The 1,153,433-nt window shown below is 44.8% G+C and overlaps 1 protein-coding gene across 12 annotated transcripts; it reads right to left on the reverse strand.

The window, feature by feature from the left end:
- Positions 1 to 158,810: 158,810 nt before the first annotated feature.
- Positions 158,811 to 660,939, reverse strand: ST3GAL6 (ST3 beta-galactoside alpha-2,3-sialyltransferase 6). Of its 12 annotated transcripts, XM_069204899.1 has the most exons (16): positions 660,464 to 660,939; positions 550,980 to 551,063; positions 529,944 to 530,116; positions 513,931 to 514,063; positions 510,778 to 510,835; positions 477,242 to 477,337; positions 458,016 to 458,116; positions 446,978 to 447,100; positions 404,281 to 404,355; positions 341,954 to 342,054; positions 285,098 to 285,158; positions 234,948 to 235,043; positions 222,061 to 222,247; positions 213,529 to 213,666; positions 193,799 to 193,951; positions 158,811 to 160,290 (listed from the first exon to the last, which is right to left on the reverse strand). In XM_069204899.1, exons 7-16 carry the CDS (start codon positions 458,102 to 458,104, stop codon positions 160,204 to 160,206), a joined length of 1,110 nt encoding a protein of 369 aa, XP_069061000.1. In that variant the 5' UTR covers positions 458,105 to 458,116; positions 477,242 to 477,337; positions 510,778 to 510,835; positions 513,931 to 514,063; positions 529,944 to 530,116; positions 550,980 to 551,063; positions 660,464 to 660,939; the 3' UTR covers positions 158,811 to 160,203. The 12 variants fall into 12 exon arrangements, with proteins under 12 accessions (XP_069061000.1, XP_069060997.1, XP_069060999.1 ...); XM_069204896.1 differs by lacking the exon at positions 513,931 to 514,063; XM_069204898.1 differs by lacking the exon at positions 477,242 to 477,337.
- Between the last annotated feature and the right edge of the window lie 492,494 nt (positions 660,940 to 1,153,433).

Raw genomic sequence — 1,153,433 nt, forward strand, 5'->3', positions numbered from 1 at the left:
GCTTTGGTCTCTTCCGTGTTGATGTGAGTCCAGGCGTTGAGGGTGATGGCTGGGGTTGTAGGTTCTGTGGTGGTTGGCTGGGTCTGGTGTCCGAAGCTGTCGTGTAGGTCGGTGATCTTACGATGGAAGAAGGTGGCGAGGGAGTTGCAGAGGTCTTGTGAGGGCGTGATGGCGTTGGCGTTGGCGTTAGGGATGGAGAGCTCTTTGACAATGTTGAAGAGTTCTTTGCTGTTGTGAGTGTTCTTGTCCAGTCTGTCTGTGAAGGAGTTTCTTTTGGTGGCGTGGATCAGTTGGTGGTGTTCGCGGGTGGAGTTCTTGAGGGCAGACATGTTATCTGCGGTGTGGTCCTTGCGCCAGGCTTTCTCGAGGGTGCGGCAGTTTTTTTTAGATTCCTTGAGGGTGTCTGTGAACCAGAGAGGTTTCTTGGTGTTGGTCTGTCTTGGGAGGCGTCTGAGGGGAGCGAGGTTGTCTGCGCAGTTGGTGATCCAGTGCGTGAGGCTGAGGGCTGCGTCGTTGAGGTCGGTGGAGAAGGTAGGTTGGTTGTCGCTGAGAGTGGACAGAAGCTGTTCCGCTGGGATTTTGTTCCAATGTCGGCGTGGGATGGATTGTGTGCGGAGGTGGCTCGTCGCGTGTCGGAAGGTGAAGTGGACACATCTGTGGTCAGTCCAGTGTATAACGGAGGAGTGGCTGAAGGATACGTGGTTGCTGGCGGAGAAGATGGGGTCGAGCGTGTGTCCGGCGATGTGGGTGGGGGTGTTCACCAGTTGCTTGAGACCGAGGTTGGCGAGGTTGGCGAGCAGGGCGGTGGTGTTGGGGTCGTTGTTTCTGTTCCAGGTGGAAGTTGAGGTCACTGAGGAGGATGTAGTCCGGCGAGGCAAGGGCGTGCGGGGAGATGAAGTCAGTGATAGAGTCGCTGAAGAGGGCGCGAGGACCAGGGGGTCTGTAGATGAGAGTTCCTCTGAGGGTGGTCCTGGGGTCTGTGTGGATCTGGAAGTGTAGGTGTTCGGCGGCGAGAGGGGTGTCTTCGGTGGAGGTGGTGACGTTGATGGAGTCCTTGAAGACGATGGCGATTCCTCCACCGACTTGGCTGGTGCGGTCTCTCCTGGAGATCTTGTAGCCGTCAGGGATGGCTATGGCGATGTCGGGGGCCGAAGAGGCGTTGATCCAGGTCTCAGTGATGAAGGCGACGTCCGGTGCGGTGGAGTCCAGGAGGTCCCATAGTTCAATGGCGTGCTTGTGGACGGAGCGTGCGTTGATCAGGATGCATTTGAGGTGGTTGTTGTCGCGTGGGCTAGAGGCCCGGGTGGTTTCGCGGTGGAAGGTGAGTTTGCAGGTGTGGCATGCGAAGGGTCCGTGGGTACGTTTCGGGTTGGCTAGGAAGCACGTGCTGGAGTGCCCCGGGTTGAGGGCGTGGAGGGTGTTGGGGTCGTAGCGGTGCTGCGGGGTTTGGGAGTGCTGGGGGTCAGGGGTCTTGGTGCTGGGTGCGGTCCAGGCGCGGACGGGCACAGAGGGGCTTGCCTTCGGCACGCCAGCGGCCGCCATAAGAGGGAGGAGGGGGGAGGAGGGGTCAGCTGGGGGCGGGGGCAGGAGGGGGGCGACGAATGGGAGCGGGGGGCGGGGCCGAGCAGGAGGTGGTGGAGGGTGGGGGGTCAGGTAGAGGGGAGGGGAGAAAAGATAGGGGAGGGGGGTTACAGAGGTGGAGGGGAGTAAGGAAGAACAGAGGTGGAGAGGAGTATGGAAGAACAGAAGAGGAGAGGAGAGACGAGTGAAGAACAGAAGAGAGAAGAGTGAAGAACAGAAGAGAGAAGAGTCAAGAAGAAGGGTAAAGAAGAAGAGGAGAGAAGAGTCAAGGGAGAAGGGAGAGGAGTCAAGAAGAGGAGGAGAAGAGTTCGGAGAGACTCGGGGTGCAGAGGAGAAAAAAGAAACACAGATGAAGAACACAGATGAAGAACACAGAAGAGGGACACAGAAGAAGAGAGAACACGCAGGACGGGGTGCAGAGATGAAAGAAGAACACAGATGAAGAACACAAATGAAGAACACAGAAGAAGGACACAGAAGAAGAGAGAACACGCAGGACGGGTGCAGAGATGAAAGAAGAACACAGATGAAGAACACAGAAGAAGGACACAGAAGAAGGACACAGGGGAAGAGAGAACACGCAGGACGGGGTGCAGAGATGAAAAAAGAACACAGATGAAGAACACAGATGAAGAACACAGAAGAAGAGAGAACACGCAGGTCGGGGTGCAGAGGAGAAAGAAGAAACACAGATGAAGAACACAGATGAAGAGCACAGATGAAGACCAAGGATGAAGAAAGAAGCAGGAAGAGAACGCGGTGAGGAAGAGGAGCGGGGCCGAGGAAGAGCAGAACATGCAGCAAGAGGGCTGCAGAAGAGGAGCAGAGAGTGAAGGGAAGAAGGACAGCAGAGGTGCAGAGAGAGGTTGGAGGAGGGAGCGGAAGGCAGAAGACAGAGGTACAGGAGAAGAGAGGTGAATAGCGCCGGGCTGGACGGGGGGAGTACTTACTGTTTTTAGCAGTTCTTGCTGGGAGGTGTCAGGAGCCTGGACTGGTGGAGCGGCAGGGGGAGCAACCTACCCTTGGGTCAAGGGTCGCTAACTCTGCCGGGCAGCGGGCGCTATAAGAGGGAGAAGGTGGGAGGAGGGGTCAGCTGGGGGCAGGGGGCGGGAGGGGGGCGACGAATGGGAGCGGGGGGCGGGGATGAGCAGGAGGTGGCAGGGGAAAGTGGAGGGTGGGGGGGTCAGGTAGAGGGGAGGGGAGAAAAGATAGGGGAGGGGGGCTTACAGAGGTGGAGGGGAGTAAGGAAGAACAGAGGTGGAGGGGAGTATGGAAGAGCAGAAGAGGAGGGGAGTAAGGAAGAACAGAAGAGGAGAGTAGAGACGAGTGAAGAACAGAAGAGGAGAGGAGAGACGAGTGAAAAACAGAAGAGAGAAGAGTGAAGAACAGAAGAGAGAAGAGTGAAGAACAGAAGAGAGATGAGTCAAGAAGAAGGGTAAAGAAGAAGAGGAGAGAAGAGTCAAGAGAGAAGGGAGAGGAGTCAAGAAGAGGAGGAGAAGAGTCCGGAGAGACTCGGGGTGCAGAGGAGAAAGAAGAAACACAGATGAAGAACACAGATGAAGAACACAGATGAAGAACACAGAAGAGGGACACAGATGAAGAGAGAACATGCAGGACGGGGTGCAGAGATGAAAGAAGAACACAGATGAAGAACACAGATGAAGAACACAGAAGAAGGACACAGAAGAAGAGAGAACACGCAGGACGGGGTGCAGAGATGAAAGAAGAACACAGATGAAGAACACAGAAGAAGGACACAGAGGAAGAGAGAACACGCAGGACGGGGTGCAGAGATGAAAGAACAACACAGATTAAGAACACAGATGAAGAACACAGAAAAAGAGCACAGAAGAAGAGAGAACACACAGGTTGGGGTGCAGAGGAGCAAGAAGAAACACAGATGAAGAACACAGATGAAGAGCACAGATGAAGACCAAGGATGAAGAAAGAAGCAGGAAGAGAACGCGGTGAGGAAGAGGAGCGGGGCCGAGGAAGAGCAGAACACGCAGCAAGAGGGCTGCAGAAGAGGAGCAGAGAGCGAAGGGAAGAAGGACAGCAGAGGTGCGGAGAGAGGTTGGAGGAGGGAGCGGAAGGCAGAAGACAGAGGTACAGGAGAAGAGAGGTGAGTAGCGCGGGGCTGGGCGAGGGGCTGGGCGGGGGGGAGTACTTACTGTTTTTAGCAGGTCTTGCTGGGAGGTGTCAGGAGCCTGGGCTGGTGGAGCTGCAGCGGCAGGGGGAGCGACCTACCCTTGGGTCAAGGGTCGCTAACTCTGCCGCGCAGCGGCCGCCATGAGAGGGAGGAGGGGGGAAGAGGGGTCAGCTGGGGGCGGGGGGTGGGAGGGACGGGGCCGAGCAGGAGGTGGCGGCGGGAAAGCAGAGGGTGGGGGGGTCAGGTAGAGGGGAGGGGAGAAAAGATAGGGGAGGGGGGGTTACAGAGGTGGAGGGGAGTAAGGAAGAACAGAGGTGGAGGGGAGTATGGAAGAGCAGAAGAGGAGGGGAGTAAGGAAGAACAGAAGAGGAGAGGAGAGACGAGTGAAGAAGAGAGACGAGTGAAGAACAGAAGAGAGAAGAGTGAAGAACAGAAGAGAGAAGAGTGAAGAACAGAAGAGAGAAGAGTCATGAAGACGGGTAAAGAAAAAGAGGAGAGAAGAGTCAAGAGAGAAGGGAGAGGAGTCAAGAAGAGGAGGAGAAGATTCCGGAGAGACTCAGGGTGCAGAGGAGAAAGAAGAAACACAGATGAAGAACACAGATGAAGAACACAGAAGAGGGACACAGAAGAAGAGAGAACACGCAGGACGGGGTGCAGAGATGAAAGAAGAACACAGATGAAGAACACAGATGAAGAACACAGAAGAAGGACACAGAAGAAGAGAGAACGCGCAGGACGGGGTGCAGAGATGAAAGAAGAACACAGATGAAGAACACAGAAGAAGGACACAGAGGAAGAGAGAACATGCAGGACGGGGTGCAGAGATGAAAGAAGAACACAGATGAAGGACACAGATGAAGAATACAGAAGAAGGACACAGAAGAAGAGAGAACACGCAGGTCTGGGTGGAGAGGAGAAAGAAGAAACACAGATGAAGAACACAGATGAAGAGCACAGATGAAGACCAAGGATGAAGAAAGAAGCAGGAAGAGAACGCGGTGAGGAAGAGGAGCGGGGCCGAGGAAGAGCAGAACACGCAGCAAGAGGGCTGCAGAAGAGGAGCAGAGAGCGAAGGGAAGAAGGACAGCAGAGGTGCGGAGAGAGGTTGGAGGAGGGAGCGGAAGGCAGAAGACAGAGGTATTTAAGATAGGAATCGGATACTGGTCACTTTAAACATTATTACCATTTCAAACATAAGCTATATTATGGGGAAGCGCAAGGCAAAAAGGAGTCCTGCAGTGGGTGCAGCTTTATCCAAAATCCACAAAATTCCTCAAAATCTCTCTAATTGTGTAACAAATGAAATTGACTCATTAGTTGAAGAAGTAGAGTCCGTATTGAATGGGAAAGACAAGCAAACCTCTAGGGGGTTGAAAAGTGGTTTGCTGTCGCCCTTTTTTAAACCTAGGTTGTGAAATAAGGAAGTTATTGCCTGCAAGAAAGATGCCCGGACAGGTTTGCTGTTAAGAGGGGAATCTGGTGAACTTAACATAGAGGTTAGTAAAAATAATCCCCTACGTACTAATGTTGAGGACATCTCAACATGTAGTGCAATTGTCCACAAAATTCCTTGTACAAATCGTTTTCTGCCACTGGAGGCTCTTCACCAATCAACAGAATCCAGCAAATTTGACTCAAATGTGGAAAAATCCAGCCACCAGCTAAATAGAGTGTTCTCCCAGGAGGAAGTGGTTAATGTTATTAATGGTTTAAAAAAAGAGGTAACAGAGCTTAAACAAATGACGATGGAGGTACTCGATCTCCTTCGACCCATTGCAATGAAAAGGGATACTGAAAGTACTCAAAGAGAAGGCCCATCTCTACATTACATAGTAGAGTAGGGGAACACGACGAGCGAGGGCTCTTCTAGGTCAATTGCTAGGACAAGAGTACCCTCAGCAAGTTCCAAAAACCATCATAAGGCAACTGGTCAAAATAGCCCTTTGACATCAACTTGTACTCATGTCCCCATGGCATGTTATTCGAGCACTGTGCAGCCCTCTGTTAAAAACCATAGCAGAGCTTAACCGATTTATATGTGTGGAGTGGCCCCCTTCCCTCCTAATGTACGGGAAGACAGCTTGTTGCTAAAGAATAAAGTTACACATTGGGTAAGACATGTTAGGCAATGGGTTTTTGTATATTCAGATATATTTTCTGACAATTTAGTCTCCACTCATCACTTAGCCACCATATCTAGTACATACACACCGGATCAGATTATGGTCACTCATGCAGAACTCTTTTCTTCCTTGAAAGAACTATTTTTTAGAGTCAACAAAGGACATAAACAGACGAAAATAGGCAAATGCAATAGATGGTTTGATAAGGTATGTAAAAAGGCCAAGTGCAGACTCTTGGAGGCAATTAAACAAAAAGACAGATCAATGATTATTTTGGCGAGGCGAGAGTATGCCACTGCAATAAGGACTAGTAAGACTAAATGGGAGGATGCATCTTGACAGGAATTGCTATTAGCACCTAAGGAAAGTAACCCTAAGCAATGCTGGTCGTAGGTAGCCCAAAGGGGCGAAAAGAGAATCCCAGACCAGAATGTCATATACCACCTGATGATTGGATGTGTTATTTTACTGAACTCTATAGGCAGGAGTCTGTGCCTTTAACCGGCACAGGGAGAGTAAGGGTGATTGATAACACTTGTGCAGGTGGGCTCATACCGTTTACTTTAAGAGAAACCGAGATAGCCATTAAGGCCCAAAAAATGGGAAAGGTGCCTGGCTCAGATGGAATTCCATCTGATTTGTTTAAATCCGTTCTTAAATTTAATATAAATAGTGCGTCAAATGCTGTCTTGGCAGGTAGTAACACCCCCCACTCCTGGAAGGGTGCAATAATTGCCCCAATTTACAAAAAAAGGGATAGGCCAGTTCCAGGCAATTATAGACCAATAAGTCTGCTTGACAATTTGCAAAAAATATTTTCTTACCAGGTGTTGAGTAGGATTGGGGATTGGATAGAGGAAAATGACGTCTTAAGGCACTTACAGGCACGCTTCAGGCAGATAACAAGTACAGTAGACCAGCTCTTCCGCTTTATCACAATGAAATGGAAGACAGTGGACCTGGATGCTGGGAGACTTTTTGTTGCCTTTGTAGACCTTATGTCGGCCTTTGACCTGGTTCCCTGACAGAAATTATGAGAGATTTTGGGTAGGGCTGGTGTCCCGGGTCCTTTGCTAAAACTGCTCCAGGAATTATATTCTGAGAGTTATGCTAGAGTAAGGTGGGGACCAAATGGGGAGCTTACGGGAGAGTTCCCACTACAGAAAGATGTGAGACAGGGGTGTGTGTTGGATCCCACACTCTTTCTACTTTTTATAAATACTTGTAAACCCTATTTATATGATTGTGATAATGATGCCCCAAAGCTGGGTGGGGTAAAAACCCTGTACCTATTGTTTGCGGACAACACTCTATTGCTATCACAAACTGCCTCTGGACTAGAAAGGCTCCTTGAGAAGTTTTCAGACTTCTATAGGGAGTACGGCCTACAAATAAATGCCACATAGACCAAATATATGGTTTGTAGTGATATAAAATATAGAGTGAAGAAAATGATATCCCTAGATGGTAAAATCCTAGAAAGAGTCTCCAATTTCGATTATTTGTGAGTTAGGATGGAGGATTCTCATAAATGGTCAGCCAAACAGTTAAAGTGTTCCATGTCCCTTAAGCAAAAGGCAGGGGGTATTTTAAAATTCGCGGGTAGATCTCCCAGTTTTTCTATTACACCAGATATGGAAATAGATAAAAGTAAAGCCAGAGGGGGAGCCCTGTATGGTGCAGAGTTATGGGGTCATGGAGGCTGCAGAATCTAGAGAGAGCGGAAAATGTTTTCCTAAAGAACATGCTAAAGATACCGTTGAGTTCTCCAACATTGTCTATTAGAATGGATCAGAATTTATATTCCATTGGAGATATAGCTGCTATGAGGCCATTACAGTATTGGATTAGATTATGGTCCATAGAAACTCTAGATCTGTATAGAGCATGGCTCAGGGAGATGTTAGCTGCCCCACAAATTTAAAACATTCCATGGTGTAGATGCATGAAAAAATACTTTTTTCAAACTTGGGCGGGGTTTGTACTGGTCAGACCCTCTTCACCTCCCAAAGAATGCTTTACAGACTTTGAAGGATGTTTATTGGACCAGTCTGCAAGTAGCAGAGCTAGCATTGGTTTTGTCTGCCAGTACAACAGATACTTTTTTATGAGCTAAGTCCCATTATGAACTTGAGCACTATTTGGATATGATTACATCACCTTTAGCACAAGCACTTTGTATTAGATTTAAAATTGGATCTTTACTGTTACGCGCTCTTACTTCTAGATGGAAGCATACTGAAAGTCAACTAGATTCTTGCACAATGGGTTGTCAGACCAAAGAGAAAATTGACCATATTCTATTTTGCTGTCCAGAATATAAAGATCAGAGGGCACGTTGGATAAGACCACTGTGCAAAATCCTGTGTATTAGGGATAGAAATTCGGCCCTTAGAATCTGCAGGTCGAGTCCGCATGGGACTGTGGCCTGTGCGCTGGCAAAGGTTTTAGACGCAATCCGGCACATTAGAAACAAATCTTTGAGTATTAATGTATAACTTCTTACAAGCTTATAACTGTGCTTTGATCATCAGCTTTTTATGTATGTCCAAAAATCGAATTTTTGTGTTTTATACTTATTATAATTTTTACTATTCTTATATTTTAGATTTTGTGCATGTTGTACAATATTATTGCAGATGAGTTTCATTTAACTATTACTGAGGATCTATTATTGTGTATGATGTGATTCATGATGTTTTTAACTTCCATGGTTTTAACAATTTTAAATTGAACGTAGTATATGATGATGATTTAGTTTTGGTTTGAATTTAATGGCTCTTTTAACTATTTCTGATGATATATTAATGTGTATGCTATGCTTTTATGGTATTTTGCCAAAATAAAGTTTGAAAATGAAAAATGAATAAAAACGTGCATTTTAACTTAGCTATAAATACAATTATTGAATATCTACCACCAGAATGAAAGGGTGCCCTTAAAAACTATAATCTCCTAGATGAAGAGTGTTCTTCCCATGAACCATTGTTCATCATACCTCGATACAAGGAGTCAAGCTGGAGTCTATAAAATGTGAAAAGGATAGTAAAAAACCTGAAAGTGATGGTGAGTACCTATTGAGCCTCCCAAAAGTATGGCGAGAAATCTTTAAATAAGCCAAAGAACATGGGTGGTTCATTTCAGTAAAGGACAATTGCACTAGTGAATCCTTGCATGGGCCACTTGATGCAAAACCATCAGCAGCATTCACACATGCAATTTGAACACAACTGCTCCCTGTGATTGGGACTGTAATCCTACAAACAATACATAATCATGTCCCTAAATTCTCAAGGCAGAAAAATAATAGAATGTTCTATTCTGAGGGTCAAAAGCTTTGGGTCTTAACAAGGGGATTCTGAACTAAAAAAAAAGGCTGTACAGTCAGTGGGAATAAAGCTGTTTTAGCAATAATCCTTAGCTTTTGTGCCAAATTAAAGTAAAAGGAGTGTTATGTCCCTATGATAGACAATTAAATAACAATAGATTCATCAACTCTGGGAGCAAAACCGTACCCCACAATTTAGACACTGCAAAAATGTAACACCCTGAAATTGTATCTCCTACAGTTCTCCCACAGATTGAATTTGGCATCACAGCACACTCCAAACATCAATTACTAGATGAAAGCAGTTCATTAAATGATAGAGTCTATTCAATAACTGAATTCTAGACCAATAAAAGTTAAAGAGTTGAGGTACAAAATTCAAAAATAAGCGATACAGAGTTAATGCCATGAAGGCTCTCCAATGCAAAATTATACGGAGTATGTAAAAATTAAAAAAAATTACAAGTCTCAATGGGCAGCAAAATGATAATAAAATTGGGCAGCATCCCTAGCAGCATAGGAAAGACTTCTCAAAATGTGTCTCACCCATAAAAAACAAGGGACTCGCATACCCAATTCTTGCATAGCAAATCATAGAAACTGCAGTATCATTGTGGTGTGAGCAAAGATAATTTCATTTAACACGCATTATGCTAATGTCATCTAGCGATGCTCTACCAAATATGAAACATTTATACAATAGGACTTTCTCCTAGTGAATAGACTAGTGGTCACAGCAGAAGGCAGCACAAGAGATCTTGACAAACATTACAAGTCAGAGAACTGGGAATGTTCATGGAAAGCAATGTAGTCATAAGAGTGGAAATAAACTCCTATACATCAACGTGACTTTGCTGTGCAGAGCCTGTGGGAAGAAGATGTATGCATGGGTGGAAACAGGAGTTGGTCACAGAGATGGCATCCATCTAGTCTAAAACAGCATTTTGTATGGAAATATGGCATTACTAAAACGCATTAATAGACATGTTTCTAGGCATCATATGAAATGTATTTCAATTGCAATTTTGTCATTTCATATATATATTTAAATGCAAATATGTTAATCATCATTATTAGTGCACTAATTTGAAACTCTGAAAAACAATCTAACAGTATGTCCCTGTGAAAGTTTATAGTCAATTATATATTGATACCATAATAAACTTTGGGTTTCAAGCTGTGCTAATATGTGAGGTCCATTTTCATGAGCTAAATGTACCAAAAAAGACTCTCATCAAGTTCAGGCCATGAACTGCATTATCAGAAACTTTGATGACAAACTAATTGAGGTTGTGGGTACATCAGCTCTGGAACTTAACATTGGCTAGTCAAACCCTAAGTTATCCTGTTAGTATTCGGGGTGATTGTATTCAAAAGTTGCACCCTTTGGTTGACTATGTAACTAATACTCTGTGGACTCAGGCTCGTCTGAATATTCAACTGTAATTGTAATTTTCTTTATATAGCACTTACTACCTCTAACTAGGCTTTGAAGTGCTTTACATGCAAGTACAATGCTACGCTGGAACACAAAGATAGAGGTTAATCTAGAGGTTATTGTGGTTAGTCATGTGCTTACAAGAAAAAAATTGCATGTATTTACTGCAGTTACTTTGTGATATATTATTACCAGGTAGGTGTGATCATTAGTGAGAAATATGTGGTATCAGGTGATTTGTAGGTGAGATAGGTTGGCTGACGGGGATTAGGCAAGATAGGGCTAGAGTTTTAAAGAGGAGAGGTTACGATCTAAGAGGTATCAGCCAATTGCAGAATTACAATAAGAGAGATTGTGGCAGGCAGCATTGAGTCTGAGAAGAAAGTATACTCAGATTTAGGAACCATGCAAAAGATGACGTGTAAGAAGAGGGTCACTCTTACAAAAGAAATACATCAAGGTCACTTTTTCATTGCATGGTGTAGGAGTATAGCTGGGGCAGATAGCTTAAACATATGATTCTGAGTGTATACATCATTTAAACATTAAGACCCTAGGATGCTGTGTGCCAAGAACTGCACTTTTAAACATAGCCTTGAATAATCCCAGCCTTGGTACAGCGTCTGTACAATGCACAAGGGAGTTTACAGAGAAAAAAATAAACTGTCTCATTTAAAGATCTTCCCCCATCATTTTATAAATTAAAGGCTTTTTCACTCCCTCACTAAAACTGAGTTATTTGACACCGGCTGAGAATGTCTTGCTAATACGCAGTCAATATATATTGTTTTGTTATCTAATCGCATCCAAGTGTATGTTGTGTGTACTTGTATATGTGGCTATTGAAGTACAAGCATTCTGTGTATAAGCGAAGCACAACAATGAAGGCCGATGGATTCCATTTTGAGTGTCCCAGGCCTTTTGCCATGGACAAGTTGGGGTAATGTTGTTTGCCCAGACAGTGGAAGTGTGTCACAATGCAGGAAGGAGGAGACCTAAACAGTGGAGTGAGGGCAAAGGAGGCAAGGCTCCTTTAGGAAATTTGATCAGGTCTTTCCTGTGGCACTGCCACTTGGTAGGTGGTGGGGACTAAGGAGGGATGCAGTCTGTTGCTCAGAGTGAGAAGGGTCTTCTAGGTAAAACCACTGTGTTGTCTCTTTCCTGATCACTGTCTTTGTGGCTGTTCATAATAATTGGATATTACACATTACATTTTGGCAGAAGTGGATGGCTGAGTGACCACATTTTAGGCAGTATTATTTTGCCTTTCTGATCAGCCAATCAATTCTCAGTTTTTCCCAGTTTGATGAATGACAACACTCTCTCTTAGTTTTCACACTGAAACAAATTTCTTCAAACCACTAATAATGATATGGAACTTTACAAAATGTCTCTTGGTCCAAGGCACAGGATGCCTATGAAATCTAACTGTCTTGTAAAAAAAGAATCCAATTGTCACTTTAGGTACTGTGAGGTGAGGTAACTAATTATGGCAGCACATTCAATGTATAAGGGCTCTGATTATGTTAGGTTCATAATATATGAGGGTTTAGGTTCTAGCACAGCTCTGATTTTGCTACATTTTCACTAATCTTTGTCAATGGGCTGGAAGTAGGCCGGAAGTAGGAGTTCTAGAGTTGGAATGTCCTGTAAATCTCTGTATGCCCACAAACTTACATGTTTAAGGGTATAAGCCAGCTCCTATCCAATTCTTCCCATACTGGAAGAGGTTGGAAATTTACTTCTGAAAATGGCAGAAATTAAAAATTTTCTGGGGTGAAGAAAAAAGTGCGCAAGACAGCATCATCCTTTGCTTGATTCAAGTTCACATAAATTGCAGACATTCTGGTTCAGTCTGAGGGAGGATCCAAGTTTAAGGATCCTGTTAATCAATGATCCTTTAAGGTGCAGCCAAGAGTTGTCACCAATGCTTTGTTGGCTAAGAAGTGTTCATAATTGCTCCCCACATATGTAAATATCATAGGTGTGAGAAATGGATGTCTCGGGAGCGCTGAATTTCACAATGGTAAAATTCTATGCCACTCAGCATGAAATACATGAATAATCATATGCTTTTAAGGAAAAACTTAAATATCTGGTTGTTTCAAATGAAGCTCTAAGCTCCCCTCACATTTGTCTGATTCTGTGAATTTAAAATAATTAAGTACATTTAAACTGAGGTTAATTTAAAACCCTGCATTCACCATTAGCAAAAGACCAGTGACATGCTTTGCCCTTTGCATTTCAACAGAAACTTTAAGCTGGCAGTTTCATACTAAAGTACACGTCTTACCTTTGGCAAGTCGAGAGCTATGTGAGAAGAAGCATTTCACAGCACATCGACAATGGCTCCCTTCAGGGACATCATGACAAAAGAACAAGGCATAATGTGACTCACGGTGACTGCAAGCAACAAGGGGCAAGACTGGTCAGTTGAAATCACAACTCCCAAGGGACTGCAACCATTTTATTTCAAAGTCTATAAAAAGTGCCAACCTTGCCATCTAAAAACCTTTCAAAACAACTGTTTCACAATGTTAATGTTTCTTGTGCTTGAGTTATTTGTAGATAGCTTTAGCATTTTCTAAAAGAAAGCAAAATGTCACGAGCAAAGCGACACATCTTACACAAATGCTCTGCCAGTGGAACGTGGTTAATGTAATCAACAGGGAAAATTCTGACTTTTCCAATAAAAAAAAAAAGAAATACAGAGTGCTAGTTTAAAAAAGTAATACATCCGTGATCTTCATGCCTTTAGAGCAATGAAGTCATTTTCCAGCATAAGAATAATAGGAGCCACCCTTAACCAGATCCTCAGGGTCTGATTTAGATTTTGGTGCCAATCCGCCACCGCAGACCCAAATACATTGTCAAACCAACGGTGTTCTGCACACCGTATTTAGATGTATTGTGGTTGAGCCACCGACCACTACAATGGAGTGCTCTTCCTAGCCGCCAGGCAGGTGGATTCCTGCTGACCATATTTAGATGTTACAGTCCTGCAGGCACTGTGCTGCTGGCAGATTGCTTACAGAGGGAAGTCAACGATGGACCAAAGGGACATGGGACAATGGAAGTGGCTATGGAATACGGATAAGTCACACACACACTCGTACCCATTGCCATTCCACCACAACACATACATGCAAAACACGCATTGACGTACATCCATGACACAACATACACACATTATTAATACTGCACCCACAAATGAAACAACAACTAACACAACTACACACTCATCTACACAAACATGGACATACAAGAATAACTACACACATCACGACAATGACCACCACACAGCAACACTCACCTGAATGTTGAACGTAGCAAGACAACACACAACACAACATAAACATCAAAGCCAAACAAGTGGCACACATACTGACACAACTACATCACCCACTCCAGCTCTCTCCAACTCAACCATCCAATCTCACACATACATAAACATATTGCCTCACATACACAACTGGAAGCACAACAGGTCCACTTGCAGTGTGCACACATGGACACCGTTGACAAGTGTGATTGTACCATCATCGTGGTGACAGATTCATTTGAAATGAATACTGACACCAAAATGACAGTTGTGTATGTGTACAATGTGTGTGATGAATCAGTATGTCCCCATGAATGTGTGAACAATTGTGTCCCCAACATATGCATGTCACAGTAATTTTAAAAACTACTGTGACATGAATATGACTACAGTTGTCCCGAGTGCATATGCGCTGTGCACACAACATACAAAGGCAATGCAGGTTCCCTACCTTGTAATCAGGTGAAGGGGGGGGTCGTGTTTACTGCGTGGTCAAGTGGCAGCAGCAACAGAAGGTGTCGTCCAGTCGTGCCCAGTTGAAAAAGGAAAAGTGGAATTGGGGAAAAAGGTACGCTTTCACCCCATTTTCCCCAAACTCTGCAAACTAAGATGTGGAGGTTAGACTACCACAGTTTGCTTGGCAGTAAGGCACATTCAAATCTGCATGGTAAAGATGACTGGAGTCCAGCCATCAGTCACTATTTCCTATCGTGCCGTCAATGCGGATGGGATTCCTTGGTGGAGTCGGTGGGACTCAGGCGGGCTATTGGCTTTGGGACTGCCAACATCAAAATCCAGCCCTCAGTCTTCTAAAAAGTCGACATGCTCACACTTTGTAGGTCCCTCATCAGCCACTAACAAATAGTATTAATCGTCTGGCACTTCTTGGCAAGCGGTCTCTTCTACTGTAGGTCAACTCACACAGCTGCTCCTGAGGGCTGAGAGCCCATGGAAACCGAGGGGATTCTGGGTACTTCGCATTCTAGAAAGTTCAGACTAGTTCACTCTGCTGCATGGCTCCCAAATGAATTTCATTGGCCATATGCCAAAGTGACTTCTGAGGATTTGGTTTGCTGGCTTTTTATTTACAAATTTAGAAAACACGTTTTTCATTTTTAAAATATACAAAAAGAAAAACACTAGTGGACAGTGGTACAGGAGAGACTACTACGTACTTCATTAAATTATGGCAGTAGTTTCCAGCTTTGGTTGACATGAATGAAAGGAAAGAAAGGCTGTTTCCTACATTTATCTGGGCAATGTGCCTGCTTACAGGCCATGCAGGCTGCACACTGAAGACTGGGCCATGGTGACCACCTGTCTGTAATTTTTACAGACTGCCAGTAATTTAGCCCTACCGTCCTTTGTCCGCGATAACTGGATTAGTGGACAGCATTTGTCCGTAATTTTAGCCTTTTAACTAAAGGACAAATGTAATTAAGACAATTCAGTTTCCTCCGCTGGATTAAAAAGCAGGGTGTCTCCTGTGCTCTAGTCACGAGGGTGGGGCAAACAGATAAGAAACCGGCCTTTACACATTGAGTGCAGTGGCATAGAATTCAGAGGTGTACAATGCATTGTTGTAGAATGCAGAGGCATAGATTAGAGTGGTGCATAGTAGAGTGCATTGGTGCAGAGTGGACTGGTGCAGAGTAGAGTCACCTAGAGTGCAGTGGCATAGAGTAGAACTGCATACAATAGAGTGGCAGAGGATGCAGTAGTGTAGAATGGTGTATAGTGGAGTGGCATGGAGTGCAGAGTAGGATCAAATGTCATAGAGTGTATTAGCATAGAGTGGTGCAGAGTAGATTAGCATAGAGTGGTGCAGTGCAGAGTATAGTGCTGTAGAGTGCAGTGATGAAGAGTGGAGTGATGCAGGGTAGATTGGCATAGAGTGCAGTGGCGTATAGTGTTGTGTTGCAGAGTGGCATAGAGTGGAGTTGTGCAGAGTGGATTAGTGTGACCTAGACTGCAGTAGCTTGTAGAGGCACAGAGCATGGTGGTGTAGAGTGGTGAAGAGTGCACTGGCATAGAGTAGAGTGGTACAGAGTAGAGTAGAGAGGCATAGCATGAAATGGCATAGAGTGCAGTGGCATAGAGTGAACTGGTTCAGAGTGGAGTAAAGTGCAGTGTCCCAGAGTGCAGAAACATTGAGTGGTGTAAAGTGGAGTGGTGCAGAGTAGGGTGCAGTAGCGTGGAGTGGTGCAGAGTAGAGTGGAGAGTGCATGGTGTGGTAGCACACTACCATTACAGACATGTTTTTGATTGAAATGACCATTACATTGGTACAGACATACAGTTTTACTAATAAAACTATACAGTGCACAGATGATGATGTGTATAAATATTATCATCTAGTCTAATGATTTGTTTTAATCATATTAAGGTATTTGTTTCCAGCAAAATTCAGATTTAACAAAAATGTGCTTCATTAGTTTTCCTACTTCTGATGTATTCTGAAATTCTTGCACAGTTCATTTAAATGTTGGCATGTGATAGAAAAAAAACTTTTTCCTACCCCCAGTATCCAGCACGATTGTCACATAAATCCTCTCACTTTGAAGTCAGAGAAAGAAAAGTAAACACCAATCTCCCACCAAAGACAGAGCCTGACATTTGCCCTTGTCTTTGAATGCACAGCAAATCTGACGAGATAACAACAAGATTTACATGCCTGTTTACAGAAAGGGAGCACTCAGAATAATAAATAAGGTTTGGGCAAAGGAAGGGGCGAACTCAAGCTGGACAGCCTAATACAAATAAAACCAGCAAATTGAAAGCAATGAAATGTAAGTTACAAAGCCACTGGCAAATAACAGGCGGAATGCATTCCCAGAGATGCTGTCTGAATGCACTTAAAGTGGCAGCTGTGGGATACTTTGTGGGGACAGTCCAGTATTTTAGCCCAAATTGTATCTTGCAGCAGTTTGGCCACATCAGTCTTCCAGGTAGTATGGCAAGAAGCCCTGGGGTGTTCTCCATGTTGCAGGAAAGGTATGTGCACCCATCTTATCAGTTTGCCGTCACTCCCTATGGTTTAGAGCTTGTGGCACACCTCGTGGTGTTAATGCTAGGTAAAGGATGTAATGATTGTTAAAATATTAGAAAAAATGACAGCGGGTTCAGGAAAAGAAAATATGCACCTATCCCTATCGATTATGTATAAGATCCTTGTAGGTAAACACGAACACAATAAGAAAAATATATCTAATAGGGCAACATTTTTGTATCTCCTTAGAGTTAGTACCTTGGAGGCATGTACTGTGATCTGTGCACACATTGAATTATAAAAATGTTTTTGTGTTTGTAGTATTGGCTCCGCATGATGGATCCAATAGTGGCTTTACAAGCCAAGATAGTCTGAAGGCCAGATTTCAAAAACTCGAACGGCTTAAGAAACAGGAGTTGGATAGATGGTGGGATAGCATCACATTGCAAAAATACTTGGAAAATTAGTAAATCCCACGAGGTTTAAGAATTCTCATTTTTCCAACCTTTGAAGATTTGGATGAGGAATCATTGAAGGAATGGGAGAAAAACTTACAGAGTGCCTCCTTTACGATGATGCGTATACTCATTAAATATTCTGAGAAAAGGACCACTAAATTGCAGGCCGAGGTTGATAAAATTGAGAAAGACATTGAATTATTGAATCTCAAGGATGTCACCAAAAAGAACTATGAGATCATGGATAAAATATTAGAAGATTACCAACTATATTTGCGTGATAAGAAACTACGTAAAATCAAACGGGATGGTATAGACTATAAAGAAGGAAGAATCTATACTTTTGCAAGGAAATATGATACTTTGAGATCATCATCGACTAACAAAAGAATATGTTCTGAAATGATGGAGACTGATTCAGCAAGTTCTAGTTCTATGTGCTCTCTTGATAGTTCAAGAGCCAATGAAGTTTTGACACCAGCAATCCCATCCCGGAATCAATCACCTTTTTTAGTGTAAATGGAAAAGCTCAGACTGGGCAAAAAATTGGTACAAAAAGAAAGATCAGAAGGGGTGGTAAAAAATGGAGGCAAAAACACAAGTTTAGATTATCAGGGGGTACAACCACGCTCCAAGAGAAACTAACCACATATGATCTGTTGAGAGTTTCTACCTCTACACCCTCATTAGTTATTGACCCTACAAATCAGCAAGACAAGCTATTGATTATTTATTTGTCTAATCGTGTTTTTAATAAAGACGAATGCGAAATCCTTGGCAAGGGTTTAGGATTCTGTCCCACACAAATGAATGATCCTAGTGACGTCTTTGTTGATTTGTTCAAATTTGTACGTTTGTTAAAACTGAAGGATTACTTTAGTACGTCTCACACACCAGCTACCTCATCAGTTGGGGCTGTTTCCATATTATCCCACTCTGTTTCCGATCTCTATGACTTACAACTTGTTATGTCACTTATGGATAATGATCATATTGAGATTGATACTTTAAGGAAGGAGTTGGGTATTCAGGAAAATACATGTATCAAGAGTGGTCTTAGACTTGGTTCTAAATTTGTCCCTCAAGGAACACATCATAATATTGACCTTTTCCGTATGCGAGTTTCCAATGATTTTTATAAACTTATGGAGAAGCTCAATATTTCCAAATTTAGAAATGACAATCTCTCTAAATCAGAGAGAAATGCATTACTGGCTTTAAAACTTGATACCTTGATAGTGATCAGGGAGGCTGAGAAGGGTGGAAATGTTGTGGTTATGAATAAATCAGATTACATCCAGGAAATCAGCAGGCAACTGTCTGACATTGCCTGTTATAAACCCCCTAGTGAGAATCCAATGCAATCTGTCAGTGAGTTTATCAATATGCGATTAAATGAATGGCGCGAGACTGGCCTTATTTCTGATGGGGAAGGGAATACAAATATTTGAGTGTACATGACCAACATTTTCCATGTATTTATGTACTGCCTGAAATACACAAAGGATGCAAATTTCCTATCATTTCCGCCAATTCATCTCCTACTGAGAGATTGTCGGAGTATGTTGACATGTTTCTACAACCCTTTGTACATAACCTACCGTCTTATATACAGGACAGTAAGGATATTCTCAATAAGTTTGATGACTTTGAATGGTCAGGTGAGCTCTTGTTTGTGACTATGGATGTGACTAGTCTTTATACCTGCATACACAAACTATTTGGGATTAGAGCTGTTGAATCTTTTCTTTGCACAAGAACTGCTGATCATTGGCAGCATAATTACATTCTTATGGAGATGATCGATATTATTCTTTCCCAAAACATTTTTCTACATGATGGACAGTGGTTTCAGGAGACACAAGGGACTGCGATGGGTTCCAGGTTTGCTCCCTCGTATTCCTGCCTTTTTATGGGCTGGTATGAGAGAGAGCATGCCTGGGGCAGACATGCCACACAATGGACAGACTTATTGTTTTTTTGGGGCAGATACATTGATGATATCATTCTCCTGTGGAAAGGATCTGTGGAACAATTATTGGCATATCATCTGTTCCTCAATGATAATCCACATAATGTTAAACTGAGTGTTTAGTACAGTAAAGAACAGATAGATTTCCTCGGCATAAGATTCTTTGTTGAAAACAATAAAATGCAAAGTACTCTTTTAAGGAAGCCTACTTTGTGTAATAGTGTTCTTCATGCCAGCAGCGCTCACCCCAAATCAGTTATTAACAATATCCCGTTCAGTGAAATGATTTGTACAAGGCGTAACTGCAGTACCAACAATACTTTCAATGTTCATATTGAGGAAGCTAAACAGAGATTAAAAAATTGAGGATTTAGCGTAGATGTTCTTACGAAAGCACAGAAACGCATTTGTACAGTAAAGAGGCATACAACACTCACAATGGACCATAACAAAAAAAGAAAAGAGAGATCTAGATGTTTGACATTTATCACTCAATTTTCCACATTGAGTAATGATATAAATAAGACTCTGCGTAGGCATTGGCACTTACTATTAGAAGTACCTGGTCTCAGGAGTTCTATTGCTAGGAAGCCACAGGTGACCTATCGTAGGGGTCGCACATTGCGGAATTATCTCTGTCCCAGCTACGTTACTACCAATAAGGTACACATGTGGGTTTACACAGGCCCTAAGGGTTTCTTCACTTGCCATGAATGTAATATGTGCAATTTCGGCGTAAATAAGATCAAGAGTTTCAGTTACAATACTGTCAAACGGTATGAAATTAGACATTTCATCAATTGTAAAACAAAATATGGTGTATATATTTTGGGGTGTGCCTGTGGTAAAATCTATGTGGGCAGTACGATCAGACCCCTCAAACTACGCATACAGGAACATGTTAGGGCAATCAAAAATAAAGATATGAAACATCCTTTGGTGCTCCATATGATGAAATAACATACTAATGACAGTGAAATCTGGTTCCATGGGGTCGACCATATATTACCCAATTGCAGAGGAGGTGATAGGGAATTGACCCTACGACGTAAGGAGGCAGCATGGATATGCCGTCTACGTGCTGTTGATATGGGCCATAATTCTGATGATTAATTTTACTACTTCCTCTAGATATTATATATAGTTATCCTTTTTAGGTGTGACTATGTTGAAATTGTTTAGGTTCTAATTGGTATATTATTTGTTATATGTCCTACAATATTTTCGTTGTTATTACCGTCTTCTCTCTTCTTTTTCTTTCTTTCTTCCTATTTCTATTTCTATTTTTCTTTTTTCCTTTGTCTCCTTGTGTGACATTTATCTCTTCCATTTAATTTTATATTTTCATATTTGCATCATGCACCTCTATTTTATTTGTTTAGTTATTTATCTTGTTTTCTTTATCCTTTTCGCCTCTTTTTTGGCGATAATTGTTTGATTTATTCTTTACTTTGTTTTATATTTAGCCATTACAAGATGGCCACTCTTATTTTTGACTGGTTCTTGTTTATCTTAAGATGGCCGCCCCCGTTTCTCTCCCTGTGATTACCATCGGCATTGCTTTGGCGTTTGTGTTACCATAGCAATGCTTGTTTTACATTCGTGTCGCTAATTGGAGCTGCCGGGTAACTACAAATACAAGCAACGTCAATATTCTCGCTTTTTGCATCTTTGACACGGTAAGCTTTCGGATGCACATTTTGGATTTTCTTCGCATAGATACAAGCAGTGTTTAGTGTGGGGCACTACAGAGATGTTGTATATAACATTCTTCTTTGAAGTAAGAGCGCTTCTTTTTTGCAGTAAGGGCGGCTATTACAATTTTTTGAAATACTTTAACTGTTATAATGATGTTTTCAAGGTTTGTTTTCAAGGTTTTTTGGGCATTTATATTGTATGCTCTTATTGTTCTATATACCCCTTGGTATGTCTATCCTTTAGTTGGTATAGGTTTCATTCTCTTTGGTATTATTTCCAAAAAGCATTTGAATAGATTGGTATAAGAATGAGGTCATTATGTCACTCTTTTAGAGTGATTATACCCTTCATTAAGCGTTAGAAGGTGTGTCTATTTACTTTTTAGTATTCTTTGTTTTGTGCTTCATTTTTTGTTTAGCTTTACTCTTGAGTGTATTTTTTTTTTACCCTTTTTCCTTGTTTGCCTCCTTTTTGTACATAGTTTACTATTTTGGCATCAGTTTTTGTTGACATCCATGACTTAAAAACTATCAACATGAGAGGAGATATTAAGTATTATTTATTCACAAGGTATGATTTTCTTGAATTATACTAATTCTGCACAATTAAGATATAGTAATTTTTGACTGTATAAAATTATTTATATATTTTTTGCTTGTTAATATTGTGATTGCATATATTGTTATCAATCTTTTCCCTTCTTTGTTTGTGATATTATTTCGGACCAATAATATGGGTTTAACTAATTAACTGCCGGTTTTGCCTTATTAGATATATTTTTCTTATTTTCTCTTCCCCCTATTTTTCTTTTCCCTTTTTTCTTTCTCCTTTTCTATCTTGCTTCTTCTTGTATTTCTTCAATATGTATGTTTTGAATATAGATAAGAGATTTATTAGATTTTGTCACATTTGCCTCACACTTTCTGGTAGCCACGGTGCTGTAGGCAATGGAGACGCCAAGAACAGACCGTGCCCTTCAGAAAATAGCGCCAGAGGGAAAAAACCCCTTTAAAAAAGGGGAAAAAACCTCCAAACAGAATGATTCCTGAAAACAAGAACAAAAGAACAGGAATCAAAAAGAACAAAATTCAGGTAACACAGAATTGACGAAATCCAGAACCGAAAGGCAAGGAAATCAGGAGCGAAGACACTATCCGAACAGAAAGTGTTGCAGTGCAAAGAAAAAAAGAAAACACATCCCTTAAATACCAAAAAACAGGAAGTGACCCACAGGAAGTAAAAGGACACCATGGGGGTGATTCCGACCCTGGCGGTAAAAACCGCTAGGGCCGGGGTCCGCGGGAGCACCGCCAACAGGCTGGCGGTGCTCCTTTGGGCATTCTGACCGCGGCGGTACAGCCGCGGCCAGAAACAGAAAGTCGGCGGTGTACCGCTGACTTTCCGCTACCCAGGGGAATCCTCCATGGCGGCGCAGCTTGCTGCGCCGCCATGGGGATTCCGACCCCCATACCGCCATCCTGTTCCTGGCGGTTTCGGCCGCCAGGAACAGGATGGCGGTATGGGGTGTCGTGGGGCCCCTGGGGGCCCCACTTTGAATTTCAGTGTCTGCCTAGCAGACACTGAAATTCGCGACGGGTGCTACTGCACCCGACGCACCCCTTCCACTCCGCCGGCTCCATTCGGAGCCGGCTTCCTCGTGGAAGGGTGTTTCTCACTGGGCTGGCGGGCGGCCTTTTGGCGGTCGCCCGCCAGCCCAGTGGGAAACCCAGAATGACCGCCGCGGTCTTTTGACCGCGGTACAGTCTTCTGGCGGTGCTGGGGTCCGCGGGAGCACCGCCAACAGGCTGTCGGTGCTCCTTTGGGCATTCTGACCGCGGCGGTACAGCGGCGGCCAGAAACGGAAAGTCGGCGGTGTACCGCCGACTTTCCGCTGCCCAGGGGAATCCTCCATGGCGGCGCAGCAAGCTGCGCCGCCATGGGGATTCCGACCGCCATCCTGTTCCTGGCGGTTTCGGCCGCCAGGAACAGGATGGCGGTATGGGGTGTCGTAGGGCCCCTGAGGGCCCCTGCAGTGCCCATGCCAATGGCATGGGCACTGCAGGGGCACCCGTAAGAGGGCCCCACTTTGAATTTCAGTGTCTGCTTAGCAGACACTGAAATTCGCGACGGGTGCTACTGCACCAGTCGCACCCCTTCCACTCCGCCGGCTCCATTCGGAGCCGGCTTCTTCGTGGAAGGGAGTTTCCCACTGGGCTGGCGTGCGGCCTTTTGGCGGTCGCCCGCCAGACCAGTGGGAAACCCAGAATGACCGCTGCGGTCTTTTGACCGCGGTACGGTCTTCTGGCGGTTCCCGCTTGGCGGGCGGCTCCCGCCGCCCGCCAAGCTTAGAATCAGGGCCCATATTAGATAGGGAACAGTACATAGAACAGAATAGAGTAGGAACCATAGAGAATAGGGAACAAGGAATGCTGGGAAGAAAAAGGTAACCTGGGAAGGGGGAAAAGACATAAAGGAAGGTATAACAAAAAGACCCAAGAAAAGAAAAAGAAGGAGCAAGAACAGGTAAGAGGGGTCCCCAAAAATACGGTGAGAAAAAGCAGAGCGAGGCCCCATGCCAATTCTGGGGCCTCGTAATGTGCAGGAAAGGCTAGGGGCGCGCCGCGTTTTGAAAATGCGATGCGCGGCCCGAGCCGAACACTCGGCTCGCGCCGCACCACGCGGCGCGACAGTAGGTCATCCTCCCGAAGGCCCAGGTTTGAGAGGAAATAAACGGTGAAAGCGCTGAATCAGAAGAGGTGCGTGAACAGAAGATGCATCTTCCCAAGAGCATTCACTGAGAGGATAACCCTTCCAATGAATCAGATACTGAAGACGTTTGTGAAAAAGACGAGAGTCACAAATTTCCTGTACCTCATATTCAGGAACATCATCCACTAATACAGGAGGAGGACAAGGAAACTGACGAGAGTAAGTGTCAGGTACATAAGGTTTGAGCTGGGAAACATGAAAGACTGGATGAATCTTCCATGTATGAGGCAAGTGAAGACGGACAGTGACAGGATTAATCAATTGAAGAATACGGAAAGGCCCGTAGTAGCGAGGTGTGAACTTGTTCTGAGAAAGACGAGAGGGTAAGAATTTGGATGAAAGCCAGACTTTATCTTGCAGGTGATAGTCTGGAGTGGTCCTACGTTTCTTGTCTGCTGCTTTCTTCATATATCTCTTGGTGTGTAACAAATTGGATCGAATTAGTCTATGGATTTGTAGAAGTCGTTTTGAGAGATAAGTAATAGCGGGCAGAGGAGAGGTAGACCGAGGAGAAGTAGGAAAAGAGGTAGGATGAAAGCCATAAGAACAGAAAAAAGGAGTGACCTTGGAGGAACTATGGACAGTATTATTGTAGGAAAATTCAGCAATAGGGAGATAAGTGTTCCAGTTGCTTTGGGTAGAGTTGCAAAAACAGCGAAGGTATTGCTCTAATCCTTGGTTCAGACGCTCGGTCTGTCCATTGGTCTGAGGATGGAACCCCGATGACAGGGCTCTATTGATATTAAGTGTTTTACAAAAATATCTCCAAAGCCGGGAAATGTACTGAGGTCCTCTATAAGATACAATGGTATGTGGAAGTCCATGGAGACGGAAGATATGATCAATAAATATCTGGCTTAGTTCTTGGGATGTAGGTAGCTTTTTCAGGGCAGTGAAGTGAGCCATCTTAGTAAAGGAATCCACAGTGACCATGATAACCCGGTTTCCTGCTGATGGTGGGAGCGAACACATGAAATCAGTAGAGATGGTGTGCCATGGAGCTGGCGGAACAGGCAAAGGCTGTAGCAATCCTGCAGGTCTGGTACTGGGAATCTCGACTTGAGCACATATGGGACAAGCCTGAACGTATCTTTCAACATCCAGCTTCCAGGTAGGCCACCAGAAAAATTGCGAAAGAAGTTCTTGTGTGGCCTTGATGCCTCTATGACCAGCAACCGGTGAATCATGGCACATTTGTAATGATTTTTCTTTAACTCTGTTAGTAGGGAGGAATAACAGGTTCTGATAATAATAATATTCTTGTCTCTTACTTAATAAAGGTCTTAGTTTCTCTACTTCGTGGTCAGATAGGCTGGAGTATTCCAGTTGTACCTCCTCCAGAAAAGACTGAGCCACTCCAATGATCTTACTAGGTTCCAGTAGATACTGAGATGGGGAAGGAGTACAATCTGGATAACGGCGAGACAGAGCATCAGCCAGAATGTTTTGGGATCCAGGAATATAAGTGATGTAAAAATCATACTGACTGAAGAAAAAGGCCCAACGAGCCTGGCGACTATTCTGGCATACAAAATTTCGTAAACATTGTAGATTACGGTGGTCTGTTCTCACCTCAAAAGGCTCCTTGGAACCCATCAAAAACTGTCTCCATTCTAGGCAGGCTGTTTTCAGAGCCAATAATTTCCTTTCAAGTACTGAGTAATGTTGTTCTGCTGTAGAGAGTATATGAGACAAATAGAAAACAGGATGTTCAAGACCATCATCCTCTTGTTGTTGGAGTAAGACAGCTCCGATGGCTCTTTCGGAAGCATCGGTAACAACAATAAATTGTTTGTTGGTATCTGGATGTCTTAAGATGGGAGCTTGAGTGAAAGCCCTCTTTAAATCTTGAAAGGCTGTTTCAGCTGCCTTAGTCCAGACAAACCCTTTCGTTAAATTTTCCTTCTTTAAAGTGTGTGTTATGTGGCTAGTCTGTTTTGCAAAGTCTAAGATGAATTGCCGATAAAAGTTTGCTAATCCTAGAAAACATTGTGTTTCTTTAATAGAAGAATGAGAAGGCCAATCTAGAATAGCTTGTACTTTTTCTTGATCCATAGCTATGCCGGTGGGACTTAATGATAACCCAGATATTTGACTTCCGTTTTGTCGAACTCACACTTTTCTGGTTTGCAAAATAGTTGATGTGCCCGGAGTCTTTGAAGGACTTGTTTCACATGGGAAGAATGGAGTTCGGGATTTCTAGAATAAATTAGAATATCATCTAAGTAAATTACAACTGTCTGGTTCAGAAGGTCAGAAAACACTGAGTCCATAAATCTCTGGAAGATTGCGGGGGCATTAGTGAGACCAAAAGGCATAACCTTGTATTCAAAGTGACCAAATGGGGTCCTGAAAGCTGTTTTCCACTCGTCTCCTTCTTTAATGTGTAAAAGGTGGTAGGCTCCTCGTAGATCTAGTTTGGTAAAACGTTGAGCCCCTCTGACTGCTTCTAGAATATCCCTGATGAGAGGCAAAGGATAACGATCTTTAATAGTTATCTTATTCAGGCCTCGAAAATCCAGGCAAGGATGAAGATCCTTTGTCTTCTTGGGTACAAAAAAGAGAGGAGCCCCGGCCGGAGAAGACGATGGAACAATAAGACCACTCTGTACATTTTCTTCCAGATACTCTTTTAGAACTTCTTTTTCGGGTTCCGTGAGGGAATACATCCTCCCAAAAGGAACGATTGTGCCGGGTTCCAAGGGAATAGCACAATCGTAGTCTCGATGTGGAGGTAACACAGGTCTGGATGGTTTTTGGAACACATCTTGAAACTCCAAATAGTGTTCAGGGACTCCTTGGACAGTATTAACGGAATAACCGGTAGTACCTTCAGTAAATTTGGATCTTTTCTGTGACCAATACTTGTCGGAAGCGAAACAGTTCTCATGACAAAACTGCTAAGACAAGGAAACAGTCCGGGTTACCCAATTCACATATGGATTATGTCTGATGAACCACGGAATTCCAAGAATGATGGTATGGTTGGGGGATATTATGAGATCAAAGGAGATGTGTTCTTGATGGTTCCCGATCTGTAAACTTAACATCAGGGTTGTAGTATCAACTGGACCAGAGGATATCAAGGATCCATCCACTGTGTGCACTTGTTCGGGAATTTCTTTGGGTTGTGTAGGAACCTGTTGAGTAGTGGCCCACGTCTTATCCATGTAAATACCACTAGCACCACAATCTAGTAATGCCATAGTCTTTTCTTGACGGCCGTCAGGAAGTTGTAACATGACAGGTAATATGAACAAGGATGTCGTATTGTCATTAAAGGAGCTGATGGAAGGTATAGCCGATGATCCCGTCCCCTCCCTTCTTACAGAGGACGGGAAGTGGCGTTTCCCGATGGCCTTGGCGGACGTACAGGACAGGTACGAAGCATGTGACCAGCAGAACCACAGTACAGGAATAACCCTTTCTTACGTCTGTCTTCTCGCTCGCTAGCGGAGAGCCGGCCTCGAGTAGTATCCACCTGCATGGGTTCCCCTTCGATGTCTCTAGCAGGAGGGGGAGGTTCCTCAGAATGATGCAGATAAGCTCGTGGAGTGCTTGGCTGGGAAGACCCTATACTCCTTCTCTTCTCCGATCTCCGTTCCTGAAGACGGTACTCGATGGAAAGTGCTTGATCCATCAGGCCACGAAGATCTTCCACTCTGGTGGAATGTACTAATTCATCTTTTATTTCTTCTTTGAGTCCTCTACGAAACAAAGTCACCAGAGTACGTTCCACCCAGGTGGTCTCTGCCGCTAGCTGACGAAAACGTGTTATATATTGAAGGACATCTTGTGAGCCTTGTTGGATGTCGCATAAGGCTTCTTCCTCAGAGGCCTCCAATCCTGGACGACTAAACATTTGTTTGAAGCGATTCACGAAGGTGGAATAGTCCGACAATACCGGGTCGTTGGATGATACCATGGTTGCCCAGGCCAAGGCAGGACCGGATAAAGCACTGATAAGATAACCCACCTTTGTCCTGTCATGGGAGAATTGGGTAGGTCGGAAGGCGAAGTACACCGTTAATGCATCAAGGAACTCACGTAGTTTGGTTGGTTCACCGGAGAAACGAGGGGTAGAAGCGGAGATAGTCGGAACATCACTACTGCGGAAAGCCAAAGCCTGTCGTAATGCAGCATTCTCATTGCGTAGTTGTTGCAATTCCTGAGCTTGTTGCTGAATCGTTGTCAGAAGAGATTGATCAGGATCTGCAGCAGCCGCCACTGTGTCATCCATGGTGTTTGAGGACGTCGGAATGGTTTGGCGCTGCAATCTGTCACGACTCACGTGCTGCTTGCGCCTGGAATTTGCAGATCTAGTGGCGTGGGTCTTCAGTGTTCGGCTTTGGCCCAGAAAGGGGCGACTCTTTCTGGTAGCCACGGTGCTGTAGGCAATGGAGACGCAAAGAACAGACCGTGCCCTTCAGAAAATAGCACCAGAGGGAAAAAAAACCTTTAAAAAAGGGGAAAAAACCTCCAAACAGAATGATTCCTGAAAACAAGAACAAAAGAACAGGAATCAAAAAGAACAAAATTCAGGTAACACAGAATTGACGAAATCCAGAACCGAAAGGCAAGGAAATCAGGAGCGAAGACACTATCCGAACAGAAAGTGTTGCAGCGCAAAGAAAAGAAGAAAACACATCCCTTAAATACCAAAAAACAGGAAGTGACCCACAGGAAGTAAAAGGACACCATATTAGATAGGGAACAGTACATAGAACAGAATAGAGTAGGAACCATAGAGAATAGGGAACAAGGAATGCTGGGAAGAAAAAGGTAACCTGGGAAGGGGGAAAAGACATAAAGGAAGGTACAACAAAAAGACCCAAGAAAGAAGAAAAGAAAAAGAAGGAGCAAGAACAGGTAAGAGGGGTCAGGAGTCCCCAAAAATGCGGTGAGAAAAAGCAGAGCGAGGCCCCATGCCAATTCTGGGGCCTCGTAATGTGCAGGAAAGGCTAGGGGCGCGCCGTGTTTTGAAAACGCGCTGCGCGGCCCGAGCCGAACGCCCGGCTTGCGCCGAACACTCGGCTCGCGCCGCACCACGCGGCGCGACACCTAATGTCAGGGCATTGCATTGTAGTGAAAGAGGGACTTTTTTTGTCTGTTACTCTCTTCCACACAGTAGCCAACTTAGATTAGTTTTTCATAAACAAAAATCCATTCCAATATTTCTGCCATATGTGCTCATGCCATTCAGACATCTGCGGAAAAAATTGTCAAAATCCATAGATTTACACACAATATTTACTGGTTTTGCCAGTGCCTGTTAATGACAAGTTAATGAAAATACTATTCTTTCACTTGGTTGGACATTGACTTTAATGTGTTACTGTAAAGATGTGGTGGATTAAATACATGGAGGGGATCAGAAGATGGAAAACTGCACTGTGCCACAGTGGCAGATAGGAATGGCAGGTAAATAGATTCCTCAGTGCATTCAAATGATGCACAAACCAATGCAGAGTACAAAGGGTAGAGTTCAGCACATGTTTACTAATGAACACTCCATGACATGATAACATCATCAGCCATTTAAGCCCATATTTATACTTTTTTAGTGTCGCATTTGCGCCGCTTTTTGACGCAAAAGTGGCCCAAATTTACAAAGTAAAATTGTGGCCCATATTTATACTTTTTTTAGCTCCACATTTGTGTAATTTTTTTACGCAAATGCGAGGCAAATTTACAAAATACAATTGCATTTTGTAAGTTTGCACTGCTTCTGCATCAAGAAATTACGCAAATGAGGTGCAAAAAAAGTATAAATATGTGCCTTAATGTGTTATGAGGTCTGTGCATTTATACCCACTATCACCTTCTGGCATAAGGTTTGAATTCAATGTTTTGCTACACCAGTTGAGATCCTGAAGAGAGTAACTTGGTTTTCAGACTGGAGTGCACTGGTGGATCGAAACACCTGTGGTAAACCATTGGACCTGAAAAGTTACAGATCAATAACCACTGGACCCCCATAAAAAGTCTCACATTGCCACCTTGCACTAAGGGGGCTGAAACAAAGTAATGTTTCCACCTTTAGCTACCAGCCATTGTTGGAAGAGCTGTTTTGTGCCCCCCAGGAACTATCCAGAAAAAGATGAGCCCGCAATGGAAAATATTTGCACTTAGTTTTGAGCTCAGCGCCTCAGAATCAATGGAAATTTCAGAGTAACTTGGATGTCTTAGGAATCGTTGCACTAATACCAGAGGCTAAGTAGCAATTCATTGATGAAGGGTACGAGTATTTGGATATTTTGAGCTTCTTGGATAACGTTCGCATTCCAACAAGACTAAATATTCTTGTATATTACACAGCATCCACAAGTTGTCTACTTCACCTCTGAACAGTGAATTGAGAAATTCACAGGATATTAAGTACATGCTTTAAAGGTTGTGCTATTTGTAGGAGGAGCTGAACTCATGTTGCTAGATCAGTACTTCAAAGAACAAGCTTGTTATTTCTTGCCAAAATGATCAACTAATCATTTGAAAGTATGTACTTATTGTCCAGGACCCTAGTCATGATAGACTCAGAATATATCTCCTTCCAAACATGGTCATTTTCAAACACAGGGATATGCAGAAGGATGCCCGTTGTAGTGGTTTTAAAAGCCACTACACGATGTCTCTTATCAAGCAGAGATTAAGTGACTGTTGACTGACATATTACCTCTGATCTTTGATAAATGTAAAGTATATCCCCGGAATGGTTAGTTCGTCTGTTTACAGTTTGGTATGTTGATTCTGTGCTACTTGACAGACAAAGTACTTTGGAGCTTGCTGAACTGTGTGCTTCATCCGGACAGTTCTCTGGAATGGAAGGCTTTATAGACTCCAGATCAAGCAGGCTTTTCAGTTTGGAGAAGCAATGATTGCTCATTAAGCCTTTGAAAAACCCTCACCGGCACGCAGTTCCACATTATAGAAGCTCCACAACAAATCTGCATAATAGCCAAAGAAACCAGACTTTGCACTATTTTAGAAGGGACTCACTGCTGCATATGTATTAAATGCAGGTGAGAAATTACTACTGCACTGTACAATAAAATGTTAGGTAGAGCACTGGACGATTTATTGGCGGTCGCAAGAAATCTTTTGGGATTGGCCATCTCAGGTTTATATGCCGCTCTGTACTGGAGAGAAGCATTGCTGGAGAATGCTTCACTTTCTCAGCATATTTCAGGGGCAGACTCAAGTAACTAGAAGAAGACATGAATATCTCATGTGGCCCATGTAACCACGATCACATGCTCAACCATTGTGATACAGTTCCCACTAAAAAGGTAGGACTGCGTATTAGAATGACAGAACTTCAGGATGTAGGGACTGAGTCTGTCTACACCATCAGAAAATGTTGTCCCACTTTGTACCTAGCTCACATTTCCTCACCTGATTCCCTAACCTTCCCGGTGTAACAGCTGATTTAGGCAAAGTAGAACACGACCACTCCGACTCCCAAGGAAGTTGTGGAAACAGATCTTACCCTTTATTTGTTTACTCATGCATGCGCAGGATAAACGCAAAAAATATACAAATAAAGGTTTTCAAACATTTATTGAAACAATCGCATCTTTGCATAAGGAGAATGAGATGTAATTATTAGGCATATGAAACAAAGCATTGCAACCAGCATTGCTAACATGGTGAGCAGAATAAATAATCCAACTATGGCAATATTATATCTATATTTTCCTACCTATACTCTCAGAACACAGCATGTGTACCCTCTGCAGATCTCAGTGGATAGCCTGACACCCCTCCCCCATACCTCGATAGTTGGGTCAGGGAGTTGGTCTAGGGTGAAGTTGCCAATTCTTCTCTGCAAGGTGAAGAGTCAGCATCAGCATAACTGCATATCGAACACAGGATCCATTCCAGGACAATCACAGCTGGAGTGCGCCTCTGATCCCTGTAAGGCAGTGCACCATTTATCTAATCAAAACCACACTGTTTTCAAGGTGCAGCTCTGATGCAACGATATGTGTAGATTCAGGGAGCTGTGTCCAAACACTCAACGCAAGCACTATGATATCTTATTCTATGTTCCTAGCACTGAACAGAGTGTACAGACTTAATGGTGAGAAAAGCTTACTGCAAAACAAGCAACATGTACAGTATATTCTCAGAATAATATAGTGCCAGCACAAGCATGCTAAAAACAATGTCAACCTAAAAAACGTGCAAAATGTAAAACAAAAATAGAGAAACAAAGTGGGCCCAAGAAGGTCTCACAACACCCTCCCCTTAACAGTGGGAGGCAAAGCTTCATGATAAACTAAGCTAAAAGTGGCAAACCCTTTAATAAAATGTCTGCCGTAACAACCAAATCAAATAAAAGCCATCTATAAATACACCAAATGAAATGTATTGTTAAAAGAGTATAATGAATTACAACAATTTAATAAAATAACAAATCCAAATTAAAAATAAAAGGAGGCTTTCAAGATGTTTTCCATGTTCTTATCATGGGATCCAGAAGGCAACCCCCATCCACAAATGACATAATCCCTTTTACCTCGGTAATCAGGTTGCAGAAAGTGTCATGGTCAATACCCTCACCCAAAGCTGAAGGTGTGACATCCTGTATTGTCCTCGCATTAGAACAGCCAGTACTTAAGGATCCTGAAGCCTTAGCATCCATTTCCAATGAGGAGAGTGGCTCATAGAAAGCACTCTGTAGCAATGGCAGTGTCATGGGACAATACCGGAAATGAGCCCTCAAAGGCCACATCTGCAGAGCCGTGTCCATAGATTGTACTAATTGCATTGCAAGACAAATGCTGAGTGCACATTTGAAAGGGCACCATAGACAGTGGAACACAGACTGCACACAGAAGAAACATACTGGTCGAAAAGACAAGTTTTCATTCAGTTCCTCTAGCAAAGACACTCCAAAGTATTATATTATGCATTCACGACACAGCTCAACATGCCATATTTCCATCACCATTTGGCCTTGAGGTGGGACATCCATTGCAGAGGAGCAAAAGCAGGATCAAACTACCACTAATTAGGATTAACACAAGTGTTATGCCTCCAAATACACCCAAGAACAAAGAGTGTATAAAAGACGTTATCACTCCGAAAACAGACTGGAATGTACTGAAAAAGCGAGACCCAATAATTTTTAAAAAGTGTGCCACGTCTGCAATGTCAGAAGCATTAAATATGCGATGGGTAGGTCCACCAAAATGTTGGGGAAAGTTTGTGGTTAACAGCAATTTTATTTCAGAGGACGACCTTGCAACTTGAAGTTCAAATGTTTCACAGGCAAATGTCAGTGCCAAGTTTTTCTAAAACAATAGGGCCCTTAGTCTGCTCAGGTTGTTAAAATTAACATTAAGTGTCAGAATGAAAGAGCACAATCTGACTACTTTAATCTCATGCATGGGAGGAGAGAGTGTGTTATTACAGCAGGTCACTATTTGAGAGACAGAAACCACATACAAGACAACTGCTCTCATCCCACAAAAGCCTTCATCGTTTAACATCAAAAAACTTCCATTGGAGACTAATTGAAACACTGGGCGAACTAAAGAAACTGGTACTCTCTTCAAGCAACACACCAGGTTGGCCATAGAGGCATTACACCCCCATGCAATGTCACCTGTTTACAAGTCATTGAGTGGGAGAGTGTGGCTGGAATATGTTTCCGCTAAGGAATAGTACTTTTTCCCCACTCTCACATTTGTAATTGAATGGTTAATTCCACACCTTGCATATGAAACTCTCCCCCAAAGTTTCATAACTACAAACTAGAAAATGTTTTAAACATGATGGGAATTGAAACATTGAACTAGGCAATGATATCACCCCATAAATCAACCACACTGCTGATGGTGGCTCAGCTACAGTAAAAGGCAATTTTTCAATGTTTAACATTGTATAAGTGGCATCTTTCTTTGCCATTAATTGTTGCCTGCATGTTAAATTAAAAGGCAAAAACAATTAAGTTGCATTCAAGTGCTTCCAAGGCACTTTTTCTTTCATTTTAAAACCTGTAGCATCCAACTTAACTGCATAATCAATGTAGGCTGACTGCCTTTGGTGTAAAAAAAGACAGCATTTTGTATAATATCAATTGTAGATGATACAATGTTGTTAAAAGTGTAAATACAAGTTGACAATGTATTCATTCCATTATCGACAACAGCCATTTCTTTTTGCAAATTAGCCTGATAAATTTGCCTTAAATGAGCTCCTTCTATCTGGGAATGCTTCCAGATTTCATTATAAATAGTATAAAGAAATCTTTTAGAACGTGGTGACCTACAACCTAACAAGGCATCTTGCAAATCTATGCCATCAGAGAGGAGAGAAAGACGTTCGTTTACTGCAATGTGGAATATTGTAACCATTGCTGGCTTTAGTTTCCTATATTATAGGTAGCAACAACCCCTGAGCGTTGTAACTGGATGTAACAAGGGTCTGGTCAGTTTGCTTTAAAACCCTGTGAGGAGTTTAAAATACATTCCTTACAACCATTTGTTTCCATTGTCCACAATAACCACCAGTCTAGACCTGAAAGCGTAGAGTTGTATGTACCATTTAGTGCAATGCCATTGAGCTGCTCTTCTGTGTAATTTAAAATGTGTTGCCAATTATCAAAATGTGCAATAGAGGGGATTTTGGGCACATTTATTTCTTTAATTTTTGCCAGACCGAGGAAAGTCATTTGCTGAACTGTTTTGCTCAAAAAAATCATCTGTATTGGAATCACACATGCTCTAAAATAAGGCATCTGTGCCCTGCATTTGCCAGTGTTTTGTTTCCCAAACTGATTTTAAATCAATAGCGTCTTTTTAATATCCATAGCCTTTTATTGTTGGTTGTAAAATAAATGAAATTGAATAAATCAATTTCGTTTGGGTAAACATTTTTGTTGTTGCTTTTGTAGGGGTATGTTCATAATAATTAGACACTGGGTCTAAAGTATTATGTCCAGAAAAATATGCAAACTTGCCCAAATAGGTCTTTGATCTACCCCTGGTGGAATCGGGCAATGTTCCCATTGTGTGTAATTGAAAAATGTTTGTGGAACACAGGCTCCATGTAAATAGTGATGATAATAAAACATTTCACCATAATTAGCAGAGTTCATATACACATTCTCACTTTCAAATACTGTATAATATTGTAGCTCAGAGAGCATAGGTATTATTGTTTTGACAGCCCAATCATCAGAACTAGAACCTGAGGTTATCACGTCATCTATGGCAACCTTAAATACATAAGAAATCTGCAGAGATTCTGCAGGACCAAAAATATGATATGGGAACTTGCCCCAAAAAATTCCATCAGGTACTGGAAAAGCAGAAATGTTCACAAGGGACAGGTTTCTCTGTACGTTATGTGAATATGAATGAGATTTCAATACCTCAGCTACCAGTTCTGCAATAGAGAATACTGGGAGACAATGTCCATTTATGAGCAAAAAGGAAACTGTCACAAATCTAATCCAAAGAACTGGAAAAAAAAACAATTATAGTGGCAATCCACACATAAGATCATGGATGGATCAGATAGTGTGTTTAAACCTGCAAAAAAGTCACATACACCATGCAGTGAAATATGTGAAGAATCAGCAGAAATGTTGTCAGGATCAATAAAATAGCCAGAAGCAGTCTGTGTGAAAATAGGGGCCTGAATTGGTGAGAGATAACTGGTAGACACCGCCAAAGGTGGTTCATTATAAACAACTCTGTTGTTCGCAGTATCAGTAGAAATTCATAGAGTTATATCTGTTGTATGCCTCGTATTTGCAGTGGTAACATGAGTCAATAAAAGTTAATTCTCTGCCCTCCCCAACTAAAGGGAAATAATATAGGTATTATTCAATACTTGTAGGGGTATTTCCTGTAGGGTAATGAGAGATGTTGGGGAACTACCCAGGAGTCTTTATGGCCACTGTGTAGGATGGGCCACATAATGCAATTTTACTTATTTTACCTGATCAACTGAGATAAATAGCTTGTCCTTCCAACCAGCAAGAAGAGTTAAAATCATGGTTCTGGTATCTTGAATGCCAAGGACTGGCACCAGTGCACGGTATAATGTGTCAAATTCCTTCATTATTGCAATTTTCTCTCAAACTAGATCCCCAACCTTTGGAATCTAGATGCAAGATGCTAGTTGCTCTTTCACTCCTTCAGTGGCAGAACGTTTAAAATGTTCCTTTGAGCACTCATCTCAGAAGTATTGTAGTTCCTGTAAGACAGTGAAACACTTATTTATGTCAAAAGGCTTGTCTGCCGCCACTGCGCCAGGATTGTCGAGATCTGGAATGTACAGTTGGATGCCAAGGAGTACCTTGCAGGGGGTCCGGACATTCAAAGATCATCTTGGCAGATTATTTAATGCTCTCTGGACTCTATTCAAGTGATGAATCCAGCTACGATCTGAACCTAATACTGTAGCTGCTAAGGATTGCTTTAAGTCACAGTCCTTCCTCAACATAGTCAAATTCCCCTCAGTATGATATGGAGAAGAATAATGAACATCCACAACTAGGGTTCCCATAGTATCCCGGTAAGCCTTAGGAGGTAAAGCAGGACCCTGGCCCGAGTGGAATGCAGCTACTGCATACATCTCCACAAAGACTTGCCATCTTTAATAACAGTTCAAGCGTCAGACGATCGCTGTGGTCACACCCATAGGAATCTAAAAAAAGAATCTACAGCAAGTAAAACAAATAAATGCACCATATGAATTTAGAGGTCTGCAATGATCTAGATACACACATTGAAGTGATTTATTTTATACTAAAAGGGGTGTCTGCTAGGCAAGCACTGGTGGAGCCTTCGATTTGCTGACAAATGTCACAGCTAAGGACATATTGTTTTGTCTGTTTGACCCAACCACTAGTAGCGCTTCTGTAGTACAGAAACAGTGGCTGCCACACCTGCATGGGCAGATACTACACCCTGAGGAGCAGATATTACAAGCTCTAGTCTGCGGTCCTGGTTAGGTATCACACAATCACTCACCCCAGGGTTGCTAGCAAAAGGAAAGTTTTGGGCACTCAAGTGATAGGAATATTTTTCTGGATATTTTTCAGGTAAGGGGTGCTGTTGCACGAAGCATTGCTGACAGCTATAATATCTTCATGCACCCTTGTATTTGAATGAGTAATCGCAGCTATAATTGCAATCTTAACTGTGGATATGGCTGCTTCATCAGCCAATGTATTCCAACATGCTGGTGACTCACAGGTATAAAATGAGCCTATGGCAAACTGTCCTTACGTTGTGCCACCTTTTCCCAAAGCAACTTATGTTTTATAGTATTCACTTTTGAGTCTTTATATCCACTCAGGCATCAATTATGTATTTTTTGGTAAAAGGACTGGACACAATAATCCTAACCACACATTATGAGTGTGGGGAATTCTGGATCAGTATTTTCTAGTGCCAATATTAAAGCTTTCAATTCAGCCAGTTGTGCAGTACAATACCTTAAGGATTATGCAAATCGTTTTTTTTCTGATGGAATTGTCTATCCCTCATGACACCATTTACTGTTCATATTGGAGAAAATATAGATGTGATTTATATGCAATAGGCACTGTCTCACCATCATTTAATGTGATATATATGATACCAATGTCAGCAGCAATTATATGAATTATCAAGTTTGTTTTATTGGCATATATGTGTGTCTAGATGCAAGCATGTCAGTTTGTAGTGACCTAAGAATTTGTGTAATTTTGATGTCCAATGTGTACTGCAAAATCGTGAATTAAATCGTACAAAGGTTTTACGTGTTGTCCATAGTTTGGTATGTATGTTCTATCAAAGTTAAGGAAACCTAACAGTGACTGTAATATTTGAATTGTGTTTGGAGGTTGTAAAAGAGTACATTTCTATAAGAAATGTGGTGCCATGCTCTTACCTTCATTTAGACATAGGGCACTAAGGCATTTTGTTTTTTATTTTAACATCCATGAGATACATGTCAACAACATAGGACAATGCTTCTAAGTCAATATCATGTAGAATTAATGTTACTCGGGCAGCAAACAGTCCAGGACTACTGTTATACCCCTGAGGAAGTCCACAAAATCAATATTCGGAGCCTAGCGCCAAGAACACAGTTGAATCTCTGCTTTCAGGCATTATATTTTGCCAGAAAAAAAAACACAATGGAAATATCCAAGCTTTTATTTTATTTTATAAGGACATTATTGTTCATTAAAGCCATACTGTGTGATTTTTTTTAATTGTAAATGTTCGTGTATGACTATTTAAATATCTGTAATCTAAGACTGGGCGGTAGGAAGGATCTGGTTTAACTTTGAGGAGTAAAGGGTTATTCATAGAAGACACATAGAGTTCAATCACTCCCTGGTACATTAGTTGGGAGAGAATTTCCCTCACAGGAGCTTTCGCTCCATCTTTTATTGGGTATTGTGGTAGCATTTGTGGGCTGCACCTTATGGGTATAATGGGATAAGATGAATCCTTATCCCAGCGAACATGGTTCTGGTACAATGATGGGTCTTGTGCAAGAGCTCATTCTGCAGCATACGCTTGTTTAATCTCTTCAGGGACAACAACGGAAAAAGACGGTAGTATTACATCTTCTCCCTGTTCTAACAAACTCGGGTGGCCATTCAACCTCAGCCAAGGGAATGTCGTAGCTAAGTGTTACATTTTCGCAGAATATTACTTTAATGGTACAAGGTATGTCGCCCACAATTTGCATATTTACTTTGTAAAGTCTGTCCGGAGGGCTGACACGTTGATCTAGGGTCTACCGCAATTAAGTAATTAGTTGCTTTTGTATCCAGAAACTCTTGAAGATTCTGGCAAACTATTGTGACCTCTGCTTTGCTGTGTAGCAGTGTCACTTCCCATGTCTTGTTCTGAAGAAGTGTTCTCAATATGTGTGGCATATTCAACAGAAATACCCGCAGCCTTCTTTTTGAATTGGGGCTTTTGTTGTGGAAATTTATTTTTCATTTTTATGATGATGTCAGACGAGTTTTGTGAGTCCCTTTTCAGTTTCACATACTCTTCTTGTCTGCGCTCAGAACGCACCCTCTGTCTGATCATTTATCAATGAGTCCTGAAAGAAGCAAGAAAGACGTGTATCAGTGTACTGATAACAATCAGGCTCTTTAATTGTATCACAGTTTGGTAGGTCATAGGTTTAGCAGAGGACACTGGTGGCAGAGATCCACCCCGTAAGTTAGCTTTTTCTTCTTTTCTCTGTTTGTCCCAATAACAATAGCATGGGACCAAGACACCAGGCACTCACCGTAAGCATTTTTTGCTAGGTGTTTAATCCTAAATGTGTTGTGTTCATCAACTGTCATTGTTCTCTCATCTATGTAGATGGCACAATCAGATGTCTTAGAGATATGATTTAGTGACACTTTTGTTCTATTCGCAATAGGAATGACAAGTAGCCTCTGTCTATACAGCATAATTCAGCACATGCCAAATGTTTTAGAAAACTCAGGTGCTTGTTTGATATTGACACTTTCAGAACTACCTTTAAGCTGTGGATTATTTGGTCTAGCTGCCAAATTGTCTCGACCTATAGGGTCAGCAATAAAGTTTGGCAGTTTGCACTCCTGGTCTGCAACCGTGACCTGCGCGAGGAGCTGGCGTATTGCCAGCACCGTTGCTTCCCCTTTAACATTACTAAGACTGAAGAGATGGTAGCAAAATTGCCAATTAATTTAATCCCCAAATCTAGGGCAAGGGCTGCCCCATACTCATTTTGAATCTGCTTTAGCGCTTCAGGCAAAACAGCAAATGATGGTGTACCATGTGTTATATTGCAGCAAAGAATGTGCCCAAAGTGGCACAGTCATCAATAGGGGACACCATTCCAAGTGGTGGGCACATGGTGAGAGTTCTTTGTTTATCTTGGCGTCCCATATGGGGAAACATTCAAACTGGTTTGTTTTTTGTGCAATCCAAAACAGAATATTCTACCGTCTGGTGGGAATATTGCCCATTATAGCATTGATATTTACAGGACTAATCGCAGGCACAGCTACTGTGGCTGGGCAGCTTGAACAGTCCTCGCTGGGGCAGTTGTTATTGTGCATATAACAAAGTCTGTTAAACGTCTATATATATATATAAGTTTGGATATGGTGTGTAGCCGGCTAAGTCTGGCCATGTAGCCCCATCATTGCAGAGGGTACCCAGTCTAAAGTTTTGTAATAACTGTTGTAGGGTACCTTGGAACCCCTTTTGATGTTCCTGATATGTTAATGCTATTTCTAATTTATTATAAGTTCTATATTGGCCTGGTATAGCAGCTTCAGAGTATGTGTGAAATGTCTGTGTGTTAACATTGACTGCAGAAAAAGTGCCCAATGAGTAAAATACTTCAGTTGTATAGGCTTTGCGAGCCTTAACCACGAAGTTAACATCTCCACCCCAATAAGGATCCCATTTATTGTTAAATGTGCTGTAGTGGCATTGCTGCAATAAGCAGGAACATTAATAACATTTGCCATTTTGATGAATGGAATTCAGGGAGGAAAATACTATAGTGGGGTATCCTTTCAAATATCTAAGCCTGAACAACCTACCGAAACAAATAGGTACTTCCTATAATGCTGAGGAGGATTAGGTCTCTGTTTTAAAGGTAAATAGAGGACCTTGGGCACACACAATAACTACTCAGCAGACCCACTGAATAAGTATCTGACCTATAAACATTAGTGGTGCATGTTATACGGTTCCCACTAAAAAGGTAGGACTGCCTATTAGGATGACAGAACTTCAGGACTTGGGGACTGAGTGTCTACACCATCAGAAAATGTTGGTCCACTTCCTAGCTAGATCACAGTACCTTACTTGAACCCCCAACCTTCCCAGGGTAACAGATGATTTTGTCAGTCTCAAACATGACCACTCTGACTCCCAAGGATTTGTGGAAACAGATCTTACCCTTTCGTTGTTCATGCATGCATGCCCAGGGAAAATGCAAGAAAGATACAAATAAAGGTTTTCAAACATTTATTGAAACAACTGCATTCTTGCATAAAGAGAATGAGCTGTGATTATTAGGCAGATTAAACAAAGCATTGTAACCAGCATTACTAATGTGGTGAACAGAACAAATAATCCAACCATGGCAATATATCTATATCTCCCTTTCTATTATTACCTACACTCTGAGAGCATGGCAGATGTACCCTCTGCCAGATCTTGATGGATAGTCTGAAGCCCCCATATCTGGATAGTTGAGCTAGGGAGTCGGTCTAGGATGAAGTTGGCAATCCCACTCTGCACGGTGAAGAGTCAGTGTCAGCAGAGCTGCATATCAAACACGGTATCAATTCCAGGACAATCACAGCCAGGGTGCTCCTCTGATCCCTTTAGGGCAGTGCACTGTTTATATAATCAAAAACACACTGTGCTAGAGACGCAGCTCTGATGCAATTGTGTGTGTCCAAATGGTCAACGCAAGCAGTAGGATGGCTTGTTCTATGTTCCTAGCCTTGAAAAGAGTGTACAGACCTCATGGTGAGAAAAGCTTACTGAAAATGAGCAACATGTACAGCATATTCTCAGAATAATATTGTGCAAGCATAAACATGTAAAATAACTTTTCTAAAAACTATGTCAAACTAAAAACGAGTAAAATGTAAAACTAAAATGGAGAACCATTGTGGGCCCAAAAAAGGCCTCACAACACTATGCTACTGTGATATTGGAATGGAGAGGGACTTTTCAATGTTTGGGATGCGAGAACATTTTTAAAAAGCATGACTGACAAAGACTGGGGGACACAATAGTACAGTAACACATTTTTTTAATAGGGAACATGTGTGATACTATTAGTCAAGAACTTAAATGCTGACCATCAGGGGCGTGGCCAAGATGGCGACCAGAGAGGACACCTAATGATGAGCTCAGCTTTGGGCCCGACAATACTCCTGCTAAATGATCCCATCCAGTCCCCCAAACAGTACCTGTGCCTGCTGGTGTGCGCCCTGCAGGGTGCTACCACCTGACAGCACTCCTGTTCTTTATGTGGGGGCAAGGAGCGGTGCCCGGCTGCACCTCAGCGTGGCCTGCTGACGCACCCGTACTGCCTGTTGGGGAGTCTCCCCAAGCAACATCTGCTGCCGTCACGTCACTCAACGTGCATGGAGCTACCAGGGTAAATTGGCCACAGTCGGGGTACAGCAGCCTAATCTCTGGTCTGCTCCACTGCCTCCAGAGCATGATGCGCTTGTCTTCGGAGCATGGGTGAGCTGAGATGTGCTGCTGAGGCCTGGGAGGGTAAGCCCCACTTGGCACCGTCAGACAGCACCTGACAGCCCATCAGCAACTGGATGCCACTCTCCATATGCACTCCATCCAATTTGAAAGGGTCCTCAAAACTTCCCTAGAAGAAAAAACTGATGCAGTGTCACAAGGTGTAAATCTCCAATGACAGGATGGGGAAACTGAATCATCCCTTGTCGCCTTGCATTCCACTGTCCAGGCACAGGGAGGGGTAGTCAAGGTGCAACAATGTCCATTTCGTGGGCTTTCCCTAAAGAGTAGAGGACCCAAGTGCGGAACTTGTTCTTGAAAAATGGTTGATGGACAATGTGCTTGGTGACAGAATACCAACATTTTTCTTGATTGAACAGGCACACAGGATTCCAGGCAGGCCCCCACCTCCTTGCACCCCCTCCAAGACTGCTTATTGCCCACTTCCTCAATTATCAAGACCTTGACTTGATACTCCAGTGCTTTCGAATCAAGGGGCCTTGGCAATTTGAAGATGCCTCCATCACAGTTTATCACAACTTTATAGCAGAGATACAAAAGATGCAGAACTCTTACACCATGGTGCTCCAAGAGGAATGCATATCAGAATTTGGCTCCGATGTGGGGAGCTCTTTTGAATCCTCTGTTGACTCCACTAGGGACCGGTGGTCACCCAATGTGCAGCTGACAATCTCTGAGAAATGCATCATTGCCTGCCCTCACCTCAGCGTTTGCCATAGAAGGCTTAAACAGCACCTGGAGCCATATGATCCACTGATCACTGATCGAAGCACAGCAGTCATTTACCACACTCCAGGTTCATTGAGGCGTTGATGACCTGTGGTGTGATGGGCCTGATACTTGCACATCTCGGCAGGTTGCCAGAGTTCTTGGGATTGTGTCTGAGTACTCCTGTTCTATCAGATCCAGAAAGTATGCTGCCAATGGGCAGTATCTATTATTCACAAGGGGACTGGATACAGTAGTACATCAAATCCTATGGGCCGAAGCCACGAGTTAAGGCACTTCCAAAGAATCCACACCCTACCGAGAGACTTCCAATGGACAATTTTAACCTCATACATTGTTTTTGGTACACAGATTGTTACTTTGAGGTGTTTGGCAGTAGGCCTGTTTGCCAACTGCCTGGGGGGATATTTACCAGAACTGTTTTGTGTAATGATGTATGTTTATTTCTGCATATCCGGAAGGAATTGATGAAGGGTGGGGGGAGAGGCTCAGAGTGGGATTGACTTCATGATTGCATGTCAGGGTTACACTTTGGTTCTGTCACCATCTGTTCAACTACTGTATTTCCATAATACACCATGAGAACACAGGCTGACAAGATTGCACTGCATTATAATGCGCTGACATGGAACATGTGCGGTATGGCGACATATATCAAACAATATCGGATTCATGCTTATCTTAAGCGCTGCCACGCGCACATAGCCATATTGCAAGAAACCCATCTCACGGACACAGAACTCCAGAAGCTCAGAGCTAAACAGAGAGAACAGGTATATGGCACAGCCACATCAGCGTTCACTCAAGGAGTGCTGATTTGGGTAGCCTCAGGAGCCCCATATGTTATGGAACAATCCATTGTGGACAAAGAGGGTAGATATGTGGTTCTGGAGGGACACCTAGATGGGTCCCCATTAACACTAGCAGGGATATATGCATCTAATTTGGGCCATGGAGAATTCCTTGCTACATTTACACCTGCTCTCTTGCTTGGCCCAGCAGCTACTTGCCTCTGAGGATGTGACTAACTACGAACCAGATATAGACCTGGATAGGTCCCACCTACCACTACCCGGGACGCCAAGCAGGAGAGTAGCCATTGTTGGGCTCCTGGATGACAGAAAGAGGGCTCCATGATCTATGGTGCCTTGGACACCCCATGGAGCGCAAATACTACTTTTACTTTCCAGTTCACAAGCTACACACTAAGATGGACCTAATTCTTGGATCAGCGCACCTAGTCCACATGGTTGCAAGGGTGGAATATTTAGCCCACACCCTGTTGGATCATTGCCCACTACAGGTGGAGCTACAATGGGCCAGAGCATGTATGCATATTCCCAGGTGGCAGCAAACAAACCAAAGCACTCTCTGATCCTCAGTTTCAGGAGAAGCTATCACTGTGTATTGCCCAGTACTTTGAGCACAATACAGATACCACCCTCCTCCCTGCCACAGAATGGGATGACCACAAAGTTGTAGTGAGGGGGCACTGCCTCTTGGTATCCTTAGGAATCGGCATGTACTACACCGTGAATTGATGTAATTCGAGTCTGACCTGCACACACTAGAGAAAGAGGTTGCGGCGCAGACGACCTGCCCTGACGACTTCCAGAAAACATACAGAGACACAGCCACATGCCTCAGCAAACTTGGCTATAAACATTACGTGGCCAAGCAGCATGCCCAAGGTGACCGCTAGAATGCTGGCATGGTTTGTTTGAGATGAATACCAACACACCCCTTTTGGGGCCATTAGACTAGACACTGGTTGTCTGGCAACTACACAAATGACCAATAATTACACTTTTCGTGATTACTATCACATCTGCCCGCTCCTGGGCAACTGGTGGCCTTTCTGGATGATCTCCCCATGGGTTGAGTCACTCAACTGCATAAAGTTGAGCTTGATGAGCCAATTCACCTCGAGGAAATTAGGGTTGCATTTAGACAGATCGCCCGGAACAAAACACCAGGCGCAGATGGCATGCCGGCTGAATATTATTCCACCCACTCTGCACTTCTTGCCCAACCACTGCTGGTGGTATTTAATGAGGCAAGAGCTCATGGCCAACTCCCAGTGCGAAGAGCTCATAGTAGTCGTACTCAACCATGGAAAGACAGGCCACCGTCTTTGCTTGATTTGGACTACAACGTTTGGGTAACGTACTTTCGTCCCCTGATAAGACATCTGATTCATGAGAATCAATCAGGCATAATTTCAGGTCGAAGTACATTTGTAAACATTAGATGCTTCTTAAGAACTCCACAGGATGACTATAATAGGGTGGCAGTCTCCTTGGATATTGAGAATGCCCTTCAACACCCTCAGTTGGGAGTTTCTGTTGAAGACCCTGCAACACATGGGCTTTGGTCTGGGGTTCTTGAAATGGGTTGGAACTCTGTACTTTAACATTCTAGCCAGAGTGAAAATAGGACAATTATTTTCCAACAGCTTTTCTATACACAGAGGTACCAGGCAGGGGTGCCCGCTCTCACGGTTTCATTTGCGATCGCAATGAAACCGCTAGCTTGATGGCTTCACGCACAACACTGGGGGATCCCTGACCTAGATATGCACCACTTCGTGTCACTCACTGCCGATGATGCGCTGATATATCTAGGAAAGGGAGTTTGGCCTCTCTACCAGATGTAATGGCATTATTAGACACCTTTGGTGACATATCTGGAATTAAGGTAAACTGGATGAATTCTTGTCTATTCTCTCTTGCTCAGATTCTGGCACCTTTAAGATCCGCCCTCCCAACTCATCGCTTACAATGATGCCACGTTTCCTTTAAATACCTAGTGATACAAATATATCACATTAACAATGGTCTCAAGGAGGGTAACCTAGGTCACGCTACTCACTCTATTCGTGGCACCCTCCCCTTTTGGTGCTCGTTACCGCTTCCTCTTTTGGGACGCATGACTATAGTTAGGATGCTCATACTTCCTAGGCTGCTGTATTTCTTTCCCGCATTACCGGTGGTGCTCCCCAGATCCTTCTTTCGTGCACTACATGACTTAATTTAGGGGAGGACTGACGCCATGTGGCTTTGACTATAGTACAAAACCTGCTGGAACAGGGAGGTTTAGGCATGCCTAACTTTGAGTTCTACTACGCTGCCTCTCAATTACAATGGCCCCTAAGTTGGCTAAGCGACTCCCCCAGTGTGGAAAGAGCATCTATACGAGCGAGATTAGGCCAGATTAGTACATACACCTAGTTATCAGACTGTGTGTGCCCCTCTTCGAAGGGGACCAACCCGATGTCTACAGCCCAGGCACATTGGTGCAGATTTGTGCAGGGCAAATCCCCATGCTTACCTTACTCTCCGCTAATCCCTGTGGCTCACATACCTGGTGCCCACGCTCTAATTATGTGTCATGATATGGCCCCATAGACAGCAACAAACTTAGTGACGACTGGGGACTTCTTCAAAGATTGTTCCTTTCTGTCCAATGAAGACATTATGGAGACTTACACCATAGCCCCAGGGCAATTCTTAACATACTGTGCCATTCACCAAATGATACATAATACCTGGAAAGAGGTTAAGTAGGGCTACCACTGTCAACCGTACTTAATGTGCTATTAATGGGACAGGTGACAAAAGCACTATTTCCCTGTTAAAAGAAACCTTAGCCACAAGCACCTACACATATATAGAAGGAGCACTAACTTATTAGAACACAGTCTTCCCTAGACCCTTACCCTAAAAGTCATTTTTGAGAGCTATCCAACATTTAAAGGAGGTCTCACATAACCCTAGATTCTGGTTCACCCAATTTAATTATCATCACCAAGCATATCTATCCCCTCCAACACATTAAGCCCATGTTCCCATTGACAACTTCAGAATGCCTGTGTTGTGAGTTGCAAGATACAGGGTTCAACCACATTGTGTGGATTGTCCTCCCCTGAAACCCACCTGGCAAGAGATAACTGCAACAACAACAGACAGAGGGCCATATCTTAACTCGCACCCCCAAATCCTGCCTCCTCAGATTTCGTCCTAAAGCCAAGAAGGACAAACAATTCCATAGGTTTATTAATTTGGCATTTGTGTTGTGGAAACAACTCAGAACAATGCAATGAAGGCACACACCATACAGGACACCAATAAATGGCTCCAAACTCTGCTACAATGGGCCCGAGCAGAAGCGAGTATGCTGCTCACCCTGAGGGACAGAGGCTTGGCTTGTAGGGGCTGTGAGTTATGGGATGTATCTGATAGAGACTTCTAGTTGCAGATTCCTTACCTTAGAATTTCCCCCAGGCGTCAGACTGGATCCGGAGATTTTTCTTCGAGCAATACCCTTGCGCGTCGGTAGGTGGCATCGGTCGACTCCGCAGGCGCCGTAGGCGTCGTGGTCGCTGTGATGACATCAGGAGTAGTACATAGACGCCAAGTGACGCCTTGCGCAGTGACGTCAGTTCTTTTCTTTCCGCACCACGCGCTGATCCGGAGAGAGCCGCCCTCAGCTATTTTTTGGCAGAATTCAACAGTTTTGTCAAACTTTTTTGGTGTGACACTTGGTGCATCGAGGATGTCCCCGAAGACCAGGTTCAAACCGTGCAAGGACTGTCATTGGATGATGTTGGTGACGGATCCTAATTGTATTTGCCTGTGGTGCCTTGAGTGCAACCACGACCCGAAGTCGTGCTCCGAGTGTCGGGCAATGCATCGGAAGGCTTTGAGGGAGCGGTCCCTAAAGCTGATGGCGGCCCGGCACTCGACTCCACGTAGGTCCCGGTCTCGCTCGAGAGGAAGGTCTTGAGATCGGTCATGGAGCCATCACCACTCGTCTTCTTCGAAGTCCTCGGGTCAAGGTAAGAAGAAGAAGAAGTCTAAGAAGTCCCATCGCTCTCCGACTTCACCTCGTCGATCGTCCGATGCGACACGGGACGAGCGTCCACACACTAGGCCTCCAGCCTACATCTGGGTCGACTCCGTGCTTCCCCGAGTTTCCCGGAGCCGGAGTGACCCCCGCCCAACTTTAAGAGTTTTATAAGGCCATGCGCCTCATCTTTGGGTGTGCCGACCCAGATACGGCGCCTTCGGGCCTAAGGGGCTTGGCTGAGGGGACTTCGGGTTCCACACCGGCAGCTTTGGCCCCGGCCCCCAAGGTTGCCTCCGGATCAGTGCGCGGATCGGCACCGACGCCGGTCGCACAATCGAGACCTTCCCCGGCGCTGGGTCGATTACCGACGCTCCCGATGTCGGTAGTGGCCACTATCGATGTCGACCCAATTCTCATACCCGACGGCTCAGAGTCGGAGCGGCGTTGGCCGACGACGCCATCAGCTTCGGTGGGCCCTATTCGCCCGAGGTCAGACTCTGACCCATTTTCCTATGGGTACGAATACGAGGAGGAATTGGAGGGGTCCCTGGACCCTTATGAATACCAGGAAGACCCTACTATGGACTGGGCACAGGACTTGGGCGAAGCCAGTGGTCTGGATACTTCTCCGGATGCTGGCATGCTGTCTCCTCCTACTGTGGCTACGGCGGAGGGAGCTCCCTATAGTATGGTGGTTAGTAGGGCGGCTGAGGTCCTTGGCCTTGAGCTACCTACTGTTGAAGTCAGATCTAATCTCCTGACGGAGGTGCTTCAGCCTGTGGCTTCTACGTTAGAACCCCTTCTTCCATTTAATGAGGCCCTCACTGATGTCCTTTTGGGTACATGGTCCAAACCCAACACAGGGGCTCCTGTGAACAGGACTATCGCTCGCCGCCATCAGCCTGCGTCGAACGACCCAAAGTTCCTGTCCCAACATCCTACGCCTGAGAGTCTTGTAATCCAGGCGTCGTCTTCTTCACCTCCGGATGGGGAATCCAAAAGGCTGGAACAATTTGGTAAGAAGTTGTTTTCTTCCTCCAGCCTCGCACTGCAGTCCGTGACCACCACGTCTTTTGGGCCGTTATTCCCACTCACTGTGGGATACGGTTGCGCAAGTGCTGCCGCAGATACCGGAGTAAGCCCGTGATATCGTCTCCCAAGCAGTGAAAGATGGGAGAGACGCAGCGAAGTTCACGATCCATTGTGGGCTGGATACGACCGACTCTCTGGGCAGATCAGTTGCGATGACAGTGGCCTTACGGCGCCATGCCTGGTTACGTACTTCTGGCTTTTCGAGGGATGTCCAACAGTCACTCATGGATATGCCTTTTGATGGCACCCGTCTCTTCAGAGACAAAGCGGACTCGGCCTTGGAGAGGTTCAAGGATTCCTGGGCTACGGCTCGGTCCCTTGCCCTTTCCTCTGCCACACGCCCCCCCACAGTCTTCTTTTCGTCCCTTTCGTGGCCACGGAAGGGGCGCCCTGTCAAGTCTTTAACCCAGCCAAAGGGCCATGCACGCTGGACAGCCTAAGCGTGGCCGTGGTCTGTCCAGTCCACCTCTGCCCCCGCTGCAGCCTCCAAATCTTCCTAGTCCGTCCCCTCACTCCCGCCCAGTTGGTGGCAGAATCCGCCATCACCTGCCCCACTGGGAACATATCACCAAGGACGGGTGGGTTTTGGAAATCATTCGGAAGGGCTACTCCCTCCCTTTCGAATCCACACCACCACACATGCCAACAACCTTCTATCAACCTCCGGAGGATCATTTGGTGCTTCTCCACCAGGAAGTCACGGCTCTCTTTGCCAAGGGTACTATAGAAAAGGTCCCTGTGCCAGAAGTAGGTTGTGGTTGTTATTCCCGCTACTTTCTGATACGAAAGAAGGACAAAGGTTTGCGTCCCATCCTAGATCTTTGGGACCTGAACTGCCTTCCTCAAGAAGGAGAAATTCAAAATGCTCACCCTGGCTCAGGTTCTGTCTGCCTTGGACCCAGGAGACTGGATGGTAGCGTTGGACTTGCAGGACGCTTATTTCCATATCCCCATCCTGCCAGTCCACAGACGTTACCTACGATTCATGGTAGGTCACAAGCACTTTTCAGTTTCCCGTGCTCCCTTTTGGCCTTACCAGTGCCCCTCGGGTGTTCACAAAAGTGATGGCGGTGGTTGCAGCTCATCTGCGCAGGTTAGGGGTCTCAGTCTTCCCCTATCTAGACGACTGGCTGTTGAAGGTGCCTTCTCCCCTGACAGTGGTCTCCCACCTTCAGACTACGGCGAACCTCCTGCACCAGCTGGGGTTCACTATCAACGTGCCGAAGTCACACCTGACTCTCTCTTAGACGCTCCCTTTCATCGGAGCTGTTGTGGACACAGTGCAGTTTCAGGCTTATCCTCCAGAAAAGCAAGTCCAAGACATTCCAGCTATGATTCCGATCTTTCAGCCTTGGTCTTTGGTTTCGGTGAGACAGACTCTGAGGATGCTGGGCCTCTTGGCCTCCTGCATCCTGTTAGTGACACATGCCAGGTGGCATATGTGGGCTCTGCAGAGGGACTTGAAGTTCCAGTGGGCGCCGCATCAGGGGAATCTCTCTGACATGGTCCAGATCTCGGAGGGCACTGCGAAAGACCTACAGTGGTGGCTGTCGAATCCCGATTGGGTCAATGGCAGATCCCTCTCCCTTCCCCATCCAGATGTCTCTATAGTGACAGATGCGTCACTTCTGGGTTGGGGCGGCCACATGGGAGAGGCGGAGATCAGAGGCCTCTGGTCTCCAGTGGAGTCGGGACTCAACATAAATATTCTGGAGCTCCGAGCGATCAAACTAGCGTTGGAAGCATTCCTTCCCTCTCGCAAAGGGAAAGGGGTGCAGGTGTTCACGGACAACACTACCGCCATGTGGTACTCCAACAAACAAGGCGCGGTAGGGTCCAGGACCTTTTGTCAGGAGGCACTACGCCTCTGGATATGGCTGGAACATCAGGGCACTACCCTGATGGTTCAACATCTGGTGGGCTCTCTCAACGCCAGAGCAGATGAACTCAGCCGCCGACGCACTGTCGATCACAAATGGCGTCTCCATCCGGAGGTGGCGCAAGGTCTCTTTCTCAAGTGGGGAGAGCCTTGTTAGATCTGTTCGCCTCCGCAGAGAATGCGCAATGTCAGATATTTTGCGTGTTGGAGTTTCCAAGGCGGCACTCGCTCAGAGACGCTTTTCGTCTCGAGTGGAACTCCGGCCTCCTTTACGCATTCCCACCTATCCCTCTTCTGCCCAGAGTTCTGAAGAAAATCAAGTACGACCGGGCCCAAGTTATCTTGGTGGCTGTGGACTGGGCTCGAAGAGTGTGGTATCCAGAGCTATTGAGCATGTCCATCGATCCTCCACTCAGACTGCCTCTTTAGGCGGATCTTCTGTCGCAGCAGCAGGGGACGGTCCTCCACCCGAACCTGTCCAACCTCTGCCTTCATGCATGGAGATTGAGCGGCAACAGTTGACGGCATTTGCCCTTCCACCCGAAGTCTGCAATGTTATCTTGGCAGCCAGGCGTCCATCAAACTAAAACTGTATACGGCCGTCTTTGGAATAAATTTGTGGCATGGTGCAACAGTAAATCTCTTGACCCCCTTTCTGCCCCTCTTTCAGAGGTTCTTCTGTTTATTCTTTCTTTAGCCCAGCAGGGCTCTGCACTGGGCACCCTTAAATGGAATCTGTCTGCCATTTCCGCCTTTCTTAGGCTTCCTGATCAGCCCTCACTCTTTAAATCTCCTCTTGTGAGTAGGTTTTTGAAGGGGCTCACCCACTTATTTCCTCCCACTCCCTTCATCATGCCTCAGTGGGATCTTAATCTTGTACTTTCTTACTTGATGTGTACCCCCTTTGAGCCATTGCATAATTGTCCCTTGCAGCTCCTCACATTGAAAACTGTCTCTCTCATCGCTATCACCTATGCTCACAGGGTGAGTGAGCTTCAGGCCCTTTCTTCAAAGCCTCCATACTTGTCTGTGCACCCTGACAAAGTGGTGTTACGCACTAGAGCTTCCTTCCATCCTAAGGTGGTTACACCATTTCATGTAGGCCAGTCCATCACTTGCCTACCTTCTACGCACCCCCACATCCTTCCACATCCTTCCCATGAGGAGGGAGACTCCACCGTCAGGACCCAAAAAGAGCATTGGCGTTCTATCTCAATCATACTAAAGACTTCCAGGTGGACGATCAACTCTTCGTTGGCTATGTGGGTGCAAAGAAAGAGAAGGCGGTGCAAAAGCGTACCATCTCTCGATGGGTGCTTCTTTGCATCAAACTGTGCTAAAAGCAACCTCCTGATGGCTTGCGGGCTCATTCTACCAGAGCCACTGCTGCATCCACTGCGTTAGCACACAGAGTTCCTGTCCTGGATATCTGTCAGGCAGCTACTTGGGCATCCCTGCACACGTTTGCTAAGCATTACTGCCTGGATAGTCAGGTCTGTCATGACGGCTACTTTGGTCGTTCGGTCCTGCAGGACTTTCTAGTATGATCTTAGTTTGCAGCCCACCACCGAAGATGGCATTGCTTGGGTATCTATTATATGGTAAGGAATCTGCAACTAGAAGTCTCTATCAGATGTACAAGTTACTTACCTTTGGTAACAAAATATCTGGTAGAGACATATTCTAGTTGCAGATTCCTTACCGCGCACCCATCCTCCCCACTTGAGAACTGATTTTTAGGGACAGGGATTCCACCCTTTCAGGTCCTTAGCTCTGGCGCAGCAATCTCAGTGTTCTTAGCGCCTCTGAGCTGTGGCGTGGAAAGTCGTTAAAAGAAACTGGCGTCACTGCGCGAGGGCGGCGTCTATGTACTACTCCCGACGTCATCACAGTGACCACGACACCTACGGAGTTTACCGATGCCACCTACCGACGCGCAAGGGTATTGCTCGATTAAAAATCTCCGGATCCAGTCTGATGCCTGGGGGAAATTCTAAGGTAAGGAATATGCAACTAGAATATGTCTCTTCCAGATATTTTGTTACGAAGGTAAGTAACTTTTACATTTGTGATAAATATGGAGGCCAAGAATGATACCTGCCCCCTAGAGAAGGTGGTTCCTCACCATTGTACTTGAACCACACGTATGGCATAAGTCAGTAGCGGGCTTTACGTTGGATAATACACACTACATTTGCATGTATATGAAATGACACCCCCACAGATATTTTGCTTAACACATTGCTTTAAGCCACCAATGCCCACAGGGCTACTGCCCCTACCACGCCATGTGCTACACAATGGATTAACTCTTTTTTCTCCCTTTGTGTGCCTGCTACCTTATCCTTCCCTATCCCCGGTGTGTGTGATTCTGCGTACAACACACGTGCATTAAACCGTGTTAATAATGTTTGATTAATGTACAATATGCATGTGATCCTCAATGCAATGTAGATGTTACTTATTGCCTCCTGCAAATTCTGTGATCTTCTTTGTTTCCGCCCTCATCTCTGTCTCTCCCCACAACTCTGCATCAATTGTTGTTGATGTTTTGTAAAACAATAAAAAAAAGATTTAAAAAAAAATGCTAACCACTAAAGAGGCTGGAAGAACGGGTACTGGCGTGCTGCAGCACCTGCAAAAACCCATGCCACAGTTCAGAAGGTGAACGAACAATAAATATGCTTTTACGTTTTGGTTTTATCTGGTAACATTTACTGTGCTTCAAAAACAGAGGTCAAATGCCAGGCAATATGTTCGGGCATAAGGCTGTTGGAGATAGGTGTTTTCTTTTTCTGATTGCAAAGTGAGACGAGGTTGTGAAGTGAATTATGTGGCAATCTTGCAAGGGTACAGGCAGTGTGAAAGAAAAGCTGTAAGGTGTCACTTTTTTCTAACACACACTAAACTTTAAATACCCATAATTAAGCTGCACAAATGTTTCAGACTATATCAGCAGTTTAGAAAGCATACATGATGCACATTTTTTGCTGTAATTCCAAAGCGTAAAAGGAACAAAGAGTATAATAGCATCAAAACAAATCAAGACACCTACTTCCTGAAACTTGATTTCCACGCATTATAGCGTGTGCACTTTTTACTGCCAAATGTAATGGTCATTTCAATGGAAAATGTGTTGTCGGTATGATAGTGCACTAGCAAATAATGCTTTAATAATATATTTGCAACAATGTTCCCTAAAAGGCACCACCAGCTTCATACTACACCCTTGCTACTCGCCAACGGAATACATGGCAGCACCCCACTCTGAACATTGCTCCAGCGTCCCTGTTAAACACTGCCAACATAGCAAAACATTTGACCACTTCCTGAAAACCCTGATCCAATTTGTTTTGTAGTGGGATCCACAGCTATCAGTTTTCAAATAGGTCAGATACACAAGTATAATAAGTAACTATCTACCTACACAATAGTGGTAGACCTAAATAAAACAGTGGTATAGCTTGGGGGGGGGGATGTATGGTATGAAACACTTCCCAAATAATTACCTAGTATGGTCTTGGTCTCACAATAACAGTCGGATAAGCCAAGAAAACAGTTGCCAAGTAAATCCTGCAACAAACAGCATGCAAAAAAGTTGCTTCAAATTTTAAAAGTGTGTTTCTTAACATGCAGTAGTGTTTCACCTTGATAGTACAGATTATATCGCTGCATTGAGAGTCATTTCTTAAAGTGATAGTTTTAAAACGTACGTTTAAAATGGAGAAAAGTATATGTTTGAATCAAACATAAATTTTTTTTTGTTTTTTTTGTTCGGCACACTTCCTGAGCTCACACGTTTGAAAGTGCTGTCTTATGCGTTTATGAAGAAAAAGGAGGCTTGGTGAAATAAAATATTTTGCAAGAATCACCCACTTTGTTCAAAGAGGGAAGCCGGAGTTGATCCTAGTAACCTAAGAAGATGTTTATGTTGAGCCATTCCGGCCTAGGGCATGGAACAGATTTGGCCCCTACTCGCCACTCACTCCACATTGGTCTGGCAATGGCAGGTCTTTAAATGGGTCACTTTCTGCCAGGACCCACATGCAGCAGTAATTCAAAGCAATCTTTGAAATTGGTCCCTTTTGAGGCCTACATTCATGTGCTTTACAGCTTTACAGGCAAACCGTAACAATGATGCATTCACTGATTTCATTTCATTTTAACCTCTAATTGTAGTCCCTGAAAGTATTTGTCTTTTCCACAAGTAGTGTTTCTGTATTTTTTCTATTTAACATACATCCCATTTACATTAACAGTCACCTCTAAACACCCGAGTGCATTCGGGTTGTGGGCAAAGTTTATAATGAAGCAACAGTGAGAACTGGAGTGAGCAAGAATCTATAGGTGGTGTGAATTTCTAACAGTGCCTGTAAGTAAGTCATAAAGGCATTCAGCCTTCATGCACAGGCAACCCCCTTGGCCTCGCCCCATAGAGCACAGAATACTTATCTCATACGTGCCACTTGTAATTGTGATGTTAAGTTAAAATGTGAGAAGGCGGCGCACAACTCAAAATATTGACTGGCAAAAGAAAATAGAGTGTTTAGATCGGAGTTGATGGGTTGTCTGTGGGTAGCACGTGGTCAAATTAGGCGATGGCGAAGTATGTGTAGAAGGCAAAATGTGACAAAACAGTGTTATGAGGAAAATAATGATGAGTGAAATATGCAGATGACTTCAGAAAGATGTGGGACGCAATAGGGAGTAAGTGTGCTAGACTAGGAGAAGGCAAAAGGAAGTGATCTTAGCAATATTTAATTTATTCTCAAATTTTCCAAAAGTGAAACATTTTCAATTCTTATTATTTACAATAAAATCTACTCGTTTATTTGATCCTTCTAAAAAGCATTAGCAAAGCCAATAGGTCTGGCTTGAGTTTTGGCCTACGTCTACTGCTGTGTTATATGTTTGGATGCATAAAATACATCTCAGAGAGAGGCACCCAAACATTGGCTAGTTGGCATTCTTTGTAAAGTATAGGATTTTAGTTTTCCACACAGTTATATAGGCCGTGTGTTTTGGAAAGGATTCCTAGTTATACTTCTTTCCCACTGTCCCTTTTAAAGACTCCCCACTTTTTTCATCCCAGTTAAAGCAGTGGACACCTATGGTCGATGACCACACTGGTCTGATCAACACAGTTTGTTTTGTAGCTTTATGGCCCTCCCACGCCTTATGTGTATGCTTGGACACAGTGCTTCAGCAAATGAAATTGGCTGTTAAATTATGTTTTCCCCACCGCAGCATTGGTTCTCCTCTATCTGAATTTGTGGGTGTACATACGAAGCATCAGACTTCTGATCTGTAATCCAGTGAATTGATCCGGTGCTGTAAGGTCCTGACAAAACCCAGCTCTGTTCATTTTCATCCAGAGTCAAGTGGGATCTTCAAAGCCACTGGCATATCAAAATCTACTTCTCTTAGCACCTTAGCGAGTCATCCATCTGGTTCTGCAGTGTGGCAGTGGGTCACTGCACCAGTGTTTGTAGGGGTTCCAGACCCACTCAGAGAACAGCAGAGCGAGCAGTTTAACTTTACTGACAGCATCCCAAAGATTCGTTTTTTTTAGCGCTTCACGTTGTCACGCTGAAGAGCTGTAAATAGTGTGTTCTTCTAAATCGGGGAACATTGTAAACACAATTTCTGAATTCACAGTTACATCTGTAACCTTAAAACTGAAATTCACGTCACCAATATGTTGTGCATCATTCTGAGATGTCTCACTGTTATTCTTTCTGTCCTAGGCTTGTCTTGCAGCCAGCAGTAGCCAAGTTATAGTATCATATCAAAGACATCATGTTTGTCATTGTAGTATCTTAATTTATTGGGGTATGGCTTCTGCGTGTGTTAGAAATGGGGTTTTTGGTTGGCAGTTAGGTTGCCCTCTGTCCAAGCAAGAACCCTCACTCTAGTCAGGGTAAGTCACACACAATCCAAAATCAGCCTGTGCTCACCCTCCGGTAGCTTGGCACGAGCAGTCAGGCTTAACTTAGAAGGCAATGTGTAAAGCATTTGTGCAATAAATCATACAACACCATAGTATAACACCACAAAAATACACCACACAGTGTTTAGAAAAATATAGAATATTTATCTGGATAATTGTAGGTCAAAACGATCAAAGTTGCAATACGAATTTGTAAAGATATCACTGAAAAGTGATATTAAGAGTCTTTAAGTCTTTAAAAAGCAATAAAGTGTCTTTCAAGCACAGAGTACCTGGTTTCTGGTGGGAAATCTCCTCAGAGGGCCACAGGAGAAGAGATGCGTGGAAAAAGGGGTGTGTGCGTCGATTTCTTCTCAGCACACACAGACTTGCGTCGTTCTTTTCCACGCGGGGAAGTCGGGCGTCGTTTTCCGGCGCGCAGACAGTCTCTTTTTGTGGATCGCGGGGATTACCAGATGTCCCGGGTCTGTGCGTGGATTCTCCTGCTTATTTTCCGGCTGCGCGTCGTTCTGCGGGGCTGCGCGTCGAAGTTTCGATCTCACGGTAGGCGTCGCGTCGATTTCTCCTTGGAAGTCGGACGGCGTTGACCTTGCGGGGCCGTGCGTCAAAATTTTGGTCTCACGGCAGGTGTCGCGTCGATTTCTCCTTGGAAGTCGGGCGGCGGTGTCCTTGCGAGGCCGTGCGTCAAAGTTTCGCACTCACGGTAGGCGTCGCGTCGATTTCTCCTTGGAAGTCGGGCGGCTTTGTCCTTGCGAGGTTGTGCGTCGAATTCTCGATCGTCCCGAGGGCGTAGCGTTGATCAGCTTCGGTGTGCGGCGTTTTTCTCGCCGCGAAACAAGCTGTGCGTCGAAATTTTCGGCGCACGGAGCGTCCACGTGAAAGGAAGAAGTCTTTTTGGTCCTGAGACTTCAAGGAACAGGAGGCAAGCTCTATCCAAGCCCTTGGAGAGCACTTTCACAGCCAGACAAGAGTTCAGCAAGGCAGCAGGGCAACAGCAAGACAGCAGTCCTTTGGAGAAAGCAGACAGGTGAGTCCTTTGAGCAGCCAGGCAGTTCTTCTTGGCAGGATGTAGTTTCTGGTTCAGGTTTCTTCTCCAGCAAGTGTCTGATGAGGTAGGGCAGAGGCCCTGTTTTATACTAAGTTGTGCCTTTGAAGTGGGGGTGATTTCAAAGAGTCTCTAAGAAATGCAACAAGTTCCCTTTCAGCTCAATCCTGTCTGCCAGAGTCCCAGTAGGGGGTGTGGCAGTCCTTGGTGTGAGGGCAGGCCCTCCACCCTCCCAGCCCAGGAAGACCCATTCAAAATGCAGATGTATGCAAGTGAGGCTGAGTACCCTGTGTTTGGGGTGTGTCTGAGTGAATGCACAAGGAGCTGTCAACTAAAGCTAGCCAGACGTGGATTGAAGGGCACAACAAGTTTTTAGTGCAAAGAAATGCTCACTTTCTAAAAGTGGCATTTCTAGAATAGTAATATTAAATCCGACTTCACCAGTCAGCAGGATCTTATATTACCATTCTGGCCATACTAAATATGACCTTCCTGCTCCTTTCAGATCAGTAGCTGCCACTTCAACAGTGTATGAGGGCAGCCCCAATGTTAGCCTATGAAGGGAGCAGGCCTCACAGTAGTGTAAAAACGAATTTAGGAGTTTTACACTACTAGGACATATAACTACACAGGTACATGTCCTGCCTTTTACCTACACAGCACCCTGCTCTAGGGGTTACCTAGGGCACACATTAGGGATGACTTATATGTAGAAAAAGGGGAGTTCTAGGCTTGGCAAGTACTTTTAAATGCCAAGTCGAAGTGGCAGTGAAACTGCACACACAGGCCTTGCAATGGCAGGCCTGAGACAAGGTTAAGGGGCTACTGAGGTGGGTGGCACAACCAGTGCTGCAGGCCCACTAGTAGCATTTAATCTACATGCCCTAGGCACATGTAGTGCACTCTACTAGGGACTTACAGGTAAATTAAATAGTCAATCATGGATAAACCAATCAATAGTACAATTTACACAGAGAGCATATGCACTTTAGCACTGGTTAGCAGTGGTAAAGTGCTCAGAGGTCAAAAGCCAACAACAACAGGTCAGAAAAAATAGGAGGAAGGAGGCAAAAAGTTTGGGGATGTCCCTGTCAAAAAGCCAGGTCCAACATGACCCCCCACCAGCCTAAAGCCAGGGGAGAACAATCACTATCCTGATGTACTTCCCTGTTTGAGGCGACAGAACAAGGACCCAGGCCCACAACAGCAGGGGCATGCTCCAGTTCTTCGCCTTCCTGTCTCGAATTGGATCCCTCTGTCCATACTCTCAGGGCCCACTAAGCCCATCCATGGGGAACCTTTCTCCTTTCCTGCGGATCCCATCTGTGCAGCACCTAACCTTACTTTGCTCACAGATGTATCCCAGGAGCAGGATAGTACCCCCATGACCAACATAGTGGTGTTGCCCACTCTACCCCTGGGGTGTGACACTTGTCCCCTCCCCAGGGATAACTCTGTCCACCCGGACAGCAAGCCACAGTGATTACTGACAGCTGCCAGGGATGAGAGCCAGGCCCCAGGCCTCTCAAAGCTCTCCAACCACTGTGGCTGTGGAGAGTGGGGGGCGGTAGCCCCAGGTGCTGGGCACCCTTTAACCACTCTCCCTTCCACCAGGTCAGGGATGACAGCCTGAACCTGGTCCTCCCCTCTGGGGCTTTGTACCCTCCTTCCTGGAGCGGTACCCCCAGAGTCCAACATTGCCAGGGGGCTTACAGAAGTCGCCCTGTACCATTCCTCCACCAGTGCAGGGCTGTTAACCTGCCACTGGCCCTCCAACCTGGGGTCTGTACCTACAGGTTGGACTAGGGCCCGGGGTGAGGCTTCCCTCCCCCTGCCCTCCCTTCTGGGGTCCAGCACCCTCCAACTAGGAGTGGCCTCCTCAGAAGACAACATGGTAGGGGCACTGTTATCAGTAGCCCCTCCCTCCAGGTCCGGGGGGACACCCTGAACCTGGTCTTCCAGCCCAGGGTCTGTACCCTCAGACTGGATCACCGCCTGGCAAACCAGGACTTCCTGGGAGGCACACCTACCCCCCACCAGGTCAGAGTTTAACCTCTGCACCTGCCCATTCAACTCAGAGTCACCACCCTGAAGTTGAACAATTGCCTGGCACGCCAGGACTTCCTGGAGGGCACACTGACCCTCCACCAGGTCAGAGTTTAACCTCTGCACCTGACCATTCAACTCAGAGTCACCACCCTGAAGTTGAACAATTGCCTGGCACACCAGGACTTCCTGGAGGGCACACTGACCCTCCACCAGGTCAGAGTTTAACCTCTGCACCTGACCATTCAACTCAGAGTCACCACCCTGAAGTTGAACAGTTGCCTGGCGCACCAGGACTTTCTGGGAGGCACACCTACCTCCCACCAGGTCAGAGTTTAACCTCTGAGCCTGGTTCCCCAACCCAGGGTCACCACCCTGAGGTTGGGCAATTGCCTGGCACGCCAGGACTTTCTGGGGGGCACACCTACCCCCCACCAGGTCAGAGTTTAACCTTTGAACCTGGTCATCCAACCCAGAGTCAACACCCTGAGGTTGGACAATTGCCTGGCACAGCAGGGCTTCTTGGGAGGCACACCTACCTCCCACCAGGTCAGAGTTTAACCTCTGAACCTGGGTATCCAACCCAGAGTCAGCACTCTGAGGTTGAACAATTGCCTGGCACGCCAGGACTTTCTGGAGGGCACACTGACCCTCCACCAGGTCAGAGTTTAACCTCTGAACTGGGCCATTCAACTCAGAGTTACCACCCTGAAGTAGAACAATCGCCTGGCACGCCAGGACTTCCTGGAGGGCACACTGACCCTCCACCAGGTCAGAGTTTAACCTCTGAACCTGGTTCTCCAACCTAGGGTCACCATCCTGAGGTTGGACAACTGCCTGGTACACCAGGGCTTTCTGGGGGGCACACCTACCCCCCACCAGGTCAGAGGTTAACCTCTGAACCTGGATATCCAACCCAGAGTCACCACCCTGAGGTTGAACCATTGCCTGGCAGGCCAGGACTTTCAGGGAGGCACACCTACCTCCCACCAGGTCAGAGTTCAACCTCTGAGCCTGGTTCTCCAACCCAGGGTCACCACCCTGAGGTTGAACCATTGCCTGGTATACCAGGACTTTCTGGGGGGCACATCTACCCCCCACCAGGTCAGAGTTTGACCTCTGAACCGGGTTAGCCAACCCAGAGTCACCACCCTGAGGTTGGGCAATTGCCTGGCACCCCAGGACTTTCTGGGAGGCACACCTACCTCCCACCAGGTCAGAGTTTAACCTCTGAACCTGGCCATCCAACCCAGAGTCGACACCCTGAGGTTGGACAACTGCCTGGCACGCCAGGACTTTCTGGAGGGCACACTGACCCTCCACCAGGTCAGAGTTTAACCTCTGCACCTGACCATTCAACTCAGAGTCACCCCCCTGAAGTTGAACAATTGCCTGGCGCACCAGGACTTTCTGGGAGGCACACCTACCTCCCACCAGGTCAGAGTTTAACCTCTGAGCCTGGTTCTCCAACCCAGGGTCACCACCCTGAGGTTGAACCATTGCCTGGTATCCCAGGACTTTCTGGGAGGCACACCTACCTCCCACCAGGTCAGAGTTTAATCTCTGAACCTGGCCATCCAACCCAGAGTCGACACCCTGAGGTTGGACAACTGCCTGGCACGCCAGGACTTTCTGGGGGGCACACCTACCCCCCACCAGGTCAGAGTTTGACCTCTTCACCTGGTAAGCCAACCTAGAGTCACCACCCTGAGGCTGAGCCATTGCCTGGCATTCCAGGACTTTCTGGGGGGCACATCTACCCCCCACCAGGTCAAAGTTTAACCTCTGAACCCGGTTATCCAACCCAGAGTCACCACCCTGAGGTTGAATCTTTGCCTGGCATGCCAGGACTTCCTGGGGGGCACTCTCACCCCCCACAAGGGACACGCCGTCCCCAAGGGCCACACAAGAGTCTAGTTGGCGCAGGTCTCCCGACCTCTGCCCATCCGGCAGAGTCTGGGTTTCCCCCAAACCAGAAACGGTCTCACCTGGGTCATTCCTGGGGGGCTCTGCTCTCAGAGCTGACCCCTGACTTTCAAGATCCTCCACTGGGGTCTGCCACCCCCTCTCAACCCTATGTCTGGACTTCTGCACCCCCTCACTAGGAGTGGTACTGCCAGACACCAGAACTGTTGGGATGCTGTCTACAGTCATCCCCCCAAGTTCTTCTGACACTGCGGGGCTTCCCTCAAAAGGTGGCCCTACGGTACAGGTTAGGCTCTGAGACCTACCTGGGACACTACAATCCTCTCCCACCTCACTTGGTCGGGAACCACCTAGACCACTCCCTTCAGGAGCACCCCCAAATGCCTCTTCAGACTCTCTGGTACTCACCCAAAAGTCTGCCTCCACTGTAAGTTCCCTGGGGTCAGAGAACTCACACTCCACCTGGTGTTGGCGTAGCTCTGGAAAATAAGGACCAGACATATGCTCTCCAGCAATTATATCACTCTGCCCTTCACATGTATTAACCACAGTACCCTTCACCCAACCACCTAGTAACTCAGCCTTGGAAAAGCACTCTACATCACCCTCTTGAGACTGGTGAGACAGTTTCTGTCTGTCCCTGACACTCAACCCAAACTCTTCTGGGATGTCTCTACACTCTATATCCAGGACGTCCACCAGGGGGGAACCCTTTTCTCTGACACTCTCTGCTAGAGTCAGTAAAGTGTCCCTCCCCCCAGTAGGAATATGACTCCCTGTGCCAGTTCCCCAATCCTTCTCAGGGACCCTGTGCATAACGGGAACTACCTCATACCCTTGAACCGCCTGGGGTGTGTCAACTCTCTTCTTCAAGTTGGGTACCACATCTCTGGGCTTGTGCCCTTCTTCAGCAGTACTAGATGCAAGATTTTTGCTGCCACCATCTGAACTGGACTCAGCCCTTCCGGCCTCCAGTTTCAGCTCTTTACAGCTCAGCTCTTGAGCTGCAATCTTTTCTTCTTCCAGGGCTAAAAGTCTTTTTGCCTCAACCTCTGCAAGATACTCCTCTAATTGTTGCTCCTGTCGCCTTTGACTTCGGAGCCATTCATCTATTTCTGGGTCACTGTCCAACTCTGAGTAGCCTTCCTCCTCATCTGAGTAGTCTTCCTCCTCATCTGAGGGGTACTTAGTCATTTGGTTTCTTGCTGCCTCTCTCTCTGCCCATCTTTCCTCCCCCCAGACTATGTAGTGATGGAGCATCTCCGCTTTAGTAGATCTCCTTGCTACAGGAAGGCCCCATTGTCTGCAAAGCTTCCTTAGGTCAGCCTTAGTGAGGTGGTCAGTACGAACAAAGAATGAGTAGGTAAGCAATCCCATTTTGATAAGATCTTATCAGCAAAAACCAAAATCCAAAGTCCAAAATATCAATAGTATATCCAGGAGGACATCAGAGAACCAAGAGCCAAAAAAAAAGATGAAAAATCAAGTTGACCTTCCACTGTGGGTAGGTAGTGAAATACTTAGCTACTGTATGTCACTGCACAAACACAAGTCCTATCCTCACCGCTGATCACCAATGTTAGAAATGGGGTTTTTGGTTGGCAGTTAGGTTGCCCTCTGTCCAAGCAAGAACCCTCACTCTAGTCAGGGTAAGTCACACACAATCCAAAATCAGCCTGTGCTCACCCTCCGGTAGCTTGGCACGAGCAGTCAGGCTTAACTTAGAAGGCAATGTGTAAAGCATTTGTGCAATAAATCATACAACACCATAGTATAACACCACAAAAATACACCACACAGTGTTTAGAAAAATATAGAATATTTATCTGGATAATTGTAGGTCAAAACGATCAAAGTTGCAATACGAATTTGTAAAGATATCACTGAAAAGTGATATTAAGAGTCTTTAAGTCTTTAAAAAGCAATAAAGTGTCTTTCAAGCACAGAGTACCTGGTTTCTGGTGGGAAATCTCCTCAGAGGGCCACAGGAGAAGAGATGCGTGGAAAAAGGGGTGTGTGCGTCGATTTCTTCTCAGCACACACAGACTTGCGTCGTTCTTTTCCACGCGGGGAAGTCGGGCGTCGTTTTCCGGCGCGCAGACAGTCTCTTTTTGTGGATCGCGGGGATTACCAGATGTCCCGGGTCTGTGCGTGGATTCTCCTGCTTATTTTCCGGCTGCGCGTCGTTCTGCGGGGCTGCGCGTCGAAGTTTCGATCTCACGGTAGGCGTCGCGTCGATTTCTCCTTGGAAGTCGGGCGGCGTTGACCTTGCGGGGCCGTGCGTCGAAATTTTGGTCTCACGGCAGGTGTCGCGTCGATTTCTCCTTGGAAGTCGGGCGGCGGTGTCCTTGCGAGGCCGTGCGTCAAAGTTTCGCACTCACGGTAGGCGTCGCGTCGATTTCTCCTTGGAAGTCGGGCGGCTTTGTCCTTGCGAGGTTGTGCGTCGAATTCTCGATCGTCCCGAGGGCGTAGCGTTGATCAGCTTCGGTGTGCGGCGTTTTTCTCGCCGCGAAACAAGCTGTGCGTCGAAATTTTCGGCGCACGGAGCGTCCACGTGAAAGGAAGAAGTCTTTTTGGTCCTGAGACTTCAAGGAACAGGAGGCAAGCTCTATCCAAGCCCTTGGAGAGCACTTTCACAGCCAGACAAGAGTTCAGCAAGGCAGCAGGGCAACAGCAAGACAGCAGTCCTTTGGAGAAAGCAGACAGGTGAGTCCTTTGAGCAGCCAGGCAGTTCTTCTTGGCAGGATGTAGTTTCTGGTTCAGGTTTCTTCTCCAGCAAGTGTCTGATGAGGTAGGGCAGAGGCCCTGTTTTATACTAAGTTGTGCCTTTGAAGTGGGGGTGATTTCAAAGAGTCTCTAAGAAATGCAACAAGTTCCCTTTCAGCTCAATCCTGTCTGCCAGAGTCCCAGTAGGGGGTGTGGCAGTCCTTGGTGTGAGGGCAGGCCCTCCACCCTCCCAGCCCAGGAAGACCCATTCAAAATGCAGATGTATGCAAGTGAGGCTGAGTACCCTGTGTTTGGGGTGTGTCTGAGTGAATGCACAAGGAGCTGTCAACTAAAGCTAGCCAGACGTGGATTGAAGGGCACAACAAGTTTTTAGTGCAAAGAAATGCTCACTTTCTAAAAGTGGCATTTCTAGAATAGTAATATTAAATCCGACTTCACCAGTCAGCAGGATCTTATATTACCATTCTGGCCATACTAAATATGACCTTCCTGCTCCTTTCAGATCAGTAGCTGCCACTTCAACAGTGTATGAGGGCAGCCCCAATGTTAGCCTATGAAGGGAGCAGGCCTCACAGTAGTGTAAAAACGAATTTAGGAGTTTTACACTACTAGGACATATAACTACACAGGTACATGTCCTGCCTTTTACCTACACAGCACCCTGCTCTAGGGGTTACCTAGGGCACACATTAGGGATGACTTATATGTAGAAAAAGGGGAGTTCTAGGCTTGGCAAGTACTTTTAAATGCCAAGTCGAAGTGGCAGTGAAACTGCACACACAGGCCTTGCAATGGCAGGCCTGAGACAAGGTTAAGGGGCTACTGAGGTGGGTGGCACAACCAGTGCTGCAGGCCCACTAGTAGCATTTAATCTACATGCCCTAGGCACATGTAGTGCACTCTACTAGGGACTTACAGGTAAATTAAATAGTCAATCATGGATAAACCAATCAATAGTACAATTTACACAGAGAGCATATGCACTTTAGCACTGGTTAGCAGTGGTAAAGTGCTCAGAGGTCAAAAGCCAACAACAACAGGTCAGAAAAAATAGGAGGAAGGAGGCAAAAAGTTTGGGGATGTCCCTGTCAAAAAGCCAGGTCCAACAGCGTGCATATAAGACAACTCCCAGTAACTGTGCAGTGTGAGGATTCTTGATGGGATTTGGTCACAGAGTTTCTCTATCACATAGATATCTTGTGCTGGGTTGCCCAGCAGACTGATTTCCCTAGCCCATTTTTACAGCTCATCATATGCACGACGAACCAGCTCGAAATGCAGACGCATCAAGTTCAGTTACAAACATCCTCAAGTCAGAATGTTATCTATGCAAACACTCTTTGGCCACTGAAGCTACAGCCTACTCAAGTTCAATTTATTTAAAAGAGTCTCTCTTCTATAAATATCATCAAACTGCAGAACTATATAGACCCCGCTGTGATTTACTTTAGAGATGTCAAGAGAGGTTCCGAGCCTAGCCCTCCTTGAAGGCAGTGCAGAGTAGAATCCGACAACGCAAAGGAAACAATCTTTCCATGAAACAAATGATTTTAACATAATCGTAAACAGCAAAATCAATGAAACAGAGATGTGTATGGTGCCAGGGACTTCTGTTTCTAAAGCTATTAATCAGATATGCAATCCTATCGCCCAACTGGAGGAGAAGCGAAAACTAAGAACGAGGAAAAGCTAAAGACAGGAGCATAAATTGGTTAAATACACTTCTATGAAAAGCAGTAACAATATTGTAAGCATGTACTTTCATGATTGCTACAAAACCAAATAGAGGGAAAAAAGAAAAAATAATTCCTGCTGCCTAAACGTGGAAGTCGTATTCTTACAATAAAAATGTCAAATAAAAAAAGAAAATTCACCATTGCATTTAATTTTAAGAGAACTTGGTGGATGCATCCTACCAGTACGGTCTACGTTAAACGTGTGTACAAGCTCCTTTTAAATGTAATGCACATCACAGGAAAATAGGATTCTAATTTGGGCACAGAAAATGTACTATTGGTTTTGAATTATTGTAACCCTAAAGACAAACACACAAGGAGGGCTAAAACACAGAGACACAACGAAACAGTAGAATGGAAAGTAAAGCTGAGGAACAGTACGAAGTGGTGAAAAGAAGAGCAAAGCTGGGACACCGCCATCTTCCCTGCTTCATGTTGGTTGTAGGACGCTGGCCTGGTTTGTAGTGGGTACCAAAGGTACTTACACCTTCTACCAGGTCCAGGAATCCCTTATTAGTGAAATGTAGTCAGTGTCTAGAAGCCAGGATGTCTAGAGGTAGCTGTAGGCAGAGCAACCAAGGCTGAACTAGGAGACACGCAAAGCTCTTGCAGTATAACTGTAGTGACACAGTACTCACACACATGAAAGACAATTCTCAGTGTTACCGAAAATAAAGATACTTTATTTTAGTGACAAAAGACCAAAAATACTTTGGAGGCTATACTCCCTTAGGAGGTAAGTGATTACACTATATATACACTAGTAACCAAAAACAGGTAAGTAAACAGTCAGAAAATAGTGCAAATAGTGAAAATCACAATAGGTTTCAATTAGCCTAGGGGGGACACAAACCATATACTAAAATAATGGAATGCGAAAGTCAGTTTCCCACCTAGGCAAGTGTAGTGTGTAGAGGGGTGCTGGGAGAGTAAGAAAACACCAAAGGTAAGTAAAATACCCCACCCCAGAGCCCACGAAAGCAGGAGTAAAACACAGCAAGTTTCCTAAAACACACTAGAAGTCATGACAGAAGAAAGTGCAAGAACCAGAAGAGACTGGAAGACACCAACAATGGATTCCTGGACTTGGGGAACTGTGAAAGAAGGGGACCAAGTCCAAGAAGCACTAAGGAGTCTGGGGAGAACAGGAGCCCCTACTAACCCGGATGAAGGCGCAAAAGAAGAACAACTGGTAAGAAGACAGAGAAGACAAAGTCAGTGTTGCACCAAAGAAGACAGGTGGGGGTTCCTGGTTGGTGGAGAGGATGTCCCACGCCGGATGGATGAATGAAGTCCGGTTTGCATCGCTGGATTCTGCCAACAAGCCTTGGTAAACATAAGGCTCGCGGTTAACAGAAAAGGTCGCTGCCCGGGTCCAGGGAGGACCAGGTCGACTCTACCCAGCAGGGAGAGAAAGAGGGGGCTCTTAGCAACTCAGAGAGCCCTCAGAAGACCAGGCAGCATGCACAGGAGTCCCACAGCATGGGGACAAAGAAAGTGCAAATGGAGGCCTACGCGGCACAACACAAAGGATTCCCACGCCACCGGAGAACCACTCAGGAAGCTGTGCGTCACAGGATGGAGTGCTGGGGGCCTAAGTTGTGCTGTGCATGAAGAACTTCTTGGAAGGTTGCACACAAGCCTTGACGACTGCAAGTCACGCAGTGCACTGGGGTACTGTATTGCGTGGGGAGGCAAGCTCTAACCTCTACCAAATTTGGACAGATGGACATTGGGACTGTCGGAGTCACTTTAGTCCACCACCTGTGTCCATGAATCCATGTCTGTCATCTGGAGAGGGGACCCAAGCCACCGGGCACCGCTGCAGAGAGGTGCCTCCTGAAGCAGGGAAGTGACTCCATCAGTCCACAGGAGATTCTTTGGTTCTTTTGGTGCAGGCTGAAGACAGGCAGTCCTTGGAGCGTGCATGACCTGGAAACTGTTGCAGCTGCTGGCAGGAGCTGAAGTTACAAGGTTGCATGAGTCATCGTTGCTTCTTTGTTGCAGTTTTGTAGAGTTCCTAGAGCAGTCAGTGGTTGATCCGTCGGTAGAAGATGAAGGAAAGGATGCAGAGGATTCCTGCTGGATCCTTGCAATCTGAATTGGAAGAAACACCCAGAGGAGAGACCCTAAATAGCCCTAAGAGGGGGATTGGTCACCTAACCAGGTAAGCACCTATCAGGAGGGCTCTCTGACGTCACCTGTTGGTACTGGCCACTCAGATGCTCCCTGAGTTCCCTGACCATCCTGAAAACAAGATGGCAGAACCCAGGGAAACTCTGGAGGAGCTCTGGGCACCACCCCTGGGGTGGTGATGGACAGGGGAGTGGTCACTCCCCCTTCCATTATTCAGTTTCGTGCCAGAGCAGGGACTGGGGGGTTCCCTGAACCAGTGTAGACTGGAGTATGCATCTGTGCCCTTTAAAGCATTTCCAGGGGCTCTGGGAGGGTACCCTTCCAATGCCTGTAACACCTATTTCCAAAGGGAGAGGGTGTAACACCCCTTTCCTAAAGGAAATGCATTGTTCTGCCTTCCTGGGATTGAGCTGCTCAAGCCCGAGGAGGGCAGAAGCCTGTCTGTGGGGTGGCAGCAGCTAGGGCTCCAGTGAAAACTTCAGAAGGCTGGTATGGCAGTACGGTGGTCCATAGTGGAGCGCCCAGGGTGCATGGAATTGTAAAGCCAATACTGCAATCAGTATTGGGGTACAATTCCCAGTTGTTAGACACCTTACATGGCCATATTCGGAGTTACCATTGTGAAGCTGTACATAGGTATTGACCTATGTGCAGTGTACACTTAAAATGGTGTCCCGCACTCTTAAAGTCCTGGGGAAAATGAGACTGGATGACGTGGAGGCACCTCTACTAGTGCAGGGGTGCCCTCACACACAGGTACTTTGCACCCAGCCTTCAGGGTCTGAAGGCCTGACATACAGGTGGCTCGTAAGTGGCCTAGTGCAGTGAAAATGGTTGTGAAATAGTGCATCCACTATTTCACATATACTGCAATGGCAGTCCTGTAGAAGCATTTGCATGGGCTCCTTATGGGTGGCAAAAGAAAGGCTGCAGCCCTTAAGGATCCCCTGGAACCCCAATGCCCTGGGTACCTATGTACCATATACTAGGAGGGACTTATAAGGGGGGTCCAGTATGCCAATTTGGAGTGAAATACTGGGTTACCAGTATGTAAAGACAAATTTGGAACCAGTCCTCGTTAGCATGATTCCAATGAAACAGTAAAGCATACTGACAAAAACAGTGAAACATACTGACAAGTAGGCCACAACCCATAATCACTGGGGTCCTGACTAGCAGGATCCCAGTGACACAGTCAAAACACACTGACAAACAGGCCAAAAATGGGGGTAACCATGCTAGAAAGAGGGTGCTTTCTCACATTGGTCACTACAACTCATAAGAAAACTGAAGCCCACTTGCAAATTCAGTAATCTGTCTCAGTCAAGGCCACTGCACAATGCCTTTTCTGGTTAAACTTCGCACAAGAGATCGTGAACAGTCATTGTGGAGGAAAGCAAAGAAGGAGTCAGGGAGAAAGAGGTAGGACACACAGTTATAAATTTGGAATGACAAAGCTACCTAACTCCATTACTTCCACTTCATACGTACTCTTATGTTATAAACTTTTTAGTACGGAACGCTTAGGTTGGGGCTGGCTTTCCTAACGCAGCTTAATTTCTAACCTCCAGACAATGACTATGTCCTCGGCACCATGACACCCATCCATTTGCTATGCAAGTGTTACAAATACAAATGACATCGCAGACTTGTGTGGATCTAAGAGAAAATATCTAGTCAGTGTGGAGAAGCTGAGGTCTTCCAAAGTATCTTTACCTATTGAACACAAGCATCTGCATTATTTCGTTTTTATAAATTATGTTTTCAATAAACAGACGTCCTTAGATCTCATGAGGTAAATATAAAATAGTCCACAACCTGGGCTCCCGAGAGTTTTGCATGATGTAGGCATTTATTTAAAAAGTCATTCAAATCAAAAGGTTTATTTTATTGCAAAGTATGAGCAGAATAAACATTTTCCAGGAGACGGTGAGCAACTGGATACATGAAAATGAAAATATATCCTACATAGCAGTGAGACAACATCATACAAATCAAATACTGATGTGTATGTAGTCATGATCTTTCATTAGAGAGATGTAGAACATTCTGACATGTCTACATGCCCAGATATCAATGTTTGCCATTCTGGGAGTGGTGTTAGTGCAAACATTTCGTAACTATGAATATTGCAAAATTAGATAATCAAAAACAAAATAATTAGACACTGCGATGCTCAGAAATATCTATTAAAAAAAGCTAATTACTGGCGAAGGTGAAAGGGAAAAGAGAGAAAGTCTCGCAGATGACACACAAAGAAAAACTCAACATTATTGAAGGAGGGATTGAAGGAGGGTTTAAAAGAGGTGGAGATTAATGATATTATCTTGGGGTTAATATACATTCTTAAAAAGTTTCGGCACCTAATATGTGTGCTGCACACATTTCGAAGCTAAGCCATATTTTATGCATGTACAATAGATTTTAAGGGGAAGTTCACCATGTGTAAAGTGTTAAAAAAACAAAAACGGTGGTAAACTACATAAGCAATGGAACAGATAGAGGGTGGGGAAAACTCTTGGACACTAGCATAATTGCATGCTAGATCTAAACATGGACTGAAGACAAAAGCAGCAGAACTCCCTGTGAAGGACTGGCATTTCTGTCGGAAGGCTGTGTTAGCGCATCTGACCTTAATAAGTAAACTGACAAGAGAACGCGAATAGGTCGATTAATCTTTTGACTCGCAATAAAGATGATCCCACCATAATTCCAGTATATGCAGATCAATAATCAATACACAATTTCAATAATCAATAACATTAATGACCATTAAAGACAGTAATTGTCACTCACCATGACCTTTCAGCCATGAATAACCACATCTTTTAGTAAAATAATATTTATTTCCCTATATTAACACCACTAGAGTCATGTAAATTAACCCCTTCACTGCCAGACCTTTTCCCTTCCTGTGCTGAGCCTTTTTTGGCTTTTTAGGGCAGTTCGCGCTTTTTGTCCACATAAGCTACCCACAGCAAACGTGCGTAATTTTTTCCAACATCCGAGGGATTCTAGAGGTACCCAGAGTTTGTGGGTTCCCCTGAAGAAGACCATGAAAATTAGCGAAATACAGCAAAATTTTCATTTTCTTTTTAAAAAAAGGGCTGCAGAAAAAGGCTTGTGGTTTTTTCCCTGAAAATGGCATCAACAAAGGGTTTGCGGTGCTAAAATCACCATCTTCCCTTTCAGGAACAGGCAGACCAAATGTTTCAACACAATTTTGGCATTTTACTGGGACATACCTAATTTTTACAATTTTTTGTGCTTTTAGCCTCCTTCCAGTTAGTGATAGAAACGGGTGTGAAACCAATACTGGATCCCGGAAAGCTAAACATTTCTGAAAAGTAGACAACATTCTGATTTTACCAAGGGGTCGTTTGTATAGATCATACAAGGCTTTCCTACAGAAAATACCAGCTGAAATAAAATAATATTTAGATTTAGGTGAAAAAAAGATACATTTTTCTCCACGTTTTACTCTGTAATTTTTTCCTGTGATGTCAGATTTTTGAAAGCAATATACTGTTACGTGTGCTGGACTCTTCTGGCTGCGGGGATATATAGGGCTTGTAGGTTTATCAAGAACCCTAGGTACCTAGAGCCAGTAAACGAGCTGCACTTTGCAATAGGTTTTTATTGTTTACCAGGTATAAAACAATTCACTTGGTGAAATATAAGGACTGAAAAATAGTTATTAAGGAAACCTTTGTATTTCCACAATAGGCACAAGATAATGTATTGAGAAGCAGTGGTTATTTGCACATCTCAGAATTCAGGGGTCCCCATATTAGTTTGTGAATTACAGGGCATTTCTCAAATAGACATCTTTTTTACACACTGTCTTACATTTGGAAGAAAACAATGCAGAGAAAGACAAGAGGCAATAACACTTGTTCTGCTATTCTGTGTTCCCCCAAGTCTCCCAATAACAATGGTACCTCACTTGCGTGTGTAGGCCTAATGCCTACGACAGGAAATGCAACATGGACCCATCACATTTTTACACTGAAAAATGACATGTTTTTTGGAATGTGCCTAATTGTGGATTTTGATCTCTAGCTCAGCCAGCACCTAGGAAAACATACCAAACCTGTGCCTTTTTTAAAACTAGACACCTAGGGGAATCCATGATGTGGGGGACTTGTGGGACTCTCACCAGGTTCTGTCAAGTTCTGGAATCTGAGATGAGCCACAAATTTCCTTCTACGCAGTGTTCCCCTAAGATTCCCAATAAAAATGGTACCACACTTGTGTGGGTAGGCCTAGTGCCTGTGGCAGGAAATGCCCCAAAACACAACGTGGACACATCGCATTTTCCCAAAGAAAACAGAGCTGTTTTTTGCAAAGTGCCAAGCTGTAGATTTCGGCCTCTAGCTCAGCCGGCACCTACGGAAACCTACCAAACCTGTGCATTTTTTAAAACTAGACACCTAGGGGAATCTAAGAAGGGGGTTTGTGGGGCTCTCACTAGGTTCTGTTATCCAGAATCCTAAGTAAACCTCAAAATGTGGCTAAAAAACACTTTTTCCTCCAATTTCGGTGACAGAAAGTTCTGGAATTTGAGAGGCACCACAAATTTCCTTCCACCCAGCTTTACCCCAAGTCCCCCAATAAAAATGGTACCTCACTTGTGTGGGAAGGCCTAGTACCCGCAACAGGAAATACCCCAAAACACAACGTGGATACATCACATTTTCCCAAAGAAAACAGAGCTGTTTTTTGCAAAGTGCCAAGCTGTGGATTTTGGCCTCTAGCTCAGCCGGCACCTAGGGAAACCTACAAAACCTGTGCATTTGTAGTGCTCTCACCAGGTTCTGTTGCCCATAATCCTTTGCAAACCCCAAAATCTGGTAAAAAAACACTTTTCCTCACATTTCAGGAACAGAAAGTTCTGGAATCTGAGAGGAGCCACAAATTTCCTTCCACCCAACCCTTGCCCAAGCAGCAGCCCCCCAAACACAAAAAATAAAACAATAAAACTAAAGCAATTTCTGGTGTCTTTGTGGCTTCTGCTCCCCCAGATCAGCCTAAAAATAATAGGCCGATCTGCCCCCAAAGGGGGCGGAAATGGCCATAAATAATAACCCCCCCCCAAGGGGAGTGACCCTTGCCCAAGGGGGTGCCCCCAAACATAAAACACACACACACTATCTCTAGTGCCTAAGTGGCTACTGCCCCCCTTGGGGGTAGATGGGCCTAAAACAAAAATAGGCAGGTCTGCCCTCAAGGGAGGCAGAAATGGCCAACAGTTCTATGCCCCTCTTGGGGGGTGACCCTTGCCCAAAGGGGCCACCCAACACAAAAAACAAAACAAAGAAAAAACAAATCCCTCGTGTTACAGTGGTTTCTAAGGGGAGTGACCCTTGCCCAAGGGGCCATCACCTCCAAACAAAAAACACAGCACACACACTATCCCTGGTGTCTAAGTTGCCTCTGCCCCTTTGGGGACAGATGGGCCTAAAGAATATAGGCCAATCTGCCCCCAAGGGGTCAGAAATAGCCAACAGTTGTATGCCCCCCTTGGGGGGGGCGACCCTTGCCCAAGGGGCTGCCCACCCCCACAGAAAAACACAAAGAAAAAAAAACCCCTGGCGTTCCAGTGACTTCTGCCCCCCTTGGGGGCAGATCAGCCTAAAAATAATAGGCTGATCTGCCCCCAAGGGGGCAGAAATGGCCATAGATAATATGCCCCCCCAGGGGAGCGACCCTTGCCTAAGGGGCAGCTTCCCGGTAAACAAATACACAAAAAAAAGACAATCCCTGGTGTCTAATGGGCAATCTTGCTGCCGATCACGAGCAGGAATGCTAAAATAGACATCGAGGGAAAGGAAAACCCTTTCCTTTCCCCCGATGCCTCTTTGTTAGGAATCCCCCCGACCAGTGGAGAAACTCACCTGTTTCTCCTAACGCGTACTGGAAGCAAATTACTTCCAGCGCAACCGGCACCCTCTAATGATGTCAGCGCGCAATTGCTTGCTGACGTCATTAGATTGGGGAGAGGGGTCGGGGTGGAAGGGGAAGCGATTTCTCTTCCATTCCTGCCCCAGGGTGTGGGGGGAAGGCACATGGGGAGCGCTGTGCCGCAGGACGTAACCGTTACGTCTGCGGCCCAGAATGGGTTAATCTCAAAATCAAATGATACACATACAAAAACAACACTGGCTGTCCAAAGTGACGGAAAAACATAATCTAATCAAAGCTTGAACTATTACACATTCTAAGGTTACAGTGCAAATTGATAACAAGAACAATTTCACACAAGATCACATGCAAGTAGATTCAGCAAAGAAATTTATCAAGCATCATTCATTCCTTATTAGCAGATTTTCATTAGTGAGGATCTTTAACACCAGATTAGCATCAGCATATTCGGTTTCATGCAAAACAATTTAGTAACACAAATTTGGAAAAACATCTAACTATGGCTCTTCGCAATACAGTGCGGTTGGTACCTAGAAAGAAAGGCAAATATGCATGGCAGACACATGGGTATAAACAATATCTCTCCTTAATTGGATCGTCAAGACAAGATAGTGTTCATCATAAGGACATCAGTCGCTCAGCAAGGCGTCAGGATTCAGCATCAAAGTTCAGAAAACGCAAAGTCTGTAAGCAATAAAGTTAAGCACGTCTCGTCAGGACGGAAAATGGGCTATGGGCTAGTGACAAATGCAAATGCAAATGCTAAATGTTGGTTTCTTCTCAGAGCAGTACCCGTTAAGTTAAATTCACTAAAACTATTTCCCAAATCCCTATTGGTCAAGGGATTGCATGTTAACACTTTGTCCAATAAAACTAAAACTCCAAATCTATGAATTCTACCATTACTCCGTTCACGTCGCTGATTGTTTTTTCCTGCAATGTTCTCATCATCCGGCTCGTAACAATATTGTTGCAGCTTCTACTCCAGTCAGTTTATCCGTTGTTCTCCTCCTGAGAAAGTCAGTCTTACACACATTATGTTATATTTAGCAAGAACAGCATCTTCTAGCAGTCGGTTCTTATGAGAAAAGATTCTCAGCTGTGAGCACATTTACACAATACAATGGAAAATCACAGTTTTACTCTCTAGGACAGCCATTTCTTAAACGTTAATAAATACAGCTTGACTTGAGGCCTGGCAAGTAGGCCAAGACCTTCGCTAAGCTAAGGCCTACAATTAATAAAGCTAATACATAATGAATAACTCATAATATGACATATTACTATATTAGTCAAACATATGCTCAAAATTTCATAGTACTAGAATATTAATAAGTACACTTTGTGAAAATTGGCAGCCACTCATCGTAATCACATTTTTAAATGGGTGCTTTATTTTCTACGTTATTATATTTTCTACACAAATCCATTACGCAGAATAAATGAACACTCATTAGTAAGTTTTATTAAAACACCTGCGCTAGAAATCCCTCCTCTGATGACTAAAGGTGTCATCACAGTAACTACCACCCACAAAGTTTTTGCATCAGCTAAAATTCTGTCAATTCAGCCCCTTTATACCTTTGTTCCCTTTTTGAATTTTCCCTGTACAATTTTTCCTTTTTCTTTTCTTCCCTCCTCTGTCCTCTGTTTATTCTTCAACGTTTTCAATGTAACTCTTTTTCATAATTTACACAATCCCCATATTCCAATTAGGCAATATCCCCTGCAAGATTTTCAATAGAATCCCATTTGAAATGTTGCTGAGACAATTTCCCACTGAAGCAAAACCTTTGCCAATCTTTTCCCAAACACCTGGTTCCTTCACGTCTTTTACATCAGCACTTTCATTAGTCAGATTAGTAATTAAGTCTCTAATTTATTTACTAGTATTAGGAATATACGAGCAACAATGCCTAGAATTAATCATTCTACAAACTCCGCCATCCTTCGCTAAAAGAATGTCAAAAGTAAGACGATTCTGAAGAGTCATAGCTCTTTCATTAGCTAATTCAGTATCTATCAAGAGTATGGCTCCTGAAAAAATTGTCAGAATGTTATCGACAATACTAGACAACTTTCAAATATTTATCAAATTCAGAACGACACCCACTGAAGGAATCACTGCTCCAAAGATATCTCCCACTATACCAGTAGGAGACCCCCCTCTGTCTCATATGATGTAATTGAGTCACTTTTGGAAACTTCTTCAAATCATTCATCATAAATCTTTGGGAAAACTATCCTCAAGTAACATGTCCTATACCATCCTCTCAGAAGATGGTAATAAGCATTAAGACCACAGATGTAATAAATCCCAGGAATAGCTGGGTCCTGTCCGTTCAGTATAAACGTCCATCTACTCTGAAACAAAAACACACGTCTACATCATTCTCTCCCACAAATAAAGTGTCAGCGAGTGATTTAGGCCTATATATACAAAGTTTCCCTATGTGTTGAGCATGTAAAGCTAATTTCCCTTGCGTTTTAATTGCACCATAAGCATAATCATTCCTGTAAGTCCTCTTCTCTAAGCCTTTTTCTAACTTGTCCTTCAATGCCTTTCTCCTATCATCTGTATGAACTAAGAAGCTTTTCTCTAAAGGTGTAAGCAAGCATGTCAGATTATTCCTGTGAGCATAAGCTGTGCCAAACGTCAATGTAGGTTCAAAGAAACCTCTAGTACTATGTCATTATCCTTAGCTAATCTACTCAAATACCTAATTATATGGACAAACGAAAACACAACATCATAATTTAAGTGAAAGTACTGGATGTACTCCTGGTTATAAAATCTTGTTAGTAGCAGACTACAGCTTACTCCATATGTTAAAGGCAGACTATGGTACGTAACTCCTTCGTCAACTGATAAAGGAATTTGTGTCCACAACAATTCCTCGCATCCATCGCCTCAACATACTCATTGAGCAAGCGATAGAAGACATTAGAAGAAAATTCTCCTTGCGCATTAGTATCCTCATGCAAATATTTCTCATCTAACCTAAACGTCTCTATTGCCGTTAGTGCAGTAGTTGTCTCAAAAGCAAAAGTATGGTTGGCTTCACCCTTACCAACAACAGACATACCCACACTCAATTCTCCACACATAATCACCAAACCAATACTCATATATTTACAGCATCTAGTATTCCTATGCTGCTGGCTAATGTTACTCATGATCTGTAAAGAATCAGAAAGCAGAAGAAAAATTTAGAAAAACTGCAGCAAAAATCAAAAACAAACAACTCTTCTTTCAGCAGTTATTTACAGCTTTCAGTCTCATTTGCAGGATCCCCTGTTAAAATCAGTAAGCTGCTTGTCAAAATCAGGTTTCAAAAGTCTAATAAGGTTGTCAATGTCTCTTCTGGTAACTTTCAACAGTTTCTTTCTCAAAAATGTTCTTTAAGATTGTTTCAACAGGTCAGTTCATCAGCTTCCTTAAAGTGCCAAAATACTGACATGTATTCATGCTGCCAGTCACTTGTAGTTGCATATGCCCATTCAGGACCTGCGTATCTCTGACTTGTTATTCTCTTTCGCTTCAACTTTTGATCGCCATTCGATTCTCCTTCATTTAGATCTCCTCTTCCTGTTGTATTCACTTCTTCCTCGATTGTTGTCTCAACAACCACTTCCTTTCCTTTTCCTTGCGACTCCGGCCACTTATCTCCTTTCAGTGGACCTTTTGTCAGTGTTCTCTTCAGAGTTGAACTTGAAACTTCCCTCCCCTTATTCTGTGGTATTTTCTCTTGACAGACTTGCAACAGGTTCAGGAAGAGTCAGATCACAGTGACTTTGATCCACCTCAACTCCTTTCCCCTCTGGGTCTGGCAATTCCTCTGTTTGTTTCTCAAGATCATCTGCTTCTAGGAAAGTCCTCCTCTGACTAGGCTCTCCTGCTGCCTCAAATGAGATAGGCTCTCCATCACCCTCCTTGAGGTCTTCTCCTTCGGCTCTCACAGGAGTGACTGAACCATCCTCAACGAGCTCAGATCCGGTCTCAGTTCCTCGTTGTTTTCTTTCCGGCCCTGAGACTTGTTTCGCTGTTGTTGGTAGTCTCAACAACTCTTCTTCCTCATGATGCAGTGGACATGCCACTTTCTTCTTGTGACTGGCATGGATTCAATTAAACATTCCAGCGCACTTAACAGCTGTAGTAGTTGTCAGAACTATCTGGAACCGTCCTTTCCAAGGAGGCTCCAAACACGTTATCCTCACATGTTTCCGGACCACAACCCAGTCTCCAGCTCTCCTGTTGTGGCCTGGGTTATGGATCGGTGGTAGTGTGGTGGCTTCCACCGGCTGAGAGAAAGAGCGAACCACATCAGCCAGACCTTTGCAGTAGTCCAACACCATATCATCTGTAATGTTGACAAGTGCATTCGCAGGCACCGCTGGCAACCTCATGGCTCAGCCCAGAAGGACCTCATGCGGTGATAATCCTGTCCTCCTGCTGGGTGTGTTCCTCATTGACATCAAAACTAAAGGCAATGCATCAGGCCATTTCAAATTCGTGGACGCACACATCTTTGCAACTCTTGACTTCAAGGTACCATTCATCTGTTCCACTAGTCCTGATGCTTCAGGGTGATAACTACAATGCAACTTCTGCTCAATGTTCAATGCTGTAATGCAGTAATTTAATTGCTTCATTGTTGATGTGACTTTCCCTATCTGATTCTGAAGAGATTGGAAACCCGAAACGTGGTATCAGTTCCCTAAACAGTAGTTTCGCTACTGTGAGACTATCATTTCTTCATGTAGGATAAGCTTCAATCCAGTGACTAAAAATGCAAACAATCACCAACACATATCTCAAACCACCACACACAGGCATCTCAATAAAATCATTTTGCATTCTGCTGAATCGACCTCCTGCTCTTCCAATATGGCTCAAATTAACCACTGTCCCTTTCCCCACATTCAATTGTTGGCAAATAACACAACAATGGTAAAGTGCTTCAGCAACCTGTCTAAACCTTGGGTTGAACCAATCCTGCTTGAACAACCGAATCATGGCATCCCTCCCAACATGTGCTTGACCATGATAATACCTAGCCATTTGAGACAACAGACTATTTGGCAAAACAAATTGAGCCTCTTCTGAAACCCACAATTCATATCGTCTTTGCACACATTTCATTTTGCTCCATGAACGTTTTTCCTCCCTGTCAGCATTATTCTGCAACATTTTCATTTCCTCCATGGTGTCAATTACTTTGAATGCAAAACTTAGACATGTTTTGTCTTCTTCAGGTAACAGTTCCTGTTAGGAAATGCCTCCTTGGCATGGTTACCCCCTGACTTTTTGCCTTTGCTGATGCCAAGTTATGATTTGAAAGTGTGCTGAGGCCTGCTAACCATGCCCCAGCACCAGTGTTCTGTCCCTAACCTGTACTTTGGTTTCCACAATTGCCACACCCTGGCATCCATGTAAGTCCCTTGTAACTGGTATCCCTGGTACCAAGGGCCCTGATTCCAGGGAAGGTCTTTAAGGGCTGCAGCATGTCTTATGCCACCCTGGGGACCCCTCACTCAGCACAGACACACTGCTTGCCATCTTGTGTGTGCTAGTGGGGATAAAACGACTAAGTCGACATGGCACTCCCCTCAGGGTGCCATGCCAACCTCACACTGCCTATAGGTATAGATAAGTCACCCTTCTAGCATGCCTTACAGCCCTAAGGCAGGGTGCACTATACCATATGTGAGAGCATAAGTGCATGAGCACTATGCCCCTACAGTGTCTAAGCAAAACCTTAGACATTGTAAGTGCAGGGTAGCCATAAGAGTATATGGCCTGGGAGTCTGTCATGCACAAACTCCACAGCACCATAATGGCTACACTGAAAACTGTGAAGTTTGGTATCAAACTTCTCAGCACAATAAATGCACACTGATGTCAGTGTACATTTTATTGTAACATACACCCCAGAGGGCACCTTAGAGGTGCCCCCTGAAACCTTAACCAACTACCAGTGTGGGCTGACTAGTTTTAGCAGCCTGTCACACACCAGACATGTTGCTGGCCACATGGGGAGAGTGCCTTTGTCACTCTGTGGCTAGTAACAAAGCCTCTACTGGGAGGAGGTGCTTCTCACCTCCCCCTGCAGGAACTGTAACACCTGGTGGTGAGCCTCAAAGGCTCACCCCCTTTGTTACAGCACCCCAGGGTACTCTGGCTAGTGGAGTTGCCCGCCCCCTCCGGCCACGGCCCCACTTTTGGCAGCAAGGCCAGAGGAGATAATGAGAAAAACAAGGAGGAGTCACTGGCCAGTCAGGACAGCCCCTAAGGTGTCCTGAGCTGAGGTGACTCTGACTTTTAGAAATCCTCCATCTTGCAGATGGAGGATTCCCCCAATAGGGATAGGGATGTGCCCCCCTCCCCTCAGGGAGGAGGCACAAAGAGGGTGTAGCCACCCTCAGGGCTAGTAGCCATTGGCTACTAACCCCCCAGACCTAAACACACCCCTAAATCTAGTATTTAGGGGCTCCCCAGAACCTAAGAAACTAGATTCCTGCAACCTAAGAAGAAGAAGGACTGCTGAGCTGAAAACCTGCAGAGAAGACGGAGACACCAATTGCTTTGGCCCCAGCTCAACCGGCCTGTCTCCCCACTTTTAAAGACACTGCTACAGCGACGCGTTCCACAGGGTCCAGCGACCTCTGAAGCCTCAGAGGACTACCCTGCATCTAGAAGGACCAAGAACTCCCGAGGACAGTGGCTCTGCTCCACAAAGACTGCAACTTTGCAACAAAGAAGCAACTTTGAAAGAACACACGTTTTCCGCCGGAAGCGTGAGACTTTGCACTCTGCACCCGACGCCCCCGGCTCGACTTGTGGAGAACAAACACTACAGGGAGGACTCCCCGGCGACTGCGAGACCGTGAGTAGCCAGAGTTGACCCCCCCTGAGCCCCCACAGCGACGCCTGCAGAGAGAATCCCGAGGCTCCCCCTGACCGCGACTGCCTGCTTCAAAGACCCGACGCCTGGTAAAGACACTGCACCGCAGCCCCCAGGACCTGAAGGATCCAACGTCCAGTGCAGGAGCAACCCCCAGGTGGCCCTCTCCCCTTCCCAGGTGGTGGCTACCCTGAGGAGCCCCCCCCCCTTGCCTGCCTGCATCGCTGAAGAGACCCCTTGGTCTCCCATTGAAACCTATTGCGAACCCGACGCCTGTTTGCACACTGCACCCGGCCGCCCCGTGCCGCTGAGGGTGTACTTTTTGTGCTGACTTGTGTGTCCCCCGGTGCCCTACAAAGCCCCCCTGGTCTGCCCTCCGAAGACACGGGTACTTACCTGCTGGCAGACTGGAACCGGGGCACCCCCTTCTCCATTGAAGCCTATGCGTTTTGGGCACCACTTTGACCTCTGCACCCGACCGGCCCTGAGCTGCTGGTTTGGTAACATTGGGGTTGCTCTGAACCCCCAACAGTGGGCTACCTTGGACCCAACTTTGAACCCCATAGGTGGTTTACTTACCTGCAAATCTAACAAACACTTACCTCCCCCAGGAACTGTTGAAAATTGCACTGTGTCTAGTTTTAAAATAGCTTTATGCCATTTGTGTGAAAACTGTATATGCTATTTTGTAATTCAAAGTTCCTAAGTGAAATACCTTTCATTTAAAGAATTGTTTGTAAATCCTGAACCTGTGGTTCTTCAAAATAAACTAAGAAAATATATTTTTATATATAAAAACCTATTGGCCTGGTATTGTCTCTGAGTGTGTGTTCCTCATTTATTGCCTGTGTGTGTACAACAAATGCTTAACACTACCCTCTGATAAGCCTACTGCACGACCACACTACCACAAAATAGAGCATTAGAATTATCTCTTTTTGCCACTATCTTACCTCTAAGGGGAACTCTTGGAATCTGTGCATGCTATGTCTTACTTTGAAATAGTACATACAGAACCAACTTCCTACAGTTCCCACCTATCTTTGAACGATATACAGTTCAATGCGCAAAACCTTGCGACTTGATCCGCATATCCAGTAACCAATGATACAAAGTTCTGAGACTTCAGATGCACACTGCATTTCACCATGGAAATCTTTTCAGGCATTTGAATAGCATGTAACAGTTTTTTAATCCTTTCACCATTTTTTACTGGTGAACCAGAAGAGATCATGAAACCTCTCTGTGACCACAACTGGTCAAAATCATGCACTATTCCACATCCATACTGGCTATCCATAAAGATTGTAACTATCAGCTGAGCAGAAACATGTCACACTCTAGTAAGGGCTACCAGTTCCGCTACTTTGCCAGAATATACTCCTCGAAGCCAGGAAGCTTCCAAAATACCAGTAATTGTGCACACAGCATATCCTGCTCTCAGTGACCCTACATTGTCTCTCAGACAGGAACCATCAACAAAGATAATTTGGTCATTCTCTTCCAATCGGGTATCTCTAATGTCAGGTCTTAGTTTTGTGCACAAGTCAGTTACTTCAAGACAATCATGCTCAACATCTTCCAATTTCTCAATTTCAACATTTTAATTCGGAAGCAAGGTTGTCGGGTTCAGCACCGTACATCTTTTCAATGGCAAATTTGGTGACCCTAGAATACTTGTTTCATATCTGATCAACCTTGTACCAGTCAAATATTGGGTTTTCTTCCTTGTAAGTAGAATCTCAATAGAGTGATTGACCATTATAGTCAGGGGATGTCCCATCACAATGCCTTCACACTGTGTAAGGCTAAGGCTTTTACCGCCCGCTGCAACTGCACGCAAACAACCTGGTAAGGCTGCTGCAACTGGGTCCAAAGTAGCTGACTATATGCTAATGGGCGGTTTACACCTCTATGGACCTGTGTCAAGACACAGAACATGCATCACGCTCATGATAAAACAATGTGAAAGGTTTTGTGTAGCCAGGCATACCCAAAGCTTAAGCCTTGCACAGACTCTCTCTCAATTCAGTGAACGCTTTCATTCAAGACTGGTCTAACACTATAGGATCAGTGACTTCCTTATGCAGCTTCTGCAATGGTCTAGAAATGACTGAAAAATTTGGAATCCATTGGCGACAGTAGCCTACCATCCCTAAAAACATCCTGACATCTCTATGTGTGGTCGGGGATTTATCTGCTATATGGCTGTAATCCTTTCTCTGGATGTCTTTCTTGATCCTTTCTCAATCTGGTGACCCAAGTATTTCACTACTTTTTGACAGTATTGCAATTTAAGCAGAGACACTTTGTGACCATTCTTTCCCAAATGGTTCAACAGGGCTATTGTATCATACTTGCACTCAACTTTTTGTTTTAGACGGATTCAGCAAATCATCAATGTACTGCACCAAGGTCGATTGGAAAGGCAATTCTAACGACTCCAAATTATTTTTCAAGATCTGAATGAATATGGAAGGTGACTCTGAAAACCCTTGAGGAATTCTGCACCAACAATAAACTTGATACAGAAATTTGAAACAAAAGAGAAATTGGCTGTCCTCATGAAGAGGCACAGAAAAAAAGGCTTGTGACAAATCAATGACAGTGAACCATTCAGCATCACATGGAATCTGAAACATTATCACAGCTGGATTTGGCACCACAGGGCAACAATCTCATTAATTTTTCTCAAGTCCTGGACAATTCAAACTTTTCCACATGGCTTTTACAAACCCATTATCAGTGAAGTACATGGGCTGCTCAATACTTCATTCAAAACCCCTTGCTTTACAAAGTCTGCAATTATCTGGGCGACCTTCATAAGGACATCTTGCGGCATGTGGTACTGCGGAAGTTAAGGAAAATCTGTATTCAGCTTTACAGTAACTTTGCTGGCTCAACTCCCTTTATCAGATCTACTTCTTTTCTTGTCAGATCCCTCACTTTTTCCATAACCGTTCCCTGCAAATTAGGATGAAGCTCATTTACTTAGAACATCTGGAAAAATTCACTCAGAGGGTACTCCTCATTTGTAGTTTCACCTTCTATCTGTAGGGCTTGGTCATCTTCCTCATCACTATTCGTCTGAATCTCAATCCCATCATTTGAACAAGTAATGGAACATTTCGTTTTACACAGCAAGTCTCTTCCCATTAGGGATACCGGACTTGAATCGCAGACTACAAATTTGTGCAATCCCTGAAAGTTGCCAATATTAACCTGACCAGTTCTGTAATCGGGTTGGTCAAATACTGATTAGTTACTCCTACAATCTGAATTGTTCTGCCTGAAAGGGGCACGTTTGGAACTTCTGCACTTCTCACTGTAGAGCGTGTAGCTCCCGTGTCAACCAAGAATGAAACTCTGTGAGCCATAATATTTCCCTTCACATAGGGACCTCTCTGATCTACTTCTAAGGATGTTGCAGGCACACATGGCTCCTCATTTGAACTGTCGCTCATCCAATCATTATTTATTCCATTCTCACTGTGTAACCAGAATTGGTGCAGTGTGTTATTACTTTGGTTAAGCCTCTGACCTGTGACCTGTTGAAAAAGCATTATCTGTTGCTGTTCCATTGGGGCTCAAGGTATTTGAATTTGCTGTCTAGGTACCATGGGAACCTGCAGTTGCATTGGCTGCAACTGTGTCATTTGTACACGTGGAATTTGCACCTGCTGCATGGGTTGAAAATTCTGCCCTTGATTCACATTATTTTGAACATTTGGATTAGGGCCTCTCACTCTCGGCCCTCTCATGTTCTGGAACAAATTGATGTCATTACTTTGCTGAGTAACTCCTTCCTGCACCATCATCGGACACTCCCGTTTCCAATGTCCAACAGCTCCGCAAACATGACATGGCAATAATTTCTTCATTCCCTGCACATCATTCTGGTTCCCTACAGTACCCAGTCTGGACCACAATTCACATTATCTCTGTGAACTCTACCTCTCATCTGGGGCTGAAAAATTATGTTTTCCGTCTGTGGTAACTGTTGTGGAAAATTCCCTTGCAGTGGCGTTTGAGCAGATTTAATCTGCATCACCATCGCCTTCTCTTTCAGCTTTCTCTGCTTCAACTCAATCTCATCACTGCAGTACTTTGCATACTGCAACACCTCATCAATCGGCTTTACTTGCCAGCAAATCAAAGGACTCTTAATCATCTGGCTAATTTCAGGTCTCAACTCTTCCACAAATCTGAACTCAAAATGAATCATGTCTTTTGCCTCAATTGTCTCTGTACCACTGTAATACTTGAACGCCTGCAACACTCTCTCATAATAGGCATGTATCAACTTCTTTGCTTCCTGAGCTGTCCTGTCAATCCTCTGCCAATCAATATTCTTGGGCAAAATTCTCGTTTTCAAATATTCAGTTACTTATAGTAATATTTCATTACCTCAGGAGATGGTGCACCTGTATTCTTGTCTCTCTCTGGTTTGCTTCTTGGCCAATCTACACTCCTCTTACACTCTATCCACAGATCAGCTGGAACCACTATCTCTAGTAAAGCGTTCAGGTTCTCATACAGGCACTTTGTACGTTTCACAAACCTGTCTGTCTGATGATACCACTCTACTGGCTTATCTCTTGATTTTGAATAATCATTTGTAAAGGATAAAATGTCACTTCTGCTCCAAGGGACATAAATAAAATTCCCCTCTTGCATCTCTCCCATTGGTAAAATTTTGACTGGATCTTGGCCTTGTGGCACATTTGCAGTCAGCTCCACAGAATCCCTTTTTCTCTTGTCTCTTTTATTTACCCATCAGCCTTCCCATTTGTCTAATGCTTCCAAGGTCTGGGCACTTTGAAGCAATTCCTCAAGGTGTGCCTTCATTCCAGCAGATCCCATGTGTTCAAAATCTTAAGCCTCAAAATCTAATCAGTAACTCCTTTTCAAATGCTTTGTTTTCTCTATTTCTACGCTGTACTTCTATGCCAGGTCTGCTTATTTCTGATGCACATTGCTCACTTCCTGCGTAATCTTCGGGCACAAATATCTCAACTCTGCCTCTGTGTAGGATTCTAACCTGTCCACAACCATAGTTCTCTCAATCAGTTCACCCGCTTCCATGCATAGCCTAGCATAATTCAAACACACCTCTCCTTTAGGAGCACTCTACAGGGTATTCAGCTTGTCTAACCATTCATTCAACTGCTGAGCTGTCAAACCCTGTAACAAAATGTTACAGGCTTGGACTGGTGGCACCTGCTGTGCAACGGCATTTGGGGTCTGCTGTGTCAACAATGTAAAACTCTGGCTAATGATTGACCCTACCATAGTATCTGGAAGTGCTACAAATGGACTGAGGTCTAACAATGATCTTGATCCGTCAAAAGTCTGTCCCACAGGAGAGACTACCCGAGCATTTTCATTATGACCTCACCTCATTATATTCTGGGACATTGGAACCCTGTTCACCTACAGTAGGTTTCTTCTGTGAAAATAGGGGTACAGCTGGACAAATAGGTAGCGATATAGCATCTGGGGTTGTTTTGGTTCTTAAGCTCTGTGGGAGAGTAACTCCCATGTTCTGATTCATCATTGAAGACATATCTGACTGTGTCCCTGTTACTGGAGTGAATCTTGGCATCACCTGTGGCTGCACTTGTCGCAATAAAAGTGGAGCTGGTTCAGTCTGAACCAACATTTGTCTCAGGAAAACCTGTTGCATAGGCACCATTAAATCAAAGTTGTTTTCATAATGGACATATCAGGGGAAATTCTCTGAACCTGTGGCAGTTGCACCTGTCTTTGTACTACAGCAGTAGTAGGCACATTAAGACCACTCTTCATCACACTCTGTGTCAGGCTAGCATTAACCTGCATCAGACTCAGTGTCCCATTAACCTGTGTCGGAGCTGTGGGATCAGCAATGGTACTCGGACCACTCTCATGTTCTATACATGGTGGTGGGCGATTTCTCAGTAACTGTAAAATAAACTCATCATTATCCAATTCTTCCTCCACTGCTGAAGGCTTTCTGGCCTCCTTACTTTCGGATGGGCTTCTGTCTTTCTAGTAGCTTTCCTTCCTTCCTTCTCATTGTCCTGCATAATTGCCAGAAACAACTTAATTCTGTGCAAAGCCTCCATCCTCAAAACTCTCTGTCCCACCTAGCCTTTCTTAAAGTATTTTCTTCCTCCTCTGGAATTTCTGTTGCTGTCTGGCTACTAGCTCCCAAATCGCTAATGCCTCAAATTGTGCTGGTCTCGGAAGGGGCTTCGAATCCTATAGCACCATTTTTAAATGCTCTAGAACCTTCAAATTGAACGTCCCATTTGTAGGAAATACTAAGTTCCCATCCTTCTCTGTCACTGTGCACCATTGCTTTAGCCAGAGACATGACGCAACACCCTTCTTTCCATTACAATGTAAGCTGGTGTACCTTCTGGCGGTGTAGCCTTGCCTACACTCGTAATGTACGTATCTTCCCTTAAAGCACTCTTCAAAGCTGTAAATAATGTCATCTTTTCGACCTTTTTATTATTCAAATCAAATAAGGAAGTGACTATTAATCCCAGAATTTCCTTCACCTACTTTCTCAACCAATTGCCTCTCACAGACAGCTGTCAATCCATGCACGACCCTTCTCCCTAACCAACCTATCTCAGTACGGCTCCAATGATGTCACACTTACATGTACTGCGACTGACAAAGTCTTGTCCTCCCAAACTTCGATTCACACAAAACAAATGCAAATATTGTGAGCACTAATAAAAAATAAAAAAAACAAATCTGCTGGTTTACTACAGGAAAGGTAACACAATCGCTTTGGAAACTTTACGGATTTTTCACTGACGGCTCTCCCCACACTCACAGCTACTCCTTCTTTAATAGTCTCCCAGATTTGCAAGCAAAACTCGACCTGCAAATTCTACTCTCAACTGATCAGTGGGTCGGACCTGGTGCACATAGGGCTCACCAGATCTGTCGAAATTTGATTTCACTCACTTTGACTCACACTCAGACTTGTCGACCATGCCCGATCGACCTACTAAACCAGACAGATTACAACATAAAACCAAGTGTCTCATACACTTTTCAATATACTCCAGAGTCTTACACCACGCAAATCCATACATCAACAACCACATGGACAGCAGTTTTTTTTTGTTTTGTTTTATAGCACAAAGCACCACACAAATGTTAAGTTCGACGACTTCCCTACTTTCACACTGCGGAGTACGCAAACTCCCTAAACCCTCACAAACATCACAATTCACCTGCGATTTGCATAAGCTGTGCAAGCGCAACCTACTTTATTCACACTGTCATTAAAATGTCGAGAACACCCTCAAACAAAAATCAACAAGATCTGAGATTCTGGGAAAGTCATTTCTGGCCGTAGGGAAACATTTTCTCTCCAATTAGTATCATTGAAAAATAAAATCCAAATCTCAGTAATAATGAACTCTCAAAGGACCAAATCATCAGGCTATCACCATCTCTGGATACACCTACAACAAGCTCTTAGGGACATGAACCATCAGTCTCTGCTATCTTCTCTGTACCGGACGTCTATGGTGAGCTCTTTAGGAGACAAACCTTTACCTCTGTTACTAACGCTGGACGTCTATGATGAGCTCTTAAGGAGACTAACCATCACCTCTGCTACCATCACTGTTAGCTCATCTGACCTTACTAAGTAAACTTACAAGGGTACGCAAATAGGTTGATGAACCTTTTTCGCAATTAAGATGATCCCACCATAATTCCAGTACATGCAGATCAATAATCAATAACCAATACACAATATCAATAATCAACAATAATCAATAACATTAATGATCAATAACCTGGGGCCTTCTTAACATTTAATGCCATTAACAAACTTTTACAAAACTTTTGGGGGTGCAACCCAAATGAGCCTGATGAATCCCCCCTACTCACCTCATTACTCACTATAGGAAACATTAAGGGCAGCATTACTAAATTATATAAAATACTCCTAACAGACACCTGCACTGCTTTGACCCAAGTTAAGAGCCGCTGGGATGAGGTCCTCTCCACACCAGTCGATCAGAAATCCTGGAAAGCTGCCCTCACCACGATTAAATCTGTATCCCGTAATGTTAGACTAAGATACACTCAATTCAATTATATTCATCAAGCATATCTATCTCCGTCCTGCATCAACAAAATATACCCAAACTCTAAGCCAGAATGCCCTAGATGCGCTACCCCTGCTGCTAATTTCTTCCATATGGTTTGGGAATGCCACACAATATATACTGGCTGGTGTCGCATCACTGAGACGGTTGCAGACATAATAGAAAACACGCTTACTCCCACACCAGAATCCTGCTTGCTGGGCATATGTCGCCGGGACAAGAATGAAAAACACACTCACAAGTTTATAGATCTTGCGTTTGTAATATACAAGCGTTTGATCGCTACACACTGGAAGGCCCCTAATGCCCCCTCCTACCGCGCTTGGCTCTCAGCCTTACACAGCTCCACACTAGCGGAGGCATACACTCTAAGACAGCTGCAACTCAGAGGCCAGATACAAGAGGGTGCCACACAATGGGACCACTTTGTAGTACAAATAGAGGCTAGAGATGATGATTACCCCCCTTGAAATACGCGACACGAACAAAACGACCTGCGAGTAAATACTTAGCAACCACGTCGAGAAACAAATCACACCCGTTGTAGCACCCCAGCTAGCCGCACCATATCAGCCCGGAAACATACAGCTGGATAACGAGCGCAACTTCATCCAGACATGAATATACAATTTGACAGAAGATGCCGCTGCTCTGTTACCCCTCCCCCCGCCCCATTACAAACTATATAACACGCAAACAAGCACTAACATTTCTCATGACTACATAGCTGAATGTTATCCTAATCACTTAGAATACCATTAAATATACATAAGTAAAACCATAGATATGCCCACTGTTATTGTTTTAAAATGTATCAAGTTAAGTTGTATGCCAGTACATTAAAAGTGTAACTGTACTGTATGGGAATTACAGGTACGTACAGAGATACATGAAAAGGGAAAAATGTTTATTCTCTTACTAACTCAAGTGACATGTACTGCTGTTCGTGTGTTGTGTTTAATAAACAGATTTAAAAAAAAAAATTAAAAAAAACATTAATGATCAATAGTCAGTAATTGTCACGCACCATGACCTTTCAGCCATGAATAACCACAGCTTTTAGTAAACGTTAGAATATTTATTTCTCTATATTAACACTAAACTCATGTAAATTAATCTCAAAATCAAATGATACACATACTAAAACAACACTGGCTGTCCAAAGCGACGGAAAAACTTAATCTAATCAAAGCTTGAACTATTACACCTTCTAAGGTTACAGTGCAAATTGATAACATGAACAATTTCACATGAGATCACATAGAAATATATTCAGCAAAGAAATTTATCGAGCATCATTTCTTATTAGCAGATTTTCATTAGTGAGGATCCTTAAGTAACATCAAATTAGCATCAGCATGTTGGGTTTCATGCAAAACAATTTAGTAACACGAATTTGGAAAAACATCTAACTATGTCTCGTCGCAAAACAGTGCAGTTGGTACCTGGAAAGAAAAGCAAATATGCATGACAGACACATAGGTACAAACAATAACTCTCCTCAATTGGATCAGCAAGACAAGACAGTCTTCGTCATAAGGACATCAGTTGATCAGCAAGTCATCAGGATTCAGCATCAAAGTTCAGAAAACGCAAAGTCTTTAAGCAATAAAGTTAAACATGTCACTTGTCAAGACGGAAAATGGGAAATAGGCTAATGATAAATGCAAATGCTAAGTGCTGGTTTCCTCTCAGTGCAGTCCTGCTAAGTTGAATTCACTAAAACTACTTCCCAAATCCCTATTGGTCAAAGGATTGCATGTTCACACTTTGTCCAATAAAACTAAAACTCCAAATCTATGAATTCTACCATTACTCCATGCACATGTTGCTGATTGGTTTTTCCTGCAATGTTAACATCCGGCTCGTCAGGTAACAATATTGTTGCAACTTCTACTCCAGTTAGTGTATCCATTGTTCTCCTCCTGAGAAAGTCAGTCTTACACACATTTTGTTACATTTAGCAAGAACAGCATCGTCTAGCTTTCGATTCTCATGAGAAAAGATTCTCAGCTGTGAGTACATTTACACAATACAATGGAAAATCACAGTTTAACTCTCTAGGACAGCCATTTATTAAATGTTAAGACATACAGCTTGACATGAGGCCTGGCAAGTAGGCCAAGACCTTCACTAAGGTAAGGTATACAACTAGTAAAGCTAATGCATAACTTGTAATATGACCTATTACTACATTAGTCAAACATATGCTCAACATTTCATAGTATTAGACTATCAACAAGTACCCTTTGTGAAAATTGGCAACGCCACTCATCGTAATCACATTTTCAAATGCGTGCATTATTTTCTACGTTATATTTTCTACACATATCCATTACTCAGAATACATAAACAATCATTAATAATTTTTATTAAAACACCTGCCCAAACAGCTACTGATTTAAAATTGCAATTTGACAACCACCTGAGTGTGACAAACTCTCAGCTGCACTTTTGTGCCATTAAAAGTCCCACTTTCAACATTCATTTTCTTAACCTTCTGCTACGTTCAATGGAGAAACCACTTTGGAGACCAACAACCACTGCATTGGAGAATGGTATACCCTGGGACTGGTTTATCACAGAGTAAGCAGACTGAAATTCGTTGTGGTCGTTTTAGGTGTGCCCAGAGAAAGACCGTGGCATTCATTCCAAGAGAGGCAATGTTTCACAGTTATATGGGGGAGGTGAGCAGGCCTGACAGCTTTAATTAATAAAATTCTCCATGCATACTCTCATAAATAGTTTGTACTTTATTTCTCACAGCTAAATGAGATTACAGATTGCTCAATTTAATTTGTTGCACAGAACGTTTACACATCAGTGGAAGTCGTTTAGGAAGCTTAAATTCAATATTTGATCCTTATGTTGCAGCGGTCGTGGCTCACTGGTGTTGAAGGGGGCAGCGCGGGTGAGAGGTATAGTAATAAAAAAAATGTAAAATAAAAATAAATAAACTTACCTTGGCTCCTGCGCAGCACGCCGCTCCTCTGCTGGCTGGAGGCAGGCACAGGCTCCCAGCCTGCCCTCCTGACAATCCTGACGCTGCTCAAAGCAGCGTCAGGATTGGCTGGGAACACCCAGCCAGGGTACTCCCAGGCAGACTGGGAGCCTGTGCAGGCTTTCTCCAGCCCAGCAACAGTGTTGCTGGGCTGGAGAGAGCCCTGTGAGCATTTGTGTTTGGCCGACCCGAGACGGCCAGCCAAACACACATGCGCTGTGATGGGGAGCGCTGGGGAAGTGCTGAGCACTCCCCCAGCACTCCCCCTCAGAGCATGTCACGCCCCTGGCCCCACCCCTTTACAAGGAAACGATAACAAACACTGTGTGTTATTGTTTCCTTGTAAAGGTTTTGCAGCTGTCGCTGCAGGCAGGGAGCGCTGCTCCTCTGCCCTCATGGAGGAGTACCCCTGTATTGCATCCACCATTCGTTTTAATTTATCCTGTCAGTTCATCTAAAATTAATATACAGCAAATCCATCTAAATGCTCCCAAAAGCAAGCCTTGTTTTTTGTACATTTAACATATTTCACTTTAATGTTGTAAAATAATTGATTTGATTTTGTTTTCAGTCAAAACATAGCAAAGCCTTTGTGTAATTTATATGATCTATACTGTGTCAGATTGTGGCATTCAGAATATCCTTCTGGTTGTACATTTTATAGGTAATGCTATGTATGATTTGCCAAGCACAATCTAAAACGTGGATCTGAAACTGTGCCTAAGTATGTTAATTATATTCCCCAAATTAAATATGTGACTTCCACTATTGTTCACTTTCCACAGTCCAATAAATGGAATTATAAGTTATTGTAACTATGCTTTAAAGTTAGGACTTACCAGAGCATACATTTAAGTTTCATTTTTGCTTGAGTTAATCAGGTGTTAATGCTAGCACATATTTAATTGAAACACCATAGCCATACACAGGATAGTTTGAGATAATTTTTGACCATTGCTCAAACTCTTTCGCTTTGTAACAAATTGAAATAAGTTACTTTTTGGTTATGTTGGCTGTGGTGATTTCTGAAGCCTGATATAATTGTCACTCAGGTTAAGTGGAAGATCAAGCCAGAGCGACCTCCATTTATAATTACACTTTTTATATGCAAGCCTGGGTACGAGTAATTATGCTGGCAGTTGATGAAACACAATTAACTTAAAATTCTAAAAAAACAATTGATAGAAAGGACGCATTTAAAACAACAGACCCTTTTTATACATTACAAGTATTAGGGTTGGCCAGTGTTTTAGACCTTATCAGCCACTCTGCAAACAGAAATATTTAAACAGCAAACACTATGTATATTCTTAAGTCAGTTTTACATATCCTTAATGCACTTATCCAGTCCAATATGCCCATAGTCCCACAAAATAGAATGACCGATTTAGTGCTTGATCTAGAGTAGGCGGTACAAAGAAGCAGAAAACCTTCTTTATATTCCTGTGCAATACATCATAGGGGGCATAGTTTGGACTTAGTGGTAGATGATGACCAAGCGAATGTAAATTTAGCTAATGGTAAATCATCACATCTAAACTTTAAATACAAAGATATTAAAAGGGGTGGATTCATATTGTTAGAATTCCTCACACTTGAATGCAGTTGTATGGTGCAAAAGCACTTGTGATATGGGCCCTCATTATGACATAGGCGGGCGGTGGGGGGTGCCTACCAATGCCACCTCTGCAACCTGAACCCCTCTGGCTCATCGGGAAACAGGCCCTAAGCATTGCAGACGGCTCCTAATGGAGCCGGCTGCAATGTGGCAGTGCAGCGGGTGCAGCAGCACCCATCGCACATTCCACTGTCCGTAATTCGGGCAGTGAAATGCACGATGTGGCTGTGCATGTGGGCCTCTGCACTGCCCCTGCCAATTGCATGGGTAGTGCCGGGACCCTCCCGAGTCCCCCATTCTGCCAACCTTTCCATGGCGGTGTTTACCACAATGGATAGGCTGGCAGATGGGGAATCCTGGTGGATTACAACCGCCGGGACCACCAGGCTGCAGGCTGGCGGTGTTGACGGTTGGACCATGGTCATAATGTGGTGGTCGGACCGCCACGACTGAGGCGGTCATACCGCCACAGTGACTCTGTTGGTCTAGTGACCCCCAGGGTCACACTGACCCCCATGGTGCCTAGGACTATAGTGGATTTCCTCTTCTCCAAGAATTATTCCACATACCTTGCCTTTACTCCGGCGACTACAGTTGGCCTACACAGGATGGATTGTACCAGCTGCCTCTCTAGCCAAGTTCTTATAGTCACATCTTAATATAGCGCAGCCATAGGATCTCAAAGGCTCATGGTTCGGCAATAATATCATGAAGCACCTGCCGAAATGGTCTTAACTCAACAACACACAAAATACGAGGCTAATACAGTCAATGCCCCAATTTGGTGAGCTCTTTAACAGACTTCAGTGAAATATCTAACCTTAAGGGTAATAGAGGAGTATTCTGGCTGAGATTCATTAAGGACTTTTTCAATTCCTAGGATTGGGACATCAAAGTATCCACCATAAACAGCAGGATTAATTTCTTAGGTTTTAGAGACTTCAATTACAGGAGATAGTGGGTGCAAAGAAGTGTGCTTAGCAAACCTAAGAACAGCTGAGGCCCTGTGCTTAATGAATAGGGAGATTTTTGTGATTTGTCACACACATGAACTGGAGTCAGTTAACCTGATTCCTAAATAACCCAATTCATTGACTCTCTCAAGTCGATACTCACCCAACTCTTTTTCCTCCTTAAAATGTTTTCATCTGAAACACATACATTTGGTCTTCTGGGCATTGACTTCCAACATGTGAGGGTCATAAAAAGTAGAAAACCAAGGAAACAGGGTTTGTAATTCTTTAGGAGATTTATAAATAAGCAGGGTGTCATCAGCAAAAGTACCACTCCCAGACTAGAGTAGCTGCATCATTTCCACAGTTGGTCATCAAGCTAATACAGCCACTAATAGAGAGAACGTATAGGGTAGGGGCTGTACGGGCTATTTCATAATTATAACGTCCCTGTAAACGTTGTTTTTTAGTATATTTCAGTTTTTTTTTTAACAAATGTATCCCATTTCACCTATGGGTTCAATTTAGTAATATACATTCTTACACGTTTATAAATACATTTTATTCATACATTTATTCTTATGATAAATTTTAAAAGTAACAATTAACAAATCAAGGTATGTTATGTAGTATTTCTATAAATGCAATAGACCAAGTTCTCTTTTTTAATTCTTTATGGATCCGCAGATCCGCTGCGGATTCAAGAAGGGAGCCCATAAAAGTGCTCTGTGGTTACTAGTTCCTGTGACAAAATCGCAGTGGATCTGAAGATTCAAAAAGCATTAAACAAATATAAATGTCATATGCAGGTCACACAATTTTTAATATTTACATCAGGGAAACCATATCCAGAATCTTTATTCAGCAAATCTCCCCATCAAAAATCATGAAAAACAGAGAAATGCATGCATAAATAAATTTAAAAAATCAAGACGAGAGGAGAAAAATCCATGACTTATTAAATATGATTAAATACATTAAAACATGCACAAAGCTAAAACAGCACTTTTATGTGCAATAGACTTAAAACCAAATATTAACAGTTGAGTTACTGCATATAAAATGTGTTATAGTATTTCTTTTAAAGTGCTCTTTGCCTAATCGTGTGCATCTCCATCAGAAATCTTGACACCGTGAAGACAACATATTGCCTAGTGTCAGATTCCCTTTCCCCTAAAACTACGACACAATGGAGCCAGCCATTTCGTCCTATGTTATGATAGATGGGGCAAAAGACTAAAACTTGTACAATGGTTTCTTGCTATGAGTTGCAACATAAACAATGACCATTTGGTTGATTAACGTGATGACCCTACCTGGCTATGTCAATGCAAGGGGGAGGGTCTCATATCTGAACTGGAGATAAAGCCTTTTTGCGTTGCTGGTCTCTATCATCCATAAACTGCTCTAGTGCAAAATCAAATTTCGGCATAAGAAAAACCTGCGTCATTGAGCCCAAATTGGGCCGACTGTGCAGTAAGCCCATTTGGTGTGACCAGTATTCCCTCTTGACTTACTCTTTAGAGATCGTGCATGCCTCTTCTGGAGTGGTCCATAAATGCTCAAGACCAATGGTCATTAGAGTAGACCTCACATACTTAACCCGCAGGATGTTGCCAGCCCCTGGCATGCACAACACTTCTGACAAACCCTGTTGATAAGAGCTCAGCTCCGGTGATTACCAAATCCTCTTCCAAAGCAGAAATGGCCATAATCTTGCTATGTCAGAGATACTTTCAAGCCCCAAATCCATCCACAGGGCAAGCAGGTGTGTACTTATTGTGAGGCAGAGTTGTTGCATGAAGTGGTTCTCCTTAGCAATCAAGGTGGGTACCTCCCTATGCCCCCAGTGGTCAACTCCATACAGAGCAGATCCCAGCACCTGATGATTATAAACCTGTAGGGCCAGTGAAACAGGATGATATGGGGAAGCCCTGAGCATCTTGAACAGCCCCCCAGACTTTGATCTAGTTTTTGTCCACAACATGTGATGTGAGGCTGCTATCTGAGATACTCAGGATTACACCCAAACATTCAAAGTTGTGGGCTCACTCCAGAGGGTCCCCCCTCAGTGTTGGACTTGGACTGGTGGTATGCTAAGTATTGAAAACCATATACTTTGTTTTGCAAGATTGATGTCTAAACCTTTCACTCTGCAGAAGTTATCAAATCTACTGAGAATTTATTGCAGGCCCATAGGAGATTTGGACAGAAGTAAGGTATTGTCTCCAAACATCAGGGTGGGAACCCTGATGTGTGTTGGCCAGGTAGGGTGTGTCTGACTCACTGTGATCCACAAACCTTACTAAATCATTTAGGAACAAGGAAAAAACATGGGTGCTAGGGTCCACCCCTGCCCCTATTGAATGAAAAGTTACTAGTCAGTTCCCCCATCTGCCCTTATCTTACTTGGGAAAGTTGTTGTCATGGAACGTTATGATTATATTCAAAAGATAGAGCGGGACCGCCATGTCTGCCAGAGATTGTAACAATTTCAAATGGGGAACAAGAACAAATGCATATCCTAAGGTCAACAAGTACCACATATAGTGAGCCAATCCCCTAACTGTACAATTTTCCAGAATAATAGATAAAGACAGAATACCTGATAGTCTAGGCTAGTACGCTCTCTGGAGCATGCTTGTAGTGGGGTCAATACATCTGAGGTGGTCATCATATCTTAGAGTTTGCTCAGGATGTCCCTAGAGAAGACTTTCTGAGCGCTGTCAATTAGGCTTATCAGCCTACAATAAGAAGGGAGATGTCTGCCCCCCTTCTTACATATAGGAATAAACCCAGCTCTAGCCCAAGTTGATAGAATGGGGGGTTTCCCTTACTCCTTTTACTAGCCTTGTTAGTTTTGTTCCATAGGGGAAAAAGCCCCAAAATACAACTTTTATTCAGTGAATCTAGCCCAAAAACTGTTTTTAGAACCACTTCATCCGGCCAAAGAAAGAGCTAACTACATGTTTTATGTTTTTGTACAATTGTGTGCGTACATGTGTGTGAGTTTTTCTGTGTACGCATGCATCATACCTGCATAAGGGAAATTAAAGTAGCACATCAGACTACTTTAATATTAACCAAGGGGAATAAGCTTCTAAAGTATTAAAGAAGACACTAGCCAATGTTTTGCAATGTCAACTAGAATAATAAAATGGAAGTGGATATGTGTCTGTATGGATATGGATGTGTGAGTGGCTGCATGGCTGTATCAGTGTTTGTGTGAGTGGTTCTCTGGGTGCGTGAGTAGCTATGTGGATCTATGAGTGGGTGTGTAAGTGTGTGTGTGGGTGTGTGAATGAGTGTCAGTATGGGTGTATAAGTCTATGCGAGTAGATGTGTGCATGTGTAAATAGGCTTGCAAGTGACCGTATGATAGTGTGAGTGGGTGTGAGAAGGAGAATTTATTTCATGCCATTAGTTAGATAAAACCAAACATGTATTACAACAATTATAAAAACAATAAACACAATGAATTAAAATTACTTTAAAGTGCATCCAACAAAATGAATCTTAGTAGCGAATGTGCACAACTGGACTGGGCATATAGTCTTGTCAAAATAAAGTGTGCAGAATGTCTCTGAGCAGACTGATATTAAGTAGCATCCTTGTAGGGCCTGCCCCTCGGCACGGGCAAACCTAAGGGACAATCAGTATTTCCCTGAGAGGGTGTGTGAGTGGCTGTGTGAGTGTGGCAGTTGCTGTGAGAGTAATTGGGTATGTTAGTGGGAATGTAAATGTCTGTGTATAAGTGTGTGTGTGAATAGCTGTGTGGGTTTTTGAGTGCTTGTGGGAGTGGCTCTATGGGTGTGTCTGAATGGGTGTGCAACTAGGTCTCTGAATGACTGTGCATATGTGCGAAGTGTCTGTATAGGTGTATGAGTGGTTATATGAGACTGTAAGTGGGAGTCTGACTGTGTAAGTGGGTGTATGTTTTTTTTATTTGTAGTCCAGAATACCTTCATGATGGAATCTAATGAAACAACACTGTAAGAACTAATTTCTAAACCACAATAATCCAACATTCAGCTGTATAAAAAAAAAGAAAAAAACAAATATGAATTACTATTACAATTTATAAAGTTATAAATTTTACTTAGAAATGTTGGCAATGCATAATTGTATAATAAAACACTCCAATTCTATTTGAATAGTTGACATGTATGAGCAATGTCACATTCTTGGTGCCAGAAGTAAATAAATACAAATAACTTATTAACAGGTATTTCCTCTTCTTCTAAAACAGTGAACACCACCATTAAAAACTCCTGTGCATCCTTGAGTATTTTGAGCAAACTCTACAGATCCACTGCATATATCTACAGTGTTGTGAATTAGTGATGCAGAATATATTTTAGTTTTCTCACTAAGCAGAAGGTACAACAAAACACAGTGCTGAACAAAATACCATCTGTTGTTTCTCTTAAACTGCATCTACAACTGAAGGTAATTCAAATACATTTACCGTATAGCATAGCAGTTTACACTAGAGGGGTTTGACAACTGGTAACCAACAATATCCCCCTCATTTCAATTTTTTTTGTTTCTTAACAACCTCCTTCTTCTTGTTTATTCTTTTCCTTGCAACAGTATCAGTACACTGTTTTGAAAGTGTCTACTTTAGACGGATGTAAAGTTTCTCAAAGTGGCTACTGTCATATCTAAACTTAAACCCTGTGATTTATGAATAGTAACAGCATATGTTAGATAAATTGGATAGTAGATCTGTTGAAAATATTCATTTTTCACACACAGAAAATGCACAGTACATTGTCCAATTTGCTTTGTGTGGTCAATCTAATCACATTTAACCACAAGGTATTCCACCTCATTCACTTTAGGAGAATTAATAAAATCAACAACTTTACCCATAGCACCATTAATCAAACCTACTTCAACATTTAAATCCAACTTTTACATTTCGGCGCAAAACTGACCCTACACTTAAACGTTTTTCCAATCTTGCAGTTCATTAAACAGATTTTTTCTAATGAATCCAGTTTTGCTTATAACTTTTCATTTAGGAATACAATGACACCCTGGTGTTCCATTTTATCTGTTGTCTTCAGTTGCAAAAATTCTTCTTTCTTCAATTCCAGCTATTCATTTTTGAAACATGGACAGTCCTGCAAAATGGGCATTAGGCACACAATATGTTTACCATCTTGTAAAATACTGAACATTAGTTCTGCTGCTGTTGTTAAGAAGACGACTGTGTAGAACACACCTTTCCTCTTTTGAAAGAATACCTGCCTTAATATCTCTCCTAAATATTACCATATTCTATATTGGATGCTTGTCGCGTATTCCAGACTGATTCTTTGTATACAAAGTTAAACCAAATATTCATATTTCCAATTATTCCCAGATAATTCATAGTTTCCTTATGCAGCAGTGTTTCAAACACATGTGGATCCTACAAAGGAGTAAGTTGTAGTAGATCTCCAAAACAATCAAATGTTTTCCTCCAAATAGGACATCATAATCTGTTCTCAGAACCTCTTGCATTCCTAAATGCACAAAGAAAAGCATTATGCTGGAGACCATGCTCACCTCATCAATGATTAAAAGTTTAAACTTTTGTAACTCTTGACACATCATGACAAGCTTCACAAGATAATGTTTGGTATTTAGGTTTGTTGTCATGTTCCACAGGCAACATCAAAAGTCAATGCAAAGGAATACCATTGATACTGTGTGCAGCTAATCCAGTAGGTGCTATAGCCACACACGATCAATTCCACTCTGTGGTCTTTTGTAGATATATAAAAGTATAGGTTTAAAGGTTGAGTATGCATATCCTTTCTTATTATGAAGCAATCCATGATCAACTGTAGCTATCACCTCAATATATATATTTGTATTTGCTCATCATTTAGCAGAATTGTTTCCTGTCTGGCTTGGTCCACTGCAGCCTCCACCTCATTCATTACAATAGCAGCCCTATTTCCAATTATTGGCTGTCCAAGTGGGTCCTGACTCTGAGGAGCTGAACGTTGGCTACTTTGCGAACTCTCCCTAGCTACCTCAGCAGCAATAGTATCTTCCTGTTGAATTTCATCATTCAACATTTTCAAGTAGTTTGTAAATATTGAGCACTCAATGCCATCCATTGAAGCATTAGGACTCCTCAGAGCAGTCAATTCTCCTAGTAATTCTGTTTCACAATGCCAAGGTTTAAACAGCTGCACAAGTGGCAATTAGAAATATTCTCTTTTTTTTTCAGCAGTCTGGCAGCACAGTTTTCTGTGGGTAATTAGGCTGCCTTTGCTATGTCACACCAAATATCCATTGCAACCAACTACTGCGAATTTACCTTCACCTACATTTTCTGTCACATTGTTTCTATATGTGTTGTACTGGAGCACTTCGTTGAGACAAATATTTTCCACATATACACTTCTTTTGGGGCATGAATTGTCCAACATGTTTGTTTTTACAATGTCTGTTCTATCTTGCTTAAATTTAGCAAGATACTGAAGTTCTGGAAAATATTTCAATACTTTTGAGGTAATGCTTGGCCTAGACTCACCTAAATAATTCCTTTCAACTTAGAATATAAATTAGCAGAACTCAAACAATCGCAACATTCATAGGATCCAATTTACCTGTGTGAAAACATCTTTAAATGGGAGCTATACAATTTTTTTGTTAGAGATGTTTCAGCAGAGATCACTTCCCACACATCTTTCATCTCTGTTTTCTCAGATTTTGTTATGTATGACATAACATAACGAGCAACAGCTATAGAGTTGTCTGACACAAATTACATTTCCATATTGGCATTGGCATTCCACATCTTCAGAATGACAGGATTGTAGTCATTAATATATTTTGAAACCTCTGTTCTCCTGAGATTGTATTTGTTTTTTGGTGATTTACTAGCAAGTGTATGTCTAACAGCAGACATAAAACTGTTCATTCTTCATGCAGTACTTGTTGTTTTAGGCTTTTTTCCTCATTGTCTTTTGGAATACTAAATGTAATGCACTGTTCTATGAAAGACGTACAGACTCATCTGTGTCTGTTCCAAATTTAGGTGCATCTTTTACCCACAACAGTATATAAACTTGAGGAGCACCTCTTGCTTGGCACACTATTTGGATTTTTTGTTGCAGATGAAGGACAACATAGCTTTACATCAATGGCTAAAAGTACCTGGAAAAATTTGCAGGATCCAAAGAGCAAAGTTCGCCTGGTTTTTTACCATTAACGTTAAAGTTTGCTTCTCTCAAAAACTCATGGAAATCATCCCATTCAACATATACTTGAGCTCACCATGACGACAATCGAATTTATCAAATTGTAGTTGAGCTTCTCATCGTTTCCATTACTTTTTAACAGTCTTTTGCAGTCATAACCATCACCAGTCTTAAGAATATGGTTAACAGCATATGACAGTCCAGACAAATCACTTTGAAATAAGAGATGGAACACATATGAATACTTTGTTGAAATCTAGGGTCCTCTGAATATTATCTTGTTGATCTATGCTCAGCTGCAGGTATCTGCGCAGGGTGGTCATCATACCGTCTGCCTACTCCAGTTGGAAATAGTTGAGGAAAACATTGAGCCTCTAAACCTTTTCCCAATACGTGAATTGGAGTTCTTTAAGCTTGTTTCATCTGATACAGTTCAGTAGCATCCCCAATAACCTCTTTTGAATGTAATGGGTGGATACTGTATTGCTCATATATTTCTTTAGATCCAGTTCTATGCACTTTTTCAAACTGTCCACATGAAGTCAACATTTTTTTCTCCATGCAGCATCCATGTTCAACAACACGTACATCTTTATAATGCATATTATTCTCTTTATGATACAACATAGCTTTCTTTTCCTTATTTACATCCACTACTTTGATGCCAGATTTCTTTGTTTTTTGCCGGCGCACCATTCACTAGAATAAAAAGCGGTTCTTCCAAGTCTCTCTCTACATCCACAGTAGTAATATTGCATTTAAAATCTAGAGGTAGATATACAACTCTACCCTAAAGCCCTTTCTGAATCTCAGTGGGTGGTAGTTTCTCAGTCTTTGGATCCATAAAAATTATTGCTTGAAAAGAATGTAAAGATTGTATGACTATTCCTTCCTAAACATTCAGATGTTGAAGTTGAATTTCAACCACCACTAACTTATTTCGTATTGCTCTGGGAGGCATCTTGTTGTCCCCTAATTTGTAATAGCAATAGTTCCACATGATCCGACATGTAGACAAATAAAGATGTTCCTCCACAAATAAATACACTGCAAATTCTAGCCACTTTCCTCTGTTTTCCTGTTTTCGAGCACACATCAGCATTTCGAATGTGACCTTTTTAGTGGGTGCACCAACAACAAATACAAACATAGTTTTGTTCTTCTGTAGAAAGTGCATTGCACTTTGATACTTCTTGGATAAAGTTATCAATACTAATATCAGTGTTTTGCCCTATACACCTGAACATACCAACTCATCACCTTGCCGAGACTGCACTTCAGGATCAAAGAAATGTAAATGATTAACTTCACAAACATTTTCAACCTCTGATACTTACCATACAGAAGTGTTTTGCTCATTTTTCCTAAACACAATGCAGGGCTTTTTGCATAATAAACTCTTCTTACTAAATTTTGCATATTTGAATGATGAACAGCCAACATTTGAAAATGATGAAAAGTGCTTCTCCAAGCTTTCTTGGATAGACACGTAGGTGAATGCCCTTGTATATTGGAATATTTCCTGACTGTGCATGGCTATGCTTGCAACACTGCAATTTTCAGCTTCACGCTTCTATCTGGAGATAGACGTAGAAAAAGTCATAATATATCAATTGATTCCTGCTGAATACTACAAATGCTACTGTTGTTCAGTTTATACAAATGAGCATGTCTATGCCTTCCTTGTACCTCTTCACCTATCTCTTGCTCTACATTTATAGCAATCATCTCCTCTTTTGCAATGGGAGTGTCCTCTTTTAGTATTGGGCAGTTGTTTCAACTGCATGCACTAATGCATTCTGTTGTAAGTAGCTTTCTTCATTAAAGAAAGCCTCAGCACTAGATATGTGCTTCCATTCTCCTGGGAAAATATTTATAAAAATCACTTTTATTAGTAAGCCTTTTTTGTCTTCTTTTCTTCATAGACAACACTGTTTTATCCAGTGCTCTCATTTTTGTGGTATAGAAATAAATAATTTGTGCTTCATGACAAATGCTTCATCAAACACACTCTTGACATATTGTTCTGTTTCAGTGCTGCCCTTCTCCTCATACTGCTTCATGTTTTGGACCAAATTCTGAATTACCCTGCTACTAAACATTCACAAACATAATGCTTTAAATTCTTGCTGCCCCCATAAAAATTAAATGTTTTTTACAACATTCACTTTCAACCTGAGTTACTTTGTGAGTTGACTGTAAACCTCAATTTTTATTTAAAACTTTTTCCACAGTTTGCTCTAAACTATTTTAACAAATTTCTCGGTTCACTTTCCAGCAGCAATTGTTTCCCCAGCACGTTCTCCCCATCATGTCCTTTTTTTACTCTCACTTTAAGCAGATAGGCATTCTTTCTTCTGTTTTTATTCTTTCTTCTGTTTTTTTTCCTTTGTTCCTTTCTAGGCATGGTAAATTCTCCTCTTTAAATACAAGTAGTCATCTCTAATGCAAATAAAGAATACATTTAACTTTATATTACATACTATTAGATTATATACTATAAGCAAGTGACTACCTACATAAGTGGTTATGTCAATGTGTAAGAGGCTCTGTAAGTGTCTAAGTATGGGTGAATAAATAGGTATGAGTGGCTGTACAGGTGGGTGACTGGATGTGTGATTGGTTGAGTGGATATGTGAATATCAGTGCCTATGGGAGCGTGTCACTGGATGTGTAAGTAATTGTGTGAGTGTGTGACTGGGCATGTTAGTGAGTGTATGGGTGTCTAAATAGGTAAGTGGCTGTATGGATTGGAAACTGGCTGTGTTAGTGGGTGTTCAGGTGTGTAACTGTGTGCAAGCGGCCCTCTTAAGGTGGATACATAAGTGCTGTGTGGGTGTGTGAGTGGATGTGTAAGAGCCTCTGACACTGTCTGGATGTGTGGGTGGCTGTGGTTTTGTAAATAGGTATGTGAGTGGCTGTATGGGTGAGTGACTGTGTATAACTGGGTGTATGGGTGTGTAACTAACAGTGTTGGGTACATGAATGGCTGTGTAGGTGTGTGAGTGGATGTGACAGAGCTTGTAAGTGTGTCTGAATGCCTATGTAAGTGGATGTGTATAGGTGAGTAAATGGATGTGTGAATGCGATTATGGGTGCATCACTGTGTGTGTGAGTCACTGCCTGGCTATCTGAGTGGTAGGTACATAAGTGCTTTTGTGGGAGTGTAACTGGGTGTGTACATGCCTGCCTGTGTTAGCAGGTACAAATTAAATACCATTAAATTACATACTATTAGCAAGCACCCTCATCTAATTTCAGACATATTCACTTATACTAGCTCAACAAAATAACTATTTTCAGAATAGCAACTCTTCTTTCTTTCCTGCTCACTATATTTTAATGTTCTCATCTAACCCTCCTTCTAGTTTGCCTTTTACTGTAGTGTCTAGTAGCTACACATTATCTTTCAGCTTATATACACTTTTTTAAATATACTTTTTTATAGTACAACTTAATTAACACACCTGTAAAATTTCTAAGCTGTTGTCCAACTTTTATTTTAATATCAGTTTTCCACTGCAAATCTCAAGTTAGGAATATGACAATCCTTACCCAGTCTCAGAACAAAAATACCAATAATGGCTACCCTTCCCACTGTGTTTTCAGTCATACTTATGTACTTAGCAAATCACAGACTTTCTTTCATTTTTTTTTTTATTATACCACTTCTAAATGATCACTGTAGTTAACCCTTTCCATTTTTCCTGTAAAGAAGCAGCCCAAATTGGTAGGTTTTTTTTTGGCAGATCTGTGGATCCACAGCCAGGTCAGCACAAAACCCCTTGTGGTCCGCAGTGGATCCATGGATCCACACCTAGGCCCTTAAAAGCATTGAACAATCTACTCTCAGTGTTTTTCATTTATGTTTTATTAACAATATATATAATATTGTCAATTACAAGACATATACTCTCCTACTGAACAATTTCTGTACACCAGTCTGCTTTTCAGTTTCACACTGCAGTCTCGTTAGTTCCCAACCTAACTTTAGTTCCTCGCACATCTCCACCATCCAATCAAATATGTTCTTTTATACTTTACTTGCTGTCCTCCATTGTAACTGCCTTTTATCTTATAAAATGCCTCATTTTGCTGCAGTCTTTTCCTGTGTGTTACTCCTACTTGCGTCCAAAATGGTCAGAGTCTGGATTCTGGGCCTTAGGTTTGTGTTTTGGGCCAAACAGAGTACTAGAAAGAGTAGCATCAATAGGGACCTAGGTTTATAGACATTACTTGAGCTGACCAGAAAGGGTTAAAGTGGCATCAAGTGGTGCCTTTGGTTGACAGCACTGTGGAGTGCCAACATCCACACCTCATGATTGTGAACTGTGGTGGCAATAACCTAGGCACAATTACTGGGTAGGACTGGAAATCCTAATGAAGGATACATTTGCTAAATTAATTTCACTTTCCCATATACTGCCTTGGTGTTCTCTAACATTTGCAAAGACCAAAGTGGAGGTTGCCAACCCAATTTTGTCCACAAATAGTGAAAACCAGGAAACATTCAATAAAGCTGTTTCTGAATTTTTCTAAGATCACAACATGGCCTCTTTAGATCATAACAACTTATGCTTTGACATGGATTGAATACATCAAAAAGATGTGTCATTTTACGGATGGAGGCAACAGGGAGTTTCTCAACAATTTAAAAGACTGCATCCTGTTCTATGTGTAATTATCATCTACACACCATAAACACAAATGCTTGTTTCAGAGCCAACCTTTTTCCCAAACTGTGGTTCTTTTTGTATTCAACTCCTTTTTTTTTTTTTTTTTTTAACTTTCTTACTTGGATCCACGGATCTGCCACAGATCCCCAGCCAAATAAATGGTCTTCCTGCTAACTTGCAGGTGGATCCACAAGGGATCTATTCCCAACCAAAAGCACATATTCAGTACAAAACAACAACACATTTAATACAAACATCCTATTGCAATTTATATAACTGTTTCACTGCTTGTGTGTGGGTGTGTTAGTAGCCGTCTAGTGCTTGTATGGGTATACAAGTGGCTTTCTGGGTCTATGAGGGTGTGTGGGTAAATGGCTGCATAGGTGTGTGAGTTGTTTTGCGATTGTGCAAGTGGTTGTGTGAGTCTGAGTGAGTGTGTCACTGGCTATGTGCATCTATAAATGGGTGTGTTAGTGGCTGTATAGATGTGTGAGTGGGTGTGTAACTGGGTGTGTGAGTGGTTGTATGGGCGTGTGATTGGGTGTGTGAGTATATCGTTAGTGTGCGAGTAGGTGTATTAGTGTGGGTCTGTTACAAAGAAAGGGAGCACACTGCCTACACTCCAGCAACAAAGTCCAACCCCAATGCATCATGGTAAATGCAGTCGAATTCGTAGTCCATTCCGAAAGTAATAAAGTCTTTCACCTCTGTAGGCGCAGCAAGTGCTGTTTATCCCTGTACACGTGTTTCTGGGTTTAGCCCATCATCAGCAGGGAGCAGCATGGTATAGGGGCTTGCTTGAAATGCCGCCAAATGTTTTCTCAGGTTTATGTACCTCTCATGGCGCACAGGTGCCTCCCAAGGCTCGTCAGCCGTGGCTCAAGGGAGCCGTCCAAAGACAAAATTACAAAGAAAGGGAGCACACTGCCTACACTCCAGCAACAAAGTCCAACCCCAATGCATCATGGTAAATGCAGTCGAATTCGTAGTCCATTCCGAAAGTAATAAAGTCTTTCACCTCTGTAGGCGCAGCAAGTGCTGTTTATCCCTGTACACGTGTTTCTGGGTTTAGCCCATCATCAGCAGGGAGCAGCATGGTATAGGGGCTTGCTTGAAATGCCGCCAAATGTTTTCTCAGGTTTATGTACCTCTCATGGCGCACAGGTGCCTCCCAAGGCTCGTCAGCCGTGGCTCAAGGGAGCCGTCCAAAGACAAAATTACAAAGAAAGGGAGCACACTGCCTACACTCCAGCAACAAAGTCCAACCCCAATGCATCATGGTAAATGCAGTCGAATTCGTAGTCCATTCCGAAAGTAATAAAGTCTTTCACCTCTGTAGGCGCAGCAAGTGCTGTTTATCCCTGTACACGTGTTTCTGGGTTTAGCCCATCATCAGCAGGGAGCAGCATGGTATAGGGGCTTGCTTGAAATGCCGCCAAATGTTTTCTCAGGTTTATGTACCTCTCATGGCGCACAGGTGCCTCCCAAGGCTCGTCAGCCGTGGCTCAAGGGAGCCGTCCAAAGACAAAATTACAAAGAAAGGGAGCACACTGCCTACACTCCAGCAACAAAGTCCAACCCCAATGCATCATGGTAAATGCAGTCGAATTCGTAGTCCATTCCGAAAGTAATAAAGTCTTTCACCTCTGTAGGCGCAGCAAGTGCTGTTTATCCCTGTACACGTGTTTCTGGGTTTAGCCCATCATCAGCAGGGAGCAGCATGGTATAGGGGCTTGCTTGAAATGCCGCCAAATGTTTTCTCAGGTTTATGTACCTCTCATGGCGCACAGGTGCCTCCCAAGGCTCGTCAGCCGTGGCTCAAGGGAGCCGTCCAAAGACAAAATTACAAAGAAAGGGAGCACACTGCCTACACTCCAGCAACAAAGTCCAACCCCAATGCATCATGGTAAATGCAGTCGAATTCGTAGTCCATTCCGAAAGTAATAAAGTCTTTCACCTCTGTAGGCGCAGCAAGTGCTGTTTATCCCTGTACACGTGTTTCTGGGTTTAGCCCATCATCAGCAGGGAGCAGCATGGTATAGGGGCTTGCTTGAAATGCCGCCAAATGTTTTCTCAGGTTTATGTACCTCTCATGGCGCACAGGTGCCTCCCAAGGCTCGTCAGCCGTGGCTCAAGGGAGCCGTCCAAAGACAAAATTACAAAGAAAGGGAGCACACTGCCTACACTCCAGCAACAAAGTCCAACCCCAATGCATCATGGTAAATGCAGTCGAATTCGTAGTCCATTCCGAAAGTAATAAAGTCTTTCACCTCTGTAGGCGCAGCAAGTGCTGTTTATCCCTGTACACGTGTTTCTGGGTTTAGCCCATCATCAGCAGGGAGCAGCATGGTATAGGGGCTTGCTTGAAATGCCGCCAAATGTTTTCTCAGGTTTATGTACCTCTCATGGCGCACAGGTGCCTCCCAAGGCTCGTCAGCCGTGGCTCAAGGGAGCCGTCCAAAGACAAAATTACAAAGAAAGGGAGCACACTGCCTACACTCCAGCAACAAAGTCCAACCCCAATGCATCATGGTAAATGCAGTCGAATTCGTAGTCCATTCCGAAAGTAATAAAGTCTTTCACCTCTGTAGGCGCAGCAAGTGCTGTTTATCCCTGTACACGTGTTTCTGGGTTTAGCCCATCATCAGCAGGGAGCAGCATGGTATAGGGGCTTGCTTGAAATGCCGCCAAATGTTTTCTCAGGTTTATGTACCTCTCATGGCGCACAGGTGCCTCCCAAGGCTCGTCAGCCGTGGCTCAAGGGAGCCGTCCAAAGACAAAATTACAAAGAAAGGGAGCACACTGCCTACACTCCAGCAACAAAGTCCAACCCCAATGCATCATGGTAAATGCAGTCGAATTCGTAGTCCATTCCGAAAGTAATAAAGTCTTTCACCTCTGTAGGCGCAGCAAGTGCTGTTTATCCCTGTACACGTGTTTCTGGGTTTAGCCCATCATCAGCAGGGAGCAGCATGGTATAGGGGCTTGCTTGAAATGCCGCCAAATGTTTTCTCAGGTTTATGTACCTCTCATGGCGCACAGGTGCCTCCCAAGGCTCGTCAGCCGTGGCTCAAGGGAGCCGTCCAAAGACAAAATTACAAAGAAAGGGAGCACACTGCCTACACTCCAGCAACAAAGTCCAACCCCAATGCATCATGGTAAATGCAGTCGAATTCGTAGTCCATTCCGAAAGTAATAAAGTCTTTCACCTCTGTAGGCGCAGCAAGTGCTGTTTATCCCTGTACACGTGTTTCTGGGTTTAGCCCATCATCAGCAGGGAGCAGCATGGTATAGGGGCTTGCTTGAAATGCCGCCAAATGTTTTCTCAGGTTTATGTACCTCTCATGGCGCACAGGTGCCTCCCAAGGCTCGTCAGCCGTGGCTCAAGGGAGCCGTCCAAAGACAAAATTACAAAGAAAGGGAGCACACTGCCTACACTCCAGCAACAAAGTCCAACCCCAATGCATCATGGTAAATGCAGTCGAATTCGTAGTCCATTCCGAAAGTAATAAAGTCTTTCACCTCTGTAGGCGCAGCAAGTGCTGTTTATCCCTGTACACGTGTTTCTGGGTTTAGCCCATCATCAGCAGGGAGCAGCATGGTATAGGGGCTTGCTTGAAATGCCGCCAAATGTTTTCTCAGGTTTATGTACCTCTCATGGCGCACAGGTGCCTCCCAAGGCTCGTCAGCCGTGGCTCAAGGGAGCCGTCCAAAGACAAAATTACAAAGAAAGGGAGCACACTGCCTACACTCCAGCAACAAAGTCCAACCCCAATGCATCATGGTAAATGCAGTCGAATTCGTAGTCCATTCCGAAAGTAATAAAGTCTTTCACCTCTGTAGGCGCAGCAAGTGCTGTTTATCCCTGTACACGTGTTTCTGGGTTTAGCCCATCATCAGCAGGGAGCAGCATGGTATAGGGGCTTGCTTGAAATGCCGCCAAATGTTTTCTCAGGTTTATGTACCTCTCATGGCGCACAGGTGCCTCCCAAGGCTCGTCAGCCGTGGCTCAAGGGAGCCGTCCAAAGACAAAATTACAAAGAAAGGGAGCACACTGCCTACACTCCAGCAACAAAGTCCAACCCCAATGCATCATGGTAAATGCAGTCGAATTCGTAGTCCATTCCGAAAGTAATAAAGTCTTTCACCTCTGTAGGCGCAGCAAGTGCTGTTTATCCCTGTACACGTGTTTCTGGGTTTAGCCCATCATCAGCAGGGAGCAGCATGGTATAGGGGCTTGCTTGAAATGCCGCCAAATGTTTTCTCAGGTTTATGTACCTCTCATGGCGCACAGGTGCCTCCCAAGGCTCGTCAGCCGTGGCTCAAGGGAGCCGTCCAAAGACAAAATTACAAAGAAAGGGAGCACACTGCCTACACTCCAGCAACAAAGTCCAACCCCAATGCATCATGGTAAATGCAGTCGAATTCGTAGTCCATTCCGAAAGTAATAAAGTCTTTCACCTCTGTAGGCGCAGCAAGTGCTGTTTATCCCTGTACACGTGTTTCTGGGTTTAGCCCATCATCAGCAGGGAGCAGCATGGTATAGGGGCTGTGAATGGGTGTGTGTTGTTCTCTGGGTCTGTAAGTGGGAGTGGGAGTCGCTTTAAAGGTGTGTGAACTGGGTGTTCTAGTAGTTTTATTGGTATCTGAATGGATGTGTGATTGATTGTATGGTTGTGTGACTGAGTGGTTGTGTGAGTAGGTGTGTGAGTGTCTCTGTGGGTCTGTGATTGGATGTGTGAGGGATTCTCTGGGTAAGTGGGTGTGTGAATAGCTGTATGAGTGTGTAAATGAGTGTGTGAGTAGTTATCTATGTCTCTCACTGGGTGTGTGGATGGCTGCATGGTGTCTGAGTGGGTGTTTAAGTGTTTATCTGGGTCTCTGAGTGGGTGTGTGAGTGGCTGTGTGGATGTGTGAGTGGCTGGCTATATGGGTGTGTAAGTAGAATGAATACTCTATTTGATCATATAAGTATAGATCATAAAATACAATACAATATTTAAAACAGATCATGTATACAGATAAAAACCTTCCATAAAAAACCTACATCAAATCCCACTAAAACCAAAACATCATCTTATTATCAAAAAGCTAAAACAGAACGTCTTACACCAAGCCACAGCACCTTTTAAGTAATAACCAACAGAGCTACATACATCATGATCATTCATCTGTTGAAGGAAGAGCAAAGTTGATCTGCAGTTAGTAAAATTATTTTGCCGTAGCAGTGGTAGCAGATACAGTTTCTTAAAAGGTCAAAGAAATTACAAAAAAACACAAATTGCAACAGTGTTTGTGGGGTTTGTTCATCACAGTGGCAAATAAAGATATCACCAGAGGAAAACTGCCCTTGGGGAAAGGACAGCATCCAGCGAAGAGACCCCAACCTAAACCGGGTCAGTAACATTTGCTCATACACATTATGAACATACAACAGGTAAGGTGCCGGTCCAGGTGACATTTGGAAAGCAATCTCGACCCCATGCTTTATCCTTTTTAGATATTAAAGGTGGATTCTCAAACAAATGTGGGCAGCCCAGAGCAGTTATAGAGTCTTTAATATATCTCAGCCACGGGACTGAACAGGCAAGATCGCTAGCAAGGCAGTCCTTAATAATCAACTTATTGAGGACAGACTCCTTGTTTGCCCAGATAGTGCACCAAAGCTCCAACAGAGAAATGCTAATTCTATCCTGTAGATATTCTATGCCCAGCTCCTGATGGCTTGAAAAGTGCATTGTGGATGGCAGAACACTCAACAGCCAGCAGCAGAATCATTTTTTTTTCTGCCTGAAGGCTCCCAACCTCTTTATAGCCCCACAACTCCATACCATAAGTCACAGCAGGTAGACACTTCCTCTTATAGACTTCCAATAAGGGGGCAATCGGCTTTCTCCCTATATTAGCAGCTAGGGAATAAGTAATTCCCACTGTATGCATAAAGCATAAGAACCTACTTTTCAAGGAGGGAAGCCAACTATAGGCCTCATCAAATTCTATTCCCAAATATTGTAAAGATCTTACTTTTGCTAGAGCACACCCCCCCTTATATCCACTGGACGCGTCTTAGTATTCTTAGGGCCACAGACCATTACAAAAGTTTTCGTACAATTAGTTTTGAGGTCCAAACTTTTCATGAACTCTACAAAGCCAACAGGACTGCGTCGTCTGCATAAAATAAAGCTGGAATGGCATTATTGCAAATGCGCAGGACATCTGCTCCTATAGAGCCCAAAGTTTTCGCTAGGTCGTTAATATATAAAATAACAGCAACAGCCATCACTATATCACTGAAAAAGGGAGAAAGAATAAAGAGAAGACTTTTTTACAATCTCACTTAAAAGGATTGGACTTTTTAAAACAAAAATGTTTCTTTGAAGGGTGGTGCACTACCATTATTCTTTATGACTTGTTTTTTTCCCCCTTTTTTTTCCAAAAGAGGTTTTACACCATAGCAGCAGGTGTTTAAGTGCATACAAAAATTATTGATAAAATTTGCTCAAGACGCCTTTGTTGATATATTGGGGTCGGTGAGGGATTTATGAGCTTGCTGCTGTCTAGTTTCTAGGAGACTAATATAAAAGAAATAGGATGGTGGGGTGGGGGACACACCCTTGGCAAACATCACGACTAACTCTACAAGTTGAGGTTGTCTCACTATTTGGCCCATACCTAACGTTTATTCTCTGCTCCTGATATAAGAGTTTCAGGAGGTTTACCAACCCACCATCAAGACCCTTGGTCAAAAAATTCCCTACGACTTCTGCTTGTTGGCACAGTTTCATGCGCTCAGAATGTCTATGAAAAATAAACGGATGGAAGCACCCTTCATGTATTGGTACTGTGCCCAAGCCTTTCCTAAAGCCATATTGGGGCTGAGAGAGAATTTTGTTCTCTTGCACCCAAGAAATTAGGCATCCCAACACAACCCGCCCTATTAATTTTGAAGAGGAGTAACAGCGAAATTGGTCATTAACACCTGGGTTCCAAGATGTCACCCTATAAAAAATTTGTACGACTACAGATGTTTGCCAAGACGTTGGAGGCCCTACTCTACACACCATGTTAAAATTATTAGTTAAAAGGGGGGACCAAAACTCTGGATATTTTAAAAATAGATCCACGGAATCCCATCTTGTCCAGTGGCCTTACAGGGAGGGCTATCACGAATGGCCTTTGATACCTCCATCACCAAAAAGGAGGGACTACAATTCAAAGGTAAATTCACCTGATCAATATCTGCCCCTGCCTCATCTGATCCATAGATGCTGGAAAAATCATAAACCCAGACTTCAGGGGTAACTTGTGATGTAAAGAATTACCATTAGGAAGACCTGCCCAAACCACTCGCCAAAAGACCTGGGTATTCTTTTTTTGGCAGGCAACCACTATAGTTTCTCAATGCTCTTCCTTGACTTCGGCCCTCTGCTTCTTCAAATCCTGGGCATATGCCTTTCTGTAGGCAGACACAGCAACCTGATCTCTATGAGTTTGCCTGAGAGCCTGACGGAAAGAGGCATTTGCTACCCTGCATGCTTTGTCAAACCATGAGGAACCAGCTAAGGGACCTTTCTTTTTAGGTCTACTCATCAAATCGCTAATACGAGACAAAAGCGCAGCAAAGCCTGATAGAGTTAGCAGCGTCACCGCTATCAGCTTAACACCGTGTTATCAAATTGGGACAGTCATTTTGCACCTGATCCAAGATAAGCGCTAAATTGGCAGAACACCAGATCACCCTCCTGCCATTATCCTTAGTCCCTAGTGTTTGATTGGAACCAACCACCCTCATTCCAGCCTGCAAAGGAGCTTATCCAAATATGGACGGGGGTTATGGTCACTATAAACAGATGGTATCACTTCAGTACCATGAATCAAAGCTAGGAGGTTCCGAGAAACAAACACAGTCAATGGTTGAGCTACACCCCCACCCACTAAAGTTTTGAGCCACCATACCGCCTGAGCTAATAAAAGGACTGGCCAAATCATGTAGCAGGAGAAAGGCATATAAATGCACCCCCTTCAGGTTCAAACCAACCTGGTCCAATTCACAACTGAAAGGGTCAAAGGGGGAGTCCACTTGTAGGGATAGATACATCCCAACTTAGCAATGAAATCCCCTGCCAGTAGTAAATTAAATAACCCATCTTTAGCCTGGGCTCTATCAGCCAGAGAGATAATGACTATAGAGAGGTCTTGAAAAGTAGAATTATTATTATTAGATGCAAACTTGTTATTATAATAATTTACCATATAAATTCTTAGTTTACCACCCCAGCTAACCTCAAACACCTGAACCCCCCTCCACCCCAATTTCTGTTGCTACTGAGAGAAGTTTACACCCAATATTGACCTTGAACCAAGCCACCAAACCCCTTTTAGCAAGACCTGAGGGTGAGGGAGTGGCAAAATTGCTGAAGCTAGTGTACCCATCTAGAACGAATTCGGATAGAGCCCAAGTTTCTTGCATAAAAACAATATCAAAATTTGATTTGAACGATCACCATCCCTCAACCTCTAGTTTTTAGGCCAAACCAGCTACATTCCAGCTAAGAACTTTCAACAACAGTATCTTGCTAGCAAGAGGTTGCAATCCAATTAGCAAAATTGTCACCTCTCCAGGTGAATTTGCAGAGGAACTAGTCTCAGGCTCAGTCGGCATGACAGTGATGCTCCCCGCAACGCCTGCACAACCCCACAAGCAACTCCACTAGGTGCATTGATAGGAGCTGTAAATGGTTGACAATCAACATCTTTCAGCTCATTCAAAGCTGATTATCTAATACTAAGTGGAAAAGGAGTTGGGGAACACGGTTCCTTATACCTGATGCAGAAGCATGTTGAGGAATTTGGTTTACAGCAATTTTGGCAGTACCAGCGGGGGCTAGGTGTTTGTAAAAAAAAAAAGCCCAACTGTAATATTTTGATCTGCTTAAATCTCACCATGCCAGCTCTAGCTAGGGCAAGCACTTCCTAAGCAACACCAGGATCACGAAAATTGACAATCACATGAGCGCCAAAGGTTTGCCTCCTTACAGGACCAATACCTCCCACTCGTCGTACAAACAAAATCTCTCTAAAAAATATCCTACTTACAGCACACATTTGTCTTAACCAAAAAATAACTTTTGTTTTTTAAGAACTGAAGTAGCTTCAATGATATTCCCTTGAAGTCTAGGCATGTTATCTAAGATAACCACAAAAGGTCATTAAGCTGGGGGCAAATCGATGACCGTGAGCTGAGACTGAGGGTGCTCTACCAATTGTTGCCTACATTGGCTAGCAAGATGTAACATTAGAAATTTAAGGGGTTGGATCCTGTGGGTGGGAGTTAACCGAAATTGTGGCTAACTGATTAACTAGGCCATCATCACTATCGCTATTCGGTAAACTGGAAGAGAGGTCCTCAGCACCTACATCGGATGAATGACTAAGACCAGGAGCCACTAAGGGGACCAATCAGAGACCATTGACTGAGTTGCTACTGACTGTAATTGAACGGGTCCCTTCCCTACACCAGGCATTAAATTGCCCAAGGTAGATTCTAACAAGGTTAATTGGCTATGTACTTGTGCCAACTTGGAGTCCAACAAGTAATTAAACCAAGTCTTTGTCAAAGCCCATGAGTCAACATTTGGTGGAGCCACTTAAGACATAAGAACAGTCAACTGTATTCAGGCTTCTTCTACTACTGGATCATCCGAAAAAACATCACATGACTCCAAGCGGTGGATTTGAATAAAGGGGACCGTTGGGGAGTTATTTTGTGGTTCGCTTCCAGCAGAACCAAAGTCCCATATAATAACGGGACTGAATGGCTTAGTAAGGCGCATGGATTCTATGTCCTCTGCCACCAAGGAAAGATGATGCTCCACCAGCTTAATTTCTTTTGATACCAAATCCACAGCCCGTACTAAAAAAATTATCAATGAAGGAATGAGGATGAGTTTGAAGAGTTGAAGTGGAGCCAGTAATAACTTTCCTTTTTCTGATACTGGCCAAGCTTTTCAAGGAGGGGGAGGGGGGGGCAGAGAATACCCACAAGAGTAGCCAAAAGCTTAACAGGTGAAAAAAAACACAAAAAAAAACAACAAAACTTTAAAAGAACATAGGCCCAGCTTGGCCTGTCTTATGGTCTCTGACAGGCTAGGATGGGCCCGTCTTGGCCTGGACACACAGTGGGAAGTGTTGCTGCCTAAAATACACCTAGAGTCAGCAGAGTGGTGTCCTGCGTATGGATCAGGCAGTGGGCATCCCCCGGGGCAAACAAAGGAGCGCCCCACGCAGTAGGAAGTGTTGCCGCCTAAAATGCACCTCCGGGTGCAAGAGTCAGCGGGGCGGCGTCTGGATCAGGTAGTATGTGTCCCCCACCCCACCCCACTTGGTGCAAACAAAGGAGCGTGTGTGAGTGGTTGTGTAGGTGTATAAGTGGGCATGTGAGTGGCTCTCTGAGTGGATGTATGAGTGAGTGTATGGGTGTGTGAGTGGCTGTATGGATGCATGACTGGGTGTATGACTATGAGTGAGTGGATGTGTGACTTTTCTGGATCTCTGGTTGTGAGTGGCTGTCTGGGTAAGTGGAAGTATGAGTGTGGTGGGTGTATAAGTGGGTGTGTAAGTGGCTGTGTGGGTCTGTGAGAGGGTGTATAAGTGGCTGTTTGATTATGTACATGGATATTTCAGTGTTTGTGTTGGTGTGTGTGTGAGTGCCTGTGTGGGGGTGTGAGTGGTACTCTGAGTAAATTTATCATGGACTGTACAGGTGTGTGAATGGCTGTATGGATGTGTGACTGGGTGTGCCAGTGCTTTTTGGGTGGTTGTGTGGGTGTGTGTGTAAGTAGCTGTTTGGGTCTCTGAGTGGTCTGTGAGTGGGTGTGTGAGTGGGTGTGTCAGTGGTTTTGCTGTATGGGCATGTAAGTGGCTGCATGGGTGTGTAGATGGCTGCATGAGTGGGTGTGTGTGTGTCTGTGTGGGTGTGTGAGTAGTTCTTTGAGTGGATGTATCATTGGCTGTATGGGTGTGTGAGTGGAAGTGAAGTTGTCTGGGTGTATGTTTTTTAAATTGTGGTCCGGATCTGCGGTTCCGCTGTGAATTCACACGGGGGCCAGGCTGAACACCACAGTGTAGCCACAGATCCTCACGCATCCCCAAAAATTTTTTGGGCAATTTCTGGCCCATGAGAGGTCCCTCACAGACCCCTTCATCAGTCCCATGGAGTCAGGATACCTCTATCCTGAACCCTTATATCGTGTTTAATGTTTATTCTGCGTCCTGATTCACAAAATGGTGGCTGCAACTTTTATTAGGTTGTGGCCAGCTCAGCACTGCGTTGCTGTTGGTGCAGTGATCCACATTGCTAGATATAAATAAATCTTTTTCGTTTAATAATTCCAAAACTGCTGAACAGATTTACACCACATTACAATAAAGCACCTTTTCTGGACCAATAACTAGCTTTCTGCCAAATTTGGTGTCATTCCGTCCAGCGGTTCAGACTGTAGATGTGTCTAAAATCCCTTTGGGACATTGCATGGGGAAAAACTGTTTCAGGAACCACTTTTTCTTGGCCCTGCTTGATGGATCACCCTGAAACTTACTATGTACAAACTAGTAAAAAAGTCACCCTTTTTTTAAAAGTGTCATGGAGATTCATCCTACTGAGCCTGTTATTAGCAACACAATGAATGCATTGACTATGGAAACACAATCCTAACTATAAGCACACAGTGGCAACAGCTACTTGGTAATATATGATGTTATTTAAGAGGGGACAGACAGTCCCCACCCCAGACTGATTTTGGCCACAGGGACCCTATTACCCACTGCCTGCTGTTTCTTTCAGTGGGAGGTGGTACAGGGCCCTCCTCTCTGAGCCATTTTCAGCCCTGGTGAACCCATCCCCTAGGACCTGATGCTTTTGAGGGGAGGGAGGCACGCAGCCCCCTCCCCGGGCTGCTTGCTGCCATGGGATCCCCATCCCCCAGGGCCTGGCATGTTTTTGAGGGAGAGGGCTACAGTCAGCCCCTTGTGGGCTACTTTCTACCCCAGGCACTCCATCCCCCAGCTTATTTTTTAAGGGATGGGTGCCACCGGCCCTTCCTCCCTGAGCCTCTAACACAGTATCAGAGCCTTCCCCTTGGTGAAACATGTTTGTTCCTGCTTGGTGGGAGCATTTTCAAAACTCCCACCATGCGGGAGCAAACACAAAGTCTGCTATAAGTGGGCAGGAGCTTTGAAAATGCTCCTGCTGGCTGGCAGCAGACTTTTGATCCGTTTCCCTTCCCACAGTAATGCAGGCCAGGACACAGATCAAAATATTGCTCCTAGTGGGGCTTTCTTCATGGCCCTCAGTGAGTAAATGGTGGGTGCCCTGGGTGCTTATGCAGTGTGGGCAAAGACAATCACAATTTGCATATCATTACGAATAATGACCTGGCTGACAAAACAAGTTTAAAAAACAAGAATACTGCTAATACCATTACCTGAGTGTTGAATAAGTGGAAGATTACAATCTCAGCACCTGGCAGGGAGAGCCAAGAAGAAGCACTGTGCTGTCCAATACCTGAAGCGACACACCACCAAAGCTGCGGAGTGGCAGCTCAGAAAAACTCCAGAGGTCTCCATGAGTGACGGGGCTCAGATGGAGACCAAGAAGAAGATCAAAACTCCAAGGGATGTCCTGGATGACTCAGAGGCTGAAACATCATTGGACCTCAGAGATGATGCAGATTTCCAGGGACAGTCTACAGCATTTGACAGAGCTCCACCCTCAGCGTCAGCCGGTCCCAGGAACAGTTAGTTACCCTGCTGCCTTCTTCCTAAAACCACCACTAACACCACCATTTGATACCATCAAAAACGCAACCCATTGGTGATAGACAGACTGTCTGGATAGAAACGTTTGAAGATTTCATAGATGCACTTGCAAGGACTGATAGCACAAATATTTTCAAACATGTAATCTATTATGCTGGTGATGGTGTGAAAGAAGGCAAAGAAAATGCAGAGAACGGACCAAGTTGTCAAATACCATTGGATAAAGAAAGCGCAGAGTCTCAAGTTTAGTCCAGTACCAAACGTCGATTGAAAACTATATGTTTTCAGTTAAGAATCTCAAAGAGTTGGCAAAACAATCGATCAATGAATTTGTAGAAAGACTCAAACACTGTAAGCTTAATGAATTTAATAATTTAATGAGGGAAAAGCCATTAGGCTTAGAGTGATTGGTGGATGCTTGTCTGATTTATTCAGACAACGAATGTTCAGAGAAACTTTTAGTCTGGAGTGAGTGTTGATGGCTACCAGAGATGAGGAACACGCTGAAAGACAAGCTGCTGACATGGAAGCCGGAGGTGCCCAGAGCGAGTCAGTCATGAGTTTGAAAAGTAATTTGAAACAAAAAACTGAAGGGCACAAAGTGATGTCTACACGCAAAAAAATGTTGTGTTTCAGGTGTGGATTTGAGTTTCCATGTGAAGGAAAGTGCCCTGCCATTGGTCAGATATGCAAAAGCTGATGTAAAGAGAACCATTTTGTGGCGATGTGTAGAGTGAATAAAAAAGTAAGTGCGTCACGGCGCAAAGACAAAATGGCTGCCAGAACGTTCCAGAAGCAACGCTTGACGTGCGTCCACAAGGCCAAGGAGCAGCATCAATTGAGGCAAATAGATACTAAATGAAGGCGATCGTCATCTAATTCATCATCAAACAGTTATTTTGCCTCAGTAATAAGAGATTGTGAAGAAATGGATTATGCTATGTCAATGCTCAACAAAACATGCTCTTATCAGACTGATTGCTTGTGAGGAGAAAAGTCAGTCAGAGAAGAGTAGACATGTCAAAGTTACTAAATCATGCAAACCCTGTACAAAGATTAGATTGAAAATAAATAGATGTACAATACCTTTCACAATTGATAGCGGTGCTTCGATAAATATAATGCCTGAAGAAAAGTAGCATGAAGTGTCTTCATTACTGTGGCTTCTGCCAAGAAAGACCAGAGGGTACACTTGGGCTGCATCAACATCCATGAAGAGTAAAGGTTAATTTGTAGCATCAGTGAAAAATAAGAAAATGAAAGTTCAAGCACCTATCCATGTACTTCAAGGTACAGCAGCAAGTGCCTGTTTGCTTTGTTTCAACATGGTTGCTGACATGGGACTGATTTCAGTGAATTACAACATGAATGCTCAACACAAAATAGTAAGTCAGTTCCCTTCATTGTTTTATGGTTTAGGAAAGTTAAAGACTATGGAAGTAAAACTGCATATTAATGAGGGTGTCCATCCAGTTGCTCAGAGATAGACAAGTTGCTTTTCATTTACAAGAAGCTATTGAAAAAGAACTTGAATCATTACCCAAGCATGACATTATTGAACGTTCCACTGGTCTGAGATGGGTTTCGCCCAGAGTAATAGTGTCTAGAAAGTACTGGGAAAAGAGTTGTGCACATATGTGTAGACATGCTCCAAGCGAACTGAGAGTAACATCCAGGGCCTCACATTGCTGACATGATCATGCAATTCAATTGTGCCAAAATCTTCTCTCAACTTCATTTGAATAAAGGTTATCTTCAGTTGAAACTAGACGGAAACTGCAGGTATATTACAACCTTTGCTACACATGTGGATTTGTTTAGAAGCAAGAAACTTAGTTTTGGTGAGTCACTGGCTGCATAACTTTTCCAAGATGTCATACGATGCATCATACAGCCTGTTGTGAATGCATTTAACTATATCAATGAAACACTGTTTTTTGGACCTACACAGCACGATAAAGCCCTCACACAAGCGTGTCATTTACTCAATGATGCATGTTTGACTTTAAACGTGGACAAGTATGAGCTCAGTAGGACAAAAGGCCATATCTATTCTCAAAGAAGCATGAGACCTGATTCTGCAAAAGTACAACCTTTGACAAATGCTGAACAACCACAAGATGTTTCAATGCTACGTTCTTTTTTGGGGAATGGCCAGCTACTGTTCATGACACATAAAGGACTTTACCACCGTTTGTGCCCCATTACGAGATAACCAAGCAAAATGATTCTTTTAAATGGTCACGAAAATGTGAAAATTGTTTCAAGAGAATCGAACATGTCATAGAAAATGCTACAGAAATGTACTTCAATCCAAAGTTCCATACCAAGATTCTAGTGGACACTAGCCCCCTTGGGTGAGGAGGTATACTTGCACAGCATAGTGGACGCCCAAATGCAAGACATATTGTGGTCTATGCTAGTAGTTTATCTCAATCAAAATGTGATCACTCAGCCTGAAAAGGAAAGTTTGGCTGTAGAACAGTCTTGTGTTCCTGTATGGAAAGCCTTTTATGGTAGTGACTGATCATCAAACCTTGCTGACCATCTTTGACAATCGAAAGCCAGACCAGAAAAGGATCAAAATCCTGCTGGCTACTTTTTGAGAGTGCTTTTCAAGTTCATGGTACTCCATCCAAAATGGTTGAGGCCTACATCAATCTCATTGTCAAGTACACTGGCTGCTGTATCATTAGCCCAGATTGTCACTACTGTGAGTCATGATAGTGACCTCTCAAGTTAAGGGACATAATTACACATCAGTCTTGTAACAAACATGGGCAAACTCTCAACAATGATGGTGAATATCAAAAGTACAAGAATGTCAAAGACGAATTATCCACAGCTCAGCAAGGAGTTATTCTGTGAGTATCCTGATTCTGGAGAGTCTACGACAAAAGGTGATAGAAGTAGCTCTTGAAGGACATGGTGTTATTGTTGCTACAAAAAGAGTTCTCAGAGATAGAGTTTGGTTTCCTTAACTAGATGAAAGAGTTAAAAAGAAACTGAAGGACTGTCACATATGCCAGTGCCTGTCAACAAAGTTATTCAGCATATTTTGAACATGTCAGAACTCCCTAAGCATGCCTGGGAGAGAACAGCAATTGATTTCTTTAGTCCACTTCAATTCCACTTAGCTTTATTTCAGCAAAAATGCCCTAAAAGCATATAAGACACACATTTATCAATATAAAAACAGTTAAAAAGAAGCCATAACAATCTCAAGAGTCTCAAAAGATAATTAAAAAGCACCCATCAAAAAACATGTAAAAAAACAGTTTGCAAATTATCAGAGGTATACATAATAAATAAAAAAATATAATATGTACACATCACCATAAAGCGGTATTGAAACATAACTGCAAATGCAGTTCTTCATGCAGAGAGCAGTAAGAACCTTGTCATTCACACAATATATATAAAACATAATATTTTCCCCACACAGTAATAGAATAAAATTCCTAAGCTATTATCTTTCTATTAATCACAGGGGAATTTACACTAATGTATAATTTCTAACAAGTATATTCTCATGTTTGATAAACCTATGTATGTGGAAAATAAAAACTATAATTCAAGGTGCGATTATAAACTACTTTTGGAGGTTTATGCTTTAATACTTAGAAATTTGCCTCTAATATGCCAAATTGCCTCTAAGAACCTTGCCAACGTGCACACAACACTCCCACACGGACTTGTTTTGCAAATCCTAAGGGCCAAGTGGTGATTCCTAATGCCCAGGGATTCGCATAATGGTCTAATCCAACGAGCCCTGATTCTTATACGCCGGACAGTGGAATAAAATGTGTGCAATGCTCTCTTGGGTCATGCATCCAATCAGACAGATATCTATTGGGCTTTCTGTTTGCTTCCATCTAGAAGTAAGGGCCCGCAATGGCAAGGATCCAATTCTGAATCTAATATAAGGTGCACGTGCTGAAGGCGTTGTGATCATGTCTAAATAATGCTCAAATTAATAATGGCACTTAGTTAATAAAAAAATATCAGTTAGACTAAAGGACGGAACAAATGCTAGCTCAAGTACCTGCCAATTCGCCCAGTATGCATCCTTCAAGATCTGAATAGCATTCTTTTGAAGATGCAAAGGACCTAACCAATAATGACCTAGGCCAAGTTCGAAAAAAATATTTTTCACATATTTACACCATGGAATCTTCTCTATTTCTGGAGCTGCTAACACAGCTCTTAACCATGTTCTATATGGGTCTAAAGTATCTCTATACCATAGTCTGATCCAGTTTTGCAATGGCCACAAGGCTGCTATCTTCACAATGGAATATAGATTCAGATCCGTTCGATTAGGCAATGTAGGAGAGCTCAAGGGAATTTTTAGCAATACTTTTAAGTATAAGTTCTCCGCTCTCTGGGACTTGTAGATTTCTATGTCCCCATAGGTCAGCACCATATAGAACTCCTCCTCGAACTTCACTTTTATACATTTTCATCACTGGCATAATGGGGAAGCTAGGAGATCTGACAGCAAATCTCAAAATGGCTCCTGCCTTTTGTTTCAGTGACATAGTAAAATTTAGCAGTTGGGCTGGCCATCTCTGCGAGTCCTCCATCCTTACTACCAAGTAATCAAAATCCAAGACTCCTTCTAAGGTTTTTCCATTAACCATTTTTGTTTTTCTGAATCTGATTTGTGTCCCCGAACACCATAAATTTGGTCTTGGTGACATTAATTTGCAGTCTTTACTCCCTGCAAACCCCCAGAATTTCTCAAAAAGCCTGACTAGTCCTGAGGAAGTTTGCAAAAGCAATGAAGTATCGTCCGCAAACAATAAACATGGCGCCTTTATCCCACTCAATTTCGGGGCATCATTTTCACATTCATATAAATTGGGGATGCAAGCATTTATAAAGAGTAGAACGAGTGTGGGGGCCAAAACACAACCCTGTCGCACCACCTTATGCAGTAGAAATTTCCTCATAAGTTCACTCTTTGTGCCCCACCTTATTCTAGCATAGCTCTCAGAGCAGAGCTCTCGAATCAATGATAACAAAAGGCCCTGGGACTCCAGCCCTACCCATGATTTCCCATAGTTTATCTTGGAGGATCAGGTCAAAGGCGGACTTAAGGTCCATAAAGGCAACAAAAAGTTTCCCTGCTTCCAAGTCAACAGTTTTCCATCTGATTGAAAGGAAGCGAAAAACCTGGTCTACTGTACTCGTTTCCTCCTTAAATCCTGCCTGCAAATGGCTTACGGCATCATTATCTTCTATCCAATCCTTAAGCTTACATAGGAACTGGTAGGAGAATATCTTCTGTAGATTGTCTAGGAGACTTATTGGTCTATAATTGCCTAGGATTGACCTATCCTCTTTCTTGTGGATTGGGACAATTATTGCGCCTCTCCAAGAGCGGGGAAAACTACACCCCACCAAAACTGCATTGGACACTCTATTAATAAAAGGTATCCAGAACTTAAGATCAGATTTAAACAGATCAGAAGGGATTCCATTTAGGTCAGGCACCTTTCCCGATTTTTGGGCTTTGATGGCGATCTCAGTTTCCCTTAAAGTAAATGGTATAAGCACACCTGTGCCAGGAGTGTCTGTCGCTTTTATGGTCTCGGTGCCTATGGGAGTCGCAATGTCCTGTTTATAAAGCTCTTTAAAATATTGCATCCAGTTATCAGCGGATATGTGGCAATCAGGTCTAGGGTTTTCATTTCGCCCTCTTTTGGCGATCAGAGACCAAAACCATTTGGAATTACTTTCTTTAGCTGCTAGTAACAGTTCATGCCAGGTCATCTCCTCCCATCTGATCTCACAAGTCTTCATTATGAGGGCATACTCGTGTCTTGCCGTGATCGTCTTTCCTCTGTGTTTTGACCTTACTGCTTCCAAGAGTCTACTCTTGGCCTGTCTACATTCTTTATTAAACTATCTACAATTACTTCCTCTACATTTATTTCCCTTAGAGACTCTGAGAAATAGATCTTTCATAGAGGAAAAAAATGCTGCGTGAGTAGCCATGGTCTGAGTAGGTGAACATGTGGAACGTGCAGCTGCTGTTAGATAATTATAAACTATGTCATAAATTTTGGTCATTAACTCATTGGAATTGGCGAAGTTCTCCCATTTTATGGCACATTTGTTGTTTGCCACTGTTATGGGGAGCGTGCCCTCACATTCTCGCTGGATGTTAACTTTAGTGGAAAACCACCTATCACATTCTACTAGAATGGGTGAATTATCACTATTACATTGTTCTCCCACCCTAAGATCTTTGAATTCATGCCAGATCCTTACGTCAATAAGCACGAAGTCAATTGAGCTGCTGTAGGTCCCGCCAAAAAATGCTGGATTGGCTGGACAATCAGAGGGAAAACACCCGTTCCCAGGGTGGAGACCATGCGTTATCATAAAGTCAATAACCTGTAAGGTCCTGGTGCTAAGTGTAGGCTGGTTTCTTGTTGCTGAAAAATGTGGAATTCCCCATAAGGAGTCCTCTACCTGTGTTAACTCAGAGAAGAGGGGGTTGGGTTCTAAAGAGACATTCAAATCTCCTGCTACAAACACAAAATATATGGGAAGGAATTCAGAGACCAGTGCACTCAACAGACTAATGGTAGTAGTAGTTTGGCTCAAAGAGCCAGGTCTGTTATATATGTTAACGCATAAGAACATAGGACCTTAAATTAGCTTGATTGAAACAGCCAATATATCACGTGAGTCAACATATATTTCTTTCGTTTTGCCCACCTGAGAGATTTTTATCAAAGTGACAAGACCCCAACCAGCTTGCCCAGCGGCAGACGGCCTGGCCTTCTTACAGCACGAAATTAATACCTGTCTGTGAATATTTGAGGTAGCCCAAGTTTCCTGGCATAAGCAGATGTTGAAACTATCAATGAACTAGCCCCACTCAGCATTGATGATCTTGTTGCGAATGGCTGCTACATTCCATGAAATTAATACGGGGTTAGGAGGACCAAGTCCCACATGATCACTCCTTGGAGGCTCGTAAGTGGGGATTGTATTTAGCTGATTGTTAATATCTGCCATGTTAGCGTTCTCTGCTTGGACAGTACTCCTAGATGTTATCGACTTCGGGTGTAGTTGTGATTCTGTCTCAGACTGTCCCTTGTCGAGGAATGGGTTGGTGGAGAGGGGGGCAGGTAGCAAGCACAGTCAATCAATATCAGAGAGATAGTCGGGTTGCAATGGACTCTGAGGGCTCAGAAGCCCGGACAGGTTTACACTCTCAGATCCACACATCACAGAGTGCACCTTCGAATGTGGAAATGGGGACGAGAGTCCCATGTTAACAAGCCCCTTCCTCACAATAGAAAATACCCCCTTGCAGTTCTCTCTGCGAGCTCGGTATTCTAGACAAATTAGCACACTTACTACGGGTCATGGGTTTCTCTTTTGCAAATGCTGCAGGAATCATAGGACCCATATGATCCAGTACTTTTTTCATGGTGGTAAATTCCCCGTGTCACCTATACATCGCTCCGGGCGGGAGGATTTAAGCACAATATTCAAGCCATTTCTAAGAGGATTATGCATCTCCAGAAATAACAACCCTTTCATCAATTTAGGGCAAGCAAGTCTTATCTCTATAGTGTCCCAACACCCTGGCCTCTCTATATGGTACTTGACAGAAATAATATCGGAGTATACAATAGATCCACATTGCCTAACATGGCTTATCCAATGGATGACTTTGTTCTTTAGTGACAAGCTGTTTTCTTGTGCAGTAGAAGGTACTAGAAGTGCTTTGCACATGTAATTTGGGTAGCCATCATCATAGTTTTTGGCAGGTGGTGAAGCAGGAGGCAGATTCCATGACCTACTCAATTGAGGGGAAAACATTTGCGTAAGACTCTTCTGACTATTGGCTCCATGATTTGATCGGGTAGCCAAGAATGCTCTCATCCCAGCAACCATCCTAGGAGAGCCCTCACTCGCCATGGACCTCTGTTTATCACTAATGGGTAACGCAGAATCCATACCTTCTCTTTGATTACCTGTGTTAACCCTATTCCTATCAGGCTGTTGTGGGAGATTAAGGACCTCCCTTCATCATTTCTTTAAGCGCATTGACCTCTTCTTTTAAGGAAAAAATGGCATTAGCCACTTCCTCCTGAGAAGACACTCCAACAAGCTGGTGGCTAGATATTTCCATGCCTAAATCAGGTTTGCCAGGGTCCAGTAATTGTTCAGTAACCCCCCCAATGGTAGAAAACGATTTGAACAAGGAATATCATGGACAGTTGTACTGCAAGATAATACACCCTTGGAATTTCTATGCCCAAAGTTCTTCTCCCTAGTCTCTGTGTTGAGGTCTTCAAGTTCACGTGTTTGCCTGGAGCCAACATCTCCCTTACTGAATGATTTAGGTTTTTAAAAAAAGGAGATAGTGAGCTACTTTTCTGCCCCTTGGGTATTCATTTGTCTTTCCCCTTCAACATAGATTCAACTTCTTCGATCAATGAATCAAACTCATTGGTGACACAATTTGAGAGATTACAAGAAGTTGTATGGAGTTAAGGAATTTTAGATGAGGCAGCGCTCGTTGTAGGACTCCCCTTGCCCTTGCGTTTGCCAATACCCTGGCTTGTTTAAAAGTAAAAAATGTTTACTTGTGCTGAAACGGTCGGGAAGGAACTAATATCCAGTTCTTATCTTGAGGCCAGGAGGAGCGGCCCAGCCTGGCCTCCTTCGGTCTCCGATGGGCACGGATTGTCAGCGCGTTCTAGCACGGTCCGATGACTTCTCCCCCAAAGTGGCTACGCCTCCTGGCGCAATGTGTAGCGGGACCGAGAGTCCCTTTCCGCAGCAAGTGTCTTGGCGCCACATGCAGCGGGAGAACTGTCAGGGCTTTCTAGTGTGGTCTGATGACTCCTCTCCCAAAGTGGCTACGTCTCCTGGTGCGATGTGTAGTGGGACCGAGAGTCTCCTTTCTGGCAGCAAGTGCCTTGGGATCCTCACTTGAAAATGGACATCATTTAATGTTGATAAGATGTATATTCACTTTTTCATTTGGTTTAACAGCTCTCATCCACGGCACATGAGAAAGTAATCAACAAAACTTGATGGCATATTTGCAATATGGGGTTAGCCAGCCATTGTGATGTCTGACATGGTCCACCCACCAACAGTGAAGAATTTAAAGAATTTCTAGAGCATCTGAACATAAAGCATCAAAAGATCACACCCTTGCGGCCACAGGCCAATGGACTTGTTGAGCATTTTACGAGTATGCTAAAGAAATCAGTGCTGCGTGCAACGTTTGAGAAGCTCAGTCTCAAAACAGTGCTGCACTCTACTTCATGAGCTTATCGTTCAATAACCCACTTGACCACAGATGAAAGTCCTAAGACTGATGTTTGGGTTAGCAATGGCAACCAAGATACCCCAATGGACCACAGAAAGAGATAGTAATGCAAACCTGTACCAGGGACTGGGTTGAAAAACAGTAAATGGAGGTGTATGCAGACAAGAGGCAACGTACAAAAGACCTCTCATTCAGAAAAGGAAATTTGGTGATCGCTCAACAACTACAAAAAAGAAAATCTGATGCTCCTTACAATGCTGAACCTTTTCACGAAATGTCTACCAAGGGACACACTGACTTCCCAACGACCTGGGAAGTTTCTTACCAGAGACTTTCCTCCTTTTAGGCCTGTGTTTGATCAGTCTTCAACTTGAGTTAGTGAAAGAAAGACTGATTGTGACAACTCAATGACTTTACTGATTTCTTACCATCATTGGCAATTTCCAACACTGAAGACGACTGTTTACAGCTTCCAGTAACCAGATCGGGCTGACAGATTAAAGCGTTGTTTCTTGCATGATTTAGAACAGAACCTTTCTAGCTACTCAAGGATTCCGTATCAGTGTGTAACTTAATCGCTAGAATAAAATGTATGAAGCGTGCTTTAGAATGTTACAGTTCACAGGTACATGAGGAGGAATAAAGATGTGGGACTTACAGCTCCATGTGTGGACTAGTCATTCAGTGGGTACCAGGCTGGGAAAGAGGCTACATGCTTGTCACAACTCAGAGAAAATGTCTGTAGGCTCCATTAGAAGACTTGAGGACTCACCCATGTCCTAGAAGTATTAAAATAAATGGTACATGGGCAGGATGGGGACACCTTTACCTATTGCCACTCCAGGGTGGGGGGGGGGGTGTGAGGGGAGTCCAAAGGGATTCCCCATCCCAAACGAGACAAAACGTTAAAAAAATATTTTTTCCATGCCACAAGTACCATGGACCCAACATTGCTCTCGCTTGAAGTAGTGTGGTATTGGACCCTAAGCTTCATCTCCATGGCACTATAGGACCTGTGGATGGTTTGCATGGTCCTGTGGGAGTGAAACTTCAACACTGGAGGCCGTGTGCAGCTGGGGAGTTGGCTGAATGGGATCAAAATGTGTAACGTGAAATTATAAGCAAAGCATGGCGGTGGTGCAGGTTATAGGTCGCTGAGTGATTTAGGACTAGTGAATTTCAATTTGTTTTGTTTAAACGTGTTTATCTCACCTCAACACCTAACTAAAGTTTCACTTTAAACCATGGTTTTGTTTGGTTAATTTCATTTTTTCTTAATGTAAAGGAAGATCTTATTACCATACCCAACTACAGCGTCATCCTTAACCTTTGATTTTTTTTCAGTGAAAAAAACAGAGGGCTTGGCAAAAGAAGCAATAATGGATGAAAAAAAGACATACTTTTGGCAATTATACTTCCTCTGCGAACACTCTGAAACTGGGACTCAACTTTTAGGTTTGGGATTGTCAGTTTGCCCTGATGAAATTTAATAAGACAAGAATTGACTTGTTCAAATTTATATGCAAATTGAAATGATAAAAAAAATCACGATGCTTGAAAACAAATCTGAGACTCTGATGTTACCACCTGTTTAAAAATCAAATCTTTTACTTGCAGGTATTGAAACACTAGATATGTTTTATAATTTAAGTCATGAGAATGAGACCAAAAGTAACAGATCCCTGTGATCCTTTTGATTAGATTCTTAAGACTATAGTAACTGAATATGGTATCATAAATGATTTGATGGCATAGGTGAATTTGCACCCTAAATCTAGATTTCTACCACAAAGATCAAGGGACAATATTCACGTATTTAGTTATATAGTCATCAACGATCTTACATATCTATGCAGCAAGGCACCCAAAACTAATCACAAACTTATCCCCCATCCAACAAAAAGCACAAAATGAAGAAAGGTTAGTTGATAAAACCATCTGATAAAGGGGCCAACATTGCGTTCCTGTCCAGGGAGAAATATTTTGGGAAGACATTCAAAGAACTAGATAAGCAATTTTATAAAGATTTTCAAAACAAATATTAAGGAGGGGTGTGGGCGCCAAACAGCCGACAACGAAGATGGCCTCATCGATTGTGAGCTCTGGCGGCCTCAAGACAATAGTAGCATCTGCGCCAGTCCCAAAGCAGATGAGACACCATTAAGAGTGCTGAAAACTGAAAGAGCCTAGAATTGACTTGCTACAGGACCCTGGGTTTGTGCGGGTGCCGGAGTGGTTGTGTCGTGTGGGAAAGAGAGTGATGTGCAGCCTGCTCTGATGGCCTGATGATCTGCCACAGTGCGGCAATCCCATGTATGGGCCTCGCCTGATTAATTCCCTCCCTTCCACTTGAGATTGATGCAGCTGATCCCTGGGCTAGAGTCTTGCACTGAATTGCTCCCATCCGTGAGTCCTGCAATGGCTTGCATTCCTGCTGATATACTGGGATGCATTGCCTACCGGGGTCCTTGGCGGCTGTGAATGCTGGAGGTTGCGTGGTACTGGTAGTGGGAGCCTGGGTGAAAAGCCTCCTGGATTCTTTGTTATGATGCACTAAGTTTTCAACTGTCTTTGTTGTTGAGAGGGCACACTGTGCTCTGGTACCAAAACCTATACAGGGTCAGTACCCGCAGTGGGCAATTGAACGGCTGCTTAACTAAGAGACCAGGACATCACACAGAGACTTTATAGAGAAACCCTAGATTTATAGTTTGAAGAGCCAAAATCTCCATTAACCTGGACTTTAGCTGTGCGGTGTAGGATGCTCGACGGTCCTTCAGGAAGGTGAAAAAGATCTTCAGATGCAGAGAGGCAAAATACTCTATGCTGTTCCCAGCAAAACATGGCAATGAACACAAGAGTAAACACATTTTTCCTTTCAGCAATTTATTAAACAAAATATCTGACAATCCCCCCCCCCACCCCCGAAACACTCACCCCTCCGTAGCACATGCGCTTTAGGCTCTAAAAGCCATGTTTCACACGAGAAGGATATTCCACTTCAGCGCTCATGCACATAATGTAACTTGAGAGAAGCATGGACAGAACTCCACTCCTCAATAGCCGAATACTTTCTACTCCTTGGTGCGCAACATGTCCTATTGTCTTGATATGTGGCTGGATTGGGGCACACTTATACAAAAGGTGCAAATAGTGGAATATATTCCCCCAAACACTATCCGACCATTCACTTATGACACTACATGAGCCCACCCACCACCATTTTGTAGCTGGTGGTTGCAAGGCACTGAACTACATGATGATGTGTTCAAGGGTGAGGTTAGGGAGGCCATACTGGACTATTACTGCATGAATTAAGATATTGTAGACAACGTCTCAACACTCTGGGATGCCTTCAAGGTGTAAATTTGGGGCATCTATTTCTCTAAGAGTTTTATGGTGCGTCAATCAAGCCGCAATCGTCTTTTTCACTAGGAAAGGGAGCTCTGACAACACTGCCAATAAAAATGTGTCAATCCTGTCCCAGCTCCAAGAGACATTGCTTAACCACATGGAAGAAGCAGATTGTGGGAACGGGGGTAGAAAGTCTGGGGAGTGAGACAGATGTGAAAACTCTTGCCTGGATCACCAGCAGCGTGAGCATGTTTAGCCAGATCACCCATCTTAAATGTGGTGGAGTGGGTGTCACATCTGACCTGGTCTCTATATAAGATGAATTCAAAAAATATTATAAGTACTTATATAGCCCTAAGATCCACAGAACTGGAACCAAGCTATTGGAATATCTGGATTGAGTGACCTCAACTTGGCTGGATGGTTAGGCACACGAATTGTTCAATTCCCCTATAACAATGAAGGACATCAAACAAGTAATTATAAGCCTTCCTAGTGACAAGGCTCCGGAAGTGATGGATTGCCAGCCGAATTTTATAGAACAAATATAGATATTCTCGCCCTAAGACTCCTGGATATGTATAGTGAGGCAACGGCTCCCACCCATTTTGTCTCTACCAGATATATTGTTACCAAAGGTAAGTCACTTGTACATCTGATAGAGACTTCTAGTTGCAGATTCCTTCAATTAGAATAGATACCCGAGCCATACCATCCCCAGTGGTGGACTGCCAACTAAGATCACACCAAAAAGTCCTGCAGGACCAAATGGCCGAAGTACCCGTCTCTGTGGACCTGAATGTCCAGGCAGTAATGCTTGGTGAACGTATGTAAAGATGCCCATGGTGCTGCCTGACAGATATCCAGGACTGGAATTCTGCGTGCTAATGCTGTGGTAGCAGCAGTTGCTCTGGTAAAACAAGAGTGCAAACCCTCAGGGGATTGCTTTTTCGCCAAAGCATAGCACATTTTGGTACAGAGGACTACCCATTGAGAGATGGTCCTCTTCTACACCGCTCCTCCTTTCTTAGCACCCACATAACCCACAAAGAGTTGATTGTCCACCTGTAAATTGTTTGTACCATTTATAGAGAACGCAACACTCTTTTTGGATCCAGGCGGTGGGGCCTCTACTCCTCATGAGAGGGATGTGGGGGTGCGTAAAACGTAGGCAAAGTAATTGATTGGCCCACATGAAAAGGTGTCACCACTTTGGAAAGGAAGGAAGCTCTGGTACGAAGAACCAACTTGTCAGGATGTACTGCTAGGAATGGTGGCTTCGAATAGAGAGCCTGGAGCTCACTCACTCTGCGAGCAGAGGTGATGGCATTCAAGAAGGTAGTTTTAAGGGTCAAGAGCTGTAGAGGACAGTTGTGGAGCAGCTCGAAAGGAGCACAGATGAACTATGTGAGGACCAAGTTCAAATCCCACTGGGCCATTATGAACGGGATAGGAGGAAACATATGTGTGAGTCCCTTGAGAAACCTGGTTGCCTTAAAAAGCAGAGATAGAAGACAAATAGCCCTTGAGGGTGCCTAGAGCACTACCCGACTTTGCAAACGAGAGAATAAAAAGAGGTGCAGAGAGGGGATCAACAGACTTGCTGACACACCATGCCACAAATTTCTTCCAACGACAGGCATATACCGTTTTAGTGGAGGGACACCTGGCCGGCAAGATAATATCACAGACTTCGGGCGGAAGGTCGAAAGCCGTTAACTGCCGCTGCTCAATACCCACACGCAAGGAGGCGGAGACTGGACAGGTTCGGGTTCGGGTGAATAACTGCCCCTTCTGCTGTAACAGAAGATCCTCCGGAAAGGGCAGTCTGATCGGAGGATTGATGGTCATGACCAATAGTTCGGGATACCATACTCTTCGTGCCCAGTCCCGAGCCAGCTGGATTACCTCGGCCCAGTTGTGCCTGATCTTCTTCAGAACTCTTGCCAGAAGTGGTGGCGGGAAGGCGTACAGAAGGCCTAAGCTCCACTCATGACAAAAAGCATCACTGAGCGAGTGCAGCCTTTGAAACTCCAACGAGCAAAACAGCTGATATTGCGTATTCTCAGCGGAGGCAAACAGATCTAACCAAGGCCAGCCCCACTGCTGAAAGAGACCTTGCGCCACACCTCTGGATGGAGACCCATTCATGATCGACTTTGCATCAACTGCTGACTTTGTCTGCTCTGACGTTCAGAGATCCCGCCAGATGTTGAAACACCAGTGAAATGCCCTAGTGTTCCAGCCATATCCAGAAGCGAATAGCCTCTTGACAAAGTGTCCACGACTCCACTCTGCCCTGCTTGTTGCAGTACCACATGGCAGTGGTGTTGTCGGTGAACACCTGCACCACTTTCCTTTTGAGAGAGGGAAGGAATGCTTTCAATGCCAGTCGGATCGCCCGGAGCTCGAAAAGGTTGATGTGGAGCTCCAAAAGGTTGATGTGGAGACCAGATGTGCAGAGGCCTCTGATCTCTGCCTCTCCCATGTGGCTGCCTCATCCCAGGAGGCATCTGTCACAATTGTGAGCTCTGGTTGGGAAGGGAGCGGGATCTGCTGTTGAACCAATCTTGATTCAACAACCACCACTGAAGGTCTTTGGCAGTTCCCTCCGAGATCTGGACCATGTCGGAGAGATTCCCCTGATGCTGCGCCACTGGAACTTCAGGTCCCACAGCAGAGCCCGCATATGCCATCTGGCATGTTGGACCAGCAGGATGCAAGGGGCCATGAGGCCCAGCAGCCTCAGTCATTCTCACCAAAATCCAGGATAGAGGCTGAAACATCAGGATCATAGCCCAAATATCCTGGACTCGATTTTTGAGAGGATAAGCCCGAAACTGCACTGTGTCCAGAACAGCTCTTGTGAAAGGGAACATCTGAGAGGGAGTCAGGTGCGACTTCAGCACATTTATAGTGAACCCCAACGAATGCAGGATGTTTGCCATAATCTGGAGGTGGAAGACAACTTTCTGGGGGGTGTCCGCCTTCAACAGCCAGTCATCAAGGTAGGGGAAGACTGAAATCCCTAACCTGCGCAGATGAGCCGCAACTACTACCATCACTTTCGTGGCCAAAGGGGAGCACAGTGAACTGAAAGCGCTCATGACTTACTACAAATCGCAAGTAATGTCTGTGGGCCGGCAGGATGGGAATGTGAAAATAGGCGTCCTGCAAGTCCAACTCTAACATCCATTCTCCAGGGTCTAAGGCAGAAAGGACCTGAGCTAGGGTTCGCATTTTTAACTTCTTCTTGAAGAAGAGATTGAGAGTCCGGAGATCTAGGACAGGGCGAAGGTCCTTGTCCTTTTTGGGCACCAGAAAGTAGCAAGAATAACAACCACGACCTACTTCTGAAGCACGTACCCTCTCTCTATGGCTCCCCTGGCCAAGAGAGCTATGACCTCCTTGCGGAGAAGTGCCAAATGATCCTGAGGTAGATGATCGTATGATTGTGGCATGGCTGGAGAAGTTTAGAAGGGGAGGGAGTAGTCCCTTAGGACAATTTGTAACACCCACCTGTCCGTGGTAATGAATTCCCAGTGGGGCAGGTGATGGCGGATCCTGCTGCTAACAGGTCGCGGATGTTCTGATGGACTAGAAAGTCTTGGAGGAAGAGGAGGGGGAGGGGGAGGGGGTGGAGGTGAACTAGGTGGCGAGCTTGTGGGATCCCGCGTCGCGCAGAGACTGTACAGCATGCGCGGGTCAGTGGCAGGGTGGAAAGGAACATGGTCGGGTGGTCATATCCAATCCACAACGAACTATGAACTTGGCTGCATTTCTCCTGGTTGGGACAGAACGGTCTGTGTCTCCTCCGGGACTAGAGGCAGCACTTTTGCAACCGTATCACAGAGAGTATGGGAGTATGGGCCCAAAAGGCATGCGTACCGCAGCGCTAGACTGGCAGAAGAAAACATTTTCTTCTCCAAGTTATCCAGTCTTTTTGATTCCATGTCAGTGAGAGAGGTAGAGGATGATGAAGCCTGGATGACAAGGCTCTCAGGCGTAGGGTCAGGAATTTTGGGTCAGTAGCACAGGCTGATGGCAGCGGGCAACCGTCCTATCCAAAGGAGCCCCTGTGCTGGGTTTGGAGCAGGTACCCAGAAGGACATCTGTAAGGGCTTCACTGAAGGGAAGGAGGGGTTCCGAATTGGAAGCCCCAGGTTGAAGCACCTCGGTCAGGTTAGTTCTGACCTCCACAGAAGGAAGCTCTAGGTCCAAAACCTCAGCAGCCCTTCTCACCACCATAGACTATGACGCACCCTCCTCCATAGCCACGGTAGGGAGAGAAAGCATGCCAGCATCAGGGAAGGTGTCTAACCTGCTGGCGTTGCCCAAATCCTGAACCCAGTCCATTTCAGGGTCAAGCTGGTATTCTAAAGGGTCCAGCGTGCCTTCTACACCATCCCAATAGGGGTCAGGAAATGCCCTGGGCCCAGGACAGCCAATGGAAAACTGAATTGGTGTTAAGCGACACTGTTCAGGCTCTGGGTTCACAAGGACCAGTATAGGATTGACGTTGATTGTGGGCCCAACTGACATCAGGAGTGTCGACGTCTGTCCCAATGCCGAGGAAGGTCGTGTTGGCACGACCGGCGCCGGGACAGATCCGGAGGTGCCCTCTGGAGTCAGGTCGAAGCCGGCAACTTGGAAACTGAGGAGGCCCTCACCAACTCCTCTGGGCACAAAGGCACCAGGGGTTGGTCAGTCTGCCCAAAGCTAAGGCACATGGCCTCATAAAATTCTTTGTATTGGGCAGGAGTGGCACTCTCTTCCAGAAAGTTGGAGAGGCACATAGCTGACCCAGATGGAGTCCCTGATGACATAGGCCTAGAATGTCGAACCTCTTCCTGTGTCGCCTGAGCGAAGGTGAAGAATGTTTGGCCTTCTTCATCGTCTTCTTCTTGTGATCACTGTCCAGATGACTTGGACGAGGAGGAGTGGTGATGACTCCATGACCGGTCTCCTGAACCTCCTCTCACGAGACCGGGAGTGACACGGAGTAGAGTGTTGGGCCGCAATGAGCTTCAGGGACCTCGCCCTCAAAGCTTTCGGGTTCATGGTCAGACACTCTGAGCACAACTTCGGGTTGTGTTTGCACTCCAGACACCAGTGGCAGACGAGGTGCGGATCTGTCACGGACATCATTCGGTGACTGGAGACGCAGGGCTTGAATCCAGTCTTTCGGGACATCCCTCGACGCATCCAAATTATCAAAAAGAATCAATAAAAGTGTTGTACTTAGTAAAAAAAAAAAAAAAAAAGAAAAAAAAGAAAAATGACTGGGGTACCTCTTCTCCAGAGCAGCGCATAGGCTCGCGCGGCAAGAGAAAAAAAAACTGATGTCAGCACGCCAGGGTGGCACCTGTATACGACTGTGACATCATCGCGGCGACCACAACACCAATGACACCCGTGGAGTTGACCAACGACACCTAATGGCAGACCGGGGTACTGCTCAAAGAAAAATCTCCAGATCCAGTCTGGCGCCTGGGGGAAATTCTAAGGTAAGGAATCTGCAACTAGAAGACTATCAGATGTGGTAGTTTGTTGGTTGATTTTCAATATGTGGTTTGGGCATGCCTCGCACTTACATCACACTGACAAGATGTTTTTCAATGTGTGACAGACATACTGGACCCTCCCCTCAATTTCTCTCCCTAAGTTGCACTATTGGGAGACATCTCAGGTATACCCTCAGCCTTTTGATGGCTTGCTATCATCCTATTTGTTTTGGCTAAGAGTCACGTTGCCATGTTCTGAATGCAAAAGACAGGTGTAGCTGACAAAACAATGGCTCCATGATGCAGCATACTGCCAAGACATTACTTCACAATATGCTTAGACTATACATCCTACAGCCCGTTCCACAGACAATTGGTTTCCATTTTGAGCTTATCTATGCAAAACTGAAATGCTCTCCTCCACCCCCACACAACCTCAGAATTCTCCATCATTGCTTACATAATTGGTATTCTATATGCAGAACTTTAACTGAATGCTTGCTGGTATGGTGATCTGATAATATACCCATCATTGTACCCCTATCAGACTATGTTGCATGACACTCCTATGATGAGGCTGATGAGGTCATACTGTGCAAATTTCAATAAAATAATAAAACTTATTGAGAAATTATCACTGAATGGTACAATCTAACAATAATTGAATGGGATGAATTTCGGTTTTTGAAAAATGAGTACGACACACTCGATATTCGTCTCCAAAAATTCATAAGGATAGCCTTAATCTACCAGGGCAAATGGTTGTCTCATTCAATAACAGTCTCTTAGAGAATACATCAATAAATGATGACCATTTTTTGTTTTCCTTTCGTCCAGAATCTGGCTTATGTTAGAGAGACATTGGATTTATGAGTAAAATACTAAATAAAAATTCAAAATATAAAATAATTTCACAGAGTGAGTCTTGATGTCAATGCATTATTTACCAGTATTAGATTTGATATGACAGCGTCAGTGCTTGCAAATTTTGAGGGCTCAAGGGATAACTTTTTTGCAGCACACACATATGCTGATAGAAATAAAAATTTCCCTCAATAGGAACATCTTCCTCTTTGAGATTCAATATTTCAAGAAGATACAAGGGACAACTATGGCCACCTACTTTGCCACACCTGTCCAAATTTAGGCATCAGCTGATGGAAAGAGCAGGTACTTTGGTTGAATTAAATTGAGCACCGCACTGATTCATCAATGATGTGTTCTAAATTCGCAAAGGAAAGGAAAACAGTCTAAGACTGCTTCACTATGCTCTGTATCAATCAACTAAAATTCATCATGAATTACAGTAAGGAGTGTATAGGTTTTCTAGATCTAAAATTGACAGTAACAAACTCTGCTCTGGAGACCAAGCACTTCAGAAAAAGCACTGCTGGCAATTCACATAAAGCATACATCACGGAATGAAACAACATGATACAGAGGTTCAAACAAAGGGAATACCCTAACAAAATGCTTAGACAAGCATCAGATAAGATTGATAACGTGAGCAGAGAATCAGTCCTGTGTAGATCCAACCAAGCAAAGGCCAACAGAACTAGGGAAACAAAGGGACCTATTTGTTGTATTTCAATTTTTACCAAGCAGGCTCGAAAGTCAAAGGAAACTCTACATAAACATTGGAACAACCTCTTACAAGAGGAAACACTGAAGGGACTGATTGATTCCAACCCATGTATTACATTCAGGAGAAGCACATCACTCACTAAATGACAGATTGGTTCACAGCCATCTTAACCCTGCCTCCACCTCTTGGTTACACAAACACTAGGGTTTTAAAGATGCAGTCATGGCAAGGCCTGTAAAATTACTTCTAATGTCAAAGAATTTGTTTTATAACTGATTAAACAAAAGTATAAGAACAACAAATACGTTACAGACGGATCATGTTGTTTATGGTATCACGTGTCCATGTGCAAAATCGTATGTGGAAAGCACCACACTCAAATGGATCCCTAAGCACATAATGGCTGAAAACAATCACAATGTGAGCTATAACAATGCATTTCACTGTCATGATAAAAACTAGATGTTAAAGTTCTTGGGAATTGACTGCATTCTTAAGAGTCTGGAGGGGGGCAAAGGACATTAGCCCTGTGGAGTACAAACATATTTTGGAAACAGGATGTCTGGCCCCAAGGCAGTGTGCGCCACGCCAAGGAACATTATCTGCATTTATGAACACTATGGGATAACATAAGGCTAATTTCTGAGACGATCATAACTAAACAATGTGCTTATAGACTATTTTAAATATATGTACCAGTTTTTTTTAAACTGAGCACTATCAACGGAGGGTACGTCACTGATTACAACTGTGTAATTATATTGAGGAAAACATTGATTGGAGTTGCACCATGAAGAAATTAAGGAAAGGAAAGTTCTAGGCAACCCCTATTACTGAATGAAGACAGTGTTTAGGAAGCCAGGGCTCTCTAGAGGTAGTTGTGTATGAGCACCTAAGACTTATCTAGGAGACATGCAAAGCTTATGCAATACCACAATAGTCACACAGTAACTTATCACACATAAAAGGAACCATACAGTGTTATAGAAATAAAGGTACTTCATTACAGTAACACTACACTAGATCACTTATAGGCAGTCCCCCCAACCAGAGGTAGGTATACACTATAACTATACACAATAGCAACCAGAAATTAGCATAGAAACAAACAGCATTGGCAAGAATTGTGGAAAATAGCTAGGGCCCTAGGGGAGGGCCACACAATATACTAAACTAGTAGAACGTGAAGCGAAATCCTCCACCCAAAGATATGGAGTAGTTAGAGGGGATCTGGGAGAACACTGGACCCCAAGAGGTGCGTACCTTAGTGACCCTCAACGACCAGGAGAGCAGAGGTAAATACCTGGTTTTCCCCAATGACTAACAAGAGGGCTTAGAAAATGGATTGTGCAAGAACAGGACCAGAAGAAACAAAAGGTGTAGTCTGGAAGAAGAGGACCTGTAAAAGAAGGAGACAGAGTCCAGTCCATGATGGAATGTCCATTTGGGCAGGAGCCAATACCCACCCCTTCTGTGGATGAAGATCAGGGTCGACAGGGGAAGAAGACGACTAGCTGTGGGGCACAGGAGCTGCAGAGGAGTCCTTGGAGCGGTGCATATAGTGTACATCGGTCGCCAGGTCGCAGATGGTCAGTGGTTAGGAGAACCACCAAAAAGCCTCGGCAAATGCAATAGGAGGCAAAAGAAGAGTTGCAAGGCTGAAGGGGACCAGCAAGGTCCAGGGGACTCAACCCTTAGAGGGGAGCCCGGGCTGACCCTGAGCAGTCGGGATAGCCAGCAGAAGCAGTTGTAGCCCCCACAGGCACCCCACTGGCAGCAGGCACAGTAAGTTGCAGTGAGGCCCAATTAGCACACCTGGAGAGGAGTCCCACATCGCTGGAGCAACAGCGGAGAGACTTTCCTTGCAAAGATGAAGTGCTGGGGGCTGGGACTACTCAGAGCCTGAAGATTCCTTGGAGCAGAAGACAAGCCTTAGTTGCTGCAGGAGTCGCAGTGCACAGGGGTACTGTCCTGCAAAATGCACAGCCGTGGAAATGTTGCAGTTGCTGGAAGGAGCCGGGAAAACAATGCTGCAAGGCGAAGTCGTCTCGGAAGTTGCAGTCTTTTCTGTTCTTGAAGTGACCAGGAGCAGAAGTGAACAATGCAGAGGAGTCCTGGTGGAGTCTGGCACATCGAATCTGGGGACCCACCCAGTCCCTAAATAACGGGGGGTTTGGTAACCTTGCACCCTAACCACCTATCTGGAGGGGTCTCAGACTTCACCTGCCTGACCACCCCACTCAGATGCTCCTAGGGGCCTATGCCCATCTTGGTTTCAAGTTTTCAGAATCAAGTAGCCACCTGGAGGACCTCTGGGCATGACCCCTGGGGTGGTGATGGACAGGAGAGTGGTCACTCCCCTTTCCTTTGCCCAGTTTTGCACCAGAGCAGGGACTGGGGTCCCTGAGCTGGTGCAAACCGGTTTATGCAAGGAGGGCAACAAATGTGGCCTTCAAAGCAAACTTGTGGCTTGGGGAGGCTACCTCTCCCAAGCCTTTTAACATTTATTTCCAAGGGAGAGCGTGATGCCTCCACTCTCTTACAGAAATCATTTGTTCTTCCTTCCCCTGCCTGATCTGGTGAAGAAGCAGGAGGGCAGAAACCTGTCTGAAGGGCTGCAACAGTGCGGGCTGCCTGGAAAAACCTGGAAAACTGGTAAGAGCAATACCGGGGGTCCTCTAAGAAACCCCTAGAGTGCAGGGAATCATACAACCAATACTGGCATTAGTATTGGGGTAAGATTCCAACATGTTTGATTCCATAAATGTACAGGTTCCGAATTACCATTATGTCGCTGCGCACAAGTGTCCAGTACACGGGTAACATGGCTTCACCACACACACACAGTCCAGTGCAATGGAACTGGAGTTTGTAGGGGCACCTCTGCTCATGCAGAAGCTGCACCCTGCCCTCTGGGCTGGAAGGGCCTACCATAGGGGTGACTTAGTGACCTGGTATAGTGACCTGTTGTGAAAGGGTGTATGCACCTTTTCAAGCAGGCTGCAATGGCAGCCCTGCAGACACATTTTGCATATGCTCCCATGGGTGGCATAATACATGCTACAGCCCATGGGGGACCCATGGTGTCCCAATGCCCTGGGTACCCAAGTACCATATAATAGAGACTTATAAGGGGACACCAGTATGCCAACTGTGGAGTGCACAAAGGTCCAGGGTAACCAAATCTGGGGAGGGAGAGAGCACAAACACTGGGGTCCAGGTTAGCAGGATCCCAGTGAAAACTGTCTAAGCACACTGATAGCAGGCACAAAGTTGAGGTAACCATGCCAAAAAAGGGTACTTTCCTACCAACTATAACAAACTATTCAAGTATGTGTAGAATCACGTGGGAATATTACATACAAAATAAGCTACTACAGCCAAGATGACAAGTTTATTAATGTCAACAGCCATCTACTGAATACACAGTCATTCTGTTTATTTAATTCTTTTTTTACTGAAATGTTATATGGGAGTTTAGTTTTGGGAGGTTACAATGACCATTATTAATTTAATTACCAATAATGATTGTATGACATCTCAGGAAGGGTGATACAATTTATACCAGTTAAGAGAAATGATGGTGAAAATCTATGTTCAAATACAGAAGTATTTTTCTAGTTTTATGATTTAAGGACTGATTTCTCTTCCTGCTTCGAAATCAACCGTATTTCATTTAAAATTATCTAGAAACACTAACCATGTTCAATCAACTGATTTAATTTTTAAATTTGCAATAATAACTGTGAATTGTGATGTAATCAACTTGGTTATGCACAAAGCGAATGTCCGTCTATTGTTTTCTACACATGATTTAAAATGCACTTGTGTTTGGTGGAGATGTATTTATGTCGAAACAACGACTTCAATGTGAATTTCAGAAAGCCACGGCATGTCAAAGAGGGAAGTTTTTGGTATGCAAGTTTAATCCTTTTACAAGGGAGAACATATCAATACATTTCAGTGTTTTACACAACTTTGTCAACACAGATAGTTTATCACATGGTGCATTATATACAAAAAAAAGTGCTGAGAATATAAGAAACAAAGAAAAAGGACAAAACTAGTGCTGGCATCTTCAGAGCCATCTCTAAGAGGATTACTATGCATTGATTTTATGCTGACCATTCAACAGCTTAATGCAATACAATACACCATCACACAATTCAGCAAATTATAATGCATTTGAAGCCCCCAAAATACAATCTGGCATTTGAAATTTTAAACGTCAGTGATTGTTTTTTCAATATAATCACCATCTTATAACGGGAGTATAATGCTAAATCTGTAAATACATAGTGACCTTTCTGGAATACCACACCCCCGTGGTCGATTTGGATTTTTTTAAAGAAATCAAATATCAACACTGATTATTACACATGCCTTGTGAAATGTACGCAGTATGCCCCAGTGGGAAATTACCATCAACAAAATTGCACATTATTAATTGTACTACAAACAAAATAAAATAAAAAAAAGTATCACCATAGTGAGAAAACGTTTTTGCAGAAGAGCAAACATAATGTATACTGTGTCTTAATGTGAGGAATACAAGGCAGTTGTATCACTGTATCAAGAATTCAAATTAAAGTCAACAAAAATGTTCTTCAATATAGGACGCATTAACGTTCCCATTAGTTTATCATTAAAAGTAAGGAGAATTCTTGACTAGTGTTCCAAATAAGAACCGAACCCGCCAAACCTAAATTACAACTCAATACCTAATCGTGTAGACAGATGCACTGGCCCCAGATAGGGCATACAGTACTTGTAGATAATGGTGAATTTTCGTAAGGGATGGCATTATACTGTATCATCATTTGTAGTGCCTTCTGGCTTTCCCTCTATTAAAAAAAAAATCATATAAAGAAAAATATAAAAAAGGATAAACCAATCACGATCTAAAAATTCAGCTTATGCAATAAGGGGAGTCAGAGATCGACGTACAGCTCTTTGTCCATTTTCAAGGCAAACGGTTCTTTGCTATCCATCTCCATGATATGGCTGGATTCAAACCTTCTAAGCTCCTTCTCCCTATCCCCTCCTCTCAATTTCTTGGGTGCACATTCAATGGCACTATACACAAGCAGTTTATGGTCCCTTTTATGTACTTGCTGAAAATGGGGAGCAACCGGATAATTAATATCCATGTTTCTAATTGCCTGCAGGTGTTGAAGTATCAGTTTAGGTACCAGCAGTATGGTACTCCTAATATAAAACTTAGGACAAGACAGGGCAGAAACAGCAAACTCAGTTTTGCAGTTAAGTGTCTTTTTATTTTGATGATCTTGTGAAAGGGTGTATGCAGTTAACTGAAATTCTTGCCATTAGCGCTTGCCTTCCATTTTTGGCATTATTTTAATTCTGTGCTCGGTTTAAGTAATTGTTTTTTGATAGCCATTACCTTGCTCTTGACTAAAAAATCGCTCATAGAACGGTCCTTTCAGAAGGTAATGTGTGGTCTGGAAGATATGCTGGCCCCTATCACCGCTTAGTTCGTTTTAAGATGCCAGTGTTTAGGTAGTGCCTCTCGCATATTGAAATGCTTAATATGGTTTGTAGTAATGAAACTAGTAATGTATTCTGTGTCAGTATTAGCCTTTTTCCTTACTCACCCCAAGGAGGGCTTCTTCCCTCTTGTACTTGGCTTCTTTGTGCTTGGCTATGTTAAGAGTAGTGTCTGTGTAACCTTGTGCCTCTAGCCTACACATCATATCTTGTTGGGTAACCTCAAACTGGATCTTGGTGCTACATATGTGCCTTGCCCTCATCAATTTCCTAAATGGGACACTGTTTTCTAAAGTACAGGATGGAAACTACAAGTGTGTAGCATATGGTTTCCAGCAATAGGTTTTCAATACACTGGTTGTGAGTCTTGAATTTTGCACTACAATTCTGACATTTAAAAAGTCCAATTGGGCGCGGCTATTCGGACATGTAAAATATATATTCACAATATTAGCATGGATGACAATAACAAATTGATAAGCTGACAATTCGTCCCCCCTTCCACAGCACAAACTAGTCCCCGACCCATAATACAAGTTTTATCTGTCCATTCACTCATCCTCAAGTCCATTCAGTACCTGTTCCTCCCACCAGCCCATATGTAAATAAGCATAGCTAGGGGCAAAGTAGGTCTCCTTCTGCTGCTGGAATAATTCACTGTTAAACAAAGAATAATTCTAATCAGGCGCCATTCAATCATTTGCAAAAGCATTGTGTGTGTGTAAAACATGAGTGGTCGAGCTCTCAGAAAATGCTGTACTGTGCTCTCTCTGTGTATATATATATATTTGTGTATAGGGAACTTCCCAGAATTCTCCTTTCTTTTTTGCATTATTTATGCGTCACTCTAACCCTGAAAGGGCTTTGTTTTGACTTATACTGGGTGCTCCCTTGTGTCTGGACAAAGCTAAACCCCTCTGAAGAGCTCTAATGAGAGCGAAACACGTGTCAGGGGTTGCTTTACTCATTCCAGTTTGGCTTGGATGGTATTTGACCATTCCAAAGCTGTAATACTGTGCCTGGAGTGGTAAATGGCTTTTGTCAGTTTACAGCTCCACGAGGATGACACTGTGTCAATCCTATGCTTAAAGATTTTGCTGTACAAATGGTAAAAGACTTTGTCCTTATCTAGCTCGGCGTGGATAGCACTGTGCTGATCCTATGCTTAAAAACTTTGCTAGATAAGCAGACATTTGAGGTGAGTAAATCTAGTGTCGCTGGTGTTGCAGAGTGCTCCTTACTAGAGCTGCTCTCCACCTAAATTTGGGAACTTCCCAGAGTAGAGTTCTCCTTTGTTTTGTGTGTGTGTGTGTATATATATATATATATATATATATATATATATATATATATATATATTATGTGGAAAATATCACTTACCCAGTGTACATCTGTTCGTGGCATGTTCCGCTGCAGATTCACATGCTATGCATAGTCTGCCATCTAGTGTTGGGCTTAGAGTGTTACAAGTTGTTTTTGTTCGAAGAAGTGTTTTCGAGTCACAGGATCGAGTGACTTCTCTTTGGCTCCACTGCGCATGGGCATCGACTCCATGTTAGATTGTTTTCCTGCAGAGGGTAAGGTAGGAGTGATAGAGTATAAAGAAGAGAGATGTCCATGCAAATGGAATAATGTCACTTATCCAGTGTACATCTGTTCATTGCATGTTCCACTGCAGATTCACATGCTGTGCACTGTTCCTGCCATCTAGTGTTGGGCTCGGAGTGTTACAAGTTGTTTTTCTTCAAAGAAGTCTTTGAGTCACGGGACCGAGTGACTCCTCCCTTTTGGCTCCATTGCGCATGGGCATCGACTCCATGTTAGATTGTTTTCCCGCAGAGGGTAGGGTAGGAGTGATAGAGTGACAATAGTAAAGACGTCCATGCAATGGAATAGAGATATATGTACAAAGTTGAGGTAAAGGAATGTTTATTTACATATGTACAATTTCTAATTGCAACTTAAACGGCTACAGGCTCCCAGGGAGGTGGAAGGGCGCATGCGAACAGCAGAGGAACATGCCACGAACAGATGTACACTGAGTAAGTGACATTTTCCGTTTGGTGGCATGTGTAGCTGCAGATACACATGCTGTGCATAGACTACAAAGCAGTAATCCTCCCCAAAGCGGTGGTCAGCCTGTAGGAGTTGAAGTTGTTTGAAATAATGTTCTTAGTACAGTCTGTCCTACTGTGGTTTGCTGTGTTGCTAACACATCTACACAGTAGTGTTTGGTAAAAGTATGAGGTGTGGACCAAGTGGCTGCCTTACAAATCTCTGTCATTGGTATGTTACCTAGAAAGGCCATTGTTGCTCCTTTCTTTCTAGTGGAGCGTGCCTTTAGTGTAATGAGTAGTTCTCTTTTAGCTTTTAGGCAACAAGTGTGTATACATTTCACTATCCATCTGGCTATGCCCTGTTTGGATATAGGGTTACCAGTATGGGGTCTCTTGAATGTGACGAACAACTGTTTAGTTTTACGAAATGGTTTTGTCCTGTCTATATAGTACATTAGAGCTCTTTTTATATCTAATGTATGCAGGGCTCTCTCTGCCACTGAGTCTGGCTGTGGGAAGAAGGCTGGGAGTTCCACTCTTTGGTTTAAATAAAACAGTGAAATGACTTTTGGTAGAATTTTTGGATTTGTGCGGAGAACACATTTATGTTTGTGTACTTGTATAAAGGGTTCCTCAATAGTGAAAGCCTGTATTTCCCTAACTCTTCGTAATGAAGCGATTGCTACTAGAAATGCCACTTTCCAAGTTAAGAATTGGATCTGACAACAATGCATGGGTTCAAAAGGTGGACCCATTAGTGGTATAAGTACAATATTAAGATTCCACAAGGGTACTGGTGGAGTTCTTGGAGGTATGATCCGTTTTAGTCCTTCCATGAAGGCTTTATTTTGGGTGTTTAATTTGCAAATAAGCCGAAATTGCAGTGAGGTGTATTTTGATGGATGAAAAGGCTAGATTTGCTTTTTGTAGGTGTAGTAAATAACCTACGATGTCTTGTATGGACGCATCCAACGGTGTGATGTGCTTTGCTTGGCAATAGAAGACAAATCTTTTCCATTTGTTAGCCTAACAATGTCTGGTGGTAGGTTTTCTTGCCTGTTTAATGACTTCCATGCACTCGTTTGGAAGATTTAGATAGCCAAACTCTAAGACTTCAGGAGCCAGATTGCTAGATTGAGCATTGCTGGATTGGGGTGTCTGATCTGCTGTTTGTGTTGTGTTAACAGATCTGGTTTGTTTGGAAGCTTGACGTGAGGTACTACTAAGAGGTCCAACTGTGTGGTGTACCACGGTTGGCGTGCCCACGTTGGTGTTATAAGTATTAGTTTGAGTTTGTTTTGACGCAGTTTGTTGACTAGAAAAGGAATGAGTGGGAGAGGGGGAAAAGCGTAGGAAAATATCCCTGACCAATTGATCCATAGAGCATTGCCCTTGGACTGAGGGTGTGGGTACCTGGAAGCGAAGTTTTGGCATTTTGGTTTGTGGCGAACAGATCTACGCCTGGTGTCCCCCACTGGCGAAAGTGTTCTTGTGGTACCTGGGGATGTATTTCCCACTCGTGAGTTTGCTGGTGATCCTGACTGAGATTGTCCACTAATTGACTGTGAATCCCTGGGATGTATTGAGCTATAAGGCGAATATTGTTGTGTATTGCCCAATGCCAAATTTTTTGTGCTAGGAGGCAAAGTTGTGATGAGTGTGTTCCCCCTGTTTAAGTAGTACATTGTTGTCATATTGTCTGTTTTGACAAGAACGTATTTGTGAGCCAGAAGAGGTTGAAAAGCTTTTAGTGCTAGAAAGACTGCTAGCAGCTCTAAGTGATTTATGTGTAGTTGTTTTTGCTTGTTGTCCTACTGTCCTTGTATACTGTGATTGTTGAGGTGTGCTCCCCACCCAATCATTGATGCATCTGTTGTGAGAATGGCATGAGGCACAGGGTCTTGAAAAGGCCGCCCTCTGTTTAAATTTATGGGGTCCCACCACTGAAGCGAATAATGTGTTTGGCGGTCTATCAACACTAGATCTTGGAGATGACCCTGTGCCTGCGACCATTGTTTTGCAAGGCACTGCTGTAAGGGCCACATGTGTAACCGTGCGTTTGGGACAATTGCGATGCATGATGCCATCATGCCTAGGAATTTCATAACAAATCTGTGTAATGCTGATTTGGTTGTATTTTTGGTACCATGGTGTGGAATGATTGTACCCCTTGTGGGCTTGGATTTGAAATCACTTTTTGAGTGTCGAGTGTAGCTCCCAAGTATTGCTGAATTTGGGATGGTTGCAAGTGTGATTTTTGGTAATTTATTGAAAACCCTAGTGTGTGTAGGGTATCTATTACGTAACATGTGTGATCTTGACACTGCTCCTGAGTGTTGGCCTTTATTAGCCAATCGCTGAGATATGGGAATTCATGCATGTGTTGTCTCCTTATGTATGCTGCTACTATGGCAAGGCATTTTGTAAAAACTCTGGGGGCTGTTGTTATCCCGAAGGGTAACACCTTGAATTGGTAATGTTTTCCTTGTATAACAAACCTGAGGTATTTTCTGTGAGATGGATGGATGGGTATGTGAAAATATGTATCTTTTAAATCCAGCGTTGACATGTATTCCCCATGTTTTAGGAATGGGACTACATCTTGTAGTGTCACCATATGAAAGTGTTCTGCTTTGAGGTATAGGTTAAGAGTCCTGAGATCTAATATTGGCCTTAGTGTTTTGTCCTTTTTGGGAATAAGGAAGTACAGGGAATAAACCCCTGTTGCTTTTTGTTGATGAGGTAACAGTTCTATGGCTTGTTTTGTTAATAGCGCCTGCACCACTGTTGTTAACATTGTTAGATGTTGCAACAATATTTTGTGCGCTTTTGGGGGAATATTTGGAGGAAAATGTGTGAATTCTATGCAATAACCATGTTGGATAATTGATAGTACCCATGAGTCTTATGTTTGACCATTGATTGTGGAACATTTCCAGTCTTCCTCCCACAGGAGATGTGTGTTGTGGGAAGGTGATGGCGAAGTCACTGTTTATTGCTAGTGGCTTGTTTTGTAGCTTGGAATTTTCCCCTGGACTTGGGAAATTGCCCTCTGAAGGACCCTTGAAACTCCCCTCTTTGATACTGGGATTGGTATGAGGGCTTTGTCTGTGAGGTAGATGGTTTTGATGGCTGTGGCCTGAAACCTCCCCTATACTGCGGCTTCCTAAATGTCCCACTGTACTGGGATGAGTAAAGCACTCCAATTGCTTTGGCTGTATCCGTATCTTTTTTCATTTTCTCTATGGCTGTGTCCACTTGTGTACCAAATAGCTGTTGCTGGTTGAATGGCATGTTGAGGACCGCCTGTTGAATCTCAGGTTTAAAACCTGATGATCTAAGCCATGCATGGCGTCTAATTGTCACTGCTGTGTTTATTGTTCTTGCGGCAGTATCAGCTGAATCTAACCGTATTTGGTTATTTGTTATTGATTGACCCTCCTCTACCACTTGCTGAGCTCTTTTTTGGTAATCTTTGGGGAGATGATGAATGATGTCGCTCATCTCATCCCAATGAGCTCGGTCATATCTTGCGAGGAGGGCCTGTGAGTTCGCTATGCGCCACTGGTTGGCTGCTTGTAACGCTACCCTCTTTCCTGCCGCATCAAACTTTTTACTCTCCTTATATGGAGGGGGGGCATCTCCAGATGACTGCCAGTTGGCCCTCTTCCTCGCTGCACTGACCACTACCGAGTCTAGGGGCAGCTGTTGGGTGATAAATATTGGGTCTGATGGTGGTGGTTTATATCTCTTCTCCACCCTTGGTGTTATGGGCCTTCCCTTAACCAGCTCCTGAAAAATCTGTTGGGCATGTTTAAGCATGCCTGGGAGCATGGGTAGACTTTGGTAAGATGTAGGTGTTGAGGACAAGGTAATAAAAAGAAAGTCGTCCTCTAGTGGTTCGGTGTGCATGCTCACAAAGTGGAAAGCAGCAGCCCTAGCCAAAACCTGTGTGTAGGAGGAGCTATCTTCAGGTGGAGAGGGTTTAGATAGATAGCACTCCGGGCTATTGTCTGACACAGGGTCATCATAAAGGTCCCACAGGTCTGTATCTTGATGTGACTGCACAGTGTGTGTGGGTGACTGTGCAGTGTGTGTAGCAAGAGGAGAAACAGTTCTGTGAGGAGAATGCGGAGGAGAATGTGCTGGGGAAAACTGGTGTGGCGGAGATTGCTCTCTTGGCACTTTAGCCTTTGGCTTCTCAGTGTCCGAACGTCCTTGGAAAGCCAGTTCCCTTTTAATTGTGAGAGGAGGTACTGTAAGGATTTTTCCAGTATCCTTGTGGATCTGTATCCTTGCTTGTCTCTCATCAAATTCTTCAATTTGGTGAAGTTCTTCCTCGAATCTGTGGCTTTCTTTCAACTGTTTAGAAAGTCCATGCTCCTCAGTATATGAGCCTTTTTTCGTCTCCAAAGCTGGTTTTTTCGGCACCGAAATGCCCATGGTGACAGTAGGCATCGGTTCCCAAAGACTCTTTCGGGGTTTCGATTCAATGAGTCGATGTCAAACTTTTTCAGAGACTGTGTCTCGACTCGAGTCCGAAGACTTCGAGGCGGATGTGGCCTTTTTCGGAGCCGAGTGTGTTGCTTGGTCACCGCTTGATCTCTTGCGGGTAGAGCCATGGCCTTCCGGCAGTGGCGTCCCGAGGCCTTTTGTTTGGTCTTGGACTGGCTCTGGGTTTGGGTCGGGGCAGGCGTACTCACGTGTTGACCTGCTGGAGGTGGTCGGTCCGCGTCTGAATCAGATCCTTGAATGGAGATGGTCATCTCCTCTTCTTCGACGTCGAGGTGCTCGGTACTCTTCGACGCCATTTGTAGTTGTCTCACTCTTCAATCCCTCAAGGTTTTCTGGAACAGAAGGACCTGCAGGCCTCACAAGTATCTTCTCGGTGGTCTGGTGACAAACACAGATTACAGACCCGATGTTGATACTTTGTGTGGCACTGAGGGCAGAATCGGAATGGGGTCCGGTCCATGAGGCTTCGACGCTTCCTGCGGTCGGGCCGACCAGGCCCAGGATGGGCGCGGGTGCCCTGAAGGGGTGTTTCACCGGTGCCGAGGTGTCGATGCAAGATGGTTCGCGATCGAAAACAATACAGACGATTTTCGGTGATTTCTGAATTTTTCCGAATCGAATAACCGGAGCGAAGAGGAACACGTCCGAACCCAATGGCAGAAAGAAAACAATCTAACATGGAGTCGATGCCCATGCGCAATGGAGCCGAAAGGGAGGAGTTACTCGGTCCCGTGACTCGAAAAGACTTCTTTGAAGAAAAACAACTTGTAACACCCTGAACACTAGATGGCAGGAACAGCGCACAGCATGTGTATCTGCAGCTACACATGCCACCGAACACACATATATATACACACACACACACATATACACAAGTGAATGTTGAACTTAAATGGCTACAGGCTCCCGGGGAGGTGGGAGGGTGCATGTGAATCTGCAGCGGAACATGCCATGAACAGATGTACACTGGGTAAGTGACAATTTCCGTTCGATGGCATGTGTAGCTGCAGACACACATGCTATGCATACACTACAAAGCAGTTTTACCTCCCATAAAAGCGGTGGTTAGCCTGTAGGAGTTGAGGTTGTTTGAAATAGTGTTCTCAGTACAGCTTGTCCTACTGTGGCTTGCTGTGTTGCTAACACATCTACACAGTAATGCTTGGTAAATGTATGTAGTGTTGACCAAGTGGCTGCTTTACAAATTTCGGCCATTGGTATGTTTCCTAAGAAAGCCATGGTAGCCCCTTTTTTCCATGTGGAATGTGCCTTAGGTGTAACTAAGAGCTGCCTTTTAGCTTTAAGGTAACATGTTTGGATGCATTTTACTATCCATCTTGCTAACCCTTGTTTTGAAATAGGGTTACCAGTATGTGGTTTTTGGAACGCCACAAATAACTGCTTGGTTTTCCTAAATGATTTTGTCCTATCTATGTAATACATTAAATCTCTTTTACTATCTAATGTATGCAGGGCTCTTTCTGCTACAGAGTCTGGCTGTGGGAAGAAGACTGGTAGTTCCACTGTTTGATTGATATGAAACGGTGATATAACTTTGGAGAGAAATTTTGGGTTTGTTCAAAGTACAACTTTATGTTTGTGTACTTGTAAGAACGGTTCTTGAATTGTGAACGCTTGGATTTCACTAACTCTTATTAATGAAGTAATTGCGACTAGGAAGGCAACTTTCCATGTTAAGTATTGAACCTGGCATGAGTGCATAGGTTCAAATGGTGGACCCCTAAGTTGCGTGAGCACTAGGTTTGGATTCCACGAAGTTACTGGAGGTGTTCTAGGTGGAACGAAGCGTTTTAATGCTTCCATGAAGGCTTTGATAACAGGAACTCTAAATAAAGAGCTGTGTTGTATATTTTGCAAGAATGCAGAGATTGCAGTGAAATGTATTTTTATGGATGAAAAAGCTAAGTTTGCTTTTTGCAAATGAAGCAAATAACATACAATGTCTTGTATTGATGCTGAAAGAGGGGTAATTTGTTTAAATTGACAGTAATACACAAATATTTTCCATTTGTCTGCATAGCAGTGCCTGGTTAGTAGGTTTTCTTGCTTCTTTAATTACTTCCATACATTCCGTTGGTAGTTGTAGATACCCAAACTCTAAGACTTCAGGAGCCAAATCGCGAGATTGAGTATGTTGAGATTTGGATGCCTAATCAGTTGTTTGTTTCTTGTTAACAGATCTGGTCTGTTTGGGAGTTTGATATGTGGTACTAGTGACAGGTCTAATTGCGTTGTGTACCAGGGTTGACGTGCTCACGTTGACGCTGAGTATGAGTTTGAGTTTGTTTTGATGTAGTTTGTTGACTAGAAATGGAATGAGCGGGAGAGGGGGAAAAGGGTAAGCAAATATCCCTGACCAATTCATCCATAGAGCACTGCCCTTGGATAGGAGATGTGGGTACCTGGATGCAAAGTTTTGGCATTTTGCGTTTTCGCTGGTGTCTAATAGATCTATGTCTGGTGTTCCCCAGTGGTGAAAGTATAGCTGAAGAACTTGGAAATGGAAATCAATGTGTTTGTTGATGATTTCGGCTGAGAACATATGCCAATTGGTTGTGTATCCCTGGAATGTACTGTGCTTCCAGGTGAATGTTGTTGTGGTTTGCCCATTGCCAAATCTTTTGAGCTAGGAGGGAGAGTTGGGATGAATGGGTTCCTCCTTGTTTGTTTAGGTAATACATTGTTGTCTGTTTTGAGAAGGATGTTCTTGTGAGTGAGAAGAGGCTGAAAAGCTTTGAGTGCTAGGAATACAGCTAGCAATTCTAGGTGATTTATGTGTAACTGTTTGTGTTCGGCGTCCAACTGTCCTTGAATGTTGTGATTGTTGAGGTGCGCCCCCCAGCCAATCATTGATGCATCTGTTGTAAGTATGGTCTGAGGCACAGGGTCTTGAAAAGGCCAACCTTTGTTTAGGTTTGTGGAATTCCACCACTGATGTAATATGCATGTTTGGCAGTCTATCAACACTAGATCGTGAAGTTGACCCTGTGCCTGTGACCATTGCTGCGCAAGGCACTGTTGTAAACGCCACATGTTTAGTCTTGAATGTGGGACAATGGCGATGTAGGATGCCATCATGCCCAACAGTTTAATGACGAATTTGACAGTGTGCTTTTGGGCTGGCTGTATCTGTGTCAATATATTGCAAAATGCTTGTATTCTTTGTGGACTTGGGCTTGCAAGAGCTGTTTGTTTATTTAGTGTGGCCCCTATATACTGTTGAATTTGCGCAGTTTGTAGGTGCGATTTTTGGTAGTTTATGGAGAACCCTAGGGTGAGTAGGTTTTGTATTACATAATGCGTATGTTTTTGACACTGCATATGACTGCTGGATTTTATTAGCCAATCTTCGAGATATGGGAAGACATGAATGTGTTGCCTTCTTAGGTAGTCTGCCACTACCGCCAGGCATTTTGTGAATACTCTGGGAGCTGCTGTTATTACGAAGGGTAACACTTTGAACTGATAATGTTTTCCCTGAATTCAAAACCTGAGATATTTTCTGTGCGCTGGAAGGATGGGTATGTGAAAATACGCATCCTTGAGGTCTAATGTTGCCATGAAATAGTGCTGCTGAAGCAGTGGGACCACATCGTGTAGTGTTACCATGTGAAAGTGTTCTGACAGGATGTAAAGATTGAGGGTTCTGAGATCTAATATTGGCCTTAAGGTTCCGTCCTTTTTGGGGATGAGGAAATACAGTGAGTAAACTCCTGTTCCTATTTGATCATGTGGCACTATGTCTATTGCTTGTTTAAGTAATAGAGATTTTACTTCCTCTTGCAACATGGTGATATGTTGAGTGGAGAGGTTGTGTGGGTTCGGTGGAATATTTGGGGGAATTTGTGCCAATTCTATGCAATAGCCATTGCGGATAATAGATAATACCCAGTTGTGTTGTTGTAATGGGTAGCCAATAGGTGTGGAACCTTTGCAGTCTTCCCCCCACAGGTGAGGTGTGAGTTGGGAAGGGATGGATTAAGTCACTGCTTTGGCTGTTGTGAGGCTTGTTTGGTTGATTGATATTTTCCCCTGCCTCTGGGGTACTGGCCTCTGTAAGTGCTTTTGAACCCACCTCTTTGATATTGAGGTTGGTAGGCCAACTTTGTGAGGTGGATGCCTCAGGTGTTTGGGTTCTAAATCCACCTCTGTATTGGAGCTTACGAACGGATCCCCTTTATTGCGTTGTATACAAAGCAAATGGCTTTAGCGGTGTCCGAATCTTTTTCATTTTCTCAATAGCCGTGTCTACCTCGGGCCAAAAAGTTTTTTTTGGTTAAACGCATATTAAGGACCCCCTGTTGAATTTCAGGCTTAAATCCTGAACACCTAAGCCATGCATGTCTCGTATGGTGACAGCAGTGTTGATTGTTCTAGCTGCTGTGTCTGCAGAGTCTAGGGCTAAACTGATTTGGTTGTTTGTAATAGCCTGCCCTTCCTCAACTATGTGTTGCACTCTTTTCTGTTGATCTTTGGGGAGATGTTGTATTATATCCTTCATCTCATCCCAGTGGGCCCTATCGTATCTAGCCAACAATGCTTGTGTGTTGGCTATCCTCCACTGGTTGGCTGCCTGCGATGCCACCCATTTGTCCGAGCATCAAACTTTCTGCTTTCCTTGTCTGGTGGGGGTACATCCGCTGATGATTACGAGTTTGCTCTTTTCCTGGCTGCGCTTACGACTACAGAGTTGTGAGGCAATTGTTGTGTAATAAAGGCAGGATCAGAGGGAGGTGACTTATACTTTTTCTCCACTCTAGGAGTAATTATCCTAGCCTTCTTGGAATATTTGGTTTGCATGCTTTAACATGGGAAGCGACTGATAGGTGGTATTTGTAGAGGAGAGTGTGTTAAAAAGGAAGTCATCCTCTAACGGCTCAGTATGCATGGTGACATTGTGATAGGATGCCACCTTAGCTATGACCTGAGAATAGCCTGTACTATCCTCTGGTGGTGATGGCTTAGAGGGATAGCAGTCTGGGTTGTTGTCTGGAATGGGATCTGGATCATAAGGTCCCATGGATCCACATTGTCTTTCTGTTAATCAAATGAATGTACAGGAGATTGCACAGGTGTGGGAGTAGTAGGAGGAGAGATAAGCAAGTGAGGTGGAGACTGAGGAGGAGAAAATTGAGGAGGTGGAGATTTCTCTTTAAATTTTGGCACTTTAGCCGGTGGCTGAGCAGTGTCCTTGAAAGGCTAATTTCTTCTTAGGCTTTAGAGGAGGTGCTGTTATAATTTTACCAGTGTCCTTGTGGATGTGAATCCTGGCTTGCCTTTCATCTATAGCTTCCATTTGTGAATGTTCCTCAGTGATTCTATGGCTTTCTTTGAGTGCTTGCGAAAGTCCATGTTCCTCTGTATAAATTGGCCTTCTCGGCTCCGAAGAAGGTTTTTTCGGTATCGAAAGCCTGGGAGTGGACGATGGCTTCGGCTCCAAAAGCGATTTTTGAGGTTTCGACTCGAAGGATCGATGCTTAATAGTCTCGGAGACAAAGCTTCGTCTCGAGTTCGAAGGCTTAGGTGGCGTGGCCTTTTTCAGTGCCGAAGTTGTTAGTTGGTCACCGAAGGTCTTTTTACGGGTCGAGCCATGGCCTTCCAGCAGTGGCGTTCCCAAGGCCTTGTGTTTGGGCTTGGCCGGGGCAGGCGCACTCAAGTGCTGTCCTGCCGTGACCGGTCTATCCTCTTCAGTCACCTGCTCGGAGTCAGATCCTCGAACGGAGACAGCCGTCTGTATGATTTCCTCCTCCTCGACGTCGAGACGTTCAGTGCTCTTGGATGCCATCTCGAGTCTCCGTGCTCTTCTGTCTCGGAGCATTTTCTTCAAACGGAAGGATCTGCAGGCCTCGCAATTTTCTTCCCGATGGTCTGGGAAAAGACCGAGATTACAGACAAGATGTTGGTCTGTGTAGGGTAATTTTGCGTGGCACCGAGGACAAAGGCGGAATGGGGTCCGGTCCATGAGGCTTCCACGCAGATGGGCACCGGTGCCCCGAAGGGCGAGTAAAGATGTTTGACCCGACGGTACCGAAATGTCGATGGAAGATGGTACGCGATCAAAACAATATTGATGAGAATTAGAGAGTTTTAGAACTTTTCCGACTCGAACTACTGGAGTGAAAAGAAACCCGTCCGAACCCGATGGCGGAAAGAAAACAATCTAACATGGAGTCGATGCCCATGCGCAATGAAGCCGAAGAGGAGGAGTCACTCAATCCTGTGACTCGAAACCACTTCTTCAAAGAAAAACAACTTGTAACACTCTGAGACCAACACTAGATGGCAGACTATGCATAGCATGTGTATCTGCAGCTACACATGCCATCAAACATATATATATATTTATTTATATATATATGTATATATATATACACACACACACACACTATATATATATAGATCATATACACTTTTCTCCCCTCAAATTAAAGCACAACTGCATTTTAATACATGTATTTTACTTGCACCAGGGTCAGACAATTCAAACTGGGTGGATTGCAAGGGCTCTTTTGGAAACTGGCATGCAATTCAGTGAAGAGGCAGGAAGCTGTCAGATTAAACAAGAGAAACTTCATTCAGCTCACAAACTTTCTGAATTACTGAACCTGTAAGAGTACCTAACAAGATATCTGTGGGCTCTCTTTCAACTGTGTTCTGCCCTGATTAACACTGGGTCTTGCCAGCCCATACTAGATATGGAGAAGAACCTTTTTCTTTGTGTTCTAAAATATGATAACTGCCTTTTTGCTGTTATATTTGACTCAATTAAAGGGATTTCCTGCTTTCCAAGTTCAAATCTACATTTAACAAGTGACTGAAGTGGCGGTCATTTCCACCAGACTGGTTTCTATATAAATCCTTACCACAGTCTCCATTTTTGTCATTGTTTTTCCAGTCCATCCTAGGCAGGTAATGCAGCATGAAGCATGGCTCCACACACGTCATCAGAAGATCTCTATAACTGCCCAGGAGGAAAGGGGCCTTCCTATACGCTTTGCTTGGGATAATACTTAAAGTGGAAGGTGAGGACAGCCGCCTATGCTTATTTAGAAGAGAGAGAGTGCACTCAGCCACTGCAAACCAAGTAGCGCCCCCTAGACTACATAGTGGTGGGTAGACAAAACTGGAACGCAGATATAGGCATTCGGTTCCTTCTAAGTTAAGATAACCTCCTGGATCCTACAGGATATTCTCATGTTGAATAATAAAGTGGGTTATAAAACTGTAATTGAACAATATTACTTGGCATTTTTTTTTATTTACCCTACAGGTCAACACATTGAAAAATAAGCGAACAGTATGCAACCATGGCCAGCACGTTATGTTTATTTAACTAGCAAAATACACTGTAAATAACCCTTAGCAAACTAGGTATCTCTCACTGAAAGTTCTTCTCTTTATGCTCAAATTCATGTTTTACCTCACAAAAACACAGCCTAGTAACTGGACACGGAAGAAGGTAACTGCATAATGGAAGAACAATTACACAACGATGCAAGAAACAACTGTAAAAATATTTGTTTGGGTCACATGTTGAAAAAGATCAGGCTTTATTGTGCGATACAGCCGATATTACATTATGAAATTCAGCCTCGGAAATCAATTGCATGCAGTCAATATGCTGAAGTAGCCGTAGGTTGTCAATTGCAGTGACAGGAATTAGAATGAATAGAATTTATCTACTAGTGTTGTTTCTCCATTCAAACATCAGATTAAGTTTGCACAGGTACCTCGAGAGGTAAAAATACAAAATGGAAGGCACATGACATCTCTCGAGTTCCTGTGCAGCATCTATAAAATATGTGTTGCTTTAACACACATGGCTTAACATAATAAATAAATACCGATTGTACGGTGTCATCCATTTCTCAGTTAAGTGCCCTCCCTCATTTGTGACACAATTTAATACTGTTTCTTTATTTAAGTTTGATTCTTACGCAATAATAGAATATCCGCTTGCAAAATGGACTATGGACACATCAAGGTGGGAGTTTCGTTCTCTTTTGTGCAAAACATAATTCATATTTGCTTTCTTGTGCTTCAAGCTGTTTATGGCAACTGCTTCATAGCCATTTATGCTCTGGCGGAGTCATAACGCCCTCATTGTGTATATCCTCTGACCAACACTCTTCTTAACACAAAATACAAGTACTGAAAGGTGAAAAGAAAGGAAATCAAGTAATAGCAGGGTAATAAAACACTGTTCCTCTCTGCTTCAGAGACATTAGTGGTGGGGATCCGTTATCTCAAAATCTTCAAGACCTCAAAAGTCTAACAACGATGGCATTTCCAAAAAGTACTGGCAAAGATGTACAGGATTTAATAAATGGCACTGTGAAAACTGAAGTTTATAATATTTTAGAACATCAATAAACAAAGTTCGGCATTTGAAAGTTTTTTTTGTTCATTTACAGGATTAAGAACAACAATAAAAACATAAAAGTATCACGCCTTCCTGACATGGCGTTTTGATCACTTTTGATGCAACTGGAAGAATCAAGTGGTGTGAACAACACGATGCGCATAGGACCTGTGCCGGGTATAACATTGTGGTGCAGAATATTTTTTGAAAACCTTTGACACATTCAAGGTGTCCTTCAATTCATTCTTTCCTTTTTCAGTTTCTCTTAGGTTTCGCCTGGGCAACACCAATCGTTCAACATTGCTGAACTAGAACTAGCAGAGTTCCCAAATGTTTTTTCGCTGTGTTTTCCTGTCTCTGCACACGCCTCAATTTGCACATCCGTTATTTCCACAGTAGAGGACACGAGATTGGCGGCAATCTATCACACACCTTCATAGATGTTTTTTTTCTTTTCTTTAGCCTGTGGTTTTGATAACCGCGTATTGCACTTAAAAATGGATGTATAAAAATACAACTCTTCAATATGTTTTTAATAATATCTCATTATCATAAATTTGCAGGTCAGTCTGGTGTCAAATTGATAACAGTCTTTTTTTCCACAAAGTCCTTCAGAAGCATCTGTTCTGCAGTGACGTTATGATATTCAGTCTAGTGGGAGAAAGGAGAAGTATTTTATGACAAGCAATAAACATACAACATTGCTGGCACTCCACTAACATTGTAAAATTTTTCATAGTTTTCTAGAGAACTGCTGGCTAGCACCCAAACTGACTGCATAGCCAGTGGATGCACTGTCTAGAGCAGTGGTTCCCAACCTGTGGTCCGGGGACCCCTCGGGGTCCACGAAGCCTTCTCAGGGGAGTCCACAACACCTTAGAAAATTAAACAATATTAACAGATTACATCCCTAGCTTTCAGTAATGACTCACTGGGGGCTCCCTGGATTCCAATAATGAGTCAGAGGAGGGTCCGCGGGTTGTAGTAATGATAAAGTGGGGGTCCACAGAAGTCAAAATGTTGGGAACCACTGGTCTAGAGAAGCCATATAGCCAGTTAAATTGTTCACAATAATAATTATTCTTGTGTACAATTAAAATAATTTCTATTTTGAGCTACATTGGTAATTTTGAAATAAAAAGGATTACTTAACTCGTAACTACTGCTAATTCTACTAAGAATAACAGAACAGGACATAAGAAAATAAACACCTTGGAAGAATTCAGAACTGAAAAAGATAAAACAACAAACTGAAAAGCTGCATCACACCTGGCTCAAAACAAATGACAATCAAGATGAGAGAGCGTAGCTATATAATCAATATTAACATGAAATGTTTATGAACTAATGTATAATAATGCCGCATAGAAAATGTATTAATGTATTTGGCTAAAACGCATGCTTGAAATGTGCCCATGGGGAGTGGCCGCCATTATATACGGGGTCTAAAGAAAATTACTAATAATGATAAAATGTTATGCTAAAATATAGTTTTGCACTAATTATTAAAGGTTATATGCTAAAGTTCTGATAATAAATCATTAGGCCTTAGTTAGCATGAGTCGAGGCCTAGCTGCCTGGCTCTCATATTAAATGTGTCTTTCTAACATGCAGTGTGCTGACTTGCTGAAGGACATGAACTCTTGTTTTTCCAAAGCTAGAAGATGAATGTAACTGTAGTAGATCCTTTCTCATGAAATTCGGCTTGCTTGAAGAAACGCTGTAGCTGAGTGAAACAGTGTAGACTAATACCAGGTACAAGGTCGCCTGAACCGGTACAGACAATGGAACCACTGACTGAAGATGTGCAAAGGACCACGAGAGAATGAAATCATACCGGACATTCTACCAGCTGAAGATGTCAATCATAAGGACCAATAAACCACGTGAGAACTGTTATGGGGTGACCAATTTGATGAGCTAATTGAAACTCTATTGGAGGGAGATAGTGGGGTACCGACCCCAACCAATTACATTTTAGGGGACTGTACAACGAAAAAGGGCTAAAAACCTATGACACAAGGAAGTAGTTTAGACAGGGGAACGAGGAGACTAGGAGAGGGGAGATGCTGATGTGATTTGCTATGACCCTGACACTTTATCACTCTGCATAGAGACTTTGCTGTTTGGTTCTTAAAACCAACCTTGCCCTTATATTGCCCGATTATACTTTACCTCCTTATGAGGGAAGTACCTTTTTTACCTTCCTGCCCGAGCTCAGATGAATTCCTGACTGATGGCGAAACAACTAATGTCCTGAAGACGAAGACCGAACCCATATGCTGACCCAATACGGAGGGTAACTATAGGACAATGAAATTGTGATTGTCTTTTTGCTTTTCCTTTCTAGGTACCAACTGCTTCTTTTGACAGAGACCATAGTTAGAGGTTTTCCAAATTGATGTTGCTAAATTGTTTTGCATGAAGCCCAACATGCCAATGCTAATTCGAGGTTAGATGAGGGGTTCATTGATCAGACGCAAATAGACAAATGACAATCTATACTTTGTTGAACAATGCACTAACGTTACTCTGCTGAGATGATCTATGTTGACGTCGTGCTATTTTCTAATATTCGTGACTCTTGCTTTGATGAAGTCTTATCAGAGTTACCATATTGTGACTATGCTAATGTGCTTCTTGGTTTTGAGATTAATAAACTTGCTAGTAGAATTATAATCAATAGGGAATAAATATCAGAAAATCGTACTAAACTGGTGTGGTTATTCATGACTGAAAGGTCATGGTGGTGTCCTGAGTCTTATTAAATGTCTTTGACTAAAGTGAATTGCCTTGTTATGATAAATATTGATGAAGTTATTGACATGTTGAACGACATGTTGATTAGCTATCTCGTCCTAAGGTGTCTTCAATCAGGGTCGAAAGATTCATTGGCCTAAAACGAGTCCCAGAGTGTATAAATTAGACATACAGGGAAGCCTTAACAGTTCTGGTAGCAGAGCGACGGTTTGGCCCTTTGGGGGCCCTAGGACAGAGGACCATTGTTTAAAATTGTTTTTCGTGATAATGCAAATTGGAGGTATGATGTGTTTCTAAATTTCCCATGACTTTCCCGGAATCTCAGAGCCTGCCTAAGAGAGTTGGGTATGTTCTTGGAGTTTAGCATGTGTGGTGAAGAATTTGCGCTTGCTCAGCTTATGCATATTGCAGGTGATTTGCAGAAGTTTGTGTGTTTAGGTCAGGTAATGTTGTTTTAGTAGGAGTGGGGGTGCTCCGCAGTATGAGAGTAGGGAAGTCGGCGAACTTCATATGAGTGTGGCACTTTGTGCTAAAAAATTATCCACGTGGTTGTTGGTGATGTACGGACCCGTCGTGGTCTAAGACTCCAGAGTATATTGACAAGTGTAGGAGACACTTGGGTTAATGTTGTCATTTATGCAGTTTAAATAGGTCAATTGGGCGTGGTTGACAAGTCGAGTTTGAGTCAAAGTGTGTGAGTGAAACCTTCGATGGAGATTTGGCAAGTTCTAAAGTGCACTGGAACGAACCATTGACAAGTCGAGAGTAGGATTTGCGGGTCAAATTCTGCTTGCGAGTGCGGGAGCTGAGAAGGAGAGAGTAGCGGCCGAGGCTTCAAGTGAAATCTCTGTAAAGTTCTGAAGCGATTGTGTTACCCTTCCTGTAGTAAAACGGCAAATTTGGGTTTTTGTTGTTTAAGGTGCTCGCAATATATTGCATTAGTTTCTGTGTGAGGACAAGCTGCAAGATTTTGTCAGCTGCAGTGTGTGTAAGTGTGACGTCAGTTGAGCCGCGCTGGGATAGGTCAGTTGCCGAGAGGGGTCGCGCACGGATACGCCGCCGTCCGTGAGAGGCAAGTGGTTGAGAAAAGTGGGTGAATAGTGTTCTGGGAATTAAAGTCAATTCCTGATTAGATTCTAAACAAAATAAAAGATGCAAAGATTAAGTTTTTCAAGGCTTTAAAGTGTGCCTTGAGGGAAGACACATTTATTACAGCAAGTGTGGGAGAGCCTACACGCCAGAGGGTACCCCAGCTTATATCGTAATGGAGGAAAAGGGAGTCGCGCCATGTCTTTGGTTAAAACAGTGGTGCAAATTGACAGAGAAGGAGTGATGTTTGGCGTTTCCGGAGCACGGAACGTTTAATACGAGAATTTTGGAGAATTTGCGGTGGATGTTAAGACTGCAAAAACCGCTTCCGAGACCAGCTCAGTATGAGGCATTAGCAATCTGGGATTTAATGGCCATTCGACAGACAGCAGATATTTGAGAAAAGAATAAAAAGAGCGGAAAAGACCTTAGCTGAGGCTAGATGCGATAATGAGACCAGGATGTGGAGAAGGGGAGTAGTTGACGGACTTAAAATGTTTCTGGCAATAACTCAAGAAGATGAGACACAGGGAAAGAAAGCCACTTGTAAGACAGGCAAGGGCTCTAGTAAAACAAACGAGACACAGAGGTCCTGGGTAGATGAAGATGACTTAGACGATGAAGAGTTTTTTTTAATCAGTTGTTACATGATCGTCCGCCACCATATGCCATAAATGACAATACACAAAGCACTAGTATGGGTCCTGAAGGTCCGTCACAGAATAAGGGAATTACAAATACAGTGCAGATAAATGATACAGTTTTGATACAAAATGGTGTCAGTGTACCCACTGCGCCAGACACGCAGATACAGTTACAACCTCCGCCGATTCAGAGGCTCTATCCAGATGTCCTAGTACTAGAGACATCTACGAGTCTGATGGTGTCGTCTGATCCAGTATACACAAGATCAAAGTTAGTGCAGATTGACCCAACTCCACAATTGCTGCCCCAGCCGCAGCATTAGGTGGTTCCGAATTTCACTTCTGTTGTAGGACCACAGTCAGTAGCTACAGCATCTATGATAAATCAATCTATGGGAGTTAATGCTGCACAGGGTTTGGGACTTAGACAGTCACCAGCTGCTATATCACTGCCTATTACTGTTGGTCCACCAGTACCGCTGTATGTGCAAGGTAAGCCTGGCGTATGTGATCAGGGAGTAATGACCCAAGAGGCAATAAGAGGAGGGTCTATAGGAAACCTGCAGGGTATAATGGAGGGAGGTCAGTCAGCCGAGAGGGCGAGATCATTGTTAGACTTTAGTCTGATTGGGGTTCCTTTGGAGACAATGAGGCAAGCAGGGTTAGCTATGCTAACCCCACAGGTAATGAGTACAAATACGACACAGACACCAATGGTGCAGTCTGGAAATGTCTTGTTGCAAAGCTTGACAGCGCAACAATTGAATGAGTGGTTAGACAAGCTCAACACTTCACAAACTACTACAGTAGCCACAGAAAAGTCAGAAATAGATGAATAGCTGAATTTTGTGAGACTGGGTGTAGAAGCCACTGAACTAGTAGAAGGGACAATGGGAGTCAACAGATTAGAGTCATACACAGAGGCAGAATTGAGATACCTATGCCCCAAGATAACAAGAGAAGTGAGCAAGGTGCATCAGAGGTTGGCGAACCTGGCAGATAAATATGGCATAGACACAGAAAATACTAAACATTTGAAGAGGAGCTACAGGTTGGACTTTGAACCTAAAGACTTCGAAAGCATGAGACCTACCGGGATGAAAGCACATCTCAAAGAGATACTGCAGAGTGCTCAGATTTGGGGAGCACTAGAAAAATGGGAAGGCAGATAGGCAAAGAAAAGAGATAAAGAGAAAGGTGATGGTCCGTAACCAAAGCAGGCTAAAACCGCACCAGACACGGGGACAATAAAAATGTTACCAATGAGAGAAAAAGCTGGAGGAGTTTTAGTCCATGTACTGTGGTCTAGAGGTGGCATCCTATCATTCACAAATGATTATCCCAGGTTGAGGGAAAAGGCGATAGAGTGGTATCAGCAGACAGATAGGTTTGTGAAGCTTGCGAATGTCTCTGGGAAGACTTGAATACCCTGTTTGAGATTATAGTTCCACCTGACATATGGCTTGAGTGCAAGAGAGGTGTGGACTGGCCATCAGAGTAGCCGGCAAGGGATAAGGTGACTGGAGCACCGTCTGCAGAGGTGATGAGGTATTATTATAAAGTGATTGAGTTCTTGAAGAAGAAAGTGTCGCCGAAAGTAACTGATTGGCAGAAAATCGATCGAATCTCACAGGAGGCCAAAGAGTCGATACATGCTTACTATCAGCGGTTGTTGAAGGCATTCAAACACAATAGTGGCACTGAGGTCATAGAACCGAAAGACATGAATCACCTTGTGTTCAGATTTGTTGAAGGGCTAAGACCAGAGATTAGCCAGATGATTAAGAATCATCTGATCTGTTGGCAAGCGAAGCCGATTGATGAGGTGTTGCAGTATGCGAAATACTGTAGTGACAAGATTGAGCTGAAACAAAGAAAGTTGAAGGAGAAAGTGATGGTGATGCAGATTAAGAAAGAGCAGGCAGGGATGCAGGGAAATGGAATCCAACAGATGGTACAGCAGCAACCGCAGGGAAATTGAGTGTTTCAAGTACAGCCAGGAGGACGAGGTCATGGAGGTTTTGGGAACAGGGGTCCGGATATTAATACTGTTGTGGTTCAAAATGATGTGCAGGGGATGAAAAAGGTGTCGCCATGTCACGCGTACGGGGGCGTGGGGCACTGGAAGCGAGAATGCCCAATGGTGGTGCAGGATGGTGTTGTTCAACAAAGCAATGATGTCAGTACATTTCAGAATGTGAGGGGTCCAAAAGTGAGAGGACAAAAATCAGAATTTCCAGAATAACATGGTTCAGATGCAGGGGTTACAGCCTATGCAACAGATACAAATGCCGCGTGTTCAACCAGCACAGGTGCAACAAGTACAGCAGCAGATTCCCATGGTACCTAGACAGCAAATGCAGATACCATTAGCGCCAATGGGACAGCAACAGGTGATGCTTCCTCAACAGGTCACAAAAAGAGTCAAAATAACACAGTACAACAGTTCCCATTGCGTGGTGAGGCTGGAATAAACAATGAATGGTCGGATGATTGTTCAGACAGTGAGGAGTGCAGGCTTGCTAGAGGTAGATCAGAGGGGTCCCTATGTAGAGGGAAAGGTGATGGGACATAAGGTTTCATTCTTGGTTGACACAGGGGCTACACGCCCTACAGTCAGAAGTGTAGAGGTTCCGAAGTTGCCAATTTCGGGGCATACTATAAGGGTGGTAGGAGTAGCAAATCAATTCCTGACAAATCCAATTACAGATCCGGTCCAAGTTGAGATTGGTAATTTCCAGGGATTACATAAATTTGTAGTCTGTGACTCGAGTCCAGTATCCCTACTGGGAAGAGACTTACTGTGTAAGACGAGGTGTTCAATTACCTGCTCCAATGAAGGGACTGAGGTGCAGACAAACAGAGATGATGAAGGGTATGATGTTCAGATTTCTGAGCTAGAGACGGAGATGACAAATGAGGAATACCCTTTGATAACCTTATTCCCAATGCTCACAGTAAATAACTTACCAGCTGACTTGCAGGGAACAGTGACAGAGAAGGTGTGGGATCCGACAGGAAAAGGAGTGGGACTAATAAAAGGAGTAGAACCAATTAAAGTAGAGGTAAAGCCAAATGCAGTGTTTCCCCAGGTACCACATGGCACAAGATGTCCTTATATAAGTGACGCAGATAATTGTGGACTTTGTGAAGCAAGGGGTTCTGAAAGAAGTGCTGAGTAGCCTGTGTAATTCACCAATAATGGGTTTGAAAAAGCCTTGTGGGAAAGTTCGAATTGTTCAAGACCTGAGAAAAATAAATGAGATTGTGGTAAGATGTTGCCCCATAGTGCCAAATCCAGCAGTGATTATGTTTCAGGTTCCATGTGATGCAGAGTGGTTCACAGTTGTGGATCTGTCACAAGCATTCTTTTCGGTGCCTCTTCATGAGGACAGACAATTTATATTCAGTTTCAAATTCCTGGATAAGGTCTACAGTTGGTGCAGAATTCCTCAAGGGTTTTCGGAGTCACCTTCCATCTCAATCAGATATTGAAGAAGGACTTGGAGTCATTAGAATTGCCTTTTAGTTCAACTCTTGTGCAGTACATTGATGATTTGTTAATTGCGTCCAGAACAAAAGATGATTGCAGGTACGACACAATTGCATTGTTAAATCATTTGGGAAATAATGGACATAGAGTGTCCCCAAATAAGCTGCAATACTGTCAGAAAGAAGTAAAGTATTTGGGTCACCTGATTGAAAAATGGTCTAGGAGAATATCCAAAGAGAGAGTGACAGCCATACTGCAGATTAATCCCCCAACAAAGAGAGATGTCAGGATGTTCCTGGCAATGGTGGGCTACTGTCGCCAGTGGATTCCCAACCTTTCGATTATCTCTAAACCTTTAGTGAGGTTGACAGTTAAAGAGATTCAGGAGGCCCGGGTGCTATAACCATGTCCGAGAAAGAGATGAAGGCATTCATGGAACTGAGGGAAAGCATGTGCAGGTCACCAGCTTTAGGTATGTCTGATTACACAAAGCCATTTGTACTGTTTTGTCATGAACGTGATGCTTGTTCTTTGTCTATCATGACACAGGTCCATGGAGGTGCAAACCACCCAGTAGCATATTTTTCAGCTACTTTGGACCCAGTCACAGCAGCCTTACCAGGTTGTTTGAGCGCAGTTGCAGCAGTTGGTCAAAGCCTCACTCAGTGTGAAGGTATAGTGATGGGACATCCCTTAACAGTAATGGTCCCTCACTCGGTTGAAATCCTGTTGACCCTAACCAAGAAGCAGCATATGACAAATGCGAGGTTGACAAAATATGAAACAATTATACTGGGGTCACCTAATGTTTCCCTTAAAAGATGTTCGGTATTGAACCCGGCAACTTTACTTCCTATTGAAAATGCAGACATTGATGATGTTGAGGAAGTAGAACATGATTGTCTTGAGGTAACAGATCTGTGCACCAAACCAAGGCCTGACATTAAACATACTCAATTAGAGAAAAATGATTACATTATGTTTGTTGATGGTTCATGTCTGAGAGACGCAGTAGGAGTACTGAGGGCTGGATATGCCGTGTGTACAATCACTGGTATCTTTGAAGCTTCATGGCTCGAAAGAGTATACTCCGCACAAGTGGCTGAATTAATTGCTCTTACTAGGGCATGCCACGCAGCTGAAAACCTGAAAGTCACTATCTATACTGACAGCAGATATGGATTTGGCCAACTGTGGTCACAGAGGGGTTTCATGACCTCTTCTGGTTCACCAGTGAAAAATGGCGAGAAAATTAAGGATTTGTTGCACGCGATTCAGTTACCTCTTGAAATTGCCATGGTGAAATGCAATGCCCATGTTAAGTCACAAGATGTTATGGTTATGCATCGCAAGGTTTTGTGCATTGAACTGTATATCGTTTCGAGATCAGTGGGAATTGTTACCTGAAACTGAGAATGAAATTTGCACAGGGCATGCATTAAGGGTGGTTGACACATTAGATGAGTTAAAATCCTTGCAGGGACGTGCCAGTAAAGAGGAGAAACGTTCCTGGCAGAGAATGCAATGCATACAGAGGTCTGATGACTTGTGGGTCTCAGAGGAGGGGAAAATGGTTTTGCCAAACAGTCTTTTGTCACAGTTTGCGAGGTTTTACTATGGTCAAGCACATGTTGGGAAAGACGCAATGATCAGGTTGTTCAAAATTGATTGGTTCAATCTGAAATTCAGACAAGCTGCAGAGGTTATCTGTCACAGGTGCATCATCTGTCAGCAGATGAATGCAGGGAAAGGGACTGTGGTGAATTTGAGCCACATTGGGAGAGCTGGAGGTCCGTTTAGCAGAACGCAGATGGATTTTATTGAGATGCCTGTGTGTGGAGGCTTGAGATATGTGTTGGTGATTGTGTGTGTTTTCACTCACTGGATTGAAGCTTACCCTACACGTAGGAATGATAGTCTCACAGTAGCAAAGCTGCTGCATAGGGAACTAATACCACATTTTGAGTTTCCGATCTCTTTAGAATCAGATAGGGGCAGACACTGACAATGAGGGGATTGAGCTCTTATGTGCTGCATTGAACATTGAACAGAAATTGCACTGTAGCTATCGCCCTGAAGCATCAGGATTAGTGGAACAGATGAATGATACCTTGAAGTCGAGAATGTCAAAGATGTGTGCAGCTACCAATTTGAAATGGCCAGATGCATTGCCTTTAGTGCTGATGTCAATAAGAAACACACCTGACAAGAAGACAGGACTATGTCCTCACAAAATTCTTATGGGTCGAGCTATGAGATTGCCCGCAGTGCCTGCGGATGCTCTTGTGAATATCACGGATGATATGGTTTTGGATTACTGCAAGGGTCTGGCTGACGTAGTCGGCTCTTTCTCTCACCAGGTGGAAGCAACCACATTGCCACCGATCCAGCTCACACCCTGAAAGCCGGTGACTGGGTTGTTGTCAAGAAACACGTGAGGAAGTCGTGTTTGGAGCCACGTTGGAAAGGGCCATATATAAGTAATACTGACAACGACTACAGCTGTGAAATGTGCAGGTCTTCCGAATTGGATACATGCCAGTCACATAAAGAAGGGGACGTGTCCGGCTGATGAGGAACCTGAATTGTCCAAAACAACAGCTGCAGAGAAGGAAGTCTCAGGGCCGGAGAGTATTCAAAGGAGAACAGACTGAAGGGGAGCCTGCTGAGGACGGCTTAGTCACTCAAACAGTAAACGAGTTCCAGAGACGTGACAGTGAGCCTATCTCAGCTGAGGCAATAGGGGAACTGAGACAAAGAGAGGTTCTTCCAGAAGCAGACAGGTACAGGTTTGAAGTTGAGCCCATAACAGACCCTGAGGGCGAAGGAAGTAAGGCAGAGGGAGGTCAAGGTGTTCTGACTCCTCCTGAGCCGCTTGCAGGTCCATCACAAGAAAACACCATAGCACAAGAGGAGGGCGCTGTTCAACGTCCTGAAAGACCAAGGAGAAAGAAAACACTTAAAGGAGATAACTGGCCGGAGTCACAAGCTGCAGTGGAGAAAGTGATCCCAAATAACACAATAGAGGAAGAAGTTGATAAAACCAGGAAGGAAGATCTCAGTGAAGGAGAGTTGCAGGGTGATCGCAAACTGAAAAGAAAAAGAGTTGCAAACCGAAGATACGCAGGTTCTGAAAGGGCATATGCAACATCAGCTGAATGGCAACAAGAATTCTTAGCGTTCTGTTCTGATCGAGAAATTCCAGGTCAATACTACAGCACCTGAATTCAACCTTAGAAAGAGACTGTGTTAAAATCGAAATTGAAATTGAGAGCTGAAAGCTGAGAAAAGAGACTGATTAATTACCGGATGTGAACCTGAATTGACTCTGAAAAACCGATTATGACAAGCTGCTAAATCTGATTTGACAAAAGGGTCCTGGAGTGAGTGAATCGCTGTAAATACTTGCTGAGAAAGAGAGACTTTGCATTGAAAGAAAGAAAAAAAAAGTTTATATCGTCCTCAAGTTGATTGTTTGCTTTGTATTAATCTGCCTTCTGATTCTATACAGATCATGAGTTACTCTAGGGATAATAGTAGTAAGGGTAGGACTCGTGCATGTTTAGCTGTTGGTGTGGGAATTATGTGTGCAGTAATAATTATAAGTGTGATTGTGGGAATGCCATTGGTGGATAAGAAAGTGACTAACAATGCTTCAACTCTTGAAACCGCTACACTAACACTGTGGGAAAAGTTTGAGCAGGATACTAAGTACTTGCATGAGGGAACTAATTCAAAGGGGGGCCTATCTACTAATGTCTTCTATCGCCTGCTGAATGAGTATGTTGACACAATGGATGCGAAAAATTGCTGTGTGCACAAAGATTCCTTCGTCAGTACAAGAAGGGGTTACTTATCACAGTTTGCCACTAACCTACGGAATAAGCTGTAGTTTGCTATTAACGAGATTCTATAATCAAGAACATGTGCAATACTTCTACTCTAATTTAGACTGAGTTTCTAAACAAATTAGCTAAAGAACACAGCATAAAATTAGTTAGGGGTTTCTTTGAGCTGACACTGACATCTGGGACAGATTATGCGCACCGCAATAATCTAACCTGCTTACTAACACCTGTAGAGAAAAGCTTCTTAGATCACACTGATGATAGACGCAAAGCATTAAAAGAAAGGCTAGAAAAAGGGTTAGAAAAACGCACATTTGCAAATGATTATGCTTACACCGCAGTAAAGACACAGGTTAAACTAGCTATAGACGCACTGCATGTAGGTAGGCTTTGTATATATAGGCCGAAATCTGAGCTTGACACTTTGTTTGTGGGAACGAGTGAATGAAGGCATGTGTTTTTGTTTCAGAGTAAGTGGACGTTCATGTTAAATGGACAGGATCTAGTGATCCCTGGGATCTATTATATGTGGACTTAATGCTTATTACCGTCTTCCTAAAGGATGGTATGGGACATGTTATTTGGGAATAGTTTTCCCAAAGATCTACCAGATTGATGACTTAAAGCAAATTTCTAAAATGGCTGAATTACATCATGTTAGACAAAAGAGAGACAGCGGTTGCTGTCATAGGTGACATATATGGAGCCATAATTCCTTCAGTAGGGGTTATCTTAAACTCCATAAAGATTCGAATGTTGTCTACTATTGTGGATAACATGCTGACAAACTTTACAGGGGCTATACTCCTGATGGATACTGAACTTGCTGCGGAGAGGGCTATGACTATTTAAAACTGGCTTGCTTTAGACATTCTTTTATTGAAAAGTGGCAGAGTTTGTAAAATGCTTAATGAGCGCCATTGTTGTATGTTTATTCCAGACAATAGTAATAAAATTAGAGGTATGCTTACTAACCTAACAAGAGACAGTGCAGATTTGAAAGAGCTGAAAGAACCTGGCGTGTGGGAAAAGGTTGGGAAAGGAATTACCAAAGTAGGGAACTGGTTTAGTAGTACTTGGAATGGGGTACTTGCAAAAATAATAGGGGGTATACTGATCATTCTGATTTGTCTATTGGGACTATGGTTATCATGCAAAATTAATAAAAAGAATCAAAAGAAATTTGGTAAAACGCAATAAAAGAAAAGAAGAAAAATAAAAAGAGAAAATGTTCGAAGAAATTTGGGAAAAATCACATAGGGAGGAAGAAATTGAAATGCGTACTTTGAAGAAAATGAAAGGTTGTGAGGGGAAGGGTTTTGTGTGATGACAAGTGTCATCAGAGGAGGGACTGAGAGAGCGTAGCCTATATAATCAATATTAACATTAAATGTTTATGAACTAGTGTATAATAATGCTGCATAGAAAATGTATTAATGTATTTGGCTAAAACGCGTGCTTGCAATGTGCCCACGGGGAGTGGCCGTCATTATATACGGGGACTAATGAAAATGACTAATAATGATAAAATGTTATGCTAAAATATAGTTTTGCACTAATTATTAAAGGGTATATGCCAAAGTGCTGCTAATAAATCATTAGGCCTTAGTTAGCATGAGTCGAGGCCTAGCTGCCTGGCTCTCATATTAAATGTGTTTTTCTAACGTGCAGTGTGCTGACTTGCTGAAGGACATGAACTCTTGTTTTTCCAAAGCTAGAAGATGAATGTTACTGTAGTAGATCCGTTCTCATGAAATTCGGCTTGCTTGAAGAAACATTTTAGCTGAGTGCAACAGTGTAGACTAATACCAGGTACAAGGTCGCCTGAACCAGTACAGACAATGGAACCACTGACTGAAGATGTGCAAAGGACCACGAGAGAATGAAATCTTACCGGACATTCTACCCGCTGAAGACGTCAATCATAAGGACCAATAAACTACGTGAGAACTGTTGTGGGGTGACAAATTTGATGAGCTAATTGAAACTCTATTGGAGGGAGATAAAATTAAATTTTAGGGGACTGTACAACGAAAAAGGGATAAAAACCTATGACACACGGAAGTAGTTTAGACAGGAGAACGAGGAGACTAGGAGTGGGGAGATGCTGATGCGATTTGCTATGACCCAGACACTTTGTCACTCTGCATAGAGACTTTGCTGTTTGGTTCTTAAAACCAACCTTGCCCTTATATTGCCCGATTATACTTTACCTCCTTATGAGGGAAGTACCTTTTTTACCTTCCTGTCTGAGCTCAGATGAGTTACTGACTGATGGCGAAACAACTGATGTCCTGAAGACGAAGACTGAACCTATATGCTGACCCAATACGGAGGGTAACTATATGACAATGAAATTGTGATTGTCTGTTTGCTTTTCCTTTCTAGGTACCAACTGCTTCTTTTGACAGAGACCATAGTTAGAGGTTTTCCAAATTGATATTGCTAAATTGTTTTGCATGAAGCCCAACATGCCAATACTAATTCGAGGTTAGATGAGGGGTTCATTGATCAGATGCAAATAGACAAATGTCTGAATCTATACTTTGTTGAACAATGCGCTAATGTTACTTTGCTGAGATTGATCTATGTTGATGTCGTGTTATGTTCTAATATTTGTGATTCTTGCTTTGATGAAATCTTATCAGAGTTACCATATTGTGACTATGCTAACGTGCTTCTTGGTTTTGAGATTAATAAACTTGCTAGTAGAATTGTAATCAATAGGGAATAAATATCACAAAATCGTACTAAACTGGTGTGGTTATTCATGACTGAAAGGTCATGGTGGTGTCCTGAGTCTTATTAAATGTCTTTGACTAAAGTGAATTGCCTTGTTATGATAAATATTGATGACGTTACTGACATATTGACTGACATGTTGATTAGCTATCTCGTCCTAAGGTGTCTTCAATCAGGGTCGAAAGATTCATTGGCCTAAAACGAGTCCCAGAGTGTATAAATTAGACATACAGGGACGCGTTAACAAAGGCAAACAATCTATACAAACTAAATAGAACATACAAGTCATCAAAAAAGCTAATGAAATTCCTGTTCAGACAGAAATCAAAATGCTATGTGTACAAATAAAGGATTTTATAAAATTCTCACAGAATTTCGTAAAACTAAATGCACAGAAGGAAATTATACCATTAGTTCAGAATTTACTGACAAACTAGCAAATCATTATTCATCCAAAACAGACAGGTTGGACCCCTACTTGAAACAAGGAAAACCTCCAGCACTAACCCATTTCATATAAGCCCCTACAAAGGGTAGGCTAATTCAGCCTCTGCATTCTTTCAAACTATCACAAAGTGAATTTATGGATGCTGTCAAAGGAAGCAGGCCAGCCTATTGTCCTTCTGACCCTTGTCCACAACAAATCTTTAAGAACATTCTTGTAACTACCCCTGCTGCCACACCAGTAAGAACAATCATCAATAATTCCTTAACTACAGGAATGTTTCCAAAAGGCATAAAAAAGGCATACATACAGCTATTATTAAAGAAAAAAAACCTGGATCCACGTGACTCAAACTACAGACCGATTACAAATAGAGCTTTCCTGGGCAAACGTATAGAACTAGCAGCATTTGCTCAGATGTCACAATGTATTGAAGATAATGCCATACTTTCTGGCCTCCAAACAGGATTCTGCCCAGGAAGAGTCACAGAATCTGCCCTCATCGCCATCTAGGATGAACTTAAAAACACATCAGACCAGAAATGGGTCGAGGGACTACTACTCTTGGACCTCTATCTTCCACACATTTGACCATAACACACTAATCCAGTGGTTCCCAACCTGCGGTCTGGGGACCCCTGGGGGCCTGCGAAGCCTTCTCAAGGGGTCCGCGAGAGCCTAGAAAATTAAAAGATATTAACAAATAATGACAAATTTGGTCCCCAGTTTCCAGTAATGACTCAGGTGGGGGTCCCCGGATTCTAATGATGATTCAGTGGGGGTCCCTGGGTTCCATTAATGTTAAAGTGGGGGTCCACAGAAATCAAAAGGTTGGGAACCACTGCTCTAATCCAAATACAATACAAAGCTGGCATAGAGGGTACTGCTCAACTGGATCACATCCTACCTTCTTAAAAGGACAAATATCATCCACAATCCTTCCCCCTTTCTCATCCAAACCATACTTCACAAAAGCAAGAGTACCTCAGGGCTCTATCACCACACCCATGCTTTTCAACCTCTACATTTTCAACATCTCCATTACCGGCAATGATCCAAGAACTGCATCTCACATGCTATAACTATGCAGATGCCACACAAATATGTCAAACTGGAAAGCTCCAAAGACACTGGACACCCCAAAATCTACTGTTGCCTCAGAGCAATTGATCAGTCGATGATGTTGAGCAATCTGAAATTGAAGGCTTCCGAAACTAAAATACTCACATGTGATGATTGGAAAAATGATGACCCACTATGCTTCTGGCTTGATGGTCTGGGACCATCTCCAAAAATATCTAAGGAAGTAAGAAACCTTGAAATGATCATGGATCACAAGTTCTCGATGAATGTCCATGTAGACAAATTAGCAAGATCAAGCTTCTTTACTATGACAAAACTTTGCCACATCTTCCCCCACCTAAGATTTTCACTTAAGGTCCAGGCTACTATCTCTCTTGTAGCTACCACAGATAATCTTTATCAACTATGAAAAGACAACAACGAACTTGGAACTCTGCTGCCAGGCTACTCATTCAAGTAAACCCACAAGCCATTTTTTCCCCTGCCTTGAGGGCATACATTGGTTACCAGAAGATCCACATTCAAGCTGCTGTGTAGCACTTACAAAGCAATACATGGGACAGGACCACTTTTTATCAGGAATAGAAATCACCAAATACATACAACAAAGGAACTCTGCTCCAGATTGGCACCTCGCCTCAAAACCCAAGCTTACAATGAAAAAATCATGGGTGGTGCATCTTTCTCTGTTCAAGTAGCTAAACTATGGAATTCATTACCCCCAAACATAAGATCTATGAATAACTGTCTTATCTTCAGAAGACTACTCAAGAGTTGGCTTTTTCCTACATAACCACCATACTCAAAACGTACAGCATGTGCCTGTGTAGGTAAACATTTAAAATTCGATATGTATGTATATAGATGTGCACATTTCTTTTTACAGTTATATACACTACCTAAGGTTGAAAATATATAGCTGTTCTTTAGGTCTGCTCAATAAATGTATATATTACTTATGGTTAAACTATATGTATATGATTTTATGCTTAACATGTATATACATAGGTCACCACAAAGTTTTCATATACGTTATTTGATTAGATGCTTATGGGTCTCTTTAATTTAACCACAATATGTAAATATGTTCATCATTAAATCTTTAAGTGCTTCTCTATTGACATTTTGAGGAAAATATAAAAAACTTAAATAAACACAAAACAATACAAAAATTCACAAATAAATTAGTTTCACGTACATCAACACGTGAAAATGAGTTTCTAACTACCTATCCACTCATTTGCACATGGGCCTTTATGCAATATAACTATCTTGATATATTATTTTCCTTGTACATGTATACCATTTCTATGTAGTTATGTATCTATACATTTATTACTTTACTTCTACTGTAGAAAAGAAAAGAAAAAAAATCTACTCGACCCAATGCCCCACTCTGTCTCAGCCAAAACCTCTCTCACTATATTGTCTACCTCCACTAGGACTCATCCAAAACCTCATTCTACTACAATGATCTCCCACATAACTTTTTCTCTACTTTTTCCTCCTCTATCCCTCTTTGGCTCGCCCAAGCTGCATTTTACTGCTATGATCTCCCAATTAACATTTAAATAAACTCTTACCTCATGTATCCCTCCTTTGACTCATCCCAAACCTTATTTTACTACTATGATGTCCCTAATACCCTTCTAGAATCTTCCCTGCGCTACCCCTCCCTTGACTCAAGCAAAATCTAATTTTAATACTACGATCTTCCAAATGACACTTTCTAGACTCTTCCCTCCATTATCCTTTTCAATCAAACTAACAGACTCATGTCCACTGCTCAAATTAACAACTTATGTTTCCCTATACTAATCCATCACTATTCCTTTTTGGGTTCCGAAATAGCATGCTATTTGCTGAAAACTGGTTCAACGCCTCATCAGGAGTATTTTGTGCACTTTGAGGCCCAGAAAATGCTAGCAACGGCTCTGGTGCTCTCAAAAACTGGATTATTGTAATGGCATCTATCGTGGTATGGTACAGCGGCATTTAAATAAACTTCAAATGCTCCAAAATGCTGCTGCTCGGCTCCTGTTAGGAATCCCCAAATTTAAATCCACTTCTCCAGCAATCCAGGCAGTGCATTGGCTTCCCATTACGGAAATTTCAGTTTAAGGCAATGTATACAGCCTTTAAAGCTTTGCATCATACTGGCCCAGAATATCTCAGGCATAAATTCAAATGATATCAACCAAGCCGGAGCCTATGCTCCTTGGGATCCAAAGCATTGGTTATTTCCAAAATGTAAAAAGGCCAAGTGGGGAGGTAGAGCTTTGTTTTCAATACACCAAAAAGCTTGAACCTCCTCCCCCACTATATCAGATGCATGCCCAATCCTCTTGTCTTTCCAGAAAGAAGTAAAAACCTGGCTTTTCCGTAATCTCTTGGGCGGCACTCCTATAGTAGACTTAGTGCCAGGACACCTCCGGGTAACCACACACTTTATAAAACACTTAACATTAACATAAATACAATTATTTCTTTTAGTTTGTATGTTCATTCACAGGACTGTACCAAACACTAGTAACAGAGAAGCTGGCATAAATCCTGGAAAATGTCTGTTCAGATTTAATGTTGTCACTAGAGGCCTACATATGACTAGCTGTGTACTCTGTATGTTACCACGCTTCTGGTTCTATTTAATTTTTGGGTTTTAGTTCTGCATGGATGACACTGTTGGCACTGAGAGAAGGCAAGGAAAGATGAGAAGTAGAGACATTGACCTTTACTCTCTCCTATTACCAGCTCTTCAGACAACTCTTACTACTGTGCACAATTGAAACATTATGGATGTAGTTTGGAGGTAGCAACATGATTGCTTGATGCAAGGTTTCAAGGGAGCAGGTTTTAAACAATGAGCTTTCACATATGGGCCATCTGCTTGCATTTAAAAAAATAATGAGAAGACCATTCAGTTGCACATCAAATCCTCTTATAAGGGCAACATTTTACAAAGTCACAGCATTTGCAGTGTTAGTTCTCGAGGACAACCTCCGATTCAAGTTTGAATGGGAGACTTTGATGTCACAGGAGTGAGGGAGTCAAGCATGTTAATGAACTACGACAACCTCTGCTTGTTTAGGACAGCATCAACTAAAAAGCCTAGAATTTGCTACGTGCTCTTGTGCAGTTCATGTTAAAAGTTCAAAGCTTTAGTCAGTATGCAAAACGTACTCACAATAGGTCCAGATTGTGAAATTGAAGAGAATAACCATCTACAGGGCGAATCTGCACTTACCTTTCAGCCACATAGTATATGACTACTGTTAAACTGCTAAACATTGATTCTTAAGATTGAAGCAGCACAGCTAAAAGATGAGACCTACCATGCACACAGGTTTATGAAGACAGCTATTTAAACTAAAACATTCCTCAAAGAAAGGTTTACTAAGCATCACAAGGAAAACATTACTTACGTGTAATACTCTTTTGAAGTTTGCAGTGTTGCAGCTAACATGCTGTACACTCTCCTAGAATCTAGTGTTGACTTTGGAGTATTACAAGTTTTATTTGTTGGTTTCTTTTTATTTTAGCACTTATGGTTTTGGTTTCAAGTGTATGGCTAACGACTTGTTATCATATTGGCGAAACTCATAATACAACAGAACACGGACTAACTTGGATTGTTAAATTTCTCCCCATCGATAATACAATCTATTAGCAAGTGCCTAACAGAACAATATGGCCAAAGCAAAACAAAAAAAGGAATCCAGTAACTCTGAGTACTTCTCAGCTTTCGGATAAGTAACGTTTTATATTTGCAACAGTGTTGTTGTAGATTACATGCACTGGTCAGTGGGAAGTGGAAGTGGTTTAAAGTGTAAAGTATTTCTTATGGACTGCTTGAGCTTCTTTGTTTGCTCGGATGTCGACATAATAATGTTTAGGCAAACTAAGAACTGAAAACTACTCTGTAAAGGGCACCCAGTGGGTTTTTACTCAAGAATTCCATTGTAGTTTCCTTCTTCATAGTGGAGTGTGTCCTGGTAGTGATAACAAGTGTAAATTTTGCCAAGGCAGAACAAATCTAAATACAACGTACAATCCCACCTTTGGAAGTGGTTTCCCCTGTGAAGCTATCAGAGAGCGATGAAAGTAGAAAAGTTACGTTAAAGAATTGTGTACACTACACATAATGAGACTTCTCCTTACATCTATTGAAGGCAGAGGCATCTAAGCTAATGTTGTGAATGGGACTGGATGTACCCGACAGTAAGTTTTCTCACCTAATTATGCAAGCAGTTGACCAATTCTTTTGAGGGTAATAACTGCAAGCAAGAAAACTAGAGTTATTGACAAGGACTGCAGAAAGATTGAATGCATGGATTCAAAATGTAACCCCATAAACCGTATTAGAACTACATTTAAATCTCCAAACTGGAGCAGGGACTACTCTAGAAAGGATTATGTGTTTTAGATCTTGCAAAAGGCTTTCATTGCAGCAATTTAAAAAATAGACTGGATAGTCTATTTTGCAAGTAAGCTACTTCAGCTGCTAGAGAGAAGTCCACCTTTTGCAAGTTTTAGAAGATATTGGATACTAGGTTTACAATAAAGCCAGGGAAGGATTAGACCACAACGATTTTAGTAATCTACAAAATTATTTGATTTGGTTTAGTAATGGGCAGTTGAAGCGTGCCACGTTTCCTTACGAATTTCCATTCATTCATCTTGATACTGTATATATATTCATACTCTAAGGCTTCAGGAGACAGAATGCTAGTCTGATGGACCTGGGAGTAAAACTAGCCACCGTCTTTAGGATAAGAAATGGGATATCATAACTATCTTACGAATATGGGCACAGTGAGCATCATTGTTCTGAATACTTGTCTCATTATGTGTGTGACATATAGGATCTCAATAGGCGAGGGGGGATATGCAAAGATATCTAGACAGTTTATATACAGCACTTTCCTGAGGGACTGGTGTTGTTGAAAACTTGAGATGCTATTTTAGCATGGTCTGTCTTGTTGGCAAACAGATCCTCCTGTGGAGTCCCCAACCTACCTTCGTGTACAGTCCTCAACCTCTACAAAGATTTGTGAGGAATCCTGGTGCTGAATTCTCATTTGTGGACATCCTGATTGTTTCTGCTGAGGTCTACACTACCGTTAGGTACTCTTGGCAAATGTTCTGTTAGTCACTGAAGTGACTGCTGGCCTCTGTTATAATGCTTTGTTCCATGAGTCAGAAATAGGTAGGATGCCCCCATGCGTCTGTATGTATACATGGCAGACATACTGTCCGTGCGGATTAGGGCAATCTTGCTGTATAATGTCTGTTGGAATGCTTACACTTTGCGCTCCAATCAACCCTCATGTCTTGTGGGCTCCCTATGTGTCATTTCTGAGGTGTGCACTTAATATCGGAGAGAGGCATTTTTATTGATTGTCACTTCAAACTGGACAGTAAGAGTGATCTACCCTACATAAAGTTTGCTGGTTTGCCCAATTATAATATGTGCTGAACCTTGCTCCCTACCAACACTAGATCTTCCCATACATGGTTGCTTGTGACCAATGTTGCGCTAAACACTCCTAAAATGGGTGCATTTGCTACCTTGCCTTTGGATCAAAGGCAGTGCAAGAAGACATCAATCCCAACAATTTCAGCATCATCCACCACAGTCAAGAACTACAACTTCTGGTCAGGGAAAGCGACTCCTGAACCTGGGACACACACTCTTGAGTTGAATGGGCTCTGTCTACAAAAAGATTGAGTTCCTCCAAGACATGCTTGAATTTGTGTGGGCTGTGGTGTCAATTCTTCACACTGATGGCAAAACCTAATTTGTGGAGCAGATGATGCGTACTGCTGTAATACAAATGTTGAGTGTTTCCCTTTATCAACTAGTTGTCTAGCTATGGATACACATTTATGATTTGACAATGTAGCTGTGCCGCCACCACTGACAAACATTTGCTGAGTGCTTGTGGTGCTTACTTCACTTATAATGCTGAAGACAGTCTATACTTTCAGTGAGCTGTATGCTTTTGGGCATAATAGTTTGCACCCTTAAGGTCCAGTGCGCACATGAAATCCTGTAGCAGTACCACAACTTTCTACAAAGTGATCATCTTATACTAAACTGATTTGAGTAATGGTTTAATGGCCTCAAGTCCAGTACGTGAAGACTATTTCATACCTTTTGGGGAATAGTAAGTACAGTGAGTACAGTTCTTATCCTACCTCTTGAATCCCCTTTTGGCCCATTTTATAGGAGGGCTACAGTTTCTCCAGACGAAATGGCAGGTGGTTTAGATTTATCATATACATTCTTGCTGGATGGGTTTTGGCACTGTGTGAAATTTTATGTAGTAGGCAAACATAATGTATTGTGGACAATACCGATCTGAGGTTATAAGTTCCCGCTCATGTGGAAAGAGCCACAGACTTCCTCAGTCAGGTGTAGTGGGATCAGGAGAAGGAGTCTGGAGTCATTGTTTTCCTATACAGAACTAGACACATCTTTAGAAAGATCAACTGGCGCTTCGACCTGCTATTATTAGTTTTGTTGCACCACTAGCACAGGGTTTCAGTTCCCCATGTTCTGCACAAAGAATATATATCAGTAGCCAAATCAATGCAGTCCACTTTAAATGCTAAGCAATTTCTCCAAACTTTGGATTTCAGACTTGCAGCTTAAGCTCACTGTTTCTTGCACCCATTATGGGAACTCCACACTGAGCATGTGCCGAAAACAAATCTAGGGCTCCAAACAGGTTTTTCCCTTTGCAAACAGCTGGTACAAAAGATTGCTACCATGTTACTTCAGTCCTCAGAGAGATGCACTGGCTCCCTTTGAAAGCCAGTATCAGGTTTAAAATCAAGTGCATTACCTTCTTAGTACTTGGTGAAAAACACAACTGAAGTCCACATCTCGCTAAAGATCATCTGCAGTCTGAAAGACCTGGGGGGGAGGGGGCAAAGATACTTTAAAGCTAGAATAAAAAAGAAAACTCACACCACTGATCTGCTAGCCAATTTTTCTCTGGTGTTGCCCAAACCTTTAAAATGTGCTGCCATAAGACATACAATGTACCATGGACTTCCTTATATTGCAGGAAAACTCAAGACACATCTTCCCCAACTATGTGAATGCTTGCTATGCTTTACTAGATTATACCCATTCATACCCACCCTAATACTCATTGGTCTTACTCATTTTCCCCCACATGTTCCACTCCAATCTATCTGCTTTATGATTCTACAGTCACTTCTCCTCACTTTACTTCTCTCCTGTACCCTCTAACAGTTCCTTACCCTTTTTGGCTCCATTTAGATTCTCTACTACCCTCCAGACTCCTACCATTTTTCTCTCCTCCAATGCTTCATACATGACCATCAGAATTCCTCCCACTTATCAATACAGGTTTATGATTCTCAAAGCCCTTAATACACTGCTAGGTGACAGATAGGAACCATTAAAAGAAAGTCATCTTTATCAACTGCATTTAAGTGCTTAAGGAGGTTTCCTGTACAACCATCATTCATCATCTTACTTAGTTCTCCTACTCCCATCTGTGTGCTTTATGAATTGCAAGTCATCTTTACTTTACTTCTATTCTACCCCTTAAATGCCTCGCGTCTTTCTAAGGTCTAACTAATCTTATCCTACTCAAACATCTTAACTTCACCTTTTTCCTGTAGACTGACCCATGCTCCCACTCCTGTCCTGCTATCTAAGATCATATGATTTAAGCTCCCCCCCCATTTCTCTAACTAAATGATATGATTTTCAGACTAAGCTGGTTAACTGTTCTTAATGTTTACTGTAAGACTACACTCTCTCTACTTGTTAATGCAGTAAAATAAATCAATAGTTTTGCTGCAGAGGCATCTTTAACTTGAGACCCTCTGTCTCCACATTAGGTATTCCCAGAAAAACTGCCCTGTGTAAACCTCTGGTGCTTGGTGTGCTGCTGTTACTTAAATATTGCATGTTTCAGAGGGTTGCCTTGGGGTTGATGGCAACCTTTATGTGTTGCACCTGCTAATGAAGAATGGGGGTACAAGTAGGAGATCACCCACATACTTCAATACTCACGCCTTCAATATCTTTCTTGATAACAAATATATTTTAGACATGAAAATGCAGGAACAGCACAATCAGCTGAACCAACAGACAGAACCATGAAAATCATAGCCATGAATGTCTTAATGAATACTAAAGTTGGCTTGTCTAGCAGCTGTATCACAAGCACATCTAATGTTATGTTACGTTACTGGGTTTTATAAAGCGTCCGATCACCGAGTAGGTTTCTTGGCACTGGGCAACAGAGACAGTACACTGCTTGTAAAGCTTAGTCATAGGCTACCTGAAGAGCCAGGTCTTCAGACGTTTAGCGGTAGATCTCAGCTGTGGGGGAAGGGGGTTTCAGGTGTGGGGGGAGAGAATGGAGAATCTGCCACCCCCCCCCCCCCAATCTCTGATTAGTCTGGCTGCCTGAATTTGAGCCACCTGAAGTTTTGGAAGAAGGCCTTTTTAGGGAGGCCAAGATAGAGAAAGCTGGCATTGTCTAGCCTGGAGACAGTTAAGTCAACAATAATATGAATCAAGGCTTCAAATATGAGGAATTTGCCAATCTTCTTAATTTTATGCAGCTGTAAAAAAAAAAAAAACAGGAGCACGTAACCGCTCCAAATTGGGGTTTCATGGACAAGTTCTTGACGATGAGGCCCCCGAGACTCTTTTTAGAATTCTTGAGCTGTAGGGGTGTACTTATTGTAGGGGACCAGAAGGAGGAATTCCAACTTATTATGAGTGATGACAATCCCTGTCTTATCAGACTTGAGTTTTAATTGGTTGCTATTCATCCAATCTTGGATGAACAACAGTGCTGTGAAAGATTTCCGTGGATTCTAGGGTGATATTGATGGTGAATAACAGCTACATATCATCCCCATAGCTATAGGTTCTAACTTGTGTTTGCTTTAAGGAATGCACTAGTGGACAAATGTGCAGATTAAGAAGAATGGGGGACAAAGAACATCCATGAAGTACTCCAAAGGTTAACCAGACCCAAGGGGAATGAAAGGGAGATAACCGGACTGATTTCGAGCAGTCCTTTAAAAAGAATATGACCCAGTCCAGGTCTGAGACCTGGAGGCCTGCGGCCCCAACACCGCCGATCAGAAGCTCATAGTTGACTGTGTCGAAGGCTGCAGACAGGTCAAGAAGGACCAACGCCTGGGTGATGCCTGCCTCATCATCTTCCTGCATATCGTCTATGACTCAAAGGATGACTGTTCCAGTTGAATGGGCAGACCAGAATCCTGTCTTATGGGGATCAGGAAAATTAGATTCTTTTAATAAAGAGCAGAGGAGACAGACAATATGTGCCTCTAGCTAGGAAAGGTAGCAAAGAAATTGCCTAGTAGTTTTTCAAAGAACAGGACCACTGTAGTCTCTTTGAACGTGTTGGGAACCATAGCCTTGGCTAAGGGACTGGTTGAGGAGTGAAATGGCTGTGCCAGGGAAGTGTGAGAAGATTCTGGGAAAGCAAGTATTGTTGAGGGAGCCCGACGACTTTAGATAAGTTCAAGAGGTCGTTCTTGCTCATAGCAGGAAATTCTGATTATTTGATTGGGTTACTAACTTCAGTGGGTGTCAGATTGGAAGGGGGACTAGCAGGGATGCTATCCTTTCTTGTCTTAATCTTCTCAGTGAAGAACTAATTAAGGGGATTGGCACAGGATCTGTGTCGGTTGGATAGGCATGGCCACCCTGTCAAGATGGGACAGTTCGGAGACTTCTTTGGACTTATTCATGGAGGCTAAAATATTGCTGGAGAAGAAGGCAGTCTTGGCTTGCCTTTTTAATTTTTTTTATATTCTTTGAGGTGTGAAGTTTAAACTTCCTTTTCCCCTATCGAATAAACGATCCACCATTTTTTGTTCTGCGTGGTGTAGTGTAGTTTTGGATGTTTTTTTAAACTTTTGAGAACCATTTAGATGCATCATGGCACCTAGTTTGTTTGAATTTTCGAAGGGGCACGTTTATGTTAGTGGCTGCTGTTAGTAAGTTGGACATATCTTCCACATGATGAGCTATACTGTCATATGGGAAAGGTGGGGAGGTCGTTAGTGATTAAAAAAAAGGAGTCAAAATGTACGTAGGACCAATTTCTAAAAAAGAAGCACCAGAAAAGGGGAAGGTTTTGGAGGGGTCAGACCAAGTACTGGATATTTATTTAAGTTGTCATCTGACCATGCACACGGGGAGACTGATATCGGCCACCAACAGGTTAATGCACCATACCAGATCTAATTTGTGGCCTTTGACATGTGTGGATAAGAACATATGCTGTACTATATCTAAGTTGTTTAGCAGGTCAATGAGTTCTGCTAATGTGCCCTTGTTCCTCATTTGCCCTGTAGTTTAGGTCGCCTATTAACAGGATTTTGACATGGTCGATGACTAACTGGGGCATGGATTCTGAAAGGAATTGTGGGAAGTATTGCTTATGGCCCAGGGGTCTATACACAACCAAGCAAATGAGGAGAGAGAGTCCAGCTTAATCAAGAGACAGTCGACCATAGGAATAAAAAATGGTACAAGGCTTGAAAACCTAGAATGTTTCTTAATTACGTCAGCTACTCCTCGTCCTATTTTGCCTGTGGGCCAGTTCGTTTGGATAAGGTAGTAACCTACTGGAAGACCCGCTGGGATGTCAAAGTTGTATTCTCCATGACCTTACACCAAGAGAATCATTTTAATTTGACCTAACTGAACCATCAGCAAAGTCATCTGTTGACCTGGAAAGATCTTCAGCATCTTGAACACTTCCCTGGTTGTCCAATTTCTCCTTTCTCTTGTGTCGCAATATTCACTATATTGTAGAGTTGATGCTGCATATAAATATACTTCAAAATCCAATGGTGTAAAAATAAAATCTAAGGTGGAGCTTGTGTTCTGGTGCAAAGTGGGTTAGTGGGCCATACACAACAATAAAGTGATATCAATGCAGTGCAAAAACCACATGTATTTTTATAAACACAACTCTAGATGGTGAAAAGTGCACAAGTGAGCTACAACAACAAGCTGCAAACGTAAAAACACAAAGCAATCAGAGAATGAAGCTCTGTAAAAGGAGAAAGAAACCGATCCCAGGAAGCCTGGTGCTCCGGATATTTAATGGTTTACTATGTCCAATAATTTTTCAGAGTGAGTTAGAGGGTTAACCACTGCACAACTCTAGCCTTATCCTAGAGATACAGCTACAAGCTCAGCAGTCTTCAGTGTCTGGCAGATATCAGGTACACATTCTGTAAGAGGCGTTTCATCTGAGTGCCCTTCAGTCCACACCTTGCATCACCACACCCAAACTTGTATTGGCTGCCTGATGACCAGCAGAAGCAGTAGAATACCCTGGTCCTTTCATGCCATTGATCAGAGAAAGCAGAATAGGTAAGGGAGGCTTAGCGGATCCTTAAGTGTGGGAGTTGAGGAAATGGAAGGAGAGGAGCATGATTGCTCCCTCACTTAATGAAATATGAAGCACATGCATAGGGAACCTTCAAACACCCCAGAGTAGCTCCCACCTCAGGACATATCCAGTCTCTGAGAATATGGGGCAGTAGCACAGGTAATAAGGTAGAGGTCAGATGTTTTTGGCAGGATTCACACAGACATAAGTAATACACCTGTGCTAGGCAACCTCCTTATTCCCCCCCTCCAATGTCATGGCTTGGAAAATTAAGAAGAACCTTTCTGTAACTGTCCTGGCACGGCAGACAACAGCTAAGCACAATGTAGTCCCACCAATGAGAAAAAATAGATCTTCAGAAGTAAGCAACCTCTCCCATGGCTAAATCTGAAGAACTCTATACATGGGAGAAACTTATGGCCCAATGACCAGCACTCCAGAACAGCAACTTAAAGTCTACCCACCCAAAATGGCATATGGAGAAGCAGTCTGCCACTGGACATTTTGCATAGCACAATATGCTGGCACATGACAACATTCAAGGCATAATCAGCTACATGGAGCAGTTCCACATCTCTATCACAACACAATTAGCAATGCTCTGTAACTGGGCATCACCAATTAGCATGAAAAGAGATTGCTGTCTGAGAACTATATATCTGTGGCCCAACAAGAAACATTAGCATACTGGTCATTCCCACAGCATAAAACCTGCTCTCTCACTAGTCAGCAACCTTGTAGGACACCAACCATCATCCTGCATTGTGGACCTGTCAAAAGTGCAACATACAGTATTGATGTTTAAAGAAGCACCAGGCAAGCCATATGAAACTGTACACTTTCACTGGGCTGCACCCATATATTTATGTTTGAATGCATGTGTGTGTGTATTTCTGTATCGTGAAAGGCAGTGAAGCACTGTACAGGGGTAAAGATAAGTATTTAGACAAGTGATAGAAGAGGTGGCTTGTTTACAAACTGTTAATGCATTGTGAGGTATTTTTCTTTAAAGAGGTGCGTCTTCAACTCTTTCCTAAATTGGAGCAATGTTGGGGAGGTCCTGATGGATACAAGGATGTTCCAGATCCTGGGTGCACAAATGGCAAAGGCCCACATGCTTGTTTTTTCATTTCAACACTCTGCAGTCTGATGGTGTTCTGGCTGCAGGTATGTTGAAAACCTCCAGAAATGGCGAGCTTATCTACAAGATGAGAAGGGTGGTGGTTGTGATGGCTTTGTAAATGATGCAGCTGATCTTTAAGACAGTATGTCCTGCAAATGGAACCAATGATGTTCCATTAGGATGGGAATGATGTGATCATTTTTCTCATGAGCTGAACAGGAGATGTTTCAGTGTGTAGGATGCCCTTACGGGGGCCAGTGTGAAGTCTGGTGGGCCCTGGAGCAGAGTTATCACCATCCAAATGCAAGAGTACAAGTGCTTGAACAGCAGACTGAACCGGCTTTCTAGAAGATACAGTTTCACTTTTTTCAGAAGTAAGAGCTTGCACCAGGCTGCCTTAATTTTTGGCAATATGTTTTTGAGGGTGATGTTTGTGTTCAAGTGAATCAAAGTGACTAGGCATTTAGTGAAACTTGGGGATTGAAGTTGTAAAAGTTCTTGTCACTGAGCCAGGTTTGCACTGATTTTTGCTTGTTGTGCCTAGCAATTAACTGTAATCCTGTATTGGTTGAATTGAGCTTTAGTTAGGCATTAGATATCCGGGTCAGGAAAGTGTGCAGGCAGTGTGCGAGGCATTGGATGCCTGTTGTAAAACAAGAGAATACTTTGAAGTAGAATGGTATATCATCTGCATATTGGTGAAGCTGGATGCTGTTAACCGAGAGGAGCACCAGGTGGCTCCATACTGTTATTGGTTTGAAAGGTAGAAGAACAACAGAAAAATACTACCGGTGAATCTTATTTGCGATCCATGGTGCCTACAAGGATGAGTCGGTCGTCTGTGTCAGTCAGTTGAGAGGTACAAGCTACAGCACGAGGCCAGAGTCGTCTTCATCTGTGACCAGGAGGGCATCATCTACAATGTGTAAGGTAGCAGCTTCAATAATGCACGTGCTCTGAGCCAGACTGATAGCTGTGTAGGAGACGGTTTGTACAAATGGGATTTCAGTGTTGAATATAGGCTGCTTGTTCAATGATCTTGCTGATGAATAGTAGGTGAGTGATAGGTCAAGAGGTGGCAAGGTCATCATGGTCTAGTTTATGTTTCTTTGGGAGCGGAAAGATCAGATCTGCCCCTGGCGAGTGTCTGGGAAGACACTTTCAGTGTGTGAGGAATTGACAATGGTGAGTAGGGATGAGAGCATTAAAGATCAAGTGTTCCAGAGAGAGCGTTGATAAAGGACAAGGGTAAGTCATAGCAAACATGACTAACAGTCTGGATTGGACTGGCCCTTGTATGGCAGAGTGCTCAGCAGTCTTACACTAAGAAGTCCAGCTTCCTGCCATTGCATAGTGGGCAGCACTCCAATATTGAGCAGTATGGCACAATAAACAAAACTCTGGTAGTGGGCAACAAATCACACACACTGTACTAAAAGTGAAAATCATACGGTTCAAGAGGCTGCAGAGGTCTTTCCACCACTTCACCATGTGTTGTAACAGGGGCAGAAACCACACTATTTCTTCCCAATTGCCTGTTACCTGCAACCACTGCTTTGCAAAATAATCTGAATCACATGCTTCTCATCTTCCCATCTAGTACTAATAGGATGCGTGGTGACAATAGCCCCAGAGGTCTCTACAATTCTCTTACCTAGTAACTGTAGTGCAGAACTGCCTGACATCCTTAAGAACATGGTGACTGTTTGGTAATGGCTTCATAGTCTATGTATAGTATAAAGATCAATGTCAAGGAATGATAGGTGCTTCAAAGATGAATTGATTGAAGTGGAAATATTTGGTGACAGTCACATCTCCAATAAGACCTTGAGGCTTGCTTGCATACTTTGCCACACATGCTGGACTGATAACCCCCGGAGGACCCAATCATTTAAATAGGTGTACACACAATTCCTTCTCTTCCCAGTTGGGATATGACTGCAGTCAAAGAATCACAAACATTGTATCAGCCTGAGCTAAAACTAAAGTAACTTGAAGTCGTTTCCAACCTTGAAGAGTAATTGTTTATTAACTGATTGATAAAATCAAGCCCATGGCCATGCGATTTTAGTTTTTTGTATACCTGGACTGCGGCATGTGCTTTGCTGAGTTTTAGAAACGTGTTTGATCTGTTTATAATAATTTTTGTTATGATTTTCGTTAACTAATGCAATAAACTTGAACTTAAAACAGTGGTCAGCTGCTCTTAACTGGCTTCCCTAAATTATTTGATAAATATGTGCCTCTATGTTTAAACCTGACAAATCATGCTTCACGACGACGACTGTCCACCTAATCAGTAACAGCATGTGTTCCACTACTCACTGACAGATTCCATAGAGTGTTCAAAATCAAAGCATATTGAGTTTTCAGGATTTCTTGACAGCTTTTAGTTGCTTACAAAAATCAAAATGTTAGTGGGTTGGCATGATTACAAGCAGATGAGAAACAAAAGCACCTTGCACATTTATACTGGCCCACATGGTGCACTATCACAGCCTGTAAATTATGAACCCAACAGCCACTGGATAACCTTGTGTGGACATCAGGACAGTGGGTGCTCTACGGGTGACGTAAATGCAAAAACCCAGTCCTTATGCAAAGGTATATTTCATGCATTATGCTTCTATGCAGTATGTTAACCTCTTGCATTGCAGAGCTTTTACCTTGAAAAGTCATTAATGCTGTTTGTAATTCATTGTTCATTTGCAAGGCTTGTTTGCAGGACTACAGGGTGTGGTCCTTTATTCTAATACTTTCTAGAAGCCTTTCTTGCAGCGTGGTTGGGTGTGGCTTGGCTCTATATAAGGGAGCCAGCCCAGCTCCACGTGCTCACTATTCAGGAGGTCCCGGTGCAGAGCAGCAGCATTTTCCAGAGCTCCTGTCCCGGAGGCCTATCCAGTCATTTCCAGGCCTGCACTCGTTTATTTGGTGATCTTCAAGCAGGGCGGTAAGGCGGAGGCCGGGTTAGGCCCCCGACTCTGTTTTCCAGTGACACTCTAGTTTTGGGCCTAAACTTGAAATCACGTGCGCGATCATTTCATGGCATTTGTATTGTGAACTCCGAATCGGCAACAGTGTGCACGATTCATTCCAGGCATTTAGTTCTTGGCATTCAGATCGGCAGTGTGCGCGATCACTTCATGGCATTTGTATTGTGAACTCCGAATCGGCAATAGTGTGTGCGATTCATTCCAGGCATTTACTTCTTGGCATTCAGATAGGCAGTGTGCGCGATCATTTCATGGCATTTGAATCATGAATTCCGAATCGGAAAAAGTGTGCGCAATTCTTTCCCGGCATTTAACTCTTGAATCATAGATCGGCAGTGTGCGCGATCGTTTCATTGCATATGTATCTAGATGTTCGAATCGGCAACAGAGTGCGCGATTCTTTCCTGGTGTTTAACTTTTGAAATACAGATCGGCGGAGTGCGCGATCATTTCTAGACATTGAAACCTAGATGTGCAGTTTTGATTACAGTGCATAATATTCCCTGAACACTTTGAGTCTTGAAACTCTTAATCAGAGAGTGACGTAGCAGTGTTATTCATGGTACTTGTACAGTTCATCCATGCAGAGAAAAAAACATGTACTCTTTGATTCTTGCTACAATGCAGGGATTATTCTAAGAAGTATTTTGGAGAGAGTTTATTGTTCAAAATATAATATGTTAATTCTGGAATGTTCATGAAAAAACCTTGCATAACCTTTCTTGATTTCCAAGTACCTAGATTCTTGAGGCCTAGTTATTGTGAAGCCTTAGGCCATTCATGTTTTCAGCATAAGTGTTTATTTGAAACAAAACTTATTGAAAGTCATTGTGATTAATCTTGCAATTGTGTTGTTTAACTCTTGCTTCCACAGGTCTCCTTCCCCGCTGTTCCCAACCCAAAACCCATTCCCCCACTTGGCCATTCTTTAACTCTGTGTTATATAACTAGTGGAGTTTGGAGTTGCCAAGAGGTGGACATGTTAGGAACACGCGCAAGCCCCGAAGATCTGGTCTCCTTGAAACCTTGCCACCAATTCTAAATGTAGAGCAAAGTGATGTGAATAGTGCAGGGGAGAGTGATCAGACAGGGAGACTAGAATTGCATTGCAAGTTTTGGAGATAGATGTGGGTCAGAGAGAAAGAAAATTAACAGAATAAGCGTTTAGTTCTAATTTAATGTTTTAAAGGGTGACACGAAAAAGGGTATATATTTATCACGTATCATAGTATGTATATATAAATAAAACTATTCTTAATTCAGAAAAATTTGTCAATATTTTGAAAATGGTTATTTTATGTACAATATTGGTATTTTGTCTTATTTGCACATCTGCCACTAAATTACAAGAGACCTAAACAGTTATTGGCATCACTACCTTATGAAGGAACCAATATAAAGAATATTAACAGAGTGCAGCAATAAGTCATCAACGTTTGATGACTTATTACCAACTATATTTTTAAGCCTTTACGGTCTGAATCATTCTGGCTAATCTAGATGTTTATAGTGTGAAGTGCTTTAATGCAGCACAGGGAATTTGACTGGTTGCACAGTGCACCTGTGTCACAACTAAATACAGTTTGTGTTTATGTGCACTTTCAAAGTTTTTTAAAAACAAGTCTGACATTCGAGATGGAAAGACATAACCAGTTAAGTGGTCGCTTTATGTTGAATGTTTGTAGTTGTGGTATACCGAGTTCAATTAACCCCTTTTCATAATTTCATTTATAAAATTGGAGTACACAACAAAAATAATAAAACCACGATCCTAGGACAACACAGGCAATGCCAATAAAACCCACCCTTGTCCCACCACCACAATATTCATCCAGTGAGCATGAAGCTGAAGCTCTAACTAGCGCAGAAGCCAGGATATTTACCACTGCATTTCGATTATCTCTTGGACCTCTTGATGTTATCATTCTCAAAGTAGCAGATAAGCCTAATTTTGATGTGCTTTTGTACAGTGGCGCATTAACCACTGACTTTCTTGCTACTCCAAACTAATGTAAAATTGATTACCAAACTTGCGATAAATTATAATTGTTTAGTTACTATCAAGTTAGGGATGTGTAATATTTACATTTTGCTCATGAAACTTTACGCAAGTGACAAATGTCACACTACAGAAAGTCTTCAATGTCCAACAACTTTGAAAAAAACTCACATTCAGGCATACAATTGCACAGAAACAATATTTGTGTTTTCTTCAGCAATGTTTTCCCCACAAAACCGACTTTGTTTACTTCTAACTTTCATGAATCTTGTGAATTTGTTTAAAAAAAATAAACGTCAAAACGTTTATCTAAATCTTCTTAACGTGACACACCTTTTCTTAACCATGGTTCAAGATTAGTGGTGAGGTATTTGCAATATTTGGCCCGACACTATAAAACACAGCTTAAAAAACAGACACCTGAAAAACGTAAAACCTTGCTCAATGAAAACAAGAAAAAAATAATAGTGGCAAATATTAATTTGTTTGATATTCATAGTACCTTTGTCATGAAAGTCATGGTGTCGTTCCCATAATAGTGTAAGGAACTATTTTGAGACGTCAGGTTGTACTTGAACCCTGCTATGTGGACTTCGTTGCAAATATGAAATGCAAATGTGATGCCGATCAAGCCAGTTGTTGGATGCTTGGGTTTCTAGAACACAAGAGAGCCCATATAAAGATGTATAATGTATAACAGACACAGACATCACATACATAATTTTTATTGGTGGAACCAAGATTAAGGCAGGGACATTTTGTGAATTCTCTGAATGTAGACTGCAACAGACAGTGCTCAGATTACTTACTGGTAATCTTCATTACGTCAGTTCTAATTTCCCCTTCTCAGTACACAAGAATATTACTTCCTTAGATACTCCTTTCCCTCCCTCATGGAGGTACGTCTGTCTCCATCCAAGGCTGCTGTGGTTATTTGCTCATGAAAGCTGGAGGACGGAACAGTAGCTAGTGTAAAGACCAATTCCATGGGAGAGTTGCCTTTCTTTTTAAAAAGTTTGTCATGTAATGAGTAGTGGACAAACTTAAAAAAATACTGGGAGATTTAGATTAATATATATATATATATATATATGGAAAATGTCACTTACCCAGTGTACAACTGTTCGTGGCATGATACGCTGCAGATTCACATGCTGTGCACATCCCGCCATCTAGTGTTGGGCTCGGAGTGTTACAAGTTGTTTTTCTTCGAAGAAGTCTTTTCGAGTCACAAGATCGAGGGACTCCTCCCATTTCGGCTGCATTGAGCATGGGCGTCGACTCCATCTTAGATTGTTTTACCCACAGAGGGTGAGGTAGGAGTTATGTATATAGTAATACTGCCCATGCAATGGAGTAAGTATGTATGTACATAATGTGTTTAAAAGTAATATATTTACAAATGTACAAGTTTAATTTTTGTCAACTTAAAACGGCTACAGGCTCCCGGGGAGGTGGGAGGGCGCATGTGAATCTGCAGCGTCTCATGCCACGAACAGATGTACACTGGGTAAGTGACATTTTCCGTTCGATGGCATGTGTAGCTGCAGATACACATACTATGCATAGACTACAAAGCAGTAATCTCCCCAAAAGCGGTGGTTAGCCTGTAGGAATTGAAGTTGTCTGAAATAATGTTCTTAGTACAGCCTGTCCTACTGTGGCTTGTGTTGCTAACACATCTACACAGTAATGCTTAGTAAATGTCTGGGGCGTAGACCAGGTGGCTGCATTACAAATCTCGGTCATTGGTATATTATGAAGAAAAGCCATTGTGGCGCCTTTCTTTCTAGTGGAGTGTGCCCTTGGAGTAATCTGTAATTCTCTTTTAGCTTTAAGGTAACAGGTCTGAATGCATTTGACTATCCATCTGGCAATGCCCTGTTTGGATATAGGGTTACCTGCATGCGGTTTTTAGAAAGCTACGAACAATTGTTTTGTTTTATGAAATTGCTTTGTTCTGTCAATGTAATACATTAGCGCTCTTTTTATGTCTAACGTATGCAATGCCCTTTCTGCTACTGAGTCTGGCTGTGGAAAGAAGACTGGGAGTTCCACAGTTTGGTTTAGATGAAAAGGTGATATGACTTTTGGTAAGAATTGTGGATTTGTACGGAGAACCACCTTATGTTTATGTATTTGTATAAAGGGTTCTTGAATAGAAAACGGCTGTAGTTCGCTAACTCTACGAAGTGAAGTGATGGCTACTAGAAAGGCTACTTTCCAAGTCAAAAATTGGATTTGACAAGAATGCATGGGTTCAAATGGTGGGCCCATGAGTCGTGTTAATACAATATTAAGATTCCACGAAGGGACCGGTGGTGTCCTTGGGGGTATGATTCTTTTTAGTCCTTCCATAAAGGCTTTAATAACTGGGATTCTAAAAAGCAATTTTGTATGTTTAATCTGTAGATAAGCAGATATTGCAGTGAGATGGATTTTAATGGAAGAGAAGGCTAGACTGGACTTTTTTAAGTGTAGTAAATAACTTACAATGTTTTGTGTGTAGGCGTCTAATAGCATAATTTGATTAGCCTGGCAGTAGCAAACAAATCTTTTCCATTTGTTAGCGTAACAATGTCTTGTTGTGGGTTTTCTTGCTTGTTTAATGACCCCCATACACTCTTTGGAAAGGTTTAGATATCCAAATTCTAAAACTTCAGGAGCCCGATTGCTAGGTTGAGCGATGTTGGATTTGGGTGTCTGATCTGTTGTTTGTGTTGTGTTAACAGATCTGGTCTGTTTGGTAGTTTGATGTGGGGTACTACAGATAGGTCCAACAGTGTGGTGTACCACGGTTGACGAGCCCACGGTGGTGCTACAAGTATTAGTTTGAGTTTGTTTTGACTCAGTTTGTTGACCAGACAAGGAATGAGCGGGAGAGGGGGAAATGCGTAAGCAAATATCCCTGGCCAGTTCATCCATAGTGCATTGCCCTTGGACTGAGGGTGTGGATATCTGGACGCAAAGTTTTGGCATTTTGCGTTTTCTTTTGTTGCAAACAGATCTATGTTTGGTGTCCCCCAGCAGTGGAAGTGATCTTGTAGAATCTGGGGATGTATTTCCCACTCGTGAGTTTGCTGGTGAACTCGACTGAGATTGTCGGCTAACTGATTGTGAATGCCTGATATATATTGTGCTATGAGGCGAATGTTGTTGTGAATTGCCCAATGCCATTTTTTTTGTGCTAAGACACACAGCTGTGACGAGTGTGTGTCCCCTGTTTGTTTAGATAATACATTGTTGTCATATTGTCTGTTTTGACATGTCACTAGATCTTGGAGTTGACCCTGTGCCTGCGTCCATTGTTTTGCTAGGCACAGTTGTAAGGGCTGCATGTGTAGCCTTGCGTTTGGGACAATAGCTATGCATGAGGACATCATGCCTAGTAGTTTCATCACAAACCTCACCGTGTAGTGTTGGTTTGGTTGCATGCTTGATCTTATATTTTGGAACGACTGAACTCTTTGTGACTTGGAGTGGCAGTTGCTCTTTGTGTGTTGAGTGTTGCTCCCAAGTATTGTTGTATTTCGGATGGCTGTAAATGTGATTTTTGGTAATTTATAGAAAACCCTAGTTTGTGTAGAGTATCTATTACGTATCGCGTGTGAACGTTACATTGTCGTTGAGTGTTGGCTTTTATTAGTCAATCGTCCAGACATGGGAATACGTGCATGTGATGACTCCTTATATGAGCTGCTACTACAGCTAGGCATTTGGTAAATACCCCGTGGGCTGTTGTTATTCCGGACGGCAACACCTTGAATTGGTAATGTTTGCTTTGTATTACAAATCTGAGGTATTTCTTGTGAGATGGATGGATAGGTATGTGAAAATACGCATCCTTGAGATCTAGCATTGCCATGTATTCTCCTTGTTTTAGTAAGGGAACTACGTCCTGAAGTGTTATCATGTGGAAATGATCTGATTTGATGAAGAGATTCAGTGTTCTGAGATCTAAGATAGGCCTTAACGTTTTGTCTTTTTTTGGGATAAGGAAATAGAGGGAGTAAACGCCTGTTCCTTTCTGGTGATAGGGTACTAGCTCTATGGCTTCTTTTGCTATCAGTGCTTGGACCTCTATTTATAATAGGTCTAAGTGTTATAGAGACATTTTGTGCGTTCTTGGGGGAACATTTGGAGGGAATCTTGTGAACTCTATGCAGTAACCATGTTGGAAAATTGATAGGACCCACGTGTCTGTGGTAATGTGTGTCCAATTGTGGTAGTATTTGGTTAATCTCCCCCCCACCGGTGAAATGTGTTGGGGAAATGTGACATTGAAGTCACTGCTTTCTAGGGGTTGGCTTGGCAGGCTGGAATTTCCCGCTTCCTCTTGGGAACTGTCCTCTGTAGGAACCACAAAACCCCCCTCTCTGGTACTGAGACTGGTAGGTGGGTTTTGTTTGGGAGGTGGTTGGTTCTGATGGTTGCGGTCTAAACCCTCCCCTAAACTGTGGTTTCCTAAATGTTCCTATGTATTGGGAGGAGTAGAGCGCGCCCCTGACTTTGGCCGTGTCCGTGTCCTTTTTCATTTTTTCTATTGCGGTATCCACTTCTGGTCCAAATAGCTGATGTTGATTAAACAGCATATTTAATACCGCCTGTTGTATTTCTGGTTTAAAACCAGAACTTTGCAGCCATGCATGCCTTCTAATTGTTACTGCTGTATTGACAGTCCATGCAGCTGTATCAGCAGAGTCTAGGGCAGACCTGATCTGGTTGTTTGATATGGCCTGTCCTTCTTCAACCACTTGTTGGGCACGTTTTTGGTGTTCTTTGGGCAAGTGCTGGATGATGTCTTGCATCTCGTCCCAATGCGCCTTGTCGTGGCAGGCAAGTAGGGCTTGTGAGTTGGCAATTTGCCACTGGTTGGCTGCTTGCGAGGCCACTCTTTTCCCTGCTGTGGCGAATTTAAGGACTTTCCTTATCATGGGGTGGCGCATCCCCTGATGACTGAATTTTCCCTTTTCCTTGCAGCCCCCACAACCACTGAGTCCGGAGGGAGCTGTTGAGTAATAAATACTGGGTCTGACGGGGCGATTTATATTTCTTTTCGACCCTTGGCGTGATGGCTCTCCCTTTTACGGGTTCTTGGAAGACCTGTTGTGCGTGTTTAAGCATGCCCGGTAACATTGGTAAACTTTAGTACAATGCATGCGTGGATGCCAGAGTGTTAAACAGGAAGTCATCCTCCACCGGTTCAGAGTGCATTGTTACGTTGTGGAATGTTGCTGCTCTGGCCAATACCTGCGTGCAGGACGTACTGTCCTCTGGCGGTGAAGGTTTTGTTGGATAACATTCTAGGGTGTTGTCCGATATAGGTGGGTCGTATAAATCCAAGGGGTCCACATCGTCTTGAGCCATCCCAGTATGGGTGGGTGACTGTGCTATTGGTGTACCCACTGATGACAACTGTGGTGATGGGAGTGGTGATGTTTGTGGTGAGAAATGTGGGGTTGGTGACCTTTCTCTAACCACTTTGGCTTTCGGTTGCATCTCAGTCTCATGAAAAGGCAGTTTTCTTTTTGACTTGAGCAGAGGGATGGTTTGTATCTTCCTGTGTCTTTCTGGATTTCCAACCTTTGCTGAGTTTAGTCATGCTCTTCTAAATCCAGTTCCTGCTCAAATCTGTGCCTTTCTTTGAGCCGTAGAGAGAGCCCTTGCTCTTCAGTGTAGGAAGACCGTTTTGGCTCCGAAGCCGTTTTTTTTCGGTACCGAAATTCCCATCAAAATTTTCTTTTTCGTGTTTGGATAAGCTCTCTCGAGGCTTGCTCGACTCAATGCTGAAATTTTTCGGTGCCGGTTTCTCGACCGGAGTTGGAAGTCTTCGGCAAAGTTTTGGCCTTTTTCGGGGCCGATGTTACTTGGTCACCTTCTTTTCTGTAGGTGGAGCCATGGCCTTCCGGCAGTGGTGTCCCCGTGGCCTTTAGTTTTTTGGTCTGACCTTGGGTGTGGGACGGGGCAGGTGTACTCACTTTTGGCGCTGTCGAAGGTCGATCACCGTCGGATTCATCCGAGTCCGATTCTTGACTGGATATCCGCATCTCTTTTTCTTCAACGTCGAGATGCTGTTTCGGCTTCGACGCCATCTGTAGTCGTCTTGCGCGTCGATCCCTTAAGGTCTTCTTGGATCGAAACGCTCGGCAGGCCTCACAAGTATCCTCTCTGTGTTGGGGCGATAAACACAGGTTACAGACCCGATGCTGGTCTGTATAAGGATACTTGTCGTGACACTTGGGACAGAAACGGAAGGGGGTCCGGTCCATTAGTCTTCGACGACAGGTGTGGTCAGGCCGACTAGGCCTTGGTGAAGTGCGGAAGCCCCGAAGGGCCGCTGAAGCGGTCTTGTTTTCGGTGCCGATGTGATGAAAGTAAACCGGTCCCGAACGTAAACCATACCGACGAATTTCGATGATTTTCTAAGTTTCCCGATTCGAATTACGAAGCGAAGAGGAATACGTCCGAACCCGATGGCGGAAAGAAAACAATCTAAGATGGAGCCGATGCCCATGCGCAATGGAGCCGAAAAGGAGGAGTCACTCGGTCCCGTGACTCGAAAAGACTTCTTTGAAAAAAACAACTTGTAAAAATCCGAGCCCAACACTAGATGGCAGGAACAGTGCACAGCTGTGTATCTGCAGCTACACATGCCATCAAACACATATATATATATATATATATATATATATATATATATATAAAATTCAGATATGTACAAATGTACAGAAAACGCCGCACACTGTTGACTGATGAATCTCATACGGCAACAAAGTACAAAATTTGAGGAAGGACCATTCTAATGTCTAAGAACGAGATACAGCAGACATACCACGTCATGAAACATAGCACACATGTAGGAAATAGCAATGGGAGGCCAGGCTAATGATAATGCGCTGGATTCCACAAATCCAACAACTGAAGTGGAGAACAGTAGGCGGAATATATTGGTCTGTTCTGGACATTATGACTCAATCCGATTCTTGGTGCTCATGCTGCAACAAATAGTCTCTGAGTGCTTGCCAGGTGTCCTTGGGTAAGGCTGTGGGAGGTAGTAATGCAGCATAAATCTCAATGCTGGTGTCGCAAAAAATGAAACTTTTAAGCCAATAAGGGACAGTTGGGCTCCATCGTCTAACCCTATGCATAAAAATTCATTCAAGTCTATGTCAGGTGTGTCAAATCTATCCTCTTTATGGAACATTTAGGGCAGTTCGAGGATCTGGTGGGATCAAGTTTTACCAGGGTGCTAGGTGTAGTATGGTGTGTCTTAAAATGTATGAGCATGTGTCTGTGGAAATGAGCTTAGTTTGTTGGCAACAGTAATACCAGATTTTACCTGGGAGGGGATGCTGCAAGTCGTGTTCCCATGTCTCCCTAAGCTTCCTGTTGCGGACTGGGGACCTGGGCCCATAGCACGCTGTGGACACAGGGCATGAGGAACTGGTCCATAGGGGTTGCATCATCGTAGGCCTGCGAGATGACGTGCCTGTTCAGAAAATTGTCCCCATACATGTATATTGCATGACAGGATAAAGTGCGCATAACTAGCATTTCCTGCACAGGAGGGAACCATTGGTTATCTATGAGGGGCAAGGAAGGAGAGCAAAGTAAAATGCCACCAAGCAACTTGAGGAGTTTGCGCCTTGACCAGCTGGTGGTGGAAAGTGTCTGAATGTCTGTGGGGTTAAGCAGGATTCCCCAAGATAGAATGGCATGTAGCAAAACCTCACCCGTTTGATAACACTTATGTTTGTTGTATGGGAGATGTGCGTCCCTGTCGTACCAGTGGTAAGCACACTGGCATTGCGCCACCAGGTAATAAAGGTGAAAATGTGGTACCCCCAACCACCCCTTTAGTCTCCCTCACCCTGCTCGTAGGAGAGTATCAAAGTGTCCTAGCCCACCAAAGGTTTGTGGCCTGCCCACATAATTCGCAAAAGGATAGTCTTCAGGGTGGTGAAAAAAGCATTGGTGAGGGGTAAAGGAATATTTTACAAAATATATAAGAAACGGGGGAGAACAACCGGTCTAATGATGGCGATTCGGCCAGCCAAGAAGAGCGGCAGCCCAATCCTCTTTTCAATTTGGGTCGTCAATTTGTTTATGGCAGGGCCGTAGTTCAAAATAATGACATGTTCCTTTTCTCAGTGGACATAGATCCACAAGTATTTGATGGAGTCTGTGCACCACTTTAGGGGGGAATCACAAACCTACGATGAGGTAGTGTTCGTCAGTTTTGTCCCAGTTTATGTTTAGGCCCAAAAAACAACTAAAGTGTATGATCTCTTGGACAATTAGGTTGGCCATGGGGTAACTGGGGTAACTAACAAATAGCAGGATATCATCCACAAATAGAGGACAAAGGCAGAGGACCAGGTTTTGAGTGAAAACCTCAGTGGAGGCGCTATTTCTGGATGTGCCGGATGAGGGGGTCCGTGGCCATGATGAAACGGAGGAGGGACAGAGGGCAACCTTGCTGTTTCCCCCTAGTGATATCAAATGGTGCAGTAAGGGAACCATCTGCTTGTATATGGGCCACTGGTCTAGAATATAGGAGCATAATAAGGGAGATGGGCCCTCACAGTAGCCCTAATTTCTGGAGCGCGGCATGTAAGAAAGGCCACTCCAAAAAATCAAAGGCCTTTTCTGCATCAAGCAGGGCCACTGTTGCATGAACGTCTGGTGAGATTCTATTAAGCACTGAGAAGATCAGGTCCCAATTAAATGTGGTGGAATGTCTCATAACAAAACCTGACTGCAAGGGCAAAATGACTGTATCCAAGAGAAGCATGAGCCGTTTGGCAAGGATTTTTGCCAATATTTTATTATCGAAATTGAGTAGTAATAGCGGTCGATAGGATGTACATCACAATGGGTCCTTGCCGGCTTAACCAACAGTGTAACTACTGCTCCGCATAGGGTAGGACAGAGACCTGCAACAACTAGAGCTTCAGCATACATTGCCAGCAAGTGTGGCCCAGCAGATGTTTCTTAGTCTTATTGAAAGCACCCATGAGACCAACCAGTGCAGGGGCCTTAGTCCTATCCAGGGAGTCAATCACTTGGACCACCTCCTCGTTTGAGGTCGGCTGGTTGAGGAATTGCCTCTGGGCATCTGTGAGCCAGACCATGGCCATCTCCGATAGGTAGTCCACCATTTCCTCCCCAGCATCACTGAAGCGGGAGGTATATACATGCCTGTAATACCCATGTAGCTCCACCAGGATGGAGGTGTTATTAGTCGTGTGCGATCCACTGTCGTGGAGCAATTCAGGAATGTATCCAGTACCCCTGGGTGGGTGAAGTAGGTGCGCCAACGTTCACCCTCACCATAGCGCCTGGCATGTTTTTTTCCAAATATGCCACCTCTTGCTCGGACAGCTTGCGATATTCGTTGAGTAAGGCTACATGGCGCAGTAGCGGAGGTCGGCAGAGCTGCTGTGTCTGCACCGTCTATGTCGCGCAGTCCGGGTTCGACCTTCAAAAGCACATTACAAAGAAGCTGTAGCACCCCTGTGTTCTTTGTGATGCATATAACACAAATGAAGGCTTTGAAGGCTTCCAACAGGGTAGACTGGGTGGAGACCGATCCAGTATTGGTTCGTAGTAGTCCACAATGGACGTGCGGAGCTCCTCGCGAAATACCTCGTCAAGCAAGGCAATGCTTTGGAATCATCAGCAGCGCTTTGCGCTCCCCCAAAAGGCACAGTTAATACTATCTTAATCTGGGAATGGTTGTACAGTGTGCCCGGAAAGGGGGACATCATCCAGCCAGGGGACAGCAGCTGTGGAAAGTAACCGATAGTCTACAAGGGTCTTTGTGTTATATGATGCTGAATAAAATGTGTAGCCGGGGGTGGAGGCACAAAGGGCCAGGTGTGTCTAAGAGAGTGGGTGTTGACGAGATCGCGAAGAACTTGCAGGGAGCGCAATTTGCCACTGGGGGCTGAGGCAATGGCGTCCAGCCGGGGGTCAAGGAACATATTTAAGTTGCCACCCATGATGACATAGTCTGCGCCCACTCATCCCAGTAGGCATAGTACATCCTGAAAGAATTCCAGGGAGTCAGTAATTGGGACATAAACATTAAGGAGCACATTATGGCCTGCTAAGACTCCCATGACTGTGACAGACCTACCCCCTTCATGAGTTAAGCTAGCCTTGGGGGTAAAGGGAATTGATCTGTGTATTAGTATGCACACCCCTCTGGAGTAAGCAATATAGCTGGAGAAGTATCTGTGCGGGTCCCATGAGGATGCGTAGGCATGAGAGCTCCCAGAGGGAATGACCATCTCTGGCAAAAATGCTTTTTTCCTGCCATGGCATGCTAGGTTTTGAAGTACCTGCTTGGCTTTCCGGGGATTATTAATTCCCCTGATGATCCAGAAGGTAAAGAATAGTTGGATTCCTGCACCCCCACTGTTACGAGGCACTGTAAAGCGTAGCAAAAAATCAATGTGTGTGCCATTCTGCCAGTGGATTGGCTCGTTTCTGCAAACAAACCCTGGTATATATATATTTTATTTTTTAAAGTACTCCCCCCCCACCAGCACTAGGACCTCAAATTCCCTATGAATCCCAGTAAATGGAATCATCAACTAAACAACAAACACTGAAGTAATAAGTAAAGTGGTGTATACCTTAGGGGGGCAGCAACGTCACAGTGACTGCTCCCCGGATGCTATTTGGAATGCAGAAGTGATAACAAGATTAGGGCATCAGCTATTAGGAGATTAATCATCCATCGTGAGACATAGCGGTCTAGAGTGCTGCAATGGGAAATTTGGTGCTCTGCCATGTATTGCTTACAATAGGCCAGTGCATCCGCCAGTGCTTCAAGGAAACCCGCCTTGTAGTTGATGTCAACCCGTTAGTGCGCCAGTTAAACCATGCTGATTATCAGCCCCCGTTTTCTCAAAATGTCTTTGGCCTCAGTAAGCTTGTGGCGCGCATCCTGTACTACCAAAGTGAAGTCTGGGAAGGAGAGCCTAACGCCCTAGTACTGCACCGGCCCAATTTTACTCCGGAGGTAAAAAGTGTTGTGATCCCTGAAATTCAGAAGATGGGCAGTGAAGGGGCGCAGGGAAGCTTCAGGGGGCGGCTGTGGGAGTGGTAGCCTCTCTCTACCACGAAGGCAGGCATAAAGTGCTGTCTGCCGAAGAGCTCTGTCAGTCGGCATGTTACCTGTATCTGTGGATTCTGCAACGCCTTCAATATGCAAGTTGTTAAGGTGGGACCTGGCCTCCAGATCTTCGTTCTTGGTGGCTACTGTTTTACGGAATCGCCCTAGCTACTCCAGCTGCTTCGCTGCTGCGACAGTCTCCAGAGCCGAAACACGCCCCTCGTCACAGTCAGGTGAGCATGTTGGTGGTCCAGGCACTCCCCGATCCCATCCAATTTACTAGTGAGGGTGTTGAACAGCACATCTATGGCGCAGAAACCTGCCCAGATTTCACCATGATGGCATTTGTGCCAGTCAATTGCTCATAGCCAGAGGGTCCAGCCATCATACCCTCCATGTCAGCAGGGGCCTCTGATTTATCCATCTCCTCTGTGCGGTCGAACTGTAGCTTCAAGTGGAGGTCACAGCAGGCCAGCCCTCCCCAACAAGGCCAGGATTGGAGCACTTTGCGGGTTGCAGCAACATTAACTGATTACTCCCAGCAGGAGTACAATGGCACAGGCTGGTGGTATGGAAAGGGTCCAACATGAGGCTCAGCTGAGCAGGACATTCACCCCAGATCCGCCAACATTCCCTATCAATGCGTTCAACATCATGGCTCAACAGAATCCAAGGTGGTGTGGGAACAGGTCCTATCCACACCTGCTGCAAGCAGCCACTACCCACAGGGCCTGCAGGGACATAGCGTGCAGTCCGGTCCTCCACCCGGTCACAGCAGTTGGTGGGGGGGCATGCCCTATGGCAGAATCGCCGCACCACAGAAGAGGACCAGCGGGAGAGAGAGGTGCGGCTCAATTTGGCTGGTGATATTACGACATAACCCCGGTGCCACAGCAGGCAATAGGCCTGGGCAGGCTTATGTGCTTTGTCCAGCGCAGGGTGGAGTGGCATCCGACGTGCGTGGGGAACCGGCAGGACAGGATGCAAGTCAGAAGGCCTGGTTGGGCTTGGTAGCCCTATGGCTCAGGCTCACCTGCATTCCCTGTCCCGTGGGGCCTCCGAGGCTCAGGCCAGGCCACTGAACGCATGCTCCATCCTCTCACTCCAATCATGGCTCTGATCGTAGAATTCAGCCTGTACCCCTCCCTGCCCCCGGTCTGGATAACATGAATCAAGTGGCCTTAATAGTGGATCATAGGCCAAAATACACTTATTTGGAGAGATCGCCCACTGGAGTGTCACAGCCGAGTAGGCATCTTGGAACTCTGAGTGGCCAAGTCACTCCTAGAGATTTAGACTAATAAAGATTACAGGTACATAATCTGAGCATTATTACAGTAGTAGAAGACACACCATCAAGGCAGCGGAAAATAAGTAACAATTCAGACGAGGTTATATATGGATGCTCCCATTGAAAACAAATAGCCGCTGAATTCCATTGGCGCAAGAGCCACTTGATTCAACTTTGGCGAAACAGAAGAGTTGTCATGCAGCTTAAAACTCTAGCACATATAGGAATGGAGTAACAGTTTAAGTAAAATTCACTGTTACATGTTAGGACACTATGCATATCTGGCTGACATTTGCAATTCTTAAATTCTTCATAGCATCACAAACGAAATCTAGCATTATACTTTCAAAGCGTATCTGCAAGACCAAATGATGCTTCTAGTGAATGATCTTAGTATGCAGGATTTGAGGAAAGCTGGGTTTCGGTTTAACAATTTAGGTCACTATATTTACTTTTGATGGCAAAAAACCTTTTGAGAACACATGTTCTTTTCAAATCCGTGTTCCTCTTTTGCTAGTACAGTGTATGCTTATTAGGCGAAAAAAAAAAAAAAATAGCTGTTTTCAAAATGGCAATGTGGCATGCGCTGCACAGGATAGATATGTACATGTTTTTTCTCTAATCATGCAATCCAGTATGCACAGTTCATCCTTAATAGTACCATCATAATCGTAGCTGCAAGATTAAAAAAAAGAGAAACATATGTATGCGCTTCATGACCTCTAAAGAGTAAACTGGAAGAAATCTAGGAATACAACACAGACATTTGTAATTATTAGGCAGAAACATGTTTTCACCACATCTTCACCTGAGTGAGTGGCACTGTCTTTCTAGATATATTCGAACACTTTGCACAATGCCTGCTGGTATCTTCTTTAGGACATGAGCCAGTTCCTTTTGCTACTTCTTTGTGGATTGTCTACAAAGAAGATCTATTTTTTTATTTGGTTAATTCATTTTCATCCATTGGCTAGTGCTTATTTTGGGGCACGCAGTACAAATGTTTAGCAATTCAATGTATTACAAAATGATTAAAGTCACACTTACAGGCCACCACTACAGCTTGGGGTGACATGCAAAGTCAAAATCCTACACTTGTTTAAGTGTGAGGGCTTGCGGATGATGCTGGCACTGCCCCTCAGCAGCACTGGCAGACGGTGGAGCCAGCTACAGTGGAATATCTTCAGCCCTGGGGCACGTGCGCACACACACACACACACACACACACACACTTACCAAATAAAGCACTACAATTAGCCCATTAAAAGCATACGATCTGAAAAACTGTCAGTCTTGCTTCCTTTCTTCACAAGTATATGTATGCCTGTGTAACACTACTAAATAAGCCTCAAAGATCAGCTATAAAAATGGAATAATAATGCAGACACTGCATATGCTTGTAGAATACCAAACGACATTTTCTGCAAAGGAGCCTTACAGATGGACTTTGCCTTATTCTTTCCTACTCGAGCAGGAACGATGAAATTTAGACAAGCGTGAAGCTCTTTGAGCCCAACGCCTGGCTGTCTATGAAGCCAAATACAGCTGATAACTGATGTGAACTATAAGCCCCTAGACCTGTCGTCTCCAACCTTATTCTAAGACATCCCCTACACCAAGTAGGACACACACTTTGATTCTTTCTGGAAGGGACACTACAAAATGCATGACCAAGCACCTATATTGATTTGGAAAACTTCTGTAAAGGGCTAGTGGCTATAGGCTCACGTATTTTGGAGGGATAGAGCAGTTACAGCTCTAACGTTAATTACTAGTGTTTGTTTTAGGCGTAACCCTTTCAGTCGTGGCCTAACTTATCCTCTCCAATTGTAGTAAAATTCGTATTTCACTATTCCTATTTGTTGCGGACCACAGAGATCAGTATCTCCTGATAACCACAGATAGGAGAATATATACTTAGTTTTTATATTTCCCGGAAGGGTTACGGCCCACTGGGAGCCTAAGCATTTGATTTTAGTCAATACATCTGATGATAATCCATCCCAACCATTTTGCCCTTTAAATGATGTACCGGAGAAGTACTGGCACTCGTCTATAAACATGTAGTAGTAAGTGTTGCGCAGAGCTTGAAGTAGTTCATCATCCACTTTGACTCACTTTTGTTTTCATAGACCTTTGCCGTGTCAAGGCGTAAATTAAGTCGAGTGAGCGTTTCCCCTTTTTCAGCACTGCCCTGGTATAACACTGCTGTGTTTAACCCCTGAAGTCGCTTAAACATTTTAAAATCTTTCTGGTGTTAATATTTAACACTTCCCCAGCAGGATCTCTGTATGCACTGTTACTTAATGGTATTTGGAAGGATCAGTTTCTGAATAGCAAGACCGCCAGACAATATATTTAAAACAATTGACAGAGTCGAAAATATATTTTCAGAATTCATAATGGTTTCTGTACTGTGACTCAATTCATGTGTCTGGAAAATGCACTGTCCTACAATTATCGATAAACTTCACAGGAGAGCTATACGATCCGACATTAAGTTCAGAGTGGCATCTGGTCTGGTATCATTTGGGGCCGTCCTGGAAATGCTTTTTGCAGAGGGGGTTGCATATACCACGGCAACGCCTGCATACCACTGAACGTAACAACCATGTAGTGTAGAAATCAACTGCATGGCAAATTAATAAGGTGGTGACTTTTCCATCAGGCAGCCATGAACCATAAATATACAAATATCCTATGGGGAGCACAAAACTTTCCATCTGGTATACAAAGAAAATTCAAGCACATCTCAGCTCTAAACACAAATTTAATGGACCTCACAGCAAAGGTTCCAGGAAGGAAGAAAATAAATATTCAGAACAAACATAAGTAATGCTAACATACAGTGATTATTTTGTTAAAAATAAGTAAAGAGACCCAACCTTTTCCTAGGAGTCTGTGGCTATGCTGCTTAACATTAAGGTTGCAGAATACCAAGAACGCCCGATCTTTATTCAATGTAATGCCTCTTTCTGCCATCAGTCTACAGTTCATGTTTCTTTCTTTAGTTAACAGGTTCTTTTAGACCCTCTTTCCTCCCTTTTTCACTCTTTTTCTATCTTTCCCTCGCTCATACGTTCTCCCTTTTCTGCCATTCTATCTCTGTCAAAGACTGATGATGAAAAAATAGAGATCCCAATTGCTTTGCTTAAAAAAAACCAAAAATCAACGAAACCCTAAAACTACAATGGCCAGCCTCTTCTTCCACAAGGAGTACTCTGGTTGCCCCTAAATCGCTCCCCTTTAGAGACGGGGAGACTCCTTTCTGTGAAGGGCAAAAGTAGTTCTCTCTCATGTTAGGGTTGGAGCCAAAGGGTTTAGAAAGGTTCTGAGAATGAAGAGGAGCAGACCCTATCAGTCCTCTTAGTATCTGCAAATCAAAAGACGTAGTCGTAAGGCTGTCTATGTTCTGCAAGATGCCCTGTCCCTCCCAGATAGCTAATCACTCTCAAGCGGCTAGTTGTTGCCAACACTCCCTGCGTTCCTGGGTCCAGATCCCAGGCTTCTGTCCTAGTAGTTTTGCAGCTGGAAGAATTTTCTGGATTCACATGCTGTGCACTAATCTGCCATTCAAATGGTTGAGTCCTTTTCTTTTATCTTTGTCTGTTGTTGGGTGTCGATGGATCCATCATTTGGAGCCTTATTCAGCTTCCTGTGACGTCATACGCCCTCTACCGAAGCTCGGTTTGTGGTTGCCATCTTCAGATTCTTTTTTTTTTTTTTGTGCCCTCCTTCTAGAGGAGGTGGGTGGGCTGCTTGTGAATCCAGAAAATTCTTCAAGCTGCAAGGAAACTATTATTACAGGTAAGAAACCATTTTGTTATGCTGCAGGAGTCTTTTATGGATTCACATGCTGTGCATTGAATTTGTACCCTTTTTTTTTTTTTTTAAACCCTCGCGGTAACTGGGATGAAGATGGGTTTAAGTTAGTAAATGCATGTTTAAGTACTTTCTGTCCCACCTTGTTCATCTGAATATCCATAGAATAATGTTTTGTGAAAGTATGAACGGATGACCAATTAGCTGCCATGCAAATGTCCTGTAAGGGAATATTTGCTAAGAAAGTGCTAGTTGTCCCTCTTTAGGGTCGAGCCTGCGTAGCATGCGCTTGCGTATCGCTTGCGAGACGCTGTAGTAGTTACAAAAGGGCTCGGAGCCCCGCCCATGTCACGTCAGTATCTTTTATTGGTTCGTGGGCTTGCCTTTTAAAATCTGCTTGGTTTCATTAGTGGAAGGCAAGCATACGTCATGCCTTTTCCAGTGGTTAGTCCTTCTCGAGCGCAGCGACCAAGTACTGAAAACATATGAGCCACGCTGTTTTCCGTCCGGTTTGTGGACTTCTTTTTCTCTTTTTTTCACATCGAGATCTCACTTGTTGAGCAGCGCGATCGCGCTTGTTTTTTCCATTTAATGAGGCAAGAAAAGTCCGGTTGGGAGTTTACAACTGCTAATAGCTCTAACTCGGAGAAACGCGAGACCCGTTGCATTGCAAATGCTTGTTTCCTTGATGAATGTGCTTTTGGCGTGTTGCATAGTTGTATACTTGCGTGACAAATCTGAATGGTTTGTGAAATCCATTTGGGAATAATCCTTTTAGTCACTGGTTTGCCCAGATTGTTGCTTGCAAAGAAAACAAATAGGTGTTTTGTTTGCCTGTCTTTGTTCTTTCTATAGTGTACAATTGCTCTTCTTGCATCAAATGTGAGCAGTGCTCTTTTCTCTTCATTCTTAGGTTCCTTGAAAAAACTTGGAATTTGAATAGTTAGATTAATATGAAATTGTGAAATGACCTTCGGCAGGAAATGAGGATCCACCCTTATGTCAACTCTATCCTTCTGTATTTGCAGGTATGGCTCTTGTATTGTAAGAGCCTGTAGCTCAGTTACTCTGCAGAGTGATGTCATTGTCACTAGAGGGGCATTTTTAAAGTAAGCTTCTTTAATGAAGCTTTGTACAGAGGTTCAAAAGGCTTTGTCATGAGTTGTGTTAGAACCAGATTAAGGTGCCACGTGGGTGCTGGCACCTGTCCAGATCGTGCTATTCTCTTTGCTCCTTCAAGGAGTTTTGTGACTGGTGATTTAATGAAGCTTCTTCCTATATAACCCCTTGTGCATGTCATAATTGCTGCCAGATGAACTTTTAATGATGTATAAGTGAGACTGCAGTCTAGGAAATGTTAAGGTATTTGAAAACTGCCACATCTGTAGTATTTTGGTGTAATAATCATATTCTTTGGCACCAACTTGAGTATCCTCCCCATTTCACGATGTAACATCTTCTGGTTTATTGGCTTTCTTGCTTCTCTCAGCACTGCCATTGTCTTTTCTGCTAAGTCAAGACGACCAAACACTATGGGGGTCATTCTGACCCTGGCGGTAGACAACCGCCAGGGCCAACGACCGCGGGAGCACCGCCAACAGGCTGGCGGTGCTCCCATGGGCACGCCGCGGTCAGATACGGGAAACCGGCGGTGTACCGCCGGTTTCCCGCTGCCCTGGGGAATCCTCCATGCCATTGGGATTCCGACCTCCTTACCGCCATCCTGTTCCTGGCGGTTTTGGCCGCCAGGAACAGGATGGCGGTAAGGGGTGTCGTGGGGCCCCTGTAACAGGGCCCCACCAAGATTTTCAGTGTCTGCCATGCAGACACTGAAAATCGCGACGGGTGCAACTGCACCCGTCGCACCCTTTCCACTCCACCGGCTCCATTCGGAGCCGGCATCCTCGTGGAAGGGGGTTTCCCGCTGGGCGGGCGGGCGGGAAACTCAGAATAACCGCGGCGGTCTTCTGACCGCGCAGCGGTATTCTGGCGGCTCCCGCCGGCCCTGCGGTTACCTCGGCCGGCGGGAGTCAGAATGACCCCCTATGTCTTCAGGAGCCATTCTGCCAGCTTTAGCGACTCTGGTTCAAGATGGAGTACTCTGCCCCCTTGCATTGACACAGCAGGTCTTGTCTGTTTGGCAAGTTCTTAATTTTGCCCTGGGCCATTTGTATTAGTTTTGAGTACCATGTTTGCCTTGCCCACTGTGGAGCAATAAGTACAAACTTCATCTTGTTGTGCTTGCATTTGTTGATTACCCTGTTTGACCAGTTTATCAACAGGGCTTTCCCTAGAGACTGGTGGCCTGGGTGCCTGGATGCAAAGTATTGTCATTTTGCATTTGACTGTGTTGCAAATAGGTATACTTTTGATGTTACCCACTGTCGGAAGCTCTGTTTGAGTACTGCTCGCCTTAGTTCCCACTCTTGAGAGAATGAAGCTTGGCTGCTTAATTTGTCTTCTCCTAGGAGGTGAATCACTGTTACGTGCATTTTCAAACGCTGTGCCCATTTCCAGATTTCCTGTGCGTGTTTTGAAAGAACAAACGATTGTGTTCCTCCCTGTTTGTTGATATAATACATTGTTGTGGTATTGTCTGTTTCGATCAGAACTGGTCTTCCCCCACAACTGCGCCTGAAAGGCTTTTAAGGCTAGGAACACTGTTTTTAGTTCTAGAATGTCAATATGTTGTACTGATTCTTGTTCCTTCCAAAAATCTCTAACCCAGAGAGTGCCAATATGTGCACCCCAACCCATTTGTGAGGCATCTGTAGTGATGGTCACTGTTGGAGTGGGTTCTGTAATGTCTTCCTGCAGGTAAATATGTTCTGTTCCATCACACAACAATGGATGCAGTGCTAAAACCTTTCAAACCCTCAACCCCCCCCATCTGGATTAAATCCACTGTTCTTTTGCTCACCATGCCACCTCCGTTTGGACCCAGCCATATCCCTGGACTAGAAACATGCATCATGTGACCGGTTTCAAGGTTATCACCCCTCTTCAGCCAGGCTTGCTTGAATCCAGTGGCATAGTGAACAAGGGTCCCAGGTCTGGGCATACCCTGGCCACTAAGGGCAAACATAGCAACACACAAAGAGATGATGGATGGAGTGCAGAAAACTTTCCAACACCCCACCCCCCCCACATCACAGATCTGGGTTAAATCAATTGTTCATTTGCTCACCATGCCACCGCAGTTTGGACCCAGCCATATGCAAATCAGTCTCGACCTTGCTCCCCCGGGGAACAGTCCAGTTTGAACGATCTTGCAGAAAAGGCAAATTGTTTACAGTAGGTTATCCTGGTTAAGCATGAGGATTGACAGTCACCCTCAAGCTTGATATCGGAAGTACCTGTTATATTTCCCATTAAACTGATTATGACGCCTCTAGGGCAGTGAAGGAACAACATTACACAAAACACAGATAAATAGATTAAATATCCCTGTTGCGATTCTAAATAAGGTTTTAGAAATGTAGATCTATTTTCTACTAGGCTGAAATACTTGGTTGAAGCCAATTGGCAAAGCCCAAAAGTGACAAAGGAAAATGCTTCAATCTACCTAACAACTAGGTATTTACTATGGGCACATTTCTTTCCATCGTGTTTGTCTTTGTCATTAGCCATTATAAACTAAAGTTAAATATCCATTATGTGAGTGACACATCTTTATTAAGGTTTGCTCTTGACACAGATAAAGAATTATATACATCCATGTGGAGGTAAAGTTTCCAGGAATGTTACATAGTGCTATCTCAAAACTGACCCATCATCTGAAGTTGCCTCTATTACGATTTTCAGGTGATGCCTCCTATGGTCCTAACTGCAGGGACAGAGAACAAGTGCAATGGCACTGGTCTTATTCCACATAGGTGGATGGTAGTGCGGGCAAATCTTTGATGGTTGTTTTAGCAATAAAATGACAGGTCTTAAAAACAGAGATAGACGACATTATTTGTTGGCAATGTAAAAAATTAATAAAGAAACTTACTTCGTTTTTAGGAAATAATTTGGGAAAGTTCAGAAATCCATGGGCTACTTCTCTAAATATAACTGGATTAAGTATCCTGATTTGTTGAGATTCGTACATCATCTTCAAGGGGGGTTTTCGCCAAAAACCAAAGGTGCTCTGGAACAAATACAGAAATGTATAATAAAAGCTTTGAATTTTTCTTTACATACAAACGGGAGGGGGATAAGGAAGTGAACCTTTAATGAAACTTGGATACCTTTATTTCTAAAACACCTTTTTAGAAACATGTTCTTAGGAGCCCACACAGTAGCTGTAATGAGCACTAATACAACCACATGACCTAAATAGAAGCTAAATACAAAATGTTGGGGGAATGTTGCAATGTGCTGGGGATTTCAGTGAATTCATGATGTTAGTAAGTACCAATTAATGAACTTCACATGGACCCCAAAAGTTGCAAACAGAGGCATTGGTTCTTACAGTTGGTCATAATGTTCAAAAGATGTTGAAATGAAATACTTTGGTGACACAGGTTTGTAAAAATAATAGGGGTACTTAACTTTGTAATAACGTTTTAAATTTAACGCATGGTATTACTCAAAATAAAACATTAAGGCACAGCAAGACATAGTGCTCTGTACCACAATTCAGGGCTCTCCCAATTATAGTGAGGCTATTAAGCGATGTTCATCTGTGGTGCCTACCCAGTAAGCATCTGTTTGTGGCATGTAGTATTGTAGATTCACATTCTTTGCATAATCCTGCCATCTAGTGTTGGGCTTGGAGGTGTGCAACTTTTTCTTCGAAGAATGTCTTTCGAGTCAAGATGTAGTGTAATTCCTCCCCTGGCTGGTAATGCCCATGGTCATCAACTCCATTGTAAGATTGTTTTCCTCTATAGTGGGTGAGGATGAAACGTGAAGCAAAGTGTGGTATAAAGAGGTGTCCATGCAAAAAGAGTTAGCAAGAAATAGTGAAAGCAACTGTAAAAAGCACAGGTGTCCAAAGAGGCAGGTGAACGCAAGTGAATCTACAGCACTACATGCACAAATACATGCTTACTGAGTAAGTAACATTTTCCCTTAGACTTGTGTGGCTGTAGATACATGTGTTTCCTGACCTTGGCAGGCTGTTCTATTTACACGCGCTCTTGGTTAGCACGTTTTATTTACAAGCTGGTCTCCGGGAATTAATGATGCCGGTTTGCCGCCTTCTATGAGTGCTCGAGTTTTAAGTTGTTCTCCACCGAGCATTTAGTTGATGCATAATTGCCTCTTCTGCCGTAAGGCACCTTTTCCATTGTCCTGAAGAGGCCGGATGTTATAAGGCTGAAACGCGTCGACTGTTTTCTCAAAGGAGTGACCAACGGAATTTTTGAATTATTGGACTTATAACTTGAGGACTGTATCAGACTTTGTTCCAGTGATGGGTTTCCCTCACTGAGGCCAGATACTCCCCTTGGACTATGGTCACTATCTGTTTCTGTTACTGCTTGCCACTGGATGGTCTAAGCAGCCTTTTGCTTTATATTACGGTGCTTTATGTATTAGCTTTGTATATATTTAGATTTTATCTGGTGGGTTAGTTCGTTTAGGTAGTTCTTTTAGTTGCACTGGTAATTCGTTGACACTATGATTTAATTAGTTTAATTACATTAAAAGAAATTAAGTTCCAGTGAGAAATTGTGGTTTTCGCTTGGTTAGTTGTGTTGTTTATGTATTTGTTCCTTCTGGATTCTTTGTTGTATTAGCACAGACTGTAAAGCATTCTGCTTCCATAAGTGGTGGCTAGCCTGTGGGAGTTACAGTTGTTTTAAGTAGTGTCTGTAGAACTCCTTGGCCCACAATGGCTTGGTGACGGGTCACTACATCTACATAGTAATGTTTTGTAAATGTATGCGGTGTAGACAATGTAGCTGCTTTACATCTGTCATCTAAAGGTATGTTTCCTAGGAAGGCCTTTAAAGCTCCTTTTTAGGTTTCACCTGTGTATGTGCACTTGTGAAATCTTTTGTGGATAAAAAAAAAATCCTAAAAGGGGTCTGGAACCTGCCCCTTACCTGAATTTACCATTGACTTAGTCCAAAGTCGCTTTTATTTACATGCTTCTGATTGGCCTGCACATCGTCTACTTCATCTACTTTCACTTCCTGCTCTCTCCTTTGCCATGAGTGCTGTTGGACCAAGTACTCTTTCCAGTCACTGATTACTGGCTTTTGCCCAGTGTCCTTCTACTGACCACAGTGGATGAATATAAACTCATGAAATTCATTTTCCAAACATGTTTTCACGATTCCGGGTCATGCTGCATTTTTTTTTTTTGTTTCAAAGATTATCCTACTTGTCTCTCTGTCGTTGGGTGTAACACTTTACCAAAATCAGCTAGATAAACCAGAAATTCCTACTCAACCTTGCATCCCTTATTGTCCCTTTTAGTTGGCTCCTATTCCTTATTCCACGTGTTGGTCTCAAAGAGTGGCCTAATGCCCAGAGTTGCTGACTTTGGACACTGGAGAAGCATGTTTAATTTCCTGCATCTGCTCAACATGAATGGCAGACTCAGGCTTCAAGGTATGCCATCTCCTTCTCTTGGCTCAACCTATATCTTGAGCAGTTATCCGTAATGGGCTTATAAGTATGGGAAAGTATACCATGCCTTCTTCACTGACATTATAATGGTCCTAAGTATGTCCCTTTACTTTTGCTATTTGGAATAAGGCTCATATGGTAGCATTAGGGACTTTCATTTATGCTTCAGGAATTGCAATAGGGAGCACCAATAATAATAATCTGGGAGAGAGGTATGTTCATCTTAATTGAACACATAACTTAAGGAGTGAGAAGTCAAAAAAGGGGGACCCTCAGCTTCCCAGTATCTGAAACACTAACTACAATAAGGGAGGGTCAGCCAAAAAAAACAATGATAATTTTACTTGAGGAAGTGTGCCCTTCCAAAGACATCACCAGTGGTTGTAGGATGCAGCCGGGTAAATTGGTGCTCACTTCACATCCAGTGGGATGCTCTTGGATATATTTGTGGGGTCCTCAACCACAGGTATCACCCGTGGCCTGCTTCAGCATTGGACCCCCACTCAGACCACCTAATGTGACCAAAGTGGGCTCTACCTATTGTATGTGGAGCACGTCTGGACTATAAACTCAAAGGGCTTTGTGGTTAAAGTGGGTTAAAAATGCCTCATAGAACCTATAGAATACCCTTACTAAACTAGGTCTTGGGCAAGATTAAAAACAATAAGATATCATGAGGAAAGCAATGAGCCTCAACATCCATAAGGTCGATGTGTTTCAGACATTTCAAAGCCCAAAATGGTCAATGGGCTTTCTTCAGGACCAAAATAACTCCCTGCATTGTATAGGTAGAAAATTCAAACCACTGCAATACTATCGCAACAAACAAATATGAAGCATGCGCGCAATACCATACTGTCAGAAGATTCACCTCAATATGGAAGTAGCTGAAAGAAGGAAGACTTAGTCAGCAGACATAGTAAACTGACACAGTAACAGGGAATACCACAACTTTGAGTGTTTACCCTCCAGGGCCCACTGTCCCCAGAAAATAGGTAAATTGTAAACTTGCAGTCACTCGTGAGCTACCCCTATCAATGACTATAAGTGTACAAATTAAGACATAGATATACAATTGGGACACAAGACACCAACTCAAATTAATAAGATGTAAATCAAACATGCACAAACATGGTGTGTCTAAAAGCGTGTGTCAAAAAAGAATTGAGCTAAATACATGGTCTATACCCTATACAGGCCTCATAGGGAATTGCAGGGGAACTGTCCCTGTAGTCACACACTCACAAGAATACAAAGGGAAAAAGTCACACAAGAAATGTACAAAAGCCCCATTAAAGCCAGCGCTGGGAAAAGGGACTTACATCGTCAAGGGTTTGAGTCCTCCATAACACCTATAGCGTTCCCTGAAAGTCTGCATTTCAGTAAAAACCCACGTATCTCAGAGTCTATAAATGCTCCAGAGAGTCATGTGTTCATAGAGCATATGACTCTGGTTGTGCACAAGATCGTGTCACAAAGAAAATAAATTGATTACGGCCTTCCAAAGAGGGTGCCCAATATTATACTGATGCGGGAAGGAGATCTAAATTAATTAGATGAGATGGCATCAATACCAGTGCTAAAATTCCTTTAGCAATATCAAATTGAAGGGTTAGATGCAGAAGAATAAAACAATCCTAAAACTGATTTTGATACCAACATTTAACTTAGTTATAAAATGCAAAATGTTGATGTAGAGACTCAGGAAACAAGATGACACAGAAAATAATTAGGCTAAAACTTTGCAACAAGCACTTTCAGAGAAATGTCAGTAAAGTTGACCACCCTAATGCCTATAATCAAATCTTGCCCTCTGAAAATATATTGCAATTTATCACATTCTAAGACTCTGGACTTTCCAAAATTGTTTAAGAAAAATATTCTCTCTAATGTCAGGCAGGTAGAACTGCACAATAAATGCACTAAGGTTTCAATAGTTTGCAAACACAATTGTCACCTCAATGTAAGTGAAGAACATGCAGTCCAGCTAACTCTCAGCTCTCAAACAGGGAACATTAAACGTTTTAACAGATGAAACTGTGTCTTATACATCTGCTGTAAGAGTTGAACAAATAAAAGATCATCAGGAAAGTGACATGGTTCTCTCCCAAATATATAGTGACCGTCTCGATGTGAAACAATTACAAATCATGGGAGCTAGATACATTTTTCAGCACTGATTTTGCTGTGTTTTTAAAGGTCTGGACTAACCAAGATGTTTCTCACAGATCTGCAAGTCATGTGTTAAGAACAATCTTAATATAACACAACAGAGAGAAAGTTGACTTATTTGAGTGTATGGGCTCCTATAAAATTGCTTTCAATATATTGCCAGAAGCATGAGGAAATATATGAGAAATATGCTTAAAAGACAGTATACCTTCATAAACGTTGTACAGGGGTGATCTTCAATCCGGGAAACACCATTGACCAGGAAGCAAACTTCATTATACATGTGTAATGAAAGCCCTATATGAATGGGATGGTTAGGACAAGTCTCAAATTTACAAGGGTCGGAATATCTATCATAATCTCAGATCTCCTACAATTTGTAACTTTTGGTCCTCCCTTTTAAAAGGTTTATGATCTTCAAAAAAGACAGTAATTGGTTACGCTATAAGGAAATGAATGAAGGAAATCACTTGGTTTCCAGCTATTTTATGTAATCATAATAACAGGTCAAAAGTCTAACAAGGTCTTAAATCTAACTATTTAAATAGATTTGGCTAAGCAAAATCTAATGCTTTGCATCTAAGAAAGTGCACATCTAACAACTGTTTACAGAAGGGATTAAAGGAACCTTAGCTCATGCAGTGGATCAGTTAGACTTCTTAGCTTCCTAAGCATTTCTGCCCAGTAATAAAACGATCATCTTTCATCTTGCGAATAGGGCTTATGCCAGAATATCCTACGAGATGAAACCGAACCACAGCTAGGGGATGGAGGTATCAAAAAAGTGTTAATTTACGAATGGTCTTCGCACTGCATAAAAACTATGCATGACATTTGATAGGTGGCTAGCAAGTTAGGCACAGTGCAAACATGTTAAGTTTCAACAATATTTTATTTACTGCTGATTTGTAAAGTTAAGACCAGAACAGGGTTCCGAAAGGTTTCCTGCTGATCTGACTAAGTACACGGCGCTCAAGTTAAAAAAAAAAAAAAAAAAAAAAAACTTTTGACTGGAAATACGTTTGGTGCCCCTCACCAAACATGCAACATTCCAAATAAACTGTTACATGTCTAATTTACGGTTGGAACATTTTATGCAGATCCGCTTTTCAAAAAAACGAACAAAATAACCCAAAAGGCGGTTTGGAAGGGAAGACTAGTACTGAGTTCAAGAAAGAAGGGTCAAATAGAAAATAATGCTTGATTTACATGTGTGGTAGTTAGTATAACCAGGCTCTAGTGGACATAAGTAGACTGAAGTAATCCGGTACTAACATTTGTTTTACAGTGACAGAAATAAATGTGTGTTTTAAAATGAAATGAAAGAGCTTTCTACCACAAATTTCTCTCTGTATCTTTCCATATCAGAAAATAACTGATACAGAATTCATTTCATGGTACTGGCTGTTTGTCGGGCTGAAATGTATTAATTCTGATTCCCTGAGAAGGAAGCCATGTGCAGATTATTCCTATATTTTCAAGAATTCAAGGCTCTTTACTCGAGTCTGCTCTATACAGCTGTCTACTGTTTTACTTTGTTGTACTATTATTATGTCCTTCATTTTCTATGTATGCCTTATGCATGAAAGTAGATGTCCTAAATGTGTCTTTTTTGATGCATCATATTTGCATAAAGAACTATCAGTATAGCTCATGATGTCAGATCTCACCATGTCGAGAATATAGTATTTACTGTCTGGAACCTATAAAATGCCCCCTTTTTGGGAGATTTGACAAATCTATTTTATCTTTCAAACTGAGCAGTCTGTATGTCATTATGCTTGTTGATTGATACTTCGATTTTTGTTTTTTTTACTTCCTTGAAGGTAGACTCCACATCAGTCTGTTTTTACTTCGACATTTCTTGCTTTCCGAATTGTGCTGATTACGCGAGTCTGTCTATTGATTTGGTACATAAACTATCTGAGCAGATTTCAAGTAGGTCTTCTTGCACAATTATATTTAGTTCTCTGACTAGTTACTTGCTTTGGAAGTTGACCTTATGTTGATTCCTGCTGCATGTTCAATATCTGAAGCATTACTGATGTGAATTTGACTAACTTAGTTTTGCCTTCTGTAATGATTCTTAAGTTCTGAATAAGCCTTTATGGCTTTGACTTTGAAACTCACATTGCCCCGATCCTCTGTCTCAACCCTTTTTATTATTCATTAAAAACACTGACAACATTTTGGAGAAGTAATGCAGGGAGTGCTCAATTTGTGCTCGTTTCCGGTGCGGAGCACCAGCACTTATTTCTGAGGGCCGGCACTTATTTTTATGCCTCAAGCATTTACTGTGAGCAAAAGACACATATGGGAATGACGGAGGAGGAGAAAAACAAAAAGCATCACAGAAGGAGAAAGCTGTAAGAGTGAGCTGAAGGGACACGGGAGTGGCTTTAAATAGATTGAAGAGGCCCGAGATGGCTTCACGATTACGTTGCCTCAGTATTTCGTGTACGCACATTTAATTGCAGCAGCCGCGTGTTTAAGGGGACGGCTTTGGGCACTGGCACGTTTTTATTTACAAATTAAGCACTGAAAGCAGGCAATGTTTTATCAAACTGCATAAGCATAATTCTTTTACTTTCATAGTTATCTTACAACATTGGTGAAAATTTCTGTCCCAAAAATTGTCAGAGGGTTGAGAATCCTGGAATCGTTCGGATTAATTCTGGTGTACCTGGCGGTATTGTAAGGAGTTAAATTTCGCAAGCATTAACAGGGCCTTGAGTAAAGAGTTGCCTTACTCGGAGTGTGTTGTCTTGTGACGTACAATTTGGAGTAAAATCATTTGTTATGCATGTGTGCTACACAGCATGTATTGTTTTGTGCATTAATCGAAAACTGCATTACAATGTGCTGCTGAAATTGCTAAAGCTATTTAAATAGTACTTTTGCCAAATACATTGTGTTTTTTGTGACCTATGTATAAGGGTTTTTAGATGTATGTATAAGGGTTACAGATTTATGGAAATCTAAGATTTCAAGATAAAATTATATGGCTGTATGATGAATAAGTCAAAGGATAAAGTTTTATGAAATGCTTAGTGGACTAGCCGTGTATGAGAATTATTCCTGCATACTAGTGTTCATGCGGTAAAAGAGTATAGACTTCAGTCAGTTGTCTGAAGCTGTCTCTACGAGCAGGTGCACAAATGCAACAAACAGCAAACTTGCCTTGTGCTATGGAAGAGAAGCGTCCAAAGAGAAAAATTTGGTTTTGCCTGGATATTTGAAAATCCTTCCCATGGTGCTGACTCAACTTATTACAAACCTTCATATGCTTGAAAAACCAACTGAGGGAGCCTGTTTGTAACAAAGTCTTGTACATATATTCCCCATAAACTTGCTTTTTGTGAGATGTCAAAAAGAAAAATGTTAACTTTTGGAAAATTTCCACAAATCATTAGGAAAGGAAATTTTTCCACCAGTGATTTCCACCTAAAAGCGCAATAGGAATGTGAATAAATGTCAGGGCCCTCTTTCAACACAAATGTTCTCTAGCATGCATGTGGAAGGCACAATTTGTATGAAATAACATTAAACAAGAGCCACCAAGATCTATAGTCAGCCAATCATGAGCAGGAGGATTTGACACCAGCCGTCATATTCCTCGCAAAGCATTTACCTTATTTGTTCTACAAGGATTTTTGTTTCTTTCAAATGGAAAATTTCTAAAATATATAGCTTCAGTATGTTGGAGTACAACACAGATGATAAATCACATTTCACAGATAAAACTCATTAAAAGGTCTACATGTGAACTGGGTTATTTGGATGCACTTACCGCTCTTTTATTCAACAACAAATCAGACAGCCACTTTACGTCATGTGGCTTGAAAGCAAGTAGTACAATGGTTGACTTTGGATCATAGTGAAGAGGGTCTGACATTATGGACTCTGGATAACAAAACCGGAAAGTGGTTTTACTCCCAACATCCGCTTCATACCCTACAACTGGGGCATCATTCATTCTGTGGATTAAAATGATAATTGAAAGAGGGTGTCTTAGCAAATTATGAGAACACAGCAAAGATGACAGTTCAATTTACAACTCATTCTTATGTAAATTCATGAAAAGGTGTAAGAAAAAGGATGGGGAAGAATAAACAGCAACTGCATTCCATCCATGTACTGTGGAATAATGACCATACTACTGAAGCCATAACACTAAATGGAAATTCATTAAAAAGCAAAACTTTACAATATGCTATTGTAATAAGATGGCATTCATTTTCATCAGAATAAGAACCAGCCTCGTAATATTGGCTATAGCTTACTGGACTGGTGAAACATTGATACATGCATATAACTGACTGTAGTAAGATTTATTTATGTAGTTATTTAAAATAATAGCAATTAAAAACAGGTGCTTGTTGCTACAGGTTTAATACACTTTAAAACATTATACCTTATTCAACAAAAAAAAAAAAGTGTTCATATCAACAAAACACATATTAGCAGCTGACTAAAGTTATTATAAGTATGGCCCACAAACTTACTTTTAAAGTGCTTGGGCTGGCAACAAAAACTAACTGATTCATATGCCAATGAAAGAATGCATGGCACTGTGTGTGAGAGAAACCCTTGTGCGTGAGAGAAACCTTTGCACTATTCGTGGCAGTAAACGCACCCTAACTCTTTAGTGCAATAGTGTGCTTTTGTGCAAGGAGGACATGTTTGGGCTGTTAACTAAAACTAGAGAATGAAAAAGAAAATGCAAAACACATCAGGATAAATTATCTATGGATTCTACCTGAAACAAAAAAAGCCTGTGTGTGCTCCACCCATTCCATTGTGTCAACAGTCTGGTATGGGGCTCTTTACAAACTTGAGAACATATTAAAGCAAGAATTACAAGAAATATACCCTGAAGAACAACACTAGTACCAATGAAAATGAGATTGTTAAAGGAGTGAGAAGTCTCATGAAAACACACATATGCCATTACATAAAAGCCCTCAGTGGAAGCTTTCAGAATTGGAGCACTAGCACACAGCAGTGCTGAAAGGAGGCAATAAGATGTTTTAATAAAGGAGCTGGTGTTACTTTCATATCAGAATTGACCCTAAGGCTCTTTGATCGCAGATGTGTCCACAAGCATATTCCAGATATTACTTGTCCTTCCGAGCAAGGACTCCTTTAAAAGAAAACAAGCAAGGCAGAAGTCAAACACAAAAGTAACAAGGTAAACAACAATAAGAAAATAATATACAAAACAAAACCATTCAGATCCAACAGAACAGTGACAACACCAATCTGCTATATCTCGTATCCCATCCCTTCTCGTGGAATCCCTCAATGGCCAGCCTTCAAAGACCTATTTCTCTCAGATCTCACCAACATACTCAACTCCCTCAAATCCACTTCTTTTGAGGATAATACCTTAACCGGGTCCTTCAACAAAGCTCTCACCAGGGACGCTCTATAACCTCTACTCGTCATTGTCAATGCATTACTCACTCAAGGCATCTTCTCTGGAGGTCTCAAGACAGGCTAATTCCTTTTATGCCCAAAGAAACCTACACTAGGTCCTGATTCCCTCTTCAATGCTCGGCCCATCACTTCCCTACCATTCATCAGCAAGATCAATGAAAAAGCAGTCTTTTCAACTCCAAGATCACATCAATGATAAACATGCCCCATACGACTACCATTCTGGCTTCAGATCTGGGTGCAACACGACGATTGTTATCTTACACATCATAAACAACCTCCCCCTTGCCACAGATATTACTGAACCACTCAGTCACCTTCAACACAGTCTAATATCCCTCTTCATGTGTACTCTGAATCCTCAACTCGCATTCACAGGCAATGTCCTTCAATGGTTCTCCTCATACCTTTCCAAGCAACACAATTTTATTCACATGGGGACCTCTAGGTCCCAAAAGATCCCCATCAACTGTGGTACACCCAGGGTTTTATTCGGTCTCCTGTCATCTTCAACCTCTACAGGGAGCTGCCTGGTGCTCTACTCAATGATAACAGCATCAAGATTCACCATTATCCAGATGATGCACAGCTCTTTTGGAGAGTCTCTTTGTTTCAGATATTAAACACTTCAAACACGTCCTGCACATGACTCAGTCATCGATGTCCAGCAACTACTTGAAGCCCAATCCAACAAAGACAGAATTCTTTTTATTTGCCAACAACAACAAACGAGAAACAGGACCAACCTGGCTCAATTACATGAACCTTGACAGCTTCAAACTCATACTTTCACCAAATGCTAAGTCACCTGAATTCACCCTACTTACCAAACTTACCCTCAATGAGCACACAGCCAAAAACAAAGAGGGCCTTGTGCCAGCACTCTATATTCTAAGGAGAGTGAAACTGTTTCTTTGAGAAAGGAACTTCAGAACTACCATTAAAGCACTGGTGCTCTTGCATCCATATGGTGGTTAATGCCCTGCTCCATAGACTCCCGGACTCCATAGTGGTACCTCTTAAAGCCATCCTATGAGCTGCAGCAACTTTCATACAGGGCCTGAAGAAATATGCTCACATCACCTACACTTGATGAGACGCCACTGGCACCCCTTGCCAGGCCGCATCATCTTCAAATCCAGCTGCATCATTTACAAAGTCATTGCGACCAGCACCCACACTTACCATGCAGAAAAGCTTTTATCTCTGATGGTTCCCAGCACACATTAGGCTCGAACACCCTCACACTGCAGACTAAGAAGTGTAAGGGAAAAAACAAGGCAGCAGGCCTTTACCATCGATGCACTGATGATCTGGAACAACATCACTGTATCCATCAATGCTCCAATTTAGGAAAGAGTTAGAGACTGAACCCTTTAAAGAACACCAAATCCTAATACATTAACTGTCCACAACCCAGCTACCTCTTTTAACCCTTGTTGACTTTATGTCTGTCTTTGACCTTGTACAGTGCTCCCTTGCCTATGGCAAGGTTCCCACTAAAGAAATACTATTTACATACATGCATACATACCATTCCATCCTGTTACTGAAAGCAACAGGTCGCAAGTTGAACAAAGGAATTCTGGCAGCATTTATTTTCCTCAATTTGGAGGAAGCCCGTGGAGTGCCTGTGCTCTCCATATTGTTTTCTTCTTATTGCAAATGAGCTGTAGGAGTTAACTGACCTCCTGGAGTACTCTGTGGCCACTCTCTAATCATATTTCCCATAACTGAAGACATGAATATGAGGTAATCACTACATCCATACAAACTGTTTCCTTGCTTGATTAAATCTGGATGCTGCTAAGCTCACTGAAGCAAATTCACATTCTCAGCAAAGCATGGAAGGTTTCTTGGAGAAACGCCACTTTAAAGGGGAAATCTAAAATAAGCAGTCAAATTTCTCCCTTTTCAAGGCAGCAGTCGGGATTTATTTTTTTAAACTATTAAACTTTTTCCATGATGGAAGATGAAGGTGAATATTTACTTTTAGTGCAGTCTTCTCATTTAGGAGGAGGGACTCTAGGGTAAAGTGCAGGAGGCCAGTGCAGAACAGCACTCAGTCAAAGGCCCACTCATGTGGGACATTCTATGCAGCACTCAGTCATCTTTGACTTAAAATTCCAATTCAGCACAGGGAAAAGCAATGTTAAGAGGGCGTGTCTGTTACTGGTAAGAGATGGTAATCAATGTGCTCAAAAATAGCTTTTTATTTGGTGTTCTAAAGCTGCATGCCAGCCCTGCTTCACATATTACCCTGATAAGGAACAAGTGGAGGGGAAGTCAGACTGGGTGCCTAGGTGACTGCAGCTTAGCTCTAATATGCTTAACGCATACAAGATTTTTGTATTGCTGACGGGCTAGGTGGAGTCTGGGTTGGTTTCAATCTCTGTGTGTTTGGTATCCTGCCTTCAATTGCTCTCTGCACCTCAAAGTTATCAACCTTCTGGGGTTGGTCACTGAATATTACTGAATTGGGCAATAAAACCGAATAAATTCCAAAGGCAACCCAGTTTACAGTAAGAAATCTGTTTAATGGCCAACTCAACTAAATATGCACGTCACTCAGTGGAGATTCTAGCATCACTATTCCAGACAGTTAAATTAAAAGAACAAGTTACTTACCTTTGATAACGTCTTATCTGGTAGAGACCATATCTAGTTGCAGAAACCTTACCTCAGAATTTCCCCAGGCTTCAGGATGGATCCGGAGATATTTCACGAGCAGTACCCCTGCACGCTGTTAGGTGGTGTTACGTTGTGGGTGCTATATTGGCACCGCCCCAACACGCTGACCTCAGTTTAATTTAACTTATTTCCATGCCAGAAGTGCAGAGTCACGAAGAACACAGACTACTGGTGCGTCAAAACTAGGGCCCGAAAGGGGAATCCCTATCCCTACACATCAGTTCACAGTACGGGGAGAATGGGAGTAACGAATCTGTAACTAGATATAGTCTCTACCAGATAAGGCCTTACCAAAGGTAAGTAACTTGTCCATCTGATAGAGACATCTAGTTGCAGATTCCTTACCTTAGAATAGATACCCAAGCAATACCATCCCTGGAGGTGGGTCTGCAAACTATGATCACACCAGAAAGTCCTGCAGGGTGGAAGAGGCTAAGTGACCGCCCCTACGTACCCGACTGTTTAGGCAGTACTGTATGGTAAACGTGTGCAGAGATGCCCATGATGCTGTTTAACAGATATACAGGACTGGAACTCTCCGTGCTAAGACAGAGGTTTTAGCTTTACCTCTGGTAGAATGAGCATGCAAACCCTCAGGGGGTTGCATCTTAGCCAGTTCGTAGCACATATTAATGCAGAGTACGACCCATTTGAAGATAGTTCTCTTCTACACTGTCTGACCTTTTTTCACACCCACACAAGAGTTGATAAGAGTTGATCATCCACCCGGAACTCATAGGTACGATCAAGGTAGAAGGCCAATGCTCTGTTTTGGTCCAGGCAATGGAGTCTCTTCTCTTCCTTGGAAGGATGCAGGGGTGTGTAAAAAGTAGGTAAGGTGATGGATTAGCCTGCATGGAAAGGTGCAACCCCTTTTGACAAAAAGAAGGCCCTATTGCGAAGCACCACTTTGTCAGGATAGATGGAAAGGAAGGGCGGCTTAGATGACAATGCCTGCAGCTCACTCACCCTCCACCTCTCCCAGGTGCCCGCCTCATCCTAGGAATGATGCATCTGTCACTGCTGCCAGATATGGTTGGGGATGGGAGAGGGCTTTCCCTTTGACCCAATCACGGTTCATTGGCCACCACTACAGTTCTTGCGCAGTTCCCTCTGAGATTTGGACCATGAAGGAGAGATTCCCCTGATGCTACAACCACTGGAACTTCAGGTTCCACTGCAGAGCCTGCATATGACATCTGGCATGGGTCACCAGCGGGAGGCCATGAGGCCCAGCAGTCTTAGTCATGCTCACCAAAATCCAGGATAGAGGCTGAAACATCGGTATCATAGCCTGAATATCCTAGGCGTACAGCTCAGGAGGATCAGCCCGAAACAGCACTGTGTCCAGAACAGCTCAGATGAAAGGGAGTGTATGAGAGGGAGTCAGGTGTGACTTCAGCATGTTTATAGTGAACCCTAGCGAATGCAGGAGGTCCACCGCAGTCTGGAGGTGGGAGAAGACAGTCTGGGGTGAGCCCCCCTTCAACAGTCAGTCATCAAGATAGGGGAAGACTACAACCCCTAATTTGTAGAGATAAACTGTGACCTCCGCCAACACAAAAAAGCACTGAACTGAAAGTGCTTGTGGCCTTTCGTGAGCTGCAAGTAACTTCTGTGGACAGGCAGAACGGGTGTTAGACCCGACAGCCTTAGGGTGGTGATCCCCCAACTTTTTGCCTGCCTCCCACCATTTCTCTGACCTTGTTTTTGCTGGTTTTAAGAGACTGTACATTTTAACACTGCTGACCATGCTTAAGTGTATGTCTCTCTCCCCTAAACATGGTAACACTGGTTACTATCCAACTGGCATATTTCAGTCCCTAGTAAAGTGCACTAGAAGTGCCCAGGGCCTGTAAATTCAATGCTACTAACGGGCCTGCAGGACTGATTGTGCCACCCACCTAAAATAGCCCATTAGCCATGTCTCTGTGTGTGTAGTTTCACTGCCACGTCGACTTGTCATTTTAAAAACTGCTTGCCAAGCCTTAAACTCCACTTTTTCTACATGTAAGTCACCCCTAAGGTAGGCGCTAGGTAACCCACAGGGCACGGTGCTACGTAAGTAAAAGGCAGGACATGTTCTTATGTGTTTTACATGACCAGGTAGTGAAAAAGTCACAGCTGTGAGGCCTGCTCCTCTCATAGGCCAGCATTAGAAGTGCCCTTATATACTTTTAAGGGGTAGACTCTGATCTAAAAAGAGTAGCCCTGTCATAGCTAGTATAGCCAGAGTGGTAATAGAAAATCCTGCTTACTGTTGAAGTTCGAGTTAATATTTCCATTTTGGAAATGCCACATGAAAGTGGGTATTTCTCTGCACTTACTATCATCTGTGCCTTACTGCATGTCTCCAATCCACGTCTGTTCTGTGCAGGTTGACAGCTTCCCTTGTGCATTCTACCCAGTAGCCATAAACACAGGACACTCAGTGTCATCAGCATTCATCTGCATCCTGAATTAGTCTCACTGGGCAGGAAGGGTGGAGGGGCTCTCTCTTTCACTCCAAAGGCCAGTGGCCTGCCCTCACACAAAGGACTGATAACTCGTCACAGAGATCCTGCAGACAGGGGTGGGTTGAAAGGGGAGCTTGTGTACTTCAAAATTACTCTTTCAATTTTCCCCCACTTCAAAGGCATTTTTAGAAATATATACATGGTCTGTGACCCTCGAAAATTAGACACTTCTGGATCTACAACTGGACTCTGAAAGAGGGACCGCCCGGCTGCACAAAGGACTCCTATGGACAGCTTTGCTGGAAGGACTGCCGCCCTTGGCTGTTTCCCTGCTGCCACTTGACTCTGTTGCAAAGGCTCTGCCTTCCCCACAAGTGCTCTCCAAGGGCTTGGATTGATCTTGCCTCCTGTTCTTAAGTCTCAGGGCCAGAAAGGAGAAAATCCCACTGCGACAGAAAATTGACAACGCCTGCAAAAATCAATGCATCGCCTGCCTCGCGGCTGAAAAATCCCCGCATTGCCTACCAGATTGATACAGTGCCTGCTCCTTCTCACCAGTGCGTCAAGGATTTTCAACACATCTTCCCAGGATGGCAAAATATCTCTGCATCGCAGTGATGAACCAATGCTGCACTCCTGGAAATCTACATATCATCTTTCAGCGTGAAAGAAAAAAACGCAGACGGAGCACCTTATTTTTCAACACATCTCCTCGGAGCCAAGACTGAGCTCCTGTAAATCGACACATCACCTTGCAGCGTGGAAAGAAATGACATCTCGTCTGTTCTGTGCTAGAAAATTCGATGCAGTGCCTAATTTTTTGAAGCATCTCTCCCTCTGCAACCTCATGCGACTACATTTTTGATGCATATCAGGTACTGTGTGTTGGAAGGATACAACCACTGATTCTCAAGGGTTGAGACTCATTTAAACCTTCAAAAAGTGATGCCTTTTCTTGTGCACAGTGTATTTTTGTCATTTTGATCTTATTTTATTCAGAAAAATATTATCTATTTTCCTAAACTGGTGTGGAGTACTTTTTGTTGTGTTTTCACTGTATCACGGTATGAGTTATTGCACAAATATTTTACACATTGCCTTTTAAGTTAAGCCTTTCTGCTCTGTGTCAAGCTACCAGAGGGTAAGCGCAGGATAATTTGCATAGTGTTGTGACTTACCCTAACTAGGACTGTGATACCTGCTTGGACAAGGGTGTATACCTCTGCCAACCAGAGACCCAATTTCTAACAAAAGGGATATGAAAATACGCTTTCTGCAAGTCCAGAGCTACCATCCAGTCTCACAGGTCCAGGGCAGATAGAACATGAGGCAGAGTGAGCATTTTGAACTTTTCCTTCTTGAGAAAGAGACTGAGGGACCGAAGATCTAGGAGAGGGTGAAGGCCATACCATTTTTTGGCACCAGATAATAGCATGAACAACAACCACAACCTCCTTCTGGCACAGGGAACCTATCTATGGCTCTCTTGGCTCGGGGAATTGCCAAGTGATCCTCCGTCATTCGATCATAGGATGGTGGCCTGGACTGAGGAGTAGTCTTGAAGGGGAGGGAGAAGCCACTTCAGACTATCTACAAAAGTCACCTGTCTGACATGACAGACTGCCAGCGGAGCAGGTGATGTCAGACCCTGCCTCCAACTGGTCCCTGGTGGGAAATCGTCAGCCTAGGATGGCTTGGATGCTGTTAAAAGGGGACGGGGTAGCAGACTGGCCACATTACTGGCTTCCTGATCCACGAGGATGGTGCATCCCACGTACCTGGCCAGGCAGAGCCTAGGCAGTATGCATGGCACAGTGGCTGGAGGGGAATGGACATGGATGGGCACCCATTCTGTAGCCACAAAAGGGGCAAAAAGCAGACTGAGGGAGACAAGAGGACATTGTGAGGCCCAAGGACCTGCCCATAGTACGAGAATCCTTGTAGTGCTCGAGCGCCGAGTCTGCTTTCTCTCAGAAGAGACTGGTGCCATCAAAGGGCATGTCCATAAGATAGGCCTGGACATCCCCCGAAAAGCCAGGTGTCCTCAACCAGGTTTAGCGCCGAAGGGCCACTGCTGATGCAACCCCTGTGCCTACTGAGTTGGATGTGTCCAGTCCACATCGGATCGTAAACTGTGCTGCATCTGTCCCATCAGCAACTGCTTGGTAAAATACAGACCTGGCCTCCTCCAGGACCCATGGCAGCACTTGCGCAACTGTATCCCAAAGTATGTGGGAATAACGGCCCTGAAGGTATGCGGTGCTCACGGACCGTAATGGCAGCAGGTGAAAGTAATAATTTTTTCCTGAAGTGTATTCCAGCCTCTTGGATTCCCTATCCAGGGGTAAGGAAGGGAACGTGCCCTGGGAGGTGGAGGCTTGGATAACCAAGCTCTCAGTGGTGGGGTGTTGCATCAGGAAAGCTGAGTCACCTGGTACTGGGCGATGGTACCAAGCAATTGTCCTGCTCACAGGTGCCCTTGTACTAGGTCTGAACTAGGTACCCAGTAAAACATCTGGGTTTCATTAAAGGGAAGCAGGGGTTCAGAGGATGAAGCCCCAGGCTGAAGCACCTCTTCAGGAGGCTAGTCCTGACTGCCACCGAAAGCATCTCAAGGTCCAGGACCTCAGCTGCTCTCTGCACCACCATAGAATATGAAGCTCCCGCCCCCGTAGCAACGGTAGGGGGAATAGAGCATGCCAGCATCTGGTGACATATCCAGACCCCTGGCTTCATCCATATCCGTACGCCAGTCCATGGGGTCTTGGAGCTGGTATTCTAAAGAGTCCAGCAACCCCTCCCCTTCCTCACCGTAACCCAGCCCATAGTAATAAGGTTCAGGATACAACATACAGGGCAAGGCCTCTGACGGCACTGGATTCGACGTCGCCCATCCATATTTGTGTCAGAGTCGGCATTGAAGATGGGGGTGACGCTGCCTTGTGCACTGGCAGTGCCAGAAGAATCTACATTCGTGCCGGGGAAGGTTGAGGTTGTACACCTGAAATCAGTCCAGATCCAGTAAAAGAGCCTCGGCTGCCCCACGGAGCTGAGGTCAAAACCTCCAGCGTGGAACCCGAAGGGACTCCTTCCGACTCCACAGGGCCTGTAAGCTCACTAGGAGAGTTGGACTGCCCGAAAATGAGGCTCATTGCCTCATAATATTCCTGAGTTGGGCAGGGGTTGCTTCACCTGCCGGAAACTTGGAGAGGCCCTGAGTCGGCCCAAGTACAGGCTCTGCAGAGGGAGGCCTAGATCAACGACGCTCCTCTGTCTTGTCAGCCAACGGACGAGGTGAAGTCGAAGGATGCTTTTCTTTCTTTGACTTATGTCTCAACTTACCTGATCATCCAGAAGACTTAAGTGGAACGACAAAGGGGAGGGCTCCGCTCTCAACCGAGATTGGGATATACGCAGAGCCGAGCACCAGGCCGCCATGAGCTTTAGGGACCACTACCTCAAAGCTTTTGAATTTATGGCCCAGCATAAGCCTGCTCGCATACCTCTTTGTTAAGACGCTTGGCAATGTCTAGATTCCTTACCAGTGATCCCATTACTCTGCTTTTTCCCAGGCCTCAAATGTGAGGAGGCCCCTTGTGCTGCACAGTCAAATCTGTAGCACAGTTTGAAACAGGCATCCTTCCAGTAGGCCCTGAACCGGGGAACAGTAGCCAAAATATCACTTGGGTATTTCTACCTTAGCCCACAGCCAAAGCTGCAGACAGTATTAAATGTCAAGGAAAAGCAAAGAACAGTATGGTTCAAGGCATTACTGGTAAATAATCTAGGAATTACCTCATCATCACCCTTCCTTGTACCCAGTGTTTAATTTTTTTTTTTTTTTTTAAAAGAGCTCTGCTTGAAAGCCCACATTTAGAGCTATTAAATGCCGGTGCACTGAATACCAACACTGTGTATACTTGATTCCACCGCATGCCTCTTTAATCCACAACCAAACACTCCCTGCTCATTTATCTCACTCATTCAGATTACTGTGTTCTCCTTTCCCAACTTTCTGATCCTACCCCCTCATGGGTGTTTTTAAGTCCTTCCCTCAGGCAATGTCTGAAGAGCAAAAAATAAGTGATAACTATCACACACTGATGATGAGCAGACAGAACACCCTCTCCAATGAGATAACCAGCCAATGCCCCCATAGCCAATCTATCTGCAGTGTGAGTGAAAAGCCCATAGTGGAAATGCCTTCAGCGTCCAGTCCTGATATGGCAAACTTAGTATAGGTCAGGCAAACAGAATACATCAACCTAAAACACAGAAGAGGATCGTTGGCACAGTCAAGTTGCACAAATAAAGCAAAACGGATTAACATCCCTTGTGTGAACCACATCCAGGGAATTTAAAGACGGCTAATCAAGAGAGACCAGATCAGGCTAAAATAGAGAGCATGGAAACTGGATGAAAAGCAAATTAGAACTGCCCCTGAAACACAGGGAGTTTTCTTGCCTGAACTTCAGGGCTATTTACTTTTTTTGCCTGGATCCATGATGCCTCAAATTGTTTTGAGCTGAAAAAAATTCTGCCACCCCACTGATTCCACAGCCATGTGGCGAGGAGTCCACTTGTTCAAGGATTTCCACTAATGCAGGCTCCAACAGAGGAAACCCATTGATTCCCTCTCTCTAAATAGGGCAGGGGAACCTTGGATATGTCAGAGTAGAAATTCTCCCAATTTAAACTGCACCTTGTGCTCTGCCAGGTACTGCATCAAATTCTTTATTCCGATTAAAATCTCTGCTCCCTGTAACAAATTCAGCTAGTACTGTTAGTTTCATTAGGGCCAGTCTTCTAGACGTCAACTGAAGGCAGAAAAATACCAAGACAATATTCACTGGCACAAATAGCATTCGGAACAAACATGCTAGGGAGGTTGGAAATTATATTATTTATATATATATATATATATATATATATATATATATATACACACACACACACACACACACACACACACACACACACACATATATATACACACACACACACTCAACCAAGAGAATGAAAATGGCATATGAGTCACTCAATAGGGGTCCTTGGGCCGTATTATGTACCTGGCGCAGAGTTCATGTTGTGCTTGGCACAGCTTTAAACAGGGGTATAGGGTGCCAATGTGAACATTGTACCTGATCACTGCCCTCCGGGCAGGCAGAAACTCAGGGCTGCCCTGAGGGCAACACATTCAGTGTTGCTCTGTGTTTCACTGTGCAGGTGGCACGTCCCTGTGCTTTTGAGATGGGTCAGAAATCCCCTTCAAGGCGGGTGTAGTGATTGACTGCACCTAACTTTGGGGGGGGGGGGGATGGGTTGGGGGGGTTGGATGGGGGATGTCTAGGGGATCTCTGAGACCTTGTTTCTTCCCTCCAGAGGGTTGTCTTTAGGGGCACGCTCAGTACGCCTCTTAAAGGCCTGTTTGTGTTCCTATTTATTATACAGCATGGGTGCAGAGGCAAAGAGATTCTCTCATTTGCATGGGGCCAAGTCCCCATTCAAATGCTGGAACAAGCTGTCAGGAGAGCGCTGGTGCTAAATGTGCACCAGTGTTATCAGTATTACAGAAGATACCACACAAGCATCTATGGCCCCTTCTGTAATGACACTGTACCATGGGAGCGCACAAAGCAGGCACACATGCCAGGTGCCTCTCTGGTACACAATGTAAAATAGGACCCCTGGAGTCCATTGTTAAATAAAACCCCAAGATATATGCTCCATTAACTCTGCCCTGCATCAATAAGAGGTTCTGATTCAGATTACAGTCAATTCACCTAGTTCATTTTCCCTCTCTGGGAAACATTTTGAAAACAAAATATTGTGAAAAGATGAAACACTAACTGTGAATATAAGAGGTTTCTCTGTCCAAAAACAGGCAAAACCGTACAAAATGGGATGAATCTTCATGCAATGTACAGTTGCCAATTTGTAATTTATCAAAAAAAGAAAAGTTCAGGCACAGAAAAAAACCCACTGATGAGTGTATCTTGGAAATTCAATAATATACTAGTGACAGTAAAAATCAGGCAGTTGCTTATGGACACAAACATTAGTACTGCTTAGGTTTAAAGTAAAAACTTACCGTATTACTATATCATAGGAGTCAATTTTGCTCCCAAGTGTTTTGTTTTTAAGTACTCCACCACTTCCAACAACAATACACTTTCTACATGAATTGCTAGCAAAAAAGAAAGACAAAACCAAAGTTAGCCTGAAACAATAGAAAGATCAACTTTTACATTTTTGTCCATCACCTCATTCCAAAATAACTTAAATAAATACTTTTTATGACAAGTTGAAAACAACAACTGAAAGCAATAGAAAATGTAGTAGTTGCACAGTTCTTCTGTAGGAAACTCCAAAATTCATGAAAAACGATTGCAGTCTATTAGTGGCACTACAAGTATATAGATTTATTTACCTTAAGGTTTGATACGTATGCATACAATTCAGGTGGAACATAAATATCAATATTTTTGCAAGTATCTACAAAGTTGTTTCTATATCAGTCCCAGACCTCTTGCTTTTTTCACCCTTAGTTGTCAATGATGACCACTTGCTCCTCTTTTTGCTGGCATGCCGCCGACTCCCATCTTCCCTTTTTACTACCCTCCATTATTTATTCCCTCAATATTGGATGTACCTAAATTCTTTCAGTCCGTATCCCTTTAATGGTCTTTGTGGTTGAGGAGACAAATATATTGGAAACAAATAATTCAAATAAATGAAATTCTGAATTTTAAGGGAAAGCAAAACAGCGTGACTAAGTACTATAATTTAAAAAGTATCAGAGAAAAGTGTTTTGGGCCTTGCCACATGTTCTGGGCGCTGTACAAATTCGACTGTTCTTCAGGCTTCTAACCAACCTATTTTCCGAAGGTGTGGTAATGCTTCACTCTTGAAGCCTACACAGAAGTAGCAGCAGACTTAACAATACTCCACTCAAGGCGACACGTTTGCTCCCTTCTAGCTGTTGCTCACCTGTGCATTTTTTAGAGGCCAGCCTTGCCATGTTCCTAAGAAGTTGCAGTCTCTATGAAGGTATGCCAATAGTGAAAACTTAAGAATGGTGGAAAGGGTGGGAAAGAGGGATATTTGGCAGCTGCCTGATTCTGGAAAAACTGCTACCACAGAGGTTTCCTGTATAGGCTACATCTGATATCTACAGAAGCCCTGTATATTTTGTCTGTAGTGCCATTTTCATGTCAGTAAGAAATGTGACTCTATGAATTCTGTCAGAATCATATACACCTTGTGTAAATGACAATTGCAGATAGACTGTACAGCTCTATTTTAGACATGCCAATGGTATAAAAGCACAGATCCTGTGGAGCACAGTATGATCAAATGGTTTTCATACAAAATACAGGGTCCCTGTGAAGTTTTTCATCAATACATTTAATCGACTTATACTGCTGCTGTTTTTCTAAAATGTCACCAATGCTCACCTTTGTACATTGCTATGGGGGCAAATGGGAGACCTGTCTTTCCTAATGAGACATTCAAAGCTAGACTGTCATGGTTGGTTGGTACAGATGGGACTGTTGGGAGGAGGGTGTTCTGACTCTAAGTTCATTGTCATAGGTGTGACGTCATAGCAAGCTTCTGGCAAGGAGAACCTCGGTACAGCTTTATTCCAAAAACGTTTTCCAAGTCATGTTTTCCAACCATACAGAGGGTCCTGTGAAATCAATGGTAAGATGGGTGATCCTTAAGAGAACTGTCTCACAAGAACGTTAATTCACTTACCTATATACCCTAATGACTGGCTGTATTATAAGCAAATGCAAATTCTAATATGTGTTGTGGTTTTAATAGTGACCATTTTGGAAATTATACCCATTTTGTTCATACGGTCTATGGTGAGGCTTTGAATGAGGTACTCCTAAAATATAAACTGGTCTTTGCAGGGGAAGTCTGTGGGGAGCATCGGCCAGGTGTCCCAACTTTTACAGGAGGTCGTGCAGGGAGCACTGTGATCATATACTCCTATCCCTAGAATTATCCCAGCCACCTAAAAAGACTTTGCGGTTCTTAGTAGTTGCCTTGATGACCACAACCCACTTGTGATGACTCTGGAGTACCTTATTAGTCTTTCCCAAGGAGGAAAACTTGACAATCTGAGAAAAAAAAAAAAAAAAAAGAAGAGTGAAAAAAGAGTGCAACATAAGTGGAATAAAGTTTATCCAGTGGTCTTTGAACGAGTTGTAGTGAAGAACAGCAGGGCTTCGATTTCGATTATGGTGTGTTTGTCAGTTGACTCTAGTGTAGAAGACATAATTGGAATTTGTTGAAGTCTGTCGATCTATTGCAAAGGTTCTTGCTGCTTTTGTACCCCTCGAGTGAGTGAGGCACCATGTCAGTGGTTCGACTAGTCCTGTTCTCCTGCACATAAGAAACTGACGGGAGGCCTGAAAGGAATCCCAGGGTTGGGTGTGACGTTAAGAATGCTATAAGGGAATACAAGCAAATTCTGGAAGTAAGAAAAGCTGAAATTACCACAACGGCTCAGACAGAGTCCCTGCGGACCTATACAAATCTAATATACACTTTGGACCCTGTGAGGGAGGCGTCAGAAAATGGAGAGACCTGAACGTATTTTCAAAAGAGTTTTACTGTTTGAATATATGTCAATGGTAGGTTGTTGAGAAGAAAAAAAACATCTTTGATAGTCTTTTTCTTCCTTCTCTCTGTGTTTTCAAGCTTGTGCTCTTGTCTTTCTTTCATTTCCCAGGGTCCACTCAGGAGGAGTATGTAAAGGAAAGAACAACACAGGTTGTGGGTAAGTAGGTTCTTCCTTACTTTTTCCTTTTCAGCCTTCCCCTTTTCCCCCACTTCTTCTCCTTCTTTCTGTCGTTTGTCAGAATAGGCTCTTACGTTGTCCTTATGCCTTTCTTTCTCTTCTCTTCTCTTTCCTGTTGCTAGTATCTCCTTATTGCTTTTATTCTTAATGACCCTCTGCCCTTCCTTTATTTCTTCTTATCTTCTTTTCTCTTCTTTTTTCTATTTTTTTCCCCTCTCTCTTCTATCTCTCAGTCTGCTTGAAGGGATTTTTCTTCTTTATCTGGGTAATCTACCAGAATCTTTTGTTTGTTGTATCTAGTGTATCTTCAGGCTTTCAGATCAAAATAAAGGCGTTCTATAATACTACTTGATAATCTCAGTCATCACACCAATTGAATTGTGTACACAACAATAAACATTAATGTAACAGGCTTTCTGCTGAGCCAGTCGAGTTCAGGGTATTTAAGAGAAAAACAAATTTGTCAACACTAAGCAACAGTATCAATGCACATTTCCTAATTTACCCAAGTATAAATGCTGTTAGGTAGTGCTCATACACGAATGCACATTGTTGCCCTGATGTGCTTTCCATTTTTTCAAAGAAAAGACCGTAACAATAGAACCAAACAAAATGTACTAGCGGAGCACAACAATTTTTTTCCTTCCTTTCTTTTTTCTATTTTTTTTCTAAAGTATTGATAATCAAAAAGTCAAAAAGTCAAATATGGCTATATAATTAGTAAATTGTGATAGACTGTCCACAATCCATATTGAAAATGTCACTTACCCAGTGTACATCTGTTCGTGGCATCAGTCGCTGTAGATTCGCATGTTTTGCATAGCTCGCCATCTGGTGTTGGGCCGGAGTGTTACAAGTTGTTTTTCTTCGAAGAAGTCTTTCGAGTCACGGGACCGAGTGACTCCTCCTTTTGTCTCCATTGCGCATGGGCGTCGACTCCATCTTCGATTGTTTTTCCCCCGCAGAGAGTGAGGTAGGAGTTGAATTGTAGTAATAGTGCCCATGCAATGGAGTGACTAAGTATGTACTTATTTAAGGTTGAAATGATATATATACAAATAGTTGAAGGTAACTTCCGAACTGCTACAGGCTCCCGGGGAGGCGGGTGGGCACATGCGAATCTACAGCGACTGATGCCACGAACAGATGTACACTGGGTAAGTGACATTTTCAGTTCGATGGCATCTGTCGCTGTAGATACGCATGTTTTGCATAGACTAGTAAGCAGTTATCTCCCCAAAAGCGGTGGCTCAGCCTGTAGGAGTGGAAGTAGTCTGAAACAATGTTCTTAATACGGCTTGACCTACTGTGGCTTGTTGTGCGGATAACACGTCTACACAGTAGTGCTTGGTGAATGTGTGAGGCGTAGACCATGTGGCTGCCTTACATATTTCTTGCATTGGGATGTTTCCTAGAAAGGCCATGGTAGCACCTTTCTTTCTGGTTGAGTGTGCCCTTGGTGTAATGGGCAGCCGTCGTTTAGCTTTAAGGTAGCAGATTTGGATGCATTTAACTATCCATCTGGCTATACCTTGTTTTGATATTGGGTTTCCTGCATGAGGTTTTTGAAATGCAATAAATAGTTGTTTAGTCTTTCTGATGTTCTTTGTTCTGTCAATGTAATACATTAATGCTCTTTTGACATCTAATGTATGTAGTGCCCTCTCAGCTACGGTATCTGGCTGTGGAAAGAACACTGGAAGTTCCACTGTTTGATTTAGATGGAACGGTGAAATAACCTTTGGTAAAAATTTAGGATTAGTCCTTAGGACGACCTTATTCTTGTGTAGTTGTATAAAAGGTTCTTGTATTGTAAACGCCTGAATCTCGCTTACTCTTCTTAGGGAAGTAATGGCGATGAGAAATGCAACCTTCCAGGTTAGGAACTGTATTTCGCAGGAGTGCATGGGTTCAAAAGGTGGACCCATAAGTCTAGTTAGGACAACATTTAGGTTCCATGAAGGAACAGGTGGTGTTCTTGGTGGTATAATTCTCTTAAGGCCCTCCATGAATGCTTTAATGACTGGTATCTTATATAGGGAAGTTGAATAGGTAGTCTGCAGGTATGCAGATATTGCTGCAAGGTGTATTTTAATGGAAGAGAAAGCCAGGTTAGATTTTTGTAAGTGAAGCAAGTAACCCACTACATGTTTTGGAGTCGTGTGTAATGGTTGGATTTGATTAATATGGCAGTAGCAAACAAACCTCTTCCATTTACTTGCATAGCAGTGCCTGGTGGATGGCCTTCTGGCTTGCTTTATGACTTCCATACATTCTTGGGTAAGTTGTAAGTGCCCGAATTCTAGGATTTCAGGAGCCAAATTGCTAGATTCAGCGATGCTGGATCTGGGTGTCTGATCTTTTGGTTGTGTTGTGTCAATAGATCTGGCCTGTTGGGCAATTTGATGTGGGGTACTACTGATAGGTCTAGCAGCGTTGTGTACCAGGGTTGCCTTGCCCAAGTTGGTGCTATTAATATGAGTTTGAGTTTGTTTTGACTGAGTTTGTTTACCAGATAAGGAAGGAGAGGAGGAAAAGCGTAAGCAAATATCCCTGACCAGTTCATCCATAGGGCATTGCCTTGGGACTGCTTGTGTGGGTATCTGGATGCGAAGTTTTGGCATTTTGCATTCTCCTTCGTCGCAAACAAGTCTATTTGAGGTGTTCCCCAGAGTTTGAAATAGGTGTTCAGAATTTGGGGGTGAATTTCCCATTCGTGGACCTGTTGGTGATCTCGAGAGAGGTTGTCTGCGAGTTGATTCTGAATCCCTGGTATAAATTGTGCTATTAGGCGAATTTGGTTGTGAATTGCCCAACGCCAAATTTTTTGTGCTAGCAGGCTTAACTGCGTGGAGTGTGTCCCCCCTTGTTTGTTTAGATAATACATTGTTGTCATGTTGTCTGTTTTGACGAGAATGTATTTGTGAACTATTATTGGTTGGAAAGCTTTTAGTGCTTGAAAAACTGCTAGCAGTTCTAGGTGATTTATATGCAGTTTTGTTTGATGTACGTTCCATTGTCCTTGTATGCTGTGTTGATCGAGGTGTGCTCCCCACCCTGTCATGGAAGCATCTGTTGTTATTACGTATTGTGGCACTGGGTCTTGGAAAGGCCGCCCTTTGTTTAAATTTATGTTGTTCCACCATAGAAGCGAGAGGTAAGTTTGGCGGTCTATTAACACCAGATCTAGAAGATGACCCTGTGCTTGTGACCACTGTGATGCTAGGCACTGTTGTAAGGGCCTCATGTGCAGTCTTGCGTTTGGGACAATGGCTATGCATGAAGACATCATGCCTAGGAGTTGTAATATCATCTTTGCTTGTATCTTTTGTGTTGGATACATGCGTTGTATGATGTTGTTGAAATTTTGAATTCTTTGGGGACTTGGAGTGGCTACTCCTTTTGTTGAGTCTATTATGGCTCCTATGTATTGTTGTACCTTGCACGGCAGAATGTTGGATTTCGTGAAGTTGACGGTGAACCCTAGTTTGAAGAGGGTTTGTATGATCTGATGTGTGTGGTTTGAGCACTCTATTAACGAATGGGCCTTGATTAGCCAGTCGTCTAGATATGGGAACACATGTATTTGCTGCCTTCTGATGTGTGCAGCGACTACTGCTAGACATTTGGTAAAGACTCTTGGTGCGGTTGTTAATCCGAAAGGCAATACCTTGAATTGGTAATGTATTCCTTTGAATACAAACCTTAGGTATTTCCTGTGCGATGGGTGTATTGGTATATGGAAATACGCGTCTTTGAGGTCTAAAGTTGTCATGTAGTCGTGTAGTTTTAGCAATGGTAACACTTCTTGTAGTGTGACCATGTGAAAGTGGTCTGATTTGATGAATGTGTTTACTATTCTGAGGTCTAGGATTGGTCTCAGCGTTTTGTCCTTCTTTGGTATCAGAAAGTACAGTGAGTAAACTCCTGTGTTTATTTGTGTGTTTGGTACTAATTCGATTGCATTCTTCTGCAATAGTGCCTGCACTTCTATCTCCAGGAGATTGGAATGATGTTTTGTCAAATGTTGTGCTTTTGGTGGTATGTTTGGAGGGAATTGTAGAAATTCTATGCAATAACCATGTTGGATAATTGCTTGAACCCAAGTGTCTGTAGTGATTTCCTCCCATGCTTTGTAATAATGACCTATTCTTCCCCCCACTGGTGTTGTGTGGAGGGGGTGAGTGACATGTGAGTCACTGCTTAGTAGTAGGGGTTTTGGGGCTTTGAAATTTTCCCCTATTCCTAGGGAATTGCCCTCCTCTATATTGTCCCCGAAAACCTCCTCTGTACTGTCCCTGGTAACTGGACGGTGTTGCCTATGAGGTGCTGGCTTGTGTGCCCTGACCCCGAAACCCCCCTCTAAAGGGTGTTTTACGGAATGTGCTGTAATTCCCTCTGCTCTGCGGGGAGTAGAGTGCGCCCATGGCTTTAGCAGTGTCCGTGTCCTTTTTGAGTTTCTCAATCGCTGTGTCCACTTCTGGACCGAACAGTTCTTTTACGTTAAAAGGCATATTGAGAACTGCTTGCTGAATCTCTGGTTTAAATCCAGACGTTCGTAGCCATGCATGCCTTCTGATAGTTACAGATGTATTAATTGTCCGTGCAGCTGTATCTGCAGCGTCCATGGAGGAGCGTATTTGGTTGTTTGAAATGTTCTGTCCCTCCTCAACCACTTGTTTTGCCCTCTTTTGTAGGTCCTTGGGCAGATGTTCAAAGAGATGTTGCATCTCATCCCAACGGGCTCTGTCATAGCGCGCAAGTAGTGCCTGAGAGTTAGCGATGCGCCACTGGTTTGCAGCTTGTGCTGCGACTCTCTTACCAGCTGCATCGAACTTGCGGCTTTCTTTATCTGGGGGTGGTGCATCTCCAGATGTGTGGGAGTTGGCCCTTTTCCTAGCTGCTCCTACAACGACAGAGTCTGGTGGCAGCTGTGTAGTGATGAAAACCGGGTCTGTAGGAGGCGCCTTATACTTTTTTTCCACTCTTGGTGTGATTGCCCTACTTTTGACCGGCTCCTTAAAGATTTCTTTTGCGTGCCGGAGCATACCAGGGAGCATAGGCAGGCTTTGGTAGGAGCTGTGGGTGGAGGAGAGGGTGTTGAATAAAAAGTCATCCTCGACCTGTTCTGAGTGGAGGCTTACATTGTGAAATTGTGCTGCTCTAGCCACCACTTGAGAATACACAGTGCTGTCCTCTGGTGGAGATGGCTTCGTAGGGTATGCCTCCGGGCTGTTATCTGACACTGGGGCGTCGTATAAGTCCCATGCGTCCTGATCTTGGTCACCCTGGCTCATGGTGGTGTGAGCTGGGGAATGTGATAGAGTTTGTGCTGGTGAGACGTTAATTACAGGTGGAGGAGAGGGTGGTGGAGTAACCTTTTTCACCACCTTTGTTTGTGGTGTTTGTTCAGTTTGGAACTCCAATCTTCTCTTTCTTCTAATAGGGGGAAGGGTGCTTATTTTTCCTGTCCCCTCCTGTATGAAAATACGCTTTTGCGTATGGTCTACATCAGTTGATTGTAGCTCTTCCTCAAACCTATGCTTTCGCATTTGGGAGGTTAGCGATTGCTCTTCTGTATAAGAGCCTGAAACTGGGTCGGTTGCAGTTTGTTTTGGCACCGAAACCCTGTCTGCATCTTTTTTCGGCTCCGAGGTGACTTTTTTCTTTTTCGGGGCCGAAACCTCTCGGTGTCGATCTTCGTCGGTGCTCCTGTCTCGGCGTCGAGCCGTGTCTACACCGGTATCTCGGTGTCAATGCTTGTCTCCAGCACTTTCTCGGTCCCGAGAAGGCTGCGTGCCGGTGTCTACACCGGAGTCGGACGATCTCGGCACTGTTTGGGCCTTTTTCGGTGCCGACGGTCGGTCACCGAATTTATGGGTCGAGCCATGGCCTGGTGGCAGTGGCGTCCCCTGGGCCTTGTAAATCTTCTTCTGAGTGTTTTTCGACGTCTTACTCACGGTTTGTGTATCGTCGAATCCTTCGGAGTCCGATTCGTGGATCGAAAAGGTTCCTTCCTCTTCTTGTTCCTCGAACTCTCGGTGGGCTGTCGGCGCGGACGCCATCTGAAGTCTTCTGGCTCGACGGTCTCGGAGTGTTTTTCGGGACCGGAACGCACGACAGGCCTCGCAGGTGTCTTCACTGTGCTCAGGTGACAGGCACAGGTTACAGACCAAGTGTTGGTCTGTATAGGGGTATTTATTGTGGCATTTGGGACAGAAGCGGAACGGGGTCCGTTCGATCGGCGTTCTTCTGCACGCGGTTGGGCCGACCAGGCCCCGACGGGGGATCGAAAAACTACCCCGAAGGGCACCGGAGCTCTTCGATCTTTCGACGCAGTGTTGAATCTAACTACGCCGATCCCGAACGCAACAATACCGACGAAAATCTTCCGAAATTAGCTATCTTTCCGTTCCGAAACTCGGAGCGACAGGAACACGTCCGAACCCGATGGCGGAAAAAAAAACAATCGAAGATGGAGTCGACGCCCATGCGCAATGGAGACAAAAGGAGGAGTCACTCGGTCCCGTGACTTGAAAGACTTCTTCGAAGAAAAAGAACTTGTAACACTCCGGCCCAACACCAGATGGCGAGCTATGCAAAACATGCGTATCTACAGCGACAGATGCCATCGAACACATTATTATCCTCAAATAATGTAGGTTCTCATAATTTTATATAATGAAAATATTTATTTCAAAAATTGGTGACAATAATAAATAACATACAACACTAAACCCCTACAGTAGAAAACCAACCAACATAAAAGACATAATGTAAATAGATGCAATAAAAATCCATAATCTAACACAGAAATGAACTATGAGTCAAAGGACCGGATGGTATTTTGTCGAATCCACATGTAACATCAGCCGACACGTGTTTCGTCCACACATTGGACTTCTTCAAGGCTTAATCTCTCCATTTACCACTTGTATCTCCAAATAATATTCAAATCTCTTGGTATTGTCCGCACAAAGCTTGTTCATTGTACAAAAAAACTGCAACTGATTTTCATTTTTTTGATAATATAATTTTAGTTCATCAGCTCCTGTGTCCTCGTAACGTCCGCATAATAGCAATCCGCGTCCCGTGTTGCTTCGTTGCAATAGCAATGAAGGTGTGTGGAAAGAAATGGCTCCCTGTTGCAGTTACCCCCCACTTTTTGCCTGATACTGATGCTGACTTGACTGAGAAGTGTGCTGGGACCCTGCTAACCAGGCCCCAGCACCAGTGTTCTTTCACCTAAAATGTACTATTGTTTCCACAACTGGCACAACCCTGGCACCTAGGTAAGTCCCATGTAACTGGTACCCCTGGTACCAAGGGCCCTGATGCCAGGGAAGGTCTCTAAGAGCTGCAGCATGTCTTATGCCACCCTAGGGACCCCTCACTCAGCACAGACACACTGCTTGCCAGCTTGTGTGTGCTGGTGGGGAGAAAATGACTAAGTCGACATGGCACTCTCCTCAGGGTGCCATGCCAACCTCACACTGCCTGCGACATAGGTAAGTCACCCCTCTAGCAGGCCTTACAGCCCTAAGGCAGGGTGCACTGTACCACAGGTGAGGGCATATGTGCATGAGCACTATGCCCCTACAGTGTCTAAGCAAAACCTTAGACATTGTAAGTACAGGGTAGCCATAAGAATATATGGTCTGGGAGTCTGTCAAAAACGAACTCCACAGCTCCATAATGGCTACACTGAATACTGGGAAGTTTAGTATCAAACTTCTCAGAATAATAAACCCACACTGATGCCAGTGTTGGATTTATTAAAAAATGCACACAGAGTGCATCTTAGAGATGACCCCTGTATTTTACCCGATTGTTCAGTGCAGGACTGACTGGTCTCTGCCAGCCTGCTGCTAAGAGACAAGTTTCTGACCCCATGCGGTGAGAGCCTTTGTGCTCTCCGAGGACAGAAACAAAGCCTGCTCTGGGTGGAGGTGCTTCACACCTCCCCGCTGCAGGAACTGTAACACCTAGCAGTGAGCTTCAAAGGCTCAAGCTTCGTGTTACAATGCCCCAGGGCACTCCAGCTAGTGGAGATGCCCGCCCCCTGGACACAGCCCCCACTTTTGGCGGCAAGCACAGGAGAGATAATGAGAAAAACAAGGAGGAGTCACTGGCTAGTCAGGACAGCCCCTAAGGTGTCCTGAGCTGAGGTGTCTCTGACTTTTAGAAATCCTCCATCTTGCAGATGGAGGATTCCCCCAATAGGAATAGGGATGTGCCCCCCTCCCCTCAGGGAGGAGGCACAAAGAGGGTGTAGCCACCCTAAGGGACAGTAGCCATTGGCTACTGCCCTCCCAGACCTAAACACACCCCTAAATTCAGTATTTAGGGGCTCCCCAGAACCTAGGAACTCAGATTCCTGCAACTACAAGAAGAAGAGGACTGCTGAGCTGAAAGACCCCTGCAGAAGAAGAAAAGAAGACACCAACTGCTTTGGCCCCAGTCCTACCGGCCTGTCTCCTGCCTTCTAAAGAAACCTGCTCCAGCGACGCTTTCCCCAGGACCAGCGACCTCTGAATCCTCAGAGGACTGCCCTGCTTCAAGAGGAACAAGAAACTCCGGAGGACAGCGGCCCTGTTCCAAAAAGACTGCAACTTTGTTACAGAGGAGCAGATTTAAAGACCCCTGCAAATCCCCGCAAGAAGCATGAGACTTGCAACACTGCACCCGGCGACCCCGACTCGACTGGTGGAGAAACAACGCTACAGGGAGGACCCTCCGGCGACTCCAAGACTGTGAGTAACCAAAGTTGTCCCCCCTGAGACCCCACAGCGACGCCTGCAGAGGGAATCCCTAGGCTCCCCCTGACCGCGACTGCCAGACTCTAAAATCCCGACGGCTGGAAAAGACCCTGCACCCGCAGCCCCCAGCACCTGAAGGATCGGAACTCCAGTGCAGGAGTGACCCCCAGGAGGCCCTCTCCCTTGCCCAGGTGGTGGCTACCCCGAGGAGCCCCCCCCTTGCCTGCCTGCACCGCTGAAGAGACCCTTTGGTCTCCCATTGACTCCCATTGGAAACCCGACGCTAGTTTGCACACTGCACCCGGCCGCCCCCGCGCTGCTGAGGGTGTACTTTCTGTGTGGACTTGTGTCCCCCCCCCCGGTGCCCTACAAAACCCCCCTGGTCTGCCCTCCGAAGACGCGGGTACTTACCTGCTGGCAGACTGGAACCGGGGCACCCCCTTCTCTCCATTGAAGCCAATGTGTTTTGGGCACCACTTTGAACTCTGCACCTGACCGGCCTTGAGCTGCTGGTGTGGTGACTTTGGGGTTGCTCTGAACCCCCAACGGTGGGCTACCTTGGACCCCAATCTTAACCCTGTAGGTGGTGTACTTACCTGCAAAACCTAACAAAACTTTACCTCCCCCAGGAACTGTGAAAATTGCACTGTGTCCACTTTTAAAACAGCTATTTGTGTTTTATGTGAAAAGTATATATGCTACTGTAATTATTCAAAGTTCCTAAAGTACTTACCTGCAATACCTTTCAAATGAGATATTACATGTAGAATTTGAACCTGTGGTTCTTAAAATAAACTAAGAAAAGATATTTTTCTCTACAAAAGCCTATTGGCTGGAATTGTCTCCGAGTGTGTGTTCCTCATTTATTGCCTGTGTGTATGTACAACAAATGCTTAACACTACTCCTTTGATAAGCCTACTGCTCGACCATACTACCACAAAATAGAGCATTAGTATTATCTCTTTTTGCCACTATCTTACCTCTAAGGGGAACCCTTGGACTCTGTGCATACTATTCCTTACTTTGAAATAGTGCATACAGAGCCAACTTCCTACATTGGTGGATCAGGGGTGGGGTACAAGACTTTGCATTTGCTGGACTACTCAGCCAATACCTGATCACACGAGAAATTCCAAAAATTGTCATTAGAAATTGATTTTTGCAATTTTAACTATTTTTCTAAATTCTTAAAAGTCCTGCTAGGGCCTTGTGTTAATCCCTGTTAGCATTTCTTTTAGTGTTTAAAAGTTTGTGAAAGTTTGAATTAGAACCTAGAACTAGTTTTAGATTTTTAAAAATATTCCAACTTTTAGAAGCATAATGTCTTTTACAGATATGAATGTGGTGGAACTCGACACCACCCCTTACCTCCATCTTAAGATGAGGGAGCTAAGGTCACTCTGTAATTTAAAGAAAATAACAATGGGCCCCAGACCTTCCAAACTACAGCTCCAGGAGCTTTTGGCAGAGTTTGAAAGAGCCAACCCCTCTGAGGATGGCAACACAGAGGATGAAGATAGTGACTTGGAGGAAAATTTCCACCTACCAGTCCTATTTAGGGAGAACAGGGCCTCTCAAGCCCTGTCTCCAAACATAATAGTCAGAGATGCTGTTCCCCTCACAGGAGGGACCAACCTCTCTGAAATCACTGAGGATAATCCCAGTGAATAGGACATCCAGTTAGCCAGGATGGCCAAAAGATTGGCTTTGGAAAAGCAGATCCTAGCCATAGAAAGGGAAAGACAAGAGATGGGCCTAGGACCCATCAATGGTGGCAGCAACATAACTAGGGTCAGAGATTCTCCTGACATGTTAAAAATCCCTAAAGGGATTGTGACTAAATATGAAGATGGTGATGACATCACCAAATGGTTCACAGCTTTTGAGAGGACTTGTGTAACCAGAAAAGTGAACAAATCTCACTGGGGTGCTCTCCTTTGGGAAATGTTCACTGGAAAGTGTAGGGATAGACTCCTCACACTCTCTGGAAAAGATGCATAATCTTATGACCTCATGAAGGGAACCCTGATTGAGGGCTTTGGATTCTCCACTGAGGAGTATAGAATTAGATTCAGGGGGGCTCAAAAATCCTCGAGCCAGACCTGGGTTGATTATGTAAACTACTCAGTGAAAACACTGGATGGTTGGGTAACTGGAAAAAAAGTGCATGACTATGTTGGGCTTTATAATTTGTTTATGAAAGAACACATTTTAAGTAACTACTTCAATGAAAAGTTGCATCAGTATCTGGTAGACCTAGGTCCAATTTCTCCCCAAGAATTGGGAAAGAAGGCAGACCACTGGGTCAAGACTAGGGTAACCAAAACTTCCACTGGGGGTGACCAAAAGAAAGGGGTTACAAAGCCTCCCGAGGAGAAAGTGGGTGACACTAGAAACAAAGAAAAAGAGTCCTCTGTAGGCCCCCCAAAAATAGACCAGGTGGGTGGGCCCCGAGACACAACCCAAAACAAAGGTGGGTACCAGGGTAAGAACTGGGATGCCACTAATGCATGGTGCCACAACTGTAGACAGACAGGGCACCACACCAAGGACACTTCTTGTCCCAAAAACAAACCCCCTAGCAAAATCCCAGGGGTGACCAGTGTAGCCATTGGGGATGACTCCTCAGATGAGGAGGTCTTCATAGCCTTCAACTGGAAAAAGGGCCCAACAGGTGAATTGGAGATTCCAGAGGGAAGTAGACACTTCCACCACCTACTGGTGAATGGAATCCCAGCCACTGCCCTGAGAGACACTTGTGCCAGTCACACTATTGTGCATGACAGGCTGGTGTTCTCAAACCAGTACATCCCAGGTGAGATGGCCAGAGTAAGAGTAAGCCCAGACAGGGTCACTGATAGGCCTGTGGCTTTTTTGCCCATAGAAGTGGGTGGGACTTTTAGCTGGAGAAGGGTGGTAGTCAGTACAGACCTCCCCCTTGATTGTCTCCTTGGAAGTGACTACCCAGAGGATAGTCAGAGCCCAAGAGAGGGACTGGTCCAGTGCCAGTCCTCTCCCAAGGATTCTGGAGGTGCTGCCTCTGCAGTAACTGCAAGCAGGCCCCAGAAGAGAAAGAAAAGAAAACAGTGTAGGAAGGGTGGACAACCTTTAGCCAAGGTTCCAGCAAGCCAAGGAGATTCTGCTCCAGTAGGGGAGAACTCCAAAAGTGGCACTGGTAAAGTCCAACCTGACCCACAAGAAGTCCTGGCTAGTCAGGCAACTGTTAAGCCTGAGTGGGTGGCTCCTCAGCTAACAGAAGAAAGAGTGGAAGAAGGGTGTTTACTACAAGATGTGGTAACCCCCCACTCTAATACAGCAGACAGGCACCCTGAACCCAAAGAAACCTGTAACTTAGCCCCTTCCCTTGTAGGTGAAGAGCTAAAGGTGTGGTTCTGGGCACTGACAGCTGTCAATGGCCTCTGCTGGGTGTTAGCCTTTATGGCTGCACTATCCTTGGCATGGTGGTCAGACCCCATTTCAAATAGCAAGTTAGGCCCCCTGACCCTGTTGGTCATGGTGGGGTTACTCCAGCTCTGGGTAACCTCTTTGGGTAAGCTAGGGGTGACCCTGGCTAAAATAAGATTAGAAGAGGTGGATACCTCTAACCCCAAAATAGAGAGAATGGGTGGAGACATTAAAGACACAGACAAGAGGCAATTCAGACTAGGTCCTATCACTGTGGAAGTGGGTCAGTTCCCCAGAGGGAATGACCGGAACAGGAGGATGTAAGGCAGAGTAGGCCCTGCAACAAACGAGCCTATTTCCTCTACTCTTCCTCGCCTGACAGACTAGGAAGACTCTCCCAGCTTTGGCTGAGTCTCCTGGCCTGTGGGCTGGGGGGGGGGCTTGTGTAAAGAAATGGCTCCCTGTTGCAGTTACCCTCCACTTTTTGCCTGATACTGATGCTGACTTGACTGAGATGTGGGCTGGGACCCTGCTAACCAGGCCCCAGCAACAGTGTTCTTTCACCTAAAATGTACCATTGTTTCCACAATTGGCCCAACCCTGGCACCTAGGTAAGTCCCTTGTAACTGGTAACCCTGGTACCAAGGGCCCTGATGCCAGGGAAGGTCTCTAAGGGCTGCAGCATGTCTTATGCCACCCTAGGGACCCCTCACTCAGCACAGACACACACTGCTTGCCAGCTTGTGTGTGCTGGTGGGGAGAAAATGACTAAGTCGACATGGCACTCCCCTCAGGGTGCCATGCCAACCTCACACTGCTGTGGCATAGGTAAGTCACCCGTCTAGCAGGCCTTACAGCCCTAAGGCAGGGTGCACTATACCACAGGTGAGGGCATATGTGCATGAGCACTATGCCCCTAGTGTCTAAGCAAAACCTTAGACATTGTAAGTACAGGGTAGCCATAAGAATATATGGTCTGGGAGTCTGTCAAAAACGCACTCCACAGCTCCATAATGGCTACACTAAATACTGGGAAGTTTAGTATCAAACTTCTCAGAATAATAAACCCACACTGATGCCAGTGTTGGATTTATTAAAAAATGCACACAGAGTGCATCTTAGAGATGCCCCCTGTATTTTACCCAATTGTTCAGTGCAGGACTGACTGGTCTCTGCCAGCCTGCTGCTGAGAGACGAGTTTCTGACCCCATGCAGTGAGAGCCTTTGTGCTCTCTGAGGACAGAAACAAAGCCTGCTCTGGGTGGAGGTGCTTCACACCTCCCCCCTGCAGGAACTGTAACACCTAGCAGTGAGCTTCAAAGGCTCAAGCTTCGTGTTACAATGCCCCAGGGCACTCCAGCTAGTGGAGATGCTCGCCCCCTGGACACAGCCCCCACTTTTGGCGGCAAGTCCAGGAGAGATAATGAGAAAAACAAGGAGGAGTCACTGGCCAGTCAGGACAGCCCCTAAGGTGTCCTGAGTTGAGGTGACTGACTTTTAGAAATCCTCCATCTTGCAGATGGAGGATTCCCCCAATAGGAATAGGGATGTGCCCCCCTCCCCTCAGGGAGGAGGCACAAAGAGGGTGTAGCCACCCTAAGGGACAGTAGCCATTGGCTACTGCCCTCCCAGACCTAAACACACCCCTAAATTCAGTATTTAGGGGCTCCCCAGAACCTAGGAACTCAGATTCCTGCAACTACAAGAAGAAGAGGACTGCTGAGCTGAAAGACCCCTGCAGAAGAAGAAAAGAAGACACCAACTGCTTTGGCCCCAGTCCTACCGGCCTGTCTCCTGCCTTCTAAAGAAAACTGCTCCAGTGACGCTTTCCCCAGGACCAGCGACCTCTGAATCCTCAGAGGACTGCCCTGCTTCAAGAGGAACAAGAAACTCCCGAGGACAGCGGCCCTGTTCCAAAAAGACTGCAACTTTGTTACAGAGGAGCAGATTTAAAGACCCCTGCAAATCCCCGCAAGAAATGTGAGACTTGCAACACTGCACCCGGCGACCCCGACTCGACTGGTGGAGAAACAACGCTACAGGGAGGACCCTCCGGCAACTCCAAGACTGTGAGTAACCAAAGTTGTCCCCCCTGAGACCCCACAGCGACGCCTGCAGAGGGAATCCCGAGGCTCCCCCTGACCGCGACTGCCTGACTCTAAAATCCCGACGGCTGGAAAAGACCCTGCACCCGCAGCCCCCAGCACCTGAAGGATCGGAACTCCAGTGCAGGAGTGACCCCCAGGAGGCCCTCTCCCTTGCCCAGGTAGTGGCTACCCCGAGGAGCCCCCCCCCTTGCCTGCCTGCACCGCTGAAGAGACCCCTTGGTCTCCCATTGACTCCCATTGGAAACCCGACGCTAGTTTGCACACTGCACCCGGCCGCCCCCGCGCTGCTGAGGGTGTACTTTCTGTGTGGACTTGTGTCCCCCCCGGTGCCCTACAAAACCCCCCTGGTCTGCCCTCCGAAGACGGGGGTACTTACCTGCTGGCAGACTGGAACCGGGGCACCCCCTTCTCTCCATTGAAGCCTATGTGTTTTGGGCACCACTTTGAACTCTGCACCTGACCGGCCCTGAGCTGCTGGTGTGGTGACTTTGGGGTTGCTCTGAACCCCCAACGGTGGGCTACCTTGGACCCCAATCTTAACCCTGTAGGTGGTGTACTTACCTGCAAAACCTAACAAAACGTTACCTCCCCCAGGAACTGTGAAAATTGCAGTGTCCACTTTTAAAACAGCTATTTGTGTTTTATGTGAAAAGTATATATGCTACTGTAATTATTCAAAGTTCCTAAAGTACTTACATGCAATACCTTTCAAATGAGATATTACATGTAGAATTTGAACCTGTGGTTCTTAAAATAAACTAAGAAAATATATTTTTCTATACAAAAACATATTGGCTGGAATTGTCTCGGAGTGTGTGTTCCTCATTTATTGCCTGTGTGTATGTACAACAAATGCTTAACACTACTCCTTTGATAAGCCTACTGCTCGACCACACTACCACAAAATAGAGCATTAGTATTATCTCTTTTTGCCACTATCTTACCTCTAAGGGGAATCCTTGGACTCTGTGCATACTATTCCTTACTTTGAAATAGTGCATACAGAGCCAACTTCCTACAGTGTGTGTCACCTTCATTGCAACAAAGCATCTTTTTTTACTTTACATAAATGGGATAAATACATTTTTTTTTTAAAATGGCAAGGATGTGCCACGTATGAGGAGTAAGCCTATTCCCATTTTATTGTATGCAGATGATGCTGTGATTATTGCCCACACTGCTAATGGTTTCCAGACTATGTTGGATCTGTTTTTAGTGTTTATGGATAATTTAGAACTTAAAATAAACTATGCTAAATCTTACATTTTGACTTGCGGTCGCCCTAGCACAAAATCTAAGCACTTCAATATGGGCGAAAGTAACTTAGAAAAGATAAAGATTTTGATTTATTTGGGGATCCTTTTTACTCCAACCCCCAAACTGGACTCAGCTATTATTAACATCTAAAGCCCAGTCTTTGATTAGCAATATTAAGGCAAATGTAGATTTGCCACCAAATTAAAAGGACGCCAACTGCTGCAATAATGACCCTGTACAGGAGTAACTGTTTAGAAGTGGGCACTTACAGTGCGCGGGCCTGTGGGGTTACAGCAATATGAATATCCTTCAAAGGGTTAAAAATCGATTTACCCATAGATTGTTATCAGTACCCAGAGGTATTGCTAATTTTATATTTCATGAAAAGCTAGGGCTACAACTTTTGGAAGACCTGGTTGGTATGGCCCACTGCTGTTATGGATCAAAGTATGGTACACACCTGAAGCTGGTTTAACTAGAAAGTGCATCACAGATCGCTTGACCCCACATGGAATTGACTCCATACTGTGGCTCTCATATTTGAAAGCCTCTTTTTGAAGCTGGGATTAAGTAACTTATTTGATAACTTTGTAGCATTGAGCACAACCATAACCTATGTGTCTAAGAGCGTCATCTAGCATATTGTAGGGACACCCATATTGAAGTAGCTTTGTAGATGCCCTCAGTCACCAAATATATAGTGTTATCTACAACTCAATCTTTGGCACCATATTAAAGCAGATTTTCGAATCCATTTTATTGCCACTGGCAAACTCTTCTAAGACTGGGGTTTTTGCACTGTAAGTTTGTTTTAGCTTTGACAGTCACAGTATACAGCCCTGCCACCCTGTCTGTGTGATTATTTCTCAATGCAATGCATTGGACACTTTATGCAGTTTTGTCCCTTGTATTCTGTTCCTGGACTTACCTGTCTTCCATAAAAAGGGCTTAAGGGGTCATGTCCAGGACCTTTAAATAGTTGTCATGCTATTTTTGATTATTTTAGATCAGCCTCCCACGTACGGAAAAAGTATGCATCTTAGCTGTTTTTTCATGTGCAGCCTGATTGTATGTGGACATTTGCGATGCATTTTTTATTGGTATAATAATTTAAATTATTTTTATTGACAGTTGTTTTATTCTTTCTTATTGTATTACATTGTACAGTGTTGGGTCCAGCTTTTACGGCTTTTGCTGAATAAAGTTTTGTTTGACTGACGAATATGCGTCTTAACATGTGCTGATATATTTGAATAATCAATTGCAACTCTGTGCGTACCCGCTTGAGGTTCACTAAAACCTCAGCATTAACTTCATATTTACATAGATTTGAAAGGATTTTCAGGTTAATTATCCCGTGTTATACACAGCACAACTTAGCTAAACCGTTCTAATGAGTGTAGCTTCATTCTGAAATTGGCACACCAAAGCCAGGATTTCAGAAGGTAGCAGTGTCAGCTCTTGCTGTTTATACATGCATCTCCATTCCCAAGACCTTTTTACATTCTTCGTACAAAAGTGCCTATTTGCTGATTTCTGTTTTATAGCATGGTCCTACGTCAATCACTTGAATTGAGAAATGGATTTTATAATTACGTGCTTCAAAAGATTGAAGGCAAATCTCCAGTCTGTTGATTGGACAACAACTTTTTAAAAAAAAAGAAATTACTCTTGTTGGGAATTTTTGCATTAAACATGTTGATCGTTTTACATTATCTGGAGTATCTCTTTTCTCTTACACTTATCTTCATCAAGAAAGTTGGAGGTAGTTTATTTCAGAGATCTTGGTTGGTTACTCCAGGTCTTAAAACTCCAAACTTAAAGTTTAGAGTTCTCCTTTTATGGTGCAAACCTGTGGGCACCTTCATGTAATTCTGACTGGGGTACACACATTTCTAAAGTGCTTTCTGCATACAAAGAACCACTGATGCACTGAAGACTGCTTTCCCAAAATGGCTGCCAATACTATAGCTGATTGAATACGTAGTGTGGTATTTAACCACAATGCTAGTCATACAAACAAAATGATAGAAGGCAGCCATGTGACTAGACGTCATGAGAATGTGTGCTTGGTAGCAGAAATACTGCAGCCTCTCTGCAGGATGAGAAGTCGGGAGAAAACTAACTTAAACGAGAGGTTTGAGAGAAAAAGAGTCAAATGAATTACTACAGTCCATCCTCTGGTCTCTCTCTGAGACAACTTGAGCCAAGGCAACTAGGGACTGTCTCTCACATCCAGAACAAAGTGCAAATTGGCCACAAATGGAACAAGTACTATGCGATGCTTGTTCACTACACAGTACAGAAATCAGAGATGGCCAAGAAAAACAGAACTATGAATGAGAAATCGATCAATTTTGTTAACCACACTGAACCATTGTTCAGTAAGGATAGAGAATGCACTGACAATTTTAGTGTTAAAGGGGGAGTAAGGCAACTGCCCCTGAAATGATTGGCAAACCTGGCTTATTTACTACTCCAGAGTCTTTCCACTTCCTTAAAAAAGGCATCTAAAAGCAACTATTCTATGATAAGAACTTGCTGACGAGAGACTCTTTTGATAACCCTAAATCAACAGTGTGCTCTTACAACCCTGTGCACATCCATGAATGCCTACAACAGTATCTTTCTTTTATCCTCAATAGACAGCTGCGATTTGTCCTCACCAGGTTCTGTTTTAATCTTTTACCTCTCTTGATGGGGTTTCCTGCTAATAGTTGCACCTTGTCTGATTTGAGCCAAATACCAAGAAGAAGGTTGTTACTACCAATTTGTAAAGATTTAAAATGTTGTCAAAGTAGACCTGCTTTGTTATTTCAACAACAATTACACAGCCCCCGGATATGTTGCTTTGCTGCCTCTTTTATATGGCAGGTATTAAAACTAGGGAAATGTGCAATACTGCATACGTTTTATAAATTATGTATAGTTTTATCACTGTATTTTGATGGATTTTATTTATTCAGTATGTTTGTACCAAGTTATATGCGACATAAATGTGGCAAATAAAGTTATATTTGATTGATTGATTGATTTATTGGTTCAGCAATTTTGTTAAGATATACCCCATAGTTGTGCTGCTCAACATCTCGCTAAACACAAACAAATGAACCAAAAAAGAGTGACTGCCTGACCAGTCCAAGGAACTGAAAACCGAAATTGGCCTGTGGCAGTACCAGTACAAGGTGATGAAACACAAATCTGTAAGCATCTTGCTTCAAATAGAGAGAAGTAAATCTGCAAGTGAATGAGTGGGGAGAATCTACAACTCTGACAAACATTCAATCACAGATCCACTAAAAAGTCCTATAGAGACACTTAAAGAGTCTTATGACAAATCATTAACATCCAGGAAATATAATTTATTCCTAGAAAGCCCAAGAATGCAGCACAGGAACAACTAGAAATAGTGGCACTTTGGAACTGAAGCACTGCTTTGTGAACTTACTGTGTGGCAAGATAAAGCTGCTGTGATCTCATACCCACGCTTTGGATGGACAGATCAAGCAGGCCAGGCTGACCAATAACACCTACAATATTTAATGAGTTCAGTTTGAATTGATAAGAAAACAGATGGAAGGAAACAAGCATATTGCTAAACTAATAAGATTTTGAGCCACATTACGGTAAAGATTGATCAAATTTGTTTTTCTGACAGCAAGTTGGTGGTTCATATGTTTCAAGTCTTGGGTTGAAGGGGTGGAGGGTGATTGTTTCATAACTTAGGAACCAGATAAAAAACTATCTATGCCATATTCTAGACCCCTTGAATTTTGTGGTTATGACTTTATTAAAAAGGGTACCTAGATAGTTTGCTGCAAAGCATGACACATGCAGCCTTAACAGCTATTCTTTTACATACTGGAAGTCAATTAGAGACATCCAGATCATGAGAAAAATACACGCTGGTTGGTAGCCGTAAAAGCAGGTGCACTGCCTTATTTGGAACAAAGACACACATGGCATACCAGTTATTTAGGGAGGCCAGGTAAAAGAGGGAACATTGTCCTATGTCTCAGGAGAACAGCACTGCTGGTCCTGACTGTCATTATTAATTATGGGTCCAGTGTGAGATTAAAGCCAACTTTTAAGTCACATTTATTGAGCCAACCGCATTATCTTCCCAAAAGTGGCTTGGTACAGCTTATATTTCCTTTACAAAAAACCCACGTTTCAACATCATGTAGAGTCTCATAGACTTCATGTCTTTCTACACCACAAAGCAGAGTGACAACAATAAGACACATAGTACATGTCACTTTATCAGGAAGCCCTCAACCTGCTTGCCAAGTACCTGTGGGTTCATCAGGTACGCTTAACAGCAACTGCAGGTGGGTCATGTATCAAGAGCCTCCAGTATTTAACCACCTTCCCAATATGCTCTCCTGCTCTTAAGGAAGTCCAACGAACAACTTGTTTTTGTGAGTACATGAGCCTTGCTTTTACATGCGGCTCCAATATGAGCTGAGTAGGGTATGGAAGCCTCACAGTTCAAGGCTAACAACTCAATCTCTTGTCTTCCATCTTACCTAGGTTAGGAATTGTGACGCCGTGCTCACCCCAGTCGACCCGCCGCTCCGAGTATCGGAGCGCCGGCATTGCTGCGGCCCGCGTTTCTGCCTGTCTTTTGTGCACGGCACGGCCGGGTATACACATTTCATGCTCCAGGTCACGCCGCTCTTCCAGCCTGCCTACCTGATGCACTTTCCCTTCCTTACCTGGTGGGAACCCTATTCTTTCTTTCTTTTTTCTTCTTCTTTTTTTCCACCTTTACTTTTTTTGTTCTGGTGTCCATGTTGTCTTCTACTTGGTGTTCCTTTTTCCCAGCATGCCTTCTTTCTTTTTCCTTTTATACTGCTACTTTTTACCTATTCTTTCCTAAGTGTCTTTCCCAATTCAATATGGTGTGGCTCTTTCTTCCTGTTTTTCACTTCCTGTCTCCTGGTATAAAAGCCCTTCAGTTCTGATCTTCTTTGCGTTGCAAACACTTCCTCTCTGTTGTGATCCTCGCTCCTGTTCGTCGTATTTTCTCCAGTTCCTGTTGAGATTTTTTCCAATTTTTTCACTTTTATTTTTTCCTCTTTTTTAGGAGTTCCTGTGTTGAGGTTTGTCCCACATTTTGGGGCTGTTTTCCTCTGGGACTCCTTCTGGAGGGTACGGTCTGCATAGACGTTTCATGTCAAGTAGCTCTGTGGCAACTAGAAAGGGCGCCCTTCTTATTGTCAGTCCAGAACCAGCAGAAGACCGGGTGCTCTTTCAAATTCTTCAACCAAAGGTGAGAAGCATCGTGCAGATCGTGACAGGAATGATCAACATTTTACTATCTCAAAATTGCACTACTTTTTAGATGCAAAACTTCTGGTCCTCTTTCTGGGCAGTACTGCCCAGTTTCATCAACAAAGTTCCAGCCTCACATGTTCATACCACTGGACATCATGTTATAAGTCTTAGGATGTTAGGTTATCAAAGGTCTCTGAGGACAGTCTCCATAAAACTTGTTTAGCAAACTGGAGCATCAGCGCTTTTACGTCCTGCTATTTGGCGAGGTAGCATAGGAGTCCCTTTTCCCTCAACCAACTGCTGCCACTGGAATACCACCAACCCCGCTGCATAGACAGCTACAAATCTTTGATGAGGTAAGCAGACACTGTATTCTCTAACGTTCTGCTTATTCACAGGGTGGGCAGGACCTGGAAATTGCTGCCTTTATGGTGAGGAAATTTCGGACTTCGTTCCATGTTTTGTGCATATTGTATGACTTGCTCCCGGGCAACGGTAAACACGGATGTAATGTAAATATAAGGATATAAGGTTATCGCATACCAGATTGTGTACATTGTTGCACAATATTAAGGCACTGCGCAGTTGGTAGAGGGTTTATCCCAATATTAAGATTGGAACTGATCAATGTGTGTGATTCCAAGTTGGGTTTCCGATATTTTAACAGAAGGATGGCGGAAAGGTCCATGTCATTAAACTTTACCTCCAAATACAATCTAAACACTCAAATTACCGTCCTGGACCTAATGTCCAGAAGTCATTCCATGGTCTATGAGATGCATGGTTTGAGGGTTATCCTCTCTGATGCTCAGAGGGAAGTGGCCAGTTGCTGACAACAGTATTTACTGTTTAGAGTTGAAACAATTGTGATTAACATTTAGAAGTAGTTGAAATGTTCATATTTTTAAAATGTTGATGAGTGCGTGCGTAGGCATGTAAATAGAAATATGGCCACAGAGTGATGCTGTTGGATAACATTGCATTGTGTTACGATGAATAATGTTTAGCATAACTTAAAAGACAAATTTGTAAGAACTAGTGCAAAAATGTAAAAGGAGAAATATTGAGTAGACAGATAAAGATTAAATAGTAAAAATTGTTAGAAATACAGGTGGTGGGAGTTATGGAGACTCCCTTAGAGCACATGCAAAAGACATTTCCAGGTTATCAGAAAGAAATTACAGCAGAATTGTGTTGATACCCCTAGTACCCCATCCGCTCCCCCACCTCAATGAGTACTTACTCCAAAGTACCTGGTATTTATCCACTGACAGCTACCAGAATCCGTAGTGGGATTTCAGAATCCTGAAGTAGAGACCCCTTCACTATCTCCAAAGGGATCCCCTACTGTAGTAGTAGTATAAGAACATTTTATTGTATAATTCATTCTAATCTTTACAAACTGTTGCCTTTTTGCGTCTTAAAAGTATGACAGCGAAAATACATGCATTTAAGCATAAAACAGTGCAGCAGAATCTTACTCATATTAAAAATCACAAACATTATAAATAAGAAGAAAGAAAAGCAATGACCCTGACACGCAAAACAGAAGTAATAAAAGGCCTCTGGATGATTATAATACTGATCAGCAACACACTACCAGGGACCAACCGGTGACACCATCCTCTTACAGAATAGAGTTTGAGGAGGGCGCGCGCCAAGCAATACTCAATATAAATGACCAGTATTCTAATTAGTGATCTGGCCCACAGTTTAGTTTACCAGAGTGGTTAGTCTTTCCAGTCATGGTGTATTCTTTCAAAAGTTGTTGTAATTGATAAATATATTTTCTAAATTTGTCCAGATCAGATGGCTCCTTTAAAGTAAAAACTAAGATCCTTGCCTCATTACAAGTTCTTATTCCATGAGTTAGAAAGAGAGGTTTTAACAAAATGCGTCATTATTGTGAACTGGGAATGCCATTTTGGATTCATGTCCTTAGTCTGGAGGGACAGCAGCCCCAATGCCATGATTTGTGTCCGACAAGTTGTCACAATTATGCACACTAGGTATGGTTGTGGCAACAGAGGCTGTGGATTTATGTCGTAGGATAGTGCCACTGCTTCTGTCACTGGTGCGCTGTCCAATTTCACCAGATCACTTGTCATGGAGAGTTTTTATATGCTTTTTCAATGTGGTCTTGTGCACAGCATGGGAGAGCACCAGCTTACAGAGTTTCTTTTGTTCTATCTGAAGGGTTCCAAATGCTTTGGCTAAGTAGTGCGACCATGGGTTTGTCTTGGGAGTCAAATATTGGATGCAGAGCTGCCATCAATGTATTGGCCGGGGGCATAATGATTTTGTAGTAGTACTTTAAGGAGGCACCCATATAGGCTAACTTCTGTTGCTACATGCCAAGTTCCAACCTGATCAAGCAACCTCTTACATATTGGGGTAGCTTAAACACTCTTTCACAGGCTTTAACTTGCAGTTTTTTCACTAGTGTAGTAAACTGCCCATGGAAAGCTTAATGACCGTAGATTAACGCCAGTAGGAGGGAGGTCCTGAGAACTTATCGTACTGGAACTGATGAGGGGCTTTCCAGTAGAGTATTAAGCTGGTATGTTTTTGTGATCATCAGTGCAGCCTTAGATTTGAGGTGAGACAAGTGAGTTTTAGATTTGCCATTCGTAGACAGCCACACTCCTACGTAATTGTATGATTTTGCCACACTGTTTTTTAGGGGTCCATTTTCCAGTGGTAATGTCTCTTTTTTGGGCAGCCCCCCCAAAGGTTATTACTTTAGTCTTTGCTGCATTTACCTTCATTTTGTTTATCTCATTGTATTCATTAAGGGCAGTTAATTCTTTTTGGAGCCCAATTCTGAATGATCTAGCAGGACAATATCTATATATTGCATCAGCGTGACTTTAAGGTCTCCACGTTTTGGTGAAATTAAGTTTAAAGCCAGCGACATGTGAGCTGTGTACAAGTTAAATAACAGTGGTGCCGGAACGCTACCTTGCTTTAGGCAGCTATTTGTGTGAATTTTCTTGGTTGTGGTGGTCTGTGTCAGCTTTACCCCCACCCAGGTCAATGTATAGAGTGAGACTATTGCCCACAGCAGGTTATTCGGGATGCCCCAACCTTGTAGCTTTCTCCATAGATGGTTTCTATCCACCAAATCAAATGCAGATGAGTAGTAGACAAAGCAGGCACAAAGGTGTGGTGACTTCTTACTCGTACTAAATAGGAGAGATCCACTAAGATGTCCGTTGTCGAGGAGTTTGCCCTGAAGCCTGTTTGGCACAGCTAGACTATCTGCAACATCCCACTTATTACAGAAGAGGGATGTAACAGGAAGTGTAGGGAATGGATGCTCCACCACAAAGCTATGCAGATGATGCTAGATGGAATGACTATGCAGACATGCAGACAGGGCTGTTAGTATGGCGTGATGGCCAGTATCCCAAGAAAGAGTTGAGGATTTTAGAAGCACTGAAGATAATTTAGTACCTTTGCAGAAGGAAACAGGGAATGTAGTATTTTCCCCAGAAAGCGTTCAGAAATGGTTATCACAAAGTGAGGACTGAAGAGATGCAAGAGAAACAAGGAGAGGAGGATATTATGATAATCTTTCAAGTCACATTCAGGGAAGTTTTAGGAGGATGGCAAATAAAGTAGAGTCAATACATAACAGTGTTAATAACATGGGTGAAATACTTCGATCTCCAGAGGCTAGGCACTCCACGTATGGTATTAGTACTTAAGAAAGGCCCCTTACTGATCTTGACCATACAAAGAGAGCAATTGGATTGAATAATAGGACCAACACTAGAGAAAGAGAGCAACACATGCTCTCTAAAGCTAGGAAACTCAGAGCCACTGATCTTGAGTGGTTGGGGTTTCAGGAAACACATGGCCAACCATACCCCAGGATGGGATCTTGTGAAGCTATGGGAGGGTAGACACTACATGATAAACCAATAAGTAGATGAGTGTTCAATCAGTTTTGCGCAGCACTGATCTCACACCTTGTGAGATAGTGGCTGAAGGAGAAAATAGTTGGCACAGCGTTGTACCTTATGTGGATAATTGAGAAGGATGGACTGAAGATTTAGCCCCACAGTCCAGGGCCACAAGAAGGGTCCTTTGATCCACATGACATGGCAAATGCACAGGATTGTATTCTTTATGGTAAGGGAGATACAGGCTGGGATTATCCCTAATGCGCAAATATTTGCGCGTGGCAAAAATATACCGGACAGCACAACCCCCAATATTCTGTTACTCCCATATATCAGATGCCCCTGATAAAGGACCTGGGGAACCTCATTATGTTCCATGGCCACAAATGGAAAAGGAGAATCTTAAAAAGTTGTTACCACCACTTACAGAGGGAGCAGGGAAATGGATGAGTTCCTGTGAAAAACAAACTACAGGTATCACCCTGGCAGTAGGTGACAAAGAGTTTACTAAGCTCTCTTATAGGAGATCAGACAGATACTGTTTTTCAGAAAGCTGGCGTGAGAAATGTTACCCTCGATGAGTCTAGGTATTATGGATCCCAATTCAATTCAGTTCGGACAGTAGATGCGATCGGTTGAGGAAAATGTATCCTGACAGGCCAGACACTGGGTCCCTTATGGCTCTATTGCAGCCAAATGAGGATCCAACTCCGTTTCTCTGCAGTATAAAAGAAAGTAGACTCAAGAAGTAGCAGGGTGAAATGCTGTGTTGTTTTACAATGTAATGAAGAAGGGGTTACCCTCTGATGTACAAGACAACCTTGATTATATAGTTGCATAGGAAGCCAAGCCACTGGACAGAGATACAGGCACATACAATCAATTTTTGCATAAAGTAGGAGAAAGAGAGAACCAAGCGGCGGTGCGGGTGACAGAAGAAGCAGCAGTCAAGTTAGTGCAGTAAAAGTTGGCAAAGAAAGGGGCAGTGGAAGGAGCTGTAGTAGCAGCCACCACTCAGATGACTATAATGCTTGTGGGTTCAGTCCCAGGGACCACCCCACAACAGTACCCATAACAGCAGCATAATCTAAGTGCACAAGGAAGTAGCAAAGGAGCACGAGGAGGAATAAGATGGTTCAAACATGTCATTACTGCCACAGATATGGACATTTCATTAGAGATCAGCAAGGAAAAACAGTAGTGAAAGCAACAGTCAAACCCACAAATAATATATGTATCTCAGACGCCACCACAAAATGTGCAGCAGCAGCACTGCCTCAGGTACAACAAATGCCACCATGGCAAAGTTACCAAGCACCTCCAATTGCAACTCCACCTCAAAGCAGAAAGGGGGGTGTTATTGTGATCAGGAAATGTTTTCCAGACAAATTATGTGAGAGGATACACACAATAAAGGTGCCCACAGAGTAGTCCCATGTGTCCAGTACTGTCAATACTGGCCAGGCGAGGAACTCACTGTGACGGTAGCTATCAATGACAAGAGATATGGATTCTTCATAAAAACGCGAGCAACTCTGTCTTGTATCAGAGAGGGAGACATTCCAATTTCTAATGGATCAATGGACACACAAGGATTCTCTGGGGAGGTAATGAGGGTTCCATTTACTAAACCAGTGGCAATGGAAACAGGAGAGAGGTACATTGGTGGCTGTTTACTGTTCTCTTCAGCTGTCCCAGCTAATATATTGGGGAGAGATCTTACAGCCAAATTAAATATGACTATTCATTTTGAGCCTGATGGAACTATGATTTGTTCCATCCCTAGAGTTCCACCCTCCAGGATCATGGCTGTAACAGTAGATTCTTTTACTGGAGATCAAATCAGAGCTCGACCCACTAATATAGAAGCATTGAATACAGCAGTGTATACAACTATAGAGGAAACAACAGAGTTACTGGGAAGAGAGGTCCAGTTACCTAACGAGTTTCTTTCCCAGCATCAAGGGTAAGATTCTTGGATACCGGACAATGAGTTGAGATTACAAATAGAGGTCCTAGAGATAACACCAACGTAAGGTGCTCTGATAGCCAGTGATCATAACCACGTATTGTGGGCATGTGTAATATTCACTAAGGCAGGTAAAAAGGTTATGGAAATATGGATGATCAACTGTTTGATGATGATTCTAAGAAAACAGGTGTAGTCTTTCACGATGACATACCATTGAGAACGGAACTAGAAGCAGGGACGCCCACACCAGGAAGAGCTTTTGATTCTGTCAGGGATGCAGACCTTTCCCAAGTACCAGACACCTTGTGGACTAAGCGTCCCCATTATGTAGTGTCTATTCATACTGCTACTCTATTTAGCATTACACTGAAGGAAGGTGCTATTCGTTTCTCTTTCTGAAGAAGCAGCTGAGGGCATCGCCTTTTTCTATACAGGTGTTGTTAGAGCAGGGAGTAACTTACCCTTGAGTGTCTCCTTGTAATAATCCTATTTATCTGGTTAAGCAATCTAAGGGTAATACTTGGTGCATGGGTCAAGATCTGGACCCCTTGAATAATGTAGAAGTACCAGAATTATCAACTGTTCCAGACCCTTTTATTATTTTGACGAATATTCCTCAGCATGCTAAATATTTCTGTTACAGATCTCAAGAATGCTTTTTAAGGTCGAGCCTGCGTCGCATGCGCCTGCGCATGAGTTTCTCTAGCGAGACACTTTAGGAATTAAAGAGCTCGGAGCCCCGTCTACGTCACGTCAGTGTCTTTCGTTCGTGGACTTGCCTGTTAGAATCTGCTTGATTTAATTAGTGGAAGGCACGCATACGTCATGCCTTTTCTGGTGGTTAGCCCTCCTCGAGCGCATCGACCAGGTACAGAAAACATACGAGGCTCGCTGTTTTCCGTCCGGTTCGTAGACTACTTTTTCTCTGTTTTCGCAGTGCGATCTCGCTTGGCAGAAGTCGAGCGCTTTGCATAATATCGACCCTGTTACAGTTAATTGCACTTTTTCCGGTTACGTACATGGTTTATGTGGCAAGAAAAGTCCGGTTAGGAGTTTACAACACTATTATCTCTAACACGAGCAAACGCAAGACCAGTTACATTGCAAATGCTTGGGTTATATTGCAGTCTCCAAAGCGGACTCTCTCTGACCCACCTCCTTGCTCTCTTCTCTCTTCCTCCGTCTGATCACCAGTCAGCTGTCACTTCCATCTACGTATTCGACTAAATCTTAATTCATGCTAGCCCCCTCTTCAACCACGCTGCCCTCCCTTTGTGCACGCTGAACCCACTTTTGCACACTCCCCACACTTTTCATGGTCAAACCCCCCTCACGCCATTCAGCCCCCTTCTCCCATGCATTCCCCCATTTGTGTTCCTTCCATGGGAGAACACGTGCAGTCTTTTTTGATACTGTCAAACCAACGCCTGTGACTGGAATCATAGATGAAGCCTGACACTGGAACAATTAGTTAATTGCCTTTATCACCATTTGCGTCAGGAACGAAATGTGCTTTTATACACTGCATGTTCCCTCAGTTGCTTCTGTTTCATAGTGCTTTAAACGGCAGCTGTAAGTATTACCTGATTTACCTGTCCTCAGGGTAACAGCCCGAGAGGAAGAAAGGCTCTCTTGGTACTTCTGGATGTCAAAGGTGTTTTAGAGAGGTCACAGCAGATATCAGGAGAGACCACTTAACCCACTTCTTCACCATGTGCATGATTTTTTAAATCCCGCTACCCTTCTTTTTACAAGCGATGTTGCGGAAATCAGCATGTATTTAACCTTTCCACCACACTTATGTTGACTCTTTATGCCCGCTGCCTCTAGTCCTCTCTAATGCCTTCGAATTAGGGTGTTCGACGAAAGCTAACGGATGGCACATTCATTAATAGGGTGTAAATCACCTCCATTTCTTTCAGTGCCACTTGAACTACTTTTTAACAGCAATTTAAGCTTCCACTTCTTTGTTAGTTTGAGATTTGCAGAAAAACGGAAACGTTCTCAAATTAAAGGGAAAACGGTGGTTTCTTGTCTGTTTTCTTCACGAACACCTTTTTGTGAGAATAACATTGTGTAGTCGAATTGTAATTAATATCCTAACATTTTCGTGGCATACAGTTTTATCAACATAAACATTAAAGATGAATGTTTAATTACTTAGCGTACACATTTTTTGCAACAATTAAAAAATGTTTGAACTGGAACAAAGTTGTTGTGCAATGTGAAGTGAAAATCCTTGAGGGATTCATATTAAGCAAATACTGTTTTCAGGCTTGTTTATAAAACAACCTTCCTTCCTTTTGTACAGTGGGAGGAAATTAGTCAGGAAGACGAGGAACACAGTGAGCAGTGTTTTTAAAACAGCTTTTCAAAAGTATGTGCCAAAAAGACTTTGGTAAACAGAACCGTTCAACCGGCCATCCCTCAGCTAGGTGCAGGCTCGTTGTGCTTAGCTTGTGATAAGTTGTCACACCTATAGAAACCGTTTGTACACAGGGCATATATTTTAGAGTAGCCAGAGAGAGATCTGTTTGAAACCGCTCAGTTAGCGGTCTAGTTGACGCGGGTCTTCAGCGTCATAAAATGACAGCAGCTGATCGGCCGCACCAAAGGCGCGCCAAAGACAAGCCCGTATGCGCCCGAACGGGCCCAGGGGCCAGAGATTCTGCCCTTCTTTTTTCTTTTTTTTCTTTTTTTTTTAACAATGGTGCTCCTTCCCAGGTGTCCTTTTGCAAGGCGATTGCTAAACCTTGCAATCTTAAGGTGCCAGCCGATAGTAAGTCTGTTTGGAACTGTAAGGCATGTAATTGGGAAGTACAAGCTCCCTTAACCCTGAAGGAGGTTAGAGCTCAGCACAGAAGGACCTTGAAGTTGGGAAATATAGCTCATGGGAACAAGGCAGCCTATGGTCAGCCGCTTTGTTATGCTCTGATAAATGTTCGCTCACTCCCTAAGCATCCCCAGGACCTATTATAGATTAGATAGACCCCTGAGTCGGGGAGGAGGCCTGGCAATCATTTGCAGGGCCGTTTTCACATGCACTTGGACTGGTATCCCCTCAAACATGTGAAATGATGGCCTTTAAGTTTTCTCAGAATAATCATACTTTTTTTGGAGGGCTTACTGATTTATCGACCGCCTGGACCTCTTGCAAATTTTTTTCAAACCTGGAAGAATTTGCTGGAACCTATGGTCATGTCCTCTAAGGCAATCATATTAGGAGATTTTAATATCCACTTTGATGAGACCTGCAATCCAGTGGTTATGGAATTTTTAGATCTCATGGTAGCCCTGGATTGGACCTCAGAGTTTCTGCAGCTACCCATATAGCGGGTCACATATGAGATGGGGTTTTTGCTCGTACTGAGGTACAGTTGGTACTAACTAATACCCAGCTCAGCTGGGCTGATCATCATCTCTTGAGTTTTAAAATTGTTACTACTCATCCCCTCCCTCTGTATAAAACTAAAAGCAAAGTAATTAGACCATGGAAACAGATTAAATTGGAAGAACTGGCACCTGCCTTAGAAGAGGGATGGGATAGGGCTAATAAACTGTCTCTGCCAAACAGCTTTTATCAAGGTGTTGAAACTGCAATGATTCAACTGGCTCCCCCTAAGACTCTCGGGCCCTGTAGCCAGAAGAAGCCTAGTCAACCTTGGTTCACTAGTGAACTTAAATTTCTCCAGAGAAACTATCGGAAACAGGAGCGACGGTGGAAATTGAATCCCGTCCCAGAGGAAAGGGACCTATTGAAGTCTACTCTTAAAATCTATAAAGCGGCGCGTTTTAAGGCTAAATCTAACTTTTACACTGCTAAAGTTAAGGAGGCATTGAATGCCCCTAGAGAACTTTTTAAAGTGATCAAGGCAATATCTACTCCCTCTAGGCCATCCGAATTGGAAAACTCCCAGGAGTTTTGTGATAAGGTAGCCAGGCACTTCGAGAACAAAATCCTTCAAATTCATTTCAATTTTATTCCTCATGAGGCTCCTAGGGAACAATCTTTCACGGTGTTCCCAGATCCTAAAGCTAGCTGTAAAGTTCTATCTGATTTCCAAATCCCGACTCAGGATAGCATCAGAAAATTGATTCTCGATATTAAGTCAGCTTCCTCTCTGGACCCTTGCCCCTCTTCCATCTTTCAATTGGCCCAAGACCTTATGGCTCGGGCATAAGTTCAGATTTTTCAGGAGGTCCTCAATTCCGGGATTTATCCCGCTTTATGGAAGGAGACTATAGTTAGCCCCCTGAAAAAGAAGCCAGATGGGGATAGCCAGGACCTAGACAATCTACGGCCAATCGCTCTTCTTCCTTTTTTGGCAAAGATTTTGGAGAAAGTCATGAATAAGGAGCTAGTAGAATATCTAGCAGAAGTTGGAGGCCTAGATTCCTCTCAACATGGTTTTAGAAAGGTGCATAGTACGGAGACCACTCATTTCATCCTCTGACTCCATTCGGAGATTAGCAGATGAAGGGCAAGGGGTCTTTTTAGTTTTATTGGATTTATCGGCGGCGTTGATACCCTCTCTCCACAAGTAGGAATTAGAGAGCGAGCTCTTAAACTTTTGGAATCTTTTTTGACTAACAGATGGACCTCTGTTAGTGTGGTGAATTTAGATCTACACCTTATTTATTACCCTGCGAGACTCCGCAGGGATCTTCACTGAGTCCTACCCTGTTTAATGTGTATGTTGCCCCGTTGGCAAATTTGATTAGATCCTTTGGATTTATCCCCACCTCCTATGGGGATGATACACAGTTAATCATCCCAGTTAATAAGAACTGGGAGGAGGTGGCGGATCGTTTCAATAACTGCATGAATGTTGCCAAAACTGAAATTCTTTGTTTCGGGTCAGGAAACAAGCAATGGGATCCACGCTGGTGGCCGACAGATTGTGGTACCCTTCCAATCCCTACTACTGTTAGCAAGAATTTGGGAATCATTTTTGATGATCATTTATCTTTTAAAAGTCAGGTGAATCACACTGTAAAGACATGCCTATGGCTCATTAAAATGCTAAGGTAAGTTTTTCCTTATCTTCAATATGAATGGAGAGTCTCTGCTACCTTAGCTCTGGTTATGTCCAAAATAGTCTATTGCAATGCCCTTTTTCTTAACCTGGACAAAGCCTCGATGAATAAGTTACAATTGGTCCAGAACTCGGCTGCTAGAGCTGTCCTTAATCTTTCTCGCTGGGTTTCAGTTAGTGGGAGCCTTAGACAACTACATTGGCTCCCGGTGGCTCAGCATATTATTTTTAAATCGCTCTGCCTGACTTACAAAGCAGCTCACGGTATTGGTCCTCAATATCTTACCACCAGGCTTTGTTGGTATGTACCCAAGAGATATCTTAGACCATCTAAGGCCTATAAAATTCAGGTTCCTCGTACCAACAAAGCCAAATGGGATGATAAAGCTTTTACCGTGGCTGCAGCAAAATGTTGGAACTCGCTTCCTCTGAATATCAGGAAAGAACCCAGTTACCTAAGTTTTAGGAAACTGATCAAAACATGGCTCTTTCCTCGTTAGCCTCCGTTTTGGGCATCTCCCTTGTTTTCTTTTCTCTTCTCATCTGTTTCTTTTGATGGTTTTTCGGCGTTTCCTCACCTTCTATGTTTAGCGCTATGATGCTCTTCTTGAGCCGGAATGCGCTTTATAAATCTAACATACATACATGAAATTATGTCCACCATAGACGTTTATCTGCAAGTTGCCAACTTCTGCCAAGGACTGCTTTTTTAAGGTTAAGCGCACAAGCACTCCGTCCCTGTTGTAATCTCTCTTTTGGCTTTTAACCTCGCCCATGATACGCCTGTCACTTTCATAGGTTTTTGGGCTTGACTTTTAAAATCCGCTTGATTTCATTAGTGGAAGGCATGCATACATCATGCATTTTCCGGTGTTCAGCCCTCCTGGAGTGCACCCGACAACTACTTAAAACACTGCTTTATCTTTTCATTTTCCATGCAGCGCGATCGCGCTGGGTTTTACACAGGGCGATCGTGCTTTTTTTTTCTTTTTTCTTTATGTGGCAAGAAAAGTCAGTTGAGGAGTTTACAACTCTAATAGCTCTAACACGAGCAAATGCAAGACCCGTTGCATTGCAAAAGCTTTTTTTTTTTTTTTAGCATCCCTCTTTATTTAGACAGACATTATTTGGCAGCGAGACTCAGTATTTGTATTCTCGTTCACCTCAAGGGTGCTGTGAGTACCCTAGCATTTTCAAAAGAGTGGTGAAAAATAATCTGTCAAACTTCCAGTGTGACAGTACTTTGTTGGAGTATGTCAACACCATATTAGTTTGCAGTCCTACGGAACAACTGGAGGAGGTCCATTATTTACGACAACTGCAGTCAGCCTCAGGTCGACGAGTAGCTCCTGAAAAGAGCGGCATCTATACATTAAATGACTGAGCCAGAAACTGTTAAGGGAATGGAGAGGTTTCTTGGCCTCTGTAACAATGTGAATTTGATTACAGCACTTTCATATCACCTTTACTGGCTTCTATTAAACAGGCAGAAACTAGAAGATAATGTGGACACCAGAAATGAGGGAGACTTTCCAGAAATGGAAGGCTGAGATAACAAATGTCCCAGTTTTTGGGACTACCGACTATACCAAGGAGTTTCATCTTATTTGTCATTACAATGGTCATGTGATGACAACTATCTTTATGCCGAAATCTCTCTACAAACCCATTGCATATTTTAGTGGACAGTTGGATTCATTGACAAGGACAATATTCTTGCGAGCAAGCTCTCACTAATGCAGCCTTTACAGTACAGAAGAGCACCTCCACTGTTATGGGGGCACCTTCGACGCTCTAAGCAGAACATGTAGTCTTCGCTATAATTCAGAAGGCTAAGACTACTTTAACTACACAGTGTCGGAATATGAGGACCACAAATGTTTGAAGATTGCTGACCGCTTCACTACAGCTGCTTATGCAGACTCAAGGCCTTTGCTTAGGTATGGGGGATGATGTCTTCCCAGGGGAAACTGAGGGGCAGAATTAGAACTTAACGTGCTGTGCTCCAATATAGCCTAGGTAGGATTAGTCAATTGACTCCAGTGACAATATGGTAGCGTCATTTCTATGCTTCACTCTCCTTGTCACAATTCTAATTAATTCTAATTCTGTCATGCTGTGTCATTCTGGTTATTGCAGTACATGCTTTGCTATCTAAGATGCAGTCGATTCTTTAAAACCTTATTGAAACATATACTGCCTCTGTTTGTCATTGTGTATGTGAGACTACTGTAACTGAGAGAAACGGATGAGACCTGAGTAACCATGATTTCCCTGAGGAATCAATTATTTCATGCGCTCAGCTGCCCAATCATCCCTGCTCTTGGGTAGAGATGAGACACTGCTAGCTAGCCGGAGAAAACCCCAGATTGGGGCAACAGGTGTCACTTGAAGTGGGTTAAGACTCAGTCTCCCACACCGCATGCGATTCTGCCACTCAACTCCAGTAGTCTCATTAGAATAATGAGAACCTACATGACAAAGCAAGGAGCAGGAAAAGTCATCACAATATATTCAGATTAGAATTATGAAACTACCACTGTATATTCAAGTATTATGAGATGGAGCAGGAGAGGTTTCCTCATGTCAGACAAAATTCCTGCTAAGCATAGGAACCTTTTAGAGTCTTTAATTGAGGCACTTGCGTTACCACTGACAGTGGAGGTTGTGAAGTGTGCAGAACATACAAATAGACAGGCTTTTGTGTCACGAGGAAATGAACTAGCAGATTGGGCAGCTAAAGATGCAGCTAGGCACACACCTCTCCTGACCCATCAGGTTCGCAACATGTCCCTGTTTTAGTGGCCCAGACTGCCTCGCCATCTGAGTCTGAATCTGACACTACCACTGATAACGTCACGCCTCATTATGCTGAAACAGGGTGTTTAAAACTTCAATAGTTGGAGGAAGTGTGCTCCACCACATGAGAAACAGTTATGGGAGACTGGAGGATGCTCCCAGTCAGGGGATGACTTACTTTGTAGGCAAATATCTCCAGATAAACCAGCGATGCCTCAGGCTTTACTTATGATAGCTCTTGATCAATTGCATTTACCGCGCCACAGGCTACCCACACTGCCCTAAAGGTAGCTGGCAAGAAGCCTTGTATTCATTTATCGGACATTCGCTTGAACCCTGCAGCAAACCAAAAACCCCCAGTGATATAAATGGAACAAGAGGTGGGAAGAAGATTGTGACCGTAAAAATACCCCCTTCATCTCTGCCTTTGGACAATTTTCTACTTTTGAACAATTTTGTGAACCAGCAAAACAAATGTTATGCATTTTTGTTTTTTTTTTCCTTTTTTGTCTCTTATTACAATCACTTCTACTATTGATTTTTTTTTTTTATAGGAATGTATATTCGGTTACATCATACACCTGCAAAGAGAACTCTACTCATGCTATTGTCTTCATTAGTATTAATACCAGATTATTAGATAACGTGGTATCAGCACATGACAGATATAGGTTCAGAAAATGCTAATGAATCATTTTTCGTTAGCGCTTTAATTCCTAAAGTAACCAGATAAGGTAGGTTGAATTCAACTAAGAAAATACCCCCAGGCACAGCTTTATCTCTTTTAAATCTCTACTCTAGGTTTAAGACCTGAATGCAGCCAACACTTTAGAGTACTGCAGTTTCTAGTTAATGCCACAAAACAGGACGCTTCAGCAGAAGTTTTAAAAATCCTTACAAACAGACAGGACATTAAGGATGAAATAGCAAGAATGAAGAAAATAGGTCGTAATAACACTACAGAATGTTTACAACTGGTTTTAGATTTAGAGTTTTTAGGAGTAACATGCCAGCCCACTGAGTGCAGTAGTTATTTAGTGAATCCTTTAACCCGAGATTGTGTTTGTAGGCCAGGATTTAAAGTCACTAGATCAGTTTATGCCCATTATCAATAGCACCCTGATATTACATTTTCTCCTGTATAGTCATGTCTTCAAGGAATGAAACTGATATTAGTCCGGATGCAGTCATAACGTATTTGGGGTGACAATGTTGCGTGTTACAGTTTGATAGATAGCACAGTAAGTTCTTTGACAGTCATGAGATTAGCGTCTCTTTATGTTTCAGAGGAAACTGCGCCATCAATGTAGGCAGGAATATCAACTGCAGTGCCACAGAAGATAACACCGACATGCAGAGGGGCACCTCCAGCCCCATGGACTATTACTGAAAGTGTGGAGAACTACTGTACACTCCGCTACCACCAAACTGGAACGGTCTATGTACCATGGACACCTTGCACACTCTGTTTTGGTCATTCCTGGAGTCAATTTATCAGCGCTTCATGAAAAAAACATGAGCTGTCCAACGACTGTTAAAAGGAGACGAAATGCAGAGCATTATGGCACTACCACTTGGAATGATGTTTCCCAAGAGTACCGGTTGGTTAATGATGCACAATTGTTCTTTGTAAGTATTCTGCCATTTGTTCAGGCAAAGAAAACTGCTTGATGGTTACAGATACCTCAATGGGAACTTATGAATTCTATAAATACTACAAAAGAAGGATTTAATGCCACAAAAGACGAGCTGTGTGCTATGAGAATGATGAAAATGCAGCATTGTTATGTACTTTTTGACGACCATTTAAGGAGGGGTATGTGCGAAGATTCGGGCTACTTGTTGTACTAATGTCATAGCAAATGATGCAGACAATAAAACTGTCAGAGGCTTTATAAACTTTGCATAATCTACAGAATTAAATGGTAGATGAAGAAGGTGCCCCAAATAGTTGGCTTAGTGGGTTGTTTAGGTTTTCTTTACTACCTGTTGAAAGTGGATTATTGGTAAGGGCAGTTAAGTACCTACATGTAGCAATAGGCTACTAACCCTCACTAGGTCCAGTTAGATCTCCATAAATTAACCCGTGCTCACCCCTTAGTAGCTTGGCAAAGAGCAACAAGGCTTAACTTAGGAGACAAAGTGTGTAAAGCATTCAAATATCCCAAAACAAAATAAATAAATAAAAGGGCGAAAATAGTTTAGAAATCCAAAACAATTTATAACAATAGGAAATATATTTATCTTTAATTTGATACCAACACAAATAAAATCAGATAAGGGGAACATAAGATATGAGTTTCAAAGAATAATCGATTTTTAGCATTTATAAACTGAATGCGCCACTCGATTATCTGGTCGCACCTCCACCGGGGCAAAGTCAAAATTTGAGGCCGACCATGATGGAACCCTGCTCAGCTACAGTAAGAGGGAGATCGTGGTCAAAAGTTTACCTTCGGACTTAGTCTTTTTCTTGAAGATTTTTCAGGACGGAAATCTACGTCCGGGCCGAAGCTAAAATTGGATCAAACGTCCCTGGAGCCCTCCTCGGATATGCCGCGCGGGAAGTCCTGTTAAATTTTTACGTTCAGACTTGCTTTTTCTATGCGATGACCCTCCACAGCAAGCCGATTTCAAGTCAAAGTCATCGGACTGCCTTTCCAGGAGCCCCCGGTGTAATCCTGGAAGTTTCAGGCACCCGACATTTTCAATGGGACAAACCTGCAAGTCAGGACGGGCCGCGGTCAATGTAAGCTTGCTTGACCCACAAAGTAAGATCAGTTCCTTTATTGAGCGTTTTTCCAGAAGTTCTCCAATCTTCTCAAATTCTGGATCTTTTTCCAGAAGGTCTTTAGGAGCCCACATCTCACCCTGAGGTTCCAGAAGCTCTGAGTTGCTCCTTGAGGGTTAGGACTTTAACTCCCAGAATGCACTCGGCTCGAATCCAAAAATGACCACTGGACAGTGGTCAGTGTCTTCAGGTTTTGATGCAGGGGACTCTGGTTAGCTATTTTTTACCTGCAGCAAACAGAGAGCCCCTTCTTGAACTAACTGAAGCCAGGCAAAGTCCTTCGTGTGGTGAAGCCCAAGTATGCAGCTGGTGCAGTCCTTCAGAGTGCAGTGTCCACATGCAGGTCATGGGTCCAGCAGGGCAGTCCTTCTTCTTGTCTTTGTTCCTGGTAGGGATATGAGGTGTGGGTGCAGCTTTGTCATATTTATCCTTCCTCCTAGGGAGGAAAGCAGGGGGGTCCTCGACCAATCATCTGAGGCCACCACCCTCTTTGATGACCACTTCCTGGGAAGTGTGGTAAAAATCAATCCGAGGGAGCAACACTCCTCAACAATCCATCATGGCAGAAATTCAATCTTAGAGGTTAGGTCTGGCTGAGCCCACCCATTGCTATGGCTAAGTTCCCTTAACACACCCTCTCCTCTCTAGTCAGGGGGGCACCTGGCTGTCTGGGTTTGCCAGAAATTGGGGAGGTCCAGAGCTGCCGCAAATGTCCTTCCTTCTTTTGAAGTCCAGTTTTGTTGCTTCCTCCTATCCTGTTTTACCACCTGCCTTTGTATTCAGCACAGGCCACTACACATCTCATCAAGGCAGCCTGCCAAGGCTGCCAGAGGCTGGCCAATCAGAGAAGAGCATTGAGCTGAAACTGGTAACATTTAGGAAGAGTTCCAAAACTCTTTCTAGGTGCAAGTTATATTACATTCAACAATGGCAAGTGCTTGGATTTATTATAACATTAAGTTGATACCAAAATTGAAATATATAGCTCATTTTGAGACTTCATTAATTAGAAATACAGTCTCCAAATGTTAGCCTATAAAGTCCATTCACTACAATGGGGTAAAACTATTTTAGCTATTTTTTCTACATAAGGGCTTATAAAACATATTTTATACAGTCCCTGCTTAAAGTTGCACTGCACCCAACCCTGGGGCATCTAAGGTGCACCTTAGGGGTGACATATGTAAAAAATAAGCTAGTTTAAGACTCTAGAAGTAGTTTCATTTCTAAAGTTGAATTTGAAAATCACTTTAATTTAAAAGCAGCCAGCAAGGCAGGCCTGCCTTTAAAATGACACTGGGCACCTCAGCAGTACAGGGCACCATCAGAGTCAGGAAACCACCAGCCTAAGTGAAAAATTGGACAAAAGTTCAGGTGGCTTCTGTAATCAGCCCAGTTTTTGCACACAGTCCCCTCCCCCTCCCCCAGCCTACATGCCCAGGAGACTCAGCCCAACCCTGGGAGGGTCTTCCAAGCTTGTCAGGCGAGGAAGACAGTGAGAAAAACTGGCTGTCCTTTTGCAGGTGAAAAACTTCCACAGAAAAAAAGTTTTTTTTTGTTAGAAAAACCCTCATCCACCAGGGTTACCCCTTGGTGGCATGCTTCAACATTGGGTTTCTTAACGTTCTGCTGCAGAACTAGGCGTGCTGCGACAGATGGAATACGTGGGAGCACTATTGGTATCAGCGATGCAGATGCTAGAAAAGGATAGGAGTGCTGGGGTCTTGGTAAATTAAAATCCCCCCCCCCTCTGGATGATATTACTAATTTAATATGTCTCACAGGGGTGGTGTGATTAAAAAGGGGTGTCAGGAGGGTGGGTATATTATGTACCTGTCCTCAGTGGTCTACATGTTTCGGAGTTTACACCTAAACTCTTCAGGACCAAAGTGATCTCCCTAGTATCACTCTTTGTGCACTTTACACTAGTAGAAGTATTTTTACTATTTACTGTGGTAAGGTAATATATACCAATTAAATAACATTAAATAAATACTACCCATCAGTGTCAATGCTCTGCTGGGCAAATCTGTGGAAGAAAAGAGAAAATAGTAGACGTAAATGCATCTCTCAGGGGTGTGGTGGAGTTGTCACCATCACCCAGACAAATGGCTTCAGTACTTCATACATAAAAACGAATACAAGACGTACTACATATAGGAAACACTACAAAACACTTAAAACATGTGAGGCACCTCTAGGAAAACTCATGTGGTGCATGCGTGACCTACTTTTAGTGTTTATGCTAATTGCATCACAGGTCCTCCGGAAAGGGGGGTGTGCTTATAGTCACATGCTGTAAAATATACACAAATGAAAATGCAGTGAAGGTCAAGCTCAACAAGCGCGTTCTAATCACTGCTGGTGGTCTAGGGCATACCGAGTACTTACTTCCTCAAAGCGACACTCCCGCCTTAAAACCTAATCCTCACCTTGCTGTGGCCCGAAATAAGACCGCATTTTCTGTAGGGATCCAGTTTAAGAAATGGAGAAGTGCTCACATGACCTGCCCCCCCTCCCTCCCCCACTGGGACATTGGGCTTTAGCTCACTGGACCTCTCTTTAAGAGTGGCCTACCCCTCCTTTTCTTTTTCCCTCCTTTTACTGGGGACCCCTGTCTCCTAACTGTAGAAACTGGTCCCCAGGACGTTGGGGTAGGGGGCTGCCCTGGGCGACCACCCCCACTGGGATCAGACTCAACTCTCGGAGGCCATTGCCCAGGATACTATCTAGGGGGAGATCAGCACTGACCACCACCCTATACCAGTCAAGGATACCCTCTCTAGGTGCACTATGCCATACAGGTTTGGTGGTGACCTCATCTGGGGCTACCCTGACTCTCCTTGTCTCCCCTGGGACATACATATCTGGGGACACCAACCAGTCACTCACTATAGTGTGACTGACACATGCGTTTCAGGCCAGTGGTAGGGATCCCATTCACCTGAATGAGGTGAGAGTGCCCACTCCCATCCTCAGGGATCACCAGCTTACCATCTGGTCCTGTCGCCCAGCCCAATGCTATGAGGACCTCACCATCCGAGGAGTCCTCCTCTATGGCTACACTGGACAGCCCAGTATTAACCACCTTCTGGGAACAGGCTGCATCTCCTCTGAAGTGACCTGTTTGCTGGCAGTCAAAGCAGGCCTTGTTGTCCAAGAGCTTCTTTAACACTGGGCCTCCCTGCCTCTTCTTGTCAGAGTGGGAGCTACCTTCTCCCTTCTTAGGGGTCTGGGATATGGAGGAAGTCTCTGTGGTGGGTTTACCACCGCCCTCTCTAGGTTTTGGGGAACCTGATCCCGCCTTCTTGGAGTCTCTCCCCTGGGATTTGACAACCACTCTGGTTCTCAACCACTCATCAGGTGCCTCCCCCAGCTCTGTGGGGTCGGACAGCTTAGAGTCCACTAGTTGCTGGCGTAACCTCTCTGAGATACAGTTGATCAGGATATTCTCCCTCATGATCAAACTGTACAGCCCCTCATAAGTATGTATGTACTTTGCTACCCTGTATCTTGCTCTCTAGTGCCTTAGCTGAGGTCTCTACAAAGTCAATCCAAGATTGGGTATTGCCCTTCTGGGTGTTTCTTAACGTCATCCTATACTGCTCTGGGATGAGACCAAACTTCACTATGAGGCACTTTTTCATATTGGGATAGGACTCTGTCCCATCCTTCCTTAGGGTCAGGAGCCTATCCCTCCCAGATACTAGAATCAACTCCCAAAGAAGTGAGCCCTATTACTGAGGCTTAACTCTCCTCATCCTGGGAGCCCTCTCAAAGGCTGTGAGCCACATGTCTAGGTCATCCTCCTCTTGATAAGCAGGAACCACCACCTTGGGTAATCTGGGGCAAAACACGCCACCCATGAACATCTCAACTTCTCTGTCGCTACTACCATCTTTTTGTCCACTCCTTGCCCACTTCTTATCTAGGGCCAACGTCTCTGCCTCCCACGCTATGAGGGCTACCTGGGCCTCAAGGTCCCTCTTTCTGAGATCCAGTTCTGCTTCTTCTTGGGCTGATTCCATAGACCCTGCCCTCCCACTAGCTCTGGATGGGGCCCTAGCTGCTGAAATCACAGTTAGGCGATCATCCTCCTGGAGGTTGTAGAGGACATCTTCCCCTTCCCTTTCTACAGCTGAATCTTTCTCCACCTCTATCTGACCTATCAGGCTTCAAGGGACTTTATCATCACAGTCTTCCGAAGGTTGTTAGCAGCAGGCAATCCCCTATTTCTGGACAACACCCTAAGTTCAGCTGCAGTGAGTGTGGGTAGGCTTGGTAGATCAAGCTCCATGGTCTCCTTTAAGTTTTGTGTCACTTAAACAAAACAAACTTTGGCACCAATCGATCAGAACAATTTAGAAAAATCAAAAAAGTAATTAAAAAATAAGTCAAAGTTTGAAAAAACAAAAATACTTTTACTCTGTCAATTTAGTGGGTTTTTAACTTATTTAACTTAAAACTATAGTGTGATATTAAACACTAGTACTGGATCCCACCACTGCCCACCAAAAATGTTATAAAGTAGATTATTGGTAAGGGCAGGTAAGTACTTCCACTTAGCAATAGGCCACTAACCCTCACTAGGTTCAGTTAGGTCTCAATAACTTAACCCCAAGCTCAACCCTTGGTAGCTTGGCAACGAGCACCAAGGCTTAACTTAGGAGACAGTGTAAAGCATTCAAATATCACAAAACAGCAAAACAGTAAATAAATGAAACACCGGAAACAGTTTAAAAATCTAAAACCAATTTATAAAAATAGGAATTCAATTGGATACTTGGAACCGGAAATATGAATTTTTAAAGAATAAGGGCCACATGTAGGAAACTCCGAGATTGCGACTCGGAAATTGCGAGTCTGTCTGACTCGCAATTTCAGAGTCGCAATCCCGGATGCAGAACGGTGTCTCAGACACCGTCTGCGACTCGCTATGGGGTCGCAAAGACCCACCTCATCAATATTCATGAGGTGGGTCGCATTTTGTGCACCCATAGCGAGTCCCTGCACTCATAGGGATGGTGGCCTGCTGAAGTCAGCAGACTTCCAGGTCTGTGACGGCTTTTTAAATAAAGCAGTTTTTTTTTTCATTTTGCAGCCCATTTTCCTTAAAGGAAAACGAGTTGCAAAATGAAAAAAATACCGAAACCATTTGGTTTCAGTTTTTCAGAGTAGGCAGTGGTCCATAGGACCACTGCCTGCTCTGAAAAAATATTTTTGTCGACATTCACAAAGGGGAAGGGGTCCCATGGGGACACCTTCCCTTTTGCCAATGAGTTACCACCAGTGTGACACTGGTGGTAACTGTGAGTTGCTTTGCGATCGCAGTCACAAAGCAATTCTGAATTGCGATGCGAGTCGCAAATAGGAATGGAACACCCCTTCCTATTTGCGAGTCGCATTCCCAAAGTGCGAGTTGGTACCGACTCGGAATTTGGGAATGAGCATCGCGTTAGGCTGTTTGCATGGCGCAAACTGCGATTTTCGCAGTTTGTACAATGCAAACGGCTACCTACATCTGGCCCTAAATACTTTAGCGCTTAGAAACTGAATGCACCAGTTTGGTATTTGGTCACACCTTGACCAGGGAAAAGCCAAACTTTGAGGCCAACCGTGTTGGAGCCCTGCTCTGCTACAGCAAGCGGGAGGCCTTGGTCAAAGATTTACCTTCAGACTTAGTCTTTTTTTTTTTTTTTTAAGCATTTACATCAGTCAGGAAAACATCAGCATTAGTGAAAAATGGGGGCAAAAAGTCAGACGGCTCCAATCAGACCAGTTTTCCTACACTACCCATCTTGGATGTCAGGATTGTTGGGAGCCTTGTTTGCAGCTCTTGGGGCCCTGCTGTTGATATGTTTTGGTATTCAATTCATTTTAGCATGTTGCAGGAAGATCAGTACAAAGGTGGAGATGCTCAGGGCAATATATATCACCTGGTGCCAAGTGCAGACCAAGGTTTAGACCAAGCAGTTGAAATATAAACTAGAAGGGGGGGGGGGGGGGGGGGGGGGTTAGAGAGGAAATTAAATGTGAAGAAATTATGCTGCAGCTGACACCAGTATAAAACAATATTAAATATGTGGCGAAAGAGCAGTGTTGGCCTAAAATCTGTCCTGATGCCAGAGAGATGAAGAGTTTACCTGAAAATAGAATGCATGACCAGCAAGGTGTTAGTTAAAGGAAAACCAGTGTTTGTAAGCTTGAAGGAATTTATGGTCTTAGCACACAGGCACTTATTGTGTTGTCCCAGTAATTTAAAAACATGATTGATGAATAGAAGCAGGAGACTGAATTAGCCAATGGTACACAGAATCTGATAAGGGAACAGAACGATAAAACGTGCATGCAGATACATACACATTCAAGATCAGTGAATAGTTAGTTTGTTAAGCACTGATAGAACTGCAATAAAGAAAGTGTAAAAAAATAGGTTAAAGGTTCAAGGACACTGGTTATGTGACGTTTTGCAACAAACATGTAATGCATAAGCAACTTATATGAACTCTTGTAAAAAAAACAATACTCATGTTGCTAAATAAGTGGCTGCCTGTCAAGCAACAAATTGAGACCAGCTGTTTACCTGTCTGGAGATAGCTACTCTCCTTGACACAACAGTAAAAGCAGTGTTTGTCTTGCCGAGAGGAGTCTTGTCTTTTTCTTTATCTTAAGTTTTCCTGCAACAGATCTTATTGCTCTGCGCTGCCTGATCAGGTGGTAACAAGACCAGAAGTTTAGGCATTCAAATGGACAACAAGCTTACTTTCGGGGGACAAGTAAATGCAGTTACTTCAGCTATCTTTGGTGCCTTGATAATCATTAAAAAAATCTCAAATAAATCATCTCGAACTTGCAAAAAACAGTAGTCACCTCTATAGCGCTTTCCAAAACGGACTACTGCAACAATATGCAGCAACAACATCTGAATAAATTACCAACATTACAAAATGCTGTGGCAAGACAATTAACCGGGATCTCAAAGTTTAACTCCACAACCATGACAATAAGGAAGCTAAACTGGTTATCTGTCAGACTGCGTATCAAGTTCAAAGCACTTTGTACTGCTTATAAAGCTTTACATGATCAAGGCCCCCTTTAATGCAAAATGTTAACTGTTACAAGCCCAAAAGAAATCTCCAGTCTGCAGGCACCAAGACTTTGGCGGTATCCAGATTCAACAAAGTTCACTCGGTCAGAAGAAGCGAAAATTTTCAATCAATTACCTTTCCATATTAGATCTGCCTCCAGTCTGTCATCTTTCAGGAAAGAGCTTAAGACATGGCTTTTCAGGAATTAGATGTCACCTTTCTCGGTTTACTTAGAGCTAGTGCTAGGACGCCTTTGGGTAACTTGGGTAACTGAGCGCTCTATAAATATGTATAACATAACATTATTGGTTTCTTCTCACTAGATTTCAGTTTAATAAATTTAATTTGCTGCTGGACATCCAAATTCTAGTATATGGCACACACAGATGAGGCCCTGCTCGTGTGATAACTTTTCTGATATTGACCTTGTGCACTTCGTTTTTTCTTGTGGTCTCTAAGAGGTTCCCCGAAATACTATTTTAGTACCTTTGTTGAAATCTTTGAACTTTGTGCAGGTCATGCCTGCTATTATGCATTTCCAGTTACTCCCAGATACTCACAAACTGGCCTCTTTGATGAGACTGCGGAAGACGCTTATTTTGGGTCTCAGCCAGCCTGAATTGTCATTCTGCCTGCACTTTATAACCGCCATGAGTTTTCTTAGGATTATTTTGTAAAACGCTGGATTAGTTAGATTTAACTGTAATTCACTTTTTAGGGTAGGGTTTTTATGCATGTCTGTTTAGCTTGGGGAAAACGCTCGCCATTGGTCGGCCTGTTTGGTTTTATATTATGCACTTTATCAATGTTACGCGATTATTTATGACTGGTCTGTGTCATGTTGGGACAGTTGGAACCGTATGTAATGGATATTATCTTGTCCTATTGTTTTTATGACTGAGTTTTTAGTGGTGCTAATTATTATCAATTTTTTAAAGCACTGTCAAATTATTCTTATCAATTGTTGAAAGTTATGTGGAGTTATCTATGTTTGTGGTCTATTTTAGACCCAATAATGTTATTCTGACCAACAATTAACAATGCACTGTATGTAAATGACATTGTGTTATCAAACCATGCTTTAGTACAGTGTTGTCAAAAAAAGCACCACAAGTAACATACCACTGCTTTACCACTCACCTGCTGAACTGTTTTGGCTCATTTGCTACACTTGCTCTTTGTATTACTCTTGGATTTTTAACAATCCCTATACTTCAATAATGTAACACTTATGGCAGCATCCCCACTCTGAAAGCTGCTCCAGCACCACTGGTGGTAATACAAATGAAGACCATGAACCACAGCTGGGGAAGCATACAGAAATTTGCCCACCACAGAAAGATGTGTATGTCTATTGGTGCTGCCCTACATGCCAGTCAGCATAACTATCAGTAGAGAAGTAAGAAAGGTCTGTAGGTTCAATAAAAGCCATCTGTCGTGGGTAGTCATATCAACCATCTGATCAGGTAAGGTCAGGCATACAACTTTCAAGTATAGATGCACTCCTTCCAATGACTCTCTAAAAACCTCTTGGCTTCACCGAGGGCCAAAACTAACAGTTACTTTTAACTAGTAGCATTGCTGCATCCCTGATGCTTCAAACTTGTGAAATTAACGTTGGCCATCACAAATGGAGTCGGAAAAGAGGCATCATGCCCATCTTCTTACAACATTTATTCACCTTGTTCAGAGGTCAGCAGTTAAGCATAGGCCATTATTTTGAACATGTACAATATAAAAATGGTTTTCCTACAAAGAATTACAAAGGATGAGCTATATGTATATGATCTTTATTCGGAAGCTTTAATTGCCTGGCTGGAGAATTTCACCCCAAGTTCCCTCAGAGATAGTCTCAAAACAAATATTGTATCAATTTATGAGCTGTCTGATAGAGATGTACAACATCCTTTTGATTTAAAGGGATGTGAAATCATATCTGTGCAATAACATGAAAGATCAATGTTATGCAAACCAGCCCTTGGAATATAAATGTGTTAACAAAAAAGTTACTTACCTTCAGTAACAATTTATTTATATTCATCGATATTTATCGATATTCTAGTTGCAGATTCTTTACCTCAGAATTTCCCCCAGGCGTCAGACTGGATCCGGAGATTTTTCTTCAAGGAGTACCCTAGTGCGTTGTCAGCTGGCGTCAGTAGGTCTGGACATCCTACCATGCACTGCGGAGGTTCTTGCATATCTACTTTACTGAGTTTACCTAATGAAGTCTTCTGGACATCCTTTTCTGGCCAGTAATGTGTGATCACCTACTGCCTGGGGAAAAACTAGTTCTAAGAAATCTACTTGGTGATAAAGCACTACCTGTGGACACACCATACCAAATCAACTGGAGGCAACCCCTGATCAAAACACTGTTCTAAACAGCAACATAAGAGTAGTAGATGTAACTGCAGTTTATTGCTTTAGGAGTTTTACGAGACAGTAGCATCCTAGCTATGTAGAGGAGTTTAATTCATAAATAAAGGAAGGAGGAAATATATTTCACGGTTCCCACATTCAGGTAAACTGATCAACAGGCATACTGAGACACTGTGAGGGTTCAAGATAATGTTTATGTGATGTATATCTGAACAAACCTATAAGACTTGGCTTTGTAAATATGGATCTAAAGACGTAGTTTAGTCTCCGCGCATGCAGGGATAATTTCAGTGTTTTGTTATTGTATCGAGTTTTATAAAGTGCCAATGATCTGGCACTAAGAGCTGTCCAAGTCACTCAACTGCACTAAGGAGAAACTGTATGAGACTCAACTGGACTAGTCATTAAGCAAAAGAGCAATCACAAAACCGATATGTCAGGAAAAAGTTCAAGCATACTGAGAGACTCAGCAGCAGATGTGTTCAGGATGTCACCATGGAAGACAGTTTCAATCATGAAATGAATTCATTATTTTAACGACGTACGACTTCAGAAAAAAATAAAAACATTTCTAAACGCTTACATGGTCTTTCAAGACATGTAAGATGTTGCCATTACACAAAAATGAGAATAAAACACTTACCTAATGTTAGAGGGGAGTCCACAGTTTTTCAGTTTTGAGAATACCATTCTAAGGTACCTTTCTATAAATCAAAATCAAAATAAATCCTATTACAATAAATTACTATTCGGTAACACACAAACATAAAAGCATTTTTCATTCAGTCACATTTATAACAAGCATTGGCAAAGCCTTTATACCTTTAGGCTTTGCCAGTGCTTTTTGCCAATGCTATTCAGCACTGGCAAAAAGAGAAAAAAAATGTGTTTATAGCCGCTGGTGTGAGGCAAAAACAAATCTGAAGCGTACAGCGGCACAGCATACGTCACTACACGTGCATGCATGTCAAAAGACAAGACTGTCATTTTGTGTTGTTTTTTTTTAACTTACTGAAGGGCGACTGCTAATGTTGGTGCGGTAAATACAAAAAAATACTTTAAATGTACAAGAAACTGCATTCTGAATAATGATCAGCCCGAAAAACACTGCAGTTTTAAGGCCCACCATAATTTTTTTTTTAAACAATTTTTTTTATTTTTTAGAAAACAACAATGGTGACAGGATAGGGAGTGGGGCAACTGACGAGTGGGGAAGTCAACAAGGGAGGGAAGCAACGAAGGAGCCTGAGGTGAAGAGGGATTGATACAATTTGCAGAAACAGTGGACCAGACTTATGAACTTTACTGAAGGTGATACACAGGGCTTTGAACAGGACTGTGGACTATGGTCCCAAAGGGAATGACAACAGTATGCAGCAGCAGCAGATTTAATGAGAAACAAAGGGTTTATTCTTCCTAAGAGACCTCATCCATCCAGCTGCCTCCCTCCATTTCAGCCTTTTCCCCAACTGTCATCTGGTCGCTACTCCAGCACTATGATCTAAACACATTCAAAAGCATGACCTTAACTCATTCCACAGTCATCTAGGCGGAGATAGTTCCACTCTGCCTACATAGCTACAGTGTTCTACATTACCACACACCCTCCTCTTTTGAATAGAATACAATATTACACAATATAATAAAGTCTCACTAATGTCGACTTCACATACTAAATTTTACAAATGTACAACCAAAATTAAAAGAATGTTAAGGAACCTAAACTAGAAGATTTATGCACTTCATCTTGCTCTCAACACAAACTCTTTCAAATATGTTGGAGTTCTGATCATTCTTTGCGATTTCCTCTTTAAACCTTCTTGAGCAACTTTGTTATTCCTGAGATTTCTTTCTTCCTCGTTTTGAGGTTCATGAATCACGGATCCTTCAGTTTTCCCACTTTAAACTAATGTTTAAATTGCATATACGTCAATCCTCTTTTTTCACTGCGTTGGTAAATATTTTTAATATTTTCATGGGTTTTGAAAGTTTCACACACTTTGTTTTGACACAAAATCTCTTTATCATCACCCATTCACCAAATACATTTTTTATTGTTCTGACTGACTTCCTCTTGTCAAAATTCTCTTTGAGTAGTTCAATTTTCTTTTCTTCTCTCAGTTTCCAATCATAATTTGTTACAAATTAATTTGACTCTTCAATCAAATTGTTGACCTACCCTGGGACTACACGAGTATTTGATCTCCTATTACGGAACAATTCAAACAGAGTTCATCCTGTGGTAGAGTGTGGTGCAAATCTATACAGTTCTACTTTCTTTTCTAGTTCTTCTTCCCAATTTAAACCATTTGATTTAGCCATATGTATAGCCTCCTTTAATACTCTATTACAATGTTCTACCATTCAATTTGTCTCAGGATGAAACAATGCACATTTTTTATGGAGTATATCACAATGTCATATAAATTTCTCCATTTCACGTGATACCAGTTGTACTCCATTATCAGTTAAGATTGTCTGTGGTAAACCCTCCCTCGCAAACAACCCTCTTAGAAACTGAATTACATGTTTGGTCTCTAATCCTTTCGTAATATATGTTTCAGGCCATCTAGAATAAATGTCAATTAGCTCAATAACGCACTGTTCGTGATCTTCCCCATATATTGGCCCTAATATATCTAAGGCTATTTCTTGCCATGGAGACGTAGGACGTTCTCTAATGACCATTAGTTGTGTCCTGGGTTTGATTGGTTTTTCACTAAGAGAACATTGAATATAATCTCTTACAATTCTTTCAATCTGAATGCCCGTTCCAGGCCACCAGTATGCCATTCTGAGGCTTCCCTTAGTTTTCGATATACCCTTATGTCCTTCATGAGCTAAGTTTATCAGTTTGTGAGTTAAAGACCAAGGAGGTATTAGTCTGGTTCCTCTTTACAATAGCCCTTCATTATCAGACAGTTCATCTCTAGCATCCCAGAAATTCTTCATCGCTTCAGTTTTTTATGTCTCATAGACCACCCTGCCTTTATTACTGATTCAACTTTTTGGCGTAATGTATTTGCTTTTAATCTAGCCAACCACTCTTTTCTCGAAACTACTGAAATATCCATTCCACAAAAAATCTCCTTTTCAAAGTCATTTTTTTCATCAACTTCTTCCTGTTCATTACGTATTGGCACTAGCCTAGACAAAGAATCTGCAATGGTGTTTTCAACCACAGGAATAGATTTATTCGTAAGGTCAAATTCTTGGAGTAACCCAACCCATTTGGCAATTCTAATAGAGACTTCATCTGTTCCCTTTTTCTTGAAAATTTCACAAAACGGTTTATGGTCTGTTCTGACTTCAAACCTATTTCCCCATAGAATTTTTTTTAGTCTTCTTGTGGCCCAACAAACAGCAAGTGCCTCTATTTCAATTACTGATTAGCTGGTTTATGTTTCTTTCATGCTTCTTGACAAAAACAAAATTGTTCTTTGAGAACGCCCTTCCCCTTGATGTAGCACTGCACCCAAACCCTTTAAACTGGCATCAGTGGTAAGAATAGATTTCTCCCTTGGATTAAAACTTTTTAAACTGGGGGCAAGACTCAATTTTTCTTTTAATTCTTGAAACTCTGTTCACAGTCTGTGTCCCAGGAAAATTCAACTTGTTTGATAAATTTGTTACAATATCCAAAAACACCAAGGAACTTCATTAGTTCCTCTTTACTGCCTGGTGAGTTCATTCTCTGTATTGCCCTAACTAGGTCCTCTTCGGGAAAAACATATTTTCCTGTAATAGTATGTACCAGATAATCAATTGCATTGTTACTGAATTTATCTTTTTCCATTTTAATAGTTAAATTGTGCTTGTTCAGCCTTCCCAGCATTTGTCTTACTCTCAAGTTGTGTTCTTCCTTGTTTTTCCCAAAGACTAAAATGTCATCTTGGTAGATATTTACTCCATCCAGCACCTTTAAAACCCTTTCTAAGGCTCTCTGGAAAACAGAAGCCGCAGACACTAATATAAATAGCAATCGAATTAATCTAAAGGTACCAAACGGAGTAATAAACACTGTAAGATCTCGTGACTCTTCATATAACTCAATTTGATGATATGCCGAGGTTAAGTCAATACTTGAAAAAACCTTGGCACCTTCAAGTAATAGCAACATGTCTGTGATATTAGGAGGCGGATACTTGTCAATTACTACATTATTATGCAACTCTTAAATCGATGCACAAACGGGTGCTCCCATTGGTTTTCTTTGCTACCACTATTGGTGCCAACCACTCTGTACCTTCTACCTCTTCAATAATTCCTTCAGACATAAGTCTTTCAAACTCCTGTTTAACTTCTTCTCTGATGGAAACTGGAATACTGAGAAGTTTACCTACTACAGGTTTTGCTTCTGGTATTAAACAGATATTGTGTGAATAACCTGTTAAGCATCCTAACTTGTTTTTCTAAACACATTGTGAAACTTTTGTTGTAAGTCATGCAGGAATTCATCATGATCAGGGTTCTTCCTTCTGAACCACAGGAAAATCTTTCAACGCAATGGGAGGTACCCTTTTGTGATCTAATATAACACCCAAATCACGTTGGTGGAACCAGCTTAATACACTGTCTCCTCACTTGGACACGTATATATTTACATCTATATGCCTTAGAGCATATTCGACCTTCCTTTCAAAGTACCCAAGTGAATCAATAGGTTTTCCTTCGTGACCATGCAGCCTCATATCAGGACTATGAATTTTCATTAGTGTCTTTAATTTATCTTCATAGAAATTCCTTGAGATTATTGTGATTTTCGCTCTAGAATCAAACAACACTCTAGAACCTTCTCCATTCACTCTTATTACATCATCAAGCATGTTCTTCGTCACTTCCCCTATTTGAAGAACAATTTGTCCACATTAATAATCATTAAGAATCATTCTCGTCTGCTTCATATTCATTGTCAATTTCTAATATCTTCTTATCTGGCTTGTTTCTCTTATTGCAAACTATGGCAAAATTAACCCTCTTCTTGCATAAATGCTTTTATTTGTACTTTCTTTTTTCTGAATTGTATTCACTATTTTAACCATTTTCCAATTCTTTTTCCCCTTACTTATAATCTCAGCACATTCCAGGGAGTGTTCTATGGTCTTTGCTACTACTAAAACCTTATCAAAAGTCGGTTCATCCTTTTTTCTGTAATTCTTCTTTTATACTTTCTTTGTTACATACTAACATGAACTGGTGCCTTATTCTCTCTTCTATTAATCCTGAACATTTGCATGAAGAGGCTAACGTAAGTCAGTAACATAATCCTCAACTGATTCTCCTTCTTTCTGGCACCACTTCCCAAAATGGTATCGTTCTAATATGGTGCTAACTTAAGGAAGACAATGTTTATCCAGTTTCATAATGCATAATTCATACTCATTAAGATCTTCTGCTTCTATACCTGTAATTTCTGGTAGGTGGCCAAAGACCTCTTGTCCTTCTGGCCCCTAACAATGTAATAAATGTTGTCTTTCTTTCTGCACTGAAATTCACACCACACACTTTAGAGTATCTTTCAAAAATGATCTTCCATTTATGCCATCTTACAGGTGGCCCACCTGGGTTATTCAGAAAGGAGGTGCTGTAACATTTGGCATGACTGAACAGTTAGCAATTGACAGAGAAAAAAAAATTAACATTACTGACAAATTACCATTATGTGCATGAGAGAAAGTATCCTGAAAAGACATTGATGTTAATTTAACATGAAAGTATATAACTTTAAATATATATATAAAATAATATACTACTCAAAGCTATGAAGATGCTATATTCAATTAAACTTCACCAATGAAAACAAAATAATTTGTTCTGAGCTTCAAAATTATTTCTAAACTGAAAATGTAGTTATTGTTCTTCTTCTTTTGTTTTTAAAGTTTAATATTTGAGTTTCTAAAAGACCTATGTACTTGTAAGCCAAGATGCGTCCCAGTAATCTCAGCTGTTACCTCAATCGAGAAACAATAACGAGAAAGGATGACTGTTGCTAAGGACTTTTCGTTGACCATGTCTCCATGACTGAGCTGCAGCGCGTGTGTTCCTGGATACAGATAGTTGTTAGGCAGCTTTCGTCTATTAGGGCTTATGTTGAAGAGCGTGGGAGCATGCCCTTCAGGACACTGACTTTCTTGAATTGAAGTGAGCAGGAAGAGGCGCGAGTCTTAGTTATCACAATCATGTGATGGCAAAAGGCATTCTCGTGGTGAGAAGCGCACGTGTCTGGTAGGTAATTATTCCAGTACGCTCAACTATGAAAAGGAAACATGGTGTAGCTGGGCAACTTGTACTTGGGTATGAATTTGAACCACGCTCGGATTGCTTGAATTGGAGCACCCCAGTAGCGACCAACATTAATTATGAGGGAAAAAAAAAGTCCGGCTTTAATACACTCCAGATATGTACCATGTCAAACGCTTGGGCCCGGGACACACTCCTCAATACTTCTCAAATGCAAACACGGAAACAAGCACTTTACAGACGAGAAGCGCTGGCTTACCTCCCAAAAAAATGGCAGCGCTGTACAAATGCCTCTAGAAATGTTGTCAAACAACATCTTTTGAAACTGAGAGAGACAGAGAGACTGTAGATATGCGCTCCTGCAGTTGTTGAGGTCTCTGAAGTTGCCAGTCCATAGTATCCTACGCTCCTCGCCAATGTGGCACCTGATCCCAAAGGAAATGACAAGAGTAGGCAGCAGCAGACTTAAGTAGAAAGAAGGGTATTCTTCCTAAGAGACATCATCCATCCAGCCATCTCTCTCTATTTCAGCCTTTCCCATCTGGTCGCTACTCCAGCACTATGATCTAAAGACATTCAAAGCATGACCTCAACACATTCCACAGCCAAGTAGGCAGAGACAGCTCCACTCTGCCTATATCTCTCTCTATTTCAGCCTTTCCCATCTGGTCGCTACTCCAGCACTATGATCTAAAGACATTCCAAAGCATGACCTCAACACATTCGACAGCCAAGTAGGCAGAGATAACTCCACTCTGCCTATATAGCTACAGCGTTATACATTACCACAATGACTCTTTCTGAAACAAAAAGGCAGTATACAGCATGAGAATCAGAGTAAAATCTGGAGTGGGGTAAGGCTAACTTAGCCGCAGCCTCCTGAATACCCGCTAGCATTTCATAAGGTCGGCTAAGCCCCCGAGGAACAATGCATTACAGGAATCTAGACAGCTCATTATAGCACTAAGAAACACTAACGGCCGCGTTTCCACTGAAAAACAAAACAAACTTTCCGAAGCAATCTTATTAGGCCAAACCAGGTAGAAGAAAGCTTATTCACATGTGCTGAGAGAGGACGATCAAAATCAACTTGAACTCCCAGATTAAACACAGATGCTGCATGTTCAGGCCTCACTGTCTGCTAGCGGCTAGAAACTTAAAAGTAATAGCGGAGCTGGTCTACCACCGAGAAACATACACATTTTAAAAATGTTTGACAGAAAATTATCCCAAAAGAAGTGAAATGAAGAACAAGATAGATGCGAGTGGACATCAGTAATAGGGTGGAAAATAAATATAACAGATACAAGGGAAAAAAAATTGTTTTGCTTTGAATCATGTCATTGCTTGTGAGAAAGTTGTAGCTCTTTGTGTATAAATAATATATATAACATCCATAATAACAGTTATAATATTATTAAATATAGTTGTTATACAATACATTTTTATATAAATGGATCCTTCTGAGGTGCTTGGCCACTTTCTAAAATATATTTTGCTTTTTCGCAAAACCCATGGTCCGGATTGAAGAAAAATATGTACGTTTACACAACAATCACTCTGAGTTTATAATTAAATGCGCATGTAATTTTGATGTGCTGCGAGGCGCCCTCTTTCTGAAATAATAACTGAAACTTAAGCCTACTGTGTCCGTTCAAAAAGGGAGGAAGTGGCTTCACTGTTTGCATTTACATAAATAGCAGCAGACGTCCATTGAATGGCCTTGATTATTAAATCACTCACAGCACAACGGAAGTAATCACATGTCTGAACATTCCGTGGGTGCAACGTTTGATAAAGACACAAATACATCGTCTTCTGTCATAAGTGAAATACTGTTTCCCTTGGGGACTGATTCAAAGGTGTTAAACACCACATATATTAACAAAGTGAGAAGTCAAAAATATGCAGCGTATTATATCGATTAAACAGCTAAAAATATTGTATAATGACAAATTGCACATGGCACTTGTACACAATGCACTTATTAGGAATTTGATAAACCGGTTCTCCAAACTGAAACGTGAAAGCGGACCAACAAGTGTGATAACGCACGTGAATGGAAGTGTAAGGACAGCATAACAAGTAAATATACATAAGCATGGCTGCAACTGTATATTCACTCACAAAGTAATGATGCTATGCTATTTCATCTGTTTATTATGAAGCATTTTAGAGGATAGTTTTGTTATATTTCTTTTCGCCGCTGTTGTTCTATTGTGTTTATGTTTCACTTTGCACCACTGTTTATATCCCAAGTGCTATGTGTTCACCTTGTATTCTCAGCAAGCATTTTGTATATTGATGCTGTACTATATTTATTTATAAATTTATATTGAATCAATACTGTGTGACTGCTGTACTGTGTAGTTAGATTGACTTTTCTTTGTAATTCTTTAATTGTGTATTGCTTGTGGCTCCCCTTCCGTCTTTTAGTAAAACCCTTTGGGACACTGTTAATAGGAGTAACCCATACACCCCAAAGGGTGTATGGGTTACTCCTATTACTCTTGTTATACAGCATTTTAGATATGCATAATATTTTTGGCTGAAAGTGAGGCTATGGTTAATTTATGTTCTAGTGAACTAAATTCTGGTAAATCCTCTAAAGTGGCTAAGAATGGTGATGTAGTGTGTTCGGGTTGCAGGCAGCAAAATAATTGGATTTTGAGCAGCTCAAAGTCCTCCAGCAATACACAGAATATCTTGAGCACCAAGTAGTGCAATGCACCTTGTGTTTCAGTCAGTGAAGCCTTTCAATGAAATTGTCTGTGGTAAAAGTGTCCCAGATCACAATGGAGTTTGAGTAGTTAATCTCCTGCTCCACCCCATAGCATGAAGAGCTTTGTTCCACACTACCACTGTTTTAGCTGCCAGAGTCCACTCGTGGCAGCCGCCCCCACAAAAGTAATGCGGTTTATTCCCTGCTGAACGTTCACTGTTGCAGACTGGGCCTGACTTGCTCTCGAAAAGTCAGTGGTTTATTAACAATAAATGCGGGATGAAGTTGGAGATCAGTCAGCCACCCCATGACCCTCATCATATAGCGATTTACAACACTTAGCCAAACTAACAGCAGGGGTCCTATTATTCCAAAAGGTTTATTATTTGGTTATCAATGTTTTTAAAAACTGCAGTGCACCTTATGCGGAATGTTCTAGAGCAGGGTTCTGCAAAGTCGGTCCTGGAGAGCCGGGTCCATGCCAGATTTTTGGTATATCCACATTTGCAAAAATGTACATTTCTGAAACATCTTTTTTCTAAATGTGGCTATGCTAAAAACCTGGCATGGACCCGGCTCTCCAGGACCGACTTTGCAGAACCCTGTTCTACAGTATGTACAATAGCTGAGTGAGGCCGACCATTTAAAAGAGGGTGACTTCTAAACAGTGATATCTAGAGCTTTGCTCAATGTGCAAGTTGTTTCCCAATACTCACCTGTAGGAAGCTGGGTTCTGGTTGCAGTACCTCCCCCTACACTTTTTGCCAGGTCCCCAATAACAGTCTTTCTTCCCTAAAACATGACATCTGGTCACTTGATCCCTAAGTGGCCAGGGCCCTTAGCACATCTGTAAGTCCCTAGCAAATGGTACCCCTGGTACCTAAAGCATGGGTACTGAAGAGGGGCCCTAAAAGCTGCAGCACAACTTGTGCCACTATAAGGGACCCAGCACCAACCTCATGCAGACTGCCATTGCAGGCTACGTGACAAGGTAATCCCTAAAAGTGAAAACACAACATAGCACACAACCCATGTGCCATGTCCCTTAAACACTGCATGTACTATGTGTTAGACACCCCTACAGCAGGCCTTACAGTCGTAAGGAAGGGTGCATTATATTACATGTGTGGGCATATCTGCAAGAGCAGATATGCCCTGCTGTCTTTGTTGATTCTTAGACACAGTAAGTGTACAGTGAAGCCATTTTAAATACATGTGCTGGACAAAGGTCCATACACGTTCCCCGGATACATGGCTTCACTGAAACTAGGGATGTCTGGTATCAAAATTTCATATTAATAAACCCTCACTGATGCTAGTAATGGATTTATTAATACATGCACCCTTAGAGCACCTTAGAGGTGCCCCCTGAAAACCTACCAACTGCTGGTGGGCTCACTGACTAGTTCTAACCAGTGTGCCACCAGCAGACGAGAATCTGACTCCCAAGGATGACAGCCTTTGTACTCTGACAGGGGTCTTAACACACCCCTCCCAACGGAGGACCTGCAAATCTGTATTCCAAGACAGGAAGCTTCAAAGAAGCCCACCGCCTTTCGTGTGCAGAACTAGCTCTCCTCAGAGGAGGATGCCGCCCCCCCTGCCCCAGGGCCCATCTGGCACCCGGATAGGTGGGAAAATTAGCCTTGCAGGAGGCATGTTGCATTTTCAGGCTGGACACACCCCTGGGATGGCCACCCTGAATTGAATACAGCCTGGGAAATTCCACCGTCTTGTGTGTGGTGGAATTTAAGAACTCTGGACAAGGTGATGTCACTCCCCACAGGAAGTGGTCATCTAAGAGGTGTAGGGACCACAAGTGTAGGTAGCCCATTGGCTACTACTCTTCTCTTCCCTTAACGCTCCTTATACTGAGTATTTAGGGGAACCCCTGATCACAGGACTTCAGATCTTCGCTTGCCACAAAAGAAGGAGTGGACAAGAATACTGCTGAACCAGAGAACTGAGGAGCACGACTGACTTGGAGCCAACCAGGAGAAGCTGACTTGTCCTGCCGCTGCAGCCTCCAAAAAACAGAGAGAGCTGCCAGTGCTTTGCCAATCACCAAGAAGAACTCCCTTGGAGCAGGAAAGCTGCTTTTCTGCATCTGTAGGTAACCCAAGAAAGAACTGTGAGGACCAGACCCACCAAAACCCAATTACAGATATCACCACTACACCTGAGTCCAACACCGTTAACATGGTCCCCAGGCCCCCAAGTGACAAAGCCCATCTTGAGTTTGCCCACTCTGGACTTCACAACGGGGTCTGCAGCCTGTTTCTGTAGACCCCCTGCAACTGTCAGTGACCAGGAGACAGAAACCAGACACCTCAGGACACTGCTGCACCCATCCGCCCCAGGATGTGGAGAAGAGGACCAAGGGTGTCCTCCCCACATCTTCCCACCTCGTGAGACCTGAGCCCACTTGTTGGCTTGGTTGGACTGCACTCCAAGTCCACAACTGCAGACTGCTTCTGCGGGCCCTCCTGTAACCATGAGCAACTCCAGCACTGGACCCGATGCCAGAAGATGCCACTACATCTGAGCCCCACAGCCTAAAGAGAAGTGGACCACACGAGTCACCAAGTGCCCGAGAACCTCAGGGGAAGAGCCCCCTTGTGGGTTTCCCCGAACTGACCTTCCAGTCCCAGCTTGCAGCATCTTCCCGAGAGCACCGTTTCCCATTGAAGTGAATGTCACACCACTGCAACCAGACACCCCGCAGCCTCCCAAGGCGACTTGTTGGTGTGTGTTTGGACCCTGCCCCATAATCACCTTAGGTCCTGGACAACAGTTTTGTAAGTTGCTGTGAAGTGTCTGAATGCAGTACATGTTTTCCCCTATATGATAACATTACAGCACCCAAACATTGCACTGTCAACTTTAAAAACTGTAACAATTTCTATCTCGAAAAGTGTTAACTCGATTCTGGTGATCTTGTTATCTAAGTTTAAATAGAAGTACACATGATTTTTATAAATGAGTGTCAGGTTTCTTCATTGCCCATGTCTCTCACTGTATGAGCGTGTGCCTTGCATGCTTAGCACTACTCTCTGATATGCCTAACTGCTCGACCACACTACCCTAAGAGAGAGCATCTGGGATGTTATTTGTGCATCTGGGATACCTCTAGGATTTGCCTTGACTCTTTACACAGTGTACCACATTTTGGTTCACTATATAAACAACCAGCTGCCAACATCCCCATCAATGAATGCATATTGCCTTCCCACATCTGTGTAAGGTATTCTGATATAAATTTACCTAGGTACTTATTAGCAATAGTCACTACGGGTATTGAAGCATGGGAAGTCCAGACCCCAACTCCCCCCAACCCATAACATGCAGCGTACACTACTAAATATATGCAATACTTGGCTCAGTTTACTCATAGGTTACGGTACTCTCCAAATTTATTTAGTATTTCTAGTGCCCTAGGAGCAAATGAGTTAGGTTGGCCCAAGTATATAAGCAGATCGTCCGCACAAAACAAAACTATCTTCTATCAATGTGGTCCAACTGAATCCCAGTCACCTGTGGGCGTAATCTCAGCAATGAGGCCAGCGGCTCTAAGAAAAGTGCAAAAAGGAGAGGTGATAGAGGGCAATCCTGCCTGGTACCAACTGAGAGGAGAAGGGTCCCATACAAAGTTATTAACCCATACTCAGGTGATAGGGGTAGTGTAGAACAGTTTAGTGTAGAGTATAAACATTGGGCGAGAATGCAGCTTTTCTATTAGATCAAACGAATATCCAATATAGCTTCTCAAAGGCCTTTTCAAAGTCAATTTACAATACCGCTACAAAAAGTTTGAAGTATTTGGTGAGCAAAAAGGCATTGTGAAATAACTGTACGTTATTGCTTGATGCACGCCATAGCTCAGTGCTACTTTGCTCTTTGTGTATTAAGCCATAAATTACATAGAGAAAGGTTGCATGGATCTTTAAAAAAAACTTTATGTCAATATTAAGCAGCGATATCAGTCTATGACATGCAACAGTGGTGACAGAGCATAAACTTTAGCTCTGTCCCATGTGTCACTAAAGTCATTAGAATGTGACAAGTTTAAGTTTACGAACGTAAATGAGAGAAAAACTAATACAGAAAGCTGCACTGACATGCATTTTAAATGTGCAAATTTACCTGGATTTCAAAGTTCGACATAGGTACCTTTTTTACCTAAATCACAGGTTAGTAAGTTAAAGCTGATGTTAAAATGTAATTTAGACTCTAAGCTACTAGCCCATGTAGAAACAAATTTAGATTTCTTTTGTTAAATGAAAGATTAATGACTTACTTATATTTATGATATATCATTAATGACGAAGTTATGTTTGCATATTATGTGTTTTATTAGAAATGTAATAATCAAATGCATATTATATTTTCCGTGTGTTAGCACAACTGTGGCCTGCAGTGCTTGCATTTTGCAGTCAAGTAAAAGTAATGAATCATTTACTTCATAACGCAAAGTCTACTTTTAGATTTCGTTCCCATGAGAAGCAAAGTTCCATTTGTAAAAAGTCTATTGTTTAACTGTAGAAGAACTGTACCCATTTGTCCTTGAGAATGTTAAAATACAAGAACATGGACTGAGCCTGTATATAAATGTTTCAGCCTGTTTGGAGACACATGTAAAGGAGATGTTCCCATGACAGACTTGGGAAATTGCTGAACTTTTGCAACCTGGAGTCTGGTGATCAATTTTAATTGGATGATGACCTTTTAATGTAATAGGAACTAACACCTTTGACAAATTGTAACGGTTTAAGTGAATTAATATTGCAGTGGATATTCAAACACTGCTCAGAAGCAGTCCCAGTCCTGTCAGAAAGACACTTTCCTGATGCTTGCAGATGACTTGCTGACCAGGTGCTTTGCTAATCAACATTCCCTGAATGCTGTATCCCTTGGAGAGGTATCTTCGTCTCTGCCATTTGTCATTGCCCTCCGACATGCCTTTTTAGATTAGAAACGAAATCATGTTGATGCTTATTGTCTTTTATTTTCAGCTAGTGCTCTGTAGCCCAAGTTAAATCTTTTTACAAATTATTTTTGCCCTTTTTGTGTTTTGGATGCATGTGTTCCTCCCCACACATGTATTATCCAAATTTGGTTAGCTGTAGGGTTGACCTGTGTCCAGCCAAAGATTACTGACTCTGCTAAATTTAAATCAGCTAATGATTGTGCAATCTGAGCACCATGTGATTCCTGTGTCACAGATATTTCTAGTGACTTTGTTTCATTCTTCTTGAACGTCTAGTTTTACTGATGTTAGTATGCCTGTATTTATTTATTCATCTTGAGCAACCCTTGGTGATTATGTATCTCTATAACTTGGTTTTGCTTACTGACTACATGTTTGTAATAAGTCTTTAATTTTCATTCCTGATTTGAGTCTTTCTTCCGTGGCTACACTGGTCATGGTGTCTAAATTGTTGGGGTGGTGAAGTAATGTTGATAGTTCACCAAACATCTTTCTGGTTCCAAATGTCCACTGACCTCCTTGCGCATTTGATTCCTGCAAAGGATGAAAAATGCGCCTGCAACTCGTTTTGATATAATTACTTTCATCGCTTCTTTGATAGCCCTCAGAAAGAATTTAACAATATTTGACTGTTTCTCCAAGCTATTTACTTAATTTTTGCAGAATGTGTTTCATATGTGATATTAGATACCGCTGAGAACATGATTAATTCCTGTTACTCTGGTATATAAACTGTCCGTAAGGCAACCACTGTTTTACTTATAATATACTGTCCTGGTGCCTAGCATTATTGGGCAAGCCCCTTACTTTAGCACATTGTTTTCCCACCAGCAGAGGGGAGTCAAACAGAGCCTGAAAACAGCGGTTCAAAATAAGTATATATTACCATACATGTTAACAATATTGTGCTATAAGTTCATATCTTGAGTGGACACGTTACAGGACTTAGAAAACAAAACACTGAGAAGAACTCTGTGGGGCTCGATCCGATGATCATCATGTTGCACACAGATTCCTGCAGCACACACATTAACCTCCTGGTTTCGGCATGGGGGTGTATGACCTTACAGAATTGCAGGCAGATACAGGGGAGTGGTGGTGAGAACAACACTTACTATGGCCTTTCCCAAAATTAACCTAATAACATTCCTAGCAATTGTTAAGAAATCTTAAGTACAAAGAGCCTACTTTGACTTAAAATAAAAAATGCTAGTCCCACACAGAAAGGAGTAAGCATTAAAGTGACTTGTACCATTTAATGTGACATTTATATTTCTTCATTATACCAGTGATAGGCACGATATTTGAGCATTCTGCCTGTCTGCCAGTAAAAGGCTCGCTGTTCCACAGCATTTCATCATACAACAATTTAATTTCCTTTGAAAAAATCCAAAGCACCAACATTTCCCGCACCATTCATAGCAGAAGCTGGTATCCGAATATACAAGTGGATATAATAGTTTAAAATGTTGACATCTACTTAATTGCCATTGATGGTGATAAATGTAATCCTTGGAGGAAGCTAGCTTTTACTCTACAACTGTTTGGGTGCAGATGGTCAACGTATATTTGACCATTTCCCCACGGTCATTCAATCTCTCACTAGAGAATGGGATGCTTATAAGGGAGTTATTAATAGACTAAAAACACTTCAAAGATAATACAAGTATAATTGTAGAAATACATTATTTACCAGGACACAATCGCAACTGGAATCCATAGATGCTTTTTTTGCCTGAATTAAGAATATTGGCCTCAATGTGCAAGTCTGATGGTAACCTACATAACTATTTTAGGAATCAAATTGTAGTCAACTGCTATTATAAACGTAAGACAAGCTTTTGTGCTTTCACAGCCCCAATCTCCATGAGACCGTAGAAATAGTTAGAGGCATCACAAGGTCCATACAAGCTTCTAAGGAGTTGAATAGAAGCAGTTGTATACTGAAAAAGTGAATGTGATCACAACCAACTCTAAATCTCATAATTCGATAAATAAAGGTTCTAGGAGGAGTGGTAAATCTTTTGGTACTTCAAGCACATTTAGATGTGGTTCCATCAACCATTTTGCTAACACCAAGAATTGTCCTGTTAGTAAAAATTGTTTGAAGTGTAAAAAAGTGGATCACTTTGCAATTGTTTGCAAGAATGTTCTAAAGATGGGGCCTGCTAAAGAAGAAGAATATACTGGAAGCCTTGCTTTAGGTTAAGAATTGGATGATGAAGTAGTGATATCCATCAATATGGTGGGTGCAAATCAGAAAGAGTCCAAACGAAGGGACCCTATTTGTGATGTGCATATTGGTTACACCAAATAAAAGTCACAGAGGATTCCGGGGCACCTAGCACCATTATTACTGATAAGTTGTATTGGTAGAATAGGTTTCATTTTGTCGCCTCCAGACATACGCATCCTTGCTTTTGGTGGACATAGCATTGATCTAATGGGTTATTCTCTAGAAAGCTTGACATTCTAGAGTATAACCATCACTACAAACATGTACATGGCAAAAAAGGGTACAATATATTGGGGTGGAAAGATCAAGGTGCATTTGGCATGGTGTTAACACTAGGCACCAACTGCCCCATGTCCTTAGTAGAACCTATCATGCAGGTACAAACGGTAACGAAGTTGCTAGAGGACCACAAATCTTTTTGAAGAAAGATTGGGCTTAGTGAAGGGACTTAAGCATGAAATAGTATTAAAGAATCACTCTGTACCTGTAGTACACAAGGTCAGCAATGTTCCGTTCAGCGTGAGGAGTCAGTTAAAGGAATATATGGACTAGCTCTGTTCTGAAAAGTTTATCAAGCCTGTTGATTCGTCTGAATGGATTTCCCCTATTGTTGTCGCCAAAAAGAAGAACGGAGAAATTAGGCTTTGTGTAGACCTCACGTCCCTCAACAAAAACATATTAGTGGACTGTTTCACCCTTCACAAAATTTAGGAGATGTAGACACAACTGGATTATTTTCCACAACAGACCGAAAGGCAGCGTACCACCAAAAATAATTAATTACTAAGTCCAGATCATTAACTGCTTTTAACACCCCTTGTGGGGTATACAGGTTTTTACTCTTACCTTTCGGCCTAGAATCAGCTGCATCTGTTTTTCAGAAATTAATGTTCAAATTTTTGGTTGACACCAAACAGGTCTTGGCTTATCAGGATGACATCTTGGTATTTACAAGTAACGAAGAAGAACATTTGAAGGTTTTAGATGAGGTTTGAGCATGTTACAAAAACAGGGTATCGCAGTAATGAAAGAAAAATGTTGTTTCATGGTACTAGAAGTTAATTACCTTGGTCATGTATTGTCTAAATCTAGCATGAAACCAAAATCGGCTTTAGTAGAAGCGATCAAGCAAAGTCCTGAACCTCCAGATAAGGATCCACTGAGGTCCTTCTTGGGCCTATGAGATAATTATGCTAGGTTCACAGAAAACTTCACTTTCCAAACTGAACCTCTCAGGAAACTCTTGCGTAAAGGAGTGACATACTTTGATGTTAAACATTTCAGTAATCAAAAATGTGAGGAAAGACTTCCTTTCCTGTTCCAATCAAGAGTAGTTATGAGGAGACAACAATTGATGAGGTAGAATGTGAAGCCGGAAAGGTGGATGGAATTGTAGCAACCTGAAAAACCATCAACTATCATGAATGGAAAGAATGTTCTGTGGGAGGCAGCTGTGTAACTAGTTTAAGAAGATTTGCGGTTGAGAGATGGCCACAAAAAAGATTTTTAAGCGAGGAGATCAGATCCTTTTCAAGGGATAAAGATGAATTGTCCGTTGAGAGTGATTTGGTGATGCGAGAAAACATGCGGATTCCTCCAAGGATTCTGAGAATTCGATTGGTGGATTTAGCACACCAGGGTCTTGTGGGCGAACTGGCATAAAAAAAGGATACATCATTTCTACTGGTGGCCGGGGATGGATAATGAAATTGATATGTGGGTAGGCAAGTGCAGTTGTTGTAACCTATTCAATAAATATCTGTGTGCTTACAATACTCCTTTATGTCCAGTTGAGTTTCCCAACAGCCCATGGGAGAAATTAGGCATAGACTTTTTGGTGCCTATGTTTGATTTGCCAGTTAATAGAAGATATGCTTTAATAGTAGTGGATTACTATTCAAAGTGGATGGAGTGTAAATGCTTAAAAGAACCCAACATGGAGGTTGTTATAGAATTCCTATCCCTTATTTAGAATAGGTTTCCCTCAGGTACTGGTCTCGGACAATGGAGTGCAATTTAAGTTAAACGATATGCAGGAGTTTGTTAGTGACCATGGGATCAAACATCTGTTGGTTGCCATTTGCAACCCACAAGGCAACGGAATGGTGCAAAGAGTTAACAGAATGTTTAAAGTATTCAAGCGGCTTTAGCCTCTGGGGTGGATATCTTAAAGTTTGTACAGGACAGGATGTGGAGCTACAGGAACACCCCACATTCCTCCATCGGGGTCACGACATTTGTATTGTTGAGAGGTAGGCACTCTTCTTGTGATTTGTCACCAACATGGGTTTTGGAGAGAACACAGGCCAGCAAGATGATTCCTAGCAGTGAGGAAGTGCGGAGCAAGGAGACTGAACGACAAGGCAAAAACAATGAAACATACAATACCCTGCACAAAATGAGTGTTGTTCCGTTTTAAGTGGATGATTTGGCCTCATGGACAAAGAGTAATGGTTCAAAGTACTTCCCAGCTACCCATGTGGTGAAAGTTTCCAATCGTACCATGCTAGTTGAAAATGGGAAGTGATGGAACAAAAGAAATGTGGCTTTGATCAAGAAGGCACACAATAAGAATGGTAAAGAGATCTCCAATGTGTGCCAGGGCATCGAATGCATTGTGACGGGGAGTGAGTTGGAGCAAACTAATGGGGTGGAAATGTCGGAAAGTAATTTGGAGGCGAGCAATGGTTGTGAAGATGCTAATATGAGTCATGTGGAAGGGTTATTTTCAAGCTCATGAGCTGGTACAGCAGGAGAATCCACTAACATTTCTCAAGAAGGGGTTTCGGATACCATTTCTTTCTCAACTTTCTGCAGGAGAGAGAGCAGCAAAAGGAAGATCAACCCTAAGAGACATTTGCAAGATTCTATTTTGAATTGATGTATTGGTTGAGCTTCTAGTTAGGCTATATTTTCAATGCTATTTTTAATCTCAGTTTTCTTTACCTTAATGTCACCAGTCATATGTTATACAAGATTTTATCTTGTAATTCATCTAGTGATGCTTGATTTTACCAATGTTTTGTGGTGCAACAGACTTTGATGCTAAAATATTACATCCTGACTTCTGTTTTCCATGTTGCTGGGGTGGGGGGTTAGGGGGAGACGGTGTTAGGGGGAGATGGTGTTATGGTCTGTTGTGCTTCAGAAACTTTGGTGGTATAACTTATGTGCTGCTGTTCTTATAGCATGTTCTGGTTATGCAAGTTACACCTTAGCTGAACATGCTGTCGGAGTGGTCTTGTGCGGTTCGTATAAATAAAGGCTGAATTTCTATCTTCCAAAAGACTCCAATTTTGTGTCGACAGCACAACAGAAAGTTACAGAAACTGTGGCAACTGACAAAAGACCAACTACCCAGTGTTTCTACAGTACCTCACTTGTGTTGATAGGGCTATCACAAGTGACATGAAAAGTCCATAATACAATATGAAAACCGCAAGACTTACTTTTCTTGTGAATTTCACTTATTCCTGGATATTGGTAGCTCTGTTTTTTGGGCTCATACCTGGCTGACACTCTAGGAACCTACCAATCCCAGATGTTTCTGTAAACGAGACACAGGGGAGTCAAAGGTGGAGTTGCTTGCACGGATCCCACTACCTTTTCTTACCTAGAATGTCCTGCGAAAATCCATCTTTGGCTAAAACCACGTAATAAAGTTCCAAGGTCTTCTTGGACCAACAAAAGTCCCACCACCCCAATACTTTGCCTGATAAAAAAAACTATACTAGATAACAGGGGGTGCCCAGAGTACTCCGGCTTCAGTGAATCACACTAATTTTTTATAACTGTACCTAAGATTACGCAAACTCTTCTCACTGTCCATTAGGAATGGCTGCAGTATTTGGGCCCAGCGTTGGCTGGTATCCATGAGAACCTATCACCACTAGTTTTTTTTTGTTTTTTTAATATATATATATATATATATATAGATATATGGATATATGGAAAATGTCACTTACCCAGTGTACATCTGTTCGTGGCATTAGTCGCTGCAGATTCACATGCTGTGCACAGTCCGCCATCTGGTGTTGGGCTCGGAGTGTTACAAGTTGTTTTTCTTCGAAGAAGTCTTTTCGAGTCACGAGACCGAGGGACTCCACCCTTTTCGATTCCATTGCGCATGGGCGTCGACTCCATCTTAGATTGTTTTCCCCGCAGAGGGTGAGGTAGGAGTTGTGTATGTTAGTAATAGTGCCCATGCAATGGAATGAATACGTATGTACATAATAAAGGTTAAAGTAATATATTTACAAATGTACAAATGTTCAAGATCTACTTCTAAACAGCTACAGGCTCCCGGGGAGGCGGGTGGGCGCATGTGAATCTGCAGCGACTAATGCCACGAACAGATGTACACTGGGTAAGTGACATTTTCCGTTCAATGGCATGTGTAGCTGCAGATACACATGCTGTGCATAGTCTAGTAAGCAGTTATCTCCCCAAAAGCGGTGGTTCAGCCTGTAGGAGTTGAAGTAGTTTGAAATAATGTTCTTAGTACAGCCTGACCTACTGTGGCTTGTTGTGTAGTTAACACATCTACACAGTAGTGCTTGGTAAATGTATGAGGCGTAGACCATGTTGCTGCCTTACATATTTTGTTCATTGGAATATTTCCTAGAAAGGCCATGGTAGCACCTTTCTTTCTGGTTGAGTGTGCCTTTGGTGTAATAGGCAGCTCTATCTTTGCTTTAAGATAGCAGGTTTGAATACACTTAACTATCCACCTAGCAAGGCCTTGTTTTGAAATTGGATTTCCTGTATGAGGTTTTTGAAAGGCAATAAATAGTTGTTTTGTTTTTCTAATTAGTTTTGTCCTGTCAATGTAGTACATTAGTGCTCTTTTGATGTCTAATGTATGTAGTGCTCTTTCAGCTACAGAATCTGGCTGTGGGAAGAACACTGGTAATTCTACTGCTTGATTTAAGTGGAACGGTGAGATAACCTTAGGTAAAAAAATTGGATTTGTCCTTAGAACTACTTTATTTTTATGTATTTGAATAAATGGTTCTTGTATGGTAAATGCTTGAATCTCACTCACTCTTCTTAGAGATGTGATGGCAATCAAAAATGCAACTTTCCACGTTAGGTATTGCATTTCACAAGAATGCATGGGCTCGAAAGGTGGACCCAGGAGTCTTGTTAAGAAAATGTTGAGGTTCCATGAAGGAACAGGTGGTGGTCTTGGTGGTATGATTCTCTTTAGGCCTTCCATAAACGCTTTAATGACTGGTATTCTAAATAGTGAAGTTGAATGAGTAATTTGCAGGTAAGCTGATATTGCGGTGAGATGTATCTTTATGGAAGAGAAAGCTAGATTTGATTGTTGCAAATGTAGTAAATATCCTACTATATCTTTTGGAGATGCGTGTAATGGCTGAATTTGATTATTTTGGCAGTAATACACAAATCTTTTCCACTTATTTGCATAGCAGTGTCTAGTGGTAGGTTTCCTAGCTTGTCTTACGACCTCCATACATTCTTGTGTGAGGTCTAAGTGTCCGAATTCCAGGATTTCAGGAGCCAAATTGCTAGATTCAAAGATGCTGGATTTGGATGTCTGATCTGTTGTTTGTGTTGTGTTAACAGATCTGGTCTGTTGGGTAGTTTGACATGAGGTACTACTGAAAGGTCTAGTAGTGTTGTGTACCAAGGTTGCCTTGCCCATGTTGGTGCTATTAGTATGAGTTTGAGTTTGTTTTGACTCAACCTGTTTACTAGATATGGAAGGAGAGGGAGAGGGGGAAAAGCGTACGCAAATATCCCTGACCAGTTCATCCACAGAGCATTGCCTTGGGATTGATCTTGTGGGTACCTGGATGCGAAGTTTTGGCATTTTGAGTTTTCCTTTGTTGCAAATAGATCTATTTGAGGTGTCCCCCAAATTTGAAAGTAATTGTTTAGTATTTGGGGGTGAATTTCCCATTCGTGGGTTTGTTGGTGATCTGCCAACTGGTTCTGAATCCCTGGACTAAATTGTGCTATTAGGCGAATGTGGTTGTGAATCGCCCAATGCCATATTTTTTGTGTTAGGAGGCACAACTGTGTCGAGTGTGTCCCTCCTGGTTTGTTTAGATAATATATTGTTGTCATGTTGTCTGCTTTGACAAGAATGTATTTTTGGGCTATTATGGGTTGAAATGCTTTCAGCGCCAGAAATACTGCTAACAGTTCTAAGTGATTTATGTGAAACTGCCTTTGATGTATGTCCCATTGTCCTTGGATGCTGTGTTGATTGAGGTGTGCTCCCCACCCTGTCACGGAAGCATCTGTCGTTATGACGTATTGTGGCACTGGGTCTTGGAAAGGCCGCCCTCGGTTTAAATTTGTACTGTTCCACCATAGAAGCGAGATGAATGTTTGGCGGTCTATCAACACCAGATCTAGAAGTTGACCCTGTGCTTGTGACCATTGTGATGCTAGGCACTGTTGTAAGGGCCGCATGTGCAATCTTGCGTTTGGGACAATGGCTATGCATGAAGACATCATGTCTAGGAGTTTCATTATCATTCTGACTTGTATCTTTTGTGTTGGATACATGGCCTGTATTACCTTGTGAAATGTTTGAACCCTTTGTGGACTTGGAGTGGCAATCCCTTTTGCTGTGTTGATTGTCGCTCCTAAGTATTGCTGTGTTTGACACGGCAAAAGGTGTGACTTCACGTAGTTGATGGAGAAACCTAGCTTGTGAAGGGTCTGTATGACATATTTTGTGTGCTGTGAACACTGTCTTAGCGTGTTGGTTCTGATTAACCAGTCGTCTAAGTACGGGAACACATGTATTTGCTGCCTTCTGATATGTGCAGCTACTACTGCCAGGCATTTTGTAAAAACTCTTGGCGCAGTTGTTATTCCGAATGGCAACACTTTGAATTGGTAATGTATTCCTTGGAATACGAACCTTAGGTATTTCCTGTGTGTAGGATGTATTGGTATATGGAAATACGCATCTTTTAGATCTAATGTTGTCATGTAGTCTTGCTGTTTGAGCAGTGGGATTACGTCTTGTAACGTGACCATGTGAAAGTGGTCTGATTTGATGTAGGTATTTAGTGTTCTGAGATCTAGTATTGGTCTCAGAGTTTTGTCCTTTTTGGGTATTAGAAAGTACAGTGAGTAAACTCCTGTGTTTTTTTGTAGGTTTGGTACTAATTCTATTGCGTCCTTTTGTAGCAATGCTTGAACTTCTAGTCCTAGAAGATCTATATGTTGTTTTGACATATTGTGTGTTTTCGGTGGGACGTTTGGAGGGAATTGGAGAAATTCTATGCAATAACCATGCTGGATAATTGCTAAGACCCAAGTGTCTGTTATTTCCTCCCAAAGTTTGTAAAATTGGCTTAGTCTTCCCCCCACAGGTGTTATGTGATGGGGTTGTGTGACTTGTGAGTCACTGTTTATTTTGAGGAGTTTTGGGGCCTTGGAATTTTCCTCGATTTCTTGGGAATTGGCCCCCTCTATATTGCCCCTGAAAAACTCCCCTCTGATATTGACCCTGGTAAGTAGGTCTTGTTTGTGAGGTTGTGGTTTCTGTGGATTGACCTCGAAACCCTCCCCGAAAAGGTGTTTTTCTAAATTTGCCTCTGCTCTGCGGGGAGTAGAGTGCGCCCATGGCTTTGGCTGTATCGGTGTCTTTTTTGAGTTTCTCGATGGCAGGGTCTACCTCTGGCCCAAACAATTGCTGTTCATTAAATGGCATATTGAGCACAGCTTGTTGGATTTCCGGCTTGAACCCTGAAGTGCGCAGCCATGCGTGCCTTCGTATTGTGATTGCAGTGTTTATTGTCCTTGCAGCTGTATCTGCTGCATCCATGGAAGACCGTATCTGATTATTTGAGATACTTTGTCCCTCTTCCACCACCTGTTGGGCTCTTTTTTGGAACTCCTTGGGTAAGTGTTCGATGAAATGTTGCATTTCATCCCAATGAGCTCTGTCATATCTTGCCAAAAGTGCTTGTGAATTGGCAATACGCCATTGATTTGCTGCTTGTGCTGCAACCCTTTTCCCCGCAGCATCAAATTTGCGGCTCTCCTTGTCTAGAGGTGGTGCGTCTCCTGAGGTATGAGAGTTGGCTCTCTTACGAGCTGCCCCGACAACTACTGAGTCTGGTGTTAGTTGTGTTGTAATATAGATTGGATCTGTTGGCGGTGGTTTGTACTTTTTCTCCACCCTTGGAGTTATGGCTCTGCCTTTAACTGGATCCTGAAATATTTGTTTTGAATGTCTTAGCATTCCTGGGAGCATGGGAAGGCTTTGGTACTGGCTATGGGTGGAGGATAGGGTGTTAAAGAGAAAGTCATCCTCAATTGGTTCAGAATGTAAGGTGACATTGTGAAATTCGGCTGCCCTTGCGACCACCTGTGTGTAGGATGTACTGTCCTCAGGTGGTGACGGTTTTGTAGGATAGGAGTCTGGGCTGTTGTCAGACACTGGAGCATCGTAAAAGTCCCATGCATCGGGATCATCCTGACTCATTGTGGTATGAGCTGGTGAGTGCATCAGTGGTGGAGTTGTTGCTGGTGATGCATGTGTTGATGGTGGTGGAGAAGGTGGTGGGGTTGTTTTTCTTGCCACCTTTGCCTGTGGTGGCTTGTCCCCTTGTTGAAAGGCAAGTTTCCTTTTCATCTTGATTGGGGGAAGAGTGGTTATCTTCCCTGTGTCCTCATGAATATGAAGCCTTCTTTGCGTGTAGTCAGGCTCTACAGCTTGAAGCTCCTCTCCAAATCTATGTAATTGGAAGGTTAATCCTTGTTCCTCTGTATAGGAACTAGTTTTCGGCTCCGAGGCTGGATGTTTCGGAACCGAAACCTTTTCGGAAGTCTTTTTAGGCTCAGAAGAAACTTTCTTTGTTTTTGGCGTGGTGTCTCGGTGCCGAAACTCTTCGGTGCCGCTGTCTCTGTGCCGAAGTTTCTCGGAGCCGCTGTCTCCGCTCCGAGGTTGCTGTGTGGCGGTATCTCGACCGGAGTCGGATGACTTCGACACCAGCATGCCCTTTTTTGGTGCCTTGGATCGGTCACCTAGTTTTCGGGTTAAGCCATGGCCTGTTGGCGGTGGCGTCCCCTGGGCTTTTGTGGACTTCTCGTGAGTCTTGATTTTCGACGTCTTACTCACGGTTTTGGTTGTTTCTTCGGCGTCAAGTTCTTCAGAATCCGACTCGTGGATGGAGAAAGCTTCTTCTTCCTCCTCGAAACGTTGTTGACCTGTCGGCGTGGACGCCATTTGTAGTCTCCTGGCTCTTCGGTCTCTCAGCGTCTTCCTCGACCGAAACGCTCGACAGGCTTCACAAGTATCCTCCTTGTGCTCGGGGGACAAGCACAAGTTACAGACCAGATGCTGATCCGTATACGGATACTTGTTATGGCATTTTGGGCAGAAGCGGAATGGGGTCCGTTCCATCAGCCTTGAAGTCGCACGTGGCCGGGCCGACCAGGCCCCGACGGGGGATCGAAAAAACCCCAAAGGGCCACCGGAGCTCTTCAAAATTCGGTGTCGATTTGTTCTAACTAACCCGATACCGAACGCAAACAATACAGATGTTTTTTTCCGAGATTCTAACTAACTTTCCGACCCGAAACACGGAGCGAAAAGGAACACGTCCGAACCCGATGGCGGAAAAAAAACAATCTAAGATGGAGTCGACGCCCATGCGCAATGAAATCGAAATGGGAGGAGTCCCTCGGTCTCGTGACTCGAAAAGACTTCTTCGAAGAAAAACAACTTGTAACACTCCGAGCCCAACACCAGATGGCGGACTGTGCACAGCATGTGTATCTGCAGCTACACATGCCATCGAACATATAAATATAAATATACACACACACATATATATATATATATATATATATATATATATATATATATATTATTTTTTAACTTGAAACCCAGGGGACTAAACTATGGTGTGGCTTGCATGTATCCCAGCAGGTTTTCTTAGCTAGGGTGTCCTGCAAAAACCTATGCCTAAAAGAATCCAAAGTCTCACACCTTCCCTGGGGAATGGCTTCGGTATTCAGCCAGTCGTAGGGTGGGCAACTTCACCAACCTTAGTTATTTCTGAAAACTATACATCCGAAAGTTCAGTTTGGTGTGGCGTTTCTTATGAAGAATGCTCACTAAATGCCACAATTTCAGTGAAAAACTCACCAGCTTCATATTCAGGAACCTGCAGTCAACAGCAAACAACAGCAAAACCTCTATTTTCCTGCATTCCCAGAATTCTCCGGTATTCAAAAACTGCAGGTCGACTTAAAATACTGGACAGGAACAATTCCATATTTGGACAGTGTGAAGTCAATGTAGCTTCCATGTGATCTTTGAATAGTTACAGTTTTGTTCCCATTTCTATTACTCATGTTAGGCCCAACCACAAATGTGGGCTTACCAACTTTCTCATGTCATCTGGGAATGCAGAAGGAAAGGCCTTTGCCATTGGCTGGAAGTGCCCAAGATTTCTGATGCACAAATATGGGGAAAACTGCATTTCTTGCAAAATGCTTTGGTATCTGCTTGGTATGTTGGGTAAGAAAATGTGCTTTGATCAATGCACCCTACATTCGATTCCTTGAACCTCTAAGTTTCAGACTGGTCAGGAATGGTAGGGTTCCTTGGGTGCCACTGACTCCTGGCACAATTGCTCAAGTCGTTCCCATTAGAAGAAATTACCTTTGCGTTTCTATGCACAATTTTGACATTTGCATAGCTTTCTGGACAAGACGTGTTGGGAGCCACACAAGTCACACGACCCTAAATTCTCCCCAGTCTCTAGTTTTCAGAAATACCCAATGTTCCAGGTCCTGAGAGACTTTGTGCACCCATCAGAAAGTCTGCAGAAGTACTACTATTGCTGCACAAAACGTAACGGTCTTACTATGCGTTTTATTTTCCATTTTTAATACTGCACTGAACATAAACAAAAGTGTTACTACAGTTTTGTTATCCTTCATCTCCTGTAGTATTACTGTTACTGCAATTATCAGAAGTGGCAACAGATGGGGAAGTACCAGCGTTCTTGTTGTTAATATTACTCCTGCCGTTATGACTGCACCTACTTCTGCCAGAAGGTCGCCTGGAATGCCCCTGCCTTCTGTGATGTCCAGGCTGCAATGACACCTTCTATTGCATCTGTTATTTCTCCGGTGAAGTTCAGTTTGGCTCGGGAAGGTATATGGCCAAAAATGGCTTTGTATGTAATGTTGCATTTTTCAATGCATGACAGATTGAACTTCCTTACCAGGATTCATAGCATTTTCATGTAAAGTGTAACCGATCATCTGCATATCGGCGAAAGAGGGAGGAGGAGTTGGAAGGTAAAATTTTCAGCAGCTGCAATTTTCCTAAGAAGGCGGTGACCTATTTGGTTACTTTCCCTGCCCCAGCTATTGGTGCTTAGTATGGAGAGAGGAGTCTCCTGATCAACCTTAACAGAGCCTGCAAGTGCCATGAATGCTAATAAAAACGTGTTGCCTTTTTCAAGAATTCAAAGAGCATCAACCAACACCTCGGAGATTGTGATCTCAGTGCTAAAGAGGTAAGGGCAATAGGTCTAGCTGTATAATTGAAAATGCAGGCCAAACCTATTGACTTTGCCAATTCGTGTTTATATTTCACTTCACACTGCACTTCCACAATTTGTAAATAAGTGATCTCAAAAGGATGGGGTGAAGAGCTGGTGTCAGAGGGACAGATAGCTCACTGAACCTTCTTGCTAACGTTTATGGTTTCGAGCAGAACATCTATGGCAGAGGAAAGGCCTGTAGTATGTGAGCTATTTTAAGGGGAGTGTGTACAGTTTTTATGTATGAATAAAAGAGGATTATCATTTTAACATAGGATATTGTTAAGGTGCATAATTTAGAGATAACCACATGACTTCAATTTATGGGCCTGCTTTTATACACAATTATCTATGAAGATAGTGGAAGAGGCGCGCTTATCAGAAGGGGCAGCTTGCTTCCTAGCTCTGGGTCTAGGTAGGAAACAGCAGAACTTTACGCCTACTAACTTGGGAAGGCCAGGCAGGCTGTAGAGACATGCGCAATCTGTTAGTACCTCACCAGCAGAGGCCATTTTGGGAAGGGCTAGCCTGTTCTTGGGATGGGAAACACAGCACCCAGCCAAGATTGGGCAGGCTTACCTCACCAAGTCTGCTGCAGTCTCAGTGATAAGTTGAGCATGGAGTAGGCCTCATGTGGAGAAGTTGTGTAACAAGGTTCTGTCAGAGGCACAGAAAAAGTACAGATACCAGCCTCCCAGTGTTTCCCAGAGTCTGGTGATGTACGAGATAACATTGTGAGGGGGGAAGGCCTGTTCAACAGGACCACAACATACCGCTATTGGCGATTTCTTTAACATCAGGAATTAGCTGAACAGACCTTTCAGACAAAGCGCTGGGTTCTTCTGGAGAATTTTGGTGAGAAAAGCACCAGCTTTCAAACTGTTGTTGCTCAGTGTCAAGATCTGCTCAGTATGCTACCAGTGTGCTAAAGGAGGCAAAATGAATGGTTTATTCACAGCCTGCAGGTGGACGCTTGCTTCTCCTCTCCAGCTAGAAGGGACCCACACCCTGCTGCCTTTCCAAAAAGGCCAGCATCTTCAGTGCCTGCGGAAGCTGGCCTCCATCCATCCCTGATCATTTGATCCTATAGAGACGTGAGGCGTGAGGAACAAATACTTTCATAATTTGGGTACCATGCAATAAGTCACCACAGTCTAAAGGGGGGAAAAAAACAGATAGAGGAGAATACAATTCTAAAATAGAGTGAAGAGACTGTGATGAGTTATGACAACTCACCATAACAAGGATCGAACAATGTTGATCTTGAATCTTCTTTGGACACATGGTTTAAACGGACATAGAGCGCCAGTTCATAAATGTCAGCGTCCAGGCACGTGAATTAAAGCTCAGGCAGGCGCAGTGCAAAAAGTGGCAAAAATCCAAAACTAAACTAATTTAGAGGTGTACCCAGTATGAACCCTCAATTATGTTAACAAAAACTACAATTTCAAGAGTTTATGAAAACAGAAGAAATGCTAGGGCTTGAAGAAAGAAAAATTCAGGGTCACCAACTGTATTCATTTAACAGCTCAAAGCTAACAATGGTACTCTTGGCTCACTTAAAAAGGAAAAATTCAACAACAGTATTGCCAACTAGACATTTCTGTTAACACTGGCAGTTTAATAGATCAATTTGGGTTAAATCAAAGACATGTAAACCACATAAAATCAAAACAATTCAGGAAAAGAAGTAGACCATGCTTCATCATTTCCTTGGGGAAAAACATGAAAAAAAAAAAACCTACTCGACCATCCCATTGACAATGTTACCAAGTGATATTAACAGACACTAGTAACTTCTACAATTTTCAAGGGTGACTCATGTCCCAGGACTAATCTAAAAGTGAAACATGCCTATTTGCTTTGTTAGTGGCTAGGGGGGGGGGGGGGGGGGGAATTGATATTTTCTGTGAAAAATATTGTTGCCAGCTCAGTTAACATGCAGTCCCAAAAGTTATTAGAGCTTGGTGAAGGAAAGCTTATGTGCTCCAGCAGACAATTTCTTGTCATTTATTTTTGCAATTAAAGAGAACATGGCATGGGATTTGCAAGCTAGGCAAGAAGGCAGCAACCCTGTGAGCGCCAATGCCCCTCAAAGCTTCTTTTCAGAGGAAAAGCTGTTCCTTCTTCATTTAACCCCTCGTCATACCAACTGGTGCTGAAATGATACTAACCTTGGACATGCTGTTGGGGTTAGACAGGCGTCAACTACATTGCCCAGGCTGTCCTGCTACTGTAGCCTTCCTGCTGATTGGCCCTGTGGAGGACAAGGGGCCACTGATCATGCTTATAGCGTGCCTACATTTCCCACAGTACAGGACATGCTACTGGGCGAAGACCAGGCCAAGAACAGGACTGTCTGCGGCCGAACAAAGCTGGGCTATATCTCATCGCCCCTCATCTGCAAAAGCTTACATTGCTCCGAAGAATACCATCTGAAGTTTTAGCTGTGCCAGTTAAAGAACGTTTAACATCTGCCTTAATAACTAGTTTCTTGTCTACAGCCATGGGTACAATTAATTCTAAAATTAAATGTGTGGAGAAAAGACTGGGAGCTACAAAGACGGCCCCATCTATGGCTCTGGCAAGTGACCTGATCAGGGAATCCTTGTTAGTTTGTATAGATGTAGTGCACTCACATGGGAGGCAGGGGCACGCTTCCAACAATCCTTGTGTCTCCTCCGGGGATCTAGAAATTATGCTTGATAATATATCATATATAGGCAAGGACTATGCAGGATCCCTGATGACTAAAAAGAAAGGCAACGTGTGCCAGACAGACCCCGGAACCAGGAAATAATCTTTTGTTACCAAGTTGCCAAATAAATCAGCAAATAATATGCTGATTGATAGAAGCCATCTAATCACTGGATTATTCACGCAACAAGTCCCAAACCCAGATGCTAGCTGGATTAAGATGATCATGGACCATCATATTGTTTGTTTACAGGAGATATGTTCCTGCAGTAACCTGCATATTAACAGGTTCTACTCTGTTATGACACTGGACACTGTCAACATCAGGACATCATAGTGGCGGTCTGTTAACCCTAGTTCTTTTTGCTCTTGCAGGCAAGATAATCAAAACCTTTTTAAATTCTCCTTATTTCCAGATCATTTGTTTTTTTCCCTTCTTCCATCCCCGCCTAAAGTATTGATTAATTTTTAAGTTAATTTTAACTGTAGAAATACTTCAACAGTTGACTCACTTGATTCAGGTCTCAGCATGGTGCTTGATAGACTAAAGGGGGAATATGTCCCAATATGGGAGAGGATTTTAATTGTCTATTGTGTACCATTTCTAATTGTGCATTTCCCAATTTATGGGGGAGTGATGCTACGGATTATGCTTATTTCAAGCATAACTCATGTGGTGTTTTGAAAAGAGTTGTGTTTAGACAGCATTAAGTTCTTACCCTGGATTTATCCCAGGCTGTGGTTACTAATTAAATGAATTTCACGGGCAAGGGTACCAGAAGCATGATTGATTTTACTGCTATTTACCATTGCCCAGAGCTGCCTGAGCGATCACAACCCCTTAGTCTTGACTTTATTCTTAGATTTTCCTCAACCTCCAACAAAATGATTTTGTTCTCCCAACTGAGCATACTAAGAACTGTAAATTGTCAAACATTGATTCTGGGGATCTGAAGAGATCCCTGGTTGATAAAGGTAAGGAACAGCTTACAATCTGTTTTGGGTATGAAGTCAATTCATTAGCCATACTGAAAGCCTATAATGAAATCTGCAAATGTGTAGCAAACATTTTAATGCCATCACAATCTCGTGGGGAGCCAAGGCAAAATAAATGGTTTGATAGGTCCTATTCACAAGTTCATGGCTGTCTGATTAGGGCTGTAAAAAGGTCATCTATGGACAGTGAAGAAGTGAGGCTTTGCAGATAGTGTTACAAGGATATGATCAAGGAAAGAAACTATAAGCCTGGAGAGTTGAGAGCAGTTACGGAAGGCTAGTGACATCAACAAGGTTTTCCTATTTGGGACTATTGTAAATTCTTATTTTTTGAGAATGGCCAGAACACCAGTATTGATGTTACCATACCACCACATCTATGGGCGACATATTTCACTAAGGTTTATTATTCCAACTTATTGGTAGATATGACTAGTAATATAGTGACAAGTACTCCTGGTCCCTGGGGAAGGAGGCTATCCACCAATTACACTAAAAGAGGTTATCTTGACAGTGGAATGGAGCCCGAGCACTAAAGCACCTGGCCCAGATAGAGCCCTATTGATCTTTTTAAAAGAAACCTCAATCTTTGGGCTGCACTCTTAGCAAATGTGCTGCATAGTGCAATTCTCTCTGGTACACTTAAGTCGTGGTCGAATCCAATCACTGTCCCTATCTTCAAGAAAGGGGACTGAGGCGACCCATTCGGCTCCCATCCCAAATCTCTTATGGACTCAAAGGCAAAAGTGATGGGCAGAATCTTGTTAGATCGGTTTGAGACCTGGGGTGATGAGAAGGGTAGCTTAATGGCACCACAGTGCGGGTTTAGGTAGGGCCCTGGAACTACAGATCAGTGCCTGAACTTTCATCGCGTGATCAGAAAATACATAAATGTAAAGGAAGGGTGTCTACATCTTGCCTTCATTGACTTCAGTTCTGCATTCGATAACGCGGTCAGAGGGAAGCTATGGAGGATGATGTTGGCAATGGAAGTGGGCCACAAAATTGTGTACTTACTAAACACCAAGAGGATGTAGAGGGATGCTTTAAATACGGACCAAATGGAGAATGCACTCCCTCTATCACAATCAGGTAGGGCGCCAGACAAGGATGCGTCTTGGCCACCTTCTCATTTAGTGTCTACATTTATGATCTTGAGACATCCTTATTGGGAATAGAGGCAAATCCACCAAGGGTCGGATCCAGGCGCCTGCCAGTACTTTTGTACGCTGACTGCATTCTATTATTTAGAACAAGGGTAGGCATGCAAAAGTTATTGGACAGATTTGTAGTGTTCATCGACTTATTGAGGTTGTCCACGAATAAACATAAATCTTTCACTATGGTCTGTGGCTGCGCGCTATGGTCTGGGGACCTTGCGAGATTGCACAGCTGCAGATCAGTGAAAATAATGATCTGCGCAGATTCCTATGATTTCCCAGGAATGTACCCGCCTCTGTATGTCATGAAGAATTGGGTTTACAACACATCGGGTTACTCAAAGATTACACCAACCTTGTTGTGGCTGTCGATTTGGTCTAGACATGAAACGTAACTTAACCAAGTGGTGATTTCTGACCGTATGAATATAGAAAAATCCTGTAACATTCAATGGCTGTCCTCAGTGAAGGTTTAATTGAACATGATAGGACACCCAGAATTTTGATAATCCCCAGAATATTACCCACCTAGCTAGAGCATCCACCAAAATTGGTCAAACGTCTCTTCTGGCATGGAAAAGAGCATCATCTGAGTGTGGCAAGAGGATAGTGGTGGGCTTTACGCCATTAATTACCACTTTCTGCATGGAGCCATACCTATATTTCGTTTCAAGTAACCAAAGGTACTATATGGTAAGATAACACCTTAATATTGTTCACATATTGCAGCACTTATTTTTTCCTGTGATCTATACAGGGCATCAAAGAAACCTATTTTAATCCCTCTACTCAGACCCCTTAATATCAGAAGATGCAGACCAGCCTTATTTTATCTACAACTGTTACAATCTGATGTGGTGTGTCTTATGGTATATAGATTTATTGCGGCCCCTGTAAGGCTGCGTAATTTGGTGCACAAGTAATTTAGTCTGTCACAATCTGTTCTCAAGTTCCAAAAACAGTATAATCTGGTTGGAAGAAAATAATGTTTCACATGTCTAAATAGATGCATGGTTTTTCTGTTCTGTGTATGGGTTAGAATGATGCATATGATTCTTTTGCATGGCCACTCACATTTCCACTATTTGTAATTTTATGTCAATATTAGCTGATTTTTGGGATGGTTTTTATGTATGCGCGGAGAAATTTTAGACGGTGACATGATCAGGGTGATTACATTGATTGTGAAGTCACTTTATGAATCAATAGCACGACTGTATGATGTTGCCAGTGGTTGCTACTCTGTATTTTGCACATGGACTATCAGCTGAATGTTTTAATATGTGACACTGCGGTTTATGTTTTTTTATTGTACTGAGATTTTTTCTATATCATATCGTAGAATTGTTTTACAATGAATTTTGCTGCTTTCTTTTATGGTTTTTAACGGAATAAAGATAACTCTGACTGAGGTATACAACACCTTGTGGTGTGGTTTTTGCCTCACAAACAGAGCAGTTTTCTCATTTGACAGCCTTTCTTTATTCCAGTATGAGCAGCAGCCATTTTGAATGGCGTACTCATTTCTCTTAAGGAACTTCTCCTGAGGAACTATGCTGCTCGTTTACCTAATGCTTCACCTTTCTGGATAATGCTCATGCTGTTTTTCTTTTGGGGACAATGTACTTCTTTTTCACTGTGTGGTCTTTCTGACACGATGCTTTGCATCACAGAGGTTTCTACCTTAAAACTGAACTTTAATCTGGTCATTCAAACGTATCTTCTTGCTATCCTGATTTTTCCTGTATGACAGTTTGCCTTGCTGTTTTTTCTGCACCTCATGGGAAGAACTAAGGGCCTGATTTAGATCTTGGTGGACGGGTTAGTCCTTCACAACGGCCACGGATATCCCATTGACAGAAATCTAAAACCCAAATTTTGGCAGACGGGATATCCGTCATTATTGTGACGAAGTTACCCATCTGCCAATATCTAAATTAGACCCTAAGTATCTGCAGCATCTGCCTCATAGTAAGAACATTCATACTGCTAAGGCTACCGACCCAATTGTTGAGGTTAAGGCTACCTCTTCCGGAGCTAAATCTAAGGGGCCAAGAAGGATTCCCCATCACCTATTGTTTCATCCAGTAAACTGATTTTGTATACTATTTTGGATGAGATGAGGGCTCTCCAGCCTTTTATGAGTGCTACTAACGTGAAGTTGCAAAAGACTGAAGCTATATGGATCCTTATGGAATGCAAAATGATTGAAAGGGAACAACATGTTCGTTCTCTTCAGGATATGTCCACAAAAATTCTACTACTTGAACAAGAGATCTTGAAATGCAAACTTCAAATGTAGGATTTGGAAAACAGGAATCTCACAATAATCTCTATATGTATTGTAGGAGGCTGGCTCAGTTTATGGTGTACACATATGGTGGGGCACCCTATACTGAGTCCAGGAAACCCTTAGAGATAGTGTTCAGGTGTCCAGATAGCAAAAGCTCTCTAGGGTAGCTGTGGTGAGCAGCTAAAGCTTGTCTAGGTGGAGTGTAAAGCACTTGCAATACCGCAATAGTCAATCACTAACTGCAATACCAGAATCGTCAAGACCCACACCAGGTGTTGCAAAAATAAAGTATTCTTTAATAAAACACTAAGACTATACTAACATTGATATACCTCCATTTGGAGATATCTACACACAAAATATACAATTAGCAATAAGGAGGAAAAGCACAGAAATGGAGGGGCCAAACCATATACTAAGAAAGTGGTATAAGAATGGAGGTGCCCAACCCAGGTAAGTGTGTTAGATTCTCAGGCGCTGGAGAAGTAGGAAATTACCAGAGATAAGTACTACAAATCCCACAGGCGCCGGGTGCAGGGTTGTTATCGAGCTGGGTGTCCCATAGGCTAACACAGGACAATCACGGATGGATCATTATGGATTCAGGACCCCTTTGAGTGGACCACAAGGAAATCAGTTGGCACAAAGAAGGTTGGAGAGTGCCCCACCAATGGATAGCCAGAAAACTGGAGCACGGGTGCATAGAGGTGAAGTGCTGTCAGAAACTCTTGTTGGAGTAAATGGAAGATTTGATTGTCCAGGCCGGTGGAACCTAAGGGTGGATTCCAGATGTGAAGCACCTGAAAAAGAAGAGGACAGTGTCCAGACCACTCGCAGATGTCCAGGCAGAGCAGATAGGCAGTGCCCACCCTCTTGGAAGTGAAGTCCCTGCAGGACGCTGAAGGAAGATGTCCAGCTGCAGAGTCCAGGGGGACACAGGAGATCCTTGGAGTCGCCCACAGGCTGTCCCACATTGGTCGCAAGATTGCAGGAATGTCAGTGGCCAGCAGGACCAACAAGCCTTGGTAAATGCAAATAGCTGATGCAAGGATGATTGCAGGATTTTGAGGACCAGCAAGGCTATAGTTATTCGACCCTTAGAAGGGAGTCAGGGCAGGCCTTCAACAGGAGGGAAAGCCAGCCAGAGCTAGAGGAGCCCTCACGAGTGACCCACTGCCAGCAGGCACACGGAGACACAGAAAGGCCTCAACAGCACAACAAAACAGGAGTCCCACGTCGCAGGAGCTGCACAGTGGAAGCTGATCTTTGAGTTGCGGAGTGCAGGAGGCTGTGACTTCTTGGAACTCGAAGATCTCTTGGATGAAGAGCCAACAAGCCTTGGCAAGAGCAACAATCACGCTGCACAGGGGTTCAGTTCTAGTGGCTACAGCAATGGTCCACTTTCTCCAAGCTGGTCAGAAGACAAGTTGATCCCGGAGAGGTCCAAAGAACCACCACCTGTGAGCAGAGCAGCGCCTGCAGATGCAGGGGAGTGACTCCCTCACTCTAAGGGAGATTTCTTCTTGCATGCAGGCAGAGTCCTTGTGCCCCTGAAGGATGCACAGCCAATGATGTTGCAGAAATCTTGCAGGATCTGGAGAAACAATGTTACAGTGGAAGCCCTCCCAACTGGATACAGTCTTGTTTCAGTTCCAAATGCAGACCATCACAGTTCCGAAGGTCAGGAGCAGAAGATGTCTTGCAGAGAGATCCTTGAAGAGTCTTGCTCGACGAATCTGAGGACCCAACCTTGGGGGAGCCCTTAAGTAACCCTTAAAGGGGGTTGGTCACTCTCTGTAGTGACCCACCTGTCAGAGGGGGTCAGTGAAGTCATCCACTCATCTAACGAGTCTGAATCAACCCAGCCCAGAAACACCTATTTCTAAAGAAGAGGTGGTCACACCTCTTTTACAGGAAATCCTTTTTTCTTCCTTCCCCGGCCCGAGTTAAGCTCAGCAGCAGGAGGGCGGAACAGTGTCTGGGGTCTGCAGCAGCACAGGCTGGCATGCAGACCCTGCAAGGCTGTATAAGCAGACTTTGGGGGAATCCCCTATGGAAGCCCCAGAGTACATGAGGTCATGCAACTAACACTGGAACTGGTGTACTTGCACGATTCCATCATGTTTGATACCAAAATGCCTAGGTTCAGCGAAGCCATTATGTAGTTGGACCACTCGTATTGACCAGTGTCCACTACGTACTTTAAGATAGATTCTCTGCACTTACAAAGCCCAGAGTACAGAGTCTGGGGTTTGTAGGGGTACCCTGCTCATGCAGGAGTACCCTCACATTTGGGGATATGCACCCTGACCTTGAGCTGAAGGGCCTACCAGAGGGGTGATTTACAGTGTCCAACTGCAGCGACCGCGATATAAGGCAAGCCTGCAGAAACAGTTTGCATGGGCTCCCATGGGTGCCATAATACATGCTGCAGCCCATAGGAGACCCCCGATGTACCAATGCCCTGGGTACCTGAGTACCATATACTAGGGACTTACATGGATGCATCAGTATGCCAATTGTGGGTGTAAACGTTTGGCCGCAACCAAATTTAGAGGAGAGAGGACAGACACTGGGGCCATGATTAGCAGGATCTCAGTGTACTACAGTCTTAATACACTGGCACCAGGCAAACGTGGGGGTAACTATGTCAGAAAGATGCTACTTTCCTACATGTATGGTCTACCGGAGACTCTTCAGGGCCCTAATCTTCATGAATTCTTAAAGAAATTCCCCTCTGACCGGTCCTATTGGGCTTCCTACTACTCGTCCCCTTAACTTACAACAGGCTCAAAGTTTAGGTTGACTTCATCCTCATTCTTCCAAACCTAGCAGCATAATTAGGCTTTTTCTAGAATTTACAGACCTTCTTCGTGTTTCAAGGCAGCTAAAGACAAGAAGGTGCGTTGGAGGGTCTGGTCACAATATATTCATTAGGAAAGCAAAACAAATTATATAGAGCTACTATTGAATTACACTCAAAGGATGTATATAAAAAAACGCAAAGATATAGGCATCGTCAATATATATTTAAAACGAATGTCAGACACTCATTATCTCACAAGTCTCAACTTAGGATGTGCACAATGGCACTATATTTCTATCAGTTCAATTTATATTGCATCAATATGTTTATTATATATTATCACAAGTGACATGGATAAATCAAACACAATACTATACAAAGAATCGCTAAAGACAATACAAAAGAATATGAATCAATATAGCACCCCACATGAGATTATAAGCAGCCATAACACTTATACCTCATTCATACTCAGTTAAACCAGACGCAACCCTACAATCCTAAAAGCCTATACATGATATAAATTCTAATATGAAATGTATCCTTGAATCAAATGCATATATACACATAAAAAATATATTACAACAGATTCACTGATCGTATATAGTAGAGAACACACAATACGATAGAACAGTGTTGATAAAATCAAAACAGCAGGTTGTCGGAACCCATAGCCTAGGCGCGTTTCGGTATTCCTCTCATTAGGAGGCAACCGTCATCAGGGCCGTTCCAATCCAAAAATTCATATAGGGAGAAAAACACCACCGAAGGGACAAGCGTACTGAGCAACACACCCATTCTTTTAGGTACAACCACATCTGTAGAAGATATCTGATCGACACAAAAAACACAAGAAACTTCCTTAAAACAAGAGAGACCACACATCCTGGAATCCTAAGTATATCTCAATATAACACCAAAGCGTGTTAAATATACAAATAAAGATGATTGAAGGTGAAAACCAGAAATAAAGAATAAAACGTGACAAAATAATAAAAAAGTAACAAAGAACAAAAAAAGAATTATAGATTCTAAAGTGAAAAATAAAAATTGTGACCACATGTGATTCTAGTAGACATGTGCCTAAAACATGCAACACCCAGATAAATTCGACCATATCTTCCCATGTGGGGTGTGAACTATTAAGCCCATTCACCCACATATCCTATTTTTTCATCATTACAGTAGAATGCCTTTACCTTTCAAATGAATATTAACAAAGCTCTCGGAGGGAGACAATTCTCAATAAGGGTATATCCAAGTCCAAACCCTCGCTTAGGAGTACCAAAGGCTGCAATGCCCGATTATCTATAAAACAACAATGCAAGATAACTACATAGCGAGAAGCTACTCTCGATTAATCTGGTTTCCCATCCCATATGCATTTAAAACTACCTCTGAATGTAACAGCTGTTCTAGAAGTTTGGCTTCTTCAGATATATAGGTCCTTTACTTTATCATTCACGGCCATCAAAATGATAGACATGTCCACTGCAGCGGAAACGTGAGACAACAGACAGTAACTGTCTACGAGGTGCAATAGAGTTACAAACACATCTATATACAAGTTGCGGCATCTGTTGACCCAAGAAACTCACCGAGTAACTGCATTAGCTAAACATTATATCTCGCTAGCTAAACGCTGCCCCTTGTGAGGAGGTCCCTCCTTATTCCACTTACCTGATATGCGGCTCAAAGGTTTGCGTATCCCTGTCGCGTTCCCCGTTCGAGATTGACCTGTTTTAAAATTCAGGTCACATGGTATGTGGTTGTCTTCGGACTACATATTGCGTGCATCAGGAATGGATGCACCGTGACGACGAGCTCATAATGGTTGCCATCTTAGAAGATGATAGCGGAACCTACATTCTAGTGAATTAAAATATATTTTTGGGATGCGAAACAAAGAATCTCTCATAAAAAGAGAATAAGGAAACAAAAGATCAAAAATAAAAAAAAGTAAGTGCCACTGTCCTACTCAAAGAAAAGATGTCACAGTAAGATTAATTATAATCCTAGGCAAAAAAATAAGCATACTGCGGTCGCCATTCTAAGGGGAGCGATGTACCCTATTCTCGGCCATTTAATTGATATAACACGAGGACCGAATCAGCTCCAAAAGGGAAAAAGCAAAAGAACAATACCCGGACAGGAAATTATATAAGAGAAACCTCCTAGGTCCCAGATCAAAAGCTCAGAAAGTATATATATTTAAAGAGAAGTTAACACAAGGAATCATTTTCATATAGCACATGCACATGTGATAAACATCACGTCTCTGCTCTACAAGTATAGCTAAAATACAGGGTTGACCGACAGTGAGAGTATATCATTTCAAAGAGATACATCATTGCCAAATATCATTTCTCGTATATGGAATCCATTTCTACTGTCATTTGATACTAAACCATTGGGGGATAGGGAGACATATCTGAAACGATACAGGGTATCATGAGTAATAGACTCCCATCTTTCCAGCTGTTTCTCATTTATCTACAGATGGATGGGCCTCAACCATTTAGGTCACTCCTAGTTATTTTAATTCAGGCAATTGCATTTTCCCATGGGATGTATTCATTCAAACCACTTTTATATGTATCCAAAGTAAAAATCCAGTACACCTCTCGTTTTGTGCTGATTTTATTATCTTCAATTACCCGAGTGTTCCTAATTTTTTCCAAAATTGTCCAGGTGAGATCCTCTAGTCTATGTCCCATCGTTTCCCAGTGTTGGACCAAGGGAGCTCCCTCCCTTTTATTTTGAATATTGGACGGATCTCAAGGTATCTCCAGTGCAACGTATACCAGAAATAAAAATTCTTGATTATACAAATAACTTATGAAGGCACTACTAAATATTTTGATGACCCCTCTAAACTAAAAGTTTTCCTGCAGAGCATAACATCACACAATATAGATACTGTTGCTCAAAAGTCTTAACATGTTTTTGTGACCTTATGGCTTTTTCCTTTATTTTCCCTATTTTATTTTTTTGTTTTCTGTGCTCTGCTGTTGGTCTTGTCATGGTGCTCACACGTCTCATGTCACTTTCCAGTAGTTATTTATTCAGATCTGGATGTTTATCCTTGATTGGCTCTTCCTTCTGCTTTTTTACGCATTTCCTTTCTATATTCCCTTCTCTTATCCTCTGGATTCTGGGAGCACTAGTACAATTTTTTGGAATTCTCTTTGTTTCTTTATTTCGATCCCATGTCTTGTATATTAATTGTTGTAATGTTGTTGTCTCCTCTTATCTTTATGCAGATTGTCATCCATGTTCCTGTACTCCTCTCCTCATGTACCACTATGTTAAATGCTTTCTCATGGAATGTTTATGGACTTCGTCATCCGGTAAAAGGACAAAAGGTACTTTCTCACTTATATAAACATGACTCTCAAATTGGCTTTTTGCAAGAAATACAAGGGAAAGTTTCTAAATCTGTTAAATTGAAGCGACAATGGGATCGTCAGGTTATTTTCTCCCCTGCAATTAATCATAAAGGTGGTGTTGCTATTCATTGTCATAATGCTTTAAGATACAAATTGTTTCCACTGAATGTGATAGTGATGGACGATTACTGATGGCCAATGCCATTATCCACAACAAACATATTACTTTGTGATATGTTTATGAACCTGTTAAATTTGACCCTGAATTTTGGCAATATATTAAAGTAAAACCTGTTGATATTTCTAACTCAATTATTATTATTATTGTGGGTGACTTTAACCAATGTTAGACCCTTTTATGGTTAGAAAATATAAATATACATTTAAACCGGATAAGTCACATAAAGCATCCAATCAACTATTACTTCTAAGCCACTATTTGATGTCTGGAGAACGTGCAATCCTGATACATTAGAAGTTTCTTTTTTTTCCCCCCAGAAGTCCACAATACGCTGTCCAGACTTGATTATATTTTGGACACCAAGCTGTTGCTCCTGACTCTACAGTCTTCTGAAATTGGCTCTGTCTTTACATCTGACTATGCCCCAATATTGCCTCATTAGATATTTCCACAATTGATTCAAAATCTGGTAGATGGAGATTTAATAATGTTTTGCTACCTGATACCCAATTTACTAATTAAGCGACTGTCTTTAAACAAGATATTTTAATCATTGTAGTGATAATTCTATTACCAACAATTGGATGCTTTCAGAGCTTCACTTCAAGCTTTCATCATTGTTTATTCTGCCAGAAAAAAAAGAGCATGAATGCGCAATACAATTTCCTATTAAAACAAAGCAAGGCATTTGAACTTTATTTCTAAATCCTCGTACATGCTGCATAAATTGATTACAGCTAAATCAGAGCTTAACAAACTTGCTATTGTTGTTACCGGTAATATTCTGTTTAAAGTCAAATTTAAATTTCATGGTGGTTAGTAAAAAGCAAGAAACATGCTTGTTAACGAATTAATAAAAAAAGAGCATAAAGCTACTGGATCTACTATTAGCAAATTTGATAATGCTCATCTATCTCTAGTACTTTATCTAATTCATTTGAATTCCTTTATAAAATAGTATATACTGGAAATACTATTCTGTCTGCACCTAATATTTAAAAAAAATCTTTGACAGTCTCCCTCAACCACCTTCAGTCACAGATACATTTGCTGACTTAGAGGCCGATATTAAAATTCAGGAGGTTTTCGATGCAAAGACACCGGGCCCTAACAGGAATTCTATTGAACTTCTTTAGATCTTGTCTTCATTCTTTTCTCCCAAATGATTAGAACATTTTAATTCATTTATTTTTTACACCTAAGCGAGTGGAATCTTTTTGGAAGCCTTGATAGTCATAAACCCCAAGCCAGATACAGATACACAGTTTGTAAAAATTTTAGACCCATTTCCCTTATTATGATTGTAAGATCTTCACAAAGATTCTAGCTTCCCACTTAGATTCTGTTGTTCCTCTTCTTTTTAAACTGCAACAATCTGGTTTTACAAAGGGAAGGCGTGCTGCTGATAATACTAGAATGTTCTGCAATGTTATCAGCCTATCTGAGAAATATAAATCCCCCTTGCAGCCCTTTTATTGGGTGCTGAAAAGTCTTTTGACCAAATCAATTGGCAGTTTATGTTTACTACCTTTTATTGATTTGCTTTTACTTTACTTTACCCCAGGGCTAGGGTTTCTCTCCATACTCTGCTACATACAGGTACTGGAGAAGGTTGCCCCTTCGCCCCTTTGTTATCTGTCTTATGCATGAAACCGTTCTTAGGGACAAATTTGTTGTAATACGCTTATATCTGGCTTCCAGAATGCTTCTCTAGAAGATAAATTAGCTTCATATGCGGATGATTTCATAATCTACATGTCCAAACTTCTAACCTCTCTGGATCTATTTAAAAAAAAAGTAGTTTCCTTATATGCCAGTATCTCAGACGATACACTGAATTTTAATAAAACCGAGATTATGCCCTTAATGCTAACTTCATATGGTGCCCCTCAAAGATTAAATGTATATGTATTTGGGTTTCTTCCACGTTATGAGGAATGCTCTTCCTTAACTTTGGTATGTTGAAATCCAGAATACAAACATTGTTCTGACTTGGTCTGTGTTATATTTGGTCTGTGTTATATTTATCATGGTGGGGAAGACTAGACACTATTAAAATGATGGTTATACACCACATTTTTTATACTGTTTCCATGTTGTCTTTAACATCCCAGTTACTTTTAACAACTTTGTTTCATTTGTATGACTTTTTATGGATTAATACAAATCCACATATTTCTCTATCTGAGCTCAAATGCTCAAAGGAGGTGAATTTAAGTTATATCATTCTTTTTTTATTAGACATGATATATGATTTTCAAGATCAACCTGTACCAATGTGGAGTAATTCCTAACAATCTTTACTGAATTATTTTTTGTTTAAAGTTCTCATTCACATGTCAAATTGTACTTTTATTTCCAATATTTCCAGTTTCAGACACTCATGCTATTTATTACATAGACTATTTTTGGTAAATTCAATTTCCAGCAGTGTTTCCTGTATCGCTCCATTTGGTATAATACATTTCTTAGGTGATTTATTGGATCTTTCCATTTTAAGCTTTGGAAAGAAAAAGATAATACTTATATACACCAATTCACGAAAGATAATTCTATTGCACCCTTTGAATATTTGCAAACACTGCCTCTTTGGAGGAATATAACTTAATTCCACTTTTCAATGTTTTTTCCAAGTACACTATGAATCCCGATTAATTCTTACCAGTGCATGCTATATCTCGCTGTAATGTTTTGCATGGCAATATTCCCAAAACCGCCTTCATTTATGAGACCTTATTGTCTCTTGATTTCACCGGAGCTAAATATTCTTTGGAATTGTTATGAGAAGATAAATTGTCCACATGAGTTTTTTCTGTAACAAGTGGCCAAACTTTTAGGCGTTTGTTAATTTGGAAACTTTTACATAGGTAATATATAACAGCTGTAGCTGAAATGCTCAATGCACCAAGGTAATAATGTTAGTAATAACCCTCCCGAACACCAAATGAATTATCGCTCAGCTTTAAAAGCATTTTAGAAATTCAACCATTTTTCTCCAAACATCATTATGCGTTCTGAAAAAAAACACATTTTCATCTCGTATAAACACTTTTCAGATTTGGTATAAGTATATGAATTCAGCCAAGCAAAATTAATGCACGGGGACCCGGAGGGCATGGGACGAGGTCACAGGAGTCACTGCAGAAATCACCAGACAGACATTGGTGATTTCACCCGAGACGTGTCTTCTGGGAATCCGACCCAAAGCTGAGGGAGGCAAATACTGCACAGGTTTATCTGTATCAGCACCATATCAGTTCTGCAAAGAGTCCACGTAGTTCCCGAAAAAAGCTCCAAGGTAAGGAGATCAGTAATGCAGTAAAAAAAAATATGGGAGACAGGGTAGTATAGGCATCTTGGCAATCGCTCCCTCCCCAATGGAGATAGTGACAGGGACCCCCATGAAAGAAGAGCTTTCCAAAGCAAACCCAATACTTTGAGTCTATTGCTCTCTTTGAGGTTAGCGTCAGTATGGTAGACCTGGATGACCAAGTACTTAAATGAGTCACTGCACCATTTGAGACCTGGTCTGGGTTTGAAGTAAGGGGGAATTAAACATGATGTGGCAAAATTTACCCTGAGATCCGACAGTGCACTGAATTCCTCCATTAGCTCCATCAGGACAAGGAGGGAAGTGGTAACATCCCTCAAGAAAAAGAGGGCATCATCTGCATGTAACACACCATGCGCCAGGATACCCCATTGATGTGCCTGCAGATGGCAGGCTACAGGCTAGTGGCTTCATGGCCAAGACGAAAATGAGAGGCGATAAGGTGCATCCCTGTCATGCCTCGCTGGATAGCAAAGCTCTTGTAGATCAGTTGGCCTATCTGAATACAGGGCATCGGATTTTTCTAGAGTGAACCAGTGTATCCAAGATACCCTGGTCTCATGCCCCTTTTTTCCACTGAACTCATCAGGCATTCCCAGCCAAGGTATTGAATGTTTTTTTTGTTTTTTTTTATATCTAAATGACACAGCTACTGGGGTCAAAGCTGGTGTGGGGGTAGTCTCTATGAGACTAAAGAGCCACAAGATAGTTAAGAAGGTAGTCCATCTTGGTATAAACACTGACTGATCATTGTAAACAAAGATGCCAATCACAGGGAGAAGTCTGTTGGCTAGTACCTTTCCCAGGATCTTATAATCTAGATTAAGTAGCAACAGTTGGTGGTATGACCAGACATCCTGTGGGTTGCAGCCCGGTTTAGGGAGGACCACAATCAGCTGCTCACAGAGCTAGTCTAGGAGTTGGCCCAGCGTTTGTGCCTCATTACACATGTTCAGGAAATGTTAGAGTGTTGGGCACAGGTGGCATAGTTCTCATTTGGTGGGCCATCAGTGCCCAGTGTTTTGTTCCGTGCAACCTGAGCAATGGCCGCTAGCAGTTCCTCAAAATGGAGGGGCTCCTCCAGGTCAGTTTGTTGTAGACGGTCTAAACTGGGCAATGGGAGGTTCTGAAAGAATCCTTCCACACAGATGGTAAAAGGTGTTTCACCTGCCGCTTACAAAGGTTGGTAATATTCTCTGAATGCGTTGTTTACGTCCTTTTAGGGGGTTAGCCATCGTACTATTTTTCAGCTCGATGGCACCTATCGGGGTCAGTTGTTAGCCTGCCCTTACCAGCCAGGCCAGCAATTTGCCAAACTGGTCTTCTTCCAAATAGAGGAGCGTTGTTTGTAGTTTTTAATTGTGTTTCCCCAATTGTGTCTCAGTCTTATTACGTTTGGATCTTAGCCACCGACATCATTCAACATCGGTGGTCTGTCGGGCCACCTCTGTCTTAAGGTGATGCAGCTCCCGCTCTGCGTTCAGTAATTTGTCAATCAGGACCCGGCGAACCCGTCTGGTAGTGGCAACGCATTGCCCTCGTACAACCACTTTGTGGGTGTTAGAAATGGGGTCTCTGGTTGGCAGTCAGTTTAAACTCTGTCCAAGCAGGGACCTTCACTCTAGTCAGGGCAATGGAGATACACACTTAGATTACCTCTGCTCACCCGCTTGGTAGCTTGGCGCAAGCAGTCAGACTTACCTCAAAGGCAATGCGCAAAGTATTTGTACAAACACAGTGAAAACACTATAAAATTGGCACTACACCAGTTTAGAAAAATAGGCAATATTTATCTAACTCAAACAAGACAAAAACGACAAAAAAACAACATATAAAAGTCTAGATATGAGTTTTCAACATAATAGAATTTTACTTCATAAAAAACAATGGAAACATTGTTGTTAAGCAAAGTACCTGGTTTGCGACAAAAATAAAGCTGCCCGGACGAGTGTGCATTGAAAAAGTCAGAGATGCGTCACTTTCACACTCGCAAGTGAGGCCGTATGTCATTTTCCGGACGGGGCACCTTGGATCTGCGCCGGTTTATGTTAATTTTTTGACGCCCAACGAAGGTGCCTGAGACATATGGCTGCACGGTGATGGAAAACTGAGCTGTGTGGGGTTTGTGTTGTTTTTAGGAGCTGCAAGCGGATGTAGCGTAATTTCTCCAGCCGTGATGCAAGTGATGCGTCGATTCCCCATCGCGATACAGGTGGTGCATCAATTTCAGCCGCGAGGCGCGTGGTGCGTAGTTTTTACAGCTGCGTTGCAGGTGGTGTGTCAAACATTTCTCTGCACTGCTTCCTGTGCGTAGACATCAGTCCTTGCTCTCAGTTTCACCTTTCAAGGGCCCAGGGACTGGATAGGGCACCACTTGCCAGGGCAGGAGTCTCAGCAGAGTGTGTCCAGGTGCTGGCAGAGGAAGTCTTTGATGGCCCTGAGACTTCAAAATAGGAGGCAAGCTAGGTCCAAACCCTCAGAGATTCTTCACAAGCAGGAATATACCACAAAGTCTAGTATTTTGCCTCATTCAGGCAAAAGCAGAAACTGCAGTCCAACTCAGCAAAGAACAGTAACAAGCAAAAGGGCAGTACTCCACCTCCAGCTCTTCTCCTTGCCAGAGGTTCCTCTTGGTTCCAGAAGCAATCTAAAAATCTGGGGTTGTGTGACCACTACGTATAACCCTTTCTGCCTTTGAAGTACGCAAACATCAAAGGAAAGTTTCTGTTCACAAGATCCTGCACTGCCCGGGCCTGGCCACTGACACACACCAGGGGGTTCGAGACTGCATTGCGTGAGGGCAGGGATAGCCCATTCAGGTATAAGTGACCACTCCCCCCACTCTAGCCCTAATGGCCCATCAGGATATGAAGGCTACACCACAGCTCCCTTTGTGTCACTGTCTAGTGGAGATTCACAAACAGCCCAACTGTCAGTATGACCCAGAAAGGCAATACACAAGCAGACACAGAATGGTTTAAGCAAGAAAATGCCCAGTTTCTAAAAGTGGCACTTTCAAACTGACAATTTAAAAAAAAAAACTTTACCAAGAGATGTATTTTAAATTGTGAGTTCAGAGACCCCAAACTCCAAATCTCTATCTGCTCCCAAAGGAAACTGCACTTAAGTTATTTAAAGGCATCCCCATGTTAACCTATGAGAGAGAGAGGCCTTGCACTAGTAAAAAACGAATTTGGCAGTATTTCACTGTTAGGGCATGTAAAGCACATCAGTACACGTCCCACCTTTAACATACACCACACCCTGCCCATGGGGTTTCCTAGGGCCTACCTTAGAGGTGTTGGGCCTGGCAAGTAGGTACCCTTGCCAGGTCGAATTGGCAGTTTTAAAGCTGCACACAAGACACTGCAGTGGCAGATCTGAGACATATTACAAGGCTACTCCTATGGGTGGCACAATCAGTGCTGAAGGCCCACTAGTAGTATTTGAATTACAGGCCATGGGCACCTCTAGTGCACTTTACTAGGGACTTACCAATAAACCGAAAATGCCAATCAGGGATAAACCAATAACCAATACAATTTACATAGCTAGCGCATGCACTTTAGCACTGGTTAGCAGTGGTAAAGTGCCCAGAGTCCTAAAGCCAACAGAAACTGGTCAGAAAAAATAGGAGGAAGAAGGCACAAAGTCTGCAAAAAGGACCAGGTCCAACAGTGGACATCCCACTTTAGGGACCAGTGGAAATAGTATCTTTGTTAATCTAGAACTACTGAGTAATGGATGTCACTATGGTTTCCCAGTACGGGTTTGGGGGAAGGTGGGGTGGAGGGGGCGGTGGGGTTCCAAAAGCTTCCACCTGGAGCCTCCAAGTTGGTATTGCACATTTAAAATTGCCAGCTCCGATACCTGGGGTATTAGGATGGCTGGAAAGTGCTAGTGTAAGTGTTTTTTATCAAAGGCTGTTTTATTAGAGATAGCTATTTAAATGCCCAACAGTGGCAATGGTGTCCCAACTAAGTGGCCCTTAACAATAATGTATCAACTTCCCTCATTGACCTGATGTGTATTCTAACCCCTTGGGCAATCCAAAGGAGCACTCCTCATGGGTAGGCAGACACGGTAGTGCCATAAACATGACCTCTCCATTTTGTCTGTAGCTTGAAAAGTTCCACGTGTGTCAAATACATTTCTTGTAAGACGGTGCTTGAGATAGGCCTGCACCCAGTATTGATTCATGGGGGGTAGCTATGCCACGCACATTCCTTGTAAGCAGGTTATAACTAGAGGTATACTTGTGTGCTTATGACGGAAGGTGTTATTTGACTGCTGAGTGTATCTCAGTGCATTCTTCCCAGCCCATCACTGTGCACCTTCGATCCTAGATGTTTCCAGGCGTTTGCTGGTGGTAGAAAGTGTATTTGACTCCATAACTTGACTAAAAACACAAGTGATCATATCCTCCCCACCCCAACCAAGGTTCAGAGGACTAAATGCTTCAGGCAAAAACTACTCATCCAACAATAACAAATACAAATGTAAGCCATACCCTAAATCATGTCCTGTTCGGAGTCCCCGTCGGGCAATGTACTCCTGTTAATAGCAGGCCTCGTAAATTTTTTAAAATGTTACGAGACCTGCAGGTCTAGTGATTTCAATAGCGTCGTGACCACCGGATAAGACATCACAGGTCATTTATAGGCATCACCCTGGCATGCTGACGTCAGTTTCTTTTCGTGACTTTCCACGCCAGAAGCTCAGAGCCATGAAGCACACTGACATGGTGTGCCTGAACTAGGGCCCTGGAAGGGAAAACCCTGTCCCTAGAAATCACTCCATGTGCTAACGCAGTGGTTGCAGCTGTGTGCCCTGGCAGAGTGGGCACACAAACTATCAGGAGGTTGATTCTTAGCCAAAGCGTAGCACATTTTAATGCAGAGAACAACCCATCTTGAGATGGTTCTTTTCTGCACTGCCCGACCTTTCTTTGTGCCCACATAGCCCACAATAGTTAATCATCCACACAGTACTCTTGAATACGATTGAGGTAGAATGCCTATGCTCTTTTTGGGTCCATACCTAATAGGGATGTGTGGGCGCATAAAAAGTAGGCAAAGTGATGGATTGGTCTACATGAAAGGGCGTAACTACTTTAGGGAGAAAAGAAGCCCTAGTACGAAGCACCAGCTTGTCAGGGTGGATGGAGAGGAAAGGTGTCTTAGAAAAAAGACCCTGCAACTCACTCACTCTGCAGGCAGAGGCGATATCCACAAGGAATACAAGTTTTAGAGTGAGAAGGTGAAGCAAACAATTGTGAAACCACTCAAAGGGAGCACACATCAGATAAATAAGAACCAAGTTCAAATCCCACTAGGGCATTATGAAAAGGGAAGGAGTAAAGAGATGGGCAAGACCCTTAGGAAATGGGAGATTTAAACAAGGAGGGTTAGTCAGGCAATCTGAGATAAGCAGAGATGGCAGACAATAACCCTCGAGGGTGCCCAGAGCAGAGCCCTTCTGGGCCAAAGAAAGAACAAACAGAAGAAACTCAGAAAGAGGGACAGAGAGGGGGGGGCGACAGACTTGTTCGTACACCATGCCACAAATGTATTCCAACGAAAGGTGTATACCGTTTTGGTGGAGGGACGCCTGGCTGCCAAGATAAAATCACAGACTTTGGGCGGAAGGTCAAAAGCTGTCAACTGCCATCGCTCAACCTCCACGCAAGAAGGCGAAGACTGGACAGGTTCCGATGGAGAACCGTACCCTGCTGCTGCAACACAAGATCCACCTGAAGGGGCAGTCTGACAGAAGGATCGATGGCCATGCTTAAGAGCTCGGGATACCAGACTCTTCTAGCCCAGTCCTGGACCACAATAATGACTTGGGTCCAGTTGTTCTTGATCTTTTTGAGAACTCTGGGTGGAAGTGGTTTTGGTGGAAAGGCGCAAAGAGGCCTGAGTTCCACTCGAGATGAAAAGCGTTGCCGAGTGAGAGACGCCTTAGGAATTCCAACACGCAGAACAGCTGACATTGCATGTTCTCTGCGGAGACAAACAAATATGATCATGGCTCTCACCATTGCTGAGACCTTGTGCCACCTCTGGATGGAGATGCCATTCGTGATTGTCCAGGCAGCAACAGCTGAGTTTGTCCGCTCTGGCATTCAGAGACCGTGCCAGATGTTGAACCACCAGGAATATGCCCTGCTGTTTCAGCCATGTCCAAAGGCGAATAGCCTGCTGACAAAGGGTCCACGACTCCACTCTACCCTGCTTGTTGCAGTACCACATGGCAGGAGTGTGGTCCATCAATACCTGCACCACTTTCCCTTTGAGAGAGGGAAGAAATACTTTCAATGCCAATCGGATCGCCCTGAGTTCCAGAAGGTTGATATTTAACTGACTCTGCCAGAGACCAGACTCCTCTGATCTCCGCCTCTCCCACGTGGCAGCCCCAGCCAAGGAGTGACGCATTTGTCACTAAGGTGAGATCTGGTTAGGCAAGTGAGAGGGATCCGCCCTTGACCCAAATCGAAGTTCAGAAGTCACCACTGCAGATCTCACACATTCTCCTCCGAGATCTGGCGCATGTTGGAGAGATTTACCCGATGCTGCGCCCACAGAAACTTCAGGTTCCACTGCAGAGCCCACATATGCCATCTGGCATGAGTTACTAGAACGATGAAGGAGGCCATGAGGACCAGCAGCCTCAGAGTCTCTCACCGAAATCCAAGATATAGGCAGAAACATTGGTATCATAGCCTGAATATCTTGGACTAGCCGCTCTGGAGAGTAGGCCTGAAACTGCATTAAATCCAGAACAGCTCCGATGAAAGGGAGCATCTCAGAGGAAGTCATGTGTGAACATTTATAGTGAACCAAAGCCAATGGAGGAGGTTCGCCGTAGTCTGGAAGTGGGAGATGACAGCCTGGGGTGAACTCGCCTTCAATAGCCAGTCATAGAGGAAGAGGAAGAGTGAAACCCCTAAAGTGCGCAGAGGAGCTGCGACCACCACCATCACTTTGAGGAACACTCGAGGGGCGCTAGTAAGGTCAAAGGGGAGCACAGTGAATTGAAAAAGCTTATGACCTACACGAACCGCAAGTAACATCTGTGGGAAGGCAGGACGGGAATATGGAAATAAGTGTCTTGTAAGTCCAACGCTACCGTCCAATCTCCAGGGTCCAGGACAGAGAGAACCTGAGCTAGAGTGAGCATTTTGAACTTCTCCTTCCTGAGGAAGAGATTGAGAGCCCCCGAGGTCGAGGATGGGGGTGAGGCCCTTGTCCTTTTGGACAACCATGACCTACTTCTGGCACAGGGACCCTCTCTGTGGCTCCCTTCACCAAGACAGCCGTAACCTCCTCGTGGAGAAGTGCCAGGTGATCCTTCATTGTGTGCCATCAAAGGGCATGTCCATCAGAGCGGACTGGACATCCCCTGAAAAGCCAGATGTAGGTAACCAGGCGAGGCATCTCAACACCACCGTTGACGCAACCGATCTGCCAAGAGAGTAGGTCATATGCAGCCAGCATCTGATGGTGAACTTTGCCACGTCTCTCACATCAGCAACAGCTTGGGAGAGAATGAACTGGGACTCCTCTGGGACCTGTGGCAGTACCTGTGCGACAGTTTCCCATAAAGTAAGGGTGTAATGGCCCAAAAAGCAAGCGGTGTTCACCAACCCCAATGCTATGCCGGAGGAAGAGAACAACTTCTTCCCAAGATGAGCCAGCCTCTGATTCCCTATTCGGGGGAAGCAGAAGGGAACAGGCCATGGAAGGTTGAGGCTTAGATGACCAAGCACTCTGGGGTAGGGTGTTGAGTAACAAAAGCCGGGTTGTGAGGCGCAGGCCTATGGCGGCGAGCATTTGTTGTATTAACAGGGCCCCCGTTCTTGGCCTGGACCATGGGTCCAGCAGAATATCAGTGAGGGCTTCATTAAAGGGCAAAAGAGGATCTAATGTGGAAGCTCCAGGTTGAAGCACCTCTGTCAGGAGGTTAGTCCAGAAAGCCACCAAAGGCAGCTCAAGGTACTAGACGTCGGCTGCTCTTCTCACCACCATGGAGTAAAAGCTCCCTCCTCCTTAGCAATGGTGGGGGGGGGAGGGGGAAGCTTATTGGCATCAATTGTGGTATACAACACACTTGCTTCACCCAGTGCCTGAGCCTAGTTCATAGGATCTTCCAACTGGTATTCTAAAGGGTCCAGCGACCCCTCCATACCCTCGCTGAATTCAGATCCATAAGAATAAGGGTTGAAATCCAAATTAGGGACCAAATGCCCTGCCGTAGATTGAATTAGTTGGCAAGGAGTATAGGGTTGATGCCGCCCAATGTCGGGGAAGGTCAAGGTACAACAGACGCCGGTTTGGATCCAGACGTAGATCCCTGTATGCCCCTCGGAACAGTGGCCGAAGCTGCTGGTGCTCAACCCAAAGTGGCCATTGCCAACCTGTGGAGCCCGAGGGCTCTCCAACGGGCTGGCCTGCCCAAAAATAAGGCGGATTACCTCGTAAAACTCTGAGTTGGGCAGGGGTGGCTCCGGTTTACGGAAAGTCAGGGGGGTGTGGAGCCATCCCAGTTGTAAGCTCCAAGAACAGAGGCCTAGAGCGAAGACGCTCCTTGTCCCACGTCACCCTACTGATGGACTGAAGTAGGAGAGTGCTCATACTTCTTCGACTTATTACCCGAGTGTCCCAAAGACTTAGAATGGGATGAAGAGGAGTGGAGGTGGTGACTCCGCAAGTGGTCTCGGGACCTTCCTCTCGACTGAGAGCACGGCGGAGTCGGATGACGGGCTGGGAGCAGCTTCAGGGATCGCTCCCTTGAAGCCTTCAGGTTCATGACCCAGCAGTCGGAGCACGATTTTGGGTCGCGGTCACGCTCCAACCATTACAAACAGACCAGGTGCAGATCCATCACAGACATCATGCAGTGGCAGGAGTCACATGGCTTGAAGCCGGTCTTCCTGAACATCATCGACGCTACAGAAAAGTCCAAAAACTTTGACAAAAAGTTGAAAATCCAGTCAAAAAGCGACTGTCAGTAGCTCTTCTCCAGATTTGTGCATAAGCTGGTGCCGAAAGAAAAGAACTGACATCAGAGCGCCAGGTTGGTGCCTATATATACATCCCATGACATCATATCCAGCAACCACAGAGCAGACGGCCGAGTCAATTAACGCCACCAAACGGCACGCAGGGGTATTGCTCGAAAAAAAATCTCCGGATCCAGACTGACGCTTGGGAAAATTCTAAGGTAGGGAATCTGCGACTAGAAGTCTCTATCAGATGATTAACATTTAAATTAATCCTCAGGTTGTTCTGCCATCTAAAGTAAGCTTCCTGTACCGCACCAAAAAAAAAAAAAAAACATCATCTGTGTATCACTTCTACATATTTATCTACAATGCTTAGAGATATCTTTCAGAGGACAGACAGTCTTGTTCAAAATGGTCAACAAATAATGTTTCCCACTTTACCAGCAATTTCAGCCTGCAGATATTTCTGTTAACAGCAAGGTTTAGAGCCATCAATTCTGAAGCTGGTGGGCACATGGCAAGGTGTAGTTTGCAAGTATAGGATATTTCCAATGATAAGGAGGACATGAGGCTAAGAAGTGTTGAAATAGAGAGGCTCTATATCCTGTATGGCCAGAATTTCCGATTTTGGTGAGATTTTCTATGAAGTCCATGCTATCGAATAATAAAAGAGCTGGTGTTTTCCACAAAGAGTATCCGGAAGAAGGCAACAGGGCTCCAACACAGACCCACATGCTGCCACAAGAGGGTGGCAAGTTATAGTTTGTTTTTGTACATTTGAGTTAGCATGTACATACATGGGGTGTGTGTATGTTGTTTGAGGAACCCATGCTCTTTCTGACTCAGCCAACCATCATTTAAAGCACCACGTGTATGGTTAATGATAGACTGTAGTAGATTATTGGATTAAAGCCTTCTTGTAGCGCTCCACGCTGGACAAATATTGATTTGTTTCTCCTTCATAATCAGAAGTGTCTGGTATTACAACTGCCTTAACCTTGCTAATGACCTTGATCAACATTTCATGATTATTTTGTAAAGCCATCAGTGCATCTTTTCCCACCAGCTATAGTGTGGTGATGTAAAGTGAGCCCTGTTTCATTTCATGTATTACTGGTTACTTATTGCACCTCACAGATACACTCCGTTTCATGGAACCGGCCTCAATTGCACACTGATGCTGTAATCATATACTTGCTAAAGACAGGCTGTTTCTTTAATTAACTTGTTTATATATTTGTAATTTGAATCCTGCAGTAAACCTGTGTACACCATGCTTGTTCTGAGGAACACTCCATATGATTAATGATCTGGGGGTTGAAACTTCAACACATTTTATACCTTAAGATAGTTTAAAGTGAATATCTTATTCATAAATTTATATAGCAACTCCCAACCACCAGTTTGTTTTTTATTATTTTTCTCCTCTCACTTATTTCAAGACCAACTTTGACTGGCATTTATTTTAATTTGCAACCAGGCTGCTATAACATAACAATGTAATTCCTATTCAAAGGTCAATTAAACATTATATTAATTATTCTTTCTTTCAGAACAGGTTTCTGGTCCTTATTTGTTGAAACTAATGGCACTTCTAGTAATTCACACAAAGTAGATAATAAATATTGCAATAAATATTGAAAATCAGTCACAATTGCTTCCATACACAAAGCTTTTCAGTATTGTAGTGTTTTGAAAACCATAATAAAAAACATAAGTGTAAAAAAAAAAATCTCATATATCCTTTAATCAAGTTTGCTCTCAGCGCTACTTCTGCTCTTGTAACAATCTCCTAAAACTGAGAGACCTGCATCATTTCTCTCTTAGTCCATGATAGCTAGGAATTCTTAAGGGTTCCTTCTAGCCAGTCTTTATATGCTTCACATACCATATACATTGGAACTGATGTTATGTTTCAGCTAAAGAACTCACCTGTTTCCCCTCTTGCCTCCATTCATAATCTCTGACTGGAGGAATATTCTCCTATTAACTGTTTCCCTTATGATCTGGTTGCAACCTTCGGCTTGATCTTTTAAAGAAAGGCAGCATGATCAGATAAATGTATAGATAGATTTTCTAACCCCAGAACTTTATCACTGTCTTTACCATCAATAAAAATGTAGTCCAAGCTTGAATAGTGGCAGTTTTTCCGACTATGGAAGGTATAATCCCCAAGGTTCCACTTTACCCTACGCCACACATCGCAGGTATTAAAATTCTGTACAACGGGGTAAGAGTTTCTTGTGCAGGGCACTCTGTCCAGAAACTAAACACCTGTCTGTCCTCATCCTACAGTCATAACACCTTGCCTGGTTTGTTATGCCATTCGCAGTCTAAATGGTCTACCTTAATCTGGCAGAAAGTACTTTAAAGTAGTTCATTCAGTAGAAGTGTGCAACGCAAAGATCTGTGAACACTTATCTTTTTCTCTTTGGAATTGCTGGTGAACACCTAGTGCTTACAGCAGTTATATACCCAAAAAATACTACAGTATTAATTGTCTACTCCTATTTTTTCCAAGGGATGGCCTGCTGAAGCGCCATTTAGCCGGCAGGGTAGAGGTTATTCAGTTTATTGGTGGTAGTTTATTTTGAGGCTCCTTAACTGCTTTGGCCATGAGAAAATAATACTTGGACATAAAATGATGTTACTTTTCTTCAAAATACGTTACAACCCATTTACTTTTGAGAAAGCTTACTGGGAGAGTCATCAAAGGGGAAGACAGTTAAGTTGGACAGTAGTGCAAACTGGGGACAATCCAAGGCAATATAAGTAACATAGGAGGGGTAATGAAGCAGAAAAGGGCCATTAGGCAACACTATTTCCCGAACTAGCCGTTCAATCAAAAAGTTTTCTAAAGGCAAGCTCTGTAATGGAGGAATGAAAATATTGTTGAAGCTGCAAGCCAATGTTTTTTTGCTCTGGATCGGTGCAAAAGATGGAAACGGTTAACGTTTTGACATCAGGTGTGCTGCCCAGCATTATTGTTTCAACAACCATGTAGGATTATAGCTTTTTTTAAATGTATACAATGGAAGTGATCAGCTGCTTAGCAGGAAATGTTCTTTTAACACTCCTATTGTATTAACCTAGCCTACCTCCTTTTCTGAGTCCTTGACTTTACTCACAAGAAAACGTCACTTAAAGCATCACATGTTTGCATTTACACTGTCATACATAGGCCATGTGAAAACTTGGCAGCAATGATGGTGCACCAAATCAAAATTATTTTGCGACCCGCAGGTAGGCTTGATTAGAAAGCTTTCGAATGTCATATTTTGCAGAGCCGTGACAACGTATTTAGTTCTATTTAGGATTAAATACAGATTTTAGCTTGCTTATCTTTTGTGATCAATTACACCATCTAGTGCTTAATTTGTTAGAAAAAGTTCATGGGGCCAAAGACTATAATAGAAGCCCACCATCAGGGTACCAAAGGCTGCGAAGTTGTAATTCCATCTCATTCCTCTTTCTTTCACCAGTTAACATTTCCTTTCTCAATTTCATTCTTGCAGGTGATATTTTTCCATATTTTTTACCTTCCTTCTACTTTATCAATTGGTTTCCTCCATCTTGCTCAAAGCCAAATCCTGATGATGTAATGAGTTCCTGGTGCACAAAAATGAGTTCTGATGCCTACCACCATCTGCAACCACGTGCAGAAATTAAGCAATGTCTGCACATTCTCAACACATTAATTTCGAGATTTCTGAACAGTGTAGTATGCTGATCACTCCTGCATCTCAACTATTAGCCCCTTAAAAGGAACCTTGTTTAATTATTTTAACTAATTAGAAGAGTGGTATAAATAATATACACCTCTGGAAATGAGTCTTAAGTGAAAAATAATTCTATGTCAACCTTTACTGAAAAAGTGCAGACAGGAATATACTAACCTCCATTACGAATTCCATATGGTAAATCCATCTTTCTACTATTTTCTTCAGTAGTCTGTTTCAAATACCCAGGGCAGAGGAATGGGTTAATCACAGGCATCCTGAAAGAAATAGACAGCAAGACAATTCTGGTGAAAAATACTACAGTGATACTTTAAAATATCAAGGCTGCAGGCTTACCTGTGGCTATAAGCAAGAGTTTGGGGAAAAAAACTTTTACTAAGATCTTGTAACCACCAAAGATGAATCTTGTGAAAATTGAGCTACCTAAAATGTAGGATTAACTCACAAGACTGCTCCATCCGTCTGCTCTTAACACCCTATTTAGTCAAAAGAATGCCTCCTCCGCCCCTACTTAAAGTGAATCAAAAAGGCTCTATATGCAGATATTTTTCATTGGAATGACTATATTAGCATAACAAGCTACAACTTTCCAGACTGCGTAACTTGACCAGACAGTTCTCTTTTCTTTTTAAAAGCACTGCTGTCACAAAATCATCCTCAAAGTATTGAAAAACAAGTTACTTACCTTTGGTAATGCCTATCTGGTAGAGACCCTATCTAACCACAAATTACTTACTTTAGAATTACCTCTAGGTAGCAGACTGGATCCAGAAATTTTTGAACAGTACCCCTGTGCGCAGGAAGGAGACGCTGTTGGACTCTGCATCGGCGCCAGAAGTGACATGCACAGTTCCTATATAAGTACAGTACCAGCGGGCTGACATCAGTTTCTTTTTGGAACCTTTCCATGTCAGATGCGCAAAACCACAAAAAATGCTGATGCACTAGTGTGGGCGGACAGGAGGGTCAGTAAGGAGTCTGTGGCAGGAATGAGTCTCTAAGAGAAGGCGTTACCAAAGGTAAGTAACTGTTTATTTGATGGAGACTTCTAGCCACAGATTACTTACATTAGAACAGATACCCAAGCAATACCTCCCCAGAGGTGGACATATCAATAGTTTAGACCAGAAAGTCCTTCGGGACTGAACAGGCAAAGTGCCTGTCACAACGGACTTGTATGTCCGGGCAGTAGTGCTTGGTGAACATGTGTAAAGACACCCACATTGTTGTCTGACAAATGCCCAAAACAGGGACTCTGCGAGCTGAGGCAGTGTTTGCAGCCTTGGTTCTGGTGGAATGAGCGTGCAAGGACTCAGAGGGTTGCTTCTTGGCCAATGAGTATCAGGCTTCTGTGCAAAGTACAATCCATAATGAAATGGTCCATTTCTCCACAGTCTTGCCTTTCTTTGCCCCGGCATACCCAAGAAAGAGTTGATCCACAACCGGCAACGTAGAAAGACAATGCTCTTTTTCGGTCCAGACGAGGGAGTCTCTCCTCTTCCTTAGAAGGGTGAGGCACCGAAAACAAAGCAGGCAAGGTTATATTTAGGCCAACATGGAAGGGTCTCAACACCTTCAGGAAGGAGGAGGCCTGGGTTCTCAAACACTTTGTCTGGGTAGAAGGTCATGCAGGGAGGGTTCACAGAGATTGCCTGCAGTTTGCTGACCCTCCTGGCTGATGTTATAGCCAACAGAAAAGCTGTTTTGATGGGTAATAGTAGAAGTGGGCAAATGTGCAGCGGCCCTAAGGGTGCGCACATGAGGAAAGTCAAGGCTAGATTAAGGCTCCCATAGGAGCATAATGAATGGTCATGGGGAAAACAGATTATGGAGTCCCTCAAGAAATCGAGTCACATTAAGTGACTTGAACAAAGATTTAGTCTAGCAACCTCAAGAAAGCTGATAAGAAACATTTAACAGAGCCAGAGAAGAGCCCTACTGGGCTAGAGAAAGGACAAACAGTAAAACCTGGGATAATTGTCAAGAAAGAAGATCAATGTTCTCAGATGCATACTGTGTTACAAACCTGTCCCAACGGCAGCCGTATACTGTCTTGGTGGAGGGTTGCCTGGCTGCCAGAATAACATCACTGACTTGAGGAGGAAGGTCAAAGGCAGTGAACTGCCATCTCTCAATCTCAACGCATGAAGGCGAAGGGTGCACAGGTTCAGGAGCAAGATTCTGCCCTACTGCTGCAATAGAAGATCCTCCTGAAGGGGCAGTCGGACCAGAGGACTGATACTCATGCTCAGGAGTTCAAAATGCCACACTGTATTTACAATTCAAAGCCACATGAATGACTTGGGCCCAGTCATTCCAATCTTCTCAAGAGCTCTGGTCAGGAGTACCATTGGTGGAAAAACATCCAGGAGGCCAGAGCACCACTCAAGACGAAAAGTATCTCAGAGAGAGTGTGTCCTTGGGAACTCTAGTGTACAAAACTGCGGATAATTGCCTATACTAGGCAGTGGCATTTAGAGCTAAACAAGGTTGTCCTCAGTCTCGGAAGATACCTTGTTCCACCTCTGGGAGGAGACGTCATTTGTAATCTGCTAGGCATTTAAAGCTGAGTTTGTGCACTCTGCAATTCAGAGATCTCACAAGGCATTGAACCATCAGAAAAATGCCCTGGTTTGCCAGCCATGCTCAGAGATTCAGGGCCTTTTGACAGAGGGTCCACAAACCCACCCACTCCTGTTTGTAGCAGTACCTCATGGCAGTGGTGCACACCTGATCTAGTATTCCCTTGACCAAAGGGAGAAAGGCTTTTAATGCCAGTGCCATTCTCTGCAGCTCCAGATGGTTGATATGGAGCTGGGACTCCGCCTGAGACCAGAGTCCTCTGATCTCCACCTCTCCCAGATAGTTGCTTCAACTCATGAGTGACACCTCTGTCACTAAAGTCAACTCTGGGTGGGGAAGATAGAGGGGTCTGCTGCTGACCAAATTTCATGTCTTTAACCACCACACCAGATCTTTTTCAGTTTCTTCCAAGATCTGGACCATGTCGAAGACCTTTCCCTGAGGCTGTGCCCACTCGCACTTTCGGTCCTACTGCAGAGCCCACATATGCATACAGGCATGTGTTGCCAGCAAGATGCAGGAGGCCATGAGGTTCAACAGCCTCAAAGTCAGTTTCACCGAAATCCAGGGTAGAGGCTGAAACATTGGAATCATGGTCTCATTATCCTGGACTCATGGTTTGGGAGGACAGGCCCAAAACTGCAGTGTCCAAAAAAGCTCAAATGAAAGGGAGTGTCTGAGAAACAGTCAGGTGTTGCTTTGGCACGTTTATAGTGAATCCCAGTGAGTGCAGTAGATCCGCCATAGTCCAGTAGTGGGGATATGACCGCTGAGGCAATACTGTCTTCGTCGAGGTAGGGGATGACGAAAACCCCACATCTCCGCAGACATGATGCAATCCCTGCCATCACCTTGGTGAGCACCTGAGGAACCATTTTGAAGATCAAATGGAAGCATAGCAAACTGAGAATGCTCGTGGGCCACTGTGAACCGCAGGTAATGCCTGTGGACAGACAGGGCAGGGATATAAAAATAGGAGTCACACAAGTACAGGGCTGCTGTCCATTCTCCCAGATCAAGGGCAGACAGGACCAGAGTTAACGTGACCATCCTGAACTATTTTTTCAGGAAGAGGTTGAGAAGGCTCAGGTAAACAATAGGACGGAGACCCATAACTTTTTTTGGACACCAGAATGGAGTGAGGAAAGCACCCAATACTTACTTCTGGTCCCAGCACCCTCAAAATGGCCCTGTTGGCCGAAAGAGGCAGTACGTCCTGATGGGGCAAGTCTGGATGATTCTCTGTCAGCTGATCATGATATGATGGCAAGGGTGGGTTGAGGGTTCCAGAAAGGGGATGGAGTAGCTCCTCTTTAGAACCCACTTGTCCAGTGTTATGGAAAGCCAGTGGTACAGGTGACATCCTCCCTCCCCCACCCGGATGCCCATGCTGGTTAACTAAAGGGGCTTACTAAAGGGATGGCAGCTGCCGGGGAGGAGATAGACTGGGTCGACCTCTGGCTGGTGGCCCCATGTTGCCTGTGGGAACCAGGTTTGTGGCCACAAAAATGTTGGTAAGTCTGTTGGCTGTGATGGCTAGGTGGGAAAGGGCACAGTTGGTAGTCCCTAGCGTAGCCAGGGAAGGGGTGGAATAGAGAATGGGGTTGGTGGGGAGCTGTGGATAGGCCCAAAGATCTGGCTACAGCCCTGCTTTTGTTAAAGCACTCCAGCACCAAGTCTGTCTTTTCACCACAAAGGTGATAGCCATCAAAGGGCATGTGCATGAGGGAAGCATGGAAATTCCCTGAAAAGCCAGTGGCTCTCAACCAGGAGTCGTGTCGGAGTGTGACCAGCGGCGCTACTGTACTGCCCAGTACGTCAGTTGTATCTAGCCCACAGTAAACTGTGCTGCATCTCGCCCATCGGCAATTGCTTGTGAGAGTGTGGCTCGTGCCTCCTCTAGGACGATCAGCAATACCTGCACAACCAAATCCCATACATTGTAGGTGTGTTTGACCAAAAGGCACGCGATGTTCATTGATCCCTATGCTTGGCTGGTGAAAGGGAACATCCTCTGGCCAAATGTGCCCAGCCTTGTGGATTCCTTAGCCGGTGTAGTGGTAGGGAACATGCCAGGGTTGACTTGGGAGGTGGGAGGCTGGACCACCAAGCTCTCCGGGGTGGGGTGCTTGGTGAAGAAACTAGGATCCTCCGAGCAGGGGAATGGTGACGGGCAATTGTCCTCTGCAGTGGAGCCCCAGGCAGGGTTTCGACCAGGCCCTAAGTAGGGCATGTGTAAGGGCTTCATTGAAAGGGAGTAAAGGTTTTGGAGTGGGAAACTCTCACCTGAAGTACTTATGTCAAGACCTTTGCCTTGACTGCCACTGACAGCAACTGAAGGTCCAGGACCTCAGCAGCCCTCACCACCACAACTGTTACGGTGGACCAAGCCAGTATACAGTGTGGTGTCTAACCCACTGCATCTGCCAGTTCCTCATAATACAACTTTTTCTCTGGATCATCTAGGGGGTGATGGAGCCCCTCACAATCTTCTCCCTCTACAGGCACATCAAAGGAAAAAGGCACTGGCTCTGACTTGGAGGGCATGGTACCGGCCGGCCCTGGAGTCAATGGCATTCTGGCTCAATATCGGAGTCAGGAATGATGAAGGAGTCGCCCCGCAACAGTACTGGGAACGATGGTACTGAAGGTTTTTTTGGGAAGTCTCGATCAGAATCACTCTGGATCCAACACTGGATCCACAAGGCCCAACTAGTGCCAACAGCAGACTTGCTGGCTGGAATCCAGTAGGGGCTTCTCCCAATCCGAAGTGGCCTGAAGGAGCTCCAGAGGTGTCGGGCCACCCAAATATGAGGTTCATGGCCTGATAGAACTCCTCAAGTTGTGCGGGGGTCACTGCGTGTTGGGAAAATCTGGGGAGGCTTTGGGAAACTGAGAAGTGTGGAGCTGACCCAGACACAGGCTCCATGGAGAAGCAAGACCCGAGTGCTACTGATGTTCCTGTGCCTCTACCAAGGACTTGGTCCTGTGCGGAGAAGTTAAAGTATGCTTCGACTTTGTGTTTGTGAGACTTACTTGACTATTTGGATTAGGGCGGCGAGCATCTGAGTGGCTCATAGAATTGTCCCAGGGCCTTCCACATGACTGTGATCTAGGGCGTTGTGCAGTCATCCGACATCAGGCGGCGAGACTTTTCAGGTAACGTTGCCTCAGCTGCCTTAGGTTTATGCTGTGGCAGTCCTCGCAGGCCTTGGAGACCTGGTCCAGCTCTAAGCACCACAAAGAAACTAAATGTGGGTCTGTCGCAGACACCTGCATGTGACAGGCATCACAGGTTTTAAACTCTGTTAGTTTCTTGGGTGACATCCCTCGCACACCAAAAGAAAGGACTCCTAAAAAAAATCTTCAACAAAGGGTTGAAAAAAGTCAGTCAAAATGTGACTGGAGATAGCTCTCCAAATCTGTGTTGATAGCTCTCCAAATCTGTGTTGACTGGCGCAGAAAGAAGAAGGATGTCAGTGCACTGCAGTGGTGGCTATATAGGTACCGCACATGGTACTCTTGGCGTGAATGATGCTCATGTGGAGCTGAACATCGCCATCTACTGATGTGCACAGGTACAGCTTGAAAATCTCAAGATTCAGTAAGGAATACGCAGCTTGAAGTCTGTAAGATTTTTTTTTTGTATGAAATACAGTACAGGGCTAAAAAATAAACTCTATCACTCACATTGGCTAGTCTTATTTGACAAGGTCGAGCTATATTTTTAATACTTACTTGTCCCTTCTGGCAAGTTTACACTGAACAGGTGTTCTGTTCAGTTGAAAAGTGGACGGGCAATAAAAGATGCCTTTGAATCTTGTTCCAATGTCACATTTGCTCTGTTCACAGACAGAGGTCAAAAGTCAGTTTTTCTTACAATTAATTTTACTTCTGACTGCAGAGTTCCAGGTCTTTGTAGGTGAACTGTGTAACTTGCTGCTTAGAAGGTAAAATAAAATGATGTAGGGTGGCAGGTTTTTCCTAACACACAACATTTAAATGACTAAGTAAATTGTGCAAACATTTCAAAATGTATTTCAGTAGTTGTGAAAGCCCTTTATTATATTTCTGTGTGATGAAAAAATATTTTAATAGGATGAAAGCAAATCAGAATACTGTACGTGTTGATGTGCAAAGGATATGTTTTCTGAAAAACAATTTTCACACACTGTTAATACACTATATAGTTTTATCAGTAAAGCTGCAAGTTAGTGGAGAGGTTTTTGGACATTTCTTGAAAAGTTACTGTGTGTAGATGACAATATGCTACCACATCATTTTATTAAAATTGAGTGTTTAAACAAACTGAGAAACACCCCTGCCCTGATGGCAATGTTGTTAGTAACTTAAAAGAAGTCCTAGGTTATGTGGGCTAGACCTCATAGGTATGTGGGCTAGATTCTTGTGATGCATGCAGCAAACTTTAGTTTACTTAATCAAACAAGAGTTTTTTTATACTGCAGAAATGCTGAGCTCACATATTTGAAGGTGCAATCATATGTGAGAATTAAGAAAAAGGCGACCCTGTAAACTATTTGGCTATGATCACACATTTGAGACCCGTTTGTGGGTCAAGTACATTACAGTCAGGTGGAGTAGATTTAAGTTACTCGATCTGCAGGTCTAGTAACATTTTTATGATTTTTCGAGCCCTGCAGTGTAGTCTTATAGGCCACCATTGTGGGCTATACTAGTTGTTAAAGGCCCTGAGCCCGAGATATAGGTCTGAGCTGCAGGTGAGGGTCTATAACGAGTGTGTGGGCCTTTAACAACAGGTATAGCCCAATGCAGAAATGGTGTAAGGCTATTAAAATATTTCACCCACTGAGAGTCAAATGTTCTAAATTAAACAGGGACACAAATGGACAAATGTTGCAATGTTGGAGCTGCAGGCCTACACCAGTCATCATTAGCCCTGAGCCACGCCACTGTCTTCAACTGAGCTCTCAATGTTCTCATGTGATATATGACAGCTTATGATGTGAAGGAGATAGGCCCAATTCTAACCATGTATAAACGGAGAGAATCATTAACAGAAGTGTGCACTGTAACTGATGCAGGACCGTCTTCATTGAAAGGTCACATTGATACAGTGCTTAATTTGTACATAAAAAGGTGCCAGTGCCCAAAGCCTTACTCTTAAAAATTAAAAACGCGGGGATGGAATTAAATGTGCGAGCACGGAATACTGAGGCAGCGTAATCCTGAAGCCATCTCGGACCTCTTCAATCCATATAAAGCCACTTCCTGCCCATTCAGCTCACTCTAGCAGCTTTCTACTTTCGTGACAGTTTTTCGTTTTTCCCTTCGTCCGTCTTTTCCATATTTGTCTTTTGCTCGCAGCTAATACATGAGGCGGAAGAATAAGCCCCGGGCCGCAAAAATAAGTGCCGGTGCTCAGCACCGGAATCAAAAAGTACAAATTAAGCACTGCATTGATAGCAAGACTTGCAGATACCCAAAATAACTCATTAATCAAATATTAAACATAAGTAAGGGTTCGAAGAACTAATTCTACATATTTTTTAACATTTTATGTCAACAGAGGTCCAGTGGTAGATGCCCTTGTGCACATTCTGAGACCCCCATTTGTTCCTTCGGGTAGTCTCATACAGCTATGCCTATCTAAAGTGGCCACTCCATAATGTCTTATAGTCCATTCATTAAATATGTAGTAATAGATCATTTTAAATTAAATGATTCTTATACATGTATTGACAGTACGACCTAAATGGTGGCTCCTGTGCGCTGTTTTGGCACATTTTATGTGAATTGGCATTAGAGAGGCATCTACAGTTTAAGTCTGCATTTGAAGAAATAAGGTTCTGTTCCTCACTGGCATTTGTGCTGGGTATGGTGGCTATTTGTTGGCAATTACTGATAACCATCAGTATAAGCGTTATTTATTCTATTGCTGCAGAGTACTCATCATAATTTAAAAATGTTCAAGATATTTTTAGCAGAGGGTCACTGCATATATTACAGCTCACAAAGAAGAAATCCCAGCCTACAACGCTAGAGTAAGTAGGAGAATGCAAAATTGTGCAATTTATCACAAACAAATTCTAATTGGGCTTTTTGCTTTGCGATTGGTACGCAATAGCACAATACACTTGTTCTGCATCACTTTTATTGTACAATGTTCATGGTAAATTTGCAGCATGCATTCACGCAATTTGTATCTGTGTCCCAGATGCACAAATGCAGCTTTCTCAATTAAAGACAGTGTGCAAAATGATTGTGTACAACACTACTGTGACCTGGAACACAGCAGTAACTGATTTCAATATGGGAGAGTGACTTGCATGACAATGTTGCCACTTCTGACAATCTACATCCAAGTGGCCTGGTGAGTGCACAACCCTTCAAAAATCCAAACCACGTTATTCCTACCTTATTGGTGGGGAGGGGGTCGTCTAACCTCAGGGGTGGCAGGAGAGAGCAAAACACACACATGTGCTCCTTTGGACCGCCAATCGAAAATGCAAAAGGTAGTTCCCTGAATGTAAGCAGTGGAAGGATACAATTCATCCAATCAAAAATATGGTAAAGTAACTGTGCTCCATGCGGTGGCGACAAACAAAAGAAGAAGAATGAAAGCCATGGAACAAGAACTAGGATAACGAATTGACAAGAAAACCAGTCGATGGTAAGAAATGGGCTGACCCAAAGCCTCAATTTCGGGTCTGTCCACAAAAACATTTTCAACAACAGTCTCCTAGATGCTATCCATTGGTAGTGTCTAAAATAGAAGAGATTTTTGAAGATAATACAAGTTTGGATTTAACATTAAAAGTTAGCCTGCTCCCAACTGCCTTTAATAACAAATCCCATGGTGCTTGCCCGCCAATCATTCTGAATAGTGCTAACTCATCTAGAGTTCACCAAAAGCTGTTGGATTTAATTTAAACTTATAGCTGTGTGCGCATAACAGAATGTTGTCAGATTCTCCAGCAAACGCTACATACTGCAGGGAACTGCTAAGCACAAGAATCAAGTGACCAGAATCCTTGCATCCTCTTGCTAAAAAGAAAAAACTAAATCACAGTCTAACCTTTCATAAAGGGATCATCAGAAAAAGTATGACGGACAGGCGCTCTTGGCCAAATACGATGGTTAAAATCCAAAGAGTGGATACACTGATTCTCAGAATATATATACACACAGATTGATTATCAAGACATGTTCCCCTCTTGGAGAAACTGGTCTGATACCTTGGGTTTTGCACGAATGCGTTGCATTGTTTGTTTTTTTTAAGGGTTGCTATAAAGCAGACTTCCTAGAAATCGGAGGTACAAACTGAATCAAACTAAACTGTCCTTTGTCTACTACATGTTTACAGATTTACAAACAGCTGATAAGCGTGACAAACAAACCACCACCACCAATTAAAAACACTGAATTCTTTCTGGATTCCTTGGTAATGATGTAGGAAAAAAATCCAAGAGACTGATATTACATTAAATTTTATTTTCCACATATAAATGCTTTCACTCATACAAAAACACACACTATAGCGATCGGTGTGTTTTGTTAGCTTTTTAGTTGGCTGCTGCTTTGCTTTTTTTTAAAAAAAAATTAACGAAAAATTACAACTATGGTTACTGCTTTAATTAAAACCTTGACACTGTTAAGTGGTATACATAGTTTGGTATAAGCATGTGTAAAATTGTTCACCATTACGCAACAGATACATTGCAGAGTCTGGCCATTCACAGAACAAAAGCTCCCAAGATTAATCTCTTAAGAAACAATTTTGATAGGTCAGTGGCGGAATTGATGCCAGATGCATTTTCACCAGCTATCCTTGCCAGGCAAGCAAACATCTCTAAGGCAAAGGGACATTCACGAGGACACTGAGTCAAGTGCCTCCTCTGACCTGGTGGGCTATTTCAAAGGCCTAAATGAAGGCTAGATTTTGTTTTGATCCTTATTACACCACGTTTTTGGCACAAAGAAAAATGAGGGAAACAGATTGTGTAAGAAGATGGAGCAGACATACTGCTTTAATTCCATTTTTAACGAGTCTTAGAGACACTTTTTAAATCATGAAACAGAAGTCCGTAAAAGACCATTTTTTATTCTTTAGATTTTGTACTACTGTGATGTATGTAATAATTTAATACATGAATTATGTGTTACATAATAGATTGTTAACGTTAAGAAATGACCAAACAAATTATTACTTCTACTTCATATCTTGCAGAGAGGAAAAAAAATTATGAGAAAGTTTGTGCAATGATCGCCCGGGTCACGCACAGCAAAAATGCCCCTGGATTTTCTTTTGGAGCTGGAGCAACAGTTCTCTAATAGAGTCCCAAATAGCGACTTAATATTCATATTTTGCCATACTTTGATCTATAGGTCTTCCACTCACTAAGGTTCACCTGAGGTTTCCAAAACTCTGACATTAATGTGTATTTTGGACTCTATTAGTATTTTAACTATTGTAGAGAAAGTACGTTGAGACCTCTGATATTCAATAAAGAACAATCACATTACACAATCACTTTGATAAGCTTATCAAGATCGGGTACTATATTCTGGTGTGTACTCACTACTCAGTTCTGTGTACAAACAGGTGGAGTTAAAGGTGCAGTTACTCTTACAAAAAGATGGTGCACACATTTCTCATGTGGCTGATTGTTAATTTTAATGCAGACTCCAAGCACGGCTAGTTAATGAACACGGTTTGCCAGCTCTGAAAAGAAAGGCAGCTGAACGTACAAATCTGTAACTTCTGAGTGCCAAACTGCTGACATAAGAAATGGTGGTTTGTGTTGCCTCAAGAGCTTCCCATCTTCTACCTGTTTTGGCACTCAAAAAAAAAACCAATTTACTTATCTTCTGTAATGCTCTTTTTGGCTGCCATTCTATTTAGCTGCAGATTCCTCACATTTAGAATATCCTCAGGCGCCGGACTGGATCTGGAAATGTCCTCAGCAGTACTCACATGTAGACACTAGGTGGCACCAGTAGGCTCCACATTGGCTTTTTTGTTTCACCAAGGAAGTGCTAGGGCAAGGCTGCATATAAGCAGCATCCTTGCATTTGGATGTCAGCTTCTTGCTTGACACTTTCCTTGCCCTTGGAAAAGAAGCACAAAACAATTGTAAGTACCAGTATGCAGATCTTATTTGGGACCTTTATAGTTGGTTAAAAAAAAAAAAAAAAGAGAGACCACACCATAAAACAGGGAAGATGAAGGGCAGTAAGCAATCTGTGGTTGGATAGAGTATATAGCAGAAAGAACATTACAAATGGTAAGCAACTTGTTCTACTGATGGAAATGTCTAACTGCAGATTTCTTAACTCAGAATAGATATAAAGCAGCATTTTCCAGAGATGGTCTGTTTAGTGTGCTCAGACCAAGAGGTCTTGCAGGACTGAATGAACAGGGAATATGTTACTAACCCTGAAAACATCTGTTTGTTGCGTGTAGTATTGTAGATCCACATGCTCTGCATACACCAGCAATCTAGTGTTGGGCTCTGAGGTTTGCAAGATGGTTTTCGTCAAAGGCAGATTATGAGTCACAAGATATGACGCAACTCCTCCTGCAATCGCTAATGCACACTGACACTATTTTTAGATTGTTTTGTCTTCCAGCAGGTGAGAGAGAGTATGTAATGATACAGATATTGTAGTGATCGTGTTTACAGTGTGGAAAAAGGAGCAAAGACCTCTTTAGCAACCACTGACTATCAGGGAGATGGTTGGGCGATTGTGAATCTACAGCACTACACTCTGAAGAGTTGCTTACTGAGTAAGCAATATATTCAGTTTGTAGCATTTGTGGCTTTAGATACACATACACTACATCCCTAATAGGTGGATAGTTAGTGGATGATGCAGATGTTTGAAACAAGGTCTAAAAGACTGTTTGCCCAACTCTAGCTTGCAGGTGGGCTAAGATATCCACACAATAGTGCTTGGTAAGGGTATGTGGATTTGACCATGCAGCTGCTTTGTAAATTCCACTTATGGGACGTTTTCCCAAAAAGGCCACTGTGGCCCCAAATTTACAGGTAACATTGGGAATGGGCAGAGCATTCAGGGTTCTCATTGTTTAGGGTAGCATGTCTGAATGCACATAATCCAGCAGCGTTGGATATGAGGTTACGTTTTTGAGGTTGTGCAAAAGTGACTAATAATTGCTGCGAAAAGACTTCGTTATATCCATGTAGTACATGATGGCTCACTTTATACCTAGTGTGTGACGAGCCCTTTCTGTTACCAAGTCTGACTGAGGAAAGAAACACTGAGGGCTGTATAGTTTGGCTAAGAAGAAAAGGGGACAAAACTCTGGGGAAGAACTTGGCCCCCAGTTCTGTATGATCATCAATAGTTCCTTCGAGACCGCCACCTTCCTGGAGAGCTGGAAGCACGCCGAAGTCAACGCCCTGCTAAAGAAACTCAAAGCGGACCCTGGAGACCTAAAAAATTACCAGCCCATCTCTCTCCTTCCCTTCCCGGCGAAGGTCATTGAGAAGATCGTCAACGGGCAACTGACCCGCTTCCTGGAGAACACCACCACGCTGGACATCTCCCAATCGGCACGAGACCGCCCTCATTGCTGCAACCAATGACAACATTACCATGCTCGACAATGGCGAAACCGCGGCCCTCACCTTCCTGGACCTCTCGGCTGACTTTGACATCCTCTGTCACCACACCCTCTGCACTCGCCTCTACGACGCCGGGATCCGCCACAAGACCCTGGACTGGATCACATCTTATCTCTGGCAGAACTCAGAGAGTCCCCCTCCCTCCCTTTCTGTCAGAAGCCACCAAGACCACCTGCGGCGTCCCCAAGGATCTTCTCTCAGCCAACCCTTTTTTAACATCTACATAGCACTGCTCGCCCACATCGTCCGATCCCACAACCTCAACATCGTCTCCTTCGCCGACGACACCCAGCTGATCCCCTCACTCACCAAGGACCCCGCCACCACCAAAACCAACCTCCACAACAGACTGCATGCCATTGCCAACTGGATGGAGAAAAGCCACCTCAAACTTAACTCAGACAAGACAGAGATCCTCATCCTTGGCTCCAACAGCTCCGCATGGGACGACTCCTGGTGGCCAGCCACTCTAGGAACCGGAGCAACACCCACCACCCACGCGCGCAATCTAGGTTTCATCCTAGACTCATCGCGCACCATGATCCAGCAAGTCAACGGCGTCTCATCTTCTTCCTTCAACACCCTCCGCATGCTTCACAAGATCTTCAGATGGATCCCCACTGAAACCAGAAGGACGGTCACCCATGCCCTCGTCGGCAGAAGACTTGACTACAGCAGCGCGCTCTAGTTTCCAGTGCGGACCAGAGTCCTCTGATTTCCACCTCCCCAGATGACCTCATCAACCCAGCAGTGACACATCTGTCACCACCATCAGCTCTGGGTGTGGCAGGAAGAGGGGTCTGCTGCTGGTCGAATTGTGGATGAGAATCCATCACTACAGATCTCTTGCAGTCTTCTCCGAAACCTAAATGGAATCCGACACGTTTCCTTGGTGCTGGGTACACTGATACTTCAGATTCCAATGCAGAGTTTGCATTTGCCACATGTCATAGTCGACATGCAGGAGCTAAAAGGCCAAGAAGCCTCAGACACAAAGCTGAAACTTCAGAATCATAACCCAATGTTTTGGACTGGTTGTGATGGAAGGAATGTCCTGTATCCAAGACAGCTCCTATGGAAGGAAGCCTCCGCAAAGGAGTCCAGTGTGACTTTGGCATGTTGATAGTGAATTCAATGATGCCAGAATCTTTGCCATCATCTGAAGGCTGTCCCTGACTGCCTGTGGTGAGCCTCCCTGCAACAGGAAGTCATTAAGGCAGGGGTAAACTGGTACCTCCAACCTCCGAAGATGGGCAGCAACCACCGCCATCACTTTTGTGAACACCAGAGGGACACTGGTGAGGATGAAGTGGAGCACAGCAAACTGAGAATGTGCCTGGCCTACAATGAACTGCAGGTAACATCTGTGAGACTGCAGGACAGGTATATGAAAACAAGCATCCTGCAGGTCCACAGATACTATCCAGTCGCACAGACCCATAGGAAATAGTACCTGAGCCACCAGGAGCATTTTGAATCTGTTCTACTGCAGGAAGGCATTCCAGAGGTTGAAAATACAAATAGGACAGAGGCCTCCATCCTTCTTCAGCATGAGAAAATAGGGAAATTAAGAACTCGACCTTCTCTTGGCATGTGGCCACCTGCCTGTTCACCGGAGGGAATAAGTAAGATTTAGACCAGGTGGCCATCAATTAGGGATTCGTTGAATAGAAGTAAGAGCTCAGAGGAAGCAGGTCACCCCTGCAGGACGTCTGTGAAACCATTTGTTTTAACCTCAACAGGAGGCAGTTGTAGATCCAGGATCTCAGCAGCACCTGCAATGGGTGATAATAACCCTGTAGCATGGGAAGTATGAAGTTCCCGTGTAGGTCCATATATAAATTGCCATCTTCTTAACATGGGGGGTAAATCATCCACAACAGCACCACTGTCGTCTCGGAGAGCTAAACACTGATCTGAATAGAAACAAAAAAGGTAATGGAGCTTTTCTGGATGTCTTAGTGGTAGTGGCTGTATGTTTTCACAATCAGGATATAAAGGAACTGGGTTCACTGGAGTGGATTCGGACACTAACCTCAGTCGCAATGTATTAGGTTTGGGGGTAGGACATTGAAGTTGCCAATGGGTCCCTCTCTGGAAAGACTTTGGTATCAAAGTCAATGGAAGAGGTACCAGCGTGTGTCTCAGAGTTGGAGTAGAAGTTAGCACTGGTGTTGATGAGGAACACAAGACAAATCTGAAGAGCTCAGATGGTGCCAAGGACAGATGTGCTGGCTGTAACCTGCCTGGAAGCCCCTGTGGATTCCAGGGGGAGCTGAAAAGTACCAATATTTTGCAGCAGGCCCTCCTTAAAAGCATCGACTTGCGGTCTAGCCAATGGCCCAGGGAACTGGTGGGGGTGGTGGGAGGGGTGCGTCGGGATCAATTGAGTATTTGACTCCTCCAGTGGGGGTTGGCAGCTGCACAGTGACACTCTGGAATCTGTCCCTTTGATTGAAAGTAGCACGATGAGTGCTGCTTCACCTTCTTGTGTTTCCTCTTTGACTTCTTACCTAATGATTTCAACCACAAAGATCAGTCTCATGGCCAGTCTTGACAGCAGAGTGGATCTTTACCTTTGACTTCAAGCTTGACTTACTAGGTCAGTGTAGTTTTCGGTGGGGCATTGTCTCCTTGCACATTAGTTTCACATTTGTAAAATCTGTAGAAATCTGACAAGGAGGGAGCTCTGGATCTGCTTTTAAAGGCCCAGAAAGAAAGGAAATGATGTCAGTGCAGAGGGGAGGCACTTTTATGCAGCTATGTTCTGCCATTTGTGGGTGGAATAAAAAAGCACAGCACCACTAAGAGGTGCGCTGGAGCACTGCGGAGATAATTTCCAGAACCAGTCTAGCGGCTGGGGATATTCTAAAGGCAGTAATCTGCAGTAAAATGTATCCATCAGAAATTAAGATGTATCTTTAGTAAACAAAACACAAGTAAATTTGAATACTTGTCTATGAACGCATTGTCACAGACATTTGTTTTACCTCGATATACATGGCTGGACTCTCTCTAATGTGTTTATGTCTAGGAACCTATAAGTGTTTATAGCCAGGTTCCAAAAGTTACATGAAAAGATTGGAGTCTTATTGGTTATCTTAATTTCTTTCAAATACACAATTCCCAGTTACTATACTTATTAGAATGGTTTTTTTTTCCCAGAAGATAAAATTGATTGTAATCGGTCTGAATCTGATACCTTTCTCTAGTTAATGTGCATTTAAAATCAGTGTAGTTGATTGCATTTAGAGGGATATATTTATGCAAGGTTGGCTTTTTACTGGTGCAGGCAAACACAATAACTACATTAGCTCCACTATCTGAAAAGTCTATTGTCTGGTATTCTGATACTGCACCTCTAAGCATGCTTCTTGAAATCTTCTGTAATTTGGATCTGCCTTGGGTCATGAGGCGTAAATGACTGCATTTCAACTTCATAGTTTGTTTCTGGGAGGCCACACTGCAGCTTTCCATGCAGAAACTGTACTACGTCATCTGGGATAAATTATTCCCTCAGATCCATTTTTGGGCTTCCAATGTCCAATTGAGTTGCCATCATAGTAGATTAATCCACTCACACTTTGCTTGGTAGCCCAGCATGTGGTGGAAGAATCTTTTGTAGGGTATTCTTTATTTAGGGGTATTCTTAGATCTTTGGAATCTGGGACTGTACTAAGGAAAGGCCATATTTCTTCTCGTCATTTAAGAGTTTAAAGCTTCTTTGCCCTGAGCCACGTTTTTCTCTGTAGTCTCTCCCAATGTCTTGCAATGCCCCGAATCTCTTCATATATCCTATCAATCGTTTTACCAGAAGTGAGATTTCACTTTTTTAGGACTTTGGGAGTCCTATTCTGAGTTTCCTCTAACAGTCTAGTGCATTTTTTGACTATTATTCCCCCACGAGTCTGGGTACTATTACTATAACATAAGGCAAGTCACCTGTATTTAGTACCGGAGGAGCTACAGAGAGAATAACACAGCCTGGGCAATGGCTTTAACTTTGACAGTATGCATTTTGTTGATTATAGTTAATCATGGAGGGGCATTCCCTCGGGAGCATGATAAAAGTGAGCATTATTATGTAAAGAGGGAGAATGGTATTATCAAGTATTGACTCAGGGTTAATATGTTTAAGTCAGATATTTCTGTTTGATGTATAGATAAATGTGATTAGCACTACATTGTGATGTTCTTACCGATAACATGAAACAAACTTACATTTGAATGTTTGAATTAAGTGCTGCCACTGGGAGTAAAAGTAATTTGGAATGCACAATTAATATATATTTCTGACAGACGTATTAGGTCAAGCCTATCAGATAGCACAAACTGGAGCCCAACCCACTGCTTACCATTGGTTGGCTTTACTGTCAGTCATTTATGTCCTTCGACTGCTCCCTTTTAAGCTCTCTACAAGAGTGAATGTGTTCTTTAGCTGTCTCCCTAGTGTGCCTCTCTTCCATCATCCATGCTCCTTGTTGCTGTCAGTCGTCTGACTGCTTCTCTCACAACCTCCTCCTTGATGTGCTCACAATTGTGTGCTTCTTCCCTCAAACTCCACAATGCTCCCTCTCAGGTTTGCTTTACTCTCCCACTCCCCACATTGCTTTCTCTCTCCCATTTCCTTTTTTCCACCACTACCCTCACCCTATGTGTTAATTCCCCCAAACACACACTGTGTTCCACCCTACCCATGCTTCTGCCCCCTCCCCAACAGTGCTTCTGGCTCCCCCATGTTGCTTCCTCCAACCTGCTTTCGGAAAAAAGGAAATCCTTTCATACTTACTTTTACATACTGATCCAACTCAGGTTGGCAATTAAGAAAAAAAGCAACTGCGTCAATTTGGGAGCGCTGACACCCATGGTGCATGTGCCTACAAAACGACATGGGTGACCGTATTATAGGCTCTTTAGGTCTAACCTGCAGGCAGCGCGCATGCACTGTTGCTTGGTGATGATCTATTGCTTCTTTAAAACAAAAAAATCTAAAAGGGACCTTTAGCCCACCCACTACTCACCATTGGTTGACTTCGTCACTCATTTCCTTGCTACTCATTCATAAGCGCCTGGCATGTTAATTTCCTGTTCACTTCCTCTTCGTATGTTGCTTTCTTAGATGGAGCATAGACCAAGTACTGGTTCATTAATTTATTGGTGTCCTTCGGATGTTGACTCTGGCATTGAGGTACTTCTTTTCTTTCCCCATTGTTGTAGCCTGTCCTGTTTTTCTTTGTTGTAACTTGCCTCCTCCTACGTCCAATCATTGTTGCAGCTTGCTCCATTTCTCATTCTTGTGACTTGCACCATCCGGTGTCCATTGATGTTGCAGACTACCCCACTGTCGTTGTCGTAGCTTGCTCTCCTCCCCCATCCTGCATCTATTGGTGTAGCTTGCTCGATTTTCATACTTATGCATTATATCTAGCTACATCATTTGTATCTGGTAGCCTTCCACCCAAAAATAGTTTTTACTCTTACACATGGATACTCGTTTATTAACTTTGGAGGCATAAAAGACGGGGGATTGCCTTTCATAAATCGCTATGACACATAGATTTTGCACAGGTCTCAGCAGTGGGCACATTAACTATTGAGATTCACATATAATGTCATATTGTTCCTCTTAACACACTCAAGACCTCACATCACTTCAGCTGAGATCAGTATAATCGCTCATTGCTCTGCCCACACAGTGAACCAAGGCAACATTTTTTTTTATTTTTAGTGACATTACTCAGCATCAACTGAATGGAAAGGCTCATGTCTCCTTAGGATGAAAAGCAGAACCAGTCCACCAACACTTGAGCACGCAATCCCAGGGTTGCACACACATTTTAGCCACTCATTAAGACATTCACCTAATTATCTAGCCCAACACATGCAATGAATCAATATGCAATAGAGGGGTGAGGACGTGATGGATCCTAAAAAAAAGGGATGGAGAGACGTGCACTTTCACATCTTCACATGTAGGTGGGTTGTGCAAAATTAAGGTGGAGGCTTCAGTAGAAGTCACTATTTGAACAAAAGACAGGTTTGTTTTGGATGAAAGGAAGAGTTATTCTCAATATACCGGTGTATATCCATTTAATAAAGTACTAGCCTAAATTACTACGCTATAGTCTATAAAGCTAAGTAAATTCTGTGTGTAACGCGGGGTGCTCATACAATGTGAAAGGGGGTTGAGGGGTACTTGCATATCCGAGGCAGGGGAGTTGTCCAGCACCCAGGCAATACCCCCAAAAAAAAAAAAAATCCAAAAACAAATAAAAGTTATTTAACTTGTCTCTTATGGAACTCTTGTTAGCTTTGAAGTCTCAGTATTGTCTTCCAGAAACGTTGAAAAAGTTTGGAAACATTCGCCAGCAGAAATAGCCATGCAACTAGGGTGACCACCAGTCCTGAATTTTCATGGACTGTCCGTGATTTAGCTCTGCCGTCCGTTGTCCGTAATGGATGGCTTAACGCACAGCATTTGTCTGTAATTTTAGCCTTTCAACAACTGACAAAAGTTAATTATCAAATTAGTTTCCCCAGCTGGAGTTTAAGGGAAGGAGTCTCTTGTGCTCTGATCCCAGAGAAAGGGCAGACTGATAAGAAACAGGCCTTCTTGCCAGGGTACCTGCTTCTCAAAAGACATGCAAATGTGCACAACTGGTACATCTGCAAATGTAAAGGCTGCTTGGTAGCAGATCTAGGCGTTAATGAGTGCTGTCACTTCAAGCTTCCTGATGGCAAAGATATTTTCTTTTAGAGCGGTATTGCAAGGGTGTTCCAAGCTGAGCTGTTGAGTGTGCCTGCTTTTAATGGATATTTATAAAACATGTATGCACTAACTAAAATCTGCTTATTATTAAAATCTATATCTTGGAAGCACTTTTTATCTTTGACCTAAATTTATGTATGAATTTTAAGGCAGCCTATATTATACTGTGTGTAGTTCGCGTTTAAAAAAATGATCAGGGACAATGGAATTATGTGGCAGAACAAGGCCAAATTAAGTGGCAGGGTTGATGAATATATACAACAAGAAAAGGCACATTTTGCAGTGTAATGCAGCACATTTTCTGATAGTATTACTTCATTATTTTGTCATTTTTACACTTGTTAACACTGTCTGAGCATAGGTTTCACCTCAGCTTAACACCCAAACATAGCAACAGAAAGGTGAGAAGTCAAACTTTGCAAAGGACTTTTGACAGCTTTGCAACACTTGTTGTGATTTTAATAACTTATGAACAGTTTGAGCTAGAAACAATCAATCAATCATGTCTAAAGCACGGCTAATCACCCGTAGGCTCTCAAGGTGCTGTACAAACAAACATTTTTTTGCATGTCAAAATCTGAAGATTATGCAACAGAATAAAGACGCCACAGCTGTGCAATCGCATAATTCAAGTAGCCCTGATAATGAGTTAAGTATTCAAAGTGCTTTTGGGGACCATGTAGCAATTAAAAATACACGAGTCACTTTGCCTGCTGCACCAAACAGGATTCAATTCTATGGGGCTCGGATTGCACACATGGACCTCTGTAATGACTGCATTAACCAATAGAAGTTTTATAACATAAAATAGTGCATTTTTCATTGATTAGTTTAACTTCCATTTATTGTTCATTTAAGGTGTGCGTTATTTTTCACGTAATTTCTTGATGGCAAAAGATCAACAAAATGGTTACTGAATATTGCATTATTTTTAGTATTGCCTTTTATTCCATCCCTGCACTCACTGGCCCTGTCCCACAACACTATCCATACATCTTTTAACCCCTTCGCTGCCAGGCCTGTTCCCCCTCCTGTGCCAGGCCTTTTATTGGCTATTTGGGGCAGTTCGCGCTGAGGCCCTCATAACTTTTTGTCCACATAAGCTAGCCAAGCCAAATTGGCGTCCTTTTTTTCCCAACATCCTGGGGATTCTAGAGGTACCCAGACTTTGTGGGTTCCCCTGCAGGAGGCCAAGAAATTAGCCAAAATACAATGAAAATTTCGTTTTTTTCAAAAAAATGGGAAAAAGTGGCTGCAGTAGAAGGCTTGTGGTTTTTCCCCTGAAAATGGCATCAACAAAGGCTTTGCAGTGCTAAAATCACCAGCTTCCCAGCTTTCAGGAACAGGCAGACTTGAATCAGAAAACCCAATTTTTCAACACAAATTTCGCATTTTACTGGGACATACCCCATTTTTACAATTTGGTGTGCTTTCACCCTCCTTCCAGTCAGTGACAGAAATGGGCGTGAAACCAATGCTGGATCCCAGAAACCTAAACATTTCTGAAAGGTAGACAAAATTCTGAATTCAGCAAGGGGTCATATTTATGTAGATCCTACAAGGGTTTCCTACAGAAAATAACAACTGAAAAAGAAAAATATTGAAATTATTTGAAAAAAAAACAGCAATTTTTCTCTACGTTTTACTCTGTACTTTTTCCTGCAATGTCAGATTTTCGAAAGCAATATACCGTTACGTCTGCTGGACTCCTCTGGTTGCGGGGATATACAGGGCTTGTAGGTTCATCAAGAACCCTAGGTACCCAGAGCCAATAAATGAGCTGCACCCTGCAGTGCGTTTTCATTCTGTACCGGGTATACAGCAATTCATTTGCTGAAATATAAAGAGTGAAAAATAGCTATCAAGAAAACCTTTGTATTTCCAAAATGGGCACAAGATAAGGTGTTGAGGATCAGTGGTTATTTGCACATCTCTGAATTCCGGGGTGACCATACTAGCATGTGAATTACAGGGCATTTCTCAAATAGATGTCTTTTTTACACACACTCTTATATTTGGAAGGAAAAAATGTAGAGAAAGACGAGGGGCAATAACACTTGTTTTGCTAATCTATGTTCCCCCAAGTCTCCCGATAAAAATGATACCTCACTAGTGTGGGTAGGCCTAGCGCCCGCTACAGGAAATGCCCCAAAACGCATTGTGGACACCTCAATTTTTTTTAAAGAAAACAGAGGTGTTTTTTGCAAAGTGCCTACCTGTAGATTTTGGCCTCTAGCTCAGCCGGCACCTAGGGAAACCTAACAAACCAGCGCATTTTTGAAAACTAGAAACCCAGGGGAATCCAAGATGGGGTGACTTGTGGGGCTCTGACCTGGTTCTGTTACCCAGAATCCTTTGCAAACTTCAAAATTTGGCCAAAAAAACACATTTTCCTCACATTTCGGTGACAGAAAGTTCTGGAATCTGAGAGGAGCCACAAATTTCCTTCCACCCAGCGTTCCCCCAAGTCTCCCGATAAAAATGGTACCTCACTTGTGAGGGTAGGCCTAGCGCCCACGAAAGGAAATGGCCCAAAACACAACGTGGACACATCACATTTTTTCACAGAAAACAGAGGTGTTTTTTGCAAAGTGCCTACCTGTGGATTTTGGCCTCTAGCTCAGCCGGCCCCGGGAGGGGGGGAGTTGGGGGCAGAAATGGCCTAAAATAAATTTGTCCCCCAAAATCCCCCCCCCGGAGCTACCCTTGCCTAGTGGTTTCTAACAAGGGGGGCAGAAATGGTCTAAATACAATTTGCCCGCTCCCCACACCTAAAACAAAAAAGTAAACAAAAAAAAAATGATCCCTGGTGCCTAGAGGTTTCTGCCCCTCCTGGGGGGCAGAAAAGGCCTTCCAAAAAAATGCCCCCCCCCCCCGGGAGCGACCCTTGCCCAAGGGGTCGCTCCCTTATGCCAGTTTCAACCAAAAAAAAAAAAAAAATCCCTGGTGTCTAGTGGGCGTTTCAAAAGGCGGATTGCAAGCAATCCGGCTTTTGAAACGCTTGGAGAGACTTCAAAGGGAAGGAAATACATTTCCTTCCCTTTGAAGCCTCTCGGGGCCTCCCCCACGTGATCGAAAGAGAGATGCAAAGCATTTCTCTTTCGATCGCGCTGGGGGGAGGCTCTGTGATTGTCAGCGCGCGCTGATGTCACTGGGGGGGTCAGAGTGGGAGGGGTGGGGGGGGCGGGGGTGAAGGGCTTCCACTTCCATCCCTGACTTGGGGAGGTGGGGGGGGAACCCCACAGAGGGAGCGCTAACGCTCCCTCTGGGATGTGTGCCTAGGACGTAATGGTTACGTCCTGGGCACAGCAGCACTGTGCCTCAGGATGTAACTATTACGTCCTGGGCACAGAACCGGTTAATGGACTTTGACCACTGCATTGAATAGCTATGTAATATGTGAAAAAGCCAGTGATATTAGCATATGGTGTCCTGCCTTCCCTTATCTTCAGTATTTTCATTTTTTTTATTTTTTTTTTATGTGTCGGATTCACCTGCAATTTGAATTTCTATAACACAGTGTACCATTCATTCTACAGAATTGTACAAAAACACTGTCTTCTAGTTTTAAAGGGGATTGAGAAAAATAAATAAACCTAGCTAGTAGCTTAAGTGCACTATCTGTGATCAGAAAGCATGGGTTCAAATCCCCGATTTTTCGCATGACAAACTGTGTGATTCAAGTCAAATCAATTTACTTCATTTGTCTAGTGTGTACTTGAAAGTGACATTTTAGAGCACTTTCAAGTAATTCAGTTTAAGAAGGACTGTGTACAAAAAACTCATGTTTTATAAGCATGTAATGATCCACTATCCTTAACACTAATATTGGCCACAATGTAATGGACACCAGATAATTGGGTCATTTTGTTCACACCTGGTGTTCCCAGAGAGGGTTAATGAATGTATTACTACTTCAGGTTTAGAAACTTTCACTTCATATAAATGCCTATGCAACATTGTGATCCAATGTGCTACATCGAAACACTACCATATGTTTTTTAAAGAGGTTATTGTTGTATGCCAAAAGAGGTTGCATAGCAGGATAGTAGCCAGTTATGTAGGAACAGATGCATTTGTACATTTACAGAAGAACAGTGCTGGGCTACATACATTTATGAAGAGTTTTTCTGTGTAATAAACTGATCCATAATAAGCTGTCCCTCTGACCCTCCCCTGCCCAGTTGCTGCTGCCTTACCTATAAGGATAGGGAAGCAGAGCAATGAACCCTGTGGTGCTTAGAAGAAAGTGTTCTAGGGGAGAAATCATGAATGTGTGTCAGACAGGCACCCTTAGACCACTGCCTTGAATAGTTGCCTAGATATGGCAAGAACAACTAGTACACAGAAATTGAGTGTATGTGTAGGGGTGGTTTAAAGCGGGGAGGGTTATCATCCTTGGTGCAGTCTTCGAAGGCTGCCACCAAATTAACCCACGGCTGAGCAATAACATTTTCTCAGACCTGCTTCATTCCTTTCTGAGTAACTGGGTGTGCTCAGACCGAAACCAAGAGAGTGAGACCTTGGTATAACTTACAGTAGTTGGAGAAAGTGAATCCTTCCACTCCAGTTCAGTGTGTTTGGGGTTTTGCTAGAAGAGACAGCTTGAGGAACTTTGAGGAGGGTTTCTCAAACTTGGGGAAGGGGCATAAGCCCAAACAGGACCAATTCCAGGGAACTTATTAGTACATGGCCCATCGTGGATGACAGCACCTCAAGGACTCTCTGCAAGTATGAAAGGAGAATGGGGCAAGACCAAAGCTTACGAAGCAAATCAGCAGTTTTTTGCATACAGCAGGACATGCAGCTACGGCTCTCATGTATAATTTGTTAATTCGAGCAGGTGTAAGGTAGGCTTGGATCAGAATATTAAATTGGATATACTTAGAATGGCAGTGGCGGGATACTTTGTGGGGATAGTCCAATTTTCTTTAGCCCAGTCCACATTGCGCAGAGGTCTGGCCATGTGAGTCTCCCCAAGTAGTAGAGAGAGAGAAGCTCTGGAGCGATCTCCATATTGCAGGAAAGCTCTGTACACCCATCTTATCAGTGTCCCGCCAGTCCTTATGATACAGAGTGTTTGGGACACCATGTTTGGTTGGTGCTAGGTGGCAAACATGAAATAGGGCATTTAATTATTGTTTAAGGTGTTCATAAGTAAGGAGAAGATCCGGGTGAAGATTGTAGTCTGTCATAAGGGTTTGGAAATCTAGTAGCTCGCCATAAAAAAACAAATCCTCCAATGCCACTGACAGAGTTGTCCCGAGTGTAGTCGTCCTGTGAGTGTGAAGGCCTATCTAAAGTAGTACAAGAGCGTAGGATTTGTTCATGTTAGTGAGGTTAGAGGCCTAGAAAGGCAAGGGAAAGCTGTGTGGAATAACCCTTCTAGCATTCTGTAGAATGGTTAGTAGGACAGAATGAATAGTGAAGTAAGCCTCCTAAAAGTCTTCACGGTAAGCCCCATCTCATGCAGGGGATGGGTCAGACTGCCAGCGAGTCACCAAGATTGCCCAGATTTCCTTTTTTTTTTTCTTTAATGAGTGGGGTAGTGTAGATATTAATCTCTAGATGTTGAAAGTGAACTGATTCCTAGTTCAATCTGAGGTCTAATTATATACACAGTGGAAAACACTACCATGTAGTAAATAAACCACTTCTGACATTGTACAATCTTTATCATTTTCTAATATTTTGTTTGTGTAATTTATATCCCAAATAATTGGAAGGTTCTATGTGTACTTTGGAACTTAGGGATCGGCCAGATCACTGTTTGGCCTTGGCTTGACTGCAAAGCCATTTTAAGACAGGGACAGAGTGGGCAAATGCTCAGCACAACCTTCCAAAGGGTCTGGCCCCTACATACCCTTCACAAGCATGACACAGGGACCATTGCACCAGAAGAGTTTTCCTGCTGCTTGTTCAACAACTTGATCATGCCTCTTCTGTTTCTCTCCTCTCTGCTGAGACAACTCCCCGGGTACGCAATATTTTCTGATACTCATGGTGGACTCATCCGGTCTAGTTTTAGGAACTGTCCCTCCTTGTTCTTCCTAATTTATCAGATCTTAGCAACAACCATTTGATTTAGTGAATGTGGACCTTACAATATGATCTTGATTTTATCCTCCTCTTTAATTATCTTTGAATGGTAGTCCAGGCTCCCAGTTCTGAGATAAATGTAGAGTCCCGGACACACACTCAAGTGCTTTCTACAGACAAGTTGTGGGTACCTCACACCCTGACATTAGGTGTGAGACTTTCGCCCACACCATCTGCCATGCCTCATTAATTTGTGCTAGGTTTAAAGTTCACTGGAGGTTGAGATTAGCCAGATGTTTGTTTCCTTCCATTAATTCAAACAAGTTGAACAATCAGAATTTTGCTATTGCATTCTCTCCAAGAAATAGTGGGTAAATTTGGGGAGGGGTGAATGTCTTGACACCAGGCTCAAGGGCATTAATTTACTTGTGAATAAGGATGTGATTTGCCACCTTAATGTAGCATACCTAGATTTAATCACAAAAGACCATAGTGAATCAATAGTGGTATGTAGAAAATAGTAAATAAATGGACTGATAAATTAGTGGAGTTTGGCCTCTTCTTGGATGTGTCCTTAAAACTGATCTTTTGTCCTGGCTTTTTGCCCTGAATTTTGACCCTTTGTCCTGAATTGTTTTTTGTTTTTTTTTACAGTCAGGTCCAGAATTTGCCTCCAGGCCAGGTGACCACCCTACATGCAATGGAGGCCAAACTGTGCTCTGCGCAGTCAGCCATCTCAGAGAATGCTCCCTTACACACCGATGTACTGTTGTGCTGAGAGTGCCTGTCACAGTCTGGAGCTCATATTCTGCCGCTTCTCCCTGACTCACTTAATGTTGTGCTTACTGTGTCTGACACAGTCAGAGGTAAAGGAATGGCCGTGGCTTCATTAGCGTAACCTTTTCTGTGAATTCCTTTGTGAGCCGCTGACGGTTCTTTTAATTAGAAGAGAGAGAGGGCCGCATGGTGCAAGGGAGGGGGGTTGGGGGGGGGGGGGGTAGGAGATGATTTTCTTAAAGCTGCAGAACTGCAAAAGTCCAACTTTTCAAACAAATCTCAATTTTGACCTGCAAGTTGCTTTAATCCCTAGATTTGCATTGAGTTGCCGCCATAGACGTCTGCAAAATCCCACCGTTTGTCGCACCCCAAAACAACCTGTCCATTTTTCTCATAAAAGTTACTTGACAGAACTTTATACAGTAAGTTTGACAACCCATCTTTAAAAAAAAAAAAAAACTCAAACTAAGAGAAGCTCCATATGCGTTCAGAAAGCTAAGCTTGGAATGCTAAAATAAAAGATGTCAATCACCTTAAATACTGTAGACCAACATAGGCCTGGCTGTTTCTATCTACTTAATTTCAAGATGCTGACTAGTATAACAAGCACTGGCAAAGCCAATAAGTCTGACGTTGCCTGCCAACCTTATATTTTGTTAAATGCCTGCCTTGTTTTTTCATTTTTTTCCAAACCTTTATTGTTGGAGAAGCTTTCAGGGCATTATCAATCTAAACAAACTAACAAAAAAAAAACATTTGCTAAAAGCAACTTTCTTTCTAGGCTCAAAAAGAACACTTTGCCATAGTAGGCACTTGAGGAAATTATCTTGTGAGTGGGTGTACTTCTTGTGAAAGGGCAGAATTTAGGCAATGGCTGAAGCAGTGTCCTATTTAACTGTGCTGTATGCTGCAATGGGCAGAATTAAAATGTGAATGACACAATCAGGGACATCTTATGGATTTTGTCTGTCCCTGGGCAAACGGATTTTGTACGCTTCTGTGCTGAACAGATTTGAGTTTGTGATCTAATTTCAGTCAGGTCTTTCATGCCCCCTTCGGCCCAGTCACCGACAGTGCACAGACACACTGGTCCAAATTCTAAATGTGCTTACATCTAATATAGTCAGGGATAGGGACCTGTGTTTTCAATACTGTAACACAGAAGCAGCTCAAAAATATTATTGCAAATAAACTCTGTGGACAGCCCCCCCCCTCCATTTCTCATATGTGAGGTCCTGGTTTGATTGAAAATATTTTTTATGGATGCTGCATGAAACTTGTATCCATTTCTCTGCAGAATGTCTGTAATAGACTCCCACACATTAAATATAAATTAAAGGAAAACGATATACAAAACAATAGCGAATCATTCAAGGTCATCAGGGCAAGACTCTGCAGAACAGAGCTGGCTCTATCAGGGGGGCCTCTGAAAGGCTGTGCTCTGGGCCAACGCCCATTTTGCTCATGGCTGAAGACATCTCTGTAAACAAAAACAGACCAGTGGCTGAAGTAGACTGACTAAAAGCCCTTATAAGTAATTAGTTTATACATATAATATTAGTCCAATCAAAAGGTCCTGATTAACACCGTACCTAATAATTTTAGTAAAATCAAAAGGTCAGACCTAAAACGAACATAGAACGTGGTCAATGCTGGCTGTGTCATAGCGTATTGTTTCTTTTCTTTTTTTTTTCTTTTATAACTGCGAATCATGCTGCACGGCAGCCACACTGATGGCAACATAGCAAAAAAAAATGACAAAGCCAAATAAGTCTAATACTTGGCCTTAACAATATTTTCTAGACTATGTAGTACAGCAGCATGAAAAGAAAAAAAAATATATATATATCCTTTTTAGGCGGGTGTTGACTTGACAGCATCACAGCTTAAAAAAAAAACACTTTCAGCTGTGCTGCATAGCATGCATGTAGCTGTGCAACATGTCTAAAAAAAACAATAATAAAGCCAACAGATCTCGTATAGGTAAGACCTACTGGCGTTGAGAATGCTTTAAATTCTTTTAAGGGTTGCTATAAAGCAGACTTCCTAGAAATCGGAGGTACAAACTGAATCAAACTAAACTGTCCTTTGTCTACTACATGTTTACAGATTTACAAACAGCTGATAAGCGTGACAAACAAACCACCACCACCAATTAAAAACACTGAATTCTTTCTGGATTCCTTGGTAATGATGTAGGAAAAAAATCCAAGAGACTGATATTACATTAAATTTTATTTTCATACATATAAATGCTTTCACTCATACAAAAACACACACTATAGCGATTGGTGTGTTTTGTTAGCTTTTTAGTTGGCTGCTGCTTTGCTTTTTTTTTTATTTATTTTTTACGAAAAATTACAACTATGGTTACTGCTTTAATTAAAACCTTGACACTGTTAAGTAGTATACATAGTTTGGTATAAGCATGTGTAAAATTGTTCACCATTACGCAACAGATACATTGCAGAGTCTGGCCATTCACAGAACAAAAGCTCCCAAGATTAATCTCTTAAGAAACAATTTTGATAGGTCAGTGGCGGAATTGATGCCAGATGCATTTTCACCAGATATCCTTGCCAGGCAAGCAAACATCTCTAAGGCAAAGGGACATTCACGAGGACACTGAGTCAAGTGCCTCCTCTGACCTGGTGGGCTATTTCAAAGGCCTAAATGAAGGCTAGATTTTGTTTTGATCCTTATTACACCACGTTTTTGGCACAAAGAAAAATGAGGGAAACAGATTGTGTAAGAAGATGGAGCAGACATACTGCTTTAATTCCATTTTTAACGAGTCTTAGAGACACTTTTTAAATCATGAAACAGAAGTCCGTAAAAGACCATTTTTTATTCTTTAGATTTTGTACTACTGTGATGTATGTAATAATTTAATACATGAATTATGTGTTACATAATAGATTGTTAACGTTAAGAAATGACCAAACAAATTATTACTTCTACTTCATATCTTGCAGAGAGGAAAAAAAATTGTGAGAAAGTTTGTGCAATGATCGCCCGGGTCACGCACAGCAAAAATGCCCCTGGATTTTCTTTTGGAGCTGGAGCAACAGTTCTCTAATAGAGTCCCAGATAGCGACTTAATATTCATATTTTGCCATACTTTGATCTATAGGTCTTCCACTCACTAAGGTTCACCTGAGGTTTCCAAAACTCTGACATTAATGTGTATTTTGGACTCTATTAGTATTTTAACTATTGTAGAGAAAGTACGTTGACACCTCTGATATTCAATAAAGAACAATCACATTACACAATCACTTTGATAAGCTTATCAAGATCGGGTACTATATTCTGGTGTGTACTCACTACTCAGTTCTGTGTACAAACAGGTGGAGTTAAAGGTGCAGTTACTCTTACAAAAAGATGGTGCACACATTTCTCATGTGGCTGATTGTTAATTTTAATGCAGACTCCAAGCACGGCTAGTTAATGAACACGGTTTGCCAGCTCTGAAAAGAAAGGCAGCTGAACTTACAAATCTGTAACTTCTGAGTGCCAAACTGCTGACATAAGAAATGGTGGTTTGTGTTGCCTCAAGAGCTTCCCATCTACCTGTTTTGGCACTCAAAAAAAAAACCAATTTACTTATCTTCTGTAATGCTCTTTTTGGCTGCCATTCTATTTAACTGCAGATTCCTCACATTTAGAATATCCTCAGGCGCCGGACTGGATATGGAAATGTCCTCAGCAGTACTCACATGTAGACACTAGGTGGCACCAGTAGGCTCCACATTGGCTTTTTTGTTTCACCAAGGAAGTGCTAGGGCAAGGCTGCATATAAGCAGCATCCTTGCATTTGGATGTCAGCTTCTTGCTTGACACTTTCCTTGCCCTTGGAAAAGAAGCACAAAACAATTGTAAGTACCAGTATGCAGATCTTATTTGGGACCTTTATAGTTGGTTAAAAAAAAAAAAAAGAGAGACCACACCATAAAACAGGGAAGATGAAGGGCAGTAAGCAATCTGTGGTTGGATAGAGTATATAGCAGAAAGAACATTACAAATGGTAAGCAACTTGTTCTACTGATGGAAATGTCTAACTGCAGATTTCTTAACTCAGAATAGATATAAAGCAGCATCTTCCAGAGATGGTCTGTTTAGTGTGCTCAGACCAAGAGGTCTACGCAGGACTGAATGAACAGGGAATATGTTACTAACCCTGAAAACATCTGTTTGTTGCGTGTAGTATTGTAGATCCACATGCTCTGCATACACCAGCAATCTAGTGTTGGGCTCTGAGGTTTGCAAGATGGTTTTCGTCAAAGGCAGATTATGAGTCACAAGATATGACGCAACTCCTCCTGCAATCGCTAATGCACACTGACACTATTTTTAGATTGTTTTGTCTTCCAGCAGGTGAGAGAGAGTATGTAATGATACAGATATTGTAGTGATCGTGTTTACAGTGTGGAAAAAGGAGCAAAGACCTCTTTAGCAACCACTGACTATCAGGGAGATGGTTGGGCGATTGTGAATCTACAGCACTACACTCTGAAGAGTTGCTTACTGAGTAAGCAATATATTCAGTTTGTAGCATTTGTGGCTTTAGATACACATACACTACATCCCTAATAGGTGGATAGTTAGTGGATGATGCAGATGTTTGAAACAAGGTCTAAAAGACTGTTTGCCCAACTCTAGCTTGCAGGTGGGCTAAGATATCCACACAATAGTGCTTGGTAAGGGTATGTGGATTTGACCATGCAGCTGCTTTGTAAATTCCAGTTATGGGACGTTTTCCCAAAAAGGCCACTGTGGCCCCAAATTTACAGGTAACATGGGGAATGGGCAGAGCATTCAGGGTTCTCATTGTTTAGGGTAGCATGTCTGAATGCACATAATCCAGCAGCGTTGGATATGAGGTTACGTTTTTGAGGTTGTGCAAAAGTGACTAATAATTGCTGCGAAAAGACTTCGTTATATCCATGTAGTACATGATGGCTCACTTTATACCTAGTGTGTGACGAGCCCTTTCTGTTACCAAGTCTGACTGAGGAAAGAAACACTGAGGGCTGTATAGTTTGGCTAAGAAGAAAAGGGGACAAAACTCTGGGGAAGAACTTGGCCCCCAGTTCTGTATGATCATCAATAGTTCCTTCGAGACCGCCACCTTCCTGGAGAGCTGGAAGCACGCCGAAGTCAACGCCCTGCTAAAGAAACTCAAAGCAGACCCTGGAGACCTAAAAAATTACCAGCCCATCTCTCTCCTTCCCTTCCCGGCGAAGGTCATTGAGAAGATCGTCAACGGGCAACTGACCCGCTTCCTGGAGGACACCACCACGCTGGACATCTCCCAATCGGGACTCCGTAGGAACCACGGCACCGAGACCGCCCTCATTGCTGCAACCAATGACAACATTACAATGCTCGACAATGGCGAAACCGCGGCCCTCATCCTCCTGGACCTCTCGGCTGACTTTGACATCCTCTGTCACCACACCCTCTGCACTCGCCTCTACGACGCCGGGATCCGCCACAAGACCCTGGACTGGATCACATCTTATCTCCGGCAGAACTCAGAGAGTCCGCCTCCCTCCCTTTCTGTCAGAAGCCACCAAGACCACCTGCGGCGTCCCCAAGGATCTTCTCTCAGCCAACTCTTTTTTAACATCTACATAGCACTGCTCGCCCACATCGTCCGATCCCACAACCTCAACATCGTCTCCTTCGCCAACGACACCCAGCTGATCCCCTCACTCACCAAGGACCCCGCCACCACCAAAACCAACCTCCACAACAGACTGCATGCCATTGCCAACTGGATGGAGAAAAGCCACCTCAAACTTAACTCAGACAAGACAGAGATCCTCATCCTTGGCTCCAACAGCTCCGCATGGGACGACTCCTGGTGGCCAGCCACTCTAGGAACCGGAGCAACACCCACCATCCACGCGCGCAATCTAGGTTTCATCCTAGACTCATCGCGCACCATGATCCAGCAAGTCAACGGCGTCTCATCTTCTTCCTTCAACACCCTCCGCATGCTTCACAAGATCTTCAGATGGATCCCCACTGAAACCAGAAGGACGGTCACCCATGCCCTCGTCGGCAGAAGACTGGACTACAGCAGCGCGCTCTAGTTTCCAGTGCGGACCAGAGTCCTCTGATTTCCACCTCCCCAGATGACCTCATCAACCCAGCAGTGACACATCTGTCACCACCATCAGCTCTGGGTGTGGCAGGAAGAGGGGTCTGCTGCTGGTCGAATTGTGGATGAGAATCCATCACTACAGATCTCTTGCAGTCTTCTCCGAAACCTAAATGGAATCCGACACGTTTCCTTGGTGCTGGGTACACTGATACTTCAGATTCCAATGCAGAGTTTGCATTTGCCACATGTCATAGTCGACATGCAGGAGCTAAAAGGCCAAGAAGCCTCAGACACAAAGCTGAAACTTCAGAATCATAACCCAATGTTTTGGACTGGTTGTGATGGAAGGAATGTCCTGTATCCAAGACAGCTCCTATGGAAGGAAGCCTCCGCAAAGGAGTCCAGTGTGACTTTGGCATGTTGATAGTGAATTCAATGATGCCAGAATCTTTGCCATCATCTGAAGGCTGTCCCTGACTGCCTGTGGTGAGCCTCCCTGCAACAGGAAGTCATTAAGGCAGGGGTAAACTGGTACCTCCAACCTCCGAAGATGGGCAGCAACCACCGCCATCACTTTTGTGAACACCAGAGGGACACTGGTGAGGATGAAGTGGAGCACAGCAAACTGAGAATGTGCCTGGCCTACAATGAACTGCAGGTAACATCTGTGAGACTGCAGGACAGGTATATGAAAACAAGCATCCTGCAGGTCCACAGATACTATCCAGTCGCACAGACCCATAGGAAATAGTACCTGAGCCACCAGGAGCATTTTGAATCTGTTCTACTGCAGGAAGGCATTCCAGAGGTTGAAAATACAAATAGGACAGAGGCCTCCATCCTTCTTCAGCATGAGAAAATAGGGAAATTAAGAACTCGACCTTCTCTTGGCATGTGGCCACCTGCCTGTTCACCGGAGGGAATAAGTAAGATTTAGACCAGGTGGCCATCAATTAGGGATTCGTTGAATAGAAGTAAGAGCTCAGAGGAAGCAGGTCACCCCTGCAGGACGTCTGTGAAACCATTTGTTTTAACCTCAACAGGAGGCAGTTGTAGATCCAGGATCTCAGCAGCACCTGCAATGGGTGATAATAACCCTGTAGCATGGGAAGTATGAAGTTCCCGTGTAGGTCCATATATAAATTGCCATCTTCTTAACATGGGGGGTAAATCATCCACAACAGCACCACTGTCGTCTCGGAGAGCTAAACACTGATCTGAATAGAAACAAAAAAGGTAATGGAGCTTTTCTGGATGTCTTAGTGGTAGTGGCTGTATGTTTTCACAATCAGGATATAAAGGAACTGGGTTCACTGGAGTGGATTCGGACACTAACCTCAGTCGCAATGTATTAGGTTTGGGGGTAGGACATTGAAGTTGCCAATGGGTCCCTCTCTGGAAAGACTTTGGTATCAAAGTCAATGGAAGAGGTACCAGCGTGTGTCTCAGAGTTGGAGTAGAAGTTAGCACTGGTGTTGATGAGGAACACAAGACAAATCTGAAGAGCTCAGATGGTGCCAAGGACAGATGTGCTGGCTGTAACCTGCCTGGAAGCCCCTGTGGATTCCAGGGGGAGCTGAAAAGTACCAATATTTTGCAGCAGGCCCTCCTTAAAAGCATCGACTTGCGGTCTAGCCAATGGCCCAGGGAACTGGTGGGGGTGGTGGGAGGGGTGCGTCGGGATCAATTATTTGACTCCTCCAGTGGGGGTTGGCAGCTGCACAGTGACACTCTGGAATCGGTCCCTTTGATTGAAAGTAGCACGATGAGTGCTGCTTCACCTTCTTGTGTTTCCTCTTTGACTTCTTACCTAATGATTTCAACCACAAAGATCAGTCTCATGGCCAGTCTTGACAGCAGAGTGGATCTTTACCTTTGACTTCAAGCTTGACTTACTAGGTCAGTGTAGTTTTCGGTGGGACATTGTCTCCTTGCACATTAGTTTCACATTTGTAAAATCTGTAGAAATCTGACCAGGAGGGAGATCTGGATCTGCTTTTAAAGGCCCAGAAAGAAAGGAAATGATGTCAGTGCAGAGGGGAGGCACTTTTATGCAGCTATGTTCTGCCATTTGTGGGTGGAATAAAAAAGCACAGCACCACTAAGAGGTGCGCTGGAGCACTGCAGAGATAATTTCCAGAACCAGTCTAGCGGCTGGGGATATTCTAAAGGCAGTAATCTGCAGTAAAATGTATCCATCAGAAATTAAGATGTATCTTTAGTAAACAAAACACAAGTAAATTTGAATACTTGTCTATGAACGCATTGTCACAGACATTTGTTTTACCTCGATATACATGGCTGGACTCTCTCTAATGTGTTTATGTCTAGGAACCTATAAGTGTTTATAGCCAGGTTCCAAAAGTTACATGAAAAGATTGGAGTCTTATTGGTTATCTTAATTTCTTTCAAATACACAATTCCCAGTTACTATACTTATTAGAATGTTTTTTTTTTCCCAGAAGATAAAATTGATTGTAATCGGTCTGAATCTGATACCTTTCTCTAGTTAATGTGCATTTAAAATCAGTGTAGTTGATTGCATTTAGAGGGATATATTTATGCAAGGTTGGCTTTTTACTGGTGCAGGCAAACACAATAACTACATTAGCTCCACTATCTGAAAAGTCTATTGTCTGGTATTCTGATACTGCACCTCTAAGCATGCTTCTTGAAATCTTCTGTAATTTGGATCTGCCTTGGGTCATGAGGCGTAAATGACTGCATTTCAACTTCATAGTTTGTTTCTGGGAGGCCACACTGCAGCTTTCCATGCAGAAACTGTACTACGTCATCTGGGATAAATTATTCCCTCAGATCCATTTTTGGGCTTCCAATGTCCAATTGAGTTGCCATCATAGTAGATTAATCCACTCACACTTTGCTTGGTAGCCCAGCATGTGGTGGAAGAATCTTTTGTAGGGTATTCTTTATTTAGGGGTATTCTTAGATCTTTGGAATCTGGGACTGTACTAAGGAAAGGCCATATTTCTTCTCGTCATTTAAGAGTTTAAAGCTTCTTTGCCCTGAGCCACGTTTTTCTCTGTAGTCTCTCCCAATGTCTTGCAATGCCCCGAATCTCTTCATATATCCTATCAATCGTTTTACCAGAAGTGAGATTTCACTTTTTTAGGACTTTGGGAGTCCTATTCTGAGTTTCCTCTAACAGTCTAGTGCATTTTTTGACTATTATTCCCCCACGAGTCTGGGTACTATTACTATAACATAAGGCAAGTCACCTGTATTTAGTACCGGAGGAGCTACAGAGAGAATAACACAGCCTGGGCAATGGCTTTAACTTTGACAGTATGCATTTTGTTGATTATAGTTAATCATGGAGGGGCATTCCCTCGGGAGCATGATAAAAGTGAGCATTATTATGTAAAGAGGGAGAATGGTATTATCAAGTATTGACTCAGGGTTAATATGTTTAAGTCAGATATTTCTGTTTGATATATAGATAAATGTGATTAGCACTACATTGTGATGTTCTTACTGATAACATGAAACAAACTTACATTTGAATGTTTGAATTAAGTGCTGCCACTGGGAGTAAAAGTAATTTGGAATGCACAATTAATATATATTTCTGACAGACGTATTAGGTCAAGCCTATCAGATAGCACAAACTGGAGCCCAACCCACTGCTTACCATTGGTTGGCTTTACTGTCAGTCATTTATGTCCTTCGACTGCTCCCTTTTAAGCTCTCTACAAGAGTGAATGTGTTCTTTAGCTGTCTCCCTAGTGTGCCTCTCTTCCATCATCCATGCTCCTTGTTGCTGTCAGTCGTCTGACTGCTTCTCTCACAACCTCCTCCTTGATGTGCTCACAATTGTGTGCTTCTTCCCTCAAACTCCACAATGCTCCCTCTCAGGTTTGCTTTACTCTCCCACTCCCCACATTGCTTTCTCTCTCCCATTTCCTTTTTTCCACCACTACCCTCACCCTATGTGTTAATTCCCCCAAACACACACACTGTGTTCCACCCTACCCATGCTTCTGCCCCCTCCCCAACAGTGCTTCTGGCTCCCCCATGTTGCTTCCTCCAACCTGCTTTCGGAAAAAAGGAAATCCTTTCATACTTACTTTTACATACTGATCCAACTCAGGTTGGCAATTAAGAAAAAAAGCAACTGCGTCAATTTGGGAGCGCTGACACCCATGGTGCATGTGCCTACAAAACGACATGGGTGACCGTATTATAGGCTCTTTAGGTCTAACCTGCAGGCAGTGCGCATGCACTGTTGCTTGGTGATGATCTATTGCTTCTTTAAAACAAAAAAATCTAAAAGGGACCTTTAGCCCACCCACTACTCACCATTGGTTGACTTCGTCACTCATTTCCTTGCTACTCATTCATAAGCGCCTGGCATGTTAATTTCCTGTTCACTTCCTCTTCGTATGTTGCTTTCCTAGATGGAGCATAGACCAAGTACTGGTTCATTAATTTATTGGTGTCCTTCGGATGTTGACTCTGGCATTGAGGTACTTCTTTTCTTTCCCCATTGTTGTAGCCTGTCCTGTTTTTCTTTGTTGTAACTTGCCTCCTCCTACGTCCAATCATTGTTGCAGCTTGCTCCATTTCTCATTCTTGTGACTTGCACCATCCGGTGTCCATTGATGTTGCAGACTACCCCACTGTCGTCGTCGTAGCTTGCTCTCCTCCCCCATCCTGCATCTATTGGTGTAGCTTGCTCGATTTTCATACTTATGCATTATATCTAGCTACATCATTTGTATCTGGTAGCCTTCCACCCAAAAATAGTTTTTACTCTTACACATGGATACTCGTTTATTAACTTTGGAGGCATAAAAGACGGGGATTGCCTTTCTTAAATCGCTATGACACATAGATTTTGCACAGGTCTCAGCAGTGGGCACATTAACTATTGAGATTCACATATAATGTCATATTGTTCCTCTTAACACACTCAAGACCTCACATCACTTCAGCTGAGATCAGTATAATCGCTCATTGCTCTGCCCACACAGTGAACCAAGGCAACATTTTTTTTTATTTTTAGTGACATTATTCAGCATCAACTGAATGGAAAGGCTCATGTCTCCTTAGGATGAAAAGCAGAACCAGTCCACCAACACTTGAGCACGCAATCCCAGGGTTGCACACACATTTTAGCCACTCATTAAGACATTCACCTAATTATCTAGCCCAACACATGCAATGAATCAATATGCAATAGAGGGGTGAGGACGTGATGGATCCTAAAAAAAGGGATGGAGAGACGTGCACTTTCACATCTTCACATGTAGGTGGGTTGTGCAAAATTAAGGTGGAGGCTTCAGTAGAAGTCACTATTTGAACAAAAGACAGGTTTGTTTTGGATGAAAGGAAGAGTTATTCTCAATATACCGGTGTATATCCATTTAATAAAGTACTAGCCTAAATTACTACGCTATAGTCTATAAAGCTAAGTAAATTCTGTGTGTAACGCGGGGTGCTCATACAATGTGAAAGGGGGTTGAGGGGTACTTGCATATCCGAGGCAGGGGAGTTGTCCAGCACCCAGGCAATACCCAAAAAAAAAAAGAAAATCCCAAAACAAATAAAAGTTATTTAACTTGTCTCTTATGGAACTCTTGTTAGCTTTGAAGTCTCAGTATTGTCTTCCAGAAACATTGAAAAAGTTTGGAAACATTCGCCAGCAGAAATAGCCATGCAACTAGGGTGACCACCAGTCCTGAATTTTCATGGACTGTCCGTGATTTAGCTCTGCCGTCCGTTGTCCGTAATGGATGGCTTAACGCACAGCATTTGTCTGTAATTTTTGCCTTTCAACAACTGACAAAAGTTAATTATCAAATTAGTTTCCCCAGCTGGAGTTTAAGGGAAGGAGTCTCTTGTTCTCTGATCCCAGAGAAAGGGCAGACTGATAAGAAACAGGCCTTCTTGCCAGGGTACCTGCTTCTCAAAAGACATGCAAATGTGCACAACTGGTACATCTGCAAATGTAAAGGCTGCTTGGTAGCAGATCTAGGCGTTAATGAGTGCTGTCACTTCAAGCTTCCTGATGGCAAAGATATTTTCTTTTAGAGCGGTATTGCAAGGGTGTTCCAAGCTGAGCTGTTGAGTGTGCCTGCTTTTAATGGATATTTATAAAACATGTATGCACTAACTAAAATCTGCTTATTATTAAAATCTATATCTTGGAAGCACTTTTTATCTTTGACCTAAATTTATGTATGCATTTTAAGGCAGCCTATATTATACTGTGTGTAGTTCGCGTTTAAAAAAATGATCAGGGACAATGGAATTATGTGGCAGAACAAGGCCAAATTAAGTGGCAGGGTTGATGAAGATATACAACAAGAAAAGGCACATTTTGCAGTGTAATGCAGCACATTTTCTGATAGTTTTATTTCATTATTTTGTCATTTTTACACTTGCTAACACTGTCTGAGCATAGGTTTCACCTCAGCTTAACACCCAAACATAGCAACAGAAAGGTGAGAAGTCAAACTTTGCAAAGGACTTTTGACAGCTTTGCAACACTTGTTGTGATTTTAATAACTTATGAACAGTTTGAGCTAGAAACAATCAATCAATCATGTCTAAAGCACGGCTAATCACCCGTAGGCTCTCAAGGTGCTGTACAAACAAACATTTTTTTGCATGTCAAAATCTGAAGATTATGCAACAGAATAAAGACGCCACAGCTGTGCAATCGCATAATTCAAGTAGCCCTGATAATGAGTTAAGTATTCAAAGTGCTTTTGGGGACCATGTAGCAATTAAAAATACACGAGTCACTTTGCCTGCTGCACCAAACAGGATTCAATTCTATGGGGCTCTGATTGCACACATGGACCTCTGTAATGACTGCATTAACCAATAGAAGTTTTATAACATAAAATAGTGCATTTTTCATTGATTAGTTTAACTTCCATTTATTGTTCATTTAAGGTGTGCGTTATTTTTCACGTAATTTCTTGATGGCAAAAGATCAACAAAATGGTTACTGAATATTGCATTATTTTTAGTATTGCCTTTTATTCCATCCCTGCACTCACTGGCCCTGTCCCACAACACTATCCATACATCTTTTAACCCCTTCGCTGCCAGGCCTGTTCCCCCTCCTGTGCCAGGCCTTTTATTGGCTATTTGGGGCAGTTCGCGCTTAGGCCCTCATAACTTTTTGTCCACATAAGCTAGCCAAGCCAAATTGGCGTCCTTTTTTTTCCAACATCCTAGGGATTCTAGAGGTACCCAGACTTTGTGGGTTCCCCTGCAGGAGGCCAAGAAATTAGCCAAAATACAATGAAAAATTCGTTTTTTTCAAAAAAATGGGAAAAAGTGGCTGCAGTAGAAGGCTTGTGGTTTTTCCCCTGAAAATGGCATCAACAAAGGGTTTGCAGTGCTAAAATCACCAGCTTCCCAGCTTTCAGGAACAGGCAGACTTGAATCAGAAAACCCAATTTTTCAACACAAATTTCGCATTTTACTGGGACATACCCCATTTTTACAATTTGGTGTGCTTTCACCCTCCTTCCAGTCAGTGACAGAAATGGGCGTGAAACCAATGCTGGATCCCAGAAACCTAAACATTTCTGAAAGGTAGACAAAATTCTGAATTCAGCAAGGGGTCATATTTATGTAGATCCTACAAGGGTTTCCTACAGAAAATAACAACTGAAAAAGAAAAATATTGAAATTATTTGAAAAAAAAACAGCAATTTTTCTCTACGTTTTACTCTGTACTTTTTCCTGCAATGTCAGATTTTCGAAAGCAATATACCGTTACGTCTGCTGGACTCCTCTGGTTGCGGGGATATACAGGGCTTGTAGGTTCATCAAGAACCCTAGGTACCCAGAGCCAATAAATGAGCTGCACCCTGCAGTGCGTTTTCATTCTGTACCGGGTATACAGCAATTCATTTGCTGAAATATAAAGAGTGAAAAATAGCTATCAAGAAAACCTTTGTATTTCCAAAATGGGCACAAGATAAGGTGTTGAGGATCAGTGGTTATTTGCACATCTCTGAATTCCGGGGTGACCATACTAGCATGTGAATTACAGGGCATTTCTCAAATAGATGTCTTTTTTACACACACTCTTATATTTGGAAGGAAAAAATGTAGAGAAAGACGAGGGGCAATAACACTTGTTTTGCTAATTTATGTTCCCCCAAGTCTCCCGATAAAAATGATACCTCACTTGTGTGGGTAGGCCTAGCGCCCGCTACAGGAAATGCCCCAAAACGCATCGTGGACACATCACATTTTTTTAAAGAAAACAGGGGTGTTTTTTGCAAAGTGCCTACCTGTAGATTTTGGCCTCTAGCTCAGCCGGCACCTAGGGAAACCTACCAAACCAGCGCATTTTGGAAAACTAGAAACCCAGGGGAATCCAAGATGGGGTGACTTGTGGGGCTCTGACCTGGTTCTGTTACCCAGAATCCTTTGCAAACATCAAAATTTGGCCAAAAAAACAGAAATGGCCTAAAATAAATTTGTCTCCCAAAATCCCCACCCCCCCCACCCCCGGAGCGACCCTTGCCTATGGGGTCGCTCCCCCGCGTAACATTTGCGCCCCAAAAAAAAAAATCCCTGGTGCTTAGTGGTTTCTGCCAAGGGGGGCAGAAATGGTCTAAATACAATTTGCCCTCTAGGGGAGCGACCCTTGCCTAAGGGGTCGCTCCCCACACCTAAAACAAAAAAGTAAAAAAAAAAAAAAAAAAAAAAAAAATGATCCCTGGTGCCTAGAGGTTTCTGCCCCTCCTGGGGGGCAGAAAAGGCCTTCCAAAAAAATGCCCCCCCCCCCCCTGGGAGCGACCCTTGCCCAAGGGGTCGCTCCCTTATGCCAGTTTCAACCAAAAAGAAAAAAAAAATCCCTGGTGTCTAGTGGGCGTTTCAAAAGGCGGATTGCAAGCAATCCGGCTTTTGAAACGCTTGGAGAGACTTCAAAGGGAAGGAAATACATTTCCTTCCCTTTGAAGCCTCTCGGGGCCTCCCCCACGTGATCGAAAGAGAGATGCAAAGATCGCGCTGGGGGGAGGCTCTGTGATTGTCAGCGCGCGCTGATGTCACTGGGGGGGGTCAGAGTGGGAGGGGTGGGGGGGTGGGGGTGAAGGGCTTCCACTTCCATCCCTGACTTGGGGAGGTGGGGGGGGAACCCCACAGAGGGAGCGCTAACGCTCCCTCTGGGATGTGTGCCTAGGACGTAATGGTTACGTCCTGGGCACAGCAGCACTGTGCCTCAGGATGTAACTATTACGTCCTGGGCACAGAACCGGTTAATGGACTTTGACCACTGCATTGAATAGCTATGTAATATGTGAAAAAGCCAGTGATATTAGCATATGGTGTCCTGCCTTCCCTTATCTTCAGTATTTTCATTTTTTTTATTTTTTTTTTATGTGTCGGATTCACCTGCAATTTGAATTTCTATAACACAGTGTACCATTCATTCTACAGAATTGTACAAAAACACTGTCTTCTAGTTTTAAAGGGGATTGAGAAAAATAAATAAACCTAGCTAGTAGCTTAAGTGCACTATCTGTGATCAGAAAGCATGGGTTCAAATCCCCGATTTTTCGCATGACAAACTGTGTGATTCAAGTCAAATCAATTTACTTCATTTGTCTAGTGTGTACTTGAAAGTGACATTTTAGAGCACTTTCAAGTAATTCAGTTTAAGAAGGACTGTGTACAAAAAACTCATATGTTTTATAAGCATGTAATGATCCACTATCCTTAACACTAATATTGGCCACAATGTAATGGACACCAGATAATTGGGTCATTTTGTTCACACCTGGTGTTCCCAGAGAGGGTTAATGAATGTATTACTACTTCAGGTTTAGAAACTTTCACTTCATATAAATGCCTATGCAACATTGTGATCCAATGTGCTACATCGAAACACTACCATATGTTTTTTAAAGAGGTTATTGTTGTATGCCAAAGGAGGTTGCATAGCAGGATAGTAGCCAGTTATGTAGGAACAGATGCATTTGTACATTTACAGAAGAACAGTGCTGGGCTACATACATTTATGAAGAGTTTTTCTGTGTAATAAACTGATCCATAATAAGATGTCCCTCTGACCCTCCCCTGCCCAGTTGCTGCTGCCTTACCTATAAGGATAGGAAAGCAGAGCAATGAACCCTGTGGTGCTTAGAAGAAAGTGTTCTAGGGGAGAAATCATGAATGTGTGTCAGACAGGCACCCTTAGACCACTGCCTTGAATAGTTGCCTAGATATGGCAAGAACAACTAGTACACAGAAATTGAGTGTATGTGTAGGGGTGGTTTAAAGGGGGGAGGGTTATCATCCTTGGTGCAGTCTTCGAAGGCTGCCACCAAATTAACCCACGGCTGAGCAATAACATTTTCTCAGACCTGCTTCATTCCTTTCTGAGTAACTGGGTGTGCTCAGACCGAAACCAAGAGAGTGAGACCTTGGTATAACTTACAGTAGTTGGAGAAAGTGAATCCTTCCACTCCAGTTCAGTGTGTTTGGGGTTTTGCTAGAAGAGACAGCTTGAGGAACTTGGTGGAGGGTTTCTCAAACTTGGGGAAGGGGCATAAGCCCAAACAGGACCAATTCCAGGGAACTTATTAGTACATGGCCCATCGTGGATGACAGCACCTCAAGGACTCTCTGCAAGTATGAAAGGAGAATGGGGCAAGACCAAAGCTTACGAAGCAAATCAGCAGTTTTTTGCATACAGCAGGACATGCAGCTACGGCTCTCATGTATAATTTGTTAATTCGAGCAGGTGTAAGGTAGGCTTGGATCAGAATATTAAATTGGATATACTTAGAATGGCAGTGGCGGGATACTTTGTGGGTATAGTCCAATTTTCTTTAGCCCAGTCCACATTGCGCAGAGGTCTGGCCATGTGAGTCTCCCCAAGTAGTAGAGAGAGAGAAGCTCTGGAGCGATCTCCATCTTGCAGGAAAGCTCTGTACACCCATCTTATCAGTGTCCCGCCAGTCCTTATGATACAGAGTGTTTGGGACACCATGTTTGGTTGGTGCTAGGTGGCAAACATGAAATAGGGCATTTAATTATTGTTTAAGGTGTTCATAAGTAAGGAGAAGATCCGGGTGAAGATTGTAGTCTGTCATAAGGGTTTGGAAATCTAGTAGCTCGCCATAAAAAAACAAATCCTCCAATGCCACTGACAGAGTTGTCCCGAGTGTAGTCGTCCTGTGAGTGTGAAGGCCTATCTAAAGTAGTACAAGAGCGTAGGATTTGTTCATGTTAGTGAGGTTAGAGGCCTAGAAAGGCAAGGGAAAGCTGTGTGGAATAACCCTTCTAGCATTCTGTAGAATGGTTAGTAGGACAAAATGAATAGTGAAGTAAGCCTCCTAAAAGTCTTCACGGTAAGCCCCATCTCATGCAGGGGATGGGTCAGACTGCCAGCGAGTCACCAAGATTGCCCAGATTTCCTTTTTTTTTTTCTTTAATGAGTGGGGTAGTGTAGATATTAATCTCTAGATGTTGAAAGTGAACTGATTCCTAGTTCAATCTGAGGTCTAATTATATACACAGTGGAAAACACTACCATGTAGTAAAGAAACCACTTCTGACATTGTACAATCTTTATCATTTTCTAATATTTTGTTTGTGTAATTTATATCCCAAATAATTGGAAGGTTCTATGTGTACTTTGGAACTTAGGGATCGGCCAGATCACTGTTTGGCCTTGGCTTGACTGCAAAGCCATTTTAAGACAGGGACAGAGTGGGCAAATGCTCAGCACAACCTTCCAAAGGGTCTGGCCCCTACATACCCTTCACAAGCATGACACAGGGACCATTGCACCAGAAGAGTTTTCCTGCTGCTTGTTCAACAACTTGATCATGCCTCTTCTGTTTCTCTCCTCTCTGCTGAGACAACTCCCCGGGTACGCAATATTTTCTGATACTCATGGTGGACTCATCCGGTCTAGTTTTAGGAACTGTCCCTCCTTGTTCTTCCTAATTTATCAGATCTTAGCAACAACCATTTGATTTAGTGAATGTGGACCTTACAATATGATCTTGATTTTATCCTCCTCTTTAATTATCTTTGAATGGTAGTCCAGGCTCCCAGTTCTGAGATAAATGTAGAGTCCCGGACACACACTCTAGTGCTTTCTACAGACAAGTTGTGGGTACCTCACACCCTGACATTAGGTGTGAGACTTTCGCCCACACCATCTGCCATGCCTCATTAATTTGTGCTAGGTTTAAAGTTCACTGGAGGTTGAGATTAGCCAGATGTTTGTTTCCTTCCATTAGTTCAAACAAGTTGAACAATCAGAATTTTGCTATTGCATTCTCTCCAAGAAATAGTGGGTAAATTTGGGGAGGGGTGAATGTCTTGACACCAGGCTCAAGGGCATTAATTTACTTGTGAATAAGGATGTGATTTGCCACCTTAATGTAGCATACCTAGATTCAATCACAAAAGACCATAGTGAATCAATAGTGGTATGTAGAAAATAGTAAATAAATGAACTGATAAATTAGTGGAGTTTGGCCTCTTCTTGGATGTGTCCTTAAAACTGATCTTTTGTCCTGGCTTTTTGCCCTGAATTTTGACCCTTTGTCCTGAATTGTTTTTTGTTTTTTTTTACAGTCAGGTCCAGAATTTGCCTCCAGGCCAGGTGACCACCCTACATGCAATGGAGGCCAAACTGTGCTCTGCGCAGTCAGCCATCTCAGAGAATGCTCCCTTACACACCGATGTACTGTTGTGCTGAGAGTGCCTGTCACAGTCTGGAGCTCATATTCTGCCGCTTCTCCCTGACTCACTTAATGTTGTGCTTACTGAGTCTGACACAGTCAGAGGTAAAGGAATGGCCGTGGCTTCATTAGCGTAACCTTTTCTGTGAATTCCTTTGTGGGCCGCTGACGGTTCATTTAATTAGAAGAGAGAGAGGGCCGCATGGTGCAAGGGAGGGGGGTTGGGGGGGGGGGGGGGTAGGAGATGATTTTCTTAAAGCTGCAGAACTGCAAAAGTCCAACTTTTCAAACAAATCTCAATTTTGACCTGCAAGTTGCTTTAATCCCTAGATTTGCATTGAGTTGCCGCCATAGACGTCTGCAAAATCCCACCGTTTGTCGCACCCCAAAACAACCTGTCCATTTTTCTCATAAAAGTTACTTGACAGAACTTTATACAGTAAGTTTGACAACCCATCTTTAAAAAAAAAAAAAACTCAAACTAAGAGAAGCTCCATATGCGTTCAGAAAGCTAAGCTTGGAATGCTAAAATAAAAGATGTCAATCACCTTAAATACTGTAGACCAACATAGGCCTGGCTGTTTCTATCTACTTAATTTCAAGATGCTGACTAGTATAACAAGCACTGGCAAAGCCAATAAGTCTGACGTTGCCTGCCAACCTTATATTTTGTTAAATGCCTGCCTTGTTTTTTCATTTTTTTCCAAACCTTTATTGTTGGAGAAGCTTTCAGGGCATTATCAATCTAAACAAACTAACAAAAAAAAAAACATTTGCTAAAAGCAACTTTCTTTCTAGGCTCAAAAAGAACACTTTGCCATAGTAGGCACTTGAGGACATTATCTTGTGAGTGGGTGTACTTCTTGTGAAAGGGCAGAATTTAGGCAATGGCTGAAGCAGTGTCCTATTTAACTGTGCTGTATGCTGCAATGGGCAGAATTAAAATGTGAAAGACACAATCAGGGACATCTTATGGATTTTGTCTGTCCCTGGGCAAACGGATTTTGTACGCTTCTGTGCTGAACAGATTTGAGTTTGTGATCTAATTTCAGTCAGGTCTTTCATGCCCCCTTCGGCCCAGTCACCGACAGTGCACAGACACACTGGTCCAAATTCTAAATGTGCTTACATCTAATATAGTCAGGGATAGGGACCTGTGTTTTCAATACTGTAACACAGAAGCAGCTCAAAAATATTATTGCTAATAAACTCTGTGGACAGCCCCCCCCTCCATTTCTCATATGTGAGGTCCTGGTTTGATTGAAAATATTTTTTATGGATGCTGCATGAAACTTGTATCCATTTCTCTGCAGAATGTCTGTAATAGACTCCCACACATTAAATATAAATTAAAGGAAAACGATATACAAAACAATAGCGAATCATTCAAGGTCATCAGGGCAAGACTCTGCAGAACAGAGCTGGCTCTATCAGGGGGGCCTCTGAAAGGCTGTGCTCTGGGCCAACGCCCATTTTGCTCATGGCTGAAGACATCTCTGTAAACAAAAACAGACCAGTGGCTGAAGAAGACTGACTAAAAGCCCTTATAAGTAATTAGTTTATACATATAATATTAGTCCAATCAAAAGGTCCTGATTAACACCGTACCTAATAATTTTAGTAAAATCAAAAGGTCTTGACTAAGGTCAGACCTAAAACGAACATAGAACGTGGTCAATGCTGGCTGTGTCATAGCGTATTGTTTCTTTTCTTTTTTTTTTCTTTTATAACTGCGAATCATGCTGCACGGCAGCCACACTGATGGCAACATAGCAAAAAAAAATGACCAAGCCAAATAAGTCTAATACTTGGCCTTAACAATATTTTCTAGACTATGTAGTACAGCAGCATGAAAAGAAAAAAAAAAATATATATATCCTTTTTAGGCGGGTGTTGACTTGACAGCATCACAGCATTAAAAAAAAATACTTTCAGCTGTGCTACATGTCTAAAAAAAACAATAATAAAGCCAACAGATCTCGTATAGGTAAGACCTACTGGTGTTGAGAATGCTTTAAATTCTTCTTTAGACATGGTGTACAGCATTAGGATGCTGTACGGCATCACAAAACAAGCATTTGCAATCCAATGGGTCCTGCATTTGCTTGAGTTATAGCTATTTACGCTGTGAATTCCTAACTGGACTTTTGCCACATGAATTGAAAATTAAAAGTAAAACAGTTGACAAAAGCGAGCTGATTCAAAGCGCCATGGCCGCCATGAGTGTGAAGGAGACACACAAAAGGAAGAAGAAGTTTGCTTGTAATCAAACATATTGGCAAATATGCAATGATCCATGTAACAGAGTCGATGGCCAAGGTGGAAACAAAACTGCCCCAAGGAGGGACAAACGTAAAGCATTTACCATTAAAAACAAAGGGTTTTTGAAAGGCAAGACCGTGAACGAGTGATAGTGAAGGGCGTCCAGTGGGCGTGGATAAAAGCGTGTAAAGTTTATAGTTGGGTTGTGTAATAATGTAAAATTGTTAGTTAAGTATTGTAGAGATGTATAATTAATTACTGATTGACAATGGAAGATTGGCCTTTGGCATAATGTTCTTACAATATGTTGTGTTTACATGTTTTCTATAGCACCAGTGACTACATCAGTAGGATACTATTCTGTCAGGAAGATTGACCCATGTATTTTGGTGACCTAGGCCAAAAGGTGAATAAGATATTTAATGTTTGTAGGCACTGAGAAAAATATTGGGAAAGCTCTGTTGCTTCAAATATTAAGAATGCAGGGTTGAGTAGCAGGTATTGCTTCTACTAAAAGTTTTGTCTATGGATTTCAGGAAATACAACTCAACCGGAGTGTTGCTAGCCTGATTCCCCAATGTCAAGGTTTAACAATCCATATTGCTTCCATTTCTATGTAATAACGTTTAATATTAAGATTGTTTTCACCATGCTAAGCATTTCAAAACTGGCTAAAGTAATTGGTATATTTGAATAGGAAAGTATTTTGGCTATACAGAATTTTTGATGGAAGGGATGCTAAAAGAAAGAACCATCATTGGCAAACTCAATAGGTCTTGCCTATGCAAGAAGTATTGGCTTTCAAGTGTGTTTTAGCTATGCTGTGCACCAGTGTGGCTGCTGTTCGGTGTGGCTAAATGTTAGTGGGAAAGAGGAGAAACATGTGTAATGGAGTGGAGGGTCTATGAAGTGTCCTAGAGTGGTGAGTGGCAGAGCAGAGTGATGTGTGGCAGAGTGTCGCAGAACAGAGTTGTGTGTTTAGAGTGGAGTGGAATGGTGATAGAGTGGGGTAGTGTGTCGAAGAGTGGCATGGAGTGCAGTGAAGTGTCATGGTGAGTGTTGTGGAGGGATGTAGAGTGTCACAGAACATTGTGAAATGGTTTAATATGTTGTGCAGTAGTGTAGGGTGAATTAGAACAGAGTGACGTATCTGAGTGGATTGGCGTGGCAGTTTGTCATGGAGTGCTGAAGATGCCGTAGAGTGGCATAGAGTGGAGTGTTGCGTCACGAGTGTTGTGTCGCAGAATGGAGTACTGTGTTGTTGTAGTGTGAAGTATCGTAGAGTGGCATGTCATAGTTAGGAGTGGCGTGTCATAGTTAAAAGCATGTGTCAGAGTGGCGTGTCGTAGAGTGTAGAATAGTGTATTAAAGTGTTGTAGGGTGGCGTAGAATGGAGGGCCGTAGAGTGTCATGGAGTGGTGTGTCAGTAGAGTAGCCTGGAGTAGAGTAGCGTAGAGTGAAGGGGTGCAGAGTGGCATAGTGTGGAGTATGCGTGGTATGGGGAACCTCAATGCCATTATAGATCAAATTTTCAATTGAAACTGAAGCAATCATTGCCTTTGCACAGATAGTTTTAATGATAAAACTATAGAGCACACAAATGATAATGTTTGGAAATGGCACACCTAGTGTAATGATTTGTTTTTTATTGTATTCGAATATTTGTGGCCAGCATACTTCAGAATGACAACAAATGTGCTTAATTTGTGCTTTCCTAATTCTGATATTTTGAAATATCTGCACAGGTCATTTACAGACAATGTTGTTGGGTGATAGGAAAAAAACCTTCACTTTCACAACCCTGGTAGCTAGCAAGATTTCACATAAATACTCTCACTTTTAAGTCAGAGAAGGAATAGTAAATACCCCCCACCACCACCAGAAGACAGAGCCTGACATTTGATGACATTTGACCTCCATCTTTAAATGCACATTAAAAGTGAGAACATAATTTAAAGGTCTGTTTCTGGATAGTGTGCACTCGTGGAAGAATACAAGGAGCAGTGGGTGAACAGGCTATGTTTCACAGGAGGGACTAATTCAAGCTGGACAGCCTAAAACAAATAAAGCCAGCAAATAGGAAAAAAAGCAACTATGAGTTAAAATGAACAAAGTGAATGATAGGCGATGTGCAGAATGAATTCCCAGGAAAGCTTTCAAAATGTCTCTAGGAAGCATTGAATTAAAAATGGTGATAAGCAATGTTAATTTATCTGGGGGCACTTGCCCCCATCCTTAACAGAAATGGCCAATACTTAACTGTTCCTCAAGTGACAGTCCCTGACTTCCTCCTGATGCCTAAGTAAAACTGCTGTATACCTGGATTCTGTAGCTGCTGAGCTCAGCATACTGCTAGCTGTCTGGTCCCCTTCAACACTACAGGTAGACCCTTTTAGCTACCTGGGCCCTTCCTAATGTAAGTCTGGGAATTAGGTCAGGATTTGACCCCACAAATCACATACACAAATGCTTATAGGGTTGTGGATCAGTTAACTGAAGCCAATTATAAAATCAGAGGTGGCTGTATCTCTGGTTATACTTTTAAAAATATATATTTTTATTGAATAGTACGGCCCATACAACAAGGAGTGCAAGTACATCAGATACAAGCACAGGAGGCACCACAAATGACAGTCAATGAAACAAACGTTAACATTAGCATGTCTCCCAAACTGTAAAGGAAAGGGGAGGGGAAAGAGGTCCACTCAGGAAGGGCTAGTCAAGTGGGTCGGAAGGGTGCCTTCCTCTCTTGCGCTAGGGCACATGGCACAAGAGATTAAATGACAAGTTGCATTAAGCCACAAGGGAACTCGCGCTGGGGGTGGGTATGGGGGAGGCGGGAAAGGTCATATAGTGTTTGCCCGGCTTGGAGCTACTTTGGTTTCCTCTGCGTTCTCCTGTGCGTGCAGGTAGCTCAATAGCGGGAACAAAATATCCTGGGGATAGGACTCTATCGACATCAGCTCCCAATAAGCTATCAGCTGATCCTGGCAGCAAGTCGTGTTGCGAAGCCCCTCAATCTTGTGTGGCATCTTATGCCTACCACAGTGCATTGCTACCTGACTCTTTGCTAGCACTAGCAGCATGGGTGTCAGTTTGTGTGCAGCTGAAGGGACATCTTTCACATATCCTAGTAGTGCAACTCTCACCGAGTGCTCTATACAGTATCATTCATATTATCGCATCAAACATCTCCTGCCAGAAGCGTTAGATCCCTGGGCAGTCCCACACCAGGTGAAGGAACTTGCGCTGGGTTATTCACACAGTATGCATCCTCAACTAGCCCCATTTGAAGCAGCTGGTCCGAAATGTGACACAATCTATACAAGAACTTTAAATGCACTAGATGCAATCGGTAGTAAGGAGACAGTGCTCAGATCTGTGTTCAGTACTACTTCCACTGAGATTCTGTGAGAGGAGCACCTACATCCACTTCCCACTCATGCTGTGTGCTAGGGACCTGCACTGAGGTAGATCCCTGCATTCCTGTGTACAATTTAGTTATCAGCCTGTGTGGTGAAGGCGATGTGATGAACTCTTCAAGTATCTGAAACAAATGAGGGACTGCGTGGAAGGAGACCTGGTTCGCATGGATGGCTGCACACAGCCGATAGTATGTGAATGTATCTAGTAGTGTCACTTCAGGCTCTGCAGGGGTTGCTGTGCTATAATGAAGGTGTTGTCTGGGTAGATTGCACCCTTGGATGTTAGCTCAAAGGTTCGCAGACTGATTTAGTTTCGAACATCAAGTGTTATCGGGAGTGTGGGGTGCTCTATGATTGGCACTGAAGGAGCAAACAAAGAATCTAACTTCGTGCGTGGTCTGAGCACACTCCAGGCACAGGCGACAGTGTCCACCTGTGCTCTTGGGCCTCTGGGAGTCGGATATAACGGCATCAGCAGGGGGCATAGCGATGTGCAATCATGTTCTGGAGCAGTGTGCACCAGGAACTGTGTGACAACGAGCTAGTCATGTACAAACTGTGCCTGCGCGTTAAGATAATATAAGTCCATATCTGGGGCTCCTAATCCCCCTTGCTTGAATTAAGTCTTAAGATCTCCCACTTTATATGGAGCTGATGTCCTGCCAATGCGACTGACACCAATTGCGAAACGGAAGTGCAATGGCAGTGGGAGGGGCAGACTAAGAAACAAGTCTAGACATTTGGAGAGGACTATCATTTTAGCAATTGCAATTCTCCTAGTCCCCCCAGTTGCTTTCATGTTCCTCTAGCTAAGTCATAAGGCACCCGTAATTGTCCCTCCACAGGTCTTCGAGACTGCAGCTGTGCCAAACTCCATAGTGCTAATAGATGTGGAAGAAGAAAATCTGCGTATTAATTGTAAAAAAGAGAGTGTAAGGCTGTCCAATCCTGGGGCTTTATCTCCTGTCAGGGAATCAATGACCTGGCTTGATCTCCTCCACTGTGAATGGCTCATCCAAGAACTGATGATGGCCCTCGACAAGCCACAGTAGTTGTAGCGAGCTGAAGTAGGGATTGAGGTCCAGTGGCAGCTCAGTCTGCGCCGCTGTGTAAAGCTTTGTGAAAAAGGCCGTCATTTCTTTTTGGACTGCTACAGTCTCCACATGTTCACCTTGCTAGTCCTCCTCTAACTAAACAATGTACTTGCTCGCCCAAGGCCTGCGCAGCATAGCAGCCAGGATCCTACCAACATCGTCCCCCTCCCCAAAGCGCCTCACCGGGGCGGATCTCACTTTCAAGACCTGCCAACTCACCACGTAGCACACCCACCTGCATAAAAATCCCCATACCACTACCTGAAAGGCCTCCCAGTGTGTGGTGCACAATGTCACTGAATTTTCATTGTGATGAAAATATTTGCCTATTGCTGTTCTGGCTTCTCCCCTAAAAGCCTGTACTTGTAACGCACCCGCCAGAAGGCACCAGGTAAAGGCAAGTAAAACGCCATCTGGGTCTGCAGTTTCAACAGTATGGGGCATGATCAGAAAGTGTTGACGGCAGGTGTTTAACCGTCGAGGGCCATGCATCTATATCACGCAAGAAGCCAATAGTCAATTTGTGACCATCAGGCCTTATGATGGTCATTTAGACCAGGTATATTCCAGGTCCAGCATTTAATGTGCTGCATTTGCGAACAAAAAGATATAAAAGCATGCTCACAGTGCGAGGAGAATAGTACCTGAAAGGGGCACCTACTTCGTAATGCAGAGTGGATATGGAAGGGAAGTGAGGGAAGACACTGACCAAACCAAAATAACTCAACCCATTGCAGCAACCTAAAAACACAACCACTTTAGCCTCCTAAACAGGCCAAAAGTTATCAACCCACCCAGAAAACAAACTACTTGTGTACAAAAATAAATAAAGAGTTCAACAGTCAGGGAATCATCCCATGGTTCGAACAAGAGGTCCAGCTCACTCCAAACCAAGGAACAGCTGGGTGGCCAGAGGGGTGGGTCAGCTGGGTAAGCAGGGCCTGCAAAGGGTGGCAATAGTCCACTCATCCAGATGTTCAGCACCATTTAAGCTTCAGTACGGTTACTGGATTCCCATTAGCAGTCCCTTAAAATCGCACAGGGGGGCCACATGGTTTGTCCATGATGAGCACGCCCAGATACCGGGCTCGAATATCGGTTTTCCTCAATCATAAGTCACTGAGAGGACTAGTTCCTGAGTTCTGGGATGCTTCAGGAGACTGTGCTCTCGCCCTAGGCAGAGTTTCCACAAACTTTGACGTGGCCTTCGGATCTGTAAAGAAATGTATATTTCCCTGGTGGTGGACTCACAGCTAGATGAGAGATTGTTTGGCATTTGTCTTCTGTAGGGAGCATTTAATGGGTAAAAAGTCTCTCCTGGCAGCCTGCACTGCATTGATAAAGCCCACGAAAATGGAGATTGCATCTTTTCTATGTAGTCCTCCATACATCCCTTCTCCATTGATTCTGAAGCTTCAAGGATGTGGAGGTTATTTACCCTCAAGTGTGCCTCCAGGTCTTCATTTTTGTTACAGATGATCTCCAGGACTCTCTCCATTTGGAGGGGCTTTTAGCTTCCTCCTGATATCAGTCTTCAACCTCCGAGGTGTCTTTCATTGTGCTTATCAATTGTGTTTGTTGGTCAAATCTGTCAGTCAGCAAATCTATTTTGTTTAAGGTCCATAAACATAGTGCCGATATCTGTTTCTGGAAGAGGGTCCTGGCTGTCCCCCCGACATCCGTGGCAAGGCCTCTGGAAGCATGTTTGCCATTTGTGTGTGTTTATGCTGCTTGAAGGAGAGTTTAGCCTACTTGGTGTTGTGTTTCCTCATAATATCTCCTGGTGCGTCTACGGTACAGCAAGGTGCTGCAAGGGGATTCATGTTAGGGCAGTCCAAATTTGTCGCACAGCTCGCACCGGGCCCTGCCTCACCCCCGAGGAAGCTGAGCACAGGGGCACATGCAGACCATGATCGCAAAGTCACAGGACTAGGACAGTGTGTCACTCAGTGTGGCTGAGGCAGCTGCCAGCCAGCTGATCAATGGAGAGCAGTAGCGCCCAATGACATTCAGGTCGGCCCAAGAACACCAGAGCCGTGCACAGCCTCTTCCCTGCGACTCCTCCACAAGGTCAGCCTCCTGGACTCAAGCACTCACCAGGCATCCAGGAGTGGGCCCAGGGGAGCAGTAACAGATGCACAGGAGGAGCAGGGGCCAGTCAGCGTGTCTCTGGGCAGTTCAATTCACGCAAATTGCTGTCCTTCTGGATGAAAAGCTTCCCAAGGCCCCTGGAAATCATAGCAGGTCAGCGCTCAGCAGGAGCAAGACAAAAGCAGCATTACTGTCCCCAGAAGCTTGTCTAGGCAATATTTTTTGCGTCAGAGCCCCCGTACACATTTCACCTCCAGACCAGTATTCGCAAGACTAATCACACCAGCAACTCTTTGCCCAATTCCGGCATTGGTGAGTGTGCACGGCGGGAGTCGGAGACGCTGAGGACGCAGAGCAGCCTACAGAGTGCGTCGCTGCTTAACAACTCAACAGAGGGTCTGCGAGCCGACAAGAGTGGGAGGCCAGGGGGCCAGGTAGAAGCTGCGCCGTGCCGCGCTGCATCCTACGGATCTGAGCTGCACCCATGAAGCCGCAGTAGGATTTAAAAAACATCTTTTGAGCTGCTGGCCTGTCGACATTAAAGTAAAGCCAGAGCTAAAAAGTTAAAATAGTGGCGTTTATGGTCTGAGCGTGGCTTGGCTATTGGGGTCTACTGGAAGCCCCGCAGGGCCCCATGGTGTGGAGTTGAGTTGGTGCCCTCTGCTTCTGCCTCTGAGTAAGGCCTTTCTGTGCTCCTCTGCCCCCCCTCCCCAGTTTCATCGTATCACCAAGCAGCAAGGAGCAGCAAGTTGCTGAAGGTGCTGAAAAAAGGCGCAGGAAATAAAAAAATAAAAATAAAAACTTTTTTTTTTTTTTTTTTTTAATCAAACTAACATTTTTACATTACTAAACTATTAAATTACTAAACCACAAAACCCACCATCATTGGAGGAGTCGGTATTCTCCCACAAGGACCTGTTCTGGAAAAATACGGAGGAGAAAATATTCTAACCTGGCAAAATACGTTTTTGTTTGTCTGTCTTGTGGGTCCCTGTGGAGCTCAGGTTATATTAAGTTCTGTAATACCTACAGCTTGAGCGGAGGGAGGTCCCGGTACAGAGCTTGTTGGAGGCAGCTAGTGCTGCAGCTCCCCCAGTGGTGGAGTGGAGGCAGCTGGTATTAGGCCAGTGCGGCTTTCCTGTGCGCTCCGTGTGTTCATCACATGTTGTCTAAGAACCTAAGTATCTAAGAATTCAAGAAAGAAGACCTTGGCAAATTTCCTCCAGAAGAAGAAGACCTACAATTACATCTCAGCAATAACTCCTGAATGTTCAACTAAGCGCCAAACAGATTGGCAAGTTTAAGCCTAGGGTGTAGTCTGTCCCTGTGCCTTTTTGAGTTCTTGTGTGGGGAGTATCGCCCTAACGAGCGATATATACTACTTGATACCACCTGATGCACATATATATATATATTGTTTATAGTACAGTATCTATAGGACACAGTATGCCGGCGAGTAAGGCGAGATCACGTGGTGGTGGAAAAAAGGGATTAAAATCACACCCCAAGGCAAAGGAGCTCATGGAGAAATACCTGCCTCTAGGGTCATCGCCGTTTGAAAATCAAGAAGGAGGCAGGGAGCAAGTACTTCAGTCACCTGGACAGGAGGAAACTTCGAGAGTTAATAGAGCAGATAGAGTTGTTAGGGCTAACCATGAAAGATCCTCAGGAACCCCTCTCGGAGCATCAATTAGAGATTTGTGGGGCGACACTTTAAAAAAAAAAAAAAAAAAAAAACACCACACGTCACAGTTACAGTTATCAAAGGGAAGTAATATATTCAATGCCAATCAGAGTGAAAGCGAACAATTTGAGAGGAACGAGTTCCCAATTTCAGACTCATTGCGAACATAGGACTTGTTATTGGAGAGGAGGTCAGAGGAGGGTGGTGGGTGTGAGGGTTTGCTGGAGCCTAGGCAATCGTCATCCCCCTGCATCTCATCCTAAGTAAGGTATAGCATAAACTTTGAGAAGATGATACCGCTGGCTTTGGAAAGGGGGGAGATTTTTTTTTGGGGGGGGGGAGAAGAGGGGTTGCTGCAGAAGGTAGTGAAATGTTAGATATATTGTCGTCACCTATTTTGGGTACACAATCTGCATGTGTTTTGATACTACCGCTGTACCAGCTGAATCACTATTAGAGGTAATGTTCCTAATGCAGAAGATTTTGCAGGCAGGATTGGAATTACTGACTTCAAACAATAGTCTGAAGAAAGTACATAAAATTCAATTACAAGAGATAACAGCGGAGTTCAAATGTATTAATAGCACTATGCCAACGCTTGTACGTCCTGTGCTAGAAAAAAAGAGACCAACAGACAGATACCCATGATACCCGGGAATTCAGTAATGAAGGAGGGGAAATAGATAAAATACAGACATTAGATCAACTGTCAATATATATGTCTCTAAACAAACAATGCTGGCGATAAAGAGGAATCGTAGGAGGGGAAGAAAGGGTTATGGGTTCAATAGTTGTTACTATAAACTCCAATGTAGGAAGCAAAGTAAACAAAGAAATGTTAGGAGGAAAACTTCTGTAGGGAGTGAGGGAAAGATAGCCCAGGCCAATACCCCAAGGATAGACGAGGACAAGGGTGGGAAGTAGCAGCCCTGGAGCAAGGGGCCACGTTACGAAAAGTACCTTTTGTACCAAACAGAGAAGTTAGCCAGCAAGGAAAAAGAAAGGAAGTTACTCATAGAACGGCTGTGGAGATGGAAGTAATAGAACCTAAAGGTCCAGAGGCAAAGAGGGAGTGGGAGAGCCCTAGCAGAAGTAAATGTAGGTGGATCTATCTAGCACCATGGGGAAGAGAGATTGGGAGGAAAAGGCGTAGAAAGTTAAAACCTCTGAATCGTACCCTGACTTCTAGAAGTTATGGACCGGTGTCCAAGTCGATGTGAAATTGAGTCAGAAGATATAAAGCAATTTGTACTCATATTAAGCGCGGAGGGGGACAGGGGGACGAAAGCACTCTTCTACTCTGAATGCATTAGATGTCTGGTACTGCAAGCAGAGGCGGAGTTAGGGAAGGAGGGTATAAGACTATTACAACTAAGAGTTAGGTTGCAAGACTCAAGATGGGAGGGTCCTTATGTGTCATGCAGGTCTGTTCCCTAACTAAGTGCAGTGTAATTTGTTATGCAATAACAATCGAAGAAGGTGTGTGGATGGAAATAATGGTAGTTTAAGTGTAACTGTCGTTACTGAAAATAATGACCCACAGTGGAGGAATTGCCGGGAGCCCCTTGTAAACCCCTGTGATAATTACAGGAGGGGCAAACTGAGTGTCGTGGACTAGGAGTTAAGCCCGTCGCACAGCCATTTGATTTTCTCCTGGAATATGGGAGGTTATAAAAAGCATTTAAAACAAGACCTATTTAAAGGAGAGTTTGGAAAGTATGATATAATGTGTTTCCAGGAAACTTGGTTGTGCGACGAACCTGATCCAGTAGATGGTTTCAGGAGACTCTTCAGTGGAGCAACACGGCAAGGGTTAGGTCACCCATCAGGGGGCCTAATAACCTTAGCCTCAACAAGAATAGCGCAAATAAGTTTATAGAGATAAAAACTAAATGTTGTTGGCTATTGGCAGGCCAGGTGGATCTCTATAATACAATTGTAGGAGCTGTACAGTTAATAATAATTAATGTATATATACAACTAGGGAATATGTAGGATTATGACCTTCAGCGGGGTCTGTTTGAGAAAGATCTGAAATTATTAAGTACTGGTAAACCAGGATACTTGACCCTAATGTTGGGAGATTTTAATCACAAACTTAATCCCAATAGTATTGATAAACTGTATAAGGAACTACTGGTTGTTGCACAAATTCAAAATAGCATGTTCGCAAAAGTAGAATGTTCTACACGTGATTTATCCTTCGTAAGAACCCTAGGATCCCAAGGTGTGTTCTGTCTAAATGGTCGTATGAAGAAGGATCGCCCGGCAAAACAGACGTTTCGAATAGGCAACCAGATTTGCCCCATTGATTATGCTTTTGTAAATGCTGTGTCCTTTGGAGTTGCGCACATAGAGGGCAGTGATCACTGGCCCCTTCGATTAACAATACGATCAACTGATCAAAATCAAAGAGAAAAGGCATTGATAGCACTAGTTGAGTACCCTCGTAGAATAACGACCCGTCTGACAGAAAGTAGTCTAGAGGCACTTAATTGATAGTCAATTATCCAAACCTTACATTGGAGGAAGATCCAAGAGATGTGTTTAAAGGTTATAATAGGGGTATTGCGTTAATGGTGGACTGCCTAAAAAAAAATTAAAAATAAAACAGCAAGTGGGAAAAATGAAGGGAGAACCATATAAGATTAATAATAGTAAAGTATGGTTTAATTGGGAATGTAGTTGTAAAAAGCAAAAGATTCGAAGATTAAAAAGGGAATTTAGGAAATGACCCACCATCGACACAGAAGTACAGCTCTGTCAGGCAAAAAAGAGTTATAAAACACTCATAAAACAGAATAAACTGGAATATATTGACAAAATTTGGGACACAATGATCGAAGTGATAAGAACAAAGAATATTAGGTGCTTCTGGCAGTTGGTAAGGGAGGGAAAAGTATTAGAAACTGTGCGGTGTTTGGTTGGAGAAAAGGATTGGTATAAATATCTGTCTACCGTATATGATGTTATTGATACTGAGGAAGGATATGGTGTCATCAGGAAGATGGGTGAGAATATGAGATTAGCTTTTGCCCCACAAAAAATGAAAGAAACTATTGTAGCACTTAAATTAACTAAAGCAGCCGGCCCGGACAATCTCCCAGCTATAATAATTAAAAAAAAAAAACATTGATTGGTGGACTACATTTTTTAATGATACATTTCGTAAAATTCTTGATTTCGGCCGTTTTCCATAGAATTGGAAGGGAGCCATGATAAGACCTATCCATAAAAAGGAACACACAATACAACCAAAAAATGATTGGCTGATAAGTTTATTCCATGTAGGTGAAAAGGTATTCACAAAGATATTGCTGGGGTTAATTAAAGAATGGGCAAGGGAAAACGATTTGATACCTGTAGAACAAGGTGGATTTAAGGAAGGGCACTCGACAATTGACCACTGTTTCAGTTTGTGGTCTTTAGCAAAAAAAATCTATGGAAATGCGAGGAAGCCTGTTCTGCGGATTTTCGCGACGCATTTGATTTGGTAGATCGGAATTTGCTATGGAATATGCTAGGACAGTTAGGGATTGATTTGGATTTATTATATCTCCATCAGGGTCTGACTTCACAAAATTGGGCCCAAGTAATTTTAGACACGAGTGGCTCATTGTCAAAAAAGATCCCTATAAACAACGGTTTGCACCAAGGTTGTGTTGGCACCAATAGTATTTACATTATTTTTTCCAGATTTGCCCGGGTTGCCGCAGGAGGTAAAAGGCCTAAGCCCAAAAATGGATGGTGTACATGTTTCCTGCTTACTATATGCCAATGATTTAGTGATAATGGATATGACAGAGTTAGGTCTACAAAGCAAATTAGAGGTGTTCCACTCTTATTGCCAAAAGAAAAAAATGGTCGTAAATTTAGAAAAAACAAAGATTATGTCTATAGGGAAAGTAAAGAGTGATTTTGCTTACCTGTTAGGAGGTCAAAAACTAGAGAAGGAAAAAATATATAAATATTTAGGTATGTGGTTTGACTCAGACTTGAAATGGAAAGATCATATTGAAGCCCTAAAAAATAAAGCTTTATCATCGGTCTGGGGATTGAAACAATTTAGTCAGTCAGTTATTTCTGCTTTTAACGCCATGGTACGTCCCCAGTTTCAATACGGGGTGGAAGTCCTAACACTCTCAGGGAAACTAAACTGGGAGACAGAAGAAAGCTTTTGTGTAAAGCGTTTGCTATCATTACCTCCGTCAAGTATGTTTAAAGCTATAAGAGCAGAATGCCAAATGACAGAATGGACTTACCACGCACTACAAGCAATGCTGAAGTTTTGGTTAAGCGTAAGAGACGAGGGGATTTGTAAGAACGTGAGATTGTGTAAAAAGAAATAACAAGAGAATTATATTGGGCACTACAAGTGAGAGGACGGTTAGAAAAGATCGGTGTTCTCTTAGGCTTACCCGGTAATCAGTGGCGCGGTGCACAAATCCAGAAACAAAATTTACGAACAATAATGAAGGAAAGGGCAAGAAAAATAGACCTGAAGTATTTAGAGTGTAAAATATCAACTCAGGCTATGGGAGGGGGATGGAGGAACCCAGAAACCTTTCCCTATATAGAGGCGCTACCTAACCAAAGATTAAGGGACGCAGTGCTAAAATTCCAAATAGAGCTGAATCCAGGCTATATGGACCCTGAAGCAAAATCATTTCTTAAGGATGCTCAGGGTGTATGCACATGTGGCTTACAACAGAAATTCAGCATGCAACACCTACTTTTGGATTGCTATTGGTTTTTAGAGGTGCGTAAGAAGTTTTTTAAACTAGTTTTTAAGGAATATAATATTATGAACTGGCATCAAGCGCTTAGACTATTAATAGACATGAGATTTTTGAATGTAACTTGTGCACTAGGCCAATTTCTAATAGGATTAAGAGGGGTCTTACTGAAATTACAGTGCCGGGTATACCATAGGGAGGAAAGACGAACTAAGAATTTGAAATGGCACAAATAGATGGTTTTTTAATTGGTTGATGGAAATATGGAAATTTTGCTCCGTTATAAAGCAGCCAGATTTAAAATGTAGAGCACTTTAAATTGGAAATTACACTCTATGTCATTATAAGGATTTGAGTCCCGGTAGAATTGTATGTAGGATGATTTGTTTAGCATGCAGTATTTTTAAAGAACTACTAGGAAATGAAATTAGTCGAAGGTTAAAATAACTTAATAAATTATGTATGTGGAGTTTAACAAGACTTAGAATTATGAATTATGTATGAGAATGTACTATGCAATAGGGAATCCTTTTTTTAACGAATTTAGTATAATTATCTGTTTATGTATCAGTTTTTATATTGAACCTTGTATATTTTATTAATTTTATACTTTTAAGGTTTAAGCCAAATTAAAGAATTCATGACATGACTTGACTTGACCTCCAGACCAAAGCATAAAGGGCCATATCACAGAGCTGCAGAGGAAGGCGGAAGGGGCCAGCAACCATGCAGTCTGCCATGTGTCCAGGTGGGATGACACAGAAGCGCTGATTCCCTCGAAGTGCAAGTAATATTAAGCAGAGGCTTGCGGCCTTAGTATTCCCCATGGTCCACTTGCTAACCTCACCAAACTCAGCAGCTGGGCCTACGGGCAATGTTCTAGCAGTGGTTGGCTCCTCCAGATCATCATTCCTCAGCTAAGATGTCAGGTAACAAGGCATTGAGCTGCATGCTACAAATATTCTGGTCGCAGGAGCTGTGGCAGCTCACTACTCCTCCAGGGCGTCCCAATCCCCTGGCGAGGCTCAGCATGAACCCGCTCGCCAGCCCAGCCCGTGGTTGCCAGAGGGGGAGGCAGTCAGCCAGCCACCAACACTCTGGAGCCCGTGCTCTCAGCAAGTGCCTCCAGGAGCACAGAGCCGCAAGCGTGGTGAGTACCCTTCTCTCTTTGCCCCGGGGGTCAGATGATCCACTGGTGCCCTCAACCGCACAGGAAGGACGTCAGCACCTGAGGCCCACAGCCAGAACTCGTGCCGCCAATAGGCCCCAGCAAAGTCGCAAAACAAGTCTGCCCACAAACGGGCTCAGGGCCGCCTCATGGGGGAAATTTCAGCCAATCTTAATGGCAAGGCAGCCAGGCAAGGTCTGCGTCCATCGGAGGGTCGATCCCCAGGCAATGCTCATATTTTGTTCAGATAAAAGCTCCAGCCGATAGGGCTTCATACGAAGGAGGTCTTTGCAGCCAGTCTCTCTGGTGCCCCCATCTCTGGTTATACCTAAACCCAGCTAGGTTCTATAGGTTAAACAAAAATAAAATAAAAATAAAAAGTTGTTCCCATGTAATATTAGTCATGTGACTTACTGCAGAAGAGACATATAATTTGGATTGAAGCAAGATTCAGTTATGTGGTCTTCTTTTTTATCTCCAACAGGAACCCTGTGTAAGGCAAACACAAAAAATATACGTTTAATGCATGAAAAACATAAGTATTAAAGGTGTAAAGTGACATTTACCCAAACACTGATGGAAATCTATACAATCTAAACAGGAATAGGAAAATAGGAAGTTGAATTATAACTCCAGAAATAAATATCCTGTATGTTTACCTGTTTCCACATTACACGATCAGTATTCATTGTCATACTGGTTAGGTTACATTTTGTACGAAAAGTAACAAATCTTAAACGTATTCCTATTTTATTGATAATTTAAGCATTACAGGTAGTTTCATCATGAAAAGAAACTCATTGTGATACAATATAATATGCATAGATTTATCTCACTGGCTATTACACATACAGCATCAGCTTTTACTAGAACAATGTTTCATACTGAATTACACAACAATTAGCAGCCTTAGCAGATATTTAATTTGTATTCATTCATGTACTATTTTCTAGTGTGCTTTAACTATGTATATGGCTATCATGTTAGAGTATTACAGAATATTTAGAAAGTTTGTACAACCAAAAATTACAAAAGGGGACTTGCATAAAGCTCCAGCATGAAAACTTATTGAGCCTGAGGCAACCTTACATTTTGCCACTGGGGCGCTCCTTTTCTCTTTGCATGAAATCTATTTTGTAAGCAGTTTGTTGGCTTTTGGTAGCTTCTTACAGCTATCTATACTGGTCCTGTAAGACAGCTGCCAACAGTGGTAGAACTGACCCTACTTATAGAAAGAAAATGTAGCTTAAGAATAGTACACAATGTTCTATTGCTAAGGAGTAAATTAAACTCCAGCTTATTGTATACGGGAGCGTATTCATTAATCTCCTTAGAAGTAATTGAAATTATAGTAAAGTATATTTTTAAAAACGTGGGGTTCATTAATTACAATTTAGTGTCTGTACGTTAGGATAGCCCTCGGTTTTTATTGAATTTGTGAAAGGTGGGTTTTTTCTTTTAAAAAATGTTCCAGTTAAAATGGTAAGTCTGTAATGTTTCCTATAATAGTTATATTTTTAATTCTGCTAGACCATATTGTTTAGCAAAGAGCTACATGCTACAAAATGCCGCATTTGGATTGGCTCCGCGTTGGTCGATATCTACCCAGGAGATTTGTAGCCAGTAACAGAGATAAATCTCATGACAGCACCCACCAACACATCACTATGCCTTCTTCACATAAGTGCTGCCTGTCAACAAGAACTAGAGTGTTTACCTAGCTTGTACAATGTGCCTCCAATGGGAGACATGCTGCTAGTGGAAACAGCTCTTGAATCAATCATATTCATGAGCAGAAGGGCTCAATTTGCAAATAAAAATTATTCTTATCTCTGCTGTTACAAGATCCTGAAATAAATGAGCCCTCAAAAATGTGTTTGATTGTGTGTGCGTGTTATATCTTACCCAGTGGGAGTCACCACTGGGTAGTTATAGTAAGGACTATGTTTCTATAGAAAAAGCAGTTTGACAAATCTTCATGAAATTTTCCCCCAAAACAATTCTTCCACCTCAGCTCCATCCTGGAACGTTTCATAGGGATGCATCAAGCAGGGGGCAGAGAAAAAGGGTATGCTCCAAAATGCATTTCCCCCATTCACTTGTTCGGAGTACCTTTAGACAACTACAGCCCAAACTGTTGAACGGATTACACCAAATTTGGCCGAAAGCTAGATCATGTCCAAAAAGGGTGCTTCATGTGATGTGGTGTAAATATTTTCAGTAGTTCTTGAGCAATAAATACTTGAAAATTATGCACATACTCCAATGCACAGGATCCATCGGGCCAGTAGATCTCATGGTGAGGCTGCCATCACATCAACAAGGATGTGGAATCTGAACTCGGTTGAGAGTCCGAGAAAAAAAAAAAGTAAAACAAACACAAGAGGGCAGGGAAGGGATACCCTGAACCCCCTCAGGTTTGGTAGAGGGGACCACACCGAGAGCCAATAATGTTGGTTTTAAAATGTCAAACATTCACAGAGAAACCGCCCCCGGGATGGGCCAGAGCCTGAGGCATTGTAAAATCAAGTTTTTTGCGCAGGGCCGTGTGGCCTCCATCGCTGAGATTTCATAGGCCCCAAGAACCCCATCCTCTGGAGCTGGGTCACACAGTGTCCTGGGGAGCCCACCCCCAGGACATTGTGGTTTTCCTTCCATGTAGAGCGCAAGCAGGGAAACAGATGTTTGCTCCCTCCTGGCAGGAGCTTTGAAAATTCTCCCACCAAATGGGAGCAGACTTCTGTTCACCACCTGCGCTCTTGCAGGCAGGGAAACTCTGATTGCTTCAGTCCGGAGGGGGCAAGTAAAAATAGCATAATCGGCTCCTGATACACCTTGGATGTGTGCATGTGGGGAGCTGGCTTGGGCCACAGGGGTCCCCAACTCTTGTTACATGGGTGACCCAGGTGGGCACCAGAACAACTAATCCCCTGGTGATGGGGTCCCCCGGGCTTCAAAGGCTTGGGGAATACATATGTATATTTCAGCAATGCAGTCAAGTAATGGTGTGCTCTCAGCTGGTGCCACTACAGGGAGGCAAACCGCTCTCCTCAATTAAAGTCTTGAGCCAAATGTAGAAAGTACTGCACTCTGTGAACTCCTTAATAATGATTCGTGGCTGCAGTCGCATGTTCTGGCTACAATAAAGAATCATTGTTATTGAGTTCACAGAGTGTGGTACTTCCTACATTTGTCTAAAGATGTCGGTGTATATATACACACACACACACACACACACAAAACCTACTGGCCATCACCAGTAAGTAGTTATAGTTAGGACCATGCTTCCACAGAAAAGGCATTTTTTGCCTTGCCTATATCTTTGGCACAGTTTGACAAACTGGCACTAAATTTTCCCCAAAAAAGTGCTTCCGAGTACCTTGTTGTACATGGGAAGTTTCAAGGCGATCTGTCAAGCAAGGGCCAAGAAAAAGAGAGTAAAAAAAAGTGTGTTTCTTATTATAATCCCCACAGGGATTTTGAACAGGAGTACAGCCCGAACTGCTGGATGGAATTACATCACATTTGGCTGAAATGTAGCTTTTGGTCCAGAAAGAAGCCTTTTTGTTATTTGGTGTAAATACGTTCAGTAGTTTTTGAGATAATAGGAAAAAAGAAATATAATTATCTAGAGGTGCAAAGGCTTTGCGAATACCCCAGAAATCCTGCTGAGGTTTGATTGGCTGGCAACATTTCAACAAGGAAGTGTTGCCAGCCATCTTGAAACTCTGCTTCTGCCAGGTCCCAGAAAAAAACGTAAAATAAAAAAAAAAAGGAAAAGGGGGCAGGATAGGGACTCTCTGACCCCTTGGCTCTGGTTCCCCCAACAGGGAAAAAAAGCATTATTTTTTGGGGAATTTTCACCAAAAATCGTGGTGGAGCCGCAATCCTGGCAACAATTAAATAAAAAAATAAAAAAATTGTTTTGGAAAAAGCCCCAGGATGGGCCAGGTCCTGGTGGAATTATTTAACAAAAGGAAGGGATGCCCGTGGCCCCCCTCCTGGGGCTCTTGGAGCCCTGGGGACGACCACCTCCCTAGAGCAAAACAGTTATTTTCAAGAGGAAGACCTGTAAGGCCTTCCTTGCAGGCCCTGGGACCGCCATCCCCCAGGGCTGAATATGCAATTTATGCAGGGGTCTGCGTGGCCAACACTGCAGCCCCTGGGACAGCCACCCCTAAGGTGCTGAAATATGACAAATGGAGTCCATTGCGAACTCCGGCCCCCGGGACAACCACCTTCCTGGGGCAATTGATTGCAAAAAGGATATAGGGTCTGAATGCACATGCGCCCTCACCATGCACTGCTAATTATCCCAGATATTACAGCACTCATGACAACTTTAATAACATATAAATTAAGCATTAGCAGTCAAATTAATGAAGAAAGAACTGCATGGCGCAGAAACAAGTTATAGTTACCTTAGGGAGCCAGTTATAGTTACTTGAAATAACTAACTATAACTGCTTAATTTCTATGGTTTAGTACAACTGAATTCAGAACCTAACTCTGATGTACCTTTAACCTTTGTTCTTTTCAATTAAAAACAGACATATATAACATCCTAGTGATAGCTAGTAGGTAGGTATAGATAGGACCCAGTTTCCATACGAAAAGCATTTTTTATTATGTCTAACTTTTGCATCCCTAAACACATTTTACACATACAATTATCCATAGGCATTTTAGACAGAACTACAGCCCAAAGTGCTGGACAGAAATACACCAAATTTGGCAGAACGCTAGATCCTAGTCCATAAAGAATACTTTTGGTAATTTGGGGCCAATTTGCAGATCCACTGTAGAGCTCAGTGCAAGATGCCTGAGTAAATCCGCGAGGATTTCCACAGATCCAAAATCCAATGTCATCTTCCATGACATCATTGATAATATCACTGCAACATTTCAAATAAAATTATTGATGATTACATAGTTTGAGGTTTCTATAAACTATAGTTGCTAAACTTCTATGGTTTTGTGTGTGTAAAATCTAAACCTCTAGCCATTGGCAAAAAGAAAAAAATAGTTATTGCTGATGCTCCAATGTATACAAGTGCATGCGTGATTATACATGCTCTGCCATTTTGGTTCTATTTTAATTCACCATTCCTAAATGGTGAACGCTCATCTTAGGATGGTAAAGGGAAAAATACATTAAAAAAACATGCCCACACACGTTTTTAAATATATTCACATCTCACGCTTGAGTTATTTTTCTGTGTAATTATATCATTCTAATCCCAAATAATACCCAAATTTAAATTAGTGTGCAATCCCAATTGGTTGCTGTCATTTGTAGTTGGTGGACTGGACACTATCTACTGACCTACCCAATTTAGCAAGTGGCCCAAAGAGTCTATAAAAAAAACAAACAAAAAACGGTGCCTTATTGAGAGTTTGGCGGTCTTGTGAGCGCCAAACTCACAGTGGTAGGCGGACTGCTGCAGTCTTGGTGGTCCAACCGCCAGATTACAACCCTGGCACTCGGACCGCCAGGAGACAGTGGCTACTGCCAGGATCACAGATCCGGACTGTCAGAGTCGTGGTCAGCCACGGTGGCACTGAGTTCAGCACTGACGTGATGATCACAAGTTCACTTTCTGCCAGAAAAGTTTCAGGTTCCACCATGAAAAGGCTGGCGGAAAGGCAGTGTTGTGGGCCACAGGAGGGCCCCTGCACTGCCACGACCATATCCTGGGCAATGCAGGGGTCCCCCTGCCCAACACCCTCGGAATGAGCTTAGTCTGCTACAGAAGACAGTGTGCATTTTGAGGGTTCTCTGGGCACCCTTTGTGCAACAGCACTGGCCTCTGCTACGGCCAATGCTGCTGCACTGTACCTAATACAGAGGTTTCCAGCAGTCACACTGGTGGAAACATTGTTATTGGGCTTTGGGGTGGGGGGGATGGGGCGAGAGCTCTCCAGCACCATGACAGTCTCCTCCCCCAACAGGTCTGGTGGGCCGGTGGTCGGCCCGCCAAACTTGTAATGAGGCCTTTAGTTTTAAATTATGTGACAACTCCAGACAGATGACTCTAAGAAGGTTAGGAAATTAAATCACAACTGAGGATCGCATTATCAGTACCCCTGGCCTTGCAGCAAGTACATGCGAATCACACGTAATCCATAGATTTAATGCTTAGCCGGAGGATCCTTTCTATGGATGTTGCATAATGTTTATGTCTCCTTTTAAAAAAAATAAAAAATAGAACATTTTATTATGCAGCTCTAAAATTCACTGATAAACGTACATTATTGGAGGTGATTATTAATATATATTTGAAGAAAAACCCTGAATTTGGGACATGTAGGAACCAAGAAACCACAATGTGCTAACATTTGCTTTTGAATGGAAAGAACCTCGCATTCTGGTGGTATCAGGGCAGAAGTGTTACAAAGAACAATGGCTGGCCAATTTCATTGTTTTCATAGAGCTAAGATAGATCACAACCATAATATCCCGTAATGTAAGTGTTTTTTTTTTGGTTAGATGGTTTTTGTCAGAGCCCATCAAGGAAGCTGTAGAGAGCCCCATCATTTTTCAGGGTCAGAAGAGAAAATCTAAGCAAAGTTATTCTGCTATTACTTAAAATGGACAGCACCTAACATCACAGTTAGACATTTGGCTGCAGGTTGAGAAGTTGGTGGCTAGAGCAGAAAACCTACCTGTCCGAAGCAAGACATTTCTCCAATGCTTCAAGTGTGTCTACTCAACTTAAATTTAAGAACCCCCTGACTTATGCAATAAGCCTTATTTTAAAGGTCCCCATGCTACTTAAAATAACGCTTGATTCCATACAACCTGGTGAAAAAAATAAGGCCTGCTGATTTTTTTGTTTTTACTTCGAGCAAAAACGGTGACTGACAACAAAATTCCTAAGATCGCCACAACACTCTGGAATCCTTTCCTTGATTAGCTAAGACCTAGAATCAACCTGTGCTATTTCCTCAAGGGTCTACAGACCATCCCGTTTGAGCAACTCACAGCAGGTCCGTTGCTTACATGCCTTGTGGGTCTACATAGTTATAAAATCCTTCGACTTTGGAAATATGACTTATTTGCAGAAAACATGAGAGGGTTTTATCTATATTCTACTTTGAATGTTTACCGCTGCACACATGTTGTGAATGAAAGTAATGTTCACTTGCACCATGACACACAACCACTTCAGGCACACATGAACTTTAATTCATATTCACTCATAACTTTCCGCTATTTATGCATTGCATTACATTTTAGGCAAGGAGTATGAAATATATCCAATATACCTAAACTAAATCAACATTTTATTTGTGGTAGACATACCGATGAATGATGTATCCACACTGATTTTACCATGACACCTACCCTCCCCAATAGTTGCTGAGTGCAAGAGGATAATTCTATGCTTTCACCCTGTTTTAGTGAAGGATTGATTTTAAGGTAATCAATATTTCAACATCTAAGGTATTTGTGGCAACTTGGCGCAGAGAATGGTGCAAGTCAAAAGAATATATATCAAGGCATTATTAAACTTGGCAAAATGTATGGTGTTTTGCAGGGGTGTAGTGTTATTGTGGGTTTGGCTCAAAAATTCTAGAGAGAAACATGGGCTCTGTTTCAATGTGGAGATAGGGTGCGAGTAAAAGGGGGAGGACTGAATGTATATGTATGTAGGTAGGACAGCAAGATCAGATGGGGACAGGACAATAATAATAGATAGTGAGACAATGTGTTGGATATCAATGAAAAGTTCAGGGTTTCCTATATGTATGCATTGCTGTTGAGTGTGTAAAGTTGAGAATGATCTAAGAGGAGCTGTGAGCAGGGTAGTGTGTTGTGGGTGACTGCTGAGGTTCAAACTGAAAAATTAGTATAGTAGTGAATGTAAAGTATTGAAGGACCATTTTAAAAGAGAAGAGATTCTGACTGGAAGGCAATCAATACTTATCATGTTTGCTTTGAAGAGGGCGATGAATGAGTTTAAGCAACGTTCTAAAGAGGATGGGATGCTATTGAAGAATGTATGGTAGAAAGTGACTGGTTGAAGAGAACGCCTACCCTTCCATCTTTGCAGTTACTGTAAGATGATGGAAAGAAATGCTAAGACTGGTAAGAGTCTTTAGGATCTATACAGGGCTCTGAAACTAAGTGATCAGTGATGCAGGCATCTTATTACAGAGAAATTGTCTTTCCAATGACAAAGTGAGGCAGTTAAGTTCACACATGAGAGTTTAGGTTTGTTTAGCAGTTAAGTTTGGGCAAGGTGATTTGAATTAGGTTTGAAAGGGTGTTGAAGTAGTGAGAAACATGGTGAATTAGGGTATATTTGAGGTATTGTGGCAATACATACGGAAGGGTTTCAGAATGTATTAAAAGAATATTGATTTTCTAGCGATTAACTAAAATGTGTGCAAAAGTGAAAGTAATGTACTTCTGCATTGTAATTGATGGGATGCATTGACAAAGTTTTCCCATTTAAAATTAAATGTATTACATATATTAACGAAGTATTAATAATATTGAATTAATTCGCTTGCATATTAAATGTGTTTGTTAAAACGTACTAATTGAATGTACTGCTGTAATTCTTTTGCGTTAGCCTAGGTGAGGCCTGTTAGATTTGTATTTCATGACTGTGCAGGAGATGCTGATTCATTCCCTAATGCAAGTTTTCTTTCAAACTATGTTCCCAGGAGAAGATTAGGTTTGGTAACCATGAGAAGATTAGATTTTGCTAGCTATTGTTTAGGCACAGAGAGAATGTATCATATTGTCCTTGAGAACACAACATTGTGAAACGTACTGCCACCATATACAACTGTTTCAAAGTTATATGAAGTCACATAGATGGAAGATGTTCCCATGGCAGACTTGGGATAATATGGGTGCTGCAGATTGGAGTCGTGTGATCAACTTATATTGGGTGATGCCCCTTGTAAGGAAATGCCTCCTTGGCATGGTTGCCCCCTGACTTTTTGCCTTTGCTGATGCTATGTTTACAATTGAAAGTGTGCTGAGGCCTGCTAACCAGGCCCCAGCACCAGTGTTCTTTCCCTAACCTGTACTTTTGTATCCACAATTGGCAGACCCTGGCATCCAGATAAGTCCCTTGTAACTGGTACTTCTAGTACCAAGGGCCCTGATGCCAAGGAAGGTCTCTAAGGGCTGCAGCATGTCTTATGCCACCCTGGAGACCTCTCACTCAGCACAGACACACTGCTTGCCAGCTTGTGTGTGCTAGTGAGGACAAAACGAGTAAGTCGACATGGCACTCCCCTCAGGGTGCCATGCCAGCCTCTCACTGCCTATGCAGTATAGGTAAGACACCCCTCTAGCAGGCCTTACAGCCCTAAGGCAGGGTGCACTATACCATAGGTGAGGGTACCAGTGCATGAGCATGGTACCCCTACAGTGTCTAAACAAAATCTTAGACATTGTAAGTGCAGGGTAGCCATAAGAGTATATGGTCTGGGAGTTTGTCAAACACGAACTCCACAGCCCCATAATGGCTACACTGAAAACTGGGAAGTTTGGTATCAAACTTCTCAGCACAATAAATGCACACTGATGCCAGTGTACATTTTATTGTAAAATACACCACAGAGGGCACCTTAGAGGTGCCCCCTGAAACTTAACCGACTATCTGTGTAGGCTGACTAGTTTTAGCAGCCTGCCACAAACCGAGACATGTTGCTGGCCCCATGGGGAGAGTGCCTTTGTCACTCTGAGGCCAGTAACAAAGCCTGCACTGGGTGGAGATGCTAACACCTCTCCCAGGCAGGAATTGTCACACCTGGCGGTGAGCCTCAAAGGCTCACCTCCTTTGTGCCAACCCAGCAGGACACTCCAGCTAGTGGAGTTGCCCGCCCCCTCCGGCCAGGCCCCACTTTTGGCGGCAAGGCCGGAGAAAATAATGAGAATAACAAGGAGGAGTCACTGGCCAGTCAGGACAGCCCCTAAGGTGTCCTGAGCTGAGGTGACTCTAACTTTTAGAAATCCTCCATCTTGCAGATGGAGGATTCCCCCAATAGGGTTAGGATTGTGACCCCCTCCCCTTGGGAGGAGGCACAAAGAGGGTGTACCCACCCTCAGGGCTAGTAGCCATTGGCTACTAACCCCCCAGACCTAAACACGCCCTTAAATTTAGTATTTAAGGGCTGCCCTGAACCCTAGAAAATTAGATTCCTGCAACTACAAGAAGAAGGACTGCCTAGCTGAAAACCCCTGCAGCGGAAGACCAGAAGACGACAACTGCCTTGGCTCCAGAAACTCACCGGCCTGTCTCCTGCCTTCCAAAGATCCTGCTCCAGCGACGCCTTCCAAAGGGACCAGCGACCTCGACATCCTCTGAGGACTGCCCCTGCTTCGAAAAGACAAGAAACTCCCGAGGACAGCGGACCTGCTCCAAGAAAAGCTGCAACTTTGTTTCCAGCAGCTTTAAAGAACCCTGCAAGCTCCCCGCAAGAAGCGTGAGACTTGCAACACTGCACCCGGCGACCCCGACTCGGCTGGTGGAGAAACGACACCTCAGGAGGGACCCCAGGACTACTCTGATACTGTGAGTACCAAAACCTGTCCCCCCTGAGCCCCCACAGCGCCGCCTGCAGAGGGAATCCCGAGGCTTCCCCTGACCGCGACTCTTTGAACCTAAAGTCCCGACGCCTGGGAGAGACCCTGCACCCGCAGCCCCCAGGACCTGAAGGACCGGACTTTCACTGGAGAAGTGACCCCCAGGAGTCCCTCTCCCTTGCCCAAGTGGAGGTTTCCCCGAGGAATCCCCCCCTTGCCTGCCTGCAGCGCTGAAGAGATCCCGAGATCTCTCATAGACTAAACATTGCGAACCCGACGCCTGTTCCTACACTGCACCCGGCCGCCCCCGCGCTGCTGAGGGTGAAATTTCTGTGTGGACTTGTGTCCCCCCCGGTGCCCTACAAAACCCCCCTGGTCTGCCCTCCGAAAACGCGGGTACTTACCTGCAAGCAGACCGGAACCGGGGCACCCCCTTCTCTCCATTCTAGCCTATGTGTTTTGGGCACCACTTTGAACTCTGCACCTGACCGGCCCTGAGCTGCTGGTGTGGTGACTTTGGGGTTGCTCTGAACCCCCAACGGTGGGCTACCTTGGACCAAGAACTAAGCCCTGTAAGTGTCTTACTTACCTGGTTAACCTAACAAATACTTACCTCCCCTAGGAACTGTGAAAATTGCACTAAGTGTCCACTTTTAAAACAGCTATTTGCGAATAACTTGAAAAGTATACATGCAATTTTGATGATTTGAAGTTCCTAAAGTACTTACCTGCAATACCTTTCGAATGAGATATTACATGTAGAATTTGAACCTGTGGTTCCTAAAATAAACTAAGAAAAGATATTTTTCTATATAAAAACCTATTGGCTGGATTTGTCTCTGAGTGTGTGTACCTCATTTATTGTCTATGTGTATGTACAACAAATGCTTAACACTACTCCTTGGATAAGCCTACTGCTCGACCACACTACCACAAAATAGAGCATTAGTATTATCTATTTTTACCACTATTTTACCTCTAAGGGGAACCCTTGGACTCTGTGCATGCTATTCCTTACTTTGAAATAGCACATACAGAGCCAACTTCCTACATTGGTGGATCAGCGGTGGGGTACAAGACTTTGCATTTGCTGGACTACTCAGCCAATACCTGATCACACGACAAATTCCAAAATTGTCATTAGAAATTGATTTTTGCAATTTGAAAAGTTTTTCTAAATTCTTAAAAGACCTGCTAGGGCCTTGTGTTAGATCCTGTTTAGCATTTCTTTTAGAGTTTAAAAGTTTGTAAAAGTTTGAATTAGATTCTAGAACCAGTTGTAGATTCTTAAAAAGTATTCCAACTTTTAGAAGCAAAATGTCTAGCACAGATGTGACTGTGGTGGAACTCGACACCACACCTTACCTCCATCTTAAGATGAGGGAGCTAAGGTCACTCTGTAAAATAAAGAAAATAACAATGGGCCCCAAACCTACCAAAATACAGCTCCAGGAGCTTTTGGCAGAGTTTGAAAAGGCCAACCCCTCTGAGGGTGGCAACTCAGAGGAAGAGGATAGTGACTTGGAGGACAATTCCCCCCTACCAGTCCTATCTAGGGAGAACAGGGTCCCTCAAACCCTGACTCCAAAAATAATAGTCAGAGATGCTGGTTCCCTCACAGGAGAGACCAACACCTCTGAAATCACTGAGGATAGCCCCAGTGAAGAGGACATCCAGTTAGCCAGGATGGCCAAAAGATTGGCTTTGGAAAGACAGATCCTAGCCATAGAGAGGGAAAGACAAGAGATGGGCCTAGGACCCATCAATGGTGGCAGCAACATAAATAGGGTCAGAGATTCTCCTGACATGTTGAAAATCCCTAAAGGGATTGTAACTAAATATGAAGATGGTGATGACATCACCAAATGGTTCACAGCTTTTGAGAGGGCTTGTGTAACCAGAAAAGTGAACAGATCTCACTGGGGTGCTCTCCTTTGGGAAATGTTCACAGGAAAGTGTAGGGATAGACTCCTCACACTCTCTGGACAAGATGCAGAATCTTATGACCTCATGAAGGGTACCCTGATTGAGGGCTTTGGATTCTCCACTGAGGAGTATAGGATTAGATTCAGGGGGGCTCAAAAATCCTCGAGCCAGACCTGGGTTGACTTTGTAGACTACTCAGTGAAAACACTAGATGGTTGGATTCAAGGCAGTGGTGTAAATAATTATGATGGGCTGTACAATTTATTTGTGAAAGAACACCTGTTAAGTAATTGTTTCAATGATAAACTGCATCAGCATCTGGTAGACCTAGGACCAATTTCTCCCCAAGAATTGGGAAAGAAGGCGGACCATTGGGTCAAGACAAGGGTGTCCAAGACTTCAACAGGGGGTGACCAAAAGAAAGGGGTCACAAAGACTCCCCAGGGGAAGGGTGATGAGACAACCAAAACTAAAAATAGTAAAGAGTCTTCTACAGGCCCCCAAAAACCTGCACAGGAGGGTGGGCCCAGAGCCTCTTCACAAAACAATGGGTACAAGGGTAAAAACTTTGATCCCAAAAAGGCCTGGTGTCATAGCTGTAAACAGCATGGACACCAAACTGGAGACAAGGCCTGTCCCAAGAAAGGTTCCACTCCAAACTCCCATCCAGGTAACACTGGTATGGCTAGTCTCCAAGTGGGATCAACAGTGTGCCCAGAGCAAATCAGGGTCCACACTGAAGCTACTCTAGTTTCTGAGGGTGGGGTGGATTTAGCCACACTAGCTGTCTGGCCGCCTAACATGCAAAAATACAGACAGCAACTCTTAATTAATGGGACTAGAATAGAGGGCCTGAGGGATACAGGTGCCAGTGTCACCATGGTGACAGAGAAACTGGTTTCCCCTGGCCAATACCTGACTGGAAAAACTTACACAGTCACCAACGCTGACAATCAGAGAAAAGTACATCCCATGGCAATGGTTACTTTAGAATGGGGAGGGGTCAATGGCCTGAAACAGGTGGTGGTCTCCTCAAATATCCCAGTGGACTGTCTGCTTGGAAATGACCTGGAGTCCTCAGCATGGGCTGAGGTAGAACTAAAAACCCATGCAGCAATGCTGGGTATCCCTGAACTGGTGTGTGTGAAAACAAGAGCACAGTGCAAGGCACAGGGTGAAAAAGTAGAGCTGGAGTCTGGAAAAATGGCCCAGCCTACCAAGAGAACAGGAAAGTCAGTTGGGAAACCAACTGCAACACAGCAAAAGAAAGGGAACCTCTCTTCTCAGGAAGAAGTTCTGCCCTCTGAGGGAACTGAGCCTTTGGAGCTTGAACCTTATCAGGTTGAGCTCTTGGGCCCAGGGGGACCCTCAAGGGAGGAGCTGTGTAAGGGACAAGAAACCTGTCCCTCTCTTGAAGGCCTTAGGCAGCAAGCTGCTGAAGAGTCCAAGGGCAAGAAAACTGGAACCCATAGGGTCTATTGGGAAGATGGACTCCTGTACACTGAGGCCAGAGACCCCAAACCTGGTGCCACTAGGAGAGTGGTAGTGCCTCAGCTGTTCAGAGAGTTCATCCTAACATTGGCCCATGACATTCCCCTTGCTGGACATTTGGGACAAACCAAGACGTGGGAGAGGTTAGTCAACCACTTCTACTGGCCCAATATGTCCAACATGGTTAAGGAGTTTTGCCTCTCCTGCCCCACCTGTCAAGCCAGTGGTAAGACAGGTGGACATCCAAAGGCCCCCCTCATTCCACTTCCAGTGGTGGGGGTTCCCTTTGAAAGAGTGGGTGTGGACATAGTTGGTCCACTAGAACCTCCCACAGCCTCAGGAAATATGTATATCCTGGTAGTAGTGGATCATGCTACCAGGTATCCTGAAGCTATTCCCCTTAGGTCGACTACTGCCCCTGCAGTAGCCAAGGCCCTCATTGGTATCTTTACCAGAGTGGGTTTCCCTAAGGAGGTGGTGTCTGACAGAGGTACCAACTTCATGTCAGCATACCTAAAGCACATGTGGAATGAGTGTGGAGTGACTTATAAATTCACTACCCCATACCATCCACAAACTAATGGCTTGGTTGAGAGATTCAACAAGACATTAAAAGGCATGATCATGGGGCTCCCAGAAAAACTCAAAAGGAGATGGGATGTCCTCTTGCCATGTCTGCTTTTCGCTTACAGAGAGGTGCCACAGAAGGGAGTAGGATTCTCACCCTTTGAACTTCTGTTTGGTCATCCTGTAAGGGGACCACTTGCCCTTGTTAAAGAAGGCTGGGAGAGACCTCTCCATGAGCCTAAACAGGACATAGTGGACTATGTACTTGGCCTTCGCTCTAGAATGGCAGAGTACATGGAAAAGGCAACCAAAAACCTTGAGGCCAGCCAACAGCTCCAGAAGTTTTGGTATGACCAAAAGGCTGCACTGGTTGAGTTCCAACCAGGGCAGAAAGTCTGGGTTCTGGAGCCTGTGGCTCCCAGGGCACTCCAGGACAAATGGAGTGGCCCTTACCCAGTACTAGAAAGGAAGAGTCAGGTCACCTACCTGGTGGACCTGGGCACAAGCAGGAGCCCCAAGAGGGTGATCCATGTGAACCGCCTTAAGCTCTTCCATGACAGGGCTGATGTGAATCTGTTGATGGTAACAGATGAGGATCAGGAGGCAGAGAGTGAACCTCTCCCTGATCTTCTGTCATCAGACCCAAAAGATGGCACAGTAGATGGAGTGATCTACTCAGACACCCTCTCTGGCCAACAGCAAGCTGATTGTAGGAGAGTCCTACAACAGTTTCCTGAACTCTTCTCCTTAACCCCTGGTCAGACACACCTGTGTACCCATGATGTGGACACAGGAGACAGCATGCCTGTCAAGAACAAAATCTTTAGACAGTCTGACCATGTTAAGGAAAGCATCAAGGTGGAAGTCCACAAGATGCTGGAATTGGGAGTGATTGAGCGCTCTGACAGCCCCTGGGCTAGCCCAGTGGTCTTGGTCCCCAAACCTCACACCAAAGATGGAAAGAAAGAGATGAGGTTTTGTGTGGACTACAGAGGGCTCAATTCTGTCACCAAGACAGATGCTCATCCAATTCCAAGAGCTGATGAGCTCATAGACAAATTAGGTGCTGCCAAATTCCTAAGTACCTTTGACTTGACAGCAGGGTACTGGCAAATAAAAATGGCACCTGGAGCAAAAGAGAAAACAGCATTCTCCACACCTGATGGGCATTATCAGTTTACTGTTATGCCCTTTGGTTTAAAGAATGCCCCTGCCACCTTCCAAAGGTTGGTGAATCAAGTCCTTGCTGGCTTGGAGTCCTTTAGCACAGCTTATCTTGATGATATTGCTGTCTTTAGCTCCACCTGGCAGGATCACCTGGTCCACCTGAGGAAGGTTTTGAAGGCTCTGCAATCTGCAGGCCTCTCTATCAAGGCATCCAAATGCCAGATAGGGCAGGGAACTGTGGTTTACTTGGGCCACCTTGTAGGTGGAGGCCAAGTTCAGCCACTCCAACCCAAGATCCAGACTATTCTGGACTGGGTAGCTCCAGAAACCCAGACTCAAGTCAGGGCATTCCTTGGCTTGACTGGGTATTACAGGAGGTTTGTGAAGGGATATGGATCCATTGTGACAGCCCTCACTGAACTCACCTCCAAGAAAATGCCCAAGAAAGTAAACTGGACTGTGGAATGCCAACAGGCCTTTGACACCCTGAAACAGGCAATGTGCTCAGCACCAGTTCTCAAAGCTCCAGATTATTCTAGGCAGTTCATTGTGCAGACTGATGCCTCTGAACATGGGATAGGGGCAGTTTTGTCCCAAACAAATGATGATGGCCTTGACCAGCCTGTTGCTTTCATTAGCAGGAGGTTACTCCCCAGGGAGCAGCGTTGGAGTGCCATTGAGAGGGAGGCCTTTGCTGTGGTTTGGTCCCTGAAGAAGCTGAGAACATACCTCTTTGGGACTCACTTCCTAGTTCAAACTGACCACAGACCTCTCAAATGGCTGATGCAAATGAAAGGTGAAAATCCTAAACTGTTGAGGTGGTCCATCTACCTACAGGGAATGGACTTTATAGTGGAACACAGACCTGGGACTGCCCATGCCAATGCAGATGGCCTTTCCAGGTTCTTCCACTTAGAAAATGAAGACTCTCTTGGGAAAGGTTAGTCTCATCCTCTTTCGTTTGGGGGGGGGGGTTGTGTAAGGAAATGCCTCCTTGGCATGGTTGCCCCCTGACTTTTTGCCTTTGCTGATGCTATGTTTACAATTGAAAGTGTGCTGAGGCCTGCTAACCAGGCCCCAGCACCAGTGTTCTTTCCCTAACCTGTACTTTTGTATCCACAATTGGCAGACCCTGGCATCCAGATAAGTCCCTTGTAACTGGTACTTCTAGTACCAAGGGCCCTGATGCCAAGGAAGGTCTCTAAGGGCTGCAGCATGTCTTATGCCACCCTGGAGACCTCTCACTCAGCACAGACACACTGCTTGCCAGCTTGTGTGTGCTAGTGAGGACAAAACGAGTAAGTCGACATGGCACTCCCCTCAGGGTGCCATGCCAGCCTCTCACTGCCTATGCAGTATAGGTAAGACACCCCTCTAGCAGGCCTTACAGCCCTAAGGCAGGGTGCACTATACCATAGGTGAGGGTACCAGTGCATGAGCATGGTACCCCTACAGTGTCTAAACAAAATCTTAGACATTGTAAGTGCAGGGTAGCCATAAGAGTATATGGTCTGGGAGTTTGTCAAACACGAACTCCACAGCCCCATAATGGCTACACTGAAAACTGGGAAGTTTGGTATCAAACTTCTCAGCACAATAAATGCACACTGATGCCAGTGTACATTTTATTGTAAAATACACCACAGAGGGCACCTTAGAGGTGCCCCCTGAAACTTAACCGACTATCTGTGTAGGCTGACTAGTTTTAGCAGCCTGCCACAAACCGAGACATGTTGCTGGCCCCATGGGGAGAGTGCCTTTGTCACTCTGAGGCCAGTAACAAAGCCTGCACTGGGTGGAGATGCTAACACCTCTCCCAGGCAGGAATTGTCACACCTGGCGGTGAGCCTCAAAGGCTCACCTCCTTTGTGCCAACCCAGCAGGACACTCCAGCTAGTGGAGTTGCCCGCCCCCTCCGGCCAGGCCCCACTTTTGGCGGCAAGGCCGGAGAAAATAATGAGAATAACAAGGAGGAGTCACTGGCCAGTCAGGACAGCCCCTAAGGTGTCCTGAGCTGAGGTGACTCTAACTTTTAGAAATCCTCCATCTTGCAGATGGAGGATTCCCCCAATAGGGTTAGGATTGTGACCCCCTCCCCTGGGAGGAGGCACAAAGAGGGTGTACCCACCCTCAGGGCTAGTAGCCATTGGCTACTAACCCCCCAGACCTAAACACGCCCTTAAATTTAGTATTTAAGGGCTGCCCTGAACCCTAGAAAATTAGATTCCTGCAACTACAAGAAGAAGGACTGCCTAGCTGAAAACCCCTGCAGCGGAAGACCAGAAGACGACAACTGCCTTGGCTCCAGAAACTCACCGGCCTGTCTCCTGCCTTCCAAAGATCCTGCTCCAGCGACGCCTTCCAAAGGGACCAGCGACCTCGACATCCTCTGAGGACTGCCCCTGCTTCGAAAAGACAAGAAACTCCCGAGGACAGCGGACCTGCTCCAAGGAAAGCTGCAACTTTGTTTCCAGCAGCTTTAAAGAACCCTGCAAGCTCCCCGCAAGAAGCGTGAGACTTGCAACACTGCACCCGGCGACCCCGACTCGGCTGGTGGAGAACCGACACCTCAGGAGGGACCCCAGGACTACTCTGATACTGTGAGTACCAAAACCTGTCCCCCCTGAGCCCCCACAGCGCCGCCTGCAGAGGGAATCCCGAGGCTTCCCCTGACCGCGACTCTTTGAACCTAAAGTCCCGACGCCTGGGAGAGACCCTGCACCCGCAGCCCCCAGGACCTGAAGGACCGGACTTTCACTGGAGAAGTGACCCCCAGGAGTCCCTCTCCCTTGCCCAAGTGGAGGTTTCCCCGAGGAATCCCCCCCTTGCCTGCCTGCAGCGCTGAAGAGATCCCGAGATCTCTCATAGACTAAACATTGCGAACCCGACGCCTGTTCCTACACTGCACCCGGCCGCCCCCGCGCTGCTGAGGGTGAAATTTCTGTGTGGACTTGTGTCCCCCCCGGTGCCCTACAAAACCCCCCTGGTCTGCCCTCCGAAAACGCGGGTACTTACCTGCAAGCAGACCGGAACCGGGGCACCCCCTTCTCTCCATTCTAGCCTATGTGTTTTGGGCACCACTTTGAACTCTGCACCTGACCGGCCCTGAGCTGCTGGTGTGGTGACTTTGGGGTTGCTCTGAACCCCCAACGGTGGGCTACCTTGGACCAAGAACTAAGCCCTGTAAGTGTCTTACTTACCTGGTTAACCTAACAAATACTTACCTCCCCTAGGAACTGTGAAAATTGCACTAAGTGTCCACTTTTAAAACAGCTATTTGCGAATAACTTGAAAAGTATACATGCAATTTTGATGATTTGAAGTTCCTAAAGTACTTACCTGCAATACCTTTCGAATGAGATATTACATGTAGAATTTGAACCTGTGGTTCCTAAAATAAACTAAGAAAAGATATTTTTCTATATAAAAACCTATTGGCTGGATTTGTCTCTGAGTGTGTGTACCTCATTTATTGTCTATGTGTATGTACAACAAATGCTTAACACTACTCCTTGGATAAGCCTACTGCTCGACCACACTACCACAAAATAGAGCATTAGTATTATCTATTTTTACCACTATTTTACCTCTAAGGGGAACCCTTGGACTCTGTGCATGCTATTCCTTACTTTGAAATAGCACATACAGAGCCAACTTCCTACACCCCTTCACTGTAAATTGGACTAATACTTTTGGCGCATCAAATTGCTTTATGAACTTTGCTATGTGCATGACCAGGTGGACTTTGGTCAGTCCCCAGATGCTTGCAGATGTTCAACAGATCTAGTTGCCTAAGGCTGCATTGCTGATTCCCTTTCCCGGATTCACCAATGCTGAGCCCTTTGGAGAAGAATCTTGCACTCATCCTTCGCCCCTTTGAGACACATAAATCTATCTTGTAATCCTTTACAGAAAACTCTTGATCGAGCTTCTGACAAGCGTTCCCTTTTTACCTATCTATCGTTCACCATAGCTAGTGACCTGGAGCTCAAGAATATTTTTTCAATTCATTATTGTCCTTTTTGTACTTTGTCTTTTGCCCACGTGTTCTGTCCCACACATGTATTCCCCTGAATTGGTTATTTATAGAGTTTTCCCTGTGCCCAGCTAAATTATGACTGCTAAACTGAATTGACTAATGACTGCTAAACCTGAGCAAGGCTTACTTTATGTATCACAGATACTTTTGCTGATGAGTATTGCTCTTCTTGAATGCCTAAGTTTGCTAATGTTAGTCCCCTGAATTTATTTTGTTACTGTGGGCAACCCTTGGTAATTATTTATCTTTATAACTTGTTCTTGCAAATAGTCTACATGCCTTTGAGCTTGAGTTTGTAATAATTCCCTTAACTTTATTTCCAACTGGAGTTTTCCTACTGTGGCCACATTTGTCATGGTGTATAAATTAACTCGGTATGTACTGAATTTGTGTTAGTGGTTCTAGCACACCATTTTACTAGGTTCAAAGATTCATCAACCTTAAAGGGCATTGATTCCTGAGAAAGATGCAAATGCTCCTTCAGTTCTGGTAGCAGAGGATGGTTTGTCCCATAAGGGTGAGAACCATTCCTGTGTAGAATTAGGGTGAAAGAATTTACCCCATGTGATTGCCTCGTCCAAAGACTGTGCACCCCTAATACTGTCCCAAGGTTCGTTCCAAATATTGATGAAGTTCCAGCGCTGTGCCTACAAGTTACAGATGTGTGAGTATTAAAAGGGTTTCGCTCTTGCACTGCTTTTGGCTTGAAAATTGCAGTGAAGTGAGATGCGGTAAAGTGAGATGTTGTGCAGTGTTTTGCGGAGTCACCGTACTCTAAGTGACTGTGGTGCTTTTTGCGCAATTTTTTTTGCAGTTGTTGATGACAGGGTCTGTCGTGGCCTAAGATCCCGGGATAAAGCACAAGTGTAGAAGACAAGTGGTTAATTTACTGTCTGCAGTGAGATACTTGTAATGAGACATTGTTGACAGTGCCAATAGTTTTACTTGAATACGTGTGAGTTATTGGTCAGTAGTAAGTGGATCTTGAGTGCAGGATCTGTATCAACCGGAGTGAGAATGGCTGGTCAAGTTTCACTTGTTTACAGTCAGAAAGGTGTAAACCCATACATCTTTGAAGTGTTTAGGTTTCTACCCCTACAGTGCAGACAAGTTGCTGTTTTTTGCTTGCATTATTTTGCTTTAGGTGTGTATGAGGGATTGTGTGAGACAACTGCGAAGGATCTGCAACTGTATTCTGTGGCGCGCTGATATATGTCAGTTGGTGTGAAACCGCGCTGGTATTGGTGGACACTACTGTATTGATACTGGTTCGAAACATCAAAAGCAAGGGATCGTGGGACTGACGTTGCTTCCTGATTCAATCGAAAAGTTATTGTATTTGATTGAAAATTACCCAAAATGTTTTTCAAAGCATATAAAAGTGTGTTAAGAGGAGATGTATTTATTCTGCTTAGAGAGGGTTTCGAAACACCGCCTGAAGGAGCTCCAGGTTATAGAGTGTCATCTGTTAAAGGTCTTCATGCATGTACTTGGCTTGAGCAACTGTGCAAGATTACTGAGAAAGAAGATGCTTTAGCTTTTCTCCGTTATGGAACATTTAATTTGAGAATTGTAAACAATCTGCGGCTAATAACGAACAAAATGAAGCCGCTTCCAATTGCCCGTGAAAGAATGTCAGCCAAATATGGGAACAGAATGCCGAAAACAAAGACACTTTCAGAAGCCAGATGGGATACAGAGTACTATATGTGGGGAGCAGATATACTAAATGAGTTAGAATGTTTCCAGCTATTTCAAATGAAGAAGGGGAAAGCACTAAACCCAAGACAGCGGAAGCCGAGAATAAAAAGACAGTAACGCATGACAGTGATTCAGATGATGAGTTTAGAAATCAGATCCTGATAAATCGGCCGCCTCTGTACCACTCAGTTCAGGTAGGAGCAAGAAGTGAAGCAACACCAAATGTAACCCCAAATGTGCCAACTGCTCTAGTTGCAGACTCCAGTATCAGACAGTACCAGGTATACCTGCAAATTTGGTGACCCAAATTCCCATTGTGTATCTACCAGTTTTGCCTATTAAAACAGTTTAGCCTGTATAAAGTCTAGTTGTAAATCAAGTTGTTCCAGATTCAAATGCGAGTCAGAAGGGTGCAGTCACCTTATGTGAATCAGACTGTGCAAAACTGTACCCCAAATCCGCCTGTGATAATGTTTAGTCCAATTCAGTCAATGCCAAATGTTACACCAAGTCAAACATGACAGTGGTTCAGTTATGTTTTAACAGGACAAAGCACTGGAGTGACAATTTCTCAGAATCAGACAAATCTTGTGGGTCCTGATGTATTGATAGTTCCTGTGGCAATAGGTCCAGTTGCTCCCCTGTATGCTTCAGGTACATCTGGAAGTAATGTTCATTCAATTGACGTCCCGAATATTACAGATACAACAGTTACATCTGCCGGGATATCACTAATTGGTATGCAGAGATCTGTATGTTCAACCAATTCAGAGATGGCGAGAACAGTTTCTCTTTTTCCACCTTTGACCCATACACGAATTGCAGAAGCGCACCTGATGTTAAATAAAGCAGGACTTATTCCTGATGCAAGGTTTCCACAGGGAACCCGAACTCATTTTATGCCCAGACCTGATCAGACCCCAAATGTACATTGCAGCACTCCACAGGCAGAAGTGCTCCAGAGAAACAATGTTAGTTTGAAAGGTTTCACAGCACAGCAGTTGACATATTGGTTACATAATTTGAGTCCTCAAGATGAAACAGGTGTGGCAAGTTGTAATGTCAGAACAGAAGAAACACCAGAGTGTGATAGATCAGTAAACGTGCCTGGATTGAAATTGGAATTAAATGAAAGGATTTTAGGAACGTTATACACAGTTCAATTGCAAACTTATACAGAAGATGAATTACGGTTCATGAGCAAGGATGTTACCCAACCTGCAGGACAGGCTTATGAGAGATTAGCTGAAGTGGCTGAGAAATATAATACTGATTTAGAAAAATCAAAACCTTTAAAGATAAGTTATAGGTTAGAGTTCAGTTCAAAAGACAGATAACATAGTATCTCCTGGAATTAAACTGCACTTTAAGGAATTGATTACTTGTATACAGGCATGGGGAGCTTTAGATAAGCAGGTCAGTAGAGGGGTGAAGAAAAGAGATCATAAGAAAGCAAAGCCAAATGTGCCTCCACAGCAGAGGGCAATCTGAAAATGATGACCATGAAAGAAATACCACGTGTAGGTTATGTCCATGTAACCTGGAGTAGGACTGAAATATTATCATTTACAAACGATTACCAGAGATTGAGAGAAAAGTCTGTGGAATGGTACATGCAAACAGAAAGACATGTGAAACTTTCAAAATGCGTGTGGGAAGATTTAAATACTTTGATGTTGTGTTTCCGGCGGTTTTGTGGAATGCATGTAAGGTGCATGCTAACTGGCCTGATAGTGAACCTCAAAGAGATACTGTAAAAGGTGCACCACCTAAAGAAGTGATGAAAAAATATCACAAGGTGGCTGAATTTTTGCAACATATAGTGTCACCAAAAGATACAGGTTGGCAGAAAATTGACATAACAGCCCATGAATTAAAAGGGTTGATCCATGCTTATTATGTAAGGTTGTTGCAAGCTCTCAAACATCACAGTGGTGCTGAGACTATTGAAGCTAAAGATATTGGTAATTTTGCATTCAGATTTGTGCAGGGATTGAATCAATAGATAAATGAAGCACATGATATGTTGGCAGAATAAACCGAATGATGAGATTTTGCGTTATACAAAATATTGTAGCAACAAATTAGAATTGAAGCAGCAGAACAAGCTTAAGGAAAAAATTATTGTTTTGCAATAGAAAGAAGCACAGAAAGCACATCAGAATCCGCAGATGATGGTGAACGCTAGTGATATGCAAGGAGTACCACAATAAGTGATAAATGTTGTTCCGTCTCGAGGGAGAGGACATGGTGTTCAGATGGATCGAAATGGAGGTGTTCTTGATGCCCAGGCTTTGAAAAGAACGAATCTGTGTTATGCGTTCAGTATTTTGGTACAATGTAAATCATATGCAGAATGCTGAAGCTGCTCAGATACAAGGCTGTAATCAAGTTCAAAGAGTTCAAAGACACGGAGTATCAAATGTGAATGTGTCCCCAGGACAACAGATGCAGGTACCACGAACCCCAATGACACAACAGCAAGTGACTGTTCCCCGAAAAAACATTAATCAAATGGCAAATGCGTATGTAAATCGGACACCATCTCAATTTCCCCTAAAGGACCTGAGTGATGAGGAATTTTCAGAAAATCTTCAAACTGACAGCTCTGATGAGGAGAACTATATGCTAGGTGTATCCCTGGAATCAGATTTATGTGGTCCTTATGTAAATGCCACAGTTATGGACCATGACGGGTTACTTTTGGTTGACACAGAAGCTACACGTTCCACTGTCAGAACTGCTGAAGTACCCAATTTGCACCTTTACGGAAAAAGAATCCAGTACGTAGGAGTCGCCAATAGGCAATTTACCAACCCTGTGACAGAGTATGTCCCTGTAAAAATAGATTCATTGGAAGACAAGCACCAATTTGTGGTGTGTGATTTGAGTTCCGGAAGCTTGCTAGGACATGATCTGCTGTGTAGGCTATACTGTTCCATTAGCTGTACGCATGAGGGGTAGCAATTCAAACAAATGAGGAAGATATTGACAGTACAATTGTAGAACTGTACCAGAGAGTCACATTGTACCCAATGATGACATGAAATGAATTACTCGAGGATTTAAAAGAATCCGTGACACCTGATGTAAGGAAATGCCTCCTTGGCATGGTTACCCCCTGACTTTTTGCCTTTGCTGATGCTATGTTTTGATTTGAAAGTGTGCTGAGGCCTGCTAACCAGGCCTCAGCACCAGTGTTCTTTCCCAAACCTGTACTTTTGTTTTCACAATTGGCACACCCTGGCATCCAGGTAAGTCCCTTGTAACTGGTACCCCTGGTACCAAGGGCCCTGATGCCAGGGAAGGTCTCTAAGGGCGGCAGCATATCTTATGCCACCCTGGGGACCCCTCACTCAGCACAGACACACTGGTGTGCTGGTGAGGACAAAACGAGTAAGTCGACATGGCACTCCCCTCAGGGTGCCATGCCAACCTCACACTGCCTATGCAGTATAGATAAGTCACCCCTCTAACACGCCTTACAGCCCTAAGGCAGGGTGCACTATACCATAGGTGGGGGCACCAGTGCATGAACACTGTGCCCCTATAGTGTATAAGCAAAACCTTAGACATTGTAAGTGCAGGGTAGCCATAAGAGTATATGGTCTGGGAGTCTGTCACACACAAACTCCACAGCACCATAATGGCTACACTGAAAACTGGGAAGTTTGGTATCAAACTTCTCAGCACAATAAATGCACACTGATGCCAGTGTACATTTTATTGTAACAAACACCCCAGAGGGCACCTTAGAGGTGCCCCCTGAAACCTTAACCAACTACCCGTGTAGGCTGACTGGTTTAAGCAGCCTGCCACACTCGAAACATGTTGCTGCCACATGGGGAGAGTGCCTTTGTCACTCTGTGGCTAGTAACAAAACCTGTACTGGGTGGAGATGCTTATCACCTCCCCCTTGCAGGACTGTAACACCTGGCGGTGAGCCTCAAAGGCTCACCCCCTTTGTTACAGCACCACAGGGAATTCCAGCTAGTGGAGTTGCCCGGCCCCTGTGGCCACAGCCCCACTTTTGGCGGCAAGGCCGGAGGAGATAATGAGAAAAACAAGGAGTCACCACTGACCAGTCAGGACAGCCCCTAAGGCAACCTGAGCTGAAGTGACTCTGACTTTTAGGAATCCTCCATCTTGCAGATGGAGAATCCCCCCCAATAGGGATAGGAATGTGACCCCCTCCCCTTGGGAGGAGGCACAAAGAGGGTGTAGTCACCCTCAGGGCTAGTGGTCATTGGCTACTGCCCTCCCTGACCTAAACCACACCCCTAAATTCTGTATTTAGGGGCTCCCCTGAACCTAGGAACTCCGATTCCTGCAACCTAAGAAGAAGATGACTGCTGTGCTGAAAAACCCTGCAGAGAAGACAGACACCAACTGCTTTGGCCCCAGCTCTACCGGCCTGTCTCCCCACTTCTAAAGACACTGCTCCAGCAACGCTTTCCCCAGGACCAGCGACCTCTGAATCCTCAGAGGACTGCCCTGCTCTAGAAGGACCAAGAAACTCCTGAGGACAGAGGCTCTGTTCACCCAAGACTGCAACTTTGTTTCAAAGGAGCAACTTCAAGACAACTGCGTTTCCCGCCGGAAGCGTGAGACTTGCTACTCTGCACCCGACACCCCCGGCTCGACTTGTGGAGAACCAACACTTCAGGGAGGACTCCCCGGCGACTACGAGACTGTGAGTAGCCAGAGTTGCCTCCCCTGAGCCCCCACAGCGACGCCTGCAGAGGGAATCCCGAGGCTCCCCCTGACCGCGACTGCCTGACTCCCAGATACCGACACCTGGAAAAGACTCTGCACCCGCAGCCCCCAGGATCTGAAAGATCGGAACTCCAGTGCAGGAGTGACCCCCAGGAGGCCCTCTCCCTTGCCCAGGTTGTGGCTACCCCGAGGAGCCCCCCCCTTGCCTGCATCGCTGAAGAGACCCCTTGGTCTCCCATTGATTTCCATTGGAAACCCGACGTGTGTTGGCACACTGCACCCGGCCGCCCCCGTGCTGCTGAGGGTGTACTTTCTGTGCTAACTTGTGTCCCCCCCCCACCCCCCGGTGCCCTAAAAAAAACCCTGGTCTGCCCTCCGAAGACGCGGGTACTTGCCTGCTGGCAGACTGGAACCGGGGCACCCCCTTCTCCACTGAAGCCTATGCGTTTTGGGCACCACTTTGAACTCTACACCTGACCGGCCCTGAGCAGCTGGTGTGGTAACTTTGGGGTTGCTCTGAACCCCCAACGGTGGGCTACCTTGGACCCATACTTGAACCCCGTAGGTGGTTTACTTACATACAAAAACTAACAAATACTTACCTCCCCCAGGAACTGTTGAAAATTGCACTGTCTAGTTTTAAAATAGCTATATGTGATTTATTTGAAAAGTATATATGCTATTGTGATTATTGAAAGTTCCTAAAGTACTTACCTGCAATACCTTTCATTTGAAGTATTACATGTAAAATTTTAACCTGTGGTTCTTAAAATAAAGTAAGAAAATATATTTTTCTATACAAAAACCTATTGGCCTGGAATTGTCTTTGAGTGTGTTTTCCTCATTTATTGCCTGTGTGTGTACAACAAATGCGTAACACTACTCCTTTGATAAACCTACTGCTTGACCACACTACCACAAAATAGAGCATTAGTATTATCTCTTTTTGCCACTATCTTACCTCTAAGGGGAACCCTTGGACTCTGTGCATACTATTCCTTACTTTGAAATAGTGCATACAGAGCCAACTTCCTACACCTGAGGTTTGGAAATTGTCAGGAAAAGAAACAGGGCTCACCAAAGGAGTTGAGCTTATTAAAATAACAGTGAAGCCAAATACAGTATATCCAAAACCAACCCTGCATAATATGTCGCCAGAGACAGTTGCTGGAATTACTTCTTTGATGAACTGTTTAGTTGAGCAAGGTACCTTAAAAGATATTTTAAGAAGTTGAGGTAACTCTCCCATCCTAGGATTGCAGAAGACAAATGGAAAGTACTGCATAGTTCAAGACTGAGGAAAAGTGAACACGATTGTCGTTTCATGTTGTCCCGTGATACTGAATCCTGCAGTAATTTTATTTTTGATTCCCTGTGGAGCAGAATGGTTCACTGTGATTTGTCTTTGCCAAACCTTCTTCTCCATACCGTTGCATGAGGAAAGCCAATTCCTTTTTGCGTTCAAATTTGGCAGTCATGTTTGGTATGGTGCCGAACTCCACCAGGGTATACCAAGCTGCCATCCATTTTTAACCAGACCTTGAAAAAGAACCAGGAGTCCCTTAAAATGCCCTACCATTCAGTCTTCGTCCAATACATAGATGACCTGTTAATTGTGCCACATACTCGAGAAACTCGCAGAACAGATACAATTGCTCTCTTGAATCATTTAGGAGAGAATTGTCAAAGTTCCTCGAGCAAAATTACAGTTTCTGTATTTAGGTCACCACACTGAGAAAGGTCTATGGAAAGTGTCACAAGAGAGAATCTCAACAATAATGAAAATGAATCATCCTGTAGCACAGAAAGAAGTCTGATTGTTTCTGGAAATGGCTGGCTACTGTTGTCAGTGGATTCTAAACTTTTCCCGTTTGGCCAAGCCTTTTCAGAGGCTGACAAAGATGTGACTGAACTGGTACCATTGAATGACAACTGCATGCATGCATTCATCGAGTTTAGAGAAAGCCTATGCCAAGCCACAGCTCTGGGAACACCTGATTACAACAAATGGTTTTTTTCTTTGCTTTGTTGTGAGAGGGATGTATGTGATCTCTCAGTTTTGACACAGTTGCACTGAATTGTGAACAAGCCTGTGGCTTATTTTTCTGCTACACTTGAAACTGTAGCATCAGGGTTGCCTGGTTGTCTAAAGGCTGCTGCTGCTCCCAGCGTCGCATCGAATAGTGCAAAGGCATTGTTATGGGACACCCACTGAACGTTTTTGTCCCCCACTCAGTGGAACTTTTGTTGACCAGAACCAAAACCCAATATCTTACAGGTACACATTTAACCCATTATGAGTAGGTTACACTTGCTTCCTCAAATGTAAGTATCAGGAGATGCACTTTCTTGAACCCTGCTTACCTCATGCCTAATCCTGTCGAAAATGCAAGTGACTGAGGATGAGCTTGAGCATGACTGTCTCGATGTGACTGAATTGTGCACCAAACCAAGACCTGACATCCAAGATGTCCCCTTAGACGAAAAGGACTAGGCTATGTTTGTTGATGGCTCCTGTATAAGAGATAAAGATGGTACCTCTTTGCAATGGAAGTAACCAGATTGGTCGCTACTACTAGAGCATGCTGTGTTCCTGAACAGCTTAAAGTGACAATTTTTACTGACAGTCAGTATGGTTTTGGTGGTGTTCATGATTTCAAACAGTTGTGGTCCCAGAAAGGGTTGATGACCTCCTCTAGGCCCCCCATCCAAAACTGCAACAAGATTTACAATCTGTTGAAAGCATTACAGTTGCCTGCAAAGACTGCCGTTGTAAAATGCATGGCGCACAGAAATGAAAATGTCACTTACCCAGTGTACATCTGTTCGTGGCATCAGTCGCAGTAGATTCGCATGTTCTGCAATAGCTCGCCATCTGGTGTTGGGCCGGAGTGTTACAAGTTGTTTTTCTTCGAAGAAGTCTTTCGAGTCACGGGACCGAGTGACTCCTCCTTTTGTCTCCATTGCGCATGGGCGTCGACTCCATCTTCGATTGTTTTTCCCCGCAGAGGGTGAGGTAGGAGTTGAATTGTAGTAATAGTGCCCATGCAATGGAGTGACTAAGTATACACCTATTTAAGGTTGAGATGATACATATATAAATAATTGAAGGTAACTTCCAAACTGCTACAGGCTCCCGGGGAGGCGGGTGGGCACATGCGAATCTACTGCGACTGATGCCACGAACAGATGTACACTGGGTAAGTGACATTTTCAGTTCGATGGCATCTGTCGCTGTAGATACGCATGTTCTGCATAGACTAGTAAGCAGTTATTTCCCCAAAAGCGGTGGATCAGCCTGTAGGAGTGGAAGTAGTCTGAAATAATGTCCTTAATACAGCTTGACCTACTGTGGCTTGTTGTGCGGATAACACGTCTACACAGTAGTGCTTGGTGAATGTGTGAGGCGTAGACCATGTGGCTGCCTTACATATTTCTTGCATTGGGATGTTTCCTAGAAAGGCCATGGTAGCACCTTTTTTTCTGGTTGAGTGTGCCCTTGGTGTAATGGGCAGCTGTCGTTTAGCTTTAAGGTAGCAGATTTGGATGCATTTAACTATCCATCTGGCTATACCTTGTTTTGAAATTGGGTTTCCTGCATGAGGTTTTTGAAATGCAATAAAGAGTTGTTTAGTTTTTCTAATGTTCTTTGTTCTGTCAATGTAATACATCAATGCTCTTTTGACATCTAATGTATGTAGTGCCCTTTCAGCTACGGTATCTGGCTGTGGAAAGAACACTGGAAGTCCCACTGTTTGATTTAGATGGAACGGTGAAATAACCTTTGGCAAAAATTTAGGATTGGTCCTTAGGACGACTTTATTTTTGTGTAGTTGTATAAAAGGTTCCTGTATAGTAAACGCCTGAATCTCGCTTACTCTTCTCAGGGAAGTAATGGCGATGAGAAATGCCACCTTCCAGGTTAGGAACTGTATGTCGCAGGAGTGCATGGGTTCAAAAGGTGGACCCATAAGTCTAGTTAGGACAACATTTAGGTTCCATGAAGGAACAGGTGGTGTTCTTGGTGGTATAATTCTCCTAAGGCCCTCCATGAATGCTTTAATGACTGGTATTTTATATAGGGAAGTTGAATAGGTAGTCTGCAGGTATGCAGATATTGCTGCAAGGTGAATCTTAATGGAAGAGAAAGCTAGGTTAGATTTTTGTAAGTGAAGCAAGTAACCCACTACGTGTTCTGGAGTTGTGTGTAATGGTTGTATTTGATTAATATGGCAGTAGCAAACAAACCTCTTCCATTTACTTGCATAGCAGTGCCTGGTGGATGGCCTTCTTGCTTGTTTTATGACTTCCATACATTCTTGGGTAAGTTGTAAGTGCCCGAATTCTAGGATTTCAGGAGCCAGATTGCTAGATTCAGCGATGCTGGATCTGGGTGTCTGATCTTTTGGTTGTGCTGTGTCAACAGATCTGGCCTGTTGGGCAATTTGATGCAGGGTACCACTGATAGGTCTAGCAGCGTTGTGTACCAGGGTTGCCTTGCCCAAGTTGGTGCTATCAATATGAGTTTGAGTTTGCTTTGACTGAGTTTGTTTACCAGGTAAGGAAGGAGAGGGAGAGGAGGAAAAGCGTAAGCAAATATCCCTGACCAGTTCATCCATAGGGCATTGCCTTGGGATTGTTTGTGTGGGTACCTGGATGCGAAGTTTTGGCATTTTGCGTTCTCCCTTGACGCAAACAAGTCTATCTGAGGTGTTCCCCAGAGTTTGAAATAAGTGTTCAGAATTTGGGGGTGAATTTCCCATTCGTGGACCTGTTGGTGATCTCGAGAGAGATTGTCTGCGAGTTGATTTTGTATCCCTGGTATAAACTGTGCAATTAGGCGAATTTGGTTGTGAATTGCCCAATGCCAAATTTTTTGTGCTAGCAGGCTTAACTGCGTGGAGTGCGTCCCTCCCTGCTTGTTTAGATAATACATTGTTGTCATGTTGTCTGTTTTGACGAGAATGTATTTGTGAACTATTATTGGTTGGAAAGCTTTTAGTGCTTGAAAAACTGCTAGAAGTTCTAGGTGATTGATATGCAGTTTTGTTTGATGTACATTCCATTGTCCTTGTATGCTGTGTTGATCGAGGTGTGCTCCCCACCCTGTCATGGAAGCATCTGTTGTTATTACGTATTGTGGCACTGGGTCTTGGAAAGGCCGCCCCTTGTTTAAATTTATGTTGTTCCACCACAGAAGCGAGAGGTAAGTTTGGCGGTTTATTAACACCAGATCTAGAAGGTGACCCTGTGCTTGAGACCACTGTGATGCTAGGCACTGTTGTAAGGGCCTCATGTGCAGTCTTGCGTTTGGGACAATGGCTATGCATGATGACATCATGCCTAGGAGTTGTAATACCATCTTTGCTTGTATTTTTTGTGTTGGATACATGCGTTGTATGATGGTGTTGAAATTTTGAATTCTTTGTAGACTTGGAGTGGCTACTCCCTTTGATGTGTCTATTATGGCTCCCAGGTATTGTTGTACCTTGCGTGGCAGAATTTTGGATTTTGTGAAATTGACGGTGAACCCGAGTTTGAAGAGGGTTTGTATGATCTGATTTGTGTGATTTGAGCACTGTATGAACGAATGGGCCTTGATTAGCCAGTCGTCCAAATATGGGAACACATGTATCTGCTGCCTTCTTAAGTGTGCAGCGACTACCGCAAGACATTTGGTAAAGACTCTTGGTGCGGTTGTTAATCCGAAAGGCAGTACCTTGAATTGGTAATGTATTCCTTTGAATACAAACCTTAGGTATTTCCTGTGCGATGGGTGTATTGGTATATGGAAATAAGCATCCTTGAGGTCTAAAGTTGCCATGTAGTCGTGTAGTTTTAGCAATGGCAATACTTCTTGTAGTGTGACCATGTGGAAGTGGTCTGATTTGATGAAAGTGTTTACTACTCTGAGGTCTAGGATCGGTCTCAGCGTTTTGTCCTTCTTTGGTATCAGAAAGTACAGTGAGTAAACTCCTGTGTTTATTTGTGTGTTTGGCACTAATTCGATTGCATTCTTTTGCAATAGTGCCTGCACTTCTATCTCCAGGAGATTGGAATGGTGTGTTGTTAAATTTTGTGCTTTCGGTGGTATGTTTGGAGGGAATTGTAGAAATTCTATGCAATAACCATGTTGGATAATTGCTAGAACCCAAGTGTCTGTAGTGATTTCCTCCCATGCTTTGTAATAATGACCTATTCTTCCCCCCACTGGTGTTGTGTGGAGGGGGTGAGTGACATGTGAGTCATTGTTTAGTAGTAGGGGTTTTGGGGCTTTGAAATCTCCCTCTATTTCTAGGGAATTGCCCTCCTCTATATTGTCCCCGAAAACCTCCTCTATACTGTCCCTGGTAAGTGGACGGTGTTGCTTGTGAGGCGCTGGCTTGTGTGCTTTGACCCCGAAACCCCCCTCGAAAGGGCGTTTTACGGAATGTGCTGTAATTCCCTCTGCTCTGCGGGGAGTAGAGTGCGCCCATGGCTTTGGCAGTGTCCGTATCTTTTTTGAGTTTCTCAATCGCTGTGTCCACTTCTGGACCGAACAGTTCTTTTTCATTAAAAGGCATATTGAGAACTGCTTGTTGAATCTCTGGTTTAAATCCAGACGTTCGGAGCCATGCATGCCGTCTGATAGTTACAGATGTATTAATTGTCCGTGCAGCTGTATCTGCAGCGTCCATGGAGGAACGTATCTGGTTGTTGGAGATGGTCTGTCCCTCCTCAACCACTTGTTTCGCCCTATTTTGGAAGTCCTTGGGCAGATGTTCAATGAGATGTTGCATCTCGTCCCAGTGGGCTCTGTCATAGCGCGCAAGTAGTGCCTGGGAGTTCGCGATGCGCCACTGGTTTGCAGCTTGTGCTGCGACTCTTTTACCAGCTGCATCGAACTTGCGGCTTTCTTTATCTGGGGGTGGTGCATCTCCAGATGTGTGAGAGTTGGCCCTTTTCCTAGCTGCTCCTACAACAACAGAGTCTGGTGGCAGCTGTGTAGTGATGAAAGCCGGGTCCGTAGGAGGCGGCTTATACTTCTTTTCCACCCTTGGTGTGATTGCCCTACTTTTGACCGGCTCCTTAAATATGTCTTTTGCGTGCCGGAGCATACCAGGGAGCATAGGCAGGCTTTGGTAGGAGCTGTGGGTGGAGGAGAGTGTGTTGAACAAGAAATCATCCTCGACTTGTTCTGAGTGGAGGCTTACGTTATGAAATTGTGCTGCTCTAGCCACCACCTGAGAGTACGCGGTGCTGTCTTCTGGTGGAGATGGCTTTGTAGGGTAGGCCTCCGGGCTGTTATCTGACACTGGGGCGTCGTATAGGTCCCATGCGTCCTGATCTTGGTCACCCTGGCTCATGGTGGTGTGAGCTGGGGAGTGAGATGGAGTTTGTGCTGGTGAAACGTTAATCACGGGCGGAGGAGAGGGTGGTGGTGTAATTCTTTTAACCACTTTTGGTTGTGGTGCTTGTTCCGTCTGGAACTCCAACCTTCTCTTTCTCCTAATGGGGGGAAGGGTGCTTATTTTTCCTGTCCCCTGCTGAATGAAGATACGCTTTTGCGTATGGTCCACATCAGTTGCTTGTAGCTCTTCCTCAAACCTATGCTTTTGCATTTGGGAGGTTAGCGAGTGCTCTTCTGTATAAGAGCCTGAAGCTGGGTCGCTTGCAGTTTGTTTCGGCGTCGAAACTTTGTCTGCGTGTTTTTTCGGCTCCGAGGTGACTTTTTTCCTTTTCGGTGCCGAAACCTCTCGGCGTCGATCTGTTTCGGTGCCGCTGTCTCGGCGTCGAGCCGTGTCCACACCGGCATCTCGGTGTCGAGGCTTGTCTCCGGCACTTTCTCGGTCCCGAGAAGGCTGCGTGCCGGTGTCTCGACCGGAGTCGGACGATCTCGGCACTGTTTTGGCCTTTTTCGGTGCCGACGGTCGGTCACCGAATTTATGGGTGGAGCCATGGCCTGGTGGCAGTGGCGTCCCCTGGGCCTTGTAAATGTTTCTTTGTGTGGTTTTCGATGTCTTACTCACGGTTTGTGTGTCGTCGAATCCTTCGGAGTCAGAGTCTTGGATTGAGAAGGTACCTTCTTCTTCCTGTTCCTCGAACTCCCGTTGGGCTGTCGGTGCGGACGCCATTTGAAGTCTTCTGGCTCGACGGTCTCGGAGTGTTTTTCGGGACCGGAACGCACGACAGGCCTCGCAGGTGTCTTCGCTGTGCTCAGGTGACAGGCACAGGTTGCAGACCAAGTGTTGGTCTGTGTAGGGGTATTTATTGTGGCATTTGGGGCAGAAACGAAACGGGGTCCTTTCCATCGGCGTTCTTCAGCACGCGGTCGGGCCGACCAGGCCCCGACGGGGGATCGAAAAACTACCCCGAAGGACACCGGAGCTCTTCGATCTTCGATGCGGTGTGGAATCTAAGTACGCTGATCCCGAACGCAACAATACCGACGAAAATCTTCCGAAATTAGCTATCTTTCCGTTCCGAAACTCGGAGCGACAGGAACACGTCCGAACCCGATGGCGGAAAAAAAACAATCGAAGATGGAGTCGACGCCCATGCGCAATGGAGACAAAAGGAGGAGTCACTCGGTCCCGTGACTCGAAAGACTTCTTCGAAGAAAAACAACTTGTAACACTCCGGCCCAACACCAGATGGCGAGCTATTGCAGAACATGCGTATCTACAGCGACAGATGCCATCGAACATCTACTTATTATGTAACCTTGGGAAATACCTAAGCATATTAAGTTGCCCGATATTGCACTCTGAGTTGTACCTTCTTTAATGGAGAGTGGGTTAGTGATGTGCAAGATGAGACAAGTTAAAATTTCTTACTGACTGTTGTTGATATATATGAAGAAGTTAAAAGACTGCAAGAAAGAGTGTCAGAGGAAAAACAGAAAAGCTTGGTTACAGCAGGATGTGTTACAGAAAACAAAGATGATGTTTGGGTTTCTAGTGATGGAAGAGCAGTGTTGGCTAATAGCTTATTGTCCCCTATGGCTAGACATTATCATGGACAAGCACACATAGGTAGAGATGCAATGATCAGAACATTTAGGCAAACAAGGTTTAATCCTATGATCAGAACATTTAGGCAAACAAGATTTAATCCTAGATTCCGAGTGGTTGCAGAAGCCACTTGCACAGATGTGTCGCCTGTCAACACATGAATGTAGGAAAACTTACATTTGTCACACTTAGTAATATTGGTAGATCAGGAGGCTAATTCAACAAAATGCAGCTGGAGTTTATCGAGTTGCCAATATGCAATGGACTAAAGTATGTCTTAGCGATTGTATGCATTTTCTCACACTGGGTCGAAGCTTACCCTACTAGGAGTAATGATAGTCTCACAGTAGCAAAACTGTTACTTAGAGAGTTGATTCCTTATTTCAGCTTAACTAGAATTAGACAGAGGAACCCATTTCTACAGTGAGGACCTAAAAAAGTTGTGTGCGGCATTACAAGTTGAGTAAAGACTGCTCAACTTGTAAGCTATACATACAAGACTGCTTGAAGCTATAGACCAGAGGTTTCAGGACTAGTAAAGCAGATGAATGGAACTTTGAAGTTCAGATTGGCGAGAATGTGCAACCACAACACTGAAATGGCCAGGGTTGTTTCGATGAGTATGTGTAGTAAACCTGCCAGAAAGACTGGAGTGTCACCCTATGAAATCATCATGGGAAGGGCCAGGAGAATGCAAGCAGTGCATGCAAATGCTTTTTGAACATTATGGATGACTTAGTGCTGGATTACTGTAAAGGACTGGCTGACATGGTGTGTTGTTTCATCAGGTTGGAGAAGATACTGTACTGCCCCAGCAGGAACTGTGTCATGACCTATGTCCTGGCGACTGGGTCATGATTAAGAAGCATGTGAGAAAAGCGTGCTTGGAACCACGTTGGAAAGACCCTCACTAAGTGGTCCTAGTAACCACTACAGCTGGGACGTGAGCTGGTATCCCAAGTGGGGTGCATGCAGGCCACTCCTGCAAACTTCTAGGTCCCCTGGATGAAACAGCACCTGTTCGAGAAGGGTGAGTTACAGTGAGCGAGAAAGATCAGGATAAGCCAAGCATTTGGGTCTGGACAAATGTCAGCTACAGCAATGTCTGATGGGGTTCTAAGAGAGTCAACAACAGAGAATCGTGGAGAAGTGTCAAAACTCAATCAGCTGACTCATGTTAGCTTGGATGTTGACAAAAGACGAAGTACTCTAAGTAATAGAGCTGTACCAGGAGACAATTAGCCTAAAGAGAAAACTGTGCCTGGTGTACAAGTGCCTTCGACTATTGCTGAAGAAACTGAGGAATCGAGTCAAAGTGACAGTGATGCTAAGAGTTGAGTAAACAGAAGGTCAATGAGAAAAAGAGTACCAGACCAAAAGTACTCAGCACCTGAATGGACTTATTTTTCTGCTGATGACTGAGAACAGGAGTGTGTTACCTTTTATGCTAACAATTCAAATCCAGTTCAACATTCTTGAGTTTGAAATTGCTTTGGAGCCGAACTCTGAAATCTCATTGCAGCTTGATGAACAAGTACATTACGTTTTGGAACTGATCATCAGTGATTATGAACTGTGCCTTTATTAAAGATATTTGAACTTTAGGAAAAAGCTATTTGGACATTTGCAAGCAGAGAAAACTCTTGATGAACTTTCTAGCGATCAAGGAGCTTTGTGAATAATTGCATTTTGAAGAGGCTATTTTGGATTTTACTTAGTCCACAAATAAAAGGACTGAAAAGAGACAGTAGCACATTAAAGCCGCTCTGCATTTTTTATTTTAATTTGGACTTTTGGGCTGGAATTAGAAAACGCATGGAGTTGAATCAAAATAGGAGCAACAAAAGTAGATATAAATGTATAGGTTTAGCGATAGTAACAGTTATGATTAGTTTATTGCTCATAGGTTTGTCTATAGCTAAAGATTAAAAAGGATAGCATCCACGTTTGTCCCGAATTTAGCAAATCCCACTGCAAACTGGAATTCATTTTAGAAAGATGAGAAATATTTACACACTGATGGTTTCAGAGCTGATTTGTCTGCAAACATTTATAAGCTTTTGTATGAATATGTAGATACCATGGAAGCTAGAGATTGTTATGTATGCACGTAGTTGCCTTAATCAGTAAGTGAGGGAATCACATATCATAGTTTACCCCTAACCTATGGAATATTTTGTAGTTTGTTATTAACACGGTTCTATCCAAAGAAGAATTATCAATACTCCTAATCTAATTATGATCTGGTGTTTTCAATCGTCCCCATCATGAAACATTTGAGTAACATTGGAAAAACAAAGAACATTGACTCTCTCTGAGGATTCTTTATACCTACATAGAAATTTGGAACAGCATATGCACACAATAATAATGTGTGCTGTAATCCTGGCCTGGCAGAAAAGGAATTATTTGGAGGATAGAAGAAGAGCAAGGAAAGCCAAGATCGAAAAGGGAGTAGTTTTGATGAATTTGGAAAAAGATGTAACAGACAGTGGCTGGAAATCACAGATTCCTGGCTATAGATTGACAACATGCAGGGAAGCTATGCATATGTAGGCCTAGATCCAAGACTGGCACACATTTTGTAGGTACTAGAGAATGTAGACATATATTTTTAAGAGCGTGTAGACTTTCATGTTAAATGGCCAAGGCCCTGCCATACCAGGTGTTTATTTCATTTGTGGAAAGAATGCCTATTACAAGCTGCCGAAAGGCTGGAATGGTACATGTGATCTGTGAGTAGTTTTTCCAAAAATGCATCATGTGGAACATTTTAAATAATGATCCCGTATGGAATGAGAAATTCAACTCTAGAGACAAAAGAGGAGCTAGTGCTTCAGAGGTTGTAGGAGATATTTTTGGTGCCATAATTCCATCCGTAGGCGTTATCTTATATGGTATCAAGATTACAAAGTTGTCAACAATATGAGATAACCTATCTACGGACAGCGCAGGTGCCATTTTGTTAACAGAAACATAAATCGTTGCTGTGAGATCAATTATTTTGCTAAATCGGCATGCGTTAGACATACTCCTTGCGAAAGAAGGCGGAATTTGCAATAAGTGACATGTACAACAATGTTGCACATATACTCTTAACAATATTAAGGAGACAAAGTGCATTGCAAACATGACTGACTGAAAACAGAACCTGAAATGATTGACAGCAACAGGTGCAAGGGGCTAATGGTAACCATTCTGAGGTCCCTTATTAATCATGATTTTGGGTGCCCTACTTGCAATTGGATTTTACAAGTTGTACAAGAAGCTGAAGGAGAAAAGAGCCAATAGTAGACAGAGAAAAGAAAGGGATTGAAGTGTAGACTAGAAGAAGCCTATGTTATCATAAGGTCAAGCAGTTAGACAATTTCAGAAGATCTTACCTGAAATAAACATCTGAAATTTTGAGCTGCCTCAATGAAAATGAGTGGGAGTACTTGTGATGGCCTAATTCGCCATCAAAGGGGGGGAGGGGGGAACCTATGCAGTCTAACTTTTAGTAGTGTCCCTCTTCAAACAAAAGTAATCAGTGTGTGCATTTTGTGTCTTATGTTAACCACAGTACTAATGGTTTGCAATGTAGAAGCTGCACTGACACAAAATGTAAAGGTGCATTTACTTACAATAGAGTTCGACTTAGGTGGTATTTGAGCTAAATCACATGCTAGAAGTATTAAACTGATATTATAATGTAGTTTAGACTCTAGACTAACAATGTATTGAAACAATATTGATTTTCTAGTGATTAACAAATTAAAATAAATGTGTGCAAAAATGAAGGAAATGCACTTCCCCATTGTACTTAATAGAATGCATTGACAAATGTAATATATTACATTTTAACTAAGCATTAATAATATTGTATTCATTAGTTTGCATATTAAAGTGTGTTTATTAAAACATATTAATTGAATGTATTACTGTAATTCTCTTGTGTTAGCCTAAGTGAGGCCTGTTAGATTTGTATTTCGTGACTGTGCAGGAGATGCTGATTCGTTCCCTAACTTGGGTTTTCTTTCAGACTTTGTTCCCATGAGAAGACTAGATTTTGGTACTAGGCCCTATTACTTAGACATAGAGAGAATGTCGCACATCGTCCTTGAGAACGGAACATTGTAAAATGTACTGCCATCATATACAACTGTTTCCAACTTTATGGAGTCACATAGATGGATGTTCCCATGACAGACTTGTGAAAGAATGACTGTTGCAGACTGGAGTTGTGTGATCGATTTCGATAGGATAATGCCCCTTCAAAGTAGATTGGACTGATAATGTTTGGCGAATCAAACTACTTTATCAACTTCGATATGTGGATGACCAGTTGGACTTTGGTCAGTTCCCAGATGCTTGCATATGCTTGACAGATCCAGGTGCCAAAAACTGGACTTCTGATTCCCTTTCCCTGAAGACTGCTGTGCCCTTTAGAGAGGTACCTTGCACTCTGCCTTTGCCCCTTTGAGAAGAAATCTATCTTCAAATCACTTTCAGAAGACTCTTGATCGAGATTCTGACATGCGGACGTTTCCCCTTCTTAATTATCTTTTGTTCAACTTAGCTAGTAACCAAGTTACAGTCCAAGATTATTTTTTCAAATTATTTTTGCACTTTTTGTCTTTTGCCCGCGTGCCTTCTGCCCCTTACATGTATTCCTCCGATTTGATTAATTGGAGGGTTTTCCCTGTGCCCAGCTAAATTATGTCTCTGCTAAATTAAAAGGACTGATGTGTGCTCCTTCGGAGCAACGCTTAATTTCTGTTTCACAGACATTCTTGCTGATGATGTATATTGTCCTTCTTGAATGTTTAATTTTGTTAATGTTAGTCCGCCTGAATTTATTTTGTCGCCTTGGGCAACCCTTGGTAATTATGTATGTATATTTATAGCTTGGTCTAATTGTCTACATGACTTTAGGCTTGAGTTTGTAATAAATCCCTTAACTTTATGTCCGACTGGAGTTTTTCTTCCATGGCCACATATGGTCTTGGTTTATAAATTAATTGGTTATGTACTGAATGTGTTAGTGGTTCTACCACGCCACTTACTGAGTACAAAGATTCATCAACCTCAAAGGGCTTTGGTTCTTGCGAAGGATAAAAATGCTCCAAGGGTTTTAGTGGTTGAGTAATTAAATATGTTCGAGATTGCTTTAAAAAAATGCCAGATGAAACAAGGCCACTTACCAATTAGGAACAATATGCCAAAAAGATTTTTAATTCATGCCAAGCAATCACTCAAAGTCTGAAATAGACCAACCAACTTTTAACATTTTTAGAAGCAACCAACATATCTTTCTTATTTGTTTTACTACTTAGTGGGCAATTAAATACGTATCACTTACGCAAGGGAGACTGCCTTCTTTCAACTGCTTGTCTGAAGGTGAAAATGCAGGTCCCATTCTGTCCATCATTGATACCTGCTACAAGCTGAGTCTGGTGGAGAATACTTTATCAGCAGACACTGCCAAGCATACAGCAGCTAGCATCTTTTTTAAATCGTGTCTCAAAACATTAACCTTAGACTGCCTTCAGCAGTTATTTCAGCATGCAGGACTTCAACCCCACTTCATCAGCAGAGCACTGTGTCTCGACATTCTAACCCTCTATCCCAGGTGGTTGACTGCCCAGGTGTTTTTGGAACGTGGCAGCATTAAGCATTTATTTCACCGGTTGTACTCCAATATCAGATCACTAAATTGGAGTTAATAAAACCAGTTATTACAATGGACTTGCAGCAAGATCCAATGACTCAAGATCTCACCATTTAGAGGTACAGCAAGGAGTAGATCATTTATATCCTTTGGAGCACAGGGATGCTCAGAGACTCCAGGAGCTCACTGAGCTGAAAAAAGGTGCACCAAATATTAGTTAAATTGCTACGACTTGGTGGTGTTTGTGACGTCTCAGCCACAGACCTGCCTGCAGATGATTGTCTACATGAATAGTCAAGTATGGATTCCTCAGCAGACTGTCTAGGGAACATATGATGCCACCAAGTGGTATATGCCAAGTTACGCTGGCTAAATCCAGCAATTCTGGTTCTAATAAAGTGATGGGGATACAGTGACTCAAAGATTTCTAATACATGACAATTTAAAACCTAACTCTTGTGATATTAATTATACTAAGTGCTAAATGGGAGCATTCACAGCCTGTATGGGAGTCACCTTCCTGTTGTGAAGCTAGTGCAAGCAAACTGGTGCCGTGGCATTGACTTTCTTTTTCAAAAACCTGGTCAAGTGCAAATTCAATTACATTATTCATACACCACAGCAGCGCAACACTTCATTTTACTAATGTTAAAATGTCCTTGGGTTTTCCATTGTTGTTTGCATGATGTGGAGAAAAGAAAATATATCAATTAAAAAGGATGAAAAATAAACTTGAGTTGTTTTATTTAAATTTAAGACCATACGTAATCATGCTCATAGAAAGGTTCTCATAAGTCTCAGAGGGACACAGAATAGCTGGAAGAAAGGACAGCATAATTAGACTAGCTAAGAATCATACCAGCAAACATATATTTTATAGTGGTCATCACAATAAGGCCTGCATTGATTAGGAAGGTGCAGACCACAGTAACATAGAAGGCATTAAATATCCCCAAATACAGAGAGCTGATGGACAAATGTAAAATTATTACTACCTTCCGCCAGATTCCAAATTACCTGTTCTGACATGACACTTTTGTACATTTTTAATCACCATCCTGTTCATATCTCATTAGGGTCAAAGACGTAGCCTTGCAAGCTTTTTCATCTCAAGACCTCCAAAGGACATGGCTCCACCGGCAAAAATCATCCAGGCCTTTCAAGAATGCATATTATGTTTTTTTTGACAATTTCCACTTGATGTGGTTGTTTTAAAGGTAGGCGATATAAGCAAATCCAGGATCTTAGCTGGTTAGCTATTTGGGATAGTCTTAGTGTGACTGAGTTAGGGAGGATCGCCATTATGGTATCTGCCCTCAATGCGAAGGAGTTCCCTAGTTTGCCATCTACGTTAGATAGTAAGCCAAAAAATGTGGACATTCTTAGATCACACATTTTCATTTCATTTTCACATACCAGGCATTAGTTCACTGTTCCAGCAAAGCGGCGTCATGTCGGATAAATAGTTTTAGTTTGCTATGTTGTCAACAATCTCTCACCAAAGTGCTCCCTACGACGACCCATTTATCCAATATTGTATTAGAACCTTAAAACTTTACATCTCTAACCAATTCCGTGCACCCTGGACCCTACATGTCCTACCCTTGTCCTTACTGTCATTCTATAATGTAGTGGTGGAGGGGAGACAAGCTTCCGTTCCGAACAATTATCAGGCATCGAATACCTGCTTTGAGACGCAAATATCAAGGAAACCGTCCTGAAGATAGATAGGCGGAGCTGTGAGGTTCGATCACGGATAGCATTCAAGGAGAGTTCAAACGAATGGACTGCTAAGTGTTTCCCTAAACCCAGGGTCAATGAAAAAGCCTGCACTGCTACCTTGGCTGCTCTACAGGACATTCAGCTTAATTTTTCCTGGTCACATTTTACTGTTCGGAAGCTCCATGTAATGATACTACAAAAACAATCTGGACAAGTGGATGCGCATCTGTTACGCTATCACCTAGTGTTCAGAGAACCAGCCTCTCTCAGAGATCTGAAACTTTTTCATAGGAGCTAAATAAGCTGGTTTTCCATACCAGCCCAAACACTTCCTAAGATGGTCCGTAGAACTGAAAGTTGGTTACTGTCTATATTGCTTAGGTGTGCACTTCTCCCCATCAACTGCAAAAGCCCAGTCAGCTGAGTTTCACTCATCACATAAAGCACAGGGTATCTTTTGGTGTAGCATGTAATGTAGAGGAAGGGAAGTAGCCAGATGTTAGGCAGAAACCTACGGCTTTGCCATCCAGTTGAAGGAGAATAAATCACTAAATGCCCCATGGGCCAGATGTAATAAACTGCCTTACCTTAAACTTGGACTTGCCCCAGTGAGAAAGTGTATTACATTAGCCTCAATCCTGTTCTGGGTCCGCCTCTGGATTACCCCTGGAGAGCTCTTTTCTGTATGAGTCTTGAGCAGGATGTTAGGCCTGGAGCAAGTGAAAAAATACCCTAGTTTAGCTGTGTAAATTCCAAGTCCCATAAACTAGGGCAAAGATACTTTTGGGATGCACCTGCCACTGTTACTAAGTATCCTTATGTAAAAAAACAAAAGAAATAGACATTCCATATTGACTAATCCTCCTGCAGACTCAGTGGTTTGGGGCTGTTGGGGGGTAGGTTTAAAACTCCACCTGAAACGCTACTCAAAGAATACTATGGAGCTTTACCCAGGCAAATTGCTTCTTCATTATAGTCGCTCTCTCCGAAGCCATTTAAAATTCAAGTACATCCTCTTGGGAGGATAGGTGTGATCTGGGGATGCACAACAGATAATCAGATAATGACGAGTTTATTTTGCAGTTACTAAGAAGTCATCCCCCACCATAGGCACGACATAAGACGGGTCCAAGTACGAGTGAAGACCCTACAGTTCCGGTACCTATTTAAACTACACGGAGGCAGATTAACCACAATGTTCCTACCACTTCCACATCACAGATACTCAGCGCTGGCTTTAGGATTGGTAGCGCCCTGTGCAATAGTTTATTTTGGTACCCCCCCCACCTCATGACCTCCTCCTCAGTTTCACTCACTACCACCCGGCATATGTGCCCCTCATCTCTCCATTGCTCCCCTTTCACATACATTCATGTGTTTTAATGCACTTGTAAAGGCTGGCTTTACTAACCCACTCAGCTATCCCCATAGAATATAAGGGCATATTTAAGAGGCCCCTAGCACCATTCTAACGCCTCATTAGTGTCATTTTTTTTACGCTAACGTGGCGTTAGAAGGTAAAAAACTCTGTGCCCTATTTACATAGTGGCACAATGCATGCATTGCGCCACTTTATAACCCTTTGCGCTACATTATGCTTGCGTCAGGCATAATGTATGCAGTGGTGGCATTCCCCCCTTTAGGGGGGCCATAAAATTAGCTCTAAGATATTGGACAGATTTCTTGCCGTCATTTTTCTCCAGCACTTTTAACGCCTGCTCAGAGCAGGGGTTAAAAGGAGGCTTCAGTTGGTTACAATGGGCCTCTGGGTGCTTTGCACGATTAGCATCAACATTTTTTACGTTAATACTGCAAAGCGCCGGACTAGCGCAAAAAATTCTGACGCTAGTCCCCTAACTACTGCCATGGGGCGCCGTATTTTAAATATGATGTACACATTAGTGGGGCACTAAGGAGCACAAGAAAAGTGGAGCAGCACTGTGTGCAGCACCACTTTACTTAAATATGCCCCATAGTTCTATTTTTTTAAGCAGGCATATTAACTCTCTATGCTACTGTATGTGGAGTTAAAGCTGCCGCTAGGCAAAACTCCCATCTCTCTCCCTAGCAGGAACATTACTCATGAGAGGTATCTTGACATTTTAATTGTTTGCTGAAAGATAGACGCACAAGGAACTTTTCAGCAGGATTTGGAAGTTACTGCTAAACACAGCGCCTCCCTGGAGGTCAGCGCCTGGTGCAGGAGCACCACTCGCGCCGTCCAAAAGCCGGCTCTGCAGATACTTATGCCACAGGTTCACATACCGAGAATTTATCCAGATGTACCTATTGTAGATACTGCAAGAAGCTTAATGGTGCCGACAGGACAAGCTGCTCACTTGAGACAAATTTATCAGAAGCTGACACTAATCCAGATGGAGTCTACCCCTAATTTAATGTCTCCTATGCAAGCACAGACAATCTCGAGATACACCCCTATAACAGCGTCAGACAGACAGATATCTGCATTAACAAGCCAGAATACAGGAGCAATGTACCCTAGAGATCAAAACATTGAATCAAGTCCAGAAGCTGTGTCAGTACCAGTTAGTACCAGTCCAGTTATATCACTGTTTGCCCAGGGAAACAAATAGAGCAGTGAACAGAAAATTTGGAATTCAAGTGTAGAAATGGAAAGGTACAATGTACATGCAGGAATGATGTCTCCAATGAAACCGACATTTGATATGACATGTTCGCTAATTGACTTGATTTAATCCAGGACTGCATCAAATAATTGGGGGAGATCAGACATAGGTCCTAACCCAAGCTTAGTGACACTAGAGACTCTGTGTCTAACTTTACAACAAGTGCCCAGTGTAAGCAATAATAAAATATTTTTACAAGGTTTGACAGCCCAGCAATTAACTGAATGACTGGAAAGGCTGAATAGCACACCAGGAGATTCAAATGGAGGGAGTTCACTAAATTTAACCGGGCTTAATTTAGAAGTAGAAGAATTAATTGAGGGAACAACTGGATTCAACAGAATTGACTCGTATAGCGAAGAGGAGTTGCACTTTTTGTGTAAACTAATTACTGACAAAGCAGGACTGGTACATAAGAAATTGGCAGATCTAGCAGAAAAATATGACCGAGATTGAGAAAACGAGGCATTTGAAAAGAAGTTACAGATTAGAGTTTGACTCAAAGGACATTGAGAACATGAGAATAACGGGAATGAAAATTCACATTAGGGAATTAATCCAGAGCATTCAAACATGGGGAGCATTAGACAAATGGGAAGGCAGATGGGTAAAGAAATGAGAAAAGAAGAAAAGAGATTCTGCAAATTCAACTACCACTGTGCAACAGACTGATAACCCAGTAAAAATATTACCAATGAGAGAAATTCCGGGAGGGAGTTTTGTCCATGTCCTTTGGAGCACAAGTGACATTTTGTCATTTACGAACGATTACCCTAGGTTGAGAAAGAAACCAGTGGAATGGTACCAACAGACAGATCGGTTTGTGAAGCTTGCAACATGTCTATGGGGGATTAAAACACCTTATTGGAAATAGCGGCTCCAGCTGATGTATAGGTCGAATGCAAATGAAGCATAGAGAAGGCAATGGTGATGCAGATTAAAGCAGCACAATCAGGAATGCATGGGAGTTTTCTGCAGCATCAGCAGGGAAATGTGGTTTCAAAATCAGGCGAAAGGCAGAGGTCGTAGTGGAATTGGAAATGTGGTCACAATTTGAATACTGTAGTCACTCAAAATTTTGTGCAGGGGGTGAAAAGGTAGTCACATTGTCACGTTTGCGGAGGCCTCAGACATTGGAAGCAGGAGTGTTCGATGCTAGGACAGTAAGGTATTGTTCCACTGACAAATGAAATCAATTATTTTCCACACGTGAGAGGCCCAAGAATGAGGGGTAGAAAATGTTATTTCCAAAATAATGTAAACCATGTGCAAGGTCTTCAGCCTATGCTACAGATGCAGATGCCACATCTACAATTGCCCCAGTCCCAGCAAATGCAAGCACAAGTCCAACTGGTACCTACACAATTAATTCAGATACCTCAAGCCCCAATGCAGCGGCAACAGACAATGCTTCATCAGCAGGGCACAGGTCAAAGGTTTAACATAAGTAATAACACAATACACCAATACCCATTGCACAGTGAGGATGAAGCGCATGATGAATGGGTTAGAGCGTTTGTTAGCAGATTCATTAGAAGCAGACCAGAAGGGTCCATATGTGAAGGGAAAGGTGATGGGTCACAAAGTCTAATTTTTAGTTGAAACAGGAGCTACACACTCTACTGTGAACAGTGCAGAAGTTTCCAACTTACCCCTTTTAGGAAAGTCAGTACAGACTGTAGGAGTTGCAAACCAGTAGTTGACAAACATTAATACAGAACCAGTTACAATTAAAATTGAAAATTTCAAGGGCTTACACAAATTTGTAGTGTGCAATTCGAGCCCGGTTTCCTTCCTAGAAGAGATTTGCCATGCAAAACGAGATGTTCAATTACCTGTTTAAATGATGGAATTGCCATCCAGACTAACAGTGATGATGAAGACGACCCAGCCTAAAAGAACAGACGGTGACTTTGTGAATGAAGAGTACCTCCGAACAGTTTCTCTCTGTTTTACAATACAAGACCTTCCTTCTGACTTACAGGGAACAGATAAGATGAAAGCATGGGATTTTTCAGGGAACGACATTGGTCTAATCAGAGGAGTAGAGCAGTTAAAGTCCCCATCAAGCCAAATACAATTTTTCCCCCAGATTCCCCAATACCACATGACACAGGATACTATTGAAGGGATTACACCTATAATTGCAGAAATTGTGAGAAAAGGTGTTCTAAAAGAAGTATTGAGCAGTCAATGTAATTCACCTACCATAGGTCTACTAAAACCCTGTGGGAAATTTCGGATAGTTTAGGATTTGAGGAAAATAAATGTGACTGTGATTAAGTGTTGTCCAGTAGTGCCAAATCTAGCAGTGATATTGTTTCAGATCCCTTGTGATGCTGAATGGTTCACAGTAGTGGACATACAACAAGTCTTCTTTTCTGTACATCTTCATGAGTATAGCCATTTTATTTTGTGTTTCAAATTCCTGGATCGAGTATATTGTTGTTGCAGAATTCCACAAGGATTTTCAGAGCCGCTGTCCATTTTCAATCAAATACTGAAGAAGAATCTTGAGTCATTGCAAATGCCATTACAATAGACACTGGTTCAGTACATTGATGATTTGTTAATCGCTGCGAAGACAAAAGAAGCATGCAGGCATGATAGTGTTGCGTGTTAAATCGCTTGGGAAAGAACGGACATAAAGGGTCCCCAGCAAAATTACAGTATTGTCAGAGAGAAGTGACATATTTGGGACACCAAACTGAAAAGGGAGCTAGAAAGATTTCCAAAGAAAGAGTCACAGCCATATTGCAGATGAATCCCCTTGTTATGCAGAGAGATGTCAGAATGTTTCTGGGAATGGTGAGCTATTGTCACTAGTGGATTCCCAATTTTTCAATCATTTCAAAGCCACTGCAGAAGGTGACTCGCAAAGAAGTTACTGATCCCCGAGGAGTTAGGCCAAGCTTGCATGAAAGCCTTTACTGAGTTAAAAAAGTCTGTGCAAAGCTCCTGCTTTGGGAATGCCTGCCTACACAAAATCATTCATGTTATTTTGTCATGAGAGTGATGCATTTCTTTTGTCTGTCCTGACTCAGGTCCATGGTGGTGTAAACCGCCAGTAGCATACTTTTCAGCTACTTTGGACTCCGTTGCAGCAGCGTTACCTGGCTGTTTGCAAACTGTAGCAGTAGCTGGATTGAGCCTCACTCCAGAGCATTGAGATGGGACATACTTTAACCGTTTTGGTCCCTAAATCCACTGACGTTTTGCTAACCCGATCAAAGACTCAAAATCTTACAAATGCAAGGCTGACCCGATATGAGACTATAATTTTGGGATCGCCAAATGTTACTCTGAAAAGGTGTACAGTGCCTAACCCAGCAATCTTACTTTCAAAGGAAAATGTTGAAATTGATCAATTTAAAGATGTTGAACATGACTGTTTGGAAATTACTGATTTGTGCACAAAACCTAGAACTGATATTCGAGATAGCCGACTGGAAGAAAAAAACCTTGTTGATGGTTCCTGCTGAAGAGATAACATGGGAACATTAAGAAGAGTATTCTGCAAAAGTGGCTGAATTAGTGGCTCTTACTAGAGCGTGCTATGTCTCTGCACAGCTTAAAGTTACAATTTAAACACACAGACAGACAGTATGGATTGGGAACAGTCCATGATTTCAGTCAGCTATGTTCACAAAGGTTTTCTGACCTGTTCTGATTCGCCAGTTAGAAATGGTGAGAGAATCCATGATTTGTTACAAGCCTTACAAATGCCTGAAAAGATTGTTGTGGTGAAATGCAGTGCACACCAGAGATCACAAGATTTTGTATCAATAGGAAATGGATATACAGATCAAGTGGCAAGGTTTTGCACATTGAATTGTATATCTTTCAAAGACAAATGGAAACTTTTACCTGAAGAAGAGATTTGTACGAATTATGCCTTAACTGTAATTGACACTTGGAAAGAGCTGAAAGCGCTCCAAGAAAATGTTGACAAAGATGAAAAGAAAACATGGGTTAAAATTAAATGTTTAGAGAGGGATGATGACATATGGGTGTCAAGAGAAGGCCAAATAGTCCTGCCAAATAATCTGTTGACTCAAATGGCTAGATGTTATCATGGTCAAGCACATGGGAAAAATGCTATGATTCGCACCTTCAAGCAGTTTTGGTTCAATCAAAAGTTTGGACAGGTTGCCGAAGCAATTTGCCACCACTGCAATATCTGTCAATAAATTAATGTGGGTAAAAGAACCATGGTTCTTTAACATGTTAACATGAGCCGCATTGGAAGAGCGGGAGGTCCATTTAGCAGGATGCAGATGGATTTCATTGAAATTCCTGTGTGTGGAGGGTTGAGATATGTGCTGGTGATTGTTTGCATTTTTAGTCACTGGATTGAAGCCTACCCCACATGAAGAAATGACAGCCTTACTGTAGCAAAGCTACTGCTTAGGGAACTGATACCTTGTGTTGGTTTTCCATTCTCTTTAGAATCAGATAGAGGAAGTAACTTCAACAATAAAGTAATTAAATTACTATGTTTAGCTTTAAATATTGAACAGAAGTTGCATTGTAGTTACCGCCCTGATGCATCAGAACTTGTAGAGTAAACAAATGAAACCCTGAAGTCACGACTTGCAAAGATGTGTGCGTTCAAAAATCTGCAATGGACAGGCGCACTACCGCCAGTTCATTATGAGTATGAGAAGCACACCCGACAGGAAGACTGGATTGTTGCCGCATGAAATACTCATGGGCAGAGCAATGAGGTTGCCAGCGGTTCCTGCCAATGCTCTTGTGAACATAACAGTTGATTTGGTGTTGGACTACTGCAAGGGTCTAGCTGATGCGCTTCGCTCTTTCTCTCATCAGATGGAGGCCACCACTGTGCAGCCATCCCAAGATCAGAGCCACAACCTGAGCGCTGGAGACTGAGTTGTGATCAGAAAACACTGGAGGAAGACTTGTTTGAAGCTTCTGTGGAAGGGTGCTCACAAAGTAGTACTGGTTACTACTACTGCTGTGAAGTTCGCAGGAATTCCGAACTGGATTCATGCCAGCCATACTCTGAAAGTACCCTGTCCTTTAGACAATGAAGAAGAGTTGTTGAGAGTACCAACAACTCCAGAATTGGAGAAGGAAGCTGGAGAATCAGAGACCGGCTCTGAGCAAACCAAAGACAATCCAAGTACTCCTGTGAGAAACGAAACGGGAGACCTACATGAGTGACATTGAACAAACCTCAACTGAGGTAGCAGAAGAGTCTAGTCAGAGGAGGACTCTCCCAGCAGCAGACGATCTTGAAGAACAAACAGAGCAACCTCCAGACCAGGAGGAAGGAGTTGAGTTGGATCAAAGTCAAACAATCTGATTCCTCCACAAAAAAAAAACAAATCGCACGGTACAACAAGCCAAAATCCTGCAGAACCTGAAGAAGCTGAAAGTCCAACATTTAAACTAGCATTAACCAAGGGTCCGATGAAAGGAGATAAGTGGCCGAAATCACAAGCTAAGACAAAAGAATCAATTACAGTGTCAACAATCGAAGAAGTAGACACCACAAGAAAGGAGGATTTGAGTGACGGAGAGTTAAATAGAGATCGAAGGCTGAAAAGAAAGAATTGCAAATCGAAGATACGCAGGTCCTGAAAGGGCATATGCCACAACTAGTGATTGGCAAAGCACATTTTTGTCTTTTTGTTTTGATCTTAAGATACCAGGTCAATATTTTGGCAAGTGAAGTTGCTAAATGAACTGGACTTTGAGAATTCTGTGCGACTGAAAGAAAGAATAGAGACATTGAAAGTAACCTGAAAAGAATTTTGAAACAAAAAACTTGAATTTGACAAGCTGCTAAACCAATTTTGACAGATTGCAGATTTTTTTACAAGAAGGCCTGGGAAAAGAGACTGAAAGCTGTAAATATTTGCAAAGAAGATTTTTGTTTTGCTGCATAGTTTTATATTTTCTCCTTTTACTTTCTGATTTTTTTCAGATCATGAGTAACCCCAACGAGCAGGTTAGAAAGAATAGATTTTGTAAATAACTAGGTATTGGCTTAGTAGTCGTGTGCATGATAGTATGTTTGCTATTGATTGCGACTGTATACATAGGCCAAAGTCTAGAACCAATACATTATTTGTGGGAACGAGTGAATGCAGGTATGTGTTTCTTTTCCAGAGTAAATGGACTTTTATGTTAAACAGACGAGACCCAGCAATTATAGGGGTTTATTACATATGTGGACCAAATGCTTATTACCGTCTTCCGAGAGTATGGCATGGCACATGTTACTTGGGAATAGTTTTCCCAAAGGTTTATCAACTTGAAAACCTAAATGAGACACCTAGACTGAATGAATTACACCTTGGTAGACCAAAGAGAGAATCTTACTCTGGCATAAAATATGAGATGTATTTGGAGCAATGATTCCCTCAGTAGGAGTTATTCTAAACTCAATGAATATTCAGAAGTTGTCCACTATTGTGGATAACATGCTGATTAGTTTCTCAGCAGCCATGATCCTAATGTGCACTGAAATGGCTGCGGTAAGCTCTATGAATCTTCAGAACCGCCTTGTGTTAGACATCCTTTTAGCAAAGGAGGGCACAGTTGCAAAATGCTGAGATTGCAACATTGTTGGCGAATTATTCTTAACAATAGTAAAGAAATTAGACGTTTTAGCAACCATTTGACTGTTAATTCTGACGTGAAAGACTTAAAAGAACCTGGATTTTGGAAAATGGTTGGCCAAAGTTTTATTGACACGGGAAATTGGTTGGGCAACATAGGGAAAGGTATAATTATGAAAGTAATACAAATACTGATCATTGTGATTTGTATAATTGGAATATGGGGAATTGATAAAGTGTACACTGTGACTAAAATGCAGAAATTGAAAAACTATCAGAGGAGGGAAGAAATTACATTAATAAGATACTTTAGAGAAAATCGGGGAAAGAAAAGAAATGCAAAAGGTTATCATGAAACAAAATTTTAAACAAAAATTGTGTTACAGTGATGAAAGCGGTGATGACATTTAGTCATCAGAGGAGGGATTGTGAATCTGAATTAAGTACGAATAAATTTACATTGATTAATGGTTAAGAATTTACATGAATTAGGCTAACGTAGAGAAAATTGTGTAACTTGGAGAATGCGCCCACTTGAGTGGCCAAAATTACACGTACGAAAATTAATAAAGAATTAATGTTTATAGTTTAACAATGTGTACATGTAGAATAAAGCGTATTAATTAACCACATTAATGAATCAATGTTATGTATTTGCTGAAACAATATTAGGCATTAACTAATTTTGAGGTTTGGGCCTAGTCGACAGGAACAGGAGCCAATCATTGACGTGTGAAAGACTGTTTAGTTATATTTTAGATTTGGAGTTTAGAATCTGCTGTTTCTACTGTGAACGTACGATTTCCTGAACAATGACTGTGTGAGAAAATGCTTTATGGAATGTGGTATATCCAGACTATACCTTGCAGAGCAGTTGGCCATTTATTTTCTATTCTTGTCCAAGTCCTGGTCGTGGAGCACCACAGTCCCAGATGTCTTTTTCCCTCTTAACCATCCTCATAGAGAAATTGTGTTAATGCTGTTTATGCTGTCTACTTAGTTCAATGTTTCTGAGGTTGGTTTAGTTAACTTAGAGCCCAACTGTGGCTGAGCCATTTTCTTTTACTGTCCTGCTGCTTATACTAACCAGGCGGATGTCCAACTGACGAAGAGATCGCAGCTTGCTGATCCATAGAGGAGAGGTATAACAAAATGCTATTGTTCCTACTGTAGATTTATGTTCTTTTCCTTTAAGTACCAACCGCTATTTTGATAGAACCCTAGTTAGATGTTTTCCACATTAACTTTTGACTAAAATTGCTTCTGCATGAAGCCCAAACATGCTATTCGGATTAGAGGGTTAGTTAGGATGCCCAATGTGTTGACACATGTTATTAACCAAGAATTGATTTTGTTTACCTGTGAAATGTAGACGTAAGCTATCTCTGTGGTTCAGTTATTAATGCTATTAATTTGCATTGTAACTCTTGAATGTCTAATGTTAAATGCTTTAGTTAAACTGAGATTATTTCACTGCTTTGGTCAGCCCGTGTTATTTGTATATGTGTATCATTTGGTTTTGAGACTAATTTATGTGATTTAGCATTGTTAATGTAGGGAAATAAACTTTCTAATTATACTAAAAGGCGTGGTTATTCATGGCCACACAGGTCATGGTGCGTAAAGATTACTGACTCAAAGAGTTTGAAAATGTACTTGTTCACGTTATGTTGTTTGCTGATCAGATCAGGAGAAAGGACTGTGTATATGATAATGTCACTCTAAGCGTAGTCAAAAGGTCCATTGAACCTCTAGCGTGTCCTCTTATAATGAATTATCAGAGACCAAATAAGGTCAGACACGCTCACACGTTTACTAGTGATCTAGTATGTTATTGAAGACCAATACCTTAGTTAGGGGTCTGAAGTCACAAGCGGTTTTGCATACACGAGTAAAAGGACAATTTTTCTAATAATACACTCTAGAATGTTCATTAATGGTATCCGAGAACAGAGGCAGCAGCATCATATTTTAATGAGTCCCCTGAGAATAGTTTAGCATTGGTCCCAGGGAAAGTTGTGAATCTCCTTCCGTCTGGAGGTGAGCACCTCCACATCACCAGCGTAATGGTTATGACAGGCAGGTATTTTGTTTCGAGTTAATAATTTGCTTCTAAGCAAGCAGGTAGGTCAGCACAGCCTTACATTTTCAAAGTTGCAATGAATCTATATTTTCCCTATGCTGCTTTTATTGGGCGAATGACTGCTGACATACACAGGTTGTCATTACAGAGCAAGGGAAGACACATTTTCTAACTCAATAATGTGTAAGTATCCTAAATATAGAAAAGACTCCCGTATCAAAAGTAACAGGAGACTACAAAGCAGACATTAACAACAACGCACTCATATTAAAACTGAAACCTTCAATTAAGCAGTAAGACTCACCAGTTGCTTTTTGACATTTGAACAATGTAATGCAGCAAGAAATGTAAAATGACAGCACCAAAGATGAGTGCCAGTAGGAACTTTCTCATGACTTTTCAGACCTGGAACACAAAGCAAAAATGACTTCAAACACACTTCTAAATGATTATGTAAAATGATTACAATCAAAAACACACCATCATCAACTGGCGGGGAAGCAACAAATCGCAGAATGCTGAATGACGACCACGACAAACGGATCTTACACGCTTCGAGGTTACATTCCCCGCGAAAAGCAACGTTTCAACCCACTTTCAAGAGTCGCAGACAAACAACCAAACTACTGCTTCTGAATCCAGTTGTAATAACAATTACATGCAGAAACACATTCAGGAAAATGACGGGAAAGTAAAGCGTAAACATCTGTACTTCCTCGCTTCTTTGGAGTGCTGATCTAATCTGCAACATTTCTATTTGTGCTCTGGCAGCTACGTCCTAGGCGTTTCCTGACATGCCTCAACTTCTGACTATTTATATGTTTTCCATGTGATTACCTAGTACACTGTAATAAAGTGCACACAGGCTGCCATAGCAAGTTCGCTGCACTACTTGCATTTACCACCGATGACCAGCTAAAGCGGAACCAGCTACATTTTGAAACTTGAATGTAAACGTTCTCGGGAGCCACTGATTCACATGTCAGCACTTCATATAGGTACGGCATACGTTTAATGCCCAACACACCGTTGTGAGAGGTACTGTTTATCAAGCCTCTCTGGTGTCCTCTTGCTGCTTAGCAAAAGGCTCTTTAGTAACCTGTTGGCGTGTAGTCATGCCAGGGAAACAGAAATAGGCATTAAAACTAGTCATGTGGCCCACAATCTAGGCGATACTAAAATAAGTGATACTACAAATAAAAGTAACAATATTCTAAAACCAACCTAGTTTTCACTACCTCGGGCATCAGCCTGAAATAGATAAATATTTCTACAACAGAACCTACAAAAGAATGGAAACTAACCCTCTTTCCCAACTCAGTTTTCTCCTGGTGCTGTGTTGAGTGGCATCCAAGATGAAATTCGAACTACTAAACCCTTTAGAGAACAATCAACAGACTTCTATAATGAAATAATGCTATATACTCTTGAAGAACTTGAATAAATAACATATGGAATAAGGAACATTGAAGAAATAGTGACTCAATGATGAATGTGGATGTAATTGAATGGAATACCTTAAGGAAGGAAATACGTGTTGCGGGTCACGAATAGCAAAATCTCCTTGGCAAATATACAAACCTCCAAACAAGGAAACAGCATATACAGACCGCACTAATTTACTTGAACCTGCAGCAGAGGAGAGCATGTAATGAAAGTGTACACCCTAATTTAAACAATATTTCAGACCTGCCAACTTGTAAAAACTTCCGACGGTGTGAAAAGTAGAGGACGGGTTTTTTTGCCTCTCGAGCCCCCATAAAGAAAAACAAAAAAAGCTCTTGAAGTTACGTAGAGCCTCAAACACGAGCTGGAAACCCACTATGTGCAAGTGGTTTCCAGGTCGTATTGTGTTCCTCCAGTAAATATCAGCTCTTCACCAGCAGACCATGTTGAGGAAGCTGTTTTGTCTGACACACATTGGCATCGTGTGACGTTAAAGGGATGGTATTTTCCAGCCCGAGGGCTGAGGAATGCTGACACTTCAGAAAATCTACCTTTTCTAACCTGACCCATTCAACTCCCTCTCCAACACATTCTCGTCCTAGATGTGCGCAAGGTTAAACGGGGACTGTCATTAACACTCTTTATTCTGTCATTAACACTCATTATTAAGGTGTTTCCACGCAGATGACTCCTCCCTAGTATGTGATATATTGTATAAGGGCGAAGGAGACGGCATGCGGCAGCGTGATAGGGTTATGCTTCTGTATTTAAGTATTTTAGATTCTTGTGTGATTTCTAACTTGTAATTCAATGGGTTTAAGGGGCAATTTTTATAATGTCGTGTTTCTATGTTTTATATTGCTTTTATGGTATTTTTGACTGAAATAAAGTATTATGCCTCCCTAGTCCTTTTATCTGAAGCAACCACAGCTACGAAAACCCCACTACAGTAAGGGTCTAACCCCCAAACCCGCTTTTATATCAAACATACATTAACACTTATGACAATCTTCACATCAGCAAACACTTACCTCACATTCATGGTATTTAACGTCAAGTAAGCACACGCGCATATAACACCGAACTATTTAACTACATAATCAACAAGTTAAGCATATTCTGCATTGGCGAATATGGGCGAAATGTGCATTTTTACTCGATTATACCACATTCCAGTTTCTCAAAATCTAATAATTCACGAGAGTACATGGGCAAGATTAATTAGATAGTGGGGTAGCAACTCGTACTTAAAAACTCCATCATTTGCAAATCAGACATATGACACTTTTAAATGACAAAAAATACCGTTCATCCTCTCACCTTACAAAACTTTATGACTGCAATCAACTTAACCTCCTCTTTAGAGGAGAATCAAATTCATAGACAAATGAACACAATACCTGCCTAAAGCTACATGCTCTTTTTAAAAAAACATTAGTTCTTTGAGACTTCAATCTCCACTGGGGAATCTATTAATACATATTATATTATTAATATTTAGCCACTCCAGAAAACCTAGCGAAACTGCACAACCTCCATCAACATCCCACTCTCCATCTCAGGAAAAAAAAAAGCACGGTTTCCCTATTTGAGTACTCTAATCAGGTCAGATGACTACCTGCATTGAAAGACTGGCCTGGCCACCTTCCTGGCCCTTTTCACAGACACAGCCACACCCACGAACACAACACCGAGAAGATCGACGTACATGATGAAGAAGCTCTACCCTTCTTCCCTTCTAGACCTCATTGCCCCTAAAATTTAACAAACATTGGCAAACCCAATAGGTCTCGCCTGTGCAAGGTCTATTGGCTTTGGCAATTAATTATTTTTATTTTGCCATGCGGGACAGCAGAACGGTGGCTAAGCAGCATGGCTAAAAGGAAAAAAAAAGTGGTATGATGCAGCCAATGCTGACCGCATCATAGCGCCTTTTTCTGCAGTAGACCATGACTAAACAGGCTGGCGTGGCCTCACACAACATTAATGAGGTGTCGAAAGAATATGAGAACTTGCTTACTACATGAGTGGATACACCTTAGGGCCAGTGCAATTCAGAAATCCAGACACAGATCAAGCCAACTATGGTTTTCTGAATAAATTTACCGAACAAGTTGTCTCAGGAAAAATAACAATGAGTGAAAATAAGCAAAATCACCACTGCTGCTAACCACAGTAATACAACGTGGTAAAGAGCACAACAGCACTATTACATCGGTTAAATCTAAATACTGTCACAAACAGACGGGATTATTTTGAATCCAGAACACCCACTAAAATACAGAACACACAAGGGCGGATTCACACCCATTGCAACCGAAGAATTACTAAAGACCGTCAAACAACTGAAACTAATGAAATACTTATGAGGTGTCATCCTGATGACAAATAACGAGGACAATATTCATATTTTTTGAAACTCAAGGTTATGCTTAGTCAATGCCTTGGACCAGTGGTTCCCAAACTGTGGCCTGGGTACTCCTGGGGGTCCGTGAAGTTTACCTGGGGGGGGCTTGCGACTACTTAGAAAATTAAATATTAACAGATTAATGAAGAGTATAATAAACTTTTAAGTCTGACATTTGAAAATGTTCTCTAAATGTGACTGAATTGAAAACTGGAGATTAAAAATTACGTTTGTGCCCTCATTTTGATTAGTGGATGTAGTGCAAGTGCATCAAACCGAATGTAGTATGGACGACTAGTGGCCTCTATTGAATTCAGAAAAGGTCCAACTTTCCAATTAAAATTGTGATTTATTTAAATGTGTTTGTGAATTAAATAAATGATTAAATATTTTGTGTATTTGTTTGATAAATATTAGTTTATGTATGTTTTGTGTATTGTTTTGTGGCTCAAAACATTGAAAATGCTTAGGCTGGAGTCTCTTGCTTCACTGGCCAGCACTGGGTGTGGGGCAGAAAACCCCTCTGCCACACTGGAAGCGGATGGTTGCTGCATTTAAGATGTTCTGTCATAGGGATGAGTGTTTCAGCTCCCTGCCTCAAAACCCCCAGCCACCGTCCCTCTCACTAGCTGCTCCTGCCCTCCAAGATAGAACCCGCCACATGAGAACCATTCGTGAGGCCAATTTTAACTGTGCCAGTGCAATGTGTGGTGAAAATCGAAAAATATGAATTGTGGAAATATGTAGGACACAAACCCTATAAAATGGACAATAAACCCTCCTTCCTAATAAAACCGTTTGTTTTACCAAGGGAGGGGGGGGGGGGGGGGGGTGGGGGGGGGGAGGGGTAGGGTGCGTGGGTGTATTGGTACACTGTCAAGGAGCACTGCACTAAATAAATCACCATTTTGTTCCTAAAGGGACAGGAACAGACTCCTTCAGAAAGACAGAGAGACACGCAATAACCAACTCTACTGTTGTTGAAGACTTTGGCAAACACTTCTTAGGATATTGGCGAATGGAGTTTCAACAAAGAAAGTTCTATTTCCGGTCCCTTAGAGTAGGAAAGAGTCTAATTTGATACAAAGTTTGGATGGCTCAAAATTGATCAAGAAAACCCAGAGTCTGGTTTCCGGTGGACGCCTACTGAGGGAGAACCTGGCAGTATTAGCTTACAGGTAAAGTCCCTGAAATTGCTTGGGTGAGTAGTGGGCGTGTTGCATCCCAGAGTCAGCAGAGTACAAGGCGGGCCACATTAGGCCCTGTATGCTTGGGGTCAGTTTGGGAAATTATTTCCTACCTCCTGAACATTGGACTCCCTTTCCAATCAGTGTGGGGACCAGTGAGCAATAAGAGGCCTGCACACCCCGTCTGCAAAAGTTTTCCTGTCACCTAACCATTGCCAAGGCAACCCCTGCCATTAGGATACAAATTACCTCGGCTGTACTACAGCGAACTAGCTTCTAAATGACCCTGCATGCGAACTGGAAATTAAAACAATGGAAACGTCAGCGAGGTGCGACGTTTACAAGAGTTTCCAGCTCACTGCTCACCTTAGTATGTTGTGAGATAAAGCCCCTTCAATGGGATGCCTGTGCGTAGTGCAGAGACACTGTAACACATGGAGGTAGAGTATCAGCTAGCACAGCTAATAAATAGAAAAATAACCTCTAACTGTAAGGTAGGGTAAATAGAACAGCACAGTTAAATATCCCGAGTATGCCTTCGCTGGCGACTTCTTCACACAACATAAAAACAAAACTGATGTGAGATGCCGCTCAGCACGTAGGCATTGGACCTGTAGATAGAGATATCAAAGACAGCTGCAAAAAAAGCATTCTAAAGTCACGAAAAAGTAGAAATATTACGAACCAAAATAGCGACTTTAAGTGTTCAGATTTACACTAAATAATAAATGAAAAGGCTGGTGAGGAGCGTTTTTAGCAAAGTTGAACCAAGTACCAGACGGGAAGAGGGGCCATCACGGGCTGCAACAGAAGGAAGCGTGACATAGTCTGATGGACAACAAAAATGTTCTCTTAGTGAAATCCCCTGGCCAGCAACTTAGCACACAAAAAAAGGGACATTTAGCAAAATCCAACAATCAAAGTGAAGCATTTAAGATGAGCACAACGAGGAATGAATGGCAAGAATGGGCCTTGTGAAAAGCCTATATACAATACATTCTTGCAGACAGCGCTGCGGGCTGCCAAGCTCGACCCAAAAATAAACTCTGGCAAGTAGTGGTATATCCTTCTATTATTTTTTTCGCAGTCCAAGAGTGTTACTATTTTCATCAGAGGCTCCTGGGTTCACATAATAAACAACTGCAGAGGAGGGGGACACCAGGGCAAGAGTTTACGTTTGCCACAAGATGAACTGCTGTGGAAGTCTTGTATTGCAAGTGAGAATGAGACATTATACTCATCTCACCAGTTTAGTTTACTAAGAGTCATTACCCTTTGCGATGTTGGAAAAAAATGAGACCAATCTACCCCTCAGTAACATCAGACATTAAAGTGCGAGATGAATAAATAGAGTAATGATTCTGCAGGCCCTGCATCCTGAGTGTGGGTTCTACTCGCTGTTAGAAAGGCAAGACAGATCCCTGGGCATTGTAGGCAATTCGTCCCCGTCCAGTCTGATCTCACTAACTGGGGAGAAAAGTCATCAAGAAGATGCTAAACGGAGACCACATAATCATACCTTCAAGACTTCCTGTTGCTTGCTGATTGTCAAGCTTGGAGAAGAGACATTTCACAGCACAGCGTTACTTGACATGGTAAGAGATGCCTTACTTTTATCATTTTAACCCAAAACTTATGGAGTAACTATGGTTGCAGTGTCATTTATAGTACTCTTAGGATGGGTCGGAGTGGGACAAAAAATAGGCCCAGGCACCAAAATAAAGTGGCCCCCATTAGTGAACTATATAGTTAAAACAAATGGTAATATTAGGGAAATAAACAATAAAATCGGCCTACATGGCTATAAAACCGGCCCACAACTGCTTTAAAAAAAAAAAAAGCCCCCAAACTGATCTGTCAGACCACCCCATCTGGTACTGCCCGCTTGCTTTATAGGCCAGTCCGACACTGCCCTTAAGGGAAGGGAAGTCTAATGGAAAAAATACCCAACTTTCTTGCAAAAGCAATTAACAGGTCTCTCAGGCTAAAGACTGTGGAGAAAACACAATTAGGACATTTCTCACATGGGTTAACATGATTTCCATTAGATCACAGGAGAAGGAAGAGCTCGAAATACTTTTGACCAAAGGAAGAGACAATGCTTAGCCAAAATCATCTTAAAGTGGAGTACTGATTATGGGGGGCAAGGGGTTCAGAGAAATACAGTAAACCACTACAATAAATTACAATCCTTGGAGAGTATAGAGCTAATTACCAATGGGAGGGGCTACAGGTCTTCTGAAGGCGAGTTCGGCCCTGGCACTAGTCAGGCTCCTTTAATCTGTGGGCTGATCCGGAGCAGCAACGTCCAAGCTACCAGACCTTCTCCGGCACAGGATCCAGTGCCAACGCCCCAGTGGCGTCATCTTCATTGTCATTCCCGACTCTGACATGAAGTCATATGAGTGTCGTCTGATGCCTGAGCCACTGCCTTATTCCTAGGACAGGCATGGATTATGAGACTAATGGGGGGGGTCGGTGATCCCTTACAGGTATCACTTAGCAGATCCTGAGGACAAGTACAAGTATCTGGCTGATGCCAGTGATCCAGACACCTCTTAGACACTGGCCTGGTCTCTCCCCTACTGTGGTTAGGGAGGAGGGTGCATCATTCACAATGGTGGTGCAGAGGGCAGCTGAGGTCCTACTACTTACCCTACCCTCCGTAGCAGTCAAGACAAACGTCTTGACAGAGGTTCTTCAACCAGGAGTTCCCACCACCAACTGTTACTCCCATTCAATGAAACCCTCACTGATGTCCTAATGGAAGGCCAATCCAGATGCTGCAGAGGGGCTCCTGTGAATAGGACAATTGTCGGTGATCATTGCTCCGACCCAGGGAACCCCAATTTCCTTACCCAACACCCCACACAAGTGGTTGGTGGTCCAGGCCTCACCTCCAAAGTTAACCTGGATGCATTCCCTACCACTCCACCAGACAGGGAATCCAAAAGACTGCATACCTTCAGGAAGAAGATGTTTTCTATTGACAGACTGGCATTGCAGTCTGTGATCACCGTGTGGCTCTTGGGCAGATATTCACACCCCTTCTGGGACTCTGTTGCACAAGTGCTGCCCATGGTCTTGTGGAGGCCGGAGCCATACTATCTCAAGTAACTGCTGATGGGAGGGACGCAGCCAAGTTGACCATAAGATATGGTCTGGAAATGAAAATCAATGGGCAGAGCAATTTCATCGTCTGTGGCCCTTAGGTACCACACCTGGCTCAGAACTACTGACTTTTAGATGGAGGTTCAACCATTGTTCATGTACATGCCCTTTGATGGCTCTTGGTTTATGGAGAGAAGACAGACTCTATCCTTGAGCGCTTTAAGGACAGCAGAGCTACAGCCAGGTCCTTGGGCCTTTCCATGGCCAAATGCCAACCCCTGCCTGCCTTCTGCCCCTTTTGTGGCCATGCTTCGGACTATGTCTTTACATGCCAATACACCCTAACCAACTAACTGCACAATCTTTTTGTGTTCGAGGATGCGATTCGCACAGGGCACATGGGACATACAAGCCAGAGGTGGAGCCAGTCCACCCACCCACTCCTTCTTCCCAGCAGCTGCAGGCTTCAAACCCTTTTAATATGCACTCTAACCATCCTGGACATCCAGTGGAGCCAGGATACGCCATCCCCTGCACGACTGGAGGTCAATAACAACTGATCATTGGGTTTTGCAGCTAGTCCAAAGAGGCTACTCCCTCTCATTTGTGACAACCTTTCCACTTGTGCCACCAGCCTGAGACAAGCTAACAGAGGACAACCTCTCCTGGTTTCATCTGGAAGTATTAGTTTACGTTTCCAAGGAAGCTATAGAGACGATGCCTGCATCTAAAGTAGTATCTTTATAATGAACAAGGGAGACCCACAGGTACTAAGGGACCAGGGGCATAGTTATTTCTAAATAAACAAAGGTTCTAAAGTGAAGAAACATACAAGTGCAAATAAAACAGAGACAAAATAAGGTCTATGTTTGGGTTCCCAATGGTCAATATTATATATTTATTAAACCAGAGTAAGGAACATTATAGTGCGAGAACCAACATCAAAAGTAAAAGAAAAAAAATTAAGCATTCAGACATTACTTCTGTGACATAAATGAAATACAATACTGAAGTCCCAAACAATAAGTACCAATGCACAAATAAACAATAAAGATAACTGAGTCAAGTTACTGAAGTCAACGACGTTTCGATCCCTTAACCAAATTATTGGGATCATCATCAGGTCACAAGAATTATGCCTGAGATAAACAATTAGAGGCTATTACATATGTAAACAATTGTCTACTCTAGGAAGGAAAGGAGAAAAATAGGTAGGGAAGAAAGAAAAGGGAAAGTTATATTAGATTCCATGTTTTCAGCCACAAGCAATATATATAATTATTGTCACACCATGGAAGCGGTGTTCAAGTGCATACATGCAAATCACAACAATGACAAAGGCTCTGTGAAGGTGCGTGAAAACCATACACAATGTTAAAGCCTGTGTGTTGACTACAAGGTTTTCTCTCAGCAATTCCGGGAATGCACTTATCTACGAAGGCATGCAAAATGGTGCTCACAATGCAATACCAATTGGTGTAAAATCAGACAGAAAAAAAACAGAAAAACCATTTGAACTAACCCTGAAGGCACCACCATTTGGTCCTTAAGTAAATAATCCATGCACGGAAATCATCAAGGCACAATAAAATCAAAAGAGCTCCACAAATCCAATACTGCTAAAAGTAGAAAAAAGGGAAGGAAGATAACACACAGTAGCCTATAAACCTAGTTGAAGTCTAAATGATATAACTAATCTAAACATATAAAAGTCAAGTATGTGCGCCTGGGGCACAGGTGGATATCAATACCATTAGACCATACAAACAATTAGGGGTAAAGTTATGCGGCCTGAGAACAAAACAGAAGAGTTGTTATATCATATTGTATCTTGTAGGGGCTTAAGTAGTACCTACAAGAGGCGGCTTACCTGAATAATTGCTAATTCAATTGTAGCCGTCCAATTTACACAGAATGTTGAGTCTGTGATCTGGAGCAATATTGGAGACAAAGTGAGTCTTACCACTAGAGATAAATAGTGGCGTGCACATGCCTGTGAAGGTACCACAAGTAGCAGACATCTTTGAAAAGAGTTTTACTTCGAATGTTGGCTTACAGAGGACACCAATGCATTTAATTAATTACCAGCATGGAGAGAGAACAGAAAGAGTGAAATATCCAAGACTGACCATCAAAAAACAATATAAAAAATGGCATAAACTTAACAAAATTAGCACAGCATTTGATAATGGTTAGCAAGGAATCTGTAATATAATTAATAACAGATTCATTTTGAAATCTATTTAACCCTGGAGCAAGTTCAACAAGAACAAAGACTGGGCTGAACCAATAAGGGAAAAGAATGGCAGCCATATTGATACTAAAGTTGGTCACAAAGGCATAGTATATAAAGACACAGCACCATATATACCCATGGGCGATAGAAAACAAGCATCAATAATTTAAAGAAATGACAGTCATCTCACACTTTGCCTACTATCTAGGTAATGCATAGTAATCATAGTGTATCAGGGTATTCAGAGCAGAAGAGCAAACACTGTCTAATGCAGTGTTTCTCAAACTTTTTCATGTCACGCTCCCTCCAATAAAGTAAAAATCATCGGGCCCCTTCCCAATTTTTCACAAACATTCTATTAAATTAGCAATGTTTAACCCCTCGGATGACTGGGACGTAACGGTTATGTCCTGGGTAGCACCGCTCGGGTGCCCAGGATGTAACCGTTAAATCCTGCACCCGGCTCTTGGGGGAAGCACTGGCTCTTCCCCGAGGGCCTCCCTCCCACCCCCCTTAAGCAGTGCTAGAAGGGGAATCGCTTCCCCTCCCCCACCCCCATCTAATGACGTCAGCGTGGGGGGGTGCGCAACATTTCTTCAAAAGAGGCATCAGGGCAAAGGGGGGATAATCTTTTATGCCATTTCTGCCCCCCCCCCCCCCCCCAAATGGGAAGAAACACTTTTGGACAGTTCTGCCCCCTTGGGGGCAGATCAGTCTTTTTTTTGGCCCATTTGCCTCCAGAGGGGTGGGGGAGGGCCGTTGCCACAAGGGGGCATCATATTTTACGCCGTTTATGCCCCCGTTTGGGGGCAGATTGGCTCATTTTTGTAAGCCAATCTGCCCCCAGTGGGGGTAGAAGTGACGATGGCACCAGGGATGTTCTGCTGTTTGTCTCTTGTGTGGGGAAGGGGGGCGGCCCCCTGGGCAAGGGTTGCCCCCCCAAAGGGGGAAAAACACTTGTGGGCAGATCGGCCTTTTTGTTTGGCCCATCTGTCCCCAACGGGGGCAGAATCCACTAGGTACCAGGGATTTTCTTCAAGTGTGTGATTTGTGTTGGGGGGTGGCCCCTTGGGCAAAGAATTCAGCACAGTACTGGGAGGCCCATCTGCCCCGGAGACCCCTAGACAGCAGGGAAAATTTCTAAATGTCTGGTGGAGGGGTGTTTCTCAACTGGCAAAGTATTTACATTTGTGATTATAACAGTTTATTTCTATTTTTTGTTCTAGTTCAAAGCTTTTGCTTCTTTTGCGGTGGCTCATTTTGGCAGTGGTTGACCTGCGGTTTGCGTAGTTGAATGTTTTAGGTAAGTAAATTTACTCCAAAGGAGTATTGTTGCCATGCATGAATGCCATGTTTGTAGGTGGTGTACTAAATGCAGGATTGTGTGTGAAATTGTCTTTAGATTTGTGCACAATGATATTTGTGTTATCTTATGTCTAATATGCTTTTCTTTTTTCTTTTTAGTGGGATATCATTGGGGATTGCTGTGTCTGTGCAGATTAGTTGCTGGTGAGTCTAGCTTTTTCAGGCAAGTGAGTGGTATAGTTTTTGCGTACATAACTCTTTGTGATAAAGCCACACGTTGTTTATTACTTATTTTAGACAGTGCTGGTTGTTGTTGTCGCATTTGTCACTTTACACTTTTTAGAAAGGATCATGGCTAGCAGCAGAGTGACCGCTCAGCAGGTTGTTGGCATGCTTTTGGAGTTGTCTTCTGACCACGATTATGAGACTGACTCTGCATCTGAGGCAGAGGAGGAAGAGAGAGATTCTGGTAGTGAGAGTTCTGTCCAAGAGGAGTCTTCTGATGAGGAAGACACTCTCAGTGCAGATGAAGGGCCTGTTTTAGAGGAGGACATCGATGTGCCAATGATGCAGCAGCCAGCGGCTGAAAGGTTTCCCATTGGAAGACCTGACACCTGGGTTGCCCCAAACATGTGGAGAGGCCACAGTTGCCTGCCTTTACTAGTCTCCCAGGGTGTAGAGTAAATGCAGAAATCTTTTTGTCTGATAATTTTTTTGAGTTGTTTATGGACAATGTATTTTTGGAAGAGATTGTTGAGCAGACTAAATTGTATGCAGAGCAGTATTTCAGGGACAACGCTGCCAGACTTAGGCCTCAGTCTAGTGCTACCCATTGGATTCCCACAAAATTGGAAGAGATGAAAAAGTTCTTGGGTTTTGACTTTTTTGATGGGGTTGATAAGGACGCCGTCACTGGCTTCTTATTGATATACTAGTCCCTTGATGGCAACAGCTATATTTCCTGCAACAATGACTCATAATCAGTATTTGCTTCTTCTTCGGATGCTGCATTTTGTTGCCAATACCTTAGCCTTGCTACAAGATCACCCAGATTGTGACAGTCTTTTTAAGATTAGGCCTGTCCTTGATCATTTTGTAGATCGGTTTTCAGAGGTCTATGTGCCAGGCAAAGAAAGAAATAAGTGTTAAAGCGTCTTTGGTCCTGTTCAAGGGTTGTTTGGTTTTTAGGCAGTACATTCCTAGCAAGAGGGCACGGTATGGAATTAAATTGTATATGTTCTCTGAAAGTAGTACAGGATATGTTCATAATTTCTGGGTATACATTGGTAGGGATTCCAATATTGACCCCCCCTGGTTGTCTGCCCACTTTTGGAGTTAGTGAGAAAACTGTGTGGGAACTTGGTAGACAACTGTTTAACAAAGGTCTCCATTTGTTTGTAGATAACCTCTACACTGGATTTCAGTTGTTCAAGGAGTTGTTCAGAGTGGACAATGTTGCTTGTGGCACAATCCTCTCCAACCGGAAAGGCTATCCAAGGGAGCTTGCCCGTAAAAAACTTGAGAGGTGACAGTGCAGTGCCTTGCGGAATGATGAGCTGCTAGCTCTGAAATTTGTAGAAAGGAGGGATGTGTACATGCTAACTACCATCCATGATGACAGCACTCCACCTGTGGCTGTTTGGGGTCAAGTTGCTGAAGTGCACAAACCTGTGTGCCTTTTAGATTACAATAAACACATGGGTGGTGTTGACAAAGTAGATCAGAGGTAGGAACCCTACATTGCTGTTCGTAAGTCTTACGTGTGGTATAAAAAGTTGGCTATTCATTGGTTCAATCTAGCGACTTTTAATGCTTTTATTGTGTTTAAGAATTGTTCCCCTGAGTAAAGGATGACATTTCTTAAATTTCAGGACTCAGTGATAGAAAGCCTTGTTATGGTGGATCATGCAAGAGTTCCTAGAGTAGCAGATGTGGAGGATGTGGCTAGATTGAAAGATCGCCACTTTCCTGATCAGGTCCTCCAACTCCCCAAAAAAGACTTTCCTGCTAAGAAATGTACAGTCTGTGCCCAAAGAGGTATCCGGAGGGAAAGCCGGATGTACAGCCCAGACTGTGCTTCAAAGCCTGGGCTGTATGTGGCAGGCTGTTTCAGGAGTTACCACGCACAGAAGAATTACTGGGAACTACCATGAGCGTAGACTGCCGTTCTATATTTTCATACGTTCAGTTTCACTGTTGGCATTAGAGTCATGTATTCAGTTAGAGTTTTTGTGTTTGTAGTTTTGTACTTATTTATAATTAGTTAGTGGTTTCTTTGTTTAAAAACAAAAAAGTGATGGCGTTGTGCATTGAGTGGCGATTGGCTGGCAGTGTGCGTGGGGTGGCAGTTGGCTGGCGATGTGCGTGGAGTGGCAAAAACAATAAGGAGTTCTTAAGTGCACTGGGATGGTTATTTGTATCCAATAGCAGGGTATTTCTCTCAGTAGGTCTTTGATATATTGTGTAAATAGCTCACCATCAGAAGTTTTTATTAAGAGATCCAAAAATACAATCTCAGATTTACTGTGTGCAAGTGTAAATTTGAGACATCAATGTATCTTTTCCAAATAATAATAATATGAATGAAAAAAGTGGCAATCAGAGTAGAAGAAATTCCAGGTGAGGCACAGTTCAAGAAGTCGTATAATGAAGGAAGTAGGGACCGAGTGGGATGGGTCCTGGGATCAAGAATATTCTCAATGACATTAACCTCCACCCCCCTCTTCCTGAGGAATATTGGTGTACAGGGAGGGTCTCAGTGTACAAAGTACAGAGAGTACTTGTGTCAGAGTCAAAGGGCAAATGTCATATCCATGGTATCCTTCACTTAACATCGCATTTCAAGTACAAAATACTTAAATAAAGAAATCTATATAGGGGCCAGTGGTTCAATCGCTGAGCCACAGCCCAAAACAATTGTGCATCCTGGTGGTGTTTCAATGTTCTTATGTATTTTTTTGTGAAGTGTAAACGACAGGTGTTTTAGGGAATTTAGTGTTAAGATATAGGAACTCATTTTGAGTAAAGGAACCTTCTGTTTTACCTTTCTCAGTAAGATCCAGAATCAAATTTTGGATTTCTTAAGTGGGAGCAGAACCAAGTCTCAAGTAGGGACCTGTGTTGGCAAGCTGTCTGGCAATCTTTGCTTTATAGAGATCAAGATCATTGACCACAATACCCCAACCATATCAGCTGATTTTATATATAGTGGTTGACTGAGTTGTAATTCGTTCAGTGTATGTTTTTCTTTTACAGGCAAATTATATGGGATAAAGTTACAATTGTGTCCAAGACTAGAGAGTTCATTGAGAATCAGTTTCTTGAAACTATGTCTCTCAGGGTAAAACAGTTCAGTGGTGGAGAGAACGTAGATTGAAGGCAAAATCTTGCATTGGCAGTAAATGGAGTACTGGTGTTCTCTAAAAAGAAGGCATGGAGACGGATTTCTTAAAAAAAAATGTAAGACCTTAGTGTGGAGATCAAGAAAGTTGGGGTGAATTGTGGGAACAAACAAAAGGCCCTTCCTCAATGGTGAGATTTCAACTGATGAAAGATGAGGAGGGGAGAGTTTGAAAATGGGTTATTTTTGTAAATTATTCATAGTAGTGGGGGTTCTATAACCAGGTCTAGTCACTATCTAGTCAACAACCTAGTACGACTTGTTTAGGAATAGGACAGGGACGACCACCAAGATGAGGGAGAGGATAGTCAAAGTTGGTACAGTACTCCAGTGTACGAAAAACACAACATAAATACTACCGGTGGTAATAGAGACTGTGGTATCACATGCTGAAGTCACAGCTGACTCATTCCCGGCGCTCCCTTTCATCTGAGGTGTTCCGGACAGAGTGCAGATTTGGGCCTATCCTCCCAAGCAGTGAGTCCAGGATATTCAGTCTATACCACCAATGTTTTAGGCCTCTATCCTGGATTTCGATGAGACTGACTCTGAGGCTGTTAGGTGTCATGGCCTTTTACATTCTTCTGGTAACACATGCCAGTTGGCATATGAGGGATTTGCAGTGGGACATGAAGTTCCACTAGGCACAGAATTAGGGGAATTTCTCTGACATGGTCCAGATCTCGGAGAGAACTACAAAAGACCTGCAGTAGCGGCTAACAAACTGAGAATGGGTCAGTGGCAGACCCCCTCTTCCTTCCCCAACCAAAAGTTGACTGTGGTGACAGATGCATCACTTTTGGGCTGGGGCAGCCATCTGGGAGAGGGGAAAGATCAGAGGACTGTGGCCTCTGGCAGAATCCAGACTCCATCTCAACATGTCTGAGAGATCGGGCGACATTGAAGGCCTTTCTTCCTTCAATCAGGGGGAAGGTTGGCTCAGGTGTTCACGGACAACACCACCGTCATGTGGATTTCAACAAACAGGGCAGGGTGGGGTTGTGGACCCTTTGTCAAGAGGCTCTGTGCTTCTGGACTTGGCTGTTAAGTCAGGGCATAACTCTGGTGGTTCAACACCTATCGGGCTCTCTGAACACCAGGGTGGACTAACACAGCCACTGATGTCTAGCGGGTTGAGAATGACATCTCCATCCGGATGTGGTGCAACGTGTCTTCCAGGAATAGGGAGAGCCTTGGTTGGATCGTTATCCTCTGACGAGAACGTACAATGCCAGCAGTTTTGCACGCTGGAGTTTCCAAGGCAGCTCTCGCTCGGAGACTCTTTTGGTCTCAAGTGGAGCTCAGGCCTCCTGTATGCCTTTCTGTCAATACCACTTTTGCCCCAAGTTCTCAACAAGAGCAGGAAAAACTAGGCTCAAGTCATTCTTGTGACTTCAGACTGGGCACAAAGAGCATGGTCCCCCAAGCTATTGATCATGAATACGGGTCCTCTGATCTAGCTGCCTCTTTGAGATGATCAGTCTGCAGCAATAGGGCAGGGTTCTCTACCCAAACCTGAAAAGCTTTGCTTTCATGCATGGAGTTTGAGCGGTGACAGTTGAGATCTTTCCATCTTTTGTCCAAAGTCTGTAACGTTATTTTGGCAGCCAAGTGTCCCTCCACCAAAACCATACACGATTGTCTTCGGAGCTTTTTCGTAGTGTGATACAGGCAGATAAGCTGCCCCTCTTTCTGCACCCCTTTCCCAGGTTCTATTGTTTATTCTAACGTAGGACTAGTAGGGCTCTGCTTTGGGCACCTTGAAAGGCTATGTTTTTGCCATCTCAGCAGTTCTACGGTTGCCAGAACAGCCATCTCTGTTCAAGTCCTCTACTGTACAAAGCTTTTTGAAAGGTCTCCAATACACGTTTCCATCGGCACCCATTATTATGTCACAGTGGAACCATAATTTAGCCCTCACATTTTAGATGTTCACTCCTTTCTAGCTGTTACAGAACTATCCTATCAGACTCCGTACAAAAAAAAAAAAAAAAGGCCTTTCTAGTGGCAATAACATCTGCCCGTAGGTACATTGAGCTGTATGCTCTACAGGCTCTGTCATCCCAGGCTCCGTACTTTATCATCTATCCTTACAAAATGGTTCTCCAGTATAGAACACCCTTCCTACCTAACACATATTTATTCAGGCCAGTCTTTCACCCTGCCAACACCTTATGCTCCGCCTCAACCCTCTAAAGAAGAGGGGAGACTCCACCTATCGGATGGGCCGCAAATAGAGCGTTGTCATTCTACCTTGACTGCATAAATGCGTTCTGGGTGGGTGATCAACTCTTTATAAGGTAAGCTGGAGCCAAAAAAGGAAAGGTTGTACAGAAAGGACCATCCCCTGATAGACAGTGCTCCTTATCAAAATCTGCTACGTGTTGATCAAAAAGAAATCTCCTGAAAGTTTATGAGCTCATTACACTAGAGTGAAAGCTGCAACCACTGCATTAGCTCGCGGGGTGACTGTACTGGATATCAGTCAGGCAGCAACGTGGGCTTCTCTGCACACTGTTACAAAACACTATTGCCAGGACAGTCGGGTCTGGCGAGATGGACACTTTGTGAGTTCGGTCATGAGGACTTCTTAGTTTAATCTGTGTGGCAGACCCATCTCCAGGGAGGTACTGCTTGGGTTATGTATTCAAAGGTAAGTAATCTGCAGTTAAATGTCTGTATCAGATAATCAAGTTACTTACTTTGGTAATGCCTTACGTGATAAAGACTATCTAGCCGCATACTCCTTACCAACCCACCCATCCTCCCCACACTGTAAACGGATTTCAGAGTGAGGGGCTGCTTCACTTCCTGGTTTGATGCCTCAGTGGTCAGTGTTCTTCGTGGCTCCGCACTCTTGACGTGGAAAGTTGAAAAAAGTGTGATGGGGTGTCACCTTGACAGGCACTATATACACATCACTTCCAGCATGGATGATGCCGATGTCGCCACTTACCGGTGCATATGAGCACTACTAACAAAACATTTCCTGATCCAGCATGGGGGTAAGGAATCTGTAGCTAGATAGAGTCTCTACCAGATAAGGTGATACCAAAGGTAAGTAACTTGTTCAAGTTTTTATGTATGTTATAAAGATTTGAAACTTTTGTGATAGAATTACTGAACTATATTGTGTTCTTTTATTTAATTTTTTAGAAACAATTTTAATTGAATAAAGATAATTTGAGGCAATGTAATTCTAATGTAAATTCTCAACAAACATTATGATGTTTCCATGATGTGTGAAAAGCCTTTCCTGTGTCACAAGACAGAAAAGCATACTCACAGAAGTGAGGTGACGTTATTATCGGAAGGACTCTGGGTATGCTGGGTAGTAGGATTGTTGTTGTTCCTTGAAGATTTCATAGCTTTTGCTCATAGAAATATGGAAATTCAGTGATTTTATTCAAATGCTGACACTTGCATGATAATTTGGGAACGAAAACATGGGAGCCATGCAAGCTACACCACCATGGACTCCTCAGGTCTCTTTCTCGGAAATGTCTGGGGTTGGTAGGTTTGCTTAGATGCCAGCTGATCAAACCCCAAAAATGACAGAAAGCCACCACCATAACAGTTTCTTAGCTAAATGTCATTTCCTTTCTTCACGTGGTCATGTTTTTGAGCCTTTCCTACTCAGTGTTAGAGGCCTAGCCATACATTTAGAGTACTGTTTTACTCTGGGAAATGTGAGAATACAGAATGGTAGGGATGTTATTATATAACAAAGTTCTCTGTATTTTTGCTGTCATAAGTCACTGAGCACAAAAACGACATTTTGACAAAATATCTTGAAAATCATTCTCCTGGGTACAATAAAAATGCACATATTTTCTTGATTAGATTTTCCCTATTACGTTATAGAGAGATGCATCACTGCTACACAATGAAAAATCATTGTAAGCTGTGGCTCAGTAAATGGATATGAATATCCTGTGTCCTTGGACAACTGATAAAGAATATAAATATTACTGTAATTGGAAAATTCTGATTGATGTAATGTTCTATTACTTTCAGTGGAAAGCATTACTCATGAAAACACCCTCAACTATTCCTCTATTCTTCCTATTTAGTTTCAGTATTTTGAATACATTAGTTCTTTAGAAAATACAGAGCAATCTATATAAATGACCCTTGGTTGTTTATGGAATTTTGTTCAGTTTAGAGAAATTTTCTGGCCTTACCGGGCCATTTCACACAACTTTTTTCACTTAAATCGGAAGTAGGCAGAAGCCACAAAAAATTGAACTATTGCTTACCACTTAAACAAGCATCTGAGTTTGTCAATTCTTGTTTTGTCATGGGTTTTGCAAAACGTTAATGTTAAGGAAGCTACCAGGCCCCCCATTAATCTAATAAAACTCACTAAAAGCAAAAATATGTTTTTGGTTTCAAAAACACACCCCTATAACAGTCTGTGGCACTTAAGGAAACTTACTCTGCGTCTGGATGTGCTCCCTGTAAAAGGACTCAATGTCTTCAGTCAACGCAAAGTTAGCCAATGGTTGAAGTGGGCTGACCCCATTACCCTATGCTGTAGGTTGAAATGGGAGAAAGAAAAATGTGAATGACAGAATAGGCCAATGGATAAAGAGGGCTGTATGAAAGGCCGTAAGATTAAGTTAATTATACATATAATTTTTATTAAAAATGCAAAAAATTGTGATAAAAAATAAAAAAACTACTCTGTCCGTTTCTAAAAGCTGGGAAGACGAGATTCCTAGCACACCAGTTCTTTTTTATGCCATTTTCAGTTAACAAAAGATAAAAACATACTTGCTTGTGCAGCACTTTTTCGAGTACAAAAGATTTTTTTTTTTACGTTGCATCTATTTTCTCTGACTCCTCCAACGTAAACTACAGTGATATATATATATATATATAAATATATATATATGATTTCCTAACTATAACGTGTGTGTATATATATATATATATATATATATATATTCACTGATAAAACAAAGGTTACAGAGACGTTATAGTTAGACTCACATTATAAATGTACAAAATCACAGGAATTTCGCTGTTATAGTTTGAGTTATTTCAAGTAACTGTAACTGGCACCCTCGCCATGTACAGTTTTTTTCCTCAAGAGGTTTACTGCACATATTACATTGATATCAAAATGCAGCTCCCTCCCTGCAGGAGCAATAGGGCAGTGGTAGAGACAAAAACTCTGCTCCCTGCCTGGCGCCCCCACAAATATACTCAATTCTCCCCTGGAAGATGGTGGTCCCCAAGGCTTTATTACGTCTTACGTCCTAAGGGGGGGGGGGGGAAACACATGCTCCCCCCTCCTTTATAAATTGAAATGTCCTCGGGACCCGGTGCACCCGGGGGAAAAATAACTGAGAAACCCGGGAGACCGTTTTTTTTTTTTTTCCCATCTCGGTGAAATCCATGGATCCAGCCGCATATTTTGACAATATTGTTATTAAAAAATATAAATACTTTTAAGCCCTGGAGAGTCTCAGGGGGGACTCCTGAACCAATGCTACAATATTAGGATATACATACCCTGCCCCATTTTATTTCTTTGTTTTTTATTTTTTAGACTCGCCTGAAACAGAGTCCCAACATGGCTGCCAATACTTCCTGTATGAAGGGATGGCAGCCAATCAGATCTCAGCAGGAGATCTCCCTGGATCCGTGGTCCTAGATATACTATTTTCTTTTCCCTTCAATATCTAGAAAACTACTGAACAGGTTACACCAACTTAAAAAAAACATGACCTGCGGACCAAAAGCTACCTTTTTGCCAAATTTGGTGTAATTTCATCCAGCAGCTCGGGCTGCAGATGTGTCCAAAGTGCCTATGGGAATTAACATGGGAAACTCACTTTATTTTAACCCCCCTTTCTCTTGGCCCATGCTTGACGGCTCATCCCGAAACATTCCATGCGCAACAAGACTCTACATGGCACTTTTGGGGAAAATTTCGTGAAGATTCGTCAAACAGTGCCAGGGATATAGGCAAGTCAAAAAGCGATTTTTCTATGGTAACCGTCAGTAGGCAATATATTTATATCTATATATATAAAGTTAGGATGGCTTAACCTGAACTGCCAATAATGCCAAACAAGCACTGGCAAATCTACTGCCTTTTGGACCTATTGGTTTTGCCAGTGGTTCTTAGCCATGCTATATAGTATCTAATCCTGTGCAGTGTGGATAAGAAGGTAAAAAAAAAAGCCTATGTGGCTGAACACCTTAATAATGCAGGTCCCCTTTTATAAATTGACATGGTACGCAGTATTCCACCATCTAGTGGTTGGGTCCAGATTTCTCCACTATTTTCTAGGCCTTCCTTTGTTTTTAGTTTACAAAGTCCTTTTTCTCTTTCTTGTTTTTTATTAATGGGTGTCAACGCTACCTCCACCTTTTGGTGTCCCCAGTGACGACGACGTGTTTCCTCTGGAAGCTCCTTCACCTTTGTTCGCCATCTTCAGATTCTTTTTTTTTTTTTCCTTCCAACTTCTTAGAGGAGGCGGAAGTGTCGCTTGCGAATCGGGAAAACTGTTCAAGGTGCAGAACTACACTTACAGGTAAGAAACTATGTTTTGGAGCGTGAATCCTTTCTGGATTCACATGGTGTACATAGATTAGCGGTATGTTCCTTTTGTGGAGGATGTGAAGAAGGACTTGAATTTGCAAATAAATGTTCTGGAATATTCTAACCCACCTGTGCTTCCTTGTTCATTTGGATGTGTATACAATAATGCTTTGTAAATATGTGCGTGGAGGACCGTGTACCTGCCTTGCAAATTTTTTTGTAATGGTGTGTTTGAAAGGAAGGCAATAGTTGCCCCTTTCTTCTTTGTTGAGTGTGCTTTAGGTTTTACTCTCAATCTTCTTCCCACATGCGTGTGACATGTTTGGATTGACTCCAAAATCAATCTAGCCACTGTACCCTTAGAAACTGTGTTCGAAGGAGACAAATAGTTGTTTTGATTTCCTGTATAGCTTTGTTATTTCTATATAATACATTATTGCTCTTCTTGCATCCAAAGTATTTCAAGCTTTCTCTGCTTGATCCTCTGGGTTTTGAAAGAAACTTGCTTTTTGAATACTTTGGTTTAAGTGCAACTGAGACACTACTTTTGGTAGGAATTGTAAATCTGTCCTCACAACAATTTTTTCCTTATGTATTTGCATTTATGGCTCTTGGGTTGTGAGGTCCTGTATTTCACTCACTCTACGCAGTGACATTATGACCACTAAAAAGGCGCTTTTTAAAGTGAACATTTCATGTGAAGCCTTATGCAGAGGTTCAAAGGGTGGCTTCATTAATTGTGTTAATACCAGTTTAAGAGCCCATGTAGGTGACGGTATCTTTCTTGGGGGTGCGATTCTTTTTGCTCCTTCCAAAAACCTCTTTATTACCAGCGCTGTAAAGAGACTTCTTTTTAAGTTACCTCTTGTGTAAACCACTATTGCTGCTAGTTGTACTCGCAAAGAACAGTAAGTTACATTACTATTTGTTAGATGCGTTCCGAAAAACATTTTTGTCTTGCCCACTGTGGTGCAATCAAGATTAGCGTCATTTTGCTTCTCTTGCATTTGTGGATTACCTTGTGTAGAAGTGGTATTGGAGGAAGAGCGTAAGCAAATTTCCCTGACCAGCTTATCAGCAGGGCATTCCCCAGAGACTGGTGATGTTGTCTGGATGCAAAGTTTTGTTATTTTGTGTTCTCTGGTGTTGCAAACAGGTCGATTTGGGGTTCTTTTGAGCACCTTCTGGTTCAACTCCAGCAAATAAGATGTTTGTCAGCTGAGTTTGACTGCGTCCATATTGTCTTTCCCTGGCAGGTGTATTGCTATTAATGGCGTCTTCTCTGTATGGCTCAGTACTATACCTCCTGAGCTAGTCTTGATAGCTGTGGGGATTGAGTTCCCCCTAGCTTGTTGATGTAAACCATAGTTGTTCTTTTGTCGGTTTGGATTAACACTAATTGCCCTAATAGATGCTTCTGAAATGCTTTACAGGCTAGTAACACTGTTCTCAATTCTAGCATGTTAACGTGTTGCACTGCTTCCTCCTACTTCCAAATTCCTTTGTGTGAATTCATGTCACCTTCCTAGCCCATATGTGAGGCATCTGTTGTTATTGTTTTTGAATGAGTTGGGTGATGAAATTTCATTTCTTGTGTTATATTTGCTCTGTTCCACCACGCTATCTCTGTTTGAACTCTCTGCGTGACAACCACTAAATCCTCCCAACTCCCTGTTCCTTGAGACCAGTGTGCTTGCAGCCGTTCCAGTAGCGGTCTTATGTGTGGTCTTACATATGGTATTAATGGAATGCATGATGCTATCTTTCCCAGTAGTTTCCTCATTGTCAGAACTTGTCCCTTCTGGTACTGAGTCTCCGCTATCTACGATAGTGTTCACTTCTTGTTGGGAAATACTCTTCCCTGTACTGAGTTTCTTCTTGTTCCCAGAAACAACTGTTCTTGTTCTGGATTTGGGGACGATTTTTCTATATTTATTGAGAATTCCAAGGTGAATACAATTTTTATTACCTGTTGGAGGTGTACTTTGCATCTTTTGTGAAAGTCTACTGTGTTGGAGGCTTTCTGGGTTTGTTGAGTCACTTCTGGGACAGTCTGCCCTGTTGCTGGGCCAACCTTGTTGGGAACTTGAAGTCTGAGTGTTTCCCCGGAAACCATGGTGCATGCTACCCATCCGAGAACCCTCTTCTAACAGGTCTGCGAAGAGGTGCGGATTCTCTGTGTATACCCCCTCTAAGGAAAGTTATTCCTCATTAAGAAGACTATTGAGGACGTTGGCCTGAACCTCTGGCTTGAAACCTGAAATTCGTAACCATGTATGTCTTCTAAGGGTTATCCCCTTCATTAGCTGATGACTGGATGTGTCCGCTGCATCAAGAGCTGATTTCAGGCATGCATTTGCAATGTTCTTGCCACCTTCCAACCAAGTGTCCTGCTCTTTTCTTAAAATCTTATGGGAGTATTTTTTTTTTTTTTTTTTTAATAAGCACTCCAATTTTATCCCAGAGTGGACATCCATGATGGTTCAATAGTGCATTTGAGTTGGCAATCCACCATTGGTTGGCCGCACTATGTTACACTTGCGCCCCATGATTTCCATCTTTTAGCTTTCCTTTTCAGGTGGTGAGCCCAGGTATGTTAGCTCTCTTCCTTGCCATCAAGACAATTATTGAGTCTGCTGGTGATGAGCCTTTAATGTAAGGTGGCAGTTTTGTGGAGTTTTTAATACTTCTTCTCAGCCCTAGGGGTTATTCCCCTGCAAGAGGCCTGCTCTGGAAGGCTTCCCTTCCTTGATCCAAAACACTAGGCAGCATTGGTTTCTTGCTTGTGCTGGAATTAGTGCTTCAAGGAGAAAACAAGATTGTGGCTTCCCTTCCTCAAGTTGTACTGGAACCTATCCGCTGCCTGTTTGGTAACCTGGTTGTACATGCCTATATTATCTGGTGGTGAAGGCCTCGAGGGATATGCATCTACCCCTCCCTCTGGGGAGTCGGCTTTTAGCTCCTGCCACTGATATTCCACTTCTGAGCCTTGAAAGCTTGCCATGATCTGTTCCTCTTCTTCAAAGTGTTCTTCCTCCTCAGCTTGAGGGTCAGGAGTTAGGGTAGGGCATAAATCCTAGCCCTCTTGTTCCCAGAAGTCCTCGTGCAATGGAATTCTGTAGCCCCTGAGGATGTAAAACTCCTTTTTCTGTAGGACTGCAGAAATTTGTCCTCCAACCTTTTCAGCTTCTTCTCTATTTTGACGACCTGTTTATTGGGGTTGAGAGTGGAATTCTTCTTTTTTCTGAGGAAGCTTCTTTCCACAATGTAGCGGTTGTCTAGCTTTGTTGATCCGGTCTTAAACCACTTCCTTCTGACATTACCGCGTCTTAATCCCATATGTCCTTCGATGATCTGGGATTTTTGAGTCTCTTCTCACCACTTGATTCCCCCTCCCGGGATCTGTGGAACTCCTTCTCTCGTGGGACACTTGCCTGCGGCGTGCGTTTCAACACGGCTGCTCCCTTGATGATCCTTTGATGTTCAGGGGTCAGATTTGTTTCTACTCCCCTGATTTTTTAAGGTCCCATGTTTCTCTTACCTCTTTCTTTTTCTTCAATGGCTGACCCACCTCGAAGACCTTCACGTCAGCATATAATGTCTCTCCCCCAGCTTCCTCGGCGACATTATCCTCCTCCTTGCTTAAGAGGCCTAGATCTCTCAAAGATGGGGCTGCCTGCTGGTTCTGGATATTGAAGTGAGGTTTTCTTTGTCTCTCCCTTACTCTTAGTGTCTTTGGTGCAAAAACCAAACACGCGTTTCAGTCTTTGCCTCGATGGTCCAACGGTATCCTTTTGCGCAAACTTGTGATGGCAGTTCTTACAGATCTGAAATGGTGTCTTCTCCAACTAGGCCCTTCGGGGAGCCCCCCGACTGGGAATTCTCCAAAGTTTCCTGACTTTTCTTTGGCTGTGTCAGTGGTGTAAACGAATCCAGAGTCTTCCTCGTTGTTTTCTGAACTTCTTTGGTTGTTTTCGGAACTTTTTCGATGCAAACTTCTTCCCTTAGTTGGACTTCCTTCAGCAGGCTTCCAGACCCAACGGCAGAAAAAAAGAATCTGAAGATGGCGAATAAAGGGGGGAGCTTATGGAGGAAACAGAACAACGTCATACAGGGAACATGGGACACCAAATGGTGGAGGTAGCGTGGTCGCCCACCAACAAAAAACAAGAAAGAGAAGAAGGACTTTCTAAACGAAAACAAAAAACAAAGTAAGGACTAGAAAATAGTGGAGAATTCCAGACCCAACCACTAGAAGGCAGAATGATGCACAGCATGGGAATCCAGAAAAGATTCTCGCTGCAAAAATAAAATAACCGTCAGCATGGTGCAGAGTCTAACCTAAAGGAGCATTTAAAAGAACATGGGCAAATGGCAGCAAGGAAGACACCTCGTCAAGGGATACAACATTCCGGGAACCATCATCAGCAAAGCATCTGGTCAACAAGCTTCAGGAGAGTGTCTCAGATCAACACAAGAGAAGGGCTGTTCCACATCTCCTCTACATCTCAACAAAGTTTGATCAGTGAACGATATATTAATCTGCATGAAATGTTCCAATTGGTTGCCAGGATAGGTTCATATTCTGAAAAGGGGGCATCATACAATTAGGATCACTTGCTCAACTTCAGGTTGCAACAGCCCAAACATTCTCCCAGATTTGTCCTGAGAATATCTCTTCCATGTGACTCCAATGGCTTGTAACAAATTGCATGCAGTTTTAGTCCATGTTTCTGTATTACATTTATTTCAAGGACACCTGAATACAGTTCTCCTAAATGAGGATTTGCTTCTCATGGGAGCAAAATCTGAAAGAAGGCTTCACGTTATGAAAAAAAACAATTCAATACTTTTACATGATTGTGAAATTCAAGCTCTGTAGGCCTCAGTTATGCTAAAATAAAAAATATATAAAATCCAATTGAACAATACTTGTTAATAAAACACATAATATACAAACTTATAACTTCATCATTAATATGTTATCAGTATAAGCAAAACATTTCAAACTGGAAAAGCTTTGTTGTTGCATTACATTAGATGTAACAGAGAACTGCATTTTTCTCACTTGCATGTATTTTCAGTCATTAATCTTTCATAAAACATAAGAAATGTGGATTTGTTTTGACACAGCCTAGTAGCTCAGAGTTTAAATTTAATTTTAACGTACAAGTTACTTACCTTTGGTAATGATATATCTGGTAGAGACATTCTAGTAGCAGATTCCTTACCTTAGAATTTTCTCCTAGGCGTCAGACTGGGTCCAGAGATTTTTTTCTTCGAGCAATACCCTTGCGCATCGGTAAGGTTATGTTAGTCAACTCCAAGGGTGTCATTGGCGTCGTAGTCGCCGTGATGACATCAAGAGTAGTACATAGACGCCGCATCCGCGCAGTGACATCCATTTCTTTTCACGACTTTCCACGCTAAAGCACAGAGCCGCAAAGAACACTGAATTTGGTGCACCAGAGCAAAGGCCCTGAATGGGGAAACCCTGCCCCTAGAAATCAGTTTGCAAGCAGGGAGAATGGGTGGGTCAGTAAGAAATCTGCAACTAGAATATGTCTCTACCAGATACATCATTACCAAAGGTAAGTAACTTGTACATCTGATAGAGATGTCTAGTTGCAGAATCCATACCTTAGAATAGATACCCAAGCAATGCCATCCTCGGAGGATGCGAACCAAGATCATACTAGAAAGTCCTGCAGGACCGAACAACCAAATTAGTCATCCCGACGGACCTGACTGTCCAGGAAGTAATGTTTAGTAAATGCATGCAAGGAGGCTCACGCAGCTGCCTAGCAGATATCCAGAACAGGAACTTTGAGTGCTAACGCAGTGGAAGCAGCAGTTGCTCTGCTGGAGCGAGCACGCAAGCCCTCAGGGGGTTGCTTCTTAGCCAAAGCGTAGCACATCTTGATGCAAAGAAGTACACATTGAGAGATGGTACGTTTCTGCACTGCCTTCCCTTTCTTCGCACCCACATATTTAACAAAGAGTTGATCATCCACCCGGAAATCTTTAGGACTGAGATAGAACGCCAGCGCTTTTTGGATCCAGGCGGTGGAGTCTCTCCTCCTCACGAGACGGATGTGGAGGTGCATAAAAAGTAGGCAAGGTGATGGACTGGCTTCCTGAAAAGGTGTAACCACTTTGGGAAGGAAGGAAGCCTTAGTACATAACACCACTTTGTCAGGGTGCAGAGACAAAAATGGAGTCTTAGAAGAAAGAGCCTGAAGCTCTCTCACTCTGTGAGCAGAAGTGATGGCAACAAGTAAAACAGGTTTGAAAGTAAGGAGCTGTAAGGGAAAACTGTGCATCGGCTCAAAGGGATTGCACATTAAGTAAGTACAAGAACGAGGACCCACTGAGGCATGATAAGCGGAATGGGAGGAAACAAATGGGTGAGTCCCTTAAGAAATCGACTAACAATAGGAGACTTAAAGAGTGAAGGCTGATCAGACAACCTAAGAAAGGCTGAAATAGCCGATAAATAACCCTTAAAGGTGCCCAAAGCAGAGCCCTGCTGGGCTAAAGAGAGAATGAACAAAAGAACCTCAGGAAGAGGAGCGGAGAGGGGCTCAATAGATTTGTTGGTACACCATGCCACAAACTTATGCCAACAACAGGCGTACACCGTTTTGGTGGAGGCATGCCCAGGTGCCAAAATAACATCACAGACTTCGGGTGGAAGGTCAAAAGCCGTCAACTGCCACCGCTCAATCTCCAAGCATGAAGGCGGAGACTGGACAGGTTCGGGTGGAGATCCGTCCCCCGCTGCTGCGACAGAATACCCTCCCGAAGGGGTAGTCTGAGTGGAGGATCGCTGGCCAACCTCAGTAGCTCTGGATACCACTCTCCGTGCCCAGTCCGGAGCCACCAGGATGACTTGGGCTCAGTCATTCCTGATCTTCTTGAGAACTTTGGGCAGAAGTGAAAAGGCAAAAAGGAGGCCGGAGTTCCACTCGAGATGAAAATAGTCTCCAAGAAAGTGCCCCTATGGAAACTCCAACGCACAAAACAGCTAATATTGCGCATTCTCTGCGGAGGCGAACTGATCTAACCAAGGCTCGCCCCACTGCTGCAAGAGACCTTGCACCACCTCGGGATGGAGATGCCATTCTTGATCGGCTATGCATCGACTGGTGAGTTTGTCTTCTCTGGCGTTCGAAAAGCCTGACAGATGTTGAACCACCAGGGTAATGTCCTGATGTGTCAGCCACGTCCAGAGGTGTAGCGCCTCCTTACAAAGGGTCCAGGACTCTATTGCGCCCTGTTTGTTGCAGTATCAAATGCGGTAGTGTTGTCCGTGAACACTTTCCCTACTTTACCCTTGAAAGAGGGAAGAAATGCTTTCAACGCAAGCCTGATCACCCGGAGCTCCAGAAGATTGATAGGGAGCTCAGACTCTGCGGGAGACCAGAGGCCTCTGATATCCACCTCTCCCATGTGGCTGCCCCATCCCAGAAGTGACACGTCCGTCATTATGGACAGATCTGGTTGGGGAAGGGAGAGGGATCTGCAGTTGACACAATGCGGATCCAAAATCCACCACTGCAGGTCTTTCGCAGTCCCCTCTGAGATCTGGACCATGTCAGAGATTTCCCTGATGCTGTGCCCACTGGAACTTCAAGTATCACTGCAAAGCCTGCATATGCCATCTAGCATGTGTCCCTAGAAGGATGCAGGAGGCCATGAGGCCCACCAGCCTCAGAGTCAGTCTCACCGAAACCCAAGATAGAGGCTGAAAGATCAGAATTATAGCCTGATTATCCTGGACTCTCTTTTCGGGAGGATAGGCCCAAAACTGCACTTTATCCAGAACAGCTGCGATGAAAGGGGGCGTCTGAGAGGGAGTCAGGTGTGGCTCTGGCACGTTTATAGTGAACTCCTGCATGTGCAGGAGGTTCACCGTAGTCTGAAGGTGGGAGATGACTTTCTGGGGCGAGTATGCCTTCAACAGCCAGTTGTCGAGGTAGGGGAAGACTGAAACCCCCAACCTGGGCAGATGAGCTGCAACCACCGCCATCACTTTTGTGAACACCAGAGGGGCACGGATAAGGCTGAAGGGGAGCACGGTAATTTGAAAGTGCTTGTGACCTACCACGAATTGTAGGTAATGTCTGTGGGTAGACAGGATTGGAATATGAAAATAAGCGTCCTGCAAGTCCAACACTACCATCCAGTCTTCAAGGTACAAGGCAAACAGGACCTGAGCCAGGGTGAGCATTTTGAATTTCTCCTTCTTGAGTAAGAGATTGAGGACCTGAAGGTGTAGGATAGGACGTAAACCCTTGTCTTTTTTGGGCACCAGAAAGTAGCAGGAGTAACAACCACAACCTACTTTTGGAACAGGGACCCTCTCTATGGCTACCTTGGCCAAGAGAGCCATAACCTCCTGGTGCCAAAGGATCCTCCGGTATATGGCTGACTGATGGAGGCATAGCGGGTGGGGCAGATTCAAAGGGGAGGGAGTAGCCCCTTCGAACGATCTGCAAAACCCACCTGTCCATAGTAATGGATTCCCAGTGGGGCAGGTGATGGTGAATCCTGCTGCCAACTGGAGCAGAGTGATGGGATGGACTATGAGGGTTTGGAGGCTGCAGCAGGGGCAGGGGTGGACTGGGCAGACCTCTGGTGCACTGTCCCACAACCACGTGGGATTCCGCGTCCCCGGCCAAACAGTTGCTGAATAGCGTGGGTGGCACGGTGGCTGGGAAAGGGTCGCGACTGGGAGACCCTTCCGTGGCTGAGGGAAGAAGCCATACCAAGGGAGTGCCTGAACCTCTCCAAAGCAGAGTCCGCCTTTTCTCCAAAGAGACGGGAGCCATCAAAGGGCATGTCCATAAGAGTCTGTTGGACATACCCTGAGAAACCAGATGTACATAACCAGGCGTGGCACCTCAAGGCCACCGTCGTTGCAACCGATCTACCTAGAGAGTCGGTCGTGTCCACCTCACATCTGATAATGAACTTTGCTGCTTGTCTCCCATCGGTGACAGCTTGGGAGGCGATAGCACGGCCTTCCTCAGGTCTCTGCGGCAGAACCTACGTGACCGTATCTCACAGAGTGTGTGTATAGCGGCCCAAAAGGCATGCGTGGTTCACTGACCGCAGCGCAGACTGGAGGAAGAAAACATCTTCCCAAATTGTTACAGCCTTTTTGATTGCCTTTTGGAGGTGCAGAAGGGAATGCGCCAGAGGATGCCTGGATAAAAAGGCTCTCAGGCGTGGAGTGTTGGGACAGGAATTTAGGGTCGTTCGTGGCAGGCCGATGCCGTGCGATAGTCCTGTTCACAGGAGCCACTGTGTTGGGCCTGGAACAAGTACCCAAAAGGATATCAGTGAGGGCTTTATTGAATGGAAAGAGAGGCTCAGATGTGGAAGCCCTGGTTAAAGCACCTCCATCAGGAGATTAGACCTGACCTGAACAGTAGGCAGCTCAAGGCCGAGGACCTCAGCCGCTCTACTGACCACGATTGAATAAGTTGCTCCCTCCGCCGTAGCTACAGTAGGAGGAGACAGCATGCCAGTGTCTGGAAAGGTATTCAGACACTGGCGCCAATGTGAGGAAATCTTCAACCAGAGTTCTCATTCTGTTCCTCAATCCTCACCCTCCACGTCTCCTTGATCATTAGCTGCTACTAATGTTCAGTAGGCCTTATAAAGACCAGCATCCCGAGAGAGATAGAGAGCAGTCCAAAACCAGAATATATGAACTACATTCTCACGAGTAGGAGCGCCTGAGTTATTCAGCATCCAACAAATGAGTTGGCATAGCAGACCACATCTCAACACAGCAGTAATACCTTCAATGGAAGATTTCTTACGTTCATCAATAGGATGTAATAATAGTAACTTATTTGTATATAGCACATACATTACCATCAAATACATTACTATTGCCCAATTTATACTTGATTTACTGACCACAAAAGGGTAGAGGGCTGAGTCTGCCTTGCTAGGATTCAAACTCTTGGGTCTTTGGCTGACACTGCTTTTTCAGAAGGGAAAATTCAGCTCTATGGGCTGTTCCCCACTCCCTCTCAATATAGCCTCTCTCTACGTTTATTGAGAGGTAAAAGCCTTGACACACTCTTAGCTCCCCCTCTCAATAAACAAGCATTTGCAAAGCAACAGGTCTCGCATTTGCTGGAGTTAGAGCTATTGGTGTTGTAAATTCATAACTAGAGTTTTCTTGACACATAAAATTGTCAACCCTGCCTCATAATTTGGTCTTTTCCTGCCACGTAATTCCAGTAGATCTGCGTATAACTAAAGCACTTCAATTTACCTTCTTCCTCTATCTGCATCCAAAAATGAACATGTTGCCATTTAGCATCCTATTTTAAACTTGCCATGCTAATTCCAATAGAATACCACTTTCACCACCCCACCATCAGAGTTGCTGGCTGGCTAACAGAATTCCCAAACAAAAGACACAAGACAGACACGGAGGAGTAAAGGAGAAATAAACTAGAAGGGTTACCCAAACATATCAGTGTAATAAGGATGTTAAGTTGGCCTGAATCATGGTCATAATTTCAATAAGGAGAGATTAATAAAATATATACAATTATCATGTAAACCCAATAGAAACCTTTATCAGAAATAAACTTTTGGCATTAGACTGTAATGCTCAGAACAGCCCCTAGTGGACACAATAAAAAAGGCACTTGTAAGAAGCATGGTCATGTAGCCATACAGTTAGCCCCTAGAGGGCATAACCACATGAAACGAGAATGGCAGAAAGTAATGCAGTTTAACCATAATTTTAGCTGCTGGAGGGTGTAGACCAGTACACATTTTGAAGGCTAGCAGGCCTACTAGAATAATATTACAAACAAGGCCCTTAAAACACAAACTATTTCCAGCTCTAAAACAAAAGTTCAGCCATGAAAGAGCTTAAAAAGACATTGAATGGTGGGAGAGGTTAATATTTTGGGGTCCCCACAAACCTAGCGTGGGGACCTAGGGATGACCTAGGCAGAAAGAGCACGTCTGGCTCAACGGTTGGTGGTGGTCCTATTGTCCTAAGACCACGACAGGCTGAGTTATGAGCAAAAATGTTTTGTCAAAGTAATGCCCTGCAAAGCATTATGGGGTAAGTTTCCATGTGTCGAAAATTGTACTATGTTGATACGTTGACTTTAATGCTTAGAACAGCCCCTAGAGGACACCACAATGAAAATACCATATGTATGAAACATTGTCAAGTAACCATATAATTTGTCCCTAGAGGGCATAACCACATGAAAAGAAAATGGCAGAATGTAATGCAGTGTAACCATATATTTAGATTTTAGAGGGCGTAGTGCCTTATTTATTTTCTGAGCTAACAGGCCTACTGCAATGCTATCACAAATAAGGTCCTTAAAAAATAAACTACTCCCAGCTGTAAAACAAAAATTCCAGCCATGAGAGAGCTTAGTAAGACACAATGGCGGGTGGGGTTATTAATTTGGGGACCCCACTAACCTAGTGTGGGGACCCGGAAATGATGTAGACAGAAGGAGCACATTGTTGTGAATGTTTTGGTAGTGGTCCCATTGTCCTAGGACCACCATAGTCTGAGTTAAGGGCAACAATTTGTTCTAAAAGTAATGGCCTGCAAAGCATTATGGGGCAAGTTTCCTGCGTGCAGTGAATACTGTAGTATCGGCTCTCCAGCTGTGTCAGGAGAGCCGCTTTGAGGATTTCTGTGTTTTTTACGTAAAGCATTTATCAATTATAAGTGTTTTGTGGAAGCTATGGAGAGTGAAGGGGAGAGCCAAAAGAAATGACTCTGATTAGGTAACAATGTGAACAATGTGACCAGCACTTCAATACCGCCAATGGAGTTTGCGTTGTTCTGCGCTGTGAGCACCATGGAGCACAAAGGGGCGAGACAAAAGAAAAAATAGTTTGCTCTTTTTGGCAATCGTGCAATAATCCATGTAACTTGGTCAGTCTGCAAAGCGGTAACAAAACAGCCCCAAGGCAGGACAAATGTAAAGGATTTACCAATTACATCAAGGGATTTCTGAAAGGCAAGCCCATGAACGAGTTTAAGTGATGGGCGTGAGATGGCATGGTTAAAATTCCACAGAATACTTACAACAGGTTGAAAAGCACTTGCGCCCTCAACCTTAAAACATGAGCTGTATTGTTTAATCAGTCGCTGCTGGATTCCAATTGTACAAAATTCTCCTCTGGCAAAGCTCTGAGAATGTGGTGTGCATGCAAAAGCATTTCAAGCATGTACACTGACAGGTCTATGTTTCACTCTCTCCATTTACCTGACGTACAAGGCTCATACTTCCCCCAAATATTCTATATTCTAGGATTGGTGTTAGAATAGTAAATCATCTGCTCTTTTAAAATATTGGGTATTTCTATGGCTATTCTCAGAGTTTCAGGGAAAGTATATAAGTGAAAACACTTCTAGGAGGCCTGGACAGATAGGGGAGCTTGGGTGATTAGAACCCTGGCAGCTACTGGAAAACCATTTTAGACTCAATACAAACAAATATTGCCTTCTCACTGCTTACTTCTGCGTCATTTGATATGGGGAAAGGAAAAGAGGGAGAGGATAGATGGATCTCCTACAACACGGGGTAAACACCACCTCTTTCTCTGCCTCCTTGTGGCAGGCTTTAAAGTTCCCAGACACAAAAAGATTGACCCTAGCTGGGTATATTAAATAGAAGGGTCTAACTTAAACTTCAACGTAAACGTGTGTGACGTGACCACACAATTGACTAAACGTGCAAAGATGTTTCAAAACGTCGGTCTATATGCACAGTATATGATCAGGCTCCATCCTGCGATATTCAGTCTTTAAAAATATTATTTTCCACAGTTAAAACCATTTACCCACATTCTGAGCTTGGAGTTAATCCCAGGTTCAAAATACAGGTTACAAACTGTGCAGCAATATTGTGTGCCAGATTTTCCTGGACAAATTTCGCATCATCTAGTGAGATTTGCACAGGGGAAATTGCATGTAAAGAGGAGAAACACAGAGAATAAAGTTGTGGTAAAAAACATTCACTTGTAATGCCTCATTCTGAAATGAAAAATGGAATCAAGAGGTAATATTGGCTTAGGGAAAAACCTCAACATATGATAACGGATTTACTATGAGGCGAAACTACTGTGTTTTAATTCCGTGTTTTCAACTGTTGGCTACCTCTGGAGAAAGGTAGTCGACACTAGTGAAGAGACCTTTCATCAGTCTGAGATACATGCTGACCTTTCCAACCCAACTCTCCTGTTGCATTTAAATCTACACAGAAATTGATTTTGTGCTTGTATATAAGAACAAAAAACGGAGATGGGAAGACAAAGTGGAGGGGCTTTATTCCTGACCTCCTTCCTCAGAACTCCATATCACCAGTTACGCTTGACCAAACCTCTAGGTTCATGAACATGTAATACAGACATTGAGCCAGCTCAACTCTGGTGACTACTTGTCTTCCAGATGCCCCTGGCTCCTGCCAGTAAACATTGCCAGGAAGATGCAGTATGCCACAGGCCCCACCGGGACCATGAAAATACTTGCTAGTAGAAACCAACAGGTGGAACGAAGGAAATGTACCACAAAAACACTTTCAGCCAGAGCAAGACTAAAGCAGAAAAGTGAGGAAGGAGGAGGAAGACAGATCAAAGGAGGGAAAACAAGAGAATTGTAGTGCTGGGAGAAAAGAGCCGAAGTAGGAAGAGAGGAAGAAGAGCTGGGGAGAAGTAAGAGACTTGGGGCAAAGGTGGGGTGATGAGTAAATGGGATCTGAAGAAGCTTCACCGATAAGGATGAATGAGGGAAAGTAGAGGTTGGGTGGAGGAAGACAGGAGGTCAGTCAAAAGTTCGGAAATACAGGCTAAGGTGAAGGAGGGTGGTGAAAGCTGAAATAAAAGAGGGAGAAATATCTAGAGATAAAGAAGGGAAAAGGGGCCAGAGTGAGTGGAGGGTTGTGTCGAGGTGAAACACCTGACAAGGGTAGATCCTTTAGCCTATTTTCTCTCTGCTGAGCCTGGAAATTATGCAGGAAAGCTAATCCTAATTTTGCTTGAATGCAGAGCTCTTCAGGTTCCCAGGCCCATGCACGAGTACTCATCCAGTGCAGGTTTGATTCTCAACTGTAGGACTTGTGATCCGGATTCTGCAATAGGATACACAGAACTCCGGGATCTACAGTGCAAATAAGAAACCTGTATTTTAGGAACTCTGACAACATGTATCTGGAGACATTGATCACTTTGTCTTCAGTGATGGACTTTGACCATTAGAGGGTTTATTGGGCACTCAGGGTAGCGAGTGTATGAAAAATGGAGGGTGGCAAGCAGGATGCAGTGCACATTTTTCCGGCAGCCACAGATTTGCTGTATTTTTGGAGTCTGCGTTCTACATGCCCAAAGTCTGACCGACTAAAAAGCAGTGCTGAAACCTGTGAAACACGCATCCAAGTTACATGAAAGCGCTGTCACATCAATGGGATCTAGGCCCAAATACAAAAACACTTTGTACTGAAAATACACTCCTCTTATGCTACACTCTTTTCACATAGTGGCACAGGAAGGAATAAACTAAGAAATAAGCCTGCTGATGCAGTGTGTCTGAAATCATCGTGTAATTCCACGTGTATTTCTGCACCTAGTGCCTACCTAGAGTCTGAAAGAAGCATGGCTTTTCTTCGCCAATACAATAGGACATGCTGTTCTTGAGGTATTTGCTGGCAGTGTGCCAAAGGCAGCCAACAATTTCGGTAGGCACTTGCTGGATAAAAGGGAGGTTTCATGGTGATGTAGTGCAAAAGTTAATTGCTATGAAATGTCTTCAACATGGGCAGTTGTGTCATTCTAGATTTACGCAGTTGTCATTAAAACATTAGGGAACTGTAATAAAGTGAATCCACACCAGATGAAGATCTGTGGTAGGAGGTATTTATTACAGCCTCAACCAACAGCCAGTATATCAACTCGTCATGCAGAGAACCCTGCATCACAGAACCTCAGAACAAGCTGGTTCCATGCCCAGTGTTCTGGCATGGAGCCATGTTACATCATTACACTTTGACGTGCTGGGAGAGGTGATAAAAGGAATAATGCTCATGCATCAACGGGAGAGACAAAGAAGTGTCTCTGCAAAGCAAAAGGAAGATGTATGTTGATAAAAGGAATAATGCGAAAGTTACAAATTTTGAGGTTGGAGGCGAGTTTGGTGAGAGAGATCACTTCTCAATCTGTGATCAGTTTTTTAGAATCTGTGTTCAAACACGAGAGTTTTCCTAACTCTATTCTTTCTGACAATGGTCCGCAGTTCTGTTCTGCTCAGATGGAGGCGTATTTTGTAAAAGGTGGAATTGTACATAAAAAAATTGCGTTATATCATCCAGAGGCGAATGGTGCTTTGGGGAGATTTAACAGGACTTTAAAAGAGAGTATACAATTAGCAAAGGTAAACTGTTTAGATTGGAGAAAAGAACTGCAGGGTCGTATAACAGCTTACAGGTACACTCCTCATGCATCAACGGGGAAGACTCCTTTTGAACTGCTCAGGGGAAGGTCTCCAAATACTTGTTTGCGTCCTGGCTGGATGGTTGCTGGGAAGGGTTTGAAAAACAATGGTATTGGGGAATGGAGAGACAAAGAAGTGTCTCTGCAAAGCAAAAGGAAGATGTATGTTGATAAAAGGAATAATGCGAAAGTTACAAATTTTGAGGTTGGAGATAAAGTAAAGGTCAAAGCTCATGTTGCGTGTCATAATTGGTCAAAATATACCTCTCCAAAAACTATCATTAAGCTGTTTAAAAATGCTGTCAAGACGGATGATGGTCGCATCTGGAATCATAGTCGTGTAGCACATTTTGGGGGGTGTGGTGTGGCCGACAGGAGAGATGATACTTCTTATCGTTTTCCCTCTGACATTGATTTAAGGTCTGATCATACTCGTAGGAGTGTCAGAACACGCAGGCTTCCTTTACATTTGCGTGATTTTGTGTAGTTCTTTCTACCCTCTTTTTCTTTCTGTTCAAATGTGTTTTTGTTCTCATGTTACTTCTGTTCTAATGTAAAGAGGAAGAAGTGTAATGATGTAACATGGCTCCATGCCAGAACACTGGGCATGGAACCAGCTTGTTCTGAGGTTCTGTGATGCAGGGTTCTCTGCATGACGAGTTGATATGCTGGCTGTTGGTTGAGGCTGTAATAAATACCTCCTACCACATATCTTCATCTGGTGTGGATTCACTTTATTACAGGAACATATACTGCAAAACAAGTAGCTGTGTTTCTTTACTCCTTTAAATGTCAATATGAGGGCACGGAAAAGCAGCATCTGAAACCAAGACAAATGATGAGATCTTGGTACACTACAAGAGTGTATAGTTAAGTAAATGTTTTGTTTGCTCTTATTGTATACTGCATTTGATTTTCAACTGGCAGAGGTTAACAGTGGATGCAGCAAAGGTGATGGCAGATGCGTCTGCAGGAAGGGAAAGCATTACTTTTGGTACTATACAAACTTAACAACATTATTATTTCTGCGTTTGGGATAATATTTACTGCTGCACCAAATGGGGGCACACTCAAATATTTCAGCAGTACCCTTTAACCCCGTCTTCTTGACCTTAGCTTTCAATCAAATTATTTAACAACATCTGATGTATTTTTGCCCTCTGTTTTTTTTAGGATCAACTTTGTTTAAGAGATCACACACAGACCTGCCTACATCCTGTGGTCGATGTAGCCAAGCAGACCACTAAGATGTACCATTGCCTACTGTTCCAAGAAACCCCCACCGAATCCAGTCAAAGAGATGTATAATAAAATTCAACCGAATACGTAAAACCACCACATCCAAAATAAAATACGCTTAACCTTCACCTCCCAACCCAAGAGTTAGCTCATACAGAGCAGTGAAGCTGCCAAGTCAAATTTAGTACTCATTGCGGATCGGTGATTCATAACACTTCAAGTACTTAGGCCAGGTGATTTCTTTAAATTCGGATGTTAACAAGGACATGCATGGTTTCCTACTAGATCAAATTTGTCACCCCTGCCGGCCAGCATGATTGATATATTTTCCATACCCAACACTTTCCATATGTGGTAAAGCCATGTTTTTGTACTCCACACCCCTAGAAGCTCGTTTGACAGCACACAGCAACAAGGTAATCTGAAGGCCACTCAGCCATTCCAAAGGAAATTCAAGTCGATCAGCCACTCCTAACAGGATGTATGCCGCAAAGCATGATTTAGAACAGAACCTTTCTGGCTCATGAAGACCTTGTTTCAGTGTGACATAATAGTTAGAATAAAATCTAATGAAAGCTTGGTTTAGAATGTTGGGAGTTCACAGGGGGACACAGGAATGAAGACGTGTGATTTACAGCTCCGTGTGTGGCCTAGTCATTCAACATGTACTTGGCTGGGGAAATCGCTACAACTGGCGACAAGATGGGTGACAAGTAATCCAAAGAAGAAAGTGCTCTCCTGGAGATTTTGCTTTGGTCCAAGAAACTGTGTGTGCCACATTGTAGTGATATTTGTGTTTTGACTACTGACTCCCTGTTGCGCCACTTTGAACTTGGCTTAGCTGTCCACGGTCACATTAGCGTTCACAAGTTACATTCTCCATTTTGTATTCAGTTTAGCCTTAGCTTCACCGCCACGTTAAAGGTGCACATATTTTTCCGGACAAAACATGTTATGCAACGTGTTTTCTCGTTCATGTTTTTATCCTGCGTGTCTGCATGTTCTTTCTCACAAAGGGCTAGGATATAACGTGGAGGAGTCAGTCACCAAGATAAGGATGGTACGGCAGGGAACGGTTTAGTTTTGGGAGGGACACCTTCGGAACCTGGCCATTTCCAATGTGTTTCTTTCAAAGCTGACCTCAAGTAGCTTTGAATAACAGAGCGTGGGGAGGTTTCTAGAACTCTCTCGTCTGGCTTGTTTAAGGTATGGATGAGACCCAGGAGAGAGATTCAGAGACTTCGGTCAGGATTTTGACATCGAATGTCTGACACCCCATGAGGATAAAGATCCCTCTCTTCTCGCAGCCAAGCTTTGGCATCTACGACTTGAAGTTACAGAGAGAAGGATGAAGCACCGGATAGGCCCCATCACGATTTTTACTAATTATTTGCTTTGTTTGTGTGTGTGGGTGTATATATATATATATATATATATATATATATATATATATATATATAAAAAATCAAAAATGTCACTTACCAAGTGTACATCTGTTCGTGGCATGTTCGCTGCAGATTCACATGCTATGCATATTCTGCCATCTAGTGTTGGGCTCAGAGTTTTACAAGTTGTTTTTCTTCGAAGAAGTGTTTTCGAGTCATGGGATCGAGTGACTCCTTCTCTTCGGCTCCACTGCACATCAGCATCGACTCCATGTTAGATTGTTTTCCTGCAGAGGGTAAGGTAGGAGTGATAGAGTATAAAGAAAGGAGATGTCCATGCAAATGGAATGAATATATATATATATATATATATATATATATATATATATATACACATACACACACACACACACACACACACCTACAAGTCAATGTTGAACTTAAACGGCTACAGGCTCCCGGGGAGGTGGGTGGGAAGGTGCATGTGAATCTGCAGCGGAACATGCCACGAACAAATGTACACTGGGTAAGTGACATTTTCGGTTCAATGGAATGTGTAGCTGCAGATACACATGCTGTGCATAGATTACAAAGCGGTTTTACCTCCCATAGCGGTGGTCAGCCTGTAGGAGTTGAAGTTGTTTGAAATAGTGTTCTTAGTACAGCCTGTCCTACTGTGGCCTGCTGTGTTGCTAACACATCTACACAGTAATGCTTGGTAAATGTATGCAGTGTTGACCAAGTGGCTGCTTTACAAATTTCGGCCATTGGTATATTACCTAAGAAAGCCATTGTAGCCCCTTTTTTCCGTGTGGAATGTGCTTTAGGTGTAACTAATAGCTGCCTTTTAGCTAACATGTTTGGATACATTTTACTATCCATCTAGCGAACCCTTGTTTTGAAATAGGGTTACCAGTATGTGGTTTTTGGAACGCCACAAATAACCGTTTTGTTTCCCTAAATGATTTTGTTCTAGCTATGTAATACATTAAGGCTCTTTTAATATCTAATGTATGCAGGGCTCTTTCTGCTACAGAGTCTGGCTGTGGGAAGAAGACTGGTAGTTCCACTTTTTGATTGATATGAAACGGTGATATAACTTTTGGGAGAAATTTAGAGTTAGTTTGAAGTACAACTTTATGTTTGTGTACTTGTATGAACGGTTCTTGAATTGTGAAAACTTGGATTTCACTAACTCTTAATGAAGTAATTGCAACTAGAAAGCCAACTTTCCATGTTGGGTATTGAATCTGACATGAGTGCATAGGTTCAAATGGTGGACCCATAAGTCGTGCGAGCACTATGTTTAGGTTCCACGTAGGCACTGGAGGCGTTCTAGGTGGAATGATGCATTTTAATCCTTCCATGAAGGCTTTGATAATAGGGACTCTAAATAAAGAGCTGTATTGTATATTTTGCAAGTGTGCAGAGATTGCAGTAAGATGTATTTTAATGGACGAAAAGGATAAATTTGCCTTTTGTAAATGAAGCAAATAGCTTACAATGTCTTCTATTGATGCTGAAAGAGGGGTAATTTGTTTAGATTGACAGTAATACACAAATCTTTTCCATTTGTTTGCATAACACTGCCTGGTAGTGAGTTGTCTTTCTTTTTTAATTACTTCCATACACTCAGTTGGTAGTTGTAGATATCCAAAATCCATGACTTCAGGAGCCAAATCGCTAGATTGAGTATTTTTGGATCTGGATGCCTGATCAGTTGTTTGTTTCGTGTTAACAGATCTGGTCTGTTTGGGAGTTTGATATGTGGTACAACTGACAGATCTAATAGTGTTGTGTACCAGGGTTGACATGCCCCATGTTGGTGCTATAAGTATGAGTTTGAGTTTGTTTTGACGCAGTTTGTTGACTAGAAATGGAATGAGCGGGAGAGGGGGGAAAAGCGTAAGCAAATATCCCTGACCAATTCATCCATAGAGCATTGCCTTTGGATAGAGGATGTGGGTACCTGGATGCGAAGTTTTGGCATTTTGCATTTTCGCTGGTGGCGAATAGGTCTATGTCTGGTGTTCCCCAATGGTGAAAGTATGTTTGAAGCACTTGGGGATGAATTTCCCACTCGTGTGTTTGTTGATGATCTCGGCTGAGAACATCTGCCAATTGTTTGTATAACCCTGGAATGTATTGTGCTACCAGGTGAATGTTGTTGTGGATTGCCCACTGCCAAATCTTTTGGGCTAGGAGAGACAGTTGGGATGAATGGGTCCCTCATTGTTTGTTTAGGTAACACACTGCTGTCATGTCTGTTTTGATAAGGATGTTCTTGTGAGTGAGAAGAGGCTGAAAAGATTTGAGTGCTAGGAATATGGCTAGCAATTCTAGGTGATTTATATGAAACTGTTTGTGTTTGGCGTCCCATTGTCCTTGAATGTTGTGTATGTTGAGGTGTGCCCCCCAGCCAATCATTGATGCATCTGTTGTAAGTATGGTCTGAGGCACAGGGTCTTGAAAAGGCCACCCTTTGTTTAGGTTTGTGGAATTCCACCACTGAAGTGATTTGCATGTTTGGCGGTCTATCAACACTAGATTGTGAAGTTGACTCTGTGCCTGTGACCCTTGCTGTGCAAGGCACTGTTGTAAAGGCTGCATGTTTAGTCTTGCATGTGGGACAATGGCGATACATGAGGCCATCATGCCCAACAGTTTCATGACGAATTTGTCAGTGTGCCGTTGGCCTGGCTGTATTTGTGCCAATACATTGTGAAATGTGTGTATTCTTGGCGGACTTGGGCTTGCAAGTGCTGTTTGTGTATTTAGTGTGGCTCCTAAATACTGTTGAATTTGTGCAGGTTGTAGGTGCTATTTTTGATAGTTTATGGAGAACCCTAGGGTGTGTAGGGTTTCTATTACATGATGTGTATGGTTTTGACACTGTGTATGACTGTTGGATTTTATTAGCCAATCATCGAGATATGGGAAGACATGAATGTGTTGAATTCTTAGGTAGGCAGCTACTACTGCCAGGCATTTTGTGAATACTCTGGGAGCTGTTGTTATCCCGAAAGGTAACACTTTCAACTGGTAATGTTTTCCCTGAATTACAAACCTGAGGTATTTTCTGTGTGCTGGATGGATGGGTATGTGAAAATACGCACCCTTGAGGTCTATTGTTGCCATGAAATCTTGCTGCTGTAGCAGTGGGACCACATCCTGTAGTGTTACCATGTGAGAGTGTTCTGACAGGATGTAAAGATTAAGGGTTCTGAGATCTAATATTGGCCTTAAAGTTCTGTCTTTTTTGGGGATGAGGAAATACAGTGAGTAAACTCCTGTTCCTATTTGATCTTGTGGAACAAGCTCTATTGCTTGTTTGAGTAATAGAGATTTTACTTCTTCTTGCAACATTGAGATATGTTGGGTGGAGAGATTGTGTGGTTTTGGTGGAATATTTGGGGGAATTTGTGCCAATTCAATGCAATAGCCATTGCGGATAATAGATAATACCCAGTTGTCTGTTGTAATGGGTAGCCTATTGTTGTGGAGCCTTTGCAGTCTTCCCCCCCCCACAGGTGAGGTGTGAGTTGGGAAGGGATGGATTAAGTCACTGCTTTGGCTGTTGTGAGGCTTGTTTGGTTGATTGATATTTTCCCCTGCCTCTGGGGTATTGGCCTCTGTAATTGCCTTAAAACCCACCTCGTTGGTATTGAGGTTGGTAGGTTGACTGATTGTGAGGTGGAAGCCTCAGGTGTTTGGGTTCTAAATCCACCTCTGTATTGAGATTTCCCAAAGGACCCCCTGTATTGCATCGTATACAAAGCACCCATGGCTTTAGCGGTGTCCGAATCTTTTTTTCATTTTCTCAATAGCCGTGTCTACCTTGGGGCCAAAAAGCTGTTTTTGATTAAACAGCATTTTAAGGACTGCCTGTTGAATTTCAGGCTTAAACCCTGAAGACCTAAGCCATGCGTGTCTCTGTATAGTAACAGCAGTATTAATTGTTCTAGATGCTGTGTCTGCAGAATCTAGGGCTGACCTGATTTGGTTATTTGTAATAGCCTGCCCTTCCTCGACTATTTGTTGTGCCTTTTTTTGTTGGTCTTTGGGGAGATGTTGTATGATATCCTTCATCTCATCCCAGTGGGCCCTATCATATCTAGCCAATAGTGCTTGGGAGTTGGCTATCCTCCATTAGTTGGCTGCTTGTGATTCTACCCTTTTGCCTGCAGCATCAAATTTTCTGCTCTCCTTGTCTGGTGGGGGTGCATCCACAGATGACTGGGAGTTCACTCTTTTTCTAGCTGCGCTTACAACTACAGAGTCAGGAGGCGGCAGTTGTGTAATAAAGGCTGGATCAGAGGGAGGCGGCTTATACTTTTTCTCCACTCTGGGAGTAATTATCCTAGCCTTGACTGGCTCTTGAAATATTTGGGTGCATGCTTTAACATGCCTGGAAGCATGGGAAGGGACTGATAGGTAGTGTGTGTAGAGGATAGTGTGTTAAAAAGAAAATCATCGTCTAAGGGCTCAGTGTGCATGGAGACATTGTGGTAGGATGCTGTCCTAGCTAAAACCGGAGTATATCCTGTACTATCCTCCGGTGGTGATGGTTTGGAGGGATAGCAGTCTGGGTTGTTATCGGGATTGGGATCGGGATCATACAGATCCCATGGATCCACATTGTCTTGCTGTGAATCAAATTAATGTACAGGAGATTGTACAGGTGTGGGAGTAGTAGGTCGAGAGACAATCGACTGAGGGGGAGAAAATTTAGGGTTTATCCTGTGGCTGAGCAGTGTCCAATTGTTCCTGAAAGGCCAGCTTCCTCTTAGGCTTCAGAGGAGGTGCAGTTATAATTTTGCCAGTGTCCTTCTGGATATGAATTCTGGCTTGCCTTTCCATCTATATCCTCCAGTTGTGAGTGTTCCTCTGAAATTCTATGGCTTTCTTGAAGTAATTGCGAAAGTCCATGTTCCTCTGTATAAACTGCCCTTTTCGGCTCCAAAGCTGTTTTTTTCGGGTTCGAAAGGCTGGGAGTGGATGCCGGCCTCGGCACCGAAAGCAATTTTCAAGGCTTCGACTCGAAGGATCGATGTCTGATAGTTTCGGAGACAGAGCTTCGGCAGCGTGGCCTTTTTCGGTGCCGAAGTTGTTGGTTGGTCACCGAAGGTCTTTTTATGGGTCGAGCCACGGCCTTCCATCAGTGGCATTCCCAAGGCCTTATGTTTGGGCTTGGCTGGGACAGGGGCAGGCGTACTCACATTCCGTCCCTGCCGTGACCGGTCTGTCCTCCTCGGACTCCTGCTCGGAGTCAGACCCTCGGACAGAGACTGTCGTATGCATGATCTCCTCTTCCTCGACGTCGATACATTCGGTGCTCTCCGACGTCATCTCGAGTCTTCGTGCTATTCTGTCTAGGAGAGTTTTCTTCGAACTGAAGGATCTGCAGGCCTCACAATTTTCTTCCCGATGGTCAGGGGAGAGACAGAGATTACAGATAAGATGTTGGTCTGTGTAGGGAAATCTTGCGTGGCACCGAGGACAAAAGCGGAATGGGGTCTGGTCCATGAGGCTTCCACGCGGTCGGCCCGAGTTGGGCACGGGTGCCCTGAAGGGCGAGTAAAGATGTTTGATGCGACGGTATTGAAGTGTCGATGGAAGATGGTACGTGGTCGAAACAATACCTACGAGAATTAGCGAGTTGTAGAACTTTTCCGACTCAAACTATCGGAGCGAAAAGAAACACGTCCAAACCCGATCGCGGAAAGAAAACAATCTAACATGGAGTCGATGACCATGCACAATGGAGCCGAAGAGGAGTTACTTGATCCCGTGATTCGAAAACACTTCTTTGAAGAAAAACAACTTGTAACACTCCGAGCCCAACACTAGATGGCAGAATATGCATAGCATGTTTATCTGCAGCTACACATGCCATCGAACATAGCGCTCAATATAGGTGTTTGTATCTTTGCATGTATATATTTACTGTTTGTAGATTGAAGATTCCTTGTACATGTTCTTACTTTAATGTTTCACATTTTAAAGATGCACTTTCGGTTGTACTGACCTTCCTTCACGAGCCTTGCGCAGTGATTTAATAAATGTCTTTAGACTAAGAAGCGCATTCCAGAGATTCTTTTTGACTCTTTTCAGTGTGTGTATTTTGGCTCGGTCAGCAGTAAAGCAAAACACACGTGTGCCTTCATTGAAGTGCTGAGTCAACGACTGGTGTATGTGGCGTCAAAACACAACTCCAACCAGTGTGAAGCATGTGAACAGAACGAGAGCTTCTTGGAAAACTCTACACATTGTTGGTCAAGAAACTACGACCAAAGTCCTACAAAAAGGTACCACAGCCCCCCCCCCAATTTTTTTTTTTTATTATACATAATACAGAGCGGTAATCCTGGAGGCGGAAACAGGCATACATTATGAAAAAAGGCAATCATAAGTTGATATATATATTAATACCAATAATAGTGCTGGCTGACAGAACAAGTTAAAAAAGGAACATACTACGATTACTCTTATCCGAGTGGAGCATTACGACCTCAGCACTGTGCGGGGAGACCCACAAAGAAGCTCTAGGGTTGTGCTTACTGGGCTGTCCAGTACCTAAAGAGGCACACCAACAGAGTGGCCAAGTGGCGCTCAGAACAACTCCAAAAGTCTCCATGGCTAAAGGAGCTCTGATGGAGAACAAGAAAGAGGTAAAAACTCCAAGGGCGGTCCTGGATGACCCAGAGGCTGAAACAACATAGGGCCTCTGATGATGCAGATTCCACAGGGCAGTCAACAGCGTTCGACAGAGCTTCACCATCGAAATCAGCCACTCCCATGAACAGTTACAATGCTGCCGCCTTCCTAAAACCACCACCACCATTTGTTACCAACAAAAAAATACATATTGGCAATAGATGGACTGCATGGATGAGACATTTGAAGATTTGATAGATGCACTTGGAGACTGATGACAGAAGGATTATCAAATATCTAAAAGATGTGAAAGAAGTCAAAGAAAATGCCATGAATTGAGAGTCACATACCGTCAGATTAAGAAAGCAAGGTTGACTATGGACGATACGTTTTCAGTCAAGAACGTGAAAGAGTTGACGAAACAATCAATGAATGTAAAGACTCAACACGCTCATCAAGCACTGTTAGTTCAATGAATTTAATGATGAAAGCCACGAGGCTTAGCGTGATCGTCGGATGCTTGTCTGATTCATTAAGATGCCAAATGCTGAGCGGAACTCTTAGTCGTGAGCCAGTGTTGATGGCTGTCAGAGCTGAGGAACATGCTGCGAGATGAGATTTCAACATAGAGGGCAGTGATGCCCAGAGTGAGTCAGTCACGATTGAGAAAAGTAATTTGAAACAAAAGATTGACGGACACTGAGTGATGTCTACACGCAAAAAGAAGTTGTGATTCAGGTGTGGATTTGCATTTCCACACAAAGGAAAGTGTCTTACCACTGGTCAGATATGCAAAGGCTGTGGTAAAGAGAACCATTTTGTGATGATGTGCAGAGCAAAGGAAAAAGTGTGTCAGCATGAAGACATAATGGCTGCCACAACCTTTCAGAAGGAACATTCAATATGTGATCAAAGGCTAAGCAGCGACATAAGTTGAGTCAAATAGATACTAAACGAAGTTAATTGTCATCTAAATCATTGTCAAAAAGTTCTTCTTCCTCAATAAGTGAAAGTGAAGAAAGTGATTGGGCCATGCTTACCCTCAGAAAAACTTGCAAGTCGGACTGGTCTACGTGAAGAGAAAAGTCAGTCAAAGAAAAGATGACATGACAAAGTAATGAAGCCATACAAACACTGTCCAAAGATTACACTGAAAATAAATGGATGTTTCATACCTTTCATTATCAATAATGGTGCCTTAATAAATATAATCCCTGAAGAAAAGTACAATGAACTGGCTCAGTTACTGCGGTTTACGCCATCAAAGACCAAAGTGTACACTTGGGCTGCACTGAATCCCATGAAGAGCAGAGGTTTGTTTATGGCGACAGTGAAAGATAAAAAAACAAAAGTACAAGCACCGATCCATGTGCTTCAAGGTACAGCAGCAAGTGCCTGCATGCTTAGTTTCAATACAGCTGCTGACATGAGACTGATTTTAGTCAACTGCAACATGAGTGCTGATCACAAAACAGCCAATTATCTTCGTTGTTTTGTGGTTTAGTCAAATTAAAGAATATGAAAGCAAAACTGCATATTAATGAGGGTGTCCGCCCTGTTGTTCAGAGACAGACAAGTTGCTTTTCGTTTACAAGAAGCTGTTGAAAAATCTTGAATCATTGCTTAAGCATGACATTACTGAACGTTCCACTAGTCCAATGCCATTGGTGTCTCTCATAGTAGTAGTAGTAGTGCCAAAAAAAGACCATGAAGGAGCTGTGCGCATATGCGTTGACATGCGACTGACGAACAAAGCAAATTGAACAAAAACGAAATCCAGGGCCGCACATTTCTGACATGATCATGCACTCAAATGGGGCCAAAGACATCTCTTGACTTGATTTGAATAAAGGTTACCATCAGTTAGAACTTAACGAAAGCTGCAGATATATTACAACCTTTTCTAAACATGTTGGTTTGTTTAGATACGAGACAGTTTTGGTGTGTCAACAGTTGCACAACTTTTCCAAGACATAATATGACACATTATACAACTTGTTGTGAATGCATTTCGCTATAGCGATGACATTCATTTTTGGAGCTACACAGAAGGAGCATAATCGAGCCCTAACACAAGTATGTCGATGTCTCAATGGCTTTAATCAGACAAGTGAGAAATTAACAAAACAAAGCTGAAGTTCTTTGGGCATATCTTTTTGGATGGGGGCATGACACCTGATCCGGCAAAAGTACAGGCTTTAACACATGCAGAATACCCACAAGATGTTTCAAAGCAAAGCTCTTTTCTTGAAATGGCCAGCTACTGTTCATGATATATAATGGACTTTGTCACCGTCAGTGTTCTATTACGAGAGCTAACAAAGAAAAATGTTCCCTTTAAATGGTCACAAGAATGTGAAGAGTTTCAAGAAAATTAAACACGCATTGAAATTGCTATAAAAATGGCATACTTCAAACCAAAGCTTCATACAGAAATTGTGGTTGATGCCAGCCCTGTTGGGTTAGGTGCTGTACTTCCACAGCATAGTGGACATGTAAATGCAAGACAACATATGTTGGCCTATGTTAGTAGAAGTTTGTCTCAAACAGAATGTACTTATTCACAGCCTGAGAAGGAATGTTTGGCTGTAGTAAGGGCTTGTGAATATTTCCATGTATTCCTGTACAGAAAGACGTATGCTGGTGACTGATCATCAAATTTGCTGACCATTTTCGGCAATCCGAAAGCCAAGATACCACCTTGAATTGAACAATAGGGACTACAACTGCAAGAGTACAATTATGCAATTGTACGTCAACCATGAAAGGATCAAAATCATGCTGACTATACATCGAGGGTGCCTATTCAAGAGCATGGTACTTCATCCAAAACGGCTGAGGCCTACATCAATTTCATTGTCAAGAACACCAGCTGCTGTTTGCCCAGATTGTCACTGCTGTAAGCCATGATAGTAACCTGCTAAAGTTAAAAGACATAGGGGGTCACCGCCAACAGGCTGGCGGTGCTCCCACGAGCATTCTGACCGCGGCGGTTCAGCCGCGGTCAGAAGCGGAAAGTCGGCGGGCTCCCGCCGACTTTCCGCTGCTCGGGGGAATCCTCCATGGCGGCGGAGCGCGCTCCGCCGCCATGGGGATTCTGACACCCCCTACCGCCATCCTGTTCATGGCGGGAAACCCGCCATGAACAGGATGGCGGTAGGGGGTGCCGCGGGGCCCCTGGGGGCCCCTGCAGTGCCCATGCCAATGGCATGGGCACTGCAGGGGCCCCCGTAAGAGGGCCCCGCAAAGTATTTCAGTGTCTGCTTTGCAGACACTGAAATACGCGACGGGTGCAACTGCACCCGTCGCACCCCTGCAACTACGCCGGCTCAATTCTGAGCCGGCGTCCTCGTTGCAGGGGCATTTCCTCTGGGCCGGCGGGCGCTCTTTTGGAGAGCGCCCGCCGGCCCAGAGGAAATGTCTGAATGGCCGCCGCGGTCTTCTGACCGCGGTGCGGTCATTTGGCGGCGGTACCTTGGCGGACGGCCTCCGCCGTCCGCCAAGGTCAGAATCAGGGCCATAATTACATATCAGTCATGAAATAACCACGTTTGACCTCTCAGTAATGATGTAGAGTATCAAAAGTACAAAAATGTCAAAGATTAACTGTCCATAACTCAGGAAGGAGTTATACTGTGAGGATTGAGGATCCTGATTCCGCAGTCTACGACAAACAGTGACAGAAGTGGCTCATGAAGAGCAACAAGGCATTGTTCCTGAAAAGCGAGCTTCCAAAACAGAGTTTGGTTTCCATAGCTAGATGAAAGAGTAGAAAATAAACTTAAAGCCTGTCACATATACAACTGCCCTTCAACCAAAGTCAGAACTCCCTAAGCACGCCTGTGAGAGAATAGCCATAGATTTCTTTGGTCCACTTGAAAGACTATTTCTGAAAAAGCAGTGACTGTTGCAGATTCCTTCCCATCATTGGCACTCTCTGACCTTAAAGACGGCCTTATACAGCTTCCAATAACCAGACCGGGTCAACAGATAGTTAGTGTTTTTTCAAGTAACTATAACTGGCACCATAGGGTAACTATAGCTCGCACCCCAGCCAACTTAATAAACATAGCCCTGGAATGGTGGTAGTCCCGAGGGCGTATGAAAGTCCAATGAGGGGGGACTCATGCACCCCCTCCTATTTTAACAACTTTATAATATCTTGCCATAGGGAGGAGGTGGCACCCGGGCGCTGTGTGGCCTCCCACGTTTACTATTAACGCATGGCCTCAAGGAGGTGGCTGTCCTGTGGACCCCCCGTATTCTTTTTATATCTTGCCCTGGGGCGGTGGTGGTCCCCAGGGCACTGGGGGTCCTTAGGACCCACAATTACATTATTACAGATTAAGTCCCAGGGAGGTGGTGGTCCCTGAGTGGTGCCCAACCCCCACCTGCACTCTTAAAAACTGCCCTGGAGAGGAGTGACATAGAAAACATTAGTGTACAGTGTAACTGCAAACAGTGGATTGTCAGAGTTTAGTGGTGCCAGAGTGGAATAGCATATAGTGCAGTGGTGTACAGCAAAGTGGTGTACAGTTGAATGGCTTAGAGCAGCAGTTCCCAACCTTTTGACTTCTGTGAGCACCCAATTTATCATTATTGGAACCCAGGGACCACTTTATTTATATACACTTTATTAATCTGTTAATAATATTTATTTTTTCTAAGCAGTCATGGACCCCCAGAAGAGGCTTTGCACACTCTCGGGGCCCCCGGACCACGGGTTGGGAACCACTGGCATAGAGTACAATAACGTAGACCAGTGGACTTTAACCTTTTTAATGTTGTGCCCCCTAAAGGAGGAAAAAAAAAAAAAAAAAACTAATCGCCCCCTCTCCAAACCTTTCACAACTATTCCATCAAGTTGGTGATGTTTAAATATGTTTAGACTTAATTAAACATTGCAGTTAACTTCTGTTACCGTTTTCAAAATGCAATCAAATACATGATGACAAACATACTATTCTGGGAATGCAGGTCTTACTGATTTATAAAATGATCCACAGCATGATTATTAGAAGTGGGATGGAGGGTTTTGAAGAGTATTTGGAGTCGCTTCCCCTTTGACACATAATCCTAGCTAGGAAATAAATGACAAAACATGATAGTGATGGCCCATTACAGAGCAATTTACTGCTGTTCATTTTTACATGTTTTTCAGCTTATAGCAAAGCCCTATTAGCATAATGCTTCTTTTGTTCAGAGCCTGGCACCCCTATAACCCCCCCCCCTTCAGGTTTGAAGACCCCTAGCCTAGACTGTAGTGTGGTAGGGTGGAGGGGTGTGCAGTGGGGTCACGTAGACTGGATTGTGATAGAATGGATTAGCATAGGGTACAGTGGAGTGGTGTAGCGTGGCATAGTGTACTGGTGTATAGTGGAGTGGCGTAAAGTGACAGTGTACAGTGCAGTGACAAAGTGGATTGACGTAGAGTTTAATAGGCTAGAGTGCAGTTGCATCATTTCTTTTTGGTACGGGGTACTGCCAAGACAGGACTGTGGTACTTTGTACATTTTTTGTTAAATATATAGAAACTCAAATATATTTTCCTACCTATTACAACTTTAAGTAAGTGGTAGTAAGTAGGTGAAAAATATCAAACCTTATACGTACCTCTACCTGAAAGTGTAATGCAGAACACAGTTAAAGTGTACCTAAAAACAACATTGGTGCTGTTAACTTTTCTAAAGTATACAAAAATGTGATGGATGGAATGCTTAATCTCAGCTCACATCCAATTACTCGGGCTGCATCCCAATCCATCGTTCTTTTTCACACCACGCCACTTCAGTTTGGACCCAGCTATATGCAAGACATTCTTGACCCTGCTCTAAGGGGAACAATCAATTTACTGTTTCAGTTAATTCTAAGCTTCTTCTGTACACGCTGCTCTTTAAACGAGCATACAATCAAAGCTATGAAAGTAAGTGCAAAATAGCTCAGAAAAGTATGAGGAGTCTTTACTGCTATCTTACATACTACCCCCCATAGGTAATGAAAGTTTCTGTTATGTGCAACACTGACCCTATACCATACCTTTCTTAGGTAGTAGAGTTCATGTTGACTATGAACCACAGATGAAATGGTAACCTATCTTGCACACAGTGTTCAATCCGTTCACAATTGGTCAGGGAAAACCATGTTCCTCCAGATACTCAAGCCCTGCTATATAACGAATACCCCACTACGGGCACTCTTTACCTTTATCAAACCCCTGACAGTCACTGAACTTACATTGAGGTATGAAGTGAATATGAGTAGAAAAGTGGGTACTGTTGACTCTATGGAGAGAGTTTACTCTGCACCACACTGTTAACAGACAATGAAACTTTCATGAGGAATACACCACAGAGTATGTAAAGGTATCCACTAAGAACTGGGTACCCTCTATGCTAAACTTGTCCAAAGAGTGACTATTCAGTTAAAATACCAAGGTTTGAAAGTGCTAAAAACATAGTATCTGCATCCTTCATACTGTGGTGAAAACTTTACAGATAGCCCATCTTCTGAAGCAACACAAGCACATAGGTTAGTACCTGGTGCGCTCAAGTACTTGGAACACTAGAACATTGTGTTACATAGTAATTGTCATGCTGAGACTATTCTGTCCAAAAACTCAAGGCTGTTAACAATACTTACTATGTAGTATGTGGAATCTTTGCCCTGCTGGAAACTTTTTCTGCAGTACCAAAAAAACCTGTGGGGAACATAATAAATGCAAATCAACTGTCACCTGCACAGAGTTAGTCTTCAATAGAAAGATTTAAAACATGTTCAATACCTCTACACACCTATGGTGCGTTAGGAACACACACGTTTTGTAAACAATACCTATTAGCTGGACAAAGGCTGTGCAAAATTAGGTAGAAAAGTAATATGGTAGTTTCCTAAGCACCATGAAAACTATAAAACAAACTAACACACTCTTTGGCTGATGATCCAGTATGTCACCTGGGGTGTCATCATTGATCTCATATGTGAGGTCATAACAGTGTATGGCAGGGGCGCAAGTTATAGTTAGCACTATCTGGTAAACATCTGGTTTGTTTTTTTTAGTTTAAAACATTATTGTTGTCACTGACAAATTTGACTCTAACAGTACTTTAATCTTTCAGGGACTTGCTAGGTTTGTTTTTTAAATAAAACAGACCTTTTTATCACAACGAACTATAAGGTTACTATAATGTTTTTTGGTGAATAATAAACCTACTGACAGTCCCCAGTAGGAAGTTATAGTTACGACTTACTTTCCATAGGAAAAGTTTTTGTGTTTGCTATAACTTTGGCACCGCCTGACAAATCTTCACCAAATATTCAAAACTAGTTTGCCACTCACTTCAGCTACTGTCTTGAAAGTTTCAAGGTGATTTGTCATGTGGGGGATGAGAAAAATGGGTGAGGGGTCCCAAAACGCTTTTTCCCCATGCAATTTCCAAATGGATTTTTAGACACGACTACAGCCCAAACCACTGGACGGAATGACACCCTATTATGCAGAAAGCTAGGTTTTGGTCCAGAAAGAACTTATTTTGTTATTTGGTGTTAACCCGTTCAGCAGTTTCGGAGATATATAAAGTTTAAAAGATATAGATATATAGGGACACGGACCCTCCGAAGATCCGATAGTCCCCGGGCTGATATCTGATTGGCTGCCAACACTCCAACCAGGAAATGTTGGCAGTCATTTTGGGACTCTGGCTCAGCCGAATCCCAAAAATAAAGTTAAAAATAAAGAAAAGAGCCGTGGTGGTGTAGCCCACAGGGAGCCTGCCATGGCTAAAAAGCACTGAAGAAAAAAAAGAAATGTTCTCACAAAACTGCTGCAGTTTCCGGCACTTCTTTAAAGTTAAGCTCCCAGAAGGGCCAGGTCCCGGAGCATACGAAAATGTATTTTCTGAGGAGAGCAGCCCCTTTCTCCCTTGCCGTTCTTGGCCCCAGTCACCTCCATGGAGCAAGCCAATTGCTGTTTTTATTGGCCGGGTCTGCGTGCCCCTCTCCTGAGGCCCTAAAAGGCCTTTGGGACCGCCACCTCCCTGAGGCTTTGGTGTTAAATATGAAGGGGGGGAGGGGCACGCAAACCCCGCTCCTGTGCCCTATAGATCTTGGAGACCACCACCTCCCTAGGGGCCACGATTGTGCATTAAAGCGGGAGCCGTGCATTTTTCGGCCCTAGGGACCACCACCTCCCTGGGGTTGGCCCTCAAACAATTAAAGGGATGGCTTCTTATGTCCCGAGAGTTATAGTCACCTTAGAGTATGAGTTATAGTGTCTCGAAAAGTATAACTCTTGAATTTCTATTGTTTTGTGCATGTGAAATCTTAACCCATCTATAACATCCCCCCTAACCTTTGTTTTTTTTGTTAGTGGTTATTATTAATCTGGGCAAAATCACTTCATCTCCCCGTGTCAAAAAATAAAAGAAAAATTCTGACTTTATGTAACATACATTTGTGCTCAAGTAAAGCGCTATAATAGGGATATATTTGGGCTCACAGTCACTAGCATTTATCTGTAGATTTATTTTAAATCTTTTCGATTTGCCTTCTATGCTTCGAATACGGGGCTGATTCATAAAAGGCATGTGGAAGGATCTGAAATATAATCCTTGAGGGTTACTCCTGCCTCTGGTGAAAATCTCAGTGTGTTTTAGAATTACAGGTAAACTCCTCAAACTCTGCTTACGTCGCATATTTTCTTGAGGGTTCACATATATGAAAAGTGCGCACGCACAACTGTAACAATACATACAAGTCAGCATATGGGCCGGATTCAGGACTGGTGATGTCCTGTGCAACAGTTTATTTTGGTGCCCTTAAATTGCAAGTTTCGGAAGTCTTTGCTAAACACAGCACCCCCCAGAGGTCAGCACCCAATGTGGCCCACCACCCAAAATCCGGCCCTGCATGTGCACCAGTAACATTACACAAGGTCAGATATTTTTTTTTTTTTTTTTTTTTAACATGAGTTGAAGTTATTTCCCCCAGATTCGCTGAATATCGAAAGTATGCAGGACTTGAATCTAGATCTGCAGTTTCAAAGTCAGCACCTCTCGCCCTTAGGCAACATGTCCCTTACAAAAAAAAAAAAAAAAAAATTGCACTCCTTTTTTTTTTTTTTTTTTTTTTAAAGAAAAAGACCGTCATTATTGCGATCCAGTGGGCCCCTCTGACCCCTGAATACCAGTGCCCCTGTGCCTGTTTCACTAATGATAGCTACTGTCCTGTGAGGTGCCTTGCAAAGCGGGCCATCACTTCTGCCCTTTATTAAAAACATGGGCTCCCATTGGCTTCCGTCTGCCTCCGTGCCAACTCTGACACCCAAACTAAGGTGTCTCCCCTACTTCAGTTTTCCCCTTCCCTGGGCCATTGCTCTAAGGCAAAAAGCAACACTGGCACAGGAGGTGTGCACTGGCCCCTAATGCAAGCAAGGAAGGATAGCAAATAATTTGCGATTGGGATTTAGTTGGCCCCTCAAACTGCTCAGCTCTGGTGCCATTCCACCTGCAGCACTAATGATCTCCACAGCTCTGCAAAGCTGGCTGTCTGCTCTACCCACTTCACTGGGCTATCGCTCCTAGGCCCGGCCCACATGCCTCTGCACCTTGCTACACTAATGGTAGTGATGGTCCTGTAAAAAATAAAATAAAAAAAAGGCGGGGGGATGGGGGGGAGCGGAAGAGGCTCCTGTGCTGTGAAGCAGAGGGAAGGGCAGTACACTAAAGTAGAAGCAAGCCTCCTCACCATGTGCCTGCTACCTAAAAGAAATACAAATGTGTGCAATTCGTTACTCACCAAATGTAAAGGCTGGTTGGGAGCTAGCATACGCCACCATGACAAAGATTTATTCTTCTTAAGAGGTACTGTATGGGTGTTAGCGGTTGAGTTCTGGACGATGTCCTTTTAACTGATGCTTATAAAAATGTTTCTATGTATAGAAGGAGTACGTATTACTAAAATATATATAGACATAAATACTTATATACATACAGTGCTTTATATCACAGGCTTTGTACCGTAGCACTATAGCACGTAGTCATCATTCCCCAACACTGCTAACCAGGATTTGTTTCTGTAACACTCTGGTCACACACACAGTTAATCTCATTAGCCAACTGTGGTTTCATAACGTATGAGTATATTTGTCAATGATAAATTGCATTTTATTTTTCATTTGAGTTGTGGGCACTTATTCTTTATATGTTGGCACCTGAAGTTGAAAAGAAATAATTAGTTGAAAATATATATTGTTCATTTTAGACACGTTTCACCACACCAACCCCACTCACTGACACTGTCCCAGGGCGCTCATGATTACAGTTTCCACACTTTGTTGTGCACTTCATCCTCTACATGTAGTGAATAAAGGCTGGAAAAGCAACAAATAAACAAAGAGGGGCTTCCAGGCCATCTTCAATTACCAGTACTTGCAGGTGTATTTGCGCCCCCCCCTGGGAATGCAGCCACGGACACCCTTATCACCAGAAAGACCTAAAAGTATTTAAATAACATTCCCTGCTAAAGTGCCACTTTTACAATGGCACAAGGCTATGATTATCCAGTGTCATGGGCGTATAGATGCCCAGTCAAGTAGAGGATTCCAAGGCAACTTGAGGGTCTGACAGCACTGTTATTTCACTGTCAAAGTCGATGTCAGTAATTCAAACGGACTGAAAGGAAGTTAGTCATGGAAACATTCTGATCTTTAGTGTTATGCTCCTAGCACTTTGAAGCAGTACTAAGATTTGTAAAAATGTAGATTTAATAAATTCTATACCTAATCGATACGATTATAGCAAGTTAGATCATGGACCAAACACTAAAAATCACAAAAGGATGCAAACGTCATTTCAAGTGGGGACAGAATGTGACCAGAGAGGAGGAATTAGCATTCAAGCAGAGAAAATTACAATGTTGTAAAGGTTAGAAGTCAAGAGAGAAAGGGGGAAAAAAACAAAAGAAGTGGGTGAGTGACATTTTTTGGATCATGATTAAAAGCAACAATGGAACAGAGCTAACCGCTGAGGAGATTGGAGGCGTGGTGTAGAACTCCACTGGCCGCATGACCTCCACAGTGAAGCTATAGAGGACTGTTCTCGTCCTTGCAGTGCCCAGACACTTCAAAAGGCACCCAAGAAGTAACCACTCGGCCACAAGGGTGCCTGGAGCTGGTATGACCGTGCTTTCCTTGGTGGTTGAATTGGCCATGTAGACCTGCAGCCAGTGGCCAGGCTGCACGCAACCAGTGGAGAGTGTGCATCTGTAGATTCTGTGCCCCAAAATGGAGCTCATACCCTGACCCCCCTTAGTCAGTCGAAAAGGGCCTGGAGCAACAAAGATCACCAGTGGGAATGGAGCACATGGCCACTGGCTCCCACCACCATAGAAAGAGGACAACAGGTTGGCAGTGGCTATCTTTGTCAGGAAACCTTTCAGGTTCTGTTGAGCTCAGGCCCTGCTGTCTCTCTCTCATTAGGCACAACCTCCCCTATTGGCCTTTACACTGGGCCTTCACTGGAAGGTCACTCACCTTTTGGGGCCCAAGGACTGTCACCCACCAGGGACAGTACATAAGGCAGATGCCACCATCTGTATCTCTACTTCCATCAATCCAGCCCAATCAGAGAATTAAAGACGCATACCTTGCAGTAATCTTGGCAATTCCAGATTACCATCCTTCAACAACAATAAATCCATCCTCCCTTATGCCCAGACCTGCCCGTCAACTTTTATTTATGGAAGCCGTAAAAGGGGCCAAAATTAGCAAAATAGTCATAGGAACGTAGAACATGACGCAGGACCTGGCACTTGATACCATCATCAAAGAGTTAGAGGCCCTCAGATCCATGGCTACTAGACACTAACACCATCAAAATCATGCAAAACAGTCTCAATAACATCAACAATTGCTACCTTTAACTATCTGCTCATGGCCATGAAAGATCAACTGCCCACTGCTGAACAATGGTTTACTAGCACCACCGATTGGTAGCAGGACCACAGGTACACTCAGGTCAAAGTTATGGAACTTGAAGACAAAGATAGGAGGGATAATCTGTGGTTTTCTGGGGTCCCTGAAAATGAACAAGGGGACAATATCATGGTCTTCATGTTGCAGTTTCGCCTGACTCTCACTAATCTAACATTCCAACCCTACTGAAAATGCAAAGGGTCCACAATATTAAATCTCATCCCACTGCATGCAAAGACCTTCTGCAACAGATGATAGTTTCCTTCCTGCGCCTGCGAAGTAGTTCAGTTGACCATGAAACACAAGCCTTTCCTCTACAATTAAACTACAATCCATGTGTTCCAAGATTTCTCCAATGAGACCATGCACAAATGCAAACGCTTTCTCTCAAAGGCCTTGCTTGAAACAAATGAACATATAATATGACTTCCTCAATCCAGCCAAATGATCCCCTCCAAGAACGGAAGCACAAAATAATTTTTAGACCTTGGGTGCCTGCAACAATTTCATGACACGCTGGTGCTTCAGAACATGGAAACTAATCATGCACTTGATGCTCCATTCCTTTCCTGACCGTTTGGGGGTGGGAGAACGTGCGGAGTGCCACAGTCTACTTACTACAAGCAACTCTGCCCAACAATGGATGGAATGCCTTGAAGCAGCTACTAGGAGCGGGGCTTCAGAACAGAAACGCAGGGACAAGCTCTCCTCTTTAAAAAAAAAAAAAAAAAGGCTGACCTCTGCCATCCAGCCAGCACTGACTGCTTGGCCATCATTTCCATCCTGAGCCCTAGGACTTCGTCCTCTTGCCATGGCAGTCAATCAATCAATCAATGAATTAATCAATCCATCAAACAAACAATCAGGCACTTGTATAACGCAGCTTGTCACCCATGGGGTCTCAAGGTGCTATTGGGGGTGTGCTATTCACTCGAAGAGCCACATCTTGAGGCCCTTCCTGAACTGCTCCAGAGTGGCAGCCTGTTTGAGGTTGAGTGGGAGCTTGTTCCATGTCCAGGCTGCAAGGTAGGAGAAGGATCTGACTCTAGCTGTGCTTTTCCTGATTCTGGGGATGGCGGCGAGAGCAAGTTGGGAGGATTGCGGCTGCCTGGTGGGGTGTAGAAGGACCAGCGGTCGTTGAGCTAGGCTGGTCTGATTTTGTGCAGTGCCTTGTAGGTGTGTGTCAGTAGCGTGTATGTGATGGGTTTGTCGATCGGGAGCCAGTGCAGGTCTCTGAGGTGGGCGGAGATGTGGCTGTGATGGGGATGTCCAGGATGAGTTTGGCTGCTGCGTTCTGGATTCTAGTATTGTTTAAAGCTTCTTTGTGATGATCTGGGAGGGCTGCACCCCACTCCCCAGCAAACCACTAAGCGATATGTCACTTTTACCCTGCACACTGGCTATTTTCACTGGTGCTTCTGGCAGCAGCAGGTTTAGTATCTATTGCCCTGCTAGAAGAAGTAAACTTTCACGGCTCTTTTCCCCATAACAACTGAACAAAATGCTAGCTACCACTACTAGAGGCCCTGCTTTTGCATACCCTCTCACACACAGTATTTCTCACCATTAACAGATCACCGGCCTCCAGCTCATTCCGTTTTAGTGCTTTCCTTCCACACAGTTAAAAAAGTAAGTGATGCACCCCCCACCCCCCAGAATTTCCTCAGCTCAACACTTAATGGGAATATGAAAGTGTTTTCCCTCCACCCACCCGTTATAAAAAGTGCAAAAAGATCCTTTTCTACCTATCTTCTTTCCTACCTATCTTCTCCAAGAGACACATTATTCCCACATGAAAGTGAAAGGCTGCCTCACATCATTCCCACATGAAAGTGAAAGGCTGCCTAGGGGCTGGGTGGGTAGGGAACATCATGTATGCTCCAGACAGCGCCCTGGGGACGATATATTTCAACCTGGCTGAGCCAAAAGGGTGGAGTTGCCATTCTAGTCCAGAAAGGGATACAACAGAGTTCCTAATAATCTAATTCTAAGAGCACAGTATTCAGTGGAGGCGGATGTAGAGCAAAACTCATGCTCATGTGGCCCTCTACTACAAAAATTGTCAAGCCTCTCATAGAGAACAATGATCTTGACCGAAGATTTGAAAAGGGAATCAATACAACCCAGCACCACAAGCGGATCCACCTAATGGCAAAGCCTTGGTGCATCCTGGAGCAGTGGGTGCCCCAACCTCACTGACAGAGCTCAACTTGGTGTGTGTGACCCAGAAGGAAAGGGCGCAGTAAGCCCCCTAACAAAATGTGTGCCCATCAATCAAGTTGACAAAGATAATTTATGTCATCAACTTGCAGATTAAAGAACTTTATATGCCAACCCCCCTCCCTCCAAAACAAAGTGCCACTGAAGAAAGACAAACCTGAGCATCGTTGTTGAGGAAAAAAACAAATAAAAACGGAGAAATTAATAAAAATAGATCACACCTCTTGCCCTGGTTGCAGCAAGAAAAACAAGAGCCTACTGGAATAGCTTGGTTGCCTAATTCTAAAGCCAATGGGAGCTCCAAGTCAATTTGGCAGGAAACCACCAGGGAAGGCAACTGTAAAATAAATCCTATATAAAGGAACAGGGGCAGAACTAGAATCGTCTCTACAAATGGACAAATGGAATCACCTCCCTCAATGGAACATGTAAGAGAAATGACCAGTACAAATCCAACAATAGGTAAACCTACAATTGGGACTCAAACAACGGCAAAGCCTCCTGGAACCCGACCAGCCACCAAAGAGTTCAGTAAATTGCCCTGAGCCCCTTCCAGGAAAATGAGCTGTAACAGAACAGACATTGGGGCATTACAAGAAAATTCCCCACCCCAGAAATCAGCAAGAGCAATACCCAAAAAAACAAGCTGATGATCAAGGCAGAAATAGATAATAAAAGTATACTCTGCTCCGAATAAGTCTCCAGAGGCAAATAGGATGTACGAAACAGAGGGAATATCTTGAAGCTCTGTCCCAATCTCCCATACCTGAAAGCAATTATTTCCACTGACATTGACAAAGTGGCCTTCTTACCTTCAGAAAGTGAAGAGACAAATTCACTGAAATTAAATTCACCAGTCATGCCTCAGTGAACATCTTGAAGGAGAACAAGGCCCTGCCTGAACAATAGGACATGTCCAGCAGTGACCAAATATCCAGTGAGTTTAATACCGATTGAGGCAAGAGCTAACAAGGCATTAGGCCACACATTGGAAGGGCAAAGTAAACAAAAGAATATACATGACTTGGTATTAAAAATGTAACCCAACTTCTGGAAATCTCAGAGGGTGTGCTAACAATAAAGGCAAGCTGTACAGGGGAAGGGCGATGTTGCACTCCACAGCACACGAAAATCACGGTTTGGGCATGATTACCAAGAGCATTAGGAACCCAGACTTAGCACAGAGAACCATACAATGCTGACCACTTTGAAAATAAGCTTATGGATTATAAGAGGCTCAACTGATTCCGAAACAAAGAAAGACGCAATAGCACAATTGAGAAAAAGTGACATCATTGCGCTCCAAGAAACATGACCCCTTTATTCATCCCCCCCGGCATGACTTCAGGGCATATGGAGCTGCAGCAATTGTATCTCAGGCAGGGTGTCATTCCTTAGGAGGCATTTCGATGTATGTGAAAAATGAGCTCATGGTAAAAAACAACTGTGTTCAGTATGGGGAAAGGAGACTATATTATCCTATTGATATCTCTAATTAACAACATAAGCCTGAGTTCCACATCCTTTTTTTCATAAGGAGCATCTATCTACATATAGCCAAAGACAGAAAGTAGTTAACACAACAACTCCCCCAATTCTGAGAACGTTACAACTATCCCATCTAGATGCAATATGGGTCATCATGGGAGATTTTATAATGTGTGCAGTGCCAAATGACATCCTTCTGGATCTTGAAGACTAAATCTGAGCCATACCACCAATTCCAAAGCAATATCAAAGGCCCGATAAACAGAGCAATGCACTAGAGGGCGGATATTTAAACCAACTAGGTCTTCATATATTAAATAGCAGACTTGAATCGGACGTGCCAGATGCCTACATTCACTTTTGGTGCTATAGGTGTGAACATAAGCTATCCTTAGCAGAGTATCGTTAACAAAGCATTAATTCAGTTGTTTGTCTATTTGCGTCAGTTTAGTGAACCCTTCTCAACTAACCTCTAATTAGCATTGGCATGTTGGGCTTCATGCAAAAACAATTTAGTAACACAAATTTGCAAAACATCTAGCTATGGTCTCTGTCAAAAGAAAAGCAGTTGGTACCTAGAAAGGAAAAGCAAACAGACAATCACAATTTCATTGTCATATAGTTACCCTCCAAGGTTTGGGTCAGCACTCAGGTTCGGTCTTCGTCCTCAGGACATCAGTTGATTCGCCATCAGTCAGGAACTCAGCTCTCCGACAAGGGGCACTTCCCTCATAAGGAGGTAAAGTGTAAAATGGGCAAGCTAAGGGCAAGGGTGGTTCTAAATAAATCAGCTAGTCACTAATAAAAGTGACAAAGTATCTGGATCATAATGAATAGCATCAGCATCTCCCCCTCTCCTAGTCTCCTACTCCCTAATTCTAATTTACTTCCTGGTGACAGGGGTTTTTATCCCCTTTTCATTGTACATTCCCCTAAAATCTGGTTGGGCAAAGTTTGCACCCCACTATCTTTAGCCAATTAAAAACACATTAGGTCATTAAATCTTTCACCCCGCATTAGTTCTCAGGCATGTTATTGCTCCATATGATTGACGTCTTCAGAGGTAGAACGTACGGTATGATTTTATCCTTTTGTAATTCTTTGCGCATCTTTGGTCAGTAGCTCCATTGTCTGTACCGGTTTGGTTGACCTTGTATTTAACATTAGTCTACACTGTTGCACATAGCTAGTACATTTCTACAAGCAATATGAATTTCATGAGAACGGGTCTACTATTGTTACACTAGGCTTCTAGTTTTGAAGAAAAACAAGAGTTCATGTCCTTTAGCGAGTCGGCACACTGCACGTTAGAAAAACACATTTAATATGAGAGCCAGGCAGCTAGGCCTCGACTCATGCTAATTAAGGCCTACTGCTTTATTAGCAAGAATCTAATACATTTAGCCTTTCAACATTAACGTAAAATCACAATTTGATAAAACATTTCATCATTATTAGTCAGTTTCATTAGTCCCCGTATACATTGATGGCCACTCCCTGTGGGCACATTTCAACGCACGTTTTCAGCAAAACATATTAATACAATGTCTAAGCGCCATTGTTGTACATTAGTTTATAAACATTTCATGTTAATATAGATTGTATAACCTACGCTCTCTCAATAGCATCAGTTTCAAAATGCCAGGCGGCTGCAGTTGACATCGCCCCGTCAAACGGGAGTGCTATATCAAATGTTTATATGTAGATCATGCTGCAACTTGGCTCAGAGGTTGCAGAATCTTGGCCCGGAATCAAAGAGGATAGAACACCAATAAGATAGGACTAAGTGGTAAAAGTTATCAATGCAATGCGCAAAAAACAAAACAAAAAAAAAAGCGCCAGGCCCAATCGGCATTCCAGGTTCAATATTTAAATGGGCCCCAAAAAACTGCCCTCAGTAATGGCCCCCATATTTCAAGCATATTTGCTAGGGACATCTATACCAGATTCATAGAGAGGTTAAATTTTGGTTCCCGATAAACAAAAGGAGCCCGTTCATATCTTGGGAATTATCGGTTGGTCGCATTTTTCAATACAGAAGGGAAGTGCTACACAAACATCATAAACAAAGAATTACAAGCATGGGCAACAGAAAAAAAAATGATTCTCCCAAATCAAACAGGATTCCAAAAGAGCTGCAACATTAAAAACAACCTAACCTGTATCTCTTATTTGAGCGCAGTAACTATGGTGTCTAAGAGGAAGGATCCATACACTGGGTTTATAAACTTTCAAACCACATTCGATAGTGTTTCAAGTGTAAACCTTTGGTCGAAGTTTAATGCTGGGGCATACCCCCATTTATTAAAGGCCATTATATCACTGTGTTCTAACACTTCGGTGAAAATAAAAGTATGTTCTGGGGGGCCAACTGCTGCACAAATCATGACCAATAAAGGCCTAAACAAGGCTGCATACTTGTGCTATTACTACTCAACCTCTACTTGATAGTTATCAAGGAACATCTTGAAAAGGAGAGGGCATTTCCAGGAAGGTTGGCTGGTCTTAGTGAGTTCAGCCCCTCCAGTACGCAGACATGGTACTTTCTGATCAGACACCGGCATGCTCACAGAGACTCTGTACTTGCTATTTACTGGAAAGCCAATGATTAAAAGATTAATTAAAATCATGATAATTGCATGCAGACTAAAACAAGCATTTGCATTACAATGGGTCTCGCGTTTGCTCGAGTTAGAGCTATTAGCGTTGTAAATTTCTAACTGGACTCTTCTTGCCACATACATTGAAAATGAAAAGTAAAACAGTTGACAGAACCAAGTTCAAAGCACCACCGCTGTCATGAGCGTGAGAGTTATTGGCTCCCTGCGTGAATGTCTAGAAAGGATCAGGCTGGGAAGAAAGGCAAACCAAAATCAGAGGAGGGCCATCACATGCTGTAACAGGAAAAAGCGTAACGTAGTGTGATGGACAACAGAAATGTTCACTTAGTTAAAGCGCATGGGCAGGGAACTCAGCACACAAAGGAGGGCTATTTCACAAAATGCACAAATAAAAATGAAGCATTTAAGACAAGCACAGCAAAGAATAAATAGCAAGCATGGGCGCAGTTAAAAGCCCACAGAAAGAGATTACAACAGGCTAGAGTGCTTGAGCGTTCTGGATCTTAAGAGGAAGCTTGGTGTATTGAGGGGAGCGGGGTTGAAATTGTGGGCACATACAAATACGTAGGGGTATGGCTGGATAGTAGGGGTTCGTATTGCACATCCATGGCCAGTAGGTGGCAGGAATAAACATCGCCATGCAAGCATGTTTGAAAGGCGAATCATCTCAGATGGTGGCTCGATTTCTGATATTTAACAAATATGCCTTAGCAACCTTCAAGATATTGTGGACATTGCTGGAGGCAAGATAACAGTATCGCTGTTGAATGCCTACACAAATAAGTTCAGCAGTTTATCAGGCCATTGGTCATCTAGTGAGAACTAACTGGACTCCAACTCAAATTAAGTTGGCATTTTAAGCATTCGGAAAATGGCCTTATACGCTCAGCAGCGTGAGGTTAACAGAGCACTTTATGGTCTTCTGGAGGTCAGTCAGTAATACTGCAGATGCAGACCTTTTTAATTTAACATGCTTCTAAAAACTTTGCACTTTACCCAGGCCTTAAAACTGGACTTTCCGTTAGAAGCCAAGCCAGCATTTTAGTTGTCAGGAGGGGAAGGGTTCTTTTTAAAGTGTTGTTTTTAGTCTTTTCTACTACAATTTGTTGCCTTTTTAACTGTTTTGATTAATCTTTTAGCACTTACGTTTATATATTACTTGAAGAATCCGGTGCTCTATTGTAATAATTGTAATTAATTGTTGAATAAATAACTATCAAGGCATGTATCCAGAACCGTGCCTTCGTGAGCGACATTTATGCTCCAACTGGAGCCAAGGACCGTCTTTTCAGGGCGCTAGACCAACTACTCCTCTCCCTAACCATGGATAAAATTCTCTTGGATGCTGGGAGTGTTGGTTGACTGGAACTTGTTTTTGAACCGCAGGTTAGATAAATTGGACAGAAGCACAACTCCTATACACTGAGACAGACATCAACATGGACTTTATGACGGATCACTCTCTGACCGATCCATGGAGGTTGATCTACCCCACAGATTGTGACTCCACATTTACCTCCTGCATCCATGTCTCCTGAATCAGAATGGATTACTACCTCCATTCCTCTGCTTTTTTACAATTCATAGAGCAGATGGATATTGTCCCAAACAGCACATCAGACCATGATCAACTGCAAATTCAACCCGGATGGGTATTCCTGCCCCCTCCCATCCCAGGCTACTGGTGTTTCAACACCTCTAGGTTCCAAACTCCCAAGGCCAAAAGCAAACTGCAGCAAATCTCTTCCAAGTACCTGCAAGAGAATGCCACCACAGTAGCATCATCCCACATCTTGTGCGAAGCGGGTAAAGCGACGATACAGAGGGAACTGATACGCGACTGAGTTTGCTAAGCAGCAGGCCCTACTAACTCAAAAGTTGCAGGAACACCAGATTAACCATCTCACAAAGTTATACTCTAGATCTCACTACCCCTAGGCTTTCAGGAAACTCCTGGGATAAAAAGGGGGAACTTAATGGTTTATTCACCACTTAAGCATAAACCTAAACATCCCTATTCAATCTGAAACAGACGCACTCTGAAAGAGGGGAAAAAAGCTGTGTGCCCCAAGGCCTTCCAATTATGTAAAAAAACAAAACAAAAAAAAAGGCCTCCGACACCCTACAGGCTTTTCACGCATTTATCAACAACTGTATACAGAGGAAAACCCTCAGTCACATCTGGCAGAGGAGAACTTTCTACCTAGTATAACTTACCCCCAACAGAGCCCTGACTAGGCAGACCGACTGACAGAGGACATAAGCTTAGAGGAACTAGGCCAGGCAATAGATTTATTTCCCAAGTCCAAAGATCCAGGGATTCATTGATAACCGGCGGGGTTTAATAAAATTAACAGGACAGGAGTAATATCCTCAAATTAAGAGTGTGAAGCAGGTAAGGATAGTAGTACTGCTCAAACCAGATGAGGACACATTCAACAGTTCAAGCTATATATAAATCTCTCTGCTCAACACAAATCTTAAGATTATAGCAAAAGCCTTGGCAAACAGGTTGAAAGAGCTCGGAGCCGGTGCTCATAAAATAGCAGCCAGGTGGATTTTATTGTACACCGCTCCTCTGCCCCTCTTGAAACCCTGGCTCATGTCATTTGGCAGGTACACAACGATGAAGATGACAAAGTCCTGCTCTCACTAGAAAAGGAAAAGTCCCTTCAGAGGGTGGAATGGGGTTACTTCTTTCACCTACTGACCTTGATTGGGCTAGGCTCCAGGTTTATCTCCAAGATCAAATGGCTTTATACCTCTCCCTCTGCAGTGGTCTCCAGCAACTGCCATATCCCTTTGACATAGCTAGGGGATCGGGACAGGAATGTCTGCTACCACCCCTGCTTTTCACCTTGGCAGTAGAACCACTTGCCAATTTGCCAGTACAGATAGATCCACGGCATCGCCATCCTGGGGAGACCTCCATGAGGGTTGGATGCAGTAGGCAGGCTGGCAGAGGTGGCGCCAAGTCAGTCGTGCTCCTTGGTTCACAGGTCGGCAGGCTTCTTGTCCACTCCTTTTGTGTTCAGCGAAGATCTGAGGAACTGGGATCAGGCGGTCCCTTAAATACTCAATTTAGGGGGTGTTGCGGGGAGCTAATGGTAGTAGCTAATGGGCTACTTACATCTGGGGTCACTACACCCCCTAGATAACCGCTTCCTGTGAGGAATGGGCATCACCCTGTCCAGGGGCCCTAAATTCCACTACACACAGGAGATGGTGGCATGTCCTAGGCTGTGTCCACTGCAAGCTGGTCACCCTAGGGGTGTGCCCAGTCTAGAAATGTGACACGCCTCCTGCACAGCTAATTTTCCTATCTCTCTAGGGGCCAAATGGGCCCTGGGAGGGGGGGGTGGGTCGGCATCCTCCTCTGAGAAAAGTCAGTTCTGCACACCAAACGCAGCGGGCTTCTTTGAAGCTTGTGCCTTGGAAAGCAGGTCATCCTGTGAGGACGGGTGTTTAACACCCATGCCTGAGCAGCAGGCTTTGTTTCTGACCTCCCCTAGGTGTCTAGTTTTCAAAACTGCGCAGGTTTGCTAGGTTTCCCTAGGTGCCGGCTGAGCTAAAGGCCAAAATCCACATCTAGGCACTTTGAAAAAAACAGCTCTGTTTTCTTTGTGAAAATGTGATGTGTCCACGTTGTGTTTTGGGGCATTTCCTTTCGCGGGCGCTAGGCTTACCCACACAAGTGAGGTACCATTTTTATCGGGAGACATAGGGGAACACAGAATAGCAAAACAAGTGTTATTGCCCATTGTCTTTCTCCACATTTTTTCCTTCCAAATGTAAGACTGTGTAAAAAAGATGTTTATTTGAGAAATGTCCTGTAATTCACATGCTAGTATGGGCACCCTAAAATTCAGAGATGTGCAAATAACCACTGCTTCTCAAAACCTTATCTTGTGGCCATTTTCGAAATACAAAAGGTTTTCTTGATACCTATTTTTCACTTTTTACATTTCAGCAAATGAACTGCTGTATACCCGGTACAGAATGAAAACCCAATGCAAGGTGCAGCTCATTTATTGGCTCTGGGTACCTAGGGTTCTTGATGAACCTACAAGCCCTATATATCCCTGCAACCAGAAGAGTCCAGCAGACATAACCGTATATTGCTTTCAAAAATCTTACATCACAGGAAAAAGTTACAGAGTAAAATGTGGAGAACAATGACAGTTTTTTTTCACCTCAATTTCAATATTTTTTTATTTCAGCTGTTATTTTCTGTAGGAAGCACTTGTAGGATCTACACAAATGACCCCTTGCTGAATTCAGAATTTTGGCTACTTTTCAGAAATGTTTAGCTTTCTGGGATCCAGCATTGGTTTCTCACCCATTTCGGCCACTAATTGGAAGGAGGCTGAAAGCACAAAAAATAGTAAAAATGGGGTATGTCCCAGTAAAATGTCAAAATTGTGTTGAAAAATGGGGTTTTCTAATTCAGGTCTGCCTGTTCCTGAAAGCTGGGAAGATGGTGATCTTACCACTGCAAACCCTTTGTTGATGCCATTTTCAGGGAAAAAAAACACGAGCTGCCTTCTGCGGCCCTTTTTCCCCTTTTTTTTCTTAATTAAAACGAAATTTTCACTGTATTTTGGCTAATTTCTTGGGCTCCTTCAGGGGAACCCACAAAGTCTGGATACGTCTAGAATCCCTAGGATGTTGGAAAAAAAGGACGCAAATTTGGCGTGGGTAGCTTATGTGAACAAAAATTTTATGAGGGCCTAAGCGAGAACTGCCCCAAATAGCCAAAAAAAGGCTCGGCACAGGAGGGGAAAAGGCCTGGCAGCGAAGGGGTTATCAGTTCGTGGATCATCCCATTACCTAACCTCTATATATGTAGAATCTAGCCCCCTTCCCTTACTGTTTTCTTGAACCCAGCAAAGGGGGACCCTGTGCCGCTGCACGGTGAAATCTCAGCGACCATAGATTTTACAGCTCTCTTAGTTTCGGTTTGAAAAGAGGATCTCTCTCGGTTTGGACACAAAATGACTGATTCTATGTTTTTTTTCCTTTTGAAGGGGGACATTATTGATAGTTGACTGGGACTGTACTATGCGGGGGTGCAAGAGTGTGATGTATACCAACTTTGATTACCTGACTTGCATCCTTTTCGCTCCAATGTGAGAAGGAGACTCTTGTCGCAAATAAAAACGCCGTGCCGGCTTACTGATCTTTGTATACTGGGATTCTTACCACTTGTTTTTCATATTATGTTTATGTTGTTACTGAAAAACTTAATTAAGAATCCTTATTAAAAAAATACAAGGCACCGAGACCCTATAAGAGAGGACTACGTATGGTGGCAAGCTGCTTAACAGATAATACGAAATAAAAGAAGTTTGAAGCAAATAGAAATAACAAGATCATAAGAATGAAGAAATGTGAAAGGATTGCTGTAAACGAAACAAGACTCAGAACGCAGTTAAAAAAAATAGTTAAAAGTCAAAGGCAAGGAAGTGAAACGGGTGTTAAAAAAAAAAAAAAGTAGGTGAATACATCTTTTGTGAATAAAGAAAAAAGAAAAGGCACTTGAGTCTGTTGAACATTTGGAAACGACAAGTTTGATAAACCTTTCGTTTTTATAGCGCTTGTATTCATTCAATTGTGATTTTGTGTTTCACACCACGCATGTAGCCCACTTTAGGAAAGCAAAAGCTGACACTACAGATTATCCTGCTTTTGATAAACAATGTAATTTTCGTATCTGGAGTCACGAATGACAATCCAATGTGGTAATTTTCAATAAAATGCATACTACCGAAAAGCCATATTTGCTGTGTCAAGTGTTTACTAAAAAATATTTATGAGTGAGTATATATTGTACAGAAAAAAGAATATTCGCTTATATATAACTTGCAATCAATATCACTGGAATTGCCCTGCAAGCCTTTACGTACATTATAAGCATGAGCCGCGAACTTATTGTCTATGTCTCAAACTACTGCAGGTTCTTTTTCATCCCTATTTTTCTTTTTTCACTCTTTTCCTATCTTTCTCCCCTCTTGAGACGGGTCAAGGCTGATAAAAAAAAATGGACCAGGTAACCTAAAAATAAGTGCTCCTGCCCAACACCTGCACAAAAGGCGCTGGTGAACATGTTAGATAAGGATTCTGCGAGGATATCAGGTCTGCATCTGGTTACTTCATCAGCCGAACTCTAGTCAATTAATAAAGACATTCCAAATCTCACAGTTAGTGTTTCAGAAACTCGAGCCATTTTAATGGAGCAACAAACATGCTGCACTGATGGATGCGCTTTCATTCATTTTCAATGGGTTCCTAACTTAATAAATGAAAGTCATCATGCGCAACCAATTGACGTTTTCAGGACTAAAAAAGTGTAGATTATCATAGAGCAACACGATACGATTCACATGTGCTCATTGTAAAATATATGCCACTTAGTAACGGCTGACGCTTTGCCTAATGAGGTGTAATTTGCCGCTCAGTTTCTCTGAAAATTCAAACGTCTGACACTTTTGCTAGATAGGATGCATTAACAACATGTTGGGTGGTTTATATCGTATGCTAAAAATAGTGGCATTTGGACACAGAAAGTGACTTTTATCTTGTTTTTAGACACAAGACTGAACAACTTTGGCATTAGCTATATTTCCTCTGGTATGAATCAGCTTTGGATTTTTGCCAACATTACAGTAAGTAGGGAAAAAAGGATTAACTCTAAGGGTGCGAGCTGCAGCCTTTTTAAGCATCTCAATTTAATCAAATTCAAAGCAGCTTTATTCAGAAAATAAATATCCCAAAAATTAAATATTTCATACCTAAATAAAAACAGCACATATACTACGTTTTAAAGAATTAGAAATTACTCTAAATAACACTTGGATCCCATTCATAAAGGTACTAGTTACGCCAATAGTTTTAATCAGTTCCTTATTTTCCTTGATGGTCAAAGTTAAAACAAAAAAACATGAATTGCTCTAACTTCCCTTGGAGACTTAGGCGTTAGTAAAAATACTTAGGTGCACATTCCATGTGATGCACTAGGTATTCCTGCACCCAGCATTACCAATGCCCCATAACTTTGTGCTGAAGGAATACCATCGTATTTAAAGTCTCATCCTGAATTACAGAAGGAATCAACATCCTTGTACCTAATTCAACTGGTAAATCTCCATTTTCTTACAATTTACCAACCTGAGATTTCAGCAGGCTTTATCCTCTGAACGGCCCAGGTGGGGAGAAATCACCAGGAATGCACTTTAACCACAACAGTTGGAATCCCAGTTAGGGCAGTAACTCCCATTACCAGTGGAATCGGGATTCAATTAAATATCAGAATGGAGGATGAAGGCAGACTAGTTTTTCAAAACCATCTCTAGTAAAATAGGTTTGATACACTTTGGTTTTTACAATGGAAACAAAAGAGAACAAGCATCACAAAATTAATGCTTCCTATCCATAATATGTTACACTTTAAACATCGCTTCCAATAGTAAAATATTAATTACACCATCAGTTTGTGTATGTTCAGTTACCTGCAAGTGCTTTTTTGTTCTTTGGAAACAGTTGTGGGTGGAAGATTTCACCCTTCTCTTCGAATAGCTTGACACAGTACACATCCAGTGAAAAACACCTTGTTCATACTGCATACCTTTTCCCATCAATAGTGGTGTATTACACATTAAAGGCAATGTGTAGAAAATATTTTCTGTTAAAGGAAAAAACACAAAAAAACTTGTTGACCACAAGCACATCCAACTTACTTTCACAGGGGTGAGACAAGAAATTCTGGCTTCACAATTCACTTGACAATATTTAACACCAAAAAGAATCATAAAATATATTTTAAACCGACTGAAAATAAAATTGATTTCTCGGAGTGTCGCTGCATCAGTGAACAGGTTGCTGCAGGTTATGTTTAAACTTGGATATCAGAGACAGCTTCAAATAAACATTACAGATCTCCGTTGCATCTGCATACATCCACCCTAAAGCCAATAGAACGCTCAAATATACTGAAAGAAACATTAACAGCTTGCCAATGACAATGTTAACTAAATCTGCTTAACCATGGCATAGGCAAAAGTACGGGGCAATAGATCAGTTACAGAAAGTGAGCCACCGGCGTATAAGTAAGGGCAGCATAGAAAACCATGTTTATAAGAAGGCAATTCCAGAAAGAGAAGACCAACTGCTGCCATGCAGAAGCAAACGGAAATGTGAGTGACAAAGAATTTCTGAATATAAAAAGATACAGCCACAAATTAACGGTGTTAAAGACTGGACCGTTTCTTCTAAATCCATTGTAAAATGTGAAATGTTTAAGACACTATTTACCCGGAACATTACCAATGGGACGAGGTTGATAATCTCAGAAAATGTAAGCTAAAACATTTTTAGTTGATTACCCATTACTAGAACAAAAAGTCCCCATTGCCCATGGCACATTCTACTGTACATATAGCTATTAAAAGTTTTAGGACATTAAGGGATATTACATTTAAATACTGATCAATGTAATCTTCTGAGTGGCATTGTACAAGATCCCTGGTTGTCTGTGGTGCAACCTGGAGGTGCCTGAAGGAAACAACTGCAGGGAAGCCTGCAGACTTCTGCACTTCCCGGCCTTTTTCTTTGCTTCACTGATACAAAGCACGTGTAAGAAACATTTAAGCACATTTTGCTCCTCTTTCTTATGCTGTGCGCGGGCCCCATTTTCCACAAGGAAACTGCATTTACTGATTTTGGTAGGAGAGTTTCGTGCAATGTAAACCAGGATAACATTTACCATATTAAGTATACTTTTTAGTCCAAATAGATAGTGCAAAGGAATGTGGATCCTAACGACAGCCTAGATCTGTCATAAAAAATGAGAAGAGTGAAAAGTAATTCTCATGGCTGGAAGAAAGAGAGGGGATGGTCATGTTTTATTTTTGTTAGTTTATGGAATGGATTCTTTTTAAAGTGTAAAGGTACTGAACTCTTTCAAAAGAGGGAATACAAAGACATTTTCTATATTTGTGACTCAAAGCAGCATGTTTTTTCACTCCTGTCTGAGGTGTTACATCTTTATTCGTGCTCTTACTGGGGCAGTAAGAGTTAAGTCTGCACCCATAAGACTGGTCTCCTTTGGCTTACTATCACTGATTATTCAAGTCAGGCAGTATATTAACTTGACCTTTTAATCGAAGGTTTCCAAAAATATTTCAAAGATGGCAGCCGGACATGTGTGCAGGTTTCTGGACTTAAGTTTAAAGATATGCATTACTTAGCAGTATATTTGGTAAATTATTTACAATGCATGGTACATTTATTGCCAAAGTCCACATGATATGCCCTAGGTGTAGGGGACCTGAAAACATTTTTGGCAAATAATTGCCTGGTTATCTATCAGTAGTGTTAATTTCCCTTAGTCCTGGTCTTCCTTGTCCCAGTCCTCACCTACTGAGCATTTGTTCCACACCTGCTGAAGTTTACCCAACCTTAATAAACTAGTTCCACACTAACATGGCTCTCACTTCCTGCCACTTTTCCCATGAATCTTCTAGAGTGGCAGCCATCAATCACCACTTCCCGTTTTCTGTTTTTGCTGCACGCAGGTGGTATCCAGTGATTCACTTGTTCCAGAACGGAATCTGCCAATAGTGCTCCAATCATTTCATAAAGCACCTTTAGTGCAGTTGAGTGTCAAATGTCAAGTATTTTTCTTTTGAAGTTTAATTTTCGGTGGGAATCGCCTCCGACAGGAGAACAGTGGAAATTCGAAATATTTTACTACTAGAAAGCAAGAGGGCGAAAAGCAACCAAATCAGACAAAAACCTGCGCCTAACTCCTCATGCACTTACATGGCTGGAATACATTGGGGGAGACATAAAAGGCTACACTGAAACCTTTTTTCCCCAGCCTGTTTAGAGTGATCAACGTATCCCCATACCTTACTGCTATACAGGGACTTTGATACACATTTCGCTCTATAGTTCTGCAACATAGCGCTGACTGGCCTGCTGCCCAGCCTTGCAGCAAAGCTGAAAACAGACGCATTGGCTCGCCCCAAATCCTCACACTTCTAATACAGGAGGGGGGTGCCAACTTAATATAGAGTCAGAAAGGATGTGCCCAGGTAAGAAAATTCATTGGTCTTGGGGTAGATACATGCCCCTAGTGTAAACTGCGCTGTTCTGGTGGTGCGGGGGCCTACTATCATCACAAAAGACTTTTTGTCGTTTGTAGTCGGATCCAACTCCTCCATAAATAAAATCAGAAAAAGATTTCAACATGGACTGCAAATCCCTGGCGGTCTTGACCAGAAGAACTGCATCATCTGCGTATAGTAACGTATGCGCTCCTACACATGGGCAATCCACCTCCACTTCATCAGATGATGTTCTAACTGATTAATATACAGATTGAACAAAAAGGGTGCCAGGGTGCAATCCCGTCGGACCTCCCTTTTAATAAAAAGAAGAAAAACTAGTACTCTTCTGATCTTTAGTATAATGTACGACAGCCTTAGTGTCCCCATGGAGATCTCTTAGAAATAAAAAGATATCCATTTCCACCCGTAAAAAAAGCATGATCTGCCACAGTTTGGACCTATTCACCTGGTCAAAAGCGGATGACAGATCCATGAAACCCAAGTGTATGGATCCAAAGCACGCCACCGTATATTTTGCCAAAACCAAATATAGGTTGATACGTTGGTCTACTGTTGATGTTTCTGCTCAAAAACCACACTGCACCTCGAACACCTTATTAATCTTGGCCCAGATCGATAACCTCTCAAGGAGAATATGGAGAAATTAATGCTTTTGTGGGCCTCTGTGACCATTATTCCCATCGTCGGTCACCCTGGCACTACAACATACCCCGTCCCTGCCCCCCCACCCAACCACCATGCTGCCAACATCCATCACAGCACCCCCTTTATGTTGCATAGTGACCGCATGACAAGACATAGCCTCAGTGCCCGCCATCTGCATAGTGGAAGGTACTACCAAATCTTCCACTGCAATGATCGATGGTCCTAAAGGGCCCACAGCACCCTTCAGTCTGCAGCCACTGGAAGGTGAAATAGTTGATGGGTTCAAAGTGACTGTAGAATGAGAGGGGTCCCCCAAATGCCCTATGCCAGGATTTCCCAGAAAACTATGCAGGTGAAACAAGTTCTCCTCAGTTAATGAGAGTCGCTGGTGAATAGGTTCCAATTTGGCCTCTAGTGTGGCCACTATATGTAAAATCAAGAATTCTAAGAGAGCGTCTGAGATAGAGTGCCCCCACCCCGTTCAGAGTCTCTCCACTTACAGTAAAAACCTGAGGGGGACCTAGAGTGCTTCACCTTTCCTCCCAGTTCCAGTACCCCCTCCCCCCACCCTTGTCCCTCCATGTGATATTTCCTCCAGGTCCTCTTCCACAGCACTCCTGAAACAACCTACCCTGACCTGTAATGGGATTCCTTCAACCGAGGTTAACAACTGAGAATTTTCCCACCCCTCCCCTAGGCTAGACAACACATCTGCCAGTAGCAGTCCCAGACTTTCCCAGCCCCCTTCAGCAAGCAGCCTCGAGCTCAAGAGAAACTCAGTGTTCAGATTAACAGGAGAACAAGACAACCTGTGGGAAGCCAATTCGATGTCTTTGTCTGAAATCCCCACTGCCCTTGTCAAAAAGGCATCCATGGTAGTAGACGCCTTCAGTGGTGGTTTATGCTTTCTCATCTTTACTTTTTAAACTTTTAAGGACATCCTTAACAGGAATATGACACACCGGGCCCGCAACCGGCCCAGGAAATATCAAGGAAAATAGAAAGGAAGACTGCTCACCGTCCACTGTACAAAGTTCCGTAATGTTCACCACTGAGCCAAGAGGGGTGGCCCAGCCTGGCCCTCTTCTGGCCACGGATGGGCCCTGTCGTGGCCCGTGCTGCGGGAACCTGAAGGGCCTGAGAAGCGCCTCCGGGCGCAATGTCGTGGCGGCCCCTACCCCTCTCCCCAAATGATCCTGGGGTTCCTTAAACTTGGAGTCCAGCCCATACATGCAGCTCAATACCAGCATGCTATCTGAATAATGTAGCCCTGGTCTGGATTAAAGGAGAGATGGAGAAGCTGCCTAACTCCCCACTAATGATTGAAGATGTAAAACTTGCAATCACTGCTCCAGCAAACAGTAAAGCACCCGGAAATTACGTTATCTTGGTTGAATGTAATAACTAGTTCTCTGAAATCTTGGCTCCTAAGCCATTAGAGGTGTATAATGAAGCTATTGCTATAGGAGTGTTTCACCCCCTCAATGCTAGAAATGATGATCAATGTTCCACCAAAGCCAGGTCGTGACCCTAGTCAGGGCACTTCATATCTGATGTTGACATTTTACAACAAAAATGACAAAGTCCTCACTAAGACCTTAGCACAGAAGCTAAAGCCATTGATGAAGAGACTGCTTCTGTCATAACAAGTGGGGTTTATACCCCAAAGATGAACAGCGCTAAATTTGTATATTTTATTTGCTATTCTGCACAGGGTGGATCCAGACTTGCCTGAGGCAGCAGTATTGCTTGATGCAGAGAAAGTAATCATTGCTTTGGAGTGGGCATTTATGCGATAAGTTCTGAGGCTTATGGACCTCCCTCAGTTTGATTAATCTATTATTGGGGATTTGTTCTTTATTGTTGCCCACCATTACCTTTAACTGAGCACCCTAGTGGGACTCGCTGTCCCAGGGTCCATCTGCCTGCCTGATTGCTCATATCTGCTGAAAGGGGGAGGCGCCCGACATCGCACTTACAGCGCTGCCTCTACTGCCCCAGTGCGGGACGTGTTCTTTATTGATGGCCACCGTTACTTGTAATGGAGCACACTGGTGGGACTCTCTGTCCCAGGGTCCATCTTCCTGCCTGGCTGACTGCTCGCAGCTGCCGACAGGAGGAGAGGCCCGACATCGCCCTTATATCGCTGCCTCTCTCCCCACAGCGTGGACGTGCTGTTCTTTATTGTTGGCCACCATTACCTGCAACTGAGATCCCTAGTGGGACTGGCTGCCCCAGGGTCCGTTTACCTGCCTGATTGCCCGCAGCTGCTGACAGAGGGAGATGCCCCACATCCCACTTACAGCGCCGCCTCTCTCCCGACCTCCCACTGCCCCAGCGCTGGTAGTGCCCCGGCAAAGCACAGGCGAAGGGCAGGCCTGTCCTGCACCTGGTCTGGCAGGAAGAGGCAGGGCATGGCAATCACCCTTGGTTTACTTGCCTGAGGCCATGTCCATTGCTTCATACTGCAGTTACATCTTCTTAACAAAAGTACTTTTTCACAGTGCAGCCTCTATTTAGTGCTCTTTTTATTAGATCTATTTGAGCCCTTGAAGGAAGAGAAACCGGGCTGAGTTGTTCTTAACAGGGAGCACTGCCATTTGACACTGATGGAAACTTTGATACTGTCTTCCAGCCTTCCCACCTTCTATCTTGCGCTATAGGGGGTTCAAGGAACAGAGAGAAGACCAGTTTCAGTTGAACAATTGTACTGGCCCAATGTCAACATGAAGATAGCTTCTGTCGAGGGTAGATAAGATTGATGTAACTGTTGCCCATTTACTCTGGTTTCATTGCCTGTGTTACTGGTTTTCTTTACTCCTCAGTCTCCAAATGGGTAAAAGGAAGGCAACGGAAGGGGCCCTGGGTCCTCAAAGCACAGAAGTCCCGAGCCTCGGCAGTTGGTAACTGTGTAATGGATAGAATTGATAATCTACTTTCTGAATGTGAGGATATCATTAATCCAACCCCCTCGTCTAGCAGCAATGCTACAAAGCCCATTGCTGTGGCGTCTACCACGCGCATAACCCAAATGTTCAATAAACCCCAGGTTTGTGGAGGAATGATGTTGCTGAGAAAATTACTGAACCTTCCGTGTCTGGTGCCTTACAGAAGCCCCTGTCTGTATGTAACAAGAAGTAACTGAGTGCCAAAATCGCTTCTCAATCCTTTGCCCAGATATTGCTCTAAATGATGGGCTTTGTGTTGATGTGTCTAGTACCTCTAGTCGGAGGTGTTACTCAATCCTCTGTTGTTTGATGGGTGTAATTGGGGATCTGAGGGACGAGGTTGTGGTCTTGAAGAAGGCTGCGGAGAGCTTTGAGGAGAGGGAATATAGGAAGTGAATTTCCAAACGCACTGTAATGGTAGGTGGAGAAAGGACTGGAATTCAAATGAATGTCAGTAATGGGGATCCTCACTCCACTCTGAGTACCATTGCCATCCACAAGCCCCCAAAGGGAAACACGGTCCAATATTCTCAGGTCGCTCCTATTATGCACCCCTGCCAACATATCAGCTATAGATAAGTGGGATCCCAGTCTGTTTCTGGGTCGGGACACACAAGGAGGGAGTATGGAGTAAGCTCAGGGTGGAGACCAGAGCTATGAGTTTGTGAAGACCCCCCCATGGAGAGTTCCCATTAAATACAATCTAGAGGGATGGTGAGAAATGTGTTTTTTATAGACCTAGGCAGGTAGGGCACCAGCAGGCAACAATCTACCTTATTTAGATCCCTAAGTTGCAAGCGGGAGCCAGGAAAGGTTGCAAATCACTCACCAATAAAGTTACATACTGGTTTCGTGAAGTTGGGCACTGCTATTCTATTAACAGAAGTGACATAGTCGGCATACAAAGGATGTCTAGCCCTGAGGAACAACACAAAGTCAAGGTTCACTTCTCCCATAAAAATTAAGCTGATAGTCTTATGACCATTGATTCATGAACTATTCCCCAAGCTAACATCCACATCCTAATCAAAGATCATGCCCCAGCAGTTGAAGCCAGTTTGGATACAGGTGGTACTGCACAAGGCGCAGGGGGATGAAAATTGTGGGACTCCTAGGGATCTTCATTGACTGAATTCTGATACCCAGGAACGTAGGGTAAGGCTAGCAGGACCTACTAATGACGGCTGGTCTAACCAAGCTTGCAAACCCCCGATGTTAGCCAATCTTCACTCTAAAGCAGGTGGCACCCATAAATCCCAAGGTTAATTCCCCAAAGCCCCCTGTGCAGCCACTTGCGAGTAGTGGGCAGAGTGTGCTTGTGAATATTAACCCAAATATTGAGTCATCAACTGCTAAGCCCCCTAACACGACTTTGCCCCAGCAGCAATCACTTAAAATGTTGTTGTGGAATGTAGCAAGGATCTCTAAATTACTCGGAGGTGGAATGGGGCAAATTCATAAAATCCCACGATATTTGCCTCTTCCAAGAGACATGGTACCTGTAAGCTCTATCACTTCCTTTACTGTTAATGCAGTACATACTGGAAGAGGCAGACCCTCGGGGTGGGGTGTGGGGGGGGGGTATCTCTGTTAACACCTCCCTACAGTATAAGATGAGGGAAATTTCTGTTGATTCACCTGGCGTTATGGCAGTTGGGCTTGAGCTTCCACCACGTCTGATCTTAGAATTTTTGAATGTCTTTTATAGAGTAGGATTAAGCAGTGCAGAGACTTTACTTGACCCCGGGTAAGATTAAGAAACATTTCCATACAGCATGAGCAGATTGCCCATGGTGCAGGGCAGTGGAGGCAGAACTCAAACACATGTTGGGGGACTGCCCTTATCTGAGAACATATTGGGGGAAGGTAACGCATACGATAATAGAAATCGTCGATAAGGAGGACCCTTGCACAGGGACCTCTGTTTCCTGGAATGGTTCCCCCACACACCCAAGACAAAAGTGACCAGCAGATTCCAAGTTCTGACCTGTGTCCCAGCCAAGTGAGAAATCACAACGAACTGGAAAAACTTGAGGCCCAAGTGTAGATAAGTGGCGTAGGGATATGGAAAAATAAGTAACCTACGAAGGAGTCTCCCTACTCGGAGAGCCAAAAGAGGATTAAGAACTTTAGATATAGCATAAGCTATCCCAGGTGAATAGTCTGAAAGAGTTAGACAATCGATCCCCAGATTCACCCCCGGATAGATCCTAACTCACGTATTACCCAAACTGTGATGTCGCTCAGCCACCAAACACTCCCCCTGTCCGGGGTTCCAGGTAGTGTTTCGCCCGCCCCCAACAGACTGCCATAACACGAGCATACCCAATACATCGTGCCACAGGTGACTGTAATGACATTAAGTATGTTTGACCACTGACTTTGTGTTTCACCACTGTGCATATTAGTTGTTCAATGTTCACCAGTAGCACATTACATTTTGTATTCGGTTTAGCTGCCTATTGGCTTTAACGTGGCATTAGGCAATACGGGACAGATGTACAAAATGTTTTGCATTCACTGTTTGCGCCATGCAAAACGCGCATCGCGATGCTCATTCCCATTTTGCGAGTCGGTAACTTGGTTATTGACTCGCAAATAGGAAGGGGTGTTCCCCTTCCTATTTGCGATTCGCATCGCGATGCAGAATTGCTATGTGACCGCGAATGCGGTCGGAAAGCAATTCGCAGTTAGCACCCATGTGAAGTGGGTGCTAACCCATTCGCAAAAGGGAAGGGGTCCCCATGGGACCCCTTCCCCTTTGTGAATGGCTCTGAAAAAATGAAACCAAATGGTTTCATTTTCTCGAGTGCATTGCAACTCGTTTTCCTTTAAGGAAAACGGGCTGCAATACAAAAAAAAAAAAAAATGCTTTATTAAAAAAGCAGTCACAGACATGGTGGTCTGCTGTCTCCAGCAGGCCACCATCCCTGTGAGTGCAGGGAATCGCAAGGGGGTCGCAATTTGCGACCCACCTCATTAATATTAATGAGGTGGGTCTTTGCGGCCCCTTGCGATTCGCAGAAGGTGTCTGAGACACCATGCTGCATCCGGGTTTGCGAATTGTGAGCCGCTCAGACTCGCAATTTGCAAGTCGCAAAATTGGGATTTCATACATCTAGCCCTACATTCTGTATTCAGTTTGGCTGCCTATTGGCTTTAACGTGGCATCAGACATTTTGTATTCAGTTTAGCTGCCTATTGGCTTTATCGCGGCGTTAGACATTGCAGTCGAGACATTGCAGATGAGCTGTGTTTTTCCACATGGTAAACCAAACTTGTGTTTTTCGTAGATTCTCTCACCGAACGCTAGCATGATAAGGAAGAGCATATTTTGTGTTTTTCTCCAGTGCAGCCTTGAAAACCTGGTCACTTTCAAGGCTTGTATTCTTCCAACTCTGACCTACAGTAGCCAGCATGTTTTGACTATTAGAGGGAAGGGCCTGTCAGCAGGCTTTTTCATTATTCAATCTATAAAAGGTGTCCCTGGGCAGCAGAAAGGGGAATTTTCCGAGACTTCAATCAGGAACGGACGTCAGCTGCCTGACCTGTCACGTAAGGGTAGAAATTCTCTTTCTTGCAGTTGAACAGGAGTCATCAACTTATTGGCATGAGAAAGATGACGAGCAGTGATAGGCCCTACGGTGATGAATTTTGGCATTTATTCTTTGCTTTGACAGTTATGCTTTAATATAATCACATATATTTGCTGTGTACATTGCAATTGAGAATCACTTTGATATATTTTCCTTTCATTGCTGTGACTATTTTTAAACGTGTGCCTCCACCCTACTAATCTCCTCTCTCAGGAACCTCGTGGTGAAGTAATAATAAATGTCTTCTTTAAACTAAGAAGTGCATTCCAGAGATTGTTTTCAGCTCGCTCATTAGTGAAAGCAAAACATTTTGGCGTAGTCAATTGCAGGATTCAAAAGGGGGACAAATGTTTATCAAGTTAAAGGAGTGATTGTTTCACGCTGTTCCCTAAATTGTCCAGAAGTGCATAGTTATGTTATTCTGAAGTGTAAAGCAAAACAGTGACAAACAGAAAAAATAACTACAGTCCCAATACTCCTTCAAACAATGGCCATTGACTTAGGAAAGGAGGGAGAGGGAAGCAGGAGGAGAGTGGTTCAGCTGACTGTCCACTGTTATTGAAAATTGTATTGTTTTGTTGTTGACAGCCGCATTATATGCAGAATTACAGAAACAGATTGAACTACTTACCAGTAACAATCTGAATTATCTGCTTAAACAAACATGCAGTGCGAAGACTAAACCTTTAAATGTGTTAGAGCAATCACTATCTGGGCTCACAGGGAATGGTCTCCTGCTGGTGGCTGGAGACTTTAATACCACATTTGAACCCTTAACATACAACCCTTCCACCCTAACAGCAGTTTGGGATAACCTATGGTGCATTCTGCAACTATACTTGCCAATGGTGGGATGGACCCCAAGAGCAGCCCGGGAATTAGCATTAACGCTTAACTTGGACCTTAGACCTGCAAATGCTCGGACACATCTTTCGACTGACATGGAAAAATGACATTCATTAGGCCAGGCCACCTTAGTAGAATAAATTATTTTTTGGTTGATGTGAAGCTTTGACTAGCCATTTCGGACATGGCAGTGGTGGACATATCCAATAGCAACCATAATGCATTAGCTCTGTCACTCTTCGACAACTTTGTTTTAAAACCAACTCTTCTGGGTTACACGGATCTGGGTGGCATTTCCCCCATCTAACAATAGGAAGACTGTAGGAAAGTACCATCTTTCTTGGCATGTTACCCCCATGTTTACCTGTATGTCATTATGTTTTTGCCTGTCTCACTGGAATCCTGCTGGTCAGGACCCCAGTGCTAATACTTTATGGCCTAATGTGTGTGTCTGTATAGTGCTTAACTGTGTCACTGAGACTCTGCTAATCAGAACCTCAGTGCTTATGCTCTCTCCGCTTTTAAATTTGTCACTATAGGCTAGCGACTCCATTTAGCAAGTTCAATTGGTACACTGGACCCCACTTATAAGTCCCTAGTATATGGTACCTACGTACCCAGGGCATTGGTGTTCCAGGAGATCCTTATGGGCTGCAGCATTTATTTTGCCACCCATAAGGAGCTGAGACAAACCCTTCCACAGGCCTGCCATTGCAGCCTTCGTGAAATAATGCACACACTATTTCACAGCCATTTTCACTGCACTTAAGTAACTTATAAGTCACATATATGTCTAATCTTCACTTGCTGAAGGTTAGGTGCAAAGTTACTAACTGTGAGGACACCCTGGCACTAGCAAAGGTGTCCCCACATAGTTCAGGGCCATTTCCCGGGACTTTGTGAGTGCGGGGACGCCACTGCAAATGTGCACTAAATATAGGTCAATATATATACGTAGCTTCACAATGGTAACCCTCCAATGTGAGGCCATATGAGGTGTCTAAGATCATGGAATTGTCCCCCATTCTAAATCTGGTATTGGGGAGCCAATTCCATGCACCCTAGGGGCTCCACTATGGACCACCAGTACTGGCAAACCAGCTCTCTGAGGCTTGCAATGCAGCTACAGCTGCTGCCACCTCACAGACAGGGATCTGCCCTCCTGGGGTCTGAGCAGCTCAGTCCCAAGAAGGCAGAACAAAGCATTTCCTTTGGGAGCAGGGCGTTACACCCTCTCCCTTTGGAAATAGGTGTAACAGGCTGGGGAGGGATAGCCTCACTCAGCCTCTGGAAATGCTTTGAAGGGCACAGATGGTGCCCTCCTTGCATAAGCCAGTCTACACTGGTTCAGGGACTCCTTGTCTCTGCTCTGGCACGAAACTGGACAAAGGAAAGGGGAGTGACCACTCCCCTGTCCATCACCACCCTAGGGGTGGTGCCCAGAGTTCCTCCAGTGTTTCCCAGACTTCAGCCATTTCGCTTTGCAAGGTGTGGGGGCACTCTGGAGGGCTCTAAGTGGCCAGTGCCAGCAGGTGACGTCAGAGACCCCTCCTGATAGGTCCTTACCTGATAAGGTAGCCAGTCCCCCTCTCAGTGCTATTTAGGGTCTCTCCTGTGGGTTCTCTTCAGATTCCAGTAGGAATCCTCTGCAACTACTACTTGATCCTCTGACCTCTGTGCACTATTTGCAAAATTCCTTCGTGCACAGCCTGGCCCAGCTCCCCAGCACTCTATCCTGTGACGCTTAACCCGCTGAGTTGTTCTCCGGCGGCTTGGGACCTTCCTTTGTAGTGCTGCACCAACCACGTTTTGCACCCCCTTTGCCCACGTGTCCTGGCACTCCCGTGGGTGCCATCTGGTGTCCTGAGGGCTCTCTGAAGTGCTGGGAACCCCCTCCTTCTCCTAACACAGAGTTGAGGGCCCCATGTCCCTCCTGGGTCCAGATAGCGCCTACTTGACGCAAAACGTAACTTTGCCGGAACCAAGGCTTGTTGGAGGAATCCAGTGCCAAAACTCACCTGCATCCAACTTTACAACGTGGGACGTCCATTGCATCATGCAGGAACCTGCGGACATCTTCCTTAGGTGCATTTCTGAAGTCTTCGTCCAACCGGGGACTCTTCTTTTGCACCCTCTTCTGGGTTGGCAGGGGTTCCTGCCCTTACTGTAACTTCTTTCGACTTCTGGACTTGGTCTCCTTCCTTTGCAGGTCTTCAGGCCCAGGAATCCACCATTTGTTGTTTGCAGACATGGTTGGTTCTTGCAACAACTCTAATCACGACTTCTAGTGTATCCTAAGGAAACTTGCAGTACTTTACTCCTGCTTTTCTGGGCTCTGGGGTGGGGTAATTTACTTACCCTTACTGTATTCTTACTCTCCCAGCGATTCGGCACAAACTACACTTGACTAGGAGGGAATTTGTGATTTGTGTTCCACTTTCTTAGTATATGGTTTGTGTTGCCCCTAGACCTATTTTCTCCCATTCCATTCTACAGCATTTCCTATTGTTTGCACTATCCTATGTCTAATTAATTACCTTATTTTGGGGTCTAGTGTACATATTGTGTATAATACTTACCTCCAGAGGGAGTATTGCCTCTAAGATATTTTTGGTCTCGTGTCACCCAAATAAAATACCTTCATTTTTGCTAACACTGATTATTGTCTTTACTTGTGTATAAGTACTGTGTAACTATAAGTGGTATTGCAGGAGCTTTGCATGTCTCCTAGTTCAGCCTAAGCTGCTCTGCTATAGCTACCTCTATAAGCCTAAGCTGCTAGAACACTACAACATTTCACTAAAAAGGGATAACTGGATCTGATAGAAGGTTTAAGTACCCACTACAAACCAGGCCAGCCTCCTACAAAGACCATTAGGTGGAATTGGGTGGAAAAAATCTTCTAGCCCTAGAGACACCCAGAGTGGCAAAAGATGTAGATCACCTATCCCATCTCTTAGTCGAAAAAAGGAGAGTTGTGCTGAGCTCCAGAGCTGTTTCCCAAGTCAGGCATCTGTTAAGCAATACTACACGGGGAGAACGGAGGTGCCCAAGCCCAATCCCTGATATACCTGTGATTACAGGTTAGTTAAAAGCGAGCTCCTAACTGCAACCAGACATAATATAGTGTAGTGTTAGGTATAAGCAGGTTTTGACTTTAGCTAAAAAGGAGTGGGGGGAAACTCCCTGTGGTCTACTCTACAAGAAGCCATGTCTGCTAAAGATAATAAACCTTTCTGGAGGACTGCAGCAGTCTTTCTAAACGGTCCTGAAACAAAGTTAGATTTTTGTGTACAACCTGAAGGGTGGGTGGCCCATTTCAACAAGTTGTACAAAAACGGGGGTGTTATTGAGGAAGATGATCGTGTCCTTAAACATGGGTACCACAGATCATTCAAGTACCCTTGCTTTCTCATTAATTAGACTTTGGTTGTGATAAACTCCTGCATTCCTGCCTGTGCTCTAGGAATAGACAGGATACCAAATGCCATGTATAAGGTGATCCCGGAGGTGTGGGATCTATAAATAAACATATGCAACAACATTCTTTCTGGCCTGGATATTCCGTCATGGAGACTAGCGGAGATCCTGCCAATTTATAGAAAGGAGGTCCGGGCAAACCCTGGGAACTACAGACCAATCAGCCTGATCTATTCTATTCAAAAAATCTTTTGTAAGCAGGTGCTGGTTTGTCTGCAGGACTGGATCTCAGAAGAGAGTACTCAACCCAATTTGCAGACAGGTTTCAGAGATAATGTCAGCACGTTAGATCAGGTCTTCCGGTTCGCTTGCATTTATTGGAGAGCGTTAATAATAAACAAGGGCAAACTTTTTGTTGCCTTTGTTGATTTATGCATGTCTTTTGACCTGGTCCCGAGTGAGAAGCTCTGGAAGGTGTTGGTGAATGTGGGCATTCCTGCTCCCTTATTGAACATCTTAGTGAGGCTGCATGCTGAAAATATGGCCCAGGTCAGATGAGGGGATAATGGGCAGGTAACCAAGCCTTTCAAGATGGATCGAGGAGTTAGACAGGGTTACGCCTTTGCTCCCACCCTGTTCTCTCTTTATATCAATGGGTTGATTGAGCACTTAATCAGGTACAGATGTGATGCATCTAAATTGGGGGGGGTCCCAGCCCTCCTCTACACTGACGATACCCCCCTGATCCCCAAGTCCCTGCAGGGGCTCCAGTCACTGCTCAACCTCGAATACTTTTTGCAATGAGAGGGCTTGGAGTTCAACAGTGCCAAGACCAAATGCATGTTTTTTCTAATCTCAAGGTAAGTCGGTGCAACAGATGCATGTTAGTGGGTAAGACTAGCCTTAAATCTGGTAGCTGCTTTAGTTTATCTAGGCATCAGACGTACTCCCAACCAGGATTTGGCCCCCAGTTGGAGAAGGCCCCCCACAGCCCTCATCCAGGAGACAGCAAATATAGTCAAGACCCACCGTAGGACTTCATCTAGAAGGGTTGCCCCTGCCTTCGAAATCTATAATGTGAAGGCACTGGGGACTGTACTGTATGGTGCCAATTTGGGGCATTTTGAACATCAACAGCTTAGATATTGTGGAATACAGGTTTCTGAGGACTATATTAATCCTTCCCCCAAGTACACCACGTCACCATATCTAGACCTAGCACAGAGAAAGATCTTGCACAAAACAGAACACAGACTTCTTCCCTTCTGGCACCAGTAGTGGACTACCCCTGCACTATAATCATATTGAGAAGGTATAAGTGATCTTATGGTCACACTCTGCGTAGAAAAGATCCCCTGGTTCCAAACTCTAAAGTCACTCTTGCAGAAACAGGGGTTTTGACAATTAATGGTCCTCCCCAGAGTCAATGAGCTCCCTCCCACAAGATAGGATAAAAAGTCATTTTTGGGAGGTTGTAGCAGTTGAAAGTGCGACACAAGGCAAAGGACAATTAACACTAGATAGTATTGACGTAAAACCTTGTGCACACTATGAGGCAACAATTGCTGAAATTGTACCACCTCTAGCACAAAAGCTTTATCCCCAATTTGAATACGACACCTTTCCCCATCAAAGCATTTAGTTCTAAATGGCGCGCAAAGAGCGAGGTGGAAGACCTATTTCCAGTATGCAATTGATCATTGGAACATATATTATTTTTTTGGTCCTTGATATCACAACTTCCGGGTCAAGTGGATTGTGCCCCTTTGTAAGAGCTTGGGCACCAGGAGATATTTAGACACCCTCAGAATATTGAGAACCAGCACAAGTAGAGTACTTGTGTTTGGTTTGGCAAAATACCTAAAGGTATTTTGGATAAGGAGTGCCAAGTGTCTAGAAAGGGAGGGTCAAATGTTGGTGAGAAGATAAGTAACCACTTAGTGCACATTTGTTACTTCACAATTGATAACCCATAGTGGCAAAATCGGTGTGATACCCCAATATAACTGATAAAGCATGTATGAACTCAAGAATAATGCAATATGTTGACTGTGATGTACATGATTTTCTTTTCTATACTATGGAAGGATATTTGAATTTGTTTTTAATACACATTTTTGTGTAATCAGAAGCCCTGTTCCAGTCTGGTCCATAATGTTCGGAAATATGGCATTGCACTAGTCACTTTACTCCAAATAAGAAAACCATGTTCTGTTATTTATTACCAATGAGCAATGTGTAAGAAACCGCTTTTAAGCCATTATTTTGTATATTGCTGATTTGAACTGTTGGAAGCCCTGATCTTTTATGATTTTACAACTGTTATTTTATAAGGTTGTGCCCATTATACTTTATTTTTTACCTATTTGATTGCTGGATTTCTATAAATATGTGTTTTTTGTTTTTTTGTATATGTACTTTTATGATCTTAGTGATCGAAAATAAAGTTACAAATGAATGAATTAATGTTTAATTTAAATGATAGATATTAGGGGCTCAGGTGCATTTTTGATGGAATGTATTTTTATGTGTTTTAAGGCTGAATATATGCTATTCTATTTTATTCTTATCCCTTTTTTAACTAAACTTCTTCTTCTTTTTTATTCAATTGTTGGTTGTTTGCTTTTATGGTTGAAAGTAACCGAATAAAGCTATGTGAACTGAACTGAATGAATTAATCTGTTACATATGACCCTATGTGCTCAGGTAAAATTAAATGGCCTACACTTGGCCATCTTCCCCATCGGCAGGGGTCCTTCCTTATAAGCGGACTATATTGTACTGCACGTTCAAACCCCAGAAAGTAATGCAGCCCCCATTTATTAGAAAGACATCAGGTTTGGTGGGTACTCAGGATTACAAACTAATTGTATTAAATAAGAGCTGTTCCCACTAGCAGACAGTGCTGTTTCCTTTACCGGAGAATATCCACTTAAGTGGGGGCCAGCTGGATTGAAGTATCTAGATGCTTAAGTAGCCAGAGATATCGAGTAGATGATGAAGAAAAATCATGATGTGAAACTGGAGTAACTTAAACTACACGTCGAGCATTGGCTGAAACTCCCATCATCGGTGCTTGGGTGAGTACATTTGGTTACCTAACAATCTTTTGATTTGTGTTTGAGTGGGTTTCCAAGGGCAAGTGTAATTACCTCAGTGAGTGACTGTTTTTTTTTTTATACCTATGTTTATACCCAGATCCTGTTAGCTTAACAAGGAGAGCTCCTGCTTATACACTGCCAAAGACATAGGGCATTTTGTTACCTGCTTCGATGAAATCCTTTTCCAAAAGCTTTTAAACAAGTCAGTGAATTCTACAATTTAACTGAAGTGCTGCAAAAAGGTTTTGGCTGGGGTATAAACAGTAAACATATACCCAATATCAGAATGTTTGCACACGGGGGCATCAGCTTCCCCAATGAAATTGAGCAGAAATAATTTTAAGAAGACAGAAATGCAAAAGCTAAACCATTATAAGTCACACCAGAAATTCCCCTAACTTCTTAGCTGCCTCCAAAATTCTATTGTGAGCAGAACTTTTGTCAAAGTAAAGGTAGCAGTGATCTGCAAACTCTTTCTGATATGTGACCTTATTAACTAGGTTGTATTAACATGGAATTCAGACGTTTTTAGGCAACTGTGGGGTGACTAATGGTTCTCACTAGAAGCCACTGGATTTGGGTATAGCTTGAATCAACTACATGAGCAGTGACCAATCTTAGCAAATAATCTCCTTGATCTCAGCCATGCAAAGCATCTGGAACGGTGTCACCCTAAACCCACCTAACGATCATCACTCCAACATGTCTCCCTAATCTCAGCCAGCATAATTTGCAGGGAATGGGCCGCTTGGGCCAGAACTTAAACTGCCCACAGAAAGGGCCTGTGCAAGATTTTTCAGCATCCTTCAATGCTGATGGCTTCTACTTAAGCAACTGTTTTCTCAAGAAGGACCCTGCCCACTTCCCTTTGGAACGCCATACTTATAGCATCATCATTTCAGCCTGGGTCTTGGAAGCGGCGGAGAAGGGGGAAGAGAAAGGTAACATCCCTTCTGGTCCAAAGCACGCAATCGTGCAGGAATGGGCACATGAATGTGATAGACATGGAAAAGACCAGCCCATTTCTACACAATGCCCTCTACAGAAGAGCTGAACGCCAGCTCTATTTTTAGTAACATCTGTAGCCACAGGTTCCCTAAGTGAGTAGTGATGCACTAGTGTGTCAACCTCACCAGGAGATCATCATACTGTTGACTACAGACGTTCTGTGTCTGGTTTTCTACATGAGCTATGGAAGATCTGTTCACAAGTGCTGAAAGATGAGCATTTCCATGTTACTGTCCTATCTCAATCACCAGGAAGGCAGTCAGCCAATATGGTAAACACAAGGATTTTAAACAGTTCTCACAGACCCGGTCCAGTGTTGACAAAGACAGGCTGTCAAATGTCAATCTAGCGTACTGTGAGAGCGTGGATTTTCATATATTTTTATTAATGATTTTCATATTAATAACGAGTGATGAATTAACATGTTTAAATAATTGTTTTTTTTGTCCTTAGCTGAGCAAAACTATATTCAGATGCTGTAGTTATTTTCCATGATTTGAAGCTTCAATAATAAATGTTTTCAAGCTTGTGTAGAGGTATCGACAGCTACCCCTAGCGGGTTGCGGTTACATGTCCTGCAAGGTCATGTAGTAACCGAGCGTTGCATAAGTTGAAAGGTCCTATTGTTTGAGAATGTTACTAATATCTGGTATTTCCTTGAGGATGGAAGTAAATATAGCTGAGAGAGTTTCTTCCTGAGAACAAGATATACAAGAGGCGGATGAGACAATGGAGTTACAGATGAGACGGAAGGAGAGTTATCTACTGAAAGAAAATGTTATAGTTAGCATAGGATTGTCAAGTTTAGGTCATCAAATTAGTTGTCGATTGGTTGAAATGAAAACACCCCATAGACTGACCAATCAGGAGTTGATTCGATTTTAGTATAATAATCTGTGTAGACTAATTAGGGGTTTAGAATGCATGGACCATGGGTTCGTTGTACCTTGAGAGCAGTAGAGTGTTGAGATTAGCGGTCGTAAGACCCAAAGCTTTTGATGGTGTCCTCAAGTGGAAGCTGATCTTTTGCTGTTACTACTATTGTGGTAATGTGTATTATTAGATGTGAATTGTGTCTCTCTTGCTTTTCATGTACCAACTGCAACTAATGATTATATTGCTGCACATTATACATTTTTATAAATTGACATAAGAGTTAAGAGTTTTCTAAATTTGTATTTCTAAATTCTTTTCACATGAAGCCCAACATGCACTGCTAATCTGTGGTTAGTTAGAGAAATAATCATGTATCGCTTATGATCTGGTTTGAAATCATTTTAATGCTGATCTAATGTTTTCTGTACCATCATTAACGGTTTTTGTATTATTAATAAATGTGATTCTATTGGAGATTATTTGTTTAACTGTTTTAATCAAATTGAAATACATACGCTGTTTCAATGACTCGCTATTGACTCTTTATGCTTATCATTTGTGTTTGAGAGTTATCTTTGTGACCATAACATTGCTAATATAGGGAAATAAAACTTATGTATTCTTGTTACTAAACTGGTGTAATTATTGACTGAAGCTTTAGAATATTGAATATTGTTGGATGCTTACTGGAATATTAGTACTCCCAATTCCCATTAGCGGCATCCCCCCCAAAACTATTTCGCTTTGATCCATCGTCCTCTAGCGCAGGCTCCTTTATATAGTATTAATAAAAGTTTGGCTCTCTTGGCGCACTCACAGTACTTGGGCCTTCTCTCCTGGCTCCTTAACCATTCCATCGTAGAAAGTTGCCACCTGGTCCTGCTATGCCTTAACCGCTGGAGAGGCCTCTGGCAGCCATGTGTCATCAGATTTGCAGGGACTGCCTTGGTGTATCACTTGATATCTTGTGGGATGTTTTCTCTCACTGTGTCTCTTCACTCATGTACTAGAGAAGAATGCACACATCCTTTTGGAAAATATGCACATTGCCAAGGCACTGTGGCAGCGGGATGGATTTAGAACAGAATAAAGTGGCGGGTAGCTTACAGTGCTGCACAAGGGTAGGGCTAGGGTGCACTATCAGAGATACATGAAGAGTCCCCAAGCAGAGTGCAGTAGCGTAGGTCTGAGATGCAGTCAACTGTGCGCACGTCTCAGCTCTGTGTTAGCAAATAGTGCCAAAAGACAAGGTAGTTGGCCATTCTCTAATTGCACTGTGTGGATCATTGCATACTGAAGGAAGTGAGTTTGTATTGGACGATTGAGGTACATTCTGAAGTTTGCTTGGGTTGGAATTGTAAGATCTGTGTTGCTCTTAAAAGACACCACACCCTTGGCTCTGAAGCAACCTCTTCTCTGGTAGTTCTGGGATGTTCACATAGCTCCTCCAGTACCTGCCAGTAATGCCCCAAAGCAAATCTTTTGCAATTTTTGGATCCACATAGCTCTTAGAACACTCCTTACATCCACCCTAAGCATCTGCTAACTCTAGCAGATCTGATAACTGCACGCAGCTCTGCTAGTGGCCACTTATTCTTTCTAGAAGCACTCTTTCCATGGCCCAAAGCTCTTGATACACATCTTACGCTTACCCTTTCTCTTGCTTTTGAAAAGGATGCACTACTAGTAAATTATCTACATTCAGGAAGTCAAAGAGTAAAAAGTAACAGGACTACACTTTTCAACAGGCTGTATGTTTGGCAGTGCCCACGTCATGATTATTGACAAACAATTATTAAACTATAAGATCTAGACGAATTACAAAATAATTACTATCTTAAGAGTCTGAACTTTAATGAGAATGTTTGTTGTCAGTACTATTAAGAAAAATAGAACCAGAAACGAAAACCAGCATAACGTCACATTCACCAACAAAAAACAAAAAATGTAAATCACAAACTGGTATATTTTTACCTCGGTTTCCATCAATCAGCATGCAGATGGCCTTCAAGCTGCCTGCGCGAGTGTATGATGTAATGGGGAAGGGCTGGCTGAATCCTGCAACAAAGCACAAACGAACACCTGAGTCACAAGGCCACTTGTATCAACACGCAACAAAACAAGCATTTGCAATGTACTAGGGTCTAACATTTGCCCGAGTTACAGCTATTACCAGTTGTAAACTCCCAACCAGATTTTTCTTGCCACACTGAAAGAAAAAACAGTTCACTCGTAATGAAAACTATTGGCAAAAGTGCAATTAACTATGTACCAGGGACGATATTACGCAAAGCGCTCAACTTCTGCCAAGCGAGATCGCGACACATACAGTACAACGTGGCTTACATGAACAACCTGAAACTCTGGTAAGAATTTGACAGTTCGGGAAACAGTACATGCCCTCCTGATGCAATCCAATCAAGATGAAAAAGTGGTTATCACTATTGTAGTATGAACATTGAGGCAAGAATAATAGAGTCCTCCACAGAATCATCCTGTAGGTTATCTCAACACCATAGAAGGAGCGAACTGCACTATCTGCAAGGTGCAGAGAAGTCCCTAGAACTTAATCGGACTACTTTGTGAGCAGATGAACAAGCACAACGCAGAAGTGGCACTGCCCCATGCTGTTGTGGGAGGAAGAAACATTTGAGTGGCAACACAACAATCAATGAAGAAGGGTAGTTGAAAGTTCCTACAGGTAAGTATATTATATATAGTTTTAATAAAACCAAAAAGGTCGAGGCTAACATCAGACCAAAAGATACCTTACCAACACTCAGGACATTGTTGCCACTCAACCCAAAAATCCTTTGAGGAAACTCCTCATTATCACCTACCACAAATTGATATCACTAGGTCAATACTCTTTTCCCCAGCTGAAATAGGTTTCAATGCGCCCACAAACCATTCAAAACTGAAGTTTGAATGTGCAAGAAGATATCAGGACGAAGAAGGGGTAAGCACTCCAGTGACAAAAGTACAGTACTGAAGCAGTGAGAAGAACAAGGCCCTTAGAGATGGCATGAATGAAGAAGGTCCTAATGGACATCAGACAGTAGCCAAGAGAACTCCATTTTTACTGTCAGCCAAGCCTGTAAACAGTTCTAATGCTGCCATCTTCCTTAAACCACCAGAACCATCTATACTGCCAAAAAGCAGAATATTGATGACAGGTGGACTGCTTGGATAGAGACATTTGATGATGTCAATGATGCGTTAGGAGAACTGATAACAAGAAGATTATCAAATACCAAAATAATCTTGCTGAAGAAGGTATAAAAGAAGTCATAAAGAAAACTCTGCGAACTCATGAAGTAATGTACTGCCAAACTAAAGAAGCCTTGCATCTCGCATTCAATGCTGAATGTAGATTATGAAAGGTACATTTTTAATCGAGAACAACAGAGTTGGTGAAACCAAAGCCGAATTTTTTTGAGAGACTGGACATGTTCATCAAACACAGTAGGTTCAATGAATTTAACGATAAAGAAGCAATACATGTCAGTGTTATTGATGGATGCCTGCCAGATTCATTCAGACGACGAATGCTGGAAGAAAGCCTTCGTTTGGAGCGAGTTCTCATGGCTGCCAGAGCTGAAGTGCGGCACGATCAACAAGCTTCTGACATGGAGGCCGGGGGTGCTCAAAGTGAGTCAGCCAAGAACATGAAAGGCAAGCAGACACAAAGGTGAAGGACACAAGGTGATGTCTCCACAGAAAAAGAAGTTGTGTTTCAGGTGTGGATTGTTGTTTCAACACAAAGGTAAATGTCCCATCACTGGGCAGAATGCAAAGGCTGTAAGAAGGAGGACTATTTTTGTAACTGTTTGCAAGGCGAAGGAAAAACTAAGTATGTCACAACGAGAAGATGCAATGGACGCTCAAACGTTCCAGAAGCGACGTCAAACATATGCTCATGATGTAGCAAAAATGTTATAGCTACCCTTGATGTCACAGTGAATATCTCTTTGTGACAATTTATGCATTTTATTAACTGAAGTACTAGTAGACTGACTGCAAAGCCATGCACTGAAAACCTATATTAATGAGCATTCACTGAAGAGTAGAGAACTAAAGTATGGTGGTAAAGCCTTTAAACGCTAGGTTTAATCAATTAATTCAGTTCTATGTAATTCTTTATGGTGCTAATTAATGGTCTGCACTGAAACAACTATAGACTTCTGAAAAGCATTCCTTTCAAGATACATGCAAATGTTGAAGATTGCAGTTCTGCACTATAGCTAAAGCAATGTATTAACAGAGTTATTTAATTTTAAATCTAATGTAACGTGAACATTGACAGAGCTTATTAATGATGAATTTTTAATTCTGAATAGTTTATGTGCCTGGTTTTATAAATTATTGTGCCATTTTAATTCACTTTACCTAGCCTAAGTGGGGGCCGCAAGGCTGTGTTTTCAGACTGTGTAGAAATATATTTAGTCCTTCTTGCTAACATGTTATTCTTTTGGAATTCATTCCCATGAAATGCTAGCCTGGTAATAGATGCCATATTGTTTTACAAATCGTGAGCCTGAAAAACTAACCTTGAGCCTAGTATATTCAGGAACTGTCTACATTTGTTTCAACCCGTACGGACGACCTGAGATGGATGCCTTTTCCACATAGGTGGTGGGAATCTTCACTGATATTGCAGTTCCATGTTGCAAGAGACTTTTGAGTGGACAATTACACCTTCCGAGTCATGTGGAGTGATGGATAAGCGAATAATCTTGTACTATGGAATTTAATATAGAGCGTTCCCCAGCTGGCCTTCAGTCAGTCTTCTGCACTCTTTCCCTTCTCGCTAGTTCACCTAGCTCTCTGAGAGGTACAGACCTCTCTGTCCATAAATGTCTTTTTACAATGCTTTGCTGAGACTTAGAATTTTTCCCTGACCTAAGAAGACTCTTAACCAAGCATCTGACATGGTGACGTCTTCCCTTTTTACCTATTTTTGCCAACTTTGGTTAGTCACCTTTTGCCCCAGAAGTCATTTTTCCAAATTGTTCATGTCCTTTTTCTTTTTACTTTTTGTCTATATGTTTTAGCCCACCACATTAACTAGGAGCTGCTAATTTGTCAGGTTTTTTCCTTGCCCGAGCTAGATAAGATTAGATGGCATTTAAATTGCCTTAATGATTAAAAGAACTGACCAGCTCTTGTTTTCTGTGCATCAGTTTATCCTTCGGTCATTTTGTATTGCTTTTGTTGAATGTTCAGTTCTTCTGATGTCGGTTAGTTTGAATCTTTTCCATCACCTTGGTCAACCTCTGGTGAGTCGGTTTCTTTATAACTTTGTCTTGAGAACTGGCTACGTGACTGAGTCTGAGTTTGTAATAAAACCCTTAACTTTATTTCAGACTGGAGTTTACTTGTGTGGTCAAATGCATCATACTGTCACATTAAATTGTGTTGTCTGAAAGGTTCTGATTGCAACTATTTCTCCACCCCTTCATGCTGGGTGAAAAGATTTATTGACCTCGTTGTGAAGCATAACCCTAAGTAATGTATGCTTTATCACTCACAAGGCCAAGCAACAACACCAACTGAGACAAATCAACACCAAACCAATTAGATCGTCCTCTAAATCATCATCAAAAGGTTCTTCAGTATAAATATCAAATGAAAGTGAAGAGGATTGTGCAATGTTGATGTTTACCTCAATGTGGGATTGGCCACATACGAAGAAAAATACCAGTCAATGAAAACTCGACATGAAAAAAAAACAAAGTCGTTCAAACATTGTCCGAAAATTACACTGAAAGTAAATGCCTCTTCGATATCTTTCATTATAGACAGTGGTGCATCATACATTATCTGCAAGATATAAAATCCAATAAAACGGACAGAATTTCCGGCTATCACTAAAGACAATTTGTTAAAGCTGATGACCAAGGTCAAATCTGACTCACCAAATTATATCTGCCCTCCTCCCCCTCAAATCCAAAAAACTGTATTCTCAGAGTTTCCCGATCTAGCGATCTCTCTGCACAATCAATCCTTAAGTCAGGGCATGGTTACCCATACTTTTTAACCATTGTTGAAAAAAGCTGGGGATGATCGGTCAGTCCTAAAGAACTATTGCCCCACCTCCTTACTACTCATTTGGCCAAGATATTGGAAGCCCATAATGCTTACCATCTCTGTTCCTTTTAAGAAAACTCCTTCTTCCTGGACTCCCATCAGACAGGTTGCCGTCCTGCCTATTCCAAAGAATCAAGTTATACTACAGGGAGTGCAGAATTATTAGGCAAATGAGTATTTTGACCACATCATCCTCTTTATGCATGTTGTCTTACTCCAAGCTGTATAGGCTCGAAAGCCTACTACCAATTAAGCATATTAGGTGATGTGCATCTCTGTAATAAGAAGGGGTGTGGTCTAATGACATCAACACCCTATATCAGGTGTGCATAATTATTAGGCAACTTCCTTTCCTTTGGCAAAATGGGTCAAAAGAAGGACTTGACAGGCTCAGAAAAGTCAAAAATAGTGAGATATCTTGCAGAGGGATGCAGCACTCTTAAAATTGCAAAGCTTCTGAAGCGTGATCATCGAACAATCAAGCGTTTCATTCAAAATAGTCAACAGGGTCGCAAGAAGCGTGTGGAAAAACCAAGGCGCAAAATAACTGCCCATGAACTGAGAAAAGTCAAGCGTGCAGCTGCCACAATGCCACTTGCCACCAGTTTGGCCATATTTCAGAGCTGCAACATCACTGGAGTGCCCAAAAGCACAAGGTGTGCAATACTCAGAGACATGGCCAAGGTAAGAAAGGCTGAAAGACGACCACCACTGAACAAGACACACAAGCTGAAACGTCAAGACTGGGCCAAGAAATATCTCAAGACTGATTTTTCGAAGGTTTTATGGACTGATGAAATGAGAGTGAGTCTTGATAGGCCAGATGGATGGGCCCGTGGCTGGATTGGTAAAGGGCAGAGAGCTCCAGTCCGACTCAGACGCCAGCAAGGTGGAGGTGGAGTACTGGTTTGGGCTGGTATCATCAAAGATGAGCTTGTGGGGCCTTTTCGGGTTGAGGATGGAGTCAAGCTCAACTCACAGTCCTACTGCCAGTTCCTGGAAGACACCTTCTTCAAGCAGTTGTACAGGAAGAAGTCTGCATCCTTCAAGAAAAACATGATTTTCATGCAGGACAATGCTCCATCACACGCGTCCAAGTACTCCACAGCATGGCTGGCAAGAAAGGGTATAAAAGAAGGAAATCTAATGACATGGCCTCCTTGTTCACCTGATCTGAACCCCATTGAGAACCTGTGGTCCATCATCAAATGTGAGATTTACAAGGAGGGAAAACAGTACACCTCTCTGAACAGTGTCTGGGAGGCTGTGGTTGCTGCTGCACGCAATGTTGATGGTGAACAGATCAAAACACTGACAGAATCCATGGATGGCAGGCTTTTGAGTGTCCTTGCAAAGAAAGGTGGCTATATTGGTCACTGATTTGTTTTTGTTTTGTTTTTGAATGTCAGAAATGTATATTTGTGAATGTTGAGATGTTATATTGGTTTCACTGGTAATAATAAATAATTGAAATGGGTATATATATTTTTTTGTTAAGTTGCCTAATAATTATGCACAGTAATAGTCACCTGCACACACAGATATCCCCCTAACATAGCTAAAACTAAAAACAAACTAAAAACTACTTCCAAAAATATTCAGCTTTGATATTAATGAGTGTTTTGGGTTCATTGAGAACATGGTTGTTGTTCAATAATAAAATTATTCCTCAAAAATAGATCTTGCCTAATAATTCTGCACTCCCTGTATATGTAGTGGATGACATGAGTGAAGAAGCAAACAAAGGACGGGCCCAGGCACTAGTCCTGTTGGACTTATTGAAGGCCTTAGAAACAGTGGATAACAATATTCTAATTTACTGTGTCAATGCCCCTGGATTGCAGGGGGCTGCTTCAGACTGGTTGATGTCCTTTTTCTCGGACTGATAACAATTGGTCTGTCTCTACCCTTTTTGCTCCTCCAAAGTCAGAAATGAGTGTGGAGTACTGCAAGGATTTTCCTGGTCTCCCTTCCTATTCAATCTATATATGCGCTTGTTGGTCCACACCTTACAGAAGCATAAAGTGAAGGTATATAATCACACTGAAGATTCGCAGCGACTCTAAGTGGATGATTCTCTGGAATCTATTGAATTTTTTCAGAGCACTATGCTCTTCATCCGTGACTGGATGAACTGTCATCAGCTGAAACTGAACTCAGATAAAACAGATTGTGATGATTAAAAATCAATTATGCAAGTGGAATCCTTCCGCTTGGCCTTTGGAGATAATTGCCCCTCCCACTCCAAAAAAGTGGAGTCAAAAGCCTTGGGATTATGGTTGACTAAGACCTCTCACGAAAACCTCTGACTGGCGCAGTGACCTCGGTCTGTTTCCTTCCTCTTCAAAAAGTGAAAAAAAAAAAATAGGATTTTTTTTTTTTTAGGATATTATCCAGATTATAATTGAGCTTGTTGTGTCACAAACTGATCACACAAATTTCCTCTACCTGGGCCTTCCTAAGGGTCTGAGTCAGGGACTAGAGCTTGATTAAAACGAAGCAGCTAAATTGGTTTGGTGCCAGCCCAGATTCTGTCATATCAGACCCCTAGTGGTAAAATTACACTGGTTTACAGTTGCCCAGAGAACCCTCTTTAAAACTGGGGGTATTAGATTTAAATCTCACTATGGCCACAGCCCTTCCTTCCCGAGTTCTAGAATCCAGAACTCTAACCCCCCCCAGGCGCAATCGGAGGTCTGCATTCCAAAATGTATTAGAGATCCGGAAGTTCAAGAGGAAAATACTGGGGAGGATCCATGTTCTCTGTACTTGCCCCATGATTTTGGACGGCATCTTTGCGAAAGGGTGTTCCTGCGATCTTGAAATATGACAATGGCCATCTTTTTAACAGTCGAGAATTCAGAGAATTTCTCTGTCATCTTAATGTGAAGCATCAGAAAAATCACACTTATTTGGCCACAAGCTACCCTTGTTGAACGTTTTATGAGTACATTAAAGAAAGCTGTTCAGCATGCCATACTGGAAAAGCTTGACCTTAAAACTGTTTTGAAATCTATTCTACGAGCTTACAGTTTAACTCCTCACTCAGCCACAACTGAAAGCCCTGCAACTTTGAAGCTCAGGAGAGCAATGACGACCAAGTTACCTCAATGGACCAACACAAGATCAGGTACTGAGAAAGAACATGCTCATAAAAAGAAAATGAAGCACTATGCAGACAAGCGACAACATATTAAAGACATTGTTTTCATGAGAGGAGATCAAGTGATTGTCCATCAGCCGAGAAATCTTAAGTCTGATTCTCCATTTGATGCTGAGCCATTCCACGTCGTAACAAGCAAAGGACATAAGGTGACTACCCAACGTCCTGGAAAATCCATTACACTTTTTCCTCATCATTCTAACATGTGGCTCACCTCTTGATAGACACTGATGTCAAAGTAGGGACTGGTTCAAAAAGGACAATATAAGAACCCCAGACTAATGTTGCTCATGCATCACCAACTCAGATCATGGACACTCCTATTGCAGGTTCCCAGTTTCTAAAAACATGATAGGGACTAGTAATTAGAGGATCACAAAAGCTCATGTAACAGCTATGATTGTGGGTAAATTTGTAAAAAGAAAATGATCGGTTTTTTTCCATTTTTCTTTTTTAACAGAGGAGGAGATGTAGTGTTGTGAGTTATGAAGTGTTATAACGTAGTGAACTGAACTCAGATTTAGAATGTTGAATTTGCGGTCACATGCAGTCAAATAAAGATGCGTACTATACAGCTCTGTGTGTGGCGTGGGTGTTGGAAGCTGACCTCGGGAAGGGGGGAGCAAGGAATGGGGGGGGGGGGGGGGGGGAGTCTGTGTTTAGCAATAAATTACAGTGTAAAAGCACCTGCTGCAGAGTTCTTTGTGGTCCAGCTTTAAGACAGCAATTAAAATGTCAAGATAACTCCTGTGATTATTGTTTCTGCTAGAGAGGGACATAAGAGTTTTGTCTAGTGGCAATTTTGACTAACCATAAAGTAGCGCAGAGGGTTAATATGCCTGTCACAAAGAACAGATCAGTATTTTATGTGGCTAGCTGAGTGGGTTAGTAAAGCCAGCCTTTACCAGTGTTTTAAAAAGAAATTAAATGTATGTGAGTGAGGGGCTATGGAGAGATGAGGGGCACTTTTGCCAGGTGGCTGTGAGGGAATCCGAGGAGGACGTCAATGGGGAAGGGGTGCCAAAAAAAGACTGTCACACCGGGCGCCATCAGCACTAACGCCAGCCCTGTTCCTGGATATCATCTGCTGAGGTGTATTTTTCTTAAAGCTCCCAAAGTTTCCACTCCGCCCACCTGTTTATAATTTTACATGTACTGCAGACTGAATGGGCAGCGTGGAAGGGAGAAAACTGTTAACACACAAAAAAGCAGGGCACACCTCTTCTGTGTTTCTATCAGCAGATGGCACGGCCCTGGTCCCTTTTTTCCTTCAGAGTCGTAGTTGATAGTCATTTGTGCTTAAATGGTTCTGTGAGAGAAGAGGTCTGAAAACTGTGTGTGCATTGGTTTGTTTGGGTTCAAATATCCTTACTTTCAGCGAGAAAGACTGTTAACGACTGCCCCTGTTCAATATGCGAGTACGGAGTACAAGGTCAGTTTAGCAGGCCAGCCTCGGATGCAATGAAAAGCATAAACAGAGTGTAATTGTAAAAAAGCACAGTACATCTTGGGCTGTGAGCAACATGAAAAATGTATCTAAAAAAACGGTAATATGTTTTTTTTTATTAAACAGGTGCATCCCTGGTTATGTTCAGTCAAACCTCTCCTTCTAAGTGCATCAATTTGCAAAAACCACTGACTAACAAAAGTTACAGTTATCCACAAAAACCATTGGTACCACACGGACAACAGAAAAAAAAAAAAAAGGTAAAACGGCAACTGAGAATGAGATCGTAAAAAAGTGCTGTGGTGCGTCAAGCACTTGTTGAGTCATATCGCTACTCTTTTTTCATGTGGTGGGTGACAACACACACAACAGGAAGGTAAGCGATGGGCGGGAAGAAGCCACATAGGCCACAGGAGGGTGGGGTTATAGCTCAGGAAAGACATTCAAATTGCCTAAAGACACGCAAAGCATGTTTAAAGCACACGAGTAGGACGCTCCCCTGGCAGTTCATGTACCTTGATTTCCTGTCTTTCTTTGCTTATTGGCCCCATACAAAGCTTGTGAGCTTCTGAGTCTGTTCTGTCAGGTTAATAGTGTAAGGAGCAAAAAAAATTGCGTAGGAACAAAAGTTACACTGACTAGACGTTCTAATGGGCTCTTTAGCAGTGCATTGCTGGACCAAAAAGAGCACAATAACGTGTGTTTCTGAAGATGGACAACGTCTCAGTGGTATGTTACATCAATCATGTAGGCAGGACTTGATCAAAAGCCCTTTCGGAACTGATCAAGGACCTCTGGCATCTCCGCCTGAACATCTCTGTGATAGTGGAGCATTTTCCCAGAAAGGCCAACAAACTGGCAGACTGGAATTCCAGATATCTCCAAGACATGAGCCTACGGGAACTGAACGTGACAATTGGTGAGGCAATAGAGAAACAATGGGGCCCATTCACAGAGGACCTATTTGCACCAAGAACGGATTATCCAATTGGAGAGGTTCTTTAGTTGGAGACCAGATCCTCAAGCTGTATTGACAGTCACCTTTCTCCAGGACTGGAGTCAAGAAAACAGATATACCTTTCCCTCCTCCTTCATGATCACAAGACTATTAGCTCAGGTGAGAAGATAGAAGGCAGAGTTTGAAGTAGTAACGCCGATTTGTAGGCAGCAACTGTGGTATCCAGCTTTGATGGAACTTTCTTGGAATCCGCCATTAATTCTTCCCCTAGTTCAAGCTCTCCTCCAGGATCCTCAGGGGAACCCGCATCACCTAGTGTTGAACAGACAACTGTTTCTCCTGTCCTAACATGGAGGATTACAAGGAACAATGGAAAGTCCCATTTCTTTATCAAAACACTTGTCGTCTCTTACTAAAGGTTATAACAGATCTAACAAATAAGAGCTAAAGGTCCACCTGAACAAGATGGTTGTGTTGGCATTTCCAGAAGGACATGGATCCTGTCTGGTTCGAAGCTGTGCAGATCCTGAATTTTGTCATCTTTGGCATCTGAGGGTCTGGCTTTTAGACCAGTAAATACCTTCTGTTCAGCTATATTGGGAGGTCATCGTCCGATCGATGGGTTTTTGGTCTTGAAACACCTCTTAGAACAGAAACTGATGAGACATACACTTGTCCCTTCCTACTGAGCCAAGGTACTCGCCCTTTGGGACTTGAACCAAATTCGTAACCTCTTCTTTTCATGGAGCAACAATAAAAACTTTTCTGGAAAGTACTTTCTGGTAAGCTAGGCATGTTGTGCCTCACATCCTGCAGGAGCGTATTCAATATTGGAGCACGCAATGCTACAGGTAGAGTTACGTTTCACATATCTAGATGAATCCAATACAATTGGAGGATGATTTATTACCAAGCATTTGATGATCCCCCAAAATTATCTGTGGTGAGATGCATTAAAGCCTATGAAGACATGACCACTGAACTTCTCCCCCCGGCGAATGACAACTACTCATTTCTATCCGGAAGCCATTTCACGCAGTCTCATCCCCTTCTATAGCAAGATGAGTCAGATGGGTCACGCAAGAGGCAGGAATTGACACTTCCAATCTTGGAGCGATTCAGCTGGGGACCCTCTGCCCTTGAAAGCTTTTCGCCTTAGGGGTCTGGTTGAAGCACATCTGTAATGGTGAGGATTGGTTGTCGGACTTAGCATTTCAATGATTCTACTTTAAACTGGTGGTAGATCTGGCAACGTTAGTGGCAAATAGGCTTTCAACACGCATAATTCTTGCCTCCGGTCCAGAAATGGAATGAATAATACCCTAGCTTTTGTAACCAAAACTTTCAATTCTAAGAACTCAGAGGCGAGGATTACCCTCCCAATAATTACCTGATCAAGGTCCACCTGGATCTGGGCGGTAGGAAGTACAACTGAACACAGACATATTGGCAGTAGGTAGAAAATACTTTGAACATTATGATGAACAGTTATGAGGCAAGTGCTGTATGGTATTATTGGGATTACATAAAGGAATTGTTGCAAATGTCTGAACTTGTAAAATTGTCATCTAACGGTTATTGTACATCAGTAAGCGGTAGTTTTCACCTACGTAGTTCTGTATCCTCATAGGAAATGAAGTATCCACCCAGGAATAACATGCAGGACCGAGATGATCTTTGTCTCATGAAGAAAGACAGCCTAGCAATCAAGAAAGGACTTATTGAACCATCAGTGGGTCTATTGGCTAATATATATTTTTCTTCCCTTTCCCTGTGTTTGACGGGAAAGGTAGTTTAGTACTGAATGTTGAACAAGGCTGCTGTGAAATAAAAAGTGAAGAATTAATGTATAATCCTTGTCTCAGTCATTAACAGAATTGCAAGTTTCCCTTAAGAAAGCCAGGAAATTTGTCATTCACCCCTACCAATACGGCCAACACAATTACTTCTTGTGTAGGTATTTAAAGGCTTGGTTGTCCCATAAAGTAAACACAACTATTTCAATTTTACTATGCTTTATAACTTTCAAAGATTTAATGTTTGTTTTTGTTTCCCTTTTGTAGGTGTTAGCAGATAGCCCTGCTTTATCGACATTCCTCTGCAACCGGTCAAGAGTTTGTTTACTCATGCACCAAGTGTTCGGTATGCCTCTCTCCTGCTTGACAGCAGAGAGCAGGATGTGGGGCCAGAAATGCAGTCACTGCAGGCACCATTATTTACTTTTAGAAAGTGATGTTGATTGTTGGGGATTTCAGTCCTGGGGAATTGAGTCCTCGGGACTCAGTACCCAGTTTTTGATTTTAGACACCTGTGCCTGTCATGGTGATGGGAGTCTTGTGTTTTCACTGGATTCCGTTGCAATCAATGCGGGAAGTGCAGCGTTTGGAGGGTCACCCCAGTCCATTTTTTTCTATTTCTGCTTGAGCGGGGCAAAAAAAAAAAAAGAAGGTATACTGAAGAGGTTTCATCTGGGAATGATGCCAATGACAAACCATCTACTGCTAATAGGAATGCTGACCAGCAGTAAACATCAATGTTGCAGGTAATGATAAAGTTGTGAAGGCAGTCTCTAAGGCAAGAGAAGGCCTCTTCCTCCAAAGCAAAAGCCTTCCCCTCAAGATGCAGACACTGATGACTTGGAGGAAGAAGCATACCACAGCGGCAAATAGAAGTACAAGTCTCGGATTTTACTGACCTGATCAAGAGTATAGGGACAACCTTTTCTTACCCGAACCTGCAGCCAAGGGCGACGAAGATTTGTTTTTCCACAATACACACACAAAGATCCAGATTCTCTACCAGATCACAAGGCCGTTTAAACATGCTATACAGACAGTGGGAAGAGTTGGAGAAGACGTAATTCCCCAGATTCCTATAGACAAAGTACATTCTGGATGGTTTTCAGGGCCACTTTCCTTCATCAGTGAAAGCTGAGTCCCTGGCCGCCAGTCTGTCATTAGGGTGTATAATAATTTCAGAAGACACCTCACCATCTGATGAAGCAGATAATAGAGTGGATTCAGTAATTAGGAGAGAGTGTTATGAATCCCAACTTCACTCAGAAAGCAGGAACCTACACCACCTATACAGTGCAGCCCTTACGCCATATCTTTCAGATTTAGTGAAAGAGCTCCAGCAATGTGACAACTGTACCTCAAGACTTTCCATGCTGGAGCAAGATGTCCAGTTTCTCTCAGATGTTTTCTTTGATGATTTGGGTGTAGCTGTCGCAGTCTCTGGATCTGCAATCTCTGCCAGAAGACATCTTTGTTTAGGAAATTGGAGGGGTTAATTCACACAAATCTTTGACTCTCTTTCCATTTAACAGCAGTAAACATTTTGGTCTATAGGTAGAAGAACTAGTAAAGGAATCAGCAGAGTATAGAAAGCAGGTAACTCCCATCTGACCTCCATCAAGGGGCAGAGGTTTTGGCTTTCATCTGGCATTTGAAGGCCACTCTAGACTAGGGGTATTTGCCAGAAAAGCCACCAAGCGGACCACTTCCAGCTACAGCCCAAAGACACCCCTGCCATCACTACCTCTCAAAAGCCATGACTATTATGCAAAAGGGGGTAGAATACTCTTGCATTTCACTGACGTTTCAATGCCCTCCGTAATAGATTCTCTTGTTTTTGAGACTGTCTCACCGGAATACAGGAGAGACTTTCTTTCCACTCCAGATGACTTTTTCTACCCAACTCGTACTCCTTGCTGCCCTTGTCACTATCAGATTAGCATAGGCAAAAGGAGGCTACAGATCAATGCCAGAGGAAAAGAGAGGCCAAGGTTGCTATCCTCATGATTCTGGTCAAGAAGCCTTCAGGGGGCTGACTAATCAAACCATCATTCCCTTAATCCGTACAGGAATATTCCTGACCTCTTCCTATTTACTGGACACGTAACTGCACATTCTGATTCATCTGGACTCAAAGATTTGAGGGTTTTCACTGAAGCCGAACATTTTCAGTTCTGCGTTGTTCCTTCAGACTCTCTTTAACTCTGAGAATATTCACAAAGACCTCAGTGTCTTTTTTTCCCATGCTTGGATGATTTGATAATTTGTGCCTCTTCTTTTTCCAACGGCATGAAAGCAGTCACTCAGTTATGCAGAACCCTGGAGGAACATTAATTTCTTCTAAATAGAAAAAAAGGCTCACCTTCAAACAGCTCAGTCCACCCAGTTCATAGAGGCTATATTTAGGACAGATCTGAGAGCTGTTCATCTTCCTCATCTAAGACTGCAGAAGGTGATTATCTTTTTTTGCTCCCTCCTTCAGCTGCAGTCTCTTGATTCAAGACTACGGTTGAATGTTCAGGAGCTGTGATGAATGCTTTTCCTCTCTACTTTTATCTTTCTCTTCTTTACCCTACAAGGCAATAGAAGAGTTTTTAACTCCCAGTGGGTTTTGAGGAATCTTTTGGCTGTTAATTGTGATGAGAACTCTGTTTGGAGTTTCTTAGAGATGGTTTTCTAATTGGTCTTACAGTTTCAGTTATTTGCAGCAAATGGGAGCCATAAGAGCTACTTGTCTGATTTTGAGGCTTCTGATGCCGTTGCAAAACGCCTCAAGAGAACGCCAGCTCACGCCTCGATTCTAGCCAGGGATCCCCTCTAGTTTTTAATTTGTCGAAGAAAAACAAACTCATCTCAAGTCTCGAGTCAGTTCTTCTGAATTTTCTCACCTGTAAAGGTTTTTCTTAGTGGCTATCACCTCTGACCAGAGGTGGAAGAAACTGGTACATTATAAACCCATGACTCCTTTATACGATTTGATTCTTTGAGGATAAAGTGGTTCAAAACCAGACTGCTCAGATCTCCCGAAAAGTGCATCCTCTTTTCATGCATCTCGGAATTTAGTGCTTCCAGTGATTTTTCCTCCCTTCCTCAGAGCAAGAACATGTATAACATTCCCTTGATCTGCCTAAGGCCCTTTCCATTTATCTGGCTAGAGTTTCTTCTTTTAGACAATCAGGCTCTTTCTTTGTGACATTTGACCTTTCCGGCAAAGGTCAAAAACCTTGTAGCTCTTCCTTTAGCATGTGGGTTAAATCCACTATTTAACTTACATATGCTAAAGCAGTTATTCCTTTGCCTTCCTCTGCCCAAGGAAGGTCCACATGAGGGGTTTTATCTACCTGGAAAGCCTTCGAGTACATTCTTTAATTACATTTTTGCAGCATCAATATAGGCTTCACAGAATACCTTTATTTCCCATTACAGGCTGAAAATTAGTAAAGTATTGTTCTCTTCTTTCGGTGCAGTAGGGTTACCAGGACTAACATACTTTTGGTTTTGAGTCAAATTAAACTTTGCTGGGTGCTGCAGTAATTTGTGTTTACTTTATTTGTTTCATATGCAATTTTATTTATGTGTGGGTAAATGCTTGCTGCATAAGACTGACAAGGAGGACTGCTGAGGAGGTAATGCCTGGATTACTTACAGTAAGATGCATTACTCTGACTCATGGGCTTCTTTGTCACAATATTACTGTTCCGGCCCACCATCTCTGGGTTGGGTAGGGACAAAAACGGGTTATGTCTAGATCATTTAGAAGTAACTATGCTTTGGTATTTTCAGGAAGTTGAATTGTTCACCTCACCGTTTAGGTCCCCAACACACTACGAGGCAAGGTGGATCCTAGAAGGAGAAGGTGACCACAGACACATCCATTCAGCTGGACATGGTGTCTGTTCTGTTGGTGTGCTTGTAAGGAAATGCCTCCTTGGCATGGTTACCCCCTGACTTTTTGCCTTTGCTGATGCTATGTTTTGATTTGAAAGTGTGCTGAGGCCTGCTAACCAGGCCCCAGCACCAGTGTTCTTTCCCTAACCTGTACTTTTGTTTACACAATTGGCACACCCTGGCATCCAGGTAAGTCCCTTGTAACTGGTACCCCTGGTACCAAGGGCCCTGATGCCAGGGAAGGTATTTAAGGGCTGCAGCATATCTTATGCCACCCTGGGGACCCCTCACTCAGCACAGACACACTGCTTGCCAGCTTGTGTGTGCTGGTGAGGACAAAACGAGTAAGTCGGCATGGCACTCCCCTCAGGGTGCCATGCCAACCTCACACTGCCTATGCAGTATAGATAAGTCACCCCTCTGGCAGGCCTTACAGCCCTAAGGCAGGGTGCACTATACCATAGGTGAGGGCACCAGTGCATGAGCACTGTGCCCCTACAGTGTCTAAGCCAAACCTTAGACATTGTAAGTGCAGGGTAGCCATAAGAGTATATGGTCTGGGAGTCTGTCAAACACGAACTCCACAGCACCATAATGGCTACACTGAAAACTGGGAAGTTTGGTATCAAACTTCTCAGCACAATAAATGCACACTGATGCCAGTGTACATTTTATTGTAACATACACCCCAGAGGGCACCTTAGAGGTGCCCCCTGAAACCTTAACCAACTACCCGTGTAGGCTGACTGGTTTTAGCAGCCTGCCACACTCGAGACATGTTGCTGGCCACATGGGGAGAGTGCCTTTGTCACTCTGTGGCTAGTAACAAAGCCTGTACTGGGTGGAGATGCTTATCACCTCCCACTTGCAGGACTGTAACACCTGGCGGTGAGCCTCAAAGGCTCACCCCCTTTGTTACAGCACCACAGGGCATTCCAGCTAGTGGAGTTGCCCGCCCCCTCCGGCCACGGCCACACTTTTGGTGGCAAGGCCGGAGGAGATAATGAGAAAAAAAGGAGTCACTGGCCAGTCAGGACAGCCCCTAAGGCAACCTGAGCTGAAGTGATTCTGACTTTTAGGAATCCTCCATCTTGCAGATGAAGGATCCCCCCAATAGGGATAGGAATGTGACCCCCTCCCCTTGGGAGGAGGCACAAAGAGGGTGTAGCCACCCTCAGGGCTAGTAGCCATTGGCTACTGCCCTCCCTCACCTAAACACACCCCTAAATTCTGTATTTAGGGGCTCCCCTGAACCTAGGAACTCTGATTCCTGCAACCTAAGAAGAAGAGGACTGCTAAGCTGAAAAACCCTGCAGAGAAGACGGAGACACCAACTGCTTTGGCCCCAGCTATACCGGCCTGTCTCCCCCCCCCCCCTCTGAAGAAACTGCTCCAGCGACGCTTTCCCCAGGACCAGCGACCTCTGAATCTTCAGAGGACTGCCCTGCTCTAGAAGGACCAAGAAACTCCAGAGAACAGCGGCCCTGTTCACCAAAGACTGCATCTTTGTTTCCAAAGAAGCAACTTCAAGACAACTGCGTTTCCCGCCAAAAGCGTGAGACTTGCAACTCTGCACCCGACACCCCCGGCTCGACTTGTGGAGAACAAACACTTCAGAGAGGACTCCCCGGCAACTACGAGACCGTGAGTAGCCAGAGTTGCCCCACAGCGACGCCTGCAGAGGGAATCCCGAGGCTCCCCCTGACCGCGACTGCCTGACTCCCAGATCCCGACGCCTGGAAAAGACTCTGCACCTGCAGCCCCCAGGACCTGAAAGATCGGAACTCCAGTGCAGGAGTGACCCCCAGGAGGCCCTCTCCCTTGTCCAGGTGGTGGCTACCCCGAGGAGCCCCCCCCTTGCCTGCATCGCTGAAGAGACCCCTTGGTCTCCCATTGATTCCAATTGAAAACCTGACGTGTGTTTGCACACTGCACCCGGCCGCCCCCGTGCCGCTGAGGGTGTACTTTCTGTGCTAACTTGTGTCCCCCCCGGTGCCCTACAAAACCCCCCTGGTCTGCCCTCGGAAGACGCGGGTACTTACCTGCTGGCAGACTGGAACCGGGGCACCCCCTTCTCCGTTGAAGCCTATGTGTTTTGGGCACCACTCTGAACTCTGCACCTGACCGGCCATGAGCTGCTGGTGGGGGTTCAGAGCAACCCCAAAGTTACCACAACGGTGGGCTACCTTGGACCCAAACTTGAACCCCGTAGGTGGTTTACTTACCTGCAAGAACTAACAATTACTTACCTCCCCTAGAAACTGTGAAAATTGCACTGTGTCTAGTTTTAAAATAGCTATATGTGTTTTATTTGAAAAGTATATATGCTATTGTGATTATTCAAAGTTCCTAAAGTACTTACCTGCAATACCTTTCATTCAAAGTATTACATGTAAAATGTGAACCTGTGGTTCTTAAAATAAACTAAGAAAATATATTTTTCTATACAAAAACCCATTGGCCTGGAATTGTCTCCGAGTGTGTGTTCCACCTTTATTGCCTGTGTGTATGTACAACAAATGCTTAACACTACTCCTTTGATAAGCCAACTCCTCGACCACACTACCACAAAATAGAGCATTGGTATTATCTCATTTTGCTACTATCTTACCTCTAAGGGGAACCCTTGGACTCTGTGCATACTATTCCTTACTTTGAAATAGTGCATACAGAGCCACCTTCCTACAGTGCTCTTCAGGTTCAGGTGCCTTCTAAACCAGGCATTGAATGAGAGACAAACCTGGCACTGAATATACTAATGGCCACTGCAATGTGTCTATATTAACTGCCTTGTTATATTTTCAAGTTTATGGATGTTTACAAACATTTTTTTTTTTATAATATATTGTTTATGGTGCACATAATTTGCATGAACTCCCAATACTGTAGAGTAGCATAGTATTTAATATGGTGTAGTGGGTATATAAAAAGATGCTCTTATTTGTCACACTGTGCTTCCTTTTTTACTGTGAGTAGTATATTTAAACAAAACTGTTTCTTTTAACAGGTTTGCATCCACAAATATGCATGCAAATATTCTCAACCTGTTGTATCCCTTCAACCCCTGCATCAAAACTGACCTTCCAACTACTTGTTTTTTTAAATCGACCTCTGCTTCTTTCTACCTACCTTCTGTCTCCCTCATCTGTATAAAACATTACTCTAAAAATCTCATGCCCATGTGCCTAAAAGCTCTTTTGAAACCATAACAATATTAATTCCAGCTAGTAATTGAGCCTCATGTAGCCACTCTAATAATCACATCAAACAAAACAAGCCCCCATACAGCATGCAAATTAACCCCAATAACCAATTTACTAACCACTAACTAGGTTTTGAGTAGCGTGCTACTCAGAGTAAAGCACTTAGACGCCTCGTCAGGGGTAGTAAGTGCTATGCAAATATAATATAATATATATATATAACAAAACCATTGCGTCAGCCGTATTGGTAGAGGTGAATTATTTTTTTAGGTTGAGCATGCAAGTGTTCTGACCTGTTGTAAGTATTGTGGACTTTTAACCACTACCATGACTTTTATTCGTTCCTGGACTTGCCTTTCCAAAAAATCACTTGATGTCATTGGTAAATGCTTTAGGTTTGTTCCACCTATGCTGTTTTTGTTACGCCTAGCAGACTGTCACTGTTACATGGATTATTGCACGATGGCCGATATACTTCAGCATGGGTGCACTATTTTTTTCTTTTGTCTCCCCCGTTGTCCTGTATTGCGGCCACGGTGCTGACAGCGCGAACAAGCACAACAGCGTGATCTCGGTATTGTAGCGCTGATCACATTGTTCAGTTACCTAATCAGTGTCATTTCTTGTGGCTCTCCCCTTAAAACACTTGAAATTGTTAAATACTTTAGGTAAAACAGAAATTCTGAAAGCGAAATACTACAATAGTCACTGCACTTGGAAAATCTGCCTCATAATGCTTTACAAGGCATTAATTTTATAAAACATTTTTGCTCATAAGTCAGCCTTTTGTGTCAATAGGACACTGGGACAACCACCAAAACGTTCACAACAACATGCTCTATCTACATCATCTCTGGGCCCCCACACTAGGTTAATGGGGACCCTGAAATAACCCCTCCTACCATTGTGTCTTTTTAAGCATTCTCATGGATAGAACTTTTGTTTTATACCTGGAAATAGCTTGTGTTTTGAGAGCCTTGTTTGTGATATCCTTGATATCGGCCTGCTACCCCTGAAAATGTGTAATGCACTATGCCCTCTAGGGACTAAATACATGGTTACACTGCATTATTTATTGCCATTTTCTTTTTGCGTGGTTATGCCCTCTAGAGGCTAACTATATAGTTACATGACCAGGTTTCTTACAAATGCTTTTTTCATTGTGGTGTCCTGTAGGGGATGTTCTAAGCATTACAGACACATCAACATACTAAAATATTTGTGACACAGAAACTTGACCCATAATGCTTTACAGGGCATTACTTTTACAAAACATTTTGCTCATAACTCAGCCAGTGGTAGTCCTACGACAATGGACCACCTTCAAATCATTGACCACAATGTATTCTTTCTGTCTACATCATCTCTGGGTCCCCACACTATGTGAGTGGGGATTCCAAAATAATAACCCCTTCCACCTTTCAGTGTCTTTTAATCTTTCTCATGGCTAGAACTTTTGTTTAACAGCTTGGAGAAGTTTTGTTTTAATGACCTTGTTAGTAATAGATTTGCAGTAGGCCTGATAGCGCTGAAAAAACACCCTCTGGGGAAAAGTAAGTAAAGTATATGATTACACTGCGCTACTACTATTTCTATTAACCCCTTCTGTGCCTTGGACGAGATGATCTCGTCCAAGGCTACAGTTCCCCTGTGCCTTGGACAAGATCATCTCGTCCTAGGCACAGGGGAACTTGGGGGCGCGCTAGCGCGCCCCCCGTGCACCCCCCTTCCCCCCCCAAGTCGGGATGGAAGGGGAAGACCTTCCCCTTCCACCCCCGACCCCCCCCACCCCCCCCCTGTGACGTCAGCGCGCGAGCGCTGATTTGTCACAGGGGCCTCCCTATTCGCGCTCTGCTTCCAGCGCGATTGAAAAAGAAATGCAAAAGCATTTCTTTTTCAATCACTTGGGAGGCCCGGAGGGGCTTCAAAGGGAAGGAAAAGTATTTCCTTCCCTTTGAAGTCCCTCCGAGGGTTTCAAAAGCCGGCTTTTGAAACCCCACTAGACACCAGGGATTTTTTTTTTTTTTATTGAAACACACAAAAGGGAGCGACCCCTTGGGCAAGGGTCGCTCCCAGGGGGGGCATTTTTTTGAGAAGGCCTTTTCTGCCCCCCCTGGGGGCAGAAACCTCTAGGCACCAGGGACCATTTTTTTTTTTTTATGTTTCATTTATTTATTTTTGGGTGGGTAGCGACCCCTTAGGCAAGGGTCGCTCCCTTTGGGGGAAAATTATATTTTGGCCATTTCTGCCCCCCTTGGAGGCAGATTGGCCTATTTTGATGAGGCCAATCTGCCCCCAAGGGGGGTAGAAACCACTAGACACCAGGGAATTTTTTCTTTGCGTGAATTTCACGCAAAGGGAGCGACCCCTTAGGCAAGGGTCGCTCCCTTGGGGGAGGGCAATTTATTTTAGGCCATTTCTGCCCCCCCTGGGGGCAGATCAGCCTATTAGGCCGATCTGCCCCCAGGGGGGGCAGAAACCTCTAGGCGCCAGGGCAAATATTTTTTTTGTGTTTTTTTTTTTGTTGTTTCTTTTTTTAGAGATGGGGAGCGACCCATCAGGCAAGGGTCGCTCCCCTGGGGGGCAAATTGTATTTAGACCATTTCTGCCCCCCTGGGGGCAGATTGGCCGATTTTAGGTCAATCTGCCCCCAAGGGGGCAGAAACCACTAGGCACCGGGGATTTGTTTTGTGGCGCCAATGTCACGCAGGGCGAGCGACCCCGTAGGCAAGGGTCGCTCCCAGGTGGGGTGGGGGTTGGGGGGGGCAAATTTATTTTAGGCCATTTCTGCCCCCCCGGTGGCAGATCGGCCTAATATTAGGCTGATCTGCCCCCGGGGGGAGGGGGGGCAGAAACCTCTAGGCGCCAGGGCAATTTTTTTTTTGTTTGTTTGTTTGTTTTTTTAGAGATGGGGAGCGACCCATCAGGCAAGGGTCGCTCCCCTGGGGGGCAAATTGTATTTAGGCCATTTCTGCCCCCCTTGGGGGCAGATTTTAGGTCAATCTGCCCCCAAGGGGGCAGAAACCACTAGGCACCTGGGATTTGATTTCTGGCGCCAATGTCACGCAGGGGGAGCGACCCCGTAGGCAAGGGTCGCTCCCGGGGGGGGGGGGGGCTTGGGGGGGCAAATTTATTTTAGGCCATTTCTGCCCCCCCTGGGGGCAGATCGGCCTATTATTAGGCCGAACTGCCCCCAGGGGGGGCAGAACCCTCTAGGCACCAGGGCAAATTTTTTTGTTGTGTTTTTTTTTTTGTTTGTTTGTTTTTTTCGAGATGGGGAGCGACCCATCAGGCAAGGGTCGCTCCCCTGGGGGGCAAATTGTATTTAGGCCATTTCTGCCCCCCTTGGGGGCAGATTGGCCGATTTTAGGTCAATCTGCCCCCAAGGGGACAGAAACCACTAGGCACCTGGGATTTGTTTTTTGGGGCCAATGTCACGCAGGGGGAGCGACCCTGTAGGCAAGGGTCGCTCCCGGGGGGGGGGGAATTTATTTTAGGCCATTTCGGCCCCCCCGGGGGGCAGATCGGCCTATTATTAGGCCGAACTGCCCCCAGGGGGGGGGGGGGGGCAGAACCCTCTAGGCGCCAGGGCAAATTTTTTTGTTGTGTTATTTTTTTTTTTTTTTATTTTTTTTCGAGATGGGGAGCGACCCATCAGGCAAGGGTCGCTCCCCTGGGGGGCAAATTGTATTGAGGCCATTTCTGCCCCCCTTGGGGGCAGATTGGCCGATTTTAGGTCAATCTGCCCCCAAGGGGACAGAAACCACTAGGCACCGGGGATTTGTTGTTTGGCGCCAATGTCACGCAGGGGGAACGACCCCGTACGCAAGGGTCGCTCCCGGGTGGGGTGGGGGCTGGGGGGGCAATTTTATTTTAGGCCTTTTCTGGCCCCGGGGGGGTGTGGTGGGAGCAGAAACCTCTAGGCGCCAGGGCAATTTTTTTTTTTTTTGTTTGTGTGTTTTTTTTTTTAGAGATGGGGAGCGACCCATCAGGCAAGGGTCGCTCCCCTGGGGGGCAAATTGTATTTAGACCATTTCTGCCCCCCTGGGGGCAGATTGGCCGATTTTAGGTCAATCTGCCCCCAAGGGGGCAGAAACCACTAGGCACCGGGGATTTGTTTTTTGGCGCCAATGTCACGCAGGGGGAGCGACCCCGTAGGCAAGGGTCGCTCCCGGGGGGGTGGGGGCTGGGGGGGGGGCAAATTTATTTTAGGCCATTTCTGCCCCCGGGGGGGGGCAGAACCCTCAGGGCACCAGGGCTAATTTTTTTGTTGTGTTTTTTTTTTTTGTTTGTTTGTTTTTTTCGAGATGGGGAGCGACCCATCAGGCAAGGGTCGCTCCCCTGGGGGGCAAATTGTATTTAGGCCATTTCTGCCCCCCTTGGGGGCAGATTGGCCGATTTTAGGTCAATCTGCCAAACCACTAGGCACCGGGGATTTGTTTTTTGGTGCCAATGTCACGCAGGGGGAGCGACCCCGTAGGCAAGGGTCGCTCCCGGGGGGGGTTGGCGCTGGGGGGGGGGCAAATTTATTTTAGGCCATTTCTGCCCCCCCCCTCCCGGGGCCGGCTGAGCTAGAGGCCAAACTCCACAGGTAGGCACTTTGCAAAAAACACCTCTGTTTTCTGTGAAAAAATATGTTCTGTCCACGTTGTGTTTTGGGCCATTTCCTTTCGTGGGCGCTAGGCCTACCCACAGAAGTGAGGTACCATTTTTATTGAGAGACTTAGGGGAACGCTGGGTGGAAGGAAATTTGTGGCTCCTATCAGATTCCAGAACTTTCTGCCACAGAAATGTGAGGAACATGTGTTTTTTTAGCCACATTTTGAGGTTTGCAAAGGATTCTGGGTAACAGAACCTGGTCCGAGCCCTGCAAGTCACCCTATCTTGGATTCCCCTAGGTCTCTAGTTTTCAGAAATGAACAGGTTTGGTAGATTTCCCTAGGTGCCGGGTGAGCTACAGGCCAAAATCCACAGGTAGGCACTGTTTTCTTTCAAAAAATGGGATGTGTCCACGTTGCGTTTTGGGGCGTTTCCTGTTGCGGGCGCTAGGCCTACCCACGCAAGTGAGGTATCATTTTTATCGGGAGACTTGGGGGAACGCTGGGTGGAAGGAAATTTGTAGCTCCTCTCAGATTCCAGAACTTTCTGCCACAGAAATGTGAGGAACATGTGTTTTTTTAGCCAAATTTTGAGGTTTGCAAAGGATTCTGGGTAACAGAACCTGGTCCGAGCCCCGCAAGTCACCCCTCCTTGGATTCCCCTAGGTCTCTAGTTTTCAGAAATGCACAGGTTTGGTAGGTTTCCCTAGGTGCCGGCTGAGCTAGAGGCCAAAATCTACAGGTAGGCACTTCGCAAAAAACACCTCTGTTTTTTTCCAAAATTTAGGATGTGTCCACGTTGCGCTTTGGGGTGTTTCCTGTCGCCAGCGCTAGGCCTACCCACGCAAGTGAGGTATCATTTTTATCGGGAGACTTGGGGGAACGCTGGGTGGAAGGAAATTTGTAGCTCCTCTCAGATTCCAGAACTTTCTGCCACAAAAATGTGAGGGACATGTGTTTTTTTAGCCAAATTTTGAGGTTTGCAAAGGATTCTGGGTAACAGAACCTGGTCCGAGCCCCGCAAGTCACCCCTCCTTGGATTCCCCTAGGTCTCTAGTTTTCAGAAATGCACAGGTTTGGTAGGTTTCCCTAGGTGCCGGCTGAGCTAGAGGCCAAAATCTACAGGTAGGCACTTCGCAAAAAACACCTCTGTTTTTTTCCAAAATGTAGGATGTGTCCACGTTGCGCTTTGGGGTGTTTCCTGTCGCCGGCGCTAGGCCTACCCACGCAAGTGAGGTATCATTTTTATCGGGAGACTTGGGGGAACGCTGGGTGGAAGGAAATTTGTAGCTCCTCTCAGATTCCAGAACTTTCTGCCACAGAAATGTGAGGGACATGTGTTTTTTTTAGCCAAATTTTGAGGTTTGCAAAGGATTCTGGGTAACAGAACCTGGTCCGAGCCCCGCAAGTCAGCCCTCCTTGGATTCCCCTAGGTCTCTAGTTTTCAGAAATGCACAGGTTTGGTAGGTGTCCCTAGGTGCCGGCTGAGCTAGAGGCCAAAATCTACAGGTAGGCACTTCGCAAAAAACACCTCTGTTTTTTCCCAAAATTTAGGATGTGTCCACGTTGCGCTTTGGGGTGTTTCCTGTCGCCGGCGCTAGGCCTACCCACGCAAGTGAGGTATCATTTTTATCGGGAGATTTGGGGGAACGCTGGGTGGAAGGAAATTTGTAGCTCCTCTCAGATTCCAGAACTTTCTGCCACAGAAATGTGAGGAACATGTGTTTTTTTAGCCAAATTTTGAGGTTTGCAAAGGATTCTGGGTAACAGAACCTGGTCCGAGCCCCGCAAGTCACCCCTCCTTGGATTCCCCTAGGTCTCTAGTTTTCAGAAATGCACAGGTTTGGTAGCTTTCCCTAGGTGCCGGCTGAGCTAGAGGCCAAAATCTACAGGTAGGCACTTCGCAAAAAACACCTCTGTTTTTTTCCAAAATTTAGGATGTGTCCACGTTGCGCTTTGGGGTGTTTCCTGTCGCCGGCGCTAGGCCTACCCACGCAAGTGAGGTATCATTTTTATCGGGAGACTTGGGGGAACATAGATTAGCAAAACAAGTGCTATTGCCCCTTGTCTTTCTCTACATTTTTTCCTTCCAAATATAGGAGAGTGTGTAAAAAAGACATCTATTTGAGAAATTCCCTATAATTCACATGCTTGTATGGTCACCCCGGAATTCAGAGATGTGCAAATAACCACTGCTCCTCAGCACCTTATCTTGTGCCCTTTTTGGAAATGCAAAGGTTTTCTTGATAGCAATTTTTTACTCTTTATATTTCAGCAAATGAATTGCTGTATACCCGGTATAGAATGAAAACGCACGTCAAGGTGCAGCTCATTTATTGGCTCTGGGTTCCTTGGGTTCTTGATGAACCTACAAGCCCTATATATCCCCGCAACCAGAGGAGTCCAGCAGACGTAACGGTATATTGCTTTCGATAATCTGACATTGCAGGGAAAAGTTACAGAGTAAAACGTAGAGAAACATTTATGTTTTTTTCACCTCAATTTCAATATTTTTCTTTTTCAGTTGTTATTTTCTGTAGGAAACCCTTGTAGGATCTACACAAATGACCCCTTGCTGAATTCAGAATTTTGTCTACTTTTCAGAAATGGTTAGGTTTCTGGGATCCAGCATTGGTTTCATGCCCATTCCTGTCACTGACTGGAAGGAGGCTGAAAGCACAAAAAATTGCACAAATGGGGTATGCCCCAGTAAAATGCCAAAATTGTGTTGAAAAATTGGGTTTTCTGATTCAAGTCTGCCTGTTCCTGAAAGCTAGGAAGCTGCTGAGTTTAGCACTGCAAACCCTTTGTTGATGCCATTTTCAAGGGGAAATCCACAAGCCTTCTTCTGCAGCCACTTTTTCCAATTTTTTTGAAAAAAACGAACTTTTCACTGTATTTTGGCCAATTTCTTGGCCTCCTTCAAGGGAACCCACAAAGTCTGGGTACCTCTAGAATCCCTAGGATGTTGGAAAAAAAGGACGCAAATTTGGCTTGGTTAGCTTATGTGGACAAAAAGTTATGAGGGCCTAAGCGCGAACTGCCCCAAATAGGCAAAAAAAGGCCTGGCACAGGAGGGGGAAAAGGCCTGGCAGCGAAGGGGTTAAATTTAAATTAGGAAAATAAATGGCAATATTTTTATTTTTTGCTGCAGATAGCAGAAGGTAAATAGAAGTACTTTAGTTATATGCAGGACCACTGGAATTATTTGCAGGCAAAGACAAAATTATGAGGCAGGGTTAACCAATTTTCATGGCATGAAAAGTCCATCTATAAATGTACAATGCCAATAGCTCTAACCCCAGCAAAAGCGAGACTTCTTGCATTGCAAATGCTTGTTTTCTTTCTTATATGGGGACGAACTGTGGGGAAACCAGGCTAATGCTCTCTGCATAAAGTTGTAGGCTACTACCTACATCAGTAGGGTGGTAAAGTATGCAGTCTGTGTTGCATAGCAGTTTCCTCTTAATAACTACACAAAAAAGATGCCAGAATTCACAAAGAATAGTTGCCTGGGAAAATCAGCATTTTCCATGAACTGTTATCAGAAATTGCATGTCTTCTGCCTCAGGAATTTTACATTTTAGGCTCTTTTACCACTGTATTAGGAATGTTTTGATAAAGTCAACAGCAGCTCCTCCCATTAGCCTCTTGACTGCCAGTGCTCTCCTCTCAATAAAACTATTAGGTGGATTATTGGTGTGGAAACGTATATTTGTGTCCATTGCTTAAAAGCACAAATGCATATATTTTACTTTTCCACACCCTGTGGACAAGGATGGCTCAATGAGATAAACATTCATTGCTGACATTCGATGTGAGTTGTGAGTCGTGATTTGGAATCACTGGAATTCCAAATCAACCTGCCATCCGAGCTCGATAATTAATAAGTAATTCAAATTGGTGTTAGAGTTATAAACTGTTCTTTACAGTACTTAGAAACTTCTGATACTAGTAAAAAAACGATATAAAACAACTTAATACATTAATATTAAACAGTTTTAGAACGGATAGACCCTGGCGGGTATGCGTTTCCATTGTTTCATATATTCTCTTATTCTACTTACATCGAACATGTATTCTTTATTTGTAATGCATTAGAGACAACAGTAAAAGTCCTCGCTTATTAGCCTTCCCTTTATACTCCTGTCAGTTAAACGATCTCATATTGCGCACCCTACAGGTTCAGACTCTGAGTGACAGAATGGCCAGAATAGCTAGTCCACACGCTGGTATCTTCCCAGTGGGTTGTATGGTAAGGGGTATGCTTTCAGAGCTGGACAGGCTTGTAGGACTCAAACACGAAAGCCCCCTTTAGTAGCATCCTCTGGTGGTGTTGGACTGGTATGAACGTTTTGCCAGGGCCGATTTTGGTTTCGAGTCCTTACCTGAATGACAGTAGTAAAAACATACAAGCTGTTCATCTCCTGGCAGGTAGCCACACTCAACCGTTCTGACGGCCATTTCTGTATTTAGAGCACTGACTAGCAATACTCCGTTTGAAAGAAGATGGGCCTTCAAACAAGACCTTGCAGCATTATGAGAGCTGCCTGTCCATGCTCTTACCAGAAGTTCGGGACAGCACCACACTTACAGGGAAGCTGATGGCCTGGGGTGAAATCTGGCCCTGCTCCATCAATCAAACTGTATGTGGGGCTGCAGCACTCACAAGCATGGGGAATTTGATCAGAGTGGTGCAGGGGGATGGATAGCATATTGCTGAGAATATTCGGTATAGTGGACTAAAAATAACAGGATGTGACCCACACGGTGCAAAATGTTGGCTCTGTCACACTAAAAGTAATTTTTATACTGGAACCACTCATGCTATACTGACGGCAATTCTTGACATTTTTTATATCCACGGTAGGACGGTGCCCACAATGGGAAAAGAGCTAGCGAGCAGCATGGCCGCTGCAGATCTGGTGCTGGCCAGTTGAACACTGCAAGTATGAAGGGATTCTTCACCACGGCAGGAAAGAAGGGAGGGGCACCATGTGAAATTACGAACAGCAGAGGTAATCAAGAAAGGGTTAGTATGCCAAGAACTACCTGCTTATTTCAGGTCTACAACCACTTCCTGTAAGTCTGATCTAGTTTTTCCAGTGCAGACTAGTCAGGCCATCTGAGAGTTGCCCGGTAAGCTACACCATTGGAACATGAAATGGCTGCATGACATTGGGGGTTGGGGCGGATTAGGGTGAATGCTTGGACGTTGATTCATCAAGATGCAGGGGGTAGAGGAGAAGTGAAATCACATGCACTTTGACCCCCATATGCGTAAACACAGTGACTATTGTCTGGGAAGAGTAGTCTTTTGCTATGCCACACCATTCATGAGCTAGTGGGTTAGTTGGGAAACTTAGGATCCTGGAAACATGGTTTTGAATCCCAGCCTTCCTATTTAGCCAAATTGTGTGCTCTTGAGGCAATTAATTTTTAAATGTAGTTCTCTGCTGGCAAGATTTACAAGTACTTCGAATAAATCTAAAAGCAGGTAGTAAATGTGTGGTTAAAACATAAAAGTGGACTCAAAATTACCTCGGAGGGAGGCTGTAAAGGGTCTCATGGCCTATTCACTAAAATGTAATATGGTAATAATGTCCTTTCCCTTTGGAGAAAGTAGTATTGCATCTCCTACTTTAATAGCTGTTTGATCTTGGGCACGTCATACACGTTATGTGCCTCTGTCCGATAACCTGATAATATGTAATCTGTATACAGATGTGCCACAGAAGAGAGGCAGTGCCTACAGAAATATGGCAGTAAAGATTTGTCAAGACTGTGGATACGTGAGGCAGTGAATAGACGCGGAGGATATAAAGGGATGGAAGAATGAAGAGATGTAGAGGCAGTAAATAGATGCGACACTGATGATGCAGAGGCTGAGAAGAAATGATGGTCATCTGGAGTGATGCTGAGGCTGTTGAGATAAAGGGCAGTGAATGAATGCAGGGGTATGGAGAGAATGTGAAGAGATTATGAGTTGCTGAGAATGCAGAGATGTGACAGTTAAGAAAGGAAGTTGAGAAGAGATGCTAGGTTTGTATTTATGTTTAAGTCGAGAGATACGGGCTGCGGTATAAAAATAACGATAGCACTATATCCCAAAGTTGCTGTGAAGTTGATACTTTGTGATGTTTTAATGTTTGACTCCAAGCACTTAAGTTTTAGTTAGAGTGTCACTTCCCCTCCCACAGCCACAAACGGTATTGTTTACGTTATAAGATTACCAGAGGAAGCAATGTCATATTAGACAATGCTCCAGTCCTGAGCTTTCCATTTACAGTTATAATCTGGTGCTGTAGTCTAACCGTTGTCATTTATGGGAATTAAGACTAAAACGAACACCGTCCATTATATTGTGAAATAGTGACATGGAGTCATCTGTATGAGAAGTGTGTTTTTGCTGCTCGGTTATTTAATTCTTTTTTTTTGGTTAGTAGAAGCATAACGTTTTGACTTGAGACACCGAAGTATTCAGTACAGTTTGCTCAGCACAAGAAAATACCAAATGCATGGCTGTCAATAGGTAGGTTCCTCCCCCAATGTCGCACGACGGGAATGGTGTTTGTCTGTTGGTACTTTACACCCCTTTATTATTACGTTAACATGTGTTTGTACAAACTGTTCACAATTTCCAGTTGTAGGTGGCCCCACCAGTTTTATCTGTGCCCCCGTGCCGCCTCCAAAAAAAACACATATTGAGAGCCACCACTGTTGATAGCAGAACTATTTCGCAACACAAGCGAACACAAAACTGCAGCAACAAAAAAACAAAGCGGTAGTAATTTGTGGCAACACGTGGACAATTCTGTAGCAATGCAAGAATGGGTACAAAATGGAGCAATAAAGCTGTCCCATAACCAACCAAGCCTCAGAACCTCTCCGCTACCGAAAGGACTATTAAGTGGCAAATGTTTCCGTTTTCACTTCACAGCTGCTCGTTTCATTTCAAAAATTTCCACCTAGTGGGCTACCAAAGATGTGTTAGCCAGGAGAGAGGCAACGTGGCAAAAAAAACAGTATCAATAAGCCATATACTTAGTTTTTTTTTTTTTTTTTTTTTTTTTTTTAAGAGGCAAGGAAAGGACCCCATCTCTCATGTAAGTATAACTGATTTCACATGCACATTAGGTTTGAAAGAAACTTCAAATACCTCAGACAATACTGCCTTTTTTGCTATGTAAAAGGCAAGTTTCGACTTGCATGTTTTTCCTCTTCGCAAATCCACTGGGATAGTTACAAAATGCGAAGACTGTCGAGTTGTTTTCAGAATTTCCCTGTAGGGTTTCCAGGTTGGGCGAGTGCGCAATGTGTATTTAACTCCTTAAGTGTGATCCGCACAACCGATCACGATACCTGTTCCAGTGAAGGCAGGTCTCAGCAAATGAACTGCTAACCGAGTCTGTGGGCTGGTGGAATTTAACGTTTCTCTGTTCAGTACACTGTAGAAAATAAGCACTGACAAAGCCTGGCTTTTCAAATCGTGTAGAGGCGGCGAATAAATAACGGCATGTTAAAAATAAAAACAAGCATTGGGAAAGCCAATCTGACCGCCAAGCTTCTTTTGTATTGTCATGGTTTTTGCTAAACATTAGTATACAGCAACCCTCCGTGCCCTTGTTATTAAAGATATATATATATATCTATAAAAATGGTTAAAAGCAAAAGGGTTTCTCTGGTCTCAGAAATGCGCACATTACCATGTTGCACCTAACACTACCTCGTGGGTGGATGTGCTGCTTGTGAAAGGGCAGCATGCTGTAACTCATAGTGAAGTTAGTCAATGGCTAAAGGGGGGTAACATTTCCCCTTTATGCATGCTGGAGTGGGTGGATAAAAATGTGAATGACAATTACAGAGTAATGGATAAAATTTGGCTGAAAACCACTATAAGTAACAACGTTATATAGACTTTTAGTAAAATCAGAGGGTCTTGGGGTAACACAGACCTAAAAAATACCCAGTTTGACATTGGCTGCTATACATGCCTTTCAGAAAGAAGGGAAGAGAGGAAGGAAGAAGAGAAAGGAAGACAGACAAAGGAAGGAAGGCAAAATGGATTGAACGAAGGCAAAAGGGATTGAACAAATGCAAAAGGAAGGGAGAAAGGCAAAAAGGAATGGAGAAAGGCAAAAAGGAATGGAGAAAGGCAAAAAGGAATGGAGAAAGGCAAAAAGGAATGGAGAAAGGCAAAAAGGAATGGAGAAAGGCAAAAAGGAATGGAGAAAGGCAAAAAGGAATGGAGAAAGGCAAAAAGGAAGAAATGAGGCAGGAAGGAAGGCAAAAAAGAAGAACAGAGGGAAGAAGGAAATGCAAAAAAAGGAACAAAGAAAGAAGGAAAGAAGGCAAAAAGAAAAGAAGAAAAGTGCAAACAAGAAAGAGAACTAAAAAGAAAACAAGGCAAAGGGAGAAGGAAAGAAGGGAGGGAAGAACGCAAAAAGCAAAAAGGCAAAGGCAAAAAAATAAGAAAACTAAATTAAAGCATGAAAGAAAGGAGGCAAGATAAAAAGAAAGATGGGTGGAAAGAAAACAAAAGAAGGTGAAGAGAAAGAACAAAGGAAAGAAGGCAAAAAGAAAGAGAAAGAAACGATAAAGGAAGGCAAGAGAACAAGGAAAAAAATTGAAAAAGAAGGAAAGGGGGAAGAAAGAAGGAATGGAGGGAGGGAAGAGCAAAAAGGAAGGCAAGAAAAAGAAAGCAAAAAAGAATGAAATATTGAAAGAATGTAAAAGAAAAAAGGAAAGGAAGGGAAAGAAACAAACAAAAAAGGAAAGAAAGAAAAAAAGGAAGGCATGAAGGAATTAACAATAGAGGCAAAAAAGAAAGAAGGAAAAAAGAAGGCAAAAAAAAGGAAAAAGGCGAAAAATAAAGTAAGAAGGAAGGTAAGGAGGGTTCACAGCCTAAAATACTGGATACTAAAACCCAAATTAAACTCATCCATGTTTAAGTAAAGAGTGCGCTACAAGTTAACCCCTTGTCTGCCATGGCCGTAATGGTTACATCCATGGCTGCGCCTGTGAGGCGCCATGGACGTAACCATTATGTCCATTGCACTGCCCTTGGGAAAAGGGCTAGCGCTCCCCCGAGGGCCGCACCCCGGCCCCCGGAGGCCAGGGCTGGAAGGGGAATCCCTTCCCCTTCCACCCCTCCCCCATGACGTCAGCGCACAATTGCGCGCTGACATCATGAAAGGGAGGAAAGACACAGCGGAAGCCATTTGCTTCTAGCGCGTCCAGAGGAAGGAGGTAGGGTTTACCTCCGGGGGTCTCTGGGGATGCTGTAAAAGAGGTATTGAGGGTAAGGAAAGGGCTTTCCTTTCCCTCGATGTCTCTGAGCATTCCTTCTGCCCGATCACAATGCGATTGAGCAGCAGGAATGCCCACTAGACACCAGGGAATTAGTGTGTGTGTGTGTGTGTTTATTGTTTGGGAGAGCGACCCCTTGGGCAAGGGTCGCTCTCATTTGAGGGGCAATGCTTTTTTTTTTTTTTTCCATTTCTAGCCCTTATTTGTAGGCCAATCTGCCCCCAAGGGGGGCAGAAAGACACCAGGGAATTGTTTTTTGTTGTTCGTTTCTTTGTGCTGGGAGGCCCCCCAAGGGCCCACAAGCACTATTGGGCAGTTCTGCCCCCCTTAGGGGCAGATCAGCCAATTTTTTTTTAAGCCTTTAGTGCTAGCGATCATGTGTGTTTGCTTTGTGTGAGGGGGCGGCCCCTTGAGCAAGGGTCGCCCCCCCAAAGGGGGCAATGTAATCTAAGCCATCTATTGGAGATTGGCCTATTTTTTTTAGGCCATTCTGCTCTCAAGGGGGGCAGAATCCACTTTGCGCCAGGGATCATGTGTGTGTTTTGTGTGGGGGGAGTGGCCCCTTGGGCAATGGTCGCCCTACAAAGGGGGCAATATATTCTATGGCATTTCTGCCCCCTTTGGGGCAGATTGGTCTATTTTTTTAGGCCCATCTGCCCCCAAACAGAGAACACTAGACACAAGGGAACATTTAAAAATGGTTGGTGACGGGGTGTTTGTCAACTGGAGAAGTATTTGCATTTATAACAGTTTATTTCTTCTTTTTGTTGTAGTTCAAAGCTTGTGCTTCCTTTGCTGTGGCTTGTTGCAGTTTTGGCAGTGGTTGTCCTGTGGTATGCGTAGTTGCGGGTTTTAGTTAAGTAAATAAATTTACTCCAAAGGAGTACTGTTGCCATGCATGAATGACATGTTTGTAGGTGGTGTACTGAATGCAGGATTGTGTGTGAAATTGTCTTTAGATTTATGCACAATGATTATTGTGTTGTCTTATGTCTAATTTGCTTTTTTTCTCTTTTTAGTGGGATATCATTGGTGATTGCTGTGGCTGTGCAGAGTAGTTGCTGGTGAGGCAAGCTTTTTTAGCCAAGTGAGCGGTACCGTTTTTGAGTTTATAACTCTTAGTGATAAAGCTACACCTTGCTTGTTACTTATCTTACACAGTGCTGGTTGTTGTTGGTGAATTTGTCCAGTTAATTTTTGTAGGAAGGATCATGGCTAGCCGTAGGATGACCACTCAGCAGGCTGTTGGTGTGCTTTTTGACTCGTCTTCTGACCACTATTATGAGACTGACTTTGCATCTGAGGCCGAGGAGGAAGTGAAGAGTGGAAGGGAATTTTCTGTCAGAGAGGAATCATCTGATGATGAAGCCACTCTCAGTGCTGATGAAGGGCCTGTTTCAGAGGACACTGATGTGCCGATGGTGCAGGAGCCAGCGGCTGAAAGGCTTCCCATTGGAACACAGGACACGTGGGTTGAACCAAACCTGGAGCATCCACAGTTGCCTGCGTTTACTGGTTTCCCAGGGTGTCAAGTTAATATGGAAAACATTTTGCCCATCAACTTTTTTGAGTTGTTTATGGACAATATGTTTTTGGAAGAGATTGTTGAGCAGACTAATTTGTATGCAGAGCAGTATTTGAGGGACAACGTTGCCAGACTTAGGTCACACTCTAGAGCTAGCCGGTGGATTCCCACAAATCTGAGAGAGTTGAAAAAGTTCTTGGGTTTAACTTTTCTGGTGGGGCTGATAAGGAAGCCATCACTGTCTTCATATTGGTCTACTAGTCCCTTGATGGCAACTGCTTTATTTCCAGCCATCATGAGTCGTAACCGGTATGAGCTTCTTCTGATGTTGCACCCTGATTCTGACCGTCTTTTTAAGATTAGACCTGTCCTTGATCATTTGGTAGATCGTTTTTCAGAGATCTATGTTCCAGGCAAAGAAATATCTGTAGATGAGTCTTTGGTCCTGTTCAAGGGTCTTTGGTTTTTAGGCAGTACATTCCTAGCAAGAGGGCACAGTATGGAATTAAGATGTACATGCTGTCTGAAAGTAGTACAGTATATGTTTATAATTTCCAGGTCTACACTGGCAGGGATTCCAATATTGACCCCCTGGTTGTCCACCCACTTTTGGAGTTAGTGAGAAAATTGTGTGGGAACTTGGTAGACAACTGTTTAACAAAGGTCACCATTTATATGTAGATAACTTCTACACTGGAGTTCAGTTGTTCAAGGAGTTGTTCAGAGTGGACACTGTTGCTTGTGACACAATCCGCTCTGATCGGAAAGGCTATCCAAGAGAGCTTGTCTGTAAATAAAATAACTTGATAAGAGACAGTGCAGTGCCTTGCGGAATTAGCTGCTAGCTCTGAAATTTGTAGACAAGAGGGATGTGTACATGCTAACTACCATCCATGATGAGCGTACTTCACCTGTGGCTGTCTGGGGTCAGGTTGCCGAAGGGCGCAAACCTGCGTGCATTTTAGACTATAATAAGCACATGGGTGGTGTTGATAGAGTAGATCAGAGGTTGGAACCTTACACTGCTGCTCGTAAGTCTATGCTTGGTATAACAAATTAGCGGTTCACCTGTTCCACTTGGCAACTTTCGATGCTTTTGTTGTGTTCAAGGACAGTTCCAGAGTCAAGGGATGACATTTGTGAAATTTCAGGAGTCTATCGTAGTGAGCCTTGTTGTGCTGGAACAGGCAAAAGTTCCTAGAGAAGAAGTGGTAGAGGGTGTGGCTGGATTGAAAGATCGTCACTTTGCTGAGCAAATTCCGCCCAGGGTCTAAAAAAAAAAAAAATCTTTCCTGCTAAGAGATGTAGAGTATGTGCTTGAAGAGGTATCAAGAAGGATACTAGGATGTACTGCCCTGACTGTCCTTCAAAGCCTGGGCTGTGTGGGGGGCTGTTTTCAGGAGCTAAGAAGAATTATTGGGAAATTCCTTGAGCGTAAACTGCTGTTTTATATTTTTATATGTTAAGTTTCACAGTTGGCATTACTGTCATGTATTCAGTTAGAGCTTTTGTGTTTGCTGTTTTGTACTTCTTTATAATTCGTTTTTATTTTTTTGTTTAAAAGCAAAAAAGGAAGTGATGGCAGTATGCGTGGGGTGGCGCTTGGCTGGCGTTGCGCGTGGGGTGGCGCTTGGCTGGCGGTGTGAAGTGGGGTGGCGCTTCGAAGGCGGTGTGAAGTGGGGTGGCGCTTGGCTGGTGGTGTCAGCCAAACGCCACTTGTAAGGAAATGCCTCCTTGGCATGGTTGCCCCCTGACTTTTTGCCTTTGCTGATGCTATGTTTACAATTGAAAGTGTGCTGAGGCCTGCTAACCAGGCCCCAGCACCAGTGTTCTTTCCCTAACCTGTACTTTTGTATCCACAATTGGCAGACCCTGGCATCCAGATAAGTCCCTTGTAACTGGTACTTCTAGTACCAAGGGCCCTGATGCCAAGGAAGGTCTCTAAGGGCTGCAGCATGTCTTATGCCACCCTGGAGACCTCTCACTCAGCACAGACACACTGCTTGCCAGCTTGTGTGTGCTAGTGAGGACAAAACGAGTAAGTCGACATGGCACTCCCCTCAGGGTGCCATGCCAGCCTCTCACTGCCTATGCAGTATAGGTAAGACACCCCTCTAGCAGGCCTTACAGCCCTAAGGCAGGGTGCACTATACCATAGGTGAGGGTACCAGTGCATGAGCATGGTACCCCTACAGTGTCTAAATAAAACCTTAGACATTGTAAGTGCAGGGTAGCCATAAGAGTATATGGTCTGGGAGTTTGTCAAACACGAACTCCACAGCACCATAATGGCTACACTGAAAACTGGGAAGTTTGGTATCAAACTTCTCAGCACAATAAATGCACACTGATGCCAGTGTACATTTTATTGTAAAATACACCACAGAGGGCACCTTAGAGGTGCCCCCTGAAACTTAACCGACTATCTGTGTAGGCTGACTAGTTTTAGCAGCCTGCCACAAACCGAGACATGTTGCTGGCCCCATGGGGAGAGTGCCTTTGTCACTCTGAGGCCAGTAACAAAGCCTGCACTGGGTGGAGATGCTAACACCTCTCCCAGGCAGGAATTGTCACACCTGGCGGTGAGCCTCAAAGGCTCACCTCCTTTGTGCCAACCCAGCAGGACACTCCAGCTAGTGGAGTTGCCCGCCCCCTCCGGCCAGGCCCCACTTTTGGCGGCAAGGCCGGAGAAAATAATGAGAATAACAAGGAGGAGTCACTGGCCAGTCAGGACAGCCCCTAAGGTGTCCTGAGCTGAGGTGACTCTAACTTTTAGAAATCCTCCATCTTGCAGATGGAGGATTCCCCCAATAGGGTTAGGATTGTGACCCCCTCCCCTTGGGAGGAGGCACAAAGAGGGTGTACCCACCCTCAGGGCTAGTAGCCATTGGCTACTAACCCCCCAGACCTAAACACGCCCTTAAATTTAGTATTTAAGGGCTACCCTGAACCCTAGAAAATTAGATTCCTGCAACTACAAGAAGAAGGACTGCCCAGCTGAAAACCCCTGCAGCGGAAGACCAGAAGACGACAACTGCCTTGGCTCCAGAAACTCACCGGCCTGTCTCCTGCCTTCCAAAGATCCTGCTCCAGCGACGCCTTCCAAAGGGACCAGCGACCTCGACATCCTCTGAGGACTGCCCCTGCTTCGAAAAGACAAGAAACTCCCGAGGACAGCGGACCTGCTCCAAGAAAGGCTGCAACTTTGTTTCCAGCAGCCTTGAAAGAACCCTGCAAGCTCCCCGCAAGAAGCGTGAGACTTGCAACACTGCACCCGGCGACCCCGACTCGGCTGGTGGCGATCCAACACCTCAGGAGGGACCCCAGGACTACTCTGATACTGTGAGTACCAAAACCTGTCCCCCCTGAGCCCCCACAGCGCCGCCTGCAGAGGGAATCCCGAGGCTTCCCCTGACCGCGACTCTTTGAACCTAAAAGTCCCGACGCCTGGGAGAGACCCTGCACCCGCAGCCCCCAGGACCTGAAGGACCGAACTTTCACTGGAGAAGTGACCCCCAGGAGTCCCTCTCCCTTGCCCAAGTGGAGGTTTCCCCGAGGAACCCCCCCCTTGCCTGCCTGCAGCGCTGAAGAGATCCCGAGATCTCTCATAGACTAACATTACAAACCCGACGCTGGTTTCTACACTGCACCCGGCCGCCCCCGCGCTGCTGAGGGTGAAATTTCTGTGTGGACTTGTGTCCCCCGCGGTGCCCTACAAAACCCCCCTGGTCTGCCCTCCGAAGACGCGGGTACTTACCTGCAAGCAGACCGGAACCGGGGCACCCCCTCCTCTCCATTCTAGCCTATGTGTTTTGGGCACCACTTTGAACTCTGCACCTGACCGGCCCTGAGCTGCTGGTGTGGTGACTTTGGGGTTGCTCTGAACCCCCAACGGTGGGCTACCTTGGACCAAGAACTGAACCCTGTAAGTGTCCTACTTACCTGGTAAAACTAACAAAAACTTACCTCCCCAGGAACTGTGAAAATTGCACTAAGTGTCCACTTTTAAAACAGCTATTTGTCAATAACTTGAAAAGTATACATGCAATTTTGATGATTTGAAGTTCCTAAAGTACTTACCTGCAATACCTTTCGAATGAGATATTACATGTAGAATTTGAACCTGTGGTTCTTAAAATAAACTAAGAAAAGATATTTTTCTATAAAAACCTATTGGCTGGATTTGTCTCTGAGTGTGTGTACCTCATTTATTGCCTTGTGTATGTACAACAAATGCTTAACACTACTCCTTGGATAAGCCTACTGCTCGACCACACTACCACAAAATAGAGCATTAGTATTATCTCTTTTTACCACTATTTTACCTCTAAGGGGAACCCTTGGACTCTGTGCATGCTATTCCTTACTTTGAAATAGCACATACAGAGCCAACTTCCTACACCACTCCACACACTCATCAGCTGGTGTGATTGCTGTATCACGCATGTGGGTGTATGAAAGTGATGGGTCCTTGAGTGGTGCTGTCTGTCAATGCGAGTGTTGTAATGTGCTGGGCCCGTGGCTGGCGGCGTCCATGTCATGTATGGAGGGTGTGTGAATGGACTGTAAAGTGGTTGGTGCCTTGTCGCGGCTTTCCAGCTCACGAGCTGCGAGTCATTGGCTCCGTTTTTTGGCCTTTCAGTTATTAATAGTTATTAATAGTGCATTTCATTTTTGTGAAATCTCTCATTAATAAAATTTGACCCACTGAACCATCACTCACCCTTGTGCCAAATCCAACCAGTAAGTGTGGTAAAAATGACAAACCTGCTCCGCTGTAATCAGGCGTCGCAGCACACCTGTGACACACTGGGTGTCTCAGGTGGGACCCCGATGATGAAGCATGCCACCAACTTGGTTGGTGGGTGAGGGGTCTTTTTAACATAACCAAAGTGTGTTTCTTTTCACAATTTTAGTGTTTGGAACACATAAGTAGGTGGACACATCAAATGTATCTATTGCAAAACTACCTGTGTTTGGGGGTGTGGGGGGGGTGGCACCTATGTTTTTGGTCCCGGGTGCGGCCTTCATCTAGGGAAACCTACCAAACTCAGACATGTTATAAAAATAGACACCCCAAGGAGACCAAGGAGGTGTGGTTTGCCTGGATCCCACAACACTTTCTTACCCAGACTCCTCTGCAAACCTCAACATTTGCTTAAAATAGCATATTTTCCTCACTTTTCTTTGTAGGATCACCACTGCAGCACACATTTACCACCCAGAGTTTCCCTCAGTCTCCCAAGTAAAATGATACCTCACTTGTGTAGGTCTCCAAAGCAGAGTGAGACTAATAGATGTATAAAAGAAAAATATGTGCTTATCAAGTCACTGTGCTATCCCCTCAATCTCTACAGGTTTTTGGCATTTTTCTGTTGCAGGCACCTGGGCCACCCACATAAGTGGGGTATCATTTGTATCGGGAGACTTAGGAGAACGCTGGGTGGAAGGAAATTTGTGGCTCCTCTCAGATTCCAGAACTTTTTTTTTTTTTTTTACACTTTGAGGTTTCCAAAGGATTATGGGTAACAGAACCTGGTCAGAGCCCCACAAGTCATCCCATCTTGGATTCCCCTAGGTGTCTAGTTTTAAAAAAATGCGCTGGTTTGTATGTTTCCCTAGGTTTTACCACAGAAAACCCTTTGTTGATGCCATTTTCAGGGGAAAAACCACAAGCCTTCTTCGGCAGCCCTTTTGGCCCATTTTTTTGAGAAACAAAAACGAAATTTGTGCTGCATTTGGCTAATTTCTTGGTCTCCTTCAGGGCAACCCACAAAGTCTGGGTACCTCTAGAATCCCTAGGATGTTGGGAAAAAAGGACACAAATTTGGCATGGGTAGCTTATGTGGAGAAAAAGTTCTGAGGGGCTAAGCGCGAACTACCCCAAATAGCCAAAAAAAGGCTTGGCACCTGAGTCGGAAAAGGCCTGGCAGCGAAGGGGTTAAACATCATAACATTTGGGCAGTTTATCAAAGAGCCATTGGTGCAACCTACACTAGAAACACAATATTGTATGCTGTCAAAACTGCAACAGTCCGCTTCAAAAGTAATTTACAACAGCATTGGAAGGAGGCTGGAAATGATAAAGCTGGAATGTGCCCTGTGCTTACTGCTCATTTCAAATGCAGTCCTGCTATCCCGTCAGGCAACCCTGGAACTAAAGGGAACTCCTTGTGTGTAGATGTGCACTTTGTGATGAGAAGAATGCCGTCCCTTAAAGTGACATTAACCAGAGGCTTAAGTAGACTGACTCACTGCCCCATGCAGTATGCTGTGTTGGGCAGAAGCAAAAAGGGCAATGACAACAACAAACCAATGGGTGAAGAGAGGTGGCTGAAACCACCTTTTAGTATATTATACATCTTGATTTAATAAAATCAAAAGGTCTTGGCTAACGGCAGACCTAAAAAGCACTATGAAGATGGCAACGATTCACTGCGCTTCAGAGAGGGGTGTGAGGGAAAGAAGCAACACGGATAGGGGTAGGAGGGGAAGAAGCAGCACCGGAAGACGCAACACAGAGGGGTGGTGGAAAAGGAAATAGTAACTCTGGGGTGGGAGGCGAAGAAGCAACAAAGGGATGGGAGGCGAAGAAGCAACACCAGGGGGTGGGAGGCGAAGAAGCAACACCAGGGGGTGGGAGGCGAAGAAGCAACACCAGGGGGTGGGAGGCGAAGAAGCAACACCAGGGGGTGGGAGGCGAAGAAGCAACACCAGGGGGTGGGAGGCGAAGAAGCAACACCAGGGGGTGGGAGGCGAAGAAGCAACACCAGGGGGTGGGAGGCGAAGAAGCAACACCAGGGGGTGGGAGGCGAAGAAGCAACACCAGGGGGTGGGAGGCGAAGAAGCAACACCAGGGGGTGGGAGGCGAAGAAGCAACACCTGGGGGTGGGAGGCGAAGAAGCAACACCTGGGGGTGGGAGGGGAAGAAGCAGCACAGAAGTGGAGGGAAAGAAGGCGAGACAGGGGGTGGGAGAAGAAGAAGCGGCACTGGGTGGGAGGGGAAGAAGCAGCACGGATAAAGGGAAGTAGCAACACACTGAGGGAAAGAATCAACACAGAGGGTGGGTGGAAGGGAAAAGAGCAACAGAGGGTGGGTGGGAAGGGGAAGAAGCAAAATGGGAGGTTAAGAAGCAACACAGAGGATGGGAGGGAGGAAGGGAGTGGAAGAAGTAAGAGGGTGAATGGAAAGACAAGAAGCAACAGGGGCGGGCGGGTGGCAAGACAAGAAGCAACAGGGGCGGGCGGGTGGCAAGACAAGAAGCAACAGGGGCGGGCGGGTGGCAAGACAAGAAGCAACAGGGGCGGGCGGGTGGCAAGACAAGAAGCAACAGGGGCGGGCGGGCGGCAAGACAAGAAGCAACAGGGGCGGGCGGGTAGGGGAAGGGAAGCAGCAGGGGCGGGCGGGTGGTGAAGGGAAGCAGCAGCAGGGGCGGGCGGGTGGTGAAGGGAAGCAGCAGCAGGGGCGGGCGGGTGGTGAAGGGAAGCAGCAGCAGGGGCGGGTGGTGAAGGGAAGCAGCAGCAGGGGCGGGCGGGTGGGGAAGGGAAGCAGCAGCAGGGGCGGGCGGGGTGGGGAAGGGAAGCAGCAGCAGGGGCGGGCGGGTGGGGAAGGGAAGCAGCAGCAGGGGCGGGCGGGTGGGGAAGGGAAGCAGCAGCAGGGGCGGGCGGGTGGGGAAGGGAAGCAGCAGCAGGGGCGGGCGGGTGGGGAAGGGAAGCAGGGGCGGGCGGGTGGGGAAGGGAAGCAGCAGGGGCGGGCGGGTGGGGAAGGGAAGCAGCAGGGGCGGGCGGGTGGGGAAGGGAAGCAGCAGGGGCGGGCGGGGAAGGGAAGCAGCAGGGGCGGGCGGGGAAGGGAAGCAGGGGCGGGCGGGTGGGGAAGGGAAGCAGCAGCAGGGGCGGGCGGGTGGGGAAGGGAAGCAGCAGCAGGGGCGGGCGGGTGGGGAAGGGAAGCAGCAGCAGGGGCGGGCGGGTGGGGAAGGGAAGCAGCAGCAGGGGCGGGTGAATGGGGAAGGGAAGCAGCAGCAGGGGCGGGCGGGTGGGTAAGGGAAGCAGCAGCAGGGGCGGCGGGTGGGTAAGGGAAGCAGCAGCAGGGGCGGGCGGGTGGGTAAGGGAAGCAGCAGCAGGGGCGGGCGGGTGGGTAAGGGAAGCAGCAGCAGGGGCGGGCGGGTGGGGAAGGGAAGCAGCAGCAGGGGCGGGCGGGTGGGGAAGGGAAGCAGCAGCAGGGGCGGGCGGGTGGGGAAGGGAAGCAGCAGCAGGGGCGGGCGGGTGGGGAAGGGAAGATGCAGCAGGGGCGGGCGGGGAAGGGAAGATGCAGCAGGGGCGGGCGGGTGGGGAAGGGAAGATGCAGCAGGGGCGGGCGGGTGGGGAAGGGAAGATGCAGCAGGGGCGGGCGGGTGGGGAAGGGAAGATGCAGCAGGGGCGGGCGGGTGGGGAAGGGAAGGGAAGATGCAGCAGGGGCGGGCGGGTGGGGAGGGGAAGGGAAGGGAAGATGCAGCAGGGGCGGGCGGGTGTTGAAGGGAAGGGAAGATGAAGCAGGGGCGGGCGGGTGGGGAAGGGAATATGCAGCAGGGGCGGGCGGGTGGGGAAGGGAAGATGCAGCAGGGGCGTGCGGGTGGGGAAGGGAAGATGCAGCAGGGGCGGGCGGGTGGGGAAGGGAAGATGCGGGTGGGGAAGGGAAGATGCAGCAGGGGCGGGCGGGTGGGGAAGGGAAGAAGCAGCAGGGGCGGGCGGGCGGGGAAGGGAAGAAGCAGCAGGTGCGGGCGGGCGGGGAAGGGAAGAAGCAGCAGGTGCGGGCGGGCGGGGAAGGGAAGAAGCAGCAGGGGCGGGCGGGCGGGGAAGGGAAGAAGCAGCAGGGGCGGGCGGGCGGGGAAGGGAAGAAGCACCAGGGGCGGGCGGGCGGGGAAGGGAAGAAGCACCAGGGGCGGGCGGGGAAGGGAAGAAGCACCAGGGGCGGGCGGGTGGGGAAGGGAAGAAGCAACAGGGGCGGGCGGGTGGGGAAGGGAAGAAGCAACAAGGGCGGGCGGGTGGGGAAGGGAAGAATCAACAAGGGCGGGCGGGTGGGGAAGGGAAGAAGCAACTTGGAAGGGAAGAAGCAACAGGGGCGGGCGGGGAAGAGAAGAAGCAACAGGGGCGGGCGGGTGGGGAAGAGAAGAAGCAACAGGGGCGGGCGGGTGGGGAAGAGAAGAAGCAACAGGGGCGGGCGGGTGGGGAAGAGAAGAAGCAACAGGGGCGGGTGGGGAAGGGAAGAAGCAACAGGGGCGGGCGGGTGGGGAAGGGAAGAAGCAACAGGGGCGGGTGGGGAAGGGAAGAAGCAACAGGGGCGGGTGGGGAAGGGAAGAAGCAACAGGGGCGGGCGGGTGGGGAAGGGAAGAAGCAACAGGGGCGGGCGGGTGGGGAAGGGAAGAAGCAACAGGGGCGGGCGGGTGGGGAAGGGAAGAAGCAACAGGGAAGGGAAGGGAAGAAGCAGCACAAGTTGGTGGGGGAAGGGAAGAAGTAACAACGGAAGAAGCAACATGGGTGGGTGGGAAGGAAAGAAGCAACAGGCGGGTGGGCGGAAACAGAAGAAGCAACACGGGTGGGTAGGCAACACAAGGGAAGAAGCAACACAGGTGGGTGGGAAGGGAAGAAGCAACACGGGTGGGTAGGCAACACAAGGGAAGAAGCAACACAGGTGGGTGGGAAGGGAAGAAGCAACACGGGTGGGTGGGCGGGAAGGGAAGAAGCAACACGGGTGGGTGGGCGGGAAGGGAAGAAGCAACACGGGTGGGTGGGCGGGAAGGGAAGAAGCAACACTAAGGGAAGAAGCAACACTAGGGGAAGAAGCAACACAGGTGGGTGGGCGGGAAGGGAAGAAGCAACATGTAGGGAAGAAGCAGCGCCGGTGGGCGGGAAGGGAAGAAACAACACGTAGGGAAGAAATAACACGGGTGGGTGGGCTTTAAGGGAAGAAACCACACGGGTTAGTTGGACGGGCATTAGGGAAGAAACAACACGGGTGGGTGGGCGTTCAGGAACGGAAGAAACAACACTTACGGGAAGGGAAGAAACAACACAGGTTTAGGGAAGAAAACACAGGTTAAGGGAAGAAACACCACTCCGGGAAGGGAAGAAACAACACGGATGGGTGGGTCTTCGGGAAGGGAAGAAACAACACGGGTGGATGGGTGGGCGGGAAGGAAAGAAGCAACACGGGTGGGCGGGAAGGGAAGAAGCAACATGGGTGAGTGGGCGGCAGGGGAAGAAGCAACACGTGGGGAAGAAGCAACACAGGTGGGTGGGTCGGCGGGAGGGGAAGAAGAAACACGGATGGGTAGAAGCAGCGGCTTGGGGAACAATCAACAGCGGGTGCGCGGGGAACAATCAACATCAAGGTTGAACAATCAACAGTTTTGGGGAACAATTGACAGCAGGCGGGTTTGAGGCGAACAACCGACAGAGGGTGGGTAACAATTGACAGCAGGCGGTTAACAATCAACAGCTTGGGGAACAATCGACAGCAGGTGGCTGGGGAACAATCGACAATGGGTGGTTCGGGAAAAACTGGCAGCGGGTGGGTGGGGAGGAGAACCACCAACGGATCGAAGAAGCGACATAGCGGGTGAGTGGGATGAAAAGAATCAACACAGCAGGTGCATGGCAGGGGAAGAAGCGACACGGTGGGTAGGAGGGGAAGAAGCAACACAGCAGGTGAGTGTCAAGCGGAAGAAGCGACAGCAGGTGGGTGGGAGGGAGAGAAGTGACATGGCGGGTCGGTGGGTGTAAGGGGAAGAAGTGACAACGGCAGGTCGGAGGGTGTCAGGGGAAGATGTGACAACGGGTGGGTGGATAGGGAAAGGAGCGACACGGCGGGTGGGTATGAAGGCAGAAGCGACACAGCAGGTAGGTGGGAGGGCAAAAGCAACATGGTAGGGAAAAGAGCAACATGCATCAGAGAAGAAACATGAAAGGGGTGGCCAGGGAATAAGAAACATGGAAGAGGGGGTGGTAGGAGCGGCAGAAAGAGGGGAGGGGCGAGGGGAAGAAGCAAAATGGAAGAGGTCGGTGGGAAGATAACTAGCCACACACAAGTGGGATGAAAGGAGAAGAAGCAACAAGGACCGGGGGTTGGAAAGGAAATAACTAAATAAAAATATAATTACTACAATCACAGCGCCAGCAGCGGAAGGACTCTAATCCACACAAAGCAATCAATACGTTTTACGTGCTCCAGACGAAGGAAGAGGCGATAAAGCTTCCAACCAGAAGGCAACAAATAAGTGAGACAATGAAGCCCAAGAATGGTAAGCAAAGTGCGGGCCTCAAGCCCCTTGAACACAATGGGCCTGATTACAACTTTGGAGGAGGTGTTAATCCGTCCCAAAAGTGACAGTAAAGTGACGGATATACCACCAGCCATATTAAGAGTCCATTATATCCTATGCAACTCGTAATACGGCTGGTGGTATATCCATCACATTTGGGACGGATTAACACCTCCTCCACAGTTGTAATCAGGCCCCATATGTCTACCAAGTAACCGCACATGCGCTAACATAGATGAGACCTAAAATGGATAGCATCAATAGTTATCCATGAAGATAACCTAGCTTGTCCCGATTCACAAAGTAATTTCTAGTCTTTAATCAAAAAGGGATATCCATTCACCATGAATATTTTAGTACTTTGTAATTGTATGCCACAGAAGGGTAAAATCAAACAGCAGTAAACCCCAACAGGTGGGTTTTAAAGCCTGGATTGACAAGAGTATTTCCGAACACCCACAAACATCTCAGTGTGTTAGAATTCACTAACACCTTCCCACTTTGGAAGCGGTCATAGATTCACTTTAGTAAAAGTAATTGCCCTTCACCTATATCCCTATTTTGTGGGAAAAAAAAATTCTGTGGAGTTTCTCCATAGCAAAAAATATTTTCCCCTTAGAGAAAAAGAAACCAGAAAGGAAAATAATGTGCATTTGCACATAAGTCTGCATTTCTCCAATGCGGAGTTATGTACTGCATATAACTGCACACTGAAGAGATAGCAGATGTTATATGGCATTCCTGGTATTCTGATGGAAGGCTGCAACTAGTGCTGTTTCCCAGGCGCTCTAATAGGAATACTGGAATGTTCTACTAGTCTAAAATTGACACCCTTGTGCAAGGAATGCCTCTACTTATGGATATCTATGAAGCTTGTGAATTGGACCCACTAATTATTTTATGTATTATGAACTGGACAAAAGGTATGACTGTAATGGTGCGTAGCAGCAACTGTGTATGTAGCACACACAACAGAAATGTCACTACACATCAAAACAGCTGAGCAACTGCAAGGTGATGCATTGTATCAAAGGTTGTAAATCTGCGAGGTCTCGACATTGAGAGCAATATTAAAGGAGGTTTGAAGGAGACCTATCAAGCTCTACTGATTATTTGGGGTTGGTAGGTGGTGACACATTAAACAGCTCAAATGAAGGGAGATCTCAAGCAATCAAGGCAATTGGGAATATACCCTACACCACAGTAACTGGCATATTTGCAAGCACCGGAGAACAGGCATACACGGACAGATGGTTAAGGGATTGAGAGCCATATCTGGCTGTATGGAGGACGTAGAGGCGTGGGTGTTAGGTCAGGATTCAACAAGATATGGTATGGAATTTTGTGGTATAACTGTGGGATAGAAACCAATAAGAGAGGTTCGACTTATAGTGGGAGGAAGGGGTCACAAAAGCAAATATAACTCCAGTCACAGTGGGAGGTGATCTGATACAAGGTATTAACATGGCTAAAACCTTGCAATTGCAAGCCAGTAACCCAGTTCACTAGAGAAGAGGAGAATGAGAAACAAAAGATGGGGACAGACTTCAACATTTACACAAGCGTGGTACCATGGATAACTTACTAGAAGCACTGGCAGAGCCAGTATGTCTGACTTGCATTTTGAGTCTTAATCCATTAAAAAAAAAGCTGCAGTGAAAAAACAATACCTAAAATATATTGCTTTCCGTGTGCATTGCATCTTGTTGAGAAATAATTCAACATGTGCTAATTAAGTGTCCTTTTGAAATGTAATGGGTTGCAATGTAAGCATTTCACGTGAGGAGGAATAATACACCACACAGCCAATCGCATGAGGAAAATGAATAATCATCCTCAGGGTGGAGATAAAGTTTACGATAAATATATTTAAACCATTTGTAACAATAAGCAAAACAGCTGCACAGTCAAGCCAGACTTAAAAACATGTTAATGTTTTCACATTTGAGCTTTGTTTAATTTTTCAACAGCGCATCTTGTGTGAGTTATTAACAAGTGTGCTTAAATTGGTTTCTTCAGTCTATCAAGTAAAATGCACCATTGATCACCTGTTCAAAGTAAACACAATACTCGCACTAGCAGTATTTCTTTTTTACCTCATTAATTTATCTTGTGAGACGTGCTTTATAGGGTGACCTTAAAAAATAGTGATATTGAAAAACTGAAGGATGTGCAATCTTAATTAGGTGCTCTTGCCTTGGCAACACCTCAAATGAACGCAGGTGCTGCTTTGGGTGATTTTAATAGTGAGTGAATGTGCTACTGTCTTACGTTGCTCTTAACAGATGACAAAGAACCAGGTATTTCTGCTATACTAAGTTATGCGAACCCTTTTCGATTGGTTTGTTACACTACTTTTGGGGGAACTAACTTACATCCATGCAGTCCCTACGATATCATACATAAGACTGCACTTCTCCTCTACTTACTTCCTATCCATTCCTCCTTACAGGAACTTTCATCCCGTCTTTGCTGTGGACTTGGAAGGATTTCTAGTTTAAGAGCCCTGGTATTCCTCTTCAAACTTGACATCTCTATCCCCTTCTTAAAGAAAGATGGCAATTTTAATTCCCAACTTCAACAGGAAACTATTTTGTGTCACTTGAGTATGAAAAAGTATGAATATGGTGCGAGAGAATGGGCTATCATGTACAACAGGACGGGGGAACTAGAATTCAGTGACGAAGTAGAGGTATTAGTGGTATGCAAGTGGAAAGGTGTGTGTAGTGATGATGAGAATGTGGTTGTGATACCATCCCGACCGACTCAAGTGTGAGGTAAACATTTGTGGAGTACCAGTGGCGATGTGGGCTTATGCTTGTGCGCCTTGTACACTTATTGACAAAAGTATTTGGGACAAGTTGGGAGTGGTGAATTTGGAGGAAACTAAGGAAGCAATTGAAGGATATTGTGGAGCGAAATTGCCTGTCATTGGGTGTTTCTCAGCAGAATAATCCTTTAAAGGACAAGAGTGGGAAAAATCTATGTTGTAGAGAGAGGCAGGACCGCACCAGGATGGAGGAAACAAGGGGCACTAGGAGTAACATAAGATCCCAATAGCGTTGATCAAGTTGGTGCAGGATAAAACCTTGCAATGGGTGCAGAAGTTTCCCTATCTAATAAAGGAGGGGTTAGGATGTTTAAAAAGAAGTTTACTCACAAAATAATTTTGAGGACGACAGCGGTGCCAGTAGTGCATAAGGCACAGAATGTGCCATTAGCTTTAAGAGGTCTATTGACAGAATAACTGGAAGGTTGCAGTAGATGAACGCAATAGAGCCAACTGAGTCATCAGAGTGGTTGAGTTCAATGGTGCGACTCCAAATATTTGACATAAAGATCAGGATGTGCATTAATCTCTGGGATCTGAACAACAAACATTTGGGTGGATCGACATCCTCTACCCAGTACTAAGGAAATGTTGACAAATAAGAGAGGAGGGCCATATTATTCCACTACTGACTTATCCAACACATACAATCAGCTAATGCTACATTCAGAGTCCAAATATCCAACCGCACTTGTGCCCCCGGAAAGGTCTTTCAGGTTTGTGAGGATGCCATTTTGTCTGGCTTCACCGTCAGCTGTGTCCCAGCACATAATGAAACGGTTGCTGGGGATCTGTGTAAAGTAATGTATTTTCAGGATGATGTGCAGGTGTGATGAATAGACAGGGAGGATCATGACAGGAATTTGTGGGGGCTTTTGGGGATTCTGGAGGAGGCAGGGCTCACAGTAGAAATTGGGAAGTGTAAATATGCAGTTAGAGAAGTAGAGTATCTGGGATACATGATTTCTGGTGAGGGCATAAGACCAAAGATGAAATTATTAGAAGCGATTTAAAAGGCACCATGGCTCCAGGACAAGGATCAACTCAGGTCATTGCTTAGCGGAAAACTATGTGAAGTTTGTGGATCCCTTGGCAGATAAGTTGCAACCCACGAGGATGTTGATGAAGAAGGGGAATATGTATGATTGGACACCCAAATGTCAAAGCACATTTGATTATATCAAAGGCTGCATTATACGAGCAACGGAGCTGAAACCTTTTGACTCTAAACATCCCATCATTGAATGCACTGATGCTCTAATGCATGGGCTAGGTGCTGTACTAATGTATGTATTAAACTCAAAGTTGGCGAAAAAAGTTATTGCATTACAGAGAAAAAAGGGTTAGCTTGTTGGTGAGGAGATCAACATTTCTGAAACGGCACGTGGGGGTTAGAATTTGAACTTAGGACGGATCATAAGCCTTTAGTGGATTTATTCAACATGATGGGAGCTGGTAGATAAACATTGCAGATTGCCAAATGGGTTTATAGGTAGCAGGGATTTGTGTTCAGTATTCACTATGTCCCCGGAGTGAAAAATGTGAACGCATACTGTCTAGCCCGGTTGCCAGTACCTGCAGAAGGAAAAGATATAGAGGATGATTGGGTGGTAGCAAATGTGGAAAGTTCTAGCTTAAAGGCAAATACTGAGGAAGAATGGAAACAGGATGTATGAAGCCGGATCTGTATATAGTATACCAAAGTAAGGTATTGCGTGTACAGAGTCCAGTAAATTTCCAGAGGCTTTACAGAGGCTAAAGTAGATAATACTAATGCTCTCTTTTGTGGTGGTGTGGTTGAGCAGTTAGGCTTATCAGAGGGTAGTGAAAAGCATTTGTTGTACGCACAGTCAAGAAATGAGACACACACTCAACGACTAACTCCAGGCCAATGTTTTTATATAGCAAAAATATCCTTTACTTTATTTCTAGAACCAAAAGGATCTTTGTTGCAGGTAATTGCAGTTGTACGTTTGTAACCAGTTTATATTTCAAATGCACTGTTTAGGTTTTACAGATCGGTTTTCAAGTAACACTTTTCAATTTCAAAAGTGGATAGTGCAATTTTTCGTAGGAAGCAATGCAGACCTAGTGTAGGAAAAGTGTTAATAAAGTTACCAGGTAAATACTCGACTTATGTTTTAACACAGTTAACAGGTAAGTCCTCGATGTACGATCTGTCTTCGGGAGATAGGATGTCCACAGGTCAGGGTTTAAGTTGACCCCAAAGCGCACCACCAGCAACACAGGGCCAGCCGGATGCAGAGGTCCAAGTTGGTTATGAGTTTTTAATGGAATCCTACGGAGACTGGGAGCACTCAGAAAGAAACAGTACCCACGACTTCAGGGCACAGACCTGGGGGATTTAGTTGAGCACTAAAGGGACCATAGGTCAGGTGAGGCCCTCTGGATTTAGGCTGCAGGCGTTGTGTTGACCAGGAAGGGTCAACACATGTTGGACGCTAGGTCGGAATCACATGGGGACCTCCTCTGGGCTGGTGGGCCAAATGGACGTGGGCATTGGTACAGAGCTAGCAGATGCTGGGTGGTTCTGGAGTTCCTCTTGGATGTTTTGTGTGGACAGGGCCGCTGTCCTCAGGAGTTCCTGGTCCTCTAGTGGGCAGGCGGTCCTCTGGGGGTTTGTAGAGGTCACTGTCCTACAGGATGAATCACCTTTTTATTGCAGGAGTTCTGAAGATGCAGACAGGTTGGTAGGGCTGGGGCCAAGTCCGTTGTCTGGAGTCTTTACTTCTGAGGATAGCTCATCAGTCCTCCTTCCTCCTCTTTTTGAAGTTGTCACAAATCTGAGGAGCAAGGTTCAAGGGTGCCCCTAAATACTAGATTTAGGGTCATTAGAGGGGGTCACATGGCAGTAGCCCATGGCTACTGTCCCTGCGGGTGGCTACACCCTTCCTGTGCCCACTCCCTTTGGGGAGGGAGGCACATTCTTATCTCTTTTGGCCACTCTCCTCCAAAGCAAGATGGAGGATTCTGCAAGGAGGGGGTCACTTCAGCTCTGGACAACCTAGGAGTGGTCCCAGCTGCAGTGGTAACTCCTCCTTGTTTTTCTTAATTTTCCTGCCCGACCTGCTGCCAAAAGTGGGGCTTGGTCTGGGGGGGCAGGTATCTCCACTAGCTGGAGTGCCCTGGGGCACTGTACAGGAGGCCTGATCTTTTGAGGCTCATGGCAAGGGTTGCAGTTCCTGCAGGAGGGAGGTGTGAAGATACCTCCACCCAGAGCAAACTTTATTCCGGACCCCAGAGAGCAAAAAGACTCTCACCCCATGGGGTCAGAAACTTGTCTGTAAGTGGCAGGCTGGCACAGACCGGTCAGCCTTACACTAAAGGGATGGGTGAAAAACAGGGGACATCTCTAAGATGCCCTCTGTGTGCATTTTTCAATAAATCAAACACTACCATCAGTGTGGGTTTATTGAGCTGATAAGTTTAATACCAAATTTCCCAGTCTCCAGTGAAGCCATCATGTAGCTGTGACATTCGTAATAAAACTCCCAGCCCATGTACTCAATATGGTCACAATGTACTTACAATGTCTAAGAATGGACTTAAACACTATAGAGGCAAATTACTCATGCAGCTATGCCCTCACCTGTGGAACAGTGCACCCTGTCTTAGGGTTGTAAGGCCTGTTCAAGGGGTGATTTATCTATGCCACAGCCAGTGATTTTGGGCATGGCACCCAGAGAGGGATGCCATGTCGACTTTATCTTTTTTCTCCCCATCAGCACACAGACTGCAATTGCAGTGTGCATGTGTTTGTCGAGGGGTCCCTTAGGGTGACATAATACATGCTGCAGCCCTTAGGGACCATCCCTGGCCATAGGGCCCTTGGTACCACTGGTACCTGCCACAAGGGGCTTTGCTGCGTGCCAGGGGTGTGCCAATTGTGGAAACAATGGCACAGTTTAGGGAAACAACACTGGTGCTGAGGCCTGGTTAGCACAATCCCTGCACATACTCAGTCAAGTTAGCATCAACATCAGATAAAACGTTTGTGGGTGGGGTGGGTCCATCACAATAGGGGCACTTTCCTACACAGGCTATAAAAAAGGATGGTGAAATGAAGAAGATTTTGGCATTACTAACAATATAGGGTTTGGATCCTGGATTGCCCAATTATAAGCTAGTTAGTATTGTTTCTAGATGGTATTATCAGGTGTGGTGATAAACAGTTCATGCCAAGAGCCTTGAGGGAGAGAATAATGATGACATTACATGAGGGGCATGGTGGTATGTCCTACATGAAGAGAAAGGTGATACAGAACTTTTGGTGGCCAAGAGTGGACTGAGATGTGGAGAAGTTCATGAGAGGATGTTTAGTGTGTGCCTGCAGTGAAAAAAGTTATGTGTGCAGAGAGAATCCTGTTGTGCAGATAGAACTTTCCAAGAGGGCATGGCAGAAAGTAGTGATGTATGTATGAGGTCTGTTCAAATTGATAGAAGTGGAATTGTATGCCATATTAATTGTGGACCATTTTTTTTTAAATGGCCAGAAGTTGCCTTAGCAAATTAAATTAAATAAAAAGTGGTGGTTGAGGTTTTTTTTTTTTTTTAGAGAAGGGAACTCAGAGAAAGTTATTACTGGCAATGGCTGCAGTTCATACCTGGTGACTGTGAAGAATATCTTGTGCTAAATGGAGTGCAACACAGGAAAACTGCAACAGGACATCCCCAGGAGAATGGTATTGTAGGAAGGTTTAACAAGAGTTTTGGGAGAAAATGTACAGTTGGCAGTTTAAAACGGCTTTGATTGGACACATGAGCTAAAAAAAATTAGCATGGAGTTCTAGGATCATGCCTCGAGGATCACGTCTCTTTCAACAACTGTGGAGTCACCTTTTGTGATGCTCAGAAATCACATACCATGCTCGAAAGCAGTTCCCAGTTAATTGTGCAAAGGAAAGACATTGAGAGTTGATGAAGCTAAGGCTCCTTTAAAAGGAAAACAGAAGATGTATGGTGATGATTAATGGAAATGGACACTAACGGCCTTAAGGCTGGGGGATGGGTATGTGTCAGATTACTGGGTGGTGTGAAGAAGGGTACATATAAATGGTCCACAACAAGAAACATGATGAAAACTGGCAGATATACTGTCGTTTTTGAAGATGGAAGGTGTTGAGATTGAAGGGAGTGCAGACATCTGTGGAAAAGGATGATCAACTCATGCTGCAGAAAGGAGGCTGCCAAAGAAGTGTACGTCAGAAGAAAGTACCTGTAAAATTGACAGATTATTTCTGTTTAAGCATTATGCAGTGAATGCCTAACATGTATTATCACGAATAGTGCATCTCACGATTTGCTATGGTTAGTGTTACCTATAATTTAAACTGTGTTGTCATTTTCACTCATTGTAGAATATGTGTTATATATGTCTTTTTTTCTTCACTTTATTACTACTTTGTTTAATTTTCCTTCTTATAGTTTATTATTGTTTCAATATTTGGGGTAAGGTGATGTGTTGTATTTATCTGGTAGGGTGGAATCAGTTTTATTGTAGAATTGCTTATTTTGAGTGGATGGGAATGTTCCTTGGGGATCTGCTGAGTGAAGTTGACCAGGGCTGGTTGCTACACATCTACTAGAAAAGAAAGAATTGCTCGCTAATTCATCTCTGTGTATTTATCCTGATTTCACAATAACATCTTTACGGGTCTTTGATGGTTCATCTGTGTTTCGTCTTAGCTTGTTTCTTCCATGTCCACGTGTGTTTTCCTGACCATTTCACTGTTAACTGCCGATTGAGCCTAATCCAGATGTCCTGCTGCAGCTTGATGCTCCAGGGACCATGCTGCTGTCATAAGCCAGCTGGTTTCCACAAAGCTAATACTTTGCTTCATTCTTTCCTTATGCACCATTTGGATTTTAATGACTTCACATCTGGCATGGTCTACCGTGTTGCGCTACTGGTCATACACGAAAGCACCTTTTCACCTGTAAGTTTCTGTTAGTGTTTTGCTCCTCATGTGTTATCGGGTGTGGTGTCTCTCCTCAACTGGATATTGCTGGTTGACTTTTAGCACCATCATTAGCACTCACCTTCTCAACATCCTCATAAATGGATTGGAGTTTTTCAGGAGTCTGCACTGCATGGGCATAGATAGACGTCCTTTAATTGCCCACAGTTCAATTGCATCTTCATTGGTGAAATAGTTCAATGCAAAATGTGAACCAGAACTTCCAACCTGGCAACAAATGCTTCGATGGATCACCTAGATCTTGGTGTGCAGAGATAAAAATGTGACGTTCACAATATACTTTTCTGGGGTTGAACTATGCATGTGTGTCTTTAAGAATCTTCTTATCAGATACTTCCCTTTGTGTCTTACCAAATCCTTGAGAAACTGCAATTTTTATTTGTCTTGTGACTCCCCAGCCACCCAAATAATGTTGTCCAATGACTTCAACCACTCCCCTTTCTCAGGCTTCAGTCACCTTGACTTGAAGTGGTATTTTGAGGAAGGTGGTAGACTTGTGAGCAGCTATCCTTGTGGATGTTTAAGCATTATGCAATGAATGCCTAACATGTATTATCACGAATAGTGCATCTCACTTGAGGTTGCCAAACCCAGCTACTTAGAGTACCACTGCACCATCAGTACCCGGGTGGCATTCCAGCAACCATCTTCTAAGATCCATTTGGGCTGTATATCCCCTTTCAGCAAGTCTTGTGTCCCGTGCTGCTCAGTACTGCACTGGCTCATTGGAATGTAGTGCCAACTATTCTGCACATGGTACAGTGCAGGCTTCTGCTTGTGGATCAGCAGCGGTAGCACTATTTTCTTACTACTAACATGTTAGGCAGAAAGCAAAGGGGATATGTAGCATCCTTACTATCCCAGAGGTGGAGATGACATTTATTTTCCTGCATTAAGATTTTTTGCAGATGTACCTTCCTTGAAAGCTTGTTTGCATCATACAAACCCACAATCAAGGAAGTGTGTTGGAACACTTTTCAGAGTGGGGGTGCTGCCATTAAAGTTGCATCACTGAAGTCACAGAAATTGTGAAAAATCTAACTATCACAGAGCAATAGTATCAAATGTACCACGCACATTCAGCAATAGAGTGGTAAGGATGTGGCATGTGACTGGTAGAGCATTTTGAAGCACCCTATTGGAAATCTATTACTAAACGATGATGTAGTGGCACCCTATTTACAGACATCACATTGTCAATCAAAATTGCCATTAATTTTGCACTAACATACAGTTTTATTGATAAAACTATATAGCGGACAAATAATATCTGTGGAAATCAGGTTTTATTGAATCTTTTACCCATCAAACTGCAGAATTACAAAAGCGCTTCATGTGTGTTTTTCTGCTTATATATTTTGAAATATTTGTCCAGTGGTATTTAAATTTTGTTGTGCGTGACAACCTACAGTCTTTCCTTTCACACCAGCAACAATACCACACAGTTTCACGATACAAAATGCTCTGTTTGCGATTGAGAAAGACAAGTTAATATCACTCTTCAATTTAAAAGAATAAGCATAAATTTTAAGGAAGACACAGCCTGAAATGCAACCTCAGTTTTTTTAACACAGTGCAAATGTGACAAGATGAAAAAACTTTACATGCATATTTATTACTCATTTGCCTTGGGAACTCCAGCAGTTATTTTGGAGGGCTCTGCATCAAACCCACCAGCCCCCATGTACCCGTTCTTCCAGCGCCTATATCATCAAGAGTATTTCAATCAGTGGTCCTAGTGCATTCAAAAAGTATGGGAACTGTGATGATGTATGCAATGGGGCGGGGTAAGTAAGCATGGGGGCGGGGTCAAAGGTGTGCTGAAAAAGATTATTCTGTAAGTTTTTTTGGTCTTTCGTCTTCAGGTCACAACATATAAAATAGCACTCAACTTAAATGATACTTTTTTTTAAAAGTTGTTTTATCAGTGGCCAATGCACTATAGCACATTATAAAGCCTCTATTAGCACTGCAGAGGTCTGGCCCAGGATTCAGGTCAGAGCTCAAAAATTACTCTATGCTCATTTTGGGCATGCATTACGTTCTGTATTTTCTTTTGGCAGTGTGGTACCTGCAGTTTTGTTTCCGCTGCTAAGTACAGGATACTAAGTTGTAGGATTCAAATTAAAATATCTATTTACTAAGCTAAGGAAATATTTTATTCAAAAGTTATAGGGGGCTGCAAGTTGGTTTCACCTGGGACGCTAACTGTGCACAGGACACCTCTGCTTTAAAAATACAGTTTTTAGTAATACCCAGACTGCACATGATGCATTTTTTTTTATATATAGCTGTCAATTAAAAGCAAGCACTTGCTTGCACTACCACTCAGAAAGAGTAAATCTTTGTCATCCCAAAGATTCAAGTGATTCCATCCATTAAAGCCCCTACTGACTCTATAGCACCCTTTACAATTCCAGATTTGTCACCCAACACAATTGCATTTCATTCAGGCAAGGAGGCACCCTGGCAAGAGGCTTATTTATTGTTAAGCTGTCTTCCCACCTAGGTTTCCCAGGACTGGAGACTCCCTGATTGACACTTTAGCAAAAGCGTTTAATATTGGAATTCACCGTCCCGGGACGGCTGTCTTAAAAAAAAAAAAAAAAAGAAAGTAGGGGAACGGTTTTTCATAAATTAGAGTAGGAGCACGTCGTGCCACTCGGATCCTGCCCACTTCGACCGCTGGTTTCAAGAGTATTTGCCACCCTCACCCAGTGTTTTTAAAGCTTGCTGGGACTCCAGAAGAAAGGTTGTATCTCCGAGGTCACTCTCAAGCCCCGGAGGACTTCCCTTCCCCTATTTGTGTTGAAACATGGTTGATATGTGCATTTGTGCACTTTCTCAGGTCTGTTTTTCCTAAGATAGAAGATGCTGCAAGAGCCAGCAGCTCATTTCCAGGCACCGACTGTGCTACTAAGACTCACATGCTTTTGCCATTCGTGACAGAGACCGCAGCAACTTTACTAAAGGGGCCCGCACATTCATCTTTGCCGAGACCTCCTCCTGGTCACTACAAGTTCTGCTTCGCAACGGGGTAGTTCACCGCAACTATAGTTTGGCACGAACTGCACAGTTTCCAATTGGTTTGTTTGTGACTGAAAGCTGGTTTCAAAAGGACGGCTGCTTGCTTCACTTGTGTTCTCCTTCTGCCACTTTTGTCATCATTGGTTATGGATTTACGTTCCTGCATGGGTAGATATTTCTCTTTTCTTGTGTGCTTTAGTTCCAGTCAGTCCCCAGAATACTCTTCCCTATTTCCCCTTTCTTTGTTCCAATAAACAGCTTTTCAGTTGCCCCAGGCACTCACATGTATAGGGGCTGTAAAATTACGACTCACACTGCGTCTCCTTTCACCTTCTGAAATGATAGGATCCCTCCCAGTACCAGGACAGAGGCACCTCCTATATTGAACTTGCCCACCACTGTGGCAGTAAAAGGGCTTTATCACATACGTCATCACCATTAACCGTGTTCTTTTGCTCTGACCAGGTGACACAGAACAAGCCATTTGTGGTATACTATACTTTATTTTAAAGGTCTACTCTGATACATTTGTTTCACATGCTAGAGAGCTTGACTTCACCCATGCTGCAGCTGCACTATCCTGTGCTAAACTGCTATCAATTTCTGTCCTGTCCCCAGAGAGGAAGTGGTGTCCAATGTGCCCGATGAGAACATTTCTAGCCTTAGGGTTCTACTGTTCTCCTCTCAGCATGACAGACTGATCCATCAAAAGTAAATAGTCTAGCTCACACTTTCACACTTAACCTCTTATTTCTTTTACATGTTTTCTTTGACACTCACTCCAAAGTGGGTGGCGGTTTAAATACAAGAACACATTGTATTCATACTTTTTCAAGTATGGCCTTAGCCAAGACCTTTTGATTTTACTGAAATAGTTATATAAAATTTCAGTCAGCCCTCTTCACCCACTGGCCTGTTATTTTGTAATTCACATTTTTCTTCCACCCACTACAACATGAGACAGTGGGTCAGTGCAGTCAGCCACTAGCTATCTTCACTCCGAGTGACGGCATTCAGCCCTTTTTCAAGGACCACATCCACACAAAAAGTAGCTACCTTCTGTGCTAATGACTACAATGGCAATGAGTGTTGTCTGAGACACAATAATTATTCAGCTAATTTTCGTTCTTAGATTGACAAGGGACTAGCAGTTTCCTCAACAACAAAGTCTTCTAAAAACCATGACCAAACGAAACAAGTATCAGCATACGCAAAAGGCTGCTAGCCAATGCCAGATCAACTGGCTTTGCCAAAGCTTGTTAGGAGTTGTAGCCCTTCTAAGAAAAGTACTGTATGTAGTACTGGTGATAAATGTAGGCTCTTTTACTGATGTACATCGATGTCAGTAGTGTAACAGGGAAAAACAAATGTTGAAGTACAAATTATATCTCATACACAGACACAAAATGTCTACATTTCACACAGTTAAAAATATAATTCCATTATTTCTGGTGGTGGAAAAAAGGGATATTTTTGTTCACTGCAAAGCCGTTTTCTGGCTAGGCACATTGGATTTGATGTTGCAATTAAATTTAGTATGAGTAGCTCAAAATTCAAAGGAGGAGAGCATTTCAGAAGTCAGGCTTAAGTAGCTTGAGTCATCCCAATTTTGAAGGGTTAGAAGAGGTTAGGGAACATTGAGGCGGTAAAGGATGGAACGGTTCAAAGGATGTTATGGTGAATGTTGTGTAAGAAGTTGGACGATTTATGGATAAGCAATGCTTTGCTCAGCTTTAACCGAATACTAGCATTGTGTTCTTTGCACAGCTTTTGGCAAGAAGTCAACCTGCTTGATGTTGGTAAATTCAGGCCGTTGATGATCTGAAGAGGTTAAATAGGGTCAGTGTGACAAAACTAATTTCTTATCATAAGGTGAGAAAAATTACAAACAGTAAGCTCATTCAACAGTCCAGTTTGCCTGTTATCGATGTATTCAAGCCTTGGCCATTGCAAGTGGAAAGGTGGCAAATTTTCTTTGCATTCAGCAGCAGAACCCTACTAAAGGCAGTGGTCAATGTGATAAAAGTTTCTAGTTGAATGGTTGAGTTAAACTGTCAAGATTCCTTGTTTTGTTAGGGAGGTCTAAGGATATCTTGGTTGCGGGAGATGAGAAATGGAAGAAACTTTAGACTAAGGACCTGATTAGATTTAGGCAGAAGGGTTACTCCATCACAATGGTGACGGCTATTCGGTCTGCCAAAATATACATCCCTTAGACTATAATGGGATTTATATGTTGGCGGAAGGGCTATCTGTCACCACTGTGACCGAGTAACCCGTCCTCCGAAATCCAAATCAGCATACTACATACAAAAACTTGGTCCGGTGGGGTCGGGGGGCCATTTACAAATATATACACACAAGAACATGTGGCTGTTGAAAATTCAGTGATTTCATAATACAACACCTATGGTCATAGATCTATCTCTCTCTGTATGTATGTATGTATATATATATTATTTCCTTTTTTAAGCAAACAGTCCACATTAACCCTTTGTCGACATTTTGATCCTTGCAGTACATTAATTACTAACCGGTCCTTATCAGGAACAAAAATTATTGTAGGAAGCACCTAAAAGAAAAATAACATGAGACAGAATTATGTACAAAACCCTATAGATCATTAGATGCTCAATTATGCATACATGAACAACAACACATAGCTTCAATAAGAATGCTCCTACAGGGCAAGGGCCAAAAGACCTAGGCACCCAAAATCACTAGTAAAACAAACAAATAATCCATAAAGAGATTAGGGATGAAACACCAACCCAATTTACCAGCAAGGCACCATGCCAATTTATCAGGCCAAAATCAAACTGCCAAGGGCTTACAGACCCATACATGTGGGCAACGGCTGTAAATAATTGGAAAAACCTATTAGGGGTATACAAGATCAAAAGTCCAATTAAATAACCGCCAAGCAAAAAAAACTCAAAACCAGGTTACTGCCAAGGCTCTGCGCCGATATATTAGGCCAACATCATATTTTCCTGTGCTTGCATCCTCATACATGCAGGAAATGATTTGGGAAAACCTAGTGGAGCCACAAGCATACAAAAGGATGACTGAAAATCAATGTTGGAATGTGAACAAAACATGCTGCATTTACACTCAAAAAAGGCAGTAAACAAGTCAAACCACCAGTGTGAACCTAGATCTCACTAAAAAACTAGAATGAAGGCAGGACAGCTCCCAACATAATCTTATATACATCAGCAAGTTGTTAACCAAGTATAACCGACTCTCAGAAAACCGGGTTGAAGACATGACAGCCATTAGACTACAGAGATAACACACACTAAGCATTCCCACTAGCCATCGATAACAGCTGAAATGACATCACACTGTAATACTAAAGATACCAAACCAAAAAGACAAACTCCTCTCCAACTAATAGCAAACAAGGGAGGAGCATGAACAGTGAAGCCAGCGCCACTGTGCAACCAGAGACACACAGGGGCCTTCAAAATAGTCATCGCATGCCATATACAAAAGAAAAAACATCTCAAATCATCTAAAGAATGGAATATAACCATGACAACACCGAGGCATATATTCACAGAAAATAAGTACGCAACTGGCACCAGCCTTATCCCCCACACATATCCAAATACTTTGATACATAGTGGCGTAATGATCATGAAGGAGCAGCTTGTCTCTAGTCTTCCAGCGTATTCAAACCTCTGGTGATCGCATCACACTTGTCCATCCAAAAAGTTCAAGCCGACATAGGAGGCTGACTTTGTCCCTTCCCCTTTGTCCGAGGGAAATCTTCTCAATCACTAGCCACTTCATTTCATCACTGTTATGTTGAAGCCTTTGGTAGTGTTTCACTAGTGACGCACCTGAAGTGCCACATTTAATTCTGCTCCTGTGCTGCAAAAATCTACATTTCACCCTCTGTGTCATTTGACCAACATACATCAATGAACATGGACACCAGATTACATAAACGACATTCCTGGTGTTATAATTACTAAAATAAGGTGAGATTAATAACTTCATCACCATAGGTAAAACTACTTGTCGGGAGACCCCATAGGGAGCACAAGGGAGGTGTTGTAGAGCGTGGTAGAGAAGTCCTGACAAGTGAATCTTCCAATTTTCTGCCACGTTTGAATGAAAAAAGGGAGAGTTTCTTTGTCGTACATTGGTCCTCCACTAATCCCCAGAGTCGCATCACAATTTTAATGAGCTCATTGCTGTTTAGGTTAAAAGCAGTGGCACACGCCAACTTGTCCATTGTTTTGCCCCTACTTCGGGGATTCAAAAGGAATTCTCTATGATTGTACCATGCTCTTTTACAAGCCTGGTTCACCAGCATTCTTGGGTAGTCTCTTCCAACCAGACTGTCTAGGAGTATACATAACTCCTTGGAGTAGTCCACCCGTCTGGTACAATTTTTTATGTATCCGTAAGAATTGACCAAAAGGCAGGTTGTCCCTTAAACTCCTGGGATGACTGCTTCTATAATGCAGTAAAGAATTCCTCTCAGTGGGTTTTCTATACAGTGACAAATATTTTGCCCACTTCCATCCCCACCATGAGACCCCGAAATGGAACGCTATTGTTACTGCATTTCAAAGTAAATTGAATATCACTAGACCTGGAATTGAGCCATGTGTGAAAACACTTCAAGTCAATAACCGTTCTACTCCAGATCAGAAATACATTGTCTATATACCTCGACCAGCTCCATATGTTATCTGTCTGTGATGTAATCAGATGACTCTCATATTCAGCCATGAACAAGTTAGATCCGGACCGAAGCCTGCCCCCATTGCTACTCCTTTGGGTTGGAAGTAGAAACAATTGTCACACAAGAAATAATTCTTTGTTCAGGAAATCTCCATCAATGACACCAGAAGCCAAGTGGAAACTTGTACTGGCTGAGCTCTGGATTCTAGTATAATAGTTACTACCTGAAGAGCTTCAAGTTGGGCAATATTAGTAGAAAGTGACTGTATATCCATAGGCACCAATAAGTCGGTAAATTCATCAGATGCCATCCCCTCAAATAAATTGATGAAGTGCATGCTATCTCTAACATATGCAGCAGTCAAGGGTACAAATGGCTTCAGTTAAAGGTCTAAGTACAGACATTTTGGTTCTAAAACCGAACCATATCCAGACACAATCGGTCTCCCTGGTGGATTAGTCAATCTCCTGTAATCTTGGGTAATGTTAAATCACAGGTAGCCGAGGATGTTCACTATTCGGAAACAAATATTCATTAGTGCTCAATGTAGGAAGCTGGCCCTGTGTTTGGTAGACACGTGTGGTGTCACACGATATACTAGATCAAGGTAAACCCCAATTAGTTAGTGTTAGTGTCTAGACAGCCAGGGCTCTCTAGGGTAGCTGTAGTGAGCAGCCAAGACCTATCTAGAAGGCATGTGAAGAGCTTGCAATACCACAGTAGTAACACAGTAACGTATCACACATGAAAGGAACCAAACATGTTGCAAAAATAAAGATACTACTATTGGTATACCTCACTCTGGAGGTATGAACACAAAATATACACAGGTAACCACTCAGGAACATATTAAATTAGAAGATGTCCTATGGAGGTGGGGGGGGAACCATATACTAAACAAGTATTTGCAATGCAACGGGTCTCGCATTTGCTCGTGTTAGAGCTGATAGCGTTGTAAACTCCTAACCCGACTTTTCACTCTAAATGGAACCTATCGGCAAAAGTGCATTTATGTACGTAACCGGAAAAAGTGCAATTAACTGTAACAGGGTCGATATTATGTAAAGCGCTCGACTTATGCCACACGAGATCGCACTGGGAAAACCGAGAAAAAATTGTCCACGAGCCGGCCGGAAAACAGCGAGCCTCGCATGTTTTCTGTACTTGGTCGATGCGCTCTAGGAGGGCTATCCACCAGAAAAGGCATGACGTATGCATGCCTTCCACTAATGAAATCAAGCAGATTCTAACAGGCAAGCCCATGAGCCAGTGAAAGACACTGACGTGACATGGACTGGGCTCCGATCCCTTTTTAATTCCTAAAGCGTCTCGCTTAGCATGCAATGCAGGCTTGACCCTAAAAATGGAACACGAATGTGTGTCCCCCCACAAGAGTGTATGGAGTAGTAAGACAAGGGCTGGGGGAGAGTGGAACCCCAAAAGGTAAGTACCTAGGAGATCCCAAGCGGCTTGGTGAAGAGAGGTAAGTTACCCGCTTCTCCCATAAGCTAACATGGGGATGTTGCAGTTGGAGAATGCAGAGGCAGGACCGAACCAGTGGAACCCAAGGGTGGAGTCCAGGTGAGGAGGATCTGCAAAAGAAGTGGACAGAGTCCAGTCCATGCAGGAGCGTCCAGGTGGGCAGGATCCAAAGGTTACCCTTTTCTAGCTGAAAATCCAGATCAACATTGATGGATGAAGTCCAGCTGTGGGGTCCAGGAGCTGCAGAGAAGTCCCTGCAGTCACCTAGGAGCTGTCTCTCGATGGTTGCCAGACTGCAGATGGGTCAGTGGTCAGGAGGACTGCCAACAAGCATAGGCAAATGCAAAAGATGTTGGAGGTTTTGCAAAGCTGTGGCGGATCAGCAGGGTCATGGGTACTTGACCCTTGAAGCAGAGTCTGGGTTGACCCTCAGAATCCAAGGAGAGCCAGAAAAAGCAGTCAGAGCCCCCAAAGCAACCCACTGGTACAAGGCAAAGTAAGTCGGAGTGAGGTCCAGTCAGCACACCTGAAGAGGAGACCCACATCAATGGAGCGGCAGAAAGGAGACTGGTCCTTGCAGAGGTAAAGTGCTGGGGGCGGGGCCTCCTTGGAGCCTGAATATCTCTTGAAGCAGGAGTCAACAAGCCCCAGTTGGTGCAACAGTGGCGGTGCGCAGGGATTCTGTCCCAGTGGCAAACACAAAGGCTCACCGTCTCCCACGTTGGACAGAAGGCAGAGAGGACCCAGTGGATCCCTCAGAACCCCCACCCGTGTTGGAGAATCTTTGTAGATCCGGAAGCCAGAAGATCCTACCAGCCAGACGTCATTGCCTTAGGTGCCTGCGGATGCAGGGGAGTGACTCCTTCACTCCAAGGGAGATTCCATCTTGCTTCTTGGTGCAGCTGAAGTCTTGCCGACCCCAGAGGATGCACAGCTGTGGAAGTGTTGCAGAATGCTGACAGAAGCCGTCAAAAGGTTGACTCAGGCGGTACAGTCTTGTTCAGTTCCTGTGCGGGCCCGCAGCGGTTCTAGTGGGCAGGAGAAGAAGATTTATTTGCAGAGAGGTCCTGGTGGAATCTTGCACGACAAATCCGGGGCCACACCCTCAAAGGAGTCCCTAAATAGCCCAAAAGGGGGGCTTGGTCACTATCTGGGGTGATCACCTATCAGGAGGGGTCATTGACGCTACCTCAATGCCAGAAGGACGTCAAGACCTTGATGTTCGACTGAACCCTGAGGATGATTCCCACAACTCCTTGAGACCCTACGGGTGAGCAGAGTGATCTAAAAAATATTGATTGATTGACTGACGTCAGCTACCTGGCCTACCCAGTCAGATGCTCTCAGAGGCCTCTGCCCATCTTGGTTCCAAAATGGCAGAACCAAGCGTCCACCTGAAGGACCTCTGGGCAACACTCTAGGGGTGGAGCTGGACAGGGGAGTGGGCACTCCCCTTTCCTTTGCGTGTTTCATGCCAGAGCAGGGACCAGTGGTCCCTGGACTGGTGCAAACCGGATTATGCATGGACACCAAATGAGCCCTTCAAAGCAATCTACTGGCACTGGGAGGCCATCCCTCCCAGCCCACTAACACCAATTTCCAAAGGAGAGGAGGTTAAACCCCTATCCTACAGGAAATCCTTTGTTCTGCTGTCCCCTGCTCGAGCTGGTCAAGCAGGCAGCAGGAGGGTAGAATCGTGACTGGGGGCTGCAGCAGCACGGGCTGCCTGCATACCCTGGGAGGCTGGTAGAAGCTGAACTGAGGGATCCTCTAAGGAACCCCCAGAGTGCATGGAATCATGCCACCAATACTGCCATCAGTACTGGGGTATGATTCTGACATGTTTCATACCAAACATGCCCGGGTTTGGAGTTACCATTATGTAGCTGGGCCACAGGTAGAGAGTGACCAGTCCAAAGCTAAAATAGCTTCCCGCACTTACAAAGTCAAGGAAATTGCAACTGGAGTTCGGGGGGGGGGGGGGGGGGGGGGGAACCTCTGCTTATGCAGGGGTGCCCACACACACACAGGGACCTGCAGCCTGCCCTTTGGGCTGAAAGGGCCTACTATAGCAGTGACTTAGTGAGCTGGTGCAGTGACCAACAGTGAAAGGGCGTATGCACCATTCACGTAGGCTGCAAAGGGCAGGCCTGCATGGGCTCCCTTGGGTGGAATAATACATGACCCCTGGCGTACTAATGCCCTGGGTACCTAAGTACCATCTGCCAGGGACTTACAGGGGTACACCAATATGCCAACTGTGGGGTGTATTAAGTACCAAGACAACCACATTTAGAGGAGAGAGCACAATCACAGAGGTCCTGACTAGCAGGATCCCAGGGAATACAGTCTAGGCACACTGACATCTGCCAAAAAGTGCGGGTAACCATGCCAGAAAGAGGGGACTTTCCTACACTCCAAAATCCTTGTTCTAATTCTCTCTTGGTGATCTCTGCTATCTCAGTTCTAAGTTCTCCTGTTGGATCCCTTTCGACCCTCCTATAACATGTAGCATTACCCAATTGACCCAAACTCTCTTGTCATCGTATGCAAGGTTATATTTAATGTACTTCCTTTCCTTGCTCAACGACATGTTTATCCTTCAATACCATATTCTCAATTTCTAGAATTTCACTCTGCATAGTATGGAATGCCGGTGTAAAGGTAGACTGTGGTCTAAAACCAGTCACATCTGTTTTAAATGATTCAAAGCCACATCCAAAAAAATGATTTGATCTGATCTTCCTGAAGAATTTTCATAATTCCAACTTCACTTCGTAAAAATTCATGCAGGCTGCAGGCACGAAGGGGAAGCCTCAACTCAGGACCGATATTTGATCAGGTGATAGTATGTATTTAGATACATTTTAAGTAGGGGCCATGTTGCAGGTGTTATTCGTATCTCAACCCACCAATACCCACATGTCAAGCCTTTGTTATTGTTGTATCATGAGTGGTGTTTATGTCTATATTTCTAGGAGTAGTGATAGCTACCACCTGTACTGCTGTTGTGTGGTCTGTCTCTCCCTGTGAGATTCTTGAAAGTATCCCCGGCCCTTCCCCCGACCCCTGGTCCTCCCTCTTAGGGGTGTACCTTCTCCCCTGCCTCTGGCTAAAAAAGTAGAAGAATCCATATAAACCTGCTGACTCTGGTTGCTTCCTTTGCTTGGTCTTGGTGTCAGACAAGCTGGTATATTATCTATGACCCCATCCCCACCCACCACCACCCACCACCCTTCTACTTACATATCTGCCCATCTCGTCCTGTCTGGAATTGTCTTCTTTGTAGTAGGGATATGTCCAATTTTTTAATCACATTTCTCTATGTCTTAAGCTAATTTGTCCAGTTTCTTCTGATGTGTAATATATGTAAACTCTTCAGCTGTTTTCTCAAAAGCCTCAAGGCTTCTTTAGCACTGGTGAGTGCTGTATCATAAAAAATCTCCTGTGAGTTATGCAATCTCTTTCTCCAACTTGCATATGTCTTCCAGTGCATGTGTCTATACCCAGTACCATCCAGTGACATGACACTGATTGGTGACAGTACTAAAATTAATCAGGCCATTACTGAGGAGTGGAATAAAATTGCATTCAGTTTTGGAAGATTTCAATATTAATGAGCAGAAATACATCCTGAATCCAACACTCTTAAATAGCCTGGTTTTTATAGACGATACAATGGATGGGTAAGACAAAAAAAAATTAGAGCATCATTGGTCTATAAAAGATTCAAGAGTTGAAAGTGAGGTGGGTGAAATGGGGTCCCAGAAAACACCCAGGAGTACACTCATAAGTAGGGGATAGGTGTCTAAAGTAGAGCAGCAGTCGAAGATTATTTGGAGAATTAGTTGAACTCATGCCTTACCTAGAACGTCCAGAATAACAGGTCAAAAGCACAGCACACAGTTGTCAACATGTAAAATGCAGTGGAGAGGTTGAGGGGACATGATTTCCTTAACTGCAAACCACAACCAAGGACTTGCAAAACAGTTGTTTCACTGAAGTGAAAATCGCGGAAGTCAGATTGCAGCAGATCTTGTGTAAGAAAAAAAGAGATGCTGTGATTGAGCTGACTGAACACCAGATGTTAAGGATACTGGGTAGTAGTTTGAGGGGGCAGGAGGTATCCACAGCACTGTTTACTTAATAGAGGAAAGACAACTGCAGTTTTAAATAATTTTGTGTATGTTCCACTGAAGAACAGAATGGTGGGAGAGAGGCAAGTCCAAGGTGGTGAAAATGATAGAGTAAGTCAAGTTATTGACAATGAGTGGGAGATGGGATCAGAGGGAGTACAAGTGGGGTTCACTTATGCGGGCGAGTTCAGTGAGAAAGCATCAATGTAGGCTGGAAGTGTGGCAAGTGGAAACAGGCGAAAGTATGCCTTTCCTTCATAACAGTAACAGAAATTAGGAGGCTGTTCTGCATAAGGCCTTAAATGAGGAGCTACTTGTTACTAAATCTGTAATCTGGTAGTTATGCTAAATCGACTAATATATTGACAATGGGATCTCTTCTTAAATCTACAGGGAAAGGTTGCCATTGGTTAAAAGGCTGTGCTTATGTCAATGTCGGACTTTACTAGTGTATTCGAAATTACCCTTTCTGCGGGGTCATCCCTAAACTTTTCACCTTCCTTCTCCCCTTTTTTTTAAAAAATCTTTTTTGTTGGCTTTTGGACTCTGTGCACTTTACCACTGCTAACTAGTGGTAGAGTGCATGTTCTCTGCTTAAAACGTGGTAACATTGGCTTATACCCAACTGGCATTTTAATTTACGTTTAAATCAATACTAAAGTGCACAACATGTACCCAAGACTTGTAAATGAAATGGTACTACTGGACCTGCAGCACTGATTGTGTCACCCACATTAAGTAGCCTTTAAAAATGTCTCAGGTCTGCCATTGCACAGTTTTAACCTGCCATGTTGACCTGGCAAAATTAACCTTTTTCCAGGCCTAAACCTTCCTTTCTAATAGATGCAAGTCACCCCTAGGTAGGCACCAATCGCATGGTGCAGTGCATTTAAAGGGCTGGACATGCACTTTTAAGTTTTACATATTCTGGTATTGAAAAAACTCTTAAATTCATTTTTCACTATTACAAGGCCTATCTCTCCCATAGGATAACATTGAAGTTGCCTTATTACATTTTATGAGTGTAATTTCCAAATGTAAAGAGATCATTCCTTCGAGTTTGGTGTCTCTGGAATCCTAATTTAAAATCCTAACTTATAGTAAAGTCTGGTTTTAAGTTACAATTTTGAAAATGCCACTTTTAGAAAGCTGGCATTTCTTTCCTTAGCCCATCAGTGCCTGTAGCGTTCCTGGGTCACAGGACTAGGTGTAGTTGATAGTTGGACCTTGTGTATTCCTTCTAGACAGTCACACACAATGGGAATTTAGGTATGACTTAATGGGCCAACACTGACAGCATGGGAGGGAAGAGCTGGGCCCAGCCTTACATACATCTATATATCTATATATCGATATATATATATATACACACACACTAAATATATGTATGTATACTCTTACATACAGGCGGAGTCCAGTCTCCACACAACGGGCTTAACAACCATGCAGTCACTTTAGCCAGCTTCAAGCCAGGGCAGGGGAGACAAGAAATTCCTTGCACTTCAAAGCCACTGTTTAGAAGCTTCTCCCACCTTCCAGAACTAGGTCACCAGGGTATAAAAGATGGATCTCAGACACCCCCACTCCAGTACACTTCTAGACCTGTGGATACTCTCCCTGCTGTGGTGATGAAAGGACTGCCACTATGCTGGGCTGCTACTCTGGAGGAGCTGCTGCCATGATGTGCATGCCTGCTGCCCTCTTTCTTGGGGAGGAAGCATTGGACCTGCAACTTCATCTTGAACCCAGAACCACAGAGTGACTAAAAGGGTTAGTCTGCTGGCCTTTTGATCGGAGCCTCAGGGACATAACAGGCTCCCAACGGCTCCTGGACCAGTCTCCAATAAGTTCCTGCCAACTCCCCCCCCCCCCCTCTAACCCCCCCCCCCCCAAGAGGGGCGCCTCTCAGGTCCTGGCCCATCGCGTGGCTCTCAAGCTCTTAAAAGCCACGCTTCTGGGCTCTTCATAACCACGAACAGGTCTGTTTGCATGGAAAATCAGCTTGATCCACCACAAGTCGATCTTCTCGCACAACTAGCATCATCCGCCCGTGTGGATTGCCAATGCAAGGCTTCAGCCCGACGTTCCGCCCGTCTGCAATGCCCTGCCTGTTCCTTGTGCCACACAGACCATTGCCAGTGACACTCTCCATGCTCCCTGCAAACTTCTTCCATGCAAACAGGACTCTTAGCACGAAACCTAAGAAGGTAAAACTTCAGCTGGACTAATCTGTGATTGTATCCGACCAATGCTCCATCGCAGTCGGCCTGAATGTTTGGACTTGACCCAGTCCAGCGTGACCATATAGCTGCGGTTGGTGCTTTATGCTTTTAGGGGTTATATTGCACTTTATTCTTTAAAAAATTATAACTCTGGTTCTACTGATTGGAGTTTTGTTGTTTTGGTCCTGCTTTGTTTATTTACCTCTGCTCTATTCTTTTAATCTGGTGTGGGATCTTTGTGTGTGGTGTTTTCACTGTGCTACCGTTTGAAGTGTTGCACAAATAATGTACATACTGCCTCTACGTTAAGCCTGACTGCTCTGCGTCTAGCTCCAAGAGGGATGACCACAGGTTAATTTGGGGTTTGCTGCTTGTACCTTACCCGGACTAAGATTGTGGTTGCTGCTTGGCCAATGCTCAAATCCCAATTAACCAGTAACCCAATTTCTAACATCCAGTGTTTGATAAAAGGGTATTTGTAAGGTAGTTCCAGATGAAACTGTCTAAAAACAAATAATGCCTAATTTTCAATAAGACAAAATCAAATCTGCGACTGAAGTGTATGCAACGGTTCCTGACATTAACTACATTAATATACTACGCTTGCATTATTTAATAACTGTACCACTCTTAGACTAAGGCATATCCGTCACCTGTGTCAATAATACTCTTGAGGATACAAAATAGTATTTTGAAAAAGTTAGAACACTAATATGTTTCAGCAAAAGGAAACAACCAAAACACACACACAAGCATTTGCAATGCAATCTGTCTCGCCTTTGCTCGGGTTAAAGCTATTAGCATTGCAAATGTCTAACTGGACTTTTCTGGTCACAAATTGAAAATGAAAAAAGCTGACATAAGTGAGCCGATTCAAAGCGCCACGGCCACCGTGAGCATGAGGGCAAAGGAGAGGCAAAAGGAAGTTTGATCGCCGTCAAACGCGTTGGCAAAATTACAATTATCCATGTAACAATGTCAATGGACAAACGCACAGTATTTACCAATGATAAAGGATTTTTGAAAGGCAAGGCCCATGAGAGAGTGAGAGTGATGGGCGTGGTTAAAAGCCCATAGAGAGATTACAACAGGCCAGAGCACTTGCACTTGCACTCTCAACCTAAAAAAGCTGTATTTTGAGAGCAGTTAAGTGTCCAACATTAACCTAGATACCTGAGGAGTAAGGGTTGATTATTCTTTGATGACTCACCAGGCTTAACATTTGACATGCTATTAAAGGTCGCAAATATTTCTCACAACTTGCAAAGTTTGCCCTCAGTTCACAAATCACTCATGTTCAGTAGGTTTTAATTTTGTAATGGAAGGTTTTCCAAAATGTCAATCCGGTAGTTTTCAGTTTTTCATTATTCTTACAAGATCCCACTGCTAGATAAAGTAAATAAATTATCTGCTGAAACTGCATAGTAGTTTAACAATATACTTCTGACAGCAAGGGCACTTTATTTCATCCACTTAGTTTAGGCTGGTCAAACAGATAATTCAGGGATCTGGAATTCCTATCGCCCGACGCCCGGGACATATTGTTTGGGGTCAAGAGCAACACGTTTTGGTGCTTATTTTGTCCTTGGGACAAGTAGGCCCAACCCCCTGCAGCACAAACCCTTTGGCTGCCAGTTTACATAGACGGGTAATGGTGTTTGAACTTGTATTTTTGGTGCATTATTGAAAAGCCTTTATTATTAGGATGAGTGCTGTAAAAAACAATTTAAGGTTATACTGCACTACTGACAGTGGGTCCAGTTTAAAAAAAAAAAATAAGTGTACACACATTTGAAAAGTTTGACAATATGAGGCTAAGTTTAATGCTCCCAGAATGCTCTCCGATTAATGCAAATGTTTACAGAAGCTTGAAAGCAAGAGTGATGATTCTTTGCTTTCAAAATAAAATGTTCAGTAAAAAATGCAGGTAGTGAACGAAAACCTATTGCTACTATGAAATTTTAGGTGTTATTTCTTTGAGGTGTCATTTAGTAAAATGTGTTGATGCACGCTAGTAGTTCCAAAAAAGTATTCCTAATGGAAAATCAGTAACATTTTCAACAAGATTATGGGAAGCATGAAAATAAACAAGCACTGGCAAAGACAATCGATCCAACATTTGTTGTGAATCTTTTGGTTTCGTGAATGCATGTCTTGCTTTCACATGACTTTTGTAACACTTTATTGTTGTGGGAGCTGCCAGGCCCTCACCATTGTAACGAACACTGGCAAAAAGCAAAAGAAAAAATAATAATATATATAATAATTTTTGGACTCAAAGAGCACATATTGCCACTAGTGGTGTACCAAAGATCCAGTAGTCTCTGCGATGCAGGGAGACCCCTCCAGGCGAGCTCCTCAGCATAGCACCTGCCCTGTGAGGGTCTATGGGGGGCTCAATGTTCTTTGCAGAGGGGCCCACTCCAGTTTCATTATGCCACTGATTACGGCAGTAATTCCTGGCACTGAACAAAACTACTTTGTGCGCCAATATTCTCCTTGCTGAACAGCAGAATGTGATCACTCACAGTAAAGCTAGCCAACAGACTGAAATAGAATATTAATAAAAACAAAATGTCTTGGTCAACGCCAGACCCAATTAGGGACCCAATTCCTAAAGCAAGTCACAAAAGTACACCCATGCTATATGTCTTTGAATTAGTGGCTTTTATGAATTCACAAGAACTTACAGTTCACAGATATTTTCTAGGTGTATGATATCCTTGTGTACTTCTGTATTTTAGCACAAGCACTTATGCATGTATGAATTTGCTCTTGTGAAAATCTATTGAGCGTTTACAAGTTCACGTTGACTCCAAACACTTTTTTCCCCCAATCGTCGAAGAACTTCTACTTCTGCCATTGTCAGGAGCAAATTTACCACCTTTCTCAGTATGGGGAAAGATTAGAGAAGAGCTAGTGAACACCCTTAAAACATGCAAGTCAGTAGGTTTGCAGGCTCAAAGGCATTACAGCCCTGGAACTATTGCTTACTGCTTCCTTCAGCCCCGGTACGTAGATCTGCGGAAAGGCAGCAAAATAAAGAAATTGCTATGGTAGGGATTAAAACTACAAGTATTCGAGCCCTAATATAGTATTTGCACTGGCATGATCAGAGAGGCTATTATCAGAGCTCTTACAGAATGAGATTGCTGCCATAATTTGTCGCCGCACTACATGGCACCAGAGGGACAAGTAGATTTTTTTTTTTTTTTGCTTTTTACTGGACAAGTAGATTTAAGAAGCAAACTTGACAAGAAGATATTTTATTAAATTCCATTCCCCTGATTATGATAATATTTCTGAGTTTAAAATTATTGTGAATCTGAAGTATTTTAATTCAATAGGACATCCCAAACCACAAAAACACTTTTGTTTATACATCCAAATTCGGATGTCAAGAAATTGTCAAGGATGTTTTTTAAAATGTGCTAGTTTTACGGGTTGTAAGACCCGAAATAACACTTTTGACTTTGAGAAATATATTTGACAAACCATTAATCTAAGTAAGATATTTCTCACAAAATGTAAATTGGGTAGCAATTGTCTGTACTTCATTTCTCTCAAGAGTAACATATTTTAGAATTTGTAATAGGAAGTTTTATAAAATAGGATCCAAGGTAATACTGCTGTATGCTTACAGCAGTCCCTTGCTGTCAGAGGGAGGATTTGTCTGGCTTTAGGCAATTTACATTGTGAACTTTTCAGCTAGAGGGTAAAACAAACACGCTTAAAAAGTGCTGCCCTTGGTCCATTTTAATGTTCCAGACAAATGCTGTCCATGTACCAAAATGCAGCCATTATTTTAGGATGCCCAAATGATTTTCACATTATGCTAATTCATGTCAATAACAGCAATGGGTAATGCAGATATATTACCTAGGGAAACATGACTGTTTTTGTACCGCAGGCAATAATGGATAAAAATCGATTCTACAAACAGCTTTTTAGCAAGTCTCTCATTTGATGCTGATTTTGATCCGATAGAGTATCCTAACTGTAGCAGCACAACTGAGAAAGGCTTTTTAGCCTCAACACATTTCATCCATGCTAAATAGCCCTTTAAAGTACACTTCTGCCGTTTTTAAGAGCTGTAAATAAGAAACGTCACTATTACCAAATAAGTAGAACTGCAGTAACTGATCTATGAAGGATGGATGGCTGAGTCTACCCCTGTGGAGATTCGAACCAGTGAGTGTCATAACGAGCAGCAAAGTGGTTAATCTGCAAGTCGGAATGCTGCACAAAGGATTTAACAACTTTCCAGGACGTGCAACAAATATTATGCCCACTGAGGTCCGCTTCCAGCTTGAGACAAGCCCATAGACATCAACTCTCTTGGCAGAAGTGACAGATTTTAGGTCCTTCCTGAGACAGCAAAGCACTCTGGTTTGCGGAATCGTTTAAAAAAAAAAAAATACAAAAAAAAAAAAGACTTTGGGCCCACACATTCCTTACCATTGCTTAGCTTAATTGTCATCCTTTTCTTGATTCTCATGGGTGAGCACGTGCTGGCTTCAATTTGTCTTCATGTGTTTCTATCTTTCCCGGAGCATGGATTATATACCGATTGATTTGTTCAGTAGTGTTCTTCTACCCTGCTTGCACTGGGATTGTGGTACTTTTTCTGTTTTTTGAATGACAACTTGATTTGTGAGAATATTGTAGTGTTCAAATTACTTTATATTGTAAATCTATTTTTCCAAAGCAAGTACAAGTATTAAATCGCTTTATGGTATAAAGTACTTTTCATGCTACAATATGGTCTCTGAGCCACAAGCATGGAGACAACCCTTTTGAAAACACTGCATCTTTGATAACGAATAAAACATCCTCTACATTATAAAACATCTTCTGAATTATAGAACAGGTAACCTACAATCATACATTGTGGTCCATAAACTATAAACATACACCCCTTCCTGTAAGACAGCTGCCACACAGCATTTGTTTTTAAGAATTAATGATTGCCCCTTTCTCACATTACATTTGGGTTGCTTACTTGTTTCATAATGATAGGTAGTTTTATCCATCAAACTTGCAGTGTTTTCGAAAGGTTTGTAACATTCTTGCCTCCCTTTACTGCTACCCACAAATAAACACTAAAATCACCCTTACCTCACCTTCACCTCAACCCATTCATTAACCCTTAAAATGACCCTTACCTCCCTTTACCCACATCTGTATCCTAAAATCACCCATACCTCCCTTTGCTTCTCCACACCCCTATACACTGTAGTCCCATTGACCTCCCTTTACCTCTACCCACCCCTAGACACTAAAATCACTTAACTTCCTTTAGTGTTTAGCTACCCCTGAACTCTAAAAATCCTTCCTGGCTTTTGCATCCACCCACTCATCAACTCTAAAATCACACCGATCTCTGCCCACTTTGATCGTTAAAATCGCTCTTGCCTCCCTTTATCTCTACCCACTGGGAAAACTAAAATCACACTTACCCTCTTGTACCTCCACCCACCCCTGAACCCTAAATCACCCTTACCTCTATCTTATCATCCCTCAAACCCTAGGTTCACCCTTACCTCCCTTTACCGCTAGTCCATACAATCATCCCTGACTCCATCTATCGCTACCCACGCCTGAACCCAAAAAACACTCTTACCTTTGATGCAGGATAACCTTTAGTAGAGTCCCTCTTGTCGCAAATGTCATCAGAATATGTCAGTTTATATTTGATATAAATCGTAGTTTCAATGGCGAAACGTATAAAGCTGCTGACACGCATTTTAAATGTGCGCTTTCTTGTATTTCAGAGTTCAACTTAGGTGGTATTTGAATTAAATCACCTTTGAGGGCTAAAACGTATGTTATAATGTCTCTAGACTAAAAGTGCATATGGAAACTAAACTGAATTTCTCATGATTAGTAAATGATTAATGAATTAAAAAATGTGCAAAGTGAGAGAAATACACTTCCCTGAAATGAAATTCAGTGATAAAAGTTTGTTTGAAATGAAATGTATTATTCATATTATTGAAATGTTATTAATGGTAAATCTATATGTTTCCCTATACCATGTCTTATTATAACATATTAAATACACTTTATGTTTTCTCTTGCATTAGCATGAGTGACGCCTGTTGAAGCTTGTAGTTTGTTACTGTGCTAAGAAATGTGGATTTAATTCCTAACGTGCACTTTCTTCTTGGTTATGTTCTCTTGAGAAGCTTAGTTGGTTGGTAATAGATTCTACTGTTTAAGGATAGAGAAATTTAGCGTAGTGTCCTTGGTGGAAGAACAGTGTGAAACATGGACTGGTATTGTATACAATCACTTGAAACGTGTGTGGAGTCATGTAGATGGAAGATGTTCCTATAACAAACCTGGGAAGAAATTAGTCCATTTCAAACAGGATTAATTCCCATTGGATGATGCCCATTAAACGGGACGAGAATTGATAACTTTGACGAATCAGAATAGTTTGTGAATTCTAAAATACTGGTGGACACTTGAACTTTCAAGCAGTCCTGAGAAGACTTTTGCAGTCCCAAGATGCTTGATGATCCTGATCCTGATGCTGATCCTGATGCATTGCTTCAGAAGCTTCCTTGAATGCTGTATCCCTTGGAGAGATGTCTTCCTTTCTGCTAACTGCCTCTTGAAATAACCGTATAGATTTAGTAGTCCTTTTTTTTTTTTTTTCAGAAGACTCTTGACTGAGGCTTCTGAGATGCTGACACTTTCCCTTTTTCTTATTTATTGCCTAACTTAGTTAGTGACTTGCAGTCGGAGATTACCTTTTTTCAAATTATTTTTTCCTTTCTATGCTCTTTGCATTTTGCCCACATGTTCCTCCCCACATATGTATTTCCCTGATTTGATTAGTTATTGTGTTGACCTGTACCCAGCCAAAGAGAAGGGGCACTGCTAAACTTGAATTGACCAATGATTGTTAACTGTGAGCAACATGCTATCGCTGTGTCTCAGATATTTTTACTGATGTTCTGCACCATTCTTCTTGAATGATTACTTTTCTTAGTGTTAGCTCACCGGAATTTATTTCGATGCCTTGGACAACCATTGGTGATAGTGCACAAAAACAAATTTTAAAGATGCATAGTCTACATGACTTTGAGCCTGTGTTTGTAATAAATCTAACTGTATTTCCTGATTAGAGTTGTCCTTCCGTGTCCACATTGGTCATTGTGTTTTAACTGTTTGGGGTGTTGTTGAAATTCTGTTGATTTTTCTACCACACAACTTACTGGCTCCAAAGACGCATCTACCTTGTTGAGCATTAAATCCCGCAAAGGATGTAAATGCTACAGCATCTTCCTTTATCTCTACCCACTCCTGAACTGTAAAATCACTTTTACTTCCCTTATCTCTATCCACCTCGAAACCTTAAAATCATCCTTTCCTCCCTTCATCCCTAGCCACGTTTTTAGGTGCGTAGAGATAAAGGGAGGTAAAGGTTTCAGATTTGTTGTTTGTAAAATTTCACCCAGGCCTAACTGAAACCTGGGGTCTCGGGTTCAAATCCCAGCTTCAGCACTAGGCTCAGCATTGTGCGAGTGTCTGTAAATCACTTAGAGGGTTATTACAACTTTGGAGGAGGTGTTAATCCATCCCAAAAATGACAGTAAAGTGACGGATATACCACCAGCCGTATTACGAGTCCATTATATCCTATGGAACTCGTAATACGGCTGGTGGTATATCCGTCACTTTACCGTCACTTTTGGGACGGATTAACACCTCCTCCAAAGTTGTAATAACCCCCTTAATCTCCCTGTGCCTAAAAAACATAAAATTGTGAAATGTATTTCTGTACAATCGAGGATCATCTTTCAATGCCACCCATGTAATGTACAGCTCTCGGTTGCTTCCTAGTGTGGTTTGCACTGCATAAAATACCAATACATAGACACATTCAGGCATTTAGCTCATTTGACAAATGTTACCCATGGGGTTGAGGGGGATTTTCTCATCACCACATCCTAACCCCTTGGTGACTATGACAATGTTACTACCCTTGTGTTTTACTATGAGAGTTAAGTTCAGATTAGCAGGAACAGGAAGCAAGACTTTGTGCTGGATGATAAGTGTATAGGGCCAGATGTAGCAAAGGTTTGCGAGTCGCAAATGGCCCGAATCGCTATTTGCGACTGTGCAAATTCGGAAATGGGATGCAAAAATCCCATTTCCGACTCGCAAAAAGCGATGCGAGCCGTTACCGACTCGCAAAATGTGCGACCCCATTTTGCGACCCGCAAATAGCAAGTCACAATTTGCGAGTCGCAAACCATATGCAATTGCAAATTGCGACTAGTCGCAAAAAACCCAGTTTGCATGTCCCATTTACCACTAACTCAGAGCAGGTGGTAATAATTACCAAAGTATAAAAGGAAACCCAGAAGGCATCTGGGTTACTCAAGACGGCGGAGATATACCTGATAGCAGTGAGGAGAGTCCACGCAGCCCAGCAGAGAAGGAGGAGGAGCCAGAGACAGGAGAAGATTTACAGAACAAGGCAGACACTCTTCCAGCAAACTGAGGAAGAGATATATGACAAATACCGACTTAGCAGCGCAGCTTTACTAGAATTAATTGAATTACTCAAACCACAGCTAGAACGCCAGACTCTGCGCGGCTGCGCCATCCCCACTCATGTGCAAGTGCTATGCTCACTGCACCTCTTGGCCTTGGGGAGCTATCAGGGGGTCATTGCTGTGGCAGGTGGGGTATCTCAAAGCGCACTATCAAGGTTCCTCAGGGCATTCCTAGATGCCATACTCACACACGTCTCACTTCATATACCTACACAGGAATGAGGCAGAAATTAACAGCACCAAGCTGGACTTTTACCGGATTGCAAACTTTCCCCATGTCATAGGGTGTGTAGATGGGACACATTCAAATATGCCCCCCTGCAAACCTGGAATATCTTTTCCGCAACAGAAAGTGTACCTACTCACTCAATATTCAGGTTGTTTGTGACGCCCATTATGTCATCACTGACATTGTAGCTAAATTTCCAGGCAGTACTCATGACTCCTACATTTTTAGGCACAGTGGGATACACCAACGCCTGGAACGTGGGGAGTTTAGAGACTGATACCTCCTAGGTGGAGCTGCATACACACAGATCAATGTGCACACCAACCAGGACTTTCTAACAGTGTACTGTTTGTGCCCAACAGGTGACAGTGTATATGCACTACGGCCATGGATAATGACTCCGTTCTTAACACCCAGCAATGAATGCGAGAGGCGATACAACAGTGCACATAAGAGGACCAGGAACCTGATTGAACGCACCTTCGGATTGCTGAAAGCAAGGTTCAGATGCCTCCACCGCAGTGGAGGTGCCCTCCAGAATACCCCCATTACAGCATTCAAAATTGTTGTTGCATGCGCCATCCTGCACAATATTGCCACCCGACGTGGGCTACCTCTCACCCCTGCAGACCCAGATTCTGAGGATGAAGAGCAGGAGCAACCACATCGCCATCATGGGGATCGGAGCATGGCAAATCCAGGCAGACAGACGGGAACACATCGCAACCCAATACTTTGGAAGGCACGTGTCAACTTCAACCATACTCACCTATTGACCAAAAACTCCATTTGTTAAGTGGAACAAAAAAACTATTTAATATGTGCAGAAATAGAACTATTTACAATGACAAACTGTTCAGGGACTTCAAAAAGCCAACCATGCATGGGGCACATTGCCGTCATGTGCCCCATCATCAGGGACAGGGTTTTGTCTATGACCTACGGCAGCCTCTGCCAGCCTGGCTGGTCCCAGGTTGTTCTGCAGTGCTCTGCCTGGTACTCCCACTCCGGAGCACCCTAGTGTCACCAGCAGAGACACTGCTCACAGTGAAGCCCTCTTCGCTGTCCTGGGGGCTGTCCCCTGTACCCCTGGACAAATGACGTGCCTCAATGAGATCGATCACATGGGTGATCCGGCCCAGGCCTCTTGCCACATCCCCTGCAAAGTGGCCCATTTCCACTTGGAGGCCGACTGTCCTTCTTGACAGGCCAGTGGTGTTGACTGCCAGTCTGCCAATTGATGAGGCCATCCTGTCCAGCCTCTGGAGCAGCTGGCGGTCCCTGCGCCGCCCACCCTCGCTCTGTGACAGTAGTCCAGCCACCAGTTCCTGCATGGACAGGGCTAGGTCCCCAGTGTTTGTGCCAATGACGTCCAATTGTGCATGGAGCTGCTGCATGCTGGTCTCATTGCTCCTTACAAAGCAGTGCAGAACCCCACTAATTCTCCCTATCATTTGGTTCTGCAGGCGCTGACCACGTAGCAGTTGTGCCTCTGTCATGGTGGTCGATGGACGCCCGGACTCAGCCTGCAATCCTGCTCTTCTCAACCTGCGTCACCTGCACAGCAGTGAATGCCATGTGAGCTGTACCGTGGCACTCCTGGCTGTTGCTGGCGCAGCCTCCGGAACCACTGTTGCAGCAGGTGTAATCATCAAGGGGATGGTGTTGGTGGTGCAGGTGGGAGTGGTGGCAGCTCCTGTGCTTTCCTCATGGGGCTGGCTGACTGTTGGCACCTGGCTGCTGTGGCTTGTGGTGGTGTCTTGTGGGAGACCTGTGGGACATGGGGAACAGACTGTCAGTGTCTACTATCTGTTGCACACTTCCTAATAAACATTTGCCTATTGACTGCCTACTTGACTACATTGCCCATAATGCATCATTCTGGTGTTTGCTACCCTGAAATGGAGCTATCTTGGTTGTGCATGCCCCTGTGTACATGGTGGGTGGAGGTATGGCATTGATGGGGGTACAGGCACATCACATGGTACTCACCGGTTGATGTTGTAGGCTCTGAGGTGTCCAGATCTCCAAATCCTGTAACTGCCTCCTGCTCCAGGGTCTCCTCCACCCTTTCCTCCAGGGGTGTGGGTGGTGGTCCGGATGATGGCCCCCCTCCTGTGCCTCTCATCTCCCGGAGCCTTTCTGCCACCCTCTCCTTGGTCCGGGAGAAGAGGTCCTACCGCCTCTTCTTTATCTCATCCACACTCCTGTGGCTGACCCCCAGGGAGTTCACTTTTTCCTGGATTTCCAGCCGGAGTAGTTTTTTTGTTGATACTCGCAATTTGTGACACCCACTTGCAAATTGCGAGTTAGTTTTTTGCATGGTCGCAAACAGCGACCTCGCAGACAGCGGACTCGCTATCTGCGTTGCGACTCCGGGTGCGAGTAGCAATTTGTCCCCGCAAATTGTACCTGCATTCCTATTAGCGACACGCAATTTGCGAGTCGCACATGCTCGCAAATTGCGAGTCGCTAATTTTTTTGTACCTACATCTGGCCCATAGTTCCTTTGATGCTGACAGCAGGACATTAGGCAAAGACCCAAAAAATAATAGGACTGAAAACAGAGTTATACATCCTATTACAAAACAAAGTGGATGAAGGTGAAGGCCTGTGCCTGTAGCAAAGCAAGGATGTCATGGGCCAGGGCCAGGAGGAGAGGGTATTGCGGGGTAGGGAGTTGGTAAGGAACTGTGCAAATATGTGTGCCCCAGATGCCCTAAAAACCCATAATTTTGCAACATCTAGCTCTATAACAAAATGGAAACTAGGAGCACAACTCTCACTGAAGAATCTGCAATGGAAGAGGTAATCTGTAGGCTCAAACGCAAGTGTTATGCCAAGGAGACAGAGGAGTATGTTTGCACTGTAAGTGGTGCGCTTAAAACCCATATACAGAAAATTATTTAATAATAGATAATTAAAAAAAAGTTGTAAACCCACAACACGGTATCATTGCTAGGACCCTCATTGCCAGAACGACTTCTTGATGTCCACTGCACTACCTTCACATTGCGGCTGATATCAATGCGTTGTTTACCTTACTGGTAAAGCAATTTTGCTTGTGGAAACACCAGAAAAATGTCTATTCCGAAATCAAAGTCTGGACGCAAGGGGAAGGATTCATTGGCATCCAGAGTTAGATTGTCTTTGCTTTGCAAGGAAGTGCATTAAGTTGTGGGCGCTGATGTCATAGCAAAATAAAGGGAAAAAAGAAATAAATAATGGCAAGGTCAGCACTCTCTTTTCATCAGAGTGGGCAGGGGGCTAAACTTCTGCCCGAGCACAAATCAACATGATAGTCAGTGCTGGATGCAAAACGTACCTCTCTCCAGAACTCTTTATCTCTGGGGGCGCAGGGGTGGCAGGCAGCAAGGCAGGAAGCCCTTAAGGCACCAGGGAAAAATTAGGGCAAAGAAACAAGTAGGCGATTGCAGCCTACCCAAGCATCTGGCAGTGTCCCTACTCCACAAGGGGCTCAACAGTGTTTCTAACATTCCTCTGGGCACCAATCTGCCCATTGGGTGTGTGTGTGGGGTGGGGGGGGGGGGTCCGAGGTCAGGGGAGTTATGCAAAAAGTCCATTAGGCACCAAGGAACCAATATGACAAAGGACAGGCATTGTGATGGGGCCCTACCCTAGAAAAGGTGTTAAAGTCTTTCTGCTACCCCTAGGAATGAAAAGGGGTATTCAGCCCTTAATCTGCCTCCATCTGCTCCCCCCACCACCACACCAATCCACATGCCCCCTGCAGGGGAAAGTGAAAGCCTACTAGACACCAGGGTAAAAGGCCACTAAATAAATAAATAAAAATAAATAAATAAGGATTAACAAACATTTTGTAACTTTCGCTCACAGAATGAAGGGAACATGCATTATCTAAAGTCTGAAGACTACAGAGGATTGTGGGTAAGAAAATGTAGTGAAATCCATACAACCATGGACTCTTCTGGGTGTCTAGTTTTCAGAAATGTCCATAGGTGCCAGCAAAACCAGGTCCCTAATTTTACAGTCACCAACATTGCTAAAAATTACAAATTTTGATGGTGAAAACTGGATTTCTCTATGACGCATTTTGGGGTTTTAGCTGTCACAGACACTTGCTCAGCCACACAAGTGGGGGGGGGGGGGCGTCTTTATCAGGAAAAGTGTGCGAGCACAAAATAATATAACATTTGTTATTACCACTTGGATTTCTCTCTATGAGCGGCTTCCAAATGTATGCTGGTGTGCAAGAAAGAAATCGGTTTCCAAATTACATGATGGTATGGGTAACTCAAAATTCTGTGGTGTATAGTTGATCTCTGTTATAAAACTCAGTGTCTTGTGGGCATTTCAAGAATACATATTTCCTTCATACTCAGTTTTCGTTCATTACATTTTACCATATGAATTGCTGCATTATAAGTACACAATGAAAAACCTTTGATTTTTTTTTATTTTTATAACCAACTATGTATTTTTAGGACCAGAAGGATCTCATGGACGCAACGAGTTATTACTGTTTTAAATCAGCCATCTGGGGAACAATTACAGATGAAAACTTTGTTGTCAATTGGATCTACCGACCTTCATTATTTTTATTATTTCAACATTTTTTTTCTTTTCTTTGGGGCAACCAAAAGAAACCTACACAAATGATTCCTTGCTCAATTTGGAATTTCTTGAGTTTAGAAATATATAGTTTTTCAGTTTCACCCATGAGTTTCATCTTCGTTTCCTCTACAACCTGCAAGGAGGCTAAAATCACAAAAAATAGTAACAAAGGACTACCGGTTAGAAAAATGTAGTAAAATGGTTTTCCATTACAACTCTTCTTGTTCCAGAAAGCTGGGAAGATGGTGGTGTTAGCACAGCAAACCCTTTGTTGATGCCAAACTTAGAAGAAAAAAATGCCTCCTTGCACAACACTCCCCCCCTTCCCCCCCCCCAGTTTTTCAACAAAAAAATAATAATCCGAAATGCTGCTATACTTCGTCTATTTTCTCAATTCCCTCTTGGGGAATCAACAAACCCTGGCCACCTTTGGCATCCCGAAGATATTGGAAAAAAGGACACACATGTCCTGGATACCCTTTGTGGGGAAAAGTTCTGAAGGCTTAAGTGTGAAGAGCACCAACAGAAAAAAGGCAAAAAGGCTAAAGCAGCTAAGAGTTTTTACAATCAAAAATGTAATCCTGGCTGAGAGTTATTTGGACTCTAACACCTAGGTGCCAATGCAATGAAGGAGAAACAAAGGCACATAGCTTATTATACCACAAGTACTTCAAAAAATCTACAGTTTGGAGGCAAGCTTCTGACTTTGTTCAACCCCTGTATATGAAAGATAGGTATGCACTATAAAAATGTCAGATGTATCGGTCTGTAAGAGTACTTACACAAATAAATTAAAAAACAGTAAGTGCTATTAAAATTTCTAATTCTTTTATAGTTCATACTCAATCCATTTTAGGGTGTCAGAATGCTTTACATGGCACGCACACATATTGACAATAAATAATGCAAGTGCGTAAATCAGTGTACAGCAAGTTACATAAGAATGAGGGTTTCAAGGTGCAGGAGTCATTTACTGATATGGATTTTATGCTTATATATAGAGTGCATGGCTAGGAGAAACACAAAGTTGGATTTAAAACGTATTACTTCTCTGTACTTCTAAGACTATTACTACTCAAAGAGAACTTCCTGATAGCCTTATAATGACAACAGATTGAGAAAAACAAAGTTCTAACCCCTTGCAGTTTGCACGCAGCTCTTTGATGCTGGTTCATAGCTCACTGTGCTATATTAGAATGATTGCAATTCATGAGCTACAAGTAATAAAAAGATCTAATGTGTCAAAAGCAGTACCTCACTTATATATCTACATAAAATATAAATCTGTCATCTGCGTGTTGCACACTGATCTCTCCAGCGAGTGCATTAACCACCAGAGTTACCATTATTATTTCCTGTGATTTACTGGGCGCATAGAGCTCTCGCAGCAGGTGCCTCAACACCATTTAAAATGCAGCTTCTGCGACCAATTCAGCCAGAACATATTATGTCACACTTCTCCTTGATGTCTTTTTCATTGTTGCAGGATTTTTTTTAAATATATGTACAAATTGACTGTCAAACGCCACCCCTTTTGACTTCATCCTCTTTATTGCCACACCTGGACCTAAAATGTATGGATTCCGGGTAAAGTTATTCCAGTACTGGTTAATAACGAGAGGGAAGTTAACAGAGAAGAAATGCAACCAGACATTGACAAAGGAAGTCGTTTGTGCTTCGATTCTCGTTTCCTCTGGTGACGTTTCCAATGCGACCAAGTCTTTATAAATGATTTCCATTCTGAGAGCCTCCATTTCCTCTGTGTGTCAATGAGTAAACACATTTCGAAATGCTGCTGTGCCTTAATGCAGCGCCTGCTTTATCTACAGCGGATGCTACGAAGATTGTTAGCAAAGAAAAATTTATCAAAATAAATGAGGGGACCAGAAACCTAAGCCAAGACACATTGGAGTTTACTATAAGTTAATAGTTGGCCTTGGAAAGAAAATAATTGTAAATTCAGCTAGGGCTGCATAATATACATGGACATTTTGCATCAGGAGATCCATGCAGCATAAAACACGAACGCGGACATTGACTTTCTATTGATGTGCTCCCGTTCTTTGACTTTAAAAACACACTTACATGCTGCTAGCATTTTTTCCCGAAGATATTGGAAAAAAGGGCACACATGTCCTGGATACCCTTTGTGGGGAAAAGTTCTGAAGGCTTGTCTGAAGGTCTGTCTGTTTTCTGCTAAGCCTCATTAGAAAAGGTTCAACCTTTTCACTTTTCCCGAAATCATTAGTCTCAGTGTAGCTACATTAAGACCCTGTAGTAGAGGCCGAGAGTTGAGGGTCCTTGCAGTGAAAGCCCGTGGAGACTCAGAACAAATGGCCACGATGCCCACCAAAATGCATTAGCATGGGGAAGACGGCTCAAAAAATGGCCCAGGTACAGCATCAGAAAATGTAAAAAATGTCGAGAGGGCGCGTTTGGGGCTCAAACATGGTAGGCTGCCCGCTGGAAAAAAAAAAAAAAAAAACAGGGATTAAAGCATTAAAAAAAAAAGCATATTTTTTTTCCCCATTTGCCTGCATGGTAAAATAACGAGGAGAAATATCAAATGTAAGGTGACCAAGTAGAATGATCCTTATTAAAACGGTTTTTACTGTGAAGCCTGCAAGACCATGCCCTCGATTGCGAGAGACTGTCATAATTGGTCACTGCAGGCCTGGCATCATTTTCGCTCATGTCTGTGAGGCAGGACCAAGCACTGATTGATCCAACTTAATCAGTGCCCATCCGCTGCTCCTGACGTGAATAAGGTAGAAGGTATTTTTTTTTGTTTTAATATATGTATATTTTTTTAACTTCTAAAGCCTTTCAAACAGAAGGCGTGTGACTGGAAAAAAGGTACCCTTGAAGGACAAACAACAAAAAAGTTTTATTTTCCACAGTTAAATTGTTTCTTTTTGTAAGTCTTCCTTTCTCACTTTGCAAACATGCTTTATTTTTGCTCGTGGGCTCTGTTCTCAAAAGAAGATGATCATCTTTTTCTAGAATACTGCAAAGTGACATTGTTTCTTTCTTATGTGTCATTTACGAAATTGTGCTTTAATACATAATCGTGCAGTACACCCCAGTCCACCCTAAACCAATTAAATGAGCCCCACTCCAATCCAGCCCCCCTACAACTGACCCCAGACCAATCCAATACACCCCACTCCAATCCACCACACTCCCAACCAAACCACTCACCCAAATCCACTCCAATCCTTTCAACTCACCACACACCAATCTGCCAAATTCCATATCCAAAACAATCGGCCCTATGCACACCGAAAACAATTTGCCCCACTCCAGTCTGCCCTATGCCAATCCAAAACAATCTGCCCCATTTCAATCTAAACCAATCTGCCCCATTCCAATCCAAACCAATCTGCCTCACTTCAATCTACCCTATGTCAATCCAAAACAATTTGCCCCATTCCAGTCTGCCCTATGCCAATCCAAAACAATATGCCCCATTTCAATCTAAACCAATCTGCCCCATTCCAATCAAAACCAATCTGCCTCACTTCAATCTACCCTATGTCAATCCAAAACAATTTGCTCCACTCCCATATGCTCCACTCCAATCCAAAATAATTTGGCCCACTCCAATCCAATACAATCTGCCACCCACCCCAATCCAATACAATCTGCCCCCCACCCCCACCCCAAACTATCTGCCCCCCACCCCAATCCCAAACTATCTGCCCCCCACCCCAATCCCAAACTATCTGCCCCCACCCCAATCCCAAACTATCTGCCCCCACCCCAATCCCAAACTATCTGCCCCCACCCCAATCCCAAACTATCTGCCCCCACCCCAATCCCAAACTATCTGCTCCCACCCCAATCCCAAACTATCTGCTCCCACCCCAATCCCAAACTATCTGCTCCCACCCCAATCCCAAACTATCTGCTCCCACCCCAATCCCAAACTATCTGCTCCCACCCCAATCCCAAACTATCTGCTCCCACCCCAATCCCAAACTATCTGCTCCCACCCCAATCCCAAATTATCTGCTCCCACCCCAATCCCAAACTATCTGCTCCCACCCCAATCCCAAACTATCTGCTCCCACTCCAATCCCAAACTATCTGCTCCCACTCCAATCCCAAACTATCTGCTCCCACTCCAATCCCAAACTATCTGCTCCCACTCCAATCCCAAACTATCTGCTCCCACGCCAATCCACGTCAACCCAATTCAATCCACCCACTCATCCCAATTAACCCCACTCCAATCTAACCCACCCACACTAAATCTGATCCACCCTCCTACCCAACATACCCAAATCCAGCGCAATTCAATCCACCTCACACCACAGCAACCCACCACACTTCAATGAAATCCACCACAATCCGCTCCAAAACAATCTGCGCCCTGCTCCAATCCAAAACAATCTTCGCCCGCTCCAATCCAAAACAAGCTTCCCTACTCCAATCTGCCCCACTCCAATCCAAAACAAGCTGCCAACTCCAATCCGCCCCACTCCAATCCAAAACAAGCTGCCAACTCCAATCCGCCCCACTCCAATCCAAAACAAGCTGCCCTGCTCCAATCCAAAACAAGCTGCCCTGCTCCAATCCAAAACAAGCTGCCCTGCTCCAATCCAAAACAAGCTGCCCTGCTCCAATCCAAAACAAGCTGCCCTGCTCCAATCCAAAACAAGCTGCCCTGCTCCAATCCAAAACAAGCTGCCCGCTCCAATCCAAAACAAGCTGCCCCGCTCCAATCCAAAACAAGCTGCCCCGCTCCAATCCAAAACAAGCTGCCCCGCTCCAATCCAAAACAAGCTGCCCGCTCCAATCCAAAACAAGCTGCCCGCTCCAATCCAAAACAAGCTGCCCTGCTCCAATCTGCCCCTCTCCAATCCAAAACAAGCTGCGCCCGCTCCAATCCAAAACAAGCTTCCAACTCCAATCTGCCCCACTCCAATCCAAAACAAGCTGCCAACTCCAATCTGCCCAGCTCCAATCCAAAACAAGCTGCCCAGCTCCAATCCAAAACAAGCTGCCCAGCTCCAATCCAAAACAAGCTGCCCAGCTCCAATCCAAAACAAGCTGCCCAGCTCCAATCCAAAACAAGCTGCCCAGCTCCAATCCAAAACAAGCTGCCCAGCTCCAATCCAAAACAAGCTGCCCAGCTCCAATCCAAAACAAACTGCCCAAAACAAGCTGCCCAGCTCCAATCCAAAACAAGCTGCCCAGCTCCAATCCAAAACAAGCTGCCCTGCTCCAATCCAAAACAAGCTGCCCTGCTCCAATCCAAAACAAGCTGCCCTGCTCCAATCCAAAACAAGCTGCCCTGCTCCAATCCAAAACAAGCTGCCCTGCTCCAATCCAAAACAAGCTGCCCTGCTCCAATCCAAAACAAGCTGCCCTGCTCCAATCCAAAACAAGCTGCCCTGCTCCAATCTGCCCCTCTCCAATCCAAAACAATCTGCGCCCGCTCCAATCCAAAACAAGCTTCCCTACTCCAATCTGCGCCCGCTCCAATCCAAAACAAGCTTCCCTACTCCAATCTGCGCCCGCTCCAATCCAAAACAAGCTTCCCTACTCCAATCTGCGCCCGCTCCAATCCAAAACAAGCTTCCCTACTCCAATCTGCGCCCGCTCCAATCCAAAACAAGCTTCCCTACTCCAATCTGCGCCCGCTCCAATCCAAAACAAGCTTCCCTACTCCAATCTGCGCCCGCTCCAATCCAAAACAAGCTTCCCACTCCAATCTGCGCCCGCTCCAATCCAAAACAAGCTGCCAACTCCAATCCACCCCGCTCCAATCCAAAACAAGCTGCCCTGCTCCAATCCAAAACAAGCTGCCCTGCTCCAATCCAAAACAAGCTGCCCTGCTCCAATCCAAAACAAGCTGCCCTGCTCCAATCCAAAACAAGCTGCCCTGCTCCAATCCAAAACAAGCTGCCCTGCTCCAATCCAAAACAAGCTGCCCTGCTCCAATCCAAAACAAGCTGCCCCTCTCCAATCCAAAACAAGCTGCCCCTCTCCAATCCAAAACAAGCTGCCCCTCTCCAATCCAAAACAAGCTGCCCCTCTCCAATCCAAAACAAGCTGCCCCTCTCCAATCCAAAACAAGCTGCCCCTCTCCAATCCAAAACAAGCTGCCCCTCTCCAATCCACATCACTCCAGTCCAATCCATCCCACAAAATCCAATCCACCCACCCAACCACAAATCTAACCCACCTGAATCCAGTCTAGTCCAGCCACACCACACCAATCCACCCAAAATCAAAACAATTTGCCACATTCCAATCCAAGACAATCCAGCCACTCCAATCTGTCCCACTCCACTCCAATCCAGCCCAATCCACCCCACCCCAGCCCAGCCAATCCACCCCACTCCAATCCATCCCGCTCCAATCCACCCTCCCCACCCCTTCAATCCACCCCACCCCCCACCAATCCAATCCACCCCACCCCCCACCAATCCAATCCACCCCACCAATCCAATCCACCCCAGTCCAGTCCAATCCACCCCAGTCCAGTCCAATCCAATCCACCTCACCCCTCCAATTCACCCCAATCCAATCCACCCCAATCCACCCCACTCCAATCCGCTCCTAACCCAATCACAGTCCAATGCACCCCACTCCACCCACTGAAATCTATTCCACCCCATTCCAGTCCAATCTACCCCACTCCAATTCACTGCAACTCATTCCACCCCACTCCAATCCAATCCACTCCCCCTTAATCCACCCCACTCCAGTTCAATCCAGTTTACCTTAATCTACCCACTTCAATACAATCCACCACACTACAAACCACCTTAATCCACCCAACTACAATCCAATACACCCCACATCAATATAGTTCACCCCACTCCACTCCACCGTAATCCAACCCACTAAAATGCAATCCACTCACCTCCAGTCTACTCAACTCAAATCCAATACATCCAAACAAACCCACTCAATCCCTCCCACAAACCAATCCACCTCAGCCGATTTAAATTCACCCACTCAGGTCCAATCCAGTCCATCCAGTCTACCCACTACAATTCATAACACTCTGCTCAATCCACCCACTCTACCCCAATCCAATCCACCCCACTACCACAATCTACTCAAAACCACCCCACCCTATTCCATCTCACTACACTCTGACTCTACACCCTATTCTGTTTTTGTAAAGCGCATACCCAAACAGGTGTCACAGTGCTAACTCAACCACATCAGCAGAAGCAACACACGCACCCTGGAAAACTGCAAGACAGACTGTCTGCTCATATGGCCTGGATCTCCTGTCATATGCATATGACACGCAATTTATCATGGCCCTCAACCTGGACACCAGTCATACCTTGTCCCAGCTTGGTCAGTACCTACAGAGGGTCACTTAGTGGATGTCGGCTAGCTGCCTAAAATTTAATGGGGAAAATACAGAGGGTCTGGTGGTAGGAAATAACCCCACAAGATGGATGGATGTTAGCGCCCAGATTATCAGATTGGGGCCTGTCTCTTTGACTGTGCACCGGTGGCAGGACTTGAGACGCTGGTGCACGGGGCCCCTGCTATGACATGGTGAATTTAAGCAGGAATGATCCTCCTCCTGAACTTGTGCTGGTCTCACTGGCACCAGGGGAATATACAAACTGTGGGCCTGTGATCACCCTGGCCTGGTCACTGGGCTTGCAGCTCAGCCTAGGTCCCACGTTGGAACCACCTTTGGACAGAGGGCCGCACTACTGGATTGAGCCTTGAAGCCACAGACCCGGGTGTTCTGGTTTGTGTTCCTCTTTCAATGACCACCCCTGAAAGAGTGAGCATCAGGCGGGGGGCCTGCCTGAGGAGCCTTGAAAGGCTGTGGGAGCTCCTGAAGGGGTCTCGAGCTCTTTGGTCCCCCATAAGTAGTATATATCCTATTGGCTGGGGAGTGAGTGACAGCCATGCAGCGCTGTTCTGTCAAGGACAGCTGTGTCTTCCAGGGTGGGTCCTCTGCCACCTTGTGTAGCGAAAATACACCCCCCCTCACTCTCTATCATGGGGAGGAACAAGCAGTCATCCCCTTCACAGCAACAGACAGAATAGGCTGGTCTCTGGGGGATTCGGCACCTGGTCTGTCCTCTGAGAAGCACTCTAGGGCAGAGCTACTTTGCCGCAATACACGGCTCCAGGGCGGCCCTTGAAGAGAAGATTGAGACTGTGGCGATTGAGGTCAACCACCTCCAAGTGGATCTCAAGAAGGTGTCTGATAAGGTGTGAGTCGTAGAGAGCTCCACCTCTTTGCTCCATTTCAAGGTGGCAGCACTGCAGAAACAGATGGCTGAGGTCACTTCCAGAGCTAGGACCCATAAGGCACAAGTAGAGGGCAGGTCCTACTGCAATAATTTCGGGTTTCTTGGATACCTGGAGTGTTCTGAGGATAATGCGACAGAAGCATTTGTGGAGCACTAGATCCAAGATGTGCTGAAGCCAGCTGGATTGTCCCTGCTATTTGTAATTGAAAGGGCTCTCCAAACGCTGGTGGCTCCCCCTAGGCCTGGGGCACCACCACAAATTATCATTGCCTGGATACTGAACTATAAGGACAGGGACTGTATCATTTGTGCTGCCCAGGAGACCGATGCAGCCCACTCTGACAGTCACAAGATCTACAATTGCTCAGAATACACCAACAAAGTTCAGGGATCTCAGAAGGGCTCCCTGGAGGTCAAGGCCAAGCTGCGTTAGATGGGCCTCTGCTACATGCTTTTGTACCCGGCTCATTTGAGGATCCGCTCTGGGGGCAAGTCCCACTTCTTTGATACCCCAGAAGATGTGTGGAGGTGGGATAAGGTGCCTCAGGGGGGTTGAAACTGAGTGCACATGGAACCCACAGCCCGAACTGGAGATCATGGGAGGACACTGTGCTGGGAGGATTGCCGCCACACAGAGTTGGTAACTCAATGAGAACTGAGAGCCAGGAGGATGGCACCTTGACTCTGATGCCCCTGGACGTTGAGCCTGTTTCGATGGGGACTGTGCCTGCCGCGGGGCTGGACCCAGACCTGGATGACCTGGTACCCGGTTGCATATCCTTTCTCTGTGTTTATTCCCCGCATTTTTCCATATGTTCTCCCTCCTATTCTTTTGTTCTCCATTCCTGAACTGTGGAGCAACGGTCCTGGAGAGACGGGTAGATCGTACCATTGTTGCAGGATATTGTATGTGTTGTACTGTTGACTCTATTCAGTAGATGGTATGGGATTTTGCATTATCTACGGGGCTGGGAGTGACTCTCTTCCACGGTAAGTGGCAGGCCATATTTGTGGGTCTTAAGGTTAGGCTGTCAGTCCTGACAGCACAGTACTTGATGGATGTGCAGTATGAGTTACTGTTATACAGTTCCAGTGCTACAGGACAAAGATCATAAAGATTCTGTCCTTGAATAATCTAATCATTAAAATAGACTCCCAGATTCAACGAGTGCAACAATTCCATTCTTTGTTTGGAATGCAAAATAGTGAATTCCTTAAATCTTTCCAAAATGTGCTTCACTACTTTTGAACAAATGGCCAACACGTGTTTCACTCCCTAGTGGCTATGTGAGCCTGGGGCTTAATCAAGGCGACTAGTGCATCATAGTAAAAGCATCAAAAGAAAGCCATTATGATGACCACCCATAGGTCGTACAGTGACAAAAGTGCAGTGAACTCACACAGGCCATAATTGAAAGAATTTAGGTCAGGAAAAAATCAAGGAGGAAAGATAAACAAAAGGGAGAGAAAACAACAGATAAATAATAAATGAAGAAAGAAAAAATAATGAATCAGAACAAATATATAACAACATCATTCAATTGGAATGAGTATATCCCATTAAAATTCAAAATAATCAAAAAGATCTAAAAATGGCAGAATTGCAGAGTTATGAAAGTTACTAAAACCCATAGGCAAACTAATATTCACATTAATGATGGCGTACATTAAGAGCCCAATTTATCAAAAGTAAAGTCAAACATTGTTATCATTCAAATTCAACATACATTATCAATGGAGATCGAAGACCAGATGTAGTTTCAGGTCCGGTTATTCACTGTAAGTGATACCGGTCAGATTTCCACAAGACGAGCAAGTATTAATAAAATGAGGAAATCACATTTTTCCATGAAAGAGGAATCATGATCTCTAAGCACCGACAACCAATAAAGATCTAAATGTTAGTGGTTGTGCTAGAACATGATACAGTCACCGTGGGCTAATGATGTCAGAGATTCCATAATTTTGTAATCTCAGATAAGAACACAATATTCTTTTCACAGTGAAGGGAAGTCCATAATAGATCCCCAGTATGAAGAACCCCAAAGTGGTGGGTTAGGGATATGCAGGCAGAAAGGTGAGATAGGCAAAGAAAATGAATAAGACAAAAAGCAATGGGAGAGAGGCAAAGAAACAAGAGTGGCTTACTGAGTGGAAAATAGTAATCACAATTGAAATGCTAATGGTACATAAATTCAAACAGGGCAATCTAAGGAAAGGGATAAAAACAGTCATGAAAAAGCATTGAGATGACTGAAAGGGTACCAACAAGTCACGAGATGTAGTGGGAAAATACCAGTGTGGGGTACTGGTAAGGACGTTGAGTTCACACAATGCAATCTATTTAAGGTCCAGGTGAAGGACACGGTCCGTTGTGGCGTGCAAAAATCATCAAGCTACACATCCTCTATGGATTCCCAAAAACACAGAGGTCCGTGTACAGCAGAAGGACCACGGTACCCGTATGCCCTGTAAGGCATGAAACGGCAATTTACATAGTCCGCACAGCAGGGAAAAGTCAGCAGCATTGAAGTGTGTGGCAACTGAATTAAAACTGAGGCTAAACGGCCCCTTAAGGGGAAAAATAGCTACCTCTTGCAGTCTCAGAAAATCAGTGCTCCCGGTGCAGCTTTATCATCAGGTTCAGGCGGGGTCTCATGCCATAATACGCAACAATACATATAAATATGTTTGTGGACGTCAAGTGCAAGGCATGGAGGCACCACGTTTGGATACTGACGTTAAAGAAGAAAAAGGTGCCATATTGGAAGCACTGCGTGAACAGCCTCCAAGAGCACCGGCAAGGTAACATCCATCTTATAGCATGACTAACTGTGCATTAACCTAAGATTCAAGGAAGCCAATCGGATAGCCACAGGAGAAGTGTCCCAGTATCAAAAAACATATTTTCCCAAAAAACGCATCCAAAGTAAGTGACTTGTGCTAACTTCCTATGTGAATAAACACATCTAGACAGTGTAATCTGCTGAAACAATGAGCGAGGTTGCAAAGTCGAAACAGGAGAATATGAACCATCTCATACAAGTCCGATCGACTCCAGGGAAGTGGAAATGAAACTGTAATTGGGATTTGCTACTCTGTCACAATAGAAGTTATACCAGTAACAGAAAAGTTAGAGGCACCCAGCAATGTGTAGTGAAGGAGACCTTCATACCCTGCGTAAAATTCCCGTAGTGAAGGGAGGATACAAGTTGTAAAGACAGCCCAAAAGAAGGCGTGAGGGTAAGAGCACTGAGTTTTCAAAAGGGACAGAGGGGCAAAAAGGAGTTTGCAAACCGGGATGAACGAATATGAAAGAAGAAAACAGAGTGCTTCTAGAAGACAGGACTAGTTGTACATGGAGGACACTAGTCCCCCGCCAAATTTTTTTACGACCTGCTTAAAAAAAGTATATTACATGACATCCGCACATGTGTAAAAGAAGAATGATCTATAAGTTAGGAACATACATGCATTATCATGACAGGTAACTACATAAATTATCGTGAAAGGAATGAATGTCTTAAGTCTGTATTAAAGATGTCGGGTCAGCATCTCTGTCCACATAGAGTCTGTTCTGTGCAGAATATGCTTTTATTTCAGTGGTGAGACAGCAGGGTTCTAATTGTCACACAGCCAGCAATACATTTCAGGATCTTTGTTCAGACCCTCGGTTATCGTTTGGTATTTTAGAATCAATTCACTTTCTCAACTCCGTAATTTTAGTTCACAATTACCTCCCCGCGAACGTTTGACAACAATCTCAACATCTGCAAAGACAACCTTTTTTTTGTGGGGATGTTCATTCTGAAAATGATCTGGAAGTGGGTGTCTAGAAGAGAATTTATTAATACTCCTATAATGTTCTCGTATACGAGTTCGAAGATGTCTAGTAGTGCTGCCAAAATATGCTTTGTTACAAGGGCACAGGATAACAGACAACCAACTGGCTGCTACAATCAATCCACTGTGAGATCTTTATGCACTGTCCATTTGTTAGTGAAACAACTTGCGTTTTATGCAGCCCCAATTAGCATATATTACAATTATGGCAAATATACATATGATTTGCTTTACATTATGTGCTTGTCGAAATTCAATTTCAGGATATTTTTAACACTTCCTGAAAGGCACGAATACTTCACCAAAAGATGCCAATGTTGTTTAAAGACTCTTCATATTTTAAGGTGCCCACTATGGCAATCTGAATCATGAAGTGCAGGCAGTTGTTTTTGTTCTGGAGCACATGTTTTTGAGGTAGTAAAGACTCCGCAAGGTTCATGCTTGACACTTCCTGCATGGTTTACTGAAGTACAGCGGGCTGAAACCTTCAGTGTTTAAGACGGGCAATAAGCTCCTGACCCTTTGATAAGAACACTCCCTCCTCGCTGCAATTCCTTTTAATTCACAATTATTCACTCTTGGGAATATTCCTGATATTATGTGTGGGATGACAACTAGTTGAATGTAGAATTGAATTGGCTGCAGTATCCATACAATACAGTTTAGTCTGCATTTGATCGTTATGGATATATGGTGAGGTCCAAAAAATTTACCTCAGTTTCTAAAAAATTGGAAGTGGTTTTAATATTCATATGCTATTGTCTGGTTGATTTATGAACCTCCTCACGGTCTTTCTATCACCTTGCCAAATACGGAAAATATCATCAATGTAGCGGCCCCAAAAATATATATAGGAAATAAATTTGGCAAACTCATCATCCCAAAGCCAAATGATTCTACCAGTCCTATAAATATGCAGGTGTGTGTCGGTGCAAAGTTTGCACCCATCGCTGTTCCGTACAGCTGACTGTAATATTTCTTGTTGAAGGAAAAGATACTGTTTGTGAGACAAAATTTGAGCACCTCCAATATCATTTGGTTGAATTCCAAAACGTTGGCCGATCTTGTCCACAGAGCCTGTCAGATAGCCTTTATACCATCCTTATGTTGAATGGATGTGTATAGGCTAAAAAATATCTATTGTGACCAACATTAAATCCTGTTCCCTTCTTGTATTATGCAATTTCATCAAATTATCCTTTGTATCTTGAATGTAGGAAGGGAGGTTTTGATTATTTTTTTGTAAATGATTGTCTACGAATTTTCCCATCCTCAAACAGGCTGCATTTATGCCTGTAATGATGGGTCTGCTTGGCGGTGGTGTACCCCTCTTATGAATTTTAGGCAACAGGTAGAATTTAGGCATAGGGGGATGTACCACAAACAGGAAATTATTTTCTTCTTCACTAAGGCGACCCCGTGCATGTCAATCCTGGAGTAGAATCCTGATATGTGTATCTCTGGAGTGGGGGTCATGATCTAAGACACAATAGCAATCAGTATCAGATAGCTGTAGATTTGCTCCACGAAGATGGTCATCCACATGTAGTAGTACAATATTACCCCCCTTATCTGCTTCTTTGATGATAATATCTGGATGACGGCTGAGGTATTGTATGGCCCTGTGCTCCTGGAATGTGATGTTACATTGTAAGAATTTTAGCTTTTTCTTGTATTTTTGATATTCCCTCTAAGTCATGTGAAACTGCCAACTGAAATGTATCAATACTATTGCCCAGTGCTATTTTGGATCAGAAACTGGATTTGGACTTAAAGTGAGTAACATCTGTAGCCGCAGTTTCTAACTCTAGTTCTGTGACAGTATGGATAAGGGAACTAGATCCATCACCCATTTTAGAGAGGTTATTATGGGTATTAATGTCTTCAAGATCTTGTACAGATAGTGCAGTCAGACTTGTCAGTGTGTGTCAAGGTCTTGTGGGGGTTGTCATAAAAGAAAGCAGGTCATTTCAGATTTAGAGTAAATTTGAAAAGGTCAATTAATGCTTCGGTTATGTCCGAAGCTGCAGTATGGCAGAAGGATATACCTCTATTCAATAGACCAATTCCAGATTGTTTCAAAGTCATTTTTGATAGGTTAGTGACTATGTTGTTGATGTTGAGGGAGCTCTCGCCTGTTCCTTCCTTCTGGGCAAGGTAGTACTGTTCTGTCTGTTTTATCAGGGCTCCTGTGGTGTTTTTGTATTTGGGGCACTTGGTGTCTTTATACCTAGTCGATGGTGTTGAATGATACTCCCCGGTACTTACACCACACTATCCAGACCTCATTTATCAGGAGCAAGGACCCGACACGCATAGGTTGAAGGAGAGGAATGCACCTTGATGATGTAAGAGGGTACAGATGGGGTGGAGATTAATATTTTCACGGTCTGGATGGTGTGATGCAAGTACAAGGGAGTAGCATCTTGACATACAGATAGTTTTTTCTTCCCTTTGTTTAGTGTGTGACTACAGGGGTTCCTTAGCTTTTCCTCCATGGGGCGCAGTTGACCCATAGCAGGGGTAAGACGATGTGAGCTGGTCTCACAACACTTGTAGGTTGTATATAAATACACAAGTACAGTGTGGTGATCACTTTGCATAATAGTGCTGCTTGCTGATGGTTTGTCTGCTCTTACAGTTCAGCCTATGTTGAAGTAAGAAGTATGACTATATCACTATTGTTTTACAGGTACCGAGGGGGCCTTGGCAGTGAGAAGGTCGACAGAGGTTAACCATAACCCTTCTGTGCCCAGGACGTAATGGTTACGTCCTGAGGCACAGTGCTTGTGTGCCCAGGACGTAACCATTACGTCCTGGGCACAGAGCCCAGAGGGAGCACTAGCGCTCCCTCTGTGGGGTTCCTCCCCAGCCCCCCAAGGCAGGGATGGAAGGGGAAGCCCTTCCCCTTCCACCCCCGACCCCCCCACCTACATTACATAAAGCATTCACCAATTTCAAGTGTTTTAAGAGAAGCGACACAAGAAATTACTCGGATTAGGTTAACTATGAACAATGTGACCAGCGCTCTAATGCAGCCCATTGATTTCACACTGTTGTGCCCGTTTGCACTGTGAGTGCCATGGCCACCATGCAGGACGAAGTGGGAGAGACAAAAGTAAAAAATAGTTTGCCCACGCTGAAATATATTGCCAATCGTGCAATAATCCACGTACCAGGGGCAGTCTGCGAGGCGTGACTAAAGTAAAGCATTTACCAATGACATTAAGTAATTTTTGAAAGGCAAGCCCAGGACAAATGAAAGTCATGGGTGTGAGATGGACGTGGTTAAAGCCCACAATACTTACAACAGGTCGAAATGCTTGCACACACAACCTTAAAATTGAGGAGGCTAAAACGAGTGACTAATGAACCAACGTACAAATTCAACTGCATAACAGATTAAAACTTTCACAAAAAAATCTAGCAACCTCCTCAGGGCAATTAAAGATTTTTAACAGGTCACACCACAAGTGACTTCATCAAACTCTAACTATTGATAAGTTAAAACAATTCTAATTCCTTCACTTTAGCAACAAAGGCAACTGACAAGGACAGACTAAGGCAACCACTAACCAAGATTTTACTACAGGAGAACAAGCTCAGGTCCTCGAAAGCCCTCCTTGGGTACTACCCTCAGCACTCTTGGGTGACTGCCTCAATAAATCAATTGAAATAAGCTAATCTGTGATATCTTTCAGCCAACCTTCGCCTCAAAAATACCTTTAATAAAAATAAAACTTGATTGAGAAAATTCCATGTGACGCAGGCGAGGAATAATGGAGCAATGGTACAAAAACATACCATAAAGAAATATTCACCAGTTATGCACTAATGCAGTCTAAAGAAAATGTTCCTGTTCATTCTAAAAAGTAAACAACCAGGGTCAAACAAAGTGTTATAGTGAACCCTTCAGGAGAACCCTGTGACAAGAGAGAGAATTTATTTTCAACACAAAACCTATCGAACTACATATTTGCTGCAAGAGGCCCCCAAACTCTACCATGCATACATTTACATTTAGAGTACCACCATTTGAACTTGTGCATATATGTTGCCTTTTGTTGGTTCGGGTGTATAATGCACTGTTTACCATCTCACCGACCTCTTAGCACTTTAATTTCTCTGGGGCAGCCTGGTGGCAAAAATTGTGGAGAGGCTCCATCTGGTGAGCGTCAATAAATAGGCATTAGGCATTTCTGACACATTTAAAAACACCCTATTTATAGCCGCAGTACACTGCCTTTCCCTTTACCGCACTTTCTGAAATCCCTGGACGGCCTCCCCACCAATTATGAAGACACAGTCTAAGACAGAGGCACACCTTGCACATACACCATGATGCAGGCCCTGCGTGATCCTATGCAAACACCTCCTCTAACTACATACTTACAGACTAAGACCAGCCATCCTACGATGAATCTAGCCATGGCACAACGCATTAAGAATGAAGTTACAATCCGGACTAGACAGAACGCCCATATGGCCGGGTATCGCCAAGGCCTCCTACCACCAAAAATCACTCATGAATGAGATCATGACTGTTTTCCCATACCCCAAAACCCTACCCCTGCTTACGCTACAAATCCCAGGGGTAGGATCTCCATCAGGGTGCTCTCATACCTTCCAGACTGGATTGCTGTGGAGGGGCCCGGCTGCTCGCTTGAATACCTACCTCGGGCACCCCCGCCACCCCCCCCCCCCCCCCAAGGCCAGTTCTCACTCCAGACCTTCTGCGCATGCGCAGGTGGTTGGCCCTAGGGGCCAGATGCCAGCGACCGCTCACAACCCCCACGCCCCTGTGTGTCGTCCATACTTCCCAGCCTGCACCCCTTGGAGGGTTCCAATTAGCTGGTCACCCATTTTGTAGTAAGAAGGTACCCATTTATACTCCCAGTCATGATCTCACCCCGCCACTGGCCCGCATCGTTGCCCAACGATGTGCCCCCCCCCGCCTCCCCCAGGAAGGGGTCATGTATGCTGAGAGAGCAAGGCGAGTATATTTTCTAAAAACATTTCATAGCCTACTCGTGAAAGATGAACTCCATCCTGCAGAAAAAACCTGTCGCCTTTTAATGCAGCCATGCGAGATCACAGCCAACCTTGGAGTCCGAAACAACTTGGCCAATTTGCTATTGATTCTTCTCACTGAGTCATTGAGGGCTTTTACAGAGATCCGGCCCCTCCAGAGGGAACGAGGAATCATGTTCGACCAAGCAAGGACAGCCTGAGGGAATTATTTGGCCAACCAACCAATTTCAGATATTACCATTTCAAACAGCTGCTGGCGTCCTAGAGCAACCAAATCATTACCCCCAAGGTGCAGCACAATGATGTCTGGAGATGAGTGACCTAAGGGGGGCATTGAAACCAGGAATGTCCTTAATTGAGTGAGCCGCAGCCCACCTCGGCCAAGGAAAGAGATGCCGAAACCAGCCTCCAATACGCATGACCAAAGGCACTCCTTGCGAATAGTTCACCTGCACGTCGGACATGGGAATGTCCGATTACCCACACCTTAATGATACCAGCAACTCCTGCATGCACCGGAGTTTTCGGAACCGTCAAATACTTGGAGGGTGTCTGCAAAGAGTACGAAGAAAGATGTGTCAAGGACATGAACTCATAGCATGTGCAGCCTCACATATCACTTGTAGCAATCCGATGACCACCTTCCAATTCTCTTAACCGCTGCTCCTGGGAATCCCATTGCCACAGCCGCTGTGGCTGCCCCTATTCTAAAGGAGTGAGTGCCAAAATCTGAGGCAACCAAACCCGCTGTCAGAAGGGAACGCTTGAGTACCTGTGAGAATTGGTATCTTGTTGCGGCCACTGGGGCCCCCTGGTATGATCAGAGAGCACGAGAAAGACACGCTCGCCAAACACGGCCGCCTTATAAGGCTGGCCACGTGACGTCATTCCTGTGCGTGACCTCCAGAAGCGCGAAGAGCGCCTCCGGGGCCGCCAAACAGTGCTTCCGGGGCCCCTTTACAGCCAAACGGTTGTGTTTTTATTGAGGGGGGGGGGCTGGGAGCCTGCCGTTCCCCGACCCCCACCCCCACATTCCAGCCCGACAATATCGCCATAAGTGGGGCCACCCCAATCGGGTGCAATTTGCAAGGATCTGATGTTTTTTTTACCTGTCTTGGTACTCTTATCTGATGGACTCCTTTCTCCCAAAAGTATAGAAGTCCTCCACTAAACTTCATCCTGCATTGCACCAAATGTGGCTTTTTATTTCAGAGTTAGGAGCCCTGTGCCTATCCATTCCAATTGACCATTGTCAAGATTATCTAAACTAATCTCGTTTGCAATGATTCAATTTGTACAGTAAGTTGCATCTGACAAATGAAATGACAACTGCTCACAGCCATGGGCTCTAGTGGGGAAACTCGTGGTAGCCCTTATCTATCCCTCATTCTTTCACTAATTCTACCTCTACCGCCTTCCCACAGGGAATAAATACCTTGTTTTCAAACTGATATGAGACTATCCAGTACATTATTGTGGCCTTCGATATATATGTTATTATTTTTTTAAAACACCACCTTGCATTATTTTTGTGATATGTATGCACCTCCCAAAGCACTGGCCATGGTCCTCCAGTTTGGCTCACATGTGCAGTATATCACTGATGTGACTCCACAAGTAAGATAATGGAGTCTGACATAATCATTCAAGAAATTGCTTATAACTTACTAGGCCAGTTTGTTTCTCTAATACATTAATTTCAGCCTTAAAAACGCTCTTACCTCATTAGCTGTTGAGGGGTGAAACATGTTGGCAGAGTAATTCATTAAAAATTTCAAGAATACACTCTCAAGAAACGACATACAATGAAACTGCGCATCACATCTGTTAATAAGGACGTAAATTAAATAAATATACTTGTGAATCATAATTATCCTAAGAATGTAATGTAAACTCGTTAATACTGTAGTTCTCAAGTAGGTTGTGCTTGTGTCATCGTTTTCTAGTATTTCCTAACCTATTGTTACATTATGTCAAAGTACCACAGACTGGGGGACCTCTGTACCCATCACTGTCCCTGTGTCACTTCAATGTTGCATCTTTGTGGCTTGCACTGGGGTCCGTGCCCCAAGTCTTGCTGTAGCTATCCTTCACCGTTCTCCCCCAGCATCACAAACCCCGAGAGTCTCTCTTCCTTCTTCTCGGCGATAAGCATACGATAACTCCCTGAGTCAGATTAATATTAATGGCGGTACTTCACAAATAAGAAAGGTTCAACTAAACAAATGAAAAAAGGCATCCGCTGTCACCAAGGTCTGTGTTAACCAGTTTAGTTACTTGGCAAGTTGTCGGGGAAGCGCTCAAAAAGCATTGTTCTTGATGAAGAGTCACCATGATACAACAGACAACACAACTTCAGCTGAAATTATCTTCTCCAGTAGAAAACGGTGTGATAGATTGAACCTGAAGAGGTAACTTGAAAAGACCACTGACGCATTATATGACTGAATAAGATGCAACGCAGACGTGCTCATGCTGTAAAGAGATCCAAACAACTCACACACACCCTCTCAGTGATAGAAATAGCACACCATAGATCACAGAGTAAATTCCGATTAGAAAACGCCTGCTAAGGGATTCTGAAATCATACACATCTATCAGTAAAAATCCATCACTTGGCCGACAAACGAAAGTGGTGTTACTAATTAGTGGGTGTCTTTCACACACAGACTGGTTTGCAACCCCACTGTTGTTTCATATTACGACTGATGTAGTAATTACATCACAAATTTACCATTCACAGGGAACTGCAAAAAAAATGCCGCCTCCTGGTTCGCTATGAAAGGCTATGCAGTGAAAAGGCCCTGTAAGAGATTTCGTCAGTGCACTCGCATTGACTGCATGCAGACTATGGGTCCTAAAATGGAAGTCAGAAAGACATTTCCGATTTGCAATGTACTCACTGTCCCTTATGACACAATGTTTTGTGGTCATAAGGCCTATGGTTTTGTGGCTGCAAAACAGTTTCACACAAGAGGCTCTATACTACATATGTTCCTTCAGTAAAAGCAATTGAAACATTAATAGTCCACTAACCAGTTAAACACTACCACAGATCTTTCCTGTGTTTTTTAAACAAAAATGTTCATAAATCGTTTCACCCTCATAGGAGTGTTGATTTACGACATGCCAATTTTCAACACTTTCCTGAAGTACACTTGGAAAGCTGCGGCAGTCACGGGTGCACTTGTTCTGCTACACTCGCCTCTGCGGTTTGCTTTCCACTGGCATAGTTCTTGTTAAACAATTACACCTGCTGAACTGCCACTGCCTTTGACCAATTCCACATTTTCCCCCCACAAGGAAAACATATGTGTAGGCGTGCAACAATTGTATGAGTCTTCCCTGCTCTTCCCTACCTTTGGAAGGGTTTAAGTACATATCTAGCCATTTCCAGAGGTGGACGGAAGTTTGAGCTTGTGGGTATTCTCAAACTTAATTCAAATGCTACCTGGAAAAGCCGGATACTGCCCATACATTGAGCGGGACCTACTCACAGATTACACCTCTGTGGGGACATACGAGTAAAACATTTTACCAGTGCAAGGTATCATCCAGCCATTTGCATGTATAAGTAAGTTTTACATACGTAAATAGATTTGTGAAGCAAGTCGAATGTACTAGAGATTTGGAGCACAAGGTTACCTCTTCTTGCAAACAGCATTATGTTTCTCAAGCAACAATGATTTCCTACAGGGAAAATGTGATGAACTGGGCAGCTGCCCGCTGTGACCAGCAAACAATATCATCACTGAATATTGTAACCTTCATGCACTTGAAGTGATTAACTACTCCCAAGAGGGAGTTACCATAACCGGACAACAACTTTGTGTCAATTCTACACTAAAGAACCAGAGACAATAAGCAACAGCCATGAAAAGAGAAACATTGTAGAAATCAATACAGTAAGACTAATGCTTGAAGCCAATTCAGGCTCCTTAAAATAAAAAGAAGACTTCATAAGCTGTTGAAGTACTGAAGAACTTTTAAATCAGTAAATATGTGATAACAGTGTATAATAATTTAGTTTAAACAACTGTACAACAATCATAGTTTCTAATTAATTAAAAAATATGCAATGCGGAGAGAGGAGCATTTTAGCTGCATGCAACTTATCAAAATATTGATGAATGTTGAGTGTGGCACTCAATTTAAATTTAAATTTTATTTTTATTTATGATTTGGAACTCAACTGAGGCATCTTGGAGACTTTCAGAAAGTTGACCGAGGAATACATTCTGCTCGTTGATTACCTCTGGCTTTGCCGTTTGTAATGCACACTTTTTGGCTTTCCTTGTGCTGGCTTTCTTAGCTTTAGGCTCTCCAGGTTCAGTCAGTCCCTCTTGTTGCCTAAACCGTGGTTCTGGTATTCTTCCACAAACTCACTTCCTGTTACCAGGCCTTTAAATCTTGTTCTTATCTTATAACTGTTGTTGTGTGTTCAAAGACAGAGGTCAAATGTCGAGCACTGTCTTCCAAGGGTGCTTGTTTACTTTTCTTTCTTTGACTTCAAAGTATGAGGATTTGTGTGACAATCTTATTGGAAACTGAGCGTGCAAAGGAGTATTTTTTCCTAGCACACAACATTTAAATGAACTGTGTAAATATTTCAGAATCATGAACGCACAAATACAGCACTTTTTTTGTTTTTTTCTGAAGTGTGTTAGAGACAAATACTTTAATATGAACAAAACAAACCATTAAACAAGCTGATGCATTTTCCACACTTTTTCGTCTGGTAACTTTATAGTTTTATTAGCAAAACTGTAAGTCTGTGCAAGTGTAATGGTCATTTCATTCAAAATGTGTTGTCTGTAATGGAAGTGTGCTACCACACCATGAATACTCCAATCTACGCCACTCCACACTGCTCTGCACCGCTCCACACCACTACACTCTAACACCACTCCACTGCCCTCTACGCCACTTCACACTGTGCCTCTCTGCTCTACATCGTACTACTCTATGCCAATACACTCTTCACCATTCTACACCACTGCACTCTTTGAAACTCAGTCTAAGCCACACCAATCTACTCTGCACAAGTCCACTCAACACCACTGTAGTCTAGGCCACCCAGCAACACTACACAGTACACCAGAGTGCTTTTTTTGTAACACAACTATATTCCCCGATCCATACGCCAGTCCACTGTATGCCACTCTAATCTACTCTGCACCACTACCCTCTCTGCCACTGCACTCCACACCATTACACTCTAGGCAACTACATTCTACCCTGCACCACTCTACTCAATATCATGTCACTCAACTCCGAAACAATCAACTCTACGCCACTGCACACCACTCTACGCCAATGCACTTCATGTACTGTTCTAAACTGCTCTCTACTCCACTCTAACACTCTACTGTACAACAGTGCTCTCTCCCCTACCGACCTCTATTCCGCATCACTCTATGCCACTGCAGGGCTCGAAAAATCCACTCGACCACTCGCACTGAAGAGTCTTATTTGATCAGGTGGTGAGTTGACACTGAACAGATGTTCTGTTCAGTTGAAAAGTGGAAGGTCAATAAAAGATGCCTTTAAATCTTGTTCTTATGTCACATTTGCTCTGTGTTCACAGACAGAGGTCAAAAGTCAAGTTTTTCTTACAATTAATTTTTCTTCTGACTGCAGAGTTCCAGGACTTTGTAAGGTGAACTGTGTGACCTGCTGCTCAGAATGTAAAATGAAAGGATATAGGGTGTCAGGTTTTTCCTAATACACAAAATTTAAATGACTAAGTTAACTGTGCAAACATACAAAAATATACTTCAGTAGTTGTGAAAGCCCTTTTTTATATTTATGTGTGATGAAGAAATATTTTAATAGGACGAAAACAAATCGGAATGCTTTACATGTTGATGTGCAAAGGATATGTTTTCTGAATCCCAATTTTCACAGATTGTTAATGTACTATATAGTTTTATCAGTAAAGCTGCAAGTTAGTGGAGAGGTTTTTGGACATTTCTTGGAAAGATACTGTGTTTGGATAACAGTATGTTACCACATCATGGTTTGGTAATAAATATATTAAAAATGAGTGTTTAAACAAACTGAGAAACACTACTGCCCTGAAGGCAATGTTTCTAGTAAACTAAAATAAGTCATAGGTTATGTGGGCTAGACCTCATAGGTACGTGGGCTAGGTTCTTGTAATGCACGCAGCAAACTTTAGTCTACTTAATCAAACAAAAGAGTTTTTTTTTGTTGTGCAGAAATGCTGAGCTCACATATTTGAAGGTGCAATCATATGTGAGAATTGAGAAGGCCACTCTATAAGCCATTTGCCTAGGATCACACAATTTGAGACCCGTTTCTGAGTGAAGTACATTACAGTTAGGTCGAGTAGATTATTTCAGTTACTCGACCTGCAGGTCTAGTAACATTTTAATTATTTTTCGAGCCCTGCACTGCACTATATGGCACTCGACTCTATGCCACTTGACTACTCTACGCCACTGCCCACTACATCACTCAACTCTATGCCACTCCACTCTACTATGCACCACTCTAATCTATGGCCTTCTACGACACTGCATTGCATGCCTCTGTACTCTGCAAAACTCTATGCCAAAGAACTCTACACCAGTCCACTCTACACATTGTACTCTAGTATATGCCACTCTATGTGACTCCACACTATCGCCCTCCAGTACACAACACTCTACTCTTCACCATTCCACTCTACGATACTCCACACCACTCTTCTCTATGCCACTAACTTTTAGCCATGCTCAATAGCAGCCACACTGTTGAACAACATGACTAAAACAAATTGGCAAAGCCACTAGCTCTTGCATAGGCGAGACCTATTAGCTTTGCTAATGCTTGTTTTCGTGTAGTGTTTGACAGCTCACAAGGCAGTCCTGCAGGGCCGCTCCCCTTACTTGCATTCTTTTAATTTATTCTGCCTATGCTTTCTGAGTTTATGTCTGTTTTATTGTTTAGGGGCATGTAGGTGAACGCGAGAAGGAGAATTGTGGTTGAAAGGAAGCATTATCACTCCTAACCAGATTGGTGCTGTGCATGGCCCTGCCCCATTGCCTGGCATATTAACTCCACCTCATCTTTGAGCATGTTAGTCCTGCCCAATTGCTCAGAGGGCTAACCCCCCCACCTTTAAAGCTCAGGTCTAGTTGCGACCCCGGTTCATACCTTATAGCTTCCATCCCTGCCTTTAACCTTGGTGCATCTAGTCCCAGCTATACTATAGTGCCTGTACCCCTACTGTTACCCAGTAGCTCTACATAATGTAGCTTCTATTACTTATTTGACTGCTTATGAACAATACGTCTTCCCCGGTCTGTACCCTACCACCATACTGTAGCATCTCTAGACACACCTAAACATTATACAGTCTTCCACTGCCATGTACCTCTAAAAAATGCCCTAGTACAGCAGTTCCCAACTTGTGGTCCGCGGACCCCCAGGGGTCCGTGACATTCCCAGGAGGCCGCAGGCCTGAGCTTGCAGGAAGGCACTTCTTGAGCTGGAGCCTCACAGCAGAAACACGTATGTTTTTATATTCACTACTTCATTTGTGCAGCAGTTTTAAAAGCACTGCAGAGTTCCATGTACATCCAGCAGCTTACATGCAAAAATAAGAGTGTCAAAAAAATTCTGGTGATTATCGTAGCTGTTGGAGCGAGACAGGAATTTTGGCTGGTGGCCGTTTTGTCTAATCTAAGGTAGCGCAGATGGTTAATATGCCTGCTGCAAAGAATGTGTGACATGCAAAGAACAGTATTTTATGTACATTGCACAATGTGTTACTATGCAGTTCATAAGTTGCAATCATAACCTAGCACAGTGAGCTATGAATTGCCATCAAAGAGCTGCATCCAAACTGCATGGCACAAATTGGAAAGTTATGTTTTTTTACCTGAGTCTTTCATTAACCTTATGCTGCTTAAAAAGGTTTGCTTATGTAGAAATGCATTTGTATTATTAAGGTCAACGCTAACCACTGTGTCATGTTCTGAATCTTAAGTTTCTGCCTCTCCAGACCAAGCACTCTTAGAAAATGCCTACCAGTGTGGATGACATGTGAATCCTACACCATCTAGTCCACGGTACCCTGTACAGCCCTCCCACACCCTACACTGGTAGGAGAGATGCTATAAAACAAATGAATCACATGTGACAGAGAGGCCCTTATGGTTTTACTTTGCTTCCCCACACAAATGTATGTTTTAAAGCTTTCTCAGCTCTTATGTACCAAAAAAAGTCAAAACAGTAACACTTAGAAAATGTATAATCTGACCCGATTCAGCTTTCCTAAATAAAACCGAACATTGAAAAGTTGGTCTTAGGGATGCAGTGCCAAAGTTCCCAGTAATATATTCAATTTTTGCATATTTTTCAATATAAAATAATCATATCTTTAGTAATGCAAGTATTTGTTTGGTGTGTACTTGTTTGTGTATTTTCTACAAAATTACTGTGCTAGTGTTTGAAATTTAAATCGTACAAATTGCTTTGGGTGGGGGGGTCCCCGGCTTCCAGTAGTGAGTGATTCAGTGGGGGTCCTCAGTTGTCAAAAGGAAGGGAACCACTGCCCTTATACACTTCCCTATTACTTCAGTCTCTTTTTTCTCCTCACATGATTTTATATCCCCAACACTGACCCCCGCGCACACACTTTGAATGTAATCCATTTCCCCAGGATGGAAAACGTTCTCTAAAAACTTCCCTGCACGAGGTCAATGGAAAGAGGACCCTTTGACAAAAGGGTCAGATTTCCAACGTGCTGTTGAAAGACAAAGAAGAAAAGTTTTATGAAGCACAATATAACGGATGTCGAAAATGTCCCTCGTGAGACTAACAGGAAGAGCAGAGAAACAAGGGGGCTGTGGGACTCAGGGACCCACGGCCTGCGATTTCAGCGCCTGCAGGCTTTTTAAAAGCAACGTCTAGCTTATTTTAGAGAAAGCACCAAAACACAGTCGTAGGTAAGCGCCGCGCGGGGTAAAACAAGTTGATACTAGCGTGTGACCGCAAAGCATTCATGGGTGGAAGGCGTCGTTGACAATTATGAAGCGAAGAACCAGTACTAACAAAAGCCCGCACAGTCTCATCGGTCTGAGCACGCCAAGTAGCGAGTGTGTGGCGGCTCCAGGTCAAGCAGAGCCGCGGTCAGCCCCGCAACGCAATTTCACACACCGGAGACCCCGAGGCTGCTGAAAGGAACACGAACCCAAACACACAGCATTATTTTCAATTTAAAGCGTCGGAGAAAAGTGGTCGCTAAGCCCTTACCCGGTGCGCTCAACTCCGCTCGGACCTCGGTTTGACGCTACTTCCTCGCGGGTCGGGGGTCCTTGCTTTTGCCGGGGCCCTCGCGTCCTCCTCTCAAGGCCGGAGGCTGGTCCCACGGGGACGCCAGCGGGGGAGGGGGGTGAAGCAGTTGTCAGTCTGCGGATGTCCCCAGCCCTCGCGGTCCGCTATTTGCTCGGCAGTCTGTTGTTCGTCCTCACCCCCGGGGCAGTCGCTGTGCCGGGGGCGGGGCGTCCCGCCCTACAGACTCACAGGAAAGTCGGTACCAAAGCTGCGCCCGTTGCGGACTCCGGCAGAGTAGCCTCACTGAGCTGAAATCACCTCCCGGAATACATTCTGAAAAACTCTAAATCTCTGGTTCTGATCGTCTTACTATCAGATCTCATCACAAGTTTGGGCGTAGCGAGCTTCAACAGTTCATCTCGGTTTCACTCGCTCTGGGTTTCCATTGAAGTGGCGAACAGTCCGTATTTTGGGAGAACGAAAGCGGACAACCTCGGCCTCAAAGCGCCCACTTCTGTTTAGTTGAGGAATCTACCTTTTAGCATGAAAATCCCTTCATATTGTAATAGAAAATAAATCGTGTTCACGCAAGGTTTTAAGTTTACCGGGTCTTCTGGGTTCCGGGCCCTGTAATAATTAATAGTGGACATTGTTCGGGGTCCCTGTTGGGCCCTATATTCATGTCCTTGACTTAACTGGAAAAACACGGATTGATTTTTCTGAACTATGAATGTAAACAAACGGAAAGGTATGTTTTTTGTCAGCAATGTGGTTTCTCTTTATATTTCACACGTTTTACTTAATCTTCCATTCCCTGAGAGCGATAGCTATATTTCAGGATTTTTAAAACATTTTTCGTGTAGCAGATTACTCTTGTGTCGTCGCTCTCATGTGTTTACAACAGGCCACGATTGAGATCTCTGCCCTAGAGGTTATGGGCGGTGCGAGTTTTTCACAATGCCTGCCAATGGGTCAGAAAGATATTCAGGCCACCCCCAATCGGGCTTCAGTGGTAGAATCCACTATGCTCCACAAGCGTTGGTCAATGCATTCGGTTATGGGATTAATAATAAATTAAGAGCTGTGGGAGCAGTTATATGAGTGCAGGGAGGATGGTGTGAGTGCTCTGTGCAGGGTGAGTGGTGCATCAATGAAGGTTGATAAGTGTGTAAGTGCAGGGTGAAAGAGGCTCAATGCATGGTGATTGATGTCATACAGTTCATTAGTGTACAGTACAGTGGCATGCAGTTCAGTGGCCGAGTGCAGTGGTGCAGAGTAGAGTGGCAGAGAGCGCAGTGGTGCAGAGTATAGTGTTTCAGAGTGCATTAGTGTAGGGTGATGTAGAGTGCATTGGCATAGAATGCAGTAGTGTAGTGCAGTTGCATTGCGTGCAGTGGGGTAGAGTGCAATGGTGTAGAGTTCAGTGGTGTAGAGTTCATTGTTTCAAAGTACAGTGAAGTGTTGAGTGGAGTGGTGCAGGGTAGAGTACAGTGGCGTAAAGTACAGCAGAGTGCAGTGGCATAGAGTGCAATGGTGCATATAAAGTTAGAGTGGCGTACAGAGAATTGGCTTAGAATGCAGGGGCATAGAGCGGAGTGGTACAAAATAGAGTGCATAGGCGTAGAGAGTATTGGCATGGAGTGTAGTGGCATAGAGTGCAGGGTGGCGTAGAGTGCAGCTGGGCATAGCAGAGTGGAGTGGTCTAAATCGGAGGGTTTAGAGGAGACCTGGAGAGAGTTTTTTTCTGCCTCGTTTATTAGGCATGTAGTAGGTAAAGAATACCACGTAGAACACAGGGTCCCTGACATGAATGAGGAGAGAAATTTGCAGGGAATAAGTCCTACTCGTAGTCAGTGAATCGCTCTCCAATCATACATCAAAAAGATCGCTAAATAGAGGAGCCAAAACATATAATATACAAACATTTTCTTTTTATTAAATGCAGCTAAATCGAAATAGTGATACAAAATAATACACAATAATTAAATAAAAATATATTCAAAACAGTAGCCCCCTACCCAACAATAACACATAAAACACAAAGACAACAAAACCAAGGACAACTACTTCAACAAACGTATAACATACATTAAGACAACAAAACAATGTACACTAACATCACATATGTTTATATATATACATAATCCATAAAAAATGATTAAAAAAAGGGCATATAGCTCAATAGAACAAAATGATCCGTAAAAAGACACCAAGAATTAGCTCAGTCAGAGTCTCTCTTCAACATGATGTTCCATACATCAATATATCACCAAGTTTGTCTTTTACTGTGATGTTGCCTTTCAGAACCAAATAATACCGCAAAAGCCACAAAATGTGTCCTCCACTATGATGGTAACTATTGCGGTTTCCAAATTAAACTCTTTTTTTCAGAGCAGTGTATAATCACATAAGCCTCCAAATAGAACTCTTTTTCAAAACGGCATTTCATTGCATAAGCCGATGTGCGTTTCAGTGGACAAACAAGACAGAGAAACTGTCTCTAGATTCCAGCCACCCTCATCAGGGCTTTATGACTCGAGAGATATGTACCACCTTCTCTTTCAATCTATGTGATAGAAAAACAAACATAAATGATTGTAAACTATGAACCAATTGTCAAGGAATCGAACAAGCAAGGGGCATGCATGGAGCCTGTTTAAAATACACCTAGGCCGATTGTTGGGCTGATCCAGGCAAAAATTAATAAATAAATAAACACTCGTAACCCAAAGTTGACTCACCAACAAAATAATGACACCAAAGTGCAACCGAAGAGTGAACCGTAGTGCAAACCATAAACATCCACATAGAAATGATTATAACAGCATGTGACAAGGCCAACAGAGCAAATTTTCAAAGAACAAGAAAGTCATGTAGAATAAACCTGTGAGAACAGGAACGCAGATAGGCTGTCGAAATGGGTTAGCTTGAATACCTGAAAACCGGTACACAAGAGAATCTCGCCTCATGGCGGGCAGGGGTATCGGAGCTGTAATGGGACGAAAGAATCGTCTAAATGAAAGATGTAAACTATTTTTCACAAACTGGTGAGCAAACACGAGGGGCACAAGGTGCCAGAGGACTGTTTACCTGATGTAAGCTGGTTTCGCCTAAAATCGGCATTTAAATAAATATCACCTCTGGACATGCAGGGCAGTCGGAACTATAACAAAAAGGAAAGTCTGTCCAAATAAATGTAACTGAATGCTCATTATGGATTATGTATATATATATATATATATATATATATATATATATATATATATAGAGAGAGAGAGAGAGAGAGAGAGAGAGAAAAACGTGATGTTAGTGTATATTGTTTTGTTGTCTTAATGTATGTTATACGTTTGTTGAAGTAGTTGTCCTTGGTTTTGTTGTCTTTGTGTTTATGTGTTATTGTTGCATAGGGGGCTACTGTTTTGAATATATTTTTATTGAATTATTGTGTATTATTTTTATCACTATTTCGATTTAGCTGCATATAATAAAAATAAAATGTTTGTATATTATATGTTTTGGCTCCTCTATTCAGCGATCCTTTTGATGTATGATTGGAGAGCAATTCACTGACTACGAGTATGTAGTAGGTAAAGGCCATTCTGAACTTGCCACTGAAAAAGCAACTTTTCTGCTGGTACAAAATCACAACAGTAGACAATTGAGGTTGATGGTATTTTTAGCAATTAGCAGGAATCAAACTTACATGGGATGTGCATTTCACAGCTAAAGTGACAGATATTTTGATTACAAAGAAGAGACACGAAGGAAAAATCAGGAGTGCTTTGAGCAAGCATTTGAAGTAAAGCCAATAGGTTTCGCCTTTGTTTTTTCTTTTGCATTCTAACTTATTATGTAATTGGATTATAAATATCAGAAAAATGTTTTAATAATGTTTGTTTTAATTTTGATAAACCATTAATAGTTGTTTATGTTGTCTATTAATTTAACATACAACATAGACAACAATTAATGTTTTATCAGATTTAAAACAAACATTATTATAACATTTTTTAAATATTTATAATCCAATTAGATTGTAAAATAGAATGCAAAAGAAAAAACAAAGACGAAACCTATAGGGGTTGCCAATGCTTGAGAGGGTAATAAAAGTAGAAAAGCATAGGAAGTGGTGGTTAAAAAAACAACACTGAACTGCTAGCAGTTCAGGGTACAGAGTGACCCAGCTGTTTAGCAATTAAATTACAGATAACGCTTCTAAATGATAGCTACTCCCACACCCCACCAAAGGTTTATAACCTGGAAAGATTGCACTGACAATGCCATGGTTGGAAAGCGGCAGAGCCAAGATCGGATGATTAAAAAATAAGGAACAGGAAGGATTCTGTAGCGGGGCGTCCTCCGTGGACGCAACCTGCGGATGCCCTGGGGGTACGTCCTCAAATGCTGAGGGCCCCAGGGGTACTTCCGGTGCCGGATTATCCGACCTGGAAGAACCTGCCACGAGACGAAGGATCAAGGGAAAGCCAGGTACTGCAGGGCTCCTAAAAGGCCCAGGAGATCAAGGTGAAGAGGCCGCCGCAGTCAACGTCGTCACCGCAGGAGCTGAGGAAGAAGGACGGACCGACCGCGAAGTGGGACAACAAGGATTCTTCCTGAAGGCGGCACAGCGGACTGGGCAACTAGGAGGCAGCAACACGCTGAAGCCGGCCACGCTCTGGGAGAGCGCGGCCTAACCAGGTATGGGAAGGGGGGCAGGCGAGGAAGGTAACGTTTTTTATTTTTCCCATTTGTGCTTTTTTGGATTTTTTGGTATTCACTGCTAACACGGGCCCAAATAAAAGACTGGAACATGGTCTGAATTGGTTTTGTGTCTTTTGACGTTTTGTTTTCTAACCAGAAGGTTGTGTTTAGTTGTGCTGAAACATAATATAGAGTTCTATAGCGGTCCCAAACAGAATACAAGGAAAAATTAAGGAACCAACGGAAATAGTGAAATTATGGGTTAACATCTTTATTTAGAAATAGAGAAGTCATTTGGTTGAGTATTTTGAGAATATTAAAAGAAGGCAAACAATAACGAGCAGAACAGGAAAACACAGTAAAGGCAGGAAACAAAAACGAGACAGAAAGAAAAGCGTAAAAAAGAGAAAGAGAAGAAGCACAACAGGAAGTTAAGAAAAGTATAGGAAGAGAAGGGTAACAGAGAGAAAAGCAAAGAAAGACTAGCACCAGAAAAGAAAAGGTAGAGAGAAAAGTAAGAGGCAACAAGGGAAGAGAGGGAACATAGAACAAAAAGAGAACATACTTACCAACCACTGTGTTCATCTTTTTTTTACATGCTCCTCCTGAGTTGGCCCTGGATAAGAAAAGAATAACAAGAGGAGAAAAGCTTGAAGATTAAAGGAGAAGGCAAAGACAAAAAGAACCAAGACACACCAAGAATAAAACGATTAAGAGACTGTCAAACTCTTCTTTACTTTAATAAACCATTATAACAAAGACAAGTGTGTTCCTCGATTACTGATGCTCTCCTACAGTGGTGTCAGAAGTGGGACTTTCACCCGGTCCAGTACCCTTCATCAAAAAGGAGAGAGGAAATAGAGGACAAACCATCATTGGCCAACATGATTGCCCAATTAGCGGAAGGCCAGAGGCATCTGCAGCTCATGTGGGAAGAGCAAATCCGAGAAGCCAAGGTAGAAAGGGAGGCCCTTCAGACGGCCTTGAAGAGTCAGGTGACGACCATCGCCAATAACCAACTGGTTCATGAGACAGCTCTGGGAAAAGTGACTGATACCATAGCCAGCAGCAAAGTACATCCCAATGTCCCCAGTAGTGTACTGCAAAAGTGTCAGTGTCACCAGATCCTCCGGGTCTGCGCATGTTCCCAACATGTCCCCCACAAGACAGCTCCAATACTCTCATTAGAATGTCACAGAGTCTAAGAGAGTCCAAGTGGGGAAACGGGGATTAGGTAGGGAACAGCTGGGAAGGAGACCTGTAGGAAACAAAAGGTTAAACACACACAGTATCAAGATTATGTCTCATTAAACTTTTACTAGACTATGATTCTAAGCATTGTCATACTGTAACCATGGATAACTTAAGCATGGACTAAATAACTAGGCCTCAAGACGTCTGGTTACCTGGGAAGAAATTAAGAATGATTAAGATATCTTCTCAATGAATCTCTTAATGAAATCTTACACATTGACTAGAAACATAAGCACCCTCTAGAATTATGTCTTCAGAATCAAACATAGTCTTTTTGCATGAGGACAAGGAAATAATCTGAATGTTTTCCGGAAAACCATAGGAGTTGTATTAAGGGGCCTATTATGCACATGTAATGTAACATCTAGAATTCTAACACAAGGGGCCAGATGTAGCATTATTGCAAATTGCGACTTGCAATTTGCGAGTCGGAGCGACTCGCAAATTGCAAGTCGCAATTTGCAATGCAGAACGGTGTCTCAGACACCGTCTGCGAGTCGCTATGGGGTCGCAAAGACCCACCTCATTAATATTAATGAGGTGGGTCGCAAATTGCGGCCCCGTAGCGACTATAGGCACTCGCAAACATGGAGGCCTGCTGTAGTCAGCAGACCTCCATGTTCGTGACTGCTTTTAAATAAAGCATTTTTTTTTTTTCAAGTGTAGCCCGTTTTCCTTAAAGGAAAACGAGCTGCACTTAAAAAAAAAAACCGAAACCTTTAGTTTCGGTATTTTTTCAGGGCAGGTAGTGGTCCCTTGGACCACTACCTGCCCTGAAAAAATAGTTTTGGGTCCATTCACAAAGGGGAAGGGGTCCCATGGGGACCCCTTCCCGTTTGCGAGTGGGTTACCATCCACTTCAAGTGGATGGTAACTGCGAAATGGAATTGCATTCCACTGCGAATCGCAAATAGGAAGAGAACAACCCGTCCTATTTGCGATTTGGAAATGCATTTTGCGAGTCGGTCCCGACTCGAAAAATGCATTTCTGCATGGGAAACACGCATTTGCGAGTCGCAAACGGCAAATTTTGCCGTTTGCGAGTCGCAAAGTGTTTCCTGCATCTGGCCCTTAGTTCTTAAATGCAGAAACATGAATTGCGCACATTGCTGAAGTCAACAAGAATATGCAAATGCCATGAAATGATCGCGCACACTGCAAGTGATCCGAAACATCAAGTTTAATTGCGGGAAATGAATCGCATGTTTTGCTGATTCGAAAGTCACCTTGTAAGTGCCAAGAAATGGTTGCGCACGATGAGCATCAAGAGTTACACACAAGGAATGAATCGCACGTCTTGCCCATTCAAATACCACAATGTAAATACCATGAAATGGTAGCGCACAATGAATATGATTTAAGCATAAGAAACGAATCGCGCGTCTTGCCGATTCGAATGCCACCATGTAAATGCCATGAAATGGTAGCGTACAATGAATATCATCAGTTAAGCACAAGAAATGAATCACGCGTCTTGCCAATTCGAAAGCCACCATGTAAATGCCATGAAATGGTAGCGTACAATGAATATCTTGAGTTAAGCACAAGAAATGAATTGCGCATCTTGCCGATTCGAAAGCCACCATGTAAATACCATGAAATGGTAGCGCACACTGAATATCACGAGTTCAACACAAGAAATTAATCGCGCATCTTGCCGATTCGAAAACCACCATATAAATGCCATGAAATGGTAGCGCACACTGAATACCACGAGTTAAACACAAGAAATGAATCCTGCGTCTTGCCGATTCGAATGCCACCATGTGAATGCCAAGAACTGGTAGCGCACAATGAATATCAAGAGTTACACACAAGAAATGAATCGCGCGTCTTGCTGATTCGAGTATCAACATGCAAATGCCAGAAAAAAACAAGCGCACATTCACACGCACAAGATAAAATCTTTCATCATGGTAATTAGGCCCAAGAACTCGAAAGTCCTCGAGAACGGGATTGGGGGCCCAGCCCGAGCTCCGTCTTACCGCCCTGATCAAGGATCACCAACTAAATGAAGTGCAAGGCCTGGAAGATCAAAGTAGGCCTCAGAAACAGGAGCTCAGGAAGTTGCTGCTGCTCTGCACCAGGACCTTTGAATAGTGAGCATGTGGAGCTGGGCTGGCTCCCTTATATAGAGACTTGGCCCAGCCCACAAACCACACCCAGTCATGCTGCAGAGGAAACTTCTAGATGGCCCTGGAAAGGGACCACACCCTGTCACACTCTGAAAGCCTGCAGCAATACATTGCAAATGAACAGTATTTATAAGCACCTTGAATATAAGTCTTCAGGATTAAACTCTGCAATGCAAAAGGTTAAACAACAGCACATCAGCATAATTCATGAATTACGTTGTCTTGGAAGTGCTGGGTTTTTCCATTCCAGTCGCCCGTAGAGCGCGCACTGCCCTGATGTTGACAAAAAGTACCAAAATAATGAAGACCCAGACTCCTTCTTTACCAATTTTGAACAGGTTGCTGGCTCCGCTAACTGACCAGCTGAGAAGTAGGGACAATACATTGCACCTCTCCTTACGGGAATATTATAAGCTGCCTACCAGGCGGTAAACCCTGGTGGTGTGACACCCTATGCAGAGATCAAGAAAGCCATCCTGGAGAGAATCGGATTAGACTAAGAGAGCTATTGAGTCCGGTTCAGACAAACCAAGTGGGCCCCCCAAGAGAATCCTCGTACACTGTACCATAGAGTACAATATGCCACAGGAAAATGGTTAAATCCCACGGAAACATCCAAGGACACTATGTTTGATACCGTAGTGTTAGAACAATATTTGGATGCTTTTCCTCCATCCACCAGAAACTGGATCCAACAGCACCCAAATCTCAATACCACAACCTCTATTGATGTAGCATGCGCCTTTCATCGAGCACCAGAATTCAGGAGTTCTCCCACCAAAAGTATTCCTCCCTACAGTAGGTGTTCCATCCCTAAACCGCTTTTGACAAAACCCACCACAAGCCCTAGCCTGGAAAAAAACTGTGGCCCCCGGGCCCCAACCCGAGACTCTAATACGGGACCTCAATGCTTCCATTGCGCTGAGTGGGGCAACATAGCTAGACATTGTCCTCTTAAGAAAGAACCAGGAGAGACAAGGGAAATAGGACTGGCGAGAGGACGAGTTCTGTGGGCCGGGTCGAGCAAAGCAAAATATACCATCCCCATAATGGTCAATAATGAAAAAAGGTGCATACTCGTAGACCCAGGCTGTAATCAAAGCGTAGTAAACAAAACATACGTACAACCTGGACAGTGGGAAAGGGGTGCACATGTATTAATTACTTGCGTCCATGGAGATGACAAACTGTATCCGGTTGCTATTGTAACTATTAATTAGAGAGGTCAAGAGGAGCACCTATCTGTAGGGGTAATACCTGATTTAGGCGAAGATCTGATCATCGGGACAGATTATGAAGCCTTCCCAGATCTATTAGATAGCCTAAAGCAACAAGAGTCCCACGGAAAACTGGTGTAAAGACGCGCCCTTCGTATCCGATATTATAGAGGAGACTCATCCAAGAGAAAAACTTACCAAATCACAGAAAAGGGAAAATAGTAGACTACACACAATGAATTCCTCTCCTTCTGAATTCCCAAACTCCGTCCTGTCTGTAGCCAGTCAGTTTCGACAATCTCAAAAAGAAGACCCAACCCTGAGAAATGCCTGGAACATAGCCCTAACTCCTGAGAATCATTCGGTAGGTCCTACCTTTCCACTTAAAAACTATTTATTGTATAGAATCTGTCCGAACTCCAATGCCCAGTTGGTCGTCATTCAGACATTTCGGGATCAAGTATTCCACTTAGCACACAGTGATAAAGGTGAGGGACACCTCGGGAGAGAAAAAACAAAAGATTTTATTGGCATGGGGTATACGGGGATATTAGGAGGCATTGCCAGGCCTGTCCCACATGCCAACTCATCAATCCTTCTAACGATTATAGGGCTCCACTCCAAACTTTGCCTATTATAGAAGTGCCATTCACACGAGATGATATGGATTTAGTAGGTCCCTTAACTCAATTGGTAAAAGGCCATCAATACTTACTAGTTTTGGTTGATTATGCCACCCGATATCCTGAGGCCATTCCCATTGCTAGCATGACCACAAAAATGATAGCCCAGGCTATGGTAGAATTATTTCCTCACGTAGGATTTCCGAAAGAGATACTTACAGACCAGGGGACCCCCTTTATGTCCCGCTTTATGTCAGAGGTATGTCAAATATTGGGAATCCGGCAGATCAGAACATCAGTTTACCATCCCCAAACTGATGGATTAGTCAAACGTTACAATAAACAATTACAAATCTCCTTCGGAAGACCATTAATGAGTCAGGAAAGTACTGAGAGAAAAAAATGCCCTTGGTTCTCTATGCTCTCCGCACAAACATCTGATCTTCCACAGGGCATAGTCCGTTTAAGCTCCTTTTCGGTCATCAACCACGCACCTTATTAGACATGCTTGTAGAGCAATGGAAAGAGGTAGATGAAGAAGGTAAAGATGTGCTAACTTATGCAAAGGATTTAAAAGAGGCCCTATACAGTGTGTGGGAAGCCGCTCACAAGTGTCTAAAAGATGCACAAGAAAAACAAAAGAGTTATTTTGACACAACCAGTAGACCTAGAACCCTAGATGTAGGGCAGAAGGTGTTAGTATTGTTACCAACTACAGAGAATAAGCTTCTAGCCCATTGGCAGGGCCCCTTTACGGTCTTGGAACAAGTCACTCCTGTTACATATAAGTTAGAAATTCCCAATGGGAGAGAACAAATATACCACATCAATGTCCTAAAACCATGGCATGAAGCAGAGAATTCCCACCGTATTCTATCTGTTAGTACTGGATCTGCTGATGACCTACCACTATACCCCTTAGGGACACATGGTGAAACAAAAGGATGGCCTTTGTTCAGTGCATCTTTGCTCCCCCACAGAGGTTATAACTATCTATGTTAGTAGATAATAATTTAGATGTTTTCTCAAAAATCCCTCGGAAAATACATTTGATACACCATCACATACGCACAATTTGGGACAAGGTAGCCAGACAAAGACAATATTGAATACCTGAAGCTAGACGGAAGTCAGTAGAACAGAAAGTAGAAGAGATGTTGCATGCAGGTATCATTGAGCGTTCTTCCAGTCCTTGGTGTTCTCCTATCGTTCTAGTTCCAAAACCAGGCGGAACGATTAGATTTTGCATCGATTTTCGACAGTTGAAGGCTCTGTCTCATTTTGATTCTTACCCAATGCCTAGAATCGATGATTTGTTGGAACACTTACGGAAAGCCAAGTACATTACCACATTAGACCTCCCCCAAGGTTATGGGCCAATCCTCCTAAAAGAAGAAGATAAAGAAAAAAATGCATTTTCTATCCCCTCAGGACTTTATCAATTTAAAGTCCTTCCTTTTGGTCTCCATGGCACACCAGCAACCTTCCAACGATTAATGGATCTGGTACTTCGGCCCTTTCAAAATTATGTAGCAGCTTACTTAGATGATATCATCATCTATAGTGATTCCTGGAAGGAACACATCTCCCACTTGACCAACATATTACATGCCCTTAGAGATGCAGGCCTTACAGCGAACCCAGATAAATGTAATATTGGATATGAGTCCATTGATTACCTGGGTTATGTAACTGGACATGGAGTAGTTAAACCCCAGCTTGAGAAAGTACAGGCCATCACCCAAATTCCATTCCCCAGAAAAAAGGATGTCAGAGCCTTCTTGGGGATGGTAGGATTCTACAGACAGTTCATCCCTCATTTTTCAGAAATAGCAGCACCCCTCACTGCCCTGTTAGAGAAGAAGAAACCCAATCAAATTACTCATCTCTCTGATATAGTGAAAGCCTGCTTCGACCACTTGAAACATCTCCTGACTATCAAGCCAGTGTTGCGTTGCCCTGATTTTCAGAAGCCTTTTCAGGTCCAAACAGACGCCTTGGATCAGGGCCTGAGGTCTGTCCTTTCTCAGGCTGATGAGAATGAGCTCTATCATCCTATTGTCTTCCTGAGCCGCAAGCTCTTGCCCCGGGAAATGCATTACCCTACCCTTGAAAAAGAATGTCTGGCGATCAACTGGGCTGTCGAGTCTTTGCGTTACTATTTGGCGGCTCGGACCTTTACCTTGTTTACTGACCATGCACCCTTGACCTGGCTGGCACAAAATAAGGACTCTAATGCTCGGGTGCTCCGTTGGTTTTTATCCCTGCAATCCTTTTCCTTTCAGGTTCAGCACTCGCCTGGCTCACTCCTCACCAGTGCTGACTATCTTTCCCATTATCTGGCTGACCTGTGGCCCGAACGGGCACTGTCCAGAGGGAGTGAATGTAGCGGGGCATCCTCCATGGACTCAACCCGCGGATGCCCCTGGTGTACTTCCTCGAATGGCGACGGCCCCGGGGGTACTTCCGGTGCCGGATTATCCGACACTGAAGAACCTGCCAGGAGACAAAGGATCAAGGGAACGCCAGGTACTGCAGGGCTCTTAAAAGGCCCGGGAGATCAAGGTCGAGAGGCTGCCACCGTCACCGCAGGAGCTGAGGAAGAAGGACGGACCAACTGCTATGTGGGACAACGAGGATTCCTCCCGAAGGCGGCACAGCGGACTGGGCAACTAGGAGGCAGCAACAAGCTGAAGCCGGCCACGCTCTGGGAGAGCGTGGCCTAACCAGGTAAGGGAAGGGGGGTGGGCGAGGAAGGGAAGGGTTTTTTTCCCTTTGTGCTTTGTTAGATTGTTTTGGTATTCACTTTAACCGCTAAAACTATCCCAAATAAAAGACCGGAACATGGTCTGAACTGGTTTTGTTTCTTTTGACATTTTGTTTTCTAACCAGAAGGTTGAGTTTAGTTGTGCTGAAACATAGTATAGAGTTCTATAGAAATCCCAAACAGAATACAAGGAAAAATTAAGGAACTAGCGGAAATAGTGAAATTATGGGTTATCATCTTTATTTATTTAGAAATACAGAAGTCATTTGGTTGAGTATTTTGAGAATATTAAAAGAAGACAAACAATAATGAGCAGAACAGGAAAACACAGTCATGACAGGAAACGAAAGCGAGACAGAAAGAAGAGCAGAAAAGAAGAGAAAGAGAAGAAGCACAACAGGAAGTTAAGAAAAGTATAGGAATAGAAGGGTAACAGAGAGAAAAACAAAGAAAAACCAGCACCAGAAAATAAAAGGTAGAGAGAAAAGTAAGAGGCAACAAGGGAAGAAAGGGAACATAGAACAAAAAGAGAACATACTTACCAACCCCTATGTTCTCCTTTTTTTTTACAAGCTCCTCCTGAGTTGGTTCTGGATAAGAGAAGTATACCAAGAGGAGAAAAGCTTGAAGATTAACGGAGAAGGCAAAGAGAAAAAGAGCCAAGACACACCAAGAATAAAACGATTAAGAGACTGTCAAACTCTTCTTTACTTTAATAAACCATTATAACAAAGGCAAGTGTGTTCCTCGATTACTGACGCTCTCCTACAGATTCCTTTTGTGAAGTCCTGCCAGGCCTAAATGAAGGCATTTTCCGACATAAATACACATTTACACCCAAAAATGCCTTTATGAATCCGGCCCATTCTGTTTTAATTAACACTCATCAGGAGAAAGAAAAATAAAGGGACTCATTTAAAAAGAGTAGAAATCAGTGGCTGTTGATAGATCCATCATTTAGTTTCTGGGAGCAGGAAATGTGCTTGCTAGTAACCAAAATTAGTTGCCTAGCTTTGTACGTGATAACGGAGTGTACCTTCACCTCTGCCCTGTTGAGGTTTCTTTAATGGTGTATAGACACAAGCCCTAGCTCCAAAAAGACACCTGCGCTTGCCAGGCTAATGTATTTTAATTGTATTTCGCAAGTGATGACAGGTCCCTTACACATCTGCCCTGGGAGTTATGTGAGCAATGAATTTCCAATTGGCAGTGACTTACGGCTTGACAAGAATGTCTGCTTTGGCTCCTGTCTCTGGGATTTCAGGACATACAAGGTGACTGCTGAGGTCTTGTAACATGGAGTGACACATGGAAGGCCGTAGCCGTTAAACACCCAATATTCTTTAAAGAAATTTCAAGAGATTGTTTATGAGCTAATAAGCCAAGTCCACCCACGTTAACTCACTCACCAGCATGAGTCCCATCTGTGGAAATTACGGCTGGCTTCGGTCCTAGTACAGACTCATCGTCCGAAGTTTGTGTAACTGAGTTGTCCAATAAACAAACACTGAAGTGGATGTCTGCCTGTGCCCCAGGAGCACAATAGAGTACACCCGATGATGAACGCACTCATGTGGGTCCCTGCTTGTGCCCGTGGGGGGGGGTACTAAGCAGTGCATGCTTCATCGAGCACAGAAAAGTTATGAAAGGCACAACAGAAGATCTCCAGCAAAATAATTATCAGTGCGCTAAGCCCACTGCACTAGGGCAGCGCCGTAATTTTAAAGCAAGGGTGTAGCTCTTGTTAGGTTTTATTTTGTTTTCCCATAGTTGCTTGAGAAGCTTAAAATAAGTTCCGCCAAAGCGAACAAACACAGTGCTTTGCCGATGGGCATTGATAAGAGAAACACACATGTAAAAATAGGAACTAGAACACCTACAACCAATAGAAATGAGTAAAAGTAAAGTGACAAGCACAAGGACCAATAAGAAGTGAAGGCAGAATGTAAGTCCCTTTATTTAATACAATATATTTCAAAAACACAGTGCAAGCTCTGTACAGGTGCTAGCGCAGGTGTTTTAATAAAATTATTAATGAGTGTTTATGTATTTTGAATAATAAGCTTATGTAGAAAATATGATAACGTAGAAAAATAATGCACGCATTTGGAAATGTGATTACCAAGAAGAGCCACCAATATTAACGAAATGTACTAATCGATGATTTAATAACATGAAATGTTGATTATATGTTAGACTAATGCAGTAATATGTCATATTAAGGCTTATGAATTAAGCTTTAGCCTTATTAATTGTAGGCCTTAACTTAGCAAGTGTCCTGGCCTAGTTGCCAGGCCTCATGTAAAAGCTGTATTTCTTAGCGTTTAATAAAATAGCTTGCCAGAGAAAGCTAAACTGTGAATCTCTATTGTATTGTTTAAATGTGCTCATAACTGAAGCTTTTCGCGTGAACCGACTGCTAGGAGATGATGTTCCTGCTAATGCAACATTTTATTTGTAATGTGTGTGAGACTGACTTTCCCAGCACAAGAACAATGAAGATACTGACTAGAGAAGAAGCTGCAACAATATTGTTACCTAACAAGCCGGATGATGAGGACATTACAAGAAAAAACAATCAACGATGTGTGAACGGAGTAATATTAAAATTCATAGATTTTAGATTTTAGTTTTATTGGACAGAGTGTAAACATTCGATTAACTGACCAATAGGGATTTGGGGGATAGTTTAGGTAACTTTGACTTAACAACACCACTCAGAGAGAAGAGGGTCCTTGTGAGAGAAGACAGCCCATTGCCCATTTTCTTCCTGACCAAGAGGTTACTACTTTCTTATGCGTCTTGACAAGAGACGTGCTTAACTTTAATGCTTAAAGACTTTGCCCTTTGTAAACTCTGATGCTGAATCCTGATGCTTTGCTGATCGATTGATGTTCTGAGGACGAAAACTAATTCTGCTTTGCTGATCCATTCTGAGGATAGGTATATGCAAATTGTGATTATTAAGCATATTTGCTTTTTCTTTCTAGGTACCAACTACGCTGTTTTGATAGAGCCATAATTAGATGTTTTTACAAATTGGTGTTACTAAATTGTTTTGCATGAAGCCCAACATACTAATGTTAATCTGATGTTATTTAAGGAGCCTCACTAATTAAATTATGATAACAGGGACTAATGCTTGATGAAATTCTCTGCTAAACTTCATGTGCACCATAACATTGACACAGCTGACTCTGCTACTGATTTGCACCATAACCTTTGAATTTGTTGTTTGTCAAGCTTTGATTAGATTACATTTTTTCCTCCGCTTTGGACAACCAGTATTGTTTCTGTATGTGTTTCATTTGATTTTGAGATTAATCTGTATGACTTTAGCATTGTTAATATAGGGAAATAAACATTCTAAACTTTTACTAAAGGTGTGGTTATTCATGACTGAAAGGTCATGGTGCGTGACAATTACTGACTCCATTGATTATTGATTGACAATGATTATTGTGTATTGATTATTGATTATGTACTGGATCTATGGCAAGAACATCTTAATTGCAAGTCAAAAGGTTCATCGACCTATTTGCGTCCCCTTGGAAGTTAACTTATTAAGGTCAAACGAGCTAAACACTGGCACAACCTAAAAAGGTCATTGGTCGAGGGTGGTTTAGGGGTGGGCTTAGGGGGTGGGTTATAAGTAGTGAGCAAGGTGTGGGTGGCCTCTTTGGCCACTGTCACACCCAGGTACTAGGGCGTGGTTAGATTTTGAGAGGAGGTAGACCAAGGGTTTTGAAATTAATTAAGGTTAGTGGTCATTTTATTAGGTAGTGGTTGGTATTGTTTAATTAGCGAGAAAGCTATCAGAGTTGTGCAGGCCCTTAAAATATTGCAGGATGAAGGAAGGGAGGATCTTTTACAAGAGGGGGTATTAGAGCAAGCTTGATTGGGGTTGAAAAGGCCGAGGAGGGTGTCCTCGAAGGCAGTGGCAGTAATTGCCTGCTCGTCACCGGTTTCAAAAGGTAAAATATTCAGGCAGAAAAGTGCTGGTGGTAGGAAGGTGCGCGCGTCACTGGAGCGCGAAGGTTTGTTATTTGGTGAAGTCAGTTTGGACTTACCAGATAAGGTGGCGTGGGCGAAGAGGGCTGGTTGGAAGCTGGCACGTCGTTCTGGCGCGTCTTTGAGGCAGCACGTGGGCGGTCGGGGCCGAACTGTGCTGCTGAAGTGTGTGGTGACACAGGGGGCCCCCTTGGAGTACAGCTCTGGGAATGCTGTTTTGCTTTACTTTTGACTGAGCCAAAATACATACAGTGAAAGGAGACAAAAAGACTCTCCGGAATGCACCTCTTAATCTGAAGAAGACATTTATTATAGCTTTTTGCAAGGGTCGTGAAGGAACGCTTGAATAGCCAAAAGTGTACTTTTTAAATCTGCAACAATGAAGTAAGACCATGTACAAAGAATCTTCAATCTATAAACAGCAAATATATACATGCAAGGATACAAACACTTATATTTATATATATTCATACACAATGCAAAGCAAATAATTAATAAAAATGCATCACCGTAGGGTCTGTCTGGTGCTTCATCTTTCTCCTGCCAGCAAGCCGATGGCCCCGTTTGACCGAGACGAGAAAGAGAGAACTCTACTCTCATGGGAAATATATCAAGCATTCAACATCTAAAATCCTGATTGAGGTCTCTGAATCTCCCACTGTCGACCTGGGTCTCTCATATATTTTAAACAAATGAGGAAGGAACTTTCTGGAAAATCCCCTCCCTCTGCGCAAGAAATATAAAAAATGCTGGCTATTTTAGGTCAGCTTTGAAAGAAACACATCAGGACTTGGCCAAATTCTTGAGATGTCTTTCCTAAAACCAAACCGTTCCCTGCTGTACCATAAACATCAGTCTAGTACATCCTTATCTCGCTAACTGACTCCTCCACCTTATGTCCTAGCTCTTTCGTGAGAAAAAGAACACGCTGAATAGAAAACACATTGCATAACATGTTTGTGCAGATAACTACTCGCGCCTTTAACGTGGCAATGAAGCTAAGGCTAAGCTGAATACAAAATGGAATCTGTAACTAGTGATCACTAACATGACTGTGGACAGCTAAGCTAAGTGCAAAGTGGTGTGACACGAAGTCAGTGGTCAAAATAGAAATATCACTACAAATGCGCATGTGCGGAGCATGGATGGCGTCACTAGGGAGAGGGCAGAAAATGTCCAACTCCCTTTGGAAAAAAATGTGTAACGCGTAGGACACGCTTTAGAGGAGAGGACATTAGGAGGGGTGTCCAAGATGGGGCCGCCTATGTTTGTTGATTCAGACAGAATAGTTTTGGTGTCGGATGAAGAAGGGGAGCAAGAAACAAGTTCAGTGAGGTGGGATACTGGCATTCAGATGGTAGAAATGCCTTTAATTGTACAAGATGGTAGAAGTTTGCAGGTTATCCCAAGGTTGGTGAGTCCTATGTTGCATAAAGTGCAAAAATGGGACATAAATAATCAGATGCTTTTTCAACCCAGGCAGCATTATAATATTAATGAGGATGATGGGTTAGGCCTGCGGGATATGTTGTATGGGGAGTCTGATTTAGGAGGTAAGGCAGGTATGGCACTGGTCAGATTGGATTTTTGGAAGCCTAGGACGGCTGGTTTGCAGGCTGTGTGTGACATTTTATTCTGCACTGGACGTGTCAGAAGAGCAGGCTTCATTGATGCGGCTTGGGCAGTCTGCAGAAAGGCAAAAGACTCCAGTGGGAGGTTTGGCACCCTCAGTACACTGGCCCGAAGTGATGGGGGGACCCCGAGCGACTCGCTTGACATTGAGGGCTTCATTTGGAACGGCAGTTTACATGCCCCAGAAAAAGAGTGCCATGGAAGAGCCTTCTACTAGCCAGAAGGCTGATAGTTTTTTAAACAGATTTATGAAATGCAGAAGGAGGCTTTAGATTATGATGAAGGGGAAGAAGTGGAGGAGGGTGAGATCGTGCAGGAGGTGGGCAGGAATGAGGACAAGGTTGGGGACAGTTCGGGATTTAACATTGGCAAGAGATTTGGTGTTTTTCAGAAGAAGACAGAGAAGACAGTCAAGCACAATCGTAGAGGTGGAGGAGAGGGCATGGAATATGGTGTCAATGAGGTGAGAGGCGGGGCAATTTCCTTGAGGGTATGGAGGTTACTTGTTGTGTTTCTGTTGCAGCTGGTAAAAGCCCGGTGTTGAAAGGAAAATTGGGCTTGAAATCCTTAGGGAAAGACATGGGTATTCAGGCTGGTGTGGAGGGAGGCAGAACGGTTGGGGGTGAGGTTATGAAGTCAGCTGTAGTAGACATGGCTAAGACTTCAGGTAAGTCGGTCTGTGAACCAGGTAGTCAGACACAGGCTGAATCAGATGAGTCAGAGAGCAAGGCTGCTGGGTGCAGTGTTAAGAACAAGAAACTACCATACATGGGAGCGTCAATGCCTTTGGTGGGTGCATCTCACTCAGAATATGAAGGACAACATTTGCAAAGGCGAGTTTGTGGATGTATTTAAATTACTTCACAGGGAGGTTCAGGTGAAGGAGGGATGAAAAGAAGAAGAATGGGAGTTAGCACGTAGGCCTAAAGTAGCAACGACTATAGAAAATTATACTTGACCCTTTTTAAACAATACAAGTGTTTATTGCGAATGTTATCCAGAGAGATGTGTGGCGATGTTTAAATATATGGATATTGTTCGCAGAGTACAAAGGGATAATGGGAGTTTTGGTTGGTTTCGGTATGATGTGGAGTTTCTGGCTAAGTTGGCTATTTTTTCAGAAAAGGAATAGGGTGAGATTGATAATGAATTATGGATGCAATGGCTCCGTAGAGCTAAGAATGCCCTGGTAGTACATATGGCTAGTGGTTTGCCCTTGCACTAGGCCCATCCCACTCAATATGGGGGTGGGAAATGTTACAAGGGGACAATTACCTCAGAATGGAGCATGTTGGTCATTCATCAGCGGGTTGTGTACAAGGCCACAATGCAAGTTCAGGCATGACTGTTGAAGTTGCGGGGTAAGGGATCCAGTTTTCAAGTGTTTCGGGGGGATGCAGTGGGAATGGCAAGGTAATCGAGGCGGAGGTGGAGATGGGGTGGGGCCCACATGCACCAAGTGGTGAGAAAAGGGCCCTACTCCTATTAAAGTGGAGATTCTGAACTATTGGTTACAATATTATCCACGTGAGTCTGATGCCAAATGTTTGTTCTGTTTTTTTTGTGAAGGTTTTCGTTTGTGTTACAACGGCCTTAGAGTTCAGAAATAGGCAAAGAATTTAAGGTCTGCGTGGGGGTGGTTATGGCTAAGATTAAAAAAGAGCTGGAGTTAGGGACAATGGTGGGTCCTTTTGATTATTGGCCAATACCAAACCTGACCATTTCACCATTGTGGGTGGGGCCTAGAAGCAAGAGGGTGAATTTAGCCTTATACATCACCTTTCTTGGCATTTGTCCACTAATGACTTTATTGCCCAGGAGGATTCAGTGGTTCATTGTGCGTTAGTTGACAAGGCTGTTGCACTGGTAAGAGTTTTTGGTGCAGAAATGGCAACGTCAGACATTCAGTAAGCTTTTAGACTCCTTCTGGTTCACCCAGATGATTTTACTTTGTTGGGGTTGCAGTTTGAGGATGCCATTTATGTTGATAGGATGTTGCCTATGGGGTGCTCAATGTCATGTTCACCTTTAGAAACATTTAGGCCCTCATTACAACCCTGGCAGTCGGTGATAAAGTGGTGGTAATACGGCCAATGGGCTGGCGGTAATAAATATGAAATTATGACCACTGCGGAAACCGCTCAGACAGACAGCCACTTTAACACACCGACCGCCAGGGTGAAACCAAAAGGCACCATGGCGGTAACCACCTACAGCCAGGCGGAAGACAATGTTCTGCCCACTTTATTATGAGACATCAATCTGGCACCAATTCCGGGGTGGTACCAATGACATCAAAAGCCTGGCGGAAACAGATCTCAGAAGTCAAAGGACTCACCTGTGGAGACTCAGGGAAGAACCACGCCACCATGGAGCCCGAGTTGCATGTGTTCCACCAACGCCGGTGAAGACGACCACAGTGAGTACTGCTGCCTAGCACACAGGGAAGGGGGGGAGGAAAAAGAGAATTACACACACATGCAACACCCCCACCCCCAACACCATACAAACAAACAGATGCAGTAACATTACATATTCACCCCGTACCCCTCAGGAATTATGCAAGAACAAAAGGAATTGATTAAAGTGAGTGTAATAAGATAAAATAGTAGAAATACGTGCATCCAAATCAAAAAGTATATACATATTTACAAATATAGGGACACTGCCCAGTCCTCAATGTCCGTGGGCCACAAGGCCACATCACATAGTCCAAGGCCCCACCTTACTCCTGCAACAACATGGAGAGAACACTGCAGGGGCATCAGGTCAAAAATAACCAGGCACCTCATGGGGACGGGAAATGGGGGGCATCTCAGCCGGAAGATGGTACAATGCCACTGGTCTTGAAGGGGGCAACATGCCCTGTGCTTGATCCTGGGGAGTGTAAGGCAACAACATTCTCAACGTCTCCTGGTCTGGATACTGCAAAAACCACAGCACCGAGACCGCCCTCATCGCCTGCACCGACGACATCAGGACCAGGCTCGACAAGGGTGAAACCGTTGCCTTCATCCTTCTCGACCTCTCCGCAGCCTTCGACACCTTATGCCACCAAACCCCTCGCACAACCTCTTCAACGCCGGAATTCGCCACAAAGCCCTGGACTGGATCACCTCCTTTCTCTCCGAAAGAAACGAAAGAGTTTGCCTCCCCCTGTTTACGGTCCAAAGCCACCAAGACCATTTGCGGAGTCCCCCAGGGATTCTCGCTCAGCCACACCCTCTTCAATATCTACATGGCTCCGCTCTCCAGCATCGTCCGACCCCACGGCCTCACCATTATTTCCTATGCCGACGACACCAGCTCATCCTCTCCCTCACGACAAACCCCTCAACCGCCAAGAGCAACCTCCACACTGGACTTCTCGCCATCGCTAACTGGATGACAGCAAGCCACCTCAAGTTGAACTCAGGAAAAACTGAGATCATCATCTTCGGACCCAAAAAGTCTACATGGAACGACTCATGGTGGCCGGCCACTCTATGACTACCCCTGACACCCACCACCCACGCACGCAACCTCGGCTTCATACTAGGCTCTTCTCTCTCCATGACCCAGCAAGTTAACACCATAATGTCCTCTTGCTTCAACACCCTCCACATGCTCCGCAAGACGTTCAGGTGGATTCCCATAGAAACCATAAGAACGGTCACCCACACCCTCGTCAGCAGCAGACTGGACTACGGCAAAGCCCTCTACGCGGGAATTACAGCCAAGCTCCAGAGAAAACTCCAGCGCATCCAGAACGCCTCAGCATGTCTCATCCTCAACCTCCCTCACCACGAACACATCTCCGCCCACCTCAGAACCCTACACTGGCTACACAACAACAAAAGGACAATCTTCAAAATCCTAATCCACGCTCACAAAGCCCTCCATGACACCGGACCGGCCTACCTCAATGGCCGACTCAGCTTCCACATCCCGACACGCCAGCTCCACTCCGCCGACCTTGTCCTCGCAACAGTCCCTTGCATCCAACGCACCACGTCCGGAGGCAGGTCCTTCTCCCACCTCGCCGCCAAAACCTGGACCTCCCTCCCCTCCAACCTACGCAAGACGCGGGCCTTCCTGTCCTTCAGAAAACGCCTCAAGACATGGCTCTTCGAGCAGTAGCACCCCCCCTCCCCAGCACCTTGAGTCGCTACCGGGTGAGTAGCACGCTCAACACATTTATTGATTGATTTATTGATTGATCGACAGTCTCTCCAGTGGGTGACTTGCCCACTGGCTCTGGAGGGGGCAACATGTCCTGTGCTTGATCCTGTGGAGTGCAAAGGCACAGTCTCTCAAGTGGGAAACTTGCCCACTACTTGGTCCTGGGGAGTGCAAGGCCACAGTGTTTCAAGTGGGTGACCTGCCCACTGCTTGGTCCTGGGGAGTGCAAGTCCACAGTCTTTCAAGTGGGTGATTTGCCCACTGCTTGGTCCTGGGGAGTGCAAGGCCACAGTCTCTCAAGTGGGTGAATTGCCCACTGCAATTGGGCCTGGGGTGTGCAAGGCCACAGTCTTTCAAGTGGGTGATTTGCCCACTGCTTGGTCCTAGGGAGTGCAAGGCCACAGTCTCTCAAGTGGGTGACTTCGTCCATTGGTTCTGGAGGGGGCATTGTGCCCAGTGAGCTTCATCCTGTGGAGGATGGGGTGAGTGGATGGCTTCTCCACTGGTTCTGGAGGGGGCATTTTTACCCAGTGAGCTTCATCCTGTAGAGGATAGGGTGAGTGGGTGGCTGCTCCACTGGTTCCGGAGGGGGCATTGTGCCCGTGAGCTTCATCCTGTGGAGGATGTGGTGAGTGGATGGCTTCTTCTACTGGTTCTGGAGAGGGCATCATGCCCTGTGATGCAGATCTTAGGGAGTGCAAGGTCACAGTCTCTCACCTGGGTGTCAGACCCACAGGATTTGCATGGGCCAGGCCGCACAACAGCCCATGGACGAAGAACTACACACTGTCCGCCGGCGGTGACGGCTGCTCAGTGGTGGCAGTGGTGCTGCTAATGGTGGAGTTGACAGTGGTGGGGGGAGGCTCCAGCCCTTCCCCTGCAGCCACGGACGGCTGCCCACTGGGGCTGCTGCTGCTGGGATTGGTGCTGGTGGCGGTGCAGGCAGTGCTGGGGGGAGGCTCCAGCACATCCCCCCTTCCCCTGCAGCCTCAGACGGCTGCCCACTGGGGCTGCTGCTGCTGGCAATGGTGCTGATGGCGGTGCTGGCAGTGGTGGGGGGAGGCTCCAGCCCATCCCTTGCAGCCCCGGACGGCTGCCCACTGGGGCTGCTGCTTCTGGTGGCGGTGCTGGTGGCGGCACTGGTGGCGGCGCTGGTGGTAGGGGGGAGGCTCCAGCCCATCCCCTGCAGCCTCGGACGGCTGAACCACCATAGTTGGTGGTGGGGGCTCCGACTGAGTTCCAGCACCAGGCCTCATGTCCTTTCTGCCTGCTGGTGCAGGTCCCTTGCCCTTCCTGCCAGCAGCTAGGGATGGCTCCTTGCTCCTTTTGGCAGCAGGTGGGGGCTGTTCCTTGCCCTTCTTTTCAGCAGCCGGGGATTACTCCTTGTCCTTCCTTTCAGCAGCTGGAGGTGTCTCCTTGCCCTTCCTTGCAGCACTTGGTGCAGGCACCCTTTCAGTGTGGCTGCCTGGTGCCCGGGATCCTCTCCCACCTGGAGTAGCTGTGGACATTACTGTACATGGACAGGGTGGCTGAGGTGCTTGCCTGGGTTTTGACCATCCTGGCCTGATGTGAGGGACGGGGCGGAGGGCTAAGGAAGTGGTTAATGTTGGCGAGGAAAAGCTTCTTAGGGACATTGGGGCGGGAAGAGAGAGATGGTTTGGGAGTGGAGGAAGAGGGAGTGGTTGTAGGAGGTGTCAGTTTGCTGTGTTTGGGTGCAGGTGCATGGGCTAGATGCTGTTGTGAGGTGGATGGCTGTTGGGTGTCTGAGTGCTTGCGTTTGTGTTGGGAGGAGGGGGCACAGACACAGTGGGAGAGGACACAGGGGACGTGTGCATGGATGTGGGGGTGGTGACTGCCAGTGAGGGATGTGTACTGATAGGTGTGCTGGTGATAGTGGTAGTAGATGAGGATGTAGTGCATGTAGGTGTGAGTTGAAACGCAACTGGGGGGAGGTGGACGAGGAGGAGGAGGGGGCCACAGTGGAGGCAGTGGATGTTGGTATTTCTGCTTCTGGATGGTGTTTGTGTGAGTGCCTGTGGGATGAAGTGTGGTGCTTGTGTTTGCCATGTCCACTCTTGTGTGTTGTCCTGGACGCATGCTCATCTGACTGTGTGCTTGGGATAGGTTGGGGTTGAGGGTAATGGGATTGGGAAGAGGAAGTTGGAGGGGGAGGCTTGAAACAGGGACAGTGGCTGCCATCAGACAGGAGGCCAGAGCCTGGATTGATCTATGTTGGGCCGCCAAACCAGTGTGAATGCCCTCCAGGAATGCATTAGTTTGTTGCATTTGGGCTGCCAGCCCCTGGATGGCATTCACAATGGTTGACTGTCCAACAGAGATGGATCACAGGAGGTCAATTGCCTCCTCACTCAGGGCAGCAGGGCTAACTGGGGCAGGCCTGAGGTACCTGGGGCGAAGGAGATGCCCACTCACCTGGGTGACCGGGCACAGGAAACTCACTGAGGGGCTGCTGGGAGGGCGGTGCTGGTACGGGGGTGGCAGCTGTATCTGTAGCTGGGGTGGGCACAGAGGTGTCCGCCACCACCAGGGAGCTTCCATCGGAGGAGGTATCCGTGTCAGAACTGTCCCCTCCTGTCTCCGCTGTGGTGCTCCCCTTGCCCTCCGTCCCACTGGTGCCCTCACCGTCAGTGAATTCGGCCTCCTGGGTCCTGTGGGATGCAGCTCCCTCCATCACCGGTGCCCCAGCTCCTCCGCCAGATGATGCTAATGCACATAAGGACAGGGTGACAAAACAAAAAGGGGGGAAGAGACAAAGGATACACTTGGTCAATGGCACCACCAACACCACCATTGGCGTACACAGCACCCTCACACACAGGGAACAGCCCTACACGTTAGGCAGTGCACTACCAGTTACAATGCTAGTCACCAGCCCATGGACAGGGACACCTAACGCAAATTGCAGCATACCTGAGACCCGTAGTGGATGCCTACTAGCTTAGTAGGTGTACTTTAACATCAGAACCCTTCCCTACATGGGACATACCCTGCAATGCCAGGCCTGGCCTGGGGGCACCGCCCACCCCTCCACCCGGATACCACCCCACCAGGCGTAAGTTGTAAATTAGGGCACTGTACTCACCCCCTTGTGGCTGCTGTGATGCCCCCAAGTGCCCATCTAGCTCCAGATAGGCCACCGCCAGTATGCGGGCCATCAGGGGGGTCAGGGTTCGACGGGCACCCCTTCCTCGTTGGGAGGCCATCCCCAGCTGGGCCTCCGCCGTCTTCTGTGCCCAGCGTCTCAGGTCCTCCCACCGTTTCCGACAGTGGGTGCTCTGCCTGCTGTAGACCCCCAGGGTCCGCACGTCCTTGGCGATGGCACGCCATATACCCTTCTTTTGATGGGCGCTGACCTGCAGGGAAATAGTCACAGGGAAAGGTCTTAGTCAGACCGTTCTGCCTGTTACATTCATGGCCCACCATGCCCCTTCCCATCCCCTTTAGCACAGACATGGCCCACCATACATGCTGCATGCTGCCCAGGGCCCATCCATCCCCCCCACACGAGGCCTTCACACACACCACTCCATGTACTCACCTGTTAGTCTGGAGGCCCATACAGCAGTCGGTACTGGGGTAGGACCCCATCCATTTCTTCTCTCCAACTCTGCTGAGGTGAAGGCAGGGGCCCTTTCCCCAGTCATACGAGCCATGGTCGGTTCCAGACACAGGTCACAGCAGCACTTGCAGTGTAGGTCCTCTCCTGTTGAAGGTCAGGAAGCAAGTGAGTGCACAGCTAGAAAATGGCAGTCACGTCCGTGGCGGTGCGTACTGTCACTGCCGGCGTACATCACCTTTGGCCACTGTACCCCATAGGGCCCAATGATAACAAAGGAGGAGTTGCACGGCGGTTCTCAACTGCCTCCCGCAACGGTGCACAACGTCAGCGGAATTACCTAATTTCCACCTGTCCCTCCATACAGGACAGGCGGACGCCATTTCGGGGGGGTGCAGGCCATGGATCCTAACTGCGTGACAGTACACAAATGCACCATTTGGTCATCACCAACAAATAACTGTTACAATCACAACATGCATTGAACTGTAGTGGTTGGAATGTAGAGATAATGACCAGCTGCTCACTCTTTTGCCCCCTAGATTGCAACCGTTGCGGATGAAAATTGGCGATGGAGACATCTCCCTGTGTACAGACCCCTGGTGGACTTGGCAACAATGGAGGACAGGCACATTATCCTCACCTATAGACTTGACAGGGCCACAATCACGGAGCTGTGTGCCCAATTGGAGCCTGACCTGATATCTGCTATCTGTCACCACACCAAGACCCCCTCTCTTGTGAGAGTGCTATCAGTGCTCCATTTCCTGGCAACTGGCTCCTTCCAAGTAACAGTGGGCATGGCAGCAGGAATGTCTCAGCCAATGTTCTCAATAGTGCTGACCAGAGTGTTGTCTGCCCTGATTAAACACATACACAGCTACATTGTTTTCCCCCAGGTGGAGGATTTGGCCACAGTGAAAGCTGATTTCTATGCAATGGGACATATCCCCAACATTATTGGGGCTATTGATGGAACATATATTGCATTTGTTCCCCCCCCCCGGCGAAATGAACAGGTGTTCAGAAATCGAAAGAGCTTTCACTCCATGAATGTGCAGATGGTGTGCCTGGCAGACCAGTACATCTCCCACGTCAATGCGAAAGTTCCTGGGTCTGTGCATGGTGCTTTTATCCTGAAGAATGGCAGCATCCCAAATATGATGGCCCAACTCCAGAGGCACATGATGTGGCTAATAGATGATCCCTGGTACCCACCCAGTAGTTGTTGGTGTATGGGTATAGTGTGAGCCCTAAGGGTTAGTGTGTGGCTAACACTTGTCCCTCGATATTTGCAGGTGACTCTGGTTTTCCCAACCTCTCATGGCTACTGACCCCTGTGAGGAATCCCTGGACAAGGGCAGAGGAACGTTACAATGAGGCACATGGGCAAACAAAAATGATTATAGAGAGGACCTTTGGCCTCCTGAAGGCCAAATTTTGTTGCCTCCATCTGACAGGTGGATCCCTGTGCTACTCACTCAAGAAGGTCTGCCAGATCATTGTGGCATGCTGCTTGTTGCACAACCTTGCCTTGCATCGCCAAGTGCCTTTTCTGCAGGAGGAGGAGGCTGGAGATGGCCATGTGGCAGCAGTGGATCCTGTGGACAGTGAAGATGAGGAGGCAGAGGATGAGTATGAGGACAACAGAAGTGCAATTATACGTCAATACTTCCAATGAGACACAGGTAAGACAGTGTTGATACACATATAATTGATGGTTTAATGTGTGACATTGTCACTGGCAGGCTCTGTATTCCTACTTCTATGCCTACTCACTGTACCCTTTGGCATCTCTTTTTGCAGATGTTGGTTCCCCACTATTGTTCCTGGTGTGTTCAGTGCAGCCAACTACAGGTCTTTACAATGTAAACATTACTGTACAGTTGAATTGCAATGTTTAAACCTTGTTGAATGAATACATATGTGAATCATTTGACATACTCCATACTTGTATTTTTTAAAAGGGTGTTTATTTAGGTGCTAAGAAGCAGAGGGGCAAGTGCAATGGGCTGGGGTGATGATGGAGGAAAGTCCAGGTTGGAGTCCAGTCTATTTGTATCACAGGTGCATTGTGCAAGGGGGCATAGGAAGGGGAGCAATGGCAGTTCAAGGAAGACAGAGTGACAAAGTGGGACACAAGGGTGACACTCAGGAGAGTCTTATTTCCTGGTTGGGGTCCTGGCAATAGTTTCTGGCTTCTGCCTGGATTGTAGGGAACATTTGTGGGGTGGTTCTCCTTCTGCAGGGAGAGGGGTGCTTGTGGCCTGTTGTTCCTGTGGCGGGGCCTCCTGTCCACTAGCGGCAGCTGAGGTAGAAGTCTTTTCGGGGGTTTGGCTAGTGTCAGGAGCCCGGTGGTCTGCCACTGCCTACCTCATAGTGTTGGCCATGTCTGCCAGCACCCCTGCATTGGAGACCAGGGTGGTATTGATGTCCTTCAAGTCCTCCCTGATCCCCAGGTACTGTCCCTCCTGCAGCCGCATGTTCTCCTGCAACTTGTCCAGTATCTGGCCCAGCGTATCCTGGGAATGTTGGTATGCCCCCAGGATCGCGGTTAGTGCCTCCTGGAGCATCAGTTCCCTGAGCCTGTCCTCCCCCGTCGCACTGCAGTCCTCCCAGCTTCTCTTTTGTCCTGTGCCTCTGTCCCCTGAACCGTGGGCCCACTGCCACTGATCGGCCTGTGTTTGTGGGGTGGCCTGGGGTCCCTGTTGTGGTGGACACATTGCTGATTGACATGTCCTGGGGACAGAGGCTTGGGCCCCCTGGGTGGGTGCAGTGGTGGTGTTTCCTGAGGGGGGAGGCTCTGTGGTGGTGTGAGAGTGTGCCTGGGTAACCGACTGTCCGGAGATCCCTGATGGGCGAGGTTGGTCATCCATATCCAGGCGACCAGAGCTGCTGCCATCACTGTGGGCCTCTTCTGGGGGGGACTGGATTTAGCTGGCACCTCTTTGCCGGTGACATTGGGTGGGTTACCTATAGGGATGTAAATGCAGTGTTATTGTTTCTGCGTGTGACATATTGTGCATGGGTGGGTTGCCCTCTATGGTTGTTATTTCCCTGGCAGCTTTGCCTTGTGTGAGTTGGTATTTGGTGGGCTCGGTGATTGTCTCTAGTGTGCATGCAGTGATGATAGGTGTCCAGGCAGGTTTGTGAGGGTGTTGCATGCATTGCTTGGCATTGGGATAAGTGAGATGTGATGGTGGGGTGTGTGGGAAGTGGTGGAGTGATGGGAGTGTGGGTGGGGGTATGTGATGGCATGCAGGTAAGGGGGGGTGATAGAGAGTTGACTTACCAGAGCCCAGTCCTCCTCCAAACTCCTGCCAGGCCCTCAGGATGCATGATTGCCAAGACTTGCTCCTCCCATGTTGTTAGTTGGGGGGGAGGTGGGGGGGTTCCACCGCCAGTCCTCTGTACAGCGAGCTGATATCTTACTGCTATGGAACGTACCTTCCACCGTAGGTCATTCCACCTCTTCCTGATGTCATCCCTTGTTCTGGGGTGCTGTCCTGCAGCGTTAACCCTGTCCACGATTCTCCGCCGTAGCTCCATCTTCCTAGCAATGGATATCTGCTGCACCTGTGATCCAAATAGTTGAGGCTCTACCTGGAGGATTTCCTTCACCATGACCCTCAGCTCCTCCTCAGAGAATCTGGGGTGTTGTTGAGGTGCCATGGGTGTAGTGTGAATGTGTGTGGGTGTGTAGGGTGATATGTTGGGGTGTGTGATGTGAGGTGCCTGTGTGGTGTATAGGTGATGGTGGTATGTGGCTCAGGTTGTGTGAGTGCTCTTGCTGTCTCTTTCTATTGGTACTTGTTTGTAGTTGGAAAGGGTTGTGGGTAATGTGTGTGTGTGTTTTATATTGGTGTGGGTGTGGTGTGTGTATGTGTGTCAAGTGTGTGTGTAGTTTGAATTGTCCAATGTGGTGTTGTTTTGTTTGAGTATTTGTATTTTGAGTGCGGCGGTATCTACCGCCAATGGTTTACCTCCATTGAATGTCCGCCGCAGTGCTTCGTGGGTTTTAATGGTGTGAGCGAAGTTCTGTTGGCGTAACGGTGTGGGTTTGAATACCGCCACTTTATCACTGACCTTTAGGCTGACGGACTTGTGTGTGTGGCTGTATAGTGATGGATTGGTTTGTGTGTGTCATAATATGGTTGGTGGTTGTCCAGATGGCAGCATTATGTTGGCGGCGTTATGTTGGCGGCAATCAGCATGGCGGTAAGCGGTATTTACCACCAATGTCATAATGAGGGCCTCAGTTCCTTTTTGCAGTGGTTTCATCAATCACAGAGTGAGTTTAAGTATGTGACCCATTATTTGGATAACATCTTTTTGGTTGGTCCTGCTGGCTCAGGGGAATGCTATAGAGCTTTGGAGTCTTTTCAAGGTGCAATGGATTGTCCTGGAGTTCCGTAAGCGCCAGAGAAAATGGAACGGCCTACGACTTGTATTCTTTTTTTAAGCATTGATGTTAGACTCTATCAAGATGGAGGTAAGTTTGCCAAAGGAGAAAGTGAGGCCACTCATTGCATTGTTGGAAGAGGCGGTAAAGAAACCCAAAATGGAATTGAGCCAGGTGCGGGTTCTGCTTCGTCGTTTGAATTTTGCCTGTCCGTGGTGAGGGTAGGTAGTTTTTTTTGTAGAAGATTAGGTTTTGCAATCAGTTGGGCAGTGCTGCCTCACCATCTTGTGAGGCTCCGTGCTAGTGTGAAGGCATAATTGAGAATGTGGGTTTCTTTTTTGCAGGATTGCAATGGGGTGACTATGTTTTCGGATGATGATGAATTGTTTTGGCAGGTTCCATTTTTTTCTGACGCTTCAGGTGCACATGGCTTTCGATTAATATGGGGTGGTCATTGGGCTGCGGAAAGATGGCCAGATTCTTGGAAAGAGGCCCGGCATAGCATTGCCCTTTTGGAATTCATTCCTCTGGTGGTGGCATTGTCGCTTTGAGGAAGGACATTGGCTAACAGGAGGGTTGTATTTAATGTGGATACCCAGACGGTGGTCAACTTGGTGAATTTCCAAAAGACAAAGGATGAGAAGATGTTGAAGTTGTTGCAGGCGTTTTTACTAATTTGCTTGAAGTTTAACATATTGTTTAAAGCCAGGCATTTCCTTGGTGTGAATAATGACATCACCAATGTTCTATCTCTTTCACAGTGGCAGAGATTCAGTCGGTTTGCACTGGTAGCATATGTGCAGATGACAGCAGTCCCGCAGGCCCTTTGGGAGATAGGAATATGAGGATGTTGGAGTTGATTCAGCAGTCCATAGCTCTGTCTACTCACAGAAGTTATGATCAGGCTTGGTCAGAATTTATACACCCAGGTGCAGTCAAGCGAGTGGTTGGTCCATTAGGTTTGGAAGGGAAGATGCTGTTCGCTTCAGGACTTTCGATAGGACCCATACTAGGCAAAATGGTATTTCTTTTCAAGGTAAGTATTTTTTGGGATATGATCTAATGGAAGGTGAGATTTGTAGGACAATTGTTGTGGGCTGGGCTAGGGAAGGGGGAGCAAGGATTGATCAGAGGTGCCTGATATCTGTCCAGTTGCTACAGGACATCATCTTAGTTTTGCAGGAAGTTTGCTTTTCACCATGGGAGGTTGCATGAATGCCTTGTGCATGTCATGGTTGTATCATGGGGGTTTTAGGGTTTCTGAGTAGTTGGGAGTTAAAGGTAAGGCTGGACATCTAAGTTTTAATGTATGTATGAGATCTGGGGTTATTAGTTTGTGGATCAAAACATCAAAAACTGATGGGGAGGGGGCATGAAGTCATTCTGAAAGGATCAGATCTGCCAGTTTGTCTAGTATAATGTTGGGTTTCTTTTTGGAGAAGTCTACAGAATGCCTTAAAGTTTGTAGTTATTCATTAGGATTGTTCACTGTTAATGTCTCTCCAGTTAAATTTGTTTTTTTAAAAAGGCAATTGGTAAACTGGGTATGGTAACTACATTTTATGGAACTCATTCTTTCCTGATTGGGGCTGAAATGGAAGCCAAAAGATTAGGGAAGTCCGACAAAGAAATCATGAATTTGGGCTTCTGGAGATCTCATTGTTTTAAATGTTATTTTAGGACAAGCCCTCCTAAGCTTTGTTAGGTTGCAGGTTGGTATAATGGTTTCTTGGGTTAATTATGTGTTTTAACTTTCTAGGTTGCGTTGCTGGCCCAGACAGCTCATGTTCATCAGTGTGGATAGTCGGGCATTTCTTTGTTTGTTGGGCTGAGAAGCATGCTGTATCTCCACAGGGATTTTTTAGAAGAACCAAAAGGGAGGGAAGGGTAACTACACAAGGTAGACAGCAGGGCAGATGGGTACTGGATTTGTCGGCTCAAGGTGGGGATGTGAAGGGGCATTGATGAGGGTTAGGTTTTATTAGAGGGTGGGGGCGGGATTTAGGAAGTTAGATTGTTTTAGTGAGCTGGGTTGGTTTTGTAAGGCTTAATGCCATGGTTTAATGTTTTTGTCAGATCTGTTCTATTAAAGCAGCCTTTTACCCCTATAATTTGGAGAGTTGTGGTTTTGTACACTGTTTAACACAATGGGGGCCTGGGGCAGTAAGGGCTTGTCCGGTCTCCCCCTGGGCTGATCGTGCATTGGTGGTAGAATCCATTATGCTAAAGAAGGTAATTGGTGAAGGGTGGTTTAGCGGTTGGCTTAAGGGGTGGGTTATAAGTACTGGGCAGGGTGTGGGCGGCCTCTTTGGCCGCTGTCACATCCAGGTACCATGTCGTGGTTAGATTTTGAGTTCTCCCCTTTTTTTTATTGTTTTGAGGATTTTTCCTGTCTAGGAGGAGTGGTTCTTTTATTGTTGGGTTTGAGTTTTTCCGGATGGCAGTTGGCAATTAATTGCTTCAATAGGGCATGTCAAGTTATTAGTTGTCATTAAGTTGCTGCTGGTATGCAGGTCTGTTATAGGTGGGTTTTAGAGACATTCATTGGGGGGGAAGGAGCACAGATGCACATTTGTGAGAGGCAGAGGGATTTTTTTAGAAGGACCAAAAGGGAGTAAAAGGCAAGGGTAACTACATAAGGTGGACAGCAGGACAGATGGGTACTAGATTTATCGGTTGAAGGTGGGGATGCGAAGGGGCATTGATGAGGGTTACATTTTATTAGAGGGTGAGGGTGGCATTTAGGTTGTTACATTGTATTAGTGTGTTGGGTTAGTTTTGTAAGGCATTATGCCAAGGTTTAATGTTTTTAGCAGACCTGTTCTATTAAAGCGCCCTTTTACCCCTATAAATTGGAGAGTTGTAGCTTTGTATGCCGTTTCACCCGATACATTTATGCAGTCCTTGGCCTCTCTGCACAGTTTACAGCGGAATAGCCACATATTCAAGTAAGTTGCAGATGTGTGGGAAAGAAGTACACCATTGGCAAAATATTGACAGGGTGAAAATAATAGACTTCATTGCTGGTTTTACAAAGGGTTTGCACTGCTCTTGCCTCATGCAAGGCAAAGCAAGCCCTTATGTGGGGGATTAACTAAGCCATGTAAAGCCACCTTGCGTGGCTCTGTGTGGTTTAGTAAATGCAAGGTAACACAAGACAACGCATTGCACTGCCTTGCGATACCTTGCATCACAGGGGTGTTCTGTGGGTGGAGTGTGGGTGTTCCACAGAGCCGCCCAAGGATTTTGGCATATTCCCAGATGTACAAAGAGTTTTGAACCTGGGAATGTGTCAAAATAGTACGCCTTACAGAAACAGGCATAACAAGGAGAGATATATTTATCTCTCCTCATTACTTCCTTTTTTTATGTTTGATGCATTCCGACACACAGAAAAAGGGAAAGTGTTTTCAGGATTATTTTCGTGTAGGAAGGTGTCACTTCCTGCACAAAAAACAGTCCTGCTCCTAACACAGGCACACTTGCACCATGATGCATTGATGCTAGGCAGCACACAGTGCGTCATCGCAAGGAAGCAGCAGAAATGTGCATTGCCTTTGTAAATATGGCACATTTCTGATCTCTCCCATTCACGCAATGGAGATCACCAAGTTGCCTTGCTGTACTGCGTTGCGTAAAATGTTACTAAATTTGCTTTTATGGATTCTCGCAAATCCAAATAAAGGTTTTATGAGTACAGACTACTAAATTTGCCCCACAGTGTTTACAGCTGAGTAGTTGTGTTGTGTGTTTGGTGGTGATGAAGTGAATGAAAAGTGAGGAAGTTCAGTGAGGAGAGAGTAAAAAGAGGGTGCTGAAGAGGAAAGAGATGAGGTATGAAATATGCAGATGGATGAGATGAGGAGAGATAAAGGGCATACAGTTCTAACAGTGACCATAACAGGAGTGATTAAGACTCTTTGATGAGTGTTACATCTCTCACAGTCCTCAATAATGTTTAATTCAGTCTCACAATTTCAGAATAAAAGTATATTTAATATTAATTGTTTACAACAAAGTAGGTATTGTTACACATTAATCTTAAACTGCTAACAACCATTAACAAAGCTAACAGTCCTCCCTGGTTTTAGATGTATATCAGTTGTGTTACATATCTGGATGTTATAACAGAAAGCTCAAGAGAGGAATCAAAATGCCAATCTGGTGGTTCACTATGGGAAATACAAAAATTAAGTTTACATATTTGTCATGTCCCTATTTACTTAGGCTATGCTTTTTGGAAACCCCTATTTATTTGCTGCATTTAAAGCCCTGTGTACACATAGTCGTAGAGAATTCCATCTCTTTTTTTTTATTTCTTTTTACAAAAATGGTATTGCTATTGAAAAAAGTTGGTTGATTATGTGTAGAAAATGGAACATGATATACTCTTGCAGTTTGACTTTGTAAATTTAAAAGTATTGCAGTTGAGTTTCAGTGTTGTCACACAAATGAGCTTGAAAACGGAATCACTGCAATTAAGAAAATCTGGTGTGCAGTGTTTTCCACATAATTATGGATTTGGTGCATTGCCACATAAATCTTCATCTCCTGAAGGTGTGCAGATTTTTTTTTTAAATGTTTCTAACTCGAACAGTTCAAAAGTCACTAAAAATGCATCAAATCATGCTGCCAAGCATTTGAAAGTTCTTGGCAAAGGTTAACTGGTCAGTTTTCAGTGGCTTAATGCTGCATTTGAGAGTTAATGTGGCATTGATGATGTGAAATCTTTTCTAAAACAGTGTTAACACGAGTACAAATGTCAGATTAATGGCATAATACTATCACAAAATGTGTCGCTTTATCCCGCATAATTTGTCTTTCTTGCCACATAATTAAATCAACTGTGTCTCATAATTTGGCAATCTCCTGTCGCATAAATCCAGTGGCCCTTGCCAAACCTATGTATTCGGAAGAGTACACCAACGATCAATACAAAATAACAACGCTTAAGATTTCGACTGGTCTCCTCCTCCAGTGCCTTTGGGTTGCCATTCTGACAATGCGTTGGTATTTTTGGTTTATTAAATGCTAAAATAAAACAACGCATCATTAAGCAAGTATTAAATTGGCCAGAAAGCAGCGCTTATGTCAGTATGTTTTCCTGGATTTCTGAATTTTCCCTTCCGAAGTCACACATTGCACAACGACCTTGAGCTGAGATGGCACCCTTTTTATGAAGAATTCAGATGATTTACGTTATTATAAGACATGCTGGCCCAACCAGAGAGGATCTTTCACACGAAAACACGCTGAATCCTCAGCTTGCTTGCATATATTTACCAGGGCACTGGTGATTTGGAAATGTTGTTAGTGTCTCAGCCACTCTTTTACAATCAAGCCAACTGCCATTTTCCTTCAGTTATTTTAAACGTCGACATACAAAAGGACTAAACGATCCGCTCTGCCAAAATGGCGACAATACCGAAATCCCTGTCCTGGGCCCTGTTATTAGAACCCCTTTCTTTTCTGTTGCAATAGGAGCTGGGTGGGCAATTTTCCCTGTCCTGTTTAGAAAATCACATTATTTGGGATTGCTCTTTGAGTGTGACCTATCATTTACCCCTTCTCGCTTCCAATAAATGCAGCTTCCAAAACTGCTTACCACCACCTGCGTGTGCTAAAAGGGATATTATAGATGCTACACTGCTATCGGAATTTCACCTAAAGCTTACCATAGTTATGAAACAAATGCGCTAGTGCAATAGACTACACACTGGCCTCTTGGGCGTATCTGTAGCAAAACTTTAGTGTTCATAACTACAATGCCTGCTGCTGTTTGGGCTTAAAAAACAGACTGGCCTCTCGCCAATGTAAACATCCTTCAGGATATTCCAGTAAAGAATTACCTTTAAAACATTCTGCCAGTTACAAAAAGCACAAATTGCATACTGCATACATGTACTCAGTACCAGTTTCCACCATATGCACACTTCCACATCAACCTGATGTAGGCCAGGGGTGAGTTAAGCACACAGCAGCAAAATTCCTAAGAAGGCGAGTGAACCTGTAAGCTTTACTCCTGTGACACAGAGTAAAACGGACCTGTTCACTGCTACTGATTACTACATGATATGCTGCCACCACAGCACTTGTGATACTTAACTTCTGGTGAAGGCTGTAGCCTTCAAACACTATGATGGCAGCACTTTGGCTGCCGCTCCCAGTTCAGCAAGAACGCAATCCATGGGACTGGCTTGTGTCATGGCGCACATGTATGATCCTTGTTCGCTTATGACAAAAAAAATCCGGTATTTTTTCCGGTGTGAGGAGGAAGTGTGGCATTTTAAGGAGGCAGGCTTTCTAACAAGCACTGTCTTTGAGGCACTTCTACCCTCCCTCCAAAAAACCCAAAAGTTTCTAAGTCTGCTGCTGATGCTGTGGGGAGATTTAAACACTCCTAATAGACTGTGCACATCTTCTAAAAAGAGCTGGAAACCCACTTTATATGAGGATTTCCAGCTTACCTTGTGTTCCTCTGTGCTTTGTACTGGGTAATCGAATCACTTGACATTTACTCCAAAAGGAAAGAAAAGCAGTTTTGCCAATAAAGGAGCACTTGCCCTAAATAATCTCTCTAAAAGCAGAACATAGGGCCTGATTTATATTTAGGCAGGTGGCCCGTTTCTCCACCAGGGCAATAGAGTAAATTACTCCATCGCTCTTACGGGGATGCAGCCTGCCTAATTTAGAAATGACCACAAAGGTGGCAGTCATTTATAAAGCATTGTCAGTAACCGCTGTCACTGCGGTTCCTGTCTGTACTTTTTGAAGTTTGATGCAGGGCTTCATCAGAATGACGGAACCCTGCACCAAACTGTTTCCTTTTTTATTTTCAAAAAGAATATTCTGAAGTGAGATTTTACTTTTGAAAATAACAAAAGCGCCCATTACTATGCAAGTCCTCTCCCATGGCAGGGGCGTATTTGGCAGTTTTCACTTCCCCTTACCCCAAAGGTGATAGGCAGTGAAAGCTGACCTTTAAATACAATCCATCTAAAACAGGTAGGCAGAATTAAAGGTCTGCCTCCTTAGGCCTTGCTCTGCAGGGAGTTGGAGGGGTTTAATCACGACAGAGACAGAGTAGTCTCTGCCGTGATTAACCCCATGGTCCGCCGCCACATTTAAATGGGTGGAAGGTCTATTATGTTAATGGGGAGGGAGCACTGTCGCCGCCAACATATAAATTAGGCCTATATTCACTGTCAATGGATGACAAAGATTAAACAGTTGTTATCATAGGCAGTACTCTTTATACAGCTAAATTAGAAGAGGATTTGAATGATACATCCACATATCTCAAATTGGATCAAAATCACATTCTTGTAGTGTGTTTGTTAGTCAAAGTGAAGTAATATGGGCAGGATTTCAGTTAATACCTTAAGGTCTTAAAACAAGCCCATCCAAGGCCCCCCACATATCTACCTATTCCCTAAAATACATACAAACTTACATAATCTACCCATGAGATTCACTATCTCAGCGATTGACTCAATTCATTAAACAACTACGCAAATATTTAGAATTTTTTCTTCAGCTTATAGTCATATCAGTGCCACCCTTCATTAAAGATACTGAGGATTCCCTAAGGAAATTACAACAAATAGAGGGGTACATTACATACTCTGCACAAAGATATTCCTCCATAGCACATGGAGGTTTTGAAGCCCTGGAGTGGGCTTTATTAAACCAACCAGCATGTAATACAGCACCAATATTTCTGTGGAATTACATAATCTCACCCTATAGCATAACAGTTTTCAAGAGGAAAGTGAGAATTTTTTCTCCAGTTAATGGGCACTTCAAAGTGTTTCTGGACTGTACAAATGTGAAACAGAACACAGTTTGACAAATGGACAATGGCTCACAGGTTTAACATTGTATCTGTGCTACACATGTTATATTTTCCTTGTTTTAATCAAAACACAACAGGAGCTATAATCATCTATGGAAAATCTCAATCAAAATTATGGAAACATTACTTTTTGCCTACAAAAATAGCACTATAAATTTTGATTTCTTGGATGTTAAAATCGTACAAGATGAACAGGGTTGTATCACAGAGTTACAACCAAACCTACTTATCATAAAAATATGCTATATTTTCAGTCTATCCACCCATGGACATTAAAAAAGAATCTCCCATACTCTCAATTAACCAGGGTCAAACAGATTACTTCAAAATTAGAGCAGTTGAAAATGCAGAAACTGAAGAAGGCTAAAGAATTCCGTCACTGAGGATATTTTATCCAAACACTTAATTATGCATTTAGAAGAATCAACAAACTACAAAGGTCTGCATTATTGAAAGAAAAAGGAATAGAACAAAACAGGAACCTAGTCATGATTTCAAAGTACCCCCAACAAAGCAAAAAAAATCGTACCATTATACACAAGCACTGGAAGATATTCAAAACAACAACAAAAAAATAATGTTGCTTTTGTTCCCCGTCATTATTGCACACACAAGAAGTAGAAACTTTAAAATATTCAGGGTACCTAAAGAGAAAGCTCCCAATGCCAAAGGCACAAAGGGACACTTCCTTGTTATAACTGCATGAACAACAATATCATTAAAGGAAATTATGTCCATCATCCACATTTGTGACGCCAGTACTATATCTCTTACATCAGATACCCGTGTGCACTTAGATATGTTGGGAAAGTTTTAAGGAAAATAAACAAGAGGCTAATGTAACATAAAAATGCAATAAGGAAAAGAAACACAAAATCAGTGGTATATGGTTATTTCAATGTGAAAGAACACAGTGTATGCCAAGTAAGTTTTCATATACTAGAGGTAATACCAGTGATGTTGTGTAGGTGAAATAAAACAGAGAGACAATTACAAAGAGAGCTGTTTTAGAATAAAAAAATAGATGTTATCTATCCTTAGGGGATGAATGATAACATTGGTTATAGTTCTCATCACTAATCAAATATTGCCAAAGTGTTAGCTTTTTTATAAAGAAATCGTGAATACAATTTACTTTTATTTTTTGGTCTACACTTAGGTTATAACTATTGGGTCAGATCAATAGGAACTCCAACATATCGAGCAGTCCCAAGATGGCACAGTTGTTTACATGTGTGATGACCTCATTCTCCGAGAATATTTCATCCTTGACGGAAACACATCTGAGATTCCAAGGAGATTGATGGGGTTGGCTTGTCGCATAGGCTCTCATTATTCTAATGAGACTACTGGATTTGAGCGACAGAATCGCCTGCTGTGAGTCTGACCTACTACAGGTGACACCTCTCGGCCTAATCCGGGTTTTGCTCCGGCTAACTAGCAGTGCCTCATCTCTACCCAAGAGCAGGGATGATTGGGTAGCCGAGTGCATGGCACAATTGACTCCTCAGGGAAATCGTGGTCACTCAGATCACATCTGTTTCTCTCAGTTACATTAGTTTCACATAAACAAGGACAATCAGAGGCAGTATATGTTTCAATAAGATTTTAATGAAGCAACTGCATCTTAGAAAATAAAGCATGTACTGCAATAACCAGGACAATGAAACATGACAGGATTAAAATTGTGACAAGGAGAGTAAAGAATAAAAATAATGCTACCATATTGTCACTAGAGTCACTAATATAATTCCTACCTAGGCTATGTTAGAGCACAACATGTTAAGCTCTAGTTCTGCCCCTCAGGTTCCCCTGGGAAGACATCATCCCTCCTACCAGAGCAAGAGACCTGAAGTCTGCATAAGAAGCTGAGCGTTCTGTCGTTTGGCAGCAAACAGAGACCTTACACGTTCCCACATCCTGGTCAAGCTAGTTGATCTGGCAGACAGGTTGCAATAGGGAACCACTGATGATTTACATAACAGATATTTCACACACCAGTGAATTTACAATAAAGACTTTACCCAGGATTGATTTGAGAGAATACAAGAATAGAACTTGTTGATTTACTGAACACATTTGTGCTGCAATGGAGTGCTTGGTCATTTAGTTCCCAATAGGTAAGTGTTGAAGCATAATTTGATTCATTTGATAACCTCTGGGCATGATACATAGATACTGCAGGTGTAAATTTGAGGAGCTGTATCTGTTGCATATTATTTACAATCTTACATCGAAAGGTACTTTAATTAGTTTCCAGCTCATCTCGCTACTACCCTATACTTCCAAAGTCCTGGAAAAAAAACATAAACTCACAGCTACAACAATTCATCAAAGCCAACATCTCTCTGGCCTACTTAAATCATCGCATCTCTTTACATAACCCCGCCAGACTCCTCTGATCTGCCCAGCAGGTGGTAGCCACCATTCCACGCATCCGGAAAACAACAGCCGGAGGAAGATCTTTCACCTACCTCACAGCCAAGCGCTGGAACAACCTTCCCACGCACCTCAGACAAAGCCCACAACTCACCGTCTTCAGGAAGAACTTCAAGACATGGCTCTTCGAATAAGACCCAGACCCACAACCAGCGCCTTGAGACCCTCACTGGTGAGAAGTTGCGCTTTATAAAAACGGATTGATTGATAAAAAAAACTGATTGAGTTAGGCTGGGTTGGTCAAAACACTCTTCTTTTTATTCTTTTGTAGATGGTTAAATGGAGTCCTCCTGATGAAGAGTGTATTACTTGAAATGCTTTGGGAATAATGCAATTTTAAACATGGACTCATAAAATGAAACATTTGTGCCACCTGAAAGATAAATCACAAAGATTTATAGCAAGAATAAAGATTATTTGAGGACAGTACTAAATTCTGGAAAATTATTTGATAGCAACAGAGTTATACAAAATCTTACAGGGTCCGTCTTGGCTTGTTTAGGGGTGCTAGGCCTTGGAAATTCCAACACAGGGTAGATCAAAGTATGTGACCTAGACATTGAACACAGGATAAACTGAATTGCAATTTCAGTCTGCACACTTCCACATCATGCACTTGTTTAGCTAATTTAGATGTCCTAAGCGCACCCCCCACCAAACAAGGGGAACCCCTGGAGACATTTCCTGGGGTCTGGTCGGTGGTAGGACCATCATTCTTGTTCCTTTCACTCCCAGCACTTGCACAGGATCTTGATAAGTCAGGCCAAACTCTTCCTTAGATCCCAATCCCTTTACCATGAGTTCTCCAACCTTCGATTACCAACCAGCCACAGAATATGGCATTGGAGGTGAAGTCTGAGTTAGAGTAGGTCAAGTATGCTACAAATCCTGCAACAAAGTGAGACGTGATTGATCATGTGGATCCTCTCATCTGGGAATATCCGGTAAAAACATTTTGGGTGTGCAGAGCATTTCATAATGGCAGTGGTGGACAATACATGTCTTGGCATATTATTTATAGCTCTGTTTGCACTTAACAGGTTTTGGACCTATAACTCACTACTTTCTAAGACCCTTGAAGTCAAGGCTTGTTTTAGCGTACCTTTAACTCTTTCTATGAAGATGTTTGACCTTGGACTAAAGACTTGCGAAAATTGGAGGCTTGTTTTCACCTTAGCAAGTGCTCAGCTAATGCATCAGAGGTAAAAGCAGGCCCTTGGTCAGAATGAAATGTATAAACTCCATCTATTACAATGAATCATTTTAATTCTTTCATGATTGTGCAAGCCATAACCTGTCATTGAGGCCATCCTGCATAAATTGGGTGCATTAGTCTACCACTAATGTCAAAACTCTGTTCAGAGGGGCACAGAGAAAGCAGTAACTACTGGGCCCAACTATAGGAGTTGTGGTGCTTTACTCCTGATTTCGTAGGACCTGACCTACTATAGGTCCTAAGCAACTGAGCCAAGTACCCTTTCAATCCTTACCTCTTAGTGGTAGCGAGGGTTGAGCAGTTCAAGGCTTCTCCAGAGGAAGGTAAACACAGGGTGGTGAACACAGACTCACAACTCAAAATACTGTCAGCAGCAAGAAATGATTATCCAGTCAAATACTTGTCTTTATGAAAAAGGGATATTTATAACCACAAAGTAAAATACAACAATCACAAACTATACGCAAGTTCTTCTGTGGTGAGAGCTGTAATGTTTCATAGATGGGTTCCTGAGTTTCACTTCTAGCTATTGGTAGTGGTTATTCCCCACCTCAAATGACATTTAGGTCAAGCCCTACCAGTAGTAGGATTCTCAGGAGTTCCTCTCGGACTCTCGATTAAAGACAAAAATGTTCCAGCGCTGTAGTGCTGTTGGACAAGTAAGTTTCCTGGGACCATCCGGTCCAGAAATCATTCTTACCTGATCCAGCAGAATTTGAATGACTGGAGCATCTGAGTGTGTCACCTTCATGGGTGCTGATGCTGCAGTGGCTGCCTCTGGTAAGTCTTTCACATGTGGTCCAAGAGAACTGAAGTCTGGTGTCCTCTAGTTCCTCACACGCAGTCCTGCAGTGGTCGGGGGCTTTTCAGTGCTCCTCTGATGCTTGGTAGGTTTCTCGGGTTCTTCGAGATTGCAATGACCCTTGTGCTGGCCCTCAGTCATGGCTTGAGCCCATTCGGGTCCGCACAGCAGCTTCCTTCCTCCTTCAACGGTCTCAACCAGACCACTCTTCATGCTTTATTACAGTGGCCTCCCTGGCATACAGGTTAACCGTTTCTTCTTTGCACATGAACTACTGTCGGAAACTTCAGGGTGGCCCAACCTGGCATATGGGGTTGCTAACTTGATACTGCCCAATAGCCATGACCTAATTGGCACAACAGCAATCTTCGTGACGACTTCACCTGGCATACAGGGTCACCAACCTGATACTGCATACGGACTTCAGCCCGATCAGCACAACAGCAATCTTCACGGTGGCTCCACATGGCATACGGGGTCACCGACTTGTTACTGCACATGAGTTATGTTCCGTTCAGTGCAGCAACGGTCACCGCGGCCCTCCTCTGGTATATGGGGTACACTAACTTTTCTGCACACAGGCAACAACCTGATTAGTGCAGCAGCTGTCTCCTCACAGCTCGCTATGGGGATTTACTCCCTAGGGATCCGTCCACTGGACCTCGCTCGCTCCAACAGTCTTCTCTCCCTCACATGGCACACTGGTATTGACAAGCAGTCACTGGTGCTCCAGGCTCCAAGGGCAGATGGTCTTGGATTCCCTGGGTGATGTCCCCTCTACCATCTGGGAGAAGAGAAGGCCTTCTCCCCGCCCCCAAGTCCAGACCACAGGCAGAAGTCTTGCAGAGTATCTCTTACTCACACAGTCCAACTGGCTGCTTAACATTTGACAATTTTGGGGTCTCAAGCTTGCCTTCTTACAACCTGCTTCGAGATACCAAATGTGATTTAGAGGAGGTCTTCTTTCCTTTGAAGTGCCCTCTTCTCTGTTCTCTCATCCTCCAGAAAGCAGTCTGCAAAGCAGGGATGTAAACAAATCTTAGAGCCCCAAAAACACAGGCCATGGAAGTGATAAGAGGTTCTCACCTGGATGTCAGCCACAGTATTATGTGTATCGAAAGGTTACCCCGGAGCCTCAGCCTTACTCTTCATGATTCTCTTATCAGCCCTGTCTCATTTCTGAAGTATGCCCTGGCCCCTTCCCAGTGAACTCTCTCTGAATCAAAGATCACCCTGTGAAGTATTCAAAGGCTCTCCCTTCCTCCAGTGTGTCCCACCCATCTCACAGGATTGCATCAATACACAAATCAGTCTGAGGGGATTTGTGTACCTCCTTTCCTCATGTTCCTCCATTCAGCCCTAGGTCTCTCAAAATGGAACCCAGAGTCTTCCATGTATTGTGCCTTTCAAGGCACATAAACACCCAGCACGTGTATATATTATACATGCACTGCACAGCTTTGCAACCTTAGATATTGTCCCATTCACAGGCACACATACATCCAGCACATGTGTACCACACACGTGGTGTGCAGCTCTGCACACAAAACCAATGTAGGCCAAGGGTGAGTTAAGCATACGTCAGTGGATCTTTAAATGAGTGAGCCAGTAGACCTCACCCCAGTGACAAAGGTAAAAGGAGCTTTTCACTTCAGCTAATCACTAGGCAGTATGCTGCCACCACTGCACTTTGCTGATTAACTTCTGGCAAAGGCAGTAGCCTTTTACCACTACATGGGTAGTGCTTTGGATGCCCCTCCAGGTCCAAAGAGACCGCACTGCATGAGACAGGCCTGTGTCATGACTCACACACATGATCCATGTTCACCCATGACAATACAAATCTGAATTGGGGATCCAGACGTCTTGGAGCACTCAGGGCAGTGGTGCATATTCATCATCATGTGGAAGACTTTCCCATCCCAACAGCTATTAATATATATTTATACATTTCTACCAGCTGTAATGACCAATATGGTCTAGGTACTTGATTTGAAAAGGATTTGAAGCTTTCTCCAATGAAATCATAAGGGGTCAAGCAATTACAAAATGTTTTATTTTCTGAGACATTTTGCAATGAAAAACGTATTGTTTAGTTTTTTTGTCATCAATAGCCACTAATAATGCTTCCTTAGGATGTGCAATGTTGCAGATATCTCAGCATGCACAAAGTCTATTCCTTTATGATTAGCCCTTATTAAATTCAATTTGGTAGATTCATTTGGGACATAATGTTCCCTTATTTTAAGTATGTTTACAGTGGGGATACTGCCTAGTCCCAGGAAGCAGTTGGACTTCTCCGGAAGGTAGGGAGGCAGGACTGTTTTCCTATGCAGTGACTAAAATACTGTATGTACCAATCGTTTCTGGTTTTTGACCGGGTCATCACCGGCACACTACAAACCTGCATTTGTACGGCAGATTTTCCATGTTGATCTGCAGCAGAATTGCCTTTGGAGTGAATTCCTTCACTCTGGTGCGCCAGAATGAACTAGACTGCCACTGTCAGAATCTCACCTTGATAGTTTCTGCAGGAGCGATAGGAAACCTTGTAGCAAATTCCATACTTCCCCCCTCACCACCGGGACAGCCCATTGAGGTAAAAGCCAATCCAAGTAAGCGGGGGAAGAGGGGATGGAAAGAGAAAGAAACCTGGTTCCACAAAGTTGTGCAGATAAGTCCGTGTTGCCCAATGACTTTCTGTATGTGTTTCCTCAGTGAAAAGAGAAAAGAAAAGAAAAGAAAAGAAAGGAAAAGAAAAGAAAAGAAAAGAAAAGAAAAGAAAAGAAAGAATCAGTGCATCTGTTCTCAACAGAAGTTAAAATGGATGCATTCAGTCAAATCATTCGTGTTTTTAGTATACCTGGGTGGATCTCCTCTTCCAATTTTGAGCAGATGTGTAATTACTTATTGTTAATGTTAATGATTGGAATCTACAGATAATAACACTATGTAAGGTTAGAAAGATAACTTGCATATGTAGCATAGTGGCTTGCTTTTAGTTATGCCAATATTTTGACATACCTATATCTGTTTACAGTTCAGAACATAATGAACTGATCACAGGTTCATCTCAGTTATTGGCACGTGGAAAAGTCCATAAATAGCATTCAAGCATCAGGAAAGTACATGCAGTCACCCAGCAGATAATGTACTCCGCGTCTATATGAAAAAATGCTGTATTGCTTTAAGTTCTTTTTTCATATCATTTTAGGGACTAATCAGAAGGTGTAGTAGAAGGAGCCACTATACGGGTCACAGGAGGCAGACTCCATATCAGATAACTATTTGTGAACTTTGAATACATCACAACGTGCAGCATGTGTTACTGCATATGTTGATTTAGAGGAGCAATACTTTAAAGGTCCTTTTTAACTTCTTTTACAGATGCTGAATGGAGAGAGAGCAGGAGTGGCTTCACAAGGAGACTGAGGACAGAGAGCATGAAGAAAACCCGCCGAAGCACAACATTGGATGCCATGAGCAGCGTGAGTTGGAAACTAAAGGTGGGTGTGACCAGTGGCAGAAAAACTGCAGGGGCAAAAGGCTAGAACACCAAGTAGTTTCCTACCGTACTGAGGAAGACTTATACTGTACGCGCTCCGCCCCCATTGCATTCAGAACAGGGGGTGCAGCAAGCACAAGAGTCACAAGTGGAAGCTGTCAACAGAGGTCAGCTCTTTCCTGGTGAGTCCTTGTTTGTAATTATTGGTCTGCCAGTGTTTTAAATCAGCCTTGTATCCCTGTACGCAGAAAATAGGTCAAGTTTGATTCATGTTGGACTTGATTTGTCAGTCTTCTGTAAGGCCCAGAGGAATTCATTTAACTCTGCATTCAAGTCTTCTAAGGGATTCACATGTATTTTGTTAATTAAAAAATCAGAACCCTCAAATCTTCCTTCCACTGCTGCACAGGCTGTGAAGTACTGCTGTTTGGTTCTGTTTTGGGGTCCACCTTGAACGACTCCTGGTGACCTACCTCACTGGGAAATTCCCCCACTTCCACTGACCATGCACCCAATCTGGGCATCATCCTGGACTCCTCTCTGTCTATGACCCACCAAGTAAATGCTGTCTCGTTGTCATGCTTCCCCTTCCTCCAACTCCTTCAAAAGATCTTCAAGTGGATCCCTACTGACATTAGGAGGACAGTCACCCACCTACTAGTCAGTAGCAAACTGGACTGTGTCAACGCACACTATGCCGGCACCACCAAGAAACAGCAATCGATACTGCAAATAATCCAGAATGCAGCAGCCAGGCTCATCCCGGACATCACCGACTCACCCACATCTTCGCCCATCTCAGAGTCCTACACTGGCTCCCAGTCAACAAGCGCATCACATGCAAACTTCTGATTCACACCTACAAGGCACTACACAATATAGGTCAGGCTCACTTCAACTACCGCCTCACCTTCTACGTACTGTAACAGACCACTCCTGTCTTCCCAGTTCACCCTCACAGCCATTCCCAAGATCCGAAAAAGTACAGCAGGAGGAGGATCCTTCTCCTACTTCGCAGCCCGGACATGGAACACGCTGCCTCTCAAACTCAGACACACTGCATCAGTGAAGCAGGTCAGGAAGGACCTCAAGACCTGGTTTTTTGACTGAGCAGCACACCGGCAAACAGCTCCTTGAGACCCTCTGGGTGATTAGCCACACTATAGAAATATTGATTGAGTGTGCCTGCTGCGAACAGTGCAATCCAGCAATTTTGAAAAAAATCCTAATATCCATGCAATTTTTCTACAGAAACTCTCATTTACCTAGAACAACACAGTGGTAGGGAAGAAAAAAATCAAAAAAGTTCAAGTCAATATTATCTTTGTTGTCTTCAAACATACTGGCTGGTGAAAGCTCTTGTTAACACATTGATTTACTGAAGAACAAAAAGACATTTGCATTTGGAAAGCAATAAATGTCCCCATGTGTGTTTCCTTTAAAATAGAGGATGAGAGGGGCGTTGTGCCTCTTTTTAAACCACACTTGCACTTTGTCTATTTTCACAGCCAGTCAAAAGCTATGGCCGAAATGCGTCACCATGACACAGAAATGAAATTTTATCACGCACAAAAGTGAATAAAGTATGGAAACGAACCTGATTGTGCCACCATCATCTGTGATCTCTGTGTGGCTTGTGAAGTGGGACTGTGCCGCATAGGAGAGAATAGGTGATTACAGTTATATATATATATATATATATATATATATATGTTTCCAAAATTACTCCTGTTGCATACAGAAAGTTCCCGGACACCAAGTGGAAGTCCAAAAGGCTTTATTCACCAATGCTTCCTCCCAATACAACGCGTTTCAGCCGTAACTTTTCTTTTTTTCTCTTTGATGATAAGCTGTACAGACAAACACAAGGTACAGCTATGGGGACTTGTTTCGCACTGAGCTATGCGAACCTGGTGATGGGCTGGTGGGAAGAGCAAATATCTACTAGCTCACCTGACTTTGATGAAAGGGTTATTTTATGGTGTCGCTATATAGACGACATTTTTGTGATTTGGAAATGAAATGAGAAGACGGCAAGTAGTTTCGTAGCCTTTCTAAATAGTAATGATTACAACTTACATCTGAGTGACCAGAGTAGCAAGCAACATATTTCATTTCTGGTTGTGGAAGTTATGGTCCAAGAACAATCATTAAGGACCAAACTCCATAGAAAATCTACAGCTGGCAATAGCATATTAAATGCGAACAGTGCCCATCCACCAAATCTTATTGCTAGTATCCCCTTTGGGGAATTCCTGAGAGCCCGCAGGATTTGTAATACTTGGGAGGATTATCAGAAAGAAAGTGATAATATGCTCCTACGTTTTCAAGAGAGAGGGTGTAGGAGCAAAATGATTCTTCAAGCCAAAAGTAAGGCTGATAACATAAAGAGAGAGAGTCTGATATACCCAAGGATGGAATCAGATGCAGGTGAGCAAAAAGTGAGATTTATCACAACATTTTCCAACCAGTCACAATTCCTGAGAAAGGTTTTGAATAGGTGTTGGCATATATTACAGACAGACTCCACTTTAAGTAGTGTTATTCCTGAGTTACCTGCAATCACTTTTCGCAAAACTAGATTGTTAAGAGATGATCTTAGCCACAATAGAGTAACTAGGGATAGTGTTAGAGCTATGTCCTTAGACTATTCTGTGGGCTTTTTCTGTTGTAAACAATGCAAGGCATGTAAATACAGTAGCAATTGTCTTAAAGTGTTTGGGGATAATGGACATTGGACTCATCACATCAGAGGACATTTCAATTGCAATACAGATTTCTGTGTTTATTGCCTGATGTGCCCCTGTGGGAAACTGTATGTTGGCAGCACAATACATATGGCCAAAAAGAGGGTTCTGGAACACATTTGAGCGGTTCGCAATTTTGATCGAACATACCCAGGGGCAAGGCATTTCCATAAAAAACATAATGGGGGCGAGAGGTTGTTGAGTTTTGCAGTCATTGATCAGATTAAGCCCAATATAAGGGGAGGTAATAGAGAGAAAAAGATGAGGATTTTGGAATCAAAAATGATTATGAGACTCAGCACCCTGAGCCCGGGGGGTTTGAATTCAAGTGAGGAGATGAATGTACATTTAGGCTAATTGAATTTGCTGGATATGTGTTTTGTCATTTTATTCTAATTGTATTTTATCTGTATTTAGTGGGTTTTTATGGTATAATATGTGATAGATGTGACACGTCTGGGGTGTATTGATATGTTGGTAGGTAGTAAGACACACATATACACACACATACATACAATTTTTGAACATCAACACAGGGTTCTTAAGGAATATATGTACATCAATGCACATCTTGTGTTCATGAATACAATGTTATCCAGTTTATATTATGTTTTTACATTATGGACCACTTTGGATATTAATAATATTTAATATTTAATATATAAACTATTTAAATGATTATAATTAATTAGTGTTTAAATAGAGTAAATAATGTGGACAAATTTGTAATTATAAGATCGCTTTTAGCATTTTGTATGGGTTTTTTGGACATTTTAAGATGGTGCTGACATTTCCACAACGCAGGGTAGCCATGTATTCCGATAGTCCTCTTTTTATGTTTAGGCTGGTTGTGGTATATAGTTTGTGTGCAATACACTCTCAATTGTTACGTGATCAAGGCTACGGCTGAAACGCGTTGTACTGGGAGGAAGCATTGGTGAATAAAGCATTTTGGACTTCCACTTTGTGTTCGGGAACTTTCTGTATGCCAACAGGAGTAATTTTGGAAATAATTTGTGGATGGCTAGGTCCACGTCCGGACCGCTACTGAATTAGCAGCCTCGGATGTCTGGCAACGTTTGGTGATTATATATATATATATATATATATATATATATATATATGTATAGTTAGGTGAATATGTCAGCGATAACATTAACATTTTGAACTAAAGGAAACTCAGGAATTCACCAGTTATACTTAGCAGCACTAACTATAACTTGCACTCATGACATGTTCTGTGACATCATTTATGACATCACTGATTACATCATCCATAAGAGTGTGTTAGTTTGCTTTATAGTTTGTTGAGGAAAATATAAAAGTGGAGGAAACTTTAACCAGACAGAAAGGCCTGCCACGACAGACATCAGCGGGGTGCACTGTAGAACTCTACATGGTTAAAGAACAGTACATGGCCCAGCTGTAATGAAAGAGTAGTTGAGAGTTCACAGTAAAGCAGAACATAAGATTAGCAAGTTTAGTTAAACAGGAAAACATAATTAATAAAGCCTTGAAGAATTTCACACAAGCAAGTACTGCACTTCCATTGTTAGCAGAGACACTGTTCCACAAATATGCGTTAAAAAGTAGTTGTAGTCAGCAGTAAAGAAAGGCAGATAAGAAATCCTGGGCACATAGCAACACACACTTACACAGCCGAGGAGGGAAGGTTAGTTTTTCAAAGTTCTGTCAGGATCATGGTAAGGGGAGCCAAGAGTAGAGGGACACAAGTTCAAGGATTCAAGTGTTGTGGTGTATATATTGAAATATATCATCAACTTGTGTTATTCTGTGACTTGTTTATCGCTATTTTAAGATAACATGCATCAAGTCATTGTATCTTTTGAGTATATAGGGAGCTGCTAGTGAGCAGTACTTTGAGATCAGCTTCAGCTCTGTAGGGCTGTCTGACCTCGCTGCTATTAATGATTAAACCTATATTGTATTTCCAACAGAATTGTGTCTTTCTTTGTTCTCATCCAGCATTTGGCAAGCAACCCAGGAGTCCAGTTCATTTTCACTGAATTCTGCCGGTAGAGAACCACCTACCCTGACTGAATGGATTGCTGCACCGAAAATAAGGTAAGCAGATACCCTGCTTAACTTACTGTTCAGCCCATTCACACAGGCAGGTAGGTTCCAAGGTTGCCATCCTACAGGTGAGGACAACTCGGACTCCATACCTTAACATTTGCAATTGCATAATACTTTGTCCATGAAGATGTGGACGATTAAGGAAACGCATGCATGTTTAGATACTTCCTAATACTGTAATATATGTAGGGAATGAAATGTAGTGATCCTGGTTCCAGCCAGATGATAGGAAATTGATATTGTATTACCCAGGAGTTTTCACATGGAAGGGAAATTTCCCTTCGAAATTGACTAAGGCTGGGAAACCAGCGTGTGATGTTGTCTGACATTTTGGTAAGGAGACATTCGAAAGGGTAGCGTCGTCAGCCTTTACTCTTTGCACATCAGGCACTCAGTTCATGGACCAGAAGGGAGTGGCCAGATTGTAAGACAATCCAGTTAGATCTGGAAGCATAGAGTAGAAATAGTGTTAAGTCTAAAGTTTTGGTAAGGAGACGGTTACATGGCTGGTGCCTGCAGGCTTTACTCTAAGCAAGGTCAGACTCCCATCTTTCAAGTTCCCAAATTTAGGACATCTAGAAAGCCTCCGACCAAGGCCGAGGCATCAGTGTGAGTCTGATGTTTTGGTAAAGGGACAACCAAATGGTTGGTGTCAATTGACTTTACCCTGAGCACTGTCAGACCCTTTGTTGCAAAACCTGAAAAGCAAATTAGTTTTTGAATGGATATCTCTCCGTGAGTAATGAAGACACACAAATTGTATAGTACATCATAACCATAAGGGAGACAGAGTTACTGAGTTCCCTATACCGAATATTTGTCTAATTTCCAGCGACATCTCCCCTGACGAGAGATTGTGAGACTTTGAGTTAATATTCCATATTAAAATCCCCAAGTATAAAAGGGTAAACGTAGTGCTGTCACCTCGGAAACAGGTACAGGTTCCAAACTAAAGCTAGTTAATCTTGAAACTGCAGTATAAAACAATTGTTACATTGCAATGGGTTGTTTTCTTAAAATGTTTTGTTAACTGTTTAAGTGTTGTAACAGAAGAAGGAAATGTGATGAAACTCTACTACCACTAGAGCCTGACACACCAGCATGGTATGTGATCAAAAGAAAGGGTTACTACATGACTATGTTTTTAGACAATTGGGTTTATATCACACACAAAAACTCACACGGACAATGGCCAAAATAAGGGTCTTTTGAGGAGAGTAGAATAAACCACTAGAAGATTGTCTGAGAGAATGTGGCAAGAACGGGAATAGGATAAAGTTATTACAGTGGGAGGCATTTCATGCATGGAAAGATTATGTAAGAGGGAGATAGTGGGTGGAGTCAAGAGATACTTTTGGGAAAGTAATGAAATATGAAAGGGAAAGGATGGGAAAAGTACATGATACATACTGTTGAGAACAGGACTTGACAGTAGGAGATATTTTGTGCAAAAGGGACAACATACAAAGGCAATAGTGCCCCAGTTAGGAAACAAATGTAAGGCAAATTTATGGATCATGCATTATTACATTGTCCAACTACAACACCTCATTCAGGATCTAAAGTAGTATAGTTGCTGCAGCAACAAAAGCAGTTAACAGGGTGTTGTGAGAACAAAATACCAATCAGAATGCAGAAGGTGCAGACAGACAAACATATTTGTTCAATGCACCAGTTAAAAGGACTAAATTTGAACTAATGTTGAGATCAGCTATGCAATTATTATTGTCCCACGTAGGCTCCATAGGGGTATATTGACGGTTTTGAATTTGAAAAAGGTTTTGATACTCTTACATGTTAACACGGTACTGCATTTATCCAATAGAAGGTGATTTGTTATTGGCCAGCACTGCTAAAGAACAGTGCACAACAGATACTTTAAATTTACTCAGTTTCGTAAGCTGCCAGGGGGCACAAGGTCTCCTGATAAGATACAATTTGTTCAACAAGAAGTTTTCTAATTTGGACACCTTTTGTTGAAGGGATGGAGACAAATGGACAGAGAGCTCATAAAATAAAATTTGGCTGTGCCACATCTATAACAGACAAAAACAGGTGCACACATTTATGGGAATGGCTGGCTATTGCCCCCATTGGATTTCAAATGTTTACTGTTGGCAAAGCCATTATTGGCCCCTACCTACAAGGACACACCCGGCAGCAGACCATGAATGTAGCTTCCTTGCCACCTGGAACACTCTCTGCAAACCTCTTGCCTTGGGGTTTTAACAGTAGTATTTCTCTGCATGACTACTCTAAGTACTTTTTATCTTTTTGTTCAGGAGTCCCAAGGCGTGCTCTTGAGGTATTCATCCAGCAGCAGGATGATTTCAAAATTCCATGCACATATTTCACTGCCACATTTTATGTAGACAGAATATTTTGAATGCAATTACATTACTACCTCATGCTGAAAGTGCACAGCACCCCTTTGATAATCATGACTGCATCCATAAAATAGAGATGCGGACAAAGGGCAGGACAGATATGCAGGACACACCATTTGATGATGTTGTAAGGGAGTGATGTTATGGATGAATGTATTCATGCTCGTGCATGTGAAACCTTAACTCTGTTTAAATAGTGTGCACTGAGGCCATATTTGTCAATTCTTCAACAGGGTAAACTTCAGTAACTGGCATACAATGTGCAGGTCCAGAATACTAAAATAAATATCATGTTGTTCCATTAAACTACGTACAACTTGGAAAGGTAACACAACTGACATGTCTGTTTGAGAAACATTTTGTACTATCTGACAAATACATAATGTATGACTTTTGTAGTTCTTTACTTTGTTTACTTGTGTGAATTTGTATGCTATGCAGATTTATTGTCCCAAATACCGAAACAATTGAGTACTTATGAGATAGAAATGTATAACAGCCAGTTTGGTACGTTTTTATTTTATTTGGTCACAATTCCTTAAAATGCCTAAAGAATGCTTCCTAATTGTGGATACATGTAAAATGTTTTTTGTTGCTGCAACCTCTCAAAATGAAATATAGCACTTTTAAGATTGGTAATCTCTATGACCCAGGGTGTGAACATAACAGGTTGTGAACTAATTTAGAGGGATAAACTTGCTGCCAATGTATCATAATGTATAAAGGTGTCTTGTTTCACAGATGTAGATGGTTTAGCAAGCAACAAAAAAGAATAGTGATGTAGTATTTGCACTGATTAAAATATATGATAATGTTAGCAATGTTGCCATTTCCAGAGGGAGGAAGGAATGGAATCTAACTAGACATAATGCCTCAATCACAAGAGTCAACAGTACAAATTGACTATTAGCATTATTATAGGAACAGAAATACCTTTCCGCGGTGCAAAGTGGTGTACTGCTAGAATAGTTTCTGAATTCTCTTTCCTACGTTGTTTGTTATGGTTTTGTGTGCACTATATTTGACAATGAGAATTTTCTTTGGCAATAGTAGTCCTAATATAACCTGTGTCAAAAACTCTGGAAGCACTAACAGTTACAATGGAACAATCAACGGGAGTCAACAACAGGCAAAATTACTATTTCATTGTGTATATTGTTGACGTTTGAGCCCTCTATTCAAAGTGAATGTTTTTGTTCTGGCATATGAAAGATCCTTTGGGAAGAGAACAGCATATTATACCATCCAATTAACTTTTGTCTTGCGGACAGCGTGTCCCACGTTCATAGTTAATTTCACATTTGAAATACCAATCTATTTTGAAGAAATACATGGCCAATTTGGATTTGCTCTCCCAGGAACTTATTTGTATGATTAGGTACCTTGGGATAAATGTTGGTCCTGGGTGAACAATAACACATAATGAGATACATTGTATTTGACGAGGGTTTTCCCATAAGCAAGTGACAGTGACCAAGGTACTGGCTATTATTCTGCATGTTGTGAATGATACAGATTTGTGGTTGAATAGTTCAGGGAAATTGAAACACAAATAAATCTTGTTATTATATAACAAAGGTGACCTGCAGCCCATTGAGAGCAGTATTCACTACTATATAGTTCATATTTTTACTAGGCCTTAATTCGCCCACCCTGGATTCCTTTGCTTTGTAATGGAACATATTCTAATATGTGTAATGTTAGACCTGGCATCCTTGGCGTGGCCCTGTCTTTTTTGCCTTGGCTTCCCATATTTTGACTGTGAGCTGGACTGTTTTTGCTGTTTTTGGTACTCTGGGCACTTTAAAACTGCTGACCAGTGCTAAAGAGCAAGGGCTCCTGTGTACAGTGTATGTGTAATTTTCTTTTCCATGATTGGCATATTTGATTTACTATTACGTCCCCAGTAAAGTGCACTAGAGCTGCCCAGGGCCTGTAAATTAAATGCTACTAGTGGGCCTGCAGCACTGGTTGTGCCACCCACATTAGTATCCCTGTAAACATGGCTCAGACCTGCCACTGCAGTGTCTGTGTGTGCAGTTTTAAACTGCCAATTTGATTTGGCAAGTGTACCCACTTGCCAGGCCTAAACTTTCTCTTTTTATACATGTAAGGCACCCCCAAAGGTAGGTCCTAGCTAGCCCCATGGGCAGGGTGTAGTGTATGTTAAAGGTGGGACGTTTACTGATGTGTTTTACATGTCCTAACAAATAAATACTGCCAAATTCAATTTTCACTGTTGCAAGGCCTATCTCTCTCATAGGTTAACATGGGGGCTGCCTTTAAATATTCCTAAAGTGCAGATTCCCTTTAAGAGCAGATAGAAATTTGGGGTTTGGTGTCTCTGAACTCATAATTTAAAAATACATCTTTTAGTGAAGTTGGTTTTTAGATTGTTAGTTTAAAAATGCCACTTTTAGAAAGTATGCATTTTCTTGCTTAAACAATTCTATAACTCTGCCTGTTTGTGGATTTCCTACCCGGGCCAGACTGACAGTTGGGCTGTTTGTGAATCTCCTCTAGACAGAGACACAAAGGGATCTGGGGTGTAGCCTGCATATCCTGATGAGCCATCTGAGCTAGAGTGGAGGGAGAAGTGGTCACTTACACCTGAATGGGCTGTGCCTGCCCTCACACAATGCAGTCTCCAACCCCCTGGTGCGAATTTGGGGCCTAGCCTGGAGAATGCTGGATTTTGCAAACAACAGAGCCTTTCCTTTAAAGTTTGCCTACTTCAAATGCAGATAGGGGTATAAGTAGTGGACCCAAAACCCCATACTTTAGATCACTTCTGGAACCAAGAGGAACTTCTGCCAAGGAGAAGAGTTGAAGAGCTGAGGAGAAGTGCTGTCCCTGCCTGTGACTGTGCTTTGTTGGGCTATCCTGCAGTTGCTGCTTCTGCCTGTGAAATGAGACAAAGACTGGACTTTGTTGTGCATTCTGCCTTAAGGAAGAATCTCCAAGGGCTTAAACTGAGCTTGCCTCCTGTTTTGGGCCATCAAAGACTTCCTCTGCCAGCACCTGGACTCTCTGCTGAGACACTTGCCCTGCCAAGTGGTGCCCTATCTAGTCCCTGGGCCCTTGAAAGGTGAATTTGGCAGAACAAGAGCTAAAATCCATGCACAGAACACCATGCGGGTACATTTTCAATGCACTATCAGCAATACGGCTGATAAACGATGCACCACGCGCCTCATGGCTGAAATTGACACATCTCGGCTGGAGAAACGACGCAACACCTGCTTGTCCTTCCTGATAATGCCGCAAACCCCATGTAGCATGCGACTAGGTTTCTCATTCAATGTCCCTGGACATCAAAGTCATTGTAAACCTGCGCAGAACTGAGGTGCCCTGTTCGGAAATTGATGCATCGCTCTCCCGCGAGTGAGAAAAATGACACATCGCCAACCTGACTGGTGAAGAAACGACGCACGGCCTCACTTGCTAGTAAGGAATTGACACTTCACTGATTTTGCCGGCGTGAAACAGGTACTTTGTGTAAAATCAACATTTCCATTGTTTTCTATGGGGTAAGACTCTTATTCTTTTGAAAATTCATATTTGACTTGTGTATGTTGGATTTTTGTCATTTTGGTCTTGTTTGATTTAGATAAATATTACCTATTTTTCTAAACTGGTGTGGTGTGCATTTTGAAGTGCCTTACTGTATTACTGTCTGTGTTGGTACAAATACTTTACACATTGCTTCTGACTTAAGCATTTCTGCTCGTGCCAAGCTACCAACGGAGTGAGCAAAGGTTAACCAGGTGTGTTTCTCCTTGGCCCTGGCTAGAGTGAGGGTCCTTGCTTGGAAGGGGGTAACCTGACTACCAACCTAAGACTCCATTTCTAACATTGATGATCAGCGGTGAGGATTGGACTTGTATTTGTACTTGACATACAATACAGTGATTAAGTGTACACTACTGTTTTTGGTGCAGACCATTACGTGACCACATACTACTTGTTTTTACTTTTGCTCTTTTTTGGACTTTTTCCTGCTTCCATATTTTTAGGGATCTTTTTGTTGATTCTTGAACTTCTCATTGGGAACACTATTTTGTCTGCCTTGGAACTTTGCACTTTTGATTTGCCATTATGTCTCAATCTGGAGATGTACCAGCTGGAGCTTTTTTTGAGTTAGGGAAAATAGAAAGTTACACAGTTACTCAATTGAAACAGTTCTGTAAGGAGCTTGCCTGTCCCATCAAGAGTTCCACGAGGAAGGAGGAGCTGCAAAAGACACTGAGGGCCTGGGTGACAGCCAAGGATGCTGGGGGGCACACAGAGGAGGAGGATGAGGACGGGGAGGTGCAGAGTGTTTACACTAGTGTAGTGGATGTACCTATTATGCCTGGGGGGAGAGTTTCCAGGGTAGGTAGCAGTGTGTCATCAAAGGGTCTGACTCCTAAACAGTTGCAGGACAGACAGGCGTAGCGGGTTCAGCAGTTGGAGTTAGAGAAGCTTAGGATGAAAATGCAGAGGGAAATGGAGGAGAGGAGGATGGCCATAGAAGAGAAGAAGATGCTTCTGGCTCATGAGCTTAGTTTGAGGGAACTAGATCAGAGAAGCCAGTCTAGTAAAGATGGTGGCAGCAGTACCACAGTGCAGCCGGAGAGGAGGGTGCACATTCCTAAAGACCTAGTGAAGGATTATAAGAGGGAAGATGACATACATCTGTGGTTTAAGGGGTATGAGTCTGCTCTCCACATGAATCTGGTCCCTAAAGCACATTGGGGGTGGGCCTGTGGAAGCAATTTGAGATAGAGGGAATTGATAATCTGACATCCTTAGGGGATCCTCACGGGCTTACCTACTCTATCATGAAGGATGCCTTACTCACATTATATGGTTTCATCCCTGAACAGTATAAGGACAAGTATAGGTCCTACACAAAGAAGGAATCCCAAACATGGTTGGAATGAGTTGACTCTTTTTGCTGGTTACTGGATGGTTGGGTGAAGGGCAATTAGGTAACAACCTTTGAGGGTTGATTACTTGGGAGCATTTGGATAGTCTTTGTTTTCCAGAGCTGCACCAGCACCTGATTGACAGCAAGCTGTCTGACCCCAGGAAACTTGTGCAAGACGCAGACCGTTGGGGGCACACCAAGGTCCAAAGGAGGTATGGGGGAGACGACGCCAAGGGTGGGCAGGGTCCCTCTCAGAAGAATAAGGGCTGTAAGGGTAAACAGAGGGAATTCTCTAAAGGACCCCAACCTAGTTCCCAGGGTAAGGATTCCCAGCCCGAGTTGAAAAGAAGCCTTGGTTTTCCAAAGAGAAACCTACAGAGGGGGTTCCAGCAAATGGTATGCATGTGACCAGGTGGGTCATGTGAGGGGGGAGCCCAAATGTCCCAAGTGGACACCGGCACCCACTGGTGCTCAGTCTTAGGGTTTGGCCAGTGTAGCGCTTGGGGAGGAGTTGGTTCCAGGTAGGTGGGAGCCAGCTGAGATGACCCTTGTCTCACTAGGGGACAGTGAGGTGGTCCAGAGAACCCTTGTGCCTGAGAACACTAAGAAGTACAGGCAGTAGGTGACCAGCAATAGACAGAGGGTGAAGGCTCTGAGAGACACAGGGGCCTGTGTGACTACTGTGAAAAGTCACCTGGTGTCTGAATAGCAGACAGATCCCCATGTACTTCACCAAGTAGTTGCGGTGGACAACTCAGAGTGCCTGTGCAGAGTGGCGCAGTTTCCCTTTGAATGTGGGGGGTCTCAGGTGCCTTGAAAGTAGCTGAGTCCAACCATGCCTGTTGATTGTCTGCTTGGCAATGAACTGGAATATTCTCCTTGGCAGGAGGTGAAACACAGGTCTCACTTGGAGGTGTTGGATCTGGCTGGGTGGGTGTATGTGTCCATTTGGTCAATGGAAGTCTGTCAGGGTGATCAGGAGACCTTGGAGCCTGAAAGAGTGGCCCAGGTGTCTGCCAGAAGGAGGAAGGTTAAGGGGCCCGGGAAACCCACTCCAGAAGTTCCCACATTCCACAAGGAGGCTAAACCTGAAGGGGAAGCCCTGGAGCCTACAGGGGAACAAGTGGCTGAAATGGGGGAGGTCCCTGAGCTGACGCAGTGGCAGCAGGAGGGAGGACCTACCAGGGAAGCATTCTGTGAGGCACAGAAGACATTACCTACTCTGCAGGGTTTGCGGCAGCAGGCTGCAGACCAGGCATCTGACAAGGAGTCTGGTTCACACCTGATCTACTGGGAGGATGGCCTCCTATATAGTGAGCTTAAGGTTGCTGAGCCTGGGCCAGCCAGTGTGCTGGTGGTACCCTAGTGCTTCAGAGCCTTCCTACTGGGTCTGACTCATGATGTGCCTTTAGCTGGTCATTTAGGGCAGGACAAGACCTTTGAACGGCTTGTCACCCACTTCTACTGGCCCCAAATGCGCAGGCACTCAGATGCACACTGTAGGTCTTGCCAAACCTGTCAGGCAAGTGACAAGAGTGGGGGGAAATGTAAGGCTCCCATCCAAGCTTTTCCTGTTGTCAGCACCCCCTTTGAAAGGTTCGGTATTGACATTGTGGGGCCTCTGGATCCCAAGACAGCCATGAGCAACAGGTTGATCTTGGTCTTGGTGGACAACGCTTCCCAGTACCCAGAAGCCATTCCTTTGCAGTCAATTACCTCCCCTGTGGTGGGACGTGCTTTGATGGGGGGTTTTACCCGCATGGGTTTCCCCAAGGAGGTTATTGTGAAGATGGCTTGGTACTTTATGTACTGTAGGAGAGCCTGTACTGGAATGTGATGAGGTGTGATGAGGGAGATGGGTTCTGAAATGGAATGTGTGAGGGGTTGAGAGAGAAGGGAAGGAAAAAGGAGACGGAAGGAGCTGTGCTGGAGATGCTGTATATTACTTATGAAATAAAGAAGTGAAATGAAACTAATTGAGAGATTCATCTTTACATTGGCGACGAGGAGCCGTGCAGGAGACGGATTGAATTGAACATCTCCACTCTTGGAAGCAACTACAGCTCGAAAAATCATATATTCGACAGAGAGGAAAAGATACAAAAAGAGAAAAGAAAAACCTACAAAGTTCTTTTGGTGAGCACAATTATAATTATTGTCCAAGCTCTATCGCGTGTTAACATTCCTCAAGAAAACAACAATAATCTTTAGTTTATCTTGGCGCAAAACAGACTGCCTGTAGTAACGAACTGTGTTTAATTTTAAAAGAAAACGAGCAGACGCGCGAGGTGTATGCGCGTTATACTCTGCCCTTGGAAGAGACTCTGCCTCGAGCAGAACGCGCGAGGTGTATGCGCGTGATTCACTTAGTCCTTTGAACAGACGCTGCTGCGGGCAGAACGCGCGAGGTGTATGCGCGAGCAGAATCTATTTATAAACACTGCATTACGGCAGATCATGCCGTGGGGGGAACATTAACCAGCTTACTGCCGTTAGCTGGGAATTAACGCGGCATCTAAAATATAAATAATAATAATAAAAGGAAAACAAGAACCTGCATTGGCAATTCACGACGTACTCTGCTCCTGTCCAGCAAAAGCGAAGAAGGACTGGGTAAAGGTTAAGTAGTGAAAGGAAAGAAAGACTTTAAAAAGGAGCAGGAAAAAGCAATGTGAATGGAAAAAGAGTGAAGAAGTACAAGTATTAAAATACATACTATATAACACATTTTAAAGTGGAAAATTGAGAAGAAGGACACTGCATATAATATAAAAAAAAAAAAAAAAAAAAAAAATTAAGCTATGGGTGATCAAAGTATGTCCTCGCCACCACCCTTTTTAGCAACTCCTGGGGAACCACCTATTCCGTGGAAACAGTGGAAAAATATGTTCTCTACCTACTTACTGGCAATTGGAGGAGATCGCTACAGTTATGTTATGTAATGTTACGATGCTTGTATAGCGCATGGCTACCCGAAGGCCTCCCAGCGCTAAAGGACCAATCTCCATGATTCTGGATGCATAACAAAACATATCAGAACAGCCAAGTTTTTAATCCTTTCCGAAAATTAAATTCATGACTAATTAACTGAAAACTTTGGGGGAGGGAATTCCACAGTTTGGCTCCGAGATAGGCCATTGTAGTGCCTCCCCATCTGGATATTTTAACTCTAGGTACAGTGATGAACGCTGCTGAAGCGGACTTGATTTCTCTGGTTGGAGTATAAAAAGATGCGAGGGTCTTTAAATGAATAGGGCCTTAATTGTGAAGTGATCTATGAATACTGCACAGGGTTTTAAACACTATGCGCTGTTCCACTGGGAGCCAATGGAGTGCGGCAAGGGCAGTTTTAACCGAGACATGCCTCTGTATTTCTAAAAGAAGCCGGGCTGCGTCATTTTTAACTACTTGTAATTTCCTTTTGACATATTTGGGAGAACCAAGAAATAGTCCATTTCCCTAATCTAGTCGAGAAATTATGAGAGCCTGAATGATGAGTTTTTTTGCCAAAAACGGAAGTATGGCAAAGATCTTCCTCAGAAGCCTCATTATATTGAAGCATGTGGCAGAGATTTTTTTAGCTTGGTATTCCAGAGTGAGTTGGGGGTCAAGCCAAACTCCTAGACTTTTAACATGATTGTTAGGAGCAGGCATCTCCCCCAAAGAAGTCGGCAACCTAGGGTTCATGCCCGGACGGGAACTCTGACCTATTATCATTACTTCGGTTTTGGTTTCATTTAATTGGAGCATACTTTCATTCATTCATCTTGACACTGCCTGTAGACAACAAGGCAATGGGCATTCATCAGGACCTGAATTCGAGGAAAAAGAAACCACTTACTGGGTGTCCTCAGCATAAGAAACTAAGAGATTCCAAATGGCTCCTCTGTCTTGGCCAGGGGAGCCATACATATATTGAATAATGTAGGACTAAGGGAGGAATCCTGTGGCACCCCACAGTTGCATTTAAACCTACTGGAACGATATGAACGATCAAGAACCTGGAATGTTCTTCCCTTCAAAAACGAAGAAAGCCAGCTAAGTGCTCCTCCCTCAATTCCTATCTCTTTCATCCTCTGACACAGCAAGTGGTGATCTACTGTATCGAAGGCTGCACTAAGATCAAGGAGTACAAGGAGTACAATCACCGTAGGGTGCCCCTGATCCATACGCTTCCTAGCCTCTTCCATGACAGTATAGCTTTTAAGCACTGATGCATCCAGGTTCGTTTTTTTTCAGCAAAGGTTTGACTATAGCATGTTTCCACTGATCGGGAACAGTGCTTCTAGATATAGAGAGATTTACGAGTTCAGTCAAGACAGGAACGATGATTGGCCCCCCTATGGCCATTATCAATGGAGGGGCAGAGTCTAAAGGGGATCCTGACTTGAGAGCTGAGAGATAAGAGGCTACCTGACCCTGTGAAATAGGAGTAAATTGAGAAATAGAGGCAGCACAATTATGATAAAAATCTGCCACATCCTCCCGGTGAGAGTTATTATTCGAAAAACTCAAGTAAATATCAGCAATTTTTTGTTGAAAAAATAATGCTAAATTGTTGCAGTGTTCTTGAGAGGCTTTAATTAATTCACCATCAGAGGGTGATTGTAAGATTTCTTTGAGCAGCTGAAAAATCTCTTTAGTAGAGTTAAATGATTGTTGAATCCTAGCAGCGTAGTAGGGGCTAATTTGATTTCTGCGTGGTAGAATCTGATCCCCTTCTTAAATTCTTCTTCTAAAATCGGTTCATAGGTTTTTCTCCATCTTCTTTCTAAACATCTGCATTTCCTTTTAAGGGTTCGCAGGTGTAGAGTGAATCATGGAGCACCAGCTTTCCAGCAACTCCTGGTTTTCGTGCTGTATGGGAGTAGGGTATCTAAGCAGTCCTTGATCCATTTATTAAATGAATCTGTACTGATATCATTCTTATCAAGAAAGGTGGGTTTACGGTCTTTCAAGATATAAATCCAGTCGCTAGCGTTAAGCTTGTGCCAGCACCTGAAAGGTTGACCTGTTGCCTGAGAAGATCTGCATCTGGTAGATGTGGCTAAATTTAACGAGATTAAAAAATGATCTGACCAAGCCAAAGGGAGCAGAGGTTTGGAAACTAAGCCTACGAACTTACTAATGACATGGGGCCAGATGTAGGAAAAATCCAATTTGCGAGTTGCAAATTGCGAGTCATTCCGACTCGCAATTTGCAACTCGCAAATTGGTATGCAGAACGGTGTCTCAGACACCGTCTGCAACTCGCTATGGGGTCGCAATGACCCACCTCATGAATATTCATGAGGTGGGTCGCTAATTGCGGCCCCATAGCGAGTCTAGGCACTCGCAAACATGGAGGCCTGCTGTCGTCAGCAGACCTCCATGTTCGTGACTGCTTTCAATAAAGCATTTTTTTTTTTTAAAGTGTAGCCCGTTTTCCTTAAAGGAAAACGAGCTGCACTTAAAAAAAAAAAACGAAACCTTTAGTTTCGGGTTTTTTTCAGGGCAGGCAGTGGTCCCTTGGACCACTACCTGCCCTGAAAAAAATGTTTTGGGTCCATTCACAAACTGGAAGGGGTCCCCTGGGGACCCCTTCCAATTTGCGAGTGGGTTACCATCCACTTGAAGTGGATGGTAACTGCGATACCCTTTGCGACCGCATATGCGGTCGCAAATGGTATTGCATTCCACTCGGAATCGCAAATAGGAAGGGAACACCCCTTCCTATTTGCGATTCTGAAATGCATATTGCGAGTCGGTCCCGACTCGCAATATGCATTTCTGCATAGCAAGGAGGCATTTGCGCCTCGCAAACGGCGATTTTCGCCGTTTGCGAGGCGGAAATCCTTTGCTACATCTGGCCCCCGATCAATGGTGTGTACTTTACCACGGGTAGGGCCTCTAACTAATTGATCCAGCTCTAAAGCCTCCATGTCAGCAAGGAAGCCTTTAGCTGCCAAGTTATCTAACCTATCTACGTGTATATTAAAATCACCTAAAATCGTGAAATTGGGTTTTTTACATGTTAAATCGGCCATTTGATCCGAGAGAGAGTATAAGAAATTATCTGGTGGGTCTGGAGGACGATATACCTGAACTCTAGAGAACGTAAATTGGAAATTTAGAGACATCGAAAAAAGCATACTTTCGTTGTCAGTTATCTGGAGAGGCCGAGATATGAGCTTAATGGATTCCTGATAGATAATAGCAATTCCACCCCCTTTTGAAGTGGTTCTATCTGATCTTGTTATTCAGTACCCTTGGGGTAAGGCCAAGTTGATATCTGGCAAAGATCCCTCATGCAACCCTGTCCCAGTCAGAAACAAGGCTGTGGGCGAGACGTCACTCAATAGAAGATTGATGTCTAATTTATGAGCCGGTAATTATCGACAGTTGACCATCAAAAAGACACTATTTGGGTGGACCTTAGATGATGGGCCCACAATCACTTCGGGTTGAGGGATCCACAAACAGGAAGAGCAAGACCACTTATAGTTGCTAGGGTTTGGACAGGATTGACATAGATCGTGTGGTGGTGACCTGAGCAAACGGAGAGCCTCTGAGGAGTAAAAGGGCCCCTTTCTCTTAACAGTACTAAGGGTTCTGGCCCCTGGGCCCATCCTGGTGCGGACGGATACTGACGGGCTTGGCTAAAAAAGGGTCTTGGATTTAGCCCTTTTGAGTTACTGTACGACCACCCTGTCAGGGGACCTTTGAGTCTGGTTAGGGAAGGCTTGGAGAAGGCCTCCAGTAAGCCCCCCAGGATGTATTCAGTTACATTTTGGCTTTTAGGACCAAGACAGCTCACTTCAGGAAGCTCGCCCAAGAGAACCTGGAAGCAAGCCAAGAAGATATGAAGCACTGGTACAACCAGAATGGCACTCTGATTGAGTTCCAGCCTGGCTACAAGGTTTGGGTGATGGCCCCAGTGGAACCTATGGCTCTCCAAGGTAAGTGGACTGGGCCATTTGAAATAGTGGAGCTCAACAGTGATGTCACCTATCTGGTGAACTTGCAGACTCCAAGGACGCCTTTGAGGGTCCTACATGTCAACCGCCTCAAGCCTCTTTTTTAGAGAACAGAGGTAACAATGCTCTTGGTGACAGATGATGAAGTGGAGGAAGAGAATGAGCCTCTTCCTGACCTCCTGTCTGCCAAAGAGTAAGATGGTTCAGTGGAGGGTATGAACCTCTCCCCCTCCCTGACCCCAGAGCAACAGACGGACTGTTGCCAAGTGTCGGGACAGTTTGCCCCTCTATTTTCCTTGATCCCAGGGGTCACTCATCTGTGTACACATGATGTGGACACCGGGAACAGTCCTCCTGTTAAACATAAGGTTTACAGAGTGACTGGCAAGGTTACTGCTTACATGAGGGATGAGGTTTCCAAAATGTTAGCCCTTGAGGTAATTGAGTTCTCCAATAGCCCTTGGGCCAGCTATGTGGTCTTGGTCCCAAAAGCTTCTGCTCCTGGTGCCACTCCAGAACTCAGGTTCTGTGTGGATTACCGGGGACTCAATGCGGTCACTAAGAGTGACGGTCACCGCATCCCCCAAGCTGATGAGCTCATTTATCAGTTAGGGGTTGCCGAACTTCTAAGTATTTTTGAGTTGACCTCTGGATATTGGCTGATTGCTCTGACTGAGGGGGCTAATGAGAGGTCTGCATTTTCCACCCCAGATGGGCACTTCCAATTTAGGGTGATACCCTTTGAGATGAAGAATCCAGAAAGCAGGCCTCACTATTAAGGCTTGCAAGTGCCAAATAGGGCAGGGTTCTGGCCACTCCCTACCTGGTATACTTGGGACACCAGTTGGGGAGTGGCCAGGTGGCACCCCTACAACCAAAAATTGACACCGTTCTGGCTTGGGAGCCTCCCAAGACCCAGACTGAGTTGAGAGCCTTTTATGTCTCACATGATACTATAGGTTGTTTGTCAAGGGGTATGGCACTATTGTTGCTCCCTTGACTGAGTTAACCTCCAAGAAGCAGCCCAGAAAGGTGATCTGGACTGAGTCTTGCCAGACGGCTTTTGATGCCCTGAAGGCAGCCATGTGCACGGCACCAATGCTGAAAGCACCTGACTTCTCCAAGGAATTTTTCGTGCAGACTGATGCTTCAGAGCATGGTGTAGGAGCAGTATTCTCACAGCTAAATGAAGAGGGCCTAGACAGCCTGTAGCCTTCATTAGTAGGAGGTTACTTCCCCGGAAACGTAGGTGGAGTGCAATTGAGCGTGAAGCTTTTGCTGTGGTGTGGGCGCCTGAAGAAGATAAGACCCTACTTGTTTGCGACTCACTTCCGGGATCAGACCAACCGCAGGCCCCTCAGATGGTTAATGCAGATGAGAGGTGAGAATCCAAAACTGTTGAGGTGGTCCATTTCCCTACAGGGGATGGACTATATGGTAGAACACCGCCCTGAAACAGAACACGTTAATTCTGATGGTCTGTCCAGATTCTTCTGCCTTAGTGATGAGAACTTCCATAAGGTAGGGTTGTTCTCCCCACTTTCAGCTGGGGGGGACATGTGTTAGACCTGGCATCCTTGGCGTGGTCTCCCTTTTCTTTTTTGCCTCTGCTTTCCATGCTTTGACTTTGTGATGGACTCTGTTTTTGTTGTTTTTAGTACTCTGGGCACTTTCCACTGCTGACCAGTGCTAACTTGCAAGTGCTGTTGTGTAAAGTATATGTGTAATTGCTTTTCCATGCTTGGCATATTTGACTTACTAGTAAGTCCCTAGTAAAGTGCACTAGAGGTACCCAGGGCCTGTAAATCAAATGCTACTGGTGGGCAAGCAGCACTGGTTGTGCCACCCACATTAGTAGCTCTGTAAACATGGCTCAGACTTGCCACTGCAGTGTCTGTGTGTGCAGTTTTAAACTGCCAATTCAATTTGGCAAGTGTTCCCATTTGCCAGGCCTGAACCTTCCCTTTTTTATACATGTAAGACACCCCTAATGTAGGCCCTAGCTAGCCCCATTGGCAAAGGTGCAGTGTATGTTAAAGGTGAGACTTGTACTGATGTGTTTTACATGTCCTAACAGTGAAATACTGCCACATTCGTTTTGCACTGTTGTAAGGTCTATCGTTTTCATAGGTTAACATGGGGCTGCCTTTAAATATTATTTTGGTGTCTCTGAACTGACAATTTAAAAATACATCTTTTAGTGAAGTTGGTTTTTAGATTTTTAGTTTGAAAATGCCACTTTTAGAAAGTTGGCATTTTCTTGCTTATACCATTCTTTGACTCTGCCTGTTTGTGGATTCCCTGTCTGGGTCAGACTGACAGTAGATCTGTTTGTGAATCTCCTCTCGACGTGACACAAAGACAACTGGGGTGTGGCCTGCATATCCTGATGAGCCATCTGAGCTAGAGTGGAGGGAGGAGTGGTCACTTACAGTTGAATGGGCCGTGCCTGCCCTCACACAAAGCACTCTCCAGCCCCCTAGTCTGTGTCTGGGGCATGGCCTGCGCAAGGCAGGATCTTGTGAACTACAGACTTTCCTTTGAAGTTTGCCTACTTAAAAGGCAAAAAGGGATATAAGTAGTGGACCCAAAACCCCAGACTTTAGATCACTTCTGGAACCAAGAGCTGAAGAGCTGAGAAGAAGTGCTGCCCCTGCCCGTGACTGTGCTTTCTTGGCCTGTCCTGCAGTTGATGCTTCTGCATGTGAAAGGGGACAAAGACTGGACTTTGTTGTGCAATCCTGATTGAAGAAGAATCTCCAAGTGCTTGAACTGAGAATGCCTCCTGTTTTGAAGTCGCAGGGCCATCAAAGACTTCCTCTGCGATAACCTGGATTCTCTGCTGTGACTCCTGCTCTTCCAAGTTGTGCTCCATCCTGTCCCTGGGCCCTTGAAAAGTGAAGTTGACAGAACAAGAGCTGAGATCCATGCACAGAACGCCATGCGGGGAAATTTTTGACGCGGCTGATAAACGACGCACTACCTGGTTTACGGATAAAATCAGCGCATCGCAGCTGGAGGAATGACACAATGCCCGCTTGCACCTACTGATAGCAACACAAACCCTAAGCAGTGCAGTTTTCTAACAGTGCAGCTGTATTTTTCACGCATCGTCCTTGGGCGTCACAGTCAAAGTGAACCTGTTCGGATCCGAGGTGCCTTGTCCAGAAATCGACGGATTGCTTTCTTGCGAGGGAGAAAAACGATGCATCGCCGGCCCGTCTGGAGAAGAAACGACACATGGCCTCACTTTGCAAGTAAGGAGTCGATGCATCGCTGACTTTTCCAATGTTTTCTATGAAGTAAGACTCTTAGGTGGTCATTACAACCCTGGCGGTCGGTGTTAAAGCGGCGGTAAGACCGCCAACAGGCCGGCGGTAAAAAAATTTGAATCACGACCATGGCGGAAACCGCCAACAAAGACAGCCACTTTAACACTCCGACCGCCACGGTGGTGCAAACAAACAGCGCGGCGGTCACCGCCAACAGACAGGCGGGAGACAATGTACCGCCCACACTATTATGACAGGCCAATCCGCCACCTTTTCCGGGGCGGATTCACAGCGGATAAAAACACGGCGGAAACAGGAATCCCGAAGGAAAAACGTTCACCTCTACACACTCCACGAGGTATGAGGACGCCATGGAACCAGAGCTTCACATTTTTCCAGCCCTCATCTTCTTGGTCCTCTACCAGGAGCACGAACGCCGGCGGCGAAGACCACGGTGAGTACTGAACCTACGTCACAGGGGAGGGGGGAGGGAAAAAAAAAGGGACACACACACGCAACACCCCCACCCACACCCTCACCCACTACAACACACACACTAATGTGTATCAATACATCACAGTTACACCCCCCAAACCCCCCGGAAGACTGCAAAGACGATAGAAAATGAGTGTAACCATTGTAATATATTAAAAGCAAGTAGGCAGAAATAGATATATACACCATGTACATAATATATAACAAGCATAGTAGTCCAGGTAGTGTTCTAAGAAAGTCCATGGAACACCAGGACCACACGGTATGGGCGAGGCCCACACAAGATCCCCGACTATGATGGAGAGAACACTGCATCAGACAGCAACTAAACAGGCACCTCAGGGGGAGGGAAAGGGGGGCACCTCAGCCACTTGAGTGCACGATGACAAATCCACGAGGGGGCCACATGCCCACTTTTCAATCCTGGGGAGTGCAAAGCCACAGTCTCTCAAGTCTCTACAGTGGGTGGGTTTGCCCACTGTTCAATCCTGGGGAGTGCAAAGCCACAGTCTCTCAAGTGGATGCCTTCTCCACTGGTTCTGGAGGGGACATGGTGCCCAGAGTGCTTCATCCTGCTAAGGACAGAGGGAGTGGATGGACCTCTCCACTGGTTCTGGAGGGGGCATGGTGCCCTGAGTGCTTCATCCTGCCAAGGACAGAGGGAGAGGATGTATCTCTCCACTGGTTCTGGAGGGGGCATGGTGCCCAGAGTACTTCATCCTGCTAAGGATAGAGGGAGTGGATGCATCTCTCCACTGGTTCTGGAGGGGGCATGGTGCCCAGAATGCTTCATCCTGCCAAGGACAGAGGGAGTGGATGTATCTCTACACTGGTTCTGCAGGGGGTATGGTGCCCAGAGTGCATAATTCACCATGTGACGGACTCAGTTGCGTCAGTGCCCTTGCCGCTCATGGGCCAGCGGTGCTTGAGACGGCGGTGCCCTGTTCAGCGGTGCTTGAGATGGCGGTGCCCTGTGCAGTGGTGCTTGAGATGGTGGTGCCCTGTGCAGCGGTGCTTGAGACGGCGGTGCCCTGTTCAGCAATGCTTTAGATGGCGGTGCCCTGTGCAGCGGTGCTTGAGACGGCGGTGCCCTGTGCAGCGGTGCTTGAGACGGCGGTGCCCTGTTCAGCGGTGCTTGAGACGGCGGTGCCCTGTGCAGCGGTGCTTGAGACAGCGGTGCCCTGTTCAGCGGTGCTTGAGACGGTGGTGCCCTGTTCAGCGGTGCTTGAGATGATGGTCTCTATTGCAGGGTCTCAGCTGCTGCGGTCCTTCATGGCCCAACGGGGCTTTTGCTGGAAGTCCTTCATGGCCCAACGGGGCTTTTGCTTGCGGTCCTTTATGGCCCAAAGGGGCTTTTGCTGGTGGTCCTTCATGGCCCAACGGGGCTTTTGCTGGCTGTGGCCTCCTGGGCAGCTGGGCTGGTGCTGGCGGTGGCCTCCTGGGCAGCTGGGCTGGTGCTGGCGGTGGCCTCCTGGGCAGCTGGGCTGGTGCTGGCGGTTGTCTCCTGGGCAGCAGGGTTGGTGCTGGCGGTGGCCTCCTGGGCAGCTGGGCTGGTGTTGGCGGTGGCCTCCTGGGCAGCTGGGCTGGTGCTGGCGGTGGCCTCCTGGGCAGCAGGGCTGGTGCTGGCCTCCTGGGCAGCGGGGATGATGGCGGTCTTCTCCGCCGTGCTGCTCTTCCCAGACTTGCCAGGTTTCTTGTAGCCCTTCCCCACCTTAGAAGGTGTCACAGCTGACTCCACACTCCCACCAGGACCCCAGGGAGCGGCTTGGTGGCTGGAGTCTTCCCCCTCTCCCGCCGGCACTGGCCAACTTCTGATGCTTCAGAGGTGGGGGACTGTCTGTGCTGTGGCTCCGTGCCACCCTGGCTGCCCTGGTGGCCGGTGCACTCCAGATTCCGGTGACTACGGGCACCACTGGTCCCGGAGATGTTGTGGCTGAGGTGCTAGTTCTTGACCTATGAGATGGATGGGGGAGGTGTGGGAAAGAGGTCAAGGGTGGACAGGAAAAGTTTTTTGGACACACTGGGAAGGGTAGCTGGAGGGGGTTTGGGAGTGGAGGAAGAGGTGGTGGTTGTAGGAGGTGTATGTTTTGGTGACTTTGGGTGAAGGTGCATGCACTGGAGGCTGTCGTGAGGTGGATGGCTGTTGGGTGGGTGTGTGCCTGCGTTTGTGTATCTTGGGAGGGGACGTCACAGACACACTGGGAGAGGACACAGGGGACGTGTGAATGGTATTGGGGTGGTGACTGCACGTAAGCGGGGTGTGGTGGTGGGTGTGCTGGAGAGGGACGTAGTGGCTGTAGAGGTAGTGCATGCAGGTGTGAGTGTAGACGTCACTGGGAGGGAGAAGGGAGACGAGCAGGAGGGGGACACAGTGGAGGCAGGGGATGTTGGTGTGTCTGCATGTGTGTGATGCTTGCATGAATGCCTGTGGGATGTGTGGTACTTATGTTTGCCTGAACTACCCTTGGGTGTTGACGTGTGTGCATGTTGGTTTGTAGGTGTGCTTGGGATGGGCTGAAGTAGAGGGGATTGGGTCTGGGTGGAGGAAGTTGGAGGGGGGAGGCTAGAGACGGGGGCAATGGCTGCCATCAGTGCTGAGGCCAGAGTCTGAAAAGCTTGGTGAAGGGCCGCCTGACCAGAATGAATGCCCTCCAGGAATGCATTAGTTTGTTGCAACTGCCTCTCTACACCCTGGATGGCATTCAAAATGGTAGACTGCCCAGCAGTGAGGGACCTGAGGAGGTCAATGGCCTCCTCACTGAGGGCAGCAGGGGTGACTGGGGCAGGGCCTGAGGTGCCTGGGGCGAAGGTGATGCCCACCCTCCTGGGTGAGGGTGAGCAGGCACGGGGCAAAGCCTGAGGGGCTGCTGGCAGGGCGGTGCTGGTAGGGGGGGGTGGCTGCTGTACCTGTAGATGCGGGGGCACAGATGTTGTCGCCACCACAAGGGAGCTCCCATCAGAGGACGAGTCCGTGTCGCTGGTCTCAGCTCCTGTCCCGCCGTGGAGCTCCCCTCGCCCTCCGTCCCACTGGTGAATTCAGACTCCGTAGTGTCGACCTCCAGTGCCATGTGGGATGCAGCTCCCTCCTGCTCCGGGGCCACTGCTCCTCCGCCTGATGATCCTAATGCACACAAGAACAGGGAGACCACAAAAAGGGGGGGAAGACAGAAGAGAGACATGTTTAGTGCATGACACAGAAGCCCCCTGCACTACGCCGTGCTCTTGGGCTCCACTGTTGAATTCCTGGGAAATGGCCTACAAGGCTATGGACGACATGTGCACACATAGATGACACAGGGGCATGACTAGGTGTACTTGGCACTCTACAGAGGTGGGCTGGGGTGCCACATGGCCTGCCTTACGGAGGGGCCTTGCCTACGGAACTCGCCCTGGCCTAGGGAATCCCACAGCCCACCTCTCCCACCCAGACAACTCCACTGCGCGCAAAGTCAACAGACTGAGAGTGTACTCAACCCCTTGTGTCTGCTGTGATGCCCTCAACGCCCATCCAACTCCGGTACGCCACCGCCAGGATCTGGAACATCAGGGGGGTCATGGTGCGACGGGCACCCCTCCCACGTTGGGAGGCCATCCCCAGCTGAGCCTCCACTGTCTTCTTGCTCCAGCTGCGAATGTCCTCCCATCTTTTACGGCAGTGGGTGCTAAGTCTGTGGTAGACCCCCAGGGTCCGTATGTCCTTGGTGATGGCACGCCAAATATCTTTTTTCTGGTGGGCGCTGACCTACATGAAATGTACAGGGGAAAAAGAGTAGTTATTACCAACTGCACCGTCAAAGTGATTGGCCCCCATCCTTACCCTTGCCATGATGCACATGCACTCACCGTCGTTTCATGCACGCCTCTATCTCCCCCCCATCTTTCATCCACCCCACTCCACACAGTCATAGCCCATACAGCATGCTCACAGTGTATTTACCTGTTTGTCTGGAGGACCGTAGAGTTGCGTGTACTGGGGAAGGACCCCATCCACGAGGTTCTCCAACTCCTCCGATGTAAAGGCAGGGGCCCTTTCCCCAGACACTCAAGCCATTGTCTCTTCCAGACCGAGGTCACAGCAGCACTTGCAGTGTAGGTCCTCTCCTGTCGAAGATCAGGTATCGAGTGATTGAACAGATAGAAAATGGCGGTCACGTCCGCGGCGGTGTGTACCGTCACCGCCGGCGCACATCGTCATTGGCTCCTGGGACCCATAGGGGCCAATGTTAACCAATGCAGCAATGCGTCGCGGTCTTCGACTGCCTACCGCGACGGTGTACAAAGCCAGCGCAGTTACCTCACATTCCATTGTCCCACTTTAGAGGTTGGGCAGCCGCCATTTCAGGGGCCCACATGGCTTCATTTCCAACTGCGTCACACATACCTAGGTCTAGACTCAACACACATACAGGCCACCTTTTGTGTATGATTGGTGTTCTGTGTAAACTGTGGGTACATACCTCTGAGTTGTTTGACTCTGTGCTCGCTGTTGTCCTTCATAGGCACCGTCCGCTGGGACATGTGAGGAGATGGCGCCATCCTCCGGTGTACCGACCGTTGGTGGACCTGTCGACAATGGAGAAGCAACATGTCATAATCACATACAGGCTAGACCGTGCCGCAATCCAGGAACTGTGTACCCAGTTGGAGTCAGACCTGATGTCAGCAATCCGCATCCCACAGGAATACCCCTTCAAGTGCAGGTGCTGTCAGTGCTCCATTTCCTCTCAAGTGGGTCATTTCAAACAACAGTGGCCATAGCATCAGGGATGTCCCAGTCTATGTTTTCCAACGTATTGTCCAGAGTGTTGTCTGCCCTTCTGAAACACATGCGGAGCTACATCGTGTTCCCTCAGGTGGAGGATTTGCCTACAGTGAAAGTTGATTTCTATGCCCTGGGACATATCCCCAACATTATAGGTGCCACTGATGGGACCCATGTGGCTTTGGTCCCCCCCCACAGGAATGAACAGGTGTACAGAAACGTGAAGAGTTATCATTCTATGAATGTACAGATGGTATGTTTGGCAGACCAGAACATCTCCCATGTGAATGCCAAGTTCGCTGGCTCAGTGCATGACGCCTACATCCTTCGGAATAGCAGCATCCCTTATGTGATAGGTCAACTCCAGAGGCACCGTGTGTGGCTATTAGGTGAGCACTTGGAAGCAAGACAGTGGGAATGGTTGTCTGGGTCTGGGGTTACCATACAGGTTAGTGTGTGTCTAATACTTGTCCCTCGCCATTTACAGGTGACGCTGGTTACCCCAACCTGTCATGGCTACTGACCCCAGTGAGGAATCCCAGGACAAGGGCAGTGGAACGCTACAATGAGGCACATGTGCGAACTAGGAGGGTGATTGAGCGGACCTTCGGCCTCCTGAAGGCCAGGTTCCGGTTCCTCCATATGACAGGTGGATCCCTATTCTACTCACCAAAGAAGGTGTGCCAGATCATCGTGGCCTGCTGTATGCTTCATAACTTAGCATTGCGACGACAGGTGCCTTTTCTGCAGGAGGATGGTCCAGATGGCGGTGTTGTTGCAGGTGTGGAGCCTGTGGATAGTGAAGACGAGGAAGCAGAGGAAGAAGACATGAACAACAGGGACTCAGTGATCCAGCAATATTTCCAGTGAGACACAGGTAAGAGTACAGACCTGCCTACTACATGTACTTAAACACTACTACCTCTCTACTGTCTGTCGTTTTCACCCAGTGTATGGTCACTGAGTTGTCACTTTCCCTTACGATTTCGCAGATGTGGGTCCCACTGTGTGACATCTGCTTTGATTCCTCAGGGACATGAGCTGTGTGACATAGGTATGTTGACATTATAATTGAAAGAGCATTTTGTCACTGTAATTGCTAATACACTATTTCGAAATAACAGACAGACTGCAGATTGTTTTGTGTTTTAAGTGTATTTATTTAAGTGCTCAATATTGGAGGGGGTAGTGAAATGGTGAGGGATGATGGCGGGGGAATGTCCATGGCAGAGTCCAGTCTATTAGTCTCACAGATGCATTGCCCAAATGGGCATAGGAAGTGGAGGTTGGGCAGTTTAAGTATGGACAGGGTGACAAAGTGGGACAGTAGGGTGACAATCAGGGTGGTCTCATTTCTTGGCGGGGGTCTTGGTATCGTGCTCTGTTTTTGTCCTGGATCTCAGGGACCGTTTGCGGGGTGGTTCTCCCTCTGCAGGGGTGGGGTGCTGGTGTGGTGGTCCAGTGACGGGGCGTCCTGTCCACTAGCGCCGGCGGAGGTGGTGGGCAGTTCATCGTCCATGCTAGTGTCAGGGGCCCCTTGTAGTGCCACAGTGTCCCTCCTGGTGTTCACGAGTTCCTTCAGCACCCCTACGATGGTGCCCAGGGTGGAGCTGATAGTTCTGAGTTCCTCCCTGAAGCCCATATACTGTTCCTCCTGCAGGCGCTGGGTCTCCTGAAACTTGGCCAGTACTGTTGCCATCGTCTCCTGGGAGTGGTGGTAGGCTCCCATGATGGAGGAGAGGGCCTCGTGGAGAGTGGGTTCCTTTGGCCTGTCCGCCCCCTGTCGCACAGCAGCCCTCCCAGTTCCCCTGTGTTCCTGGGCCTCCGTCCCCTGGACCGTGTGCCCACTACCACTACCCCCAGGTCCCTGTTGTTGTTGGGGTGGTGGGTTAGCCTGGGTTCCGTGTAGTGGTGGACACACAGCTGATTGATGTGTCCTGGGGACGGAAGTATGGGCTGTAGGAAAGTACCATCTTGCCTGGCATGTTACCCCCATATTTCACTGTATATATGTTGTTTTAGTGTATGTGTCACTGGGACCCTGCCAGCCAGGGCCCCAGTGCTCATAAGTGTGCCCTGTATGTGTTCCCTGTGTGATGACTAAGGCCCTCATTCTGACCTTGGCCGTCGGCGGAGAGGCGGCGGTCGGACCGCGAACAGACCGGCGGTATAAAAAATGGCATTCTGACCGCGGCGGTCACCGCCGCGACCGACCGCCACTTCCCCACTCCGACAGCCACGGCGGTCATGACCGACGGGCTGGAGTCTGCGCACTCCGGTCCGGCGGTCGACCCAAGACCGCCAACGGTATCATGACCCTGCTTACCGCCGCGGTTTCTGGCGGTCGGGAACCGCCATGCGAACCATGGCGATAGGCACTATCGGGGCCAGGGAATTCCTTCCCTGGCACTGATAGGGGTCTCCCCCACCCTCCACTGCCCCCCCGAGTCCTCCCCCCACACCCTCCACCCCCCTGCCACCCCCCAGAGGTGGTACGAACCCCCTCCCCACCCCCACCCCTACATGCACATACACGCACCCCGACATGCACACACCCCCAACATGCACATATACACACCCCCTACACACACACATACACAACGGGGACACATACCCGCACACATACATGCCGACATGCGCACCCGCCGAACTACACACATTGCCCATAGGCACAGCAGCACTCCCCGCCCGCATGCACGCACTCACACACCCCCTCTACACACTCACACGCACACCCCCATGCACGCACACATCACACAACACCCCCCCACCCCCTCCCCTCACGGACGATCAACTTACCTTGTGCGTTGGTCCTCCGGGAGGTGACAGGAGCCATGGGGAGGTGACCGCCAACAGAAGACCGCCAACAGAAGACTGCCACACAGAAATGTGGGTCGTAATTCTGTGGGCGGTGTTCTGCTGGCGTGGCGGTGGAGGTTGACCAGTCTCCACTTTCCCGCCGACCGCCAGTGTGGCTGCTGGCGGTTTTCCGGCGGAACGCTCCCAGCGGTCAGAATGCGCACAGCGGCACACCGCCGCGGTCGGCGGTCTTCACCGCGGCGGTAACTCGGCGGTCTTGCGAAAAGACCGCCAAGGTCAGAATTACCCCCTAACTGTCTAACTGAGGCTCTGCTAACCAGAACCTCAGTGGTTATGCTCTCTCTGCTTTCCCAAATTGTCACTAACAGGCTAGTGACCAATTTCACCAATTCACATTGGCATACTGGAACACCCTTATAATTCCCTAGTATATGGTACTGAGGTACCCAGGGTATTGGGGTTCCAGGAGATCCCTATGGGCTGCAGCATTTCTTTTGCCACCCATAGGGAGCTCTGACAATTCTTACACAGGCCTGCCACTGCAGCCTGAGTGAAATAACGTCCACGTTATTTCACAGCCATGTACCACTGCACTTAAGTAACTTATAAGTCACCTATATGTCTAACCTTTACCTGGTAAAGGTTGGGTGCTAAGTTACTTAGTGTGGGGGCACCCTGGCACTAGCCAAGGAGCCCCCACATCGTTCAGGGCAAATTCCCCGGACTTTGTGAGTGCGGGGACACCATTACACGCGTGCACTGTACATAGGTCACTACCTATGTACAGCGTCACAATGGTAACTCCGAACATGGCCATGTAACATGTCTAAGATCATGGAATTGTCACCCAAATGCCATTCTGGCATTGGGGAGACAATTCCATGATCCCCCGAGTCTCTAGCACAGACCCGGGTACTGCCAAACTACCTTTCCCGGGGTTTCACTGCAGCTGCTGCCAACCCCTCAGACAGGTTTCTGCCCTCCTGGGGTCCAGCCAGGCTTGGCCCTGGAAGGCAGAACAAAGGACTTCCTCAGAGAGAGGGTGTTACACCCTCTCCCTTTGGAAAAAGGTGTCAAGGCTGGGGAGGAGTAGCCTCCCCCAGCCTCTGGAAATGCTTTGATGGGCACAGACGGTGCCCATCTCTGCATAAGCCAGTCTACACCGGTTCAGGGATCCCCCAGCCCTGCTCTGGTGCGAAACTGGACAAAGGAAAGGGGAGAGACCACTCCCCTGACCTGCACCTCCCAGGGGAGGTGCCCAGAGCTCCTCCAGTGTGCTCCAGACCTCTGCAATCTTGGAAACAGAGGTGCTGCTGGCACACTGGACTGCTCTGAGTGGCCAGTGCCAGCAGGTGACATCAGAGACTCCTCCTGATAGGCTCTTACCTGTGTTGCTAGCCTATCCTCCTTCCTAGGTAGCCAAACCTCCTTTTCTGGCTATTTAGGGTCTCTGCTTTGGGGAATTCTTTAGATAACGAATGCAAGAGCTCATCAGAGTTCCTCTGCTTCTCTCTCTTCACCTTCTGCCAAAGGATCGACCGCTGACTGCTCAGGATGCCTGCAAAACCGCAACAAAGTAGCAAAGACGACTACTGGAACCTTGTATCGCTGATCCTGCCGCCTTCTCAACTGTTTTCCTGGTGGTGCATGCTGTGGGGGTAGTCTGCCTCCTCTCTGCACTAGAAGCTCCGAAGAAATCTCCCGTGGGACGACGGAATCCTCCCCCTGCAACCACAGGCACCAAAAGAAATGCATCACCGGTCCTCTGGGTCCCCTCTCAGCACGACAAGCGTGGTCCCTGGAACTCAGCAACTCTGTCCAAGTGACTCCCACAGTCCAGTGACTCTTTAGTCCAAGTTTGGTGGAGGTAAGTCCTTGCCTCCCCACGCTAGACTGCATTGCTGGGTACCGCGTGATTTGGAGCTGCTGCGGCTCCTGTGCACTCTTCCAGGATTTCCTTTGTGCACAGCCAAGCCTGCGTCCCCGACACTCTAACCTGCAGTGCACAACCTCCTGAGTTGTCCTCCGGCATCGTGGGATCTCCTTTTGTGACTTCGGGTGAGCTCTGGTTCACTCCTCTTCGTAGTGCCTGTTCCGGCACTTCTGCGGGTGCTGGCTGCTTCTGTGAGGCTCCCTGTCTTGCTGGGCGCCCCCTCTGTCTCCTCACGCAAGTGGCGACATCCTGGTCCCTCCTGGGCCACAGCAGCATCCAAAAACCCTAACCACGACCCTTGCAGCTAGCAAGGCTTGTTTGCGGTCTTTCTGCATGGGAACACCTCTGCAAGCTTCTTCACGATGTGGGACATCCATTCTCCAAAGGGGAAGTTTCTAACCCTCTTTGTTCTTGCAGAATCCACAGCTTCTACCATCCGGTGGCAGCTTCTTTGCACCCTCAGCTGGCATTTCCTGGGCATCTGCCCAATCTCGACTTTGTCGCGACTCTTGGACTTGGTCCCCTTGTTCCACAGGTACTCTCGTCCGGAAATCCACTTTGGTTGCATTGCTGGTGTTGGTCTTCCTTGCAGAATTCCCCTATCACGACTTCTGTGCTCTCTGGGGAATATAGGTGCACTTTACACCTACTTTTCAGGGTCTTGGGGTGGGCTATTTTATTAACCCTCACTGTTTTCTTACAGTCCCAGCGACCCTCTACAAGCTCACATAGGTTTTGGGTCCATTTGTGATTCGCATTCCACTTTTGGAGTATATGGTTTGTGTTGCCCCTATACCTATGTGCTCCTATTGCAATCTATTGTAACTTTACATTGCTTGCATTACTTCCTTTTGCTATTACTGCATATTTTTGGTATTGTGTACATATATCTTGTGTATATTTCTTATCCTCATACTGAGGGTACTCACTGGGATACTTTTGGCATATTGTCATAAAAATAAAGTACCTTTATTTTTAGTACATCTGTGTATTGTGTTTTCTTATGTTATTGTGCATATGACACCAGTGGTACAGTAGGAGCTTTGCATGTCTCCTAGTTCAGCCTAAGCTGCTCTGCTATGGCTACCTTCTATCAGCCTAAGCTGCTAGAAACACCTCTTCTACACTAATAAGGGATAACTGGACCTGGTACAGAGTGTAAGTACCCCTTGGTACCCACTACAAGCCAGGCCAGCCTCCTACATGGGCCCGCTGGGTGGGTGCTGTGCTGGTGTTTCCAGAGGGGGGAAGGTCTGTGATGGCCTGTGCCAGTGTGAGGGGAACCGACTGTCCAGAGGTCCCCGACGGGCTGGGCTGGTCATCTAGATCCAGTTGGACGGAGGTGCTGTCATCACTGTGGGCCTCTTCTGTTGGTGGTATGGACATGTGTGGACCCTCCTGTCCGGTGACGTTGGGTATGGGTCCTGCAGGGGTATAAAAGGATGGTTATTACATCTTTATGTGTCATGGTGTGCAATGGGGGGGGGGTGAGCGTTTACCCCAGTGCTTGCATTCCTGGGTGGGAGCTTGTGTAATGGTGGTTTAGGGGGTTGTATGGGTATGTGCAGTGTGCATGCTTTAGTGAAGGGTGTCCATGCTCTGTTGTTGCATGCAGGGCTTGGTGTTGGGATGGGTGGTTTGTGGTGTTGGGACATATGTGAGGAGCTGGGGTGCTGGGGGTGAGGGCGGGGTTATGCGATAGCATGCAGGTAGGGTGGGGGATGTAATAGTTAAGATTTGACTTACGAGAGTCCATTCCTCCGCCTACTCCTGCGAGGCCCTAAGGATGCAGAATCGCCAAGACCTGCTCCTCCCATGTTGTTAGTTGTGGGTGAGGAGGTGGGGGTCTGCCGCCAGTCCACTGAACCGCCAGCTGGTGTCTTGAGACCACGGAACGCACCTTCCCCCGTAGGTCGTTCCACCTCTTCCTGATGTCCTCCCGATTTCTTGGGTGCTGTCCCACTGCGTTGACCCTGTCCACTATTCTGCGCCATAGCTCCATCTTCCTTGCAATTGAGGTGTGCTGCACCTGTGATACGAATAGCTGTGGCTCTACCCGGACGATTTCCTCCACCATGACCCTGAGCTCCTCCTCTGAGAACCTGGGGTGTCTTTGCCGTGCCTTGGGGTGGTGTAGGTGATGTGTGGGGTGGATTGTGTGGTGATAAATGTGCTGATATGTAGTGGTGTGTTGTCTGAGGTGTGTGGAAGTTCTGTGGGTGATGGTATTGTGTGCCTGTGGATGCTGTTGTTCTTGCTGGTGGTGTCTCTCTCTGGCCTTCTTTCAAGATTTTTTGTCGTAGGGGTTTGTGGGTGATGTGGGTGTGTGTTTTATATAGTAATGGGTGTGTGGGAGTGGTGTGTGTATGTGTATCAGGTGTGTGTATTTTGAATTGTCCAATGTGGCTGTGTTTTGTAAATGTGTGTGTATTTTGAGCGCGGCGGTGTGTACCGCCAATGGAATACCGCGGTTGAAAGACCGCCGCGTGGATTCATGTGTTGTGAGAGTGTGGGCATATTTCTGTTGGCGTGATGGTGTCGGTTTTTGTTTTCGCCAGTTTATCACTGACCTTTGGTGTGGCGGACTTGTGTGAGTGTCTGAATTTTGGCGGATTCCGAAATGTGGGTCATAATAGCTGTGGCGGTTTTCTGCGGCTGCGGCGGTGTGTTGGTGGTCTTCTGCACGGCAGTAACTGGCTTTTACCACCAATGTTGTAATGAGGGCCTTATTCTTTGGAAAATTCATATTTTGACTTCTGTGTTAGATTTTTGTTGTTTTGGTCTTGTTTGAGTTAGATAAATATTACCTATTTTCTAAACTGGTGTAGTGTCCATTTTGTAGTGTTTCACTGTATTACTGTCTGTGTTGGTACAAATACTTTAAATATTGCTTCTGAGTTAAGCCTTTCTGTTCGTGCCAAGCTACCAAGGAGATGAGCTTTGGTTAACCAGGTGTATTTCTCTTTGGTTCTGACCAGAGTGAGGGTCCTTGCTTGGAGAAAGGGTAACCTGACTGCCAACCAAATACCCTATTTCTAACATATAATCACTCTAAAGATGTGACCTTAGAAATGGTTTTATTCCTTGGAATACGCTGTGTTGATATCTGTCCTCACATCCGATGGTATAAGAGAACACTTACTGCATAGTTTTGTGATGAGATAATGGACTTGGAATTAAATAGTTCTAGTGAGGAGAAAACATTTGGATACATTTTGCTATTTATATTGACAGAAAAGCATGCAAATTATTCAGTGAAAGACAATGGGCCACATTTTTCAAAAGAAATCAAGGAGCTGGTATTTGTAAAGTTCTGGAAGTAACGGTCTGTGACTGGCATACATTTGAATGGGCACCAAATGGACGGAACGGGAATCCCGTACATGCTGACAGACAGGTTTCATTACCTAGTGATAGTAACATAGCACAGTTCTGCACATATCGGTAGAGGTGATTTACTGAACTGTATGACCATGTTTTGAGATAAAAAACATCAGAAAATATGCAATGGAGGCATGTCGGAGTTGTATGGTGTGTAAAACTCTAGGGGAGTGCCAAAGTTCCACTGTGCTTATCACCCAGAAACAGCGGATGAGGTGAAAAGGAAGAATGGCATGCTCAAAATTCTAAATTCTAAATTATGTGCAGAAATATATTTAACATGGATGTGCGCATTGCTGTTTTTCATTTATGAACATGAGAGATACACTTGATGCAAAACCATTGATATGATTGGCAGATGCAGCAACTGGCGGTATCTCAGATGAAGGCAAAAGCAACTTCTCGCTGATTGGAAATAACTAAGTGGGAAGAAGACGATCAATCCCACCAAGGTTGGTTTTAATGCCATCAAAGCGGAGCTGAGAGCCATGAGTGTAATGCTAATACAGTACAGGTATATGCTGGCCTTGATGACGGCAGAGGAGAGGTGTGTGTGTGTGTGTGTGTGTTGGTGGTCCTCGATAGGATGTGGAACATTGATGAAGGCCATACAAACTTTGCATAACTTACCAAAAAAGCAATGAGGAATGAAGGAGGTAGCCCAGATGAATGGTTTAAGGGTTGGTTCAATTGGCTACCATCTTGGATGTCTGGACTGTTTAAGTTGTTGTTGCCAATTACTGTGGTACTGCTTTAAATAATTGTGTTTTTCAATTAGTAATAGCATGCTGTAAAAGAGTTAGCACCAAGGTAGGGGGGATGTTCACAGCGAAATCACCAGCCCTTGTGACAGATGCCATCAGAAACATATATCAGCTGATACAGAGCATTGATTCAGGGTCAGAGGAAATAGTTGAAATATCAACAAGTGCGGGGAATGTTAAGGAAAATATTAAAGGCGAGGATACTTTAAACAGATAAAAAATGCCTACCACCGCAGACATCAGTAGGCAGCCCATTCTGACCGCGGCGGTAAAGCCGCGTTCAGAAAAGGGAATCCGGCGGTTTCCCGCCGGATTTCCAATGCATGGGCTGAATCTCCATGGCGGCGCTGCAAGCAGCGCCGCCATGGAGATTCTGACCCCCTTCCCACCATCCTGTTCCTGGAGGTTTTTACCGCCAGGAACAGGTTGGCGGGAACGGGTGTCTTGGGGCCCCTGGGGGCCCCATAAAGATTTTCACTGTCTGCATTGCAGACAGTGAAAATCGCGACGGGTGCAACTGCACCCGTCGCACCCCTGCAACTCCGCCGGCTCCATTCGGAGCCGGCTTCATTGTTGCAGGGCCTTTCCCGCTGGGCCGGCGGGCGCTCCTTTGGCGGGCGCCTGCCGGCCCATCGGGAAAGCCAGAATAACCGCGGAGCGGCCAAGTGGCGGTTTACGCTTGGCGGGCGGCGCCCGCCAAGCTCAGAATGAGGCCCTATGTCTTCATTTGTTCTCAGTCAACAAGTTTATGTAGTGGCGGGTAACTACCATATTACTTGTCTACTTAATTTTGGACAGCCTGTTTCCAGCTAACTGCTTTAAGTGTTTACAAAACGCAGGTGCTACTAATGCATCATAGGTGTGTAGAGGTATTGAATGTGTTATAAACCTTTGTATTGAAAGGTTACTCTGTGTACACATGACAGTTCACTTGTGTTCATTATGTTCAACACAAGCTTTTTGGTACTGCAGAAAGCGTTTCCAGCAGGTCAAAGGTTCTATGAACTACATGGCACCATCCGTATTCTCATTGGAGGCCAGGACAGCTCAAAGAGGAGAACCAGATGAAAACTCCACTCACAGCGAGCGGGAGCAGTTTGACAGATTCCGCTTATGGGAACGGAGTTAGTGTTTGCTCCCGCCAAGCGAACACAAACAGCTATCTCCCAAAGGTGGGCACCTCGAGAGGTAACAGGATCCTGCCCTGGCTGGTGGCGGTTCCCACGGCCATTAATGCTTCCAAGAGGGCCCTACCCCCCCGGGTCCTCCCACCCACCAGTTTTAAGTCTTTCTGACCACTGGGGAGGTTGTTTTATTTATAAACTTCTCACCCAAACTTGCGAACTCACCTGAATTTTCACCGCACAAATTTCAAAAAATGCCTTTTGCCTGAGCCTGGGTCCCCAAGGTATTACTACTCTGCCTCTTCTCTGTTTATTTTTATCATTTTGTATGGAACTCAGTGAGTCCAAGTCCCAAAAGGACTGCCAACACTTCCTGGTTGAAGTGGTAGCAGCAAATCACATCTCTGTATGAGATTGGATGGAATTTGCAAAGTGTTCATGCCTCTAGATATACAAATTTGTTTTTCTTTTAACATCTTGAAAACTACTGAATGGATTTATACCTAACCACAAAGTGGGCTCTTTCTGGACCATGACCTACCCTTCTTCCTAATTTGGTGTAATTCCGTTCCGAGGTTCAGGCTGTAGTCAAGTTCAAAATACCTATGGGAAATTGCATGGGGAAAAAGCAGTTTGTCAACCCTTTTTCTCGGTCCCCACCCCAAAATAGCAGCTGAAGTGAGGGTCAAACTAGTTTTGAGAATTTCGTGAAGATTCACCAACCCGCACCAAAGTTATTGGGAATATAACTGTAATAGCTGAATTTCTATTGTTTTGTGAGTGTAAAATCTGAACCTAACTATGGCAGGGGCATGATGTATAGTTACCGTACAGCACAAGTTATAGTTACTTGAAATAACTGTAACAATAACTGGTGTTCTATCACTAGGGATGTTTAACAGTGAAAACACTAGAAAAGAAGCAGACACACTGCCCAGCGATACTAGGATTTGAACCTTCAGCGTTCTGAGTGACTGCACAAGACCTTGACCATTAGGCCAGAAGTGACTCTGTTCTGCTCTGCTTCCAAACATAACTATACAATTCTTATCAAATTTCTTGCTAGTCTTTCTCTCAAGTCATTGCATGGAGAAACCGTTGCAATCTCTCTCTCTCTCTTCCATTCCATTATGGGATGGAAGAGAGAGAGGGAGAGTGACAGGAGTTCAGGGGAAGCCTGAAGGTCCCCCTCATCCTAGCTGTCTCCCCACGTCCTGCTTTAAATAGCAGCTCCCTGCTTGTGGGAGCAATGTTTTCATCTGTTTCCCTGCACACATATTTGCTTGCAGGTAAACAGATGAAGACTTCACTTTCTGCAAGAGAGAGCTGTTTGACAGCTCTCATTTGCAGAAAGTGAAGTGTTTGCTCTGACTTGGTGGGAGCTGCCAAAGCTACCACCAGGTCAGAGAAAACAGCTATGTCCCAGGGCTGGGCACCCTGAGACATAGCAGGCACTGGTCCTTGGGGTCATTATTTGCTCATTGAGGGAGGGCTGTGCGGCCCACCTCCATGTAATCTAGCCCTGGGGAGGTGGGGGTCCCCCAGGGCTCAGGTGTCCACAACAGACCCCCTACATTCTTTTATTGTAGCCCCCAGGTAGGTGGAGGTCCATGGGGCTGCGGGATGGAGCCACATGGCTCAGGGAGGTGGTGGTCCCCGGGGCTGTGGACTGGGGCGCACAGGCCCCACCTTGTGTTTGTTTAAAGCCTCTGGGGAGTGGCAGGCTCTTGGGTCATGGGAGGGCCACGCAAACAGAATATCTTTGGCCCCAAGGAGGTGGGAGTCCCTGGAGCTGCGGGGCGGGCAACGCATGGCCCCTCGCATTTAATTGTATCTTTGCCCTGGGGAGGTGGCAATCCCCTGGGCTGCTGGGGGGTCGTGCGGCTCCCCGCTCTCAATTACATCAATGCCCCAGTGAGGTGGCAGTCCCGGGGCTGCAGGGGCAGCCATACAGTCCCCCACATTATATTTGCTTAATGCTCTGGGGAGGCGGCAGTCACTGGCCTCCCCTCCTTGAGGGGGGCTGTGCGGCCCACCTCCAATGTAATCTAGCCCTGGGGTCCCCAGGGCTCAGATGTCCACAACGGACCCCCTACATTCTTTTATTGTAGCTCCCAGGAAGGTGGTGGTCCCTGGGGCTTTAATTGTATCTTTGCCCTGGGGAGGTGGCAATCTCCTGGGCTGCTGGGGGGCCGTGCGGCTCCCCGCTCTCAATTACATCAATGTCCCAGTGAGGTGGCAGTCCTGGGGCTGCAGGGGGAGCCACACAGTCCCCCACATTATATTTGCTTAATGCTCTGGGGAGGTGGCAGTCACTGGCCTCCCCTACTTGAGGGGGGCTGTGCGGCCCACCTCCAATGTAATCTAGCCCTGGGGTCCCCAGGGCTCAGGTGTCCACAACGGACCCCCTACATTCTTTTATTGTATCCCCCAGGAAGGTGGTGGTCTCTGGGGCTTTAATTGTATCTTTGCCCTGGGGAGGTGGCAATCCCCTGGGCTACTGGGAGGCCGTGCGGCTCCCCGCTTTCAATTAAATCAATGCCTTGGTGAGGTGGCAGTCCCGGGGCTGCAGGGGGAGCCACACAGCCCCCCACATTATAATTGCTTAAAGCTCTGGGGATGTGGCGGTCACTGGCCTCCCTGTGCACAAAATGCCTTTGGCCCCAGGGAGGTGGAGGTCTTGGGGCTATGGGAGAGGAGGCAGCATGGCACAGACGCATAAAATTGTAAATTTGCCCTGCGAGGTGGCAATCCCTGGATCTGCAGGGGGGCCGCGCTGACCCCAGCTTACAATTAAATCATTGCCCTGTGGAGGCGGCGGTCCTTGGGGCTGTGGGGAGCCGTGTGACCCTGCATACAATTAAATCATATCCCGGGGAGGTGGCGGTCCCCAGGGTTTCGGGGGTGGGGAGTCCTCCGCATTCATCATAAATAAGCCCCGGGGATGTGTGGGTCACCGGTACATCAAACTGCCCTAGGAGGGTGGCCCAGTGCGCCCCCACCTTTATTTCAAAATACCCCCGGGACATGGTAGCCCGAGGGCTTCTTAGAAACAAGCATGGGATCCCGCGTTTTGTTTGTTTTTAAAATTTGCAGCTCCACCACAAATTTGCGGCAAAATCTTTTTTTTTTAATGCATTTTTGGCCAGGGGGCTGTGGGTCCCCCTGGAACTCCAGCACCACTGCTAAGGGGCAGTATGTCCCTACCTCGCCCATTTTCATTTTTGATCTTTTTTCGTGGGACTTGGATGAAGCCAAGTCCCAGTATGTCTACCAACACTTCCTGGTTGAAGTGTTGGCAGCCAATCAGAGCTCTGCATTTCCATTCACAAGCTTGTTATTATTCAAGAATGCTTTGTGCCTCTAGATATCTATATTTAGTTTTCTTTTAATATTTCAAAAAGTGGTGAAGAGATTTACACCAAATAACAAAAAGCATTCTTTCTGGATCAAAAGCTACCTTTCTGCCAAAATTGATGTTATTCCGTCCAGCAGTTCAGGCTGTAGTCATGTCTAAAATCGCTAAGGGAAACACGTTTTTGACACCACTTTTTTCTCAGCCCCCGCTTGACGGATCACCATGAAACTCACCATGTACAACGAGATTCTCTAGAACACATTTTTGGCAAAGTTTTGTGAAGATTTTTTCAGACGGCGCCAAAGATATAGGCAAGTGAAAAATGCTTTTCCAATGGAGACATGGTCCTAACTATAACTACCTACTGGTGACTGCCAGTAAGTCAGATATATTTACTACTGGCGATTGCCGGTAGGTAGTTATAGTTAATGCCTAGTTTCTATGGAAAACGTGTTTTTTGTTTTGCTAATAACTTTAGCACCATTTGATGAATGTTCACAAACTTTTCCCAAAAAATACGATGCTCACTTCAGCATTTGTTTGGAAAGTTTCGGGGTAATCAGTTAAGTGGGGGTCAAGAAAAAGGGGGTTCCTAAAGCACTTTTTCCCCAAGCTGTTTTTCATAGGGATTTTGAACAGCAATAGCGCCTGAACCACTGGACGGAATGACACCAAATTTGAGAGAAAGTTAGCTCTTCGTCCACAAAGTGCCTTTTTGTGATTTTATGTAAACCCCTTTAGTAGTTTTCTAGTTATTAAATGAAAACCAAATTTGTATATGATGGGACACAAATCCTCCTTGGTTCCTCCTCAGATTCAGAAGGAAAGCAAGGCTCTGATTGGCTGGCTGCAACCTGACAGAGATGTTGTGGCCACCATTTTGTTTCTCGAATTGCCTGGGAGGTGGGAAAAAAACAGTGTAAAAACATATAAGGGGTCAGGATACAGGTATCCTTAGCCCTTAGGACACCTGGAGGGCCCATACAAAACTACTGAAATACAGCAGTTATAGTTCTACTTATCTAAAGAAACCATAACTCTTGCCGGAAAGTAACTTTGGGCAACAAGTTATAGTTTCTTAACATTTGCATGGGTAAAATGTCAGCATAACTATAAAGTCCCTGTAACCTTTGTTTTTTCAATGAATATGTGTGTGTGTGTGTGTATGTATATATATATATATATATATATATTATATATTCACATATATATTATATAACAAAGTAGCATTAGTTATGATTATGGTTACCTGAGATAGGAATTTCACAGATTTCTGTCCATTAATTACTTTGCACCCATTTGACAAATGTCAATTAAACTTTCCAGACCCATTGCACCCATTACATTGGGGAGGATGGAACGTTTTGCAGAGTTTGGACAAAGAGATGGAAAAAAGGGGGGGGGGCCCAAACCACATTAGAAATTCCCATGCATTTTAAATAGATGTCTTGTGTTGGACTTAGCACGAAAATGGTCAGTCGCATTTCCATGAATTTTTACAGGAATGTAGATTATGCTATGTAGATGATCCTTATTCATATGGCAACCAAATATTTGTAGTGGCTGGTAAGTTACAAGGTAGAACAACGTAGTGATATCTGTAGTTAGTGCTGTCTGGTTAGCGAGCTGAAAAGAGTGTGTGACAAGGTCTGCTACTTATAATAATTTGAAAGTGGTGGATAAATTGTATATGAAAGTTATAACTATAACTTTGGAATGTTTAAAGTTTGTGTAGTTTAAATTTAGAATGTATAGGCAAAATAAGTTTTCCTAACTATAACTAATATTTAACCTTTGTGTTTTTTCATTGAATTTCAATGTTTTTGATTTTTTTTTAATAAAAATTTGTTTCAAAAGATAGAGTCCAGTGTCATAAGTGGAGAGTTGTGATGTGGGGAGTGCACAGTACAGTGGAGGAGCGTGTTGTAAAGCCTATTGTCATAGATTGGAGTATTGTAGATTGAAATTGAGGGAAGTAGAGTGAAGTAGCAAATTGTACAGTGTAGTAAATGTTGTGGCATGGTGTTTCATAGAGTGAAGTCAAGAATCCTAGACTGAAGCAGCAAGTTGTACAGTTGAATGGCATGTTGCACATTACTGTACGGTTTCATAGGCTGTCAGAGTGGAGTAGAGTGTTTTAGAGTGGAGTGGGGTGAGGTAGAGTGTAATAGCATGGAGTCCTGTCAAGTGGAGTGTTGCAGAGTTCAGTGTAGGTGTCATAGAGTGGAGTGCCGTGCCATATAGTGGAATGGCATATTGTGATGATAAGTCGAGTGGCGTGTCATCGAGTGTCATATATTGTAGTACAGTGGCACAGAGTGGATATGCATAGAGTGGAGTAGAGTGTCTTAGAGTGACATGGAGTGTAATACAGTAGTGTAGAGTGTCACACAATGGAGCAGCTTAGAGTGGAGTACAGCACAGTGGAGTAGAGTGGGATAAAGAGTAGTAGAGTGGAGTGGAGTACACTGGAGTGTGGTAGTATTAAGTAGAGTAAAGTGTCATAGAGTGGAGTGGAGTGGCATGTTGTAGACTATAGTGGTGTAGAGTGCAGCTGAGTGGAGTGGCGTTGCATACAGTCGAGTAACGTGTTATAAATTGGAGTACCCTGTTGTACAGTAGAGTGTAGTGGGGTGTCGTACAGTATTGGAAAGTGATGTAGACTACAGCAGAGAAGAGTGGCATAGAGTCTAGTTGATTTTTGTAAAATGGAGTGGAGTACAGTACAGTGTTGTAGAGTGTGGTACAGTGGATTAGCATACAGTATTATAGGATAGAATGGCATTGAGTAGCAAAAAGTGGCATGGCATAATGTGGAGTTGTAAAGCAGGGTGGAGTATTGTGTCAGAGTAGAGTGGAGTAAAGTGGGGTAACGTTTGAAAAGTTTAACAATATGAGGCTAAGTATAATGCTTCTGGAATGCCCTCTGATTAGATGCAAATGTTTGCAAAAACTTGTAAGCAAGAGTGATGATTCTTTGCTTTTAAAATAAAATGTTCAAAAAAATGCAAGTGGGAAAAAACATTTTGCTACTATGAAATTTTGGGTGCTATTTCTTTGAAGCGTCATTTAGTAAAATGTGTTGATGCATGCCAGTATTTCGAAAATATATTCCTAATGGCAAATCAGTGTAACCATTTTCAAGCAGATTATGGGAAGCATGAAAATAAACAAGCACTGGCAAATCAACCGATCCAACATTTTTTGCGAGTCTCTTGGTTTCGTCAATGCATGTCTTGTTTTGACATAGCTTTTGTAACACATTATTGTTGTTTGAGCTGCCAGGCTCTCACCATTGTAACAAAGACTGGCAAAAAGAATAAAAAGTGTTTGGTCTCCAAAAGCACACATTGCCACCAGTGGTGTAACAAACACCCCCAGCACCCTCCAGGGGACCCCCGCAGCACAGCACGTGCCCTGAGTGAGTCTAGGGGGGGGGCTCTCCATGTTCTTTGCAGTGGTGCCCCCTCCAGTTTCATTAAGCCACTGATTGCCACAATAGTTCCTGGCACTGAAGAAAACTACTTTGTGTGCCAATATGCTTAGTGCAGAATGCGATCACTCACAGTAAAGCCAGCTCATTGATAGCGGGAGAAATAGAGGTTTAATAAAATCAAAATGTGTTTGTTAGCACCAGACCTAATTAGGACCCAATTCTTAAAGAAAGTCATATAAAAGCACCCATGGTATATATCTTTGAATTTGTGGCTTTCATGAATTCACAAGAACTTACAGAATTAGACCAGGAAATCATACTCCTAGAAAATATTTGTGAATTGTATTTTAGCAGGAGCAAATATGCATGTGTAGATTTGCTCTTGTGAAAATCTATTGAGGGTTTACAAGTTCACTTTCCCTCCAACTACTTTTTTCCCAGCCCTGGAAGAACTTCTACTTCTGCCCTTGTCAGGAGTAAATTTCCAACTTTTCTTATTATGAGAAACAATTAGAGAAGAGCTGGTGAAAATCCTTAAAACATGCAAGTTGGTAGGTTTGCAGACTCAAAGGCATTCCAGCCCTGGAACAATTCCTTTACTGATTCCTCCAGCCCCAGTATGTAGAACGGGCAAAATAAGGAAACTGCTATAGTGGGAAATGAAATTGCAAGTATTCTAGCCCTTCCCCTTCTTTAGTAATAGCCCTGGCATAATCAGAGAGGCTATTATCAGAGGTGTTACATAATGAGATTGCTGCCATAACTTGTCGCCATACTATATGGCACCAAAGGAACAAGTAGATTTTTTTACCAGACAAGTAGATTTAAGAAGCAATGAAAGAAAGTGGCAGTGGGTTAAATAAGAACAATGCACCTACCCCCTATCACCTGATAAGTCAAAGAAACATTTAGACATATTATCATGCTCATATGTGTGCACACATCACACCACCTACTGCCAATGTACTACCCTGAAGGGGACCATAGATAATAAATACTTCAGTGGTGCACCACTTATTATATTTATAAGATAGAGTCCAGTTGCTAAATGTCGTCACATTGTAGTCTTCAATTTATTCTGTTATTCTTTATGCACAATCAAAGGAAACATCTACCAACACATTTCGTCTTCATAAACAGGACTTCTTCAGGGCTTATTTTAGTTTATTTAATTCATATGTATTGAAAACATGATTTCAATATTTTATAAATATAATAAGTGGTGCACCACTGAAGTATCTAGATTTAAGAAGCAACCTGTTCCATGGACAAGTAGATATTTGATTAAAATCCACACCCCTGGTGTTGTATCGTGGGCTGAAGGGGTACAGACAGGGGTAAAATGTCAGAGAGTGGAATACAATGTAGTAGAGTGTTTTTGAGTGGAGTTGCATTGAGCACAGTAGTGTGTAAAACAGTGGGGCTGTGTAGAGTGGCTTGTAGCATAGTGGCACTGATTGAAGTAAAGTCACATACAGTGGAGTAGAGTTGATTGGTGTAATGTAGTGTGGAGTAAAGTACAATAGAGTGTATTGGTGTGTCGTAGAGTAGAATGACATGGTGTGGAGTGCACTGGAGTTGCGTAGGTCGAAAACTGTTATAAATTGAAGTGGGGTCTTACAGTAGGGTGGAGTGCTGTGTTGTATAGAAAAATGTCATATAGTGAAACAGGGTGTTGTATATTGTAGTGTGCGGACATAGAGTGGAGTTTAGGGTGTGGAGTGTATGGGGATAGAGTGGAGTAGAATGTCGTAGGATGCCATGAACTGTGGTAGATTTTATAGAGTGGGGAAGAGAGTCATACAATGGAGTGATGTAGATTGAAGTGGCCTAAAGTGAATTGTCATAAAGTTGAGTAGAATACAATGGAATAGTGTACAGTAGAATCCTATACAGTGGACTATAGAAGAGTCGAGTGGCATAGAGGGGAATAGTGGAGTGGTATAAAGTGGAGTGGCATAGAGTGGAGTAGGGAACAGTGGATTAGCGCAGAGTAGGGTAGCATACATTGAAGTGGCATAGCGTAGAGTCAAGAAAACTGGTATAGCTTAGATTGGCGTTTCATACAGTAGAGTGAAGTACTGTGGCTTACAGTGTTGGAAACTGTTGTAGAGTGGAGTGTTGTACAATAGAGTGTACAGACATAGGGGGTCATTCTAACCCTGGCGGTCGTCGACCGCCAGGGCTAAAATGACGGGGCACCGCCAACAGGCTGGCGGTGCCCCGCAGGGCATTCTGACCGCGGCGGTTCGGCCGCGGTCAGAAGTGGAAAACCGGCGGTCTCCCGCCGGTTTTCCGCTGCCCTTCTGAATCCTCCATGGCGGCGCAGCTCGCTGCGCCGCCATGGGGATTCAGACACCCCATACCGCCATCCTGTTCCTGGCGGTTCGCCCGCCAGGAACAGGATGGCGGTATGGGGTGTCGTGGGGCCCATGGGGGCCCCTGCAGTGCCCATGCCAATGCCAATGGCATGGGCACTGCAGGGGCCCCCGTAAGAGGGCCCCACAATGAATTTCACTGTCTGCATTGCAGACAGTGAAATTCGCGACGGGTGCCACTGCACCCGTCGCACCTTCCCACTCCGCCGGCTCCATTCGGAGCCGGCGTCCTCGTGGGAAGGTTGTTTTACACTGGGCTGGCGGGCGGCCTTTTGGCGGTCGCCCGCCAGCCCAGTGTAAAACCCAGAATACCCGCAGTGGTCTAATGACCGCGGTGCGGTATTCTGGAGGGGGGAACTCTGGCGGGCGGCCTCCGCCGCCCGCCAGGTTGAGAATCACCCCCATAGAGTCAATTGCAAATTTGTACAGGGGAGTATATAGGTATAGAGTGGAGTATAGTCTAATAAAGTGGCACAGAATGCAGTAGAGTTTTGTAGAGTGGAGTAATGTAGAGAGGAGTAGTGTACAGTGGAGTGGCATGAAGGGGATTAGCGTGGAGTGGAGTAGTGTAGACTCGAGTGGCATACAGTGGAGTGGCATAGAGTGTAGTAGTGTACAGTGGAGTGGCGTAAAGTGCAGTAGTGTATTATATAGTAGCATACAGTCGAGTGGCATACAGTGAAGTGGTTTAGACCAGAGTGGTGTATTGTGGGTAGGGTAGAGTGTAATAGCATACAGTGGTGTGGGGTAGAGTGGAGTGGGATATAGTGGAATACTATACAGTGGAGGGACAAATATTGAAATTGCGTATATATAATTGTGTAGAATCACACATTATTCAGTGACTTTTCATAGAATGGAGTACAAAGGAGTGGCATAGAGAAGAACAGCATGGAGTGGAATAGTGTCGAGTAGAAATGCGTAGAGTGGAGTGCTGTACAGTGAGCAGTGTAGGCTGGGGTAGTGTACAGTGAAGTGTGGTAGACTGGCATAGACTGGGATGGTGTAGAGTGGAGTGGCATCCAATGGACTAGCATAGGATGGAGTGGCTTAGAGTAGAGTGGTGTACAATGGAGTGGCGTAGAGTGGAATAGTGTATACAGGAGTCACATACAGTAAAATAGCATAGAGAGGAGTGATGTACAGTGGAGTGAGGTAGACTGAAATAGCATACAGTGCAGTGGCGTACTGCCAAGTGGGATAGTCTGGAGCGGCATACACTGGAATGGGGTAGAGAGTAATTGTTTTTTTTTTTATTTAATTTTAATAGCCCAGTAGAAGAACAAATTCATTAGAACACTTTTGCATAAATATACGTACAAAAAAACTTACGTTATCTCACCCTTCATAGAAGCTTGTCATTTCCTTTTTATACCTCATTGCCCTATAGTCCCATATATTTTCTAAGTGCCCCAACTCTGTAAGCATACAACTTCTCTTATATTTTGACTCGTTGCATCCTATTCACCAATGATTCCAAATTAGGAGCTTTGTGGGATTTCCACTTCTGTAAAATCAATGAACATGCGACCAGAGAGGCAATGTGTAAAAATTGCCTCTGTTTCACAGATGCTTGCCTCCATGGGGGAAACATAACAAACAGTGTCTCTAAGGGTCCAGCGTTATCTGGCTTTGCCTTTGCTTACTAATTGCTGCAAATATTTGCTACCAAGTCATTAAGAATAGGGCAGGTGAAGCATATGTGCAGCCATTCTCCCAGCTCATAGCCACATCTAAAACATTCTGCTGAGCTGATGGGGTACCTTTTTGGAAGACAGCTGGGAGTATTATAGAGCTGCCATTCAAAGTATAAATCCATTATTTTAACATTAGCACCACAGAGGACTTTATGAGCCATTAGATTATAGTAGCCCCAGGAACATGGAGTTAGAGTTGAAGTATAGAGTGTAATAGTATACTCAAGAGGGGGTATTCCTCAGTGACAGTTTTTACTCTTCAGGAAGAGAGGGCATACCCTGAAGGACCACTGGGACACGATTAACGCGGAACCCACTATCCACAGGGTGTTACACCTCCTGTTGACATCAGGAGAGGAACCTCATTTGATTGCTAAAATATATCAGGCCCAGATTGAGGCTGCACTAGACCCTCTGCATTCCCTGAGAGAAAGATAGGGGAAAACAATCGGGCGGGACTTGTCTGAGGCAGAGTGGAGCAGAACACTGGCTTATCCCCGGATGATTTCACGTAACTCGCGGTTAAGATACATTGAATACAACTACTTACATAGGACGTACCTCACTCCTCACTGACTGTTCTGCATATATGGGGGGACCCCTAGGACATGCCCTAGATGTGGGGGTGGGGAAGCGGACTTCGACCACATGGTGTGGGGATGCCCACTGCTCCAGACTGGCTGGAGGGAGATGATGACGATCCTGTCAGGACTATTTGGGACGGAACTGCCGCCCGCCCCTGCTTTGTGCTTGCTGGGCCTCAAGACAGGTGCGCTGCGGGGGAAAGTTAGGGGTTGTTTCCTGGACCTGACATTGGCCCTTTAGAAAAGACTGATCACGAGGGGCTGGAAGACCTCTAGCCACCCCTTACTGACTGAATGGAAAGGCGACGTTGTGAGATGGACTAGAGCTGAACTGCAGGTCCTGAAGGCTGAGGAAGCCAGGGGCATCCACCAGGACCCTATTGCTCCAGAGTGGGAGGACTTAGTGACGAGCTGGGATGACCTAATGAAGGGACCGATAGGCCCAGAGATAGAAGTATGAGATGATCAATACACTCAACTGGTTTGGCCCTTAGGGAGGGTTCCCAAAGCTGAAGCCGAGATATTGACGAATACATCAACCGACTGCACCAAGTGATATAGAGCAGAGACGGGTGAGACACAAATTGCTACATAACTGTTGGAAGGGGGGGAGAGTAGGTGGCTGGCCATCCCCCGTACATTGACGTGCCCTGGGAGTGACTTCCTTTATCAGCTGCAAGACCCACCCACACAAAGCCATTAAGTTGATTCATAGTTTAAAGTTGATTTAAGACTGTTATGTGGCCACACAATTCAAAATGGTAACATAGAACCGCGAAAAGCATAACCCCTTAACACAAGTACGTTAGTATATTAGATCTAGTGATTAATGAATACAATAGGATAGATAACAGTACTAAGAAGGTGTGTAACAAAGTACATGTAACGTATTACATAAATGCGGATTATTTGATTGATATGTATGATAAGAACAAGATGTTACCACAAATGGACTTGCAAATGTAAGATAGCGAAGTGTTAATAAAAATATATAAAAATAAAAAAAATAGAGTGTAATAGTATACAGTTGTGCGCCCAGTAGAATGGCTTCCAGTGAATTTGTGTTTAATGGAAACGGGTAGAGTGGAGTGGCATATACTGGAGTGGCGTAGAGTGGAGTAGCATACAGTAGAGTGGGTTGCAGTGGAATTGGGTAGAGTGGAATACCATATACTAGAGTAGCGTATAGGGCACTGGCATATATTGGAGTGGCATACTCTGAAGAGGCATAGACTGGAGTTGCATACTATGTAATAGCATAGAATGATTTGCCATAGAGTGGAGATTTGTACAGTGAAATAGCGTAGAGTGGAGTGAAGTGTTGTAGCAGGGTGGCACAGATTGTAATAGTGTATAGTGGAGAAGTGTACAGTGGGGTGGCGTATAATGGAGTGGTGTAGATTGGAGCGATGTACAGTGGCATGGGGTAGAGTGTAATAGCATACAGTGGAGGGCTGTACATTAGAGTCGGGGTCCAATCAAATAGCATAGAATGAAGTGGCATAGTGTTGAGTGCCATACACTTGAGTGGCATTGAGTGGAGTAGCATACAGTGGAGTGGCATACAGTAGAAGAGAGTAGAGTGGAGTAGTGTACAGTAGAATAGCGAAGGGGAGAATAGCGTATAGCAGAGTAGCACCCAGTGGAATGGCGCACAGTGGAGTGACATAGACTGGAGTGACATACAGTGGTGTTGCATACAGTGTAATAGCATAGAGTGGAGTGGTGTAGAGTGGAGTCTTATACATTTAAGAGGATCAGAGTGAAATGGCATAGAGTGGAATATAGCAGCAATGTAAATGATGATGGGCAGATTAACACAAGACAGCAAATTGTGCTGCCTTGTGTTTCTCCAGATATACCAATCAACCCAGGGCCACGCATGATAGCCTTGTATTCCTTTGTAAATCTGACTTAAGTATTGCATTGCCCATGCAACACCACGAGTGATATAACAGTAACAAAATTCAGTGATACTGCTAGGCCTAAGTTATGTTTTAGGCCAGTGTACTGTGGTACATGGCGATGAGAAGACGGTTTATTATTGGGTAATGGCTATTTTGATTCAAGGAAGTAAAGAAGAGAAGATTTTTTTAATATGTATTGACATTTCTTAAAAACAGATGAAACCCTGTCCACAAATTGGAAGATTATCTCAAATTCACATTTAGAAGAAGTCCATCTTTAAAGGACTCTTTAAGTCAAAGTCTGGTATCCCAACCTACGAGTAGTACTTCTATCTAAGGTTTCTTTGGGTGTGGGAAGTGCAAAGCATGTAGATAGACATAGCAAGAACTTCAAAACAGTAGCATTCCCCAAGATACAGAGAGAATACATTGAAAAAGAAAACACCTAACATGCATCTCCGATTATTGTGTCTGTATTACGTTGCCAATGTAATAGATTCTATATAGGGAGTACAATCCTTACGGCTAAGAAAAGAGTCATAGAACACATGAGGACGATCAGGCATGAGGATAAAACATACCTGGTAGCAGGATACTTTAAGAAAGAACATGAGAAAAGTACATCTGTTGACGTTTGTGGTGTTGGAAAGCATTCCAGTCTGGGAAAGAGGAGGAAACAGAACACTGGAGTTGAGGAAACTTGAGTCAAAGATAATCATCCGTTTTAATACATTACAACCGACAGGTTGGCATATGGATGATGAGCTGGCAGTCCATGTAGGCCAAGGAGAATGATTAAGAATTATTGGTTTGACACCAATAGGCTAGTTAACTGTTTTCTGGTATTATCTAGCGTGATTTGGAACACAAATGTTTTCAATACTGAGATTTTAGCTTCTTTTTTGTGTGGCTATATGTTTTTAGAGAGTCATATTGGAACTACGATGAGGAAAAAGATCTAAATATGGCACTTTGATGAAAGAAGCGACACAGTAAAGGGGTTTCTGCAAAAGAGCTATTGTATCCTTTTTGCCAACTAGGGCTTGATTGATTGAAGAAGAGATGTAATGTTATAATGGTTTTTGATACTTATTTATAAATGAATGAGTATATAGTTAAGGGTAGCCCACTGGGCCTCGATTGTTGTGATTAGTATAAGTACCTCAAGACACAAAATACCTCGATCCAAGAAAAAGAATGGATAGTAGACTGTATCTAACAACATTATGGCAAACAATGGGAACTTGCTTTTGAATTTACGTAATACTGTGTATGTGCAACAGTATTATCAGCAGCAGCAGATGAATGGATTTTGAGTATTTATGATGGGAACTGCTGTATATAATTGATTATCTCCCCGAATTGCTGATGTTAAGATGGCCGAACTGTTCACACTAATGTCCTCTTGATGTTTAAAGTAGTCTGTTGTTAATGTCAACACTATGTGCACAAGGGTGGTATTTATATAGGTGTTTGTTAAGTGGTGTCCTGACCCGTGAACAAGGAGAGGTGATCTCTGAAACAGGTCGGGTGCTTTATGAGGCCATAATCACAATAAAATGATTCACAGCTGAGAGACATATGCAGCTGCGACTGTGACTTCTGCTGAGATCGTGTAGCTGGTTTCTGACAACTAACAAGGAGCAACAAAAGGTTGGATATTTGGAGATCGCGACTGCTTGGTGGCTTGCCGTATAAGTGAGCTTTGGAACAGGCGAAAGAAAAGAGTGGTGTGTGTATATATATGTGTGTGTGTGTGTGTGTGTGTGTACATATTATATATATATTTATATCATTGCACAGAAGAAAATTATATAAAACGTTATATATTTCAAATAGGCACCACGAATGGTTACACTATTGTTGGGCTACTAATATAGTCCAAACACTCCTAAAGACAAACAGCTAATAAGAAATAAAGTAGACTGCATACCTACTTTACATTACACTCTATGTACATCTATCACACATTGAAGGGCACATGGCATTGCAAACTAATACAAAATGGTCTAACAAAGGAAATACACCACTAACATTTTATACAATTGGTCTTTTGGTACAAATACATCTGAAACAGAGGCTAATTTCAGTCACATGAATTGGAATACAAATAGGACTCTGAATAACTAATATGGTGAATAAGTAGCACTGTGTGCTGTTGGATTACAACTGTAGCCTAATACTATTAAATGTACAATAGCACTGTAGCTATGTTTGTGACTGTTATAATGAAACAGAAGAGGATTTATGGACCTATATGTTGCTATACCTTTTATTAATTTAATTTCTACGTTACAATATTTACAAATACATATTACAGGTAAATACAACCTTATACTGATGTTACTACATCACATTAATATTTACCTGTAAAACTAATTAGCCATTTCTGAAGTTTTCTTACTATTATTAACAATCATGTTTTCTTCTATTTCCTTTTTACATCCAGGTTTCTGTACATTTTACAGTATCCCTACAAAATATTACTAGGAAAAAAATGAAATGAAAATATACTCTAGGCAAATGAGAGAAATGCTAACCACAGGTTGAAAAGGAGAAAGTGGACAGAAGAAACTAAATACTATAAGCTTATTAATAAGGCCCTCATTACGAGGCAGCAAACCGCAAGGCTTTTCGCGGTGGTCGCCCCACCACAAAAACCCGGATGGCAATGCACCCGGCAACAGGAATCCCCATTTCTGTCACAGGCACACTCACCCCCACACATCCACAAACTTGCAGACACACACCCCCACTCACCCACGCACTTCCTGACACACACTCCTACTTGCCCACGCACTTCCTGACACACACACACCCACTCGCCCACACACTTCCTGACATACACCCCCACCCAACCACACTCATACATACAAACACCCCCACCTGACCACATGCGTACATACAAACACCCCCACCTGACCTCACGCATACATACAAACACCCCACCTGACTGCACGCACACATACAAACACCCCACCTGACCACATGCATACATACAAACACCCCCACCTGACCATACGCATATATACAAGCACCCCACCCTGACCACATGCATACATAGCTAACACCCCCACCTGACTGCACGCATACATACAAACACCCCCACCCAACTGCACGCATACATACAAACACCCCCACCTGACTGCATGCATACATATAAACCCCCCCACCCAAGCGCACACATACATACAAACAACCCCTCCGCATTCAGACACACACACCCCATTCGCATACATGCACACACCCCCACTGCATACAGACACACACCTCCCTTCCATACATACACACACCCCCTCTCCGGTCACAGACACACACACCCATTCCGACACACACACACATGCTTGCACACATACATGCACACACCACGCACATGCACCTATTACCCCCCCCCCCTTTGGTTGGTCCACCTACCTGTCTGGGCCACACAGCAAGCCCACGTTGAGGTGGTCATCCGGGAGGAGGTGGATGTTGGCAGTTTGACCACCGTGCCAAATTACTTCTCGTAATATGGCGGGCAGAGTCCTTGTGGCATCCTGGTGCTGGCAGTGGAACTGCCTCTCACCTGCTGCCGGTGTCAGATTGTTTCCATTGTCAGAAAATCAGGGACCTGGGGTCAGTGGCAGTGGGCACACGTTTCAGGGGACAGAGGCACAGGATAACAGGGAAGCTGGGAGGACTGCTGTGCGACAGGGAGAGGACAGGCCCAGGGAACCGACACTCCACAAGGCACTCTCCAACATCATGGGAGCTTACCACCATTCCCAGGAGACCATGGGCTTGGTACTGGCCAAATTTCAGGAGACCCAGTGGCTGCAGGAGGAACACTACCTGGGGATCAGGGAGGACTTGAAATCCATTAACACCAACCTGGTCACCATTGCAGGGGTGCTGGCAGACCTTGTCAACACCATGAGGGACACAGTGGCACACCAACGAGCCCCTGACACTAGCCTGGACGATGAACAGCCCTCCACCTCCGCCGGCACTAGTGGACAGGAGGCACCGCCACAGGACCAACAGGCCACCAGCACCCCACCCCCTGCAGAAGGAGGACCACCCTGCAAACGGTCCCGGAGATCCAGGAACAAGACAGAGAACATTGCCAAGACCCCTACCAGGAAATAAGACCCTCCTGAATGTCACCCTTCTGTCCCACTTTGTCACCCTATCCACCTTAAGCTGCCATTGCTCCACTTCCTATGCCCCATTGGACAATGCACCTGTGAGACCAAGAGACTGGTCTCTGCCATGGACATTCCTCCACCATGACCCCAGCCCATTTCACACACCCCTCCACTTATTTGCACAGAAATAAACCCTCTTGAATCACCAAAACTCTGGAGTCAGTCTGTGCTTTCACAAATGTATAATTGCTAAATCTCTGGAATATAGCAATGTCAATGTACTTGTTCACATACCAATGTTACACAGCTGTAGGCCACTAGTAAACATAGCAGAGGGCACAAATTGGGACCCAGATCTGTGAAATGGAAAGCCAAAGTGACAAGTCAGGGTCCATACACAGAGGTAAAAAGGTAGACTTATGCTAGGTCCTACAATAGTATGAGATGTGGGAAGCAGTTCCATCTTCTTACCTGTGTCTCACTGGAAGTATTGCATGATGATGTTGTTTCGGTTGTCTATATCTTCTTCTTCTGCCTCCTCTTCTTCACTGTCCACAGGCTCCACAGCTGCCACAAGACCAGCATCAGGCCCATCTTCCTGCAGAAAAGGCACCTGCTGTCGCAAAGCCAGGCTGTGCAACATACAGCAGGCCACGATGATCTGGCACACCTTCTTCAGTGAGTAGTATAGGGAGCCACCTGTCAGATGGAGGCACCGGAATCTGGCCTTCAGGAGGCCGAAGGTGCGCTCTATTATCCTCCTAGTTCGCCCATGTCCCTCATTGTAGCTTTCCTCTGCCCTAGTCCTGGGATTCCTCACTGGGGTCAGCAGCCATGACAGGTTGGGGTAACCAGAGTCACCTGCAAATATCGAGGGACAACTGTTAAAAATACTCCAAACATTAGGGAATCTCCCATACCCAGACAGCAAATGAAACTGTGTGGGGACTTTAGGCTCACCTACTAGCCACACACAGTGCCTCTGGAGTTGCCCCACACATAAGGGATGCTGCTATTCCTCAAAATGTAAGAGTCATGCACTAAGCCAGGATACTTGGCATTCACAAGGGAGATGTACTGGTCTGCCAAAACACACCATCTGCACATTCATAGAATGGTAGCTCTTCCGGTTTCTGTACACCTGTTTATTCCTGTGGGGGGCGGACAAATGCCACATGTGTACCATCAGTGGCACCAATGATGTTGGGGATATGTCCCAGGGCATAGAAGTCACCTTTCAATGTGGGCAAATCCTCCACTTGAGGGAAAACGATGTAGCTGTGCATGTGTTTCAGCAGGGCAGACAACACTCTGGACAACTCGTTAGAGAACATTGGCTGGGACATCCAGGATGCCATGGCTACTGTTGTTTGAAAAGACCCACTGGCCAGGAAATGGAGTACAGACAGGACCTGCACTAGACGGGGTATTCCTGTGGGATGGCGGATAGCTGACATCAGGTCAGGCTCCAACTGGACACACAGTTTCTGGATTGTTGCACGATCAAGTCTGTAAGTGATAATATGGTGTCTGTCTTCCATTGTCGACAGGTCCACCAGGGGTCTGTACACCGGAAGATGCCGCCATCTCATCACCTGCCCCAGTGGACGTGCCCTATGGAGGAGAACGGTGAGTAGAGGGTCATACAACACTTAGGTATCACAAGGCTGTTTAGCAAAAACGTTAAATTTTCTCTATGTGCCTTTGTCTGTCCGTATTCCTGGCCTAAATAGGTGTGACGCATTTATTTGGCCTGCCATGTGGCCCCCTGAAATGGCTGCTGCCAGACCTGTAAGGTGGGACAAGGGGAAATGAGGTAACTGCGCTGGCGTTGTACACCGTCGAGGTAGCCGGTCGAAGACCGTGGCGCAATTCAGCATTGGTTAACATTGGGCCCTATGGGTTCCAGGAGACAATGATGATGTACGCTGGCGGTGACGGTACACACCACCACGGACGTGACTTCCATTTTCTATCAGTTCTCTCACTTGATACCTGACCTTCAACAGGATAGGACCTACACTGCAAGTGCTGCTGTGACCTGTGTCTGGAAGCGACAATGGCTACAGTGTCTGGGGAAAGGGCCCCTGCCTTCACTTCGGAGGAGTTGGAGAAACTAGTGGATGGGGTCCTCCCCCCGTACACGAAACTGCACGGTCCTCCAGACAAACAGGTGAGTACACTGTGAGCATGGTGGATGGCACATGATTGTATGGAGTGTCGTTGATGGAAGAGGGAGAGGGGGACAGGCAAGCATGTGAGGATAGTGTGTGTGTATATGTATGTCTGGGCCAGGGTGGGAGGTTTGTGGGTAATGTGTGAGAAGAATTGTACGGGAGAGTAACATCCATTCTAACTTCACTTTTCCTCCAGGTCAGTGCCCACCAGAGGAAGGTATTTGGCGTGTCATCGCCAAGGGAGTGCGGACCCTGGGGGTCTACCATAGACGGCGCACCCACTTCTGGAAAAGATAGGAGGACATGCGCCGCTGGAGCAAGAAGACGGCGGAGGCCCAGCTGGGGATGGCCTCCCAACGTGGAAGGGGTGCTTGTCGCACCATGACCCCCCGATGTACCGGATCCTGGCGGTGGCATATCTGGAGTTGGATGGGTGCTTTAGGGCATCACAGCAGCCACAAGGGGGTGAGTACCCCCTCATTCAGCTGATTCTGCGCGCTAGACGAGGTGTCTGGGTGGGGGTGGTGGGCTGTGGCTTCCCCTAGGCCAGGGCAGACGCGCATAGGTAGATCCATTGTTTTGCAGCCTCATTCCCAATCCAACCCCAAAGGTGGTATTTGTCCTCTACACCTAGTCACGCTCCCATGGGTTCTAGCTGTGCATGAAATGGGTCTAGACAGAGTCCCCCTTGGGCATGTGCTTTTCCCCCGCACTGTTAGTGCATGGCTTAGTGCATAGGGCTGCTCCCTGTGTGTTGTGTCCGCCAACGGCAGTGGTGTTGCATGCATTGACCATGTGTCTCTTCTGTCTTTCCCCCTCTTTTGTTTTGTCACCCTGTTCTTGCATGCATTAGCATCATCTGGCGGAGGAGCAGTGGCACCGAAGCAGGAGGGAGCTGCCTCCCACATGGCCCTGGATGGTGAAGTAACGGAGTCTGAAGGCACCAGTGGGACGGAGGTTGAGGGGAGCTCCACAATGGGGACAGGAGCACACACCAGCGACAGTGACTCCTCCTCTGATGGGAGCTCCCTTGCGGTGGCGGGCACCTCTGTGTCCACTGCATCAACAGGTACAGCCGCCAACCCCCCTACCAGCACCGTCCTCCCGGCAGCCCCTCAGCGTGTTTCCCGTGTCTGTTCCCGTGTCTATCTGCATTTCCTTTGCCCACGCACCTCAGCCCCTGCCCCTGTCAGCCCTGCTGCCCTCAGTGAGGAGGCTATTGACCTCCTGAGATCCCTCACTGTTGGGCAGTCTACCATTTTGAATGCCATCCAGGGTGTTGAGAGGCATTTGCAGCAAACAAATGCATACCTGGAGGGCATTCATTCTGGCAAGGCGGCCCAACAGAGAGCATTTCAGGATCTGGCCTCAGCACTGATGGCAGCCATTGTCCCTGTGTCCAGCTTCCCCCTCCAACTTCCTCCACCCCGACCCAATCCCCTGTACCTCAGCCTATCCCAAGCACACCATCAGACCAGCATGCACACTCATCAACACACAAGAGTGGACATGGCAAACATAAGCACCACACATCCCACCGGCACTCACACAAGCACCCTCCCCATGCAGACACACCAACATCCACTGCCTCCACTGTGTCCCCCTCCTCCACGTCATCCTCCCTCCCTGTCTCGTCTCCCCTCACACCTGCATGTACTACATCCTCAGCCACTACCTCCATCACCAGCACACCCATCACCACACACCGCTCACGTGCCATCACCACCCCCACTACCATTCACACATCCCCTGTGTCCTCTCCCAGTGTGTCTGGGAGCCCTCCTCCCAAACTACACAAACGCAGGCACACACCCACCCAACAGCCATCCACCTCACAACAGCCTCCGGCCCATGCACCTTCACCCAAATTCAGCAAACGTACACCTCCTACAACCACTTCCTCTTCCTCCACTACCAAACCCCCTCCATCTTCCGTCCTAGTGTGTCTAAGAAACTCTTCCTCGCAAACTTTGACCTCTTCCCTACAACTCCCCCCATCCTTCCGCTAGGGCCAGGCTGTCCAGGTCCCAGCCCAGCACCTCAGCCACCAAATCCTCAAGCACAGTGGTCCCAGCAACTCCGGTCTCATCGCGGGCACCACCCATCAGGGCTGCCAGTGTGGAACCTAGCGAGGCCAAGGAGCAGGCCATTCCACCACCTGCCAAGGTGAAAAATGTGCCCTCATGCCGGAGGGAGAAGCTGCACCTACCAGCAAGAAAAGGCTCCCCCAAGCCAAAAGGGGACAGTGGCAAGGCACCAGCAGCAACATCAAAGGTGGGGAAGGGACACAAGCCGAAGAGCAGGTCAGGACAGGGCACAGTGGCTCCGGATGAGGGACCAGAGTCACCCTTTCTGTCAACCACAACATCAACCTGTATGGCGGTGGACACCGCCACCTGCACCACGACCTGCACCGCCACCAGCACCGCCACCTGCACGTCTGCTGCCTTAGCAACAGTCTCCAGCATCATCCCCAGTGGGCAGCCGTCCAAGGCTGCAGGAGACGTCCTGCTGTGTCCCTCAACAGGTGCAGACACATGCACCACCGCCAGCACCTCTGCCACATACACCGCCGCCACCACCGCCAACAGCCCCGCGATGTGCTCAGACAGTGCCACTACAGCTGACATGGCAATCATTCCCAGTGGGCAGCCGTCCGAGGCTGCAGGAGACGTCCTGGACCCTGCCCAGCATACATGAGGCATGACTCCCAGCACTATTTGCACCTGCAGGTGGCAGGCGAAGTCGCAGCAGGGTGGAGTGTTTCTCTGTCTCCATGGTGTATCATGCTACCTGTTCCCAGGCAATCTCGTGGCACACACACCCAGGTGAGGGAATGGGGCCTGCCACACTGCATGTGAAGCACTCTGGGCACAAAGCCCCCTCTAGAACCAGCGGAGAATCAAATCCACTACCACAGTCCTAGGCAGGATGAAGCACTCTGGGCACCAAGTCCCCTCCAGAACCAGTGGAAAATCACATCCACTACCTCAGTCTTGGCAGGATAAAGCACTCTGGGTACAAAGCCCCCTCCAGAATCAGTGGAGACTGTTATCCTCTTGAGGGACTGTGGTTTTGCACTCCCCAGGTTACAGCTTTGGGCAAACCACCCACTGGAAAGACTTGAGAGACTGTGGCTTTGCACTCCCCAGGATACAGCAGTGGGCAAACCACCCACTGGAAAGACTTGAGAGACTGTGTCTTTGCACTGCTCAGGATACAGCAGTGGGCATGGAGCCCCCTCGTTGAGCAGTGGCATCGTCCGTTCATCCGGCTGAGGTGCCCCCCTCTCCCTCCCCTTGAGGTGCCTGTTTATTTTCCATCTGATGCCCCTGCAGTGTTCTCTCCGTTTCGAGTCAGGTATCTTGTGCGGGCTTTGCCCATGCATTTTGGGACACTGATCCATAGACAATGATTTAATTTATATCCGGACTTGTGCAGTTGGTGTACATATATGTATATACTAATTTTTGTATTTGACCTATCTCATTTTTATTGATTACACTTGTTACAATCATTTCCTTTTGTCCTTGCGTTCTTCCAGGGGGTGACGGGGTGTATATGTAATGTTGCTGCATCTATTTGTGTGTACGGTGTTGTGGGTGAGGGTGGGGGTGTTGCGTGTTACATGTGTGTGTCACTCTCTTTTCCCTACCCCCTCCCCTGTGTGCTAGGTGCAATACTCACTGTGGTCGTCGCCGGCGTCTTTCCTGCTCCTGATACAAGAGAAGGAGGACCAACATGGGTAGGACCTGTAGTTCGGGCTCCATGGCGTCCTGGTTCCTCGTTGGGTGTCGAGAGGTGAGTGGTTTCCATTCCAATTCCTGTTTCCGCTGTGCTTTTGATAATGTTGGTACCGCCCTGGAAAAGGTGGCGGATAGGCGTGTTGTAATACAGTTGGCGAAACCTTGTGTTCCGCCTGTCTGTTGGTGGTTACCGCCATTGTGTATTTTTTCTACCGCCGTGGCGGTCGGAGTGTTAAAGTGGCTGTCTATGTTGGTGGTTTCCGCCATGGTCGTTACTCCATTTTTTTGCCGCCGGCCTCCTGGCGGTATCACTGCTGCTTTAACACCGACCGCCAGGGTTGTAATGAGGGCCTATGTATGTAGAATGCTAACAACAACAGTTTATTACAGACAACTCTATAGCAGTAATACGTTATGTCACTTCATACATTAGGTGGAGAAAATTAAATGAAGGAAGTATGGGAAGAGATATCTTCTGAGCAATCTTCGACAAAAAGGCGATATCTATCTAGACTTCAAATGCTAGCTCATCGCGAGGTCAGCAGCTGTAATCGCGAGCCTGTTAAACTCTTCAACTGTATACTGTAAATCTCAATCCATTATGTGGCTTAATTTAAGATTGAAGCTACTGTTGCAATGGGTGAGGTAGAACTTGCTATGGGCGAAGTTCAGAACGATGTACAACATCTAGAGTACCAAATTTTTTGTTTTATTCTGTTTTATTATTCTTTTTTGTCAAAGACATACTGCAAATGAATACGACAGAGTTCAGCAACATAGCAAGGGCTCAATAATACAAGTTAAGTATGTTACAATAGGCTAAAGTATAATAACATGTATTAAGTCCAATATGTCGGCCCTATCAGATAGAGGCATTAAAAAAACTGTAATCTGACAGTAGAGTGGGAGAGACAGTAGAATTTCACAGCATATTGCTAGTTGCAGAACCCATGTATGGCTGAAATGCCTGGCAATAAAAAAAACAGTTTGTTTTACATATGATAAAATAATTAGTAGAACATGCTCTTTGGATATCCTAATTACAATTTCTGTAGGTCTGAAGTATTCTTAAGTATTACTGTGTGCTTCATAAGATGAAAGTGATACATGTAATAGTAAATATCTCCCGTGCCTATCAGTGTGTTGTGCTAGGGTGCGCCCAGTCTAGGTCTGATGCCTTATGGTTCTCAATTGTCTCAAGGGGTGGGGGCTGCATCTCTACTGATGATGCAGACTCTGCAGCAGGTGCCTTAGGTTAAGCGTCTGTGGGATTGTGCAATGCAGTATGTAAATCAGACATTAAGGTGTCCCAGGCATTAGCTAAAGGGTATTATGGGGTCCTAAGTTATCTTCCCTGTGTAGGGCAATGCTTTCGGCTCGCAAGCATATTTTCAATGCCTGCGTCCAGGATATCAGCGGTGGAGGATCAGGTGACTTCCATTTGCATGATCTAGAGTACCACATATCCAAATGAAACACTGAACAACTTAAAATGGTCAAATTAAAGAATGTGTAGACCATGGACTTCAACAGGGATTATGTCAGTATACTAATTATGAGCCTATATTGCAATACATATCAGGCCAAGCTTGGACTGGCAAAAGCTTTCTTTTAAAAGTTATAACCACTAAGGGCCAGATGTAGCATTGTTCCAAATTGCGAGTTGCAATTTGCGAGTCCCAGGTACTCGCAAATTGCAACTCGCAATTTGGAATGCAGAAAGGTGTCTCAGACACCTTCTGCTAGTCGCTATGGGGTCGCAAAGACCCACCTCATTAATATTAATGAGGTGGGTCGCAATTTGCGACCCCATAGCGATTCAGGGCACTCACGGGGATGGTGGCCTGCTGGGAACAGCAGACCACCATGTCCGTGACTGCTTTTAAATAAAGCTGTTTTTTTTTCAAAGTGCAACCTGCTTTCCTTAAAGGAAAACGAGCTGCACTTTGAAAAAAAAACGAACCTTTAGTTTCTGTATTTTTCAGGGCAGGTAGTGGTCCATTGGACCACTGCCTACTCTGAAAAATTATTTTTAATGCCAGACACAAAGGGGAAGGGGTTCCATGGGGACCCCTTCCCATTTGTGGCTGGTTTACCATCCACTTCAAGGGAACACCCCTTCCTATTTGGGAGTCGGAAATGTATTTTGCGAGTCGGTTCCGACTCGCAAAATGCATTTCTACATTGCAAAGTGGCTTTAGCGACTCGCAAACGGCGATTTTCGCCGTTTGCGAGTCGCTAAACCTTTGCTACATCTGGCCCTAACATCATTAAAATGACCAATTCTAATTTATCGTGTGTAGTAGTGACTGCTCCTACAGGATTAGCAACATATAATATAAAAGGAATTACATGACATCATCTATTACTACTACCAGTGGAACAAGATAGCAAATTAGAATACTTTAACAGTGATACCTCTCAAGAACTCCGTAAAGTAAAAAAGAAATTACATGTTTTGATTAGAGATGGGGTCAACCTAGTGTCCACTCTGAAAGCATTTTCTGAATTGAGAGAGAGTTTGTGCAAAGCCCCGGCTTTGGGAATGCCTGACTACACAAAACCCTTTACATTGTTCTGTTACAAGTGTGATGCATGTCCTTTGTCTGTCTTGACTCAAGTTCATGGAGGTGTGAACCACCCAGTAGCATATTTTTCAGCTACTTTAGATCGAGTTGCAGCAGCTTTACCAGGCTGTTTGTGCGCAGTTGCAGCGGTTGGACAGAGCCTCACACAGTGTGAAGACATTGTGATGGGACATCCCTTGACTATTATGGTCCCATTTAAGTTTTACTTACAGAAACAAAGACGCAGTACCTGACAGGTGCCAGGCTGACTTGCTATGAGACGAGCATCCTTGGGTCACCTAATGTGTCACTGATAAGATGTACAGTGCTTAACCCAGCAACCTTACTCCCGGATGAGAACGTTGAAATTTAAAAATTGGAAGATATTGAACATGATTGTCTTGAAGTCACTGACCTGTGCACAAAACTTGAACCTGATATTAAGGACACCCGATTGGAAGAAAATTACCAAATTATCTTTGTCAATGATTCCTGTCTAAGGGACAATACAGGAATACTGACAGCAGGATATGCTATGTGCACAATTTCTGGCATACTTGAAGCGTCCTGGCTTCGAGGAGTATATTCTGCACAAGTAGCGGAACTGGTAGCCCTTACTAGAGCGTGCCATGTTTCTGCACAGCTTAAAATTACCATCTATATAGATAGCCAGTATGGATTTGGAATAGTGCATCACTTTGGCCAGCTGTGGTCACAGAAAGGTTTCCTGTCCTCTTCTGGTTCACCAATAAGAAATGGTGAGAGAATTCAGGAGTTGTTGCATTCTATCCAAATACCTGAGAAGATTGCCGTGGTGAAATGCAATGCACATCTGAAATCGCAAGATTTTGGGTCAATGGGAAATGGATGTGAGGATCAAGTCGCAAGGTTTTGCACATTGAACTGTATATTGTTCAAAGATAAGTGGGAATTGTTACCCGAGGAAGATGAGACATGTCCAAGTTATGCATTGCATGTAAGAGATACCTTGGAAGAGCTGAGAGCACTGCAAAATAATGTTGATAGGGAGGAAAAAAGGTCATGGGTCAAAATGAAATGTGTACAGCGACAGGATGAACTGTGGATTTCATAAGAGGGTCAATTGGTTTTGCTGAAGTTTTTTTACTCAAATAGCTAGATATTATCATGGTCAAGCACATGTTGGGAGGGATGCAATGATTCGATTGTTCAAACAAAATTGTTTAAATCTGAAGTTTAGACAGGTTGCTGAAGCAGTTTGCCATTGTTGCGTCATTTGTCAACAAATGAACGCGGGTAAAGGGACAGTGGTCCATTTGAGCCACATTGGAAGAGCAGGAGGTCCATTCAGCAGAATGCAGATGGATTTTATTGAGATGCCTTTGTGTGGAGGATTGAGATATGTAATGGTGATTGTCTGCATCTTTAGTCATTGGGTTGAAGCTTATCCTATCCGAAGAAATGACAGCCTCACAGTAGCGAAATTACTGCTTGGGAACTGATACCATGTTTTAGGTTTCCGATCTCTTTAGAATCAGATAGGGGAAGTCACTTCAACAATGAAGTAATTAAGGGCCAGATGTAGGTACATTCTGAATTGCGATCCGCAAATTGCCAGTCAGACCGACTCGCAATTTGCGAGTTGTAATTCAGAATGTTGGATGGTGTCCCGGACACCATTCTGCGATTCTCAGGGGGGTCACAAAGGACCACCTCATGAATATTCATGAGGTGGGTCCTAATTTGAGACCCCCTTGCGAATGGCAGCCCTCACAGGGATGGTGGACTGCTGCGGACAGCAGACCACCATGTCTGTGACTGCTTTTTAATAAAGCAGTTTTTTTTTGTAATGCAGCCTGTTTTCCTTAAAGGAAAACGAGATGCATTACAAAAACGAAAAATGAAACGTTTTCGTTTCATTTTTTCAGAGCAGGCAGTGGTCCACTGCCTGCTCTGAAAAATGTTTGGAGTGCCATTCACAATGAGGAAGGGGTCCCATGGGGACCCCTTCCCTTTTGCGAATGGGTTACTACCCATTACAAAAGGGTGCAAAACTACGATTGGTTTGCAACCGCGTTTGCGGTCACAAAGCAATCCTGCATTGCACTGCGATTCTCAATTAGGAAGGGAACACCTCTTCCTAATTGCGACTCGCAAACCAGGTTACCGAATCGCAAAATGAGGTCTGTGCATTGCAAAGTGCATTTTGCACGTCGCAAACAGAGAAATTTGCTGTTTGCGATGTGCAAACTGCTTAGTACATCTGGCCCTAAATTACTTAGCAGCCTTAAACATTGAGCAGAAGTTGCATTGTAGTTACTGCCCAGAAGCATCTGGACTAGTGGAACAGATGAATGGTACATTGAAATCAAGAATGGCGAAAATGTGTGTGTCCACGATGCTGAAATGGCCTGACGCACTACTGTTAGTTCTGATGACAATGAAAAACACACACAACAGGAAGACAGGCATGCCACCGCACAAGATCCTCCTGGGCAGAGCAATGAGGTTGCCAGAGGTCCCCTGCAAATGCTTTTGTGAACATAACAGATGATATGGTGTTGGACTACTGTAAAGGTCAATACAATTGAGTTACAATATCGCCAGTAATCTTTTCTTTTGTGTCTCCACAGGTAATACTTTGAAGTCACCACAGGAGATAGGTGCATTATATTCTATCTTTAGCATGCAAGGGACATGCTTGGGTATAATCTCTGTTTAGGGAGTGGAACCAGGGAGTCATCCTTGGTCCTGATGATAAGTCTAGGGGTAGGCTTTGAAACATGTAAATCAGGAAGGCAGGTACATTATATACCCTATTTCCATATACCCCACTTTTAACCATACCGCCACTAGTGTAGATATTAAAGTATTATAGTCCAGAGTAGGCAGCTATTTTTAACCACTTTAAGACCCCTCCCACTCCTATCTTTTCTTCCATTTGAGTGATATAGATTATATATTCCAAAATTCTCCCACATAATTGGTAGGTCACAGCATGCCCCGTTCCGCAGCGGAACGGGAGGGACCCTATCATGAAGCATACCACCAAGGGGTAATCCTGGTGGGTGAGGGTTTTGTAAAGAAAATGTATCTCTTTTTTCTGCTCTTTTCCTTTGGAGACTCTTCTTTCCTGCTGGGCTTTCATGTTAGGTTACATAGTCACTGAGGAGGGTAAGCCCAGCATTCTCTCCTCCTACTAGCTCTTGTGTCATGTGATAATAATAGTCAACATTACTTTGTTACTTGTAAATTCTTCCCCTGCAGGTATCCTGGAGGTTGTGGACACGTCACCCACCCTGAACTCTTCAGATCACTAGAAACCACTCTTCATGCTATAATCACAAATAATGATGTAATACTCACAGAGAGGGTCATGACGAAAAGTCATTGACCTATTCTGTGCAGAAACATGTTGACCTCTTCACACAGTAGAATAATTTCACTACATTTTCTAGATGACACACTGGAGACAGGGATAAAGTTTGTACTCACCAGTAGGTAGTTTTATCTGTTTCTATTCTTTCACCTCTCTTTCCACATATAAGGTCCCTTTTGCTTCAAAAACATACGCATAGGAAACAAAGAGCTCCACTGCATTTAAGACAGAAGCCCACTTGGAGCCTTATGATGAAGCATTCCCCTTGAGTGGATGATGGCTTTCGTCCTAAAAAATGAATATTTCCTTTACACCTGTATAGATAGGAATTTTCATATTTTCATTTTACACCTGCAATACCTGCAGCCATGTGATTGCTAATTTTCATAGCAATCTGCAATGCCAACATCGGCCCAATGGGTGAAAGTAATCTCTTGTTCAGGGAGTTACCCAAAAAAGGGATGCCTTGCGTCAGTGTAGGGTGATAAAGCACAGACCCTATTACTTCCAGTTCTGTGATAAAGCACAGTCCCTATTATTTCCAGTTCTTACCCTATCCTAAGAATCCATTTTGACACCATGAACTAGGCTATCAATTTTGTTTCAGTATGTGCCATTCACAGGGGAACCATAGAGCTGCCCCCATAAACAGGATTAAATCAACATAGCATTAAACCAGCTTAGGCCATTCATAGTAGCAGAGGGACAGCTTTGTTTGTTTCCATCACTAAAACCCATGATGAATGATTATATTTTATCTTTAGTTATAAAATGTGATTTGTTTTAAAGAATTTCCTTCTGAATGTAGTACATATTCAAAATGTCCACTCTCAGAGGCCGTGGTCTCCACTTTATCTCTATTTTTCAGCATTGCAAACGTTTAACAGTTTCTGTGAACAAACCCTCATCTCTCTGTATATCTATCCTTCAGTGGTCTACTAGGCGTATGTCATCTGTCTAAAATTAAACATGAATGAGCTGTCACCCCAGGTACTTCACAATCAGGTTACCATCCTGGCAAACAAAAGCAAAAATAGAAGGCCTTATTTAGGTCTCCATAGATAGAATACTCCATCACAAACGTGACGGATATCCGGTCTGCAGTATTACGATCTCCATAGGCTATAATGGGATTGTAATATGGCAGCCAGGATATCCGTCATGTTTGTGATGGAGTATTCCCCTCTGCCGAGATCTAAATCGGGGCCCAGAGTTGTAAAGATTAAAGTACGAGGGAGAAGAACACATCCATGTTTGACATCCCGCCTTGACTCTGCTTGACAATACTTTTGAGTTCAATTGTATAACCGTTACTGAGGTCTCAATCAGCTTAAGCAGAATATTAAAGAGAGCTAACGTTTTGACTGCTTGAGATGAGTAAGGGCATTATTGTCTTTCAAGCCTTTTTGCTCAAAGTCAGTTTATATGACTATGAAGGATGGCAATTAGCCATGGTCACCTTCCAAAAAAATGTTACCAGCCAAACCTAATATGACTACTAACTCCGAAGTGTGAGAATAGATTATTTTGTCCTTCGTATATATATATATTAACTGGCATCAAGGTGTTAGCTTTATATAATGTATGTACATTCAATTGATTCAATTGGGGGCAACAAGAAAAGTGGTATTACCGTCGATGATTTCACCTACTTCAAGCAGGTGAAGTCTCCACATCCCATTTCTACATGTTAGTTCTCGGAAACTCATAACACCAATTATTTCCCCCACCTTGCAATTACCAGGATATCAATAATGATAAATCTTGGGTAATGCAATAAAAGGAATACTTGTGGACATTAATAATGAAAGTCTATGACTAAATAAAGTTTTTGTTCTCTCCTTTCCTTTCGGATGCATATCTATCAATCCAAACAAAGACTTTAAGAGAATCCAATACTAAAGAACTGTTGGTTGCAGTGTTTATGTTACAACTGTAAAATATCATCTTCTCCCTCTGAATTGTGGTCACCAGTTGTAGGTTTTGTAGCAGGAGTATGTTTACACTCCAAATTTTGTCTTTGTTTATGGAACATTACCAGTCATGCAAAGGGGAATAATCTTTTTTCTTTTACCTGGATTTTGGATCCTCCACTCATTTTCTATATTCAAAATACATTTCAGTGTCTTAATTTTTTTATTATGTCTTTGGCCTTGCTTGGATGAACCCTTAGATCTATAGATTGTGGGTTTCAAAGTTACATTCAAGTCTTACACTAAAACTAGTTTGCCAAGTTGAAAAGTTTGATTTTAAGTGTGCAAAGTGCTGTCTAACTTATCTTGCATGGACCTTGACACATAGACATTACTAGAAGATCGGTATTTTTGCCTCACTTAGTTTTAGCTGTCACAGACCTTCTTGGATCCTCTTACATGATCTATGCTAGAGAGCCCATAAAGCTCTTTTGAAGCAAAATGAAACCCCTCTTGCCTCATAAGCAAAGGTACAGGAAATTTCTCTGTTAAACTGTCTATTCAACAGCTGATGTACGTCATTCCTAAGCATATGCATTCCTTGCAGAAGAAATATATCAATGTTCATTTTGATATATATATAAATATTTATTTTCTTTTTAATAGGTCCCTCCATCCTTCACACATTCCAATAAATTAAGTTTCAACTACCCATATGCCTTTAGTATAGCATATTTTTATTCCCCGCATTGTATGAATGATCTATTTATTTGATTGTGGCAGCAATCAGTTTTACACTTTCTAATTTGAATTAACCTTTAAAAAAAGAAAGAACTATATATATTGTTGTAATTGTGTACCACACATTCAGTATGCTTTTTGGGTCACCCGGTATTAGACATTTTAGGGGGGTGAGTCTCACTACATGTCTCACCACTGGTAATCACCTGGCAAATGGACTGTGCATGTTTACCACACATTTTCACCTTTGAAGATAAGGTTGCTGTGACACCGCTAGGGTAAGTGGCACTTGGCGGTTACATGTGAAAACATAGGCACACTTGCGTGGGCTGCACATGGGATACTACCTTCATGCACACCCCGGTACCTGTGCACAGGTAGCCTGGCGCAGAGGATACTCTGCAGGATTAGATATTGACCTGGGGGTAGGCTTTATAATGTTAGTTTACACTCATAGAGGAAGTCAGTATGTTTAATTATCTTGTCTGCAGTGACACTTTTTTGCACATCTGGGGTAAAACTGCCCTAGATTGCAGTTTTTCTTCCCTTTGGCCTACCAAGTCCTGTGACGTATCAAAATACTGTGGAACATATACGAGAAAAACAAATCTGATAGTTCCAAGAGGCTATCTGTACAACTTATAGGTCATCCAGGATTGTCAAATTTCTCAGGCTCAACTCAGATTCAGAGCCTATGCCTCTTGTCACCCTGCTGTGCCAAGTTAACTGCATTTCTCTCCAGATGTAGGAACAAAAGCCACCCCACACAAAGGGAGTAATTAATAGCACTTCCCTCACCTCCCGACCAGGAAAGGGTGGGTATAAAGCTCTGCATTTGTTCATTACTTGCCATAATGCACCAGGCCTGGGGACAGTCCATGCCCACTGAAGAAATGAGGAAGCCTGACAAATGGAGCTAACACAGGAGGGGGTACCTCTTTGGAATTTTGTTGGGAAACGGCCTGGCAGTGATGCCAGTGAGGGGCAGAGCTGAGAACCCAGGAGTAGATGTGACCAGTGATTCCTGGATGACACCATACTGAATTGCCTAGCATGCCATGCAGGAGGGATGGGACAGCAGTGGAGATGTGATGTGACACCCTAGGATTGGCCAAGGGTGCCTGGCTTCTAGAACCTTCCACCACATTTTACGATCTCTTGAGAAAGAGAGAGAGCTCTATCTTTGTTGGTGCTGCTTGTGCTTTTAGCTGCTGGATTCTGGTTCAGCCATGGTCAACTGAAAGGAGAAAAACCCCTGATTCCCAAGTGAACTAAGAAATCTGCCCCCAGTTGACCGTAGGACCGTCAGCCGTCTAAGTTTAGACAAAAAGTTTACCTTTGTGAATTGGACCCACTGTTTTTTAAGGATGTGGGGCCAAGTGAGTATGCCACTAACTCTGGTAAGTCTCATCTAACAATGTGGCCACTTCTTGAAGTCTGGTTTTATTGGGATGCTGCTGGAAAAAACAACGAACCAATAAGGAATCATGGATCCATAAAAAATTGAAGAGCATTGCCAAATATTTGAGAGTCACTTGAACCTACTATTTTGGTTAGCCTTGCACCATGATTCGAGGGGGTTTTGAAGGTATGTGATGATTCTGATTAGAAAAATATAGTTTTAATTTCAAAGTTTGAAAGACATGATAAATTCTCCAGTTGCAAGGCAACTGAGTAATCTGTAAAAAGGACCAAAATATTGTGAACTAAACTAGACTAGTAATATGTGAAGAAGAAGAAAATCAGAAGCTAGATAAACCTTAACACTAAGAGCAAAAGCAGATGAAGTCACTCTAAATTTGTCAACACAATCTTTCGCCCCAGCCTTAGTATGAAGTAAACTTTCTATGAACAATTGTTTTGTTTCTGTAGATGATTAATAAAATAGCTTCTGAAATCAATGGATCAATCCAAGGTGAGGAAAGAAAAGCAATTGGATGAAAACTTTGGAAACAAAAAAATTGTGAATCAGTGATGGCACTATGAATCCCATTGATATAAGAAAATTCATCTATTGGCAGGTACGAAACCTAGTCATCTTAGGTAGCTTTGCAACAATAATCAAGATACTGTTTCAAACTTTGATTTGTTCACTCTGTTTAACAATTAGAGTGTGGATGATAACCAGAAAAAAAGAGGCTGTTTAATTGCTAATGCCTTGCAAAGGTCCCCTAAAAGCATCAACGATATTGGGTTCTTCTATTAGAAGGTATTGTAAGTGGTAGAAGGTGAAAAAAGTCTGTCACAAACACTGAAGCATTTCTTAACTTGTAGGTAGCTTAGGCAAAGGGGAAAAATTGCCTTTTTTTTTAAAGTGTCCACGTAATCTTTATAACTTGACTCCCCTTCTGAGGTTGGAAGACAGCTTGCCAATGGACATGCAAAGTCTCCAGTAAGCAGCTAGGTGGGGGGTAGGGGTACAGTATTGGGTTAAGTGAAAGAGAGAAGAATTGGGTCATATGAGCTGAGGAGGCACAAATGCAAATGATCTCAGTTAATGAGCAATTAAAAATAAAATCAGCAGAGGCCCTCTTCTCGCTTCTTAGCTGTGAGGAAGTCTGAGGTTTTCCTGTAAAGATAGGGTGTAACAGAAAGCAGTAAAAAACTATATTCCGTTGTAACATCAGCGGTTAGCTGATATAAACATTCAAAATAGGAGATGATGTAGCAAAGGAAGGTGGTGATATAAAAGGAAAATAGGAGAATGTGCAAGACAATTAGCAGATGGATCAGGGATGAGCATCAGAAAACTGATGATGAACATGTAATAGAATATAAATCCTAACAGTGCCAAGCCATTAATTATAAGGAAGCAGTCACTGCTAGCATGATTGGGGTAGTCCACTGTTTCACATGCTACACAGAAGTTGAGATAGTAAGAAGAGAAGATAGGTGATTGTGCAGGGCCACAGCAAATAAATTGGACATGTGTGAGGGGTGGCAGGCCGGAGTGGGTTCACAAACATCAGAGTGCAGTGACTGTAGTAGGTTAAAGTAAATAGGTAAATTGTGAGCTGTTCGACCTCCAGTCACTCGAAGAACAAAACAAGAAGGGGTGCTGAGCTGGGTCTGGTTGCTCAGTGGACTAAAGCATTTACTGAAGGGATTCTGTGTTTTGAACCCATTCGAAAAGGTGTGAATCATGCCAGGTCCACTCAACCATCTGTCATTTTGAGGCATATAAAATACATTTGACTGATTTGGCTAACACATATGTATACTATGTTATGCTACATTAGATGGCAGGTAGACAGAAAAGAGGAGAAAGGCATATACGTTTTTAGGAAGGGGCAGAGGAGATACTCCATCACAAACGTGAAAGAGTACACTGTCTACCAAACCCTCTGTCCACCTGCTCTTTTCTGAATCTGGCAAACTGCCAGTTTTCCAACAGCGGTGCCCCCACTTGCTCTCCTTTGGGAAACTTACTCCGACATCCCGTCAGAATAGAGGATGAGTAAGGCCATCCAACCACTCTTCTTAATTAGAGCGGATGGTTCGATGCCTTTATTTTTGTATCTTCACCACTTCAGAAATGATGGGCAAATCAATGAGGTTTCAAACTAAACCTAGGAAATATTTAACATGTTTCATAAACTGGCAACTCCTGAGACACTATAAAAATACCCTGGATGTAACTGAACTCCTGTGTGAGGATTTACACACCTTTTGAAATCACAATGAATAATAGTAGAGAAACTGTTAAAAATAACCCGAAGCGTCACAATATCTTCCAATCTCTGGAGCCAATCAGCAGCCAAAGAAACAGCACAAAAGCCATAGATTAGTTGGTAGTAATTAGATCATCCCTCAAGACTGTACCTTCTAACCTACTGCACAATCCCTGCTGGATATGTGTTATTCTCCGCTTTTGCACCTGACATCATAAATATAGTGAGTGTTCCTATCATCAAGAGCTTGGTGCCAGTTCTCTGAAACACACAATTGTCACCCCTGTTCTGCAGAACGCCAATGTAAACAAATAGATGCTATCAACTACAGGTCCTTTTCATATACTCATAACAAGGTAGGATCCTAAAAAAAGCTGTTAAGACAACCCACAAGAACATGTGGACGCAAGAATCTCCCACATGACCACTGACTGGAACAGTCCTAGAAGATGATCCGCTCATGACACTGACCAAAGATAAAAAGTCCACATTGGTATTACTCGATCTTTCACAAGCCTATGACCCACAACAAGTCTTTTGTGAATTTTCACCAGTTGCCACTATTTATATCCTAAGATCTAAGAACTAAGGGCCAGATGTAGCAAGAAATGCTTTTGCGACTCGGAAATTGCGAGCCGGTGCGACTCGCAATTTCCGGGTCGCAAAAGCATATGCAGAATGGTGTCTCAGACACCTTCTGCGAGTCGCTATGGGGTCGCTAAGACCCACCTCATTAACATTAATGAGGTGGGTCGCATTTTGTGACCCCATAACGAGTCCCTGCACTCACAGGGATGGTGGCCTGCTGAAGAAAGCAGACCTCCATGTCTGTGACTGCTTTTTAAATAAAGCAGTTTTAAAAAAATGTATTTTGCAGCCCGTTTTCCTTAAAGGAAAACGAGTTGCAAAATAAACAAATATATAAATATAAATATAAAGTGGTCCATTGGACCACTGCCTGCTCTGAAAATCCCTTTTTGGCAACATGCACAGCTGGAAGTTACTAAAGTGAGGTAGGGCTCAATAGATGGGTTGGTTTTCAATAAAATATGTCTGCACTGAAATTTTCTGCAAGGCCTCTGCCTATATTTCTAACATTTAGTGCATTAAAAAATTCTGCTTAACGCAGCCCGATCAGCCTTCTTAATTTTGTCGGTACAGCTAAAAAGTTCCCCCATCCCAAGTGCCTGAAGTTCTTTACTAATGTATTTTAGCCAGGGAATTTGCATTGCATAATAAAGGGAAAGAATGTCAGCCACAACATCCCTATTCAAGGGGGCCCCTTTGGTCCACAAATCACTCCATATTAAGATAGGGATTGGAGATATACCTATGCCCCCAATTCCTTGTGTACAATACAGGAAGGGGTGCTCTGTGGAACACAAAGCATCCGCCACAGAATTTTTTTTGTGCAACCTGGAGGTGGACATGCTTTACATGCCCCCAAATCTTGCTCCCATAAGTGAACTTAGAGATGGTTTTGGCACTGTAGACTTGCAACAAAGCACTAACCGACTTCCTCTCTAATCAGGAGGCAAAGATCCAAACTGCTGCATTGGATCTAGTGATCTCTGATACCTTGCCCGAAAGTAGGTGTGTCCATTGTAGACTGGAATCAAATAATACATATAAATATGAAAAAGCTTTGACCTGAATAAGAGCAGAAGATCCTATCTTATAAAGCAGGATTTTCATATTCCTTGGGCCCACAATCATAACTTGTGACTTACTAATATTAGTACTATGGTCCAGCTCATCCATAAAAACCCACAAAGGCAGTAATGAGGACCTGCAAGCCCTTGGCCGTTTAGCCATCAAAACGGTGTTGTCTGTGTAAAGCAGAACTGGCAAGGGCCAACCCTTTACCCGGGAGAGTCTACCCTCTCATCCACTAGGACCCACTCAAGTTTACAAATCTACAATGTAAATAAAAAGGGGGCCAAAAAGCACCTCTGTCTTACGCCCCTCAGGATTTTAAATTCCTCCATGCAAGAACAGTCTGAAGCGTACCTGACAGCAACCTCAGTGTTGACATAGAGATCCCTGAGGAAGTAAACATATTGGGGTCAACCTCCCCATGGTCAAAAGGATTCTCCATAGTTTGTCACGGTTTACTCGGTCAAAGGCAGAGGTTAGATCCATAAAGGCTAACTGAATTGACCCCTTCCATGCCACTTTATATTTGTTCCTTAGGGCCTGATTTAGAACTTTGTGGAGGGGAATACTTCTTCACAAATGTGACGGATATCCCATCTGCCATATTATGATGCTATTATGTCCTATGAGGATCCTAGTATGGAGGACAGGATATCTGTCACGTTTGTGATGGAGTATTACAGCTGCCAAGTTCTAACAAGATATTAAAATCTTCTGCCAGTGCCAAAGTCTATTCAGAAGGGCTCCCCCATGACCTTCACAACTGAATTAAGAAGGGAGATGGGTCTATAACAGGAGGGGCTGTCCCTATCCCCTACTTAAAGACTGGTATGATGACAGCCATTGACCAAGAAGATGGCAGCCCCACCGTAACTGCTGCATTCAGGACATTGGTCAGAACAGGGGCACATGTTCTCACATCACTCTGGTATAAATCCGGGGGGACTGCATCAGCACCTGGGGCTTTATGGGCAGGTAGACCTGCTATGCCCCTTTTCACTTCTCCCTGGGTAAATACAAGACAGGAAGCTCCCTCTAGGGTCAAACCTGCCTCATCAAGCATTGTACCTCAACCCCCCATTATAAATCCCACTGAAGTGAGAAACCCACCTATCTGTCTCAGTACGATGTACAATGGCAAGGGCATCAGCTTGGACAAAGAAAGGTGATTTGACATCCCAGAATTTGGCACTGTTCTGCAAACAAACCGGGACTAGCAGGTCCTTCCAGGTCACCTCTTTAATCCAATTTTTCTGCCATCGTACCTCTGCCTTGTAAGTGCGGCGATATAATTGACCCAGAGACGCGTCTTGTGGTGACGCCTTAAGTGCTGTCTTGAGTTTCCTAAGTGCACGTGAACATTCTTTGTCAAACAATTTGTCATCTCAAGTTTCACAGAGTCTCTTGGTACAAGTGAGGGACTGGCTGACTACGCTGGCTTTATAGGAAAATGCAACTTTAACATTTTGAGAACTAGAAAGCTCTCCAGAATGAACAGCGAGCTCTTGCAAGCACTGAAAGACAAGATTGAAATGGTCAGGAGAAACTTGTGACCAAAGTATTTGTCTTTCTTGGCTGGTAGGTTTGAGAGTTACATGGGACCCCACATGTTTTGATGTTGGCATCTCACCCCACATAAGAGTAACAAAATTCGGATTATCGTCACTATGAGGGCTACGGTCTATAAAAACCCTCTGGATTTGGGCCAAAATGGAATAAAATCTACAAAGGAAGCACACCCTCTACCTGTAAAGGTCGGAAACAACTCACCTTCAGAGGAGTAGACAATTTTATCCAAATTAAAAGACAATCATACTTATAAAGGAGAAAGTTAAACATAATCCCCTGTGTGCTGTGATCAAAGTGCAAACCCTTTAGAGAAAAACAAGAGCGAGGATTATAGTGCAGGATGCAGGGGTCCTCATACCGATGACAAATAAAATCACCCCCTAACATAATGCTCATGACCTCCCTCTTGGTGCCCTCCAGGAAGCCTAAAAAAGAGTATAAAAAATTGACATTATTAAGATCTTTTGAGAGCTTTTGGTGTTATAGAAATTTAACAGTAATATAGAAGGTGCCCCAAAAAAGGAAAATAACGCAGCCTGCAGTTTAGGAGATCCTGTATCAAGGGGCTCAGCGTATCCTTCAAATGCTAAGGAAATAAAAATGATCAGGCTGCCCGATATACAGCCTTGTGAGATTTCCCAGCTGGTACAAAGTGACACTTGAACCCCCTCCAGGTGGCAACAATCCATGACCCACGTCTCCTGAAGACAAATCACTGTAAACCGTTTTCCATATTCCACCCAAACCTGATCATCGAGCTTGCCTCCAAGACCAGCAATGTTCCAGCCAATGAGGTAAAACATCTTATTAAACTGCTGGGCACTTACTTTCCCCTTAACAGTGTTAGGCCCCAGAACAGGACGTGCACAGAATTCAGGCTGGGCCAGTCAATCGCAGGAATCCAAGGGTTCGAGGGCTGAAAATCTGTTAGAGGTTTCCACTGCAAAGGGAGTCCATTACCCCATGATCCGATTCTGTGAACACAGAGGGGGAACCTGGCCCAGAATTGGGGGCACGGGGTTCAACATATTAAAAAACTGCGGTAAAGCACACAGGGAGGGTTTAACAACTAAGTCAGTTGAGTCCAAAATGAGTGCTGTCATACTGACTCATATAAAATTAATAATCATGGAGCCTCCCGTGAAAAGCTTCGAGCCAGGTTCATTCCAGTGCACTTGGAGGATCCTGTTAATCCATTCTCTAGACTGCATACCCAGATTGGAGCGCACCCCCAGCCAGTTCATCACTTTATTTCATCCAGCCACCTAGTTATATGTGTCATGTGCAGGGCCTTGTGGCTTTGATTTTACTGTTATCATTTAGTGCTACATTTGTCCTTTGGTACATGAGGATACTCAGTTCTATCACCGTCTGGAGAAGAAATCATGCAATTAAAAAATGATCACTGGATAAGTCATGTACACTTCTGGAGGAATCAATATTTATCATCAAACCATTGCCAAAACAGAGCTCCAAATGGGTAACATCAAGAATGCTTCACTCACCGTCAGATGGTGCAATTACTGGGCTGTGCTACAGATTTAACAATGAAAGTTTAGATGCTGTTCCTCAACTCTGACACATACTTAATATCTAAACCACAAATTAATGAGGTATCAAAAACACCACTTCCATCTAGCCTTTTGTCCACATAAGGTATCCACACCAAATTAGTGTCCATTTTTTCCCAACACCCTAGGGGTTCTAAAAGTACCCAGCATTTGTGGTTTTGCTTGGAGGAGACCGAGAAATCAGCAAAAATTTGTTTTTTTTCAGAAAAAGTGGAAAAAAGTGCTGCAGAAGAAAGCATCTGTTTCTTTCCTTCACATGGGATCAACAAAGTGTTTGCAGTGATACAATCATCGTCTTCCCAGCTTTCAGGAACAGACAGCCTTGAATTAGAAAACCAAATTTATCAACACAGTTTTAGCATTTTACTGCGACATACCCATTTTTACTATTTGTTGTGCTTTCAGCCTCTTTCCAGTTAGTGACAGAAATGGGTTTGAAACCAGTGGTGGATCCCGGACTGCTAAACACTTCTGGAAAGAAGACAACATTCTGAAATCAGCAAGGAGTCACTGTGTAGATCCTTCAAGGTTTTCCTATGGAAAGTAACAGTTGAAATAGAAAAAATATTGAAACTGAGTTTTTCTGACTATGCTTTCTTCTGTAACTTTTTCCAGTTATGACTGATTTTTGAAAGCAATATACTGCTACATCTGCTGGACCGTTGTGGTCACTGTTGCAAGGCCTATCCCTCTCATAGGTTAACATGGGGGCTGCCTTTAAATATGATTAAAGTGTGGATTTTCTTTGGGAGTGGATAGACATCTGGCGTTTGGGGTCTCTGAGCTCACAATTTAAAAATACATATTTTAGTAAAGTTGATTTTAAGATTGTGTGTTTAAAAATGTCACTTTTAGAAAGTGAGCATTTCCTTGCTTAAACCATTTCTGTGACTCTGCCTGTTTGTGGATTCCCTGTCTGGGTCAGTTTGACAGTTTGGGTGGTTGTACCTCTCACTCAACAGTGACACAAAGGAAGCTGGGGTGTAGTCGCCATCTGCTGATGAGCCAGCTCTGCTAGGAGGGAGGGGAGGAGTGGTCACACACATCTGAAAGGGCTGTGCCTGCCCTCACACCATGCAGTCTCCAACCCCCTGGTGTGTGTATGGGGCCTGACCTGGGCAAGGTAGGATTTCACAAACAAGAGAGACTTTCCTCTGAAGTGAGCCTACTTCAAAGGGCAAAATGGGCATAAGAAGGGCATCCAAAACCACAGACTTCCGAACACTTCTGGAAACCAAGAGGAACCACTGCGTGGAGAAGAGCTGAAGAGCTGAGGAAGAAGAGCTACCCTGCCTGTGACTGTGCTTTGTGGAGCTATCCTGTAGTTGCTGCTTATGCCTGTGCTAGAGGACAAAGACTGGACTTTGTTTTACCTTCCTTCTTGTGAAGAACTCTCCAATGGCTTGATTTAGAGCTTGCCTTCTGTTCTTTGAAGTCTCAGGGACAGCAAAGACTTCTCTCTGCCAGCACCTGGAGCCTCTGCTGAGACTCCTACTCTGCCAAGTGGTCCCCATCCAGTTCCTGGGACCCTGAAAGGAGAAGCTGGCAGCCCAAGAGTGAGAAAGCCACGCACCGACGCCGTGCAGGGAAAAGATCGACGCAACTCCGATCCACGACTGAAAAATTGATGTGCCGCCGGCTTCGTCGCTGAAAATCGATGCTCGCCTGCAATGCGACCGGAAGGTCGATGCCTGCGGCTGGAGAAATGATGCACAGCATTGCTGACGGAGACCGGTGAGATCCCATCCCCCGCTGCGTGGTTTTCGGGTCATGGTGCTGCAGGATTTCTGATGCACACTTCGCCCAGCGTGCAAAAATGACGCAAGGCCTGCCCAGACCCGAGAGTGCGGTTCAAATTGACGCATCGCTCTCCTGCAGAGGGAAGAAACTCCGCACGCCGACTTGACTGAAGGAGAAACAACGCAAGGTCTCGCTCGTGAGTGATATCGACGCATCGCAAGCCCTTTTATGGTGCACACTCGCCCATGTGGGGTTATTTTTGACTCACTCAGGTACATTTCCACGCTAACATGAAGACTCTTTTTGGTTTTTGATTGATAACTTGACTTGTGTATTGTGGATTTTTGTCATTTTGGTCTTGTTTTGTTTAGATAAATATTTTTTATTTTTCTAAGCCTGTGTTGTGTCATTTTGTAGTGTTTTCATTAAGTTGCTGTGCTTGTTGGTACAAGTACTTTACACCTAGCACTCTGAAGTTAAGCCTACTGCTCATGCCAAGCTACCAAGGGGGTGAGCTGGGATAGCTGAGGGAGATTCTCTTTTACCCTGACTAGAGTGAGGGTCCTTGCTTGGACAGGGGGTAACCTGACTGCCAACCAAAGACCCGATTTCTAACAGGAACCCTACCAAACCCACACATTTTTCAAAAGTAGACACCTGGGGGAATCCAGAATGGGGTGACTTGTGGAGCTCTCACCAGGTTCTGTCACCCAGAATCCTTTGCAAACTTCAAAATTTGTCTAAAAAATGCTTTTTCCTCACATTTCAACGATGCAAAGTTCTGGAATTTCCTTCCTTCCACCCAGTATTTTCCCAAGTCTCTTCAGACATTTCTCAAAAGTAGACATCAAGGGAAGTCGAGGGAGGTATCGCTTGTGAGGATTAGGCGGTAGGGGTGGCCCATTTTCTATAGGGCTGTTCCCCCAGTCAATATCCTTTAAAAAAAAAAGAAATACATATAGAATATATTTTAACCCCTGGAGGCGCGCTTCCGTCACATTTTTTCCCACCGGAGCAGCGGAGGAGCAGGTAAGAGTCCTCTCCCTACTCTGGAAGGAAAAAAAAGGCCAAAATGGCCTCCCCAGATGCCAGGGAGGCATCGATCGAAAGGGGAGAGTCTCCCCTTTCCATCAATGCCTTCCTGGCACCGTTTCCTGGCCATGGATCGCAGCCTGGCTGCGATCCATGGCCAGGAAACGCCCCTAGGCACTAGGGATCTTTTTTGGGGGGTCGGCCCCCGTGTAAATGGGCCGGCCCCCGCTGTGGGGGCACAAATAAAAAAAAAAGATAGGTTGGGGTTGTTTTGGGGGTGTCGATCGTGCCCCCCAGATTGAAAAAAAGTATTTAATATATATATTTTTTTTAAATGGTGGGGTTACAAATTATTATAGTTTTCCCTGGGGGGCGATCGGGCCCCCCAGGGAATATTTAAAAAAACAAAATAGGCCTTTTTTTTTTTATACATGTGTGCTTTGTCAAGGGAAAGCACACATGTATGAAAAAAAAAGTGATGTAGAGAGTCAGTCTCTCTCTCTCTCTCTCTCTCTAGATAGATATATATATATATATATATATTGTTGAGTTTTTATGAGCCAAAAGAATATGTAGTACTCCAGAACTTTTTGAACATTCACATGTGACTATCACTACCAGATTAAAAGCGAGGGGCTACGCACACAGTACTTTGAATAAGGCTTTAAACAAAGCGTTGTTACTTCCTAGAGACTCAGGCCCTCATTATAACCCTGGCGGTCAACACGCTGGCGGTGCAATCTTGCCTATTTCGACCGCGGCGGAAGCGCCGCGGTCGCACCACCGGGACCGGCGGTTTTCCACCACGTTGGTCCCGTCGGTTTTAATCCGTCAGGGCAGCGTTGCTTGCTGATTACGATTCCCCTTCCCGCCAGCCTTTTCATGGCGGTAGGAACCGCCATGGAAAAGCTGTCGGGAAGGGGTGTTGCGGGGCCCCTGGAGGCCCTTGCACTGCCCATGCAGTTAGCATGGGCAGTGCAGGGGCCCCAGGCACAGCCCCACACTGCTTTTGAAAAGCGTAACGGGTGCAGCTGCACCCGTCGCACAGCCGCAACACTGCCAGCTCCATTTGGAGCCGGCTCCCATATTGCGGCCCACATCCCTGCTCTGTTTCCGCCCACCGGCCCAGCGGGGATGTCAGAGCGGTTGCCGCCCACCAATGTTGTAATGTGGCCCTCAATTCTTTTTAATCCTAATGAAAACATTACTGTCAAGGATAAGAGGAAAGATCAGGGCATGTTGATATTTATTACTACATACAATACATCTCACTACTGGATTAGGAATGCTCTTCGGAAACATTGGCATGTACTGATGAGTGACCCAGTTTTTGAGGAAAATAATATCTAATACTCCCTCAGTAACATACAAAAGAAGTAAATCCACTAGGGACTTGTTAGTCAGGAGTGATATTAGAACGACCAGCGCCCCATCAGGATGGTTGCAACAAGGGGCTGGCTTCTTTAAGTGTTCCAAGTGTAAAGCCTGCAGAAATGGACAAAATGTAAAATGTATCAAAGAAGGCAAAAAAAAACTGCATACTATCAAAGACCAATACACATGTAAAAGTGAACACGTAGTGTACATCCTCAAATGCAATTGTCCAAAAATATATGTAGGGAGTACCAAGCAGCAGGCCTACAAAAGGATTTTACAGCATTTAAGGGCCATAAACTATAATGATGTGACGTATCCAGTCGCCCGACATATGCATCAGGTTCATGTGGAGGACATAGAAAATATTACCTTCATTGTCATTGATGGGATTCCTCGTGATGCTAGAGGTGGCAATCAAGAATTAAAATTGAGAACTCTTGAGTCCAAATATAATATCAAACTCAACACCAAGGAGCCTCATGGTTTGAATATGCATGAGGAATTGTCAGTGCATATAGTGTAGTCCAATGATGTTAAGACATACGGGTAGTAGATAGTTACTTTAGAGTGTACGGTATTGAATACGTGTTAAGATTATTGCATTTTATTGCATTTTAAAATCCATCTGAATTAGGAGTATAGTGAGATTTGGTAATTGACTATGGATAGCGATATATATACAAGATAGAATGTTGTTTTTTCTTTTTTCATTTTATGTAAATTTCAAATTTCTGTACTTTCATTTATTGATTTTCATAGCGCATCCTGCGCGTTACTTTGTATGATATAAATGGGCAAGACTGTTGAGTTCAGTTGCCAGGCAACGCAATTCACTTTCCCGACACGTTCAATGGTGTATACCGTGCTTTACTTTTGCTGGGTCTTTGTGTTAGGCAACAGTATTTGCGTTCACGACATATCAAAGACTAAACGTAAACGTAATGTTGCACTGGAAAAGCAAAGATCGCGGGTGCCGAGAGGGCAATGCCGTAAGAGTAAGCACTGACTTTGATACATGTGTTTTGTAGTGTTATGATTCATTTAGTGCTGCAACAAATAGTGAGCTAATCAATATGTTGTATGTTTTCTGATGTTTTTCAGACATTTGAACAGGGTATAATGAATGTAGATATTATTGGTCAGGTAATGCTATTCATTTTCCCGAAATGTTTAATGGTGCATATCGTACTTTACTTTTGTTGGGTCTTGTTGCTAGGCAACACTACTTGCATTCCCGACACGTTAGAAACTACACGTAAACGTAATGACGCACCTAGAAAGTAACATGATCGCGGGTGCAGAGAGAGGCATGCCATCAAAGTAAGAACTAACTTTGATAAATGTGTTTTGAGGGGTATATTTCATTGAGTGTCGTAACAAAATGTGAGCGAATTAATGTGGTAGAAATGTTCTCATGTTTCTCAGTGAACTGAATAGTGTACAATGAATGCAGATATCATTGGTTAAGGAGATGTGATCACATGGTGTAAAAGGGGTTTTAAATCACACGCCAAGATGGCGAAGGTTTGGTTGACAAAGGCGGATGACGCCGAAACGCATTCAGCTTCGTTTTTCTTTCGTGTATTAAATCCTTGGTTCTAGAGACTTTGTGGTGTGCCGTTTCTTTGCTGTGAGATTTCACGAAGACTGTGTGCATTTTAGGTGCTGTCTTATCCAGGTGACTGGTTGACACCTGTTCGGTATAAGTCAATAAGGACGCTCAATGAAGGACCACACGCCAATTATAAATACAATTTAGCTTTACTAGAATTGCAGGTAAAATGTAGGCATTTAGCACATTAACAATAGTAGAATAAGAATAGCAATGAAAAGAATCTATTTATTTATATATATAAGTACACTACAAGGAACATCTATGTATATATATATATATATATATATATATATATATATATATATATATATATATATATATATATATATATAAGCAAAGAGTTCACTGACAGATATAAGTTTTGATTAACTGTATACTAAAATGCATCACACTACGATATTCAGGAAGCAGAATATGAATGAGTTGAATACTTCAGATAAGCTTTGATTTACTGCACACCAAAATGCATGTTTCAATTACTGCAGCAGGCTCTCACTACGATATTCAGGAGGCAAAATATGAACAAACTGAATATTTCAGATAAGCTTTGATTTACTGCACACCAAAATGCATGTTTCAGTTATTGTAGCAGTTCACACTAAGAGGTTTAGAAAGCAAAATATAAACAAGTTGAATACTTCAGGTTATAAACACAGTGCAAGCATAAATAATCAGTCATAATAATAGAGCAGAGAAACAAAGGCCTTTCATCCCTGTGTGGAAACTTAACTTAGTCCACATGCTGGGAAGCCCTCTAACGCCTGTTTGGACTTCTCTCCCCCTCAAGCACCACGAGCAAACCGGGAGGCAGCGCTGGGCCATGGCAGCTTCCACAGTTCCATCTGCGAGCTTCCAAATCCCTCACTCACACTTCAGTGCTTAAATAACTCGAAGCTTGGATTCTATCTCATTCTGGCATTTTCTAGCTATGTTATCAGTACTTGGCTGCTCTGCTCTTCTCCAGCCTTTATTTTCATTCCATCTTCTCCCTGTACTCTCATTCTCAAGGTTGAGACGGAGTCTTCTACACAAACAAGCTTGAAAATAATATCATGAACTTTTCCACGATGTTTGGGAGGGGGTTTCAACAGGCATTACACTCATCTACACTGCTCAAGCTAATTAACCCTTCGTGTTACAATGTCTTCCGCATCTTTCCCTATACTGAACAGGTGCGGTGGCGCATGCCCTATTCCTGGCACCCCGGACGTTTTGGAGCAACTGAGCATGCCGAACTCTGCATGGATATATATGTATATATATATATATATATATATATTTTTTTTTCATGTGTTGTGTTTTTGGTTTTTGGGAGGCACAATTGGCCCCCTAGGGAAACCACACATCTATAAAAGTGATATATATATATATATATATATATATATATATATATATATATATATATATATATATATATATATGTGTCTTTTGTCTAGTGACAGTTTTGATGCCATAAAGTAGCGCAGATGGTTTATTGTACTGCTGCAAAGGATATACATTTTTATGTATTTAGCTGAGTGGATTAGTAAAGGCAAGCGTTACCTGCGATTTAAAACAAATGAAATGTATGTGCGAGGACGACTAGGGAGATATGAGGGGCACTTTTGCTAGGTGCTACTGAGGGAATTAGAAGAGGAGGTCATGGGAGGCAGAGCACCAAAAATGACTGTCGCACTGGGTGCCACCAGCGCTAAAGGCTGTGATGATGGGTATGTGGTAAGGTTGTCGCGTAGACTTTCATTATTCTAATGAGAGTACTGGATTTTGAGTGGCAGAATCGCCTGTGGTGTGGGAGACTGAGCGTGACCCACTACAGGTGACGCCTGACGATCATATCCGGGTTTTGCTCCGGCTAACTAGCAGTGCCTCATCTCTACCCGAGGGCAGGGATGATCGGGCAGCTGAGCGCATGACATAACTGGTTCTCAGGGAAGCCGTGGTCACTTAGGTCTCATCCGTTTCCCTCAATTACATTAGTCTCATATACACAATGATAAACAGAAGCAGTATATGTTTCAATAATGTTTTTAATGAAGCAACTGCATCTTAGATAGCAAAGCGTGAGCTGCAATAACCAGGATGATACAGCATAACAAGATTAATATGGTGACAAGGAGAGAGAAGCATAGAAATAAAGCTACCATATTGTCACTATAGCCAATGGACTAATTCCTACCTAAGCTACAATCGAGCACAGCATGTTAAGCTCTAATTCTGCCCTTCAGGTTCCCCTGGTAAGACATCACCCCCCATACCTGAGCAAAGGCCTGGATTCTGCAAAAGCAGCTTTAACGAAGCATTCAGCAATCAGAATACCGTTGTGCTTCTCTGGCTGGAATCTCCCTCTAACGCGTAAGGGACATGGAAGTGTTTTTGTAATAAAACAGCTGTTGTTCTGAAAAAATGTCCCTACATAGGGATGTGTGTTTTTCTACGGATGTCGGAGACTAAACTTATACCACGTTCACCGACAACCTATCTTTCTGCAGCCTTGGAAGAAGCACAGAGTGAGCAAGAATGACTTGTTTGAGAACAGAGTACTGGCCTAGGCAAAAACAGTAAGATAGATAGAAAATAAAACAAGACCGCAAAAGCGGCTACTGTAACAATAATAAACGAAGCCGAATAAAATACATCTAGGTTAAAGTGCACAGCTGCAGGCCTAGTGTATTAAAATAACGTGCATGGAGCTATAAGTAAATTGGCTACACAACAAGGTGAAGTAATACTGTCTTTTTTGTTTTTTTTCAGTGTCTTCAGAGAATCTGCCGAATTGGAGAAGAAGCAAAGGTAAGGTGATGACATTTCCTACTGGACACATCAAACATACCCACGAGCACTTTTGTGACTCTATCTGCCTTCTACATAGTCTAGTACTTTAGAGGGACATTTTAGCCAGTAGCAGAGATGGTGTCTCGTTGGATGACTGCTGCTCAAGCCCTAACTCGGGTTATTGAGGACAGCTCTGATGTAGGATCAGAGATTGAGATAGCAGATACTGAGAAAGCATCTGAGGGAGAGGACAATGGGGCAGAATCTGGGAGTGATTTTTTAGTTGGCGGAGTCCCATATGACCACACCTCTTCCAGTGATTCTGAAGGAGACGATGACGACAGCCGTGCTGTCCCTTCGCAAGCAAAGTCTGTGCAGCGGGACAACATCATGTTAGCCGAACCCAGAAAGCAGGTGCATGCGGCCACAAGCACAGAGAGAGTGCTCTCTTAGCAGCCCTCCTGTTTAGTTCAGCCCCAAATTCCACCTTTTACTGGTGACACTGGATGAAAGGTTGATACAGCTAACTTTTTGCTAGTCGATTTATTTTTGGATGTTGACTTCCTTCAGGAAATTGTGCAGCAAACAAATTTGCATGCAGACCAATTTCTGAGGGCGCGTGGAGGCACTCTAGGGCCCCGTTCTATGGCAAGCCAGTGGCCTCCCACTTCACTGGCTGAGTTAATGATATTTTGGGGCCTTACACTCAAAATGGGGCTAGTGCAGAAACCCACCTTGCAGTCCTACTTCACGACTCGCACGATTTGGGTAACACCCATCTTCACACCATACGTGAGCAGAGATTGTTTTTTGCTACTGCACCGCATGCTGCATTTCAATGACAATTCTGCTGCATTGCCCCGGAACCATCCAGACCATGACAGGTTGTTCAAAATTCGGCCTGTCATGGAACATTTGTCTGCCAGGTTTACTACTGGAAAGAATATAGCAGTCGATGGGTCCTTGATCCAGTACAAAGGACGGCTGTTTTTTAGACAGTTCATTGCGAGCGAAAGAGCTCGCTATGGCATAAAGCTGTCCATGCTGTGTGAGAGCTCTTCTGGCTATGTGTGCAGCTTGAGAGTGTATAGAGGGAAGGAATCTACCCTAAACCCTATAGGTTGCCCTCCTGCGCTAGGGGTCATAGGTAAGATTGTATGAGAACTTGTCCAGCCACTTCTTCACAAAGGTTATAACCTTTATGTGGACAATTTCTCTACAGGAGTAGAGCTGTTCAGTGAGCTCTACAAAGATGGCACTGTGGCCTGCAGTACAGTTCGTTGTAACTGCAAAGGATTCCCGCAGGAGCTTGTTTGCAAGAAGTTCCAGAAATTCCAGAGTACTGCATTGCGTTCCAACGAACTGCTTGCAGTCACATTCTTGGATACGTGTATACGTGCTCACTACAATTCATGATGAGAGCACTTCCCCCATCACGGTTTGGGGTCAGATGGCCGAAGTCCACAAGCCCATCTGTATACTTGATTACAATAAGTGCATGGGCGGAGTGGACAAGAACGACCAGGATCTTCAACCATACAATGCGTGTCGTAAAACTCACACTTGGTACAAGAAACTGTTTACCCACCTGATCCAGATGGCAACATACAATGCGTATGTTGTTTACCATCAGACAACCACAGGAAGACTCATGACTTTCCTTGATTTTCAGTTGCCTGTAATTGATAGCCTCACTGCTGTTACAGAAGCAGCAGCAGCCTCCACCTCATATGTTCTAGAGGATGTGGCAAGGCTGCAGGAGCGACAGTTTGTTAACCGCATTCCTAAAACACACAAAAAACGATCGACATGTCGTCGCTGTAAAGTGTGCTCGAAGCATGGAAAGCGGTAGGAGAGTCGTTATTACTGTCCCCAGTGCCCATCACAACCTGGCCTCTGTGTCCCTACTTGCTTTACGTTGTATCATACTGACTCAAAGTTCTGGGAAATCAACTGAGGTGGAGCTGCCGTTGGGTAATCCTTTCAGTGGCAGTGCATGGATACCGAACATCCATAGGCAACTGCTTCGTTAGGCAAGGAGCCACAGAATCTTACTTCATCTACTTCAGGAAATCATGGACTTCCTTATGGCCTGCTTGAGACCTAAATCCACCGCAGAAAGTGGTAGGTGTTCTGTTCAATTAACGTGCATTATATTCCCCATACTGCATATACTAGTGGACAGAACATATGCCACATTGTCACGGAGTACCCTTTGTGGCAGAATGTTAAAAGCATGACTGAATTTTGAGGTGCGTTTTAGGTTACTTACGTATACTAAACAAGGACTACCATGATTGCCGACGAGAACCAGAGTAAGTGTAATAACTAAAACAAATGTCCTGTCGGACATATTCACCAACATTTCTACTTGTTTGAAATAGTGCAAACTCAATTTGTAGCTTCACTTTCAAAGCAAAAGTAGAAGTGTTGGTGAATGAGTCCCACAGGATATTTGTTTAACTTTTTACTTTAGAGAGCTTAGGATTTCTTCACCAGCATGTCTGCCTTAGTTTCAAAAGTAGATATGCTCGCACATTTTGAGGAATAGGCCTCCCAAGGCATACTTGGACACCCCCAACTTGCATCCACAAACTAGTATAGGTTCACTTGGCAATTATACATGATTAGTCAGGACTCTAATGAGAACAGAGACATGAATGGGTAAGGAAAGCTTATGGTGGGTGTGCCTTCACAGGGATATTGCACAGGTAGAAGGCAGATAGTAAAGGTAGTACAGATGTACATCATCTACACCTATGGATTCAAATCCATTGATGCCATCCCAGCACTGAAGGACGATGACATGTATAGGTCAGTGTTTGACCTGTTTTTCATTTTCATCCTCCATCAGAACTTAGTAGATGTTCAGTTTGCTTTATGATAAGTGCATTACAGTCACAGCACTGCACATAATGTTGGCTGGGACATATGCTATGTTCTCATGGACTCCCCTGTGTGCAAAACACTACCCTTTTTCATAGCCCATGACCTTCTCTTTAGGGAACATCACGTAATTCTCCAGCATGTTTCCCTTAGTTTCAAAGGTAGATATGCTCACTCAGTTCGAGGAATCGCTTTGTACGGCATACTTGGACACCCCCATCTTGCATCCACAAACTGGAAGGAGTTGGATTTAGCACAGTGAGTGCGTTAAAGGTGCATGAAAAAATGTCTTCCTGAGCCTCAGGTGGCTGTCATGGGAGTCATTAGTAAAGGTTCGTTACGCATGCTTCGGTAATGTTAACGAAGAAGGAGGCGGTTACTTGACAGGTGGTAAAATGTAGTCAAACTTATTCCATTCGGTGGCGTGTGAATGTGATGGGCCCTTGTCTGGCAGCAGTAAGTTAATGTGAGTGCAGTGATTGGTTGGATTGGGCCTGTGGCCGGCAGTATGAAAGGGTTGTTTGTTGTGCGTGAATGGCGTCTAAATGGACCATAAACTGGTTGGTGCCTGGACGTGGCTTTATGGTCCACCTTCAGAAGGCTTGGTTTCAATATTCAGACACTTGGATAAGTATTCATGCTTTGAAACCATAATTTCTGGAGGTGCTACAACCAACCAGTGTGAGTGATGGGTTAACTTTAACAAACTAGCACCAGGGGAATCCAAGGGTGCAGGACTTGTGTGGCTCCCACCAGTTTTCCCTCACCCAGAATCCCCTTGAAATCACAAATGACCTCATTACAACCCTGTTGGTAAATGCTGCCTACCGCCGTGCTGACGGCCGCCAACATACCGTGACCGCTGTGGTATTCCACTACGGGTATTATGACCCACATTGAGAAATCCTCCACAATACAGACACCCACACAAGTATGCCACACCAAAGGTCAGTGATAAACTGGCGATAGCAAAACCCACACCATTATGCCAACAGGAATACGCACACAGTATCACGACCCACAAATCACCGCGGCGGTCTTTCAAACGTGGTAAACCATTGGCGGTACACACCGCCGTGCTCAAAATACACACACATTTACAAAATACCACCACATTGGACAATTCAAACTACACACACCTGACACATATACACACACCACACCCACACACTCACACCACTATAAAACACACACACACATAACCCACAACCCTTTACAGCAAAAAAAAACAGATGGCACACAGAGAGAGACAAGGCAGGATCACCACTCAATCAAAGGCACCGAACACCATCACCCATACACCATCCACGCACATCACAGCATACAACACATCATCCCAGACATCACCCCACACATCCTCACACATTTCACGCACACCACACCCATGGCACCCCAAAGACACCCCAGGTTCTCAGAGGAGGAGCTAAGGGTCATGGTGGAGGAAATCATCTGGGTAGAGCCACAGCTTTTCGGATCACAGGTGCAGCAGACGTCCATAGCTAGGAAGATGGAGCTATGGCAGAGAATAGTGGACAAGGTCAATGCTGTGGGACAGCACCCCAGAACAAGGGATGACATCAAGAAGAGGTGGAACGACCTACGGGGGAAGGGGCGTTCCATGGTTGCACGACGCCAGGTGTTGAAGTAAGCCTCAGCAAGGCCTAATAGTGCAAGGGGTTCACCTTTCTCTGCACGAAGTCCTCAGACCATGTAGGAAGAAGTTGGCACAGAAACTGAAATAAAAGACAAAGTTTATTAACCTCATGAGGTGGTACTACAGTTCAAACAGCACCCTTTGGTAATGTCTGAAGTAGCACACTGAACTGAGAGAGCATGGTCCTTTTATACCCACGCAGGGGCTAAAAGGAGGTGGTACAATTATAGAAGCAAGACTTGCATACATGTAAGGTCATGTGGAAATGCACAGTCAACAGGTAGGAGGAGCTGACAGTTTTCAAGGACTAACAGCTGCAGACCTTACTGAGCATGTGCGAAGTGGGAGATGCTAAATATAACTTGTCACTAGGCAGATTTTCAAGAGTAGTTAACAGAAAGGTAGGACAGAGCACATGGTGAGCACATGGCAGCATGTGGCAAAGAAAATGGCTGCCATGAATACAAAATGGATTCTGCGAAATGTTCACAATAGTTACTAAATACACGATGTCTCCTGCTAATGCTTTATATAATCGCTGCTAAACTACAACAGATGACCCTTTCAGCATTAGCCGAAGACATCCGTCTTTCTGGGATAATCTAAATATTCATCTTGTATATTTATGCTCATCATTTCAGCTATATCCTTATCTAACATATGTTGTGCTTTCATTTCTGTAATATTTCTTTTGGTAGGCATACAAGCAGTAATACACATGGAGCAGAACATTGGACCACACTGAATACAGATACAGCATGTGAAAAATATTGCAATCATTACACACAGGATAGTCAGTAGTTTCCAGCCCCAGGCGGAAACAAGAGCCCAAAACCATCCAGAAAAAGTCCAAGTACCAGTCTCTGTGTGGATTTCTGCAGCAATTTTATGCAATTTAGATATTGCATCATATAATGAAGGTGACTGATTGGGAATGAAAACACAGCAACTACTACCGATGATGGGACATGCACCACCTCGGTCAGCTAATATCACATCTAGTACCATACGATTTTGGAGCGCCACAATCCTCGCAATTTGGAGCTCCTCAGTAATATTCCCAAGTGCCAGAGCTGCCTGATTGGTAACAGCTTCCACAACCCTAGCCAATCGTCTCACTTTCCTACTATTTAACGCAGCACCCACAAAGGGGAACAACCCTAAATTAAAATCAACATATTGTTGCAGGCTAGTATCCGTTTGGTCTACCTCAATTTTACTTATTGCCCTTTTATATCTATTTTTAACGATGTCAATGAACAGTTTAAAATCTCGGTGATACGATGCAGGGGCCAAAAACACAGGGGGTAATAGAAAAGATACATAACACACACCTGACCACCCAACAGGTAGTGGGTAATATCCGTAGTTACCACAAACAAAATATGTATTATGTGAAGCTGTAAAACTACTATTATTTACACCCTCAATAGTTAAAATCAAGGTACAATCGCTTATCCCTACTGGAATTCGCCCAATGCTACGTATACATAAATCTGCTTCAGTTTTTGTAACAGAAATCACAAATTGTTCTTTCTTGTCAAAGTCTCTTATATTTGTGAAGACGTATGGTATTGAAACATTGTCCGGTTGATACTCTTCCCATTCCCATTTAGTTCCTTTGGCTTGGGGATACCCATCTTTGTCTTGGTAGCATACTTTATTAAGGCGAAAAAGAAGTCCGCCCTCTGTACGTTTTCCAGATGCAAACAAAAGCGTGTACCAAGCTTGACAAGAACCATTGTGAGAAAAAGGAAGAGGAATGAAAGGTGTTCCTCCTTTCTTTTGATGCGCAGGTATCATTCCACATACCCAACAGTTAGTAGTATTTGTAGCATTATGAGTATGATGCAACATCTGAATGAAAGTATTATTGAAGTATGATTGACGGTGCTTCTGCTCCTGATAGGGAAGCGTAAAGTAATAGTGATCCTCTGGTACTGGAGTAGTGGCAACAAAAAACTCACGAGCAGAAGCCTTCTTTTCAACAAACCAGGTGATTGTTGCTGTAATCATCAAAACAACAACAAACCCCATAGTACTAATGATCAGTTTGTTATTCATTTTAGCAACAGTGATAATCGACCCTTTCAGAGATTAATTAAAAACAATTGTTGGAGCTCTTATCCCTGGGCAGCCGCTGATTTCTTCACCACGGGCCAAGACGGGTGTCACTACTCTAATGCATGGCTGATCCCCCCCCTTGCCACATTGGCTCTCCGTTTCACTAACCCAGGGCGGTAGCTCAACCAGTTTTTTTCAAAAAGAAAATTCAGATTCTTTCCTCGGTCTCAAATTATATTGCGACACTCCAGAAGTCGTATGGTCCGGGAAGACCTCTGCAGATTCGTCAGGTGATATAGCACGGCGTTTCTCCGTAGTCAAAATCTCTTGATGATCGGTCAGCACAGCAGGTTCCACCAAGGTAGGTAGCACTCTCTTGCAGTGAGTACTATGGACCCAATTCTTTCGGTTCGTCACTCGAACTGCTGTCCTTGTCGCAAGGAGCACCTGTTCTGGGCCTCGCCACCTTGGTTCCAAGCTGCTTGATCTTTCAAAGGACTTAATCATCACCTGGTCACCAGGTCGGAGTTCATGGCCTTCACCTGTAGATCTGTCAGGAAGTGCTTCTCGAACCTGTTGATGAATAGAAACCAAATTGTCAGTTAACTGTGCCAAATAATCATTCATCAGGACACAAGGTACATCATATACAGATTTTGGCTTAGGAACTCCCCAAATATTCATTGGCCTTCCGAATACTATTTCATAGGGGGTCAGGCCTGTTCGAGAGTGTGGCACTGACCTAATAGACAATAATGCCAACGGTAATGCATCCGGCCAAGTTAAGGATGTGGAAGCCTGTATCTTTGCTAACTTCAGCTTCAAAGTAGCATTATACCTTTCCACCAACCCTGCTGATTGTGGGTGGAAAACTGCATGGAACTTCTGTTTGATCCCTAATCCTTTCAGGACATACTTAATAACTTCCCCAACAAAATGAGGTCCGTTATCACTCCATAAAAGTCTGCAAACACCAAACCTAGGGAATAATTCTTTCAAAAGCACCTTCGCTGTGGTAATGCCAGTATTATCCTTTGTGGGATACGCCTCTATCCATTTACTGAAGGCACATACCACCACCAAGACATACTTAAAATTGTTGCAGCGTTCAAGCTGACTTCTGTGGTATACGAGCTGTCTCCACTACCGTGTGTATTGTGGTGATTGCATATGCAGCTGAGGTCGTACCATCTGGCAACTTCAAACAAAACCCATCAACCCACAATTCCCCGTCTACATTTGGAAGGGGCATATCTTGTAAATCAATACGACCCTTTGTCTGTTCTTTGGTAAGGAAAATACAATCATGTGTTTCTTGTGACTGAGGCTGAGTCACCGGATATGGCAACAAAGTGGCTGGGTTTAGTGTTGCACATCTCTTCAGTGTAATGTGAGGATCCAGCAATGTCAACTCATACCCTGTTATACGAGCGCTAGTTAAATGTTGTGTCTTTGTTTGATTTAAAAGAGCATCAACCGCATGGGGTACTAACACCAATAGCTTATGTGACAAAACTATCCCTTCACTCTGACGTATTGACACAGCTGTTGCGGCAACTGAACGAAAACACCCAGGCAATGCTCGAACGACAGGGTCAAGTACTGCTGAAAAATATGCACAGGGACGCTGCTTATCGCCATGTGTCTGTACTAAAACTGACAATGCACATCCATCTTTCTCATGTACGTAAAGTGCAAAAGGCTTCATGTAATCTGGAGTACCTAACACTGGTGCTGAACAAAGGGCTTGTCGCAGCTGCCTGAAAGCAGTCTCACATTCATCTGTCCATGGGAGGGGCATTGGAGTATCTTTAGTCAAAAGTGCTAGCAAAGGTTTGACAATGTGTGAAAACCCTAATATCCATTGCCTACAAAAAGAAGTAAGACCAAGGAATGCACGAACATCTTTCTGAGTAGAGGGTACTGGTGTGTCTAAAATTGCTTGAATACGATCTGATGTGAGTGCACGGCCCTCCTTAGACAAAAGGTGACCTAAATAGGTTACCTTTGGTCTACAATATTGCAATTTCTTTCGTGACACTTTATGATGGTGTGAAGCAAGAAAAGAAAGTAAGGACAAAGTGCACTTTTCACATTGCTCAGGGGAATCAGCCGCCAACAAAATATCATCGACATATTGTATGAGAGCCACACCTTCAGGCAAAACAAAAGAATCAAGTTGTCGTTTTAACGCTTGACTATAAATACTTGGACTCTCCGTATAGCCTTGACGGACTCTGCAAAATCTATCTGATCGTTTATTCAAAGTAAAACCAAACAAATATTGGCTGTCAGGATGAATAGGGATCGAAAAGAAAGCATTCTTCAAGTCAATCACAGAGAACGTAGTTGCTGTCGGGGGAACCAAAGTAAGAAATGTTGTGATGTCAGATACCACAGGATATTGTGGTATCACAATCTTATTGACTTCTCGTAAATCAATAATGAATCGGTAAATCCTAGTATCAGTATCCTTTTTCAGAATAGGAAGAATGGGACTGTTACAAACATTATACAGAACTTCCTCAACAACTCCAACTGCAATAAGATCATTCACAATTTGTGTAAGTGCTTCTTCGCCCTCCTGTGACATTGAGTATTAAGGCAAACGTGGCAATACACCTCTCTCCTTGACACTAATATGTAATGGTGGAATAATCATTTGTCCCACATCAGTATCTGAAATAGCCCACAAAGTACTAGGGAGTGAAGCTAATGCAATATCCTCTTTAACAAGACAAACTCTTTCCATCACAGGATGATTATCATTTAAAATAACACGCACCCCTTCTGGAGAGCATCGTATTGTAGCCCTGAAATACTTGAGCATATCAAGACCCAGAATATTGTCTGGTGTATTTGGAGAAAGCAAAAATGGACATGGAGCAGTAAATTTATCAACATGGAATGCAAGTGGTTGTGACAATGGGCTAGGGGAAGGTGTTCCATCGAAACCTATTGATGTAATGGTTAAGCCAGACAGGGGAGCCCTTGGAGTCAATTGTTTAGACAAGGCGCTACGAGTAGCTCCTGTATCAACCAGAAACTGATCAGTAGAACCCAAAACATGTGGTGTAACATAGGGACCCCTCTGATCTACTGGAACTTCAACTGATTCCTTACCCCATCCTAGGCAATCCTATGCATAAGCAGAATCTTGGAAATCAGGCTGCACATGGTTAGACATCTGGTATTGGTTCCTTCTATCAAAAGTGTTAAACGCATCCTGCCCTCGTACATTAGCATCAACCCTAGCATGATCATTCGTGCTTCTTCTAGGTCCTGAATATCCTGAGCGATTTCTCATTTGTCCCCGACCACATGAACACTGCTGAACACGTAGTGCTGGACAATCGGCAGCCCAATGCCCAAATTTCTTACAATACACACACTGATCAACAGACAAATTGGAACGAGTGTAAGAAGAACCATAAGATCCACGTCCACTTCTATCACTACCTCTAAAAGGCGGACCATAAGCTTGAGCCAACATAACCTTCGTCTTTAATTCTTTAATCTTTTTCTCCTCGCTACCTTTTGCTTCTAATTCCTGACGTTCATAATACTGAGCCATAGTCAAAAGAGAAACCGGAGTAGAGGTAGTCCATGAACTTTCACTAGCTTTTAGACGACTAGCTATTCCTGGTAACAGATTTGCGACATATTTATCGACAAACAAATGTCTGCCTGTATCATCTGACAATAACTGGCCGCTAAAATCATGAAATGCTTCTTCAAAGCGTGTAAAGAAATCAGAGACCGATTCATCTGCCTTTTGCTTACAAGACGCTAAAACAGTCCAATCTATCTTTTTAGGGGGAATAATCGTTTTTAACTTAACTAATATGGCTGCAGGAAGATCTAGAATCAACTGATATGGCTTTTTCGCAGGTTCCCTATCCCCGTCCATCTGTTCTAATTCTTTCCATGACGCCCCAAAAACTGCACGATCATCAATTTTACGAACAGTTCTCCACATATCTGGCGGTAATATCAATCCGAAAAAATAAATCAATATCAGCCAAAGTCATAGTACAAGAACGAATTGCTCCCTCAACTTCCTCATAAAAGGCGGCTGGATTTTTCCGCGGGTCAGGTAATGCTGTTTTAAGTGCCATTACATCTGCCCTATTCCAAGGAGTGTACACCCAATTATAAATAAAATAACCCTTAGCATCAACAGAAGTTTTATCATCACTTGTACCCAATCCTTTAGGAGGAACATACAAAGGCGCGGCCTTCCGCATTGGTTTCGCATGAACTATCATAGTCTTATCTGTTCCGAAGATGTAAGCTTGCACCCCATCGGTCTGAGATGTCCATGCAACTACGTCCACAGCCCTTTCCGCCTCTTGCAAACGGACTGCTGTAACACATAATTTGACCAAACGCCTGATTGCATCAGCCACCTGGGAGAAAACAAAAAGACCATCACGCATTTGCCTATGATCAGCTGCTACATCATCGGGCTCTAACTCATCAGAATATTTCCGATATAGTTCAATAACTTCTGAGCCAAATGCCTCAGTAAAATATAGCTGCTCCTTTTCCGTCCACCCTTTCATGTTGTCTAAAAGTTCAGAAGCAGAGACAACGCTACGAATTGTTTTACGAGCAATAGATCTAAGCTCAGACGCACGGTCAGCAGGCAACATAGAGCGACTGTCTCGCATCTTATGTTGCTCCGAATTGGAGACCTTAGCTAACTCATGAGGGGCAGAAGGAACGACATACGAAGGTGGAGGGCGATCTAATAACAATAAATCATCATGTGGTTTATTAAGGATAGGATAGAGAGGTTGCCTAACGGTGTCTTGGCCAGTTACCTGTAATTTACGTTCTTTCTCTTCTAGCTCCTTTAAGTCATTTATTTATTTATTTCTCATTTCCAATGCTTTCACATATACATTCTTCCGCTGCTCTTTCTCAAGCAAGGCTTGCTCACGCTTCACTCGTCCAAGCACTTCTTTCTCCCACATTCGTACACAGTCAAACATATCTTGCCTAGACTTTCGTTTACACATACATTGTTCCACATACTCAATCTTTCGCAAATCAAATGCCCCATGCATAGGCCAACGTAACTCAGGATCCGCACAAGTGTATTTATTCCATAATGTGCTGTACATTATAGAAGAAAGACCATGTTTAACATACATATCTCTATTGGGCGTCCCCTCTGGGGGTGCCGGATGCGATTCTTCCAGTCTCAAATCGATACCATTACAAAAACAACACATCCTACGAAGTGCGCTAAAAACAGGCATGCCAAAAATAGTGCAGAATATGCAATATTATAATTAAAGTAGCATTTAAGGTGTCGTTCAAATCAAAATTAAATTGGAGAAAATTCTCCTCATTACCTGCCAATATAAATTGCAATTTATATATCAATTCAAAGGACACAAATTGACTAGTCACCCAAAACACGAGAGCCACAGTAAGTAGTGCTAAACTACATTACCAAACAAAGGCATCAAAACCCACAGCAAGTGCCGTAAAACGGCTCTTACCAATCACAGGGTGTCCAGGTTCCAACTGCCAAGTTCTAAAATCGACCAAATGGTCACTGCATGACGAATGAACAAAAAGGGTCTCAGTCGAGGACCGGCGCCACCTGGATAGTCAAATCAGAAAGAAGGGAAAAACGCTGTGGTTGCCAAGACTCGGGTCTCCTCAGGCATTGATCGTCCGCAGCGAGATCCCAATCCTTCGTCACGACCAATCCGTTGGGCATCCGAGTCGCCGATGAGTCCCTGTTCGGGCGCCAATTTGTTGAAGTAAGCCTCAGCAAGGCCTACTAGTGCAAGGGGTTCACCTTTCTCTGCACGAAGTCCTCAGACCATGTAGGAAGAAGTTGGCACAGAAACTGAAATAAAAGACAAAGGGGGTCATTCTGACCCTGGCGGCCGGTGACCGCCAGGGTCACCGACCACGGGAGCACCGCCAACAGGCTGGCGGTGCTCCCGAGGGCATTCTGACCGCGGCGGTTCAGCCGCGGTCAGAAAGGGTAAACCGGCGGTCTCCCGCCGGTTTACCGCTGCCCCATTGAATCCTCCATGGCGCAGACACCCCCTACCGCTATCCTGTTCATGGCGGGAAACCCGCCATGAACAGGATGGCGGTAGGGGGTGCCGCGGGGCCCCTGGGGGCCCCTGCAGTGCCCATGCCAATGGCATGGGCACTGCAGGGGCCCCCGTAAGAGGGCCCCGCAAAGTATTTCAGTGTCTGCTTTGCAGACACTGAAATACGCGACGGGTGCAACTGCACCCATCGCACCCCTGCAACTACGCCGGCTCAATTCTGAGCCGGCGTCCTCGTTGCAGGGGCATTTCTGCTGGCCCTGCGGGCGCTCTTTTGGAGAGCGCCCGCCGGCCCAGCGGAAATGTCTGAATGGCCGCCGCGGTCTTTTGACCGCGGTGCGGTCATTCGGCGGCGGAACCTTGGCGGACGGCCTCCGCCGTCCGCCAAGGTCTGAATCACCCCCAAAGTTTATTAACCTCATGAGGTGGTACTACAGTTCAAACAGCACCCTTTGGTAATGTCTGAAGTAGCACACTGAACTGAGAGAGCATGGTCCTTTTATACCCACGCAGGGGCTAAAAGGAGGTGGTACAATTATAGAAGCAAGACTTGCATACATGTAAGGTCATGTGGAAATGCACAGTCGACAGGTAAGAGGAGCTGACAGTTTTCAAGGACTAACAGCTGCAGACCTTACTGAGCATGTGCGAAGTGGGAGATGCTAAATATAACTTGTCACTAGGCAGATTTTCAAGAGTAGTTAACAGAAAGGTAGGACAGAGCACATGGTGAGCACATCGCAGCATGTGGCAAAGAAAATGGCTGCCATGAATACAAAATGGATTCTGCCAAATGTTCACAATAGTTACTAAATACAAGATGTCTTCTGCTAATGCTTCATCTAATCGCTGCTAAACTACAACACAGGTACCCATACAGAGGACTGGCGGTGGGCCCCCACCTCCTCCCCCACAACTAACAACATGGGAGGAGCAAGTCTTGGCGATAATGCATCCTGAGGGCCTCGCAGGAGTAGCAGGAGGACTGGACTCTGGTAAGTCAAATCTTTACTACTATATCCCCCACCCTACCTGCATGCCATCACATTCCCCCACCCTTACCCTCACTCCCATCATTCCATCACCTCACATATACCCCACCATCACAACCCACCCATCTCAATACCAAGCCCTGCATGCAACCCCAATGCATAGACCCCAATCCCAGACCTGCATGGACACCCATCACCACAGCATGCCCAGTAAATCACCACTCACACAAAGCCAAGCTGACAGGGAAATCCCAATAATAGAGGTAAACACACCCATGCACAATATGGCCCACGCAGATACACTAACACTGCATTTGCATCCCCACAGGACCCATAGTCAATGTCACTGGAGAGGAGGTGCCAGCTACATCCAGTCCCCCCACAGAAGAGGCCCACAGTGACGACAGCAGCTCTGCACGCCTGGATCTCGATGACCAACCTGGCCCATCAGGGACCTCTGGACAGTCGGGTACCCAGACACAGTCCCAACCCACCACAGAGCCTCACCCCTCAGGAAACACCACCACAGCACTCACCCAGTGGGCCCATGCCACTGTCCTCAGGACATGTCAATCAGCAGTGTGTCCACCACTACAGGGACCCCAGGCAACCCCACAAACACAGGATGACCATGGACCTGGGGTCAGTGGCAGTGGGCACACGGTTCAGGGGTCAGAGGCACAGGACAAGAGGGAAGCTGGGAGGACTGCTGTGTGCCAGGGGGAGGTCAGGCCCAGGGAACCCACTCTTCACGAGGCACTCTCCAACATCCTGGGAGCATACCACCATTCCCAAGAGACGATGGGCCACATACTGGCCAAGCTGCAGGAGACCCAGCGGCTGCAGGAGGGACAGTACCTGGGGATCAGGGTGGACCTACCAAAAATATACAACATCCTGGTCACCATTGCACGGGTGCTGGCAGACATGGGCAAGACCATGAGGGAGGCTGTGGCACAACAATGGGCCCCTGACACTAGCCAAACTGAGGAACAGCCTTCCACCTTCACCGGCGCTAGACCAACAGGCCATCAGCACCCCATCCCGTGCAGAAGCAGAACCACCCTGCAAACGGTCCCTGCGATCCAGGCAGAAGACAGAGAACATTGCCAAGACCCCCGCCAGGAAATAGGACTCTCCTGATAGTCACCCTTCTGTCCCACTCTGTCACCCTGTCCACCTTGAAGTCCCATTACTCCCCTTCCTATGCCCCATTGAACAATGCACCTGTGATACCAAGAGACTGGACTCTAACTGGACATTCCTCCACCATCTGCCCAGCCCCTTGCACCACCCCCTCTACTTACGAGCACCTAAATAAACACCCTTGTAACAAATACCAATCTGGAGTCTGTCAAATGATTCAAATATGTATTTTAAAAAAAAAAGTTTTTATTGGTTTTGTATTTCAGATATACATTACAGGCTGTGCAATTGTCATCCACAGGATTCCATTTATCTGCTTAAAAGAAAACATGTGACAACCCCAACCCCCACACACCAAACACGTCACAGATCACTATTTAACCTTCAGTATCATTACTTGCTGCATTTAGCTGAAAACTTTAGCGTATGCTAAGTAGCTAATGGGGGTCGCGCTTGTAGCTAGTGTGGGCCTTTTGCTGCTGGATCCGTACTGCTTGTAACCCGGTGGTGGCTCGGAGTGGGTCCTGTCAATACTAATAATAACGGAGATTGGATGTTAGCTCTTTATGTTGTAGTTGTTCTCATGCCGGTGAGCTAGTGGACTGTTAGCGTGTTAGGGGAAGGGTGTACGAGCCATTTTTTGTTTGTGTGTCGCGTGTGAATTGTGCTTTTGTGGAAGGTGCGTAGGAGAATATGTGCTGTTTATTCAATCTGTGCATTTCCGGTTCATGGGGGTTTATCATCATTTTTTACCTCAAGTTTAGTTACTAGTGTATCCCAAGCGGCACACCCTGTGTGCTGTTGTCCCTCTCGCGCCAGCTTCTTTAATACCTGGTGTTCCGTGCGGGCCCAGCGTAATGTTAGGGTGCTCCAAGATTTCCAATCGGGTGCTGTGGGTGCCTTCCAATGCATAGCTATTAATCTTTTGTACATTAAGCAGGCTAGGTCTACAAATTTGTGCAGATGTCTTTGTTTTTTAGATCTTGTCCTAAGCCCCAGTAGGCAGGATTTGGGTTCTGCTGTCAGTGCAAGCCCTGTTAGTTCGGAGATCTCCTGGACCACCTCCATCCATGCATTTTGTATGTTAGGGCACTCCCAGACCATGTGATAGAAGTGTGCTAGCGGCGCTTTACATCTAGGGCATGTCAGATCAGAGTCTGGTAACATATGCTTTATCCTAGCAGGGGACAAGTATGTTTGATGTGTGTAGTTGAACTGGGTGTACCTGAATCTGGGGTTCCTTGACACTCCACGGGCGTGGTGCAAGGCGTTCGGCCACTCGGCTTGTGTGATCGGGCCAGGGAGGACGGAATTCCATCTCTCCCTGGCTTTCTCCGCATGCGGCTCGGGGGGGTTTATTGAAAATTTTGTATAGGCTAGATATTACTTTTATTTGAGCGTCATATTGTAGAATATGGTGGATTACAGTAGAGGGTTCTGGTTCTATGATACCTTCTCCCCACGTTTTTTTAATTGCGTGGCATATGGCGTGATATGTCAGGAATTGACCAGTATTTATCTCGGTGAGTGCCTGAAGGGCCTCGAACGACATTAGCTTACCGTCTTCAAAGCAGTCGCCCACTGTCTGCACCCCGCCTCTGTCCACACTGCCGTCACTTGCGTGCTCGCCCTGGACCCGTCCGGGAGGTGTTCCAATGGAATATATGGGGAATAGGGGAGCCTGAAACCCCGCTCCGACATATTTAACCCAGCAGGCGTGCGCGACTGCCAACAGTGGGTTAGCAGTGTTTGCCTTGGAGTGTTTGGACGCCAGCCATTGTAACAGGGGGGTTCCTTTTAACCAGGTCCTCAACCACGCGGCTTCCGCCAGCGCCAGTCTGTGGATCCAATTCTGAACCCACTGTAGCTGTGCGGCTGCGTAGTAGCGTTCAAAGTTGGGGGCCCCCAGGCCCCCGACGTCTACCGGCTGCTGCAGCGTGGTCAGAGCCACCCAGGCTCTGCCCCGCCCCAGATGAGTTGCAGCAGAGCTGTATTCAAATTGCCGAAGAAGCTTTTGGGGATAATGATCGGTAGAGCCGCGAAGTAGTATAGCAGTCTGGGCAGAATCAGCATGTTCGCAATCGCCACCTTCCCTGGTGGAGAGAGCGGTAGCTTGTTCCAAAACTGCAGCGAGCCTTTTTTTAGCGGCCAGCGCCCTGCCCCGGTTCCTGTCTCTGAGATCCTCTGTGTTATGGTATATATTTATCCCGAGGTATTTAAACGTTGCAAAGCACCATTTCAGGCGCCCCAGCAAGGGGGCCACTTGTCTTTCGGGCGGCCACTTTACAAGCGGGAACGCACATGACTTTTCCCAGTTCAACAACAGGCCCGACAGGGCTCCGAACTCAGCGAGTAGAGATATTACTGAGGGGACAGCCTCGTGCCCTTTCCGGATATATATTAATGCATCATCTGCGTAAAGCGAGATTGTGTGGTGGACCCCACCTCTAACTATTCCCCAGCTGTGTGCCATGGAACGTACTCTTGCAGCTAATGGTTCCATTGCTATTGCAAACAATAGCGGGAATAATGGGCAGCCCTGTCTCGTGCCACTAGTGATCGGAAAGCTGTCAGAGATCACCACGCCCGTCTTCACCCTGGCTTGTGGGCCAGAGTACAGTGTCTGAACCCAGTGTATGTAATTGGGGCCTATTCCCATGCGGCTCATTGTGGACAGCAGAAAGTTCCACTCGAGCGTGTCGAACGCCTTTTCAATATCTAGCGAGAGCACCATTTCTTCGTATGCATCTGGGGGGTGACTCCCATTATGCACAATAAACTACGGATAGTTAAGAAGGTGTTACGCCTTGGTATAAAGCCATTTTGGTCGTCATGTATTATGGTTTGTATGATAGGGGCTAGTCTATTTGCCAAAATTTTGCCTAGTATTTTGCAGTCTAAGTTTAGGAGCGATAGTGGTCTGTAGGATTTGACATCTGTGGGGTCGCGACCTTGTTTGGGGAGCACCACTATCAAAGCTTCTCTCTGTGATGTGGGCAGGTATTCATTAGCCCACGCTTCTTCGAACACCTTCAGCAGGTGGGGTTTTAGGCAGGGCGAGTAGGTAGTGTAGTATTCCAATGGGAGGACGTCTGCGCCAGGCGCTTTATTCCTGGGCATCTGCGCTAGGGCTAATTCTATTTCTCCCATTGTTAGGGGGGCTTCTATTGTTTCCCTGTCAGTTTGTGTGAGCTGTGGTAGGAAAGATCCAGTGAGAAAGGACTCGAGTTGCGTGGAGGAGCATGAGGTGCGTTTGGTATATAAATGTGAGTAGTATTCTCTAAACGCTCCGTTAATCTCAGCTTGTGTGGTGGCCATGCCGTGTGTGTCGGTTCGAATGGCCCCGATTGAGGGCTGCTGTCTATCCTCACATAGTAACCATGCCAGCATTCTGCTCGATCTGTCCCCTTCTGTTTGCAGACACATTAGGTGATAGTTATAATCGTGGCAGCGGAGTTTGCTGTCAGCATTGTTATATTTTGTGCGCCTTTCTTTTAGGACTGTGTGGGGAATTTCTCCTCGCGCTACTGCTATCTCTGCCGCCCTAAGCTCCTTTTCTAACTTGCCAATTTCCATCTGTAGTGTACATCTTACTCCCCACGTGGAGGATATGCATAGTCCGCGGATCACTGCCTTGTGTGCATCCCACTCTATAGCTCGTGACGTTGCGGTCATGGCATTTAACTCCCAGTACTGGCTTAGTGTGGATTTCAGTGTTTCGGCGAATGCTTGGTCTTGTAGAGCTTCTACTTGCAATTGCCAAGTGGGAATCGCCTGCCGTGTCCTGCCCCAGTTCAGTGTTACTCTCAGTGGTGTATGATCCGACAGTGTCTTTGCTAGGTATTCTGACTCACTGAGCAAAGCTCCTATATCCTGGGTGCCCCATATTATGTCTATTCTAGTGTGGGTTTTGCGTGGGGCTGAGTAGAATGAGTATTCCATCTGATGCGGAGGGCCCAAGCGCCATAGGTCATGTAGTCTCATAGCACCTGCCCATTCCTGCAATGGGCCTGGGGATTTCCTATTTACCATCGAGCTCGCTTGGGCGTGGGATCTATCTAATGCTGCAATTGGAGTGCTGTTGAAGTCCCCTCCCCAGAGGGCCGAAGCCATTGGGTTTGTCAATAGTGACGGTGTGAGAGAGCCCAGGAATCCTGCAATCCCGGTGTTCGGTAGCGTATACTCCGACTACTGCCAGCTGTCTGCCATCCAGTCGGCCTTCCACTACCACGTATCTCCCTCCTTGGTCTATCTTGTGAGCCGATAGGAGGTATGGGACCCCGGGTGCGATCCAGATCAGCACCCCCCTCGCAAAAGCCGAGTATGTAGTGCCTATGAGCTGACCCCCCCATCTCGCGTGGCTCCCGCAGGTCCGCCTCTAATATGTGCGTCTCTTGCAGGATGGCAATGTGTACTCCTATTCGCCTAAGGCGTGCGTATACTCTGGACCGTTTACTCGACGTTCCCAGTCCCCTCACATTCCATGTTACCATGACAAACTGGTCTATGTTATTTCTCCTGTGTGGCGCCATTCGAGTGTCTGGGATAACCCACTGTGCATGGGTCCCGGTCCCTGAGCTTGGCCCTCTTGATCATTGCCCCTTTAGCATAGCTTGTTAAAGGGGGCATGTGCAGCAGTTTCCTCTGTGTTTTAAGTGATTCCGGCGTGTGTGCATATACTAAACTACTAACCCCAACCACCCCAAATGGATCCCCGACCCTTCTAACAACTTGTGCGCAACTACTAAACCTATAACTGTGTGATAAAACCCGTATCCGATTGGATTTCCGTGGTGGAGTAATCGTATCTACCAGATGTGGCTCTTTTGCGGGGCTCACATCTTTCCGCAGACTGAGGGGATCATTCTGACCTCGGCGGTAAAAGTCACTTACCGCCGGCCAGAAGCCGCCATAACACCGCCGCGGCAAACCGCCACGGTCATTCTGACCCGCAACTGGCAAACCGCCAAAAACCCGACATCCACAAAAGTCCGCCACACCAAAGGTCAGCGGGAAACTGGCGATGACCAAACCTGCACCGTCACGCCAACAGAAATACGCCCATGCCATTCCGACCCACAAATCCCCGCAGCGGTCTTTCAACCGCGGTATTCCATTGGCGGTACGCACCGCCGCGGTACGCACCGCCGCGGGCGTGACCGCCATTTTCTACTTGCTTAATCACTCGAGACCTGATCATCCACAGGAGAGGAACTATACTGCAAGTGCTGCTGTGAAATCGGTCTGGAAGAGACAATGGCTGCTGCGACTGGGGAAAGGGCCCCTGCCTTCACATCTGAGGAATTGGATAAACTTGTTGATGGGGTCCTCCCCCAGTATGCGCTACTCTACGGTCCTCCAGACCAACAGGTAAGTACACTGGGAGCACGTAGTATGGGCTATGCCTGTGTTGAGTGGGGTGGATGTAAGATGGTGGGGAGGGGAGCGAATTAGGAGTGCAACGCACGACAGATGAGAGCATGTGCCACATGGCAAGGTTGGGGAGGGGGGTGCCGCGCACATCGACCATGCAGAAAAGTGATGATATTTATTTTTCAACCCTGTACATGTCACATAGGTCAGCGCCCATCAGAAGATCGACATTTGGCGTGCCATCACCAAGGACGTCTGGGCCCTGGGGGTCCACAACAGACGGGGCACCCACTGCCGCAAGAGGTGGGAGGACATCCGCCGCGGGAGCAGAAAGACCGCCGAGGCTCTGCTGGGGATGGCCTCCCAACGTAGGAGGGGTGCCAGTCATCAATTGACCCCCCTGATGTCCCGGATCCTGGCGGTGGCCTACCCCGATTTGGATGGGCGCGTGAGGACATCACAGCAGACACAAGGGGGTGAGTACCAGCACATTCTGCTATATTAGCGCACAGTGGAGGTGTCTGGGTGGGGGAGGAGGGTTGTGGGTATCTCTAGGCCAGGGCGGTTTCTGTAGGCTAGGCCCCTCCGTTAGACATGGCCCTGTGCCCCCGCCCCCCACCTCTGTAGGGTGCTAAGTACAGCTATCCATGGCCCAGGCTCACCTATGTGTGCCTTTGTCGTCCATAGACTTGTAGGCCAAGTCACTATCATTGAGTAGTGTACCCCGAGTGCGCGGTGTAGTGCAGGGGGCTTCTGTGTCTGTCCTCTCCGCCAACGGTGCCGCCAATGCATGCACTCAACATGTCTTCCTTTCTTCTCCCCCCCCCTTTTTTTGGTTTTCCTGTTCATGTGTGCATTAGCATCATCAGGCGGAGGAGAAGTGGCATTGGCGCACGAGGGAGCTGCATCTCACATGGCCCTGGAGGGCCCTGCAACCGACTCCGAGTTAACCAGTGAGACAGAGGGCGAGGGGGGCTCCACAATGGGGACAGTGGAGACGTCAGCGACACCGACACGTCCTCGGAAGGGAGCTCCCTTGTGGTGGCGGCAACATCCGTGCCCACCGCAACAACAGGTACAGCCGCCACCCAGCGCACCAGCTCCGCCCTCCCAGCAGCCCCTCAGCTTTCGCCCGTGCCCGCTCGGCCAGGCAGCCGGCCATCTCCTTCACCCCTGGCACCTCAGGTCCTGCCCCAGTTACCCCTGCTGCCCTCAGTGCGGAGATCATTGACCTCCTCCAGACGCTCATTGTTGGGCAGTCTACCCTTTTGAATGCCATCCAGGGGGTAGAAAGGGAGGTGCATCGTAGCAATGCATACCTGGAGGGCATTCATTCGGGTCAGGCTGCCCATCAGCGATCGTTCAACGCTCTGGCCTCAGCACTGACGGCAGCAATTGTCCCTGTCTCTAGCCTCCCCCCTCCAACTTCCTCAACCCAGTCCCACTCCCCTGTTCCTCTGCCTATCCCAGACACACCTACAGACCAGCCTGCACACACATCAACACCCAAGGGCAGCTCATCCAGACATAAGCACCACAGATCACACAAGCATTCACCCAAGCAACATCCACATGCAGACACAGCAACACCCACTGCCTCCACTGTGTCCCCCTCCTCCTCGTCTCCCTCCTCCCTCCCTGTGACGTCTCCACTCACACCTGCATGCACACCACCATCAGCCAGTACGTCCATCACCACCACACCCACCAGAACAGTCCGCACACGTGCAGTCACCACCCCCACTACCATTTACACGTCCCCTGTGTCCTCTCCCAGTGTGTCTGTCACCCCCTCTTCCAAACCACACAAACGCAGGCAGCCACCCACCCAACAGCCATCCACCTCACGACAGCCTCCGTCACAAGCACCTGCACCCAAAGACAGCACACTTGACTCTCCTACAACCACATCCTCTTCCTCCACTCCCATACCCACTACAACTACCCATCCCTGTCTTTCTAAATTGATTTTCCTTTCCAACCTTGACCTCTTTCCAACAACTGACCCACCCCCTCCATCTCGTAAGACTCCAACCAGCACCTCAGCCACCACAAGCCCTGCACCTACTCGGACCATCGTTCAGGGCTATTGGAGTCCACCAGCTCCTAGGGCAGGAACATCGGCCAGCAGCAAGGGGACAGCCAGCCCACCCCCTGGGAAAAGAAGCAAAAAAGGGAAGGGCCGGCGCCACAGGCCTGAGACGGCTGCCCCCAAGGACACCAGCCTTGCACCGTCACCTGGCCCATCCACCAAGGGAGGCAAGGGCCCCAGAGATTCTACCAAGGATGGCAAGGGCCCCAGAGATTCTTCCAAGGGAGGCAAGGGCCCCAGAGATTCTTCCAAGGAGGGCAAGGGCAGCAAGGCGAAGAAGTCCGGCAGCAGGCGAGCTGCCCAGGAGGGCCCCACCAGCCCCATTTGGGGTGTGACGGAGGACACCCACGGGCCTAGGAGTCCAGCACAGGAGGGCCCCGCCAGCGATAGGTCGGATGGCGACTGAGCGGGAATGATTGCCCAGATCTGGTTCCCTAGGAACACAAGAGAAGCACCGCTGAACAGGGCCCCGCCGTGAGAAGCACCGCTGAACGGGGCCCCGCCGTGAGAAGCACCGCTGAACAGGGCCCCGCCGTGAGAAGCACCGCTGAACAGGGCCCCGCCAAGAGAAGCACCGCTGAACAGGGCCCGCCAAGACAAGCACCGCTGAACAGGGTCCCGCCAAGAGAAGCACCGCTGAACAGGGCCCCACCATCTCTGCACCGCGCCGCTGGGCCCTTCATCTCAAGCACCGCTCCGCTGGGCCCTTCATCTCAAGCACCGCTCCGCTGGGCCCCTCCTGTCAGGCACCGCTCCGCTGGGCCCCGCCGTCTCTGCACCGCTCCACTGGGCCCTTCCTGTCAAGCACCGCTCTGCTGGGCCCTTCATCTCAAGCACCGCTCTGCTGGGCCCTGCCGTCTCTGCACCGCTCCGCTGGGCCCTTCATCTCAAGCACCGCTCCGCTGGGCCCCTCCTGTCAGGCACCGCTCCGCTGGGCCCCGCCGTCTCTGCACCGCTCCGCTGGGCCCCGGCGTCTCTGCACCGCTCCGCTGGGCCCTTCATCTCAAGCACCGCTCCGCTGGGCCCCTCATGTCAGGCACTGCTCCGCTGGGCCCCGCCATCTCTGCACCGCTCCGCTGGGCCCTTCATCTCAAGCACCGCTCCGCTGGGCCCTTCATCTCAAGCACCTCTCCGCTGGGCCCCTCCTGTCAGGTACTGCTCCACTGGGCCCCGCCGTCTCTGCACCGCTCCGCTGGGCCCTTCATCTCAAGCACCGCTCCGCTGGGCCCTTCATCTCATGCACCGCTGGCCCATTGGCAGGGCCGGATCTGTGTTGGGCAGGGCTTCACGGAGCACTCTGGGCACCATGCCTCCTCCATAACCAGTGGAGTCTGTAATCCACCAGATGGACTGTGGCTTTGCACTCCCCAGGATGGTACAGTGGGCAATCCACCCACTGTAGAGACTTGAGAGACTGTGGCTTTGCACTCCCCAGGATGGTACAGTGGGCATGGAGGCCCCTCGTGGATCTGGCGTCGTGGACTCATGTGGCTGAGGTGCCCCCCCTTCCCTTCCCCCTGAGGTGCCTGTGGTTTTATTATCTGATGCCCCAGCAGTGTTCTCTCCAATGGAATCGGGTCTCGTGTGTGGGCTTTGCCCATGTGTTTATGCACATTGGCCCACGAACAAGGGCATGTAGCTAATATGTGCCGGACTTTTGGACTATGTATACATTGTTCATGTTGTGATTTATTTGTTTTAAAAATCTCATATTTCACTTAAGTTCAAATATGCTTTAATATACTTCGATTTTAATGATCATTTTATTTTGTCTTTGAATTATTCCAGGGGGTTTGAGGGGTGTAAATCTGACTTGTTGCTCTGCATTGGTGTGTGGGGATTTGGGGGGGGGGGGTGTAGCTTATGTGTGTGCCCGTAATCTTTTCTCCTCCCCCCTCCCCTGTGTCGTAGGTGCAGTACTCACCGTTGTCTCCTGCGGCGGCGTTCGTGCTCCTGGTAGAGGAGCAGGTAGACAATCGCTGGTAGGATGTTTAATTCGGGTTCCATGCTGTCCAGATTTCTCGTGGAGTGTATAGAGGTGAGCGTTTTCCCGTTCGTAGTCTGTTTCCGCCGTGTTTTTATCGGCGGGGCTCCCGCCCCGGAAAAAGTGGCGGATTGGTGGGTCGTGATAGGGTGGGCGGTACATTGTCTGCCGCCTGTCTGTTGGCGGTGACCGCCGCGCTGTTTGTTTGCCCCGCCGTGGCGGTCGGAGTGTTAAAGTGGCGGGCTGTGTTGGCGGTTCCCGCCAGGGTCAGAATTCCATTTTTTTTACCGCCTGCCTGTTGGCGGGTTGGCCGCCGCTTTAACACCGACCGCCAGGGTCAGAATGACCCCCTGAGTCTGCTAGTACCGTTGGGCGCCCCCCGGTATTATGTGTGCTCCGCGCTCCGTCCCAGCCTCACCGCGTCGCCCCCCAGGCCGCTGCGCCCCAGTTAGTTATACATTTATACCAAAGTTACTCATTGCTGGTTGCGCCTTCGCCTCGGCCTCCGCCGTCGCCCTGGGGTCCCCATTGGCTCCATAGAGCTGCCAATGTTGGTGCCACCGGACCGTAGGAGCAGTTAAGTTCGATTAGAGTTTGTCCGCAGATCTGGGGGTGATCCTCGGCCCTCCCAGCTCGCCTGTTATTGTGGATACGGAGCTTGCCGCGTCCGAGTCCGTGCCCATCTCAGGGGGCTTCCTAGCCGACGTGAAGTTGCTCTGCATGAGCAGGGGAGTCTCTTTCAGTATTATTGCTCTTTCTTCTGCTACTTGTTGGTCGTTGGGTTGGCCCCTGGTGCGCCTCCTGGTCCGTTTTCTTGAGGCAGATGTTTGCCATTCCTCGTCTCCTTCCGAGTCCTCCCTAGGGCGGGCGAGGCCCTTGGCATGCAGCCAGGTCCAAGCGTCTTCAGGGGTGGTGAACATGTGGGTGCGGTCCTCCGATATCACCCTTAATTTCGCAGGGAATAGCAAGGCGTACTTTATGTTGTGTTCGCGCAGGCGTAGTTTAATTTTTGCATGGGCGTTCCGTTGATTCTGCACCTCCTGTGTAAAATCTGGGTAGGCATTGATGGTCGACTCCTTGTACTTATATAGGCCTTTGTTGCGGAACTGTTGTAATATTGCGTCTCGATCCCTGTAGTTGAGGAATCTGGCGATCAGAGGTCTAGGTGATTGGCCTGGGGCCGGGGTCTACCCGGAATTCTGTACGCCCGTTCAACAGAGAAGAACTTGGATGGGGCTCCGTTCAACACCTCTTTGATGAGCCATTGTTCCAGAGAGATTTCTGTGTCAGGTTGCAGCATAGTTTCCGGAAACCCTAGAAAGCGCACATTGTTGCGACGCGCCCTACTCTCCGTCTCTTCAGATCTCCTCCAGAGCACTTTCAACTCTGCCTCTATGCGCTGGATCTGTTTTCGATTGTCTTGGGCCGTGGGAGTTAGTTTGGATAGCCCTTCTTTGGCCGTTTTCACTCTTTCCGCTAGACTGCTGTGGTCCACTCATAGGAGGTTCAAGTCTTGTGAGACTGCGTCTATTCTATTTTCCAATGAGGACTTAGGCCCTCATTCTGACCTTGGCGGGCGGCGGAGGCCGCCCGCCAAAGTCCCGCCGTCAGGTTACCGTTCCGCGGTCGAAAGACCGCGGCGGTAATTCTGACTTTCCCGCTGGGCTGGCGGGCGGTCGCCTTCAGACCGCCAGCCAGCCCAGCGGGAAAGAGGCTTCCACGATGAAGCCGGCTCGGAATCGAGCCGGCGGAGTGGAAGCTGTGCGACGGGTGCAGTTGCACCCGTTGCGTATTTCACTGTCTGCGCAGCAGACAGTGAAATACATGTAGGGGCCCTCTTACGGGGGCCCCTGCAATGCCCATGCCAGTGGCATGGGCACTGCAGGGGCCCCCAGGGGCCCCGCGACCCCCCCTACCGCCATCCGGATCTCGGCGGTCCGACCGCCGGGATCTGGATGGCGGTAGGGGGGGTCGGAATCCCCGCGGCGGTGCAGCAAGCTGCGCCGCCGCGGAGGATTCAATGGGGCCGCGGTACACTGGCGGGACCCCGCCAGTGGTGCCGGTCTGACCGCGGCTTTACCGCCGCGGTCGGAATCCCCATTGGAGCACCGCCGGCCTGTCGGCGGTGCTCCCGCGGTCCTCCGCCCTGGCGGTCAAAGACCGCCAGGGTCAGAATGACCACCTTAGTGTCCATTATCTCCTGTAACACTTTCTCAAACTGTGCTGAGTGCGACATGAGGGTGTTCTCCAAGGATTGTAGGGACAGGTTTGTCTGCTGGTCATTAGGTGTTGTCCCAAGAGTGTTGCGGTCCAGGTTCTTGGATGATTTAACCCTGCCAGCCATTATGACTAATTGGGAGTTACCCTGTAGGATGTAATTGCGTGCGGCTTGGCGCAGAATGCTCGAGGGATCGACCTCTTGATTGCTGTTCTAAGTGTGCCATGTCCTTTTCTACTCCAGTTTTGACGTTAGTTAGTGGAGCCCGGGCGGGGCTTATTCTTAGCTTTTGAGTGCCCAGCACGTGTGTCCATGTGCTCGCGGAACGGCGTGGGGGGCGACAGTGTGCCCACTGTCCTCGGCGCCGGGCCACCGTAGATCAGGGTGCTGCACCCTTCGTGAAGGTGAGTCCGTTGCGCGTTGAGTTAGGATTCAGGTTCCCACAAAAGCAGCGGCAAGACCAGACAGCAGCGGCTCCCCCAGTGGGGAGGGCACGGCGACAACAGGGAGCGCAGCTGGGCGAATCACCAGTGGGGAGCAAATGTTTTTGGCCTCTGGGCGGGTTCCGAGGTCCCTCTTGTAATCACTGGCAGAGATCCGAGGGAGCAAGAGGAAATTATTCACACTTTGTGGGGTTATGCCATAAGGGCCCAGGTAAGTGTCCTCCGCCACCGATGCCGGCACTCCTCCGGAACAAATCGGCTCCGCGGGGCAGGATCAGTTGTGTCCTTGCTTGGGTCCACGGAAGTGGAACTCCTCCCAGAATCAGGCGGCCTTCATCGCCATTTTGGAGACCCACATCAGCAGGAGAAGGAGCGCGGAGGGGGGGGGAGTTAATGGTGGCTCCCCCCCACTTGGGCTGCGTCTCCCCCGGCAGCTCTCCCGCTCACCCCGGTGTCTCGCGGTGACCGCAGCTGTCCTCTTCTTGGGCCCCCCTCAAGCCGAGATCTGCGGCGCGGGCCGCCCGCCCTCGGGCGATGCTGTCCGTCTGAGGAGGTGGGCTTTCCCTCTCTGCCCTCGTTGGGGGGCAGCTCAGGCCCGCAAGCACCGTCCGGTCCCTCGACGTCACTGCCAGCAGGCGCTCCTGCCGCCGCAGGGGCGCGGAGCGCAGCCCCCAGGCCCTAGCGCCCGCCCGCCCGGCAGACTCCGACCGGTGAGCGAGGGCGGAGGCCCACGCCCCCAGCCCCCGGTGCGCATGGGTGCCCAGCAAAGCGAGCTGAGACCAGGCAGGCCCGGGCTCCACCGAGACGTGGCGCGCCCGAGTCAGCTGCTGCGGCACCTCCTCCCAGCTCCTCCGGCCAGGCAGAGGCCTGCGCCCCGCGGCTCCTGAGCCCGCGATCAAGCTCCGGCGCTGCAGCCTCAGTCCGGCCAGCGCGGAGCCCCCGCAGGATGCTCCGATGCTCCCCGGGCAGTCCGCCTCTCACAGTCCTAGTGTGGGGTTCCGGGGGGTGCCCTGAAGGATGTTTACTGGCGGGCCCTGGACGGAGCGCTCGTTCAGGCGTCCATCCCGGCCGCCATTTTGGCTCCTCCCTTCAAATATGTATTAGTACAACATTATCAAGGCATTGCAAATCAAAAGTATAGTGAAACATACTTTAGGATGACCTCTGGTGGGCAGCAGTACACATAGCAGGAGCCAGAGTGGGGCACAGAGATCTGAAAATGGAGATGCCAAAGGGTACAGTCAGTGGCCATAGACATAGTGAAACAGGCCGCCTTGTACAATGTCCAACAGATAACTGAAATGTTAAGTGAAGTTACAGTGTCTTACCTGTGTGTCACTCGAAGTACTGTTGAATAATATTGGTTCTGTTGTCAACATTTTCCTCCTCTGCCTCCTCTTCCTCACTGTCCACAGGCTCCACCCCTGCCACAAGACCATCTCCAGGCTCATCCTCCTGCAGAAAAGGCACCTGGAGTCTCAAGGCCAGGTTGTGCAACATGCAACGATGATCAGGTAGATACCTGTCAGATGGAGGCACCTGAACCTGGCCTTCAGGAGGCTGAACGTTCTTTCTCTAACCCTCCTTGTATGCCCAAATGCCTCATTGTAATGTTCCTCTGCCCTTGTCCTGGCATTCCTCACAGGGGTCAGTAGCCATGAGAGGTTGGGGTAACCAGAGTCACCTGCAAATATCGAGGAACAACTGTTAGACAGACACTAACCCTTAGGGGCAACCCCATACCCAGACACCTACTCATACTGTGTGGGGATCTTTGGCTCACCTATTAGCCACACCCGGTGCCTCTGGAGTTGGCCCATCACATATGGGATGCTGCTATTCCTCAAGATATAGGCGCCATGCACAGAGCCAGAAAATTTGGCACTTACATGGGAGATGTACTGGTCTGCCAAACACACCATCTGCACATTCATTGAGTGATAGCTTTTTCTATTCCTGTAAACTTGTTCATTTCTCCGGGGGGGTGGGGGACAAATGCCACATGTGTACCATCAATGGCACCAATGATGTTGGGGATATGTCCCAGGGCATAAAAGTCAGCTTTCACTGTGGCCAAATCCTCCACCTGGGGGAACACAATGTAGCTGCACATGTGTTTCAGCAGGGCAGACAACACTCAGGTCAACACGTTAGAGAACATTGGCTGAGACATCCCTGATGCCATGGCCACTGTTGTTTGGAAGGAACCACTTTCCAGGAAATGGAGCACTGACAGGACCTGCACTAGAGGGGGGGGATACCGGTGGGTTGGCGGATAGCAAACATCAGGTCTGGCTCCAACAGGGCACTCAGTTCTTGGATTGTGGCACGATCAAGTCTATAGGTAATGATAATGTGTCTGTCCTTCATTGTCGCTAGGTCCACCAGGGGTTTGTACACTGGAGGATGCCGCTATCTCATAATCTGCCTCAGCGGTTGAAGCCTATGGAAGAGAACGGTGAGCAGAGGGTCATATTCACACTTATATTGCACTAATGATGAATTGTTGACTTTACAGAAACAGTATGTGAATTAGAGAGTCAGTTGATGTGCCAATGTTTGCTGTGACGCAGTTAGGTGCCATGCCCTGTGCCCCCCTGAAATGACGGCTGCCTGACCTGTGAGGAGGAACAAGTGGAAATGAGGTAATTGCGCTGGTGTTGTGCGCCGTCGCGGTAGGCGGTCGAAGACAGCCGCGCAATTTCGCATTGGTTATCATTGGGCCCTATGGGTTCCAGGAGCCAATAGTGATGTACGCCGGCGGTGACGCTACGCACCGCCGCGGACGTCACTGCCATTTTCTATCTAATCACTCACTTGCTACCTGGCCTTCAACAGGAGAGGACCTACACTGCAAGTGACCTGTGTCTGGAAGCGACAATGGCTCATGTGTCTGGGGAAAGGGCCCCTGCCTTCACTGCGGAGGAGTTGGAGAAAGTGGTGGATGGGGTCCTACCCCAGTACACATAACTCTATGGTCCTTCAGACAAACAGGTGAGTGCACTGTGAGCATGATGCGTGGGCCATGAATGTATGAACTACTGTGTGTGTAAGCCACATGTAGCGGGGGCAGAGGGGTCCTGGAAAGAGTGCAGCATGTAAGGTGGTCAATGTATGTGCATCAGGGGATGTGTGGGATCTGGTGGGCAATGAGTATGACAGTCCGAATGGGTGAATAATTCCCTTTTCTGCTGTCTTTTCCCTGCAGGTCAGTGCCCACCAGAAAAAGGGTATTTGGCGTGCCATCGCCAAGGAGGTGCGGACTCTGGGGGTCTTTGACAGGTGGAGCACCCAGGAAGGACCTGCGCCGCTGGGCAAGAAGACGGCAGAGGCCCAGCTGGGGCTGGCCTCCCAACGAGGAAGGGGTGCCCGTCGCACCATGACCCCCCTGATGTTCTGCATCCTGGCGGTGACCTATCCGGAGTTGGATGGGCGCTTGAAGGCGTCACAGCAGCCACGAGGGTGTGAGTACAGAATCTGAAACATGACTTTGCGCGTTAGGAGGTACCTGGGTGGGGGATGTGGGCTGTGGGTGCCCCTAGGCCAGGGCAGACATGACAGGGTAGGTCCTTTGTTGGGCAGGGTCAATATCACTCCTACCCCAATAGTGTTGGCGGCCATCTACTCCTGGACAGGGTCCTGTGGGTTTCAGGTGTGCAGCTAATGGCATTAGCCATTGAACCCCATGGGCTGGTGACTGTCTTAGTAATTGGTTGGGCATGGCCTAGTGCATAAGGCTGCTCCCTGTGTGTTGTGTACGCCAACGGTAGTGGTGTTGCTGGCATTGACCAAGTGTATCCTCTGTCTCCCCCACCTTTTTGTTTTGTCACCCTGTCCTTGTGTGCATTAGCATCATCTGGAGGGGGAGCAAAGGCACCAGCGATGGAGGGAGCTGCATCCCACATGGCCCATGAGGCCGAATCTACCGAGGGTGAGGGCATCAGTGGGACGGAGGGCGAGGGGAGCACCTTGACGAGGACAGGAGGGGAAACCACAGACAGCGACTGCTCCTCCGATGGAAGCTCCCTGGCAGTGGTGGACACCTCTGTGCCCACCCCAACAACAGGTACAGCTGCCACCCCTGTACCAGCACCGCCCTCCCAGCAGCCCCTCAGCGTGTTTCCTGTGCCCACTCACCCAGAAGGGTGGGCATCTCCTTCGCACCAGGCACCTCAGGCACTGCCCCACTCAGCCCTGCTGCCCTCAGCGAGGAGGCTATTGACCTCCTGAGATCCCTGTCTGTTGGGCAGTCAACCATACTGAATGCCATCCAGGGTGTAGCAGGGCATTTGCAACAAACAAATGCATACCTGGAGGGCATTCACTCTGGTGTGGCGGCCCAACAGAGAGCATTTCAGGCTCTGGCCTCAGCACTGATGGCAGCCCTTGTCCCTGTGTCTAGCCTCCCCCCTCCAACTTCCTCCACCCAGACCCAATCCCCTCAAATCCTGCCTTTCCAAGGCACACCTTCAGACAAGCATTCACCCAAATCAATACACAAAGGTGGTTCAGGCAAACATAAGCACCACACTTCATCTCACAGGCACTCACACAAGCACCATACCCATGCAGACACACCAACATCCACTGCCTCCACTGTGTCCCCCTCCTCCTCTTCATCCACCTCCCTCCCAGTATCGTCTCCACTCACACCTGCATGCACTACATCCTCATCCACTACCTCCATCACCAGCACGCCCATCACAACACACCACTCACTGGCAGCCACAACCCCACAACCATGCACATGTACCCATGTGTCCTCTCCCAGTGTGTCTGTGACCCCTCCTCCCAAAGTACACAAACGGAAGCACCCACCCACCCAATAGCCATCCACCTCACAACAGCATCCAGCCCATGCACCTTCAACCAAACTCAGCAGAAAGACACCTCCTACAACCACTCCCTCTTTCTCCACTCCCAAACCCTCTCCATCTTCCCACCCCAGTGTGTTTAAAAAACGTTTCCTGGCAAACATTGACCTGTTCCCTTCCCCTCCCCCCCGTCCTTCCCCTCGGGCAAGGGTGTCCAGAACCCAGGCCAGCACCTCAGCCACCAAGTCGGCGTCTGCTGTGGTACCTGCAACTCCCAAGGGCTTTAAGGGGGCAACCATCAGCCCAGCCAGTGTGCCACAAACCCCTGCAAAGGACCATACCATACTGCCACCTGCCAAGGTGAAGAAGGAGACAGCATGCACCAAGGGCAAGGAGCACGACCCACCCAGCAAGGCCTCCTCCAAAACTCCAGCTGCCCGAGCCAAGGTCCCAACAGCAGCTGCCAAGGTGAAGAAGGGGCAGAAAAGCCAAGTCAAGGCACCTCAGGCGACGGAGCCTGCAGGTGGGGGCCTGGTGGCCACCATCAGAATCAACAGCCCGCCACCTGCACCGCGAGCATCCTCGCCGCAAGCACCACCACCTGCACCGCCACCTGCACAGCTGCTGCCATCACTACTGTCAACAGCAGCATCCCCAGTGGCCAGCCGTCTGAGGCTGCAGGAGAAGGGCTGGTGCCTCCCTCCACCACTGGCAGCACCGGCACCTTCACCACAGCCAGCACTGCCAGCATCCCCGCCACAAGCACCGCCACCTGCATCGCTGACAGTAGGACCACTAACAGCAGCAGCAGCCTCAGTGTGCGTCCGTCCGGGGCTGCAGGAGACGGGCTGGAGCCTCCTACCACCACTGGCAGCACCCCCACCAGCACCGCAACAACCACCAGTTTGTAGCCTTAGTCGCCGTAGGATGGAGTCTGGCCCTGCCTCCATTGACTTTCCTGCTACCTGTCCCCTGCAAATCTTGTGCCTCGGACACCCAGGTGAGCGAATGTGAACTGCCACACCCCATGTGTTGCATCACTGGGCACCAAGCCCCCTCCAGACCCATTGGAGAAAGGCATCCACTCACCCAATCCTTGGCAGGATGAAGCAGACTGGACACAATGCCCCCTCCAGAACCTGTGGGGAAAGGGATCCACTCCCCCAATCCTTGGCAGGATGAAGCACACTGGGCACCAAGCCCCCTCCAGAACCTGTAAAGACAGGCATCAACTTGAGAGACTGTGGACTTGCACTCCCCAGGACTGAGCAGTGGGCAAACCACACACTTGAGAGACTGTGGCTTTCACTCCCCAGGACTAAGCAGTGGGCAACCCACCCACCAGAGAGACTGTGGCTTTGCACTCCCCAGGATCAAGCAGTGTGCAAACCACCCACTAGAGAGACTGTAGCTTTGCACTCCCCAGGACCAAGCAGTGGGCAAACCACCCACTTGAGAGACTGTGGCTTTACACTCCCCAGGACCAAGCAGTGGGTAACACACCCACTAGAGAGACTGTGGCTTTACACTCCCCAGGACCTAGCAGTGGGCAACCCACCCACTTGAGAGACTGTGGCTTTGCACTCCCCAGGACCATGCAGTGGGCATGGAGCTCCCTCGAGGAGCAGTAGCGTTATTCCATCTTCTGGCTGAGGTGCCCCACCCCTTCCCATCCTCCTGAGGTGCCTGTGTGTTTTTGACCTGATGCCCCTGTAGTGTTCTCTCTGTATTGAGGCAGGAGTCAAGTGTGTGCTTGGCCCATGATTTTGACCCAGTGGGCCACGGACATTTGCAAAGGACAATGTACGACCTTATGCACAGATTGTATATTTTTGTAAATACTGTTTTTTGAATTGTTACGTATATCTGACTATTTCTAAAATATCACAGTTCAATTCCTTTTGTCCTTGCATTCTTCCAGGCAGTTACGGGGTGTAAATGTAATGTTGATGCATGTGTTTGTGTGTATGGTGTTGTGGGTGAGGGTGGGGGTGGGGGTGTTGCGTGTTGCGTATGTGTGTCACTCTCTTTTTCCTCCCCCCTCCCCTGTGTGCTACGTGCAGTAATCACCGTGGTCGTTGCTGCCACCTTTGATATTCCTGGTGTATGAGGAGGTACACCAGCATGGGTAGGACCTGTAACTCGGACTCCATGGCGTCCTGGTTCTTCGTTGAGTGTCGAGAGGTGAGTGGTTTCCCTTCCAAACACTGTTTCTGCCGTTCTTTTGATGGCGTTGGTACTGCCCCGGAAAACCTGGTGGATTGGCGGGTTGTAATGGGGTGGGCAGTACATTGTCTTCCGCCTGTCTGTTGGAGGTGACGAGCCGCGGTGTTGGTTGCTACCGCCGTGTCGGTCAAAGTGTTAAAGTGGCTGTCTGTGATGGCGTTTTCCACCGTGGGCGTGATCCCATTTTTTACCGCCGGCCTGTTGGTGGTATTACCTCTGTTTTAACACCGACCGCCAGGGTTCCAATGAGGGCCAAAATGTGCTTAAAAAACATTTTTGCCTTGCATTTCAATGAGCAGAAGTCCATGGATCTGCAGGCAGCCACATAGTTTCTACTACTCAGAGTTCCACTAAGTCTCCAGCGAAAAACTGCCTCACTTTAGTGAGTGGGCAAGTGACCACAACAGGGAAATACCCAAAACGGATTGTGGAGACATCAAAATTACCTACCACAAAACAGCCTCGTTTTGTAAGACAGTCATCTGAGTATTTGGTCCTGGGCTCGGCAGCCATACCGGGAAACCTACCAAGCCCAGACATTTCTGAAAACTAGACACCCAAGGCAGTCCACGGAAGTGTGGCGTGTTTGGATTTCACAAAGTTTTCTTACACAGAATACCCTGCAAAAGTGAAATGTTGATTAAAAACACTATTTTTCCTTTCTTTTTCTTCACAGAAACTACAGGAATGTGCAGGGATCCTCAAAATTCCTACCCGCCAGTGTTTCTCCACTTGTCCTGATAAAAACACAACCCCACTTTTGTGCCTGTGCCTAGTGCCTGCGTCACAAATGGATCACGCCAGGGTGAACAGTAGCCCTCATGCAAGTACTACCATTGACCCTTGTGTGATCCATTCCTGGGAGAACGCTGGGTAGGAGGTAATTTGTTGCTCCTCTCAGATTCCAGACCTTTCCGTCACCAAAATGTGAGAAAAAAGTGTTTTTTTGCCAAATTTGGAGATTGGCAAATGATTCTGGTTAACAGAACTTGGTGAGAGTCCCACAATTCACCCCATCTTGGATTTCCCTAGGTGTCTAGTTTTCAGCAATGCACAGGTTTGGTAGGTTTCCCTAGGCGCCAGCTGAGCTAGAGGACAACATCCACAGCTAGACACTTTGCAAAAAACAGATGAGTTTTCTTTCGGAAAATGTGATGTGTCCACGTTGTGTTTTGGGGCATTTCCTGTTGCGGGCACTAGACCTACCCACACAAATGAGGTACCATTTTTATCGGGAGACTTGGGGGAACGCTGGGTATGAGGAAATGTGTGGCTCCTCTCATATTTCAGAACTTTCTGTCACCGAAATCTGAGGAAAAAGTGTTTTTTTGCCACATTTTGAAGTTTGCAAACGATTCTGGGTAACAGAACTTGGTGAGAGCCCCACAAGTCACCCCATCTTGGATTTCCCTAGGTGTTTAATTTTCAAAAATGCACAGGTTTGGTAGGTTGCCCTACATGCCGGCCGAGCTAGAGGCCAAAATCCACAGCTAGGCACTTTGCAAAAAACAGGTCAGTTTTCTTTGGGAAAATGTGATGTGTCCACGTTGTGTTTTGAGACTTTTCCTGCTGCGGGAACTAGGCCTACCCACACAAGTGAGGTACCATTTTTATCGGGAGACTTGGGGGAACGCTGGGTAGGAGGAAATTTGTGGCTCCTCTCAGATTCCAGAACTTTCTGTCACGGAAATGTGATGAAAAAGTGTTTTGTTTTGCCAAATTTTGAGGTTTGCAAAGGATTCTGGGTAACACAACTTGGTGAGAGCCCCACAAGTCAACCCATCCTGTATTCTCCTAGGTGTTTAGTTTTCAGAAATGCACAGGTTTGGTGGGTTTTCCTACGTGCCGGCCGCGCTAGAGGGCAAAATCGACAGCTGGGCACTTTGCAAAAAAATAGGTCCGTTTTCTTTGGGAAAATGTGATGTGTCCACGTTGTGTTTTGGGGCATTTCCTGTTGTGGGCATTAGGCCTACCCACACAAGTGAGGTACTTTCTCTACTTTTTTTCCTTCCAAATGTAAAACAGTGTGTAAAAAAAGACGTCTATGCTGCTGCCTGGCAAAAGTAAAAAGTCATGCAATTTTTTGAACTTTCATGTGAAATATTACAATAACACAAGAGAAGTTGTAAAACTGAATCCATGATTTGTGTTAATTATTGGATGATACTAGTGAAGATGTTGGTTTTCTTTCGCAGATTCAACAGTTGGTTAAAAAACATGAGATATTCTAAGAGAAGAAGTTGAGAAATATTCAAAAACTTTGAATTCAATATCACTAAACTCACGGAAGATGCCATACCTGTTAAGCACAAAATTAGAAGGGTTCCTTTAAGTGTTAGGGATGAGGAGGTATCTAAGGCTTTGAAAGATTTGCAAGATCAAGGTATGATTGAATCACTTGATAGCTCACAGTGAATTTCACCCAATATCACATCAAAGAAGAACAAAGAGTTACACATTTGTATTGATGTTAGATCTTTAAATAAAAACATTTGGTTTAATGCTCATCCCTTACCTAGAATTGAGGAACTGATGGCAAAGCTGAATGTTGCAAAAATATTAATCAAGTTAGATTTAAAGCCCGCTTACCATCAAATTGCTCTTTGCTGAGACTTCCCAACACCTCACTGTCAAACCAGATCAATTCAGGAGGAAGTCATTTGGTCTGGTGTCCTCTGCTTCTGTCTTTCAAAGGGTACTGAAAGAAATATTGGGTGATAGCGAATCAGGATGAGCATTTTCACAGATAGTGTGCATGTTTATAAAAAAATAAAGTCAGTGGTCTACTATTAAGGCAGGACAAATGTAGTTTTGCACAAAATCATTTACCATATTTAGGATACATAGGCCCTCATTACAACCCTGGCGGTCGATGTTAAAGCGGCGGTAATACCGCCAACAGGCTGGCAGAAAAAAAATTGGGATTACGACCACAGCGGAAACCGTCAGCATAGACAGCCACTTTAACACTCCGACCGCCATGGCGGTACAGACAAACAGCATGGCGGTCACTGCCAACAGTCAGGCGGAAGACAATGTGCCGCCCACACTATTATGACAGGCCAATCCGCCCCCTTTTCCTGGGCGGATTCAAAGCGAACACGGCGGAATCAGGACTTGGAAGGGGAAACACTCACCTCTACACAACCCACGAGGAACCAGGACGCCATGGAGCCTGAACTCCAAATACTCCCTGCGATTGTCTACCTGCTCCTCTACCAGGACCACGACCGACGGCGGCGACGACCATGGTGAGTACTGCACCTACTACACGGGGGGGAGGGCATAGAGAGTGACACACACGCAACACGCAACACCCCCACCCCCACCCACTACAACACACACACCAAGATATGCTGAAACATATATGAAGAGCGCAATGACAAAATGAAATGAGTTGAACAATTGTAATCATGTAAAATCCATTAATCTAAATTTTATAAACACTATAAACAAATATGTACACCAAGAATTCAAGTCCAGGTACTGTACCAATATAGTCCGTGGACCACTGGGCCCAAAATGCATGGGCGAGGCCCCCACAAGATACCCGATCGAAACGGAGAGAACACTGCAGGGGCATCAGATCGAAAACAAACAGGCACCTCAGGGGGAAGGGAAGGGGGGGCACCTCAGCCGGATGAGTGCACGACGCCAGCTCTTCGAGGGGGCTCCATGCCCATTGATGTATCCTGGGGAGTGCAAAGCCACAGTCTCTCAAATCTCTACAGTGGGTGGTTTCCCCACTGCTTTATCCTGGGGACTGCAAAGCCACAGTCTCTCAAGTCTCTCTAGTGGGTGGGTTGCCCACTGCTTTATCCTGGGGAGTGCAAAGCCACAGTCTCTCAAGTCTCTCCAGTGGGTGGGTTGCCCACTGCTTTATCTTGGGGAGTGCAAAGCCACAGTCTCTCAAGTCCCTCCAGTGGGTGGGTTGCCCACTGCTTAATCCTGGGGAGTGCAAAGCCACAGTCTCAAGTCTCTCAAGTGGGTGGTTTGCCCACTGCTTTAGCCTGGGGAGTGCAAAGCCACAGTCTCTCAAGTCTCTCAAGTGGGTGATTTGCCCACTGCTTCATCCTGGGGAGTGCAAAGCCACAGTCTCTCAAGTCTCTCAAGTGGGTAGTTTTCACACTGCTGCATCCTGGGGAGTGCAACGCCACAGTCTCTCAAGTCTCTCAAGTGGGTGGTTTGCCCACTGCTGCATCCTGGGGAGTGCAAAGCCATAGTCTCTCAAGTCTCTCAAGTGGGTGGTGTGCCCACTGCTTTATCTTGGGGAGTGCAAAGCCACAGTCTCTCACGTGGATAACAGTCTCCACTGGTTCTGGAGGGGGCTTGGTGCCAGAGTGCTTCATCCTGCCAAGGACTGAGGTAGTGGATGCCTCTCTCCACTGGTTCTGGTGGGGGCTTTGTGCCCAGAGTGCTTCATCCTGCCAAGGACTGAGGTAGTGGATGTGATACTCCACTGGTTCTGGAGGGGGCTTTGTGCCCAGAGTACTTCATCCTGCCAAGGACTGAGGTAGTGGATGTGATACTCCACTGATGGTGGGGCAACATGGAAGCTGCCCAGGCCCCTGGAACTGACCACCAGCCTCGTACGAATGACCACTGGGGATGGCAGCCATGTCTGCTGTGGTGCCACTGGCTCAGGATGTGGCGTGGCCACTGAAGGTGCTGGTGGCGGGCTCAGTAGTGGCGGTGCTTGCGGCGGTCATTGGACAGCAGTGCTGGTGGGTGGCTCACTGACCTCGGTGCTGTTGGCGGTGCCATGAGCAGCGGTACTGGTGGGGGGCTCACTGACCTTGGTGCTGGCGGCGGTGTCATGAGCGGCGGTGCTGGTGGGGGGCTCACTGACCTTGGTGCTGGCGGCGGTGTCATGAGCGGCGGTGCTGGTGGTGGGCTCACTGACCTCGGTGCTGGCAGCGGTGTCATGAGTGGCGGTGCGGTGGCGGGCTCACTGACCGCAGTGCTGCTGAAGGGCTCAGTGTCTGCGGTGCTGATGAAGGGCTCAGGATCTTGGGTGCTGGCGGTGGTGCCCGTGGCAGCGGTGTATGTGGCAGTGCTGTGGCAGTCTTGTCCGCCGTGCAGGTTAGCTGCGACGTTGACTTGCCTCTCTTTTTCAGGCCCTTCCCCACCTTGGATGGTGGCGCAGCTGTCCTGCCACTCCCAACTGTTGTCTTGGCTGAGCCCTTGGTGGCAGGTGTTTTGGCCTTCTCCCTCCGGGATGTGGGCAACTTCTTTTGTTTTGGAGGTGAGGGAATGTCCTTGGCCTCGCTCCTTGGGACACTGGCAGCCCTGCTGCTTGGCGCACTCCAGAATCCGGTTACTGCTGGTACCACTGTGCCCGGTGATGTGGTGGCTGAGGTGCTGGGTTGGGACCTGGAAAGGTGGTCCCTAGGGGACGGCAGGGGTGGGGGAGGTGAAGGGAAGAGGTCAAGGTTTGACAGGAAAAGTTTTTTAAACACACTGGGACGGGTAGATGCAGGGGGTCTGGGAGTGGAGAAAGAGGTAGTGGTTGTAGGAAGTGTTCGTTTGCTGACTTTGGGTGAAGGTGCATGGGCTGGAGGCTGTCGTGAGGTGGATGGCTGTTGGGTGGGTGTGTGACTGCGTTTGTGTACTTTGGGAGGAGGGCTCACAGACACACTGGTAGAGGACACAGGGGATGTGTGAATGGTAGTGGGGGTGGTGATAGCACATGAGCGGTGTGTGGTGATGAGCGTGCTGGTGATGGAGGTAGTGGCTGAGGATGTAGTGCATCCAGGTGTGAGTGGAGACGTGACAGGAGGGAGGAGGGAGACGTGGAGGAGGGGGACACAGTGGAGGCAGTGGATGTTGGTATGTGTGCATGGGTACGATGCTTGTGTGAGTGTCTGTGGGATGTGTGGTGCTTATGTTTGCCAGAGCTACCCTTGTGTGTTGGGGTGTGTGCATGCTGGTCTGATGGTGTGCTTGGGATAGGCTGAGGTACTGGGGATTGGGTCTGGGTGGAGGAAGTTGGAGGGGGAGGTTGGACACAGGGACAATGGCTGCCATCAGTGCTGAGGCCAGAGTCTGAAATGCTCACTGTTGGGCTGCCTGGCCAGAATGAATGCCCTCCAGGTATGCATTTGTCTGTTGCAACTGCCTCTCTACACCCTGGATGGCATTCAGAATGGTAGACTGCCCAACAATGAGGGATCTCAGGAGGTCTATGGCCTCCTCAGTGAGGGCACCAGGGCTGACTGGGGCAGGGCCTGAGGTGCCTGGGGCGAAGGAAATGCCCACCCTCCTGGGTGAGCGGCCACAGGGCACATGCTGAGGGGCTGCTGGGAGGGCGGTGCTGGCAGGGGGGGTGGCGGCTGTACCTGTAGATGCAGGGGGCACAGAGGGGCCCGCCACTGCAAGGGAGCTCCCATCAGAGGAGGAGTCGGTGTCGCTGGTCTCTGCTCCAGTCCCTGCCGTGGAGCTCCCCTTGCCCTTCGTCCCACTGGTGAATTCTGACTCCGTAGTCTCGCCCTCCATGGCCATGTGGGATGCAGCTCCCTCCTGCTCCGGTGGCACTGCTCCTCCGCCTGATGATGCTAATGCACACAAGAACCGGGAGATCACAAAAAGGGGGGTAAAGAAAGTAGAAAGACATGTTCAGTACATGCAATACCGCTACCGTTGGCAGACACTACAGACACAGCAGCCCTCTGCACTACGCCATGCACTTTGAGTTCCCTAATTGATCACAGGGACATGGCGTACAAGGCCTATACCCGATTGCTGCACACATGCAAGTCACAGGAGACTGACTAGGTGTAGATGGCTCTTACTACTGGTGGGGTTGGGGTGCCACTTAGCCTGCCTCACAAAGGGTCCTTGCCTACAAGGCTCGCCCTAGCCTAGGGGAACATACAGCCCATCTCCCCCATCCAGACACATCCAATGCGCGCAGAGTCAGATGGATGTGACTGTACTCACCCCCATGTGGATGCTGTGATGCCCTCAAGCGCCCATCCAACTCCGGATACACCACCACCAGGATCCAGAACATCAGGGGAGTCATGGTGCAACGGGCACCCCTCCCACGTTGAGAGGCCATCCCCAGCTGGGCCTCCACCGTCTTCTTGCTCCAGCGGCGAATGTCCTCCCATCTTTTACGGCAGTGGGTGCTCTGTCTGTGGTGGACCCCAAGGGCCCAGACGTTCTTGGCGATTTCACGCCAAATATCCTTCTTCTGGTGGGCGCTGACCTACAGGAATAGTACAGGGGAAAAGTTACAACATTAACTGTCCGGACCGTCACAGTCATTGGCCCACGTTCCCACCCTTGCCCTGACGCACATACACTCACCATCGGATCATGCACGCCTCATCCCCTCCTTATCCCCCATCCACACCACTCCAAACAGGCATTGCCCATACAGCATGCTCACAGTGTACTCACTTGTTTGTCTGGAGGACCGTAGAGTAGCGTGTACTTTGGGAGGACCCCATTCACTAGTTTATCCAACTCCTTCGATTTGAAGGCAGGGGCCCTTTCCCCAGACACATGAGCCATCGTCGCTTCCAGTCTGAGGTCACAGTAGCACTTGCAGTGTAGGTCCTCTCCTGTTGAAGATCAGGTATCAAGTGAGTGAACAGAGAGAAAGTGGCGGTCACGTCAGCGGCATTCGTACCGTCACCGCCGGCGTACATTGTCATTGGCTCCTGGGACCCGTAGGGTCCAATGTTAACCAATGCAGATTGCGCCGCGATCTTCGACCGCCTACCCCGACCTTCGACCGCCTACCGCGACGGTGTGCAACGCCAGCGCAGTTACCTCATATCCCCTTGTTCCACATTACAGGTCAGGCAGCCACCATTTCAGGGGGCCACATGGCATTAATTTTAAATGCGTCACACATATATAGGCCTTGCATACACACTAAGACAGGCACATTACGGATTGACAAATGTGTGCAATAAAGTTGTTGTTTTAGTACCTCAGTGTTGGCTGACCCTCTGATCGCTGTTCGCATCCATAGAGCACGTCCGCTGGGGCAGGTGATGAGATGGCGGCATCCTCCGGTGTACAGACCCCTGGTGGACCTATTGACAATGGAAGAGCGACATGTAATTGTCACCTACAGACTTGATCATGCCACAATCCAGGAACTGTGTGCCCAGTTTAAGCCAGACCTGATGTCAGCTATCCGCCATCCCACAGGAATCCCCCCTCTAGTGCAGGTCCTGTCAGTACTCCATTTCCTGGCAAGTGGGTCTTTTCAAACTACAGTGGCCATAGCATCAGGGATGTCCCAGCCTATGTTCTCAAACGTTTTGTCCAGAGTGTTGTCTGCCCTGCTGAAACACATGCACAGCTATATAGTTTTCCCTCAGGTGGAGGATTTGCCTACAGTGAAAGGTGACTTCTATGCCCTGGGACATATCCCCAACAACATAGGTGCCATTGATGGTACACATGTGGCCTTGGTACCCCCCGCAGGAGTGAACAGGTGTACAGAAGCCGGAAGAGCTACAGTTCTATGACTGTGCAGATGGTGTGTTTGGCAGACCAGTACATCTCCCTTGTGAATGCCAAGTTTCCTGGCTCAGTGCATGATGCTTATATTCTGAGGAATAGCAGCATCCCTTATGTGATGGGGCAACTCCAGAGGCACCATGTGTGGCTATTAGGTGAGGACAAGGACCCTATGCAGTGTGAATAGTTGTCTGGGGTTGTCCCTAAGGGTTAGTGTGTGTTTAACAATTGTCCCTCGACATTTGCAGGTGACTCTGGCTACCCCAACCTGTAATGGCTACTGACCCCAGTGAGGAATCCCAGGACAAGGGCAGAGGAACGCTACAATGAGGCACATGGGCGGACTAGGAGGGTTATAGAGAGGACCTTCGGCCTCCTGAAGGATAGGTTCCGGTGCCTCCATATGATAGGTGGTTCCCTATACTACTCACCAAAGAAGGTGTGCCAGATCATCGTGGCCTGCTGTATGCTGCACAACTTGGCTTTGCGACGACAGGTGCCTTTTCTGCAGGAGGATGGTCCTGAAGGAGGTGTTGTGGCAGCTGTGGAGCCTGTGGACAGTGAAGAAGAGGAGGCAGAAGAAGAGGACATAGACAACAGAAACACCATGATCCAGCAATACTTCCAGTGAGACACAGGTAAGAAGACATCACTGCCTCCTACATCTGATTAAAATTGTTCGACCTATCATCTGTCAGTCACATTCACCCAGTGTATGGATCCTAATTTGTCACTTTCCCTTTCGATTTCACAGATGTGGGTCCCACTGTGTGACCTCTGCTATGTTACCTCATGGACTAGAGCTGTGTGACATAGGTATGTTGACAATACAATGGACATTGCTATTTCCCTCAGTTATTGCAAATACACATTTGTGAAAGCACAGAATGACTCCAGATTTTTTTGTGATTCAAGGGTGTTTATTTAAGCGCTAAATAGTGGAGGGGGGTGTAAAATGGGCAGGGGTGATGGTGGAGGAATGTCCAGTCTATTTGTTTCACAGGTGCGTTGTCCAAAGGGGCATAGAAAGTGGAGCTAGGGCAGTTTAAGGATGGACAGCGTGACAAAGTGGGACAGAAGGATGACATTCAGGGTGGTCTCATTTCTTGGTGGGGGTCTTGGCATTGTTCTCTGTCTTTGTCCTGGATCTCAGGGACCACTTGCGGGGAGGTTTTCCACCTGCAGGAGGTGGGGTGCTGGTGTCGTGGTCCTGTGGCGGTGCCTCCTGTCCACTAGCGCCGGCGGAGGTGGTGGGGAGCTCATCATCCAGGCTAGTGTCAGGGGGCCCTTGTTGTGCCACAGTGTCCCTCCTGGTGTTCACGAGGTCCTTAAGCACCCCTACATTGGTGCCCAGGGTGGTGTTGATGGACTTGAGTTCCTCCCTGAACCCCAAATACTGTTCCTCCTGCAGCCGCTGGGTCTCCTGAAGCTTGGCCAGTACCGTTGCCATTGTCTCCTGGAAATGATGGTACGCTCCCATGATGTTGGAGAGGGCCTTGTGGAGAGTGGGTTCCCTGGTCCTGTCCTCCCCCTGTCGCACAGCAGACCTCCCAGTTGCCCGGTTTCCCTGGGCCTCTGTCCCCTGAACCGTGTGCCCACTGCCACTGCCCCCAGGTCCCTGCTGTTCTTGGGGTGGTGGGTTAGCCTGGATTCCCTGTTTTGGTGGACACACTGCTGCTTGACGTGTCCTGGGGACAGAGGTATGGGCCCGCTGGGTGGGTGCTGTTCTGGTGTTTCCTGAGGGGGGAGGCTCTGTGGTGGCCTGTGACTGTGTCAGGGGAACCGACTGTCCCGAGGTCCCAGATGGGCCAGGCTGGTCATCTAGATCCAGTTGGACAGAGCTGCTGTCATCACTGTGGGCCTCTTCTGTGGGGGGAGTGGACATGTCTGGAACCTCCTGTCTGGTGACGTTGGGTAGGGGTCCTGAGGGGGTGTAAAGGCATGATTATTGCATCTATGTGTGCCATGGTGTGCAATGGGTGGGGGACCCTGTACCACAGTGCTTACATTCTTGTTTAGGACCTTGTGTGATAATTGTTTAGGGGTCCGTGTGGGTATCTGTAGTGGACATGCATTGGTGATGGGTGTCCATGCTTTGTTGTTGCATGCAGGGCTTGGTGTTGGGATGTGTGGTTTGTGATAGTGGGATATATGTGAGGGGATATATGTGAGGAGTTGGAGTGATGGGGTGAGGGCGAGGGTGGGGGTATGTGATAGCATGCAGGTAGGGTGGGGGATGAAGTAGTTAAAGATTTGACTTACCAGAGTCCATTCCTCCTGCTACTCCTGCAAGGCCCTCAGGATGCAGTATAGCCTAGACCTGCTCCTCCCATGTTGTTAGTTGTGGAGGAGGAGGTGGGGGTCCGCCGCCAGTCCTCTGAACCGCAATGTGGTGTCTTAAGACCACGGAACGTACCTTCCCCCCGTAGGTCATTCCACCTCCTCCTGATGTCATCCCGTGTTCTTGGGTGCTGTCCCACTGCGTTGACCCTGTCCACGATTCTGCGCCATAGCTCCATCTTCCTAGCTATGGAGGTGTGCTGCACCTGTGATCCGAATAGCTGTGGCTCTACCCGGATGATTTCCTCCACCATGACCCTGAGCTCCTCCTCAGAAAACCAGGGGTGTCTTTGTGGTGCCATGGGGTGGTGTGGGTGATGTTTGAGGTGGTGTGTGTTGTGATGTGTGGGGTGATGTTTAGGGGTGTGCGATGTTTTGTGCGTGGATGTGTATGAGTGATGGTGTTGTGTGCCTCTGTAGGCTGGTGTGGTCTTTGCTTTGCTGTCTCTCTGCTTCTTCCAAACTGTTTGTTATAGGGGTTTGTGGGTAATGTGGGTGTGTGTTTTATATTGTATTATTGGTGTGTGGGAGTGGTGTGTGTATGTGTATCAGGTGTGTGTATTTCGAATTGTCCAATATGGCTGTGTTTTGTAAATGTGTATGTATTATGAGCGCGGCGGTGTGTACCGCCAATGGAATACCGCAGTTGAAAGACCGCCGCGTGGATTCGTGGGTGGTGATAGTGTGGGTGTATTCCTGTTGGTGTGATGGTGGAGGTTTTGTTATCGCCAGTTTATCACTGACCTTTGGTGTGGCAGACTTGTGTGGGTGTCTAGATTTTGGCAGATTCTGAGCTGTGGGTCGTAATAGCTATGTGCGGAATTCCGAGGCCACGGCGGTGTGTTTGCGGTCTTCTGCACGGCGGTAAGCGGGATTTACCACCAATGTTGTAATGAGTGCCAGAATTAGTGCAAATGGAACTAGTACTAAATCAGGTTTCATTAAAGCCATTGAAGGTGCTCTGGAACCTCACAACAGAGATCAGATGAAATCCTTTATTAGGTTGTGTGAATTTTATGCCAGGTTCATTCCAAATTTTGCATCGGTTTCCGAACCGATCACTAGACTCCTCAAGCAGAGGGTAGAGTTTGAGTGGGGACACCAACAAAAGGAGGCTTTCACTCATATAAATATTATTTATTGGGAGCTCCTCTGTTACAGCCATATGTTGCCAGTCTCCCTGGTTGTGTAACTGTAGATTCCAGTGACAGAGTCTTTGGAGCTGTAGATTCAAGAATGTTGATCGCACAGTAGAGTTTGTTTCCAGAGCATTGAAAGATACTGAAAAATCATATTCTGTAATAGACAAAGAAATGTTAGCTTGCACTTATTCCATCCAAAAAATTTAGAAATCTATTATGGGGAATACATTTCAAACTAAGAACTGATCACAAACCTTTAATGTACATTTTAAACAGATCAGCGCATCACTCTGAAAGACTAGGTGCAAGCCTCACTAGGCTTTCCACAGAGTTCTTAGAATACAATTTTTCAGTAGTTCATGTGCCAGATTTATGTTGCAAAAGAGCATATTTTCTTTCTCGTTTTTCCATTTTGTATAATGGTGAAAATGATTTTGAAGAATGTATAATAGCTTCAGTTGATTTTGAGAATCACTCATGCATTTCGAAACCTGAGTGGATAGCTACACTGTTATCTGACCCTATGATGTGTAATGTTTAAAAGATTTATCATTGATGGTTGGCAAAAAGGAAGAAATCTTACAGGAGAGTTAAAAAGTTGTGTTACAATTTCTCAAAAAGGTTCCATCAATGATGATATTGTTGACAGAAGGGGAAAACTAGTTCCTCCTGTTGCTTTAGGAGGCAAACTATTGGAGTTAGCTCACTCAGTACATTTGGGAATGTCTTTGAATAAAAAAATATTACATTAAACCTATTGATAGCCTAAAATGGACCTCGATATTGAGCAGAAAGTAAAAAATTGTCAAACATATTGCAGAGCAGATAGGCACATACCTATTAGAACACCTCCCATGGTATTGCCTGAGAATACCTGGAACAAAGTTCTTTTGGATTTTCTAGGTCTCTTCTCATATTGTAGTGATCAATATGTTTGGTTCTCATTAATTACAATCCAAGTGGATTGAAGTTGATTTTGTAAGGGCACCTACACACTTTCTGTGATCAGTTTTCTTAAAAAAATGTTTTCACGTGAAGGCATTCCAGATTTTTTAGTTACAGATCATGGAGTGCAATTTACATCAGATGCTGTGACTAGGTTTCTGAAATAAACCTTGAGTACAGACACACTGGTCTTTACCATCCTCAAGGTAACGGCCTGGTGGTATGTGCCAATAGACTCATTGGTACACCATTAGATTAGCTATATCTAACAAATTGCACCCCTCTGTGGCTGTTCAAGACATGTTAAATTGCCATCATGCAACACCTCACTGTACAACAGGGATTTCTCCTTTTCAGGCACTAAAGGGATGTACACCCTTCATTCTGGTAGAACTGCTTTGGGCTACGAAAAACAATATTTATTACAATTGTCACTTCTGTAAAGCAAAAGCCAGTGATGTGGTAAAAAGAAAACTGCGAATGTGCTTAAGATACAACTGTTTAAACAGTCTTCCTTTTACTGTTTATCAAATTGGTTATACTGTACGAATTAAAATACTCGGATTAATCAGGAAAGGTCATGTGAAGTTCAGAACTCCTAAATGAATTATTGCTGTGTTCAGATCTGCAACTTGTGTGAAAGGGGGGAAATGGTGGAGCAAATCCTCAGTCGCTCCTGTTGCTCCTATAAACAAAGAGGTTTGGGGAAATGATTTGTCAAGGAAGGAAAACCCGAAAAGTGTGGGAAATAATATTTCAGAATCTAAGTCATGAAAACCTGAATGTATCTCTAACCAAAAAGAGATAGGAATAAATGAATGTGTATGAACAAAACATTACTGGTTGAATGAGTTTGGTTAACATTTCTCCTTTAAAAGTTTCTGGTATTGCTATGATTGTATGTTCTTGTGTTTTTTTAATCATAAGTTATTGTCTAAACTTTTGGATTGTAAGTCATATATGTAACCTATCTTGCCTTTTGAAGTTAGTGCAAAAGTTATTATGCTTTATGTGTTTAGTTTTGTTGCTTGGAAAATAGGGAGACATGTCGTGGCGGTAGTAGCTTGGCGATTCCCCTCTGTCTGGAGTTGCTCATGTGATCATGTTTGTGGGTCGTGTGCTGGCTTTCGGCTCACTCCATCGTACGAGTCTGGTCAGTTGCAATGGTTGAGGGCACGGCACAGGTGAAATGCCGTGTAGCATTGGGAGCGGTTGCCAGCATGTCAGTCTCCTCGAATTTGTTTATTGCCAATAAACGTATAACATTTGAAGCTACTACCTCGTCTGGATATGCTTTCTTCTTGGCACTTTATTTGGCAAGTGATTTTTTTCGTCACCCTTGTGTTTAAACTATGGCTTCTGGTTACAATATTTCAAAGACAATATAAGTTTATCTTTGTGCCAATAGAAATGTTATTTTCCTGTAATGTGCATTAAAATGGAAAGAGGTTTCTACAACTGTTCCACGTACACCTGTATGCTAGAAGGTACTCAAACTATTTTATCAAAATTATATGGGATGTTTATTTCTTTAGTTTAAACGTTTTTTATTTAAAGCATATGTCTGCCACAGTTTCAGCAGACGCCATGTTTTCTTTGTAGGTCTGGCTATGTGATAGCATTAGCTGTCTCTTTCGCCTTATGTTTAAAAAAAAAACCCTAGCAAAAATACATACATATTTACATTGGTACAAGGGTAATTGTCAGCTCTCTTCACCCTTTCGCAAGAGCAGCAGTTATTCACATTGTACTTCTTCCCACTATTGCATAGACCAAAGGTTAAGGGGTCAGACCACTTCAACTATTGCCTGTCTTCACTGTGAGTGATGACATTTTGCTTGTGCACATCTTTCTAAAAAGTAATACACGTCAGTGCCAGCTGTGGTATGCCATGTCTGTTTTCATTTTTGATTGTATTTCATTTTGTATTTACTCTCGCATTCAGCCATTTTTACTTATATTTTTGCAAACATATGCACTGTAGTTTTAGAAAGCCTATTTTTACTTATTTTTACTTATTTCATTTATGTCTTTAATGTTGTTTGCAAAAAATAGTATAGCCAATACCAAGCCTACAAAAGCTAGGCTTATTGGGTTTCCCTGTGCTTCTGGTTTTCTTTTTGTGGCCTATATTTTCAATAAAATTACAAAATAACCATGGCACTAGCTTTCTAATGACAGACCAATTGTTTTTACCTGTACATATGTATATACATGTAACACACCCTTGCAGTGTGTTGCTTATCGTTATCTGTTTCTAATGCGTAAATTCTCCTGCAAAAAGAGTTTTAGTGGGAAAATTCTTCCTCAGCAAATTTGTTCAAATTCCAAATGTTCACAATTTCACATCGTTATACATAAATGGATTTTGCACAATGCTGCCGGAGGAAAGGCAATTTTTACAGGTTGACTGAATAAAGAATTGCAATTTCATTCAAGACTAGGAGGCTAGCATTATGCAAAAACCTTTTATTTCCTCTTTGAGCAGCACTTTAAAGGTTTCCAAAATAGAACATTTAAACATCACAATAAAATAGAACTTTTAGTCCCAAAAAAGCTCCTTGTCCTCCGTTTTCCTCCTATTTTGTTTGATTTCTCCATATAAAACTTGATCTTCATAACTCCTCTGCCATACTTTCCTTATTCAACTTAATTATCTGCAAAAAGTAAATCAAGAAAAAAATCATATCTATATCCACTTATCTTAATCACCAAAATGACCAATGTAATTCTCAACACTAATAACTCAAACTATTCCACACACCAAAGAAACATTCTTGTCCATTTAATATTCCTTCCCACCATAAAAAAACTTTCTCAAATGGGAAGGGTGAGTGGGATAATGCTAGCCTCCTCATCTTTAATAAAATTGTGATTCTTTATTCAGCCAACCTATAACAACTGCCATTTTTATGTCACAACATTATGCATGTTCAAAGCTTGTCAGGGCACAACTTTAAAACATGTCCCACAGCCTTAATAAAAAATCTCCTAAAGTGTCTGCGTTAGACCAATCTGCTGGTTTTTACATGTACTCCAATTGACCCCCTGACATGAACAACTTACATGCCATGGCCCCTCTAACGGAATGAGCTGTAAATTTAGACAAATCCACCCTTGCTGCTTTCATTGGAGATTTCAGCCATTTTGCAATTGATACATTTGATGTACCTTTAAATCGCTTTACATAGGAAATTAACAATTGATCTTCTCCTGCACATCTTTTCTCTAACACCCTACACTCATAGGGCCTGATTACAACTTTGGAGGAGGTGTTAATCCGTCCCAAAAGTGACGGTAAAGTGACGGATATACCACCAGCCTTATTACGAGTCCATTATATCCTATGGAACTCGTAATACAGCTGGTGGTATATCCGTCACATTTGGGACTGATTAACACCTCCTCCAAAGTTGTAATCAGGCCCATACTCTCTTAACCCCTTCGCTGCCAGGCCTTTTCCCCCTCCTGTGCCAGGCCTTTTTTTGCCTATTTGGAATAGTTCTCGCTTAGGCCCTAATAACGTTTTGTCCACATAAGCTACCTTCGCCAAATTTGCGTCCTTTTTTTACAACATCCTAGGGATTCTAGAGGTACCCAGACTTTGTGGGTTCCCCTGAAGGAGGCCAAGAAACTAGCCAAGATACAGTGAAAATTTCGTTTTTTTTAAAAAAATGGTAAAAAAGGGCTGCAGAAGAAGGCTTGTGGTTTTTTCCCTGAAAATGGTATCAACAAACGGTTTACGGTGCTAAAATCACCAGCTTCCTAACATTTAGGAACAGGCAGACTTGAATCAGAAAACCCAATTTTTCAACACAATTTTGGCATCTTACTGGGGCATGCCCCATTTTTATGATTTTTTGTTCTTTCAGCCTCCTTCCAGTCAGTGACAGAAATGGGTGTGAAACCAATGCTGGATCCCAGAAACCTAAATATTTCTGAAGAGTAGACAAACTTCTGAATTCAGCAATGGGTAATTTGTGTAGATCCTACAAGGGTTTCCTGCAGAAAATAACAACTGAAATAAAAAACTATTGAAATTGATGTGAAAAAAACAGCAAATTTTTCTCTACGTTTTACTCTGTAACCTTTTCCTGCAATGTCATATTTTTGAAAGCAATATACTGTTACATCCGCTGGACTCTTCTGGTTGCAGGGATATATAGGGCTTGTAGGTTAATCAAGAACCCTAGGTACCCAGAGCCAATAAATGAGCTGCACCTTGCAGTGGGTTTTCATTCTATACTGGGTATATGGCAATTCATTTGCTGAAATATAAAAAGTCAAAAATAGGTATCAAGAAAACCTTTGTATTTCCAAAATGGGCACAAGATAAGGTGTTGAGGAGCAGTGGTTATTTGCACATCTCTGAATTCTGGGGTGTCCATACTAGCATGTGAATTACAGGGCATTTCTCAAATAGACGTCTTCTTTACACAGTGTCTTATATTTGGAAGGAAAAAATGTTGAGAAAGACAAGGGGCAATAACACTTGTTTTGCTATTCTAGGTTCCCCTAAGTCTCCCGATAAAAATGGTACCTCACTTGTGTTGGTAGGCCTAGTGCCCGCGACAGGAAATGCCCCAAAACACAATGTGGACACATCACATTTTTCCACAGAAAACAGAGGTGTTTTTTGCAAAGTGCCTACCTGTGGATTTTAGCCTCTAGCTCAGCCGCCACCTGGGAAAAACTACCAAACCTGTATATTTTTAAAACTAGAGACATAGGGGAATCCAAGATGGGGTGACTTGTCGGGCTCTGACCAGGTTCTGTTACCCAGAATCCTTTGCAAACCTCAAAATGTGGCTAAAAAAATACTTTTGCCTCACATTTCGGTGACAGAAAGTTCTGGAATCTGAGAGAAGCCACAAATTTCCTTCCACCCAGCATTCCTCCAAGTCTCCTGATAAAAATGGTACCTCACTTGTGTGGGTAGGCCTAGTGCCCGCGACAGGAAATGCCCCAAAACACAAAGTGGACACATCACATTTTCTCAAAGAAAAAAGAGGTGTTTTTTGCAAAGTGCCTACCTGTGGATTTTGGCCTCTAGCTCAGCCGCCACCTAGGGAAACCTACCAAACCTGTGCATTTTTTAAAACTAGAGACCAAGGGGAATCCAAGATGGGGTGACTTGTCAGGCTCTCACCAGGTTCTGTTACCCAGAATCCTTTGCAAACCTCAAAATGTGGCTAAGAAAATACTTTTTCCTCACATTTCGGTGACAGAAAGTTCTGGAATCTGAGAGGAGTCACAAATTTCCTTCCACCCAGCATTCCTCCAAGTCTCCTGATAAAAATGGTACCTCACTTGTGTGGGTAGGCCTAGTGCCCGCGACAGGAAATGCCCCAAAACACAAAGTGGACACATCACATTTTCTCAAAGAAAACAGAGGTGTTTTTTGCAAAGTGCCTACCTGTGGATTTTGGCCTCTAGCTCAGCCGCCACCTAGGGAAACCTACCAAACCTGTGCATTTTTTAAAACTAGAGACCAAGGGGAATCCAAGATGGGGTGACTTGTCAGGCTCTCACCAGGTTCTGTTACCCAGAATCCTTTGCAAACCTCAAAATGTGGCTAAAAAAATACTTTTTCCTCACATTTCGGTGACAGAAGTTCTTGAATCTGAGAGAAGCCACAAATTTCCTTCCACCCAGCGTTCCCCCAAGTCTCCCGATATAAATGGTACCTCACGTGTGTGGGTAGGCCTAGTGCCCGCGACAGGAAATGCCCCAAAACACAAAGTGGACACATCACATTTTCTCAAAGAAAACAGAGGTGTTTTTAGCAAAGTGCCTACCTGTGGATTTTGGCCTCTAGCTCAGCCGCTACCTACGGAAACCTACCAAACCTGTGCATTTTTGAAAACTAGAGATCTAGGGGAATCCAAGATGGGGTGACGTGTCAGGCTCGCACCAGGTTCTGTTACCCAGAATCCTTTGCAAACCTCAAAATGTGGCTAAAAAACACGTTTTCCTCACATTTTGATGACAGAAAGTTCTGGAATCTGAGAGGAGCCACAAATTTCCTACCACCCAGCGTTCCCCCAAGTCTCCCGATAAAAATGGTACCTCACTTGTGTGGGTAGACCTAGTGTCCGCGACAGGAAATGCCCCAAAACACAAAGTGGACACATCACATTTTCTCAAATAAAACAGGGGTGTTTTTTGTAAAGGGCCTACCTGTGGATTTTGGCCTCTCGCTCAGCCGCCACCTACGGAAACCTACCAAACCTGTGCATTTTCGAAAACTAGAGACCTAGGGGAATCCATGATGGGGTGACTTGTTGGGCTCTCACCAGGTTCTATTACCCAGAATCCTTTGCAAACCTCAAAATGTGGGTAAAAAAATACTTTTTCCTCACATTTCGGTGACAGAAAGTTCTGGAATCTGAGAGGAGCCACAAATTTCCTTCCACCCAGCATTCCCCCATGTCTCCTGATAAAAATTATACCTCACTTGTGTGGGTAGGCCTAGTGCCCGCGACAGGAAATGCCCCAAAACACAATGTGGACACATCAAATTTTTCCACAGAAAACAGAGGTGTTTTTTGTAAAGTGCCTACCTGTGGATTTTGGCCTCTAAGTCAGCCAGCACCTAGAGAAACCTACCAAACCTGTGCATTTTTGAAAACTAGAGATCTAGGGGACTCCAGGTTGGGGTGACTTGTCAGGCTCTCACCAGGTTCTGTTACCCAGAATCCTTTGCAAACCTCAAAATCTGGCTAAAAAAAACCCTTTTTGCTCACATTTCGGTGACAGAAAGTTCTGGAATCTGAGAGGAGCCACAAATTTCCTTCCACCCAGCGTTCCCCCAAGTCTCCTGATACAAATGGTACCTCACGTGTGTGGGTAGGCCTAGTGCCCGCGAAACAAACGGCCCCAAAACACAAAGTGGACACATCACATTTTCTCAAAGAAAACAGAGGTGTTTTTTGCAAAGTGCCTACCTGTGGATTTTGGCCTCTAGCTCAGCCGCCACCTGGGGAAACCTACCAAACCTGTATATTTTTGAATACTAGAGACATAGCGGAATCCAAAATGGGGTGACTTGTTGGGCTCTCACCAGGTTCTGTCACCCAGAATCCTTTGCAAACCTCAAAATGTGGCTAAAAAGACACTTTTTCCTCACATTTTGGTGACAGAAAGTTCTGGAATCTGAGAGGAGCCACAAATTTCCTTCCACCCAGCATTCCCCCATGTCTCCTGATAAAAATTATACCTCACTTGTGTGGGTAGGCCTAGTGCCCGCGACAGGAAATGCCCCAAAACACAAAGTGGACACATCACATTTTCTCAAAGAAAACAGAGGTGTTTTTTGTAAAGTGCCTACCTGTGGATTTTAGCCTCTAGCTCAGCCGCCACCTGGGAAAAACTACCAAACCTGTATATTTTTAAAACTAGAGACATAGGGGAATCCAAGATGGGGTGACTTGTCGGGCTCTGACCAGGTTTTGTTACCCAGAATCCTTTGCAAACCTCAAAATGTGGCTAAAAAAATACTTTTGCCTCACATTTCGGTGACAGAAAGTTCTGGAATCTGAGAGAAGCCACAAATTTCCTTCCACCTAGCGTTCCCCCAAGTCTCCCGCTACAAATGGTATCTCACGTGTGTGGGTAGGCCTAGTGCCCGCGACAGGAAATGCCCCAAAACACAAAGTGGACACATCACATTTTCTCAAAGAAAACAGAGGTGTTTTTTGCAAAGTGCCTACCTGTGGATTTTGGCCTCTAGCTCAGCCGCCACCTGGGAAAAACTACTAAACCTGTATATTTTTAAAACTAGAGACATAGGGGAATCCAAGATGGGGTGACTTGTCGGGCTCTCACCAGGTTCTGTTACCCAGAATCCTTTGCAAACCTCAAAATGTGGCTAAAAAGACACTTTTTCCTCACATTTTGGTGACAGAAAGTTCTGGAATCCACAAATTTCCTTCCACCCAGCGTTCCCCCATGTCTCCTGATAAAAATGATACCTCACTTGTGTGGGTAGGCCTAGTGCCCGCGACAGGAAATGCCCCAAAACACAACGTTGACACATCAAAATTATCAAATAGAAAACGTCCTGTTTTTGTGGGGGGAGGCACCTGCGTTTTTGGTCCTGGGCTCAGCAGACATCTAGGGAAACCTACCAAACCCAGACATTTCTGAAAACTAGACACCTGAGGGAGTCAAGGGAGGTGTGACTTGCATGGATCCCCCAATATTTTCTTACCCAGAATCCTCAGCAAACCGCACCTTTAGCTAAAAAATCACATTTCCCCACATTTCTGTGTGGGATCACTGCACCGGGACAAATTTCCTACCACCCAATGTTCCCCTCAGTCTCCCGGTAAACATGATACCTCATTTGTGTAGGTGGGCCTAGTGTTTGTGACAGGGAAGAGCCAAAAACACGTAGAAATTGCCTAAGGGGTCGCTCCCCAAACATAAAAAAATAAAAGTAAAGAAAAAAAATGTATCCCTGGTGTCTAGTGGTTTTCTGACCCCCCCGGGGGCAGATCGGCCTAATAATATTAAGCCAATCTGCCCCGGGGGGCAGAAATGGCCTAGAAATAATTTGCCCCCTGAGGAGAAGCCCTTGCCCAAGGCGCTGCTCCCCTTACTTCAAATAGCCCACAAAAAAAAATATTCCCTGGTGTCTAGTGGTTTTGGCAGATCACAAGGCAAATGGCCTAATAGTAATTTGCCCCCCGAGCGACCCTTGCCCAAGGGGTCGCTCCCCAAACATAAAAAAAAAAAAAAAAAAAAAAAAAATTTTTATCCCTGGTGTCTAGTGGATTTCTGCCCCCCGGGGGGCCAGATCAGCCTAATAATATTAGGCCGATCTGCCCCCATGGGGGCAGAAATGGCCTAGAAATAATTTGCCTGCAAGGACCAGCCCTTGCCCAAGGGGCTGCTCCCCTAACTTAAAATAGCCCACAAAAAAATATATTCCCTGGTGTCTAGTGGTTTCTGCCCCACCCTGGGGGCAGATCGCAAGGCCGATCTGCCCCCAGGGTGGGCAGAAATGGCCTAATAATAATTCCCCCCCCCCCCAGCGACCCTTGCCCAAGGGGTCGCTCCCCAAACATAAAAAAAAAAAAAAAACAATAAATAATATTTTCCCTGGTGTCTACTGGATTTCTGCCCCCCGGGGGGCAGAAATGGCAAGAAATAAATTCCCCCCCCCGAGGAGCGGCCCTTGCCCTAGGGACCGCTCCCCTTATTTCAAATAACAAAAAAAAAAAAAATCCCTGGTGCCCGGTGGCATTTCTGCTGCCCGATCGCATAGCGATCGGGCAGCAGAAATACTCAGAGAAGCCTAAAAGGAGAGGAAAGGCCTTTCCTCTCCTTTCAGGCTTCCGTGCCCCCTCCACATGATCGGAGGAGTTGATGTCATCAGACGCCATGGGGAGGTTACGGGGGGGGTGTAAGGGGAAGTGAGTCCCCTTCCATCCCTGCCCGGGGTGGGGGGGTGCCTGGCCATCGGGGGAGCGCTAGCACTCCCCCCGGGGGCACATAGCAGGACGAGGTGATCTCGTCCAAGGCACCGGGGAACCGGCGCCTTGGACGAGATCACCTTGTCCTGGGCACCGAACCGGTTAAACACCTCACCACACACAACTTTGGAATGTTGTCAAAACGTGGATAAAAAACTGAACCATACATAGTCTTAATCCTTTTCCATATTTCAAAAACTACTCCATTCGGTTGGTAAAACCTTCTAGATATCTCCAAAGCCATAATATTGGACACTCTCTTGAAAGAAATCAAACACAACAACGTTGCTAACTTCCACATCAATTCCTGTACACCTAGATATGTAAATCCTGGCCAACTCTCGAAACGTTTGACTACTACATCTTCATCCCATAAAATCTGCTACTTAGCCCTCAGTGGCCTTTCTAACCTAACTCCTTTCATCACTCTGCATGCTAAAGGACTTCATCTAAGAGAAATTACTTGAACCAAAGAATGACCGACCGCTATAGCCAACATATAACAATTAATCTTTGTATATGATAATCCTTTTCTGAACAATTCTGCTAAAAAATTAACCACTTCTAACATATCCGCCTGTACAGGATCTAAATCCCTTTCCATGCAGAGACGTAACCAAACTTTCCAAGCTCCTCTGTACTTCTTTCTTGCACCAGGTGCCGCGACTCATTGAGCAGTTCTGAAGCTGCTCCTGAAAAACCTGAGAATCTTCCTGAATTCCTGACACCCTCCATGCTAGAAGGTTGAATAAATGTGCCAATACTAAAGGATGTTCCAGTTGCTCAATTGTTTTTGACCTTCACACAACAGAATTAAATATGGAATCTCAACTGCCATCTCCAACAAAGTTAGAAACCAAACCAGAGTGTCCCAAAACGGGGTCAACAACACTATTTTACACTTCTGTTTCCTCTCCTGAACTAACACTCGCTGTATTATCAAAAAAGGAGGGAAAGTATTGCCCATCTTTCTCCTCCAATCTTGAGTGAAAGCATCCACTGCTATCAGCCCTGGATCCGGTCTCCAACCTATATATTTCTGGAAATGGGTTGAAAACCTGGATGCAAAAAGATCTACCCCAAAGGGCCTAAAATCTCCTCAATTCCCTGAAACAAATCCTTCCTCAGTTTCCAGTCACTGTAATATACCAGATTAGTTGAGTACGCTACTACTTTGTATGCAGCAGGTAAATTCTCTGCCCTTAGAATATTTTTGTGTTCCCAACAAAATTCCCACATTTAACAAGTTAAATCTGACAACCTCTTTGATCTGGTTCCTACCAGTCTCTTTAGGAGACCTTTCAACTGTCTCTTGAAACTCTGCAAAGCAAATAATCCTGCTCTCATCTCCAGACAATTTATGTAACTCTCCTTTTCTAATGCATTCTATACACCTCCTGTTTCCTGACCTGAGCAAAATGCTCCCTATCAAAAACTGCTTGTGCCTCACTCCAAAATGAAATCTGGTTCCATTCAATTCCATTAAAACAAATTCTCTTTTCATCATTACAATTCTACCTTTGCATCCTGACTCAAAACTACTCTGTCTAGCTACCACAGACCTCTGGACAGACCCAGAAAAATCACCTGAATTGATAAAGGTAAAAGACCAATCACTCGAGCTAACTCTCTCAACATCACCTAGTCTTTCTTTCACAAAATATTCACATCTTGTCTTATCTTTCTCATTTGTTTCTCCAGTAACTACAACTGACAAGACATTGTGTCTACTACAAACCCCAAAACTCTAAACATTGGGTTGGGATCAAAACTGAGTTCTCCATGTTCACTATGAATTCCATACTCTTCAACAAATCCTTCACAAGAACCACATGCCTTTTCAAATCCTCCAGATCCTGTCTCATCAACAGAGTATTTTCCAAGTATATTATCATCCAAAAACCTCTTTCCCTTGAGTAACCGACTACTGGCTTCAACACTTTTGTAAAATACCAAGGGGCTGCTGATAATCCAAACGGAAAACACGGAAACTGGTACAAAACCCCATTCCTCCTCTTCTTCCCTATTGGAATTGTGAAATATGCATCTTTCAAATCCAACTTCACCATCCAAACCAGTTCCTGGAGCATATCTTGCAACATGTGCACCCTATCCATTTTAAAATGTCTGTACACTGCAAATTGATTCAGATTCCTCAAATTTATTCCTGGCCTCTATTCTTTGTCCTTTTTTCCACAAGAAAAAGGGTACTCGCTAAACCTTTTTTCCCCCTTCTATTTTCACAAGTGTTCCATTTGCTAGCATCTGCTTTATTTTCTCCATTAAAATATATTCCAACTCTTTATTGAATACCAATTTGTGTGGCTCTCTTACCTGATAGGGTTGATTTACAAACTCTATCTGATATCCTTTCACAGCCTTTAAAATTCAAACATCTTTTGGTATTTGTTTCCAATGATTGTGGAACAATCTTAATCTGCCTCCCACCTTTAAGGGGGTAAAACCAGTGAAGATCCTCATACTCACCTTGTCCTGAACTGGTTTCTTGCTCTCAACCTCTATAGCTTCCTCCTCTTCCCCTTTGAGGATAGAAACCGCCTTGATTTCCCCTGGATCCATAATTTCTACTTGCTTGGTTACCTGAGTGATGGTTCTAACTTGCCATCTGAAAGGATGCTCTCTCCTTTCAGTCCATACAGAAAAAACTACTCCTATTGAAAACTCTATTCATATTGAATTGCACCTTATCCAAAGTAGTAAATATGTGCACATACTTTTCTAAAGATTTCACCATGCCTTTGCCAAATAAAAGACCTCTGGCATCCTCATTCATCTCCCTTTTGGCTAAATCACCCAACTTGGGTTTATGCGCATCAGTACGGTTTTGCGTTCTTCTGCCAGTAGGCCTGCATTTGCATTACCTAAAAATCAATATAACCTTTTAACAGATCAATATTCAGATCTTTTCCTTTAAAGTAAGCATCTCCCACCAATGTGAACGTCCTTGCCAACAATGTCAGAATGTCTAAGAGCTTGTCTTGTCATTGTTTGAGAAATCTCTCCAAACCTTTTCTAGGATCTCGCCTCAACCTAAACAAATAAGTGATCATCTCCCGATCTAAATTCAGAGTCATGTCACTTTGTCATCAATCACTGGCCAAGAACACTCTGCCCTCATTATATTACACTCCTCTTTTTCTAAGGGCCTCCTAATCCAGTGTTGAATGTATTTAGACACATGCTCCAAAGGCCATCAGTCCTTTTCCTGGAGATGCCTTGTATCACAAGGACCAAAGAGAGTTTCTCCCATAGGATCTGTTACTTTGTTTATCTTTCTTGATCTTTCATCCACATTTTCTCCAAATTCCTCATCAGAATTATCATTATAATTCAAGTCCAGTACATATTCATTCAAAGTGAATGAATCTCCTTTTAATTCCATCACATTTGATGGTGCATCACATGCAGTGCTTGGCTGCCACATCTGTTTGACTCCTCGGGGACCCTCTCCTACTGAGCCACCTAGAACACCTTTCTATTAGATGTTGCTTCCACATGTTTTCTCTTTCTTGTGCATTTAACCCCAGTCCACTCTACACATAATTTTCATCTCGTACAGAAAAATATTATTTGTCCTCTATTCAGACTGTCTCTCTCCCTCTTTCTGTAAAGCCTGTATTATAGACTCCTGAACTGCACTGCCTAATTCAAGTACAATATTATTTCTTATCATGCTCCCCTGGCTACTTTCCTTCCCTTGTTCTTCAATTTTCATTAAAATCAACCAAATATCTATATTATTTATTCCATATTTCTTGTTATTTCAAAATATAACTCCTTTTCTGTTAATTCAATCAATCAGTATTTGTAAAGCACTGCTACTCACCTGTGAGGGTCTCAAGGTTCTGGAGGGGAGCCACGTCTTGAGGTTCTTCCTGAAGATGGTGAGCGATGGGCTTTGTCTGAGGTGCAGGGGAGGTTTTTCTAGCTCTTCGAGCTGAGGTGTAGGAAAAAGATCGTCCTCCGGCTGTGGTTTTGCGGATGTGAGGTACGGTGGCCAGGACCATCTGGGCAGAGCGGAGGGATCTGGCTGGGGTGTGGAAGGAGATGCAGTGGTTCAGGTAGGCTGGTCCTGTGTTGTGTAGGGCCTTGTACGTGTGGATGCGAAACTTGAAGGTGATTCGCTTCTTGACCGGTAGCCAGTGGAGAGTCCTCAGGTGTTGGGAGATGTGTTCTCAGCGAGGGAGGTCCAGAATGAGTCTGGCGGCTGCGTTCTGGATGAGTTGAAGTTTTTTGATGTTCCTAGTTGAGGTGCCGGCGTAGAGGCCATTGCCGTAGTCGAGCTTGCCCGTAACTAAGGCTTGGGGGACTGTCCTGTGACAATCTGCTAGGATCCATCTGAAGATCTTCTGGAGTTTGCGGAATGTGTGCCAGCAGGAGGAGGCGACAGGGTTTCTCTGTCGGGCATGGATAGGGAGAAGTCGAGGATGATTCCTAAGTTGCGGGTGTGCTCAGTCGGTGCAGGGTAGGTGCTGAGGGATGTGGGCCACCAGGAGTCGTCAAAAGCTGAGGTGGCGTTTTTGAAGATGATGAGCTCCATCTTGCTGGAGTTGAGCTTGAGGCAGCTTTCTCTCACCCAGGTCGTGACGGCTTCCATTCCTTTGTGAAAGTTATTTTTGGTCGTGTCCGGGTCTTCGGTGAGAGAAATGATGAGTTGTGTGTCATCGGCATATGATACAATGTTCATACCGTGGCTTCTGACGAAGGCAGCAAGAGGGGCCTTGTATACGTTGAACAGTGTGGGACTCAGTGAGGATCCTTAGGTGACTCCACGGTTGACTCCTGTGGGTCTGGAGGTGTAGAGTGGGAGTCTGACCCTGTGCGTCCTCCGAGAGAGGAAGGAGTGGATCCATTCCAGGGCTCTTCCGTGGATTCCTATGTCGTGGAGTCTGGTGTGCAGAGTGCTGCGGGAGACCATGTTGAAAGCTGCTGAGAGGTCAAGGAGTATGACTGCTGCAGTGTGGCCGTGGTATAGGAGTAATCAGATGCCATTGGTTGCTCCCAGGAGTGCTGCCTCCGTACCGTGATTGCTACGAAAGCAGAGTGGAAGCTATCCAGGGAGTTGTTGGCCTCAATGAAATTCCGTAGTTGTGCGTTGATTGCTTTCTCTTGTACTTTGGCAGGGGAGGGTAGCAGCAAGATGGGCCAGAAATTCTTTAGTTCTGATGGGTTGGCCAAAGTTTTCTTCAAAAGAGGGCATATTTTGGCGTGTTTCCAGTCCTCAGGGAAGGTGACTGTGCTGATGGAGCAGTTGATTGTGTTACAAAGCTCGGGCGATGGATGTGCTGGCTCTGATGTGTATGTGGTGCGGGCAGGGGTCCGAGGGGGCTCCGGAGTGGGTGCTGTTCACGAAGTTGACTGTTTCCTCTGTGGTGAGTGTGGACCAGTCGTGGATGGTGTGGGAGGGTTCTGGGGGAGTGGGTCGGTCGCAGATTCTGGTACCAGGTGACAGGAAGCTGTCATAGATGTCCTGGTTCTTGTGGTGGAAAAAGGAGGTGAGTTTGTCACAGAGATCCTGTGACAGGGTGGTGCTGGTGGCTTCGGAGGGGGGATCTTTGAACTCATTGATGACTGAGAAGAGTTCCTTTGAGTTGTGTGCAGAAGAGTTGATGCGCTTCAGGAGTGCTTCCTTCCTTGCGTTCTTGATTTTTTGTCAGTCGGCGGCAGTTGTGGCTCTGAATGAGGCGAGGTCTTCGCTGGATTGGCTGTTCCTCCATTTTTTCTCTAAACGCCTGCAGGTACGCTTTGATTCTTTTAGTTCAGTAGTGAACGAGCTGGCCTTCTTAGGTACTTGTTTGGCCGATGTTAGCCGGAGAGGGGCTAGAGTGTCGGCGCACTCAGTGATCCATGCATTGAGATTAATTGTTACCTCAGCACTGACAGACTGGCAGCAACTGGTGATTCTCTTTGCGAGATGCTCTCCCGAGTACTTCTCGTTGCCTAGCAATGAGCCTTGCACACCTATTTCCTATAGAAAATAGGCCTACTACTAATATCGCTTTCAAAAATACAAGCATTGCTTGTAGCTCCTTTAGAAACAGACGCTCGCTCTCCTCCACACAAGCGTCTTACTAAGGGACTTGTTCAGCTGATGTGTGCCTGCTCAAGGAGAGAACATCTGTACATTGCACTCTATAAACAAATGCTCCGCTTCCAACACACCTGAGGGCATGGAGATAAACCAACCATTTCTTGCGCTCGAGCCCACAGGTAAAACACCGTTTTCCCTCAGATAACAAAAAATGTCTAAGAATTGTGCCTCTTAATACACACCATAGAGAAATTACATAATCCCCATAAAACATTAAATAAGCAGTGCCCTATTCATAACAATACGTTTTAATAAAAACTTTTCATAATAATAAACACTCAATTAAATAAGCTAGACCAAACTAAACACTTGAACCCATAAATTGGGTAATCTTAACACAAAACTAAACATTCTAATCAATATACATTTCCCAACTATATTATATTATTAGGAAAGCGAAATATACTTATCTTCCCAGAAGCAGCAAACAAAAGAGGAGGAAAATGGAGGACAAGGAGCTTTTGTGAGACTGAAAGCTCTATTTTATTGTTATGTTCCGATGTTCTATTTTGGAAGTTTTTAAAGTGCTGCTCAGAAGAGTGAATAAAAGGTTTAGGCATAATGCTAGTCTCCTGCCTTGAAATAAATTCTAATTTCCAGAAGTTTTTCTTTATGGTAATGTGTTAATAACGGAATTTCCTGTTTCATGATTTTTCTATCCCAATGCCATCCGAAGGCAAATTCAAGCCGCAATCCTTCTGAGGTGAATAAATTGAGTGTCGTAAAGTATGTGATAGTTTTATGTTCATTTAAAGCTCCTAGAAGTGCCAGAGTTGCTGTGTTTTGTGCTCCATAGCAGCAATATATTATAATATTGTTAATAAGTAGGTTATTTGGCAGATCTAAGGGATCTATTATGATTTAGTAAATGTGCAGTTCCTCTAAGGTGCTTGTGCTTTCCATTTAGAGGTTCATCACTATATTGATGAACATAGTAAAACAAAAAATTACGCATATTGCTAAATATTGAAAATATTTTTTTCATTAATTACTACCGAACCAAATGTAATTTCAACAAGCAAGTCTGTTTTTAGTGTAATCACTTTAATCACAACACGGTTAGAATACGTGCAACAGGTTCCATCACAAGGGCAAAGGGTGAACCTTGGCATAAAACAGTGCCTGCCTACTTCATGAACAACAAACAAATGCCACTTGGCGTGCGTCCCTATCCAGAACCGCAAACGAGAAGCAGCTTGCCCATGGAAACAACAGGTGTCAGAAACAACAAATGAACAGGACGTTGCCATGCTTAAAATATCTCTGGGGAATGCAGTTAATTTTCCCCTTGTCAGGTGGGAGAACGGTCTTTCTTTTGTTCAGGAAGAAAATAGTCAATAACATTCACAGAATTATTTTTAAAAGTTAAGTTTGGTTATGACATTTCTGATGTTAGATCCTAACCAGTGTCTATCTTCAAGTGTAGATAAGTAACATCGTGTTAAAAATGCTTGTGGGGAAGACTTACTGCCACATTTTCCATGGGAAAAATGCCCTCTGACAAAGAAGATACGTTTCAATATGATGTTCTAGCTGCCATGACAATAATATAGGTTCAGTGACCGACCCATCAGGAGTCTACATGAAGCTCTAAGGTCCATAGTTGGACCCTGGAGGGCTGATTACAGTATTTTTATCCTAGCCATGACTACTTTACGCTTGGCTAACAGCCATAACATGGCTGACAGCCTCCTAGCCAACGACGTGATATCAGCTACATAGCCTAGCAGTGTTAGAACACCCTTTGCCAACAAGAAATTAAAAGGGTACATGAAAAGGTCAAAGGTAGAAAAACCCACCTGCCACAGGAACACCTCTGGCAATGAGTGCAGATCGTTATATCAAATGTATTCCTATATACAGGTGCGTAGTACATTATACTTATGAATTAAAAATGGAGGAATTTGTACCTATAGGTCATGGACACACGTTAGATTTGAGAGCAGCAGTACCTCTAAACCATGCCCTCGATTACCAAATCCGAATGCTTCTCTCAAGAAACTGTTTGCTGGGGAAAAGGAGAGTCTCGTGGCTGTAATAAATAGACTATACAGTTTAGATACCCATTTTCAGTTATTGGATGATAGTAGCTGTGTCAAAGGGCTATATTCGGGTGGTACTTGAGGAAACATCAGGAAAGAAGGCTTAGCAGCTAATTTAATGAAACATAATCAGCTAAAGTAATTAAAATATCTAGGAGGTAGTGGTAGCATTCGATATATACTGTTCGAACAATAGAAATTCACCCTTCCTGAAACAGGTGCCCAAGCTGGGTGGTCTCTCTGATCCACAGCGATGTCTGTATTCGTATTTATAAGGGTGAGCAGTTTTTAGTTTAGGTAGCAGGCTAAAATATGCTGTACCAAGGTCATGATGTGTTAAATAACCCAATAACATAAAATAAATACAATTAAAAAGCTTATACAAGAACAGTATTGCACGTCCAAGGTTGTGACAAATGGACACTCATGCATCTAGGATTTGCTTGTGGACCACGAGCTGCATCTCAGTTCACAAATCATCTTCAGCACCCACCAACAAAGTCCTCACCATCTCCTGCCCTCACCCAGGACTGGTCTAGTCCATGTGTGGTGCCTGGCAGATCTACTCTTGGCTGAGTTGAGGCCGAGTTTAGGCCTTTCACTGCATGTTGTGCTGGTGTAGGAAAGTACCATCTTGCCTGGCATGTTACCCCCATATTTCACTGTATATATGTTGTTTTAGTGTATGTGTCACTGGGACCCTGCCAGCCAGGGCCCCAGTACTCATAAGTGTGCCCTGTATGTGTTCCCTGTGTGATGACTAACTGTCTCACTGAGGCTCTGCTAACAAGAACCTCGGTGGTTATGCTCTCTCTGCTTTCCAAATTGTTACTAACAGGCTAGTGACCAATTTCACCAATTCACATTGGCATACTGGAACACCCTTATAATTCCCTAGTATATGGTACTGAGGTACCCAGGGTATTGGGGTTCCAGGAGATCCCTATGGGCTGCAGCATTTCTTTTGCCACCCATAGGGAGCTCTGACAATTCTTACACAGGCCTGCCACTGCAGCCTGAGTGAAATAACGTCCATGTTATTTCACAGCCATTTATCACTGCACTTAAGTAACTTATAAGTCACCTATATGTCTAACCTTTACCTAGTAAAGGTTGGGTGCTAAGTTACTTAGTGTGTGGGCACCCTGGCACTAGCCAAGGTGCCCCCACATCGTTCAGGGCAAATTCCCCGGACTTTGTGAGTGCGGGGACACCATTACACGCGTGCACTGGACATAGGTCACTATCTATGTACAGCGTCACAAATGGTAACTCCGAACATGGCCATGTAACACGTCTAAGATCATGGAATTGTCACCCCAATGCCATTCTGGCGTTGGGGAGACAATTCCATGATCCCCCGAGTCTCTAGCATGGACCCGGGTACTGCCAAACTACCTTTCCCGGGGTTTCACTGCAGCTGCTGCCAACCCCTCAGACAGGTTTCTGCCCTCCTGGGGTCCAGCCAGGCTTGGCCCAGGAAGGCAGAACAAAGGACTTCCTCAGAGAGAGGGTGTTACACCCTCTCCCTTTGTAAAAAGGTGTCAGGGCTGGGGAGGAGTAGCCTCCCCCAGCCTCTGGAAATGCTTTGATGGGCACAGATGGTGCCCATCTCTGCATAAGCCAGTCTACACCGGTTCAAGGATCCCCCAGCCCTGCTCTGGCGCGAAACTGGACAAAGGAAAGGGGAGTGACCACTCCCCTGACCTGCACCTCCCAGGGGAGGTGCCCAGAGCTCCTCCAGTGTGCTCCAGACCTCTGCCATCTTGGAAACAGAGGTGCTGCTGGCACACTGGACTGCTCTGAGTGGCCAGTGCCAGCAGGTGACGTCAGAGACTCCTCCTGATAGGCTCTTACCTGTGTTGCTAGCCTATCCTCTTTCCTAGGTAGCCAAACCTCCTTTTCTGGCTATTTAGGGTCTCTGCTTTGGGGAATTCTTTAGATAACGAATGCAAGAGCTCATCAGAGTTCCTCTGCATCTCTCTCTTCACCTTCTGCCAAGGAATCGACTGCTGACTGCTCAGGACACCTGCAAAACCACAACAAAGTAGCAACGACGACTACTGCAACCTTGTATCGCTGATCCTGCCGCCTTCTCAACTGTTTTCCTGGTGGTGCATGCTGTGGGGGTAGTCTGCCTCCTCTCTGCACTAGAAGCTCCGAAGAAATCTCCCGTGGGTCGACGGAATCTTCCCCCTGCAACCGCAGGCAACAAAAGACTGCATCACCAGTCCTCTGGGTCCCCTCTCAGCATGACGAGTGTGGTCCCTGGAACTCAGCAACTCTGTCCAAGTGACTCCCACAGTCCAGTGACTCTTCAGTCCAAGTTTGGTGGAGGTAAGTCCTTGCCTCCCCACGCTAGACTGCATTGCTGGGTACAGCGTGATTTGCAGCTGCTCCGGCTCCTGTACACTCTTCCAGGATTTCCTTTGTGCACAGCCAAGCCTGGGTCCCCGACATTCTAACCTGCAGTGCACAACCTCCTGAGTTGTCCTCCGGCATCGTGGGATCTCCTTTTGTGACTTCGGGTGAGCTCCGGTTCACTCCTCTTCGTAGTGCCAGTTCCGGCACTTCTGCGGGTGCTGCCTGCTTCTGTGAGGGCTCCCTGTCTTGCTGGGCGCCCCCTCTGTCTCCTCACGCAAGTGGCGACATCCTGGTCCCTCCTGGGCCACAGCCGCATCCAAAAACCCTAACCGCAACCCTTGCAGCTAGCAAGGCTTGTTTGCAGTCTTTCCATGTGGGAACACCTCTGCAAGCTTCTTCATGACGTGGGACATCCATCCTCCAAAGGGGAAGTTTCTAGCCCTCTTCGTTCTTGCAGAATCTACAGCTTCTACTATCCGGTGGCAGCTTCTTTGCACCCACAGCTGGCATTTCCTGGGCATTTGCCCAATCTCGACTTTGTCGCGACTCTTGGACTTGGTCCCCTTGTTCCACAGGTACTCTCGTCCGGAAATCCACTTTGGTTGCATTGCTGTTGTTGGTCTCCCTTGCAGAATTCCCCTATCACGACTTCTGTGCTCTCTGGGGAATATAGGTGCACTTTACACCTACTTTTCAGGGTCTTGGGGTGGGCTATTTTTCTAACCCTCACTGTTTTCTTACAGTCCCAGCGACCCTCTACAAGCTTACATAGGTTTGGGGTCCATACGTTATTCGCATTCCACTTTTGGAGTATATGGTTTGTGTTGCCCTTATACCTATGTGTTCCTATTGCAATCTATTGTAACTATACACTGCTTGCATTACTTCCTTTTGCTATTACTGCATATCTTTTGTATTGTGTACATATATCTTGTGTATATTTGGCATCCTCATACTGAGGGTACTCACTGAGATACTTTTGGCATATTGTCATAAAAATAAAGTACCTTTATTTTTAGTATATCTGTGTATTGTGTTTTCTTATGATATTGTGCATATGACACCAGTGGTATAGTAGGAGCTTTTCATGTCTCCTAGTTCAGCCTAAGCTGCTCTGCTATAGCTACCTTCTACCAGCTTAAGCTGCTAGAAACACCTCTTCTACAATAATAAGTGATAACTGGACCTGGTACAGAGTGTAAGTACCCCTTGGTACCCACTACAAGCCAGGCCAGCCTCCTACAGCTGGTCCCCAAGATATCCCTAAAACTTGGTCTGACTCTTACACACATTCGCATAGGCTGGGGTTCAGCTATGATTGGTGTAGCAGGTGCAGTGACACCAGAGACACTGGTGTGAAAGGCCTACTATTTATGTGTTCCAATCTCACACTGGATCCCTAGGGGTCCATTTTGCTGGCTGTCAATAGGGACCAGACAGACTTCCTACTCAACACTCCATAGGCCCTCCGTAGTTTAATAAGCACCATTGGTACTCTCAGTAAAACATGAAATACTTGGAATGATAAAAATATACATTTAACAGGAACAGTTGTCCCCAAAATGCCTTAGTTTAATCTAAAAAGCCAAAAATAGCAGTTGACTCCATATTTTACTTTTAAAAACCTGTAAACAGTTCACCTCTGCCTTCTTCCCAGAAAGAGCAGCTGCAGGCACTTGTGGCCGATGTTAGGAACCAAAGTAGTGGACTCAGTAAGGGGAACAGTGGTCAAACTCTAACAGAAGCGGTGATTTGCTATCTGCTGCTGCCTTAACCAGTTGGCAGAATCAGGTCTTGTGTACTTTCAACGTTCTCTGCAATAAGCTCTTGAAATTATGGCGCTGGAAAGCGAGGTCAGCAGTGAATTGCATTGCCTTTTGCACGTGATATGCAAACATTTAATTTGCATTCCAGATGTAAAATGCATGCTGTTATCTCGAATTTACGGCTTGACAGGCAAGGGATGCCTCAGGAACAACAAAGTGAACCGGTCAGGGAGGCATGGTAGCACTCCTGGCACCCCATTACATCTGCCAGTGCAGTACTAAGATGTTGTTAACATATTTTGTAAGTTTACCTTGTAGATCTAATTGACACCTTAAGAAATTAAAAGATTATATTCATCAAAGTTTGACTGGATTTCATTGGCTCCATTTAGTCTATCTTTCCTTCGGCTGTCTTTAGAAGGTAGACCAAATACTGAAGTGAAAAAGACTTCAACAATATTAGACTCCATGGCATAAAAAGAAGAGATATTCCTATCTCTGTAATCGCAAGTCTGATGTGACTAACTTATTTCATTACCCCCACTTTTCTTTTTAGATTTTCATTTTGTATTTGTATTTACTTTTACCGACAGAAGCATTTCTAAAATAGGGGCTGTAAAAACCAGCAATTCACATGTAGATATATGTCTGTGTTTCGTTAGACACACATATAGGATAGCTACTGTGGTTGCTGGCAGTAGAATTTTAACTTATCTCTATAATTAGCAAAATGGAAGGAAAGTACTAGGAATTGTTGTTTTAAACACACTGAAATATATATAGATAGCCTATAAGGGGTGTTCACATCCTCAGCCCGGTGCTTAATTGTAAAAAAAAAATAGGTGCTCAGAAGCACGTGGCCAGCTCCTTGAACATCAGGGCTGCTGAATACCTAGGCTGCGATGTCTTAATTCTACCCCATGCCTGTTTCATCCACCTAGATGCACTCCATGGTCCTTTGTTTCGCTCTTCCATTTTTTTCATTCCTGCTTTCTGTCTCTATCACTGTTGTTCTGCCTTTTTCCTTCGCCTCTCGTTAAGCCTTTTCTGCTTTTCTCTCTCTTGCTCTGGGTCAATGTCTGATCAGTACAAATAAGTGCAGTGTGCAGGGTGGCTCAATGAGTGAAAGGCTAAACAATCTCTAAAAGCAAATTGGGCTGATTATCTGCGAAATCCTTTCTAACAGCAGTGGTTGGGAAATTAGACTCAACATTAATATATTCATGTGTGGTGCATCTAGGGCATTTGAATAAACTTCTTGACACTAGTGAGTGTAATGCGTTGTGCAAATTGTTATGCTTTAGAAGATCCACGCCACAAGCATTGCTTATGCTGGATAAGGGTTACGTGCAATGAGCAAACTAATGCAAACGTGGCCTAACCTGACTCTCTTCTGTGCCATATTTGGACCATAAGCTAGGTATTGAAAATTACGGAACCTAGTTATCTTATGCCCAATGAGACAGCTCATGTTCTGTCATCTACAAAAAAAATTCTAACTTAAATGGACTTGTAGCCCACTCATTTCTTACCATTCGCTTGCTTCACTGTCACTCTGATTTGCTGGCTCCTGATTGGTCAGGGTGGGCCAATTTCACTTTCTCTTCATTCGTTTCTGCCTTCCATGGAGCAGAGAGCAACTACTACTGATTGCTTCTTTTTGATTAGTGTCTTTGTGCTGGTCGTTGTGTGATTGAGGTACTTTTTATGGTCTACCTTGACAGTCCAGCTGCCGCAAGACAATCAAGTAAGAATTAACAGGAGAGGTGTTTTGGCTCTACTCACATGTTGGGAACTAGGAGTGAGTGTTGTGAATGGGCAGATGTTATGTGCTTCCACAAAAAAGCTTGCCCTCCACACAGCTGTGAACATTTTATTTATCCAGATGCCTGAGTTTGGAGTTTCTGGGGCACACACATGAAACTAAAATCCTAATAAAGTGTCTTAGATGACTAGATATGGTGTTTTTCTCTGGCAGAAGCACAGATGTCAGGAGGGCAGTCATTAACCTGCACTGATTTTTAGGTCTGGCTTGACAGTTCAACTGTCACATGACCGTTTAACCTATACTAATATTATTTAACAGTTCTTTGTTTCCACACAGATAGACATCCATTCCCATGCTAACTACTTGTAATGGTTCACGTTACCATACAACATTCCTTTAAAGGCAATCCCATTTGACATTAGCAATGTTTGTATTTTCTTCTTTCCCTATCATCTTCGTTGTTGCTTGGACGCCCATGCCCTTTCCAGTGTCATTGCTTGGCTGTTGTTGCTTGCCCCTTCCAACGTCATTGCTTGTTCCGTCCTCGTTTCCTACCTCCTTCCTTGCACTCTTGCATCGTTGCTTGACCCTTCATTGCTTGCCCGTTGTTCCTTCTCCCATCCCAATCCCCTGTTGTTGCTTGCTCAGTTTAACCCACCAGCACACCTCTACCACCCTACTCCCACTTGTTGTTGATTGTCCCTTCCACCCCTTCCATAGAGAGAGCTATTTGGCTTTAGCAATGTGTATTTTTGGCCATGATATGCAGCAGCACAACTAATGTGCAGTGTGATTTAAAGCAACAAAAGTGCTATGATGCAGACAGCATTGACCATGTCATAGCTCTTATTTTTTTTCCCTTTGAGCCGTGCTGCTGCACAACATGCCTAAAAAAAGAAAAACATTGACAAAGCCAATAAATCCTGCATAGGCGAGGGCTAATGGTGCTGCCAATTCTTGTGTACTAAGTATGCTCTTCATGATGGATGTCTGACTAATAACAAAAATATGATTAAAATGAAAATAAAAACGCAGAATTCATCTGTATTCCTTTTTTTTGAAGTTTTTATATAACACGAACTTGGCCTAAGGGCATTAAAGTGGTTTACATGACAACCAGATCACATTACAAACATTACAAACGGGCAGGTTATCATTATTTTTATTTTATTTTAAGACATGGGGTGATTACATGATTTGTCCGTAATCACAGGATGCTGAGCTGACAACAGGGCTTGAACTGAGTTCCCTAGTTCCACAGTTGGCAGCTGATGTGCTGCAAGGAGTTAGCCTCACATTATCATATTCTGGATCAGATTTACAAGAATCTGGCTCATCAATATTGATGCGCCAGATTTCTTGCGTCCACCCACCACCACCAAACACCACCATGGATGAGGCGTATTTACAATACGGCACACCATAGGGCACGTTAGGTTGATAGTGTCAAAATGTTTGACACTACTGTGGTGCTTTGCTTCACTAGTGTCAAAGATTTTGATGCCAGTGAATCAAAGTGCACGGAGGCCCATTGATTTCAATGGGTGCACCCTATTAACGCCTGCCTTGGGCAGGTGTTAAAAATTATGCCAAAAATGGCACAATAAAATCTTGTAGATTTCATTTTGCCGTTTTTGCAGGCCTTCTAACACCAGAATGCCCCCTTGCATACATTATGACTGATGCAGGCATTGCAGCACTTTGTAGATATGGCTCTGCGATTTTTGCCTCATTGAGCCACATTAGCATAAATAAAATGACACTAATGTGGCAGAAGGAGGCAAATGCCTTGTAAATCTGGCCCTCTGTGTTTACAAAAACACCTCAATCTACTTTGTTCTCCAAAATCCATTGCGGCTATATATATATATATATATATATATATATATATATATATTTATATATATTCACTGAAAAAAACAAAGGTTACTGATGTTATAGTTAGGAATTGTAATTATATTATACTTTATTTAAAAAAAAATCCTTAGAAATTCACTGAAATAAAAGTTAAAGTAAAGTTATATTTAGTGGACATTTTCAATGACAATGTAATGTTTTGAACTAAAAAAGCCTCTGAAATTCATCAGTTATAGTTATCTCTAGTAACAATAACTCGTGCCCTAGAGCAATTGTAACTCGTGCCTCCACCATGCACACTATTGTAATCAATGTTGTAATTTCAGATGTTCCAGTCGTGTTATCAATTATGTCATAGACTAGGATTCTCCAACAGGTCATTCTCGAGCTACCAATAGTTTGCAGCCTGTCTTTGAGGAGCTCGTTGCCTGTCACTTCATTTCAGGAAATGCAGTTGTGAGGCAAAGAAGCGTGAGTCTGCAAGAGTGATATTCAGCCTTCTCGCATCTTAAATAAAAACATTTTGTTAATAAGAAGCTTTAAGAAGCTGACTGCCACTACAGGCCGAAACATCAACATGACCTTCTCATTTGACATGCTGAATTGAAAGTCCATGTTATTGCTTGAACTGGGTCTGAAAACCAGACAATTATTGTGCAGAACTGTGTCCTGAGGCGGGTTATAACCCCTTCCTGGACCTGCAATTGGGATTCAGTCTTATGATCTACAGTAGAGGGGTTATATACAGTGTTGTTGTTTATGAGATGGACATTCGTTGGAATTGTAACTTTTTTTAAACGTCCTCAATCCTATCGAGTAATATATTGAATTTTAATAGTACGGAGTTGTCATATTCACTAATTGAAGACTGGATCATATGTACGCATATTATATCTAAATAATTCCTCTTATAGCATTTTTAAGTGAGACATGCTTCCTAAAGGTGGCATTTTCAAACTAACAATCTAAAAACCAGTTTCACTGACAGATCCATTTTTAAATTGTAAATTCAGAGACCCCGGACGCCACATTTCTATCTGCTCTCAAAGGGAATTTCCACTTTAAAGACATTTAAAGGCAGCCCCAATGTTAACCTATGAGAGAGATAGTCCTTGCAACAGTTAAAACCACATTTGTCAGTATTTCACTTTTCAGACATGTAAAGACACACCAGCACATGTCCTACCTTACTGCACCCTGCCCATGGGGCTACCTAGGGCCTTCCTTAAGGGTGCCTTACATGAGAAAAGGGGAAGGTTTGGGCTGGGTAAGGGGGTACACTTGCCAAGTCGAATTGGAAGTTTTAAACTACACACACAGACATTGTAGTGGCAGGTCTGAGCCATGTTTACGGGGCTACTCGTGGGTGGCACAATCAGTACTGCAGGCCCACTAATAGCATTTGATTAACAGGCCCTAGGTACCTTTGGTGCACTTCACTGCGGACATACCAGTAAATCAAATATGCCAATTATGGAAAATCCAATTACATATACAATTTCACATTTGGAACACTTGCACTTTAGCACTGGTCAGCAGTGGTAAAGTGCCCAGAGTAAGAAAAACAGCAAAAACAGAGTCCAGCCCACAGCAACAAACTGGGACGTAGAGGCAAAAAGTTTAGGGGAGGCCATGCCAAGGATGCCAGGTCTAACATTGACCTTGAGCTAAGGCTTACCGACCACCTCTTATTCATCAGGACATGTTGTTAAAACAGATTGCATTTCTCCAGTTTCTAGCAAGCTCTCTAACTTGAATTCCCTTGCTGCTACTCCCCAAAACTGTAAGCTAATGTCTGGAATGTGACTGGTCTTGCTAGCAGGTTGAGAGACCTCACCTGGTTCGACATGATAAATTAATGTTAAAAAAGGAATGTCTGCAGGAGAAGAGGGTGCTTGAAACTGCACATATAAATGGGTTTGTTTCTTTTGCCACCCCGGCAATTCCCACTATCAGTGGCCGGCATAAGGGTGGCTGTCGCATTAGCAGGCAGGATCACTAAAATTAACTGCAGCTCCCCTTATTTACAAATTTCATTTGTCAACAACTCTGCAAGATAGGCAATTGTTCTTTTTAATTTCTATCACAATAACTTCAACCACCCCAGGACTGAAATGTCGAAGTCACTAGATTATGCACTCAGTAATGCACTTTGTAGTTTAGAGGGGCGCCTAGTAGTAACATAGGCCGGTGATTTTAATAGTTCATTATGCCCAATTCCATGTAATGCTGTTTTTGGCTTCCGGGGGCATGTTCATAATGTTGATTATTTGCAGTTTAGTCCTACCCCATGTGGTGAAATCCTTAATGAGATTATGACTAGGTTGCAGTTGGTACTCACAATGGACTTGTCCCCAGTCAGGGATCAACATCAAATTACTTTTACCAGGAAGGGCAAGGGGAAGTATGATTGATTATATTGTTAGCTCAACTCTTACGCAACACTCGGTTATGGACTTTACCTTTTTGCATAATTGTTTTAATGATCATCCTCTCATCCTCTCATACTTTGTCTAGGTGGTGCACTTTTACATGTGCAGAATATATCGCGACTAGAGACACATACTAAAAGGGGCTGTGACAGATCGAACAATATACAAATGACGACGAGATATGCGTTTTAGTTTGTGGTGGAATTTATTCTAAGTTTAAGGTGGAATAAAGACAAAAACTAGAAGTATGTAATCAAGTGGGCGGGCTTTTCCTTAGGGGTTTCGGTGTTGCGGTACAGTTCCTGTAGTGTTGATTTAGTTTCAATGTTTCTTTTCCTGGGAGACGTCTGGCGGTTCCCCTCAGGTGGATTCTCGGTACCGGAAAACAAAAGGAAAACAACACCCGGGTAAGTATGGGGTTTTACCAAAAGGATTATTTCACACTTTCACTGTAGTCTTGTCTGGGTATGGGTAGGAACGATAAGGAGGGGTGTCTGTGAGGAGGTAAAGGGGGGGGGATAAGTGCTCTCACTCTCTAATGATAGATTTTGTGGGGTGCCCATATGTGCTCGTTATCGTGCCCCTTTCGGTCCCCTCCCTTTGCACTTCGATATTCCCTTCCCCCTCCCTTAGTCTGAAGTGGCTTTTGTTTTGGTCCACAAGGACCGTACCTTGGTGAGCCACGACCCTCCTGGGTCGTGGCTGGCGTTGTGGCGTTCCTCTGATGTGGTCTCTTCTCCTTCCATCTTTTGTTTGGTCTCCCTCTCCTGGGCTCTCCTCTCCTGCTCCTTCTCCTGGGCTCTCCTCTCCTGCTCCTGCTCCTTCTCCTGGGCTCTCTTCTCCTTCTCCTGGGCTCTCCTCTCCTGCTCCTGCTCCTTCTCCTGGGCTCTCCTCTCCTGCTCCTCTGCCTCCTGTCTCTCCTCCTTGGCTCTCCTCTCCTGCTCCTCTGTCTCCTGTCTCTCCTCCTCGGTTCTCCTCTCCTCCTCCGCTGTCTCCTGTCTCTCCTCCTCGGCTCTCCTCTCCTTCGTCTCCGGTCTCCTCCCCTCCTTCCTTCTTCCGGTGCCATCCTCCCTTTTGATTCTGCCGCGCCGGGAAACCCATCCGGTTTCCCGGGCAACGGCCTGCCCCCTGCCTCGGTCGGAGCGCGTTGCCCCGACAACGGGGAGACGCGGACATGACGCATCGGCCTGCTCCGATGCGTCATGCCGAGCCGCGGCTGCTGGGGACGCCCGGCTACAGGGGCCTTTTGAGAAACTGGACTAGTATTAACTCACAGCATTTCCTGCATAAATTGGTGGAGAAAAATAGGGATGAACTGCTAGTTTGTTTATGGAATGAGGTCGACCCACTGATCTTTTAAGGTATGTGGTGCAATTACTGAACTGTTAACCGCCTTAGGTAACCGTAGCAATACATATGGTAAAAAATAGTTCCAAAGGGGTTGTTCATCAGCGCATCAGAATTAAATGCAGGCACTTAGGAAAACGCCTCAGGTGGCAGAAGCAGTAAAGTTATAAAGAGCTAGGAATATAAAAGCGATTAAGGAGAGGAAAGAAATGGTTAGGCACGGTGCCTGGGCGCAATTATGTGAGGCCAGTAGCAGGAATGATGTTCCATTTCTGGTAAACTGTAAATTAGCCTTTTTTGGTGATTCTTCTATGCTTTATGAAAATGCCAAAATAGAACTGGGGGCAAAGGTGCTTTGTGTAGTATAGGTTCTGATTGTACTGATTTTTCAGTGATTATTCTGAAAAAGGTAATTACTGCTTTAGAACAAAGCCCAAGGAATAAAGCTGCAGGCCTGGATGGGGTCCCCATTGACCTGTTTAAAGATAGCATCGAGCTTTGGGCACCCCTCTTAGTAAATGTACTTAGGAGTGCCATGATAGTATGGCAATAGAGGTCATTGTTGTACTCAACTATTGTCTCCATTTTTAAGAAGGGCTATAAATTCTGAGGGGCATATTTATACTCCGTTTGCGCCGAATTAGCGTCGTTTTTTTCGACGCAAATTCGGCGCAAAACTAACGCCATATTTATACTTTGGCGCTAGACGCGTCTAGCGCCAAAGTATGAGTAAAGAGCGTAATTTTTTAGCGTGAACGCCTTCCTTGCGTTAATGAGATGCAAGGTAGGCGTTCCCGTCCAAAAAAATGACTGCGACACAAATGCGTCGTATTTATACTCCCGGGCAAAAATCACGCCCGGGAGTTGGCGGGGCAGAAAACCCCGCATTTGCGCCACTTTTTAACGCCTGGGTCAGGGCAGGCGTTAAGGGACCTGTGGGCTCAAAATGAGCCCACAGCTGCCCTCCCATGCACCCAGGGACCCCCCCTGCCACCCTTGCCCACCCCAGGAGGACACCCAAGGATGGAGGGACCCACCCCAGGGACATTCAGGTAAGTTCAGGTAAGTATAAATATTTATTTTTTTAATATTTTTTGTGGCATAGCGGGGCCTGATTTGTGCCCCCCTACATGCCTCAATGCCCAATGACCATGCCCAGGGGACATAAGTCCCCTGGGCATGGCCATTGGGCAAGGGGGCATGACTCCTGTCTTTACTAAGACAGGAGTCATGTAAATGGCGTCTGGGCTTCGTTAAAAATGGCGCAAATCGGGTGGAGGCGATTTTTTGCGTCAACCTGACTTGCACCATTTTTAAGACGCCCTAGCGCCATTTTTCCCTACGCCGGCGCTGCCTGGTGTACGTGGTTTTTTTCCACGCACACCAGGCAGCGCCGGTCTGCTTGCGCCGGCTAACGCCATTCAATAAATACGGCGCCCGCATGGTGCTTCAGAATGGCGTTAGCCGGCGCAAAATTTTTTGACACTAAACTGCGTTAGCGCAGTTTAGCGTCAAAAAGTATAAATACGGGCCTAAGTGCTACCGCCCCATTTCAGTGATTAATTCCATAACTAACATTCTTGGCAGGGTTTTGTTAGACCTGCTCGAGGCATGGGCAACTGAAAAGGATATTTTTGTGGTGTTCAGTGTGGGTTCAGACAAGGACTGGGAACTGTAGAACAATGCCTGAATCTCTATCTCATAATTAGTAAGTATACGAAGGTGAAGAATGGCTGTTTACATCTGCCTTATATGGACGTTAGCTTGTGTCAGTCGGGTAAAGCTGGGGAACAGAATGATAGAAATGGCGGTGGCGCATAAGCTGGTGCATTTTCTGACCGAACTACACCCTGATCTGTCTAAGTCTGTTAGGTATAGGCCCAACAGAGAGTGTGTATCCTTTTTTTAAAATTGGACAAGGCAGTAGGCAACGGTGAGTGCTCGCCTCCTTTCTTTTCTACCTCTAAATCAACAAGCTTGAATTCGCCTTGTCGTTAATTAAAGCTGATACAAATTAGGTGGGGTGTAGACACCTCCTTTTACTGATGTATACAGATTATTGTGTTTAAGTGGCCAGAATGGTGGTAGGTCTATGGAGGTTATCAGATCATTTCGGTCAGTTTATGAAAGGCTTGGATCTGCCCATTAAAGCCTCTAAATCATACACTATGCTTTGTGGTCGACAAAAAAAATATGATTTCACATTATATTAAAAATATTAGACTTTTATGTGTGTCGATGTTTACATGTATAAGGGTTCATTTTGATAACAAAGATTCTTGGACACACTTAGTGAATTTCAGAAACTTACAGCTGGAACAGTCTATATCTGCAATATTCAGGTTTTCTGACAAACTGGGCTCTAGTCCTCCAGATGTAATGATTAACATTTACAGGGCTGTGTGTGTCTCCGTGGTCACTTTTGGTACAGGGTTTTGAAGATCCAGAGAGGTGTCAGATCTTCAGGTGAGCAAAAATGAATTTGTGAAAAGATTGCTCTCTCTCCCTTCCGGTGTGCCTACATAAATATGTCACTTGGAAGTAAGGCTATTGTACTTGGAGGACTATGTGATAATCTCTCCTATAATGTTGTGGCTCTCTGTGTGATCCAAATCAGAAACGAAACTCAATCGATCTGTGATACTAGCTTGTTTGAGGAATGAGAAACCTCATAATACAGTATATGGTGAGATTTGATCTAACATAGCTTACTTTTTAATTTCCTATCCTAAAGATGTGTATAGAGACTAGAACTTGAATATTGCCGGTATGTCTCGGTGTCAACATAATGTATGTTGCATTTCCTTTTTTGCAATCTTTATACAGTCCCGAGAAAAATGTTTTAGTTCCCTTATTGAAGTCTTTTAACATGAGGAAATTTAGCCCTGCACCGTGTCGTTCCTACAGCTCTTGCCAATTGAATTTGCCTGTTTAATGGTACACGTGGTCGGCCTAAGGACCTTGATTTGTAAATAATTCTAGGACATGAGACTTTGAAAAGTAAATGGAGTTTGTTGCATTTTATATACATTTGAGGGTCAGCTCCAAATGTAAAAGAGCTTTTTTATTCTATTTTAAACATTTTAGAATGTTTTGAAATTATATTGTCCAATAATCTATATGAAACCTTAATGTGAATATTTGATGCAGGACATGTGCATATGTTCAATTATCTGTTTTTAGTTTCGTCTGGATTTTGTTGTTTGTATATTACATTGTATTGTGAAATATTTGCACAAATAATTTATTTTCATTTATTTTAATTGTTAGTATTCTTTTATGGTTTAATTAAGCCGACTAAAGTAATATTTGATTTGATTCGACCAACACGCCAGAAACAATGATTTGTAGTTGAAAACATCAGGACCGAAGTAGGTGCCATTCTGACCTGGTGTGAAGTCGTCACCCTAACTGAGTGAGATTTAAGTGCTGGGTGCTAATATCCGTTTTTCCTACAGTTTACAATGGCAACAAGCATTTTCAATACAACGGGTCTCGCATTTGCTCGAGTTAGAGTGTAAAGAAAAAAAACGCAGCGCGATCGCACTATGTAAAATGCAGCGCGAAAACGCTGCGTGGAAAATAAACAGATAAGGAAGTCTGGACCCCAGGCTCAAAACATCGTATGTTTCTAGTAGTTTACCTGTGCTGTGTAGGTGGGCTAAACACCGGAAAAGGCATGACGTATGCATGCCTTTCACAAATGAAAGCAAGCTGATTTTAAAAGGCAAGCCCACGAACCAACATAAGTGACTGACGTGACATGGGTGTGGTTTGAAGCCCAAAGAGAGATTACTGAATGGACTGAGTGCTTTGCGCTCACCGATAAAAAGGAAAATACACAGCCTTTCATTCTTCCAAAGTGGTTAAATTGTCTGCAATCACCCTAGGAAAAAAGTGGCACCTATTATTACCAGCACTTAGAAACGACAAAACAGTTGTGTTACACGCTGTGTCCAAATTTATTATCATAAAGGAATTGCGCATGTAAATTGCAAAGAATTATACGTTGTTCCCATGACATTTCCCCCACACAAATATACTCTGATCAAGGTTAATAGTGGTATGACTTTGGCCCCACACGAACTTACGGTGGTCAAGGTCAATAGAGGTAAGGAGGCCAGATGACATAAACGTTAAACCAACGATCTTAAGCTTTCATTGAACAGTTCATTGCATTCTGGGAGTTGTTTTTTTATTTTGCCTTGACTCATTAAATTGCAAAACCCACCTGTTAACAATGAAATGTAAAAAGAATGGCCAGAATTGGAATAGTGGTGTGTCAAAGACGTGGCATCCTTTCATCACGACTACTGTGATACTAACCAATCCGGGTGAGTATGTTGCTCTGCTGTTATTTGCCATCTCTGGATGCGGTTTTAAAGTGGAGATACAGATTAATTTTAACCAGATTTCCATATGCTCCTCTTGGCCTTCCTAAGATCCCAAGTTTTTCCATGTCAACCCGAATCAACTTCCCCAAACTTGCATTTCTTTATTTGAAAGAGTGGCAGTGGCGGCTCCTCCGTTTGGTCGGAGGAGCAGCAGCTGCAATACCTTTACCAGAAAACAATCATTATTTATGATCATTTTCTGGTAAAGGAGGTGGGGCCACGGGGGTGATGAGCCTTGAGAGGAAGTGCACAGCACTCCCCCTCAAAGGGCAAGTGTGTTTGCCTGGCCGTCTCGGGCCGGCCAAACACACATGCACATAGGGATCCCTCCAGCAGAGAGCTTGCACAGGCTCCCAGTCTGCCTCGGAGCGCCCTGGCTGGGTGCTCACAGCCAATCCTGACGCTGCTCTGAGCAGCGTCACGATTGGCTCAGGACAAGCTGGGAGCCTGCAGCATCCGGTGACAGAGGAGCGGCGCGGCGGCGAGGAAAGGTAAGTGTTTTATTTTTTTATTAAATAAAATAAATGTTTAATCCCTCCTTCACCCCCCATGCGCCGTGCCGCCCCTTCAGGGCCATGCAAGCTGCTATGGAAGCCATATTCGTAATGTTAATGATGGTATGCAAGGTAAATGAAGAACTTCCACTAGGGTAAATGCCATGTGTTGTGTGATGCTATATTGTGAAGAGCTTCCATTAGGGTAAATACCATGTGTCGCGTGCTGCTATGTTGTGACCAACGTGCATCTCAACACTACAGACTGATCTATCAATGATTTGCACTCACCTAGACCCCAGAACCATACATCAAGCATAGTTATCAACACCAAAGTTGTTCTCCTTTGTCAAGTATAGAGGACATAGTTACTGACACTGTTTATGTGTCAAGCCAGTTCTCCAGTTGTATGACTGAACCACACATGGTAGAACAAAGCGTGGCTGAACAACACAGTCAGAACACAAATTCTGTTGTAAAAGCATGCCTAGTAAAGGTATTTGTGCTAAACACATGTGTAGTTCAACCATACAACCCTCCCCTTAAGTTAAAAATCTACCATGACCCCCCCACCTGCGCTGAGGCTTAAAACTACTCTCTTTAAAACCTCCCCCCAAATCAAAGCCTGAGCCTCTCCCCTCCCTAAAACACTTCCCACTGCAAAAAACAAAAGGTACCCCAACCCCCTCAAAACCTGGGTCTTAAACAAACTACCCCAACCCCCAACCATCCTGAGGCCTAAAACCTTCCCCCAAACAAAAAGCAAAATAACCATGCCACCTGCCCTAAGCCCTAAAACATTCCCCCACCCCAAAAACATAACCCCCCACAAACCTGGACCCAGGCCCTCCCTGCCCTGAGACCTAAAACCTGCCCCTGCCCGAAAAACGAAAGTGCCCAGACCTTCCCACCCACCATGAGGCCTAAAACTGCCTCTTCCCCCCACCCATCCTTAGCCCTCCACCCCACCCTGCCATAAAAACTACCCTGACCTCCCCCCAACCTAAGCTCCAAGACCGACCCCCCCAAAAAAACAACAACCCCGGCCCTCCCAAAACTGCCCCTTCCCTCCTCACCCTTTGACCTCACCCTGTCCTTAAAAATAGACCCCTGTGACTTAAAACCTTCCCCACCCCTAAAAATTAAAGTACCAGGACCCCCCACCTGCCCAGAGGCCTAAAACTGCCCCCCAAAACGGCCCCTTGCCCTCCACCCCCCAACCTGTCCTAAAACTACCCTGGCCTCCAAGCACCCTCAGCCCTAACACCAACCCCGACCCCCCAAAACTGCCACTTCCCCCTGCCCTCCGATCCCACCCTGTCCTTAAAAATACCCTCACCTACCCCCTAACCCACCCCAGCCCCACTTACCCAGCCGCCACGTTCCACTCCCTGCTGTTTGCCTGAACCACACTTATGCATAGCTTCTTAAGCACACATTTGCGTGGTTCAGGGCAAGCGTGATACTGCTTGCATCGTTACGGTCTGCTTGGCCCTGGCAGCATCGTAAAGGCTGTTTCACAGTTCTCCAGGGGCTGTGCTACTGAAGGGCAAACATTAAATAATAGTATCAATCGTTGTTACTGTTCCTGGACATACAGAATCCAGCTACTACTGTCAGTTCCATGAAATGCCCAAGTGAGATAGTACAATCAAGGATTACCATTGAAGGTTGGTGTGGGGGCAGAATGTGTAGTTCAGGCAGTGCAAGTATCACTTACCATAAATTTCATCTCCAAGCAAGTTTATTCAGTTTGTTTTAATAAACATTAATAAGGTGCATTATATTGTATTGTATTGTATTGTAATAGTATTATACTAAGCAACTTTCCCGTTTAGCTACCAAAGGGGAATGTAGGTTCTCATTAATGTCTGAGTTTTCACCAAGTCTGAAGAGGCAGGAGAATCACAACCTATAGCACAAAGACCTACAACAATCATGTGCATATTGGGTATTATCAGTTGGCCTTTGCCAATGTGATAATTCGTTCTGGCGTCGTGGAGGTTTGCCTGATCGTTGTGGTTGCAGACTGCAGCTGAAGAAGATTTACGCTGGCCTAAATGACAGTAGAGGGCATACATGTTAGACAGTGTCTTCTGTACAAGTTACAGTCATCATTTTGGGTGGGAGGTGATCTCTATGTAACAACTGTGACTCATGCTGCAGGGGGCTTTGAATGGCACAAGGCCAAACATACAACTGGGAGGTGTAGTGGCTCTAGATTGAGGGAGTCCACTTATGATATACTCCACGGATTTACCAAGGACAGGCAGTAGACAATCCCCTAAGTGAGAAACTTTTCTCCAGTACTAGAACCAGCTGCAAGCAGCTATTGCCATTGTTCTAGCCTGGGCTTGGAGAAAGGAGTCACCCAAGCTAATAAAGAGTTCCACTATGGATGGATCTCTAAGTCTAACAACATCTAGAAATCAGATAGAGCACAGCTAAATAATTATGGAGAATATCGGTGAAGAGACTTGTAACATGGGTTCTCTTGCACTAGAAAACATGCAGGGCTTTCCAGGACGGTCTGCAGGAGCTGTTAGAAATATGATTTTTATTCATGCAGGTTTTTCAATGTACATCTGAAGCTCAGGTATAACTAATGAGATACAAAATTGCCTTGTTATTGACTACATTCAAATATAATTTTTATTATTAAACATATTCAAAATGTGGTTATGTTTTGTCAAACAAGGCAATTGACCAGTTTATGACAATGTAGGTGATCTAGCTTGGGAGAATTAAAATTCTCTAAGTTCACTTTACTCTTTTGTAGCTGCTTGATAGCGCCTTGTGTCTGTTCGGTGCAACTAGGTAAGGAAAGGGTGATGAAACAATCAATGTATGTGCTTGTTAGTAGATTTTCAGCCCTCTGTTCTTGGTATCCTGCAGTCTTTGTTGTTGACTGTGACTGGTCCAGTAAAAAACTGTAGCAACCTGCCTATGGACTTACTGAGACAGAAGATTCACAAGAACTAACAGGAATATATACACTCACTGGAGCTCCCAGGATTTACCAAGGCAAAATTAAACAAACAAAAACATTTGTATTTAAATCAAAATCCCCAAAAATAATCAACTTAAAACAGAATCACTTTTTTCCTCCAATGTTCATACATTTATTTGCTACAGATGCTTATGATCCATTCACAAAAGGGAAATGTAACATATATGCAAACAGGCCACAGACATAATTAGTAAAAAAGTTGTTTAGCATACAAACACACACGCTCACCATCATCCCTGACCATACTCACAAAATCTCATACCATTAAAACCAAACACACCAGGGGAGGGAGACTCAACATTGAGGTCACTTAAATAGTATGTATCCTCATAAAGTTAATCTAATTAAACAGATAGTTCATGATATTAGTTGAATGCAGATGATATGCATAAACATATATAACAGATTAGCCTCTAATACAATACGAAATTGCTAGTCCTTTATCCATCTAAGTTATGCATAGTAATTATGCAAAGAGTGATCCTTCTGTCCCAATGTTGAGGTGACACACGTTTCAGTGGAGCTGCACAGCGGGAGCCACCTTCTTCAGGCCGCAATAATGGAAAGTGACGAAGTGTCTGATGGAAGCAGTGGCCCAGCAACATCTAATACACACAAAAACAACATAAAACATCATAACCCCACAATGCTCAATTGGCAGGCCTCAGCATGCTCCAAAGTGGAAAAACCTAATAAGTAATACTATTATCAACCCCCAAAATCAAAAAGCCAGGAGAAAAAGGCTTGCGTACCATGTGGGAAGTTGAAAGAAGTGTGAAAAAAATGTAAAAGACCATACACCAAATCCACCAGTGCTGGATAGTGAACAACATATAGCAACCAAAATACCCCAGGATCCTACACCAAAAGGGTCAAAACTTACCTGACTACCACCATTCCAATGGGAAACATACTCAAAAGAATTCACTGGGGCAATCTCAGTCCACCCAGATGTCTACAGAAAGAATACAAGATAAATGAGGCCTAATAAAGAGAAGGCTATGCCCAAACCCATTTAAATAAATACACAGCAAGGGAAACCTACCCCATAAAGCTTAAGAAATAAGGTAAAACCTGTCTTTGACTGACCAATACACTCAAGGTAGAGAGGAATTCCAAACATACATTACATGATAAACTGGCCGAAATCCTAAAGGGAAACAAACATGTAAACAACAATAAAGAAGTGCAACCTTCCAGATTCTAACCCTCATGGGGCTCCACAAGCATAGAAGGGATTTATATTCCTATAAAGTACAGTCAAAAATAAGAGGAGACCTCCAAGGGCCTGGCAGATAGATCAAACTAAAATAACTCTACCACATATATTACACCCAAACAAGGAAAGCAAAAACGGATGCTGCTCACCAGAGGACCTAACTAGGGTAGAGGAACCCTTTCCACCTAATTTCCAGAGATCCCAGCTTATCACTTTGGGTGCATCTCAACGACTATGCGAGGTCTGCAAAGGACGCTGACACATTGGGGTGCGAGCTCTACTTAAAACCCAGAGGAATTAATCACACTCTAAAGTCCCTTGGACATTCTAATTTGCAGGCGTCCAAAAAGGACTACTGTGGAGTATCGCAAGGAAGCACCATATTGGAAAGAGCACTCACTGGTACGATAACGACTAAAAGGGGAAGTACCCAACCAAAAAAAAAAAAAAGAGCACAGAAGGTCTGAGAAAGTATAATTTATACAAAATTCACACATGAGCTGTGTCCAAAGAATTATCTAGCAGAACATCAGCATTAAACTCCCAGTTAGATGTCCTAACAAAACAAGGGGTATAAGAAAGAGTCTCTATAGCATCTAGGCTTGAAACCCAGAAGAATTAATGACACGCTAAAGTCCCCGGGACATTCTAATTCACATGTGTCCTAAAAAAAGGACTAAAGTAGAATATCACAAGGCAGCGCCATATTGGAAAGGCCTGTCACTAGTATGATAACAACTGAAAAGGGAAATACCAACCAAAAAAATGCAAAGGCCCAAGTACAAGATGTACAAAATTCACATAAAAACTGTGTTGAAAGAGTTATCTACATCAGCATTAAACTTCCATTCGGAAAGTGTCCTAACAAAACGGGGGATACAGAAAAAAGTCTCTATGGCATTGCCATGTTGGGAAAGGCATTATCCTGGTCAAATCATTTCTACACTCAGACTCCACATAGACTCACAGCTCCAAAAGAAGATCTCTAAACGCCACATAATCTAACAATCACAACAATAAAAAAAACAACACGAACACCCAAATCCAGAGGGGCAAATTTAATCGGAGAACTGAATAAGAAAAACCATAGACTGGTCCAAATACATAAGGACATATACAAAAACATATTAAGAAATATCATAAATATAGAAAAACGTGTGAATACAAAACAGATAACAAAATCAACAACCACAGAACCAATCCTTAATTGGAGGAATAAACCAATACATAGGTCTTCGGAAGAAAACAGCCCAAGCTCATAGAACCAACAAAATCCAAGGCCAGCAATATAAAATACCTGAAAAAAGGGAAAACATTATGCTTCCATTATCACGCTTTCCCACGGGATATTCTCATTAAGGCTGTTTTCACACGTCCCCAGGGTATAGATCCAATATACTTCTCTCATTTTCTTCCTCTTGTCTCCATCCTGTCTTCTCATGACCAGACTTTTTCCAATATAGTCCACCTGAGTTGTTTTCGTGTATGTTTCTTCTGTAACCAATGTAGGACTAAAGGAGCTCCCTCCCTTTGATTGCGTATAGCAGATTTATGCTCACTATAGCGATATTTCAACTCCCTACCGGTCTCCTCAATATATCCCAGACTGCAAGGACACAGAATGTGATAAAAGTTATTGTTTCTTCTGCAATTTGTCATAGACGTTCATTTAACCGTCTTATCTCTCAATCTCAACTCTTGGGGCACAAAGGCATCTTGGCGTGCATTTCAGGTACAGCACTTATGATTGCCTTTAATAGAACTCATTCCTGTTAATGTTCTCTGACCATTGTCTATTTGTCTAGTGAGACGAGATTTAACCAACATGTTCCTCAAATTTTAGTTCCTCCAGAATGTGAAAAAAGGCTTCTCTAGAGGGCTGCCGTCAGGGCTGACATTCAAGATATGCCACTGTGAGTTAATGGTCTGTCTGATCCTACTGTTTAAAGTAGACTGGCCTTCCACACAGACTAGTCTCCTATCCTGTTCTTTATTTCCACTCACAAACTTGCCATCTCAAACATAGTATCTTGCTCTCTTGAGGGAATCCCTGATCACTCTTTCAGGATAGCCCTCATTGAGTAGTTTGTGTTTCAAGACTTTCACTGGTCCACACTAAGCAAGTTATGGGATTTGAAATGAAAGCAGTCTTAAATATATTGCATATACGGTTACATTCCTCTCTTTTATTTCTCCAAAAGCCTGGACCGATCTCCCAATCCATATCAGAGGCTCTTTCTTGCATTTTGAATTCCACAAGAAACTGAAGACCTGCTTCCTTGACTAGCCTTGCCATTCCAGGGGGGCAGGGCTCCCACACCTGCTCAGCGCGGGGATACCCACACAGTGGATTTGGCGCTAGACAAATGCACATAACACAACACAACATAAAATAACAACCATAGTTATACCCTTTGTCACTTAAAAAAAAAAATTATATGCGTAACAATGAGTGTATATACTCTTCAATCACCCACACTTGCTGTTACTAGATGTCCTCAGAGTACCTGCAGAACAACAACTAGTTATATATTTTTTATTGCATAACAGTCCTCATTTATCCCCTGACCATACACATTGTCCACACAATACATACAATGTTGACAGCACACACATGTATTCTTATGCCATTGTTCCAGGTGGCTGATCAAAGGTTAGAGATAGTGATCATCATCAAGTAGCATCTGAACAGTGCACCCAACCCACAATGGTCATCAAAGCACATGGTAAAACGATAGTCAAATAAGACTAGAATTCCCAATAAGCAAGTTAGTAATCAAGCTGGTCATGTAGGTAGATTGTCACTTCTCAAATACAAGTGTTCTTTGCGAAGGAAAAATCCCCTGCTCAGTCAAAAGTAGCTAATTTTTTAAATTTATAAGCAAAACACGCATTCACTGGGGAATTAGGTAGTACAATATGTATACCAAAAATTATTCACCTGGGTAATTGTTTATTAAGATTCAGTAACAACTCGATTTAAATAGAATAAATATAGGAAAGCATCAATACCTGGACTTACAGACTAAAGCAAATATATTGTGTGTATTTAATTAGAAAACAATTATGACGATAACTACAAAGACAAAACAAGTTTTTCTTCCTGTGTACTATTGCACCCAATAGGTTTTTATTCAGACAATCAAAACAAGGCATATCTCAAGATAAAACAAATGGTTGAGCTGTATTTTCTGTCTCAAGTGGGTACAATTTAATCCAAAGTCCACATTTCAACAGCAGATGCAGGAATACCTAGAGCAATCATCCAGACAGCACAACCTACAGAAAAACAGGTAAACCACTTACACAGAACCATGGATGTTATTTAGGGGTCGCCAGGGGTCACAGTTGCGACCCCCAGTTTTCCCCTTTAGACCCCTTACACAACTTTAGCGACCCATGGCCTCAGAGGTGGCAAAATCACTGCCAGGAACACTGGGGCAGCTCGTGCTTAAGGACAGTGCTTGGGGCTCTACTCTCTTTCAATTTTTTTATTACACTAATAATGAATAATATTGTATTATTCGCTATTATTGTAATGAAAAATGGAGTAGCTGGAAGATGACCCTTATTGGTAGCTGAGATAAGTAAAAAACACACTTTTAAATGTATGTTGTGTGTGTGCTTGTTAGTGTGAGTGTACTTATGTGAATGAGAGTGTGAATGAGTGAATGTATGTGTAAGTGTAAGAAAGCGTGTGTGAGTAAAAGTAATGATGAAATAGTGTGTGATGCCACTTCCGCACTCCTTAGCATTTTGGTGAATTGACGTCCATGATGAAATCGCAATTTAAGAAAAAAAATAGTACATTGACTGAAAGTATTTAATTATTAGGTAAATCACAACGAATTATTTATGCACAGCCATAAAATAGCATTAGTAAACACTTTTGACAGCAGTTTATCGAGGCGGTATGATATAATCAATTATCCCGGGGAAACTACAAAGAAACGCATAAATGAGCACTTGTCAAAAGATAATATCACTAAACTAATTAAGAATTTAAGGCTCAGTGTCATATTATTCATGTGTTTCTGCTCTCTACTCTAAAGTATGTTTAACTTATTTGTAAAGTCTCAAATGTAAGTTACAACAACATTTACCCGCAGTCAGTGATGCTAACTAAATAATTGAAGTATGGAAAAGAGGACCACTGCCATGCTCCATCTGATGCACACTGTTGCTTGTTTCTTTGTGTGTACAAATAGCAAAACGCCACGTGGAATGTAGAAATACTTAAACGCTATCTCTAAGGATGGCGCCCGTGACTAGAATGTCAGTCACCTCTACTGTAGGATATTGACAGTGAATGAACCTGGGCACCTCACCTCAAGATTTAGCTGGAAACTACAAAGAATTATCAATGGCATGTTTGAATAAAAGATTAGGGTCAATCAAGAGAGAGCTTGTTTACCAAGTTACGACAACGATTGAGTCAATGAGGGGAATATCTTTTAATATCAGAAGTTCAAAATAGTCACTGTTCTGTCCTGCTGGACACATTCTAGTGTTTCCAGCAGCCACTCTGCTGAGGACTGGCTTCCACACTCACCCACACCCATCCATCACAGGCATCACCAGTCAGGTGACCCTGCAAATAAAAGAGGTCAGGCGCATGTGCCCTCGCCAGTTGTTCAAAGCACAACTACGTCTCAGCTATTTTAGTAAAAATTACGTCTTCTTTGAAGGCGTCAGTTGCAAGGGTCTCAAAGCATTCCAAAACATGAGCAGTCTACGGAAACCCTAACCTCTTTCTTGGAACATTGGACTCACTAAACCTTAATACTATTTTTTGCTTATTTACCTTTGAAACGTGTTCTCACTGACAACCCCCCACAGGACCCCATCACCAATTTCTAAGTATTAGTCTCTTTATTTGATTATTTAAAGAAAAGAACGTCAATGCACTTACCACTTTCACTCTTTCCCTTACTCACAATAAAGATGCCCATTTCTAATACCAAGCCTTGTTGTATCGGATGTTTGCTTAACTACAATGGAAAGCTGTGATGAAACAATTTATCGCTCAGCACTTTGGCTTTTGCAAAGTAATCCTTAATATTACAGCGGTTACGTCATAGTCTAAGAAACTGCTTAAGTGCTTAGTAGTATTTGCATGATGGTGCCTTTCCTACTACAGTAAAAATAATTTCAAATGGTTTTCTGCACATAGATGTTAACAACGTCCCTTCAGCATGTTGGCTGGTTTTAAATCATTTGTTAATGTCAAGTCATCAGTGCCATGGATCAGGCAATTATGAAATGCTTTTAATAGATCAACATGCCCGTATCAGTGAAATGCCACCAAAAAATCTTTTCCATAATATAGTATGTGTGAGGAAGACATTTATTAAAACAAAACAGAGCACTCCACAAAGATTGGCAAAAATATTAATTAGGTTAGGTTTGAAAGATGCACTCAAAGCTTTACCTTTCAGTAGGGTGACCAGATTTTGAGAAGCAAAAACTGGGACTGAACAGACATAAAAGTACGAATAAAGCTCTTACTTATACATCTGGCCTGTGCCCTTTTTTTGCACAGCGTTGCACAGCGGTCGCCACTAGGTAGTTATAGTTATACAGAAAAAGCGTTTTTTGACTTGGCTATATCTTTAGTGCCGCTTGATGAATCTTCACAAAAGTTTCCCATAAAATTTGACAGTCATATCAGCTTTGGTCTGGGTAGCTTCGGGGTGATCTGTGAAGCAGGGGCAAAGAAAAAGGGGGTCAAAAAAGGTGCATTTACATTGTTAATTCTTTTTTGAACATGTCTACAGCCTGAACCATTGGACGGAATTACACCAAATTTGGCATATTGGTAGCTCTTGGTCCAAAAAACACTGTTTTGTGTTATTTGGTGTAAATCCATTGAGTATTTTTTTTAGTAATTAAAGAAAATCCAAATTTGTATATATAGGGACACAAAAGCTCCACAAACCCTCCCAATCTTGTGCTGAGATCTGATTGGCTGCGAACACTTCCTTAATGAAGTGTTGGGACTCAGCTTTAGCCGGGTCCCAGACAAAAATGTAAAAGGGGCAAGGGTAGGGACACCCTGACCCCTTAGCTCTGGTGCTCGGGTCTGGAGGGACTCCTCCAGAACAAAAAAGCATTTTAAAACAAACCTTTCTCTGGATTCACAGTGGATCCATAGATCTGCTGATAATTAAAAGAAAAAAACAAAACAAGTGGTGGGCCCCTGTGCTTGTTTCACCAAAGCCCCTGGGAGAGCCAGGTCCTGGGGGCATTTAAAATTTGAATGTGGCAGTGATGTAATATGGTATGCGGGAGGTAGCGGTCCCTGGGGCTGAGGCGGGCCATGCCACCCCCTGCTCAAAACAACATCTTTGTCCCGGGGAGGTGGCGGTCCCATAGCAGTGCGGAGGGGGGGAGCCTTCCACATAATCTAAATCTTCACCTCAGGGAAGTGGAGGTCCCCAAGGCTTTGGGAAGCCCAGGAGGGCTGCCCTGGGGACTGCCACCTCCCTGGGGCTTTAATCATATTGATTGCGGAGGGTGCGCTACCTCCCGCAGCCTTGGGGGCCCCCACCTCCCTAGGGCAAATATAAAATGCAGGGGGGTTGTGTGGCCCCCCACAGCCCCTGGTGCCACCACCTCCACGGGGCTTTAAACAAAATGAGTGCAAGGGGGCCATGCAGCCCCCTCCCCAGCCCAAGGGACAGCCACCTCCCTAGGGCTTTAATTAAAAAGCATACGGGGGCACACACCCTCCCACAGCCCAGGGGACTGCCACCTTCCCGGCACTGAATTAAAAGAAACAAGAGGGCCTGTCACAGATCCCCTGGGACCACCACCTCCCCGGGGCTGCTTCAGGTTGGAGGGGTGCCCTGTGACCCCCCTTGAGGAGCCAGAGATGGCCCTGGAGACCCCTTACCGCTGGCTCCTGGTATGTCCCGTTGGTACCCAGCCCGGGACGTCAAGTGAGGGCTGACAAAATTGGGGGGGTTTCCAAAACAGTTTTTCTCCATTCTATGTCAATATGTTTTTCCAATTTGTGACCATGACTACAGCCCAAACCGATGGACAGAATTACAAATTATTTGGTTGGAAGCTAGGCCTTGGTCCAGAAAGTATGCTTTTTTTTTATTTGGTGTAAATCCATTCAGTAGTTTTAGAGATATTGAAGAAAAAGCTATATACGTATCTGTTGTGTGTATACTAGCACGTCCAAGAGTTCGATTACAGTAAGGTACAGTTGCTTGCAACATTCAGACTTATTTGGGTATATTCATCACATCCTTGAATATCAAGTTTGCAATAACCAATGCTTGTTATATATTTCATTTATTATAACCATTGCTTGTTGGTTATGCACACTGTATCTCCCCTGCTAAACACGTGCTAACTGTAACTGTCAAAATGTGCTTTTCATAATGTGAACTGTAGTAAGCATGTGCCACAGTCAGGAGGATAATTGCTCATTTCTTTAACAAGCAAGCAACAGCTTTTCCACCTGCTACAGATGTAACATCCAAAACATGTGCTCCTCACAATGTGATTGAACATTTGGCCATGATCAGGAGGATAATTGTTCATTTTCTTAACAAGCAATCAACTGCCAAAACGCACACAGGCACATTTGATTATTTTTGAAGGATGCTTGTCAGTCTGAGGGCTTGCTTTGTACATATTACTCCGCTCATCTGCCTCCAGTCAAGTCAAGTTCCTTGTGCTCCAGCCTGCCTCCAGAAGAGTTGCAGTGCGTCAAGTTCCTTGCCTTCCAGCCTGCCTCCAGTCGAATTCCAGTGTTAATCGTTCCCCAACCAGCTTTCAATGAGATACAGCATTTCTCATCCCCCAGACAGCCTTCAGTCGAGTTCCGGTGATCTTCGCCCTCCAGTCAGCTTCCTGCGGAGGCCTGACGATCCTCTTCCGTCTTTTGCAGAGGATCCCGTATTTTCTGTAAAAGAGGGAAAATAAGAAAGGTGAAAAAAAACTATTTGTGTTCTTCTGAAGTTTTCAAGCAAGTAACTTCACTTCAAGGTAAAGAAAGATGAATTGCTTAAGGTGCGCAGCACTAAAATCAATGAAACGAAACAGAGCTCTATCTTTTAAATAATTTATGACAGCAAAAACTAGCGTGATTTATCATTTGGGTGGGAATTCAAGATATTGCTACACAAACATTATGTAAGATTGCACTGTGTGTCAACAATAACTGACATTATGCAATGTATAATTCCACAACAGTTTATGCAAGTTCATAGTATTAATGAAGTAATTATTTTGCAGCCCAGAATCCTATCTACGAAGCAGAAGCTGGTATTTTTTGATTTTTCTCTTCCCAAACTCTCTTCCCCTTGAGGACAAGTGAGAGAGCATTGTACTCTTCATCGCATTCACGTTAGTCCTTACCACAATTGGGTAGTTGTCATCGCCCCATCGGAACACCTGGAATTCAGGTGAGTGGCCCGCACAGAACAGTATCTGGGCATGCGGATACTCCACAGATCCAACTGGCCTTGTGCTGATATCTGATTGACTGCCAGCACTTTAACAACACAGTGTTGGCAGCCATCTTGGTTCTGGGATTCAGCTGAGTCCCACAAAAAAAGTGAAAAAGAAAAGAAAAGGGGCTAGGGTAGGTTCACCCTGAGCCCCTAGTCTAGGTCTAGGGGTCCCTCACAGACCCCACCAAGGCTAAAAAGCATATTTTTTATGTCAGGAAAATCTGTGGATCCTGATCCGTAGATGTTTCAAATTTTTTTTTTAAAAAGGCCGGTCGCCCACCCTTTTTTTATTTGCCCCTGGTTGGGTCAGGTCCCCGGGGCATTGGGGGCTTTAAAAAGACCAGCCACCTCCAATTAAACACATCAAGTGTGGTGGGTGGCGCAGCCCCCCCTGCAGCCCTGGGGACCGCCACCTCCCCGGGGCTTTAATCATATTGAGTGTGTGGATGCATGGCCCCGTCACAGCCTCAGGGACCTCCACCTCCCGGGTAAAATATAAAATGAAATGCCAGAGGTAGCATTGCACCATCCCACGGCCCCAGGGACAGCCACCTACTTGGGGCTTTAAACAAAATGAGTGTGGGTGGCCCTCTTCAGCCACAGGGACAGCCACCTCCCTAATTATATTTTAAAAAACGGCACGCCTTTAAAAAAAAAAAAAAAAAAAAAAAAAAAAACGACGATTTTGAAATGGTGATTACGTCAATACTAGAGAACTTCCAATGAGAGGCAGTCAAGCCGGATTTAAAAGGACATCATGTGATGTGAATAGTTTTTCCAGCATTGAGAAAGGCATATGAAATGCTGAAACGCGTCTGCTGTTTAACTTGAAATAAATGATTGGTAAAGCCCAAGAGTGCTCCGAGCTGCTTGTTCCTTTTGGGAATGTTGATGGACATATATATACATATATATATATATATATATATATATAACCAAGTAGCGATCGCCACTAGATAGTTATAGTTAGGACCATATCTCCATAGAAAAATCATTTTTTGACTTGCTCATATCTTTGGCACCGTTGGACGAATCTACACAACATTTTCAAAAAAATGTGTCCTGTGATTTTTGCTGAGCACAGAAAGTTTTGGGGTGATCTGTAAAGCAGCGGCTGAGAAAAAGAGGGGTCCTAAAAGTTGCATTTCCCATGTTAATTCCCGTAGGACCTTTAGTCACGACTACAGCCCGAACCACGGACAAAATTACACCAAATTTTGCAGAAAGCTAACTTTTGGTACCCAGATTACACTTTTGCATATTTTCTATAAATCTGTTCACTAGTCTTTGAGAAATTTAAGGAAATCCAGATTTGTATATCTCTGGCCGTGACGACTAAGAGAATAAAGACAAGATCATGGAGGGAGATGCACAGCTCTGATTGGCTGTCAACACTTCAATCAGGAAGCGTAGGCAGCCATCTTGGTATTCCAAAAAAAAGTGAAAAAAAAAAGAAAAGGGGCCAGGGTAGAGACACCCTGACCCCTTAACTCGGGTGCTGTGGTCCCAGCTCAAGTAACTATAACTCGTTCCCCAAGGTAACTATAACTCATGCCCTCGCTATACACTGTTAATTACCCCAAAAATGTAGGCACTCATGATAACATCAATGATAATATCAACGTAATATTTGCAGTAAAAAAAATTATGAAAGAACTGTGCATGGCTGGGGCTCGAGTTATAGTTACCTTATGGCACGGGTTATAGTTACTTGGGATAGCTATAACTATAACAGGTGAATTTCTTGGGCTTCATATGTTGAAAGTGTGAACCTACCCTTAATGTCCCTGTAACCTTTGATGTTTTAAGTGAAGTTCTGCATATTTTTTAAATTCTATTTCCTAACTATAACCTCACTGTAACCTTTGGTTTTTTTTTTGTGTATTTCTATACATATATATATATACAAACATCTGTTGATGTTACAACTGTTTATGAGGGAATAAACAGCAATAGTTTGCTACAGAGTGCGGCCCTTTTGTTGCTAGTACATTATTTTTGGAGTTGGCTCAACCTCCTGGGAGCACCGGCTTAGAAGCAGGGCGCCACTAATGTGGAACGTTTTGCAAGAAAAAAACAAATATGTCTAGATCTATATATATCTATATATATATATGTATATATATATATATATATATATATATATATATATATATATATATATATATATATTTTTTTTTTATAGGTAATGCCATGTAAATATATGTAGCCACACATTTACAAGGCAACATTTACACAACATTATCATTAACATATATGCTGAGTGTGATTTTATGAAACTCTGTCTTCAGTTTTATCACTTCCTGAATTAAAGCTATTACAGTGGGGTTGTAAAACATTCAGGCATCTAAACCACATCCATGGGCTCATTATGAATTGCCTGTTTCTTTGTGAGGCAATACAAGGCTTCCAGAATCTACAACTGCAGCCAGGATCCCTGCTCCAAATAACAGATATTCCAAGTTATTCCAACTGGAATGGGATGGGAATACAGGGTCCTTTGCCAGCAGGAAATAGCATCGTCATACCAAATAACAGTCCATTTTTTGTTCCCATTTACCATCTACATCAAGTAGTGGTAAGGGGCCTTTAAATTGATTCCAAAACTCTATCTTCTCCTTATTGACAGCCTCTCCACTCCTTAAGGTTAAGTGCCTCCTCTCAAAATATTTCCTTAATAGTTATGTAAGGTGAAAGCCCTTGCCAACAAATGCAGACTTTCAAAGCAGTATTGTCGTGAAAAGTCAAATTAAAAACAGTACACAAATGAGGACCTAGCATACACTAATAAATATGACCGTTTCTCTGAAGATTAAAAATATCATTACATGAGTTAATGCAATATTAAATAGCTGTCATCAATCTACTGGGGGGCCTCAGTTACAAAGAGCCTGCACCTCCGGTGCATCACTTTTTGTGACACACAGACAACTTTTTTTTGCTCCATATTTACAAAGTGAGGCATCTACACAGATGTGTCACTTTGAGTTGGTGTGGTTTGGAATTCACATGCATCAGAATTGGCTGTGTTGTGTAAGTTATAATATATGAAATGTAGGTGTTCTGTCGTAATTTCCTTTAGAAAACTGACATTGTGATATTTATGAGTATTCTTGAACTTGATGGATCATTGTACTACACTGCTCAGTATATACAATGCGCCAAAAGTCCTGCGTCTAGGAAACCAATGCATATGTAATGACGTATTGGCCCTGCTACATAAAGTAAAGCCTACCACAACAGTCTGGAAAGCTAAACCGGGACATGGACCTACCCTATCAGCAGCGTACAACACTAATTGGATCCAGGGAGGAAGAGTTAATCACTGTTTATTGTCTGATGAGGAAGTCCATTGTACAGCTGCTACACCTGATTGTGCCAACACTGCAGGCAACAGTGGACAGGTTTAGCAAGATCCCTCCACAAACAAAGCTCGTAGTTGTACTCCACCTTCTGGCCTCAGGCCCTTCCAGATAACTCCAGCCCAAGTGGCTGAAATATCTCAGCCATCATTCTCCTCATTCCTACCCTCCTTCTTGGATGTCATCATCCGTCTGACATCCTGCTACCTCCTCTTTGCCAACACCCAGCAACTGCAGCAGGAGATCAAACAAGGCTTTTATGCCATCGCTGGGTTCCCAAATGTGCTGGGTACTCTGGCCTGCATGCATGTGCAACTGGTGCCTCCTGCTGCAACCACCCATCTCTACCAATGTTCAGACCAATTGTGACCATCATGGGGTTTTCACAAACGTGCTGGCAAAATACCCTGGCAGTGCGCATGATGCACAGATATTCCAGCACTCCATCATAAATGACCGATTCTAGGATGGACAATATGGGAATGGTCTATTTGTAGGTAAACAAAACTCAAGTACCTAACAGACCCACTAACAATTACAAATGGGTGACAGCATACACGTCTCAGTGTCTGCCTACACAGATAGGGACTTCAGTATGAGGGCTGGTCCACATACATGCATCATGCTTCATGTTACATATGTAGTGCAAATCCCCTAGCCAAAAATGTGAATATATCCATAGCCAGTTTTGCAGACGTTGCATGTTGTAAAGGCACAGAGCAATGCTTGGCAGGCAAAAATGCTGGCTACCATCACTCTGCACAAGGGAGGTGTCCCATGTTTATTGTGGAGGTGTCCGATGAAACTCCCACGGTCCATCAAGCGTGCCGTGGATCCCTCACCAGGAACCAGGTGCAAGGTGACAATCCATGGCTCATGGGTAGGTAACGGTAATCATCAAAATCACTCCCATGTCCCATGTGTGCTGTTTAATGCACCACACATACATCACTCACCATGCCTCTGAGGCAGCAACCTTCGCTGGAAGGTGGTGCCCACACACGAATACAATCCTGCATGCAATAAAGACCCCTACAAAACCTAATGCAAGTGTGAATGTGTACCTGCTATGCAACTTGTGTGCAAGTGTATTCGGAAGGAACTTTAAAGTGCAGGTTGCCCCAAAGATTGTGTACTTATTTCCCTCCTCAAAGATGAAATATAGTGCAAGAAGTTGTGTAGCTGAACAGTTGTGTAGCAGGACCACTCCTAAATCTTCAGGATCCATGTATCATGTGCACATATTGGACACGATGCTGTCACACATGTACACAATGTTCTCCCAACGTGACATGCACTCATGGATCTGGCAATGTCATTTGTGTCTCACGCATGCCACTCATGTGGTATGTGTGAGTGCATCCTGTGTGGATGGTATCAGGTCAACTGCCCTGGATAATATTTTACACTCAAAAGCCTGTGCCAATGTAATGTAAGCCACTGCCACCATCTGTGGATGACCATGGACCCATGCATGTGTCTGCGTCAGCCATGTCTGGTATGTCACTACCTACCTAGGGACGACCTCCAATAAAAATCTTTCATCCATATTCTATCTCTTCACACCTTCACACATGAAGTGTTAACACCCCCAATTGAGTGGACTAGAGTGGGGGTAAATAGCGCCACTACAAAATTCTGCTGCATTAACAGGACAGTCATGATGTACATTGTATGATGTATCTGCCCATGCACTGCATCTGACATCACATAGAATGATGGAAGAGTCCCCTGTAAATGTAAGTACACAGGTATGAATGACACATCTTGGAGAAGTGCATGATAATACCTCTACACATAACACACATGGGCAGGAATGCACTCAATGCAGTTATCCTAACCATTGACACTTTCACTTATTTTCAATTTCAGCTGACCAAGGATATTGAACATAGCAGTGGGTAATGACTCCTTATGGACACCCTCAGACAGATCCAGAGAAGGCATAAAACCTGGCGCACAGCAGGACTCATAATGTTGTGGAGCAGACCTTTAGCCTGCTCAAGGACAGGTTCAGCTCCGTATTTGTATCTAGGGGCAGACTGCTCTATCCCCCCAGTATGCAAAATTATATTAGTGTGTGCCATACTGCACAACATGTGTGTGCACACTAATGACCCCTGGGACGGGGAACAACCACAGGAAGACCCGATGGAGGAAGAGGAGAAGGAGGCAGCTGAGGATGGAGACATACAAAACACAATGAATAAATGTGGTGCACTGTTCCACAGGGAAAGCCACAGGTCAAGGGGTTGCTTCAAAAGCGGAAAACGGAGCCCCCACACACCCTATGGGGTGTCATGCTTTATCATTGGGCCTGCTCCTCGTCGGACTGGTGCTGCAATGTCCAACGGGCCCCTCAAGGGGGCTCTTTACCAGATCTTTTTAGATGGTATGCCGTAGTGGCGCATTGGGGTGGATTCAGACCTACGAAGAGGAAAAAGGGAAGCTGGAGAGGGAAAATAAAATGGGCTCTAGAACCCTGCCAGTCAAATTTTTAATAGGTGCAAGGGGACTAGGTTAAGATTAAAAACACATAGGGAGTCGGAGAGGAGACAACATTCCTCCACTCCACCACAAACCTAAGGCGTAAGGAACAGGGAGAATTACTCCCTGTCTTCAGCGATGGTCGACATGTTTCACGCCTAATCTTCCCAGAAGGTTCAAGTGGCGTTTCTTTAGGACCACAATCAACAAAAAACTCCTAAGCTTCACTCATATCTACAGTACTATAAGATATATGAAGAATACAGTGACTTACATAAAGAGCTGAATGAAAAAAACAATATAGGGTTGGACCTGCGGGGAGAAGGGGGGAAAACAATGATATAGCATTACATATAATACAGTGAACAAGGAAAACACTGTGACAACACTCAGTGACCAAATGTGTGCACATGCTAGAGTCATGGTGCAAAACAAATGACTCGTTGTGCACAAACATAGTGAAAAGCTAAACAGCCAGGTGTAGTACACCCTCAGGGAATATATAAATATAACATGATGTCTTACCCTCCTCTAATAGGGGATGGGCCCCTTGGGAAAAGGTGGGCCAAATGGAACTGTCATGGCCTAGAATATATAAACTTCACCAGATGAATAGGGAAATACAACAAACAGGCTGATCAATTGCCTCAACAGTCGCACAATTTCAAATTGCCAGCAATTTGACCGATCTAGGAGGCTAATTATGCAGTAGTCGATCCCAACATTGAAGGCATATATTTCAAATGCAAAAAACAATAATAGAGTATGGCAGCACTATGCCAAATAACGAACAATGGTATGACTAGGAGGGTGTCCAGGTAAGAGCCATATTGAATGTAAGGCCTAGATCATGTGCACGTAAACTCAGCACTCTCAGCGAGTGATGCATATCAACGTGGAGTTCCCTTTTTCCTCTTCGTAGGTCTGAATCCACCTCTATGCTCCACTACAGCTTACCATCTAAAAGGATCTCTGGTAAAGAGCCCCCTTGAGGAGCCCGTTGGACATTGCAGTTCCAGTCCGACAAGGAGCAGGCCCAGTGATGAAGCATGACACCCCCAGGGTGTGTGAGGGCTCCATTTTCCACTTTTGAAGCGCCCCTTGACCTGTGGCTTTTCCTGTGGAACAGCGCACCACATTTATTCATTGTCACTGAGTCTTTGGGAGGACGTGCACTGGACCAATCCAATACCTCCCTGTCCCCCTCATAGATTTCCCTGACATACAAAACAGGGCTCCAGGCACTCACAGAGGCACATACATTGTGCAATATTGCTTCACCTGAATCACGTTTGTGAATGTATCACCAAACCATGTATGACAGCGCTGTCTAATGATAATAAATAACCAAAAGCATCATTTGTCTTTGCATTTATGTTAGAGTTCCAGGAAACAACAACTTACCCACATCTTGAAAACTATAAATATGCCACAACAATTGCCACTCAGTTTTGAATGCTGACATCATCCGCAAAGCCCCAGACACAATACGCTGACTTTTGAAAAGTGTTGTGTGTAACATGCACATTGCCTGTTGAACAATCATGTCATACTCAAAACACACACATCAGCAGAAAATGTGGCCCAACATTATAAATTCTGACAACTTTAAATGTTAACGTGCCGCTTTAGGCCTACACATGATGCTTTTGTATGAAAAGTGACACAATACCTGTAATTCTGATGCTTGAGTCAAAAAACATAGGCCCTCATTGCAACCCTGGTGGTAAACGCCGCTTACCGCCGTGCTGACAGCCGCCAACATACAGTGACCGTGGCGGTAATCCGCCATGTGTATTATGACCCACACATAGAAATCCACCACTATACAGACACCCACACAAGTCCGCCAGACCAAAGGTCAGTGATAAACTGGCAATAGCAAAACCCACACCGTTACGCAAACAGGAATACGCCCACAGTATCACGACCAACGAATCAACGCGGCGGTCTTTCAACTGCGGTAAACCATTGGCGGTACACACTGCTGCGCTCAAAATACACACATACACTTACAAAACTACACCACATTGGACAATTCAAACTACACATACCTGACACACATACACACACCACATCCACACGCACACCACTATAAGTCACATACCCATATTACCCACAACCCTTCCAACGAAAAAAAAAATGTGAACAGAGAGAGACACAAGCCAGGAGCACCCACTCAATCTGAGCCACAGAACACCATCACCCATACACCATCCATGCACCTCACAGTACACACCACAACACAGCACCCCACACTTCACCCCACACATCCTCACACATATCACTCACACCACATCCATGGCACCCCAAAGACACCCTAGGTTAATGGAGGAGGAACTAAGGGTCATGGTGGAGGAAATTATCTGGGTAGAGCCACAGCTATTCAGATCACAGGTGCAGCAGACGTCCATTGCAAGGAAGATGGAGCTATGGGGGAGAAACGTGGACAGGGTCAACGCCGTGGGACAGCATCCCAGAACAAGGGATGACATCAGGAAGAGGTGGAATGACCTACAGGGGAAGGTGCGTTCTGTGGTTTTAACACACCAGATTGCTGGACAGAGGACTGGCGGTGGACCCCCACCTCCTCCCCCACAACTAACAACATGGTAAGAGCAAGTCTTGGTGATCATGCATCCCGAGGGTCATGCAGGAGTAGCAGCAGGACTGGACTCTGGTAAGTCAAAGCTTTACTGCTATATCCCCCCCTACCTGCATGCCATCACAAACTCCTACCCCCACCCCATCACTCCACCAACTCACATATACCCCACTAACACAACCCACCCATCCCAATACCAAGCCCTGCATGCACCCCCAATGCATGGACACCCATCACAGACCTGCATGGGCACCCATCACCCCAGCATGCCCAATAGAGAGACTCACCCAGCCCACAAAATCACCACTCACACAAGGCCAAGCCGACAGGGAAATCACATTCATAGACGGAAACACAGCCATGCACAAGATGGCACACACAGATTTCCTCCCAACAGGACCCCTACCCAACGTCACCGGAGAGGAGGTGCCAGCCACATCCAGCACCCCCCAGAAGAGGCCCACAGTGATGATAGCAGCTCTGCACACCTGGATTACGATGATCAACCTGGCACATCAGGGACCTCCGGACAGTCGGTTACCCTGCCACAGTCCTAAACCACCACTGAGCCTCTTCCTCAGGAAACACCAACACAGCACCCACCCAGCGGGCCCATGCCACCGTCCCCAGGACACATCAATCAGCAGTGTGTCCACCACTACAGGGACACCAGGTCACCCCACAAACACAGGACGATCAGGGACCTGGGTTCAGTGGCAGTGGGCACACAGTTCATGGGACAGAGGCACAGGACAACAGGCAAGCTGGGAGGACTGCTGTGCGACAGGGGGAGGACAGGCCCAGGGAACCGACCCTCCACAAGGCACTCTCAAACATCATGGGAGCGTATCACCAATCTCAGGAGACCATGAGCCAGGTACTGGCCAAGTTACAGGAGACCCAGCGGCTGCAGGAGGGACAGTACCTAGGGATCAGGGAGGGCCTAATAAAAATATACACCATCCTGGTCACCATTGCATGGGTGCTGGCTGACATGGGCAATACTATGAGGGAGGCAGTGGCACAACAACGGGAGCCTGACAAAAGCCAACCTGAGGAACAGCCTTCCACCTCCGCCGGTGCTAGTGGATAGGAGGCCCCGCCAGAGGACCAACAGGCCACCAGCGCCCCACCCCCTGCAGAAGGAGAACCACCCGGCAAGCGGTCCCTGCGATCCAGGCAGAATACAAAGAACATTACCAAGACCCCCGCCAGGAAATAAGACCCTCCTGATTGTCACCCTTCTGTCCCACTATGTCACCCTGTCCACCTTGAACTGCCATTGCTACACTTCCTATGTCCCCTTGGACAATGCACCTGTGATACCAATGGACTGGACTCTAACTAGACATTCCTTCACCATCGCTCCAGCCCCTTGCACATACCCCCATACTTATTGGCACAAAAATAAACACCCTTGAAACGAATACCATACTGGAGTCAGTGTCATGAATTGAAAAATGTATTAGTACAACATTATCAAAGCATTGCAACGTATATGTTCAGTGAAATATACTACAGGATGACCTTTGGTGGGAAGCAGTACACATAGCAGGAGCCAGAATGTGGCACACAAATCTGAGAATAGAGAATCCAAAGGGTACAGTCAATGCCCATAGACAGCGGGTAAGAGGCTGCCATGTACAATGTCCAAAAGAGTATTGAAAAGTAAAGTTGAGTTACAGTCTCATACCTGTGTGTCACTGGAAGTTTTGCTGTATAATGTTTGTTCTGTTGTCCACATCTTCTTCATCTGCCTCCTCTTCCTCACTGTCCACAGGCTCCACCGCTGCCACAAGACCATCTCCAGGCACATCCTCCTGCAGAAAAGGCACCTGACTCAAGGCCAGGTTGTGCAACATATAGCATGCCACGATGATCTGGCACACCTTCTTCGGTGAGTAGTACAGGGATCCACCTGTCAGATGGAGGCGCCGGAACCTGGCCTTCAGGAGGCCAAAGGTTCTCTCAATAATCCTCCTAGTACGCCCATGTGCCTCATTGTAACGTTCCTCTGCCCTTGTCCTGGGATTCCTCACTGGGATCAGTAGCCATGAGAGGTTGGGGTAACCAGAGTCACCTGTAAATATCGAGGGACAACTGTTAGACACACACTAACCCTTAGGGACAACCCCATACCCAGACACCTACTTATAGTGGATGGGGACCTTGGGCTCACATATTCGCCACACCCGTGCCTCTGGAGTTGGCCCATCACATAAGGGATGCTGATATTCCTCAAGATATAGGCGTCATGCACAGAGCCAGGATATTTGGCATTCACATGGGAAATGTACTGGTCTGCCAAACACACCATCTGCACATTGATCGAGTGATAGCTTTTCCTATTCCTGTAAACCTGTTCATTTCTCCGGGGTGGAACAAATGCCACATGTGTACCATTAATGGCACCAATGATGTTAGGGATATGTCCCAGGGCATAGAAGTCAGCTTTCACTGTGGCCAAATCAACCACCTGGGGGAACATGATGTAGCTGCGCATGTGTTTCAGCAGGGCAGGCAACACTCTGGGCAACACGTTGGAGAACATTGGCTGAGACATTCCTGATGCCTTGGCCACTGTAGTTTGAAAGGAACCACTTGCCAGGAAATGCAGTAGTGACAGAACCTGCACTAGAGGGGGTATTCCTGTGGGCTGGTGGATAGCTGACATCAGGTCGGGCTCCAATTGGGCACACAGTTCTTGAATTGTGGCATGATCAAGTCTGTATGTGATGATAATGCGTCTGATCTCCATTGTCGACAGGTCCACCAGGGTTCTGTACACCGGAGGATGCTGCCATCTCATCATCTGCCTCAGCGGTTGTAACCTATGGAGGAGAACGGTGAGCAGAAGGTAATATTTCCACATAGAATGCACAACTGTTGCAGAATTTAGGTCACACAAGCAGCATGTGAAGTCAAGAGTCAGTTGATGGGCCAATGTCTGCTGTGACACAGTTAGATGCCATGCCATGTGCCCCCCTGAAATAGCAGCTGCCTGACCTGTGAGGAGGGACAAGTGGAAATGAGGTAAGTGCGCTGGCATTGTGCGCCATCACGGTAGGCGGTTGATGACCGCCGCGCAACTTTGCATTGGTTATCTTTGGGCCCTACGGGTTCCAGGAGCCAATGGCGATGTACGCCGGCGGTGACGGTACGCACCGCTGCGGACGCCACTGCCATTTTCTAACTATTCACTCACTTGCTACCTGACCATCCACAGGAGAGGACCTACACTGCAAGTGCTGCTGTGACCTGAGTCTGGAAGCGACAATGGCTACAGTGTTTGGGGAAAGGGCCCCTACCTTCACTGCGGAGGAGTTGGAGAAACTGATGGATGGGGTCCTACCCCAGTACACGTTACTCTACGGTCCACCAGACAAACAGGTGAGTACACTGTGAGCATGATGTGTGGGCAATGCATGTTTAAAGTGGTGTGGATGTAAGCCACATGTTGGGGGGTGCTGATGCGTCCTGGCCTGAGTGCTGCATGAGAAGTGGTCAGTGTATGTTCGTCAGGGCATGGGTGGGAACTGGGGGGCAATGAGTATGCCGGTCCGGACGGGTGAGTAATTTCCTTTTCTGCTGTCTTTTCCCTCTAGGTCAGTGCCCACCAGGAAAAGGGTATTTGGCGTGCCATCGCCAAGGAGGTGCAGCCCCTGGGGGTCTATCACAGGCGGAGCACCAACTGCCGCAAGAGATGGGAGGACCTGCGCCGCTGGACCAAGAAAACGGCGGAGGCCCACCTGGGGCTGGCCTCCCAACGTGGAAGGGGTGCCTGTCGCACCATGACCCCCCTGATGTTCTGCATCCTGGCAGTGGCCTATCTGTAGTTGGATGGGCACTTGAGGGCATCACAGCAGCCACAAGGGGGTGAGTACAGATTCTGAATCCTGACTTTGCGCGCTTTAGGAGCTAGCTGGGTGGGGGCTGTGGGCTGTGGGTGCCCCTAGGCCAGGGCGATCATGGCAGAGTAGGTCCCTTGTGTGCAGATTCTGAAGCACTCCAAACCCAATGGTGTAAGTGGGCATATACTACTGGGCAGGGTCCTGTGGGTGTCAGATGTGCAGATGCTGGTGTTAGGCATTGTACCCCATGACCTTGTGACTACCTTAGTGACTGGTTGGGCATGGCCTATTGCATAGGGCAGCTCCCTGTGTGTTGTGTACACCAACAGTAGTGTTGTTGCTGGCACTGGTCAAGTGTATCCTCTGTCTCCCCCCCCCCTTTTGTTTTGTCACCCTGTCCTTGTGTGCATTAGCATCATCTGGCGGAGGAGCAGAGGCACCGGCGACGGAGGGAGCCGCATCCCACATGGTCCATGAGGCCGAATCTACAGAGGGTGAAGGCACCAGTGGGACGAAGGGCAAGGGGAGCACCACGGCGGGGACAGGAGGGGAGACCAGTGACAGCGACTCCTCCTCTGAAGGAAGCACCCTGGGGGTGGCGGACACCTCTGTGCCCACCCCAACAACAGGTAAAGCCGCCACCTCCCACCAGCACTGCTCTACCACCTGCTCCTCAGCGTGTTTCCCGTGCCCGCTCAGCCAGGAGGGTGGGCATCTCCTTCGCCCCAGGCACCTCAGGCCCTGCCCCAGTCAGCCCTACTGCCCTCAGTGAGGAGGCTATTGACCTCCTGAGATCCCTCACTGTTGGGCAGTCAACCATTCCGAATGCCATTCAGGGTGTCGAGAGGCATTTGCAACAAACAAATGCATACCTGGAGGGCATTCATTCTGGCGTGGCGGCCCAACAGAGAGCATTTCAGGCTCTGGCCTCAGCACTGATGGCAGCCATTGTCCCTGTGTCTAGCCTCCCCCCTCCAACTTCCTATACCGGTCCCAATCCCCTCAACTCCAGCCTATCCCAAGCACACCTTCAGATCAACAATCACCCAAATCAACACACAGAAGTGGCTCAGGCAAACACAAGCACCACACTTCATCACACAGGCACTCACACAAGCACCATCCCCATGCAGATACACCAACATCCACTGCCTCCACTGTGTCCCCCTCCTCCTTGTCATCCACCCCCTCCCAGTATTGTCTCCACCCACACTTGCCTGCACTACATCCTCATCCTCTATGTCCATCACCAGCACGCCCATCACAACACACCCCTCACGTGCAGTCACACACTCCACAACCATGTACACATTCCCTGTGTCCTCTCCCAGTGTGTCTGTGACCCCTCCTCCCAGAGTACACAAACACAAGCACCCACCCACCCAACAGCCATCCACTTCACAAAAGCATCCAGCCCATGCACCTTCACCCAAACTCAGCAGAAAGACACCTCCTACAACCACTCCCACTTCCTCCACTCCCAAACCCTCTCCATCTTCCCGTCCCAGTGTGTCTTAAAAACTTTTCCTTGCAAACTTCTCTTCCCTACGCCTCCCCCCCCCGTCCTTCCCGTCCTTCCCCTCGGGCCAGGGTGTCAAGATCCCAGGCCAGCACCTCAGACACCAAGGCGGCGTCCGCTGAGGTACCTGCAAGTCCCAGGGGATCAAAAGGGGCACCCGTCAGGGCTGCCAGTGTGCCACAGACCCCTGCAAAGGACCAACACATTCCGCCACCTGCCAAGGTGAAGAAGGTGCCAGCATGCAGCACGACCAAGAAGCACGATCCACCCAGCAAGGCCTCCTCCAAAACTGCATCTTCCAGTGCCAATTCCCAGCAGCGTCTGCCAAGGTGGGGAAGGGCAAGAAAGCCCAAGTCAAGGCACTTCAGGCCTCGGAGCCTCCAGGTGAGGGACTGGTGCCCACCATCAGTACTGACAGCCCAGCAACCTGTACCGCGGAAAGCACCGCCGCAGGCACCGCCACCTGCACCACCATCTGCCCAGCCCCCTGCACCGCCCCCTGCACCGCCACCTGCACTGCCGCTGCCACAACAACAGTCAGCAGCATCATCCCCAGTGGGCAGCCGTCCAAGGCTGCAGGAGACGGCCTGGTGTCTCCCTCCACTACTACCAGCACCTGCACTACGGTCAGCACGGAAGCTTCTCCACCGCAGACACCGCCGCAAGCACCCCCACCTACACCGCCATCTGCCCCGCCACATGCCCAGCCGGTGCCACTACATCTGTCATCAGCAGCGTCCCCGGTGGGCAGCCGTCTGGGGATGCAGGAGGCGGCCTGAACCCTCCACCCACCACTTGAAGCACCACCACCAGCACCGGCCCTACCAGCAGTTTGCAGCCTAAGTCCCACTGGATGGAGTCTGGCTCTGCCTCCATGGAGTATCATGCTACCTGTTCCCTGCACATCTCATGCCCCAGCACCCAGGTGAGGGAATGGGAACTGCCACACCCCAGGTGCAGCATCACTGGGCACAAGGCCCCCTCCAGAACCAGTGGAGATATGCATACACTATCACTTTTTTGGGCAGGATAAAGCAGACTGGGCACAAGGCCCCCTCCAGAACCAGTGGAGATATGCATCCACTATCACTTTCCTTGGCAGGATGAAGCACACTGGGCACTAAGCCCCCTCCAAAACCAGTGGAACATGTCACCCACTTGAGAGACTGCGGCTTTGCACTCTCCAGGACCAAGCGGTGGGCAGAGCACCCACTTGAGAGACTGTGGCTTTGCACTCCCCAGGACCAAGCAGTGTGCACAGCACCCACTTGAGAGACTTGAGAGACTGTGGCTTTGCACTCCCCTGGACCAAGCAGTGGGCAGTGCACCCACTTGAGAGAGATGAGAGACTGTGGCTTTGCACTCCCCAGGACCAAGCAGTGGGCAAACCACCCACTTGAGAGACTGTGGCTTTGTACTCCCCAGGACTAAGCAGTGGGCATGCTGCCCCCTCCAGGAGCAGTGGCGTAGTACCATCTTCCGGCTGAGGTGCCCCCCTCCCCTTCCCCCTGGGGTGCCTGTGTGTTTTCGACCTCATGCCCCTGCATTGTTCTCTCCGTTTTGAGGCAGGAGTCAAGTGTAGGCTTCGCCCATGTTTTTTTGCCCACTGGGCCACAGACATTTGCAAAGGACAGTGTACGGCCTTCTGTACATATTGTAAATATTGTATATACTGTTGTTTACAATTGTTAACTGTATCTGCATATTTCTAAATATCACTATTTGCACTCAATTCCTTTTGTCCTTGCGTTCTTTCAGGGGGTTACGGGGTGTAAAGGTAATGTTGATGCATGTTTTTGTGTGCATGGTGTTGTGGGTGAGGGTGTTGTGTGTTGCGTGTGTGTGTCACTCTCTTTTTCCTCCCCCCTCCCCTGTATGCTAGGTGTAGTACTCACCGTGGTCGTTGCCGCTGCCTTCTTTGATATTCCTGGTGTATTGGCAGATACACCAGCATCGGCAGGACCTGTAGTTTGGGCTCCATGGCGTCCTGCTTCTTCATTGAGTGTCGAAAGGTGAGTGGTTCCCCTTCTGTGTACTGTTTCCACTGTGCTTTCGATGGCGTTGATACTGCCCCGGAAAAGCTGGCGGATTGGTGGGTTGTGATTGGGTGGGTGGTACACTGTCTTCCGCCTGTCTGTTGGCGGTTACCGCTGTGGTATTTGTTGCTACCGCCGTGGCGGTCAAAGTGTTAAAGTGGCTGTCTGTGTTGGCGGTTTCCGCCATGGTCGTGATCCCATTTTTTTTACCGCCAGTCTGTTGGCGGTATTACCGCCGCTTTATCACCGACCGCCAGGGTTGTAATGAGGGCCATAATACTTTAGGCACAAATGTGACGCTTTGTATGAAAAGTGATGCAATCCCTGTAATCGTGTTGCTTGAGTCAAAAAATAGACGCCTTAGGCCCAAACGTGAAGCTTTTGTATGATGCATCATAAAAAAACGACGCCTAGGTGGGGAAAATGGCACAGGCGTTTAAAACGTGTTGCATCCACACACGTTATGATGCAATGGTTCAAATGCTGCAAACCAGGAAGTGTAAAGTTCACTTTCACTTATAGTCACTTTACCTGCGCTGGGTGGTGGAGGTGCTTTTTGAAAGAACAGGGATTGTGTGCTGAATTGTGTTTTTTTGTATTGTCTGTGCAATCCCAAGTTTGTCCCAAGACAAATATTTGGGGATATGTCAGGCAGGCGCAGGGTCAAGAATCTGTCAGAAGAGGCATTTGGGGGCTTTCTGTGACTGATCGTGCACTATCTCCCCAACATGATTGAGAGTGGGGGCTGGGTCAGCAAAGGCTACCCAACACTAGACCGGCACCGAAGATGGGAGAAGGTACAGTTTCAGCTGGGGGGAATCTTCAGTTTAGAGCGCAATGTCAACCAGATGAAGCACCGGTGTGCAGACGTTGTAAGCCAGGAGAAAGATCTGCCATATCATCTGGGGCTGGAAGTCGGTGACCCTGCTGGGAAGTCGTAATATACCATGAACCCATAGCTGAGTGGTACCTGTATACTTCTGTGAATAAACAGATATACAGTAGACCCAGACGTGTACATAGGTTACTATGGCATGATACAGGCTAACTCTGTTACATCAATAGAATATGTGACAGCGACCTGTTCACAGGGGTATCACTATAGTCAGCCACGAGCACAGAGTGCAGGTGAGGCACTGTGTGTTGGCAAGAAGTTGGGGGCACTGTGCAGGGAGTTATGTCAGCAGCCATACAAGGTCATTACTGAATCAGAACTGTGTGGGCCCCTTGTCCTGTATTTAGGAGGGGATTACACTCAAAATTGATCAATACACAGGTTGATGCCCACCCCCTCACACATATGTTAACAATATGTAAATATGGTAGACAATGAGTAACTGAGCCACTATGTGCCTCGAGTGGCCATAGTCTATTAAGATTGCATATGTCACATGTCACAAGCTAATGGAAGAAGACCAAGAAACACAGGAACTGTGTGATGCCTGCACTTGATGCTCTTCATAGGTGATATGGCTGATATGTACTTATTTGAAAAAAACATGGCATGCCAATTGACTCTTTGACTTTTGAACGGTGCCTCATGCACAAACACCATAGTGAAACAACAACAGGCTTGTCTGAAGTGAATGTAGGACCAGATGTATCAAGCTCCCAATTTGCATTTCTTAAACAGCGAATTTTGAGAAATCTCTATTTAAGAAATGCAAAATGGGATGTATCAAAATTGCGAGTCGGTAATAGCAGTTTCTTAAAATTTGCGAACGCAATTTGCAAGTTGCAAATACCGAATCGCAAAAAAATTGCGATTCGGTATTTTAGAATTGCAAATTGAAAAAATGGCAAACAGGAACAGCCTGATGACATCACAACCAGTAAGTGAGTCAGCCCATGCAGTTTCCAGGAGCCACACCCACAGGAGCAGGCAGAGAGACACAGCCCAGCACCGGGGAGGCAGCCTTGTGATCCAGCCAGGACCAAACAGCAACATGGCCAATGATGGGAATGTGAAGGTGAAAGGTGACAGGAAGCGCAAGCTCAAATTCAGGGAGCAGAAATTGGAGGTACTCACTGAGGAGGTGGTCAGGAACCACAACAACCTGTTTGGGAAGAACTCACTCCATGTACCTGAAAGTGAGAAGAGGAAACTGTGGTCAGACATCCATACCAAATAATGCGCAGTGGATGTTGCGCAGCGCTCTGTTGAGGAGATACGCAAGAAATGGTACGACTTGCATTCACATGCCAAAGAGAGGGTAGCCAGCAGGCAAAAGGAGGCAAGGAGCACCAGAGGAGGGCCACCCATCCAGACACCGTCCACACCAATGGAAGACATAGTGGAGTCCACACTGCTTCCTGAAACTGTCAGTGGTGTCACTGACATTGACACCTCAGAGACACCCAGCACCAGCAAAGGTAAGGGCAGTAATGATGTGTATCCTCCTATGTGCATGTACAAATGCCCCCTGGAAATTAGCTATTAGCTCGATGCAGCGTGATAAGTAGTCCTTGCCACATCTTACATACAACACAACAATGCCTTATGGGAGTGGTGGTCCACGCCCCTAAAGTGCATCTACCACATAAATAGCAAGATAGTGTTTAGCTACATAGAGAAACAGCCCAAAAGGCTCATAGCGATATGATGTTAGTGTACATTTAATACTATTATGCAACATTTTGTGAAATATTCATAATGACATGCTGCACATTGTCGTTGTAGATGTCCCGGTCCCTGCTGCAGCAGAAGGTGGAAATGTGGGGGATAGCGAAACACAGCCACAGTCCGACTCAAACACCAGTGAGTCCATCATTATTGCACCAACTAGACGCAGGACAAGAGTGCTTCCTCTCCCAGAGTATAACCTGGACTCTGATGAAATGCTAGATGAAGTACCCACACCACCCCCAGAGGCTAGATTCACAGGAAGACAGCAGTCCCTGCCCCAGCGTCAGTCCACTCCCATCAGGAGGCGTCACGATTCAGGCAGACAGTACACTTATGAAGGAGCGGGCCCATCACTTTTTGGCGGCTTTGAAGCTTCCATGCTGAAAGTGCAGCACCTGCAATGCAAACACATGAGGTCAATGCACAGGCAGTTGGTATCTCACAATGACAACATGGGAGTACTGCACAAGCAGTTGGATGCACTCAATGAGAACATGGGATCAGTGCACACGCAGTTGGAGTCTCTGAATAAAAACATGTGCAAGCTGTATGAGGGACAGCAAACAGCAGCAGAAAACACAAAGGAGAAGACAAATGCCAAAGGGGACTCTGCACTGAAATTCAGCAGGCACGTGTCAGCCACCGTAGGCGCCATCACCACATTATGGGTAGGTTGGATGGCTTCTGCAGATCGGTCAATCAGCTCGCTAGCTCAACTGCCTTGATATCACGATGTGCTGTGGGCATACAGGTGGAGATGGCACATTGCTGTCGGGACGTTGTGCAGTGATTGGTGCAAATCACCAATGTTCTGGATGCAATGCAGACAGCACGGAGTGATACAAAACAGCAAACTGGGTGGTGGGGAGAGTGCGGAGCTCTCTACCCTATGCAGTCTCTCAGCCCCTGTGATGGATCCTAGGCGTCGCAGTACCAGACACAGTACTGTCTTGGAACCCGCCACAAGGGGTGCCAGCGAGGCCACTGAGCACTCAAGTGGGGTGTGTGGACACAGGAAGTAATGTTGTGGGGTACAGGGGACTAGCCTAACATGTAGCAATACAGTTATACTATGATGCTAATAGTGTGACAATGTTACTCGCACCTGTTTGTCTATAGTGCATAGCTATGTCCTATTCACACATATGTTACCTGAACTCAAGGTAATGAAAATCCTACCTACAGCAATACATTTAATTGACGTAGTATTGTCATTGCTTACATCAGAAATGGTTGCGGGTGATGGCAGCACGTCTTTGTCTGCCCTCTGCTGCAGTGCTCCTGTCCACTGGGTGAAGGGGTGGTAAGGGATCACCATCCTAATCTGAGTACGGTTTAGTGGGTTCCACAGGTATGCCCCTTGTTGTTGCACTGTTGTGCAACATAGCACATGTAGCCACGATTTAGCAGGTTGTGTCTGGGCTATATTGTTGTGCACCTCCACTCTTGTGGATGCACCTGAAGTGGCTCTTCAGTGGTCCGAAGGTCCTCTCCACAACACTACAGGTTGTCCTGTGAGCAGCATTGTACCTCCTCTCAGCTGGCGTTGCAGGACTCAGGTAGGGTGTCAGTATAAAGGACCGCACTGCGTAGGCACTGTCTCCTGGAATGAGAGAGAAATGAGTACTTGTTATATCTTACGTCACGTTTACATCAATGCCACTTTGTCAACTATTACATTGCCCAGTAGATATCCTTCGCCAAACTCCCGAGGTAGTAGTCTTGTGTAAATTCCACTGTGGCGAAAGATGTAGGAGTCATGTGCGCTACCTGGATATCTGGCCACGAGATCGGTTATGATGTTGGAGGCATTGCTAATTACTTGTATGTTCATGGAATATGAATTTTTACGGTTCTGATACACATACTCTGTGGTCAATGGTGGACAGATAGCTACATGTGTTCCATCAATGGCACCTATGACATGTGACTTGGGCAATCTGGTAGAAATCGATTTTTGTCTGTTGTATTTCCTTTTTTGCATGAACTGGTAGCAGTAACATGTACAAGGACTAACATCACTATGTGCAGACAAGCTAGACCATGCATGTGGCTTGCCATGCTATCTTGGAAAAATCAACATCTAAATTTAGCAAAGGAATAATGTTCATCCAATCAAAATGCATTCCATGCAGGCACACTAGAGATTGCCTCTAAATCTGCAGTGAATCTGTAGTGACTTGAATGTTGTGGATGCTCATGGTAGATGTACCATCACATGCTCAAATTACAACTGGTTGTGTGATGTAATCTAATAGAGTGGAGTGGCTTAGAGTGGTGTAGCATGGAGTAGAATAGAGTGGCATCTAATAGAGTGGAGTGGCTTAGAGTGGTGTAGGGTGCATGTAGGAAAGTACCATCCTTTGTGGCATGTTACCTCCAATTTCTACCTGTTTGCCAGTGTGTTTTTACTGTCCAACTGGGATCCTGCTAGTCAGGACCTCAGTGCTCATAGTTTGTGGCCTGTATGTGTTGTCAGTATGCTTGACTGTGTCACTGAAGTTCTGCTAACCAGAACTCCAGTGCTTATGCTCTCTCTGTTTACCAAATTTGTCACTACAGTCTAGTGTGACTCCATATTCCAATTCAGATTGGCACACTGGACCCCACCCTATAAGTCCCTAGTTTATGGTACCTAGGTACCCAGGGCATTGGGGTTCCAGGAGGTCCTTATGGGCTGCAGCATTTATTTTGACACCCATAAGGAGCTCATACAAACACTCCATCAGGACTGCCACTGCAGCCTGAGTGAAATAGTGCACACACTATTTAACTTATAAGTCACAAAAATGTATAACCTTCAGTTACTGAAGGCTAGGTGCAAAGTTACTGTGTGTGAAGGCACCATTGCAGTAGCAAAGGTGCCCCCACATTGTCCAGGACCAATTTCCCGGACTTCGTGAGTGCGGGGACACCATTATAAGTGTTCACTACATATATGTCACTATATATATCTAGCTTCACAATGGTAACTCCGAATATGGCCATGTGAGGTGTCTGAGATTGAGAAATCGAACCCCCCCAATCCAATTCTGGTATTGGGGGGCCAATTCATGCACCCTGGGGGCTCCACCATGGACCCCCAGTACTGCCAAACCATCTCTCTGTGGTTTCATCTGCAGCCCTAGCTGCTGCCAGCTCACAGACAGGTTTCTGCCCTCCTGGGGATTGAGCAGCTCAATCCAAGGAAGGTAGAACAATGCATTTCCTTTAGGAGAGGGGTGTTATACCCTCTTCCATTGGAAATAGGTGTAACAGGCATGGGAGGGGTATCCTCCCAGAGCCTCTAGAAATGCTTTGAAGGGCACAAACTGTGCCTTCGTTGCATAATCGAGTCTACACTGGTTCAGGGACCCCCCAGTCCCTGCTCTGGCGTGAAACTGGACAAAGTTCCCATCACCACTCCAGAGTGTCCCTGGTGTTAGCCATCTTGGATTCCAAGCTGCGTGGACCCTCTGGGAGCGTCTGAGTGGCCAGTGAAGGCAGGTGACATCAGAGACCCCTCTTGATAGGTGCATACCTGGTTAGGTAGCCAGTCCCCCTCTCAGGGCTATTTAGGGTCTCTCCTGTGGGTGTTTCCTCAGATTTGGTTTGCAAGACTCCACCAGGACTCCTATGCATCCCCTGCTTCAGCTTCCGTCCGTCGGATCAACCGCAGGCTGCTCCAGGAACCGCTGTAACTGCAACAAAGTATCCAGGAAGGCTACTGTGGCACTGCAACCTCAGCTCCAGCCAGCAACTGCAACAGTTTCCAGGTTGTGCACGCTCTGAGGACTGCCTGCCTTCACTCTGCACCAGAAGGACCGAAGGAATCTCCCGTGGAGTGACAGAGTCACTGCCCTGCTCGAGCAGGCACCTCTCTGCCTCAACGACCGGTACTCTGGGACTCCTCTCCTGTCGACAAGCGCGATCCCTGGAACACAGCTGGTGGAATGGAGTGGAGTAGAGTGCAGTGGCATAGACTGGTCTGGCATACAGTGGAGTGGCATAGATTTTCATGGAGTGGAGTTGAGTGTTGAGATTGGAGTGTGGTAGAGTGAAGTAGTGAAGTAGAGTCTCATAGAGTGAAGTGTTGTGGAGAAGGGTGGAGTGAATGGCAAAGTAAAGTGTCGTACAGTTGAGTAGAGTGGTGTAGAGTTGAGTGGCATGAAGTGGGGTGGAATACAGTGGAGTGGCAAACAGTGGAATGACAGAGATTGGAGTGTTGTGGAATGTTGTGGAGTAGAGTGGCATCGATTGGAGTGGCATAGAGTATATTGGAATGTTGCAGCATGTCGTAGAGTGAAGTGTAGTCAGGTAGAGTGTGGTGACGTACAGTGTAGTAGCATTAAGAGGAGTGGCATAAAGTGTTCTAGAAGTGGGTGAAGTAGCGTGTCATGGATTGGAGTGATGCATTGGAGTGTGGTAGTGTGAAGTAGCGTAGAGGGTTGTGGAGTGTCTTAAGGAGTAAAGTGGAGTGCTGTGGTGTAGAGTAGCGAGGAGAGAAGTGTTGTGGAGTGGAGAAGAGTGAAATAGTGTCACAAAGTGGAATGGTATAGAGAAGTGTAGAGTGGTGTGGCATAGAGTAAAGTAGAGTGTTGTAGAGTGGAGTAGTGTGGAGAAGGAGTGGAAAGTCATAGAGTACCATAGAGTAGAATGACATAGAGTTTTGTGGAGTACAGTGGCATGGAGTGACATAGGGTAGAGTGGCATAGCGCAGAGTGGAATAGAATTATGTAAATTGGACTGGAGTAGGTTGTGGTAGAGTGGAGTGGGGCAAGAGTCATAGAGTGGAGTGTCATAGAGTGGAGTACATTGGAGTGGCATAGAGTCGCATGTCGTAGAGTTGAGTGGCTTAGAGTGGAGTGGTGTAGAGTTGATTAGAGTGGAGTGTCATTGAGTGGCGTGGAGTATATTAGAATAGCATAGAGTGAATTGGAATAGAGTGGAGTAGAGTGTCATTGATGGGAGTGGCATACAGTGAAGTGGCATAGAGTGGAGTAGACTGTCATAGAGTGGAGTGGTGTAGAGTGGAGTGTCACTGAGTGGAATGGAATACATTGGCATGTAATAGAGTGGAGAGCGCTACGAGGCCTCCGGGTAGCTGGCGCTATATAAGTCTCAATAACATAACATAACATAACATAGAGTGGTGCAGGGTGGGGTGGTGTGGAGTAGAATCGAGTGAGGTGTTGTAGATTGGAGTGTCATAGTGAAGTAGCATAGAGTGGAGTGGACTGGCTACAGTGGAGTGGTATAGCGTGGAGTAGAGTGTGGTACGGTAGAGTGGAGTAGAGTGTGGTACAGTAGAGTGGAGTAGAGTGTCAGAATGGAGTGATATGCAGTAGGGTGGTATATAATGGAGTTTTTTAGAATAGAATGGCATAGAGTTGAGTGTTGTGGAGTGGAGTAAAGTGTCGTAGAATGGAGTGGCATGAAGTCAAGTGGAGTGTTTTAGAGTAGTCTGCCATTGAGAGGCATCTCATAGAGTGGAGTGGCGTAGAGGGGCATGGCATAGAGTGGGGTGCACTGGCTTACAATGGAGTTGTGTGTCATGTAGTAGTGTAGAGTGGCGTAGAGTGCAGTGTTGTAGAGTAGAAGGGGTGTCATGCAGTGGAGTGACATACAGTGGGGTAGAATGGAGTGGCATACAGTGTCGTAAAGTGTAGTGTAGTAGAGTTTCATACATTGGAGTGTGGTAGAGTGAAGTAGCATAGAGTGGAGTAGAGTATTATAGGTTGCAATGTGGTGAAGTAGAGGGGAGTAGGATAATGTGGAGTGTGTTCCATTAGAGCTGAATGGAGTGGTGTAGAGTACCGTGGGGAGAGTTGTGTTGAGTGGAGTAAAGTGTAGTGTTGTTTAGTGTTGTGGAGTGTCATAGAATGGAGAGGTGGAAAGTTGAGGTGTAGAGTGGAGTGACATAGAGTGGAGTACAGTGTGATAGGTTAAAATGATGCAGAGTGGACTGGCATAGCGAGGATTAGAGTGTTGTAGAGTGGCATAGAGTAGAGTACAGATTCAGAGTGAAAGAGTGTCGTGAAGTGGAGTGTCGTAGAGTGGGGTGGCATGTACTGAAGTGGCATTGAGTGAAGTGGAGTGGAGTGGCAAAAAGTGGAGTGGCGTAGAGTTTCTTGGAGTGGAGTGGAGTGTTGCAGATTGGAGTGCGGTAGAGTGAAGTGGCATAGAGTAAAGTAGAGTGTCATAGAGTGAAGTTTTGTGGAGTGGCTTAGAGTGGAGTTGCGTAGAATGAATGGCATAGAGTGGAGTAGAATGTTATACAGTGGAGTAGAGTGATGTAGAGTTGAGTGACATACAGTGAGATGGCATACAATGGAGTGGCATAGATTGGATGCTGAAGAGTGGCATAGAAGTGGAGTGTGGTGGAATGGTGTGTAGTAGAATGTCAGAGTGGAGTGACATGGAGTAGAGGAAAATGTCTTAGCATGTCATAGAGTAGTGGCATAGAGTGTGGTGGCATCGAATGGAGTGTGGTTAAGTGGAGTGGCATTAAGTGGAATAGAATGTCATGGAGTGGAGTGGCATGTCATAGAGTGGAGTTGCAAAGAGTGGAATAGAATGTCATTGAGTGGAGTGGCACAGAGTGGAGTCTTGTAGAGTGGAAGGGAATGTCAGAGTGGAGTGGCATACAGTGGAGTGGTGCAAAGTGTCTTAGAGCGGAGTGAAATAGAGTGTCATAGATTGGAGTGTGGTGGAGTGAAGTGGGGTAGTATGAAGTAGAGTGTTATAGAGTTGAGTGTTGTGGAGTGGTTTAGAGTGGAGCGTCTTAGACTGGAGTGGTCTGGTGTAAAGTAGAGTGTGGTAGAGTGGAGTGAAGTAAGTGTTGGGGAGTGTAGTAGAGTGTTGCATAGACTGGAGTGGCATAGAGTGGTGTGGTATAGAGTGGAGTAGAGAGTCATAGAATGGAGTGTCATAGAGTACCATAAAATAGGAGTGACAGAATGTCATGGAGTAGAGTGGCATCGAGTGATAGAGTGGAGTGGCATAGTTACATAGATTGGAGTGGAGTAGATTGTCATAGAATGGAATGAGGTAAAAAGTTGTAGAGTGAGGTGTCAGAGAGTGGGGTATATTGGAGTGGCATAGAGTGGCATGTTGTAGAGTGGCGTGTCATAGAATTGTGTGTTGCAGAGTGGAGTGCTTTAGAGTGGAGTGATGTAGATTGGATAGACATAGAGTGAAGTGAAGCGCAGGTGCATAGAGTGGAGTAGAGTGTCATTGGTTGGAGTGTCATAGGGTGAAGTTGCATAAAGTGAGTACACTGTTGTAAAGTGGAGTGGTGTAGAGTGTCGTAGAGTGCAGTGGAATACGTTGGCATGTGATAGAGTGGAGTGGCCTAGAGTGAGTGGTGTGATGTGGAGTGGAATAGAATGAAGTGTTGTAGAGGGAAGTAGATTGTCATAGAGTGGACTGTCATTTAGTGAGGTAGCAGTTAGTGTTGTGGAGTGGCATAGAGTGGAGTAGAGTGGAGTAAAGTGGAGTGGAGTAAAGTGGCATTGAGTGGAGAAGAGTGGAGTGGAGAAAAGTGGCATGTCATAAACTAGAGAGACAAACAGTGGAATGGCATATAGTGGAATGTCTGAGAATAGAATGGCATAGAATGGTGTAGAATATAGTGTTGTGGAGTTTAGTGTTGTAGAATGGAGTGACATAGTGTAAAGTGGAGTGTTGTAGAGTGGTGCAGCGTAGGATGGAATGGCATAGAGTGGCATGGCGTAGAGTGAAGTGACATGGTTTGGAGTGACATAGAGTGCCATGGACTGGTGTATAGTGACATTGTGTCATGAAGTGGTGTAGAGTGGCCTAGAGGGGAGTGTAGTAGAGTGTCATAGATTGGAGTGTGGTAGAGTGACATAGCATAGAGTGGAATAGAGTGGAATGTTGTAGGGTAGAGGGGAGTGGCATAGTGTGGAGTGTCTTCAAGTTGAGTGGTTTAGAGTACAGTGGGGAGAGTGCTGTAGAGTGGAGTAAAGTGTAGTGTTGTGCAGTGGCAGAGAGTGGAGTGGCATGGAGCATTGAGTGACATAAAGTGGAGTGGTGTAGAATAGAGTACAGTGTTGTAGATTAAATTGTTGCAGAGTGGACGTGCATAGAGTTGTTTAGAGTGTTAAGAGAGGGGTGGCAGAGAGTGGAGTGGCATAGAGTGGAATGGCATAAAGTGACATAGAATGTTGTGGCATAGAGTTGTGTAGACAGGTAGACAGTTATAGATTAGAGTGGCACAGAGCGCCGTGGCATAGAGTAGAATACTGTAGAGTGAGATGGCATAGAATGGAATAGATTTTAGTAGAGGAGTGTCATAGAGTGTTGTGGAGTGGTGTAGAGTGGTGTGTTCTGGAGTAGAGCGGCCTAAGATGGTGTAGAGTATAGTGGTATAGAGTGGAGCAGTATGGAGTGTCAAAGAGTGTCATAGAGTGGAGTGGTGTGGCATGGCTTAGTATGGAGTGACGTAGAGAGAAGTAATGTGTTAGCGGAGTGCCAAACAGTACCATATAGGAGAGTACAGTGTCTTGTCGTAGAGTGGCATTTAGTGGACAAGTGGACTGGAGTGGAGTGGTGTTAAGTGGCGGTGAGAGGATTAAAGTAGTGTGCATTAAATTGGCATGCGGTGTTGTAGAGTGGAGTAAAATGTCATAGTGTAGGGTGGAGTGATGTATAGTGTTGTAAGCTTAAAGTTTAATTCATGAAGTTAGATTTTTTGCTGACATGGCAAAACAGACTTTAAAAAAAAGCAATCCTGTTATACAAGTTTCACACGTTCAGCCATTTTAAGGAAAGAAACAATATTTCAGTTCCTATTCTTTTCAACCTCTCAACACTTAAAACTACAATCAACATACAAAGTCCCAAACTTATGGCTACATTAAAATGAATTTTGTACAATCATGCCTAAATCACACTGACCACAGAAAAATACATAAATGAGCCAATAAGTAGACAGTAGACAGCTGACAGCAGAGTGTTATAAAGTGTCACAGAATGGATTTATTTAGGGTGGAGTAGAGTATCACAGAGTGGTGTGTCATAGAGTTTTGTTGAGTAGAGTGGAGCAGTGTGTAGTGAAGTGGCGTAGAGTAGAGTAAAATAGTGTTGAGTAGAGTGGCAGGGAGTGTCATAGAATAGAGTTTCATGTGGTTGAGTGTCATTGAGTAGAGTGTTGTAGAGCCCAGTGTTGTAGAGAGTAGTAGAGTGTCATGGAGTTTCACAGAGTGGAGTGGCATAGAAAGCAGAGACATAAATTGGAGAAAAGTGGCTTATAGTAGAGTAGCAGGGAGCAGATCAATGTTGTAGTGTCAGATGGCATGAAGTAGAGCGGAGGGGCTTTGAGTGAAGTACCATAGAGTGGAGTAAAGTGCGGTAGAGTAGTGTCATAGAGTAGAATAGAGTGCCGTGGAGTGAGAATCCTAGAGTGAAGTGACATAGAGCATAGTGGTGTGAAGTTAAGTGGCATTGAATGCCATAGAGTGGAGTGTCATAGAGAGAAGTGATGTGAGTACTACAAGTGAATACATTTTTTACGCACAATGTGCTCATTCCAATGAACAAAATTCTTGTAGGCATAGTCCAAAATATGTTCTATTACAGTGGTGTAAATAGCGCAGATAAAATGGCTTGCTGTAAAGGGCTACCTCCCCATCCACTAGCGCAGGTCCCACTCTGAACTCTGCCCTGTAGTTAATCACTCTTTAAGAGACAGTGATTGTAAATAGTGCCGAAGGGACATATGTGGAAGAAGAAAGACAGCAGCTCTCAAAACAGAAGGTGATAAAGAAAAAAAACAAATGTGTCCTTGTGCAATGCAACTGGTCCTCTTGTAAAGCACTCCAATACCTTTGGGTCAAGTTGAGTTCCCGCTTTATAAAAATCAGCAGCAGTGCCTTTATAAGGTCAGAGGACTGTTGCCCACCCCACTGCCAGCGCAGCAAACATAGAAATGAAATGGTAATAAAATAGTTTTATTACTGTTTTATTTTTCAGTGCAGCCTGCCAGCCTGAGCAAGGTGTTCGGGCAGAGCCATCACTGCTGACTGGCAGCAGGGGAGGAGGATTGGTGCACATTCAAAGTTTAAAGTGCGCATGTCACTTTGGCTGGCTGTCTTGCGATGGCCAGCCTGGCATGCACTTTTGAAACCTCTCCAACCCGAGCTGTCTTACACAGCTGGGCGGAGAGCAGGCAAAGGCTTCCAGTGCCTGTAGGAGCACTGAGCCAGTTCACTCCAGCCAATCCTAGTACTTCTCTCATGCTGGTTAACAGCATGAGAGCAGCATCTGGTTTGTTTAGGGGAGTTGGCTTGGAGACCCCCTTCTGCCAAACTGTGGGACTGGAGTAGGTAAATATGTTTTTATTTTTTAATTTATTATACTGTTTTATTTATTTCTACAGACTGACAGTCAATGTGAGAAACTTACACTGCCTTCAGCCTCAACTCCAGAGCTCCTAATCATGGCTCGTTATAAACACTTTTGTTACAGACCCCAATTAAGAACTTTGGTGCTGCTCCTAAGAACATTCCTGGAAGGCCTGTCTGATTGCCCCACCACAATAAAAAGGAATCAGCTGCCACTGATAAAAAATAAAATAAAATAATAGTCTGTCAATCACAGACCGAGCAGTGGACAAACACTAATTAAGAGAAATCAATCTGTACTTGGTCAATATGCCAAAGAAAGAAAAGGAATTGACGCATCACACGTGCTGCAGAATTAGAAGGCAGCAAAAAAGAGTGATAATGATGCCAATAAACGTAAGCAATGGGCAGGCTAAACACCCCTTTTACTGTTTTTTTTTTTTTTAAAGCACAACAGGTTGTCAAGTGACAGTGAATGCATCCTGCCTGCAGGCTCTACCTAAAAATCATGTGGTAGTCTATTCCCATTCCCATCTTGTTACTTCAGCCCTTCCAGGGCAGGATGAGTTTGGGCTGAAGGTTGGGGATGCCCATACATGTAGATGTCCCAAACTTAAAGTCAAACCACGCTTTGGAATGTACACTTCCCACCTTAAAGTGAGATTTACTATGATGGATTCCACTACAGTAGTCAATGCATTTATGCCTTATGTCTTTGCATGTGTAAATGAGTGCTTTTTCAGGCATAAACGTACAATTGCAGCTGAAAATATATTTTTGAATAGACCCAATTATGATCAGTGTGTGAGCCAGTATGGCTTTGTTACTAATCACATCTCTCTCAGAATTTTTTTTTCTTTTTCCATTGGAGCCCAGGTTCACTTTCCTAATCCTCTCCAAACTGATGGCCCATCACGGGGGCGTGGGCAGACGCCGATGGCGGAAGAAGTCTCTCCGTGAGGCTCCCGCCTGAAATCCCCCACCCCGGCACATCCTGATTATCAGAGGGTCCCCAGCCCCCACAGGCACATAGCTGGGGGGGGGGGGGCGGTGCCAGTTGCAGGGCGGTCGGTGCAGCGGTGCCCTGGGATCGGGGCCAGACTGCCAGGCGGCTGGGAGCCGTGAGAAACGCAAGATGGTGGCCACGACCACAGAGATGGAGCTGGCAGCCCCCGTCGAGGAGGGTGCGGTCTAAGACCGCCAAACATCCCGTAAACCACTGAAAATAGCACGAGGGGTGAGTCGGGAGGCGACGCTGGCCCGGAGCGGAGTGAGGCCTTGGGCCGGAGGACTCCCTGGGGGGCAACGATCGGCCCTCTGGGTACGGGAGGCCCTGGTTTAGCAAAGGACCCCAGAGGCGCCGGAACAAAGAAAGAGGCTCCTCAGCCCCGGATCAGGGTGCAGCAGAGTGGGGCCGCCCTGGAAGCACCAGCGAACGGAAAGCAGAAATGCAGCAGATATGCAGAGGCAATAGGAGACCTACCCAGCCAGCCCAGAACTGTGAGTACTACGGTGAGAGAGAGTGACCAGAGCCCTAGTGGGTGAACTGCTGGGGTTGTGCCCTGATAAGACTCAGGGAAAGGAGACTTGCGTGAAGGGAGGAGATATCCCACATTGCACTGCTATAGCAGAACAAGAGGGCGATTCGTTGACAAGAGAAGGCAACTCAGGAGACAAATCCATTAAAAAAAGGGGGAGATTCCAAATAAAGACCGCACCTTCAAACCTCAAGTGAAAGGAACCCCCGGCAGTGACACAGGCTTGTAGAGTGGCGCAGAATTGGGAAGGCCGCGACGGGTGAGGGACTGGAAAAAGCCCCCCAATACATCCATGAGGTCGAATTTACAGAGCACACGATAAAAGGCGAAATAACCAGATATCCTCTGCGAACAGGAGAGACTAGGAGCTAGGGGAGACAATAAAGAAGAGGGGGACTGCTGTACCCACCCTCTAATACCGTGGAGAACTAGCGGTGGAGTTCCAGAGATGGATGAGGTTGGTTGTAAGAAGGATACAGAACAAAAAGACAGAGCTGCTGCGGACGCAATGGCAGGTCCGTGGGGAACCAAGAATACCCATCTTGCGGAAAAGACCAGAGACCCCACTCTTCAGGACGTACTACAGGCCATAAAGGCATCCCGTGAAACCCTGGAGGGGAATATTGATGCCATGGCTACAGATTTCACAATACTTAGAGACGACCACCACCGCCAGGCCGAAAAGTTATCCACCAAACAAAAACAAGTCAAAGAACTCCTGCCAGAGCTTAGGGACACAACTAAGATCACACAGCGGATGGAGAAGCGAATCCACGACCTGGAACTGCGGGCAGAGAACGTGGAAAACAGATCCCGGCGAAATAATATCCGGGAGATTGGTCTACTGGAACGCAGTGAAAAAAAATTATTTGGTGGAGTTTCTTGAGGGCTGGCTTAAAGGGGAAGTGGCGGAGGATGGACTCGCTCCCTTTTTTGTGATTGAGAGGGCACATAGGATCCCGGCACACTCCCCGCCACCGGGGGCTCCCCCTGTGGTACTGAAAATTCTGGACCCGTGTTATAAACGTCGTCGTATCACAACGATTTTGGTATCAGCAGACCGGGAATGATTAGAATAGTATGCACAAGCATTGTATTCATATTCGGGTAACGAAATCACCCGAATATCAGAGTTTCCGTCTTGAACCCTCGTGTTCCATTTAAACGACAGCCATTTTATGATTGCCCTCACATATGCCAATGTCTAATGCTGAAAACGAGTCTGAGGGACACGTACACCTTTGCTGACTCCTCTGTGACCTGGGCAAGCTGACTACACTGCCTGAAGCCAAACCTTTTCGGCCAGTTTCTTTCCCGGTGGCCGAATGAGATTAGTATCAAGGCACAACACATCATAAAACCTTTCATCACACACAAACCATGCCTAATCTTACACACACCTGTCTCTGTTTCTTTCTTTATGACTTGCTTTACAAGGAGGAGGTGCCCGTTCCTATTGGGGGTCCGTCGATATCTGATGAAAGTACTAAGCCTTGCCGGGTAATTGATTGAGGGCTGGACAAACTGGAATATGGGCTTGTCATCATAAACCTGCTATTTCTTTGTAGTGAAAATATGTGAATGGTCAACTGTAAAATAAGGAATGTTTGCCTAAAGCATAATATTTTGTATAAAAGAGAAGGTTAGCTTTGCAAGAGGAGCAGTCTCCTGAGAATATACACCGTGTTCTACTTCTCGGATATCTGTTACTGGCTGCAGCCAATAAACAAGATCTTTGACTTCACCAAGAAGACTCTGTGTTTCTGTAGTCTGAAACAGGAAGGACTCGAAGTCTTAGGGTGTGCTCCCTGGCACCACTGGGTTCTGAAAAACCCAGTACTTCAGTTGGCGCCCAACGTGGGGTGATTTCAGCGGTACCAGTCCAAGCCAGAGGTTCGTGAGGAGCTTCGTGTAAAAATTCTGGAGGAAGGCCGCCACTTCATCGACCCCTATATGTCGACGTGGTCCGAAAGTCTTTGCTGCGAGGTTCCCCTCTTTCCGACGGCTACGAAGGACTGCTGCCCTGACTATCGCCCTGTTTTGGACCCTTGATGATTTGGTAGAGCAAAACGATAAACGAGTCTTCTGGTGACGTCATCGATACCTCAGTTAAGTATAAGTGGAGCGTCTCCCAGTCCTTAGTTTGGTTCTTAGTTTGGTATCCCCTTGGGATCTTTGATTTGGAACTTGCAAGTACCAAAGCCGAGGGATTCGTGTATTCACGAGGCTATCGTATTCGATAATCCTTTGAAGTTTGAAGCTAGACTAGAGAGCGAAGATGCCTGGTCTTAGCAGATATGGAAATTTGTTTTGTCTTGGTTATAATAGGGATTCCCGATTGGAGGACGTGTCCGGTTCCTCCGATTGGAACTCCAACCTATGAACTATATGTGAAACATGGCATAGGCCCCCTCACATATAATGAAGTATGGATCCGATACACCAGGAAAGATGGTATTTTAAAATGGCCCCAATATGGTAGTTTTGACACAGAGATTCTGAATAATCTGGAGGTTAAACTTTTTAAGAAGAAAGCCCGGCCGGCGATGTTTGACTCTTTCCGCCTATGGCGTAAGGAAGCCAAACAGAAGGAAATTAAATTAGCAAAGAGAAATAAGAGGGAAGAGGGTATCTCGATAATGCAAGCTGCCATGCAGTTTAAAGATGATGAAGAAGAACAGATGAATGAGCAGTTGCACAGGCAACATAAAATGGTGACCGATAAATGTTATCCAGTTGTTCTGCTTCTTCAGCAAGATGCAGCAAAAGAACTTGAGAAAGATCCTTTAATGTCACACTTGTTGAGTTCGCCACCCCCTTATGCGCAGAATGCTACAGCACCTCCGCAACCTTTAGCTGTGCAACCTCCGGTTATTGTGCCTCAGGTTCTTCCACAGCCGCCAGCTCCTTTTCAGTTGGCTCCTACTACTATGGCGCAGCCCCTTCAAGGGCCGCCGACTTCGCTACCTGCTCCATCTGTACCTCCTGCGACTTTATGTACTACATCGACTGCCTCTTCTGGTGTTCTTCCTGATACTGCCTCTGCGTCTGCTTCTGCGTCTGCCTTGCCTCCCTCTGTTTTTCCTCCTGTTCTTTCATCAACTTCACCTTCTGTCCGACAGAGAATGACAGATACTGTTGCCAGCCTTATATTTCCTCTCTTTGGGTCGTCTGGTGTGACCCCAGATTCGGAGCGTAAGCAGTCGCGTAGTCAACTGCCTAATTCTCAAGAGAGAGAAATGTTTGACTGTATGGCGCGTAAATGGGTTGTTTACCCTTTAAGATACGATGTAGATTCTGTTATGGATGTCTTCCGCCAATGGGAAGCACCGAAACAAAGATACGTTTTTGAGAAAATGTGTGCTTTCCTTTGTGAGGAATTAGAGGATAATGATTTGGAAACAAATCCGCCTGATTTGTGCTGTGTACGGTTTGAGTTTGCAAAGGGCACGATTGTGGGTTCGGATGTTGAGACAGCAGTTGCAACGTTGTTGTCCTTTAGGAATAAGGATCCTTCTCAGTCATTGTTCCAACATGACTCCTCTGTTAAAAAAAAGGTGCGACAGTACCCAATGAGAGAAGTCCCTCCGGTATGGAAAGACGCCGTTGCGGCTGATGTTGCTAATCAAATTGATGCTGTCCCAGCTCATTTTCAGCGTGTTTGGGTACATGTTCCGTGGAAGCGAGCTGAAGTTTTAGCCCTTAAGCAGACTTTGCCTGATCCCCGTAAAAACCCTGCAGGGTATTATAAGGAATTATCACAGACTGCACACTCATGCATTATGAATTTAGCCGACATAGACATGTTATTTGGGAATGTTGTTCCACAGCCTTTGTGGGGATTGATTCGCCATACAGATCATGCACAAGAGTTAGGTGACTCATGGGCTAATATTAGTGCTGCAAATGATAGACAAGTTGGTGGTGCCAAGCCTGAGCCCTTGGTAGCAGAACTGCCTGCTAGGATCATTACTTACATGAAGACTTTAATGCCTGCGATGCGTGTGAATTGGGATAAATTGTCTGCGTGTAAGCAGAAGAAAGATGAAACAGTGTCTGATTTCTTCACCAGGTTTGAGGAAACGTTTATCGACCACAGTGGTCAAGATATGAGTACAGAAGGTGGTCAACGATTGTTCGGCGACAAGTTTGTGCACAATTTGCTTGCCGAGCTGTGTAAGAAATTGAAGGATTCAGAGAGTTCTTGGGCCGTTTCCTCTTCAGCACAAATATTGGCTACTGCACAGTACTACGAAAATAGGGATAAAGATGAGAAGGATAGAGCAGACAAGAAAACTAAAGAATTAAAGACGAAGGTTCTTTTACAACAGGCGTATCCACCACGTGGTGGTCAGAGTAACTATCAGCAACCTCAACAGTTCCAGAGAAACTCGCAAAGGTTCGAGTTTTCTCAACCACGTGTTCCTGTAGGTCCCAATCAGTGTTCATATTGTAAAGAAGAGGGTCATTTCAAGTATAGTTGTCCTATTTTGTTACAGCGTACGAATGGTGCTTCTGGCGCAAGAGGTCGAGGTGTTCAACAAGCTCCTAGAGGTAGAGGACGTGGAAGTTTCCCCCAGAACACGCGTTCCTTTCTGTCTCAAAACTCAATGAATAGCTTTGACCAGCAACATAACTCGTCTGGTAGGACGGCTCAGTACTATGCTGACGACTACTATGGAGAAGATGAGAATCTGGAAGGTAATAATTGCTAGGACAGCCATAGACGAAGAGAGGGAGTTTTTTTAGTTCCAGTGGATCAGAATGGACCTTATGTTAAGGTGATTACATCAGGTGTGTCGGAGCCTTTTTTGTTGGATACTGGTGCTACAAAGAGTTCTATTATGCACTCAAAACTCCCTGGCGTACCTTTGTCTGGCGAGATGAATGTTTCAGTAGGTTTTTCTGGCGCCCCGGTTAGAAACCCGATTTCTAGTCCTATGTCCCTTTCTGTTGGACCTTGTGAATTGGAAGCACCCCTTATTCTGACGACAGGTTGTGGTGAAAACTTGTTAGGATTGGATTTGTTGAAAAGATTGTATGCAACATTATATTGTTCTCCTTCGGGAGTACAACTTACACTGGGTAGGAAAATGGTCTCTCCAATGTATTTGTCAAAGGATAAACTTCCGACCGAATTGTCGTTTCTTCCTGATACCATTTGGGCTACTGGTCCTAATGACGTGGGTCTGTTGGAAATACCGCCTTATGTTGTGACATTGAAAGCCAATGTTAAATTACCACGCATTCAACAATACAAGATCTCTAGTGAAGGTGAAAAGGCGTTGCTAGCGATCATTTATGATTTAATTGAAAAATATGTAATTGAAGAGACAAGAGGCAACGTTTGTAATAGTCCTGTTCTGCCTGTTTTGAAACATACTGACCCCTCTAAGCCACCTGTTTACAGGCTTGTGATTGATCTTAGAGAGGTAAATAAAATAGTTGTGCCACAGTTTCCAGTTGTTCCTGATATCACTGCCATATTAACTATGATTCCAGCTTCCGCCACCTGGTTCTCGGTGATTGACTTAAAGAATGCTTTCTTCAGCATCCCGATTGCAAAGGAGAGCAGGGATATTTTTGGCTTCAGTTTAGGAGGCCGAAGTTTCCGCTTCAAACGCGCTCCACAAGGCTACTGTGAAAGTCCATCAATATATAGTCAGGCTTTAAAAACACAGCTTGATGCAATTGTTTTACCTGACGGCGCTACCCTTATTCAGTGCATTGATGATTTGCTAGTCGCTACCGATACTGAAGAGATTTGTAAAGAAGCCACCTTGTTGTTGTTGCGTCATTTGTCTGATTTACATCACAAAGTGTCCCTTTCAAAACTGCAATATTGTCGACAAGAAGTGACCTACTTAGGTCATCTCTTATCGAAGGAGGGAAGGAAACTGACCTCAGAAAGAATTCAGGCAATTGCAAAATTGAGTGTGCCAAGGACACAGAGAGAAGTACGTGCTTTCTTGGGCATTACATCATACTGCAGACAATGGATACCAAATTTTTCTTTGCAGGCCAAACCTTTGGTAGCATTGACCTATAAAGATACACCAAACCCCGTTCCGTGGTCTGAAGATTGTCAGAAAAGTTTTTCCGAATTGCGTAATGCATTGTGTTCGGCTCCTGTGTTGGGTACCCCCGACTACAGTAAGCCCTTTACACTGTATGTCCATGAGAAAGAGGGTTGTGCATTGTCAGTGCTGACACAGTCTTTTGGAGACAAGCAGCGCCCATGCACATATTTTTCATCAACTTTGGATCCGGTAGCTAAAGCATCGCCGAGTTGCTTGAGAGCCACAGCGGCAGCAGCTGTTTCTATTCGACAATCTGCTGGGTTAGTGATGAATAATATGTTGATTGTGATGGTTCCACATGCAGTGGACACGTTGTTAAACAGGACCAAGACACAGCATTTAACTAGTGCTCGATTGTCAGGTTACGAGTTGACACTGTTAGCGAATCATGTGCACATAAAGAGGTGCAATACGTTGAATCCAGCCACGTTATTGCCGATTTCAGTAGAGACAGATGATGTTGAGCAACATGATTGTTTTCTTAGGACAGAAGAAGAAACGAAAGGGAGAGTAGATCTTAAAGATACTCCTCTTGTAAAGTGTGATGGTACCTTATGGGTGGATGGTTCATGCTTCAAGCTTCCGAATGGTGATACGACTGCAGCATATGCTGTCACAACTTTGCATACGATTGTTGAAGCTGCACGTATACCACATAATTCAGCTCAAGCAGCAGAGCTGATTGCACTTACGAGAGCGTGTGCGTTATCGAAAGGAATGAAAGTGACCATATATACCGACAGCCAGTATGCGTTTGGTGTGGCCCATAGTTTTGGACGATTGTGGAAAGAACGTGGGTTCCTGACTTCGCATGGAACTAAAATTCAGCATGGTCAGTTGGTGAATGAGCTTCTTGAGTCACTGACCTTGCCATTACAAGTTGCGATTGTGAAATGCAGTGCACACAAGAAGGTTACTGATGATGTCGGTCGTGGCAATGCATTTGCTGACGAAATCGCAAAAGAAACAGCAAAAGATGTGATGAATCGAATGTATGTTGCAGGCCCCGCAAGATGGGTTGGTGACATTGGAATATGTGAAGATACGATAGAGGGTGTGAAGTCTATTCAAGCTGAAGCTTCAGAGAAAGAGTTGAGTGTGTGGAAAGAAAGTACGGGTAAATTGGATGAAAATGGTTGTTGGGTTGACTTGTCAGAACATCAGCGATGGTTGTTACCCGATGCGTATGTGCTTGCAGTGGTGACAATGGCTCATGGAATGGCCCATATCAGTGTGAAAGGGATTTGTAAGTTGTTGGCTCCAGTATGGCAAAATGCTGGAATTCCTAAATGTGCAGAGAATGTGGTCAAGAATTGCATGGTGTGTCTGAAATACAATCCTGGTAGGGGAACCCCAACTCCAGCTGGTCATTTTGCGCCTCCAACGTATCCGTTCGAGGTTTTGCAGCTAGATTTCACCCACATGGAAAGGTGCAACAATCTGAAATACGTACTCGTTGTTGTTTGTGCCTTTTCAAGATGGGTAGAAGCATATCCCTTAAAAGACAACACTGCCTTATCCACAGCTAAAGCCCTTGCCAAAGAATCTTCCCTAGGTTTGGAATGCCGAGAATGGTCTGGAGTGATAATGGGAGTGAATTTGTGGGTCGAGTGATGAAAAAAGTATGTGAAGGGCTAGGTATCCAGCAAAAATTCCACGCTGCAAATCACCCCCAATCAGCTGGACTAGTAGAGTGCTATAATGGCACGCTAAAACTGAAGTTGGCAAAGATACAAGCGAGCTCTGGTCTTAAATGGCCTGACGCTCTGCCTTTAGCACTCCTATCAACAAGAATGACTGTGCATTCGCGAGTGGGACTTAGGCGGTCATTCCGACCCTGGCGGTCATGGACCGCCAGGGCCGGGGACCGCGGGAGCACCGCCAACAGGCTGGCGGTGCTCCCAAGGGCATTCTGACCGCGGCGGTACAGCCGCGGTCAGAAACGGAAAACCAGCTGTGTACTGCCGGTTTTCTGCTGCCCTGGGGAATCCTCCATGGCGGCGCAGCTTGCTGCGCTGCCATGGGGATTCCGACCCCCATACCGCCATCCTGTTCCTGGCGGTTTTGGCCGCCAGGAACAGGATGGCGGTATGGGGTGTTGTGGGGCCCCTGGGGGCCACTGCAGTGCCCATGCCAATGGCATGGGCACTGCAGGGGCCCCCGTAACAGGGCCCCACCATGATTTTCAGTGTCTGCGTGGCAGACACTGAAAATCGCGACGGGTGCAACAGCACCCATCGCACCCCTTCCACTTCGCCGGCTCCATTCGGAGCCGGCATCCTTGTGGAAGGGTGTTTCCCGCTGGGCTGGCGGACGGCCTTCTGGCGGTTGCCCGCCAGCCCAGCGGGAAACCCAGAATACCCGCGGCGGTCTTGTGACCGCGCAGCGGTATTCTGGCGGCTCCCGCCGGCCCTGCGGATACCGCGGCCGGCGGGAGTCAGAATGACCCCCTTAGTCCCTATGAAATTGTGTTCGGCCGCCCGGCCAACATATGGGGAGTGCCAAGACCAACAAAATTCAGTGAGATCGAACACCCTGTACTGCTTGATTATTTGTATGAATTGACGGCTAAATTGCGTGTTCTACACCAACAGGTTCACGATACTCTGCCTCAGGTCTCTGAAGCTCCAGGACATCTTATCGATCCTGGATCATGGGTACTGGTCAAGAACTTCCAGCGGACAAAGAATGACCAGCCCCGTTGGACCGGCCCTTACCTCGTCCTTCTCTCAACAAGATCAGCTGTTCGAGTGGAAGGGAAAAAGAACTGGATCCACGGCGTACACTGCAAGAGGGTCCCTTTTCCTCTACCGTACGACCAGTGGGTCCAGGAGGGGATCACTGACTCTGAGACTGAGACTGTGCCTCGTTTTTTGCAATTTAGCGATGCATGTGTAAAAGGAACAATTTCTGAACAAGAAAGTGACAATAATTTGCAAGAAGCTGTGCCACCGTCAATTCGATTGAACACTACAGAGCCTGAACTCTTGTTCCAGAACCAGACAGTACCTGGAAAAAGCCGTTATTATTTGAGACCAAGAACCAAGGACAAATACATTTTTTCCCGTTCCTTTGCTATTTTTTTAAAGTGCGGCTCTCTCATCTGAGAAACTTTCTTATTTTTGTTTTTTTTCTTTTCGAACCGCCATCCGGGTTCAGCTGTAGGGTCGTGGTTGCCCAAGTCTTTGGAGTGCAGCTGAAGACGTTAGGTCGACAGTTCTGGTCGGTCTAAGGGAGTTGCCCTGGACTGACAGAAGCATTCCCTAGCATAGAACACCCTACCACCACGAGCAGCAATTAGAGAGGATGGAGTTTTTCAAGAATGAGAGACCTGCCAGACAGATGGACTTTAAAGCCAGAATGGGTATAATAATGACAAAGAAACAATTTTTGATATTATGTATTTTCATGTTGCTTAGTGTAATGACGTTTTTAATAGGATATGTTTTATTCTCTTTTCAAGTGACATTTGCACCCATTACACAGCCCATACCTCCTTCTACTGTTTCCTCGCATTCTTTTCACCCCCTGCCTGAACACGAGTATGCCAGAAGATTAGAGTTTGTCAACAATTCATTCATTCAGCTTCTACACCAACACCAACACCAATTAGTAGTGAACACAACTAACTGTTGGGTGTGTGGTCTTATGCCCCATACTACTGATAAAGGTATCCCTTATCTGGTCCTGCCTTTCAGCCATAATGGTTCTGTATGGGCATATAGAACGGTGTTCATATACGCGTATGAAGCCAACCCCCTACGTTCTGTGAAAGATAATCCTAAGAATAGTGCTCTAGCTAAGGGTATAGTAGATATGATTAGTGAAGATATTTCCTATGAGACTATCCCGAGAGATGAGACACTAGCATATATTGGATGGAACGTAACAGGATATGGAGTTACTCTGAGTGGGAACCAGCGAGCAAAGAGATCCTCCCCGATTTGGGGAGTACCCCATCAGGGTCACCTATGTCTGCAAGGTAATGGCAAGAATCCCAGAGCTCAGTTAGGGAAAAGTATCTGCACCGAAACATATGTTTTTGCGTCTCAGACTTCTCCTTCGTTCTTAGCAGCTAAGGGTACCTATCTCATCTGCCATAATAGAGCCTATACATGGTTGCCTCCTGACTTCTCAGGCACATGTTTTGTTTCATTCCTGTTACCTCCCACTTACACGGCCGCGGCAGATTACCATAAGACAAGGATAGTTAGAGGTGTCATAAGTAAAGAAGACACTACAGGACAAGAATTTGGAGATTTCGTAAAGGGTTTTCTGCCGTTTTGGGGCTGTAGGAGGCTGGACTGGCTTGTAGTGAGTACCAAGGGGTACTTGCACCTTGCACCAGGCCCAGTTATCCCTTATTAGTGTATAGGGTGTCTAGCAGCTTAGGCTGATAGATAATGGTAGCTTAGCAGAGCAGCTTAGGCTGAACTAGGAGACGTGTGAAGCTACCACAGTACCACTTAGTGTCATATGCACAATATCATAAGAAAACACAATACACAGTTTTACTAAAAATAAAGGTACTTTATTTTTATGACAATATGCCAAAGTATCTTAGAGTGTACCCTCAGTGAGAGGATAGGAAATATACACAAGATATATATACACAATAGCAAAAATATGCAGTATAGTCTTAGAAAACAGTGCAAACAATGTATAGTTACAATAGGATGCAATGGGGAAACATAGGGATAGGGGCAACACAAACCATATACTCCAAAAGTGCAATGCGAACCACGAATGGACCCCAAACCTATGTGACCTTGTAGAGGGTCGCTGGGACTATTAGAAAATAGTGAGAGTTAGAAAAATAACCCTCCCCAAGACCCTGAAAAGTGAGTGCAAAGTGCACTACAGTTCCCCTAAGGACAAAATAGTCGTGTTAGAGGAATAAGGCAGGAAAGACACAAACCAGCAATGTACCTGTGGAACAAGGGGACCAAGTCCAAAAGTCACAAGCAAGTCGGAGATGGGCAGATGCCCAGGAAATGCCAGCTGCGGGTGCAAAGAAGCTTCTACTTGACAGAAGAAGCTGAGGTTTCTGCAGGAACGAAAAGGGCTAGAGACGTCCCCTTTGGTGGACGGATCCCTCTCGCCGTGGAAAATCGTGCAGAAGTGTTTTCCCGCCGAAAGAACGCCAACAAGCCTTGCTAGCTGCAAATCGTGCGGTTAGCGTTTTTGGACGCTGCTGGGGCCCAGGAGGGACCAGGAGGTCGCAAATTGGACCTGAAGAGAGAGGGGACGTCGAGCAAGACAAAGAGCCCTCACTGAAGCAGGTAGCACCCAGAGAAGTGCCAGAAACAGGCACTACAAGGATGCGTGAAGTGGTGCTCGCCGAAGTTGCACAAAGGAGTCCCACGTCGCCGGAGACCAACTTAGAAAGTCGTGCAATGCAGGTTAGAGTGCTGTGGACCCAGGCTTGGCTGTGCACAAAGGATTTCCGCCGGAAGTGCACAGGGGCCGGAGTAGCTGCAAAGTCGCGGTTCCCAGCAATGCAGCCCAGCGAGGTGAGGCAAGGACTTACCTCCACCAAACGTGGACTGAAGAGTCACTGGACTGTGGGGGTCACTTGGACGGAGTCGCTGGATTCGAGGGACCTCGCTCGTCGTGCTGAGAGGAGACCCAAGGGACCGGTAATGCAGCTTTTTGGTGCCTGCGGTTGCAGGGGGAAGATTCCGTCGACCCACGGGAGATTTCTTCGGAGCTTCTGGTGCAGAGAGGAGGCAGACTACCCCCACAGCATGCACAAGCAGGAAAACAGTCGAGAAGGCGGCAGGATCAGCGTTACAGAGTTGCAGTAGTCGTCTTTGCTACTATGTTGCAGGTTTGCAGGCTTCCAGCGCGGTCAGCAGTCCATTCCTTATCAGAAGGTGAAGAGAGAGATGCAGAGGAACTCGGATGAGCTCTTGCATTCGTTATCTAAAGTTTCCCCAGAGACAGAGACCCTAAATAGCCAGAAAAGAGGGTTTGGCTACCTAGGAGAGAGGATAGGCTACTAACACCTGAAGGAGCCTATCAGCAGGAGTCTCTGACGTCACCTGGTGGCACTGGCCACTCAGAGCAGTCCAGTGTGCCAGCAGCACCTCTGTTTCCAAGATGGCAGAGGTCTGGAGCACACTGGAGGAGCTCTGGACACCTCCCAGTGGAGGTGCAGGTCAGGGGAGTGGTCACTCCCCTTTCCTTTGTCCAGTTTCGCGCCAGAGCAGGGGCTAAGGGGTCCCTGAACCGGTGTAGACTGGCTTATGCAGAATTGGGCACCTCTGTGCCCAACAAAGCATTTCCAGAGGCTGGGGGAGGCTACTCCTCCCCTGCCTTCACACCATTTTCCAAAGGGAGAGGGTGTCACACCCTCTCTCAGAGGAAGTTCTTTGTTCTGCCATCCTGGGCCAGGCCTGGCTGGACCCCAGGAGGGCAGCTGCCTGTCTGAGGGGTTGGCAGCAGCAGCAGCTGCAGTGAAACCCCAGGAAGGGCAGTTTGGCAGTACCAGGGTCTGTGCTACAGACCACTGGGATCATGGGATTGTGCCAACTATGCCAGGATGGCATAGAGGGGGCAATTCCATGATCATAGACATGTTACATGGCCATATTCGGAGTTACCATTGTGAAGCTACATATAGGTAGTGACCTATATGTAGTGCACGCGTGTAATGGTGTCCCCGCACTCACAAAGTTCAGGGAATTGGCTCTGAACGATGTGGGGGCACCTTGGCTAGTGCCAGGGTGCCCTCACACTAAGTAACTTTGCACCTAACCTTTACCAGGTAAAGGTTAGACATATAGGTGACTTATAAGTTACTTAAGTGCAGTGTAAAATGGCTGTGAAATAACGTGGATGTTATTTCACTCAGGCTGCAGTGGCAGGCCTGTGTAAGAATTGTCAGAGCTCCCTATGGGTGGCAAAAGAAATGCTGCAGCCCATAGGGATCTCCTGGAACCCCAATACCCTGGGTACCTCAGTACCATATACTAGGGAATTATAAGGGTGTTCCAGTAAGCCAATGTACATTGGTAAAAATGGTCACTAGCCTGTCAGTGACAATTTGGAAAGAAATGAGAGAGCATAACCACTGAGGTTCTGATTAGCAGAGCCTCAGTGAGACAGTTAGTCACTACACAGGTAACACATTCAGGCACACTTATGAGCACTGGGGCCCTGGGTTACCAGGGTCCCAGTGACACATACAACTAAAACAACGTATATACAGTGAAAAATGGGGGTAACATGCCAGGCAAGATGGTACTTTCCTACACAACCCCCCCCCAAACGAAGGACAATAAGACTAGCCATGACCTGATGAGTCTTCATTGTCTAAGTGGAAATATCTGGAGAGTCCATCTGCATTGGAGTGGCTACTCCCAGGTCTATGTTCCACTGTATAGTCCATTCCCTGTAGGGATATGGACCACCTCAACAATTTAGGATTTTCACCTTTCATTTGTTTTAGCCAAAGTAGAGGTTTGTGGTCTGTCTGAACAATGAAGTGAGTGCCAAACAGGTATGGCCTCAACTTCTTCAGAGCCCAGACCACAGCAAAGGCCTCCCTCTCAATGGCAGACCAACGCTTTTCTCTAGGGGTCAACCTTCTACTAATAAAAGCAACAGGTTGATCCTGGCCCTCAGAATTAAGTTGTGATAGGACTGCCCCTACTCCTAATTCAGATGCATCAGTCTGGACATAGAATTTTTTAGAGTAACAAGGGCTTTTCAGGACAGGTGCAGAGCACATGGCCTGCTTCAGCTCCTCAAAAGCTTTCTGACAGTTTGCTGTCCATAATACCTTTTTAGGCATTTTCTTGGATGTGAGGTCATTAAGAGGGGCTGCAATGGAGCCATAGTTCTTAATGAACCTCCTGTAATACCCAGTGAGGCCTAGGAAGGCTCTCACCTGAGTCTGAGTGGTAGGGGGAACCCAATCAATAATAGTTTGGATTTTCCCCTGAAGTGGTGCAATCTGTTCCCCACCAACAAGGTGTCCCAGATAAACCACCTTACCCTGCCCTATCTGGCACTTTGAAGCCTTGATAGTGAGGCCTGCCTTTTGCAGGGCCTCCAAAACTTTCCATAGGTGGACCAGGTGATCATCCCAGCTGGAGCTAAAGACAGCTATATCGTCCAAATATGCTGCACTGAAAGCTTCCAGCCCTTGCAGGACTGTGTTCACCAACCTCTGAAAAGTGGCAGGTGCATTTTTCAAACCAAAAGGCATTACAGTAAACTGGTAATGTCCTCCAATGGTAGAAAATGCAGTCTTAGGTTTAGCATCTTCTGACAATTTGATCTGCCAATACCCTGCAGTCAAATCAAAAGTGCTTAGATACTTGGCAGATGCCAGTGTATCTATGAGCTCATCTGCCCTGGGTATAGGGTGAGCATCAGTTTTGGTTACCAAGTTGAGACCTCTATAGTCTACACAAAACCGCATTTCCTTCTTTCCATCTTTGGAATGGGGTTTTGGTACCAGTACCACAGGAGAAGCCCATGGACTGTCAGAGTGCTCAACCACTCCTAGTTCTAACATTTTCTGGACCTCTTGCTTTATGCAGTCCCTGACATGGTCAGGCTGCCTATAGATCTTACTTTTGACAGGTAAACTGTCTCCAGTATCTATAGTGTGCTCACACCAAGAAGTGGTACCTGGCACAGTAGAGAAGAGTTCAGAGAATTGACCTAGGAGATTTATGCAATTATCTTTCTGCTCAGCAGTAAGACAATCAGCCAAAACTACACCTTCCACAAGAGCATCTTGATCTGTGGAAGAGAAGAGATCAGGTAGAGGATCACTGTCTTCTTCCTGTCCCTCATCAGTTGCCATGAGCAGGGTGAGCTCAGCCCTGTCATAGTAGGGTTTCAGGCGGTTGACATGGAGCACCCTAAGGGGACTCCTGGCAGTGCCTAAGTCAACTAAATAGGTTGACTTCTCCCTTCTTTTCAACAATTGTGTGGGGACCACTCCATTTATCTTGGAGTGCTCTTGGGGCCACAGGCTCCAAGACCCACACTTTCTGCCCTGGTTGGTACTGAACCAAAACAGCCTTCTGATCATGCCATTGCTTCTGGAGCTCTTGGCTGGCCTGAAGGTTTTTACTGGCCTTTTTCATGTACTCAGCCATCCTTGATCTGAGGCCAAGTACATAATCCACAATATCCTGCTTAGGAGCTTTTAAAGGTTGTTCCCAACCCTCCTTTACAAGTGTGAGTGGACCCCTAACAGGGTGTCCAAAAAGAAGTTCAAAGGGGCTGAAGCCCACTCCTTTCTGGGGTACCTCCCTGTAGGCAAAAAGGAGGCATGGTAGAAGGATATCCCATCTCCTGCGGAGTTTTTCAGGGAGACCCATAATCATGCCTTTGAGAGTTTTATTAAATCTCTCCACCAGTCCATTTGTTTGTGGATGATAGGGTGTTGTGAACTTGTACGTTACACCACACTCCTTCCACATGGCCTTTAAGTATGCAGACATGAAATTGCTGCCTCTGTCTGATACTACTTCCTTTGGGAAGCCCACCCTGGAAAATATTCCCAGGAGGGCCTTTGCCACTGCAGGTGCTGTAGTGGTCCTTAAAGGAATAGCTTCAGGATATCTTGTGGCATGGTCCACTACCACTAAGATAAACCTATTGCCTGAAGCAGTAGGAGGGTCAAGGGGGCCAACTATGTCAACCCCTACCCTTTCAAAGGGAACCCCAACCACAGGCAGTGGAATAAGGGGTGCCTTTGGGGTGCCACCTGTCTTGCCACTGGCTTGACAGGTTTCACAGGACTTACAAAATTCCTTTGTGTCCTCAGACATCCTAGGCCAATGAAACAGGGGAACAAGCCTGTCCCAAGTTTTAATTTGTCCTAGATGCCCAGCTAAGGGAATGTCATGTGCCAGTGTTAGGAGGAACTTTCTGTACTCCTGAGGAATCACTAATCTCCTGGCAGCTCCAGGTTTAGGATCCCTATGCTCAGTGTACAAGAGGTTGTCCTCCCAGTAAACTCTGTGAGAGTCACTGACATCCCCATTAGCCTGTTTGACAGCTTGCTGTCTGAGACCCTCTAATGTGGGACAGGTTTGCTGTGCCACACTCAGCTCCTCTCTGGCAGGCCCCCCTTCACCCAAAAGCTCAGCAGTGTCTGCTTCCAGCTCCTCTGGTGTAGGTTCTGCACAGGGAGGGAATTCTTATTCCTCAGAAGTTGAATCCACTGTAGAGGGAGGGATAGTAGGAAGTGGTTTGCTTCTACTAGCCCTAGCTTTAGGGAGCACTTGGTCCATTGTTCCAGGATCCAAGCTTCCCTGTCCTTTTTGCTTTTTGGCCTGAGCCCTTGTCAAAGCAAAAATATGCCCTGGGATGCCCAGCATTGCTGCATGGGCCTCCAACTCCACATCTGACCAAGCTGATGTCTCCAAATCATTTCCTAGTAGACAGTCTACAGGTAAATCTGTGGCTACCACAACTTTCTTTGGACCAGTAACCCCCCCCAGTTGAGATTAACAACAGCCATGGGGTGGCTAAGTGTGTTGTTGTGAGCATCAGTTACTTGGTACTGGTGACCAAGTAGGTGTCGTTCAGGGTGGACCAGTTTCTCTATGACCATAGTCACACTGGCACCAGTGTCCCTGTAGGCCTGAACCTCAACACCATTTATTAGGGGTAGCTGCTTGTACTTATCCATATTAAGGGGACAAGCAACTAAGGTGGCTAAATCAATAGCCCCCTCAGAGACTAACACAGCCTCTGTGGCCTCCCTAACAATGCCAACCCCAACTAAATTACCAAAAGTGAGCCCAGCTACTCCCTTGGATTGGCTATTAGTAGGTTTGCTCCCACCACCACTGCTATTAGTAGGGACACTAGGTGTAGCAGTAGGGGTTGTAGTGGTAGGAGCAGTGGTGCCTTTCTTTGGACAACTGGGATCTGTTGTCCAATGGCCTTTTATTTTACATAAATAGCACCATGGTTTCTTTTCCTTGTTCTGATTAAAGGAGGATTTGGACCCACCACCCCCACCAGAGTGTTTTTGTGGGCCTGATGAAGACTCATTTTTAGATTTGTCCCCACCCTTGTCTGAAGACTTACCATCCTTCTTTTTGTTGCCATCTTTGTCACCCCCTGTATGAACTTTTCTGTTCACTCTTGTTCTGACCCATTTGTCTGCCTTCTTTCCCAATTCTTGGGGAGAGGTCAGATCAGAGTCCACCAAGTACTGGTGCAACAAATCAGACACACAATTATTAAGAATATGCTCTCGCAGGATTAAGTTATACAGGCTGTCATAATCAGTAACTTTACTGCCATGTAACCACCCCTCCAAGGCCTTCACTGAATGGTCAATGAAATCAACCCAGTCTTGTGAAGACTCCTTTTTGGTCTCTCTGAACTTTATCCTGTACTGTTTAGTGGTTAAGCCATAACCATCCAGGAGTGCATTCTTAAGAACTTGGAAATTATTAGCATCATTTTCTTTCACAGTAAGGAGCCTATCCCTACCTTTTCCACTAAATGATAGCCATAGGATAGCAGCCCACTGCCTTTGAGGGACATCCTGTACAACACAGGCCCTCTCAAGTGCAGCAAACCACTTGTTAATGTCATCCCCCTCCTTATAAGGGGGAACTATCTTGTGCAGATTCCTGGAATCATGCTCTTTTGCAGGATGACTATGGGGAATACTGCTGCTGCCACCATGGGTATCTAAACCCAACTTCTGTCTTTCCTTCTCTAATTCAAAAGACTGTCTATCCAAATCCAGCTGTTGCTTTTTAAGCTTCAGTCTGGTTTGTTCCACCCTCAACTTGTTGAGTTCCCTCTCTAACATTCTGTCATCAGGGTTGGTGGGAGGGACATTCCTAGAAACAGAGCTATGATGGGAATGAACAGAAGGAGACCTGTCCCTTACAGAAGCCACCCTAACAGCTTGGTTAACAGAAACATTACTACCAGTATGGTGAGAATAAATGCTTTTGCTATGATGTGAGACAACACTATTTATATGGTGTGGCTCATCATCATTACCAACTATGCTAGACTGTCTAGTAATGGGCAGGCTAGGAAGTTTCTTTCCTGAATCTTTTCCTGGGGGAGTCCCTGAATCAGATTGGGAACTATTAGGTACTTTTTCAACAGATGAGGCACCTATGGCCTTATCCTGTTCTCTAAGCATGTTAAGTAACAGTTCCAAGGAAGGATTCTTCCCTACACTCAAACCTCTCTCTATACAGAGACTCCTTGCTCTTTTCCAGCTAAGGTTGTCATATGCAAGTTTGGACAGATCAACATTTTGGCCTGTGCCAGACATTTTTAGAGAGAGTTAAAGTGATAGAAAAAGAGAAAAAAGTTTTCAGAACTTTTTGGAAAGACAGAAAAAAAACTTTTTAAACTTTTAAGAACTTTTTGAAAGTTTAGAAGTACTTTTCAGCACTTAGAAAAGAGTGAAAAGAGGAAATGCAAAACTTTTTGGCTATGTGTATATACACTGACCTTGTTTTGTATATTTTTCTCTTATGAAAAGTACAATGACAAGAGTGGTAAGCAGTCTCAAGCACTTATCCCACCACTGCACAACCAATGTAGGAGGCTGGACTGGCTTGTAGTGAGTACCAAGGGGTACTTGCACCTTGCACCAGGCCCAGTTATCCCTTATTAGTGTATAGGGTGTCTAGCAGCTTAGGCTGATAGATAATGGTAGCTTAGCAGAGCAGCTTAGGCTGAACTAGGAGACGTGTGAAGCTACCACAGTACCACTTAGTGTCATATGCACAATATCATAAGAAAACACAATACACAGTTATACTAAAAATAAAGGTACTTTATTTTTATGACAATATGCCAAAGTATCTTAGAGTGTACCCTCAGTGAGAGGATAGGAAATATACACAAGATATATATACACAATAGCAAAAATATGCAGTATAGTCTTAGAAAACAGTGCAAACAATGTATAGTTACAATAGGATGCAATGGGGAAACATAGGGATAGGGGCAACACAAACCATATACTCCAAAAGTGGAATGCGAACCACGAATGGACCCCAAACCTATGTGACCTTGTAGAGGGTCGCTGGGACTATTAGAAAATAGTGAGAGTTAGAAAAATAACCCTCCCCAAGACCCTGAAAAGTGAGTGCAAAGTGCACTACAGTTCCCCTAAGGACAAAATAGTCGTGTTAGAGGAATAATGCAGGAAAGACACAAACCAGCAATGCAACAACTGTGGATTTCCAATCTAGGGTACCTGTGGAACAAGGGGACCAAGTCCAAAAGTCACAAGCAAGTCGGAGATGGGCAGATGCCTAGGAAATGCCAGCTGCGGGTGCAAAGAAGCTTCTACTTGACAGAAGAAGCTGAGGTTTCTGCAGGAACGAAAAGGGCTAGAGACTTTCCCTTTGGTGGACGGATCCCTCTCGCCGTGGAAAGTCGTGCAGAAGTGTTTTCCCGCCGAAAGAACGCCAACAAGCCTTGCTAGCTGCAAATCATGCGGTTAGCATTTTTGGACGCTGCTGGGGCCCAGGAGGGACCAGGAGGTCGCAAATTGGACCTGAAGAGAGAGGGGACGTGGAGCAAGAAAAAGAGCCCTCACTAAAGCAGGTAGCACCCGGAGAAGTGCCAGAAACAGGCACTACGAGGATGCGTGAAACGGTGCTCGCCGAAGTTGCACAAAGGAGTCCCACGTCGCCGGAGACCAACTTAGAAAGTCGTGCAATGCAGGTTAGAGTGCCGTGGACCCAGGCTTGGCTGTGCACAAAGGATTTCTGCCGGAAGTGCACAGGGGCCGGAGTAGCTGCAAAGTCGCGGTTCCCAGCAATGCAGCCCAGCGAGGTGAGGCAAGGACTTACCTCCACCAAACTTGGACTGAAGAGTCTCTGGACTGTGGGGGTCACTTGGACAGAGTCGCTGGATTCGAGGGACCTCGCTCGTCGTGCTGAGAGGAGACCCAAGGGACCGGTAATGCAGCTTTTTGGTGCCTGCGGTTGCAGGGGGAAGATTCCGTCGACCCACGGGAGATTTCTTCGGAGCTTCTGGTGCAGAGAGGAGGCAGACTACCCCCACAGCATGCACAAGCAGGAAAACAGTCGAGAAGGCGGCAGGATCAGCGTTACAGAGTTGCAGTAGTCATCTTTGCTACTATGTTGCAGGTTTGCAGGCTTCCAGCGCGGTCAGCAGTCGATTCCTTATCAGAAGGTGAAGAGAGAGATGCAGAGGAACTCGGATGAGCTCTTGCATTCGTTATCTAAAGTTTCCCCAGAGACAGAGACCCTAAATAGCCAGAAAAGAGGGTTTGGCTACCTAGGAGAGAGGATAGGCTACTAACACCTGAAGGAGCCTATCAGCAGGAGTCTCTGACGTCACCTGGTGGCACTGGCCACTCAGAGCAGTCCAGTGTGCCAGCAGCACCTCTGTTTCCAAGATGGCAGAGGTCTGGAGCACACTGGAGGAGCTCTGGACACCTCCCAGGGGAGGTGCAGGTCAGGGGAGTGGTCACTCCCCTTTCCTTTGTCCAGTTTCGCGCCAGAGCAGGGGCTAAGGGGTCCCTGAACCGGTGTAGACTGGCTTATGCAGAATTGGGCACCTCTGTGCCCAACAAAGCATTTCCAGAGGCTGGGGAAGGCTACTCCTCCCCTGCCTTCACACCATTTTCCAAAGGGAGAGGGTGTCACACCCTCTCTCAGAGGAAGTTCTTTGTTCTGCCATCCTGGGCCAGGCCTGGCTGGACCCCAGGAGGGCAGCTGCCTGTCTGAGGGGTTGGCAGCAGCTGCAGTGAAACCCCAGGAAGGGCAGTTTGGCAGTACCAGGGTCTGTGCTACAGACCACTGGGATCATGGGATTGTGCCAACTATGCCAGGATGGCATAGAGGGGGCAATTCCATGGTCATAGACATGTTACATGGCCATATTCGGAGTTACCATTGTGAAGCTACATATAGGTAGTGACCTATATGTAGTGCACGCGTGTAATGGTGTCCCCGCACTCACAAAGTTCAGGGAATTGGCTCTGAACAATGTGGGGGCACCTTGGCTAGTGCCAGGGTGCCCTCACACTAAGTAACTTTGCACCTAACCTTTACCAGGTAAAGGTTAGACATATAGGTGACTTATAAGTTACTTAAGTGCAGTGTAAAATGGCTGTGAAATAACGTGGACGTTATTTCACTCAGGCTGCAGTGGCAGGCCTGTGTAAGAATTGTCAGAGCTCCCTATGGGTGGCAAAAGAAATGCTGCAGCCCATAGGGATCTCCTGGAACCCCAATACCCTGGGTACCTCAGTACCATATACTAGGGAATTATAAGGGTGTTCCAGTAAGCCAATGTAAATTGGTAAAAATGGTCACTAGCCTGTCAGTGACAATTTGGAAAGAAATGAGAGAGCATAACCACTGAGGTTCTGATTAGCAGAGCCTCAGTGAGACAGTTAGTCACTACACAGGTAACACATTCAGGCACACTTATGAGCACTGGGGCCCTGGGTTACCAGGGTCCCAGTGACACATACAACTAAAACAACATATATACAGTGAAAAATGGGGGTAACATGCCAGGCAAGATGGTACTTTCCTACAGGGGCCCTATGGTTAACAGCAGGAACATAAGGCAATTGACAAGGGTGGTTGAATCCACGGTAGTTGAAACCACCGGTGCCCTTGGTAATTTTACTGCTGAGCTCCAGTCGGATCGCCTTATGACTCTTCAGAACAGGGTTGCATTAGACGTCATACTTGCAGACCGAGGTGGGGTATGTAAAGTGATCCAATCAAGTTGCTGTGTTTTCATCCCAGATAACGCTCCGACAGTCTACCAGGCCATTTCCAAACTGCATAAGATCTCCGAATCTATTCACGTGGATAAAGGAGATTGGTCATTGATGGGGTGGGTCTGGGAGCTGATATCCGCCTGGGGATGGAAGACTCTGGTAGTCATTGGGATGATCTTAGCCATTCTTTTCCTGTCCTGCCTGTGTGTACAGTGTGCTCCTGCAATATGTGGCCTCTGTGCTACATCGTGTGTAAGGAAACCTGTATCAAGGGACGAGCTAAGTAATAGGATGATGCTACAGCAACATCTCAACGACTTTATGAATATAGACCTGGACTCAGATTAGCGTGAGTATAGGTTATTGCCTATGTAAGGGCAAAAGGAGGGTCTGTGGTACTGAAAATTCTGGACCCATGTTATAAACGTCGTCGTATCACAACGATTTTGGTATCAGCAGACCGGGAATGATTAGAATAGTATGCACAAGCATTGTATTCATATTCGGGTAACGAAATCACCCGAATATCAGAGTTTCCGTCCTGAACCCTCGTGTTCCATTTAAACGACAGCCATTTTATGATTGCCCTCACATAGGCCAATGTCTAATGCTGAAAACGAGTCTGAAGGACACGTACACCTTTGCTGACTCCTCTGTGACCTGGGCAAGCTGACTCCACTGCTTGAAGCCAAACCTGTTCGGCCAGTTTCTTTCCCGGTGGCCGAATGAGATTAGTATCAAGGCACAACACATCATAAAACCTTTCATCACACACAAACCATGCCTAATCATACACACACCTGTCTCTGTTTCTTTCTTTATGACTTGCTTTACAAGGAGGAGGTGCCCGTTTATATTGGGGGTCCGTCGATATCTGATGAAAGTACTAAGCCTTGCCGGGTAATTGATTGAGGGCTGGACAAACTGGAATATGGGCTTGTCATCATAAACCTGCTATTTCTTTGTAGTGAAAATATGTGAATGGTCAACTGTAAAATAAGGAATGTTTGCCTAAAGCATAATATTTTGTATAAAAGAGAAGGTTAGCTTTGCAAGAGGAGCAGTCTCCTGAGAATATACACCGTGTTGTACTTCTAGGATACCTGTTACTGGCTGCAGCCAATAAACAAGATCTTTGACTTCACCAAGAAGACTCTGTGTTTCTGTAGTCTGAAACAGGAAGGACTCGAAGTCTTAGGGTGTGTTCCCTGGCACCACTGGGTTCTGAAAAACCCAGTACTTCACCCCAAGACCGATTGTAGCTCAGTTGCTGCATTAGAGGGACAGGGACTGTATGCTGAACCAAAGCAGGAAAAATGGGGACCACACGATAGACAATGAGACGATCCATATCTTCTCCCGACTTCTCCCCGGAAGTACAGAAACAGAGGGCCACTTTTAGAGATGCAAAACAAAAACTACGCCAATTAGGGTTTCAATATGGGATGCTGTCCCCTGAAAAACTTAGAGTGGTGGCTAAAGAGGGCACACAGTTCTTTACCACAGCTGACAAAGTGTGGCAGTGGATTGACTCACAGGCAACACCAGAGAAGGATCATCGGGTGGAGGGCCGGCAAACACAACGTCAAAGGGGAATCAGGCATAACAGGAATCGTAAATTGGGGAGTCCCTCTAATAAAGAGATGCAAAAAGAACATCAGAAAGCAATGGAAGCAGTGGCATCACTAGTCGGTTCAGACCTCAGCTCTCACATAAGGGCAGATGAGGAGCTGGACCAATCAGGATCAGATCAGGACTCAGAAGCGTCGCATGCAACAGACGGGTCGGATCCAGAGGTGACTCCGGGGACGTCGGACTGCATCATCTGATCCACACAACTCTGGACTTATATGGAGAATCCGGTATGGCCATGGAGTGGCTACCAAGCGTTGTACAGCAACGACCCACACCCTTACAGCGATGAACGACACTGATGGAGAGGGCTAAATCTGTAAGAGGGAGGACTGGGCCCACAAACTCCCGCAAGATTAGTAGTCCGGGGGTGGGGATAGGCAATGTGGCATACTCCTCTCCAAGTACTAGAGGACCGCCACCAGTTTCGATAGACTAGCTGAAGTAACTGTTTGGGTTTGGATGAGAGTCGTTCAAGCTTTTGTCCTGGGGATAGGGAGTTGGGAAGTTAATTGTTGGGTTAAGATTATTGGGTCATGTGAGTCACAGAGAGTGGTAGCAGTAGAGCTGGATCAGCGGTGCGGGAGGGCAGGGATCTCATTCATCGATTGTGGTAAAGTGTTGGGCACAAGAACAACAATGGATGACACAATGGTATGGCTACGTTAGATTCATATACATTCCTTTCGTGGAATATCCGAGGCATGCCTACGATGGTCAAGAGGTATAAGGTTTCTCATACTTACAGAGGAGGGGGATTCAGATTGCAATGTTCCAGGAAATGCACTTAACGGAAGCAGAAGGGAAAGCTATACAGAAATGGTGGAGGGGCCAAGTATATTATACTACATATTCTGCATTTGCAAGGGGGGGCTTGATATGGATACGGGCTGGGGTCCCATTTCAGTTATTGGATAGTCTTACTGACCCGGTGGGGCGATTTGTGGCAATTCGGGGGCGACTGGAAGGCAGGGAGTTAGCAATGATTAATGTCTATGCACCAGATTCGGAACAAGGTGAGTTCTTTACACGCATATCAGGCCTCCTGGCCACATACCTGCAACATACCATGGTTCTGGGGGGGATTTTAACTGCGTGGCAAACCCTGCCTTAGACCGCTCGAACCCCCTGTTGCATGATTCTCTGCTAATTAGAGTGGCGCAGCAATTTACATCCTGGCAGTCACATTGGGGCCTGGTAGATGCTTGGCGACGGTCACATCCAGACACCAGGGACTACTCGTACTTCTCCTATTTACATAAGCTACATGTCAGGCTGGATGTGTTCTTTTGCACACCAGATGTCTTCCCACATATACATAATGCTGAGTACTTGGCTCGCACGCTCTCAGATCATAACCTACTCTTGTTGTCATTGAAATGGGGCCTACCTCTCCCTCGCATCCCCACATGCAAACTGAAACCAGAGTCATTAGAGGACGTACAATATCAGGGGGAGTTGAAACAGCACATTACTCAATTCTGTACGGACAATGAGGCCACAACCAGTAGTCCTTTGATTGAATGGGATGCATTTAAAGTAGTGATGAGCGGAAGGTGCATAGCAGGAGCGGTAGGGGTCCGTAGAACACTACTTAGAGATACTAAGGCGGCGGAAGATACTCTGAGGGAGGCTGAAAAGAATAGACCGGCGAATCCAAACTACAGCTCTCCATACTGGAGCTTAGAGAAACAGTAGCGGAATGCGTAGAGCGTCTTCGCTGTTTTGATTATAGGAACTAAATCACAAGGGCCCACAGGGAGAGGGACAAGGGACAAGGCAGGCCGGATGCTAGCATGGGTGGTATCACCAACTCAGAGAAGCTCAACCATACTGGAAATGAAAACAGAACAGGGGGCCCACATATATGGACAGGAATAAATTAACTTGCATTTCCTAACCTACTATGAACAACTATATAAAAGTAACCTCCAATATGAAAGGGAATCCACAGAGGATTACTTAGCCCAGATGCAACTCACGCCATTAACACCTGATATAGCAGGGCAGTTGGGAGAGGCCATCACTCAGCAAGAAATCAAGGGGGCCATCGAGGAATTAGCTAGGGGGAAGACACCAGGGACAGATGGTTTCCCAGTCGAGTTTTATGCTACTTATGTAGAATTACTGGCTCCAAGGCTAGAGACTCTCTATAAGGTTGCCAAGAAGCATGGAGTACTACCGGCGTCAGCGCGAGAGGCGATAGTGGTACCTCTGCTAAAACCTGGTAAAAATCCTACGGAGTGTGGCGCATACAAACCTTTTATCAATGTTGAATTTGGACTACAAGATCCTCAGTGAGATCCTGGCTACAAGACTCCTCCCACACATGACAAATCTAATACACTCAGATCAGGCAGGGTTTGTCCCTGGTCAAAACACAGCGGATAACATTCGTTGATTGTTGGCAATCGTGAGGGACCACAATTTGGATGGCGTATCACATGGGGTGTTGGCAGTAGGTATAGAGAAAGCTTTTGATAGTCTAGAGTGGGGGTTCCTTTATGTAGTAATGGCCAGGCTAGGACTGGGTCCTGAATATATTGCATGGGTGAGGTTATTGTATACCAAGCCTACTGCCAGAGTGCGCACCGGACGGTCAATAGTAAAAAGCTATGCAGTGGAGCGTGGCACTAGACAGGGCTGCCCCCTATCTCCGCTGCTCTTTGCGTTGCAGTGGAGCCGCTGGCAGCCGCGGCGCGCAGTGGGGGCGAGGTCAGGGAGTAGGGGCAGGAGGGGGGAGACACCAAATTGCCTTATATGCTGACGATCTGCTGATTTTTTGGGGGGATATGCATGGAGACCTGCCTCAGGAACAGCTGATGCTTTCTCAGTTCGGTAGACATTCAGGACTGGGAGCAAACTGGGATAAAACCAGGTTGTTCCCGCTAAGACCCACGGTAGCACCTCCACTGGACTGGGTATGGTTAAATGGGAGCCGAGATGCCTTTCTTATTTGGGAGTTAAGGTGTACCACAACCCACAAGACATCCTCGAAGGTAACGTAGGGGGAACACTATGGTCCATCAGGCCCAGTATGGCTTTCTGGCAAACATTGCCATTGTCTGTAGCAGGTAGAGTAGCGATTCTCAAAATGATAGTCCTGCTTAGGGTTTTATATCACTTTTCAGCCTTACCGGTGTGGATACCCAGGGCAACCTTTAGGGAACTGGAGACAATGGTCATAGCATTCCTATGGGGTGACGGACGGAGGAGAGTGGCTTTGACCAAACTCCAGAGGCGGTCCACGGATGGGGGGTTGGCGGTCCCCGACTTTGGGGCCTATTACTTGGCAGCACAGCTCCAATGGCTCACGCAATGGATAGCAAGCGTGAAACCATTCACCCCTCCGCTGACAAGGTTAATGGAGGTGTTGTTGGGGAGCCAGGGCGGCAATACGGGGGATTCCCCAGAGTTTAAAATTTTGATTCAATGCTGGAAAAGCTATTTACGTAAAATTAAGATAAAGACCCCCTATTCCCTGGAACTGCGTCTGTTGTCCTTGCGGGCTTTGCCTCATCGGAGCGACTGGGACGGGCTCCAAACCTGCGTGGAGGCTGGAATTCAGACGGTGGGAACACTATTTACGGAGGGGACGATGATACCTTTTGGGGAGCTCAGGGTAGAGTTTGATTTGCCAAGGGGTCATTTCTTACTCTACGGCTCACTCAAAGCTAGTATTCGGCGGCACTGGCGGGAGGGATTGAGAGAGCCCCCAAAAGACAACTTGGACCTACATAGCGACCTCCGCCGGCAAGTTTAAAGCGGTGTAAAATTTATATGGCAGGATACGGGCTGACAAGACCCTTCCATTGACACAACTTAGACTAACTTGGCAGAGAGATCTGAGCACCGATATTTCTGACAAGGACTGGGAGCACATACTGGAGGGGGTCCCCAAAATGACTAGAAACGCTAGATTTAAGCTCATTAACTTTCATGTGCTGCATCAGGCTTATTTAACTCCTGGCCAGATCAACAAGTACTTTGGAACGGAGGGAGTGGAATGCCCTAGGTGCGGGTTGCTGGGAGCAGAATTCAAGCATATGTTTTGGGACTGCCCATTGCTTGAGGCATTCTGGGAAGCGGTGAATCAGTCAGTGGCAAGAGCGATGGGCAAGGAGATCCCCTGCACAATAGGCCATTGTGTTAAGCTCTGACACGGTAGTTTAGTGTAAAGAGCTTTATTCAAAAACCACCAACCCAACAGCAGTGTCAGCTCCCATTTCCTCAACCGTCCAGTATCTCTCCACTCCGCAGACCGTCCTCGAGACCACTCAGTTAGAATCTCAATGACAGAGATTCCAGACTGTACCCAACATTCTTAAGCAGCCACAACACATCCCCCTTATTACACTAGAGATGGAATACATAAAAGGAACAACAACAAAAAAGGAAAAAAAAGAAAATATAACATATGTGTGTGGATAAAACAAATAAGCAACAATATGACAATGTAATGGCCGGAATAACAGGATAATACAGAATATTTAAATTGCACAGAAGTATGCAGGAAAAACATCAGAATTCAAGAAACATAGTCCTTCCACCACACTGGTTTAGAACGGAGTCTGACAGGAGTTGTCTTGCATGGTGTTACCTTGGACTCTGTCCTTGCGGTGTGGTTCGCTCCTCGGTTAGACAGATTATCGGAATCAATCCTGGGACAGTTCCATTTTGCAATTCTGGACATACTCCACACTTCACCATTATCCAGCACAACCATATTTTCCCTCACCTCCTTAATACGGAAAGGGCCTTTGAAACTTGACCTCCCTTTAGTTTTGTAATTAGGGTCTTTCAACCATACCAAGTCATCAACCTTCCATGCAACATCGGACACACAAGATTTGAAATCATACCGCAATTGGTACTTTTGTTGATGATCGCTCCTACGCATGGATGCTTTACCAAGTTTCTCCTGGTCAAGTTTCTCTGAAATACATGATCCCAACTTATCTCTGAACCATGCTGGGAACATCTTGTTACAACCCAACCTTCCCCTCATGTACTCAAAAGGGGCGATTCCCGTAACGCTATTGGGAGTATTACGATATGCCCACCATTGGTCTCTCAGGAGACTCCCAAGAGAAACTCACGTCTCAACTGCTTCCTGGACACAGTACTTCACCATCCTATTCATACGTTCTGCAAGACCATTGGCCTGGGGTAAGTACAAGGCAGTTCTCAAATGCACAATAGCTAAAGAGTCCAAGAAGGACTTCATCTCCACGGATGTCAACTGTACCCCTTATCTGTAACCAAATGGCTGGGTACACCCTCTCGTGAGAACTCCTCCATTAAAAACTCAATCACCGTCCTGGTATCTAGGGAGTTAACACACTTGGTCACTACCCATCTTGAAGTATAGTCCACCATGAGAATGACATACCGTTCACTAGCAGGGAGAAGATGGAAAGGGCCCATGAAATCTAGACCTAGCTTCACCCAGGGCCTTTCTGGCACAGCAACTGGGGAAAGTGGGGGTTTCGATACCACTTTACTCTTGTCACTTCGTGCACATGTCACACAATCTTTAACGGTCGCTTCGACCTCACGATCCAACCCTGGCCACCAATATATCAATCTCAACCTTGATTTGGTGAGATTCCTGCCCAAATGACCCTCATGAGCCAAATTGATGATCTTATTTCTTAAACCAGTGGGAGGTATGCATTTAGTACCCCTTAATACCTCACGACCACTTAAAGACAGTTCATCCCTAATGTTCCAGTAACTCTTCAAAGGTTCAGGAATGTCCTTATAATCCGGCCACCCTCTTACAATGTAACCAGCAAGATCATGTCTAATGGAATCTTGATCCACAGCAGTCTTCCACTCATCTTCACTTATAGCCAACTCATTCACCCAACTAATGACACCCTCATCCTCGCTTTCGTCATGACTATCAATCGAACTCCTAGACAAGAAATCAGCTACCGTATTCTTCGGCCCGGGCACATACTCAACAGAAAAATTATACTCCATTAACCCTTCAACCCACCTCTTTATTCTAGGTGTCAATCCCTCACTTTTCTTTGAAGAAAACATTTGTACGAGGGGTCTGTGATCAGTTCTCACAACAAAGGGTAAACCCCACAGATAGAATCTGAAATGCTTGACTGCCCATGAGCACGCAAGAGCCTCCCTCTCAATAACGGAATACTGTTGCTCTGACCCCTTCAGGGAACGGGAAGCAAAGGCAATGACCTTCTCCTCTTGATTTTCTCTTTGGATCAACACTGCCCCCAATCCAGTTACACTAGCATCAGTGTACAAGAAGGTTTTAGCGTGTGTGTCGAAATGGCCTAATGTGGGCATTTTCCCAATACAGTCTTTCACAAAAGTGAAAGCAGCTGCACAGTCTCGACCATGCAAATGTGTTTCCCTTTTTCAACAGGGATCTCAAAGGTTGTGTCACGCTCGCAAAGTTGGCAACAAATTTAGAATAATACTCTGCCAGCCCTAAAAAGGATCTCACACCCTCCTTGTCTTTGGGTTCAGGGGCGCTGACAATAGAATCAACCAACTCAAGCTTGGGTTTAATCCCATCACTGGAAATAGTATGACCAAGGTAGGTCACAGAAGAAACTCTAAACTTGCATTTTTCCTTCTTAACCGTGAGGCCAGAACCAACCAGTCTACACAATACTTCTCTAAGGATTTCATCATGTTCCTCTAACGTTTTGCCATGAACCAAAATGTCGTCTTGAAAGATTAGGACACCCAAAACCCCCTCCAGAACTTTCCTCATAATACGTTGAAAACAGGCAGCAGCGGAGGCTAGCCCGAAAGGCATTCTACGAAATTGATAAGCTCCTAGCGGAGTTACAAATGACGTGAGGTGTCTAGAGTCTGGGTGTAAAACAACCTGGTGATATGCTGACGACAAATCTAGTACACTAAATACTTTTGAACCACCAAGCCCTGACAATTCCTCAGAAATATTGGGCAGGGGTTGGCGATCAACCCAAATATGCTTATTAAGGTCTCTGAGGTCCACACACATGCGAATTCGTCTCCCATTGTCCTTCGGCGCTAGAACAATGGGAGCCAACCATTCAGAGGACTCTATCTCCTCAATCACACCAGCATCCAAAAGCTTGTTAAGCTCCACTTTGAGAGGTTCTAACATTAATTTTGGAACTCCTCTCACTTTATGCACAGAAGGAGTGGCATTCTTCTTAAGAATAATTCTGTGTTCAAAATTGGACAGACAACCTAGTTCTTCTCTGAACACAGTAGGGAAATCCTTCAGAATATCAAGATCCAAGTTGCTATCATTCACTACCATAACCTGACTCTTGGCATTGGGGTCCAATTTAATCCCCATATCACGTTGGTGACGCCAACCTAGTAGATTGTTCCCGCGTTTTGCTACATAAACTTTCCCTACAGTGGCCTTACTTTGGAATTGAATACGCATGATCTTATAGCCTATCACTTCTATTTTAGACCCCCCATAACTGACAGGGTTGATATCAGGTGCTGTTAACAAATGGAAATCCTCCCCAAAAATTGCCCGGTAATTCTTGTCACCCACCATAGTATAAGGAGAACCCGAATCAGCTAATACTGTTACAATTTTTCCATCAAGCTCAATAGCACACTCAGGCATGGTTACAGGTCCTACATCTACCATTCCAGACTCATTCACAATGTTGCCGGAATCCGAATCAATGCATAGGATCATCTTGTTAACATTCTCAGTGACAGCATCTATATTGTTCTTGTCACTATTGCAGACTCTAGCATAGTGCCCTTTTTTCCCACACTTCCTACACTGAGAATTCCGTGCGAAACAATTAGGACTGTTCGCAGCATGTCCTGTATTACCACAACGGAAACAACGCTGAAGTCTAGACTCTCTCTTCCTCTCTTGGGTAAATCCTGGGGTTTTACTGTCACTGTCACAGCTAACCCTCAAGACCTCCTCGCGAAAATGCGGTGCTTGAACCATGCACAAATCATTGTCTCCACTCATCTCCTTAATCCAACTATTGGTGCTCTCCATCCCTTCAACAATTGCAATGGCCTCTCTTAAGCCTGGGTTTTTCGTCAGTAGCTTCTCCTGAACTCTCTTGTTGTTAGTACATCGGACGAGTTGGTCACGGATTAAGGAATCCGTGATGTCACCAAAATCACAAGTGCGTGCTAGCGTGCGCAAAACAGCAATGTAATTACCCACACTTTCAGACTTCCCTTGTGAGCGTGCAAAAAACTTGTGTCTCTCAAGAACAACATTGAGTTTGGATTCAAAGTGTGCTGCTAAAATGGCCACAGACATCTCATAACAGTCTCTAGGTTCACCTTCTGCCCCTCCAAAGGACAAGGTCTCTAGACTATCATAGATATTCCTGCCCTCAATTCCTAAATTGTGCAACAAGACTGCTTGTTTCCTTGCAGGAGAGAACTTTTCCCCACCTATCGCTATTAAATAGGAATCAAAAAGATTCTTCCAACGCTTCCACAGAAGAATCGGGTCGCCTTTATCCGTTAGAAAAGGAGGAGGCTGAGACATTGTAGGAGTAGCCATAACTTGTAACGCGTCTTAAGTCCACTGTAGAAGAAAATCCCTTTAAACTGTTCCACAATGTAGCACTGCACAACGAAGAGGAGAAAAAGAAAAAAATATATATATATAAATCTGGCTTGGACGATTGAGACGCAAGCGCGTTGCTAGGCAGCGTTGCTATGGCTGCGCACGCAATGCAGGCTCGCGTTATTAGGCCTTCCGTATACTTCTCGTTGCCAGGGCCGCGTTGCTAGGCTCCTGTAGCAACAAATGTGCGTGCCCACTCGAGCGCGCTGGGTCGTTGGAGGCTCGCGCTGAACTGAAAAAAAACTGTAGCCGGCAAGAAAGGATAAAAACACAAACAAATCCACTGTCTAGAGTAGACAGAAATTGTTCCTGGAACGTGTTCTCACCCCCACCTAGTGGAGACCGCGAAAAACGTCCACGCTGCCGCTGACACAGGGAAAATTTGATGGAGGTCGCCGGAGACGCTTACTCTGCCAACAACACGGAGAAGACCATCCGTTCAACCAGGAAAACAGGCACTTTCGTTCGATCAGGTAGGAAAAGCGAAGCAAGTCCCTGGGGAAATGGCGTCGCGACAGAAGAGTAGAAATCCGTGGGTTCTGGGTTGGTGGTCACCTCGTCGCCAGTGTTAAGCTCTGACACGGTAGTTTAGTGTAAAGAGCTTTATTCAAAAACCACCAACCCAACAGCAGCGTCAGCTCCCATTTCCTCAACCGTCCAGTATCTCTCCACTCCGCAGACCGTCCTCGAGACCACTCAGTTAGAATCTCAATGACAGAGATTCCAGACTGTACCCAACATTCTTAAGCAGCCACAACACATTGCTTGCTCGGGTGGTTTCCACATACGTCCAAGACGAAAGTAACTAGCAGATTTCAGGACCTGGCCTACGTGCTGGCTAAGAGGGAATTTGCAATGGCCTGGAAAAATCCAACAGGACCGAGGCTATCCCACTGGAAAAGGGAATTGAAAAAATGGCCTAGATGTGAGGGAGATGTTCTCCACAGAGAGGCCAAGAGAGGAATGAGACTACCAGAAATAGCACAAGGATGGGAGGCAGTAATGGTGCTTTGGAGGAGGAGATCCAGACTGATCTGGTCCCTTGATTGAATGACTGAATAACAGACTATAAGGACCTGATCGTGCACCACCTGTTGGCGGACCCTTTACACTGTCAGGGAACTTGAAGCTGCCACATATAAGGAGAGGAAATATGTCTCTTACCACAACGCACAATGCTCCTCTCGCAATATACCAATGGGCTCACTAAAGGGAGGAGGGGGAAGTTGGGGTGGATAAAGGGAGGGAAGTTGGGTGAGTTCTTAGGGTCCCAGTTTTCTAGGGAATCAGGAATGTATGGTTTAAGTTGAACCACTGTATGGAAACAATAATAGTTGCTATATGTTGTATTGTACCATGACTACATGTTAAGTGGATAACTGAAACTACAATAAAAATATGTTTTAAATAAAAAAAACTGATGGCCCATCACACCTGGAAAGGGTTTAACATTTACCTATTTCTGCCAACAGCTTTGTTGCTGGGGAAATGTTGTAGTCCATAGGGCACACATCTAGGTGCTTAGTTTCAAATAAGGATTGTATTAGCAGATGCTGCAAAAATGTAGGGTGTATTAATAACTTTCATTCACATGTTAAGACGCAGTCTGACTTTTCCTTGTTGGTTTATGCTGAGCTGTAGAAAGTAACACATCTAAATTGTTTGCATCTGACTTTCTAAGTTTTATGATTATTAAAACTCAGCTGCGTTTCATGAAAATCCACAGAGCAGTTTCAGTTATTTAACACAGAGGCATTTATTTGTACCCAGGGGTGAAACCAGCCGTACTTGTTCTGAATGCCCCAACGTCTCAATATGCTTCCATCACCTAAATAACTAATTGGAGGAGTGCATTTTTGATTTTTTTTTAAAAGTTGTCTTCCTTTCGGAAAACCCTACAATAGTCAGGACACTAAGGGCCTGTTTTGGAGTTTGATGAACGGGTTCCTCTGTCACAGGTGTGATGGATGTCCCATCTGCCGTATTACGATTTCCATTGGAAATAATGGAGTTGTGGTTTAGTAGATGGGATGTTCGTCATGTTTGTGACGGAGTAGCCCCTTCCCCCATACTCTAAAACAGACCCTTAATTCTGAAGTTTAGCCTCTCCATGGTCAAACTATAGCTGAATTAGTGTGAATCATCCAATACATCAACACATTAAAAACCTGAAGGGTGACACATTGCAAAGAAAGGCTAACAACTGAAGTCCACCCACCAAACTTACGCTGGATCTTCAACGAAAATAAACATTTGGGCCCTCATTACACTATTGGCGGTAAATCCCGCTTACCGCCGTGCAGAAGGCCACCAACACATCGCAGCAGCGGCAGAATACCGCTACAGCTATTATGACCCACAGCCCGGAATCCGCCAAAAACCAGACACCCACACAAGTCCGCCACACCAAAAGTCAGTGATAAACTGGCGATAACAAAACCTCCACCGTCACGCCAACAGGAATACGCCCACACTATCACGACACAAGAATCCACGCGGCGGTCATTCAACCGCAGTATTCCATTGGCGGTACAAACCGCCGCGCTCAAAATACACACACACACTTACAAAACACAACCACATTGGACAATTCAAAATACACACACCTGATACACATACATGCACCACTGCCACACACTCAATACAATATAAAACACACACCCACATCACCCACAAACCCGATGACGAAAATTGAGAAAGAAGCCCAGAGAGAGACACCACCATCAACAACACTAGCATCCACAGGCACACAACACCATCACTCACACAACATCCATGCACCTCAGACAACACACACAAACACATCCCCTCACACATCACAACACACACCACCTCACACATCACCCACACCACACCATGGCACTGCAAAGACACCCCAGGTTCTCTGAGGAGGAGCTCAGGGTCATGGTGGAGGAAATCGCCCGGGTAGAGCCACAGCTATTCGTATCACAGGTGCAGCATACCCCATAGCTAGGAAATTGGAGCTATGGCGCAGAATCCTAGACAGGGTCAACGCAGTGAGACAGCATCCAAGAACTAGGGATGACATCAGGAAGAGGTGGAACGACCTACGGGGGAAGGTGAGTTCTGTGGTCTCAAGACACCAGATTGCAGTTCAGAGGACTGTCAGCGGACCCCCACCTCCTCCCCCACAACTAACAACATGGGAGGAGCAGGTCTTGGCTGTACTGCATCCTGAGGGCATCGCAGGAGGAATGGACTCGGGTAAGTCAAATCTTAACTATTAAATCCCCCACCCTACCTGCATGCTATCACATACCCCACCTTCACCCCCATCACTCCAACACCTCACAAATGTCCCACTATCACAACCCACACATCCCAACACCAAGCCCTGCATGCAACACCAAAGCATGGACACCCATCACCAAAGCATGTCCACTACAGATACCCACACAGACCCCAAACCTATTATCAAACAAGGCCCTACACAAGAATGCAAGCACTGGAGTACAGGGTCACCCACCCATTTTCTACACGATGACACACACAGATGCAATAATCATGCCTGTACACCCCTGCAGGACCCCTACCCAACGTCTCCGGATAGGAGGCTCCAGACATGTCCACTTCCCCCACAGAAGAGAACCACAGTGATGACAGCAGCTCTGTCCAACTGGATCAAGATGACCAGCCCGGCCCGTCTGGGACCTCGGACAGTCGGCTCCCCTGACACTGGCACAAGCCACCACAGAGCCTCCCCCCTCAGGAAACACCAGCACAGCACCCACCCAGCGGGCCCATCCCTCTGTCCCCAGGACACGTCTAGCAGCAGTGTGTCCACCACTACAGGGAACCCAGGCAAACCCACCAACCCAAGAAGATCAGGGACCTGGGGCAGTGGCAGTGGGCACACGGTTCAGGGGACAGAGGCACAGGAAAACAGGGGAACTGGGAGGACTGCTGTGCGACAGGGGGAGGACAGGCCCAGGGAACCCACTCTCCATGAGGCCCTCTCCAACATCATGGGAGCATACCATAATTCCCAGGAGACTATGGCAACAATACTGGCCAACTTTCAGGAGACCCAGCGGCTGCAGGAGGAACAGTATCAGGGGATCAGGGAGGAACTTAAGTCCATCAACACCACCCTGGTCACCATTGTAGGGGTGCTGAAGGACCTTGTGAATATCAGGAGGGACACTGTTGCACAACAAGGGGCCCCTGACACTAGCCTGGATGATGATCAGCCCACCACCTCCGCTGGCGCTAGTGGACAGGAGGCACCGCCACAGGACCACCACACCAGCACCCCACCCCCTGCAGAAGGAGAACCACCCCGCAAACGGTCCCTGAGATCCAGGACAAAGACAGAGAACAATGCCAAGACCCCGCCAGGAAATGAGACCCCCCTGAATGTCATCCTTCTATCCCACTTCATCACCCTGTCCATCCATCAACTGCCCTAGCTCCACTTCCTATGCCCCTTTGGACAATGCACCTGTGAAACAAATAGACTGGACTCTGCCATGGACAATCCTCCACCATCACCCCTGCCCATTTTACAATCCCCTCCACTATTTTGCACTGAAATAAACACCCTTGAATCACAAAACAAGCTGGAGTCAGTCTGTGCTTTCACAAATGGGTATTTGCAATAACTATGGAATATAGAAATGTCGATTGTATTGTCAACATACCAATGTAACACAGCTCTAGTCCATGAGGTAACATAGCAGAGGTCACACAGTGGGACCCACATCTGTGAAATGGAAAGGCAAAGTGACAAGTCAAGGTCCATACACTGGGTGAAAGTGACAGACATATGATGGGTCTAACAATTGTATGAGAGGTGTGAGACAGTGACATCTTACCTGTGCCTCACTGGAAGTATTGCCGTTGTTTCTGTTGTCGATATCCTCTTTTTCTGCCTCTTCTTCTTCACTTTTCATAGGCTCCACAGCTGCCACAAGACCTCCTTCTGGACCATCCTCCGGCAGAAAAGGCACCTGTCATCGCAAAGCCAGGTTGTGCAGCATACAGCAGGCCCGATGATCTGTCACACCTTCTTTGGTGAGTAGTAGAGATAACCACCTGTCATATGGAGGCACCGGAACCTGGCCTTCAGGAGTCTGAAGGTCCTTTCGATCACTCTCCTAGTTCACCCATGTGCCTCATTTTGCGTTCCTCGGCCCTTGTCCTGGGATTTCTCACTGGGGTCAGTAGCCATGACAGTTTGGGGTAACCAGAGTCACCTGCAAATGTCGAGGGACAACTGTTAGACACACAGTAACCCTTAGGGACAACCCCAGACCCAGACAACTATTCACAGGGTATAGGGTCCTTGTCCTCACCTATTAGCCACACACGGTGCCTCTGGAGTTGCCCCATCACATAAGGGATGCTGCTATTCCTCAGAATGTAAGCGTCATGCACTGAGCCAGGAAACTTGGCATTCACATGGGAGATGTACTGGTCGGCCAAACACACCATCTTCACATTCATTGAATGGTAGCTCTTCTGGTTTCTTTACACCTGTTCACTCCTGTGGGGGGTACCAAGGCCACATGTGTCCCATCAATGGCACCTATGATGTTGGGGATATGTCCCAGGGCATAGAAGTCACCTTTCACTGTAGGCAAATCCTCCACCTGAGGGAAAACAATGTAGCTGTGCATGTGTTTAAGCAGGGCAGACAACACTCTGGACAACACGTTTGAGAACATAGGCAGGGACATCCCTGATGCAATGGCCACTGTTGTTTGAAAAGACCCACTTGCCAGGAAATGGAGTACAGACAGGACCTGCACTAGAGGGAGGATTCCTGTGGGATGGCGGATTGCTGACATCAGGTCTGGCTCCAACTGGGCACACAGTTCATGGATTGTTGCACAATCAAGTCTGTAGGTGACTATTACGTGTCTCTCTTCCATTGTCGACAGGTCCACCAGCGGTCTGTACACCGGAGGATGCCGCCATCTCACCACCTGACCCAGCGGACGTGCCCTATGGAGGAGAACAGCGAGCAGAGAGTCAGCCAACACTGAGGTATTACTAAATGTCATTTGCAAACATTTGTAAATCCGCAATGTGCCTGTTACTGTGTGTATGCAAGGCCTAGATAGGTGTGACACAGTTAATATTAATGCCATGTGGCCCCCTGAAATGGCGGCTGGTGGGACAAGGGGATATGAGGTAGCTGCACTGGCGTTCTACACCATCGCGGTAGGTTGTCGAAGACCGCAGCGCAATCCTGCATTGGTTAACATAGGACCCTATGGGTCCCAGGAGCCAATGACAATGTACGCTGGCGGTGACGGTACGCACCACCGCGGACGTGACCGCCATTTTCTGTCTGTTCACTCACTTGATACCTGACCTTCGACAGGAGAGGACCTATACTGCAAGTGCTGCTGTGACCTCAGTCTGGAAGCGACAATGGCTCATGTGTCTGGGGAAAGGGCCCCTGCCTTCACTTCGGAGGAGTTAGAGAAGCTAGTGGATGGGGTCCTCCCCCAGTACACGCTACTCTACGGTCCTCCAGACAAACAGGTGAGTACACTGTGAGCATGCTGCATGGGAAATGCCTGTTTGGAGTGGGGTGGATGGAAGATACATGGTGGGGGACAGAGGCATGCATGTGCCGACGGTGAGTGTATGTGCGTCAGCGCCAGGGTGGGAACGGGGGCCAATGACTGTGATGGTCCTGATGGTTAAAGTTTTTCCGTTTCCCCTGTACTATTCCTCTAGGTCAGTGCCCACCAGAAGAAGGATATTTGGCGTGCCATCGCCAAGGACGTACGGACCCTGGGGGTCCACTACAGACGGAGCACCCACTGCTGGAAGAGATGGGAGGACATTCGCCGCTGGAGCAAGAAGATGGCGGAGGCCCAGCTGGGGATGGCCTCCCACGTGGGAGGGGTGCCCGTCGCACCATGACCCCCCTGATGTTTCGGATCCTGGCGGTGGCGTATCCAGAGTTGGATGGGCGCTTGAGGGAATCACAGCAGCCACAAGGGGGTGAGTACTGTCACATCCATCTGGGTGGGGGAGGTGGGCAGTGGGTTTCTCTAGGCCAGGGCGACCTTTGTAGGCAAGGACCCTTTGTGAGGCAGGCTATGTGGCACCCCAACCCCACCAGTGGTAAGAGCCATCTACACCTAGCCAGGCTCCTGTGACTTCCATGTGTTCAGCAATCGGGCATAGGCCTTGTACCCCATGGGCATGTGATTAATCTAGGAACTCTAAGTGCATGGCGTAGTGCAGAGGGCTGCTGTGTCTGTATTGTCTGCCAACGGTAGTGGTAGTGCATGCACTGAACATGTATTTCTTCTGTCTTTCCCCCACCCTTTTTGTGGTCTCCCTGTTCTTGTGTGCAATAGCATTATCAGGCGGAGGAGCAGTGGCACCGGAGCAGGAGGGAGGTGCATCCCACTTGGCCCTGGAGGGCGAGACAACGGAGTCTGAAGCCCCCAGTGGGATGGAGGGCGAGGGGAGCTCCACGGTGGGGACAGGAGGTGACAGCAGCGACAGCTACTCCTCTGCTGATGGGAGCTCCCTTGCGGTGGCGGGCCCCTCTGTGCCCCCCGCATCAACAGGTACAGCTGCCACCCCCCCTACCAACACTGCCCTCCCAGCAGCCCTTCAGCGTGTGTCCCGTGGACACTCACCCAGGAGGGTGGGCATCTCCTTCGCCCCAGGCACCTCAGGCCCTGCCCCGGTCAGCCCTGCTGCCCTCAGTGTGGAGGCTATTGACCTCCTGAGATCCCTCACTGTTGGGCAATCTACCATTCTGAATGCCATCCAGGGTGTAGAGAGGCATTTGCAACAAACAAATGCATACCTGGAGGGCATTCATTCTGGCCAGGCAGCCCAACAGAGAGTATTTTAGGCTCTGGCCTCAGCACTGATGGCAGCCATTGTCCCTGTGTCCAGCCCCCCCCTCCAACTTCCTCCACCCAGACCCAATCCCCTGTACCTCAGCCTATCCCAAGCACACCATTAGACTAGCATGCACACACCTCATCACACAAGGGTGGCTCAGGCAAACATAAGCACCACACATCCCACAGGCACTCACACAAGCATCATTCCCATGCAGACATTACAACATCCACTGCCTCCACTGTGTCCCCCTCCTCCATGTCCTCCTTCTCCCTCCCTGTCTCGTCTCCACTCACACCTGCATACACTACATCTTCAGCCACTACCTCCATCACCAGCACGCCCATCACCACACACCGCTCACGTGCACTCACCACCCCCACTACCATTCACACATCCTCTGTGTCCTCTACCAGTGTGTCTGTGAGCCCTCCTCCCAAAGTACACAAACGCAGGCACACACCCACCCAACAGCTATCCACCTCACAACAGCCTCAAGCCCATGCACTTTCACCCCAATTCAGCAAACGTACACCTCCTACAACCACTATCTTTTCCTCCACTCCCAAACCCACTCCATCCACCCGTCCCAGTGTGTCTAAAAAAAAAATCCTGGCTAACATTGACCTCTTCCCTACACCTCCCCCCCGTCCGTCCCCTAGGGCCAGGCTTTCCAGCTCCCAACCCAGCACCTCAGTCACCACATCACCGGGCACAGTGGTCCCAGCAACAGCGGGCTTTTGGAGTGCGCCAAGCATCAGGGCAGCCAGTGTGCCACAGAGCGAGGGCAAGGACACCTGCAAAAGTAAAGAAGTTGCCCACAACCAGGAGGGAGAAGGCGAAAACACCTGGGGCCACCAAGGGCCACCAAGGGCTCAGGGAAAACAAAAGGGGATAGTGGCAAGACAGCAGCGCCACCATCCAAGGTGGGGAAGGGCCAGAAAATCAAGGGCAGGTCAGGAGAGGGCATGGTGGCACCGACTTAGGGACCAGTGTCACACCTTCTGTCCACGTCGATGCCAACCGGTACGGCGGAGAAGACCGCCACCTGCACCCCCACCTGCACCGCCACCAGCACCGCAGTCACTGAGCCCGCCACCAGCACCGCAATCACTGAGCCCGCCACCAGCACCGCCGCCACAGAGCCCACCACCAGCACCGCCACCACAGAGACCGCCACCAGCACCGCCACCAGCACTGCCGCCACAGAGTCCGCCACCAGCACCGCCACCACACTGATGCCACCAGCCAGCCGCCTGCACCGATGCCACAGAGGTCACTGCAAGCACCGCTGCCACAGAGTCCGCCGCCAGCACCAATGCCACAGAGTCCGCTGCCAGCACCGCTGCCACAGAGTCCGCTGCCAGCACCGATGCCACAGAGGCTGCCACCAGCACCGCCGCTACTGACACCGCCGCAAGCACTGCCAGCGGCCCCGCGACATCCTGATCCAGTGGCAGCACCACAGACATGGCTGCCATCCCCAGTGGTCAGTCGACCGAGCCTGGTGGTCAGTTCCAGGAGCCTGGGCAGCTTCCATGATGCAACACCTTCAGTGGAGAAAGGCATCCACTACCTCAGTCCTTGGCAGGATGAAGCACTCTGGGCACAAAGCCCCCTCCAGAACCAGTGGAGAAAGGCATCCACTACCTCTGTACTTGGCAGGATGAAGCACTCTGGGCACAAAGCCCCCTCCAGAACCAGTGGAGAAAGGCATCCACTACCTCTGCACTTGGTAGGATGAAGCACTCTGGGCACAAAGCCTCCTCCAGAACCAGTGGAGAAAGACATCCAGTACCTCTGTCCTTGGCAGGATGAAGCACTCTGGGCACAAAGCCCCCTCCAGATCCAGTGAAGTAGCACATCCACTACCTCAGTCCTTGGCAGGATAAAGCACTCTGGGCACAAAGCCCCCTCCAGAACCAGTGGAGAAAAGCATCCACTACCTCAGTCCTTGGCAGGATGAAGCACTCTGGGCACAAAGCCTCCTCCAGAACCAGTGGAGAAAGGCATCCACCTGAGTGACTGTGGCTTTGCACTCCCCAGGATAAAGCAGTGGGCAAACCACCCACTAGAGAGACTTGAGAGACTGTGGCTTTGCACTCCCCAGGATAAAGCAGTGGGCAAACCACCCACTGGAGAGACTTGAGAGACTGTGGCTTTGCACTCCCCAGGATAAAGCAGTGGGCAACCCAACCAATGGAGAGACTTGAGAGACTGTGGCTTAACACTCGCCAGGATAAAGCAGTGGGAAAACCACCCACTGGAGAGACTTGAGAGACTGTGGCTTTGCACTCCCCAGGATAAAGCAGTGGGCAACCCACCCACTGGAGAGACTTGAGAGACTGTGGCTTTGCACTCCCCAGGATAAAGCAGTGGGCATGGAGCCCCCTCGTGGAGCAGTGGCGTCATGCACTCATCCGGCTGAGGTGGCCCCCCTTCCCTTCCCCCTGAGGTGCCTGTTTCATTTCGATCTGATGCCCCTGCAGTGTTCTCTCCGTTTGAAGTCTGGTATTCAGTGTGGGCCTCGCCCATGCATTTTGGGCCCAGTGGTCCACGGACAATTATTGGTGCACTATCCGGACTTGTGTAGTTGGTCTACATAATTGTGTATACTGTATTTCGAGTTTTGACTACTGTTTATTTCATGATTACAATAGTTCAACTCATTTCTTTTTGTCCTTGCGTCCTTGAAAGGGGGTATGGGGTGTAAATGTAATGTTGCAGCATGTATTTGTGTGTATGTTGTGGGTGAGGGTGGGGGTGTTGCGTGTTGCGTGGGTGTGTCACTCTCTTTTCCCTCCCCCCTCCCCTGTGTTGTAGGTGCAGTACTCACTGTGGTCGTCTCCGCCGTCTTTGTTGCTCCTGATAGAGGAGCAGGAATACCATCGCAGGTAGTATTTGGAGTTCTGGCTCCATGGCGTCCTGGTTCCTCATGGGGTATGGGGAGGTGAGTGTTTTCGCTTCCAAGTCCTGTTTCCGCCGTGTTTTTGTTCGCGTTGGTTCCACCCCGGAAAAGGTGGCAGACTGGCCTCTCATAATAGTGTGGGCGGTACATTGTCTTCCGCCTGTCTGTTGGCGGTGACCGTCGCGCTGTTTGTTTCTACCGCCATGGCGGTCGGAGTGTTAAAGTGGCTGTCTATGTTGGCGGTTTCCGCCACGGTCGTGATTCAATTTTTTTTTTCTGCCGGGCTTTTGGCGGAATTACCGCAGCGTTAACACCGACCGCCAGGGTCTTGGTCTACCTTAGTGAATCCCAAGTAAGCATGGTCATCAATTTGGTATTTCTGGTTGGTCTTTGTTCAGGGGTTCTGTTGTAACTAGTCATTTAAGAAAATGACTCTATTAGCTAGTCAAAATTGTTAATTTGTGCCCATTGAGCACTTCTTCAGTTACCCCTGTGAGGAAATTGTGCATATTATATGGTGTGCATGTGAGGCTTCACCATGTAATACAATGCTAAACCATCTAGGACCAGTCAGGCTTTGTTTGTCAAATCCTTAGCTCAATCCTGGCTCACTGTGGCTTCGAGCAGTCAGGCTTCAACGAATGAACAAGTCTGGAGAAGCTGAACAGCACCAACACACTGAAGAGGAAAGAAACAACTCTCAAGAAATTTAACCCCAATTTATAAACAATAGGTTGTATTTTCATGAATTTATGGACACCAAAATGAAAAAGATCCATATGGGTGTTCCGAAGACTTAACTTTTTACAGAAACAATTGATAAAGACTTTTCACTACTGCATACAAGCATTGAAAATCCAACAAATTTGACACTTAGAAACATTTTCAACCAAATGTTACATCAAGGATAAATGTGTTTACTTGGAGGTATTGTGGGCAACCCAACTCCAGTAAGGAGCCAGCCAAGGGGACCAAGAAGGTCCGAAGAAGCAGTTACCTTGGTAGTAAAAGCAGACTTCAGTCCAGTGTCATTGGTTCTTTACCATTGACTTCCATGGAGTGGTCCTGATACAAAGGATGCAAGATGCTGAAGATGCTCAAGGAAACTGAGGATGCTGTGTGGTTGATGGGGGCCTCCAGTTTGTGTAATCTACCTCATGTGGACAAAAACTGTACAGTGGCAACAATACCTTGATGTGGATACCATTATTTGGGTGCTTCTTAGTTTGCTAGTAACAGGCATCTGGTTCACAGAACAGGGGAAAGATAAAGGACATTTTTATTTTATGCCAAATAAAATAAGTCCAACAATATAACATGGTACTCACATGATGCATCCAGAGTAAAAGGTTATATTTTTATAAATGCAAAATAAATATCGTAGGTGATGGAAGACAGATCATAAGCACAGTTTTAAAGATCTGAAACGTTTGCTTCTCCAGAAACGAAGATAGGAGGAAAGGCAATGATGTGATTAAAAGGTGTAAAGGGAAATGTACAAAGGCATTGTATTATAATAGCATTTGTAGAACCCTTCATACCATATTATGAGACGGCAAAGCACATTAGTTGTCATGTTGCACTACATCATGGTGGAGTGCCGGTTGCCCTTCTGACCCTTGCCCACCACAAATCGTGAAGAACATTCTTCTGTCTACTTCTGCTGCCACACATGTAAGAAGAATCATCAACAACTCTTTAACTACAGGAACTTTTCCTGTAGACCTGAAAAAGGCATACATATGACCGTTATTAAAGAAAACAAACCTAGACCCGCAAGACCCCAACAACTACAGACCAATCACAAATGGTTCTTTCCTGGGCAAATTGATAGAAAAAGTAGCAATCACCCAGATGTCACAATTCATTGAAGACAATTCTATACTTTCAGACTTCCAAACTGGATTCCGCCCGGAAGAGGCACTGAATCGGCACTCATAGCAATCTGGGATGATCTTAAAAACACAGTTGACTGCAATGGAGTTGCTGCACTACTTCTCTTGGACCTCTCGGCTGGCTTTGATACGGTTGAACATGACACCATAATTCAAAGACTCCATGAAGCCGGCATACAAGGGACTGCTCTTGACTGGATTACTTCCTATCTTCAAAAAAGATCTAATATCATCTACTCGCCCCCCTTCTCGTCCAAACCCTACCTCACAAAAGCAGGGATCCCCCAAGGATCAATCATCTCACCTTTGCTTTTCAACATCTACATGATATCATTACCAGAACTGATCAATGATTTCCATCTCACATGCTACAACTATTCAGAAATCTTCAGTTGCCTCAGAGCCGTTGATCAGTGGATGACCTGGAGCCATCTCAAACTCAATACCTCCAAAACAGAAATACTCCTATGTGGTGACTGGAAAAGTTATGACCCTCTGTGCGTCTGGCCTGACGATCTTGGACCACCTCCTCAATTATCCAAGGAAGTTAAAAACCTTGGAATCACCATGAATTCCAAGTTAACTATGAATGCCCAAGTGAACAAATTAGCACGAACAAGCTTCATCACCTTGAAGACTCTACGACGCATCTTCCCCCACCTCGGATTTACACACAAGGTGCAAGCTATTATCTCACTTGTACTATCCAAACTGGATTATGCCAATGGCCTCTACCATGGATCATCTCTATCTATTATGAAAAAACTACAACGTATTCAGAACTCCGCAGCCAGGCTTCTATTACATGTAAAGCCGCAAGCCCACATCTTCCCTGCCTTGAGAGCACTATACTGGTTACCCGTTGCCAGAAGATGCACTTTCAAGCTGCTTTGTATCACCCACAAAGCTATACATGGAACAGGACCGCTTTTTATCAGAAACAAAATAACCAAATACATCCAACAAAGAAACCTCCGCTCAAGATTGGCACCCCGCCTTAGAACACCACCATACAATAAAAAGATTATAGGTGGTACATCCTTCTCTGTTCAAGCAGCCAAACTATGGAATTCATTACCCCCAACTATAAGAGCCCCAGATAACTTTCTTATCATCAGAAAACTGCTCAAGAGTTGGCTCTTTCCTTCATAACCACCATATTCAAACAACTATGGACTGCATATGCCTTTGTTGATAAATATTTTTTCTGATTATGTGTCTATTTCTAGTTATGTATAGTTCTTTAGAAAATATGTATCGCTACTGTGTCATAACAATAAAATACACATACACTCTTTAAACCTGTTTGACTAAGTTTATTTACCCATGGTTCTAATTATGTATTGTATGTACATATATGTGCATATGTGTGTGTATTCATGTGTGTATGTATGTGTGTGTATGTATGTGTATATATATATATATATATATATATATATATAAACACTTCCTTATATGCGTAAATAAGGCCACCAGCACTCCGTGAAGGTATAAATAGGATTTAATTCAATCCACACAGGAACGCGTTTCGGCGTCTCCGCCTTTCTCAACATTATACAACATTTATTAATTTTTCATTGTTCACATTTCTTAATATTATTGTATATAGTCACTATTGTTAGTTTTCTGAATTTTGAAAGTGGGTGGTTGTAGTAGATGACAAAATAGTTAGTAGACTTGGAATTTATGTAGTACGAGCATAAACAGATGTATTATATTTTATTGACAGTGTTGCTTTAAATTTGGTGCATGTGACTTGTCTAACATGTTATTTAAAGGGGGCCAAAATGGCGGCCCCACAGGTTGAGAAAGGCAGAGACGCCGAAACGCGTTCCTGTGTGGATTGAATTAAATCCTATTTATACCTTCACGGAGTGCCGGTGGCCTTATTTACTTATAAGGAAGTGTTTGTATTACAGACGTGGTGGCGCGCGTCTACCGGGCACCATTGGTGGTCAGGAGCAACAAGGGTATTGCCAAATTCAAGTGTGGATATATATATATATATATATATATATATTTGTGTGTATGTATGTGTGTATGTTGTTCTGTGATTGGCATGTTCGTGGGTCATTGCATGGCTCCTGAGTGGGTTGTTATACTAGATATCTATGAATCCCTGCTCTCATCTTATCACACTTATCTACCCATCATCATATGTCATGTCTCAATCAATCTATCCTCCATTCCCACTCTGACTCACACAAATCCATTCTACTACTTTCATCTCCTAAATAACTCAGCCTAAGCTCTTCCCTCTGCTTCCACATCCAACTCACCAAACCTCACTCTACTACCATGACCTCCCAAACAACCCTACTAAATTCTCCCTTATTTATCTCACCCTGCTACTATAATCTCCCTAACCCTTCCACAGACTCTTCCCTCCTCCACCCCCCTTTACTCATCCCAAGCCTTTGGGATGAGTAAATGAGGGCTATACTCCCTGCCCTGGCTCTGGCAGGATGGGCAAGACATTTGATAAGGAGAAGACATCCAGGTCCTGGCTCTCACCTCCTCATGAGAAACCGGCTTAGACCACACCAGACACCATGGCGGCCCAGGACATGGGACAGGCAGAAGGGTATAACTCTATTGCTGAACCATCATCCGCAACTACACCTGTGGCACTCCAGCCTCCACAAGGCAGCGGTGGACAAATTGAAAGCAAGGGAGAAGGACAGTGACTATATTAAGTGGGGGGTTGTTGTTTAACTTGTCTTCAGTGTTATATGTGTGGAGTAGTGTAGGTTAAGGATAGGTAGGGTATATAAGTGATAAGTTAGGATAGGGTAGTTGAAGTATTAGGTTAGGATAATTTATCATAGGTTTAGTTAGTTGTAATGTATTAGGTGTATATTATTTAATGTTTAGTTAGTGGTAGTGTATTAGGTATTAGGTGTATACTATTTGTTATTCTTTGAATAAATAAGGTGCTTCTCTTTCATGATTGATTCATTTTGGCCAGCATGACAGTTGTCACTTATGCTTGTGTTGGGTTGGGCCTATGCTGTGGTATTTGCTGTGAGTGTTGGGGTCGATGGGTCATTAGCTGCATTACATAAGGACTGGACCCAGGGCAGTTTGCTACAGTGTCACCTAAGTGATATTCTGATTTGTCTGTCCACTGTAGATTTGAATCGTGGTGTGAATGCACACACTCTCCAATGCAGATATCCACTATAGTCTTACTGTATGTGTAAGTGCAGCTACATGTTTTGTCGGGAGTTATGACTCACACCATTGTGACAACTATGGGATGTGTAAGCTGACTCTAGCACCGTTTAATAGTTACATCTGTTATGTTTGCTGGTTAATCTCCATTGACGTATTGGCCACCTAGACAGTTTTTCATCTTGTCTTACCATGTTGTCTTATGATTGATGGAAAGCTAATTTGGAAAACAAACAGGGGACACTAAATGCTACTTTATGATCATGTTGGCTAAACATGTGATGTTATGAATGGCCTGGGCTGATGTTACCATGATGGTAATTTGGGTAGTCACTGTCAGCACATGCACCATGATCTTCTGAGTCCAGACAAGAAACAACATAGAACACGCTGGTAGAGTAAAGTGATTTTATTCACAGGAGAGACAAGTAACACAGAGAACATGGAAGTCCAAAATGGTTGGTGAGGCATCAGATGTCCAGACAGAGTCCATGGGAGTACCCCTGCATGTGCCATGCAGAGTAGAGGATTAGTTCTGTGATGAGGAGAATGAACAAACTGCAATTTGGGGAAGGCCAAATTGAGAGTACACACACAGGTGAGGTTAACAAGTGGGACAACAAATTGAGATCATTACCAGTGGTGAAGTTTACTAGCATAGTCATGAGCACTGGGCAAAGGAGGAAGTGCCATCTATGCACGGAAAACAACTAGCGGGCAGTTTTACGTTGGAGAGAGGGGAAGTGCACATCTTCCTCCTCTGATGTGTCTGTTGCTTCCCGTGAGGGGGTGTTGTAGGTGCTGAAAGTGACAGCAAAAGGTCACAGACACATCAGGGGCAGAAGATGTAGCTCCCCAGTCTGCAGCCGCATTTCTCTGTGGCAAGAGGTGAGGCAGCAGTGCGTTGAGAAGGGCCTGCTGTTTTGACAACACAGTCCCAAGGTCACTGTGGTAGGCACCCATAGTGGCGATGTATGTGTCCTGCTTCCCCTACATGCACTCCAGGATCTTATGTATAGATCCCAGCTGTCTGGCAACCTCACCGGTGCCACTTTGGCAGGGCAGTTGTTCATGCCTCTGTCTCATGACACCAGGGATATCAGCCAGGGACTATTGAAGTCCACAGACACCGACTAGAGGTGCTTTGTATAGCGGACGCGGTGTCCTTAATTGTACTGAGGAACCTATGGACTGCCTTTAGGGTGCCCACCATGGTCTCCATACACACCTGCACCACATCTAGCATCTCCTGCTGGACTCCTACCACCCGAAGTTGAAATTCTTCTTGGGGGTCCCCAGAGTCCAGGGCTGGGGTGGTGTAGCAGGATGTGGTTGTTGTCTGCTGGGTGGCTCCTCTGGAGACCCACAACACTATAGGCCCTTCCTGCAACCAGAGATGGTGTGTCAAGGGAGCCCAGTATTTCCAGGAGGGTGGCATAATCCAGGGTGGGCAGTCAGTTATCCTAAGCCATGTCGTCATCCTGGACAGGCAGCTGCTCAGGAGGTCTAGCTACATCCTCTGAATTTACTGAGAGTAATGTTAGGGTGTCCTTTGTGACATGTTGAGATGGCCAAACTGTTTGATAATCTGACATGTTAATGTTTGACTTTCTAAACATGTTTGCCTAGGATGGATGTTACATGTAGTCTTGGAGTACAAGTTGCACTGTAGTTGCCTTTCAAATGACAGTCTCTCTGTATTATCACTACAACCACTGTGTGACCAGACCGAATTTTTAGCTCATGTCACTTATTACAACATTGTTTCACAAGTCATTGGGCCTACCAGTCCTGGATGTATGTGAAGAAGTTTTGTCCACATCTGTCAAGTTGATTTGATTTGTTTGACATGGTGCCATTACTGGATTTGTTTTTACATGTTGAGCCCATTACTGCTTTGATTGCACCTATTTCCCAGGGTGGCTGCATTCCCTGTGTCAGTATTCATTCGAATGCTCCTGTGCATGTGATGTGGCTGTGCTCATGATGTCGTTATGATCCAGCCATCTGGGTTTCACAATATACACTATGAGACTCTGCCTTGTTGTGCTGTCTACCATGCACATCATATGTTCATGTGTTCAAGGGTTGGAACTGTTCCACTTATCCTGCACAACCCTACACACATTAGAAAAGTGATAGACTGCAGAAATGTGTGTGTGGGAATGTACTTCCCATGTTGTACATATTTCTGTCTCCTCATTTGTAATAATTGCAAACAATTTTGGGGGTCATCTTGTGGACAATGGGCACTATGCACAAAATCATATGGTATGATAAATGTCAATTCTGGGGCTTTTAGTAGCACGGCCATTGTAGAGTTGATACGTTGCAGATTTGAGTATCAGCAAAGGGTGACACATCCTTTGACTGAAGTATATTCACTTGGACATGCACATGCCACTCTACAACTCGTCATTTTGGGGCAGGGACACTTCTTACTGTCACACAGTGATGTGTCCTAGGTAAAACATTGACTCTCTTGTGCCTTCAACACCAACAAAATTTGTGACCATATGCAATATACTGACATGTCTGTCTTTTGGTATGGACTATAGTCTGAACTGTACTCCACATGGTAGTAGTGCTGGAAATGATGACATGTATCCAACTGCTTTTGAAACATGACTGATAGCATCCACCTCAGTATTCAAACATCACTGACTCCTACCCTTTGTGTTGACTGACTATTTTTGCATGTCCCCTGACGGATCCATGTTTCACATGATCCAACAGGTAGCAAGGTGACCGAAATTCCCTGCAGACTCCCTCCTGCCAGATGCTACGTCTTCACCCAGAACCACATAACATGTAGGCTGTTGTACCCCAATGCCCTATTCTGTGTCATCCGTTCCCAGCTGTAACACGTGTAACACTGTCTGACACAACAGTGCATATGTATTGTTTATGTTATTTTTCAAGACACATATCCATTATATTATACTTGCTATGCACTGTCTCCCCATTCAGACATAATGACAGTTCCATCTGCGCATATATCACTTACAAGATTTTGTGGCCCTCCAGGTGATACATTGCAAGGAGTTGTGTCATTGATTATACTAGTTTTATATGTGTGCAGCATTCTGCTACACACATTGTAAGTAGATAGAACCTGACACGATTTTATTTGTGCACAAAGGTGCCTCTTCCTGCAAAACAATATTCATCTCTGGAACACAGACACCCTTGATCCGTGGTGCTAAGATGTCTGTAATGTAGGGAGGATTCTTTTTGTGCATGAAGCGACACCTTTCTACACAATAACAATGCCAAGAGGATGTGTTTTATTTCTATGTGTGCTGTATAATGCAGCACACATAGAAGAAATAACAAGGATACATGAAGGTAAATCTCATCATTGTACCTCCCTTACACCTTCGACTTCGACTTTTGACACATTTCCAAGTTCTCAAATCCTTGAAAATATGGGAATGTGTCAATATCCATGTGTGGTGTTTGGGAATGCCCACCACAACACCCATGGAATGCTTTTTTGACTCAGAGTGAGGCAATATAGCAACGTGCTTTGCGTTGCCTTACTCCATATCTACAAAGCCATGTGAAGAGACTTTGCATGGCTTTGCATGGCCCAGTAGATATGGCCTGCAGCCCTCACCATCAGTGCATCAAAAAAACAGCTGCTCCGGTGGCGCTAGACACTTGTAAATATGGACCGTAGTTTTGAAGACTCATTCTGTGCATTGCACTACATGTCCCAAAATCCACAGGCTGGGATGGACTGGTTCTGCACATTCAAATTGTTACGGGTACATGTGACGGAACCTGACTGAGCTCTGCAACATATTACTGGGCAGTGTGAGCGGAAACCTTGAGACATAGTTAGAGAAAGCGCATACCTTGCATTTATTGTACCTATTGCCCCTTTCTATTACTTATCCTGTGTCTGTGCTGGTTCATCATATACTGCGCTGTCTCGTCCAGGGATTCCAACCACCAACTTGTCTGGGATGACAGCTGCCACCTGCTTCTCCAAGTCATCCTGCTCCTCTTGGGGTGCAGGGCTTCCTCCTCCAGTCTGATTGTTGCCTTCAAGTTAATGCCAGTTTCTACTTTGTCCAGCACTTAAAATCATGCCAGCTATTCTTGGAGTCAGTAATGGTCCTTCTTACTTGTCCCACACTGTTGACTCTATCCACAACCGCCTTCGAAGTGGCCTCTTTCCTCCCTAGTGGCAATTTTAAGGTGACAAATAGCTGATGTTGGTGTTCTGTCACCTCAATGATCAAGATGTAATTCTCCTCTCCTCATCACTGAAGTTACACTTCCTCTTAATCTTCCCCAGTAAGCCTGTCTGGACATCCTGGCTGGTGCTGGGGTTGTTGTCTCTGTTGCTACTGCCTGGTGCCTGCTCTGTGGCTGCCTTCTATGTAGTGTGACATTTTTTTCATAATGCGCCATTTTTTGTAGTTTTTTTACGCATTCCGCGTTCAAAAGTGACGCAGGACCGATTTGCATAATCTTACATGCTGCAAGTCGGCCCTGTGTCACTTTTGCAGCAGTAGCGCCAGATTTCGCTAAGACATGACGCACAGAGATGCAATATTTTTTTATGCTAGAAGGATCCTTGTGCCATGGTGTGCCATATTGTAAATACAACGCATCAATGGCGTAGGATTCTGTTGTACTGGGGCACAGGTTTTTTTGACACATCAGTGATGCAATGCAGTGATGCTCATTTCTTGTAAATGAGACCCTAAATATTTTACTAGATAGCAAATGACAAAAACCTACCTTAGGGGATCCTATGCTTTCTAAAAATAGAGATCTTTCGTAACTTAAGTACTTTTCATTTATCATGTTACTTTCAGCTGGGGGTCTGTAACAGGGTTGCAAAAACCCTTCACCGCAATGTAGAAGCTGGGCCGACATTGCTGTACCCCAGGGGGCACTGTAAAAAGAAAAGAGGACGGGCTCTACTAACGAACCCGGATATCCAGGAAAGGAACACAACAAAGGGGGCTCAAGAGAGACAAGACGCGAAGGAGGAGGAGGACCGGAGGACAACAATGCCAAGGAGATCGACCAGCATAGGAGGAGACGAGCATGCCAGCGAAGGGCTGACTGTGACGAACAACGAGACGAACAACAGGAGGGAAGAAACAACAGACGCGGGAGAAGGCAAAAGAACCAGCTCATGCAGGTACGTGCCTGCATACAAAATCCTAAAGGATATTGGTGGAGGTGGGGAGGGGGCTAGAGGGGAGGGGGGAAGGATGGACTGAGGGAAGGAAAGGGAATGAACAGAAATGAATTAAAGAAAGAAGTTACTTGTATTCCTGGGCTTCACCTGGTCACTAATTTTAACAGAAAGAACTCCTCACTGAACCATTATTATTTGGAAATAAATACTATCCTCACAGACACAAGGAGGTGATCGCATTTTTATTGCTTCCACATGGGGTTTCTTCTTTTTCCTTTAGTTCTTCCTCTTTAACCCTTCTTCCCCACCCCTTAAATAAATAACAAGTAAAGAAGAGAAAATAGAGTCCACTTACATTTTCTTTTTTCGGTTCTATTTTTGTCCTTGTGGCCCTAATGGCGCTGAGAAAGTCCAAGGAAATCAATGCCTAGAGAAAAGGAGACAGGGAGGACATCAAGATCAAAATATAGAGACACTAACAGAAAACAAGATAAGAAAGAAGGACAGTAAAAGGCGAAATGAACTAAAACCACTTACCTTTGCATACTCAACTTTAATAAATGTACTTCCACCTATTATTAAGTTTTGGCTGAGACCATTCTTTCACATTCCTAAAACAATTACCAAGAAGAACCGACCACAGGGTCACAGGTGTTAGACCTGACATCCTTAGGGTGGTCTTACCCCAGACGTTTTGCCTTTTATCTTCTGTTTTGTTGCTGTATCTTTTTGTTGGCCTAAATATGGTAACATTGGTGAATCCACAATTGGCATATTTAATTTACACGTAAGTCCCTTCTAAAGTGGTATTACATAAACCAAAGGCCTGTAAGGTAGATGCTTCTAGTGGGCTATCAGCACTGAATGTGCTGATAGTACTTAAGTAGCCCTGTAAACATGTCTCAGTCCTGCCACTGCAGAGTCTGTGTGTGCAGTCTCACTGCCACTCCGACTTGGCATTTAAAACCTCTTGCCAATTCTTTAACTCCCCTTTTCTGACATATACGTCATCCCTAAAGTAGGCCCTAGGTAGCCCATAGGTCAGGGTGCCGTGGTAAATAAAAGACAGAAGATGTACTTAGAAGTTTTACATGTCCTGGTAATGAAAAACTCCCAAAGTCATTTTTCATTACTGTGAGGCCTGCCCCTCTTACAGGCCAGCATTAGGAATTTCCTGATCAGACAGGAGTAGCTGTATCATATTTAGAATCATTGGAATGGTAATGATAAATCCTCTTCATAGGTAAAGTCAAATTTAGTATTCCTAATTTAGAAATGCCCTTTTTAGAAAAGTAAGCATTTCTCTGCTCTCACTGACCTGTGCGCCTACAGCCTGTCTCCAATACATTTGTGCATTCCCTCAAGACACCCACAACACAGGATACTCAACTGCATCTGCATTCATCTGCATACTGATGGGTCTTCCTGGGGAGGAGGTTGGGAAGGGCTCACACTTACACTTCAAAGTATAGTGACCAGAACTCACATAAATGGTCTGATTACCTCCCACTGATAGTCTGGAGCCTGGGCTGGGCTGAAAGGGGGACCTGTGCACTTCAGAGAAACCTTTTGAAGTCCCCCCCACATCAAAGACATTGTTTGTTTAAGTACTGTGTGTCTGACCCCCTAAAGGTAGTACACTTCTGAAATCAAGAAGGCTCTGCTGGAGTAAAGACTGCTGTGTACCACGAGCGCCACTCTGCCAGAATTGACTGCTTACAGAAACTGCTGCTCTGCCCTGTTGTGCTGCCCTGCTGCCTGCTGATCTCTGTTCTGTAACCCAAGAACCAACAGCAACCCTTAAAGTGTCTCCAAAGGCTTGCAGGCTTGCCCCCCATTTTTCCCCGAACTCTCAGGGAGATCCAATATCTCATAAGCTAAAGAACTGCACATCCCTTCATGGACCCACCGTGCTGCCCAAGCGCTGGGGCTTCTGCACCTTGTATTTTACCCTGCAGGACTTTTTGGCTCTCCCACTCCAATACGGGGCTATTTCAGGTTGGTGAACACCCATGGATGGGAGTCCCAACCTGACCACTGTGGTGGTGGACACCCACGCTGTTTGGTGAAGTAATGCTGAGAGCCCACACCCTGCCTGTGTGGTGTGAGTGCTGATTGAGAGTGCACTCAGATCCCAAGCACTGACTTGCCCTGACTGGAGATTGTACAGAATAGCCTGCATGTCACAGCCCCCACCTCATGCCCCGCTTGAGTGGTCAGCCAGTGGTGTATGCAAGGTACCAGATGCATTCAGCTGACACAGGCTCCCACTTCGCAGTGGCTGACCCGTTCAGTAATTGCTCAACAGTTCCCTGGTATTACCTGGAGGCAAGCCAGTGTGGTCTCTATGTTGGCGCTCCCTGCAGCGGCTACTTCGATCCGGTGTCATGTGTGGTGTTCCCAGTGGAACCCTACTCCTCGTAGGAGAGGTGCACCAACTTCACTGATCATTCAACCCGGGCGATCTATAGACGTCTGCTGCACCCCTCGCATTTAAGGATCCTCTTATTTCACTTGGGGTCAACAACTGGACCAGTCGGCCGACGACACTGTGCTGCGCTTCAAGCAGTTAACCATATACGGTTGGCCTGATTATCCAGGCCAAGCCTGAGCGGTCCTGATAATAAATTTTCATTCCAATCCTCACAACATATTCCAAAAGGTATCGTAAAAGCTCTAAAACAAGCCCTGTTTTAAGCACTGCTTTGATGAATTGTTAAGTGAATATTACTTGATGTCCTGGCTGGAGTTTTGCTGTTTTTGGTCTTGATTTATACAGATAAATAATCCTTATTTTTCATAAACCTGTATTGAGTCTTTTGGTGGTGTCTGCACTGTGACTGTTACGTGTGTGTTGCACAAATACTTTACACATTACTTTCTAAGTTAAGCCTGCCTGCTCTGCCCCAATCTACCAGAGGGTGAGCACTCTTTAATTTAGGTCGTGCATTTGACTTACTCTGACTAGAATTGTGGTCCGTACTTGGACAGAGTAAATATCTCTTGCAAATAGAGATCCAGTTTCTAGTTTACTCCCTTATTGAACTAAGTGTGTATGTTTTATGCCTATGTTTATTTTTGTATAAAGTGCACATAACTTAACTCAATTCGTTCTAGACATTCATGAAAGAGCCAAACATGTGTGTTACGTGGCAGGTCATTTAGGGCTTCTGGTGTCATGTGATACTTGCTGTCTGGGTTACATTGCTGTGCAAAATTGCTATTTTTGTGTTAAATTTTAATATATCACAATACGTTAAATCAAAATACATAGGTAATCATTACAACCCTGGCGGACGGTGTTAAAGCGGCGGTAAGACTGCCAACAGGCCGGCGGAAAAAAAATTGAATCACGACCGTGGCGGAAACCGCCAACAAAGACAGCCACTTTAACACTCCGACCGCCAAGGCTGTACAAACAAACAGCGCGGCGGTCACCGCCAACAGACAGGCGGGAGACAATGTACCGCCCACAGTATCTCAACCTACCAATCAGCCACCTTTTCCGAGGCAGATTCACCGCGAACAAAAACACGGCGGAAACAGGAGTTCGAAGGGAAAATGCTGACCTCTACACACCCCACGAGGAACAAGGATGCCATGGAACCAGAGCTGCACATTTTCTCTGCCCTTATCTTCTTGTTCCTCTACCAGGAGCACGAACGCCAGCGGCGAAGACCACGGTGAGTACTGCACCTGCACACAGGGGAGGGCGGAGGGAAAAAACAGGGACACACACACGCAACACCCCTAACCCCACCCCCACCCTCACGCACTACAACACGCACACTAATATATGTTGATACATTACAGATACACCGCCCAAACCACGCGGAAGAATGCAAAGACAAAAGGAAATGAGTGTAACCATAGTAATATATTAAAATCCAGTATGCTAAAATTTATATACACTATACACAAATATATACACCAAGAATAGTAGTCCAGGTATTGCTCCATTGAAGTCCGTGGAACACTGGGCCCACACTGCATGGGCGAGGCCCACACTCAATACCCGAACATGACGGAGAGAACACTGCAGGGGCATCAGATAGCAATAAAACAGGCACCTCAGGGGGAAGGGAACGGGGGGGCACCTCAGCCGGTTGAGTGCACAACGCCAAATCCAGGAGGGGGCCTCATGCCCACTGTTCAATCCTGGGGAGTGCAAAGCCACAGTCTCTCAAGTCTCTCCAGTGGGTGGTTTGCCCACTGTTCAATCCTGGGGAGTGCAAAGCCACAGTCTCTCAAGTCTCTACAGTGGGTAGTTTGCCTACTGTTCAATCCTGGGGAGTGCAAAGCCACAGTCTCACAAGTGGATAAACGTCCCCACTGGTTCTGGAGGGGGCTTTGTGCCCAGAGTGCTTCATCCTGCCAAGGACTGTGTGAGTGGATGTATCTCTCCACTGGTTCTGGAGGGGGCTTTTTGCCCAGAGTGCTTCATCCTGCCAAGGACTGTGTGAGTGGATGTATCTCTCCACTGGTTCTGGAGGGGGCTTTGTGCCCAGAGTGCTTCATCCTGCCAAGGACTGAGGTACTGGATGCCTTTCTCCACTGGTTCTGGAGGGTGCTTTGTGCCAGAGTGCTTCATCCTGCCAAGGATTGTGTGAGTGGATGTATCGCTCCACTGGTTCTGGAGGGGACTTTGTGCCCAGAGTGCTTCATCCTGCCAAGGACTGTGTGAGTGGATGTATCTCTTCACTTGTTCTAGAGGAGACTTTGTGCCCAGAGTGCTTCATCCTGCCAAGGACTGAGGTAGTGGATGCCTTTCTTCACTGGTTCTGGAAGGGACTTTGTGCCCAGAGTGCTTCATCCTGCCAAGGACTGTGTGAATGGATGTATCTCTCCACTGGTTCTGGAGGGGGCTTTGTGCCCAGAGTGCTTCATCCTGCTCGTGGCGGACTCAGTAGCGTCAGTGCCCTTGGCGCTCATGGGCCAGTGGTGCTTGTGGAGGCGGTGTCCTGTTCAGCGGTGCTTGTGGTGGAGGTGTCCTGTTCAGCAGTGCTTGTGGCGGCGGTGTCCTTGGCAGCGGTGCCTGTGGCGGAGGTGTCCTGTTCAGCGGTGCTTGTGGCAGAGGTGTCCTGTTCAGCGGTGCTTGTGGCGGCGGTGTCCTTGACAGCGGTGCCTGTGGCGGCGGTGTCCTTGGCAGCGGTGCCTGTGGCTGAGGTGTCCTGTTCAGCGGTGCTTGTGGCGGCGGTATCCTTGGCAGCGGTGCCTGTGGCGGAGGTGTCCTGTTCAGCGGTGCTTGTGGCGGCGGTGTCCTTGGCAGCGGTGCTTGTTGCTGTGGGGTCTTTGGCAGCGACTCAGCTGCTGGCGGTCCTGTCTGGCCCAGCGGGGCTGGTGCTGGCGGTCATGTCTGGCCCAGCGTGACTTGTGCTGGTGGTGCTGTGTGGCCCAGCGGGCTGGTGCTGGTGGTCCTGTCTGGCCCAGCAAGGCTGGTGCTGGCGGTCCTGTCTGGCCCAGCGGGGCTGATGGCGGTGGCCTCCTGGCCAGCGGGGATGATGGCGGTGGCCTCCTGGCCAGCAGGGCTGATGGCGGTGGCCTCCAGGGCAGCGGGGATGATGGTGGTCTTCTCCACCGTGCTGCTCTTTCCAGACTTGCCGGGTTTCTTGTGCCCCTTCCCCACCTTGGAAGGTGTCGCAGCTGACTCCACACTCCCACCTGTACTCCTGGGAGCGGCTTTGGTGGCTGGAGTCTTCCCCCTCTCCCGCCGGGCACTGGCCAACTTTTGATGCTTGACAGGTGGGGGACTGTTCGTGCTGTGGCACCTTGCCACACTGGCTGCCCTGCTGCCTGGTGCACTCCAGAATCCAGTGACTACTGGCACCAGTGGTCCCGGAGATGTTGTGGCTGAGGTGCTAGGTTGGGACCTGGAGATGCGGGCCCTAGGAGACTGATGGGGTGGGGGAGGTGAGGGAAAGAGGTCAAGGGTGGACAGGAAAAGTTTCTTGGGAACACTGGGTCGGGTAGCTGAAGGGGGTTTGGGAGTGGAGGAAGAGGTTGTGGTTGTAGGAGGTGTACGTTTGGTGACTTTAGGTGAAGGTGCATGCGCTGGAGGCTGTCGTGAGGTGGTTGGCTGCTGGGTGGGTGTGTGCGTGCATTTGTGTATCTTGGGAGGTGGCGTCACAGACACACTGGGAGACGACACAGGGGACGTGTGTATGGTAGTGGGGGTGGTGACTGCACGTGAGCGGGGTGTGGTGGTGGGTGTGCTGGTGATGGAAGTAGTTGCTGTAGATGTAGTGCATGCAGGTACGAGTGGAGAGGAGACTGGGAGGGAGGAGGGAGACGAGGAGGAGGTGGACACAGTGGAGGAAGTGGATGTTGGTGTGTCTGCATGTGTGTGAGTGCCTGTGGGATGTGTGGTGCTTATGTTTGTCAGAGCTTCCCTTATGTGTTGAGGTGTGTGCATTCTGGTCTGATGGTGTGCTTGGGATAGGCTGAGGTACAGGGGATTATGTCTGGGTGGAGGAAGTTGGAGGGGGGAGGCTAGAGACAGGGACAATAGCTGCCATCAGTGCTGAGGCCAGAGTCTGAAAAGCTTGCTGAAGGGCTGCCTGACCAGAATGAATGCCCTCCAGGAATGCATTTGTTTGTTGCAACTGCCTCTCTACACCCTGGATGGCATTCAAAATGGTAGACTGCCCAACAGTGAGGGACCTGCGGAGGTCAATGGCCTCCTCACTGAGGGCAGCAGGGGTGACTAGGACAGGGCCTGAGGTGCTGGGGCGAAGGTGATGCCCACCCTCCTGGGTGAGCGGGCACGGGGCAAAGGCTGAGGGGCTGCTGGGAGGGCGGTGCTGGTAGGGGGGGTGGCGGATGTACCTGTAGATGTGGGTGCACAGATGTGGCCGCCACCACAAGGGAGCTCCCATCAGAGTACGAGTCTGTATCACTGGTGTCAGCTCCTGTCCCTACCGTGGAGCTCCCCTCGCCTTCCGTCCCACTGGTGAATTCCGAGTCCGTAGTCTCGCCCTCTGGGGCCATGTGGGATGCAGCTCCCTCCTGCTCCGGTGCCACTGCTCCTCCACCTGATGATGCTAATGCACACAAGAACAGGGAGACCACAAAAAGGGGGGGGGACGACAGAAGAAAGACATGTTGAGTGCATGCATTACCGCTACCGTTGGCGGATATGACAGACACAGAAGCCCCCTGCACTACGCTGCGCACTTGATGTCCACTGTTCAATCCCTGGGACATGGCCTACAAGGCTATGGCTGACATCTGCACACATGGATGTCACAGGAGCCTGACTAGGTGTAGTTGGCACTGTACACAGGTGGGGTGGAGTGGCACAGGGTCTGCCAGAAGAAGGGGACCTACCTAGCACACTCGCCCTGGGATAGGGAAACCCACAGCCCACCTCCCCCACCCAGACACCTCCACTGCACGCTGAATCAGCTGAATGAGAGTGTACTCACCCCCTTGTGGCTGCTGTGATGCCCTCAAGCGCCCATCCAGCTTTGGGTACGCCACCGCCAGGATCCTGAACATCAGGGGGGTCATGGTGCGACGGGCACCCTTCCCACGTTGGGAGGCCATCCCCAGCTGGGCCTCCGCCGTCTTCTTGCTCCAGCGGCGAATGTCCTCCCATCTCTTACGGCAGAGGGTGCTCCGTCTGTGATAGACCCCTAGGGTCCAGACGTCCTTGGCGATGGCACGCCAGATGTCCTTCTTCTGGTGGGCGCTGACCTACATGAATTGTACAGGGGAAAAAGAAAAGTTATTACCAACTGCACCGTCACAGTCATTGGCCCCCATCCCTACCTTTGCCATGTGGCACATGCACTCACCGTCGTTTCATGCACGCCTCAATCTCCCCCCCATCTTTCATCCACCCCACTCCACACAGGCATAGCCCATACAGCATGCTCCCAGTGTACTTACCTGTTTGTCTGGAGGACCGTAGAGTAGCATGTACTGGGGAGGACCCCATCCACGAGTTTCTCCAACTCCTCCGTGCTGAAGGCAGGGGCCCTTTCCCCAGACGTACGAGCCATTGTCTCTTCCAGACTGAGGTCACAGCAGCACTTGCAGTGTAAGTCCTCTCCTGTCGAAGATCAGGTATTGAGTGATTGAACAGAGAGAAAATGGCGGTGACGTCCGCGGCGGTGCGTACCGTCACCGCCAGCATACATCGTCATTGGCTCCTGGGACCCACAGGGTCCAATGTTAACCAATGCAGAGTTGCTCCACGGTCTTCGACCGCTTACCGCGACAGCGTACAACGCCAGCGCAGTTACCTCACATCCCATTGTCCCACTTTACAGGTAAGGCAGCCGCCATTTCAGGGGCCCACATGGCTTAATTTTTAACTGCGTCACACATACCTAGGCCTTGCCTCAACACTCATACATGCAAATTTCAGATTATGAATCGTGTTCTGTGCAAGCAGTGGGTACGTACCTCTAACTCTGTGCTTGCTGTTGTCCTTCATAGGCACCGTCCCCTGGGACATGTGAGGAGATGACGGCATCCTCCGGTGTACAGACCGCTGGTGAACCTGTCGACAATGGAGGAAAGATATGTGATCATCACCTATAGGCTTGATCGTGCCACAATCCTGGAACTGTGTGCCCAGTTGGAGCCAGACCTGATGTCAGCTATCCGCCATCCCACAGGAATCCCCCCTCTAGTGCAGGTGCTGTCAATACTCCATTTTCTGGCAAGTGGGTAATTCCAAACAACAGTGGCCATAGCATCAGGAATGTCCCAGCCTATGTTTTCCAACGTGTTGTCCAGAGTGTTGTCTGCCCTGCAGAAACAAATGCGGAGCTACATCCTTTTCCCTCAGGTGGAGGATTTGCCTACATTGAAAGGTGATTTCTATGCCCTGGGACATATCCCCAACATCATAGGTGCCATTGATGGGACACATGTGGCTTTGGAACCCCCTGCAGGAGTGAACAGGTGTACAGAAACCGGAAGAGTTATCATTCGATGAATGTGCAGATGGTGTGTTTGGCCGACCAGTACATCTCCCATGTGAATGCCAAATTCCCTGGCTCAGTGCATGACGCTTACATCCTGCAGAATAGCAGCATCCCTTATGTGATGGGCCAACTCCAGAGGCACCGTGTGTGGCTATTAGGTGAGCACCTGGAAGCAAGTCAGTGGGAATGGTTGTCAGGATCTGGGGATATCCCTACAGGTTAGTGTGTGTCTAACAGTTGTCCCTCGCCATTTGCAGGTGACTCTGGTTACCCCAACCTGTCATGGCTACTGACCCCAGTGAGGAATCCCAGGACAAGGGCAGAGGAACGCTACAATGAGGTCCATGGGTGAACTTGGAGGATTATAGAGCGGACCTTCGGCCTCCTGAAGGCCAGGTTCAGGTGCCTCCATATGACAGGCGGATCCCTATTCTACTCACCAAAGAAGGTGTGCCAGATCATCGTGGCCTGCTGTATGCTTCACAACTTAGCTTTGCGATGACAGGTGCCTTTTCTGCAGGAGGATGGTCCAGATGGAGGTGTTGTGGCAGCTATGGAGCCTGTGGACAGTGAAGACGAGGAAGAAGAAGAAGAAGACATCAACAACAGGAACTCAGTGATCCTGCAATACTTCCAGTGAGACACAGGTAAGAATACAAACCTGCCTACTACATGTACTTTAACACTACCACTTCTCTACCGTCTGTCGTTTTCACCCAGTGTATGGTCACTGAGTTGTCACTTTCCCTTACAATTTCACAGATGTGGGTCCCACTGTGCGACATCTGCTTTGTTTCCTCATGGACTAGAGCTGTGTGACATAGGTATGTTGACATTACAATTGAAAGAGCATTTTGACACTGTAATTGCTAATACACAATTTCGAAATCACAGACAGACTCCAGATTGTTTTGTGCTTTAAGGGTGTTTATTTAAGTGCTCAATATTGGAGGGTGTTGTAAAATGGTGAGGGGTGATGGTGGAGGAGTGTCCATGGCAGAGTCCAGTCTATTAGTCTCACAGGTGCATTGCCCAAATGGGCATAGGAAGTGGAGCTGGGGCAGTTTGAGGATGAACAGGGTGACAAGGTAGGACAAAAGGATGACATTCAGGGCGGTCTCATTTCTTGGCGGGGGTCTTGGCATTGTTCTCTGTCTTTGTCCTGGATCTCAGGGACCATTTGATGGGTGGTTCTCCCTCTGCAGGGGGTGGGGTGCTGGTGTAGTGGTCCTGTGGCGGTGCCTCCTGTCCACTAACGCCGGCGGAGGTGGTGGGCAGTTCATCGTACAGGCTAGTGTCAGGGGCCCCTTGTTGTGCCACAGTGTCCCTCCTGGTGTTGAGGACTTCCTTCAGCACCCCTACGATGGTGCCCAGGGTGGAATTGATGGATCTGAGTTCCTCCCTGAAGCCCAAATACTGTTCCTCCTGCAGCCGCTAGGTCTCCTGAAACTTGGCCAGTACCGTTGCCATCGTCTCCTGGGAATGGTGGTAGGCTCCCATGATGTTGGAGAGGGCCTTGTGGAGAGTGGGTTCCCTGGGCCTGTCCTCCCCCTGTCGCACAGCAGCCCTCCCAGATCCCCTGTGTTCCTGGGCCTCTGTCCCCTGGACCATGTGCCCACCGCCACTGCCCCCAGGTCTCTGTTGTTGTTGGGGTGGTGGGTTCTCCTGGGTTCCCTGTAGTGGTGGACACACTGCTGATTGTCGTGTCCTGGCGACAGAGGTATGGGCCTGCTGAGTGGGTACTGTGCTGGTGTTTCCAGAGGGGGGAAGCTCTGTGGTGGCCTGTGACTGTGTGAGAGGAACCGACTGTCCCGAGGTCCCAGATGGGCCGGCTGGGCATCTAGATCCAGTTGGACAGAGCTGCTGTCATCACTGTGGGCCTCTTCTGTTGGTGGTGTGGACATGTGTGGACCCTCCTGTCCGGTGACGTTGGGTAGGGGTCCTGCAGGGGTATAAAAGGATGTTTATTGCATCTGTGTGTGCCATGGTGTGCAATGGGTGGGTGACTGTGTACCCCAGTGCTTGCATTCCTGTGTGGGACCTTGTGTGATGGTGGTTTAGGGGGTGTATGGGTATGTGCAGTGGCCATGCTTTGGTGATGGGTGTCCATGCTTTGTTGTTGCATGCAGGGCTTGGTGTTGGGATGTGTCGTTTGTGATATTAGGATATTTGTGAGGAGTTGGAGTGATGGAGGTGAGGGTGGGGGTATGTGATAGCATGCAGGTAGGGTGGGGGATGTAATAGTAGATTTGACTTACCAGAGTCCATTCCTCCATCTACTCCTGCGAGAACCTCAGGATGCAGAATCGCCAAGACTTGCTCCTCCCATGTTGTTAGTTGTGGGGGAGGAGGTGGGGATCCGCCGCCAGTCCGCTGAACCGCAAGGTGGTGTCTTGAGACCACGGAACGCACCTTCCCCCGTAGGTCGTTCCACCTCTTCCTGATGTCATCCCTATTTCCTGGGTGCTCTCCCACTGCGTGGACCCTGTCCACTATTCTTCGCCATAGCTCCATCTTCCTAGCTATGGAGGTGTGCTGCACCGGTGATCCGAATAGCTGTGGCTCTACCCGGATGATTTCCTCCACCATGACCCTGAGCTCCTCCTCAGAGAACCTGGGGTGTCTTTGCCGTGCCATGGGGTGGTTTGGGTGATGTGTGGGGTGGTGTGTGTAGTGATAAATGGGGTGATATTTAGTGGTGTGTTGTGTGAGGTGCTTGGAAGTTATGTGGGTGATGGTACTGTGTGCCTGTGGATGCTTGATAGTAGTTTGTAGTGTCTCTCTCTGGCCTTTCGGTATTTTGGTCATAGGGGTTTGTGGGTGATGTGGGTGTGTGTTTTATATTGTAATGGGTGTGTGGGAGTGGTGTGTGTATGTGTATCAGGTGTGTGTATTTTGATTTGTCCAATGTGGCTGTGTTTTGTAAGAGTGTGTGTATTTTGAGCGCAGCGGTGTGTACCGCCAATGGAATACTGTGGTTGAAAGACCGCCGCGTGGATTCATGGGTCGTGATAGTGTGGGCGTATTTCTGTTGGCGTGACGGTGGAGGTTTTGTTTTCGCCAGTTTATCACTGACCTTTGGTGTGGCGGACTTGTGTGGGTGTCTCAATTTTGGCGGATTCCGAGCAGTGGGTCATAATGACCGTGGCGGAATTCCGCTGCCGCGGTGGTGTGTTGGCGGTCTTCTGCACGGCGGTAATCGGCTTTTACCGCCAATGTTGTAATGAGGGCCATAGTGATCCATCATATGAGCGTAAAATACATCGATTTTTCTATAGGAAGGACTTGTGTAGTCTGCTGCCATTTAACTTTTTGCAGTCGGAGGAGAGGATTTGAGCAAATGTTTTTTAGTTTCGCTCTGACGTCGTCTAAGAAACGGTCAATGCTGATTTTTAGAGAGACTGCTGTTCCATAGGTGTGGGCTCAATATGTTGAACTTCCAGTCTGCCTATTTTACAGTATGGGAGTGCGTAGAAGGTCACTTGGTCAGAGCGGAGTGGGCATGATAAATGCATGTAACAAAATTCTGATGTAAGGAAGCTTGGTAGTTCAATGAGGCTTCATGTCCCCAAATTATCCTTTGGAAAAAAGTAAAGACTAAAATCTATACCCAGAAAAGGCTCTTATTTCCATGAAATAAACAAAAAAGCAAACAATCCAGCCTCCATCTACTACCCTTCTTTCACACTGTGTTCTGTCACACAGGCAGAGAAATAAAAAAAAGTATTTATTTTATTTTTAGAAATCCGAGGCTAGTACATTTTTTTCAGTTGCCCATCACAAGTGATTTTTGATCTGGGATATCTCAGATGGACTACAGCTAAAAGCACAATGTTTTGGTAAAGTACAGGGGTCAGCTGTGATCCTCTACGAGATTATGAAAGCCAGCAATGTGAAAAAAGGTGTTTACCCAGTAAAAGAAGTACCTTGGTAACTTTACATTTCTTTAAAGTAGCCTGTAACAACAGTATCGAGTTAATAGGCCTTGCTTCACCAAAAGTGTTTTGACTGACAGGTATAGCGAATAACCTTCACCCTATCTACCAGGGAATGATGAAAGCAGATTTTTCCCAAAACATTTTATTGATGTTTAAAAGTCAAATCAATATACAAGACTCAAACATGTCCATGCAAAACAAACTCAGCAGCCATTATTGAACAACCAAAGTCCAGGCACGCCGTTCCCCTACCCACCAATGGATAATTGCCACACCCCGACAACCAACTCCCCCACCCATCGTCCCGCTCGCTCCTATGCCTCAGTCCACTCCAGCCTATCCCTCTCTAGGACCCACACTAAATCCGACCCCTTGCTAGGTCCCCCACATTTTCTCATATTTCCATATACAACCCTGACTCTCATATATCATACTTTTCCTTGACCCTGCACAGGTCCACTGCTTCCTACCACTCCACCAACTCTGGATGTTGTGGACTGTCCCAGTGTCTTGTAATTTCTCTCCTAGCCACGATATTGCCCAAGTTAATCAGGAGCCTAGTGTACGAGGTAACCTTAGAGTCCATCCAGACCCCCCAGTCACACCCTCAAAACAGTCAGTGGCAAGGGTTATCCTGCGAACTCCGGCAGGGAAGCCATCACCCCCTCCCAGAAGGGTCGAAGTGTTGGGCAACCCCAAATTGTGTGTAAAAAGGTGCACCAGTGCCTATTTTGTGAAGCAGAGCCCCAGTGTAAAATGTCCTGTGCAGGATTTTCAGTTTTATCAGACAGAAGTTGGTCTGGATGGACACCCTCAATGGGAAATGTAAGGCATCCCCCCAATCCTCATCCTTCAACTCCCTACACGTCGGCCTGCCAACTTTCCCGTAAGTGTGTGAGCTTCCCCTTCGTGTTCCTCATCACTGTAGCATACGTGAGGGAGATAGCCTTGGTGATCAAATGACTATCTAACAACCATAGATTCAATGGGGAATCTTCCTTTGTTTCCTCATCTCTAGGAATCCTAGCCTGCAACACATGCCTTAACTGCAGATATTAAGATATTTGTGAGGGAGCCATTTCGTATTCCACTTGCTGATGTGCAAATGGAGCCATCCTCTTGGGGAAGCATCCCGAACAACGAGTCCTGAACAGTGAAGTTGTGGAAAACGAAAGCGGAATAACGCTTTCGTTTTCCACGACTTCCTTGTTCAGGGCCTTAAACACGCATGTGCTGAACCACGTACATGCGTGGTTAAGGCACAGAAGAAAGGAGTCGGCTGAGGAGGACTACGCGATCGAGGAGGAGGTAAGTTGGGCTGGGACTGGGGCTGTTTTAAGGGCAGGGTGGTCGGGGTATTTTTAGTTTTAGGGGGTGGGGGTTGAGGTGGTTTAGGGGCAGGGGGCGGGGTGAGGAGTCGGGGTATTTTTAGTTTTAGGGGCAGGAGTGGGGAGTCAGGGTATTTTTAGTTTTCGGGGTGGGGTGGGGAGCTCGGGGTGATTAAGGTTTAGGGGAGGGGAGGGGGCCAAGGGTTAGGTTTTAGGGGTGGGGTGGGGGGTTGGAGTGCTTTAGGTTTTAGGGGAGGAGGTTGGGGTGGTTTTAGGTTTTAGGGGCAGGGTGAAGGGTTACGATAATTTTGGGGGTGGGGGACGCCTGCTGGAACCATGCATAACGTTCACTAATGCCTTTACCAGGAATGCATTTACAACGAAAAATCGTTGTTAAGGCATTCATGGTAAAGGCATTAGTGGTAACAATGAGGTTGTTGTTCCAACCTTGTTGTTCAGACGTGCGTGGTTGAAGCATGCGTTGTTCCGACGTATAACCATCCTCTTGGATTTCCATACCTCCTCCAGGGCAGAGAGGCCAATCAGATCCCATTTTATGAGCCCTGGTAAGTCTGGAACTTGTCCATCCACGACAGGGTGTGCGGCGTCAAATGCCTCTTCTTCCCATCTCCTGTGTCAGTTTCCGCCCAACCAATGTGGCCGTAGCCGGGAATATATTCTGTGACATCCACCCCCATATAACACATGCATATAACCCCTCTGTCCCAGCACCTCCCAGTCCATCCACACCGCAGAGTCTGCCAGAGGGCTGTATGTCCATTCAATGGCAATGTGTGCTTGCAAAGCCTCAGCAACACATCTGTGGCCTGGAAGAATGCCTGGAAGTGCAAAGCGGCTGTTCTGCACAATGTAGGTGAATCTCGGTAGTACAATCATCTTGAACAGCGCCGTCTTCCCCAGAAGCGAGGGCAGCAGGGCCTTCAAATGTTTTATGTCTCCCTCCAGTCTGCGCATCAGGGGCCCACATTGTCTTAATAATGGGTATCAACCTCTCTGGAGATCCATACACCCAAATATTTAAAATGCAGCGGCCCACCCTTAACCTGCAAGGAAAGGCAGCTTCTAGCAAACCATCCCTCCAGCGGCAATATCAGGGACTTCTCCAAGTTAATTCCCAGTCCAAACAGGTGCAGTAAGTGCAAAGAGATTCCCCAGTTGCCACAGCAAAATCTCAGGGTGTGCGCTGTACAGCAGATTGTCATCTGCCTATAGCAACATCCTGTCCTGTCATGAGTCACTGCACTGCCAATCTCACACCTGAGCGGCCACCCTGATCCACTCTGGCAGCGGCTCTATGGTGAAGGTGAACAGCAGCAGAGAGAGGGGGGAGCCTTTGTGTGTGCCCCTCCTAATGGGAAAATCCCGGGAGAGAATCCCATTCACTTTCATCCTAGTCCTGGGGCGGGTGTACAGGAGGCAAATCCACCTAAAAAATCTGGGCCCAAATCCCACTTTCTCAATGTCAAACACAAAAGGCCATTGAATGGAATTGAAATCCTTATACATATCTAAAGGTGCTATCGCCAAAGGGTCTCCAACTCATCCACTGCAGCAAAGCTGTTGTATAGGTGACGAAACTCAACCTAGTTGACTGATGAGGGATGAACCCGTTTTGGTCTGGTCTACTGAGGTCCGAGATCATACCCTGCAGTCTATTTGCCAGTGCCTTGGCAAGAACGTTGGCATCTGCATTTAGAAGAGAGATTTGCCTGTATGAGTCTCATCGCTGTGCTCCTGGGGCTCACCCACCTTGGGAATCAGAACAATAGTGGCTGTGTGAAGATCTCTCAGCAACTTCCCCGTCTCATAGGCAGAAAGGTACAGCTCATGTAGGGGACCAGCAATCCTCTGTGCCATTTTCTTAAGATACTTCTCCAGGAGGCCTTTCAGGCCTGGGAATCTCCCAGCATGTAGTTGCATGAGGGGCAGGAGAACTTCCTTCTACTTGAGCTCAGCCTCTAGCTCCAAAGTCTCAGTACTCCAGATCACCTGCAGCGGCAGTCTTGTACGCCTATAGCTGCCAGTATGTCCGCTATGTTCTTACTCCCTGTGTCTGTTTACCCATGCGGCACAATGATCCCTGCAATATGATTCCATTGCCGATCACCCTCACTCAGCCACACCAGCATTTTCCCTGCCTTATCCCTCAGCTCTTAAATGCATTTTTGCTTAGCTATATTTACCTGGATAACCTCCTCCATGACCAATAAACGAAATTCCTGTTTTGATCACGATGCCCAGCTTCTTGGCATCAGACGGCAACGCATTATAGCCCGCCTCCAGGTCCAGATTTTTCTGCTCCAGATCTATATGGCGACGAGCCTGCTCCCTCTTGTCTCCCTCCTCATCTGCGATAATGACTCCATTGGAGGGTAGCCGTACACGCCTTCCAACAGATCAGTGCGTTCGTCTCAGACCCAGAGCTTTCCTTAAAATAGTGCTCTGTTGCCTTCTCGAGGTGGACCACAACTTCCTCATTGAGCATGAGCCAGGATGCCATCTTTCATTTCATCCTTCCCCTCTGTTTGCCGCTGCCAAGGTAACGCTTAGTGGGGAGTATTCCGATATGCTTGTGCCTTAAACTCCACAACACTAAACCTATGGATGGTTGGTAGAGGTGTCAGAAAGTAGTCCAGTTGCCAGTGAGTAGCATGCACCCCAGAGTAATAAAAATAGCCTCTGTCCTCAACATCCATTAACTGCCAAATGTCTCCCAGCCCCATGGCCTTTACAAATTCACTCAGTTTCTCTGTATGGGTATTGCACAACTGTGGGGGGTGAGAATTATTCAGCTGGGGTTGCATTGCCATATTAAAGCCCCCCAAGTAATTGTCAACCCCTGCGTGGGGACCCAGAGTAGATGGCCTAGGAGCTGCAGAGATTCTGCCTCCATCCCCAGAGGTACATATACGTTAATCATTGCTAAAGCCTCTCCCTCCCACATACCCATGTCCACCGTATAGTGGCCCAGATCATTTGAAAGTGTCCCTGTCACCTGTAAAGGGAGCAATTTTCTGACCAGGATCATCAACCCTCTAGATCTTGTTGCTTAGCTCGAGTGTTCCATAACCATGTATCTGCCCAAGGGGCACAGTTGGAACCCTTAGGTGCGTTTCCTAGAGAAATACCACATCTGATGTGTGGCATGTAAGTGCCTTGGCCACTAGTCCCCTCTTGATTGCACTACCTAACCCATTAACATTTCATGTTAGCAACCAAAGGGAATGCGTCTTCATTGCACAGTTTGCTAGTGTAGCTGGCCTCCCAGGTGGAGGGTACCCAAACCTGGACTGCCTTTCCCTAATCTGGCTGCAAACAAACAAAAACCATAATAGTGCACCAACTCCCCACCCACCCTACCTTACCATGCCGTAGTCTTGAAACTGGTTGCCACCCTAATGCACGGTATATCTTTTGCCCAACACACACATTAATTGCAATCCTCAGTCCCACATTGCAATGCAGTCAACAAAGTGACCCATCCCAGGCCCACAGGATACCCAGTCTAATAAGTCGTTACTCACCACCCTCCCCCTTGCAGGCACCATGACAAGTTCCATGTCTGTCCCATGCCAGCTGATCCATTAGTACTCCCCATCATCCTCACCTCACAGCCAATACTGTCACACTATTTTCTCTGATGTCACAGGGTGACCCTGAGGAGAGGTCTCAAATTACCATCTGCATCACAGACCAAGTTCTCCTCTGAACAATCCTCCAGATCAGTCTCCAGGGTCACCCACTGGTTGGTGGTCTCCTGGGATGTTTGGCATTGGAGATCCACCATCACCCTCACTCTCTAGCTTCTTTGTTGAGGTGGTTGGCAACCTCCTCTGCTGTGCCTTCCAACGATGCTTCCACTCATGCAATTGTGGCACCTAAAAATGTTCCTTCTCCACAAGAGGCTGAAATCCCCCCCAACAGTCCCAGACTGCATCTGTAGCCATGAATAACTGTGTCACTCTGATTCACAATCTGAAGCTTTGCCGAGTTTAGGACAGCATACCAAATATCCAACTTGCCGAGGTGTTGATTAACCACCCTAAAGGATTCCCGTTGACGGCTGACTACTGTTGTATAGTCGGAAAAAATGTTCACCTGCACGCCAACCAACCTGGCCCACGGGTCCTGTGCTCTTGACACCTGCAGTATGGTTTCCTGATCCCAGAAGTCCAGCGACTGGCACACCATTGCTCGAAGGGAGGCCACAGGAGAGGGTGGAGAGCTGGGAACCCTATGGGCTCTCTCCACCATGAACACTTCAAAGTTTTTCCATGTAACACATCAATGAGAGCCACTTCTCTAGGTAAAGTTCAACACTGGGTCCCTTCGACCTCTCCGGGACCTCCAGTACTTAGATATTGTTACTGCAAGAGCAACCCACAAAATCATTCAGTTTGTCTGCTAATGTGGCCGCCTCCCTCTCCAAGGGCCCTCTAATGGATTCTGTTCTCTGTCACCATTGGGCAGATCTTCAGCAACTTTGTATGCCACTTTATTATGATCAGCCTTAAGTAAGTGCACGTCCTGCGATACTAAGTCAATTTTAACATCCAGAGCCATATTGGTCTCCTTTTTCACTGCCAGAATGGTGAGCATTTGCACCTCAACACTGCTGTCCACTAGTGTAGTTGGTTGATCACCTCACTGGGCTTCCAGGTGTGCGGATTCCTCCCCGCCATCTTAACAACCTTAAGGCGAACCTCAGCCTACAGTAAGTTTGTTCAATCGTCCGGTCCTGATGTCTCTGGAGTAAGGGGAGGAGGGCTGCTGGGTCCATGCCCAGTTCCAGAGCTAGGGCATTCTCCTGCAGCCCTCTGCCAAGGGGACCCTCCAGTCCATTAAAGGGGTAGGGGAGAAAGAAGGTACCATCAGCCTCCAGTCCACAATGCACACTGCCCCTGCCACAGCCCCAAGCGAACCTCGGGCGAGTTCCACCAATGTCTGGGCTACTGCCCTTTCCCTGGGTGTCTGCCATGTTCTTTTGGTAGCACCATCACCCCCAGAGCCTGAGCCATATTCGACCCAATGGCAGCCCTTGCACCTTATGCCACCTCTGCAGGGGGCTGGCGCACTCACTGGTGTTCTGTGGTCTCCCTCTTCTGATCGTACCCCGGGACTTGCACTCGGCCCAGCTCACCACAGATCCAATCACCGCACAGGACCCCTCTTCACTGCATTCACCCTCCCCTCTGGGCTGACCCCTGAGCCTCCTGTCTCATATCCTGTGGCCAGGGGCAGGGGAGGGAGAAGAAGCACGTGCCTTCTTCATGCCTCCAATGTGGTCCCTTTACCTCTCTGCTGCTGTGTCCCTCTAGAGGCGTGGGCCTCCGGCTGACCCTCTTTCAAAGGGCCGCTTCCCACTCAAGAGCCACCAACAGTGCCCACAAACCTGAGTGCTGTGGCCGGGGAGAGAAAAAGTACAGCCCCACTCAGGCTTCTATTGCTTCCCCCACCGCTTTGCCTTCCGTGGGGCGTTCCTTCAAGTGCATGGTTGTGTGGTAAAATGCAAATAAGGAAACACTTTGCCTCTGTACTCATGCCATATTACAGTTGTGAGTGCAGAAGGAAAGTATCTGTCAGGAGGCACACTGACTGCTTGCCACTTAAAGGGAACTTTTTAATTTGTAACATTTTATTTTTCCTATATGGGAAAGACACGTTTCCCCTGTTTGGGCCACTGCAGTGCTTTTAAACTGTGGCTCAGTTAGAGCACAGTGGTGGGCCTGATAGCCATATATTTTTGTCATAAATGAGGGTGGTAAAATACACACTGCAGACCATTACTTTTTTTACTGTCCACATTTCGCCTCTAAGAGCACCTTCTGGTGATCATGACAATCCCAGATGCTCTTTCCTGTACTTCAAGACCATCAGTAATATGGTTTATGACTCCAAATCTTTCCTCTTGCCATTCCAGACATAGGAGGTCTAATTATTGTACTCATCCTTTGATAGTAGCCAAAGCTCAGCTGGTTCCTAGAAAAAATGTTCACCCCCAATTTTTTTTCTCTAGTTTATAAAATAATTTAACTGAGTTTTAACACACAGGCCCAGTAGGTGGCTCTGGTTTGCACCACTTTTTTACAAATTTCTCTCCTCACCAAGAGATCATTTTGGACTGGGTTAATGTCATTCTTTCTGCACCTCCATCATTACCTGGTACACCAAATAAAAGTGTAGTGCAGCTTACCTCCACTGGTACTCCTGAGAGGTCTGCTTTTGCCTTACCCACTTTCAACCAAAAATCTTCAAAAACCGGGCAGCTGTCAAACATATGAATATCATCTGAACCTTGTCCTCCACACCTACTGCACTTGGTGTGGTTACTCCTCCTACCTTTAGCCAATTTCCGTGGTGACCAGAAGACTCTGTTTAGAGTGAACAAGTAGTTCTTTTTTAAAGGTGCAGATTTTACTACTGAGCATAGTAAGTTCATTGATACTTGCCATACCTTTTCCTGATCTGCATAAGGCAAGCATCTATCCCAGACATGGTGTGCTGATTTCATGTTCTCTTCTGCTGCATCTAATAAACGTTGTTACCATAATGCCACTTCTTTCTTCCTTGTTCTAGGATTCTCCAGTTCCTCTTCCATACTGTGGGTCTCCAAAGGGGTCCATCTCTGTTTTGTCAACCAGGCAGTTCACTGATAGTATTTGAATCTTGATAGTGCCCCCTTGGTAATCCTCAACTAGGTATCACACTGTAGTGCCTTCCCTTCTTCTACTAATTGACGCCACTTAGTTATTCCACAATCTTGAAGTGGCTTTTTAAGCACTTGTTATGCCATTAATTGTGTTTGACCAATGACTTTGTGTTTCACCACTGCGCATATTAGTTGTTCAATGTTCATCAGGAGCCCATTACATTCTGTATTCATTTTAGCTGCCTATTGTCTTCACCGTGGCATTAGACATTACATTCCATATTCAGTTTAGCTGCCTATTGGCTTTAACGTGGCATTAGACATTACATTTGGTATTTAGGTTAGCTGCCTATTGGCTGTAACATGGCATTAGACATTACATTCTGTATTCAGTTTAGCTGCCTATTGGCTTTAACATGGCATAAGACATTACATTTGGTATTCAGTTTAGCTGCCTATTGGCTTTAACGTGGAGTTAGACATTGCAGTTGCGACATTGCAGATGAGCTGTGTTTATCCAAGCTGTGTTTTTCCACATGGTTGACCAAGCTGTGTTTTTCATATTGAATTCACACCAAACCCTAGCTGATAAGAGAGTGTAGATTTTGTGTTTACCTCTCAATCCAGCCTGGGAACGAGTGAAGTTTGGAGACTTGGCCACTCTCTGAACTTGTTCGGTTCCCACAATGAGCTAGCATTTTTGCTTTTAACGGTGTCCCTGGGCAGCAGCGAGGGGAGATTCTTCAGGACTTCAGTCAGGAGCGGACGTCAGCTGCCTGGCCTCCCGTGTGGGTGGAAAGTCTCCTTCTCGCAGTTGAACAGGAGTCATCAACTGGCAGGCATGAGAAGGATGACGAGCAGTGATAGGCCCTACGGTGATGAAATTTTGACTTTTATTCTTTGTTTTGAAGTTATGCTATAATATAATCACATGTATTTGCTGTGTACATTGCAGTTGAGAAGTACTTTGATATATTTTGCTTTCATTGCTGTGACTACTTTTAAACGTGTGCTTCGAACCTACTAATCTCGTCTCTCAGGAACCTCATGGTGAAGTAATAATAATAAATGTCTTCTTTAAACTAAGAAGTGCATTCTAGAGAGGTTTTGTAGGCTCGCTCATAAGATAAGAGAAGGAAAGCAAAACATTTTGGCGTAGTCGGCAGTCTGGGAGTCGAATTGGAGCTTGGAAGTGCACTATTTAAAAGTGTAATTGTTTTAGTTGTTTAGAGAATTAAAGAAGCACGGCAGACCATGTTTGAAAATGCATGTGAAGTTAAACTGCCTTATGGTGCTGTGAGAAACATGTTTTCTTGTTTATCAGGACTTTGTGAGTCTTGGGATGAGTGCTTTGATAAAGCAAAAGTGTTTTCATATGTACAAAATGTGTTTTTTGAAAGAAATTATGTCCCTTTTGTTTTTGACAGAAGGGTTTGGATACTTTTGTCTGCTTACAGAAAAGTGCATGAGAGATGTGGGCAGTTAGAACATGAAAATAAGAATGTACATGAGCAAATTAGCCAGAACAAATTATTGCAAGATAATGCTGAAATCTATAAAACCATTTTAGGAGAATCTGGCTTTTCCCATTCCACTAATGAGGAGGTTAAAAAAGGTGACGGCCAGTGTGAGCCTCTTGAGAAGAGCATAGATCACTGTGTGCAGAGCAGCCCACGGTTGTTGGCAGTTGGAGTGCATTCCTTAAAAGATTACACTGAGCACGAAGTTGAGAATGTTATTTTCAGACCGCTTTTGCAAAGTACGATAAGTAAAATTAATACATACATGGCAGAGGTACTGTTGCAGAATGTGCAGTTTCTGGGAATTCAGTGGAATCCAGAAAATAGACAGATGCTGTCACAGGTAAAACAAAGGATTTTAGAGTTTCTTACTATTTGCACTAAGCAAGAGACACCGAGTTTCATCAGCTTGTTTGATTTTTGGAAACAGTATAGCCCTCATCTGAGTAAAATCTGAACACTTTGGTACAAAGTAACTAGGAAAAAACATGAGTTTAAATGGCGTGAAAAGCAGCTGCGTGCTTTTCATTTGGCAAACAAAATAATTCAACAGACTTTAGATTTGTGCACAGTGCAAGAGGGAAATACTGATTTACATGTAAATCAGGGACCATTACCAAATTAAATATGTGGCACAGACAGGGAAGGACAAGAGTGCCCCTGGAACTTTGGATTACAAAACTATCTGACTTTGTGGAGCGCTGTACTCCTTTTGAAAAACAGCTTTTGACTAGTTATTAGGCTCTAGTGAATACTGAGCAAATGACATTAAATGATAATGTAATTCTGAAACCTGAACTACCAATCATGCAGTGGGTGATGAGTTCACCTAAATCTCACAGTATAGGACAGGCACAAGAGGCTAGTATCATACACTGGATCTGGTACATACAAAACACGGCTCAAGTCACTGCATCCCTACATGAACAGGTGTCACAAGCCCCTTTACAGGATGAGGAGAGGGTGCAGGGAGTACCACAGGTAAAAGAGTCACCAGTGAAATTGAGTGCACCATTTGAATTCTTGTCCCCTAAGGATAAAAAGCGCGTTTGTTTGACTAATGATTCATTGAAATGCATGAGTACTAAAAGACAATGGAAAGCAGTGTTATACAATCCAGTTACTGAAAAGTTGTTGTCTACCACAGGAGAAGGAAAAAGTAACCAATATGCAGAGTTGTACAATGTGTGTCAGACTTTAAAGCAATAGCTGCTTGAGATGTGTCATTTTTACACTGATTCTTGGTTCACTGCCAATGGATTAGCCGTTTGGTTTTCCACATGGCTTATATATAACTGGTTCAATTCCCTTGCAGATGTTAAAGCCAACATTTCAGAGACAGAAGTGTCAACCCAGAATTCTGACTTGGTGGGGATGGCTAAGTGGGTGCACCAGAAATGTGGACATCTGGGAGAAAAAGCCACTTACAGGTGGGCAGAGATTAGAGAGATGCACATTCCCCTAGATTTGATAAAAACTGTGATTTTGCAATGCCCTATTTGTCAGCACACACAACAGTAATCTGTCCCACAAACAGTCAAATATCAGTTGGGGAGAGGAAAGTTACCAGGACAGATATGGCAAATTGATCAGGTTTTAGGGGGAGAGATTGCTGCAGATTACCAAGGGGAAATCAAAATGATGCTGATAACTAGAAGAAAATCTGATGTATTCATACAGATTGGAGACAGAATTGCCCAACTTGTCACAAGTGCAGTGAATGGAGGTCTGGTAAAGAAGGAGTCTGCCCCAGCCCTTCTGAAAGTGCAAGGAAAGGGAAGCTGTGGTGCAGCAGATAAAAACTACAGTGCTAAGGTGTGGGTTGAATCCCCAAATGACCCTCCAGAACCTGCAGAAATCATAACAAAGGGCCCCAATAACGTCCTGCTGATTATAAAACAAGGAAAGGAAGAAGAAGGGCACATTTCAGATGACAAATGTTATTTGCAAGAAAAGTCATACTTTTTTCTTTTGCAGATCATACCAGGACTCGCCACTGACCATGAGTGTGCTGTGTGGTCTCCCTTCGGGTGTTTGCGTGTGGGGTCTGGGGAGGGACCGGCCCCCCCAACCTGAACCTGATTGATTAAAGTACCAACCCCATGGATCAATTTTGCACAACTCGTGGCTTCAGTTCAAGTTCTACATGGGATCAATATAAAGTTTGTCAACTTGTTTGATTACATTCTTCCACTGGAACTAAGCAACATTGCCAGTTAACTGTCTGTGTTTTTTCATGTGGAACTTTGACTTTCGCTTACATTCCAGCAAACCTTTCAGGTGGACCGTGTACCTTTACATGAGTAGCACTCATGCTACCTCAACTTGCTATTTTAGAGACACTGTTCAATCAGTTATTATCCCAATCAGAGTATAGAAGTTTCAGTCTTTTCATTGTAGATGTATCTGAATTGAAAGGTTATGAGTTAATCCACTTCCATTGCTTTACAGTGATTGTTTTTATCATTCAAATCTGATTTGCTTATAATGTTTTTTGTTGTTGTTTTTGTTTTTTGTTTTTGTTTGAAATAAGAGGTATGTAAACAAAAGTCTTTGGTCATAGAGTGGAGATGTTATGCCATTAATTGTGTTTGACCAATGACTTTGTGTTTCACCACTGCGCATATTAGTTGTTCAATGTTCATCAGGAGCACATTACATTCTGTATTCAGTGTTGCTGCCTATTGGCTTTAACATGGCATTAGAAATTACATTCTGTATTCAGTTTAGCTGCCTACTGGCTTTAACGTGGCATTAGACATTACATTTGGTATGCAGTGTAGCTGCCTATTGGCTTTAACGTGGAGTTAGACATTGCAGTTGAGACATTGCAGATGAGCTGTGTTTTTCCAAGCTGTGTTTTTCCACATGGTTGATGAAGCTGTGTTTTTCGTATTGAATTCACACCAAACCCTAGCTGATAAGAGAGCGTAGATTTTGTGTTTACCTCTCAATCCAGCCTGGAAATGAGTGAAGTTTGGAGACTTGGCCACTCTCCAAACTTGTCCGGTTCCCACACTGAGCCAGCATTTTTGCTTTTAACGGTGGCCCTGGACAGCAGCGAAGGGAGATTCTCCAGGACTTCAGTCAAGAGCTGACGTCAGATGCCTGGCCTCCCGTGTGGGTGGAAAGTCTCCTTCTCACAATTGAACAGGAGTCATCAACTGGCAGGCATGAAAAGGGTGACGAGCAGTGATAGGCCCTACGGTGATGAAATTTTGACTTTTATTCTTTGCTTTGAAGTTACGCTATAATATAATTACATGTATTTGCTGTGTACATTGCAATTGAGAAACACTTTGATATATTTTGCTTTCATTGCTGTGAGTACTTTTAAACGTATGCTTCCAACCTACTAATCTTGTCTCTCAGGAACCTCGTGGTGAAGTAATAATAATAAATGTCTTCTTTAAACTAAGAAGTGCATTCCAGAGAAGTTTTGTAAGCTCGGTCATAAGATACGAGAAGGAAAGCAAAACAGCACTCTGGTGTTTCTGGGGAGTCCCATATTGGTGACAGTTTACTGTAATAGGGGATTCCCAGAAAACATCTTAGTTCATACCACAGGCCGGCAGCTGAGCTAAGGCATTTCAGTCGTACTTTTTCAAAGAATTTTGGTTGCACCATACTTGTATAGGAATCCCTCTCTTGGTAGGGCTGCTAGCATGGCCCTGCACGTTTCCATTAGAAGTTTCATCTGGATGGGACAGGATAATCTCACAATTTATTAACAGAAATGCCCAACAGTAGAGTTGGCTATCGGGTAGTGCCAGACCCCCTTTTCCCAGCCTCCTCATGAGCATTTTCCATGCAGCCGTATGGCTTTATCTGCCAGTTTGAACAAGGTGGTCTTCCTTTGAATCTTCCCTGTTGAAACTCAGCGGGATGTTATCAAATAGGAAGGTAAATTTCGGCAGGATGGACATTTTAACCACCTTTACCCTTCCATAGATAGTCAGGGGAAAATTCCTCAATTTTTTCAATACTTTATCTACTTCATTGCAGGCTCTTTTCATGTTAACCCTTGGGATGTCCTCATGATTTTTAACTATCCTGACTCCCAGCTACCTTCTTTCTTCCTTACGCTCCATTCCCTCCCATACTGAGTTTCAGATAATTATTTCTGATTTGGTTTCTTTCAACTTCTGCCCACAGGATTCCCCAAACTGCTTCACTTCCCATGGTACTTGGATACTGTACTCTCCACCTCTGAGGTATACACAATCAAGTCATCGGCGTATAATGCTGTTTTTGTTTGGTGAGTCTGCCAGTGACGAAAGGCATGATCTCTTTACTTGCTCTTATACTTTGTGCCAAAGGGTTCTATATAGTGATTGAAGAGGAGCTGGGAAAGAGAACATCCCTGCCTAGTGCCCCTCTCTATTTTATCAGAAGTAGACATTTTATTATTTACTGCCACCCGGGCCCTTGGATTCCTGTAGAATTGTTGGATCACCTTCAGGACCACAACCCCCACCGCAGCATGCTTTAAAACTGTCATTAGGTAGTTCCAATTCACTCTATTAAAAGGCTTGGCTGCGTCCAGACTTGTGATCGCCAGTGGAGATTTTGTTGCCATTGCTAAATCTATGGACCCTATCAAAGAGTGTCTTAATTCCTGCAAACTTCTTCGTGGCAGAAATGGAGGCTACATTGACCTCTTACAAGTCCTCAAGTGGAAGGGGGTTTTGGGAAGAGAAAAAGAGAAAATACCAGCTTCTGCTTCGTGGACTTTCAGAATTGAACTGCTGGACCCTGCACTTCATGTTATGTTGGGCGCCAGGACCTCTGATATCTCGTATTGAACTTGCTTAAACTACTGTACATTGCGTAATGTCAGTTATTGTTGACACTTTGTGCATATGTTTCTATTAGGTTGAACAAGTCTCTTCCTCTTTTTTACAATACTTTCAGAGTCTTTGAAGCAATGTCCAAACTCAAAAACGATCAACTTGACTAAAGGGCTACTTTCTGTTCTGGTGTAATCTCTTGCCAGTAAAAGTTCTGATAAACTTGCTCTATTTCCAATCTTCTAATCTCAGGGGAGTGCATGTTACTGGAAATATTTATTTTCTTAATGTCTGTTTAGTGGTATCTTGGATTCCCACCCAAATGATAAATCATGCTAGTTCTTATTGTCATAAATGATTTGTGAGACAGAGCTCTGTTTTGTTTCATTTACGCGATGAATCTTTCTTTACCTTAAAATTAAGTTATTTGCTTGAAATTTTCAGAAGAACCTTTCGTGCAGGAGGAGTCGGAGTCCCGTACCTTTAGGGCAGGAGCCCTTTAAATTGAACTTGCGCTCCCGCTACCGCGGGAAGCGCTTTGGTGCAGGAGGAGGCGGCGTTGCGTACCTTTAGGGCAGGAGCCCTTTAAATTGAACTCGCGCTCCCGCTACCACGGGAAGCGCTTTGGTGCAGGAGGAGGCGGCGTCCCGTACCTTTAGGGCAGGAGCCCTTTAAATTGAACCCGCGCTCCCGTGGGACGCGCGGGCGGCGCCTGGGTGAAACCCGGGCCAAGGGCGGGCCCGTCTTGCGCCCGTCATCGCCCGTCAGAGGCTGGGCTGGGCCACCCCTCTTTCATCTCCAGTGGAGGGTGAATATATCCACTAATATTTAGAGTATATTTTGAAGTATTTTAGTGGGTTTTTTAATAGTTTTAATCTCTTATTTATTAGTCTGTTTTGTCTGTTGTTTTGTTGTTGAAACTTTTATAAATGGGCAGGAAAAGAGGCCCGATAACTGGTCCATTGGGGGGTGGTAGGGGTGGTAGTAGACAGGGAAGTGGCACCACTACATTGGATTCCTTCCTCGCAAGAGCTGTCGGGGTTGTAACAAAGGAAATTGATCTGGCAGAGAGGAGGTTATCCATGGAACTGGAGGACTGGTGTCAGGCCCCAATAGATAGTGGTCCCCGTGAGGATGTGGATGCAGAGGTGGCTTATCCGGGGGGGGGACCAAGGTGCTGTTATGGCTGCTGCTGAGCCTGCTCAGACTGAGCCAACAGAGATAATAGAGGGTTCTGGTGGCCAAGGCCCCTCCAGAAGAAGTAAAAGACTTTTATTATCCTCTCCCCCGGCCTTCTCCATGGATAAATGTAGCCCTCCACCGAGGAAAAAAAAGGTCTTAAAGAAATTGATGCCCAAAACGAAAACACCTCTCTTGGGACTCCCTAAGGGTACGAGCAGTGACCCTGTACCTTGCCAGCATCTGGGTTGTGATGTTACTATTTTATTGTCAAAACTTCGTGAAATGATCCAGGAGATTGTATCCCCCGTTGTGGCAAAACTATCGGCCATAGAAAAAGTAGTTTCTCTGTTATCTGTGCAAGGTAATCAAGGGAGGCACTGTGTAGGTGGATATGTGGCCCCGACCAGGCAATCCCATCCCAGTGAGGAGTTGCTCCAGCCGGAGGAAGCAGCGGGGTCACTGGGGAAAACTTCTCAGTTATTGGTTAACCCTGGAAATTCGGGAAATTCTGGGGGGCAGGGCGCTCGTGCTGAGATTGCTCCGGCTGCACCGACTCCCCTCTCAAGGGTAGATAGGACTGCCAATAGGCCTAGTTGTAGTAGGCATCCTGATTCTGATTCTGTGGCAGCTGGGGGGGTCGGCCAACAGCTGGCTGGGAACGACAATCTGAATCCGTCAACGACCAGGCCTTCTTTGGCCTGTGTAGATCTCCCCCCAGCCTGTGCCCCTTACGTGGTGGTGTTGACGAATGTACCTGCTCTTGCTTCTGGGGCAACCGAGTCTACGGCCCAACTCACAAATAAGGCTGGATATTGGTTGAGTAAGAACTGTGATTTTCCATGTAAGGATTTCAAGGATATTCTGTTTGCCAGAAGAATTGGTTGGGTTGGCCCAAAAATAAGGTGGGGAATGAAGATTGTATTATCATAAATGTTTGATACCCTGCCCTAGCTCAAAGGCTCCTCTCTACTTATCGTCCTGCTGTTCTTAGAGCTTGTACAATAGGTGTGGTCCCTCTGGGTTATTTTTATTACCACATGCGATTGAGTGCTGGGGTGTCTCTTGGCTTTGGTAGGGATCCCCCCGGGTCAAAATAGCCTGCAGGCAACTAGCAGAAGAACTGTTACCAACAGTAATTTATCCTTGGAAGGGGTGGACTGACTATGCGCCGAAACCCTGGCTATACGGGAAGAGGTGCCCCCACAGTGTAATCTTATTTCATGGAATATTGCGGGCTATGATGCTAAGTTATCTGATCAGGCGTGGGTTAGGTGTGTGGTTAACTATGATGTCATCATGCTTCAGGAAACCTGGTCAGAGGGGTTGTCTGTGTGGGACGGGTATGACAGATTTGCGATTCCAGCTGTGCAGTCTCTTGGTGGCCACTCGAAAGGTGGCCTGGTTACCCTAATTCGCCTCTCTAAAATAGTGGGTGCTTTTCAAATTAATTGCAACCACCAAGGTATATTACTGGTATGGGTGATTTTTTCTAATAACTTTAATATTTTGCTGGTAAATTTCTATAACGCTGTGTGGGCTGTGGGGTGCCAAATTGGGGCCCTGTTCTCCGTTCTTCAGGTTTTGAAATATAGAATGGAGGAGGTGGGGCTAGAATTCTGTGCTATTGTCTCTGGAGATTTTAATGCTAAGTTGGGAAGGCTCAGTACTGTGGTTAATCCCTTTATCTGGGGCTGCAAGGATTATTCAGAGGATGGTCTGCAGGTCTCCAGAGGCAGGGTTCTAATTAAGGAACTCAGGAAGATGGGCCTTCTGAATTTTTGTGCTATAGAAGCAGTAGGCACTCATCAACTCCCAACCTTTGTGGGAAGAGGATTTGGATCCACTATTGATTATATTTTTGTGTCTCCACCTATGAAAGACCTGGTGATTGGGGGTGAGGTGCTAAGGGAGTGTTTCAGTGATCATAATCCCCTTATAGTGTCCTTTAATCTCCCTGGGGCTCTACGTAAATTAGGACGAGGTAGGCCTGTAGCAGTGGAGATAAAGGATCAGGGTAGGCGGCTTGGGTGGAAGCAAGTGGATCCCCAAAAAGTTGTAGGAAGGGTGGTGGGGGAAAAGTTACATTTATTTATGGATACACTCTTGACAGAGGCCCCTAATCCTAAAGCTGTTATGGATGCAATAACAATAGTAAATGCAGCAGTGAGAGACTGCCTTTTTTCAATAGGCAGCCACCCCAGTAAACGTAAATGTGGCTGGTATGATAAGGCCTGCTATGATGCAAGGGCAAACCTGAAGATGGTCACTAAGAAACATCCTAGAGATTGGGTCCTCGTAAATGAAGCTAGAATGAAGTATAAAAGGGTTCTGAGGGATAGCAAGCTAAAACAAAAAGATAAAGCTTGGGAAGAGTTACAGCGTGCCACAGCTCTAAAGGATCCTGGTCTGTTCTGGAAGGTGGTGAATAGAGGTTCCTTTGGAACAGAAACATCTGAGGGCCTTGGCTGTAACATCGCCCCGGTGGCATGGGTAACTCACTTTTGTAGAATTTTTTAGGGTACTCCCCTAAGAAATAACTGGGAGAACGAGTATGATATGGCTCCGAATCTAGCAATTAGGTTTTCGCTCCAGGAGGTTATGGACGCGATACAGAGTAGTGCGAGTAGTAAAGCTCCGGGCCCAGATTCGATCCCTATGGATCTGTATAAAGCTAACCCCCAGTTATGGGCACCTATTCTCTTAAATGTCCTCAATGCAGCAGTTTCTGTGGGCATTCGTGCTTCTGCTTCTTGGAGATTGTCATATATTGTCCCAGTGTTTAAAAAGGGTGACCGAAATGATCCTAAGTCTTATCGCCCTATTTCTCTCCTGGACTCTTCTGTGAAGATATTGGGACGGATTATTTTAAGGCATCTGGAGGCCTGGATGATAGGAAATGATATTCTAATCCGGGACCAGTATGGGTTTAGGGAAGGCCTCGCTACGCGAGAACAATGTCTCAACCTATTAATGATGATTGGTAAATACACGCAGGCCAGGAAAGGTACCCTCTATCTTGCTTTTATGGACCTTAGTTGTGCCTTTGATGAGGTGAACCGGTCCATTTTATGGGAGAGGTTAAATCAGTTAGGGGTGGATCCTAATATTGTAGAGCTGCTCCGATATCTCCATTCTGGGACGATTACAAATGTGAGGGTGGGGCCTAATGGGGAATGCTCAGAGGCTTTTAAGCTTTCCAGGGGTGTTCGCCAGGGGTGTGTTCTGGCTCCTACTTTGTTCCTCCTATATACAAATGGCCTCTCTGGATTTTTGATGGAACATTGTAGGGATGTCCCAAAGGTGAATGGTATTAATATCCCTGTGCTGACGTACGCTGATGATGCGGTCCTTATGGCCTGCACTATGAATGGTCTCCGGGAAATAGTTAGAGCTTATGCCTCCTTTGTGTCAGCTTTGGGTTTAGAGGTCAATTTTAAGAAATCACATTTCATGGTTTGTGGAAGACCCTTAAGCAGGGTGGGGGAGCTAAGGGTGGAGGATCAAATTATCAGCAGGGTCCATGAGTTTCCATACTTAGGTGTCATTTTTGATGAGAAAGGATCTTGGAAACCCTGTATTGCCAGAAGGGGTGTGCTTTTTCATGCAACAGTTGGTGCGACTTTTGACTTTGCTGTAACGGTAGGTAATAAACCTATCAAGCCTTTGCTTGAAATCTATAGGCGGAAATGCCTCCCTGTCCTGCTGTATGGTGCGGCACTGTAGGGGTATAGGGATACCCGAGCCCTTACGGTGGAAGAAAAACGGTTCTGTAGAAGGCTTTTGGGAGTTGGACAAAATATCCCTGGTTTTTGCCTTCATCTGGAACTGGATCTTGAGTGTGTGCAGGACACTATCCAGTTGGCTCCCCTTCTGCTATGGATCACAATCTGGAGTAACGAACATGCCACTCTTAACAGGGATATCTTAAGGGATTGTTTGGCTTGCGACAATTCAAAGAATATTCTCTGATTGACGCACATAAGGAAGATGGCTCATGATCTGGGGCGGCCTGATTTGTTTGACTTCCCTGAGGGCCTGACTAGTTGTGATAAGAAATGGGCTAAGGACAATTTTTTTGAGAATCCAGGAGACCAAGAGGGAGGGGGAGGCCTTAGGGAAAAAAATCGATCAGGGATTTTATCATGTTGAAAATGTGGGTGGGTCCTGAGCGCTATCTCTTAGAGATAAAGGATGTGAGGGAAAGGTCTCTTATAACCCAATTCCGTTTGGGGATCATTAGAAGTAATCTGTGCTTCCCGCTAGGTCAGTATGGGGAAAAATCTATTAGACCTTGCCCCTGTGATGGGGTGTCCCAACAGACCCTGTCCCATTTTATATTGTTTTGTGTTTTTTATGCACCATTTAGAACTCGATTTCTATTACCTCTCCTAAGGCCCAAGGGTTTAGTGCAATATCGTCCTGCTTTTATGTGGTTGCAAATGGCCTCTGATGTATTGGTGTGGAAGGGCCTGGGATCATTCCTGAAGGGAGCTATTACTTGGCGTAACAATGTAGAGTTTTTACAATGATCTTACTGTTTTCTATGAATTGAGGTTTTATATGTTTATATTTTTGATGGATGTTTTCACTATATATGGTTTTACTGTTTTATTAACAATTGTATTGGTGTTCATTTGTTGTAATGGATGAATATTTTCATACCGAATAAAAGTCTTCTCTTCTCTTCTCTTCTCAGAAGAACCCAAACTGGATTTTTTCACCTTTCTTATTTTCTCTCTTTTACAGGAAATACAAGATCGTCAGCAGAAGAGGGAAGAGGAGAGGTGGGACTCCACAGGAAGCAGACCGGAGGGTGAGATTCGCCAGAACTCGACTGGAGGCTGTCCAGAGGACAAGAAATGCTGGAACTCGACTGGAAGCTGGTTGGAGAGCGAGGAACACTGGAACTCGCATGGAGGAAGGCTGGAGAACAAGGAATTTGACTCGCAGTGGAACTCGACAGGAGGTAGGCAGGAGGACAAGGTAATAGACTTGATTGGAAACAGTTGAGCAGAGCAATAGGTACAAGGCCAAGCAAGGCCTCAGACTCACATGCATCCTTAAATAATAAAATGTGCAAATGTGCCTTCTGGCAGTTGATTGCTTATTAAGGAAATGAGCAATTATCCTCCTGAGTATGGCACATGTTAAATACCGATCACATTGTGAAGAGCACATATTTTGGCAGTTACAGTTGGAGCAGGTGGAAAGGCAGTTGGATGTTTGTTAAGAAAATGAACAATTATCCTCCTGATTGTGGTACATGTTCAATACAGATCACATTGTGAAGATGACATGTTTTGGCAGTTACAGTTGGAGCACGTGGAATACAATGTGCATAACCAACAAGCATTGGTTATAATAAATTAGACATTTAACAAGCATTGTGTTAGAAATGGGGTTTCTGGTTGGCTAGGGTATGCACCTAAGCCAGGCAGAACCCACCCGCTCTAGTCAGGGCAAGGGAGTTAACGTACAAGATAACCCCTGCTCACTCCCTTGGTAGCTTGGCACGAGCAGTCAGGCCTAACCCGGAGGCAATGTCCTAAGCATTTGCACAACACACACAAAACACGTGACGTACTATCCCCACAACAAAGGAATCACAACACCAAGTTATATAAAAATAAACTGTATTGTACACAATGTAATGATTAGACTAAACACAACATGTCAGTAATACCCTGCTACTCAAGCAGTTGTCAAAACCTTACATACTGGTTACTCTGCAGTATTCAGGAATCACATTATTAAATGAATGCACTTGTCATAGAAATATCATAAATGCCCATATCAGGAACATTATAATTCATATGGCAAGTCATGAAAAGATATCAGCATGGAATTCCCATAAAAATGAACATCAGCACATATGTGTCACATTATACCAGAAACAGGTTAGCTTAACAATCCCACAAGTCCATAAAAGGAACATCAGGAAAATGTATGGTCCCTACAAAGTACCTGTTTTCGTGAAGATAAGGCACCTCTAGTGCCACAAGGAGAACAAAGGGGGACCCCGGCACTCCACTGTGCAAAACGGGGCCTTATGATGATTTTGGAGGAGGTTGGGTGACACACATCGGGCCCCTCCTGGTATCCGCAACCTCTGGGGGCCCCCCTGGGCCGTGACTGGCCCTCCAGAGGGGAGGCCAAAGCCATTACGACATTTGGGTCCACACATGGGATACTGGCGGTGCGGGGGGGCTCCAGTGAGGCCTCTGCCCTGTCTGCGGTCTCTACAAAGGTAATCGGGCTCTGGTGGGCCAGGGGGAACCTCCGATGAGATTTCCTTTCAATTCAATTCAATTCAACTTTATTTCTGTACAAAATACCATAAAAGCACAACATACAAAATGCTATTAATAAATATAAAGATTAAAAAGAACAGGAATATAATCCTCTGCATAATAATAGGATGGAACATCTGGATTGATATTAAGTATCATGAACGGAGTCTAAAATAGAAATAAAAATACAATATATATACAAAGCCGCAAATTTTCAATATGAAACTAAATGTTAAAAACAAAACCTCATATAGGCAACGAGTATCTTATTTTCGATACAGTACCTTACATTCAGAAATGTATTTATGATAAGACAATACTAATGAGCTGCAGCTCAGGGATCAATGCGCAATTTTAGGCTTTGAATACTATACATTATACATTGGCCCTCAAAGTTTTTGCTCTAATGCGCCAAATTGCCTCTAGAAAATTTGCCATTGCACATGCCACAGTCCTGTGAGGGTTATTTTTGCAGATCCTAAGGGCCAGAAGCCAATTCCTAAAGCCCAAGGATCTGCAAAGTGGTATAATTCAGCGAGCCCTCTGCTTGGAATAGGCGGGACAATGGAATAGAACATGGGCTGGGCACTCAACGGTTTCACATCCCATTGGGCTTAAATCTGTGTGTCCTTCAGGCTGGTTCCATCTACAAGTGAGAGCGCGTAAATGTAGAGATCCTATTCTAAATCTAATATAAAGTGTACGTCCTGAGGGAGATATAATCAAATCCATGTAATACTCGAATTCATAATGGCACTTTATTGATAAAAAACTATCTGTCATAGTAGAAGGAGGAACCACTGCTAACAGTTCTACTTGCAAACTTAGCCAGTATGCATCCTTTACAATCCGCATAGCATGTTTTGGAATATGGGAGGGATTTGACCAATAGACACCCAACCCAAGTTTGGTAAAAGTATTTTTGATGTAACTGCACCACACCATTTTTTTGATTGAGAAAGCACCCAACAAGGCACTCAGCCATACTCTATACAAGGTCAGGGTATCAGTAGACCAGATCCTAATCCAATACAGCAATGGTCTTAAAGCAGCTATGTCTGAGATGGAATATAAATTTAAATCCATCTGAATAGGTAGTGCGGGGAGCTTGCAGGTATTTTTAGTAAAGCTTTTATAAAGAAATTATCTGCTCTCTCTATATCTTTCAAGTTGCCATGACCCCATAGCTCTGCACCATATAAGACCCCCATACTGACTTGACTTTTGTATATTTCCATTGCTGGAGTGATGGAGAATCTAGGAGATCTGCCAACAAATCTCCAGATAACCCCTGATTTTTGTTTCAAACTCATAGAGCACTTCAACAGTTGGGCCGGCCATTTGTGGAAATCCTCGAACCTGACTCCCAAGTAATCGAAGTCGGACACTCTTTCTAATGTTTTCCCATCCAACAGTATCTGTTTCCTCGCTTTGTGTTTTGTATCACCAAAACACATATATTTTGTTTTGGAGGCATTTGTTTGTAAACCATACTCCCTACAGAAACCCGTAAACTTCTCAAGTAGGTTAACAAGACCAGAAGCAGTTTGCGATAGCAGTAAGGTGTCATCAGCGAACAACAAACACAGGGTCTTGGCCCCACCTACTTTGGGAGCATCATTAGCACAGTTGAATAAATAAGGAATACAAGTATTTATAAACAACCAAAAGAGTGTGGGAGCCAACACACATCCCTGCCTCACCCCCTTATGGATTGGAATATCTCTTGTTAATTCTCCATTTGTTCCCCACCTTATGCTGGCATAGCTCTCAGAATACCGTTCTTTAATCAAATTTAGCAGAGATCCTGAGACTCCAGCTCTGTCCAGAACCTCCCACAATTTGTGGAAAGGGACCAAATCAAAGGCGGATTTGAGATCCACAAAGGCGACGAAGAGTTTCCCTGCGTCCAGGACCACTGTCTTCTCTTTGATCGTAAGGAAGCAGAAGGCCTGGTCAACTGTACTTGTCTTTTGCCTAAAACCTATCTGCAGGTGGCTAAGGACTTCATTTTCCTCTATCCAGCCCTTGAGCCTACTCAGGACCTGATAGCAAAATATTTTTTGCAGGTTATCTAACAGACTAATTGGTCTGTAATTACCCGGGACAACCCTATCTCCTTTTTTGTAGATGGGAACAATTATCGCTCCTTTCCTAGAGCGGGGGTTGTTGACGCGCACCAGAATGGCATTTGACACTCTGTTGACATAGGAACATAGGAACTCCAATAGCTAAGATCAGATTTGAACAGATCAAAAGGTATTCCATCTAAGCCAGGTGCCTTTCCTGATTTTTGTTGGCTATCTCAGTTTCCGTAAGAGTAAACGGTGTAAGGCTGCCTACAGAGGAAGAAGCACACAATATTTAACTGTCTTTACCAGTAGGAAGAGCAAACTCCTGACTATACATTTCAGAAAAATGGCCAATCCAATTTTCAGGGGAAATGTGGCAATTGGGTCTGGGGTTCTCATCCCACCCCTTTTTTGCCACCAAAGACCAAAAACGTTTTGAGTTGCTATCCTTTGCTGCTAGTAGTAATTCCTGCCATGTTGTCTCTTCCCAGTGGATTTTGCTGGTCTTCGTTATAGATGCGTACTCATGCCTTGCAGGGATAATCATAGATCTATCTTTAAGTTTTATTGCTTTTATAAGACTACTCTTGGCTACTATACATGCCTTATTAAACCACCTATGATGGATTCCTACTTTAAGTTGTTTATTCCCCCTATTAGTTCTGGAAAATAACTCTTTCAAGAAAGAAAAGAAGTCTGCATGCACGGCCATAATCTCGTTCGGAGTGTATGTACAGAGACTAGCAGTTGATTGGTGGGTTGAAACTAAATCATGCATTTTCACCACTGATTCATTTGAGCTTGTGAAGAACTCCCATTTATGGCGCGCTTATTACTTGACACCACTAAGGGAAGCGTGCCTTCATACTTTTGTTGTGCATCTCTTTTTGCAGAAAACAACCCATTGTATGCTACCAGAATCGGAGAGTGGTCACTATTATGTTGTTTACCCATCCTAAGATCTTTAATGACATGCCAGATCCTCACATCAATAAGCACAAGGTCAAGTAAACTACTATAAGACCCTCTAAAAAAGGAAGATTTTGCTGGCATGTCTGAGGAAAAGCGCCCATTTCCTGGGCAGACCGTGGGTTATAATTAAATCAATAACTTGCAAGGCCCTAATGCTGGATTTGGGCTGTTTTCTCAATGAGGAAAAGGGAGGGATTCTCCATATTGACTCCTCTACCTGCGTAATCTCAGAAAAAAGAGAATTTGACTCTAGGGACACATTAAAGTCACCGGCTACAATAATAAAATGTGAATAAAAAAATCCAACACAAGGGAATTCAGCAGGCAGATAATTTTGGACATTTGATTCGGAGGACTAGGTCTATTGTAAATATTGATACACAAGAGCAAGAGACCCTGCTTTAACTGTATTCAAAGAGCCAAAATGTCAACCGAATCCACATAAATTTCCTTAATTTTGCCCACATTAGAGATTTTTATTCATGTAATAAGACCCCTGGCTGCTCTTCCAGCAGAGGACGGACTAGCCTCCTTGCAGAAAGAGCTGTACCCCTGTCTATAAACATTTGAAGTGGCCCAAGTTTCCTGAAATAAACAGATGTTAAAATTGTCAATATACAGCCCCCAGTCAACATCATCTAGCTTATTTCGAATTCCAGCTACATTCCATGACATGAATTCCGATGCTGGAGTCCCAGAACCCATATGATCTCTCTGGGTGGGCTTCAGAATGTGGGTTCTAGTGGGGCTCCTAGTAGATTTTGCCATATTTGGATTGTTAGCTAGGTCAAGAATCCTAGAGGAGAACAGTTCCAAATCTGGTTCACTGACTGACTGGAGCTTGTCCGCAGCAGAAAGTATGTTATCAATCCTGGGGACTGAAGTTAAGTGCAGTCAGTCAGTATCTGAGGGAACATCTATTTACGTTAACTCCAGTGAGTTGGTCCTCTCGGTCAAGCTCGCGCGCTCCCTCTTGGGGGCCATAAGATGCACCATGTCAGATGGAGCAGGAACCCACTTCCCGCATTTTGGGGTCTATTGCTCAAGATTGTGGGAATTTCCTTCATCAAGGCACTATTCTCGGGCCAACAACTTTTAAAACAAATATGTGAGCCATTTCGTAAAGGATTACGTGCCTCCAGGGATATGAAACCTTTTATCATCTTAGGACTAGATAGCATTAGTTTAATAGTGTCCCAATGCCCTGCCTTCGCTGTAAAATGTTCGGCAGATATATCTGAATGAACAATGGAACCATGTTGTCTAACATGCCGTATCCAATGGATGAACTTATTTTTAATGATGAACTATCTTCACGTATATTGGGGGATAGTGAAGGAACCTTACACATGTAGATTGGATAGCCACTATTGGGAGGATTGACGAGAAGTTGCATTATGGCAGAATCCCACACCATTTTCGCACGAAAGCAAGATGTAGATAAAACACAAGAATGTTCCTTAGCCCTGAGGGGGATAATAGGACTGGCCTGGAATACTCTTTCACCCCGAGCAGACCTAACAGATGAGCTGGGGCAGCCCTCGCTTCTCACGATTCTCTGTTTTAGGGGAATAGAGATAGTAGAGATCATCTCTTCCTTTTGTATCAGTACAATGTCCCTCGTCAAGCTAGTAGGACAAAGGATGTTAAGTACCTCCATCATTATTTGTTGCAGCTCCCTCACTTCTTCTTTTATGTCTGTGGTGAGAGAAACCACTTCCTCCTGGAGAGCACAGCAATGGGTTGATGACTAGAAAGTTGTGAATTTGGAATAGATCATCTTGGTTCAAAGGATTGATCTCTGAGCTTCCAATGGCAAGAAACGATTTGTACAAGGAATATCATGGACTGTTACACTACATGTCAGAGCGCTCTCTGGAGTTGGGTGTGAAGAGCTATTTCCCAGGGCCTTTACTTTTGAGCCTTCGCTTTGAGCCACCGATACCAACAAGGCATCGCCGTTTGGGACAGTATTTTCCTTACTGGGCAGTTTGGCCTTAAAAAAGGGAGAAAGGGAACCGCTTTTCAGCCCTTTCGAAGGACGCTTCTCTTTGTTCTTCAGCAAGGATTCTACTTCTTCAATCAATGTGTCTATTTCATTGGTAACACAATTTGACAGGGTGTGAGAAGTTTGATGGAGCTTAGGGATTTTGGTTTGCACTGAGCCCATTGCCAGACTTCCTTTTGCTTTGTGCTTCCCTATCTTCCAGCTATAAAGCTAACAACAGCTCAACTATGCCGAGACAGAAATATTTCCAAAGGCCAGTTCCTACCTCAGGGTCAAGGGGGGTGGCCCAGCCCGGCCTCAGCCTGTCTCTAATGGGTGTGGATGGGCCCGCCTTTGGCCCGAGCTTAGCCTGGGCTTTGCCAGGGCGCATCCCGCGCTGTGGGAGAGCAGGAGTGCTAAGTAGCACGTCAGGTGCGGCTTCCGGGCTGTGAAGCGCCGCCCCCTTTGTACCTGGGGGCAGTGAGTCAGGCGGCAAGAGTCCTGCACTGCGGGAGAGCAGGAGCGCTAAGTAGCGCGTCAGGTGTGGCTTCCTGGCAGTGAAGCACCGCCCCATGTGTCCCTGGGGGCAGCGAGTCAGGCAGCAAGAGGTTTCCTTTCTCCCTGCCTGTCCTGAACACATAAGGGCCTGGGAGCAGAGGGGAGCCTCCGCTTAGGCTCCCTTCCCCCCGCCCGTACTCCAAGCAGCAACAGGGGCCCGGTGGGGCGGGGAGCCTCTGATGAGGCTTCCTTCCCCGCCCGGCTCAGCAAAGCGTGCCCGGGCCTGCGGCGCTGAAGCAGCACCAAAGCAGGTGTTTGCTTGTGCCCCTGGGGTGCTTCATAGAGCGAGCTTCGCCCCGGGCGTACGGTAGGAGCGCACTCGCTCCTTTCCTTAAACCATTGGTACCCCGGGGGTCCTGGGCACAGCGCATCACTTGCTCTCGATAAAAGCAGCTCACCCAGGCTGCGGCAGTGATTCTGGGATCAGCAATGCGCTTACGAGCGCTGGAGCATTCCTAAAGAGCCCGGGTGATTTCTGGATTCAGAAATTTGCTTACCAAGCGCAAAGGCACCATGAAGAAGGAGGTTTAAGCGCAAAACTCACCGGAAAGGAAGCATTTTCCAAGCGCTTCAGACAAATATACCAAAGCGCTCTCCCGGTGCTATGGACTCATTGCAGGGGTCTAGGGCTACGGCACCCAGCCCCTGGGGACAAAGGATAAGGGAGCACAGGGCGGCAGGGCCCAGAAGCAGGCCAGCACAAGGTGGATGCAGGCAGATGGCAGTCTCTCCGAGTGACCCAGCAGGTCACAGGTCAGCACAGCAGCAGCAGTCCATGACGGTACCTGGTGAGCCCCTCCAGTGTCCCCAAATTGTGGGGAAAACTCCCCTGTACTTATACTCAGTTTTGCAGTGTGGTCACAAAGAAGGGGAGAGGAGGTTTCACCCAGTTACAACTGGTTCTGGGAGTGCCCCCTCCCTTCTCCAGCACAGGCTCCAAACATCAGTTGGGGTGAACAACCCTTTTGTGTGAGGCTAGGGCACAGCCTTTACAAATGCAGGTTGTGCCCGACCTCTCCCTTCGCTCAGCCCAGGAAGACTATTCAGTATGCAGATGCACCTCTGTGACACCTCCACCCTCCCTGTGTACAGGCTGTCTGAAAAGTATGCACAAAACCCAACTGTCACTCTGACCAGATGTGGATTGGAGTCAAGCTACAAAACACCAGATTCATAAGCACAGAAAAATGCTAATTTTCTAGAAGTGGCATTTCTGTAATAGTGATAAACAATCCACTTACATCAGTAAGTAGCATTGATCACTACCATTACAACCATACCAAACATGCCTACACTACTCCTCATAAATCAGACAATACCCCCTAGACATTAGGCAGGGCATTTACAATGCAATCCCATGAGAAGGCAACACTCACAGCAATGAGAAACCAAATAGGCTGTTTGTCACTACTAGGACAGGCCACGCTACTAGGCACATGTCCTGCCTTCTACATACATAGCACCCTGCCAATAGGGCTAGCTAGGGCCTACCTTAAGGGTGACTTACATGTAGTAAAAGGGAAAAGGGGAGTTCTGGGCCTGGTAAGTAAATTTAGATGCCAGGTCCCTGTGGCAGCAAACTGTGCACGCAGGTCCTGCGCAAACAGGCCTGAGACAGGTTTGAAAGGCTACTTCAGTCGGTGGTGCAAGCAGCGCTGCAGGCCCACTAGTAGCATTTAATTTACAGGCCCTGGGTATAGAAATACCACTGTACAAGGGACTCACAGGTCAAATAAATATGCCAATTGGGTATATGCCAATCATACCAAGTTTACAAGGGAGAGCACATGCGCTTTAGCACTGATTAACAGTAGTAAAGTGCCCAGAGCTATAACGTCATCCAAAAAAGTTCAGAAAAATCAAGAGGAGAAGGCAAAAACGTTTGGGAATGACCCTGTAGAAATGGCCAGGTCCAACACATTGGTTATTGCAAACTTGATATTCAAGGATGTAATGAATATACCCAAATAAGTCTGAATGTTGCAAGCAACAGCATCTTATTGTAATCAAGCTCTTGGATGTGCTAATGCATCCACAACACTGGTCCTGATGTATAACTCCCCCATACACCCTTTTCAATTGTGCTGCTAAAGTGCTCGGAAAGATTTTATAGCTACAATTCAGCAGGGAACTAGGTTGGTAGGACTGGCATCCTGTTGGGTTTTTTTTTGGGCTTCAGAAACAGTGAGATTGATGCCTTATTCCAGTACTCAGGTATGGGTGAACTACACTGAAGGATAGAGTTAAATAGACTAACCCGCAATGCAACCACCTTTCATTAAAACAACAAACAATTTATTAGGGATGCCATCTGAACCTGACACTTTACCTCTCTTTGATTTTTTTTATTTTGTTCAGTGTCTCCTCTTCAGTCATTTTAAGATTCAGAGATTGCTGCTGTAGCAGAGTTAGGCTGGGCATTGTTTGTCTTCTAACCACTCTTCTCAGTTTAGTTCAGTTCAAAATCTTTATTTCACCTTAATTAGCCATAAAAGAATACAAAGCATAAAAACAAATCATCAAAAGGCTACCAGTTAAAATTACAATTCATATATAACCCAAAAATACATGTATTTAAGATTAAACCATTAATAAATATATAACCTCTAAAAACAAGGTACAATTTAAAGACAGACATTTTTAAACTAAGCAACAGGGGAACCCACCCCAATACTGCAAGTGGGCATTTTCTTCTGTCTGAGCCGCCAAATATGCATCAAGAACCTAGAAACAGCAAAGATGACGATTTGCCTAGAGTCGCTTCCTAAAATTCTAAGAGCAGGACTAATGTTCCTAAAACCCAGATTATGACATACCAGAAGGATCCACTTCTTCCTATCACCCTGGTAGGGTGGACAGAAGAGAATGACATGCTCTGCCAATTAAACCTCCTGAGGACAAAAGGGTCAGGTTCTAATGGGATTTGAATTTACATGGCCCCATACAGCTGTAAACAATTGGGTGGGAGGATTACCCATACAAAATTTAATGTAAAGAGTTTTTACAGCAGACGGTTCAATCTCATCCAAAAAAGGTTCCAAGCTGTAATCATCTTTAAATTCCAAAAAGGAGACGGTAAGACAGCCAGCATACAAGATCTTAATATTTATTAGTCAGTATACTGCCAGAAAGCACCTTTTAACTCCTGCTTAGGGACTAATATGGCATCTGCTGGTGAAGACCAAAGGTTCCCAAAACTAATCTGCCTTAATCAATCCTTAACCATCATTACCCTCTTCTAGTTTCTTGGTATCACAGGACAAATCCTCCCCATATAGGTCACTTTCTCCTCCATTCCTAATTTAAATTGTGTCTGGAGAGAGGACAGTGATTTCCCTAACGCATCTCTAGAGTTCCTTTCCAGGTTGCTATCTCTCAAGGCGGCTTCCACTTCGGAGATCTCTCCCTCTAACTTCTCCTTCCTTAGCCTTTTCCTCTTGTTCCAAGTGGCTGATGTACTGTGGAGGGTTCCCTCTCAACCAGGCTTTATATGCGTCCCAGGTTACATTGATTGGGGCGGAGGAGAAATGCCAACAGAAACACTTTTCAGTTCCCTTCTATAGTTTTCCCACTATCTCGGGCCGGAGAAGAAGCTTTCTATCTAATGTCCATCTCACTTGTCTCTTCTGGTCAGTGTTTTTAATTTTTATTAGTAAGGGTGCATGGTCGGAAAGGTGTATTGGAAGATGTTCTATTGTCAAAGTCCTGTCTGACACCTTACAGTCTACGAACAGATGTGTAGCTAAGAGCTGGGTAAATGGGTTATTATTATCATCAATATTTGGGCCCTAGTAGCTAGCTAGGGTTAGTGGCTTCTGCCTTATTTTAATATCTGCAACCACCCACCTCACCTCACCCTTCATTTTATTTGTATTTTACAAGTTCTGTCTCTGTGTTTGATCCAATAAAAAGCTACTCTTTTCGTACAATATTGTCTCCTCCATCCCGCTATTCCTCAACATAAGCTCTTGACACTGACTCTTTTAGAGATGGGTTTTCTACAGCAATATGATATGCATTGTTGACTTTTTAAAATATTGTAGTATTAACCACTGTCTCCTTGCCACTCGCAAACCGTTAAGGTTCCAACATAAGATGGAGAGAGGTTGAGTCTCCAGCTGGTCACCCTTTCTTGCCATGTTTCTAAATGGCTATCTATATTTATTCCATCTGGGCAGTCGCCGGTTAATTCTAGATGACAATATTTTTTTCCCTTTTTTCCCACATGCTCCCCACCTCATGCCCCCTCCCATCTCCCAAAGAAACCCTTCCATTCTTCTTTTTGACATCTCTAGGAATGCCTATATGAGCTTCTCCTCTGGGTATCCACCTGCTTCCCAGTGTTCCCCCATCCTCTCCTTAATACATTCATTCACAGCTTGTATCTCAAAGCAGGTATGCATCTTATGGCCACACATTACATATAGGAACACTGGGAATCTCATTTTGACACTTGCCCCAGCTTTCATCAATTCTGCCATTCATTTGCCCAATTCCCACTGTTTATTTTCTGTAGCTGACAATACAACAGATCTGAAGAGGAACTTGAGACCCTGAAAAGACGTCTCCTTGAGACCTAGACTCAAGATTTCTTCTTTAACGAAGTACAAGAGAAAGTTAACTAGATTTTTGAGAGGTTCTTCTGGCCTGGTTTTCGCTTAAATGGGTCTTAAGTCAATAGAGAGCGGGCTCTGGGTAAAACCCTCCCTCAGTAATTTAACCACAAAAAATGTCATATCATTCTCCTCTGACCCCTCCGTCACTTTAAGTATTCTAAACTTATTTTGCCCACATTGTTTTCCAGTCTCTCTATTTTGTCAGCTAATACCTTGCCCTCCTATTTTAGCAGAGTAACCTCTTGTGTATTTTATTTACCTCTATGCATAGTTAATCTACTTTAGTTTCCTGGGCCCCTGTGCGCTGTGCCAGGCCCACTATTTTTTCCAGGTTTGGACAGGTGTCTTGGATCTCTTTCTGATTTGATTCTGAGATAGTGAGCCTACCCTTTACTTCAAATGGGTAGAAACACTGCAGCCAGCTCGACGGCTGGTCGAGAGCTCTCCTCCAAGGTCTCAAGCACGGCACGCTATTACCCGCGCCTCTCCTTATCACAAATGTGTACAGATAACGCGCTAATGTAAAAAGGCAAAAAGGAAAAAAAAAAAAAAAACTTACTTCTACTTCATGCAGTCCTGGATTACCCCTCTCTGACTTCAGCAGCCCACGCTGTGGTAGTTTCAGGCAGCGGGCAGTTTAGACAATTACATAGTTAGGTGAGGCACAGTAACTCCCAATGCCGGCACATCCACAGGTCACCTGAGGGAGTCATGTGATCAGGTTGCAACCAGAAGCGGAGGGGATGCTGGATGCATTGCTGGAAACACTACTTTGCCTAGGGGTAATGCAGGGGAAATACTGCGGGAACATTTTCAGAAATCACAAGTAGATCATGGAAGACTGGGGCTTGGCAAATGCCAGGACTGGCTAATAGCAGATGCCAGACCAGACTCCCTACCTGTAAACAAGGGTAATGCAAAAACACTTAAACCCTTAAAGAACCACGCTTAAAGTCAGGGTAAAAGGGAGGGGGGAGGCTGTATGAAGCGTAAGAACTCCTTAACATCTAGTGATATCTATGTGTGGGACTCTTTGCCAAAACCTAGCTCGGTTGTACTTACTGTAAATAAGGGAGCCCAACAGAAACCTAAAACAAATTCAAGGAAAGCAGCCAGACTTTTGGGGAGAGCTAGTTCAAAACCCTCACTTCCTAAAGGGGCCACTTTTGCAGGTATAGCCGTAACAGGAGGTTCAATTAACCCAGGAGTTGCAAAATCTAAAATAACTCCCTAAGAACCCTTTTTAAGGCAAAAACTGACTTGGGAGACCATACAAGCCCAGGGAGTCTGGAGGAGACTAGTGGGACAATAGCCCCAAAAAAAGGGTGTGAAATGAGGTGGTAAGAGAGCAGAATTATCAGAGGATAAATTGGATTCAGGAGGAGCAGAGACAACCTCCAGGATTTACAAATGAGAAACAGGTTGACACCACTGGCAGAGGTGGCCCCTGGCGACGTCATTCCTGCAAACTTGGAAGGACCAAGAGAGACAGTTTATACCAGGCAGCTTCTCCATTAGGACAGAGGAGCGTTGCCCCCCCCCAGCAGCGGCAGCTGCAAAGGTTTTCCCAAAAAGGGGTGGGACCTCGGGGTGATACAGCACTGCCCCTCAAAGCACATGTGTGTTTGGCCAGCCACCTCGGGCACTCCAAACACACATGCGCAGTCGGCTCTCTCCAGCCCGGCAAAATAGTTGCCGGGCTGGAGAGAGCCTGCACAGGATTCCAGTCTGCCTTGGAGCGCCCTGGCTTGGTGCTCCCAGCCAATCCTAATGCTGCTTTAAGCAGCCTAAGGATTGGCGCAGGGCAGGCTGGGAGCCTGTGCCTGCAGAGGAGTGGGAGGAGAGGATGGAGGGACGGCAGCAGAGGTAAGTTGTTTTTTAAATTATTTTATTATTTTTAATTTAATTCCACCCCGTGCTGCCCTGCCCCTTTTGCATGCTGCGAGCGGCTTATACTACCTGTACGGAGGTTCCCCAGTCAACGGAGCTAGAGAGGAATTCCTCACAGGGTCCCACCCCAGGAAGTCAGGCCTTGCAAGTTTGTCAGAAGGTTCATGAGATGGCTGGGGCCATATGACTTTTACCTTCCATGCCATTAGTGCACTTTCTGGGACATCTAGTTCGCCTTACATTAAAGTTTAAAAAGAAACATTTAAATTAAGCTAATTTAGTCAGTTCCATTTTTGGTGCAGTGCACATGCACTGTGACACTGAACTGGAAGGTCACTGTGCACAAAGTCCAAATACCAGCAAAAATAATGTCCAAAAAAAGATAAAAATCTGAGGTGACCTTGCAAAAAAAAGAAATCTACTACAATCTATGTTACTCCATTTCTGTCAAAGTTTCAGAACAACATGCATTCTGATTATCCCTACACGTTCAGGTGCCACCCACACTCCCCAAATTAATTTTGGCACAAAAAAATCTTTTCATGAGTATGCAAACATGTTGCCACATATGACCAATATAAGTAGCTCAGTACTCGTCCTTCTGAACTTTCAGGTTTGCTGGCATCACAGCTTTCAAACCATGAAATCAGCAAAGAGCCTGGGTGAGACAAGGTTACAAATTGAACAATCCTAATGATACAGTCAGGCAGATGTATGAGTTTTATAGCATGTCCCACAGTCTTTGTGCATATGCATTAAGTAAAAAGACATATATACTCTTCACATTTCATGCATACAGCCACTATCACTTTATTGTCTGCATGTCTACATTTGCTCTTTACACTTCATACATACCTATGTTCACTCTCACTCATATATGCCTGAATCTGCATTCTATTAAAAATCCAGCACTACAACCTCCATTACGACCTACCACCACTAGTTGTGTTTTTACTGCTATGTCAGTGAAATAAACCCACAATACTGTCTGAACAGTCCCATAAGTGTGCATTATCATCATCTGTGACACCCATTCTCTCTCCTTCAAATATTGTTTCCTCCTTTGAGACAACTACATGTTGTGCTTGTTATCGTCACAGCCCCACAACAAAGTGTATTGCAAGCCTCACCCTCACATTCACATTCATAGCGTTATCTCATAAATGAGATGGTCACTTTACCCACATGCGATAAACCCCTGTAGTTCTCTACTAAGCATCACTTTCGCACCATCACCATATCATTACAACCAGCAACTGTGTTTGGTGATATTCTTATTAAGACTTCTTGTATAGTTCAACACTCTGGCAGTAATAATGATCCGCCACATGAAGCAGTTCTATAAATGTAGGTGGTTATAAGATGTATTATTAAATTAGGTGGGTGTCATGTGTGAATACATCTGTGCCAAACTGCTAATTTTCATTGATGGAGATTGATTTGTTCCTGCTGGTGGAATGACTTGGGCAGCCTCTGCCATTGGGATAAGACATTTTGCTGGCCAAGGAAGTTAGGCAAATAGTAAAGCTAAGGTGTCCACTCTGACTCAATTTTCCCTGGTAGACCTTACTTTTAGTTAGATATCAAAGGCACTGGTTCAGAAGGAAAACACCTGTTCTGTCGCACACTTCCTTGTGACAGTATTAGGGCTGTGGGTATAGTTTTTGTACGTAAGAATAATGTCACATAAATCCTTATTTTGGGGCTTAGTGTACCTTGCTTAATTTCTGTTATCTTTACCCTTTGCTGACAACATAATTTTCTATGGTGGAAGACAGTTTGAACAGAGTATGTCTTGCGTGAACTTTGAAACTAGTTGCACATGGTACTATAGTAATCTGTGACAGGGATAATGGGCTAAGGGTAAATGTACAGAACAAAAAAAAAAGATTGGGGGAGGGTGGACAAAGTAAATAAACAGTATATAATGTATAAAAACTGGCAAAAGATTACTACTCACCTTGGGTGTAGTGAGCAAACATTGCAGGGTAGGTTGTACAGTAGTAAAAAAAGTTCAGAGAAACATTTCCTCTGACTTCTTACTGACAATGAAGTAGGCCACATACAAATCACTAGATGCGAGCACTTGTGTAGGGGGCTTGTACCTCCGCAGGGAAATGAGATACCAGCAGAGGCAGAAATAGGAGTGGAATGGACAGCTTTGGGAGGGGAACAGACAGGTGAGGTGAGCAACAGCTTTGTAATATGCTGTTGCTTGGTCTAGCATTGGTCGAGCTGGATCTTATGTCTCTTTAGCATGAAGATAAAACCTTCTGTTTCTCTCTGCTATCATTGGCTTTTGGCAGAACACAGAAAGGACCATGTAAGGAAAATAAATAGTAACCAGATGGTAAACCAGTACTCTTGAGGAAAAACTTTGAGTCCAGCAAAAAAAAAAAAAAACACCAGAAGAGGTTGACCAGGAGTCATAGGCAGGATTCCAGGAATTCAATGTCTGAAGAGTAGTGGCTGAAGGACAAAAGACTAACCAATGTAGAAAAGTGCACGAAGAAGTAGCTTTACATGTGGAGTTGTGATGTTCTGAGCGTTAGGTCTGGAGGAAAATCATGTAGAAGAAATAGGGGGACAGGCCGGCGGTGCCCTGCAGGGCATTCTGACCGCCGCGGTCAGAAGAGGCAAACCGGCGGTCTCCCGCCGGTTTACCGCTGCCCTTAGAATCCCCCATGGCGGCGCAGCTTGCTGCGCCGCCATGGGGGATTCTGACACCCCCTACCGCCATCCTGTTCCTGACGGTTCGCCCGCCAGGAACAGGATGGCGGTAGGGGGTGCCGCGGGGCCCCTGGGGGCCCCTGCCGTGCCTTTGCCAATGGCATGGGCACGGCAGGGGCCCCCGTAAGAGGGCCCCGAAAAGTATTTCAGTGTCTGCTAAGCAGACACTGAAATACGCGACGGGTGCAACTGCACCCGTCGCACCCCTGCAACTACGCCGGCTCAATTCTGAGCCGGCGTCCTCGTTGCAGGGGCATTTCCTCTGGGCCGGCGGGTGCTCTTTTGGAGAGCGCCCGCCGGCCCAGAGGAAATGTCTGAATGGCCGCCGCGGTCTTTTGACCGCGGTGCGGTCATTCAGCGGCGGTACCCTGGCGGACGGCCTCCGCCGTCCGCCAGGGTCAGAATGAGGCCCATAGTGTGCATGTCACAGAAAATAAATATGTGCCAGAATAAATCAGGTACCCAAAAGGAAAAGAATAGAAAAAAAACATGATTTGTCTAAAGACATTTTGGTCAGGTTTGGGAGGAATGGGAGTCATCATTAAAAAAGGCCACTATTTCACCTCAGCACCAAGAAAGACATTGGAATACTGGGGTGGACAAACACTGCCAGAAAGGCACCAGTGAGATGTGCAGAAGGCAGCTATGGAAAAGCACCTTTTCTGAAAAGAGAGCCCACCTCCTATTTGGAACACCGCAGCAGCAAGAGAGGGGCCAGATTCACCCACAAATCTCTAAGGAGAGCTCTCCTCCGAGTTATGAAACAGAGTGGGAGGAGAGTCACCACCACTAAGCAAACATTGGCTTACCCAGCATGCACACAAGAGCCGAAAAAATGGAGAAAACTTCAGAACAAAAGCAGCCTTGAGCACAGGTACATGTAATGCTATTATGAAAAATTGGATTGTTGGTTGAGGGAGGGGAAACCCTACCCAGGAAACAGCCGAAATCCTTGTCAGGTTGAACCCCAAAAAGTGACCTGTGCTTAATCATCTGGTAGCTTGGCACAAAAGCAGTCAGGCTTAGCTTAGATGCAATATATAAAGTATTTATGCAGCACACAAACAGTAATAAAGTAAAAACACAAGGAGTCTCCCACACCAATTTAGAAAAATAGAATACAAAGTAATAAATTACTTGACACCAAAATGTCAAACATACAATCAGTAGAACCGGAAATATGCAATTTAAAAGATCTAAGGTAAGTATAGCTCCTAAAAGCACAAAGTGCCACTTGCAATTATCTGGTCGTGCAAGACCGTGTAAAATTTGCAAATTCAGGCTGACTACAATGGAACGTGGGATGGATACGGGTACCAGGTTCATCAAACTAAAACGTTATCTTCTAATGTCCAGCAAAAGAGTTCCATTCTGGATCAGGCCTGGTGTCGTGGACATTTGGCGCGGTAGCAGAAAGATCCTGTTGGGCGTTGCGGATGGTTGTTGCTGGAGATTGGCGTCAGTGGTCACAGCGGGCTGTCATTGCTGTAGCATGAACTACAGATCTTGTGTTGCCAGTTGTCGCTGGCGGTCCCTGTAAAGCGAAGAGTTAGGTTCACCAGAACTTTGTGTTGGCGGCTGATGTGGGCTGCAAGATCTTGACACGAATGGGCCCTTTTAGGGTCACAAACAGTCCAAAAACTTCAGGGTTCCTCCTTTTGTCCAGGGAAGAGTTTAACTAATGCCAAAACAAAGGTTCAGTACCTGAGGGGCAACTCTTGGGGAACCAGGAACTCACTCCAGCAGAGACCAGCAGCGCTCAGCCAGGTCCAGTTGCAGGCGCAGGCAGGACCTGTTACAGCAGCTGAGCTGGGCAGCTGCAGAGAAGCCAATGGAGCTTATTATGTCACTGTAGCTCATAACAGGAGGTCAGTCAACTGACTTAGGAATCACTTAAGCCTGGTATGAAAGGTTCATGGCTAGTCTTCCTTCTCAGCAAACAGGGCAGGCCTCAAGCAGCAGCTCAGCAGGGTCTCCTTTTTCTGTAGTATTCACAGGTCAAGGAGTGTACTGTAGAGTGGGTCTGAGAGTCATATTTTTATACCTGCTGCCTGCTTTGAAGTGGTAGAAGCCTAAGTAGTTTCCCCCCTACAGAGGTGTCTAGAATTTCTTGCATCCGTTCCTTGGTACCAGTATATATGAGTGCACAATAAGCTAGTTTGAAGTCCTTTGTGTGTGTGCTGGGCCAGTGCTTTGAAGAGAAAATGTGGTAGGTGACTGCTCCCCCCTACCCCCTAAACAAGCCATAATGGCCCATCCTGCAAACACCCAGACCCTCTTTTGTGACGCTATCTGGAAGGAATACACAAAGGCCAACTGCAAACTACACCTAGTCATTTCACCCAGGATACAGGCACCAAGTGGTTAGTACACGAAAATGCTGACTTTCTAAAAGTGACATTATCAGAATTGTGACTTGCAATCTGACTGCCATTAAGAAGGGTTTTAAATTTCAATTCCTCAGACACCAAACATGCCATTCCAATCTGCTCCCAACCAAAAGGTATCATTTATGAAATGTATTAAGGTAACCCAATGTTATCCTATGGGAGAGGTGGGCCTTACCGTAGGGAAAAATGAATTTAGTAGTTTTCATTACTACAAGTAAAACTTAAAAGTGCGTGTCCACCATTTTAAATACAAAGCACACTGCCCTAAGGGCTTTTCAGGGCCTACCTTAGGGGTGACATATATATATAATAAAAAGGGAGTTTTAGACCTGGTAAAAAGTTTATTTTGCCAGGTCGATATGGCAGTTAAAAACTGCACTCAGTCTGCAGGCCTGAGACAGGTTTTAAAGGGCTACCTAAGTGGGTGGCACAATACGCGCTGCATACCTATTAGTAGCATTTAATTTACAGGTCCTGGGCACCTGTAGTCCCACTTTAACAGGAACTTATAAGTAAATTAAATGTGCCAATTGGGTGTAAGCCCATTTTACTATGTTTAAAGGAGACAGCATAATCACTTTAGCACTCTTTGGCAGTGGTAAAGTGCACAGAGTCCTAAAAGCCAACAAAAACTGCTTTAGAAAACAGGAATGAAGGCAAAAAGTTTGGGTGTGATTGTGCAGAGAGGGCCAGGTACAACACCAAGGCCCTCATTACATCATTGGTGGTAAAAGACGCTTACCGCCGTGCAGAAGACTGCCAACACACCGCCGCAGCAGCGGAATTCCGCCACGGTCATTATGACCCACTGCTCGGAATCCGCCAAAATTGAGACACCCACACAAGTCCACCACACCAAAGGTCAGTGATAAACTGGCGAAAACGAAACCTCCACCGTCACGCCAACAGAAATACGCCCACACTATCACGACCCACGAATCCACGCGGCGGTCTTTCAACCGCAATATTCCACTGGCGGTACACACCGCCGCGCTCAAAATACACACACTCTTACAAAACACAGCCATATTGGACAAATCAAAATACACACACCTGATACACATACACACACCACTCCCACACACCCATTACAATATAAAACACACACCCACATCACCCACAAACCCCTACGACCAAAATACAGAAAGAAGGCCAGAGAGAGACACTACAAACTACTACCAAGCATCCACAGGCACACAATACCATCACCCACATCACTTCCACGCACCTCACACAACACACCACTAAATATCACCCCTCTTATCACTACACACACCACCCCACACATCACCCACACCACCCCATGGCACGGCAAAGACACCCCAGGTTCTCTGAGGAGGAGCTCAGGGTCATGGTGGAGGAAATCATCCGGGTAGAGCCACAGCTATTCGGATCACAGGTGCAGCACACCTCTATAGCTCGGAAGATGGAGCTCTGGCAAAGAATAGTGGACAGGGTCAACACAGTGGGACAGCACCCAAGAAATAGGGATGACATCAGGAAGAGGTGGAACGACCTACAGGGGAAGGTGCGTTCCTTGGTCTCAAGACACCACCTTGCGGTTCAGCGGACTGGCGGCGGACCCCCACCTCCTCCCCCACCACTAACAACATGGGAGGAGCAAGTCTTGGCAATTCTGCATCCTGAGGGCCTCGCAGGAGTAGATGGAGGACTGGACTCTGGTAAGTCAAATCTTAACTATTACATCCCCCACCCTACCTGCATGCTATCACATACCTCCACCCTCACCCCCATCAATCCAACTCCTCACAAATATCCCAATATCACAAACCACACATCCCAACACCAAGCCCTGCATGCAACAACAAAGCATGGACACCCACCACCAGGGAACCCAGGATAACCCACCACCCCAACAACAACAGGGACCTGGGGGCAGTGGCAGTGGGCACACAGTCCAGGGGACGGAGACCCAGGAACACAGGGGAACTGGGAGGGCTACTGTGCGACAGGGGGCGGACAGGCCAAGGGAACCCACTCTCCACGAGGCCCTCTAAAACATCATAGGAGCCTACCACCATTCCAGGAGACGATGGCAACGGTACTGGCCAAGTTTCTGGAGACCCAGCGGCTGCAGAAGGAACAGTATTTGGGCTTCAGGGAGGAACTCAGATCCATCAATTCCACCCTGGGCACCATCGTAGGGGTGCTGAAGGAAGTCCTCAACACCAGGAGGGACACTGTGGCACAACAAGGGGCCCCTGACACTAGCCTGGACGATGAACTGCCCACCACCTCCGCCGGTGCTAGTGGACAGGAGGCACCGCCACAGGACCACCACACCAGCACCCCACCCCCTGCAGAGGGAGAACCTCCCTGCAAACGGTCTCTGAGATCCAGGACAAAGACAGAGAACGATGCCAAGACCCCCGCCAAGAAATGAGACCGCCCTGAATGTCATCCTTTTGTCCCACCTTGTCACCCTGTCCATCCTCAAACTGCCCCCGCTTCACTTCCCATGCCCATTTGGGCAATGCACCTGTGAGACTAATAGACTGGACTCTGCCATGGACATTCCTCCACCATCACCCCTCACCATTTTACAGCACCCTCCAATATTGAGCACTTAAATAAACACCCGTAAAGCACAAAACAATCTGGAGTCTGTCTGTGATTTCGAAATAGTGTATTAGCAATTACAGTGTCAAAATGCTCTTTCAATTGTAATGTCAACATACCTATGTCACACAGCTCTAGTCCATGAGGAAACAAAGCAGATGTCACACAGTGGGACCCACATCTGTGAAATCGTAAGGGAGAGTGACAACTCAGTGACCATACACTGGGTGAAAACGACAGACAGTAGAGAGGTAGTAGTGTTAAAGTACATGTAGTAGGCAGGTTTGTATTCTTACCTGTGTCTCAATGGAAGTATTGCAGGATCACCGAGTTCCTGTTGTCAAAGTCTTCTTCTTCTGCTTCGTCGTCTTCACTCTCCACAGGCTCCACAGCTGCCACAACACCTCGATCTGGACCATCCTCCTGCAGAAAAGGCACCTGTCATCGCAAAGCTAAGTTGTGAAGCATACAGCAGGCCACGATGATCTGGCACACCTTCTTTGGTGAGTAGAATAGGGATCCACCTGTCATATGGAGGCACCTGAACCTGGCCTTCAGGAGGCCGAAGTACCGCTCTATAATCCTCCGATTGGGCCTCATTGTAGCGTTCCTCTGCCCTTGTCCTGGGATTCCTCACTGGGGTCAGTAGCCATGACAGGTTGGGGTAACCAGAGTCACCTGCAAATGGCGAGGAACAACTGTTAGACACACACTAACCTGTAGGGATATCCCCAGACCCAGACAACCATTCCCACTGACTTGCTTCCAGGTGCTCACCTAATAGCCACACACGGTGCCTCTGGAGTTGGCCCATCACATAAGGGATGCTGCTATTCCGCAGGATGTAAGCGTCATGCACTGAGCCAGGGAATTTGGCATTCACATGGGAGATGTACTGATCGGTCAAACACACCATCTGCACATTCATCGAATGATAACTCTTCTGGTTTCTGTACACCTGTTCACTCCTGCGGGGGGGGTACCAAAGCCACATGTGTCCCATCCATGGCACCTCTGATGGTGGGGATATGTCCCAGGGCATAGAAATCACCTTTCACTGTAGGCAAATCCTCCACCTGAGGGAAAACGATGTAGCTCTGCATGTGTTTCAGCTGGGCAGACAACACTCTGGACAACACGTTGGAAAACATAGGCTGGGACATCCCTGATGCTATGGCCACTGTTGTTTGAAATGACCCACTTGCCAGGAAATGGAGTACTGACAGCACCTGCACCAGAGGGGGAATTCCTGTGGGATGGCGGATAGCTGACATCAGGTCTGGCTCCAACTGGGCACACAGTTCCAGGATTGTGGCACGATCAAGCCTGTAGGTGATGATCACATGTCTTTCCTCCATTGTCGACAGGTCCACCAGCGGTCTGTACACTGGAGGATGCCGCCATCTCCTCACATGTCCCAGTGGACGGTGCCTATGAAGGACAACAGCAAGCACAGAGTCAACCAACTCAGAGGTGTGTACCCACAGCTTACACAGAACACGATTCATAATCAGAAATTTGCATGTATGAGTGTTGAGGCAAGGCCTATGTATGTGTGACGCAGTTAAAAATTAAGCCATGTGTGCCCCTGAAATGGCGGCTGCCTGACCTGTAAAGTGGAACAATGGGATGTGAGGTAACTGCGCTGGCATTGTACACCGTCGCAGTAGGCGGTCAAAGACCGCGGAGCAATTCTGCATTGGTTAACATTGGACCCTATGGGTCCCAGGAGCCAATGATTATGTACACCGGCGGTGACGGTACGCACCGCCGCGGACGTGACCGCCATTTTCTATCAGTTCAATCACTCAATACCTGATCTTCAACAGGAGAGGACCTACTCTGCAAGTGCTGCTGTGACCTCAGTCTGGAAGAGACAATGGCTCGTGCGTCTGGGGAAAGGGCCCCTGCCTTCAGCACGGAGGAGTTGGGGAAACTCGTGGATGGGGTCCTCCCCCAGTACACGCTACTCTACGGTCCTCCAGACAAACAGGTAAGTACACTGGGAGCATGCTGTAGGGGCTATGCCTGTGTGGAGTGTGGTGGATGAAAGATGGGGGGGGGATTGAGGCGTGCATGAAACGACGTGAGTGCATGTGCCACATGGCAAGGGTAGGGATGGGGACCAATGACTGTGATGGTGCAGTTGGTAATAACTTTTCTTTTTCCCCTGTACAATTCATGTAGGTCAGCGCCCACCAGAAGAAGGACATCTGGTGAACCATCGCCAAGAACGTCCGGACCCTGGGGGTCTATCACAGACGGAGCACCCACTGCTGTAAGAGATGGGAGGACATTCGCCGCTGGAGCAAGAAGAGGGTGTAGGCCCAGCTGGGGATGGCCTCCCAACATGGGAGGGATGCCCGTCGCACCATGACCCCCGTGATGTTCAGGATCCTGGCGGTGGCGTACCCGGAGTTGGATGGGCATTTGACGGCATCACAGCAGCCACAAGGGGGTAAGTACACTCTCATTCAGCTGATTCAGCGTGCAGTGGAGGTGTCTGGGTGGGGGAGGTGGGCTGTGGGTTTCCCTAGGCCAGGGTGAGTGTGCTAGGTAGGTCCCCTTCTTCTGGCAGACCCTGTGTCACCACACCCCACCTGTGTACACTTCCAACTACACCTAGTCAGGCTCCTGTGACATCCATGTGTGCAGATGTCGGCCATAGCCCTGTGAGCCATGTCCCAGGGATTGAACAGTGGACCCCAAGTGCGCGGCGTAGGGCAGGGGGCATCTGTGTCTGTCGTGTCCGCCAACAGTAGCGGTAATGCATGCCCTCAACATGTCTTTCTTCTGTCGTCCCCCCCTTTTTGTGGTCTCCCTGTACTTGTGTGCATTAGCATCATCAGGCGGCGGAGCATTCGCACCGGAGCAGGAGGGAGCTGCATCCCACATGGCCCTGGAGGGCGAGACTACGGACTCAGAATTCACCAGTGGGACGGAGAGCGAGGGGAGCTCCACGGCGGGGACAGGAGCTGACACCAGTGATACGGACTCGTCCTCTGATGGGCGTTCCCTTGTGGTGGCGGCCACATCTGTGCCCCCGCATCTACAGGTCCAGCCGCCACCCCCCCCTAACAGCAACGCCCTCCCAGCAGCCCCTCAGCCTTTGCCCCGTGCCCACTCACCCAGGAGGGTGGGCATCACCTTCGCCCCAGGCACCTCAGGCCCTGCCCCAGTCACCCCTGCTGCCCTTCAGTGAGGAGGCCATTGACCTCCTCACGTCCCTCACTGTTGGGCAGTCTACCATTTTGAATGCCATTGAGGGTGTAGAGAGGCAGTTGCAACAAACAAATGCATTCCTGGAGGGCATTCATTCTGGTCAGGCAGCCCTTCAGCGAGCTTTTCAGACTCTGCCCTCAGCACTGATGGCAGCTATTGTCCCTGTCTCTAGCCTCCCCCTCCAACTACCTCCACCCAGACCTAATCCCCTGTATCTCAGCCTATCCCAAGCACACCATCAGACCAGCATGCACACACCTCAACACACAAGGGAAGCTCTGGCAAACATAAGCACCATACATCCCACAGGCACTCACGCAAGCATCACACACATGCAGACACACCAACATCCACTGCCTCCACTGTGTTCCCCTCCTCCTCGTCTCCCTCCTCCCTCCCAGTCTCGTCTCCACTCACACCTGCATGCACTACATCTACAGCCACTACTTCCATCACCAGCACACCCACCACCACACCCCGCTCACGTGCAGTCACCACTACCATTCACACGTCCCCTGTGTCCTCTCCCAGTGTGTCTGTGACACCACCTCCCAAGATACACAAATGCAGGCACACACCCACCAAACAGCCATCTACCTCACAACAGCCTCCAGCGCATGCACCTTCACCCAAAGTCACCAAACGTACACCTCCTACAACCACTACCTCTTCCTCCACTCCCAAACCCCCTTCAGCTACCCGTCCCAGTGTTCCCAAGAAACTTTTCCTGTCCACCCTTGACCTCTTTCCCTCACCTCCCCCACCCCGTCAGTCTCCTGGGGCCCGACTCTCCAGGTCCCAACCTAGCACCTCAGCCACAACATCTCCGGGACCAGTGGTGCCAGTAGTCACTGGATTCTGGAGTGCACCGGGCAGCAGGGCAGCCAGTGTGGCAAGGAGCCACAGCATGGACAGTACCCCACCTGTCAAGCATCAAAAGTTGGCCAGTGCCCGGCGGGAGAGGGGGAAGACTCCAGCCACCAAAGCTGCTCCCAGGGGTACAGGTGGGAGTGTGGAGTCAGCTGTGACACCTTCCAAGGTGGGGAAGGGGCACAAGAAACCCGGCAAGTCTGGGAAAAGCAGCACAGCGGAGAAGACCGCCATCATTCCCGCTGCTCAGGAGGCCACCGCCATCAGCCCCGCTGCCCAGGAGGCCACCGCCATCATCCCCACTGCACCGCCAGCACCAGCCCAGCTGGGCCATACAGGACTGCCAGCACCAGCCCCGCTGGGCCAGACATGACCGCCAGCACCAGCCCAGCTGGGCCAGACAGGACCTCCAGCAGCTGAGTCGCTGCCAAGGACCCCGCCGCAACAAGCACAGCTGAACAGGACACCTCCACCACAAGCACCGCTGAACAGGACACCTCCGCCACAGGCACCGCTGCCAAGGACACAGTCGCCACAAGCACCGCATAACAGGACACCTCCGCCACAGGCACCGCTGCCAAGGACACCGCCGCCACAAGCACCGCTGAACAGGACACCTCCGCCACAAGCACCGCTGAACAGGACACCTCCGCCACAGGCACCGCTGCCAAGGACACCGCCACCACAAGCACCGCTGAACAGGACACCTCCGCCACAAGCACTGCTGAACAGGACACCGCCGCCACAAGCACCGCTGGCCCATAAGCGCCAAGGGCACTGACGCTACTGAGTCCGCCACGAGCAGGATGAAGCACTCTGGGCACATAGCCCCCTCCAGAACCAGTGGAGAGATACATCCACTCACACAGTCCTTGGCAGGATGAAGCATTCTGGGCACAAAGCCCCCTCCAGAACCAGTGGAGAAAGGCATCCACTACCTCAGTCCTTGGCAGGATGAAGCACTCTGGGCACAAAGCCCCCTCCAGAACCAGTGGAGAAAGGCATCCACTACCTCAGTCCTTGGCAGGATGAAGCACTCTGGGCACAAAGCCCCCTCCAGAACCAGTGGAGAGATACATCCACTCACTCAGTCCTTGGCAGGATGAAGCACTCTGGGCACAAAGCCCCCTCCAGAACCAGTGGAGAAAGACATCCACTACCTCAGTCCTTGGCAGGATGAAGCACTCTGGGCACAAAGCCCCCTCCAGAACCAGTGGAGAAAGGCATCCACTACCTCAGTCCTTGGCAGGATGAAGCACTCTGGGCACAAAGCCCCCTCCAGAACCAGTGGAGAGATACATCCACTCACACAGTCCTTGGCAGGATGAAGCACTTTGGGCACAAAGCCCCCTCCAGAACCAGTGGGGAAAGGCATCCACTACCTCAGTCCTTGGCAGGATGAAGCACTCTGGGCACAAAGTCCCCTCCAGAACCAATGGAGAAAGGCATCCACTACCTCAGTCCTTGGCAGGATGAAGCCCTCTGGGCACAAAGCCCCCTCCAGAACCAGTGGAGAAAGGCATCCACTACCTCAGTCCTTGACAGGATGAAGCACTCTGGGCACAAAGCCCCCTCCAGAACCAGTGAAGAGATACATCCACTCACACAGTCCTTGGCAGGATGAAGCACTCTGGGCACAAAGCCCCCTCCTGAACCAGTGGATACTGTTATCCACTTGAGAGACTGTGGCTTTGCACTCCCCAGGATTGAACAGTGGGCAAACCACCCACTGTAGAGACTTGAGAGACTGTGGCTTTGCACTCCCCAGGATTGAACAGTGGGCAAACCACCCACTGTAGTGACTTGAGAAACTGTGGGTTTGCACCCCCCAGGATTGAACAGTGGGCAAACCACCCACTGTAGTGACTTGAGAGACTGTGGCGTTGCACGCCCCAGGATTGAACAGTGGGCAAACCACCCACTGTAGTGACTTGAGAGACTGTGGCTTTGCACTCCCCAGGATTGAACAGTGGGCATGGGGCCCCCTCGTGGGTTTGGCGTTGTGCACTCAACCGGCTGAGGTGCCCCCCTTTCCCTCCCCCCTGAGGTGCCTGTTTTATTGCTATCTGATGCCCCTGCAGTGTTCTCTCCGTCATGTTCGGGTATTGAATGTGGGCCTCGCCCATGCAGTGTGGGCCCAGTGTTCCGCGGACTTCAATGGAGCAATACCTGGACTACTATTCTTGGTGTATATATTTGTTTATAGTGTATATATATTTTAGCGTACTGGATTTTAATATATTACTATGGTTACACTCATTTCCTTTTGTCTTTGCATTCTTCCGGGGGGCTTGGGGAGGTGTAACTGTAATGCATCAACATTTATTAGTGTGTGTGCTGTAGTGGCTGAGGGTGGGGGTGTTGCGTGTGTGTGTCCCTGTTTTTTCCCTCCCCCCTCCCCTGTGTAGTAGGTGCAGTACTCACCGTGGTCTTCGCCGCTGGCGTTCGTGCTCCTGGTAGAGGAGCAAGAAGATAAGGGCAGGGAAAATGTGAAGCTCCGGTTCCATGGCGTCCTGGTTCCTCGTGGGATGTGCAGAGGTGGGCGTTTTCCCTTCGAAGTCCTGTTTCCGCCGTGTTTTTGTTCGTGGTGAATCCGCCCTGGAAAAGGTGGTGGATTGGTAGGTTGTGATACTGTGGGCTGTACATTGTCTCTGGCCTGTCTGTTGGCGGTGACCGCCGCACTGTTTGTTTGTACCGCCTTGGCAGTTGGAGTGTTAAAGTGGATGTCTTTGTTGGCGGTTTCCGCCACGGTCATGATTCCATTTTTTTTCCGACGGCCTGTGGGCGGTCTTACCGCTGCTTTAACACTGTCCGCCAGGGTTGTAATGACCACCCAAGTCTTTCCCTGCAACTGGCATCCATCAGGCCCCAGCAACCATGATGAAAGCAGGCCAGTGGGGACTGGAATACGTAGCCTGTGAAATTGACATGGTGCAAACGACCCACCACGCACCACTGCCTATGGGTAAGCATAACACGCTAGGCAATCTATATCTATCCAGCATGCCTTCAGGAGTGCCTGCTGTAGATATCTCATACTTGAACTGATCCTTGACTGCCTATTGGTAAGCATTGCATTTGAAAGGGGGAGGAGAGAGACTGAAGGGGACCCAGGATACATCTGGAGTTGTCTGGTGGAGCAGGCAGATGGTTGGAGAATAGAGACTGCACAAGAGGTGGCTGCATTGTCAGAATGTGTTGGTCCCTTACCACTTGGTACAACACTCACCCAGGAGCTCCTTTTTCCTCACTTTCTTTAAAGGTAATGGTGCTGAGAAGAGTATCATGCCTCCATCTGTGGCCCAGTCCCATAGTCACCTGCTGCTGACTTCTCTGTTTTCCCTCTAATGGACACAGTCACATGCCCATCTTTATCCTTCTCCACCAGCTTGAAGTCTATGTCATCATTGTCCACCCCTCGGCCGTTGTCTTTCCTCACATGCCTGTTTTTCTCTGTTTGGGAAAAAGCAGCGGAAACTGTTCTATCAGTCAACATGACAAGTATTACATAACATTACATGGTATTTCAGTATGTGATACCAAAATGAATGTTCACTGTAGGATCATTGAGCTGCATAGTCAATTCCTATGGTAGCGGACATTCTGTCATGCACCAGTACAGATATATACACAAATCCATACTATGTCTGCACCTGGCCAAGATGCTGTTGATCCAAGCATGGATCTCACATGGGGCTACACAGGATGTATGTTTGCATTTAAAACATTAATCAGCCACACACCTTTTACCTGTTATGTTGTCATGCATTGCATACTTGAGGATAAGAAGAGAAGCACTAGGCACAAGTAATAATAATCCCTCTTTTTATTCAGATATGGTCACAAATCTTAGACAATGCCATCAGCATTTTTAAATATGTGTAAAGATATGCCATTTCTTAAAGCAGACGTTTCACATTTCTGATTCTGTCACTGTACAAGGCATTTATCAAACACCTGGGCATCAACCACTATACAAGGTATGTAGCCATGTTACCCAAAATAACAATTTATGGATACCTTACATCTTATGGAATTTGGGGGTCCTTGTGCCAGACATATTTAGGGGGGTTCTGTTCAGAGCAGTTTGAATTTATGATCCAATTTCACCTCTTTGATGCCCTCTTTGGCCATGTCACTGACAGTGCACAAACACACTCCAAGTTCTAAGTGTGTTTACATGTAATATTCAGTTACGTGTGTTTTCAATATTGTAACAAAGCAGCAGCTCACTAATATTTATTTGACCCCCTCCCAGGGCCATTTCTCATATGTGAAGTCCTGGTTTGATCTAAAAGAAACTTTTTATGGATGTTGCATGAAACATAAACACAACATTTCTATGTAAAATGTTTGTAATAGACTCCCACACATCACCCACATTAAGAATAATATTACATGAAACAGTATTTGAAACAATCCGTTTAAGACTGAATCAAGGTCATCAGGGCAAGACTATGTGCAGATCAAAGCTGGCTCCATCAGGGGCCCCACTTGCAGGTTGGGGCCCTGGGTCCCAGCCCACTTTCCCTATGCCTTAAAACATCTCTGTGTTACACAATCACAATAGTGATAGACAAATACTATCAAAAGTGATATACATCAGATGCATACATACATTTTGAGTTACATTGGGCCTGATCAAATCATGCAACTTTAAGTATAGTAATATGTTGAGAGCTGGACACAGTTTAGTCCAAGACTTAACCCGCCAAGAAGAGGTGATTTGAGATTTATGGACATGCAATTTACAACAAACTAAAGTATAACGTAAACACCCTTCCTAATGTGATGTTATTCCTTTTTTTTTTTAATAATATATTTTTATTGAGTTTTTCAAAAACCAAACATTGTGCTACTTACATGTATTATCAGTAACAGGAGTGGTTTAAGCAGATCTTTTAAATTCGCACAACTTAAAATAATCAAACAACTAAAACACATTGTACACTTCCAGGTTCGATTGGTCTATCCAGTATTTTTGAGTTATTGCCTATGCCGATAACTGGTGTATTTTGATGCGGAGAGACTCCACAGTTGCCCAGGCTAGAGTCTTGTATGCAGTGCGGGGGGGGGGAGCGCCGGTTGTTAGGGTGCTGGAGTCGAGTGATTAGGGTGTGCGGTCCAGTGAGCACTGCATGAAGCATGTGCGCACGGAGATTTGGTGTGTTGTCAGTGGGGGTGAGGTGTTGTTGATGAGGTTGTGTGTGTCCCCTAGTGGAATGCTGCGTTGTGACCGGCTACATGCAGTGACTACCTGGACTATCGCATTAATTCGCAAGTCACGGAGGCTTCTCGTCGTTTTTTGCCTCTAGTTGAGATACTAGTGTGTTCCATGTTTCGCAGCCCGCGTGTTGCAGTCCCTCGCGCGCTAGTTTCTTAAGTACCTGGTACTCAGCGCGGGCCCATCGCAGTGTGAGGGTGAGCCAGGCTTCCAGGTCGGGTGCGTTGGGAGCTTTCCAATTCATGGCTATCAATCTTTTGTACATTACATAAGCCAAGTCTACAAACCTATGTAGGTGTTTGTGTTTTTTCGCCCTTGTCCTGAGACCAAGTAGGCAGGACTTGGGGTTCAAGTCCAGGGCAAGGCCCGTCAATTCTGCTAGTGTTTTTACCACCACAGCCCATTCCTTTTGTATCCGGGGGCACTCCCAGACCATGTGGTAGAACTGTGCTTCTGGGGCATTACATCTGGGGCAGGCCGGGTCCGACCCGGGGAACATACGTTTGATCCTAGCTGGTGCTAAATATGTTTGGTGTATGTAATTGAACTGTGTGTAGCGGAATCTGGGGTTTCTTGAGACCTCACGGGTATGGCTTAAGGCTTTCGACCATTCTTCCCATGGGATCGGGGCAGGCAATACGGTGTTCCACCTCTCCCTGGCTTTTGCCAAATTGGGTACCAGGGGCTTATTCAGGAGTTTGTATGAGTTCTAGACTGCTTTTGCTTGGGTGTCGCAGCTCAGCATGTGGTGCAGTGTGGGGGAGGTGTCTGGCTCTAGTTCTCCAGCCGCCCATATTTTTCTAATTGAGTGGCATATGGCGTGATAGGCCAGGAATTGTCCAGGACTCACCGCTGTGAGGGCTTGAATGGATTCGAACGACATTAATTTACCTTCCTCAAAGCAGTCTCCCACTGTGTGTATGCCCACATCCGACCAGGCTGTGGGCGAGTGTAATCCAGTCTCGGCCCATCCGGGAAGCCGTTCCAGTGGGAGGAGCGGCAAGTAGGGAAGTTCCTTTGCGTCTCTTTGGATGTACCTCTTCCAACATGCGTGAGCCACCGCCATCAGTGGGTTTTCGCGTGCGCTTTTTATTTGCTTATTTGTGAGCCATACGAGCAGGGGGACTCCCTGGAGTCGGGTCGTTAGCCAAGTGGATTCCGCTGAGTTAGGCCTATGGATCCAGTTCAGTATCCACTGTAACTGTGCGGCCTCAAAATAAAGCTCAAAGTTGGGGGCGCCCAGACCACCCACGTTGACCGGGCGGTGTAGCGTGGTGAGTGCGACCCGCCTTCTGCCCTCTCCCCACACCAGCTGCAGTAAGACAGCATTCAAACTATTGAAGAAACTTTTAGGAATAATGAGCGGCAGGGCCGCGAAGTGATATAGCAATCTAGGTAGTATCAGCATGTTTGCTAAGGCCACCTTGCCCAGTGGTGAGAGTGGTAACTTATTCCAGAATCGCATTGAGACCTTTATGGAAGCCACCGCTCTCCCTAGATTACCATCCCTAAGGTCCTCTGTTCTGTGATAAATGTTGACCCCTAAGTATTTAAATGTGTCAAAGCACCATTTCAAGCGGCCTAATGGGGCGTTATCTTGTTTCGATAGGGGCCAGCTAGTTAGTGGGAATATACAGGATTTTCCCCAGTTTACTACTAGGCCAGAGATCCCTCCAAACTCAGATAGCAGCGACATCACCGAGGACAACACCTCTCCACCCCTTCGTATGTATATCAAGGCATCGTCTGTGTATAATGATATGGCGTGGTAGGTCCCGTTCCTAATTATCCCCCACCTCTCCTTCTTCGCGCGGACGCGTACAGCCAGTGGTTCCATTGCCAAGGCAAACAGCAGGGGGGACAGGGGGCATCCCTGTCTTGTGCCCCTGTTGATCGGAAAACTCCCTGATATGACCCCACTCGTCTTCACCCTGGCCTGTGGGTTGGTATATAATGTGCGTACCCAGCGTGTGAATTTTGGGCCAATACCCATTTGCTGCATGGTGGCAAACAAGAAATCCCATTCTAGTGTGTCGAACGCTTTCTCAATATCGAGTGAGATCACTATTTCCTCGTATGCATGCGGGAGAGTGTCACCCAGCACGCTCAGCAGCCTCCGGATGTTAAGAAAAGTGTTGCGTTTTGGGATGAACCCGTTTTGGTCTTCGTGTACCAGGGTGTGCATGTGGGGGGCTAACCGGTTGGCCAGTATTTGACCAAGTATTTTACAGTCTAAATTTAGTAGCGACAGGGGCTTGTAAGATTTAACATCAGTGGGGTCGCGTCCTTGTTTGGGGAGGACCACTATCATTGCCTCCCTCAGCGTTGGGGGTAGGGTCCTGCTGGTCCATGCCTCTTCAAATACTTTCAGGAGATGGGAGTTTAGGCGTGTCGCAAAGGTAGAGTAGTATTCTGATGGAAGGCCGTCTGCGCCTGGTGCTTTGTTCCTAGGCAACTGTGCAAGGGCCATGTTGAGTTCCCCTAGTGTCAGGGGGGCCTCTAGTGTCTCCCTATCAGCCCGTGTAAGTTGGGGTAGGGTTGAGCCCGCCAGGAAGGACATAAGTTGTTGGGTGGTGCATGATGTGCATTTGGTGTATAAGTTTGTGTAGTATTCCCTAAACGTGTTGTTTATTTCATTCTGTGTAATTGCCAGTGTACCTGCGTCTGTCTCTATGGCCCCAATAGGTGAGCGCTGTCGGTCTTCGCGTAAAAGCCACGCGAGTAGCCTGCCCGATCTGTCGCCTTCCATTTGAAGTCGCATCAAGTGGTATTTATGATCGTGTTGGCGAAGTGTGGTGTCAGCAACCGCATATTCTGCGCGCGCATCTTTTTGTACCGTGTATGGTGTTTCGTTGCGGGCTACTGCAGTTTCTAATGCTCTTAATTTTTTTCCCAACTTGCTGACTTCTGCGTGGAGTGTGCGTCTCACCCCCCAGGTAGTTGAAATACAGTGACCGCGGACCACTACCTTATGCGCATCCCACTCCACTGCTCTAAGGTTTGTAGAACCAGTGTTTATTTCCCAATACTGTTTTAGCACCGTGTTTAGCGTGTCTGTGAATGCTTGGTCCTGAAGGGCTTCCACCTGTAGTCTCCAAATGGCCGGGCCTCCTGTAGGGTGATACTAAAAGGCAGCCATTAATAAAATCCAGAGCACCCCTAACACCTGCGGGCCTCCGAACTGATAACGCATCTGAACCTTGATAAGTAGACTTACAAGGAGACACGTCTAGGCCAATGAACCTTTTGACCATGTTTGGGGACTTCCCAGGACAAGATATGTTTTGGCATCACAATCAATAAGTTAATGGCTCTATCAATGTGCACAATACTAATCAATCAAGCTAATCAATAACATTTAATATAAATCAATACAACAAACGCACCATGACCTTTCAGCCATGAATAAACACAACAAATCTAGTAAGAGTTAGGATATTTATTCCCTATTAGTTACAATCTAATATCATGTTTATTAGTTTCAGCAATAACAAGCACATCAAAACCACTAAAACTTGGCAACTCAAGTAAAACTTTATCAAAGCATATATCATGAACATTAGAACAAAGCACGACATTAACATGAATCAACTTTAGCAGAGTATCATTAGTACATTGTTCAACAAAGCAAGAATTCAATAATTTGTCTATTTGGATCCGATATTAGTGAACTCCTTAACTAACCTTGAATTAGCATCAGCATGTTGGGCTTCATGCAAAACAATTTGGTAACATGAATTTGGAAAACATCTAACTATGGTCTCTATCAAAAGAGCAGTTGGTACCTAGAAAGAAAAGGCAAACAGACAATTACAATTTCATCAGATAGTTACCCATCCGAATGAGTCAGCAAACAGCGTCAGTTTTCGTACTCAGGACATCAGTCGATTCACCGTCAGCCAGGATAAAACAGGCAAGTTTCAGTAGGGCATAGATAAAGAACAAGAGTCTTCCCTCATAAGGGGGAGAAGTGCACATTGGACAAGGGGCAGGAAGAGGATGGTTTAAAGTATCTAACAGCCAAAGACAAAGGGCCTCATTCTCACCCTGGCGGTAATTACCGCCAGGGCGGAGGTCGGCGTTAGCACCGCCAACAGGCTGGCGGTGCTCCGCCGGGCATTCTGACCGCGGCGGTACAGCCGCGGCCAGAAGCGGAAAGCCGGTGGGCTACCGCCGACTTTCCGCTGCCCGTCTGAATCCTCCATGGCGGCGGAGCATGGGGATTCAGACACCCCCTACCGCCATCCTGTTCATGGCGGCTCTCCCGCCATGAACAGGATGGCGGTAGGGGGTGCCGCGGGGCCCCCGTAAGAGGGCCCCAAAAAGTATTTCAGTGTCTGCCCAGCAGACACTGAAATACGCGACGGGTGCAACGGCACCCGTCGCACCTTCCCACTCCGCCGGCTCAATTCTGAGCCGGCATCCTAGTGGGAAGGTTGATTTGCCCTGGGCTGGCGGGCGGCCTTTTGGCGGCCGCCAGCCAGCCCAGGGCAAATGTCAGAATCACCGCCGCGGTCTTTCGACCGCGGTGCGGTGTTCTGACGGCGGTACCTTGGCGGACGGCCTCCGCCGTCCGCCAAGGTCAGAATGACCGCCAAAGTCTCTCAGAATGACACGGGATGATGAAGAATGGCTCGATAATGGCAAAGTAATAGCTGATTTCTCCTCGGGTCACACCGTTATATCAAAACTGTCGAACAAGTCTCTAATTTCCCATTGGGCAATATTTGGTGCATCGTTATCTCTGTCCAATAATTCTTCACACACCTTACTAGAATTTTCACCTAACACAGTTCTCATGCAGTTGATTGGCTCCTGTGATTGATGTCTTCATCAGGTGCAATGTCAGGTAAGAAAAGTTACACTTGTCGTTCCAGTCAGTAGTTCCATTGTCTTCTCCTAGTCCGGGTGACCTTGCACCTGTTGCGAATTATACTGTTGCATTCGGCAAGAATGTCTGCTTGAGCAAGTCGGATCCCATGAGAAAGAATTTACTACAGCTACACAGATATCTCTAGCTTCTGGAAAAGTACAGCTTTGTGTCCTTCAGGAAAGCAGCACATTGCACGTTAGAAAAACACAATTAATATGAGACCAGGCAGCTAGGCCCAGACCCTTGCTAACTAAGGCCTAGTGATTAACTTAGCAAAACCCTAATACAAAATTCTTAATGCTAATACAAAGTCATACATTAGTACATTGTTAATTCATTATTAGTCAGTTTAATTAATCATTGTATACATTGGTGGCCACTCCCCGTGGGCACATTTCAAACGCATACATTATTCTACATTAACATATCTTCTATGTGGCTTCATTACACATTATATTGCAAGCTTTTCATGTTAATATTAATTTTAAAGGTCACACTCCAACAATCACTCCTCTGATGACTCTTGTCATCACACAAACCTTTCCTTTACAATTTCCATCCTAGAATTCTATCATTTCAATTTCTTCTCTCAACCGTGCCCCTTCTAATTTTGCTCTGAAAATGTTTTCTCTTTTCTTTTCTTCCCTCCTTTTATTAGTTTTCACCATTTTTTATTTAATTATTTTACTAATTTTGCATGACATCCATAATCCAAATAAGCAAGCTATAACAATCAATATTCCCTGTATTATTTTTGTCAATATCCCATGCCAAATATTACTAAACCAACTTCCCACTTTAGCAAGTCCCTTTCCAACCTTTTTCCCAACTCCAGGTTCTTTAAGTTCCTTCAAATCTGTACTATCTCTTGTTAGGTTAATAAGCATACTTCTAATTTCATCACTATTATCAGGTATGTAAACACAACAATGACGCTCATTAAGCATTTTTCCAAACTCTGCCATTTTTCGCTAAAAAAATGTCTAAAGCAAGCCTGTTTTGAAGAATCATAGCTCTCTCCGCAGCAAGTTCAGTATCCATCAGAAGTATAGCCCCTGTAAAATTTGTCAGCATGTTATCCACAATAGTAGACAACTTTCTAATCTTTATGGAATTCAAAATAACTCCCACTGAAGGAATTATTGCCCCAAATATGTCTCCTACTACACCAGCAGCAGTCTCTCTCCTTTGTCTAGTACGGTGTAATTCAGACAATTTCGGAAACTTTTTCAAGTCTTCTAATTGATATATCTTTGGGAAAACTATCCCCAAATAACATGCCCCATACCATCACTTTGGAAGACGGTAATAAGCATTAAGTCCACAAATATAATAGATCCCAGGGATCTCTGGATCCTGTCCATTTAACATGAACGTCCATTTACTCTGAAACAAAAACACATGCTTACATTCACTTGTTCCCACAAACACATTGTCATAATATGATTTTGGTCGCGTTATGCAAAGCTTACCTACGTGTAGTGCATCTAAAGCTGATTTCCCTTGCTCTCTAACTGCCCAGTAACTCTGACTATTTACAAAAGCTCGCTTCTGCAAGCCTTTTTCTAACCTCCCCTTCAATGCCCTCCTTCTATCTTTCGTGTGATCTAGAAAGCTTTTCTCTACAGATGTAAGCAAACATGTCAGATTATTGTGGTGTGCATAAGATGTACTACTTGTTGATGTTGCTTCAAAGAACCCCTTAACTAATTTTATGCTATAGTATTTAGCTACACTATTGAAATCCTCTATGTTAGGCACATAAGAAAACACAAGGTTGTGATTTGAATAAAAGTACTGAATCTCTTCCTGGTTATAGAACCGTGTTAGTAACAAACTACAGCTTATCCCATATGTTAGAGGCAAACTATGATAGGTAACTCCCTCTTGCACTGAAACAGGAATCTGTGTACACACATAACAATCTTTCGCATCCCTAGTGTCAACATATTCACTCAGCAAGCGATAGCAAACATTAGTTGATAGCTCCCATTTTACGTTAGTTCCCTCATGCAAACATCTTGTGTCCTGCTCGAACCACTCCCAAGCTGATAGTGTAGCGGCGGTCTCAGGAATTGTAGCATTGTTAGTTTCACTCTTATCCACCAATGGCATTCCCACAATCAGAACTATGATGAATATCACACATACAACACCCAAAACAACACCCAAATATTTACAACGCCTACTTTCCCTGTTTTCATCTCTAACGTTAGCCATGATCTGTAAAGAATCAGAAAACAAAGTATTATTAGTTCAAACAACAACCAACAGAGGATGGTTAAAGCCCTTTTTTTCTCTCTCTTTTTTTTTTGGGCAGGTTAAAGCAAGCGAAAGTCTTTCTTCAGCAAATATTTACAGTTCTCACATTCACTCCCAGGATCCTTGTCAATTCAGGTTAGCAGCTTGTCAAAATCAGTTTTCAAAAGTCAATTCAGGTTAACAGTGTCACATCCGGTAATTTATCAGTCTCTTTTCTCAGTTTTCTTTAACTCAATTTTCACATCAACACAGTCTCTTTCTGTGGCCAGGCTCAGGTGCCAAAGTACTGACGTGGGACTTCTTGATCAAAACAGAACGCCAAGAACTCTTGTTACCACTCAGCTGACGTTGCATATGCCCATTCAGGACCTGCGTACCTTCTGTTTGCTACTCTCTTTTGTTTCAACTTGTGATCACCTTGCAACTCTCCTTCACTCAGATCTTCTCTTCTTGTTGTATCTACCTCCTCCTCTATTGCATCTTCGACAACCACCTTTCCCTTAGTCACTTGCAGTTCTGGCCACTTATCTCCTTTCAGTGTCTCTTTGGTCTTTGATCTTCCTTGTGGCAGCTTGTCGCCCTCCTCTGACTCTATGGTGTTTTCTCTTGATGGACCTGCAATTTGCTCAGGAGGAGTCTGGACACTCTGACTCTCTTCCACCTCAACTACTTCACGTGTTTCTTGATGACAACCCAGTCACCAGCTTTCAGGTTGTGACCTGGATCATTTATTGGTGGCAGTGTAGTGGCTTCCACCTGTTGAGAGAAAGAGCGGACCACGTCAGCCAGACCCTGGCAGTAGTCCAACACCACATAATCCGTGATATTCACAAGAGCATTTGCAGGCACTGCGGGCAGTCTCATAGCTTGGCCCATGAGAATTTCATGAGGAGACAGTCCTGTTTTCTTGTTGGGCGTGTTTCTCATTGACATTAGCACCAAGGGCAATGCACCAGACCATTTCAAATTTGTAGCTGCACACATTTTTGCCATTCTCGACTTTAGGGTACCATTCATCTGCTCCACTAATCCTGATGCTTCAGGGCGGTAACTACAATGCAACTTCTGTTCAATGTTCAAAGCTGCACACAATAGCATAACCACCTCGTTGTTGAAGTGACTTCCCCTATCTGATTCTAAAGAGATCGGAAACCCGAAACGTGGTATCAATTCCCTAAGCAGCAACTTCGCTACTGTAAGACTATCATTTCTGCATGTAGGGTAAGCTTCAATCCAGTGACTAAAGATACACACAATCACTAACACGTATCTCAGACCTCCACACACAGGCATTTAGATAAAATCCAATTGCATTCTGCTAAATGGACCTCCTGCTCTCCCAATGTGGCTCAAATTTACCACGGTTCCTTTCCCCACATTCATCTGTTGGCAGACGATGCATCTGTGGCATATTCCTTCTCCAGCTTGTCTGAATTTCGGGTTAAACCAGTCAATTTTGAACAACCTAATCATGGCATCTCTCCCAATATGTACTTGACCATGGTAAAACCTAGCAAACAGTGACAGAAGACTGTTCGGCAAAACCATTTTCCCTTCGTCTGAAACCCACAAATCATCTGGTCTTTGTACACATTGCATCCTAACCCAAGAACGCTTCTCATCTTTGCTGGCACGTTCCTGCAACAATTTCAATTCCTCCAACGTGTCAACCACCCTTAATGCGTAACCTGTGCATGTCTCATTTTCTGTTTCAGGTAACAATTCCCACTGATCTTTGAATGATATACAGTTCAATGCACAAAACCTTGCGACTTGATCCGTATATCCATTTCCCATTGAAACAAAGTCTTTTCAAATGTGATTTCAAATGAGCGCTGCATTTCACCACGGCAATTTCATGAGGTAACTGAATCGCGTGCAACAACTCCTTAATTCTTTCACCATTTTTCGCTGGAGAACCAGAAGAGGTCAGGAAACCCCTCTGTAACCATAGATGGCCAAAATCATGAACAATTCCAAATCCGTATCTGCTATCAGTATAGATAGTCACTCTCAATTCTGCAGCAGCATGGCAAGCTCTAGTAAGAGCAACCAATTCTGCCACTTGAGCAGAATATAATCTCTCAAACCAAGACGCTTCCAGGATACCAGTGATCGTACACCCAGCATATCCGGCTCGCAGCACTCCTACTGAGTCTCTCCAACATGAGCCATCAACAAAGATAATTTTGTAATTTTCTTCCAATTGGGTATCTTTAATATCAGGCCTTGGTTTGGTGCACATTTCTGTTACCTCAAGACAATCATGTTCTACATCATCAGCATCCTCAACTTCCGTGTTTTCATTTGGAAGCAAAGTTGCCGGGTTCAGCACTGTACATCTTTTTAACGTTACATTTGGTGACCCCAATATAATCGTTTCATATTTTGTCAGTCTTGCATTTGTCATGTGCTGCGTTTTGGTACGAGTTAACAGGATCTCAACTGAGTGTGGGACCATAACTGTTAAAGGGTGTCCCATCACTATGCCTTCACATTGTGCGAGGCTTTGACCAACTGTTGCTACTGCACGCAGACAACCCGGTAAGGCTGCTGCAACTGGGTCCAGAGTAGCTGAAAAATATGGTCGGTTTACACCTCCAAGGACCTGTGTCAAGACAGACAAAGAACATGTATCACGTTCATGACAAAACAGGACAAAAAACTTAGTGTAATCAGGCATACCTAAAGCTGGAGCCCTACACATACATTCCCTCAGCTCGGTGAACGCCTTCATTTCTTTCTCTGACAGTGTTAGGACATCTGGCCCATCCTTAACCGTCAGTCTCACCAATGGCTTGGAGATGACTGAGAAATTCGGGATCCACTGGCGACAGTAGCCCACCATTCCCAGAAACATCCTAACGTCTCTCCGTGTCGTTGGGGGATTCATCTGCAATAAGGCGGTCACTCTTTCCCTGGATAACTTCCTCGACCCTTTCTCAATTAGATGACCTAAGTATTTCGCCTCTTTCTGACAATACTGCAACTTCTTTGGGGACACCTTCTGCCCAATCTTTCCCAAGTGGTTCAGCAAGGCAATGGAATCGTACTTGCAGTCATCTCTCGTTTTGGATGCAATCAACAAATCATCAATGTACTGCGCTAGAGTCGATTGAAAAGGCAATTCCAACTATTCCAAATCCTTCTTCAATATCTAATTGAAGATGGAAGTTGATTCCGAAAACCCTTGAGGAATTCAACACCAACTGTGGACCTTGTCCAGGAATTTGAAGCTAAAAAGAAATTGGCTGTCCTCATGAAGAGGCACAGAAAAGAACGCTTGGGACAAATCTACTACTGTGAACCACTCTGCATCTCATGGAACCTGGAACATGATCACAGCTAGATTTGGCACCACTGGGCAACACTTAACCACTATATCATTAATTTTTCTCAAGTCTTAGACAAATCGAACTTTCCCACAAGGCTTTCTCAGTCCCATTATTGGTGAATTACATGGACTGCTCATCACTTCTTTCAAAACTCCTTACTTCACAAAGTCTGCAATTAACTGCGCTACCTGTATAAGGACATCTTGCGTCATGTGGTACTGCGGTACCTGGCGGAACACAGCATTTGGCTTCACACTAACTTTAACTGGTTCTACTCCTTTTATCAGTCCCACTTCCTTTCCTGTCAAGTCCCACACTTTTTCTCTGACTGTTCCCTGCAAATCTGCTGGCAAGTCTGTCACTGTGAACATTGGGAAGAAGTTAATCAGAGGAGATTCCTCATCTGTCGTCTCCGTTTCAGGCTCTGAAATCTGACCGTCATCCCCTTCATCATCACTGTTTGTCTGCACCTCAATTACCTCATTGGAACAGGTAATCGAACATCTTGTCTTGCACAGTAAGTGTCTCCCCAGTAGGGACACGAGACTTGAATCACAAACTACAACCCTGTGCAATCCCTGAAAGGTGCCAAGCTCAACCTGAACTGGATCTGTGATCGGGTTAGTTAAGAGCTGATTCGCCACTCCTACTACCTTGACTGTACGTCCCGAAAGGGGCAACTTCGGAACCTCTGAACTTCTAACTGTAGAGCGCATAGCTCCTGTGTCAACCAAGAATGAAACCTTGTGATCCATTACCTTCCCTTGCACATAGGGCCCTCTCTGATCTACTTCTAGGGACGCTGCAAGCCCACACTCCTCACTATCTGAACTCTCATCCGACCATTCATCGTTTATTCCACTCTCACCACGCAATGGGAACAGTTGTACTGTGTTATTGTGACTCATTCTTTGACCCGTGACCTGTTGAGGAAGCATCACCTGTTGCTGTTCCATTGGTGCTAAGGGCAACTGCATTTGCTGTCTAGGTACCAAAGGAACCTGCTGTTGCATTTGCTGCATCTGTATCGGTTTTACACGTGGCATCTACACTTGTTGCATGGGTTGAAGACCTTGCATCTGAACCATGTTATTCTGAAAATTCGGATTAGGACCTCTCATCCTTGGTCCTTTAACATTTTGAAATGCATTGACATCATTGCTTTGTTGAACAACATCCTCCTGCACCACCATCGGGCACTCCCGCTTCCAGTGTCCGATGCCCCCGCAAGCATGACAAGGTAACACCTTCTTCATCCCCTGTACATCATTTTGAACTACTACGGTATTCAGGTCAGGACCACTGTTCACAAAACCTCCTCGACCTCTGCCTTCACTTGCGCCTGAAACATCCAGTTTCCTTGCGGTTGTTGCACCATCTGCTGTAAACCATTTCCCTGCATCCCTGCTTGTGCTGCCTTAATTTGCATTACCCTCACTTTCTCCTTTAACTTTCTCTGCTTCAACTCAATTTTGTCACTACAGTATTTCACATACTGCAACACCTCGTCAATTGGCTTTGCTTGCCAACAGATCAAATGATTCTTAATCATCTGGCTAATCTTGGGTCTCCAATCCTTCAACAAACCTGAACACAAGGTGATTCATGTCCTTCGTCTCTATGACCTCTGTAGCACTGCAGTGCTTGAACGCTTTCCACAACCTTTCACAGTGGGCATGTATCGACTCTTTGGCCTCCTGCGCCGTTTGATCAATCTTTTGCCAATCAATATTTTGCGGCGACACCTTCTGCTTCAAGAACTCAATCACCTTATAGTAGTACCTCATCACCTCAGGAGACGGTGCTCCTGTGACTCTATCTCTTGCTGGTTCCGCGGTTGGCCAATCCACATTCCTCTTGCACTCAATCCACAAATCAGCTGCACCTATGATCTCAAAAAGAGTATTCAGGTCTTCCCAAAAACACTTCCCAAGCTTCACAAACCTATCTGTCTGCTGGTACCACTCTAGTGGCTTCTCCCTCAGCCTGGGGAAATCATTTGTGAATGACAGAATGTCACCTCTAGACCATGGTACATGGACAAGAACCCCTCCTGCCGTCTCTCTCATTGGTAACATCTTTATTGTACCGGTATCCGGCACTGGTTTCGCCTGCTGCTGCTCCGGGTAGTCACTTTTCTTTTTATCTCTTTTCTTTTCCCATCTGCCTTCCCACTTCTCTAAGGCTCCCCAAACTTGTGCACTCTGCAATATTTCTTTAAGGTGTGCCTTCATCCCAGTAGACCTCATGTGTTCAAAATCCTTGGGCTCAAAATCTAACCTGTAACTCCTCTTCAGATGTTTAGTATTGTCTAAGTCTATGCCATATTTATCTGCCAGGTTTGCCAAGTTCTGGTGCACCTTGCTCACTTCTTTAGTTATCTTTGGGCACAGATACCTCAACTCTGCTTCTGTGTATGACTCTAGCCTGTTCACTCCCATGCTCCCTTCAACCAGTTCATTTGCCTCCATGCCCAACCTCACGAAATTCAGGTACTCTTCCCTTTCAGACCGCTCTGCTTTCGCAGGAGTAGTCTGTGGTGAATTTAACTTGTCTAACCATTCATTCAGTTGTTGCGTGGTTAAACCTTACAAGGAGATATTTCCAGCCTGCATCATCGGTGTTTGCGGTACATTTGCACTTGAGATCTGCGGAGTCAGCAGTCCCAAACCTGATTGTCTCATGGTATCTGGAGTAACCCAAATCGGACTGAAGTCTAACAGGGACCTAGTTCTCTCTATTGTCTGTTCCACTGGAGTCATCCCTTGAGAGCTCCCTACGAACCCTCCTCTTGTCATTTCTTGGGTCATTATTCCCTGATCACATACACTAGACTTTGCCTGTGCATACAACGGTACTGGCGGACCAACTGTAATAGGTAAGGATATGGCGGCTGGAGGCTGCTTGCTCCCCAAAACATGTGGAGCATTAGCTCCCATATTCTGATTCATGATCGGTGCTGTGGCTAACTCCGGTCCCATGACCGAGGTGTAATTCGGGACCATCTGTTGCTGTACCTGAGGCAGTAAAAGTGGAGTTGGCTCAGTCTGTATTAGCTTTGGTCTTGTATATGCTGGATCTGACGGCACCATCAAATTTTAGTAGTTTCTAGTACTGGGACTTCAAGGTAAAGCCTCTGAACCTGTGGTGGCTGCAGCTATGTCTGCATCTCTGGAGCAGTAGACACACTGACACTATTCTGTATCGGAACTGGTGTTGCAACAGTATTTACCTGTACCGTGTTTGTTGTCCCCTGGTTCTGCGTTGAATTTATAAGACCTGCACTAGTACTTGGTCTATTGTCATCTAGGGCGTATGGCGGTGGTCGATCATGTAGCAACTGATTAAGGAACTCATCATCATCTGAGTCGTCTTCCTCTGCCCAGGACTTCTTAGTCTCCTTTTCTTTGCTAGAACCCTTATCCGTCTTACAAGTGGCTTTCCCTCCTTGGGTTCCGCCTTCTTGAGTTATTGCTGGAAACATCCTAACTCCCTCTACTATTTCTCTTCTCCAAACCCTCTGTGCGCTATACCATCTAACTTCCGCCAGTGTCTTTTCTGCTTTCCTCATTCTCCTCTCATACTTCTGTTGCTGCTGTCGTATTGCCATCAGTTCCCAAATTGCTAGCGCCTCAAACTGTGCTGGCCTCGGGGGGTGGCTTTTGCTCATTTAACACCCTCTGCAAATTTTCCAAAAATCCTTACATTGAACGTTCCGTGCTCCAGAAATGCCAAACACCATTCTTTCTCTTTCATTTTGCACCATTGCTTTAGCCAAAGACATGGTGCAACTCCTCTCTCCTCCATTACGGCATAAGCCGGTGTATCCTCTGGCAGTGTAGGCTCCCCTACACTCGCTGTAATGTACACATCTCCCCTCAAAGCGCTCTTTAGAGCCTTGAAAAACTTCATTTCTGCGTCTTTTATTTTGTTAACAATCGAACCAGGAAGTGACTTTAATTCCCAGAACTCTCTTCGCTCACCTTCTCAACCAATTGCTCTCATGGACAGCTGCCAATCCGTGCGCGACCCTTCTTACTAAACGACCTATCCCAGCGCTGCTCCAATTACGTCACACTCACACACACTGCAGCTGACAAAGTCTTGCGGCTTGTCTCCCTCACTCTCAATTCACACAAACTAATGCAATATATTGCGAGCACTAACAAAAACTCAAATTTGCCGGTTTACTACTAGAAAGGGTAACACAATCACTTCAGAACTTTACAGAGATTTTGCTCAGCCACTACTCTCTCCTTCTCAGATCCCGCACTCGCAAGCAAAATTTGACCCGCAAATTCTACTCTCAACTTGTCAATGGGTTGTCCTAGTGCACTTTAGGACTCACCAAATCTCCATTGAAGTTTTCATTCACTCACATTGACTCAAACTCGACTCGTCAATCCCGCCCGATTGACCTATTAAACCGCGGAAATTACAACATAAACCATCAGTATACTCTGGAGTCTTAGACCACGCAGGGTCCGTACATCACCAACAACCACGTGGACAATTTTATTTTTAGCACAAAGCGCCACACTCACATGAAGTTCGCCGACTTCCCTACTCTCATACTGCGGAGTACGCACATTCCTACTAAAACATCACCTGGCCTAAAATTCTCACAAACCTCACAATTCACCTGCGGTATGCATAGGCTGTGCAAGCGCAAACCGTACGTCACTCACTCTATCACTAGAACGCCAAGAACATACCCAACTCATTTCAGCAAGCTCCGAGATTCTGGGAAAGTCATTTGGGGCTTAGGGGCACATCATCTTTCCAATTTGCATTATTCAAAAACTATTTTCAAACAGTGGTCCCTTGTCCTAGGGCCCCAAAGGGCCGAAACCACCCTCTGCTACCAGAACTGATAATGCGTCTGAACCTTGATAAGTAGACTTACAAGGAGACACGTCTAGGCCAATTAACCTTTTGCCCACGTCTGGGGACTTCCCAGGACGAGATATCTTTTGGCATCACAATCAATAAGTTAATGGCTCTATCAATGTTCACAATACTAAGCAAGCAAGCTAATCAAAAACATTTAATATAAATCAATACAACAAACGCACCATGACCTTTCAGCCATGAATAACCACAACAAATCTAGTAAGAGTTAGGATATTTATTCCCTATTAGTTACAATCTAATATCATGTTTATTAGTTTCAGCAATAACAAGCACATCAAAACCACTATAACTTGGCAACTCAGCAAAACTTTATCAAAGCATATATCATGAACATTAGAATAAAGCACGACATGAACATGTATCAACTTTAGCAGGGTATCAGTAGTACATTGTTCAACAAAGCACGAATTCAGTCATATGTCTATTTGGATCCGATATTAGTGAACTCCTTCACTAACTTCGAATTAGCATCAGCATGTTGGGCTTCATGCAAAACAATTTGGTAACATGAATTTGGAAAACATATAACTATGGTCTCTATCAAAAGAGCAGTTGGTACTTAGAAAGAAAATGCAAACAGACTATTACAATTTCATCAGATAGTTACCCATCCGAATGAGTCAGCAAACAGCGTCAGTGTTCGTCTTCAGGACATCAGTCGATTCGCCATCAGCCTGGATAAAACAGGCAGGTTTAAGATAAAGAACAAGACTTTTCTCATAAGGAGGAGAAGTGCATATCGGACAAGGGGTAGGAAGAGGATGGCTTAAAGTATCAGACAGCCAAAGACAAAGGCGGTCATTACAACCCTGGCGGTCGGTGTTAAAGCTGCGGTAAAAGCGCCAACAGGCCGGCGGAAAAAAAAATTGAATTACGACCGTGGCGGAAACCGCCCACATAGACAGCCACTTTAACACTACGACCACAAGGCTGTACAAACAAACACCGCAGCGGTAACCGCCAACAGACAGGCGGAGGACTATGTACCGCCCACAGAATTACAACAGTCCAATCCGCCACCTTTTCTGGGGCGGATTCACCGCAAACAAAAACACGGCAGAAACAGGACTTGGAAGGGGAAACGCTCACCTCTACACACCCCACGAGGAACCAGGAAACCAGGACGCCATGGAACCCGAGCTCCAGATTCTTCCAGCCTTTATCTTCCTGCTCATCTACCAGGAGCACGAACGCCAGCGGCGAAGACCACGTGAGTACTGCACCTACGACACAGGGGAGGGGGGAGGGAAAAAACAGTGACACACACATGCAACACGCAAAACCCCCACCCCCACCCTCACCCACGACAACACACACACTAATACATCATGATACATTACAGTTACACCCCCAACCCCCACTGGAAGAATGCAAGGATAAAAGGAAATTAGTTGAACATTTGTAATCTATTAAAATACAGTAATAAAAAATATATATACACACTATAAACAAATATATACACCAAGAATACAAGTCCAAGGTATTCCACTATCATAGTCCGTGGACCACTGGGCCCAAAAGGCATGGGCGAGGCCCACACAAGATACCCGAACAAGACGGAGAGAACGCTGCTGGGGCATCAGATAGAAAAAAAACAGGCACCTCAGGGGGAAGGGAAAGGGGGGCCACCTCAGCCGGATGAGTGCACGATGCCAGATCCACGAGGGGGCTCCATGCCCACTGTTCAATCCTGGGGAGTGCAAAGCCACAGTCTCTCAAGTGGATAACATACTCCACTGGTTCTGGAGGGGGCTTTGTGCCCAGAGTGCTTCATCCTGCCAAGGACAGAGGTAGTGGATGCCTTTCTCCACTGGTTCTGGAGGGGGCTTTGTGCCCAGAGTGCTTTATCCTGCCAAGGACTGTGTGAGTGGATGTGAATCTCCATTGGTTCTGGATGGGGCTCTGTGCCCAGAGTGCTTCATCCTGCCAAGGACCGTGTGAGTGGATTTGAATCTCCACTGGTTCTGGAGGGGCCTTTGTGCCCAGAGTGCTTCATCTTGCTCGTGGCGGCCTCAGTAGCGTCGGAATCTTTGGTGCTCATTGGCCTGCGGTGCTTGTTGCGGCGGTGTTCTGGGCAGCGGTGCTTGTTGTGGCGGTGTCCTGGGCAGCGGTGCTTTTTGCGGCGGTGTCCTGGGCAGCGGTGCTGGTGGCAGCGGTGTCCTGGGCAGTGGTGCTGGTGGCGGCGGTGTCCTGGGCAGCGGGGCTGGTGGCGGCGGTGTCCTGGGCAGCGGTGCTGGTGGCAGCGGTGTCCTGGGCAGCGGGGCTAGTGGCGGTCTTGTCCGCCGTGCAGATTTTCCCAGACTTGCCGGTTTTACTGTGCCCCTTCCCCACATTGGATGGTGGCGCAGCTGTCCCCACAATCCCAACTGTACCCCTGGGAGCGGCTTTGGTGGCTGATTTCTTTCCTCTCTCCCGCCGGTCACTGACCAACTTTTTGTGCTTTACAGGTGGGGGACTGTCCGTGCTATGGCTCCTTGCCACACTGGCTGCCCTGCTGCCTGACGCACTTCAGAAGCCGGTTACTACTGGCACCACTGGTCCCGCAGATGTTGTGGCTGAGGTGCTGGGTTGGGACCTGGAGAGACGGGCCCTAGGAGATTGAAGGGGTGGGGGAGGTGAGGGGAAGAGGTCAAGGTTGGACAGGAAAAGTTTTTGGGGAACACTGGGACGGGTAGATGGAGGGGGTTTGGGAGTGGAGGAAGAGGTAGTGGTTGTAGGAGGTGTACATTTGGTGACTTTGGGTGAAGGTGCATGGGCTGGAGGCTGTCGTGAGGTGGATGGCTGTTGGGTGGGTGTGTGGCTGCTTTTGTGTACCTTGGGATGTGGGCTCATAGACACACTAGTAGAGGACACAGGGGATGTGTGAATGGTAGTGGGGGTGGTGACTGCACGTGAGCGGGGTGTGGTGGTGGGTGTGCTGGTGATGGATGTAGTGGCTGAGGATGTAGTGCATGCAGGTGTGAGTGGAGACGAGACAGGGAGGGAGGAGGGAGACGAGGAGGAGGGGGACACAGTGGAGGCAGTGGATGTTGGTGTGTCTGCATGTGTATGATGCTTGTGTGAGTGCCTGTGGGATCTGTGGTGCTTATGTTTGCCAGAGCTTCCCTTGTGTGTTGAGGTGTGAGCATGCTGGTCTGATGGTGTGCTTGGGATAGGCTGAGGTACAGGGGTTTGGGTCTGGGTGGAGGAAGTTGAAGGGGGGAGGCTAGAGACAGGGACAATGGCTGCCATCAGTGCTGAGGCCAGAGTCTGAAAAGCTCGCTGATGGGCTGTCTGACCAGAATGAATGCCCTCCAGGTATGCATTTGTTTGTTGCAACTGCCTCTCTACACCCTGGATGGCATTCAAAATGGTAGACTGCCCAACAGTGAGGGACCTGAGGAGGTCAATGGCCTCCTCACTGAGGGCCGCAGGGGTGACAGGGGCAGGGGCTGAGCTGCCTGGGGCGAAGGAGATGCCAACCCTCCTGGGTGAGCGGGCACGGGACACACGCTGAGGGGCTGCTGGGTGGGCGGTGCTGGTAGGGGGGGTGGCGGCTGGACCTGTAGATGCGGGGGCACAGATGGGCCTGCCACCGCAAGGGAGCTCCCATCAGAGGAGGAGTCCGTATCGCTGATCTCAGCTCCTGTCCCTGCCGTGGAGCTCCCCTCGCCCTCCGTCCCACTGGTGAATTCAGACTCCGTTGTGTTGCCCTCCAGGGCCATGTGGGATGCAGCTCCCTCCTGCTCCGGTGCCACTGCTCCTCCGCCTGATGATGCTAATGCACACAAGAACAGGGAGACCACAAAAAGGGGGGAAAGATAGAAGAAAAACATGTTGAGTGCATGCAATACCGCTACCGTTGGCAGACACTACAGACACAGAAGCCCCCTGCACTACGCCGTGCACTTGGAGTTCCCTAATTAATCCCAGGGACATGGGTTACAAGGCTATGCCCAATTGCTGCACACATGGATGTCACAGGAGCCTGACTAGATGTAGTTGGCACTGTACACAGGTGGGGTGGGGCGCCACAGGGCCTGCCTTAAGAAGGGACCTTGCCTACTAAACTTGCCCTGGCCTAGGGGAACCCACAGCCCACCTCCCCCACCCAGACACCCTTCCAATGCACGCTGAATCAGCAGAATGAGAGTGTACTCACCCCCTTGTGGCTGCTTTGATGCCCTCAAGCGCCCATCCAACTCCGGGTATGCCACCGCCAGAATCCTGAACATCAGGGGTTCATGGTGCGACGGGCACCCCTCCCACATTGGAAGGCCATCCCCAGCTGGGCCTCCGCCGTCTTCTTGCTCCAGCGGCGAATGTCCTCCCATCTTTTCCAGCAGTGGGTGCTCTGTCTGTGGTATACCCCCAGGGTCCGGACTTCCTTGGCGATGGCCAAATGTCCTTCTTCTGGTGGGCGCTGACCTACAGGAATAGTAAAGGGGAAAAGGAGAAGATGTTACCGTCCGCACCGTCACAGTCATTGGCCCGCATCCCTACCCTTGCCATGACGCACATGCACTCACCGTCGTTTCATGCACGCCTCATTCTTACCCCCCCCTATCTTTCATCCACACCACTCCACACAGGCATTGCCCATACAGCATGCTCACAGTGTACTTACCTGTTTGTCTGGAGGACCGTAGAGTAGCGTGTACTGGGGGAGGACCCCATCCACTAGTTTCTCCAATGCCTGCATGCTGAAGGCAGGAGCCCTTTCCCCAGATACACAAGCCATTGTCTCTTCCAGACTGAGGTCATAGCAGCACTTGCAGTGTAGGTCCTCTCCTGTCGAAGATCAAGTATCAAGTGATTGAAGAGTGAGAAAATGTCTGTCACGTCTGCGGCGGTGCGTACCGTCACCGCCGGTGTACATCGTCATTGGCTCGTGGGACCCATAGGGTCCAATGTTAACCAATGCAGGATAGCGCTGCGGTCTTCGACCGCATACCGCGACGGTGTACAACGCCAGCGCAGTTACCTCATATCCCCTTGTCCCACTTTACAGGTTAGGCAGCCACCATTTCATGGGCCCACATGGCATTATTTTGGATTGCGTCACACATATCTAGGCCTTGCTTAAACACTAATACAGGCATATGTCGATTTGCTAATATTTTCCGATTAAGCTGTGTTTATGTACCTCAGAGTTGGTTGACTCTCTACTTGCTGTTCTCCTCCATAGGCACCGTCCGCTGGGGCATGTGAGGAGATGGCGGCATCCTCCGGTGTACAGACCGCTGGTGGACCTGTCGACAATGGAGGAAAGACATGTGGCTCATCACCTACAGGCTTGATCGTGCCACAATCCATGAACTGTGTGCCCAGTTGGAGCCAGACCTGATGTCAGCTATCCGCCATCCCACAGGAATCCCCCCCTCTAGTGCAGGTGCTGTCAGTACTCCATTTCCTGGCAAGTCGGTCTTTTCAAACTACAGTGGCCATAGCATGAGGGATGTCCCAGCCTATGTTCTCCAACGTGTTGTCCAGAGTGTTGTCTGCCCTGCTGAAACACATGCGCAGCTACATCGTTTTCCCTCAGGTGGAGGATTTGACTACAGTGAAAGGTGACTTCTATACCCTGGGACATATCCCCAACATCATAGGTGCCATTAATGGGACACATGTGGCCTTGGTTCCCCCCACACAGGAGTGAACAGGTGTACAGAAACCGGAAGAGTTACCAATCGATAAATGTGCAGATGGTGTGTTTGGCAGACCAGTACATCTTCCATGTGAATGCCAAAGTTCCTGGCTCGGTGCATGACGCTTATATTCTACGGAATAGCAGCATCCCTTATGTGATGGGGCAACTCCAGAGGCACCGTGTGTGGCTATTAGGTGAGGACATGGACCAATATAGTGTGACTAGGTGTCTGGGTCTGGGGATGTCCCTATGAGTTAGTGTGTGTCTAACAGTTGTCCCTTGACATTTGCAGGTGACTCTGGTTACCCCAACCTGTCATGGCTACTGACCCCAGTGAGGAATCCCAGGACAAGGGCAGAGGAACGCTACAATGAGGCCCATGGGTGAACTAGGTGGATTATAGAGCAGCCCTTCGGCCTCCTGAGGGCCAGGTTCCGGTGCCTCCATCTGACAGGTGGTTCCCTATTCTACTCACCAAAGAAGGTGTGCCAGATCATTGTGGCCTGCTGTATGCTTCACAGCTTGCCTTTGCGACAAAAGGTGCCTTTTCTGCAGGAGGATGGTCCAGATGGAGGTGTTGTGGCAGCTGCGGAGCCTGTGGACAGTGAAGACGAGGAAGCAGAAGAAGAGGACATAGACAACAGAAACATGGTGATCCTGCAATACTTCCAGTGAGACACAGGTAAGAAGACAACACTGCCTGCTACATCTGATTTAATTCTACTACCTCTCATCTGTCTGTCATTTTCACCCAGTGTATGGTCACTGAGTTGTCACTTTCCCTTACGATTTCACAGATGTGGGTCCCACTGTGTGACATCTACTTTGTTTCCGCATGGACTAGAGCTGTGTGACATAGGTATGTTGACATTACATTTGATATAGCATTTTGCCACTGTTATTGCTAATACACATTTTCGAAAGCACAGACAGACTCCTGATTGTTTTGTGATTTAAGGGCATTTATTTAAGTGCTCAATAGTGGAGGGGGTTGTAAAATGCTCAGGGGTGATGGTGGAGGAATGTCCATGGCAGAGTCCAGTCTATTAATCTCACAGGTGTATTGTCAAAAGGGGCATAGGAAGTGGAGCTAGGGCAGTTTAAGTGTGGACAGGGTGACAAAGTGGGACAGAAGGATGACAATCAGGGTGGTCTCATTTCTTGGCAGGGGTCTTGGCATTGTTCTCTGTCTTTGTCCTGGATCTCAGGGACCGCTTGCAGGGTGGTTCTCCATCTGCAGGGGAGGGGGGCTGGTGTGGTGGTCCTGTGGCGGTGCCTCCTGCCCACTAGCGCCGGCGGAGGTGGTGGGCAGTTCATCGTCCAGGCTAATGTCAGGGGCCCCTTGTTGTGCCACAGTGTCCCTCCTTGGTGTTCACGAGTTCCTTCAGCACCCCTACAATGGTGCCCAGGGTGGAATTAATGGATTTGAGTTCCTCCATGAAGCCCAAATACTGTTCCTCCTGCAGCCGCTGGGTCTCCTGAAACTTGGCCAGTACCGTTGCCACTGTCTCCTGGGAATGGTGGTAGGCTCCCATGATGTTGGAGAGGGCCTCGTGGAGAGTGGGTTCCCTGGGCCTGTACTCCCCCTGTCGCACAGCAGCCCTCCCAGTTCCCCTGTGTTCCTGTGCCTCTGTCCCCTTAACCGTGTGCCCACTACCACTGCCCCCAGGTCCCTGGTGTTGATAAGGGTGGTGGGTTAGCCTGGGTTCCCTGTAGTGGTGGACACACTGCTGATTGACGTGTCCTGGGGACAGAGGTATGGGCCCGCTGGGTGGGTGCTGTGCTGGTGTTTCAAGAGGGGGGAAGCTCTGTAGTGGCCTGAGCCAGTGTGAGGGGAACCGACTTTCCCGAGGTCCCAGATGGACCGGGCTGGTCATCTTGATCCAGTTGGACAGAGCTGCTGTCATCACTGTGGGCCTCTTCTGTCGGTGGAGTGGACATATCTGGACCCTCCTGTCCGGTGAAGTTGGGTAGGGGTCCTGCAGGGATGTAAAGGCATGATTATTGCATCTTTGTGTGCCATGTTGTGCAATGGGTGGGTGACCGTGTACCCCAGTGCTTGCATTCCTGTGTAGGACCTTGTGTGATAATGGTTTAGGGGGGTGTATGGGTATTTGCAGTGGCCCTGCTTTGGTGATGGGTGTCCATGCTTTGGTGTTACATGCAGGGCTTGGGTTTGAGATGTGTGGTTTGTGATATTGGGACATACATGAGGAGTTGAAGTGATGGGATGAGGGCAAGGGTGGGGGTATGAGATAGCATGCAGGTGGGTGGGGGATGAAGTAGTTAAAGGTTTGACTTACCAGAGTCCATTCCTCCAGCTACTCCTGCAAGGCCATCAGGATGCAGTATAGCCAAGACCTGCTCCTCCCATGTAGTGAGTTCTGGGGGAGGAGGTGGGGGTCCACTGCCAGTCCTCTGAACTACAAGGTGGTGTCTTGAGACCACAGAACGCACCTTCCCCCGTAGGTCATTCCACCTCTTCCTGATGTCATCCCGTGTTCTTGGGTGCTGTCCCACTGCGTTGACCCTGTCCACGATTCTTCGCCATAGCTCCATCTTCCTAGCTATGGTGGTGTGCTGCACCTGTGATCCGAATAGCTGTGGTTCTGCCAGGATGATTTCCTCCACCATGACCCTGAGCTCCTCCTCAGAGAACCTGGGGTGTCTTTGCGGGGCCATGGGGTGATGTGTGGGGTGGTGTGTGTTGTGATGTGTGGGGTGATATTTAGAGGTTTGTTGTGTGAGGTGCTTGGATGTTGTGTGAGTGATGGTGTTGAGTGCCTGTGGATGCTAGTTTGTAGATGGTGGTGTCTCTCTCTGGCCTTCAGTCGCAATTGTTGACGTAAGGGTTTGTGGGTGATGTGGGTGTGTGTTTTATATTGTATTGGGTGTGTGGGAGTGGTGTGTGTATGTTTATCAGGTGTGTGTATTTGGAATTGTCCAATGTGGTAGTGTTTTGTATATGTGTGTGTATTTTGAGTGCGGCGGTGTGTACCGCCAATGGAATACCGCGGTTGAAAGACCGTCGTGTGGATTCGTGGGTCATGATAGTGTGGGCGTATTCCTGTTGGTGTAATAGTGGAGGTTTTGTTATCGCCAGTTTATCACTGACCTTTGGTGTGGCAGACTTGTGTGGGTGTCTGTATTTTGGCGGATTCCGAGCTGTGGGTCATATTGACCTTGGCGGAATTCCACAGCCGCTGCGGTGTGTTGGCGGTCTTCTGCACGGCGGTAAGCAGCTTTTACCGCCAATGTTGTAATGACCACCAAAGTCTCTCAGAATGGCAAGGGATAATGAAGAATGGCGAAGAATGGCTCAATAATGGCAAGGTAATAGCTGATTTCTCCTCGGGTCACGCCGTTGTATCAAAACTGTCGAACAAGTCTGTAATTTCCCATTGGGCAATATTTGGTGCATGATTATCTCTGTCCAATAATTCTTCACACACCTTACTTGAATTTTCATCTAACACTGTTCTCATGCAGTTGATTGGCTCCTGTGATTGATGTCTTCATCGGGTGGAATGTCAGTTAAGAAAAGTTACACTTGTCGCTCCAGTCAGTAGTTCCATTGTCTTCTCCTAGTCCAGGCGACCTTGCACCTGTTGCGAATTACACTGTTGCATTCGGCAAGAATGTCTCCTTGAGCAAGTTGGGTCCCATGAGATAGAATTTACTACAGCTACACACATATCTCTAGCTTCTGGAAAAGTACAGCTTCGTGTCCTTCAGGAAAGCAGCACATTGCACGTTAGAAAAACACAATTAATATGAGACCAGGCAGCTTGGCCCAGACCCTTGCTAACTAAGGCCTAGTGATTAACTTAACAAAACCCTAATACATAATTCTTAATGCTAATACAAAGTCATACATTAGTACTTTGTTAATTCATTATTAGTCAGTTTCATTAATCATCGTATACATTGGTGGGCACTCCACGTGGGCACATTTCAAACGCGTACATTATTTCTCCATTAACACATCTCCTATGCGGCTTCATTACAAATTATATTGCAAGCTTTTCATGTTAATATTCATTTTAAAGGTCACACTTCAACAAAGCCACAGCGCCTTCTGCACCATAGGTAGCTACGTCTCTGGCTGCAGAGGGGCGAGCCGGGATCTGACCTATTTTTTCACCTGGGTGGATCTTACCAGGACGCCTAATGCTTCGATCAGCGACCAGTGGTAGAGTTGCAACTGTTGGATTGTAGTTATTAGAATCAAAATTAACATGAAATGTTTGCAAATTAATGTATAATGATGCCGCGTAGAAATTGTATTAATATGCTTTTAACACATGCGTGTGAAATGTGCCCACGGGGAGTGGCCACCAATGTACACGATGATTAAATGAAATTGACTAATGATGAATTATTGATGTACTAATGTATGATTTTGTACTAGCATCAAGAGTTATATGTTAAGATGTCGCTAACATTTAATAACTAGGCCTTAGTTAGCATGAGTCGGGCCTAGCTGCCGGTCTCATATTAAGTGTGTTTCTCTAACGTGCGATGTGCTGACTTGCTGAAGGACATGTAGCCGTACTTTTCCAGAAGCTAGAAGATGTGTGTAACCGTAGTAAATTCTTTCTCATGAGACTCGACTTGCTCAAGGAGACATTCTTGCTGAATGCAACAGTGTAAACTTGCAACAGGTACAAGGTCGCCTGAACTGGTAAAGACAAGGGAGCTACTGACTGAGCCTGAGAGAATAAAGTTAGTACCTGACATTCTACCCGTTGGAGACGTCAATTACAAGAGGCAATAAACTACGTGAGAACTGTTCTAAAGTGACAATCCTAATGAGGTGACTACCTGATTATTGGATGAGATAATGATGCACCAAAATTTGCCCAGTTGGAAATTAGGGAACTGTACAACAAGATTGATATAATCCTTTGACACAAGGAGAAATCAGCCATTACGTGCCTTTTTGCTATCACCTAGCCACTTTGTCACTCTGACTTTGCTGTTTGATTTTTCAAACCATCCTTATCTTTGTCCTGCCGATTCATACCTTTCCTCCTTATGAGGGAAGTGTCCCGTATTGCCTGTCTTGCTGAACTTTGCTGTGTTTCCTGGCCGATGGCAAATCAACTGATGTCCTGAAGACGAAGACTGACTCTGTATGCTGACCCATTACGGAGGGTAACTATATGATAATGAAATTGTAATTGTCTGTTTGCCTTTCCTTTCTAGGTACCAACTGCTGCCTTTTGATAGAGACCATAGTTAGATGTTTTCAAAATTTGTGTTGCTAAATTTTTTTGCATGAAGCCCAACATGCTAATACTAATTTGGTGTTAGTTAAGGAGTTCCCTAAAACGGACGCAAATAGGCAAATGACTGAATCAATGCTTTGTTGAATAATGCGCAAATGATACTCTGCTAAAATTAATCCATGTTGACGTCGTGCCTTGTTCTGATGTTTATGATCTTTGCGTTAATGAAATCTTATTCTAGTTGCCATATTGTGACATTGCCGATGTGTTTTCTGGTGTTGAGACTAATAAACTTGCTGGTAGAGTGTAACCAATAGGGAATAAAGTAACGTAAATCTTACTAATTTTGTGTGGTCATTCATGGTTGAAAGGTCATGGTGTGATCAAACTTTATTGATGCATTTATCTAGATTGGTTTCCTTTGACATACTAAATATTGAGAAAATTATTGACCTAGTGATTTGTATGCTGATGAGTTGTCTCGTCCTAAGGTGTCTTCAATCAGGGTCAAAAGATTAATTGGCCTAAAACGAGTCCCAGACAAATTAAATTATCTAAGACGGGACGCGTTATCACAACCAATGTTTTCTTATCTTCCGCTCATGGGGCGGGTCATTTCCACAGCAGTACCTGTTCTGGCACTGCCCTGCAGATTTTCATTCTTACACTTCGTGCCGGCTGTAGATGGCCCTGCTCGAAGACCACCTGCATCACAGTCTATTACTCCTCATAGATAAAGTTGGGAGCCCTTTCTCTTTGCTCTTCAGCAATTGCGCAGTGCATAAACTGCCTAAGAGCAGGAGGCTGGGCGCTGATGGTGTCCACTGTGGAAAAGACTATACAGAAATTTGCACTTTGGCATTGATTCTTTAGACTGAGGTAGTGTCACACGGTGTGGGCTAACTGTATGCTACGTAGAACCTAAAAAGCCTAAAATCATCTTGTACCATTACCAAGAGAAAAATGACAGCCAACTAGGCATGGTGAAGCAGATTCGTTGAATATGCAAAAACAAAAACAAAAACAAAGAAGCAACATTTCTGTTGCTAATAGTGGGGGCAGGGGGCAAGACTTTCTAGTCCCCATGAGAGGGTGATTTAAATTTGCTAGACTTTATACCGCTACACAAATACGCACACCTGGATGTTTTCGACATGTATTGAATCATTAAAATATATGCACACAACTTATTCATACACAAACAGTTTGCATGTCCGTTGATTCTCGCAGGATCAAGCAAAAGAGGATACATTCTCACAATGGCGTCTCTGTTCGATGTTGGTTTCAAATAGTTGAACTACCCATATTTAGGTCTGACTTTACAGCGCAGATTCGTTTCACCTTATTTGAGCAACAGAGAAAGAACAATCAGAAGCTCTACTGGCAAATGGGGGTTGTTTCCATCATATATTCATTAACTAGAGCACACCATTTGATTGGATAGAAGTTCTGGGCTTCCACTGAAAAAAGTTTGTGCTTCAATTGGACTTTTTCGAACTGATCTGTTTATTAAGAGACATTTTTTATTTGCAATTTTAGTATCATATTCCTGATGGTTGCCTACTTACGCACAATACAACAGGACTGAGCAGCACATGGGGACAAGCTAATGATAAAGGCTTGATTGGTTCATTGCGAAACATTATGTCAGATGCGATAGTTCTGATCTGTTTATTACAAAAAGTTATGACAAAGTTAGTAGGCCTAATTTGTAGTGTGAAAAACATTTGTTAAGGCTAATAGGACGGTAAGGGAATTAAAAACCGTAGACAATTATTTTTAGATACTGTACTAGTCAACGATGCTGGTGCTTACTCCCTTTGACAAACCCTGGGGGAACAAGATTTTCAGTGTTAGAACCTATGTTAGGCTGCCTGAAGAGGGGTTTTACTTTATTTTGCCATTCATAATTTTATGTCTGTATGCCTGACGGTTGCCTTTGATAAAACTTATGCTTAATTTAGCAAGCTGGAGTTGGTCAAGGTGAAAAGCCAAATTTAAAGGCCATATGCTTGTTTTGTTCATTGGGAAAACATATGTCACATGCAGTAGGTCTGATCTGTTATGGAAAGTTAAAACAGGAAATACATCTGACTTATTTATTATGGAAAGCATATGTTAACTCCAACAGGTCTTTACACTGGATTGTTATAACACTCTGTTAAAGCCAGTAGACAGACACTTTATTACAGGAATCTCACAAATTAATTTAGTAAGCAAAGGTTTTTGTGCTTATTACTCTCTTCGACAAAACCTGGGGATAGAGGATGTGCACAGTGATATTACCTGCAAGACCCGCCTGAGAGGGCATGAAAGGTTGAGTTGCCTGCCAGGCTTTTAGCTGTTTAGGAATGCAAACACAGGTATGGTGGTCTGTTCTACCTTTCAGATCACTATCCCTGTGTTTGTAGCCAATCACGGAGGGTCGTAATATGCTTGATTGGTATTCATTAGATCAGTCTGTATTTCCGTATCCCCTCACTACTAGAGATTTTACAATATTGCCAAATAGTACAAAGGATGCATCTCATGCTATGAGACAGGTTGCAAAAAATCAGTATGCATTTTATGACCACATTTTGAAAATTATCTCTTAGTACATCGGGTCCCTGTTCGCTTCCAATGGTACAATTTTTGTGCAAATTACCTTCATGTCATTCCCTCTCCCTTTCAGGACCTCAAGAAATAATCTGTTTTCCTGTTGTTTCTTTAGAAGTCTCTCTTTCTTGAAGGGTTTAGAGGTGCTGTATAAAGCATTCACCAATGTGCATGATATAAAATCAATCAAGATTAAAGACACCATGGTTAAATGGGCAAATACATTTCTATCGTCCAACCAAAGAACACCTTAAATTATTAATGTCTCTATAAATCAAAGGACCTTTTCATTAAATCGTCCAGTGCCATCTCCCATGCTATTCTCACAACCCTGTAGTTAATCACTCAGGGTAGATTTAGAGTTTAACGGGCAGAGTGGACTCCATCACGATAGTGGAGGTCATTTCCCCAGTCCATCTTGAGATGTCTGTTGGCCCCACGGACATCTGACTACATTGACTGGAACCGCTCACTGGAACCGCTCTAGTGGCAGTTCCTGGCAATAAAAGAAATGGTTGATGTATGGTACCATCAGCCATGATGACTAGTCGTTGAACATTTCGAAACATTTTTGTTTTTGAAAAATAAAAAATGAACGGCCCTCCACACTCTGGCAGCTTTCTTCTTGCTTGTAAGGGTCATTGTGTTATTTTTCCTGTCCCTCACCATCGGATTTTTCTTGGTGGCAGCGAACGAGAAGAAAAGGCACCTTAAACAGGGCAGACGGTGTAATGACCTTCCTCTGATGGCTCCTACTTCAATGGGCTATCAAATGAAGTATTCAATCTAGGGAGCCTTCGGGGGCCTTGTTGATGGAATACTTATTCTTATCTACCTGTATCTAAAGGAAGCGGGCAGACCGATTTTGGCGGGCAGGGCCCTCCATTGTGTTTGCAGCAGAGAACCCTGTCCACCAAACTCTATATTGGGCCCTTAGCTCCTTTAACTCTGTACTTCAGGTAACTGTGAGTACTGTCCCATATCTATAAGGGTCTTTGTATAAATAAAGCATAGCGGCTGCACTGTTTCTGATCTATTAAAGGAGAGGTCAGGCTTCTTGTCCTTACTTCTGTATAACAGGGACACATCAATAGAACCTGATGTAAGTTTAATTTTTTTTTTTTATATCTAGAGCTGAAGTGAGCCAGTGCTGATATTTTCAGTTCAAACACAATGATTCTAAGGGACATAATGTCACAACTTTCCATAAGTAATAGCTTATGTTCTTGTGGTTTGCTCAGAGTTGTTGGTATCTGGTCATTGTGCACTTACATTGCAAGGTTAACTGAGAACAATGTGCCATGTTGGGGCATTGCCATGAGCTTATTGGAGTTGGACGCATAGTTTAGAGCTCTGATGGTACGCGCTCTGCAGGCACAATAATCCTAGTCATCTTGCACCACCTGATCCCCTCCACTGCAGCAGACTGACCTTGGGGTGTTAACAGTCCTAGCGAGTGAACAGCATATACCACAGCACAGAGGGACATGGGGAGGAATCTGAGCCTGCTGCAGCAACCAAGATGGTGACTCCTGGCTAGGAAGCAGACTAGGCCAGACAGACAGAGCATAGTGAGACCAGTTCAGGAGCGGAGGCCTGCAATCACTAGAATTGGCTGCGCGAGGCAGGTCAAAGCTATGAAGGTGATGGCGTGCCTCATAAGTGGGGAACAATTGATGTAAACCAGTGACAGCGCACAGCAGCGGAGGATGAGATCACTTCAATCCTACCAGTCCGAGGCGGAGGATTCACAGAAGCGCCAGACCCACGCAGCATGAGTGTTGGGGGATGTAAGTGGTCTCCCCACCCGCATCCTATAACTCCAGCCTGGGAGAGGTCACAGGGATGAAGATCTACCATCAGGAGTGATCTAGAGGTCCCAGGCAGCCTGAGTGAAGTTGGTGCGTACCCCCTCAATGTTCAGTCCCGTTGTGGTGAGGAGCAATCAGTGGCCCTATAGTGGGGAATTTAAACATGAAGAGAGTGGGTCTGTGGATTGGAGATCAGGGCTATACCAGCCTGCACCAGGCTAGGGACCATAGTGCAGCCTAAATATACAAAGCCCACAAAGGATAAGGGTAAGAGGTGCCAGATGGCAACTGGAGAGGCTGGTTGGTGGGGGGAGATGCAGTTGGGATGCACACACAGAAAGTATGCTGGCTGTGATATATGACACCAAGACTAACCTGGATCACAAAATCGAGACAGTAGTGTTAAATATGGGATTACCTGGTCATAGACAGCATTGCCCACCTGCATTGACTACAGAAAGAAGCAGATACCCTGACAGTGAAGCTGGATGATGCAGAAGGGTGCACTAGGCAAAGTAAAGTGCGCCTTATTAGAGTTCCTGAAAAAGCTGAAGGTCCCTGTACTGAATTATTTGTGGAAAATGGGTTGCTGTCGATGGTACTGAGGGGCAAAGCTTCAAATGTTTTCATAGTGGAACAAGGGAACAGGATCCCAGGACATTGAGCTGCCAGTGGTTACCCTGATGATGGCAGAAGACATAGCATGATGAGTAGGCTTACTGTAGAAGGGGGGGGCACATGAATTGTGGGACTGGGGGGCTTAAAGGAAAAATCTAGGATATGCATGGGACAAAATCTATCAATTCTGCCTGCATCATTCATCACAGTGATGTTCCATAGGGGTTGGTGATGTTTAACTTGCATGGGGGCTTGCAACAGGCATCTCAAGCATTGTGGTGGGTAGCTGTGAGCTCGCCACACAAGGTGATATGATGGGTGGGCATTTGTGGGGGGGTACTAGGACAGCATAGGCATAGGTATAGGCAATCGTTGTGGAGACTTAAATGATTCAGAAGCACAAGACTATGGGGGGCCCAGACATGACACAGAAAATCAGACACTGCAGATGGGGGGGGTTGTGTTCCTCACACTCTCATCCTGAAAATGTGATCAGACTGGGCATCAAACTAAAGAGAAGGGTGGTAATTAAATATTTGGCCCGTCATTCACCAGACTTAATCCTACTTCAAGAAACCCTCATAGTGGCCAGCAATTGTAACTTTCTTTTCATGGGGAAATATAAAACACTTGTACACACATGGTAGGTTTCAGAGGGTTGAGGGTACTGGTCCATAGATCCCTGCAGTTCCTGGTGTCCAGAATGTGGTCAGACCCTTTGAGTTGCTAGGTGGTAGTGCAGGGTACTAGGCAAGGTAAAGCACTGAGAATGGCATACTGGGACTTGCCCCAGAGTCTACAAAACACTGAACAGGCGACACCAGGAGACTGGATCACCAAAATGCCAGAGGCACTGTTAGCGGTGTGAAATTTCTATTTAGTCCTCCAAGAGGACCTGGACAGACTGGTGAGGCCTGGGGGTGTCCAAGGGAAGACACATGGTTAGAAACTTTTCTAGATGTTTGGGTCTGTTAGATCCCTGGAGGCTCTCAAATCTAGAGATTAGGAAATATTTATATGCTTCCAACTTGATGAGATCCATGTCCCAACTAGATTACCTCCAGGTGCTTGTCCTCCAGATGATTTAGATCTCTTAATGTCCACCAAATGAGGAGGTTGCTACATTGTTAATTTCACATGGAATAATTCAATCCATGCATCCGTATGTTCAGAAATATTATTTGTTAATTGCTGTTTATATATTTTATTTATTGCTTTTTATTATCTATTTAGTGTCCCAAAGTTCAATTTATTGAAGCCACACAAATTGTTGTTTATTCCAAACGTTGAGTTTATTATAGCATAATCTCTTTGTCCATACAGGTAATGTTCCAGAATATCATCATAATAGGCAAGCAGATTATGTTCCAAAATAATCATACCAAAGCCAACACATGTTTCACCCTACACTGGCCCATAAGCCTAGGGTTTATTCAAGGCATAAGCAATTGTTAGAGGCAGTGCGCCAAGTTTGTAAGTTGTAACTCATTTTCTTTGTGGGGTCAGATGGTTCCTCAATCAACGATTCCACATCTGAGGTGGCTGAGGCTCCTCAGATTTCAGGTGGGTCTATATGCAGATTGCTGGGATTCATATTATTATATTTGTTTTTTAGCAAAGATGTAGACTCGACCCAGCTGATAATCATTTTGAAATCTTCTAAATTTCCTATTTTCCATTTAATTATGTTCTCCTCATATTCATCGATGATTTTAGTAAGGATGTCATAATTTAGTGATGTCACCCCATTTTGCTTCTTCAATCCTTTTTTAAATAGCATCCACTTCATAGCTGTGTCTCTCATATTCTTCTTGTGCAATATCAATAAGCTGTCTGATCACATTGTTTGAAGCAGTCTTTTAATTGTCTTCCCATAGTTTAATTCTTTCTGGTGATGTGTTTCTGCTGGGGTAAAATTAGTATTCTAAGTCCCCTTGGGAGTTTATCTTCCACTGGGTATTTCTTAAGTGAGGCTGTTGGACCTGGCTTTTTTTACAGGGTCATCCCCAAACCTTTTGCTTTCCTCCCCCATTTTGTTTACCCTTTTTGTTGATGTTAGGACTCTGGGCACTTTACCACTGCTGATCGGTGCTAAAGTACATGTCCTCTCCCTTTTAAACTTGGTATGATTGGCTTACACCTGATAGGCACACTTAATTTACCAAAATGTCCCTTGTGCAGTCATATCCCCGTACCCAGGGCCTGTAAATGAAATGCTACTAGTGGGCCTACAGGGCAGCTTGAGCTACCCACAGAAGTAGCCTTTCAAACCTGTCTCAGGCCTGCTAGCACAGGGCCTATGTGTGCAGTTTACTGCCACAGGGACCTAGCATCTAAATTTACTTGCCAGGTCTGGAACTCCCCTTTTACTACATATGTCACCCCTAAGGTAGGCAGTAGCTAGCCCTATGGTCAGGGAGCTACGTATGTAAAAGGGAGGACATGTGCCTAGTTGTGTGGCCTGTCCTGTTAGTGACAAACAGCCTATTTGGTTTCCCACTACTGTGGGTGCTCATAGGATTGTATTCGAAATGCCCTAACATATCTCTAAGTGGTATTGCCTGATCTATGATGGGTAGCATAGGTGTGTTTGGTATGGTTGTAATGGCAATGAGCAATGCTGCTTACTGGTGTAGGTGGATTTTATATTACCCTTATAGAAATGCCACTTCTAGAAAGTGGCCATTTATCTGTGCTTATGACTCTGGTGTTTTGTGGCTTGATTCCAGTCCACATCTGGGGCACAGTGACAGCTGGACTTTGTGCATACCTTTCAGACAGCTTGCACACAGGGAGGGTGGAGGTGTCACAGAGGTGCATCTGCATATTGAATGGTCTTCCTAGACTGAGAGAGGCAGAGGCGGGGCACACCAGCATTTGTAAAGACTGTGCCTTGGCCTCACAAAAAGTGCTTGTTTATCCTCCCCTGATGTCTGGAACCTGTGCTGGAGGAGAGAGAGGACACTCCTAGAACCAGTTAGGACTGGTTGAAACCCCATTTCCCCCTTTTGTGAAGGCTGCGCAAAATGAGTATAAGTACAGGGGGTTTTCCCCCAGATTTTTAGAGCACTTTTGGAACTGGGACTGAACCTCTGTCAGAAGGACTGCTGGACGGCACCAAGGGACTCATCTGGACTGCTCTTCTGTTTCTTGCCCTGCTGCCTGGTATCTGCTGGGTTGTACAAAGGACTCATCTGGATTGCTTTTCTGCTTGTTGCCCTGCCTGCCAGCTGCTCCCTGACTTGTGTTCCCCTGGACACTGTTGGACTGCCAGGAGGAACCGCCCCTACCTGCTTTTAGGATTCTGGCCTCTTCTCCCTGCGGCCTGCCTGACCCTGTGTGCCCCAGTGTTCCCCCAGGAAACCCAGTAAGTGAAGGGTACTGGTTTGGCTCCTGTTTGTACTGTTTTTAGCGTGTGAGAGTCACTTCTCCCAACTTGGAACTAGCGCATGGCTAACGCTTTCCATGTCTCTCCTCGCTGCTCCAACTCCATGTTGTGAGCACAGCGCCTGCTCCTGCTGCCGTGGGAATCCCCCCTCAGTGGGCCCCCCTCCACCAGGCAGAGACGGAAGTCTGCCTTGTCTTTCCTTTGCCTGCTTGGAGGGACACAGCATGGTGTGACAGGCTGCTTCCATCCTGCAGCGTGTGCTCTGTGGTTGTTTGGAGATGCTGCGTTTATCGCTGAGGGCTTTGCTGGGGCAAAAAGAGTGCCACCAGCCCCTTCACCACTGTGTGCAGAAGTTAGGGAGAGGTGCTGTCCAGTGGCACCGCCCCAGGTTTCAAAGGAGCAGCAGTGCCGCCCCGTCGAGGAACCCCCTAGCAGAGCCCCACCTCTGCAGCAGGGAGAGGGAAGCCTGCATCTCTTAGCCTGCACAGGCTTGGAGGGACTAAGCGCGGTGGGCCTCACAGCTTCTTGGGGTAGTGCGCACTGAGATCTCACCCCTGGCGGCCGCTCTGTCCATCCTGAGGGTAACTTCTACAGTTGATGCCATGGCAGGGCAGGGCTGTCGTCTCCCTGATGGGAGCACCAGGGCTTTTGTGTCCCAGGTTGCAGACGGCTGTCTGGCGCCTTCCTCCTTTGCAAGGGCCCCGATGAGGGTTCCTCTCTTTGGCAGACGCCATGGCCGTCCTATCAAATGGATACTGGAGGATTGACTCACCCTTGGCAACTTCCTATCGAGCTTATGCCCTCAGGTGCTTCTGTGCCGTCTGTGCTGACCTGGGGTAATTAGTTAAGTATTGCATCCTACGATGATGATTTACCAATCCTGATATATTCCAGGCCCTCATACTCTGATGCAGTAGTGTTTGTGTTTATGACACATGCCATATGGAGAGGTTTCCTTTCATGGGCACTTACCAGAATATTTTATAGTACAGGTATTTGTTTCCTGTATGACATGCAGTATAAGGCTTCATATGACTAGTGCCATAAAGGAATGTTTTCATGCAATGTGCATCCATGTTGGCAACACTGAGTACTTGCCATGTAGGGAATGTTTTATTCAGGATGCTGCCTTGGTATCTCTGATAGGTTTAGGATAACATGTGCTTCTTGGTGGGTATGACAATCTGTTTACAGCTTTTGTTGCAGAATAACCAGTAACCTATATGTTTAGCTGACTACTGCTTATCTTCGCACTCTACAAGTAATCTGTGTAATGTTCTGACAACTGCTTGTGTAGCAGGTTATTACTGATACATGTTGTGTTTGGTCTAATGATGTTTTATGCAATACAGTTTATTTTTATATAAGTTGTTGTGTTTCCTCTGTGGTGTATTTATTGTGTCACATGTGTTGTGCAGTCGCTTTACACATTGCCTCTGGGGTAGGCTTGACTGCTCGTGGCAAGTTGCCAAGGGGGTGAGCAGGGGTTATCTTGGGTGTGTAACTCCCTCGCCTTGACTAGAGTGGGTGGGTTCTGCCTGGCTTAGGTTCATACACTAGCCAACCAAAAACCCCATTTCTAACAGAGGCACATTCCTAAAATGTTCAAGTTTCCTTTCTGATGGCTTTTTCCAAGGATTGGAATGTGCTTTTGCTGATAGGGCTTTTGGTTTTGTGGTACCCGTGCTTGCGGTGCTGAGGACTTCATCTAATCTGTTGTTTCTTAACTCCTGATGATTCCTGAAATAGTTCATATTTTACTGGGTTGGCTTGGCTCAATAGAGTGTTTGTTGACAGAGAAATAGTAATAACGTGGCCGACACACTCTGGTCCTCCACGTAATACACCTTTGATAAATGTAGCGTACTGGTGATGGAGGCTCTGAGAACAATCATGTGAGGGTAGGGCCAACTAAACCTCTTATCCAGGCTTGGTGCAAAACATAGTAGAGTGTGTCCTCCAGATAATTTAGATAACTTCACGTTCTCCAAATGAGGGCGTTACCACATTGTTAAATTGACATAGTATAGTTTAATCCATGCATCCATATGTTCTGAAATATTGTTTGTTGATTGTTGTTTATATATTTTATTAAATGCTTTTTTATGATCTATTTAGCATCCCAAGGATCAATTTATTGAAGCCAAACAAAATTTTGTTTATTCTAAATAGCATAATCTCTCTGTCCAAACAGGTAATGTTCCAGAATATCATCATAATAGCCAAGCAGGTTATGTTCCAAAATATTATACCGTAGCCAACACGTGTTTTGCCCTATCCTGGCCCATAAGCCAAAGGCTTTGTCAAGGCATAAACGATTGTTAGAGTAAGCGCTCAAAGTTTGTAAGTTGAATTTCATTCCCTTAGTGTGGTCAGATAGTTCTTCACTCGGTGATTCCACATCTGAGGTGGCCGAAATTCCTCAGTATCAGGTGGGTCTACATGCGGAATGCTGGGTTTAATATTATCATACTTTTTTAGCAAAGGTGTAGACTTGACCCAGCTGATAATCAATTTGAACTCTTCTAAATTTCCTTTTTTTTCATTTAATTAAGTCCTCATATTCATCGATGATTTTAGTAAGGATCTCATAATTTTTGGTAGCGAATCACCTCCTTTTGCTTCTTCAATCTTTTTGAAATAGCATCCACTTCATCTCTGTGTTTCTCATATTCTTCCAAGCTGTCGGCATATAAGCACACCTGAGATCCAAAAAACCTTGGCCACCTCAGATGTGGAATCACCGTGTGAGGAACTATCCGACCTCATAAAGAGAAGAAAATGCAATTAACTGTAGACTTGTGCAAATGCACATGCAAATAAAGAAAATGCAACATAAGCATAGAACATTTCAGGTCTTCAATTAAGTCAATTTAATGAACATTTCAATGCACACTCAAATACATGGCTATACATACATTTCTTCTCATAGGTAAAATAATTGGCAAATAACTGTGATTATATAACTTTTAACAATAATATTGTAATCCCAATTCCTTGAATATAAATGCATACATATATGATATTTCAGTCAATTAATGTCGCTACCAAAAGATGCAAATAACTTTTTACATTTCTACTTGTGAGTGCACCTAAAATAATATGATTTTGAAGCACCACTTTAACATTAATGCATTAGAGTACACGTTACATATGTTGTTGATAACATTTTCATGTCACTTCTTGAGTGTATAATGGCACAGCCAAGTTATGCTCTCTCGACCTTCCTCAGGTGACAAATTAAGTCATCACAATTTTACTCTTTTCTCAAATGAGACCGAATAAAACGTTGTCATATTCATCAGCTTTCGTATAGAGTCTTCCTGGTGCTTCACATCATCATAATATTCACACTGACTGTTTTCTAGCTCAACAACCACTCTCTTTCTCTTCCTTGCCTTTTCAACCTTCATCTTCTGGAAAATGTTGACTCCCACCATCAGAACTATTGTACATACAGCAATAATCAGCAAGGGCTTCAAAACAAAATCTACAACTCTACTCCCTAAGTTTCCAAACATCTGCCTGTAGCAGCAAATACATCTCCAATTGCTTCCCATACACCTGTCGCTTCCAGTTCCTTCAATTCCTTTGTCAACCCAGAAATGTTCTGAAAATACTTCTCCAATTCCTTACTTTTGTTTGGGATGTAACTACAGCATTGCTGAACTTTAAGCATCCAACAGACTCTGGCCTCTTTTGGGAGCAAAATGTCTATTGTAAGTCTATTCTGCAAAACCATAGATTGCTACTGTCTCTGTTTACAGCCAATAAGAAATTCCCTGTACTACTGGCTAACTTAGAGCAATCTCAAGTTACTATAACTTGTGCCCTTAGGTAACTATAACTCGCGCCCTCGTCATGCACTGCTAATTACCCCACAAATTACTGCACTCATGATAACATCACTGATAATATCAATGTAATATTTGCAGTAAAATTTGTGCCTATAAAACTGTGCACGGAGGGGCGCATGTTATATTTACCTTAGGGCACGAGTTATAGTTACTTGAGATAGTTCTCACTAAAACAGATGAATTTCCATGGTTTTGTACATTTAAAATGTGAGCCTAACTATAGCTTCCCTGTAACCTTAGGTTTTTTAAGTGAATATCTTTATATATATATATATATATATATATATATATATATATATATATATATATATATATATATATCCCCATATATAAAAAGGGTGATGTGGGTTTACCTGCTAACTATAGACCAATTGGTCTCATCAACAATTTGCAAAACATTTTTGCTAAGCAAGTCTTAGATAGGTTTATGGAATGGGTTCAGGACAATCAGGTATTATCCCCACTCCAGGCTGGTTTTGGTTCCAGGATTAGTACAATGGATCAGGCCTTTAGGCTCTCCCTTTTATTTTGGAAATATGTAATTCTAGCAAAACAAACCTTGTATGTTGCCTTTGTGGACTTGAGATCTGCCTTCGATCTGGTCCCCAGAGGGAAATTATGGGAAGTCTTGTATAAAACTGGTATCCCGGTATCTAATTCGAAGAATGCATGAGAACAGCTATGCACGAGTGAGATGGGGGAATCAGGGCGAACTTAGCGATCAAATAGATATCAGGCGAGGGGTGCACCTCGGTTGTGTCCTTGCTCCTACTCTTTTCTCCTTGTTCATTAATGAAGTGGTTCAAGACGTGTCCGCCTGTCAAAATGACGCCCTATCTTTGAATGATCAAAAAATCCAGATCTTATTATTTGCTGATGATTCACTTTTGATCTCCAAAACCCCTATGGGCCTCCAGGTTCTGGTGGACAGGTTCAGTGCTTTCTGTGCAGACCATGGATTGGAGCTTAATTCCAACAAAACCAAATTTATGATTTTCAGTAGGGGCCCCACCAGAAGATGCACTATTTCACTCAATGAGGTCCCCCTAAGTAAGGTATGTTCTATTGATTATTTGGGGGTAAGAATGACTAATATGTTGCAATGGGAGGCCCAGATTGATAAGAGGGCTGCACTTCTTCAGCACAGATCAGGGGCTATTCTGCGTTTTTAAAAATCTACCACAGCGAAAGCTGTCTCTCCAGCTATTAAGATTTTTTTAGCAAATGCCCAGGGTGCGGCGTCTTATGGTGCTGAGGTCTGGGGCTTTTCCAATGCTGGCAAATTATCTGTATGGGAAAATAATTTTACAAGAACTCTTCTTGCATGCCCTCGTAACACTCTATTGATCCCAGTTTTTATGGATCTTGGGTTCCCCCGCATTTCTGATGTGATAGCCTTAAGACCTCTACTTTTCTGGGTGTGCATCTGGACTACCCCTGAGTTAGCTGTATATAAGGAATCTCTACAAGACATTTTAGGTAGACAAAAGGCACTTTCTATCCCCTGGCTCAAGCATGTTTCGAGGTGGTTCCATATTTTGGGCCTTGAAGACTTTTGGAGACACCCTAATAATCTATGGAGTGCCCAAAACAAACATCTGAAATCAGTCTACTGGTCCTATGTTAGTGAAAATTACTTGTTATGCACGTTGCATGGTCGACTGACATCACAATTTCTTGACTTCAAATGGTATCCTCACTTTGAACCTTTCCTGGATCTGATTTCTGACTTATTATCAACAAGTTTGTACGTCTGTTTTAGGTATGGGTGTTTACCTCTGATGTCTTTTACTAGTACCTGGCGACCTGCTTTGACAACAGATTTATGCCCCAGCTGCAATTGCACTCCGGAAACTATGGTACATTTTATGTTTATTTGCCCAACCTATGGGATTGCACGGCGGAAATGGATTCGTCCAGTTTGCAGGAACATGGACCTGAGACACTGTAAGGTTGCTTTAAGGATGCTGATGAGAGACGGCTCTCCTTTTTGAATATGTGCGGTCAGTAAGTTCCTTGCGGCCGCATGGTACATATGTACCCGTTTAAAAAAAAAATCAAAACGATTTGCTCCCAAACGATTATTGTTTTTAATTTATTTATTCATTTATTATATATATAAATCTTATGACTGTTGTGATTTTTCCCGGTTGATGGTAAAAAGCAATATGAGACATTGTAAGCTGTACCCAGGATGCTAATGAGAGACAGTCCCCCTCCTTCATTAAGGCGGTTAGATAGTACTTAGTGGCAGCATGTCAAGGAATATATGTATCTTTGTACTTTTAACTAATTTAAAAAAAATCTCTTTATGATTGTTGTCTTCCTTTTTTTAATATCTTTTACCTGCATATTTATTATGCACACTACTATTTCACCTGTTGTGATGTTATTTTGCTTTGATGGATAAATGTGACTGAATAAAGCTTGTGTTGATGATATATATATATATATATATATATATATATATATATACTTTAGGCCACAGTCTTGATCACTTTATATATATAATATATAGACCAAATCTGTGTGAGACTTCCCTAGCCCTACTCTTTGTTCTTCTAAAGGCAGCCCTCCTTTTTTTCTTGTACTTCAGCCTAGTTGTTCGTCTTCAACATTTGTGGAAAGTCTCTAAAATATGCACTGTTCAAAGTCAGTGACGGTCCGTCCTTTAGGGCGGAGGGGCCACGCCCACCCACCTTTTACCCCTCATGAAGAGTGTCTGTCAGGCAGAACAAAGGCTAACCTGACAGACACTCTTCATTTTCAGCTCAGACAGCCAGGAGCAGACATGCGCGATTTGCGCAGACTCCTGCCTGCCTGGGCTGAACTTTGCTGGGCTGAGGAGGTCACAGCTCCTACGGGCGTGACCTCCTCGGCTCAGCAAAGGTGCCTCGAGTCCCTCCCCTGGGTGACGAGGAAAGTGTCACCCATTGACACTCGCCCTGGGCGCTTCAAGTTTAAGCCCTGAAGCGCCCAGGGCGAGGGTCAATCAGTTACACCTCGTCACAGAGTGGGGTGGGGTCACCAGTCTCACTGACCCCATCCCACTCTGTGACGAGGCTGGGACTGCTGCCTTCACGCATTGGCTGACCTGAGGTCAGCCAATGAGGGAAGGCAGCAGTCCCAACCCTCCTGGGACCTTGAGGCTGAAGGTAAGTGTGTGTATATATGTGGTATGTTTTCAATTGAATGTTTGATGCGCGCATGCATGTTTGAGTGTTATGAGTGTTGTTAATGGATGTGTGTGCGTGTGTGTGTGAAAGAATGAGTGTGTGTGATCTTTTAAAATGAATGTTTGGTGCATGCGTGCTTGCTTTGATGGTATGAGTGTTAATGGATGTGCGTGCGTGTGTGAAAGAATGAGTGTGTGTGATGTTTTAAAATGAATGTTTGCTGAGTGCGTGCATGTTTGAATGGTGTGAGTGTTGTTAATGGATGTGCGTGCGTGTCTGTGTGTGAAAGAATGAGTGTGTGTGTGTGTGTGTGTGTGCTTCCCGCCGCCCCCCCTCCCTCCTAAAGCTGCCGGCCGCCACTGTTCAAAGTCACTGATAATCATATCCTGAATGAAATATCTCAATCTATCCAACAGAACAAGAACCTCAAAATAGAATTCAAATACAAAGTTCAGTTCAATGAGGTTAAGTTGGATCTGCAGTGTTATCCCAAAACTTTCTTTCTCTGTCATTTGCAGCAAAGTAAGTCCATTTGGGTGAAGAGTACCTCCGACAGGGTGACTCTTGTTCTCTGGTTTTCTCAGTGCCAATCCTTCATTTTCAATTTTAATTTGATTAGAGTTATCAGTGTCCTCTAGAATTGTCTGGGGCACATATTCTTTAGGCAAACTCCATTTCTACCTTTCTTGCCTTGTGGGCATCGGTCTTTAGCTTCCAATCACTTTCTCAAACAACTAGATCCTTTGTCAGAGCCTGAGTGTGAATTGGACTCCTTCACGACCACAGGACAAGATTCAGTTGCTTCAGCTTGAACTGTGGCTTGCTCAAGACCCCCTCAGACCACTTGTGCTGTTTCAGGCGCTCTCTGACCCCCAACAGCCTGACTAACTTGCTCCTGTCATTTCTCTGTCACCACCAGCACTTCTGGAACAGGTGCTATCACATCAAGGGAACATTCAGTTAGGGAAGAATAAGTCCAATTAGGGAGATCTCCACACTTCACAGCAGTCGTGGAAACCAAGATGACTTAATATGGCCAGCACCAATGAGGTTACAAACACGTCTTTCTTGTGTGCTTCTTCAACAAGACCCAGTCAACAGGACTGAGATCCTGATACTGCTGGTGATGCGGAGGGGCTGTAGCTGTTCCAACCTGATGAGACACAGAATGTACCACGTAAGCTAGCCCTTTACAGGAGTCCTGTCTTCCAATCAGGTACACTGGGAAGACTCATCAACACAAGAGGCAAAGCATCAGGCTATTTGCGAGATGTCGAAGCACACACTTTTGCCAGTCTGGATTTTAGTGTCCCATTCACCTGTTCAACAAGTCCCGAAGCCTCAGGTCTATAGCTGCAATGTAATTCCTGTTCCACTTGCTATACTGTCCACAACAGTCGCAAGTCCTCATTATTAAAAGGAGTCATGCGATTTGATTCCAGAGAAGTTGGGAAGAAGAAAACCTGGGGATAAGCTCCCTCAACTGTAGCTTTGCTACAGTGAGACTGTAATTTCTTCTGCTTGGGTAAGCTTCAACCCAATGCAAGAAGATGTACACAATCACCAGGACATATCACAGCCTGTCATATACAGGCATCTTGATGAAGTTCAACTGCATCCTAGTAAGGGGTTCTCCTGATCAACCTACGTGAATCAGTGTTACTGCAGTTCTCTCTCCAACATTGTTCTGTTGACACACAACACATCTGTGACACAACACTTTAGCCACCAACCTGAACTACTTAGGATTAAACCATGTTTGCCTAAACAACCTCACCATGGCATCTCTACCAATTTTAGCTGGCCTGTGAAATAGCCTAGCCATTGGGGTCAGCAAACTGTTCTGTAACACTGGTCTTACATCCATCCTAACCCAAGTGTCATCATCTCTCTTGACCCAACCTGTTCTGACCCAACTCTGTTGTCCAAAGTCATGGACTACACCAAAGATTGTCACTCTCAGCTGGCCAGAAACACAGCATGCCATAATAAGAGCAATCAATTATTTGGTCAGTTGTGCAGAGAATGTTCCAATAAGCTTCAGCAACCCCTGAGATTGTGCAGATGGCATTCACAGCTCTCAGACTTCCCCGACTGTCTTGCAGATGCAAGCCATCAATATACAGCACAAAATCAGATTCAGGCATTGGCTCATCTCATATATCTGGTCTTGGTTTTGTGCATAGTTCAGAAACCTCAATACATTCATGGTCCACCACACATTCAATATTTTCATTATCAGATACAGATAACAAGGTGGAAGGATTTAGAACACCACAGCGGTTGTTTGTGACATTCGCTGTTGCAAGAATAATTTGTTTATACTCTGTAAGGTGGCTACTAGTCAGGTGCTGGGTTCTAGTCCTTGTCTACAACAAATCCACCAAATGAAGAACAAACACAGTTAACAGGTGACCCATTCCTTTATTCTCACATCTCTCTATGCTTACATTGACAGTTGCCACTGGTTGAAGGCAACCAGGCAGCGCAGAAGCCACAGGATCAAGAGGAACAGAGAAGTAGGCCACAGGCCTTCTGGCATTTCCATGCATTTTTGCAAGTACTATGAAAGCGCAGCCCTCCCTCTCACTACAAAAAAGTGCAAATTACTTATTGTAAACAGGTATTCCCCATGCTGGGGCATGACAGAGTCTTTCTCTCAGCTCTAGGAAGGCAATTAAACAATTTTTATCCTGGGGTACCGGATCAGACACATCCTTTTGATGACTGAGATACAAGGCATGACCAGGGGCTCCAGATTTTTCTTAAGAATCTGATTAAAAATGGAGTGGCTTTTAGCATAGCCTTGTGGGACTCGTCAGTATGCCAAATAATGATTCCAGACATGAGAAGAGGAACTGACTGTCCTCAGGCAATGGTATCGAGCAAAAGGCTTGGCAAAAATCAATAACAGTGAACCACTCAGCCTCACATGGAATCTGAAACAATATCACAGCTGGATTTGGTACCACAGGACAACAAGGAACAACAATGTTGTACACCCTTTTTCACAATCCTGATTTTGTTATTCCTAATCATCGCAGCTCATGCATTTTATCATAGATTGCAGTCTTTTCAATAAATGTATTGAAAACTATCCTGTATCTTCTTTCTTCCCTGTGTGTGTGTAAGAGACTTGTGTTTGGAGAGAAAAGGGTAAGCCTTTTTCACCACAATTTCCCGGAAGGTTTTTCACAGTTCCACGCGCCAGGCTGCCACAAATCACCTTTGCCATTTGGGTTTGGGTGAGGTGCTGCTAGAAGCCAGGAGGGTTGGACCGACAGTTGCCAACTGGTGTGGGAGTGACTCAGTCGCCTACAAGCAGAGATGGTGCCACCTAAAATCCAGCAGTCTTGTTCTGATGTGAGAGTCCACACAACAGGATGTCCTGTACATTTCTGTGATTCCCACGCAGCTTCTGTAAGTCCATAATGGATGAATTGCAAAGACTTCCCATAATTTCTTTCAAGAAGCTCTGTTGAATCATGGACTTGTTCACTGGAGTTATTCCAGCAATCTTTTTGTGTGTCAAATTGTATTGGGACATTCTCGGGTAATCAGCATACGGTTTGCCGGTGATTCAGAGAGGCTCAGCACTTTTAATCAGTCTGAAGTCTTTTCCTGAGAAATCTCACACTTCAGTCTTAACTGTGTCTTTAAATCCTGTCTATAAATCATTAATTGTCAACAGAGTTAACAATGTACTGTAAAATCCATCATTCGCCAATTTAAAGACAATGTCCTCATCATGAGTCTGCATCTCTATGCCTGTTGGCGTACAATATATGATACAATTCAACTTGCAAAGAAGGTCCCTTCATAAATGGCTCACTGGGCTGGAATCACACATCACAAATCAGTAATTCTCTTCAAAAGATACTATTTCATATGTATTTCTGTTGTTTCTTGGGTTGTCATACATTTATTTGCCACTCCCATAACTTGGACCATTTTTCTGGAGAGAGGTAGGTTTAGGACGTCACCTGTTTTTAAAGTAAAATGGGTATTACCAATGTCAACCAGAAATGACACGGGGTGGCCATTCACTTCACCATCAACAAATTAACCACTCTGGTCTGCCTCCAAAAACACATTTGCATTCATGTTCAGGACTTGGTTGGAATTTAGTCTAGGACCAATAGCGTTCTGCTGTGGCATTGGGGATTGTGGGACCTGCATTACTGGAGCTTCTGGCACATTAAACAATTCTGTCCTCTCTGTTCTTTCAGCAATGTGCATCTGTGCAGATTGTTATTGTGATATGTAAAACTCTGAATTCTATAGCTGATTAGCTGGGTTAAGACAACATTCCATCTTTCAATGCCTCAACTTTTTGTAGAAATGAGAAGGGGTTGTCTTCTTCAAGCTATTGACATCCATCACTGTACTAGGATCAACTGTAACTCCTCGACATTGCATTTGGTCCCTGTTGATACACTCCTTGCATAGAACCAGCATGTCCTTCAGTTGACTGAACCTGACTACTCCTCTGAACAGCCCTCCTCTGAGGAACCATTAACTTCTCCTTCAGCTTCTTCTGCTTCATCTCAAGTTCATCACTGCAATACTTTGCATACCTCGAGATCTCATCAATTGATTTATTCTGCCAACAAATCAAGTTGTAATGTACCATCATTCTAATCTGAGGTCTCAATCTTGTGACAAAACTCATCACAAAATGTCCTATGTCCTTGGGTCCAATCGTCTCCATTCCACTATACTGAATGAATGCCTGCAACAATCTCTCAGAGTAAGCATGAATCAATTCTTTCTGCTTTTTTATCACCAGCGGCGAAGGACCTTTCATCACTAAACCTCTTGTCGGTTCTGATTCAGGCCACTGGAAAGACACCTTACTTTCCACCCACAAATCACTCAGAACAACAATGTCAAATAGAGTGTTTAAATAGACCCACAACATCTGGGAAATATTCACAAACCTCTCAGCTTGCTTGTACCACTCCACTAGCTTTTCTTTAAGTTTTGGAAATTCATTATTGAATGATGCAAGATCACTTCTACTCCAAGGCACATGTAAATAATCTCCACCAGGCACTTCTCTCAGCTGGAAATTTGTTGTGCCCACCACCACCACTACAGGAGGTGGTTCCCGGTGGGTTTCTTTGGATTTGACTTTCTCATCCATTGAGCTTCCCATTTGTCCAACTCATTTCATTTTCTGATATTTTTAATCAATTCTTGAATTAATTAATCCCACTAATCATCCCCTCCAGTTCCAATTTTATTTTTGCCACACCTACCAAATTCCCTCTCTCTGGTGACTGAATGTTTCCCTGCCTCAGCTCCGTGCTCACACTTTTCCTTGGAGGGGTATCACCATTAAAAAATGTTCACTCATTCATCTATTTCTTTGGCACTGAGACTCAGGGGGTCATTACAAGTCTGGCAGTCACTAGACCACCAGACTCGCAGATGGCAGTCGAACTGCTGCCAATGCGCCGATCTGAGGGCCACATTACAACCCTGGCAGTCGGGCCACTAGCTCCATTGGGATCAGAGATCCCAGCGGTCTAGAGGTGGTGGCAGTCCTAATCCGCCAGGGCAGCACTGCCCTGGGGATAACGACCCCTTTCACCGCCAGTGGTTTCATGGCAGTACCACCGCCATGGAAATGCTGGCAGAGAATGGGTGCAAGGGGCCCAAGGGGGCCCCTGCATTGCCCATGTACTTGGCATGGGCAGTGCAGAGTTCCCCCTGTACAGCACCATCGCAATGTTCAGTCTGCTTGGCAGACAGTGAACATTGTGAAGGTGCTGGTGCACTCTGCGGGCTACAGCAATGCCGCCCTCTCGATAACAAGCTGGTGACATTGCAGTAGCCTGTTTCCTGCTAGGCTGGCGGGTGGAAACCTAACTTTCCACCCACGAGCTTAGCGGGAAACACTAAGGCTGATATTTATACTTTTTCCTGCAAAACTGCGTTAGTGCAATTTTGAGTGAAAAAGTATGGCGTCGGCTAGCGCCATTCCAAGACGCTGGCCGGGTGCCATATTTATTGAATGGTGCTATCCGGTGCTAATGCTCTGCTGGCATCCTTGTAAATAAAGCAAACAGGGTAGGGGAGGTGTAGGGGAAGCCAGAGCTTGTGCGTCGAATTATGGTGCTACACTTTTTAGAGGCAAAAAAATGCCTCTAAGCAGTGTAGCGACATTTTCTGGTGCACAACCCCGATGGACATGGCTCCTGTCTCAGTAAAGACAGGAGCCATGCCCACCACCCCAGTGGCCATGCCCAGGGGATGACTGTCCCCTGGGCATGGCCATTGGTCCCAATGTCATGCAGGGGGCCCTGAGTCAGGGCCCCTGAGCGTGAAAAACAAAATACTTACCGGGACTTACTTGGGATGGGTCCCCCATCCTGTGTTGTCCCTCTGGTGTGGGTGGGGGTGTTCCTAGGGCCAGGGAACAGCACCTGTGGGCTCTTTTCATGGTCTCTGTCCATGGAAATATGCCTACAGGTCCCCTAACGCCTGCCCATACCCATCTTATTGACGCAAGGTAGGTTTTCACATCCAGAAAATGACGTTCACTTCATAACTTTGGCGCTAGATGTGTCTAGCGCCAAAGTATAAATATGGAGTTAGGTTTGCGCCGAATTAGCATAAACAAAATTACGCTAATTCAGCACAAACCAAGTATAATTATGGGCCTTAATGTGGCCGACGGGAAGGTAGCCTGTGTGGTGGCAAACTCTCCATCGGAGGTTCGTTGGACGGTAAAATCCGTCTGCCGAATTCATAATGATCCCCTCATTGTTACTACTGGAATTCCATCTCCATGGGTACTATTGCAGAGATTTAAAGGTGTCTCCCATATAAGTGTTCCAGTAGTTGGCATTGTTTGGAATGAACCTATGGAACTACACACTAAAAGGTTCAAATTTGAATCTCCACTTGCCACACATGGAGAACTTGTGTGCATTGGAACTAAGGAAACAAATTATCTTGTATCAGGACTCATTGCAACTTTACCTAATCCACCTACTGCACCTGGGACAGCAAAATTATAATTTGTCTTTCATGGGCGTTCAGACTTGTACATAGGGACCACAGGACCAATAGTAACTGGGAGAGTAAGAGCATCAAAAGTGTTTGGGGCAGCATCAGCTGGAGCATGAATTCCTGAACCTTTTCCCCTTGGCTCATAATTTACATTAGCCAGGGAGACCCCAACAGGAACAGGAGTCACATTTACCGAGACAGTAGTGGATGCAACCTTTCCACTATCACATGTACCATTTCCACCCTCCTTCCAAGTCTCATTATATGGAGGTGGATGTTCATTCGAACAATAACACATCCAGAAGGCCGTCTCTAGAATTACAGTCACTGACCTCCCTCATATCATCTAGTTTATTTTGCTTTCCTTCTTTTTATTTCTTGTCTCTCTTATTTTCTTTCTCTCCCTCAGATGTATCACTCATCAAGGTTGGATACAATCTTACTCCCTCTACCATATCAGTACTCCATCTTTTTTGTTCAGCATCCCATCTAGCGTCTGCATAGTTGCGCACAGCTCTTCGGGCTCCCCCCTGATATTACACTTTCTCCCTAGAATGAGCAGCATGTTCCCAAGTGTTAAGTGCCTCATACTGTGCAGGTCTAGGTTTTTTTTTAATCGCATACAACACCCTCCTCAGATTTTTAATAGCTCTCATGTTGAATGTACCATATCGTGGAACTTCAATGCACCTTTGCTTTCTGTTATGCCATTGTCCAAGCACAAGTATGGAGCACCAAACATTTATCAACTGGGGTATCTTCAGGAGGTGCCTCACCTCCCTCTCTACTTGGTATAAGCACATCTCCTAAAACAAGTCTCACATAACCTTGAAACATTTCATTTTCCCAATCAAATATCGATAATCACAGTAAAATTTGATTTTGAATCAGGTAGTAACCTCATATCCATAATCCCTTGTTCAGCAGTAACCACCAATCTCAGCGAGACCCTCCTTTAAAATCTGCACACATGCACTCTCTTCAACATCACACACATCTGCCAAAATACAATACAATAACCTTTGTCTGCTACACTAAAGAATCAACAGTATCCAGTCACAGAAGAATATCAAACACTTTGAAGGAAACCTCAACCTGTGGGATATCATCCAGCTTAGTGCAGGTTCACTCTGTGCATTATGATCCACTATACTAATTATCTCACATTCACACAAAGAAAAAGGGCCTGATTTAAGCCTTAGGGGAGGGAATGCGCCATCACAAACATGATGGCTATCCGGTCAGCCTTACTAAGATCCCATTATATCCTATGGAGATTGTAATAAGACAGATGGGATGTCCATCACGTTTGTGACAGACTATTCCCTCTGTCAAGACCTAAATCAGGCCCAAAGTCCCTATCTCAATTCTGCTCCTGCAGATGTCTCACAACGAGCACTACTTTAGCAGACAATCACAACATGGTGTCTTCTACACCTTTAAATACTATCCTGGGATCTTAGCTCCCATCGGACCCAAAAACAGCTTCAATTTCTTCCTATTGAATACCACACTCACACAAGACAGTAAACATCTCTGCTAAACACCAACCAAATTCATAAACACCGCAAATTAAACCTGAACCACTGCAGTCTGTGACCATACTGAAACTCACTTCTCCACTGCTGGTCTTATTTCCTCTCGAATCTCCAAAACTCCGCCTAGTCTCTAAAGTCTTGACAAGGGGCACTAGGGACTGGACTCTGGGGGTTAGCTAATCTAAAGTACAGTCTTCTAGCTCTTCTTACTTGGGATTCTCACCATCGTACCATATGAGAAAGCATCTGGCACATTTTCTAGTTTCTCCGAATCTGATTAATCTTTTTAGGAATTCCTGAGAGGTACGGAGAAACAAGCCAATTTTTTAAAATCAATTAACAGTGTAAACCATTTGGTCACACATTAAATCTCCGAGACAGAAGTTCAAATTCGAATGTTTTATTACAAATTCAAGGCCAGAGGTATGTAAATAAGTCTCTGAAACGTAACATACAAGTACAGAATTACTAAAGGCGAAATAGAGCATTGAATCAGATTAAATCGTACAGGCATAAGGCTTACATGTACTTTTGTTGCAGCAATACAAAACATAAGCAAGAGCACTTAGTGGTCATAGTCTACATTTTGATCCTCCCTTCTATTAATTTGAAAGCTTATTATATCTAAATATTCTAATTAAGCTGTGGGGAAAACCTAGAGATTTCTCCAGAATTGCAGAAAGTGAATAGTAGCCAAAGTCAGCATAACTGAAGCCTCAGTAAAAGTTCTGCAAGAGAGATGTGTGTAGCATGAAGCGACTCAGCCAAAGTAAGTATAGAGAGATCTTTACCCCTCCAAAGCCCATATGTATGAAGGCATTTTGCATTTCTTAACAATGGGAGTCACTAGGATTTCCTAATTGCAACTAGTCGCAAAATGGACATTTAGAAAATGCAGTTACCATTGATTTGGATTAGGTGGTAACCAGGTGCAAGCTATAAAAAGACACCCAAAATGCATCAGGCTCTTTCACAATGGCAGCTTTGTACATTCTAGTGAGGAGGGTAAGGATTTTGCTGTGAGGAACATAAGGAGGAGGAGACAGGAGAGGTTATTTAGGGTCACACTGTTTGAACAGACAGAGGAGGAGATTGTTGTACAGGCCCTAACACTCAGAAGCAACTCCATCCCACCACATGTGCGGGTATTGTGTTGCCTACTCCTCTTATCTTCTGGCAGTTTTTTGCAGGTTCCCGGACATCATGAAGAGCAAATTTAATCATTATGTAACATTCCCCAGTACCCCCCAATTATTGCAACATACCACATTGATGGTCTATAGGGTAGCACAGTTCCCCATTGTCATTGGCTGTGTTGATGGCACACATATTGCCATATGTCCCCCCGCAGTAAATGAATACACAGACAAGAACAGGAAAAGCTCACACTCACTCAATGTGCAGGTAGTGTGTGATGCCTACTGTATCATAGACCTTGTTTCCGGATTCCCAGGCAGCACCCATGACTCATTCCTTTTCCGCCACAGTGGAATACGAAACTGACTGGCACAGTCTGAATTTAGCAATGGATTGCTCCTAGGTAAGAGAATCGCAGAATTAATACATTGGCCAAGACGGTGGGTGTAATGTGACCTAATGGTTTTCCTTCTCATACTTTTAAAGTGACAGTGCATGCCTTACATCCCTGGCTACTCACACTATACCTGACTCCGAGGACAAGAAGAGAGAGGCAGCACAATAGGGCACACAGGACACATTCAATAATAGAGAGGACCTTTGGGATTCTGAAGTTTCACTTTTACTGCCTTCACAAGACTAGTGGGGCAATACTGTACAGACGGGATACATGCTGTAAGATAATCGCCACATGTGCCATGCTGCACAGTATTGCAATGAAGAAGGGCCTGCACTACATCCCCATAGAGCCTGATTCAAACTCTTATGATGACTTACCACCACTACAGGTGCAGCAGAAGGGCACACGTTGAGCAGAGGGACTTGCACAGTGCACAGAGGTCACCAACAACTATTTTTGAGGTAAGAGAAATTAGAACATCCAATAATGAGAGATCATACATGATGGTAACTCTTGGTATATAACTGAGAGACCACTGTTTATTCAGGTAGCAAAAACATTGTTTCAGTCAAGGATCAAGTGTATTCTTGTGAATGTAACATTGTTAGAAAATAAACAGCAAAATAAGTAATGCCAAACAAATCAAATGCAACTCATTCCTCTGAGTGTACAGTTGTTCACTTCTTTCAGCCTCTGGGGTTGGTTGCTTTGTCAGCAACACTGGGCTGTGGGATTGGTGACATGTCAGTCTCAGAAGTATGTTTGCGTGAATGCCAGGTACTGCATGCCTCATGAACAGATGTGTCACTGAGGCTAGAGCCCTTTTCGCTCTCAGGTGGGGAAGGATGTTGAGGTCACAGAGGTTGTGGGTCTGGATATTCTCAAGGGATGAGGTTACTTGCACTAGCCAACATGCCACGTCCTGACAGCAATGCCTCATGTCAGGTTGAATGTTCACAGCCCACCTTGCTAGAGTTTTGTGGATATTGTCAGGTGGTTGATAGACCGGATGAACAAATCAAACCTTTCCATGTAATGTCTGTGCCTCTGTCTCTGCATTTGTGTTAGTCACTGACTCTGCTCTTTCTCTAAATTCTGCATTGACTTAGACATTCATTGCAGCTGCCTACTGACAGTCCGTATTTGTTTTGTCTACAGGTGTTGTATGGAGATGATGGGCCTTTCCAAACCAAATACACAGGAGGAGTCTCCAGCGTGTTGTTTGACACTTTCTTGGGACAGCCTGCTGATCTTTGCCCTCTGTGCTGTCTGCCTACCCTGGCCTGCAATGCTGTGGGGTCCATCCTCTGTGGTTGACCCTCATCACTGTCCACATACTCTAGCTGTGGTGAGATGGTAGCTCTCCTGCCACTTGGGGTTGAGGTGATGGACTAAGGGGATGATGGTGTTGTTTCCTCGGTGACCAAATCAGTGTCAGTAGGCCTTTCAGCTGCAATAGTTACTGACACACCAGGGTTGTGATCTGTGTAAATACATGTAAATGGTTAGTGTAAATAAGTGGTCAAAGTTTGCCAACATTATTGTTGTGACTCTGCTTCATGAGTTTGTGAGATGTGTATGTTGTACAGATATGTTTGGGATAGTAATCAGCACACAGTTGAGCAAGCAACTACCATGATGTATTGCCAGAGTAGGGAAAGCATCTCAATGGAATTATACATGATGTGATGTATGAACAATGGATTTGCTAACATTGTTTTATTAGGTAAGTAAAGGGAAGATGACTTACCCTGGATGGTGCCTGCTGGATTGGACATGTTGTTGTCAGCTGCTTCCACCACACTCTGTGGTTCCAGGGTCCCCTCAATGAGTGTCTCTATGGGAGTTGGAGGGGGTGGTTTGAGGGCTCTCCACCTATTCTAGGCCCTCGGCCATCCTGCTGGCCACCTTCTCCTTCATACGTGACTTCAGGTCATACCACGTTTTCCAGATCTCAGGGATGGTCCTCTTGGTGACTCCTAGGGAGTAAACCTTCTGCTGGATGCTTGTCTGGATCCGTCTCTTTTGGTTCTCTGGCACGGAGAAGGAGGCCTTCCCAGACAGTTGGTCCATATGGGTTACACATTCCCCTGTCAAGAGCTCCAGCTCCTTCTCAGTAAATTTGAGCTTCCTATTACTGCTCCCTGAGTCGTTGTTCCCATCTTCTGTAGCCATGGTCTTCTTCAGGGATTGTGCTATTCAGTGGCAGTGGTGATGCAGAAGCACTTCTTATTTCAAGCCTAGGCCTCTGGGTTGTGGCCACATCCTATATTTGTAAACTTCCTTATCTGACATCACCATTCTGAACCCAGAAAGCCCTGTTTCCCAATAGGAAATTGCAATTTTGAGATTTTGTTTCTTGGGGTTTCCTAATTGCGAATACAAATCCGTAGGAATTGCTATTTTTGGAATTGACGGTTACATAAATACTGTTTTGCGATTCCCACGTAGTGATTTCTATGGATTCACTATTTGGAACTCACAAATCAAGAATTTTGTACATATGGCCCTGAGTCTCTAGGGAATCTTCCCTAGTCAAAGGGTACAAAGGGTCTGCGTCTCCTGATAACTGAACACCAATTTAAAGCTTGCAGAACCTTCGAGAATCCACGTCATCGCAATCATCATCATCAGTATTTTTCTATCTTCCATGCACAGTTTGGAACATGCAAATCCCATCAAACTTTCATCCCACAAACCAAAGATCAGGATGACCTTGAGTACCTCCCCTGTCCAGGAGCTCACATTGTCATCTGTTTGTTAGTGCTCCTTGTCTCTTTCAACATATCCTCCAATATGCTCTTTATCTTGAATAAACAACATACCTTTCATTAACTGTAGACTTGTGCAAACACACCTGCAAAGAAAGAAAATGTAATGTGAGCAAAACTTTACTTTGAAAGTTAAGCATAGAAAAACATTTCAGGCCTTCACTTAAATCAATTAAAGGAACAATTCGATGCACATTTGAATACATGGCTTTAGATGCATTTCAACTCATAAGTATAATAATTGACAAATAACTATTATTATATAACTTTTAATGATAATGCTGTGATCCAAATACATTGAATATAAATGCATACATGTATGATATTTCAGTCGATTAGTCATTATCAAACCATGCCTATTTCTTTCTAATTTCTACTTGTGAGTGCACCTTGAATAATAAAATTTTGATGCACCACTTTAACATTAATACATTAGAGTACGTGGTACATATGTCATTAATTAAATTTTCATGTCACTTCTTGAATGCATAATGGTATAGCCAAGTTATGCTCTCTCAGATCCAGTCCACACTGATTGTCCAGGCAGGGCTCGAAACAGAGAACAAAAGTGGTGCAGCAGGGTTTTAAAACAAAAGTTCACACTACCGATGCATGGTGTGCCTCCCAAAAGGCCTGAAAGCATTGTAAACTGTTCTGCATCTGACCTAACGACCGATTTCGTTGCTGCATCCACTGCCGATGTGGTGGCAAAAAGTGAAATGTGGGTCCCTGAAATAACTCGGCACCCAGAGTAAAGTAAGACGATTTCAATTTAACGAAGCTATATAGCACAATAGTTTTTTTAACTCTATTTGAAATGTTATTGTGCAACCTTAAGTTATCAATATCGTAACAAATAGACAGAAGTGTAGATTCAGGGGTGTGTTTGTGGTGTTACACCCCCCCCACCCCACGAACATATTTTCTAGTAAATAGGTGGGTACAGGTGATTTCAGTGAAGTTTGGTGAGGTGTATGTTGGATTTTTATATACACAAAAACTCTTACATACTCTAGCCCTGTCTCTGTTTTGAAAGTCTTCAAAAATGTTTGTCGTACTACAAAATGTTGCATTTTCTCTCACTTATTGCCCCTACCAAACCACATTCCTTTCCATTTTAACTGGACTTTACGCCCCTCTCACGTGCTCTGCTTCTTGTATAATGTATTTTAACATTAATGCCTGTGTGATTGTTGGGAAATCTGAATCTCCCCCTCCACCTTAGTCTTACTGACCAAGATACGCCCCCTGCCAATAGGTACCCAAATGCCCGCATTGACAATAGAATGCATATTTCTCGTCCAGGAGCTCCCAGACCAAATATAGCATGTACCATCATCTACAGCAAGATGTAAGAGGAGCCGTGCTCCTGCAGCAATTATACAGGAGGTTTTAGAATGGGACTTGTTAGTGCGGTGCCAACATCCCCATTGTGGTCATATGAAAGTGTAAGGGCAGGTGTTTGTTCAAGGGGAACTCAACTGGGAACAATAGTGGCCATTATCTCGATTCGTTCCTCTGCCATACTAATTCAGATGAACAGTAAAGAGCATTCCTCTGAAAAATCGGTCTTTCTATATGCTATTAAGTGTGTTCTTTTCGTGGTAACTGAGTTCTGTACTGCTATGCACAATGAGTGCTTTCTTGCAGCTTAGCTTGTTGTTCAAAATAACTATGACATTTTGCACCTTGTTCCACACGACGTTAGTGTGTCTACCCTTAGCTTTCTGAGTGTGCACACCCTAGCCAGGACCTTGCTGTTAGTCACTGCCTGGTTACTGATGTTCGAGCACTCAGCATCACTCCAGTAAGCCACTCCCTGCTAGGATTTGTTTCTGTGTGCAGGCCCCATTGTTATGGTGTAACATATACATTAGAACAGTGGATCCCAACCTTTTGACTTTTGTGGACCCCCACTTTACCTACACTGGAACGCGGGGACCCCCTCTCAATCATTTTTGGACCAGGGGTCCCCAGACCACAGGTTGGGAACCACTGCATTGGATCTTAAAGCAGTGTATAGCACAGAAGCACTTCTAACTACTTTAAACTTGTCTATTTCAAAGTACATTACTATGATGGAAGAGTTTCCCTTTATTAAAGCTAATGAGGAATACATGTAAGTACTGGTGCTGCTAAAATGCTGCTAAAATGTAGTTGCATGGCGCAAATTTTCTTTTTTTTCCCTGCAAAATTTGCTAATTCATGCAACATCCTAGAGGGAGTCTGATCACTGGAAAGGATAAGCTTCAGACCCTCCTTGAGTGAAATTGATATAAGCAACCCACAGCGAAAGTCATAGTTAATAAAATACTGTCCGAAGAATTTCAGCTGGGAAGGGGCACTCCACAGGGCTGCCCCCTCTGACTCCTGCTGTTTTTGGTCACCATAGAGGAAGTGGTTAATTAGATTTGCTGGGATGCCCTGATAGGAGGGCCTCCAGTGGGAACACAAATGGGATGATGTCTCAGTTTACACGGATAACATTCTGTTGTACCTGGCAGATCCACAGGGGTCCATTATGAAGAATCTTGAGAACGGGGGCTAGTCCGGCAGACATATTAACTGGGGGAAGTCTGTTGTAACCTTTGTTGACGCAATGGTGATGCATGGAGGAATGGCATTACCCATTCCCATGGGAAGCAAGAGTTTTACCTATCCAGGGATATCCGTGACTTCAGACCAGAAAGTGTTTTACAAACAGAATATGGGCAGATTGGTTCAGGGGTACAGATGGAATGTTAGCCACTAGCGCCATTTGCCGTTGTCAATGTTGGGCCAGGAGGTGCTATACAAAATGGTGTACTTGCTTAAGTTCTGCAGCACTCCCGGTCTGATGTCCTGGAGCATTTCTTAAGATCAGAGGATGCTGAAGCCAGGTTGCTGCTCTGGGATGGAGGAGCACTGCCGATAGCGCTGTTGACACTGATGAGGAAACCCACAGAGAGTGGGTGCAGCGCTACAAGAACTACGCCTCTATTATTGGGTGACTCAACTAATCGTGGTTAATTATTGGTTATTCCCTAATCAAAGGGAGCCCTTGCTGATGGCTAGCAGAAGGGCTATAGACCTGGTTGGCTATGCTAGATTTCTATACAGTCGGGAAACCTGAACCCATGGGAACAGTCCAGCCCGAACTGCCAGGCCATAACCTCCCTGGATCGGAAACAAGCATCCTGGGACTGGTTTCAGGGTATCAACCTTCATCAGCCAGACTAGCTTGAATCCAGTGGCACAGAGGGCACAGGACCCATGCTTGGTTACTGCCCAGGGAAGAGCTTGTTTGGCAGTTCGGGCTGGACTGTTCCCATTGGGAACAGGGTCAAGACTGATTTGCATATGGCTGGGTCCAAGCTGGGTTGAAGTGGCAAGCAAACTAAGGATGGATTAAGCCCAGATCTGTGACTGGGGGTGAGTGTTTGAAAAGTTTCAACACTCGGTCCATCATTTTATTTTGTTTTGTGATGTTTTCATTTTCATTACCACGTATAGCTTGAGTAGGATCCTCCACTGGAGCAGAGGTCCCTGCACCTGCAGGGGGGCAATGTCACAGGGCACTTCAACCCATACCACCAGCACAAACTCGTACAAAAATACTACTATATTGTGATTAGGCAACCAATAGATATTTTACATAGAATCCATCAATAATATAAAACATGTGAACTGAGATAGGAAATTTGGTGCATTACGTGTCTACTAGAATGTATACTAAATACACTCATATAATTTATGCCTTGTGCCGTTGGCCAGGAAAACACAGCCCACAGCAATCACTTCTCCACAGAAGGTACATTCTGTGGTATCCAGACACCAGATTGCTGTAGACAGGACTGGCGGTGGACCCCCACCTTCTCCCTCACAACTAACAAACATGGAAGGAACAAGTCTTGGCAATTATGAGGGCCTTGCAGGGGTAGCAGGAGGACTGGACTCTGGTAGGGCAAATCTTTACTACTTTATCCACCTCACCCCATCTGCATGCCATCACATACTCCCACCCTCACCCTCACACCCATCACCCCAACAACCCACAGATACCCCACTAACACAACCCACACATCCCAAAACCAAGCCCTGAATGTAACAGCAATGCGTGGCCACCCATCACCAAAGCATGTCCAGTAGAGAGACTCACTCATGCCCTAAAATCACCAATCACACAAGGGCCAAGCCAATAATGCAAGCACAGGAGTAGAGGGTAACTCACCCATTGCACAAGATGGCACACACAGATACAATAACTATGCATTTACACCCCAACAGGACCCCTACCCAACGTCACCGGACAGGAGGTTCCAGACATATCCAGTCCCCCCACAGAAGAGGCCCACAGTGACGACAGCAGCTCTGCACGCCTGGATCAAGATGACCAGCCAGGACCATCAGGGACCTCGAGACAGTCGGTTCCCCTGACACAGTCCCAAACCACCACTGAAACTCCCCCCTCAGGAAACACCATCACAGCACCGACCCAGCGGGCCCATCCATCTGCCCCAGGACACGTCAGTCAGCAGTGTGTCCTGTCCACCACTACAGGGAACCCAGGCAACCCCACTAACACAGGACGATCAGGGACCTGGGGCAGTGGCAGTGGGCACACGATTCAGGGGACAGAGGCACAGGATAACAGGGAAGCTGGGAGGACTGCTGTGAGACAGGGGGAGGACAGGCCCAGGGAACCGACACTCCACCAGGCACTCTCCAAGATCATGGGAGTTTACCACCATTCCCAGGAGACCATGGGTACGGTACTGGACAAGTTTCAGGAGACCCAGCACCTGCAGGAGGAACACTACCTGGGGATCAGGGCGGACTTGAAGTCCATCAACACCACCCTGGTCACAATTGCAGGGGTGTTGGCAGACCTTCTCAACACCAGGAGGGACACAGTGGCACACCAACAGGCCCCTGACACTAGCCTAAAGGATGGACAGTCCTCCACCTCCGCCGGCGCTAGTGGACAGGAGGCACCGCCACAGGAACAACAGGACACCAGCACCCCACCCACTGCAGATGGAGAACCACCCCCCAAACGGTCCTTGAGATTCAGGAACAAGACAGAGAACATTGCCAAGACCCCCGCCAGGAAATAAGACCCCCCTGAATGTCACCCTTCTGTCCCACTTTGACAACCTGTCCACCTGAAACTGCCATTGCTCCACTTCCTATGCCCCATTGGACAATGCACCTGTGAAACGAATAGACTGGACTCTGCCATGAACATTCCTCCACCATCACCCCAGCCCAGTTTACACCCCCTCCACTTATCTGCACACAAATAAACACACTTGAATCACAAAACAAGCTGGAGTCAGTCTGTGCTTTCACAAATGTGTAATTGCTAAATCTCTGGAATATAGCAATGTCAATGTACTTGTTCACATACCAATGTAACACAGCTGTAGGCCAGCAGTAAACATAGCACAGGGTACAAAGCGGGAGCCCGATCTGTGAAATGGAAAGCCAAAGTAACAAGTCAGGGTCCATACACTGAGTGAAAATGACAGACTTATGCTAGCTCCAACAATAGTATGAGATGTGGGAAGCAGTTACATCTTCTTACCTGTGTTTCACTGGAAGTATTGCATGATGATGTTGTTTCAGTTGTCGACATCTTCTTCTTCTGCCTCCTCTTCTTCACTGTCCACAGGCTCCACAGCTGCCACAAGACCACCATTTGGCCAATCCTCCTGCAGAAAAGGCACCTGCTGTCGCAAAGCCAGGTTGTGCAGCATACAGCAGGCCACGATTATCTGACACACCTTCTTCGGTGAGTAGTATAGGGAGCCAACTGTCAGATGGAGGCACCGGAATCTGGCCTTCAGGAGGCCGAAGGTGCATTCTATAATCCTCCTAGTTCGCCCATGTGCCTCATTGTAGCGTTCCTCTGCCCTTGTCCTGGGATTCCTCACTGGGGTCAGTAGCCATGACAGGTTGGGGTAACCAGAGTCACCTGCAAATGTTGAGGGACGATTGTTAGACACACACTAACCCTTAGGGACAACCCTATACCCAGACACCTATGTCAACTATGTTGGGACCTTGGCCTCACCTATTAGCCAGACACAGTGCCTCTGGAGTTGGCCCATCACATAAGGGATGCTGCTATTCCTCAAAATGTAAGCGTCAAGCACTGAGCCAGGATACTTGGCATTCACATGGGAGATGTACTGGTCTGCCAAACACACCATCTGCACATTCATTGAATGGTAGCTTTTCCGGTTTCTGTACACCTGTTCATTCCTGCGGGGGGACACCATCAATTGCACCAATGATGTTAGGGATATGTCCCAGGGCATAGAAGTCACCTTTCACTGTGGGCAAATCCTCCACCTGAGGGAAAATGATGTAGCTGCACATGTGTTTCAGCAGGGCAGATAACACTCTGGACAACACATTAGAGAACATTGGCTGGGACATCCCTGATGCCATGGCCACTGTTGTTTGAAAAGACCCACTTCCCCGAGTACACGCAACTGTATGGTCCTCCAGACAAACAGGTGAGTATACTGTGAGCATGCTGCGTGGGCAATGCCTGTTTTGAGTGGTGTGGATGGAAGATACATGGGGGGGGGCTGAGGCCTGCATGTGCAGATGGTGAGTGTATGTGCGTCAGGGCATGGGTGGGAACTGGTGGACAATGAGTATGACGGTCCGGACAGGTGAGTAATTTCCTTTCCTCCTGTACCTTTCCTCTAGGTCATAGCCCACCAGAAGAAGGGTATTTGGCGTGCCATCGCCAAGGACGTCCGGACCCTGGGGGTCTACCACAGACAGAGCACCCACTGCCGTAAAAGATGGGAGAACCTGCGCCGCTGGAGCAAGAAGACAGCGGAGGCCCAGCTGGGGATGGCGTCCCAATGTGGAAGGGGTGCCCGTTACACCATGACCCCCCTGATGTACCAGATCCTGGCGGTGGCCTATCCGGAGTTGGATGGGCACTTGAGGGCATCACAGCAGCCACAAGTGGGTGAGTACACTCTCATTCAGCTGACTCAGCGCGCATTGTAGGTGTCTAGGTGGGGGAGGTGGGCAGTGGGTTCCCCTAGGCCGGGGCGGACTTGGTCGGCAAGGTCCCTAGTTAGACAGGCTCTATGGCACCCCAACCCCACTAGTGGCAATAGCCATCTACACCTAGTCAGGCTCCTGTGACTTCCAGGTGTGCAGCAATTGGGCTTAGGCCTCGTACCCCATGGGCATTTGATTTTGCCAGGAACTGTTAGTGCATCGCGTAGTGGAGAGGGCTGCTCCCTGTGTGTTGTGTCCGCCAACGGTAGTGGTGTTGCATACACTGAACATGTTTTTCTTCTGTCTATCCCCCCCTTTTTGTTTTGCCTCCCTGTTCTTGTGTGCAATAGCATCATCTGGCAGAGGAGCAGTGGCACCAGAGCAGGAGGGAGCTGCAACCCACTTGACCCTGGAGGGTGAAGCAACGGAGTCTGAAGCCACCAGTGGGACGGAGGGCGAGGGGAGCTCCACAACGGGGACAGGAGCATACACCAGTGACAGCGACTCCTCCTCTGATGGGAGCTCCCTTGCGGTGGCAGGCACCTCTGTGCCCACCGCACCAACAGGTACAGCTGCCATCCCCCTACCAGAACCGCCCCCCAGCAGCCCATCAGCGTGTGTCCCGTGCCCGCTCACCCAGGAGGGTGGGCATCTCCTTCGCCCCAGGCACCTGAGGCCCTGTCCCAGTCAGCCCTGCTGCCCTCAGTGAGGAGGCTATTGACCTCCTGAGATCCCTCACTGTTGGGCAATCTACCATTTTGAATGCCATTCAGGGTGTTGAGAGGCATTTGCAACAAACAAATGCACACCTGGAGGGCATTCATTCTGGGCAGGCTGCCCAACAGAGAGCATTTCAGGCTCTGGCCTCAGCACTGATGGCAGCCATTGTCCCTGTGTCCAGCCTCCCCCCTCCAACTTCCTCCACCCGACCCAATCCCCTGTACCTCAGCCTATCCCAAGCACACCATCAGACCAGCATGCACACTCATCAACACACGAGTGGACATGGCAAACATAAGCACTACACATCCCACAAGCACTCACACAAGCACCATCCCCATGCAGACACACCAACATCCTCTGCCTCCACTGTGTCCCCCTCTTCCACGTCCTCCACCTCCCTCCCGGTCTCGTCTCCACTCACACCTGCATGCCCTACATCCTCAGCCACTACCTCCATCACCAGCACGCCCATCACCACACACCGCTCACGTGCAATCACCACCCCACTACCATGCACACATCCCCAGTGTCCTCTCCCAGTGTGTCTGTGAGCCCTCCTCCCAAAGTACACAAATGCAGGCACACACCCACCCAACAGCCATCCACCTCACAACAGCCCCCGGCCCGTGCACCTTCACCCAAATTCAGGAAAGTACACCTCCTACAACCACTACCTCCTCCTCCACTCCCAAACCCCCTCCATCTTCCAGTCCCAGTGTGTCTAAAAAACGTTTCCTGGCAAACCTTGACCTCTTCCCTTCACCTCCCTCCCCGTCCTTCCCCTAGGGCCAGGCTTTCCAGGTCCAAGCCCAGCACCTCAGCCACCAAATCCCCAAGCACAGTGGTGCCAGCAACTGCGGGGTCATCGAGTGGCGCCACCCATCAGGCCTGCCAGTGTGCCACGTAGCGAGGGCAAGGACATTCCGCCACCTGCCAAGGTGAAGAAGGTGCCCACATCCCGGAGGGAGAAGCCGCACCTACCAGCCACCAAGGGCTCCGCCAAAAAAAAAAGGGACGGTGGCAAGACACCTGCGGAACAATCAAAGGTGGGGATGGGACACAAGCAGAAGAGCAGGTCAGGACAGGGCATGGTGGCACCGACTGAGGGACTAGTGTCACCCCTTCTGTCCATGATTCCACCAACCTGTATGGCGGCGAACACCGCAACCAGCACAGCCACCAGCACCGCCACCTGCACCGCCACCTGCACAGCCACCGGCACGTCTGCAGCATCAGCAACAGTCCCCGGCATCTTCCCCAGTAGACAGCCATCCGAGGCTGCAGGAGACGTCCTATTGTGTCCCTCAACAGGTGCTAACCCATGCACCACCGCCACCACAGACACCGCCGCAAGCACCGCCACCAGCCCTGCGACGTGCTCGGACAGTGGCACCACCGCTGACATGGCTACCATCCCCAGTGGTCAGTTGTCCAAGGCTGGAGGAGACTTCCTGGACCCTGCCCAGCTTCCATGAGGCATGACTTCCATCACTGTTTGCACCTGCAGGTGGAAGACGAAGCCGCAGCAGCGTGGGGTATGTCTCTGCCTCCATGGCGTATCATGCTACCTGTTCCTAGGCAATCTTGTGGCACACACACCCAGGTGAGGGAATGGGACCGGCCACACTGCTTGTGGAGCACTCTGGGCACCATGCCCCCTCCAGAACCAGTGGAGATTGGCATCCACTACCTCAGTCATTGGCAGGATGAAGCACTCTGGGCACCAGGCCCCCTCCAGAACCAGTGGAGATTGACATCCACTACCTCAGTCCTTGGCAGGATGAAGCACTCTGGGCACCAGGCCCCCTCCAGAACCAGTGGAGACTGTTATCCACTTGAGAGACTGTGGCTTTGCACTCCCCAGGATAAAGCAGTAGGCAAACCACCCACTGTAAAGACTTGAGAGACTGTGGCTTTCCACTCCCCAGGTTAAAGCAGTGGGCAAACCACCCACTGGAAAGAGTTAAGAGACTGTGGCTTTGCACTCTACAGGATAAAGCAGTGGGCAAACCAGCCTCTGTAAAGACTTGAGAGACTGTGGCTTTGCACTTACCATGATAAGGCAGTGGGCAAACCACCCACTGTAAAGACTTGCAAGACTGTGGCTTTGCACTCCCCAGGATAAAGCAGTGGGCCAACCACCCACTGGAAAGACTTAAGAGACTGTGGCTTTGCACTCCCCAGGATACAGCAATGGGCATGGAGCCCCCTCGTGCCGCAGTGGTGTCGTGCGTTCATCCGGCTGAGGTGCCCCCCCTTCCCTTTCCCCTGAGGTGCCTGTTTATTTTCGATCAGATGCCCCAGCAGTGTTCTCTCCGTTTCGAGTAGGGTATCTTGTGTGGGCTTCGCCCATGCATTTTGGGACCACTGGTCCATGGACAATGATTGGTACACTTTCCGGACTTGTGTAGTTGGTGTACACATTTGTATGTACTGAATTTTGAACTTTCACTATCAGACTGTTCATGATTACAATTGTTACAATCAGTTCCTTTTGTCCTTGCATTCTTCCAGGGGGTAGCGGGTGTATATGTAAAGTTGCTGCATGTATTTGAGTGTATGTTGTGGGTGAGAGAGGGGGTGGGGGTATTGCGTGTTGCGTGTGTGTGTGCCACTCTCTTTTCCCTCCCCTCTCCCCTGTGTTGTAGGTGCAGTACTCACCGTGGTCGTCAACGGCGTCTGTCCTGCTCCTGATAGAGCAGGAGGAAGACAAGCATTGGTAATACCTGTAGTTCGGGCTCCATGGTGTCCAGGTTCCTCGTTGGGTGTTGAGAGGTGAGTGTTTTCCCTTCTGTGTACTGTTTCTGCCGTGCTTTTGAGAGTGTTGGTTTGGCCCCGGAAAAGGTGGCGGATAGGCCTGTTGTGATAGGGTGGGTGGTACTTTGTCCTCCGCCTGTCTGTTGGCGGTTACCGCTGCGGTGTTTGTTTCTACCGCCGTGGCGGTCGGAGTGTTAAAGTGTCTGTCTATGCCGGCGGTTTCCGCCATGGTCGTGATTCCATTTTTTTTCCTTTCCGGCCTGTTGACGGTATTACCGCCACTTTAACACCGACCGCCAGGGTTGTAATGAGGGCCTTAGTCTGAGTAATGAATTTATTAAGGCACTTCTTAAGTTTCGTACATTGTAAATGTTTAGGTCAAATGTAGCAGCACAAGTACACTTCGGAAAATAATCAGAGGAGTAGAATAATAATGATCATATAAACAAACAAAGAAAATATACTACTTCAACCATGGATAATATATCTATATACAGTGAAATATGTATTCACGCACAACACAAAGATAAAAATAAGAATTAAAAATGCATGGCATAGACATCATCTCTTTGCCAGCTCCAAGCCATGAACCCAAACGACCACAAAAAGAGAGAACTACCCACAATGGTGATCTGAGCAAAGATGTCCCCCTCCCAGAAGGAGTTCTGTCTAACCCCCGGTCGTCAAGCTGGAAAAGAGAATTCTAGAAACTCCCCTCTCCCATACAGTAAGTTGTTGTTCAAACGCTGGCTGTACCAGGTCTGTGTTGAAAGAGCACGTTTAGAGATTGGCCACATACCAAGATGCACTCCCAAGACCAAACTGTTCCCTGCTGTATCATAAACATTCTCTGGTACATCCTTATCTCTTCCTCACTTCTCTATGTCATGTCCCTGCCTTGGTAAGAAACAGTTCGAGAGGAGCAAAAAACATGTTGCATATGTTGTGCACAGAAAGATACATGCACCACCAATATGACGGTGTTCAAAGCTAAGCACAAAATGGAGTCAGTGATCAAGATGGAGCTGGGGATAAAGCATAGATAGCATTACAGTATCTGCATTGAACACCTCAGTGCTACAGTGTGAGCTGTCACATGTAGGTTTACACAAACAAGATCACATGTAGAACATCAAATAGATGCAAAGATTATGTGACCCAACCCTTGTGTTATAGCACATGATTTACTAAGGCAAATAATTATCCTGTTGCAATCTCTGTTTTTCAGGTGCTGAGGACGATGAGTCCCATAAGAAGCTGTACCATCCACCAATGGAGGGGGACCAACAACCTGAGGAGAGAACCCAATCCTCCTCCAAGCAGCTATGTCAGCTGCCAGCACCCAAAAGAAGAGGAGGATGAGGAGGAAGAAGAGGAAGATGAAAATGATGATCTGGTGCTGGTCGAGCAGGAGGAGTCAGAGTTCCTGGAGTGCATTGTTGGTGCAAATCAAAGCCCACATTCTTCACACCCTGGCTTTTGGTGTTGTTCTCAAAGACCCCCTTCAGTGTCTGCAACCTATACCTGGGCTTATGATGTTGGTGGTGTTGGTTCCGTCCGGTGGGTGCACTACCCCTGCCTTGTTCTTGGTCTCCCTCGTCCTCCTCACTAGTACCGTTGAGAGGACATGCCTGCCGAGGTTTCACTGGCCTGCCCCCGGTCCTGTCTGGATGTTCCTTGGCTAGTCTGGTCCACTGAAATAGAAGGCAAACAATTATGTAGTTGGTGTACATTTCAGAACAAAGCTCACAACAACATGAAGCAAGTGCTGACCAATTATATGTTTTTGAATTCAAAATGATGTGTATTTTCATTGTAATGCCCTGAAATTACTCACACACTAACATCTTTCTAAATTTTGGTCAGAATACTCTTCCGTATATACTAACCCTCACATTCAGCATTGGCGCAATGGGAATTTCTGGATATTGAAACGTGGTTAATTTCCAATGTAAATTTACAAGTGGAGATGGAACACAGTCTAGATGGATATATCCACACCTAAATGTGTATCAGGTTTATTCTGTATTGTGCTGTCTCAACAGTCTTACACTTTAAGTCAAATGGCATCTGTTGTGTAGCATAGTGAACCACTACATACCTGCAAAATTGGGTGTACATATACAGACAAGGCCTTATATATGACCTTTGCAAAGATGTGATTCAAAATATTGGAATATTCTTTGACAACATCAGCCACTCTACATAGTGAATGTCTTATTTAGCATGTCAAGACTGCTTTGTTTGTTTTGTACACTGGTAACCACATGTGCGTAGTTTGTACAGCAAACTAGATATTAGAAATCACATATGTGCCACTGCTGAGAAGGTGTGTGTATTTCATCCCTCTTTGATATGTTTGTGTCATTTTGAGCAAGATAAGTCCCACAAAGTCAGCCTTTACTTCATGGTCCAAAAATGAAATATTATATACCTAGAAATAAATAGACACAAAAAGCATGCATGATACAGCATTCAACACCCAAATCTATAACATATCAGCACTATACACTAAGCAAGACATCCCTTCACCAATGGATACAACAGTTATAAACTCTTAGTTGACTAGTTATTATATTTTAAGTGCATTTATTCATTAAAATGCAACAGTAAGGGAAGTTTATCCCAATTATGTTTAAATGCCCTCATAAAACAGCATTCCAATTGTTCCAAGGAGGCATATACCTCAGAAGTAATGTAGCCATTACACAGATAGGATGAAATGTGACAAAAAACATGATGTAACATTTCTTTCACCACTCATATCATACTACCAGACACAAAATGCAGTTTTTGCGCTTACCAGGTCTCAGCTGCTCATACTCCTCCAGTTGAGCATGGGGCATACGCCATGCTGTTCTCAGGACCCTCCTGTAAAGTGGGCTAAGGTGGGAGTTCTGTAAGTGTGGCTGGGAGGATGGGGCCAATAAGTTCTGGACCTTGATTTGGGCCCAGTGTCGCAGGTCCTGCCAGTACTTGTGACACATTCGGGCCCGCCAATGTAAACACCCACTGCACTACAGCGCACTACAATGTCTTGCCAGATCCTGTTGCACGCTGCAATATTCAGCTGTCCCTCACGGTCCCCATAAAGCTGAGGGTGCATATCAAGCACTCCCTCAGTTAAAATATTCAGTTCAGTTTCCTGTACAATGTCTTTAGGTTCCGGCCTGGCTGTGGTGCCTCCGCTCCATTCGCGGAATCTCCACACTCTGGTGGAGACTCCACACTCTGGGCAGAGAGTTTGCACTCGAAAACAAAGAATTGCTACAAAAAATGAAACACAGGAAATAAAAAGCAGGCACTTTATTACATGAAGTTGCCAGCAGCCATTTTAAGGTCATTCTGAGTCATCCTCACCACCAACCCAAATCCTCTGCCATCCTGCAGGTGTATAAAGCAGCAAGCAAAGATACTCCAAGGAAGGAGAGGGTCCAAGGGCACTACCTTCCTGTGTAGAATGCCATTTTTATTATATTGATGTGGGAGCTTGACCAGAGGACATGGACGCAAATCCTCCAAAGAAGAGATTTACTGGTAGAAAAAAGGTGAAGTCCCACTTAGAAAGTCTTTGTTGAGAATCAAAGTACCATGAGTTCAGTAAATTTGGATGAACAGGATTACGAGGAAAGTCTTTGTAAGTCCTTATTTGAATTATTTATTATGTTTTTAGAAAACAAGTAACTCCCAAGTGAGGTACATCAGAATGTATCCAGAGAGAGAAAACACTGTCAGCCAACACGTGTTTCGCCCTACAGGCACGTATGCCAGGGCTTTCTCAAGGCTGAAAGAAAGAAAACAACATACGGCTAGAAAAATAATTCAATTGTGTTCAGAAAAAAGTGATAGGAGAAGGCAGCACCGAGGGGTGGAAACCCAGATTCCTGCAGAAGGATTAGGTTCTCCGAGACACTTTATCCCTAAGATTGGTGGTGCGGGAAAAAAAGAAATGCTAAGAAGAGTGAATAAAGAATAATTAGAAAACGATGGTGGATCCGGTGCTTGTGTTGCATACTAGCTAGGAAAAAAAACATTATTTTTCAAGTTATAATTAGCATCTTTTCAGGACCGTTGTTCCTACCTTGAAGGACATACTAATTTAGTTTTCTTTTGCAAGACTTTGAGTTATTTCTGTTTCTCACATACATAGACCTTACCATTTACTTACCAAGGGAGCTGCCATTAGGCTTTATTTTTGTACTGCTCCTGCCTTTCCTCTCATGTTAACTTTTGCTTCATTAAGCATCTAAACTTATTGTATATATCACGTCGGTTGTATGTATCTATTTTGCAGATTATCAAATATGCAACAATGCATATATAACTGATTGCCTAAGAAAGCCGAATATTGTGTAAAGGGTATGTCTGAATATATGTTATATTTCATAACTAACATTGATCATTATTATCTCTACTTTGAGTAATCCTAACTAGCACAGTTATTTTCACTCTCCCATCTTTATTGTTATACTTACTCAGAGGCACTATTAACCCTGTTCCTGTGACTTTCATCGGTTGTCTATCATGACTATATTCTCGCTCACAATCTGCAGGTGACTTTTTCATGCCTCCTCCTTCACCTTATTTCTCTAATTAGATATTTTTTCCTAGCTAGTATTCAACACAAGCACCAGATCCACCATTGTTTTCTAATTATTCTTTATTCACTCTTCTTAGCATTTATTTGTTTCCCGCACCACCAATCTTAGGGATAAAGTGTCTCTGAGAACCTAATCCTTCTGCATGAATCCGGGTTTCCACCCCTCGGTGCTGCCTTCTGCTATCACTTTTGTCTCAACACAATCGAATTATTTTTCTAGCCGTATGTTATTTTCTATCTTTCAGCCTTGAGAAAGCCCTGGCGTACGCGCCTGTAGGGCGAAATACGTGTTGGCTGACCCTTGTTTTCTCTCTCTGGATCCATTCTGATGTACCTCAATTGAGAGTTACTTGAGACTTTCTAAGTGGGACTTCACCTTTTTTCTACCGGTGTATAAAGCAGGGCAGCTCCAAATCTGCCAAAATATTGAAGCACTCTGCAGTACAGTGGTCATGTTCCAGCGGCAAGAATAAAATGTGTTGTACGGGATAAAATGTGTCTTAAGCGCAGGGAGGATGTGCCATTTTATCATTTAGTACTTAAACCGTGCCTTCGACTCCATTTGAAAGTATCACACATGCTCCCTGGAAGTTTCCAAGACACAGCAACATATGACATTATGGCCCTCATTATAACCATCCATGTTGGCTGTATCACCACCAACAGGCTGGCAGTGAAGACCGCCACATCATGAGTGTGGGGAGTTAGCCTCTGCCAACCTGCCACATCTCCACTCAGACCGCCAGGGCAGTTCGACCCACTGTGATGGAGATGAGCATCTCTGACCTGGCGGTCCACGAAAGATCGCCGGCGGTATTAGGAGCCGCCTTTCCACCAGTGTTTCCTTGGCAGTAGCACTGCCAAGAAAACCCTGGCAGATAGGCTACCGGTGACAGCCAATTTCTTCCCTGTCACTGGCAGAAAACTCCCACAGATCCCCTGCAAGCAAATTACCCCCACACCCCTCCAGATACAGCGCCCCCCTATTTCCACCTTCCACCCCGTATACATGCACACAGACACCCACACGCACCCCACATACACCCATTCACAGGCATTCACTTCAATACTCATACTCGCATTCTCCACAACACTCATACTCGCATTCACCACAACACTCATACTCGCATTCACCACAACACTCAGACATGCATACACACATACATGCACACACGCAGACAACACCCACTCACACACAACACTGGCCACCCTCCCACCCACCTCCCCTGTCAGACGATCTACTTACCTGGTCCAGGGAGGAGGTGGTCCAACAGGGAACAGGCACTTCCACCGGTGGCAGCTCCCTGCCATTAGGACACCACCACGCTGTATTACTGCTCATAATACGGTGAGTGGAGTCCTTCTGTCGGGCTGGGCCAGTGGTGGAATCACCCCTGCACCTCCACCCACTAGCATGACTACTGCTGGATTTCCACCCAAAATATGGCAGAAATCCAGCAGTATATCTCTATGGTGCGCTGAAGTCCGCCAGCACTAGAAGCCTTCTGGCACCCGTGACTTTGGCAGTCTCGCAAAAAGACTACCAAAGTAATAATGAGGGCCTATATGTCCTTTAGATCTGTGTGTGTGATGCATCAAGCATTACTCATACAATACTATAAACCTTGATTGGTGGTTGGACACATGAAGAATTCTGTTTTAGAGCATGGAAATTCCTGGACACTACGCAGGTACTTTGTCTCATTGTGTATATATAACAGGCATATCATTACACTGCCGTCTGAGAAGCAGTACATAGAATTACAAGAGCTTTTTCTGATCTGCAGGTATGTTAAATGTTACTAATCCTATACATAACTCAACACAGACATCAGTGTGCAATCAATACTTTCTGAGTACATCACATACGAAGCATGGGGATAGGAGTGTGTAATATTTTAGTATTTCATAAAGCAATTCATCATGAGACAACGTGAGAAAACGGTGTAGCATAGCAACTCAAGAATCTTACAACCCTATCCTCACTAAGGGCCTGAATCACAAAAGTAAACTTATACTTTTTTGTAAGTTTAACATTATATGCTATTCACGATGGATTTTACAACTAGTATCTTTAAGAGTGCGGAGTCTTCACACTCTTACAAAACTATAATTTCATAAACGGAGACTCAGCGATTGTAATGATACTAGTTGTAACTCTCTTTGTGAATACCAAACAATTGTAGAGTTATACAAAAATGTATGTTTACCTTTGTGAATGAAGCCCTATGTCAGCACCACAACTACTGTGTCTCAAACACTGATACCAAATTGGTTTTGTAATAATAGTACATAGTATCGTAAATTATTGTATGGTGTGGTTTCTACAATATCCAGTGAGTGGATCATTACGTTTCAAACACTGCCTGACAATCCCATGTCACGTGTGTAGGAGCCAATTGCCCAAACTATAGTGTGCCAGACAGCAGGCCTCATATAATCAATGGGTAAGGTGCGCTTGTGTGGAGTATGGGTATCTCAAAATTCTAAGGTTGACACCTATTAGTAAAATTGTCTGTTTCACATATACCTGTTAGTTTCATTCTTGTACACAGTGCCAAACCTCACTGACTCTATGCATAGGTTTCAATCCATGTAACACTTGGTGCTGACAAAGCTTCAGAGGTCAATTGTCTAGGAAGATCTCACAAATGCAGTGACATACTGCACTTAGGCAATGGAGCTCTTTGTAACTTTGTCAACACTTGTCACTGACATGGGCACAAAATCTGAACGGGGACTAACGTTTCCCTTTTGAAAACTTCTGTTGTTGACAAACTATATTTATGGCTTACAGAGTAGTTTCAGGAAGGAATTTATGACAATGTTAAATGTCCACCAATCATCATTGACAACAGACTGTGCAATCACATAAATGCTGCAACACAACTTGTGGCTCAAGGGAAAAATGTGTCAATCAGCTGGTCTCCCACTTGCATATCCTACCCTCTATGTGTTACAATGGCCCTGTTCCCTGGATTCAGACCTAGGTGAGGGTTGAGAAGTAAATGTAATCCCTGACGTACTGCAATGTTGTGCAATATACAAATGGCTACTGTTATCTTGCATACAACTCCAGGGGAGTACAGCAGCACGCCACCTGTATGGTCAAGACATCTGAATTCCGACTTTTGTATTCCAAAAGGGTGCCCTATGCGGGCTCGGTCTGTAGGTGTGCCCTATTGTATCTTTGCTGGGATACAGTGATTGCATGGCTGTACAGTGTAAGGAGATGGGGGGGGAGTGCATAAGCAGCATCACCTGACGAAGAAAATGTACAGATTTTGGTGCATGTCCTTGTTCAATTTGTACAATTATTAATATATGAAATGGTACATGCAGTGTCTGTTGGCATCATGTATATGTCACAAGAAATATTAAATTGTGACGGATGTGTATATGAGCAAAGTTAAACACATACAAACTTGTCTGTTGCTTGCTTACTTACCCAAAAGACACATGTTGCCAAATTCTCCCGCTGCCAGCCTCTGGGAAAGAGGTGACCTGCGGAATATGTAGCTGTCATGTGTACTGCCTGGATACACTGTTTGCACATCTGTAAAGCAGCCACTAGCATCACACACACCCAGCTCATTGAGAGAGTGCCAGTGGTGTCTGTTTAGGAAGATGTGTGCATTGTGGCAAGATGGCTGCAGTGCCACATGAGTGCAATGAACTGCACCAAGTACATGTGGGGAGAGGGAAAAGATGTCAGTCGTGTAGGGGTGGACAACAGGAGCGCAAGTGAATGGGAACAGGACTGTAAAAAAAATAGCACTATGAAGCAGCTAGCGCTTGTCACATCATACCACTTTTTTATTCCTTGTGACTGTTGGAGGGGACAAGCAACACATACAACAAGGGGGTGGGAATCAAATAATCAACACAGATGGTAGAGAAATAAGCAACACGGCCAGAGGGCATGGTAGTGTAATAAGCAACACGGCCTGGGGTGGAAGGAGAATAAGCAGCATGTATGGGTTGGTGGAAGGGCAGTAAGCAACAGGGATGGATGGTGTTAAGCTGAATTGAAGGCGTTATGCTTTATGAAACGCAAGCTAGAGGGTCAGGTGCCATATGATTTAGTAGAGTTTTATTAATTTAGGGATCTTATAGGTAAAGTTTATACATCATTTCAATTGTGCTCCAGGTTCTCTTTTCACTAGTACATCTCTTGATTCCAGTACCAGTATTGTAGGAAGTTGGCTCTGTATGTGCTATTTCAAAGTAAGGAATAGCATGCGCAGAGTCCAAGGGTTCCCCTTAGAGGAAAATAGTGGTAAAAATAGATAATACTAATGCTCTATTTTGTGGTAGTGTGGTCGAGCAGTAGGCTTATCCAAGGAGTAGTGTTAAGCATTTGTTGTACATACACATAGACAATAAATGAGGTACACACACTCAGAGACAAATCCAGCCAATAGGTTTTGTTATAGAAAAATATATTTTCTTAGTTTATTTTAAGAACCACAGGTTCAAATTTAACATGTAATATCTTGTTAGAAAGGTATTGCAGGTAAGTACATTAGGAACTTTGAATCATTTCAATTGCATGTATACTTTTCAAGTTATTGACAAATAGCTATTTCAAAAGTGGACACAGTGCAATTTTCACAGTTCCTGGGGGAGGTAAGTTTTTGTTAGTTTTACCAGGTAAGTAAGACACTTACAGGGTTCAGTTCTTGGTCCAAGGTAGCCCACCGTTGGGGGTTCAGAGCAACCCCAAAGTCACCACACCAGCAGCTCAGGGCCGGTCAGGTGCAGAGTTCAAAGTGGTGCCCAAAACGCATAGGCTAGAATGGAGAGAAGGGGGTGCCCCGGTTCCGGTCTGCTTGCAGGTAAGTACCCGCGTCTTCGGAGGGCAGACCAGGGGGGTTTTGTAGGGCACCGGGGGGGACACAAGCCCACACAGAAATTTCACCCTCAGCAGCGCGGGGGCGGCCGGGTGCAGTGTAGAAACAAGCGTCTGGTTTGCAATGTTAGTCTATGAGAGATCAACGGATCTCTTCAGCGCTGCAGGCAGGCAAGGGGGGCTTCCTCGGGGAAACCTCCACTTGGGCAAGGGAGAGGGACTCCTGGGCGTCACTTCTCCAGTGAAAGTCCGGTCCTTCAGGTCCTGGGGGCTGCGGGTGCAGGGTCTTTTCCAGGCGTCGGGACTTAGGTCTCAGAGAGTCGCGGTCAGGGGAAGCCTCGGGATTCCCTCTGCAGGCGGCGCTGTGGGGGCTCAGGGGGGACAGGTTTTGGTACTCACAGTTGTAGAGTAGTCCGGGGGTCCTCCCTGAGGTGTTGGTTCTCCACCAGCCGAGTCGGGGTCGCCGGGTGCAGTGTTGCAAGTCTCACGCTTCTTGCGGGGAGATTGCAGGGTTCTTTAAAGCTGCTCCTTTGGATAAAGTAGCAGTCTTTTTGGAGCAGGTCCGCTGTCCTCGGGAGTTTCTTGTCGTCGTCGAAGCAGGGCAGTCCTCAGAGGATTCAGAGGTCGCTGGTCCCTTTGGAAGGCGTCGCTGGAGCAGAGTTCTTTGGAAGGCAGGAGACAGGCCGGTGAGTTTCTGGAGCCAAGGCAGTTGTTGTCTTCTGGTCTTCCTCTGCAGGGGTTTTCAGCTAGGCAGTCCTTCTTCTTGTTGTTGCAGGAATCTAATTTTCTAGGGTTCAGGGTAGCCCTTAAATACTAAATTTAAGGGCGTGTTTAGGTCTGGGGGGTTAGTAGCCAATGGCTACTAGCCCTGAGGGTGGGTACACCCTCTTTGTGCCTCCTCCCAAGGGGAGGGGGTCACAATCCTAACCCTATTGGGGGAATCCTCCATCTGCAAGATGGAGGATTTCTAAAAGTTGGAGTCACCTCAGCTCAGGACACCTTAGGGGCTGTCCTGACTGGCCAGTGACTCCTCCTTGTTGCTTTCATTATTTTCTCCGGCCTTGCCGCCAAAAGTGGGGGCCGGGGCCGGAGGGGGCGGGCAACTCCACTAGCTGGAGTGTCCTGCGGTGCTGTGACAAAGGGGTGAGCCTTTGAGGCTCACCGCCAGGTGTTACAGCTCCTGCCTGGGGGAGGTGTTAGCATCTCCACCCAGTGCAGGCTTTGTTACTGGCCTCAGAGTGACAAAGGCACTCTCCCCATGGGGCCAGCAACATGTCTCTAGTGTGGCAGGCTGCTGGAACTAGTCAGCCTACACAGACAGTCGGTTAAGTTTCAGGGGGCACCTCTAAGGTGCCCTCTGGGGTGTATTTTGCAATAAAATGTACACTGGCATCAGTGTGCATTTATTGTGCTGAGAAGTTTGATACCAAACTTCCCAGTTTTCAGTGTAGCCATTATGGTGCTGTGGAGTTCGTGTAAAACAGACTCCCAGACCATATACTCTTATGGCTACCCTGCACTTACAATGTCTAAGGTTTTGCTTAGACACTGTAGGGGTACAGTGCTCATGCACTGGTACCCTCACCTATGGTATAGTGCACCCTGCCTTAGGGCTGTAAGGCCTGCTAGAGGGGTGTCTTACCTATACTGCATAGGCAGTGAGAGGCTGGCATGGCACCCTGAGGGGAGTGCCATGTCGACTTACTCGTTTTGTCCTCACTAGCACACACAAGCTGGCAAGCAGTGTGTCTGTGCTGAGTGAGAGGTCTCCAGGGTGGCATAAGACATGCTGCAGCCCTTAGAGACCTTCCTTGGCATCAGGGCCCTTGGTACTAGAAGTACCAGTTACAAGGGACTTATCTGGATGCCAAGGTCTGCCAATTGTGGATACAAAAGTACAGGTTAGGGAAAGAACACTGGTGCTGGGGCCTGGTTAGCAGGCCTCAGCACACTTTCAATTGTAAACATAGCATCAGCAAAGGCAAAAAATCAGGGGGCAACCATACCAAGGAGGCATTTCCTTACACAACCCCCCCCCCAAACGAAAGAGGATGAGACTAACCTTTCCCAAGAGAGTCTTCATTTTCTAAGTGGAAGAACCTGGAAAGGCCATCTGCATTGGCATGGGCAGTCCCAGGTTTGTGTTCCACTATAAAGTCCATTCCCTGTAGGGAGATGGACCACCTCAACAGTTTAGGATTTTCACCTTTCATTTGCATCAGCCATTTGAGAGGTCTGTGGTCAGTTTGAACTAGGAAGTGAGTCCCAAAGAGGTATGGTCTCAGCTTCTTCAGGGACCAAACCACAGCAAAGGCCTCCCTCTCAATGGCACTCCAACGCTGCTCCCTGGGGAGTAACCTCCTGCTAATGAAAGCAACAGGCTGGTCAAGGCCATCATCATTTGTTTGGGACAAAACTGCCCCTATCCCATGTTCAGAGGCATCTGTCTGCACAATGAACTGCTTAGAATAATCTGGAGCTTTTAGAACTGGTGCTGGGCACATTGCTTGTTTCAGGGTGTCAAAGGCCTGTTGGCATTCCACAGTCCAGTTCACTTTCTTGGGCATTTTCTTGGAGGTGAGTTCAGTGAGGGCTGTCACAATGGATCCATATCCCTTCACAAACCTCCTGTAATACCCAGTCAAGCCAAGGAATGCCCTGACTTGAGTCTGGGTTTTTGGAGCTACCCAGTCCAGAATAGTCTGGATCTTGGGTTGGAGTGGCTGAACTTGGCCTCCACCTACAAGGTGGCCCAAGTAAACCACAGTTCCCTGCCCTATCTGGCATTTGGATGCCTTGATAGAGAGGCCTGCAGATTGCAGAGCCTTCAAAACCTTCTTCAGGTGGACCAGGTGATCCTGCCAGGTGGAGCTAAAGACAGCAATATCATCAAGATAAGCTGTGCTAAAGGACTCCAAGCCAGCAAGGACTTGATTCACCAACCTTTGGAAGGTGGCAGGGGCATTCTTTAAACCAAAGGGCATAACAGTAAACTGATAATGCCCATCAGGTGTGGAGAATGCTGTTTTCTCTTTTGCTCCAGGTGCCATTTTTATTTGCCAGTACCCTGCTGTCAAGTCAAAGGTACTTAAGAATTTGGCAGCACCTAATTTGTCTATGAGCTCATCAGCTCTAGGAATTGGATGAGCATCTGTCTTGGTGACAGAGTTGAGCCCTCTGTAGTCCACACAAAACCTCATCTCTTTCTTTCCATCTTTGGTGTGAGGTTTGGGGACTAAGACCACTGGGCTAGCCCAGGGGCTGTCAGAGCGCTCAATTACTCCCAATTCCAGCATCTTGTGGACTTCCACCTTGATGCTTTCCTTAACATGGTCAGACTGTCTAAAAATTTTGTTTTTGACAGGCATGCTGTCTCCTGTGTCCACATCATGGGTACACAGGTGTGTCTGACCAGGGGTTAGGGAGAAGAGTTCAGGAAACTGTTGTAGGACTCTCCTACAATCAGCTTGCTGTTGGCCAGAGAGGGTGTCTGAGTAGATCACTCCATCTACTGAGCCATCTTTTGGGTCTGATGACAGAAGATCAGGGAGAGGTTCACTCTCTGCCTCCTGATCCTCATCTGTTACCATCAACAGATTTACATCAGCCCTGTCATGGAAGAGCTTAAGGCGGTTCACATGGATCACCCTCTTGGGGCTCCTGCTTGTGCCCAGGTCCACCAGGTAGGTGACCTGACTCTTCCTTTCTAGCACTGGGTAAGGGCCACTCCATTTGTCCTGGAGTGCCCTGGGAGCCACCGGCTCCAGAACCCAGACTTTCTGCCCTGGTTGGAACTCAACCAGTGCAGCCTTTTGGTCATACCAAAACTTCTGGAGCTGTTGGCTGGCCTCAAGGTTTTTGGTTGCCTTTTCCATGTACTCTGCCATTCTAGAGCGAAGGCCAAGTACATAGTCCACTATGTCTTGTTTAGGCTCATGAAGAGGTCTCTCCCAGCCTTCTTTAACAAGAGCAAGTGGTCCCCTTACAGGGTGACCAAACAGAAGTTCAAAGGGTGAGAATCCTACTCCCTTCTGTGGCACCTCTCTGTAAGCAAAAAGCAGACATGGCAAGAGGACATCCCATCTCCTTTTGAGTTTTTCTGGGAGCCCCATGATCATGCCTTTTAATGTCTTGTTGAATCTCTCAACTAAGCCATTAGTTTGTGGATGGTATGGTGTAGTGAATTTGTAAGTCACTCCACACTCATTCCACATGTGTTTTAGGTATGCTGACATGAAGTTGGTACCTCTGTCAGACACCACCTCCTTAGGGAAACCCACTCTGGTAAAGATACCAATGAGGGCCTTGGCTACTGCAGGGGCAGTAGTCGACCTAAGGGGAATAGCTTCAGGATACCTAGTAGCATGATCCACTACTACTAGGATGTACATATTTCCTGAGGCTGTGGGAGGTTCCAGTGGACCAACTATGTCCACACCCACTCTTTCAAAGGGGACCCCCACCACTGGAAGTGGAATGAGGGGGGCCTTTGGGTGCCCACCTGTCTTACCACTGGATTGACAGGTGGGGCAGGAGAGGCAAAACTCCTTAACCTTCTGGGACATATTGGGCCAGTAGAAGTGGTTGACTAACCTCTCCCACGTCTTGGTTTGTCCCAAATGCCCAGCAAGGGGAATATCATGGGCTAAGGTCAGAATAAACTCTCTGAACGACTGAGGCACTACCACTCTCCTAGTGGCACCAGGTTTGGGGTCTCTGGCCTCAGTGTACAGGAGTCCATCTTCCCAATAGACCCTATGTGTTCCATTTTTCTTGCCCTTGGACTCTTCAGCAGCTTGCTGCCTAAGGCCTTCAAGAGAGGGACAGGTTTCTTGTCCCTTACACAGCTCCTCCCTTGAGGGTCCCCCTGGGCCTAAGAGCTCAACCTGATAAGGTTCAAGCTCCAAAGGCTCAGTTCCCTCAGAGGGCAGAACTTCTTCCTGAGAAGAGAGGTCCCCTTTTTCTGACTGTGTTGCAGTTGGTTTCCCAACTGACTTTCCTTTTCTCTTGGTAGGCTGGGCCATTTTTCCAGACTCCAGCTCTACTTTTTCACCCTGTGCCTTGCATTGTGCTCTTGTTTTTACACACACCAGTTCAGGGATACCCAGCATGGCTGCATGGGTTTTTAGTTCTACCTCAGCCCATGCTGAGGACTCCAGGTCATTTCCAAGCAGACAGTCTACTGGGATGTTTGAGGAGACCACCACCTGTTTCAGGCCATTGACCCCTCCCCATTCTAAAGTTACCATTGCCATGGGATGTGCTTTAGTTTGATTGTCAGCATTGGTGACTGTATAAGTTTTTCCAGTCAGGTATTGGCCAGGGGAAACCAGTTTCTCTGTCACCATGGTGACACTGGCACCTGTATCCCTCAGGCCCTCTACACTTGTCCCATTAATAAAGAGCTGCTGCCTGTATTTTTGCATGTTAGGCGGCCAGGCAGCTAGTGTGGCTAAATCCACCCCACCCTCAGAGACTAGAGTAGCTTCAGTGTGGACCCTGATTTGCTCTGGGCACACTGTTGATCCCACTTGGAGACTAGCCATTCCAGTGTTACCTGGATTGGAGTTTGGAGTGGAACTTTTCTTGGGACAGGCCTTGTCTCCAGTTTGGTGTCCAGACTGACTACAGTTTCGACACCAGGCCTTTTTGGGATCAAAGTTTTTACCCTTGTACCCAGGATTGTTTTGTGAAGAGGCTCTGGGCCCACCCTCCTGTGCAGGTTTTTGGGGGCCTGTAGAAGACTCTTGACTATTTTTATTTTTGGCTGTCTCACCACCTTTCCCCTGGGGAGGTTTTGTGACCCCTTTCTTTTGGTCACCCCCTGTGGAAGTTTTGGACACCCTAGTCTTGACCCAATGGTCCGCCTTCTTTCCCAATTCTTGGGGAGAAATTGGTCCTAGGTCTACCAGATGCTGATGCAGTTTATCATTGAAACAATTACTTAACAGGTGTTCTTTCACAAATAAATTGTACAGCCCATCATAATTACTTACACCACTGCCTTGAATCCAACCATCTAGTGTTTTTACTGAGTAGTCTACAAAGTCAACCCAGGTCTGGCTCGAGGATTTTTGAGCCCCCCTGAATCTAATCCTATACTCCTCAGTGGAGAATCCAAAGCCCTCAATCAGGGTACCCTTCACGAGGTCATAAGATTCTGCCTCTTTTCCAGAGAGTGTGAGGAGTCTATCCCTACACTTTCCTGTGAACATTTCCCAAAGGAGAGCACCCCAGTGAGATTTGTTCACTTTTCTGGTTACACAAGCTCTCTCAAAAGCTGTGAACCATTTGGTGATGTCATCACCATCTTCATATTTAGTTACAATCCCTTTAGGGATTTTCAACATGTCAGGAGAATCTCTGACCCTATTTATGTTGCTGCCACCATTGATGGGTCCTAGGCCCATCTCTTGTCTTTCCCTCTCTATGGCTAGGATCTGTCTTTCCAAAGCCAATCTTTTGGCCATCCTGGCTAACTGGATGTCCTCTTCACTGGAGTTATCCTCAGTGAGTTCAGAGGTGCTGGTCCCTCCTGTGAGGGAGCCAGCATCTCTGACTAGTATTTTTGGAGTCAGGGCTTGAGAGGCCCTGTCCTCCCTAGATAGGACTGGTAGGGGGGAATCTTCCTCCAATTCACTATCATCTTCCTCTGAGTTGCCACCCTCAGAGGGATTGGCCTTTTCAAACTCTGCCAAGAGCTCCTGGAGCTGTATTTTGGTAGGTTTGGGGCCCATTGTTATTTTCTTTAGTTTACAGAGTGACCTTAGCTCTCTCATCTGTAGATGGAGGTAAGGTGTGGTGTCGAGTTCCACCACAGCCACATCTGTGCTAGACATTTTGCTTCTAAAAGTTGGAATACTTTTTAAGAATCTAAAACTGGTTCTAGAATATAATTCAAACTTTTACAAACTTTTAAACTCTAAAAGAAATGCTAAACAGGATCTAACACAAGGCCCTAGCAGGTCTTTTATGAATTTTGAAAACTTTTCTAATTGCAAAAATCAATTTCTAATGACAATTTTGGAATTTGTCGTGTGATCAGGTATTGGCTGAGTAGTCCAGCAAATGCAAAGTCTTGTACCCCACCGCTGATCCACCAATGTAGGAAGTTGGCTCTGTATGTGCTATTTCAAAGTAAGGAATAGCATGCACAGAGTCCAAGGGTTCCCCTTAGAGGTAAAATAGTGGTAAAAATAGATAATACTAATGCTCTATTTTGTGGTAGTGTGGTCGAGCAGTAGGCTTATCCAAGGAGTAGTGTTAAGCATTTGTTGTACATACACATAGACAATAAATGAGGTACACACACTCAGAGACAAATCCAGCCAATAGGTTTTGTTATAGAAAAATATCTTTTCTTAGTTTATTTTAAGAACCACAGGTTCAAATTTAACATGTAATATCTTGTTAGAAAGGTATTGCAGGTAAGTACATTAGGAACTTTGAATCATTTCAATTGCATGTATACTTTTCAAGTTATTGACAAATAGCTATTTCAAAAGTGGACACAGTGCAATTTTCACAGTTCCTGGGGGAGGTAAGTTTTTGTTAGTTTTACCAGGTCAGTAAGACACTTACAGGGTTCAGTTCTTGGTCCAAGGTAGCCCACCGTTGGGGGTTCAGAGCAACCCCAAAGTCACCACACCAGCAGCTCAGGGCCGGTCAGGTGCAGAGTTCAAAGTGGTGCCCAAAACGCATAGGCTAGAATGGAGAGAAGGGGGTGCCCCGGTTCCGGTCTGCTTGCAGGTAAGTACCCGCGTCTTCGGAGGGCAGACCAGGGGGGTTTTGTAGGGCACCGGGGGGGACACAAGCCCACACAGAAATTTCACCCTCAGCAGCGCGGGGGCGGCCGGGTGCAGTGTAGAAACAAGCGTCGGGTTTGCAATGTTAGTCTATGAGAGATCAACGGATCTCTTCAGCGCTGCAGGCAGGCAAGGGGGGCTTCCTCGGGGAAACCTCCACTTGGGCAAGGGAGAGGGACTCCTGGGGGTCACTTCTCCAGTGAAAGTCCGGTCCTTCAGGTCCTGGGGGCTGCGGGTGCAGGGTCTTTTCCAGGCGTCGGGACTTAGGTCTCAGAGAGTCGCGGTCAGGGGAAGCCTCGGGATTCCCTCTGCAGGCGGCGCTGTGGGGGCTCAGGGGGGACAGGTTTTGGTACTCACAGTCGTAGAGTAGTCCGGGGGTCCTCCCTGAGGTGTTGGTTCTCCACCAGCCGAGTCGGGGTCGCCGGGTGCAGTGTTGCAAGTCTCACGCTTCTTGCGGGGAGATTGCAGGGTTCTTTAAAGCTGCTCCTTTGGATAAAGTAGCAGTCTTTTTGGAGCAGGTCCGCTGTCCTCGGGAGTTTCTTGTCGTCGTCGAAGCAGGGCAGTCCTCAGAGGATTCAGAGGTCGCTGGTCCCTTTGGAAGGCGTCGCTGGAGCAGAGTTCTTTGGAAGGCAGGAGACAGGCCGGTGAGTTTCTGGAGCCAAGGCAGTTGTTGTCTTCTGGTCTTCCTCTGCAGGGGTTTTCAGCTAGGCAGTCCTTCTTCTTGTTGTTGCAGGAATCTAATTTTCTAGGGTTCAGGGTAGCCCTTAAATACTAAATTTAAGGGCGTGTTTAGGTCTGGGGGGTTAGTAGCCAATGGCTACTAGCCCTGAGGGTGGGTACACCCTCTTTGTGCCTCCTCCCAAGGGGAGGGGGTCACAATCCTAACCCTATTGGGGGAATCCTCCATCTGCAAGATGGAGGATTTCTAAAAGTTGGAGTCACCTCAGCTCAGGACACCTTAGGGGCTGTCCTGACTGGCCAGTGACTCCTCCTTGTTGCTTTCATTATTTTCTCCGGCCTTGCCGCCAAAAGTGGGGGCCGGGGCCGGAGGGGGCGGGCAACTCCACTAGCTGGAGTGTCCTGCGGTGCTGTGACAAAGGGGTGAGCCTTTGAGGCTCACCGCCAGGTGTTACAGCTCCTGCCTGGGGGAGGTGTTAGCATCTCCACCCAGTGCAGGCTTTGTTACTGGCCTCAGAGTGACAAAGGCACTCTCCCCATGGGGCCAGCAACATGTCTCTAGTGTGGCAGGCTGATGGAACTAGTCAGCCTACACAGACAGTCGGTTAAGTTTCAGGGGGCACCTCTAAGGTGCCCTCTGGGGTGTATTTTGCAATAAAATGTACACTGGCATCAGTGTGCATTTATTGTGCTGAGAAGTTTGATACCAAACTTCCCAGTTTTCAGTGTAGCCATTATGGTGCTGTGGAGTTCGTGTAAAACAGACTCCCAGACCATATACTCTTATGGCTACCCTGCACTTACAATGTCTAAGGTTTTGCTTAGACACTGTAGGGGTACAGTGCTCATGCACTGGTACCCTCACCTATGGTATAGTGCACCCTGCCTTAGGGCTGTAAGGCCTGCTAGAGGGGTGTCTTACCTATACTGCATAGGCAGTGAGAGGCTGGCATGGCACCCTGAGGGGAGTGCCATGTCGACTTACTCGTTTTGTCCTCACTAGCACACACAAGCTGGCAAGCAGTGTGTCTGTGCTGAGTGAGAGGTCTCCAGGGTGGCATAAGACATGCTGCAGCCCTTAGAGACCTTCCTTGGCATCAGGGCCCTTGGTACTAGAAGTACCAGTTACAAGGGACTTATCTGGATGCCAAGGTCTGCCAATTGTGGATACAAAAGTACAGGTTAGGGAAAGAACACTGGTGCTGGGGCCTGGTTAGCAGGTCTCAGCACACTTTCAATTGTAAACATAGCATCAGCAAAGGCAAAAAATCAGGGGGCAACCATGCCAAGGAGGCATTTCCTTACAAGTATCCTCTGGGAAATTCAGTGTACCTCGAGATAGAAAAAAAAGAAATAATTCTGGTCTCAGGGACATGAATTTACTATAATGGTCTGATAGGGATATTAGGGAAGGGAGCGGGTGGCGATGTGACGGGGGTTCACACTGGTGATACAGGGCTTGTGCATTCATATGTGCCCAAGACATGCATAAGTGTCTGTGAAGGTGTTTTCTTCTTTATTTATAGGTGTGAGCCCCTTTTCTTTTCCTCCTCCGCTATTACTCACTCCCTCCCTTTTCCTGTTTTCCCCAATTGGTGAATTCAGCCCAAAACTCACTTGTACCTTGTGCAGCCACGTTCCTCCTGGAACGTGGTTGGGCTGAGGGCATGTAGAGTAATGGATTTTTCCTTCTTTTCCCTTCTCCACTCCTTCTCCTGGATCTCCTCTCTCTCTCCGCTTCTTCTCCCCGCTCGCTACTTCTCCTTGCTCCACTCTCTCTCCGCTCCGCTCCTTCTCCTGGTTCTGCTCTCTCTCTCTCCGCTCTTTCTCCCTGGTCCGCTCCTTCTCCTTGCTCCGCTCTCTCTCCGCTTCGCCCCTTCTCTCTCCACTCCGCTCCTTCTCCTGGTTCGGCTCTCTCGCTCCGCTCCTTCTCCCCGTTCCACTCCTTTTCCTTGCTCTGCTCTCTCTCCACTCCGCTCCTTCTTTCTCTGCTCTGCTCCTTCTCCTGGTTCTGCTCTCTCTCCGCTCCTTCTCTCCCCGCTCCTCTCCTTCTCCTGGTTCCGCTCTCTTCCCGCTCCGCTCCTTCTCTCCTCGCTCCTCTCCTTCTCTTGATTCCGCTCTGTCTCTGCTCCAAGCCTTCTCTTCCCACTCCTCTCCTTCTCCTGGTCTCTCTCAGTTCCACGCCTTCTTTCCTGGTCTCTCTCAGCTCCGCCTTCTCTCCCCGCTCCTCTCCTTCTCCTGGTTCCGCTCTTTCTCTGCTTCCAGGGTTTGTGGTTTGTCCCCCCACGTCACGGTTGGTTGTTAAAGTAACAGGTGATGCCGGAAGTGCCGGGAAGACACTCATCACTGCATCCCCATTACAGGGTGGGAGAGGAATACGCAACACAGATGTGGGGGGTGGGAGGAGGTGGAAAGGGAAGAAGCAACATGGACGGGATGGTAATAAACAACACAGAGGGAGACGAAAGGGGAAAAAGCAACATCGACAAGTGGGAGTAGGTGGGGAAAAAGCAACAAGGACACAGTGGGAGGGGAAGAAGCAACACAGATAGGAGAGTGGGAGGGAAGAATGAATGAATGAATGAATGAAAGACATGTAGAGCATGGAGCTTCTCCAAAGAGTATCCCGGCGCTAACAGGGAAAGCCAGGTATGCAAGAACGGATGAAATAGTGCCTAAATCACAGCGCCAGCACTGGAAGGACACATCTCCAGATTATGCAATCAGGACTTGGTCTGTGCTCCAGCGAAAAGAAGAGGATGTGAACACGGAGCACACTACTTAATTTAAAGGCAGCAAAGGAGAGTGACAATGAAGCCTACAAATGGTGAGCAATGGTCGGGCTCCAAGCCCTTTGTAGAACACAATAGCTCTTACAAGCAAAAGAGAATGCGCTGGTGTAGTATAGATCTAAAAAGAAAAGCAGTTACCTCGGAAAATTTTCAAACACACTTTTAAATCTGCTGTGGTAGTGACAGCTCATCCACAACACAACTAAAAGGCAACACACTACACAATAACACCTCAACACTTGTATCAACACAATACTACATTACAAAGCTACACAAGCACCTCAATCCACTGTAACAAGCACACAACCCACCACACCAACAACACAATAATATGAAACAACATGAAGCATTAATAACATAACAAACAACACAAACACAATATAACACAAAGCACAGCACAGCATCCCAATATAGCATGGTTCAAATGTCTTTATTGAGTTTCAGCTAAGGAAAAGAACAAAGGGTGACTCAGAACCCTCCAAATGTACAAAGTAAAGACAAACAGCCTGTCAACCAACTCCCCACCCCTTCCCTCCCTATCGCACCCCACAGGTGCACATGGTTGGTATTGCGCTGTGAGGAATGTGTACTGGGCTGTTACAGTGTCCTACCACCTTATCATGTACCTAGGAGTTGTCCTCTTTGTGGAGGTGTAAGATTCATAAGTATTTAGGACAGGTCAGCTCTCTAAACTCCCCAGAAAGTAGGGTCAGAAAGGGGCACCATAACTCTCTGTAGGATTGCCCCTGTGCGGTAAGGGTAACAATACGCTTTTCCATCCCCAAGATCTGCCATAACCGATTTAACCATCCCAACTGTGTAGGGGCCTGTGAGGAACCCCAGTGTGTCAGAATGTTCTATAGGGCTGTGCCTAGGGCTAGGCTGATGTGGGGCCCCCTTAAGGACTTAAATGGGAACGTCAGAGGGTTTGGGAGGCCCAGCATGATGTAGGCCAGGGACCTCTGTAGTTGGGTGTTAATATGGCAGTCAATTCCATCCACAATACCCTCCCAGTATGAGGCCAGCTTTGGGCAATCCCATAGAAGATGGGTCAGCGTGCCTGAGTCCCCGCATCCTCCTCCAGCACAGAGGTGAACGCGAGTGAATGGAGTGAGGTACCAGTATGTAGCTATCTTCATTGCGGTCTCCGTGCTAGCTGCACTGTGTGGCGGGCCCTATAGTAGATCGCCTCCCAATCTGTGGGTGTTAAAGGTCTCTCAAGTTCTGTCTCCCATCGTGCCTGGCTTGGGATTCTGGATTGCGAGATCTTCTTCATCGAACAAGTGTCCGATGGATCAACATGTTGGGGAGGTCCAGGATCAGAAGGATCCTTGATTCAAACCTGGTGTGAAGTCCTGGTTCCTTACTATGGGTGTCAGAGGAGAGGGGAAAAAGTCTGTACCCTAGTGCGGGCTGCTTGGTCCCATGCCTTCATAGTTGTTCTAGTGATGGGGGTGGAGTACAGGCCCCATGGTCTATGGCTGCACGGGAGAAAGGGGATCTTCCAGAGAGAGGTTCCAGCAATTGCACAGTCCATGAATAGCCATCGTCTGTCTGACTCTGGCTGGGACCACTCGAATAGGTACCGAAGATGGACCGCCCTGTAATATTGCTGAAGGTCTAGGATTCCCAGGCCTCCCCAAAGCAGGTTTTGCCTGTGTGTTATGCTTTTGTGTTGTGTTTTCTTTTGCGGTATTGTGATGAGATTCAGTTAATGCATTGTGATGAGTTATTAATTTGTTGCATTGTCGTTTTGTTGAGTGCTTTTATGTTGTGTTGGTGATTTTTTGAATTGCAGTATTGTTGATGTTTTGTGGTCCATATTTGTTTTCTTCTTGCATTTTTTTGTGGGGTTAGAGTGCTGTTGTGTTGTGGAATTTGTGTTGTTGATTTGGTGCTATGTTGTTCTGTTCTTGTGCTGTTTTTGTAGTATATCTATGTTATTGTGCCTTATTGTAATATGGTATTATTTTGTTGTGGCTTTTATCTAATTTTAGTGTTATTTTAGTATGTTGTTGTTTTATGTTATTTTTGTCATATATCATCCACAGCCCTAATGCTTTAACACGTACAGACACTTTTTCACCCCCAATAGCATTGTACCATGGCCACTTTTACGGTGCTATGGTGAAAGGTATCTACAGAAAACACTGTAATGTGTTCTACCAAAGACATTCAAAATCACATCCCAAACATTTAGGGCCTGATTTAGATCTCGGTGGAGGGGTTACACTGTCGCAGCAGTGACGGAGATCCCATCGGCCGAATTCTAAATATCATTGTTTTCTATAGTAATTAGATTTTGGCAGATGGGATATCCGACACAGTTGCAATGTAGTCACCTCTCCTTCGAAATCTAAATCAGGCACTTTGCCTTGTTTCCCATTCCTGCACACACAGTTGTCAGTCTGCCTCAGATTCTCCTACAGTAGGTAATGCTCAATGATCTCATATGGCACCATGCTGTGTTCTTGATTGTTGGACCAGTGCATTTGTGCAGAAGAACGCCGAGGTACATTTTCTTCTACAGTCCAAAACTCAGAGATTGCTGCTGGTGCCATGTAATTTTGTGTAATTCTGTTCTTTTTTGTTGTTTTGCTGTTACTGTTTTGCTATTGTGTTGGTGTTTTGTTGTGCTATGTTCTTGCTTTAAATTCCTGTTTTATTTTGTTGTTTTATTACTTTATTGCAATGTGCTGTTTTGTTGTGGTGTCATTTTGTTCTACTTTTGTTTTGTGGTCAGTGTTTGGTATATGACGTTGTCACATGGTGTTACTGTGTTGTATTGTCTTGTCATATTGACGAAGTTCATTGTTGATTTGTTGTTGTGGGGGTTGTGTTACACTATTGTACTGTTGTGCGTTGTAGGGCTCTTGTGTCATAGCTTTGTTTTACTATTGTGTTCTGTTTTATTGCGATAGTGTGTTAATTTACTGTTTTGCTTTTGTATAATGTTGCAGTTGTACCTTAATTCAAGTTAATTTACTTAAACATACACACAGATTATTGTCACCTAATACTGCTCGATCAAGCATATTTTCATATTTTAGTAGCAAAATGTGTTTTCATCAAACACTGTGCCAATTACCATCATTGCTTCAAAATAAAATATTGGGAAGAAGAATTTTTTTTGTGATCCGACCTTCGTGTCCACGGGCCTGAGTATGATTAAAGCAAGCAGGAAAGGCAGTAGTTTAAATATGCCCACCACAACTCCCATTCTCTAGCATGTGCATGGAATCACCCAGCACACACACACTCAGAGCAAATCAAGTTTTTTATCGAACATATACATTGTACCCATAAATAGTGAAATTAGCAATAATACATTTTTCCTGGTACATATGTTAGCTCTTTATAAATAAATACATTTGTGGGCCACCCCGGGCCTATATCTTTCAGGGAATAATGAAATACATACTAATGAATGAGAGATTGCTGTAAACCTCAATGCACTCTTAAACTCAATGACAGTGATAAATAAAAACACGTCGTAGTGTTGTAGGGTCGGATGTTTGTCGTCATATATCATTGTACTAGATTTCTGAAACAGCTTCCTTACTGCTTGAGCATTACGTAAAAGCAACAATTATAATAACTAACATTACACATAAAAAACATGGGAAGTTCATTTATATGTAGTTTGACCTACTGTAAACCATTCGTTTCGTCCTCATAATTACATGATAATGATTGAAAAACTCACTCATAGCAAACAGTTCAAAACAAGCTATCTTAGCACATTTAGGACCTGCTTTTTTACTATCACTGACTAATTAGAGTAGAATGTATGATTTAAAATAAATAATATCACTGACTAATTAAAGTAGAATGTATGATTTAAAAAAAAAATGATTTTGTGTTTTGCGAGCAATTAAGGATAGCCTGCAGAAGGGCGTATCCCTTTTATGCACCATTCCATAAGAACAAGCTAAACAAAAAGTATAAACATGTTTTCTCAGATAAGGGATTTTGCCACCCCTTATTAACGGGCATTCAGATGGGAGCGGCTAGATGGTTACTTTGGAGCATTTGCATTTTTCAGTTATCTGATAAACTAACTTATTTTTCCATGCTGGAGCTCACACGTTAGTTACTGAACTGTCTCCGTTTCTGTAATCAGTGAAGAGCTGTTCTATTATGAATATTTAATACAGCAGCTGCCCTGTCAAAACCTGATAAGCCACTCCTTGCTACTCGGTTGGGTACTCTGAAAGGTGTAATGGGTGTCATTTCCAAACTGTGCGCACATACATCAGGCTTGTTCAGTAGACTCCTGAGACAACTGAAAGAAAAACACAGAAAAAATCAAGAACCTAAATTTCAGAAAATATAGAAAACCGGGGATTTTTCATTCAGCACAGTGACAAGTACAGTGATTTTAAACAAGAATTGTGTGAAAGCTGATTCCCTTTTAAGCCATTTTTTCTTTAGACTATTTCATATAAACCTTCCACAAAATGCAGCTTCCCTTTCTACTGAGGTATTTTGTTATCGTTTGGTACATCATGATACAATATGGAGGAGAGAGTACTATAAACATAGGTATTTTGTAAATAGCAACTCTTTTTTGAGATAGGGTCTTTGTGAATCTGACCACAATGGGCTTCACTCCACAAATGTGCTTAGTTCACTAGTGGAATGCGAAGGTGTTTCTTAGTTTACAGCTGTAAGGATAGGCCTCTTTTACATAACTACTCCCTATGATTTGGACTGATGCTGCTGGTTTTCCAACTCTGAAAGTGCACTGACGCCAGCTAACCAAACCTCAGTTTCAGTGCCATGACACTTGAGACATGTATGTTTGATTAACTCACCCCAAATTGGCATAAGTTAAGTTACCTAAATGTCCCTAATACATGGTACTAGGGGTAGCTAACTAGGGCCTTTAAGCTAAAGTGTGCTTTGTGGACTTGCGCACATATTGTGCCGCCATGTGTGCCAAAGCAAAGCAAGACTCCATGCCAGCCAGCAGGTAACTGCTAACTCGGATTTGCCATTTACAGTAATCACAAAGTCTAGACCTCCATTTTTAATATTTGTAAGTCGCACCTAAGATAGGGCTGTTGAGTCGTAAGGCACGGTGCTACATATTAAAGAGTAGCATATGTGTTGGTATGTGTCCCAATGGTAAAAAACCCAAATTGTTGTTTTTGCTGTGGAAAGGGTAGTAGCCCCATTGGTGAGTACAGGGTTACATGCTGACAACTCAGGTGTGCTACAATCTGAATGAGACTACTAAAGTTGGTACTGAAAGGTATCAAAAGAATCATTACCTTGAACCCAACTTGATGTTGAAGTAGAATTTAATGTAACATTAAGAAGATGCCAACTTTTGAAAGTTTGCACATTCTTGTCATTATTTTCCAGTGACTGTTTATGGTTGCTGGCCACAAAACAGCCTTCTCCCCTCTTAGGAAGATGTGTGAAAACCTCCCAGGAAGGAACAGAAAAGGGCCTTTAATTGGAAGAGGTGTTACCTCTCCCTAGAAGGAAGGCCGAACAGGGTGCAAGCCTAAAAGGTGAACTTTGAAGGGCAAATGGTGGACACACACAAGAAAGGCTGCTCTCTTGTTCTGGTAGACAGGTTGGCGTCAGGAACAGAGAGGGGGAAAACATTTCCAAACCAGTTTTCCTGCGGGGGTGCTACCCTCAGGTAGCCACACCTCTATGGTGCGCTACCAAGCTCCACACACCAAAAGAGGAACTCTTCCATCTTGGGAGTTGGCAGAATATTGTACTCTGGGATAGTTATGTGCTATACTTTGTAAGACGTGGTCATCATGCGGGAGGTAACCCGGTAGCCCATTGGTTAGTGGTCACCGCATCCCCAAGGGCAAGTTGTGGGCATAAAAGTGGCTCCTCTGGCACCCAGACCTCAGATCACATTTGCCCTGGAGGATTGAAGAAAGACAGCTCTGGAGTTCCCTGGACCTGGCAAAGAAAGACTACACCAAAAACTGGACTGCACCTGCTGATCTTGAGCTAGCAAACAGAGGAATGTTCCTGTGGTGCCCTGCTGGAGGAAAATTTATCCCCGAGCCCCAAATAGAAGAGGTGAACTCCAAGAGTCAGTTAGTTGACTTCTTGTTACAGCTCCAGGGCCACAAAAGATGAAGAAGTCTGCCTTGACGAGTTGGTAGCCACAATTGCTTAATCAGCACTGATCCAGCATGCCCAAGGAGTTCAGAAAGTCATACACAAAGCACCAATAAGCCATATTAACCCCTTACCAGAGGCATGAAGCTGTCTTCGGCAGAACCAATGAACTACAATTGAAGCTGAGCTCACATTGTGATCCAATCTGCTAAGCATAATCCCTCCGCAGACTGATATTTGCATTTCTGTGTTTTATCCTTTGGGGGATCTTCCTTTCTTGTCCTTTTCTGGTATGCACTCTGCTCCTTGAACCAGGGTGGTGTGAGCACTTGTTCATCGCCAACCAAAAAAAAGATCTGAGTGCTAGAAGTATCACTGATCCTGTATAGCAGTGAAGAGGTTCAGCACCCATCTGACTTGTATGCTTGCCAGACCCTGAGACTTTAAAGAAAGAAGCCCTCATTCTAATGCATGTCCTAGTGGGCTGACGCACACATATTATACTTGTGGCTCAGACGACCATCTTTCCCCTATGAGTGGCAAGATCTGTTCTGCTTATTGTGGATCTATTGGCTCTGAGCCACTTGGGCCAGCAGTAAATAAATTATCCATTTCTCAAGGGACCAGCAGTAGATAACCGTAAACCAGGAGATAAGAATATTTTGTCAGTTCCATTATTGTTGATTTATTAACAGTGAGCCATTTGATTCAGCCATATAAGAATCTTGCTTTTAATCCCTATGGTTTACATCATTAATATTCTGTGAATTAATATGTTTTATGGTGTTAACCTTTAGGTACCAACTAAAAGTTATACTTGAAGAACTTGCATGTTTTGACGGGTGGATTGAAATCATCCATGTTGTCTTTGTTTAACAAACAGCTCAGCATTTGTAATCCGTTAGTGATACCAAACGGTATACGTTGGGACCTATTCCAAAAAGCATTTTTAAGCATAAGAAACAGTTCTCCAGTAGTAGTACTATATGGACTTGCAAACTGCAATCACTTACATTCTTCAGATATTTCTGTCTACACTTGCCCTGGCACTTAAGTCTGGTAAAATCTCCCTCAAATGTGCCCATTTCCACACAGAGATACATATATAGATATTTTTATAGCAAATGTTTAAGGGACAAGGGAGCAGGGTGGAGTGGTAGGGTAGTTGGGAATATCTATTACTAAATGTGAAAGGGAAAATTAATAAATTGTACAGAGAAGCATATGCAAAAGTTACCCACAAAAGAGTAAGACAGTTGCTATTCACAAATGTTACATCTGCATTTGTTACAGCAGTCTACTATCAACCAGCAGCAGTCAAAATATGGAAAATAAGAAAATAAATGGTAAAATATTTCTAAATGTCCACAATGTTTTTTAAAAAAAATATTTATTTTTTAACTTCAATTTTAAAAGTTAACAACATCATTACCTTTAGCTACAAGTAATATAAAACATACTTTAACAAAACTTCCTGCCCTTAAAGGGGGAGGAAGTGCACATTTGGGTCTCTGCCATTTCCAGAAACAGAAAAAACTCACTACACTAGAAACCACTCACATTTGGCCTGCCCACTTAATGGAGCAAGGCACAGACCTAAAAACATTTGTTTCACTATGTTGGTGAAATCATTGCTGCCCTTCTCCTCATTTTAAGGAAACTTAATTTGAGAACGAGAGGATTCAGAGGTTGAGGACCAATATTTTTGGCATGTCCATAGGAGCAATTATTGTTAATTACCGCTTCTCACCCGGTGTGATCCTTGACATGGTTGCAGACATGGTTGTAGCCTTGCAGCAGGAGCTCAGTTCACCTAAAGCTCTCTCCCAGGCTAGTCCTCACCATATCAAAATACTGGCTGCACTACACTTCCTGGTGGTGGGACAGGAATGTCCCCTGCATGGTAAAAAAGCATGTACCCCTGCCCTGGGTGCTTGACTGCAAGTAAAACTTGAACCTGACTTTTTATTTGGCCTTGGTGTTTTGCTAATTTAGCAAGGGTATATATGCAAGGTATGACCCTGGTAATGTGAGGTTCAGAACCTGTTCTGTGACATGGAGGGTCTCACCATGCCTGCTGTCACAGTGGTATAGGTCTATTGTCTATACATGGGGTGAATCACATAAAGTTGTTGGCGGTAGGATACTGTGGTTTATGAATCATTAGTGTTGCAGACCTGTTTCTCTGTGTCAGAGAGAATGCTTTCTACTGACCCTTCTCATGTAAAGTTCTGTCCCAGAGCCTTGTAGATTGTGTGTGTGTGTGTGTGCAATGAATGTGTAGCACATTTGAAGTGGTAGGGCTCTGTGTGTGGTATGAGTCTTTCTAAAGGGGTCAGCAGGAACTATTTCTGGAGGTATTAACGGATAACGAGGACAGCTTCCCATGTCAGTGGAAGTACAATGCCTCTATTCCTATGCCTGGAGAGCAGAATCCAGAGATTGAAGTGAGGGAAGGGGTGCAAGGCTTCCCTTAGAAATTCAAGGAGGGCCTCCTTAGTAAAAATCTGTTGATTAGTACTTCCTGAGCACTGGCATTTGGTAGATGGTAGGGGCGAGGGGTAAGGCCTGTATTTGTTGTTGTTCAATGTGAGGAAGTTTCAAGGCAGGGCTTGCTCTTTTATCTGTCCCTAAGGCTGATCATAATTAGGTACAATGCACTCAATATTAATTGTGCCTCTACTCTTGGTACAGTCCTGCTTGAAACCAGTCCCCTTACTGCCTGCTGTGAGAGCCATCACCAGGCACAAGGACTGTGTCTGAAGAACAGCCAGAAAATTAAATGTGAAAGAGAACCAACACAAACCAGTTCCGAAGCCTTAGGCAATAGGTCCACATCCCTTCTCTGTAAAAGTGGGATCCAAGCCACCCCTCTGTTCAAGTTCCAAGGCCTTCTTGTCGAAGGAACGAAGTGCTCCCCAGAGCATTCTAAGAGCTGCTGTGTCACCAGAGCTGGTGTCTGGCTGACAGCAAGTTTTTCAGATGCTAAAGGACATACCCTGAAGTCTGCACTTTCTAATGGAGAAACAAAGGCATGCCTGGTGCCTATAAGCCTGCTTTCCTCCTGAGAAATGGAAGGAGAGCTTCCAGCCCTGCAGAAAGAGAAACACACCAGGAGGAGAAGGCCAGTGTGTTCCCAGTTTGTGGAATACCCAAACAAAGCTGACAACAATGGAAAGCAAAGCCAGAAATGACTAGAGCAAAACGGGGTCACTCACTGTCTGTGTAGTTTCGGCTGTGAACTGGTCCAAGACTTTGTAAGGACAATAATCACTAGGTTATCTGATAGTCCACCATGACTCCAAACGACCAGTGCTCCCACTGAATGACATTGGAAAGAGGAACTGTGCCACAGCCAAAGCAGAAGCCCTAATCTGCTTGTAGGCCGCAACTGCCCTAGAGACATCAGCATGGCTGACTCGGCCCAGAAGTTGCAACTGTTGTACTTGAACTCCTGTCTGCACCCAGCTGGTGAGACCGCATCTGTCACAACAACACTGTCACAGATGACTTGGCCCAGAAACTGCTACTGCCATACTTTATCACTTGGCTGGACATGACCCAGAGGCTACAAATGCCTTAGACTGGTACTGCTCTGCAGGTGTGTCCGTTTTCCCACATGGGGTCTTTGCCAATTTAACTGAAGCTGCCACTGTGACTATGGGTATTTGAATTGCATCTGTAATTGTAACTGGCATTGCAAGCCTATAACTGTAGTTCCCATTGACCTCTTTAGTATTTTATTTTGCTGTGAAATTAAGGTACTTTCTGACTGTTGAGTTCTGAGTTCTTATCCGCACACTTCTTCCCTGAGAACCCTTTGACTGCTCTCCCTTGCTACCCTGAGAGTCAAGTACGAAAAGGGCTGTACTTGGCGCAGTTTGCAGAACCATAATATGACAGACCCAAGGACATCAGAACAAAGGATCTCAACCACCACGGTTTGGGCCCAGTGTCAGACTTGCAGTTTTACTGCAAGGATGTCTGGAATTTAATGCTGCTCCAACTGGCCCCCCTTATACATTTAGGAGACTAAGAAACCACTCTGAGAACACATGGCAAAGGGGAAAAAAAGACATGTTGCTGCTTACCACACTCTCTTGGACCTGTTATGGTTCCATCTTTTGCATTTAAGTCCTGAAGAGAATAAACAAACTACATTTACTGTATAGTCTTCAGAATTAAACTATGTCACCCAGTCTAAAATACTGTGTGTGATAAACCTTTTAAAGTTGGGTAAGAATCTGTAGCTACATGTGCTTGTGAATGTAACTGGTTGCGTGTAGCATATAATAAGAAATGGTGGTCTGAAGTCCAACTCTTCTGTTATGGCGTGACATATGCATTCAAAACCTAATCCCTTAAACACCTTGAATAATGTTGAATGCAGTTTAGGATATCTTGAGGAAATCATAATCAAGATCACGGTTTAAACTTTTAAAAGGAATGGGAGATTGTACTCTACAGACAAAAATATAACATTAGCTCAAAAGGATTAGTCATAAAATAATACTGCCTTTAAAGAATGTCCTAGTTGTTATGGATGACAGCACTCCACCAACACTCATTTCCACTGAAGAAATTCACCGGATACAACCAAGAACTATGGAGATAATCGTAGCACAATTCAATCTTCAAACCAAGCAAGATGCAAGCTGGCAAATAAATTGCCATTGGGAAGTACATTTTCTAAGATAGGTGCCTTGATATATTGGAGTTCAAAGATGGCCACCACCGCATAGAAGACATTTGGAATGTGACTCTTGCTATGTGTATGCCTTCCTGGTTTGGAAAATGTATTCCAGACACTGATCCGTTCAGCTTACATCCTCAGAGTATAGAAAGTTACTTAAATCTGCACTCAATATTAAATAAGTGAAATCAAAATTCAAAATGTAAATGTCCATAAATACAAAATGTAAGTAACCATAAAAGTCTATGTACATCTACCTTGTTTGTCTCCCATGAAGAATGCTCTCCCACCCTAACCACAAATAACGCATCCTGTGTTGAGTTTCCTGACTGCCCGCCTTTGCCCTCCTGAACCCTAGGCACAGTCCATGTACAGGGCTTATTTGGTTGGGAATCATGAAATTCCTAATCTCTTATTCGAGGTGTATGAATATGTGTAGTTGCTTACCAAGATCTTTCTTTTGGGCCAAATTCCTTCAAATCCACTAAATATTGTGGTGTATCTGTCGGAAAAATGGGCTGATTGCAGACGGCCATTAATCTCTGTGCCCCCATTTTTCACTCATACCTGTGTTTTTTTTATTCTGATAGTGCCCTGGGCACTGCTAAACAGTTGCAGGGCCTGTGCTCTGATTAAAATGGCATATGCAAAATAGGCTAATTATAATTGGCCGTATCAACCTAAGTATAAGTCCCTAGTATATGGTAGGACATGTAGGTTGAAAGACTCCAGCAATGGTGGTGCACCCATAGGTGCACTGATGTGGTGCCCAGTGTCATTCTAAAGGCAGGCCTGCCTTGCTGGCTGCTTTTAAGTTAAAGTTAACCCCAAATTTGAATTAGGAATTAAAAGTACTTCCAAAGCCCTAAACTACCTTATTTTTACTGTACATATAAGCGACCCCTAAGGTATGTCCTAAGTGTCCTCAGGGTTGGGTGCAGTGTAACTATAAGCCCTGCTGAATTTATGAATTTATTAAGCGCATGGCTACCCTAAGGTCTCCCAGCGCTAGGTAAGGGGTGAAACCAAGTGCAGCGTGCTCTTTTGTGGCCCATATTTAACTATAGCTTAGGTAAAGGGTTGTGGAAAGAGCTATGTTTTTATAAGCTTCTCGCTCATCAATCTAATCTCTGTCGGTAGAGAGTTCCAGAGATGTGGGGCTAGATAGGCAAAGGATCTCCCACTCCATTTAGATTTCCTAATTCTTGGAACCTTGAGGAGATGTCTCTGAGCTGATCTGAAAGGTCTAGGGGGGCTGGTACTGTAAGCCAGTAAGCCTCTTAATATCTGTGGGCCTTTATCATGAGCCAATTTGTGAGCTAGACTTAGGGTTTTAAACTTAACTCTTGCTTTAACTGGAAACTAATGTAATGTTTGCAATGCCTCCTTTGATGATTTTGTCTTGGGATTTTCTTTAGGGTTCTGGGGTCTGCATTTTGTAGCACCTCCATCTTTTTTTTTACATATTTCGGGGAGCCTAAGTAAAGAGAGTTACCATAATCCATGCACGCTGTTATCACAGTCTGTACCACATTTATTCTTAGGTTTTCTGGAAGTAACTTGATAATTTTTTTAATTGTCCTCAGTGCCCCAAAGCAACTGCAGGACAGTTTTGTTGCCTGGGCGTCCATTGCATGGGCATTATCCCACCATATACCAGGGTTTTTTGATAAGAGGTTTAGGAATGGGAGGGTGACCCAGACAATCTGGCCATCCTAAATCAATATTTGGATGTGGCTTGTTTCCTACGAATATCACCTTGCTTTTCTGACCATTAAGCTTTAGGCAACGATTTGCCATCCACTTGGACACATCTTTCAGACATAGGGTTAGCTGTAAGTTGTTCAATTCCTTCCCTTTTGCAATTGAAACCACCAGTTGTGTATCATCTGCACAGGATACAACTGATAGACCGTAGCTGATCACAATGCTTGATAAAGGTGTTTTAAATATATATATATAACACTCCCTTCAAATATAAGGAGAACCAGGACACCTCCGATATACGAAAATCCAGTTTATTCAGCAAATCATCCAACGCGTTTCGGCAACAGCCTTTATCACGGATAGATTATTGCTATAACAATGCAAATAAATAGCCCAAATCAAAACATAAACATAAAAAACGGACAAAACTACAGCTCACACACCATTTGGAATTCAAAAGCGGCGGCCATCTTAAAATGTTCAATTTTAACATGAATAGATGACAATTCGTGCAGTATTTTAGTAATAATGAGTCAAATCAAGTTCATATCTAATATTCATTATAGTCCTTTTAAATCATTAAATTTGAAAGACTTATCTACACTATTTCATGTGCTATATTCAAATTTCCTATAATACAGTGTAAAATACACAAATACTCGTCACATGATTATATCATATATATAAATCATATATATCTAACCTAGTTACATCAGGCTTAATGATGCCCACGTGGGCATATATATTCAAAAGAAGCTCCTGTACTATTATAAATCCAAGATTTTAGGCTTGTTTGCAATATTTCATATACTGTATTCAAATTTTCTAGTGTAAAAAACACAAATACATATCACATAGTTATATCATATATATATTTGCCATAATTGCATTAAAGCTTAATGACGCCCAAGTGGGCATGTACATTCAAAAGAAGCTCCTATAATATTGAAAAGCCAAGACTGACTGTCAAAGACCCACATTACATAATTAACTACCACCATTGACCCAATTCATCATAAACAAAACAAAAACATTTTTTTAGAGCAAAATGATGTCCTCATTGATCTAAAAAACACTACTACCCTTCAATGCACCTAACTCACAAAACATTCTACAGATGTATACCAATCATCCCAAATGGATACTCAATTCTTCACTGGAGTTCAACCCCACAGGGTCTAGTGTCTCAAAATCTATTATATATTTTGACTCCATGATTCGCAATAATCGCTCTCTATTACCGCCCCTCTTATTCTTCTTCACCAGGTCGATGACTACAAACCTCAACAGATTCTCATTGCCAAAATGCTGATTAAAAAAGTGTCTAGCCACTGTATAGCTTTCTTTTGTCATAGTTCTTAATAGCTATTCTGTGTTCAAGAACTCTTTTCTTTGCCTTATGAATCGTGCTTCCAACATAAAGCTTATCACACGGACATATTAAACAATACGCACAATATGATGTATTGCAGTTAAGGCTTCCTCTAATAACAAAATCTTCTGTTCTCCATGGAATTTTCAGTTTCCTACATGCTTTACATTTCATACAGCAAGAAAAGCCTCCTTCTGTGTTATTTCTAATGTTGCTTTTCAGGGTTATATGATTACAACAAAGATCATCTTTGAGAGATCTGCTTCTTCTGAATGTTATTTGAGGACTGTCATTGATACAATTATTTAGAACTGGATCAGTCTGCAATATGTGCCAGCTCTTGTTTAAAATAGTCAGTATTCTATAAGATTGGTAACTAAGGGCCTCATTCCAACCCTGGCTGTCTATGACCGCCAGGGTGGAGGGCAACGGAAGCACCGCCAACAGGCTGGCGGTGCTTCAGTGCCTATTCTGACCGCAGCGGTAAAGCCGCGGTCAGAAAAGGGGATCTGGTGGTTTCCAGCCGGATTACCCCTGGCTGGGCTGAATCTCCATGGCGGCGCTGCTTGCAGCGCCACCATGGAGATTCCGACCCCCTTCCCGCCATCCTGTTTCTGGCGGTTTTTACCGCCAGGAACAGGATGGCGGGAACGGGTGTCGTGGGGCCCCTGGGGGCCCCTGCACTGCCCATGCCACTGGCATGGGCAGTGCAGGGTCCCCCTAACAGGGCCCCATAAAGATTTTCACTGTCTGCATTGCAGACAGTGAAAATCGCGACGGGTGCAACTGCACCCGTCGCACCCCTGCAACTCCGCCGGCTCCATTCGGAGCCGGCTTCCTTGTTGCAGGGCCTTTCCCGCTGGGCCGGAGGGTGCTCTTTTGGCGGTCGCCCGCCGGCCCAGCGGGAAAGCCAGAATGGCCTCCGCGGTCTTTTGACCGCAGAGCGGCCAAGTGGCGGTTCCCGCCCGGCGGGTGGCGCCGGTCGGCCGCCGAATTCTGAATTAGGGCCTAAATGTTGTGATAAATCTAATGTAATTGTTGTCCTTTTTTTAAATTTTATTTGTCTGATACAAAATATCATCTCTGTTCAAGCTTTCCACTTTCTGTCTAGCTTGATCAATGATCTTGACCCCATAACCTCTATCTCTGAATCTTTCACACATCACTTCACATTCTTGATGGAAATCCGCTGTCTCACTACAGTTTCTCCGAGCTCTCAATAATTCACCAAAGGGGATGCTGTATATCAAACTCGTTGGATGCGCATTGCGGGGATATAACAGACTATTCCCAGCTGTTTCCTTCCTATCCAATTTGTACACTAATCCTTTGTTAATTTCAGAAAATTCAACATCTAAGAACTCAATACGACTTGGGTTCAGATGTTCAGTAAATCTCAAGTTATATTAATTGTCATTTAGGTTCCGTACAAATTGCAGAGCCGACCTTTCATCTCCCCTCCAAATTGCAAAGACGTTGTCAATAAAGTGACACCACAAGACCACATTGGTGTCAAATTGAGTCATACTCTCTAACACTTGTTCCTCCCACCAGCCCATGAACAGATTAGCATAGCTGGGTGCGAAACAAGTGCCCATAGCCGTCCCCTGCACTTGTTTGTACAGCTGATTGTCAAAAATAAACAAATTGTTCTTAAGACAAAACTAAATCATGTTACACAACATTTATGAATGGAAGAACAATAATAGCGATCTAGCTCTAAGAAAATGTCTAATAGCTTTAACCCCCAAGTCATGATCTATACTCGTATATAAACTAGTAACGTCCCGGGTCAATAATAAAAAATCATCTTCCCATTGAATACCCTCTATGATTTTCAAAAAATGTGTGGTATCCGTCACATACGAGGGTATTGACTCCACAAAAGGACGCAAAAAATTGTTGATATACTTCGATGTATTTTCCAGAAGAGAATCCATAGCCGAAACTATGGGTCTACCTGGTGGGCTCACCTTATCCTTATGAATCTTGGGTAGAAGATATAGGTGGTCATTACAACCCTGGCGGACGGTGTTAAAGCTGCGGTAATACCGCAAAGAGGCCGGCGGAAAAAAAAGGGAATTATGACCGTGGCGGAAACCGTCAACATAGGCAGCCACTTTAACACTCCGACCGCCATGGCGATACAGACAAGCAGCGCGGCGGTCACCGCCAACAGACAGGCGGAAGACAATGTACTGCCCACAGTATCACAACCCGCCAATCCGCCACCTTTTCCGGGGCGGATTCACCGTGGATAAAAACACGGCGGAAACAGCTTTTGCAATGGGAAAACGCTCAACTTAACACACTCCACGAGGAAGGAGGCCACCATGGAGCCCGAACTACAAATACTCCCTGCGCTTGTCTTTCTGCTCCTCTACGATCACCATCTACGTAGGCGCCGAAGACAACGGTGAGTACTGCACCTATGACATAGGGGAGGGGGAGGCATAAGTCAGGTAGACACACACGCAACACCCCCACCCCCTACCCGACCCTCACCCACTACAACACACACACCAATGCATGTCCAAACAGCACAGTAACAACACAACCCCCCCCCCCCCGGAAGAATGCAAAGACAAAAGGAAATCAGTGCAAACATTGTAATGTATCAAAATACAGTAACCAAATATTTACAGATATATATACACATTAAACAAAATATACATCACGATTAGTAGTGCAGGTATGCACATATCAATGTCCGTGCACCACTGGGCCCAAAATGCATGGGCGAGGCCCACACTAGATACCTGTACACAAACGGAGAGAACACTGCAGGGGCATCAGATAGAAATACAACAGGCACCTCAGGGGGAAGGGAAGGGTGGGGCACCTCAGCCGGATTACAGCACCACGCCAGATCCACGACGGGGCTCCATGCCCATTGATGTATCCTGGGGAGTCCAAAGCCACAGTCTCTTAAGTCTCTACAGTGGGTGGGTTGCCCACTGTACCATCCTGGGGAGTGCAAAGCCACAGTCTCTCAAGTCTTTTCAGTGGGTGGGTTGCCCACTGTACCATCCTGGGGAGTGCAAAGCCAGAATCTCTCAAGTCTTTGCAGTGGGTGGGTTGCCCACTGTACCATCCTGGGGAGTGCAAAGCCACAGTCTCTCAAGTCTTTGCAGTGGGTGGGTTGCCCACTGTACCATCCTGGGGAGTGCAAAGCCACAGTCTCTCAAGTTTCTACAGTAGGTGGGTTGCCCACTGCATTATCCTGGGGAGTGCAAAGCCACAGTCTCACAACTGATAACAGTCTCCACTGGTTCTGGAGGGGGAATGGTGCCCAGACTGCATCAGGCTTCCCGTGACGGTTCCTGTTCCGTCACTGTCCCAGCTGCACATGGGCTAACGATGCTTTTTTTGGCGGTCTGTGCCCTGTTCAGCGGTTCTTGCCTTTGCTGTCTCTGACCTGTTAAGCAGTGCTTTGCCCTGTTCAGCGGTCTTCACCATGGCGGTCTGTGCCCTGTTCAGCGGTGCTTTGCCATGGCGGTCTTTTCCCTGTTCAGCAGTGCTTTGCCATGGCGGTCTGTGCCCTGTTCAGCGGTGCTTTGCCATGGCGGTCTATTCCCTGTTTAGCGGTGCTTTGCCATGGCGGTCTGTGCCCTGTTCAGCGGTCTTCACCATGGCGGTCTTTTCCCTGTTCAGCGGTGCTTTGCCATGGCGGTCTGGGCCCTGTTCAGCGGTGCTTTGCCATGGCGGTCTGTGCCCTGTTCAGCTGTGCTTTGCCATGGCGGTCTTTTCCCTGTTCAGCGGTGCTTTGCCATGGCGGTCTGTGCCCTGTTCAGCGGTGCTTTACCATGGCGGTCTTTTCCCTGTTCAGCGGTGCATTGCCATGGAGGTCTGTGCCCTGTTCAGCGGTGCTTGACTTTCCTGTCTGACCTGTGCATTGGTGTGTGGCATGACGGTCCCTCATTGCCCAGCGGGGCTGTGGCTGCCAGGGCCCTCCAGGGCACTGACGCTTGCGGTGGTCTCCTGACCACTGACGATTGTGCTGCCCTCCTGGGCAAAGACTCTGGCGGTGGTCTCCTGACCAGTGACGATTGTGCTGCCCTCCTGGGCAATGACTCTGGCGGTGGTCTCTGGACCTGTGACGAGAGTGCTAGTGGTGGCGTCCCGGCCCCCGGGGAAGATGGGGCCCTTCTCCGCCGTGCTGCTCTTCCCAGACTGTGCAGACTTCTTCTGGCCCTTCACCACGTTTGGAGGAGTCACAGCTGACTCGGCACTCCCCCTGGGACCCTGGTGAGCAGTTTTGCCACCAGGAGTCTTCACCCTGTCCCGTCGGCCATTTTCCAACTTAAGGTGCTTTACAGGGGGTGGACTGGCAGTGCTTTGGCTCCGTGTCACACTGGCTGCCCTGGTGGCCGGTGCACTCCACACACCTTTAACACTCACCACTGGTACTGGACTTTTTTTGGCTGAGGTGCTACTACGGGACCTATGAATTGGAGGGGTGGGGGTGGTGGCAAAGAGGTCAACGTTGCTGAGGAAGAGTTGCTGACGAAGACTGGGATGGGTAGCTGGAGGGGGTCTGGGAGTGGAGGAAGAGGAGGTGGTTGTAGGAGGTGTAACTTTAAGTGATTTGGGTGCAGGTGCAGGTACTGGAGGCTGTCGTGAGATGGATGGATGTTGGGTGTGTGGGTGCGCGCGTTTGTGTACTTTGGGAGGGGGCGTCACAGACACACTGGGAGTGGACACAGGGGACGTGTAAATGTTAGTGGGGGTGGTGAGTGCAGGTGAGCTGGGTGTGGTGCTGGGTGTTCTGGTGCGAGTCCTAGTCCCTGTAGATGTAGTGCATGCAGGTGAGAGTGTAGACGACACTGGGAGGGAGGAGGGAGACGACAAGGAGGGGGACACAGTGGAGGCAGTGGATGTTGTTGTGTCTGTATGTGGGTGATGCTTGTTTGAATGCCTGTGGGTTGTGTGGTGCTTATGTTTGCCATCAGTGCTGAGGCCAGAGATTGCAGGGTTCGATGAAGGGCAGCCTGACCAGAATGAATGCCCTCCAGGAATGCATTACCATGTTGCAACTCCCTTTCTACACCCTGGATGGCATTCACAATAGTAGAGTGACCTGAGGAGATCAATGGCCTCCTCACTGAGGGCAGCAGGGGTGACAGGGGCAGGGGCTGAGGTGCCTGGGGCGAAGGTGATGCCCACCCTCCTGGGTGAGCAGGCATGGGGCGAAGGCTGAGGGGCTGCTGGGAGGGCGGTGCTGGTGGGGGAGGTGGTGGTTGTACCTGCAGAAGTGGGGGGCATCGATGGTGCTGCCACCACAAGGGAGCTCCCATCGGCGGACAAGTCCGTGTCGCTTTTTGGTGATCCGGTGACCGACGTGAAGCTCCCCTCGTCCTCCGTCCCACTGGTGTATTCAGAGTCTGTGGTGTGGCCCTCCATGGCCATGTGGGATGCAGCTCCCTCGTGCTCCGGTGCCACTGTACCTCCGCCTGATGATGCTGATGCACAAAAGAACAGGGAGAGCACAAAAAGGGGGGGGGGGGTCGACAGAAGAAAGACAGGTTGAGTGCATGGCTTACCGCTACTGTTGGCGGACAATACAGACACAGCAGCCCCCTGCACTACACCGTGCTTTTGGCCTCTACAGATACAATTCCTGGGATCTGCCCTACATGGCTATGGTGGTCATCTGCACACATAGATGACACAGAAGCATGTATGCCTGTACTTGGCACTCTACAGAGGTGGGTTGGAGTGGCACATGGCCTGCATTAAGGAGGGGCCTAGCCTACGGAACTCGCCCTGGCCTAGGGAAACCCACAGCCCTCCTCCCCCACCCAGACCCCTCCACTGCGCGCAAAGTCCGCTGAATGAGGGTGTACTCACCCCCTTGTGTCTGCTGTAATGCCCTCAAGCGCCCATCCAACTCAGGGTAGGCCACCGCCAGGATCCCGAACATCAGGGGGGTCATGGTGCGACGGGCACCCCTCCCACGTTGTGAGGCCATCCCCAGCTGAGCCTCCGCCGTCTTCTTGCTCCAGCGGCGAATGTCCTCCCATCTTTTCCAGCAGTGGGTGACCCGTCTCTGGTGGACCCCAGGGTCCGGACGTCCTTGGCGATGGCACGCCAAATGTCCTTCTTCTGGTGGTTGCTGACCTACATGACATGTACAGGGGAAGAAGAGAAGTCATTAACAGCACTGTCGAAGTGGGTGGCCCCCATCCCTACCCTAGCCATGTGGCACATGCATTCACAGTCCTTCATGTTCCCTGAACTCTGCACCCTTCCTACTGACATCCAGCCCTCTCCACCCAGGCATAGCCCATACAACGTGCTCCCTGTGTACTTACCTGTTGGTCTGGAGGACCGTAGAGTAGCATGTACTGGGGGAGGACCCCGTCCACGTGCTTCTCTAACTCCTGAGCAGTGAAGGCAGGGGCCCTTTCCCCAGACGCAGCAGCCATTGTCTCTTCCAGACCGAGGTCACAGCAGCACTTGCAGTGTAGGTCCTCTCCTGTCGAAGATCAGGTATCGAGTGATTGAACAGATAGAAAATGGCGGTCACGTCCGCGGCGGTGACGTCCGTGGCGGTGCGTCTCATCACCGGCGGTGCACTTCATCATTGGCTCCTGGGACCCATAGGGTCCAATGTTAACCAATGCAGCATTGCGCCGCGGTCTACGACCGCCCACCGCGACGGTGTACAACGTCAGCGCAAATACCTCACATCCCATTGTCCCACTTTAGAGGTCAGACAGCCACCATTTCAGGGGCCCACATGGCCTAATTACCAACTGCGTCACACATACCTAGGCCTACACTCAACACACATACAGGAAGAGTTTTGTATTTTGTGTCGTGTTCTGTGTAGCTGTAGGTACATTACCTGGGAATTTGTTGACTCTGTGGTCGCTGTTGTCCTTCCTAGGCACCGTCAGCTGGGACATTTGAGGAGATGGCGGAATCCTCCGGTGTACCGACTGCTGGTGGACCTGCTAACAATGGAGGAGCGACATTTAATCATCACCTACAGGTTTGACCGTGCCACAATCCAGGAACTGTGAACCCAGTTGGAGCCAGACCTGATCTCACCAATCCGGCATCCCACAGGAATCCCCGACGTGCAGGTGCTATCAGTGCTCCATTTCCTTGCAAGTGGGTCTTTTCAGACAACAGTGGCCATGGCATCAGGGATGTCCCAGCCAATGTTTTCCAACGTGTTGTCCAGAGTGTTGTCTGCCTTGCTGAAACACGTAAGGAGCTACATCATTTTCCCACAGGTGGAGGATTTGGCTTTAGTGAAAGGTGACTTCTATGCCATTGGACATATCCCCAACATCATAGGTGCTATTGATGGGACCCATGTAGCTCTGCTCCCCCCCGCAGGAGTGAACAGGTGTACAGGAACCGGAAGAGTTATCATTCCATGAATGTACAGATGGTATGTTTGGCAGACCAGTACATCTCGCAGGTAAATGCTATGTTCCCTGGCTCAGTGCATGACACCTACATCCTGCAGAATAGCAGTATCCCGTATGTGATGGGTCAACTCCAGAGGCACCGGGTGTGGCTATTAGGGGACTCTGGTTACCCCAACCTGTCATGGCTATTGACCCCAGTGAGGAATCCCAGGACCAGGGCAGAGGAACGCTACAATGAGGCCCATGGGTGGACTAGGAAGGTGATCGAACGCACCTCCGGCCTCCTGAAGGCCAGGTTCAGGTGCCTCCATATGACAGGTGGTTCCCTATTCTATTCACCAAAGAAGGTGTGCCAGATCATCATCGCCTGCTCGATGCTTCACAATCTTGCTTTGCGACGCCAGGTGCCTTTTCTGCAGGAGGATGGTCCAGATGGCGGTGTTGTGGCAGCTGTGGAGCCTGTGGACAGTGATGAGGAGGAAGCTGAGAAAGAAGACATAGACAACAGGGAGTCAGTCATACAGCAATATTTCCAGTGACACACAGGCGAGAATATTTTTGTTTACTATTACATTCACTTTCACACTTCTACCTCTATCCTGTCTGTCATTTAGTAGAAGTATTTGGTAACTGAGTTGTACCTTTCCATTACGGTTTCACAGGTGTGGTTACCAACGTGTGTCATCTGCTTGCATCCTTCATGGACTTGTGATGTGTGACATAGGTATGTTGGCATTACAATTGAAAACGCATTTTGACAATGTCATTGATAATACAAATTTACCAAATCACAGACTGACTCCAGAGTGTTTTGTGCTTTAAGGGTGTTTATTTAAGTGCTCAAAAATGGAGGGGGTTGTAAAATGGTGATGGGGGATGGTGGAGGAATGTCCATGGCAGAGTCCAGGCTATTCGTCTCACAGGTGCTTTGCCCATATGGTCATAGGAAGTGGAGCTGGGGCAGTCCCAATCTGGACAGGGTAACAAAGTGGGACAATGGGAGGACAATCAGGGTGGTCTAATTTCCTGGCGGGGGTCTTGCCATCTTGCTCTGTCCTGTTCCTGGATCTCAGGGACCGCTTGCGGGGTGATTCTCCGTCTGCAGGGGGTGGGGTGCTGGTGTGGTGGTCCTGTGGCGGGGCATCCTGTCCACTAGCGCTGGCGGAGGTGGTGGGCAGTTCATCGTCCATGCTAGTGTCAGGGACCCCTTGGAGTACCACGGTGTCCCTCATGGTCTTTTGTATGTCCTTCAGCACCCCTACGATGGTGCCCAGGGCGGAGCTGATGGTTCTGAGCTCCTCCCTGAACCCCAAACACTGCTCCTCCTGCAGGTGCTGGGTCTCCTGAAACTTGGCCAGGACCGTCACCAGGGTCTCCTGGGAGTGGTAGTATGCTCCCATGATGGAGGAGAGGGCCTCGTGGAGAGTGGGTTCCCTTGGCCTGTCCGCCCCCTGTCGCACAGCAGCCCTCCAAGTTCCCCTGTGTTCCTGTGCCTCCATCCCCTGGACCGTGTGCCCACTACCACTGCCCCCAGGTCCCTGTTGTTGTTGGGATGGTGGATTATCCTGGGTTCCCTGTAGTGGTGGACACACCGCTGATTGACGTGTCCTGGGTACGGAGGTATGGGCCCGCTGGGTGGGTGCTGTGCTGGTGTTACCAGAGGGTGGAAGGTCAGTGTTGGGCTGAGGCTGTGCGAGGGGAACCGACTGACCTGAGGCCCACGATGGTCCGGGCTGGTCATCTGGATCCAGTTGGCCAGAGCTGCTTTCGTCACTGTGGGCCTCTTCTGTGGGTGGAGTGGTGATGTCTGGACCCTCCTGTGTGGTGACGTTCCCTAGTGGTCCTGCAGGGGTATAAGAGCATGATTATTGCATGTGTGTGTGTCATGGTGTGCAATGGGTGGGTGTGCGTGTACCCCAGTGCAAGCATTCCTGTGTGGGGGTTTGTGTGATGATGGTTAGGGGGTTGTTATGGGTATGTGCAGTGAGCATGCTTTAGTGAGGGGTGACCATGCTTAGTTGTGTCATGCAGGGCTTGGGGTTGGGATGTGTGGTTTGTGTTTGTACATTAGTGAGGAGTTGTAGTGATAGGAGAGGGGGTGAGGGTGGGGGTGTGTGATAGAATGCAGGTAGGGTGGGGGGTATGATAGTTAAGATTTGACTTACCAGTGTCCATTCCTCCACCGACTCCTCCGAGGCCCTCTGGATGCATGATGGTCAAGACTTGCTCTTCCCATGTTGTTAGTTGTGGGGAGGAGGTGGGGGTCCGCCGCCAGTCCGCTGTACCGTGATGTTGTGCCTGGAGACCACTGAACGCACCTTCTCCCGTAGGTCATTCCACCTCTTCCTGATGTCCTCCCGATTTCTTGGATGTTGACCCTGTCCACGATTCTGCGCCATAGCTCCATCTTCCTGGCTATGGAGGTGTGCTGCACCTGTGAGCCAAATAGCTGTGGCTCTACCCGGAGGATTTCCTCCACCATGACCCTGAGCTCCTCCTCGGAAAACCTGGGGTGTCTTTGGCGTGACATGGGGTGGTGTGGGTGATGTGTGGGGTGGTGTATGTGTTGATGTGTGTGGTGATGTGTAGTGGTGTGTGGTGTTTTGTGCGTGGAATGTTGTATGGGTGATGGTGTTGTGTGCCTCTGTGTGGTGGGGTTCTCAATTGCTGTGCTCTCTGTCTCTCGGCTTCCTCAAGATTTCAGGTTGTAGGGGTTTGTGTGTGATGTGGGTGTGTGTTTTATATCGTATTGATTGTGTGGGAGTGGTGTTTGTATGTGTATCAGGTGTGTGTATTTGGAATTGTCCAATGTGGAGGTGTTTTGGAGATGTGTGTGTATTTTGAGTGCAGCGGTGTGTACCGCCAATGGAATACCGTGGTTGAAAGACCGCCGCGTGGATCGTGATAGCATGGGCGTGTTTCTGTTGGCGTGACGGTGGAGGAATTGTTTTCGCCAGTTTAACACTGACCTTTGGTGTGGCGGACTTGTGGCGGTGTCTGAATTTCGGAGGATTCCGAGATGTGTGTCATAATAGCTGTGGCAGTATTCCGCGGCCGCGGCAGTGTATTGGCGGTCTTTTGCACTGCGGTAAGCGGCTTTTACCGCCAGTGTTGTAATGACCCCCATAGTATTGGAATTTTCCGATGATCACATTTAAGAAATAAGAATTCTTCCCATTCTATCCTTCCCTTATCTCTCCAATCGATCAGCATACCATGATATTTCTCATTCATCAGTTTCACATCTTCCCAGCTCACTTTCCTATAACACTCTCCGTTGCTAAGCTGTCTTACTCCTTCAGCCACATACTTAGTGGTATCCTGGATTACCACATTGCCCCCCTTATCAGATTGTCTAATGACAATGGTTTGGTCTCTTTTCAAATCTAGGAGGGCTTTCCATTGTTTACCTGATAGATTTATGTTCTTCACATCCCTCATATTATATCTTATCTTTTTCAGCTGTTAGTAATCACACGTTCAAAATCATCAAGGGCATCACTTTGAATGGGCGGTAAGAAAGTGCATTTGGGTTTGAAATTACTCAGACATGTACCATCCAAAGGAATGCCCAATCCTGCCAAATTCAAAGTTGGATCTTCATGGGCAACCACCCCATCACTTAAATCAGTTAGTGTATGTAACACCTCAATATCAGAAATACATAAATTGCTATCATCTTTTTTCATCACTGATTTTTCATTGTACTTAACCTTCGTATGATACCATTTTTTCAATTTTAGTTTCCTAATAAACTTGAAGGTATCTATCCTGGTTTGAGCATAATTGAAACAACCAGTCGGTTGGTAAAAAGATAGGCCCAGAGATAAGAGGTCCTCTTCAACAGCAGACAATATTCTACTGGAGAGATTGACAACATTCATAGTATTTACTTGCGGGCGCGGGTTACCACTCACAAAGACCTTATGTCGTCTCCTGCATCCCCTCTTTATGGCTTGTCTATTCCTTTTCCTCTTCCTCTGAATCCTCGTCCTTTGCCCCTCTGACAGTAAGGTTCTTTGTATTGATCTGTCCATCCCTGATTTAAATGTCAAAATTGTTTAAAAAAATTCAACCTATTGGTTTCTTTGTCCGATGTTGAACCCTGAAACAAATGTGAAAGATTTGGAAATGATCAGTAGACCAGTGGAGGAACAAGAGGAGAGTGATGTTTCGGATGGGAACCTCTCTGATGTACCTGACACAATACTATCCAAGGGTTCAACATCGGACAAAGAAACCAATAGATCGAATTTTTCAAAACATGGGTGATTGCCCATGAAGATCCAATTTTGAATTTGGCAGGATTGGGCATTCCTTTGGATGGTATATGTCCGAGTAATTTCAAACCCAAATCCACTTTCTTACCGGCCATTCAATGTGATGCCCTCGATGTTTTTGAACGTGAGATTACTAAACAGCTGAAAAAGATAAGATTAATGTGAGGGATGTGAAGAACATGAATTTATCAGGTAAACAATGGAAAGCCCTCCTAGATTTGAAAAGAGACCATACCATTGTCATTAGACAATCTGATAAGGGGGGCAATGTGGTAATCCAGGATACCACTAAGTATGTGGCTGAAGGAGTAAGACAGCTTAGCAACGGAGAGTGTTATAGGAAGGTGAGCTGGGAAGATGTGAAACTGATAAATGAGAAATATCATGGTATGCTGATCGATTGGAGAGATATAGGAATGATAGAATGGGAAGAATTCTTATTTCTTAAATGTGATCATCCGAAAATTCCAATACTATATCTTCTACCCAAGATTCATAAGGATAAGGTGAGCCCACCAGGTAGACTCTTAGTTTCGGCTATGGATTCTCTTCTAACTATATCAACTATTTTTTGCATCCTTTTGTGGAGTCATTACCCTCGTATGTGAGGGATACAACACATTTTTTGAAAATCATAGAGGGTATTCAATGGGAAGATGACTTTTTATTATTGACCCTGGACGTTACTAGTTTATATACGAGTATAGATCATGATTTGGGGGGTTAAAGATATTAGACATTTTCTAAGAGCTAGATCGCTATCATTGTTCTTCCATTCAGAAATGTTGTGTAACATGATTGAGTTTTGTCTTAAGAACGATTTGTTTATTTTTGACAATCAGCTGTACAAACAAGTGCAGGGGACGGTTATGGGCACTTGTTTCGCACCCAGCTATGCTAATCTGTTCATGGGCTGTGGGAGGAACAAGTGTCAGAGAGTATGACTCAATTTGACACCAATGTGGTCTTGTGGTGTCGCTTTATTGACGACGTCTTTGCAATTTGGAGGGGAGATGAAAGGTCGGCTCTGCAATTTGTGCGGAACCTAAATGACAATGAATATAACTTAAAATTTACTGAACATCTGAACCCAAGTCGTATTGAGTTCCTAGATGTTGAAATTTCTGTAATTAACAAAGGATTAGTGCACAAATTGGATAGGAAGGAAACAGCTGGGAATAGTCTGTTACATGCCCGCAGTGCGCATTCAACGAGTTTGATATACAGCATCCCCTTTGGTGAATTATTGAGAGCTCGGAGAAACTGTAGTGAGACATATTTGCCCCCTTGAGACCCACACTATAAATGTGCCCCCCATAAGCCCTCATCAATATCCATTATACGCTGATATTCGTAAAGAAGGCGGCCATCTTTGAATAGACATAGAGTTCGATCTCCAACCATACAAATAAACAAGGTGTTTTCATCTATGATATGATATGATATAAAGTGCAATGTTTGTGCAATTATTCATATCCCTCCAACATTAATCACACATTTTATAATCCCTGAATACTAATGATGTACATATTTCTTATAACAAGATTTTCAGCATAAAGATTTGTTGCATACATTTTGTTTGCATAAATATATATACATAAAGGTGGGACTAAGGGAGGAGCCTTGAGGTGCTCCACATTTAGAGGTCCTTGTTTCTGAAAAATATGTGTCTTCCATTACTTGGAAGGTTTGATCTTCAATAAAGGATTGCATCTATTTCAGGGTCTTATCTTTCAGCCCTATGTCTTCTAGTCTCTGGATCAGAAACTTGTGGTCCACTGTATCAAATGCCGCACATAAGCCCAGCAGAATAATAGTGGCTATTCCTCCTTGATCCAAGATCCCTTTGAGTTCCTCTGTGATCGCTAACAATGCTGATTCTGTGCTGTGCTAGGCTCTAAAGCCCTTCTGCCAAGCATGCAGAAGTTGATCAACTTTCAGATGGCAAGATAAGGGTGGTCATTATGACATTGGCGGTCAACTGACCACCACATTGGCAATGGGTCCATCGCCATCCTGGCGGTGAAGACCACCATATTATGACCACAGTGGTGAGCCCTCCTATATACAGCCAAAGTACCTCTTAGTAATCATATAAAGGAGACAATTACATCCAGGGACACAGAGGAGTCCGCAGCTGCCACGAAACCCAAACTGCCGATGATGTACCATGTGATGGCAGTCCGGGAACAGCAATACCGATGGTGACACAAGGGAGGGAGGGGAATGTGACACACCCACACGCACAACACACTATACACACATACCACAAATTCAACAACAGCATAAGCCAGGAGTAAAGAAAGCCAGGACACATACCTTTGTTCCAACCCCTGTAATTTGGTGGCAACAGTGACCACAATAAAATAAATGAAATATATACAGAAAGGGCCATTGGCCAGTTCAATGTATGGGAAAACCCACAGGGCAACGTCCAAGACCAAACTTCACTCCTGACAGCCCAAGTCACTCCACTGGGCAGGGGCATCATGCTGATTGTAGGCAGGCACCTTAGGGGGCTGTGGGGTGGGGATTTCTTGAGAGGGGGGCCCTTGGACTTGGGTTTAGGAGGGGGTGGGTCCTTGCTCCATTGTTTAGGGGGCAGAGGTGTTGGCTTGGAGATGGGGGGCCAGAGTGCCACTCTTGTGCCCCTTAGTGGTAGGTTTAGCTGCAGGAAGGAGGGACATGAGTGGGCTGGGGGAGATGGACCTTCCTTTTTTGGGCAGGATGAGGGAGGAGGATGGAAGAGGTCAAAGCTGGCAAGGAAAAGATTCTTAGGTCCAATGTGTGGGAGGAGGTGTGGGAGTGGAGGCAGATGGATTGGTTGTAGGAGAAGTAGGTGTGAAGGACTGGGTTGCAGGTGCATGTACAGTGTGCATGTGTGAAGTGTCTGAGTGGGAGCGTTTATGTATCTTAGGAGAGGGTGGGCAGACAGGATGGGAGAGGAGAAACAGGACGTGTGTATGTATGTTGTGGTGTTTGCAAGTGAGGTGGGTGTGCTGCATGAGGTTTGTGAATGTGGTGGTAGTGACTGTGCATGTGGTGAATGGGGTGTTAGCCCGTGTGTCTGCTGTTGTGGTATGTGTGGGCAAGACTGTACAGGTGGCAGGATCTGGGACTGAAGATGCAGTGCTTGCAGGTGTGAGTGTTGATGTGAATACGAGGGAGTTGGAGGAGGGGAGACAGTGGAGGCAGTGGCATGTGCTTCTGTGTGTGTGCTTGTGGTGTGAAGTGTGTGTGTGCTTGTGGTGTGAAGTGTGTTGCCTGTGGTCATCTGTGCGAGTCCTGTCTGTTGTCTTGGGTGCATGCTGATCTGTTTGTATGCATGAGATAGGTGGGGGGAGAGGACTTTGGAACAGGGATCAGGTAGTTGGAGGTGGGATGGAAGAACCAGGGACACTGGCTGCCATCAAAGAGGAAGTCAGAGAATGAAACAATCTCTGTAGGGCAGCCAAGCCACTGTGAATGCCCTCCAGGTAGGCATCGCATTGCTGCATCTCGGATGCCAGCCCCTGGATGGCATTCACTATGGTTGAGTGCCCTACAGAGATGGATCCACGGAGGTCAATAGCCTCCTTAGGGCTGAATGGGGCAGGGCCTGAGGTGCCTGGGGCGAAGGAGATACCCACCCTCCTGGGTGAGTGGGCACGGACAACTGGTTTGGGGGCTACTGGGAGGGCGGTGCTGGTATGGGGGTGGCAGAAGATGTTGTAGCTGAGGTGGTCCCAGAGGGATCCACCACCACCAGAGAGCTTCCATCGGAGGAGGAAACTGAGTCAGATGTTGTAGCTTCTGTCTCCCCCGTGGTGCTCCCCTCGCTCTCCAACCCACTGGTCCCCTCTGCGTCAATGGACTCTGTATTCTGGGTCCTGTGGGCTGCAGCTCCCCCACTCGCCAGTGCCCCAGCTCCTTCGCCAGATTATGCTAATGTACACAAGGACAGGATGAGAAAAGGAGGTAGGGTGGGGGAGAAAGAAAGAGAGCACATGGTCAATTACAGCAACAAAAGCACATTTGGCATTCACATCACACTCACTCACTTGGACTAACACTGTGCAGTATGAACCACGATGACAAACCATTGCATGGGTACAACAGCAGAAACAAACCCAAACACTTTCATCTGCACATCTGCTGGGACTCACTAAGCCATGTCTGCCATTACATGCCAGCTACTTGCTAATATCAAATATACATACCACCCTACATTGCTAAGCAGGACTCCCCAAGATTAGCCAAACCAGCATATTGGGGCATCCACTGACTAGAACCTTGCACCCAAACACCATGGCAGGCAACAAAAAGAATACCACACAGTGGCCCGTATTTATACTTTTTTTAGCGCCGCATTTGCGCCGCTTTTTGACGCTAAACGGCGCAAACCTACAAAATACAATGGCATTTTGCAAGTTTGCACCGTTTTTGCGTCACAAAACGACGCAAATGCGGCGCAAAAAAAGTATAAATACGGGCCAGTGTGTACTCACCCCCTTGTGGTTGCTGTGCTGCCCTCAAGCGCCCATCCAACTCTGTATTGACCACCACCGGGCCCTTAGCCCCTAAGGGTCCGATGGGCACCCCTCCCTCATTGGAGGCCGTCCCCAGCTGGGGCCTCCACAGTCTATTGGGCCCAGCATCTCAGGCCCTTCCACTGTTTCCTGCAGTGGGTGCTCCGCCTGCTATAGACCCCAATGGTCTGCATGTCCTTGGTGATAGCACGCCAGAACCCTATCTTCTGATAGGCGATGACCTGCATAGGGAACACAGACGAATGGACACCATGAACTCAACACTCCATTCTGTTACATAAATGGCTTACATACTGCATAGATTCCACATTAAGCCCACACATGACCTGTACCTTGCATACACATTGCATGCAGCAAAAATACACTCCCCAAATGACACACTGCCAGCACACACATACATCTTCATACAGCCATGTCACATCCAACTTACCCATGATGTACTCACCTGTTGTTCTGGAGGCCCATACAACTGCCCGTACAAGGGTAGGACCCCATCCACAAGCTTCTCCAACTCCTCCAATGTGAAGGCTGGGGCTTTTCCCCTGTAGTGCCCGCCATCACGGGTTCCAGGCACAGAACACAGCAGCACACGCAGTGGAGGTGTTGATCTGTAGAGAGTTAGGAATCAAGTGAAGTGGGACAGAGAAAATGGCGGTCACGTCCGTGGCGGTGAACACCGCCACCGCCAGCAGTGATCATCATTGGTGCCTGTGCTCCATAGAACTCCATGTTAACCAATGAGGAGTTTGCACGGCGGTGCAGACTGTGTTCTGCCATGACGCCAAACGCCAGTGGAGTGAGGTCACTTCCACCTGTCCCTGCATACAGGACAGGCGGTTGTTAATTCCTAATGCTGGCACTCATGGCGAACAATTTAATATGCGTCATAGGTACTGATGGTACAAGACAATTCCAGTCTGCTACATACTTTGGCTTGCTTGTAAACTCTGCACTCATATTAAATCTCATACCAGTGCATTGCTGGCAGAAGAGTATTTGACAGGACATTTGTAATGGGATGATACTAATCACGACACACAACTCCGACTACATCTGTGAGACACAATGGCCAATTAAAAGTATTGGTATATTTGAGGAAGTCTGTTTGCATGTAGAGGACACCTGTTCACTTTACAATCTTGTTGGTGTAATCAAATTTGACTGTTCTTTGTACTGTGATATTGTGTGTCCATACTTCCTGTAGTCACACACATCTCATGTTTGGTTTATTTAGATATCTACCACTGCGGTGGAGGCAAGAACCAGTGTACAGACCACTAGTGGACTTGGCTACACTAGAGGAACGGCACATCATTATCACCTATCGCCTGGACATGGCCACAATTACTGAGCTGTGTCAACAATTGGATCCAGATCTGATTCCTGCTATCCTAGAGCAATACCCCCTGCAGTACAGGGACTGTCAGTGCTCCACTTCCTGGTGAGTGGTTCCTTCCGGATGACTGTGGGCTTGACTGCAGGACTGTCACAGCCAATGTTTTCGAATGTGCATGACAGAGTTTTTGCTGCCTTGCTAAAAGACATGAGCAGCTACATCTCATTCCCCCAGAGTGAAGATTTGCCCACTGTGAAGGCTGAATTCTACGCCATGGGACACATACCACATGTGATTGGGGCAATTGATGAGAACCATAGTGCCTTGGTCCCCCCAGGACAAATGAGGAGGTCTATAGGAACAGGACTGTGACTGGTGGATCCCTATTCTACGTCCCTAAGAAGGTCTGTCAGATAGTGGTGGCTTGCTGCATGCTGCACAATTTGGCACTCAGACATCATGTGCCCTACCTGCAGGAGGAGGGGGGAGATAATGCACCTGAAGCAGCAGAGGACACTGAAGACAGTGATGAAGATGAGGAAGATATGGACAACAGGACACATACAATACAGCAGTACTTCAGTACTTCAGTATAGCAGTACTTCCACTGACACTCAGGTAATACTTTACTTCTGCAGATGTTGGTGTGGTCACAACTGTGTACTGATGTGATGACTACAGACTGCTTGCACACATTTGTTGGATGGATTCACACATTACAAGACGTTTGCACAGGATAATGCATGTCAAGACATTGCATATTGTTGTACGGTAAAGCACAAATACTTCAGTTGTGTACAAGGGTGTTTATTGAAGTGACAAAAAGGAAGGGATAGTGCAATGGAGTGCGGTGATGGTGGGTGAAAATGTCAGTGTAGTGGCCCAGTTGGTTTGTGGCACAAGTTCAGTATCCATAGGAAAAGGAGCAATGGCAGTCCAGAGTGAACAAGGTGTCTCAGTGGCATACAAGGGAGACATTCAGGAGGGGCTCATTTCCTGGTGGTGGTTTGGGTCTTATCAACAGTCTCTGGTGTCTGTCTGCGTTACAGAGAACATTTGCAGGGTGGTTCACCTTCTGCAGGGGGAGGGGTGCTGGTGGCCTGTGAGTGATGTGGCAGGTCCTCCTGTCCACTAGCTGCAGCAGATGTTGTTGGCTCGTGAGTACACTGGCTAGTGGAAGGGGCCCGCTGGTGTGCTGTGTACTCATGCATCGTGTTGGCCATGTCATCCAGAACCCCTGAAATGGAGGCCATGTTGGCATTTAAACCCTGCAACTGCTGCATGACCTTCATGTGGTGTACCCCCTGCACCCACTGGTTCTCCTGCAAGATGGTAATCACCTGCCCCATCCTGTCCTGGGATTGTTGGTAAGTCCCCAGGACATGTGAGTGCCTCCTGGGCAGTCAGTTCCCTGGGTTGGGACTCACCCTTGCGCACAGCTAACCTCCTACTGGCCCTGACGCCCTGTGCCTGTGTCCCTTGAATGGTGTGCCCACTCCCACTTACACCAGGACCTTCATCATCTTGACTGTGTGGTGTCAACGTGTCAGGGTGAGGGGGTGGCATGCCATGCAGGTATCAGCAGTGATAGGATAGTAATGGTGACTTACCAGTGTCCATCCCTCCATTGACTCTAGTGAGGCCCTCAGGATGCAGGATTGCCAAGGTTTTCTCCTTCCATGCTGTCAACTGTGGGGGAGGAGGAGGGGTCCACTGCCAGTCTTCATGGTGGCAACTTGGTGTCTGGAGGCCACTGCACACACCTTCCCCGTAGGTCATTCCACCTCTTGCAAATGTCATCCCTTGTGCATGGATATGCTTCCACTGGGTTCACCCTGTCCATGATCCTCTGCCATAGCTCCATCTTCCTGGCAATGGATATCTGCTGGACCTGTGCACCGAACAGCTGTGGCTCTACTCTAGCGATTTCTTCCACCATCACCCGCAACTCCTCATCTGTGAAACGGGGACTCTTCTGTGGGGACATGCCTATTGTGTGGGTGTGGTGTGTGTTATGCAGAATG

The sequence above is a fragment of the Pleurodeles waltl genome, chromosome 8 (assembly GCF_031143425.1).
Source record: "Pleurodeles waltl isolate 20211129_DDA chromosome 8, aPleWal1.hap1.20221129, whole genome shotgun sequence".
In the NCBI taxonomy this organism is placed as follows: domain Eukaryota; kingdom Metazoa; phylum Chordata; class Amphibia; order Caudata; family Salamandridae; genus Pleurodeles; species Pleurodeles waltl.

What these genes read in the sequence shown, in the direction of transcription:
- ST3GAL6 (XM_069204900.1), bottom strand. Translation starts at nt 458,104, where the DNA reads ATGAGAAAGTTCCTACTGGCACTCATCTTTGGTGCTGTCATTTTACAT. An exon ending in GGACTCCCCTCTAACATTAG is followed by an intron (nt 235,044 to 285,097) that starts GTAAGTGTTTTA and finishes CTTTTTTGCTAG; the next exon opens with CAATTCATGTAGAAAGTGTA. An exon ending in TCCTATGATATAGTAATACG is followed by an intron (nt 222,248 to 234,947) that starts GTAAGTTTTTAC and finishes TTTAATCCACAG; the next exon opens with AATGAATGATGCCCCAGTTG.